We start from the raw sequence: 1153433 nt of genomic DNA on the forward strand, positions 1-1153433 counted from the left end.
AGCAAGAATACAGATATTGTGTGGGAAAAACATTTTTTTAAAGTACTGTTATTCAGCTTCCTTAGAAATTGCATTACCAGTACTTTAAAAAATGTTTTTCCCACAGAATTTATTTCTGAGTCACTTTTTAACATGAATAATGTATATGCATTAACACTATCAGCTATAAATTCAGTAATTGTTGAGGGCATCAGCAGTGATGAATATATATTATATACTTTTGTCATACTTAATGACAACTCAAAATCTACCAATCGATCATGAAGATGAATAGTTTATACCAACAGAAGAAACTTAGAATTTTAAATGGGTTAGAGTACTGTATACCCAATTTATTGACACAATAGAAACTAAAGCTGTAATTTTCAACGATATTTTTCCTTCTTTTCTCTTTCATCTATTAAAATTAAAATATTGTACTTTTGGATAAAAGATTCAATCCAACTAATTACGGGGGGGGGGGGGCAACTACTAAAGGAGGTTATCAGAAAATATAAGGACAAAAATAAAAGTAGTCATACCATGGTTATCAGAATGATAGGATGGCAATTCAAAAGAAGGGAAATATGTGCCAAATTTTGGGTAACAAACACAGAAGATGAAACGATGATCAAGAAGATAGGAGAAGAGGTATGTTATTATGAATGATAAGGCATTAGAATTATTTTATTCAAGATAAATTCAAAACCTAAATAATCTACATTCTGTAGCTTTAAATAGACATAGATGACTTTTTAATTATGTAAGTAAGAGTGAATGAAATCCGAGTAATAATGGGAAAGTTGAATGATTTATAAAGTGAAGAGAAAAATGTAAAGAAAATTATAATAAACAATAAAAATTTGGCATGTACTTGAAGGCAGAAAGTATTGGATGCTACTATGTAGATAAAATAATGGTCGAGTAAATATATTCTAAAATCAAGTAATTTACTGTTAACATATATCAAAGAGAACACACAGTTAATTTAATTACAATGAAATGCAAAATTTAAGAGTGTAATAGAAACAGAGGTGGTAGGCTAACAGATAAAAACTTGATTCAGAAGGAAAGTTTAAACAAACCACTGGAACATAACTGGATATTTCAAAAAAAAGAAAATGTAGGTACTATTGGAAATTAGAGATGAATCTAAAAAAGGAAATGATTATGGCAGGAAAGCAGACTTCAGACAAAAGAAGGCAAATTACAAGAAACTCTGAATAATGAACGATATATTACTCTATTGAATGGAATGTAGAATGTACAAAGTTCAAACACGGCGGTAGTAAGAAAATGCATCAACTGTTAACAAATAAAATAAGATATGTAAAGAAATAAAAGGAAATCAGTTGAAACAGAAATATTGTGATTTAATAAATAAAAGAAAGACATGATACAACAAACAATCTTCACAGGGAACAAATAGATAAGCTCATTATTGCCTTTAATTCATAGATAACAAAATGTCTTTCTACTGAAAAATAACAATACAGTACAATTTTCAAAAACAAAATAACTTACTCTGCCAAGACACTTTCAACAGAGATTTAGAAAGCATGGTCAATCAAAATGCATAGCAGGCTTGATGAAGTTAAGTAAAGTACAAGATTCCTTAGCTGCTGCTATGCTGTTAGGTTGTCTGAGATTTCTACAATACTAGATACAAAGGAGAAACTGAGAAAGGGTATTGTGGTTAAGAATAAAAGTAGATGTGTGAATACTGGCAGGTGTTGGATGTGAAAAAAATATATCTGAACAAGATTGAGTAGCACTCAGTGAAACACAGCAAAATGTAAAAAATGACACAGTACATGTTCAACGTGCTGAGGGATCATGAGTGTGGCATTCAAGTTCAGCAGTAAATATACTGTCTGATGAAGCAACTGAATATGCTGACTTTCTAATCAATCAAAAGGAACATTCAAAATTCTTGCATAGTTTAAACTCACCAGTATAAATGATTACATCTGGGTTTACTTGGAAAAAAGGATCTCTGTTTTGCAAATGCATGTTGAACTTGAACACTCAATGGACTGGTTAAGCACAAATGTCTCACGAAACTATCATAAAGCTGTTGCTGTACATAATATACAGGAATTGGGGTTGTATTATAAAATGGCAGGGAAAAGGCTCTCCAATCACTTATGTCTGTCCACTTTCCCTCTCTCAAAACAAAAGCTCAACACATTTTGTTAAAATGCTTACTATTGGGCTAGATTGAAGTGCACCAGCAGCAAGTTGAAGAAAGCTGACTCGGACAGGACCCAACATCCTAAGATTACTTACTGTCTTCTTTATCATTAATGAAATAATCCACTAAAGATTGTTATAACACCTTAAAGAGTTCTGCGTGCGCATGAGTTTATGAGTCATCCTTTCTTTTTGAGGTTAAAAGCAACAAATATTGTCAATAGATTTAAAATAAGTAAGGATCTGTATTCAAAAGATTTACCACATAAGTTAACTTAATTCCATTTGAATTGTAATTTGCTGCAAGCTCCTGGTCTCATGGGAATAAATCTTTTATAGCAGCTGTAAAGGATATAAAACAAGTAATTAATGGGTAGTAAAGATAAAGTGAGAAACAGATTCAATTAATTTGACCTTAGCTTCCAGATTGAGTTAAGGTCAGATATTTGCTAATGTAACTCATCCTTATGTTTCAATCTGAGACAAAATTTTAACTTTAAGAGTTCCTAAGAAGTAGAATATGCTATAAAAGAAATGTACTTTAAATGTGAAAATTCACTAATGAAAGAATGAAAAAAGCAAAATCTCAACAGAGTATTAGCTAGCAACATTCTACCTTATCAAAAGACTGACACTCTAAGAGTAGTCAATATTAAAGTTAATAAAGGAGAAACTATCTTTTCTATCTGGTTGTAAGGAGTACAAAAAGTTTCTGTGAACTCAGAACCTTTTTGCACTCCTTACAACCATTTGATGCATCATCATCTTTTCTTGTGGCTGAGCTTGGAAATAAATCAATCTTTTGTGTTGCAGACATATGAGGCTATTCAATCAAGGGGGCAGAAGTTATAATGTAAAATCTGACTGAACAAGTTCCATCACTAGAAAAAATATAGATAATAGCAATACCTGGCAGACAAAATGTCAAAAAAAAAGTAATGAATAGCAGAAATCAGTAATATATCTGTGAATAAAAGGCAAATTTAAATTAAATATAAATGATTCTTAGATACAAATCTGCAACAAGTCTGAGTAGAGGCTGTGAAGGAATCAATGTTTACTTCAAGATGTATGTAAGTGAAACAAATTCATATTCATATTGTTATCATTAATTTCTTCTCTTTTATTACACATGTATCTTCCTCCAAATTAGGAAATTTCTGAATTATGTCCTCAGTCTAAGAAAGTAATAAAATCTATAGAAACAGTAGTTTACTGCTTAGAGTAATAATTAATTACACGACCATAGCAGTGTTGGTATTTACAAACAGTAAGGAACAACTTTAAATAATAAAAAGGATTACACACATAAAAACTAACAGAATACATATTAAACTTAATATTTATTATATAAGCAAATATTTCACGTGTACAGTCTTGCATTAAGAATATTATAATGAGAGTTTTTCAATAACATTTGTCAATACAGATGTATTTCGCTCTGAAAAAAGAAATAATATATTAATAACTTGGGGAAAAATTAATGTAGCAGACAATAAAAGCATATATTTTTTAAAAAAGGTTATTCAATATTTTTCCATAAACAATGTTTTAAAAAAAAATAAAAACAGTGCTTGAAAGATCAATAAATTAATTACTAACTTTTATAATTTTTACATTTTAACAATACCAATCCTTTAGCAAAAGTTGCAGTGAAGCACATAGAGCACAATAATACGATTTTTCACAAAACATTCCTTATAAAAATGCAACTAACTACCTTCAATTCATGTGTGTAGTAATCAACATAATCAATCATTAAGATTGAAAATGCAGTTTGTTAACAAGCAACTGCAAGTTTAATAGAGCTTAAATTATATTTTTCTTAAAGGATTTTAAAATAAAACATCATTCGCTGTGTTTACTATCACAAATGAGTCCAATCTAATAAGTACAACACAGATTTGAAAATAAAAAAGTAAAATAAATTCTCTATGAAGTATTTAACTCTTAGTTAATTGCTACGACGACAATTAAAGGAAAAACTGGTACTCTTTGATAAAGGATATGTAGTCTCACTGATTTTCATCTTTGGATAAGTATTCTGGAAACTGTCAGCCATTACTATGGCTGCATCTAAGAGGCCATGCTGATACTGTAGTAGCCTGCAGAAGTAAAGGTCTTTTATTAATTGATACTCAGTGCAGTGGTGACTTGGCCTGTGTATCTAGACACTTTTCTATTTAAGCGAAACACAAAATAATTAACTAGTAAGTGAGATATCAATCAGATAAAACCAAGCATCAAGTTCTAAAATTTAAATTTTATTTATTGACTACTTGGTCAATTGAAGGCACAAAAAAAGATAAAAAAGAAATATTCTCAAAAAATTAGATCAAGAGAACAGCAAAAGAAAAGGCTACAATCTAAAACTGTCACTAAGCGAAAAAATTTAGATAAATCTTCATAAAGGAAGAAGATATCAAAGAAAATTGAAATTCTAATACATATAATGGTGGAGGATAAGACTGACTTTTAATTTTTATACTGTTGAGTACCAGGTGAATGTTTTTTGCCTTCTTTAATTCTAACAATACATTGAAACAGAAAATTAATTTTTAATATAGAATTAAGCTATTGTATCTACTGATTTTCTAAAAAAATCACAAAGGAATTTGATTATATATAAAACACTAATGATTTGATTACACGAATCTATCTTACTGAAGGAAAGTCTTTAATTGTGAAAGAAAATTAAGATAAACAAGTAATTTTTCTTTAACGTACATTAAGAAATTTATAGATTTATGTTTTATAATTTTTCTTGGCTACGTGCGAGAAGATTTTTCTACATAAACTTATTGCAGGTTAATCTTTGCCATATTTTTATCAAATCTTAAAGATTCTCTTAAATTTCAAACTGATATTACTGCCCTCCATAGGAATCAGAATACAACCCTTAGGAACATTTTAAATTCAAAAAAATCCTTTCATATAAGTATTATTAAGAAAAAATAGATGAATCAAAATATATTGATAATACCAGCTCATCTCTTATTGAAATACATCATAATCCCCTACTAAAGGGAATTTGTATATGTGTCTGCTTGTCTGTGTATGTATCCATATTCCTTAGCTTAGCATCGGAATGTACCAATCACTAGTGGAAAATCCTGATTCATTAGTACATGTTTCGTGGTGGTCTTGCTAATTATAAATCAATATATCACATATATATCGATATATATATATATGTACAAAATATATATTAATAATATATTTCTTTATTTATGTGATTGTTTTCTTAATATAATAATGAACTATAACCAAAAAGTAGGGACTGGAATGTACTGATCACTAATGGAAAATCCCATTCGTTAGTATCAATTTCTAGAGTTAAACTACTAATTTAACTTTCGTAATATAAATTTTCACCATTAAAAAAAAAAAAAAAATTACACTAGAGGTAATCAATTTTGGACACCTAATAATCCCATTCTGAGATGCTGCCCGCTGGGAGTAGCTGTGGAGGGTGTGCCTACAGCATGCCCCTGCAGCTAGTATTAACTAAAAATGTCCAATAAATATTGGTTTAAGTGATTTCATCCTTTAGAAGGTACAGTTCAATAATCCTTAGTTTTAAATTACTTCCAATCAAGATCACCAGTACGATGGAGGTGGGCTAAGCAACATGATAGGAAATTAGGCAAGGAAATATATCAAGAAATTTCCTTTCCATTGTCACAATCTTGAAAATTAAATAACTTTTTATTTGCAATCTTTGGCAAAGAATATAATTTTAAGTGAGAATTACTTTAAGAACAACTTAACAATAAAAATTTGTAATCTTTGCAATTTTGGGAATTCTTTTTGATACTGACATAATAAAAACCAGACTATTCTTACGATAAGTAATGGTTAAGCACAAATAAAGAGTAACTTAAAAATATATTGTCTTACCTTGTCTTGCTTTCAATTTCCTCAACTTTTTAGCATTCACTTTCTGTAATCTCTTTAGTTTTAGGTTTTCTGGTTTAAATGACAAATTTTCTTCTTGTTCATTTTTTTTTCCTGAATCACTTTCTTTGTTTTTTCTTCGCTTTTTCGCTTTCTGTGTTAATGTAGCAGTTGTATCTACAGTAACATTACTCTGAAATTTGTATCACATAAATGCATAAGCAAGGAGTATAATACTAGCTATCTTCAACATTCTACAAACAATATTGTTGATAGTTAAAATAATAAAAACTTATAAAAAATTAAACGATAATTTTTCATATAGGTAGGATCCCTTTAACCCATCAATTCCTAAAAGCCAAGAGCTATAAATATTTGCTATGATGTTCTATTTCTATGATTGTTTTCTAAATTAAAATTGTTGATGTCTAGATATCATATAATAAGGATGTGATTATTTTTTATTTATTTATATTTCTTCACTATTTATCATTAAAGAACATTAGATTAAAATCAACAATAATAATTTAATACATAAAACATTTTCAGGCAGAAAAAATAGGATAAACATGAATTAATTATTTTCTTAATTTTAATTTTCCCTCTGGTTTATATTTTACTTCAGGAATGTGTAATTAGTATCTTCTGGCATACATGAGTACCATATTTTATAAGACAATGACAGTGCTATTATTATCTTTTTAACAAAAACTTAGTGATGATTATGCCAACAACTTTTTGAAAAACCTAACCACACCCAAACCAAAACTGCTGGTCACCAACCAAAACTACTGGTCAGTGTTAATTAGTTTGTAACTAACAGCTTCAGCAAGGACAGTGAGACAATATTTTACGATATATTTGTAGAAAATATGTAAAGATACAATACCATATAAAATCCAAACAAAAAGAACAAATTTCTTATGATCAAAATTACAAATATTAATGCTTAATAATTTCTACATCTGATTACAACTACATTCAATTCTTTGTATAATCAGCAATCCTTGGTTACATTAACTAATCCAAATACTGAATGAAATGTAAAAATATTATTGGTTAAAAATAATTCATAAATAAATTAAATGGCTGACTTGTTGATAACAATAAGTAAAACATGATAAATAAAATTAAAAAAAAAAATCCTTTAAAGTGTTTTAATTGATAAAAATTTCAAGATTTGGGCACAAAAATAATTTAAAATATATATAAAAAAGTTATACTGCATTTAGTAAAACACTACAAACATAAAATAATATATATGCAGAAATATTCTGAACAACTACAGTAGATTAGACATTAGTTCACAGTTCTCATTAAATTAAAAAATAAAGACTGTAATATTATCAGCTCATGTAAAAATTCCCATTTTCTAGTAAACTATCCCCTTGTAATTAGTATATAAATAGCTGTCCAATTCAATAGGTTCCATACTGCTTGTTTCTTGTCTGCATTATCACCTACTTATAAAATCCTTTTTCAGGGAAAAAAAGTTTCATTGCCTCTTTTACTCTTTCTCCCTCTCTCACTCATTCTCTCTCTCTCTCTCTCTCTAAGATCACAGTTGATATCAAAAAACAATGGATTTTTGTACAAATTTCAAATTTTGGTGTAATTTGTGGCCTACTTGGAACAACTATATTTGCACAGCAGCATTATGTACCAGTTGGCTAAATGTTTAATTAAAATATACAAAATTTTGAACTATACTGAATGCAACAAAATAATATACTTCTCTTACAACAGTCTATTTCTTCCATAATAATCCTGCAAAGCAAGCGCACTTCTACAAATGCTGCATCCTATGTGATGGCAGAATGTTGTCAAAATCATTCCTGCTGTATAAGTAACTCAACAACACTTGACTGTATTACATAATTACAAGGTCCAAAAAAAGTAATGAATGAAATAAACCTTAATTCTCAAGAATGTTTACGGTTTCTTTATTTTTAATTACGCAAGCCTACAAAAATTTGGGTTGTGGAATGTTTATTAACGTTTAATAATTGATTTCTATGTATTTTTTAGTGATAAATCCAAAAATTACCTTTTCCATCACATCAGGATTTTTCGCAAATCCACTTTCACAATTTGTAAAAATTGCGAAAATGTGATACTAAATAGACATAACACTTTTTTTTCTCTTTTTATTAAAAATAAATCAAAATAATACATTCACTTTTTTGGCTTATACTATGCGTTCTTGTAGCTAAAAAGTTGAATAGTCTGAAGAGGAGGATGGGAAGGTTGGGTTGAAGATGATGCGACGGTGAGAGTGCTTGGCTGGCAGATTGTGACAAGATTTAACAAGATGTAACATGTTTATTGGCAGCTACCCATGCTACTCATGCACTGTGCAAATTTTATCAGTACTATTTCAATCATCAGCGTGCACAAATCGATATTTTGTCATCCTCTGCGTTTTTGTTGGTGGAAAATATATTTTCAGGCCATAAAGAAAACTTTTTGTTTTCAAAATGACTTCAAGAGGCTGCAAATATTCTGCAGAATTCTTTTTGTTATATTTGTGGTGAATTAATGGTGGAAAGGCAAATAAATATATAATAAGTTTCGTTCAACAAGTGTACCTCATATATTTCAGAAAGAAAATAGGAAACCAAGACAAAACTTGGGCACCCATTGCTATGCATGAGTTGAAGGACTTAGACGGTGGTCAAAGGCTGAACAAGAAGCATTCAGATTTGGAGTTCCAATGGTGTGGCGAGAGCCACGAAATCGGTATGATTTCGGTACATTGTTACGGTATGATTTCGGTACATTGTTACAAATCGGTATGATTGTTACATTTGTTCGACTGATGTTCACGATTGAAATTATGAAAGTACTTTCGACCGAGAAAGTACTGATTGGAGACTGCCCATAGATTTCTCCAAAAGAAGCCTCAAAGTTGTCCTTCTTCACAATGGGAACATATATTCGTCAATACCATTCGGACATTCTGCCCATTTAAAACAGGGTTATGATAATTTAGAATTCATTCTTGATAAAATTAAATACGACAATCATAAATGAATTACGTGCAGTGATCTCAAAATAATATCGATGCTTCTAGAACAGCAAGGAGGATATATAAAGTTTTCTTGTTTTTTTGTGTGATGGGGAAGCAGACAGAGAAAATCATTGGATAAGGAAAGATTGGTTAAAAGGAGGTTCATTAGAACTTGGAACCAAAAATGTGCACCACAAAGCTCTCATACAATTGAATAAAGTTCTCCTTCCACTTCTGCATATCAAGTTATGCTTGATAAAGCAATTTTTCAAACCCTTACCAAAAGAAAGTAAATGTTTTAAACAAATCTGTGGCAAATTTCCAGTGTTATAAACTTCCAAACTAAAGCAGGGTGTGTTTACTGGTTCTGACATTAGAAAACTTCTCAAAGATGGTAATTTTGCAAAACAAATGGAAGTTCCAAAAAAAGAAGCCTGGGGAGCCTTTAAAGATGTAGTATCAAGTTTCTGGGCAAAAGTTGGATCCGAAACTTCAAATCAATTGTTAAGAACATGCTGCAGAAGTACAACAATTTGGGCTGTTCCATGAGCTTGAAGGTTCACTTCCTAAATTCACATTTGGACTATTTTCTTGAAAATCTTGGTGCCATTAGCAAAGAGGTGAGTAAGAGATTTCAGCAGGATATGAAAGAAATAGAAAGGACATATCAAGGAAAATGGACTACTGACCCCGCAGGGGAAGACATCCTCCATATGGCAGTTTTGGTCACCACATCACCTCCTTCATACCTAGCCTTTATGGGCTTTACTGGAGATCATCTTCAAAACCTCGGCAAAAGGCATCTCTAAGCCTTGTTCTTGCCTCAGTCAGGATGCCACGTGTGATATTCTCATCGGTGTACTACTATCATTAAGAACTTTCAAGAAAAGAAAACCAAACACATTTAAACTAAGTCTCAAACAAGACTGAATAACAACAATAAGGAACTGAAATCCAATACCTACCCGAATGTAATGAGTTGAGTTCAAAATGCAATAACAAAAAATACATGAATAAACATAAAAAAAAACACAAAAAAACAGAAACTGAAAGTGGGAAAACTCAAGCGGTACACTAAATCTCCTCAGCAATATTTTCTTTTGCAAGGTAATTTATGAAGTTCTCCACTATCAACCATTCAGCCTAGTTTCTACCAATTAACATGGAGATCTACAATGACAGCAGACTACTGCTGGATGCTAACCCAAGATGAACTCTATAACAGAGAAGGAAAAACATGAAGTAAAGTAGTAGTATAAGCTGTCCAAAGAAACTTTGAAAAAAATTATAAGTATTTTAATGGATAAAATTTTAAGTATTTTACATACTTCCATCATTAAGGTGGTGAAGAGGAGGCATCATTAAGGGTGGTGTTTCCAAAGGCATGACGTACCTCATAAAATTAATTAATTTAAAAATACACTGTAACAGAAATTAGGCTTATTTTGGGTCAATTTTCATCAGAAATTATGGGGTCAATGACCTCCCTGCCCTCCTCTTCCCAGCTCACAACTGGTTAGCTATAAGAATGCATGGTATAAGCCAAAAGAGTGAATATATTATATTAATTTATTATTTAAAAAAATACATTTTATATCTATTTTATTGTATCATATTTTCACAATTTTTAAACTTTTTACAAATTTTGAAATTTGTGATTTCCAAAAAAAATCTTGATGTGATGGAAAAAATGAAGGTTATTTTTGGATCCGGTGCTAAAAAATACATAAGAATCAATTATCAATACTAAAATACACAACCATCGCAGACTTATTATCAAATTAGTTATTTGTTTCTAAAATATATGAATTGTCTATAATCAACTGATTACATTAACCAAAAACTGTTCATTAGCAAGTAAAAAAAAATGTTCTACAAAAAAAAAAAGGAGTAGTTATAACTAGGCAAAGCTAACTGGGCATTAGCTTTTAGTTGCCAAATTTAACAACAAAAAATGCCATAAAAAGATTTTGTGATTTCAAATTATTTTTGCACAAATATACTGAAACTTCTTTTACTTGGACACAAATAATAAATTGATCACAAAATTTTTCAGTAGCTTTATTAGAAATTGAGTGTGGTAAGTTAGATTAACCCATATAATGCTATGCTTTGTTGATTTGACAATCAAGAAACTTAAATAGGTTTACGTAAATGGATCTTATTATCCATTTTGCTGTTTATTATTTAAAATTTTTGTTAGTTTTAGTTTTATTGCAGAAACTCTTGCTGACAATTATTTATTTTTAATAATGTAGGATAGCTAAATAAAACAAAAATTTTGCAATTTATATTACACAACTAAAATAAACCATTAAAAATTCTTACATTTGGATTATCCTCATCCATTGGCAATTCAATTTTATCTTCAGATTGTACATTCTGCAAACTATCAAGCACTTCTATTTCCATAGTTTCATACTGAGCCTTATCTAAGTCAAATTCTGCTGCCTCCTGTTCAACAATTGCACTGCTTATGTGTATGTTTTCTTTTTCTTCAGGTGGCTCAGTATAATATCGGATTTTACCCCTACAAACAAACATTTAAAAAATTCAAAATAATATAATCCGTACACATTATATACACATATTTACTACATAAATCCTAGTAAATGCCACACATCAATCTTCAAGGACAAAATTTTATTATTATTAAGATAAAGTCAATAAATGAACTATTATTACTGTTATTAATGCATTAATTAATGTAAACTAACAACTGATACTATTAACAATAAAGTATTTCATTTTTGGGTAAATCATTGTTTTCTAAGCGTCAGTTTATAAAATTTTAATGAAATAATTAACAAAAAAATCTGATGTGGACACTACATGGACTTCCTTGTATGCCTATTAAATTACACATACACTTTTTTGTTTCAAAACAAAAAGTACATAAAATTTTATTTCATTAATAATTTTTGATATTTTTTCATATTTCTTTTTTATTGTTATTATTAAATTATTTATTGTAAAAAAAATTTACAATCAGAAGTTAATAATTATTAATAAAAAAATATATTTAAATTAAAAAAAAAAAAGTTAAAATTAAAAAATATATGAACTTTCATTCAAACTGATGTGCTTCCTCTTGTAAGATCCAGATATTTCATTAATTAACATTTTATTTGGCTATAACTCTGGAACCAATGAAAATAAGTACTACTTAAAGTTCTAAATGAGGACTTATTGCTACTGTTAAGAAAAAGTCAGAAATCCAAATTTTTTGGACAACAGTCCAAAATCCAAAACAACAGTTACAACACTCCTAATCCAAAATTTCAACATTCTACAGCTAATTGTTTTTGAGTTATACGAGATAGAAACGTACATACAGATGGTGTGGTCAAAATGGATATTTCTGCTGAAATCTGAAAACCGAAATTTTTCGCTATCACATTACTTTCTTTACTTCGTACTTCGTACTTGGTGCCAGACTGAAGAAAGTCTGACTTAAAAATAAATTATTCATTGCTATATAAATATATTTATACTCACAATATTTAAAATTATAATCAATTAATCTTTACGTGATTAATAAGTTTATAATTAAAAATTATTAAGAAAACAGTATTTACTTTTTAGAATTTAACCAAATAAATCCTTTGGTAATCATACTGTCAACTGTTTACGAGTTATTATGTAAACCAAATATATCATTTATCTAATAACTTGCAAATGCATGATTATGTAGACTCTGAAAAGACCGATGATTAATGTATTTGCAGAATAATTTTTTATCCAGGCATTTGCTGAATTCTGAATTCACAACATAATGATGGCACTGGCACGTAACTAATTACTCTGACTCATAACTGATACTGAATTAATCTCTTTTATATCCTAAAAAGCACACTTCCTGTATTTTTTTTTTTCAAGCAACTACAGGCTAACCACATGATGAGAGATGAAAATTTGAAACATGAAAAATGCTATGCCTGACTGGAATTCAAACCAGGACCTACAGGATGATAAACAGTCACTATTCCACAACCACAAATGTTGAAATGTATTATATTTCAAAAAAAAGAAGAAAAAAACAACTGTGAGTTAACTGTTGTGGCTATGTACTGAAATTTACATGTTATCTTAACGTATTGTGTACAAAAACACACGAGAGTTAAAGAAATAAAGAACAGTCATTGACAAAAATAGTTTTAACAAAGGAATAAAAATAAACTTACTCTACAAGTTTAATAAGTTCAGTTACTTAATGATTACCAGGATATTGAAATCTGACAATAATTAAGTATTTTAAATAATCTATTCTTTCAGGAGTTTCTTTTATTCATTTTAATTATTATTTATACACATTAATCATTTCATGCACAGATATCTGATTGAAAAGTTTATAGTCATAAAAAGAGGTTTTCCAGATGTGATATAGTTATTAAATATTACCTTAAATAAAATTATTGTATTAAAATATAATTCAACAAAACTGAAATTTTATAAAGAGTAAGTTTTCTAATTTATACTTAAAATTATAACAGTAAACAAACATCCAACTCAATTTGCTTACTACATTCTCAATTCAAATAGAAAATGAAAAATTACACTTTACTTATTATCTTTTACAATTGGCTCTTTTAGTAATAAACAATAAGAAATTAATACTAAAAGGATGCTCACAGCAAAACCCTAACATATACTGCCTGTAATTGGATTAAAAATCTAAGCTTACGAAGAAGCTTGACTCAAACAGTGCAAAATACTGTCATCTATTTAATTGTTTCAATTCAATACTTTATGCTAAATTTCTTTTTTATCAAACTTCAGGTTATATCCATAATCTTTTCACTTCTATCACATCACTATCTATAAAAAAAGGATGGTGTATGGGATTGTTTGTTTGATGTTTGTGCTCACATTTTTATTTTGGCTGCCACTGGCACAGAGGGGACCATGTGGTGCACTATGCAGCAGGGTAGCTGTGTGCAGTGCACAAATGATTCATTCATTTAAACAATTTATACTTCTTCATATGAACGATTTATCTAAATGTAGATTTGTGTTTTGGGGATAAAAAAAGGAAAACATTGGGATTAGAGTTGTGTTAAAAAATCACAACACAAGAAACAGCTAAAAAAAGTTTAGGATTTTGAAGCTTTTTTGTAAAATTTTTTGTTGTTAGTATGCTAAATTCATAAACGTTATTTGGTTACAGTTGACAAAAAATTTTACAAAACCACGTGTAATCAAACATAAACCATGTAATATTTTTGTGCCAGACCTTTTTTCTAGTTATTTAATATTTAAAATTAATTTTAAACAACCTATGATGATTTGTAATATTTATTTAAGATGTAATCAGCTATGACTTTTTTTAAATACAGATATAAGATTAAAAATTAATTTCTTGATTCAATTTTACTAATTCATAAAATGTCTATTATGTTTACTCATAACAGAACTTAAAAAGTTACTTTTGACATACACAAATCCATACTGATGAGGGGCAAAACAATCAAAATCTTGATGGTTTCAATATAAAAAAAAAATATTAATTTTTCAGATGATTGAACTGAATAATTTCTATCATGATAGAGCATTTCTATTACATATAATAGGCATATTTTGGTCAATCTAACAACTGTTTTATGATTTACTATACTAATAATATTCTGAAAATAAAAATTGACTATTTAATGAATTAATTTTCAGAAAAATTACTACCAAAGAAACTACACTTAAAGTAAGCTAAAATATTACTGCAGCAAATTGATTAGTTAAAATTTAAGTTTTAATAATACATTATTGCCTATAAATGATAATATATTAAAATAATACATTATTTTATTGAAGTTTATTAAAATTAATGAAAAGAGTTAGGCAACTTTATTTGTTCCACATTTATTCTTGGAATCTTCTTCAATCATACTGATAGCTCATTTGTTATTCAAAATAGCAGAATATTTATGGTACTGTTTCGACAAGTAATATTATTTACACAGCAATCAATAAATAAAGAATATAATAAATAATTATTAAATTATAAATGGATGATCCTCCTCTATGAATCATGAGACCTTGCCGTTGGTGAGGGGGCTTGAGTGCTCAGGGATACAGAGTAGCTGGACCGAAGGTGCAACCATATCGGAGAGGTATCTGTTGAGAGCCAGACTAAGGAATGATTCCTGAAAGAGGGCAGCAGCTCTTTCAGTAGTTGTTAGGGGCGTAAGTCACAATGACTTAAACAGCCATATCAACATCACTCAGTCCTCTGAGTACTGCGCAGCTGAAAGCAATGGAAAACTACAGCTGTTTTTTTTTCCAAGAAAATGTGGCTCTGCATTTTCAAAAGCAATAATGGAGGCGCCTTCCTTGGTAAAATAGTCCCCCGTTCGGATCTCCTGGTGGGGACTACTAAGGAAGGGGTCACCAGAAAAGTAAAAAATAACATTCTACGAGTCGGAGCGTGGAATGTTAGAAGCTTAAAAAAGGTTGGTAGGCTAGAGAATTTAAAAAGGGAAATGGATAGGGTAAACGTGGATATAGTAGGAATTAGTGAGGTTCGGTGGGAAGAGGAAGGCGACTTTTGGTCGGGTGACTTTAGAGTAATTAACTCAGCGTCAAATAATGGGCAGGCAGGAGTAGGTTTCGTGATGAACAAGAAAATAGGGAGGAGAGTGGAGTATTTCAAGACGCATAGCGATAGAGTCATTGTAATAAGGATAAATTCAAAACCTAAACCGACAACGATTGTTAACGTCTATATGCCTACAAGGGCCCATGATGATGATGATGTAGAATGTGTATACGAAGAGATTGATGAAGCAATTAAACACGTAAAAGGAGATGAAAATTTAATAATAGTTGGAGATTGGAATGCAAGCATTGGAAAAGGCAAGGAAGGAAATATAGTGGGTGAATACGGGCTGGGCAAAAGGAATGAAAGAGGGGACCGACTTATAGAGTTTTGCACGAAGTATAATTTAGTAATTGCCAACACCCAATTTAAAAATCATAATAGAAGAATATACACTTGGAAAAAGCCAGGCGATACTGCAAGGTATCAGATAGATTATATCATGGTTAAGCAAAGATTTAGAAATCAACTCGTGGACTGCAAAACGTACCCTGGAGCAGACATTGATAGCGACCATAATTTGGTGATAATGAAATGTAGATTGGGGTTTAAAAACCTGAAGAAAAGGTGTCAGATGAATCGGTGGAATTTAGAGAAGCTTGAGGAAGAGGAGGTAAAGAAGATTTTTGAGGAGGACATCGCAAGAGGTCTGAGTAAAAAAGATAAGATAGAAAATGTAGAAGAAGAATGGGAGAATGTTAAAAAGGAAATTCTTAAATCAGCAGAAGCAAACTTAGGCGGAATAAAGAGAACTGGTAGAAAACCTTGGGTTTCAGACGATATATTGCAGCTGATGGATGAACGTAGAAAATATAAGAATGCTAGTGATGAAGAAAGTAAAAGGAACTATCGGCAATTAAGAAATGCTATAAACAGGAAGTGCAAACTGGCGAAAGAAGAGTGGATTAAAGAAAAGTGTTCAGAAGTGGAAAGAGAAATGAACATTGGTAAAATAGACGGAGCATACAGGAAAGTTAAGGAAAATTTTGGGGAACATAAATTAAAATCTAATAATGTGTTAAACAAAGATGGTACACCTATATATAATACGAAAGGTAAAGTCGATAGATGGGTGGAATATATTGAAGAGTTATACGGAGGAAATGAATTAGAAAATGGTTTTATAGAGGAAGAAGAGGAAGTTGAGGAGGATGAAATGGGAGAAACAATACTGAGATCTGAATTTAAGAGAGCATTAAAAGATTTAAATGGCAGAAAGGCTCCTGGAATAGACGGAATACCTGTAGAATTACTGTGCAGTGCAGGGGAGGAGGCGATTGATAGATTATACAAACTGGTGTGTAATATTTATGAAAAAGGGGAATTTCCGTCAGACTTCAAAAAAAGTGTTATAGTAATGATACCAAAGAAATCAGGGGCAGATAAATGTGAAGAATACAGAACAATTAGTTTAACTAGTCATGCATCAAAAATCTTAACTAGAATTCTATACAGAAGAATTGAGAGGAGAGTGGAGGAAGTGTTAGGAGAAGACCAATTTGGTTTCAGGAAAAGTATAGGGACAAGGGAAGCAATTTTAGGCCTCAGATTAATAGTAGAAGGAAGATTAAAGAAAAACAAAGCAACATACATGGCGTTTATAGACCTAGAAAAGGCATTCGATAACGTAGACTGGAATAAAATGTTCAGCATTTTAAAAAAATTAGGGTTCAAATACAGAGATAGAAGAACAATTGCTAACATGTACAGGAACCAAACAGCAACAGTAGCAATTGAAGAACATAAGAAAGAAGCCATAATAAGAAAGGGAGTCCGACAAGGATGTTCTCTATCTCCGTTACTTTTTAATCTTTACATGGAACTAGCAGTTAATGATGTTAAAGAACAATTTAGATTCGGAGTAACAGTACAAGGTGAAAAGATAAAGATGCTACGATTTGCTGATGATATAGTAATTCTAGCCGAGAATAAAAAGGATTTAGAAGAAACAATGAACGGCATAGATGAAGTCCTACGCAAGAACTATCGCATGAAAATAAACAAGAACAAAACAAAAGTAATGAAATGTAGTAGAAATAACAAAGATGGACCACTGAATGTGAAAATAGGAGGAGAAAAGATTATGGAGGTAGAAGAATTTTGTTATTTGGGAAGTAGAATTACTAAAGATGGACGAAGCAGGAGCGATATAAAATGCCGAATAGCACAAGCTAAACGAGCCTTCAGTAAGAAATATAAGTTGTTTACATCAAAAATTAATTTAAATGTCAGGAAAAGATTTTTGAAAGTGTATGTTTGGAGTGTCGCTTTATATGGAAGTGAAACTTGGACAATCGGAGTATCTGAGAAGAAAAGGTTAGAAGCTTTTGAAATGTGGTGCTATAGGAGAATGTTAAAAATCAGATGGGTGGATAAAGTGACAAATGAGGAGGTATTGCGGCAAATAGATGAAGAAAGAAGCATTTGGAAAAATATAGTTAAAAGAAGAGACAGACTTATAGGCCACATACTAAGGCATCCTGGAATAGTCGCTTTAATTTTGGAAGGACAGGTAGAAGGGAAAAATTGTGTAGGCAGGCCACGTTTGGAATATGTAAAACAAATTGTTAGGGATGTAGGATGTAGAGGGTATACTGAAATGAAACGACTAGCACTAGATAGGGAATCTTGGAGAGCTGCATCAAACCAGTCAAATGACTGAAGACAAAAAAAAAAAAAATGGATGATAGTTTTATATGTTACTTAGGATACTAAAAGGAGGTATTCAGGAGAAAAAGCTAGATTCCAGTAAAAATTTACTAGATCACATTTTCATACTGCTGCTGTGTTTGTATAACATGCACAGTTTACTAAGGCTCTATTGCAGCAATTTTGGCTTAAAATGACCAATTCAATTCAAAGTTCGACCAGCTCCAAGAAACAACTGAAGAGGAACTATTGGTTAAGTTAATCATTGACCAATTACAGTTATATGGTGTAAATATTATGAATAGGCAGATTATGGCAAAATGGCGCCTTAAATTTAAAATGGAAAAGAGATGATATTCATAATGAAAGGAATAAAAAGGTCACCTGTTATCTCTAATTAAAAAATTCAAGAAAAATCATTTAAAGACTTAATACTGTGAAGCTTATCCAGAAGCGACAAGGACTGTTGAATTGTACTTAATGTAACTTTTATGGAAAGATTAAACTACAAGAAACTACAAAACTAGATGTTAAAAACAAAGAGAAATAATGATAAGAAGAATTAATTTGGCCCTTTTTATTAAGTTGCACAGTACTTTAAAAACTGATGACATAGTAACTGATAAAGAGTGTTGTATTTTTTCACAATAATGTTCATCCATTTTCTGCTGCTGTGCAATAGTAAAATACAAATATTCAGATTATAAAAATTTTCATCAATTATGAGAAATCAATAAATAGCATAGAAGAATATACATACTGGTTCCAATCCTCAATCATAGAACGAGCAGAACTTTCTATATCCAGCAGTCCACCTCTTTTAAAACGGCCTTGACGCTTAGCCTTTATTGCAAAGAAATCTGTTGGAGAATCATATTCCCCAATATCATACAATTCCATCATCTGAATTAAACATCAAAACAACAGAATAATGTTTTGCTTTTTTTTTTTCATGAACACAAAAGAATCTGATAATCATAAATTTAACAATCTAAAAATAAAATGAAATAAAATATCTTCAAATCTTTTTAACTTACAATAGAGGTGGATACAACTTTATAGTTATAATGTAAAAAATAAGGCATTACTCTTTTAACAAGAGATCACAAGAGCAATATTAATTATTAATATAATTTTTCTTCACATTTGCCACATACAGAATGTACCATGAACTTCTCCGGGACTTTCATAACTATTCTACTCATCAAAATAATGGAAAAAGTTCATATAAACAAATGTCCTAAAATGCTTCGTTTTCAAGTTACAGCTAGTGAAAAATTTCATTCAGATTTCAGCTACTCTGGTAAAATAAGGTGAGACTGAAATTTATTGATTTCTTATGGTTTTTGACCTGAAAAAAAAAAATAAAAAGGTCCTAACGTCATATCTGCAGTAAGTTTTAAGAAATCTGGGGTGAAAACCAATAAACTGGGGTAATAAATTCTGTTTTTATGTTTGACGTACAATAACTTTGTTAAATGGGTAATAAACACATAAAACTTGTAGAGTTCAATTCTGAAGAAAACTGTGCAAGATAAGTTGGATAAAACACAGGAAGGTTAGAAAAATTTGAATTTTATTTAGAAACAACATACAAGACCAAAGTGCATTACATGTACCAGTTTAAAATAGATGTTAAAAATGTGCCGCCTGCCATTTTCAATACATTTCTTGAAACACTTGTTGCTCTTTTTAGTTCTTCAGGGCCGTCCTTAAGTTACTCAGCTATCCTTAATGCTTATAATTAATTCCTCATGAGAATGCATTTTTGTTTAATATAGCAGCAGATCTTCTTGAAGAAAGTGTAAGTAGACCTCAAAATTTAAGTGGCCTGGTAATATCAACAGTCCGACAGCTGACTGTGAAGAAGGCTTCACAGTCAGTCAGTAAAAACTTGTAGAGTTATCAATTTGTATTCCATAACATAAATTGATAACTCTACAAGTATGTTACACCAGTTGCAGTTGCAGAACTCCAAGCGAAGAACTATCTCCTGGGTCTAGATGTTGAACAAGTGATTTATGATGAGAATAAAACTTTTTTTGTTTATTGTCCTCCAAAGTATTATATGCAAAACTTTGATTCGCTTAGAACTGCATCAATAATAATTTCATCAACAACAGCATTGTATTGGGCAGATTTTTTGTAGCTGGTATAAATACTAGATAGTGAACCTGTTTCCTGAAGATTACAAAAAAGTAGTGAAAATTGGTGTGGGATCTAGAATCCTGTGATTCAGAAAACATTTTTCATATTCTATGGCAGCAGCTGTAGCATTACCATTATACACACCCAAAATTGACCATATCAGCATATTCCTCTGTTGTGAATAAGTATGGTATTAGTTCAATGGCATACCAATCACTTTCGAACTAAAATTCACAGAAAACCTTCGCTAATGACAGTACAGTTCACAGAACCTGATAAACTTTTAATGTACCTTACACAATGATTTAAACATTAAAACAGTATTATGCAGCTCTTATTTCCTTGCCAACTTTGAAATAATAATTTTTCAAGTAATTTATTAGTCGCTAAAAAAAAAATATATATCTAAGTAATCTTTATTTTACAATAATTGTGTGTGTAATTTCCCTACAACAATTTTTAACAGTAAATTTTTCACATCATCAAAAAATAATTTGATTTTTATTTACACTAAATAAGTTCTTTTCTGACAACAGTAGTAATGTACTGTTTCTAAATAAAATTCAGATTCTTTAACTTTTCTTTGTTTTATTCATCTTATCTTAAACCACTCAGTTTACAATTAAATTCTCTACAAGCTTAGTTTAAGAATTTTGTATGTTTATTACCTATTTAACAAAATTATTTTTACATCAAACTAAAGAAAAAAGGTTTTTTACCTTAATTTATTGGTTTTCACCTTGGATTTCTTAAAAACTACTGCAGATAGGGTTCTGAGACCTACTTTATTCAAATTTTCAGGTCAAAAACCATAAGTTATCATTAATTCTGCCCCTTAATCAACATCCTAAAAATTTCATTATGACCTCATTTCACCAGGCTAACTGAAATCAGAGTGAAGTCTTTCACTGGCTTATTTTGCAAACAAAGCATTTTAGGACATATGTTTATTTGAACTTTTTCTATTATTTTCACAAGTAGAATAGGTTATGAAATTCCTAGGAGAACTATGTGATACATCCTGTATACAAAATAACATACCACACTCCCATTTCTGTGTTGTTTCTTTCACTCCTAGGGTCTTTTGGAAATTTCTCAGTCCGATATGGAGCAAGTATGACCAAATGACTATGATATTTTTTCTTTTTTATATTTTATTTTTTATTTTCACACACAACTTACAAACAATAACTCAATTACATATTTTGTTTTTATAACAATATAGTAATAAAGAGTAAATTCAATAAAAAACAATTTTTGCAATATAAAATGTGTAACTTGTATGAAATTTTAGATATCTGCTGTAGATAAATTCGTGTCGAAGATTCAATATGTTCTATAAAAACAATATCATACAATATGTGTCTCAATAAATTCTGAGATACATCATCAGCAATTTAAAATAATAATAATAACCTATAAATAATAGAAATGTGAGTAAAAGTAATATAATTATAATCACTATTAAATTTATAAAAAAAATATGAATACTACAAAGATATTAAGTTTGTACTATAATAAACAAAAATTAATTTAAGACATTAATTTGTACTATATTTTATAAACGTAAAACATACAGTAAAATAAATAATTAATAATTAAACAACAGATTTAAATAAATAAATATCAAAAATAAATGACTATGGTAGAATAAACAAAAACAAACATAATAATAAATACAAGTCTGTATCAATTGGAGGTCTTACTTTTCTGGCACCCAGTAGCGTGTGTTCTGCATGGCAGGTTATAAGAGTGGGGCAGAGGAGGCAAGTACAGGCAGGTTGTAGGGAGGACCTACTTTTAAATTTTACATACACTACACTAGCATTTTATTTTAAAACGTTTAACTGAAATTGACATAAAAAAAAGAATTAGATTACACTTTAATTACTTTATACTTTTTCCTTTTTGTTTTCGACAATAAAAAAGAGGGTGCTGATATAAATTTTGTCGTACACATTCTCTTGGGATGTCAAAAAACTACTATGACTGAAGAAATCATCACAAAAATTCATAATGCTGTATTAAATGATTGCCAAATGAAGGTGTGTGAGCTTCCTGACATTGCAAACATCTTGATAGGCCATGTACACTACATTTTATATAATGTCTTGTGTAGGAAAGAATTCTGCTCTATGTTTGCTGTATTTGTTAACAATCAACCAAAAATGCATTTGACTAAACATTTCTCAAGGATGTTAAGACTTATTTAACCACATCCATAGAATTTCTTTGAGATTTACAACAGTAAATGAAACATGGATTGATCATTATGCGGAACATGCCAAACAAAGCATAAAAGAAGAAAAGTCATGGCTATGGTTTTTTATAATTTTTGTGGTGTGGTACTCATTGAATACCAAGAAAAAGATAGGACCATCACTGAGGAATATTACATTTCATTACTGGAACAATTGTAAAGTGTTATTCAAGCTAAATTTCCACATCTGACCAAAGAGAAAATGGCTTTTACCACGATAATGCACTTATATGTGTAAATGCATCTTGAGTTGTTGCACCTTCAAAGAGCTTTCACATGAGCCTGATTTACTGGATTTGACTTCCAATAATTACTTATTTTTTAAAAACCTGAAGAAATAACTCTCTGGATGAAGATTCACTTTAAGTGATGAGATCAAAGCTGAGACAACTGCTTATTTTGCAGAGTTGAAAAAATCACATTATTCTGATAGAATTAAAACAGTGGGTAGTTGTTAGTCTAAATGTATGAAACTGTTTTCTTTGACAAGCCGAAAACCTTCTGAACAACCTTTGTAAAAGAACTCACAAAAACACCAACAATTTCTTTCTTATGTTCAAAATTTTTAAATATTATTTCATGATTAAAAATTTAGGATACTGAATGAAAAGCTGAATTACAGAAAACTGTCAGATGGGAGAAAAATGTTAACTAATGTACACGAGCAAAAACTTAATAGCACTGTTAAAATGAATGAAATTAATATTTTACACACATTTTTAGTAGAGGAAAGACCTGAATATATTTAAACATCGAGACAAAGTTGCAATTTTAACAATCACGGCATGCCAAAAATTCTAAGAAGCAAAAAGATTTTGTCACTAATTATAGCAACTGTTTACTGAGATTCAAGAGTTCTTGCTTAATTATTCTACATCAAGGAATAAGTGTTGACACGTGTTGTAAAAATGTATGAAGAAACTTAAAGAAAATATATGAAATAGTCTATTAACAAAAGAATGCGAATTTTTGACTTTTCAAGAAAGGTGGTGTGGCACAAAGCTCTAAAATAAAAACTGATAAACAGTACGAGTGGTTAAAATCACATATTAAAAAATGTATTAAATTGATGGTGACTAAATGGAAAAATAATATATAAAAATGCTGATTTTATTTGGTTCCTCGTAACATTTTTATCTTAAATTTATTTTTATTTAAAATGGATAAACATATTAAGGGTGTAAATTTCACAATTTTTTTTTTTCAAAATATATGTCTCACTACAACATTCTCACAGAAGAGGGCTGTAAGGAGTTTAATAGATAAATTTCATGTCATGGCAGTGCATGACATTTTCATTCCGTAAGCTAATTAAATTCAATATATATATTAAAAAGTGCAATTGAGGAATTGAAGAAAAATAATAAAAAACTGCTAAAAATAAAAAAATTATTACCTACCTGCTGTTTTGTAGCTCTCATTAATATTGTTGTAGCAGCAGATATTGGATCATTAAGTTGTTCTACCTTTGTAGCATTCTTTAAAACATCATTTGTATCACCACCACTAGCTAAAACCACACCTGGACTATCCAATAATTTGATTTTTTTATCTAATTGTACTTCCTGCATACATCTGAAACATATTTAAATAAGTGGAATACAATTGAATTCAGTGAACATAGATTAAACAGTTTATAAACAAATCTGATAAAAAAAAAAAAAAATAAAAGCTATGTATCATAGTAATTAATACATTAGATTTAGTAACTTGTCACACTAAATGTATGGCATGCTAAAAGTTGTAAAAAGATATGTACAAGAAGTGAATAAGATCATATTCGATACTTTATATAACACTTCTAAAAAACTTAGGAGCAAACATTGAGATAAACTCTTTTACCTTTTATAAGTTAAAAAAGGGTCAATCTATTTGAAGTGTCCCAAAAAAACATAAGCTGGTTACTTGACAAATTCAAAAAAAAAAGAAACTTACCAATTTGTTTCCTACATGTTTCAGGACCTAAAAACTATTTTTTTTTAATTTTTTATTTAAGCACTTTATCTGTGGCAGCCATTTTTGTTACGGTATGCACACCTATTTTTATGATTGTAAGGGTTTACGAAAAAAATCATAACTAAAAAACTATTGGTCCTGGAAGGATAATACAAAAAGCAATTTATTCATATTTTTTCAAGGTAAAAGATTGGCATATTTATATATAGTTTACTTACCGATCTCTCTTCTTTCTATGAGAAAATTAGGCAATAAAGTTGAACATGAAAAACAGTGAAATTTCACTATTGGTAATTTTTTTCAAAAGGCAGGGATGGCATACACAGTTTAAATTATTTTTTTTTTATGTAGGCACATGTTAGTAGTTGTACCATAAATAATATTAATGGTAATATACTTACCCCTAAATTTTTATAAATGTTTGAAAACTAATTTAAAAAAAAAAAAATTCATATTTTTGGCTTTAATAACTCTGATAGGGCTGGCGATACCTCAAATTTGCACAACTTGTACTGTTTTTGTAGATGTTTATGGAAAATAAAAACATTTCTTGTGCATTGTACTAATAAAAGAGTTATAACCTCTCAAAAATCATGAAAACCTGTTAAAAGTGATACCACTTTGATTCACTAAATAAGTGCTCCAAGGGGGTTTCTTGCCTTCTTTGCACTTTACATTTTTTATATTTAACCCGTATGTTATTAAATTGACCTTTTCAATATTTTAAAAATTATTAATGATAGGTTGTAATTTAATGTTAACTTAACCAATACCTCATAAAATTTTGATTCAAAAATCCTTGTAAAACTTATCCAAACTGAGATTTTAATAGGTAGCCTACTTGTTTTTTCAAGAATTTACTTTTATTTTTAAATTAATTTATTTTTGTCAACACTATTGAAGAAAAAAAAAATTGTAGCAAAATTTTAATTATTCTTCAATGAAATGGCCTGTTTTTGCAGCAATGAAAGTTTATTATTCAGTGTCATTAACAAACAGCTGTGATATCTCTTCTGATAATTATCTTGAAATTGTGTAAGAACGACAGGTCACTGTAGTTAGTACAAAATATGTCAACTTTCTCAGGACTTTGCGGATCGGTACCCACACTTTATCTTCTTGAGACTTTTGAAATGATTTATGTGCGCCAGCTGGGTAGAAACAAAAAGAACCTGCACATCATTTTCAAAGCTAATATCTACCACTTCTCCTATCCACCACTAATCATCATGCACACAAGCAATAGTCTCTTTCCTTAAGTGAAAGTGGTACAATACTTGACACAGAATGGTCTTCATAGTTCTTGGAGTTTGAAGTAAAGTAATATCTTACAATGCCTTCAGACACTTCTGTGTCGTAATACATAATTTTCCATGAAATAGAACACAAAGAGTGAACTGTGACTTGGCTGTTGACCGAATGGAAGCTTTACGTCTTATCTGGATCAAGAAATTAAAAGTTTTCTGTAAAGTCTGCCAATACCTAACATTCTACTAAATCTAATTCTGATTTTTTTCTTCTTGAAAAACCGAGCTTCAGATTGTGACAAAAAATAGTGAGTTTCAGCTTTTCCAATATTTCCACTAATGATCTGAAAACTCTTTGGTCCGAAGAACAGTAATCATCTCTGCCTTATCAAACTGTTTGTACATTATTCTATCTGGTAACACATCATACTCTTCTGAAAAGTTGAGCGTCAAACACTACCTGCTTACCTACACTTACCTGGTGCACACAATTATCATACAGCTGTAGTTCATTGTAACAATTAAATATGTCTACTAAGTCCTTATAATTAACATTATGTCTAGGACCATCAATCATGAGTTTGATGTTCTGGTGGTGGGGGCAGACAAAAAGTATATGAATCCTGGAAGCACCAGTCAAGATACCCCATTTTGGATGGAGTTCCCAGAACTTTGATCTTCCAATTTTTTTCTCAGGGCTTTCACTTTTACAGGAAACATACAATTCATTTAAGTTTATCAGAACAAGGCGCTTTTGCTTATGTACTTTGACACCATCAACAAACGTGATAACACAACCCTTTTTACTAGGACATAGCCTCCTATTATTATCATCTTCATAAAATAACATAACTTTTTTAATTATATCATTACTAATTCCTGTTTTATGTCTTCTAGCTAACTCTGATAGAATGCCTTGCTCATTAACTAATTCTCTAGTAAGTCTAACCGAACGGCCAAACACATCGAAGACTGACATTATTTTAGATCTGGTCCACAATTGGGGAAGTAAACTGATAATTTAAACCTTATCTTCTTTAGAAGCAAGAAAAAATATTTATTTTAGTTTTAAAATAAGATCATCATATTCATGTGAAGAAGATTGAGCTGAATTTTCATTTTCAGAAACTTTTGAGTCAAAACACAGTTCGAGATTGTTTTTTAATTTTTCAGATACCTTATTTATTTTTAATTTTAATGCTGATGACCGGCTTTGATCTGTGCTTAATTTTTTCAATTTTGATGAAAGTGATAAACCCAAAATGCTACAAGCAGCATCCAATCGTTCAAGACTGTAATGTTGGGCAATGTATTGGCTCTTGGTCTTTGCATTTATATAGTTTTTTGTTTGCTGAGAAAAAATACTTTTGAAACAGTTAATACACAGAGACTTTCCAGGAATTAAATTTAAATTTGGAAAAATGGATTCTTTACGAGCTTGCTCTAATTCTATTTGTCTTTAAGTTTTTTCTTAACTGTTTTTTTTATGAGTTCTCAAAGGTCCACAACAGAACTGTCCATACAGGTGACTGAATTTTGACAAAAATTTTTTTTCATGATATTTACAAAATCTAATGACATTTGAATTAAGACATAAAAAAATAAGTTTTGGTTTTCAACACTAAATTCACAAACTTTAATGAGTTCTCTTGGCACTAGATTATACACTGTTTTACGATACTCTCCATTCACATAAATTCCTATGGAACATTGTTCTTCCATTGTTTTATGTGAAATTACTTGAAGATAATGTAAAAATTTAACTGATTTTAAAATTTGCAAATATAATATTAAGTAAAACTTATTTATTTAATAAACACTTCCAAACACATGATGAAATTTGAGACACTGTAAAGATGTGAACAGGCCACTGACTGATGTCAGACTGACCAGTCTGTAACTGCAAAGCTAAATGATAATGCAATACACATAAATAAGCATGTGGCAACATGAATTTTCCTGTTGACTGGAAATGAGTTCAAGCACCTGTTATAACATGAAAACTCAGTTGAATGGTTCAAACAAATCTACTTGAGCTACAATAATTGATATAAAAATATTAAAGTGCCAAGAAGATAAGAACCCCCTTGGAGCATTTTTTTAGTGAGTCAAAATGGTATCCCTTTAGCAGATTTTACATGATTTTTAAGAGGTTATAATTTTTTATTAGTATAATACACAAGAAACGTTTTTATTGGCCATAAACATCTACAAAAACTGTACGCTATGCAAATTGATTTTTATCACCAGCCCTATTAGAGTTATTTGAAGCCAAAATTTGAATTTTAAAAAAATTAGTTTTCAAACATTCATAAAAATTTAGGAGTAACTATATTATTATTTATGATAAAACTACTAACATATACCTACATATAAAAATAATAATTTAAACTGTGTTATGCCATCCCTGCCTCTTGAAAAAAATTACCAATAGTGAAATTTCACTGTTTTTCATGTTCAACTTTTTTTGGTTAATTTTCTCACAGGAAGAAGAGAGATAGGTAAATAAAACTACTGAACCAATAAACACTGACCCTTGAGAAAATATGAATAAATTGCTTTTTGCATCATCCTTCCAGGACCAACAGTTTTTTAGTTATGATTTTTTCTGTAAACCCTTACAATCACAAAAATAGGTGTGAGCACTGAAAAAAAAACTGGCTGCCACAGGTAAACTGCTTAAATAAAAAATTTAGAAAAAAATAGTTTTAAAGTCCTGAAATAAGTAGGAAACAAGTGGATAAGTTACAACTTTTTTTGAATTTGTCAAGCAACCACTCTTGGGTCACTTCAAATGGATTGACCCAAAGAATAAAAAAGTGGAAAATAAAAAATATTAACTGCAACCTCAAACATTCAAGAATTATAACATTAGTCCGATGTATGCAAATATAATCAGAAATAAAGGCATACAGGAGTGAATTTTGTTATAAAAATTTGACATTGTTTTTTTGATTTCAGTGAAATAATGATAGCTGATAAAATCTAAGATATTCATCAAATAAAATTTAGATTTTTTGTAATGTAACAGAACATAGGTTTTATTAAAATAAAAGAATAAAAAAAACAATTAGTTTTTTACTGAACTATATCCATTAAGTTAATAATATTGAAATTAACATTACATAAATTCTTTGTCTCCTTTACTATACCTCTGACAAAATTCAATTCATTAACAATCATTTGGTAGATATCTGTTATGGTTACAGCTCTTTCAATTCGAAGTCATTTCAGACGATGCTAGGACTTATCTTATTTTGACTTCTATTGTTTTTACAAAACATTGTTTACAAAACTCAAAATTATACTTTTACCACAAGTTCAAAACAACAGAATATCATTTTATGTAAATTTTAGATGTTTGTGTTAAGAAAAACATATATAAGTTATCAATCAAAATTTTTAGAGAAACGACATCTTGCAAACTTTTTGATTTAAATGAAGGAAGTTAAAAAAATGGGTTTCTAATTTTTTATCTATATTATATTTATTTATTAAATTGAGAGATAATAAATAAACCTTGTTTACGTTTGTTCCTTACGATTTATTTTACTCTAACCTTAAAAAAATTCAAAATCAATCCCAACTTAATTCTTATACCATAAATAAACAATCCAGGCATACATTATATATATATATATATATATATATATATATATATATATATATTTAATTTTGAAGTTTGCTTTTTCTTAATTAAGAGGGTTTTAAAGTAAACTGATAACTTAGTCACTGAGGAAATTAAAAGAATCATAAATGGTTATATGTGTCATAAATAAGTGTTTACGATGAAAAAATAAATTTTTTCTAAGATGATGTTCAACCATCACCAACATTCATTTTATGGATGACTCAAGCATAAGAGTATTTGTCTTTATATTTGTTTACGATTTGTAATACATTTGATTTTTGTTTATTGTATTCATATGCTTGTCTTAAATTTTGCAAGTGTCTTAAAAGGGTCTATTAGCTGTTTTTAAGTGGAATATTTCAAAATTAAAAAAAAAACTGTTTGAATTATTTCACTTTTAACTTGAACTATTTAATGATGTTTTATGTACATGTTTAACTAAATTTGCATTTGCCTGTGCCATAACTAATGAACCAATTTGAGAGGTGTTATATTTTCAGTAAATTAGAATATAAAAAAAATAATCAACCTTTGCAAAAAAAACACAAATTAACTAAACTCAAAGTTCATTTTCAGTTCAATAAGTCCAAAAAAAAAAAAAAAATTTAATGCTTTCCTTCACTATAGAAATAGTTTCACATGGTCTAATAATTTAAGTAAATTCACAATCGCACAATAAACTGACAATTGGTATTAATGTAAAAAATTACTTAAGTTAATTTTTTTCCATCCATACTTTTATTTTTTACCTGGTAACTCCTGGAGTCCCACCAACTTGACATGCTCTACTCCTTTTTAAACTGTTTATGATACTACTTTTTCCAACATTTGGCAATCCTGAAAAATTAAAACATTTAAACTGATTACATTAAATCCATTTACACTAGCTTATTTATCTAGAAGTAATTCCTACATAGTAGTTGTTCTTTTAATGTCATACAAATGATGACTTTTCCCACAGCCCAAATTTTCAATAAAAATATTTACGTAAGGAAAAATACTGTACGTAAGATTTCAATGATGATTTACAAAACATATTGAAACATAAAATTATTTCTATTTTTACTAAAAACAGTTACTAGAACTATAACAATTTTTTTGTCGTAAAATTTCTACATTTTTTTACATTTTCTGGTGTAAACAGCATTAATATAGCTTTAAAACAGTCATTTTATGGAATAATTTGTCATTTATAAATTACTGATAGCTCTTTTTTTGGAATTTTAAGAAAAGTGTCAAACAAGCCAAACATAAACAATTTGTCCCAACTGTTCTTAATTTTTTTTTTGTGTAAATTCATTAAGTTTAAAAAATTAAACAATGAACATTAAAAGGCTTTGATAATTTATAATATAAATACTCAAATAATTAATTATTTTTGTGGGAAATATTTTTTAGGGTATTTAAAATCATAAAAGTAGATATAATAAACAAAAAAAAGTCAAATGTTTATCATACTAACATATAAAAAAAAATCTTTATCTGTCCTACTAACAAATTCTTGCAGGGTCTGTAGCAGTCAAAGAGGAAGCTGCTGGTGTTCCGTCATGGACTGAACCATCTTGTACGGAGTCCAGGTCTGGGAAGCAGGTTTAAAAGTCGCAAGAGATAGCGGGATTCTGGAAAGGTTATGTAGGAGGGCTTAAAGGTCATTTCCTCCTACAAAACTGTCTCATACGAAGCGGCTATGATCTTGGCGGGAATCTTCCCCTTGGATCTACTGGCCATGAAGCAGTGTGAGAGGAAGAAGGGTGTTACCCACAGTGTGGCTAGGGAGAACCTTCTTAGGTGATGACAGAGGTGGAACACTTCCAACAAAGGGGCCTGGACCAGGAGGCTGCTGCCCAACATGAAGGGTTGGATGTGCAGAAATTGGGGTGAGCTTGATTACTTTCTTTCCCATTTCTTCAGCGGTGGGTGTTTCAATTTTTCCCTCTACATGAGGGGGAGGGCAGACACCCATGAGTGTGGGTGCTGCTCGGTGGAGGTGGACACTGCCAAGCACACTATCTTCGATTACCCATGGTGGGAGAGGGAAACAGAGAGAGAGTGACAGAGGGGGAGTGAGAGACAGAAAAAGAGAGAGAGAGAGATGTTGTCTGGGTTGTAGGTTATAATCGTCTCCCTGGACGACATAGCTGAAATCATGGGTGGTCATGGCCAGGTTTATAATGTCCTCCATGTCCAGGAAGAGGGAGGATGAGAACCAGTGAAATTCATAGCGTAATTCGTGTAGTAGTTAGTTTCATCATGTAATTTTCATTGGGTTGTCTATAGTATTGTTTTTCTTGGGTTTATTTATTTTTGCATGAACGTGTCTACATTAAAAAAAAAAAAAAAATATTGTAGTGTTATGTCGTGTGTATTTTTGTAGTGTAAGTATAATTTTTTAACTTGTAGTGTGGTTTGTGTATTTGTAATTTCTTGTAGTGTAATTTGCATGTTGGGGAATTATTTCGCGGATTTGACGCTGTAATTCACACTGTCATTGTGTTATTCATTAGCATGTTACCATCATGTTGCGTCAGGTCATTTATTGTGTTGCGTTTTTGGATTTATTTGCATTTTAATTGTGATTGTATCAACATTTGTATCCATAGCGAAATTCACACCTGTGTAGTCATAGGGCTAATTAACAAAAAAAATTTGTGCTGTAGTTGTAGCATTATATACACACATATATATATATATATATATATATATATAATATGGTTATTGTAGTGTTATAGTAATTTAGTGTTGTAATTTTAAGTCGTTGTGGTGTGTTGTTGGTTCAAACTCTCGTTGAAGCTAGAGTAAACCGGTCTGGAGTCTGCGTACCCTGATGTTACACCTGGTGGTTCCAGGGTATACAGGATTACTCCGAACGGTGGTGGTTTTAGTCGGTAGTCTGCTGATGGTGGTCAGATACGATCATAAGTAGGAGTCAGACACTCCGTGCGTAAATCAGCTTCAACCTCAAAAAAAATATTCTTGCAGATTCATTCATACACAATGCCACCAAGTCTCCCATTTGAAAATTTTTAAAACAGATTTTATTGTATGTAGTATATTCATAATTAATGGTGAATCTTGAAAATGAATTTTCAACTACTAAAGCGACAACTTGTAAGTAAAAAATACATAACATAGATATAATGTTCATTTTCTTTTTACTTTATCTAATCAAAAAAACTTTCTAAAGAAAATAAAAAGTAAGGATTAAGTTTATTTATTTCCTTCTTATTAAGAAATTAAGAATTAAGAATTTACCTGAGTATCAAGCAAGTTTTTCAGCTGACTGAGCAACATGCATCATATTTCTTTTAAACTGAGCATTTATACTTTAGAACACACATTTAAATATATAATAATTCAGTGCCACAAATCTTCAATAAATCTCTTTTTTGAACTGAGCTTTTGTGTGTTTAACACTCAAAAGTAAGTATAACATATAGGAATTTTTTTTCTATATTTCAATCAGTAATTATTCTAAAATCACATAAAATGCAATAAAGCATTTTAAGTACAAAATTATAATTCCTTTTTGCAGATATCATCTTTAAATTGAAAAAAAAGTACAGTTGCTAGTGATAAGTTTGAAACTGAAACATATTTCACACTGAAGAAGTTGTGGAAGAACAGAATTTAAAAATGAATACTCACAAGAATTATGTTTACATATTACTGTATTAACTCACTGATTATTTCATCTCTTCATAACAAACTTTACAACACTAATTTCCTAGTCAATTTAATTATAGAAAAGCAGTGTACAAAAAAAAACATGATCTGCATAAGTGCTTCATTGGGAGGAGTATAGGATGCTCTACTAAATACACACAAATTATTTCTCCTTCACGAAGTACAATGGATCAAATAACATTTTATTGCAATACCAATTAATTGAGCCAGATTATAAAGAATCTTACCAGGGCAGTATATTACTTTTACTTTTCTACATTACAAATGATTACTTTCTGCTGTTGGCTTTTACATAAAATACTTTTTTGCTTTAATTTTTTATTTCTACCAAATTTCTTTCTTCACACGATATCAACAGAAGATAGTGGGGCAATGTGGCTTGGAGGACCTCCGAGAAAAAATGAAGTTTAAAAAACTAAATATTGTTAAAATAAGGAATTAAAATAGAGAAAAAAAACTGTAAATTGAGCTATAATGAATATTGAGCAAACATACCAAACATTTATTTCAATTTTTGTTTTATATTTAATTCAGAACCTGCTTAAATAAAAACACAAGGTTCAAATTACATTGCTTTAATTAAACAGTAATGTTCATACAGAATTATTAAAAGTATTTGAACATCCATTTTTAAAAACTAGACATTTTTATCAGAATAAAAGTGGTATTAGTTTATTATGAATAATGCACTGTTAGATCCTGCAAAGGGAATTCTTCGCGAAATGTCTTAATAAGAAATCAAAATAAATTATTAATTAATAAAATTAATAATAAATTTCTATATGAATCAAAAATTCAAATAAAAAAAGTTTTACCTCAGCTGAATCACGGAAAAATACGAGTAATTCATAATAGCAATCAACACGTACAGATTTGAAACAACAATTCTTTAGAAGAGCAATAAAAAATATTTTATTAGGTAAAATAATTTACTAATTAGGTGAGCATTGCAGAACAGTGTAAATAAACTGGAAAAAATTAAAAAAAAATTGAATTTGAAACCACCTTCACATTCATTAAGAAAAAAAAAAAAAAAATGGTGATTTGCATATATTCTAAAATAGAATATATATATGCATACATTCTATTTAATGCATAGTAAGAAATAAAATTAAAAAAAAAAATAATTTTGTGTATAAAAGACTAAATAAAATTAACAATTTACAATTATTAAATATATTTATTTCATGCAAAATCTTCAAATTTTTTATGAACTTTGCAAAAAGTACATTAGATTTTAGTTACATTATGAAAACTGATCAGAAAATAATCGAACTTTATTTTTTTTAATCTTTATTAATAATTTTACAGATTACACAGATAAACATAATTTTTGTTTCCTAACATGCGGTACATGATTTTAATCTGTTTTTTGATGCTAAAAACAAATATGAACTCAGAATTTTTCTATCACCCATCATTTTTGAAAAATTTGTAAATTTTAACTAAAGGATTTTTTCTTTTATAATGTATATATAGCATTTTAAGGTCCTATATTGTATTTTGTTAGCTCATTTTTTACTGTTAAACTTTGTTAATATAATTTGTAAGCTGTAAATAAACAATACTAGACAAAGAATTAAATCATATCATAGTCACTTATTATTGACATATGTACATAATGGTTTGGCGTGAACCAAAGGATCATGTAACAGATTGTTAATTTTGTTTAACAAGTGTGGAATTTCTAAAAAGTCTAAACATACTGTAAAATATCCTTCATCACAATCTGCAATCAGGCCTGTACCTCACAGTGAAATTATTCCAGTTCCTGAGCCACCTGTGAATGTATGTTTCAAAAGCAGCGATGAAGAATCAGGCATTACTGAAGAAGTCAACGATGTTTTTAATTTTGAATTATCTTCCAATAAACCACATCTTATATCAAGGTCGAATTAAATGACTTGGTTAGAGATTTAAATTTATCAAAAATCAAGCTGAACTGTTAGGATCAAGATTGCAAGGTTGGAATTTACTTCAAAACAATACAAAAATTTCAGGCTTTCGAAACCAACAAAAAGAAATTTCTCAATACTTTATTGATGAAAATAATTTGGTTTATTGTACAAATATTGATGAGCTTATGTTGTACTTAGGACAAGTTCATAAACCTGAGGACTGGCACCTTATCATAGATCATCCAAATACAGTTTAAAAATGGTTCTACTACACAACGGTAACAAATATCCTTCGATACCAATTGCTTATGATATTAATTTGAAAGAGAGATCAGATGTGATGAAAGACATTCTTAAAAATATAAATTATAAAAATCATAGCTGGAACATATGTGGTGATTTGAACGTTATAGCTTTTTTGTTAAGCATGCAGTTAGGCTATACTAAATACATGTATTTTCTTTGCGAATGGGACAACTAAGCTAGGGATAAACATAATGTTATCAAATACTGGAAGAAACAAGACAAATTAACTCCAAATGGGAATAATATTATTCATGAGCCCCCTTAGTTGAACCCAAAAAACTTTTTTACACCCCCCTCCATATGGACTAATGAACTAATTTTACGACTAGGACTAATGAAAAATTTTGTAAAAGCAATGAAGATGGATAGTCCTGGATTTTTGTACATCAAGCAGAAATTTCCAAATGAAAGTGAAGGAAAAAATTAAAGAAGGAATATTTGTTGATCCTCAAGTAAGAAAGTTGGTCAAACATCATGTATTTAACTCAATGTTAAATAATATAGAAAGTGCAGCTTCGGCTTCATTTAAAGATGTTTGCAAAAATTTTTCTTGGCAAAAAAAATCCAACAATTACCACGAATTATTAATCAACTTCTTAGTTTATACACAGCTGTAATATATCTTATAGTACATTTCGTTTACTCACATCTGGATTTTTTCCCCGAAAACCATGGTAACATAAGTGACAAACAAGGTCAATGTTTCCACTAAGACATTTCAGTAATGGAAAGTCGCTATGAAGGGAAATGAATACTATAATGCTAGCCGATTACTGTTGCAAATTAATTCGGGATGTGCCTGAGGCTATTTATAAAATAAAAGCATCAACAAAATCATTCTAACACAAGTATGGCCATGCAAAATTATAATTTTTACAGATTTTAACCACATTTTCCCTTAATTTTTTTTTGAAGGGTAGAAACATTAAACATTTTATTTTTTTGGGTATCAGTGTTATTGGTCCTTGTCCCCTTCAAAATACTCCTCTCCCCTATTCACATACTTTTTTGCAGCGACGTTTCCACTTCACAAAGCAGTCCTGGATAGCTTCATTTGAAATGATCTTTAAGGTCCGTAACAGATTTGTTTTAAGGTCATCAATAGTCTCAAAATTGCATTCTTTCATTACCGATTTTAATTTTGGAAAAAATAAAAAATCACAAAGAGCCAAATCTGGCAAGTAGGGCTATTTCCCTACTGGCAAGTAGGGAAATAGCAAATTGAGATGCTAACTTCTGCAAATTCTCTGATAGACAATCGACAATTTTCTGAAATCCAGGTTGTTGATTTTCTGAACATGGTTGAGGGTCGTCTTCAATTAATGGATGACCATTTTTAAATTGTGAAAACCATTTGCAACATTGTGTACAACCTAAAGCATCATCTCTGTAAGCTTGTTTCAAAAGCTGAAACATTTCTGTGAAAGCTTTTCCCAGTTTGTAAAATTTTACATTGTTTTGTTGCTCCTGAAAATCACACATTACAAAAATCACTACTTACACTTAAGCATGTTGCACTCAAATAATAACATGAAAATTAAATGAGATATCAACAATTCAAGAACAGGTGGCTACAGAGGAGGTTATACAGAACACAATGCTGTAAACTGTACATCACTAAATATCTCCGTTGGCATGTAAATTAAAAATGTTTGGTTTAGAAACAGACTTTGTAAGTCTTGTTTCATCTGTTTGCAATAAGATTTCAGTTACTTTACAATTAGTCATTATTACTTAGAGTATCACGACATATAATCTAGATATGTATTAGGTGCCTTAACATAATCTTTGATCGCTTCCCGGCCTCTGGCCCAGTGCTGTAAAACTTGTAATTACTGCTACCAGTAGCGATAGATTGCTTCAACAAATACAGCGTACCTATGTTCACATCGTCGGGGCAATGATACTGGCTGTCAGTCAACCTGCGTTGCTGTGGGGTTTAGGCAACACAACCGTGTAGTGTGTTGCAGAAATGCCACTGTCAGCTAAATAAGGATGTTTCCTTTGTTTGAATCGTGTCCCCATTTTCATAGGTTTGTGAGGCCTATAAATTTTTCTGATCCTCTGGCAGGTTTGGGAATAGATTTCGCTCCAACCTCGTCAGTGGTATATATTAGGAGCTTTAAAGCTTTGACTTTTTCGAGTGGGGTTGTGTGAGAACAGGCGGCCTTACTTGGAATAACTAAGCCGAACGCTCACCTGTCTTGTGGTAGGTGTTAGGTTTCATTCAAATTGAGCTGCATTGCTTGGCAGTGCAGTTGTTGTATTATTTTAATTAGCTGTGATGGAGCAATCCGGGCGAGATTGCCTTGAGGTCTTAGTTGGTTTAGCCAAAGACTTGGTTACCGGTGACCCCCTTCCTGCCTAGAAGGTCACTAGGCAAGTCTCTGCCGAAGCCACAGTCCTCTGTTAAGGAGAACATGGAGGTCTCCATGAGAGTGGAGGCTCTACCCTCTTGTGCACTGGCGGACTGCAAGAAAAATCCGGCCAAAACCTATGCATCAAGCTGTGTGGGAAAGACTAAAGTTGGAACTGTACAGGGAGAACAAGACAGTGGAGGGCGACCCAAGGCTGAGAGGCAGCTCCTTGCAAGTTGAGAATGGTGGAATACAGTGGCGCGGTAGTCAGCTCTGTCCTAGAGGACTTCAAGGCGAAGTCACACTTGAAGGGGTCTACCTCGGGATCCAAAGGGATAGGGCAGATTGAAGGTATGCAGTCTGCATGGGCCAAAATATCCTCTAAAACAGAGTCAAGGATTTCAGTGAAATTTAGACAGCCAGTCGACTCGTACCTTTCTGAATGTTCCTTGATGGTTGCTGAAAAACAAAAACCTCCAGGGCGCAAACCGAGCCCTTGATTCAGTCGTTTCTCGACTGGGCAAGGTGGGCAAGGTCGGGCAAGGTGGATCAGGTGGTGGAAGGAGTTAAGGACTTCAAACCGGAAACAGGGAGGGTCTTTCGTGAGATCCACACTTAAAACGGGTAAAGGAGAAGGTAAAAAAGCCTGTCTTTTTTGCTGTGGTAACAGCCGCACTGGAGCCTAAGCAGGTTAGTCCCCTGCCACTAGTCCAAGCACCGACTATCAAAATTAAGCAGGTCATCATCAAGGTGGTCCCTGTGATGCCTGGTCTGGGGGCTTCATCTTCAATGACAGAGCTGACCCTGAAGAAGGTCCTGGACCCATGGAAGGAAAGGTTCAAGATTTCCCAGGTCACAAAAAAGGGACCATTAAGTCATCTTGGAGGTTGTTAACGAGCAGCAGGCGAAGCGGCTGCTGGAGGCCGATGTTCTTAGGAAAAACGGGCTGAAGGCTCAGTAGTTGGCCGACCAGAGGCCACAAGTGTTGGTCTATGATTTGGCAAGGGCCACGAGGGTAGAGGAGCCCGAAATCCTCAGGGCTATACAGTCAAAATTCTGTGTTGGATATGGCTGTCGAGGACTTCCTCAAGGGGACAAGAGTGGTCCAGCAGTTGGGGTGGAAAGAGGCCTGAAAGAGCCAAGAGCCACTAGATAATTGAGACCTTGCCAAAGGTCTGGCAGGGCTTGGTGGCCGGTGGTCTTTTTGGATAGACCTCTTGCAGGGTTGTCAACCATACAAAAGTACCCCGGTGCTTCAAATGTCAAGGCTTTGGGCACACCTTTCTCTACTGTAGAGCAGAGTCAGAGATGTGTCGTTGCTGGGCACAGGGCAGTTAACTGCTGTAATACCACCGCACCTGCAAAGTGCGCTCCCTGTGCCTTGTTGAAAGGCTTTGATGCCGGATACCAGGTTGGAGGCAAACAATGCAGACTGCATGACACAGCCTGGCGAAGATTGTAAACAATACGGCATATGGCGATACCTGAATAGGGGAAGCTTTCAAGGACAGTCGTCACGTTGTTGAACACTTGTGCCTGGGGCACTTAAACCTGCGTCATTCCCAAGCAGCCACCAATGAAGCCATGAGAATTATTGAGGTCCTCTTGGTCCAGTAGCCATACACGGTCAGGGATATGGTGGTCGGCTTCATCGGGGTTGTTGTTATTCAACATGGTATGGTACCATGCTTATTCCACTCACACTTTTAAGTTAGTTCTAGGAGCTAGTTAGGACATTGGTCGCTAAACTGTTTTGTGGCTCAGTAACCGTTTATGGCACAGACATTCAATCTTATGCTTTAGAGCGACCAAATGGGGTGGCAGCAAGAGAAATGCCAAGCAAACCAATAAACTTTGACTGGACGCAAGACAAATTAACTCCCAATAAATGGCCCAATCATGTCCAAGAATTATTAACTTCCCATACAAGGTCTATTAAAGAAATGAAGAATGAAATGCATTCTTTACTGAGCTGCATCTATTGTTTTAAATCAGCAACTGAAATGCAACTGATAATCAACCATACAAGTGATGGATTCACTCTGTTCCATTACAGGGGTTGATTATGTGATGAATATAATGATGGTAATTCAAAGATGAAAGTTGAAAGTAATGATTCTCAGAGACAAGAAGTCTGATTAGGACTACTTGCACATCATATGCTTACGGCACATACAGTCATAAGAAAGACAGATAATATAAAAAAAACTAACACATTTTTAGATTAAATTTTTAACATATCTCTTTTTGTGGGGAATAGCAGCATTATTATATGCACTATTCCTAATCAGTTCAGAAAATTTAATCTAAAAAAAAATAACTTCAGAAATTTTAATAAATTAATAAATTTTTATTAAATTTTACACACACTACACATGATTTCATTGCAAATGAAAATGTATACTTACCAACAACTCCTACAGTAATAGATGTTTTAATTCCTTTATTTCGACAATAGTTAGCCAACAGTGACATTAGAAGCTCAGCCCCAACACACTGTGAAACTTGAAGAGCCTCTTTAGGCGCATGACGTTTCAATTTTTGCCGACCCAATCGGTTTGACTGAGACTGGGTACTTGCTTTAAATGCTACTGTGGGAAAACTCCGCCGTAAATATTTTAACCATCGATCTAGAATTTCTCTTGGAACTAAATCTGTCAAAAAAATACAATATAGAAGAAATTACATTCTTTTATTAAACTCTATATCAAGAAACAAATATTTATAATTTTCACAAGCCTCAATCAACAAATTTTATCAAGTACTCAAAAGGTAAAGAATGATTAAGGCAGTAATTAAAACAAAAAATATAACTAAAATAAAACATACTAAAACAACATAGGTTACACTTGAAATTTTTTATTATGTAAGAATAAACAAGCAAATTTCTTTCAAAACACATACTCTGATCATAACATAATTAATACTAAAATTAAAATATCATAAAACTAAAGTAAAATTAACATTTAATATTTACTTTACTGCTAAATAACTAATGGGCAAGTTAAAGATTGATGTGTAATCTTCAACTACAGTGGATTTCAAGGAAAAGCATAATGCCCATCATGAATAGAGGATCTATCAAGCATAGTTTAGCAACAGGTATTATATTATTATTATATCATTACCTGCCCAAAGGCAGGACCCCTGTACATTGCCCATCTCCATTCTCTTATATTTCCAGCTAAATTCTACAGTTCCCCTCTTCAGATAGTTCCCTAATTTCAAATTAGTTCACTAATTTCCGTCCCCTCTTTTTGACACCTTTTGCTACTTTCTTTAACCAGCCTTTCTTTTCCCATGATTAATTCCAATTTTTTTAGTTTCCTGTATTGTGGAATTTTCTGATTAAGTTCCTATTTCTGTTCATTACACTCATTCCTTTTTCCTTTTCACTTTGTGTACATTTAATTTTCTTCATTCTTTTTCTTGCCTATATATCAACTGCCTACATTTTTTTTTCCTTTTTCAAGTATCCATGTCTCTTTTCCAAACAGAAGTATACTTTAAATGTAGCATTTGACAAAATGTTAATCAATCATTATAATTTATCTTTTATACTATTGATAATCTCAAACCATTTGTATTTATCAAGAGATTTAAAAAGAAAAAAACATTTTCCCTAATTTTAATTCTATTTACATAATTAAAAAATAATAATTTATAAAGCTATTTATACCCTTTCAGACAATCACATGTTCATGTTTAATTGAAGAAATAAAACACATAATTAACTGACAAATAAACACACACACATGCACATGTTCACACACACACATACACAAACTGATTTAATTGATAGATAGATCAATTGTCACTCATTTGAAGAAAACAAGAAGCTTGACTTCTAGAGTTTATCTCAAAGAGAGAACAGAGTTAAATTTGTATAGTTTTGATTTTTTAAAAGGCTTTTTTCTTTTGTTAATTTTTACCAGAGTTTTAGTGCATCATTATATGAAAATTTAAAAAAAATAAGTTTTTTTTTTAATCCAATTAAATATTCAAAACAAAGCTGCTCACTTTCATGGTAAATGGCTAAGTTAGTAAATATAGGAGCAATAACAATTCCCAACAAGTATGAGAATACACACTCAGTATCCCCAAAAAGTAAATCTAATACCAGAAATAGTTAGTCACTACATTATTACTGGAGTTTTGTTTTAAATGGAAATTTAAAATAAATTTTTATTGTAACAATAAATGCAGGCTCAGTAAATTCTGTCTGCTACTACCCGACTCCCTTTTTAAATTGCGTCCTCGTTACTTCTAATAATAAGAATGGCTCAACACCCCCACCCCTATATGCTTCTTGTTGTATTTATAACTTTTTAAGGATTTTTCTGCATTTAATTTTTGTTAGTAAGAGCTGTCACTGTGAGTAGGAAATTGTGTATAGTGTGTAGCAAGTGATTGATAATGGACGTTATGAAAAGTGAGAAGAGTAAATCAATCTATATAGTCAGTGGTTACAAATTCAGATTCCTCAAACATGATAATGGAATTAAGCGATGGGCATAACTACAAAGGCTTTTAAGTATTACTTAAAAAGTGATTTGAAAACTAAAATTACAGAAAGTTTTCAAGAACACACTCATGCATGTTTGGAAGAAAATACATACATAACAGACAAAAAAATAGCAAATTCTGTGAAAATAAATGCAGCTTGAGATATTTTATGTCATCAAAATCTGACAAACAGAACTGACAAATAATGGAGACATAAGATGATTATCACCTGGAGATGAGTTAATCAAGCAAGTAATTAGGCATCCAGAAAATCAATTCATCAAAGTCTTCTAAAAATTCATTATGTAACTCATTGCGTTTTGCAAGAAATGGAAATTGTCACCAAACTGGGGAAGATTTCCTCATGATGAACAATCCAGAAAAAGGATTTGAAGTTTAAAAATTCTGTGTCAAACACCAAAACTCTATGTTGATGGTACATTTAAAAGTTGTCCAAAATTTTTCAAACAGATATTCACAATGGATTTATAAATGGTATGAATGCACCATTAGTTTATTTTTGTGTTACTGGACAAAGACTCTTGCACTTACACCAAACTATTCAGGTTAACTGCTATGAAGTGCAAATATTGCATAATTTCTCTCTTGACTTCGAATCATACTAGCTATAAACAACACTTTATGGTGCTGCAAAAGTTGCTATTCAATGAAAACCAAGGGTTGTCATTTTCATCTAGGGCAAAACTGGTAGAAAAAATTCAAACTCCTGGATTGTCTTCTGAATATAAATTAAACATGGAAATCAGCTGTTTTTTAAAATTATTTTTTGGCCTAAGTCCTGATGACATAGATGCCTGTTTCAAAGACTGGCATTAGAACCTGAGGGAAAAGAAAAGATAAGAATAATCACAAATTACGCATTTGACAATTACACTTCTGATGATGATTTGTTTCCTCCAAGAATATGGATGGATATCAGCATTTCAACAAAGTGTATGATGAAAAACTGTGAATCTATAAGTGATCTTGCAATCTAAAGTGTAAATGTGCACTTCCACACTTCTCATTCCAACATATACAATGTTGTTGATGTTTTAAAAAATTTCCAAGCTGATACATACATCAAATTAAGAAATAATGAAGAATGTAAGGAAATATAAATGGATAGGAAATATAAATGGAAAAGGAAATGTATCTCCATGAACAAATTAATAAATTCACAAGAAAAACCTCAAATACAATATGTAGAAGCTGCCTGCATGAAATTTTTACCGATAAGATAAAGTAACATAGAAGATTGACTAAATTATTATAGCTAGACAAGCAACAGCAAAAAAATAAATAAATAAAACATTAAAAATTGCACAGAAAATTGACAAAACTATTTTAAATGATTAGATAAACAGCATAAAAAAAATAAACATAGAAAATTGACCAAACTATTTACAAGCAACTAGACAGAACATATACTGTAGTTCCTTTCAAAGAATATCTGATTATTACTAATAGGTGTGAAATATGTTTTTTTCTTTTCAATCGGTTATTAAAACCACAAATGATTAGAGGAAATTTGGTAAATCATTGAGTGGAACGTATATTTATTATGGAGGAGTTAGAGAGCCAATTAAATTTAGTTTTTGAATTATATCAGAGATGAAAGAAGTAAATTGTCTCACATCATCAACTTATTAATATAAATTATTAGATTTTATAATACTGTCAAAGTGATCATAATTTTGAATACATCATTGTTTTATTTTTAAACACAATTTTTATTTTTGTATTCAGTGCAAAAATAATAGTTAATCGCCTTTGTTGGTCAACGAGTGAGCTCATCTTCAAATTCAACTAATAATATTTTTTATTAAAACACACTATAGTTATGATGTTCTTAGTAGCTGTCATTTATATAGTTAGGAGTGGGAAAAACCTACTGCTCGAACTATCAGTCACCTTCATAGCTCTGCAGAAAGTGAATGAGTATGAATTGTATTGAAGTGATTTCTGCACTAATGGGTCAACCATCTATGTCATTACAATTAGGAATTTACTTCTTCATATTTATGTTACATTTTATTTGAGTATTTTTATACTTTTCTGTATAGTGTTGGTGGTGTAAACTCAAGTTAAAGCTATTATAATAACTTTCTCTTATTTTCAAGTAAATAATTTATGCATAAATTTTTTTGTAATAATTTTGTATTCCTGTGTAAATAATTTGTTAACTTTGTTTAATGTAAATATTGTTAGGTGTAAGTATTTTTGTGTAAATAAGACATTGCAGTAATGAGACATCATATGGGTATCGACCATCAAATGCGGCAAAATCAAATTATACTACAATAGCTTGATGAAGATATAATGGAAGAGTAACTCCTAGCAGACTTGAATGACAACGCAGAAATGATAAATAGTAATCACAACAGGAATAGTGAAGTTTCTGGTGATGGCGCTGACGACAACCAAGGCCTTCAGTATGTTGGCAAGGACAATATTACTTTGTGGAATGTGCATGCGCCATGTCATGGAATACATAGGAGGCAAAGAAACATAGTACTTTATTCTCCTGGAGTAAGAGGTAAAGCAAGAAATGTCAGTACAATTTAGGAAGCTTGGAGCTATATTTTCCTGATCATGTTGTTGAGGAAATTACTCATCACACTAACACTCAAATTCAGGAAAATATAAATAATTATGCTCGTGAAAGTGATGTACTCAACATTAACGCTAATGAGATAAATAATGGCTGTTATTGGATTACTCTATTTGGCTGGGGTAATGACAAAATCTTACCAAAATGTTCAGAATCTATGGGATACCGAAGGTACTACACCGGCATATCTCTTCGATTGGTTATGCCTTATAAGCGAATTTATTTGCTTGTGAGAGCACTCTTGATTTGATAATGCAGTCATGAGGTTAGCTAGAAAAGCAGTCTATAGACTCGCTCCAATCAAATGTTTTTGAAGGATTCAGTTCAATGTTGTAAGGAATTTTACAATGTTAGAGAGGATATGTAACTTTGAATGAAATGCTTGAGAGGTTTTGTGGCTGATAAGTTTTGGGCAGTATAATCAAAGGAAGCACATCAAATATGCATTGAAGGTATTCACCATGGTTAACTATAGTATACCATGGTATACTATATGTCACTATGGAACTTTACACTGGTATCCAGCCTAAAGGATACCATTTAAGCTGAATTATCATTTCAGCTAAATAATTTCTTCTAGTAGCATAGTGCAATAAATGATAAAATCAAACAGATACTCATGAAGAAATGTAACCATGGATAACTGGTTCTCATCAGAAAGTCCAGATTGATCAACTTGTTAGAGATTAAAACTTGACAGTTGTCGTCAATCAGAAAAAATAAAAGAGAAATTCCGCTTCTATTAGTCAACTCAAGACCAAAATCCATATATAGTAATGTATTTACATTTTGAAGAGAAGTCTCATAAGTTCTATAAAAGGACAGAAATGTAATTCTTATCTCAAGTATACACAACACGGATGAAATTGATGAAGATATTGGATTTGTATAAACGATACTATTAAACTTTTATAATCTTACGAAAGTGGTGTTCATGTCGTCAACCAGATGAAATCAAAATATTCCATGGATAAGATTTCATACACATGGCCATTGCGACTACTTTTCATCATTTCTGATGTTGGAGCAATCAGTGCTTGCTCCAACCTTATTTAGCAACACTTAGAAAAAATGGTTCGAAGAAAGTATTTGAAAAGTCTAGCTTTTGAGCTTTGTAGAAATCACCTAATAGTTAAAGTACAAAAAAATGGTCTGCAAAACAATTTATAGCTGAAGATTAAAAAACATTTAGGAATTCAGGAAATACTTGCAGTAGAACCTGCTCCTAACAAATAAAGAATTAAATGCACATATTGTCCTAGGAATAAAAACTGTAAAACAACAGTAAGATGCTTATTATGCATAGTTCCCATCTGCTGTGAACATACAATGACAACGTGCAAAACTGTAACCAACGAGATGCTGAGAATAATGAATGCTAGAAATAAACTTGACTTTTTAAAATTTACTTTCATATAAATAGTAAGTTTAAAATAATATAATCTGTTTAAAATTTATAATATTATGAAAAATCTGTAATTTCAGTTTTTCAATGTATTAAAATTTATTTTACTATTCATTTATATTAAATAAAATGTTTTTAACTTGAGTAATAAAAATAACGAGAAACAAGAAAGTATAACAAATAATAAAACAAGTCCAACAAAAATTAATAACATAAACATGAGCCGAAATGACATACTGAAAGTCAGTTCACTCACTTTCAGCAACCTACATCATCGTATGTCGCGGGTCAACAAACGATGGGCTAATTAAATGCATAAGTGAAAATAATGAAAAAATTACTTTCACATTAACAGGTTACATTATCAGAAAACTGTTTTTTTATCAGTGTTTTGATAAATAATCAAATATAGTTGCATCACATAACTATCATGTTATTCAAAAAAATTAAAGTTGAATTCAAGATTTTTCATAAAATTTTCAGTAAATAGTTTTCTACAGATGTGTTTTCTGCAACAGTTTAACTTCTAGTGACTATCAATTTTAACATAAAATAATAACCAAATCTTTTTAACATTCTGTAGGGGTAATTAATTCTACATACATTTTATTCATTAAAATTTTTAACTGAAATACTCATAAAAAGCCTAATTATATCTCAGTAGAACATGTTACCTAACTGCTTATACTAACCACTACTGAATATTAAACTCCATTAACCAAAGTAAACACTGGTAAAATGGGCACTCAGATACAAACTTAAGGATTATAAGAAATGTTAAATGCTACTATGTTGCAAAGGCAGCATCTCCCTAACAAGGGAGATGAATATTAAAAAAAAAAAAAACAGACCCCTGCTAGAGCCAAATATCAGTAAACTAATAAATCTGAAGAAAAATTTTATTTTATAACTGTTGCTGTACACTTTACATTCTGAATAGAAGTGCACACTCTACATGACCCTTATACAACTTCATTTAATAATCTATAAAATATAAAATTATAAATTATTTTTCTCTGTGTATTATATATCATTTGTTTTTATAAAAATGGAAAAAATATCTCTTTCTAAGAAAAATAATTCAACTGTTGATAGAAATGTTCATACACTACTGTAAATAGAATTACCAGAATGTTACTTTTAACAAAAACCAAAAGGTTTTATATTTAGTTAATAATGACTTTCTTTATTTTCTTTAGGTCATTGATCAACAAACTAGCACCATTAATGACAACTTATTGGCCAATATAAAAGTATCTTTATTACGATTTATCCTTAATTAGTGTAAAATCATTAAACAATAACAGTAAATCATAAAAATAATGCTACCCAAAAATGCACTTAAAAATTGAAAATGATTTTACATAAAATAAAAAAAAACAACATAATAAAACTGTTCAATAACTGACACTACAAAAAGTATAAATACTAGACAAATTGTGTAACTTCTCTTTCTGAGGTCCTAAAAGGTACAAAAAGGAATGAGAAATAGCTTCATAAAAAATGAACAAAAATACACTTTTGCACTATCCATACATTCTTATTATAGTAGTTTTATTTTACACTATATATGTACATTATGATGTAAAATTTCTTCTACATAAACTCACTTTCTTTCATTTTGGATTAGGCAGGATCAGCAAAACTGACTTCACCAAACTGCAAATTCAACGTTTAGATTTACTTGCTGCTAATTGTCAAGAAACAAAATGCCTCACATTAATTCACACTGAGAATGCATTAGATGTACAAGTCTTTCTTCACTCAGCAATGTTCTAACAGGGTCTGAACCACAACCACAATACTCTAATTCAGGATGAAGAGATCAAGTAATAAGAAAAGTGATTGAGAGTGAGGAAAATGACCTAACCAACACAGAAACTGAAGCAAGTGATAAACAAATGCCAATTTGTACATTGGCTTATAAACTAAGTTTATTTGCTCAAGTACAATGAAATTATTTACATAATTATTGACAGCATCTTGCCCATAAAGCTAATTTATTATAAAAAATCTAATTTAAAAAAAAAATTATATTATCAAGAAATTAACATTTGGTGCGTACTAATAGATCTGGTTTAAGTATCTTTTAATATCGTTTAGCAGTAAAATATTTAAAATACTAAGTTATATGACACTTTTGATAATTGAATATGTTTAAGTTAATTTTATTTAAATAAAACTATTAAAAGAGAACAATAAAACTTACCTGCTTTATTAACTACGATAATAAGTCGCTTTTTGCCTGATTCTCTAATAGACTGTTCAACTTGATCACACCTTGTACCTTGAGGGTCTCTAGCATCAACTACCTGTAATATTACATCAGCTGCTTCCACAACCTATGATAAGTAAAAAACCAGCTTTAAAAAGAAGTAAATTATTACTCTATTTTTTAAATAAGTAAATATTTTTTTTATTTTTAAGCAGCCAATTTTTTCATTAACTTTATGATTACATTATTAGAATAACAGCAAGTCAAATTAATGTCTTCCAATAAAGCAAAACCTGGAAAAAGCTATTAATATGCTTTCAAATAGAAATATGTACATTAATTCTTAAGATTGATTAAATGAACATCAAATTTATTACAGAACTTCATAGAAGTAATTACTGAACAGAGTAAACTAATAAATCTGAAGAAAAAATTAATTTTATAACTATTACTGTACAATCTACATTCTGAATAGAAGTGCACACTACATGATCCTTATACAACTTCATTTAACAATCTATAAAATTATAAATTATTTTTCTCTATGTAATATATAACATTTGTTTTTATAACAGTGGAAAAATACCTCTCTTTTAAAAAAAAATAATATAACTGTTGATAGAAATGTTCATACACTATTGTTAATAGAAATAACAGAATGTTACTTTTAACAAAAACCAAAAGATTCTTTAGTTAATATTGACTTCCTTTATTTTCTTGCAAAGTATTAAAGAAAATAAAGAAGCATGATTTTATTTATTTAATAAATATATTAAATTTTGAATAACAGTAACATAAAAACCCAGTGAAATGTAATTAAAAAAAAAAAATGTACAACTGCGTAGGAAATTCTTTTTATTTCCATTAATTTTTTTCACTAAAAAGAATACGTTACACAGAATTTTTAAATACTTTCTGAGCAACATCAGCTTACATTTAACAAAACATTTTAAACTCTTTTCTCAGTATCTATTACGATGTTGCCATTGTTTGAAATATTAAAAAGAAATATAAGTTAGTTTTTAATCATTTTTTGATGATAAAATACAAGGAAAAACTTTTAAGAAAACATTTGGTAAATAAACCACTTATATCTTCTATTTTGGTGGTTTAATTATTCTTCTTAATATTGAATATTTCAGCAGAGAAAAAATTTAATATACTACATATAGAAATCATCAGCATCAGGAAAACTGTTCTAGGCAGGTCCCTTACATCTTATCTGTCACCATTTTAATCAATTTCCAGCAACAAAAGTAATTCAATAATTATACCATTTTTCCTGTCAAATTCTTCCTTCTTTTGTGTTTATACTAACTGAAATATCTATTTTGACCATCCCTGAATCCATTATGACTAGTTTCAGTGTGATGACTGTATATATGTATATATCTCACACAACTCAAAAATAGCCATAGGCTGTTGAAATTTTAGATTTAGTACTGTTGTAACATCTAGTTGTGCACCTCCCTTTTTGACTGCAATTGACTAAACCAAAAGTGTCCTAAAAGCCCAAAATCCAAAAAAAAATTTGATTTTGAACTGTAATATGCAATAAGCCATTGAGAGATTTTTAACGATTTATCATACGTGGTACTTATTTTCATTGGCTCCAGATTTATAGCCAAATGAAATTTTAATTAATTAAATATTTGGACCTTAGAGTGGGAAGGTACATCGGTTCGACCGGACTTCATCTCCTTTTTTTTTTAATTTAAATATATTGATTAATAATTATTAACCTGATTCTAAAAAAAAAATTATGATAATAATTCAATAATAACAATAATATTTAGCTTCTATGTTGTTGAAGTTGACGTATTAAATTTTTAAAATTATTAATATAAGTCATAATTTAATGATAACTTAACCAGTACCAGAAACCTAATACAATTTTGATTTAAAAATACTTATAAAATTACCCAAACTAAAATTTTAATGAGTAGCCTACATTTTTTTTTCAAGAATTTACTTTTATTTTTATACTGGTTAATTTTGGCAAAACTATGAAAGAAAAAAAAAATTGTAGCAAAATTTTAATTATTCTTCAATGAAATAGCCCGTTTTTGTAGCAATGAAAGTTTATTATTTAGTGTGGCTAATCAACAACAGCTGTAACATCTCTTCTAATAATTCTCTTGAAATAGTGTGAGAATGACCTGTTCATTGTAGTTGTTCAAGTGATGTCAACTTTCTCAGAACTTTGCAGACCAGTACCCACACTTTGTCTTGTTGAAAATTTTGAAATGATGTCTGTGGTCCAGTTGGGTGGAAAAAATGAATCTGTATATCATTCATTTTTCAGCCTAATATCTACCACTTCTCCTATCCACCACTGATTGTCATGCACGCAAGCAATTTTCCTTACGTGAAAGCGGTACAATACTTGACTCAGGAAAGTCTTTTTAGTCCTCTTGGAGTCTAAATAAAGTAAAATCATATAATGCCTTCTGACACAGGAACATACTTGTGGTAGCTTCTAGTAACAACTTTTTCACAGCAGTCAAAATGATTTTTTATAGTTAGTGAAATCTTAGCTACCTCATCTGATTTAATAAAAAAATACTTGATATTTTTCAGCTTGTGATTACAAAATGAATACACTTGATCAACGTTTAGTATCTGACGGGTTTAATGGTCTTTGCCACCTCTCGTTTTGTTTTTCCTCCCACACCATCACAGGCATTTTTCCCCAAGAATGATTCAAAGAAATGCCATTCGGCTTCAAGGTCAACGTCTTTTTTTGTGACTGCACAAACTAGCAATTTTTTTTTATTTTTATACTGACTTGAAGCACCATCAGTAAAATGGATGAGTTTTTTTAATATTCTCATGAACTTCCTTGATATGATCTGTTAAAAGTTTTTGAAAGCAATAAAATGTTGCTGTATTGTACTTCAAGTGATCATTTAAAATACAGACACTTTTGTGTTGTAATACATCATTTTCCTTAAAATAGAACACAAAAAGGTGAACTGCTTTGTATCTTATCTTGAACAAGAAATGAACAATTTTCTGCAAAGTCTCCCAACACCAAACATTCTTCTAAACCTAATTTTAATTTTTTTCTTCTTGAAAAACCAAGCTTGAGAGCTTGACACAAAATAGTGAGTTCCAGCTTTTCCAATGTTTCCACTAATGATCTGAAAACTCGTCTTTGGTCTGAAGAACAGTAATCATCTCCGCCTTATCAAACTGTTTGTACATTATTCTATCTGGTAACACATCATACTCTTCAGAAAGGTTGAGCATCAAACACTACCTGCTTACCTACACTTACCTGGTGCACACAATTATCATACAGCTGTAGTTCCTTGTCACAATTAAATATGTCTACTAAATCCTTATAATTAACATTATGTCTAGGACCATCAATCATGAGTTTGATGTTCTGGTGGTGGGGGCAGACACAAAGAATATGAATCCTGGACGCACCAGTCAAGATACCCCATTTTGGATGGAGTTCCCAGAACTTTGATCTTCCAATTTTTTTCTCAGGGTTTTCACTTTTACAGGAAACATACAATGCATTTAAGTTTATCAGAACAAGCCGCTTTTGCTTATGCACTTTGACATCATCAACACACGTGCTAACACAACCCTTTTTACTAGGACATAGCCTTCTATTATTTTTAATTATATCGTTACTATTTTTAATTATATCGTTACTTCAAAAATTAATTTAAATGTCAGGAAAAGATTTTTGAAAGTGTATGTTTGGAGTGTCGCTTTATATGGAAGTGAAACTTGGACAATCGGAGTATCTGAGAAGAAAAGGTTAGAGGCTTTTGAAATGTGGTGCTATAGGAGAATGTTAAAAATCAGATGGGTGGATAAAGTGACAAATGAGGAGGTATTGCGGCAAATAGATGAAGAAAGAAGCATTTGGAAAAATATAGTTAAAAGAAGAGACAGACTTATAGGCCACATACTAAGGCATCCTGGAATAGTCGCTTTAATTTTGGAAGGACAGGTAGAAGGGAAAAATTGTGTAGGCAGGCCACGTTTGGAATATGTAAAACAAATTGTTAGTGATGTAGGATGTAGAGGGTATACGGAAATGAAACGACTAGCACTAGATAGGGCTCTTGGAGAGCTGCATCAAACCAGTCAAATGACTGAAGACAAAAAAAAAAAATATCGTTACTAATTCCTGTTTTATGTCTTCTACCTAACTCCGATTGAATGCCTTGCTCATTAACTAATTCTCTAATAAGTGTAACCGAACGGCCCAACACATTGAACACTGACATTATTTTAGATCTGGTCCACAATTGGGGAAGTAAACTGATAATTTAAACCTTATCTTCTTTAGAAGCAAGAAAAAATATTTATTTTAGTTTTAAAATAAGATCATCATATTCATGTGAAGAAGATTGAGCTGGATTTTCATTTTCAGAAACTTTTGAGTCAAAACACAGTTCGAGATTGTTTTTTAATATTTCAGATACCTTATTTATTTTAAATTTTAATGCTGATGACTGGGCTTTGATCTGTGCTTAATTTTTTCAATTTTGATGAAAGTGATAAACCCAAAATGCTACAAGCAGCATCCAATCGTTCAAGACTGTAATGTTGGGCAATGTATTGGCTCTTGGTCTTTGCATTTATATAGTTTTTTGTTTGCTGAGAAAAAATACTTTTGAAACAGTTAACACAAAGAGACTTTCCAGGAATTAAATTTAAATTTGGAAAAATGGATTCTTTAAGAGCTTGCTCTACTGCTATTTGTCTTTAAGTTTTTCTTAACTGTTTTTTTCTTATGAGTTCTCAAAGGGCCACAACAGAACTGTCCATACAGGTGACTGAATTTTGACAAAAATTTTTTTTCATGATATTTACAAAATCTAATGACATTTGAATTAAGACATAAAAAAATAAGTTTTGGTTTTCAACACTAAATTCACAAACTTTAATGAGTTCTCTTGGCACTACACTATACACCACTGTTTTATGATACTTTCCATTCACATAAATTTCTATGGAACATTGTTCTTCCATTGTTTTATGTGAAATTACTTGAAGATAATGTAAAAATTTAACTGATTTTAAAATTTGCAAATATAATATTAAGTAAAACTTATTTATTTAATAAACACTTCCAAACACAGGATGCAATTTGAGACACTCTGTTAAGATGTGAACAGGCCACTGACTAATGTCAGACTGACCAGTCTGTAACTGCAAAGCTAAATGATAATGCAACACACATAAATAAGCATGTGGCAACATGAATTTTCCTGTTGACTGGAAATGAGTACAAGCACCTGTTATAACATGAAAACTCAGTTGAATGGTTCAATAATTGATATAAAAATATTAAAATGTCAAGAAGATAAGAAACCTCCTTGGAGCACTTATTTAGTGAGTCAAAATGGTATTTCTTTTAACAGGATTTTCATGATTTTTAAGGAGTTATAACTTTTTTATTAGTACAATACACAAGAAACGTTTTTATTGGCCATAAACATCTACAAAACACTGCAAGTTGTGCAAATTTGAGATTTTATCACCAGTCCCATCAGAGTTATTTGAAACCAAAATTTGAATTTTTTTTAAAAATAGTTTTTAAAAATTCATAAAAATTTAGGGGTGAGTATATCCCCATAAATATTATTTATTGTTAAACTACTAACATATACCTACAAATAAAAAAATAATTGAAATTGTGTATGCCATCTCTGCCTCCTGAAAAAAATTACCAATAGTGATATTTCACTGTTTTTCATGTTCAACTTTATTGGTTATTTTCTCATAGAAAGAAGAAAGATAGGTAAATAAACCACAAGACCAATCTTTTATCTTGAGGAAACATGATTAAATTTCTTTTTGTTTCAAACTTCCAGGACCAATAGTTTTTTAGTAATGATTTTTCCATAAAACCTTACAGTCACAAAAATAGGTGTGCACACTGTAATAAAAATGGCCACCACAGGTAAACTGCTTAAATAATTTTATTTTAAATAGTTGTTAAGGTTGTGAGACATGTAGGAAACAAGTAGGAAAGTTTAAATATTTTTGAATTGGTCAAGCAACCACTCTTAGGTGACTTCAAATGGATTGACCCAAAAGTTTATTTATTACCTTTTTAAACTCTTTGTAAAAAGCCTTTGTAGAACTATTTTTTTTATTTTCAAATTTTTTTAATTCTTCATTGTCAGATCCTTTATCAAAATTTTTATGTAAATTCTCCTTCATCTTTGCATCTTCCATTAAACCCTCTAATGTACTTTTTCTCTCTGCAGCCTTCCTAGCTTCTTTCTCTGCTTTCAACAAGTCTTTCTTCTTTTTTCTTTCAAGTTCCTGCCTTTCCTTTGCCTCAGCTACTTCTTTAAGAATTTCTTCTTTAAAAGGACAAATATTTGGTACTACAATCATTTTGTTCTTCTTACCTGAAACAAACATAAATATCTTTAATGTATTATGTTATTCAATTTTAAAATCAATATAAAGAAAGCACATTACCAGTTTTTCAATACTACCTTTTCTCTTGATTTATTTTTATATAGGACTCACATTATAAAATACAGCAAATGTTATTTTTATGGGATTTGATAAGAGGCACTAAATAATTGAAAAACAGAATCTTCACATAAAAAAGTCACTAGCATTTTAACTGTTTTAATTAAAAATTATCAACTATTTATTCTGATATAATTTTTTTCTGCAATGATTTGATTAACAGACAAAGATGAAGACATGAATAAAACAAAACTACACACACACACACACACACACACACACACACACACACACACACACACACACACACACACACACACACACACACACACACACATACACACACACACACATACACACACACACACACACACACATACACACACACACACACACACACACACACACACACACACACACACACACACACAATTATCACTCAATCATTAAACCCAAATATGACGGTAACCTAGTATGTAAAATCTTCTTAACCTGTTTCCTAGTGTTACACATCATATGCTTTAGTACATTTTTGTGGCATTTTTAGACATCATTAACAATATTATTCTAATCTTGAATGCTAAAAGCGAGACCTGCTAATATTTATCAGTCAACAAAGTTGTATCTGTCAACATTCTTATAAAAAAATATTATTTAAAGTGAATATTCAGTGGTATTCATGAAATATGATGAATCATAAACTATAGTCATCAATATAATGTATGTTGTTAACATGTATTATCACAACAATTGAAACCACCACTTAAAATACTACTTTAAAGTTTTCTATGTGTTTGTTTACTTTCCAGTCTAGGAACTGCTATCATAATTCAAGCATTAAACATTTTTGATTACTGAAGATAACCTAACAATGTGCAGCACACCAATCCACTCAAAAACCTCTTTACCAATTTAACCCATATGTCTTCTCAAGGTGAAACAGAGGAGCAAAAAACCATTAGTATTGAAAAGGCAGAAAATTAAGTTTTTGTCATAAAATAAATCATTGGTACAACTGTAGTTAAGCACCAACTGTAGTAAGGAATACTTCAGATCTTCAGGAGGAGATTTCTCCTCCTACTATTATTAATAGTGAATAAGTAATAAATAATGGTGTAATACAATATAAACAAATCTAAAGATACAAATAACATAACAGTGTAAATAATAATTAAAGTGATGTAACATAATACTATCTCTTCTTTTTCTGTTTAGCCTCTGGAACCACTGTAATGTATTACTTCAAAGGATGAATATGGATGAGACGAATGAAAGTAAATGAAGTGTAGGCTTAGGAATTATCAAGTAGATATACAAAAAGAGCTATGCTAAATAAATTGGGAAACAACAAAGCATCACGAATAAGTATATCTAAATTAAAAAAAGAAGATGTCCATTTAGATCTTAAACAATCAAAATCGGCAAAATAATAAGAAACAATAATAAAAGAGAAGAAAAATAATATTATTAATGAAGAAACAATTGTAACTGTAATAATTACTTAATACAAAAACAATATTTAGGAAATACTACGGTAAATTTTTTACTTTGTACAAAAATTGATCAGAAAAAAGATGATAAGAAGCGTTGTTTTAGACAGTTTCAATTGAAATCATTACGTTGGCTTAAAAACCATTGAAACCTGTAAATTATACTAATTTCTCTCTCTCTTTCTTTTTCTGTTTAGCCTCTGAAACCATGTAAAGATATTACTTAAGAGGATGAATGAGGATGATATCTATGAATGTAAGTGAAGTATTGTCTTGTATAGTCTCAGTTCGACCATTTCTGAGATGTGTGGTTAATTGAAACCCAACCACCAAAGAACACCGGTATCCACGATCTAGTATTCAAATATAAAGGTAACTGCCTTTACTAGGATTTGAACTATCGACTTCAAAATCAGCTGATTTGCAAAGATGAATTCACCAATAGACCACTAGGTGGGTTAAATTAGACTACTCACTAACATCAAATTCACATCCCTTATATAACATTGGTTAAGATGTAATTTATCTAAAGAAACATAGAATCAGCATAAATTAATCAAAATTATATCCCTTCCCATGAACAAAATTTAAAGGAGATGATAATTATTTAATGTTCTTGTTAGAAAATTTTATAAAAACATTTTTAATAAGTTTAAAATTCTAAAAGACTATTAATTACTGGTTTATTTCACTATTCAACAACGAAGTTACTGAACATTGCTGATAAAAAATTCTACCAACTGTTTTATTCCTCTTTATAAATAGTATTTTCAGAAAATCTTATTTAATCTAATTCTGTGATTTTTTTTAGGCAACGTAATCCTACAAAATTCAAGATCTTCTGGTAGTTATGTTGTATTCTGTACTTATAATCACCGAAATGCTCTACTTTTGCTTTCTTTTAATTTTCTTTACACATTTTAAATTGCAATTAATGTCTTTACAAATTATATCTTTAGCATTTCCAGAGACAGAGACCAACTTTCTAAATGCAGACGTAAAAAGTTATAGTTTCAAGTTTTAAAATTTTTTTACCTTGTTATATGTAAGGCAGTATACAATTTTTGTCTATGATTATTTGAATCTTTTTCTGTATTACTAAAGGCTCTATAATGGACTTTTCCCTAAGAAATTTCAAGACATAATGGCCATTAATAGATTGGTTTATGGAGATAAAATTCCAATTTAGTATATTACAACAAAATAAAAGAAACAAAAAATAAAGAAGAAATAAAAAAAAATAAAGAAGCATACAGGGCACATTACAAACACAATCCTATAAAAATCAAACATTGTCTAAAAAAAAGTTACAGAATTACCTAACTAGAATTTTTTTTTTAAATCCATAAAAAACAGAGATTAAATATTGGAAGCTTACTTTATCAACAATGATATGAAGCTTTTAAGTACTTTAAAAAACTGTTTCTTAAACTTCAGTAAATACAATTAGCATTTAACATACAACAATGTTAATATTCAGAAATTAGTACTAACAAAAAGCACCAGTCAGTTACGGACTCTATGAGTGTATCAACAAACTTGGATTGGTTTGTAAAAGTTGATGCTCTTTCCAATAAACACCCTGATCAACATTGCAAACGGAAAATTTTATTTAGTCAATGAACAAATAGACTCAAACAGTGTTTCCACATTTTGAATCATTCTGGAAATTTTCTTTCTTAAGGGAGTTAAGAACTCTCTCCATATTTACCTGGATGTCTTCAACTGAGTCAAATCAGTTCCCTTTCAGGAAAAATCTCAATTTAGGTAGAAGTTGGCAGAACTAAATATGGAGGGGGGGTTGTGGAATTACAGGAAATTGAAATTTGGCCAAAAATTTTGTGATCAAGAATGCATGATGAGCTGGTGTATTATCATGGTGAAGGACCCAAATCTAGTTTCACCAAAGTGCAGGCCTTTTCTTCCACAAACTTTCATGCAAACACTGAATGACACTTTTATTGTCTTCCTGGATGACTTTCTGGCCCCTAGGGTTAAATTCATGATGCACAATACTCGTATTATTGAAGAAAACCACCAACATTAACATTGTCCTCACATTCTACTGACTTAGTCATGCTTTTTTTTTACTGTGGTGAATTTAGACCCTTCCACTGCAATGATTATGCCATTGTTTTTGGGTCATATCCATAAGCCCACGACTAGTCTCCTGTAGATACCCTATTTAACAAATCTGGCTCAGTCTCAGTTCAATTAATCAGTTCCTGGGACACTTCATGTTGATGTTATTTCTGCTGGTCTGACAACAATTTCAGAATGAATTTTGCAGACACAAGTCACATGTTCAAATTTTCAGTAAAAGAAAATTGACAAACATGTAGAAACTTAAATTCAGTTCTTTAGTCATCTCCCTAATTGTAAGATTATAGTTAGAGCGCACTAAATCGCCAACTTTCCCCATGTTTTCGTTGGTTTTTGAAGTGAAAGACTGGCTGGACCGGGAGTCATCTTCGACTCATTTGTAGTTATCTTTGAAATCTGTTGAACCAAATGAAAACATTTGACTGGCTCAAAAATTTATTCCCAAAAGCTGTTTTTAAGAGTTCACAAGTCTGAAGCTAATTTCCCGATCTTTAAAGAAAATTTGGTATTAACTCGTTTTGTTATTTAATTCATTTTGCAAAATCAATAATCCAGCAAGAACTGAAAAACAGATCTTCATTAACCAGGATGCCATTCTCTACTGAACAGAGATAACATCATGATCTTTTTGGGGCATTTCAAGGGCAAAATAGGATACTGCTTTCACACTTGCAAGCAAACCTACCCTCTCCTATTGAACAGTGGCAGCACCTGCCTTAAAACTTTTCAATCATACTTTATAAACCAAATTTATACCTATGATTAATGACTTGCTGGTTGATCAACTGAATGCAGCAACTATATATCTAGATATGCTTGTGAGAGGTCAATAGTGAGTCTCTATACACAATCTACAAAAAACTAATATTTGGATGAATGTATTAACAGTTTTTCCAAAAGATTTTTATAAAAAGTATGGCTTTCTTTTTCGTATTGTTTGAATTTGATAACATTTCACAGCTTTTTCTGGAGTTTTTTAAATTCCCGGTTTTTAATGGAAAAATAAACTTTTAAAACCCCAACAAAAATAAAAATTCAGCAGACCTTACAACAGAGATCAATACCTAATCAATGTAAGTATACTACACTGGCTTAATAAGAACTTAATAATAATAATAATAATAATAATCTACCAACAATGTATCTGATCTCCAATTTGAACCCAAAAACCTTAGACAAACATAACTAGTCCATTTGGCATTAAATATTTTCTATTACTATCCAAATAAAGAATTAGAATCTTTATATTTATAAAGCACAAAAGGCACCCTGAGTTATATTATTATTTTGTTATATGAGTATATAATTCAAATTTACATTCACAGTGAATTTCAGACTAAAAGAAAAAATGAACAGCAAAAAAGACCATTCTTTCACAAATATAAAGCCTACCTTTCTTGTTCTTTTTGGCTTCTCTTCTCAGTTTTCGATTATGTTCTCTAACTTTTTTTTCAACCTTATATCTCTGTCTAGCTGGAATTCGTTTACTCTTTTTTTCTGTAATCAATAAAAAAGCTATCAACATGACTTATAAAATTTCAAATTGCAAATTTACACAACACTAATTCACACACTACTCCACTATAATAAAACCACATCAAAATACACACTTAATTCATAACAGTTACACAATACTCAATTCTTTTTGAGCATTACTTCTGGTTAAATTAGTATAAACCAAAATTAAGCAAACTTTCTTATTGTTATAAATCTTCAAAGGACAAAAATAGTTAATTGGATGTCCACTTCAATGTACTGTGGCAGCCTTGGCAAAAATATTAACAATGAACAAAACACTCAAAAAACCTAGTCCTGATAACAAATTAGCATCTGAACAAGTCTTTATAAGTCACAAACTGATAGTTAATTGATTAGAGTATAAAAAACGTGATGCAGACTTTGTCCTTTCAAGGGTAATCGCAGTCCATAAACATAAATTATTTATACTTATCGGCATGTAAAGTTTCTTGGCACTAAAATTAAAAAAAATCATGCTAAACTTTTAACTGTTTCAGTATAAAGTCTACTCAATATTTTTCATTGCTTTAACGTAATAAGCAGCCTCCAGGAGAGAAAATATCATTTCAGTTACATAGTTCATCAATTGATACAAAAAATAAAAATCAATAAACCGCCAGGCATGTTGGTAAAAAGAAATTAATTATTAGTATATTTTAAATGAGTAAAACAATTAAAGTTATAAAAAATACCAAACTTCTAAACTGTCAATCCAGATTTTCCAAATTGCAACACTACCCAGACAATATTAGGAATCAAAACTTGTTCGATAACAAGTTATTACTAATTTAAAGGTATTTATTATTAAATATATTACTAATTCATAATTTAAAATGCAATGTAAATACAAAATAAACCATTACTGATAAATTCTTAATATCATTTTAAAAATGAATAAAACAATTGAATGAACGTTGCCGCGTTAACCAAAGCTTAAAATATAATTCAAACATAACCTATAACGGACCATTGCATACTTTAAGATGACAGTAACGATACGTACATTAAAACGAAACGTGTAACCCAATGCGTAAAATTTAACTTTACTTACTCAGACAGAGTTTAGCCATGTTGCAAAAATTAACAGGAAAAAATAGATAATAACAAAAACGAATAACCTATATAGTAAATCACCATACAACGTCCCACGTGTTTGAAATAATCAGAAGACTAAATACTGCTACCAACATTTGAGGTTAAAAAAAATTACTACAAAACCTAAAATGACATTTTCATATTCACATTAAATAGATTTACTTTCATAAATATATGGAATAATTTATTAAAACATTACGTTATGTTAGGAATGATGTAATTTAATGTCTAATATGGATAACTGTTGTAATTAAACTCATGATAATAAATTAAATCATTCATGTTAAGCTATTTTTTGGGTTACATTTATTTTTTAAATCACTTTTCTTTATCAATTAAATAATGAATCAAAAAATTAGTATAAAAACTTTTATCTCACAAAAGTTTCATTGTTATTCTGCTTCAGGCTATTTCTTTGGTATAGCTCACATTTATTTCAAATGTAAATTTGTCACTTAGCTCAAAATTTCTTCATTTTGAAAACAAAACTTCACAGAACGGCACATAGATGTCTAAACCTATGATGTGCATATAATTTATGGTCAACTTAAAGTGTTGATTACGTTAGGATAAAATACTAACAGATTTATAAGAGGCCCCACATTTGAAACATTGTGATTATTGTAATATTCTAAATCGAGTAGCCTACCAAATTAAGTAATAAATACTGCTCCTTTCATTAGCTAATCAAGCAAATTGAATATGAGCACTTAAGAAAGAAAAAAGTAGCTTTAGGTTGTCTTCTTTTTTTTCCTATGTTCAACAGAAAAGGTGCTGATGAGACAGATTTAAAAAAAAAACATGAATCCCCAAATTGTTGCGCTCTTGATGGTGTTTTATAAACATTAATAGTTTCATAAACTACTAGTTTTATAAACTAATTAATAAATTTTTGATCAAAATATATATGAGTTTTGTATAAAGCCATAAGAGATTCATTCCCACATCTTAGTTAGAAAGATCACTTATAGTTCTTGTAGACAATTTTTATAGGCTTTATTTTTAGTTGATTAGTGTATGATCAGAAAAATATTTTAGTCAAGTGATTAACAAATTTACCAAAATGTTATTATTATTTTAGACCAGATACCATCTAATCACTCCAAATAACATACATGACACACTCTCAATTACTGTGGATTTTGTATGAAGTCATGGTAAACCAAAATTTGTATAGTGAATGAAATGCAGAATATCCAAAGCTATACAGCCATATCAATTATCTGTAAAGAGTGAAAATATTGTGATTTTTCTTGCATTTTGATAATAGATTTATTCATAAAAACATGCCAATCTCTGTGGCAGAAGGGTAGCATTTCAGACGTTCATTTGGAGGTCCCAGTTTTGAATCTCGGTCAGGTATGATATTTTTCATACACTAAAAATTTCCATTCATGCTAAATGATCATAGCAGCCAGTCTCCATGGCACAAGTTATAGGATCTTGGCCTTTCATCCAGAGGAATCCCAGTCAAGCATGGCATTTTCACATGCTACTTGTCATTCTTCTCAATACCTTGACAATACCTAACGGTGGTCCTGGAGGTTAAAAAAAATGTCCATAGTAGTCAATGCCTGTAATCTCACAAAAAAAAAATTGGTTTTTGAGACAAAATGTGTAACCACAAACTTGGTGCATGTTTTATTCAATCACACTTTTTGATTTTTTGGTATAAAGATACTTTCTTTTATATTACAGTGAAACAGAAATAAGGATAGATTTCAAACAAAGATATAATGAATATTTGAAAACCCCCCATACCAACTTTGAATTAACAGCTTCCAACATCTCATAGAAATAAATCACAAAAATATCATTACTGAAACAACCTTGATATTCCATACATACACAAAAAAGCCTAACACATTTGAATATTATAAAACATAATATGAATACATAAAAAACAAAACAATATAGTAATTGAACATGAACAATTCAAATCCAGTAGATATTGATCACTTACTAAATACATGTTTGTCTAATTAAAAAAAAATAAAAGAAAAATTGTTTTTCTTTTATTTTTCAGAAAATCTTTCAGAAGAAAATCAGATTCTTTTCTTCTTTCATAACACGTATTTCATTAACTTTTTATAGGACATGATTATATAATTGAGCAAAGATCAAATGCAAATTGGGGTAGAATTATGGTTTATTTTTTACAGATAGTACGGGTTTAATTTTAACATCCTTCTTTCTAATGACATTTATACAAGATAAACTGATTAGAGTAACTAAAAAAAGTTTGTTTCATTTTTACCGACCAATTTTTTTTTGTCTTCAGTCATTTGACTGGTTTGATGCAGCTCTCCAAGATTCCCTATCTAGTGCTAGTTGTTTCATTTCAGTATACCCTCTACATCCTACATCCCTAACAATTTGTTTTACATATTCCAAACGTGGCCTGCCTACACAATTTTTTCCTTCTACCTGTCCTTCCAATATTCAAGCGACTATTCCAGGATGCCTTAGTATGTGGCCTATAAGTCTGTCTCTTCTTTTAACTATATTTTTCCAAATGATTCTTTCTTCATCTATTTGTTGCAATACCTGTTCATTTGTCACTTTATCCACCCATCTGATTTTTAACATTCTCCTATAGCACCACATTTCAAAAGCTTCTAATCTTTTCTTCTCAGATACTCCGATTATCCAAGTTTCACTTCCATATAAAGCGACACTCCAAACATATACTTTCAAAAATATTTTCCTGACATTTAAATTAATTTTTGATGTAAACAAATTATATTTCTTACTGAAGCCTCGTTTCGCTGGTGCTATTTGGCATTTTATAACGCTCCTGCTTCGTCCATCTTTAGTAATTCTACTTCCCAAATAACAAAATTCTTCTACCTCCATAATCTTTTCTCCTCCTATTTTCACATTCAGTGGTCCATCTTTGTTATTTCTACTACATTTCATTACTTTTGTTTTCTTCTTGTTTATTTTCATGCGATAGTTCTTGCGTAGGACTTCATCTATGCCGTTCATTATTTCTTCTAAATCCTTTTTATTCTCGGCTAGAATTACTATATCATCAGCAAATCGTAGCATCTTTATCTTTTCACCTTGTACTGTTACTCCGAATCTAAATTGTTGTTTAACATCATTAACTGCTAGATCCATGTAAAGATTAAAAAGTAACGAAGATAGGGAACATCCTTGTCGGACTCCCTTTCTTATTACGGCTTCTTTCTTATGTTTTTCAATTGTTACTGTTGCTGTTTGGTTCCTGTACATGTTAGCAATTGTTCTTCTATCTCTGTATTTGTACCCTAATTTTTTTTAAATGCTGAAGATTTTATTCCAGTCTACGTTATCGAATGCCTTTTCTAGGTCTATAAACGCCAAGTATGTTGGTTTGTTTTTCTTTAATCTTCCTTCTACTATTAATCTGAGGCCTAAAATGGCTTCCCTTGGCCCTATACTTTTCCTGAAACTAAATTTATCTTCTCCTAACACTTCTTCCACTCTCCTCTCAATTCTTCTGTATAGAATTCTAGTTAAGATTTTTTATGCATGACTAGTTAAACTAATTGTTCTGTATTCTTCACATTTATCTGCCCCTGCTTTCTTTGGTATCATGACTATAACACTTTTTTTGAAGTCTGACGGAAATTCCCCTTTTTCATAAATATTACACACCAGTTTGTATAATCTATCAATCGCTTCCTCACCTGCACTGCGCAGTAATTCTACAGGTTTTCCGTCTATTCCAGGAGCCTTTCTGCCATTTAAATATTTTAATGCTCTTTTAAATTCAGATCTCAGTATTGTTTCTCCCATTTCATCCTCCTCAACTTCCTCTTCTTCCTCTATAACACCATTTTCTAATTCATTTCCTCCGTATAACTCTTCAATATATTCCACCCATCTATGGACTTTACCTTTCGTATTATATATTGGTGTAACATCTTTGTTTAACACATTATTAGATTTTAATTTATGTACTCCAAAATTTTCCTTAACTTTCCTGTATGCTCCTTCTATTTTACCAATGTTCATTTCTCTTTCCACTTCTGAACACTTTTCTTTAATCCACTCTTCTTTCGCCTGTTTGCACTTCCTGTTTATAGCATTTCTTAATTGCCGATAGTTCCTTTTACTTTCTTCATCACTAGCATTCTTATATTTTCTACGTTCATCCATCAGCTGCAATATATCATCTGAAACCCAAGGTTTTCTACCAGTTCTTTTTGTTCCGCCTAAGTTCGCTTCTGCTGATTTAAGAATTTCCTTTTAACATTCTCCCATTCTTCTTCTACATTTTCTACCTTACCTTTTTTACTCAGACCTCTTGCGATGTCCTCCTCAAAAATCTACTTTACCTCCTCTTCCTCAAGCTTCTCTAAATTCCACCGATTCATCTGACACCTTTTCTTTAGGTTTTTAAACCCCAATCTACATTTCATTATCATATACATTTCATTCATATGGTCGCTATCAATGTCTGCTCCAGGGTAAGTTTTGCAGTCAACGAGTTGGTTTCTAAATCTTTGCTTAACCATGATATAATCTATCTGATACCTTGCAGTATCGCCTGGCTTTTTCCAAGTGTATATTCTTCTATTATGATTTTTAAATTGGGTGTTGGCAATTACTAAATTATACTTTGTGCAAAACTCTATAAGTCGGTCCCCTCTTTCATTCCTTTTGCCCAGCCCGTATTCACCGACTATGTTTCCTTCCTTGCCTTTTCCAATGCTTGCATCCAATCTCCAACTATTATTAAATTTTCATCTCCTTTTATGTGTTTAATTGCTTCATCAATATCTTCATATACACACTCTACCTCATCATCATCATGGGCGCTTGTAGGCATATAGACGTTAACAATCGTTGTCGGTTTAGGTTTTGATTTTATCCTTATTACAATGACTCTATCACTATGCGTTTTGAAATACTCTACTCTCTTCCCTATCTTCTTGTTCATTATGAATCCTACTCCTGCCTGCCCATTATTTGAAGCTGAGTTAATTAATCTAAAATCATTGACCAAAAGTCGCCTTCCTCTTCCCACCGAACCTCACTAATTTCTACTACATCTACATTTATCCTATCCATTTTCCTTTATAAATTTTCTAGCCTACCAACCTTTTTTAAACTTCTAACATTCCACGCTCCGACTTGTAGAATGTTATTTTTTAATTTTCTGGTGACCCCTTCCTTAGTAGTCCCCACCTGGAGATCCAACCGGGGGGACTAGTTTACCTCCGGAATATTTTACCAAGGAAGGCGCCTCCATCATTGTTATATGAAAATGCAGAGACCCACATTTTCTTGGAAAAAAACCAGCTGTAGTTTTCCATTGCTTTCAGCTGCGCAGTACTCAGAGAACTGAGTGATGTTGATATGGCCGTTTAAGTCATTCTGACTCACGCCCCTAACAACTACCGAAAGAGCTGCTGCCCTCTTTTAGGAATCATTCCTTAGTCTGGCTCTCAACAGATATCTCTCCGATATGGTTGCACCTTCGTTCCAGCTACTCTGTATCCCTGAGCACTCAAGCCCACTCACCAACGGCAAGGTCTCATAATTCATAGAGGAGGAAAAAAGAAAAATACCAGCTATATATTAGTTGATGCCAGTTTGAAGACAGCAGCACAAGTCAGTGAGTCACAAGAATTGCTGACAATATTCTAAAGTTATTAAACTTTATTTAAACTATCTGGTTTGGTATATTGATTCAAATAATTCAGAGCAATTTTTCTGTGTAGGTACATAGTTACCTGCGGTGGACATTGTCCTTTATGGTTCTGTCTATCACTCTCCTATAATATGATTTATTCAATCATTTAATTCTATTAAACAATTTGTTTAATTTTTAACTTAATGGTCTGTTAACATCTTGAAGATACCACTGTGTCTCACTGATACTCACATTATTAAAAAATCCAACATAATTAACTGTTTTTTTATAACATTTTCAGTGATATTAAATATAATTAACTAAAATATATCATAATTTTACAAGATTTAATTTGACTTAATTTGTGTTATGTTTAAAATTACTTTAAATTTAGCCCACCATCCTGGGAAATTTACTAAATTCAAATAAATGTAAAAGAAATTTTAACTCTTTACATTCAAGTAAGTGTGTGGGGTTAATTTTTCTATTATTCTACAAACATTTTATCTAGGAAAATTTTATTAATGCAGCTTTCCTAGATGTGTTATTCACACTTGCTCTTTTAACAACATAAAATTGATGATAGCAAAACTCAAAATAGAGCAACGACTTGTATGAGGAGTATAGTAAGAATTGACAGTTAAAAATTACCAGGTTAGCAGTGTGGTTCCAGAGGCTAAAAAGAAAAAGAAAGGGTTAGCAGTGTTAAGGATAGAAGGCAACCATTTGTAGAGATATATGTGCATCATATTTTGAGTCACATTTGTCATAAATTATCTTAAAAAACTTGCCAGAATTATACAAAATATTATTTTTTAAATAAAATGTTATTTTCAACAGTTAAAAAGCGTTAAAGTGTTAAAAGAAACTACGTTATATATAAGCACCCTATACCAAAGTTTGAGTCTGTTGTGACTTAGCCTATGCACTGCTTTGACTTTTCAGTGATGTCTGGATGTTTGCAGATTATACGTGTAGAAGAAGATGGCAGGGAGAAAGAGTGTGTAAGATTCCTACAATTAAATTGCTGTTATAAGTAGTTACTTTGTTTCATGAACAACAGTTTGGATGTTCTGAAACTGGAAAAGTGAAAACATATGATTCAAGGTAATTATACAGGAAGTCCCATAAGTGCTGATGATGATGTTGAATTTAGCACCAAATAAGTCATAAAAAAATTATCATTAAATATCAGTCATATTTGTTTCATATAAAAAAATGATAATCTTTAAAAATAAAGCTCTAGTTTTAAATACTTTATAAAATTTTTTTATGGGGAAATAACTACCAGTACAGGAACCATAAGCTGAAATTTTGTTGTAATCGTAAATTAAAGTGAAACCTACTCACAGCTGCAGAATGATGGCAATGCTTTTAAAATGGCTTGTAAGCATGCTTATAAAAAGTCCTTGAAATTTAATGACTGTTTAATTACTTATCAGTGTTTAGATTATGGGAGTTCCCAAGTTCCTTCACAGAGCCATATAAAATTAAATCTTATCTAAAACAGTTAAATTTGTCAACCTTGGTAACATCCGCAGAAGTTCATGATCAGGCATTTTATCATTAAGAATCAGTTTTACAGTGTTACAAACTTTGCTGAAGCCCCGCCTTATTTGAAAACAGCAGAATTCATGCCGGAAAAACAGAGGTGGAAAAACAGGTGAAAAATCACTCACCTAGAATATTGGAAAAGACACCGCTTATTGTATTAAGCAATAGGACGGTGTTTCCTGACGACCGGGCATTTGCCATCAGGTTCAGGAAATATGAATGGCGGCCTGTCAGTTTTTAGCTAATTGTAAAAAGAAACCAAATCCAGTTACGGCTGGTTCTTTGATGTGTTGGAGCAGTAATGTTAAATGTTTAAAGGACACCAATCGTATACACATATATAGAAAGATGTATAAATATATTTAAGAAATCACCTGAAAAATTAATGTAATATAAGGAATAAATAAATATATAAAATGTTTTAAATAAAATAGTGGTTATTATTTTAAACCTGAGAGTTTTATGCTAAATAGCCTGTTTAGTTGCCTCCTTTAATTAAGAAAGACAACTGACATGTTCATTACTACCTTTTTTTTATACAATAATAATTGGAATATAAAATTTGGGATTTGCTTCAAACTGAAGAGGATGCTGTTTATTTCCCCTAAGACCAACAAATTCTTGTATCATAAAATATCTAATGACACTACATTATACTGACTGTGTTTTGTGTCATAATAAAACCGTATATGCATGTCAAAAGTCAGTTACAAAATACATGAGTACCATACATTATTATTTGTTTTATTTACAATTGAATACATAAGTTGTTTTCTTTTTAATGGTGTAATCATGAACTCAAGCTAGCAACACATACTGTAACAGGTAGTAACAACTACATGCTAGAAATATGTATTGAAGCTGCTCAAGGTCCTACTGTTAATGGGCAGGGAAATTATAATAGAAGAAAGTGATGAAACTCCAGTTGTAAATACCATTCTGAAAAAGCTACTCCTAACAGTTGTGTTTCAAGGTGTTAGTCATGAGACAAAACAGTGCCAAAATATTTCATAGATCTAGATCTGGGTGTTTTGGATCCTGCTACACTATTTTGCAGAATTCATGTAGTGGTGGCTAATAAAAGACATAAGCCTGTTTGATAATATTCCAAAATATTGATCACCTACTATTAATATGCAACTAAATTTGGCAAGTAAAACTATACATTTGTTAGTTTGTAAGTAGAAAAAAGAGTGTGGTTACCACTCTGTTTATAACCCAAATTTTTTGTTTTATGAAGAAAAAAGGAAAGTTTTTTGTTTATCTCCAAAAAAAATATATATTTCTGCTGCTGTTTGAATACACAGTAAAAAAAAAGACATGACAGTAAAAAAAAAATCATGAATTAACTTTTTCGGCTATGCTGGTCAACTACGCAATTCATCTTCTTGCTTGAAAGAAGATAAAATAAAAAATTTTCTTTTTCATTTTGGGGATGCAAATACTCAAGCGGAAGCATTGGGATAAAATTAGATTTTAAGAAAATAATCCATAAGTGATAAAAAATTTAAAAAAAGAAACTTTTAAGTGTTAAGAAAATACAAAGGTACAACCACAATTCTAAGTAACCAAGTTGTAATTTTCTACGAAGAAGGTGAACATTTTTGGCTAATTTTTTTTTTCAAGAAATTAGACTAAAGAGTAAGGGCTATTAAAAAATTAAGAATTTCATATTTTAAATGCAATAGGTAAATTGCGAGATGGATTTAAATTTAAAATTAATTTTAAAAATTTATGGAGGAGAATGAATATCAAGTGAAATTTTTGGCAATTTATGATCTTGATAAAAAAACTTCTAAGAAAAACCTTTTGCTAGAGTTCCTAGTAAAGATTTGAAATTTTATTTTGGCCAAAACACCCTCACCCTTTTTCCAATTTTTGCAAAGTTGTACTACATTCCTTCCCCCCAAAGTTAGTACCTGACTACAAGATTAAAGAAAATTGTTCGGCAGGGTCCAGAGTTATAAAACCAAATACAAATAAGATTTTTTAAAAATAAAAAAGAAATCACCAATAAAAACACATTGTTTATCAAAAAAAAGAAAATTTATTTCCCTTAGTATCATTATGGTAAGTTGATATATTTATGCTGGAGGAGTTATTTACCTGTTTTTTTAATTTTTGTATTTTTTAAGGTGTTTATATTTTTAATTATATTGTAATATATATATTGTTTTATTTTTGTTCATTATTTTAAGGTTTTCTATCTTTTTTAGCACCTTTTTAGGCGCTTTTGTTGGTTGTTCATATGTACATATACACAAACGTCCGACTGACAAATTTTTTGGGCTTGGGAGCATGGAATAAAACCTTTTCTCAGATTATTTATAATTTATTTATTTTTTTATATCCTTGAGGCACGAAACTTAAAAAATAACAATTTATTTTTACACCAATTATATTCTGTAATTTCCTGCTATAGCTGGGAAAGTAAAAATTAAAAATATAAATAAATTTTATTAAAAAGTGAAAGTCAGCTGCTTTAGCCTTAACATTTTTTTTGTGAAGTCTTTGGTGAAATTATCTGATTTAAAAATAAATTGTATTTCATGTATACATAAAGGTTTTTTTTTGTTTCTTTTTTTGAACCTCCGGGACCACCGTTAGGTATTGCTTCAGAGGATGAGATAAATGACAATTTTGTAGAGTGTGAAAATGCCATGGCTGACCAGGATTCGAGCCTTGGATCTCCGTATGAAAGGCAAAGACACTACCACTTGCTCCACAGATGCCAACATACGCATACAGTTAATTAATCTTACCTGTACTATTAATCTTATCTATGCATTCATCATAGCATTAAATAAAAAATCTTATTTTATTTTTTGGAAGAGGTGAAAATAAGAAAATATTATTTTAAAAATGATATAGTTTAAACAGTTAGTTACATGTCTATTAATAAAATTATAAAAAAAATAAATCATTTGTGACAATGTTATTATTCAAATTCATCTCATCAGATAAAAAATATTAACATTTTATCCTAATGATTAAATATGAAGTTAATTCTTTAATATCAGATTAGATTTTTAATTTTTTTATGATCATTTTTTTTACAATAAAAAATTCTAATCTCTTCATTTGGTTTCTTGTCATAATAGATTTTAATTTCATTTTCTATCCATTGATGGATAAAATGATCCAATGGCAGATAGAATTTCCATGAGTATGGAAAGCATTAAATAACTCGTAAACTTAAACATAGAAAAATTAAATTTAGCAAATTTTGTATAAATACCTTTTTGATCACCTTTTTTCAGTAAAAGAAACCACGCACCCTGGGAAACCCCGTGGGGTGCAATTAAAATTGTTTAATGCAGTAAGTCATTGCCAAGTGAAGCTTAAGAACCAATTATTGCATATATTTCACCCACTTCCTAATATTAAAGATATCAGTCTGTCAGTAAATGATGATTTCCCTTCTGAAAACATTTATTTTATTTATTACATTTTGGCATGTGTTTGGGGCATATTTCACAGACACTGGAAAAATGAAAAACACTCCCCTCCCCCGCAATCTTAATGCATCAAGCATTTCATCAATAACTACGTTTTCAGATATGCTGTAATATTTTTTACAATTGTTATCAAACTTATAAGATATTTAGCAGTAGTAATTTATATGATTTTTTCACTGATTTCTAGGAATAATATAAAACCTAAAGCTTAAATTACCTATTTTTTATTATAAGGTGAAGTTAACTAAAGCTATTTCCATCATTTATCCAGACTTCTAAAAGATTGGTATGCAAAATATTCAAAATCTCATCAAGAAAAAGAAACTCTAAACATGACTTCAGTTCAGCATAGTTAATCTCAGCTGCATCTCTTAATAATTTTGTTCATATTTACGTACCTTTTGTTACTAAAATACAGCTGAGAATTGCACATGGAGTGTACATTGTGGATTAAACATTGGTTCAAAGATTATCTGCTTTAAGGTTATTGTATACAATATTATTGTTATAACATGATTGTATAACAGAAATTTTCAGCTGCTGTTCTAACCCTAGTGTGAGTTGATGTTATTGTTTGTGGTTTCTTTTAATATGGCAAGTATATATTTAGGATATCTAAATTCTAAAACTTAAATGTAAATTGAATATTCTATACCAAGTTGTCTTTTGTGGGTGTGGAATTCAATCATGTCCACCAACTATTCGGTAAATTTATGATTTGTACCATAAATGAGTAGGTAAATTTTAATTTAATTATAAATAAAATATTTCTTGGAAGCCCAAATTCCTAACAAAAATAGCATTTCTTATAAATTCCAATCATAATCTCCCCTTATAATTATCTTGATCTGGATGTGGTCCATCTTTCTGTTTGATTGTCCCTTTACTCTACCCAACCTTTTCCTTGTAGTTGTTTCCTTCTTCGTTGGGCCAAGTATGTCAATTCTCCAATTCCATATGTGGTGTTCCAAGCAAACTATCAAAATATCTCTTATCTGGGGGTTGCACAAAAAACTATTAAGTATAGCATGACTCCTACTTCTAATGAAGTCTAATTAACTGCATAGTTTAACAGTGTACTATAAAAATAGGTAACAAAAAATAATAAACAGATTTTTTTATCGTACTACAGGAAGATGTGAAATCTCAGTGAAAAATTTACACATTTCCATAGTAGCAATACTTTGTTGTCTTAATATTCTTTGAGTAACTTTTTAATAAATAAATATTACTGCAAGGGAGAAAAAAACACAAATAATTATGAAAGGTGCAGTTACGTTTTTAACAATTGCGACAATAATTATCAGAGTGACAGTAAGGGTGTGCAGGTACATAAACTAATAATAAATAATTTGTAATTTTAGAATTGTATGTTAATGAATATTTCATGTTATTTAGAATTTATTTATAAAAATTTTAATACGATGACAAATCTCTGTGAAAGAGATAATAAAATCATTCCATTAGAATGACTGTTAAAATTATGTTATGAAATAATTTGTTTAATGATTAGTAAATTGTCTTGTATTGCAGAGGGCTATTAAAGCTTACCTGAAACGGTTTGGTTTTTCAGTAAAATGATGTGTAAATGACTGTAAAGTTTTGGAGATGTTTTCCATATTGAAAAACAGTTAATTTTTTAATTAGTTTCTTTTTACCTGTAACTTAGATTACTGCTTAAGATTATAGATATTAAATCAAATATTCAATTGCTTAACTAATTTCTACTGTTGTAAACTACCAGATCCACCACCACCACTACCATATCAACCACCATGTGTGCCAGAATGTCACACAGGTGGGTGAAAATTTGCATTTCACCCACCAAATGCTGCTTCATGGTAAGCAAACATTAAAATGTTATATTATTATCAGAAAAAGTAATATAATAAACAATTATAGAATTTTAATAAATGCAGTTGTAAGTTTGTTTTTCAGAGAATCTGTTCACAACAGATGCTTCTCGCATAATCAGTTGAGTAAAATGTAAAATTATTTTTTATTAAGTAAATATATTTATTTTATAATATAACAGGGTTAATTATATTATTTATTATAAAATTCTGTACCGTTCAGAGTTAAACGGCTGCACTTAGATTTTGTACATCAAATATTTGAATTGTGTCTTTGTTCATTTCTCAAAACAATGAGTGATTATTTTTAATAATTACACATACTATTCATTTATCAATCAGAATTTCAGCAGTATTTTTCATCAGTTTTTGTGGTGACTGCCACAGTAGCTTAATAAGTAGTTTTCTGAGTGCTATACTGAGGTGTCAGGACTGATTACTGACAAAGGTCTGACTTTTAATGGTAAGATAGAACTACCTTTCCAGATCACTCTAGCAGCCAAAAAAAAAAAAATTAAAAAATTATTGTATGTCCTTTGCACTACATCTGGATTACATTTTCTACAAACACTAGAATTCTTATTTAATGTTCAATTTTTCATATTTAATTACATCATTCATTTCTTCTTATATCCTGTCCACCTCTTCATCTTCTGCTACAGTTATTGGCCTGGAACATTGTCCTGTATTCTTATTAATTATTACTTTTCTGTATCCTGTTTAGCCTCTTGAAATTGCCATTCAGGTATTACTTCAGAGAATGAATGAGGATGATATGTGAGCGTAAATGAAGTGCAGTCTTGTATAGTCTCTGTTCGACCATTCCTGAGATATGTGGGTAATTGAAACCCAACTACAAAAGAACATCGGTATCCACTATCTAGTATTCAAATCCATAAACAAGTAGCTGCCTTTAAGAGGATTGCAATACTGGAACTATTGACTTCCAAATCAGCTGATTTGGGAAAACCTGTTCATCACTAGACCAACCCCAGTGGGTCAAAATTTATATATTATTACTGCATTTTTTAAATCTATGTTAATTATTGCATAACACTGTAATAATATAAATGATCTTGATTATTTCTCATATTTATTAGTAATTCCTAATGTATCTCTATATTTAATTTATCCATTTTTTTGTAGGTTGCTGCTTTTTCAATCAAAGAAGAGAAAAAAATCAATCAGAAATCAAAGAAGAGTTGTCCCGCTTTACAGAAAAGACTCAGAAAGAAATTATTAGAAAAGGCAGGAACAAATACATTTGCCTTGGGTATTTTAGAAGGCCAAAGATTTACTGGAAATTCACTGATGCTACAATTATTTGTTAAATGAAGCCTATGAATTGTTATCAAAGTGGACTGGGGCTATACTTTTTATCTGTGACTAGATTATTATTTTTTGCCATTCTATATCATCAAATCATTCATGATTAATTCAATATTTTTTAAATATAATTCTTGAAGATTAAGAATAAATACTTGCACATATGCATTCCAAATCTTGCTAAATCATTTATAATATTGCTTACCAGTAATGATTTAATTTGCTTAAACCTCAAAAAAATATTATACCATAACTAAATACTTAATTATATTATTATGTGGATACTTAAATAAATAGATAACCATGCTAAAATAATTATTTTGTTAGAAATTAAGTTAAATGGTTAACTCTCATGGGTCTGGATATGTTGATAAACTGTATCCCTTTATTTGCAGATCATAATCATACACACATTTTGCTATTTTATGTACAGTTTTCATGTTTATTCAACACTTAATATTTTACTTGAAAACTAATATATTGACTCCAAAACTAGATTTAACTGACCAATATCAAAGTTAAACAATGAAACTGTTAAACATCAACAATCAAAGTTAAGCAAAAATGGCATTTAAAAAAACATCATGTAGTATGTTTAACAAAGTAAAGGCTTGGTAAACTAATACTTAAATTACTGAATAGAAGAGAAATTTTGAATAAAATATATTGTTTTTAAAGTAAGGCATTATCAGAAATAGAAAATCTACTAGATCTGTTTTATAAATTCACCACTGGTGAACATATGAGTATATGCAGTTAAAGTATGTTTGATTATTACAATGCAACTACTCTGAGAACTGTTTGTGAGGCTGTTATAGGCATTTTATCTAATCTATGAGGTGACGGCGAAAGCTCATCACCCTCATATCAAACGAGGTAAGGGTGATTGGTAAGGGAATTTTGTAAGGGTGTAGGGGGATATCTTGGTCAGGCTAAGACATCCTTTTATTGTAAATTTTTTCTCCCTTTAAATTTAATTATAATGTTGTTTTATAAAATTCATATTTCTTGATAATGTAAGTACAGTAGTTGGAACAAGAAACATTACAAAATTCTAATCTGATAAAAATGAAATTTAAATTGATTATTTTTAATTCTGCTCTGTATTAGATATTAAAAAAAATCAGTTTACTGTAATTTTCTTAAATTATTATTGAAGGGCTGGTAAAGCTTTACCTGCAGGAACAACAATAGATGATGTTTGGAAAGCAAAATATCTATATGATTCTCCATTTCATACAGATACAGGAGAGAAAAATGGTACTAATTAGACGAATGTCAGCTCAGGTCCCCATGAATACACTTATCAATGCTGAATGATGACCTTTTACAAGTAAGTATTAATTTTAATTAAATTTTCAATATTTCCATTTTTCAGACAACTTTTCAGCTGACAAGTTGATTGTTTAAAAATAGATTTTTAAAATGTATTAGAAATTAAAATGTATGTAAATATTCATGTTGTAAAACTTATCAGCATCTATTTTCTTTTTTAATCATTATTTTTTCTTTTTTAATCATTCTTTTTTGATCATTATCATTGTCATCATTTCCAACAAGAAATATTATTGATCAGTTGTAGTTCTTTATTCTTCCTCTCCTTATCAGTGATGCTCAGAAGCATTACACTTACAGTACATCTGTAAGATCTAGCCTTCTACCATTCTGACTATTTCGGTAAATACCTATATAATAGGTACCTCGGAGGCCAAAACCTATATAATATTTTAATCTGTATAATATTACCTATATAATATTTTAATATGGTTAGAAAATATACTAATTAAGTCTCCAATATATGCTAAGCTGTACTTAATGAATTTTGTAATTCCTTTTAAATTTCTGAACAAAATTTTTGCAGCTTGAATTTCATTAGTCCAGCATCTCCTTGAACTCATAATTGTTGGCCATACTCATAGTCTTGTGACTGTAAACTGTTGTCTACTTTCTCTTCTCAGCATTATTTTTCTATTTTCTGAAGATATTCAATTTTCATATCCTGTTTTTTTGTATTTCTTTTAGTTTCTGATCTTAGTTTCAAGGCCTTGATTTTCCAGCTTGCTAGTAGATTGCAAAATTCTTTGTCCATAACATGAATACTGCATAGAGCTATATTGTACAAAGTGTCTCATATAAAATGCAACCTATTAGTTATTTTTCAATGAAATTTGAGTTGACAACCTTACTCCCCCACATTTTACTGGAATGGACTCATCCAACTTCTTATTATCACACCAATGCAGTCACACCAGATTAATAACAAAGCAATCAGAACACTAAGTGCATTTTTGATGTCCACAAGATGAACATCCTTTGATGTTCACTGCAGTTACATCAGTGACAGCAGTGTAAGAGTTTTTTTTGCCACAAAAACTGGTTGATCAATTCCTAATATGTTAATATTGAGGTTAGTGACTAAATCCAAAGAGGCAGGTCCTGCTAATGTCAAGAAACATATAAGAACAAGGAAATTTTAAATGCGAGAGTTGTTGAAACAAAAGGCCAATTAATTGCTTTGCCAATACAATCAATTAGACAACAGTCAGCTGAAATTGAAGTTCCCCTCATTTCAGAAAAGTGACCGAAACAAAAGCTCATGTGCAGGCTGGATCACTAAATCCCTGAAGTGGGCTGTATCCACCTGGGTTGTGGTACCTAACTGTTATTTACCTTTAATATAATTGTCATTAAATGGTGTTATGTTAGTATTATTGTTATAAAGATATTTTATTATTGGGGTTAATCCTAGTAAAAGTTTGTTGCTTTTATAAGGATGTGAATACTAGACAGTGAGTACTTTGGTGCTTTGAGTTCAATTAAGCCCACATGTCACAGGAACGATCAGCCTGAGTGTGTTCAAGACTACACCTCATTTACAAATCATCCTCACCTCATTGGGTCATGGGGAGTTTCTTTTTGTTCATTAGTTGAACCTAAATTGCAACAAACATATTAGGAAAATAAAATATATATATATATATATATAAATAAAAAATATAAATATATATATATAGATGTTCCCCCAAATAAAAATAAAGAAAAAAATTAAATTGTCAACATACATCCGAAAATGCTTAGTTAATACCAGCTATCTGCCACTTTGTGGTTTCAACAGAAAGATTTATTTCTCAGAAATGGTTAATTGTATCGAACTTAAATTTTGTATAATGCTAGGTACCTAGAGTATATTTATATATATATTTATTTGTTTTTTACCTGAAATGCTCATTGGTGAATAATATTTGCATTTACACACATAACAAAAATGTAATTCATACTGATTGGGACTTCGGCTCATTACTGATTACAAGTTCCAGATCGCCTAAATGCAGCATATCCAAGCCGATGGATTGGTCAAGGAGGTCCAGTAGCATGGCCTACAAGGTCTCCTGATCTCAATCTTCTTGATTTTTCTTATGGTGCCTTTTAAAAATATTTGTATACGATACCTCCGTGGATACCAGAGAATTGTGCACAAGAATTATAAATGGGATTGAGTCTATTAACTGTCTATTCAGTGTCTATTCACTGAACAAAAACAGTTTAATGCAAATTATTTTGCAATTTTAATATTATTTATTATAATATTTTCATTATTTCAATAATATTTTAAATATATTAAATTACAGTTTATTATGTAACACTAATAAAATCATTTCTGTTGAGATCATGTTGAGCTATTTAATTTTATTCAGGAGTAAGTGAAAACTGATTTTTTAATTTAGAGCTACACACTTCAACAAATTTTGCCATAACTTTGTTATTTACAAACGAATTTCAATAAATAAGATGTCATTTTCTTTGTCATAAAACTCTTAACATTTTCTGTTATAACATAAACATTTAAATAGACCAACGGTTATATCTCTACTTATTGAACGATGAATCGTACACGTTTGTATAATCAGGAACATCGTGCATCGATCTGTCGTTATGTTCGGCATTCCTACTTCCCCATCTTACCTGGTACATTTTTGGAAGCGATTACAGATCGGTTATCTTGGTCACTGTTCGACGAAAGTGGTGTCGCGATCTACCAACTTTACAAGTTTGCACATCTGATTCTCGATAGTGCAAGTGAATATATACTTCCAACACTTTGGTGAAACGAAGAATGCAGGAGGGCATTGAGGGATTGTCGCAGAGCATTGCGTAATTTCAATCGTAGGCCTACGACAGAAATTTTCTGCGCCTACCGGAATGCAAGGGCTGTATGCTATCGAGTTTCGGTGTGCATAACATTTCTCAGACAATTCCATCATCGGTTGTTTGGAGAAAGATTAGAGCCATGTGTGGATCGGTACAGTCACCACAGCCGAATGTACTAGAAGTAGCGGAATCCTCGTTATAGCGTCAGGTCGTTTAGACAGTTTCACTTACATCATCGCACTGTCCTGAGTTTGTGAGATATAAGTTGCAGGTAGAAAATATACCGTTAGTGACTGGAGACCCGTAAAATGAATTAGACATTCCCTTTTCTTATAATGAGCTATCAGTATTGTTTCTTACCGTGTATAGTGCCGTCGTTTAGTGTGGTATCTGGAGAGAAACTCCCTGATTATCCGCGAACAATGTTGTTTCCGCCAAGATAGATCGTCTATCAGTCATGTGGTTGCCCGTGAATCTGTAGTTCAAAACGCCTTCCTATTTCACCAACGCCTCGTTGCTTCCTTGTACGAAGTAAAAGACGTATTGTGATCGCGAAAAATTTCGGTTTTCAGATTTCAATGAAATTTCCATTTTGACCATACTTGAATCCATTTTGACTAGTTTCGGCTGACTTTGTACTTATCTCGCATAACTCAAAAACTATTAGCCGTAGGATGTTGAAATTTTTGATTTAGGATTGTTGTAACATCTAGTTGTGCACCTCTCCTTTTGATTGCAATCGACTGAACCGAAGGTGTCCAAAAAAAGCCCAAATTACAAAAGATTTGGATTTATTTCCTTTTTTTAATTTAAAAATGTATTGATTTATTAACAATTATTAACTTCTGATTGTAAAAACGTTTTTCCAATAAATAATTCAATAATAATAATAAAAAAATATCAGAATTTATTCATGAAATAAAATTTTATGTACTTTTCATTTAAAAAAAAGAAATGTGTATATGTAATTTAATAGGCGTACAAGGAAGTCATGTAATATCCACATCAGATTTTTTGATATTCAAATGGCGTATGACGGCTTGGAGGAGAAGAATCCTAAATACACTGCATGAATCGGATATACAAGGAAATCAGAGGTTTCCTCGGTAGTTGGTCCTTTCGAATTCGAGTTGGAACGACGATATCCGAAAATTTCACACTGGAAAACAGAGTACCACAGAAAGTATCAAGTACCACAGAAAAGTCTGCCGAGAGATTTTCATCGGTGGCATCCTGACAGAGGCCAAACTGATGACTGTGTTGTGTTATCAAATTTAGCGGGTCTAAAAGACGGTAAAGCCTATCAAGGCTAGGAATGGGGCGGATAGTGTGGCTACCGGATCGACACAAGGCGGGGTCACAGGAGGTCTTCCTCTACAGGGGTCAGGATGTTCAAATACAATGTAAAAAATTAATTGTTGGAATCAGTTTTTGTATTTTCAATTAAGAAATAAATTATTTCAAACAAGTTTAGATAAAACTAATATTTAATAACTTTTAAATATGTGCAATAAATTGTTTTATTGTGTTGTTTTGTATGATTTTTTTTAACTTTGATTGTTTATTTTTTTAAATGTTCCTTTCTTCTGTTTTGTAATATTGAACATTTTGTTTCGTTTAATATCTAGCTAAAATCTTTCACACTTTAATATGTCTTATTTTAAATAAACTTCCAAAATTTACGTTTGTGATCTTTATTTATTGTGAACTTTATTCACAATATTTTACTCAGAATCAAATCTGTACAAGTTTGGTTTAAATCTTTTATTACTTAAGTAAATTTAATTTACGCCAAACATAAAACAGTGTGTTTTACAATCCTAATCTTTTGTCTTTTACCCCCAGATTTCTTGAAAAATACTATAAATCCGGACTTATTTTTTTCAGTTTTCCGGTGAGACTTCATAAAAACTGCTTCATTTTGAGGATTTCGTATTACAGTCTGAGTTAATTTTACTGAAGGTGCAAAAATCAGGGCGAAATCGTTCGTCAGCCGACACTCATTAACGAAGCGTTTTCGAACCTATGTTTAGATGAACTTCTTTGTTTTCACCAGTAGAACATGTCCTGCAATTGTGTTACATTCTTCATGAATCACTCTGTGTATGTACAACACACTCACACGTAAATTAAACAGAAATTATTAATTTACACAGAAATCAAAATAATTCTATACAATAATAGTTTTAAAAAATCAGTAGTGAGCATATGAAAAGCAGTCTCTTCTGAATTTTGCTATGCCTCCACCACGTAAATTGAACGTTTTTAAAGTGATTTTAATATTTCATTAACTCTACTCTTTCCATTAACCCGTTCAACTTTGTAATTGGGAATATTTTTAAATTACTCAAGTGAAATTAATTACTAACGTTAAATATCATTTTGAGATATAATATTTTATATAAAAGGGCCCAGAGAAATAATTACCAAAACGACCTGACATTTTATAAGAGTAAATGTAAAAATCTGCATTATAACATACGAGTACATTTTACAGAATTGCTTATCGAAGTTGTAGAAAGGGAATTTGTATATGACAAATAATACAAAATATGAGTTTTCCTATTGTTTTCTGGTCATGTAAATTACCTATTTTTCAGTGATGAAATGAGTTAATGAAACAATATAAAGCAAAACAGATTTTAATCTAGTATATATTACATTTGATCAGACTACTAATGGAAAGGTTATGTCAGACCAAATTCAGATTTCTCTTTCGTTAACCAGATTATAGAAAAGGTATTTTCTTAAACATTGTTATTTTTTATAAAATTTGGAATTATGATTTTTCCATAAACATCTACGTTTTCACTGAGTATATCTCCCGGCCATGATCCCAATGAAATTTAGGATACAAAAGTATCCTGAAGAAGTCGTTGTAGTGTTTTATTCATTTTTATAATCTTCACTTTAGAAATCGACCGTCATTCTCATTTTTTTTATGAGTTCTTTTTGCTGTTTTACCGAATTATTTTAACTTTTCAATTAAAAATAAAATCTTCTCTACGCTGCAATATATGTTACGATATGTTACAATTATACGATAATGATACAATATGCTACGATTACTGATTGGCGTATCTAAAAAATTCTTATTTAATTACCTGATAGCTTTAGTTAGTGTACATTTAGCTAGTGCCTTTCCACATGACTTAGTTAAATAGATGACCTCAGTAGCAGTGTTAAACAGATGACCTCACTTTGGAAGGAGTGCTTATACACTACGATCTATTAATTCATGAAAATTTTGTCCTTTAACATGGATTTGCCATTGACTTGGTTCTGGTCGAGACAGTCAAGTCGTAGTGAGAGGTGATAGACATTGATAACGAAGTGACAAATAAGATCTTCTCGCGCGTGCTGGCTATCGAGCTGCAGATTTCGCCCGAGAAGACCCAAGCGTTCCGGTCTCGGGAAGGCTGAAGCTCATCCGGATCTCGTTTAGAGTCGGAAATATGGTCGTTGTTGGAAGGCATACCAAGGACAGAATACCCTCCTGCGATAAAGTACCTTGCAAAAATACCATGTTCCTGAAACACTTGACCTAGGTGTCTCAGAAGGATGAAAAATGACAGCCGCCATCCGGAGGACAATGAATAAACATCGGGGGATCCCTCATATCAAAGCGGATGGTGCTTTGCAAGTGGTGTTCTGAAAAATCTAGTATAGAACATCAGCCTGGTCCGTCTCGCCGGAAAAGAGTAGGGACCTGACAATTCCAAACCGGCTGTAAAGGGTCGTCTCCCTTCTGACGCGCTGTTATAGGACCATCTCGGGTGATAAGCTGGCGTAGGGGCAGAAATTCTAGCCTCATGAGGAAAACAAAATGTGTGATCTGTAAACGGTCAATCAGACTGACAGCAACCAGATTTATGTAAACTAGTATTAGTACAGCTAATTGAATAGTGGAGCGAATACCGTAGATCGAGGACGTCTTAACTAGAAAAAAATCAGTAACCGGCCCAGCAATCCATCCCTTCCCTAAACTGAGATTTCTAATCTTTGAAGAATAATAATAAAGTAAAACTACCTCTTATTTGGTACATTTGGTTTTACATTTTTTTATCTGGTTATTTTTTTTAAATACAGACCTAGTTCACCGGGTTATTGGTTTATCAAGGTAAGTTTTTTACCAGATATAGTTATTTATCGAAAGAACGAAAAGATTTCCCAGATTCATGATTTTGTTTTATCTTAATTCATCTCTTTATTTACATTTCAAGAACAGGATTATTTTCTAACAAGATTCATACCCGTGTACATCATCTAAACTGTTTTATTGACTGAAATAAATAAAAATATAATTAATTTTTTCGTATTTTATTTTTTATGTTTTTCGGGTCATTTAAAAAAAAAGATAGTTAACAGAAAATAATCAGATAATCAACTAAAGGATCTATATTTAAAAGAAAAGAAAATTTCATTTGTTACTCTATTTTTGTCATGTTTAATCTTTTGAATTCTTTATAAAGTAAAACATCCCATTTGACACGCCGGAGATAGATTTCACCGGTGCTAAATAGAGGATAAAAAAGATTTCCACCTTAAAGTTAAGAAAAACTTCAAATTTACTCATTACAACAATGGTTGCATGTGATAAAAGTTTTACATGACTAGCATACAACAAGCCCCATGTTCTTACAATTCCAGCAAAAGTTTTTTCATCCCTTGCCGTAAGGGTTGATCATATCAAAAATTGTTTCGGACAAAAGTTTTAGGTAATTTTTAGAGGACTAATGACCATTTTAAACTGATTTCATTCTGCGCCTATTAAGGGAGATATGATTTTTTGTCTTTGAAACCCCATTTTTTCCACTCCCTGGGCCAGTGGTTGGTGTATCAAAAAACTTTACTTAAATAAGTTTTAGGTCCTTATCCAAAGAATAGTAGGAACTTTAAATGAATTCGATATTTTACTTAATAAGAATGTTATAGCGATATTTTAATGTTTCAAAAAAGCCCCTCCATTTACACCCCCATGGTCCGATTTTGCCCATTAACGTACTCGACCGTGGTTTTCGTTCGTTATATTTTGTATATAAATTTGAAAGTGATTAACGCAAAATTAAGGCAGTTATCGAGTCCACAAGAAAGTGAAATATATATATATATATATAAACTTTTGAACTGACGATGGTTTTGGGGGTCTGGGGGATATGAAACGCGGAGATATGTCGAAATTTTCCGAAAGTCGAATCATGGTACCCATTACAACAGGTACCTTTCTTATGAAATCTACCTAAAAGTAAAACTACTGGGTTTATTATTATTATCATTATTACCATAATTATTATTATTATTATTTATTTATTTATAAAACTTTTAACCGCAAAATTATATCAAGGAAATAGTGGTCATTAACGTATAGTAACTTAATGTATGTATATACACGTGTAAGTTATATATATATATATATATATATATATATATATATATATATATAAATGTTTACACTATATAATATTTGAATAAACTGATAAGTAGTAGTAGTAGTACTACTACATAAGTTACAATTCAAAATTTCTGTTTTACAATTCGTCAAGAACACAGGGACCGTATTTTAAGGTGTGTTTAATTACTTATTCTTATGTTTTTAATTCTTTTTTCCTTTAATAATAAATTAGTATACATTTTAGATTTTTTTTTGTCAGTTTGTAGTATTTCTGTTTACGTATTTTGTTTTTGTATTATTATGAAGTATACCTTTACTGCATGATCTGTTTTATTGCAACAAGTTGTTATTTATTTCGCTTATTTTGTTTAGTTAAATCATTTAAAACTACTTCTGATTTTCACAGTCTATGTCTGTAAAGGTAAAATAAAAAAAAAAGACATTTCCTAATTTTTTTCCTGGAGAAGTTAAAAAAGCCGCTTGTCAAACTGCAACCAAACATAAGTAGTACTGTTGAACATAAGTTGTACCAGTAACTACTCGTACTTCATGAAAACTGTTTCATTATTCTTCTGGTTAAGTATATTTCTAACTTTGCAGGAGAAATTACTTTGTCTTTTTCCAATTCTACTTATAGACTAACATGCAAATAAATAAATAAATGTAAATTCTAAAAAAAATATGCGGTGTGTTTATACAAAACGAAATTAAGGTAGAAAATACTTTAATATTTTTGTGCAACAAATGTAAAAAAGTGAATTCACTGGGTTCACATTTCTGTCCAGAAATACTAGTTCTTCATATAAGTCATTCTAGTTATGCATCTCGCATAATAAGATTACAATAAAAGTCGATTTCACCTTTAACTGTTAAACTAAAAAACTTATGCCTAATGGTCTTCTGTAAACGTTTTAAACGTATTTTAAAACTTGAATTTTGTATCGTATTTCATGAGAAAAGAAAATCAAAACATAGGAACTTTCTTTACGTCATAATTTCAGTTTGTATATTACATATTACCGTTATACAATATTGAGCATAGTATTATAAGTTGTTCTACACGCCTACAGCATAATTTTTATGTTTTGCTGTCGTGTATGAGGTTTCCTTTTCATTTTTCAGTTAATAGCCCATCGCTCAAATTTGTTTTGAAGATCAATCCAAAAAAAAAAAAAGAAATCTTTTCATCTCGTATTCGTAATCCCCTTAAACTTAAAACAATGGTTTATTGTAGGTTGGAGACTAGGAATATCCACAAATACTGTTCAATTAAATTCTATTAAATGTATAAAAGAAATAAAGCAATTAATAATATAAGTAAAATTGGAGTTGTCATAACTGGTTTTTTTTATTCATACAAGTCATTCTAAATATAATTAATTAATGTTAAACTACATCCCCACGATGCTTAACTTCAGAAGAAATCAGCTCTTGACTTGCATGATCATGATCAGTTGCAACTAAAGATCCGCTTTGAGTTGGGATGACTTGTGGGTTCTTTTAAGTCATAAAAAATTCACAAATAACAAAGGCTTCAATTTCTTCAGAGAGCAAACCAGACAAGCAATTCGCGTTCTATTCCGATAGGACTAGCCTCGGCGTCTTTGTTAAACGAGCTGGTTTTCATCATAATCGCTAGAGTAAGTGTCGTGTCTTGTGCCTGTCCATTTCATAACTTCTGTTCTTATAACAGCCTTTAATAAAAAAAAAATATTTATTTATTCTTGTTAGAAATGTAGAGGTACAAGCGGTAAAGGTAGTCAAATACAAATATCTATACTAAAGTGACAATAACTGTGGTATATAGTGTAAAATTTTAGTTTTAAATAATTTCTACTTATCAAATTTAATGCTAATTCCCGAATTTCATTTTTTTGTAACAAACATGAAGTACCTGAATTAAAAATGTAAATTACGTTATAAACTTCATACTGTAACACCAACCACCACCGCCTTTGCGATTCTTCAAAAAGTACCACTCGTTCTTACATTAGGATATAGTATATTGGTTTGCTTGGCATTTCTCCCGCCACCATCCCATTCGGTCGCCCTAAAGCATAAGATCGAATGTCTGCGCCACAAACGGCTACTGAGCTTCAAAACAGTTTAGCGACCAGTGTCCTAAATAGCTCCTAGAGCTTACCTAACAGCGTGAGCGGACTAAGCGGTGCCATAAACCACCGGCTTACGTGTCCCAACCGCTCACTTGTCATATATTTACTAAAATGGGTAGGCGCATCCCGTCAACTATTAAAAATATATATGACATCCTAAATTAAATTTTATTTTGTCTAGACAGCAATTCGCTGCCACGCCTATTTCAATAAGAATATCCATGTTAGTTGTAAAAAACGAATTGAACAATCAAACTGAAACTATTTTGAAGAAATTAAACAAGAAAAATTTTAATTAAAGATTTAAACAACACTGTGTTGTTTAAGGCGAAAAAATTCTTATTTTAGAAGGAACTATTTCTACGTAAAAAAAGGGACTTATTAGATTTCTGATGCCATTTTTAATAAATTACCGACCAATTTAAAAGATCTTCATATCAATTTTGAAATAAAATTACATTTTTTTCTTTATATTAATATCAATCCATTAATGAATTTTTATATTGTTAAAAAAAAAAATAATTTTTTGCATTTATCTTAATCTGAACTAATATATACTCCTGTTATACTACGAGTATAGAATCACTGTTACAGCACACCAGACATCACAGATTGCTGATGAGAGAGGAAATAGATACAATGCACTTTCTTGTTTCTTAATTACAACTTTTATTTTGTAAACTGTAATTTTTGTAACTAATTACAACTTTTGGAACTGAGGTGGAAACGATAAACCTTGTTTTACCGAAAACGAATGTAAGATTTAATATTTACTAATTTATTGTTAAAAGAGTTACAATGTTTTCAGTAGTTGGAGAACTGACTTAAATGCAAACATAAAGTAAAACTTGAAAGAGAGGAGTATCTAATCCCTAGCTATTGAAAACCTAAAAATTGTGACATCAGAAGTCAAGTAAAATCAAGGTTTCGGTCTAATGCAACAGTTGTTGGTGACTAAATATTTCCTACAAGGAATCTCTTTCGACCCTTATCTAAGAACAGCAGCTGCCATTTTATTAGAAATTGTTACACATGTCGTTCCACCTAATAAAAAATAATTTACTCTAAACTTTTATATAAATTGGAAAGAAATGATAAAATAGTTTAAATAAAGTTAATTTTTTATTTTTTTATTTTTCCCTACGTGAAAGTAATGACTGGAGTAAATAAAATTAATAATTAAATTTTCCCTTGTAAAACTAATTACTTTTGGCAAGAGTAGTTGCTTTTTTCCTAGTTTTATTTGTCCTTTTGTATGTTTTTGAAAACGGAATAAAAATTAGTTATTGTTATTATTATTATTAATAATATTATTATTATTACTCCTACTTTAAAATATTTAACAGTTGAAATTTTACTTTACTCTTACATTACCTCATATGCCTGCCATCGTAAAATGGGTTCTTTTGAATCTGATGTTTTACATCTTATATGTTAAAATTAATTGTTTAATTGTTTTACATTGGTTCCAGTTACATTGATAACTGGATTTGTGAACTAGTAAATACAGGAAATACTAATTCCCATAATGGTTTCTTCTATTTTAAATTTTTTTGTGTATAATATATATAAAACATTTAAATTTCATTAGGAAGTTGTTTCAGAGAATGTATTATTATCCTGGAAAAATCATGACTTTAATATATTTTTTCGCTGTCAATACATAACTCATTTGTGAGTTTTTAAGTTAGTACTTTTGCAAATTTTTCAATGTCAGAATTTTCAAATTAGTAATTAATACTGTAAAAGAAGATGTTGAGTAGTAAAATATAATTTTCTATGCGATTTTAAGTAAACGAAAACATTAAACTATCTTTTCAAAATTTTGTATTCCTCTGTAACAGGGTCGGTGTGAAACCCAAAAACATATTTTATATACGACTGTGTTAGAAATAGTTTCATAGGTTATTTTTTTGTAATTTATAATTATTAAAATATATTATAATTTTCTATTTCGACCTTATTTCAGACACGATATGAAATGGCCCAGATATTCTTACGACTATTTTATCATTTCCTGTTTCCTATTTTTATCGTATCTGAAGGAACATTATTTTTCTATAAAAACCACTGTAACAATGTCGTACATTTAAGTTTTTTATTTAAAGTATAAGTCTATTTACTTAAAATATAAAATAATTCATTTTTTATCACATATTTATTTTTGTTGCATTTTTTTGTATCTGCTTCAGTGAAGATTTATATTGTTTTTATACGGAACATTTTAATTTTTTTATCTTACAAACACTAGCCTAACTAGTAGTGAAACCACAAAACGCAAAATTAATTTTGTTGATGTAGTAATCTGAATGTGGCTTTTTACTTTATTGAAAGTAAGTTATCGCTCTCAGCTTAGCGATTTAATTAAGCGAAGAAAGTAGTCTATTTTTTTAATTTTCCTTCTTCGAATCTTAGAGAATTACTTACTGAATCGGAAAAAGGGTTATTTTAATTGTTTGACTCACATGGTTTTTCTTACTTAACAATAAAGCGAGCCTTAGTTATGGTTTTATTAAATTAATGGATTAAAATTTGTTTAATTCAATTAATTTGTTTAGGTTATAGGAAAGATTTCACATATAGATTAATCACCGAATCAAAGATCCTTTTCTTAGTGTATCGAGAACTGCGTGTAGTCAAACGTATAAAAAACACTATCGTCTGAAAAAGATTTTTGTTGTACTATTTCGTTGTAAAAGTATGTCGTAATCGTTCCACGAACTATTATTTCCAACGGAAAGTTTTGCATTTTTATGGGTTAGAATTTGGATTTAAGATACTTAAATTTATATGGAAAAATTGCATTCTCTGTAAGAATCAGTTATCGTAAAGAACAGCGTGCCTTAAGAATGACTCCAAATTTTTTTTTGTGTTAGGTTAGCAAAAATTTCTAGAGAAGAAAGTAAAATAAAATTAAATTAAATTGTTTTCTGTTTAATATTTTTTTATAATAAATTCAATAATTAATAAAAGCGTTGATAAGAGAGAAAGAAATATTTTATTCGGGTTTTGGTTATTAATAACTGCTTGATATGCAAACAGAAATTTACTTTTGATCTAACCTGTTTCACGTACTAGAATAATTCAAATAAGCTACTGACTTACTCGCAACCTTTTCTTTTTCCTGTTTAGCCTCCAGTAACTACCGTTTAGATAATACTTCAGAGGATGAATGAGGATGATATGTATGAGTGTGAATGAGGTGCAGTCTTGTACATTCTCAGTTCGACCATACCTGAGATGTGTGGTTAATTGAAACCTAACCACCAAAGAACACCGGTATCCACGATCTAGTATTCAAGTCCGTGTAAAAATATCTGGCTTCACTAGGACTTGAACGCTGGAACTCTCAGCTTCCAAATCAGCTGATTTGGGAAGACGCGTTCACCACTAGACCAACCCGGTGGGTTAACTCTCGTAACCTGCACATCAATTATGCATTTCATTTTTATGAAAACAGTAATCGATAATAAATTGGAAGTTTGCACCTTGAAATAGTTAAATGACTAGGTGTTCAGTTAATAGGCTGAACTACAGCTTTCAACTGCCAACAAGTAGATATAAAGACATAATAGTTACACTAATCATGCTTTAATTTTTTTTTGGTGAAAATCCGATTATTTATAATTTTAATTCCTATTATTAAAATGTTTAAATTTCGAAAATTCTACTAAAAAAAAAATTGAATAGATGTTATATTTAACTTTTTAACTGATTTTTCAAAGTCAGTTCTATTACTTTTTTAAAGTTTAGTTTATTTCATCCTCTTTTGGTTTTACACTCATTAAAAATATTGATAAGTATGCAAGGACTCTGAATTAAATTAATTTTTTGTTTAAAAATTCTTTGATTTACCTTATCTAAATGTACTTTCTCTCATACATTCATTGTGATAACCTTTTCAATATTCTGGTTAGTATACTGAAATAAACAAATAATCATGTATATAAATACAAACTTAAGTTGAACTGAAATGATACAGAATTTTGATAAAGTTTTCTATTTCTCATGATTTCTCTGTTTGGATAGTTCCATTATTATTTTAAAATAGCTTAACTGTTGTAAATAAGACTCACTGGTTGATTTTGCTTTGAACTTGATTCAATCTTAGGGTTCAAAAAGCATAGAAGGGCAGTATTACTTCGTAGTCAGAGACAATTTTTCCATTTTTCTTATAAGTTCAATTTAGTAAAAAATTTATTCTATATCAGACTGCAAAAAACCTTGACTGAAATAATTCCTGTCATCTCCTTATTTCTTTCAATCATAATTATCATGTTCATTACATGTGTTGATAGCATCTCTTCTTGATGCTACTGTCTTGAAGTTTGTAAAGAAGAAACTCCTTTTTGTTTCTTTTTATCTTTAACTTGGAAATAGAATCACAGGTGAAGCTGTTGGTTTAAAGTGATGGGTTCTATTAACTGGTCGTTAGGGCTGAACTACTACATGAAATTACTGAATGACATCATAATAACAATGGTTTAATCATTTATATGTGTGTGTGTGTGTGTGTGTGTGTGTGTGTGTGTGTATTTTAATTTTTACCTACCAGGTTATTATTTGTAGAATTATAACTCTTTCTCAAGATATTAATGTTCGAACACTTGTAGAATGTTCTAACTCTTCATCTCAATTCTTTGAACTGGTAATGTAAAAAAATTATACAATTCTTAAACTAATATTTAGTTTTCTTGAAGCAGTTTTCTTAAAAACCAATCCCTGTCAGAAATCAGATTCTTTTCTTCTTTCATAACACATATTTCATTAACTTTCTGTAGGACATGATTATATAATTGAGCAAAGATCAAATGCAAATTGGGGTACAATTATGGTTTATTTTTCACAGATAGTACGGTTTAATTTTAACATCCTTCTTCCTAATTACATTTGTACAAGATAAACTGATTAGAGTAACTAAAAAAAGTTTGTTTCATTTTTACCGACCAAATGGAAACCAATCAACTTTGATGATAATACTTTTTAACATGTCCTCTGTCAATGTTGTTTCAACAAAATGTCCACAAGGCTGAAAATAAGATTTTTATATTTCCATTTTTATTATAGAAGTAACACTACTGGTTAAGGTAAGCTCTTGATTTAGTTTTATTTTTTTCATGATATTTTAGTCTATATTGTGCTTGTAGATTGTAAAATAAGTTGAATTATTGAAAATAAATTATTAAATTCTTGAAAAGATTTTTTTTTTTTTTTTTGTCTTCAGTCATTTGACTGGTTTGATGCAGCTCTCCAAGATTCCCTATCTAGTGCTAGTCGTTTCATTTCAGTATACCCTCTACATCCTACATCCCCAACAATTTGTTTTACATACTCCAAACGTGGCCTGCCTACACAATTTTTCCCTTCTACCTGTCCTTCCAATATTGAAGCGACTATTCCAGGATGCCTTAGTATGTGGCCTACAAGTCTGTCTCTTCTTTTAACTATATTTTTCCAAATGCTTCTTTCTTCATCTATTTGCCGCAATACCTCTTCATTTGTCACTTTATCCACCCATCTGATTTTTAACATTCTCCTATAGCACCACATTTCAAAAGCTTCTAATCTTTTCTTCTCAGATACTCCGATTGTCCAAGTTTCACTTCCATATAAAGCGACACTCCAAACATACACTTTCAAAAATCTTTTCCTGACATTTAAATTAATTTTTGATGTAAACAAATTATATTTCTTACTGAAGGCTCGTTTAGCTTGTGCTATTCAGCATTTTATATCGCTCCTGCTTCGTCCATCTTTAGTAATTTTATTTCCCAAATAACAAAATTCTTCTACCTCCATAATCTTTTCTCCTACTATTTTCACATTCAGTGGTCCATCTTTGTTATTTCTACTACATTTCATTACTTTTGTTTTGTTCTTGTTTATTTTCATGCGATAGTTCTTGCGTAGGACTTCATCTATGCCGTTCATTGTTTCTTCTAAATCCTTTTTACTCTCGGCTAGAATTACTATATCATCAGCAAATCGTAGCATCTTTATCTTTTCACCTTGTACTGTTACTCCGAATCTAAATTGTTCTTTAACATCATTAACTGCTAGTTCCATGTAAAGATTAAAAAGTAACGGAGATAGGGAACATCCTTGTCGGACTCCCTTTCTTATTAGGGCTTCTTTCTTATGTTCTTCAATTGTTATTGTTGCTGTTTGGTTCCTGTACATGTTAGCAATTGTTCTTCTATCTCTGTATTTGAACCCTAATTTTTTTGAAATGCTGAACATTTTATACCAGTCTACGTTATCGAAAGCCTTTTCTAGGTCTATAAACGCCAAGTATGTTGGTTTGTTTTTCTTTAATCTTCTTCTACTATTAATCTGAGGCCTAAAATTGCTTCTCTTGTCCCTATACTTTTCCTGAAACCAAATTGGTCTTCTCCTAACACTTCTTCCACTCTCCTCTCAATTCTTCTGTATAAAATTCTAGTTAAGATTTTTGATGCATGACTAGTTAAACTAATTGTTCTGTATTCTTCACATTTATCTGCCCCTGCTTTCTTTGGTATCATAACTATAACACTTTTTTTGAAGTCTGACGGAAATTCCCCATTTTCATAAATATTACACACCAGTTTGTATAATCTATCAATCGCTTCCTCACCTGCACTGCGCAGTAATTCTACAGGTATTCCGTCTATTCCAGGAGCCTTTCTGCCATTTAAATCTTTTAATGCTCTCTTAAATTCAGATCTCAGTATTGTTTCTCCCATTTCATCCTCCTCAACTTCCTCTTCTTCCTCTATAACACCATTTTCTAATTCATTTCCTCCATATAACTCTTCAATATATTCCACCCATCTATCGACTTTACCTTTCGTATTATATATTGGTGTACCATCTTTGTTTAACACATTATTAGATTTTAATTTATGTACCCCAAAATTTTCCTTAACTTTCCTGTATGCTCCGTCTATTTTACCAATGTTCATTTCTCTTTCCACTTCTGAACACTTTTCTTTAATCCACTCTTCTTTCACCAGTTTGCACTTCCTGTTTATAGCATTTCTTAATTTCCGATAGTTCCTTTTACTTTCTTCATCACTAGCATTCTTATATTTTCTACGTTCATCCATCAGCTGCAATATATCGTCTGAAACCCAAGGTTTTCTACCGGTTCTCTTTATTCCGCCTAAGTTTGCTTCTGCTGATTTAAGAATTTCCTTTTTAACATTCTCCCATTCTTCTTCTACATTTTCTACCTTATCTTTGTTACTCAGACCTCTTGCGATGTCCTCCTCAAAAATCTTCTTTATCTCCTCTTCCTCAAGCTTCTCTAAATTCCACCGATTCATCTGACACCTTTTCTTCAGGTTTTTAAACCCCAATCTACATTTCATTATCACCAAATTATGGTCGCTATCAATGTCTGCTCCAGGGTAAGTTTTGCAGTCAACGAGTTGATTTCTAAATCTTTGCTTAACCATGATATAATCTATCTGATACCTTCCAGTATCGCCTGGCTTTTTCCAAGTGTATATTCTTCTATTATGATTTTTAAATTGGGTGTTGGCAATTACTAAATTATACTTCGTGCAAAATTCTATAAGTCGGTCCCCTCTTTCATTCCTTTTGCCCAGCCCGTATTCACCCACTATATTTCCTTCCTTGCCTTTTCCAATGCTTGCATTCCAATCTCCAACTATTATTAAATTTTCATCTCCTTTTACGTGTTTAATTGCTTCATCAATCTCTTCGTATACACACTCTACCTCATCATCATCATGGGTGCTTGTAGGCATATAGACGTTAACAATCGTTGTCGGTTTAGGTTTTGATTTTATCCTTATTACAATGATTCTATCGCTATGCGTTTTGAAATACTCCACTCTCCTCCCTATCGTCTTGTTCATCACGAAACCTACTCCTGCCTGCCCATTATTTGACGCTGAGTTAATTACTCTAAAATCACCTGACCAAAAGTCGCCTTCCTCTTCCCACCGAACCTCACTAATTCCTACTATATCCACATTTGTCCTACCCATTTCCCTTTTTAAATTTTCTAGCCTACCAACCTTTTTCAAGCTTCTAACATTCCACGCTCCGACTCGTAGAATGTTATTTTTTAATTTTCTGGTGACCCCTTCCTTAGTAGTCCCCACCCGGAGATCCAAACGGGGGACTATTTTACCTCCGGAATATTTTACCAAGGAAGGCGCCTCCATTATTGCTATGTGAAAATGCAGAGAGCCACATTTTCTTGGAAAAAAAGCAGCTGTAGTTTTCCATTGCTTTCAGCTGCGCAGTACTCAGAGGACTGAGTGATGTTGATAAGGCCGTTTAAGTCGTCCTGACTTACGCCCCTAACAACTACTGAAAGGCTGCTGCCCTCTATCAGGAATCATTCCTTAGTCTGGCTCTCAACAGATACCTCTCCGATATGGTTGCACCTTCGGTCCAGCTACTCTGTATCCCTGAGCACTCAAGCCCCCTCACCAACGGCAAGGTCTCATGATTCATAGAGGAGGCTTGACAAGATACATTTGTTTTATTTTTTCCTTGAAATAAGCTGCAAACATCAGAATATTTAAAAATATATTCATACAGATTGCAAAGTAACTATGTCTATATTCCTTTTATCATCTATATGAAATAAATAAATCTAGATTGTACAAATAATTATGTGTAAATTCTGATTAGAATATCAGAAACTTCTTGAACATGTTCAAAAATTATTTATTATTTATTATTTATTCTTAAGTAACTGTTACTCATTAAAGGATTTAACAGTTATTCAAAAAGGATGTGATGCAAGAAAGTGTAAACAGATAACACCTGAAGGTGAAGAATGAAGAAAACAATATGTAACGATGAAATATATTGCCTTTAAATGACCATTGCAGAATGCATAGAAATAAAGATGTGCACCAAACAAATGAGTGTATGTCTTATAGTTTCATGAACATCCTCCTTGTAACTTTATTTCTATTTTGAAGGTTGTTTAAATAATACATTTTTAACCTTCAATCACAATGATAATGTCTGTTTCTTTACTACAAGTTAGGCTTGTTTCTTTGCTTGTATAACACTTTTGAAATTAAAATGCTTATATTTTTTAAACCAATGAGCCAGATTTTCAAAATTCAAGTATCGAAGTAATTCTTGTAACTTATCTTCAATTTGATTACCTTATTCAAAATTGTTACTTTTTATAAAATTTTATATTTGTCTAATGTGTAGCTAAAATGCATAATTGCCATTTGTGAAGTATTCTAATTTCTTCTTTTTTTTGTAGTAGAAAAAAATTACAATTTATTTAATAATTTTATTTTCATGGTATAAAATACATTTCAATAAGAGAATTAGAGGACGCTATGAGTAACAATTTTCTTTCTGATTGCTGAGAACACCACTAGAAATAAAACATTTTGACTATTTTTTATAAAACTTTAAACACTATTCCATTCAAAAAACCCTTCAATTTTTAGTTTTAATCAGTTTTGGTGGATATGTGGCTCTCAAGATCACTTTTGACATCAAATAACCTTAAAAACCCTTGGATCATCATGTGAACTAATGATAATAATTCATTATTTTAAGGAAAAAGGTATTTCTTAATAGACAAATTTTCAGTACTGACGTATAGTTTTCTTTTTTCTATTAATATGATGTGCAGTCATATACGATCATAACAATAATACCCAATTACTGAAATCACACATATACTGTATGTGCATTTTTAAACTTTCACATAACTTCAAACTTTGTAATTTTCTAAATTCAGTATTTCTCAAATATTATTATACTTGCAGGGTTAAGAAAAAGCTTCATTATTAACATTGTACATTTTATGAAAAATTATTCAACATTATAAGGCTATCATTTTATTTTTTTCAGTATCCTTTTAAATTATTTTGAACTGGTGAATGATAATGTTGATTTTTATTTAAATTTTTTCATTCATACTACCTGTTTTTAGCCTAAATATAAAATACTTTCCAAAATTGTAACTGGTACAATGTAGCCTACCATAAGGTCATTTTGATGTAGACAGACTTCATGAATTTTTTTTATTTCCTATTCACTTTTCTGAACCCAGTTGACCTTACTACTTGTTAAAAAATTGATATAGTTGTAAGTAAATAATTTTGGAGATGGTAATTCTAATATTTTTATCCCTTCATTACTAATAAAAAAGCCTCAGATAATTTTTTTTTTTTTATAATAGTTCAAGAGTAAAATAGATGAATATAAAAGATATATTAAATATCTGATCTGTTTTTCAACATATAACTCAAACAGAATAACAGAGTTAAAATATCTCTGTTTAATAGAGTTAAGTGTTACCTATCACTTAAAATTACATAATAAAGTAAATTTCCTAAAAACTGATAACAAACAATTTCAACATTTTCAGATGGGGAAATTCACTTATTTGATGCTATTAGGAATTATTGATTTAATGACTGCATGTTATGGTGATGTTCGAAAATACCAGCTAGCTAATATAGGTAACTACTTAGAAATAAAAATCTTGTGTTGTATAAGGCAAGCTGCACATTTTTAAATATCAGATGTCTTTTTATTAAAAATATAATAAACATGAAAAAAGTATTGTATTAATTTTTATTGGAGTGTTGAAACTAATTTTTACTCACAAATATCCATAGGAATACACAAAATGATAAAAAAATGTCCAATACTTTTTATTGAACATAATGAAAATGAAGAACTTCATTAAAAAATTAACTGTCCCATTATACATTCAAATACTTATTATCAATTTAATATTTATACTTATTGCCAGTCAACTGTACTGTCCAATTTAAGGATTTGTTGTCTGTAACATGTAGAATTTATATAGAAATAAATATGTGTTTCCTACTTAAATATAAAATATGAATGTAATTCTTCATTGCTATTGTATGGAGTAAAGATAAATTGCTACCAACACTTAATTATTCTTAAATTAAATCCAGATTATTAAAAAAACATTTTGCTGGTTTTAAGTAATAGACATCCAGAGTACATAGACCAATGTTAACATGCGAGTGCATTCTAAATACAAGCAGCATATCGAACAGTGTAAGTGCCTGGAATACCGACCTGGTATGGTATGTTGTTGGTATAGGTTGTGGTATACCAGCTGCCATGGTATGGTGGTCTGGACTTCCTGGTGGAAGTCTGATTAAAAAAATATTTCTTATTGTTTTTTTAAACATTCACTACTAAAATTAATGTGAAGACACATTCTTTGTCAAAACATGGCCTTATGGCTGACAGGCCAACCCGCAAATCATCTTCAAGATGTTTACCAGTCTGTTCCTCTGTTTAGGTTTCACTATTTTCATTGTAAAAAATGCTCTCAAAACCTTTATGGCTCTCTTTGTAATTGTGGGATACTGACATTGCACATAAATCCAAAAGGACTCTACTGAAGTTTCTATAAATTCTGTTTTCATGGTAGAATCACATGACAAGCCTAACAATTTGTTAGAAGCATTTTGTATGTTGATCTCACCAGTTGTGCCAAAAGGAGAAATTACCAATTCTAAGTCTGAAACAGACAAAGTATGAAAGTAATGTGTTTCTGAAGTTTGTAACGCATTTAAATATTCCTTAATTAACTTCTTCAGGCATTTCTTTATTATTTGGGTACTTCAGGCATTTTGTTTGTGGCTGAAACAATATTCTTTGTTTTGTGTTGCATTTTGACAAGATGTTCTAGTATGGCATACCAAAAATTACCTTTCAAAAGTCTTACAAACAAATAAGCAGCTGGTCATACAATGATTTCCACCTAGAAAGCCTGTGTGCTTTTGAACGCAGCAATAAATTAGTATGCTTGGTTCCCATAGAATTGCATAGATTTTCTAATTGGTCTTGTTTTAAAATAACTGACCATTTCAATAGTCATTCTTACTACTCGTTCTAAAGATTAAATTCTATAAAGTCAATTCTAGTCAATTCTATAAAGTCAAAAATTCTAATAATTAACACCTCTCTATGCAAAAAAAAACAATGAATTGTCATTATAGTTGGGTTCACTTCCCTGTCAAAACGTATAAAATCTTTGATTTTCCCTATCTGGTGCCTTGTCAGTCCAAGAGAGTTGCAATTTTCTCAGGAAATATTAGGGCCAAGAAAATTATTAACACTGGAGCCGTTACACTAATCTTTTTTTGGAGCCGTTACTCATAATATCTTTTTCTGAAGTAATGGTTTCAAGTTTGCAAAATAAAAATTGTTCATTAATATCTAAATTATATTCAACTCTATTAAAGCTTACTATTTGTCATTTACCACTTGCATCAGTCTGTTCACAATAATTTCAATGTTGTGAGACATTTCTTTTATTCTGCACCTGGAAGTATTATTGGATAATGGAATTTTGGATATTTCTTTTTCTACAGCATCAAACATATTTTCACAATTTGTTTAGGTAATATTAGTTTTTAGGTAGTAATTAGTAGTTTTAGGTAATATTAGTAAGTAATATTAGTTTTTAGTAATATTTAGTTTAGGTAATATTAGGTAGTTTTCCTGGTAATATTAGTTCCTTGCCTATATTATGCGGGTTTTTTGTTGGACTATTTACTCAGATACTGCATAAGAAGCATGCAACACTTTGTCAGAAACGGAAATGCATTTCAATAACGAACTAAACATTTTATTTTGTAACTTCAGAAGTTCAAAATATTCTATTTGTTTTGAAGCTACATGAGAATGATTAGTTTCTATATTAATGTATTTTGAGTTTACTTGTCACCATCGAATGATTTGACAAAACACTTCTGCATTTAAGACACTTGGGTATCTGTTTATGCTCACATTCACGCCATGTAAAACCATACTGCAAGTGAATCATTTATTTCCTTGTTATGTGGATTGATATTCATGTGAAACATCGTGGGTTTCTGAAATAAATAATTCATTTTCTCATCCCTGTATTTATGAAGCACAGCTTGTTTTTGAGAATCCTGAAGGGAATCATAATTTCCGCTCACATTACTTGAACACTGCCATGATTGCTGACACAGGTCTCAGAACTTGAAGCTTTTCTTTTTAGAATGAGAGATAATTTCAAAATAAAAATAATACAAAAATACTTTTGTAAAATAGTTTCACCATTACCTACTTATGATATATTTAAATTGAAACTGGCAACACTAACTCACAACATGGCAACACTGAACATTCGGTTTCTTACAAGGTGGGAAGAGTAAGCTAAGCACTGTTACAGGTGTTCACCATAACTCAAAATTATCTACAGGTAGAAAAATTAAACTCAGCATTGTTACAGGTGTTGATAGGTACAGTCTATCTCAAAAAAATTTAAAAATATAAAAGGTTTCATGGTAAGTATAAATTATGTTGAATAGAGACTTTCAGAATGGCATAAAATTTATTTTTTAATTCTAAAATTTTACATCATACACAATGGGACTGAGTGACACACTGGTTGAGAACCAATGACTAAGCTGTAATATTTAAAAATTTCATTTTATTTATAATAAATTAAGAGTAAGAACTAAATATTTGTGCACCCCTTTTTAACTTTACCCCCTGATGATGATAAATTAATAAGTTTTCTTACTTATTTTAGATCTCCTTGGGATTTATTATGCTCAATTTCAGTATTTTTAATTGTATAGGAAATGGGAGAATTATAGTTATGAATGAGTCAGCAACAGCTTTTCCATTTCTGTACATATATGCACTATGTATCTTTTTTAAGATAAAATAATTGAGCAAATGTAATATATAATATATGAAATATATTATAATGAAATACAAATTACATTTCATAATTTATATTTGCCGTCTTTACAAATGAGATACAAAAAAAAATATATAACAATTCTACTGATTTTATACTAGTTTAAGAAATTCTATTCAGTATTTCTATAGAATATATTGTTCATTATACACATGTGTGATATTATATTCTATAATATATACTTTTTTCTATATTTTAGGGAAACTGTGTACGTTTCGTCCAAAAAGAAATGAGACAAAGTGTGAAGGAGAGGTAGCAGTTAAAATATGGTATTTTAACAACACAGATTGTATTCCTTTTATGAATGGTTGTACAGATGGTATTACAGGAGTAAATCTAGCATTTATAACACTTGATGATTGCCTTAGAGAGTGTAAACAGGAGCAAATTAAAAACCAGGATAAAAATGAACAAGTTCCTGAAAAGCAAGAGGCTAGTGATCTGACAACTACTGATTCTGAAGCCGATACAATTTTAAATACTCATAACTTAGATGATCCCAAAAGAGAGCAATCACAAAGTTTGTCTGGGACTATCAACGTAAATGCTATGAAGTATAGTTTATTGGTTATTTATTTTGTACATTTGGTTATTTGATAACTTTAAGTTTTCATAAAATTTATTATTTTTATTAATAATTGTGTACTAATTACCAGTGCAGTTGAAATATTTATGTCGAAAAAGTGCTAATGATCTAGAATGTTTTATCAAAGAATTTTCTAACAATAAATTGTAATTATTATATTCCTTTGGTTAAAAAAATCACAGAAATGATATTTACCTATATTCCTGACTTGAATTTCAACAATTTGGTTTTAACATTTACAAATTTCACAATAAGGATTTGATGGGAAACCTGTTTCATCATTACTATATGGCATTCCATTATGGTGAATACATACTGTTAAAAATACTTAAGAGTACAAATAATAATTCTTAACTTTTATTTATTTATTCTGTACTAGTTTTATGAAATTTAAAAGACTCCTTGTGCTCAGTGGTCAATTGGGGTCAATATTGTATGTTATGATTAAGAATTGTGTTGCACATTGAATCAAATTAGGGAAAATATTGACCCCATCGTCATATCTGTTACAAATAAAAAAAGTAATTCAAATATTAAATGTAGGAGATGAAATTCCATTTACTTATATTAAAAGTTCCTTTTTGTTTTCTTTTTTCCAATTTATTGAAAGGGTGAAGTGATAGAATGATTGAAGGTACAAAATGGGGTTTTAAGATATTTATTTACTTATATTATTACCAAAAGATTGTGTAGCATAAAAAAAGACTAAATTACTCACTTTCGAATTAATGAAGTTTGTTTTCAAAGGACCTTTCAAGGCTCATTAACAGTACTTCTCAACCAATAGGACTGGTATCAGCAATACCCATTCAAAGAGGTTAAAAAATCTGTTAGTATTTAATCAAACGATAAAACTGACTAATGTTATATTATATTTGATAAGTTTAGTTGCAATTGTTCAATAGTAATGAAATCTAGATTTATATGTGTAGTGTTTAAAATTTTGTTTTCCTGAAAACATTTAATATATATTATCCGATTCTATGCAGTAATTTGCAAAAATTAATTCTTTATAACTGTGGGTAAATGTGTATTCAATCTGTATGATGCATAATTATAAGGTGAAATCACAATAGTTTAATATGTGTACTCCTGCATTACTATGTTTGCCTTTTTATCTACTTTATTGGTTTATTATAAACCTTGTGTATTTTGTTTGTAGTTTTGAAATTGATACAATAACTTTCTTTTCTGAAAGTTTATTTGAGTTTTGGTTAATGGATGTTAATATTTCATATTTTCTTTCTCTAGGTCTGCTTATTTGTTCAATATTTTAAGAATTATATTGTTGTTGATGAGGTTAGGTGTATAGCTACTGAGATTGTGATTAAAGTAACCTTACTTCTATAAATAACATATTTTTTAAATATGTTATTTATAGAAATTTAGACTTATATAACATCTTATTAATCATATTATTATGATTTTGAAATATATTTTAAGATTTACAGGCAAAATTAGTCATAAGTAATGTGATAGCTGTATCCATTATATCAGTGTCATGGGATAGCATTCCATATGCAGAGATAAATTTATGATGGGTTGTTAGAGAAAAGTAAAAGTCTAAGAATTAGTAGTTCAGCAAAAAATATTTTTACTTTTATAAGATATTTTTAAGTATCCACAATAAGATTTAGTTAAAAATGAGTGATCTGGTACGTGTTGTGTACAAATTTCTACATTTGAAACTTCTTTGTCAATGCAGAACCTTTGTTTGGGTATGTTCAGTAAATTTCTCCAAGACAATTTTCATGTATCTGGAAGCTCTTCAAGACTAAATGCCATATATATGCTGCATCTGGGTAAATACACTCACAAGTTGATTCAAAATATCTGAAAAATGTTCTTTTGTGAAATGTAACATACAACAGTGAAATGTAGATAGAAGACTTTCTTAAAACAAACCGTTATTCCAATCTCCAAAGTCATGATCACAATGCAGTAGAATGACAAGAACACAAGACAATCTAAATTTGTGTTCAGCAAAGACTCTTTTACAGTTTCTTAACAGAAGATAGAATAAAAAATAATAAACAAATTTTGAAGAACAATATGAATTCAGGAAGAAAAGGAATACAAGAAAGTTAGTTGTTGTGAGGAATGTAAAGAAATAAGTAAGTTTTTAATAGATATAGAAAAAAATTTTGCAGCGTCAAATGGGATTACTGAAATATTAAATAGGTAAAAAGTGGAATAGAAAGATAGAAGATTAATTAAATAATTATTTAAGGATCAGAAAGCAGTTATAAAATAAAGAATAAATAAATTAAGTGATTTGAACTAGGAACAAAAGTAAGATAATCCTATATAACCCAACCTTGTTTAATATGTCTAAAATATGATCACAAACACATTAGAAGAAATTACATTACAGCATCAGCATTAGCACTAAAGAAAAAAAAAATTGTGTAAAGTACAGAAATGATTATTTTTAGGAAATAAAGCACAGAACACTAAGCAAATAACTAAAAAATGAAAACATTCAATGATAAAGTATGTTATGAAAATAAATATTGAGAACAGAATTATAGGAGACTGTTAATGAAAATGTTCTAGGGATTTGTCTGCCACTGTAAACCCTACTACCTAGTAGAGAACTCCAGTAGGCACTTCAGGAAAATCTGCTAGCAGGATTTGCCTGCTTGTTAAGAAAGGTATGGCCTAAGGATAAGCCTCAATCCTACAAGTATTCATCTTTTTTTTTTATTTGAATAGAATTATTTTATTCTGAAAACAGAATGGATAAAGAAAAAGAAAATTTTGTATAGATTAATAATTAAGTATGAAGAGTATATATCAAGCCTTAATTGCTTGATATATTTTTTATCAAATATGACTAATGACTAAAGTAGTCAATAACAAAAAAAAAAATAATTTTTTTTTTTTTTTTACGGAGGTAGGTGGAAATGCATTTACGCATGGAGTGTCAGGCTCCCACTAATGGTATTATCCAATCACCATCAGCAGACTACTGACTAAAACCCCCTCCTTTCTACCAGGACTGGACCCGAAACCGTTTAACACATTACTTTCGGCCGAGTCCTGCTATACCAGCCTGAGAAGGCTGCTATCTAATTTTCAGGACTATCCAGGGCACCGTTCTTGGTCCTGAGAATGCTGCTGGCGAATTGGGCCACATTCTCCCAGCTGGTCGGGTTACGGAGCATCATCGCAATCACGTTGTGGGGGCTCAGTGCTCCGAGGTCTGCCTCTAGTGTCCCTCGATCTGCCGCCTACGAGCACATTTGAAAAAGATGTGCCCAGCGTCGTCCCGTACACCGGGGCAATAGAGGTAGTCGGGGGACAGCGCTTTCCCTATGACATGGAGGTAAGTGCGGAAAATGACCCGTTAAAAACTGGGTCATATAGTACTCCACCTCTCCATGACGCCGCTCCATCAATGGTCTGACCAGAAGGGTAAGCCTTGCCGTCCATCGTCCTCTGGTCTCGCGGTCCCAGGTCTCTTGCCATGCGAGAAACGTGCGAGTCCGTTCCTCGTTGGTGAGATGGTCTCCCGGTCTCCGCCCGCCCTTCACCTCCTGTAGGCCGCCGGTGCTCTCTTGCCAAAAGAGCAATGGGTATGACGCCGGTGACTGCAGGCTCGCTCACAAACCGTCCGATACGTGGAAGCGATTCTTAAGCTGCGGTGCATTGCACTTGCAAAAGCTGGTTCCGGTTCGACTGTTACTGCCCGGGCTCACACTTCCGCCGAAATTCGCCATTTCGGCGGATCGAAGGCCAGCAGACTGCTCTCACCCGACCAGACGGGTGAGAGCAGTTATGGCTCTCGCAGTTTGTCGGCGGCTCTCCGAAGCTGTTCAGCAAAGCTGACATCATTTCCGGACAGTCATCATACCGAGGTACTTCGCGGACGGCTTGATCTTGTAAACCTCGACCCCAATTCGCAGGGAGAGAAAGGTGTCGATACGCTTCTTCGTTAGAACCACGATTTCAATTTTGCTGAGGGCTAGAGAAACCTCTGGTCTCTTTGAGTGCGTCCAGAGTGCTGAGCGTTTAGTCTATTTTCATTGATTTTCTGGCTGTCAGGTTGAGTGTGTACCCTTCAGCAGTATTGGGCTTTCTTAGACTTAGGCTGTTAGCACGGTTAGCACAATTGGTAGGCTTGTCATATCCAATTTTAGCGGAAGTATAAAGGTGTCGATTTCTGCGACGGGTATTCGCATCATCGTGGCTGAAAGGTGGCAATGACTCCTGGTCATAAGACCCTGTAACAAACAATGTAATACTCCCTAGTCCCTCTTGTGTTCTTTTCAGAATGAGGGCCGTAATCCGTGGTAGCCTGTGACCGATACAGTAGCGGCCAAGAGGTACAAAGAGTGACAGGGAAATATAGCAGGTCCCCAGTGTCCGTGGCTCGATGCGACAGTAGTCACATTCATGGGCTTGCCCAGAGTTCTTTGGTAGGAGGAAGACAGTGAGTATGTCAAGACCCCAAGGTAGTAAGGCTAGGATATATCTGGCCATGTAGAGGACCAGCTGTTAGTTAGGTCTGGGTGGAAGAGGAGAACGGAAATTTCTCCGTTCCCCTCATGTTCAGAGAGTGAAGGCTCGGAGATGGATCAGAAACTTCCCACCCGGGAAATTAGAGGTGACCCGTTGGTCGAAGAGCTCAAGGCCTTACAGGGCAGATGTTGGCTGCGGTGCAGCAGAATATAGATAATTTTCTAGATTTTGTCGAAAGTCCCCGCAGCCTTAGCGCAGGGGCGAGGAATAGGATATTGCCACGTCTACGGCATGTTAGGGGTGTTCTAACTCCTTTGGCAGATGGCTTTGAAAAGTTGGCCTCCGAGGTCAAAGTAGTTCAAGTTTCGACGCCTGCTCCGAGTAAAGCAAAAGCGTTACGCTGGCGTTGTCAAGGGCAAGCGTAAAGCTAGTCAAGCCTCGAAGCAGCCCGAGGTGTTGTTTGTGAATAAGCTTGAGGGGTCTACTAAAACTAGTAGGCGACTTAAGAAGGATTTTCTGGTCGCTCTTCGCAGTGACCGAAAAAAACTCAGGATTAGGGAAATTAAAGAGACCAGCAAGAGTTTCGTAGTGGTTTCAAATGACAAAGAGACATTTCAAGACATCTCGGAGTCTCCTGAAGTAAAGACGCTCGAGGTTAAGGTCAACCCGAAGCGAAAGCGAAGGCCCCGGGTCATTGTCTACGACATTGACCGACAGCTATCCGATGAGAAGGTTCTGTCACTCGTCAGAGAACAGAATACCGAACTGGATGAGACCGATTTCAGGAAACAGTGTAGGCTATTCTTCAAGAGTGGTAAGCGTAATTCTCAGTGGTATCACGGCGTGTTTGAACTTGCTGCTGGTCTCTTTAAAACGTTTGTGTCTGATGGTTATATGTCAGACGGTTGTATGTCGATTTAACGTCCTGTAGGGTTAAGGAGTACGTGGATATACAAAGGTGCCAAAGTGCTGTCGTTTTGTCCACAGAACCAAAATCTGTAATTATGCGTCGGTCTGCGCGCTTTGTGGCGAGGAAGGTCACAAGCTCGACGACTGCGTGCAGAAAGCCGAGGCTCCATCTTGCGTTAACTGTAAAAGGTTGCACAAAAGAGTGCAAACATTCGGTCAACAGTAAGGACTGTGACTGTTACTTACGTGCGGTAGAATTGTATTTCAATTCCTTGGATAGTATCCTTCTTTAGGTAGTATCCTTCTTTGAAGCTTAATGTTTTGTACGCAGAGTTAGGTGAATTGGTGTTGTGAGTCTCGGGGTTGTTTTTCACAACGCCCATCACAATCTGGGTGATCTACCAGGTCCCAGCGGGGTCTTGTTTTTCTGTGTCATTAAGATCCATTAGCTCCTCGATGTGGAGGGCTATAAGTTTTTAGTTGTGTGATGCCAAATCGCTTCTTTGGCAATAGTTTAGGTGGTGAGTGTGGGGTTTCTTGTGGGCAGTGACTCTGATTGCAGGGTCGCCTTTGCTTCGAACTTGAACGGATCTGTCTTTTATTTTCGTTAGTCCCAGTCTTTAAGTGCCGTAGTCGGCTGATTGTGGAACCTGGTAGAGATTTTAACTTCTCCACGGTTTCTACCGCTGTTTTCTTCTATACATCTTTTGATTACCTTACTTCTCCTTTAAACTGTGCTGCTGTCTGTGGGTACTGTGTCCTGGTTAGAATCTCGGGTATCTAGGGTTCTGCCCAAGCAGTTGAAATGGCCAGAGGTAGACGTGCTTGGCACTGTGCCTTGATTAGATTAGTTTAAGTTTCAATGGAGGTTGTGCCTGGGAGAGTCATTTTACTGACTTAGCATGACGATTGGTCGAATTGGAGTGCACACTTATTACTGGGGCTAATATGTTTAAATGTTGCTTGCGATAAACTTACTAAATGTGCATAATTAAAAGTACCACAATTATTGTTGTCCTATTAGATGGGGGTAAGTGTTTTCAGGTTCAACAGAAATTCAGTCTCGCCTTCTCCAACACAAGATTTTAATTTCATTTCACATAATGTATGTATGAACATTTCCCCCCACTTTTTTGTTTTTTTCTAGGCAATGAAATATCGAGAAATACAAAATAACCTACCCCATCTTTTGACTGATTACCATTCTTTCATTCTGGCAGTATAGCTCTAGAGCAATGATGACAGGGAAGTAAAAATATTTAGCAAATGGGTATTCGGAGTATATAAATAATTCTGGAAATAAAGAGTAGTTAATGGTATGGCTTACAGAGGATTTATATCAGTTAATGGTTAAAGTTTTTATTTTTTATATGTGAAATAGAAACTTTATGGTGGGATGTTCTCAAGAAATACCTACCAATGGTGTGTAGCAAATAATATGAATCTTGTTAAAGAATGAAGAATAAAAATTTCTTTAAGTGATCACACTAGAGAAATCATGCTAAAGAAATTTCTAGTTATAATAAAACACAAATGAGAAGTATCTCTTTTGTGTATTAAATTGATAAATTTAGTATGTTAAGGTTCAAACAAACCAATTTTAATTTTTATATGATAAGAGTTCATAAGCTGGTCTCGTGGTTAAATTGTCGCAAAATCACCTGTTTAACAGCTGCTTTTTGAAGACTAAAGTTTTGAGCTTCAAATCCTAGCAGAAATTAGTTGTTTTATCAGTTAACTTAGGTGGTTGAAGTTCAATTAACCACACATCTCAGGAATGCTCAATTTCAATCTGTACAAAACTACACTTTATTTTGCATCACATATAACATCCTCATCTTATTGGGTCATGGAGAGGTTGCTTATTACTGTTCACTAGTTGAACAGATTGCAATGTACACATTAGAAAATAAAAAAAAAAAACAAAAAAAGAAATATACATATATGTTATAAGAATAAACTGGGCTTTTCTCAATTGTAGTATTTAAAGGAATAGTTCATATTTTTTAAAGCAATGATGGTAACTTATGGCTTCTCTTAAATTTTGACGAAATTGCAAAGGAAACCCTACCAATTCAATAAATTATTGAATTAAATTTTTTATGAAGAAAAGAAGCATGGAAGAAATAATGGATATTTACCATATTCTCACTTTATGTACAATTAGAATACTACACGCTAGGTTAAGGTCTAATAATAAATTTTATTTTTGGCAAAAAATCTAATTTTTGAGACCAAAGAATACATTTTAAAACTTTCAGAGTTGCAGCTCAAATTTCATAATTTTTCTGGATTTCTATTAGCCTCTTAAACTATTAATTTTGTGTATTTTAATCAAACCCATTTTTTAAAATATAATTAACAAATATTTTGTAGGGCCAAGCAAAAAAAGTTAATCTTGTTTCACAGTAATATAAACCTTAAACAAGTCAAAAAAACTTAACAGTCATGTAATTAAAATATTAAATTGAAAATCTGTAAAAGTTTTGGAAAAGGGTACTGATTTTTTTTTATTCAGGGCTCTAAATGAAATGTTATCTCTTTGATGTAAAGATAAAACCTTTTCCTTCTAAATACCATATCATTTTCACTAAACCAAACTATTTTTAAAATAGCCATGTAATTCAATAGCTTTAGAATATTGCCTCCTAAACTTGACACAATGAACAAAGATTTTTATTTGAAAATACTTTATTTTATTTCTATCCTTTCCACTAAAACAATTGGTTTTAAAAACATTTAAAAATAATACGACTATTTTTAATAGTTAATAAAAATAAAACTATTGATAGTTAAAAAAATAATCATAATAAAACATTAGTAGAGATGTAAAATGTACTTATTGGCAAAGCCAAGTAGCAAACTGCAATTTGGTGAATTAAATTTTATGATTCTGGTGACACATGTGCAATATTTTTTTAAAGTTAATGGTATTATTCTATTATGTTTTAATGAAATACTCATTTTTATTAAAAATAATAACAATTATAGTCACTGATATACTCTACTGTAGGAATACTAGAGTCCTGAAGTACTACAAACTAGTCTACAACTCTAATGTAGGAATGCATGAAGAAAATCTATGAAAATATACTAAAAATCACAGAAAAGCAAGAGCATTATAAATAATGATGTTAATTTATAATTAATAATATAATAAAACATCAGAAAATGTAATGGAATTCTGCAACAGATGATCTTCAACAGTAGTTGGTCATTACAAGAGTGCTCCTAATAAGATATAAGGTGCAGTATAATGTTTTATAAATACAAAATATGATTACCATTAAAGTAAAATTCATTTCATATTTTTCAGCCAAAACAGTATTTTATCATATTATATAGTAACAGTAATAACAAAGAAAGAAAAATAGAGAGACAAACTCAGCAGAGAGTTGCATACGAAATGCCAACCGTACAAAAAATATTTGAAGAATATCAAGGTCTAAAAACATCTATATTTAGATTTACAATTAAATAATCAAATGTGGGTAAGAAATTTTTTATTTTAAACCCTTTGTAAAATCTCTTTGTAGAAATGTTTTATTTATTTTCAAATGTTTTTAATTTCTCATTGTCAAATTTTTTATCATTTTTTAACGTAAATATTCTTTCATCTTTGAATCTTCAATTAATCCCTTTGATGTACCTCTTTTTTTCCATGACCTTCGTAGCTTTATTCTCCACTTTTAATAGATTTCTTTCAAGTTCTTTTTTTTCAAGGTGTTTGTTTAGGAATTTTTCCTTTAAAGGGACAAATATTTGTTACTATCTGTAAAATTATTTTGTTCTTACTGAAATGAACAAGTAATTTTTACGTTCTAACTTATTTATTATTTTTTTCATTTGTTTTCACTCTATCATTAAGTAGAGATACATGGGAGAAAAAAAAAATTGGTACATTTTCTTAAAAAAATTTATTGGCAAATTATATCAGAATGCATACAATTCAAATACAAATAATAATTTTTTTTTTTTAACAGTGCTTCCACATCCCCTACTATCTTTCTGTAGAAAGTAGGCACTCAGTGGAGTATAGGAGAACTAAAAATGTATTAGAACAGTAATTTAATTAAATAAGTAAACTGGCCTGACTGTTAATCAGTGATTTAATTTATCTATGAGAGAAAATTCTTTTTTTAGGTAGCGATTTCTTTGTTTTTATCAATTACTTTCCTGATTATCACAAATATGCTTACACTATGACCAAAAATGCAAGTCTAGAGGTTCTGCACTATATCGGTGCAGAACAATGTTCTTTATATCCTTTTGATGTAGCATGTAATTTTTTAATTTTACTTTTCACAGTGATACTCATACTTGAGTGTCACAGTGATGGTATTATTTTATTGTTCTTGAATTTTAACTGATTACCTATTAATAATTTTTGTATCAATTTATTGCTTGTAGTAATTATACTTGATGTGTTAGGATATGGGATATACTACCGTCTTTAAATTTTTGATATGAGGAAGAATCTCAATATTTTTTTAAAGTAGCTGTAATCAAAATAATAGAGAGGAAGTGGAAATAACAAGAAAGCAGAAGTCTAAAATAAAAACAATTTTTAATGCACATTTTCAAACAATGGAAGTTTAAATCTAATTTTACTTCAGATGATATGAACATAAATGAATTGAGTGGAATAATCCTGATATATTTTTTATCAACAAAGAATCTTCATTGTTAACTGATGCCAACACTATAGAGATAAAACAAAAGCAAGGAATATCTTTAAACAGAGAATACACAAATTGAGGATCACCCACTAAAAACACAGATTTTAAACACTTAGTATGAGAGCAAAAAATTTAAAAGTATGTTGATGAAAAAGCAAAGGAGTAGAAAGATGTTCTTCTTCTAAATTAAGATCCTGAGACTTATATGATATTACAGTGAATAATCTCGTAGAAAGTTTCACTGATGTGGGCTTACGTGAAAAAAAGTTAGGCAAATAATATGACTTAAAACCAATGTCAAAAGCAGCACAATAGTAATAGTAACCATTGTTTTTTTTTTGGGGGGGGAGGTGGAAATGCATTTATGCAAGGTGCCGGGCTACCACTGATGGTATTATTCAATCACCATCAGCAGGCTATCGAATAAAATATTGAAAAAATCATCCCCCTTTCTAACTGGACTCGACCTGGAACCGTTAAACTCAAGATTATTACTTCAAGACGAGTCCTCCAGTACTAGCCTGGGAAGACCGCCCAGATCATGTTACCGTTCTTGGTTCTGAGAATGGTAATACCGAATCGGGCTATACTCTCCCAGCTGCTCAGGTTACGGAGCATCATCGCAACCACATTGTGGGGGCTCAGTGCTCCGAGATCCGCCTCTAGTGTCTCTCGATCTGCCGTCCAACAAGCGCATTTTAAAAGGTGTGCACGACATCGTTTCGTACATCGGGTTAAAAGAGGCAATCGGGGGACGACGCTTTCCCGATGACATGGAGGTAAGCGAGGAAGTACCCGTAACTGGTTAAAACTGGGTCAAATATTACTCCACCTCTCCATGCCACCGCTATGTTCATGGTCTGACCAAAGGGATAAGCCTCGGTCCACCGTTCTCTGGTTTCGTGGTCCCAGGTCTTTTGCCATGCCAGAAAGTGCGAGTCCGTTCCTCCTTGGTGATAGTCTCCCAGTCTTCGCCTGCCCGTCCCCTCCTGTAGGCCGCCTGGCAGTCTTTTGTCAAAAGAACAATGTGTATGACGCCGGCCACCACCACTAAGGCAGGCTCGGAACTATCCGAAACGTGGAAGCGACTCGCAAGGCTGCGGTGCGTTGCACCTCAGCGAGCCGCTTCCGGTTTCTTCCGAAACTTAATGCCTCGGCCCAAACTTCCCCACCGTATAACAGGACGGACTGCACCGTAGACATCAGCAGTCGCTATCTGCTAGCCCTTGGTCCGTCGACATTCGCCATGAGCTGGCTGAGAGCGGTTATGGCTCTCGCAGCTTTGTCAGCGGCTCTCCGAAGCTGCTGAGCAGCTTCGGAGTCTCCGGTCAATCATCATACCGAGGTTCTTTTCTTTGCGGCCAGCTTGGTCTCGTCTCCGACCCGCAGGGAGAGAATTGTGTCGATACGGTTCTTCGTTAGAATTATGATCTCCGTTTTGCTGAGAGCTAGAGACAACTCATGAATCTAGCCAGGCACTGACTCTGTGCATAGCTCGGCTGAGCCTCAGTTGGGTGGGCTCCACATCTCGGTCTGCCACAAGTGGCACAGCGTCGTCAGCGTACCCAACCAAGGCCAATTTTTCAGGCATCTCCTTTCTCAGCAAGCCGTCATATACGGCGTTCCAAAGATCTGGGCCGAGTTCGACCCCTGCGCCGTCCGTGATGCCGTCCCCACTTTAGCCGACACGATTGAGAGAATTACAAAATCATAAATGAAGTCTCTCACTCAAAAAGAAATTGCAAAGACGTCGATAAAAATACAGCCTCCTGATTATATCTCAATTAGGAACAAAGGTGCTCATAAACAGAAGAAAATAACTACCAAGCCAGTGAAATATTGGCGATGGTTCGAAGAAAGTGACTTCTATGGAGGATCCCAAGACTCCTGCAATCGAGGTAGCCTCTAAATCACAGAGGTCACCAATAACACCACAGGGTGGCCTGTTTCCCCACTGCTTGAGGCGTTGATTGATGCGGCTCCTGTGCCGGGGGTCTCTCAGGTTTCCGCCTCAACCCACCGGGTTGGTCTAGTGGTGAACGCGTCTTCCCAAATAAGCTGATTTGGAAGTCGAGAGTTCCAGCGTTCAAGTCCTAGTAAAGCCAGTTATTTTTACACGGATTTGAATACTAGATCGTTGATACCGGTGTTCTTTGGTGGTTGGGTTTTTCAATTAACCACACATCTCAGGAATGGTTGAACTGAGAATGTACAAGACTACACTTCATTTACACTCATACATATCATCCTCATTCATCCTCTGAAGAATTATCTAAACGGTAGTTACCGGAGGCTAAACAGGAAAAAAGAAAAAAAAAAAGGTTCCCGCCTCACAATCGGCGCCTAAACCAAGTGCCGATCCATGTCAGTCGCCATCCGCGGCTTCAATGGTCACCGATTCGGGGCCATCCCTTCTTAATTTCTAATTAAGAAGAACAATACATTTTGGCGAGATCAACGGTCAAATATAAGAGTTACAAGTTCAGCAGCCGCATTAACATCGACTAGGGCTTCCACCAAAGCTGTTGATCTAAACACAATTCTACAAGGATGAAGCGTCCGCTTCAGGTCACTATCTGCAACAAATACCTGCCGAATTTCGATCGGTAGGAGGATGACATTATACGTTTAATTGCTCAGCTTCCCCCACCCATACTACTGGTGGGAAACTTTAATGCACACAATCATCTTTGGGGATCGAATCGAGTAGATCCTCGTGGAAGAGAATTGGAAAAGTTCCTGCTTAATTCTGATTTCGTTACCTTAAAAGTAGGTTCAGTTTTTTTCAGTGCCAGAGATGGATCGATGTCCTGTATAGTTCTAGCACTTATAAGTGGATCGATAGCACCGGGTACACTTTCCATGTTTTAGAGGATCTACATGGAAGCGATCATTTTCTGGTGCAAATTGTAACTGACATTACAAGAAAAATATATCCCACCTCTAAAAGATGGCTGTTTGATATGGAAAATTGGACAAGCTTCACAGCTACGACGATACTCCCTGAAACAACTGGAGTTATCGAAGCCGATGTCGACGCTGTGACTAACGCCAGCAACTCGCCATCCGCGGGTTGTGATGGACGGTCGTTCAATTAGGTATGTCACTCTTCAAAAGTATCTGGGTGTTATCCTTGAAGAGAAGCCTCTCATCAAGGAGCACCTGCAGTATGTGGCGAAGAAGGCAGTTGATGCTTTCTTCGGCGTCCGTAGAGTGGTCCATCCCGATTGGGGGTTGAATTTCCGTACCATGCGGATTCTTTACAAAGGTGTTTGTGAGGCCATTATGTTGTACGCTGCGCCCGTCTGGGTTCATCGTTTGCGGTACCAATGTTATAGGGACATTCTATTACGAGCCCAGCGTTTATTTTATTAGCGGTTGTCGGCGGTTACAGGACTGTCTCGCGAGAGGCAGTAACTGTGATCGCGGGCATCAAACCTGTGGATATTTCGGCTACGGAACGTAGCCAGCGGTATGTTGCAAAGAAGGGAGGCCTTCTCACTTCTGGGCGTATGCGTGAGATTGAAGACCAAGTTTTTGACTCTTGGCAAGATAGGTGGAACACTTCTTTAACAGGTCGTTATACGCATGGTATATTCCCCAATGTTAGAGAGTTGCGAGCGGTTAGCTGGGTATCCCCCAATCGGCACACGACACAGTTCCTCTCTGGACATGGTGCCTTTAGGTATAAATTGGCTAGGTTCAGGTTGGTTGATTCCGGCTTCTGTCCGGACTGTAGGGTAGATGACACCGTGGACCATGTTCTTCACATATGTCCCCGGTACGAAGCTGAGCGTACCAGAGTTACTAGGGAACTCGAGAGAGTAAACTCTGTTTTGGATCTACGAGTCAACTGGAGGACTCGTAGAGAGTGGACTATAGTTGTTGGCTTCCTTCGCTTCCTCGCCCTGAGCAGGACTGCCGAAGGGATTTAGTAGGTGATAGGGACCTGGGTGGCTAGGGACCGCCTGGGCAGTTGACTGGCCGAAGGTAGGCGCTTAAGGCAGCGTGCCTCGGTTAGAATAATTGGTGTTATTTTGTTGGAGTAAAGCTGTCGGCGGAGTTGCGGCCGCTGCCAACGGGCATGGTTATCCTTGTCCCGGGGGGTGCGGTCACGCTTCGACGGGTGCATTTTGTGAGCTAACGACACAATCGGCGGGGCGTTTCTGGGTGCCGCTTCGGCGGTATGCAGCGGCGTTTCGGCGGCGGTAACGAAAGATGGTAAATGTCACGCGGGACTCCGCGATGGAGCTGTGTGGGAGTAGGCGTTAATTCTCCTCTCCCGGGCAGACCGGAGCGGAGTCAGTATTAAACTCATTTCTAGTAATAAGCGGGGTTCTTAAGGGAACAAGATCTAAATTTCGCTGTGTTTGTTATAGTGGTAGTTTGCTCGGATCTGAGACATTCGATAATTGGCTCAATAAAGTTAGTGTTAGGCGTGGGGTCTTCATTCCGCGGTTAGGCTTCTAGCTTAGTTCCTGAGGGCGACGTGGTAGCTGCAGGTGTCCGTTGTCTTCTTTTTGAAGGCATAAACACAAAAACTATCTCGGGGTGAACTTTACCGATGCAGATGTCCCTCGGGGCATCTGCATCGGTGGCATCTCTGCGGGGCCTGAACTGAAAGCTGTGGTGCGCAATCAGTTTGAGGGCGAGAAGATGTCCTCCGTTAAAGCCACTACTGTCTAGGAACGGAGGGGGTGGTGTAGCGACCGGACACGCTACGAGGTGGGATCTTCTCCCCTCGGGGGGGAATCGAGATGTGACTAACGCCATACTTGATTCGGCGTCAAGATGTGTTCCCAAAACATCTGGGAAACTCAATAAGCGATCCGAAAGCTTTTTATCGGTACACTAAACGTGAGCACACTGTTGATACCAGGAAAACTGAAACAAGTAACGAACACGCTTGACAGATTCAGCATCAAAATAATAGCATTACAAGAGACACGGTTTACAGATGAAAACCCCTTTGACGCAGAAAAATACAAGATTTATATGGGAAAACCCGCAGTACAGATAAACAAAAGACCCAAACAATTTGGCACAGGATTTGCGGTTCACAAATCTGTCACAGATTCAGTCATTGACTTTATCTCACCATCGGAAAGAATCTCAACGCTATCAATAAAATCAGGAAACAAGGCGTACTCACTGATTAATGTGCACGCACTAACAAACGACTGTAACTGAAAAAACCTGCAGTTTATAGAAGACTTCTGCGAACTTCTGGAAGAAACCACCAAAAAATTCCTAAACATCACGTCAAGGTTCTACTAGGTGATTTTAACGGGAAATTAGGGGAGAAAAAGAAATACAGAAAAATCACAGGACCATATACTGTTCACAACAGGAACAATAAAAATAGTGAAATCTCTCATAAATCTTTGTGATTTCATTTTTAAAATTATGTCAACGCAATTCCTGAAACCCATACATAGAGGTGGAAATCCGGGCGTTGTAACACACTCGGGAATTCCAGATTGACAACATTGCCATCTTCAAGAAAAACATCAAAGAAGTGCTGAATGTAAAAACAAGGACAGGATTCTTAGTTTCCGACCACCACCTACTCCAAATAAAGGTAAATTTCAGTCCCATAGAAAACGGATAAGAATAACCCGACTTTCCGTACTGACCCCGACTACCTAAATCTCAACAAGGTGAAAGTCACTGAAGAACTTCACAGGGTGGAGACAACGAATTGATCTGAACTCGCAGAGAAACTGAAAGAAACCATAAAATTAGACTAACCTCTGAGAAAGAGATAACAAAAGTGGTAGGATTAGAGCATCAAATAATTTCAAGAGTCATAAAACAACAGGAAAGTGGCAAGAATTTATAGAAATAATGAAAAAGTTCTCCAAAATTATTCCACGAGAAAAACGCAATTACGACAGTAATCGGCTGAAATAAACAGAACAGGAACAACGTCAGGAATTTCAAAAATTTTTTTTTGTTACCAAGAACATCAGGAATTTCTAAAAAAACGTTGAGAGAAAATCTTGCCGGCTACCAACCTCCTAGCCTACGCTTCCAACGACTCAACGGGTCCCTGGAAACTAACACAAAAAAAAAAAAACTGTGAAATTCTAGCCAAATATTTCAATACACTCCTCAACTGCAAAGCGGTCTCTGAAAAGCTTAAATCTACACCAAATCCTAACTCACTTCTATCCACACACGAAGAAATTGTGAACATAATCAAAATACTGAAAAACAACAAGGCTCCTGGTGAAGACGGAATTATCGCGGAATTCTTTAAATTGGACCACAAAAACATCCTCGTTTGTAGGAAAGTGCAGTTGGAAAAAATTGCATATTCATATCAGATTTACAAACTTCCAGACAGTTTTGAAGTACAGCAATCTTAATCTGTCTTTTTATAACCTTTAATGATTCCAGATATTAAACTATCTTTTTTATTTACATTTAGTATTGTTTACGTGTTCCTGTTTATTTCCTGGTGTAATGGACCTGTAATTAAATCAAAAATAGATGAAAAAATATATTTTAATAAACAAAAAATATTTAACAAAATTTCTGACGTGGACACCACATGACTTCCTTGTACGCCTATTAAATTACATATATACATTTTTTGCTGCATTTCATTTAAATTTATTTCATTTGAAAGTGAGATACGTTCCTCCAATTCTTTAATAAAGTAAATAGTAACGCAATTGCTGAAATATTAGTTTTTATTAACATCAAATATTTATGCAATTATTAATCCAACAATCTTACATGAAATATTAAAATAAAGTCCCTTTATTAGTCGAATTAATAGATCAGTATTATTTGTATCTTCGTGAGTTGCAGATTAACAAAAGTTTCAGATTTCTGGTGTGTCGTATAAATAAAAGTTAATAATAATTAAACTAATCCGTTTAGTGAATTCCTGTATACTGGTCCAAATATTAATTTCGACGGTGTATTAATATTAAATATTAAATATATTATAAATATTAAATATATATAATATTAAATATTAATTACGGTGTAAAATATTCAGTAGAGAATGTTAAATCCAGAGAAAGAATACAAAAAATTAAGAGAAGATGATAAATATAAAGAGGGAGAAAAAGTTAATATCAAGGAAAGAATAATAAGATTAAGAGAGGAATGGAATGGAATGCAAAGTTGGCGGGAGTTTATAGATTCTCCCTACGGATCGCAGAACCTGGACAGAGTCTCTTGCTGCTGGATGATTCTATCGGGCGTGTTTTTAAAGGTTTATTTTAGGTGACGGGTCTAATTTTTCAATTTTTGTCTTATTTAATATTTTGTGTTTTTAAGGACGGATTTAATTGCATTCCAATCCGTTGTTAAACCAGCGTTATCAAACCCATTTTATGGGCCGACCGCGGAAGGCTAGGCTTATGAAACCTATCCTCCCGACGTAATTCCCCTTCAGACCGTCCACTGAAGTCCTTTCGGTGCTAACGCTTCATAAGCTAGCAGGAATACGCCACAACGGGGCATTAACTGTATGGAGGGAGCAATGCGCCCCCTTCTCCGGAGGAGTCGCAATTGCTGATTTAAGTTAATCTAAATGTAAGTTTTAAAGGGAGAGGTTGAGTAGAAGCTCTTCATCCACTTCTGTGATGGCTGCCTTTCGGGACGCATCTCTGCTGGGCTCTTTTCAGGACTCCTGTCCGTGTTGTTGGGTCGAGTAGAGGGTCTCCCTTCTTCTTCATCTTCTTCCTCTTCTTCTTCCGATGATTAAGAGAGGTTGATGAATAAAAAGAGAAAGAAAATTTGAAAACTAGAGAACGTGTACACAAATTAAGAACAGAAGAATTATGTCAAACCAAAGAGCGATTAAATGATTGACAACAAAAAAAAAATAAAGAAAATGATGATCAATTCCGAGTTACGGAGAATATTGTCCGACAGTATCTGAGGAGTAATGAACTAAAAGTTAAGAATTTTTAGAAATTTATTAAAGATCGGGTATATGTGCCTCAGTGTATATGTTGTTCTTGTGAGGGTCTATTTTTCAGACAGTCTAGTGACTGAACTAGTTAACTTTAATGTAGATAAAATTAAACAGATATTTCAGACTAATTAAATAAAATTAAACTTATAAATTCAAAAATAATACGATTCGAAATTGTAATTTTTAATTGATACTGAATAATCAGATGTTTCAACAAATTCATTACACATACACATATGTAGTAATGTCTATTAAATTGCATACACACATTTTTAAAAGTCCATAAAATTTTATTTCACTAATAACTTCTGATTTTTTTTTCATATTTATTTTATTATTATTGAATAATTATTATTCATTGTAAAAGTTGTTTTTTTTTTTTTTTTTTACAATTATGGGTTAATAATTATTAATAAATCAATACATTTAAATTTTAAAAAAAATTAAAAAACGGAGATGAAATCTGATTTGAACCGATGTGACTTCTTCCCATGTAAGATGCAAATACTTCATTAATTAAAATGTTGTTTGGCTATAACTCTGGGACCAATGAAAATAAGAACCATTTATGATATACCTTTGAAAAACTCTCAATGAGATCTTATTTCTGCAATTAAGGAAAAGTCCAAAATCAAAATTTTTCGGGATTTGGGCTTTCTTGGACACTTTTTGTTCAGTCGATTGTAATCAAAAGGGGAGGTGCACAACTAGATGTTACAACAGTCCTAAATCCAAAATTCCAACTTCCTACGGCTAATCGTTTGTGAGATATGCGAGATACGTACATACGCACAGACGTCACGCCAAAACTAGTCAAAATGGTTTCAGGGATGGTCAAAATGGATATTTCTGTTGAAATCTGAAAACCGAAATTTTTCGCGGTCACAATGTTTCCTTTACTTCGTATAAGGAAGTAAAAACATGGAGCCTTAAGGAAAAAGGCTTGATAAAAACCTCAAAAAGTGAAACCACAAACGGTCATAGACCTCTTTATATGTATTTATAAATATATATAAATTAATATTTATTTGTAGTTTAGTTTATTACTAAATATATATATATATAATACTAAATTTTTTAAAGAAAAAAATATATATATATGCATCATGACCATAATATAAAAAGAAAAAAAAGAAAAGCACTAAGGATATATTCGTATCACACAGTTACACAACGAATCACAAAAAAAGGAACCAAATGAAGAAATATCAGAAAGAGAAATAGGACAAAATTAAAAGTAAATAGTTAAAATGAGAAAAAAATTAATAAAAAATTGATTATTATCAAAAGTAAACGGCGAAACTATTCCAAGTATTTTGACGAAGCGTAATATCCCAATTTATTTGATTCATCCAAATATCGAAGAACCTTACAAATCCAACACGTACAACCGATTTAAGCACCAAATGTCCTCACTATTGTCCAGAGGTTAATTTGACGAGCCAGCTCACATTACTGCTCAGTCTCATGTTGTATTTGATATTTAATTGTATCTCATCTCGAACACTCGCACTCCGAAATAACCAAGTATCTCAGTGTTTTTTGTAAACTACGGCGCCTCCGTTGTAGATTTCAATAACTTATTCTGAACGATGTTAATTTTACTGTTACTTGTACATCCCAACAGCTCGATTCCGTAAGTCCAAACAGATTTTTGGATTGTTGCATACAATTATTTATTCGATGATTATAATTGAGATCCCCGCCGAACATCCAGTACATCTCCCTCAACTTTATGTTAAGCTGTTTCCATTTCTCTCTGACGTGAGTCCTCCACGTGGGACGGCGATCCAGGTATCGCACGCTGTTAGGATGCGGGATGAAAACGCCATTCAGTTAAACTCTAGGGCAGTCACCCTTCCTCATCGCAAAATAACGTATGTAGACTTTGCCGGATTCGTCTTCATTTCTCATTTATAAATCCATTCACTAATTAGATCCAATACAGTCTGCAGTTTATTAGAAGCTGAGATAAGTTCCGTATATACAGCCAGGAATGGCATGTCATCAGGAAACGATGCTTGGTATCAACATGGTATCAAAGAATATCGACAGGTACTGGATTGTATCCCACTTGGGAGAAACGTCCATCCTCGTAGCTTTGCATAATCAAATAATACGTCTGAGGATAGATCTATAAATTACAGACATGAATTTTTGTTTATATAATCCATAAAATTTTCATTTGTAGTAATGGTATGATCTCTGTTCAGATAAACGTAAGCTGTCATCATTTAAGTTTTAGAATAAACAATTAATTTATTAAGCGAATTTATTATTATCACATGTGATATATCGTTTTTCTGTCATTAGGGAAGAATAATAATATTAGGTAGTCAAAAGCGGAAAGCTGTTTTGGAAGCCAGCGTGACTCACTTTTCGTAAAAGCACATGGTCATGAATTATTATGTTTACTGTTCCTAACGAAAGATTACACATCATCATTTCAAGGCAGATTATGCGATGGTTAGTGACAAGTTGTTCATCACTGTGAATACCCAGGGATGACTGTGACAGATGTACGGAAATGTTTGAATTATTTCCATCATTCATACATTTTACTGTGACTGAGTGTCTCATCACCGTTTGAGTAAAGTCGTTTGTAAATTTCAGCTGATTTCAAACTTCTTCAGTAAAAGCTTATCGCTGAAGAATTCTGTTATGTGAAAATTTGAGTGACGCCTACCAGTAACAGGACCAGTTGGCAATTCATACTGCATCCGCTATCTCCACCTTATTACTTAGTTAGACAACTAATTATTACTGACAGACATTTTCTGTATATTATCTTGTTTTATAAAGCACTGATAAAAAGCATTTATTTACCGGTAATAAAATATTTACATGACTTTACAAACAATAATTTTCCAAATGAGAAAAAAGATAAATATCATTCTATAAGATGAAATAAGTATGAATTCTTACAATTGTGTTTTATTTTTTATTTTATTATTACAACCTCAGACATGCAAACATACTAATGAAGAGTATGAGACAGATGAAATAATTTATGGTCAAATATTGTTGGAAATTGAAAAAATGGCTAAAAGTCAACATGCTAACTACTAGCCCAATTGACCAACCAGTTTTAAAATAAATAAAATACTATTGAGTGGTGTTAGTAGCCACTTACTAACACCAGTTTGAATTAATGATGTGCTGTTGATTAGTGTTAACATTAATGGATCCACAGTAAGGCAGTTCTTGGTCTACAGTAAGATGGTACAATATCTGGGTCCTGTGATCTTTTGTATGTTTCTGCTTCTTTTTTTAATAGACATCACTGAAATATACAAACCAAATTACCAAACCATAAAATTTCATGAAGTGCTAATGAATATAATACTTAAAATAATAGTAGTAAAAATTTAATAAAGATGTCTACAAAAGAATGAAATAAATTATTTTTAAGAAAAATCTTTTCTTTTATTCTGAATAGTGCTTTTTCCTTTACTGATTTTAAATTTTTGTTATTTTATGTATATAGGTTATTATTATATTGTGATTGGATCACAAGACTCAAAAAAAAATTAAATCATCTCTCTTTCTCTCTTTGATTTCTTAACACATTTCATTTTTTAAACACTAGTAAAGTAACTTGGTCAAGATCATTTCACAGCAAGTGTTTTGTGCTGTAGTTTTAGTAACTCCTGTGACTGTAAAAAGCAAGGAGCCATATTGCTAGCAGAAATACAGTGAATATTCTAACAGCAGATGCAATAAAAATTATTCATAAAACAGAAAATTTTCCAAAAATTTGAACTGTTTCTTCCAAAATTTGTATTTGTTAAATTTTGTATCTGTAAATTTTATTCGTTTCAACTGTGAGTACCAGTATTGATAGTTAACCAATAATTTATATTTCTTAATGTTTTTTATATTCTTTATATTTATCTTATGTTTATTATTTATCAACTATTATGTTCTTTGTAATAAAATATTTCAGTACTGTGATAGTGAGTTGTTTAGTTTTCAATAATTCTTTACTTGTGTTTTGGCAGTTATATGTAAAATAACAAGATTGTAGCGAATGTTGCTGTTTGTGATCTGCTTTAATGATCTACATTGGGATTTTTAACTTCATATTATTGTGGTCTGCTTTTGTATCAATACACAACAATCTTCATGTTTCATTATTTTAATTAAAAAGACAAAGCCATAAATTGCAGTTTCCACTAGAAAGTATGAAATAAATATGGTAATAATAATCTTGCTTATTACCTCTTTTTGAAAATACTGATTCATTATTGCTATGAGAATGTAATATACTACATAAAATTAAAAAATATGTACAATAATAATTAATTCATAGATATGACATGCACTCATACTTCCATAATTAAGTTCTTATTCAGTTGATCAATTAACTATATTTAAAAATTTTAAATGAATCAGAAAGAATGATGAATTTCCAGTCTTTCTTTACTTTTAGAACTTTTATTTGGAAGATTTTCTTTGCACCGATTTTCAACATTCTGTTGTTGCACCAAATTTCAAAAGCCTCTATACTTTGTTTTTGCATATTTCTTATTGCCGTGATGGACTACCATAAAATTCTCTTTTCTCTTCATACACGTAAGATTAAGAATTTATTTTGATTTCTTAATCTATGATTAATACCCGATGTCTTTTTAGCATAAAAGCTCTCCTGACTTGTCTGCTTTCAATACTTTTTTACTTTATCCATCCTTTTTAATTTTCTTATTTAAATAGAAACAATTTCTGATTTCTGGTGTATCATATTCTGTCTTATAATTTACACAGAGGAAATTTTTCATCCTTCTCATTTCATGCCTTCAATTCTTATCCTTCTTATTTCATAATTTTTATTTTACTGTTACTTTTAAGTAAAATCTCTTCCTGAGTTTTGAATTCATACCATTCACAATATTTCTCGGTTAACTAGAATAACAGTAACATCAACAAATCTTTAGATTTTTATTTTCAGCACCAGGTTTGTTACTCCAATCTCAAAATTTCTTTAATTTTTTACTACTTTACCTGTGTACAAAAAAAAATCAGCTAAGGGAATAGGCTACATCGTTATCTCATTTCATTTCTGTACTGCAGATTGTGTTTCCCATTTTCTACATTATTATATGTGTGTTAAGTGAAAATATTTATATTTTAAGGTTTTCCATTTCTAAAATATTTTTGTAGAATCATAATGTTCTCAAAAAATTAAAAAAATAAAAAATTCCACTTTTTATGGCTTAATATCTATGATTGCATTAAATATCTATGATAGCATTGGTATGAAATAAGTCGAAAATTTTGACTCATGATATGATTTTATGATAATGTTATACACAAGAACTTTTAATGTGGAGACTGTCTACAAACTAAGATATGGATAACATGTCAATATCACTGTACTATGCAATGCAATATTAAAAACGAATAAAATACATTTGATTGTGTGATATTTTAAAATCTTCTGATTGGCTAATTTAAACTGTAATTTATACTACCCTCTAAAATGATCATGTTTTTGAATAGAGATTCAAGACTATTTTCATCATTCTTCCCTTTCATCAAAAAGATTACTATGTGATGATTTCATAGAGGAATAAGTGATGTATAATTTTTTATGTTGAGTTCTTTATTAGTAATAATTTTTTTAATGAATTTTTATCAGAATAAGAATTATTTCAACAAGAACTTTACCTCAACATGTATATGTTTTCAATAGTTCAATTTATTCATAAAGTAAAGAAATTTTGATCGTCTTCATTTAATTCACTTTTAGTTCAATTCTATATCTTAAAATAATGTTCAGTGAATATCCTTTATTAGTTAATTTAGATGATACTGCATTTTTTAATATTTTATAAAATAAATTATGATATTTAATTGAAAGAACTAAAATATTAAGCTAATATATACCTAACTTTGCTTTTTTTATATTATAATATAAACCTTGTACACAAAACCAAATTCTTTCACAGCTAGAAATAAATGTGATACTAAAGATTCTTGAACTGATGTGAGAAAAGGGAAGCTCAATTTTTCTGAATTAGTAAATGAAAAAGTGAAAAATTACATTTATACATATATATAAAATCTAATAATTTATCTAACAGCATTTTTTTTTTGTATAGTTCCAGATTTTCTTAAACAGAATAAAATATGTTTTCAGTTTTCTTGTAAGGATGAGTTTCTTTTCATTTAATTAATCAATTACTCAGAACAGTGAATCTCAACGATTTTAGCTCCATGACTTCCAAAAAGTAAAAAAAAAGATTATGTAATGAATATTTTGCAACCCCCAATTCAAACCCAATGAAACCTATTTAAAACAATTTAGCTGCGTTTATAGTGATGGATATGAACTTGTATGTATGAAGTGTACAAACATGAGCAATCTACAGGTTCTAATTTAATGTGTATATGCTCCTTGTAATTTGGTCTGCTTGCATAATATTTGCTGTGAGAGCTTCATGTTTAAACATGCATATGATACATTTCAACACAATGTGCTCTCAGAATTATAAAAGAGGCGTAAAGGTTTGCAGAAAGTCAGTTTGGTTTCAAATGCCAAGCTTGGGTCTGGTGTCTTTAGATAAGTTTTAAAAGCATAATTTCATTGAAAATAATAATAACTGACATTTTGGTTTTTTAACTGACATTTTGGTTTTTTAGTGTAAAGTCAAACAGTGTAACTTTTTTTCAGTTAAATTCTTATACAAAATGAATAAATATGTGATAAAATGAAGTGAGCCATCTGTGTCCAGTGAATTAACTGGTAAAAAAAAAAGGTTTTACAATGACAATTATTTGAATTATGGCTTTACATCATTGGATGGAAAGCCACAGTGCGTTGTTTGTTTTCAAGTCTTTTTTGATTAAAGCATGAAGCCATTAAAATTAATTCAGCATCTGGAAACTAAATATCTGGTTCGAAACGGAATAGAATGCAAGAATGGTGGGAGTTTCAATATTTCTCTCTACAGATTGCAGAGCTTGGGCTCCCTTGCTGCTGTATCTTTCTATTATTGGGCGGATTTCATAGGTTATTTAGTGGTGGTTATAAATTTTAAGTTTTATTTGTGGACGAATTTGGTAATTTGCATTCCTATCCATATGGACCATTATGAAATTTATTTACTGGTTCTGACCGTGAGAGACTAAGCTTTTAAGCCTAGTAATCCTGGCATGATTCCCCTTCAGTCCATCAGCTGAAGTCCTTTCGGTACCATCACCTATGTGCTAGCAGGAGTGCGCCTACCGGAGCCCTAGTTATTTGGAGGGAAAAATGCGCCCTGTTCTCCGGAGGGAGTCGCATATGCTGACTAAATGAAACTGTGGTCTTTTTGTGGGACGGTGTGGGGTGTTGTCTAGCTTTTTATAGTTGTAACAAAATTTAATTGCGAAAACGGTCACTTTCGCGGCCGGAATTTTCACGCGGTTTCCATTTATAGGTTAGTGATATAGAGGCTCCTAAGCCTGGTTTGTCATTTTTCGACTCTCATACCTCCTCTTCACGGTGGTTTGTTTAATATGGCATGAGGCCCATCTAGTTCATAAAAGCAAACCCTTGGAACTTTTCCAAATAAAATTTACTTTGAGAAATCAACAAGCTTCTAATTGTAAATCAAGCCACATAGATAAAAGTACACTTCAAGCATCTTATCTCATATCATTAAAAGTAGTTGATGTCCAAACTTTCATACAATTGTAAACAACCTCATATTCCTAGTTGCAATTGATATGATCAGTGTTTTAATAGGCGTAGAAGAAGCAAAAGAATTGGCAAAGATTCCGCTTTATGATGACACAGTATCGACGTGAATCGATGACATGGCTGTCGATGTTCACGATCAGATAATTCAGCAAGTGAATTTCTTAATATTCAATTTGATGAATCAACAGATATGGCAAAAAGCTACTAAAAACTATAACATAGATTAGGCAAAATTTATTGCAACATGTAGTGATGGTGCAAAGGTGAAAACAGGGAAAAACAGTGGATTTATGAAAAAAATAAAAAATTGTCTTATACCAAGGGAGGAATGAACTCACTGTTTCCTTCACGGATATCCTCTTGCCACAAAATTTATGTCGGAAAATCTCAAATTTTTATTAATTTTATTTAAAGTTTGTATTACAAACTAATTACTGCGCAGTGCAGGTGAGGAAGCGATTGATAGATTATACAAACTGGTGTGTAATATTTATGAAAATGGGGAATTTCCATCAGACTTCAAAAAAAGTGTTATAGTTATGATACCAAAGAAAGCAGGGGCAGATAAATGTGAAGAATACAGAACAATTAGTTTAACTAGTCATGCATCAAAAATCTTAACTAGAATTTTATACAGAAGAATTGAGAGGAGAGTGGAAGAAGTGTTAGGAGAAGACCAATTTGGTTTCAGGAAAAGTATAGGGACAAGGGAAGCAATTTTAGGCCTCAGATTAATAGTAGAAGGAAGATTAAAGAAAAACAAACCAACATACTTGGCGTTTATAGACCTAGAAAAGGCTTTCGATAACGTAGACTGGAATAAAATTTTCAGCATTTTAAAAAAATTAGGGTTCAAATACAGAGATAGAAGAACAATTGCTAACATGTACAGGAACCAAACAGCAACAGTAGCAATTGAAGAACATAAGAAAGAAGCCCTAATAAGAAAGGGAGTCCGACAAGGATGTTCCCTATCGCCGTTACTTTTTAATCTTTACATGGAACTAGCAGTTAATGAGGTTAAAGAACAATTTAGATTCGGAGTAACAGTACAAGGTGAAAAGATAAAGATGCTACGATTTGCTGATGATATAGTAATTCTAGCCGAGAGTAAAAAGGATTTAGAAGAAACAATGAACGGTATAGATGAAGTCCTACGCAAAAACTATCGCATGAAAATAAACAAGAACAAAACAAAAGTAATGAAATGTAGTAGAAATAACAAAGATGGACCACTGAATGTGAAAATAGGAGGAGAAAAGATTATGGAGGTAGAAGAATTTTGTTATTTGGGAAGTAGAATTACTAAAGATGGACGAAGCAGGAGCGATATAAAATGCCGAATAGCACAAGCTAAACGAGCCTTCAGTAAGAAATATAAGTTGTTTACATCAAAAATTAATTTAAATGTCAGGAAAAGATTTTTGAAAGTGTATGTTTGGAGTGTCGCTTTATATGGAAGTGAAACTTGGACAATCGGAGTATCTGAGAAGAAAAGGTTAGAAGCTTTTGAAATGTGGTGCTATAGGAGAATGTTAAAAATCAGATGGGTGGATAAACTGACAAATGAGGAGGTATTGCGGCAAATAGATGAAGAAAGAAGCATTTGGAAAAATATAGTTAAAAGAAGAGATAGACTTATAGGCCACATACTAAGGCATCATGGAATAGTCGCTTTAATTTTGGAAGGACAGGTAGAAGGGAAAAATTGTGTAGGCAGGCCACTTTTGGAGTATGTAAAACAAATTGTTAGGGATGTAGGGTGTAGAGGGTATACTGAAATGAAACGACTAGCACTAGATAGGGAATCTTGGAGAGCTGCATCAAACCAGTCAAATGACTGAAGACAAAAAAAAAAAAAAAAATATACATTTAAGTACTATTTACACTAGCTGAAGTGCCTATTCTTCAAATGGACAAACAGTAGATTTTAAGCTCCTTTTTTGTAATTTTTTTCTTTTTGATTTAATATTTTTTTCAAACTTACATGGTGACGATTAATACGTAACGTACGCTAGAAGGTGGTTTGAAATATTTAATGTAAATTTAGTAGCGCATGAAAAATGCCGTGCCTGACCGGGTTTGAACTCAAGACCTTCCAGGTTAAAGGCTTAGTCATTCACTCCAAGGAGGTAGGAAATTTTTTGTTTCTCTTTAGAATCAAATTAAACATTTTTTACCGTAGTTTCCTTAATTTAATCAAACTTAAATTCAATTTGTTAATGAAATATATAAATGTCTCAGATAAGATTTTGCCCCTCACTTGCTTTTATTTAATATTTTGAGTTATTTTGGTGGAAAAAGTCGTCTTGTAGGGTTTTCCACCATCTTTTGAAGCGAGTGAGTGCCAAAAGGAATGCTTTTTTACAAGATTTCTAAAATAAATTCCCTACAAAATTTCATGTTATTGAATTTTCCAGTCACAATGTTCTTATACAATCTCTATTTCATTGAACCGCTTGGGAGTTGTTTATCAAAATAATATTTTCTTACTTTTCCCTAAATAATACTCCCCTTGGTAATTTCAGTCTGCTTGCCTAATTCCACTATTCTAGCCATTTAAGAAACAAGAGAATTAAGGATGAGCGAGTTGGTGAAAGCTTTTATATTTAAATGTATATATATATATATATATATATATATATATATATCTGTGTGTGTGTGTGTGTGTGTGTGTGTGTGTGTGTGTGTGTGTGTGTGTGTGTGTGTGTGTGTGTGTGCATGCGGACGCCAAAATTGGTGTTATTGACTGAGGTCCTGTTATATTTTGGCCTTTTTACTTCCTTGTACGAAATAAAGTAAGCATTGTGATTGCGAAAAATTTCGGTTTTCATATTTCAACGAAAATATCCATTTTGACCATCCCTGAATCGATTTTGACTAGTTTCCATGTGACGTCTGTATGTATGTACGTATGTACGTATCTCGCATAACTCAAAAACGATTAGCCGTAGGATGTTTAAATTTTGGATTTAGGACTTTTGTAACATCTAGTTGTGCATCTCCCCTTTTGATTGCAATCGACTTAACCAAAAGTGTCCATAAAAGCACAAAATCCCAAAAATTTGGATTTTGGACTTCTTGTTAACTGCAGTAATAAGCCCTCATTGAGAGCTTTTCAACTAGATATCATATGTTGTATTTTATTTCATTGGTTCCACAGTTACAGCCAAATAAAATTTTAATTAATGAAATATTTGATCTTACAAGGGGAAGGCACATCGGTTAGAATTCGACATCACTTCATTTTTTATTTATATATATTGATTTATTACTAATTAACCTGTGAGTGGAAAAATATGTTTACAATAAATAATAATTTAATAGTAACAATAAACAAAAAAAAAATAAAACTAGGAAGTTATTAATAAAATAAAATTTTATGTACTTTTCGTTTAAAAAAAATTTGTACATGTAACTTAATAGGCGTACAACGAAGTCATGTGATGCCCACATCAGATTTTTTAACTTTCTCTGTATGTGCGACAGTGACGCCGTTACGGACGGACACACGAGTGTACTAGCTCTTGTGAAATTCTACGGTAAGGTTCCTTGTATCGTGGATACCGGTGTTCTTTGGTGGTTGTGTTTTCAATTAACCACACATCTCAGGAATGGTCGAACTGAGAATGTACAAGATTACACTCAACATATCATCCTCATTCATCCTCTGAAGAATTATCTAAACGGTAGTTACTGGAGGCTAAACAGGAAAAAGAAAGAAGATGGAACAGTGAATATGCAACTCGTTTTCATACTTTTGTTTAAAGGTCGGAGACCTTATCTTAATTTAACGCTTGCGATTTATCAAAAAATTAAGAGTTCTATTTAAATTATTATTTTTTCTTTGGTTTGAATCAAGTGTATGAAATATTGTGTTGCTAGATACTCAACATGATAGTGATTCTTGTATGCTACTACAAAAATTTCATCTTATTATTAGTTTACTATAATTGAATCGTATACCTTATTGAGTTTAGTATAAGTTAGTTAGAAAGTTTAAAACAGTTCAAACTGAGATACCTTTTTTCGTTAAAAAGGCTGTAATTTACTCCCAAAATAAATCTATATAATGATGAGATATTTTATTTCATATGTAGCAAACCCGTTTTCATGGAGGAAAAATTAATCGCTAAAATAATAAAGTTATGAACTTACTGCATTCATAATTTTTCAAAAATTTAAATTTCCCAGGTTAGTAATAATCTTATTTGGAACTGAAATTTGAAGTGGGACACATGAAGCCAAAGCAATAATTTCTACAACATTCTGCTCGTGGCAGAAAAATTAACTTGAACGGAAAAACTATCCTCGGCAAGACAAACAAAGAACAGAGAACGATTGTTTAGGGACGAGAATTTCTTATAACGTTAACGACTTAACATTATGTTTAACTGCCAACCCATTGCGGGAATCAAATGAATACTATGTGATATTATAAAATTCTGCAGCAAAGGTTATTTTAATTTTCATGTTTTGATATTAATACTTTTACATTTGTATTTATATCAAAAGAAATAACTTGAGTTTTAAATCTATTGTTGAAGCAGTGGAATATGTTAAAATAAAATTTATATCATCAAAAATAATAGTTGAAGTAATAAAAAGGCAAATTTTTATTTGAGAAAAAAAATAGTAAAATGTTTATATATCTTCCCATTAACTACCCCTATCACTCTCTCTCTCTCTCTCTCTATATATATATATATATATATGTAAAGTTTATGTTTTTTAATTTAAAAAATAAAATCTTTAATCTTTTTCCTTGTTAAATCTTTACAGTTTCTTTGAACTTTCCTGTTGTTTTTCTTCTTAGCTGTGTGTGAACTGCAGATCTTTATCTATCACTTGTACATTATCTTAGAACCTCTTCCTGTGAATTTTTACTAAGCATATTTTTGAAGAAGTCTAAACAACAGCCTCTTTAAATGCCACTAATACTTATTGAATATTTACTCTGAAATATTAATTCTAATTGTCTCTTAATAATACATTTTAAAAGAAATGGAAATTTTCTAAAAAATCAAGAAACATAATATTTTCTTGAACATAAATAAGTCTATAAAATATGATTTTTAAGAGATTGTAATAGTTGTTGGTAAACAAAATATTTACTTTTGCATAATATAATTATACTATACATATGAAAGTGTAGGTAAAATACAATTAAAATTTTTTGAAACGATATTATAATTATACCAATAAACTAATAATAAGATGACATTATTATAGTAGCATACAAGAATCCCTATCATGCTGAGCATCTAGCAACACAATATTTCATGCACTTGATTCAAATCAAAGCAGATTGAGTAAATAAAGTTATTAAAAAAAGAGCACAATAGATGAATTTAATTAAGTGAAAAGAATAAAACTGTAAGGTAGAATTATTCATCAGCTATGAATAACTCAAGAAATGAGAAAAATCATCATAAACATCATTTTATATAAAGAAAAATTATTACTGGTGCAAAAATGAGAATGGAAACATTCATGGTCTGATGTAGTAGCACTGTGATCTTCACAAATATATTTCAACTAGATTTCCCAGGAGCCCATGGCAGTTTATTAGAGGGCAGAAGTTTTATTCTATTTTGTTGTTTGAGATAAAAATTCACAATTTTATAAAACAAAAGTATACCTTAACTTATTAATAATCAAAGAAGTCAAAAGCAAAAATCACAGAATGGCCTGCCATTGAATGATGTACTTTACTGCCACAACTGCCAAAATGATAATGCATCTGTTGTTGGAGCTCAAGATAAAAAATTGATATTTGTATCATGATAGTACATTACAGTAGTATTATGTATAATAACTTAAGATACAGATCACATTTGACTATAAGGTGAAATATTATAAAGATTATAGTAATCACGCCTAATAGTTGAATTTATTCTGTGATTTTTTTCAGTGTTTTTTTAATCCAAACACTATACCTTGAAGAATCTACTAAATAATGCAAATAAGCAATTTTATTTAACTTAGCAGTTAACTTCCAGTATATTTTATTAGATTGTATGTACACTCTTAAAAATTATATTTGTCCCCAGTATGTTCTAAGTTCGTGTTTCTCAACCTGGGAAGGTCACCACCATCACATATCATGGTGATATGAAAGCAGAGTCGTTAAATTAGCCTACAACTTTACATGAGCAATAATGAAATTATTTTATGAGAAAAAAAAATTATTATAAACATTTTATTTACATTTATAATTACAGATGTAAACAAAATAGATTAATGAAATGGTTGCATTTGTTTTAGATTTAAAAGTTTCTACATATGAAGATCTATGTTAGAAACTCACATAAGCAAATTACCCCAAGTGATAAAAGATGATTCCTATGTTTAGTTTTTAGTGCAACCATAGATGAAAAATCCTTTTCACAGGGATAAGATGGGCAAAAAGGATTAATATTTTCAATGCTTCTGTGACTAAATTTCCATTTTCATTTCGACAACCAAGCCAAATCGTATCTAAATCTTCAGATATGAATTGTAGGTATAACATTTTATTAGCAGACATTTCGTTGATGAGCTGGTCATGAAAACCAAACTGGTAACTTAACAGATACAACAACATTTTCACTAAAGGGATTCAGTATCCATCTCTTCGAGAAATCGTTTTTATCTTCTGGGAAATACTCCACCAACTGAATTTTTAGCTCATGAAAGTGCATCTTTATGCTACCCAAACTGTGGTGAATAATATTGTCTTCTTCATCCAAATTTTCCTCATAATCGGAAGTGAGTAGAAACATGAAAATTTTTACTTTGAAGGTGAATTATCCAGGTTTCAAGCTTCTTAATGAAAGGATGAACTTTGCCTGTCATTAATAAAATGTTTTATCACATCCTTGTAAATTCACATTCAAGTTGTTTAAATGCAAAAATATATCAGCTAAGTAATCCAACAACAACATATACTCATTATTCTCCAAAAACTTAAGGAATGGTGCTTGTTTTTCTTGGGGAAATATAATTAATTCATCTCCCAATTACAATAACTGGATTAACACGTTCCCCTGCAATGACTTTTGTATGGAAAAGAAGAGTTTTTTCTTTTTGCCCATTTTATTGCATAATTTAGCAGACAGCTTATTTTGTAATACTTTTTTTTTTTTTTTTTTTTGTCTTCAGTCATTTGACTGGTTTGATGCAGCTCTCCAAGATTCCCTATCTAGTGCTAGTCGTTTCATTTCAGTATACCCTCTACATCCTACATCCCCAACAATTTGTTTTACATACTCCAAACGTGGCCTGCCTACACAATTTTTCCCTTCTACCTGTCCTTCCAATATTAAAGCGACTATTCCAGGATGCCTTAGTATGTGGCCTACAAGTCTGTCTCTTCTTTTAGCTATATTTTTCCAAATGCTACTTTCTTCACCTATTTGCCGCAGTACCTCTTCATTTGTCTATAGGTATACTAAATAGATATATACCTACGTATCTGTGAATAGTAAAAATGATTATATATAAAAATATTGCACGGTATTAAAAATAAATTACTTGAATAGAAATTATTCATCAATTTATGTTATAAATCTCTAGTTTGTGATAAAATCTTAAACATACAAAAAAAAATTAGTAAAAAATAGTTGCAGTGAGCAAAAAACAAGCTATTTGAATTTATTCGCACTCACTGTTTAAATATAGGTGCTAGACATAAGATAATTTCACTTATTTTATTGTACTTTTATATATTTTTTTATTATTATCATATTGCGGAAGTTCTTTTAGTATACAGATGAGATTTACAAGAAAATTTATGAGTATTTTCCGTTTGAGAAAGGTTTGTATTACATTTGTATTTCAAGTATTTATAGGTCTAACAGCTAAACATTGAATCCCCTTTTTATCAGTATTGTTGGTCATTCAAATGTTAAATTCACATAAAGGACGATAATAAAGAAGGTAAATCATCGTTATAATAACGTTGAACAAGCGTTACAATAAAAGTCCCAAACGTTACGCTGTTAAAAGTATAATAAAAATTAATGTTGCGCTTGCTAATCAATGACTGAGTGATGTAATCGAAACAAAAATAAATTAAAAAAATTATAATTCTGTTCAAGTCAACCTAGCAAACAGCTTTTTACTAAGTTAACTTCTTTTTTGCAAACTTCATTTTAAAAATACAGTAAATTACTATAGATAAAAATTATTTTTATTTGGCTTGTCATTTAGTGTTAATTTTGTTTTTCACATTTGCTTATTTTCAATATCTATAAAGAGTTTTTAATCATATATTATCGTACAGAATTTGAGTTTCCAATCGACGCTAGTGTGATAACCGATTACTCTTAGGACTGACAGGTGATCACTATTGTGATTAATTATTTTATTCGTGACGTAAATGCTTTAATATTATTACGGATTGAAATCTAATCTTAAGTTCTTTTTTAATTTTCGATGCCAAAAATTTATTTATTAGTAATTTAATTTAGTCTTTCGTATTTAATTATTATTTTTTTATTTTTACGGAGTCAAAATTTTAACTCTCAGTGTTATGCGGGTATCTTATATGGAATGTTTACTCTACTTTTGTCATTTTACGGTAAAAGTAAAGTTTTATCCTTTAAAAGCAATCACCTTTTTCTTTATTTCAGAACCTTTCTTCCTTTTTCCTGTTTAGCTTCCGGTAACTACCGTTTAGATAATTCTTCAGAGGATGAATGAGGATGATATGTATGAGTGTAAATGAAGTGTAGTCTTGTACATTCTCAGTTCGACCATTCCTGAGATGTGTGGTTAATTGAAACTCAACCACCAAAGAACACCGGTATCCACGATCTAGTATTCAAATCTAGTATTATTTCAGAACCTAAATGATGCTTCAAGCTATCGGATTTTGGAACTCACCGTTGATGAAATGTTATCGAGAGAAATTTTTTTCTTGTTAAACATTTCTTTATAGCTTTTACCCGACCTTACAAACGTTGCTTTTTAAATATGTTCGGTTATCTTCCTGCAATCATTTCATTTTTTTTTTATTTTCACTATAAATCTTTATAATTTTCCTTCGTTTCATAGATGAGTGTGAGGTAATTTTTTAAATTAATGTAATAATTAAATTATTTCCGCTTTGGTGTACAATAAATTATGCTTTTGTTCTATCGAGATTGGTCTGATCTAATAAGAAACGTCATTCCATTTTTTTCGGGGATGAATTGTCTCGTATTGTTGAAATCTTACTGGAAGGGACAACATTCGAAGCGACATCATTTTTATTATAGGAACATATTCCAGCATTTCGTTCTTTTAAAATTTGCTTATTCTTAAAGCTGTAGGCCAATTACCAGTCATATTACTTCTTTATTACTGGATAATACTTCTTTGATTTATGAGGAAGAAATGAAAGACATTTTTTAACGATTTACTACTGCTTTTCGTTCGTAATATGATATTTAAAAAAAAGTAAGTTGGCGGTGTTTCTTAAAATTTAATTATCTCAACAAAATAAAATAGTTTTAAAAAAATCAACTTTTCATGGAAACCAATTTTTTTAAAAAGGGTTCTTGTATCTATTTTTTTACATAAACTTATGACAACTATAATACAAATACATTTGTTGGTTAAAATTATGCAAAGCATTTAAAAAATTTTTACATCTTGACGCTGTATACAATTATACATTTGAATTTGAATTAATATCTTTTGGGAAATCCCTGATGATGGAGTAACGGCTCCGAAAGTACTCGGATGTATACTTTTAAAATTGTTAAGTGGAAATTTATTTTACACAATAATGTAAAAGCTTTTCATCCTTCTGTTAAATCAAGAGAACCGTGCAGAAAAATTCCTAAAAATTTCAGGCCTCTAGCTTTTTACAATCAATATTTTTAAATTTCTGGTGTACTCTAATTGCTTAATTGACATTTTCACATGAAATGTTCAACGTTGAATTATGTACGGCGATAAAACTACATAAACCGCGATTAAAAGCGTAAAAAATAAATCCTTTGTTTGCTGAAGAAGGACATACTATTGAGAATGTCTGGGCATGTGTTAAAAATTACACTGCCAAAAAAAAAAGTAGTAACAATCAACTTAGAAGACACTCAAGAACTGGCGAAAGAAAAATTTAAATAAATAAGTGTAACTTCTGGAAGGGAGTTTGCAAAACTATGGAATATTTTGAGTAAAATTATTTAAACTTGAACCGATATTAGACGAAATTTCCGAACGTTTTATTGCAAAATTACACGAAACTGATCTTAGTTTCGACAGTTCCATGTACGCTAGTGATGACGAAGAGGAGGACATATTGAGGAGAGTTGAAGAAATAGTATAACTTAGAAAGAAATTAAATATGTTGTGTGTTACGTAATGTGTTAATTTAGGGAGTCTAGTAAAAATTATTTATAGAACCAATCTGGAAATGGTGTAAATCATAATGTGAATAATTCTGGAATTACGGTTCGTTAGTTGTTTAATAAGTTAATTTTTTACATTACTATTAGCATCATGACCGTGTATTTTGTAATGAATTTTTTTTATTATTATTTCGCTGACGTTTTAGATTCTATTGACACATTTATGAGAAAATGTATAGCGTATGTTTTGTTTAGTGTGTTTGATTTGCGTATAGTGTCTATAGATTCTTAGAAATAGAAATAATCGTGAATTAATGTCCCCATCTACGATCATATAGCTAAATATAGAACTAAAACTATGCGTAGTTAAAGATCAAAAACAAGCTTTGTTTTGCTGAAGTCCATTTGTGATTAGCTAGGGACATAAAAAACTTACGTGAAGGTGAAATTTTGGAGCCGAGTGTTCTTAACTATGATTGAAGATGAAGTTTTGCCCGATGAAGTTTCCCATCGGTAGACCGAAACTTCTCTCTGTTAATGTATCGAGACAACTGAGTTCGCGCAGCTCATACGCCACCACTCGCCAAACAAACTGTAACAAACGGTAAATCAAGAGAACCGGTGGCGGAAAAATCTTTTAAGAAAAAGTACCGTACTTCTTGGTTTACGATTTAAGAGATAAAATTAATTTAATCATTATTCTCCAGTATTGTGAGTATGTAGTGAACATGGGAGGCTGTCGTCAGAGGTGATTAATTCTTTAATCACACTTCGTTTTGATTTTTCTATGAGCCGTTTTTATAGGATAAATCATCCCTAGATCCCAGCAATCTGCCAATAGGATAATTTCATTAACGTAACGTCCAATTTCTTTTTTCTTCTGTTGTTGAAATATAGAGCATGTAAAAAATCCGTGATGAAGCAAGTAGGTATTAATAATGTAGATATTTCTGCGGCTGACTGCCGGCTCATATAATATAACATTAACGAGATTAATAATTATTAATTTTTTAACGTTCTGGGAAAATGTTCATTTGGATACTAATTTGTTACAAAACACCGATAGATCCTCAGTTAATAAATTAAATAAATCTTTAATTTTAGTTTCAGGGTGAATAGCTGCATCATTAGTATTATTATCCAGTCATCTTTTTGTAGAGCGTATCTATTTTTATCTTAGATTTTTCTGTAATGAGTTTAGCTGAAGTAAATAACCTCTTTCCGATTATTAGATTTATTTTATATACGAAGCAACACGCATATCCTTGCCGTCAGAAAAAATCTTCTTTTGTTATTATAATCATGAGTTAACATAAACGATTCAGGCGCAACAGGACGTTCAATAAAGGAAATATCCCCATTAGAAGATGAATCAGCCACCATTATCTCTAAGTCTGAACTCTCTGATTTTGATGAGCAGTTTCCCGTTAATCGATTTTAAGTGCAGTATGTTCTACTCTTCCTCAACCGACAGTATTATAACTTCATGTTTCAACATATCAACTTACACCTGCGTTTATCATAACTAGAACATTCTGCGTAAATAAATAAAGAGCTTGTTGTAGTACTTGAACTGACCTAAGGCTTAAGATACAGATAGGACTCAGAAGCTATGTCCCCACTAACATCCAGCTGATAAGGTTTGTTTCTCCAATAACTCCATCAATACCCTGGCTGAATACCCTGATAACATTTTCAGGCTACTGTCGACTCTGATTTCTAACTGCTCCTTTATTTTCTTACTTTTTTCAGTAACAATTTTTACATATATAACTTTTATTAGAGATTAAACATTATAGGTAAAATCTAAGGAATCTGGTAGAGAACCTGAGGCACGATTGCCAAGAACAGAGATGATTCAGCAGTTAACATAGCATCCAATGAGAAAAGAACCAACAAGATTACATTTACTTTTAATAATAATAATTATAGCATTAAAATCACTGATAAAGTGGGAATGGTTTATAGTCTTACCAAAGGTTTGAATTTTTAATCAGTTAGTCTACAAACAAGACTCTCTAATGCAGCCAGTTTTTCACATAATTATTATTAGTTGGTTTAAGTAGCATTTTGGTATTAGGATATAAGTTCATATTGTGCTATATAATATCATTTTATTAATATAATATTTTTATTAATTTTAAATTATATTAGTACAGAAAATTTTTTTAATATATTAAAATTTTATTAAATATAAATAATTTAGTGATGTAATTTGACATGAAATATCCAATTCGAGGTATACATTATTATCCTTGCAGCAAGCAGTCTCTGCTTACCAAGTTAGGTAGGTAGGCTTGTCAAAACACGACTCAACAGTGAAAATACAAATGATAAATTTTGTCTTGTCAATATGGCTAAATACATTTTACTACTCACTAACCAGTGATAAGGAATGATAGTATTCAATGCTGATTCTTCAATTTAAATCCAACCACCACTGGTGTAGCTGCACTTTGACAATTTTTCATATTGAATTCACTTATTAACTTGTTAATTATCTTGCTTTGTACAGCAGTTAAGGTGTCATTTGTTCTACTGCATTGCATACCTAAGAAACAGTTAGCCTCTTCCATATCCTTGACTCTAAATTTATAATACAAAATTGATCTTAAGTCTTTAATCTTTCTTGCATCACCAGTAATAATTGCGTTGTCAACAAACAATAAGAGATATCTTTGGAATAGTGTAAACAGTGATTATGCTGTGACCTTTGGAAACCGTTTCATTAAATTTGTAATTCCAACACTTTAGTGAACTTTTAAGTTCATATGAAGTACGATTTAACTTCAGTGTTTCTCAAAAAAAATCTCCTTTTGGTTTTTTTATGTAAACATCAGAATTAAGAGTACCATTTAAAAAATCAATTGGAAGATTTATTTGTCTCATTGTCCAACAATTTCTCACAGCTTGAGAGAATAAATTCTTAAAGCTGATCTTAAAGTTGACATCCTATAAACTAGAGCATAAAAAACTTATCAAATTCATTTTCTTTTAATTGAAAACCTCTTGCTACAAGTTTTGCCTTCTTATTAACATCTTCTTTAATCTTCAATATCCATTTAGCAACCTTACCATTGGACAATTTTGCAGGTGGCAACGTATCAAGCTTTTCGTGAGTACCTAGTTAACTTTAATAGTGAATTTCCAATCAGATATTTTAGCAGCATTGTTATATGTTTGTGACAACAGACAGTATGTCATGTGCAATTCATATTCATGCAGAAGAACTGGCATATTCGTTTACCTTGAAGAATAGCTTTCTTTGTACCCTAGACTACATGGTGTTTCTATCACTACAATTACTACTACTAGATGCTTTGAAGCTTACTTCAGAATCTGATCTTGAATTTAAAGAAGACTTTAATTTTAATTTTTCTCTGAATCTAATAATCTTGTTTTTACAAAATCAGTTTTAATGCCAGGTTGTATCCCTAAAGCTGTTGTAATTGTATTGCATTATTTTGATAATGAAAGCAATAGATGACATATATTATCTAGTTCATTGATCTTGGAAACCAACTCTTCCAACTCATGAGTAATGTTATTAAACTTCAGAAAATGGTCTTCTCAGAAATCTCTATGACTGACTACTCTTTAAATTCATAATTTTTTCCACAAAGTCAGTTTACTGAATGTACTTTAATGGACAAATATTGATTGTAAAGCCATCACCATTTCTTTTGCCATTTTAGCCTCCTTAATTATATCCAAAGGGTTGCAAGTTACGTCTTGTAATATCTTGTAAACTTTTTAAATTTTTAACATTAGAATGCCTTCACTTTCAAATCTTTAATGAGAAAGATTTTTTTTCTTACTTACACCCGTTTTTATGTCTTCATCCAACTCGCATGCAATTTTTATTTTTCTAATAGCAATCGGATTCTACACTTACAATGGTTAAAATTAGTTCTCGACAAAAAAGTACGCTAATATTCTCATCCTGACATTCTTCCGTATGAAACAAATGATCCAACATATCAAGCGAATTGGTTATTAGCGTGGCCTAATTTTTAACCGGAAACATCGTCTTCGTATAACTATTTCAGCTTTGTCTGGGTAAATAACCTGTTCCAAGTTGACAAAGATTAATGAATATCAGCAGCAATAATCATGCATTATCTTTTTTTATTATTAACTAATTGAAAAAATATATATTTTCTTACGACTATGACTGCATTAACCAACAACTTAAAATACCTTGAACTATATATCGAAAGGTACTAATTCAATAAATATACATCTGGTATCATAAATATACATATGGTATAGATAAACTAACACCATCTCGGACTGCTGACCACCAGGAGGTTTAAATTTCTATCACTAATAGAAGAGTTAGACCAACGATTACGATTTCAAAGATTTATTCGGTTATAATTTAGCCAATTTTTCCGTTGGCTTAAAACGTTCGCGAAATAATTAAATTACTTAACATCTTATAAACCTTATACAAAAGTTATTTTGTTTACAAATCTGTAAAATAACGTATGCGCCAAAATATATAGTACTGTTTTTCGGGCAGTTCTCATGCACATATCCGTTCATCGGCGTATTGTTGCATCAACATTATGTGTTGTTAGTAGTGCAAAGAACGCTATGCTGTAAGGTTGGAGTTGGAAATGTGTCTCACGACGGAGGAAATAGTTTCCATTTTGGAGTATTATTTTCACTCGTACGGAAGTAGCAATCAAGGCAGGTCGAGTTTGAAGTTAGTAGCGGAACAATATCGCGAACAATTTAACAAGGTGGCACCGAGCAACACAGTTATGCTATCTATTGTTATGAAATTTCGTCGTACTGGTAGTGTATTGTGTCAACGGAATGGAAGGTCTGGTAGCCCAGTAACTGTGTCCACAAACGAGAATTATGGACGTGTCCTTGATTAGGTTTTGGTGTCACCTAAATTAATTTTTCGACGAACGTCCTTCATCAGTAATACGCCGCTTCGGCGATTGTCTATAGACATAGGTGGATTTCCGTAACGAATTCAGATTGGACAACGATTGAAGAACGAAGATATGGATGCCACGGTTGTTTATTGTGGAAGATTTTTGGCCATGGTGTACGAGGATACAGATTTCTTGTTCAATGTGTGGTTCTTTGACGAAAGTCACATTCACTTAGATGGTTTCATCAATCGCCAAACAACTCGCTTCCTTGATTTCGAGAGGCCAGACGTTACCGTCGAGAAACCGTTACATAGTAAGCATGTGACGACGACATGTGTGCTTGGTCGGTATTTCATTGAGAGTTATAATGATATACCTCTTACTGTTACTCAGGAAGGTTATAGGAACATGGTGGTCGGGTCGTTTATTCAGGATTTAAGAAGGTATTGTCGTAGCAGGAACCTTTGGATGGATAGATAGTGGTTTCAGGAGGACGAGGTGACCAGCCACATTGCTCGACAGTATTTAGCAATTTTTCTACAGGAAACCTTTCCAGAACGAATCATTTCCGGTGGAACTGAGTTCAACTACCTATCACATTCTCCTGATCTTATACCACCTGACGCCTACATATGGGAAATGTTAAAAGAGAAAGTGTTCAGCTGAGCAGATCCACCCAGAACTGTGCCTGCATTACGTGAGAAGATTGTTTCGGTTTTCAGTAATCTACAGCAACCTGTGTTCCAGAATATGTTGAAAATCTCCGTGACCGTTATGAATAGTGTTTACAGCACGGTGGCGCACATTTTGAACATTTGTACCACAGAAATAAAAATAATACAGAATAACGGTTCCAGTATGTATATTTTGGTGCATACATTTATTAGTTTAATACAGATTAATACAGCACCACGTTCAGTTACAAAATTATAAGATTGTAATAAATAAAAAAAAAAAAAATCATTAAATGAAAAACAAAATCAAAAAATAATTCGTGGTTCTACAAATAGGCTATTACATTAGATTACTTCAAATGTAAAATTAAGTAGAGAGTACAAAAATATAATTTAATTACAGAAATTAATAAATCAGAAATATTATACATAGTTGTTATTTTTTAATAGATGAGATATAATTTTAATACAGTTCAGACTCCTGATACATGAAAATAAATCAGAAAATTAAAATATGTACGGCTTTTTCTTAGCCAAGCCTAATGAAAGTCATTCAAGGCTATTCAGAATCACTGTCAATACGAATATTAATCAATATAAAAGAAAATCGAAGTGGCGAAGCGGTACATTCAGACCCCTCATCCGGTGGTCCTGGGTTCTCGAATCCCCCGGTCAGGCATAGCATTTTTCACATATGCTACGAAATTTCCATTTTCATATTTCCAAGTACAAACTTTGAGCTTCTGTAGTGAATTAATACATCAAGTAAAAAAAATATACATAAATTAGAAAAAAGTATATATAAATTAATGATAATTCTACAAATATTATTACTGAAATACGCAATTAATTAACCACCATTTACTTAGTGCAAATCCTTACGCGGACTCATCCTTTAAACAAGACTGCAGAAAGCTCAGTTTTAAAAAAATAATGTTAAAAAGTAAAATTTCTCAGTTAACAAAAAGGAATTAAATCATTTTTTTTTTTTTAATTTTATTAATTTTATTTCTGTTTTAATTAGTCTCAAATCTTTTATAGCGTAACCAGTGGTTTAATAACAATAGAAATCAAGCCACAATAAGATCCTGTTTCATATTAGTAACATACTAATTGTATGTATCATGTTGCTGAGTAATACTTATATGGTGAAAGTACGTAGTATACTATAATTATACGTAAAAATAATTTTGTTGTCTGGTTTAATACCAATGAATAACGTAGTTATTTAAGAATGGATTCATTCAAAATTTGTCCGATATGCCAAGTTTAAATAGAATTATCAAGTACAAGAAAGGACATAAATATATCGCATTAATGTGCATATCATACCCTAATAATAAACACTATGTTATGTATCGAACAGTAGAACATTATAATATCAATTTATATTATTATTAGAAATTAGGCTATGAATTATGTGGATGTAGGTAATTATATCGATAATAACATGCATTAAAACCAATGTCATTTTATGTTTCATAATATTCCGATGGAAGTTTTAAAAATTGTTGTTTAATTTTAAAGTTTAGAGATATTATAATATTTGTTTTTAGGCGTATTGTCGTGAATATGTAAAATTATATTTGCTAAAAATGACAAATTTTTAATTCAAAAATATTTTATGATATTAAAGTATATGACAGAAATAATAAGAAATTAAAATCTAAAGCGAATCCAAATGAAAAATTCTTTACACCTTTCTTTTCAGACAAAAGTTTCCTGTCTGCTTAATTTTATTTTTTATTAAAATGAATTATTCTTTTATGTTTTACGTTCTTGTAACTTATCATTTTTATCTCCCTTCTCTTTATAAATGTAAATTAATTCTCCATATTTCTCAAAGGAAATATTTAATAAAAATTCTTTTAATAAAAACTATAGCTATCACAAAACTATAACTATAACTGTAACAACTTACCGGATAACAAACGTAACATACTGGAGTAAACTGAATAATTGTAGCTATGTTATTCAACTCTTATTTTAGTTATAAAATTTTCCATTCTGTACTCTATAATTAAGAAAAATTTTTAACTGTTCTGTTTAAATTGACCCTGAAATCAGAACCAGTAATCAAAAAATAAATATATAAAAGTCTTTGAATGTTTTGCAACGTCTCTTACCTCCTTCATCCAACATTGCGGTTACGTATTTCTTATCTTCGTCTTCCTTCACCGTTTCTATTCTCTAAACTTAAAAACTAATTATCCAAGTCTAGATGACATACCACAAGCTCGACCAGTCTTGTCTTTATACCCCAGATTCTATCACAAAATTTCCTTTTCTTACTTTTCATCTTAAATCCTCTGCTTTTGATACTTCATCAGTCTAACTAATTCTCAACATTTCCTCTCACATTACACTTCAAAAGTTCTGTTGTTTCATTTTTTCCCTTCCCTATTTTCTGTGTTTCTCTGCTAAAAACTTCACTCAAAAATATTTTTTTAATTCCTTATTATTTGTAATTTATTTTATAAGCATACAATTGTTAAATAAAATAATTTATTTTCTGGATAAAACTTTCCTACATACATAACTTAGCTTTTCATTTATGTTTTACTTCATTTATTAACACTTAAATAATAACAAAAAAAAATTTTTTTTAATGTTTCTCTAAGTGTGATACCATTTCTTGAATTGCTTTTCTGCGTACATTAAAGATCTGTAAATACAATTTTTCTATCACCCCTACTTTTAAATAAATTACGCTTCAAAAAAAATTAAGGGAAATTATAGTTAAAATCTGTAAAATTTCTAATTTTGCATGGCCATACCTGTGTTAGAATGATTGATGCTTTTCTTGTATAAATAGCGTCAGGAACATCTCGAATTAATGTCCAGCAGTAATAGGCTAGCATTTTAGTACCCCATTTCCCTTTATAGCGGCTTTAGATTACCGAAATGTCTTGTAGGAAAAGTTCACCTTGTTCATCACTTACATCTCCAGGAAAAAATGAAGATGCGAATGGAAGAAATGTATTCAAAGATATATTACATCCCATATTTCTGTATGAAGTAAGAATTTGATTAACAATATCTTGGTAATTGTCGGATGTTTGTTTGCCAAAAAAATCTTTGCAAACGTCTTCAAATGAAGCCCAAGATACACTATCTACATTATTTAACATTGAGTTAAATACATCATCATTGACCAAATCTCTTATTTGAGTACCGACAAATATTCCATCTTTCATTTTTCCTTCACTTACATTCGGAAATTTCTGCTTGATATACAAAAATCCGGGATTATCCTTCTTCATTGCTTTTACAGAATTTTTCATTAGTTCTAGCTTAATATGGAGAGGGGGTAAAATTATTTGTTTGGGTTCAACTAAGGGTTCATGAATAATATTTCTCCCATTTGGAGTTAAGTTGTCTCGTTTCTTCCACTCTTTGGTAACATAATTTTTATCCCTAGATCGGTTGTCCCATTCGCAAAGAAAATACATGTATTTAGTATAGCCTAACTGCATGCTTAAAAAAATAGCTATAACTTTAAAATCACTACATATATTTCACCTGTGATTTTTATAATTTGTATTTTTAAGATCATCTTTCATCACATCGTATCTCTCTTTCAAATTAATATCAAAAGCGATTGATATCGAAGGATATTTGTTACCGTTGTGTAGTAGGACCACTTTTACACTTTACTTGGACGAATCTATGAAAAGGCGCCAGTCCTCTGGTTTATGAACTAATCCTAATTGCAACATAAGTTCATCAATATTTGTGCAATAAACCAAATTATTTTTATCAGTAAAATACTGAGCAAGTTCTTTTTGTCAGCTTTGAAAGCCCGAAATTTTTGTAATTTTTTAAAATGAATTCCAACCTTGCAGTCTTGATCCTAACAATTCAGCTTGATTTTTTGGTAAATTTAAATCCGTAACCAATTCATACTTTAGGCTTATTGGAAGATAATTCAAAATCAAATTCGTTACCCTTGTCTTCTTCGGCACTGCCTGATTTTTCATCGCTGCTTTCGAAACATACATTCACAGGCGGCTCAGGAACTGGAATAATTTCACTGTCAGGTACAGGCCTTATTGCACATTGCAATGAAGGATATTTTACAGTATGATAAGATTTTTTAGAAATTCCAGACACACTTGTTAAAAAAAGTAACAATTAGTTTCATGATCCTTTGGTTCACGCCAAACCTAGGTAAACCAAATGACAAAGCCTTCCGTGTACCTTTCAGCCATCCTGTTAAATACACAAAACAATTAGTGCATACAATATGAGGAGCCCATGTCTTATCGTCATCACCAATTTTACATGAAACTACAAATTATATGTTTTTTTTTTTAATTAAAGCTGTAACGTTTTTTCTATTTCATTTTACGTTAAACTCACCACATTCATAAGAAAATGCATCCACATCATTTACACAATTTCGAAGCATTATGACACTGAACTGTTAACAAACTTAAGACAACAAAAAAAAAAAAAACAGCTGTGTTTTCAGCTACATGTTTTGACATGCCCAGACCACGATTAATCTTGTCCATGAAGGCTCACCTTCAGCATTAAATATGATGTCATAATACGTGACTATGATATAATTTAATTCTTTGTCTAGTATTGTTTATTTATAGCTTACAAATTATGTTAGCAAAGTTAAAAAATAGAAAATGAGCTAACAAAATACAATATAGGAGCTTAAAATGCTAACTACGTTGAAAAAATCTCCTTGAATTAAAATTTATATTTTTTTCAAAAATGGTGGGTGATAGAAAGGTTCTGAGTTCATAATCGTTTTCAGAATCAGAACACAGATTAAAATCATGTATCGCATGATAGGAAACAAATATTATGTTTGTCAATGTGATCTTTTGCAATTTTTAGTATATTGTATTCTGTCTTAATACGTATGTATTCATTAACTCCTTTCTGTTAAATTTCATTACCTTTACTTTGTTCTTATCTAAGTTTAAAATCGATATTGTCTCCCTCTCGACCGTAACTTCATCGTAAAGTTTTTCTTCCATTTTTTTAAATTATTTTTTTCATATTCAAATTAAAAAATAAACGTGAGAGGTTACACTCTGAACTCAGTACTTTACGCATAGCTACTTACTTTTCTTTTTTTATTAAAGCTAATAGATTATTTACAAATTCTAAGTAAATTTTCTCCTGTAAATTTTAATCTGATATTTAATAAAATCTTAAAAATTCTATTCCTACATTACTATTAAACTTAAAATATGTAGACTTCAATGTTATAGTACTTCTTTATTTTGTAATTTACAAATTTATTAATTTTTTTTAATTTCATGACCGTTTATTGGCTTTCCAAATTTTTATTTTTTCATCCTGCTTTTTTTATTTACTGATTCCAAACAAATTCTTCTTGGTTGAAAGATAGGATCAGTGATTTTAATAAATCCTTCATTTATTTACTGGCATGTGGCAACTCAACTGCAAAAGCAGTAATTGCAGTATCAAGAGTAAGTAACTCTTGGTGGTTAGTAAAAGAAGTTTTCTAATACCTGTCAGTACTTTACTTTAATAATAGTTAGGATCTATCACTACCTACCAATTAACGGTTCATTAACAATATGAAGCTGATAAGTTAATTAATCTTTTACCAACATAAATTAAAATGTTCCAATTTTTGAAGACATTTCTAACACAATATATTGTAGAACTGCATAAATAAAATTACAGTTACAAATTTCATTTTTTCATTTTGAATTGATCGAAATCCTAGCCAGCTTATGATCGTCGAAATAGCAATGATCTATTTTTAGTTTGACCAATCATCTCCATTTTTATGATGTCAAATGTATTGCCACGAGTCAGGTTGGAAATTCGGATTGTGAAATTGTACTTATTTCACCTTCACATTTAACTACTTATTTAACTTGTTTTTTTTTTTACTTCCCGCTGTTAACTTCCACCTTCATTTTACGTTCATTATCTATTTCTCTTGCATATTACGTAGCACAGTTTTGAGCTAGAGTGTTTTATTTTTAATGCTACCTTTTCATACGTTATTTCTCTTTGGTAAATTATTTATTCAATTTAATATACTTAATACATTGAAGTGTTTATTAATGATGTTCTGAGCTCAGAAATCCAAGCCAAGCAACTTGAACTCATCATCTTCCTGGTTTTTCATGGTATTAAACTTCAAAAGCCTCTGAAATCACTAGAGGTGAATTCATATTATGGTTGCAAATGACTATTTTCAAGTCTTTACTAAATGTTTTTCCTCTGTTGAATATATTTTACAAATAAATTTTCACTATCTAAAGAACAAGTTTAGTACGTGAAATCTTCTTAATTTATCGGATGGTTTCCGGTTTTCTTAACAGTTCTCTCAAACAATTTATTCACTCAAACTCGTCTAAGATACCGTATTTCTAAGTTTCATACAGTAAAAAAGACACTATATAATGCAATATTTAAATTCCAGATCTGAAAATCAAATTAAATACATTAATTATGCTTAATTTTTGTATGTTCAAATTAGTTTTGTTGATTTCAAATAAATTTCGGGCTAAATAATAATAATAATAAGAATAAAAGTTTTGCTTACAAAGGGCTTAATTGACACTCTTATGTTTTTGCATTTACCCAAATTTTTTTATTGTTATTTCGGTTAAATTTATAAAAGGGTATTGTGTTACACCACAAAATTAAAATAGAAAGGGCATCCAAATTTAAATACAAACATAAAACCAATTATGAACAGAAAACTATTGATATGTTCTTCATAGCAATAGTTTAGTTATAGCATACTAGAGAACACTAATCAGTAAAAAATAGTAATAATTGTACAAATAACAGAATCTGAAGAGATATTCGAAGGAAGTAATAGACTCTTAAGTTGGTACATCGCAAAGAACAAAAGATTTCTTTTGTATGTCTTATTAACATTCGACTCAAAGAAGTTTTTTGTTACCTGTTTCCTTATCGATAAGAATTCTTATCCTTCTGACTCCTCTAAATTTTTTTCTAAAATTAAAAGAACTAAATCTTCCCCCAAAAAATTAGTCACGCACAGAAATTTAGAGACATAATCGTTGGTCCTATATTAACGGCCGTTTTTGATCTTAATTATATGCCCCCCTGCGGAGATAAAGTATCAATAAAATATTTGCCGACTAATAACGAGGACTCAAATTAAAACTTAGGCTTGATTAGATAAAAATTACGTTTTTTTTTGTATTTTTAAACTGTAATAGAATTATTAATTAATTACATTATTATTTAGTAATGAAATCCCGAACAACATTATAAAGTACCTTGCTAAAAAACCTATATAAAAAATATAGGAAGCATAAAAAGTATGTAAAGAAACGAAAACTATTACATGAATAAACACATGAAATATATTTATCTATAAAATAAACACGATGAATATCACCTGTTAGAAGGAGTTTAGCTCTAAGAGACCAACGCTTATTATTACAATATCGAAACTCTTTTCATGAACACTTCCGATAAAAGTGACACATCGCCAAAGACCAATGAGTGATCAGAAAAAAAAATCTGATGTGGCACCGCATGCCATCCTTGTAAGCATATTAAATTACATATACACATTTTTAAAATTACGTAAAATGTTATTTCACTTATAATATCTGATTTTTTTCATTTTTTTATTGTTACTTTATTTATTGTAAAGTTTTTTTTTACAATCAGAGGTTAATAATTATTAATAAATCAATATATATATTAATAAAAAATAAGTTACAAAAAAAATATAAAAGGAAGAAAATGTTGCAAAGAAAGAAAGAATAAAAGGATTAAGAGAAGTTCATAAATATAAAGAGGAAGAAAACATTAAGACCAAGGGAAAAATAAAAAGATTAAGAGAGAATGATGAATATAAAGAGAGAGAAAATTTGAAAACCAGAGAACGTGTACACAAATTAAGATCAGAAGAATTATGTAAAATCAAAGAGCGTTTAAATGATTAGCAACAAAAAATAAATTAAAGAAATGATGATCAACTCCGACTTATGGAGAATATTTTCAGTCAATATCAGAGGAGTAATTAACTAGAAGATAACAATTTTTTGCAGTTTATAAAATATCGGAGATGTATGCCTCAGTGGACATGTTGTTCTTGTGAGGGTCTGTTTTTCAGTCACTCTATAGTTAATCGTAATGTAGATAAAATTAAACAAAAATAAAACCAGAAAATCCAAAAATAATACGATTCTAAATTATAATTTTCAATTAATATTAAATAATCTGATGTTTCACCAAATCTGTTACACATAACCAAATGTAATAATGCCTATTATATTACATATTCACGTTTTTAAAAGTACATTAAATTTTTATTTTACCAATAACTTCTGATTTTTTATATAAATAAATTTTTTGTATTGCTATTATTGAATAATTATTTATTGTAACTTTTATTTACACTCATCGGTTAATATTAATTAAATTATTAATAAATCAATATATTTAAACTAAAAAACAACTTACAAAAAGAAAAGGATATGGAGTCTGATTCGAACCTATTTTCCTTTCCTTTAAGATCAAAATATTTCATTAATTAAAATTTTATTTGGCTATAATTCTGAAACCAATGAAAATAAGTACCCCTTATGATACACCGTTTAAAAGCTCTCAATGAGGGCTTATTACTGCAGTTAAGCAAAGTCCAAAATCCAAACCTTTTAGATTCTGGGCTTTTTTGGATACTTTTGGTTCAGTCAATTGCAATCAAAAGGGGAGATGCACAACTAAATGTTACAACAGACCTAAATTCAAAATTTCGACTTACTTCGGGTAATCATTTTTGAGTTATACGAGATTCATACGTACATACATACATACATGCATACATGCATACATACAGACGTCACGCCGAGACTAGTCAAAATTGATTCAGAGATTGTCAAAATGGTTATTTCCGTTGAAATCTGATATCGAAATTTTTTGTAATCACAATAATTCCTTTACTTCGTACAAAGAAGTCGTACAAGGATGTCACAGTAAATAATTTTCAAAATGAAAATTATTTTCAGACAAAAATTAGGAAAACATAAACCCAGTAAAATTAAAGGCAAATAAACAATAAGTCTAGATCCACATGTACGTTATTTTAAATAGTATCGAAATGTATTTCCTGCTGTTTTATATCTAGTCTAGAAAAGTATTTATATGAATTTCAGATAAAAAAATTGCTGTCGTTAAAAATAAATTCCAGATTGAGATTACTGATAATATAAAGTAGTGCAAAAATAGGCGTACTGTGTCACTAGTACCTCCTGTCACAACTAGGACCGCTAGTGTCGCAGACGCCATCTTGGAATTTACTTTTTTCCGTGTGAGAGATTCCCTTATCCCTCGTTCTGTTTGATCGGGAAATTTGAAATCGTACAGGGTCGCCAACCTAATTATTTTTTTGCAATGAATATTAATTATTTATATAATATTACAAAGGTTGGTAGCACTGACGTACAGCTGTTGCAGCCATCTATGATGTGTGACATCACATGTGAGCGGGAGAATTAAATAAATAAATAATATTTAAAGCGAAAAAAGTAACTAGCCTGGCTAGATTTCGAACCGGTTGACTGCGGAACGCGGCTAACTGACGCTTTAAACCGATCGGCTACAGCGACTCCTGACATATTGAGTAAAATTTGTTCTACATAAGTCGCGCACACAAGCATAATTACTTTTAGTACCTAACGCCTTCTTGTAACTTCATAACCACACCCTCCATTTAATTTTCTCTTTATATTATAGAAAGACCATTCTGCAATCTTTCAATTCAATAATGTTAACAACTGCTATATTAAATAAATTAAAACAATGTCATACATTATTGTATGGGGGTTTAAAGTGTTTTTGTTTTGTGTATTTATTTGTGTGTAATTTTGCATTGTATGTTTTAATGTGTTGTAGTCCTGTAAAGGACTATTTTCTTTTTTTATGGACTAGTCTATTCAAACACCACATCGTAGGTTCTTCCAATATTACCCTTGTATACGAAGTGTAATTGTATTTCCACTACTGCCTTCATCTCGACTTCAGTCATCAGTCAAGCAAACTTCTTTGATAAAAAGACGTTACTTGTCGCAACGTCATATTGGAGGGTACACACTACATCCTTCACATATTTGTGTCCAATAGGTCCATCGTCATCAGCATGTTTGGTTAAAGTTCCACTGACACTAATGAGCTCTTTTACATATTTATAAAGCTCCTCCTGCGGGATGCCTTTCAGCCTCTTCTCCATCTAGATAAACTAGTAACTTTTTCAGAGCGACAACTCTCTTCTCTTCTTCCTCTTCACCACTGTCACTGCAGCCTCAGTTGACTCACTTGCCGTCCAGCTCAATGTTGCATGTTGAGCTGCATGTTGCATACTCCGGCTTCTTTTAACCATTTTCCCCGGTAACAGAGGTTACACGCAATTGCTTGCTCAGTAGCTTACACCCAGCTACATAATAGCTTACCTACATAAGAAACTAATAGTTTCTTTAATAGTAGTCTGATATCAAGAAGATAACCAACTGTTTATCATTATCACTAAAATTATAATTAATTAAAATTAGTTACTTCTAAAAATGTTAAATTCAATCAACGTAGATAACAGTAAAAAATACTTAAACTTAAAGAAATAAAATTCTTATAGTTCACTGCATTACAAACACACAGAGACCAATGACAAGCAATTTTAAACCTTCCTGCTAACCGACAATAAAGCTATAAAAATACACTATAAACAAAGGTCGTCCGTTATCCAAACATGTTAAATATAAAAAACACATGCAAATAATCAACCAAAGTTACCAATGTACAGTCCAATAAAGAAAAACCGCAACCAGGGAGGTTGCTGGAGACGTTATGGTGATTGCTGAGCCAAATTTGGCTGTAAGTTTGGAGGCTGGATGGAACAGGGATACTAGAGATAATGCGGCGGTAATCCTGGTGTGGCCGGGACTGGCTATTATCCATCACGGCCATCGTGATGGCTTTGTGTGGTTTTTCTATGGGAGTGTGATGGTGTTTAATTGATATGTCTTTCCTAACAGCAGCATGGATCGCTACCGCAAGTATTTTTGGATGACTTGGCGGTGGTTGTGACGGTACACACAGGTGCAGTAGTTGTGCTTGTGGACTTTATTGCTAATGTTGTGGTATGTGGTGTACGACGAACTCCTTCGGCAGGAGTGGCCGCAGGAATTACGATTAGTGGCAAACGCCGATGATTTGGCGGTAGTAGTGTCGCCGAAAGAGCTGAAGAATGTGGTGGGAATAGCTACGAGGACCATTGAGAAGATCAAATCATGGCTTCAGACGTATAGGCTGCAACTTTCAGCTAAGAAAACTGAAATTGTAGCAATGACGGAAGGATGTGAATACATCCTTCCGTTGCTGTACATGTCGATGGAGAAATGATCACCTTGAATGAAGCAGGAAAATACTTAAGAGTGTAACTCCATAGGTTAAGGGGTTTCTTTCTTCACGTGGAGCAAGTGGCCATGAAGGCGGAAAGGATATCGTCGGCATGCTGAGGCTTATGGCCAATGCCTGGGGTCCTAGGATTTTCAAGAGCATAATGCTGGCGTCTACCGTGGTATCGAAGATATTGTACACGGCATCAGTATGTTGGGAGTCCTATGGAGTGGTGAGAAATGCCCGGAGATTGAATGGCATATACAGGAGGATGGCAATAAAAGTGGCTCAGCTCTACCGGACGGTATCATTGGATGCCTCACCGGTGGTGGTTGGTATGCCGCTGTTGGACCTGCTGGCCAAAGAGAGAAGAGATTGAGCCGCAGACGGTAGAGGGGAGGCGAGGGACCTCATGCTGGCTGACTAGCAGAAGAGGTGGTGGTGTGCAGAGGAGGACTGACCCTACACCTTAATCCCCGAGTTGGCTCACTGGGTAAATAGGCTGCATGGAGAGGTGGACTTCTGGACGGCTCAGTGGTTGTCGGGTCATGAGTCGTTCGGAGTCTACCTCTGTAGGATTGGAAAGAGGCGCACAAAACTGAGCCAATATTGTGATGACGTAGATGCGGAGGAGCACACCTTCTTTGTGTGTCCCAGATGGAGGCAGGAGATATCACGTGGGGATTTGAACTCGCCAGTGGCATGCGGTTGATGCTTTTTTCCGGTGAGGTATGGACTGTGTGTGCACGGTGGTTTAAAAGAGTGCTATAGCAGAAACTAATAGAGAAGGACTACGCGGCGGATAACGGAGATGTCGATTGAAGAGAGCGATGGGCGCCAGCCTTCGGGGGCGGTGGCGGAGGTGCCTAGGTGTTGTCGTCGCCGGTGGCTTCCGTGGGACGCGTTCCTACTGTCTGAGACCGGCATAGCTATAGTGTAAATTCAGAGCTGTAAATATTATTAATTGTAAATATCGATTGAATATGTCATGTAAATCCTCTATAGGATTGGAAACAGAAGCATAGAGCTCGCCAGTACTACGTTGACGTGGATATGAAGTGCGCCTTCTTTGTGTGCTCAAAGGTAGGTAGGAGATACCGTGTAGTGATTGAACTCGCCGGGGGGAGTCAGGCGGTTGATGTTCTCTCCCGGTGAGGAATGGCCTGCGTGTGCCTGATATTTTATAAGGGTGCTACGGCAGAAACTATTAGAGAAGGACCGTGAGGAGGATAAGGAGAGGTTGGTTGAGGACGGCGATGGGTGCCAGCCTTCAGTGGTGGGTGTGCCTCGGTGTTGTCATCACCAATGGCTCCCGCGGAACGCGTTCTTGTCGGGGGTGGGTTGTGTGGCGTCCGGAAGCGTCAGAAGGTGAGATCTTCCCCTACGGAGTTGGCATGTCTGAGGCCGGAATAGCTACAGTGTACATATTCTGAGTTGCATGTATTATTAATTATTATTAATTCTGATTGTTAATTGCAAATATTGAGTGTAATTTGTGTCTGAATATGTTATGTAAATATTGATGTAAATTAGAAGTCTGCCTGTGACGCGGGTGGTGCTGTCATGCCATTACGTCAAGTCCAGTACCACCCTGCGTGAGAGAGTGGGTTTTTAGTGGATCCCACAACGGGGCGGTGAATATACCGCATATTAGGTACACCGCATATGTGCAGGCAGCTGAGCGTTTGGTTGAGGCAAATTTTCCCACTTCCTACGGAAAACAAGTTCCAAGTAAATGGTACATCGGCATAATCTTATATTATTTCCTATTTCAAGATCACTAACTCTTTTGGTTGCATTATTAGACGGTGAAATTATTTCGCTTAATCCATTAATTAAACGTTGTGCCATTATGATGGTTTTTTTGTTATAGTAGCAGAGAAACAGCGAGACCATGTGGACACCACGAGATCTAACAAGCGAATCATTTAAAACTTATACAGAATAATGGTTGGTGTATCCCCTCCTACAATGCCCACACATCCAGTCTACCTCAAATATTTTTGAACAGGATACTTCCCCATCCACTCATACATAAACGGTTATTGTAAAAGCCTTTACGACACCGCGACCAATAGAAACGTAGTATTAACGGTAGTCATCATTTATTTGTGCGCGCGCAAAATTACCATACCAAAACCGTTAGGCCACGTGTCTAATAAAAACGACTTTTTGTACCTGGTCACGTACACAACAACAGATGACTAATCGTTCATATTGTATGTTATACCTCCCAAACACCTGTAAATCCATTTGTAATAGATTAAAACGTTTCATTTAACAATAATTACTAATTACATCATTGATTTTCAATTAAAAACATTATTTAATCTGTTAAAATGAAGATAAGAATATTTTTATTATTTGTAAAATATTTTTATATTATATTTTATTCCTTATGGTTGCGTTTCTACACCACCCTAGAGGTAGCAATGTCCAATGCATTTACATTAAAAACACTCTCCTCACCATTCGCAATGTAATATAACAATGGACAGATCCAATATCAGACTATATTGCTGCCTTGGAACCGTTTCATCCAGCGATGCTAATAAGTATTATTTTAAATAAAACAATAGTCGTACATTATACTGTATGAGGGTTTAAAGTGTTTTTGTTTTGCATATCTATGGGTTTGTGTTGTATGTGTTGTAATCCTGAAAAGGACTGTTTGTTATTGTTATAGAAAATTAATGGAATACCTGTTCGATGAAATTGAACATACTTCTCGTTGTAAATAGTTCTTGTATATTATGAAATAGATTGATGGTAACGGACATCCCTTTTTATATTGATCATTTTCACTATAATTTATTTCAGAATCCCCTTCCCTATCATATGTAACAAACAATGGTTCCTTATTTTGTTGTTTATTATCGCGGAAATATATGTTTCATCATAAGTTCTTAATCCATCAGTTGCAATACGTCTGTGCACATCCTGTTACCAGTTAAGGACGAACTTGAACATGTTTGAACACGTAATTCTAAGAAACGCCTACACACATATTTTACAAATTTACTTTTAGTCTTCAGTGATACTATCATCTTTCATACTGTAATAAGTTAGTATCATTGGATGATGTCGTACAACTTTTATTTGGTTTTCAGTACATCTGTTTACATATCTTCTTGGTTAATGTAGCTGAAAGCAATATGATTCAATGTCCGAAAAATCAGAGTCGTATAAGATTACGCAAATGCAAAAGTTATCGTATTGTGTAAATACCTATCGCATATCTAACAATATGTAGCCTAAACCGATATGAAGATCGCCCAAGTCTTGTACGATAGTTTTTTGAGAAAACAATCTTCATCGTTGAAAACGTTAATAAATCATACGGCGTCAATCACCACACTCACAGCTCACAGTCGAGTGATTGACAAAAGTTTCGGTGTAGACATTTTTTTCATCTTCTAAAATACCCCCACTCCTCTCGGTAATTTTAAAAAATAGCCGGTAGAGTTCTTTGTAATCGATAACTCTACAAGCAAACAGAGAACTATCCCGTAGTAATTCAAATTTATTTTCGCACTACAGTTCCCGAAGGGGTGCACTGTTTATTGCAGGGGCTACTGACTGATTCCTATTACTCGGAACCGTACAAAAGGTTAACCGGGGTTATTAGTGTTACCCCCACCACCCCCAATACAATGTCTACACTTTCCGTCAACAGTATCGATCTTTAAACTATCAAGATATTCTTGCAACCCATTGTGAATGTCATGATAGGTAACGTTATAATTGAAACTTACTTTAGCCTTATTGAAACGTTCTACATCAGTATTTGTACTTACAAGCGTGCGGAAACGTTGCGTTCACAATTTTCATCAGTTGTCGTAGTGTTCTTACACAACGATGTGGGAAAATCTAACTGACCACGCCGATGAGGCTATGTCAACATCCATCGTTAAACTGTGACTACATTCAATCATCAGACCCTTTTTATTGGTTGCGTTTCCACATCACTCCGGAGGTAGCAACCCCAGTGCGTTGAGATTTCTTTTTGCATGAGTGAAATCTCTCCCCAAGAGGCCTACTATAAAACTCTCGAATCTTTTTTTTTGTATTTTTTTTTAAATTTTTGGTATTTTTATAATTTTTTTATATTTTTCTTGCAAATTTATATCTGATCCAATGCAAGCATAAATGGTATTTCAGGTGTTAAGCCAAGATGGAAGACTATAATTATAATTGTGACGTCTAACCAAAGATGAGGATTCATCAACAAACTGAGCTCTACAGCGGTAGTTTTCGTGGTACGATAGACTCGAGTAAAAGTGGAATGTTTTCTTTGATGACGTTCTCAAAAAGTGGTAAATTGTGCAAGTTAATCGGTTCGTTGCACCAACAACATCTTATGCACAACTCATTGAAAAAAATAGTAATAATCGTTTTTGGCCAATTATTCTTTGTTTTCTGCATTTGTGTTTTTAAACGATCGCAAACGATCCACCTCTGACCAGATCCAACGACTTTTTACATAACTTTAACCATTCCATGTGGAAAAAACCAGTTTGTAACGCACACTTTTCACTTGTATAATTTCACTTGTTAATTTACGATGTAATTCGAACTCGGCTTCCGAGCGTCTTCTGCTATCACCGAACATCGTTACTAAATCGTTGTAGGAAAATCTAAATCATCGGTACTAAATCGTTGTAGCTTTCTCCAGTGTCTGGTGTATGTTGCAGTGAATTGTAACACAAAGTTTTCATAACATTGTCACTGAATACACCGTAATTCCAATCTATTTTGTGAAAGTTTCTCTCTAACCAAGCGGCCATCCGCCTCTGTTTCGACTTCAACTCACACCTTGGGTTCAGCGAGCGAAAATGAAGAATCATATATCATCCATCGCCGTCACAGCGAATTTTTAACTATAAATCATTGCAATTGCCGAAGAAGCCATGATACTCTATAACTTCTTCCATGACTGCTGCTCAACAGTGAATGAGTCTAACGCATCGTCCACTTTTTTATAGCAGTGGTGGGGGTTCTCTCCACCACTGCTAGATGATGGAAATGGTGTTCGTGTAGACATTTCTCAAATCAGGTAACCTTTTTCACTATTCTTGTCAGCGTAGTGTATGTCACAATAATATCTAAGATAATGAGAGCGTAGGCAGCCGTACTTGCTGGTATATTGTTTTTAGTTTCAAAATCGAAACGTACGTCAACAGTTTCCATTTTAAGCAATTCGTTCTGCTTGAAACAATCGATAACAATTAATGTTATTTTTGAATTCTGTTAAACTTTTAGCTGAACATTATTTTCTGACTTGTAATAACCGGAGCGAAAGATAGCAAACATTTCATACATCACATTTACATCACCCTGTGAATTATCATATGGGTAGTATTGCGAATTCAAATACAGTCGTACGTTTACCAACTCACACATATCGAAATTAGCCAAAGTCTTTGTGGCTTATCTTTTCTACTGGTCTGTAAACTGAATATCACATATCTTGGTTTTTTCGTTTGCGAACACCCCTTTTCCACCCAAGAATGTGTGTGTGTGTTTGTGGAAGAGCCGAATGTATATGACGTTGATTTTCCCGTGGTTGGTTTCTTTTATGCTATTATCTTCTATAAAGTTCTTCTGAGTCACTAAATTCATGATTTCCTTTATTTAACGAGTGAAAACTTGTCAATGAAAAAAGGAATATTATTCCCAATGTCGGCAATCTGTAGAAAACCTACAACTCTGTGTAGGCGGATTACTAATTCTCATTAAGCAATAATTTTTATTTATTTATATATTACAAAAAATTAAAATTTCTTTCAGAAATTGTTTCAAATATAATCGTAATATCTAGCAGAATTTTTCTTTTCAAAAATTCGCATTATTAAACAGTGTACTTACTAATTTTCATTATTTAAACAACAAAGTAAAGAAATTAATATATAAAACACAAAGAATTGAATGTTTTAAACAATATTGTTTTTGTAAGAGAAATCAGTGAAATTTTGAATAAATTATCTTTTCAAACACAACATAAAATTTATTTCGTTGTAATAGATGGAGTCATAAAAATAGCATTATTACTCATTATTATTTTTGTAATCTTCATAATTATTCATTTCAAATTTTTTTTTTATTTTGTTTAAACCTTATTGATAAATTAACCACAAACAAGTAACCTAACGGTACCGCATTTCATTGATATCGTTTCCTGTTGATTCTTTATCGCTATTAACGAGTTTTATTTATCAAAAATACTAATATATTTTAGCATAACGAGAATTTTGTTTTAAGATATACTGTCACTTATTTACGCACTCCAGTTATTTTGATTTGAATTTTATTTTGCCATTATCTTATTGATATGAAGTCAAAAATATCGAGTCGAAAGAAGACTAGAAAAAATTAAATTCCTTGATATATTATATCTAGATTTGGGTTGTTTTTATACTTATATTATTTTGTACTGATTAAATTATTTCCTGATTAGTCGATTATGTATCCTCTATTGGGAATCATTTTTCTTAAAAAAATGTATTTTGGTTTTTAGGTAAACATTTGTTATAGGAGTCAGGATCAGTACAATAAAAGAGTAATTAACTTGATTAATTAAGTAGCGTGGTGATGAATTAAGTAGCTATTGGGACGTATCCTTTCATATAATATTTTTAGGTAATGTATTTCCATTCTTGGTTATAACTCGTCAAAGGCAATGATACCGAACCAAAAAAATAGCGTAATACAACGTCTCTAATTCATAGAACATTTAAAATCAACAGTAAAGAGAACCGTTCTTTTTTTTTAAACTACAATAAACTTCTGATTAACCGGGGAAATTGCAGGGTCAAGGTACACAGATGATACACAATTACAAATATTCAGAGAATATATAAAAACTAAAACACCTCGTAGTTCCAGTTACATAGAAAAAATTAAACATTTCTAATAACGTACGTACAATGTAACATATAATTTTGTTACTCAAAAAATGATAAATACATAACACCATTTATTGAGTACATGGAAATGATTAAAAAAGAAAAAGAAAATAGAAATTAAAAAATAAAATCACAATAATTGCTAATCAATTTGATTTAATAAATTAATTTGAGGAGACTAATATGAATACTATATACGCGTTAAAACAAAGTAATTAAAAATTATTAGCGTGTGTTTTTTTTATTTGCAACTGATCTTTCCGTTTAATAGATTGTTTGATGCTATCGAAATAACACTATTTAATATTTTAATGTAATAAACTTTCTTCTTCAGTTTTCCAATAATCAGAGAAAATTCAACATTACCCAGCGTCAACTACGCAATATACTTGACGTTTTGCCTTCTTCACTTCGGCTGATTTGTCTTCCCCATAAGTATTTTTAATAATTTCTTTTCTCAAAAGTAAAGCCTAATCGGATTTACCATCGTCATTTTAAATCGGTATTTCGAAATATTTAATAACAATTTATCATCGACCAAAATCCATTTGCTTTTGCATCGAATAAATTGTACAAACCTTGTCTGAATAGAGTCATTCATATGGAAGAGATCGTCGTTGTTAATGACCAGAGAATATTTATAACCAGTGGAATTAGTTTTGCTTTTTGATTTCCAAGTGATTTGATAAATTGTCTAAAGATACCTTAATCTTTATAAAACCATCTATTTCGTTTTTTTTTGTTAGTAAAAATCTATGGGATAAAATAGTTTTGTAGGAGAAATACACCGTCATTGATGAATATACTAAATGATCTACACAACTTGAATTTATGTTTCCATTGTTGTACTTACAATACTTTGTGAGAGGGCGAATTGTTTAAACATATAGATTGGCTAAAATATAATATTAATTAATATGATGATTTTATGTTATCATCGTAATAATAAAATACACTCCATATCGATTTATTTTTTAACAGATTAATTTTATTTAAATTTTCGATATGTTTAATTACACAACTTATACATTAACATATTTTTTTATTAAAACATGAGTAAACATTATCTATCTATTTATAAAATGAATTTTTAGTAGTTTAAAATAATTATATATGATTTTTTAATTGTTTTAGGTATAAGACCAAACTACTTAACGTTCTCCAGGTCAACAGAATAACAAATAGTTAATGAAATATAAAATAACCAAATTTACTTTGTCTATTAGCTTTATTCTAAAAACCCAATAGATTATTTTGCAATAATAGCTTATCTGTTACAAAAATTAATATTTTTTTTAAATTTTACTGAAGTTTAAAGGTGAATATTAGTCTAGTTGACATAACGTATAAATAGTTTGGGACTTATACGAGTAGTCTTTTTGGGGAATAAATTTCGCCATTACTTGGTTTAAATGTATCTGTAAAAATGTGAATCTTTCAAATTATTCTTGCATATATTATCTTTTTATAATTTTAATTTTAATTATTTGCTGATAGAACGACATAGTTGAAACTTATTTTTAAATTTGAAATCAGAATCCCTTTTTTAGGCCTTGGCTGAAAAAGTACTTTATTTCATACTTTTGTCAAGTAAGAATGTCAGAAATAAAAGGAAACTTACTTTATAAGGTGTTGGTGAAGGGAGAAAGTATTAAATTATATGATTAAATTCTACTAAACAAGAAAACATAGATTTTTTTCAATATCCTGTTATTTTAAGTTCAAAGATACATTTTTGTCTTAAAATAGAAAAGATTGATCGTTGCCTAAATAGATTATACAGTTATATAATTATTTTGCCGGTGCCAATTAGTCCATACAACAAATAAATCTGAACGAATCCGAAACGAGTTCATTAGTTAGCGTGGATCCTTTTTAAATCCATACAAGCTAACATACTTGGTAGTTAGGGAGTAAGATGACAGTATCTAAAAAAAGGAGGTTTATTTTCGTGAGATTATTAGTTGGGTCAGAAGTCCCGTAAAAAAATTGATATCTAATTAAGTATGCATTAAAACTGTGAACAACAATCAAACTAAGAAAATTCTTTCACTATAATAATTGGCGAGTGTTTGTCTATGTGGAAAAAAAGAGGTCGTCATCCAAGGCTGTCACTGTTTGTAGCGATCTATTGAAATTAACTAAGCAGGAAATTGTTCATGAGCTATCGTTGCAAGGGGCATGATACCGAAGACTTACAATGAGAAAAACGGTGAAATACTCCTCTTTCCTCTTATTTGTTAACTTTTAATAGACCGTTGCCTGTAAAAGTGTACGCCGATTGAAAGTGATTAGGAAGTCCCTCATGATTTTTACTTCCGTTTACGAAGTAAAGGAAGTATTGTGATCGCAAAAAATTTCGGTTTTCAGATTTCAACAGAAATATCCATTATGACTATCCCTGAATCTATTTTGACTGTCGACGTGACGTCTGTACGTACGTACGTTATGTATCTCGCATAATTAAAAAACGATTAGCTGTAGAATGTTGAAATTTTGGATTTAGGGCTGTTGTAATATCTAGTTGTGCAACTCCCTTTTTGATTGCGATTGACTGAACCAAAAGTGTCCAAAAAAGACGAAAATGCAAACAAATTTGGATTTTGTACTTTTTCTCAACTGCAGTAATAAGCTCTCATCGAAAGCTTTTCTACGGTATGTCATAAGTGGTACTTATTTTCATTGTTTCCAGAGTTATAGCCAAAGAAAATTGTACTTAACGAAATATTTGGAACATACAAGGGAAAGGCACATCGGTTCGAATCTCCTGTTTTTTTTTAACTTTTTTCTTTTTTAATTTAACTTTATTGATTTATTAATAATTAATTATTAACCTCTGACTGTTAACAATTTTTGCAGTAAATAATAATTCAATAAAAAAAAAATATGAAAAAATATCAGAAGTTATTAAGTAAATAAAAATTTATGTATTTTTCATGTTAAATGCATGTGTATATGTAATTTAATTGGCATACAAGGAAATCGTGTGGTGTTCGCATGAGATTTTTGCGCTGTGGCTTTTTGGATAAGTATTTGCTGTTATACTAATGAGGGTATATAGCTAATGACCTCAGCAGTCAATGAAATCAAATTCACACCCAAAAAATTGTAATTAAAATTTAAACCTTTAAAATCTAAAAAAAAAAATAAAGTACCATAATCAATGATCACAATATATTTCTTTAATTTTTACCATAAGAGAAGCCACAGAGGATGAATCCGACTTCCTATAAAAATTGATTTAAATTTTAATAACTTAAAAAATAATATTATTGTATATTTTATAATTTTAATTAGATTATTTTAAAATTCTTTAATAATCTACTTTTTTTGGAACAAAGAGGATGTACTTATCGACTATACTGTTTATTATGTGGTTTGTTGTACATATTAAATTGTGCAATGTGTGCTTTTATCTCCATTTTATGAAACTGTGTGATTTTTTTCCCAAAGACAAAGAAATAAAGTTGACAGAAAGACAGAACTACAAAGAAATACAAAGTGTATTTGTTTTATGTTTAGTAACTATGCAAATGGCATTAAATAGTATGTTAGGCATTTAAATCATCTGATGATTGTCTTTCAGAATTTAAACTGAATTTGCCAGTAAAAGAGGTTAAAATAAAGGTATCTGAATATTTTTGATTCTGCCGAAGGTATAAGTGCTCCAAATGAAACTATGAAACTACCAGGCGTTAAGAAAGAATACCTGGGTGTTATAGCTCTTGGTTAATTTGTTATGTCTGTTTGATGAGGTGATGAGGTGTACAGTGATTTAAGACTAATATCAAAGAACAAAATGGGTAGTTTAGGTTGCACGCATGGCTGTAGATTAATTCTCTGTCTTTCTTATTGACAACACCACTAGCAAAGATGGTAACTTCTAAATAGAAGTTTTTCTGTTTTGCAGTTTGCTATATATAAACCTGAATAATAATAATAATAATAATAATAATAAACACTATGTATAGCATATCAGTTTGAAAGTACCGGATGTCTGTGTAAAATTAGACGTACGAGACGACAGTGGGTATTTGAAGAAAACTTTGAACATGTAAGTGCATCATTCATTCGTAGGTTTTTGCCATTAGGCAAAATATTATGAATATGAAACACTATGAATATGCCATTAGGTAAAAATCACTGACAGGACTTGCCTGTCACTGCTGCTTCTCTCCAACTTGTTTTATTCTTTGAAAATATCTTTGTTTCAGCATGTTTCCCTTTTCCATAATCTCATCCATCATTTGAAATTTCTTCCTTCCTCTTACTTTCCTTCCATTCACCAAGCCTACTATCAAATCCAGGAACAAACACCTTATTCTTATATAATGTCCTAGCCAGTTCTTTTTCCTATATTCAATCACAATTAGCATTTTTTTGTTTTCTCCAAATCTCCTTAATACTTCTTCATTTATTACGTGGACTTGGAATATGACATTTATCATTCTACACCACATCCACATCTCAAAACCCTCAATTTCTTTGCTGTCTGCCTTTCTCATTGTTTACATTTCAGCTCCTTAGAGCATCACACACCAAATAAAATATTCCACTAATCTCTTCCTTAATGCTAAGTTTAATTTTCCACACAGCAGCCTTCCCTTTTTATTAAATGCCTGTTTACTTCTTGATATTCTTGTTTTAATTTCTACTTTGCAACTCAATTCATCGGCTATAAAGTTCCCTAAGCAGTGAAATTTCTTTACCTGCTCTAAGACTTCATTTCCTATTTTAACCTCAATCCTCTCCTCTTTTCCACCTAATACAATACATTTTGTGTTCTTTTTGTTGATTCTCATATGCTGACTTTTGCAACCTTCATTTAAGTCATCAAACACTTCATTTAGTTTACTTGGGCTCTCTTCCAGTACTGTCATGTTAGCAGCAAAACGTATTCATTCTATTCATTTTCTCCCGATTTTTATTCCTCATTCTGATAGCATTTAATTATTAAGCATTGAATATATTAAACAGTGTTGGTGACATGCAGCGCATCCCTATCTCACTCCCCTTCCGATCCCTATTCTTCCTGTCATCTAATCTCCTACGCTCACTTTTATTATCTGGTTATAGTACAGTTCTTTTATTAGGTGCCTCTCTTTCCAGTCAACTCCTTCTTTTTTAAAATTATCAGTAAATTTATCCCATCTAACTATGTGAATGCCTTTTCTAGGTCGACAAATGCAACATACATTCTTCACCTCCTTTCCATTTATCTATTACTTATTATTATTAGCAGCCCTGTACAGCCCTTGTTACAAAACTCTTCTAAATCTATACTGTTCTTCCTCAATACTACAATCTGAATTTATTGAATATCCTTTATTTAGAACCCTTAATAGTACCTTAGTTGCATGTGATATTTCTTTTCTTTTCTGTTTAGCATCCAGAACCACTGTAAGGTGTTACTTCAGAGGATGAAATGTAAGAATGTAAATGATGTGTAGTCTTGTACAGTCTCAGGTCGACCGTTCCTGAGATGTATGGTTAATTGAAACCAAGCATCAAAGAAGTCCAGTATCCATAATCTAGTATTCAAATCCATAAAGTAATTGCCTTTACTAGGATTTGAAGCTTAGAAATCTCAACTTCAAAATCAGCTGATTTGCAAAGTACATGTGATATAGGCTATTTGTTCTTCAAATTTCTTTTCTTTTCTATTGGTGTCATTATTGTATCATAGAAATCCTCTAGTCACTTTCCTTCTTCAAATATTCCATTCCATAGATCTAGTAATAAAAATTCTCCTGTCTTTCCTAGTGCTTTGAACAGTTCAACTAATATTTCAAAACAACCTCAGTTTTTCCTTTTCTCATCATTTTAACTGCCTCATTTCTTTAGTTTTTTAGTTTATTGTACCCTTTTCGATTTTCATGAACTTTGTACTTTTCTTCTACTCAGCTATCTATTTCTCTTGCTTTTCTCTTTACGCACATAAATCCACAATATATTCTTCCCATCACCTTTTCATTTCCTCCTTCTCATTAAGTATTTCCCCATCGTCTGACTCGTCTGATAGATTTTCTTATACTATTTCTCTTTAAAAACTGTTTCTGAAACTCAACTATACATTAGCTCATATCTCCCTTCTTTTTCAAAATTTTCTATTACTATACATTTTTTCATGAACCACTTTTCCTTAGCTTTCATAGTTTCCCTTCTTATTTCATTATTCAGATTTCTATATTTCATTCTACCTTCTTTTGTTTGTATATTTTTCACTTTCTCTTTTTATTCATATTGTCTATTATTTCATTTGTAACCCCCTCTTTTCATATATTGTTCCTATTTTTAAACTCTATTGTCCCTTTTTCTGTTTAAACTGTTCTTAATTTTCATCTTTTATCATCTGCATTACTTGGTTTATCTCTCATTCCTAGACCATATTTTCCCACTGCCTTGTTTTCCCTTCACTCTCCAACCACATCCTTCCAATCACCTAGTATTAATGCCCCCATCAGTTCTTTCCCAATTAACTCTTCTACCCTTTCTTAACACTGTTCTACTTCCTCATCTGCTTGCTGTTTGCTCTAGAATTATAATTATACATACTTGAATTATTACAATATCTTTATCTTCTTCCTTTATCCTAATCATCATCACCCTTCCATCAATATACTTAACCTTTAATACTTTTCTTTCAGGTTCTTATTTGTAAGTATACCTATCCCATTACTATCACACTTTTCTGCCTTTGAAAAGTAAAACTGGAAATCCACTTGATATCTCTCCATTTCATTTCACTTATACTGAGTATAAGTTATTTTTGACCATTTCATTCATTGGATTCTCAAGTATTCTGTTTTGTAGTAGTTGTTAAGACATTTCATGTTCCAATTCTTAATAGTTTTTTCTTTTTCTTATTTTCCTCAATAAATTTTCTTTGTCTGTTCTTCCTTAACTGCCCTTTTTTTTCCTGTTTAGCCTCCGGTAACTACCGTTTAGATAATTCTTCAGAGGATGAATGAGGATGATATGTATGAGTGTAAATGAAGTGTAGTCTTGTACATTCTCAGTTCGACCATTACTGAGATGTGTGGTTAATTGAAATCCAACCACCAAAGAACACCGGTATCCATGATCTAATATTCAAATCCGTGTAAAAATAACTGGCTTTACTAGGACTTGAACGCTGTAACTCTCAACTTTCCAAATCAGCTGATTTGGGAAGACGCGTTAACCACTAGACCAACCCGATGGGTTTTCCTTAACTCCCCTTACATGCATGAAACCTTACTGTATCCTGCTCTCCAAGATCCGATTGAGGAGGGCTCTACTTCTGGATATTTTTACAATGAGAACCATGCCATGCAATGAACTACTAAGGACTCACCATGGAACTTTAATGTAGTGGTTTCCTGTTGCCTTCTGCATCTTAATGCCATTGACCATATGGTTTTTCTGCCTTTGGGAGTAATTTCTCACTGCCAGGACAATAAAGTGCCCTGCCTTCTATATCATCCACCATCCTCAGAGGCTGTTGGCATTTGGTGGAAGGGTTATCATTTATACTGGTGATGCCTTGGTTGCCATATCCTCTTCTATGAAAACAGTGTGTCACCTAGCCCACCCATGCTACCACAAATAAAGGTGAAGTTGACATTTGCTGTTTCAGATGCATCTCTTAAAGTCTAATAGATTTTTTAGGACTATGTAGTAGCTAGGACTGGCAAACATTGCTAGTTTGCGATGATTAACAATGTTGGTGATGACAGTATGAAAAGTTTTAAGAAAATAGTTATATATGTGCCCATACCTTTATTGCTGTTAAAGCATTTGAAGCCTATTGATTACTTTGTTTGCTGAATTTACAATAGAAATAAATATTGCAGTTTGAAGATGCCGACTTTCTTGATAATATTGTGATTAGTGATGAGTCAAGATGTCCTATTTGTGGAAAGTGTAACTCACATAGTGAACATATCTGGGAGCCAGAAAAAACCCGTGAACCCTCAATGAGAAAGATACTCTCCAAAATTATTTATTTTCTATGGGATATCCAAACAGCAAGTATATGGTTCTTCTTTTTTGCTAAAGCAAGGGTAACAGGAGTTGCTTATTTGGATATGCTGTGTGACAAGTTTCTTTCCTGTACTGCAAGATGGACCAGAGAATTTTACTTAGCAACAAGATGGTTGAATGATGTTTTTCCAATTGTTGGGTCGAACTGCATGGACCTGATTACCGAGCTTGTTTGTAGATGACTCCATGGTCACTCGATTCATCCCATATGATATTTTCCTTTGGAATTTTATAAAGTATCTTGTGTTAGAGCCTTCATTACCAATCTTATCTACCTGATTTGAGGTACAGGTTTGAAGTAACTGTTGCTTCCATTACTCCAGACATGGTAGTCTGTAAGTTTGATCTGAGTATGAAATTAACTCTCATATCTTAGGTTGCTCATATTGAACACTTTAAAAAAAAAATTGAGAGTTTCTGCTTCATTTTATTTGTAATTGGTTATGGTAAGTCAAAGTTAAGAGATTTTATATGACTTAGATAAAACCCCAGTATTTTTTTTTGAATCCCTATGTTTTCTATGATTCAGAATTAAAATAGAGAATTCCAACAGTTGATCTGCAGGTATTTAAGGAATAAATTAAAATGTTCTTTGTCTTTTATATATTTTAATTATCTCGTATTTAATTATTTTTATTTTTAATCATTATTAACAATCATTCACTAATTTTAATCAAAATTAATATACTTATGAGATACATAGACTAATGATGTAAGAAAAGGTAATGTCAGTGTAGTTTTTTTAATAATGTGAATTTAAACTAAGTAAATAATTATTGTACCCCTGTACCATGAAAATTTATATTTTTTAACAGCTATAGAGTGTTTGTATAGCAGAATTTCACTGAAGAATTAAAAATGTAGTGATAACAAATAAGGATATTTAAGGTATTATTGCAAGGATAGAATATTTAGAGTAATGAGTATTGGAGTGTATTTTGGTTAAATAAATATTTGTTTAATGATCCATCTGACAGATCCTCTTGGTAGATAATGTTAAATATTTTCTTTATTAAAATAAACAAGACCATTAGGTGAAGATTCAGTTGAAATAACTATACTAATGGTATACAAAATAGTAAGCATTTTTTATTATCCATCGCTTTCATTCCTTCAGCCACACTCAGAAAAAAATACTTAACACATAGGTGCAGAAGTTTGTACTCTGACATCTCGATTAACTGGTTTGTGGTTCCTCGCATGGTTTGGCACTCTTTCTTCTCTTCTAACTCATCAAAAAAAGCACTTTAACTCATTGTAAAAGCACTTCTTAGATCTAGGTGTGCATTCAAACTGAATTTTTCATTTACTATATGAGAAAACTCATCACATATTTGTAATAAATGTGTTCAATTAAATAATCTTACTTTTATAAATAAATATGTAAATTTATAATAACAAATTAAGTTCTTAATTTTTTATTTTTATTTTTTATGTATCCTGCCTACTTTCCGCGTTTGATATACAAGAGTGTGCATTAGCTTCTTTGTAACAGATCTTTTGATTCCTTCTTTTTGTATTTTGAAGACTGTTAATTTTAAATAATTAACTATTTATTTAACCGATTTTTTAACTCCAAATTTAAACAATCAGGATTTTTATTCATATTTCATTCACAAAAATATACTCTTTTTTAGAATTTTTCTGATGAATTAGAATGTATAAAATTATGTAATAATAGCTGTCGATAAACCTTTGAGTAATATTTCTTTAATTAATCATGTGTTTAAATACAAATACTAGTATTTAGGTTATTTTACATAATTAATTTCTTTTATAGGTTATCCAAAAATAATTTTTGAATTTCTAATTACAATTGTGTTATCTATATATTTCAGCAACAAATAAAAGTTATTTTTTTAAGCTTTGCAAATAATTTTTTTGTGGTTTTTGTGGCAACTGTATGTTAAGAGCTGTCGAATTTCTAACAAAGCTCACAGACTCATTTATAATATAGGCTAGGTCAATGAAAATATAGAAAGGACTTATTTGCAGTCATAATTGAATTATTTATCATTTAGATTTTGTTTTGTAGTTTCCATATTTCTCTTATTAATCAACCAAAGAAATAATAATGCGGTTGAATTTTGGTCAGTTTTTAGAGCATAATGTAAACGATACTAATTATTCAATTATTTTATTCGTTGCATGCATTAAATTCAATATGATTTGCAAGTCATTTAGGCTTATGAAATTATTTGGAAATACGTTGTCATTTCCATTATATATATAGTATTCAATTTCCATTTGAAACATTTAAAATATTTGTGGTACAGTTAAACACACATAAATATTGTTGAAAACATATTGTTATATTCTTCCCATCTTTGTTTTTAGGTTATTATTAGTAGGAAATGTCTTTAATGGAGTTATGTTCAGTTTTTGTCTTTCTTGTATGAGCTTTATTACATGAAGTTGTTTTTATTTTGAAATTTTTCACTCCAAATAAAAGTAATTTTTGTTTATTAATTATTGATACTGTAAAATGTACTTCTTACACATGGTAAGAAGGGACTTCTTTTCGAATGGTAAAACAGCACTGTTAAATTTTTTTAGTTACATTTTGATAATGATTGCAAAAGTATTCTGTTCATTTAGCTAGACAATGTATTACTTGGTTTTACTATATAAATAGCCTTTCAATAACAGAGAATAAATAACGCACTTTTTCCTTTCATTTATATCTCAATCGGCCACTTTAAATTCTTGGTCTCCTTTTCGTTTTAATAACGATAATATAATTAAACTTCAACCTTTATAAAACTAGCCCTCTTAAAATGATAATTTTTTCATGCTTCTTAAGGACAAATGAGAACTAAATGCTTGTTATAATTGCAATATCTTTAACTGAACTAAAATATCAATAAAGTACAGTGAGCAAAATCAAGTTAATAATATACAATAGCTTGTATATTTTAATGTAAACGTTATTAAGAGTTGAAATATGAATATAGCTGAAAATAATCCAACCAAACTAAACTCAGTTATAAAAAGAATAATTAAAGATTCTCTGAAAAGTAATTATTTTATTTTCGACATTAGTAAACTTTATGTAATTTTCAATTTAACCCGGCTACTTTGACTAATATCAAAAGGTATATGTAAAAAGTAATATCCAAGCACTGTTTATGAATTCGTCTTTTAATTAACTTGTCTTTCTAGCGAATTTATTGTTCAATGAACGCGACATATCTTAACTTCAATATATTTTCGCAATGATTTTATTATTTTAACCGCTAAATATTATTAATTTCCCCCCCCCCCCTTTCTTTTATTTTTGATGTCATTTTAAGAAATTTCGTGATGGAGTATTCAAATTTAACTAATTATACCAGAGTGCATACTGTTATTTTTAAACTGTTATTTGGTTTTATTTTTTGGAAACCTTATAGTTACATTACGTCTGTTTATCTACGTGTTATTTAATTATTTTAAGAGGACGATTTACTAGAGATTTAAAATCTACCGAACAAACCGTGAATTTGGCACGTATAAAGAAAATTATTGTGTTTTAAAAATTTGTATTTTTCACAAATATAAATTTATTGCTACTAAGTAATTGAACAAATAACAATTAAACGTTATTATGAAATAAAAACTATTATTAATTTTTGCGCTGTAACTGCCCTATTGAGTGAATTCGCCCGATGAAGGTAATCAGTAAAATACTATTTACAGTGGTATTTTTCTGTATTTAGAGGATTTAAGACCAATTACCTTATAGATTTTGCCTTACGATTAAAACATATTAAAAAACTAACTTCTGTTTATTCAAAGTCTGACTCGAAGAAAATTATGAAAATCAGCATTTTTAAATTAAAATTCATCGACTGCGGTATTAAAGAAACATTTTCTTCATGATGTGAGCTATTTTATGACATTATTTAAAGAATAAATAACCGCACTGATTTCCATAAACTAAAAATAAAATCATTAGTAAATTTTTTGATGGTTATAAGAAAATTCAAAGTAAAAAGAGATGAAGAAGGAAAAGTCAAAGGAAAATCGAATCGACTGCAGTAAGGGATTTTCCATGGACCGTTTCCAGGGAGCTATTTCAGTGCTAAATGTATATTTAGCTCTATATAATTTAAAATCCATACTCGATGAATTATCACCCGATTCCTTTATTACATAATCTTTCAGTCATTACATTTTTTTTAATAGGTCTATTGCATACACGAGTACCTTTGATTTGTTTGTAACACCATATTTTCGTTGAATTGGGCCTACATTGTAACCGACTTACCGCTTTCACAGCAGGTCGTATTAAAAAATTATGAAGTACTTAGCGAAAAGTATACGTGTATTGATTGAAGGGTATGTGTTAGAAACGCTGAGGCTGGACTCTGATAGCGGCGGCTGCTGGATGTAAGAGGGGAGAGCCACCTGTGGGCGTCGCACGCAGACGCTAGGCATCGGGATGCCTGATGCCAGTCGAGCGCGTGTTCGTATAATCAGCACAACGTCATTCTGCGTTTTCAGCTCTTACCAGCATCACTCTTTACATGTGAGTCTCGGTTTAAACTCATATGTGTCGTAAATTTACGTTGTTATATTATACCTGTATGAATGTTCGTATCAAATTATCATTACATATTTGATGTTTTTGAAACTGTTCATTTAAAATTCTGTGTTTTCATATTTTATAAACCATCTAAAATAATCTACATTGCATGTTTTTCCTATAGTTAAAAATATATTTTAAACCTCTTCTTGGTGATTCCGCACTACAATAATATAATTTATCATTTATAATTATATTTATAATCTATTTTAAGTCGGCAAGAAGGGGGTAAATCAGTTTGCGATTTATTTTTTAAAATGTTTAAAGTTATGAAATAATTAGGAAAGCGTGTATTAAAAGGCTTGTGAAAAGATGTATCGACTAATTACCATTTTCTTGAGAATGCTTTGTACATAATTGTAATTTCATGAAAGTTTAATTTACCTGCCTTCGCTTTTATTGCATCAAGTAAACAGTTTCTTTTGTTATATGAAGTTAAGAGAGAATTTAATGTATACAATAAACTAATTTTTATTTTCATGTAAAATGATACTAATAGTTCTTTAAATAAGAATACTTAATAAATAAAAACAAAATTAGTAATTTGCAATTAATAAGTTCTTTACTTTCAGATAATTACTGAATAATTTAACAAATAATTTCTTCACCTAAGTATGACTTCAGGACGCAACCGTAGATTTAATGAAATTTTTCCTACTTAATTATCCTTGAAATCATATTCCTCAAAGGAAAAAAAGTTCTAAATTCTTCATCAAAAACAAAATTTGAAAAATATTGTAAATATTCATAATTTCACTATTGAGAGTAATTCTTAAATATAAATTAATTTCACATTTATTAAATTAATTTCCTTGGAATCGTAGGTACGACTTTCGTTTATCAATATTATCTCATAAGATTTCGGGTAGCTTATTCTTTGGTTCCAACTGAAGTGTAGTACCTAGATTTCATACATTTATCTTTACAAAAAAAAAAAATGTTTCACAAAAGTAATTAAGTTATTGTAAAAGAAAACTTAGTAAAAATATTTTAATAAATATTTTCCGTGTAAGAAAATATTTTAAAGCAACTTATAAATTAATGTATATTATTCGTCAAAATAGATTGAGGTTTATAATCGCACATGCAAAAATTATTATTCAGTATAAAAAAAGAGGACTATGTCTTTTTTTAACCCAAAATAATTATACCAAATATAATTAGAAGTAAAACGTAATTACAATGAAATGAAATTGTTATTTTTATTTAATTGTATAATTCCAAGTTTAAAACGAAATATCAACTTTCCAGTAGACTTTTCGTATGTAATTACAGTGAACGCAGGCGAAAAGTTGAATTTTGTAACTTTTACCTGGTATTCAAAACAAATTATGAAATTATTTCATTCAAAGTCCTAATATAATTATCCACTATCAAATTGTTGTAACAATGTTTTTTATTTTCAATAAAATGAGCATAAAATATATAGTCTACATAAATTGCATACTACATCCATTGAATACAAATGAGTACTTGTATGTGCGTGTTTTATGTTATGTGTAGTGTACACACAATCTAAAACAGACGTTATGCAACCCGGTAATGTACGTACAGATAGTTTAAGTTCTTTTTTTTATATTTTTCCTCTAGAGATCCCTTACAACCTGTGATATATATTTCCTGTATATATATATATATCTCATTAGGGTCCTGTTTTACATCATTTACCTCTATTACTTCAATATAGTGTATATGGAAGCCTCTCAACAGTTGAGATGAGTGATATAGGCTTATGGGACGGGAATTCGCTCAAAAAAAAATATTAATAGTGCGTCGTAAGTTATATTACACCAGAAAGATCATTCGATTATTTAAAAAAAAATTATTTCTTTTCGATGAAATATTAGTTCTACTTTTTACTTGTCAAAAAGAATAACATCCGTGAAAAAATTCGCTTTTGTTTAATCAATGATGCAGGGTATATTTTCTAGTATATTTTCGTTATTATAGTTTTTTCGTGGTATCTGAGATTAATTGAATGAATAATTTCAAATAACGGATTTCATCGTAATCATTTCATATATTTTCTAATAATTAGTTTTCTAACAGTTGAAAACACAATCATTTACAACATAATAAACTATTTACTAATTTACAACATGTTCATACTATTTAGATAATTTATTTGAGTGTTTTCGTTAGAATTTTATTTATTTTAATTTGAGTATTAACAGTTCATTATTTATAAAGAGGTTACTTAAAGAATACCACAATATTACCTACCGCTGCTGAATAAAACATCAATTAAATTATCAGACAAGAATGTTAAATAAGATTATATTGTGCTCTTTTATTTAGCCATGAACCTGTTCAAATTTAATAGCGTTTTATTCCATTTATTTAAATAAAAATGCGACATTAAAAGTTTACTACCATAGGATTGTACTATTACAGTGGTTTTATGGGAATGTGTGAAAAATCCAGCCACAAGACTACACTAGAATAAATAAAAGTACATAAAAAGTCTAGTTCATTATTTTATTCAGATTTCAAAATAAATTATTGTTTCCGCATGAAACTATTTCCAATAGGTAATTTTTATTTTATTAATTAATAATAAAACGTTTCTTGGTTCACAGGATACTCTGAAATAAACTAGTGGTATAGATATTCTTTAAATTTCCTCTACGTTTTGATTGGTAAATGTTCAAATTCTGATATTCAGTTAAACCGTAAATATGCCTATTTAAATTTTAATATTTAAGTGGTAATAGTTTAAGTTAATTCACATGAAGTATAAAACAACTCTGTGTGAAAAAAATTAGGAGTAAGACAAATCAAAATATTTGTCAGTTTTTTAAAAATACTTGAAAATGACTTTTTAAGATGATTGAAAAATATTTTTTATCGAAAATAATTTTATAAAATAAATTGTCGAAATATGATCTGCATTTGGTCAATTATGTTTAATAATAAGTGTTTTGTCAATATGTTAAACTGCACCCCGTATTTTAACAAAAGATATTCCTTAATATGATGAATTACAATTAATTTTTATGCCGAATTAAATTTGTGCATTTATTTGAAAATTATACTTATTTGATTTTCATCAACTGTACTATAATACGCATTAAAAAAATGTAAGCCGTGTTATAATAGCAGATTTTGAATTTTTACCTGAATATGAAGCACAACTTCATTATAAATTAAATTTAAAACAAAAAAAAAGTTGTTCCAGGATTTTCACGGTAACTGTTGTTTAATGAATTTAAAATATATATATATTTGAAAATTTGTATGCAGGTAAAGTATGTGTGATTGGGACGTCGTAACTTCAAAGGACTTCACAGACTGTTTATCTTAAGTAAGGATCAAACTTTGCGTCTCGTCCTACGAATGACATCAAGTACGCATTGATTTGTAAATTTAATTTAACCTTTCAAAACTCTATTCAATATTCTTGAAACTTCGATACATCCATTTCCATTGCAGTCAATCCTGTCATTATAAATTACACGATTTCCTTTTTACTTTCTTTTTTCTTAACTTCCAAACATTAAAGCTAATAAAACTTCTATTTATGTTGACTCAATTCAATAAAGATGGAAGGCAATTTTCTGCTTTCAACAATCGGTTATGTTTTTTTTAATTTTAGTATCCATTCATTGTAGAGATATTACCATTATATTTAACATATTTTGTTTAAACTTTTACAAAATTGATTACTTCTATTGAAAGATAGTTATTATTATTAGTGGAACTAGTAGCGGCGGATTTATGGTAAAAGTAGAGGAAGAAGAAAGTTATTTATTTTCTTTATTCCATAGCTGACGACAGATTCACAAATATTAAATGCACATGTATTCTTTTTATTGTGCATTATTTACAATCGGTTTCCTACAAACTTAGAAACCACAAGTGAATTGTTTCATTAAGTACAGACTATCACTGAATAGTCTGAAGACCATCCAATGATAGTTCTCGTCAAATACAACATTAATAAATGCGAGACTTCTCAAGAAAACACGATGTGAGTGTACTAAAACAAGGTAGATAACAGAATCAAAATAAATTACAAAATTAGATAAAAAAACAACGGATAAAAATAAATAAAAACAATAATTTATTAAATATGAAAATATGAATTCACAAACAATCAAAGAAGTAAACACGATAAAATCACAGAAATAAATATAATAATAAAATCAAAATTAACGGCCAGCGTCAAGAAGTTCAATAATCGATGGAACTAGCTGGTACGATTGAACAGGAATATAATTCTCCTCAATTTTCATTCAACACAACTTTAAATGACTGTAGAAGTCTTACCTTACCCATTTCCACAGGAATGCAACGTGACTGGCAGTAACAAGAGCCTTATCGTGTAGTCACTACAGATCAGTGTAGATACTAGTCTTATCAAGAAGAGTAGACACAACTGTTCCACCCCACGGATTATATACTTAACTTTCAAAGATCACCGAGGTATAGTATATCGGTCTTTAATCGTATAACGTCCCTACGATTGTCTACTAAATTTATTGTTAGATGATTTAAATATGTTTCTCGTCTAGGTGCAGTCCTTACTGGCTTTGTGAATCTCACGAACACATGGCATCTCAAGATACTCGTCAACTTCATTTTTCCTAATGAACTATGGCACTCCTTTGTTTTAAAATCGTTGGATGACCTCAAATAGTCACTATTACAAGTTGTTCTCGACACTAGCGCACCGTATTTTCCAGTATATTTGTTTCCGTATATCGATTTCAAGAAGACCTTACACGGCAATAATTTATTTTCCAGAGACAAATTAATTTCTTAACAAGTAACCTTAACATAAAATTAAAAAAAACGTTTTTTCTTTTTTAATAATTAAGCTTTTTTCCAATCATATAAAATAAAATAAAGTGAAACCGATGAAGAACAACTGCAGTGGTTTTAAAAGGCTGCAAAGAGATCCCTCCCGCTGGGCGAAAATTTTCTGTTCAGTACCAATACTTCAACGGGAATTAAAGGTTAATAAATCGTTTTTCAATTTTATTTTTCAAATGGCACGTAGATCATACGCACTGTAATTTTTAAGACATAGGTTATGAGATTAATACATAATTCATGGAAATTCAATACTGGTTAATGTTGTGAAATAAATACTTAAATCATATTTGCTAATTTTATTTTATTTGATGTGGTATTTCTATTTTACTTTTTAAAAAAAAAATTTGTGATTTTTTTGTAAAGAATTGTACAGTAATTCAATTGAAGTTAAACTTTAATTACTGATTTGCGTGAATTTGATTATTTTTTATGTTGTCTTTCAGTTTATATTTATTTTATTTTTGATTACAGATGTTAGGTATGTTAGATATTTCATTAATTTTAAACCTATTTATCTTGCATAATATGTTACATAACTACATTACAAACTGTTTTTTATAGATGTTTTTAAATACTCTAGCTTGATATAAGATTTGAAGAGTTTCAAACAGCTTTGGTTAATGTGTTTAATAAATTACGTTTGTTATTAAAAATATGCATTTAGAAATTACAAAAAATTCTTAAAATTATTATTTTAGAGTGTGGTAAATTTTAGTCACGAGGCTTGAACAACATGAAATTAGAAAGAAAGAAAAAAGGCTCTTGCCATGTGGTGTTTCAGATGGGTATTGAAAATTTGGGGAGGTGATTAAGATTCTAAAAAAATTGTTGATAAACCTGTAAAGGGATGAAGTAGGTTGATGGCAATATAAGAAACAACGGAAAATCAAATATTAACTAGACACCAAGGAAGAATGTGTGGATGATAAAATGTGTAAATCATAGATTAAAATGTATAAAACAGGTAACTTACTACTAGTTGATTTTTTATTACACATTTTTTGGGTAAATAGCTAGTCTAGCGTAGAAAAGATGAAATATTGCCCTCAAATCGGTAAAATAATTGCCCAAAGAGATTTAACAGTAGAAAAGTATTCCTATTTAGCTGATTAAAATACAGTGTTTTTGGTAATTACAATCAATATAATTGCAGTTTTTATTTTTTCCTGTTAAGTAAGAACAAACATAAACCGTCGAACAATTTTGCGATTGGCAGTTAATTTATTCGCTTTTACTGACTTATCTAACAGCATTTAAGCAAATATTTCTAATATAACATATCGTAATTACTCAGGTAATTCACGCCATCGCTTAATTCACTCATCTGAATTTTTAAACAATTTTTTTTAAATATTCAAAAAATAAAATATACTGTCAAATTATTATCATTTTATCATTCATTATCACGTTTTAGTTTCACTTTAAACCTATGTAAAATCAATTCCTGTCTTAAAGCACCTAGTTTTCTATAAAATATTTTGGTAAAGTATTGCGTGAATTACGCAAGTAGATAAGGTAAGTTGTATTTTGATTATAAATTAGATTACTTTTAAGGATATGTAATAAAGTATGCTTTCGATAGCTAATGATTGCATGCTGATGTTGACGACACGGTCAGATAGAAAATAAAGTTCTGAGGTGATGCTGCTATTATGAATTCCATTGTCGTCTTGGTTAGCGTATCAGCAATTGACGGGTTAGCCCATATTTTGAGACAGTCTTGTGCTTAATAAAAGAAGAAGGTTTCGGAAAACGCACCCTAACGATTGTATTTGAGACACTTTTTCTATAATGACAGGCTTGCTTTAATTAATTTAAAAAGCGTCTAAATCCTCTGTGTTGATATTTTATAAGGGTTTTGATGTAGGAAAAGGTTACAACATAACAGTTTTCTGTTAAACGTGAGTTAAAAAAACTTCTATTGTTCTTTCAAGTAGGCCTTCTAGCTTCCACTCAAGTTATTCTTTCTTTTAAAAGCGACCTTACAACATTTTCTCAATTCATATATTTTCTACAGTAATATATTAGGAAGTTTAAAAATACGTATACTAACGAACAATTTGTAATGTGTATGCTAAGAGTCGGTTATGTAGATATAACCTTTCTATTTCTGTATGCATATAAATAAATACTATTTTCTTTTAAAATTAAACAGATGTGTTTAAAATTATACAATACTTAAATGTTACTCACCGTTTGATGCACTTCAATTCGTCAAACATTTTCTGGCAGGAATCTTTTACAGTGGATATATTCTGATAAATTATTCTATATACAAATAATTCTGCAGCTTATAAACTTCTATGTTACACAGTTTATATAATTAAAAATATCTTGTCTTGTATATTAACAAATTTCCTATTTTGCATATTTTGTTAAACATTTATGGATAAAATTATAACTGCTTGAAATAACATCAACGTGAACCGATTCATAAATTCGTTTTTAAAAATCTTACTATTTTTTACGCACGTTTTTAAAAATAAAAACGTAAACATAATTCAAGCAAATAATTGTTTTATAAAATAACTCATTACAATTTGAGTATTGTAGTGATATAATTACCGACCTAGATATATGAACTAAGAACCAATTTACACGTACAATTTCAAGAAAGTATTAGGAGTAAAATATAGCTCCATGAAACCGGAAAAATGAAAATGGACAATCTACAAAGCAGATTTGATATTTTTTTAGAGGAAAAGAAAAGTAACCATTTTTTTCTGGATATAAACATACGAAGAACAAGGAATATACCTACTGAACATAAAAAAAATAAGTTGAGGATATTCTTTCAAAACCTGGCGATTGAAACATTATGCATGAGCATTCAAAAGTTTATGTAAATGTTGGATTAAATAATATGTAGTATGTGAAATTGGATACTAGCTGGAGAATATTTCGTTAAAGTTAATAAAATATTATTGCGCTTAGTGATTTTCATATTGCTCCTTTGAAAACTTTCGCAGAGATCTCTGCTTCTTCAAATTTATTTATTTAGTATTTTCTTTTTCCGGTAGACTAATTAAAAAGACCGTCTGGTAGACTAACTAAAACTTTAAAATTAAAGATCTTGATTAGCTCAATTATTGAATTAAAAGTATTTTCTGTGATCTTATTACAACCTATTGTAATATTATGTAAAATAATAATTATTTTAAATATTTAAACGTATTTTTAAATTTAAATTATGATTTTTTAATAAACTAAATTTATTATTTCCTACAGCCGGTCATTGTATTGAAGGTTTACTTGGATATTAACTGTATCTTCATTGCTATTTTTAGTATGGAGTAAATTTAAATATAAAGTATGGAATAAACAGGAATTAAATTTGTCATTGTTGATTCTTAAGACTGACATTTAGTAAACCGATTATTTTTTCCGTTATATGATCAGGTTGATAACATTTATTTTTATTGCATTTACACGATTTTAAATGTTTCTGAAAGAGTTTTGTAAAGTTTTTATTTGTTATTGCTACGTAGAATTTTATACCATTTTACTCGCCACTTATGTTTTCATAGACATTGTTTTATTATAAAAATTACAATTAAAATTATTTTTAACGCTTTATTTGATTTTCTTTCGTTAGTTGTAATATATTATAATTAATTTTATAGTTGGTTGAATAATAGTTTAAGAAAATTGGCTAATAATTGACTCAAATAAGCTGAAGTGTATTGGAGTATAATAATAAAACTTTTGAAAATTACAAGCAGTGACTTTATTTTGTTTTTTACATTAATATTAAATATTGTAACAACTGAACGTTATCTGTAGGAATTCAACACGTCAAAACCCGGAAAGTAACAAATAATTATTTTGTGGGAATTATATCGCAATTATTCAAGCTATAGATTTAAACATCCTGTCGACTTATTACAGCTTAAATGACTTACTCTTGGTTTTTTAAATATTATGATCACTTCAATGCGAAGCATTTTGGAATTAGAAAATATTATCAACTACAAATAAAATATTTTTTTATATTGATTGTACACATATGTAATAATCACTAAAAATAGACTCAGATAATCGCAAAATTAAAATTAATTAAACATCGTAAAAATATTTTGACATCTGATAAAATTATTACATAATCAAAAAATATTGTTAAACCCTAATTAAACAACAAATCATATTTATATGTTAATAATTACGATTTGAAAATAAATATATAGCATGTACAGCCTTTAAAAACCTAAAACAAATACAATTTTGCAAAAGAATTATACACCAAAGCACATCCAAAATCAGAAAAAAATACGAATAGCAGAATAATGGTATGTATAACATAAATTATAAAACATAGGTAAAACATCTAAGAAAAAAGAAACCAGTAATTCGAAAGTAGAAAAATAATATATTTATTCTCGTAAATAAATAAATTGGTAAGTTATAGATTTTATTTAGGGTTATTCAATAATTAAAGAAACAAATCCCATCAGCGAAAAAACCATGTAATAGAATTAACTGAAACTGTCTGACGTTCAAATTGGCACCCCTCATAAAGAAAATATCAGCTATATATTTTTAATTTTTTTGTTTATTTGAAAATATCGGCTCCTCTTGAAATGTGTACCGCAGAAAAAATAGATTATTATTTTAACAATATTTTTATTTATTTATTATATGATACGATTTTTCTTTTCTTAAGGTGTAAAACCGGTTGAAATTCACTAGCGCATCTTACAACAGTATGGTAAAATTAGGATTAACCGTGGACATTTTTAAAAGTGAATTGAATAGTTTAAATCAAGAAGAACAATATTCATCACAGCGGAAGACCGGTGGATGTTTCGACTGACTGAAAATCGAATTAATGATCTTTATTCACAAGAACAGACGAATACTAATTTGAGAAATTGGTGAAATTCGTAATGCGAGTACTGTCCTTTTCGCTTTCCATGACATACTCAATATCGCAAAATGTGTTCGAGGTGGGTTCCGGGAAAATTGAAATTAAATCAAAAAGACATCCGAATTCACATTTGTACGGAACTTAAACGACTGTTTTTAAGTGAAGGCAAAGCTTTTGTAAATCGTATAGTAACTTATAATGAATCTTTGTTCATCATTTTGAACCAGAATCCAAATGTTAGATCATGGAATGAAAATACCAAAGTTCGCACGCCAGGAAAATTTAGCGTTATCAGATAAACAGGTGTACGGTGTTTTTGGACTCAAAAGACACAATTATTGTAATTATTTGTAAAAAAAATACAGTCAACTATTGAGTGCTGAGTACTATTCGAGAAGGTGCTGAGAGAAGGAAGTGTGGTAATGAGTAAAAAAATAGGGTATGAATTTCTTTTGCATTATCGGTGTTTCATAACACAAGAAACCCAAAAAAACAAAGTGAAAGATAATGTTAGTATGTACGTATGTATGCGTGTAATCTTATTAAGCTTGTGTTGAAGCTTAATAACCTTTGACTGGATAAACTGGTTTTGATGAAAGGTTGTTCAGACTCGTGTATATGAAAAAATCTATTATTAGTCTTCAGGGGAAGTTGAAGGGCCGACTTTATAAACATTTTGCAAACATAGCCTATATTTGTATAATTTTTATGAAAAATGCCATTCCTGACCGGGATTAGAACCCGGGACCTCCGGATAAAAGGTCCAGACGGTAGCATTCCGCCACGGAAGTCGGCTTTGTAAAAAATTAGAGTGTTTTATTTCTTTCATTAAGATTAAATAAAATTGAAATAAAAATTGTCAACAACGAGACATTATAACGTTTAATATTATTGTGCTCTAGAATATAAATATTTTGTCTAAAAAATACTATATCAGCTATTGTTGTAGGAGGAAGGTGATGTGTAAGTGCTTGTGTTATTTTTTGAATTTTGTGAATTATAGCAGGGTACGTACTTCAAATAAGATTTTAAGTTAGAGATTGTATCATTTAATAAGTGAGAATTATTTTCTTTAATTTTTTTTTTATGAAGATAATTGTAAGGCCTACGCTAGACTATATAACCTAGCAATCGAAGCGTAGCTAAAGACCAGCTTCAGACTGTCCCAAATTGCAACCAATCAGGAAACAGCAACTGTGAAGCGGTAAATATTAACAGCTCGCAGGTAAACAGAAAGCGTGGACCACTAAAATGTTCCAAAACATATCCACGGAGATCATCGCAAAGGAAGTTGATAAGAAATGGGATTATAGAAAATATGAGTGCTTCCTGCGGGAGTGATAGTAATTCTGATATTACAGACTCCATTACTGTTAACCTGCCCTGGAAAAGGGTACCGGTTTTGCGTACGCTAATGGTAACTAACACAATTTCTGAAAGCGCATACCTCTTTTAAATCGATTTGACCATCTATCAATAGAGGAGGTCAACAATATTGTTCAATAAAAGGAAATTAAACCTCCTACAGTACTGTTATATGGTATTTCGGATATTATTAAGATATATGAGTTGGAATCGGCGGTGAACAAGACAGAATAAAATGTACCAATAATAAATAATAAACAACTTCCACGCTGTAGAACGGTATTGAAACCTAAAAGAACATAATTCGAGTGGGTCCAGAAAATGATTAGGATACTCTTTCTCAAGACGTGATGAGAGGACGTTTCGGAAAGTGTTAAAAATAATCTTCAAGATTCGATCTCACTTGCTGTTATTCAAGAGGAGATTGAAAGTCGGGACATAAATTTGGAGTATCGTAAACGTCGACCACTGAGTAACAAAAGAACCGTTAGCCTTATTTTTCGTGAACCTGAAACCTAAGAATAATAAATAGAATTGTTCGGAATAAAGTACGTGGCTAACTGTTGTGTTAGATTTGAAACCTCAAACAAACAAAGCTCCAGGATTAGTACAATGTATGAGGTGTCAGCAGTATGGTCATACTAGAAATAATTGCATGAGAAAAAAACCGCTTTGTGAAGTATGGAGGAGGACACAAAACCACTGACTTCCAGAAGACAGATAGAAGTACTCCGGGAATTTGTGCTTATGCTAAGAGGATCACTTTGCAAAGTATAAAGGTTGCAGCGGTTTGTAAAGAAATCCTATAAGCCTTTAAACCTACTATCGATTTTATCTCAAATTTATGAGAAACTGTTGTTGTGTATAATGTGGTTAGTGTTAGAAAGCGATGATATGATACCTGACCATCAATTCGGCTTTAAGGATGGTCATTTGACAGCGGGACAAACCCATAGACTAACTACGGTTATCGTCAGATGTCTAAATGAGAAAATATATTATTCGGCGGCCTTTTTGGACGTGCAACAAGCATTTAACAAAGTTTGGTTGACGGTCTTTTTTTCAAATTAACATCTTGCTTACTTGGTTACTTCTTAATCCTTCACGGCTGTCTGGATGGCCGCTTCTCACGAGTTAACTACAATCAAAAGATGTCTATGTTTTTCAACTAAGGTGTTCCGCAGGGCTCAGTTTTGGAATTCCGCAGGGCTCAGTTCTGGAACCGGTTCAATTACTGTTCTACACTGCTAACCTAACTAATAAAGACTGTGTTACAGCATCAAATCTAGGTGACACGACAATCTTAGCGGTTAACGACAGCCCGAATATAGCCTCGGAGAAATTACAATCTACACTGGATGCCATCAGCGTTTGGCTATGTAAATGGAAAATAAAGATAAATCCGTCCTAAGTCCTGCCACGTAACGTTCACGATGAGAAGAGAAGACTGTACTGAAGTTCATTTAAACGGTATCAGAATACTTCATGCCAATAAGGTAAGGCATCTGAAGTTTATACCTTGATCGCCACTTAACTTTGAGAGATAATATAAGAGAAAAAAGGAGACAGACTGCTTGACATTAAGTTTAAAGAAGAATGTAGTGGATACTGGGTACGGGATCTCAACTTGCTTTGTCCAGCACGGTTTGGCAACACAAGGATTTATTGAAGCCGTTATGGACTTACCGGATCGATGTCCAGGGCACAACCAGTAACAGTAATGTGGATATCATTCAACGGTTCCAGAATAAAGTACTATGGATCATAACACAAGCGGCATGGCTTGCATATGTAATCGTTACCACGATTGCATAAAAATTCCATACGTTCGAGAAGAAATTGAACATCTACTTTCGAGATATGTGTGGAGGAACATGTTAATCATCTTGCTTTGAATTTACTTAACATCATTGAGGATATAAGGAGAATGAAAAGGCTCCATGTCCTTGATCTGGTTGATGGACAGTTACGATGATGGGGCTTTTGGAGATACATTTCTTATAATTGTTTTTGCTTTATTTTCGGTTATCACTTTTATGAATGCTTGCGTTTATTTTTTATCTATGGTTATGTTAAAGTTAATATTTAATTTATTGTTCTACGTACCCTTTTTTACTTACCCGACTTGATTAATGATGTGAAGGTATGTATTAATTTTTCATTTAACTATATTTAACTGATTTTTATCTATGATTAACTTTTAATTTATGTTTCATTTTATATTATCACATTTGCGTGTCAGATTTTGATTAATATTTGTGTAGTCTGGTGTAGCGAAGAGTATTAACTCGTGTTTTGAAAGGTGGATCCTATGGTGAATAGCGTCTGTGTGGGATTTTATCAATTCATTATTATACGTGTTAAACTCTGCTACAGTTCTCAAACACTATGAAATATTATCAAGTTATTTCGTAGTTGCTTGTTTTCTTGTATTTATATTCATATACCTTACTTTAAGTGACAGTCTCACATACGACATACAGATTCAATATGGAAGCAGATTGTAAATAAATTAATTCAGAAAAAAAAAATTAATGTCAATTAATTTTTTACTATAACTAGGGAACCTGTAATTAAACTAATATTTCAATAAAAAACTAACCATTTTATGTCGGGTATATACTAAATATTATGTTTCATTAAAAAACCTTTTATGACCGGATTGCCATCTTTATTGCAATTAAGCTATTTGATAGGCGTATTTATAGAAATCCTAAACTATCATGTTGCAGTCACTTAATATATAAAATATCTACTAAGGCATGATTCATATTTCGGAAATAAAATATTAAAGTGATTGAAAATAAAAGAAAATTCATTTTCGTGTGCTCAAATAAATTTTTGTGGTAAATGATTCATTTCAGAAATTGATTAAAAATGTGAAGTGTAATTAAAATCGGTGAAAGAAAATACAGGCTAAAATCGTTGCGTTATCATCAAAATGGCAAATTATAAAATAAACACCGTTTTATTTATTGAGTTACGCGTTTGAATTATTTTATAAAAGCTTTATTTCTCAAGTGAGTAAGTAAAGGAATAGTCTTCACAACAGCCTTTATGAAAACAAACAGCAAATAAGAAGGATCTTAAAATATGGAGAAAGAGTGAAAATAAAATTACACAAATAAAACAAAAATTTGAAATGACATAATTCATAATATATAGCATTTTCTTAAAATTACTCAAATTACTGAATAAATATTATAAAGCTGATTCCTACGTCTAATTTATGACAGTCCCCTAGACAAACGAGAATCTATTTCCTAAAATAATTTACAGTAACGACAAAAGGCCAATAATTTCACTGCGTATGATTTTTTATAAACAAGCAAAGTCTGTGCAATAATACACCTATGCTTCCATAATGATGGATTATTATAAGATATATTGCATGGAAATTAATTAATTAATAAAGAAAATTTTAATGAGTCGGGGTACAAGAAATAACATCAAAGTGATACAAAAAAGGATTTTTTTTTTGTCTTAAGTCATTTGACCGGTTTGATGCAGCTCTCCAAGATTCCTTATCTAGTGCTAGTCGTTTCATTTCGGTAAACCCCCTACATCCCACATCCCTAACAATTTGTTTTACATATTCCAAACGTTGCCTGCCTACACAATTTTTTCCTTCTACCTCTCCATCCAATATTAAAGCGACTATTCTAGGATGCCTTAATATGTGGCCTATAAGTCTGACCCTTCTTTTAACTATACTTTTCCAAATGCTTCTTTCTTCATCTATTTGCTGCAATACCTCTTCATTTGTCACCTTTATCCAACCATCTGATTTTTAACATTCTCCTATAGCACCACATTTCAAAAGCTTCTAATCTTTTCTTCTCAGATACTCCGATCGTCCAAGTTTCACTTCCATATAAAGCGACACTCCAAACATATACTTTCAAAAATCTTTTCCTGACATTTAAATTAATTTTTGATGTAAAAAATTTATATTTCTGACTGAAGGCTCGTTTCGCCTGTGCTATTCGGCATTTTATATCGCTCCTGCTTCGTTCATCTTTAGTAATTCTACTTTCCAAATAACAAAATTCTTCTACCTCCATAATCTTTTCTCCTCCTATTTTCACATTCATTGGTCGATCTTCTTTATTTCTACTACAATTCATTACTTTCTTTTTGTTCTTGTTTATTTTCATGCGGTAGTTCTTGCGTAGGACTTCATCCATGCCATTCATTTTTCTTCTAAATCCTTTTTACTCTCAGCTAGAATTATTATATCATCAGCAAATCGTAGCATCATTATCTTTTCACCTTGTACTGTTACTCCGGTTCTAAATAGTTCTTTAACATCATTAATTGCTAGTTCTATGTAAAGATTAAAAGAAATGGGGATAGGGAATATACTTGTCAGATTCCCTTTCTTATTACGGCTTCTTTCTTATGTTCTTCCATTATAACTGTTGCTGTTTGGTTCCTGTAAATGTTAGCAATCGTTCTTCTATCTCTGTATTTGAAACCTAATTTTTTTTTAAATGTTGAACATTTTATTCCAGTCTACGTTATCGAATGCCTTTTCTAGGTCTATAAATGCCAAGTATGTTGGTTTGTTTTTCTTTAATCTTCCGTCTAATATTACTCTGAGGCCTAAAATTGCTTCCCTTGTCCCTATACTTTTCCCTGAAACCAAATTGGTCTTCTCCTAACACTTCTTCCACTCTCCTCTCAATTCTTCTATACAGAATTCTAGTTAAGATTTTTTATGCATGTCTAGTTAAGCTAATTGCTCTGTATTCTTCACATTAATCTGCTCCTGCTTTCTTTGGTATCATGACTATAACACTCATTTTGAAATCTGACGGAACTTCTCCTTTTTCATAAATATTACACACCAGTTTGTATAATCTATCAATCACTTTCTCACCTGCACTGCACAATAATTCTACAGGTGCTCCATCTATTCCAGGAGCCTTCCTGCCATTCAAATCTTTTAATGCTCTCTTGAATTCACATCTCAGTATTGTTTCTTCACTTTCATCCTCGTCTGCATCCTCTTCTACCTCTATAACAACACCATTTTCTAATTCATTTCCTCCGTATAACTCTTCAATATATTCCTCCTACCTATCGACTTTGCCTTTAGTATTATAAATCAGTGTACCATCTTTGTTTAACACATTATTAGATTTTAATTTATGTGCCCCAAAATTTTCCTTAACTTTCCTGTATGCTCCGTCTATTTTACCAGTGTTCATTTCCCTTTCCACTTCTGAACACTTTTCTTTATCCTTATTCTTCTTTCGCTAGTTTGCACTTCCTGCTTATAGTATTTCTTAATTTTCTATAGTTCCTTTTTTTTCTTCATCACTAGCATTTTACACTTTCTACGTTCATTCATCATCTGCAATAAATCGTCTGAAATCCAAGGTTTTCTATTAGTTCTCTTTGTTCCACCTAAGTTCGCTTCTGCTCATTTAAGAATTTCCTTTTTAATATTCTCCCATTCTTCTTCTACATTTTCTACCTTATCTTTTTTACTCAGACCTCTTGCCATATCCTCCTCAAAAATCTTCTTTACCTCCTCTTCATCAAGCTTCTCTAAATTCCACGGATTTATCTGACTCCTTTTCTTCAGGGTTTTAAACCCTAATCTACATTTCATTTTCATTAAATTATGGTTGTTATAAATATCTGCTCCAGGGTAAGTTTTGCAGTCAACAAGTTGATTTCTAAAGCTTTGCATAACCATGATATAATTTATCTGATACCTTGCAGTATCGCCTGGCTTTTTTCATGTGTATATTCTTCTATTATGATTCTTAAACTGGGTGTTGGCAACAATACAGTACAGTTGGCAACTGGGTGTTATAAGTTGGTCCCCTCTTTCATTCCTTTTGCCCAGCCCGTATTCACCCACTATATTTCCTTCCTTGCCTTTTCCAGTGCTTGCATTACAATCTCCAACTATTATTAAATTTTCATCTCCTTTTATGTGTTTAAATACTTCGTCAATTTCTTCGTATACACACTCTACCTCATCATCATCATGGGTGCTTATAGGCAGATAGAAGTTAAAAATCGTTGTCGGTTTAGGTTTCGATTTTATCCTTATTACAATGTTTCTATAGCTATGCATTTTGAAATGCTCTACTCTCTTCCCTATCTTCTTGTTCATTACGAAACCTACTTCTGCCTGCCTATTATTTGAAGCTGAGTTAATTATTCTAAAATCACCTGACCAAAAGTCGTTTTCCTCTTCCCACCGAACCTTACTAATTCCTACTACATCTACATTTATCCTATCCATTTCCCTCTTTAAATTTTCTAACCTACCAACCTTTTTTTAGACTTCTAAGATTCCACGTCCCGACTCGTAAATGTTATTTTTTACTATTCTGGTGACCCTTTCCTTAGTAGTCCCCACCCAGAGATCCGAACGGGGTACTAGTGTACCTTCGGAATATTTTACAATGGATAGTGCGTCTCCATCATTGCTACATGAAAATGCAGAGAGCTACATTTACATGGAAAAAAACAGCTGTAGTTTTCCATTGCTTTCAACTGTGCAGTACTCGGAGGACTGAGTGATGTTGATATGACTGTTTAAGTCGTCCTGACCTACGCCCTTAACAACTACTGAAAGAGCTGCTGTCCTCTTTCAGGAATCATTCCTTAGTCTGGCTCTCAACAGATACCTCTTCGATATGGTTGCACCTTCGGTCCAGCTACTTTGTATCACTGAGCACTCAAGCTCTCTCACCAACGGCAAGGTCTCATGATTCATTGAGGGATAAAAAAAAGAAAGAAGAAAAAAGAAATAAAGTTTATAATTGTCACAAAATTTTGATTTGGATTATATTATTTTCCAACGTTTTACCCACGAAGCGCTGGAGACAACCCTAGATTGGTCAGAAATATGTCCCTTTTTTTAAATTTTATGTGGTCACTACATGACTTCTTTGTACCCTTATTAAATAACATATACACATTTTTATTTTTAAATGAAAAGTACATAACATGTTTTTTCATTAATAACTGTTGATATTTCTTCATTTTTTCATTGTTATTATTGAATTATTATTTATTGTAAATTTTTTTTACAATCAGAAGTTAATAATTATTAATAAATCGATATACTCATATTTAAATTAACAAAAGTCGTAAACGAAGCCGGATTCAATCCGATGTGCCTTCCCTTTGTAAGATCCAAATATTCATTAATTAAAATTTTATTTGGCTATAACTCTGGAACTAATGAAAATAAGTAAAATAAGTTTTATCTAGTTGAAAAGCTCTCAATGATGGCTTATTAATCCAAATTTTTTGGATTTTGGGCTTTTATGGACACTTTTGGTCCAGTCGATTGCAATCAAAAGAGGAGGTGCGCAACTAGATGTTACAACAGTCCTAAATCAAAAATTTCATTATCTTACGTCTAATCGTTTTTGAGTTATGCGAGATACGTACAGACGTCACACCGAAACTAGTCAAAATTGATTCCGGGATGGTCAACCGTTGAAATATGAAAACTGAATTTTTCGCAATCACAACGCTTCCTTTATTTCGTACAAGGAAGTAAAAACGTTTGTTATGAACAACACATACATATTTGAAAAAATCATAATAATGAATTTTACTCACAAGGATTCTGTAAATATCTCTACAGTAAAATCTAGATTATAATTATCTGAAGCCCAAGTGTTTATTATCTTGATTTACGTATTTTCTTCCCGATAACCATGCAAATAAACTTAAAAGCTGTTTACGTATGTTAATGTCTGTAACTATTCCAGTTGTAAGCGACTTGACATGAGTGTCAAGACACTGAGTGATATGAGTGATACGAGTGCTACTCATCGTGTATCAATTGCTTTTCTTCGTGTATCAATACTTCCGAATCAGAGACAGTAAATTTGCAAATTTCACTTCATATCACAAGTAGAATTAAAACAAGAATATAATATCGCCTACTGTACTTACACGTACAACCTCCCTAATTTTAATTTACGCACGTATCATTATGTTTTTACTCCCAAAAACAAATTTTTTTTTACCCCCAAGAAAATTAGTGACTTATAGCGAACCTTTTTTAGTAACTGAATTTATATATATTTTTATTATCAAGAATGAATTACGTTTAGTTACATATACAATTATCAGAAAGTTTGTCAGTATCCTGATAAACAACCTACGCGTCTATTTGAAATAATTCAAATTGATTGAATTTAAATTGCTAGCTAATGCTTTTATCTTTTCGAATTATCTGTTAGCTTGAGAAATATCAATTATTAAAGTAATAAGTATAATCTTCTTAATATGATAAAATTTATTCTAAACCACAAGAGTGAATTAATTTTAAATTTATAAAATCTTAATACACCTTAATATTTATTTATTTATTTATTATTTGTTCAATCCGCCGATTTCTAAAAAATCGGCGGAATTTTTTAAAAATTAAAAAAAAACTTTTTTTACATGTTTGAAAATCTTTTTAAAAATATTTTTATTTATAGTCGCATCAACAGTTGAAGTTATAAGTGATTTATCAGAGTAATATGTAACTGTACCGTTAAGTGTGTAGTTTTGTACAAACTCAGGCCGACCATTCCTGATATATGTGGTTAATTGAAACGCAACAGGTAAAGAATATCGGTATCTAAGATTTGATATTCAAATCCGAATAAAAACAACTACCGCTATGAGGATTTGAACCTGACTTCAAAATCAGCTGATTTACGACGACCGAGTTTACCACTAGACCAATCCGGTGGGTTTTGAAAAAGCTGTTTCAAATTAAACTTAATGATTTAATAGACTTATCTACACTACCTTTTATACAGAATTTAAGCATACATGTATACTTATTCCGTTTAACAAAATAAGTTACCGTAATTTAAAGTATTTTTAGACTCTGACCATCCAAAAATCTTTCAAATTCCTAGGGATTTATTTATTATACCAGAATGGTCATACACTTAAATTAAATTTTTTTTAACTTGTTAGTAATTTTTTTTAGTTGTGGTAATTTTCATAGTTACCCCAAAACTCCTTACAATTTTTCTCATTAAAATATTTCTAGCATTTTAATCTCATGAGAATTCTTTATGCGTTTCTGACCATCAGTATATGCTACAGTTCTGATCATCAAGTTGTCAATTCTGCTGATTTCTTTTCTGCATTAGGAGGAATTCCTCAGTTCACGTGGTTCAATTATTTTATTATTCATAAAAACAAAAGTATCGCTCCACTTTTTGTAACAGTTATTTTACAGAATTTCCTCTCTTCTAACCGTTCTAAATTTTCCTACATGTTCAAGGATTACATGTTACAGGACTAGTACATGTTTTTTCTTATCGACCTAACTGTTGTTAAAAGAAAGTAATAATTTAATATGAAAATTGAAGAAAATTAAAATGTAACTTACGTATTATTGTGTAGCATAGGTCTAATTACATTAGCTTTATAAAAAAATTTCGACCTTCATTTCCCGGGAAGCAGCAACAATCCAGTTGTGAGACTTAACAGACTGATGTAATTAACCTTCCGTGTATTTGTAATATTTTTATATTTTACGATTAAATAAAGCACTTTCTGCAGTAATTTTGCGAAATCGTTTTGTTCTCTTTCTACTTATCGTAATTTTGTGCATGATGATAGTGCTTATTGAAAATATTACTGTACAACTTCTTTCAGTAACTTAGTAGTAACCGAACTGAAAAGATATGTATTATTCATCAGAAATTCGGCAATAGTAATACGAAGTTATGCAAAAAAACACTTTTAAAAAGAGACTAAAGTTCGGGGAAAATTAAACAACGTTCTAGTTGGAGAGATAAAGTGTTGCGTTTTTCTAATATGAAGTTGTATATCTTGAATACCCTCCAGAAGGTCAGAGAGAAAAATATTTTCTAAAAGTACTCCGTCGTCTTTGTAAAGTTCTTAATTTACAAAACATCATTGTTTGAACATTTTTCTCAGTGCTGGAAGCACTACATCTTTGATGATAAATTTGTTTTATTACGTTTCTATTTGATGATGGCGGTGTTATTTTAAACTTTTGTATTAAAGTACATAATTTCATTTGATTGCTACCTTAAGTTCTTTTTATAAAAGAAACAATCTTTATTGATTAATTTTAATTAAAATAATTTTAAATTAAATTTTTCTTTTCACTACTTCAACAAAGGCAAGAGTTATGCGTTAAACTTTTCCAAAAAAGTTTTAAATTATGTGAGGTTTATTAGGTTTATTACAACCCAATATTAATCAAAATATTGAGAAAAGAATATTTATATTACTTTAAATATAAGTAAAAGAAATAAATAAAAATAAAAATGAAAATTTATGTTAATTATATTATGCATCTTGCAATATAAGTAATTTCATACGAATTTTCACCGGTTTCTGACACTTGGCATAACAGTAATTAGAATTAAAACTAAAAATCATCATGTTTTAACAAAATATTAATTTCGATAAATCTTTAAATAACGTTTTAACGGATAGGAATTAAGTTAACATTTTATTAGATAAAGAAATATGCAACATTATCTTAGATTAGCTCTTTTTTTAATAAAATGGTTTAAAATGACCTAAAAAATAGACTGTTACTAAAATAGTACTGAATGCCTGATTTATTGCCTTCCTAAACAATAAAGATTCTTTCGTTTTACAAACAGTTTAAATATTCTCTTTTCCGTGCACATGAATCTGTTTTTAAACAGACTTCAACAAAACTATACGGCTTAAGCGACTTTTAATGACCGACTGTTATAACAAAACTGATTAAAATCTCTCAAAAATCCTTGGAAGAAAATGTAACTGAAATTTTTAAATTGTATTAAAATATAATTACATATTATTTATAATATTTCTTTTATATATATATATATATATATATAATGATAAATGATGGATGGAACGACAATTGCGGAACATAAGTTGCGGATCGATAAATGAAGCTGTAGCTAGAAAATCATTTCAATACGTTCATGGCGGCGAAATGCTAATATTTATTTTCTTAAAATATCTCAGTGAAGTACTTAATGTTCTTACAAACATGTGTATAGGAACGTGTCAAGAGTCCAGGAAGCAGAGCCCTGACCGGCTCGTTTCTATATATAATTATGTCAGAAATTATACAATACATTTTTGAGAATACAATAAATTATATTTCTTGTAATGTCAGATAAGTTGCGGTTAACGAACAAAATGCAAGGGACTCCATTCATACACTTTTATTCACTAACCCTAAAACGGTTTTCATCTTAGAGAATCCATTTTACATTTGCGTCATCACTGAACACATTACTTCTCCAGTTCTACAGAAAAATCCACCAATGCGACCATGAACTCATTGTTTGTATTCTTCAACCAGTTTTTCAGCTACTGCTGGGACAAGGTGTATTACAAATTTCCTATTTTTAGGCAAATGTAATTACCGATACCGGCTTGCCAGGCTGATATATCCGGCGTAATAACCCTTAGGGTTCGCCTAATGGTTAAACTTGTCATCGCAAAATCATATAATTTTCGAAGTCGACAATTCTAAGATTTGAGTCCTTGTAAAGGCACTTGCTTTTATACGAATTTGAAAGCTAGATGGTGGATACCGGTGTTCTTTGGTGGTTGGGTTTCAATTAACCACACGACTTAGGAGGGGACAAGCTGAGTCTTTTCCAGACTACATGTTTACCGGCAAATTTACACTTACAATGAACTCGTTACTTACTAAAATTATGATGCGCTATTTAATTTTATTTACGAATCAAATTGTAATCAATTTGTAATTAAGTAAACAACTTATTTGATTTGATTCAATATTTTCAAAACTGTAAAATCTACTTCGATAAATTATTGAAAGACAAAGTAAAATTATTTTTTATTACCAAGATAACAAATAACATTTTACCATTGCAATTTTATTGGTACTCTAGCTTACGAAAGAATTCATCGAAAGTTATGATTTCAAAAGAAGAAAATTTAACACTTTTATAAATAATCTAATAATCTTCTATTTCGCCATTATCAGGTGACAGAGATCGATTGAAATGCTCTATTGGCATAAAACAAGAGGATATATTGTAAAAGATTTCACCGAAAAAATACAAACCATTTAACGAAGGTTTCGTAAAAGTTTCGTTTTTGTTTTAAAATATATCAGAATCTTCAATCGTAAAATTGAATATTAATCATTAAATAATGAACAGGTGGAGATCATTTTAAATGTAGAACTGAAAGTGAGACAATAATTGCTAGTTAACTGAATTCCCTCCCGTTTTCTCCTAGGCAACTTTCTTACGACAAGCACAGGCAATACACACATAACCTGTGTTCTCTAGTTCAAGCCAATATTTTTCCTACCTACAAATGAGTATATAAAAAATGAGTAAAAAATGAGTAAAATGAGTATGTATAAAAAATGTAGAAGAATAGAGTGAATACATAAGTTTTAAGTAGATAAATATGTGGCTGAGTTTTGACTAATTTATTTTTAATGTAGCACAGTTCTGATAGAAATGATCCGAGCCGTAGATCACAGGAAGAATATTATTGTTCATAGAATTTTGATTCATTTACTATTGATAAAGACGACGAATCTTAAATATATTTGTAGTAAAACATTTAATTTTTATATTATTAAGTGATTCTTTAGGGATATATATTATTACTCTTTAATAATCTTAAATAATTTTTGTATATTTTAATTTATGTTTATAAGTGCTAGAATATATGAAATTTTTAATTATTTGGATAATCCGACAGCTTAAGAGACCTAGCTCCACTTAAATTAAGATATTGACGTTTCATTAACATTTAATTGTAATTTTTGAATTAAAATATTTAGGCTGTTTAGTTTGAACCTATATTTTTCTCAGTGAAATAAGTTAAACGGATCGATTATTTGTTTAATATTTTATATACAGTAATTCTGTTGAAATAGAATTAAATTTTGCTAATTTTATTTAATTACTACGCCATCTTTTCAGTTCATTGATCAAGTACGTACGCCCGGATAAAACATCTGAAAACTTAGTTTCTATTCAAACTTAATAACTTCATTTCTGCAGAATTTACTAAGAAAATTATATTTTCTAAACATAACAATATTGGTGTCTGCTTGAATAACTTTAAGATTGTTTATTTAAGCAGGATAACTGGTTTTGCTGTTGAAGCAGAAATATTCTTTGTATAAAGTAAGGCTTTTTATATCATCTCGTTAAAATTTACATAAAATTACAAAATAAAGAAAATGTTATGATCCAAGGAAATACGGGTATAGATTTACCTTAAAATTTCTATTACAGTTTAAACTGTAAATGAATAACGATTACGTGACTAAAAATTACAATAATTACATAAATTTATTTCTGCTAGTACGTAAAAGTACATCTATCTATTATTAAATTATGAATTTCAACTACTATGTGAAAGATGGGAAAGAATTATTAGCAAATTTGTGATTAAATAAAAAGAAGAGAGTGTTTATCCGATATTCGCTCACTGTTATAATACATTCCATATTCAAAGAATTATATCTTGCCGATGAGTTGTAGCTTAACTTACAACACATTTTGCTACGTTCTAGAGTTGTAATTCATTCATCAATATTCTTTCTTTTAATGTAGATAATTTTATTTTATAATATTATCCAGTCTATAATTTGACCGAAAAATGTGAAGAAACCCAAGAGTTGCTTGACTGTTCTTTTTTTAATGAAGCATCATTTATTGTTAATTTTCAACCTGAATCAACTTTATGCTCTTGGGAATTATAAACAAAAATTTTAAAAATATATTTTATTAATAATAGCATCATAACTACAATAATACCTTTTACATTGGTTCACATTCACTTTTCTTTGTATTATAATTAATTTTTATGCAGTTTTCGGTCTATTTATTTTTTAAGTATTTTCTATTTCACTCACGAAATTTTATTTTTACAAACTAATAAAACTAGTTTTTTCCATTGATTAAATAAATATATGTAGTAATAAAAATAAGCATTATTACATCTCATGTGAATTCATATTTGTACATAAAAACGTGAAAGAAAATAAATAAATGGCATCCCGGAGCAGTATCTTATAAGTAGCTATAGCACGATGAACTATGTTTTAAGTGATCATTACCGTTCTTTTTATCTCCGCAGGGTTTGTACATTAATTACTAATAGTTTTTCTACACTACATCTAGAGTGTTTTCTATTTTATATAACCGTTTCAGTATTCACTTTATCAATACGAACATACACTTCATTTTTATTTTTAAACATTGTTATTTCTCAATGATGCAGGGAAAAATATTAGTTTTTTCTTGAATAAGCCTTGAATAAACGTTTTTGAATAAAAACGTGTTTTTTTTTTAATAACGAAAACATAGTGTTAATAAAATGCCCAAATTGGAAGAGAACATGAGAAAAGATCAATTATTAGGCATTTAGTTGGTTTGAGAATAGCTTTTAAGCATAATTTTAGAATATTCCAAGATTTCAGGCCAGCATAAACTCGAGTAAGGTTAAAAATTGGTCATTAAGAATACTTTTCTTTAGATTTTCACCGTTACTTGAAGAAAAAATACAGTAAAAAAATTAATTTGTGTAGAAATGTTTTTGGGGACATAAAATAAGACTACGCTTGAACTATTTTTATCTTCTTAAGAAAAAAATATTACGCTTCAAACTCACTGTCTAAGATACAGCGCAAATAGTAAATGAAGGCACAAAAACGAGGGAAAGGAAGTTGCAAGAATGTACCATGACACATCAAAAAAGAAAGAATGCTCAAAAAGGATATATTTGTAAAGATCTTTAAATACAAGTGAAAAAAAACTTATTACTTTTCTATTTTTCTTTCTGAAAAAATAAGAAACACTTTTGTTAGTCCCAATTTGATGACATTTGTACTTTTAAACGTAATTCAGTTATTCAGTGTTACTGATCAAATTTGCGTCATATCTGTGTTAATATTGTATAAATTTAGTAGAAGTGTTCTGATAATGATTTTATTTTTACATGAAACAATTAATTTTGTCAGTAGTTTTGTTGTTTAGTAGCTGTACCTGTTTAATTGGGTGTCTTTAAACACTATGTTTATTGTTTGTTACGTTATTTATGTTTGAAAATAATTTTTAGTTGCCATCACGGATATTTTTATATTTTTTTTAATTCGCTCATAACTTCAAGGAGAATTCGATCATAGTAATGTTGATAAAAAATATTCCTAACATATTTCAGGTGACAGAATGAATCATTACATTTAGGTGATAATATCTGTACTTGTATTTTATTTCAGTTTTATTACTCTCCTTGAATCAGCATTAATTTTTTCCCATTTGCTAAAGAAAGAGAAGTTATTTTTGCAGAAGTTATGACGTAATTTTAACTAATTTAATGATATTCTAAAAATATTTTAAAGAAGCGTAATTCGTTAAATAAATTCTTGATTCGATAAATAAGAAATATATAATGTTTCTTAACCGCATGAATAGGATCAAATATAATCAAAAATTAAAAAAAATACTTTTTAAAATATTCTTCCAGATCGAATTTAGATGTTTCTAAAGTCAGAGAAAATTATTTTAAGTACTCTGAACATTTTATAACGGAAAAGATATACGTATGTTCGAATTCACAAAAGAAAAATTGGATTTACGCCTTTATTTAAACCTCTTATCAGTAAACTCTGAACCATTATATAACTGAAATCCTTACTAACCTCTTTGCAACAAAAGGCTTAGAATTTTGCTTCGCTAATTCTAAAGTCACAGCACTGAATAATCTCATGATTTTCAGTAACTGTTGCGAAAATTATCTCTTAGTTTACGATATTTGTTTTACGGTCTTCGTTCTTTGGTATTCGGATAATAGACTCGAATATTGTAGTATTTCAATCTCTGCAAAAATTTCTATTACCTCAGTTGCATTGTCTCAACTAATTGCCTGCTTAATCCGCGATAGGGCTTAGACGTTTAAATTAGTTAATTTAGAATTCCAGCTTTATTAACACTGTATTTTATTCTACGAAGTTCATTTTCCTTTTATTCTTTATCTATTTGATAGAAAACCGATTTACTTTATTTCTTATCAACATACTATTACCTTAATTTACTTTAATTAACGCGTCTTCTTTCTTTTACTTAAAACTGTTTTTTTAATCAATTCGTGATTTAATAGAACTCAGACATACTTACGATGATACGTGCAAAGGTAATATAATTTATGATTAATCGTTTCATTGTGCTACACCATTGTTTTTCTTAGGATTAATAACTGATTGATTCACATAAAATCAATTATATGTTTGATTATGTACTCCGTTCTTTCCTCTGTCTTTTTGCGTATGCACATGCGTAAGTATATATGAATAACAATATAACAAAATATACTATTTTTAAAATCTATAGAAACTAAAGAAGTATATAATGAACAATTTAAGTACACAGACGGCACTAATTTAATAGTTAGCTTCTTTTTATCAAAAAACCTGTTTTAATAATGAACATTTTAAATGTACTGTGTGCTCAAGGTGTTAATAATGATTAAACGCACGTATTAGAGCGATTAATTATTTCATTACATGATTTTTAGTTTCATAAATGATAAAAATTTGTATTAAAATCAGGATTCTGAGCTTTATATCTCTATAGTGACAAATTCTAAGGAAAAATTTTAATAAATGAACGCTAGAAAAGATAATCCTGAACCAAAATTACGACTAAATATTTCGTATTTTCTTCCTTTTGTTCCTTACGTTTACATTAATTTATTAAATTAATTTTCTTTCAAAAAAAACTGCTTATTGAACCAGTAAAAATAAAAAAAAACGTAACACAAATTTAATCCAATTCTTAGATTTATTGTTTTTAGATATCATACGGTATAGGTGAAAACAATTCAAATGATTATTTGGGGCAATTTAAACAAACATTTAATTCGTTAAATCATTTAAATTTGTAAACTTCTAAAATAATATTTTTAGTTTTAGAGATGATTATTAAAAACAATTTTCGGTGGAAGAAAAAAAATTATGTTCTAAATTGTATTTGACTCATAAGTGGACCTTAAAAGTAGATTAACAGAAAAATTGTATGGAAGGATGTTTTCATAAATAACATATAAGTAAAAATCAGATTTCAATTATTTTACTGCTGATACATCAAATAAATACTTACTAACTCTCAATGAGCGTATTTTGTAATCAGAATGAAATCAATATTTTAAAGACCTCGTTATAATATTTTACTTTTCAGAAGAAATTCTTTTCACGGAGAAATTTTTTTAGAAGTAAATTTTCTAAAATTTTGACTTAAAGGGCAAATCAAATATGTTACTTGATTTATAAATTTCAAGACTACAACAGATGTTCAATAAATTCCTGTTTTTCGTACAAAAGGTTTCAATAATAAATTGATTATTTTAATTTAAAATAAAAAAAAATGAGTAATAATAGGAAAGTTAAAAGCTTGATCAAAGAACACAGTGTATGCAGTAATACCACCAAATTTGGATCTAATAAAAATATTTTAAGAGATTACTATAAAAAAATATAAAACAACCTAATTAGTATAAATTAGAACTCTGGAATTTATAAAGAAATTATTAATGTATTTATATTTTGTCTGTAGTGTGAAACATTTAATGTGGCAAAATACAGATACTATTAAAGTAAAAAAGGAAAAGAGGGGTTTTGAAGTCAGATGGTGCCAGATGTGTTAATGATTTGCTGGGTTGATGTAACATTTTAAAATTGTTTAAGAAAGTTTTTTTTTCAAACCAGTAACGGAATATAAAGATTAAAACACAAGGTATACAATTCAGTATTTATTATGGAATATTATAAAAATGTAGTAATAGTAATATAAAACCGTACAATTATTACAGAACTTTTTACTGGAGAAGAGCAAATCCAGTCAAATGACAAAATTAATTAAATTAGAAACGTGGTTTCAACAAAAAAGCATCATATTGCAAACATTTTTCTACATTTTTATCTTTTTAATTTGAGAAAAGAATTAATGATTCTCATCGTAATTTTTATTTTATACTATTTCTCTCTTGTCAATCAAAGTCTACTTTTATTTTATATTCAGACTTTAATTCCCTTTGGTGTTTTACATGTTATTTTCATAATTACCTTTAATACCATACTTGTATTTTAATCTTAATTTATTGCTTTTTATTAAGAGATAATATTCTAGTTTATACTGTTCAGTATTTTATTTTACTCGATAGTGCAATGCGATATTTACATGGTAATTATATTACCTCTGATGTTATATAAAGTATAGGCTTATTATCTTTTCTCATGTATTCTTCATTGTTTATGAAAAACAAACTTTGCCTCAGACATAGCGATCGAGTAGTGTTATTGTTGACTATAATGCAACTCATAGTATAAGTTATATTTTGGGTAGTTACTTTAAATTTTGTTAAGCAAATACTACACTGCTAATAATCCAGTTGCACGCGTGCAAGAACTGACACGCACTCGCTCTTGCATAAAAATATAAACCATTTTCATTAAAACAGACGATCGATATGCAAGTATTAACCAGCCAAACTAGTTAGGAAGCCGGCCTCCGTGGCGCGAGTGGTAGCGTCTCGGCCTTTCACCCGGAGGTCCCGGGTTCGAATCCGCATGGCATTTTTCACACACGCTACAAATCATTCATCTCATCCTCTGTACAGTAATGCTTAACTGCGGCCCCGGAGGTTAAAAAAAAAAAAAAAAACTAGTTAGGAAAGTATTAAAAATAGGTATGCATTTTTGCCACATACTGTGTTTCATATTAGTGACCCGAAGCTAGCCGCTAAGAAATCAGGGAGAGTTACAGTACATATACGCGCCTGCACACACGCTCCCCATACCAAGCCAACTGAGCGCGCAACGTCCCCTCGCAGCGGCGTTGTACCCCACCATACGCTGGCGGGTTAGTAAGCAGCATCATGGACATGCTAAAATATCCACTTTCGGGCAACCATCAGGAGAAAACCAAGAAACGTAAGAACAAGGAAGAGGAAGAAGTCCCATGACCGGCGGATGCCAACATATCCGCAGTTGTAGTAGACCTGGCCGGTCCACCGAGGAAGTCGCAAGGCGTGGACGTCTGCTAGCGCTACGACGTTGCGGTGAATATGCAGCCGGACGAACGCTGCTCGGAAAGAACCGCTTTACATGGTGTAAGTCGCATTTCATTATGCTGACGGAAGACGACGACTTACGCTGACCCAATATTGCAAGTCTCTGGGGACTACCACTGTCACGCTGAAATGAAGAGCCCAACTGCCGCTGAGGTGAATCTTGGTCCTATTTCAATTGACGAGCCACAACTCCCCAACTTCAACCCGTCGAGACGAGCCGACATCACCAGACCAGCAACCGGTCTTAGCAGCCCTTTTTTTAGAGCTATCTCATCCAATATCCAAACGGCACTTTTTCGGGGCCACGACTACAGAACCCGAAACAATTTTTTTCATGGCTATCATAAGTTCAGAAATTGCCACGTGTCCTCGGTGCAATCCATGGATAATATGATTTAATTTTTGAAATCTATTAAAACTCTGTGTAGCTTATAACGAACTTCCAGCAACACCTAAATAGTGATATGTAATTCCGATATTCATCTTACATTTTCATCAGTACAAGGTATTAAACAAATATTACTTATTTAATCATCTTTTTCTTTATGGTGATAAATAAAGATAAAATAAAATATCTTTCCTCAAAATTTACCATACCTAGCTCACAGTGACAATGTTAGAATTCATATGCAATGATTTTGATTTTTCCCGATAATAGGAAGATGCCTACAGTATATTTTACTACTAACCTTAGAAAGTGAAAATAAATGCAAAAGAAGCCTATCGTCAAATTTTTCTCATAAGAAAATTAGTCTCATGCGAGAAGAATGACAAAGAGGGATAGGACTGGAGTCTTCTGAGAAAACAAATTTAATTTCAGTGACAATTTTTCATTAAATCGTTCTTTTTAAGAAAATCAGCGATAAAGAGTTTAGAAAATTACTAAAGAAAAGCCAATATGTTAAAACATTTCTAATAATACTAAAGGTAATCAAGCACTTTGGTTCATAACGCTTCTCTTAAAAAGTTGTGCAAAATATTTGTACTTTTATTTAGATTTTGAGTAAGATTATCAAGAATTTTTGAATTGACGGCTAATTTTATTGTAATATATATTGTGTGTATATATTATATATATATATATATATATATATAAGTGTAAATTAAGCATTGCGGCAAAAATAAAAAAAATAAAAAGGTACTTTCGATAATGTAGTCTAATTAATACCTATACATAATTTCAAAATAAGAATATTACTAAAAATGTTCTCCATATAGTCAAGTAGATAAGGAAGATGAGAAAATCAAGCTAAGTAGAGTTAATATTAAGTATCAAATTTGGATAATTTTATTGAAAAAAGAAACATTATTTGGTCACTAAATATTAGATAGAAATACGTCCTTTTGTATGTACAAAAAATGTAGACAAGATAAAAACGGAATGAATGTGCTCAGAAGATAGATGAGATCTATCTTCTGAGTCACGACTGACGAAAACGATATCAAAGGACTAAAAGTTTTGATAAAAGGTGAAAGGTACAAATTTATTAAGAAATTTTTTCTGGCCATTTGACGAGTAAAAAAATTATCGTAAAAGATTTAAGATCTGAGTAAAGAAATTTTTAAAGATTTACACAAACAGAGCAGTAGTTAGTTTTTATTTAGCCGCAATAGAAAAAATACTATCTTTTCTGCTAGACTTTATAGTGATTAGAAATAAGCCAACTAAGAAAATGAGAAAGGATATTATTAAAAATTTCTTGTTAGGAAAATTGCTTGTATTCGATAAGTAAATTTAATTACTCGTGCAAATTCAGACCATTGTGTAAGGATTATTTAGAACAGAAGCAATTACTGCCAGTAATAATTTAATACCTAATATAAAATTTGTAGGTAGAAAATTATATTTATTAAAAATTTAATTAAGCTAAAACTTCTAGTAGTAATATACAAGTTAACATTTGCCTGTTACAGTAGAAAATTAAATTGTTTAAAATGAGTTTTAGAAAAAATAAATCTCTGATACTAGTTTCAAATAAATTTATTTTGTTTATATTCTTTACTACAAGTAAAAAATGTTTTATTCTAGCGTCTTCCTTATAGAAGTAATAGTAGCATTTTTTTAGCGCTATATGGGCACTGACAAGTCATTTGCCCTCGCCTCATTCCTTAAAAAAAAATTAAATCGGGGTTCCAAAGTCTTCTTAACAAATTCATCTTACCCTCGCAAAATCACCATCTTCCTTCGTGATCACAAGGTACTTAATACCAAGATCTAAGTACCTTACTTAGTACTAGGACTAAGTACTAAGACTTAGTATTGTTTCCGGCGACATGACTTGTTCTAAAAACTGGTGTTTACGTGATCTACAAAGGTAGATTGATAAACTTGCATGATCAATTACTCCCTTCTCCAGCATGGCTGAATGCCAGGGTACAGTCCCATTCCAGAGCTGCCAACACTGGAAGTTCGGTCCGATACTCTTGTGAAAATCTCTACACAGACTCCAGATCCCTACTTTCCGAAGTTTTTAGGCCTCCCATTCACTAACATACATGGGCACCTTATTAAATGTTTGCCATCGCGGGGGGCAACGGAAGGGTCTTTGTTACAGTTGAAAATCACATAATTCCAATCACATCGATTTTGATTTTTAGATATCCGTCTTTCTGTGAACATTTAGGTTGTTAGTGCATGAATGGATCTTGCTTATAAAACATCTATTGGTCATAAGTCTAAATCGTTGTATGTAAAATTTTATACTCATCTTACATTACAAAGGTATATGATTACTTATATGAATATAAGTAAGCGATACGTAATAATAAGCGATATTTGGAAAAAAAAGTTTAATATATATAATTGTAATTTAATTTAAGATATAACTATATTCCTCATGTACTCAAATTGATTCTGTTCATTTCCAATGTAACCTATATTTAAAAAATGGTATGTGTAAAATTTTATAAATTTTTAAAAAGTTATTGTTTTTTTATACACTACTGATTAGTTTTAACTAACATATTTATTTCTTTTATTTTGCTTATTTTTACTTCCTTGTTCGAGAAAAAGGAAGCATTGTATTAGCGAAATATTTCAGTTTTCAGATTTCAACGGAAATATCCATTTTGACAATCCCTGAATCCATTTTGACTAGTTTTGGCGTGACGTATGTACGTACGTACGTGTATGTACGTACGTACGTGTATGTACGTATCTCGCATAACTGAAAAACGATTAGCCGTAGGATATTGAAATTTTGGATTTAGGACTGTTGTAACATTTAGTTTTGCACCTCCCTTTTTGATTGCAATCAACTGAACTAAAAGTGTTCAAAAAACCCAAAATCCAAAAACATTTGGATTTGGGACTTTTTCGTAACTGCAGTAATAAGCCCTCGTTGAGAACTTTTCAACGAGATATAATAAGTGATACTTATTTTCATTGGTTCCATAGTTATAGCTAAATAAAATTTTTATTTATGAAATATTTGGATTTTACAAGGCATATCTGTTCAAATCAGATTTCATTTCCTTCTTTTTTTTTAATTTTTTCTTTTTAATTTAAATATATTAATAATTATTAACCTCTTATTGTAAAAAAAATTATGATAAATAATAATCCAATAGTAACAAAAACCAAAAAAAAAGAAAAAATATCAGAAGTTATCAAGGAAATAAAGTTTTATATACTTTTCATTTTAAAAAAATGTGTGTATATAATTTAATAGACCTAGAAGGAAGTCGTGTGGTGTCCATACTCAGATTTTGTAAATATTATTTTGTAGTTTAGATTTTAGTACAAACTTTAGTTTAGTTTAAACTTTCTTACAATTTACCAGTCTTTTAACAAGATGTAAATTATTTCTATTTTCACTTTCTCTGAGTTTTTTAAGTATGATTTGAAAATTATTATGACCTTTAACACAATGTAATCACTGACTACTGAAAAGTTTTGTACAAGCCCTAATGTAATCTTTAACTTTATTTTTGATTTGTTTAGGTAAGATCAATTACATTTGCTTTTTTAATAAGAGGGTAATTTTTATAATTACGTAATAAAAATAGTTTTACATAATTTTCGTTAAAATTTTAAAATGTGTATTCTTGTAACAAAACGTCAATATATAAAATTAGTTTTTCCACTACAATGTAATTATATCTTGTAATATTACGTTAACAATATGTCAAAGTATGGACGAGCTAGTTTTATCAGCCTCCGTGAATCTGTGAATGACACCAAATGAAGATTTATTATTTTTACATATTTGTAATAAAAATAAATTTTCCATTTTTTGAAAATAGGATACGGACAATGAAATTTAATATTTTATTTTTTCATTTGTTGTATACATTATGAACCCGGAAGGAATAAGAATAAGAAAACGAATTAGAAAATTTCATTATTACAGCTTGCCTAAGCGTTAAAATACGTTCTATTATGTTTTGTGCGGTTAGTTTCAAAAGTTGCCAACCATTTCAAAAATAAATTAATGCATAACCATTTTCCATTAAATAAAATAAACTATAGTTTAATGAACCTGTTATCAACTTAAGCATTTTTTTATCTTAGATCTAAAGAAGTGATTTTTATAGTTTTATTTGATTCCCCTGCATTCTATTTTTTATATTCTTGAACAAATTTGATTAAATCTTTCACAACTACTAGGACAAGAAAAAAGAACGTATAAATTAATGTTATGGTCAACATACATGTTCCACGTTTTTTACTGTGTACATAGAAAAATTTTACTTTTTTCGGGTGATCAAGCACAAAAGTTTGCATTAGAAAATAATTTATCTACGACGAATAAATTCATGAATTCAAAAGTAACCCTAAAAATATGATTGTAAAAAGAGATCAGAAGCCAAATCCGCGGTAGAATGCGTCAATAGCTCTTTATTTTGCGATCTGATATCGGAAGCAACTCTTCTTGGGTCTGTTGTAACATACTGTAATCGACACATTTCGGACTGAAGACAAGAATGGCTGTAGGAAAATGGAGTTAATGCTATTGGAAATACACTGAACACTGAGCGTTTTATTGTAAATCATTTATTGTAATTTTATTGAGGACAATTAGAAAAATATTATACTTAACTTTTTAACGAATAAAAATCAAGTGACATATTCGAGATCCTACAGATTTAAAGTAAAATTATAACTCAGTTATATATTTACTGTACTAAATTGTCCTCTTCAGCTTTATTTAGCCATTTATATTTGTCGGTATTGTTTTCAGAATTATTGAAAAAATTATTTCAACAGCTACGGTCATGAGCCCGGTGGAAATTGATAGCGTATGAAAAGATGCCTTGCCTGAACCGGGATTTGACAACGGGACTTCCTCAGAATTTTGTGAGGTTTTTTTTTTGTTCTTTCATAACAAAAAAATAAAAATAAAAAAAGCAAATCTTAATTATTACAATTAATAAAGCATTAAATCATATATGAAAATTTTTATAGACATTTAATAAAATTCTTTTTTTCTTTATAAAAATCTCTTTTTTTTAGAAAAATTATTGTTATAGTTTGACAGTAAAAAGTGTTTACCATCACGGTTTTCTAAAAACGATCCCTCATATGCAAAGTGACAGCCATCATTCTCAAACTTTTCTGTTTCGGTACAGAAATTTAAGGCAGTCCTATTTTGTTATATTTTTTCCATAAATTATGATTGGTAATTAAGGAAGTATTACAATTGGTAATTAAGGAAGTATTACAATTGTTATGTTATAAATAATAATAATAATAATAATAATAATAATAATAATAATAATAATAATAATAATAATAATAATAATAATAATAATAATAATAATAATAATAATAATAATAATAATAATAATAATAATAATAATAATAATAATAATAATAATAATAATAATAATAATAATAATAATAATAATAATAATAATAATAATAATAATAATAATAATAATAATAATAATAATAATAATAATAATAATAATAATAATAATAATAATAATAATAATAATAATAATAATAATAATAATAATAATAATAATAATAATAATAATAATAATAATAATAATAATAATAATAATAATAATAATAATAATAATAATAATAATAATAATAATAATAATAATAATAATAATAATAATAATAATAATAATAATAATAATAATAATAATAATAATAATAATAATAATAATAATAATAATAATAATAATAATAATAATAATAATAATAATAATAATAATAATAATAATAATAATAATAATAATAATAATAATAATAATAATAATAATAATAATAATAATAATAATAATAATAATAATAATAATAATAATAATAATAATAATAATAATAATAATAATAATAATAATAATAATAATAATAATAATAATAATAATAATAATAATAATAATAATAATAATAATAATAATAATAATAATAATAATAATAATAATAATAATAATAATAATAATAATAATAATAATAATAATAATAATAATAATAATAATAATAATAATAATAATAATAATAATAATAATAATAATAATAATAATAATAATAATAATAATAATAATAATAATAATAATAATAATAATAATAATAATAATAATAATAATAATAATAATAATAATAATAATAATAATAATAATAATAATAATAATAATAATAATAATAATAATAATAATAATAATAATAATAATAATAATAATAATAATAATAATAATAATAATAATAATAATAATAATAATAATAATAATAATGCCCTGAGGTAGATAATCCCCACGTCCGGAACACAACATCTATGTTCCACGTCCAGGGCGGCAACAGCTGTACTTTTGTACATCACATATAGCTGGCTAACGGGGTTCCGAGTAAATTCCTCGGTTATGCATTGTTAAGTTCGACCTGGTTCCAACTTCAGGTCACTAAACGGACTGGATTTTTGGCTACCTGCAGGAAATGGAAGAACAAACGATTTTGGAAATGGATTCATACCATTCTTAGAGCTGGCGATGTGGCGGCCAGGGTCAATGTTATTGCAGGTGTAACGGAGACCCTTCCGTTGTCCACATGCCCCCTGCGATGGCAAGCATGTAGTTAAGGTGCCCATGTTCGGAGCATGGGAGCCCTGAAAGCTTCGGTGTGTAGGGGCCTGGAGTCAGTGCAGAGACTGCGCATCCGCTCTCTGCCAGGACATATGCCGGTTCCACCGGAGTACCGGATAGGACCTCCAAGGTTAGTAGCCCTGGAGTGGGGGTGTACCCCGGCGGCTAGCCTTGCTACAGAAGGGATCCATTGTTCATGAACATTGAACATTCAAACGTGGCAGAGGGTGCACGTAAACACCCTCGTTTAGAAACCGCCGATTCGCCACAAGCGAAGCGGAAAAAAAGTAAAGAGAGTGATAGAATAAGAAAAGATGCTGATAAAATCAGTAAAGATTTGAGAAAAGCTTTGTTTGGTAATAATGTTCCCAAACCAAGATTTTTGGTCATTACAAAAGAGAATGGTAACTTCCAAAAGGTAAGTCCATTCTTAATTGCTAGAGAGATTACAAATTGTGCTGGTGGTCCTGTCAAGGATATCCGTAAGACGTTTAACGGATTACATGTCGAAACTATAAACGACATGCAAAGTCAGAAAGTCCAGGCGTTGAAGAAGATCGGTGAATTTGCGGTTACTGTCCAACCGCATAGTACACTTAATTCATCTAGAGGAGTTGTTGTTTGCCGTGATCTTCTTAACTGTACTGAAGAAGAAATAGTGCAGGAAATGTCTAGTCAGGGAGTGACACATTGTCGCAGACTTTCTATGAGACGAAATGGTGAGATTCTTCCTTCGGCCTCTCATGTATTGACATTCAATAGGCCAAGTCTTCCTGAAAAGGTACGAGCTGGCATCCATCGGCTTGATGTACGGGCATTTATTCCGCAGCCGATGAGATGTTTTAGATGTCAACGTTTCGGACACACTGCCGCTAGATGTGAAGCGCAGGAAATTTGTATATGCGGATCGAAGATACATGAGGGTGATCCATGTAAAGACCCTCCAGTCTGCATAAATTGTAAAGGGCACCATAACTGTCGATCCAGGAACTGCCCAGTATACAAATCAGAAACAGCCATTCAGGAGGTTAAAACGCTTCAAAAAGTCAGCTACCCTGAAGCGAAGAAGATTGTAAACCTACGTACACCTAGACCATCGACTTCATACGCAGAAGCAGCTGCTGCTCCCCCCACACCTAAAATCAACGTGGAGCAGTTGCTTAATACGATGGCACCAAGTCTCGCGACAGTGATAGAAAGAATCATTGATTCCAAGATCGAGTCGACTCATCAGATACAACAAAGTAAACATGAGAAGGCTCAATCCCAGACTGACGTCGCCGACAGAAGACCCGTACCAGCTCAGTTTAAAAAACCGGCAAAATCCTCGATTATAACTCCAGCAATAGACGTAATGAAGAAAAATCTTGATTTACCCGACAAAGATCTAAAGATCATCCCGACGACGAGTCATATAGCTAAGGATACTGTGACAAGAGTACAGGAAAAATCTGCGTCAACCAAAATGGAGGTGCAAGTAACTATCCAAAAAGCACCGGACACAGACGATATTAAAACTGTACCTACAGATGCCCCAAAAGCTCAGAGAACAACTGTGGCGAGAGCATCTGTATCAGCCGGTCCAAGCACAGCCTTAGACATAGAATCGAGTTCATCAGCCGCCGAAAGTGCATCGGTTGCAAGTTTAGACTCAATTGCAACGATGCTCACAGCACCATTGAAGCTTTCATCACCTGATGTAAGCCGGCGAACGTCATTGGCGTCAGAAAGAGAAGACGATGCCATGTCCGAAGCCTCAGACACTCTGTCGTCGGAAGTTGAGGCCGTTCGCAGAATGGAAAAGCGGTGTAAAAAGGGTTGGCCGAAAGGAAAGCCTAGAAAGTGATATAATTGTTGAAATTATAAGGAAAAGCAAAATTTTGATCATTTTGTGAAATTTTGAACCTTTTTTTTTTTATTTTTTTTTGATGTGGGACGGGGCTAATGACCAAAGTAGTCGATGCCCCTAAAAACCTCAAAAAAAAAAAAAAAAAAAAAAAAAAAAAATAATAATAATAATAATAATAATAATAATAATAATAATAATAATAATAATAATAATAATAATAATAATAATAATAATAATAATAATAATAATAATAATAATAATAATAATAATAATAATAATAATAATAATAATAATAATAAATAATAAATAATAAATAATAAATAATAAATAATAAATAATAAATAATAAATAATAAATAATAATAATAATAATAATAATAATAATAATAATAATAATAATAATAATAATAATAATAATAATAATAATAATAATAATAATAATAATAATAATAATGCCCTGAGGTAGATAATCCCCACGTCCGGAACACAACATCTATGTTCCACGTCCAGGGCGGCAACAGCTGTACCTTTGTACATCGCATATAGCTGGCTAACGGGGTTCCGAGTAAATTCCTCGGTTATGCATTGTTGAGTTTGACCTGGTTCCAACTTCAGGTCACTAAACGGACTGGATTATTGGCTACCTGCAGGAAATGGAGTAACATATGATTTTGGAAATGGATTCATACCATTCTTAGAGCTGGCGATGTGGCGGCCAGGGTCAATGTTATTGCAGGTGTAACGGAGACCCTTCCGTTGTCCACATGCCCCCTGCGATGGCAAGCATGTAGTTAAGGTGCCCATGTTCGGAGCATGGGAGCCCTGAAAGCTTCGGTGTGTAGGGGCCTGGAGTCAGTGCAGAGACTGCGCATCCGCTCTCTGCCAGGACATATGCCGGTTCCACCGGAGTACCGGATAGGACCTCCAAGGTTAGTAGCCCTGGAGTGGGGGTGTACCCCGGCGGCTAGCCTTGCTACAGAAGGGATCCACTGTTCATGAACATTGAACATTTAAACGTGGCAGAGGGTGCACGTAAACACCCTCGTTTAGAAACCGCCGATTCGCCACAAGCGAAGCGGAAAAAAAGTAAGGAGAGTGATAAGATTAGAAAAGATGCTGATAAAATCAGTAAAGATTTGAGAAAAGCTTTGTTTGGTAATAATGTTCCCAAACCAAGATTTTTGATCATTACAAAAGAGAATGGTAACTTCCAAAAGGTAAGTCCATTCTTAATTGCTAGAGAGATTACGAATTGTGCTGGTGGTCCTGTCAAGGAAATCCGTAAGACGTTTAACGGATTACATGTCGAAACTATAAACGACATGCAAAGCCAGAAAGTCCAGGCGTTGAAGAAGATCGGTGAATTTGCGGTTACTGTCCAACCGCATAGTACACTTAATTCATCTAGAGGAGTTGTTGTTTGCCGTGATCTTCTTAACTGTACTGAAGAAGAAATAGTGCAGGAAATGTCTAGTCAGGGAGTGACACATTGTCGCAGACTTTCTATGAGACGAAATGGTGAGATTCTTCCTTCGGCCTCTCATGTTTTGACATTCAATAGGCCAAGTCTTCCTGAAAAGGTACGAGCTGGCATCCATCGGCTTGATGTACGGGCATTTATTCCGCAGCCGATGAGATGTTTTAGATGTCAACGTTTCGGACACACTGCAGCTAGATGTGAAGCGCAGGAAATTTGTATATGCGGAATGAAGATTCATGAGGGTGATCCATGTAAAGACCCTCCAGTCTGCATTAATTGTAAAGGGCACCATAACTGTCGATCCAGGAACTGCCCAGTATACAAATCAGAAACAGCCATTCAGGAGGTTAAAACGCTTCAAAAAGTCAGCTACCCTGAAGCGAAGAAGATTGTAAACTTACGTACACCTAGACCATCGACTTCATACGCAGAAGCAGCTGCTGCTCCCCCCACACCTAAAATCAACGTGGAGCAGTTGCTTAATACGATGGCACCAAGTCTCGCGACAGTGATAGAAAGAATCATTGATTCCAAGATCGAGTCGACTCATCAGATACAACAAAGTAAACATGAGAAGGCTCAATCCCGGACTGACGTCGCCGACAGAAGACCCGTACCAGCGCAGTTTAAAAAACCGGCAAAATCCTCGATTATAACTCCAGCAATAGACATAATGAAGAAAAATCTTGATTTATCCAACAAAGATCTAAAGATCACCCCGACGACGAGTCATATAGCTAAGGATACTGTGACAAGAGTACAGGAAAAATCTGCGTCAACCAAAATGGAGGTGCAAGTAACTATCGAAAAAGCACCAGACACAGACGATATTAAAACCGTACCTACAGAGGCCCCAAAAGCTCAGAGAACAACTGTGGCGAGAGCATCTGTATCAGCCGGCCCAAGCACAGCCTTAGATATCGAATCGAGTTCATCAGCCGCCGAAAGTGCATCGGTTGCAAGTTTAGACTCAATTGCAACGATGCTCACAGCACCATTGAAGCTTTCATCACCTGATGTAAGCCGGCGAACGTCATTGGCGTCAGAAAGAGAAGACGATGCCATGTCCGAAGCCTCAGACACTCTGTCGTCGGGAGTTGAGGCCGTTCGCAGAATGGAAAAGCGGTGTAAAAAAGGTTGGCCGAAAGGAAAGCCTAGAAAGTAGTATAATTGGATCAGAAATTATAAGGAAAAGCAAAATTTTGATCATTTTTTTGACACATGAAAATGTGAAATTTTGAACCTTTTTTTTGTTTTTTTTTTTTGAAGTGGGATGGGGCTAATGACCAAAGTAGTCGATGCCCCTAAAAACCTCAAAAAAAAAAAAAAAAAAAAAAAAAAAAAAAAAAAAAAATAATAATAATAATAATAATAATAATAATTTTTATTTTATGTACTTTTATTTTATTTTATTTTTTTTTGCTTTGTTTGTGCAACAGAACAGTTATACAAAACCTTTATATGTAGCACAATATCATATAAAGTCACAAAAGAACAGCCCCAAGTCAACAACCCACATACAAATTAAAAATATAACATTCAAAACACAATAATAATAATAATAAGAATAAAAATAATAATAACAATTATACAGTTAAATACCAAAAAAAAATAATAATTAGAACTTTAAAAACGGTAGCTATGGAATGATAATAAAAACACATAGATGAAAACATAAAAAAACAAAAACCCAATATTACTAATACATTACAAATAAAACAAGTTATAAGCAATAATCCTTAAAAAAACAACAATAATTTTAAAATCATGAAAGTGAGCATTACACCAAGGACAATAATCCATCGCCACGTAACCCTCTCAAATTTTTAATGAAGGTTGCCTCATCTTCCCAAAAGCTTAGCTTATCCTGGAACTCCACTGCAACACTGGTACACCGCTCAATCGGAGACACGGTGGAACCAACTGGCGTCACAAATTGCCTAAAAGACCTCACCGACCTGGCCTGGTTCCGCAAGGAACTAGGCCAAGTCGTTGAGGTTATTATTATTAATTATAATAATAATAATAATTATTATTATTATTTGCCCAGTCTTACTGAGCAACTATATGAATGACCGTACTTTCCAAGTACGAGTCAGTACGCCGTTGAGCGGTACCTTGTTTACCATTGCCATTAATAAATCAATATTAGCCATTCCAGTAGAAATCAGCAAAAGCGTCTATGTTGATGATCTGGCAATTATGTATGCCAGCAACAAGACTGCTATGGTGAGGTACAAATTGCAACGAGCGATCAATGCTCTAAATGAAGTTGCAAGGAATAACGGATTCCAATTCTCACCAGAAAAAACGTGCTGTGTACACTTTTGTAGGAAGAGAATTCCTCATCAAAGTCCTGCGTTGACAATTGATGATAATCCAATACAATATAAAGACAGCGTAAGATATTTAGGACTAGTATTGGATAAATCCCTTACATGGGGATTACATATACAGGACTTGAGTGATAGATGCAAAAGAGCCCTAAACATTATAAAATGTTTATCGAACTTAAATTGGGGCTCAGACAAAGAGACATTTTTGAGATGTATAAAGCATTGGTTCAATCTAAACTAGACTACGGATGTATCGTATATTCATCCGCTAGAAAGTCGCATTTAAAAAAGTTAGACGTAGTTCATAATAGCGGAATAAGATATGCAACCGGTGCTTTCCGCACAAGTCCGGCGGCTAGTCTGATGTCTGAAGCCGGAATAATGCCATTACATTATAGAAGAGAGATCCTTTTGTTAAGATATGCAGCAAATGTATGGGCTTTCCCTGCTCATATAAATAATAAATTGTTTACAAATCATCCTACGGCTGCAGTATATGAACATCGTGCTACCTATTCCAGACCAGCCGGAATTAGGTACCACGAATTAAGAAATAAATATGAAATTGCCATTCCAGATACATTGGCAATTTCTACTATAGAAATACCGCCATGGCGCTTGCCAGCGGTAAATACAAGTTTGGATCTCTCTGAAGGAGAAATAAAAAAGAAAACAGCAGTGATCATCCAGTAGGAATTTTTGGCAACCGTCAGTAGCTACGAAGAACATATTAGAATTTATACTGACGGTTCTAAAACCGAACATGGTGTTGGATGCTCAATATATGTAAATGAAGAAGCCCACTTTTGGAAACTGCCAGATGTGGCCAGTCTACACGGCAGAACTCACTGCAATTCAGCAAGCTCTTCGCTACACTGAAACTATTGCGAAGAGAGAGTGCTAATATGTTCCGATTCATTAAGTGCACTTGTCGCAATTCGGAACAAGAACATTAAGGATGTCCTAATTGCAAACATCCTATCCATTTTATACGTTCTAAAACAACGAGGACAGCGATGCGTATTTGTATGGACTCCGGGGCATGCTGGTATTACAGGTAATGAAATCGCAGACGAAGCTGCCAGAAAGGCGACAGTCTGCGATGATTTGGATGCATTTCCTGTAAGAGTGGCAGATGTTAAAAACCGTCTAACAAACATAGTAAGAAACAAGTGGAACGCTGAATGGAGGAGTTTAAATACAAAATTAAACTCAGTAAAAACTTCTCCTTATAAATGGAATAGCGACTTTAAGTTGACTCGCCGTGAACAAGTAGCTGTGACCAGACTTAGAATCGGTCACATGCGATTAACAAATTTATATTTGTTAACCGGCGAAGTGAGAGCAATGTGCGGTGTTTGTAATAAAACAGTGACAATCAAGCATCTAATAGAAAAGTGTACCATATATGAGGACCTCAGAAAGAGGTTCCGTCTTACAAATAATATTAGTGCTGATCTGGATAATGGAAATGAAGAAAATATAGTTGCATTTCTACACGCCAGTGGACTTCTTAGAAGTCTATAAAATGAAAGTTTAAAGCTGTGCTAAAAGATACTCTAAGCGGTAGTTTATATATATATATATATATATATATATATATATATAAGAAAGAAAGAAATGGTATTGATAAGTTTAATTTTAATTTTAATTTCATGGTCTTTTGAGAACCTTATCTCAAATTTTAATATCGGGGCCCTTTACACCCCGTAAGTGTTTGTGATTATCCTTGTCTTTTATGCCTTAAATGTTTTGTGTAGTTTGTGCTTTTAAATAAAATGTAAGGGCCCTTTACACCCTTACATATGACGATCCAGATGGTGATAGTAGTTTCTTTTAAAGATTGTGACGAGGGCTAATGACCTTAGCAGTCGATGCCCATAAAAATTCAGAAAAAAAATAAATAAAAAATAATAATGTTATGCTATAAAAATATTATAATTATAAATGGTAGTTAGATGATCGTTAAACACCCAGAAGAATGACGATGGATGACAATAAGAAATCAGAACATTATTAGTGAGTAAGCTGAATGGGATTTATAGAAATCAAAAGTTATTTCTTATCTATATCATCTAATATCTGTATACAAATAACCTCGCACAGCAAATAGGTAACCTGACAAGTCTACTCATCACGGTGAATGCCAAAATCCGTTCATGGTTAGATTCTTCAGTATTGCAGCCTGGAACATGAATGGCCTAGCTAGTCGATGTCAGGCACTAGAAAAATTTAGGAAGCGCTCGGTTTAATCTAGAAGCATTGGCATTAATCCCGAAAACGCACTTTACTGACCGAATTTATATCCGACTCCGAGGATACTCGGTTTACGCAATTAACCAATGAGACGGAAGGGCCCGTAGGGCACTGAAATACTCATTAAAAAGGTTTTCATCAACTACCGGAGTACAAAACCAACCATATAGATACAACCTCAACTGAGAAATCCAATCAAGAATCTCAACTGAAATTCTTGATTGTATTGGATCTTTAATATTTTTTGCAGTCTACTGTCCTCCCGTCATGTGATCAGGGATGACTTGTCTCTGATTTCCTTTGGACGCTGGGTACCCGTTTTATACTATGAGGTGATTGGAACGCGAAGATCCTCTCAGGCAGTTTCAGCTCATTTCTACACAAGCAAAAAATTTAAGGGATTGCATTACAGACAAGCGCCTAAATATCATCCTTGGAATGCTACCAAATTAAAAATTCCCAATTATTGTTGTTTATCAGATAAGAAAAAAAGAGTTTTCTAAATATGTTTTCGTATTTTTACGTTGTTTTCATTAGTTAGAGCAGAGCAGCTTAATTAAATGATAAAGATTTTGAGTCGTCATGTAAAAATTTGAAAAATCTTTTTGTTCTTTTAGTCAAAATACGACTTAAAATTTTTTAATCTAAATTTTAGAAATACAGATTTTATAGATAATTCTTACAGGATTTTATCACGCACTTAAAATTTCTTTGAAAAGAAAAACTTTTATTTAAATTGTTTAAAATAATTAATATAGTTGAATTAATATCTAGAATACTCTAACATCTCAGTATTTCCCATTTTTAGTGAAATATCTGAAGTTTAAAACGAATAAAGTAAATATATTTCAATTATAAACGGCTGACAAATTGATGAAAAATAAAATATTATTAATTTGATTCAAAATAAAAAGCTGGAAAAATTAAGTTTACGTAAGTATGTAATAAAAAAGAATAATCAGTAGAGTATTGAAATAGGGCGTACAATTTTCTTAAATCGTTATAAATATATTTTGCAGAAAATACCAGTTTTAATGTAACAATATTCCGATCATTCCTGTTTTATTTAACTTTTACAGAGTCAAACTTTTCATTAATTTTGTTTTTCATCTTATTATCCACAATCTTAATTATTACCATTATTCTAAATTAATTATGTGTCGTAAACGATGGACCTATTGAACAAATTACTTTTCTTATACTGCATAGCAAAAGTAATGAGAGGGTGAAGACGCTTTTCCATCCGTATGTATTATTTTAATAATCACTTATTATTAAACATGTGTCTTGTATGAGAAAAACAACTACCAAAAAGTATACCGAAAGTCAATCAACATCAGTAGCCATTTCCTGCTGGAATATAAGCCAAAATTAGAAAAAAAAACATAATTACCTGAGTCTTCGGCTTGCAATCCATTGTACCTCATTAAATTTGGTGAGTACAAGACAAAAAACTTTAATGATATGAAAAATCCGAGTTTCAAAATAGTCGGCCTTCATCGTAAAAATATTAATTGCAGCTGATTACCCCTACTTCATACGGGTAAAAGTGTAATTTGCTCGGTTCTTAGCGTTACTCGCCAAAAATCATTAGGAATAACCGTACTTCATTTCTCACATAATTTTTTTTAATGTTTTTATTCAATCATCATGGAGCAGGTGCAGCCAGTTAACCCGCTGGGTTGAGTGGTGAACGCGTCTTCATAAATTAGGAGATTTCAAAATCGAGAGTTCCAACGTTCCAATTCTAGTAAAAGAAGCAGTTACTTTTCTACGATTTAAATACTAGACCGAGGATTGTTCTTTGGTGGTCGGGTTTCAATTAAACACACATCTCAGAAACGGTCGACCTGAGTCTGTGCAAGACTACACAACACTTACACTCATACATATCATCCTCACTCATCATCTGAAGCAATACCCTGACGGCAATTCCCGGAGGCTAATCAGGAAAAAAATGTGCAGCCAGTCGCGTCGCACGTAAAGTAACAGTGTCAGTGGCTGTATTGGTTGAGCTGTCCCGCTGTACAATGTTACAGTCCTTAAAAAATGGAAATTCAAAAATACCCAAAAATTGTTTTTAGATATGTATTTGAAGAGTACTTATTTGCAAGCAAAATCGAGAGAATATCTCGTTATGTAGTCAAAAATCGGAAAAACTTGCAATCATTTCTCAAAATTTTTTAACTTTCTTTTCCCTTTTAAGGTGGAATTTCAAAAAAACTAGAAATTTGTTTTTACCTGAACGGTAACTCCCGGAGGCTAAACAGGAAAAGAAAGAAAGTACATCTTGCTTATAGTAGTTATATATCTGTATATAAATATACATATATACAGTAAATAAGCTAGACATAAATTACGAAAGGAATTCATTTCATGTAACATTGGGATAAATCATCAAATGGTTATATTCAATAGACTTATTAATTATTTTTATTATACATTTTCTAGGCTACTCTACGACGTATTGACCAGCTCAATTTGAGATCTGACGTTAATTTTTGTTTCAATCTTCCTTTCTTTTGAACTATCCATCCAAATATACAATTTATAATTGAGAAAAGCTTTAAATATCGGAGATAGAAATTTTTATTATTTTCAAAATCATTTCAATACAGTAATTAATATGAGATATCATCTTTACATTGACCCGCTATCGACGAAAATTAATGAATGTAAAGTTTATAGCTGTAGTTAATATTGTAACTTAGTCAGTGATACATTCCATGTTTTTTTTAGCATTACGGAAGACGAAAACTGCATGCAAAAAAGACATGAAAGCAGTGCGGACTCTGTCCTTGGCTAGTTAAAAAGTTATTAAATAGATCTTGTAGTATTATATTAAATAAACATCAGTAAGATTTTAATAATCTGATTAAAATTTACTAAGAGTTGCTGATTTCATATTGATCTTCAAATAAATATAAAAGTAATTACTGTACAGTAAAAGTAGTTTAATCAACTATTTCATGTTTAACGAGTGAAAATTAATTATTAGGAAAATATTTATTTTCATTGCGATGAGATTTTATATTCAAAACATCGATTACCAACTAATACTAAAACTAACATTGACCGAATGAATGGAAGGTGTCTCACTCGTATTACAATAGTTTACTTTCTTTTCGATTTTGTTTGTAATTTTAATTTTACTTCGTTTATCGTTTTGTATCTGGATATTATTTTAATCTGGTAATTGAAATCTACATCACCATATTTTTTTTTAACTTCGTCAGATTATAAAAGAAATGAATAAATTAAATTAATCTGTGTATATTTCTATGTTGATGTGTTAAAAATATAACATGTTTTTAGCGTTAGCAAAATAAAATGAAATTACAATGTTTCTAAAATATAAGCATAATAATTAAATGGTATTAATATCATCTTGATTAAAGAAGTACAAATTGGTAACGTTTAGTTTTCTTGATTGTGATATATACTATTATAATTTATAGTGCGATTATATTATCAGTTTTCTTTTGGTCAGTTTAAACACCAAATTATTCTCAAACTATTACTGAAAAATAATCGTTATGAAGTATTCCACAGTTCAACAATTAATTTATATGAATAATTCTTAAAATATTAGATTATTTACATGAATTTTCTGTAATTAGAATCTGGAACTCACTTCGTATCAATTCAGTTTATACAGTAGATCAAATTTGATAATATTTAAAACAAAAATTAATTGACAAACAATCAATAATTAATAATTATTAATAATCAATTGCTTAATGATATCATAAATTAATATTTAAAAATCAGTAATCAATTATAAATTATAATCAAATAAATAATTAATTATTGTTTAAATTAATTAATACTTACAGTATTCGCACAGTGGCGTAAGTATGTTTTTTTAATATTTCCTCATCTATGAAAATAGCTATTTTAATCCTTTCATTTTTTTTTCATCAAGAGTTATCTAAAAAATAAAAAAATTGCCTTAAACAAACTCATCGTAAATTGGTAGTTAAATACAACAAAAAAACAGTGCTGTAAGAAAGAATAATAATCACATACCCCTACATCTTATAACACTCTTATAGAGAAGGCAAAAGTATATCGTTATATTTTAAGAAGAACCTTATTTTTTTTTGTAAAACTGAAATTATAGTTTTCATAACCATTTTTGGATTTCAGCAATATGTATCTAATCACTACTACCAAGATTGGAAGAACACACAAATTTAGATTGTGATAAAGTGGACATATATTTTGTTCACACACACACACACACATATATATATATATATATATATATATATATAGAGAGAGAGAGAGGGTGAGGGAGTGAGGGATAAAAAACCGCTAGGTTATGTTAATGAAAGTATCTAAGAATCACTTAACTAAATTAGGATTTATTTTTGGTGCAGCTATATTGTGACCTACTCTTCTATACTCTGATAAAAGGCATCTGCGTCTATTGAAAACAATATTGATGTGCGCGAACCTTAGTTACGGCAGTAAGACAACACACGCCCGTCCAATAAACACTGAAAATTGTAAAGTCATTAGATAGATTAGATATTAAAAAAATCTTTCCTATCATAAAACGAACATTTCGAGATTTTTTTTCAACAAGATAATTTATGTTTTCTACCAATAACAGCTTAATAAAGGTGTATCTAAAAACGATTTAACTTTTAACGTTTCTACGCTAGAGACAAATGCTTGCTCAGTAGTTTAAAAGTAACTAAGAAAAATCGTTCGCTGACTTTCGAAGATAAGATTTTCTAAGGAAAGGTTATTATTAAGTTAACGAGTAATTATTTATTATTTAAGATAGTTCGGTATATAAAATTATTACTTGCAATAGCTGAAGTAAGACATCTGTTAAAAAATGACGGTTATTGTTATGGAAAAATAAAAATTTCTACATTTTTATGGTTAATAAAACCGATTTATGTTTGTTATATCATAGAAATTTATTGTCATATTCAAAATAAAAAGATATTACTTTTTTGTCAAAAAAAGTATTTGTTGAGAACGATCCAACAATTTGTATGTATAAAAACAGAAAAAAAATATTATGCATTTATAATTAGAAATATATTTTATTATAACCGCACTACAATGCATTTATAATATTTAACAATGTTAATAAAGCAATGAATCATTTCTATTAATTAACGCTGTAATATTTACAGCTTACTGCATCTCGTAATATAATTAAAATTTAAAATGCTTTTATTATTACAGGGTTGCCTTTTAATTTTTTGTTCAAAATATTTGTGTGAAATCTTTGTTCTATCTATTTTAATGGCTAAACGGTTGTCATTTTTATGTATAAATTAAAAGAATGAGTTTTTCGTTTAAGGACAAAACGTTTTTAAAATAGCTTTAGACAAAAGTAAAATTGAAAAAGATATTCTATTTCGTGCATGAAAAGAGAAAATTTTCTATCTCTCTGAAATAAATGTTTACAATAGCTTGTTTGATGTATAATATCCTAAAAATGATCTTGAGGAATACAAATCTACGAATAAATTCATTTCCAGTTGTAAGTAAATGAAACAAACGAATTATTAATTAAACTATACAAAATACACTAACATATAACAATTGTTATTTGTTAAAATCGCAAATTTTAGCAGAAATAAAGACATTAATATTTTAAACATTTAATTGACTTAAACAACAAAAACAACGCCCGAAAGCTGCTAGTTATGTCGAGTGGTGCGTAAAGAAAGAAATATCGTAATATAACATGATTACAAAAAATTTATTTACATCCCGAATTAATATTTTATCAGATTTTGGTAATTTACAAATTGAAGGAAGTTATAAAACACAGTTTCATATATGATAATCATATGTATGTGAAATATAAAAGAGAGTCGGTTATCTGCTGTATAAAACTAGAGTGAAAATTAATATTACAGTTTTTGAATTAGTATTGTATTACACTGGTTTATAATAAATGCTGTTATAATAAAATTTTTAATCTACGAAGGTCGTTAGGAAAGTTCTCCGCCTGACAAAGAAAACATACGATTTTTCAGAATTTTTTATTTATTATTCAAAGTCAGCTTACAGTTCGAAACATTTAGACAGACGACTTTCCAACTTTCTAATACTTTTAGTGAAATCGATTTGTTAAATTCTTCAAAATATGTGATTGTCTCAGTTTTGACCTCATTATTTGAAACAAATTTTCCTCCAGCAAACCATTTCTTGTAGTTTAAGAAGGGAAAGGTATCCTTGAAGCCAAATCTGGCGAACACGGCCACTAATATAAAACACTTCTACGAGTCATGGAGCAACAACCTGAGACATGTGATCAGGCTCAATATATTAGGTGAAATACCACTTTTTTGACCAAATGTAGACGTTTAGCCCATACCTCCTTTCAACCCGTCCAGTAGTGAACAGTAATCTTCCCTTAGAATTTAGAATTTATTTCCCTTAGAATTTATTTCCCATAGAATTTCACAAAACCGTAGCCATGAATTTTCCTGCAGATGGAAACATTTTCGCTTCCTTTGGAGCACTTTCATCCGCTTCCGCCCTGTGTTTGGTCTCTGACTTGCAGGTATGAACCCATATCTCAATTACTGATATCAAACTATGAGGAAACTCAACGGCATAGCGTTTAAATAAGTTTAAACGGTCTTGAAAAAAATAATCAGTGCGTTTGTTAACAAAGTCAACGCGTTTGTTAACTTTGCACTTTTCAAGTGGAAAATTATTTCATACCTAAAACATAATGTAAAATGTAGTGAACTCGGTCTGTCGTCATGTTAGCAAAATATCAACATTCTCGCAGACCTTCAGTCGGCGATCGTTTATTACGGTCGTTGACTTTTATGAAGATTTCATTGGTAGTACTGCTTTTTGGACGTCCCAAGCGTTAATCACCTTGAATGGATGTACGACCAAGTTCAAATTCATTAGCCCACTTTTTTTAAGATTGATCGACTTTTAGATAAGTCAAATATAAGGGAGAAGAATCCTTTAAAGCGGAATATAATTTTTATTGTATGTCCATCGGGGAGTATCCTTTTAAAACAAAGTACCTTGAAAGAGCTGCAACTTCAATTTTATTACTTTTTTAGAAAATATCAAATATATTTCTTTATTCTTTCCCCACTAACAAGTAACTAAATACACACATCTGAAAAGTTTCAGGACGCCATATAAAGGATCTCATCTTTCCAAACGACTCTGATAAAATGTTTTGAGAAAACTAAATAAAAGAAATGTTTTGTCTTTTAATTCGCTGGAATCAGTTTGAACGTACCAGTCAACTTCTGAATCAATACGGTTTCGTCAAATAGCTAATAATTACTGTACAATCAAGTAGATAACCGAAAGCGGTACGGATGATGAACTAAATTAAGACCATTTCCTTTCACTGAGATCGCATACACAAGAGGAGAAAGAACTTAGATAAAAAAAAAGGTATAGAACTTAATAAAAAATGTTTAAGGTAAAAAAATATATCCCAGGTATTAGGAGACCGTAAGCAGATAATCAAAATAATGAAAGATTAAATAAAAAGTTTAAAATTTAAAAGAAAAAGATTTAAGGATTATCTAAGAACAGTCATTAAAAATGTAAACATGAGTAAGTGTAAAAATGTAAATGAGGAGCTACGAAGCAAGAAAATGATGAAGAATGTCAGGCTTCAGTGGTAGTTAGAGTGAGATGAGAATGTGATATGTTACATTTAATTATTGAATTGTGAATAAAAAAGAACAGTCAGGTAGAGCGCCGATAGTAGAAAGCAATTTTAGTTATCAGATAATCTTGGAAGACAAGCAGAAGAAAATCAGAGCTACATGGCATTTGATGAAAACGATAAAACATTTGATAGTATAGACTGAAGTAAAATGTTTAATCTGAAGGAAATAGGGTTGAAAATAATAGAAAAAAGTGTTACTGCAATCCGTACAGGAATCGGATAGCTGAGATAAGTTTAAAAGAAGAAAAAGGCAAAGACAAAGAGAGTGTGATGAATTCTTATCTGGTATATCTCAATTTATGTATTTAATATACTTCGAAGGATTTAAAAAAAAAATAATAATAATAATTTGAGAACAAAGCAACAATTCAATCTGAAAAAAAAAAAATATTTTTGGTTGAAACTTGAAAGAGGATAAAGATAAACTTGATGGTTTTTTTTGGAGGTAAAATAGTTTAAAAACAAATAGAAATTAAACAAAACTTACTTAATTTTCTTCTTTTCTTGAAAGTGAAGTAATGATAAACCGAAGCAAAACACAAGAGTAGGAGAACTTGTCAAAAAATTACTGTAATAAAATAATATTTTGTTTACGAGGTCAAATTATAAATAATGAACCAGATAAAAACTACTTCAAGAGAAAGTTAAAAGAAACAAGAGTTTAGATAGAAAAAAGTCTTCTTGTGAATGTCAAGAAAGAGTATGAGAATTATAAATAACAGATCATAAAAGAACCAAAAACTCATATAACTAAATCGTTTAAAACTTCATGTTGAGATTGGTAATAAAGTAGATCAATAACGTACGAAAATGAAGCCGTTCTCAGACAAACTGATTAAAAACCTCTCACTAGAACTTGGTTGGTGGATAACATATCTCGGCTATTCAATTTTGCAAGAATGAATGATTGAATGATAAAATCTATAGGACACTATCATTAAAATATATATATTAAATGAAAATTTAAGATGCAGCAAATTAGCTAATGTCAAATAATTTGCAGTCGGTTTATTACTCGAAAATTCTTTTTAAGTTTAGCTTATTTTGTGTTTTTTTAGTTTTTTTTTTTAAAGTATAAATTGAAAAGTATGAAGAGAACGTTGCACGTAAAGGTTTGTATCAAGAAGTCATTATCGACTTCTCGTTTGTATCAAACGAGAAGTCGATAATCCGGCGCCTTGATAATAATACAAAACAGTATGCAGAGAAGTTAAGTAAAGACCAGCTTACCTGGAGTAATCGTAGGCTGTTTAGAAAGCGGAACTGGCAATTATTTTTAACCGTAAATTTTCCAGATAATTTTTCTGAATTTGCAGTGGAATATATCAGTATCAAAAAATCAGAATGATATCAGTTTATCTATCATTATTCTTCTCTACAATCCAGTTGTACAAGTTAGACCAAATAAAATGACAAAACATCCACATTTTGCCAATGTGAATTTTACAATAGGATTTTTTTTTTACGAAAAAAATATCAACAAAACCTGTTCATTTGGTAAGAAGTAAGGTATGGATACACACACACACACACACACACACACACACACACACACACACACTTATATATATATATATATTTATAGTCCTGTGTGTGTAAATTAAGAAATATTCTCTGATAAATTACACTCAATCACTAGGGTTTCGTTGCAGTGAATCACTTTCTATTGAAAGACTGAAAGGTATATATAGAGAATTTTGAATGTGTTAGATTGAGGTAATTTTAAATGAAAAATTTGTAATACTCGTAGATTAGAAAATAGAAATTATACCTAAATAATATAAGGTCAAGATGAGCCTGACTGTTTTTCTGAGTTAATTAATTTCTCCTCCTTTTTTTAACTGTTCAATGCCATTATTACCGTGATTGCAATCTTAGAACATATCGATAAAGAAACTAACTAATCTTCTAGATGTTATTATTTAGAGAAATTTCATGAATTATAAAACAGATCATGCGGTATTTATATATATATATATATATATATATATTATAATGATATATAACTGAAAATGCTATATTATATTAAAAATAATGCTATTCGTAGTTGTAACACTATGAGTATTTAAAAAACATAAATAGATACTACTTTCAAGTTTAAATTTTTAATTCAATAGTGACTAAACAAAGGAAATAGCACTGAGATACTTTGAATTATTATAAAATTACTCCAAGTTATACCCACGCCCAGCATTTCAATATTCAAAGTTATAAATACTCCCGCAATTCACTAAAACAATTAAACATTTGGCATCACATTAAAAGAATTCCATTTATAATAAATAACAATAATAATAAATAGAATTTAATAATCTTAATGTTTAAAATAAATTAAAATATTCCTCTACAAGATGAAATTGCCTTCATCTACAAATAAAATTATAATAAAACGTTCTATTTCCTTTAGCTCATTACCTAAAAGTTGATTTTACTAAAATTTATCTAGTTTTTTTTTTGTTTGAAAATTTTAGGATTTTTTTTCATTAACCTTCCCAAATTATGCTAAACATAAAAATTACATTTTTATTCACAAAAGGAATGTAGGCTTATTTGGAACGGCTACTACGTAGAAGTAATATTAAATTTATTTCTATTAGAATGTATATGATAGAAAAGGAAATAAATAGCCAGTCAAGGAAGTAAAATAATTAAAATGAATTCATTTAAACGAATTCAATATTCTTTCTAAAATTAAATATGTTTTATTAGTTATAAAACATTCTTACAACTAATTTGATACAACTATCTTTTCTTTGATCTTCACTATTTATTGTTGATTATTTAATTGTTGATGGAATAGTTAATTATTGATTAAATCTACAGTTAGATTTATTTAAAAATAACGTGGCAATTAATCTAAATAGATAAAAATGTATTTTTGATAAAAATTAATATATATATATATATATATTAATAATATGAATAACACACACACATATACACATATGTATAATATGTATATATGTATAACATATATATATGTATATATGCATATATAATATGTACATATGTATAATATGTATAATAACACACACACATATACAAGCAACAATAAACGTAGGTAACATGAATCTCAGCCTAACATAATAATAATAATAATCAAACATAACAAATGTAATTTGTCTATATTATTACATGATGTAAAAAATAAAACAATGTATTAAAAACAATTTATGATTAAAATATGAAAAAACAAGACAAATACAGTCATTAAAATTAAACACATTTCATCAAGAAACGCTGGGCAAAATCATCAATAATATCATAACTAAAAACTATACTATTCATATATAAATAAGGAAAAGATAATATACTTTTTTGATAAAATAATATGTTTATTAATCAGTATTTCTTAAAATATTATTATTTTAAAATTAACAACTTATTTTCTTAAAATAAACAACAGATAATATATTTATATAAATTTATTACTATTTCACTTATATTTAATATATTAATTAAAATCTGTGTCTGTAACAAATTAAATTATTTCTCCTTCATGTAATGTTAAGGCGAGATTGTTTTTCAGTACACTGTAATAGTCTATAAAACTGACTCCCAAATTAAGGTATTATTTTAACAGTTAAAAACTGTTCTAGCTCAATCTACCATATGGTTTTATAAAAATAGTCTCAAACTATTTTAAATTAAATTAACACAAAATCCTTATGTACACATAACGTGTGTTATGTGTCCTTATATACCCACAAATAATAATAATAATAATAATGCCCCTTCTTCTTCTTCTTCAGTCTTATTTTTCCTGTTTAGCCTCCGGTAACTACCGTTTAGATAATACTTCAGAGGATGAATGAGGATGATATGTATGAGTGTAGTCCTGTACATTCTCAGTTCGACTATTCCTGAGATGTGTGGTTAATTGAAACCCAACCACCAAAGAACACCGGTATCCACGATCTAGTATTCAAATCCGTGTAAAAATAACTGGCTTTACTAGGACTTGAACGCTGTAACTCTCGACTTCCAAATCAGCTGATTTGGGAAGATGCGTTAACCACTAGACCAACCCGGTTGGTTGGGGCTTCGGTACCTGCACTTATGTTGGCCAACGGGGAAATGGTCTTGCTCAGGAGCTACCTATGGAGTACGGGATTGGCGGTCCCGAGCTGTCCAAGCTGGTTGCGGTGGGGATGAGAGGCATGATCTTGATCTGTTTTTCGACGCCGAGTAGAATGCGGCGGGCGAGTGTTAATTGTTCTTTCTGGTTGTGGAGCCGGTTTGAGGGTGGGCTGTTGTGCGGTGGCTCTGCCGTCCAATGTGAGTCAGTCACTTCGGCCCTTGGCAGGGATTGTCCCATTGGTGAGGGTGCTGTCGAAGTTAGATTCAATTATTCATGTACCTGATTAGGTGCTGGTTCAGTTATTTAAATAAAATCCTTGAATTAATTATAAATAGCTGTTGTATATATTATAGTTTTTCTTTATGTTTCACAAATATATCAATGATGAATGATGAGTTTTAACAAGACAATGTGACTCCTCAAGCGATGGAACGAGTTTGACTGATTCTAATGCGGAGCCGGCTAATATAACATAGATGGAGCCGAGTAAACATCCCAACCCGGTAGGGGAAGACACCCGCTTAGGGACGTTCTGGTCGCCACACCAGCCTCCCCGTGTCTTGCCCTGTTGGACTTTAACGAGAGTCGTCTATCGCCCTCTGACTTTTTGCATCTCATAGTAATAAGCCTGGCCTCGTTGGGATGCCACCGATGTAAATGGCTTCGGTAGACATTTGCATCGGTGATTTTAAAACTCAGCTTATTGCCTTCGCTGTAGACCTCGTCCGGACATCTTAAATGTCCTACATCTTATCCCTCTGAAATAGCTAACCGAGCTCGCGGAAGCTCAAACCCCGCGCCTAGTTCTACTTATTATGAGCAATTTTGTGAATGTCTCGTAATTCGAGGCAGAAAGAACACAACATACCACCAAACATGTTGATTGCAACAACGAAAATTTAGTCCCAGTTCCCTAATTGAAATGAACTAAGTTCAAACCCCAGACTTAAGTTAAATTATGCATTTCGGTCTGGTCTACTATGGAGAGGTGGACAGACCTCCTACTCCCACTCAATTCCATCGCAGAGTCCCGCGTGACATTCACCTAATAAACCATCGTCGAGATGCCGCTACACCTCACGCCTGCATGGTGTCTCATGCCAATCGGCAGTGCAGTCGCTATCCCGCCGACAGTGTCACCTGCTCATTCTAATCTGCCCTCGTCAAAACGCCGCTACACCTCACGGCTGCATGGCATCCCATGCCTATCGGCAGTGCAGTCACCGTTCCGCCGACAACTTGTTATTTAATCACCTCAATTCTAGCTAACCGTTGCTCGCTGTCTAAGCGCCTACCTTCGGCAAGTCAAACTGTCCAGGCAGACCCCAGCCACCAAGGTTTCTACTCCACTAGATCCCTTCGCCCCTCCTGCGCAGGGGGAGGAATCGAAGGAAGCCAGCAACAATTGACCAATCTCTGCGAGTCCTCAAGTTGACCGAGTCCTCAGATCAAAAGAGTTAATTCTCACAAGTTCACTAACAACTCTGTTATGCTCAGCTTCGTTCCGGGGACAGACATACAAGATATCGTCCACCGTGTCATCTACCTACAGTCCAGACATAAGCCGGAGTCAACTGTCCCTAAAAGTACCATGTCCCGAAAGAAATTGAGTAATATGCCCATTGGAGAAAATCCAGCTAATCGCTCACAACTCCCTAGCATTTGGAAAAATACCATGCATGTATCGATCAGAAGAAGAATCGTTCCAGCTAGCTTGCCAAGAGTCAAAACCTTGGTCATCAATTTCTCGCATACCCCCTGAAGTTAGAAGGCCTCCCTTCTTGGAAATATACCGCTGGCTACGTTTGGTAGCCGAGATGTCAAGGGGATTTTATGCCGGTGATCACAGTAACTGCCTCTCGCGAGACAGTTCTGTAGCCACCAACAACAGCTAACAATAGAAGACGCTGGGCTCGTAAAAGAATATCCCTATAACATCAGAATTGTAAACGATGAGCCCAGACGGGTACAGCGAACAACATTATGGACTCACAGACCTTTGAAAAGAATACGCATGGTACGATAGTTCTACCCCCAATTGGGATGAACAACTCTACGGACTCCGAAGAAAGCACCGATAGCCTTCTTCGCTACAAACTGGAGGTGCTCCTTTAAGAGAACCCTCTCATCAAGGATAACACCCAGATACTTCTGATCGGTGCATAACTAATCGGAAGGCCATCTATCACAACTCGTGGATGACGGGTTGCAGCTAGATAACCCTTCAAGAACATCACAGTAGTTTTCTTCGCACTAAATACTATCTTATGCTGAAGACTCCACAACGTTAATACCTTACATGCCTGCGTCGCTCTGAGTTCTAACTCGGCACGCGAGTTACACTCGACCAGCAGCAGGCCATCGTCGGCGTAAGACACGATGCGACAGCCACTGGGCATCTGCAATAGCATGAGAGAATTGAACTTAACGACCCAGACGAGTGGACCTAAAATACTGCCCTGTGGAGAACCTTTAGGCGGGGTCTTTCTTACCACCAAACTGTCGTCACGAAGGATGACAGTCCTGTCGCTGAAGTAGCTTGAAAGAGTTCTAATCTCATTTAGCGTGCAACCACTCTTCTGCAGTTGAAACATGGAAAAGGTCCACCACATATTATTGAAAGCCCCTGATACGTCGAAAAAGACACCGAGTACACATACTTTCACACGCTGGCTGAAGCCAAATCCATGATCCTAAGAAGCGCGTCCTCTGTTGCCTTGCCAGGGGGTAACCATACAGGTCGTCCATCAGCACATGCTTAGAAGTTAACCTACTGTTAATGCAGGGGTACAAGACCTCGAAAACCTTACCTACTACCGGCTAGAGCGTCAGAGGTTGGTAAGAGGAACTTACAGTGTGATCCTTATCGCCACACCTTTGAAGAACAATTTCAACATACCACGTTTCCAATACGCTGGGAAGTGTCCATCAAACAGCAACCTATTGAAACCCTAGTCAGAAGACCAACAATCACAGGTAATGTGCGAACAAGGAACTCCACCGTGACATACAAATTACTTGACGGACCATGGCTACCATGGCTACAAATTACTTGACGGACTTCCGCCTCGGTAATTTCTGAAGAAATAATCTCAAAGCGAAAACATACAACTTTTCTTCGGACACATCGATGATACGAGGTCTCACCAACGTCAGTATCATCTGGAAGTAGATCGTCCATTAGATGAGTGAGGACACAATCTTTATCTATAACAACACCATCCTGGGACGAGAGAGCCGACAGATGAGTGTCTTTTTTCCGCTTATGACCAAGAACTCGATAAACAACAGCCCATCGGTCTTTATTCTGTGCTCTTTCACAAAAGAGCGCCAGGAATTACGTTTAGAAGACCTAATGTTATGAAAATACTCGGTCCTCTTCTGACGATATTCCGCAATCAAGACTGCACGCCGATCAGGATCACCCGTACGCATTGCAGCTCTCCTGAGCCGGACCACAGTCCGCTTCATTGCAATCAATTGCCGAGTTCACCATCCAGCTACTCTCTCTCTCGACCCGTACTTCTAGGGATACAGTGTTCAGCGGCTTCAATTGCCGGAGAAGAGAAATTCTCTGCCAGGTCATCTAATGGAACCTCGTCCAGACTGCGAGTAAAAACTCGCAGCTTGGCCGCAAGAATGTTAAAAAACTTGGGCCAGTCCACCCGCCCATGCCGGAAGCGCCCCTGTTGAAGAGGAACGTCAGCCCTAGTCATCGCACAGCCCACCTACCCAATCAAAAACTATTAATCGGTGATCGCTTTCGCAATCATCGACTACCGACCAATTCAGAATCCTACCGGGAATATCCTTACAAATGGTAACATAAATGTTGGTACCACGGAAGTCCTCTGCAAACTAACTGCACCAGCGAAGGGAGTCAACTCGTTGGCCATCGGAAACATCAAACTGATTCTGTGCGATGAAACCTATTATTCGCCGCCATCGTCCGTGATCACACTGTGCCAAAGAAGTGATTTGGCATTCGCACCAACTCCTATAAGAATAGGACGACCCCACCTACCAACATAACAATTCTATCCCATCTTTCAAATGCTGTTCAGTGGGATCCCTGCACGAAAGTATGAACTAACCACAAACAGGTCCAAATCATTTACGGCAAGCTTAACAACGTGATGCGTGTCAGAGGCCTGTTGTATGAAGAAACTATTTATCGAATTCGTGCACCGTACGGCGGATTTGCTATCACCAACGAAAAACTTATTCCAGCCTGTAAAACCTGGCAGATCCCCTTAACCACATACGGAGCCGAGTGAACAGTCAGCAGCTGTGTTTATCGTACGGAGCCGAGTGAATTGCCAGCAGCTGTCTCAACAGGTGCTATAGCCCTTACTGCTACGTGTGAGCCCTGTGATGTCGGTATCGTGGATCAGGCAATACCTGACTTCCCAGCTCGGGTTAAATTTGCGGAGGGGGTTGATTGGAGAAACCAAGGCATGATCAATGATCAGGGGCACGCCAAACTATTTCTCTGTCCACACCTTGCAGTATATTGACTGTAGAAACTCATGATTATAGATAATTCATCATCCATAACTTCCGTAGCAGAGGGTGCAAGAAAAAATCCTCATCTTGCAGAGGCCCTTTCTTTGCAGTTGAAGAGGAGGAAGTGTTGAGTACGCAGACAGTGAGAAGACGAATCGAATAAAGTATCAACCAAAAGGGAGCGCAGCGATATAAAAGTATTTTATTATCAAGAAGAAGGAACGAGGGTTTACAAAAGTAAGTCTTTTCGTGATAGCCCACGCCATCACGGAAGCTGCTGGAGGACCAGTAAAAGATGTAAGGAAAACTGCTGTGGGATTGTTCATAGAAACGATCAATGATATAAAGTCGTCATGTTTGTTAATCATACACATTGGTAAAACGCAAACTGTTACGGTAAAATAAAAAAATAAAACTGGTGTTCGTCTTATCATATTCGAAGGAGTTACAACTAATTAGCTGATGTTACAGAGAAGTAATTTCCTACGTCTTTTTACATTTTTTCCTTAACACTATTTTCAACTAAGTTATCGAAATTACACACTGAAAGTTTATGTATTTGTTCTTTAAATTTCATTCTTAAATAGAAATGTTCTTGAAGCGCTTACCCTTACATACATATTTTTTTATCAACCCACAAAAGTGATTCTTACCACACCAATTGTACAATCAGTTTATTCCCTTTCCGTTTTAAATTATTCTCTATCAAAAATACGTCACCATACTTTTTATCTTCGATAAGATAAGATATAGATAAAGATAAGATATAGATAAGATAAGATAGATGAGATTATCTTCGATAATCTCATCTCTTCTGTCGTCTTTTAATATATTCATTGCATATAATTGGAATTCTGGGCTTCAAGGAGTATACTGTAATAAACACTTCGTTAGTCCAGTTTGGCAAGTATTCTTTGGCAAACACCGTTTTATAATTACCTATCCTAACTTTATCACTGACAATAAATTTTTTCATACACGTACGTTTATTCCGTAATGAAAGAAGTATATTATACCTTACCGCACCTTCGTTCTTCTGTGTCCCTACAACCGAGTTGAACCCTACAGTTCTACAATATGAATTTTTGTACTCTCTGATCAGCTTATATAAAATATCAACCACCTGTAATTACCTCTCTCAGTAAACTTATTCTACATCTTATTCTTTAGAGTTATATTAAAGTGTTCGACTACAAAAGCTGTTTTATGAATGTAGTGGGACAATAGTTTCGTATTAACTCTGTTAGTTAGTTTGATTTTACCCTGAAATTAAATCACTCCCCTCCATCATCATCAATTGGCTGAAGCCAACTGACGACTTCTACGGCGGTTATAATTTTTAGAGAATTCGCGAATGGATGCCTGGTAAACTATTTATAATTTTCATTATATATTTATCTCTGAGAAATATTTGCGTACGGCAGTCATCTCTAGATCAGCCTGAAACAAAACATATCATTGAGCTCTACGTTTTGCGTTAGATATTTACGTCTAGTTTATTTATGAAGCTCAAGGGCAATTCCCATCCTTTTACACTCACCTAACATCGAATGAATGAAGAATTTATTCTTTCGTCTTATAAAGGATAAACATGATGAAAAGTAATCGCACAGCTTCCTTAAAAGATGTCAGCCATTACTTTTCTTCAGATCCATATTTTACACAACGTGTATAATGAATTTAGGATTAAAAAGTAGTACTAATATTAGTACAACGTATTCTTCTTACTACAACAATTCACTTCTGTATCATACAATTACAATATGTTTTTACAATTGCAACCCTTTTAGTGGTTGATTACTATTTATGCGCTCTAAGACCCCATTTACTTGCCTTCGAAGGCTCTTTCCAGATCAGTACATCGTACTTATCTTCTATCGAGCTTTCCATATCGTTTACATAACAATCTTAACACCATAACCACCAGAGAATTATCGTACGTAATTTCAATTAAATCATTATATGTTATCGCTCCATAACGATCTATCGATTTGGACAGTATCGGTCCGATTTCCCTTTTCGTTGACTCTGAAAGCCATATATTCTTGCACATTTCACTATCTTTTTTGTTTTAGTGTGCACAGGTTATAATTGAGTGGTTTTCGATACGGGTGAATGATCCGACGTCATCAATCGTGTTGAATCTCGCCTCTTGTACCGGTATTGCCCAGTAATGATCCCTCAGAAACAATTATAAATTAAAAACTGAACATTATTGTTGCAGTCCTCACTTCATTTATTTTATAAATGGGAAGCAAGTATGTATGGAAATAAATATTGATGAAAACGTACAATTCTTGTTATGAATTGACTGATAATAACTTATAAGCCATATTTTATTAAGTGCAGTGATTGTAAAATGCGTAAGTACTTTCACTCACCTGAATGATGACGTAGATAGGCCGTCAGAAGTAGAAGGTAATAGATAGATAGAAAGAGTAGTACGGTAACTCGTAGCGGTTCCGAAGACTCTGAACGAGGTATGAACGCTATGGAAATCCGGCCCGTATTTATATAAAACTGTTGGCCTCAAAATTGCGTCATCAACAAACAAGTAAACAATCATGATGCAATACCATTGACCTTGAGCCTCACACATGCGTGCTTACACACACACGCACGCGCATACACACAAACACATCATATACACATTTATGGAACATAAAATTTAAGACTCACGCATGCAGTCACAAGCATACCACGACATGCGAACCTCATATCCCTCCTTAAAAATAATAGATTATATCATCTTGAACACAGCGGACTTTGTTGCGCTGTGCCAACCATTACAGAGACTTAGCGTTTTGAATTTCTGGTGACCTAAACATCACCCGCTGACGTTGAAATCACCTTGATATGGACGTGATGTGAACTTAACATGTCCTGGGGATGACTTTTCATGTCTTTAAACTTGTCATCTGGGTGGATGGAGACATTAATTTTTTATTTTTAACTTTGTGACGTCATTGGGTCAAAGGTCAAGGTTGTGATAGTATGATAATTTCTTTATTACTAAGCTTAATATCTTAATTAAACTTGAAAAGTTACTATATACGCTTAAAGAAGATATCTCATTTGTATATCCCACTAAATGTAAGTAATATATATATATATATATAGAGAGAGAGAGAGAGAGAAAGAGAGAGAGAGAGAGAGAGAGAATGTAGCGCATAAATTTGGATCAATTAAATTTCAAAAAAAAATCCACACGATTAAAAATTATTTGGAAATTTAATATGAACGTAAGAATTAGATTTTACTTCAAATACTTTTTGTTTTAACTGTTATATCAGAATTCGGTGAAAATTAGTCTGACTTTCTTAAAATTCCATGAAAGAAAATAGATTAATAAACATGTTGCCGACATAAAAACTGTCTTAAACGTATCTATAAAAAAACCTTTTGGAGAGAAATTAATTTTCTTACACCCGGTGTGAATGAGATATAATATAATGGTTAGTTTAAATCTGAACATCTACTTATAGTTTGATAAGCTTCCAAATGTTGACAATGAAAATTCTGTTTTTTTAAAATAGTTGATAATGTGTGTTTCAACTCCGTAAATTTGGTTTTGAGGCGTTACAAAAATGGGAGAGAAAATCTAATAAATCTGATTTTTGTTAGAAGTTCATTTAATTTGGCCGTTATATGAATTTACAGTTCAATCTAAAATGTTATAACGAAAATAATTTTTTAACTAAATATATTTCTGCATAATGTTTTAATGAATTCGATAATTAAAAGAAAAAAACATTTCCTTTGCTTAAAGGTAATTAAACACACGCTTTATTCTTCAAATGATTAAAGAATTTTTTACGGTTCTTAAATAAAGGATTTGAGAATTTGCTGATGAAAGAACTTAATTGCAAACTTGGAATTCCTCGTTACCATAAATGCTGCCGTCCCAGCTGCTTTCAGCTGCTTTGCAGCTGCTTTCAGTAAACAAAAATTATTTACTAACGATTAATGCACGCCTCCTTATTCATTTCCATTTAAATAAAGAAAGAAGCCAGTTTAAATATATATGTATATTTCTTTCTCAATTAAAATGAAAAAATACCCTTTGACACGTAAGGGATAAATATACAAAAAATAAATTCACACAACAAATTATTTTGTAGCCAAACATAATTTTAGGGAGAGGGACCTTAGAAAAGCACCCTCTAACCAAACCTTCTGAAATAAAGGTAATAATCAAGTGATGTTACCTCCCAACAAGTAATCTTCAATGCACTCTTTACAGACATTTGGGGAAAACAAAACTTTACAATGACGACTTATTTTTGCTTAGAGTATTATTAAAATCAGGAAAAGTTATTGAATATCATATTCTGTCTTGTTTAACGCTAATATATCTTTTCTTATCAGAAACTGTTTGCAAGAAAATTAACTATCATTTATGATTTATCAGTGATACAGATATATAAATGAAATTTTTAAATAATTGTATATTATTACAGAATTATTTTAAATATAACTGTCGATATTTAGTTCATTATTCGAAAGTAAAATTTTATCCTGGCAGCGAATGTAAAGGTATAATCTTATTCGTATCTGTTTAATATGTGTCTCTCTGTTTATGAGTTTAATTTTTCAACCAATTAATGATATGGCCTGTGCCTTTTACACCTTTACGATTAAATAATATAAATTGGTGAAACTGTCATGAAAATTATGAGGAGAGTGATACGAATATATAAAGATAAAGAAAGTGAGGGCGCACCTTAGTTAACCGAGAGAAAATAAAGAGAAAACATTGTTGTTAAAATATTTTATACGATGAAAAGGAAATACAGTACTGTAAATACATAAACAGCGACTAAGCAGTAAATTAATGAAAGCCCAGCAGAGTAAATTAGTAATAATTACACTGCAGAACAAAAAAAGAATTTTTGTCTCAGAAAGAAAAATATGTGATTCTGATAACATTTTTTCTCTTGAATTGAAATATTTTACAGGAAAGTTTTCCGAGAGACAGGCATTCATAATTTCAAACACTTTAATAGTTTTTGCATTATTAACAACACGATATTCAAATATTTGACTCACCGAATAGTAAGAAATGACGATTTTTTGCTATATTTCGCCTGCGGAGCATCCCTCTTGACGGTCCAACATTAATCGGCCAGCATATAAGGATTCCATTTGCCTTGATACCTCTTTTCCAAAGCTGAAATCTCCTGATGAAAGTGTTCCCCGTGCTGCGCCAAGATTTTCTTGGAAGAAATCTAGATGGGAGTGCGATAAAGTGTACTTTCAAAGACATATTACAACCAACATTTTTATAAGATGTAAAATCGTTGACAATATCACGGTAATTTTTCACCTTTCGATTCCCCAAAAATCTCTGAGTAACTTTTTTGAATGCTTGCCAAGCTGCTTTCTCCAATGGATTCAATATTTCCTCAAACCTTTCATCATGCATTAGTGTTCGTATTTGTGGACGCACAAATATTCCTTCTTTAATTTTGTAGTCACTGATTTTAGAAAACTTCGGTTTTCAGTAGATTAAACCAGGAGTGATGTCCAGGACCTTGACGAAATTCTTCATTAATCCTAGTTTCATATGGAATGGAGGTAGATACACATTTTTAGGATAACACCATAGGTCATGTTTCACATATTTCTGTTCAGGAGTGAGTGAATCGCGTTTATGCCATTCTTTTCTAACGAAATGGTTTTTACTGTGCCAACTATCCCATTCACACAAAAAAACAAGAGTACTTTCTGTAACCAAGCTGCAGAACAAAAATAAGTGCAATTACCTTTAAATCACCACAAATAATTCATTCATACACTGTATATTGAAGCTTTTCCATTATAAATTTCAAGTTTTCATATATTTCTTTCATACTAGCAGAGTGAACCACAGGTACTGATGGAAATTTATTGCTATTATGCAGAAACACAGCTTTTAAATTAACTTTAGTGTAATTTAATGAACAAGCGCCATGCTATTGTGTTATGATTATTACAAAGTGTCTCTATAAGAGGAGAAATGTTATTACAAAACACTAAGCCAATTTCCTCAGAAAAATAGTGTTTAAATTCAGTATGACGATTACGATAATTACATATTTTTGATTTCTTTTGAAGAAGATTCCATTCTTTCAGCCGGGAAGTGAGCATTTCAGACTGTTTTTTTGGATAACTTTAAATCTCGTATGAGCGTTAAGATTTTCTTGAGTCAGTAAATGAGGCTCAGATGAACTGATTTGTTCATATGTTGTATCACCAGAATCTGTTTCGTTTTCTTCCTTACTTCCATCAAACTCTGAGCTCTCTTCATCTAATGTCACATGTTCTGGAGGCTTTGGTACGGGAAATTCTTTGCAGTATGGAACTGGTCTCATTGTAGATTGCAGGTTAGGGTACACCACTGTGTGTTTTGATTTTTACGTAATGTTTGTTAAGGAGAAATAACAGTCAGAAGTGTGGGTTTTTTAGACCCACTCAACCCATCAGTGGGTTATAGAAAAGTGTCAGAAAAGTGGGAATTTGGGTTCCCTCCAAATCATAGAGATAGCAAATGTCATGTGGTGTGTGCCATTTTTCCATCTAATGAGAAGCCTAGAACACGATAAACAACAGATATGTTGAGCCCAAGCCCTTGTTTCGTCCCTGACTCTACACCAAAAATAAAGTTCATAACACTTTTTTACTGATGGAGTAATGTTTCGCCTTTGGGACATGAGCGTCACTTCACCACATACATAACAAAAATTATTAGGATGATTTAAATAAACTCTAGGCATTTTGTAACTAACAACTAATTAAAAGAAATAGTTATAAATAAGTAATACACAATAATTCAGACACACAAAGCAGTCACAATGATGTGTTTAGTAGTTCATACTATCTCACAACTAGCATCGTTCTGTTGAACGTGTGCTACACTACATCACATTTGTACATGTCTGTACACGCTTAACCTGTAAAACAGTACCAACGCTACCCTTTGAGTTAGCTCATTTGGTTCCATCATATTTACATTGCTCTAGGAGCTTTTACTTGACAATGCATAAATGAAAGAAAAAACTTTTTAAAATATTTAAAAAGATTAAAATAACAAAAAACTGTGGATGATGGAAAAATTCCGAATACGTATTTGAAAACAGGTTAAAAAACCTGCATTAAGTACACTTTAAACCTGCATTAAGTACACTCATTTGTGAGGCAAAAATCATGTTGATACGTATTAATTAATATTAGTAGTTTTAATCCCTGTTATGTCAAGCATGGCATTTCTCATACGCTACAAAATTGCATTACCACATTCCCACTGACATGTCTCACTCAGGCTTATGTTTGGAATTAATTCATCAGACAAAAAAAATATATATAAATTATTTTAATTAACAAATTTTATGTTAACATCAATAGAATATACATATATATTTAATTTTATTTTATGATTATTATTAAATTTTCATTCAAATATAAATATATTACAAATATATTAGTATGTAGAAGAAATATATTGACTGAATTTTTGGAAGTAGAAATAATAAATTGAGTGAATTTAAGGATTATAACTAGACTACTCATGAATTTCAATGATTTTTTATCAAGGGGAATGTAACAATCAAAACCAGTCTTGTTTTAGAGAACTCCAGGTAATTTTTACATATAAAGCAAATACTAAAATCCAGCAGTAGGCTGAAGAGATGGGAGGAAACCATTATATTTTTCCTCTTTTCACCCTTCAAAGCTCTATAACAATGCAAGGTATGCTTTAAACTTTATTAAAAGAATATAATAAATATATTGCCTAAGACCTAATAAATATTTTATAATTATATTATTAAAAGTATATTACCTGAGACAAGAGATTACACAAATTTCAGAAGTAAATAATGTCGTTAAGCGGTAGTAAACTTGTGTAAGAAAATCCAATAATGGAATGAATATCGACTTTTTAATTTAATTTAATTTACCAGTTTTTCAACGTCGACGAACTAAACCTCAAAATTTGTGAAAGTATAATTAGATTTGACCTATTCTCATACAGAAAGCAAATTTAATGATTTTGCATTATTTCATCCATCGCATGTACGTAACAATTCCTTACGATCGGAAAACGTTTTGCATTACTAAACTTTTTGATGTTTGTATGAAAATTTGTCAGAAGTCGGGAACGAATCTCCTCTAGCAGTTAAAACGTAAGAACAAATGAATTCATACTCATAAAAACAGTTACTAATCCTTACTACTTTTGAGTATGAATTAATTTGTTCTTACGTACAATTACATAAATGTTGATCGCGTAGAAATTACCACAAAAGGAACAAAATGATAGAAGACTGATTAAAATTATATTGTTGATAAATTGATAAATTCCCGAAAAAAAAATTATTAGTATTTCAAACTTTAATTCAAAAAGAGATGTGCAATACTATTTTATAAAAAATTAGACCGTTTTTACAATAATTAAAATTCTAGGCCATCACATATCTAGGCCATCTGGCTTGGCTTTGCTAGGTTCTTTTCTTAGAGAAGTAAAATTAGAGTCTTATAAATTGAAATTCGGAAGTTCAACTGTTGTAATACACTTTTACTCCAAATTAAAAGTAAGAATCCATCTTTTTAAAAAATTCATCAGTTCAAATGTTTAATTACTTAAAACCTTATATTTAATAAATAAATAAAAAATTGTTAAATAACAGATATAAAAACTATAAGTTGTAGTAATGTAATTATAATGTAACTTTTTAATAGGGGTTTGACCGGAAAGTCAAAATTTAATAATTGTCAAACACTGAATCCTGTCCTTATTTTATGATTACCTTATAAAACGACAGTTACGGAAATTAATCTATAATTAGATCTAAACTCTCAAAAGAGTGAGAAAATAATTTTCTCAAAACGAAAATTCAAAATTTTTCAGGCGAAAAAGAATTTAGCCTGCTTAGTATTAAAATCATAACCAATTATTAATATACCTCCTAAAATTCTAATCAAAACACATCTATTTTTAGAAAAAGACCCTGACTTATTCATCACGTTTGAATGTTAACTTTCAGGTAAGGAATAATATGTTCATTGTGATCCAAATCAAAAAAAAATATTTACCATAATTTTGGACATACTACGAACTCTTCCTCGGATTTACAATTTTTATTGGTTACAATCTGTTAAATAAATTATAATTTACCCTTTTTTAAGTGATTTAGCTAATAAAAAAACGACAGTTATCCAACACCTTCACTGGAAGGTCAAAAAAATGGTACAAAATGAAAAAAATTAAGGTACAAATGAAATGTGATTCAGAAGTAAATAATATATTATTTAATTATTAATAATTAACAATTTTCTTAACTTAAATAATTATGGTGGCATCATGTTTAATTTTTTTTTAAAGGAAGAAAAATTTTAGATAGAAAGACACTTCTTAACTGCATCAGATTGAAAACAATTAAATTATCTTTAATTAACATATTGCAACATTAAAAATAATAATCTAAAAATTAATAAAAGTATTGTAAATTGATTTTGTCTAATTTCTTAAATTCTCAGATTTCAACAAATTAGTTCTTCTAACTTAATTTAAAATTTACTTTTTGCTCGTAGCTGACATAAAGTACATAAAAAAAGTGCATATAAATGTAAATAGATCCATATTAATGATTTTAGAACAATAATTATAAAATTATAATTTTTTTATTAAAAAATAAACATACATACGATACATCCTAGAAGATGTATGGTATAGTGTCCACAATGAAAAGCGTATGCTGCTTTGATTAGTTTGGCTTACCTATCTCAAAAAAAAAAAAACATAAATAAATAAATGCACAAAAAAGATATGCGGTCTGTAAATAAAGTAATGAGACTAGTTTTTTGGCAGCTCAATTGGCAACACTATAAAGTTATTAGTAGACATATGGTTATATGAACAGCTGATTTATATTAGTTGGTAATATTTTTAGTCTACTGTTGCCACGCGAGACATAAACAAACTTTTCGTGAAACGAGATTTTATTGTGCGTTACAAAAATGAGTGATACTAATTATAAGCAACGTTGTGCACCAAGTTTTTTTTTAAACTCTGTCAGAAAGCTACTAAAAGCTTTTTTGAAATTGAAAAGGGTGTGTGGAGATGACGCTCTGTCAAACCATTTTAAATGGTTTAAAGCATTTTCAGATGGCCGGGATTGAGTTGCGGACGATACACGCTCTGGAAGATCGTTAACGTCAAAATTGACGACAATGTTTTGGAAATCAGAGACTTGATACGGTACGACCGGGGATTAACTGTCAAAATAATTGCAGAAAAATTGAATTTGAACTATTCTACAGTCCATCAAATTTTGTCAAACAAATTGGACATGAAAAAAGTTTGTGTTAAATTGGTCCCAAAAAACCTCACTGTTGAACAGAAAAACAACAGGGTGGGAGTGTGCCGCGATCTTCTAGGGTGAATTAAAACTAATCCTGATTTTTCTAAAAAAATGTTATTATTGGTGATGAATCTTGGATTTCTGAGTACGACCCAGAAACAAAACGCCAGAGCAAGGAGTGGCACACTTCAAACTAACCACGTTCCAAAAAAGCAAAAATGAGCAAATCAAAACCATGCTAATTTATTTCTTCAATAGCAGTGGCATTGTCCATTAGGAGCTTTTGCATACAAGACAGACTGTAAATCAATATATTTACCAAGAAATTCTTGAACGACTGCGGAAGAGAGCTGCCCGCTTGAGACCTGCTATCAAAGACAACTAGATGCTGCATCATGACAATGCACCTTGTCAAACTGCACTTTCAGTTAATGAGTTTTTGGCAAACTAAAACATTCCTGTAGTTCCTCAACCACCTTAGTCACCTGACTTGAGTCCCTCCGACTTTCTCCTGTTATCTGCTTTAAAAAAATTCCTCAAAGAACACCATTTTGGAATAGTAGAAAACATTAAAAAAATTTAACCGAACATCTGAAGGATATTCCGGTTTTTGAGTTCCAACACTATTATGAAGAGTGGGAAAACCGTTTGAAGCGTTTCGAGGCTTCCCAATGGAACTATTTCAAAGGTGATAGTCCATGTATAATCTGAATGTAAATAAAAAAATTTTTCTGAATCAGTATCATTACTTTATTTACAGACATTGTATTTCGGAATTGACCATTATTTTTCCTGTAAAATATTACATTTTTCAATCTTTTATTTATTACTGGCTTTCAAGAGGGAAAATTCGAAGTAGCTTAATGTTGTAAACAATTATAAAATAGAAAAACTTAAAAAAAAAACACACGAAAATAAAGGTAGGGATAAAATATTTATAAATTTCTTATATATCTTTATTAATTATCCTAGAATCAATAAAAAGGCAGTCGGTTGATAAAGTATCGTTTCCACTAGAATTTATCGGCCCAGATGCTGAAGATTTACTTTCGTTCCTATTTAAAATTGGCTTTCGATTAAAGACGAATTCCTAATGATTTTTTAAGATTAAATAATACTTTATTAATCACCGGAGGATTTTAAACAATAACTGTTTTCTTTGTAGCAGAATTAATAAACTGATTATGACAAACGATAGTCCGAGTTATATTCAGCTAGATTTTATTTTCTTATACAAAAACACAGATCAATATCATATATATGTAAATATTTTACTTAATAATAAGAGAACAAGATAATCATCATATTTGCATCAGAAAGATGTGTTAATTTTATTATTATATGTGATTCAGAAGGAAATAATATATTATTTAACTATTTTTAGTTAAAAATTTTCTTAACTCAAATAATTATGGTAGCATCACTTTTTAAAAAAGAAGAAAAATATTAGACAGAAAAACATATTTCTTAAAAGAATCAAATTGAAAACAATTAAATTATCTTTAGTTAACATATTGCAACATTAAAAGTAATAATTTAAAAAAGGAATAAAAGTATTGTAGATTGATTTTATTTGTTTAATTTCTTAACTTCCAGATTTCAACAAATTAGGAGTCGAGTTGGAGTACTCGTGGGGTGTAGACCTGTTGTTGTTCCGCTCTGCGATTTTTGCTATTTAGTTCGGTTTTTTGGTGTTTTTTGTTCTGTTTGTTGGTTGTACATTGTTGGTTAGTGAAGTTTCAACGTGCCTGTGAATTTTCGTGAATTTTGGACATGGATTAATACCGCTTTTTTTATTTTTTCTTCGGGTTTGTATTTCCCATAAGAAATACATTGAAGTTGGTTCTACATAACCTATTACTTGGTGAATACTATTCCAAGTCGATCGACAAGTCGCTGCAGGAAGAATAAGTCATCATCTTTCTGGTTAATAAGAACTTTGAAAATTTTCCTGAGCTGGTGAGTACAGAATTTTTTTTAAGTCCTACAGCGTTACTGATTTGGGCAGGGAATTTCTTTTCCTTACAACTTCATATCCGTACCCCGAATCCCAAATCCCTCTTGGATCTACGCGAACCATACCCGCCACATATTTAACCCCCCCCAAATTAATTTTACCCCCTCCAGATACGACCTCGGATTTCTGACGTGATCAACAAAGAGCTACCACTGTGGTTGTAAGACAGGAAGGAACTAAGAAATTGACTCTACTGCGAGGGTTGCCCCATTGAGACCTGCCTTTGGCAGGACCCAGCATGCAACGGTGATACTGTCGTCTGCTGAGGCAGCCAAAGTAACTGCGGGCTCCCGTATCCTGGTGGGCTAACAGTCCTGCCGAGTTGATTTGAGGTGGCCTTCTACCCATTGCTACCGATGCTGGGAGGGTGGCCATATGCCTCCCAGTGCAAAGGTCCTGACGGGAGTAATAAATGCTATAATTGCGGTGGTCAGGGTCATCAAAAAGCGAATTGCTCTGCGCCCTCCAGACGTGTTGCTTGTGGTGTGGTTGGTCATTGGATTGAGAGTAGGGACTACCGGCACTCTCATAAATGAAAATAATACAGATCAACCCCAACAGGACCATAGCTCACGATCTCATTTGGAGATCAGCGTTAGACCAAGATGTTGATTTCCTTACGGTGTCAGAACGCAATGTGAGAAGAGTGGCTGCGCTACCATGGATAGTGGACATAGATTCGGATACGGCGATTCTCAATGTGTCGGGTAGATATGCGACGTCTCTTATTACTAGATGTAATGGTTTTGTGAGGGTAGAACGGCGGACTTTAGCCTAGTCTCAGGCTACATCTTCCCGAATTCTGGAAATGAGAGGTTTCAGTAATTTATTGATGACAGAGGCCTGCATACGCAGTTCTAAGAAACATGTGGTACTTACTGGAGATTATAACTCCGAATGCCGAGAGAAGGCGGCATGAGATCTACTCCAAGAGGCTACATACTTGCTGCTATGTTTAACGCGGCTGGCCTTCTGACGCATAATACTGGGTCCTCGCCCACCTTTGTTGGCAGGGGGCGAGGCTCGGTTGTGGATGTTACCGCATCTTCTGATGGGATTGCCCATTGGATCAAGGACTGGCGGATTTCTGAGAAAGAGCTGGCGAGTGTCCACTTGGCTATTATGTTCACGGTAGAGTGTGAAGGTCGGGAACTCCTGCCCGTAGTCAAAAGTAGCGGCCCTCAGAACTTCAGGCCAAACATATTGTGGACAAGCTGGCTGATCGGTTGGACACTGCTTGGACGATCACATCTGAAGGGCTTATGGAAGTACTGTGTGATAAGTACAGTCGAGATGGACGACCTGAGGGTCCGGCAAAGAGAAGAGTTCACTGGGGGACTGATGAGATTGCTACCAGGAGAGCAGCTACAATCGCTACTAGAAGGAAACTTCAGAGAGCAACGAGGAGAGCTTCTAATGATGTAGACGAGTTACTTGTTGCATACCGACAAGCAAGAAAGTCTCTTTGTGCGGCCATTAAGGAGGCCAAGGCGAAAGCCTGGGCGGAGCTGGTAGCAGATCTGGACGTTAATCCATGCGGGGATACGTATAAAATTGTTATGAACAAGTTTGGCACTCCCATACCCCCTCTATCTCGAGAGACAACCTTTCGGGTTGTCGAGGAGCTGTTCCCATAGCTGAAGGCCTATGGAATGAGATAGCCCTAGAGCATGAGCAAATATTCTCCGTATAGGAGCTGAGAATGGCGGCCAAACGAATTAGTGCAGATAAGAGTCCAGAGTTGGACGAGGTCCCTGTATCGCTGGTTAAATTAATGGTGACAAAACATCCTTGGGTCATACTGGACGCCTATAATACAGCTTTGGAGAGCTGTCGCTTTATATAAGCGCGGTTGGTCCTGGTGCCAAAGAAGAGAGACATGCTTGGGAGTGGTGTCTCATATCGTCCGATATCCTTGCTCAGCACCATGGGTAAGCTGTTGGAGAGACTTATCGCTGATAGGCTCGGGTACGAGGTGGAAGCGAAGAGTGGGCTTTCCCCTGATTAATATGGCTTTGTTAGGGGGAAGTCCACAATTGACGCGTTGAAACGTGTAACTGAATGGGCAAGAGATCGAAGTAGAGGCACTGGGCGTCGACGGAGGATCCCGTTAGGGGTCCTCCTAGTCGTCAGGAACGCCTTTGGTAGTCTCCAGTGGCAGACGATTATTGATGTGCTGAGAGAGAAGAATATAAGTGGGTATCTCCTTGGCATAATTAACAGTTACCTACATTGCAGAAGGCTTAAACCCCCACAGAAGATGGTGAGTTGGTTTTTGAAGTGTTTGGTGGGGTTCCGAAGGGGTCGGTTCTTGGCCCACTCCTGTAGGACCTCCGTTTTGATGGGCTTTTGTGACTTGAGTTTGATGGGGACGTTGAACTTGTTGCATATGCAGATGATTTGGTCCTTCTCGTGGCCGGACACACTGAAGCAGAAGTGGAGGAAGTAGCCAATAATGCCACCCGGCGAATAAGTTGTTGGCTTGAGATGAGAGGACTAAGGTTAGCACCTAATGAAATCTCCGTACTGGCATTGGTTGGGTGAAGCAGTTTGCGAGGAATGCAAATTAATGTTGCTGGGACAGTATTCCCACGTCGGGGTGCCTTAAGTACCTCGGCGTGTGGTTGGAGAGGAACCGAAACTATAACGTCCACCTTCAGCAGACCTTGGCACGTACTGAGACAGTTGTTGATAATCTCAGTAAGCTTATGCGTAACCGCAGAGCCGTTTTGCGTCTGCACTTGTGCGGATGGACGACGGTGATGAACCACGGGGACTCTGAACCCCTGGACCCTAAAGGCACTTCCTGGGCCCGCGCAATGCTTAAACTGCAGGACCGACCCCAGAGGAGGAGGAAAGGTGAGATATGAGTTTTAGTCGGTAGGGTGCGGGTACACATAGGCTCTTAATAACATATAGCCGAACCCGTGCGAGTCCGACACTCCCCCATTTATGGTGGGTGCGTAAATTGCATTTTTAAGACTCATCTATAACAAAAAAAAAAAGATTTCAAGAAATTCGTTTTTCTAACTTAATTTAATATTTACTTTTTGCTCATAGCATAAAGTACTTAAAAAAGTGGATAACAATGTAAGTAAAAACTATTTAATGATACAAGAACGATAAATATAAAACTATAATTTTTTAATTAAAAGTAAAAATAAATTAACACTGGTACAATGCAAATATACCAATTGGAACTGTTTCGATTGCAATGAGGATGAACACGTATATACTAAGTTTTTCTCTGCAAATTCTCTCTTAAAATTAAAAGATTTATGGCAAAAATAGTGCAATTTTAAATTTCACAATAGTTTTGTGTATATTGAAATATCGTAGTACTGAAATAAAATTTGTTGCCTATGACGCAGAAGTGTGGATTTGTTTAAAAATGTTCAAATTAAGTTTCTCCAAATGTAGTTTAAAAACCGTGAAATTTTTCATTAAATCATTATGTTATATTTTTCATTAAGCATTTAAGTTTTAAAAGTATTTACTATATAAAAAGTTTAAACTAATGTGTTTTACTCAGAAACGATTATTGTGATAATTTTTTCCATAGATATTTTTCAGAATGATACAACAGCAATAATAAAAATACTAGCAATTTTTTGCTAGTAAAGATCCTCTGGACATCCCACTAATAAGATTAGCCCTGTATCGACAAATGTTTCAAACCAAGTTTTACGCAGTATCAAAGGAGGAACCTGTGTAGTTTGAATAACTTTCAAATTCACTTCAAATCTCAACTTAATAATATTCTGATAATTGCCTACAGTAATCCCTTTATATTGTTACCGATATTCAGTACAGGTGAACTTGATGGAGGTTATTCATGTAAATAATAATGCTATAAAATATACGAAATGTGGTATGTTTCTGTTGAAATTCATATGTAGCGATGTTTCCTACAACTAATATTTATACCTAATTTTTAATATTATTGAGATGAAAAGGGCAGCCAAAAAGCTACGATATATTTTTGTCAGGTAATAAATCAGGGTTTCTTAAAATTCTAAAAATTTCTTGAAATTTGAATCTGCTTATTCCCATAAAATGCGCGATAAAATTAATCACCCAGGCTTAGCAAGAAGAAGATGAAAGTTTTATTTTTTATTATTAAGGATTTTCAAGAAACTGGGAAAACTGCATACAAAATAGGTAGGTTTAATTCATACTGCAGTAAGCCGTTTTGATACATGCTCTGTGGATTAAGATGAAGTGTGAGATTACTTTTATGTAGAAGTGTAGTTTTAAATAAGTTAAGTAAATGACCTGCATCTTTGTATGCAACAGTAACTATAAGTGAAATTTTGTATAAATCCTTTAAAATTAATTGGAGAGGAATTATTTTTTCTTGTAATGTAGGGTGTTTTACTGCATGAACACCCACTTATTGCTATGATTCCAGAATATTCTTGTATTTTTGTAAGCAAATTTAACTTTAAAAATCAGTATTTTATCAAATGTGAAAGTAAGCATTGATTTTATGCTCATACAATATATTTGATGGTATTGTATTTCCACTATTTAAGAAAAAAAAATAAAAATATTTCTGTAAACCTAATGTGTAATACAATTTTAACGCACTATTAGGTATGTTATAAAAAACACATAAAAATATATTTGTAGTAACATCTTTAACATAAAATATTCTTATTCTTAGAAGTTCCATTTTTGACATATTGAAAAGTGTAATGTAGAATATTAACTATAATAGTTAAAATTAGATGTTTTAATTAATACTTGGACAAAATGTAACTTAATTAACGACACTGTAACTGAAAGTTAATTAGACTCTAAACTAAGCAACAGTGGAAATAAAATACCCTGTTTGTTAGAATAAGATCTAAATGGCAGTTTTATTAAAAGGATATTATAAAGGAAACACTTGGATGTATGAAATGCGATGCTTTTAAATTGAAACAGCCAGACGATAAATCGTATCATTAACTCTAGCTCAATACGTGCTCAAAGATTACGATAAAAATTTCCCAATAAAATCTTAAGTGCCTTTTGATTAGCTTCAAAATAAAATTTTCATTATTAACCTAATTAAATTCCTTTAATCCTGACTTTAAAAGTTTTACGAAGGCTTTTATTATCTTTACATTATGTTAGATATTATACTTCTACAGATGAATACTCATATTCATAAAAAAATATATTCTGATCAAAGAAGACTTTCACTTACACTTTCTTATATCGCCTTTATAAAAAAACCTTTAATTGAAACATATGTAAAAGCTATCATACTTATAACCTAATTAAAAATAAAAAGTTAGTCTACCTTAATCAAATATTCTTTTCTTCTATTAAACTTCTTAAATGAAACACATCATTTCATAACAAAATTGTAAATAAATTGTTACTAACAATAATTTTCCATAAAAAATGTAAAAATATGTAAAACTTTTATAAAAACGGAATTGATAATGTAATAAAAAGTGCAGTAATAAATAATTGAACACTGTAAGAAAATAAAATATAAGCAAAAATCTTATGAATAGATATGAAAATGGGACATTACTGGACTAAATTGGGTAGGGAATGTAGGGTAAGTGTAAGGATTTGGATGATAGGAACGAGAACGACAAAAATTGCGGGTATTATATTTAGATTAAAGGAGAAGGATACCTACAGATCACATTAATGATAATGGCAAATATTATATACGAGTAATACATGCTTATCTCTCAGCAGAGCAAATTTTTCTGTTGCTGTTAATTTCAATAACAAAAGTAAACATTATAAAATAACTATTAGCAAATATAAAGAAAATACATGAATAAAATTTTCAATAAAAAAAATTACTTTAATGTTTTAATTATGTTTTAACATTTTAATACGTTTTACTAAGTACTTATTAAACCTCTCTTTTCTTGCTTTATATTAGTATTTCAAGAATTTTATTACGTAAAAAGTTATCATGAATTTTGGGGTATTAAGTAATTGGAAATAAATATTATGTTTAAAATAATTAATTTTTAAAGCTTATTTTAATCGTCGATAATTTTAAGAAGTTGTAATAATTAAATGTTCATTATAATTACATTCAACTGGATGAACATGAAAGAACAAAAATAAGCAGGAATACAACAAAACTGGTCGAGGAGAAACCATGGATAAATTATAAAGAGGAGGTTGGTATAAGACTATTCTCAAATAATTTTTTATCTTTACTTATCAAAACCAAATTCAGAAAACCTCGTTTTTAAATAATTAAATTGGTAAATAAATAAAAAAACTAACTAATTACTACCACGTATCTCAAACTGTCGGGCACATCCTCCTAGTTTGTTAACACTAGGTGCAGTACTGATACAATCGTTTTTAATTTATCAGAATTAAATAAAATCAAGGTTAATAATTATTAGTGACTCCTTTTTAAAATCAGCCACTGCAGAAAATTCAGTTTGGCAAAGGTAGGATATTGAAAATGGTAATAGTATTCGAAGAACTCTTGTTTTCAGTACAGAAAACTCATCATCCACCCCTGCCCAGAATTCAAAGAGTGATTTGTTACTAAATTGTCTTTTGTTTTTGCCACTTGCCGTGAAGTCTATGAAAATTTCTTCATCGGCAGTTGAGAACCCTTCGGGATTATTTTGAAATGGATCCCTAACCCGCTCGTAACTTGCTACTGAGTTATCGTTAGTAAGAAACAAATTTTTAAAATTCTTTGTCTGCATGGCTAAATTGTTTTCAGGTGTTAAAAAACAACTTTCACATGTTTTTGTTCAACCTTGTAAGTTTTAACTCATTCATCCTCATTTGCAAACACTTCTAGGTTTTTTGCTTTAAATTTCGGCTCCGTAATTCCAATTTTCTACAGAAAGCATTAACTTTATCAATCGTATCCAACATATGTGTATTTGCTCCTTGGAGCTGCAGATTCAAGATTAAGGATTTCTCGAATATGTCGACCAAGTAGATCAATTCCATCACAGATAAACCATCTCGAAACTACTCAGCTTCCAGTCGATTTTCCTCTTCTAGAAAAATGGCGATTTCATGTCTTAATTCAAATACATGTTGCAAAAATTTCCCACGTGATTACCATATTCCCTCGCAATAAAATACTTACGCTGAATCTACTGCATCTACTACTTTACAAAGTGCAGAAAAATTTCTTGATTTTAGGGGTTTCATTTTTATATAATTTACTACGTTGCAACCGTCGTTGACTCAATATTCAGACCAGGAATCATTTCTTTGAAAGCCAGAGATTTTCTGTGGATCATGAAATGTGTCTAAACACACTGTGGAGATTTTTGTTACACAAAGATTTTGCTTGTGTACTTTAGAATCTTCCAGACAATGAACGAACACCATGAGAGCATATTCCGACTCAATTTTTCTACTCTATGTTTGCCTCGTTTATAAAATCATTTAAGATAGCAATTAATCCAAGTGCTGCTGCTTTGAGTTCTATTGGTTTGCAGAAAAGTAGTTCTTCTACTGTCGACATGCCATCACAAAATCGAACATAATCAATGAAATGAACATTTTTATTGCTACCTGTGTCCTCATAAAGCTGAACTGAAAACAATTTGACATGCAACTTCTCGAAAAGCTGATGCTGTACATCTTCAGCTATATCAGCAATTTGACGGGTAACAGTATCATTTGATACTGGGGGAGTTCACCTTGGTGCTCTGAAGTCGTGTAGCCGATCTCCAAGTAGACGTCAGGACTAGGGGTGATCGTCGAACCGTCGTTCATGTCAAAGACTTAGAATATGACACATCAGAGAGTGAAATTAAGGAAGCAGTTGAGAAAGTCATAGGAACGGGAGAGAGCTTCCAAGTAACTTCTCTTAGAGAAGCATCGGGTAATACTAAGAACGCGACTGTGATAACAACATACAGGGGCGCAGTAAAACTGGTGGCTCAAAGACTAAGAGTAGGGTGGGTGAACTGCCGTACGTATATAAGAACTGAGAACGAGAGGTGCTATAGGTGCTGGGCAACCGGGCACGGCAGAAGGGACTGCAGTGCCCTGACAGGTCCCATTTGTGTTTTAACTGCGGGGGTCAGGGTGACTCGATCAGGGACTGCCGTGAGGCCACCAAATGTCTAGACTGCGATAGCCGGTCACATAGGACTGGAAGCACAGGGTGTAGAAAGTCGCATGATTAAAGTGCTTTTACTGAATAACAACAAGAGTTTACTGTCCGGTGACCTTGCAGAGGAAACTGCCACGAGAGGTGAATATGACTTTATTGTAGCCACGAAGCCCAATGCACGTTCGGCGGCCAGGCCGCAGTGGGTTCCGGACAGAAATGGTGTGGTAGCCATCAGACGAGTAGCCAACAACAGGGATTTCGGACTTTATATCAGAGAGGATGATATTGTTGCCGTCGAACTATGCGATTTGATTTTGGTGGGGACTTACATCAGCCCAAACTGTGCTTTGGATCAATTCCAAGATAGAATTTTTAGTTTACAGTGCATAGTCATGCAGTCTAGGAAACGCGTATTAATACTCGGTGATTTCAACTGCAGAGCAACGGCGGCTGGCGCCGTCTCATCCAATGTAAGAGGTAGAATATTGGAGGAATTCCTGGCTACTACAGGGGCGACGTGCATAAATGACGGAACACCTACGTACAATGCCAGAGGGCACTCATCAATAATAGACCTAGCAATCATCGATAACAGAATACATCCGGACACAGTAGTTTTTAAAGTATTGACGGAAGAGACGGCGAGTGATCACAAGGCGGTAACCGTAGATATCAATGATCAAGTCACAGGAAGCACTCAACAAAATGTCACACCAAGATGGTCGAACAACCAAATTCAAAGGATAGTAAGGAATGCAGCTCGTAGAATCGCAGAGTGCATGCAAATAGATCCTGTCAGTTTTCAAAACATTATCACCGATGAAATGTCCAGAATCCCATGAAATGCAACAAGGCATACTACTGTGTATTGGTGGAATGGTGATATAGCTAGCCAAAGAGATTATACCCACAGATGTAAGAGGAAAGCGCAGAGGCTTCGCACCCACTTCGGTATAAATGAAGAAAGTAGTAGAGCCATGGAAGAATATAGAACCGCCTGAAAACGCCTAAATTACCTTATTAAACTAGCTAAACGCAAGAAGTGGCAAGAACTGTGTAAAGACCTGGATAACGACTCTTGGGGTAAAGCATTCCAAATCATAGCAAAACGTCTTGGTCGGCAAGCTCCAATACTAAACAGTGATAAAGCTATACAGCAGCTAAGAACCTTATTCCCCAGGGAGGATACTGGAAACAGAGCGATACTTGAATTCGAAAGGGGTAGATTCGATCAACAAGAGGTGTTAAATACGATCAAGAAACTCAGCAATAAGAAAAGCCCAGGACCAGACGGTATACCAGCAGCAATTCTTAAGGGTCTGGCAGAAGCTGTTCCCTGGGAGATGGTGGACGTAGCCAGCTTTGGACTTCAAAACCGCATGTTTCCAAGCTACTGGAAGGCGGTAAGAACCGACTTCCTGCCCAAGCAAGCCGCGAATATAGATCAAGCTGTATACCGGCCCATAAATCTTATCAATAATATGGGGAAGTTGGTTGAACGACTTATAGCTTCCAGACTACAGAATGAGTTAGAGGAGAAGAACTGCCTACACCAAGAACAGTACGGCTTTAGGAAAGGGCGTTCCACGATACAGCCGATTAAGAGAGTTACGGAATGGGCAACAGCAGCCAAAAGCGGTACTTGGAGATCTAGAAGTCTGCCACTACTTGTGTTACTGGATGTAAAAAACGCATTTGGATCTGTACCATGGCCGGCGATTATTGATGCTCTAATAAACATGAACATCAGTGATTACATTGTAAATCAGATTAATCAGTACTTACATGATAGACATACTGAGGTCAAGACTGTTGAGGGCTCGGTAAATTTTCAGATGTTTGGCGGCGTTCCACAGGGGTCCGTTCTAGGACCCATACTCTGGAATGTTTTCTATGATGGAATATTCAAGCTTCCTTATCCGGAAGGAGTGAGGATTGTCGGCTATGCAGATGACGTTGCGGTACTGGTGGAGGATAGGGAAGTGGACCGTCTTGAAATTAAGGCAAATCAGGCCTTGCAACTATTAGACGAATGGTTAGATAACAACCAACTACAAGTAGCCCCAGCTAAGTCAAAATGCATTTTGCTCTCTGGCAGGAGAAGGGTCAGAGGAATAAATATAGAAATAAGGGGGGAAATCATTAGTGAAGTCAGTAACGTCAAATACTTGGGCGTATTCATAGATAAGAGTCTAAAGTACGGTTATCACATAGATATGATTTGTCAAAAGTTGGCCCCTACAATTAAGGCTCTAAGAGGTCTGTTTAATAACCACTGTGCACCGAAACTGGTGGTCAGAAGGTTGATCACAACGGCAATGATGTCATCTATCTTATACGCGGCACCAGTCTGGGGCACTGCAATGAATGCACAACGCAATAAACGCAAACTTAGAAGCGTGCACAGAGTAGCACTAATACGGGTTGTCTCAGGATATAGAACAATTTCTTACGATGCGTTATTTGTCTTAGCTGAAACGCCTCCCATTGAATTACAGATAAAAGGCCGAAGCATGAGGGCAGCAGGTGTGCCAAGAGCCGAGGTAGAAGACACAGTCGTTAGCAACTGGCAAACCGCATGATCATCCGCTCAAACAGGTGAGTGGACAAGGAGACTTATCCCCAATCTGAAAGAATGGTTGGGTAGGGAGAAAGGCGGAGTAAATTTCCACACCACTCAGTTGATGACAGGACATAGGTCGTTCGGGAAATACCTTAATAGAATCGGGAAAAGGCAGACGTCAAGGTGTCCGTACTGTCAGGAAGAAGACGACGCGGAACACACCGTATTCAACTGCTATAGATGGGAGGGTCTCAGACATGAAATAAGGCATAATAACCTGAGACCTGGCAACCTGGTTAGCTGGCTAATGCAATCCGATAACAACTGGGAATGGTTTTCCAATTTTGCGAGCACCGTCCTCAAATCTAAAGAGGAAGAGGAGAGGCATCACAGACGATAGGCGTGAAGATAGGGCAGGGAGGACAGTCCCACCCCGGAGAGCCCGTATGCTTAGGTATGCGGGTTCCGGTGATGGGGTGGGAACTCCTGGGGTTGCTTGAAAGGGATAAAGAAAAGACCGAGTCCCGGCCGGTGGTGTCGGTTCCTGGGGGCGCTTCGGTGCTTGCTGGGGCTGGCACCGCCGGTTTGAGGCAGGCATAAAAGAGTAAAGACCGAGACCCGGTTCTCTGCGCAAGGGGGAAGGGGGACGGCATAGCCGGACCTTCCCTTACGTGCGGAGGATTAGAGGCAGGCAGCAATAAGAAACGATCCGGAACCGGGGGTCTGATCTACCGTGCCGGACGTACAGCCGGTGGGTGGGGAGGCCCCCTTAGAGTCACAAGGACACATCCCTGGGCCGTGTATACTTGAATGGATGTCCGGCCCAGGGATGTAGTGAGAAAAAAAAAAGTATCATTTAATAGAGGTTTGGACTGTAATTAATTGCTTGGCAAAATTATCTCCAAACATAGTTTTTACAATCTCAATTGCAGCTGGCAAAATAATCTCTTTATTAAAGGTGTGAGGCATTTTACATCCAATTATTTTATGTGGAATTTTGTAAGAGGAAAGTAAAGCTTTTTCATTCACAGACAGTTTAAAATAAATGATATTTGCTCTTCATACGATTTTAATTTTAATTGAAGAATTCTCGGGGCTTGTTAACGTACTCACTATGAAGATTTTCCAAATGTCGTTTAAGTTCATTAGATTTCATGCTGCTTGCTGCCAAAATTTTTGAGCAATGACACACAGGGGCCTTTCTTCTTCATTTACTTCAGTACTGGTAAACCAAAATTTTAAGTATTCTTGAGAATATATTCTTGATTTTATTTTCGGATACATGCTCGTCTGTATGCTTGTTGATTCTTCACTATCGTCTTATTTTCGCTTGGGCTCACTTAAAAATTTATCCGTGATTCTGTATAAATCTACTGCTGGGAATATTTTAATACTGTGAACTGCAATTAACACGCAAACTACAACATATACATTCACTGTAGATTAGACAGCGGTAAAAGGATTGAATAGACTGTGACTGGTTGGAATTGATCATGGTGCAGCATTTATGCAGATGGTTGCACAGACGTTCCAGAATGTTTGAGACAAATCCGAACTTCTCGCGAAACCACGAGAATGTCCAATATAGTGGACTAAGACAGAAAGCAATAGAGAGCCATTGATTATGGTTTTGTCAATCCAACGGATCGGTGTTGCCAAATATCAATAAATTTACTTATTCTTGGTAGGTTGTAAGGTTTTCAATTAAGGTCATACTGTAGCTTTAGCGTCAAAATACATATTTATTGCATACATTGTTATTGTATGAGAGGAGGGCGCGATGAAAATTATGATTGAAAATTGGGACTCAAATATTGAAAGGTTGAGAAACGCTGATTTACTTGACAAAGAACCATTGTGAAATTCTACAGTGATTGATAGGAAAATATACTTCAGATTACACTGGGTAATTTAATAATAGGTTATTTACAATATTCTGTAAACCAACATTATAACACTAACAGATAACTATCTTGTTAATTATATAACATTTTTATGATCTATTGATCATTTAGTTTGATTTTTTCTTTTTCTTTTTTTTCATTCATTTAATTTCTCTTTGTAAGTCAGATTAGTACAAAAGTCAAAATCACCAATCACTAATGTCGTTAAACGATGAGGAAATAGTTTTTCTATATATAAATTTCCCTGTAGGTTTTCTTACACGATTATGCATCCCGTGGTATATGTGTCCTTAAGCAATATAGTGTAATTTTCATGTAAGCTACTGCTTTTGTAAGATATTTTACACGGTTTTAAAACGGTTATGTACAAAATGGCAAACTGACCTTCTAACAGTATACGTTGAATAATGTTTTCCTCGGTTGATAAATCTTCCATAAAAAATTTCATTAGCTTTATAGGAATAAGATAACAAGAAGTACTAGGCAAAACTTGATTTTATCTCTTAAAGTAACTTCGTGTTGCGCTCTCTAATTAAGTGGCTTCCGTTCAGGGGTAGTCATAAATATTTCAGTAAGCACTCATCAAATGATTTAAATGCTTTTAATTATCAGTTGTAATACGATTGTAACTCTTAGTTTATTTAAATACAATTTATACTTCCTTTTCAATTACTTCTAAAAATGCTTTTATATTTAACTGAAGAAATGTTTTAATTATAGACTAATTGCATCACGATTATTACATTTAGTCATATTTTGATTTTATTTAAAACCATAATTTTCTTATATTAGTAAACTGAACACTTCAACGTTGTATAAGCGTTATCCAGGAAGATTAGTAAAACTAATGACTATTGAATCGGTGAAAAATAATTTACTTTTTATGTTCACATAGATACGATCTATTTCATAAAAAGAAGATATTTTTTCAGTTATGTTCTTAAAATTACGTTTCTCTTCTAACTTGATCTCTAATGGACGTGTGGTGAGAAATTCTGTTTACTAAACAAATATTTGTAATTGATTAAATCACAAAACTAATTATATTTTGTTGATTATGGACGAAAACTTGTTGATTTATGGATGAAAATTATGAATTATGATAACCATTTTGAATAATTTTAGCAGTCTTTACATAACAGCCAACATTTCACCTATCTAAATTAACTCACTCTTCAGTTATAACTTCATATTTACTAGCCAAAGAAGAAAATTGTTCCCTTAAACCGTTGCAGATTTTATTTTCACCTTCAGAATTTTGCTAAGAGTTTTCAGGCAAAAATGAACTTTTTCCCTATATATATATATATATATATATATATATATATATATATATATATATATATAAAACGTGTAGTTAACTTGGATAGGAAGCCCTGAATACATTTTCAAAAACTTTTCCTTTAAAAATTGTATGTTTATAGGTTATCTATTTCCTTTTATCGGATAAAGCAATTATCCTTTCTTTTAAAAATAGATCACTCAAACAAGATGAAATAATTATTTATTAGATATATTAAAATAGTTACTTAATTTTGTTAGACTCACTGAAAAAGAAAAACAATAAAACCAGAAAAAGAGTTTGCAGATAAACGCTTGCAATATTTTTTTTTTAATAAATGTGAGGGCTTTGACTACTATGATCATTTTATTCGAATGGAAACTTCTAGCGTATGAAAAATAACATGCCTGACCGGGTTTAAAGGCGGAGACGCTATCACTCGCGCCACGGAAGCTGAAAAAAATTTTTAACGTTACTGTAGATAAATTTGTGTGTTTATAACTCATGATAAGTGTTTTTTTTTTTTTTTTTTACAGCTACGACCCTATCTTCTACACTATTTTCAATGAAATCTATGATTTTTAAATCGTAAATCTATGATTTATGATTTTATGATATGTAGTAGATTTTAAAATACAATCTGCAACGGTTTAACGGAACAATTTTCTTCTTTGGCTAGTAAATATGAAGTTAGAACTGAAAAGTGAGTTAATTTAAATAGGTGAAATATTGGCTATTATGTAAAAACTGTTAAAATTATTCAAAATGGTTATCATTATTCATAATTAATTTAATGTCAATATTCAACAAAATATAATTAGTTTTGAGATTTAATCAATTACAAATATTTGTTTAGTAAACATTAGTGATCAAGTTAGAATATGGTTAAATCTTTAATTTAAAAATCTATGATTAATATTTTTAATATAAATTTTACGATCTTACTTCTTTACTTAATTTTAAAGGTTTTCTGACTAAAGATTGGAATTTAATGAATTATAGATTACTCCAGCATATTGTAAAACGAAAAGTAAAAAGGAATGTAAATAGAATGATGTAATTATCATAATAACCTAAGAAAATGTCATTCTGACCTGCAGAATAAAGCTTGCAATTTTAACCGTAAAGCTATCTCTTCAAAAAAGGTTATTACGAACATTGCGAAGACGTAAATTATTATTATTATTATTATGAAAACTTAGAGAAAAATACGGTTTTGATAATCCATTTTGCTAGCCTGAGAATTGCTTTTGGGACTGTACGAAACAATTTTTTTCTTTAATTTTTTGTTTTAATTATTGCCATTTGTATTACTCATCAAAGTTTGAAAAGTTCTTTTGACGAGAAGGGTGAGAATGGATTGCTGCACCGGCGAGGAAATACACAAAATATTAACACAAGTACACGCTACACGTACTGAAGGCGAAATTGTTCGTTTTCCTTTATTATCGATCTTAAGGATATTTTATTTATATATTTATTTTTTATATCCTATTGTTTATATATTTTATTTCCTTAATTATATTTTTAATTTTTTTCATCTTATTTATTATTTTTAGGTTTTAGTATATAGATTTATATTTTTAACAAAATTAAAAGAAGAAAGGAAGTATTACATTTATTTTAATTGAGCTGTTCTATCCCATTTTTCCATCTACATAATTTTAATTATATAAATTTTTTTATATAAATTATCTAAATTGTTTCTTTTAAATGACTGAGATTCAGGTGCTATTATGATTCGTAATCATTGTTAGCTATTACATTCTTTCAGTTTCTGTGTCACTTTGCCTGTCTTAAGATAATTTCGCTCTGTTTTTAAAACGTGTTTGCAGCACTGCTTTAAATATTCAGCCTGCAGTTTAGAAAATCTATTCTGAGAAATTTTTTTTTTACTTTTGCCGAAATGATAAATTTTACTTCGCAACCTGATTTTTTGTCCGCTCTCCGCGAATCGGATTCCACAATGAAGCATAATACAATCAGCGGAGTGTTTTTTACTCTAATAAGCCGACTGAATCTTAACTATTAATGCCTGCCTCTAACTTCCAGAGTAGGGTTACCAGGCCCGACTATGTAGTTCCTATTCCCCCACCCTAGTAGCCGGGACTCGGTCTTTATGCCTTGCTTGCCTCAAACCAGAACACCCAAAGAGCATTCTCGCCGGGACTACGGTCTTTGATGCAAGAGGACGAAAGAGTCCCCGTGTCTCATCACTGCTACCCATCTGTGCATGCAAAAGCGAGTAGCAGTTCAGCATAGAGTTGTCCCAACCTGACTTTTTTATATTGACTTAAACAAAATCAATTGGATCTAATTTATGGCGGTAAGTAGCAATCTTAAAACGTTACGACATAAATCTTCCAATATTTTTTTCGAAATAGTACTCTTCATAGTACTAAGTACTAATTTTATAGTAGTATGAAGTAGTACTTCAACACGTCTTCTGATGTCAAAATAGTTCAACCTTGTTTTCTGCAATTCGAATTCGTTGTCTTGTGTAATTTAACGATATGGTTGAGAACTTTATCAATTACCAAAACTGAACGACCAAAAATTGAACGAGGTGGAAGGTACTGTCTACAGCCATTCTTTTTTTGTAATTGTTAGTTTGCTTCTGGCCTGATTTAATAATCAAAAGTATATTCAGAATTTTTTTGTATTAATGCACAAATAGTAGTTTTGATCTATTAAATCCGTTTATTACCCATTAATAGAGTAATTAGTCTAGCCGTAACATTTAATTGTTTAAAATGCGTTAGATCTTGATATAGGCGAATATAAGCGTGACTGAGAAAATAGTATTAAAAAAAAAAAGTTATGCATTCTGAAAAATACTACTTATAAACTTGTAAACAAAGAACGCAAAGTTAACAACGTTTCCAACAACGCGACTGACTTCTTGCTACCAACGACGTTCTGTCGCAGTACAACCCCTCCCCATTTCCATTAGCAATGCTAACACTACTTCTGACATCCCAGGTAGAAGTAGTGCGAATGTATTTATGAGTTTTAAACTTTGATGTGAACATTCTTAGTTGATACTTGGCACTTCTCAGTGGGAATGGGTACGGTGTCTACCTTATGTAGAAAAATAATTCTATAATTTGTTTATAAAAACTAATTATGTTTTAACTTTATTTTACACTAGGTCGTTTTTATTTTGATATTTTTCACTGTTAATGAAAAATTTATTCTCTCAAGAATTTTTTATAATTCAATAAGTTTATTTGAAATTCTCTAATGTTTATGTAATAAGTTACGCTTATATTTACTTTAATAATTTTATAATTATATAGTCATAATTACGTCAAACAAATAATTATTAACTTTCAGAAATTTTTTATAATTGTGCGTTTAATTTTTAATGAAGAATGTAATTTATTTATTTTCGAAATTCTCTTCTGAAAATTTTTATTAGTAACCCTTTTGAAGTGTCACAAACAATTATGGTTTTTATATTTTGAAAAAAGTAGCTCATACCAAACTTTAATTATTTAAAAAAGAAAATATTATATATCTTTTCACTCAAGCTAAATATTAAGAAGGTTGACGACTGTTCTTCAGTAATTAAAAGAGAAAAACATACACTCTCTCATTGTTCTTCTCGTGGGGTTATTCGGTTGGAACCTCAATTTCTATCTATAAATTTAAATAAGGGAATGTATTCCAAAACTATGTTTTAAGGGCCATCATAACTTTTTTTTCATGGAAAGTGAAATTTCTTTCAGTTGAAAAAACATTTTTTATAATTTTAAGATTCCTCTTTAAAAAAATTTCTACTTTTATTTTCATTTTATGTCAGTAAGATATTCAACAGGATTTTAGACTGAAAAATTGACCCACGGTAATTTTTCAAATGTTATTCATGCCCAAAAAGCTTTAGATCTGTAAAACAACTTCCTGGGGATGGACTTCCTTTCTAAACTAATTGTTATCCTAAATTTTTCTCCCAAAATTATCTAACAGGACTACGATGCCAAAATCACATTTAGGCATATTTGTTCTAAGAAGCCGATAACCATTCACAATTGCTTTTTTATTATAACGAAGATGAAAAACCTTTTTATGTTGAATGAAAATATACTATTCCTGACTGTGGTTCAGAGAACCTTCTGAATAGGATACAGTGAAATACGTTTAGCAAAATACAAGAATCAGTTTCTCTAAGGGCCACTTCTTAGATAGGATATTATTTAAAATAACAAAAGAAAATAAATTATTTGGCAATTTTATTGCTTTTTCAAGATTGATGAGTTTAATATTTTTTTCTATTAAACAAATTTAACATTGAAGATAATAGCACGGCAGTATACCTAATAAAATGTAAGTCCAATACTCGGCATTGTAGAATGAACTAAGAGCTATGGCTATCACTATCGACTAAACTTTTTTCCACAGGTTGATTTCCTTATTTTTATTTGTACATTCAATATCCTCTTGTAAGGCCCTGCTTAGATTTAATACCAATTAATTAATTTCATTACAAGCGCAATAGGATATCTTTTGACTAAAATTCTGTTAATTTTCCTATTTTATATTAATGAACACGATCAGTACCCCATGTACGTATCAATATAGTAAACTGAGATATGGTCGCTTAAAATGCATTGTAATGGCAAAAAAAAAACTCGTTTAAATCTTCCATCCATTCACATAATTAATAAGTGAATAATTTTACACAATATTTTTTTATTCCTAAAGTGTACGTTGCAGTCTGTTCAACTAGTGAACAACAAGCAACCTCCACATGGCCTAATGAGATGAGAATGATATTTGTGACATGTGTGTGAGGTGTAGTCTTCTATAGATCCAGGCCTGACCATTCCTGAAATGTAGTTAGTTGAACCCCAACCACCAAAGGTATTCATCGTCTAGTACTACCTTTCTCGTAGTATTACTGGTAAAAGTAATTAAACTTTTACTAGTATTTGAACCTCAGAACCTTTGACATTATGACATAAAAATTATTTATTTTATATTTATTAATATAAATACGAGTATACTTAATTTCGTATTAATCTCTTGTAGAGAAGTAAAATTTATTTTTAAAAATAGAACTACTACTACTTAATTTTTAATGGCGACCCTAACAACAGTAGTAAATTAATTCCTTTTTTCAAAACATCTCAATTACTTGCGTTTAATAAAATAATAAACAGATTTTAGGTGATAATTGTAACTAATTGCATTAACAGAATTAGTTACTTAATGATTCTCAGAATCATTAAGTAACTTATACTTAATGACAACTATATGTTGTTGTTACTTAATGATTCTGAGAATCATTAAGTAACTAATTCTGTTAATGCGTAGGCATTTCTGGTAAATTGGAGTCATAATTATCTTTGGTTATTATTTTTCTCGTTCGTAAGTGTGCGTGCTCCGATTGCTATGATTTGCCAGCAATTATTACGCTTGTATATTTAATTATTATTATTTTCCCCTCTATTTTTTTCTAGACTTGGTACAATTTCAATTATGCCTACGGAAGCGTAAACAGGTAGGCGTAAATTAGGGAAGTTAATTTCAAGGAAATATCAACATTTTTATAAAATGACACAATTTAGATAAACTTGTAAATGAATTTATTATTACGGTTTCCGAACTTATAAAAGAGGTGGGTTTACCTGCAGTAATAAAATTACTTAAAAAAAAAATTGTTAAATAGACTTAAACCAGTGTATATAATACTAAAACATGTTTATATCAGAACACAACCGTAGAATATAATTGGAGATTGAATAAATTTTTACGAAAAAAACAAGAAATACGGAGATATTTAATTGATTTTATATCTGAAATAAACCTGCATTAATTAAAATCACTTTTTTAAAACAACTTTGCAAAGTGCTACTGGTAGAGAAGGTTTAAAGCTGTAATTGATAAAGGTAAACGTCTTACTTTTTTACTTGGAGTCTGACAAATACGGGTTCATTTTTGAGTTTTTCTAATCTTCAAGATTTTTGCAAGTAATGCAAAGTTTTTTTCCTTAAAGGTGAACGACCAGATGAGTTATTACGTCCCGTAAGCCACAACCAACTAAGTACCGCACTACAGATAGACTGCTCTTAATTATGATTCTATGACAAGTACAAAGTATATTTACAGAAGTTTACAAACAACTAAAATCAATCTCCCAATACAGCAAGTAGCAATACTGAGTTGCAATGGAATTCCCATAAACAAGTAACAATTCGAACCGAGATGAATGTGAAAGTTGACAAATAAGAAAAATTATCCAGTTTATAATTGTCTAGCTAAACTAATTAAAGTTAATAGTAAATTCACTAGTCAAGCTAACATAACGAAATGGATTCAGTTATTTAAGGTGTGGATTTGTAAATTATTTTTACTGAACATTTCCGTTATTTTTGGAATTTAAGTCGTCTAATATTTACATGTTAGGCTGCTTCACATAGTAGGTAGGTAGTTTTTCACCTATTTACTTAAACAAAGTACGTAAGACACAATAATATTTTTGAAAGATAAGTGAATAATTTTACACAATACCTTTTATTCCTAAAGTGTACGTTGCAATCTGTTTAACTTGTGAACAATAACCAACGTTTCCATGGCTTAATGAGATGAGAATGATCTGTGTGACATGTAAGTGAGGTGTAATGTTATATAGATCAAGGTCTGACCATTCCTGAGATGTGGTTAATTGAACCCCAACCACCTAAAGTATCCACCGTCTAGTATTCTAATCAATATACTCGTAAAAGTAACTAAATTTTAGCTAGTATTTGAACCTCAGAACCTTTGACATTATGACATAAAATTATTTATTTTATATTAAATAAATAATTAAATTAATTTAATTTATATTAATTAATAATTTCACATTAATTGAATAATATTTTCGTAATGAATTTATTATTTTGTAAATGTGTTTATTTATGCTTTTAAAGTTTTCTCGAAAGGATATTTTAATTTATGTTGATTGTTAGTATTTAAAAAAATTAAGGATTATATATTCAGCTAAGAAACATGATGATAACTAGTAGTAAACTAATATAGTAAAGAAAACCTACAACAAATAAATAAGTAGTTGAATTTACACGAAATAAAAAATAATATTCGTATGAGAAGAGATATTTACGTTACCATTTAATTAAATCGTATTCTTTCTTTCGTTATGTAATCTCCTTTTTTTTAGAATGTTTTCTTTCTATAGGGAAATTTTAAAGTATGAAGTTAATAAAATTTTACTTCGATGGATTTTTTCAAGGAAATTGCAAATTAATCGGTTCTTCAGTCAGCAGAAATAAAAAGAAAATCCCAGTTTATTGTCCCTAATTTTAACGAAAGACATATTGACGATTGAAAGGGTTGTAAATTTAGTTCTAGAAAAACTGGGAAATGAGTGGAGATAAGACTGCAAAGAACCTTTTTGATAAAGACAAGTCCATCCCCTACTTAAAAAAAAATGACTTTTGGAACTTGGTTTAAATCTAAAGGTCATTTCATATTTCACGAAACGTTGTAATATTCGAATAGTTTGTGATAATAAAACGAATTAAGATTGCGCCTTTAGGATTAATAGATTTTGATATCCAGAGAACGTGCACTGAGTCAAAATTTTCTTCTAACTAATTGGAAATTAAAAAAGTGCTTGAGAATTTAAAAAATGTGTAGATTCATTCTCAGATAAGCTGGATTTTAGTAGACGATAAATTGGAGAAATAGTAAAAGTAAATTTACCTGTCGTTACAGCAATTACTACTGCTTAAATAAGTATAGGGTTATTGAGTGTGGAAAGAGATAATGGCGATCTGTGGATTTAATTTGTATTGCTATTTCTTCTCGATTTTTCTTATCAGGATGATCGACAATATAAAATAATGTAACCGTTAATCAAAAATTGTTTTATCCACTTTTAGCTTCATCTCAATATTTATTTGTATTTATTTTCATATTGCAAATCATGCATTTGTACTCGTCGAGGTTCTTAATTTTACTCGGTTTCAAAACAGAATAAAGTGTGGAAGATAAAGTCAAATTATTTGCAATTCTAGCCATAAATAACCGGTTAATCAGCGATGTATTGTCAACAATTATGCTTAGCTTTTCAGTTAAAAAGTTTGAAAGCTGTGCAGAAACATTGACGTTGGATGGTTGCTTTTACTCTTTGGTAAAGGTATGCAAGTTTTAAGGTCAAGAATTTTGTAAAATATATGTATATGTTCATTATATTGCTGGTTTAAAGTAATTTGTGTGGGAATTAATGCAATAATCTACGCCGGTGAAGATGAAAAATAATTTATATTTTTTAGATAATTTTATTTGAAAGATTAACATTTTCCTTGATAACATAAGGATTCTTATGAATATTTTAGTCTAGTTCATTTGGTTCTTTTTGTCGGTTTTACTTCGCAGAGTAGAAACGTACACAAAAGACATTAATATAGTACATATGAAACTGAAGTGATTCAAAGTTTCTTACACCAGTCGTTTCATGATGAACAACATATTTGTCATATAGCGGATGATGATACCAATTTGAATTTTGCTACTTTGTGACACTGCATACACGGGACCTTTTAGGTCATGAACAGCAACGACAATCTTCGGATGAAATAAGTCACTTAATAAATCAGTCATAAAAATGAAATAAGTTAGTTGGTAAATCTTCAATATTTTCTGCCGTTTCTGATTTCAAAATTAGAGAGTTTTTCTTGATGTGGGATGGGAAATCAACTAGTAAACGGACTCAGATTTTTATGTATAACTGCGAGATAATTAAGTAGGCTTCAGCCTTTGCAATACATGTGGAAATGTATTAAAATGATAAGGAAGCGTTGTTTGACGTTATATATTTCACAGATCATATCGTCAAGAACTAGTAGCTAAGACAGATTGAAGTATACGTCGTTATAAATTTCACTGTTGATATGGAACAGGAACTGGTTTCCGACAACACTTTTTGACAGATTGAATAGATTTGAATTGTTATATATCGGTAAATGGTGGAAGCTGGATTAGTATAAAATTAGATCGGCCCTAAGGTAATGTTTCATGGTGAGCACTGATTGATAAATCAATGTATTTATGCTTTCGTTTTATTAATACTGTTCTTCATTTCTAAGCAACTCTAAAGATATCTGTTATATTTGAATCAGATAAATTTATATGTTTTGGACAACAAATTTGATCAAAAAGTAAACAGGAACAAAATAATAATTTTAAATATAGACATATTTAAAATTTAAAAAAATATACCGGGAACGTACATATAGGCTTGCAGCACTAATCCTTCGAAACCAGATTAGAAATCGGCAGTAAAAAACATATTTTCACGTTTCACTATAGAACCATTGTAAAAATCATGTTGATTATACAAAATTAAAAAGAAAAATGAATTATTTTGGTAATATTAACTGACTTTTATGGATTATAAACAAAACACAGTTGAATATCAGACAGTCCGGAAGCAATGTTTTTATTAATGTTTTATGTACAAATCCATTATGATTAAAAGAAACAATCAACACTGAAATATAATGCAGAAACCAACAAGTACGTCAACGAGACGTGTTTTAATTAAGCAAGAAAATATTTTGCTTAATTTCTGGATTATTCCTGTAAAATTTACAGCACGTTTGACTTCACGTAAATAGTACGTAAGATAGAAGCAATTCATTTTAATATCTGCATAAATGCTTAACGGTTATATATTTGTGGTTTATGGCCTGATCGAATAAAGTACAGTACAGGTTGATGTAATTTTCTGAGGTTTAATTTACTTCTTTAAAACTTTTCTTAGAAAATTAATTGTACACTTGTAATGTACTAGTAAATTATTATTTATTAGTAAATCATTATTGTACTAGTATCATTGAATTATTATAAAAATGCAAGAAAATCTTTACGGCAAAAAATGTAGATGTTGTAATTCTTGTCACTAAAATAAATCAATAAATTATAAATAAGGGTAATAAATTTCAATATTAAAATCTCACAGTACAAAACATATTGCAGTATAATTTTAATGTAAGCAAATTTGATTATACTGGTATGCTGCTAAAAAATCAATTAATATTATAGAAATACTGTAAGCAAACTTATTTAATTACTGTAATAAACTATTAACTTTTTTTCATAAAGAGTATTATAACAAACAATATCTTAATTATTAATAATTACTTTAGTCAATATAAGAATTATATTACTAACAGAAATTCGCTAATTATGTTAATGATAATGCAACCGGAAGAGAAAATTTGTATTGTCTCAGCGTCACTTCTAAGCTCTCTCTCTCTTTTTCTTTTTAGCTTCCTGACCACCGTTAAGGCATTTCTTCAGTGGATGAATAAAGATGATATTTATGAATGTAAATGAAGTTTAGTCTTGTAGAGCCTCAGATCGACCATTCCCGAGATGTATGGTTAATTGAAACCCAACCACCAAACCTGTTCCAAGCTGTCACTTCTAATAGTTTCCACTTACCAACAATCTTTATATTCTGACGATCAATTTTTATATTTTTACTTTTATAAAATTCAATTTAATATAAGTAATAATATACGAAGTAAATAATTATAACGTATAACACATCATTGTTCCTGAGGATGGATTAATAATCCGAAAGATCTCGAACAATACTATTAAAGATTGTTGGCAAGAGGAAACTATTATATAAATAATTTATATATTAATACCAACGGGCCACGCTTAATAAAATTCTTCAAGAATGTTTCACTCTTATTGAACTCTGAACTTATCATTCATTAGCCAGGATACCTACTGTTCTACTGTTGAGAATTAAAAAAATTCAATCAAAGAAAGAAATATTCTTAAAGCCTTATCATAAATATCAGTCAAAATCGATCAATAATTTTTCACGCTTTGGGCTAGAAAGCGGCCCCTATTTTAGACAAAAGTTTTTAATTTTCTTTAACATTAAGCTGATGGCGGTGAACATTAGACCACTTTATTAATTCGTAAACACAATGTAAACTACTTGAGAGAAAAAACCGTTTATGATGAAAATAGACATGCTACTTTGTTCAACGATACCGTTTAATACAAATAGATGAAAAATTAGATAACACTTTGATAGCTATAAAGTGACAACTTTAATAAATTGCATTTTGCTATCCTTAATTAAGAAAAGAAACAAGTTTAGTTAATAATTTAACTATTTAAACGGCCCATGGGTCACACTTTCGTGAATTTCGGCTGACGATGGTGTACGGTTCTAAAACGAGGTTACAATTTTTATGTACGAATTATAAGCAAATTGTGTCTTTATTGATGAGTTTGAAGCTTACTAAAAGGCTGTATCTATAGCTTCATAATAGAATAAAAATGGAATATCCTCGGACAAATTTCTCATAATGTATGAGATTTTACTTCAAAAGTATCATCTTAAAAAAAAATTTATTGGGAAATAAAAAAAGAAGTCTTCTTTTAAAATATATTATATTAACCGATTTTTTAATCACATCAACATAAAACTTCCTAAAAATTATGCCTCATTAATTAAAATACTTTGCTAATCCATTCTATTAGTTCAACGTTTTTGGATTATTGGCCGTTTTTAAAAGTTTTTTATGTTTTAATAATTTGGAATAGTTATTTCTTAAATTTATTGAAACACAGTATCTGTTTCCACAAGTGGTCCAGTCATAAAAATGATTTAGGCCGATTTTGGTTACTATTGAAAATAATGGAAAGATTAATTTTCCACTAAGCCAACTTCCGTGTAAACAAATGCATACTCGTACAGTCACTTTGTGCTACAAACTGTCCATCAATCTACCTGCGTTATGAACATTTTCGTTTAGTTTAAGTGTAATATCATGTATTACGGTATGAAATTTTCTGCAGCTTTATAAAATATTCCCTCTCATATCATGAATGAATCAATTAAAAAAAAGGAAATTTGTAATATTTTTAGTTATTATTTTATTTTAATATTCCACCCTTTTTTATTAAGTATTGCTTTCGTGTAACTTTGTTTTTCTTTTAATTCCGTAATACTGATAAATTACTTCTAATAATATTAAATACTTCAATAAAGGTTCTATTCCGTTCGTCTTCCTGGGACCAACATCTATTTGGCCTATGAGAAGTACATAATATAGGGTGTGGAGTATAATCAGCTATGCTCAAGCGAAGAAAAGTTCAACGGCAGTTTATTTATCAAAACATTAAAATTGCCTAATTTTTACATAAAATATTAATCTTCTAGGAATAAGACGAAGTTTACATTTAGAGAAGTAGAAGTAGATATTTAATTTTACATCAAGCATGGAAATAACATCTTAATTCAGGGGAAAAATTTCCAGTCGTTTAACTGTATTAAAGTAAGAAAATTTTCATTTATTAAGTTTCAAGTGATTATTGCGTTTTTATTTCAAAATATTCTTGAAAGTACTGGTTAGCCAGTTCTACGAATCTCATTATTTATGTCTGTATTGATCCTTATAGTCAAGGAGACCTTCACACCTTCGCTTGCGGAAGTGTTTTTTTTTGTTTTTTCTTTTTGTAGAAGTGTTTAATTGTTAAACGATAACATTAACATAAATCAGCAAATCATTTACCATTACCTGAAACAAACTTTATCAATATTATAAAGCAATAAAATATAAAAAAGTAGATATATTTATATATTTTTTTTAAAAGTATATATATATATATTTTTTATACTATATATTTTTTTTAAAGTGAAGATGATATTTAAAATACTACAAGTAAAAACTATTCTTGATGAAGTTACATTTCTAATTTTTAAATTAATAATGAACTTATTAGCCCGGATACCTACTATTCTACTGTTGAGAATTAAAAAGAATTCAGTCAAAGAAAGAAATATTTTTAAAGCCTTAACATAAAAATCAGTCAAAATCTACAATAATTTTTCACGCTGGGCTAAAAAGCGGCGCCTATTTTAGACAAAAAGTTATTAATTTTCTTTAATGTTAAGCTGATGGTGGTAAACTTTAAGCCGCTTTTTTAATTTGTAAAAATTGCTATGTTTGCTTTTATATGATGAGAAAACATTTCTATGAAACTTTTGCAGACCATTAATGAAGCATCATTTTACTATCCCAGTGGTCAAAATTACGTCACTAACATTTCAGAACAGAAATTGGTTGTAAATCGTTCAATAGTACTTTATGATAACTTAAAGATAATGTTTTTAACATAATTGTTGTAATATAAATACAGTACAAATTTTGGAATATGCAGTCAGTTGGAACATGTCCTAGAAAGTTTCTGTAATGAAGACTGTCCTAATTTTAATATATTATTATTATCATTATAATCATCACCACAACTACCTGCACCATCACCACAACATCATCATCATCATCATCATGAATATTAATTATTATTGTTATTATTATTATTTTTTTATGCATTATTCAGTACATAATCTTGTGCTTGTGACTTGGAAATATGAAATGAAAATGTTATATCGTATAAACAGTGTCATGTCTGACTGGGATTCAATTCCGGGACCTTCGGAAGAAAGGCCGAGATGCTACTTCCCGCCACGGAAGTCGAACTTTAAAGGAAGTCTAATTATCTTAGATTTGAATGTAATTATTAGTAAGTGTATTTTGGTCGTTAAAGTTTCATTAATGACACAATCTCAAAAATGAATGGCCTGCAAGTGGATTAGATAGACTTTCAAAATTTAACAAAAAATAAATTTACGTCTCACCAATACTAAAACGCTTTTCTCTAGCAAGTAGAAAAGAAAATTTATCATCTAAACGATGATGGAATGTTTCACATCTCCAGGAGTTAATGGAAAATCTAAAAAAAAATTGGATGTTATATAATTTATACATTAATTCTGATTGAATTAAATTAATTAAAATTCGTCACAAGCTTCAAGCTTATAAGGCGAAATCATCAAGAAAAATATATGTGAAAGATATTATATATATATATCTCACTCTTAACGATTTCTTTATCACTTTCTTCTGAAATCCTTTTCTCATGTTGTATTTAGTCGCAGGTGTTGGCTTCAAGTTTCTTGTAAATGGTTTTTTGTACGGATATGTGCAGTTCCATTCTTCTCTAAAATAATTTAAAGTTGGAAATAAATAATACTTTCTCCTTCTAACAAATTTAAAGGAGAAAATATCAAGTACTATTAAGTACGTGATCAGCAGATCCCGTCTCTCCTACTTCTCAAGGCAGATGACCAGGCCCGCTCAAACTCTACAACTCGAGGGGAAGAAATATTTATCGCAAATTTTCAACCTCAGACTTTTTCGCTACCTCCATTAGTCCTGCCTGTTTTGAGAATTCTCTGAAAGGAAAGAGTATGCGGCGCTCCTTGGTTGCGCGCATCTCAATGATTGCATATTTACCACCTGGATGTCGCAAACGGGACCAACGTTATCAATCCGCTAGAGACCAATTTAGCGAGATGACCAAAAAGTGGGTGCACGCACATCTACACAGACGGCTGAGGGATGTGACTGTTGAATTGCACTTGCTGACAACGAAATAATATATAAGCTTAGTGCCTATTCCTCTGTGTTCTTTTGCTAGGCCTACGAAATTTACTCTGCCTTGAGAATTATCGAGACCCGTAGTGACGACAGCTTCCTGGTAATAACTTGCTCTATGAGTGTACTTGAAAGCTTGATCAGCAGACAATCATATGGTTTAATCGTTGATTTGACTATAAATAAATGATAGAAAAAAAATTAAGTTAAAATATGTAAATTTAAAAAAAATATAAATAAATAAACTTATAAATAATCTGCACGAAAAATTTGAAACGATACTTTCAAATCTTGAAATTTAGAAGTCAACGCCAGTAACTATGATGCCGGATTATCTAATGATGAAGTTTGAATAATTAAAAATATTTTATTAATCTTTATTAACCTTTTGATGATAGTTTTATTCTGAAATACATACTTGCCAAAAAATCATAATTTTAAAGCAATTACAATATAAATCTAACTGAAAGTTACATATGTGTATAGATAAATGTCAGGTTTCATTATTTTTCTTAAAATCTAAAATTGTCTGTCTTAATACAAAAATGCATAACTAAAATATATAATATAAATCCTTGAGATTAAACTAATGAGATTTTGTTTTAAGAATATGGCAAAAATCTGTATAATATTTATCTTGGTAATTAATATTTAAATTAAAAAACGATGCAAACTCGTAAGATCAGTCGAACCTACTTTTAGAGCTTTTAACGTTTTATTCATGTATTAAGCTCGTTAGAGTCGACTAACATGCTGAGAGCTGTTCTTACATTGTTTGTAAAGCTTCAAAACATTAATCTCTTTAAAACGAAATTACTAGTAGGGATGCATTCTTCCTAAGCCAAAGTAAATCTTAAAAAGGAATTATCATCTCTTAAATCAGTTAATCTACAGCATGTATAGTAAAGTTTTATACTTATTTCCGCAATTTATTATAATTGCAGGTAATACTTGTTTTTTCCCTGTTTCGTGTATATGTATTTTTGGTTAGAGCACATAATTTGAGTTAATTAGTTTAATTTAATTTAATTCAGTTTGTTATACAGAATGTCCCATATAAAACGCAACCCAGCAATCACTCATCCATGAAATTTCAAAAGTCAATCTTACTCCCCTACTCGTTACTGAAATGGAGTCGTCCAACATCTGAACATCGCGGCGACGCAGTAGAACACTACCGATAGTAACAACAATGCAATCATAACGTTCAGTGTATTGCTAGAGACAAGATGGTGTTTTCGCCAGATGAACGTGTTTTCATTGTTGAGTCGTACTTCAGTACGAAATCAGTGGTTGCAGTGCAAGATTTGTTTCGCCATAAGTACCCAGATAAACCAGCTCCTAACAAAACATCAGTATTGAGGGTAGTTGCAAAATTTACACAGACTGGTTCTGTTAATAACAAGGAACACAAAATATCTGTGTCAGTGTTGAATACAGATATAGTCACTGAAATCAAAGACCGATTACTCGCCTCGCCAAATAAATCGATCAGACGTTTGTCGCTGAAATTCATTTGTCTAAATCAACTGTTCATCGGGCGACCAAACAATTACAATTACGACATTATCGCATTCAAACGGTTCATCGACTTGTTGAGCCCGACAAAGAAAAACGGCTACAATATTGTCAACGGTTCCGTCAATTTCTGCGTGAGGGAATTAATGTTATGGATTCGTTATTTTTCACAGATGAAGCACGGTTTCATTTGGATGGCTACGTAAACAGCCAAAACAGTAGAATTTGGAGTGCTGAAAATCCCCACGTTTATCACGAAAAACAATTACACCTGCAGAAGTTGGGCGTGTGGTGCGCGATATCGCGGAAGAAAATAATCGGTCCTATTTTTTTGGAGTACACCATTAATGCAGAACGATATCAGGATATTTTATTTCAGTTCATTGCACTCTTGGAAGAGGAAGACAGACACTGCTGGCTACAACATGACGGTGCGACATCGCACTACGCAGGTTCAACTTCTGATTTCGTTCAGGAATTCTCTGGTAATCGTGTTATCGGTCGAGACTTGTGGCCACCAAGATCTCCAGATTTGACTGCGGCGGATTTTTTTCTATGGGGTTACCTCAAAGAAAAAGCCTACAGCAACAAACCACGAACACTTGCAAATTGAAAGTCAATATTGAACAAGCTGTATTAAATATCCAGCCACAAACTTTGAAAAAAGTTGCAAGAAACGCTGTAAAAAGAATTGAAGCTTGTGATCAAGAAGATGGCGGCAACTTCCAACATTTACTCTAAATGTAAGGTAATGGATGGTTAATAATAAAAATTACATTTACATTTACAAATGCCTTTTTATTATTTCAATACCTACCAATATAAGGTTGGTTTGCGTTTTATATGGGACACTCTGTATAATGTATTTTATTCTTTATATTTTCCTAATTGATGTTAATGATATTTTCATTTAGACATTGGACGAAAGAGGAATGCAACTGTTGGAGAAATAGAAATCTAAAGTATTACAAAATCGATAATTAGAATGGATTTCATTACCGTGAAATTGACAAAAAAGTTACTATGTTCATAAAAGTACATAAAAAACTACATGTGGTAGTTGCAAATGTTCTAATACTAACCGACGTTTATCTGCATAAATAAATAAATAGAGCCTTGTTTACACGAGAAATAATGAATCTTCAGTAGTTTCTGATGAAGATTAACCGAACTTTAACCGACTAACACTAAATTTGTAGTAATATTTTACAGAATTTTTGTGAAAATTGTTGGGAGGGCTATTATTAAGGAAAATTAATTCAAGAATCTTAGAAAGTATAATGATGATTGACCATGCAAACACACATTCTTTTGTCACATTCTGTAGATGCTATAGTTCAAATATTTTTGGGCATAATATCATGTCGGTGTATCTCTCACACTGCCAGTAAAATCTTTTTCTCGTCCCTCTAGAAGTAGAGTACTATGGTTGATAATCTCATGTTTGTATATAATAAATATTTATTCAAAAGTAACTAGAACGGCTGCCCTGATCTACATGAAACACTTATGTTAAATTTTTACACTTCATTAAGCTAGTTAATCTGAATAGGTGAAACTTAAAATCTAAGATTCTTAAGTTGTTAAGGCGTTCTGTGTACATCTTTTTTCCGTCAAAAATAATAGTAACTGAATATCAATAACTAGTATCTGCAATAATTTATACATAAAAGCTATTAAAAAACTGCTACAAATTTATAATCAATAATTCCTCAAAGATAATCCTAAAACTCTATGCATGTACAAAATTTTAACAGATTCATTATAATAAATTTAATATTATATATTTAAAACATTAAATACTATTATATTTTATAATATCTAATAAATATTTAAATTTTAATGTAATTTATGAACGAACTGATGATGGAGTATCTTCGAAAACGTGTTTTCATTGAATGAACCTATATGGAAATAATATTTCTATGTATATTACTGATTACAGATTCAATGATTTGAATCCTACTGTTAAATAAATATTTTGTTACTTTTTATTATTATTAATTTTATTACTTTTAATATTATTAAAGATATTAGTAAATAAAAATAATATTATTATTATATAGTTCATTAAATAAAAAGTATTCCTTGTAAAAAAAAAAAAAGCTGTTACATATTTAATAAAATATATTGTAAAATATTAAATGAAAAATATATTTTAAATCCTAAAATGGACTTTTCTTTCATAAAATTAGTTGGAAAATTATGGAATAGTTAGCTGGAATAATGCCAATAAATTAGTCATAATTTTGTGCAGAAAATATAATTTTTTTCTCCTACGCAAAAAATAAAATTTGTTTAAAAATGGAATCTCAAATGTCTGCAAGAAAGCAAACCACTTCTAACTTTTTAGTTTAAACTCACAAAAGTAAAACACACTATGCTGGGAGTTCTATAACTGTTTTACTATTTCAATGAATGCTTGAGTTCTAAAAATAAAATTTCTTTCATTATGAAGATTTATTTCAAGTTAGATTCTATTTATTTATTTTACTTATGTGAACAATTAACATTGCAAGTGATGTTAATAATACCTGAAAATATAAGATCTTCTTTTTGAATCACTTTCTCACTCACTCTCTCTCTGACACCCTTTCTCTTTCTCTCTATACCCAACGTTTTCATTGTATCTTACTTCATTATTAAAAAAAGAAAATGAGTTTATTAACTTGTATGAATGGAAAATACAGATGTGTTTGTACGAAGAAAAAGTCTTTTCATGACGAATGTTGTTTAATAGATTTATAAACCGGGAATGATAATAACATTTTATACATAAAAATTCGATTTTTTATATGAAACATTTTAAAACAAAAAATTAAGTTATATAAATAGTAACCTTCAATTTTACATCCACAGAAAAACACTGTTGCAACCTAACTAAAAGTAATTAACTTAGTTTTTTTTTGTAATTTAGGAATTTCTGAAAACTAAAGTTGTTACGTCTGTTAAATCTAAATTAAAATTAAGATTTTTTTTTTTTTAAATGTAACCTCGTAATTATTATTTTTAACTCAATTTACTTAAAATTCAATAGAATTTTAGAAAAAACAATGTACATTTAACAATCATTGTCTACGTATGTATATCTCTATATGCATCTAGTTTTTTAAAATACGTAAGCTGCGTATAAATCATACATAATATACTTAAATTTCTGTACTAATTGAATAACTAAACTGTTGTTATCACCTTTAACTGATGAAGTAAAAATTGTTTGATATTTGCTCAGAATCAGCTTAGTCAATTTAGCTTTGTAATAGTAGTCTGGATAACAGTCCGTTTTGCATATGTTTTTTAAAATAGAAAATCATTTACTTAAAAAGAATTTTAGATTATAAAAATAATATTATTGTAAATTTTTAACATTTATTAATTGGTAAAAAACACGTTTTTCGTTGTATCAATTTATTCTTCCAATTAACAGCTAAAGTTATTGCTTCTCGGCTCCTTTGCATTAATTCATTTTTTCTGTAACGTGGTACTTTTGATTAATAAATTTAGGGACTGAATTTTACTGTATATTTTTTGTTTAAATAATAAATTAGTTTATATTAAGTTCTACTATTTACTTTCATGTATTTCTACATTATTATACTTGTTGGTATGCGTATGTGTGTTTGCTTGAGTCCGCGCACATAAGTTTAATAAGAAGAAAAAGTTATATAAAAATTGGCTTAAGTTTTCGTCTCTCAGTCCTTACTTTTATTTAAATAGAAATTCTTATCACAAGAACTGAAGGAATGGTATGCTTTAATAACATTTACTACAATGTTTTAAATAATGTTCAGCAAGAAATGATTAACAGATACCGAACTGATAAATTTAAAAATTTCATATTGGCAGGGATGTTAGTTCTTAAAATGTGAAAAACTGTGAAAGAATCAATCATTTTTTCTTGAACAAAATGATACCTCTTTACTAAAAGGTAAACAAAAAGGTAAAAAAATACAAAATCTTTATCAAATCTTTAAATAAAAAATACTAAACCTTATTAAAAGGTAAAAAAAAAATTAAGTATAATTATTAGGTAACATGATGAGAATGAGTGAAAATTAATTCCAAAATAAAAACTGTGATAATTTTTGTTTTTCCAAAAAGAAAAATAAATAAGAAATATTCGGAAAATTTTGCAGCCAAATAATAATCGTAAACGCTAATAATTCTCATTATATATGATTTTTTTTCAAGCAAGTTTATGCCTTGTGGCTGACAGCACAAGATTCTGTGGCCGAAACAAATGTGAGCAAAAAATAATCGTTCTGATGCACATTATGGACGAATATAATAATTTGGCATTACTAAATATTTATAAAATGCCAATAACTAAAGTTCCAATGTAAATTTTGAAATTTTTTTCGCCAGGCAAATTTTGCATTAAAGTTAAATCTAATGTTTCACAAAGAGTCAATTTGAAAGAATAATAATACAATCGTAACAAGCTGTTTGTATAATCTGCCTGGATTAAGGAAAACAGAATTTATAAAAAGAAATTACCATTACCATCAGAAATATTTTGAGTCTATGCCTTTTGTGCTAGGATAAATTATACTCTGTTAATAATAAATAACAATATAATTGAAAGTAATGAACATTGATAACATAATAAAATTCGATGAAAGATCATTTGCCTATTTGAAGAACGATTCATACTCTATAATTGATTAATGCGTTTTGATTATATGAGCACAGATTATGACACGGGTAGGTTGTGTTCCAAGTAGAACTTGGAATTAAATCCAAAATACGTCACTGACTTTGACTACTTGTAATAGCTGAAGACACTATGGAAAAAATCATGTTGGATGAACTGAAACAGGAACTAAGTTTACAAAATTCTGTGTGTTTTGTCATTATTAGCTATCTTTGAAAATTAATCCTGTAAATAGACTTTTACTAAATTACATTAACATTAACTTTTTAAATACTATTTCAAAATTATATTTACTTTATTTTACGTTGATATCGAGAAATATGTTTTCATTTCCTTGTAAAAGATTCTATTTTTAAGTTGCCAAGCTATTAATATTTTGCCTTTAATATTTTGTTCGTTGCACAAAATGGTACGTTAGAATTTTATTCAGCGGTTCATAAACTCCTCACAATTTCATTGAATGGTATACAAATCACACTGTATCTAACTAAACATCTACACTGTACTGTAGTACAGTTAATATACTGCAAAATATTTTTCAGAAATTAAAGAGAATGAATCAGAACGAATAAGTAACGATATCAGAAATCAAAATAAAAGGGAATATCGTCTTTGGACTGATCGAAAAGATCATTCTTCTCAACCTTGTCAGACCAATGTTAACAAGAAAACTCTCCCTTCAGTCTGAGAATTTCACTTTTTAAAAAGCGGTGACCAAAGGAATACAGAGAGAAAAATTCATTTTTATAATTGAGAAGTCCGTATGATAAGCTAATAATACTGTAATAATCAATCCACCTCCGTCATGTCTAAACTATTCTGAAGTCATCTGATTATACTTCAAATCTCATTTCCTCTCCTCATTACTTTTTTCATTCTACCTTTTTGATCTCCTCCAACCTTCTCCATGCCTAGATTTCTTATTCTTTTAGCATACATCTTACAATCTTTCCGTATTCTGTGGTGTCTCCTTTTAGGAGTTTATACCATTTAATGCTATTGAATGCATTGTCTACATCTATAAAACTTACCCTGTTATTTTAACTTTCAGTACAATTTCACCAGTTCGTAAGTCCAATCTCATGCCTTGTTTCTCTTCCCGTCCTAAAACAGTATTTTTTTTATAGTCTTTTGTTTCCAAAAATTTCTCTGTCACAACCCACAGTTATAAAATCATTTAAAAATTTAAGCATTCTGCTTCAATTACACACTTAATCACTTTTACTTTCTGGCTGTTCATCTATCCTCACAACATTCTGTTCCTCATATCTTTCATTGTTAGGATAATTTCCAATTTTTGGAATCCTACTTCATATTCTTTCATTTTATAATGAGATCATTAGATTTTCTGTTTGACTGCCTTCACCTATCGACCTTTTTACCTATACAACTTTTTTTGTTGTTGTGTGGAGCAGTGTTGTTTCTACTGGAAATTTTTTTATGATTGTTCTCTTCCTTCATTTCAGTTATTGTTTTTACTTTTTTCATTCTATCCTTTTTTTAAATTTTATATAGATAAGCAATTTTCCTAGAAAAATTATTTTCATTTTGTTTTTGAGTTACACTTCTTAATTCATTATTCAAATTTCTGTTGACACTTTGCATTCACCCTTTATTTATTACATTTTATTCTGTCTTAATTTTGTAATAATTCCTGGAAGCCCACTGGTTCGTTATTATTCTTCTCTTAATAAAAGCAACTGTATATTCTGCTGTTAACTTAATAGCAGTTTTTATTTTCACCAAACTACATTAGTAGTTTCCTTTTCAAATTTCTTCTGATCAATCATTTAGCTTATTTCTATCCTACATCTCTTTTTCAATTATTATTTTTTTCTAAATTCCATTCATTTATTTTCTTGATTTTAATTCTTTAGTAGTATTACTTTTTTATAGTAATTTATATGTGATGATTTACGTGAGTAGAGTGTTCTTTTACTGTTTTTTAGATAAACGTTTATAACATACCATCTCCTAAATTGCATAAGCAGTTCTCCTATTTAATTCAGTGCATGTAGTACATACGTTTTCAGTAATTCTTCTATCTGTCATTCACCTAGCAGAGCATTCCAATCCTTTATTATTTTTTTACTGTCTTTGCCTTCCTTTCCACTACATTTTCTATTTGTTCATACTTTATTTCAATGGTATCATCCTCAAATAGACTAACTGATATGACACACATTATTATTGTTAAAATGGGTGTTTTATTTCTATCTTGACAACAATTTCTATCAATAATAAAATCATCCCTTATACAAAGATTTCTTTGTTTATAATGTCCTATATTATGTCTTTGTTTATATTCTCTTAACAGTACATTTTCAAATCATAACAAATCATAACCTCAGCATTCCTCTCATATTACATTTCACTTACTTCAGTTATATTCACTCTGCCTACTTTATTTCTCCTTTTAACCACTCTGTAGAAGTGCTAGGGCATTCCATGCAATTATTTTTATCTTCTTTTATAATTTTATGATTTCCTAGCAACTGACTGCCATAACATATATCACATTGTTTATCCCGGAAATCGGATTGGGGAGGCTTTTACATGTATGTGTTACATATAACTGAACAATTTGGGGTTATAAATAATTTATTTTTCTGCTTAATAGAAAGAAAATTAATTTCATTATTATTGTACATATCAAATCTGAGAGAAAGAAATATTTATTTATCAAATTTGTTACCATTATTACTTATATTTTCAAATTTTGTTGAAATTAACTTTGTTATGCTTTAAGAGGATGATTCAAGTGTGGCTTTCATTTTTATTTGCCTATTCATTAAGGTTTAGTATCATGTTATCTTAAACCCACCGGTTTGGTTTAGTAATGAAGCGTCTTCCCAAATCAGCTGAGTTGGAAGTCGAGAGTTCCAGCGTTCAAGTCCTAGTAAAGTCAGTTATTTTTACACGGATTTGAATAGTAGATCGTGGATATCGGTGTTCTTTGGTGGTTGGGTTTCAATTAATCACACATCTCAGGAATAGTCGAACTGAGACCGTACAAGACTAACTTCATTTACACTCATAGATATCAACCTCATTCATCCTCTGAAGTATTATTTGAACGGTAATTACCAGAGGCTAAACAGGAAAAGAAAGACGTATCATGTTATCAGTTTACTAAACATAAAAATCCAGTATTAAGAACTTCTGTTATAAGAAGTACGAGGAAGGTTTCATACAAAAAATTTATATTTTTAAAAAAAAATTAAAATTCTTGTTAACATGTTCAAGAAAACAAATCTTTTAGTTGCGGATAAAAAAAGTGAAAGTTACATGAGATAGAAACTAACGAAAAAGTAAAAGGATAAAGAAATTTTTGAACAGAGGCAGAATATTTTTCATACATGAAAAACTTGGAAACTGGAATTCAGATACCCGTACTCAAAAACAATAAAAGAATTATACTAGCGGACCCCACAGACGTTGTCCTGTTCAAACGTTGTAAATCCAAAACTTAAAAAATTGTTCAAATAAACTATAAATTTTCTTGAATAATCTGCACCGTGTTATCTCTGCGTTGTATCCGTATATCTCGACGTTCTGATGGGTCGCCAACGATAACAACTGCAATTTTGTTAACAGTTAGTACATTGTATCTGCCTGCATGCTGTCCATATGGTATTTTGTCTGCTTTAATGATAATCACGTAGTAGTCGTTTTGCAGTCTGTTAGAAACAGTGTTGAACAATTGGACCAACTGGTTATGATTTTGCAAAAACGTTTCCAAAGTTGCCACTATTTCTCGCTCCACCATCTGCTCGATGTGGTTGTATTGACAGCGTGAGTTAATTTGTCGCTCCTCATTGCCCGTGAAGTAAATTTGTAAAAAATTTGGAACCTTAATCAGGAATTGAGAACAAAGAACCAATTTGATGAGACACTTGGCCCTGAATCTTAAATTTTGATTCAAAATTACGACCATCCTCATTCTGAACGATTTTTGCTGCTCAATTTGTCATTTGGAAGCAAGAATTGAATTTACCAATTTTACGCCGAAACAATTTCGATTGAGATGTGGCTCCAGCCAATAGTGTTTCCAATGGTTCTGGCGGCGAATTCAATGGTGCAAGTGAAACTTTCCCTGATGCGCAGCAAAGACCGGCCGATTCACCTTTGTATTTAAATGCACGACAGTGTTGACATTCTTTGTCCATATTGCTGATTACAATTAGTGGATGTGACGAATAATCTATTTCCGGCTCATGTTCGAACGCAGGGCGGTGAAGTGAAGCACGTGTCAATGCGCGACGTTCTTGCACGCGCTGTCGACCATGTGCTCTGTGTGCGTCGGTAACTCGTTGACGTGCCTCTCTATGTCTCAATGAATTAGCTCGAAGACGTTCATTGTGATGCTTTCGACTTTCATTTGCACGTGTGTTTGCAGCCTGCTCTCTTAAATTTACATTACTGTCAATTGATCTCTTGCCGCTCTATTTAACCGACGGTTATTTGTGCATGTCGTGTACGTCGACCAATATTTCCTGCTCATCCACGAAGACGTGGCATTGTTCTGTCATAAATACACAACACATAAATATAAGTAACTTATTTAAGTTAAAATTAGCAGGAATGTAGCAGGAATAATACTATTATCAATTTGCGATTATTTTATTATTGTAATGGGTTTATTGATTAATTATGTGTAGTATGATTATATTTATTTTCACTAAATATTGAGATGTCTGATGAAAATTGAATTAAAAAATCGAAACGTAAAATTAATAATTAGTGTAATTAATCAATTTTCATCCATATTACTGCTAATTTTCACTTAAGATCATTCTAAAAAGGTACCTCCTACATTTTTTTTTAATTTAATAATTTTGAAATTTCATAACTAGTGATAGCTTAATTAATCAACTAATACAAAAATTAAAGCACTATAAAAAACAAGCAACTTACTTAAAATTTTAGTAGAAATTTTTATCATTTTTCTTATTCTTTATTTTAACATGTATTTTACAAAAAAATTAGATAATTGTTATAATTTATAAACGTTACAATTTATTTTACAAACTTACATTTTTATTTTCAAAGAGCCGTTCAATACTTCATAAGTTACATAGAATCAAATGAGAAATGGCAATTTAAATTTGTAGGTTAAGTTGATTGTCATTGAATGCACGTGTATACATCATTAAAATTCATGAAAAATCATATAAAATACTCAATTCAATACTGCAAATTTGCACAATGCATATTTTTTAATTACACTTTAAAACGTTATTTCAATAAATAATAATATAATATAATATTATCAATAAGCGTGCAATTCTATTACATAAGAATTTTAGTGTAATAACAACACTAAGCTAAAACGCGATCGCAGCGCTGCCTACCGGATCCAATTGTGAACCTTAACCACCCCAAGATCAACAACAACTCATAAAAAAATTAATTAATTTAAAAAAAACATTTTCTATCGGATCAACTTGTGAATCTAAACCATTCTCGAACCAACTTAATCACACACACAAAATTTCTTCAAAATCAGACCAGCCATTTAGGAGTTCAATCACATAGACACGGACAAAAGAAATATATATATATATATATATATATATATATATATATATATCTTTATATATAATAAACTATATATATATATATATATATAATAAACATCTTTCAATCAGCAGTCAGTGAAGGCAATTTCAGTGGAAAATATTCTAATATGTATTTTGTATGCTTCTAATAGCAAAACAACCACCATCTTCATAATTTTACCAGTGGAAATATTTCTTTAAAAACATTTTACTTTTTACACTACCTTTTGATAATTTAATTATTTGAAAACATGAAATTGAGGTTAAAATCAAAAAATCAGTAATTTTCTATTGAGAATTAAAAAAAAAAAAAAAATAAGTAACATGAATAGTACTATAGTTCTTTAGAACTTTGTTTGTAAGAGACATTGCAATTCATTATTTTTTGTTTCTTCAGAATATTGTACTTCATTTTGTTGAGGTACGTCAAGAAAACAAACTCCCAAACTGTCAGTTGCGGTAGTAGGCAATCTGATCACATAGATGATATCTTAAAATTTTCATGAAGTACATCATTAAGTAAAAAGTTGTTATCGGCTGTCAATTATTATAAATCTTGTCAAGATGATTGACGATTTTAATAAAATCTTAGAGAAATAAAGATTCCTCAAAGTTCTATCTATCCTTAAAACATAACTCTTATTTCTCTCCTTAAAAATAATTCTAAATGCTGTCAGTACATTACAGAAACATCAACATTCTTATTGTGTACTCATAAAAAGTGTCTTTTTTTCAGAAGGAAAGCAATTCATAAAATTGTTAGCTTTGAAGTGTTAAAACTACTTGCAATGCGTTCCAGCTAATTTCTTTATTTATCTGTATTTTTATTTAGTTTTAAAGAATAGTCGTTAAAATACATTGTAGAGTTATATATATTTATAAGTTCTTTATGTGTACGATTAATTAATAAAATATTTCAACAGAAAAATGAAAACACTATTCATTACTTACAAAAAATAGCCTCCACGATTTTACGGTACGTTTGTATATATATGTATATTACTTCATCAACATCTAAAACCACATGTTTATATGCACACTAATACAATAAAAGTTAATGATGCTAATGTACTGGCATCATGAACAGATTCGGTACATACAAATTTATTTACTAACGTATTAAATGGGGTAATATTTCTTTTTACCTGAAAGATTCTTAGATTTATTTTTATATTAATATCCGTTACATAATTAGTATAACATATATGTTATACTAATGATTTTTTTTTTCCTTAAGAGAGAATCAATGTTCTACTTTGTTTAATACGTATATCGACAAAATCAATTTCAACATTAAGAAACTTTAATTTGCGGTAAAACTATTAATTTATTTATTGACAAAATAAATAAAAATTATATAACAATAAATCTCACCTGATTTGTTTTCTGTTCATTATAAAAAATAAACTTACAAAGAATAACTTTCAAGTGGGGATATGATGTATGAAATCGTCGTATAAAAAACATCTAGCCAGATGGGGATTCGACAGAAAACCTTCTCACAGAAGGGTACAGATGCTACCACTCACTATGAAGGTTAAAATATTTAATTTAATGAACATTTTGAACGATATTTATAAGAAAAATTTATTTTTTTACATTGTTCAATTCTGAATGTCATAGATAAAAGGATTATTGACAAAAAAATAATTTTTATGAACTTAGTATTCATCCAAGCGTTCTGCACCTACAATATATATATATATATTTTTTTTTTCTATCAGCTCAGTGACAAAATAATGAAGTACAATGGATTCCGAATACTGACCACAAAATATAGTTATAGTCATCCTTCGCAAAAATCAATATAATTCCCAAATAGTTTTCAATGAACGGTACATCCGAACCACGTAGGAGAAGACATCCGCCTTCTGACGTTTCCGGTCGCCACACCATCCCCCCCTTCCAAGCCCTGATGGGCTTTAACGGGAGTCTATGAATGGTACCCCAGCGCCGTATAATGTACCTTGTATATTAATTATAAAATTGTGAAGAGTTTAAATTTTGGTACATATGACAATGATAAAGAGAGCCGAATCTTTTGCTTATATTTCTGTGCAAATAACTATTTAAAATCGTTAAATGCACCAAAGTAGAGAGATGTTTTTTTTGAACATGTTGCAAGCGTTCTTAGGATCCTAAATTATGAGCTTATAAATATTCCATGTCGTTGAACTTTTCACTAATTTATTTTAAAAGTTTATATTAATAAATTTTCATTTTAAAATTTCAATATTTTTGTCGTCTAACGTAAATTAGACTCAAACTTTATCAACTTTGACCATAAATAAATAATTTCAGTGTATAGTAATACAATTTTTAAACCGTGTCTATTAAGCTCATCCTACCTTTACAGAACCGTTTTTTTTTCTATAAAAATCGGATATAAAACGACAGAGATATTTGGGATTGCGGGAAACATATTTTCTGCTTCTGAATGCCTAGGTAAAGAACCATCTTAAAATCTAGATACGTAACTTGGTTACTAGAGAATGACCGGAAACACAGTTAATTGAAATGAACTGTGCTCCGGCCATTCTTTTACAACATTGTTTAAGCGCAATCAGGAATTATTACCAAACAAATAAGCATATGAAAAATGGAATGTTTTGAATTATTAAAGAAACTAATGAAAACTGATAAAAAGTTTATTTCATCTGAAAACATCCATTTGTTTATATTTAATGTATCCAAAAACAGTTTTGAATGCATTACTAGTGGTGATTTATAAACTCCAATTCAATTTGTTACTTGATGCTGTTCCGTATTTGTAAAAGCAGCTGAATTGAACAAAAAGAAAGTATTATTTATTTTTTGTCTTTAAATAACGTCATACTTTGTGTAAAAGATAAAACCATTTCTCTTCCTTCAGTTAGTACTATTTTTTTTACTTTCTGGTATCATAGCTCTAGAATCATGCTTCATGAAAAAAGCATTAATGAGTGAAAAAAATCGGGTATGGGATTTTTTAATTTCTCCACGTTTCATGACACAGGAACTACAGAAAAACAAAAAAAGAGTTAGAGTAAAATTCTTAAGTACGTATATACGTGAGTTGGCGGGTTTGAAGCTTAATAAATATTGTCTGTATAAACCAATTTTGATGAAATTTGGCACAGAGACTCGTGTATATGGGCCAATTTGTTGGCAAAAGTTTGGGGGGTCAATATCTCCAGAGCGCGAGGTAGATAGTTTCTTTGGGATCAATTTTCTCAAAATTCTTTTACGTAACTCCACTTTATATTAAACTTAGTATATTAATGAAATAATAATAGTAACATATTTCCAGATTTTGCCACAAATTTTCCCCCTCCCCCAAAATTTAATATCTAATTACAGAACATTCATAATGTGTTTACAAGACTTGTAATATATATATATATATATATAAGTAAAGGTCATGAAACTACATTCACATTTATTAACTAAACAATCATAAGTAAATACAAGGAAATTAGAGAAGTAAGTGAATAAATAATAAAAAAAATAGAAATAAAATAAATGTACATTTTTACTAAACTAAACAAAGAAAGTATTTTTATCTGCGTTTTATAAAAGGTAATAAATAATAAATAAAAACAACTGTTGACTACAAAATCGTAAAATTTTGCTTTAGAAAGTGTGAGTTGATAGTGAACATCTTCCTCGTATAATATAAACTAATTTATCATTAAGCATTAGTCATTAAGTTCTAAATGTGCATCTGACATTAGATTTATTTATTCATTTTTTTTTTTTTGACTAAGATTTTACTTCAACAGTCATTTAACATAATTTCTTTTCATTAGATTTTACATCAAATTTGTAGCATTCGAAGCAGATGGCAATGGTGTCAGAAGTTTAACAACGTTCAGAGATTTTCTTTTTGATTAAAAAATGTTATTTAGTATCATATATACATATATCATTTCATAAAATTTATTTGTTGGAATAGATCAAAAAAATTTAAATCTTGAAGACTAAGAAAGAGTAAGAATGCAAATCACAAAAATCATAAAGATATTAAAAATCATTTATTTGGATATTACGAAATTAATTTTTTCTTTTAGGAATTATTTACTACAGAAGAATATCACACGGTAAAATTTAAAATGGGAGTTTATTAGGAACAGAGAACTAAACATACTATACTAAAATAGAAATAATTTAGTTTAAATAAAAGGTTAGAAGGGCTTTATATAACCAAGAGAATAAATAATGGGAAAACAACATTCGTAACAGCTTGTTTATTTTTTAAATATCGCCAACCTTTTTAACTTCTTTAAAAATTTAGAACCTGTAAAAGATAAAAAAAATTACAAAAAAGAAAATAATAAAATGATTCTTAGGCGACTGCCTAAGAAGCATTCTTATTATATTGCTGTTGATTGAATTAGAACGATATATTAAAATAAGCTACTAAATAATGGTGATTGCTCTATATATAAATATATATATAATAAGTATCGTTTATAGTGACATCGGATATAATGACATATCGAATATAGTGACCAAAACCTTGTCTCTTGGTATGTTGTTAATGCATAAATACAATATGCACATTGTTTATAATGACATCGGTTGTAGTGACATAGCGGTTATTATGACTTATTTTTCCTACTGCAATGCGACATTTTATCGTTTATAATGACGGACAGAAGTGACTCATCAGTAACGTTGTATATCTACACTGTAGCTGCAGAAATATTTCGCAGGTTCATTTTTTTCTTAAATATGTGCTACAGTTCTTTTTTTTAACTTCTTCGTGTACCAGATTATTGTAAACAAAGCAGTCACATTCAGTTGTTATTAATTTTTTGCTGTAAGCGTATCATATCGTGCGGGTACAGTATTTTATATTACTTATCCTGTGTAATTCATTCAACAGCGATTTAATTATGACTTCGCGAAAAACATTTACGATAGAGGAACAGGCACACATTATCAGGAGGTTAGAGAATGGAGAAACTAATAAAGACATCGCCCAAGAATTAAGCTTCCGTGCCTGCGAATGAAGAACCGTGAAAAAATTGGAAAAGTTTGAAACAAATTCTGTGAAATCAAAAAAATTACGGCCTGGTCAACATAATGATATAGACCAAGCACTGTTAAAATGATTTAATACCGAAGGACTAACAATATAGGGCCACTAGTAGGGATTAGCAGCCCTATATTGCAAACTAAGGCGAACGACTTTTCTGAAAAATTCGGTAGACAACGTGAAATAACTTCAGTTTGGATACAACGGTTCCATTATCGTCACGATATTGTATCGGAGAGAATAAATGGCGAGGCCGCAGCAGCTCCGACCGGTGTGTCAGAAAACTGATTAGAAACCATTTGGCAAAAATTAAAAGAAAGCTATTCGGACGAGGAAACTGTAATGCAGATGAATCCGGTGTTTTTTTTTAAACTGACTCCAGAAAGAACCCTTCTGTTTAATGATGAAACGTGCTCGGGTAGAAAATTTTCAAAAGAAAGACTAACAGTACTAACTGCTACAAATATGACTGGAAATGACCAAAAAAAAAAAAAAAAAAAATATCTGGTTGTAGAGAAAAGTGCTAAACCCCGATGATTTAAAAGTTTTCAATCGCTTCGTTATATACGAAAGTAACAAGAAAGTTTGGATGACAAGTGATATCTTTACGTCTCGGTTACGAAAATGAGACCGTGAATTAAATATTGAAAATGAAAAAATACTGTTGCTCATTGATAAGTTTCCGTCTCATCCACATGTCGAAACTTTTCTGTGTATAACGTTACTGTTCTTACCACTGAAAGCGGTCTTACAGCCTTTAAATCAATGTATGATCAAGTCGGTAAAAGTGTACTAAAAAAAAAAAAAAACACCTAATTTTACAAATGATTCAGGATTTAAATAAAAAATAGGAATGACAAATAACTATTCTGAACACAGGCTGGCGTAGTTACTCACGTTGCATGTGAAGAAGAATCTTTAGCGGAATGGAGCAATAACTCTGCAAAACCAGTCGTTGTCAAATGCATTGTTTGAAGATTATCAAGAGGTTGGCAAAGATTAAAAAATGTATGAAACTGTAACAGATGATGATGTGGTGGCTTCAGTACTAGTACAAATAGATGGAGACATAGGTAATGATAACAAAGGTAACTATAGCGACAACGATGAAGACATCAACCCGTCAAATCTTTCAGAAGTTTTAGCGCCAATGAAAACCGTTTGCCGGTTTCTTAGTTTTACAGAAGTTTCTAAAGAAAAACAAAGACCCTTCAAACACTGTATTATAATACAAAATGTTGGAAACAAAGGAAAATAACCGACTTTTTGGATAAAAAGTAATTTTTACAATTTTTTTATATCTTGTTTTACTCTAACGTATTTTTATTTATTATTGCATATTTTTGTTTTTTTTTCTTTTAATATTTTTTGCGGAAATTTATTATTTTTACTGTATTGCAATACCCGTGTAAATGGCATAATAAAGTAATACCACTAAGCTACCTAAACATCGATTATTGTGACTATCGATAATGAAATAAAATCGTCGGTCCCTTGGAAGTCACTATAGATGATATTTACTATATATATATATATATATATATATATATATATATGTATATATGTTCACCCTAACTATATAACGGATTTAAAATAGAGTATTATGGTAATATATTTTATTTTTGTAACGGAACAAAAGATGCGGTACATTATGTTTTAATTTACATTACACTTACAATAGAATTTTTTTATTTTTTATTTGTGAGAGATGACAGGATTAATTTTTTTTCACAAACGAGTGCCAAGGAGATAATCACTCTTAACAAAACACAATAAATGTACGGTGCAACAGAACGAAGATGTATTTTTTTTCAACCATTAGAGTTATAATGTATCAGTCATTGAGTGATAAAAATATATAAGCTGATGATATACACTACATAGTCAGTATTTCGTAGTTATAACGACTATCACGAATCAAACTTCGCACCAATGTTTAATAAAAAAAAAATAATTTATTATATTCAAATAATAGTAGTAGAAAGATAAAAATAATACTGCAATGCATTTTTGCTTACAGAATATGCTCAATAAAGGCACCATTTTTCTCTAGACATCCCTTAACATGTTTCAAATATGTTACAAAATTCAACCTGAAGCCCCTTCAGTGCTGGTATATTCAGTTAATTTAAAAATTCATTTATGTTATTTTTCAGTCGATCCTGCGATTGAAGATTGTTCTTGTAAGCACATTACTTCACAGCTCCTTATTAATAAATATTTGTAGGTATAAGATCTAGGGATCTCGGTACACAGGTGTGGTTTAAAAGAAGCCTCTTTTTCGATGAGTCAGAAACCCTATTTACGGGGGAAGTGTCGGGCTCGCTAACAGGTTCAGCAAAATGTTATTAAGAGTGAATATGTATGCCAGCGCTCTACCGATTTAACCCCATATCTCACCTATCCTCCCCGCCCAGGTCCGGTCCAGCAACTAACCAATTCTCAGCTCCCGGGAGGTGCCTTTGAGCTTACGGGCTCAGGAGTCCCTGTGCTTCATCGCCACTGCCCATCCATGCAAGCACGGACGAACGGCGGCTCCGCAGAAGGCTGCCCTTCCTCCCTTGCTCACAGGTTGCCCCAAGCTCTTCTTACTGGCTCTTGGCTAAGGTTATCAGTGCAAAGTACTAATAGCCCCTTTTCCTGCCCTCTGCATCCTTATACCGAAGAAAAACCGTGGCGAATTAGTTGAAAGCCCTCCAGTTGCTGGGTGAGTCTAGGATGTGTTGCACCAGGTCCTTCGGTCGAACATCACCAAAACCGGCTTGCGTATGCTGGACGCACAACCCTGGACAATGGAAGAGGGTGTGTTCCACTGTGTCTTGAGCTTGGCAGAACATGTACGTGGAGAAGGAAGTGCTTTTCTCTTTGCAAGGTAAAAGCGGATCAATTTCTCTGCTTACTAGCTCATCCGAGAGAACGGGCAGGCGTCTTCCAAATCTTTTCATAACTATCTGGTACGCCCACCCCCCAAGGATCGCTATCCAGCTCTTCACAGAATTCAAGCCATTTTAGCCGTTTGGATCTCTTAACCTCGTAGGTGAGCGTCCTTCTGCAGTCCACTTACTTTTGGGCTGCTGCCTCGTAGTCACCTCTGCCGTAACGCCTAAGTCTTTGATTTATCCTTCTAAGACGCTGAAGGTTCCTACCCATAAGCGCAATTTCAGCCGTCCACCAGACGCCGGTCTAAATTACTTTCATCTAGTTGAGAACAGAGCCATTTCCTGTTTTATGACAACCTGAAGTACCTTCGGATGAGATGGATCCCGTCTCTTATTCTCCGAGTGATGTTGATCACTTTGTGCACCTGTTGATGAGTCAGTCTTGGAGGCGACACTCGATCCGGCGTTCTGAAGGAGGGATCCCTAATGTTGAGGAGCATAGCGTGGTGATCGGTAGCCGTCTCGTCCGTTAAGACCCTCCAGACACATAAATCACTGTACCAGCTTTTTTCAAGGAAGGTAACGTCCAGAACCGTGGAGTGATCTCTAGCTTAAATGTAGGTGTGCTATTGATTATGCAATAAAGGTCACTCGATTCCATAAGGTCGGTAAGGGGCTCGTTACTTCTATTGGTTTAGGAGCTGCCAATGGACACGGCTTTGCAGTTAAAATCCCCCATCAAAATCACCTTTTTATCGAACCTGGCTATAACTTAATGAAGTAGATTTATTAAGTCTTCATAATCAAGAATATCGCAATTGGAGGTGATATATACATCAACAACTACTGCCTCTGCCAATTCCACTGCAATGAAACCACTTCCTCTTTCAGACTGAAGTAAACTCAAACTACCACTACCGTTTTGAATAGCGACATCACCATTCAAGTCCGAGAACCAACCGCTTCTAGTAAGCTCGTATCTGTTGGGCTCAGTAACGACCAAGACATTGGCGCCGTGACCTTTTGCCAACTCAAAAACATGGGAGAGCGAGCTCCGGTTGGTATTAATGAGCATTAATTTAATCATTGTCGGCGATCACGCACGCCAAGCCTCCGGTGCGATGCTCCTCACTGTCGCAATTTAAACACTTCGGTTCTTTTCATGTACTAATCTTCTGGCCCCTGCCACCGGAATTAAAATACAAACCTGCCCTATTGGGCCAGCGACAGTCGGCGATCTTGTGTCCGAAGACCTAGCACCTGATGCAACGGTCTTCATCGTCGCGGGTGGCTCCAATGGACCCACCCAATTCTATGCGCTCGTGAACCAATCTTCGTGCAACTTGGTAAGATGTAACTGTGACACTCTTAGTTTTGTCAAATGCTGGTCTCACAGATGTCAATTTAAATTCTTCAGAGTCACCCAATGTGTGAGCTATTGCATCATGCATCTCCTCCTCAGTGGGCTTAGAATCTGTGTCCTTTATATGAACAACGACCTCCTGCCTCCACAAAACCTGAGATCCACATGCAGATTTGCCGCCTTGTTTCGTAGTGTCGTGGCTAACTGCTCAGCCCTATGAGCCCCCTTAATTCGGAAATGCAGTTCATCGTTGCGAGTTTTTCTCAGGGAGAGGACGTCCCCAGTCTCACCCTGGTAACCGGCTCCTTCATGTTCCTTAACAATTCACCGTAGAACCTGCTCTCAGCCTTCACCGCGACAGTTCTGCTGTCATCCACATATGGGGTGGACGTCTTAGTCCCGGCCACACCAGGTTGTGCCTGCTTAGATTAGGACTCGGTCCGGTCTGTGACAAGACGACCGAGACCGGCTCGGCCCGGCTTCGGAACATAATAGATTAGAATCTTCTTAGTCGGGGCACCAATGCTTCCGACAGTAAGAACGAATTCAGGCAAATTCGACTTATAGGGAACCCGCCTCACAGCCCGCAGCCTTACGCAGGCAACGCAGACGGAGACACCAAGAAAGCACGACTTCAGCGGTATCCTCGCTGAGGATCTTTCTGACGAGGGGTTATTGGATTTAATTGGATTTAGTGCCGTGAAGATGGCCATCTGTAGTCATGGAAAGAATCAAGCAGTCGATGGACTTGCCACCTAAAGCCGGCGATTTAAAACGAGCCTATAAACATAAACTTCATTCAGCAAATTTAGTGAATTTTTTGAGTGACCATTGCTTCATTTTGTTGAAAGTATGCTTCAGCAAAGTCTTCTTCATTTATTTGACCGGTGAAAGGGTAAATAATTTCATTCCAATAAAGTTTTGAATTTGCTTTGTTCTGAAAAAAGTGAATTATTTTTGGCCAGCTTGATTTACCACATCAAAAGCCAATTTTTTGTCATAGCATAGTCGTTTCAAGATTTCATGAAGATTATTCAAAGATCACACGCAATTATCTAATCTCGTTTGCCTAAAAAAAACCTTAATTTTGGAATATCTTCTTTTGAATTCATAAAATCCTAAAAAATACTGGCAATAATCAAGGAATTTTAAAATACTGGTTATTTGGTAATTGACGCACTGCCGTTATTTTGTACGGGTGTATATTATGTTTAGCCGTTCTCTATACCTAATGATTCTTCAGATTTCAGCTTATTGTGGTAATTCTCTGATAAATATTTTTGGTCTTCAAACTGTGCAATCAGAAATATCATCCAATTTTTCCTCTGTCATTATTTGAGTCTTTAGAATTCAGATGCGTCTTTGAAAAATCAATTTCTTCGGAACATGCTGTTTGATCAAGATTCTCATAATAATACAATGTGGAACTTTGACGTCTGGATACCTTGCTCTCTATCTTTTTTCTCTATTTCCAATGCGATTTAATTCCTAATTTCTTAAGTTGAGATGCTTTATCAGTGTAAATAACGTCCATCACTGTTATATTTTTAATGGGATTGTCTCCTTTACGTTCTGAATTATATTTCGTTATAATTAGCTATTAATGATTTCAATTATTGTGGAAAATCATTTAGTTACTTATAAAACTATTGTGTTTCCCATTACCACTTGAAAAACATTTAACCTCCAGGATTTGTTTTCATTCATCAGTACTGGTATAGACAGTTGTCAAACATTTTAACAGTATTGTTTTCCTTTTCTATTGATGGAGAGAAAACTGCTCATGAAAACATTAAGGAAATTACCAGATTGTCATAAGATGGCCATTGTCATTTAAAATGAGGACTAGTAACACCAAATTCTAGAAGGCATCCTTTCTTCTTTAAAGTTTTCTTTAATCGTTATATTAATTAAATTTATAATTATTTTTGTTATTTAATCCAAAGAAAATTATTTTATCAAAGAGTGTATAAAATATAAGAACTTAAATACGTTTATTTAATATGGATTAAATACCATCTGCGATTCAAATTCATGGCCTTGAATTTTTTTTTTTCTTTTCTCAGCTGCCCTGGGCCGGACCGACTTGTTGGTATTACGCCACCCAGGGGAGTGTCTTTAAACTCAAATAGGCCTCCCCACCTACCGGCTATATACCGGCATGGCAGGTCGGCCTACTGGTTAGCTCTTTTTGAGAGTTCTTTGTTATTATTATTGCCCTTTTGGACACCACGCCATACCTAGTGTGTCGTGGCGCAGTGCCGGGTCTTTTCGGTATTCGTGTGCTGTTACTTTTCTGTTACTTATGGAGTCCTTGGTGACTCATCAGTGCCAACACACCGCAGCATGTTGGACCTCACCAGCAAGGCTGTCCACCCAGTCCTATTCTAGCCAACACCTTGTCTTCTCTCATCGGAGTATTTCTGTAGTACGACTTGTCTAACAAAACTAGCAATATTATTCCAGTTTAACTTGCTTCTTAGCATGTATTCAATTGTTATCTCTGGAGTTATACCTGTGAGTGCCTTACTATGTATAAGTGGGTCCCACCTATTGCACTCAAAAAAGGTGTGTTCAGCATCATCTATCTCATTGCAGTAGTTGCAAATTGGCTCTTCTCTCAATTGGCAAATTGGCCTTGAGTTGGAACCCAGTCATTCTAACTGAGAAATGTGCTTAAGGAAAAAATGTACGCTTTTGTCAATCTTTTTTCCTGAAAGCATTATAAATTAGCGGATATAGATATGCAACATATAATTTTTTGTAGAACTTTATAATTTTAGAAAAGTACAACAACTTCAGGATTTCCTCATTTTTTTTCTTTTGTGTAAGTAAAATTTCTGTTTGATGATAAAATATAAAAATGTTGGGAAAAATTTTGTGTAGCTATCACATTTTTCCGTATAATTATCCAAATAATTAAGTGTATACATGCCTTAATGTTAGTATTATTGCTACTTTTATTTTAACACATAATTACTTTAAAATGAATACTTAATTTTCAGACAAAACAATTGTAATTCATCAAAAAATTTTTTTTCTGTATTTTGTGAAAATACAGTTACCTTAGTACAAACGTTATTTTAATATACAATACAAACGATTTTCACTTCCCACAGGTATGAAATTATTTCATTATCAAAAAGGTCTACTTACGCTCTCTCAAGCCTTTTTGTGTTTTTCATAAAGATTATGCAAAATAATTAAATTTAATCTATGGTAAAGAGGTTGTAAACATAAAGAAAGGATAATATTATTTTATAAATCGTAATGAATAATTTGAATACAAATTAACTTCTTTAAATTCACAATTATTTTTTTTTAATTTTTAATAGAATTAAATACAGTTACAAGTTCCGGTATATGGAAGCAAGAGATCACACACCATCATAGTTTCTAAGCGACTGGAAAAATGTATTGTTTTAGAATAGCAGAAAATCTTATTTTTTTTAAGGGGTTGCGCCAGGGAAAACCTGCCGATAAACAAATGGCTTAGGTTTTTTTTAATATTTTATACTATTTTTGGTTCTCTTCCTTTCTTATTGATAATATTTTATTTAAAACATTTTTACGGTTATATTTTTTGTTTTTTTTTTCTTGTCAACAATTATTTGATGTTTAAGAGACCATCCCTTCTTCCTTTTTCTATTTTCTGACGACTTTCACCTCTGATGACAGTGTGTCTGAGACGTCGGAGATGGAATTTTCATTCTTCTCCAACACTGCGGAGGTTTTGCGGTCAGCATCAGATGATATTAACCAAGATGGAGCGGTTAGCATGGTTGTCTCAGAGTACAAACTTGATGCACTCCTCAATAACATTTTTGGAACGGCCGAAGTTCTCATCCTCCCCGTAAGAGCCACACTTTCTTTCACCTTAGGACTGGTGTTTTTGGCATTTTCAGATGTTTCTTTAACATCCATCCTTAGGTACAACGTCCACCAGTAGTAACATCTTCAAGGGTTTTACTGGTTATTTTTGCTGAGGAGGTTCCATCCTAGTATCTATGATTCTTCTCTCAATCATAGCTTGGCGCAAGGGGAGAAATCAACTGTTCCACGTTAAATTTGGATGAATAACGCCCAGCAGTCGCTTCTCATATGTCGTTGTTGGTCGAGATGTTCGGCAGCTGACAATTTTCGTTGCTTAAGATAAGTTAGTTTTGAAGGGTCTTAACCCCTAAATTAAAACGTGTACCCTTATATAACGCCTTATAACCGGCACATGTCCTAGCAGAGAGCGGATGCGTATTATCTGTACTAACTCCATGTCCCTACTCACCGACGTTTTCAGGGCTCCTACGCATTGACAAACATGGACACTTCAGCATATGCTTGGGAGCTTATGGGCCACGGAAAGGTTTCTGTTACACCTGCAATAACATCGACCCTGACCGCTACAACACCAACTTTAAACGTGATCTAAGTCCATATCCAAAATCATTTAATAATAAACAAGATCTGCAGGTGACCAAATCGTTCAGTCTTGTAGTTAACTGAAGTTAGAAACAGCGTGAGATCACTGTTATTAACAATGATCACGAGTCCGAAAAATACTTGAGCCCCGTTAGCCACCTATATTTATTTACTTATGTACAGTTACCGCCTGGACGTGTAACCTAGACGGTATATTCCGGACGAGGCGATTATCTTCTTCAGAGCCAAAAAGCTATTTTAACTACGTTAAGAAGTCGTCGTGGTATATTTCCACGTTAATCCATAAATATAAATTATCTTTTTTGAATTTTTATTTCGACTAACAATATTAATGTACTCTCTACTTGATAAAATGTTTAAAGTTTGATACTTACGATCGTTATAGATATTCATTTTTACTATTACTAAAAAAAAAAGTATATAAAATAAAGTAATAGTATTTTTGGTAATTGATAGACTGTTGACTAAATATTTAAAACAAAATTACAATAGAAATTTTTCCTATTATTTTATCTACAAGATGATTATAAGGCCATTCTTTTAAGGACGTTTCACATATATAACACACTACATTTACTTTAATTTCAATAAAACTTTTTTTCAAATAAATACTACTACAGTTAATTGAAGATATTCGTAAATGAAAAAAAATCTATCATTCATTTTACTACAAATAATTTTAACTTGTTTAAAATAATCAATATTGATCAACATTTTTTTATTTTTTATTAGCGTATTTAATTTTAGTCTTCTATTAATTATGTAAAAAATTTAATTATCGTCTGGCAGAAACTCTTTTAAGTTAATTTTTAATTAAATATTCCAGTATAAATTTTTTAATTACATTTTTCTCATCTTCTTATTTTTATTAATACAATTTTATAATTAAATTGTCCCTTGCAAACTGTACAGGTGATTCATTAACAACGTATCACAAACGTTATTGGTAAGAATAACTTATACTTAATAGTGAATTTGACTTGTTTGATAAATTATATTCTTAAATTTATTTTTACATATAATTTACCTGTCATTATTTTCCTTTTACCTTTAATCTTTAACGTTTTAATTTTTATTAATATACGAATTAATTTACTTAAAATTAATTTACTCGTAACAATCTAAAAAAACAATTTCGTACGTTCATTTTTCCGAGACTAAGGCTTGCTTAATGTAAACTGGACTTTTGCTTAATCCTACTCGATTTTCGCCCAACGTCTTATTCTTCAAAAACTCGATACCTTTTCGTTTTACGCTCTTGCATTTTATTTGAATTTTTTCACTTTAAAATTTCCTAATACAGCTTGTTTTATAATAATTAATGAATAAAACATTAGAGAAAATACACTAATATGCTGTTTTATACCGTCATTTAAAACATATTAACATATTAGTCGAGGTTAGCGAAGGAATTGACGTAGGTAAATGTACTAATGTAGATTAATAATTGGTTGGAAAATTTACCTAAGAGGGGTGTGTGCAAAAAAAGTGGGGGGCGTAAAACTAAAAAGTACTAAAACTCATAACCAGAGATTTATGAAATAATTAGGCATTTCTTAGTCATTTAACAAAATTATTGTATTTGAAACCTAAAACCCCAGTTTTTAGTCACCGATGTTTTCTGTTTTACGTTGATTATCGTAAAAACTACGAAAGATCCAGTTCTGGGACCTGTATTAGTTGATGTTTCAGGTCAATAAACATAGGAAACCAACAAGTTTACCCTTATATAACGCACTAAAATTTCAGTATGACTTCATTTCACCGAGGTAACTGAAGTCCGGACGGTAGTTTTCGCTAACCGTAATTCAATAGCAATGAGTTTTCGCACACATGTTTGTATGAAATCTTTTCTTTATTTCAAGCTCTAGAATCAGTTCCCAGATTATTTCTCTTTTGTCCTGAATTATCATGTACGTGTTAGTTATTTCTATTGATTATATTTTCAAAAAAAAAATATATATATATATACATATCATTTCTAAAATATGCTTTGAAAAATGTGTAAGGTTTTTCTAGATTATTAGTTCTAAACGAAATTTTATTAAAGAATTGAAGGAGAAAGTAAATCTGATTAGATTTTGTATCGAAAGATGTCAGCCACAAATCTGTGTATAAAGGAACGTGTAAATTTTTTGTTTAATGAACGTTACGTAATTCAGTCTATATAATATACAGTTATTATTTATATTTTATACGAGGCGTAATTTTAAAAAGAAATATAAGTGAACAATTAAAATTAAACAAATAGTATGCAATAGTAAACATAAAGCATTAAAGCATTAATATTAAAACATAAATAGTAAACATACAAACATAAAAATATATAAATAATAAACATCAGTAGTAAACATAAAGCATTAAATTTGCACGCTTATAAATGTATAATAAATATCGTACTCAATTATCATTAAATTTGTTGCATTGCTTTTCGGCATTATTGCGAATTATTTTCGTAAGTTATTTAATAAATACCCAAGTTTTATACATATGTAAATAATGAAAACAAAAATTATGATAATTAAGAAAAAATTACATTTAATTTATTAAACGCATTATTTGAGCAGCATATAGTTCATTTTAAGTTTTAAATGCGTTGTGTATATAATAAGATAAGATGTATATAATATTGTATCATCTGTTATACTCTTGTATCCAATAAAACCAATATTCCAACTATTTCTCGGTTTCTGATTTATTTATGTAGACTAAATTTTGTGTTATCTTTACCAGTAAAGTAAATAAAAGTTACAAAACTCGAAGAAAATTTTCCACCTTTCAAACGCCAATGATCCACTTAACACTAAATTTTTCAGTTTTCGCCACTTTCAAATCATCTATTCTTCGATTATTTGAATTTATTGTTGCTCATACTTCGATCCTATGAACATTACACCGATATTAAGAAATTCAAATTATTTTTTCTCTCAAACCTTACTGACACCAGCAACATTATTTTCTGTTTAACCAATCCTACACTAAAAATATTGAAAAAAAACGAAAAACCTGGGCTTGGCACTAATTTTGTTTGAAGTATTTTTTATTATTACTAATATAACTATTAATTTTCTTACTTGAGGTAGTTTGGCTAAAATTTGTATAAGGTATTTATTTGTTTGTTTTATTATTATGAAGTTATAATGCTTGACAAGAGAGTTAAGGCTTAATTACAGTTGGCAGCTGCTCTCATCCAGTCTCAGTGTTCATTCAATGAACTAAAGAAAAGTCCGAGAATTCACTGAATCAAATTCACCGAAAAGTAACGAGCTTTAAATACTAACTAACATCTTAAAATTCAGCTTTTTGAATAAGAATTTGTATTACCTTTTAACTCTTGTTTTACACTTATTTCCAAATGTAGTTTCAATCTTAACAGTCAATACTGCTTGCTACCAGTTTTATCTCATACCCACCTTTAAGTAAAGAATAGTAAAAGTCAGAGAATATTACCAATTTTACCCCGGAATAGCTTCTTTCCTGGCCTTAATATTTTTTTTTTTTTTTTTTAGCTATTTGATTGATTTTCAACAGCACAAAAATGTCTCTGGTTTTTTCATATTTCAATCCTTTTTTTTCTAAAAATCTTCTAAAAGAAAGAACATTTTTTTATAGATCTTAAAATATTATTATTTAAAATGCTGTTTAGGGCACCAACATTTTAAAATGAACAAAATCGCTATACTTATAGATAGTTATGTGTTTTATTTGAGGAACCAACCTGATTTCATTTAACACGATTTTCCTGTAATTCTTTCAGAGATTTCCTAGTTAATAGTTTCTAGTCCAAAATGTCAAAATTAAATGTTTACCTTGTTTAGGAGGGTAATGAATTTTTTAAGTCGGAAAGCATTTCTCCGCCTTAAATTCTGCATACTAATCTTTGATTTAATTTTTCAGTTCTACTTAACTTAAACCACAGTAAAATTATACCAACTTCTCTTGTTCGTTTATTCTGGTTAAATTTATTTTCTGAGATCTCAAAAGTAACAACGTTTGTTATTATTATACAAACAAAAACTAACTGGGCATCTGTAAAAATGTTATTACTACGAAATCGGCCCTGTCTTTCTTCACTGGAACTTTGGCGAACAAAGTAAAAGAAAAAGTATGGTTATTACAGATCACTGTAACAACGATTGTTACGATAATATAATCTTAACTTGGTTCACAAATATTTAATTTTAATGGTTGATGGAAACGAAGATAGAAGTGAAATATTTCTGACACCATGCATTAATTTCAATTATATATGTTTTATAGATCAAATATTTTGTAAAGCATCACTGGATGCTTTATCTCAGTACTGACTGAGATATTATTCTATTTTATCATCATATAGTTTTTAAAAATTTTAAGATTTAAAATACAACTTTCTTTTTATAAATTAATTTAAAATTAACGGGTTTAAAAACCGATACTCTTTTGTTAAAATTCGTGTTCAAATATATATATATATATGTATACTAATTTTAACTAACGCTTTACTATGGTATGTAAATAAATAAATTAATTAATAAAAATGCTTAAATTAATATTTTATACAACATTCCGCGCATATTTTATAGATAAAACGTTTTTAATAATTTACTTCATTAGTGACTTCCAAGAGCTGCTAAAAATTTTTTACAAATTTATTAAAAAACGGTTGGTTATCGTTTTAGGTAGGTTCGATTAATAGTTTCAACATCGTTTAAATCATTTTGTTTGCTAACAGTCAAGGGTAAAAATGATTTCACTATTATACTCTGGAGATTTTAACTGACTTATTTTAATATTATAGCCTATAGACTAGAAAATTAATTAAGGTTTTGTTGTTTCTTATGACTAGGGATTTTAATTTTCTTAAAACTGACTTGTTATTGGACTTCTTAACGACCTTTATACTTGCAGTAATATAGATAACCGTGTAGTCTAAAAACGGAGATTATTTGTGACATATTAAATTAATTGTAAAAATTTTCGCTGTCTTGATGATTCTATACCCAGAGGCTGTTTAAAGCTTGATTAAAGAAATGATATTACGGAACTATGTGATATACCTAGGTAAACTTTTTACCTTATCGGTGATGTGATGATAAAGAAATATAAACGCTAGACTTATATTTATCTAATTTTGCTGTTACTAATCTGTAATAGTTATCTATTTTAAGCTTGCTACTTGTCAATTGCATAGCTTGTTTCACGGCCAATTTCATAACACAAAATAGCTTCAGCTTTTATGAAAAAGTATACTTTTATTTAAAATATAGTAGAATATTACTTCTCAGGTACAACAATGAAAATGTTAATGTAGACTAGAATTAATTGTGGTCTTTTTCTGCAACTACAGATTTTTTTCGTTAAAGAAATTTAAAGAAATGGGTATTTAAATCATGAAAAGCACAGCAGTTTTAAGGTTTATTGTAACTAAAAATAATTTTTATGATATACAGAATAACAAGCAGGCATGCTCTTACGCAAACACATTAACAAACTATCAAAACGAGTAATCAATTTATTTTTATTCTAAAATGTATAAATTTATCTTTCTGCTAATATAGATTATAAACAGATTGTATTTAAGCTTTTTTGCAGGTGAAAGTTATTATTATTTCTGAACAGACTTCTAGAAAACAATGCTGTTGTTACCTTTAACTGCATCATTGTCAAATACACGTATACACTTCAATGTTTCTCTAAATTGAAATAAATTTAGTTTTTATAAAAAAAACTATAAATCGATTTTCGATATTTACCAAGTAAAAGATATAATACTGGTGTGTAATATTAGAGTATAGATTGAATGAAAAATGTTCTTAGCGTTTATAATGTTAACTTGTTTCTAAATTCTTATTGAATAAGCCTATGCGTTTTTTTTTTAAACATAAAGCTTATATTTTAGAGCTTCATGTAAACTCATCTAATCCCCAACCTCACGTTTCAATCTTACTTACAGAAGCCTCTTCTTTGCTCCTCTATTAGTCCAGACCTACGCTTACGTTCCGTGAAACGGATGGCTCATGGCGGTACATATGATTCATCTTGTTATGTGTTTCTCTCGACGTAGCTTTACCTCACGCGATGAGTGGCCTGGAGCTAAGTGGTTGTAACATTGTAGGATCATCGTCTTATAAAACCTATGACGGTCCCAGACAGACAAGCAATGTTAAAAAAGTATGTTGTAAAATTACACTGGTCTTTCTTGGCTCTTATAATTTTCATGTCATTGGCCAAATACTCATATTAACTTTAATAATTATAGTAAGGATCCGGAGAACCGTTTCTGCTCCATACTTAGCCACTAGATTTCAAATAACAAATAAAAAACCATGAAATTTCCGATTAGCATGGAATGCTACTAGAAATGATTTTTATTAATGGCTAGTATACCTGGCTCTCACCTAGAAGGCTCGGGTTCGATTCCCGGCACCGGAACCATTATTTCTAATAGCATACTAATACTAATAAGAAATCTCTTTAGTTTTCATTTGATATTTGAATTAAGTATCTAGTGGCTAAGTATGGAGAGAAGCGGTTTCATACATTATAATTCTAAGTGCAAAATATTACAGTTGCCGATCTGGAGATTCACGCCACAAAAAGTATTGTAAATTATGGTCATAAGGTTTAACTAGTATTTGACGATACATTTTCGCTATGTCCGATGTAATGACATAGTTATGAATTCTAAATGTAAGTATTATTGAGAATAAATCCCGCTAGACAACATGCCCAATTAATAGTGTATCATTAACAAATAAACCATTTGAGTTGTTTACTGAGGCATCGAAGACAACTCGCATTTTATTAGTTAGACTTGTGGGCTTAAATATTGGGTGGTGAGGTAAGTAATACACATCTGATTCATTAGTTAATAAATCGTCACATGCGAGATGATGTGTCCATTGACCCGAATTACCATGGTGTCTAGAAAATGTAAACAATGATGACTTATTACACATTTAGTGTATTATTGCATCTAATATATAATATCTGTGTATTGTAGGTGTATATGTGAGTTTATGTTGTATGTGTTGTCTGTATATTGTTTAAATTTAGTAAAAAGGCAACCGATAAGTAAATACCCTAACTTAGTTTCTTGAATAATAAAATATCTCGAATAAATTTACGAGGTAAAAAAGATTTAACTAAAATTGGGCTCCGATTAAAATACCAATATTATTTGATATATTAAATTTGGGATCTGCAAAAAATAGATTTTGTGGTAGATTAAGATGAGAAGTTTCAAATATATTAATGGAACGTTATTTGTTATGTCTGACAAAACAGCACAACGCGCCTTGAATAAAATGTTTTTGTATCGTGAATGCAATGTAAGTACTACACTATAATCAGACTTGGTTAATGCATTATTTATGCCTGAGATAAGCAGATCTTCTTTACCGAGTTGAAGTTCTAATTTGCGTGCAAACTTATATGTGCAAAAGTTTAATTTACTGCCCCAGTCTAAGAAGTTTAATTGTGAACAATAGTCATTATTACCAAATTTATCATTAATTAATTTAGAATCATTAATTTTATCAATATGAACGTGTATGTTGTGTCTTTGTTGACATAAATCACATAAGTTATTTGACTAACATTGATTGGTACTATGACCTTTGTGAAAACATATCAGACAACAATTATTATCTTCTAAAAAGTCTCTTCCTTCATCATCGGATAAATTAAAAAATTCTTTACATTTTTGTAATTCATGATTGAGATTACAAAATAAACAATGTTTAAAGTTAGATCTAGATTAATAACTAACAATATGTTGTTAACGTTTGAGGTAGGATGTTTGCGATGAAATTTGAATGCATTGTTGTAATGTTGTCCTTTAACATTTCCAATATTGAATTGTGAGTATGTAGTACTTAACGTAAGAATAAAATAAGACCCGGATGTGTCGTCTGGTCTCAAGAAATTCTAGAAACTCTTGAATGTTTGGACAGCCCTTATTTGAGAAACTTTCCTTCCATAATCTGGAAGTATTATAATCGAGCCTTGTTGTTAGAAATTGAATTACAATGAATTCGAATATGTCAACTGGAAGTTGTATTGCTTCAAGTGAGTTGACAAATGAAGAAATTTCATTAGTGAATTTAGATAGAAGATCTAATGATTCTCTTTTAAGTAATGACGTATGATATAATCTTAAGTATTCTAGCATAAAAGCGGTGTATACTTTTAAGATTAGAATTTTTGCATAATCTTCGTTCTAGATATAAGAAGCTATTTTTAGCTTTAATGAATCACCTAGCCAGAGTTTATGTGATTTACGCGGTAATGAGACGATAAATCTGCCTTGATTGTTGCTAGTGGTATTAAGTAGGAAGTGTGTTTCACATGTAGAAGTTGGTTCTCCCTAGAGATTAATACTAAGGCTCTAATAGACAAATTACGCGAAGGGAAACGCCATTTATTTTTCTGTTGGAGATTATGATGATAGTCCTTAGGCCATTGTCTCTAGGTGGATTGGACGAATTTTTGTAGTAAATTCCAACGATCTAGGCAGTTAATTTAAATTTATTTGTAATCGGGTTCAGGTAAAGACATAAGTCGACAACCGATAAGAAAATGTCTAGGCCATAGTGGTTCTGGGTCCCTATGATCTGTAAAAACAGTAAAAATGGAACGAGAATTAAGACAGGCTTCAACCTGTGTTAAAACCGTATACAAGTCTTCAAAGTTCAAAATTGTTTGTACTGCTACACGACGAAGATGATATTTTACGCTTTTAATTGCGCTCTTGCATAAGCCACCAAAATAAGGCGAAAATGGTGGAATAAATGACCATCATATGTTTTGTTTGGATGAAAAGACTTGAATGTTTTATTTTAGATTTTCTGAAGTTAAAAATTTAAATAAATAATACAAAATATTTTTGGCAGAACGGATGTTGCAACCATTATCTGAAAATATTTGGGAAGGAATACCTCTTCGTGAAATTAATTTTTTGAGTGTTGCGATAAACGATTGTGTACTCAAAACGGAGACTAATTCTAAATGAATTGCCTTGGTACTGAGACGTAAAAAGTACGATATAAAATTTACTTAAGGCTTTGGATTACTGCCCGCCATAATGAATTGTAAGTGGACCTTCATAGTCTATTGCACAGACAGAGAATGGACGAGAAGATACTAAGCTGAAAGGTGGTAACTGAATTAAGTTGCATTTGAGTTTTTGCTTAAAAACGAAAACAATTCAAATATTTATTAATGATTGATGAAATGCTTATTTTAGCATTTAAGATCCAGTATTTCTAGCGCAATGAATGATGCGTCAATTGTATACCAGAATGTAAAAGACCTAAATGCTCAGCACTAATAATTCACTTTAACAGGGTTCATCTTTGTGTAATGCTTTTTCTTTTCGTCATTTTCCAATGAAGGCATAGGGCCGGTTTCGTAATAATTTCAATTTCACTCGAGATATACTCTTAGTTTTTGCTTATAGTATAACAACAACAAACGTTTACTTCTTTTTAAAGAAAATGTGTAGGTTACTGCTAAGGGAAAACTCCATTGACGTAAATGTTGTGCATTGCTAGTATTATACGTTGTTTTAGTATTTGACTATACATTTTTTTTGGTATATATTGCATCATTTAGTAATACATCACTGAAAGTTTGATGAATTAAACGTTTTCTCTAAAATTAACTTATTTTTATCTTTGGAATACATGCCAAAAGTATTTTTCCGCTTGTCTGCTTTTGATTACGTAGTATAATCCTCCTGCTTTCCTCCTACTTTGCGTGTGAAGGACTTCATATTAAATTTATTCAAACCACCATTTTAATTAGGATGTAAACCACCATATTAAATTTATTCAAACCACCATTTTAATTAGGATGTAAAAGAAGATCTTATATTAAGATGGGGAAATATTTGTTAAAACGTTTTTCTACGAAGACATTATTGATTAATGCATTAGTTTCTTTTGTAAAGTTATTGTTATCGTTATAAATTGTAACATAAATCAATACCATTCTGATTAATAATATCGATTTATTTTTTGATTTATTTAAAATTAAACTTCAGTTGAAATATTAATACAATTTTAAAATAAACTTTTAAAATTAAAATAATTTTAGATGATACATTTGATTAATAATACATTTAATACAGATAATAATAAATTTGTTAAATGTCAAGAAAATGTAACAAATTTGATCTTTAAGTTATATAATGTAGTAACTGCTTAATCAAATCACTGGAAATTTATGTTTAATTTGTTTGTCTCAACTGACTGTGAGTGAGAACTGTAGAAAATACTTACAATAAACATAAATCTATTTATCCGTCTTCACCATTAGATCAAGTTTAATAAATTCATTTTCAAAGTCTTCCTTTTTAGTTTTAGTTTCGGTGACAGTTAAGTACAAATAAATACTTTTCTATTTGTATATTTACAATTTTTTTTCATAACGACTGAACGCACTTTGAAGAAATAAGATATATTTTACACTCTGAAGAACTTATCAGTCACTCAACTGACGACGACATGAACGAAGATTTTTACTATGATCTTCCAAACCGAGTAGAGCGACGTTAACGTCTTCCAGGAAGGTGATAGTTACAAAACTTTATGAACGTATTCTAAAGTAATATATTTGTTGTTTTATTCCAATATGATTGATTTTAAAATCTTGTTCATTACAATCTGCAGTTCTAATGAGACAGTAATTGTAATGATATCAGACTAACGAAAGAGATTTCATACACATTGAATGGTTTTCCAAAATTTTCAAATTACAGAAAGCCCATCAGAAAGAATCATATATTTCTAAAACCTTAGATCTAATAATGAAAAATTAAAATGTTTTGTAGGGAAAAGATAGGAAGAACAAATATTTAGAAAGTATGAACTGGGAATATGGAATAAAAGGAAAGAAAGACTTATTGAGGTTCAGTATGAAAAATACTTGAAGTAAAAATCATAAAAGAAGATGTACACTTATAAATCTCGAGAAAATGAAACACGTATCAAATTTATTACATAATTTTGAAATAATGATTCACGAATGTGACAAAAATGACATTTGGATTGCTAACGGCCACTAATAACAGCAATCACATACTTCTAAATGTGAACTAAATTAAATCTGAAAAAAAATTGACAGAAGGAAGTTGGAGTAGGCCTCAAAAGGAAAAGAAGATTAAAGAAGAAAGGGATTAACGTAATTTAAAATTAAATGTAAAACTTAACGTAATGTAAAATTGTAAGATTAATGTAAAATGTATTCTTTAATATTTTTTTTTATTAAAACATATTTTGGTAAAGTAAGTTAACATTACCTTTTATTTAAGATGGTGAAAATCTGTTAGCAGTCGTGAAGAGTAGGCTTAAAACTTTTCTTTCCATATATATATATATTCTTTTTTTTTCTGATGGTAGACGCAATTTGAAAGCAATCTATACAGTTATATTCAAAATTTTCAACGAACAATGACAAGTGAATTAAACAAATGAAACTTCCTAATAAAAACACAGCAATTAAATTTTGTTTTTCATACGTAACTGCTAACCTTCTGTAACTGCTTTTTTATTTGTAACTGCTACCCTTTTACAATTCTGCAGGTCAGAATGACATTTTTTCAGGTTATTACAATAATTACACCATTCTACTTACACCCTCTTACTTTTGTTTTACAATAAGCGGAGTAATTTATAATTCATTAAATAATGCAATCGTTGGTACAGAAAACCTTAAAAAATTTAGAAGTTATTTCATTAAACTTTGTAGTAAGATATATTAACAGCATGAAATCATAGTTTTTTGTATAAAAATAGCTCAGAAAATACACTCGTAACGAGTTATAAACACACATATTTATGGGAAAATTTATCTACAGTAACGTTCAAAATTATACGACTAACTTTGCTGGCGTCCCACAAACTTGTTCATAGTGTTGTCATTTAACACCTAGAACTTAGTAACTTAGGTTAGTGACTAATGGAGTATAGCTATTCATTAATTATATAAAATTCCTAATAAAGAGATGTTATTGATAATAAGTTATTGTAACTTATTATTTGTTTATAAATTTTTTTCAAGGAAAATATAAGTTAAGATATAAAAATATAACTAAATATCAGTTCACCTCATTGCAATTAATTAATAAAATTGTTTTAATTTTATTGAATTATCATTTAAGTTTTCTTTCAATGATTGAGTAGGGTTAAAAATCAGAAAAGTAGTTTTGTGTTTAAATGTTTTTTCATAAGCGTAGTTTTGGATCGATAAATAAATTTGAAATTTTAACTTTAAAATAATTATTTAAAACAAATATTTATGACCCAGTTTCTAATTACCTATTTTTTTCTCTCTCTACCCCCTGGGTCGGATCCGCACTAAAGCAACAAAGACGGAATGGCAGGTCGGCCCGCCGGTTCTGGATCTTTTTCCACACTTGTGGCTCTAACCGTTAGCAAAGGGAGGCTCAGCTATGCTGTTTCCAGAACTCTCTGCCTCAGGCCGGGAGTTACTTGTTTACTTCCTTGTTTACTTTTCTTGTTTACTTCCTTTCCTTCATCTGATGCCTTCAACATCTACTGTGTATCAAACTCAGCGTATTCCTCCTCTTTTTTCTTGAGGACATGGATGACAATACTCTCCACCTTTCTCCAATTTCTGAAGTCACACACCACAAAGTAGACCACGCTTCCCGGAGTCAATAGTTGCAACTGTGCATCCCGTCTGAGTTCAGTACACCGTGGACAATCAAAAAACGTATGTTCTGGGGAATCCCAACAACCGCAATATACACAATTAGCAAACTCCCTCTTTCGAAACGGTGAAGGTACTCCCACACTCTCTATGTCCTGAGAGAAATTTGGTGTTGTAATAATTTGTCTCACCATGTTTTCTTTTCGATCATGCGTCCAAATGGGAGATCAGGGTGCGAGTCGACGCCCCCTTCGTCGAGGTAGCCCAGGCACTCTGCCACTCCTGGTGTATTAAATGTTTGGCCGCGCTACTCTCCATCATTTCATAAACCCTCTTCCGATAGCGTGCTTGTAGGTACATCGGTGGTATACCTGCTATTACACCGACAGCCTCCGTCGAAACAGTTCGATATTCGGACGCCACCCTCAAACCGCCCTCCGTTGGAACGCAGCTAACTTCTTGACATTCCGTTTCTTATCCAAAGCCGGAAACCAAGCCGGTACAGCATACAACAATATGATAACATTATTTAAATCAATTCGTGCTGCATAAAAAAATTAATTAAACATTACATAATTATTTGTCGATGATTAGGTAGAATTTTCTTTTATATGTGTGTATCACATGCTTATAACTTTTGTATATTTTTATATATTAAGTCTAACTAAAACTATTCTCTTCCAATAACATTTCGATAATGAGAAATGAATTTAGATATCGGTAAAAAACGTCAAACCTGTTTCCAATACGAACGTTATGGTTGGTAATATAGAAATACTTCTTTTCAGGCGCTACTTAATCCAAAAAATTAAGTTAGCCATTATTTTACGAATCCATGCTCACGATTATTTATAAACTTAGTCTCTTTACAGACTATAAAAAAATAAATAGTTATAACAATATATCTTTGAACAATAATAGTATATAAAGATCTATATTATTAATTAGATGAATCTACTGTATCACTGACTGTAAACTATTTTTGATATGTATTTTCACTCAAAGTAATTCAACATTTTTCATTTATGTAAAAACATTCTCTTAGTTTTTACTTAATCGCAAAATCTTAGATATTATTTCAGTCTCTTTCTTGAAAACTACTCCAAACTGAATTTCTAGATGAGAAGTTCATTGAATCTGAAGTCTTAAAAAATTCCATCGGCTTTCGGCCGATGGAGGACATTGTCTAAGGCTTTAATTTATCGAACTAATTCGATTGCAACAGTTACTCTCTCAAGGAAAATATATTTTATTTGGTAGATTATTAATATATTTGCAATAATGTAGTGGATTTTATTTATTATATTTAATTAAGGTCTTCTTCTTTAAAAATTTCTACGAACACTAGAAAGTTCTAGATGCGTCACGTAAGATTGCGGTTATAAATATAATTAAAATTTAAAATAATCTTTGATGGTGCGGAATATAACTTTGCTTGTAAAACATTAAGTAGCAGCTACTAAACAGTTGCGAATGAGTGATTTTTTTTCCTTATTGTTAAGTCTTACCTATTTTACGTAAATCTATGGTCTGTTTTTTTTAGAAGTAGTAAAACCTTCTTCCAAATTATTGCCTTTTCAAATTGCAACAACTTTTTTTTATAATCTTTATCATTTCAAAACTTGGCTTTTAACGTGCCAGATTCTAGCGGTAGCATGCGTGATCTTGTTCAAATGTGGTCAGAAATTCTAGGGTCGATTTTTAATACACCAATACCAGTAAAACTATGAAGAAATAGGAAATACAATAATAAATGAACATTTGACATCATCAGAAGCTAATCTTTTGCAATAAATGATGGTAAAGAGTACTACTTAAATTAAACTGAAATAAATTATTAAGCAGTAATTTGATGAAATGATCATGTAGCCTTACTAAATTCTTATAACATAAAAATTATTAAACGTACTATAAAGTTAAACTAAACGTACTAAAGTTAAATTATTAAATGTAGCATCTCTTATACTTGTTTGTTGCATGTGATACGTCACATAAGATAAAATATTACCATTGGCGAAAAACAAAATGTAAAAGTAACATATTTATTTAACGTACTGATATTTGATTCACAGCTATGTTTCCTAACTTTCAGTATAACTACCCATCTGTTATATACTCGTTTACAAATAAGGTCCCACTCTCATGTTGCCTCAATTTGTAGCAGTGTCTTCTTATTTACAACTGACATACCTTGGAGAAGAATAGACAAAAATTTATGCAAGTATTGAGCAATGGACCCAGGCCAATATTTTTTTTTTTGATGCCGTTCTCCATTTATTGTATTAATTTTTATTTTACTTATTTTACACTTCATTTACATTCATATGTATCATCCTCACTCATCCTCAGAAGTAATACCTTACGGTAGTTCCAGAGGCAAAACAGAAAAAAGAGAGGCATACATTGTCACACCTATTTTCGAGCAAAATTTAGTATTCGTTCAATTCCGTGACTGAAAGAATATTTTCTAAAAGACTGAAAGTTTAGGCGTGCCAGAATTATTAAAACTTTTTCTGGTGTCTACATAGGTTAAGATATCAAAACCTAACTACTCTGAAAAGGGAGTCGAGTGGAAGCTTGTGTTGGGGTCGGACGTATTGTTGTGCGCTCTGTCTTATACTGTTTTGTTTTTTTTTTTTGGGTTTAACGGTTTTATATCTGATTTTTGGAATTGGGAATCGACGGTGGAAAATTTTCGGATGTGTTTTAATATAATTTGGTGATTTTTGGTTGCGGACTGACCTTTTTATTGAATTTTTTTATCTGAGTAGCCTTATTGCTATTGACAATAAGGTTCATAGTTGACTGCTGGTCGCAGTGGTTAGTGTGAGTTAGTAGTGGTGTACCTTGTGTTGTTTTCAATTCGGGTGTAGCTTATCTGTAGTGGATAGCATAGACAATTGTAACTGGCATCGACTGATAATATTGTTTATTATTATTCAAGTGATAAACTTTTGATATTGGAATTAATTTCGGTTGTTGTTATCTCTTGATAAGATAGACTGCTGCAGCTTACTTTATCAAGCTATCATTTATATATATATTTTTTTTTTTGTTTTTTTTTTTTTGTTATCAACGGATGTGGAATTGTCCCCTAAGTACAATTTCGAGACATGCGACGTCGTAGCTCCCTCCCATCTGAGGAAACAGCCTCACAAGGGGCTGGACCCTCGAAGGGAGCAACTGGAAGGAGAGAGAGTGGCACAGTGGACACTGAAGGTATGGATACTACGGTGAGCACCCAGGAAAAGAATTAAATGGAGGGAAACCGAGGGCAGAGTAGCCAAAAGACGTAGAGCGGGTTCTTCGGAGGAGGAAGAAACCCCTCCTACTCTTGAGGAAATTACCTACAAATTAGGTAATGCAATCACACAACTGAGAAACATGACTGGCGAGGGGAGTCAAACTGCAATCAAAGCCCATGAAAGGGAACTTAAAGAAATATATGAAGACTTACAAAGACTGTGTGAAGAGAAAGCGGAGACATGTAATCAGACCACTCAGACTGAAGGTCATTATAACAGCGAGATGTCGGATATTTTGGATGTTGATCTATCAGACGAGCAATTGATAGAGAGACTGCCCTCCAGATGGTCAAAGTGAGTGATGAACAGGATCACTTAGGTTAACGCAGCGAAACCTGGAGAGGGTAGTTGTCACTTTGTAGACTTGAATGGCATAAGACCAAACAGCATATATGCAGGAGCAACGCCTGGTGCTATGTTTCTTCAGGAATCAACGATACTCGAAGACTATCGTTACTCGACGATCTGACCATCGATACTCGAAGGTCACAACTAACGGTACAAGATACACAGTCATCTATGACTCCAGTTGCGAAGATAAGGAAATGGCGTCACACGTACTTAAGGCACTAAGAAGAGTAGTGGGTAACTCTGAGTCTTCAGTTTTCGTGATACCAAATGGCCCTTTAGACATTTTGATTAGGAAAATAGTAATATATATTTTAAGGAAGGGGAAGACCTTACCAAGGATGGTCCTCCCCAATCCAAGTGACAATGCGAGACCAAGATCCAGATCGGCGTCTGTAAGTCGAGGAACCCCACCGGTCGCCGAGAGTAAAACCATTGTTGTACAAGCACAAGGGAAAACATACGCTGATCTATTAAAAACTATGAAAGAGAAAGTTAAAGTAGAGGAGGCTGGAGAAATTCTTTCTATAAGAAAGGGTAGAGATGAACAGCTAGAAGTTAGGATAAGTGGAGTACAGAAGGCAGGGGAGATTTATGCAATGCTGAAGGATAGAGCAGGGGATCTTCAGGTCGATATACGTAACGAGGGAGACCGTAGAACAGTTGTACACATTAAGGACATGCTTGGAGATACTACGGAAGGTGAGCTAAAAGAGGCAATTGAGAAGGTCCTAGGAACGGGTGAGAGATTTCAAATAACATCTATGAGAGACGCAAACGGTAGTACCAAAAATGCTACAGTAATTACTACTCAACGCAGCGCAACAAAGTTAATAACAGCAAGACTGAGAGTAGGCTGGGTTGCTGTAGGGCATATATCCGCATCGAAAACGAAAAATGTTACCGGTGCTGGAGCATGGGGCACGGTAGAAGAGAATGCAGGGGCCCTGACCGCACCAACTTATGTTTCAACTGTGGTAATACGGGGCATTTCATCAAAGACTGTAGGCAAGCAATGAAGTGTCTCGATTGCAGAAGTACAGAACACAGAACCGGGAGTGTGAGCTGCAATAAACATAATGATTAAAATATTATTAAGTAATAATAATAGAAGCCTACTATCAGGAGACCTGACGCTGGAAATAGCCACAAGATACAATGTCGACTTTCTGGTGTCTACGGAGCCTAATGTGTATTCGGCTGCCAGAGGTCAATGGATACCCGACAGGAATGGGGCTGTGGCCATCAGAAGAATACTCGATAGAGTGGATTATAACTTGTACAGCAGAGAAGACGGAATAATAGCTATTGAATTAAGTGACACGATTACTGTGGGTACATACATCAGCCCCAATTGCACTATAGAGTTTTATCAATACCAGATATTTAACCTACAGCAGATCATGACCAGATCGCGGAAAAGAGTGGTAGTGCTTGGAGATTTTAATTGTAAAACTACTGTAGCGGGTGCCAATTCTACAAATGCTAGAGGTAGAATTCTCGAGGACTTGTTGGAGGTTACGGGTGCGTGCTGTATAAATGATGGGGCTCCTACATACAGCGCAAGAGGTCACCAATCAACAAAAATCAACCCTGAAAATCTGATTAGGGAAACAATTGTTTGTGAAGGTGGCAGATTCACACAACAAGAGATAATGGAGGCCATTAAAAAGTTCAAAAACCGGAAAAGTTCAGGGCCGGATGGCATACCTGCGGCCATCATCGAGACTATAGCAGGAATGATACGCTGGGAAATTGTGGATCTGGCTAGTTATGGTCTACAAAACTGTAATTTTATACGGACCGTTTTTATACCCAAGGCGGGGGTAAATAATGGATATAGGCCGATTGCTCTTATTAATAATATGGGAAAGGTGGTTGAGAGGCTGATAGAAGGCAGGCTTAGGGCAGAGCTTGAGGAAAAGGGCTGTCTGCATCCACAACAATATGGATTCAGAAAAGGCCGATCTACCATAAATGCTTTAGAGAAAGTTAAAAATTGGGCTTTAAATAGCAGGAGCGGTACCTGGAGGACCAGGAAAATCCCCCTAGTGATAATGCTGGACATTAGGAACGCGTTCGGATCAGTACCCTGGTCATCTATAATTGATGCATTGCATGAGATGCGAATAAGCGAATATCTAATAAATCAAGTTAATCACTATCTACATCAAAGGTTTCTTGAGATAAAAACTTTGGAAGGTAAGGCAGTTTTCCAGATGTTTGGTAGCGTTCCTCAAGGTTCTGTGCTGGGCCCAACCTTGTGGAACATTTTTTATGACGCAGTCTTCAGACTGAATTATCCTGAAGGAGTTACTGCAATTGGCTATGCTGATGACATAGCAATACTCGTTGAGGATAGGGATGTAGATAACTTAGAACGCAAAGCCAGTCTGGCATTAGGAATTATAGATGAATGGTTACAAAGAAGCCAACTACAGATAGCCCGAGGGAAGTCCAGTTGTATTGCCCTTTCCGGCAGAAGACCTATTAGAGGTATAAATTTGAATATCAGAGGAGAGCCAATTATGCAAGTCAATGAGGCAAAATATCTGGGAGTCATACTCGATAAAAATTTGAGATTTAGCAGACACATCGATATGATATGTAGTAGGGTCACTCCAATGGTCAAAGCTCTGAGAGGACTCTTCCAGAACCATGGAACACCAAAAATAGAAACTAGGAAATTAATAACTGCTGCAACAACATCAATGATATTATACGCGGCCCCGGTTTGGGGACATACAATTAGTATTAAACGGAATAAAGGAAAATTGAGAAGCGCGCATAGACTTGCACTGTTGAGGGTGGCCGCTAGTTACAGAACGGTGTCCTATGACGCGCTTTGCGTAATAACAGAGGTTCTACCAATAGACCTGCAGATTAAAAGCAGGATGCTTAGATATGAGGGACTACCACAAGACGAGATAGCGGCTCAATTGGAGCAAGAATGGCAGTTGGAATGGTCACGCTCAAGAGTCGGGGATTGGACTAGAAGACTAATCCCTAATATAGGTAGGTGGTATGGAAGTAGACGCGGAAACGTTGACTTCTATATGACACAGTTATTATCGGGGCATGGAGCTTTCGGGCAGTACCTAGCCAGAATTGGAAAAAGGGACACACCACAATGTGTTTATTGTGAGGAAACAGATAATGCGGAGCACACTATATTTGTATGTCCTAGATGGGCTGAAAACAGGAGGGTAATTATAACAAATCGATTAAAACCGGATAATCTAATTAATTGGATGGTACAAAATCAAGAGAACTGGGACTGGTTCAGAAGGTTTGCCGGAGAGATCCTGAGAACTAAGGAAGAAGAGGGTGGTAGACTGTGATTAAGTTAAGTAGGGAAGGGTGGACAGTCTCTCCGTGGAGGGCCCGTATGCCCTGGTATGCGGGTTCCTACGAAGGGGGAGAACTCCAGGGGAGATGGGAATAAAAGAAAATACCGAGTCCCGGCCGGCGGTGTGTCTCCCTGCGGGCGTCTAGGCGCTTTGTAGGGTGGGTACCGTCGGTTAGAGGCATAGGCGTAAAGACCGAGACCCGGTTCCCTGCGGAGGGGCTGGGGGAAGGCATCGCCGGACCTTGGCCCTAACGCGGGGAATTAGAGGCAGGCAAAAAATAAAAATAAAACAAAAGATCCAAGACCGGGGGGGGCCAACCTGCCGTGCCGGATGTAAAGCCGGCGGGTGGGGGACGCCCCCTTTGAGTAGAAGGACACTCTCCCCGACTGAGTATACTTAAATGGATATCCGGTCGGGGAGAGTAGGGGGAAAAAAAAACTACTCTGAAAAATATTTAACAAATTTGATGAAATTATTAGTTCAAATTTACCAACTATAGTTTGTAAAATGAAACATATAGTCTGCTTTTAAACCCACTTGCTTCATCATTTTGAAGTTAAAAATATTAGAATCAAGGTTTGCTTTAAAAAACTTATTCATTTATTGATTAATTTGTAGTACAATACAGATAATAAAATGACTGGACCACTTACCAGCTATTAAGTAAAAGATTACTTCCAGAAGGCTTTAACAAAAGATTATGCAGTTCAGCCAACCTGCAGTGATAAGACTTTGCACACACGCGCGCTTGCGCGCGCGTTTCTGTGTGTGTGTGTGTGTGTGTGTGTGTGCATATGTGCATGTATATATATATATATGGTACAAATTATACAGTGTCTTTCTTAATTGAACAGTTTAATTATTACTAGTTTCAAGATTTTTTTTTTCTTGAAATTTTTAATTTTTTATAATAGTGTATCTATGGTAAGGAAGCAGCTGAAAGAGTCTATAAGTTCATTGACTACACTTTACACAGTCTTTATATCGACTCAAAAACATTAGATGGAGACTATACGAAAATTTAATAAAACGCTTTTTCAAGTTTCTTGATAAATAAATTTCTAATTTTATAAACGATTGTTTTTTTTTTAATTTCAGTTATAAAACTGTTTACGACTTTCAAAATGTATTTCAAAAGTTAAAGCAAATTGAGATAAAAATTTATTTTAATACAAATTATCGCCAAAATTATTAACAGGACGATGAGAATTTGATGACGGTACCTATAAGAAAATAATTTTAACTACGTGCTTTCAATACCAGAAATTATTTCGCTTAACTTTTACAGTTCAGAAATCGTTCACTCTAAAAAAGAGCAAAAGATCATATTTATAGCAAATATAGATTTCCTTGTAAATATATTTTTCATGCTTTTATCTGCAAATGTAAATTATATTCTTGCAGTTTTAACGAGGTCTCATTAAAATAATGTAAAACAGAACAGACTATGTTTTTTCTGTTAGTTATATACTCGTATATATAACTTAACTCAGTCACCTTATCTCGTTAACCAAACTGTGATTTATCATTATTTCACTCCATACTTCACTTAACTCATCGTATCTGAATATTATTGCGTACTCACGTACCGACAAATATCTCCCTGTCTCTATTTTCATACTAATGCTAGACTAACAAACAGTGAATCTATCTTAAACTGCTTTAATTTCTCCGAAGACAACAATTCAATCCCTGCATTTCGTTAAGTAATTTTTAACCAGTACTCTACACTTAAATTCTATTGGAATCTTATTCCTCATAACTTAGTCCAGAGGTACTTTTGTTATAAATAACGCTTATAAACTTTATAACAGTTATAATTAAAAATACTTATTAACGATATATAAGTTTTTAATACTCTAATCCCTTCACAGTATATTTAATTCATAAACACATATTCATAATTACAGAAACGCTCCGTAAGCTTCCATCTACAGCATATTTTAGAATTATAGTTTTCATACTACTTATCAATAAGTAAAACTAAACTATTGTTAAATTAGGGATGCATTAAATTATTATTAATTTCCGTAATAAACTATTTACTTCTTTGTACGAAGTAAAGGAAGTATTGTGTTCGCGAAAATTTCAGTTTTCAGATTTCAACGGAAATATCCAGTTTCAGGGATGGTAATCCCTGAATCCATTTTGACTAGTTTCGACGTGACGTCTGTACATACGTATATATCGCGCATAACTCAAAAAAGATTAGCTGTAGGATGTTGAAATTTTGGATTTAGGACTACTGTAACATCTAGTTGTGCAGCTCCCCTTTTGACTGCAATCGACTGAACCAAAAGTGTCCAAAAAAGCCCGAAATTCGAGGAATTTGGATTTAGGACTTTTTGTTAACTGCAGTAATAAGTCCTCAATGAGAGCTTTTCACATAAGTGCTAATTATTTTCATTGGATCCAGAATTATAGATAAATAACAATTTAATTAATGAGGTACTTGGATCTTACAAGAAGAAGGCACATAGGTTGAAATTATACTTCATCATTTTTTAACTTTTTTTTTAATTTAAATATATTGATTTATTAATAATTTTTAATCTCTTATTGAAAAAGAATTATACAATATATATTTATTTAATAACAACAATAAAAGAAAAATATCAGAAGTTATTAATGAAATAAAATTTTATGTACTTTTCATTTAAAACAAATGTGTATATCTAATTTAATAGGCGTACAAGGATATCATGTAGTGTCCACATCAGATTTTTTAATATGTGTTTATTGCACGGAAATATTAAATTAATCATTTTTTAAAAGCTTGTATACATTGACATAAACCATATTAAATTGAATCACATCCTCAGTCACATAACGAATCCTTCACAGAACGTCTCAAAAATTACACGTTAGTATTATAAAAACTTTTATGCCAAGCACATACGATTAGCAAATATAAATGAACTCAACAACACAAGAAAAATAATGCACAGACTAACAGCGGAAGTTATTATACACACATCTTAATGTGTATACGTGTTAATGTGTTGTACTGAGTTCGTACAGCGTCTTAATACTGTACGAACTCTACAGAAAGTACATTAGGTTCAACTTTCTCTATTATCCCCGTTATTTAGTCGGTCACTGCTAAGTGATTTGTGTGGTTGTTAAGCCGAACTGTGATTGTTCGTACACTGAACTGAAACTTTGTATTTCCTTCCACACGGACGTAATCCTAAATAATTCTGAATCTTATTCTTTCTTACAAACTAAGGTGTCTCTGTTATATACCTCGCTAGCTTATTCTGAAACCGCTACAAGACGACTACATTGCTTCTTCACTTGGTGTCCCATAGTTAAATCTCATAGGTTCAAATAAGAATTAGAATTGTATAGCTTGGTTAGGTTAGTATAGCTATAGTTAGGGTAGCTTCTGCTAATAAGGTAGCAGCTTATTAGGCAAGGGCAAACAAGAGATTCTGTTTATTTCCTTGAACTTTATCTCTAGTTGCCAGTTCTCCTCTCTTAAATGAACGTTCCAAGTTAGTTGACGATCGAGGTATAAACGAAGGTATGTTACACTCACGGTTTGTGGAATTACAACGCCATCAAGGTGAACCCACTGGCAGTTTCCTGTCTTGATTGTGAATGTCACATGGTTCGATTTTGCTTGGTTAGTGCATATTCTTCATATATTCAACCATCTGCTGATTAAACTCAACTAAGATTGTATACTAATTGATGCTGTAGTTTGGCTGACATTAACTGCCAGAATGCTTACGTCATTCTCAAAGGAAGCGACCTCGACCCTGATCTGTAGTTAGAAGATCTGTAGTAAAGATGGAGTATAACACGGAATTCAAGGCAACAGATCCTTGACGAACTCCCAACTTAATTTCGAAAAACATATAAAACTCCTGGTTATATTTCATCTTAGGGAAACATCCTTCCAGGTAGCAGCGTAAAATAAGAGTGTGATTGAGAGTGCCTCATCTTTAATTTCTAAAAAAAGGACAAGTTGCCACTCCTTGAAGGATGCCAATGAAAGCGCAAACACGATTCTCTCATCATGATTCTGGTTATTACGTTTACAAGAGCCCTGGCTTTGGTTTAATCACAAACAAAATGTTCTTTATGCTACCTTCCAAAGCCATCATGTACATAACACGCTCTTTTGACAACGTTTTCCGATCAACATACATTCCAGCGGAATTGAAACCTTTGTAAACAGTCATGGTAGGAAAACTCAGGCAAACCGGTTCACGATGTAACTTCATTCTGGCCAATAAGCCTGATATCTATTCTATTGAAGGTGTTTTAAAAGTTGTTCCTTCGGAGGATGTGGCCTGTTTTAAAGCGTGACCGTTTAATTCCTGAAAATTACTTCGGTTTCCGTTGTGGATATTCCACTATCGAGGAAACACGCAGACTTGTAAACGTCATTAAAAGAAAAATTGGAAATTTCGTTAAAAGGGTACGTTACTCACATGATGGCTTTGGAAGGTAGCACAAAGAATATTTTGTTTGTGATTAAACCAAAGCCAGGGCTCTTTATCCCTTCTTGATCACATGAATAACTTCAGCTGCATAGACAGGCTTCATAGGAAAACCCATCGTGAATGTGCAATCGAAGAAATCAACGATTTCTTCTCAGGATTTCGTATTTCAAGTAGTTGAAAGATAACGTTTAAGTAAGTGGTACATATATCAGCTTTTCCTTGTCAGGCTTAGCCTAGCACCCATCTGACGTTATAAGTGGAGGATGTGAGGGTGGAGGCCGTCGGAAGCTCCTCATGGTCCTCTATAAAGAGGACCATGAGGAGAGTTTACTCAGACATAGGGACATAAGGACTATGTCAAGAGACATAGGGACAATTACTCTTTATAATGTAAAGACGATAAGCTTTCGAGGTAACAATCAAATGCCTCTTTCTTATAGCTTTGCAATAACTGTTTCAACATAAGGGCGGTCCTTTTTAGAGACATCCTAACTTCGGCTCTCCTGTAACATTGCCACCTTCTGTTGAGCCTCATTTTCGTAGTAATATGGTCTACCACCTTCTTCAGGTGGCTTGTATTCATTTGGTCCTCAGGGTCCGCTATAGATCGTCAAGCAAGTTCATGTAGGATTGAGGTCAAGCATTGAGTCGCGTCATCAATGTCATTAGAGAATCTCAACAAAATAGGCTCTACCAACTCGGCTACGACAGGAAATGAAGTTTGTCCTGTTGTTTTAGTATACTGGTGACACAACTTTCATAATTACAAACATACAGATAGTGAGCAGAACGGTTGAATGGCCATACGTCGCATCGAAGTTTAACAACTCAGGGTCTTATTTGGATCAGTCAGTCGGAAGGTAAGCTGCATTCCAGAGATCACATTCAGATGCATGCTAATAATGCAGTCCTTCAGAGCCCTACCTCTAGTTGAGATTAGTCATGATCCCCAGATAGGATAATTCTTAGCAATTTAATCATCACTCACAATAAAACATGAAACAAGAGTTGAAAAGAAATAAGAGAAAGAGACAGCTATCGTCAAATGTCGAGGATAACAGTATACTCCAGCACTCTTAGTGGTCATGCAAATCCTGGATTTCTACTGAGTTCGCCTGAATGTGATTCAGGCGAACTCAGCGTTTTTATATATATATATATATATATATATATATATATATATACATACTTTACATACTATCCTAATCATACACAGAAAAAGCCTCCCAATGCGCTAAAAGTTCCGTTAAATTTCCTATAATAACTACGAGGATAATAAGGTTTCATTTGAATGCCTCGGAGACAATAATAAGAATGATTTAAAAACTTAACTAAATTATATAACCGATTGTCTGGCTGGATCTATGTTTAGATACTAAAAATGTATTTAAAATAACCAATACGAACGAATTTTTTCGAAGTAAATTTCAAGAGCTACGTGGTTCCAAAGTCAGTCCGGTAAGCTGAGTTCAAAGGAAATTCGGGAGATTAAAAAACATGGTGACGCCTTGTGGCAGGCCAGATGGTATGAGACAGTGGGTGGATGTTATACGCATGATATCTTCCCAAATGTTTTTGGTTTGCCGGATGACGCTTGGGTACACCCAACAAAGTACGTGACACAATTTTTTTCTGACTGCAGAAACTCGACCTGGTAGACTCCGGAATATGTCCGCAATGTGGAGAACTAGATGACGCTTACCATGTGTTATATCAATGCGCGAAATACGAGCTGATGCGCACAGAGACTATTTATCGGCTCGATATCATTGGGTCGCCGTTACATCTCTGTGCTGTTGGAGGAACCGAGCCGAATGGGCGATTGTGGAAAATGTTATAACTTATCTTATAAAGGAAAGAATTTCTGAGGGGTATAGGGTTCTGCTTGGGTTTTCTCGCTTTAAGTTTTGTTGTTGTGTTATATTATTTATGTTTTGTTGTTGTGTTTGTTTTGTGTTTAGTGTTAGTGTTGTTGTGTTTTAGTGTTTTTGTTTTATGTTTCGTGTTGTATGCTGAACTCACTTTTGCTTATTTTGGGTAGGTAGTTCAGTTCCTTCGTTACTGTGTAGTCCATTCGGTTTTATTTAAGACTTGGCATGACGTGTTTTGTTTATGAGTAAATGATAGTAACCGATGGGAATGTCAGTTGTGATATTCGCATCGGTGATATCCTGGCTGAGGCTAGACTGAAAGATACCAATGCAGAAGTATTGAAAACGACCTCCGGTAAAGCTCATAAGGGCTAGGTACAGAGTGGGAACCAACACATGGACGTTGTCTTCGACTCGGGGTTAGGATGAGTCTCAAAGTTACCTTTCAAAACCGACAGAAATATTACGCAAAATCGCTGATAATAGATTTTTAGAAACTCGCTTAGTTCTATAATCTCTCATATAAGGATGTCATTGGTCGCACAAGGTAGCGTCAAAACCACTTGGCGACACATAGCTACGCTCTCTCTTTAGAAGCAATATACATGGTTTCGAAAAAAATTGATTTCGTATAAGTGTTTAGCCAATTTTATCTGCCCAGCAGAAACGTAGTTGAATTGCTTACTAAGCTGGAATTACTCTGATAAATAAATAAATATAATATCATATTTATATATATATATATATATAAATGTATAAACAATTTCTAATTTAGAAATAAAAATAATTTACCCCTAAAAATCAGTTTTCAATAGAAGACAGTAGAAAACTCAATACAAATCAGTAAATGAATTCTGCTCATGAATCCATTACGTGGACACTACGATAGATAAATATTTGTTTTCATGAGCAGAAAGTTGCACAACAGCAGTAAGAATAATTACCTATTATTCGAATTACAAAGCCGATAGATAACAATTTCAACACTTGTAACATCCAACTTAAGCGAAATTTCATATGTATATATACAAGGAAATTTATATATGTATATATATATATATATATATAAGGGACGTTGAAACAACACCACGTATTATAATACTATACATTTGGTCATCACAAAATACTTCCCTGTTAACTAAACTTATTCACTTAGACGGAACGGTTAACGTTTTTTTTTAATTTCTATAGCACAGTAGTTTCTTAAGAACTAACAACTTTTGATCTTAACAGAGAATCAAAGACTTATTCGATACATATATTTTTAAATTACATGTAAGTTTAATTACTGTTTTATGAATTACTTCGTTTGTCCTTCCCGTCTAGCAAGTGGGGACCCCCGCTTTGTTCGTTATCTTCATGGTTGTGAGAAAAATACTGATAAATAACAATTAAACCTTGAAAACCTCTCTCTATTTCAAAGTTTCCTTCGTTTTTGACATAGAAGCTGTGATAAGCTCCGCTATAGAAAAATATATCTCTTTTGGTTCTTCTTTCTATTACCTTATATCCTTGGAACAGGTCGATGTAGAGAGGTAAAAATCGGAACAAAACGCAGAGTCTATTATTTTTACGACGAAAAATAAAATCCAAACGGTTTTACGTTGTCGTCCAAGAGAAAAAAATTACAACTTCAACGCCATGGAAGCTAGATTCTCGATCAGTGAGTTAAAACCTTCCCTGGAATAACACAAATGTATCTTGAAAATTTGAAATCGGTCAGACTTACTTGATACTGACAAAGAGAACCACCAAGAACGCTCGTATTAACGAGGCTAATCAATAATTACCTAAAGTTTTCGTTCTACAATTTATTTAGATTTAACATGCACATCAGTATATCATTTTTCTACATAGTCATCTCCCTTGTCAATACACTTGATTAAGAAAAATCAACTAAAATCACTGATAATTGCGATCCACAAGCTTGCGAATCCCTTCCAAGAAGAAAAAATTCTTCTTGGAAGAAAAACTTCTTCTAGTGGCTTCGCGTAAGTCGCGAAGCCACTTTTGCACCGCTTGCTGCACGTCTTAGTTTGTGGAAAATCAACGACCTCGCAAAGCATCCTTGAACAGCCCACACAGATGAAAGTTGATGTGAACTAGATCTGGGCTGTAGGGAGAGTGTTCCAGTACATCATAATTGAATTTGTTAATAGTTTGAAAGGTGGTTTGAATGTTTGAGCTTGGTTGTGCTGTAAGTTGTCTTGGTACCCATAGCGCACAAACTTAACGGAAGCCGAGCTGATCGTGGATGATTTCTTAAACGAACTATGACTGATGCTTAAAGAAGCCACTTCCTCATTGATGCTAACACGCCTATTCGCCAGGACCACCTCTCGATCTTGCTGAATCTTTTTGTCTGTGGTGTAGGTTGATGGACGTCCTGCTGCACTCGACGGACCACTTTTGAACTTCTCGATCCACGAAAAGACACTTTTACGTGATAAAGCAGTGTCCTTGTATTGTAGTAAAAATTCACGATGAATTCCATCACTTTCATTCCCTTTGATCTCAGAAAGCAGATCACTGCTCGTTATTCTTCCTTAATGCAAACTGCTAGCGGAGCGGACTTATTTACACTATAAGAGTTGGAAGGGAAATGAATGGATCGGGATCAAATTTCGTACACGTCACCGCAGTTGTACCAGTTCAAAGCAGGCATGCGCAGAAGACAGTATGACAAACTTGGTGTATTATGGCAGAAATGTAGATAATTTTTGACTCGCTCATGTGTGTTAGATTACATCTATTCGTTACTGATATAAAAAGCGTAAAGATATTTCATTAATTAGATAAAAAATTTACAATAAAATAAACAATCAAACATCATCTTTTCTAATACAATCTACGCCTAAAACTTATTTTATAAAGAGCGCAGTAGGAGGAGAATAAAAAATGTTACTTTTTTAAATTAGGAGTGGAGCATACCAATGATGACGTGTTTAGACGTGATGAAGTATTTAGAGAAGTCTGAAGACTTAACAATTTTTCCTTTTCCAACGTAATTCTTAAAAAGTCTTTCTTATTAAAAGTTTTTTCTAAAGTTACCAACTTTTTTCTAGTTTCTCTACAGCTAGACGAATCCACTTCAATGAACACTTAACGGCAGAATGCTCCTCTTGACATCTTCCTACTAGAATATGTGTTATGGTAGCTTGCTGAGAGTAGAAAATCAAAACCATCAAACCAAAACCTCCAGCCGAAAAAAATCTTTCTTCTTTCATTCATTTTTCAAACCTCGTATTTTTGTAATGATATATACTCGTTTATATATATATATATATATATATATATATATATATGTGTGTATGTATGTATGTATGTATGTGTGTGTGTGTGCACGTACATACAAAATGTGTACATATGTGTAAGTTTACTACATTTTTTAAATTTAAGTTTTACTATTATTATTTTGCAGGATATACCATTTCTGAGAGAAAAAAGAAGAATTGTACAATCGTCAACATCTTGTCAACAATTTTATGTTGATATTAAATAAAATTATGGTAAGTTATTTTCGCAACATAACTTTTACATAATCCATGCAGTTATTTAAATAATAGCTATTTATTATTTGAATCTGGATGACGCTTCACCGATTTTATTTTTAGATTGATAAACTTTTAAGCATTTTTGATGGATTGTAAGATTTGTTTTCTGTTGATAATTGTTATAACAGTATTTTCTGAGCAAAAATTAAAACTTTAATTTTGACAGAACTATCGTCTTAGTTAAAAAAGGAAGAATATTAATTATTTTAAGACAGTGAAGGAAATTTGTAAACTAGATTATTCTTTTGTATTATTTTTTTTGTTTTCAATACTCATTGAATAGTATTGCATTTACTAATTCCTTTCAGAAATAAAACATTTATTAAATCCAGTATGCTAAATCTGTTTCAAACGTTCAATGTTTATTTTTCTCTCTCAGGAATACTCTGTTCCAGGAATATTTCAGTAATGGTCAATTTCTCAAAATACGACTGTGCTACATAATTCAATTTCTAAGAATATTAACCCCTGCCTTTTGTCTTAAATTCATATTAAAAATTGTTTAAATATTTCAAAGTTAATCAAAACATTTGATTTTAACAGTACCCTAACATATTGCATAAAAGACTGTATCTGTGCCTTGCTGTCTTTCACACGTTAAAATTTTTAATATACAAAGCAGTTATGTTCAATAAAAACATTCCGATGAATTTGTTTTTATTAATATATCTTTGTATTTATTCTTTATCATAGTAATTTAATAATTTTATAGCTTTTTCCATTCTATAATGTAAATTTATTAATTACGTCATTTTATTTAATACTACTTTAATACATAAATCAACATTACTTTCTTCTCCATTGAATTACTAATTTTCTTTCTACAGAATTTAATCAGTAATATTAGTATAGATAATTTCTATTTTAAAATTAGTTTACTTACTTTTTTTTTAATGAACTAAGTTCATGCATTGGGTAATTTTGTACACATCATATTTGTTATCTACCGAAAGAATAAGTTTAAAGATACTAACTGCGTTAATCTCTATCGCTTAATTCAAAATCACTTCCAGAATATTTTTGTAAATTACTTCATTGATTTTACTTTATACAAATTAACACTTATAGAGATGGAAGATATCTTTAACTCTTATCTTTGTTATTTTCCTTAATTAAATGTAACTGATTGTTTTGCAGGTTGTAAATATCACTTTTATTTTTCCTCTGCAATGTGTAGTGTTCTCTTGAATATGTTTTCAATTTATCAACCGATTACCAAATGTTTTTTTTCAAGTTATATAAGTAAATTTTCTTAAAATATCCTTCAGCAGTTAAGATTGAAATTCTTTAATTCGTATTCCTGAAACCAACCTACATTTAAAACCATGGCGATTTTAAGTTATTACACCTTCCTTCTTTCATATCTGTTGAGTACAATAACCTAACTGATACAGGTAACCTGTCGAGAAACAAAAGTCGTTTCAGTAAATAGATAACCAATCCTCGAGAACTCGCATTCCACCTCATGGTGGTCGTTTATGTGTTCTTTTTTACTGAGCCTAATGTTCTGTTTTACATCATCTTGCCAAGCCCTAGTTAATTAAGTCTAAATGATGTGTTTCCTGCAGGGCACAACCCGTTTCATCACTGAGATTGGCTAAATAAGAAGGATTATTTTTTTCTACGAAAGCCAATATGTCTTGTACCTTTTGCGTTTAATATGCATCAAAGCCATAAATAATAATGAATAAAACCCAATTAAATTAATGTAAATTTGTTAATATAATCTTCATTTGAGTAAAAAATTGAGCATAAAATATGTACTTACTGACGTTTTAAAAGTCATATTATTATGAATAATAATAAATAAAGACATTATTTAATAAATTGGACTATTTAATAAATAAATAAAGACATTTATTTTACTCTATTTATTAAAAATTATTTACCATAAATAGGACCGCCAGAAGCAAATGGAGGCATACTATACACTAAATGGAAGCTTGGCTGACATGGTAAGCTATTATCTACCTGTCAAAAGATACGAAATTTCAAAGGGAAATCCTATTTCGCCGTTGCAGTTAGTGCAGTACAGCGATGGAAATGTAGTACTTTTAATAGTCTAATTTTTACAGATATGTAAACATTGTAACCTTTAATTATTTGTTGAATGTATATATAATTTTAAAATTTTATCAAGTCATTTAATTACATACATTTCAATTTTCCATGCTAGGTTACGATATGCTTTTAGGATGTAAAGTATGCTATTTTTATTCATTTATTTTTAATAAAATTAATTAATAAAGCAATAATAAACACAGAAGAATGAAGGAAAAAAAAAAAATTTCAAGTTAATCTAGGCTGCTTCAAATAAATAATACTAACCATGAACTATAGTAAGGGCATGAAATCTGAAGCTTGTAGTCAAGCAGATAATATGCTGTATATCAACGATTTTACAAATATTTCTCGAATCGATGTTTACAAAACGGAAAACTAAATTTGTTCATGATTCAATCTGTATCTCAATCATTTTAAAATTTATGTTAAAAGTAAATCTTATTTTACAAATGAATTGTTATCCCAAATCAATGTTAAGTATAATTTAATATTTTTTTTTTTTTAATAATAATTACAATTAAAATAAAATTTTCATGAATTTTTTCGCTTTTAATTATTGTTTTAAATGTTGTAAGTATTTCTTAATGTAAATTATAATTTATGGCCCAGCCAATTAAAATTACAAATGATGCATATATTGAAAATATTGATAAATGTAAAGTCAACACCTCCTTTTAAATGAAACAATTTTGTAAATATGAGTTACTATATAAAATTAATCAATGTAACTGGCTAAAAGTAAAAACATATATGAATAGCAAGCACCATATACAAAATAAAAAAAAAAGTATTATAAGTATTCTATTTGTAAAAATACATTATAGCTGAAGCTTTGCATCATAATAATATTTAATCATTTTTATTCATCTGTTGAGTGCGTTTACCAAGTGCCGAGTTTTGCTTTTCTTGTTTTTTAGTAGTGTGGATATATATATATATAATAGGTTAAATTTTTATTTGATCTGTAAATGCAAGCAGAATGAATGAACTTAAATCCACTGTGATTCCTCCAAAATTAAGTCGGCAATCTCGGAAGTCAATAATGTGTAAGAATTCATGAAAGAAGAAGCGAGTAAATTTGGAGAGTCGAGAAATAACAAGCATATTATTCCAATCCAATAAGTGTGAAGAAAGAACAGCAGTTGCGTGTAAAATATTACGATCGTAAGTTCCAAGAGTAAGGAAAAAGAAAAAGGGGTTATTAACAAAAATTGCAAGAAAAAATATCAGAGGTTTGTATTTCTTTCAGTAAACAAAGATAATATAAAATCCGCGACAAACCGGTAACAGGCCTAGATGAATTCGACATGCGTTTGGGAGAAGGATCGTAAACGAATATCATCTCAAAGAAAAACTTTTGCCCACAATTCCAAGATTGCTGGTACGTCTGAAAGATTCAATACGATTTCTCAGGAAGTAAAAGAAGCTTGAGAAAAGTACTACATTAATTGGGTTTTAAATGGGAAAAGCTGAAAACAATAGGAACTAGTTATTGAACATCATGACATTAGGTTTACGTGAAAGCGAATTCAGAACCGAAAACAGGTGGTATACCTTGATGAAACGTATATTTTATCAAGTTATACCTCAACGAAATCATCGAGGATTGCTTCAGGGGAAGAACTTCTAACTCCAATTTTTAAAGGCACTAGATTTATTATTATTCATGCTGGGGGTTGAAAAGGGATTTATTCTAGACACATTGTTACCTGGAAAGCAAGTACAGCTGGCGACTACCACGATTCTATGGATACAAATAATTATTTAAAATGGGCTGAAAAAAATAAAGAAATAAATAATATTCCATAATAATTTTGGACAACGCATCTTACCACAAAACATTTCAAGAAAAATTTCCCCTATCCAATACAAAATAACAAGAAATGCAGGACTGCTTACGTATCTATTGCATTCCATTCTTATTTAGTACGCTGAAACCTCAACTATACGAGGTAATTAAAAGTAAGAAAAACAAATGCAGTGTTTATCTTTGATGAGTTCAGCTCAACGTAGTAGGTGTGCTTACGTTAACTCTGTCTTGTTGGTGTGCAATTATTGAGTACTTATTAATAGTTTTGTTATAGGGTTTTTAGCAGTTGTTTATTTTTGTTTTGGTTTATGTTTTTCTGTGATTTTAGTTTGATTTAATAGTTTAATTTTAGATTCTTGGTTTATGTGTGGACTAAAGGTAACCTAGGTTAGTGGGTTAGTGGGTTGTTTTTTTATAAATCACTCACCCACTGGGTTGGGACGTTTTGTCTTTTGGTTTTTGTTTATGTGTTTTATTTTGGTAGTTTGCTAATTCGTGGTCGTTCGCGTTAGTTTAATTTAATTTCGCATTAATTTTTATAGATTTTGTTTAAATCAGTGTACCATCTTTGATTAACATATTATTAGATTTTAATTTGAGTACCACAAAATTCTCCTAAACTTTCCGTATGCTCCGTATATGTAATACGGAGCACACAATACGGACCGTATATGTAATTACGTATACGGAGCATACGTAATACGTATGCTCCGTATATTTTACCAATAATCATTTCTCTTACCACTTCTTTAACACTTCTCTTAACACTACTACTTTAATCCACTCTTCGTTCGCTAATCTGCACTTCCTGTTTATAGTGTTTATTAGTTGTCGATAGTTCCTTTTACCTTCTTCATCACTAGCAATCTTTTATTTCCAATGTTCATCTATCAGCTGTAATATCCTCTGATATCCAAGATATTTTACCATTGCTTTTTGTTCTGCCTGGGTTCACTTCTGCTGATTTAAGAATTTGCTTTTCAACATACTTCCATTCTTCTATATTTTCTACCTTATTTTTAAACTCGGCCTCTTGCGTTTTCCTCCTTAAATATCTGCTTTACCTCCTCTTCATCAAGCTTCTCTAAATTCCACTCATCTGATACTTTTTCTTACGTATTTTAAACCAATCTACATTTATTATCACTGAATTAAGGTAACTACCAATGATTGCTCCAGGATAAGATTTGCAGTCGACGAGTTGACTTCTAAATCTTTGTTTAACCATGATATATACTATCTGATACCTTGCAGTATCATCTGGATTTTTCTATGTGTATATTCTTCTATTATGATTTTTAAACTGGGTGTTGGCAATTACTAAATTATACTTCATGCAAAACTCTATAAGTCGGTCTCCTCTTTCATTCCTTTTGCCCGTATTCACCTACTATATTTCCTTCCTTGCCTTTTCCAATGCTTGCATTCCAGTCTCCACTATTATTAAATTTTCAACCCCTTTTATGTGTTTAACTGTTTTTGTTAATTTCATCGTATATACGTTCTACCTCATCACTCTCATGGGCCTTTTAGGTACATAAACGTTAACATTCGTTGTCGGCTTATGTTTTGAATTTATCCTTATTACAATTATTCTATCGCTATACATTTTTAAATACTCTATACTCTCTTCTCTACATTCTTGTTCGTTACGAAACTATTTACTAGCTGTTTATTTTAAGCTAAGTTAATTATTCTAAAATTACGTGACCAAAAGTAATTTTCCTCTTCCCATCGAACTTTGCTAATTCCCACTACATGTACATTTATCCTATCCATTTCCCTCTTTAAATTTTCTAGCCTACCAACCTTTTTTAAACTTCTAACATTCCACGCTTCGACTCGTAGAATGTTATTTTTTAATTTTCTGGTGACCCCTTTCTTAGTAGTCCCCACACGGAGATCCGAACGGGGGTCTAATTTACCTCTGGAATATTTTACCAAGGAAGGTCCATCCATCTTTATTGTATGGAAATGCCGAGAACTACATTTTCTTGGAATAAAGAACAGCTGTAATTAATTATCCATTTCTTTCAGGTCGCAGTACTGAATACAGGACCTACGTCCTTAACAACGTTTGAAAAAGTTACTGCCCTCATTCAGGAATCATTCCTTCGTCTGGCTTTCAATAGATATCTGTCTTATATAGTTGCATCTTCGGTCCAGTTACACTGTATCACTAATCACTCAAGTCTCCTCACTCATCGGCAAGGTATCATGGATTCATAGAGGGAGCAATAAACATAACATTCATAAATAGCAATAAGAGAAGGATATTCAAATCTTCAAATATATTTGTAAAATATCAGGATAATTTTTTTCTTTGTAATAAAAGACAGAAAACAAAAATGCATGAAAGAGTCGTTCTCAATACTTCACACTATTAGCAGTGTGTCATTTTTTATATGATTTTCTTTTCATTCCTAAAAGTTAATCCTAAATATGAATAAATTCCTCAGGTGAAAGTATGTTCTGCTTTCCTGGTTTAATTAATAAATAAAAACTCTTCTAATAGAATTATAAGAAAGACTTATTTCAGCGGGCTAGGAAAGATTCAGATTAAATTTATGAGACTTATCCTATTCTTAAGCTAAACAGAAAGAAAAGCTGTTTGATATCTTACTGGTTTTTACTGTATGGTAAATCAATCAGTTCTACTCTAATGTTTAGTTGACAAGCTGGCTTATAAATCAAATCGTGCTAAATTCAATTCTCAGTAAGGATTTATAATTTTTTTATTTAATATTTCGTCTGCCTCGCTGAAATATGTGTTTTGTATGTTTGAGATAGAAGCAGTTAAATAAAACTTAACGTATTCTTTCTTTAATCAAATGCTCAAAAATATTATTGAATTTTTCAGATAGGCATTTGTGAAATATTTTCGAAAGGTTATTTGTATTTGTGTTGGTGCAGGAGAAATAAAGATTATGGTTTTAAAATTATCGTTACATTTAATTAAAATACTTGCTTTTTTCAAGATATACAAGTTATACTTTCAAAAAGGAAAATAATGGTAAGCAGGAAAACAGCATACAGTGTACTTTGTAAATATTAGGTAAGTTGCGTTTGTAGACGACATATTTTTTCTTTTATTTTTAAATAAAATAAGATCCATCAGGCTGCACAATTTGGGATGTATGAATACTTGTGTTACACAGCATTAACTGATTCTCTTCTTCACTCATCTGTCTGTTTAACTTCAAAATACACAAGAGAGAGTTTGAAAACGTATTTTTAGTTTATTATTTTTCAGTTCACTAAGTAAAACATATTTCACACATGGGCAATAATGCGCGAATACATCTCCAAAGAGGTCGGTCTAGTGTACTTTATATAAGCCTATATATATATATATATATTTATTTGTGTCTCTGTGTGTGTGCGCGCGCGTGTGCGCGTGTTTTCCTCAATTATACCTATATAGGGTTGTATCTATTTTAATTTAAAGTACTTTTAAAATATAACATTGAAAATATTTTCATAAATTTATTAAGTAATGTGGGATACAGTGGCCTGTTTATAAAGCTTATTATAAATTTTTTGTGAATATAAAAAAAATATGTATTATAATGAGTAAGCCAATAAGAGGTTGGTAATATCAATTTTAAGCAGTATATAAAGATTTTGTTATATCTTTTCTACAGAAGTGGCAAATAATTTAACAAATAGTTTATTTCTGAGAAGCAGAAATGTTTGAAGGCTTCTGAGAGATCCCTGGGGTTCGCTGTAAGTATTTTTCTCACTAAATTATTAAAAACCACCCATCACCAACTCCGAAGGTGATTGTCTTCCTGAACTCATCAGGCTTATTTAAAATCTAGAATTTCCTTTATTGTTGACTTAAATCCCTACACAAATTTCATTTCGTTTTAATAATTATATTAATTTTTTTTTTTCATTTATAAATAAAAATAATAGTATTAAAAATAAATATTATGGTAAAAACTTATTTCAGGTATTTTTTCTTAGCAATTTAAGAGAAGATCAGGCTGAACTTTTGGCGAGGATTCTATCCTCTTCAAAAGAAAGAATTCAATATCGATTCTTTTCCATAATATTTTTTTTATTTTTGAGAAGAAAGCATAGCTTCTCAGTATTACAAATCATCAAAAATTAAATTTCCTGTACAGTATTTTTGTAGGATATTCTAATTGTATATTTACTAATTTTCATAAAACCCAACAAAAAGCTGTAAGTTTTAACTCTAATTATTTTTATCAATTTATTTTATCGGGAAACAGTAATCATAAATAGTTATTCTCAACAAATGAATTATAATAATTCATTTTTTCTTCTAAATTCTTTTAAATAATTGATGACAATTGTAAATATTACACAATTTACAACCCACTTTTATTCTTAAACCTGCCAGAATGTCGATTATAACTCGCTTACATTAAAAAGTAAAAAATAAAATTAGCTTACCTCAGGAAGAAAATATGACTTTAATAGGAAATTTATGAAACAGAAATTCATAAATGTTATTTTTAAGTTAATATTTATAAATTAAAATTTTGGTTAATAAACTTTGCTTCATCTAATTTTCATTTTTAGACAACTAATCAAAATTTTTAATAGAACTTTTCATAAGAGAAAGCATTTCAACCTTATAGAAAATGTAAAAAAAAGTTGGTAAGAAATTGACACTAAAATCGCCTACGTTAGGCTTGGAACTGGAACATATGATTTATTCAAATAGTCCTGAAATTTTTTATTATGAATAAACTTTATTTTTTCAAAATAAACTGTAATATTGGGAAATGGTATTTTCTGTGGAAATCTGAGTTAAGCAGCAGATGCATGGTTTTCAAAAATAATGAGTTACAGTCACAGTAGTATGTTTTTACTTAGAGAAAAAAATGTTTACAGAATTAGACTGTACGTTAAACTTTACATGTGTTTTTGTAATTTCTGGAACCCGTATTTCTGTAATTGATATTTCTATTTCTGTCCGTCAATTTATAATATTTCTGATGATGATATTCCTGACATCTGACAGAATGGTAGATAGATTAGTAAGTATGATTATTTTAAAAGAAGTGTGAACTACAACCATAGTGCAAACGCACAGATATCATTAAAAAGGTTTATGTGTGTTTTAGTATGGTATGAGACGTTAATAACTTAAATAGAATGTTTTTCTTCTGAAAAAGATTTTTCTGGAGTCAGAAAAATTAGCTTAATCTGGAAAAATTGAGCATATCAAACATTGTTTAATTATTCAGAATTTTCAGATTAAACAATTCACATTAAAAATCCACTTCCATTTTCTATATCTTAAACCGTAAAAACTTTTATCATAAAATTTAATAATTATAGATTTTATTAATATTAAAAGATGAAGGAAAAATTATTTTTAAGAAAAGGTAATTACAAAAGTTTTGAGTTTTTAAAAATATTTCTGCTTTGATTTATTAACAAGAATATTCGCTGACAAATATTATAACGTTCTACAACTTTTCATCAAAAATTAAAAATATGTTTTGATAAACAGGTATTGAATCATTAATTTTTTCCCTTCCGCTATTTTTATATCAGACTGCATGATTATGCTCTTAAAAAAATTTAAATAAAAAATAAAAACATAAGTGTAATAATTATGAGTACGATGTAAATATTTTTTTCCATAAGTATTGGTTTCCTATTAATGTCAATGCGATGTACGAGTAGCAGGCTATTTACATATAAGTATATTAAAATTGTTAATACACGCATTTGAAAATATCAGAATAATTTACTAAATGTAACTCAAATATTACATAGACATAAATAGAGAGAATAATAATTACTACTTAATAATAATATACAATACGAATATTTTTTCTCCCTCTACAAACATTTTGAAAAAAATAAACTTTATTTCTCCACCATCACTTCTATGTTAACATTATAATTACGTTTCATTACAGAAACATCTTTTCAAACAATGGGCTGACTATAAACTCGTGTGATTAAAAGAAACAATTATAATCTCCAACAAATTTACAAACATACTTTAGCGTTAGAAATAATATTTTCTGATTTTCCTTGAGCAGACTATTTTTTTTTTTGATTACTGATTTCCAGTTGTTAGCTAAGAAATAGTTATATCAGGCTGTATGATTATTTTCTCTGACAAATAAATAATAACATATGTTTATTTAGATGTGTTGAATAGAAAAAAAATTGTACAGTAGTAAAAATTAGTGTTATTTTAATTAGGATGTATGATAATTGAGATTATTAAAAATATTTTGTGTCAGTACCAGTATTGTAAAATAATTTTCCTATTAAGTGACCTACCGATACATTTTTTCAGAGGATCATTTTTAATGCAGTTATAATTTTCATTAAATTAGTTTCCAATGAAAAATATTATTTTATAAAACCATCAGTAATAGACTGAATAAACTTTGTTTGCACTGTTTAGATGAAGCCTGAATTAAAAAAGTTGTAGTACTCCGTACTTTGACTATTCACCCTAAAGGTTGTGGTAATTGATAACATGTTAAGAAAAATAAAATATAAATTTTTGCTCTCTCCAACTTGAGAATGAATTTTCAGAATAGTACTCTGATGATCTACCATAAAACATTTATCATCAGGTACACTAGAATAATTTTAAAACAAAAATAGTAATGAAATTACGCAAAGTGAAAAAATGTATTACTATAGATATAAGGCTAAATACAAACAGTCAATATTTTAATTTCTCGAACATGGTACCGCAGTGTTAAATAAATAATATTAAAATTAATGAAATCCACCTAACACTGATATGAACTCAATATCTTTCGGCTTACTTGAAACCCTTCATCAGGAGATAAAATTATCACATTAAAGACTAAAATTTAAAAGATCACAGTTAAAATGTAAACCAGTCATGACTATTATTTTTAATGCATATTGTAAGTCATGACTGTTTTACATTTTAAGTGTGATATTTAAAATTTTTGTCTTTAATGCAATAATTTTGTCTCCTGATGAAGGCTTTCAAGCAAGCCGAAAGATATTGAGTTCATATCAGTGTTAGGTGGATTTCATTAATTGTTAATATCATTAACTCAACATTTTTTTATGACAATGAGGAAAAAACAATGCTATTATATAAAAGAATACCAAACGGAAGCTTGATAAATTTTGAAATGCTTAATGTCAAAAGTTGTATACCCTTCTTTGGTAACTCTATAAACGCTGAAACTCTCTACGACTTATTCTAAACATTCCGTCCATGCCTCAAGTAGCGGGAAGGGCCACCAAATACAATAGTGTCCCGTGAAAGAGCAATTTGCTCGACCTGTAGCGGAAAGCGTTCCTCTAAATATATAGTCTAATTTATAATGTGATACTGACAAAAATTTCCCCTAATTATCCTAATACTGCCATACACAATATTTACCCTGCGGATCTCTTTTATATGCACACGGGGCAAAATAATTCTCTGATAATAATCAAGAATAATAATCTGTAGTCCATAAGGTTATTACGTAAGCTAACAACCCGTTCAATGATTATATCATACAAAATTCGAACATTATAACGACGCCAAATTAAGTATCACATAAAACCATTAAAAGATATTGATTCAAAATATCGTAGATTACATAATTTTCCTCCTCTATGAATCATGAGACCTTGCCGTTGGTGAGGGGGCTTGAGTGCTCAGGGATACAGAGTAGCTGGACCGAAGGTGCAACCATATCGGAGAGGTATCTGTTGAGAGCCAGAGTAAGGAATGATTCCTGAAAGAGGGCAGCAGCTCTTTCAGTAGTTGTTAGGGGCGTGAGTTACAATGACTTAAACGGCCGTATCAACATCACTCAGTCCTCTGAGTACTGCGCAGCTGAAAGCAATGGAAAAATACAGCTGCTTTTTTTCCAAGAAAATGTGGCTCTCTGCATTTTCACATAGCAATAATGGAGGCGCCTTCCTTGGTAAAATATTCCGGAGCTAAAATAGTCCCCCGTTCGGATCTCCGGGTGGGGACTACTAAGGAAGGGGTCACCAGAAAATTAAAAAATAACATTCTACGAGTCGGAGTGTGGAATGTTAGAAGCTTAAAAAAGGTTGGTAGGCTAGAAAATTTAAAAAGGGAAATGGATAGGGTGAATGTGGATATAGTAGGAATTAGTGAGGTTCGGTGGGAAGAGGAAGGCGACTTTTGGTCAGGTGATTTTAGAGTAATTAACTCAGCGTCAAATAATGGGCAGGCAGGAGTAGGTTTCGTGATGAACAAGAAGATAGGGAGGAGAGTGGAGTATTTCAAAACGCATAGCGATAGAATCATTGTAATAAGGATAAAATCAAAACCTAAACCGACAACGATTGTTAACGTTTATATGCCTACAAGCGCCCATGATGATGATGAGGTAGAGTGTGTATACGAAGAGATTGATGAAGCAATTAAACACGTAAAAGGAGATGAAAATTTAATAATAGTTGGAGATTGGAATGCAAGCATTGGAAAAGGCAAGGAAGGAAATATAGTGGGTGAATACGGGCTGGGCAAAAGGAATGAAAGAGGGGACCGACTTATAGAGTTTTGCACGAAGTATAATTTAGTAATTGCCAACACCCAATTTAAAAATCATAATAGAAGAATATACACTTGGAAAAAGCCAGGCGATACTGGAAGGTATCAGATAGATTATATCATGGTTAAGCAAAGATTTAGAAATCAACTCGTTGACTGCAAAACTTACCCTGGAGCAGACATTGATAGCGACCATAATTTGGTGATAATGAAATGTAGATTGGGGTTTAAAAACCTGAAGAAAAGTTGTCAGATGAATCGGTGGAATTTAGAGAAGCTTGAGGAAGAGGAGGTAAAGAAGATTTTTGAGGAGGACATCGCAAGAGGTCTGAGTAAAAAAGATATGGTAGAAAATGTAGAAGAAGAATGGGAGAATGTTAAAAAGGAAATTCTTAAATCAGCAGAAGCAAACTTAGGCGGAATAAAGAGAACTGGTAGAAAACCTTGGGTTTCAGACGATATATTGCAGCTGATGGATGAACGTAGAAAATATAAGAATGATAATGATGAAGAAAGTAAAAGGAACTATCGGCAATTAAGGAATGCTATAAATAGGAAGTGCAAACTGGCGAAAGAAGAGTGGATTAAAGAAAAGTGTTCAGAAGTGGAAAGAGAAATGAACATTGGCAAAATAGACGGAGCATACAGGAAAGTTAAGGAAAATTTTGGGGTACATAAATTAAAATCTAATAATGTGTTAAACAAAGATGGTACACCAATATATAATACGAAAGGTAAAGTCGATAGATGGGTGGAATATATTGAAGAGTTATACGGAGGAAATGAATTAGAAAATGGTGTTATAGAGGAAGAAGAGGAAGTTGAGGAGGATGAAATGGGAGAAACAATACTGAGATCTGAATTTAAGAGAGCATTAAAAGATTTAAATGGCAGAAAGGCTCCTGGAATAGACGGAATACCTGTAGAATTACTGCGCAGTGCAGGTGAGGAAGCGATTGATAGATTATACAAACTGGTGTGTAATATTTATGAAAAAGGGGAATTTCCGTCAGACTTCAAAAAAAGTGTTATAATTATGATACCAAAGAAAGCAGGGGCAGATAAATGTGAAGAATATAGAACAATTAGCTTAACTAGTCATGCATCAAAAATCTTAACTAGAATTTTATACAGAAGAATTGAGAGGAGAGTGGTGGAAGAAGTGTTAGAAGAAGACCAATTTGGTTTCAGGAAAAGTATAGGGACAAGGGAAGCAATTTTAGGCCTCAGATTAATAGTAGAAGGAAGATTAAAGAAAAACAAACCAACATACTTGGCGTTTATAGACCTAGAAAAGGCCTTCGATAACGTAGATTGGAATAAAATGTTCAGCATTTTAAAAAAAATTAGGGTTCAAATACAGAGATAGAAGAACAATTGCTAACATGTACAGGAACCAAACAGCAACAATAACAATTGAAGAACATAAGAAAGAAGCCCTAATAAGAAAGGGAGTCCGACAAGGATGTTCCCTATCTCCGTTACTTTTTAATCTTTACATGGAACTAGCAGTTAATGATGTTAAAGAACAATTTAGATTCGGAGTAACAGTACAAGGTGAAAAGATAAAGATGCTACGATTTGCTGATGATATAGTAATTCTAGCCGAGAGTAAAAAGGATTTAGAAGAAACAATGAACGGCATAGATGAAGTCCTACGCAAGAACTATCGCATGAAAATAAACAAGAACAAAACAAAAGTAATGAAATGTAGTAGAAATAACAAAGATGGACCACTGAATGTGAAAATAGGAGGAGAAAAGATTATGGAGGTAGAAGAATTTTGTTATTTGGGAAGTAAAATTACTAAAGATGGACGAAGCAGGAGTGATATAAAATGCCGAATAGCACAAGCTAAACGAGCCTTCAGTAAGAAATATAATTTGTTTACATCAAAAATTAATTTAAATGTCAGGAAAAGATTTTTGAAAGTGTATGTTTGGAGTGTCGCTTTATATGGAAGTGAAACTTGGACAATGGGAGTATCTGAGAAGAAAAGATTAGAAGCTTTTGAAATGTGGTGCTATAGGAGAATGTTAAAAATCAGATGGGTGGATAAAGTGACAAATGAAGAGGTATTGCGGCAAATAGATGAAGAAAGAAGCATTTGGAAAAATATAGTTAAAAGAAGAGACAGACTTATAGGCCACATACTAAGGCATCCTGGAATAGTCGCTTTAATATTGGAAGGACAGGTAGAAGGGAAAAATTGTGTAGGCAGGCCACGTTTGGAGTATGTAAAACAAATTGTTGGGGATGTAGGATGTAGAGGGTATACTGAAATGAAACGACTAGCACTAGATAGGGAATCTTGGAGAGCTGCATCAAACCAGTCAAATGACTGAAGACAAAAAAAAAAAAAACATAATTTTAGTATAATTGAAGTAATGGCTTATGAGTTAAATTAATATGTATTCATCTTTGATCGGAAATTAAATTTAATCCTATATTATTCTGCTCGGGGATGTCTAAAAACGTGATGCGACTACATTAATCGATTCCACCAGTAAAGTCTAATGAAACTTAACTAAAAATATCTCTGGAAAAGGTAAATCTCTTAATGAACATTATCTGAAGTGTAAACACTGAAAAAAAAGAAATACACACCATTTCCATCTAAAAAGTGCTCTGAACGTGAAACTCAAGATAATGAATAACCTAGTTCTTCATTTAAGCTACTGCAGCGCTTATAAATAAAAATTTTAATTTTCAGAAAATAATAACATTGGAAATCATCTTAAATAAAAGTCATTGCAAGGAAAATTAAAAAGGGGCTTACAAAAAATATTTTTAACAGATTAGTTCTATTTATACTGTTATCTAGCGATTAGAATACGATCTTTCTTCCGAAAAGTAGACAAAAATAAAAATATTTCCTTAGTGTGCTAAAACAGTTGAAAAATGAAAAAAAAAACAGTTCTATTTCTCTAAACAGTTCAGTAAGTTCATTTTCGGTTTTTTTTTCTATAATATTAACAAAATAATTTTTTTTAAACACGATTAATTACCAAATGCATCTGTTATGATGACTTTCGTTTTATATCCAAATACCTATCAGGATTCAGAGCAGAGTACTGTAGAAAAAATTCATAGTTATAAAAAATATACACAGAATTCGAAAAAAAAAAACATTCTTCTATAGCCTATCTTGAAATAATTAAGCGGTTGATAAAATTGTGTGACTAAAGTATACTTTAAAAATTAGAATATTTGCCATCGGTATTTTCCGATCGTTATTTTACCGTCAAAAAATGAGCTTTCATATTAGAATTTATAAATGCTGGAATCGTGTGAGAATTGTAGAACAGATTTTATAGACGGTCAGTTGTATTTCTGTTCGCAGAATATACCTTACTTTCCGAAAAGCTCTCACTTTGTAGCTTACATCGGTTACACAAAAGTAGATAAAAATCCCACATTGCAGTACAGCCTCTACAGCAACATCTCCACTTCCACGAGACTATCAGAAGAAAAGAAACCTATCAACAAAAGAGTTCATTTGTCAAAAGCACTTAAAAAAGGACAGTTGCTCTTCAGTGTTTATGAACAGAACAAGGTGTCCACAGTCTTATAGATTATCTAACTATATATATTTAGATTGGTAGATTACCCATAGAAGAGACATACATGAACTAAATGAAAATAAAAATATAAAAATTATCATTGTATAAAAGATCAATTTCGTACAAAAAATATCCTTAAAATTAATCTGACTATACGCCTCGACTCTCATTGCCTCGAGAGAAGGCGATTGCCACCTCGCCATATAACTCTAAATCAAATAAGAAACAACATTTATACATTCAGGTAATTTTGGTAACAAAATTCTAAGTATCACCACAAACCTGCGCAGGTATCCGAACCCAAAGATATAACGCGCCCGCTAATTCACGCAACATTTCATCACCGTACACCAAAAAAAAAACTTTTGATACTTCTAATAAATAAGTCATAATTCTAAAAAAAAAATACATATAACTACAACGTAAGTACTTTTTGTAGGAATTATTAAGAATAAGTAATAACTGTAGATAAATATTTCCTACCGGTTTTTTGTTAGTATTTATTTATTTTTACTGAATATATACTAAATTGAATCAAATATACTGATTGTTATGAAGTGTTTTTGAATTTCCGGATTTCTAACAAATATACAAAACTGCCAAATTAAATCTTTTCAAAACCTTTAAAACAATAAGGAGATGATGATGATAATAATAATAATAATAATAATAATAATAATAATAATAATAATAATAATAATAATAATAATTTTTTTTTTTTTTTTTTTTTTTTTTTTTTTTTTTTTTTTTTTTTTGAGGAGGGAGGTGGAAATGCATTTACGCACGGAGTGTCGGGCTCCCGCTGTTGGTATTATCCAATCACCATCAGCGGACTACCGACTAAAACCACCCTCCTTTCTACCAGGGCTCGACCCGGAACCGTTTATCACATTACTTCCGGTCGAGTCCTCCTATACTAGCCTGTTTGGTGCTACCTAATTTTCAGGACTGTCCAGGTCAACCTTTTTGGCCCTGAGTATGTTGCCGACGAATCGGGCTACTCTTTCCCAGCTGCCCAGGTCACGGAGCATCATCGCAACCACGTTGTGGGGACTCAGTGCTCCGTGATCCGCCTCTAATGTCCCTCGATCTGCCACCCACCGAGCACATTTGAAAAAGGTGTGCTCGGCGTCGTCCCGTACACCGGGACAATACAGGCAGTCGGGGGACGGCGCTTTCCCTATGACATGGAGGTAAGCACGGAAGTACCCGTGACCCGTTAAAAATTGGGTCATGTAGTACTCCACTTCTCCATGCCGTCGCTCCGTCCACGGTCTGACCAGAGGAATAAGCCTTGCGGTCCATCGTCCTCTGGTCTCGTGGTCCCAGGTCTCTTGCCATGCGAGGAATGTGCGAGTGCGTTCCTCGTTGGCAATGGTCACCCGGTCTCCGCCTGCCCGCCGCCTCCCGTAGATCGCCTGGCGCTCCCTTGCTAAAATAGCAATCGGTATGACGCCGGCGACCACAAGTACTGCAGGCTCGGAGACCGTCCGATACGCGGAAGCGACTCGCAAGGCAGCGGTGCGTTGCACCTGCGCGAGCCGCTTCCGGTTTCTCGCCACTCATAATGCCTGGGCCCACACTTCCGACCCGTATAGCAGAATGGAATGTACCGTGGACATCAGCAATCGCCGTCTGCTGGCCTTCGGTCCGCCGACATTCGCCATAAGCCGGCTGAGAGCAGTTACGGCTCTCGCAGCTTTGTCGGCGGCTGTACGAAGCTGCTCAGCAAAGCTGAGTTTCCGGTCAATCATCATACCGAGGTACTTTGCGGCCGGCTTGGTCTCGACAACCTCTACCCCGACCCGCAGGGAAAGAAGGGTGTCGATACGTTTCTTCGTGAGAACTACGATCTCCGTTTTGCTGAGAGCTAGAGACAATCCATGATCGTCCAGCCAGGCACCGACTCTGTGCATGGCCCGACTGAGCCTGAGTTGGGCGCGCTCCACGTCGCGGTCCGCGACAAGTAGCACAACGTCGTCAGCGTACCCAACCAAGGCAGACTCTTCAGGCATCTCCAGCCTCAGCAAGCCATCGTAGACGGCGTTCCAAAGGTCGGGGCCGAGAATCGACCCCTGCGCCGCCCCTGACGTGATCGTAGTCCTACGCCAGCCTGCTGCGGTCTCGTAAATGAGACCGCGGTTCCTCAGGTATGCGTCTACCATTCTCAGAAGGTATTGAGGCACATGGAACGGTTAATAATAATAATAATAATAATAATAATAATAATAATAATAATAATAATAATAATAATAATAATAATAATAATAATAATAATAATAATAATAATAATAATAATAATAATAATAATAATAATAATAATAATAATAATAATAATAATAATAATAATAATAATAATAATAATAATAATAATAATAATAATAATAATAATAATAATAATAATAATAATAATAATAATAATAATAATAATAATAATAATAATAATAATAATAATAATAATAATAATAATAATAATAATAATAATAATAATAATAATAATAATAATAATAATAATAATAATAATAATAATAATAATAATAATAATAATAATAATAATAATAATAATAATAATAATAATAATAATAATAATAATAATAATAATAATAATAATAATAATAATAATAATAATAATAATAATAATAATAATAATAATAATAATAATAATAATAATAATAATAATAATAATAATAATAATAATAATAATAATAATAATAATAATAATAATAATAATAATAATAATAATAATAATAATAATAATAATAATAATAATAATAATAATAATAATAATAATAATAATAATAATAATAATAATAATAATAATAATAATAATAATAATAATAATAATAATAATAATAATAATAATAATAATAATAATAATAATAATAATAATAATAATAATAATAATAATAATAATAATAATAATAATAATAATAATAATAATAATAATAATAATAATAATAATAATAATAATAATAATAATAATAATAATAATAATAATAATAATAATAATAATAATAATAATAATAATAATAATAATAATAATAATAATAATAATAATAATAATAATAATAATAATAATAATAATAATAATAATAATAATAATAATAATAATAATAATAATAATAATAATAATAACCCAGGGGGGGTCCTGTCCCCCTACTGGGCGCGTCCTCAAGGTGGCGGATAGAGGAAGGCCTTGTAGATATACAGGGTAGGTGGTGTTCTTCAAAGGCCCACCCGCGGACCATAACAGGTACTTTAAATCCAACGCGTCTGTTCCAGATTGGGCGGCGTTTGGTCGGCGTCTGTTTCCCATGTTAGGGACGGCCGTTTCTAGAGGTGTCGGAGCCTTGCCCGCAGGAGCTTATCCTGTTACCCATTTGTTTTGAAAATTAATGGAGTACAACGATGTGAATAAATGCCGGGGCGGTAGGGTGTTGCGGGCTGACACCCTTCGGAGCCGTCGTGATGTTCAGTCTGGGGTGAGGAGTGCTGGAGCGAGTGGCGGCGCCTCACCTAATGGTACCACAAGGCCTGGAACGTCTTCTGTGGCTTCTGTTGTGGCTGAAGTTCAGTCACCCAGTGCTGTAGAACCCCGGGGTAGGAAGCGGTTTAAATGGACAGATGAACATAATGCCTTCCTTTACCGTACCTACCTAACTATAACAAAAATGGAATCGGATATGAAACCGTATAGTGTTCCGCTGCACCAAGCGATGGTTGAGAAGTTCCCTGAGCTACGATGTAAGTCTGTCCAAAACATCCTGGATCAGCGCAGATCCCTCTTTAAGTCTAATAGGGTTCCTGCGGATGTGGTGGCGTTAATCCGAGCTGATGTTTCTAGGGAGTTGGGGTTGTTGTCTAGCCCATCTTCAGATGAAAGTACTGTAGAAGAAACGATAAGAACCGACAATCCCTTCTCCGATCAATTTGCTGAGAACGAGATGCTGTATGGTGGTATGGATCCGTCGGCCAGACAGCGTATACCAAGGCTGAGGGTTAATGGCGGAACGAGGAACATAGTGAGCCTTATTAATGAGATTCTTGAAGAAAAAGTAAGATTAGTACCCTCCATAACTGAGCTCCATGAGTTAGTGTACATCGGTGCGATTACGGCAGTCAAAGCGAATGGCCAGCGAATCGTCGCTTCTGCAATGCGTAAGAGTCCCCAGCGTCCACCTTGGGAGGAGAGACTGTGTAGGAAAGTCGATAAGCTGAGAAAAGAGATTGGTCGTTTGTCCAGTTTCTTAACATCTGCTAACCCCAGTGGAAGGATCCGATCGGCGGCGGAGTCGATAATCCGAACATATGAGAACCCGGAAAACACCACCGGCCATGAAGTTCTGGATTTGTTAAAGCAACGATTGATGGTACTGTCATGTCGGCTGCGGCGGTATCGGCAGAGTAACATGCGCCGGGAACAAGCTCACTTGTTCCGTACCAATCAAAAGGAGCTATATAAGCGGTTGCAGGTTTCACCTCAGCAACAACCTCAGGCGAACGCGTCCCCTACTAGTGAGGAGGTCTTGGGTTATTGGGGCCCGCTTTGGTCGTGTTCCTCACAGCATAACAGTGGGGAAAGGTGGATTCGTGAGGAGCGAAAACGAGTTGATAGAGTCCAGACAATGGTAGATAATTTAATCACTCTAGAAGATGTACAGGAGGCAATTAGGAAAACCCATAATTGGAGGGCGCCTGGGATTGATGGAGTGCATAACTTTTGGTACAAGCGCTTTTCTTCTGTTCACAGGCGTCTTGCAGAATTTTACTCTGCCATCTTGCGAGATGCAAGTCTAATGCCGACCTTTTTCACCCAGGGGATGACCTATCTGATCCCGAAATCTTCTACTGCGAAGGCAGATCCGTCCAAGTACAGACCTATTTCCTGTCTCCCCACAATATATAAGCTTTTTACTTCTGTTCTCACTGCCAAAATCAATAAGCATCTTGAGAGGCATCAGATCTTAGCTGAGGAGCAAAAAGGGTGTCGTCAGGGTAGTAGGGGCTGCAAAGAGCAGCTAGTGATTGATAGCGTTATCTCTGTAACGGCAAAGAAGAGTCGGGGCAGCTTATATACTGGTTATATTGACTACAGAAAGGCCTTTGACTCGGTTCCGCACTCCTGGTTGATAGAGGTCTTACGTCTCTACAAAGTCGATCCCGTTATCGTTGAGTGCCTAAGTGTCGTTATGGGTAAGTGGTGCACAAATCTTTTGTTGACTATTCCAGATAAGAACCCCGTTAAGGTCGGAGTAACACAGATCAACCGAGGCATTTTTCAGGGCGATTCCTTGAGCGCTCTATGGTTTTGCCTAGCGTTGAATCCTCTGTCTGCCATCTTACAGAAGTCCAAGAAGGGTTTTACTCTTGGGCAGTACAGTTTTAGCCACCTCATGTATATGGATGATATTAAGCTTTTTTCTGACACTGAAAAAGGGATCCGGCAACTTGTCAAATTAGTCGAGAGGTTCAGTGTCGACATACGCATGAGTTTTGGTCTTGACAAGTGTAGGGTCAATGCTATGAAGAGAGGAAAATGGTCGCAGATTGAGGCGTGTGAAGTGCCGCAGATGGATGCTCCTGCACTCATGAATGCAATGCAGCGTGGTGAGACATATAAGTACCTTGGTTTCCTGCAGGATATTGGAATTAGCCATAGTCGAGCGAAAGAGGACCTTACATCTGGCTTCAAGAGTAGAGTAAGAGCCGTCATGAGTTCCCAGTTGAGTGGTTCTAATAAGGTAAAGGCCATTAACATATTTGCCGTTCCGTTGATTTCCTATAGCTTTGGCGTGATAAATTGGACGCGGACAGACCTTGAAGGGCTTAATAGAATGATTCGTGTATCGTTCACGCGACACCGCTCCCATCACCCGCTCAGCTCTGTCGAGCGGTTTCACCTGTCCAGGAATAGAGGAGGAAGAGGCGTTGTGGATTTGCGGGAGGTTCATGCAAAACAACTGCTGAATCTCCGGAAATACTTCCTAGAGAAGAGCCAATCCAGCTTGCTCCACGGGGTTATAGTAAAAAGTGACAGTAATCTAACCCCATTGCGCCTCGGGGATGACAAATTTCAGCCCCTTGAGGATACCTTCTCCGAGATCAGTGTGATGGATAGGTGGCGTTCGAGGGAGTTGCATGGGAGGTACTATGCGGCGCTTATGGATGAAGCGGTTGATCGAGATGCGTCTGTGGCCTGGCTGAAGTATGCCGAGTTGTTTGCTGAGACGGAGGGCCTTGTATTTGCTATACAGGACAGGGTCATCAGCACACTCAGCTACAGAAAGCATGTCGTCAAGGATCCTGCTGTAACCATTGACCTGTGCCGTCTCTGTGGATCGACCAACGAGTCCATCGAACATGTGGTTAGCGGGTGTCAGTTTTTAGCTCCAAGGGAATATACAGTCCGACATAACAACGTGGCGAAGATACTTCATCAGAGACTGGCTTTGGACCTGGGTCTTCTCTCCGTTTCAGTCCCGTATTTTAAGTATGCTCCTCAGTCTGTATTAGAGGACGATCAGTATAAACTGTACTACGATCGTACTGTTCTGACGGACAGGACAGTGGAGCATAATAGGCCAGACATCGTTCTGACCAAGAAGCAGGAAAAAATCACCTTCCTGATTGATGTCACAATCCCATTGTCCACCAACATAGTGAAGAAGTACACGGAAAAACTAGTGAAGTATAGGGATCTTGCAGAACAAGTCAGGGAGATTTGGGACCAGGAGAGCGTAACAGTGGTCCCGGTGGTTTTGGGCGCGATGGGAGAGATTCCACGTTCTCTGCATGGTTCATTAAGATCCGTTGGAGCACCAGCAAATCTGTTCCGACCAATGCAGAAGGCTGTGTTGCTGGATACATGCCGCTTGGTCCGTCGGTACATCACAAGCTCGAGCGATAAGATAACGCCTGTTCTTGAGGGGCCACCTGATCGTCATCAGATGGAACTGCAGACGGGGGACAATGGCCGTTAACATCGGCTGTTCATAAGTTGTTATGTCTGGTATTTTATCTTTCATTCTTAAATTTTACCCATAGTTTTTTTTTTTTTTTTCAATAGTTCATGCTACCATATACAATGCACGTCAGAACAATAGTTAAGCTCCTGCGCCTTGCCTATGGGCCGGCCAGGATGCTTTTTACTGGGCTTGCCCAAGAGAATAATAATAATAATAATAATAATAATAATAATAATAATAATAATAATAATAATAATAATAATAATAATAATAATAATAATAATAATAATAATAATAATAATAATGTTTTATTAATATATCGTATATGATAATTCCTTATCTCAAATGCCACACCCTGTCTATCGTTATTGTGTTTATTTTTAATTACTACAGACATTTTCTGATCCATCTTATCAAAATAAACCACCCTTCTTAATATTAAAAGTAACAATTCCTGACTGATAGCTGTTAATCGGAAAATCCTTTTGTTAAAACATAGTCCAAATTGAATGAAGAAAATTAGAAAACAACATTCATCCGACAATAGTAAGAGAATATTAAAAACAAATTGTTATTATTAACATTGTACAATTCAACTTTCCTTTTGATATTTTTAAGAAAAATTTCTACCAGTGAAACTGGATATTTTTATTCATATTATATTTTTATAAATTTGCTTTAACTTTATAAAAGATTTCATCTGGAACTAAATAGGCAAAATAATTTTACTTAAGTACTACTCTTTTCAACTCTCCCTTTTTACATAATCATTTACAATTTTTAGATTATAGGACAATTATTATCACAGTTTTTTAATACATGTATACTTCTTAATAAAATATGTTTCCACATTTTCTAAAATGAAGTTTTAAGCCTGTGATTTAACTAACACGATAATCATAAATTTAATTAGTTTCTCCGTGTTTGCCAATGAATTAACTATTTACTTTCTACATGTTTACTCACAAAGTTAAAGTGTGTTTACGTTGCACTTCAACCTTCCTTCGTTAAATTTACTTTGAAGATAATAGTATTTCATGTAACTAACTGCTGTTATAATCTACGTTTATAAAACTTAAGCGATTTTAAATAAATAAAAGTCCTTTCTCATTGGCACATCAGAATAATTGAAAATTTAATATTTTGACTTATTTTACTATTTAACTAGAATGATTTTTTTATGATTTAAAATAGTATTACCTATAATTCTTGTTTTATGTAAATAGTAGAATGGTTTCCTCGAAACAGGTCTTATTGTAACATGTTTTCACATTTTTCTATTTCCCTTTCATTCATCATAATTATAATTAATTTTGTAACTATAATACAGTTACTTATTTTTCCATCATTCTCTGTCATTTTATAAATAAACTGAACAACTTTATACATGAAATATTTACCCGTAAAAAATGTGTAAGGTAAAGAGAATGCTTGCTTACCTTACAGTATTTTCATAGATGTAAAATCATTACAATTACATAAAAAGCTGCTGGCCAAAGAAATACTTTGGATAAATATTAGAAATGTGAGTTAAGAAACTGTACAAAATTGTGATTGCTAGAAATTTTTCAGATTATTTTACATTAAAACGAATTCGCGTAAACCACTTCTGTGTAAAAGTTTTAAATTCTGTAAACTAAGGTTTATATAATAACAAAGAGTTAAATACGAATTATGCTGTCTACGTTTTACAAAATGTAATAAATATTTTTATTTGTTAATGGAGCATCGGTTATAAATCGATAATTAATTTTCATTACTAGTTTCATGAAAATCGCAATATTAAGTTTCTTCTAATCGATCACAATTTTTAAGAATATTTTATCTCTCCACCTAAGTAAAATTAACATTACAATTTTATAAATTTTATTCACATTAATTTGTACATAAAAATTTGAATCTTTATATTTTTTCCTCCCTTCATCACTAACATTCTCATTTGTTTTTTACTTTTCTATAATATTTCATAACAGTCTAAAAATTATTTGTTATTTCCAGCTTTTTTAGCCAATGTATTTGTTAGCAATGTATAAGAGTTGGACTAAACTAATGAAAAGATGTTTCTTCTTTTTTTTTTTTAAAGAGGTGGAGGAATCTCATTTACGGGCGTCTAAGCAGTGTCGGGCTCCCTAACAGGTTCGTCCAATTATAACCAAGGGCTATGTATACCTGTGCACTACCGCCTAAAACTCCGGCACCAAGCCCTGATGTCACCAATAAGGCTGTAAGACCACCTACCATTCGTGGCTCGATCCCACCGCTCCTGCCATGTTTGTGCGATCTCTTCTTCTAATTCTTCTGCAGAACGTTTCCTTTCCTCTAATGGGAGTATTCCCTAGTTCTTCTAAGCCGCATTATCATCAAGTCTACAGGCGGAAATCCACCAATCACCTTAACCGCATCCCTGGACACCGTCCTATAAGCGGCCGCTACTCTGATGCAACACCTCCTATGGATGGATTCCAATTTACCCCTGTACTTGGGAAATCTAACAACGTTCTCCCTCAACTCGGCGCCATATAGCAAGGCTGAATAGAACACACCATTAAGCATATGCCTCCTATGTTGGGAGAGCCGTCTTGTATTCGGGAGTAGGCTAGCAATAAGCCTCCTCATTTTCTCCGCCTTCTCACAAGCCCGGAGTACGTGAGTAGTAAATCTTAGTCTGGAGTGAACCCAGATTCCCAAGTATTTTATAGCCACCTGAGACACAATTTCTATGCTATCAAGGATCAGACGTAAAGTTGGCCTCCTCCTGGCGGCAGAGATCAACACCATCTCCGTCTTTTCAGGAACCAACTCCAGTTCTACCCCAGCCATCCACTCACTAATTCTTGTGTACGACTCAGTTATTTTGCCTGCAACCTCATACCTTGTTTCCGCCTCTACTAGCAACGCTATATCATCTGCGTAGCCTGTTCATGGGAGAACAACCCGAAACACTCTATTATTAGCCATGTTCCAGAGGGTTGGTCCAAGGACCGACCCTGTGGCACCCCTCTATCGAATTTCTTCTCAACATACCCATCACTCACCATACAGGTCATTTGACGCCCAATGAGGTAATTTCGCTTCATCAGTCGCAGGTAAGAAGTGTCCCTTCTTTCCTGCGAAGGTAAGAAGGTCCCATTGCTCCCATTATTGCTGAGTGGCGAATGTAAGTAAACGGGTTTCGTACGTCCAGTGTAACTAGGACGCAGATCCTACCATCACCTCTTCTAAAGGCTCTTTGCGCCAAGTCGCAGACAGCAGCCACAGCGTCGAGGGTGGACTTACCCCGGTGAAATCCATACTGATTCGTAGAGAGCTTTTGTAGTCTATGTATCTACTAGAAATCTATAAGAGTTGATGGACTACATAACTAATGAAAAGATATTTTTTGTAATTAAAAAAAAAAAAAATGTTGCAATGAGAGAGAAAATCATCCAGTGCAATCCAAAAAGATATTCATCATTATAATATCTTTAAATATATATATAAAAAATATAAAAACTCAGTATGAAAATTTTTTTTGCGCTTACGGCTGTCGAGAAAGTTTTTTTTAATATAATACATATGTAAATAATTACCTTAATTGACTTTATGGATGCCAAGAAATCTTTTAAACTTGTATATTTGTTATTATTCAAAAATATTTCATTAAAATCAATAAACAAGTTTCAAGAAATATTTGTATCACAATTCGTTGATTTACAATGGGTTCTAAGAAAGAATAAGTAAGTAGCATTACAACAAGCACTTGTTGAGGGGTTTCCAATGAATCTCCTCAATAAAACATACATACGGATGTTCAAGTAATACGCATTGTTCAAATGTAATTTAAGTGTAAGAGAATATATAAATACATAAGACAAAGTAGCTCATTTATGTAAGGCACTTCAACACATTCAACCAAAAATGGACAAAGGAATAAAAACCATATAATAAAATTATTTGTTTATGAAAGTAATTTAGACCCTCCATCAGACATAGAAAAGATGCTCATCACTGAAGATATGTCGTCCCAGCCCAAGAGTCACGCAGACTCCCTCAGATCCTGCACGTGAAGGTGTTTGAGTCCCCGGACATCTTCGCTGTTGTCTGGGAGTTTCATCGCAAGATAGTTCACATGATTACCTAGCCTAGTAATGCAACCTACGGCGTTTATGTAATGATTCTCGCTGACTTATTCTGGAACCATTGTATAACATCAGTGTTGCTATTTCTCGTCGTACCTCATAACTGTATACCATACGTCCAAATATATTTTTGATGACCTTGTATATTAACAATTTTTTAGGCAGCGACAGATATAAAATCCTGGTTAGTAACCAATAAAAATTCTTAAACCTGATATTTAGCTGTTTAATCTTCTTTCACATGATTTTTCCTTGTCAAGCGATAATCAAGGGGTAGCCCCAGGTACCGTACAATTGTTCAGAAAGCGGGATGAAAACGCGTCTAGGTTGACCATTGGACATTCAACCCTCTTTAACGCTAACGTGACATGACTCGATTTATTGTGATTTACTTTTATGCTAAACTTGCTAGCGATTCGCCGACCAGGACTAACGGCGACTGAATCCCGAAGCCAGACGAGGGTCTTCATCAACAGCAGGATCGCTGTCATCATTAAATGAGGCGATGCTTATATAGTCGGGAGCCGGAAGGTCTGCAATGAAAATTGAGCTCAGCCTGGTCCCAAAATAGATCGCTGAGGAACCTCTGACCTAATGTCAAAGAATCCAGTTAACTCGTAGTTGCATTTGACCTAGGAAAACCGCCCGTCGTGGTAGTTCCACAAGACTAAATAGAAAGGATGAGGAGGCTATTTTTAGCTAATATGGCACTGCAGGCAAGCACACGTTGCCAAATGCTTGTTGAATATCCAAGAAGGCCACTAAGCAGAACATCTTTTCTTCCAGGCACTTGATGCCTTATACGTCTGTTCAACGGTGGATTTTCCATTTCTGAAATAAAATTGATGATTTGGATTAGTATTTTCTTGCTCTAACAGTCTCCTAAGAAACAGTTTCTCGAACTACTTTGACAGAATTCGTAAATAGAAAGACATGTCGTGGGCAGATTTAGCTGGTTGAAGAATCCTATCAGTAGGTGAGACAACTTCAGTTCTGATGGGAAGTACGGTATTCGAAGGATGCTATTTAAAAGATATGTAATATATTGATGGTCAAGACCATCAATATATAAGCACCCTATGCTTCTCTATCATGTCCAGCAGAACTGAGTGGATAAATTCTTGATCATCATCCAAAAAGCCCTTTCATTCTTCCTGGTGAATGTACTCGTATGTCCAATTAGTTTTTGATTATGAAACATATCTATAATTTTCTTGCTTACTCCAATGTCCTTTGTGATAACACGAAATTCCTTCGCACCGACCAGCCGCACGTTATATTCATCTTTTCCTATTACTGTTTCAAATAGTTCATATAGTCGTATTACGTCAGTGATCCCATATAGGACGATTGACGGGGGATCTAATAGTGATCCTCTGTTCAACATTAACGCTGGTATTCTCTATCAGAAGGTTATCAAATCTATTCGACAAAGATAATTCATCAGACGCATTGTTCAGATTATGTGCAACCTAGGTTTACGAGGTACAGGCACAGATTTCTATGGAAAGGAGCTCGGTTGAGATTCCATAATTTCAACTTCACTATTACTTTCTGATACCTAGTGTAAATTAGCAACAATGTTGTCTCTAATCAACTTCCTGCGAGAATTTCTGGGTCTCTGCTTGAGGAAACAAGAGGACACAAGAAACCCACATTTCCGAGAGGTCTGTAAACAACTTCTGCATGACGATGACCAAGAATCATCATTCAGATCATCTGACAAATGATGTGATCCACTTTTATGTTCGACTATGGCCTACAAGTTAATCCGACCAAAAGGTTAAATAGAAAGATTTAATGATATATAAATAAAAATATCTCAAGCAATATTTTTCTTATTCAAATTCTACTACGCCAACGATAATATAGCACACAACCACTGTACAAAAAGTACAGTACTGAAAATAAACACACTGCTATACGTAAAAATTACAGTTGTATATTGGTAAAATATAAATTAAAAGATTTAACATCAACTTCTTTACAGAAATTATTTGAAGCCAATTAATAAATATAAAGTAAATAAATAATTTTAAAAGTTGAATTTTATTAAGAAGGAAACTGATTTAAAAAAATTAAGTTTACGAAGAACTGTTAGAATGTAATGGATATACATCTTTTGGACCCAATTTTTTCCAAGTTTTAAATAATGTTTTCCGTTTAAATCAAGTTACCCTTGAAATAAAAGTACATTAATAAAAGTCCCTTGAAATAAAAGTCCATTAATTATGTCCAGAAAAAAGTTTATTGTTTAATTTACAAGGAATAAAAATTTGGAAATCATTTTGCAGCAGTCACTACTGGAAACCTAGTTTAATATGCTATTTTATTTTTTACTCGTAGGACTCGCTTTTGAAGTGTATCCTATTTCTGCTTCTTCATGCTGTTTTTTTTAATTAAGTATATTACATACACTTAAATAAAGATAAAATTGAAGATGCCTACAGAACAACTGAGTTCAATGATTTTAAAAGAGAAACCGATTATAATATACTGAAATTAATCAAATAAAAAAATTTGCTAAAAGCCACTTTACTTTGCAGTAACAGACAAAACCAATAAAACCTGAATTAAATTATACATTGCCTTTAACATAGAAATAAGTTAAATATTAAATTAAAATATTTCACGTAAGAATCGTGTGTAGGATTTCCTCCATCTTCTGGATACTCTAAAACTTACTTTTCAGCAGTAATAGAGAAAATACATCACTAAATAAAAAGTGGCAGGTCTAATACCTTAGATCATGATACGATATTAATAGTCTGGTGAAATTTTTTCTACCATATAAATTAAAAAAATATTATTTCAGTAATTTATTTAAGATACATAATATCTCTATGATGCTATACGTTCTTGTTATCTGTGTTTTTTTGTGTATTTGACACGAACCATTAGTAGCTCTACTTATATGACGAAGGAAGAAAGGGTATGATAGTCGACCGTAGTGGAGAAATGAACTGACATAGACATTAATCTAGCAAGAGTAAAACATGTCATTAGGAAGAATATACTTATTTATCACGTTTAAAGTTCTGCTACGAAATGGCTCCTGATATGCACAAATTAAATAAGCAATTGAGCTTTGCCACTAACCAACCTTTACCAATTATTTATTCATGTACTCATGTGCAGACTTTTTGAAATAAACTGCAGACATAGGTACAGGGCACATTTATCAAATGGATACCATATTTTACAAATATGTCGGATAAAAATTCAACATTTCATTAACTTTTTTTAGATGTATAACTGGTTTAAATTAAAAAAATTAAAATTCAAACTTTTACATTCTGTTTAAATGAATTACTACGTGTACAAATTTAACGTGAACGAAATTTATGAAGCATGAAATAAATTTTTATGATTTTATATGATAAACAAATAATGTTAAAATTTAAGTTATTATAACATATTTATTTAAGTATTACGCTGTAATGCACAAAATAATAGAATCAGTTCATGCAGTTATCAAAACAGAATTAAATACCATAATATTTTAAGAACATCTTTTATTAATAGTAGCAGAAACCAGTCTAATAGAAAAAAAGACTGAAAGTTCTATGATTTTTATTGCACTAAACATTATAGTTTTTATAAATTTTGCTAAGGAATTCCAGATAATACGAAGAAGAAATTCTCCATGTATAACAAACTAAATTTTTTGAAAAAATTAGTAGGCTACTTAAAAAAATTATTTAAGAGATAAGATAAAAGTTTTCCTTTATAAATATAAAATTGCAAGCAACAACTAGTCTTATTTAGTCCAGTCTGATTGAAAATAAAATATTATTAATTAACGATTTCCATTGAGTTAGAGTATTATTTAAATTTTTAATAAAAAAATTATTTTAAATTTTACTGAATTTCATTTAAAACAAGAAGGATTTAATTAATTTTGTAGCTGAGCTTTACTACGTGTTTATTGGCAGCACACCCAGACTTATCTGGGTAGGGAGTCGTTATTATTTACTAAATGTGATTAAACTTGTAATTAGAAAGAAAAACGATAAAAAATGTAAGTACTAAAAAATAAGATTTTAGAAAGTTAATATAAAAATATTCAAAATACCCTTTTTTTAATTAAAGATTTTTCATATGCTAAGAAAAATACACTTTCCCAAATATCTAAAAAATTGTTGTTAACTTTAATAATATTTGAAAAAATATGTATATAAAATTAATAAAGATAAAAATAGATAAATATATTTACATGTATAAATTGATAAAAAGATTTACCTAATGTACTTTAATTTGATATGAAATAATAATTGATAACAGTTTTTTTACGGTTACCTCTATCCGTCTTGTCATTCCTAAATGCAGGTGGCAGGTCAAAACCGTGCAACAGAACAGATAGAGATAATTTTTTTGATGTAATTAAGAGAAATTTATTCTTTGAGACCAGCAAGTCACCGCTAGATTCAGAAGGTGATCGATACATCTGGGTTTTATCAGATAGAACCGTTCAGCTTAGTGGATTCGGGATGCAAGCCAAAAGGAAAAAATTGTACATTCTGTTGTTACGTACAAATTTCCAACGGCACATTGCATCCGCATTCAACCGACTGCGTAAGGTAAATCTTCAAAAATTTTAAAGCCTTTCTATCTGTTATATTTATAGTTTAAAAACGTTACAAAATTAGCACTGTAAGATGAAAGTTCGTTATGTAATATGAACGAGTATTACGGACGTTTAAAAATATTAAAATAAAAGTATGAATAATTTAAAAGAATAGCTTATTTAATTACCTTTTTAAAAGGACTATTAATTTCATAAACCGCGAGAAGTCATTAAATTCACTCGGAAAAAGAACACAATATTAATTTCTTTATTAGAAATTAATATCAGAAGATCTAGCACCTTTTCCTATAAACGAGCAAAATTTCACATTTCAAGCTGAAATAAATTAGATGTGTGCGTATTAGAATAATATATTTTACTTCCTAAAACACAATAAGGAATTATTTCTTCACTGTCAAAAGCAGATTTTGGTTTTACAACATTTACTAATTGTGTTGTACTCACTGATGTAATTGAAAATCTTGAAGGCGCACAGCTGGAGTCCCCAGTGGAGATATGGCAATATAATTAAAGGCTAATTAGTGTATACGAAAGAAAAACTGCTCAGATTGTTTTTGTATGAGAGGAAATATTGAGGGTAAAGGAATTTTTATTCTTTTATCCTTAAAAGAAGTGTGCAAAAGGAATCAGTGTAATAGATCGATGTACATCATATAATTATCGGCTTTCTTCCTACAAAGGTTCCACTAATATCCTATTATTTTTTTTTTTTACAGGTTTAAGTTAAACCTTTACAACTCAATATAAAGAATATTTAAATTGTTTTTTTTTTTATTTTTCTATGGCCCTTTGGTCTATGTTCAAAATTTGTTAAGTCCTTTAGAAAAATCCAGACTAATTATTTAGTAGCCTTAGAAAAATCTTCCTAAAATAAAATACACTGAGAAATTTTACAAGAATTCCTCGAGGAAAAAATCATATAGAAACTTAATTAAAAAACTAAAAACATAATGTTTATTTACTTTGTATTAATGTATTAAAATAATATTGAAACATTCAACAATGTGACTTAATAAATAATCTTTTAATAATTTTCGCCTTCGGTATTCTAATCTGTATAACAAAGTATTTTTACAACTAATAACAGTTAATGACGCAATAAATTAATTAATTATATTTCCTTTATCTTGAATTGAATAAACTCTTTTAATCAACTGAAGTTTATGAGCATTATTACCATATTTTTCATTAAACACAATTACATTTAAAATTGAAATAATACAACAAAAACTGAGACATGAACTAAATCAAAAATTCAAATAATGATAATAATAACTTACCAAACATAAGATGATTGTGCAAAACCAGTGTTACAACCTATTATTTAGATATTTATATAATTGATAAATCATGAGTGGTTTAAAAACGTTCTTTTCCTTTCATACGGTCTAAGATCATTATTTCCATTCAAAGGTGAATGACGAATTTTGCAGGATGGTCAGTTTTTCAATGAGCTTATTTTGAAAGTTAGCTCTTTTGGTAAAACGTTTTTATAGTAAAAATACGATAACAAAACGTTAGTTATATAACTTCTTTATATGAACAGTAATTGTCAGCACTAATAACGATAGCTGGAACTAGCACTTACAATTTTTCTTAAAGAACTTTCTACCCGTTGAATCTAAATCATATGATGATACTGCGTATTCAATGAATAGGATAATCTAGTCAAATGGGGAGGCATCATATTTAAATATACATACAAAATTAGAACACGTAAGTTAACATAACACACAAGATTAAGTTATTATTTTGAACTGCGAGTCATATTTTAGTACCTTAAATCGTAAATGCTGCGTACGTGAATAATACAAGCTAGCTTGGATCGTATAATAAAATTTATTGCGTGACCGGACACCATCCTTCCCGAGACAAAGCTTCTGACCGATTACTTAAATATGGGAAAGATTCAAAACAACTATGGTGGGTGTTTAAGTTTTCTTTCTTTAATCGTATATCAGATGATGTTTAACGTTAAAGCAAAAGACAAGTATCCTAATGAACAAGATTATATTATGTTCAGTAATTAGAAAATATAGCATTAAAAAACAATTTCAATTCGTCTGTAACACGATGTTTGAAAACCTTTTTTTTCAAAGAAAATTAACTTTTCTAACAATCTCAAAAAAACCTCCTTTTGCAAATAGTTAACCGAAATTCATTTTACATTGTCAGTATCAGTTCAAAAGTTAACCTAATACTTATTTGTCAAGCAGAAGGATCCTTTTTTTGTCATTCTGTAATTTAAAATCTTTATTCTAATTTTCTCTATCTCTTTTTGATACGTAATAAAAGGCAGCATTAATTATTAATAACTGATACTATTTTGTTTTACACTAAAAAATATTTTAATAAGTTGATTTCAACGCTAAACCGTTCAGCGTGAGAGACGTGTAATAAGTAGGAATTGGCACAGAATGAAGTGCTTCAACTCAATAAAATAACATAAGAAGAAAAAAAGTATTTGTAGTAAAGTTATATTTAATTTTCAAGTTCAAGAAAAAAAATACATGTCCATACAAATTATCAGGTAAAGTAATACAACACAAAAAAAGATTTAGATTACCTAATTTTTAGGTTTTTATTTTACAACTGTTTACTGTTAAAAAATAATTTCAATACTGAAACGGGGAAATAATATTTCTTTAGAGAATTCAGTTTTGGGGCTCAAATCCATGACCATAGAAATAATTATTAACGCTACCTGACGTTTTATGAGGGTAATGATAAAATTCCATACTTAACGCTTGTTAATTATTTTTGATTTTATAAAACAGTTTTAATGTATTTACTGAACTCAGAAATTGTGCTTACAGAAAAGGATAGAATCCACAGTTTCCAAGGTTTTCTAAACATGTAAAGTACGAATTTCTTAATATTAAAAACATTACAAAATATACTGTGAAACTGGATTTAAATTAAGATGAAAGACGGTTTTCATCTGCAGTTGTAAAATCTTAATCAGCTGGCTTCTTTTGTAGCTACATCGTAGTAATCTGTTGCCAAACCAAACGAATCTTTCTTTTTTTACACAATCGTAAAAAACCTTTTGAAGGGCTGTAATCGTTAAACCTCCAATATATCAGTGTCACCTTGTTTTACCAATGCGTCAAAAAATATTTAAAAGGTAAAAGTTGAAAGTCAAGAAAAGCCATCACTACAACCTATCCATCATAATTTTCCTTTATCAGTATCTGGTTGTTAAGACGTGTTCCTTTTACTTCAAAATTTAACCTTCTTTTACATTTAGTCGGTACTTATAAAGTAGATTTAAATGGATTATTTAGACAACCTGGGTTCTGTTAACCTTTTTTCTTAATTAAATATAAGTAATATCATCAAATAATTAAGTTGATTGCTACTTTCACAGAAATATCTTTAGTTTATTTTTACAAAACACAACAATTTTCATTTAAAAATAAAAAATTGGAGTAATATATTTGTTTTTACAAGATAATATTCTATTAATGTTTTAAAGACAAACTTCTTATTTATGATATTAGTTATAAAAATTTACTACGAAATCCATCAGCGTATAAAAGGTTTTACATACAGACACTGCTATAAAAAGGTAATTACGAATATTTTTCTTGGTAATCTTATGGAACCCATTTAAGGAGATAAAAATATTGCTCATCAAAGAGAAATATTATTTCTCAAAATAAAAGTAGTAAAAGGGTAAAGAAACAAGAGTTTGTTAAAAAAGTTAAAGAATCGGGAAGAAAACATTCCAATATTAGATGACCGACAACATTAGCAACTCAGATGTGAGCTGAGCACAGTATACATACGCGCTGATACAAGTATGACTAGGGCTGCGCAAATGACCGCACAGTTCTTCCACCATAGAGGCGCTGCGGCCCCACCACTCACAGGCTCCCATAAAAGACCGTCCAATTCATCGTCGACCACCGCCTGGAGAAGACCGAGAAGAAGAAGAAGAGGCTGGAAGAAGACAGAAGTTCCCTGGCCGCCTTAACGTGGGACCTCTCGGCGCATGTCAACATCCCCGCCGGAGCAGCAGGCCTGGCCGCCACGCCAAGCAAATCTATTCAGAGCCAACGAAAAAACGGCCCTTTTCAGGTCCACCATGAGGTTAGTAAATGCCACGTGCCGTCGAAGCCATTTGGCAACAGTATATATATATATATATGAATTTTATTAATTCATTTTATCTCGTGTTAAGCTGTAATTTTAATTTCTATTAATTTTCTTTCATTTTGACCTTAATCTTTACATTTTTTCATCACCTGCCGAATAGCTTTTAATTGAATTCTGCTGTTAAAAAAAAATGTAATGAATGTGATTAAATGATAATGGACTAAATTTTAAACACGGTTTCGCCTGAGTGGGATTCCCTCGACGGACGCGCTTTCTGATTGTCCAAGTAAATAAGGAAACAATGATAGTAGTGGTATTTCACCGTCGAACGGGAAGGATTAACCCAACGCCGCCTTCCACTTATGCTACCTCTCATGTCTCCTTACAGTGTCAGACTAGAGTCAAGCTCAATAGGGTCTTCTTTCCCCACTAATTTTACGAAGCCCGTTTTTTTGCAGTGGTTTCGCTATATAGTAGATAGGGACAGCGAGAAGCTCCTTAATCCGTTCATTGCCGTTATTAATTAGATGACGAGACGTTTGGCTGTTTAGCTGTTAATGTCAGCCAGAAACGTACAGAATTGGGGGTTTTGATGTTAAGTAAATTCGCTTTTGCGAGAGTGGGTCGATGTTATGACTTCCAATCATCCAATTCTACCCAATCCAGCGTCCAGAATTAGAGTCCCTATGGCATCATCACTCAGAAGGCACCTGTCACCCAAGAGCACCAACCATGACCCACATTCAGAGCTATCCTTCACTAGAGTAACCATTACCCCACGGGTCCAACTCCAATTGATAGGGCGCACCAGCAAGGTACTAGAGCGGGGCCTCTCTATCTCCGTGGTTCCAAAATTTCTGTTACGGCGTAGCAGAAATGGAAACCCCTTTCCTCCTAGTAGCAGAAATCCTGGTACCCCTTTCCTCCTTTTGTCATCCGTCTGCTATCCATCTAACCATTGTTGTAGTCACCACTGTTGTAGTCATCGACAATTCATATGAGCACGGGCACTGCAAATGGAACCCCTCACTTCATTCAAGACTATATCTTCCATTTCCGCCAACCCGCCTATGGCAGGATTTTGATATTTCTCTCAATTTTTGCTGTCGATCGACCTCTAATCCAATTATTCTGACAAAACCAATACATCATGCACCCTCATGTTATTCTTTACAGCTGCGGCAATTTTCTCATGTTTTCCCCTTTTTCCCTTGCTACCTCTTTGAGAGATCTGTTCAAAGCTGACCGTGGGATCAAGGAGTGCCCTCCCGGTGTTTTAATTACCAGGTCAGGCCTCAATGCTTCAGTCCCGTTGCAAACTGTTGTTTTGTGGTCATTACGTTACCACGAGCAGTAGCCTTGACTTCAATAATGTCTAAAACTCTGTTATACATCGCTATTCTCTTACCACGTTCTGAAAGGGACTCCCTCAAAACGTGTCCAAGTGACTTATACTTTTCATCGCACTTCCGGGACGTTCTCTCTATATCAGGATCTACTTGATGGAGGTAACAACAGTTAGTCGGGAACACATTACTCAATATCCGCATCAAGTCGATCTCTTTACCAGGACGCAACGTCGGTTTTCGCAGTCAGCAGTAACCGATACGATTACCATTAAAGCAACCGATGCACTTACCATGAAATGGTTGCTTTGTTCCACTTTGCAATGGCAGATAGACTCGTCGGCCACTCTTAAATCCATTCTTCTAGCGTTGTCTATACGTGCTGCTATCTAGTCTTCAGCATGCAATCTCAACGACATGATCATCAGTGTTATCCATCGTAAATTATGACTTTATACTGGCTGGTAGTATTAGTTCTATCATTTTGGCACATCAAATCCTCCACCTCCCCTTTTAAAATAAAATAATCCGTTCGATGTTCATGCTGGGAAATGAAAATATTCCTTAAAAAGCATGTAATGGAGCCATAAACTATCCTTAATCTCTTCAATGATGGCAAATCAGCAACAAACAGATAGCAATAGCCTGGCACCATGTAAAAACATAAAAATCCAACTTTTGCAGTGGCATAAGAGCCTGTCTGCCAATCTGCTCGCAGGCGAGAAGAATGGAATCCTCTACGCCATACATAAAATAAACGCCCTTTGCCAGGCTAAAGTAGGTACCTGACCTTCTCACTAAACCCATAACACCTAACAGAGATACCATTAGTCGTCACCTGGAGCTCGGTATCAATCCATGTCTTGCCTTTACGCTGGACACCAAATATTCCGAACTTCTTCCGAGATATACCAAGGCCCACCAATCGTGACAGGATGAAACTATCGCCTTCAGACTCAATCGCCTTCTATAAAGAATCATTACTGTTGAACAGCTACACTAGGTCATCCGCGAAAGCCCGCAGAGTGAACGCCATCTACACCATCTATCTGAAAGCCAACTCTTGCAGCCAACAAATCAGCCGGTCCACCTTCATATTAAATAGGAGGCGAAAGCAAATCTCCTTTCTTTAGTGCTCTCTTTAGCGACAACTCCACACCACCACAGTTCTTCAATCTATTCAAAATATTTATACTCTAAAATGTATTGCCTTTATCGGAAATACATCCTCCAGATATGTAGGCTGCAGACTCACTGCACCCTCACTACTAATCAAAGAGGGAACATTGCCATTTCTCATAATTATGTCTGTTAGTTTCGCCACAAAACCATTCATTCAGTGAGAATCCGGGCAGCTCCTCCTCATGCTACTTGTCAGCTAACTCCACAGCCAAAGGGTTAACATGTTTCAAGGTAATCCAAGAAACCCTTGGATCTTCCAACCATCCATCTTGCAGTGCATCTCTACCTGAATGGCACCGCTCTGCGTTCTACATGAAGGGAGAAGAGGAAACACTTTCTGCTTCCTGTAGTTTTGTATCAGAACTACCATATGCCGGCAACCTTCGGCACAGCTCACTCTCAGAGAGCCTGTGGGGTATAAATCCTTGCCGACGCAGCAAAGCCACCTTGTCTTGGACTTGCCCTGAGGACTTCAATGGTAGCCTATTCCAAAGCTTTTGAACATATCGTTCAGCAACACCTTCCTCAAGGAAGAAATGAACCACAGCTTGCAACTCCAACTCCAACTTCAAGTTGTGTTGGAATCCATACTGACCACAAGTCTCACTCTCCCTATAATACTCGTTCACGTGACCGTAACCCTGGAATTTGTAACATCGAGGGGCGTCTCCATAGTCCCTATTCGGAAGCAGCTCCAGTCAATGAAGATTCAGTTTTTCAGACTCAACCAATTTCGGACCTCAGCAGAGTATTTCCCCAACCAGTATTTTTATTTCCTTATTGTTTTAATCTCCTTTAAAATTCTAAATCCTTTCCTAAACGACTATGTTGAAGTTCTTTATTTTGATAATAAAATACAGTCCATAATCACTTCCTTGTTGAGACTATTTGGTTCGTCATATATCATTACTTTCGGCTTTAACGAACGAGGTAAACTGGGAGTGAGGCATTGTTTCTTCAGAGCTTCATTCACCAGGAACGTTTAAGCACCAATGATATCGGAAGCCTCGAGAGGATCTTCCATTTTGTCTTATCTCCTGCAGATTCCTCATATGAAAATTGTTCTCCCGCGGCTGAATCAACTGGCGAATCTTTGCTGATGTGGGCTCCGTTGTGAGGTTAACACCTAACCTAGTACACCACTAGTGTCATCTTTTTCCGGATGCACGAACGCGAGGCAACGTTTTTTCAGTAAAAAACGTTGCCTCGCTTAGGTGGCAACACTATCATTCATAACTTTGAAATATTAATCATTTAAACAACTTCCAGTTCTTCTCTCACTACCCCAGCATAGCTCCTTTTCACATATCTACAACTCCTCCAGCAGAAGGTGAAATCTCCGCCAACTCTTCTTTCTCAATGTTCTGGAGCTCCTCCCTACCTTGGATGCGGCAAAGAAGGTAAGCACGGCAAGCAGTAGTAAATATCCGTATCCATGGATCGCAACATAATTTCAAGATCACTGACGGCTCCTTCTTTTTCCTTCTTCTTGCCCATTCCACCAGCATATCTTGGGTTCACACGAGCCCCTAAAGCCTCTCCGAATAGAGGGTTCCGCTTTTTTAAAAATTAGATACGAGTTACGGTCATCTCCTAGCGGTGTTAGTCGGGTAACCCTAACAACCGGGCAAAGTACATTTTTACCAGTACGAAGTATGGGTAACCAGTTATAACTTTAACATGGAGGCTAACTGTTTAGAAATTCTCAATCATAAGTCATTCAATGTTCTGGGTCCCCTGTATTGATCAAACTGTTATTCTGAAGAAATTACAGTAGACTGATATTTTTATAAATAGAACAAGCTTTTATTTTTATTTATTACTATTATTATTCTGACAAGTATAAGTATAATGAACGTAGGGGAGTCCAGGGGGCTGTGTCCGCTAGGTAGTCGAAGCAAGGTCTTACCGACTAATTATCCCTTGACCGTGACGGGAAACGCAAGTAACGATATAGTTCGGGTGAAGCCATTTTGGGTCTGCTAGTATTTTATATTCTGATAAATGTAGTTAACAATTTATAGGCAGTGATTTTTATTTGAAAAGAAAACATGTTTTTTGACTGATTTACGATCCAAGTTTTGATTTTAATATTAAAGATATGGCTCGCTACTACAAACAACGTTCTTCCTACATTTGAAATATGTGAAATCTCCAAAGCGAATGGTTCGATTTTGATAAATTATGTACCACTAAAAGGAAGCTTGACTTCAACTACAAATTTCATCATCGTCCATCTAAACTATCTTTAACAGATCTTAGCTTAGTCAAGACTTAAAATAACACGATATAATAACACTTATTACACGAATAGTATAACTTAACAAAAATTACGCTGTTGTTAAATTCAGATTTTTCACTTATATATGTAGTTGGTTTAAGTAAGTTTGCACATAAAAGTTTCTTCAGTTTAATAAATTCCCGCTAAAAGAATTAGCCAGATGATCCCAGGGCGTCTTTAGGGTTAGAGGAATATTTGTATACACACTAAGCCATGGACAGTTTGATTTATAATGGCAAGATGTGTATTAAATTTGGTCGGTCAATACTTATTTTACTTGACAATTTATTTTATTTTGGCCGTTGAAACTGTATTCTTTCTAAAGTTCGAAATATGCTAATATTCCGTATTGAGAGAGAAGATAAAAAATTCCCTCTTTTAAGAAGTACGTACAGAATCAAAACATAAAACTTCTACTCACGTCATCAGTCAAGTCAACTTTACGTTCTTTCTTAAATTTTTTAGGAAACTTTAACTTCATAAAACCACTTAGAATGCTATCACTCTTCAAGATACTGACATCGAAGCAGTTCGACAAACTTCTTTAAATTTAAGTTGATTATCTTTTTAAAAAGTATAGTCATTTTATTTTTACCTAATATTAGCTCAAACTTTACAGGATCTTGTTTTATTGACCCAGTATTTTATTTTTTAAATATTTTAATTAACAGGGATTATTGTTTTTTTTTCAACTGTAACACGAAATTAAAGTATTTTTAAATTCTTACTTCTCTGAGGTAACATGCTTGGGAAAAAAGAATTAAAATATAGTTAACAGATATTGAACGCAACGACAGATTACTCCATCATTATTCAACAAATTACAAAATTTAGACTTAATTTAAACTTACTTTAAAAAAATGCCAAAAACATTACATATTGCTTTGCTCATTATCGTTAATCAGTTTTTCCTTTCGATTAGGCATAATTCAGAAATAATACCTTTCTCAACAAGGCAGGGGATTAAGAGTAAATAAGCTATAGTTATCTTCCAGTTAAATTTTCTTCTTTATTATTCTAAAAATATATTTTATATCTCCAACTCAGAGTCTTTACCGTTTTATTGCATAAACATGTGAAACATCCTACTTGCATAGAAAGTTAAACTGAAACACAAAGTGTTAAATTCAACCCGTATTAATGAATTTCCTATTATTACAATCATAATTTTGAACCGAACAAAGAGAACTAAGTGTGACCAGCGGTAGAAAAATAAAAAAATATTCTTGTAAGTTTATAAATACTTGTACAGTATGATCTAAAATGTAATTAACTGTATAAAATGTGTAGAATAAATGATGAAAAAGTGGCACATAGAATGCATGACCTGTAATAAATATACATGAGCCGAGTCTAAATAATAGTAGTATTAAAACTGACCATTTTTTATATTAAACGATAAAAATTTGTTTGTTAAAAACCAAGTAACAATTAAAAAGGAGGTACACATTACTTCATACGTTACTGAAGTATTATTCAAATAAATGTATCTCTCGTTCATATTACTAAATCAGTGATTATTCAGTTTAGATTGGGTTGACTAAAGCGGTCTTATGTCAGTTTATAGAGAATGGTTATGTTTTTTAAACAGATTGGAAAAAGCTCAAAGAGACTCTTTATAGAATTTTCATAAGTATGATATTTTAAATAAAATTTTTTTCACGTTGAGAGTTCTAACGTTCAAATCCTAACAGTTCTAGTAAAGACTTTTATACGGATTTGAATACTAGATCGTGGATACCTGTGTTCTTTGGTGGTTGGGATTCAATTAACCACACAATTAAGCACAGGTCGAGTGGTCGACCTGAGACTGTACAAGACTACACATCATTTTACTTGGTGAATTTTAAAATTCATCATTAATTTTATTTATACTATTTCGACTGTATCTATTGATGATTACTGTTTAGTAATTAAACTTGGCAAGTATTTTTGGTTTTTATTTAAAAGAAAAGAAGATATCGAGATGTTACTCTTCAAATTTACATGTAGTAAGTAATCTTTATTGTCACAATGTTATCATTAATAACTCTAATCAGAAATTTAATAAGTAGATTCTCGTATAAAAATACACATTCATATACTTTTATACAGATTGTACATTTTATTTACAAATTTGAATGTTTCTTACATATTTTTTTTATTATACATTCTTAATATTATACTTAAATAGTCAGTCAAACTGTTTTAATTTATTAATTACCAATTAATTTTTTTTGTAGCTTTTTTATATTGTAAACGATTTTCGGGTTTTTCAGTTCTTATTTTAAACCATTACAATAAACCTTAAGCGTAGCTTATTCTCTGTGCATGATGTATATTATTATCTTAAACAGCTGTTACATTTTTTTTATAACCTCCGGGACCACCGTTAGGTATAACTTCAGAGGATGAGATGAATGACAATTTTTTTAGCTTGTGCAAATGTCATGCATAACCGGGATTCGAACTCGTGACCTCCGGATGAAAGGACTAGATGCTACCACTCTCGCCACAGAGACCGGCTGGTACATAATTATTAGAAAACTTAAATTTATAAATGATGTCAAGGGAAACAACTTTTATTCTTTAAAAAATTATAGTTGAACATTTTATTTCTATTTGCTTCGTAAATTAAAAAAAATCTGGTAACAGGATTTTGATATTTCTTATTATTTATGTTTTTTTTACGAGAATTCTAATTTCTTTTAACCGTAAATTCTAACAAGAGTAAAAATAAATATTAGGGTTTAAAATAATATTCTCAACCGAAGGATTAAATTAAGTTCTCAGTTAGCCGGCCTCCGTGGGTCGAGTGGTAGCGTCTCGGCCTTTCATCCGGAGGTCCCGGGTTCGAATCCCGGTCAGGCATGGCATTTTCACACACGTTACAAATTATTCATCTCATTCTCTAAAGTAATAACTGACGGTGGTTCCGGAGGTTAAACAAGAAAAAAAAAGTTTATTTTTTAATTTATTTTATTCTCAGTTTACTTTTTTCACGTCTCTATTTTAGATGTATGAAAAAAGAGTGATAAACATTATACAGCCGACCCGACAAAATGTGGTATAAATGAATTTTCTGTATACGTTTCGGCATCTTTTCTTCTATATTTTATCTTAGTTCTGGCGGACTAATTTTTGTCTTTCAGCTATTTAGAGCAGTCTGTTGCTCGCTTTCCTCAAAACAGTAAATAAAAGCCAAATAAATTCTTACCTGAAATTTAGTTCGAAGTTCAATAATTCAACATCTTTCACAATTATTTACATTTGTACGTTTACATTCTATATAATGTAATAGATGTTATCAAATATCTCATTTAATAATGAGATACGATTGTCATTTATCCCAGTATTAAGTAAATTTTTATTTAATTATATAAATGTATTTTACGTTAAAAAATAAATAAATGTAACAAAAAGATTATTTTTTTGTAATAAAAAAGATATTAATTTAAATATTTGATATTATTAAAGATAGAATTTTGGACTTGAATGTTATGACGTTAATACATCATTCACAACAATATTCTTGGGTTTAAATTTTGTTATTTTTAGAGAGAAAAGATTATCTCAATTATTGAATTGACAGATCAGATATCAAGTCCATCATAAAAACTTATGAACCTGCTCTACCTCACTAATTACTAATGTTTAACACTTCTTATCTCTGTAATTACTCGACCGTTCGCATGATTTCACACATCAAAAAGAATAATATTCAAACGTAAATATTGGATGATCTCAAAAACTACTTTCAAAATTTTTAAAAATTCGGTTTGTATAAAGAAATCTGATGAAACAACCCTTATTGAATCATTATAAATTTGGTTTCTTGTTAGGTTCAGGTTCCTTAAAGGTACTAGCAATATTTTATTTCTAATTTCATAAATTTTATCTTCCTCAGAATGTGTGCGTAGCATGTACCAAATTTTGTTACCTAAATGTTCATTTTATCAGTATAGTTACTCATTTCATCGCATAAGGTCTACGAATCTCACACATATCTCATAAAGATAAATAAAATATTGCATGTGAAACCATATGAAATTAAAATATCTGATTATGAAGTTGAACTTAAATGATTTATCGGATTTATTACGCTATTTGAAATGAAATGAGTTGCAAGTTTTAGAAACATTTTTGTATAAGTTTTTAAATCTTCCGTTTATATTTCAGTCTCTTCAGGATTTTTTTTAAAACAACAATTAAAAAATATATATTATAAAAAATTCTTTTTTTTTTTTAAAACATCTACTGTAAGTTTAGCTTGCGTTGGCATCTATGGAAAAAAACTGAATAAAAATAATACAGTTTGTCACATCCTTAAAAAACTTTTTTTTTGAATAATTCACGTAAAACAATGCAATAATAAAGATAAAAACAGTGTTTAAAAAATACCAATGATTTGATAGCCTGTTGAGAGTAATTGATTTTATTTCTGATTTAGTAATTTTTTTTTTTGCCGCTAGGGAGTTTGTCTCTCTAGAGGCAATGCTGAATTGTTTTACATTCTCTCGTTTTATTTTTGGGAGAGTGATCGATAAGGACTTCGAGAAGTAAGATTATTTTATAAAAAATAGATTGTAACTAATCGTATTGATAACGATAAGAAAACTTGTATTTCGGGTTATTTACATAACTAATAGAAGATAAAAATTTGTTTAGTTAGATGAAGAAAAATTTGGAAGAAGTTAAAAAAATATTATAAATATGAGTTGGAAAAAGACCTTGCTTAAATTTAAATTTAGCATTTTTAAATTATTTGATCAAATATTCCTGTGAGGGCTGTCTGATGAATTTGACTACCTGTGGAATTCGCTCCTGGTCAAACATTCTTGTCTATTCTACTTCTCCGAGCTGTAGCTCATTTGGCTACACTATTTGATAGAAAAAAACGTGCCACATATCACTACCTGAAAAATGATAGCATCTCAATACAGGATTAATTATTAGAAAGCACTCAGTAAGACGTCAATCTTATCATTGTAAATACAGCACTAAAACCGGCCAAACACGGCGTAAAGTGTTGATTTCACTATGTTTATTCGGGAACTAAAAGTTAAAACATGGAGAAACGAGATATTCTATCGGATCTCATGTCAGATGATGTAATGTTTTACTACTATTATGTTAAGGCGCTTATTTATTTGTCTAATAATAAAAATCAATATATTATATGTGACTGTGTTTAGCTCAATGTTTAATGATAAAATTTTATATAGTGCAAGACTCACATCTAAATAAATGTTTGGTTATTTTCTAAGTTATTCGTAAAATGAGCTTTATGTCTCCCAAACACAGTTAGTTAACGATTCACAATATTTTACTTTATTCTTAAATAACTCCGTTTATACATGAGTTGAGAGGTACTACTTGTTAAAATTATTTAAATAATACATTATATATAATGAACAATATGTAATGATACATAATCTGGTGGTCGTAATATGGTAATATCTTTGTTTAGTGGTAGCTATCAGAAGCTGAAAGAATAAACAGTATGAATAATTTATTCTTATATCATATGTGTTTCTGTTCGGTAAAATGATTTCTGAAGTAAACTACACATATTATTATTTTTATTCATATTTTCAATAAAATTATTATTTATTCATAAAATTTTCAATATTCTAAACTTTTCAAATGTCTTTATACAAGAGCGTAGTTCTTTTACAGTAACCTACAGGTACAAGTATATTGTAATTTCTTTTCCGTACATTTATTCTTCAACAATAATTCAAGGAATACAGTTCCTTGAAACTGTTTTCCATTTCATTATGCTAACATTAAATGTATTTTACTATCTTTCTGATATAAGTTGATTTTACAGCTATTCGATTTAACTATTACTACACATTAAGATATAGATACTATTTACATCTGCCTTTATTTCCTTTTAAAATATAAATTTTGTTAATATATATATATTATTATAATTATTACTACTTCTTTTAATACAATGATCCCTGCTTATATTTTAATTTTTTTTATAGAAATTTAAAAAAGCTGTAAAAGCTACTTATTAACGATTATATTCTGTTTTAAAATAACGGCACGTTTATACGGCGAATTAATTTCGATACGTTTCATAAATGTCTGAAATTATAAAATATAGAAATAAAATGTCCTAAGTTGTAGGATGAAAAACCAACCAGTTACTTCATATTATTATTTGTGAGTACTTCTAAAAACAGCACTCACGAGTAATAAAGTTTTGGAAGATTCACCAGTAGCCGATGGCCTACTGATGGATCTGAACAGGAAAGATTTCTACGCACAGAATTATGCTGAAGAACCTGTTGCACTTAATCAGGGAAGACTTTCTTGATTATGTACAACCAGGTTTCGTAATGGTTCATCTGGATAACTCATTAAAAAATCCAGTTGGCTACTAACTAGTTACTAGAAGATTGATTAATCAAAACTGGGAATTAATACCTCTTCTTTACGGGGGTTTTAGGAGTCTGCGATGAAGTCAAAGATTATTGGCCAGCGATACTGACAGGGTGGAGTAATTACCTCTCATGGAATGGTGGTGAACTCTCAAAGACTAGCAACCGTTCGGATCTGGGCCATGTAAGATTACCCCAGTGTCGGATTTGGGGTTCTCTAGATCTACTGACACCGGGTAACGCTTTATTAAAGAGAACAGCTCAAGGAAGGACGTAAAATCTCTTCCTAAATGTACCTCTTGCTCAATATATCTGGTTAATCTTCCCAACCGTTTGTTTTCTGCTTCCTGCTTCAGTTTAAATGTGAATTCTAACAGTATAAGGTGAAAATTACATCTTCCTGTTCGAGAAGTAGTGTGATATTTGCGTAAGAAATATAACAGAGGTTTTTAAATGTTAATAATCACACCCAGTATAATTTTATACCAATTCATAGTATTCAATCTTAGTGGTTAAATTGAATAGTAGTGCTTCTCATACTGTTTCTGTTTTATACTAAAACTGATTGCCCAGTAATAAATTAACTACTCTTATCCCGATTCTCATTTGATATTCCATTTGTTTCTAAACAGTAGTTTCAAAACAATTAAGTTCAGAATAAACGATTCAGCTAAAATTAGGGATAAACAGAATCCATAAGGTTCTTAATGGCTTCTTAATATAGAGAATAAACTGTGTTTCTCTAATGCTGCGCTGTATTAAAGTATTTAAATGTGATAAAATTTTTAACGACTCATTTCACTTTTAAAACAAATAACTTCTTCCACTAATTACAAGTTAACTTGGGAAGCTCCAGCTCGTATCCTGCCGCTAGGTTCACAGGTACAACCTGATCGCCAGTAAGTAATCTCAAGAAAGTAGGCCTCAAGAAAATCCTTAACCTATTTAATATATTACCTCCCTCCAAAGCAAGCGTACAAATTACGCTATAGAAGTCATGGAACATGACTTTTATAATATCGATAATGGAAAGAGATAATTGAACTTCTCTAAGAAGAACCTACTGGATTACTTATCATGACGCCTTTTTTTTGTCGTTTTTAAGAGATTGACGATTTCTATCCACCTCAACAGAACGTTCTCTTTTATTAAAGAATTCTCTAACAATTATTCTCCTATACTGACATTCTACCATTTGAAATCGGAAATTAAAGCTCGATAATGTGATAAATTCTTAACAAAAACAAGTTAGTTATAAATGGAATTATAAATTTGAATGAAGTTTACAAAGCACTATCAAAATGAAGTTAAATTTCACAGCCCAGTTTCAGCCCGTCCTACTGCGATGGTCGTAAGAAAATCTTCCATGGTAAGTCCTTTTGATCTCTAAGTGGATTTCAAATCAGACATCTATTTTGTGACCTGCTATGCAAAATGTATGTACTTACCACAATCTAGGAGAGTGTACAGTTGTGAGGCAACAACAGTCGTGAATAACAGTCGTGATGAGTACGAAAGCTCCCGTACCCATCACGAAGGGTACGGGATGTCTCCAGTACCCTTCGTGATGGGTCTTCAGTTCGGACGGAGGAGACTGCCGGGAATACCTTTAGGGATACTGTGCGGAGTCATTCTAGGGATTGTAGGACCGTGATCTGAATGACATCCTGTCGCGGTCGCTCACGGATGAGAAGTTGCTTGACTTCATGGATGTGAACTGGCCAGCCAGTGTGATGGCGTTGGTAGATCGTGATACAGAATAGTCTTTGGCTTTGGTTGGTACATGTAGATTTGTTGACCTCTCTAAGACCAAGCCTGGAGGGGGTCATGGAGCGTGCTTTGAGGTTGCAGCAGGCGATATTTTAGAAGATAGTTTCCATGTCGCCATGACGATGAACAAACGTTTCACTATATTCTACGATACTGGGGCCGGGGAGACTGCGGCCTTGAAGACAATCTTGGGAGCATTGAAGGATATTGGGGAGACTGCCTCCCGCGCCTGTCTTTCTACTACCGGTTGACAAGATTGATCGATGTGTTGAATAGCTGGTTTTATATTCAGCACAAACCAACATGTTCAGGGGTCAGCACAAATCTACAGTTGGGAGGCACGGTATGAATCCCCTTCCAGTACGACGCTCCTCTCCAATAGTGACGGACAGCGGCAAAGTTGTTGTCCGTGCTAATAGGCAGTTGTATGCGGAGTTGAAGAAAGTTAGTCGATGGCGGTTCGGGAAGTCAGTGATATCCTGTCCTTGCGTCAGGGCGCAGGAGAAGAACTATGTATAAGAGTGAGGGGTGCCGAGAAGGCTGCAGCATTAAAAGCGGTTCTTCGTTGCAGTGCGACTGATTTGAAAGTGGATTTACAGACGAAGAATAGCCGATGTACATTGGTTCACATAAGAGAGGAGATAGCCATTGATTGACAACTTGTCCCTTTTCAGTATGGACGAACTGTTGCTAGCGAGGAAGAACTAAGACCACGGACGAGCCCGGGTCCTTATGACATTCCTATGAAATTTGTTCTTATATTGGTAGAGAAAGCCCCGGTGGATCTCCTGAACATCATGAACGAAATGTTGTCGGGTGATTACATTCCAAAGGCATGGAAAGAGTCCCGCCTGGTGTTGTTACACAAAACATGACAGCGAGCCTCCCCCACTTATCTACCGATCTGCCTGACAAATTCTTTATGCAAACTGTTGGAAAAAAATACTTGATGTTAGGCTGAAGCAAGAAATTGAGTATAATGGTGAATTCTTCAGAAAGCAGTGTGATTTACGTAAGGGAAGTTCCGCCCCTGATGCTGTAGAATGCGTGTGTCGGCTGATAGAGGCGACGGCTGCCGGCACTTGGCGCACGAGAAACATACTTGTAGTTGTGATGTTTGATGTAAAAACTTCTTTCAACTCGTTGCGCTGGGGTGCCGTGTTCGAGGCCCTACGGGACAAACAGGTGGACGGCGGTGTACCGCGAATGATACAAAGGTAGCTAGAAGAATGGACTCACAATTCAACGGACAATTCAACAACTGCAATTCAACGGACTCACAGCTCTCTTTTCCGGCCACGTGTGGGGTACCACAGGAGTCAGTACTTAGTCCGATGTTATGGAACCTGGTGTTTGATGGAGTGCTCCGGCTGAGGTATCCTAGAGGTGTTCTACCGGTTTTCTTTGATGACGGTCTGGCATTGGTAATATGGGCGATGGCTGTAGACGAAGTAGCAACAGCGGCCAATGAAGCTATCAACTTAGTGCAGCGCTCGTTAATGGATAGGAGCTAACCTTGCTAACCTTGTCTCCTGAGAAGACACAATTCATCTATCTGGCTGGCAGGCGTCCTCTTTCCCTGATCCAGATCACGGTAAGCGGATCATTAGTACCCCAGGTGGAGTCGGTGAAGTATTTAGGATATGGCTGGACCGACGACGTACGTTTTCCGTACACGTTCGAGAGATATGTGATCGTGCAGGGGCGATGGTGCGAACATTGAGTATGTTCCTCGGCAACGTGGCCAGCCCCCGGTCATGCAAAGGAAGTTGTACGGCCATTTGATCAATTCTGTACTACTATGTGAGGTCATTGTTTGGTCGAAAGCTCTGAGATGCGATCGAAATAGGCGGGTACTGGAGGGTGTGCTGAGGCGGATTGCCCTCCGCATCATTTCGGCAGACTCATCAGTTTCAACTGAAGCAGTGTTAGTCATTGCGGGCATCCCTCCATTTAAACAACTAAAAGGGATGAGGACTGGGATTATTGGAGGAATTGACAGGAGTGATATGCACAGGCGGTTGTTCCGAGAATGCCAAATCCGCTGGGTCTTGTCCACGGGACGATGGACACGTCGTCTGATCCGGCAGGTCGAGCCTTGTGTCAACCGCAGATTTGGTGAGGTCACTATTTGACCCAATTTTTATCTGGCCACAGCGTGTTTCGGGTATACGTAAATGCCAGGAGGAGAGCCGACGATCCCTTTTGCCTTTCTTGCGGAGAGCTCCATACACCGGAACATATTTGACTGCCGGACATGAGCTGCTGAACGTAGCTGCTGTGAGTTTGTGACTGGGCCGCTTACTGTTGACACAATCATATACTGTATTTTATCAGGGGCAGAGAGGTTTCGTACGATAACCGACTTTGTGACAAGGATACTGCAGCACAAAGATAAAGGAGGATGGGGTGGCGAGGGGTTGAGGGACAAGCCCCCTGCGGAGCTGCTGTTCATCTGCGTTTGCACGGATGGGCGGCAATGATAAGGCACTGGGACTTCTTCATCGCTTCGCAAAAACGACCGAAAACCGATGTGAGTCACCTACACAGGGTGCTCTTACTAGAGGCATTTGCGTCAAGACCGAGACCCTGTTTTTGGGGTGGGGTGCAGGAACGATATGGTTGGTCTGGATACCTCGCCATAGGGGTTAGAGGCAGGCAATGAAATGATCTAATCGGTGGATTACCTATCGGACTAGATTTATGGCCGGCGGACGGGGAAGACCGTTTGAGTAGACAACCCCCTGGGCTATGGTTTGCTTTGCTGTGGATTCGGTCGGGTGGGTAGGATGAAAAAAGAAAATACATCTCTTCTTATAGAAAAGTAAAACGTTGGTTCTTTCAGTACATTAAGCCTCAATCCATAATTGGCTTGTATTGTTTGTTATAGAAACGCTGGCCACAGATTTAACAGTTTTTTTAATTTAAATGTTATTTAATTATCTTTTTTATATTTTAATGCTAATTTTTCATATTAGTAATCATTTGAAATAATTTCGTTTAGAAAGCAAGTGACGTCAGTCATCTTCTCTTCTCAACTTACTGTTAGACCTTGTTTTGTCTTGCTACAAACTTCTTATTAGCAGCATCATAGCAATAAAATTCATAAATTATATTTTTTTCACATATGTTTTCATTTTTAAGTTTTATGTGAATCTTTTTTGTTCTGTTGAATTTTGCTTTTAATTGAAAATTTAATTTTAATTTACAATTTACTTTCTTACATTAATTTTAATATTTCCTCTTCTAGGTAATCTCTGATAATTTAAAAAAAAATTAGCCATGATTTACTTTATTTTCATAATCTAAATTGTGTTTCCAATTTCAGACGTTTCTTTATTAAGCAGCGAAACTTTAAATAAGTTCTCTTTATAATACCTACTTATTTAATTCACTTACAAAAACTATGTATAAACTTCAGGATATGTAATTAATTTTTTTTAGCGGCAAAATCTCTGCTCACTACACTAAATTTATAATTGTATCGTGGTTTCACACAAATAAAATAATATACTTAATAAGAAGAAATACTCTAATGGGATATATTATAATATTAAAATAACTTTTTCATTATTTTGCTTTAATTATAATCACCTAAATCCTTTCTTGCAAAATTAAAGCCGTTAGATCATATACACAAACACATTAATGTTTTTTTTATATAATAGTTTAAATTTAAAGCAAATATTAATTTAACAATTTACCAGTTATTACTAACCAAAGTAATCTTTTATTAACCCGTGCTACTGTCGTATTTTGAAAAGGTATTGTGATGGTGAAAAATTTCAGTTTTCAGATTTGAACAGAAATATCCATTTTGACCACCCCTGAATCCATTTTGACTAGTTTCGGCGTGACGTCTGTACGTATATATATCTTACATAACTCAAAACGATTAGCCGTAGAATATTGAAGTTTTGGATTTAGGACTGTTGTAACATCTAGTTGTACACTTCTCTTTTGAATGCAATCGACTTAACCAAAAGTGTTCCAAAAAGCCCAAATTCACAAAAATTTGTATTTTAGACTTTTAACGTTAATGTAAAAAAAAATTACAATAAATAATTCAATAATAACAAAAAAAAAGTGTGAACAAAAATCAAAAGTTATTAGTGAAGTAAAATTTTATGTACTTTTCATCTTAATTCAATTCTTTTTAAAGAGTTTAATAATTTTTTAAAATTCAATATATTTAAATTTAAAAAAATATATGTATATGAAGTCAGATACGAACCGTTGTTTCCAAGATTACGGATCCGACACGTTCTCACTTACACCACATAACTATTTCAGCGACGTGAAACAAAATTAATATATAAACTAATATAAAATGCTGATACGGACACCGCAAAAATTGTGATGCCCACCGCAATGTTATCGTGTAACTGTTCACTTTATTAAAGAACTGGAGGATCGTCTCTCACATTCAAATAAAAGTTTAAATGAAGTGCAACAAAATATGTGTAAATATAATTTAATAGGCGTACAAGGAAGTCATGTTGGGTCCACATCATATTTTTTCTTCCTAACATAGATAAAATTGATGCAGTCAAATCTTTTAGGGCGATCCAAAATCAAATTTTTTTTTATCACTGTCAAACTTTTTTTGTCTATTTTCTTCACACACTACAAATTAGCTTTGACTTTGAAGATTTTCCTTTTCTTTAATCATCCGGCTGATTTATTTAAGGACTAATGTTTATAAAATAACAAATTCTGTTGATATTACCGTTAGCTAAATGGTTTTAAAGATAAACGTTACAGAAAATTTTATAAACATTTGGAGAAATTTAAATTGACGAAAAGAAATTAAATTTAACAACTGTTCGATAAATTATAAACTTTAGACTTTGTACCATTTTTATAAACTGGTTTAGTTTATTTTACCTTGTAATTTAGCCTGTACTAAAATATAAATTATCAAATGAGAGAGACTCCTAAAAGCAATTTTACGGCTTTTAATTTCCGGTAGTGAGGTACCGTCTAAATTTATTAACTTCTTACATTTTTGAGTAGTTATAGAGTTCTACATGTGGCAATGAATGCATCAGTTTATCTTCTCATTTAAAAAAACTTGAAATAGAAATGTAGTTATCACAGGCATATTATCTATCAACAGACATGTACTACTATTGTTATTTGTACAATTTGTTGATGTTTTATTAAAAAAAAAATTACTAAATATTCTGTTATTTCAAAAATATAACTTCAACAGAATATTTTTTCGTTATCTTTTCTATTTGTGTCCTATTCTCTGTTTTTAAAACCAAATGCCCATTCTGTGTTTGTAATGGATTTAAACCACTTTAATCTTTTTTATCATTTTCTAACTAATTCCTCTCCAGTTTTAATTTTGCTATATTCAATTTCAATATTTAGGTTTTGATACATCTTTTTTCATAAACAGCTTTAATAATGAAATACAAATCATTAGATTTTGTCTTTAAACAGTTTGATTGTTAATTAGAGAGGTTGTTTAACATTTTCTACGATCTGTAAATTACATGATACGGTTCATATTATCATAAAGTACCACAAAAGTAAGCTCAGACTTTATAAAATATTACATTAATTGCATATACATGAATTACATTACATATTACATGTAAAATATAATATGGTTTATATGATGTTAGGAGGTAAATATTTTAAACTTTTAATTTTACGTGTGTTTTTACAAAACTCAACCTTTTCTATTTTTGATAATCATATGCCGTAATTCTCTCTCGTAATTATTTATAAATTAATAAATTGCATACTAATTTTATGATAATAACTTATGTTCTGAATTATTTAAGTAAATTAGTCATGCATATCCTTTTCCAAAACATACAGAGAACGTCGATGAAACGAGAAAATTTAAAATTCCTGTATTTAAATAAGTTTTTATTTTAAATTTAATATGTATACAGGTTTTCTGTTAAGAGAGAAATACATTGTATTTTTTAAAATAATTCTTGAGAGGTGGGAACCAACACGATCTAGGCACTCTTGAAGTCTTAATCGAAAATTTTTCATTACTCGACGTAATATGGCCTGTGTAATGCATGCAACTTCTTGAATGTTTAGTTTTAATTCTGCAAACAGTTGCGGTCGTTCGACATATCCTTGAAAAAAAAAACTCCAAAGGTTTTTCCGTCAAATCAAGAGATCTAGTCGGCCAAAAAATGTCTGCACTTTTTGGTATCATATTGTTCAGAAAGAGTTCTCTTAAAGCCGTAATAAATACATTAGCAGTCTAGCTCGTAACACTGTGTTGCTGGAACCATATAATTTGTGGAAATTGAAATAATTTTTGCCTCAAAAATCTTGTGACCATCTTATATAACACTCTGCATTAACAATTGTTACATTTTCTAGATTGACTTGAAAAAAGAATGTTCCAGTAATACTAGATGAAAAAAATTCAAACCACGTTGTGACCTTCGGAATATACACTTCCTCATAACTGAACTGGGTTTTCCGCTCTCCAATATCGACTATTCTGCTTATTTACGTTCAGGCTTATTTACGTTAATGAGTTTCATCTGATGTAAACGTATAGTGGATTAAGTTTCATACCAAAACGTTGCAACATTTCTTTACAAAGATTCGTCCGAACAATCAAATCAGCATCTTTTGCTTCCTAAACAATTTCGCTGGTTCATTGATATTCAATGCTAAAAAATGTTTAATCGCAGAACCTTTTTGACAGTATTGTTATGGCAAAAAAAAATATATATATATATATAAAATAAATAGAAAAAATTCTATTTCAATATTTTCTGGCGTTCTAATACTTTTTGCTGTTCCATTAAATTTTAAGAGTTTTTTTCAATTTTTTAACCCAAACGTTAACTGTACGAATAGACGATACCAGGTCATTCGCCAAGACGTTCCAGTAAGGGTGTCTTCCTTGAGATCTGCTTTCGGAGAAACAAAAAACGGAGATAATTCATATCCCGGCACGTGCAACCACGAAACTGGCTAAGAGATAGCGCATTAAATCAGATGGCACTCCTGTAAAATCGAATCCCGAACGGATGCGATAAAAGGTTACAGGTGTTGGTCGGGGGAGGGGGGGGGGTTCGGCTACAGGGTGGTTGACTGTAGCGAGCCAAATTGGGCTAATTTATGTTATAACTGTGGTGGAGCGGGCCATAAGATAGGCGTTTGTATAGAACTCCAGGCATGCTTAGATTGTGGAAGAAGCGGACATCGAATCGGAGGACGGAAATATTTGCCTTTTACCCACTTTGAGCAAATTATATGAAAGACTATTGGCGGAGAGAGTATCGGCCGAGTTGGAGGCGACAGGGGACATAGCACCACCTCAATTTGGTTTTAGAAGTAAATCAACAGTGGCTGCCCTTAAAAAGGTCACAGATTGTTTAGAAAAAGTAGATTGGGCACCAGGAGGAGCAGACGGAATCCTCTGATGGTCCTCCTGGATGTCTGCAATGTTTTTAATAGCTTACCGTGGAAGTGCATAATGGCAGAATTGAGGAGAAAGGTATCAGCCCTTATCTATGCACTGCCATTAGCAGTTACCTGCATGATAGAGAGCTGCTGACGGTCGTGGAAGGAGGTGAAATCAGATTTCACATGTATGGAGGTGTTCCTCAAAGATCGGCCCTGAGCACTCTCTTGTGGAATATTACTTTCGATGGAGTACTGAGGCTGCAGTTTTCCCGAGGGGGACTCGACCATTGCGATCTGGCCATGGTCATAGCGGGCCAAACTGAAGCCGAGGTGGAAGGAAAGGTGGAGAGAGTGATCAGGCAGGCGAGCAATTGGTTTGACCAGTTTGTTCTTTTTAATAGTCATGTGAAAGAAATTTGCATTAAAGCAGAGAAAATTATCAGCTCCTTGGGCAGTCTGATGGGGGCCCAGAGCCGCAAAACGGAAGTTACTAATGTCGGCGGCGGCTTCTGTAATTTTATACGCGAGCCAATCGTGGTACTCGGAATTAACCACAAAGAAAAATGTTAAAAATTTAACTCTCATTATAGCGGTGCATGATAATAAAGATAATAGCGTCTTATAGAACAGTATCTGCTGAAACAGCGGGAGTCCGGGCAGGAGTCCAGCTGCGGGCTCTTCAGACCAAAACGAAATGAAGGTATGGATAGGATGGATGTAGGAGAGTTGTTAGTGCAAAAATGGCATGAGATCTGGAATAACAACTCCACAGGAGCCTGGACAAGAGGCTCATTCCTGAGGTGAAACCATGGCTGGAGAAGACAGTTGGCAACGCGTAATATTATTTGTACTAACTTCTCTCCGACCACGGGGAGTTCGGTTCTTATCTGTACCGGTTTGGGAGGTGAGAACTCCCTAACTGTGCTTATTTTGGGTTTGAGGGTACTCCATACCACACATTTTTCGAATGCCCTCGATGGGATTATCTGAAGGGAAGATAAAATTGGGAAGGGATTACTGCCGAATCCCTAATTTCCTTCATGACGGGGAGTATTCATGAATGGAATGCCATGGAGAGACTAATGACAGATATTAAGAAAGAAAGGATTCAAATATTTAGAATGGAGTGCAGCCTGAAGAGGATATAGCACAGAAAACACAAAAAAAAAGACCTAGTCCCGACGGCGAGGTGGGATCTGAGAACGGCATAGACAAGTCCGGTTCTCCCGCCTCGCAGTTACAGGCAGGCAACGAAATTAGTTATGGCTGAGTCCCGGCTGCTGGGGCAGGGACCCTGGAAACGGCATAGCCGGGCCTGGGCTTACCCCTGTCCTGCCAGTTAAATGCAAGCAACTTGATTGTAAAAGATCCAGAACCGGTCTGCCGACCTGCCGTGCCGGACGTACTGCCGGTGGGTGGGAAGGCCCGTTGTTAGAGCCATAGGACACTCCTCTGGATTGACTTATTAACTCGAGTGATTGATTGGAGGACTGACCAAGGGGAGCAGAAGAGGAAAAAAGCCATGACCTAGAAAATTGAACCAATTGCAAAGTAACCTTCGTATAGTTTCTGCGTGTCACATTTTTTATAAACTGATTTGATGTAGATACGACGATGCCTGATACGACTGACCTTGGTTTCACGTTTATTTAATGGAGTTTAGTAACTGACAATTTACCATCAAACTCAGCATTTTCCCCTCATCATCAAATGAGTAACGAAGCTTTTAATTTTTCCCACTTCACTGCCGTTCCCTATATACTTATTTAATTATATATAAAGAGGTTAACTTTCTTCCAGTTTAAAAAGAAATTTCGTACTAAAATAAATTACGTGATGAATAAAAACAATATCATTAATTCAAGTATTTAGACGCACCTAATTTACTAAGTTAATTATTATAGTATCTGAATTGGTTTTATCTAATCCGTATTTTGATGTTACAATCAACGCATCAGCTACAAAATACATATTTGAACAAATAGTCTCTTATTTCTTTCAAAATGAAACGTTAAAATTTATATCAAATATAACACGATATTTCTGTAGTAACGGTTTCCAAGACGTTAGTTGTTTATAAGTTAACGATGAATGAGTTCCAATTTGGAAGTTAGGAACAATGAATTTATTTATTTCTTGGTTCAATTAGGTAAAAGAATATTTTATTGAAATATATTTAACAATTCTTCAAATGAAATTTGATGTAAAATCAAAACAAAAAATGAGGAAAAATTGATTACACATCTATACATTGTATTTTCTTCAGTGTTCTACACGGTATAAAATATTAGTTATTCAGAAAATGTTGTTTCCATCTCTATGGATTAGGTTACGTGACACATTTTTTGAAATAAATTTGGCGGATAAATTCTGGATTTCGAAAGCATTAGAAATAATATTATGTAATGATTTTTCAATGAATATTAGTTTTAACATAATTAGTGTATCTTCATGCCAACAATTTAAAAAAAAGTAAAAAAATATATTATTCCTACGTATATATATAAAGAGATAGTTAAAAACAAGTAGCTACTTACAGTGTTTATTCAATTTATATTTTCCTTCTGTTAGGAGTTTCATTCTTTTTACAGCCGAAGAGAGAAATTAAATTTTTTTTTTCCTTATTTTACTGGTTCGATATCTCTAATCCTTTTTATTTACAAAAAAATTATCGTATTCCATTATGATAAGTCTGTTTTTCTCTTTCTTTTGCAAGGCTGCTTTGAATATCTCTTTTACTTCGTTAATACATTGTGATCTTACTATGCGAATAACTTTTTTTTCTCTTGAATATTTTCGAAATGAATCATCTGCTATCTTAATTCAGCAATTAAGCTTTACCATTTAATTTTTTTATAGCTACTTCTAGTATTAGCCAGGACAACCTACCGGGTTGGTTTAGTGGTTAAACTCGTCATCGCAAATCAGCTGATTTCGAAATTGAGAGTTCTAAGGTTCAAATCCTAGTAAAGGCAGTTACTTTTATATGATTTAAATATTAGATCGTGGATATCAGTGTTTTTTGGTAGTTGGGTTTCTACTTACCACAGATCTCAGGAATGGTCTACCTGAGACTGTACAAGGCTACATTTCATTTATATTATTCATACATATCATCCTCACACATCCTCTGAAGTAATACCTTATTGTAGTTCTGGAGGCTGAACAGAAAAGAGAGTGTCAACTAGGATACAAATTGTCACTTGATCATAACATTTACGTCCCTGGATTGTTACCGAGATCTGATACTTATAAAAAAAATTGCAGTTTGAAAATTTCAAATAGAAAAGAACGTTCAATACTTCTTGATTTAATATGACCTGCTTTAGGAATTTCAAACCTATTTATAATATAATATATAAATATAATATATAAATATAAATCTATTTAATATATATAATATATAAATCTATTTAGAATATATAATATATAGAATATATATTATATATATTTTATTTAGAATATATATTTAGAATATATATTATATAGAATATATAAATCTATTTAATTAAAAGTATATTCACACAGTAATTTAAAAGTATTGTCTAATAGTAAAGCTGTATTTCTTAATATTAATAAAAATATTTTAATTTCCACAAATCACAGTCGCTGAATGATGTTCATACTTATCGCACATCATCAGTCAGTACACTTTTATCTCATAGCGAAATTTAAATATATAATTTATAATTTTACAAAGGTAGACCATTCTAAAATCTCAATTGGAAGTTAATTAATTTACTGAAATTTTACAGTCCTATTACTTATGGAAAGTATAAATTTTGTTACATTTATATTTATTTACGTATCTCAACCTGTTTCTGATAACTTTTTAAAATATCTGTAAATGTTTCACCAGAAATTTTGAGAGTAAGCCTCTTCAGTTTTTATTTATTTTATTTCTATGTTATATCCCGTTGGCAATTTGCTGAGCTAGAAATCTACACCAACCACAAATTTTATAAATTTTCTTAATGTTTGAAAAACGTTAAATCAATAAATAAATATTACTTTTAATGAATATTTTATTTTATTTTATTTTACCGTAAAGATGGTTGATAATTTCATAATTTTGAGTTGCGAGTAATAATATTAACCGATTTTTTTATTATTTCGTAAGACAAAGACACCCCTGCTTCAGTAACCTTGTATCAAATTATTTGATAACTATTTTTCAGAATGTAATTGAAGTTTTTTTTACAAATTTCCCGGTTTTTCTCTTCAATGTACTTCTTAATTTTGGTTTTAGATGCTGGTATTATGATGAAATAGCTGAATTAATTTTAAATTTTAAATAAAAATGTAATAAGCCTAACATAAATGTAGTAATTTTAACTTGTTTCAACAAACAAAAAAAAAATAATAATATTGAAACAGTAAAATCAAATAGCTCCCGGAGAATATGGCTGGGTTAATATTAAAATTTTCGTTATCATCATAGCATCCCTAGCGAGCTGCTTTCGATGGCATTTTAATTAGAATCAGATCTTTATAAAGTTTTACTCTCTCAAAAACATGCAATTCCTTCAGTTATCTGCTTATACTTTCTTCTAATATTTATATTTCTTTTTTAGTTTTTAGATTTCTACTTATCATTAAATCAGCTAACAAAAGATATTTTAGTATATACCACAGACTATTAATTATTTTATAGTCTTAACAAAAGCTACACTATAATATTTTTCTCATCTTCAACATTTCTAAGACTAATCAGTATTTTAAAATTATGCTCTGATACGATATATCTGTACCAATAAAGCAACTTTTCTTGACTGATTCATCAAAGCTCATATAAAAATACTAAAGATAAATTGATGAAAATTTGTACAGAAGTTTTTCTTAAATTTTTAAATTTCGAGATTAAAGGCTTAAAATGGAGTAACAATGAAATGTATTAGTCTTTTAATTTCTCGTTGTCAAATGAAGACATCTACTCTACTTTTGGAGTTGGTAATTTGCATCTAAAAACCAATTTCTAGATTATTTTTTAAATTCAACGTTAAAAGGAGTGAAGAAAGATAAAAAAAGTTGATCAGTGAATGAAAACTTTCCTTATTTTAGTCTATTTTAAACGAGATATTCAGTAGATTGGAGTTTGCAAATATACTTCAGATAAATATCTAAAAACGGTTTTCGGGGTTGCTTGAATTCCGAATTTTTAAGGGGGGTGTGAAGGTGTATGGTGTAGCGGCACAACAAACTGGCCGCAGCTGACTCCGGTTACTTAACTAAAATATATAAAATAATAGTATTTAAAAAAAAATGAAAAACGAAGTACGGTCATCTCCTAGTGGTATTTTTCGGGATACGCTATGAACCGGGCAAAATAGATTTTCACTCATACTTCGTACGGTAATCAGTTATAACTAAATTTTTAAGATGGAGGCCGGACTGTTTTGTAACCAAAATTTTTGGATCACATAAATTTTCGGGTCCCTGTACTGACCAAACTGTTCTGAAGAAATTACAATACACTGATAGTTTTTATAAATTGAAAAAAACTTAAATTTTTATTTATCATTATTATTCTTACAAAAATGAGTTATTGAACACAGCGGGGTCCAAGGGGCAGAGCCTTATGGCTAGACGGGAAGGACGAGCCAAGCGAGCCGTGACTGGCTAAGTAGACGCTGACCGCGCCGGGAAACTCAAGTAATGTGGGCAAAGCCGCGACAGGGATGCAAAAAATGCATCAAATTTATTTAATTAATTTAACGCACAAAATTTCGCATAGAATATATAAATGTTAATAGAAATTTCTTACCTCATACAATTACACCCGTTGTAGGAGTTGGTACGTGTCTTTTTTTATCTGTTTCTCATCTCATGTACTATACATAGCTATTGGCGACAGAAGAGGGAGAAATAATTATTTCACATGTGGTGGAGAATCGGGAGAAATTATCAAATATGACGAAAAATAATTGGGGTCACAACTATTTGAGTTGCGATCAATATTTCGTTCAAATATCTAAAGGTTCCACTGGTGTATTGTGTGAGCTGGTATATTATTTCCATTTGTATTCAAAGTTTACCACAATGATGAACTTTATACTACTTTCTGTAACGACTTTCACCCTATATTAGGGATGCAATCCTTTAATGATTTATCCACAGGTCATTTTGAGGCATACGAACCCTTTCTGTTAACTGACCACCATTTAACAGCGTAATCTGTTACCAAGGCAACATCTAGAAAAAAACCCAGAGATATATATAGATGCTACGTAAAAAAAAGAACTAGCACCACAAAAAATATCGCCAATAAAGTTTAGTACGAAGTCCTAATATAAAAATAACTCAAACCGCCCTTTTCAGTACTACATTATAAATCGGCCCTTATCCGGGCTATATAAAAATTCGTTGTTTATCGTAAACTAACCTACTATGTTTTTAATAAAATTGTTTATTTATCTTTTAATCAGAATTTTGTAAAACTACAAGCAATACTCTTCGTTAAATAATTTTTATTTATAAATAAATAAGTCTGCTACTAAAAAAAATATTGCGGGAGAAGCCGCATTATTATCCGGACGAAACCGCGATATTTCACTAGTATACATATATATGTATATTTAGTTATCCGGAAAAAATAAAAATAATTTGGTAACTGATTCTAGGGCTTGAAATAAGGAAAGAAATCATATAAACATGTATCATAAATCTCTTAGTTATCGAGGTGTGGCTGACAAAAACTTTTAGCCGTGTTTCAGTTCCTCCGGTGAAATAAGTTCATCCCAAAATTTTTAAGGCGTTATATAAGGAGTAAATTTATGATTTTTGTGTTTATTGACATGAGAAATTGAGTAAAATAGGTCCTAAAACTGTTGTATCTTCCGAAGTTTTCATGTATGACGTAAAAAGGAAACATTCGTTGATGAAAACTGGCATTTTATGTTTGAAGAGTAATAACATTGTTAAATGACTAATATATCCGTAAATTTTTTTTATCAAAACTAAATTTTAAAACCAAAACAGAGCAAAATTTAACAAAAACATTTTGAGTTCATAAAGATTAAAAACTGCTATTTTTTGTATAATAAATTTAGACATTTTTAAAAATTAACTTACTTTTAAAATAAAATACTCACTATGGTCTAGACTGTATCATTTTGCAATAAATTTTTGAAAATTCCAGCGTTGACATCGATGCACTTTTCAACTGGTCTCCTTACAGTTGCCAACTGAATATCTTTGCGCTCCTTGATGTCAGCAACGTTGAGAATGTGAGCGATCAGTTCATTACATGTGTCTACTTTTTTGTTGTATACCTCGCATTTAATCCATCCTCATCAAGAGTAGTCTAAAGGAATAAGGTCCGGTGATTTAGTTTATCAGTTTGCCAGCCCTCTACGTCCAGTCCATTTATTAGTAAATTTTTCATCTCAGGATTGTCTTACTTCATTCGTAAATTGTGTTGGTGCGTCATAAAGTTGATAGTATATTTCAATAAGTTTTGCCAATGAGAGATTTTCAGGCGTTGTAAGTATTCATTTTTTAAATATTCTAGATAATTTCTCCCTGTGGCACGTTGTTCTAACATGAAAACATCAAATTTACAATAGATTGTAAATCAACCACACCAAACGTTCACCGAAAATCGTCGCTGAAGATTTAATTCAACTGCAACACGTGGATTTTCTTCAGACTAGCGATGTGAATTCCGTGTGTTGTTTATGCCATTACGGGAAAAAGTAACTTCATTCGAAAATAGTTTGAATGGAATTTAGCAGTAACTTATGTTAACTCATTGACAAAACTCTAATCGTCTGGAATGATCACCAAATAGGAGGGGATGAACCTTCTGAACAAGATAAGGGCGTAGTCCTTGAGCATGTAATGTCCTCCATACTGTACTTTGTGTAATGTTGAGTCGTGTAAAAATTCTTCGCCTGCTCGTTGTAAGACGAAGCTGTATCACCTAAAACATATTTTCCCTTTCATCTCCATCTACCGGTTTATGTTTAGATGAGACAAGAGCGCTGAGAAATATACCATTTTAATGAATATTATAACAATCTTTAAAAATACTTTACAGTTTGGAACTATTTGTCCAGGGTGTACGTACGTTGGTGTTCTTCAACCGAAGCTGGGGTACTTCCATCTCAAAAGCCATACACAAATATAATATCAGCATACATATGTACATATTCTGCCTGAGTGAAGAGACACGGTATTTTTCAAAACAAAGGATTCAAAACGGATTTCACTTCTTTAAATTCAGATTCAAATGAAAAAATGTAGGTAGAGTATTGAATACAAAAACAGAAAAAAATTTACATAAATTGGTTCTCAAAAGTAATTAAACAAAATCAAAATTATGTCAAAAACAACTAAACCGCCTACCGTGTTATTATTAACACGTAACCACAAAATTACGTCAACAATCATCAGTATTCAAATTACTTTCAAAGAATACAGTTCGTACTGCCAACCTAATTTTTTAAACGCCAAAATTTATTGTTGTAAACAATAACAACAGCTAATTTTAATTTTTACAAATTCATAATATATATTTTTTTTATTATGTCCTGGTTTGTTTTTAATGTAAAAAACGATTTTTATTTGTTTTTCCCATTTTTTTACATTATTTTTCTCAGAATTAAATTCTCTACAACCTTTAGTAAAAAGATTTACAAATTTATTGGTATTCAACAAAGTTATTTTACGTCAAACCTAAAAAAAACGTGTTTATCATCTCCGAACTTTTCTGTTCTGGGTTGGATAACATAAAAGGTACAGGAGTTACAGTTCTAGACCCTGTTTTATTCGATTTTTCAAGTCAATAAACATAAAAAGCGAACAGGTTCCCTCCTTATATAGCGTCTTAAAAATTTCAGTATGACCTCATTTCAGCCAGGAAACTGAAATCTGGGTGAAATTTCCCGCTACCTGTAACTCTAACAAAGCGTTTTAACATACGTTTGTATGAATTTTTTTCCTCATTGTAAGCCTAGAGTTAGTTCCCAAATTATATCCCTTTCCTGTTGAATCACACTGCATATATATATTGTTATCACATATATCAGCTATACATCAGCTATATAGATCAGATATATATATCAGCTATATATATCAGCTTAACATCGCCGCACGCAACGCGCTAGAAGCTCAGATGTCAGCAGGTATATAGTATACGTACGCGCTTGAACACGCAGATCACGCAAATTCCCACCGTAGCGACGCTGCAGCCCCACCACTCGCAGGCTAAAAAATGGAGCATATACCAGAATGAATTTTCAATTTGTCATAGATCACCGCCTGGAGAAGACCAAGAAGACGAAGATGGTAGAAGACAGAAGTTTCCTGGCCGGCTCGAATCGTGACCTCCCCACCAGAGCAACATGTCGGACCGTCCCGCCGAGACAGTCGCTGGCCGTGAACGCTAGCTTCCCGCTCCCGCTCGCCGGGCTTTACTGGGCCGGCGACTCAGCAGCAGTAGCCGGCCCAGCGTAGGATCCGTCTTGGAGTACAGCCTCGGCCGCGCCAGCGGAAGACGACCAACGCCAACTAACAATCCTAAATTAAATTGGTCTGAACAAATCACAGGTCAATTCACAACAAGGGATTTAAAATTAAATCAGACCTTATCTTTTTCATAAAACTGTTTTAATATGTACATTTTAGTGATGAAATAAATAAACTGAAAAACAATCAAAATTATTTCTACTCAAAGTAAAATCATTTCACTTAACCCATTTCTGGATGACTTAGGACAATTACGAGTGGGTGGTATATTATAACACTCTTTATTATATTATCAAGATAAACAAACTATTATCCTACACTCAAAGGTAAATATCACTAAATTAATTTTTACTGTTGAGAATTTACTTCTTTTACATTCTGGTATACAATTGACGCATCATTCATTACGTCAGAAATACTGGATTTTAAATGCTAAAACAAGCCTTTCATCAATCATTAATAAATATTTGAATTGTTTTGGTTTTAAGCAAAACCTCAAATGCAACAACTAGGTTAGTTACCACCTTTCAGAGTAGTACATTCTCATCCATTCTCTGTCTGTGAAATAGACTATGGAAGTCCACTTACAATTCGTCATGGCGGGCGGCGTTCTAATCCTTAAGTAAATCTTATTCGCACTTTTTATATGCCTCAGTACCAAGGAAATTCATTTAGAATTAGTCTCTGATTTGACTACACAGTCATTCATAGCCACACTCAAGAGATTTATTTCACGAAGAGGTATTCCTACTCAAATCTTTTCCGATAATGATTCCAACTTCCGTTTTGCAAATATTTTGTGTGACTTATTTAAATTCTTAAATTAGGAAAATTTACAATCAAACATTCAGCTCTTTTTATCCAAACAAAACATATCATGGTCATTTATTCCACCTTCTTCGCCCCATTTTGGTAGCTTATGGGAGAGCGCAATTAAAAGCGTAAAATATCATCTACGTCGTGTAGTAAGACAAATAATCTTGAAGTTGAATATTTGTATACAGTATTAACACAGCTTGAAGCCTATCCCAATTTTCGTCTCTCTTTTACTGTACTGACTTTTACTCTACAGATTATAGGTACCAGAACCATTATCGCCTGGACATTTTCTTATCGGGAGTCCACTTATGTCTTTACGTGAACCCGATTACAAATAAATTGAAATTAATAGCCAGGGTTGCTGGCATTTACTCCAGAAATTCGTCGAATCCATCTGGAAACGATGGTCTAAGCGGTAATGGCTTTCTCTTCGCGTAATCTGTCTGTTGGAGACTATTCCAGGATGCGGTGTCCCAGGCCTTAGCGGTTGGCGGCAGAGGCAAGATAAAAAAAAAAGGAAAAGATCCGGTACCAGTGAACCGACCTGCCATGCCGGTAGGTGGGGAGAATCATTATAGTCGCAAGGACATCCCTGGGCTGAGTAATACTTGATTATTGAGTCGGCCCAGGGGAACAGAACAACCACAAAAAAACGATCCTGACCAGTTAGTTGGAGTCGTCGATTTAAAGACTACTAATGTTCAGCTCTGAAGGCGTGTGTATAAGTTGTGTTTACTGCCAGTAGCTGACAATTAAGCGAATAATGTTTATTTAAAAAAAAATTTTTCCATGTTACTGATTGTGAATATTTCTAAAATAATAATTTTATTGATTGATATTATACTTTATTATTGTAATTCATTTAGTTTATTTTATTTTATTATATTAATATGCTTTCAATTGTGATTTATATTATGGTCATAAATGCTATATATTTATATTATAATGTTATATTCTGTACTTACATCAAAGTTATTACTCATATGCTCTTAAACATCTTACACTCTAATTTATAGACTAATTATTATACTACATTTACATCTACGTATATACTATGCGCAGGCACATACGCAGACAACACATACAACATAAATACACACACCCACCAAGCCTTCTCGACAATCGATCTTTAAAGTGACTGTTGGCAGATATCTCTGAAGGAATCAGCGAAATGGTTTCCAGCCTTCATCTCCTGTCGTGCTCTTTGAAGAAATGCCAAATTGGCCGAGACGACGTTCATTTTTGGGCAATGAAATCACACTCACTAGCAGTATTTTGCAGCAGCAGCAGCTACGTGCCATCATCGAACACATGCCACACAAAAGAAAAGAGTTACACTAATTTCTCCACACTTGTAACTGGACAGCATGGCATAGCACTAAGGCAGGACCGCGACCAGTAGGAGAGTACATCCCACACGGCAACCGCTCGGCTGTCATGCAACACTACCACAATGCTCCAGAAACTGCTCATTCCGGAGCAAAAGAAACCCGGTGATCGATCCGTTAATACAAGGATTGATAGGGCCTTACAAAGGACGTTTGGCAGTACGTCCGGGAGTGCCGCACATGCACCCGCTAAAAACGAAAGCCTCACCTTCCACCAGACAATCAGTGACCTCGGAGGCTAGCTAGCAGCTTATTGGAAGCATGTGACGGTTGACTTAATGGATCTATATCCAGAAACAGAACAAAGCAACAGGATCCTAATGGTGGAGACTGATATTTTCTCCCCACTGGGTAGAGGCTAGGCCAGTTCCTCGAGCTGACCCGGACACCAGCTGTTCAGCTGTTTGGAGAAAGAAGTTTATGCCGCTGGGGCTATCTAGCAGCCGTCACGACAGATTGCGCTCACAAGCCCGAATGGAAGAAATTATGCCGCAAACGACGCATTAGCCACTGGACTACACTCGTATACCATCCAAGGGTGAATCCCATGGAGCGTCGTAATGAGGAGGTAAATAAGACGCTGAGAATATTTTTCGAGCAGGATGTCCAACATCTAACCTGGGGTAAGAGTGTGCTACGAGTGCTGTTCGTATTAAAAAATAGGGCTAACAACGCGACTGGCACGCCACGAAGCGTACTGCTCATTGGAATAGTTAAAGAGACCCCGGGACTGGTAGCACCCAACAGCAGAGAAGCCGCCTCAACCCACTGAGAAAAGAGAAAATAAGGCAGCATCACACCAGGAGGTCTACTGTCAAAAGAAGTTCGTAGACAACATGGAAGAGCAACCAAATTTGAGGTGGACGACCAAGTGTTCGTAATGCAGCACACCGGCCCTGCTCGTGATAGTCAATATGCAGGGTTCGAGGCATCATGTGAAGTTCCGTACATTGTCCTTCAACGAACAGGGCAAGTTTATGAAATCGATAGGATAGGCCAAAAGTACACGCCTTTAGGTCCAAACCTGACACCAAGCGCTGACAACTTCACTACAGCGAGATCCATCAGATCTGGATCCATATGCGCTCACCTAAACAGTTTGTGAGGGGGATGTGGTTACCACAAATATGCCTAGCATAATATCGGCGGAAGCAACGCGCGGCAGGAGTACAGTATACGTACACGCTTGCACAATTGTCACTCCCACCACGTAGCTGATCGCCCAGATCTTCCACCATAGCGGCGCTGCAGCTCCATTACTCACAGGCTCCAATAAAACAGCATAGTGAATTTTCAATTCGATCACCGCCTGGAGAAAGCCAAAAAGAAGGAGAAGAAGAAGATAGAAGAAGTTCCCTGGCCGGCTCAACGTGGGACCTCCCAGCGGAAGCCGACATCCCCGTCGGAGCAGCAGGCCGGGCCGGCCCATTGAGGCAGCCGCTGGGTGCTGGCTCTAAAGTTAGCTTTACGCTCCAGCTCGCCTGGCTTAATTTACCTTGCCGGCGAAATCAGCAGCAGAAGCAGGCCCAGCGTGGGATCGTTCTTGGGGAACTTATTCAGAAAGTTTACTGATGACTCTATTTTATTTTATTTATGATCATTGACAAGTACATTGAGAAAAAAATACATGATGTTTTGGATTATATAACTTTATTTAACAAAATATTGTTTTGTTTTTACATATATATATGTGTGTGTGTAAAAATATAGAATACGTATATATATATATATATATATATATATGTACGTATGTACTCACTTAACTTCTAACAAAATGTATACTAAATAAAGAGATTGTTTACCATGTTATAAATGGTGGAATCTAAATAAACAATAAAAATCTAAATAATGGGTAAATTACATCTAAGTAATATGTGTGTTAAAAGGTTTTTAGTTGGCTGTCAGACCAAAACAAAACTAAAGAAAAGTAAAGAAAGAATTGTTTACAGAGATATAATACACGTTCTAAATATGGAACATTCATTTATTTTTAGATTTACGTACAATGGTCCGATCTATACGCTAACTAGTAACAGTAGTACTTTGCGAAATTATTATGTTACTGGCTTTCTTAAGTAATTACAAAATAACACTGAACATATTTTGGGCATGACAAAAGAAATTAAGATGATGTTCGTTTTTTTTTTTTTATAAAAGCTAACAAAGTTTACTTTAGTTAAAAACGAACGATTTAATATTTACATCAACGATGCTGCTAATATTATTCGATTAGAGAACTTTTCTGGCACTCTTCCGTTATGTGTCAAGAAACAACAATGAAATTTTTTAATAGTTTATATTAAATCATGACACGTATGTTCTGCAAGTAATTGAAGATTTTGTGAATTAAATTTAGATTTAAAAAAAATCTTAATTTAATTTTTTTTTTTTTTAAATTAAACAATTATTTTAATTAATATTTTTTTAATTAAAAAAAATAAAAATAGTTTGTTTTTATTAACCTAAAAAAAAAAAATGACTGCAGTTAATTATTTGTAATAACCATTGTTTGTTAAAGTATCTGAAATAATGTGTTATTTCAGATACTTTAACAAACAATTGGCGGAGAACTTTTTCTAATTATTGTATTTTTTTATACAGACTTACCTTTTATTCAGGGCACCAGTAAGCGTCAATATCAACGTCTGTGAATGTATAATTCTTGCAATTGCAATGCTCTCCAGTAGTTTAAAAGGAATTATCTTTGTTCAATAAAATTACATCATTTTGATACCATGATAAAGGTATATTTTACCTCGTATTACGCAATAAAATAATTAAAATAAAATTATTTTAAAATGAACATTTAAAAATTATTAACGTTTAGAAAATTGGAAATATTATTTAAGATTAAATACAGTAAAATAAACCGATTTTCCCTCAGAATAGTTTACGGATATTCACCCATTGCACATTCAATAGTTTTAGGTATCAGACTTAAAATGAGAATAATTATATTTTCTTAAATTGTAATACTCTTTGCTGGGACATTATTGTAGTTCGTTTAGGAACAATCAATTGTAGGAAGTTTAGGAAAAATCAAGAAAAATTGATTAGAATAAATTCTACTATTTTAGAAAGAAAGAGTGTTGAAAATTTTTATTGAACTTTAGTGAACTCGGTAAAACTTAGCTTAATTAACTTCAACATGTCAATAAGATACTTTAATGTACGTATTATCATCGAGTTTCTGTACTTATAGTTATCCTTCTTCAGTTTATAGAAGTATAAAGATAAAGCTTCGTTTGTATTATTTATTTCATGGTTTTTATTTATCTAATTACATAATAAGTTGGTCTTTCCAGAACTATACCTTTAAGCTGTAAATTAGCAAATCCTTAACTCACTAATTATTAAAGAAATGAAAAGTAAAAAATAACAGTTACGTAAAAGTAAAAGATAAATTATTTTTAATGTTTTTTAAATTACTTCTTTATTTCAATATAAAATTAGGATTGTCTTATCAACTTAAGAACTACAGAGACGATTTGAAAAATAGCTTCATTGTATAAAACCTTTCTTAAGTCTGAATAACTCGCTTTAGCCTACACGGCCATAGTGGCTCCCCGACCATCGCTGCTAAATTTGTTCCGTATAAGTCGTGAAGTTACATTAATTCAGTTAATACCGACCGCCACCGCTATGTTTATTTATGGGTGTGTAAATAAAATATAGTCGTACCACGATTCCGCTGTCATCATGGTCGTCGCAACAGGAGACGTCATCTCGAGGTCCTCATCGTGGCTCGAAGACTGGGAGGTGATTCTTGCATATGTATGTGCGTGCGTCAAAGGTGCTGCGTGATATTCACGATAAGAGTTATGGCGCGCCACTTAAGAACAGTTGATGAACGCGTTCTAACCTTGAATCATCCCGTTAATTTTCTCGCGCCCAATCCGATCCGCCTACTCATCTGGACTTGACGTAAAATGATTATCGCATCTGGTGGCAGGACCGAATAACCTTGACCAATTTCCTCGTGGAGTGGAGTTAAAAAAGTAAAAGATGCCATGTACTTTAGACCCCACTGCAATAGCGGGCATACTAAGTTCCATGGTCTTCCAATTCCAATAACATTTTATTATTTGTAAAAAGGTTTCAAGTTATGGAAATTTGTATCTCATTTATCAAAGTGTGTTGTACGTTCAAGAGCAAGTAAAAACCTAAAACTCAATATTGGGTGATAACCCAGTGTAGCCTCTGTTTGAAAAAATTTTTCATATCTTGACAAATAGAGATCATTTGATTAAATTTCCATCAGCATTATAAAAATTTAGAATTATTCAAGTAATAAGATCTTTAACTTTGAACTGCAAACGTTATTATAAACTTATATATTTTTTTTATTCTAATAGATGCTGCATTTTTTCTTTGTTAACGTTCATGCAAACAGTTGATGGAGGAAAGTTAAGGAAAGTTTCCTTTTTTACTCATTAACCTATGGTAGTATAAATACGAAAAACTGTTATCTTATTGTTTAATGAATCGGCAGCAAAATTTGCTAATAATTTTACAGGCTAAAACGATCTATCAGTATTTAAGAAATACGCTAAAAGCCTCTGCATTGCTTAAATATAAGTACCTATAATATATAAGTAATTTTAAAATTAAAGGTTCATAGCACACCGGGATAAATCAACATAACTAAAGTTGCAAAAAATTTATGCTTAATATTTATAAAAATAAAATTAAAACTGATTTTTAATAAAGTACAGTAATTTATTTATTAAAGAATGAATATGATAACAAAGAGATTTTAGTACACACTACTTGGCATGATATTTTAATTTATACATGATAGTTAATAAAAACTTAAAGAAGGTAATAAATTACACTTAATTTATTTATACGTTATTAATTTTTAGTTGATATTGAAAAAGTTCATACACATCACTTGGTTTTGCCAAAAAACAATGATTATAATTGTTTACCTTGATCCAGATATATTCTTCACGAATGGTTTAATTGTGTTTTCAATCTTATCACAGATTTCATGAATAGTTAGGCAAAACCAAATCATTCATCGTTACTAGTATCCAAGTTTATTAAATTTCAGATAAAAATAATGTTATATCCATGATGAAGTCTGAGGTTTTATTATTATTGATAAAAAATGTCATAAAGTTAATTTTTAGTTGATATTGAAATAGTTCATACACATCTTTAATGCAAGGTAATCATTTAAAATTGCCTTAGTACGAGTATTTCTATTATCATAGTTGTGTTTACAAAATTACGTTGGTTGATACATTTAAATGCAGAAAAGTAGCAAAATTTTAAGGTGAGGTAATTAATACACGTTAAACAAAATTCTAGATGTGCATTTTGAGATAACTTTTAAATAAAAGATAACTTCTTCAGGGTAGGTGGTTTACCCAATATCCGTTACAGACGATCGTTTTGAAATTATTTCAGCTGTTGTAAAAACGAGAGATCCGGGCGTTTTATCCTCTCGATTTATCTAAAAATGTAATATATAGAAACAGATCATTTTTAATTAATTCCCCGACGTATGACCTGTCAAAACAATTTTGGGAAAAAGACACATTTAAATGTTAAATCCACTTGCAAACAGTATATCTAAATTACCCCCATCCATTGATAGCAGGAAAATAAGTCAAAAAAAGAAGAAAGAAACAAATTACATTAATTATTATTTAGTTTTTGCACTTAAAAATTATATTAATTATTCTAGTTGTAGTTAAAATTGATTATAATAAACCCTAATGTAAAGAACATCCCACAAGAAGACTAAAATTTATATTATTGTTAATGAAACTTTAAGAGGTAGGAATTCATCAACTGATCAGTATAAAATCGTTTCAGTTATAAAAATGCGATGAAGAACGATTACAATGGAGTACCTAAATTTGAATAAAACCGAATAAGTCACCGAGGAAAAATAAATACTTTCCCTTTTTATTAGGTAAATGTAATAATCGTATATGACCAATTTTTCAAAATTTTATTGTAAATATGAAACTAATTTACAATCTCCATTAAGAATGCATAAGCATAGTCACATTTTTACATATTTAATAATTGTTCTTGTAATCTACTAACTTTGATTATAGAACTTGTAAACAATAATTCTGTAGTCAATCGTACCTCTAAAAGATTGAAAGTATTAATATAATCTAGCGTGAAGAACTCAAAACGACTACGTTTATTTCTTATGCAATATTATTACTGGTTTGGAAAAAATATTTGTTTCATGTTTTAGCTGCTGAAAAGGATATATTATGCAAATGATCAGTAATTCTCACCGATCTGTGCTTTGTAGATTATGAAGCCCTTTAGAACCCTTTATGAAACTCTCTAGTAAAATTTACTTACTAAAGCTTGTAAAGCTATTGGCTTATATCACGTAAAGACATTTGAAAGACGTTTGACGTAACTCTTTATAGACTATATATAAATACATAACTGATAATTTTTCGATTTCTTTTATGTTAGAAATCCATTATATATAAAGTTACAGCTGTCAGTTACTTTATATTTAGCTGATTCCAAGTTAAACTGAAAATAAGTTAATAGATCACATTTCCGAATGATTTGACACAAAAAAAGGAAAAATTATTGTACCTTTGAAAAACTGACTAGCTGTTCAGTACTTTATTTCAAGAAAAATATCAAGCATTTTACATTCCATAAAATTCTTATTTATTTGACAAGTATGTAGAGAAAAAAATCATAAATGTTATCAGTCTTACAATACAATGGACTGATCATACGTAAGTCACAGTTACTTTTATATCTATATAATGGTACTAATTTTTTAATTTGAAAATTTATGTAAAAAGAAATTGATTGTTGAGAGTTTTTTCGGATGTAAAAATAAAGGTATAAAAGATATAATTTATTTCATAATTAGCAAATCTTAATTATTATGCTCACCCAGAAATACTCGTATTAACAATCTAAAATCAAAATTTTTCTAATATGATTATTATGCTCTTTTTTTTAAGGAAGGCTTTAAAAGACACTGACCCGGTTTATATATATATATTTAGTATTAGTTTATTTACGTAATTAAATTTTATGGAGTGAGTTTAAAGGAATTAAAGTAAATTAACTTTAACGTTACAAGTTCAATAATTGTGTTAAAAACACTTAAACTCTATCTTAATTAGTTCTTGTTTATATTACCAGTAAATAAAATGCTAATTGCTAATTTGTATTATAGAGCTGTGTAATAGTTAAACTAAAATTTATGCAAAAAAACTTTTTTTAAATAAATTCTTTTATTTTATAAGTGTAATTATTTTTGTTAATTAAGGAAATTCTGTACTAATTGCGTAAACAGGGATTATATATTATTCATCGTATATTTATATATATATATATATATATATATATATATATATATATATAGATTTATTATAAGATGTGTAGTAGTGCATCTAATAGTATAAGAGTTGATTCATTCTCTTATAGTAAAGAAAATTTTGTATTAACATCAGAGTAAAAGAATGTTTTGCGCAAAATGTCCTCATAATGATTAATGTGATGTTATGGTGCTATCTTGGTAAGAAAAAGCAAGGAGTATACTTATTTTCATGACCTATATAATTTATTAATAATGCTAGAAAATTAATTGTTTACGAAATTTACAGTAATAAATTTAATCATTAAAATCCTGAATTACATTCTGTAACATTAATATATTGTGTAACATCGATACTGAGTGGGCAGAATATGAGTTATTAATGTTTGCTTATATATATATATATATATATATATATATATATATATATACTAGCCGGTGAGAAAGAGCGAAGCAACCCCTTCTGGTCTAGCCCGGGGGCTTTATACCCTAACAACTCCCACGATGTTTATTATTCTCATGTTTGTGAGAATAATGATGATAATTAAAAATTTATTGAATCCTGTTCAATTTATAAAATATATCGGTGTATAAAAATTTCTTCAGAGCAACAATTTGGTTAGTACAGGACCCGAAAAACTGAGTGATATGAAGAATGCGGGATTCAAAATCGTCGGCCTCCATTTTAAAAATAGTAGTAGCTGATTACCAGACCTTCGTAACCATGCAAAATTATTTTTACCCGATTCTTAGCGTTGCCCCACAAACATCACTAGGAAGTAACCGTACATCGTTTCTCAATTTCTAATTTTTTATTTTTGTTTTATTTTTTAGTTTTTAGTCAAATAACCGGTAGCAGGTGAAGCCAGTCGCGTCGCGCACAGAGTAGCAGTGGCAGTGCCTGTGTTGGTTGAGCCACATACCGTACACTGTCGTACCTCTTAAAAAATCGAATTTCAAAGATATCCAAAAGTGGTTTTTAAGAAATATTTTAGTTTTTAAGAAATATTTTGGTTTTTAAGAAATATTTCCAAATCATATGATTATCTCGTTTATGATAGTCGAAGATGGGAAAAATCTACCAATCATTTTTCAAAACCTTTTTGTTTTTTCAACATTTTCAAGATCAATTTCGATAAATCAAGAAATTACTTTTTAGATATTCACATGAAGAATACACACACCAAAAATCAAGTTGATATCTTCATATTTTACAGAGATTTAAAAAATAATAAAGTTGAAGGTTACCCCAATTTAACTCTTTAAACTCGGAATTTCAAAAAAATATTATTTTAGTGTACTTATACCATAAGAAGAACGTATCTACAAATTTTAATCAATTATTCTTCAGTAGTTTTTGCTGAGCGTTGATTATAAAATCAGTCTGGAGACCTTGTTATAGAGGTAGAGATACATTACTAATGTTTTATAGTACAGATTATTATTATAGACCGGGTTGGTTTAGTGGTGGACTCGTCATCGCAAATTAGCGGATTGCGAAGTCGAGAGATCTAAGGTTAAAACCCTAGTAAAGGCAGTTGCTTTTATATGGATTTCAATACTAGATTTTAGATACTTTCATTTAGGTTAGGTTTCATTTAACCACACATCTCAAGAATCGTTGACCTGAGACTGTACAAGATAACACTTCATTTACATTCATACATGTCATCCTCATTTATTCTTTGACGTAATGCCTTACAGTGGTTCCGTAGGCTAAACAGAAAAAGAAAATATGGTAGAGGTATATTGTATATTGGATGTATAGAGGTTGTAGCGAATCACGTCTAATCATTTACATCTTCTTAGATGTACTTTGTCTAATTTCAAAATATTAACGAGGCTCTTAAGACAATTTATTTGATGTTTGAAACTGTAACTATTCTAAATTTTTATTTCAAACATGTAAGAGGCTAAACACCTAAAAAATGAATCTCCCTTTACGAATGCTAAAGGACTTACAAACGTTTATTTCTTCTTTTCGTTAATAAATTTAACCAAATTTATTTCTTTTCGCGTTGTAACAAAATTATTTATTTATTGTTTCCAATTTGAAGCACATTGTAGTTTTATTTTTAATTTTTTTTAAATATAAATTTCCTATATTGAAAAATTACGATGAACTTTAAAAGTCGCTATTGTAATGGTAATACTATAGCGACTGTTAAAGTTATATAATATGGTAATACTAACATTTAACTTAAATATTTTTATTTTATTCTCAATTACAGTAATATTTAGTTGCTGCCTTTATAACCGAAAAGTACTTTTTATTCTAAACGATAGACAGTTACCTAGGCTGTTTCGGTGCACAAATATATACAGCGCAACCCCACTATAACGCAGTTATCAGGGGAATTACGTGATACCCGCGTTATAGGCTAACCGGGATATTTCGAGAAGTAATTTTTAAATCACAAAGGAGATCAATTAAAAAAATAGGCAAAAATCAAGCAATAATGATTTAATAGAAAAAGCCAATACAGTATAATGTATACTTACTTACAAACTAGTTAAGTGCTGAAGGTATGATATTATTTCTTTAAATGTACATTATTTTTTAAAATAAGAAATTATTGTTTTTTGTTTCGCGCTTGTATGTCTCTTCTAAATAATATATGATTTTACAATTTTTAAATTCAATAAATGACGATCATCACTATCACTTTGTTGCTCCACTCATGTTATTACACTATTTATATTTTCCAGAACGTGCTTTGTTAAGGGTGTAGATCTCTCCGTAACAGCGACCTCTCAACACCTTCCCCTTCTTTCTCCGTCAAATTATCGTTAGGTTGTAGAACGGAGTTTACAATTTCTTCGTCGGTCATGTAATGGGCAATGGGTATTAGAATGTCTTCTTGAACCCACTCACTGATATCACTAACAGACAATTCTTGCCCGGTTGAATTTGACAATTCCACTGCGTGTTCGTCAGTAAAAATATGAACATTTCTTGCTTCAATGTCTAATATATTACTGTGTGACAATACCGACCAACAATTTTTAATTATAATGGAATTTACGTTATTCCATGCTGTTCCAGCGCTGTATACAACACTTTTTAATGACACACAGTTTTAATAAATTCTGTTATTTGTGATTTTCAGTTAATGATAGAAGTCAATAGATCTCATAGATAATAAGCTTTAAATGTCTGAATAACTTCTCCATCTAATGGTTGGATCAAAGATGTGGTGTTCTTGGATAAAAACAATCAGTAGGCGGATGAGCAGGGCAATTGTCAAGAAAAAATAAAGCTTTTCTTCCAATTTTCAAACTCGTAAATAATTTTCTACACGAGGCACAAATTCGTCGTTAAATCACGTTAAGAAAAAATACCTTTTCTTTGTTCATTTTCTACCAGACTTATTTGGTGCCCGCTTCGCATCTAATGTTTTTGTTGGCAGTAGTACATAACACAAAGCAGTTTCATCACATTTATACAACTGCTCGTCACGGAAGTTATTCTCTTCTATAAATGATTGTAATATTGTTTGTGAAAAATGTTCGGCTGCCGTCACATCTTTTGAACGATATTCTCCTTCGATATTTACTTGGGCTATGCCATGACGGATTTTCCATCGCGATAACCAATCGCTAGAAAAACTGAATTCTTCTCCATTGCTAATTTGTTCATGAAAATTTTGTTCCTGAGCTCGAAGTATTGGTCCTGATAGCGGCAATCCTTCACTCCGTTTTAGCGAAAACCAAATTTTGCAAAGAATGGTGGTTCCGTCTTTCGGCTATTCTAATACACTCATCTACAAAATTAAGATCACCGAGTCTATCCTGTTTGCGATCAAGTCCGACTGTTTCATATACCAAATCAATAAAAGAACGCAATTTATTTTCTTCTTTCACCCAACCATGTATAGTACCTTCAGGTACACCGAATTCCCGGGATAAACTGGCTTTCGAACGACCTGGCTTTACATTTTCAATAATTTCTAACTTTTTCTTTATAGAATACGTTTTTAGTTTAGACGACATGGTAGGTAAATACGAACGAAAAAACCATTACTAGATCTAATAAATTATCCAACGTAATAAAACTTAACGATACTGATAGACACAGTAAAAGGAGCTCGGAATAAATCGCATTATACAATAACATTCAGATACCGTTACTTTGCCTTGTACAGGCAGCACATGGATTAAGTCATCGGGTTGGTCCAGTGGTGAACGTGTCTTCAAAAATCAGCTGATTTGGAAGTCGAGAGTTCCAACGTTCAGGTCCTAGTAAATTCAGTTATGTTTATACGGATTTGAATATTAGATCGTGGATACCGATGTTCTTTGGTGATTGGGTTTCAATTAACCACACATCTAAGGAATAGTCGAACTAAGAGTTCGAGACACAAATGAAGACTACACTTCATTTACCCTCATGCATATCATTCTCATTCATCCTCTAAAGTATTATCTGAAAGGTAATTACTGGAGGCTAGACAGGAAAAAGTAAGGAAGCCAGCACATTGATGGTCTTATCGCTATTACAGGAAAAGTGTCAAATGCAGTATATCATAAGAATTTCTCCTATTACTTATTAGAATCATAATTTAGTTTTATTTAATTATCATTTTGGGAATTGTAAGGCTTTAAAATTGGTGTGACTTATTGACAGATATTATATTAGAAGCATACTGCTGACAATTTCAAAGCATTTATGATGGATTTTTCACTGATATCAAATACAGTGGTACGGTGACTATTTCTTCATCCTATTTTATTTTTTCAGATATTCAAATATTTTTTGGGGGACAGGTTATAATCCGCGTTACATCCTATCCGCTGTTTATCGAGTGGCGTTAAAGCGGGGCTGTACTGTATTAAGTTACGATTTACCTAAATTGGTTGAGCATTATTTTCATTTGTTAACAGGAATTTGTCAGTTCACTCAAAAATTAAATTAAATTAATAACAGGGAATTAATAAATAAATTCCCTCTTATTACTGGATCTGATGCCATAATTTAAAAAAAAATCGATATCATTGACATACTTTCTGAAATAATCACAATCTCTAAATAAATCTCATACAACAAACTTGTGTATTACAAAGTTCTTTTACATAAATAGTAGCATTTTCACCATCATGGAATTTGGGAAAAAACACACAAAAATCACAAAAACAGTGTAAAACTGTGATTTACTACATATTTTTTTGTGTCCATTGTGTAAGCATTTTAAAAAAAATAATATAATACAGAAATTTATCTACGTTGTTGTACAATTATTGTGTTTTGGTTAACATTTATTTTCAAAATACAATCTATTATACTAAGATACCTTGTTTCTTAAAAAAATTACTAATAAAAAATTAGTTTGATAATTATTAATATGCTTATTTAACCACGTAAAGAACACTATCACACTTATTCTTAAGTCTATTTATATATTTACGTAATATAATCATCAGTAATTTACTATTCCGTCTAAATTTATGACAAAATCTTCTGCTGAAAAACTTTAAAATAGGTTTCTAAAGTGGAAGGAATTCAGTCAAACAATTTGTCTAAAGAAAAGAATATTTAGCCATCTCTTAACTGATTTTATTTTATAGGTATCAGAGCTAGTAGGAAACAAATCTGTAATGAGATAAGTGAATAACCCGCGTGAAAACGTTTGTAATATTACATAATGGTGCCTTGTACTTGCTGATACATTGTTACAGTGATTTTTTCAATCACTAAAAAGTGATCAGAAGAAATAATTTTACAGTTGGAAGAAAAATTGACAAAATGATGTTCCTGATGCTAAAAAAATAGGCATGTAACTAAGTGTAAAAACAGAATACAAGGTTTAAATGTAAACTAATCTAAACAAGACAGATTTGAAATACGGTATCTGAAAAAATGTATAGATTCAGTTACTTACGGGTAACTGGAAAACCTGAAATTTAACAGTGTATTTGGTGATACTGAGAAGAAAGGTTCTTCAAGAAAGAAATGTTATTTGCAATCCTATATAGATTTAAATTAAAAGCTGTTTGAAGAATAATCGATGATAGAATAAGGGTTTAAGGCCATTGATAGGTACGATTCAGAATATAGAAACTGAATGACTGAAGATTGCCAAGAATGATTTACAGTCGGATGAATGAGAGAAAATGGTTGATTAGAACAAATAAGGAGTAGGAAAAATTTGTGTTAAGCCTGGAAGAGTGTTAATGTTTAGAGGGGAAGATTTATGTAGGCCGCTCATCTACAGAGGTGGCAAAAGATATAATAGCATGATGAGTTTACTAGCATATATTAATTTGTCAAGCTGATAAAGTAGAAGATAAAGTAGAATTTGGATTTAATATTTTCCTTCTGTTTAATCTTCTCGCAAGTCTGTTCCATTGGTAGATGTTTGTACTGATTACAAGACGGTAAATCATTCGCAATGTGTCGCAAAAATTTGGCGACACCTTCGTTGTACGTAGTGTTGGTTTGGTCTGCAATGGTAAATTGTCTGTGAATCGGTAAAGTTTCCACTGTCACTCGCCGAGACATTACTTATATTAATCAAAATATCATCTCTAATTAGTCTATGATCTATCGTTTATCTAGTGTCTCTGCTTGAACACATTAAAGTTCCTCGCTTTCTCCTAGACTGTGAATTATTGTTTCCATATGTCGTATTGCCATTGTTACTAGGAACAGCTAAGAGCAGATGCATAATAACTTTCAGATGATAAGTTATATAGGTCAGCTAAATAACTTGATAACGATTAAAGTCCTATCAAAATCTTAATAAATAAAAGATAAATAATATTATATTTAATACAATACCCGAATAATGTTTTTAAAACAGCACTATATCTTACTACATAAAATTCATAAATAAATTAGAACCACTTAGTAAGAATATCTTTTAACTCATAAAAACAGCTGTTCAAAAATATATGTATTCTTTTTTTAATTTTATTCAGTTGATTAATTTTTCCTCCGTAATATGCAATAGAATTCTTATGTAATTTAAAACAATTAACAAATCGTTATCAGCACCTTTATGTGGAGGTTGCTGACAATACAACCTGTGGAAAGGCTAGTACTATCGGTGGGAGCTTAATGGGAAGCTTTCACCGATAGTACTATACGATATCACAGATGTTTTGCAAGAATCATTTGAAATGTGTCAATTAATGTGATTACAGTATAAAATTCTTCAGCTCTAAGCAACTACGTGTTATCTCTAAGGATTTGTCGATATTTACAAAAAATAAATGATCTGGTCCGTTAATATTATCTAATTTGGCACATGTTTACCAGAAAGGACGAAAAGGGTAATAAAGTTGTGCTGAAGAATCTGCATTCTCCTGTTCCAGTAATCAAATATTAGAGAGAAAACAGAAACAAAAGGTTTTACCTACTACGAAGACTGCCGCTCCAATCTAGGCTACGAACAGATGGACTGTTGTTTTTCATTTTAGTTGATGTCAATTCTCCGTCATTAGGGAAAAGATCAAGTAGAGTTCACGACTCTTCTCGTAATGATCGTCAGCGGTCTTACGCTGAGGCTGTTCAACACGACGTTCGCGTTGCTGGGGACAAACTAGAAACAATTCATCGTTGCTTACTTTTAACAACGAATTTCTACCCAAAGAGGTGATAGATCTTATCGCTAATAAGAAAAGGTTCAAGAGAAGGTAGGAAAGCTACAGGAGAGCTGAAAATAGGACCTCTCTGCATAAGGCCACTCGCAGTCTGAAACACATGTTGAGAATTATTAACAATAAAACATTCAAAAACTACCTTGACGGTCTGTTCCCTTCACGTAAAGACGGTTATTCCTTATGGAGGGTAAGAAGATATTTCAACTGCCTCTACCGACATTTCGTCTTTTGAAGGTATCAAATGGATCATGAGCTCGGAGTGATGGAGGAAAAGCTAACAAATTTGCTACTTATCTGAGCAAAGTCTTTCAACTGCTTAATTTTACAGAACGCTGGTGAGGATAAAATCCTTGGTATCTTATACAGCCCGATTCCTTTGATTCTTCCTGTCAAGCCTTTTTCCTAGACAGAAGTTCTGCAAGTAATCAGGAAGGAAATAACTCAAAGAAGGCCCAAGGATTTGACCTAGTCAATAACGAGATGCTGCTCATGCTTCCAAACCCATCCAATATGTAACGCAACTGTTTAATGTATTCTACGGATGACTTACTTTCTGATGGAATCGAAGTTTTCGCAAATGGCTTGCTCTTAAATCCGGGCAAGCCGGTGCATGACGTTTCAGTTTACAGGCCAAAATACTGTTACCTGTATTGTGGAAAATATTTCAGAGATTATTTCTTTGGAAGTTGTGCCTGTTCTAAAGGAAGCTCATTCATTCCTGATCTTCAGTTTGACTTCCGTTGGGGATATCATTATTGAGCAGTTACGTTTTATTAAACTTGATGTTATCAGCAAATGCCTTGAGGAGAAGAAGTTCTGTTCGGCTGTCTTTCTAAACGTCCACCACACCTTTGACAAGGTATGGCTGCCTGGTCTACAATATAAATTAAAAAAGAGTCTCCGTCAACCTATTATCTACAAACGCCTGGGTTGGTAAAAATAAAAAAAAAATAAAACGGTAAAGTTTTAATATGAATAACAGCTTATTCTTCGATATAGTGTGTTACTTAAACATTGAATTGGTGCATTGCTTTAGTTTTCTTCAAAATAAAATTTCAACTTATTTTTTTGCAACCCATCAACAAGTAAGAAGTTGAAAATTTTATTTCCCTTCTCAAACGAAAGGTATAGTGACGATGATATATACATGCATTATTTCAGGTTCTCCAGAATGATTTGCAATCGATATTTCTCTTAAAAATAATAAAAATTTATATTCTGGTATATTTTTACAAGCATTAAAAATACCCCTACTAATTCCTATTTAAAAAAAAGGGAAAATAGTAGAAACTTAACAAATTATTAGTCCACACCCTACTCAAGTCAGAGAAAAAAAACACTAAATCGATATTAAATAATTTATTTGGAAATATTTAATTACCAGAATAAAGTATTAACATTACTAGGTTTCTTTGTAGTTGAACAGAAAGGATTTGATTTTCTGCAAAACGAGATATTGTTAAAGAAATTCGAAGTTATGGGAATCAGGGATATGCTACTTTACTGATTTCTGTAATTATTATTTAATATTTCGATCGCGATGTCGTGAAACATACGAGTGTTTCAGTGAATGGCGAACACCAATTCTGTGGTGTTCTCCACAAGGAATACTTTCTCGGCTATTTTTATAATTTTTATTGACGACTACTTTTATAATAATAATAATAGAAGAATTTAATATGTGTATTAACAGTCATAAAACCAAAATACTACTTTGTACGAAGAACAAGACGAATAGAATAAAAATAAAAATGAGAGATGAGACTATTTAGGAAGTAGAAGAGTTTAAATATTTAGAAAGTAAGATAACAGGTGGTGGAAGAAACAACAAAGAAATAGCAAGTAGAATACACCAGGCAAAGAACAACTTAAACAAAAAGAAAATTATTTTCTTAAAAAGCCAATAATATAAGACTTGAGTTGAGAAAATAATTACTAAGAACATTTGCGTGGAGTATTGCATATATCGGAGCGAGTCATGGACATATGGTAGAGAGGAAACAAAGAAACTTGTTTTGTTGAAGTATGGTGTTACAGAAGGATGATGACGATAAGTTAGATAGAAAAAGTGTCAAACTAGGAGGCATTTAAGAGAGTTAACGGAGAGAGAAGCTTTTAAAAACAATTAAAAAGAAGAAGAGCTGAGCTAATAGGACATATTCTTAAGCACCTGGGTCTGGTTAGAAATTTTAGGGGAAGGCCTCGGTTGGAGTTCATAAAATAGATAATGAGCGATATGAATTATGATTGTTACTGGAAACTAAAGAGAAAGGTTGATAAGCGAGAAGAGTGAAGAACTGTTACCAACCAGCCTAAGGACTGAAATTATAGAAAAGTTTGTGTTGGGTATACAAATACGTCGCTCTTATACTCTGTAGCAATAACAACAGACCCATAATATATTGGGCAAGTAGAAGCTGTAAAATATCATAAGAATATTGTTTTAATAAATTGTAAAATGTTCCTCTATTTTTTTATTTTTATTTTTTAATATTTATATAGACTATTGATTTATATACAAATTTACAACTAAGTCAATATTTTATTAAAGATACATAAACAGTATCAGTACACATAAACAAGCAGAAACGCTTTAACACACTATCACCTCTTGAATGGTATAAGTTTTTTCGATTGTTCCAACTTTCAACATTTACAAAAAATGTAAAGTAATAATTTTTTATATTTTAAAAATATTTATGTGAATATATATATATATATATATATATATATATATATATATATATATATATATATTTCTTTACAGGTTACGAGAATAAATTAAGTAATATAATCTAACACAAAAAGTATGAAATATATTAAAACATGTTCGAAAAGAAGAACTTTTTTTCTTCTCTAGCATTTTAATGAAAAAAGACGTAGGGGTAGGAAGATGAAATTTTGTACATCAAAGAATTGTGACTGGAAAATAATCAAAGCCCCTTCTCTACTTTTTACCATTATTATAAAGTTAATTTTTTAAAGGATATAAGCTATAAAGCAACCGGCTTTGTTAGAATATGACAAGTAGATATTTAGTTGCCGTGGATAAAAATTTGTTGCCATCAAAATATTAACATGACTTATCACTATGCAGAAGGGTGTAGATGTATGTGGTTATTCTCTGCTTGAAAACGGCTAGGCATCTCACAGGAATAATATATATCTAATAACCATCATTAGGATTCTTCAGCTAGAATATTTTCTTAATCCTGTAACCGCAGCAAAAAAATTCTGTACCCAATACCGCAATACAATGTAATTTTAGTCATACTCGTCAAAATCAAACTAATTCTTGAACATTTTTCTATGATTACCACGTGCTGCGCCACTTAGTTCCTCCCTTTCATGATGTATCTAATATATTAATGATAAATCAATATATATTTAAATATTAATACATATGATAACAATAAATAGACCCAAATTCAGTTGCTCGTATTTTTCTAAATAATACTTGGTACAGTCACTAGGTGCACTAAATAAAACCAGTTAAAAAATTTGTTGTTCCTGTTGCTAGCGTTCATGTGGTCTCAATTTATGGTTTATAGAACATTCTACAACACTGTGTTCTAAATAATTCATTTTGAAAGGTTTATATTACTAGATTTACTTTTACAATACTTGAAGTTTTTATTGAAGTGAAAACTTATTTTGGCGCGTAGTGCGGAGATTTTAGGATAGACTTTTGCATTGAAAAAAAAAGAGCTGAAATCGTCACGAGACACTAGATATATATATAATAAATGGGTTAGTTCTCACAAAATACAAAAGATGGCGTTGATGTGTGACCGCGTGCTTTAAAATAGTTTAATATAGGTTTTTTTTTTTTAAATTGTTGGTTTTAGCTAATTTAGAGGTGAAATAATTTTTAACAATTAAAAATTAGATTGAATTAATAAAATATTTATTTTTAGCAGTAATAATTTATTTTAATTAAATACTTAATAATTTTTAACTCTTCTCAAATAATCTCACATCAATTAACGCCATCTCTTGCATTTTAAGAGAACTATATTGTAGAATACAATATACAACACTGTATATTGTACTTCTAAAATTCTAAATACATGCAATACAGTAGATTAGTACATTCTAATGTACTACTCCACGCAACGCGGTAGATAAAGCATATAGTTTATACGCCATTCGGGATAATCAAAAGAATAAAAATTATTTTGTTACGTTTACAATTTCTAATAACTTATAGTTAATTTACTAAATTTTATTATATATTTTTATTTGGATAATTCAATTATGTAGGATAATGAAGGTAGTAGTCAGAATTCAATTAACAGTCAGAAAATAAATACAGATGAAGAAAGCGATGATGATACTTATTAAATTAATAAAAAAGATGAACGTTCAAAAGAATTACGAATATTACGTAATCAGCGATATAGGGAAAGTCAAAAGAGAAAATTTTCAGAAATAGATATGTCCGATGTAAAATCCAGGCAAAAAGAATTATCGGAATTGCGTTCCAAAAGATATAGAGATAACAAAAAAAACTCTTGATTAAAAACAAAATAATGACAGGAAAGAATCATTAAAAAAAATTCTCAACGATTTCGATATAAAATCAGAAATAAAAAATTACAAACAAATCATACTTCCAGATTGCTGGTCCATCAAACGTTGATGTTCCAGTTATTTCAGAAAATACAAAATCGCAAACAATTCATACATCACAAATAGCAGGTCCATCACATCTTAATGTTCCATTTATTTCAGAAAATACAAAAAAAATTTAAGCATTCACGCATTCCAGAATCTTCAATTCAGATAGTGATTCCGACTCGTTTACGCAATATATTAACAATTTTTTTACAAAAAATAATCAAAACACCACTTTTACTCATATCAGTGCACATCTTGAGTTCCATAAGCAATTTCCTCAAAACGACTTTGGTCATGTTTATGATATTTGTGGTATATTATGGTTCAAAAATGATTTTAAAATATTCAAAAATGAAGTTACATCAAATAATAATATTCAATTTATAAGAACGCTGCTCACTAATGATAAGATACCACAAATTAAGATAAGCTCAACTTGTCTATCTGCAACTAATAAAAAACGAATACCACCTTTATCTGTTTACAATGGATTCAAATACCCTTCTATTCCAGAAAACATGCAAAAATTACCATTAATTTTGGTATCAGAAAGACTAATTTCACCAAGAATACCATTCATGCAGATTAGAAGATTAAGGAACGCTCAGGAACAATTTGACATCTACGGACAAGTTATTAATGTTCCTATAGAAGTTAATATATTGGTTAATCAATTACCGAGAAATGTTGACAATGACCATTCTATTACTGTTCATATAAAAAGAAAAAAAATTATAAGTCAAGTTACGTGTATGGATTGGTTAACAAAAGGGAAATTAAAGAACGATTAAAATATTTAATAACAACTCCTCTTTATGAAGTCTACAGCATTAGTGTTAATGACAAATTTTTTGAAGAAAATTATCCAGCAGTTAATGAATATGAAATTATTGAAGATATTCCAATTGAAGAAAGTTTAATGTCACAACAACAGACATTAATGTGGAATGATGAGATGTATTTACGAGTAGCTCCTGGAAAAAATAACCTTCCAATTAGTATTTGTTTGACGAACATACAGAGGAGAAATTATCATTTCCAAAAATATACTATGGACAATTCCGCAATTTTAGAGATGGCGTTAATGTTACGCCATTTATGATGACAACTAGTGAATTAAGACGCTCAGATAGAAGGGGAGTTAGCGCTCATCACCTTTTATAAATGGCTATGAAAATAATAAGAATCAGAGTACGTTATTCACTGACAATTGCATTTAAGCACGTTAACATTACAAAACATTACAAAAGAATAGATTGAAAATTAAAATTACATTCAAGGATGGATTGAAAGTAATATAGCTTTTTTGCATTCTATTCCAAATTCAACTTGGTATTGGTCTGAAAGGAAAAAATTCCTTTTTGCTGTGATCAGACAACTATGAAAGCCCATAGTGTTTTTCACAATAAGTGCTAATGAAATAGGATGGCCAAATTTACTTCAACTTTTGTATAAACTAAAAAATAAATATCTCTTGAAGCTGTTGCAAATTTATTATATGGTAAAAAGTACATTAATTAATGAGGATGCAATGACATGTGCAATTTATTTTAATAAATTAGTTAATGTAATTCTAAAAATATTGCAATCAAAACGGTCGAGCCCTTTCAAAAAATACAGAGTAATTTACTATTTTAAAAGAATTGAATTCCAACATAGAGGAAGTCCACATGCTCACATTTTAGCATGGCTTGCTAACGCTCTTAAAAATGCAATTAATGAAGACTACAACAAGGCTTATAGAACTTTTAGATTGTCTTATAGATTCAGAATCAGAATCATCTGGTTATATTAAGTTGCAAACCCATAAACATACTTTCACGTGTTATAAAAAAATTACATCCAAACAAAAACAAAAATGTACATTTGATGCTCCTTTTATGCCGTCTAAAAATACAGTGATTTTATTACCGATGAAGAATACTGAGGATGGATTTGCACATTATAAGAAAAAATATACTATATTTCGAAACAATTTAGAAAATTTAGATTGTATTGAGATTAAAAAATTAAATGATTTTTATGAAAAAAAAAATGGTATACAAACAGATTAAGAATATGTTAATATCATCAGAGCTGGTATTATTCGACCAAGAGTATTTGTTAAACGTCAAACAAGTGAAAAATTGCACAACCCATTCAATCCCTTTTTATTAAATGTAGATAAATCAAACACCGATTTTCAATTTATCACAGAACAATATTCGTGTGCAGGTTATGTTGTTGAATATGTCAATAAAACTAATAGAGGCGTTAGTAATGTGCAAAGAAAAATAAATTGAAACTACGAATGAACATCCAGAGTTTGACATAGTCGAAGTAACAAAAAACATAAGTATTAATATTTTAAATCACACAGAAATTACAAGTCAAAAAACATCATGGTACTTACTAAGAGAGCCAATGTCAAAAACATCAACAGTTACAGTTTTTATTTCTACGGTATGGCCCGTTGAAAGACAGAGAATCAAAACGACTATGAAAGAATTGAGTAATATGGAAGACGATCGTACAGATATATGGAGAGGAATATAACAATCGTATTTTAAGTGCTGCAGAAAATAAAATCGTTTCAGTTACTAAAGATGTATATATTGGATGTCAAAACACAGAACAACAAAATTTTGTTAGATAAAATTAAATAAAAAGACTGCTATCAACACTGGAGGATTACCATATGAAATAATAATTTTTTATTGATAAATACTACATATTAACTATCAATGTAGATGTTTCAGACGGCTTGGCTAATGGAACGGTTGGTAAATTATGTCAAGTGTACAGAAATGAAAACGGTGATATAACAATAATTTGGATGTTATTTCCAAAAAAAAAAGTGGAAGAAAAATCAGAAATAAATGGAAATGTTATATGAAAAAAACATAACATAAATCCGAATGCGATACTAATTTTTACGACATCTACAAAACCACTAAATAACAATAAAACACTAAATGTAAGAAGAAAGCATTTTCCAATTGTTTCTGCATGTGCAGTTACAGTATATAAATCACAAGGAGGCACTTTCGATGAAATTGTTTATGAATATGACGAAAGCCATTCTTTAAAATTAGTATATGTGGCTTTGTCAACAATTACTTCCATTGAGTGGTTATATATTGTAACGAAAGATAATAACCCAATATTTTATCATGGAAGAAGAAATTCAACATCAGTAAAATTATTTCAAGACGATTTCAAAAGGCTGTTATTGAATCCGCTAATAACAACCAGTAAACTATTGAGTGAATTGATTACGCAAAGAACACGTTTATCTATATTGTCAATTAACTGTCAAAGTTTACGAGCACACGCAAAAGATCATAATGACGCTATTGTACAACAACCACATGTACTAATATTATCAGAAACTCGTATGAACCACGAACAACCTATAGATATTCCTAATTTTAATTGCATTTTCAAGTTCTAAAGACCACAAGTTTCAGCTGCCGGAGTGGCTATTTATCATAATGCACAAGAAACTGCACATATAATGAGTTCTCATATGGACATTCATCTAAGACAAACATCAAACTTTGGCTTCAATATATATGAAATTGGAGAAATATGCACAGCACATTGCAAAATTCCAGTGAACAAATAATTTTGATAATAGCCGTATTTCACCAAGAAATACTGTTACAACAATTTACACAATTTACAATAACAAATTACACAATTTTTACATACAAATTTGCTACTGACAACTTTACATAAAAATATATACTGAAGAAGGATCAAAATTACTAAACGAAAATTTTCATGAAATACTTATAATTTTGAGTTGAGATTCAACAAAAATTTTACTGAAGAATCATCAAAGCCACTCGGTAGACTGTTTAAAAGAAAAATTAAACTTAATAATGTCTAATGATAAAAATTTAAGTACAACACGGTATGGAACAACAATAGATGCAGTGTTTACAAGATATTTAGATAGATTTCATTCAAGAATACTTATTTCATATTTTAATTTTCATAAACCAATTGTTTCATTTTTAGTAGAATCAGATAATACAAATAATCTAAATGTCACAGAAATTTCTCCAGATAATGATAATATAAATATTACAGAAATAGAATAGAAATTAATAATGTAAAAGAATATATTGTAAAATAATAATATAATGTAATAACATATTGTAAAAAAATAATATAATTCATTATTAAAATTAAAATGTTTTCTAAGACTATTTAATAAGGAAAATAAAATTAAATTTTATTGTCAAATTATTTAATTAACCATTAGCTCGTATTATAAATACATTGAAATCAGTAATAGAATAAAATATCATTATTAACCAACGATCAGTAGTGATTGTTTGAAGTTTTCATTTCTGTTCACTTCTGTCGGCGAGTTCTGCAACTGCCACATTTTTTTAATATTATATTTAACTAAATTATACTCAAATTTGTCAAGTTTAAGAATTAGTGAACGATTTCGGGTTCTTTAATAAAATTTTAAATATCATATGTAGTCAGTCAGTCTATGCTTTACAAAGCGGAATATTTTTTCATGAAAGTCGAATGTAAGTAATGGAGGTAATTTCGATCTCGTGAAAACATGTTTTGTGTTTCTGAAGGCGTAGTCATAGAATACTTTTAAAAATAACAATATTATTTTATTGACTATTTTTCCATTTATTCTACAATTATATAAATCCATCTGTCAAAGCTTATTAAAGTTCGGCAAAGAATTTGAAATACACCCTCATATGCTTATATAGTCAATTTTTTTTATTAGACTACAATCAGGAGAGCTGTTAATCCATACATATTGGCCTCATTTTTTACCACGTTGACATTCCCCCCAATCGTATAAAATTTTGGGAATTATTCCTGCTATGATGAATATGAGAATGATTTTAATGGAATGTATCTCAACACTGGGTTGCAGGATGTTGCATTTTTCCCTCAGAAAATGATAATAATAAGTATCGTCTTAAGGTCCTTCGTTTTCATAACGTAATAGTTCGCCTCGCCTCCAAAAAATCTTGTCTGCGCAAAAAAAATTGTTCAGCACACAATTAGGTAAGGATCTTAACAATTGACTACTCCTGTAATCAACCCGTGAATCCACTGTTCATAGAAGACGTTAACAATCACTCATTAATTAATTTAAATAATCTAGAAGGCAGCAATTGATTTAAATTAATCCTCTATCGTACTATAAGCTGATGCTTTCATCCAATAATGCAAATAATAACAAGATGAAAACAATCATCCCTCAATCTGGGCAAAGTCTTGAACTCTATTAATTACTTAGTATAGTATTTACGAGTATATAGTATTTTTTTATTTATGCAGTATTATGCAAATAGTATTTTTGTGAAATATAATTTTGCTATTGTAAATATTATTTTCCAAAATAATATCTATCCCGAGAAGAAATTATGTTTGTAGTCATAAGAAGAAGATTAATTTCTAAGAAACGTCGATTATTTCATAAAAAAACAGTTTTTTTTGGACATAAAAGTAGTTTAGAAAAAGAACTGACAATAAAATTCAAATAGTTGTTTAGTCGATTTATTTTTTTGTCATTGTTAGTATAAATTAAATTGCAGCTAATTCAACGGTGTAACTAAACCTTTTGCTTTTAACCTGCCTCCGTATTTATATTATTACATAAAAATATGCTCATCAGAAGAATAATTAAATTCATTTGATAAATTATAAAAAAATTAATGAAGATTTATAATAAAATATTATAATAACTTTTTTTTCTGTTTCAGGTCAATTATTTATAGGGTTCCTATACCATCTGTAATTCATATCGAGATTATTTTTCAAAAAACTTTCAAAATGTTCAGTATCAGGGAGATGGAAATATCTTCAACCAGTTTTATTGCCTGAAGTGTAATAAGTGCCACCAAAACAGAAAGACGATCGGGTTAGTTTTTTTTTTAACAGAATTGTTGGTAAACAATTTTAAAATAAGAGAATATATATTAATTAAATAAATAATAATTAAAGGATATATAATAATTTACCACAAATCCAGTGTTTTAATGTTTTGTGGATAAGTTAACTTGTGATAATTTATTCTTTTATTTAAAAAAAAAATTTTTCACCGTTTCGTTATTTAATTGAAGCAGTGTAAAAAATGGTTTTCTGCTATATAATGTTTCTAAAGAATGACTATCAATATACTTAGTTTATATGATTTAGAAAACCATATCGAATTGTGGTATTTCAGCAACATTTCATATTTTGGTTTTTAAAGTATTTTCATTAAAACTACAAGTTTTAATTACGTAAGGAGATAATGTCTAGTACATTTATAAATTTACGTTAGATTCTACGACTTTGTTTGAAAGAAACTTTGTAATCTTTATATTGTGTGATAGTGATACTTTTTTGGAATGTTAATGTAGATGTGAAATAAAATGTAACAATTTCATTTATTGAAAATTGAGATTTAATAATATTATTCTTTATAAGCGAATATCTCATACTTACTGTGATAAAACATTATTATTATATTTTGAACCTTGATATGTTCAAAGTCCTTTTTTATGATTGATTAAATCACTAAATTAAACATTTTTTTATTTATTTTAAAGGAACTATGACCTAAAGAACTGTAAAACCATTACGAATATAACAAGAAATTTTTTATTACATTATTTACGTTTGATATGATTACATATTAATTCTTAAATATAAAAAGACACTTATCTTTAAAAAAGTTAATTTAAATTTAAAAGTTAATTTAAAAGTTAAAAAACTAAATTTTCGGTTATAAATCTTGGAATTTTTTTTTTGATTGGCGTAAAAGATGTAATTTGACTTTTTGGTACGAACGATAGACTATAAGTAGCAAATAAAAATAGTAATGACTTCAAAAATAAATTGTTTTAATATATACGAGAGAATGATTAAGTGTATATTTGTATGTAGATTTTATGAGAACTTTATCTGTAATGTTCCTGCTAGCATCTATGTATAATTTAAATAACATGTGTAAACTGTGGAATAATGTATAATAATGTGTAACTAGCGATTATACAGTTTTAAATAAAATCTTAAATGAATAAAATTAATTACTTATTAGTCGTTTTACCGAACGTTAAGTGGTTGTGTTGTGTGAAATGGCTATGAATAAAATATGACGCGATGAGTATCAATAATAATACAAGTACGGTAACAGTGGGACCAGCGCTGGACCAAAACGGAACTAATACTACCCTGGCGTTCATGGAAAGCGAAGATTCCGTAATGATGAATGAAACGTTACAAGATATAATTCAAGATCCCGCCGTCCAAGGAATATTCTGTGTTCTGTACACCACGATTTGTTTATTGGGACTATTCGGTAATGTACTTGTCTGTTATGTTGTCGGTCGAAATCGTGCTATGCATACCGTAACGAACTGTTTCATCACAAACCTAGCTCTATCGGACATCCTTTTATGCGTCCTGGCAGTACCCTTCACACCATTATACACTTTTGCAAGTAAGTCACTTTACTATCCTTGTTACCGACTTTCTAGTTTAAGAGTCTTTAATATTTATTGCATGTAAGAAATATGTCTTAAAATTCTATTAGCATGCTACTGTTTTTTGCAAACCAAAAGATCAATCGATTAATTTTTTTCAGAGTTTTTTTTGTGTCTGTTTATGTACCATATGTTTACTATTATAACATTTATCCTAGTTTTTTCTTTTACTTCTTATAATTAAACATTTCCTCAGCGATAAAATTACAAAACCTAATGCTTGAAATTACAGTATTTTATACTCGTTAGTGATCAATAGTTTATTTTAGTTCAAAAAATAAATATGTTACATTTTTTCATTTTGAAATTAGGTTAGTTTTCTAAGACTGTAGTTCTTCAGTCTGTATGTTTAATTAAAATTTGGCTTCCACTTTGTCTGGTTTCAAATCTTTGACTTCAATAAAATAAATATATCAAACTCTATCAATAATACGAACATAGCGATTTTTTTAAAAATTGAACATATCTTTTACCAAATATTGACCTGGGTCTTTGTTGGATAAAGAAATTTATCCAACAAATTCTTGATTATCTGACGTATCGTAGTTTTAGTGGTTTATCGAACTTTTTTTTATTATGTTCTTTGTTAATGTAACAAAAGTTTGTATACTATATAATTCATATTTCATTCGTTTTTCCACAGTAAACTTATCACGCAATAAATCACACTAGAATGCTTCTGCAAAAAGTGAGGAAAGAATATACACCTGTATGAAATTTAAAAAACAAAATGCATGAGATTAGATAATAAAAACTTCTTAAATTTGCTTCAGGACTGCTTGGTTTTTAAAGTAGTAATATTTTCTTTAAATTTTTAACGTTTGAAATTATTTGGAAAATGCACAATCAGTTAGCAAATTCTACAAAAAAAAAAACTCACTTTTACCAAGTGATGTATGGGACTACCCTTCACGTTGGAGAAGGATAAAATCTCTAAAATATTCGTTTCAATTACTTTTTTATCTGGTTAAATTTGTTTGTTAAAATTCATCCTGATTACCCTTTTTTTTTTTAACCTCCGGATCCACCGTTAGGCATTCATCAGAGGATGAAGATGAATGATTTGTAGCGTGTGTGAAAATGCCATGCCTGACCGGGATTCGAACCCGGGACCTCCGGATGAAAGGCCGAGACGCTACCATCATCCTGATTACCTAAATAATTTTTACTCACTATATAAGAAGTGGCTGGCTTTAATTATTGCACTTATTACCTTTTATAAGTACATCATTGTGCGTGGGTAAAAAATAAAATATGCTTTTCATCAAGACTGTAAATATTTCCATTGTTATAATGGACAGTTAAGAGTTTTTTAATAAATAATTTATAGTCTAGTAAATTTATATGCACAATTAAATTAGTTCGTTCTGTAAGGCATTTATCACAAATTATGAGACAATTTAGGGGAAATCCGATGAAAATAGAAAACAAATTATAATAAACAAAGGCAAAGAAGTGAAATGCATCTTGGTATAATTTTGAATGAAATAAAAAAAAGTAAGAATAATTAGAGATTTAACTTTATATATATATGGTGTATAGTATTTGCTGCCCCTACAGACAATTATATACTATCCGACCTAGTAAAATTAAAAAGTGTTACGGTTTTATTGAAAGTCCTATGGTTAAACATTCCGAAGTATTCTAAAAATGTTTATTTTAAACATAATAGTTAATAAAGTTTCCTCATTGAAAAGTTTTCTTTATAAGAAGTTTTTCTTGAAGCATAAAAATTTTAATTAAATTTTTTACTACCTGTGAAAATTGTAGGGTAATAAACTGCTTATATCACGAGACTATTTAGCCAGATATTATAAACCAAATGCCAAAATAAAATTCATTATTTTTAATATTTAATTTTCAGGAATCGTACAGCTATCATGATGTAGTGATGCAGCATTCGTTCGTTATGGAAATCGTACAAAGTTGATTGAGTCATAGAGTTTTGATAATTTTGTTAAGAATAATTAGACGAAAAATTATTTTGCAAAGTAAGAAATTACTTTTTTAAGTTTTATTCCTCGTCAGATAGAATATCTGGTGACTGTACATACTCATATTACCTCTAGAATAGATTTCATCACGTAATAAAAATTTGTTAAAAAGAGTCATTTAAATGAAGGGTTTCTGAATGTTAAGCGATCAATTGTACTTTAAATTTTCTGGTTCAACTGAAATCCGCGTTTAGAACATTACAAACTAATTTTTTTTATTTTATTTTTGTTTTATCTAGTAGTTATAACTATAAGAGAAGCATATCCCGTTCGTTATTGTTGTTTGAACTTCTACTTGTAAAAAAACTACATGCGTGGTATTAGCACACTTTGTATGTGTCTATCTGATTTTAATAACAAATATCATCATTTCCTGGTACTTTGTGACGATGTTGTCCAAGTAATATAATTTTCACGTTGTTAGCATATGAATTTATCCTTTCTTAGTGTTTAACTTATCCCATTACTACCCTTTTTGTATTGGTTTAGTACATACAAATTTATTTACGTATCATTTTATTTTAAAATATTTAATGTTTGCCTGTTATTTTACTCCTCGTATCGGCTTCTTTTATAAAGTAATTAATAAAAAAAAAGATTTCTACTAGTAATAGTACACATAATTTATACAGAATAATTATGAAAAAAAAACAACAAAAAATCGTTAAACAACTTTTTCTTTCTTTTCTGATAAATATTTTTTCAGGATATAGTTAATTAGTCTGCGATGTAAAATCTAATATTACATCCACATTTTATGTTGTATTCGGGTGCCTGTTAGTCTCAAGAATGGGAGGTCATTAAAATCACAATCTCATATAGCCTACACAGGCACCCGACTACAACATAAAATGTAGAAGTAATGCAGATTTCCTACCACAGCCTAACTTACGGTATCCTGAATAAATGCTTGTAAGGATAGAAAGCAAAACTTGTTTAACGATTTTTTGTTCGGTTTTCACAATTATTCTGTACAAATTACCTGTACAATTAATCGGGATTTTTAATAATTATTTTATTTAACGCTTTTTTCTTATTTTCATAACTTTACCATTCCGTACTGGTACCAGATAGTATCATCATAAGTTTATTATGATTGATATACGGTAATCGGATGATTATAACTTCATTTATTATATGATACTGATAAAAGTTTATTTTTTTAGAAAAAAAAAACTTTGTGTTATTTAAATAGAGAATTGAATGTAAATGAACGATAATGAATGTGCGTGAAACCTATACGTATCACTTCATTAAAACTAATATTTAAATTAAATTCAATATTCTACGAGAGGTAGGGAAAACGCGCAGGTTTTAACTTCTTGTATAATGATAATAGGTAGAGAGAGATATCGCCCACGGGTTCTGACCTGTCATACTCCATCACTAACAGCAATCCAATGCGTTTATTGGCAACATACAGCGAGCAGGCGGGCGCTATAGCCTGATGATGCGTCCTACTTCCTTTCGATGAGCATATATTTCGCTTATATCTCGAGGAAGATTTATTTTTTGAAAAAATTACAAGAGCCAAAAATGGTTTTTTAATAGTTTTGTGGAAAAACATTATTAAAATTTGAAAATAACGTAATTTTTAAAGTTGTCCTCCAGTGTAGCGTCCGCATTTCAATAAAACAATTTAACATAGCTTATGTTAATTCTAGACCGAATAGCTGTTACTACGCAAAAGTTGATTTTAAACGATTGGATCAGTGAAGCTACTGAAGGGGACAAACAAATATACTTTACAGCTAAATATAATATCACTCCCAGCTATAGGATGTAATCGGGTAAAAATAAAAATAAGATGAATAATGTAGAACACTTTATCTGGTAAATGATGTAATTGTGAATTAATTAATAATAATTACAATGATTTATTTTTACAAGTAGTATTTTGAGCAGTTAAATTATATATATATATATTGGATTAATTAAAACTACAGAGTATTGTTAATTTTCAGTAATATCTTAAAAACAATTTTTCAGCTGCCTTTTATAATCTTATCGAAATAATTATTTACCTAAGTTTGAAATTTATAGTTATATTATTACTGGGAATTGTAACGGGTGTTTCAAAAAGGACGCAACCCCTTTGTTTGACTGCGTGCGACTGCATTCGATTAAGTTGCGATAAACCATACCATCTACAGATTTGTCAAAAAATAAAGGCCCTATTACACAGCGCCTGGAGATCGCACACCAAACACCAAATTTATGTGCGTGTAATGGTTGTTTATGAAACGCGTGAGGATTTTCAGCCCTCCATATTGGGACAGTTTTGGCTGTTAATGTAGCCATCCAAGCAAAACCATGTCTCGTCGCTGTAAATAAACACGATTCAAAATTTCAATAACATTGTCATCAACAAGAGAACGAAACCAACTACAATACCGTAAACGTTTTCCGTGGTCTACTTCTTTCTGTTTTTGAACGACACTGATGCGATAAGCATATGATTGTAATTTTTTAGTAGCCCTGAAAGCTGTAGACAGTGAAAACCCACCTGTGAAGATAACTTTCTGAGCGATTTTCTAGCTGAGCGAGTCAAACGTTCTTTCACATCCTCCAGAACTTCTACTGTTAACAGTGATTGTCGACTGTGCTTCTCCGATCATGCACATTACCAGTCTCATGAAATTTATTAATCGAACGCGATATTTGACTTATTAGGAACTGAAGAATTGTGAATTTTTATCCGAAACTTGTCTTTTACTCGTTCGTAAGATCTGTACGTGCAATAAATCTCAATAATAAAAACATGTTCGTCCTTAGAAAACGACAGTGTTAACACAATGGAGATGAACTTATAATGGCATAGCACTAGTGCATAAGAAGGGTATTTAAACTGTTAAACCTGCTAACCTTGAGTACAGAGTTGCCAACTGGTATGTAGGGAGAAATAGAATTTACCTATGCATGACTTCTACCTTCTTAATCTTAGGGTTGCGTCCTTTTTGAAATATCCTTTATTTAAGTAATTTATATTCCAAAAAATATAGCCATAACTTAATTCCTATTATAAGCAAATGGCAAATTTGCAAAATTTATAGTTACTGTATTTAAAGAAATAATGTTCTGATAAAAGTTTCAATGTTTTGTAGTATGTACATTATATTTTTGTTCAAAAATAATTGTATACGAGTATAAAAGAGATTCATTATTTATAAAATGAAAAGAAACTTTGAAAAAGTTAGGCTATTGAAAATTTTGTTCCGTTATATATTTTTCAAATAATTATAAAAGTATTTTGTCATTAAAGTCAGTTGAGGATAGTAAAGTCAAAGTGAAAGAGGAATTTATTGCGAATAAATAAAAATAGAGTCGTTAATTTATTGTATTTTGAAAAAATTAATATCGCCTTATATTTAAAGAAAGGGTACTAACATGAGGGCTGTTCTTTTGCGTTATTAAGATAATGTTTTTAGTCTTATAAGATGAGTACACCAGTCGGTGCTCAATTGTCAGGTGCGAGTGGTAATTACAAAAATTTATTTCGAATTAATGATATTATAAGTTGTATTTTCACTAATCCACTTATTACTTGTAGGTAATAAGTTTAAAAACTGTAATGTAGAGAATTATGAAAAGATGACAGACGATTGAAAGAAGATAGTTCTGTTTTTATGCAAAAATAGTTACTAAAATATGAGTTTAAAAGCCTTAAAATGAAATCATAGATGTGTTTAGATGATTAAAACAAGTTGTTCGGTTGTTAGTAATGCAACCCTAACTCGTGTATTGATTTTTATTACTGGTAATGAAACTACTATTCAACTGAACTGTTTTCATCATTCCAGAAAGGATAAAATCAAAAAATCACCTTTATTCGCAAGGAGACCACAACCTTTATTCGCAAGCACGTAACTGGATGTAAAAGTAGGAATTAGATGGGAAAATACTCAATTAACTTTTAATGAATTCTGGAAGTAATCTCATATAAATCTTTGTTAGTATTTTTAATTACAGCTCTTTTCCTGTTTTCTGGAAAAAAATTACACTGCATCACTAGGTATATTTATCGGTAAAGAGACAAAAGGAGTAAAAGTATGAATTTGTATGTTACGGAATTAATAATCATTCTATGATAAATAATAAGATCAATGTTGTTTGTATGTAATGAAGTTGATAACTACTGCTCCAATTAGGCATATTTTATGTGGTATTCACAGTCGATGAAGTTAAAATAATTAAATGTATCAATTTAATTGATCCTTTCTGTATTATACAGATTGCATTATAACATACAGATATACGTAATTCATTCAAAACTCATCTATTTATAAACTTAGAAAGTACGTTGAAATCAAAGGAATGAATAAAGTAGTGTAATGACTATCAACAAAAACGTGTTTATGTTGCAATGTGTTTATGTAGTCAAAATTAGTTACCTAAACTAATAATTATTACGCTGCAATGCAAAACCGATTAAAAAATTGATTTTAATAAGTTTGCTTCAGACCCGGATGAAGAAGATCATATGAAGCTACCTAAAATAATTTTACATTTTTTTATAAAAAAATTAGATAAAAAGTGATTGGACAGGTTCACTAGAAAAAGGAGAAAAGTACTTTTGTTCTTAATTATAATTGGCTAAGAAAACCCTAGTAACATTTACTATTAGAATGATAGATAAATTTACAAAGGTCTATAAAAATAGCCGTCAACTTGAAGAAAGGTATCAGTCTAAGTTACAATAAATTAAAGATTCGAATAATAGAAATTCAAGACCTCTGGAATTAAAAAACGAATTGATAAAAAGATTCCACTTAAATTGAAGGTTAAAAGAGAGAAAACTAACACTATTGGATAGATTGAGGTAACCAAACAATAATATGGTATCTAAGAAAGAGTTACTAACCGAAACGGAAGAAACTACTTAAAAAATAATATTCTATCAATAAAAATGAACATCCCACAAGAATACAAGTAATTAGAATTAAAAGACATTAGCTTCAACTCACTCTTAACATCCCCTAAAAATAGTAACACTTTAATACACCCATAACAACTGAAACATTGATAGTAGCTATTAACAGCATGCTGTCCCGAACTAACCACCTCGACCCTCGGTTGAGAATTCATGAGCCAACCCATTCAAATCATGGACCGCCCAATCTACCCATGTAAGCCATGCACTAACGCCACTGTTAACTGCCCGCCGTTGAGTATTATATGAGTATATATATGTCAAGAAGGTCTTTCCTTTAGGCAGAACAAATCTAGACGTATCCACCATCAGTCATTACCTTGATATCCATGTTGTTATGGAGTTTGAATTTTCATCATTTTTCAATTTGCTAATGTATAATTCATGGGTTATTGTGTATGATATATATATATATATATATATATATATATATATATATATATATTTATATATTTACATAAATCTTTTCTTAATGCATTAGAAAAATTCATAATTAAAGAAAAACTGACTATACTTCGCCAAAATTCCGGATATGAGTTTTTATGTCTTATTTGGGATGTCGTATTGAATATGTCATAAGTTGGTCTATATTTATGAAAATATATTATTTCATGAAATGTCACTCTTAATTAAACTCACAAAACATATCCAAATTTTAATCAAAATAAAGAGAGTAAACAGTGTGGCAATAATCTCATCATCCCTCCCTTGATCTTCCTGCGAGCCAGATTCAGATAATATAACATTATCGTTTCACAAAGCATTGTATTCCACAGTTATATCTTCCATTATCTGACATAAAATAATTCAGTGAACTTAAATTACCAGGAAATACTTTTAAAAGGTATTTAAAAGGGACATGGTTAGTATATTCCATCATTCACATTAAAGCAGGTCGATAAAGGATATCGTAATAATGATAATAATCTTTAAGAATATTGTTACTATCTCAAAAGACTTTTTTTAATTTTGTATTTATTGATAAACCTCAAAATCGATTTTTGCTGTAATCATTGATTAAAATTCTCAGTATAAATAATCCAAAGTAATTCAAAGTATCTGTAACGAAAAAAAATTTCATGTTTAAAGTGAATACGATACTAAAATTAGACAATTAATTGCCCAATATTTTGGTAGATCTGGTGCTTGCCAAACAGCATAGGGTTAAGTTAAAAACCAGATTTTCCTAATTTTTTTACTGTGATAGTAAGTTAAATAACATTACTTTTACTTTTTGACCAAACCGTAGTTAAAAGATGTACTAAGAGATTTTAATTGTAGTGGAAGATATAAATACAAACCAGTAAATTAAAAAAAAAAGCAGTAAAAATAAAAGTAGATGCTTAGCATTCAAATAATTTATTGGCACCTATTTTCTTCTTGCTACATTTTCATTACTTCGGTATTAAAAATGAACGACTTAAGAAAGTCGTAATTTTCTCTTTATATAATGTATTTTAGAATAATTATTAGTTGTTTGTGATTTTTTTGTTAAACACATTAATATACTAAACAAAAATATTTCTATGCATTTACAGTTAAAGAGATTTATCTAGGAAAGTTGATCCTATGATAAAGAAAACGGAACGAAACTAACTGTGACATATCTTGAGAGGAAACTGTCTGCTGAAACTAGAAGTAGAAGGAAAACTATTGGGGGAAGAAACATGAAGAAAGAAGAACATTTTGTAAACTTCCTGGAGAAGAGACAGGAAGAAAATATAAGAAAGAAAAAGAGTAAGCTCAACGCTAAATAACGTGACAGCTGTTAATTGGAAGATATGTCTGGATAAATCCCCTTTTATTATGATGAATTAACTTATGAAACAGTTACATTAATCATAGTTAATTATTATTATTAAACATTTTTCTTGCTTACATGCAAGATGTAAATTTATTATAATAAAAATACTAATGAATATATTTGCACGGTTACTTGAATTGTAAAATTTTTATTTAATTCACAATTATTAAATCTGCTTTTTTTAAATTAAAAATAATTATTTAAGTATTTCTATATTTTTTACTTGTAAAATAACTGATTTATTTATTTGATTTAAATCATATCAACTATTTTTTATATAAAAAAAAATTGAAGAAGAGTAATTTCAAAAGTTAATACTATTTTAAAGTTAACCTTACTTTTTAAGATATAAAATAACTACATATAATATTACGTGAATTAAGCTTTCATTTAGTACAATTAAACTGTAATTAACTTTTGTTGTTAGTCTTAGACAGCAATCTATCAGACAACAAGATTTATTATTATTATTAATAATATAATTTTAACAAGACATCAATCTAAGTTAAATATATTATATTTAAGTATATTTAAAAGCTGTATAACTTTTTTTATAAATTTTTGGATAGGGAATTCCATATTTCATTTTACACAATTTACCTGGCTGACTGAGCCTGAGCATTTAGGAGTTATACTAATTTTCAACTGTTTCATTTTTATTCAAAATTTGCACATAATATAGTGTTGAGATACCATAACTTTTGAAAGCCGAAAGCTTCTGATTTATAAAGAAAATGGATTTTTGAAAAATAATAGTCGACTGGGAACACCTCCGTAGTGTTATCCGTGCTTTGTATAACATTCAATGCCAAAGTGATGAAATAATCAAATCACTGGATTTTTCAGACCGAGTTGCTATTTCTTATATAACTGTTACAGTAATTTATAAGACCCATCCAGTCAATAGTTGATATTTTCTAAACATCCTCTACGATCAGGATGTTTAGAAAATAGTTCTATCCATCGAGGTCTAGTGACTAGTCTTTATCCTACCTCTACTCTTTCTTGCTCATTACCGCTACAAAAAAGAGAATCTTGAGTTATAACTGACTTAAAAACTACATAGTGTTAAGAAATAAAGTAAATGTAACGAATCTATACAATGTAAAAACCTATATTTTGTGAATAGGAGTAGCGAGGAAATAAAAAAATTAATCCACATCGGCCAAAGGGTTGATTGCAAAGAATTGTAATATTTCCGTTTTTGTTTGTAATGATGTTTTAGTATAATTTTCATCTTACAGAGATTAATAAATTAGTATCAGTTAATTCAAATGTAAGGCTTAAGATTTGTGAAAGCTATTTTAGAACGAAACTAATTTTAAATACAATTTAAAATTTGATTTTTGCATGCAATGAAATACTCGGAACTAAATGCTAAATATTATTTATAATTATTTTATATTTTCAGCTCACTAGGCTAAGATTTTCTAAATTATTTTTCTCGGAGATTAAGAATTGCTTACAGCAGTGTGGATATTACAGAATAATGATTTGTTCCGATGACTCTCAGAAAAAGCAAGTTATGACCGTTACGTGTTAGTAAATAATTATCAGTAAATTTTTATAATAACCTGCCATAATTTTTGAACTTGATTTTTTATGTGTAGATCAGTATTACTGTATTTACGTTTTTAATAATTATAATTAAGTACATTAGGTTACGTAAAAAGCATGAAAATTTAGCTGGCAGATTAAAAATATATATGCTAATGACAAGTTAATTCAGCTGTATTGCATTCTCAGTTTTTATACTGTAGTTTGGTCCAGATTTGTTTTAAATCACTGATTCTTGAAGTACATCCGATGAGATAAAGTTGACAGAAATATTTAAGAAATTATGGTGCAATAGGCTCGTATTTTAAATCTGAAAATATTAGCAATCAACCCTCTTAAAAAATATCTGAAGTACTTACCCTTGTATTATGGAACTTAATATACACTAATCTCCGTAATGGTTGGAGGTGATCCATTGTCACACCTCAAAATGAGTAGCCATTCTGAAGAATTACAAGAATGCGGACACACTTAATAATGAAACGGGATATATTGTAGCTCATCACGACGTCAAAACTACCGAAATGTTGTTGGTAATATTCAGCTCTACAGGTGACGCTGTAATAAAATTGTTCATTACAGGAACTAGCTCTGCAGCAAATATTATTATCTCAGAGAAAGAAAGACTGTCTGGCTTCTCTTGTGTCAAGGTTCCTTTATTTGGTTTATCCTCACTAAAATGACTGAGAAAAAGAGTGCAAAACAACAAATTATTGTAATCGTTTCTGTTGTAATATAATGCTTTGCGTACTCTGCTTCGACTTAGTAGAGGATTCTTATCCTTCCAGTATTAATTAACAACGAAAGTGAAATAACACAATTTAATAAAGTTTTACTGAAGTAAAAAAATAAAGCGGTAAAATTAAACAAATCATGTAAATCTGGTAAGTAATCCATTAATTAAAAAGTATAAAGAAACATCTGTAGTTGGAAATGATAATTAGTTTAATTAAGCATTTTTATTTAATATTTTTATGGAAATCATTATTAATCGTTCTTTTTTATGTTTTTCATTACTTTGTAAATGAGGGATCACCAAATTATATTAATCGAAAAATCTAATGTGGATACACATGACTTCCTTGTACGCCTATTAAATTACATTTACACATTCTTTTAAGATGAAAAGTACATAAAATTTTATTTCATTAAAAACATCTGATAATTTTTCATATTCTTTTATTTTTGTTATTATTGAATTATTATTCATCGTAATTTTTTTTTTTACAATGAGAGGTTAATAATTATTAATCAATCGAAAAATTTAAATTAAAAAAAAGTTAAAAGAAGAAAAAGAAGATGAAGTCTGATTCGAACCGATGCGCCTTCCCTAAGATCCAAATATTTCATTAATAAAAATTTTATTTGGCTATAACTCTGGAACCAATGAAAATAAGTACCACTTATGATATATCGTTGAAAAGCGCTCAATGAGAGCTTATTACTGTAGTTAAGAAAAAGTACAAAATCCAAGTTTTTGGGTATTTTGGGCATTTTTGGCCACTTTTGGTTCAGTCGATTGCAATCAAAAGGGAAGGTGCATAATTAGATGTTACAACAGTCCTACATCCAAAATTTCAACATTCTACGGCTAATCGTTTTTGTGTGTTGCGAGATACATACATATGTACGTACAGACGTCACGCCGAAAATAGTCAAAATGGATTCAGGGATGGACAAAATGGATATTTGCGTTGAAATCTGGAAACCGAAATTTTTCACGATTACAATACTTCCTTTATTTCGTACAAGAAAGTAAAAAGTAAAATTGATAAAATATAGTTGTCCATTTTAAGAATTTATGTTAGTAGATTTGTCTTTATTATGACACAAAAATTCTAAATGAGAGTAAAAATTAAAATATTTTGTTTCGATTAGTTAGATTTAGAAGTGGGTTTTGAAAAGGAAATATAAGTATTTTGTGAATGTAAATTTTTAAATATTAGTTGATTGATTACCTATCCACATCAATTTTTTATCAAGTAAAAATATTAATATTGCGTATTTTTTATGTACTTTCAGGAAAATCAACATTCCACTTCTTTATTCAGCGTTAACTTTTATGTATACAATAATTACAAATGGTGAATAAAATTAAAACGCCCACGCATTTACTAATATCCACATAATATATGACTTGAAATTAGTTATTTAGCCAGAGTTTCCTTATAGTTATTTGATTAAATTAAACATAAAAAGCTAAGTAATATATATTTATTTATTTTTTTGAGTTAACGAGATAAAGATTTTTAGAGAAATTTTACACACATATATAAGAAAACAACTATACATTTAAAATATTAACTTTAAGTATTCAAATCGTGTTATTCTATAAAATATACAGTTCAATAATTCTAATCCAACAACTAGAATTTTTTAAAAGACATCCTAAAGACTAAAGATGTCCTAAGTACGATTATATTTCCATTCTTATAATAAGATCCTTAGAACAAATAACTTTATAAAATATCAGAGTATGAAATTTGAATTTATTCGTAATAAAAATTTCAGTCGTCACTCAAAATAATCTCCGACAACAAATTTCGGTCTTTCTGTATTTTAGGTAGATTTCTTAAGAAAGTTACCACCTATTGTGTTGGTACCATGATTCGATTACCGAAAAATTTCGACATATCTTCGCATTTCACATCCCCCAGACCCCAAAACCACCGTTACCGCAAAAGTTTATATATACAAATGTTAAGTTCGTTTGTGTACGCTTCAAACACTCAAAATGTTCTGCACCGACTGAGCTCAAATTTTACCACGATATATAACCCGCATCAAAGATTGTTTTTATCTATTTTTCGCATCAGTCACATACCCGTGACCGCGAGAAAACAGTTTTTTTTTAACGGGCAGCTGTGTACCAGTGACCGCGCCATCTGCCGGAAGCGAGGGCAACACTTGCCGTACTAGCTAACGACAACCGCAGTCACATGAGAAACAATACCTGTTCCCAATTACATTGTTTATTAACAATAAAAAAAAACGTATCCACTTGCATCTGAATCAGATTATTATACAATCTGAATTAAATATTCACTTTAATCGAGGTACTTTTGTGTGATCGTATCGTGGTTGAGCTGCACCTTTCACCAAGCTCTAAATTTATGAGAAAACTACCAACAGTGGGATATATGTATTAATGACGCGTGCAACACTGCACATCCAAACCAAATTCGCGCATTATTCGCTATTATATTGACCGCTTGCTTTCTTTCATCTCCCACAGTTATGGGAAAGATATCGATCGCATATGGCTGAGGATGTTTTGCATAGAGTACGCCTAGAAAATACCAATATGACCATCGAATTTACAGAAGGCATTTACAATGAAGCATTGATAAATATTGAAGACAAGTGCTTAGCTATTGCAAATAAAGTTCTTAGTCAATTGGGAATGCCAGCACCCACCCGAGCTCCGACTGCTTCATTTGATGTGGATTTACGCCGTGAACAGAGTTACAACATTGGTGATCTTCAGTCATATGTCCAATCAAACATTCCCAAATTAACGCGTGAACAGACAGGCATTTATATCGCATAATGCAAATGATAAATGACGGAGTTGGGGGACCTTCCTCTTGGATGCGCCAGGAGGAACTGGAAAAACATTCCTCGTTAGATTGATTCTAGCAACGGTTGGATAAAAAAATGACAATTATCCTGTTGCGGAATATTAATCAGCCAAAACTCTGCAACGGTACGCGACTTGCAGTTAAAGAAATTGATGAATAACGTAGTGGAAGCCACGATTTTAACGGGGCCTTTCAAAGATGAAGATGTCCTCATTCCTCGAATACCCATATTCCCGACCGATACACCATTTTAATTTAAAAGATTGCAATTCCCAATTCGATTGGCATTTGCAATAACAACCAATAAAGCTCAAGGTCAATCTGATTGTGTGGTTTAGATTTAGATGCGGATTGCTTCTCACATGGGCAACTGTATGTTGCGTGTTCCCGAGTCGGCAAACCAGATAGCCTTTATATCTACCCAGACAGTGGAAAAACAAAAAAATATTGTATATCCACAAGTATTGCTAAATTAAACTTCTATGAAACGTATGCTTTGTTTTGTTTCTCATTTCTCATCCATGCAACCACTATATGCCACAGCGAAGCGTGGCGGGTAGAGCTAGTAAATATATAAAATGTTTTAAATAAAATATTGATTATTATTTTAAACCTGAGGGTTTTATACTAAATAGCCTGTTTAGTAGCCTCCTTTAATTAAAAACGACAACTGACATGTTCATTACTACCTTTTTTTTATACAATAATTGGAATATAAAATTTGGGATTTGCTTCAAACTGAAGATGATGCTGTTTATTTCCCCCTAAGACCAACAAATTCTTGTATCGTAACATATCTAATGACGCTACACATTATACTGACTGTGTTTTGTGTCATAATAAAACCATATATGCATGTCAAAAGTCAGTTACAAAATACATGAGTACCATACATTATTATTTGTTTTATTTACAACTCAATACATAAGTTGTTTTCTTTTTAATGGTGTAATCATGAACTCAAGGTAGCATCACATACTGTAACAGATAGTAAGAACTACATACTAGAAATATGTATTGAAGCTGCTCAAGGTCCTACTGTTAATGGGCAGGGAAATTATAATAGAAGAAAGTGATGAAACTCCAGTTGTAAATACCATTCTGAACAAGCTACTCCTAACAGTTGTGTTTCAAAATCTTAGTCATGAGACAAAACAATGCCAAAATATTTCATAGATCCAGATATGGGTGTAAACACCCAGATCTGGGTGTTGAATTATTTATTGGAAAAACGTTTTTAATCACAAATTAATAATTGTTAGTAAATCAATACATTTTTAAATTTAAAAAAAATTAAAAAAAGGAAATAAATCCAAATGTTTTGTATTTTGGGCTTTTTTTTTGGACACTTTTGGTTCAGTCGATTGCAATCAAAAGGAGAGGTGCACAACTAGATGTTAGAACATTTCTAAATCCAAAATTTCAACATCCTACGGCTAATAGTTTTTGAGTTATGCGAGATAAGTACAAAGTCCCGCCGAAACTAGTCAAAATGGATTCAGCGATGGTCAAAATGAAAATTTCCATTGATATCTGAAAACCGAAATTTTTCGTGATCACAATACGTCTTTTACATCGTACAAGGAAGTAAAAATACAGCAACGAGGCGTTGGTAAAATAAGAAGGCGTTTTGAACGACAGATTCAATGCCAACCACATGACTGATAGACGATCTATCTTGGCGGAAACAGCATTGTTCGGGGATAATCAGGGAGTTACTCTCCAGATACCACACTAAACGACGGCACTATACACGGTAAGAAACTATACTGATAACTCATTATACGAAAAGGGAATGTCTAATTCATTTTACGGGTTTCCAATCACGAACGGGATATTTTCTACCTGTAACTTATATCTCACAAACTCAGGATAGTGCGATGATGTAAGTGAAACTGTCTAAACGACCTTACACGATAACGAGGATTCCACTACTTTCTAGTACATTCGGCTGCAGTGACTGTACCGATCTACACATGATCCGAATCTTTCTCCAAACAACCGATGATGGAATTGTCTGAGAAATGTTATGCACACCGAAACTCGATAGCATACAGCCCTTGCGTTCCGGTAGGCGCAGAAAATTTCTGTCGTAGGCCTACGATTAAAATTACGCAATGCTCTGCGACAATCCCTCAATGCCCTCCTGCATTCTTCGTTTCACCAAGGTGTTGGAGGTATATATTCACTTGCACTATCGAGAATCAGATGTGCAAACTTGGAAAGTTGGTAGATCGCGACACCACTTTCGTCGAACAGTGACCAAGATAACCGATCTGTAATCGCTTCCAAAAATGTTTTTGGAAACGCACCAGGTAAGATGGGGAAGGACGAATGCCGAACACAACGACAGATCGATGCACGATGTTCCTGATGATACAAACGTGTACGATTCATCGTTCAATAAGTAGACATATAACCGCTGGTCTATTTAAATGTTTATGTTATAACAGAAAATGTTAATAGTTTTATGACAAAGAAAATGACATCTTATTTATTGAAATTCGTTTGTAAATAACAAAGTTATGGCAAAAATTGTTGAGGTGTGGAGCTCTAGATTAAAAAATCAGTTTTCATTTATTCCTGAATAAAATTAAATAGCTTAACATGATCTCAAGAGAAATGATTTTATTAGTGTTACATAATAAACTGTAATTTAATATATTTAAAATATTATTGAAATAATGAAAATATTATAATAAATAATATTAAAATTGCAAAATAATTTGCATTAAACTTTTTTTGTTCAGTGAATAGAACCTGCTTATTAAACAAACTGTTCTTTTTTCAATTAAAATTTATTTAACAATAAATTATCATATAAGATAATAAAACATTAATAAAAGAAACTAAATAGCTGTTCAAATGGCCACCCTCAATCAAAATACATGCAATCAGGTGTTTTTTCATTGACTGCCATACTGTTCCAAATATGTCTGAAGAAACCTCTCAATCCCATTTATAATTCTTGTGCACAATTCTCTGGTATCCACGGAGGTATCGTATACAAATATTTTTAAAAGGCACCATAAGAAAAATCAAGAAGATTGAGATCAGGAGACCTTGTAGGCCATGCTACTGGACCTCCTTGACCAATCCATCGGCTTGGATACGCTGCATTTAGGCGATCTAGAACTTGTAATCAGTAATGAGCCGAAGTCCCATTCAGTATGAATAACATTTTTGTTAGTGTGAAAAGGCAAATATTTTTCACCAATGAGCATTTCAGGTAAAAAACAAATAAATATATATATAAATATACTCCAGGTACCTAGCATTATACAAAATTTAAGCTCAACCATTTCTGAGAAATAAATCTTTATGTTGAAAGCACAAAGTGGCAGATAGCTGGTATTAACTAAGCATTTCCGGATGTATGTTGACAATTAAATTTTTTTCTTTATTTTTATTTGGGGGAACATCTATATATATATATATTTATATTTTTTATTTATATATATGTATATATTATTTTCCTAATATGTTTGTTGCAATTTAGGTTCAACTAATGAACAAAAAGAAACTCCCCATGACCCAATGAGGTGAGGATGATTTGTAAATGAGGTGTAGTCTTGAACAGACTCAGGCTGATCGTTCCTGAGACATGTGGGCTTAATTGAACTCAAAGCACCAAAGTACTCACTGTCTAGTATTCACATCCTTATAAAAGCAACAAACTTTTACTAGGATTTGAATCTCAGAACATTCGACTTTGAAAATCATACATACATATGTATGTATGTCTAAACACAGATATTTTTTTCTTTTCTTTTTGAGAAGTCAATGATTAACACTTGCTATGAAGCTTGTATATGAAAATTTTATAGAATATAAAAAAAAATACCAAGCCTGAATTTGAACAGGGGATTTTCAAGATGAAAGGCAAATATGCTACAAAAATTTAGTTAAAACAACACCTCCTTTAAGTATTTGAAAATTTTCATTATCAATGGCAATGTTAAATGGGGATAAAGTAATCTGACAATGAAAAAGACCAAATACCAAAATAAAGTTAAGATTTATATTGTTTGGTGAGGAAGGATATATAATCCCAAAATAAAGTTAACTTGAATGATAAAATTTTGTGAGCACTGAACAGCCTATTAAATAAGGTTAATGGGATTACAGGAAAATGAAAGTTGTGGTAACAGCATTGTGGGTAATGGCATTGTCATACCTCAATATATTTGTGTAGTTGTTACAGTGATGTAACATGTGTGTGTTGTTTGTGAACCTTTGCTTTACTTATCTGCAAATGTCCTACCTCTCAGGTATTCGTCTAATTCAACATTTTTGTACATGATAATTCTTTCATACATTATGAAAACTTCTGTTTTCTTTCATTTCTTTTAATTTTTTTAACAATGTAATATTATTAACTACGATAATAAAATATCTTTATAACAATAATACTAACATAACAGCATATAATGACAATTATATTAAACGTAAGAGTTAGGTACCACAACCCAGGTGGAGACAGCCCACTTCAGGGATTTAGTGATCCAGCTTGCACATGAGCTTTTGTTTCTGTCACTTTTCTGAACTGAGGGGAACTTCAATTTCAGCTGACTGTTGTCTAATTGATTCTATCGGCAAAGCAATTAATTGGCCTTTTGTTTCAACAACTATCATATTTAAAATGTCCTTGTTCTTATGTGTTTCTTGACATTAGCAGGACCTGCCTCTTTGGATTTAGTCACTAACCTCAATATTAACATCTTATTAGGAATTGATCAACCAGTTTTTGTGGGAAAAAAACTCTTGCACTGCTGTCACTGATGTAACTGCAATGAACATCAAAGGATGTTTCTCTTGTGCATTTTTGGACATCAAAAATGCACTTAGTGTTCTGATTGCTTTGTTATTAATCTGGTGTGACTGCATTGGTGTGATAATCAGAAGTTGGATGAGTCCATTCCAGTAAAATGTGGGGGAGTAAGGTCGTCAACTCAAATTTCATTGAAAAATATTTAATAGGTTGCATTTTATATGAGACACTTTGCACAATATAGCTCTATGCAGTATTCATGTTATGGACAAAGAACTTTGCAATCTACTAGCAAGCTGCAAAATCAAGGCCTTGAAACTAAGATCAGAAACTAAAAGAAATACAAAAAACAGGATATGAAAATTTAATATCTTCAGAAAATAGAAAAATAATGCTGAGAAGAGAAAGTAGACAACACTTTATAGTTACAAGACTATGAGTATGGCCAACAATTATGAATTCGAGATGCTGGACTAATGAAATTCAAGCTGCAAAAATTTTGTTCAGAAATTTAAAAGGAATTACAAAATTCATTAAGTACAACTTAGCATGTATTGGAGACTTAATTATTATATTTTCTAACCAGATTAAAATATTACATAGGTAATATTATACAGATTAAAATATTATATAGGTTTTGGCCTCCGAGCTATCTATTATATAGGTATTTACCAAACTCAGAATGGTAGATGGCTAGATCTTACAGATGTACTGTAAGTGTAATGCTTCTGAGCATCACTGATAAGGAGAGGAAGAATAAAAACTACAACTGATCAATAATATTTCTTGTTGGAAATGATGACAATGATAATGATCAAATAAATTATATTATCTAATCTTTGTTAAAAAAGAAAATAGATGGTGATAAGATTTACAACATAAATTTTTGCATACATTTTAATTTCTAATACGTTTTAAAAATCTTTAAATTTTTTAAACAATTAACATGCTAGCTGAAAAGTTGTCTGAAAAATGGAAATATTGAAAATGTAACTAAAATTAATACTTACTTGTAAAAGGTCATCATGCCAGCATTGATAAATGTATTCATGGGGACCTGAGCTGACATTCGTCTAATTAGTGCCACTTTCTCTCCTGTATCTGTATGAAACGCAGAATCGTATAGATATTTTGCTTTCCAAATATCATCTATTGTTGTTCCTGCAGGTAAAGCTTTACCAGCCCTTCAATAATAATTTAAGAAAATTACAGTAAACTGATTTTTTTTTTAATATCTAATACAAAGCAGAATTAAAAATAATCAATTTAACTTTCATTTTTATCAGATTTAGAATTTTGTAATGTTTCTTGTTCCAACTACTGTACTTACTTTATCAAGAAATATGATTTTTATAAAACAACTTTATAATTAAATTTAAAGGGAGAAAAAAGTTACAATAAGAGGATGTCTTAGCCTGAACAAGATATCTCCCTATCACCCTTACAAAATTCCCTTACCAATCACCCTTACCTCGTTTGATATGAGGGTGATGAGCTTTCGCCGTCACCTCATAGATTAGATAAAATGCCTATAACAGCCTCATAAACAGTTCTCAGAGTAGTTGCATTGTAATAATCAAACATACTTTAACTGCATGTACTCATATGTTCACCAGTGGTGAATTTATAAAACAGATCTAGTAGATTTTCTATTTCTGATAATGCCTTATTTTAAAAACAATATATTTTATTCAAAATTTCTCTTCTATTCAGTAATTTAAACTAATAGTTTACCAAGCCTTTACTTTGTTAAACATACTACATGATGTTTTTTTAAATGCCATTTTTGCTTAACTTTGATTGTTGATGTTTAACAGTTTCATTGTTTAACTTTGATATTGGTCAGTTAAATCTAGTTTTGGAGTCAATATATTAGTTTTCAAGTAAAATATTAAGTGTTGAATAAACATGAAAACTGTACATAAAATAGCAAAATATGTGTATGAATATGATCTGCAAATAAAGGGATACAGTTTATCAACATATCCAGACCCATGAGAGTTAACCATTTAACTTAATTTCTAACAAAGTAATTATTTTAGCATGGTTATCTATTTATTTAAGTATCCACATAATAATATAATTAAGTATTTATTTATGGTATAATATTTTTTTGAGGTTTAAGCAAATTAAATCATTACTGGTAAGCAGTATTATAAATGATTTAGCAAGATTTGGAATGCATATGTGCAAGTATTTATTCTTAATCTTCAAGAATTATATTTAAAAAATATTGAATTAATCATGAATATTATTTGATGATATAGAATGGCAAAAAATAATAATCTAGTCACAGATAAAATGTATAGCCCCAGTCCACTTTGATAACAATTCATAGGCTTCGTTTAACAAATAATTGTAGCATCAGTGAATTTCCAGTAAATCTTTGGGCTTCTAAAATACCCAAGGCAAATGTATTTGTTCCTGCCTTTTCAATAATTTCTTTCTGAGTCTTTTCGTTTATTACAATAAACAATGTAATTGGGAACAGGTATTGTTTCACATGTGACTGCGGTTGTCGTTAGCTAGTATGGCGAGTGTTGCCCTCGCTTCCGGTAGATGGCGCGGTCACTGGTACACAGCTGACCGTTAAAAAACCTGCTTTCTCGCGGTCGCGGGTATGTGACTGATGCAAAAAATAGATACAAACAATCTTTGTGCGGATTATATATTTTACTAAAATTTGAGCTCAATCGGTGCAGAACATTTTGAGTTTTTGAAGCGTACACAAACGAACTTAACATTTTTATATATAAAGATTTGTGGGCTGCGAAAAATAGTCCTTAATTCATGCGAAAAAACACATCATTTTAAATGCTTACAAAAGCAGAGTAATGCTTACAAATTACAGAATAATCAAACGGCGTTGATTTCAGATGTTAATAAACTGCTAACGTAAGTAGAAGTTGTGCTGCTTCAGTGTACAACGTGATTCGCGAGTATGAATCTACTAATGAATTACGGTCTCCAAAGAAAACAAAACCCCGCAGGTCAATTGAGAAAAAGGTGAGATTTTGATAAAAACGCGATTCTTAAAAAAATTACACGAATTTGAATTAGTTAGAAATAGTTTAGCGGTGTATTATGTCCTTTGGAAGAGAATTCGGTTATTGTCTTCGACAACGCTTATTATCATTAAACGAAAAGAATTCCAGCCGTGTTATAGAAAAACAATGATATCAAAATGTGGCTTAGTTCAAAAGGAATAATTTTTGAAGAGGTTTAAGTTAATGTTCAATCATTGCAAAGGGTTTCGCGTATTAAAAGTAATTATAGTCCGTATAAAATTGGTTTGACACAACGCCATATTTGTAAGTCGTGTTTTTATTCGGCTCCTAACGAATATGTTTGCCGGCCTCCGTGGCGCGAGTGGTAACGTCTCGGACTTTAATACGGTGGTTCCGAGTTGGAATCCCGGTAAGGCATGGCATTTTCATACGCTATAAATCATTCATATCATCATCTGAAGCAATGCACAACGGTGGTTTCGGAGATTAGAAAAACCAAAAAAAACGAATACTTAGTTGTGTGGTTTCAGTGTTACTATTTGTGAATTTTGTTCTTTGCTTTTACATAGCAAAGAACGGTAAATGACCAAAAAACGATTGTTAGGTCATATATATGTAAAAAAATAACCTAACAAAGGATTTTTTGGTCATTATGTAAGGATATTATTTTCTGTGTATTTGGTTATTTCAACTTTTTTTGTTTGCATAGTCTTAAGTCTATCTGGACTATAAGAGTTGGGTGTTTTAATTTATTTACTGTAAGCCATCCTTCTTGGTGGCTTTTCTTTTTGTTTTGGTGTTTTTTTTTTTTTAATAAAATACAGATGTTTTAGCTGTTAAATATAATTCAAAGAAATTTGGTCGTTGTGTTTGACAGCGGCCATCTTGCATTGATCTGATTGGTTTTCCTTTGTTTACATTTCCAAATTAAAAATGTACAAATTAAAAATAGATAGATTTATTAAAAATAGATGAAAACAATCTTTGATGCGGGTTATACATCGTGCTAAAATTTGAGCTCAATCGGTGCAGAACATTTTGAGTTTTTGAAGCCGTAAACAAACGAACTTAACATTTTTATATATATAGATTTACATATATATATATATATATATATATATATTTCACTTTCTTGTGGACACGATAACTGTCATTTTGCGCCAATGACTTTATTGTTCCTTAAAACTAACCTGTTCTCTAACTAAATTGTTCCTTAAAAATAACTCGTGATAAAATCTCGGTCGAGTTCGTTAACGGCTTATATCGGTCCATGGGGGTTGAAATGGGGAGGACTTTTTCGAAAAACAAAATATCGTTATAACTTTGTTATTAAATAAAATATTGAATTTGTTTAAATTTCCTCCTATTTTTTTTTTTTTTTGGATAAGGGACTAAAACTTATGCAGTAATGTTTTTTGATATCACTAACCATTGGCCCAGGGGATGAAAAAAATGGAGTTTTGAAGACAAACAAACTCATATCCCTTAATAGGCTTAGTATCGAATCGGTTTAAAGTGTTCGTTAGTCCGCTAAACATTACCTGAAACTTTTGTCTGAAACAATTTTTGATATGACCAACCCTTACTACAAGAAATGACCCAAGTTGTGCTGATATTGTAAGATGGGACTTGTCGTATATTAAACGTGTGAAACTCTTTTTCACGTGCAACCATTGTCGTATTGATTAAATACGAAGTTTTTCTTAATTTTAAGGGGAAATTCTTTTTTCCCCTACTTAGCACCGGTGAAATTTGTCTCCACCTTCCGGCGTGCCAAAAGGGATGTTTTATCTTTTATTATTGATGGAAAGTTCCTTCACTTAACTGAATTTGTTTTAAATATTATGCCATTAAGGTTAACGGACGACGTGAGTCTATCATCAACTTCAGCATAATTCTTTTCAGAAACATTCAACTTTTTGCAAACAAAGAGGATTGGATTTTTTTTACTATTAACCTTAGGCTCCAGACAATAATTTTCCAGAAATTTCCGTTTGTTATGACATCAGCCAGTAGCAAAGCCGCATGATACTTGGTATAAATTTGATTCATTCTCCTGTAGAATTCCTGGTGATGCTGTATTATAAATACAGTCAATTATAACTGTAAGATTTCTGTTTTTATTGTAAAATATTCGTTAGAATAATATCAGTTTGTAGGTATGCACTGGATAAGTCGATTATAGTGAATAAACACTTCCTTTCAAATTGGATAAATGATCATATATATTTGCTATAGTTTATAAATTTCTGAAAGCATAACATGGCTTTATATTTGTGGAGTTTTGAAATTATTAACAGTTAATATAAATATTATAACGGTATTAGTAGCAGCGAATAAACCGAAAAATATGTCAAAATTAAATATTTTAATAGAAGTACGGACACCAGTGTCAAGTGCTGTAGGCAGTCGATTCTCATACCCCTCAGTAGTGAAACTATTCTGCCACAAACGTACGCACGCGACGCACGGGTGCATTCACAAACACACACAAAAATATACATACACAGATAAAACACAACGAACCGTAAGTTTTATAGAAACGCTGAAAAAAAACAGTGATTTATTATATTACTTATTGACATTTTATGATAATATACACCAAAACGTCTTCCATTTACGCGTTATAAAAATTTAATGTGGACACTACAAGACCTCCTTGTACGCCCATTAATTTACATATACACATTTTTTTACAATCAGTGGTTAATAATTTCACTGATAAATATAATTTTTGTTTCCTAACATGCGATACATGGTTTTAATCTTTTATGATGCCAATATCAAATATTAACTCAGAATTTTTCTACCGCCCTCCATTTTTGAAAATCTTTTAAATTTTAATTAAAGGATTTTTTTCATTTTTCAACATATAGCATTTTAGGCTTCTACGTTGTATTTTGTTAACTCATTTTTTATTGTTTAACTTTGTTAACATAACTTATAAGCTATAAATAAACAATACTATACAAAGAATTAAATGATATCATATTATGACATCATATCTAATACTGAAGAGTGAGCTTTTATGGACAAGATTATTTATATTTGTGCAAGTCAAAACATGTAGCTGAAAACACAGATGAGTTGTTTCTATTAAGCACTGAATTTAGGAATTAATTAGTGTTCTTCAGTCTTATTGCTGTCTTAAATTTGTTAACAGTGCAGTATCATAATGCCTCGAAATTGTGTAAATGACGTGGATCCCTTTTGCTATGTTTGTGTTGAGTTTACCGTAAAATGAAATAGAAAAAACATTACAACTTTATTTAATTAATAAAGCATATCATTTGTACTTTTACTGTAAAATTGGTGATCAGGATAAGACGTGGGCTTCTCATATAGTATGTACTAATTGTTCTGTATATTTAAGAAAATGGCTGAAAAGTACACGGAAGCCTTTGCCATTTCGTGTACCTATGGTTTGGCGTGACCAACAGATCATGAAACCGATTGTTACTTTAGTTTAACAAGTGTGTCTGGGATTTAAAAAAAAATCTAAACATACTCTAAAATATCCTTCATTGCAATTTGCAATCAGACCTGTACCTCACATAGCTTCGGCTTCATTTAAAGACGTTAGCAAACATTTTCTGAGCAAACAAAACATCTGACAATAACCACGATATTGTTCATGAAGTTCTTACTTCATACAGAGCTATACAGAAATATTAATTTTCTTCTTCTGAGAATTCTTCTAGAGAATTTCTCTTCTGCGGTAGTAGAAGCGGTTGAACACTCTATCCCCAGAAGTACGGGTTGAGAGAGAGTAGCTGGATGGTGGACTCGAGAACTGCCTGCGATGAAGGACTGTGAGCCGGCTCAGGAAGGCCACACAGCGTGCGGATGATCCTGATCGGCGTGCACTCTTGATAGCGGATTATTATCGGTAGAGGTCCGAGTATATTCATAATTTTCGGTCATCTAAACGTGATTCCTGGCGCTCTTTTGTACAAGAGCAGGGGAATAAGGACCCATGGGGTGTTGTCTATCCATTTCTTGGTCATAAGCGAAAAAAAACATTCTTCTGTCGGCTCTCTCAAACCAGGATGGTATTGTTATAGATAAAGATCGTGTCCTCACTCATCTGATGGACGATCTACTTCCAGATGTATCGAGGTTGGTGAGACCTCGTATCATCGACGTGTCCGAAAGAAAGTTTTAGGTTTTCGCTCTGAGATTATGTTTTCAGAAATTACTGAGGCAGAAGTCTGTCAAGCAATTTGTAGAAATAAAGCCCCCGGATATGATGGTATCGCGGTGGAGTTCCTTGTTCGCACGTTGCCTGTCATTGTTGGTCCTTTGAATAGGGTTTTCAATCGGTTGCTTTTGCTGGGAACTTCCCAGCGTGCTGGAAAGGTGGTGTGTTGAAACTAGTCTTCAAAGGTGGCGACAAGGATCACGCTGTAATTTCCTCTTACCGTCCTCTGACGCTCTAGCCTGTAGTAGGTAAGGTTTTCGAGTAGGTCTTGTACCTCCGAATTAACAGTAGGTTAACTTCTAACCATATGCTGATTGACAACCAGTACGGCTTCCGCCCCGTTAAGGAAACAATGGACGCGCTTCTTAGGGTAATGGATTTGGCTTCAGCCAGCGAGTGCAAGTATGTACTCGGTATCTTTTTGGACATGTCCGGAGCGTTCAACAACTTGTGGTGGCCTTCTCTCTTGTTTCAATTGCAGTAGCGTGGTTGCACGCTAAATGAGATTAGAACTCTCTCAAGCTACTTCAGTGACAGAACTGTGGTTCTTCGTGACAGCAGTTCGGAGCTAGGAAAAAGCCTGTCTAAAGGTTGTCCACAGGGCAGTGTGCTAGATCCACTTTTTTGGGTCGTTGAGTTTGTCGCTTTCATGTGATTGAAGATACCCGGTGGCTGTCGCATCGTGGCTTATGCCGACGATGGGCTGCGTCTGGTCGAGAGCAATTTGCGTGCCAAGATAGAGCTCAGAGCGACACAAGCATGTAAGGTATTAAGGCTATGGAATCTTCAGAATAACATGGTTTTCAGTGTAGAGAAAACCACTATGATGTTCTTGAAGGGCCGCCTTTAAGAATGATGAAGTATCTAGGTGTCATCCTAGATGAAAGGCTTTTCTTCAAGAAGCACCTCCAGTTTGTAGCGAAGAAGGCCATCGTCCTTTCTTCGGCGTCCATAAATTCATCCATCCCGATTGAGGGTTTAATTACCGTAGCATGCCTATTCTTTAAAAGGTGTCTGTGAGGCCATAATGTTGCACGCTGCGCTCGTCTGGGCTCATCGTTTACAATTCCAATGCTATAGGGACATTCTTCTGCGAGCCCAGCGTTTTCTATTTTTAGCTGTTATCGGTGGCTACAGTCACTGTGATCGCCGGCATAAAACACCTAGATATTTTGGCTACTTAGTGTAGCCAGCGGTATATTTCTAAAAAGGATGGCCTTCTAACATCAGGGCGTGTGCAAGAGATTGAAGACCAAGGTGTTGGCAAACTAGCTGGAACCTTTCTTCTACTGGTCGATATACGCATGGTATTTTTTCAAATGTTAGGGAGTTGCTTGCGATTAGCTGGGTTTCCCCCAATCGGCATATTACTCAATTTTTTTCGGGACATGTTGCATTTAGGGATAATTTGGCTAGGTTTATGTTAATTTACTCTGGCTTGTGTTCCGAGTGTAGGGTCGATGGTACAGTGGACCATGTCCTGTATGTCTGTCCACGGTACGAAACTGAGCGTACCAGAGTTATTAGGGAAGTTGAGAGAGTAAACTTTTTCTTTGATCTGTGAGTCAACCGGTGGACTCGTAGAGACTGGACTATTGTGGCTGGCTTACTTCGTTTTCTCGGCTAACGTAGAGCGGCCGAAGGGATTTAATAGAGTAAGATCCTGGGAAGCTAGGGTCCACCTGGACAATCTGATTGACCGAAGGTAGGCGCTTTGGCAGCGAGCCACGGTTAGTTAAAAATAGATGACAATGGTTGTTGAAGCTATCGGCGGAACGGCGCCTGCACTGCCGAACATGGCGGCATGGGACACCATGCAGCCGGACGTGTAGCGGCATCTCTACGATAGTTTATAAGGTGATTATCACGCTGGATTCTGCAATGGAGCCGAGTGGGAGCAGGAGGTCTGTCCGCCTCTTCCTAGTGTACCAGACCGGAGTCCATAATTTAACCTAAGTCTGGAGTTTGATTAAATTTGAGTTCACTAAGGAAACCAGGACTAAATTTTCGTTGTTGCGATCAACATGTTTGGTTGTATGTTGTTTTCAATTTGCCTCAAATTACGAGTCATTCACGAAATTTGCTCATAAGTAGAAATATGCGCGGGTTTCACGCTTTCGCAAGCTCGGTTAGCTAGTTCAGAGGAATACGATATAGAACATTGAAAATGTCCTGACGAGGTTTACAGCGAAGGCAATAAGCTGAGTTGTTAAATCACCGATGCAAATGTCTACCGAAGCATTTACATCGGTGGCATCCCAGCGAGGCCAGGTTTATTACTATGAGATGTTAAAAGTCAGAGGACGATAGACGTCTCCCGTTAAAGCCCAAGATGGCAAGGAACGTGGCGGGAGGGGGCGATGTGGCGACCGGAACGTCACTAGGCGGGTGTCTTCCCCTACGGTGTTGAGATGTATAATATTGCATAACATATCTATTTCAGTATCTAATAAAGAAATAAATTATTTATATAATAATATTTCAACTCAGCGTTAAATATGTAACTAAAAAGTATAAGATGTGAATTGTTCATTGATTGGAATAAACAATAGTTGTACCGTATATATACTGTCTTTAATCGAGTAGTATTATAAACCCTGCTCGTTAGGTAGCAAGTTATACAGGTATGTTCTTCATTAGATCTGTGCCAATTCGGCATGGACAAGCTGTACAACTTATGATATATCGTTGAAAAGCAGTAAATGTGGGCTTATTACTGCAGTTAAGAAAAAGTTCAAAATCCAATTTTTTTGAATTTTGGGCTTTTTTGGACACTTTTGATTCAGTCGATTGCAATCGAAAGGGAAGGTGTACAACTAGATGTTACAAGAGTCCTAAATCCAAATTTCCTCATCCTACGGATAATAGTTTTTGAGTTATGCAAGGTACATACATACATACGTACAGACGCCTCGCCAAAACTAGTCAAAATGGGTTCAGGGATCGCCACAATGGATATTCACGTTGAAATCTGAAAACCGAACTTTTCGCGATCACAATACTTCTTTTACTTCGTACAATGAAGTAAAAAACGATTATACGTTTATTTTATTAAAATGCACCTATCTTGTTCAAGTTATGAAGTTAATGAAAATATTATACATGAGTTTCCGGTAAAACTTGCCGATATTCAAATTGATTTTGTAGAATCGTTTATAATTAGGATTTTTGAAATTATAATAGTTATATTATTACTACCTCAAATATCCTAATATTATTTTAACAAAGAGAAGGTTAGAGCTGAAAAACTGCGGTATGCACATCGGGAATAAAATCCAATTTCAACTCATCTAGAATCCAGCAAATTATTAGTTGGATTTATTGATAACCTAGAATGTTGATTAATAAATATAATCTAATCAAAATGTTATTCACATTGATGGTTCCTTTTTGTTTTGTTTCACAGTCAATATAATTTGATCATAAATTATTTAACATCATGAGATTGATCCAATTAAATGCTCGTATAAACACAAATACAAGTGAAAATATATTATTTATTATATAAAAGAATCTTTTTTTTTAGGATTTTAAGGTAGTACTATTATTTTTAAACTGTACATTATCTACCGGTGAAATATTTTTGTTTATCAGAATAATTTAGTATACATAACATCCTAGTTTCAATGTGAAGTTTGAATTCAGGTTCCAAAAACCTATTATTTATTTATTAATATTTTATTGTTAACCGACTGTGTGAATTGATAAAATTCATCTTATTTACGAAGAGAACTTAGAGTAAGAAGAAAAAGTGATTACTTGGAGAATTTACTTCAGGTAATCACTTTTCATTCTCCGTAATATCACAACCATTATTTGTTATTTGTTACAGTATCCCGTGACCTGTGTTCTAAATTTTCGGATGTTTAATTATTTTATTTTCTGAAACAGCTTCCCAATATTGATAATGTGTCAAGCAAGAGAGAAGTGGTGTAAAGTAAGAAAGTATCAAGGGATTTTTATATTCTTTGGAGCAATAAAGTAAACCCTTTTAAAGGAACAAACGTGACAAGAAAATCCATATCCTCTTACTAAGTATTTATATTAACCCAAATGTCTATTTGCGTCCTGCACCGTAGCAACCCTAAAATTCAGGAAAAATAACCAGTTGTATCGTTAAAAATTACTCATGAATTCCTTCAAAAAAATACTGAAATATTCTCTTTACTTATACTGTAGGTAGTACTTAACGGTAAAATTATGTTAGTATTATAATTTTCTTTTCTTTATTGCATTTTGTCATTTGCAGGCTTATACATATTTAATAAAAACAACGAATGAGTGAATATAACAGTTTATTACTAAAGTATTTGAAAGGATTACATAATAACAAAAAAATAAAATTACGCTTGTAATTTGATTTTTGTTTTTTAATGCAAAGTTTAATCTTCATTTTATAATAATTATAAATTACAATGTAAAAGAGAACGACTCTAATAACTCTAAGTTTATTCAGTGTTTTAGTTGGTTTACCACCTAAGGCAAACTGAAATTTTTTTTTTGACAGTTATCCCATGACATGAAATCAACGTAGTCTATTTCTTTTTTTTGTTATAGAAATGATAAACTTTGTAATTTATAAGATTTCGGGATCATTTCATCTATCGTAATTTTTGTTAATGTATAAATCATAAATGTTTATGTATTATTATGCAATAACAATCATATTTCATGTAATGATAAAATAATGAGTATGAAGAACTAGAACATTATAACAATTAATCCCAATGAACATTAAACTACATATTTAGAAAGAGAGAGAGAGAAAGAGAGGAAAATTAATTTTTTATACACACTCTTTTAAATAATGTTGCTATCAATATTTACAGTGGTCTAAATTTTTGTTTCTTCTGCGTGCATATTTAAATTTTATTTTAACCTTAACTGATAATAAATTTTGATTTTCAGTTTAGTATTCAGCTGATGTGGTTATTAAAATTACTATTCAGTTCAGATATTTTAATTTAATTTATTTTTGTTTCTATATTGAAATAAACGTGTTTTAGTACGTAAATCAAAAATTATTTTTATATGCATCACTAGAGATGTAAAAAAAGATAAGAGTATTGCTGCATACGATTGAATAAGATTGAAGGATGGCATTAAACATTTTTATGTAATGTATAATTAATATTAAAAACCTTTATTCTTATAACTTTTGTGTATTATTTTTTTCTTCTTATGAAAAGGGGAAAATTACTTTTAACCAAATCGATATATTAATATCTGGATTCATTAATTAACGTACCTAAAAGTTCATTTATTAAATGTGTGGGTATTTGTTATATTTTTTATTGAATTATTTACAAAAATTTTGATTAAACTTCTTAGTTTCTTAGAAGCCTGACGGCCATTCTATCTGACAGTTGAATGACCGGCATCTTTTCTGCATTTAATACCTGCTTAAAAATTTTTCACCTGTAATTCAGAATTCCGATTTTTTTTGCTAACAACTGAAATTTAAGCTTATCCGTGTTTTTTGTTCTGGGTTACTTTACTGATGAAGCACACAAGTATATTCCTTAGGCGTAAGTATTATCGTTCGATTTTTGGTTGTTACGGAATTGAGTTATATTTAATCAGTAATGTAACAAACGGATATAAGTTTTTGTAATTATTTTTCCTTTTACATTTTGTAAAGATATGTAAATTTTTAAGACAAGGAAATATGAAATTTCATATTTAAAAAAATGTATTTCTATTAAAAGCAAATTATCGCTACAATTTTGAATTTTATACTTGTATGCTGATTTCGTTTCATTAATACATATATATTGTAAACAAATACTATGCTTCCTAGCAGCAAGCGGCCGGTAGTGGTCGGGGGAATTTGCAAACAACCAACGCGCCTGTATACGCGTTACTCTTACCAAGCCAGCTGAAGCTCACCACAGCAGCTCACACCCTACCACGCGCACGTTTTATAAGCTTTATACGCACCAATATGACAACGTGCGAGCATTAATTCGCAGACCACCAGCAGCTAGAGAAGACGAAGGAAAAGAAAAACAACAACAAGGAAGACGACCCCTGGCCGGCCAACGTGGGCTCTCTCAGTGGATTCCAGCATCCCCACCGGAGCAGCAGGCTAGGCCGACCCAGTATGAAGCCCGCTAGAACCAGAAGGCGTAACGATGAAGATAGAGCCGGATGAGCACAGCTCAGGAAGAACCGCCTCGGCGACGCTGGCGGAAGACGACTGACGCCAAGCCGACACTGTGGGGGTTTGGGGGCCACCACTGCAGACACTGTAGTGGGAACCCAACTGCTGCTTCGGTCCGATCCCAATGGACAAGCCGCAACTCCCCGATTAGCAACCGCTGAATCAATCCGACTTCGCCGGAGACCATCTCTGGACTCAATAACCCTTTTCAGGGCTACCTCATCAGACACAAGAAACACTTAAAAGTTTAACGTTATTGCCCTTTTTAACAATTATCATTAACTTTACCAGTTACTATGCAAGTATATTGCTTACAAAGTGAGCACCATTGAAAAGTTTTAAATTTTGAGGCATTAGCAAATAATAACAGCAAGGGACCGAGGATAATTTGTGGTGACATCTTGACCACTAGGAATTGGGAGAAGGACCATTAAATTATCTTTTGGAAACTAAATTTCAGAAGCTTATTTACTGCTGGAAAAGTATATGACAACAGTAGTCAGTAGCTGAAAATCAATAATGAGTGAAGTTGTCCATTAGTAAGAAGTACGAAATTAAATAAAATGCTTTTATTTTTAATACAGCAATTTAACATGGATTTTTTAAATATGTTGTTTGAAATAGTTTTTAAAAACTGGTTGTTGGTGTGTCGGTTGAAAACCTTCCTAAATCTATGCTGAATATTTATCAATATGTTATATTTTCAAGAAATTGTGTACATATTTTTAAATACTTCAAAATAAAGAAACACTCCTATAACTTCTAGATCGAAATTATTCGGAGAATTTTTCTTGTAGAAGGAATAAAAACGTTTATCAAACTTTCAATTGTGTTCATTTAATCTATATATATATATTATATACTCAAATCTACCAATAGCGTAGCACTGCCGGGTCTGCTAGTATTCTAATAAACTAACAAAATTATGTGTGTGGTTTATTAAAAAATGGTCACCAAATCTTTGTTAGTCATATTCTTGTTCATAAACCGTACTCCCCAAGATATAGAATTGCCAGTTTTAGAAATATCCACAATTAATAGAGAAATATCATCATGATACTGTCACAATGTATTTCCAACAAACGTTTTTCTATACATTATAGAATGAACTTCTGCTTACAACTTTTTTAGGCCTTCTGTCTTAACACCAAGGCTTTTAGAAATACCGCAAGTACATTTCTTGTTAAAGAATCTGATTGAACTCTTGAATTGCAATGGATTAGAATACGGCTAATGGTTCCTGATGTACCAATTAATTTCTTTCGTAATGCTAGAAATTATTCAAAAACGAATACGGCAACCAATGAATTTGCTGTACCGGACCAATAAATGGCCACCACAATCTTCCTGTCTTATATTGTCAGAATATTTTCTTTGAAACTGAATAAAGTCTTAATTTATTCTATACTTTTGGGCTTGGAGAAGACAGAAGAAATTAAAACATTGAAGATGTAGCAATTTTTAATAGTACTCCTGACACTATAAAATGTACTCAAGAATTACAGAAAAAGATTAGCAAACAACATTTGTCATGATGAAGGCTCAAAATGGAGACCAAATCGATCAACTACTTTGACTTTATATTGAAAATTTTGGTCTTACATATTTATATCGCTAAGAAATTATTTTCAGACAGAATTTATTAGTGTAATACTTAATTTTCAATATGTTTTTTTTTTTACTTATTTGATTTTATTTTACATTCAGTAATTAAATTAGTTTCAACAGTATTTAGTAAAATAAAGAAAGATTTTCTGTTTAATTTTTTTTTTTGGCTCATTTTGGTCTCTTTTGTTTTGAATTGCTATCAAGTATCTAAAAATTTAATATTTATTCTTTACGGAGGTTATATCCAGGAATTTTCGCAGATTATTTTATTTATATAAGGTTATTATATGCATACCTAAAAATTTATTTTTTCGATTCAATCTTTTAGGATTTTGGAACCTGTTTCACTGTATCGTTCAGGTCAAAATACAAAATTCTATTAGCTAATTCTAAGGACTTACAACCTTACCTACAACGATTGTTAACGTCTATATGCCTACAAGCGCCCATGCCGGTGATGAGTAGCTGTGTGTTTATTAGAGTGTGTATACGAAGAAATTGATAAAGCAATTAAATATATAAAAGAAGATAAAAATTTAGTAATAGTTGGAGATTAGAATGCAAGTATTGGAAAAGCCAAGGAAGGAAATATAGTGGGTGAATACGGGCTGGGCAATAGGAATGAAAGTGTGGACCGATTTATAGAGTTTTGCACGAAGTATAATTTAGTAATTACCAACATTCAGTTTAAATCATAATAGAAGAATATATTCATGGAAAAAGCCAGGAGATACTGCAAGGTATCAGATAGATTATGTCATAGTTAAGCAAAGATTTAGAAATCAACACAATGACTGCAAAACTTACCCTGGAGCGGACAGTGATAGCGATCCATAATTTAGTGATAATGTAATGTAGATTGGGGTTTAAAAGCCTAAAGAAAAGGTGTTAGATGAATTGGTGGAATTTAGAGAAGCTTCAGGAAGTGGAGGTAAAGAAGATTTTGAGGAGGACATCACAAGAGGTCTGAGTAAAAAAGATAAGGAAGAAAATGTACAAGAAGAATAGGAGAATGTTTAAAAGGAAATTCTTAAATCAGCAGAAGCGAACTTAGGCGGAATAAAGACAACTGGTAGAAAACCTTGGATTTCAGACGATATATTGCAGCTGATGGATGAACGTAGAAAATATAAGAATGTAGTGATGAAGAAAGTAAAAGGAACCATCGACAAATAAGAAATGCTATAAACAGGAAGTGCAAACTAGCGAAAGAAGAGTGGATTAAAGAAAACTGTTCAGAAGTGGAAAGAGAAATGAACTGCTAACGGAAATATTTCTGAATTTAATTACAGAATTTAAATACTACGTTGAATTTTTTAATCATACTCGTATAAAAATATCCCAAAGCTTAATTCATTTAATTAACAAAACAAGTTAGTTAATTTTCCAAGGTTTTAATATAAACAACCTAAATATTTATAACTTATATAATTCGATGTATTTTAAAAATAGTTTTTTGTAACACATAAGAACAGAAATAAGCTCTACAAACGTAAATCAGAAAATTGTACTTTAATCATCACAGTAGAGCGATAGTTACGTGTTTGTTAATTACTGGAGCTTCATTTTTCCTAATAACTTAATAGTACTAAAATTTTTATGCGATGCATTTTAGGTCAAAAATGATTAAATTTCGGTACTTTTCAGTGTTATTGGGTTTATTAATAAAAAGTGGAATTCCTTTTTGTATTAAATTTCATATTAGATGCATTCCATTACCTGCAACAGGAAAGTACAGTGAACAATGAGCGGTCCAGTCTCTAATGAGTATTGTTGACTATAGGTTGAAGATGAAAAATATGAAACAAAAGAAGGCTCACTCTGCTGGGTAAGTTGGATTAAGTAGCTGTATTAAAAAAGAATTTATGGTAAATTGATTTCAGTGATGGGTAATTTATCTGCTAACTCTTCATTTCTACTCTATTATAGGATCACATTATGTAACACAGATCTGAAAAATATTTACGGTATCCAGTATTACCACCGACAGTAATGGCTTCAGTAGACACGCAATAAATTCAATCATCATAAACCAACCATTTCTTTTTAAAATACGTACTAGGAGCACGCAATTTATCTTGAAGCCTTAAACGGTAATTATAATTCCACATTACAAAGTTGTCACTGTTATTTGCATTTAATCATGAAAATAATATGAACGTAATTATTTGCTAGGATCTGGAAATACTACAAAAGTACTCCTGCTTTAAATAAATCTTTTTGGAAAAGTATAAAGAATATCTGTATATATATGTGTGTGTGTGTGTGCGCGCGCGCGCGCTCGCCCACGCGCGGGTTTGAATTACCTGCGACATTTTATTACGAGTATACTCATAAAGGGTACGTGGTCTTATAAAAAATAGAGAAGCGTTTACACGGTATTTTTTCATACTCACAAATGATTATGTTTATATCAGTCACAAAACTGAATTTAAATTGTATATGAATATTTCAATTTTTATAAAAGCGTGTATATAACATTATACGTACAGCTTAAACCTTATTCTACTCTCATATGTTAAAGAATTCCTATATTATATGTTCTAAGACACTAATATAGTTTCTCTACATTTTTCTCTCGACTTAATTTTAAAGAAAATGAATGGAATATGATACATTCTAAAGCTCTTCTCGTAGTGGAAGGTTATTGAAAGATGGTTAAACTGATGTTGCAGTTTTCTTCTATGTAATTCTTAAAATTATTATTAATTTAAAACCAATTATATAATATTGTAATTGTGTACCATTGATATAATCTATTACTAAGCAATATAAATCTCATTCATTGCTATCAAAAATAAAAATAAGCTGTTAATTTAGGACTCTAGATTAAAAAAAAAAAAAAATTACAAGAAGCATTATTTATACAAATTATTAAAAAGATATTACAAAAACAACTAATGAAACAATTTATGATAAAATTACTCATATTTCATCTTAATGATTTAAAATAAATCATACTGTTAAAATAAGCTCCTCTTATTTTAGACACTATAGTATTATTATTATTATTATTAATATTTGATTTTTTTGTAAAGAAGGTGTAATGATGTGTAAATTCTGAAGCGTTGTGCTGATTTCAATGAAATATCAAGATTTTTTTTGAGATCATCTTTTTTATCCACCACCCCTGGAGATGAACCCGTAACTAAGCATATACACAGCTCCAAAGGGTCCTTCGCCTCAAACTACCTCGTCGAGAAATAATGTTCGCCCCAGGTAGCCGGGGCTTGGTCTTTTAAATATACGCCATGCCTCTAATGAGGGGACCATAAGAGAATCCCCCTACCGGGACTCCGGTCTTGACGCCACGCCTCTAATGAAAAACTTTAAAGAGATCCTCCACTGGGTCTACGGTCTTATTTTATCCCCCATCATTTTGAAGTCACAAGAGAGTTCCAAGGGAGTCCCCGTTCAATCATCGGCAGTGGGACACCTAAGTGACCCACCCTATCTGGACGGGGCTGTCCCAACCCCGTATATACCACGACTTGATACAGTATAATTAAACGATTTTTATAACCGTTTTAACTTTTAATCTTGTAGTTCAAAACGTTTTCATATTTAAAACATAAAAGTAAATCTCACATGACATTTTTTAAATGTAGAATATCATCGGGTTTGAATGTAAATTATAAATATTTAATTAAAATGTGAATTAATAGAAATATTAAAGCCAACTACAGTTATCCACATTAATAATCAGCCAAATTAACGTTTTTTATTTTTTATTTTAATTTTAATTAATAATTTATTAAAACTAGCAGATTAATCGATCCAACACGAAGGATTTTTTTTTACTTTTTTAACGAGGTATTGTGATGGTATTGTGAAAATTTTTTACAAAAAAAGTCTGTCAATAAAAATAGGATATACTTGTGTAAATTCTGGAGAGTTGTGCTGATTTCAATGAAATACCAAGACTTTCTTTTTTGAGTTCATCATTTTTTATCCCATCCCCTGAAGCCGGGTGGGATATTTCGTTTTAATTTTGAAAGGAAAGACTACGGAAAATTGTCTTTTAACAATTAAATTAGTGATTTAGTGTTCGGTTCTTATTTTACATATACTTAAGTTACTCGATAAAAGATAATATTCAAACTTCCGGTGAAGCAGGATAATTAATTTTTGTTACTAGAGATGAAATATTAATTCTCTAAAAACCATCGGTACTTTACAATATTTACCGACTGTAACTGAAAACTTCTGCGTTATTTTTTTTTTTAAACCGTGTTATTTCTGTAAATGAATTATACAGTTTGTTCACCACATTCTATTTTCAAATTTATTTCTGCTTCGTTGTGTGTAAAATAAGATGACACAAATAAAGTTCAATTGAGTTTAACAATATCGCCCCATCATAGTCTAGTACTTTGTTAGGAATAAATTAAAATCAAAATCTGGATGTAGATATGAGAACAATAAGTAATATACATTTTGCGTAGATAAGTTCATGAATGTGCAGTCACACGAGAACCTGTTATGCAAATTCAAAATTCACTATATCGAACCATAACCAAGTCTATTTAAATATTTCATGAATCAATGGACAGGGAATTCACAAATTGTTAATTAAAAATTCATAGAATTCTATTTCTAAGTTTCATTAATTTTACGAAGTAATGTTAATGAATGATTTTATTTCACAATAAATTAAAACGACCAAAAGGTTTTTAGAGAACTAATCGCTTATATAATTGCTTACCTCAGTCAAAAAGCAGGAGTAAAAGAGAAATAATTATGAAATTTATTATGTTTGTCTTTGGGTATTAGTCAGAAAGGTAAACATTTCTAAACTCATTATAATAACGTATTTCATTCATTCATATTATAAACTTTTTATTATTTCTGGTCACTACTTTAAGTATTATTTATTTATTATTTATATCGTAATAGTACATAGATGTAGATACATTTCTTTTTTCCTACTGATCATTCATCAAAAATATAATGTAAGGATAAAGCATATGGCCCTAACATCGATATGTTAATTTCACACTAATAACTAATTTTTGTTAAAATTAAATCTTCGACATATTTAAACAAATATACATTTATAGGTTATTTTTTACACTTTGTCTTGTCTGAAAGTAATGTTACTCGTATTGCGTAAATTTGATTCTCACAATATATATTATTTTATATAAAATTTCGAATATATGATAATGTTATCCAGTAACTGTACCAGGGTGGTAATTGATTGCTATCCAGTGTTTTATGTCTGGAATTTGCAGTTATGACATCTAATGAAATCAATGTTTATTGTTTTATACGACTTAATAAATATACTCGTAGTATTAAAGACTAACTTGAATTAAAATAACTTCTATAGTTTTCATATTTTATTTTATTTAAATATTAAAATATAGCAGGAAATATTTTCAAATCATTTTTAAATTTGCATCAACCGTAGATACTCGTTTAATGTCTAATATATGTACATTGCTGAAAAAATTGATAAGTCATCTGAAATTGTGACGATAAAAAATTTTTTTCTATATTGTCGGCTTAACGTATTCTTATTTTGATCATTTTACTCTTTCTATGTACGGCTCAATAAATCTCTTTTACGACCTTATTGCCTATTCTGAATTCGCCGCTTCACATTTTTAATAAGATCTATAAGATTCCGGACATTCTTTGCCGGTGTTCTTCCTGTTATATATTGCCCTATATTTTAACCCATGAATCTCGTTATTTATATGATAAACTATCAAAGTATCCTTCGTTCTATTGTGCTAAAGTAAATATTATAGAAAACTGCTAAGTATTTTCTATTACAGAGATTAAACGAACATATAACAGAGATTATCAAACCAGGATAAAGTTTATTTCGACTTCCACGTAATATTGTTCTTCTAGTTATTGCCTCTTACAGCGAATAACTTAAAAAATATTCTATTCTTCATATTCGTTTTATTGTCTAATATTAAAAATGCTTACATCATCAAAATAAGAATTGATTCCTTGAAAATTTAAAAAAAAATATGAGTAACATGTTACAATTGAAATTAAATTATCATGATAATGATATTGATAACCTCATCTGTCTGTGTGTTTTTCCGCACGCAGGCGCGTTTTTTTAATCAACTGATAACAACAAAACTATTTTGTAATAGTGATAGAAACCTTTTTCTTAATGTGAAAAAGGTTGATAATTTAAATACGTGTATTTAAAATTTGAAACTGTTTCACATTACTATTGAAGACAAGTTCAAAAATGTTGGACTTGCATAAAATCAATGTCAATTACAACTAAAAGATGTATTATATCTAAATTTATAATGTTCATTTCTTGTAAAATGTTATGAACGAATAAATGCAAAAACAAATAAATTTCAACTGGCTTTTATACGATGCCAGGTAGTAATAACTTTCTGGCAAATTTATCTTAAAGTAAAGAAAAATAGATTTCAGTTGTATACCAAAATAAATAAAAAAACTTTTATTTAACATGTGTAGAAAACAGTATCGGGCATTAAGAATAGATTCAATCAAAATAACAACATAGCTGTTCCACTCAAGAAACGTGCAGTGTAGAAGAAATTATTGAAAGAAGATTAAATCGATTTTAAAGGTACTGAAGAAAAAGAGAATACAGATTTCTAAGCTGAGAACATTGAACTTCACAAAATTATTCAAGGAGAACACAATAATAAAAAATTTGGTTACTGAACTTAGTTTGGGTAAAATGCAGTTAAAGTTACTGCTTTCAACGTTAAAAGGCAGAAACCACCTAAAAGGTGGCACTAAAATATATAAGACAGCAAGAATTTCAGCACCCGTTTTCTTTATGACAAAATGAAGAAACTACAATGATTTAAATTTTTATCTAATTTACTGGGATAGCATAACAATTTTACTGAGTGGAAAGAGTTCATAAATTCCTCAGAAAAAATAAGTTTGAAAGCCATTCTCTTCACGAAGGAAACCATCAGTTATTCCTTTTGCTTATTCGCACCATAAAGGAGACGCAAGAGAATATGACATTTTTACCGATGATTACAAGCATGAAAGGTATTCTTGGTATATACGTTGAAAACTAAAGATGATGGCCATTTTATTAGGACTGTTGCTCAATTATACTAAACACTGGTGTTTTTTATCCGAGTGAGATATTAGAGACAGGAATAAACCACTCAATTCCAAAGGCTGACCGAAGAGAGAAGCACTCATAACTGGGAAAATATTATTTCTTAAGCTCTTACGAATTCGAAGAATAAATATCTACCAACATTACACTTAAAATTTGGTTTGATGAAACATTTTTTGAAAGTAGTGAATCATAATGGCCAAGTGTTCGAAATGGATCTTTTCCAGGACCAATTAGGCAAAAATCGAAGAAGAAATATTTGTTGGACTACAGATATGTGATCTAATGAAGGATTCAGATTTCGAGAGGAGTTCAAATCAATTTAAGAAACCAACTCGAGAATATTTCAAATTTTTTTAATCGATCCTGGGTAAAAAGAAGACTGAGAAATATGTAGAACTGATGAATGAACTTTTTGAAAACTACAAAAACTGGATGAAATATGACTTTGAAAATGCAAATGTTGCATTCACGGTTGATTTTTTTCCACCTAACTTTGGCGATGTACGTGGTCAGCATTGTAAACACTTTCACCAGCATATATCATAGATGGAGATGAGCTACTAGGGAAAATGGATGCTATTTGATTATTGCTGGAAACTGAAAAGGGACATTCCAGAGGCTGAATACAGGGTAAAATGACAGAAAAACAGTTGTCAAGTAAGATAATATCATTGTATAAACTATATAATTCCCTATTATTTAGGGTTTCTTTAAATCCGTGTTGATAAAAAACCTTGCCATTCATTCAGTTTTGATTTGAAATCAGTGACAAAGATTCTATATCTTAATGCTTGTAACAATTTTTTTTTTTGTGGAACAGTGCAATTAATTCAAACATTCAAACATTCCAGGGCTATGTTAAATATTAAACATATTAGAGAAAAATGAGCAATTATCTAGTAAAATATACACTTTTAGAAATGTATCTGTTCTTTTACTTTTGATGTGATAAATTATAATTTATTGTTAAATTAATGAACTTACTTCACAGAATATAACTGTACTATGAACATAATCCAAATAAAATATTTTACGTGCTAAACTACGTAACTATGTAGTAGTTAATTATTAAGTAAAATATTCCATTTAATTTTGTACATTTATTGTTGCATATTACAAGTTTACAGGAACTTTATACTGAAATAAATGATTGGGCAGAACTGCGAACATTACCGAGGTTTTCTTGATACCGATTAACTGTTAATTAGAAGTTATATTTTTCAAATCGGATAAATTTTAACCTACGGTAAATTTCCAATAATCTAGAACCGCATAATTTTGTCAGAGGATAGTTCATGAAATTAAAGATTTATAACCTTTATATCAAAAGATGATTTTTAATATATTTTGTTTGGGAAAGAATAAAACATTATATCTATAAACGATTGATATTATGTGTCATGCAAGAAATTGATGACATTTCAAGCTATTGACGCAAAAAGTTCAAAAAGATTCATTAAAGTTACTAAGATATGGATAGGATAGCTAAGTGGGTATGGTTTTTTTATCACTGAATTTTGTGATGTAGTTGTTTTTTTTTTGGTGTATTTATTAAATCTTTAGTCCGTCATTAATTTAAAAAAAAGTGTTTCATTTTTATCAGTCGTGTTTGACATACTATAAATAAAAATCTGATGTGGGCACCACAAACCGGCTTACTTTCATCAAGTTTACTGTAAATATGGTCACTTACGAGAGCAAAGGCTTCAATACAGCCAACCCTTTTAAGAAAGCCACACTGCGGCGAAGATATTATCGTATTTTTAGTAAAAAAAAAAACATTTTCAATCTATTAAAAAATATGTTTTAGAAAATCGTAAAATTTGGAGACGAATGACATTGGTCTGTAATTAGATACATTATTTTTTTCATCACTTTATAACGCATTTTTTATTTTATAAAAAAATGGCGCATGTACATTATCCACCCCTCCTGATTTGTTTTAAGAGAATCGATTATCTCACCACTTCATGCATACTAGCAAGATACAAGAATAACGTGTTAGTATTATAATAACAGTTTTTGATAAACTCTTCAATGTTGTCATTTCTGAAATTACTAGCTAAATTCTCACTTACTTTACTAAAATATTTATTGAAATGAAAGCTAAATTAATCTCACCACTAATATCTTCCGTGTAAGATATTAGTACAAAATTTTAAATATTTATAAATACCTATTTCATTCTACATTATTTGCTCATCAACGAATGAATTGATTCACACTTTTCCAACAAGCTGAGTACAAATAAAATTAAGCTCAAACTAATTTCCCATTAAATGAATTTTTTTATTTTCCGTGATCTCAACGTCTACAAAACAATTCTGTATATGTTTTTAAATCATTGTGTAACCTCTTTTAAAATACTTTCATCAAATTTCTAGTCTTTTGGAAAATTGCTTTAGCTAAAATGGGTGTTTGTAATAAAGAATTTAATTTTCATATCCTTTAAGAATACTTGAAATAATCTATTTTTACAATAGTAAACTGTTTTACAAAAGAAGTGAAAGAATGTGTTAATCAAAAAATTAGATTTATATACGAGTATGTATGTGTGTGCGCGCGCGCGCGTCTACAGATATGAAGAAATATGGGAAGTTGTTATTTTTAATACTTTTGTTTGGGTTTCAACAACCGTGCGCAGGAGGAATGAATCATATATATCCGGCGGCTTGACTACAAACATCACTAGTCTAGGGCAACAATTATCAAACGTTGGAAACAGTAAATAAATACTTCATAACACTGAATATTTCACAAATTTCCCAATAGAACTATTAAGAAAGCGTTTATTTTAGGCACATATTAATACCGACAAAAAAAAAACAGGTATTTAATAAAAAGATTATTTTTCTTACAGCAAATGTTATATTCACTATGGTTTACTGGCTACTATTCCCTGTGATAAATTAATGACGACGATTTAACTAGTTTTCTTATGTTAACTAAAATAATTATGACAAATTAATTTTAGTATAATTGTTTATTTTACTTCTGGTATTTTTTGTGTAAAATTATTTTTCTAACATGAATTTTATCTCACAAGTACCAATAAATACTTAATGCAGTTTTTTATCCTGTTTTCAAATATGTATTTGGAATTTCACTATCACCCACAGTTTTTTTTTACTTTTATTTTTTTTTTATATTTTAAAATGTGTTTTCGTCAATTTTTCCATTCAAGTATTAGGAGCATTGTAAATATAATGGACACAAATGAGCTAACTCATAGGATATTATTGCTACTGTTGTGCAGGTTCAGACGTGTATAGACATGTACAAACGTGATCACATGCCATTTGTTATCCCTATGGTTTGGAGGGAACCCAAAGATCACTCTTGTGACTGTTATTTATGTTTAACAAAAATTAAAGGGATTGCGTCAAAATCAAAACATAATGTGGTGTAACCTAACTTGCAATCTGCAATGTGACCAGTCCCACACTGCGAAGAATTGCCCATACTAAAGATACCAAAACGTATGACATTAGATGAAGAGAGCTCAGAGTCTGATTTAAGTAAGGAAAAAAAGAAACAGATTTTGGTGATACAACATTTGTACAAAGCAGTTCATCTGAGCCTCATTTACTGACTCAATAAAATCTTAACGATCTCAAACGAGATTTAAAGTTACCAAAAAAATAGTCTGAAATGCTTGCTTCCCGGCTAAAAGGATGGAATCTTCTTCAAACGAATACCAAGATATGTACTTATCGTATAAACACTCGTTTCTGAAGAAAATAGCTTAGTATTTGGTAATGACATTTCTTCTCTTATGGAATAACTTTGTAAAGAACATAACATTATGGCGCTGGTTCATTGATTCTTCTAAAGTTAGCTTAAAAGCTGTGCTTCTGCATAATGGCAATAAATTCCCTTTAATACCTGTGTCTCACTCTGCTAGTATGAAAGAAAGTATGAAAACTTTAAATTTATATTGAAAAAGGTTCAATATACAGTGTATGAATGAATTATTTGTGGTGATTGCGCTTATTTTTGTTCTGCAGCTTGGTTACAGAAAGTACTGTTGTTTTTTGTGTGAATGGGATAGTTGGGACAAAAAAACACATTTCGTTAGAAAAGAATGAACTAAACGCGAATCACCCATTCCTGAACGAAAAATGTGAAACACGACCCATTGTGTAATCCTAAAAATGTGTATCTACCTTCATTACATATCAAACTAGGATTAATGAAAAATTTCGTCAAGGACAATACTCCTGGTTTCATGTTCTTAAAATAGAAGTTTCCTAAAACTAGTGATGCAAAAATTAAAGAAGGAATATTTGTTGATCTACAAATACGATCACTAATACACGATGAAAAGTTGGAGGACTATTGAATCCACTGGAGAAAGCAGCTTGGCAAGCATTCAAAAATGTTACTTAGAGTTTTTTGGGAAATCGAAAGGCGGAAAATCACCGTGATATTGTCAACGATCATATAACATTTTATAAAAATTTGGGTTGTAATATGTCCTTAAAAGTACATTTCCTGCGCTTGCCCCTAGATTTCTTCCCGAAAAATCTTGGCGCAGTGAGCGATGAGCACGGGAAGCACTTTAATCAGAAGATTTCAGTTATGGAAAAAATATATTAAGGCAAATGGAATCCTATTATTTTGGCCGATTATTGTTGGACCGTCAAGAGGGATGCTCCACAGGCGAAATATAAGGCGAAATCGTCACTTAAAATCGTCACTTCTTACTTTCTAGGTGACACAAATGTTTGAATATTGTGTAGTTAAAATTGCAGACACTATTAAAATGTTTGCAATTATAAATTCCTATCTCTCGGAGACCTTGCGTGATGGGGAAGACCGATATCATATTTGAATTCAGGAGAAAAAATGATATTACAATCATATATTTTTCTTCCTGAGACAAAAAGAAATTCTTTTTTGTTCACCAGTGTTATTTTTTTTTTTTACCAAAATAAAATATACTTTTTTTTATTTTAAAACAGAACACATAAAAGTAGTAAAAACCACAAAAAGTAATTTAGCGTTTTTTTTTGTTTTTTTTTTTATATTTGGTTTAATTTTGTATACCTATAATTTATAATCATATAATGTGGTTTTTATTAAAAAATAATCATCAAAATACGTCCAGCATATTTTAAAAGCTTGTTGACATTCTTTTAAACCTTCTAATTATAATTAAAAGTAGATGACAGGAATATATTGTTTATATGAAATTAAAATTTGCGGAAAATAGTATTTGATAAAACATAATTCAATAGTTAAAACAAAGAGCAATAAATTATTTTAAATTAATAAACTATTTCACTTATCTATTTAACAAAAAACTCCTCTCGCAAGAGCAATTAAATTATCATTAAAATTTAAACAAAATATTAAACTTTAAATAATATTGTAAGGTAAATTAATATCGGAATATGCAAAATTATTATTTTTACATTTTCTATTAATATATAGAATGTTTCTAAAATGGTGGTGGGCGGCTATACTTTTTCAGGTTCTACTTGTAAAACTAAACAAAAATTATCGTTAGGAAAACTGGCAATTTCTCCTTCGTTCTCCCACAATCCGCCATTTTGTTATTTTCATATAAAAATGTATATCTCAAGTTCGGATAGAGGAATCACATTAATATTTGATAAGCGTCTTTGTAATAAAGTTTTAAAATTAGCCAAAAATCAGAATTTAAATACTTTCAAATATTACAAAATGGCGGCCTTGTTTATTTTCCAATAGGTTATGTTTCTATAAATCTAAATGTATCAAAATTTATATTGCTGATATATTAAGCCTTTTATTTTGAACAAAATTACATTTTATTTTTTTTAAATCGGTTAACAAATAGCCGAGTTATGGCAGAAATTTGAAATTGTAATTTTGTGTCTGTTTTCATGTCCTCCACTTTACGTTTAATTCGATTAAGTAGTAATTGTTTTTATTTATTGTTATTTCTAGTGTTGAAAATTAGTATCAAATTAAGTAATAATTTTCTCACAATAATAAACCTAGTAATTAAAAAAATAAAACAACTACCTGTGATAATCTTACGCTAATTGTTATAGAACATTAGGTACACTTTTTTTCAATAAACGGTTAACAATTGTTAACTATTATAAGTTAATTAGTAAAGATGTAAGATATGTTCATAATGTCCACTGTTAGAAATTACACACGTCTCTTGTCTCTTTCTGAGAGTTTGTATTAATCGTTCAAAAATTCCTGGAGTATTCCTAATTTCTTGAAATCCACTTAGGATCCTTTGTTGAAGATACTCAATGTTGAGTACTGGAGTACTGAAATGTGCTGGAGCTCCATCGTGGTGAAACCACACACTCTCTCATAATTGTAGAGTTAGGTCTTCCAAAAAATGTGGAAGATCTTCAGTCAAATGAGCAAGATAATTTTCTTCATTTAAATGATTTTGTAGAATGACAGGACCCAAAATATAATCATTAAAAATGCCTGCCCATATGTTCAGGGAAAATCTTTGTTGATGGCTGCATTGGAAGGTACCATGAGGATGCTCGTCGTTCCAGATACGTTGGTTGTGATAATTTTGAACACCATTCATGTTGAAAGATGCTTCGTTTTATATTATTAGTATGATCGATCAGCAGTAATAGTTGGTGTGTAAAATTACTCAAAAATAAAAAAATTAATATCAAATTTTTATTATTATGCAATATTAAATTTTATTGTATTTTATTTTATTTTTTTGAGAAAATTATTACTTAATTTGATACTAATTTACAATAATAGAATTAACAATAAATAAAGACAATTAATATCTAATAAAATTGAACGTAAAGTGGAGGATATGAAAGCAGACACAAAATGACAAGTTCAATTTCCTGCCATAACTCGGCTATTTATTAACCGTTTTTAAAAAATGAAATGTAGTTTTGTGCAAAATAAAAGGATTAATATTTTAAAAAACATTCATTTTGATAATAATTATATTTAAGGAGATATAACGAACTTAAAAATAAACAAGGCCGCCATTTTATAATTTTCGAAGGTATTTAAATCCTGATTTTTGTTAATTTTAAAACTTTATTAAAAAAACGCTTAACGAATATTAATATGATTCCTCTATTCGAACTTGGGATATAAATCTTTATATAAAAATAAAAAAGATGGGGAACAACAGGAAAATGAAAGAAATTGCCATTTTCTAAGGATATTTTTTGTTTAGTTTTACAAGTATATCCTTAAAAGTTTAGCCAGTACACCAATTTACAAACATTCTGTATCTCTCTCACTCTCTCCCTCTCTCTCTCTCTCTCTATATATATATATATATATATATATTACATATATACATATATACATGTATATATATATAACACACACACACGCACATAAATATATCTGCTCTTAAAAACTGGATATATTACTAAAAATAAGTTAACTGGATTGAATAAAAGAAAGCAAAATTATTTTCTGAAATAAATTAAAATAGAATATAAAAATGTCTTAAGTGTGCATACAAAATAGTTTTTAGTATTTTTATAACGAAAAGTGTCGGTATTTTATTCCCAAGCGTCAAACTACACTGGTACTCTAGTATACTGAAAATTTTAAATGAATTTCTGCTTTAGTTAATTTCACCCTTTCATTTTAAATTATAAAACTATAATTAATTTATTAATATAAATATTTTTTACTGTCAAAAAACTTGTTATGCTATGATCACTGGAGTTCGAGATAAAATATCTTTATTCGTTTATTGTCACCGAAACTATCGAAACAACCTAAAATTTGATGACAGGGAAGACAAAAGTCTATACAATAATGTGTGCTTAGTACGATATTCATGCAATTGTTTTGTTAAAATTATACTGAGAAGAAATAACTGGAAAAGGGGAAAATACGTGTTTTCTAGCGATTTTCTGCAGATTTACACGATATACTTCTTTTTTCTTAAAAAATCTATACTAAAACAGTGTAAGAACTAAAAAAATTTAATTTGGTTTATGAAGAACGTTTCTTACCGGTTATTCTCAAAGTTATAACTAAGCTTAAACTCAGGAACCTTCCTTGATAACACTGTCTAACAATGAAAATTTTTCACAAAAATAGCTTATTCTTATGTATTTTCATCTACTGAATTAGCTTTTGCTTTGGTGATACGACGTTTCATTTTTTACCCGATCTACATTTTTAGTTTGGGGATAATTTTGTTTTTCGAGTTGTTACATCTATTAAATGACAAAACATTTTTTTCTCCAGCTGTTTGTGAAGTAATAATGCAATAAACATTATTACTGTTGCTGTGACTGTGAGTTTCATATTGTCTATTTTGTAATTAGCGAAGAATTTCTGGTTTTCGAGTGCTTTTGAAGTGAAAAATTTGTTAATTCAAAATACCAAGAAAATGTGGAAATTTAGTAAATAATTTTTCATACATTTGTGGTGAAATAACATTTTCGTCGCAGAAACAAAATTGGACGCCTATTGTGAAGCTTTCCTATTAGCATTGTTTTGGTATGAAGGTAAGGGACTAGGATAAGTCATGGGTTCCACATATATGTTGCAACGCTTGTTCAGTTATATTCCGAGTATATACGAAAAATAAAAAAACGATCTATGGTTTTTGCTGTGCCTATGGTTTGGCGGGAGCCTAGAAACCATACAGTTAACTGATATTTTTGCTTGACTCCACCAATAAAGGCAGGATTGTCAATGAAGAAAAGAGGAACTGTTTAATACCTAATCTTCCATCTGCTATTCGACCTATTCCACATTCATATACTTACCAGTTCCTACTCCACCCCAAAATTATGAGCTTGAAGTAGAAAATGAAGACAGTGTGGATGGAGAAGAACAAGCCTTCCACATCCATCCCATGACTCTATTTTGACGAAAAGATGATAAACCGCACAGACTGAGTCAAGTGGAATTGAGTGATCTCATTCGAAACCTCAATTAGTCGAAGGAGAAAGCAGAACTTCTAGGGTCAAGAATACAGCAATGGAATCTTCTGCAACGTGATGTCAGGGTCTTACAGTACAGACATCGTCGTAGGAATCTGGTTTCTTTTTTTTGCGAAGAAGAACTATCTTGTTGTTTGCTAAGACGTTAATGACTTGATGAAATGTTTGAATTTTAATCATAATCCAACTGTTTGGAGGCTATTCATAGACTACTCCAAGCTTAATATGAAAGCTGTACTTCACAATGGCAACCGCCTTCTTTCTATTTCTGTTGGTCATGCAGTTTCCATGAAAGAGACTTATGCAAACATGGCAATCTTCCTAGACTCAATCAAATATGCTGAACACAAGTGAAAAATTGCGATCTAAATGTCATCGCTATACTCTTAGGAATGCAACTGGGGTAAACTAAATACTGCTGCGTTTTATGTATGTGGGACAGTAGGGATAGGAAGTCACATTATCTTCAAGCAGACTGGCCTGCAAGAAACCATAAATCTAGCGAGAAAAATGTCGTTGCCAAGCCTCTCATAGACTTAAAATTGTTCTTCTTCCACCCCTTTTTATAGAGCTGGGTTTCGTGATACATTTTGTCAAAAGTATAAACGGAGAAGGACAGGCCTTTAAGTACTTAAGGCACAAATTTCCTACAATAAGTGATGCAAAAGTTATGTAACGTAATTTTTTTGGGCCACAAATTCGACAACTTGTAAAGGATAATGCGTTTGACCAAATTTTGGAGCGGAAAGAACAGGAAGCTTGGAAAGCGTTAAAGCGAGTCATTCATGAATTTTTAGGCAACAAAATAAATGCAAACTACCGTCAGTTGGTGACAGTACTTCTGCAAATATACCATCATCTCGGATGCAACATGCCCCTTAAAATCCATTTTCTCCAATCGAACCTGGAATATTTCCCTCCTAATTGTGGAGTTGTTAGTGATGAACACGGAGAAAGATTACATAAGGATATTTCTGTAATGGAACAAAGATATCATGACCGTTGGAATGAACTAATGTTTGCGGATTACTGCTGGTCTGTGTGTAGAGATGCTCTGGAACTCACAAGAGGAAAGCCAAAAGACAACGATCTGATCAAGTCACCACACGATTCTCTTCAGATTCAACCAAGTGCCAGGTATTCTTCCATAAATTAAGAAATTTTAGAATGTAGTTGTCATTAAAAAAATGTCAAATGACTTTCTATGTTGTTGGTATATGTAAATACAATGTATAGTTTTTTCTTAATCCGTTAAAATAAAATACTTCCACCTATTGTATGTCACAGAGACTAGACAAAAATTCTTATTTGTCATATTCGATTTTCTCAACCAAAATTAGTAAGTTTTGACTCATGAAGTGAAGAAAACATTAAAAAAAAAATGTTTGTTGGGAAAGAATTAGATTGTACAAAGTAATTTAAATGTCTAATACTGTAACAAAGAAACATTTTAACTGTATAAAATGTGTCTAAGTTATTATACAAAATTTTTGAAGGTTTTTGTAATATTTAAGATGTTCAAAAATCATTCTTTTTCGTTTAATTTTTTATTCAATTCTTAGAATCTTGGTTGCTAATATATCATTATCAGAAGTAATTATCGAAAAAAAGGTCTTTCTTGTAATACTTATGACCAAATTTTGCAAGGAAATTATTGTATTCTTATTTTGAAATGAGAAAATCTTTCTCAGATTTAAGATGGTGAACAGTAATTTAAAAATATCTATATAACCGTATAATTGTAGCTGGTAAATGATCAATTGTGTCTATTTCCTAATTATACTCAGTTTTCAAACACAAATTAATACCACAGTATTAAGTAAAATGTTATTTTGTGTTACACAACTAATGCTTTCGGGTTTGAAAATCTTCAGAAAATTTAATGTTAGTTTTCCTCAAATTTTACATCGTAAAACACACAGAAAATGTAGATAACAAATAATTTAAATAATTCCAAAATAATATTTATTATTTTAATGTAGCAGTTAATTATACATGATACATGAATTTTCTGATGCAAATGAAAAACTTCATTGCACATGTATTTATGTGTGTGTGTGTGTGTGTGTTGATAATATCAGGGAATCAGTATTTCTTTATCTCTTTTTATTTTCTTAATAAGAAGAATGTTTGTTAATATTATGGGAGAAAAATTCAACGTATTTCTTCCACTTTAAAACCCGGGAAATAAAAATGTAATGATTTCAATATAACAGGGTAATTAAATACAGAAAATAGGCAATTACACTGAAGAGAAGGTAGTAGTAATAAAATATATTACAATTATTTATTTATACAGAACAACTGGCTTATCCCGCTTACAGTTACTGATGGATGACAATGAATTTTGGAGCAAGCAAAAGATGCCATGCCTGACCGGGATTCGAACACGGGATCTCCGGATTAAAGGCCAAGACATTACCACTCCACCATGGAGATCGACAAATATAAAAATAAAAATAAACTTTTTAATTTCTTTTTATTGTCGTGAAAAATAATATTATGTACGTAATATTACTGCACTATACAAAAATGTCTTTTCACTATTTTAGATTGATAAAGAGTAAAACATGCGCGTCTGACTATCCTACGAGTATGAAGCAAAGCTGGTAATATTTTTTCCATTTCTTGTAATTCTAGAAACTGTTTCTGGACGTATTGAATCATTCGCATAAAAATACTGACATCATTTTGAGAGCGTACAGGTTGTCAGATTAAGTAGTAAGACTAAAATAGTATAAGAGCATTTTTTAACACAATATAGGATTATTCCTTTTATCCAAGAATGTAACATGACGTAATATAAACGTCTACTTCAGAATGTAAAAGTTTTAATATAAAAAAATGTCACAGTATTCCAAATTGATAAATATTATGTTTAAAATTTTTACTGAAATAATATGTGTATATTTATACTCAGCATATTTATTGATATATTAAACTTTTATTTAGAATTTTAAGTAATTTATCGATTAAGGCATATTATGATTAGTAGTAAATTAATTTATAAATCCTGAATCACTGAATAGTATGATTGTTACCTTTTTTAGTAGATTCAAAGATAACTTCGGGAAATTTACGTATAACAAAACGTTAGACGTTAAGGAGATTAATCAAACTTAGCTGGATCTTTAACAAAGAAATTTTTGAACTCTAACCTAACTGCAAAAATAGAATTTATGTCGTGGGGTTTTGGTTAAGAAGGTAAAAACGATAAATTATGAACAGTTTATTCCTGTGACTGAATATTGTAGCTCTTTGTGTATTGTTGGAGAAATTGTTGGAGTGTTGAAATTGTCTATATGCCTCAGAGAGTTGGTTTGCATTGACTTTGTATGATTAATATCATAAATCCCCATATATCTTAGCTTATCCGTGACAGAATTCGATAACTTTTGTTATCTACAACTTAGTAACATTTATCATGTACTTGTTTTTACTTTCCACTACTCTTCTAGTATTAAAAAAAAAAAAAAAAAAAAAAAAAAAAAAACAGAAAAATTTGAGCAAAAAGGGCAGAAATTAATATCTTATCGTCCAAACTTTTATTTTCAATTCAAATTACAAATTTATTAATCATTACAAATTAAGTTAATTCTTACTCATAGAAAATAGACATTAGATTACATTTTGGTAAAAAAAATCGCAATAATTTAAATGTCCATAAAAAAAAAATTTAACTTAAATTTTATAAATTAAGGCGAATTTAAATTCACCTTAATTCAATTTAATGAATTTTCTTTCCAAATTGTATGATAAAACAAATGAGCTTTTAGCTATCTAATTATCTTAAGAATTTTCAACATATTAATTCTCTCAGGATACTGTTTCTGGATAATTCTATTAACATAAAAATTACGTTTCTTTTATTGTTATTTAACGCACGGAAATCTGAAGGGATTTGTGGCTGGTTTACATGAGGAATTAGCATGAGTAATCTTTTTGAGAAAAACTTGTGATTTTATTTTAATGTTTCGTGCAGTTTCACTGTATACAGTGTTTGAAAGTATTCTATTTAGGATAATTCTCGTTGTAAATAAAAGTTAAAACATTACAAAGAATAAAATTGTTGAAAAAGTAACAATTTCCAATATAATTCGTTGAACTAAATAAATAGATTATATTGAATGACAAAGTAAATCTATTCAAAAAAGTTCAGAGAAAAGGAAATATAAAATTAGAAATTATTCAAAGTGGTCATATAAGATTAAAACTTATTAGCGCACCATTTATTTGATGGTTAAGAACATCCAACTAAAAGTTACGCAACATTTTACAGTAACTGTATAATTTTATCTAACAAGTAACATGAAAATAAAGATGCTATTTTTTTTTTCAAAATGTGATAAATTTCTGACAATAAATTATTTCATATGTAGTAAAAGAACATTTAGCTTTTCACTTATCACTTCTACCAACACCTAAAAATGAAAGACGCTGTGAAAAGACTGAAAAGTAAGCGGCTTGAGTTAGCATCTTAAAACTCCTTTTAAAAAATGATAAAAAATAAGAAAAAGTACTGAAACCTATATTTTCATTTATATTAAATTTTTCATGAAAGTGGGTGATACCAGTAATGATTGTTTTATGTTAATAAAGTCCCTTAAATTTTTTTTTTTAATCCGGTAATCCTGGAAAAGGTTTCTAGAAAATCAAAAATGATACAGTTGTATGCATTATTGTAATAACAAATTGACTTTTTCTTAGAGTGACATATGTATTTAAAATAAACCTAGAAATTAAATTTCTTAATATATCCTAATTTTTTAGGAGAACGAAAAATAATATGCATAAGTTTGGTAGATTATATGGTGGTAATTCTAGCTGATGGAACACACATGTTTCAAAAATTGTTAACACCCCTGAAGAAAGCAATGGAATGAATATAGGAAAACTAAGATAACAAAAGTTACCGATAAAGAGGATTTATTGAAGAATAGAAAGAAATAGAGGATTGAAGAATAGAGGATTTATTAAGAATAGAAAAAGTAAAACATTACAGGAATTTGAATAGTTTGGTGACAGAACACAGGAAGAGTACAATGGAAATAAAAGGAAGGATAGGGACGGCAAAGGAAGCCTTCAGTAAGAAAAGGAAATTACTGTATAATAAAAGTCTGGACTTAAAGTTAATGAAGAGTTTAGCCAAATGCTATGTAAGGAGTGTCTTGCGTGGAAGTGAGTGTTACGTATGAAAGTGAGGCACGGACTATGAGAAACACTGAGAGGGACTGATTGTGGCTTTTGAAATGTGGGTATGAAGAAGGCTGGAAAAGATAATATGGACGGATAAATTGAGGAATGAAGTAACGAATAGTATGAAAGAAGAATGAGAACTTAGGCGCGAAGTATAATAAAAAAAATGAGCTAGTTAGGACATGTGGTTAGAAGTGGAATCTTGACAACTGCATTGTAAGGGAAGGTAGTAGGAGAAAGAAAGAGAGGATGAAATGAATTGATGAGGTAAAGATTGGAAACTACAAGGCGACGAAAGAGAACGCTTTGGAAAAAATGGGTATAGTCAGTGGCGTACGGGGCCGCCGCCAGGCAGAATATAATGAAGATGATGATAATGAGATAATTTCACCATTGAATATAATTTGATAGAAAACGTTCTTTAAATAATATGTAGCTCTTAAAATGATTTTGGTTAGCGACATTTAAGCAAAATTTAATGTGTTTACTTTACGAAATTTCTTCAGAATGTAACCGAAGTTTTTTTTTAGTTTTTATTATTAATTTCACAGATTATTGGTCCTTGCCCTCTTAAAAGTACTCTCCTTTCCTAATCACACACTTTTACCAAGGAAGCAGTCCTGGGTAACTCATTTGAAATGGCCTTTAAGGTCTGTGATGAATTTGCTTTAAATCATCAATAGTTTCAAAACGGTGTCCTTTCCATCACTGATTCTAATTTTGGAAATAAGAAAAACTTACAAGGAGCCAGGTTTGGCGAGTAGGGAGGCTGACGGTGGACAGTCATCTGATTTTTGGCACAAAACTGAAGAATTGACAAAGCTGAGTGTGCGAGCGCATCGTCGTGGCAAAGGAAACATGAGTTTTTTCGCCATAACTCCGGTCTCTTTTTGCGGATTTTTTCACGTAACCATTGTAAAACACCTTGATAGTGCGCACGGTATACCTTTTCACCTCGAGGCAAGAATTCAATATGCACAATTCCATTAAAATCTAAAAAAAACAGAGAGCATCATTTTGACATCTGATCAAAACCGACGAGCTTTCTTGGGGAATGAATATCTTTTGCCGATTCATTGTGATGATTGAACTTTTGTCTCGATATCGTGGATGTAAACCCAGCTTTCGTCTCCCGTTTTCCCGCGGTTGATTTTCTGAACGAGGGTATCATCAGTTGATGTCGAAGGCCTACCTGGTCGACTGTCATCTTCGATAGACTAACGACCAATTTTAAATCATGAAAACTATTCGTAAAATTTCGTACGACCCAGACTATCATCTCCGATTTTCTTAAATTTGATATAATTATACATGTATATAATTGATATTGATACAATTATACATTTGGTATATTTATACATTGTTAGGAACATCGGTCACAAGGAAAATGGAAAGAATATTTTATAAGAATTCATAAAAGAAGTATGTTTTCAAAAACGGTGAGATAAATTAGTAGATGGAAGAACACCTTTATTAAGTTGGATTATTCTGAAAATGTATTATTTGTAAGGAATGTTTTTAATTTATTTTTCCCGAGAATTTTTATCTAAATTTTATATTGGTTCAAAAGTTAAAAAGTTTCTGCAGATGTTTTCCTCAGTTTCACACGAAGTTTTACGTTTATCGTTGCTCCCGAAAATAGCACATTACAGAAATAGCTACGAACACTTAGGAACATGTTGCACTCAAATAAAAATAACACGAAAACTAAACAAGATATCCACAAGCTTAAACATGTCATTAGAGAGGAGGTTATGCGGAACACAATGCTGCCAACCGCACATCACTAAATACCTCCCTTATCGCGTAATTAAAAATGTTAGTTATTTTCTGAACTCACCTCGTAAAACATTTCGAATTTCTCTTTTTACTCATAACCTATAAGTTTTTATTTTTGTATTTTTACGCACTTATACATTAATTCTGTGTTTCATTAATATTACAATCCAATTACCATTTTATGGAGTAAATTATCTATTCTACGTATGATGAAAGGAAACTGACGGAAACAGGAATTAAATACGAACCTTTTTAAACTTTACCGTAACACATATTAATAACTAATTAAAAAAATTAAGTAGTATATTCTATTCCAATATATAAGAAGTAAAAAAAATATTAAAGGCTTTTATAATATGAAGATAATGTTGTAAAAGCAAAAATTAATTTTCTGATTTACTCAATACTAGTAAAAAATTGGTAACATGGCTAAAATAGTACTGCAAATATAGTTTTTTGTATTACTTTAAATTAAAAAGAATAAAATTTTCTGGAAAAGCGCTACTTATTACGTTGTAAGTTTTCATTTTACTAGACTTATAAAAAATATTTTTGAACTTAAAACTAATAATAACTACTATTTTTTTTACAAATACTTCAGTTATTTAAATAGAGGGCAGAATTTAAGCAAAAATTTCCATAGTTCATCACCTACTCACAGCATATATGTGTCATTCGAATGAGAAAAGATTATTAAGGAAAAACTTTATCTCTAAATTTATTATACTTTTTATCTAGTCCTCAAAAACTTGTTAAGGATACTTTTTTAACAAGCATCATTAAAAAGTTTGTTCTAACTTCTATATGTCTTGAAAATTCAAGTTAATTTACAAGACAAGAATTATGATGTAGAGTACTATTTAGCCGAGAATGGTTTAAAAAAGATTCAAAACTAAAATAAAATCTTAATGCTATTTGGATTTAATAAACACAACAATAAGAAAGGATAACTGTAATTAATTTAGATATAATGGAAATTAAATAGGGACAATTTAAACGATTTTCTTAAATTTGATATAATTATACATGTATATAATTGATATTAATATAATTATACATTTGATATATTTATAAATTGTTAGGAACATCGGTCACAAGGAAAATAAAAAGAATATTTTACAAGAATCCATAAAAAAATAATGTTTTTAAAAACGGTGAGATAAATTAGTTGATGGAAGAACACGTTTATTAAGTTGGATTTTTTTGAAAACGTATTATTTGCAAGGAAATTTTGTTTTTGATTTCTTTGAAGAAAATTTTATCTAAACGTTAAAAGAAAGAATGTATAATTGTGTGTAATACTACTTACATTTTAATTCAGATTTCTCTATACAATTTTTCTGACCAATTTTGAAATATAATAAAAGTAAAGTATACATCATTATCTTACCCTGATTTCTCTTTACCAATTTTTGTCGGTGTTGCAGAAATCGGAATAGTTCATTTCTTGAAAGACCGCATCATAGTTTAATCCGTTTGTATTTTATAAATAGAAAATTGTTGTTTTTACAGTAATTTTCGGTTGACACTCACTTCCTTCCCTGACCACCTGCATCATGAACATCTGTACGTCCTGCTTTAAAGTTCATACACCATTGTCACTCATTCAAGTTTCACTGTACACATTACTTATTTGCTGATGAATTTCAGCTGCATTACACCCCTCAGCCTAAAGAAAACGAATTGCCGCACGCACTTGACACTTGGCGGGAGATGCTATTGTTGTAGACATATTTACGTGCTAGCTGCGCCTTCAGAACTAAACGAAGTGATGCGGCGTGATTGAAGGCCATATCAGAGACGCTGCGCAACACATATGCGCAAAGGTTCATCCGATTTTTGCGCGGGTTTTTATTTCGCGACCGATCGGACCTTGAAAAAAAAATAATCCTCGTATCATGGCTTCTAATCTATTTACTCCACTTGATTGCACTGATTTATGTTATATTGCACTTGCCCTAGCAGATTTTATGTTTTTTCTAAACAGTTTGTAAAGTCGACAGTTGATTTTCTATCGTATATTAGTTACAGTATTACAAATAATTAATTGCTATTACATCTAATTATGTAATTTACTGAACCTCTTGAGGATTTTTTCTCATTTGCTTTTTTTATTTTTAGAAAAACAAATAATATAGTTCCTTTTCGTTTTGTTTTAATATCTGTCAACCCTTAATTTCGACCACATATCATTTGCAATAAATACATTTTCCTGTTTAACTATGTGATAATGTAAGACTTAAAGATATTTTTTAAACGGTTTTATTAAAAGATTACACACATTTATTTGGACGAAATTTGTTAATATTTTTTTCATACATAATATAATTTTCAGAGCTACGTGAAAAAGGTTGTTCACATTAAAAAACTCTAATTTTATCCGAATCCCACAAAAAATAATCTAAAAAAGAGATAAAATAGGCTTATTAATCCATGTTTTGAATTCTAATGAGCTTTTGAAAAAATTGAAAAAAAATAAACATTGATTAGTCACAAAAGGTTAAAAGAAAAATGGTAGATTCATATAGCAGATTGCTTTACAACTTTCAGAACCACTTCTCATCTCCAAATCTATGTGACAGCCATTATTTGAAACCATCGAGAAAATGAAATTCCTTCCTAAAAAATGCTAAAAAAATTGTGTACGTTGTGTATATCTGTAATTAATGTTTTGAAACTAAATTCATTTTGATCTTTTATAATTATTATAATTTCCAGAACAATGGTCAAAATCGATTTTACATCCTAATTAGTATATACGGTGAGCAAAATAAAGGATTTCAAACTGAAATCCATATATAGATTCTAATTTCCCTTTTCTGACTCTTCCCAAGAGTTACAACCATATTTTAATAAAAATGAGGAAATTATACCACTGCCTTGATTATTGTACATGGATTATTATTATTATCATTATTATTTTAAGACATAATCTTAAGTTTTAGTCAATATTCTTATGAAAAGAAAAAATCAAAGACAGAATAACTTTAAAACCACTTCTATTTTAATAGTGATTCATAAGTAATTATGTCTAAGTCTAAAGCCACCTAATAACATTGTGTTTTAGTAGAGACTACTAAAAATAAACTTTATTATAAAACTAACACATATGGTCTATTGTACGGTTTTTAATTTAGAAGAATAGTTCATTTAGAGAAAATTACGATTTAAAAGTTTTTTCATTCCAAAATTATTTTGATATCTTTTTTGCCAAATCAATGTTTCATAATTTAAAATTTTGGTTGAACATTCTTAATAGTGTTTTATATTGGTAAACACGCATTTAACACCCTTAACAATAAAGATCAAGTTACTGTAACTGTATTATATTCTAAATTATTGTTACTTATAATGCGTTGTTAACTAAATTTCATTCTCTTGGCCACCAAAAAATGAATGGCGGCTTGCATTCAGAACGTGGAAATAACTAGCATTAAAATTTAAACAGGAATCACACCCAGGTGTCTCAACTCGAAAATGAAGGTGCTTACCGTTGGGTTAAACTGATGACTTATGTATTTCCGTCTTTATAAAATGTAAATTATAAATTTAAATGCCGTCCATTATTTAGTCAATTCATTACGCTGAAATTTATTTGTTTATTTACAATTCCGTGGAATATTAAATTATTTTTATTAATATCGAAAAAAATTCAAATGAATTTTAGTAATGAATATATTTGTAACTTACAATATAAATAGATTGAAATAAAGTGCAAGAGTAATATAATAATGAAGAATCTCTTTTATTTTTATAAATCTTCTTAACTAAACATGAACAGACCTACTTAACGGCTCTGGGACTCAAATCACATACTTGTGCACTTTAACCCTTGCAAAAAAGTCGCAGTAATTGGATTCACCGTTTCATATTTTCATTTCTGACGTAACTAGAAGCGTGAGAAGAGTGTCAACTGCTTATACTACTTGATCAAGGAGCACATATTTTTTAAATATTCGCTATAAACGAGCAATATTGTCATAACGACGTTTTGAAGTTAATAAAATTTCTTTCAATTCAGACCGGTGAACCACCTCTTCAAAATGCAGTTTTTAAATAAATCTACATTGTTACACTTGTTTAAAAAAAAACCTTTGATAGATAGGGTAATACAATTTATTTAATTGAAACCAGATATAAAATAACTAAATAACTGATAAATGCAATGTAAATTAAACCATAATAAATAGTATACTACGCTGACATTAAACTAATGGTAATTTAATTAAAACCTACTTCACTTCTATGTTTGTTTAAAAGGAATTACAGGTAATTGTAATTTTAGCTTACGAAATGCACATTTTATTACGAATGGATATTATATTAACAAATATAACGCCCATAAAGCAAACAAACCATTATTTTATACAAGACATAATAAAAATTCTTTATTCTGTGAAATATATCTTCATTGTTAAATACAAATAAAATCATAGATTTTTTTATTAAATTCATCCGAGTTTTTCTTTTAAAACCTGTAATATTGAAATATTTAAAAAAATGTTATTAAATACAAAAGGGTGTTTTGTTTATTTTTATTTATAGTTCAGTTTTAATGATTGCAAGATAAGTAAATTAACGTTTTTAACTGATTTTAGTAATTTTTGTGAAAACAATTTGATCATAAATTCGGAATTCTTTAAAATTTCTGTAGTTTAACATTTTATACAAATTGATTCGACCATCATTTTTACCAAATCTGTTAACTGCTGGTCTTAATATATCTGAAAAATGTAAGGAAATCATGTTGTAAAATTTTTTATTAAATGAATTCCTTTTGGCAGATAGTCAAGGTGAATTAAGTGCTTTAGATAGTCAAGCGAAGTGTTTTTTTCCAGTAATTTTACTGGTCTGCAATGAGAAGTAATTCGTCCGCGATTACTTAATATCCTCCCCACTTTAAGAGGTGTCACTCTTGACATCGATGACAGTATTGTCTACAACGTTGTCTATTATAAGCTTGCGTTGCGAAAATTTTCTTGGAGCCCCACTCGAACATATAAAAAAATCCTCTTTTTCTCATTGTTTCAACACTCGTACTCAAATGTAAAACGTATCGTTGTTTTAACTTGAATCAGATGACAGCTGTTCCGTAACAGCTCCCAAAGGAAGCAATTATAGATTAGCTAGGTTAACATAACTAGCCAACTAAAATTGTTTAATTTTATTCAAAAATATAATCTTAACGGTAAAATAATAAAAGATTAATTATACGATACTACCTTCTGATTTTCTAATTACGGAATCTCATTCACTGCAACATATAACCCAATAAAATACTATACGAATAAATCAAAAGAGCCTAAAAATAACAAATGAATTCAAATATATCAGCGGACTATCCCATTACTACGCAAACCGAAAGAGTCACATGTTCCCACTATGAATAAACTGCCTTTTTTGAGTCAGTTTGAGCACCTTCCAATGGAGGAGAATAGCAGACAAATCGACCATACGAATATTGCCCAAATGACGTCGATGATGCGATCCAGCGACTGACCTTCATAATGCAGGCAGCAGCCTGGCGTTCGGCTTCTGAGGGAAAGCATGGTGATCGGGAAGCTACATATTACACAAAAAACGCAGAAAGATTACCCAAGAAAGACGTACGCGGTCGGGGATAGGGTGATCGGGTTCCGGGGGGGTGGATGTTATTCATTCTCGTGGGCCGCTCTCCGTGATCGTGGTTGGCGCAGATTCGTTGGGTGTCTTTTGGATGCCACATTGATCTGATGAACAATTCACCGTTCATGCAAATCACGTGGGGTACGCTCGATATCGTACTGGTGTCAAGATACTTCCAGCTTGGATGGAGAATCGATGACTTGCTGGTGAAGTTGGACAGGATTCTGGACGGTCGCCCGAGCATCAGAGTGCTGGTTAGTCTGGACGCTAATGCCAAGTCTCCCGCCTGGGGTTCACCGCTCACTGACCCCAAAGGCGCTGGTCTCGAACAGTTCGTTTAAGCCACGAACCACTACTTGATTAACGACGCAGAACAACCGCCAATTTTCTTTTCCGAACTGGGAGAAAGTTACATCGACATCACGTTGGTGACGGGCCTTGCTACTAAGTACAAGTAGTTGGACTGTCTGGCCTGAACCCAGTGTGAGTGATCACAGCCTTACAACCTATGAGATCGTTTACGGAGGCGGTATAAGAGCTCCAGATTTGGATCGCTAAACCTAGGGGCATGGATCAGGACAGGCTGCGGAGCGAGTGCGCAGCTGCCTTGCAGGGGTTGCAGTAGTGCATGGAATACAGGAGGGAGGTGGAATTGATGGCTAAACAATTCGGCCGGGCCGTCAAGAGTGGCTGTGATAGGTTCCTACGGTGGCCTCGAGGCAGTAGACGGACCCTTAGGTAGTGGACAGTCCTCTGATCGCAGAGTGACTGGAGCCGTCATGACCGCTGCTTCCGGGGAGCCATCTGTTAAACGCCGTGTACAAGAACGGCGAAAGCACTGCTCCTTGGGGGACTCCAGCGGCTACGATTCTGGTTGAGGTGATTGTTTCCCCCTTCGCGTACAACAAATTGTCGTCTAGTAAATAAGACCGTATCAATCTGGCATAGCGACAGGGAATCGTCGTATGTGCGAGTTTATACAGCAAATTGTTATGCCAAAATTTGTCAAAGGCTTTAGCCACATCTAGAAAAACGGTTATAGTTACCGCTTTTCTATTTAGCCTCCGACAAGACTGTCGATTATTTTAACCAGTTTGAGGGTCCTCGAGTGGCCCTCTCTGAACCAAATTGCTCAGGCCGTACTCCTTTTCCCAAATTTCACCTAAGTCTCTCCAGGAAAATCCTTTCGAATAGCTTTGACAACACTGGTAATAAGACGTTGAGTTAGGTAAGGTTGTTGAGAAACGGAGCCTTCACGTTCTCCTTCTACAGCACCCGTATGTGGTTAAGGGTGATCTACCAGGTTTTTCAGGCTGGAATAAGTTTTACGTTGTTGATAGTAAATCCGCCGTACTGTGCAGGAAGTCCATAGATAGTGTCTTCATACGGCAGGACTCTGACACGCATCACGTCGTTGTTAAGCTTGCCATGAATGGTTTGGATCTGGTCGTTATTAGTTAGTACTTTCAGTACAGAGATCCCACTGAACAGCATTTGGAAAGATGGAATAGAATTGTTAGGCTGATAGCGGGTTGTCCTATTCTTATAGGAGTTGATAAGAACGCCAAATCGCTGCTTTGGCACAGCGGGATCACGGACGACGGCGGTGAATTTATGGAAGGTTTCGTCGCGCATCATTAGTTTGATGTTTTCAGTGTAGCCGGCGAGTTGACTACTTTCGTCGGTGCAGTTGGCTTGCTGAGGGCCTTCCATGGTACCAACATTGATATTACCATTGGTAAGGATATCCCTGGTAGGAATTTGAAATGGTCGGCAGTCGATGATTGGGAAAGCGATCATCGAGTAATAGTTTTTTGATTGGGTAGGTGGGCTGCGCGATGGCTTTAGGGCGAATGTTCCTGTTCAGCAAAGGCGCTTTCTGCACAGGTGGGTGGGTTGGCCGAAGTTTCCTAACATTCTTGCGGTCAGGCTTTGAGTTTTTACTCGACGTCTGGACGAGGTTCCATTAGACCACCTGGCAGAGAATTTCTCTTCTGCGCTAGTAGTAGCCGCGAACACTATCCCCAGAAGTACGCGTCGAGAGAGTGTAGCTGGATGGTGGACTCGGTATGCAGTCTTGATAGTGGATTATCGTCGGAAGAAGAACGAGTATTTTCACAAGATTAGGTCTAAACGTGATTCCTGGCGCTCTTTTGTTCAAGAGCAGGGGAATAAGGACCCATGGGGTGTTGTCTATCGAGTTCTTGGTCACAAGCGGGAAAAATGCATTCTTCTGTTGGCTCTCTCAACCCCCAGGATGGTTTTGTTATTGATAAAGATTGTGTCATCACTCTTCTGATGGATGATCTACTTCCAGATCATACAAAGGTTGGTGAGACCTCGTATCACCGACGTGTCCTAAGTAGTAGTAGGGTTTCGCTGTAAGATTATCTCTTCAGAAATTAATGAGGCGGAACTGCGTCAAGTAATTTGTAGCCTAGCTAGGAATAAAGTAACCGGTCACGGTGGAGCTCCTTGTTCGCACATTGCCTGTGATTTTTGGTCCTTAGAATAGGGTTTTCAATACGTTGCTTTTTGTTAGGCAGCACTTCCCAGCGTGCTAGAAACGTGGTGTGTTAGAATTGCTCTTCTAAATTGGTGACAATCCGGGGCGTTCAACAACTGGTGGTAGCCTTCCGCCTTGTTCCAATTGCAGCAGCGTGGTTGCACGCTAAATGAGATTAGAATTCTCTCGAGGTACTTCAGCGACAGAACTGTCGTGCTTCGTGACGGTAGTTCGGAGGTAGGAAAGTCCCTCTTTAATGGTTGTCCACAGGGCAGTGTATTAAGTCCACTCGTTTGGGTCGTTCAGTTCGACTCTCTTATGAAATTGCGGCTGCCCACTGGCTGTCGTATAGTGGCTTATGTCGACAATGGGCTGCTGCTGGTCGAGGCAATTTGCGTGCTGAGATAGAGCTCAAAGCGACACAAGAACAATTATGTTCTTGAAGGGCCGCCTAGCTGCAAGCCGTCTCCCACGGATTGTGATAGACGGCCTTCAAATTGGGTATGTTACCGTTCTGAAGTATCTGGGTGTCTTCCTTGATGAGAGGCTTCTCTTCAAGGAGCACCTCCTATTTGTAGCAAAGAAGGCCATCGATGCTTTCTTCGGCGTCCGTAAAGTCATGCATCCCGATTGGGGGTTGAATTACCTATCCAAGCGTATTCTTTACAAAGGTGTCTGTGAGGCCGTAATGTTGTACGCTACGCCCGTCTGGGCTCATCGTTTATAATTCTAGTGCTATAGGGACCTCGTTTGCGAGCCCAGCGTCTTCTATTGTTAGCTGTTGTCGGTGGCTGCAGGATAGTCTCGCGAGAGGCAGTTATAGTAATTGCCGCCATAAAACACCTAGATATTTTGGCTACGGAGCGTAGACAACGGTATATTTATAAGAAGGGGGTCCTTCTAACGTCAGGGGTTATGCGAGAAATTGATGAGCAGAGTTTTGACTCTTGGCAAGCTAGGTGAAACGATTCTTCTACTGGTTGATACATGCATGGTATCTCTTCCCCAATGTTAGGGAGTTGCGTACAATTACTTTGGTTTCCGCCATTCAGCACATTACTCTATTTCTTTCGGGACATGGTGCTTTTAGGGATAGTTTGGCTAGGTTTAGCAATCTAAACCTCCAGCTTGTTGACTCCGGCTTGTGTCCGGACTGTAGGGTCGATGACACGGTGGACCATGCCCTGTATGTCTGTCCACAGTACGAAGCTGAGTGTACTAGAGTTATTAGGGAACTTGATAGAGTAAACTCCTTCTTTGATCTGCGAGTCAACTGGAGGACTCGTAGACACTGGACAATTGTCGCTGGCTTCCTTCTATTCCTCGCCCAACGTAGAGCGGCCGAAGAGATTTAGTAGAGTAGGAACCCGGTCGTCTACGGTCCGCCTTGACATTCTGATTGACCGAAGGTAGGGGCTTTGGCTGCCAGCCATAGTTAGTTAGAAATAGGTGACTATGATTGTTGAATAAATATTCTGAATTTTGAAAACCGAAGTTTTAAGTTGAAATAGTAGAAAAAGTGTAGCAGAATTTTTAGTTAATTTTCTGGCTTATGGTCTCCTTTTCGTGATCCAAATTTTGTATAAAAGCGGTCGGTATATAACGTATTTAATCAAATTTTAATGATAACCTCATAACTTAGACATCAGCAAAATGTACGACCAACATGGGAATTCTTACACGTGACAAACTGGATTAAATTTCTATAGTTTTTGCTAACTAAACTATTTTAATATTATTCTAAAATTAGAGTTGGTAAGTAAAAATATTTATTTAAATAATAAATTACACAGGTCAACAAAAAAAATGGAAACGAGATAAAAGTTGAATTAGAATGTATTTTTTATGCTGAATCTTAAAAAGAAATCAGTTTTTCTTTATCCCCCCTCAGATTTTTAGTAATGGCCCTTTAAAATATTGAGAAACTTCTTAAATAGTAGAATTCAGTAATAATAATCGTAATAACTACAATTAAAATCCTAATCTTTATTTTGAAGATATTTACGTTTATCTTAATTTCTTTTTTCTTATTTTCCTTTTGTGTTCAGTAAAGTCTTCTCTTTTTATCTTCCAGCAGTAGTCAGTCATCATAGATTCATTCCATTTGCCTCGATAACCTTGTTTCATCTGCAATATATCACGGTGGAACCTTCCTTCTTGTTTTTCGCAATGACAACAAAGTTTAGAGGGAAAAAGTTCAAATGAGAATGTAAAAAAAGAATTTTCAATGACATTATGCAGCCTAAATTTTTGTAATTCACTAAAATTTAATTTATTAACTGATCCTGATTTTCAGATTTTTTGTTTCCAAGAGAACCAGTAACGACATCTTTGAATGATGTCCATGCTACTAGTTCTTAAGGATTCAGTTTGCTATCAAATATATTTTCACGAATTAATTTTCTTATTTGTGGCCCAATGAATTCTCCCTTTTCTAATTTGGCTTCACTTAACTGTAAAATAACCTCGGCTAAATAATTAAAATCATCTGCAGCTTTATGTATTGCTTTTACGAAATTCTTCAACAGGCCTAGTTTTATGTGTAGGTGGTAAAATAATATGATCTGCTTCGACAAGGGGAATATTGACAACTTTTCCTTTCGTGAGGTAAAGTGATTTCTTTTTGGCTAGTCTTTAACTGCGTAGTGTTTATCTGTAGTCCGACTACCCCACAAACACAAGAAACACATTTATTTGTAAAACCACTTTTGAGACCGAGAAAAAGCCCAATCACTTTCAGGTCAGCAATGCATCACAACATAAATCAGATGTGAGTAAGCAAACATACTGCAGAATTACTAGTTTATTTGTATTGTTTGTTCCATCAATGATGGAACAAATAAATTTAAGGGGTTGTAACTTAAGAACGTTATTTGATGGGTTGTTTCAGAATACATATTCAGATTTAGCATATAAAATAATATGTAGAACACCTACTCACTTTTCAGTTCTAAGTTTTATGTTGACCAGTGTTATTAACTTCCAATAAACTATCTTTTTTTACGTAGACTTTTGGCATTTAAGTTTTGTTGTACGAATTAGTTGAAATAACATCTAATAACTATCTTTAATTAAAAGAATTCATACAGTGATAATGTTACAGATTAATTACTGCTGGAACTGAATTTGAAAAGCATTATTTTTCGTTTTGCTGGTACGTACAATATAGTTGTATCTGCGAAAGAAATAACACAATTAATCAACCTTAAGTAAATTTATTTAAAAATTGAAGATAATTAGAAAACTTTTAAAATATTTTTCACACTTAAAAATCAGTAAAATTTGATAATAAATTTTATTGCTTTACTAAAAAATGAATATGCTAAAATCGTTACTATTTCACCTATTTCTAATTGGATTTTTAAGTAGAATATTTTTTTTAACATCATCGTTACAAAAATCCAATTTATGTTAAACGCCGTTAAGACAAATAAATATTGTGAATATAAGATAATGAAAGGTGAGTATATATATATACAAAACACCTGTCCTCCACTTCTCATCTATTAAATAATGATAATTATGATTTGAATTGGTTTAACAATCATCCTAAAACACGTACAATTATTTTGTAATAAGCTCATAAATTCTTATTTAAAACAAAATAAAATTACTTTAAAATAAAATTTACAACATGCAAAATACTATAATTATAAAAGTCTAACCAACCATTTATTAATTACGGTTTAGTAAAAATATCACACAAAGTACGATCATTGAAAATGTTTTTTAAGTTGTTTGTCTAACGGAGAGAGATCATCTGATTTAGTTGATATTGTCTTGTTACCTTCCTGCTTAAATTATCTTTTTCTACTTTCCCGGTAGAGTAGGTAAGAGGTTTTTTATCCATAATGCTTAAGTAAATCTTTCTTTTCAAAGATCAATCTAAAATGTTTCTTTAATTTCGATTAGAAAATAGACAATTATTAAATAAGAAAGCCGTGAAGATCAAATTTCACAGGAAATTAACACCGTAGTTGTCAAATTTTAGAATAAGTTATATTTATGTTTTAAATAAATAAAGTTCCAAAATAAGTTTTTTATTAATAACACTCGTTAATTACTAGGCAAACCGTTGCCGGAGACCAAGTTGACGGAATACCAAAGCGAGGGATAGGGCAGGAAACAGAAGACTAATCTACAAATCATAGTTTGTCAGTATTGTGTATTGTAATGTGAGGCGCAGAGTGGATGTTGAGGAACTAGCTGTAATTATTAGGAAGTATTTAGAAAATAAAAACAAAAAAGAAAATTCTAATAAAAATAGCTTAAATATTACAGAAAACAAATCTATATCGGTAAGAAATATTACACCATTACCCTACATTATGCGTCCGTGTGGTGGAACAAACTTGAATACACAGAAAATAATTGTTAATATCGGCTTTCAAGAGCTCGCCAATGTATTAAAGTACATTCTGTTTATTAGCAGATAAATGGCAAATATTTCACAGACCTATGAATGTAAATACTGATTTAGCAATTAACATTACAAAAAATTGCTTTGTGTTGCGCAGTTACGTTCTAGAAAGAGACAGTTATAAATTTATAGGTACTGTATCAATTCTTTGTTTTGAAAATAATGGAAGTAATGAAATAACAAGAACAAGCCGCCGAGTATTAAGTTACAGAGTTACATTTGCAAATTATTTTGTGAATGAAGGCCAGTTGGAGTGGCAGCTAAACAAAATATAATTAAAAGCGTTAAAACAATGCTCCTGTTGAACAAATATAAAATATCTAGCTATAATTATTGAGAAACATATAACATGTATTTAAATATATTAGGAATATGTAATACAATAATCAGTACGTTAATAAATAAATAAATAAATAATATTCACGATAGAGTTTTAATGTAGTAATATAAAATATTTTATTTCCTAACTAATAACGTTTTCCTTTTCTGAAAGGTTTTTGTCTACAAATAAAATCATAATTTCTTCCCATTGATTCTTTTTAATTGTCCGATTCGAGTACTCAGGGCATGACAAGTCCCAAATGGCTCTCCGAGATTCAATATCTGAAATAAATTCCTCTGAACTTTTTATTTCTTTTGACTCACTTTCTTAAACATTGTCTGTATAAACCTTATTTTACGTATTGAAACTAAATATTCTGAAACAACAGAATTCACTGTAACGATAAACTCGTAGATTGATCTCGGTCTTTGCAATAGTTGCTAGCCAACTGCGTACGTACTAATTTGAATAGAGACACCTTATAGTTGCCGCGACCAAGTATACAAAACTTATATTACGTGCAAGCGTTGCTCATTCATAATATCTTTTGCGTCTTATAGCTGCTTTAACTTGGTCTCCGGCAACTGGTTGTCTAGTGCGTATGATCCCGAAGAGTTCTTCGCAACTGATTCCCAATTTATGGTATTTGGTAATATATTGCGATGTGGTGGGAGAAACTTAGTAAAATATTTAAATTTAATTTAATTTAATTTGTTTAATGTTTTTGAGGACAAAAAAAAAATATTTATTTTAGAAAGATTGCATACTTTGTTATATAAAATGTGGTAAAGTATGTAAAATTACATATATTAAGATTAACTTAAAAAATAATTAATAATACATTACATATATTAAAAAAAAATTATAATAAAAAATTAAATAAAAACTTTGGTAAATGGAGATAATTTGACATTTGTATGACATTGTAACATTAGGTGTCAATATTATTTTAACGTATATTGGATGCTGAATTCGTACTACAGTACTTACATTTAATAAAAAAAATTCTCTTTATATCCGATTCAAGCACTAACTAACTTAACAGAAATTGATTGTATGTTATTAAAAAACACAAATTTATGTATAATATATATACCTAATTAATGTATACATAATTATGCATTATTTAATTCATTACGTGCATTATGTATTATAATTATTTCATTATGTTTTATGAAATATCATAGTACATTTCGACCAAAAATAAAATCTAAATAGCTATTTTATCAGTTCACGTTAGATTATCATCGATTACATTATAGGATAACAAGGAAGAATTTATTTCAAATCAGCATAAACATTTCATCTCCAATCAACAGAGAAAGGTAAAAACAAATTTGTTTGTGTGTGCAAGCGCCCGTGCGCGCGTGTGAGCATTCTAGTTAAAAATTCTTTTCGTTGTTTGTAAATTGTGGTTTCAAAATTTTAAAGTAAGATGTTTTTGAAAGTTCAATGTAGTAAGCAAGAAAAAGTAAGCCTAGTCTTTTCTTACGTTTGATAAAAATTAATTTATTAATTAAAAAAGTTTAATGAAAAATTATTAAATATAATAATTAAATACATAAGCCTGTACACAAATCATCAATAAATAAAATAAGTAAAGTTCAATTATTTACATTATTTTAATTTCACTATAATTTTAAAGCATAATGTATAATTAATATGATTAGAATATCTCTGAGGTGACTAATGTCAACCAACAGTTCTCGAATCGGAATTAGCTGTTAATTAATGATAACAGAACATATATTTTATCTGGACTTGCACTATATCTCCTTCTAAAGTTGTTTAAGACTTTGTATAATGTTTGTTGGTACTTCTGATGAATTTAGATCTATAATTTAATGGGATTATGATTTAATCTATCCTTTAAATATGCAATAGGTGTAAAATGAATAAATAGTCATTGTCATAAGGAGTATGTAAATTTAAATGCAATGCTACAATTGTTAAGGAAAGGTTGCATTAACCATTTTTCTTAAAAACTTTGAAAGTTTACTTTAGATGTAATTGAGAATATGTATTAAATTAAAAAATAGTATAAATAAAATTACACTAAAATCATTTATATTTTTTAAGTTTGTTTTTTTTTTGTAAACAAGATTTATAGATATAAGTGAAAAAAAATAATTATTCTTATATAAACATATTTTCCCTGATTCTTCAGTGTGTTAGTATTTGTGCCCATTAAATAGTTATATGATGTAGTAAACGTCTGGCAGTTGAAAAAATTTCTTACAAATTTCTTGTTGATTTCATAATATCAAAATGAAAACAAAATTCTCTCACGCACTTATTCATTCAGTAAAAGAAAGTTATTGTGGTTATACAATAAGCTACGATATACTCATTCAATATTTTTAAAGAACCATAAAACATCTATTTCTTTGATGTGAGAAATAGTTTAAATAAAGGTAATGTTTTTCGTAAAAAAATCATATACAACCAAATCTCTTGTTTTTTTTTTTCATTCTGCTTTAAATTAATGTGATGTAATGTATTCTAGTTATTTTATGAAAAGAAGATGTTGCATGGAATATGAGAAACATTTGCCAGCAGAAAAATTATAAAATTTAAAAAGAGAGATGAAAATAAAGGGATGGATATATTTGAATTAAGTAAAATAAAAATGGAAGGAAAAGGTGGAGGTGGAGTTAACGATGATGATATTACAATGTATTTTTCAGGGAATAAAGAATATATAAATGATGTAAGAATCATTCTAAAAAAGAAAAAAAAGAAATGGAAAAATATGTACAAATAATGACCTTTTTCTCAAAGGATTTCTTACCTGATGTATTTACTTTAAGTTCAATTGTACATACCACCTAGTCAATAGAAAGATGATAAAATAGAAGTAAAACTGATTATGAACAGATAGAAAAATTTACGTAACAGGAAGGAAAAGAATAGTTTGGAATGATATTGTAATGAATTGCTGGGAATGGGATGAAACAGTAGTGGGAAAGTATGGACTGCGCACAAGAAATAGAAGAGAACAATTAGGTTAGAAAGAGTTATTCAGATTTGTAATGATGTACAATATTCAAAACAAAGCGTATTGTTGAAACGTATAAAAGAAAAAGTACACATGAAAATCACAAGGGAATGAAAAGTGATATAAAATCGATTAGAAAATTAAAAATTAACGATAAATTATTGAAGAGAAGAAATGCAGATAGCAATTCTGCAAATTAATTGGCTAAAGTTAAAAATATCTAGAAACAGAAGCAGATAAAAATTAACTTCACTAAATGAAGAGGAATAAAGAAACAAAACACAAGGTCCAAAATCAGAGTAATTGCACGATAAAATTAGCAGTAGTACAAAAAATAAAAGATATAATGAATAAAATAGGTATGTAAAGGTGAACCTCCGTAAAAGATATTTAATTTATTAATGTAGAAGTATAATAAAATATGATAGCAAGTGTGTAACACAATCTACAATAGTGAGATGTGAGCTGAAGACTTTCATAAATGAACCGTGATTCCAACTTCCAGAAACCACGGGGAATAGTGCCTAGGTTTCAGGACAATTAGTTCTGCATTCCATAGAGATTCTCTTCTTAATACTGAAAAGAGAACTGAATAAAAATGGAGAAAATTTTTACAGAAGAAGTGTACGGATTCAGGAAGGAAGGAGACAAAGGATGCTATTGTAATAAAAACTAACTGTTGAGGCATATATAATAAAGGGTAAAGGAATAAGTGTATTTTTTATTGATAAGCAATATTAGTCTACCGAGTCAAATAAGATAAATTAATAGAAATATTGTCCAAAGATTAAATTAGAAAGATAGAGAAGTGTAATTAAATAATTGTATCTGAATCAGAAAACGGCTGTGAAAATAGATCTCAAACTATGCGGTTTAAATTAGGAAGAGATGTAAGCCAGGGTTCTTCCTATTAGTTTCCTTTTCTGTTAAGCCTCTAGAACCGCGGTAAGTTATTACTTCAGAAGATGAATGAGTATGATATGTATGAATGTAAATGAAGTGTAGTTTTGTACACTTTCAGGTCAACCATTTTTGAGATGTGTGGTTAATTTTGAAATCCAACTACCAAAGAACACCAGTATCCATGTCCTAAATATTTAAATCTCTATCTCTACCTTTACTAGGATTTTAACCTATCACCAACCTATTCTATAGGATTCAGCCTACTACTAACCTTGTTTACTATGTGTGTTGATATGATAAAAATTTTCAAAAATATTAATAAATCATTATTACAGGAACAAGAATAAATTATTTTGCACATGATGTGGATGTTTTAGGAAGTAAAGTATATCTTATTCAACAAACAATTTCAAAATTAGTAGATCCAATGACAAAATATGTAATAAATATGAATTTTAGGGTAACTCATGTAACAGAAATAAGAAATGATAAAAAACCAATGAACGTCTCACAAAAGAAGGAAGAATTGAACAAGTACAACAGTACGAATAATTAAGTATCATTTTAAAAAGATTGCATAAATGAAAATGAAATAAAACATAAATGCCTATGGCAACATTTAAGGGAAAATCTGAATCTTTTATTTTCGAGCAGTTCTTAAATTATTAAGATATATTCTCATGCATCAACCTCTAAGAAAAATAATTAATAAAACAAACAATAAATAATCGCTTGGACAAACATACCAAAAGTAAGAGAGAGAGAGAGAGAGAGAGAGAGAGAGAGAGAGAGAGAGAGAGAGAGAGAGAGAGAGAGAGAGAGAGAGAGAGAGAGAGTGAATGAGTGAGAGAGGGTGATTGGATATTGCTAAATCATTTTTTTTTTAAATTATTTAAATTAGTTTAAATTTCCTTAAAACTCATTAATCTTGTGAAGTACTTACTACTTTTTGCTTTTTCCTAGTAAAGTTTCTATCGTAAATCAAACAATATTATAAAGTTACTTAAGAACTTATTAATCTGAGTTTGTTAAAAAAAAAAAAGATAAATTTGGTTTAGTTATGATTACGATAGAACTAACAAGCAGAAACCAATGAAAGTTAAAATTAATGTTTCTGACTTTAGTGGATTTCCTCTGAATGTAGTAGATTTTCATTTTCATGTTTGAAACAACATCGTCTATTCTTTTTCATATTCTGATTAAAATTTGGGAACACGTGACTGATTTAGAAATCGGACACTCGTTTAACGACAGATTTTTGGGGTAAGTAGTTTGTACTTACAAGCTCCAAATGAAGTAAAAAAAAAATTATTCTCGGAGAAATATAGTTAAAAATTAGCCGTTCATCCAGATAGCAAGTTGCAAATGTTAGCATAGAAAAGTGTATACTACTTGAGGAATAGCCTATCGGACAACACATACGTGAACCAACCGAATATTCTACACTGGTTAAACGGCAACATTTGTTTTAGCACACATCATTTTTATCAGAAAATTTATCCCTTTATTATAAATAATGTTGAATCAAGGTATATTTTGGGATGTGTTTTGTAATGTATGAAAGGAAAATTTTAGGAATTTTTAATTTCATTTGATTTTTTTTTAACGGAATCGTCAATAGGTACAAAAATAATTATTGTTATGGTTTTTGCGACGTTAAAATGTTCTGCAGATTCTTTCAGAATAAACTTTCAAAAAAAAATAATGTAAAATTATTGCAATACAAATCACTTATCATATGACTGATTTTAATCGCTTTAAGTCTCCAAAATGTTTTACGTCTGTGAAGTTCATAAGAAAACTTAAGCAAATTTTTTCCTATTTTTTGGATATTTTTAGATTAGTTTGTATCATTTTTCCTTTCAAGAGTGTTGGACTAAAAAGTTTTATTTCGTATTCCCATTACGAATTGCAAATGATTTTGATTGATAGCACAAGAGTAAGTGTCGGATTCGTCAGCAACCTAAGCAACTTATCCAAGCTCTCATGACTACTCCCGAATTTTGTTATTTTATTATATATAATCCGTAAACAAAGGTTTGGCAACGCAGGATTCTTGTATGGGTAAGAATATTCAAATACATACTCAATTTTGGAATAGCGTTCTTTCGTATAGTAAAATATTCATTTACAATAACGCTAACCATTAAACCACTTCACTACTTATTCCTTTAGAATAATGATTCTTTTTTAGTTTTGTCAACTTTTAAAGATCTCTTTTGCGGAACAATATCTCAAACTAAGTATATATCATTGCCTGGATCTAACTCAACCAATAAAGTCTCCTTGATATATTTGATTGATAAGTAATTTAATAATAAATTTAAAAAAATTCCAATTTTGCAGCAGTATAATTGCTCCCACGTTCCACCTTTCAACGGGTATATTACTAATTTTATTCCAGTTTAAATTTAGTATTTTTCGCTCTAAAAAAATCCCGTTCTGTATCCTTCATAAAAACTTCAGGCTTACTGATAAATTTGATCATTATAACATAAATACATTTTTCATTAATTTTAAAATTTCGTTTATAATAATAAACTCTGCAATAAAGCAAAAACACTCTCCAAGAAAAAAAAAACAGTATCATATATTAATATACTTTTCAAGAGGAAATTCTGAAACATTTATTTGGCATTTCTCACAACGTACTATATTAGAGGCAGAACGAGTACCATGGCTTTCAGCGTTTAAAATAGTCACGTCTCACCCCACTGTAATACTTAGAAAAACTGTTATGTTGAAACCAACGTAATTTTACTCCTAACACCGCGTGCGGAATTTTTTATTCATAGACTTTGTGTTATGATTAGAATACAAACTACCATCTACCATATTGCTCTCAGTTTTGAAAAAACCTCTGGCATCCTGGTATTTAAATAGAAAACAATAGTACTAAAAAAGTAATATATATTGATAAAAACAACTTAATAGAATCAATAAATTATGCGAAACTTTGTTTAACGTCTAAAAGCAAAAACAAAAAATTTATGAACGACTTTCATTGATAAATCAACAAGATAGTGGTTAATAGAAAAATAAATTCATTGCTACTGTATGAAGATAAACCAATTATACGATTGTATGTATATTTTAAATATATTCTATTCAGTGAAAATTACTGGATTATAATAATAGCAGATGTGAACATCACATGACTTCCTTAAACGCCTATTAAATTACATATACTCATTATTTGCTGCACTTAATTTAAACATATTTCATTTGAAAGTGAGATACGATTCTCCAAATCTTTAATAACGTGGACAGTTACCATATTGCTGAAATATTAGGATAGAGTAAAAGTCCCTTTATTACTTTTATTACTAGATCAGTAACCTCAGTTCCTTAACTTATTGAGTTGTTGATTAACAAAAATTTTAGATTTCTGGTGTGTCGTTTAATTAAAAGTTAATAACAATTAAACTGTTCCGTTTCCTCCTGTATATTGATTACAAATGTTAATTTCGACCTTACGTTATAAAATATTGAGTTTTTAATACTGGATTATTTGTTGAATAATCAAAAAAGAAAAAGAAAAAATCATACACGAAAAAGAAAGATAACTTGAAGAAATATATAACAAAAAGAAAACATGATGATGAAGAATATGAAGAGGAAGAAAATGTTAAAACCAAAGAATTAATAAAAAGGAAGAAAATGTTGCAAACAAAGAAACAATAAAAAAAGAGAATATACAATAAAGAAGAAGAAAACGTTAAGACCAAGGAAAGAATAAAAAGATTAACAGAGGATGGTGAATATAAAGAGAGAAATTTTTGAAAACTAGAGAACGTTTACACAAATTAAGATTAGAAGAATTATATGAAAGCAAAGAGCGATTAAATGATTTGCAACAAAAAACACATCAACAAAATGATCAACTCTGACTTAGGGAGAACATTGTCCGACAATATCAGAGGAGTAATGAACCAAAAGATAAGAATCATTTTCAATTTATTAATGATCGGGCATCTATAATTCAGTATATATGTTGTTCTTGGGAGGGTCTCTTTTTCAGTCACTCTGTAGTTACTTTAATGTAGATAAAATTAAACAGAAATTCCAGAATAATTAAATAAACCACAAAATCCAAAAATAATACGATTCTAAATTATAATTTTCATTTGATATTAAATAATCAGATGGTTCACCAAATCTATTACGTATAAACATATGTACATTTTTAAAACTACATAAAATTTTATTTCAGGAATAATGACTGATTTTTTTCTCATTTTATTTATTGTTATTATTGAATTATTATTTATATTATTTTATTATTATTATTTTATATATATATATATATATTTACATTCACGGATTAGTAATTATTAACAAATCAATAAATTTAAATTTAAGAAGAAAGTTAAAAAAGATAAATTAAAAAAAATATTTGATTCAAACCGATGTGTTCGAAACATATATCATTCATTATACATTGTCACCGGGAGGCTTCGACGGCACGTGGGGCCTTATACACTTATGGTAGTCATGAAAAGAGCTGTTGTTGTCGTCCAATTGCTTCGACGGGTTGGAGCAATTTAAAGCCTTATAGTAGCCCTGAGAAGGGTTGTTAATGTCACCGAATGGCTTCGACTGCACATTGTAATTTAAAACCTTGTGGTGGCCCTGAAAAGGGCAGTTTTTTACGTTAGCTCTGAGAAGAGCTGTTGTGCCCGGAAGCTGGTCTCCGGCAAAGTCAAACGTGATGTAGTCGAGGAGTTGCGACTCATCCATTGAAATCAGACCGGGCTGCCCCTCAACGGCAGTTGGGTCCCCACTACAGTATGGCAGTGGTGGCCCCTACACCCTTGCAATGTAACCCACCGAGTTGGTCTAGTGGTGAACGCGTCTTCCCAAATCAGATGATTTGGAAGTCCAGAGTTCCAGCGTTCAAGTCCTAGTAAAGCCAGTTATTATTACTCGGATTTGAATACTAGATCGTGGATACCGGTGCTCTTTGACGGTTGGGTTTCAATTAACCACACATCTCAGGAATGGTCCAGTTGAGACTGTACAAGACTACATTTCATTTGCGCTCATACATATCATACTCATTCATCTCCTGAAATATTTTTTGAAAGGTAATTACCGGAGGCTAAACAGGAAAAAGAAATACCCCTTCAATATCGGGTCGCTGTCGGTCGTCTTTCGCCGGCACGGCCGAGGCGTTCTTCTAGAGCTATCCCACGCTAGCCCGGCTCCTGCTGCTGAGTCCGCCGGCCTGGACGATTGAAGCCTGGCGAGCTGGACCGGTAAGGTAGCGTCCGCGTTTGGCGGTTCCCTTGGCGGGACGGCCAGACCTGCGCTTTCGGCGGGGATGTTGACTGGAATTAAAAGTAAAGGTGCAAAACTTGATGTTACAACAGTCCTAAATCCAAAATTTCAACAACCTAAAGTTTATCGTTTTTGAGTTATGAGAGATACGTACGTACGACCTCACACTGAAACTAGTCAAAATGGGTTCAGGGATGGTCAGAATGGATATTTCGGTTCAAGTCTGAAAACCGACATTTTTCGCGATCACAATACTTCCTTTACTTTGTGCAAAGAAGTAAAAACTATAAAAAGAGAACCTTAAGAAAGAAATCTTAACTTATCTAAATAAATAGAGGTCCTTTTTGTATTCCACATAGTTATATTTTACCGCTTCTACTGAGAACGTTAACTATATCACACCTAATATTGTCCATGTGTTAAGACTCAGGTCGCATTTGCACCTTTTTTTATTGAAAGAAGGAACTTTAAATTTTTTAAAAGGGGGAACTTAAAATTTTATTAATAGAGGACTTAAAAACTTTAAAATAAAAATTTTAACTTTTTTCTTTCTCTTTATTAATTCTCACTTTTTTGTTAGTCTTATTAATTGAACTGGTCCAATGTCCTATTTTTAGTCAGTCTTCTTCCATCCTTCAAAGATTCAACATGTTTTTTGTTATGAATGTAAAATTAATTTATATAATAATGATGTATATATATATATATTAATTACAAGTTTAAAGTACAATAAAAATAATTTAAATTGAAAATGAAAAAAGATTTTATTTATTTGATTGAGCTAGCGAATAATAAATATTTTGAATAATTAAACCTACCGAGGTATTGAACTAAGGCGGCATATTATAAGACAGTTTTGATCCTGCGGCCGCAGATATAATCTGCAACGTTGAAGAATCATCATTTTTGGTCTTCCAAAGCCGAGTATAAAATCTGAAATTTTGAAAAATCATTATTTTAATCTTTCAGAATTGCGGATAAAATCTAAAATTTTCAAAAATCTTAATGATCAACAAATTATTACAATAAAAGTGCTCGCAGCACTTTGATCTACAACATCATTTATGTAATATCTTTTTTAATTTATTATTAAATTTAATTTACATTGACTCATCATTTATGTAATAATATGTGATTCATTTCATATTTATCATTCATTAATCAAAAATGCCAACCTTACAAAGGACTATTCCGCTTTCATTAAGGGATATTTATAATTTGCCCTCATATCATTACTCAATTCGAATGATTTTTTAATTAAAAAAATCGAATGTATGCTACCTAACCCACCATCCACTATTCAAGCTTTGACGGTTCAGCTAAAAACACTAATTGCCTATCCCTTAATGATACTTGTTTAGTTGGTCCTATAGTCCAACAAGACCTATTTTCGATATTGCTTAGATTAGATTCAGAATTTATAACTACTTCATTACGTCTGACATAACTAAAGTATATCTTCTGGTATTAGTTAAAACTAGTGATTCCAATTACAACATATTTTTTGGCGTGATTCTTCAAGTCAAGGAATAAAACAATTCGCACTACGAATCGTAACGTATGGGACCGCTTTTGCATTATATTTAGCTTCCAATTTCTCCAAACTGACTCTAAGTGAGAGGAAAGCTGTTCATTGCTGACAAAAAGTGATATTGAATCCGAATTATTTTTCTGTTTACTAGATTTAGTTAGGATTTGACCAGAGACTATGAATTTGTATATTTTCTAATTTTTTATTTTTTAACTTCAGTTTATCAAAAAGATTATCATAAGTGGCTGTGACTTCAAGGTCCTTATCAGTCGCATCTTCGTGTAATTCGATTTCAGATTGAATATCAAAAAATAGTTTTTCGTATTCTAACAGTTTATCAAACTTAGTGGTAAATAGATCGTAATTGCCTGAATTAAGATCAAAGTTTTCAATGAATATTTTTAATTTGGCTATAATATTCTTCATAATGCCTCGTTTTTTAATTAAATCCTCGAATTCCATTTTTATTGCAATCATAGACAAAATAATATTAAATTTGAATGAAACAAAGTTATTATAAAATAAGCTTAAAAGATAAATGTCATATACAACAATAACATTGTTAAAGTATAACTTATGCATGAAGTAGAATGAACTGGCTTGGTTGTAAATATGATACAATATTGCTAATATTTGCTGTTTACAGGTCAGCGAACAGTACAAAAATTGCCTGAGATATGTGCGCGCGTGTTTTGTACAGAGCGATAAAGTAAAATTGTCCAAACTGGAATCGAGGGTTGGTTTCTTATACCTAGCTACTAGCTTCATAGATACAATTTTAACTGTAATACAAAACTATGACATTTTTAACTATTGAAATATTCACGAACTTGAATGTTTTACTAATTTTACATTTTAATTCGACTTTGAACATACACCATAATTTTGTGATATACATTTTATAAATACCGTGTCGTTGACTTGGTTTGATCTTATCGAAACACATGGATGAATGCTGTAGAGCAGCTAAGTCGGTGTCGTTAATTCAGAGACTTGACGATGAAATGTTGGTTAAAAGATGCAGTAGTCGATCCGGTAGGTACGGTGACTTGACCATCTGGTTCTTGAATGTGAAGACGAATGACCATAAAGAGATGTAGTAGATCCGCCGACTTAACTATCCGGTCTTATCCAGCTATCCGCTTGATTTATCCGGCCAATTAACGAACCGGCTCGGACACCATGAAACGTGTGGTATGTTTTAGAGCGAGATTGGACTGTATGTTCATAGGTGATGAATGAAGACAACGCCTTGTTGCTTGGTGAATAATGGTTTAATGAATTGTCATTTTGACAGTTAATGAAATTAATTATAACATGTAAAAAAAAACAAAATTAAATACAACATGAAAGCTAACGTTCATCCGAACAAAGAATGGAGTCCATCCGGACTAAGAGTATGACGTGACCGCCTTGGATCAGATTCGAGCGCCGAATGCTAGTTCGAGCGGAACTTTCCGGTGAGCGCTAGCACCCACTAGATCGCAGCACCGGACGGCTCGACCTGGAACGGAACACCTAGGTTATCCGGACAACGGTAAACCGTAGGAAAAAGTTAAATTTAAGATTAAACGCAACGATACAAGAAAAAAAAATTAAAACACAACAAAATTAATAAAGGAACACAAAAACAAAAACGAGAACGAAATAAATAACAAAACTATCAGAAAACTTAACGCAAGTATAGAGCTGAGGTTAGGCGCGTGTAGTCACTTCTGTAATAAATATTTAGAATAATTAAACCTAACTGAGGTACTGAACTAAGGCCGCATATTACTCGACACCATGATTACTGGATAATTACCACAATCTTACAGATTATTTACAGGGTAAAATTTTTTATTTTTATACAGTAAGAGTTTTAAATTTACTTTATCTTTAAAAGGTTTTATGCTGATAAGTTCATATTTAAATGATGATATTTGTAAGATACTTAAATCTTTATTTACGTATTTGAATGATAGCGAGAGCTGAAAATCTTAAAACCCGTGTGTGCATATTCAAAACTGTCTTGTGATAAGGAATTGTAACAAATATCAACTTGAGTGGGATTTTCGATGTGTGGGATTTGTGTCATAATCGATGTGTTAACATTATTCTGTAAAAGTTAGTATTTCTGGTAATATTTAGTTAAACTACGCAGGATACTGAAGATTCAGTTGAAAATTTCATAAATATATTAATGCTTTTAGTTTATTTTTTCCATACTTATCTGTCTGCATTTCTTCAGTTTCTATTATATTTTAGAATAATTCACTTGGTTTTTTGGGGATAATTTTATTTATTTATTATTATTATTTATTTCTACTTTTTGTTATTAAATGTAAGATCGTTTTTGCAATGTACGTATGTTTTATCAATCACAATTATAATATAATATTTATACTATTACATTTTTGCAAAATGAGAAAGAATAAGTTCGATTGAAATAAGTATGGCAAAATTACGGTAAACATGTAAAATTAATAGGTATCCAAATACTGAGAAATTATAAAAACGATGTAAAATAATATGTAAACGATGGAATGAAACTAAAACGCAACTCAAAAATACGTTTTATTTTCTTTTTCCAGAAAGTTTACAGGAATTTAATTTTGGTGACGGTTAATATGTTTCTGAAACCTTTTCTCTAATCACTAAAATTTTATATGTAGCCCTATATGGATTTAATTCTTTTAATATTATGTGATTTTTAACGAATTATTTATAGTACAAAGGTATAAAATTTTGTTTTAGAAAATTTGTGTTAGAAATCTTACTGTTTTTTTTTTCTAGAATATCGGTTTGTGGATTCTTCCCAGTCACTACATTCACTTTATTAATGTCGCTGTTTGGTGTCTGTAGGGGACAGTCCCGTCCAGGAGGGGTGGGAGGCTCCGGCGTTCCGCCAGGGGACTCCTTCGGAGAGGGAATGTAAGACTGTAGTTCTGGTGGGGGATCCCTTTGGAAGTTCCTCATTAGAGGTAGGGCATAAAGATCCGGAGTCCTGGTAAAGGGTCCCAATCGGGGTCCCCTCCAGAGGCGTGGCACGCAAATAAAGACCGTGTTCCGGTTACCTGGGTGGGACTTTGCTTCTACCGAGGTAACTTGAGGCGATGGCACCCTCCAGGGCTGAGTTTATGCTTGGTTGCGGATCTGGCTCCGGGGAGCGTAAGGGGGTTCTGGGGGCGTAGTAAGAACAAACTTTTAGAGAGTCAAATCAAAATGTGCTAGCATTTTTTAAATAAAATCTTTTTATATACAATAACAGTTTAAGAAGTAGATTGAGATATTACAAATTGTCTACCGATGGATTATAACTATCGTATGTTATCGATGCGGATCAGTTATTTTCTTAAATGGAAAAAGTTCCATTAGTGAGATGTATTGATAATAAAATCATGCTGTAGTGATATTTAATCATAATTTAAGTGATTTGTCCGAAAAAGATGTGGTAATTACTGAGTACAGTTAAAAGATACTTGTGCGTGATCTATCGCAACAGGTGGATTTTCAATTACAGTTAGAATAGCTGTATCATTAGTAAAAGTTTCTATAGATATTGGAGGAGATTTTACCACTACAGAAGTGTGTACTAATAGTCAAAATAGATTACCTTGTTGAATAACAGATATAATATTGTATATCAAATATCACATGTTCTTCTGTTTTAACTATTTAACAACTAAACAAACAATTTGAATAACGAAAATTATTATTTATATTTACTTAGTTTATATTTTAAATCATCATGTCAAACAATGAAATACTTAACTCACAACAAGAAATGCAGCAAAAGAATACATTTCCTTCAAAAATATCTATTAATTTTGTCAATCGGAACCGTTTTTTGAATTACTATAATGTTCTGGAAAATCAATTCCGTAAATAAACGTTTCACATCTTGACCATCTTTTTGCGGCATCAAAGGATTTAGACCACAAATATATCTGAAATTAATACATCTATTATTGCATATGTATTTATCATCCCATGTAAGTAATTAAAAATGCTAAAATAAATATGCTAAAATTAAATAAAATGCTAAAAGGCTAAAATGGCTCGAGATACAATAAAGAATCCTCATTCAAAAAAAGAATTGTTTTTTTGTAAGATCTGATGTAATAGGGATCCCAAATTTGACTATTTTCTGATAGCCTTTCAGTAGGTTTAATCAGATAATCAGACTTGTTTCATAAACCAGTAACTATTCAGTGTAATTAATTAACGAAACAATTATTACTTACTCTCTAAAACTGTTATGAATCAGCAATGAAATAAATTATTCACTATAATAATTTTTTAAATTTAATCATTTCTTACCTTAATTCAGAAAATCTCTGAAGTTCAATTTTGTAACTTTTGAAAATAGAGCACGATACTTTTTGTAAGATTTTAAATAGTGTGGTCTTAAAGTGCAAACATTCTTCTTGCAGTTTTAACTGCTTCTATAAACATTCCTGAAAGTATGACAAGTCAGTGCACCGGTTGAATAGCAGCGGTAGTTTTCCTCTATGCAACCATGAAAAATAAAGATGTACATGAATGAATAATTTAAATTTAAATGGTAATAATTAATAATTATAAATTAAATGGTAGGTGTTAATCAAAAATGTTTGCCCGTAGAAATAAACTCCAGAAAATATGATCAGCAGATTAGCAGAAGTTAAGAATAGTCTGAAATAACTGTCATCCTCTAAATTTTATTAATATTGATCCATATTAATTTTGACCGAAATCTTCGGGCAAATAGTTAACCTTTCTGATGATGTATTACAAAATTGTTATTTTTCTTCTTTGCGGCAATTATGAATTGTACCCAATAAATCCTAACAGGTGTAGTAAGTAGCGATCTGATTGGAGATTCAAGACGTATGTTAAGGTACTACACGGTTTACAAGAAACGGACTCTATGAAAATGGAAAAGATTTAAACATATATTATTTAAGAGATAGTCAGTATGCATTTTATCCCAAATTTCATTCCATTATAAATTTAAATTATTGCTTCGTGCGTGTTAAAATAATTTTATTAAAACATTTAGTTCAGAATAAAAGTTGTTCCTACTTCTACTGAAGATCTAAATAGAATATTAAAAAAAAAAAAAAAAGTTAAATTAGTTAAGTAATTAGCTGGCTATTGAATGAAGGTAAGCTGTATGTTACAAAAACTGAAATCATTGTCATCATAAACATAGATTTAGGTATATGTATATATTCTCTTTGGTGTTATTGTAAAAAATGGAGAGTAAGAAAATTTCAGATATAATAAAATAAGGTTATTCTATTCAAATATATTTCTTGTATTTAATTTTCTATGCATTATATTCAAATAAATGTTAGCAAATACTTCAATTTACTATCATTATGTGTACATGAAATGTAACACAAACAATTTTGTTTTCGTTTTTGATATGGTCTATTATTATTGAGTACGGGTAAGAATTATTACCGTTTTCTTTTTGTTTCTAATTTATTTATCTCATTTATCATCTCATTTCACGTATTCTGCATGCGAATATCTTATTTACAGAAAACGATGAAAACAGAAGTATTAATTTACAAAAATAAACTTTCGGAGAAGAAAACTAAACATATTAAATATAGGATTTTATATTTAGTAGGTTTTAGATTAAGTAGTAGTCGAATCTGAACATGGCCCAGAAAAATTATATTTATTTTCCTAATATGTACATTGTCATCTGTTCAACGGGTAAGCAAAACGCAACCTCCCCCCCCCCCACCAAACCGTTTCAGTGGAAATGAGTCTTTTATAGACTCAGGCTGACCAATCCTGAGACGTGTGGTTAATTGAACTTCAACTAGCAAAGTATACCGGTGTCCACTATCTAGTATTGAAATTCGTATAAAATCAAATAACTTTTACTAGGATTTGAAGTTCGACTTCGAAATCAGCTGTTATACAACTGACTATACATGTGGAAATTTTTTTAATAATATTCAATCTTCATCTGTGTTAAGCGGTTTGTTTGTTTTATTATACCGGTTAATATTTGTTTTTAAAGTACTTAATAATTTTACATTAACTCTGAGTACAGTATTACTTTTCAAAAATTCATTTCCAGTAACAGATAAAAAGATGAATGGAATCCGTATTGCTTAGCTTACAGCACATTTTCTTTTTTTTTAATTAATTATTTACAAAATTACTAAATTTTTAATCCCAATGTAATTTTAGTAGTTCAAAGCGTTAAATAATAGTCATGGATAAGCACTACAATGTAATCGTATAAAAATAAAAAGGTTGATGTTGATGAACGAATTAATCAGCAAGAAAGAAAAAAGAAATGAATGAGATATTGTGGGTAATGATATCACATTTATGCAGAAGGTAGTAAATCCACAACCAGGTAAAGCACTAAACAGCAAAGAGCACAAAAAGGTGAAAACCAGTAGCATTTTCCTTAATGAAGCTTGGTTTTGCTATCACTCTCATGAAAACAATATAATTTTTTTTTTTTTAGCAATATGTCACTTTTAACGCTTCAACTTTTATTTGCAATTAAGTAAATTACTTTACTCTCATTCACGTGAATGTAAAAACAGAAGATTTAAAGATTAAATATTTTTTTATATTATCAGATTTTTTTGTCAAGTTTTAAATATGACATTTACCTTTTATTAATAATTTACAATTAATTAAATACAGAAAAACTGATTCTTTGATCGGAGGAATATGATGTACGAAATGTGTAACGTAAAACTTTATAAATTTAGTTTTAACAATGTTTTGTATGTTTTAGCGTTTTTTATTTGTTGTTTTACGGTTATACTGAGCTTGGATAAAACCTGGATTAGCTACTGAATTGTTACTAAATGAACCGATTCATCACTAATACAAGAAGCAGCTAAATACAAGTTGTCGGAAATATTCTTAAAATAAAAAGTAAAATTCTGGGGGATTTTTTTTAAACAAAAATTTAAATTCCAATTAAAATTATCTTTACTGACCGACAAATAATTATTAGAAGCAATTGTATTAAGAACTCGGACTAAACGACTTATAAAATCTTTTATCTTTTCATCCTTACATCAGTTTCTACATGGAGCCTATGTAACGCTATTTACTGACCAATTATTTTCTGGTTAAGTATTTAGTCGGAACCTCCCCTTTCTCATTTGTGGTCGTACACCCTAATTATAGCATACTAAGATGTTAACCCCTTCCTATGTTTACATGTTCTACATTTACATATATAGAAATTACAACTAAAGAAAGATGGAACTACTCTTTCCATAATTTTATACTAATTTTGTCATTTAGGATGATTTCATTTTAGTAAAATATTTGCATAAAAATTCATATAATTAACGTTTACAACTGTTATTACTATAATACTCCAATTTAAAGTTCTTAATGTTTCACATGTAGAAAGATTATTTTTAATGTAACATATGTTTCACGATTCGTTGCCTACAACCATTTGGTTATATTATTTAACGGAAGAGATATCATTTTTAATTAATTAACGAAATATCTTCAAATTTCTTCAAAACTCAAGTCGAAATAAGTTAAATTATAGGTTACTAGAAAATTAGAAGAACCGATATCGTATCTATTTTTGGAATTTATATTTTTAGTTACCTGACTCTTTAAGTACTTTTCTGCTTTATCCAAACAACAGATAAATCTGTAAACTTCATTTTTAACCGGAATGGTCTTTTATAGAAGTTAATGTGATGAAAAAATACTTAGAATTCAATTTAAGTTAACGAATAACTATTTTCAATTAGTTTTTTGTAAACATAACTAAGGGTATGAATTTTTTTCACTCGTGCATTTTTTTTTAGAAATGCAAACTATTGATGTATAAAAACAACTGTGAGTAACTCCGTCATGATATATTCGTTTTAGATTTTTATTTATTGGTTATGGAACAATATTTCACGTGTTACATGTTTATTAAAATTTTTTTTTTTATCAAACAGTCGATATCAGGAAATTAAATTATGGAAATTGGTATTGAAAGTATAATGCAAAGCGTGTAAAACACACACATTTTATGCAACATCCGCAAGTTTGAAGCGTTGTACTTATATCGAAGTGTAAATATTTATAACAAACTTTGTGAGCTGACAGGTTATGTGAAATATAAATTGGCGTCGCTTCTGGCTTACAGCCAAATTCCATCATAACCGTAAATTGGTTCAAAGATGCCTTATGGTCATTTTAAAATACCATAACATAATTACGTAGATCTATTCTGTTTTAAATCATATATTTTATTTATGAAACATTCTTTGAATGATCTTAATTTTAATAAATTTTTAACAAGTTGATAAGGAAAAAAAACCACCGGATAGAAAATATTTTTTTTTTTTTTTTAATGCTACATTAATTAAAAATTAAACTTTCACTAAAAAATGAATGTAGAATATTTTCAAATTAATATACGAATAATTTTCTCCAAATGAGTAGTTCAGAAGCTCACTGAATGCAGCTATATAAATAATTGGTTTACAATAATTTTATAAGGAATGGAAAAATTTGGTTTTTTGTTTAATCGCTCCAAAATTTATCTTCTTGTACCTATATATGACTTTTTTTCTTAGATCTATGTAATTTAAAAAAAAAGAAAAAACAACTATAGCGATAGTACTAAAGTATCTGTAATAACTTTTCTGTAGAAAACAATATTTTTATGAGTCTGAGGTTTAAAGGATAAAGCTGCTTTATTATTTTTCTTGTACTAAAATATATTAAAAAAAATAATGATCGTTTATTTCTTTTAACCAATATCTACTTGAGGAAATTAATATCTCTTAGCTAATTATGCCGCTGAATTTCATAGAGGAGTTTCAATAAACATAATTTTTAAAAAGGCATTCATTTTTAAAGTCAAATCCTATTTTTTGCATAAAAAAACAAGAAATATTTACCTTTGTTCTAGTTTATATAGATTTTCTTTATAGTTGTACCGAAATTGTGAAGTAATTAAATAATTTTCTCTTTATATATGAAAATTATTTATGATAAATATTAATAGAAAATACTAATAGTGAAATCTGAATGTAATTTGAATATTAGTATTGAAATCCTTTTTTTACAAAACAGTATGAATAGAGCAAGTGTTCACTTCAATTAAGGAAAATGAGTAACTCGCCACAAAAATCTACGCTTCTAAAAAAATTAAGAAAGCAAAAGCAATTAACTTGTTATGAGTTGACTACAGTTGTACCAAATTCTACAACTCCATCACAGTAGTAAAAGAAGCATATTACCTAGTTTTATAACTAGCTATCTTTTTCTTTGAAAATTCTAACCTCGTAACGAAACATTTTTTTCAGTAAGGAACGCATTACCTTTGATAATTCATTATCGATCTTTTTTTTCATGAACGAACGAATCATGTCTCTAACTTCGCTTTTGTCATAAAAAGGACTTGACAAATCATTTAGTTGAAATGCCTTTTTTGTAAAATTTCAGTGGCTTTAGTTTCCAAAAGCCATGTTTCTATCCTTCCTATAATTTACTAAATCTAGTTGATTTAGAACCCTTTTTTCAGTTATTATTATTTTTATTGATGACAAAAATTACTTTTAATGTTTTAATATTCAATATCATTTCTTTCTATTAGAATAAATATACGTTTAATTGGAACATCGTTACAAAATAGATTTATACGCTGATACAAATACATTACAATTAAGAAGAATAGTTCATTTTAAAATTAAGAAATCAAAATTAATCTTGATGATTAACTTTCAAATCACTTCTAAATTTTGCTTCCAGATATTTTTGGAGTCCATTAGAAAGCTCTTTCATTATTAGGTTTTTTCACTGTTTATCAATAATGTTTTTGTTAGTGGCAGTCACATCATTAAGTGAATGGGAAACCATAAGCGGAAGACAGACGAATTACTACGGTTTCCCAACCGGTTTAAGATGACTGTTATTAACAGCAATACAAATAATTTTTGGAATGGCAGTAGTAAAATAATGGTATTTGAACTGAATTTTAGCCGTAGGTGAGTGAGCATCTAGAATATTAATTTTCAGAAGAATTTGTATATCTCTGAGTTACTGTGTTTGTAAACGGTTTTTTTTATTTCTTTTACTTCACGATATAGAATAGTATTTATGTATTGCAAGGGTAACATTTTTTTTTGAGAACTTTGGCAAATGTTTTATGAATGTTGATTGATGCATTTCACTGTAAATGTTTTCTATCATAAGGATTATGTTTTTTATTTAGTCCTGTATTTTAGGTAAAAAAAAAAATACTGTACTGGATGAGTATTCATTATCCTATTGTATATTTTATTGTACTGATTCTTCACTTCAGTTTTATCTGATATTAGCATTAATTTGTTAAATTACAAATAAAAATTACAATAACTAACAAAAATAATATGTTGACGTTTTATTTCTGAAAAAAAAAAACTTTAATTGAAATAAAAAAAAAATAAATGATTTAAGACATTCAAGTTTCATTTAAAACAAAACATGGTAAAATGGGAAAAAATATGAAATGATTTAAAATGAAACCCAAAATCTTTCGATAAAGGAAAACAAAATAATTACTCAAAATAAATATACACAAAATATACATGCAAATATATTGTGATGCATATAAATATATACAGATAAAAAGATATGCAATAATTTAGTTTTGTCTCTATTTTTATTTACAATTGGTCGCGCTTATAAGGGACCAAAGTAAATCTAATAAAAATATTTCCATGAACAGAGGTCTCCAGCGAGATACAAGACCCCTCAACATATACAAGTCAAACAGTTCACCTGTATGAAAAAAATATGCATAAACATAAAAATAAAAAAAAGGATAAAAATTAGGTCCAATAAAATGAATAAATGAGCAAGAAAACCAAATTATATCACTATCACAAGGAATGGAAAACAAAACAGTACTACAGTGTTCATGTGAAACAGTAAATAGTGAAACTAGACTCTCCATGAACTAATAGACATGACGCTCACCATCAGAAATTCAACCCAAGAATTATGTAGATTCTCTGAGGTCCAGCATCCTCAGAGAATCTACATAATTCTTTACCTTACATCCTCTCTGTTGTTGAAAACGTTTATAGCTAGGTAGTTCTAATGATTGTTTAATTTCCTTGTTTCTAGCAAACTAAGACACCTCAAATATGGTTCTTGCCAACTTACTCTGGAAAGGTTGTATAATTTCGTCGTTGCTGCTGTCCCGTTGTACCCCTTAGTTAGAAATCACATGTCCAAATCGGTTTTAGAATAACTCTGTATATTACCAGTTTGTTGGACAACGATAACTGCGAACTCTTACCTAGCAACCAGTATAACTCAAACTTGCTGCCAAGCTATTCTATTTTTTCCTTTATGTTGATCTTACATGCAAGGCGATGATCAAGGTGCGCAGCCAGGGTAATGCACGCGGTCGGCGTGTGAATGAAAACGCCGTCTAGGTGGACTCGTGTATGAAACTAGTTCTCGTACAAAGTCCTCAGTCTTTCCTCATCGCAAATGTTACGTGACTCGATTTGGTTTGATTCACTTTCATCTCACATTTAGTTAGACACGTGCCGATTAGGTCTAAAGCTAATTGAAGTTTAGCCGATAGTTAAGTTGGGTCTTCATCTTCAGCCAGGATCACCATATCATCAACAAAGGAGGCGATAGTGACGTGATCTAGAGCTGGAAGGTACAGTGAAAATTAAATACAATAAAGATTTGTACAGTTTATATAATTAGATAATTGAGTACAATTGGGCCCCAAAAATCAGAGTATGACAAACCCTCATATAGTAATTTGATTATAATTAAATTACGTTTAAAGAAGAAGGAACATATTCAACAGAACAAATGTAATATTAAAAACTTAACGAAAAAATTAAACCGAGAACTTTATGTTACCTTTGTTGACAAAATTAATACTGAGAAAAACTTAAACTTAAACTAAAAAAAATAAACTTTTGTTTATTGTTTTTAAATAACGTTGTATACATTCAGAATTGAATAAAATATATTTCATGAATATGACATTATAAGAATCCCGTTTCGTATTTAAAGAAGATACAAGAGCATAATTTTTTTAGGAGTTGTTTATTGAAGCGACCTACTTGTGAACCGAAGTTCATCACACATACTTGATGTGTGTGTGAATGTGTATTGTCAGCTGAGGAAGCTTAGAGAATTCTAAGTGAAACGTAGTGTATTTAGTTTATAAGTTTACGTAGTTAATTAGTTAATAAAGACAATTGTTTTAATAAAATGTCTTGTTATTGTATTTAATTATATCCAATCAAGAGGAAAATAAACTTAAATAAATTACATTTAAGTTAATAACCATATATATATATATTTAATATTTATTTATAAGTTAAGTTCGTTACTCAACGAGTTCTGTTTTTTTTTTAAAACCATGAACTTTATTTAAACAATTTTAACATTGTTACAATTAGCATACATGTAATCGTAAATAATTAACTAGTAACATCATTATTGCATACATGCTAAATGAAGAATTGAATAGGACGATGCAATGTCGAACGAGCCTAGCGTTATAGAATCTTACTGTTTGAAAGTTACTGCAGGACTGAATAATTATTCTGTACACTTGGTACAAGATGCAAACCGGATAACCTGCATTGCATTCCATCACACGGTGGATTTCTTAGTATTAAATGATATGAAACACACGTTGCCTAAGGAATGCAATTCGTCAGGATTTCACTGTAATATAACTTATATATATATAAATATATCTGATAAATGAATACAACAGTGCAACAACAGTTGGGGTTTTAAAAGAGAAAAGTTTAATTAGATTACTGTTCTCTGGGTAAACTAGATAGATTAGTTAAGTGTGACGGCCACGTCGATAATGAAGATTAAACGACCGGATGGGATTAAAATCAATTTGTATTTGAAGAAACTCGGTCGGAGTGTGGGTAATATCGGTTTGAGGATTGGTGCGACAACAGGCGCCACTGTTATCAATCGGCTGTATTTCAGAGTACTTTTCAGTAATATTAGGTCACTACATCAAAGAAATATAAAACAAAAATAAAACCTTTTTTTCCTTCTTTTTTTTACCTCTAATATTTTTATTGAGTACAGCATACAATATTGTTATAAATATGATCCGAATAATACATAATCTATTTAAATTTATAAATTTTAATATATAAAAAATACATAGTCCTATTTTGTTTCCAATGATTACCCATAACGGTACTATTCTTTGTATTATGTGCCTCATAAAAAAATTGAAGTTATATTGCAGATTACTCAAACTGCTTCCTATTTGTTTGCGTAATACTTAATTCATCAAATTTGTTCCTTCAGATTATTTTAACATGGCATATTTACGGTTGTCTTCCGTTTACGATGTACTTATGGTTTATTAATATTGAATAAAAATGTGTCATGACAAACCAAAAATAAATTTTATATACTGTGGAATTAATTTTTATTCACTCTTCATTGATTAATATTTGTTTGATTTTGTGGAGCTGAAATAGCACATTTTGGGGTGCTGCTTCTTACAACACTAAACAGTATTACGTGTTAAAAATATTAAAATTAATTTTTTAATAATGGGCAGAAATAAGTTTCTCTCTCAATGATGCTAGATGAGATCTAATTTTTGAGTTATTTGATTGTACTTCTACTGCTGTAATGCGTGTTAATAAATGTGTCTGGAGAATTTTGAATGTAATTTTCAGAATTAGTAGTACAATGAATTCCAACCGTCACTTGCAAATTTTAACAGTCATGAATAATGTAATTATTTGTAACCGTAATTAATGAAATTTAACAGTTTTGGAATTTTGTCCCAGATTTTCTCTTCCGGTAATAAATAAAAAGTATTAAGCCCAACTGGTCACTGGTGAATCTCTAGTGGATCACTGGTCACATTATACCTTTAAAAGAAATGCCATAAAACAATCTACGCTTTTTTTTTCACTTCATTTAGATATTTTCTAACTGATATATTCGATAACGTACATGTTATATTCGATACATGATAGACCATTAATAGTCATCAAATATAAAAATGTATTTTTGTTATATTAAGAGCAAGCCATTGTCATTTAAGCAAAAATATATAATTTAATAATATAGATTTTATAGGTTAATATTATTTTGATTATAATATAATCAATTAATTATAAATTCTCTTTGAATCGTTTTATTTCATCTGTTATAAATGAAACCTAAATTAACGGTAACACTACTGCGTTTTAATCCATCTCTACTTCTTTTTATCTGATCCGATTCCAACTACAACAGTAACATATCTCTAATATGGTGACTGACGTAATAATTGAGTATTTAGTCTTTTTTAATTCGTTTCGCAAGAAGAGAGGACTTTATTATGTCAACGAGTATTTTTCCTTTTTCTAATTTATGCTCAACTCATAATTTTTAAATTTCAATATTTAAATTATATTTTTTATAAGATCTTCTGGTTGTCCTACTTCATTTCTGACAGATACCTTCAAAAGTATCTGTAGAAATTAATTTTTGTAATTTAAAAAAAAATGGCATTATTAGATATATAAAAGTTTCCTTTTCGTCCCTGCAATTGATTATGCTGGATAGATAATAAGTAATGTTGTCTATCTTAACAAAGATACTATTAATGTCATTCTGATAAAAGTAGTTTCATATGGCTATTGATCTCTTTGGGTAGTATTGCTTTAATCTTTACTTTTTTAAGAAACAAAGGAAAAAGAAACTCCTCTTTGGGTGTTAGGTGACAATTTTTTTCAACTTGCAGGATTTTTTGTTTCTGTGAAATGTGCTTGATAAAAATAAAATTTAAAAAAAATGTTAAATAGCGTTTAAGTATTAACATTAAAAAACAATTAATAAATATTATTTATTAATAATTTTTAAAAAATCATCTATAATCTTCATCTAAAACGCAATGAAAATTAAAAACAAATCTTTTACATTTTACTTAAAAAATTAGAATTTTTAAATCAGATCATCGGGTTAGTTAGCTGTTGACATTTTTTTTAGGCGAATTTATTAAGTAGATATTTTAAGAAAAACCGGAATAACATTGTGAGTGTTCAGGAACTAGGATAACAAGTAAGTTTTTAGGAAGTTGATTTTTAAGTGTAAAAAAAAGAATTATGAACATTTTATATTTATAGTTCTGTATAATTAGATACAGTTTATCGCTTAGTCGTAAAAAAAATTTTATGAAAAACGTATACGTTAAAAAAAAAGGAATATTTTATTAACAGTGTATCCGTAAAATCGAGTGACTAACAAAATAGATTTTCCGAGTTTTATAAAATCGCCCCGTATGCATGAAAAAAAAAACTCTTTTACATAAAATTTAGTATTCAAATATCATCAAACAATGATTTTTTAATTTCTAAATTTTATGTAAAGAGTTTTTTTTTCATGCATACGGGGAGATTTTATGTTTGATGATATTTGAAAACTGAACGAATTGTATTTTATAAAATTCGCATCGCTAGTAACTTTAATAAAAACTGAACGTTATATACCTGTTTGAGACACTAATTTGCAAATGTAACGTATATGAAAATTTTCAGTTTATCCTATACTTATTTACATTAATTGTTTATGTCCTCTAGTCAAAATTTACTGTTATAAGTAGTTTGTGACAAATATTTTATACATTTTCTGTTAAATTTTAAATTTCCCCGTTTGTGTTAAATGTGAATGAAAATAATTTTGAAGCTACTATTTATTAGAGGCCGCACACAATAAAAATACTTAGATCGTTTAAAATAAATTTAGTAAATAGGTAATAAACAACTGATGTATGGATAATACATTCTCGCTTACGTATGATTGTAATATAAATTCTATTTTTTTTAATTAAATAAAATAATAAAATGTTACATTTTTGTAATTTCGTTTTCGTTTAAATTTAATGAAGTATTTCATAGATGATTTCTATTAAATATATTAATTTTTTTCCAATCGCTTTTTTACTTGCATTTCTTTGACTCACAATGTTATTTTTTCATGTTTATCCTGAAATCCTGCATCCTTAATTTAACTTACTTCTGACATTGCCTATTGATTAAATTTTGCACGGTTACTAAGGTCCGGTGACAATACAATATTCCACTGTTACTTTTGCAAACATTCGCCAACGAAGATAAATTAAGGGTTGCGGGTGTAAAAATGTCAAAATCTGCAAAACGGCTATGAGGGGTTTTTGGGGTCACAGATGACAAATCCGATAGCCGTTTGACATAAAAAATGATAAAACCTTGGTACTGAAGTTTTTATGGTTTCAAATTTGACAACATTTCGTCATCACAATAATTTTATTAAAGTATGATTAAAAATTATAAAGCATATTTTTAAATATTTTTTTAAATTTTTGTAATATTATATATGTTGTTTAAGTTAAATACCCATCATACTATGTAAATTTTTTGATAATTAATTTTACTTATATTACAGATATAAAAAATGTGCGTATTTTCACATAACCGAATGTAAAAATCTGATTCTTTCAAGTAATTCATCACTGACAGGTACAGAAGTAAAATACTTTCTTTATTTTAATTTAATATTTTCAGATAGTTATGGAAAAATAGAAATTAATCACATAGCACTAATTATTGATAAAAGTATTAACATTTTAAATGAATTATTAAAACTGAAAACAATAATTTTGAATTGATATGTAATAAATCTTTCATAAATTCGTTTAATTTTTTCAAAATACTCTTCTTTCCTGTTATCGCCTTTGCACCATAACTACATACTGCAACACATTTTGTTCAATCTATTTTATACTTTTAGTAGCTTCAAAAAGACATTATCCTGTTGCATGACAATTTGCAAAACAACATTATTTCTTGGATTGATCTGTTCCTATCGCATTCATATCTCAGAAAACATAATGAATTAGAAATGTTTGCCACATCTGCTAATTCATCAAATTGAATACTAAAAAATTCACTTGAACTCGCTTGCTTAATTAAGTAATCGCGCAAACGTAGGCAGCCATGTCATCGATTCGCCTTGCTACTGTGTCGTTAGAAAGCGGATTTTTTTTCCAGTTTTGTTTCGTTTCTTCTACGTCTATTAAAACACTGACAATATAAAATGCAGTAGACAATATGATTATTTCTGGGATTGTACGGGGTTTGGACATCTTAGCTACTCTTATTGCTAGGAAATAAGCTGCATTAAGTGTAGTTTTATCAGTATGGCTTTATTTAGAAATAGAAGCTTGTTGAATTCTCAAAGTATCTAATTTTCTTTTGAAAAATTCCAAGGGGGTGCTTTTATGATCAGGATGTTTAGTTTAAGTGTCGTATTAATTTTGATGGTTTCATGCTTTAATCGGAGAGGACTTGAAAGAAAACAACCCACTGTGGCTTTCCATCCAATGAGGTAAAACCATAATTTAAATAACTGTCATTGTACAATCTTAGCTTTTTACCAATCGGTTCATTGGTTGTAGATGGCTCGCTTCATTTATTCACAGATTTATCCATTTTGCCTAAGAATCTTATATATATATATATATATATATATATATATATATATATATATATATATATATATATATATATATATATATATATATATATATATATATATATAAATAAAAAAACAGTTACACCTTTAGACCGCACAAAAGATCCTAACCCTAAATTATTATTATTTTCAGCGAAACTACGCTTTTAAAAACTTAATAAATGCAACAGTTGTACGCTTCGCATTCAAAACTAAACTTATGTTCTCGAATCCCTTACGTCTCTTTTATACAGCTGAGAGCATGACTGGTTTAAACATATCATACGCGTGTTTGTACAGAACGCTCTCACAACGAATATTATGAAAGCAGACAAAATTACAAGGAGCACGTACACATCAGCTTGGAACCTGAAAATTTCTCATGTTTATTCACTTCATTCATGAAGATTCATACTCGTCGCTATCAACGTAGCTAAATAGTTTTACTAGGTTTCATTGGGTTGGCGAGATCGCTACATATTCATTATATATTTTTTTAACTTTGTAGGGGTGGTAAGGTTGAGAATCACTGACTATGAGATTAACTACATATACTAATCCTTAACTTCATTGGGAAATATTCTGATTATAAAATTCAGAAAAAGTACTTTTTAATGATTTACAATAACAAATATATCAATATATATTTGTTATTAATATATACTTTATATATTTTTATTTAATTAATTATTTAATTAATAATATATATTTTTATAAAGAAAAAAATTATTTCTTTATACTTCTTAATGATTATTTTTTTAATAAAATCACAACTGTTATATATAAACATAAGAAATCTTTTTTAATTTCAAAATATGTTTCGTTAACTTCCATAAATATATAATTTCTAACCAGAGTTTAAATTATTTTAAAAACCTGTATTATCTGTCATGATAAATTTAAATCTTCTCTCAAAAATGATAGATTTCGTTTAAGCTTTAGATTATACACTTAATGTGATTTATGTAAAAATTCTTCACTATTATTATGAAAAATTGGATTTACAAATAATTAGTCTTTAATGCGGTTAAGACAATATAAATTTACAATAAAAACGAGCACTGTATGTGATCTGTATGCGGTCTTTATCTTCAAATAAATTACAGTAATTATTTAACATTAGTTATGTAGCTGGAATCATGATCCAAAACAACGGAAGACAAAGTAATGAAATAAATATAATTTTGTTGAATGCAGTATTCTTACTAATGCAAGGATTTACTATTATACGTAAGTCAATGTATTTGTATTTACAGCATTTAATGTAGGTATTGGGCTTATGGGAAAAGGTAAAGTTAACACAAAACAATGTTTAAGTTTCAAAGATGTACGTAACTTCTTGTTACTGTAGCGCAGTTCTTGTAAATTTAATTACATATTGTTAAATTAGAGAGATTATTTGCATTTTAGGTGTTTTACATGGGTGAAATTAAATTACTCCTATTATTTGGACTTGTATTTTCATAGATCTATTCAAAATGAAATTTTCGTTCTTAAAATTAAAATGAAATTAACCAAATATCTGTTAGGGTATAACGTGACAATTATTTATGGCAATTAATTCTTTAGTCACAAATTAGTTCAAAACCTTTAGTTCAGTCAGATAACTAAAAGCCTATAATTTAGTAAAAAAATACAACAGTGCATTCATAAGTCCTGGTTAAGTCCTGGTATGATTCATTATTTAATGCTATTTTAAAATAGCCGAGTAAAACCCTGGATATCATATTAAATTTTCTTGAATTTGAAAAATATTGTATAAAATAATTTATGCTTTATAATTTATGCTGTAGGGGATTTATAATAATTAACAAATAAAGCTGGTATGCTCTGTCTATGTACAGTCCATTATTGTCTAAGTCTACTATTGTCTCTTTGCAGAGCAGTTTCATGGACCAATTTAGAAGCTCTTGCGGTCGAAATAATAATTCTGATTGTTGTGGTAAGAATGGCCGTTTTCATTCAGTCGAAATTAAAACTAAAAATTCGATTATTTCATGAATTGAAACGCAATTATATTATTTTCATGAGTCTTACACCTTATATCACACCTTTTTATTGCAGAGAAATAAAATAATTTATTATAGATTATTTAGTAATTCCAAACAGTTAAAAAATATATCATAATTAATCAAACGTACAAAATGACAGTCAATTTTTTTGTTTTGTTTGTAGATTAAAATAATAATGTAGTCTGTATATTCAATATACACTAAATTTTACAACTACAGTTTTTGTAGAGAAAACGCAAGATAATTCACCGGAAATACTTTACAATAAAACAAACCTAAACATTGAACATCAAAAAGTGTTTGTACTCCAGAGTGGTATAGATATTTTTAATAATACAATCTTAGAGAGTTGTAACTCTTCAGTCGGTCAAAAATCATCACATTTATTGAAAATTAACTGTTTTATTAACCTACTATTTTACAGTTTTATTAACCGTGTGAATTAACTGTTATAATACAAAATTATTTATTTCTGTAAATCCATTAACGTTAGAGAAGAGTATATAAAAAGCACTCGCACTTTCTGAACTTAAATAAAAACAGAAACACAATTAAATTTCTCGTATCCATATCCATAGTGTCTGAAAATAAAAATATTTTGAAAGTTTTGTCTTCCATGTCAGTTGTCAATGAAGATACAATTATTTAAGACGAATCGAATAAAATTTAACTTATAAATTTTTTAGGTCTTATTAATAACTGGATATAAGTTTCCTCTAACAAGAAAGCTAGAAGGAATAGAACCAAAGGAAATGCCAAAAAATACGATAAATATGTAAATTAAGCTATAAAATATAATTGGAGTAAAGTTTGAGGACAGCTAAAAGCAATGCTCCTTTGAACTCCGGATATTTAAAAAAAAGAAGATATTTTTGCAATATTCATCCATCAATATTTCACGGTATATTAGACTTTCAAAAATGTAAAGACATTTATAAGATAACATTTTATTGAATAAAGGAAGAGAATTACTTAAAAATTTATATTTATAACCATATATAACTAAAAATATTCTTTTTCTTTGTCTTTCATCAGCTGAAGACCTCTAGTCGTCTAAATATACTAGAAAAACAATTGCATGTCAATGTCATTGTGTCAAAATTATTTTGTAATAAACATAAAAATTCAACGTTTTCTAAAAGTAAAGATAAAATGAACATGCTGATAAAATGATTAAAAAAAAAAAAGAAAAAAAAAAAGAAAACTTAAAATATCGGTAACTTAATCAGCAATGAGATGGATTAACGAAGCATTTATCACTTGGATAAGAAAGAAATAGAAAGGAAAATAAAGTCAATAAAATGATGAATTACTATTACTGAAATAAAAAAGAAATCTGAAAATATTTACTGCAAATGCTATTTGAATAGTCAGGAAATGCAAAATATATGGAAGTTCCAGATCCCTGAATATCTCCACTAACCGATTTAATCTCATTGTCAGAGAGATATTCAATCTTGTTTTAAGAGCTAGAAGATTTATTTTAGATTATTATTCAGAATAGTATTTCAGTATGATTTATGCAGAGTAGGATAGAATAGACTAATTTTGTTCCTCAAATCCTCGCGTGACTCCGTAAGACATCAAAATAAATTAAATTACAAGTACTTTATTACTTCTTGAATTATTTTGTTTTAATTCAATTATTTATGCAAAAACACTGATAAGATAAAAACAATTAATTCTAAAGCTTAATTTATTATTATGTAATAGAAAAAGTTTTATTTTTTACCGGATTCGCATTTATATAAAGTCTTTAGACTCATTTTTAAAGTAACACTAGTTTCAATGTTCATTTTTAAACTTTTTGTTCAAATTAACTGAAATTAAATAGAATCTGCTTATTTGTAAAGACTCTCAGAAATATAAGTAATCTTGATTATCAAAATTAGTAATCACTCATCAAAATTATCTTCAAAAATAATGCAGATGCAGAGTCGATCTTCTTTAATCGACTGTATAAAAATAATCGCATAATTCAGTAGGGTAATTATCAGAACTGAAACGTTAAAATTCTGATAAATAATAAATTCTGAGTTTAATTCTAGTAAGGAATACACTTGTATGTCTATTCATATACAAAAGATTTTCAGAGTATAAGCAAGAAAGGAAATGAAATTCCTGTTTTAAAATATTATTTTTCGATAAAAGAGGATTTATCAATCATACATATAAGGGTAAATTTAACAATCACAGTAATAAAAAGCTTCACCTCATTAAAAGTAAGATTTGAAATTATTCCGAGAAGAGGTTTTACCTAACGCCATTGGACTACCTCTACAAGGTCGTATGAAGACATTCGTATGTTATTATTTTAAATTTTAATTATTTTAAGCTCTTAGATAAATTACTAGAATTTCTGGTAGCTTAGTTTAAAAATGTATGCCATGATTTAAAAAAAAAATTATTTATTTATAAAAACATAAATTTCCTAAATCTTTTTGATTTTATAAAGTGTTCAAGATAGTCTCTGATAAACTCATTACAAAGTTTTATTTGTTTACTGCCATTTTAAAAAGTAAATTTAAACCTAAATCAAGAATGTTTTGTTTTTAAAATTTAGGGCTTTACAAAAATTATTTTGGAAATTACTTAGAAATTATAGTTCTGGGATCCATAATTTTCAAAATATTCAGGTCTAAAATATAAATCCTGTTTCCCAAACATTTTAATATAGTCTAATTTTATTAAGAAAAGAAATCAGGGCGAAATTTTAAATCCAAAATGTATAAGCGTAAAGCGTATCTCTGTTTGGTGGAACGTTTTCCTTTGTTTACATTAATTATACATATCCTGCAAATTATGTTCGTTTCTTCATGAAACAATACGTGTAAATAATTAAATAAGAGTCCCATCACTACCTTGTTGCCTTTGTCATCATTAAACATTTTTTAATCCACAAATTCAGAAACATTAGAAATACTTTTCCAAATAAATACAGTTCGTAATTTCTCCTTTTTTACTTCATATATATCTCTTCTGTACATTTCTACCTTCAAGCAATCTATGTTTAGATCAACCAAGAAATTATATATTACGTGAAAACCTAGTACCGTCGAAAATGTAAGATCACGATTATATGTTGTTGACGTAGACAAAATCATCTAAATGAATTCAACAACCCAGATTAAGAATGTAGTGCACATAAACAAAACGTCCTAAACATAAACCAATTTGATGTATAAATAAATACTTATGAATTATATAACTTACCACACTCCTTTTTACAATATTTATAAATTTATAATAGTACTCAAATTGTCTTAATGATGAGGGTTATTAAGAAATATTATATCACATTATATTGGTAAAAAGTATTATTAGACCTGTGTTACATATTATTTGTTTATGATCTATTACGTATGATTCTAAAAGCTAAAGATGAAAACGACCACCCCTTTTGCTATTCCATGATTAATTTTAAATGTATACTTTAAGTTATGCAAGATCGTTAATCTGAAACACGGAATTTTATAAAATTATTATAAAAAATTTTATATCGGTAAAAAAAAAAGTTACAGCAGAATTTTTATATCGGAATTTTATATAAATAAATACACTACATCTGTTTATAGCAGATACTACTATGACATCTGATTTATTTCTTGCATTCAAGAAGAAACACTTTCGATATAAATGTACAAGATTGAGGATTGAGTACACGAAATTTTTTCCCTGATTATAATCAGGATAAAAATTTCGTTAATCACGATTTTTTGATTATCCATTTTTTTATTAAAATTTATCTATTTATAAATATAATTACTTTGCAGACTAGAAAATTAGTTATAAAAACAGGTAAGAGAAAGGACAGTATATTCAATACAGTAAAAGGGAGTGAGTATATTTTCTTGTACGTTTGGAAAGTTAGCGATCAAAAGGAGTTGTATGCATTATCCATAAAAATTTTAAGGAATCTGTTGAAAAATGTATATATTGGATAACGAAAAAAACTCGACTGAAAATAGTTGAATAGGTTATTCTGCAAGAATATATGCCAGAGAGTACCTCTTCAGAGGAAGAATCTGGTGAATTTTACAATTTCTCTCTGAAATTACTAGGGACCCATTTTTTTCATGATCTCTATAATTTACAAACGTAAAATATGTCAGAAAATTATCAATGAGTGAAGAAATAAGGGAAATAATAATTTAAAAAAAGAAAAGAATAAACGAAGCAGAAGAAATTAGATTATAATGTATTATGTAAAAACTGAAATACAAAATTTGAAGAGTGGAGGAAAATTACAATAAAGTCACAATAGAACTAACTGATAAAATTACTGAACATTGTGTTTGCAGTTAAAAAAACATAGGAAGATTACCGCTCCAACTATGGAAGAGAGGAACAAAAAAGAATCAAAGAAATTGGAAGAGAAGAGTTTTACTCAATTACCGGGCTGCCGCTATTTTTTTGCACAACTTTGTATTTGCAAAGTTCTGTTTTGAAATTATATGTTAATTAAAAATGAAAGCAATGAAGTGGACCTTCTAGAATTTATAGAAGAAATTGATAATTTGATACCGGATCTAAAGAAAGGAAAATTATCGGTTCAGTTTGAAATGTGCTATGAAATGACTAACAGGTATATCTGAAATTGTTGTACTAATTCCCGCTACTTTTTTAGTAAAATACTAAAATGGGTGTTATGTTCGTATCGGCGACTTTGAAAGATATGTTTTTACTTCACGAAAGTATTCATTTTGGACATATACAGAATCACCATGCTGCCGTTATTTGTTTTTTACACAAATTTTTATTTTCACAATTTTGTTATGAAATTCCATCTTCGTTCAACGTATGAAAGTAATGAAGTTGAACTTCTAGTAACTATCAATCAGTGATAATTACCTTGACTCCCTTTTTGGATAATCTATTTCTCAAAGCACATCAGACTCCGCATAAGCGAGTATATAAGGAAATCAACCAGTACATCTAGCTGGTTTTTCAAAATGTTTGCAACTTTGAAGAAAAATATGGTAATTAAATTATTGAAAAAATAATAAATGTCAAATTTCAATAGACATTTCGTTTGTGGATCACACGAAAGCATTTGAGAGTGGTAAACATAAGTTTCAATTGAACAGTCTTCAGTGTCAATGTGTTTGCGAGAGGATACAAAATTAGGAGTTTTTGATAAGAAAATAGTCAAGATTAATAGGCAAGATTAAGGCTGAATTCTGCAGAGCAGCGTTTCTCAACCTTTCAGTATTTGCCACTCAATTTTCAATTAAAATTTCATCTCGCTCCTTCCTCTCATACAATAACAATGTATGCAATAAAAATGTATTTTGACGCTAAAGCTTCACTATGACCTTAATTTTTTTTTTCTCTACTCCCCTGGGCCGGACCGACTTGATGGTATTACGCCACCCAGGGGAGTGTCCGTTACTCTAATTAGCCCTCCCCACCTACCGGCAATATACCGGCATGGCAGGTCGGACTAACCGGTAGCTCTAATGAGGTTTGTTTCATTTTTGTCCTTTATGGCACCACACCATACCTCAATGCCGTGGTGTTGCCCATGGATCTTTTGTTATTTTTTATTCCTACCAAACACACCCAAGGAGTCCTCAGCAGATCATTGAAACCACACACCTCAGCATGCTGGCTCTCACTGCTGAGGCTGTCCACCCCACCTAACAAACTAGTACCCCATATTTCTTTCACCTATGCTCTTTTGCTTTAAAACTGTTCTTATGTAATCAGCAACCTTTTTCCATTTTACCTCACTATCAAGCATATAATCAACTGTTTCCTTCCGCGTTTTCCCTCTAATACCTGCATACTGCCTTAACTCCTGCCATTTGTGGCACCTCAAAATGGTATGCTCAACATCATCTTGTTCTACACAGTATATACACATAGACTGATCTCTTTTGGCAATTTTATGAAGATATGCATTGAAACAACCATGTCCTGTTAAAAATTGTGTAACATAATAATCCATTTCACCGTGACGCCTACTTGTCCATATTAATATATGGACAAGAATACAACGTTACAAACGTTACAAATTACCAAGAATAAGTAAATTTATTGATATTTGGCAACACCGATCTTCTGCATTCACTAAACCATAATGGCTCTCTATTGCTCTGTTTTTTACTTCCACCATATCGGAAACTCTCGCTTTGTCATGATTTTCCGGTTTGTCATTCACACGATTTGTCATGAAAATTCTGGAACGTCTGCAAAAACGTGTACAAATGCTGCATGTCGTTCAATTCCAACCAGTCTCAGTCGATTCGATCCTCCTATCACTGTCGAATCTATGGTGAATGTGTATGTTGTAATTTACGGGTTAATTGCAATTCACGGTATTAAATAGTATAAAGAGGTATAAAGAGGAAAACCAATCGGAAACTGAGAAGTTTTGAGATCGATTATTTTTTATGGAATTGAGCTCCTAGATTGACATATTCGAGAAATTAAATAGCTTGAATCTTCAACTCCAAGGATTTGTTGAATCTTCGTAACAAATACACATATGTTTTAATGTTTTTTGTAGAAAACTGCACCAGAAATTTAAAGCAACAAACCTTGTAATGTTTGAAGATAAGGATTGATGTATTAAAACTTACAAGGTTGAAGAACAATACATGAAAATTGTTTTTGTAACCACTAAAAATCATTTGGTCATGCTGACATAGAATTTAAAAAAATATTTTCTTGCTGATGACAAATTGGTAGCAAGTTACGAGTGGGTTAGGGATCCATTTCAAAATACTACCGACGTGCTCTCATTCGCCGAAGAAGAGATCTTCGTAGACTTCACGCCAAATGGCGAAATAAAAAGACAATTTAGTAATAAATCACTTTTAAAATTTTGGGCAGGGGTGGAAGAGATTTCTACACTGAAAACAAGAATATTTCGTACACTATTACCATTTTCAACATCCTACCATTGGGAAACCGGATTTTCTGCAGTGGCTGGTTTGAAGACAAAATAGAGATCTTAGCTAAATATAGAAAAAAGGAACTCAGAGTGAATATTTGTAATATTAAACCTTTCTTCAAAAAACTTTGCTGTGCAAGACAAGCCCAAGGGAGTCAATAATAATAATTATTAAACTTGTTTTTAATTTAGTATTGATACGTTAATTATTAAATACTCGTATATTGTGCAGTACATATACAATCCTATTCATAAGTGTATTACATCAGTGTAAATGCGTATTTTATTATTTATTAAGTCAGAATGTATTTTGTTTTGCTTTCCTTTCAAATTAATAATTTTTTTTTAAATAATATTTTCTTTTCGATTTTTTTCGACTATGTGACTTATGTGACCAGCCTTCTGAAAGCTGATAAAATTTGACAAGAAATTGATGCTTTCACCATTTGGGCTAGAAGAAGACGAAAACATAAAGTTAGCGGGATTACACAGAAGTTTGCGGTGTCGGTTGATTGCATTACGTTGAGTGGGAGAGAAAGTCTTGGTTCTAGTTAGAAGAGACTTACGCGTTAAGGTGGCCTAAATTTTCTTTAAGAAAATAAATAAATAAAATATATTATTTTATTTTTTTAAATTTATTAGATTCTTATCATAGGGTATTTATTTGACTTTTCATTGTTATTTTAACGATATTAGGACCATTTTTAAATTTACTAAAAAGAAAATGTATCCTATCTCAACTGTGTCAGTTTGAAGGAAATAAAACGTATTGTTACTAATAGAATTATAAATACATATAATACATTTATATTTGTAATTTTAATATTGTGTATGTGTAAGTTGGCAAATAATTCCTCAACATACGATCTCGTGACCTTCCAGATGAATAGCTTAGACACTACGAGACCACTTAAGTACTTAAAAATATTTTTTTACAAATACTGTAAAGCAATTAAGTGTTTCTTTATTTTACTATTTTTTGCAGTAACTAACTTTGTACGCTAACAATGGTATTATGAATTTTCTCCAAAGGAAAATCTGACGTATAAAAACGTTAATTAAACATAATCATACGTAATCATGCATAATAATGATAAAAATAAAAATCATATTTACGTAATGTTGACAAAATTTCTTACTAAAACTTATTTACCTAATAAAACGTGCTTAATTATTTTTGTTTTCGTTACAAATAACTTTCGATAAATCTTTTTTTTTAATTTTTATTAAGTAAAAAACATAATTGAACATAGCTTCATCTTTACCAACTCCAAGTTTCTATTTAAATTGTTTGCAATATCTCTTTTTTCTCCTAAGTTCTCCGCTACGAATTTTAATTAAACTTATTTTTTAATTATTTTTTAAATTTTGATTTCTTTATGGGTTAATTATATTCCCCCTATAACTTTAAGGTATGAAATAAAGTGAAAAAAAAATTGAATTAGTTTACTTACTATAAATCAAAAATTCCTTTCGGCACACCGGAAAGCGGAGGTAGATTTCACCGATGATAAGTAAGGGATGTAAAAGATTTCTACCTTAAAGTAAAGAAAAACTTCAAATTTACTTAATACGACAATAATTGGACGTGAAAAAAGCTTCAAATATTTATTAGCATACGACAAGCTCCATCTTCTTACAATTCCAGCAACATTTTGGTCATCCCTTGCCGTAAGAGTTGGTCATATCAAAAATTGTTTCAGATAAACGTTTTAGGTAATGTTTAGAGAACTAATAGCCACTTTAAACCGATTCAATGCTATGCATATTAAGGGAGGTATGATATTTTTTTACTTCGGACCCAAATTTTTTCCACCCCCTGAGCCAATGATTGGTGATATCAAAACGTTTTACTTAGATAGGTTTTAGGCCCCTATCCAAAATATAGAACTTTTAAACGAATTCGATATTTTAATTAATAGGAAACTTATTGCGCTATTTTGTTTTTTCAAAAAAGCTCCCCATTTCCACCCTCATGGTAGGATTTGGCCCATTAACGAATTCGACCGAGATTTTGGATCGTTATATTTTATATAACAATTTGATAGTGATTGGCACAAAATTACGGCAGTTATAGTGTTCACAAGATATATATATATTTATATATATATATATAAATGTATACATAAACTTTTGAACTGACGGTCGTTTTGGAATCTGAGGGATGAGAAACGTGAAGATATGTCGAAATTTTCCGAAGTCGAATTATGGTATCCATTACAATTGGTAGCTTTCTTATGAAATCTACCTAAAAAATAGCGTAACGTTTCCTAAGTTTATTTATTTTAATTTCTTTTTATTGTATTATTTACAAAAATATTAAAATATATGTTAAGGAATTTACAGGCTTTGATTTCGTTATTTGCTAAAGCTAGTTGAAGGAATAAAATAAAATTGTGACGGCAAAATCATGATAACGGCTACGGAAACTATCTTTCTTTGGCTCAGAATATTAAGAAGCTATATTATATTTTACAAGTACACTAGCTTGTAAAATATAAAACAATGATTGATCTTATCTTATTTTCCGGAAGATACTGGAACAGCTTGTATGAATTTTTTTCTAAACTCGAGTGTAATGTTAGATTTTAAAATTTTATTTGTGACTGTTTGCGTAGTTACTATTAACTATATAAAGATAAGTAACTTCATAAATTCAGTACAGTTACAGATGAAACTTAAAATGTTATAAAACTATTTAATTTGCCCTATTTAAAACGGAATTTTTTTCAAATTAATTGCATATATACAAATATGTAAATTATATATATATTTTACATACTTCATCGCATAATATTACACATTAAATTACAAATATAATAAGATAAACATTATATTATTTACATTTCTTAATGAAACTCGATAGATAATGTTTTTATGATACTGTTTACATTATAATTACTCAATAAAACGTTTTAATGCAGATTTGTATCTTTGCAGTACAATAAAAAACACTAAACCTGACCAGGATTCGAAATCGGGACCTTCCGGATAATATCTCATTAGGACGTTACGAGGACCTCCTCTACCGTGAGGGTACAGGTCGGAATACCTTAGTCAAATGGTGTTCCTAAATCAAATAACAGTAATAATGAACATAAACTTTATAGTTAATCTTTTTTTACGAGTGAGTAATTTCGAAAGGAAGATGATTATTTTATGTTTGATTATCAAAGGTAGTTAAACCATTAAGCAAAATCGTTACACCATCTAATTAATCACGAACCCATTAAATCAACTATTATCCAATCGATAAATTGATGGCTTTTACAATTATTTTACTTAAGCAATTTTAGGTTTATTTACTATAAATCATTTTATATGATTTATATAATAAATCAATTTATTATATTATTTTCAAAAAATATTAAAGTATATGGTAACGAATTTACAAAACTTTTATTTCATTATTCGCTAAAGCTAGTTGAATATTTTATTCTTCAGATGGATTTTCGAATAAAAAAATGATAATTTCTTATAATATCCGATTTTAATTATAATCTATATTCATTATACATTCTCTCGATTTAATTATACAAAAATCTTATGTGGTCACCATATGACTTCCTTGTACGCCTATTAAATTACATGTACACATTTTTAAAAGTATATAAAATTTTATTTCACAAAAAACTTCTGTTTTTTTTAAATGTTTTTTTAAAATTATTTTTATTGAGTTATTATTTATTGTATTTTTGTTTTACAGTTAGAGGTAAATAATTATTAATAAATCAATATATTTAAATTAAAAAAAAATATATATTAAAAAGAAGGAAATGAAATCGGATTTGAACCGATATGTCTTCCCCTTGTGAGATCCAAATATATCATTAATTAATATTTTATTTGACTATAACTGTGGAACCAAAGAAAATAAGTAGCCTTTATGATATATCGTTGAAAAGCTATCAATGAGCGCTTATTGCTGCAGTTAGGAAAGAGTACAAAATCTAAAGTTTTTGAATTTTGGGATTTTTTGGATACTTTTGATCCAGTTGATTGCAATCAAAAGGGGAGATGCACAACTAGATGTTACAACAGTCGTAAATCAAAGCTTTTAACATTCTACGGCTAATCGTTTTTTAGTTATGCGAGATATAAACATACGTACGTACGTACAGACGTCACGCCAAAACTAGTCAAAATGGATTTAGGAATGGTCAAAATAGATATTTCCGTGGTAATCTGAAAACCGAAATTTTTTGCGATTATAATACTTTCTTGTACTTAGTACAAGGAAGTAAAAACTTAATACATTACTACTTTTCAGTCATTTTTAGGATTTCTTTTACATTTTAATGTAAATTTATAATTCACTTTCTATATACAACGATTTCAGAACAAAGTAGCGAGGGTAATTGTCAAAACTCCGTGGTTCACGCGGAATGATGAGATTCAGGATTATCTGGAGCTCCCATCGGTTCGTGAGATTGCACAACAGTGCAATGTCAAATATCTGCAGAGGCTTGAGAATCATGTAAACCACTTTGCAATTAATCTACTCGATAACAGCAGAGACATCCGACGGTTGAAACGAGCCCATGTACTCGAGCCCATTCCAAACTGTCTGCGTAACAGTTTGGAATCTAACACCGTCATGTTTAGTGGTGTCGTATCTAATTTCTTGTTACTTCTCTTTTTTTTCTTTTTTCTTTCTTATTAATGTTTGTTTTGTGGACTATATGGTGCTGAAATAATTGGTTTGTGATTTATGACTGGGCTTGAAATTTCATATTTGAATACAACTGTTTATTGACTTTTACAACTGCTTTTTTATTTTTGGGGTTCCTTAAGGACCTTCTTATCACATGCTTTTGTCAGGAAACTTACTTATGGCTCCGCAGGAGAGCCGATTGTAATTATAATTGTTATTGAGAAAAAAAACAAACTTTCTATTGTATTATAGAAATTATTGGGATTAGTCTTACAAAACAAATTATAAAAAGGTTAACGAAAACCAATACAATATCATTATTTTGTAGAATTCAAGATTAAATTATAATTAAATCATGTCTTCTTTTGTGTTCATGCAAACTGCGGGGTTATATTAAGTTTTTTATGTTATGTTTCTATGATATTTACGCAAATTTAAATTGATCATATACCGAATAATTAATTTGTGTTAATTAATTAGTTTCCAACTTATTTGCAATAATATTAAAACTATAAATTTATAAAAAATTCTCAAATGTAAGCAATATTCTAAAATCTGGTGTAAATAATAGGGTTATTTTTTATCATTTAAAAACTTTTTTTTTGTACACTCGAACATCCTTTAACTTAAAAAATGTGTTATAAAATATGGGAGTTCATATTTTTATATTTAATAATTTTTTTTTAATGCAAAATAGATAAATATTTTTTAATATAAATTAAATTTAGTTAGAGATGTAAAAATTAAAAACCTGTTCGTAAATATTTTATTATTTATTTGTAAACCTTTCAATATTTGTGATAGCTAATGAATCTAAAAAAAAGTGATTCGTAAATGAGAAAGTAATTCTCACTATGCCTTTCTTAAAAAATATTATTTGCTATGAAAGAGAAAAGCTTTAAATCTATGTTCAACCTTAGAGCGAAATTAAGAATAATATTTCGGAAAAACTGAGAACAACCAATTTTAATTAACTGTGCAAATGTTCCTAGATACCAAAACATAAAAATAAATTTCAAAACTTAAACTACAAGTGCAGGTTTTGTTAACTTAACAAAGTAATTCGTCTTTCGTAGTTACAAATGAATACATAATCGTAAAGAAGAGAAAGAAAATGAGTAATTTGTAATCAATATAAAGAGAAAAATGCAACAGAGAAGATTAGCAGCTTTGTTCACTTAGAAAGTTCTACAGAATGTTTTTTTATCAACATTCTGTTTCCGTGAGCTCGTTATAATCGGAGTTACACATTCCATTTCGTTGTTTCTCTACTATCAACCATATGTTAGTCGTTTGTTTCCTGTTTATAGTTTATTTTCTTCATTAATTATAATAAAAAACATATGTATAATTTTAATTTCTTAAGCTCCATTTTTTCAGTAATTTTATATTTGCAAATGAATGGTTTTTTTTTATTATTATTTTATATTTTATCTTTCGTCTGTTTACACACTTTGGTAATATATATCTTATGTAGATTAAGATATGTAAGAATTATTATCAATAATAATATTACCATTGTTATTAATCTCTTTTATTAAGAAGAGGGTAGAATAAAAGTTTATGAAATCTGTGGTATTCCTTTGTGCCAAAAGAGTGTGTAATAAAATAATTAGTAATACTTTTTTATTAAGAAATACTTTAAATACTATATATTTCATCATTTTATTTATTCATTATAAAATAAATAATTGCTTAGATTAGACACGAAACTTTTAAATTAAAAGCCCTTTCAGAAGGAAACATCTTAGTATAGTTTTCCAAGTTTTCAGTGAAATAACGCCATTATTTTTTCTTTAGCTCAGAAGATTATAATTTGTCAGTTAAACATTTTCAAATTGTACCTGTTACTTTTCAGAATACGTTTTTCGAAAGTAATATAAAAGGTAACTTTGTGACCGGGGAGGGGGTTATAAATTGTTAAATCTATACATCTATACTATTATATAAAAATCTGATATGGACACCACATGACTTCCTTGTACGCCTATTAAATTGCATATACAGATTTTTTTTTAAATGGAAAGTTCACAAAATTTTATTTCATTAATAAATTCTGATATTTTGTCTTTTTTTGTTATAATTGAATTGTTATTTATTGTAAAACGTTTTTTTTAAATCAGAGGTTAATAATCATTAATAAATCAATATATTTAAAATAAAAAAAAAGGAGATGAAGTCGTATTCGAACAGATGTGCCTTCCCCTTGTAAGATTCAAATATCACATTAATTACAGTTTTATTTGTCTATAATTGTAGAACTAATGAAAATAAGTACCGCTTATGATACATTGGTGAAAAGCTCTCAGTGAGGACTTATTACTGCAGTTAAGAAAAAGTCCAAAATCCAATTTTTTTTTCTTGGACACTTTTGGTCAGTCGATTGCAATCAAAAGGGAAAGTGCACAAGTAGATATTACAACAGTAGTAAATCCAAATTTTCAGCATCCACAGCTAATCATTATTGAGTTATGCGAGATACATACGTCTGTACTTCCGTACAGACATCACACCGAAACTCGTCAAAATGGATTCAGGGAGAGCAAAATGGATATTTCAGTTGAAATCCGAAAATCAAAATTTTTCGCGATCACAATACTTCCTTTACTTCGTGCAAGGAAGTAAAGATGATGAAAATATTTTCCTCAAATATTAAAAAACTACATTCACAAATGAACATAAAAAACTCCTCTGTTTTTTTGGTTCGGATAAACAAAAAATACTACTTGATCAATCGCAACCAAATTTTTATCCATGTTTCTTGGGATAACTGATAAGCTTTTTAGATATATTCCATCTAAAAAAAAAAAATATATATATATATATAGTATATATAAAATATCGATGAAGTAGAGAAGATTTGCCGGTAGAAGCACAAATTTTAATGAATTGAATTAATTAACTGTGAACTGTGAGTCTCTATCACTGTAGAGCTGGGTTTGAACTGAATGATTCGAATCAATCAAACTAATAATATTATAACAGTAACAGAAGTAAATTTACGTTAAATAAAATAATATTAAATAAATTAAAAAAAAATTTGTGTAAGATTAATGGGCTTCTCGCGAAACTGCGTGTGAGGATAGTGTGGAGAGGTATGCCATTAACTGGTAACAAACGGGGTGCCCCTGGGGCGCTGTTTTGGGAAGTGCAATAGGATGTTCTTATAATATCTCTGCACAAACCTGTCCGATTTTCAAAATTGAAACGGAGTATTTGTTAGTAGATTGCACATTAACTTTTGCGAGCATTACGTACACTCTCGATCTAACAGATCACATTTATTTGGAAATGAATATATATATATAAAACGTTTGTTTGACCGATTATTTTCATATTTGCAATATGCATTCGTGCGAAGCGAGCTCTGCGGCCATAAGGTAGGCCCCTTTGTCTTCATAGGCTCCGAGAAGCCCCTGATTTGGTCCGAGATTCGCCTGGGCTGACCTGAGCCCCAAGGGTACAGGTTCTTGATAGACGGGCCGGCTTGTAATAAATAAATAATTTAATTTAAATGTACATTACTATTATTATTTATCATTGTTTTTGGTTCTATGTATTAAAAAGATAATTTTATGAAAAGGGTTTGTGCTTAATGAAACTGAAATCATTTAATTTGTGGTAAATAAAAATTTATTTTAAAACATTCAAAATAATATTTCTTACCTGGAATAAAATAATTTTGCTCTACCTGCTAGCCTTTGTGAGAAGAAAGCGGTAATTTACCTATTTTTTGTTTTATACAATTAGTTATCGATGCCAATCCATGAATATGGTTCATGCTAATTGATTAGAATGTTAAAGAAAATGGTATAGGGATATACAAAAAAATATCCTTTTATATTTTAAAATGAATTCAAGTTTATTACAGTGTAACATTTTATTGATTTTGGCGGTGTTGTGTATTTTTTATTCGGTTTCATAGTCGATCCAGTTTCATCGATTGAAAGAGTAGAATAATGGGCAGCAAAATTAAAAAAAATGTGAGTTTTATTTTACGAATATATAAAGCAATCAGATGTGATTGGTTTATAGTATTTGAATGCTGATGAAAGTGAGATGCTAAAATTCACACCGTGTGACGGTGTGAATAAATTTTACACCAATTTTTTTTTCTTATTATATAAATATATAAGTAAATTGAAATATTGATCAATTCAATTAATTTTTATTTACCTTCTCTAGTTAATATTATTTTGAGCTACATTGAACCCATCCTATAGACATTTACACCCATATCGCAAAACTCACGAACTGCCACAATTGATGAAGCGTTCTCTGCACAGAGACTAAATACGTGTCCTTTCAATGCCTTTTAAATTAAACTGCCTTCATTTCATCAACGCAATCGTCCAATCCGTGCAATTATTTATAACAAGTAAACTTGGATTCCATTTTTGTTTAATTTCTCCAAATCTGAGTTTAGCAATAAAATAGTATTATTGCAATAATAGATTACTGGCAATCTACATCGGTACCTAATTTTTTAATATTCTTAAACTTTTACAGTTTTTTATATTTTAAAAGACATTTCTCAAAACAGTTATAGAAGCGATATGTTTAATATCTTACATCATCAACCTTCACAAACATAATAATTTTATTGACGTAATAAATGGATTCTACAGTTATTACCTTACCTCAAAAATCTTTAAAATGTTACGTAACTTTATAATTTACTTTGAAGGGGATTCTACGCACATACAATGTACATGACCTTATTATTGAACCATATTAAACAATAAGTTCTTTATACATAATTTTACTATTTTTTAAATCTTAATTCTTTATAAATAAATTATTATATTAAAAATCATTTACATTTTCCTTTCAACCAAATGAGCGGATATTTATGAAGATTTCAAAGAAAAAAATTTATATATTTTACATTCATTATTAGTAGCCTAAAATTATTTAATTTATAAATAAATTATTTTAGTTTTTAGTTACTAACACTCATATATTACAGCCAAATTTGTTTTCATTAAACTGCTAAAATCAACTAAAATAATTTTGGGGTTAAATGTATATACCACAGCCTTCTCAAGAAACCTTAGCTTTCTGTAACGCCAAAGTCAATTCTTCTTCCTCGAAGTTAGTTTTGAATTCTCTCTTTGAATTTGGCGGAATTCCCTTTTCAAATAGAACTTACGATTTTTGTTCAACGTTACATTTATGTGCCTATAGATGGAGGGGGAACAACTCTTTTTTTAAGATAGGATAATTTTCTTTCTCTTTTCTCTATTTGATGAGGTAATAAAGTATTATATCAAGATGCTAACAAGAGCGAAAAAGATTTTAAAATTATCGGTTGCAAACAAATAATATTGACCGTAATTAAGAATTAAGTTAAAATATAGAAGTAACTTCAAATTGACATATTCTACGTTATTTCAATTTTTTTGTTTTATTGTCATCTCCAATTCATTTTATTTCACGGAACACAAGATACTGCTTCAAAAGTATATTTTAATCAAATTTAATTATAATGAACAATTTATGAAAAAATATCAAGGCATACAAATTCAAAACAGACGTTATAGCCTAGTTATTAGGATATTAAAAAATTGTCAAAATTTATTTCGGTGCGACAGGAAAAAAGATCAAATTATAGACTAATAAACTGTTGCAGTAATGCAGAAGAGTAAATTAAATATTTTTTCAGAGAAAAAGAAAGAAGAACACAGACTGTTAAAAGGGCTTAACAAGTACAAAGAAATATTTTGATGCTGTTTTAAATGTCAAATTGCGTTCACTCTATTTCACTGGATACATATTAAGATTTTGATGATGAATATAACAATGTTTTGATTTCATTACGTTATTCTGTGGAAATTGTTCATTATTGATTTTGTTTTCGTTTTTTACGTGTTGTTTATCTTAACCGTTTTACTAATACTGATCATCAACTGTATTTTAGCCAATCATTGCTGCCTCTACAGTTAATAATTTTTAAATTACTTTAAACTGTCTTTATGTTAATTTTTATAGAATTTACTAAAATTATTATCATATCAAATAATTTTATAATTACTTCCGTAAAATAATAATCTACCTTTAACTGAAAAAAGAAAAATATTCTGAGTTCACCCGTATGTTATTTTTTTTTACATAGGTGTTACACATAAAATAATGGACATATTTTTAAGATTAAATTTCCTCTCGTGGTCTCTGTAGTGAATTAAAATTGTATTATTTATATTACAGTGTACTCAGTTTTGTAATTCAATGAATTGAATTAAAATGAATTGAATTTACATGTAATTCCTTTGCTACTTAAATTTTAGAGAGGACTCAAAGGCTTACATCTATCATATTTAAAACTTAGTCACAATAATTTTACAAGAGCATAAAAAAATATTTTATAAAATACAATACAAAATTTTAATTCGAAAAAATCTACTTATTAAAGATGATTTCTTAGTCCCTCAAGTTACTGGCGGGATTAAGAAATATACACACATTAAATAAATTTAATTTAATAAACTAATAATTTCACAAAGTTATACTAAATAATATTATGTTATATTATAAAATATTATTTAACAATAATCTCAACCTTCTATATCTGCTAACGATATTCAGTCAGCTCAATCAGTTTTCTTTAGTCGTCTGATAGACTTGGTCAACAAAATGCTTAAATGCGCTTAAAACATGAAACTAAAAAATAAACAGCAAACTGAATAATATTTATCTCAATTTTTTGTATAGGTTACTAAATGTTGAGCTGCGGTAACTAACTACTACCAGGCTTCAATTTTGAAATAAAAGTATAAAAACGTATCCTTCATTTTATAATACTTTGTATTTTTACTTTAGTAAGTAAAAATAGCATCATTTAGTATTTTAATATAGAAAAGTTTTGTACTAAGTACAAATATATGTTTTTTTTAATTTACAAAGTTACCCAGAAGAAAGGTTACTAGGAAGTTTTAGGAACCGTTAGCTATTACGAAAAGTTTTGTTTAATATGATGCAAGAGTATTAAATGTTACATTATACTGTTAAGTCGCTAATGAATTTAATTATTGATGCGACTAAAGTAAAATTATTTTTAAAAAAGAAAAAAAATATTAGTAAATTAATAAAAAAGTTACTTAAGAAAATGTGAGTCGAACGTAAAGAAAACATGACTTACTGTATGCAGTAAATTACAAGCAGTTGCAGTCAAATTACAATTTAGCATTCGTAAAAATACAATACATATGTTTCAATTTTGCTTTAAAATTTTTAAGTGATTTTTAAACATTGTTTAGCAAAAAAAATTACTGCTTACATATTCGGGTCTAGACTTAACTCAAATTAAACACTGAAAGAAAATTATGCAGCAGAAGAGACAAACTAAAGGAGGAAAGAAAGAAAGGAATACACCGAGTCCAACGGTAAACCTGAAAAAGGAGAAAAGATGTAGTTTCCCTCTGTCTTCTTCACTGAGCCAATGCACGTCAACATTCCAAGTAAATTGAAGTGCGATATTCAAATATGTGATATTCGAATCTGCCGCTAACAATAGAATCTGGCTGTATGTGAATAAACTTCTTTATCTCTAAATAAATTTTCTGTATTAAAAAAATTCCTGACTAACAACATCTCTTGTACCTCAGATGCTTTCAAGCTGTAGGAAAAGTCACAAGAAAACAATTTAACAGTAAAAATTAATAAGTTAATTATGTGAAGTCAGTAATTACCTCTTCCACTAGTGAAATAATGCATGATAGATACTGTCTTTACAAAGTGGTGAGAACATTATAACGCTCAAGGCGTTGTTATTTTTTAATAAAAGATAGACTATTAATTTGAATTCAGAATACTTGTGAACCAATTGTTATGGAAAGGGTTTGCGGCAAATAAGTTAACAAAATATTTACTTTAAATAACAAAAACGTATATTTTGAAATATTCAGTGAAATACTATATTTAACTCGCACAAGAAATACATTAATGTAAATATTATTTTTCTTTTCGTATATTAAGGCGGTTTTTTTTAAGGGTTCTTTACTTAAAGACAAGAAAGAATTCCTCTGCAATGGATGAGTCATTTTCTACAGCGTTCTTTTTCATATGAAACCGTTTTCATTCAGGTGAAGATCACCTGATCTGGTTCAATTTAGACGAAAATGAAAGACTACTGAGAAAAACTATTACCATTAATACATACAGCTGTTTAATGTACAAGAGCAAGGTGGCATAGAGTAGTCGCTTGTCAGCGATGGAGGCGCAGTAAGATTTGTTTTTTTGTTTTTTTTCATTATTTAACGTTGTTGCGGAGAAATACCATTTACGCACGCCCCACAAGTGAGGGAGTGTCGGACTCACACGGGTTTGGCTAGATGTTGATATTAAGAACCTATGTGTGCCTGCACCCTACCGACTAAAACTCCTATTTAACCGTTTCTCCCCATTTGAAGTCGGAACTGCAGTTAAACAATAAGCAACTCCGAGTGTGCCTTTGAGCTAGGGTGTCAAGAGTCGCAGTGCCTTTTCACCATTGCCCATCCATGCCTGCGTGAACGAACGACGGCTGTCTATAGCTCCCATTCTCTACGCTCAGTTCTTCACCTGTATTCAGGACTTCATTCTTTTTAACTCTCTTTTATCTTCTTTCTCTTCTCTCTTTTCTCTGCTACTCGCCTATTTTCTTATTAACACGTCTTAGGACGTGTTGCAAAGCCGTCCTTTCGGCTTTGCAACACGCTTCGAGTACATGTTGACTGAAGCAACAAGATTTGTCTTTGTTAATTCCCAATTATTTGACGCAGTTCTTAAACTGTAGAAGTTGATCGCCTAGCTTTAGATTATTTCTTCCACCACTCTCCTTCCAGTAAGAGTTGTATACTCGCATTTGTGTGGAGTTAATGTAAGGCCTTGCTCCTGCATCCAAGTACCCAAGTGTTAAGCATGTCTAGCGCCTCATTTCCTCAGGTTTCCAGGTCAGTCACCGTCCTCCCATTAACCAGTACAGCAAAGTCATCAACAAAAGCAATCGTCTCAGTACCGACTGGCAGGGATGACGAAGCACACTATAGTATGCCAGTAGCCATAGTAATGGGCCTAGTACTGATTCCTGTGGCACACATGTTGAAAGCTGAAATCGGATCCCCCTGCTTGTGTATTAGCCATCACCCAACGGAAGCTGAGATATTTCCAGACCTGGCCACTAAGGTAGTTGCTGATTCTTTTGTCGCCCACGCATGATTGTCGTTCACGGCACACTACCGGACGCATTGCGTACGTCGAGCATAATGAACATCGGCATGCGCCTTGTCCTTCATTTTTCCTGTCTCGTGGCGACCGCCCAATTGACCACCGTCATTACTGTCTGTATTGCTGACCTTCCTGGCCAAAATCCGTATTGGTTGTGATGGACGCCAACGCCCGCTTCCAACCACTCAACTATGCGGAACTTCAGCATCCTTTCGACTGATTTCCCGACATTGTTAATCAGACATAACGGGCGATAATTGACAACTTGACCTTCTGGAGCTAGCTTGGGGAGGAAGATCAGACGCGATTCCTTCCAACAACCAGGAAAGCATTTGTTCTGAAGGACGTAGTTCAGTACATCTGTCATTTCCCATGGCAGTTTCAACGTTAAACTTTTCAAAACCACCACTGGGATGCCAACTAGGCCGGGGCTCTCTTGTTTTTCAATTTGGCTATAACCTTAGACATATCTTCTTGTGAGTAGCATTTTACTTCGCAATCAATAACATCAGTAACACCGTTAATAGCACGAGGTAAAAATGTTTGGTAATCTGTTCTCTCACTTGCTCCTCGATGAGGATGGGCAATCGTCTGCCGAAACGCTTCATCGCTATTAAATAAGCCCGCCCCCACGGGTGTGCATCTGTCTCCGCAGAGCTCACGCCGTTTTTCAGTCTTAGTCTGTTTAATGTCATAATTGAGAGAACGCCTACAATTCACATAAATGAGCGCTGCTTCTTCATAGGCCTTTCCCCCGCCTATCTTAATACGCTATTTACGACTTCTTACTCGTTACAGTTCCTGTCTCTTCGTCGTGATGCTGTCATACCACACATACCACACCAGTATGCATATTTAGATACTTTATCTCAGCTAGGTATTTAAGATATCTCCTGCAATATCAGTTCTTGCGGAACATCAGGCGTGAGTGGGTCTGCAGTCACTGATTTGTCCGCCACTTTCGCGACCACTATAGCCATCTGTGCTTGCCTCAATCTAGTGGGCCTCAAGATATTGGCCCTATGAAACAATTCATCGTCTATCTCCAAAAGCGTAGCTAACTGGTCGTTTGTGGTCTCCTTACTTAAGGCTCTCCAGTGACATCTATTTTGATTCCAGCTCCCATCAAGTATTGTCAGATCCAGCACAGATGCATGGCCTCTTAGCTCGTAAGTGGGCGTGCTGTCATTGATACAAAAAATTCCTGTCATTTGAATTAGGTCTGCTAGCACCTTGTCTCTTCGATTGGTGTGCATGCTGCCTGCAACAACTTACTTGCAATTCATATCCCCCATCAGGATGACTTTTTTGGCGACCTTATTATGAACTTGTGTAACTTAGTCATATGTTCTTCAAACTCGAGTAAGTCTCAATATGGGCTGATGTAAATACTAATGAGTACTGCATTCCACAACTCGAGGGCAATCAGTTCTGGGCCATTTACAAAACGCTGACATCTCAACCTGCCACTGACGTTCTGCACAGCAACGCCACCCTTCACATCGGGACACCAGTCGATCCTGGCTGCCGTTTGTCTATTTAGCTCTGCAGTAGTTAAAAGATCTACACAGAGACGTCTAGCCCCCTCTCTCACCAAATCGTGAGAGAGTAAACTGCGATTTGCGTTGGATAATATTATACTAAGCATTGCGAGCAGGGCTGCACGTCACGCCTCCGGTACGGTGATCTCTACTCCCAGAGTCTAGACATAATTTCGGCTCTCGACACTTTCTTATCTGCTGTCCTTTACCGCCACAATTGTAACAAAGTTCAGTTCTGTCGGGCCCCCGACAATCAGGGTTTCTGTGGCCTACACTCCAGCAACGATAACACCCGTTACTCTCTTCTCGTATGTAGGCGCGACAACGGACCCACCCTATATTTATTCCATTCTTAATCAAGATATCGGCAGCCCTGTATGTCGTTACAATCGTGATATTCTGCGTGTCGCCAAATGCCTTCCCCACCGTAGTGATGAGAAATTTACACCGAATAGTGACCTTCACTTGTGTCCACAGTGACCTCTGACCTCTTGTTCACTTGTGTCCACATCGATGTCTTTGATTTGGACCACAGCCTTCCTATCTCCGCGTGTCCTCAGATCTACTTGCAGGTCGGCTGCCTTGTTACGTAGAACAGCTGTAAATTGTTTCGCATTCTCCGCTCTTTAATACGCACTTGCAATTCCTCATTCCTGCCTCATTCCTACAGCACTTCACCCGCTTCATCCAGTGTGAAGGCGGACTTCATTGTCTTGAGTAGGTTTGGGTAGGACCTAGACCTACCATGTGCTCGCACCACAACCACCCGGCTTTCCTCTACTGGTGCTGTGGACCGCCTAGCATAGGCAGACCTCGACTCGATCTTCCTCGTGTCTCGAAAGAGATGACCACAGAAACAGGTTCCTCACAATTCCTGTACAAGTACATCAATAACTTCCTGACGAGTACTCCAAATGTTCCGCGGCAGGCAAAACGAAAACCCGATTCTTAGACTTTCTAATACACGCCTGAGTGATTTTAATATCTTATTCAAAGACTTCCTATCACCGTCGGTCACGTTGTAATAGATTTTATATTTGCACTGCTATGAAGAATCAGAGTCCTCTTCTATCAACGACGGAGCGTCGTAAACTATATCGCCCGGTTTATATCTGGCCGAACCTCCTTTATATCTGACCATCTCGAGAAAGGTCTGCAAAGAGGCAGGTATCACCATCAATCTTCAACTGGTCCTCAAACCGGGTTACTCTATTTAAATATTCAATAGGCCATCGTCGCGGAAGAATCTCCAGAAACGCCTCATAAGCCAACTTACCTGCAAGTACTCCATTAATATTTTGATCTTTCGCTGGTTTCGTGTGCGTGGCCTGTGTTATCAGCCTCAGGGGAGTAGAATTTGCTGTGAGGTGCTACAAATCTTTCTATATTTCATCGACCTCCCGCTCATGTTAGGAGATATTCTAAGCCAACTCCGGTTCGGTATTTTGTTTTAGGGCCAGCAGCGTAATACCAAGTCTGTTCGTCAACTCCGTTAAGTTATCCTGCGGAGCTCCTTCCTCAACTGACAACGACACTTGCAATACCTTCTTCTTACCCTTCACATCTGCGACACGCCGTTATGTTAATCCAGTCGGGGGAAGCCTGGAATCGCCTGGGAACTTAACTCGTTCTATTTCTCTATTGTTATCTTCCTCGTTCTTATTAGTACTCAAAGTATACTCTACGCCAAATCCCGAGTTATTTGACACCCCACAAGGGGGTCTGTAGGGACTTAGGGGGGGGGGGGGGGGGTAGGAAAAAGTTATGATAAAAAAAAATGGGGGGATGGGACAGGTAAAATTTATCAATCCAATATAACGTATTAACCCACTGGTAGGGAAGAAGATAAGGGCAACCCCTACGAAGAAGCTTTCTTCTTCTACGAAGAAGAAAGCACCCCCTACTTAAAAAAAATAATAAATAAAAAAATAAATAAAAATTGGATAGTAAGTCACTTAAGCTATTTACACTTGTTTACAACTTCGTCCTGTGACGTAGAAGTTTTGTTATCCGTGTCTATTTGACATAGGTTTTTTGTTACTCCTTATTTTCTATGTTATACACAGTCTCTCTTGGGCGAATATCACTGTAACTAATAAACACCCAGAACAGTATAATCCGTGAACCAAAACTCTTGAAACTTTCCGTACTGTCCAGCATCCTCTTGCCTACAAAATCTCAATGCGTGTACAGTAAAAAAAAAAAACCAAAATACTAATTAAAACAGTAATTATCGCAGAGCTAAAATAGCACAACCACCCCACCCGGATTGAGTATTCATCTCGACTCAAGTAAGATTTGGTTATACTACTGTTATTTAAACTTTCACTGTTGTGATTGTTAATACATAAAATTAGCTGACTATGTCTTTCTGATATATACAACTTTTTCCTAATTCAATCGAAATTTTTCTACCTAATAACTCACAAATTTAACAAAACTTCGTGCTCAAATTTCGACAACTAATGCATGAACCTGGCGATCAAGAGTCGTCTTGTCCTAGAATTACTATATCCTTAAGTTTAACTTCGTGATGTTCCATTCAGAATTTTTGATGTACGTAAAAAGACCTTCATTTTTCCAAATACAATAAACCAGTGACTCTTATTTATAATTTTTAAACAATAATTTTTTACAACGGCTCATCACTTCCCCATGCAGTATTACTTTACTTCTTTCAAATTCATAATTGTTTTTAAAAGTTTGATGACCTAATAATACCATAAATGCGTTTAAAATTTAATAATCTTTCATTATTAGATTTTAAACCTATTTATTTTTAACCATAATAGTGTATTGGATCGAAGCAAATCTTGCTTCGCCTTCGCTGACAAGCGACTAATCTATACCACTATGCACTTACTGGATTCTACACATTCTTTAAAATTTTTATATTTTTACTAAGTCATGTCTTTAAGGTACTAAATGTAATCTGTAAAATTTACCTGTCTTAATACAAGTTTTTAAGTTATTGCCTCCATTCTTATAAAAATAAGTTGTTAAAAGCAAAATCACAAGTTTTAACGAATCCCTTTTCTATTTCCTTTTTTATTTATGTTTTCTAAAAAAATATATATATATTTAAAAAAGATCTATTAAATTTAGATTTTAAAATGTTTTTTTATATTTGAATTTTGTTGCAGGTAAATGTTAATACTATTGTCTTGGTCTGACAGATACTCCAAAACGTTTACGATAATTACCAATCTACTAATGATAATATTAGATTAACATATTGAAATCGTGGAAATTAACAAAATTAAAAATATATCTCCGGTCTATTTTCAAGAAAAGGAAATTTAAATTTTATTAAAAATTCAAAATTTAAATTAATTTTTTAACGAAGTAGCTTCCTGGAAACCCTCCCTTCTTTTTACAACAGAAAATAAAACATGGATTCACCATTACACGTTAGCGATCAAACAGTGGATGGTGTTACGACTCAGGTTTCATTTGTTCCTTTTTTATGGAACACTAAATTTTATTAACTGAGGGCTTCTAAACTTTAAAATAAAAATTTCCACTTTTTTCTTCCTCTTTCTAAAATCCTCACTTTTTTTTGCTTTATAAAATCTCTTCTTTTTTTTTCTTTTAGTAATTGAATTGGCCTAATGTCCTATTTTTAGTCAGTCTTCTTCCATCCTTCAAAAACTCAACATGTCTTTTGTTAAAAATGTATCATTAATTGATATAATAATGATATATATATATATATATATATAATTATGATTTACAAGTTCAAAGTATAATAAAAATAATCTATGTTGGAAATCAAATGAAGACATTTATTTACTTGATTGAATCAGGGAATAATAAATATTTAGAATAATTAAATCTAACCGAGGTGTTGAATCAAGGCCGTATATTATTGTACATTTTGGGTCCTCCGCCCGGTTATAATTTGCAACTTTGAAGAATCATAATTTTTAGTCTTCCAGAACAAAGGATAAAATCTGAAATTTTGAAGAATCATCATCTTGATTTTGTAGAATTGCGGATACTATGTAAACTTTTCAAGAATATTAATGTTCTACAAATTACTATAATAGAAGGGTTCACAGCAATTTGATGAACATCATTTACGTAATAACACTTTATTAGTTTCATATTTAATTTATTTTGTCAATAATTCACATTGTTAATTTTGTTATGGATAGGGAACAATTAAGTGGACAAAGAAAATTAGTAAAGGCCGCTATAACTAGGATTGGTACATTTACTCACAATTATGATCCTTCACAAGGTGATATGCTCATTATAAATTAAAATAAGTACAAAGGCATAAAGACCGAGTCCCGGCTCCTAGGGTGGGGGAACAGGAACGACATAGTCGGGCCTGGTAATCCTACTCTGGGAGTTAGAGGCAGGCATTAGTAGATAAGATCCAGGCGGCTTATAAAAGGACACTCCCCCGGATTGTGTTATGCTTAACTGTGGAATCCGATTCTGGGGAGAGGGGGAAGAATTAAAATAAGGATCTTCTTGAATTGCAAAGCAAATATGACATCATTCAATCAGAAATTGAATTCCGACATTTTGATGATGTTTTAACTTCGGATAGTGTACAAGTCGAAGAAGACTTGTGTATTACAAAGTAAAAATTGCAACCTTTAATAAATAATAGTTACAAATCACCTATTTAAACAAACACAACTACAACAATTAATATACAAATAGGTAATATTTTAGAGTGACAGAACTATTTTAATACATTAATTGATTTAATACATAATATAGATGATTTATCTAATTGTCAAAAATTACACTATTTTCATTACTCTTTGAAGAATGAAGCCTTAGCTATCATTAAAAATCTACCAATAACAAATGAAAGTTATGATATTGCTCTAGTATTACGATTTGATAACAAATACATAATCGCATTTCATAATCCTGAGCGCATTATAAGGTCAGATTAGATAAAAAGAGAACCGGTAGTTACTTTATCCATATTTATTAATAAAATTTCCTCGTATGTGAATTCGCTTGAATCAATGCAACGTCCTGAGTTTATTACCCTCCAATTTCTAACATCAAAATTGGACTACAATATCTCAAGATTATGGAAGGAAGAGTTGTCAAATCAAAGGTTTCCCACCTTTAAAGATTTTTAACGAATTTCTTAATTTCATATGACAAATTATAAAAGTATTAATGAGTTCACTTCAAACACGCAAGTGAAAACAGGAAACGAAATAAAAGGACAGCGTCAGAACATTTCAACCAAAGCTTTTAACAAACGCTTTACCATGAATCATTACAAGCAATTTAAGGTCCTAAAGGACAAAACACATTACTTTAAAATGAAAATATTAAAAAATTACAAATGTAACTAATGAGTTCTAACTTTTTACTGGATGCTAACCACTTTATGCATTTATTTGTGTTCTTTAGAACGTTAATCTCTTCCCTTTATTTATTTTTCTCAGTTCTAATTCTTCAATAGAACTATTGTGAAAGTGGTAATAAAATCGTTGAATTTTAATTCTCTGTTAAGTGCTGAATCTGGTTCCGGATTTTATATTGTTCTGACATCTTCTTTTGCACTCAATCGGTATAAATGTTGTATTATTTTTATCGAAAAATATATGAAGTGAGACCAGAGGTTTTAATTTTATTTATTTAGATTTATTGAAAATTGTTGAAGAAAGGGTAATTATTAAATATAAATAATAACCTGTAAATATTATATCCAATGAATTTCTAACTTGGTTCTCACGACAATGTAAATAAGTGGCTCTCCTAATATTTTTGTGCACCAAACCACAAAATTTATTCTAATGTAGAAATTATTCATGAACCTCCGTTGAATCACTTCTAAATTCTTCTTTAAATCAGCATTTCTTTATAAATATGTAAATTCTTTTTCCTTTACATAAAACAATTTTTTTTTTTAAAAACTGAACTCGTGTGACGTTTTTAATGTTGCTAAAAAGTAATAATAGATTGTAATAGGTAATTTTAATTTAATTGATACGAATTAGAAAATGATATACATAAACTGAAGATGCTCTATTATTTAAAACTGGCCATTACATTTATGTAAAAGTTTCAACAGGATATATAATTCTTTAAAAAATATTTTAAGACAATTTACACAGGCAATCTACGGTTTGAAAATCATGAAGATATTATTTAACTCACTTGATTAATCAGTTGGTTTGTATCACAGTGAAGTGCTAATTCAGTTTTGCTCTAACTTTACACAATTTGAAAAAGTGAATTAAACATATTTTAAGCTCTAATTTATTTTAACAAGTCGTATTAAGAAAGTTAAATATTTTCTGATGAAGTTAAATTGAATATAGTTTCATCAACATTTGAATCATCAAAATAAATTATAGAAGAAAACGTATATTGAGAATAAGAGAGAAGGGAGAGTGAAGATTGAGTTCATTGATAACGATCTGATGTTAGGTTATACGATCACCATTAAATTTTGGTCCAAGTGAATCAGTAAAAAGAATCGTACCTGAACAAGTGAGCAGATTCTTCTGATTGCTTATAAATAGTTGTTGAATGGTAACACGAAATAGTAATTATTGAAGAAAAGCAATAAATCAATTTAGAGTTAAAACATGTAATAAAGTTATAATGTAATAAAAAATTGTATGAAGCCATGTATTTTATTCACTCGAAAATTTCGTATTGTTTGACTTTATTTTTCGTTTAGAATTTTGCCTGCATTAAATCCCTGTAGAAGCTTACTGTGATTGATTGTCTACTAAGGAAGTAGAAAGGATGTTTGCGGCTTTGAGTTAGTTTTTCTATATTTTTCTTGTATGTTGTATGAATTTCTCACTCCTGTTTTCTGATCACATTGAGTAAAAATAATATATATATATATATATATATATATATATATATATATATATATATATTTTACTTGATAAGGAAATAATTATAAAAAATTAGACATTCTATTATCTAATATTGAATTAATTTCGTGAAAATCGAATAATTTAATGTAATATAAAACAATGCAAAACATAATTTATAATTTTTTGTTTTCTCTTTTTCTTAAACAAGATGTTTTATTGAAATTGTCTGGAATCATATTTTTCAGTAGTAGTACACAAATATGATTTCTTTCTGATAATATATATTAGGTGATACAAGAATACCCTTATTTTATGTATTTGTGTTACATTTTTTAATTGTACTAAAACAAAAATTGTACATAAGCAAACATAAAATTACCTTCATTCTTGAACTCTCCAACTATAACTACTAACATTACACCAATTAAAGTTACTGACCAAGCACATTATTTAGAACTCATATTCAGTGGACGATTCACTTTGTAACTTCAGACAACTACTACATAAACTGACTCTATTAGACCCACGCAAATTATATGGTTTGGCAAACTGAAATTCTTCATAATTTCTCCTACATCTAATTCCTAATGGACAAATAACTAATCTGATGTGGATGATTTTATGGCAGCTCCGAATTTTTTTCTTTTTGAGTTATGCGGGAATCGACCTGTTAGGTCATTAGACGATTGTTTTAAAAGCAAAAACAAAAAAGGAATAAATCACCTGTAGGATCATCAGCTGTAATAGGGATCATCTGCTATAAAGTTCTGTGTAAGGGCAGTCTTATGGCGGCCCTTACATTCTTATAAAACACAAAACTAAACTCAAACATATAATATTATATAAAACACACGGTAAAGACTGTCATTTACAAGGACTCTGTCACTTACATAAAAACAAATAAATTGAAACGTAAACGTAAAACACACATTCAAAGAAATAACAAAAAACTTCACAAAATGATGTAACTTTGAGACACCTATTTGACGTGTAAAGGCTTTCGCAAGGAAATTCTCAGTTTAACATAACACATACTGACTTTTGGCGAAGACTTCCTACAAACTCGAGAGAAATCCGTTGGTTGGAAGGTAAAACACTATTTTTCTTTCTTTGCTGTTTTCTAAATCAGCAACAATATTGTTTCTTAACCTGTACCTGTTTTTGAGGTTTTCATATATTGAAACTCTTCTGATAGATGCTAAAAGTAAGTGATTTATCACGCACACTGCACGTTTGAATTTTTTCGTAGGTTAACAATATGAATTTGTTGTACGTGTGTGTTGTATTCTCACAGATTGTTGCCATTCCGACAGCTTCGTCTACACTATCATTTCCTGAGATACCAGCATGCTCTTCAGTAAATAGAAATATACATCAAAGTTCCATTTGGTTTAATACATTTAAAATGGATAGGATGTTTGCGATAAATACAACCTCAATCTTCCTGTTCCGAATCGCAGTAAATGTAGTTAAAGAGTTGGAACGTATAAGCACTTTCTATTCGCAGAAATGTTCTGAGTATCGAACATCTTGCAGAATAGCTGGGATCTCTGCCGTGTAAATACTGGCCATATCTGGCAGCTTCGACGAATACCCTTTACCAATTATGTGTGTATATTTATATAAACATAAAGCATCCAATACCACGTTCCATTTCAGAACCATCAGTATAAATTTTCATATATCATTCATAGTTACAAACGATTGACGAAAATTACTGTTGGATGATTCTGGCTTTCTCTTTTATTTTCTTACAAGAGAGATCTATTCTTGTGATAATAGATGATAAAAGCCATGGTGTTATTTCTCTCCCTGAAAGTACTATTGTATCCAACAAAGCTGGATACAAGTATTTAACTCAAGATACCTTATTCCAACTGATCTGGATAGGTAGAGCGGTGTTCGTGTAAAACCGTCAAAAGATTATTATCAAAGGTTTTACGGTTTATATGGGAAGGGAAGACATATATTAGCTGCTATTAATGGTAATATTTTTCATCTATGATGTAATGGCTTATGCGTGCTTCAGACATTATACTAGTCACCGGACATGTACGAAAGGCTCCTCTATCGTATCTGATTCAGTCGTTATATACAACGTCTAAGTTTCGTAATGCAACTTTCTAGCAAGTGAATACGCAATACACTCGTAGCAGAGCTTCGATTTAACCTATGCTTTATATAAATATTGTAACGTTTCTTTTTGGGCCTCAATTGATAAGCATTTTATAACGTTTAAAGCTTTCTTGCATCTAACATTAAAATCCTGCATATGTCGTCCCCAAGTAAGAGATTTATCTAATAATAGACCTAAAAAGCATCTTTGTATTGAATTGTTCATCAATCATTAAAACAAGATTATGATAAAGCATTTTCTTCCTGAAGATATGTATCCAGGACGATTTTTCTGGTGAAAATTTGAATCTGTTATTCTTTACAACTTAACTGAAAGCATTTATATTTAATTTTTACTTTACCATAGTTGTATTGTTACTCGCATATACGATTGCCTAACCGACGATGTAAATACTTATGCTTATTTCTCCTGGAGTTAATGTAAGTTTATTAATGGTGATCGTGAACAAGATACCACTCAACGGCGGGACTTGTGGTATGACATTTTATAAATATTTTTCTGACGAGCATTCATCATAAACCCTTACTTGATGAGTACGGTCGTTAATTTATTTGCCAAGTAATATCGGCAAGTTGCCGCCAAAGTCCCATTCATGTAGTTGAAGCATTATTTTATGACGCTAAGTCAGATCAAAAGCTTTCAGCACATCAAAGAAGACACAGGATTTCATAGTGATGAAACTGTTGTATTTAAAATATTGTTAATTGATCATTTGGTCAGTAGTTGAATGATATTGTCGAAATCTTCTTTGATGTGCGGATAAAAGAAATTTTCTTTCTAAAATCTAACGAGTCCATTATTTTTCCATTTTTTCGAAGATTATCTAACCAGCATACGTCAGGGAATTACAACAGTAAGTATTGGGATTGGTCAGAATTTTATCTCTTTTAGAATTGGAGTAATGTCTGCTTTCCTCTCTTGCCGCGGGTACAATCCGTCCCGCCATAACTAATTATACAATTCTAGTAATCTGAGTTTTTCGTTGGGGCTTAACTGTCTAATCATAATGTAATGTATTTTGTCTTGACCACGAGCTCTATTGTTGGTTTTCTCCAGCGTTTTCACTAGTTCGTCTATTTTGTGTGTGTATGTGGGAGGATTGAGCGAGTATGCGTGCGCGCGTGCGCGCGCGTCGATATATATATATATGTATGAAAACGACAGAGCATATTAATCTTGTAATATGTTGTAATTTTTCATACGATAATTTAATCTCGTTTGAACATATCTTTAACAATTGTTTCTATTTTATCATTATCTTTATAGTGTACTTGTAGGAAACCTGCATTAAAATTGCTAATCTAATTAATTGACATGTAATCCGTCAAAGAGAAAGAACCAATCAAATCTAATTCATTCAAATCAAAACAAAGTTAAATTTAAACAGTATTACCTAAATAGTTTTATAAAATATCTGATGAACGTTCGTATTTGTACTGCCCGGAAATTTTCAATGCTTCCTGATTTTACAAGGATGAAAGCTTGTAAAGGTTTTTTGAATCTATGACCACGGATACCACCAGAAAATTGAAATTGCGACATGGATATACGAACAAAAATACCTTATGAATTCTAAATACTGTTTTAAGATATTAAAAATTTGTACAAATAAAATCTTTTTTAATGGACACCAAATGATTGATAAACCTATTTCAGATATTTTGAACTTAGAACGTAGAAAGTTTTATAAATGATTATTCTTAATTTTGTATTTATTTATTTGGATGGCGTTTCAAAATTAAGTATTTAATTAGTTAGATTTTTCGCTTAATGCTCTAAATAACCTATTAATAAAAGCGTGTTAATTAAGACGGAAATTAATTTCTATTTCATTTTTAAACAGTTTCACACTTATAATTTACATAAAATATAATCAATAAGTGTTATTTATTTTAAGATAGAAGTTACTGTAGAAAATGAATTAATGAATAGTACAATAAACAGTATAGATTCTATATGATTTCTTTAATTTGTAAAGAATACTAAACATTTAAAATCCCTAATTATAAATATACTTGTAACTTTACTCAACCGGTTGCATCAAAGAATGATAAGAAAGAATTGTTTGTATATGAAAGAACAAACACACACATATGTATATTCGTATATTCATAACTAAATAAAAAACCTATATTATGACTAACGTTCTACTTTTTATTCTTTCTGGAATCACCATAAATTCTATTCAATTATTTAACAAATTGTGGTAAAATAAACACGACTACTATATTAAATTAATATTAACTTACGTTGGATTATACGTACTCGGGAATTTTCTTAAAGTTATTCTTGGATTTATAAATCAAAGTTTTACCTCTAAAAGATGTAGCAAATAATCAATTTTGCAAAGTAATTAACCTGAGTAAATATTAAATTATTTTAAAACATTTTTCATAGAAAGAACTTCATAAATAAGACTTCTTAAATAGATTGGTCTGTGATAAAATGATATTACAAAAATGTTTAGAGATTTTACAAACTTGCTTTATATTATTTAGTCATACATTAATCAAATTATTATCATAAATTGCATGACTTTAATTAGTAGGTTAATTTAGATTTAAAACCCCGCTTAGCTGTTTTGCAGATTTTTCAATTTTTTACACTCGCAGCCTTAATTTATCCCCGTACAGGGATGTTTGCAAAACTAGTGGTGGAATATTGTATTTTCACCCGATCTTAGTAACTGTGAAAAATTTCATCAATCGGCAATGTCAAGAAGTATGTTAAATTAAGTATGCATGAGAAAAACATGAAAAAAATGAAAAAAATATTGTGAGTTAAAATAAAAAAGTAAAAAGATTTTAATTCCTTCAAATTATGAAAATTCATCAACTTTTTTCTAATTGCATTTTACTGTGTCATCAGATAATTGGTCGACAATAATTAAATGAAAATACATTCTGTATGCTGTAAGAGGTTTAATTATATTATATGAGTAAATCTTTAAAAATTGCTATAAACAAAAAGATTTTCATAGAAATTTTTATTTATTTATTTATTTTTTTGTCTTCTGTCATTTTACTAGTTTGATGCAGCTCTCCAAGAATCCCTATCTAGTGCTAGTTGTTTCATTTCGGTATACCCCCTACATCCTACATCCCTAACAATTGGTTCTACATATTCCAAACGTGGCCTGCCTACACAATGTTTTCCTTCTACCTCTCCCTCCAATATTAAAGCAAGTATTCCAGGATGCCTTAATATGTAGCCTACAAGTCTGTCTCTTTAGCTATATTTATCTAAATGCTTCTTTCTTCATCTATTTGACGCAACACCTCTTCATTTGTCATCTTTATCCACCCATCTGATATTTAACATTCTCCTATAGCATCATATTTCAAAAGCTTCTAATCTTATCTTCTCAGATACTCCAATCGTCCAAGTTTCACACATTTTATTTATTTCATATAAAGCGACACTCCAAACATATACTTTCAAAAATCTTTTCCTGATATTTAAATCAATTTTTGATGTAAAAAATTTATATTTCTGACTGTAGGCTCGTTTCCCTTGTGCTATTCGGCATTTTATATCGCTCCTTCTTCGTCCATCTTTAGTAATTCTACTTCCCAAATAACAAAATTCTTCTACCTCCATAACCTTTTCTCCTCCTATTTTCACATTCAGCGATCCATTTTTGTTATTTCTACTACATTTCATTACTTTATTTTTGTTCTTGTTTATTTTCATGCAATAGTTCTTGCGTAGGACTTCATCCATGCCATTCATTGTTTCTTCTAAATCTTTTAAACACTCAGGTAGAATTACTATATCATCAGCAAATCGTAGCATCTTTATCTTTTCACCTTGTACTGTTTTGCTGAGAGGAGAGTGGAAGAAGTGTTAGGAGAAGACCAATTTGGTTTCAGGAAATGTATAGGGACAAGGGAAGCAATTTTAGGCCTGAGATTAATATTAGAAGGAAGATTAAAGAAAAACAAATCAACGTACTTGGCATTCATAGGCCTAGTTCCATTTTCGTAAATTGAACACTTGCAGTATCGCCTGGCTTTTTCCAAGTGTATATTCTTCTATTATGATTTTTAAACTGGGTGTTGGCTATTACTACATTATACTTTGTGCAAAACTTAATGAGTCGGCCCTCTCTTTTATTTCTTTTGCACAGCCCGTATTCACCCACTATATTTCCTTCCTTGCCTTTTCCAATGCTTGCATTCCATCTCCAACTGTTATTAAATTTTCATCTCCTTTTATGTGTTTAACTGCTTCATCAATTTCATCGTATACACACTACTTCATCATCATCATCATGGGCGCTTGCAGGCGTATAGACATAACAATCGTTGTCGGTTTAGGTTTTGATTTTATCCATATTACAATGATTCTATCGCTATGCATTTTGAAATACTCTACTCTCTTCCCTACCTTCTTGTTCATTATGAAACCTACTCCTGCCTGCCCATTATTTGAAGCTGAGTTAATTGTTCTAAAATCACCTGACCAAAAGTCGTTTTCCTCTTCCCACCGAACCTCACTAATTCCTACCACATCTACATTTATCCTATTCATTTTCTTCTTTAAATTTTCTAACCTACCAACCTTTTTAAAATTTCTAACATTCCACACTCCGACTCGTAGAATGTAATTTTTTAATTTTCTGGTGATTCCTTCCTTAGTAGTCTCCACCCGGAGATCCGAACGGGGTACCTCCGTAATATTTAACCAAATATCCGGAATATTTAAACCTCCGGAGGGTTTACCTCCTGAATATTTAACCAAGAAAGGCTCCTCCATCATTGCTATATGAAAATGCAGACAGCTATATTTTCTTGGAAAAAAAATCAGCTGTAGTTTTGCATTGCTTTCAGCTGCGCAGTACTCAGAGGACTGAGTGATGTTGATATGGCCGTTTAAGTCGTCTTGACTTACTCACCATAACAACTACTGAAAGAGCTGCTGCCCTCTTTCAGGAATCATTCCTTAGTCTTGCTTTCAACAGATACCTCTCCAATAAGGTTGCCCCTTCGGTTCAGCTACTCTGTATCACTGAGCACTTAAGCCCCCTCACAAACGGCTAGGTCTCATGATTCATAGAGGGAGTTTTAATTTATATAAATTATCATTCATATAAGTTAGAATACAGTATTTAGGACATGTAAGAATTGTTACTGAAATGTATTCTTTGAAATGCAGTAATTCTAGGAAATATGATGTTGAAGCCTTTGATCTTTAAGTAATTTTTCTTTAATCCTGCACTCATTTCGTTGGAATGAATATCCGACCTAGTTTAATTCATTTTATAGAATTGCGCTCTGTTAGTATGTAATCATAACACTGTTTATTAAATTCGTATAAAAGATAAAAAAGTAAAAGACTTAGAAAAGCTAAGTCTTTAGAAAAGACTTAGCTGGCGCAATCTTGTAACATCCAAATATATCATTAATTATAAATTAAATAAAGTCTAAAATCCAAATTTTTTGGACTTTCGGCTTTTTTGGACCCTTTTGGTCTAGGCGATTGCAATCGAAAGGGGAGGTGCACAACTAGATGTTACAACAGTCTTAAACCCAAAATTTCAACATCCTAAGGCTAATCGTTTTTGAGTTATGCGAGATACATACGTACGTTACTCCGATACCAGTTGAAATGGATTTAGGAATGACGTTACGGGAGCAAAAACACTTACATCCTTTCCATACAGCACGTGTATAAGAAATATTACCACTTGATTTTGATAAACAGAAGAAATTCTGTCGATATTTAATAAGAAAATGTGATTATCATCCCGATTTCTTAAATAATATTCTAATCACTGAAGAATTCTCTTTCACTAGAAATAGCATTGTAAATTGTCGAAATGGGCAGAAGAAAATCACAATGATACGTTTTTTCTGTTTAGCTTCGGGAACCACCCTAAGGTATTACTTCAGAGGATGAATGAGTTTGATATGTATGAATAAAAATGAAGTGTAATCTTGTACAGTCTCAGGTCGACCATTCCTGAGATATGTGGTTAATTGAAACCCAACTACCAAAGAACACCAGTATCCACGATTTAGTATTCCGTATAAAAGTAAAAGTAAAAGTTCAAATCCTACTAAACGCAGTTGCCTTTAGTAGGATTTGAACCTTAGGACTCTCGACTTCGAAATCAGCTAATTTGCGATGAAGAGTTCACCATTAGACCAACCCGGTAGGTTTCCCCATGATACTGCTACAAGTGATTTCCAACGCGCTTTTTTGTTTAATGTTGGTGTGTCTTGTTGGTGATAATATCATAGGCCCTTTTTTCTTACCGCCGAGAATCAATGGAAAGAGGTACTTGCCTTTTTTGCAAACAAATCTGATGAAATCTCTTGAAAGATATTCCACTTGCAGATAGATTGCCGATGTGGTTTGTCAATGATCACTACTGCTCACCTGTGATCACCTGCTCACTACTGTCATGATGCGATGAATCATTTAAATAACCCATTTAATAAGCAATGGATTGGTCGAAACGGCGAGTAAATGGTCCTCGATTTTCCGATTTCACACCAGCGAACTTTTACCTTTAGATTGGGTGAAATCGTTAGTCTATTCCGCTGGTATTGGCCCAAAAGAAGAATTGGGACTTCGTATAATAGAAGCTGGAGCTACTATTAGTATTAATAATGATGCTAGACATACCCTACTAGCATGGATTTGCCGAGATGAACTATATATTGAAAAGAATGGCGGCCACATTGAACAACTGCTTTGAGGAAATCTTTGCAGCTTTATCAAGTAACCATATTGATATTTAAAAAAAAACACAAAAAAAAACTATGTATTATTTTTTATTCTTTGTTTTTGTGTTATTGATAAGCTTTCTATTTTTTCCCCATTTATATTATGTTATTCAATCAGTGATTCAAACAGTTTTCTATTTAAAATCGTATCAGTTCTCCAATCCAGTTTGTATGTTTTGTTTTTGATTAAAGATGAATTTCTCAAGTTTGTGTTTAAATTAATAGAGATTATTTATATTCATTTTTATTAGAATTAAATTTTCTACAAAGTTATTTAGAAATTTTTATTTGTTTATTGGTAAATTAACAAAGTTATTTTATTCTTCATCTAAAACATGTATTTTCCGACAAAACGATTTCGTGTTTTACCCTAGGCCAGGATTTTCTTAAAACATAAGTAAAAGCGAAATCTCGGACCAATTTTATTTAATTTCGTAGATCAAAAGCCATAAGGAAGCACTAAATTTATTCCTTGATTAAATGACTGAAACTCACTAACAAACCGTTTTCCGATCTACATTTATATGAACTTCTTTTCTTATTTTTGGCTATAGAATCATTTCCCGAGAGATTGTCTTGCAGTCTGAAGTCATTCTGTGTAATCGATCCATGAATTAAATTAAGATATTAATCGACACTGGAAGAACTAAAACGTTTATAAAAAAATTTTTATTTTTAATTATTTTAAAGAGTGCCTGGACCCTTTTAAAGTAACCACGGCACATTGTACGTCAAAAGAAGTATTTAATACTTTAATTTCATTATTAGGAAATAATGAGAATAAATATTATTTATTTTATTTTAATAAAAATTTTGATTTACTATCAGAACTAGATAATTTGAAGGAAATTAAAATGAATTTAGATTTTGTAAATAATAAGTTAAATTGTAAAAATATAGTAATGTCGAGATATTATTTTAATACAAGTCAAGAGATGCAGTCAGAAATACATGCAAAAGATAACGAGTTACTTAGTGTCAACCCACACGACACAAAATATTAACTTTCTTGTAGGAAACATAAAAGGGGGGAAGGCGTATTGCCTTATAAAAATATAAATGAAGTTAAAATACAACAATGTATAATTAAGGTCAAGGTTAACATCAAGCCTAATTGTACAATAATAAATTCTACGTTAGTTGACAAGAAGTTAATATGTAATTAATATTTTTGTAGAACTATTAAGTAATTATAACTTTTTACCAATAATTAATAATAAGAATCATAAAACAATAATAATAATAATTATAAAATGAAAAATATTAATAAGAAAGAGTGTAGTAATTTTAATATTATTGTTGGCGGAACCAAAAAATTTGATTTTTCAAAGATCAGAACTGATAATGTGTATTTGTAAGAAAGAGAAGCAATACTAAATTTATTAAAAAATTATACATATATAATTCAGGTTGAAGAAAACGCTCTACTTTCATTAATTAAATAAAACATAAAATTCGATAACAAATTAGATACCAGTTTATGAACGAAATTATCAGTATCCCGAAAAATATAGAAATGAATTCGAAAACCAAATTCAAGTTAAATTAAATCAAACAATTATTCGACCTTCACATTTGCCCTGGAACTCACCAATTTGGATAGTACCAAGAAATTCTGAAAATAAAAAGGAAAATAAAAATTTGGATTTGTTAAAAACAAAAATTAGATTTTAAAGGATTAAATTCAAAAATGATAGATGATAAATTTTCGCTTCCAAATATAACTGACATATTAAACAAGGTAGGAAGAGCCCAATATTTTAGTACGTTGGATCTCGTCTTTGGATTACAAATAGAGATGGACCAAGCTGCATAGAAAAACAATGTTTTCCACCGGATCAGGACACTGTGAATTTTTAAGGATGCCGTTTAAATTGGAAAATTTCTCACCATCTTTCCAATAAATTATGAATATTTGACGACGCGGAATTGATAATTAAATTTTCCTTTTTTACCTTGAGATGTTATGATTTGATGTTATGTTATGATGAACTAGTTTAGAAGAACATATCTAAAGACTTTAAACAAGTTTTTGAAAGACTTAGATCCACTTCATAATTCAGCTAGATAACATTTTTACGAAAAGGGGTAGCTTATTTAGGACGTCTTGTGACCACAGATGGTGTTAAACACAATTCAGACAAAGTGAATATGATTAATATTTAACTGATACCAAGGACCGCTAAAGAAATTAAAGGATTTTTAGGTTTAATAGGCTATTATAGAAAATCTGTTAAAAATGTTATTTACATAACGAAACTGCTAACTAAATGTTTAAAAAAGAATGCAGAAATAAATATCGAAGATCCAAATTATACGAAATGCTTTGAGATTTATAAAAATGTTTTGTCAGATGAGCCGATACAGATGATCCAGATTTTACTGAAGAATTTAACCTTGCAACAGATGCCAGAACTTCACCATCGGAGCTGTTTTAAGACAATATAAAAACGGCACAGATCTACCCATCACATATTCAAATCGGACCATCAGTAATACCGATCGAATTATTCCACAATAGAAAAAGGATTGCTCGCGTAGTTTAGACAACGAATAGACAACGAATATCTTTACGGAAAAAAATTAAAAATATTCACGGTTCTTAAAACTTTACAATCGTTATTTTCTATTAAGGAACCATACTCTAAACTTTTAAGGTAGCCATTAAAATTATAAAAATTTTTCTAAGAAATAGTTCTAAAAAAAAAATAAAAAATTAAAATGCAGATGCTTTATCAAGGATACAATTAAACGAAAAAAACAAAAAAAAAATGTTGAAACAACACCAGGGGATACTAATAAAATAGATCAAATAATTAATGAAATTGTTAGTTTATATTTTCTAGAATTAGGTGACCAGTCAATAATTGTAAATGTGTATCACAGCGAGAATCTTGAAGAAATTTAACCGGTTGAAAACCAGCCGTAAGAAGAAGTTCAAGTTGAGGAAGATATTGGCTAGACATTGCATCCAAATAATAAAAGCAACAGAAGCAAAAATAGCCGTAACATGTGAACCAATTAATTAAGCAAAATCTTGAATAATATTAAAATTAGTAAAAAATCAGAACAAAATTATGATACAAGCATTATTTAATAATGCTAAAACTAGGTTAAGAGTGGAAATATTTGAAAATAAATTTGTCAGATACTATTAACTTTATAAAAGAATATTTGGTTTTTAATGTTAGTTCGTATTTTGAAAATGATTTTTAAGACAGATTTGCAGCAGTTGTAACTGAAAATTTGAAGAATTCCAATTACAATTAAGATGTACAAATAAAGTTTTAGATATCAATAGTGGACGGCCTTCATTTCGCGAGTGGTAGCATCTCGGCCTTTCATCCGGAGGACCCGGGTTCGAATTACGGTCAGACACGGCATTTTCACACGTGTTACAAATTATTCATCTTATCCTCTGAAGCAATACCTATCGGTGGTTTCGGAGGTTGAAAAAAGAAAGATAACAATAGTGAAGAAGAATTACAAGAAATAATAAATAATTATCATGTAGGTAAAAATAATCACAGGTTAATACAAGAATCCTGTCAACAAATTAAACGGAAATTTTTTTATTCCGAATTAAAATGTACATTTCCAAAATTATATAAATAAATGTAAAATTTGTTTAAAAACAGAATATTAAGAATTCCTTTGAATTTAGAAATGAATATTATTCCAACACCTTCTAAACCAGTTGGTACAGCTCATACGACATTATTTCTTCTGAAAAACAAAACATTTTTTCAATTGTAGGTAGTTTTTTTAGGTGTGTACAAGTATATTTAATTGCAGGATCACAAGCAACCGAAGTACCTGATAAATTAATAAATTTTTTCACTCATCATGGAATAACTGAAGCAATAGTTACCGAATTTAATAATAGTATATTTATTAAAGACTAAATGCAGTTTCACAAAATTAAAATTCATTTTACATGCGTACAACACCTACCGCCTAATCGAATATGCGAAAGATTTAATTCTACATTAATTGAACATATTAGAATTTTTAATTATCAACCAGAATTTAAAAACAAAAATATTGAGAATAAAATTAAATATGTAGTTATCGCGTACAACAATAGAATTAATTCCTTTAAAAAATTGATACCGTTTGAAAATCTTTGTAGACATATTAATCCAAATTCATTATTAGAAGTACGAGTAGATATGCAGCACCAGGTAATGAATGATTACGTTAACAATGATAAAGAAAAATTAAAAAAAAAATTATACCAACATTCAAAGGAAACTTATGAAAAAACAAAATTCAAAAGAAAATACATATAATAAGGAAAAAGTAATTTCTGTAAATAAACAAGGAAAAACAGCAGAAATAGAAGCAAGATATTGTAATAATAAAGGTTGTTTCTGTTTCTAAGGAATTCATTTTGAAGCAGCCGAACGAATTTAATCCAATCAACAGCTGGATAACTATTAATTTGGGAATACTCCCGAATTAGGTATAGTCAAATTAGAAGCTTCTTTATCATACACTTATACATTATTATAATTTAGGTAAAGTATTTAAGCATTTACAGAATTTTAATAACATTTATGAATATGTTTTAATAATAATTAATTGTATAATGTAAGTGAAAAATAAGATTTTGCAACTGATAATAATTGTAAGTTTAAAGATGTGAGTAATCATTTAAAAATGTTAATTAATGAAAAATTAGTAATAATTTGGATAAGCAATAAAAAAGTAATAATACAGAAATTGTTAATGGCATCGGTAAATTGTTAAATTCTTTACTGGTAAATTAGATGGAGAAAAGAACATTCTTTACTTTACATTTGATAGAGTTAAATTCTTTACTGATAATTACATAATGATAATGACAAATAATTTTAAATAAGTTTTTTTTTAGAAATTAATGGATACGAGAATGCAATATTTTTTGGTAATTTTGCCGTAAAAAAAAAGATTGAAAATTATACGGAAACAATAACGAAAACACTTCAAGGAAAATACATTTTATTAATTCTAGTAACAGAAGAATTGTATACAGAAATAACCCTCTACAGTGTGGAAGTAAAACTCGCGGACATCCAACATTTTTAGTCATTAATGAATTAAATTTTCTTAGTGGACAACAATCAGAATTTTGTGTAAAATTAAAAACAACAGAATTAAATAAAATTAATTTGAATAATTTGTAACGTGTTAGAAAACAGGATATATGGATTTGGTTATCGAATTTAATTTTGGTAATTCTTATTTTTTATTGTATTGTAAAATATTTAAACAAAGAACACCTGGTCCTGCTAATAAAAAAGTCCAGGGTGTTTTACTTGGAAAGAGTATTTAACATACGTAAGCACTATTACTGGAATGTATTCCTGTAGATGCATAATTTTAGATAATGGTATTATTTTTATGCTTTTGTTCTTTACGTAATTTTCTTTAGTCCTACACTCACTTCATTGAAATGAATATCTGACAAAGTTTAACTCTCTTTTCAGAACTCTGTTAGCATCTACATATAATACTGTTTATTAAATTTGTATTTGGAAGGTATCCAAAACAATATTATTGAAAGGATATAGATAAGTGTAAATTTTAAAAGTAAATAAAATAAATGTTTATTAAAAAGGAGCTTTGTTAATAAAAGACTTATATACACATATACTCGTGTATATATGTATGTATGTATGTATATATATATATATGTGTGTGTGTGTGTGTGTGTGAGTGTGTGTGTATGTGTTACGCATTTGTTTTAAATTTGCATATATTTATTTTTATATAATCTTAAAACTTAAATAAACAAGAATAATTTTGTTCTCAATTTAGAATTATGCCCGAATGAAATTCGTTACCTGAATGATCATTCTCCAACCATAATTATTCAAAATGACCGATACCTGAACACGTTAGAAAATAAAAGAAGTATTTTGCAAATAATTGGAAAATAATTTTAATAATAAGAACCAACGAAATAATTAAGATTATCGCACAACTACTTTCTACTCTTGTACCAAGTCTTGCAACTGTAAATGTAAGAATCATCGTTAGTAGAATGAATCCTTCTCTCTCAGAAGAACTAGTAAGACGTGCCAAGATACAGAAACAAGACGATGTTGTATGAAAGGATGTGGAAGAGAATTGAAAATGTCAAATATACTCCTTCGAGCTGTCATAAGGTGAAGGAATTTGTGGCAAGAATGCAGAAAAAGTCTGAGCCTGGGGGAATGTAAATTTAAATCAAGATGGAGAAGCTGTAGTAAAGAAAGCTATGGAGCCTCCAAAAATATACAGAACTATAAAAGAAAGGGCGAGCAACTCGTCTGCCCCAAACTTCTCAGTGCATCTGATCTAGAACTGGATGCAAATTCTCCGCTCCACTTTAACAGTGGTCACTAGGTACCGGGATTAGATTATCCTATCTGCCACCCTCGGTGGTAGTGGAAGTAGAAGATTTGATCTCCCAGATTCCTGATTCACTTTCCTCTGTAGGGGAGGCCGTAAGAAGGGCGAAAAAAAGAAGTAAAAAAGGATGGTCTAACGGTAAACGGTAAACCTAGGCGAAAAACAAATGAGATAATTTATAAATCAAGAGGATTGTTTTTTTTCTATATATTTTTTTAAGACGTTTTAAATAATTTCCTTTTATCAGAATGGAAATGATATGTACCCCTTATTTCTGTTAATTTTTTTGGAAGGAAGAAGGACAATGAACATTGCAGTCAATACCCGTAACCCCGAAGTAAAAAGAACCAAGGTTCATTGATGTAGATAATCCTCACTTCCTGAATACGATACCATATACATCCAACATCCAGGCCGTAACAACTGTATATAAGTACAGTGCATATAGCTGACAAATATAGCTAACGGGGCTCCGAGTATTTGCCTATGACTCTGGAACCAATGAAAATAAGTACCACTTATGATATATCGTTGAAAAGCTCTCAATGGGGGATTCTTACTGCAGTTACTTAGACATTAGTTCAGAGCATTTTTTTGGGGGCGGGGTGTGATTTAGCAAAAGTTATTTTGCAAATACAGTTTGTTATTTTTTCATTTTTAACAAATGTCTCTAAAGAAAATATGGCCTTAATTAGGCGAAATCTCGAGATACTGAGGGTGACCTTTCTCTATAGCCTCACCCCCTTGACCTTTTAAGTTGAAAATTTAATGGCATCGGTGCCCAATATATAGAAGTAATCTGATAAAGATTGGTCAAGATCGGTCCAGTAGTTCTGGAAATATAAGGTGATTAGAGGCAAACACTAAACACATACACGTACATACAATCATTAACATCCGTAAAATTTCCATCCGGTTTTTTGGGTTCTTTAGATGTCAAAACATCAAGATCCAGTAAAAACCGCATATGTCCAAACTGGACCGTATACAATACTTTCCTTCTAGAGCTATAGTGCTATTTGGACGGGAAAGTAAAACATTATTAATGTAAAAAATGCAACTAAAAAAAAAAAAAAATATTTGAGATTAGACATCTAATAGATGTAGTTTTTAAGGTTTTTATGTTTTTTCAATTTCAGTAACGCTAGCCTGCATAAACTTAGTTTTTTCTTAAAATGATGTATGTTACTGTATTAAAAAAATTTATCGAAATTAAGTTTACAACCGTAATTTTTAAAGAAAAATCCCAATGGAAAAGTAATTACCTGGAATATATTCTTAAATTGATATTGGATTTTACTTATGAATGTCAACTAATAAATTTTCAAAATAAAATGGTTAGATAATTTCAGTTTTTATAGGATGCCGAATCAAATATCAGGTAATTGTTTTTACAGATATCTTTTGTATCTGAGTATTCATCTTACTGACAGAAACAAATTTAACGCTTTGTTCCATTGCGTTTAATTAACTTAGATAAATGCTTAAACATTTTTTTATTTAAATGAATTACTGGCAAATAATCGTAACCATAACAAAATTCACAAGGTTTTTAAGAAGAGTGTGTAAGACTTTTCGCCAAATTAATTTGTATTCCAGCTTGCACGCCTTATCTTTCTGTCGTTCTGCATGCCTGTCTGTTGACCCTTCACTCTCTGTACGTACGTACGTACGAGTGTGTGCATGCGTGAGAGAGGTTGAGATTGAGAGAGAGAGAGAGTGATGTAGAGAGTGTGTGAGGGATCGGGTGGGAGGGTATGTGTGTGCGTGCAAGCGCGCGCGCGCGTGTATGTGAGCACAACTGTGAAATACTAAATTAATTTTTTTCATTCCAATTAAAGATTTTTATTTTTATTTCTAAATAATAATGTATGTTATACGCCAACCTAACTAAAAAGAATGAAAGATAAAAAACAACAGTGACTGACAAAAAGAAGAAAAACATATCTTTTTTATTTGTATTATATTTTTAGAAAAACTGTCTGCACAATAAAACCAATGAAGCGGATAAAAAGAAAATGTTACAATTGGCAATTATTTCTTTTCTAGAGCGTTCTAATAATAGACTACTTAGTTTTCAAACATTATTAATAACTGCTGCTCAAATGCACACCAATTATATTTCCATGTGTAGGCAACGCAGTAATATAATAACGAGCGCGGTTAAATAAAGAAAAGCATAATTTGGTTATCATCTCATATTTTTCCTAATTATTTGTTCGATTAATAATAATTTAGGTAAATTATTTGTAATATTACGATTCACATGATTACTTGTAATAATATATTCATAGATATTTCTTCACTTAAAGTAAATTAGTATTACTTTATGGTAGCCATTATTTGTTCAATGTGAAAGTTATTAAAAAAATATAATAAATTTTTCACTAATACTAATTTTACTTGGTTTGATATAAAACAGAAGATTTATATTTATTATAAATATAAAACTAATAATATATAAATCTAAGATTTATAATCTAACACATTAGTCTACAATGTAACATTTCTTCACAACCAACTTGTTGAGTGAAGGAAACAATGGTGCATTTCAAGAGAAAATTTATTTAAAATAAATAGTTTAGATTAATGAACTCTTATTTCCCTGTATAAGGAAAACTGATTTCAGATATAAAAAATACGTATTGGAAAATGCATCATGAATGGAGCCATTTGTCATCAATTTTTTCAAATTGTTTCTTTCATATCTAACTGATATCAAAGACAGTCCGTAATAATTTAAAGCAGCTAAATTAATACGTAAAAGTAAATATTTAACCTTACTTAGTTAATGAGAAAATAATTTTATTTTTTACCTTTTAGAAAATATCAAACAAATGTAAAATAATAATTGATAACCTGAAATTTTTAATGAATTATTCTTCTGGCTGTTATAACGGATAAATTAAGCTAGAGGTGGTAATAAATTCGTGCTTTGCCTGTCTTTCTGAAAAAGCTACGCGATGTTCTTAATGCCAATAAGGATGAAGGGACTTTGAAATTTACATTATCTAACCTCTATTAGTTGGAAAAAATAATTTCCTTAGAAATAGCATCATGAATAAAATTTAATATAATAAATAGAGCCAGACCAATTAAATTATATCAGAGATGAATACTGTGCAGCTGATTCTCAATAGATATTTATGCATCATGTCAGCAGTTGCAATTTTAAGTATTTGAGAACACCATTTGCTGGTGTAACACGTTAATTAAGGGAAACCATAAAAAGAAAGAGATCTTAGTGATCGTTTTTTATATCGGGATGGCTAAATTTTACAATATTTAACAGATGGTTGCAGATGATACGCTAAATGAATCTAAAAAAATGTTTTTATGTCTCATACCATAATCTCCAATGAAATTAAAAATAAAAATATTTGTATAAGGGCAATTATGTTTTTCTATTATTAACATACACATATTAATATCACTAATATACGTATACATTTAAAGGTTAAAATTGTAAGTTGTCAATAAATAATAAGCTCTTGGACCGGAATATTTTCATCAAAACCGTCATGGTCAGGTCTAACCATTACACAAACGGTTAAATTGGGACTCACGCAAACTTGCATAGAGCCAGACAAAATGAAATGAACCTTGGTCTCTAACAAGCTTTCTCTGGCAAGATATTCACCGTGTTCCGTGGTTGTGTACTAATCACATCTCATTCCCACAACACGAATACATTACCAATTTGAGAGGTGCAGCACATTCTAATTTACATGAAAGTACTATTGAAGTACACAGGTTAATACTGTTAACACTACAGAACTCTTTTACCAATTAATTTCCTATGAAACTTTGTCAACTCATGAAACATGAATATGTCAAATAAATACACAGGTTTTAAAATTTCTTTCTGTAATAAAATTTTCAATGAAATAAATTCAGTATATTTTAAAACGCACACAGCTTCAAAAACACAATCCTGAGAATTTCTCTGTTTTTTTTATTTATTGAAGAATAGTTTTCTTTTGCAAATAAATTTCATAAATCGTTGCACTCATTGCAGCTAATTTGCAATCGTCTTCAAACCTACATTAACGAATGCTAGTAATTTACACATCTTGAAAATTTATAAAATTGTTTCTATGAGTAAATAATTGTTTAATTATCATTTGAGTCACAAAAAACTCGGGTTCTGAGAAGCTGAGAGGGCCAATAAAAATTCTATTTCAAAATAATTCTTTTAAATTATAATTATTGGATAAGTTTGTTTAATTATTTAATCTTTTTTCATTGTTTTTTGGTATATACTCTCTCTCAGTTTGGTATTCAATTTAGTGTTAGGTTTATCCCCTTTATTATTTAATATCATTTATTAATAACGATTACTAAACCATATTCTATTGCTATTTTTGCAAAATATTACCTATTTTCAACATAATATATTACTAATATTGCAATATATTTCGGTTTTACATCAATAACTTAAAATTTATCGTAAAAAATTTGTTATGTATTACAAATCTATGTAACTATGTTTGCATGGGGTTTGTTTGCCTGAATTTCAAATTACTGTGGAACGAATAAGATATAATTGAAATAGTAATCCTTTCTATTCGGGAAGTTAATTTTCTTGCCGAGGATGTTTTTGAGGCGATACCAATCAGTGATTACACAGTAATCTCCCTTTAGTACTGTTTCGCTATCTCACAAGCTTTTAGTTGTTTGTCACTGTATAATATTGAGGAAGCAATTATAAAAAAAAAATAATTCATATGTCTTATTCGATATAGTTATATATGCGTTTATTTCTATGATTATTGTTAATTTCCTCCATTAAAAATTTATTTTCCAATTTTTAAGGTAAAAATCTCTTTGAAAGTGGAAAAATTATAAATAACCTGTTCTGTTTAATTTATTATACAAAATGCCAGTGTAATAAATATGTTTACGCAGTTAATTATAAAAGTGCAGAGTTTCATACTGCCAGATATTTTTACATGGATTTGAATACTAGATCGGTGGATACCGGTGTTCTTTGGTGGTTGGGTTTCAATTAACCACACATCTCAGGAATGGTCGAACTGAGAATGTACAAGACTACACTTCATTTACACTCATACATATCATCCTCATTCATCCTCTGAAGAATTATCTAAACGGTAGTTACCGGAGGCTAAACAGGAAAAAGAAAGAAAAGAAAGAGTTTCATACTATTTATAATTAATAAAATAAAAATAAAAAACTTAAAACCAATAAATTTCTTTCTGTTGGTGGTTTTTACATTAAAGAAATATTTTAGGAGGTAGTAGAAAAAAGTAATCATACTATATGGAATAATATAAAGTTCAAACCAGGAGTCAAAACCAAACTTTAAAACTCGATATCAATAATATCTATTCATAATTATTACCTCATATTTATTCAAAATCACTTAATAAATAAATCTCTTAATACAAAAAATTATATTACAATAATGTATTATCTCATAAGTTTTTTTTTTTACTTTTAAGGCCGCAAAGGACCACTTTAGTCAGAATAATTCAAGTCTTTTTTGCCGATCTTTTGGCCTTTAAGTTCTTAGCTTTTACTTTCTCCCAATATTTAGTCATTCTTAATGATCTTACTTTACAATCCTCTTCTGAATAAACCCTTTTTGTATAATTAAAAGTTCTTACTTTAAAGTTGGTATTCGGATCTTTAATAACAAATTTTAATTTTTCGGATTTATTAAGTAAATGTTCGTAAGTCAAATTTAATTCTTGCATGTCTTCTTTAATTTCTTTGATCCATAATGGCGGATTTTTTAAAGACCAAAATTGATCGATAATTCTCTTAGTAATCCTATCCTGCGGTAATCTTAACAAGTGTGCACAGAAAGAAAATAGCTTCTTTTTCATAGTATCAATTAAGGATTCCAAGTTTTCGTACAGAAATTTAGTAGGCAATAATCTGTACTGATTTTCATGTTATATTTTTTGTTTATGCAGGTTCTAAGAATCCTGCGTTCAACTTTAAGCAAAGGTTCAGTCCTATTTTTAAGATTTAATCTAAATAAAGTCTCGCTCGCGTAAGTAATTACTGGTTTAACCACAGTTTTGTAATGTATAATTTTAGTGTTAATCGAGAGCGATTTTTTGTTGTAAGTATTTTTGGTTACTTGTTGCACTTTAAATAATTTATTAAGTCTTTCGGTCCAATTTTGTTTTTTTGTTTCAATTACAAGTAATGATCTCCCCAAAATATTTAAATTTTTCTACAAGTTCTACTTTGTCTCCATTAATATTCACAGAATTAATAACTAAAGGATCTATAGCCAAAACTCATAAGTTTTTATTGTAAACGAAATAAATAAATTTAAATATTACTTTGTTTCTGTTTGTTTTTTACGAATTATTTTTATAGATGATGAATGCATTTTTTACATTATCATTAATGAGACATTACATAATTATTTATTTGGTTTTTTTATTGCTTCAGGGTGGAAGCCGATACAGTAAATTTATGTAATTTCAAGAGTATATTACAGTTGTGCTTACCGGTAAATCATTGATAAATTAACACTGTTAATCTGTTTTGTCGATTTCGTTTGCTTCATCCCCTCAACATATTCTGTTAGGCGCATATAAATGAGTAAAGTTTGTGAAACTAACTCTTTGGCAATTCCGCCAAGATCGACAGTCTGACGTCTACAACAGCTAAAAAGTTTGATTACACTTTTTTTTAAACCTTTGACTGGGAATCGCAACTATGTTGTACTTTTCGATAAATAATTTATAATAAATACAGGCCTATGTCAAATTTGTTGGGTGTAATTTCAATTGAAGTTTAACTAACTCAAAAACAACATAAAATGTCATAAAAATTATAATTGGTGGCCTACTTATTTTTACAATTTAGTTTAAATAGACCGCAATGTTTGCAAAAAAAAAATATAAATGATATCTGATTTTTAATTCTTCTTTTATTTTATCTTACGGAGTTATTACAAGAATAAATACCTGTTCTTGTAGTCATACTTTTAGCGGGTAAATAATACTTCCTGTATCAACTTCAATAAATTTGACTTCAAAAATTTTAGTAAACTTCTAAAATTTAAGCCACATTCTTCGGATTCTTATTTGAGGTCATTTACTAATAATATTAAACAACGGACGGTATGGAATCGTTGTTAGAAGTGAAATTTAATCTGAAAGCAATCAAGAATAAAAATAAACAATGAAATGAGACATACTGCAGGATAGTAAGGGATTAAGTACTAAAATAGGTGAACGCAGTATAAACGAAATTAGACTGTTTTATTATTTCAATAGTTAGAATACTTTTAATGAAATTGTAAAGGACATACCAAAACCAGGTTCACGCAATCCAGGAAAGTTATTATGTAGACTTATACTAAAAAGTGATTCAGGAATTTGAATAAAATAAATCAAAGTTTGAAATTAAATGTTTTTACACTAGATGTCGGTACGTTGAAATTTATAAATGTTATATAGATTTTATAGGACGTTCAATATCATCCTATCATGATTTAGTATGGTGTAAAATAACTTCCTATAGCGTCGTTTAGCATTAAATGAATTAAATAGGGTATAACAATTAATAATAAATACTACAATATTCTACAAAGAACATACAACATTTTCAAAATGGTCATCAGCAGAAGCTAATTTCGTTCTTTAGGCGAAACTACTTTCCAAGTTCAGTCAATAATATTGCTACAGTTTTTCACATATTAGATTAAAATGAACATTATAAGTAACGTTGCTTGAAAGAAATACCGCTAAGGACAAATGGCTGTTATAATGCATAAAAACACTAAAAAAATTGAATAAACTACCACAATACATACAGATAAGAGATTACCGTTAGATAAGCTGCAGGTAAATTTTTATTAAATGCTCTAAATTAAGCGGAAATTATTAAAAAATAATATTTTAAAGACTAATTTATTAACTTATTTTTAAAGTATACTAAACAAAATTTATTTCATTTTATTCTGTCATGAACAATATGTCAACATTTTTAGCTACAATGAAGATCATTTCATCTTAGAAGTAGGTAGTCGAACATTATCTACTTCAGTGTAACGGTTTGATTTTGAGCTTGTTAATGCTTTTGTTATGTCATTTAATACTCTTGTTATCTAGTTCAATATATTTTGTATTTCATGAGCTTGCTTGTATCTTTATTAAGTTTAACCATGGTCATCTTGTTACTAAGATAATTTTAACATAGAAAATTAGGTTGTTGGTTTTTATTAATACATTTTTGGTGACGGAATATTTTAACTTTTAGTATTATCAAATTTTACTGAATTTAAAAGATAGTCTTATTTGGTATTTTAATTATATTTCAACGCATTTCACTTTCTAGTGACAGATGAGCCTGTGAGATGGTCTTTTGAATTATATCTAGACAGACCATTTTTATCAACGATTATATTTTTTTTAAACAGCTCTGATGAGTTTCAGAATAATGAAATGCGGTTTGAATAGATCGCCTTTTTATTTTATAATGTATGAGGTTGTAGCAAAATTATCAAATATATATTAGGATATAGTTCAGTTTAATAAGAAATTAATACATGAAATTAAATAAATTTTATGCAGGTTAACGAACCAGGAGTAAAGAATAGCATATTAATCATTAACCCTCTTAGATGTGAAAAATGTTTTATTTATTTTTATAAACATTAAAGGGGTATTTAGAAGAAACTGTTAAGGAAAACAAAATAAAGAACAGAAGAAGGATAATGGTAAAAGAGTTACTTGCAACCTTTAAAAGTACTCAAGAGAAGTGCTTTATTAACGACAGATAATAGGTACTGATGAAAGACCTGAATATTTAGTAGTATATATATTGCTAGAACGCCATACAAATAATAAATTAAAGTATTCTTCACTCTCTCAGCAGTAAAAACTGGTTACTTAACTTCATATTAACTGGATTATTTGTATTGTATATATATATTGATTGTTCTGTTATATTTGGATAATTTGACAAAAGAAATTTTGGTGAAAATATTCTTCCTGAAGAAAAATAATAATCGTAAACTCTTCCTGGTGGAAAGTGTATTTAACTGATCGATATCGTATTAATACTCGTTTACTGTTTTAGAAATTACAGCATATACAATATTAGAATTCAGTGTTATTTAAATAAACTTTCTTCTACATAATTTTACCTTCCGTCAGCCCACAGTGTCATCATATGCTTTTCATACATAAGAAATTTTCATATCTCATTTTAGTATAACTTAATTTATATCCTTTTGACCCTATAATTTTATTCTCATTCTCCATAAAAATTAAATCAATACCGTTTATCTACCCAGAAATTAAATATTATCAGTCAAAATTATGTCAACCTTATTTTTATCTATTTCGGCAAATTAAAATTAAAATGATACTTATTTAATGGGCATAGGATTATGAGTTATGAATTTTTTTATGATATATCTTTAAATGTAGCTAAATATCGTGCTCTAAAATTGATTAGATGCTGTCAGCAATCTATTACCAGGATATACGTGATGGATAAAATTATATCAAGATGCTATTTTTTGAAAAGTGTGTATTTTAGTCTGTTAAATAAATCTTAACAAAATTTCGTTGTTGCATACAACATATATGGACAAAAATTTCACTGTGTTATTTGTTTTGATACTGAAGACATTTATCCGTCAGAGTGTGGAACTGAAAAATAAAAGTTGGAAAAATTTGCGATTATAAAATAAAATGAGTACCATGAAGATACGGATCACCAACATAACTAGTTTTATTATGAATTTTTATGTATACTGTGCTTATATTTTCTCAGTTGAATTAATAGAGAATAATTTTCTAATCATTCGATAGTGCATAATGCACAAATTTAGGAGAGAGCTTTAAAAATTAATGATCTTGTATAAAATAACCTTTAAATGTACGGAAATCCAGCAGTACAGGTTGTTTCCATACAGGAATTATAGAAAACTGGATTATCTTAACGTTTAGTATAGGTTTGAATAGGCTTTTTCTCATATTAGTGAAAGTAAAGTCAATTTAATTTACTCTAATTTAAACAAAACAAAACATTAATATATAATATTATATACAAAGTTTGAGTGTCATAATAATTTTTGATAGAAGTTATATGTACATTTTTTTAACGATTGAATTGTAAAGGTGGGTGATGTATATTTATAGTTAACTTTTTTCAGATTTTACTTGTTCTTATAAGCATTATTAAGACTGGAAATTTATTATATTTTATCATTTGTAAAGTAATTTAATTGCAAGTAAAAGAAAAATCGAAAATCAAAATTTGACATATACGCTATGTTTTCTATGCTATATTTTTCTAAAAATATATGATTATTTTTAGTTTTAGTCTTTGAAATAAAAAGCAGAGGAAACTCTAAAGAACTTTTTACAAAAACTAAAATGCGCACTCACACTGTTAAACCATTATGATAGTTATGAAATAATTAATGAAAAAAACATAAAAACACAAACAAGAACCATTTTTGAATATTATCATAATGGGCTTAAATCTTTTCTTCAGTAATAATTTATAGATTTAAATGTAGAATTCAATTCCTGATGTTTTAGACCAGTCAAATATTAGCGTTTTAATTAAAGCGTATTTGCGTCATAAAAAAATCTGAATACTACGAAAAGCTTTATCAAGGTTGCACGTGGTAATAATGGGACATTTTTATCGTCTGAAAAAATGGCATGGCTGACCGAGATTCTAACCCGGACCCTCCGGATAAGAGGTTGAGTCGCTACCACTCCGCTGCGGAAATCGGAGGTCCGTGGAACATTTACTGAATGATGACTGTTCTTGACGGATTGTCCGTATAAGATTGAGTTATGAAAATAAATTTTAATATGGATTGGTTTTTGGGGTATCAGTCATCAAAGAGACTGATCACGAAACTTCTTTAAGTCTCCCGAGATTCCCCAAAAAACTAAAAAAATCAGCGAAATTATTCACAAAATAAAATTTCCTTCCAATTTAGATTTTTTTTAAGATGATCACCCGTTAATTGTAATTCCGTTCCAGAATTTCTCAGCTAATCATTTTTCAAGGCCGATCCGTCCTTAACAACTGCTTTTTCCGAAATAAATTTTTTTTTTTGTTGTACCAGCAGTTTTTTATAACTCTTCGACATTCAAGAGTAAGAAAAAGTTGAATAGAAAATTTTTTTCAAACATTACTCATATTAATATATAAATAAGATGCCTCGTGATATGACTCAAATATTACTACTTCTTGCCTCTGATATTAGTTTTATCGAACCAGTTTTCCAGCTATTGGCGGGTATGGAAGTGTGTACACAGAAAAAAAGCAATTACAACTACCCGCTTATCAGGCCTGACATAGCTGCAATGAAAGTCTGGAACATACTCAGGGCGATCACTACTGAGACGTGTGGTTAATTGAAACTCAACCACCAAAAAACACCGATATCTACAGCCTAGTATTCAAATCCATTTATCCGATAGTGATTTTGAATGTTATTTCAAATAAAATGATAAATGCTTAAATCGATACATTAGTGAAACTGTAAAAAATTGGATAAATTTATTTATTTTTAAAATTAATATTAGAAGGGTCAATTAATACTTATATTTGTAATATGGTTTAAAACTAGATAACATTATAGGTATCTGAAATATACAGATCTATTGTTAAAAAATTCATTTTAAATGATTAATAGAGTAAGAAAAAACCAAGTAGGATATAACCGATAATTTTTTCCAAACCAAATAAAAAAGATAAAACTCATTATTCTGTTGATGTTAAAGCAAGATTTAACATTATCGATCACCAGTGGCATACAAAATGCTGTCTTAAATAAACAAAACAATTCGTTAATTGACAAAACTCTTAAAAAAATTCAAAATAAATAACAAAACTCTTAAATAAATTGAAGGTAAAATTAATTTTATATTCCAAAAAAAGAAATAAACTACAATTTTGTTTCTTATAACTTATTTATTTAATCTCTTTCCAATAGTTAAACTTCTGATTACTATTATTTTTAAAAAAATAATTTTACTTATGTATTATTAAACCATAGATTGAATAAATATGACCTAATGTAAGTTCTAATTTTCAAATAAAGTATATTAATCTTTTTCTTTTGTTAAAATGCAGATATATTCTGCATTTTCATAAAAATACTGCAGTTTGCTTAATTTTTATTTAATTCACGATAATAAAATTATTATTATTATTAATTTTGTTTAAATACTATGACAGCTACCAAATATTTTTTAAATGAAGGATTTTAAAAAACATCATTTATCATATTAGTGAAAATTTATATCACTGAATATTGTAGCTGAGTGGCATCATATTATTTTCTTTTGCTATTTGTGATTTCGTTTTATAATAACTGAAGCGACATAATTTATTTTGCAACATGTTATAACTAGCAATATACATAGATTCATTATATTTATTTACTACGTTTTTGTGAATTTTATTTTGTTTATTGCTTTGAATTCCGTTTAAGTTTACCAATGTAATTCATCAATAAATGGGAATTTTAACATTCCTCTCCAGCTCCCTCTCACTCTCTCTCTCTCTTTCTCTTTGGAGATATATATACACATACACACACACATTACACACATACACATACCAGTACACCTACACGTACACCTACATATACACATATGAGCATTATATATATTAATTATAGTCATATGGGGTGTAAACTCTTTGCGTCCGTAACAGAATGTTACAGGTGCCCCTTGGTTAACACTAAATGAGCAGCGATAAAGAACCGCCAGACTGTCTCTTTTCGTTCTTTTGATCTCCAACCGAAAACATTGCAATGAAGACAAGGCAAACCAAACTTTATAACAGGACTTTTTGATTATTGGGTCCAGAATAAGAGTATGCCAAATTAACATGGAAGGCTCAGCCAGAGTAAATGATAATACTGTAAGTTAGTAATTAAATTCAAATTTGACGTTTTCACAATCCAGGAAACAAATGCAGCTGACAATGGTCAAATTCAATGACGAGGCTATTTACCAGGGTGAAATCTCGCTGGAGAAGTAAATAATCCAAAATATGAAATTGCTACATATGTTAGAATAGGTACTGATAATGTTTCGATAATCCACTCATCTTCCTCACAAGATCTTTTTGTACCGGCTGTAAAGGTCGAAAAAAAGACAATCGTCAATATTTATAAACCTCCCTACGCACAGTGGCCTAACGGCGTAATCCCCGTGTTTAATCATCCTTCTATATATACAGGATATTTTAACACACACCACCAAATTCGGAGATATATTGACAACAGTATACAAGGCGTAAACTTAGTAGACTTGGCGCAGAGAAGCAACCTTAAACTACTCTTTGACGCTAAGTAGAAGCCCACATTTTATTCTGCAATATGAAGGAAGGGCTACAATCCTGACCTAACTTTTATAACCACGGACGCACAACTACACCAAGCTGTTAGAGAAGTACTTGACAACTTTCCAAATTCTCAACACAAACCGATAGTCACCACTTTAGGCACAACAATTCCCATCTCTTTCCTTATCTAGATAGAATTTTACCAAAGCCGACTGGGATAACAAGCAACTAGAAGATGACATCAGGTGGATCCCATCAAAAATAGACGACTACGAAATATTTGCTGCTCTAGTAGAAAGATCTGCCAAAATTATATCCCCCGAGGAGTAATAAAATTCTACATTTCCTGTTAGAATGAAGAGTGCCAAGCAATGTATAATGCTTACAAATGCACAAGTGACCGGGCAATAGGCAAGCAATTGCTACAAGCCCTAACCAACGCAAGAACAGTTAGAGGGGAAGAAAATCTGGAGAGCCTTAACTGCATGCATATCAGCAGGACAGCATGGAATTGGACAGCAGGAAAGATGGAAACTGGACAAAAAACACCCGTCGCTACTACTAACACCCCTAGGCTAGAGCTGTTGCCAAAATAATTAAGAACCTATGAAGATCATTATTGATAAGGCACACAAGAGAAAAGTGAGGTAAGCAATTGGTGAAATTCGTGAAATTCATCAACAGCTACTCCCCATTACGGACCATATCACAATGAAAGAATTTAATGCTGCAACCAATTTTAAAAAAAATGTAGAAAAACATCTGGATTAGACAAAATATATCCTGAGTTTATAAAACACACCGGTCCAAACGCGAAACGATGGATTTCAAATCTTTATAAAGCATAAAGAAAGGTAAAAGTAAAGTAATTGCTATTTCTAAGCCTGGTTCGGACATCGCTCAACCTGAAAGCTACAGACCAGTAGCACTTTTAAGCGTATGTTTCAAGATGTTAGATAGAAACTACTTGAGCACACCCATTACCAGTAATGTTATACCAATGAAGCAGGCTGGTTTTATGCCAGGAAGTAATTGATGCGATCAGGTCCTTTCGTTTACAACCTATATAGAGAAAGGATTTCAATAAAGGCTTAAAAAATATGCTGCATTTATTGATTTAAGTTCAGCCTATGACACAGTCTGGAAATAAGGACTTCTCTCAAGGTATATCAGCTTGTTCCTTGCAAATCGTTCCTTAGTTTACTGAATGAGGTGTTGAGTGATAGACTGTTCCAAGTACAGCTCAACGGAAAGCCAAGCATTTTCTACAGCCTACAAAATGGCCTACCACAAGGGTCCATACTGACCCGTCTATAGTTTAATATTTATAATTCAGATATATCACCAACTACATCTCGAAAATTCATGTATGCAGATGATATTGCACTTGGTACCCGAAGCTCGAACTTAGCCCAAACTGAGGTTGTATTGACAGAAGACTTTGTTACAGTCATTAAATATTTAAAAAAATGGTTACTCCAGCCGAATCCAAATAAAACTGAAGTCAAGGTGTTGTATCTTAATAACAAAGAAGCTCAACGAACTCTTGCCGTTAACTATGAAGGAGTCGCACTGATACATAACTCACACCCGAAACACCTCGGTGTCACGCTTGACAGAACACTTACCTTTAAACAACACCTTGACAAATGATCAGCTACAAATGATCAACTAGTGCCAGCCTGATTTAGAAGCTGGCCAATACTTCTTGCGGAGCTACCGCCGAAATTCTAAGAATCAGTGCACTAGCCATCGTATATTCAGCCGCAGAATATTCGGGTCCTGTTTGAATTAATAGCTGCCATATCAATCCGTCGACACATATCTGAAACAGGCTATGCGAATCACATCTCAATTCCCCCCCGAGGGGAGAAGATCCCAACCTCGTAGCGTGTCAGGTCGCTACACCACCCCCTCCGTTCGTTGCCAGTAATGGCTTTAACGGAGAACATCTTCTTGCCCTCAAACTGTAACACATTCCACAGTGTACAGCCCGGCCACGGGGAGATGTCACCGATGCAGATGCCCCGAGGGACATCTACATCGGTAATTCGTCACGAGAGATAGTATGAGTCCTGTATTCCGAAGAAGACAGCTGACACCTAACGCTACCACGTTGCCCTCAAGAACTAAGCAAAAGCCTAAAACCGCGGAGAAGAAGACCCCGCGCCTACCACAATCAGTCTAAATTATTCCATGCCGCAGATTCATCAAGTACGCCACGACAGCATATCTATCAGCAATTTTCGGTAATCGCAACGGATCGTATGAATTTAAGCGATTGGAGCACAGCCGCTAGATAAACAATAAACCAAGTCCCAGAGGTCCTAAAGTTTGGTCTGTCGGGAGCTGAGTATAACCTCTAATCTCCCACTTCAGCTCCGGTAAGGAGGGCCTCTCGGAATACACCCTGGTCGATCGCAACCAATTTAACCCAACACCCCCATATGCGAATCACAGCTGGAACCATTAGATCAACTCCGCTAGTGGCTGCCATTGCTGAGTAATATCGCACCCCCTCCCCACCAAACTAGACGACTGGCAGCCCTCAAATCACAGTTGGAAAAATATAGTGCTAACCCATCTCTACCTATTTATGCCGATATAGATTTTCTTAAACAGTACCAATCTGAATTCCAGACATCCACCTGAAGCAGCCGCCGATCGGGTGAAGACCTCAACACAAATGATCGATTACTGGACATCACTATGGCAAGGTCAAAATATCACTAACTCCAACCTTGTGACAGATCAAACTCTGAGGGTACCAGGATTTACTCTTCCCAAAAGACAGTGGTGCAACACCGACAGTATTCGCATAAATCATGGTATCTGCAATAAGAACCTGACCCAATGGGAAGCTGCGGAAAGCCCACGATATGGCTGATATGGAGTTGAAGAGCAAACGATTGCCCACCTGGTCCTGGTTTGTCCAAATACATCTTTTAGAGGCTCGCTACAAGACATCCATTATCTTAGCCCCAAAGCATTGGAATGGCTGACCCACTGTGACCTGTGTTTGTGATAAAAATGTGCAATAGGCATATTTTTCGTTAATAATATTGTTAAATAATTGTATCCATTGCGATGTTTGTAAGTTCATTCGAATATATATATATGATAGTCATATTACCGCCTGCTTGATTATGCACGGCCTAAAATTTTGCCTTTATAGTTCGATACTTATGTACGCATTAAATACATAAAATCCATGAAATTAATCTTCTGAGTTTCCATTGTCGAGTAAAACATATTTGAAAACAATTTATTCTACATCCACAGCTTACATTATATTTTGCCTTCTCTTTCCAGAGAAAATTTATTAATTTTCAACATTTTAAATCATAATCTTTTTCTTTTCAATCCACTTTTAATATACATCGATACTCTATCACTTAAAATTCAATTATATTTATTCAGTATTTGTTAATATTTATAATTAGAGCTTCTTTATTAAATTACCGAGAATTCATCCTATCTTAGAATTAATTTCAAAAAGAAAATGGGTAAACATGAAGCAGTTTCAGTGCAATAATCAGATCTTAGGATGTACGAAAGGCACCCCCGAGGTTGCGTATTGTTTAACTGCGGAACCGACCTCGGGTAGAGAGGAACGGCGAAATAGGAGTTTTAGTCGGTAGGGTGTGGGCACACATAGGCTCCTAATATCAACATCTAGCCGAACCCAAGCGAGGCTGACACTCTTCCACTTTGGGGGGGGGGGGTACGTAAATGATATTCCACTGCAACACCATTAACAAATAAAAAAAGGATGTACTAAATAAAAATTATACACAAATTTTTTACTTAAGAGCGTTTGATTGTAAAAATTAATTTAATTCCAAGCTCTTACTAAACACTGTTAAAAATGTGAATTAAAAATAATTATATTTATAAACATTTATATATATATATATATATATGCTGATACTGATACAGCTGATCTACAACGAATCAATTCAGATTACCTTATGTAGTCCATCGGAGGAAAAATATTTAGAAAAAGATTATATGAAAAATGTTTCTTTACTTTCTCATTTTCTATAAGAAAAGGCTCGTATGTTATGATCCTGCACGAGATTAATTAATTATATCTTACTATAAAAGGTATTATAAATTAATCTAACATGTAATATCAGTTTTGTTCAAAACCATTGTGCTGAAGCTACACTTTTGCTTCTTCATGTTTATCATGCTACCCGTATCGAATGAAAATAACGCTCTCTTTCTACCATAAACAAGTTTCATTCGTATATTATAATAAGTGATAGTATAATTAAATGGATTATTTTGATAAGATTTAGTTGCCGATTACTTAAGCTAATAAACAAACTGTGTTTGTGGCGAAATTGCGCATTAACTTGTAGATAACTTCAACAATCAATAAGTTGTACAACATGAATTTACTCCAATTAAAAGGGACGTATTACATAATTTTCTTTAACGGTAATTGAATAATTTAATCGTTTAATAAAAGAAAGACTTTTACGGCTTTTGAGTTTACGGTTAATATAAGTAATACATGATTTTTATGACCAATCGACACAAATTTAAACTTCCCTAATAGTGGTTAATTAAGTCAAAGAGCTTTGAATTATACTTGCATCCTCCTCAGTGATGTTTCAGTTTAAATCAAAGACGCTTATTCGCTGTAAAAAGGGATCGATTCATGACAGAGATAATTTTGTATAAAACATGTTTAGCAGGCTGTCACGGACATCATATATAATGTAAGTTTATCATGTATAACTTTAAGTGAAGGTTATTCAGTAATTATTTTCATAAATTAATTATAGTTTCAAATATTTTTTATAGATAAAATAAGAAATTATGAAGAGTGGTGATTTTAAATGCGGATAGTGGAATATAAAATCGTCTACATTAGCTTTATAGTGAAGTAACCAATAATAAGTGTGTGATTTTGTAATTTAAAATGATTAAATTTATTTTCACTTTTCATGATAAAAATTGACTTTGTTTAGACTTGAATATTGTTGATGTGTCACTGAGAATACGGGCTTTAAATTAACAAATTAACAACGTCGAAAAAAAACACAAATTTCTACACTGCTATTGAGAAATGGATTACGATAAATAAATCCTGCGAGAAGAAACTGGCATTAAAATGTCTTTAAATAATTTTAGAACACGGTAGCAGACTGTGTAGAGCCTTGTAGAATACACAAATCGATACACAAAGTTTGTGAATGAATTTCATTAAAAATATAAATATTAGTGATAAGTTGCCACAAACAAACTGCTAATCTACGTTTTTTGAATTTTTCTGTTTTTTTTTTTAAATTTTTTAATACTCCAAAATTGATTTCAGCTATACATATGTATGGGAATTTTTTTTGACCTGTAATAGTCTTTGTTTAATACTTTATCGTCTTTGTAGACGTCAAAAAATTTTATTTTACAGATTTAAATATTACTTTTCACAAATTGTATCCTTCTTTGTACGCCTGAACACCTTAACAGTCACCTAAACTAGTATTCTATTCTCTTTCGTTCATTATCTTTAGTAACATTTTTATAAGTAAATATGATGTAAATGTGTCTTTCAGGGCTTTTAACTCAAAAATAAGTAGTTAGATGACACTTGCTGCATAATAAAATAAAATTCAGTATCAATGAATTTTTAGTCCTCAAATAAGCTATAAAGGAGGATTTTGTTACATAATCATTCCTTTTCACGTACTATTTCAGAAATAGATATTGATAATTATTTATCAGTTATTCAGTATAGATTATCCGCAAGAGTTATTCAATGAATACCTGATGTAAATGATTTGATGATGAATTTTTTTTACTCCTTTAAAAACGATAATCCTGAATTTATTGAAATTTCACGAACATCCACTATTCTCAGTATATATATTTTTTTATTACTACTTACTTTTCAATAGCCAAAAACCTCTATAGCCTTTTCTAGAATATGTCAAAATTAATTATTTTTACAAAGTTAAGGTATGCATCTCATCAAAACTACGTACCTGGCCACTAATGAAAAATTAAACAAAATGCAAAACAAAATTATGATTTCTAACAGGAGGGATTGATTAAACAGTATTATAGAATTTTCAGCTACGGTAAATAATATTTCTTAAACTATATTTTTTTTTAAATCTAAATTTTTAGACGATGTTCATTAGGCTGGGAAGAAGACACCGATGCGTTAATGGTGAAAATTACATTTTGAAATAACAGAATTCATATTGTATAGTTTGATTGAAGGTAATATTGTATTTTTTGTTCTTTTCTTTTACTGTTAATAGTTTTTTCTGTAATAATAGCAAGTTTAATTCGTAAATATAAACATGTGGGTAGGTTTAAACATTTCAATTTAATAAGTATTAGTCTCCCTGGTTAATATTTAAAGATTCAAAATCAGTAATCTGATTCATTTGCACATATTGAAATTTTAACATAATTACTATACACACAAAATCAGAGGAGCTATCACACGCAATCATTAATTCTAATCGTATGCACGTGGTAATTTAAAAAGCTAAACACTTATTATAATAATATTTCTTACTTCTTCAATCTTTTTTTTTTTTGATTTAACCAAATGTGGCTATTTTAGTTTCGGTGTAGTTAAACAAATTTAAAATTACATTTTTCTTTTCTCAAAAATATCTCGTAACATAATATTTAAAAATTCAAAGTTATCCCGTTAATAAATAATCACATACTCACCTGTTAATTGTATTACGATTATAACCATAAATATAATATAATATTAATTCTGATCACTGGAATCTATAAAATACAATATATTATCTTACCTTACTTTGTTTATTGTAATTACAGTAATATAAATGCAAAATATATCAAATTACGAGTCCAAAACGATCATAAAGCTCACTGTTAGCACATGGCTGCCCTGGAGAACATACACTTATATTATTAATACTATAAGACAAGTTGAATATTATTTCATAATATTTACCTTATTTCTTGAGTAATAATTTTATTGCAGCTAGAAAATAAATTTTTTAAAGCTATAAATTTTAGTATTGTTTTACGTATTGAAGTTGAACAGAAGAATAATACTGAACTTATTAAGTCGAAGGTAGATAATTCGGGACCAGGCTACAGCCATTATATTTTAATACTGATCGCTCACCAAGACTGTATCTCAGCCATCATTTTGTCTTTTAGGCTGTATTTAACAAAAAATTCTTGCCCGCTGAATATCAATTAATATTTGAAGGCTTCCAGATTACCATAACAATCAATCCATCATTTCTAGGATAACTTTGCTGTGGTAAATTATATAAGCTGACGTATTTAGATGAAATATTGAACTTCTTCGTGAACGTAAATATTTTCCTGAATACAACTTTTTATCGGAATGTGGATTTTGAATAAAAGCCGTGTTTTAGTAAACCATTATTTTAACAAACGTGCACGTATGTGTGTGTCTAACCTAGTATTTTAAATAATATGAATGTTGATACTAGTATACTGACGGCAGATCTATACTCTTCACTTACTTTTAAATAATGAGATTTATGTCCATTTTTTAAAAATGTATAGTTAATGCAATTATAATTTCAATTTATTTTGTATTTTTATTTAATAAAGTGCAGTTGTAATTGAAGATTTGTTTTGACTGTTATAAAGACTTTCCTGTTTCAGAGCTTACTCGTTATATGTATGAACGGTCACTTGATGAGACATTAACTAGCCATCAGTGTAAGGATTACGATGTTATTGTAGGACTTTGATGTTATAGATAATAATATTAGAATTCACTAACGACCATGTGGATAGGAGATTAATACCAAAGTGCGTTATTCCACACGAGAATTCAATTATAACTGTCGCAGTTATGTGTCTATTTCAAAATCTAATTCCTTTAATTAGTTTAAGAAACAGGAAACACGCGAAAAACGATCTTCCGGTAATGTTGTTTAAATTATATTCAAATTTATATAAAATGATTTACAATTAGATTTTATGTTTAATTTTATATTGCTTTTGTTAATATTCGTTTGTGTTCTGAAATTCAAACTTTTGGTTTCATTTTTCACTGGAGTAAATATTTGTATAATTTTTATACTTCACTGAGTCTAACGTCTTCCTTTTAAGTATTCCAAGTCTATAGAAATGCAGCTGACATTCAGTTTTACAAGTTTTATCTTTATTCTGTTAACCACAGGGAATCCTTATATAATTAACATTTTGCTCATAAATGAAACTCTGAATGGTATCAGTTAATTTTCAAATTCTTTACTTTTTATAAAATATTAAATGCCCAGACAAATAGTGTGCAAGAATAAACTACTGCAATGCTTTACATGTACTCTTTTTTCCTTCCGTAGAAGAATATTTAAGTATGAATTAATTAATTTCAAAGGAAAACAATCCTGTAGCAACAATTGTTGCTTGCAATAAAAACAACTAGCCTAGACATTAGCATATAGATTGAAGGGCATGCACTATTAATAAACAACAGTAAAACGTTCTAAAAGGTTTAATAATAGTTTTTCAACGAAACAGATTAATTAAATTTTCCTGCATGTAATTGGTCATTCCACTTTTAACAGATAATCGCTCATTTTCGAATAATTGCTATTCTCGTGTTCTTTGTGATAGGTTTTATCAACTATAAAAATGAAAAATTTTTTAGCATACACGTAAAAAAAAAAGATAGTAATTTGTAAAAGAGTGTAGACAAGTTTACGACCACCAACACAAATACACATACACAACAACGATAACTGGTAGTTCTCTATTATTAACTTATTCTCACTTTGTTCAACAAAATTTCATATTATTCAACTGTCTAATTACTTTACTCCATTTTTTTTTCCATAGGGCTAAGCAAATATTTTCAAAAAAATGAAAATTGAAAATTTCCGTTATTTAACAAAATTATCTTATTTTGTTCATTATTCTTTGAAAACTAACTTTACTACAATCGAAGAAATTATGTAATATTAAAGAATTTATTTAATATCAATTCGGTGGGTAAACAAAAGTCACATTAAATATCGGTCATTGGACAAACGCTTCTACTAGAACACATGGTTGCGTTTTTTTTCGCTCCGTCCTTGACTTCTTCTTTCAAAGTTTCTTGGTTTACTTGTTCCGTTCATTTGTTTGTGTTAATTAGTTTAATTAGGTTAATTAGTTTTGTTGTGTCCTTTTGAAATTTTGAGTTGTTTTTTGATGTTTTAAAAATTATTTAGCTGAAATTTTGGTGGTAAGCTAGCGTTGCTAATGGTTGCTAGGGTCAGTTTATGTACGTAAAAAAGTTTGTTTACAAGCCGTTTGATATTTATTTTTTTCGTAATTTTCTTATTTAAAATGTGGTTTATTTTCTTATTTTGAATCACATTTAATTGGAAATGCCTGGTTCTGGAACTAAGCAGGAACCATTGCCGAATTCCCTTGATGACTGTACTTTACAACTGGGAAAAACGGTGAGAAAGCCTTCTCGCGATAGTTTACGAGACACGAGGCATGGAGTGGTTGTTACTGAATGCTCCTTGTCCGTTTCTTCTGGGGAGAGTAGAGGAGAGGAATTATATGAGCAGAATTTTTTTCCGCCCTTCGCCAGGGTAAGTTCTGCGTTGCAGGGGGACTGAATTATCCGTGTCTATGATAGAGTCTATGTCTGTTTCTACTGGCGGGAAGACAAGGGCTGGCAAGGGACTGCGCTCGAAGCAAGGAAAAATAGTGTATGGTTAATCACGTGTTGACGGTGCTAGACTACCTCGGGTAGATATTTTGTCTTCACGGCAAGGCAGCGGGGGTGAGCTGTGCATACGGATGAGAGGAGCTGAGAAGGCGGCGTTCCTGAAATCAGTTATCCGTGGCAACACACCAAGATTCCAGGTTGACCTACGGTCACGGGAGAGCTGGCGTACTGTAGTGAATATACACGATTTTAAGGATTCTGTGACTGAAGCTGCGGTGGTGGGCGTAGTGTGGCAGGTGGTCAGAGCGGACGCTGACTTTCGTGCGTCTTCCCTCCGCCATGCGTTTGGTAGGACGGAGAATGCCACTGTCATTACGACATATGGGATGGTGAAACGACTAATTGCTTTGGTTGAACTAGACCTGGGTACATTTCCAAGTCCGCATGCGAGACCCGGAGAAGCGGTGCTTCAATTGCTGGAGGGGTTGGGACACATGTCATCAGGCTGCAAGGGTCCCGACCTCACGAAGATGTGTTTCACTTGTGGCCAGAAAGGGGACCATTGGGCTCAATGTACCAGCTCACGAAGATGTGGCATTTGTGGTTCCGAGGGCCACAGGATGGATGATTGTACCGCCCGAACATGAAGTTCTTGCAAATCAACACTGGCAGGAGCACGACGTTCTCGTGACGTGTACTGGGAAGTGGCGCTTCGACGATCTGCAGATGTTATCATTCTTTCTGAGCCGCCCGCCTCAGTCTCCCCTAATGCAATGCGGTTACTGGACAGTATATCATCGGTAGCGATCGGGTTCTTAAAGACAGGAGTGCCAGTGGTGTCAGGTTATCTGGTAGAGGGTACGTTTGGGCAAATCTTTGTGTCCTGATGGTATTCACTTGCTATTTATCTCCAAATTCCGGTTTTGATGTTTATGTTGAATTCCTTGAGAGTTTATTTTTGGAAATTAGGCGTCATTGGAATGAAAGTCTGGTGGTTTTAATGCAAAATCGGCTCCATCTGTTGGGATGGACTTCCGAGATAGGGTAGCAGCCGCGCGGCTGATGTGCCTCAATACACAGATGGCAGCATTCTCAAGGAGACCTTATTTGTCCACCATTGACTTGACCTTAGTGTCGGTGAGCAGGTAGTTGCTATAAGGATTGGGACGTACTCAAAGAGGAGTCGCTTTCAGATCTCTTTTTGTCGAATTTGCCACGAGGACTTCCACGGGCATCTTTCGCCCGGAACGGAAAATCATCTCCAAGCGAGCCTGTATCCGGCTTGGTGAAACGATCCCGGCCCGGCTGACTAGTGGGTTGTCACCAGAGGAACTGGTGGCGGTGATTCGAGATGTCTGTGCCGCAGCAGGTGTTTTGATTTCTTGTAACCCTTCTCGCCATACTGGTGAATGGACGACATCGCTCGCCCCAGAGTGGCAGCATGGGCAGCTAGAAGATCCCTCCAACGGGCTATGAAACGAGGTACTACGGATGACCAACTAAATCCTAGTCGTATTTTTGCGACGAACAGTGGTACATACAAGGCGGCGATTAAAAAAGCCAAGAAGGAATGGCGGCAACTTTGTGCTGCCATTGATAAGGACCCATGGAGGAATGGCTTGACTGGTTATCGGCAAGTTTGGTAGACGGGTTCTGATTCTAATAGAGGAACAAGTCTTGGGGGCTGTTCGGAGTCTGTTTCCTAGGGAGGATGATCCCCTGAGAGAGGAGACTATTATTGATGAATCATCATTATTCATCATGGAAGAACTGCTACAGGCCGGGAAGTGGCTGAAACGTCATACGAGTTCAGGACTAGATGGTATCCCCATGGAAGCTATACGAATACTCGTGGAGAAGACGCCAGTGGAGCTGCTGGATGTTTTGAATGGTCTGGTGCTATCTGTTTGTATCCTTTAGGAGTGGATCAAATTCCATTTTGTATTCCTGCCGAAGCCGGACCGACTAGATGTTTATCGTCCGATTTGTGTGATTAACTCGATTTTTAAAATTCTAGAGAAGATGATTGATGCTTGTTTGAAAATGGACATTGAACTTCATGGAGGATTTTATGAGCATCAGATCGGCTCCCAATGCTGTGAGACATGTGTGTCGCCTGGTCAAAGGCGACAGTCGGGACCTTGGATACAAGGCCCATTCCGGTTGCTATTCTCCTTGATGTTCAGAATTCCTTTAATTATGTACATTGGGAAGCATTGTTTGCAGCCCTAAGGGCTAAGCGAATTAGCAGTGGCACGAGAAGGCTTGTACAACGATACTAAGAAGCAAGTAATCAGCTGGGTAATTAAGATAAATATACCTTAGAAACCGTAGGCAAATATTAAACAAAGACAATGAAAATAGTTAAATTAACAACAAATAACAAAAAAAAAAAACACAAGGAAAACGCTTAAATTAAATTCAATTAAAACAGGCGCAAACAATAAATTGGTAATTAGTAATTAGTATCAGGAGTAACCTGTGCGGAAGCTAACCAAAACGGTACTATCAACAAAAAAAAACACAAAAACTCTTCCCAAAAACCTAACAAAAACACGAAAAAATAGCACAAAACAACTAATAATTTAAACGAACAACAAATGGAAACGGAAGCACAAACGTATGACAAAAACGGAGCTCGAACAAAATGTCTGCTCTCTCTCAAATCTCGACACGTACTCCATGTCTTACGTTTGGTTTCCACAAAGTATACTTCTATAAATTGAACTCGATAATAAAACTATAAGATTAAAAAAAGAACGCTATAAAAAGGAAAATTTAAAGGGTCTGCATAAAAAAATAACCCTTCTTGATAATAAATTGTTAGGCTATAATAATAATAATTTTTATAATAATCATAATAATAACATTTTCGGTAACTAATTTAATTTTTATTTATGTCCTGCAATGACAAAACTGTTTTCTATTAATTCCACTGTAAAATTGACAAAGGATTACCGTAGAACATGTTTATTTAATCCATTGAAAAACTGCAACGTTTGTGTGTAGACCATTGTAGACGTCAGTTTTGAAGTCTGAAGAGAAGGCTTGGTTGTACTTAACAAATATATGAAATGGGGCTAGATAGAAAATATAAAACCTGAAGAAATTTTAAATAACGTTAAAATGGAAATTAGGAAAATAGCTAATACAATAAAACTAGCGATAAGAAAAAACTCTGTAATAATTGGAAGATCGGTTTTCTTTAAATGATAATATATTTGCAAATGTAGTTTTAAATTAAATTCCGGGAAAAACAAGGGTTGGATTGGAAGTTAATAAAACTACCAACGAAAATTGTGTCAATTAGTTTGAAGAATCACGTCTACTGTGAGTATTGAACGTAAAACAAAAATCTTCTTCAAAAGAGAACGTATTATATCGCACCTCTAACGAGTACGCAATGCAGCTACTAGCCCTTTAATTACCAGTTGCAGCTTGTTGTATGATGACACAAAAATTAAAATTTCACTTAGGTGGAGGAGAATTAGAAGTAAAGAAACTGCAGTTTGCCGATCTCCGTGGTTCTCATCTGAAGGGTCCAAGTTCAATACTTATCAGATATGACATTTTTCATACGCTAAAAAATTTTAATTTCATATCCACATGTACTAGCTTCAAACTTATATAGTGAATAAATCATCAAAAAATATATAAAAATGGCCCAACGGAACGGTTAACAAAGTGTTAACGATTATGAAACTAATTACAAATTATGCAAAGCTTATTTTTTCTTCATCTGTTTGAAACGATAATTAATTAACGATTCAACTTAACTTAAAAATACCTCAATTTTTTATTTTAGTGTTAAAGCATCTCTTATTATTTCGTGAGACTCACTAAGAACAATTTTTTATGGTACTTACGAAGGTTTCTCAAAACTGAAGTAATTGTTTACAATCGTCAGAACGGATATTCCGACGAACATTAAATTTTTTCCGATTGTGTAGCTTTAAAGATACTTGTGTTAGTCGGTTTTAAGTAGAATATACCTATTTCTTTTTTCAATTTTTCATTTCAAAGCTGGTTTTCATTGAGTATTTGCTTTAAACTACAGTAAAAGCAAACTTTTATTAACCTTGTTTTAAGCATTTACTAATTAAAATAAATATTCTTGACTAGTTTCTACTAATTAATGGATAAGTTTAGTAAAGACATTAGAAGTTGCAAAAAAATATAATTTTATTCATTTAAACTTGGGGCTCATTATTTACTTAAAATTCAATGAAAAATTAAATACTGTATTTATTCGCTCCACTAGTTACAAAATACAATTTCTTCTCAAGAATTTGTTATTAAAAATTTTCTTTTTCATTAAACTCCTCCTTAATATCATTAAAATTTTCTACCTTTATTGAAAGAATTGCTTTCTTTTATCTTGTTAGGAATACATATTAATCATATTTTATATGTTATTAGATATTTATTATTGATAAAATGAAAAATCTGATTGGACACCACATGAATTTCTTGTACGCCTATTAACTTACAAATACATATTTTTTGTTGCACTTCTTGTATCATTTGAAAGCGAGATACGATCCTCTAATTTTTTAATAAAGTGGATAGTTAAAAAAGTTGCTGAAATATCAGTTTTTATTAACGTCAATTATTTATACAATTATTAATTTAACAATCTTACATGAAATATTAGTATAGAGTAAAAGTTCCTTTATTACTCGCATTACTAGATCAGTATTATTCGTATCTTCGTGAGTTACTGAATAACAAATTATCAGATTTCTGGCGTGTCATTTAAATAAAATTTAATAGTAATTAAACTATTCTGTTTAATAAATTCCTGTATACTAGTTAGAAATGTTAATTTCGAACTTACGGTGTAAAATTTTCAATTTTAATTTTTGCATTATTGATAAATAATCAAAAATGAAAAATAAATAATCATACAGGAAAAACAAAAGTAAAATGAAGAAATATATCTCAAATAGACAAGAAGGAGAGTATAGAGATAAAGAAAATGTTAAAAGCAAGGGAAGAATAAAAAATTAAGAGAAGATGATAAATATAAAGGAGATGAAAATTTTAAAACCAAAGAAGGAATAAAAAGATTAAGAGAATGTGATAAATATAAAGAAGAAGAAAACGTTAAGACCAAGGAAAGAATAAAATGATTAAAAGATAGAATGATAAACATAGAGAGAGAAAATTTGAAAACTAGAATACGTGTACACAAATTAAGATCTGAAGAATTATATCAAAGCAAAGAGAAATTAAATGATTGGCCACAAGAAACAAATAAACGAAATGATGATCAACTTCGACTTAGGAAGAATATTGTCTGACAATATCAGAAAACTAATGAACTAAAAGATAAAATTTTATTGTAATTTATTAAAGATCGGGCATGTCTGCCTCAGTGGATTTGTTGTCCTTGTGAGGGTCTATCTTTCAGTCACTCTGTAGTTAACTTTAATCTAGATAAAAACAAAAATTACAGAATAAATAAATAAAAGTAAACAGAAATTAAACTATTAAATCCAAAATATTACGATTCTAAATTAGAATTTTCAATTAATATTAAATAATCAAATGTTTCACCAAATCCATTCATATACATATATGTAATAATGCCTATAAAATTACATATACACAATTTTAAAAGTATATAAAATTTTATTTCACTAATAACTTCTGATTTAATTTTTCTTTTTATTATTGAATTTATTTATTATAAAGGTTTTTTTACAATCACTGGTTAATAATTATTAATAAATAATTGATATCTGAAAAACCGAAACTTTTCGCGATCAAAATAGTTTCTTTACTTGGTACAAGGAACTAAAAAATGTATGAATAATATTAATATTAAAATTACCCCATTAAAATAAGTAAAATTAAACAGTTAACTACGCTTAAAACGTTGATCGTCGTAGATATTGGATTATTAAAAGTAAAAATAAAGAATAAGCAAAACTAGAAGTAAATAAATTAATTTAAAATTAAATTATAATTTAAATGAAAACAATAATTATAAACTTATACCGAAAATTTATTTCAATAATTGTATATAAATAAAAAAAATAACATTGAATATAAAATGAAACTATAAATAGAATGTAAATCATTTCCTTAAATCCACTCCAAGAACCACAAAACTTTCACATCTACTGACCAGTCATATCAATTTTTTAAGGTTGCAGTATAAGATGAAAGCTTATCACAAGTGAAAATTTTATCGTCAAAGATCTTGGTTTTGACGACTCTCCAACTTTAATCAAAATTTAGAAAAGATATTTTTTTGCAATCTCCGTTCTCAAAATTGAATAATAAATATTTGTTATAATTGTCAGTGAAGTATTTCTCAACTTTCCAGTTTCTCTTTTTTTAAACATTCTTTTTATTAATTCGTAATCATTCTGTTTTATGACATTTCTAAGTTATCTTGAGCCAAATCTGATTTCTTTGAGGTTGCATATTATAATAACCAAATGATCCTTTACTCTTAACTTCATTTTTTCGTATTGTATATCGTTATTTGCAATTATTATCTTTAGGATAATAATATTATACATATTCCCTCTTTCAACGAATTTACTTTTATTTTTAAATCTTGGTTGAGATGGATGCAAATTTTTTAGTCAAAGTAATGCTGAACTTATGTCGTTTTAAAATATTCCTTCGGTTACTCCAAGGAGAATACTGGGTTTTTTTCCGAAAAGTTTTGATTTTTTTCTAACGAATAGTTGTTTTTCATCCTTTAACAAGGATTTGTTTATTATTTTCTATGTCTTTTGTGTAAACGATTCAATTCATAAAATGGAACATAAGATGGTTTCTTTCAGATTTTTGCTTTGCAGGACAAGCCGACCGCTACATGGTTTGGAATATTATCTTATAGAAATTTATTTTAATAAAGATAAACCGGAGATGAGCCCAGTGAATTTTTTCCCACTAGTCCCCTGGCCGGATCCACAAGAAAGCATAGCACAGCCCAGGGGATTCTCTACTCAAACGGGCCTCCCCGTCTACTGGTCATAAGTCTAGTCCGACAGGACAGCCCGCCCGTTAGATCTTTGCATTGCCTGCCTCTAACCCCTACGACATACACAAGCCCGACAATATCGTTCCTAGACGCCACTCCAGAAGCCGGGACTCGGTCTAGACGCCAATGACTCTAGTGAGAGCACCCTGGGCAGGGCACTCACACCGGGTCTCGGTCTTTTTCGTGAAGGAATGAGGAAGTCCCATGCCTCATCACTGCCGCACATCCGCGCAAGAACAGACGAATGGCAGCTTTGCAGAGGGCTGTCTCTCAACTCCTCGCCGCACCATCCTTCCTGGCTTTTTGTTGGAGTATCCGTGTCACAAAGTCAGTTACCGCACGAAACCTCTCCACCCCTCATAAAATACAGTCTATGATTGTGTCAACTGTAAGGGGCCCAGTCACCCACTCACAGCAGCTGTGATTTGTGAGGGGTTAGAGATTTTAGAAATACATATTTTCTTTCTAAACATTTGCTGTCTTCAAATGTATAAATTCTTGTACCGTTATAAAACGATTTTTTTAGTATGTCTAATCCTGAAGGAAATACAAAATATTAACGTATTTTAATTGTACTGTCATAAGATTTTTTGACATCTCATAATAGCTACTATTTTTGAGGTGTTACTTCGAGGCAACTTAATTAGGTTTTATGATTAACAGTATATAGTTTTATTCATACAGATCTTGGTGCTCCTAAGTATTTTAATTTTTATAATCGGTTGATCCACTTTCCTCGTCATTCTACTAATTCTATAATTTGTTGCAGTGGTTTTCTTTGCAGCTCGACGTGGCACGGTGATAGTCTTCATAATTTCGTCCTGCTGGGCTTGATATTTTGGTTCCTTATGTTTAATAAATACTTTATAGCGTAGAACGCTTATTATTAAGAAATATGTAATGCAAGTTGAATGCCACTGTTTGAAGGAGACCTGAATTTAGTCAAAATTCACTCTCAAAGATTACGCAACTATTGTGAAAACTAATAGACATTCCATTCGAGGAAAAATATGAACGCTGCAATAAAAAATTCACTGGAAATGTTGTTTCTTTTACTCAACCTATCCTACAATCCCAAATCACTCACTATTCATACAACACTTCAAATGGTGTTTAGCTCTGTGTTGTATCTTTAGTCTGTTCGCTATAAGGACTGGTTTGTACGTACAGTAATACTACTCTCAAATTTAGGGCCTCGGACTGGTAAATTCTTACCTAAGATACTTCACATGCTTTAAAGCTGTGAGTGACATTAACAAATAAAATAATGCGACCAAGTTATGTTCCTTTTCTGTTTCTGTTATGAAAAAATATAACTACTTCAATTCAGGAGGAAAACTGTAGACAATAACTACTTTCTAATCTGTGAATAACTGTTTGGTAAGTTTGAGTAATTCATGACGTGGAATATTTGTTTAGTTACTTTCCAAGCTTATTGTTTCTCTATTATTACTATATTCAAACGGTAATTCAAAGTCCTGAATCAAATTTTAGTATAATTTGACGGTTTTAAAGTAAATCATTTTATCATAAACTCTTAAGCACTTTAAGTAAGTGAATAGTTAACTAGTAATTTTAATAATTATAAGTAAGACTGCAATCATAATAAGTTTGGTAGCTAAAAATTCATGAATGAAAATTAAATCTTCTGGTAAAATTTGTTAAATTTTTTGTCATCTACATCTAATGATTTTTATATAATTCGTTGATATTACGATAAGGGAGATATCATCTACATAGCCTATAGTTTTTATTTAATAAGTCACAGTGATATTGATGTGGGTGATATAAAGTGTACCATAAAACCGTATTATCATTGACATAACAATTGCAGGTACTATTTCCTAATTCTTGCACTGATATTCCAGAGAGATCTTGATTCAAATGTGAAATATTTCTACCCACAGATATAATTTTGCCTTAATATAATTACAGTTATTTTTACTTTGTTATTACTCTTATAGCTACCATCATGATTATTACAATATTAGGTAACGATCAACTGTAAATATTTGTTTCTACTTTGATTTTGCATTAATTATAAGTTTATTAATACTTAAGAGCTGCACATTGAAGTTATATTTTTAAAATTCTTAATTCTTTTTGCAGATACCTGGATGTTTGGCCGTGCTTTGTGTCACTTAGTAGCTTATGCGCAAGGCACCAGTGTATATATATCCACTTTAACATTAACTTCAATAGCGATCGACAGATTCGTTGTGATTATTCATCCTTTTAAACCTCGAATGAAACTCTCAACATGTCTGTCGATAATTTTGCTGATCTGGATATTCAGTATGTGTGCAACATTACCGTACGGAATTTATATGCATCATGGACCCATGAAGGGTCACGAAGACCGTGTATTTATCTGCGATGAAAATTGGCCTTCAGAATCTCTTAGACAGGTAAGAGGAAATACAGATTATTACTATTTTATTATATTAAGTGATATACTAAGTAAATCACACTTTATTATATAAGAATTGTGTTATTGTGTTAGTTGTGATCCTTGTGCAATTTGTAAATTTATTATAATTTCTGAAAACAAATAATAAAAATAAAATTAATATGTAGAATTTGTTTCAGTATGATAAGTGTTAGGTTTCAAAACTAAAAGCTTGTGAGATAAAGACACAGAACTTAGCTCTCAACCAAAACGGTTGGAATTTAGTCTAGAAAAACCTACTTAATCGCATCAGACGACAAGGAAATATTAAAGAACAATATTATAATTCTTTTTTAGAGCAAAGTCGAGAATGTTGTTATAAAATAGAAAAATGTATTTAGTAATTTATGACAATGTTACTGATGAGTAATAAATAAAATAAGCAGAAAAATACAATGTTGAAAATTTAACACAAATGTAGTACACAAAAATTCCTTACACAGTGAGTTTATATATCAATACTTCACATTTATAGATTCATTACAATAGTCGTGGTTAGTGCCTTTTCAACTGCTTAAAAATTTTGCAACACAAAATTTTAAATAAACTCTTAAATTTGAAAATAAATCACCTAAACGTAAATAAAACAAAAGGAATAACCAGAAGTAAATTTTGGTTGTAAATAATTCTATTAAAAACATGTATATGGGATGATCATTTGTGATTAAAATAATTACAGTTGAAAGGCTTTGCAACACCGAAGCAGACACATATTTTTATATAATGTTATTCGTAAAGAAAGTTTATAAATATATTTTCAAATGTTATTTTGAGAAGACTTAACACAATGACCGATTCGAGTAACGTACCTACGATTGCAATCGAAATCAAAACATCATAAGTAAAGGATACAGAATTATTTAGTGAACGAAAAAGCTATAAGTGAGCTTGGTGATACAATTTCAAACGAATCAAAATCTAGTAAAGAAGTTCTGTCGAAGGTAATATTGTAGGGTTACTCTATAATGACTATATAAATAACGAGTAAGTAATGAGTATACAGATAAGTTTGGCTGACATAACCTCTCAGGAGGGCTCACTAAAAATTAATTTAATAGTCTAGGTTAGGTAATACTAATTAGACGATTAAACTTGGCACACATTCAGCTCGTTAAGAAATATGTGATCATTGGAAACAGGAAGAAAGCAGATGAGACAGAACAGGAATTGAAAATAATTTAGCAAAATTTAATACTGATAATTATTATAACAGATAACAAAGTGAATTAAACAGAAGAAAATGAATAGCGGGCAACAATATTTGCAGTATAACGAACGGCCCGGTGACAATACTAAGAAGCTAATAACGCAGGTAGCGGTACTTGAAGAACATTGAATTTGGATAACTCCAAATCAATCACTGCTAGTATTATCTCTAGAAAAAATGGATTAATTTTCACTATTTCATGATTAGTTTTGTCTCTTTCAGCCTAAAACATCTATTTTAATATTTTGAATTGAAAAATGTGACTTACTAACAAAATTGAACAATTTTATGGATGACTCAGATCATCTAATTCTGTTGCCAAAGGGAATGTATGTTAGTACTCTCTATAAAATGAGGTCCAGAATTAAGAATTTTCAGGTGATATATTTAATCATTAGTTTTATCTCCACTTAATCCCATACATCTTTCTGGTTTCCATTCTCACCTCTCGATCATTCTTACTTAAAAGTCTTCCCTTCCTAGCAACTTTGTTATTATAACAATTGTAAAGTTTAGAATACTCGTATATTTTGTTATCTGTAATGTAATGGTATTTAATGCTGTTTGTATAACTCCACTCGTATCGTCAACATTTTGAACTTTTGGTGCAACTTTTACGTTTACAGAGGCTTGACTTTATTTTGAAAACCATTCAATGTATTGTAAAAAAACAAGATAAAACAGTATTCTCTTTATACTGAAATAAACGCACAAAAAAATTGAATTCCTACAAGATTAATAATTTTGCATTTATTTATTTTACATTAAACAGGCATTATTAAACGTTTATTTAACTCAGTGCATATTACCCACTATTTGATAATATTCATGTACGGGATTAGTTATACTATTTTATGATTATTAAACATTTTCTCTAGTTAGCAGAATGAAATGAATATTTATCACACACATCACATACTTCATTACAAAATGGGTTGTCAAGAAAGAAAGAAAATGTAAACAAAGAACGAGCCGCAAAAATACTAGACAAAAGCATTTAAAGAAAGAAATACCCTGATGAGAGGAGACGTTGAAATGTGATTGTTAAGAACATTTTTTCAATCTGTAACGAAGATTTTCTCTTGTGAACATTAAATATTTTTAAATTATAGAATTTTATTTTTTTCGTTATGTTCCTTATATATCTTTATTTAAGTTTTATATCTTTACTGCAATCATAAAAATAATATATAAAACATCATAAAATATAAATTTTATGATTGCTATAAAGATATAAACTAAATTTAAATTAATTCCTCGCTACGTTTTTCCGCTTATCAAAATAACAAAATCCTACAGGCAGGTTCTATTTATTAGGAAAGTTAAAAATATTATACTTATCTTTTTATACGAACGTCTGAAATGTTTATGAGAGTTTTTTTAATACCTATCTGGTATATTCTTTTATATCGTGAGATGCCAGAAATAATTTTAAATAAACGTGATTCTTCTTACTCCGCAAAAAAAACCGAAAAAACAAATTCAAAGATAAATATAAATTAAAATCATTAATCCTCATAAAAAATTCCTACATCTTAGCGATGAACAAGATCAGTTGCTGGACGGGTAAAAATTTATTAAAATATAAATGTAAATAAATGTCTAATAAATAGAGCAAATATTTTTATAACAGGGTAATACTAAAATTACATATTAATTTTAATTCCTAAAACATGGAATCTAAAATAGTTATGGTATTCTAATAGCCAATCTAATATGTCGGGAAGTGCCTTTACACTGTATAAATCCAGTTTAATCGGAATCGACTGCTGCCAATTCTCACCGCTGATATTGCTGTCTGCTGTTGGAAAAGGTAAAGAGGATAAGCCGTGTTGTGGAATCGTTAGGTGTGTTCATTCGTGGTGAACCTTGTGGAACGATGTTTAATGAACAAACGGTTTTTAACATACTGTAGTTGTCAACGTAAGAATATGTTCACTGTTGAAAAGCGTTTTTTAGATTGTATGGGGGTCCACAAACGTCCACACACTCATAAAACATTGCAGGACATCACGAATGACTTTTTTGTGAGTTTGGGAAGTTGTCACGGCCGTTACTGACACGGGAGAAGAAGTATTTTGCAACAGGAACTGTTTTTGATGCGCCACGCGGTAGGAGGCCGAGTACTTAAGGTGAGAGGTGTGCTGCTATGGATACATCGATTCAACGATCACCGATAAAATCAATGCACAAACGTTCTGTAGAGTTAGGAAATCCAAGATCGACAATACGAGATTATATGCTGAAGGATTTGAAAGTTAAATGTTTTCTTCTAGTCACAATTAATAAGTTGAATGGCAATGAACTTGATCGACGTGTTTTTGCGTGCCAGTTATTGCTTGAATGCTTTCCAAGAACAAACGATAAAAATAACATGTTCTCAAACGAATGTGCGATTTATCGAAGCTCTCGTAACCGAATTTTTTTTCTTGGCAAAAGCAATCCTCAGATTTTTTAGAAAATCGAACACCTTCCGCCTCATTTTATGATTTGGGCTGGGATGACAGCTGAAAATGTCCTATATCTTTGATAGCTTACATTCTATATGTATGAAATAATACAGTCGATAAAGTGTCATAAGACGTCATTTTTATTTTAAGACTTTTTAAAAGGTAAGCGCGTGTAAAATAAATAGTATATTATTTTTAAAAGAGGTATGCTTTATAGGGAAACATATAAAAAATAATTGTATGTATTACTTTGAATATACTACTTTAAATTCTTCCAACAAGTTTCAAGACTGAACTTCTTTCTAGATACTTAATTTTGTAAGTATAAATTCTTATGGATCCTTTCAAAATAGAATGCTGTGGAAAAATCTGTTTTTGTTAGGTGTTCATGAATATTTTATGAGTGTATATTTATATTTCGATATAAAACTTAAAGGTTTATAAAATAAATTTAAAAAATAATAATTTGAAAATAATTGCATACTAAGCGCTTAATATAAGTTAATAACAATTTCAGTATTAGTTATTGATAAGTGAATCAGTTTTACATCTCTACCAGCAAAAAAATAACAAAAACATCTTTAATTCACCAGACAGAAATTGCTTTAATTTCCTTCATTGTGATCATTCTTGTTTTATTTCAGTAGCCTTTAACATAAGTTACTACTGCTTGTTCACGTAAATTCGTAATCATTATTAATCTTAACATCGATTGACAGATAAAGTAGGATTTATTAAAATCTTTTCGTTTTCTATTACTACGAATTCTTGTGGGAGACAGTGCAACTCAGATGAAAAAAATAAAAAAGTAATAAAAATTAAACATAGAAATTGTTATCAAGTTAATTTTATAATTTATCACGTCAATTAATCATAATTAATAATCTTGAAAACTAGAATAATAGCTGTGAATGTTTTCATATTTCTTAATAATAATGTGTTGAATAAAAAAACAGGGACTTAAAACCAGAGAAAACTTAAAATGAAATCTCATTATTTATGAGCAAAATATTTTTAAAGATTTATTTGTTGAAAATTAGTGTAGTTTTTTTTTTTTTTTTTTTTTTTAACAACTTCATATGCAGAAGGTGTACTTATTAAAAATTCATTTGGGAGTTGAAGTGCCACAATTTTAAGTTATTATTGTTAGAAAACACATTCTTAGAGGGATCCGTTGGTTACACTTTGGTTTTGTTTAACAGTAAACCCTTTTCAAGTTAGATAAATTAAGCTCTCTTTTCATTGTCTTAAAAATTAGTTATAGTGTTTTGTATTATATAGATGATCTGAATTTGTTAAGTCGGAACAAGGTCTGCAAAAACAACTGCAAAAATTTAACATCTTTATTAGTGTAAAGAATATGAAGTTAGGTTTGGATAAATGTTAAATCAGCTAAAGTGGAGAAAGAATAAGAGATATTAGATAGCTTGGGATTATGAACTGTCTTCGGAAATAGAAAGGGAACATATGCAGTTCTGTTTTTGTAATAAAAAAATAACTATCTTAAAAAGTTACTGTCATGTTTTTTCCAATAAATTAAAGAGTAGTAATAAATAAATTCCAATAACTGTTTAAATACAACGCTGCCTGGTGAACAATTAAATACAGAATTGCTTTAGTGTTTTATTTTAGTCTTTATAAGCTGAATTATTGAAAGTAATTTGACTAAAACTCTTCTAATTTCTTTCATAAACGAGTTAGAAATGCTTTGAGAAAACTTTTACAGATACAGAGAAATAAAGCAAATTACACTTTTAAGTGCTCGTAGTAGTTAAGTGGTCGGAAAAGAGATTCTGTGGTCTTGGCCTCGTAGGTCGTGTTTTATTTTTTAGTACACACTTCGCTTTTGTTGATTGATGTAATTCCTTCATACATCCTAACCACGTCCTAAAGGTGGTATGGTAGATAGGATGCATGATCACAATTAAAGCTGATTAGTTTTATTCGATTACTTTATTAGTGAGAGAGATCATGTCAGTTAGTGACAAGATTCTTGTCCCTTGCCAGTGAGGTCTTGTCGCTTTATTGGGCTGTCGTAAAGTGCTATAAAAGTTGTAGTTAATTTGGCAGGAAAAAGATGGTTATCTTTCAGATGCTGACGTATTCCATTGAGAAGTTTAAAACTTGGAAAGCGATTCACGCTACGTAAGTTAATATGAACTAGGAGGAATATATAAGTTGTGAGGCTTGTAATATCTGAATTTGAACGGTTTATCTGTTTAGAATAATAATTTATAGAATAATTTCTTTTCAAAAATATTCAGGACTAGTTGATTCTAACATACGTCTTCTTGAAATTTATTATGTTAACATTAGCTTTTATTATACGCAATAATCCGATTCCAATGTTCTATCTAATTGATTTAAGATGAATATAAGAATATTAAAAATGTTTAATATGACAATCAGGTGAAGAGATTTAGCATAAAAATTTCAAATACTGACAAAACAGCATGTATAATAATTTTTCATGTTTGATTAAATTTGAAACAGACATTTACTAAAATTATTTGCCCTTGTGATTTGTGAACAATATTTACTATCCCGGATTGTACGATTAAACCAGATTACAATGAAAAATTCTCTACACTTATCTATTTTCTAACCAAAGGTTTTTTTTAAATATAAATAATAGTAATAGATAGATGAACCAATGAGTTGATTTAATTTTTAAAACTTTTCATTGAAAAAATTTGAAAAGATGTTTGAATAAATTATCTTGGAGGGCACATTTTCCATTAGCTTATACATTTTGGTTTCAAACATACGTTTTTGTTCATAACACGATAACAAATTTGGAAACTTTGTTCCATTACCTACAAGTTTTTTATTGAATTTGTGTTGTGCATGTAACTTCCATTACATAAATCTTAATATTCATATGGTATACTAAATCGATTTAAATTTATCAACAAATAACTTTTACAGAACGCTTTCTAAAAATGATTTTATGAACAAGTATTTCTACTTCCTTTATTCTACTTTCTTGGCACATCTTTACAAAATGAAGTGTGAAAAAGTGATTGGATACACTATTTTTCAAACAAGGATTATTTTAACTGAGGTAAAAAATTATTTTGAAGTAGAATTTGTTATTTAACCCAGTATAACAATTTTTCATTTAATGTGGTAATTTTGGCCAGAAAAAATAACATAAAGAAATTATAGTAAAAACTTTAGCGCAATTTAAAAAAAAAAATATTTGTTCAAATCTTGTTTTATCCAAAACATACAATTCTAACTTTGCGATAAAAAACTAACAAATCTTAAGAATTTACTAAATATTTATAATAATAAATAAATTTTAAATAATAAATAAATATTTTCTAATAAATAAATTCCAATAATATATAAAACTATTAAGTTTTATTATTATAATTTACTAATTAAATTTATACCAATAAAATGTAGTACACCAGTTTTATATTTTTTTTGTAATAACAGTAAAATATTTTTTGTTTGTTCAATAAATTAATTGATCTTATGAATTTCCCAATGGAAGACAGTCTCTTGGCATTAATACAAGACGTGCATCTTAAATAAAAAATATCTGTCATGTTAAAGATTGCAAAGTTAAAAATAAATAAATAAATTTTATTACATTTTTACATGCGTATTTTGAATGAATTGGTGAATTAATTTTTTCTTCCTTCAAACCTCTTTCAGAAACGGTTAAAATGAAGTCATGGTACAACTAAACATCAGACTATGGTAATAATATCTACAAATGTATTAAATAAAATTACTTCCTCACACTCTTCATAAAAATCAGCTGCATTTAAATCTGATTATTTTAAACTAATAGCTTTCCAAAAGTTGCTCAAACTGAAGTATAATTAAAATTATTTCGAAATTTATGTTGCGTAATCACACGTATAATTTTACAATGAACTATTTGATATATGATATAGTAACTTAAATTTTTAAAAGTAAAATTTATTTTCCTATCAAAAATTAAAATATTAAGTAATTAAGATATTAAATCCGAAATTATATCTTGGATATAGAAAATATAATCATCTACATAATGATTGTTTGTTTAAATATTTAAAATTATCTAAGTATTTTAACAGTTGATATAACAAAAACGTTGACTAAATAAAATTATTTATTACGTCTTAATAATGGATTGTATTTCTGGAAGTGGACAAGGGCCAGTGCAAGCACTTTCGTAGCACTGAACAGTCTAAGAAGCTGCCGCATTAGAGTTGTACGTTGTATATTTCTCCCAACAACTGTGTTAATGTATAAATCTGTGAACTAGACTTCCAATTTCAGAAATAGTTGACTGCATACGTTGGTACTTGAATAAGCAGTATGTAAATACACTTATAAATATGTAAACAGGATAAACTGTTTTTAATATTTAATCCAGTACTTGAAATGATAATAACATTTTCATTCAAATTCACATAATATAACTATATTTTTTATGGATAAAACTGTTATTTTCGTAAAATCTGTACTTTAAAAAATAAACAGTAACATAAATAAACAATGGTTATACTTGATCACTTTATTTTCTTTTGAAATCATATAATACTGGTGATAAAGGTAGCGAGTTTTATTACAGTGGCCATCAGATTTGGCTAGTAACAGACCAAAAAATTTCAAAAAGTGTTATTAATTGAACTCTAATTAACCCGACATCTATAATTAAGAAGAAAACGTTTAGTTATTAATTCTCCGAAAATAACATACATTTGTGTAAAATGATGAAATTGATTTTTAATCGGCAATATTTAGTAGATGTATCGAGTACCATTGGACAGAAATTATAAAACATATTATTTGCTTGTCAGTTTTCTTTCTAATCCATCCCGTGTCCTGTAAAAAATGGTTTGTTGAAAAATAATTCGTTATACATTTTTATATTTATGATAGATTTATATACTATAATATTATAGTTAGAAATGTGATTCATTTAAATGTTACAACTAATCGAGTCTATTTTTTATCTTAATTTTACAGAAGTTTGTTTACTACCATATAAATTTATTTTAATATGCCACAAAATGTTGAACGGATAACTGATTGTATGAATTATAAGTTAGTTTGAAAATCATCCCCGATCACTATTCTCAATAAACTGGTATACTGTCGTTCACAGAAAGCATAGAAATTATCTCATATCCTGGGTGAATACAGGGGCTTTTCTGTACTCGGAATACTTAATGAGTGGATTTGACGTTAAGTACCCTTTGCAGCACGTATAGTCAGAACGAAACTTTATGTCTCCAGTTGTCCTAATTTGATCCCTTGCTCACCTTAAGTTAACAGTTTACCTCTAATCCTTCCTACTCATAATACCACTAAGGTGTGCATAACTGAGAATTAAATAATAAATCAGCGAATCATTAATTGCGATTAAAAGGTAAATAATTATTACGTTGCATTTTCACTTAATCTAATAAGCTAACTTTCAAAAGAGATTAGTGAGACTAATAGTATTTTTACGGTTCGTCCTCGATGTACAAAATTTTTAAAAACCATTATACTGACCCAGTAGTTTGATAGAGATAAAAAAATAATAAATAATCGAACAACAAAAATTAAAAGATACTTACTCTTGTGTTTAGAAACAATTATAATTTTAACAAAAAAACTCTCATCTTCATTATAGTTCTTTAATCACTTTTATTATATTTAACATTTAAAAAAATCGAAATATTATGATTAAATTAAAATTAAATTTAAAGTCAATAAGAATAAAGATAAAATAAATTATGAAGTCAACACAGCGGTTATTAATGTTAGCCTTCAACTTCTTCAATAATTGAAAATTAGTATCTCTGACGACAAATCACAGAACATTATAAGAACTAAATACTGCAACACAAAAAATTCTTACTTTATTTTAAACTCATGTATAAACATACGGAATGTTTCTTATTAAATAATCAGCATTTTTTATTTTTATATAATTTGAATAAGGATAATTATTCTAAAAAAATCATCAGTTATTCGGAAAAAAGGAGCCCGATCAATTTATGTAAATTTTTACATTAGAAGTAGCTACCTGATTTTAATTTTAATTTATTTTATTTTCAAATAACTGAATGACCTACGATGATAGGAAGACTATTTTTTCAGATAACATTACTATTCGTATCTCCGAGCAGTAATTTCGTTAGTCAAAAAAATTTACTTAATTTGTATAAATCGTTCTCGAAATGTAACGAAGGAAAAAGAATTGCAATTAAAATATTTTTCATTTCATTTAAGCAAACAATTTAAATATCATTGCTTTATGAAAGAGAAATTATAAATTGTTAGATGAAAAAATTCATTGACTTAATTTACAATTTTATTTTATTTTTGACTTATATTTAAGCGAGAAATTTTTACATAATTTAAGGCATGGGAGTTCGAACATGAAGAATGATCGTCTTACATTAATTAATTATTCGCTTTTCGAAAGCCTAATATGATAATGTTATAGAGTACTTTGCAGATTACAGCGAATTCATAAGAAAAATTTGCAATTACTAAAGCAATGTCAACAGTAAAACTGAACCAATCGATCGTACTTTACCAAAATGTCTAATATTCATATCATTTACTAAACACATAAAGGTTACTAGATCGACTGTGGCATTGCGAACTAAACTGATTTACAGTCACTTTTACTTTTATCGACTCTAGAAAGGAACTGATGGTTAGATAAATAATTAGGGGAAGGAATGTTCATCCCGTCATTCTGATCTCCAACAGTAAAGATTGAGTGAACTGTCTTGGAAAAGTCAACAGATACAATATTAAAAGGATTAATATTATCCAAATTTATGTTTATATAATTTGAAAAAACTCGTGATTAATTTAGTAACTTCCAAGAACCTTCTTTAAAACTATATTGACAGTTCTAGAAAAGCCTTATCATTTCAAGGTAAAGTTTTCTACATACACCACTTTATCTAAAACAGGAAATATAGAAATCAGAGCATTACAAACTTTGATGTACCATCAGCAAAACAAGATATATAAATGGGAAAAACTACTATAATATTTAACGCATGTAGGAAAATAATAAATATTTACAATACGCCATAAAAAAGAACTCTATCACTTATTTAAGCTCAGAGATTCTTAATAAATCAAGGTCCACGTAACTTTTTATTTAATAATAAAATAAATTCCTCAAATTCTGTATTAATTACCGATAAAGTAGAACATCTTATTTTTGTGATATCAGACACGTTTATTTATAGTTGTCTTAATGAATTGAATCAGTTTATAAAACTATAAGAGAAATAATTAATCAAATTTTTCTCTAAATAATTAATCGATATATTCTGAATAAATCTATTTACATCAATTTCCAAACCCTCCTTTTATCGCAGCCGTTTATTTATCAGTTACAAAGTAATTTTAACAATATTTTATTTAACTAATACTCATTTCTTTGTTAATTTATTTTAAAATTTAATTTAGGAAAATGGTGTGTACTTTTCTAAAAAATTCATTTTTAGGAAATAAATTCCATTAAAAAAAAAAAATTATCCATTTTTTATAAGATTCGCCAAATTCAGTCATTTATTTCTTTTTACATCAATATTTATCGGTGGTGATTAGAAGCCAATTTTCTCCTCAAATATTTATATAATAGATTTATATATTAAGTAACTACAAACCTTTCTGGATTTTAACATAAACGGTCCTTATTAAATTTAATTTTTAATAACATTTAACAATTTCACCTTCATTAAATACCGGCACACTTTTTTATTATAAGCCTCGTACTCATTAACACAAACATTATCGGTATTATTGTTGTTAAAAATGCAATACTAACTAAAAAGTGATATTTTAATTGGTACAAATGGAATAAATGATAAGGAACTTTGAACTATTAGAAACTTTAAATATACTCCTAACGGTCAAAAATAGATTGTTATATTTCAATTTACAATTACTCTCTGGCGAACACTTTTATTCACTGCTCAAAATAATAAGTCTGCAAGTGTTTCCTGTATCTATTAACTTCAGCAGATTCTATTCTTGGCAATTTACAATATTCTATAATTACTATTTCATTAAGAATCATGTTTCCCGTCTCATAACTCCTATCAAAGAAAACACAAAACTTTACTAGGAAATCAGGATCAGGTACGTTTAGATCTCATAACTGATAAACCAAAAAGAATTTTCAAAATTGTGTAATATTTACATACGCTAAAGTTTTCCTAAAAGAAATTTAAATAAACATCAAAGACAAAAGAGTAATTTTGACATATATTACCACATTAACTCCTGTTGAATACTTCTCAATTTACTTATAATTTTACTTATTATGATAAATGCCTATAATATAGTGATATTGATATCCACGTCATTATCACCAACGGGTCTAAAGAAGAAAAATTCCTAATAACTAAATTTTTCCCAATTTTTACATATGTGCACAAGATCAATATGTACTTGAAATTATCCTTGAATACTCGTATGTTTGTTTACATTAGGAAGAGTTTAATTCACCTTCGGCATAGAATGTGCTTAAAGAATTTATATATTACTAATAACAAAACAAAGATGTCAAACTTAAATTAAACTTTTAAATGTGAAATTTACAACCAACCGTTCTTTTCTATTTCATATTCTTCTGTTTATTAAAAATTCGGATAATATTTTCATTTGAAACGCATAAAGAATATTTTCATAGTACATTATCTTCTATGCTTTTGTTACACAGTAAGTCATATTTTGTCCGGTATAATTATAGTTGTTATTATTTTGCTATAAACAAGGAAATGGCATCAGGGCGAGCCATGATAATTCAATTGTAGAAGATTGGTTTTCTCCGGTAAGTATTGAGAGTTCAGAAACCAGTTAATTAATTAATTAAACCAGATTAATTAATTATTTGTAATCTAATAAATAGTAGTCTATGTATTTCGTCCGTACGTAAACGTGTCACTAATGTGAAAAGTTTCAGACAAGATTAAAACCCGCAGAAACTGTCATTTTAGCGCTTCGCTGATGTAATTAGAGAATAAGTTTAATTTACTACCCGTTTTTACGGTAAATCGCTCTCAATAAATGGTTCCGAAATTTCCTTCCAAATGTAGTAAATGCTATAATTACGATTTTTAAATATTAAAAATTCCTTTAAATCTGGCCTAATTAAGATAAATTTTGTTCATTATTCTACAATTATTTTGTTATAATTTAAGCTAAAATTATCTAATCTGTCCTATCCACAACATTTTTAAAATTTTACTAATAAGACGGTTGCAGAACAATACCAACTGAAGTTCATTTTTTAAGAATTATATTAAATTATTCTCATTAGAGGGCGATGATGATGAAAAATCTACCACTTTTAATTTTAGGGTAAAAAATAAAGACTATCATGGAGATCTCTGAGCCTAGTAACATTATTGACCAGCAATTAAGATAGCGGTCTCAAAACTGCATTCTATCTAAAGCTGAAAGCATCCTGACAAAAATATATCTTTCTAACGCTAAGTAATTCTTAACTTTAACTTCCATTTTCTAATAAAGAGTTTCGGCAGTTCTGCAGTATATCGGTCTTCATTCACCGATCCTCTAATACGCAGATGATTTTGTAGTAAATAATTTTTATATATTTTACCATTCTATCTTACTAAATATTTATTTTAGCTTAAAACTTCTAAGCAAGGCTATTACCTACTATTCAAGGTGATATTTATGTTATTTTATAATTAACCTACCTAATATTTAGAAAGGTTTTTAATTATTTGTTAAAATAGACAAAAATAATTTTTTTAATTCACTAAAAAGATTTGCCATAACACCTGGGGTATTTATTATAAAAAAAATATAGATATAAAGGCTTACAGAGAATCCATTAAACAAATGAATACGTTGAAAGTCACGTATTATTGCAAATTAGACTTTTAAAGTTGGATTTAATAGGTATTAATTATAAATTATATAATGTTCTATTTTCAGAAAGGAATTCAATACAGGAGTTAGTAAGGAGTAGAAAGAGAACAAACCAATATAAATCAATCAGTATGATTATTTGGAAAAAAAAACAACAATCCAAATCAGAAAGCAAAGAATTATAAAGGCTCAAAGACCTGGTTAAGAAATACGAGAACTCTGAAATTTATATAGCGATCTAGGCGAACTATTGCACGCGAAACAAGAGATTATTTCTTCTTCTTCTTAATCGTTGTATGAACGCTCGCGTGCACGCACGCACGCACATCCCCCTCCAACACACACACACATAATCACTAAATTCATGCCTTACTTATAATGAGTTTATACTGAAATAAGCTACGTAGTAATCTTGTTCGGTAATCAACAGTACAAAAATAGTTAAATATTTAAAGATACAAATATGGCAAAAGTTTATTTTGTATTGGATTAGTATTAGAATACTGTTAAGGGCTCCTAATAAGTGTGACGTATTCAAGTTTCAAAGTTTCAAGATCAAATTATTAAATAAACAAAAACATACATTTACATCATGGAAATACAAAGCCGATTGGCATGTTCACTTTATATATGATATTCTATACACAATTATTTTCTGTTAAACCAGAATTGGTTAAGACGCTAATATCTCTAACCGAGTCGAAAATTTTAATTTCATCATCAAGAGTGTAAAAATAACGAAAGTAGGACATGTGTCTGATGAAATTCATACACACTTTTAAAGTTCAATACAAATTCATTTTTTTAGCACTGAGCCAAGCCTCATTCAAACCTATTTGGAGAGTAAACATTCTTTCTTATTGGATATTGGCATTGTACAGTTTGATATCAATAACATATATAAAGCAAGATAGCATTCATGTTACACAGACCGCATAATGAATGTTGTCAGTGATGTTCAGAGTGATGTTCAGCTGAACATCACCATTAAGTAATAGAAATAATACCTGGATCACCTTCCAGACCTTCTGCGACACCGGAATCATTACTTAACACTCAATATTGGCTATTTTCAGAAATAACGTAGGTAGATCGAATTAGTTTTAAAAGAAAACCAAATTCTAACATTTTATGTAATAGAAGATCTTTCTTTATCTATTTGACTATCTTTCTCATCGAAAGTTTTTCGAAAATTTGGGTAAATAGCATCCATACCCAAATTTTTTGTCTTGTTTTCAGAAACCATACAAGTGTGTCTCCCTTGGCCTCTCCATAGAGAGAGGATTAGTTATTGAACACTTTTTCTCCCTATATCCACGTCGACAAACTGAAATACGTCCCGTAACCTTATGAAATAGTTTGTGGCAAATATATTAAAAAACTTAGCTACAGAACTAAGTTTATAAATAGATCTATATTTTTAAATTAAATAATGTTATCAGATTTGTGTAAGGAGCTATTTCAGCTGATTTTCATCCAATAGAAAATATATACGTATTAAAAGATAAATTGAAAATAAAATGAATGGGATCTCCTAATACTTCAAAGCATCGTTTAATTATTTAGAAGGAATATAATCAGGTCCAGCTGGTTTTTAGTTCGGATACCAATTTTAATATCGTCTTTCGTTATTTGAGATATCTGTACAATTTTAGCACTTACCAGAATACTCGACTGACAAATATTGATATTGAAAGATACATAACGGTCATTACCCATCAAAGAAAAATATATTCGGCAAATTCTTGTTGAGTTGTCTTCCCTTGATAGATAACTCCAATAAGTCGGTATGATTAAGAATTACACCTTGAGTTTTTTGTAAGATTAGAACAATTCGAAACATTTTTAATATTTTCTTTATATCTTTTTGGCTAATATTTATTTACTACATAAATATCTTTTTAAATTCCTTACTTATCTCCTCAAACGAAATTAGGCTAATATAAAATGTTTTTCTTCAGAGAAAGTGTATTTTAAAGTCTAATTATTTAATATAAAAATTAAAAATATGTGCCTATTTAATCAAATAGGGCACATTGAATTAGCCTCATCGTTACATCAGGTACGCTACCATATAGCTCTCACAAATAATTTTGTAAACGTAATTAACTGTTTCATTAACATCATGAGTTTTTATAGTCTCTCCTTATCGGAGATCATTATATAAATGCAGAAAAACTTTCTCTTTTAGATAAAATAGTGTACTGAATAGCGAAAAGAAATAAACCGAGGTAGTGAAATATTTGAAACAATAAGTAGAAGGGTAATAAACGTTTTCGTTTAACAAAGGAAAACACTCATATCAAGTTTAACCAAAAGAGTAGCACTAGTGAAAGCTAGATCCAATGTCCTACTGTAAATATTTAATATATTATTAAGAGCGTCGAGACTAAACAAACAACGCCATAAAATTACTAAGACGGTTTGCTTTATTAGTACCACTAACAAAGTTATTGCTTACACCCGTTATTTCTCTCAAATTAAACCTGTGAAAACTAAACCATTATCAGAACTTAAGCGACTATTATTGATTTCAATCGTTACAAATAATTTCTTTTAATCAGTTAATGCAGAGCAAAGCGAAACATAAAGAAGGGTAATTAAATAGATAACTACAAGATTACTACTTAATTTTGTTATCGGTGTCTCATAATTCGTATTAATTCGGTGTCTCATAATTCGTTTGCGGTGGCGTTCGCCACCGCGAACGAATGTGTATTGTTCTGTATAAAGATTAATTTCTAAGTCAAAAAAATCTGTTATCAAAAAGAGATTATCTGTTATTAAAAAAAAATTATCGTTAAGCTGAATTTCAGTTATAATCGTTAATTCATAATTAATATTCGGTATAGACCAGAAATCGAATGTTTTTTGTTTCCAGATCCCTTCCTCTTACATTCTGATAATATCTTTAGGAATACATATATTCATAATTGCATTAAAAATACGTTTTTTTTTTAAATATATACTTTGTAAAAAAACTTCTGGTAAACAATGAGAAAAGGGAAAAAATATAACATAAGTAAAAGTACTGAAACTAAATAGAGGTGTTATCTAATAGAAAATATGAATATTAAGGCCGTAAATACGAAAGTAAATATAGGAAAAACTTAAGTAAATTCAATAAATCCATTTCTGATGGAATTACAAACATCTTATCATTTTTTACCTGTTCTCATCTTTATGGTACCTGAATTTTCCAACCGTAAATTTTTTAACCAAACTTCAGTTCGTTTTGTTTAAATTTTTCAAAAATACTCTTCAATCAGGAGCCATTGGTCGGTTGATATACAAAAAATTACCTATAGTCAGACCCATTTGTCTGTTGAAAGAGTACCCTTTATTTTCTTTTTCTTCTCAAGACACCTGACGAATACTGCAGTGATTTCAGAAGTTTGGCGATTATGCTGCTCCTTATTGCGATGATAAGCGTCAATCTTGTTCGTAATAATTTCCTAACTATACTGCATCAATGCAGCATATGGTATCTGCAGAATATGATAGATTTGTAAAATACTCGTCGATTTCTAAGATTAAGACTTTTCTAAAAATAGTTTTTTTTTCCTCGGTGGTAGTATTTATTTACTTTTTCTTAAAATTCAACTTCACTTTTTGAGGTAAGATGTTTTTTTACGATGACTATTTATGAAATATTAGCTTTATTAAATAATATATTGTTGTACCATCATTTTTACCCAATTTTTTAGGAAGCTTGAAAAGATCGATTTAAAAACTAATAAAGTACGAAGTCATAATCTATATTCGATGAAATAATTTTACTTTTACATCAACTGATGAAGGTATCTAAGTTTATTGTTTTGAGACCGGTGGTTTTTAAAAGAAATTCTAGTTTGTGGTAACAGAAAGTAAGATGATGAATCAAATTTATCAATATAAAATTAGTGAATGTGATTACAGTTTAAATGTAGGTTTATATAAACAACCTGACATGCGTAATTACTGTACTCGGAAACAATACAAAAACTAAAGTTTGCGAAGAACAACATTAGCTTTCACGCTAATATTTGATAAATATTTGCTAATAAGATAAATATTTGATATTAAATAATATACTTCGTAAGATGTGTTAAGAAACTTATTTAGTAACAATGAACACTTAATTATGCCTTTTTAAATGAAGAAATATTAAAATAATGAGAAAAATATTCGGTTTAATCTGAAAAATTATAATCTTCTGAAATTTAAAACAAACTATCAAAATAGTAGAACTTCAATTAACGTTACGAAAAATGTTGAGGAGAGGTGTATAACAAAGATTAAACTGTCTTTTCTATCCTGTTTTACCAGAAAGTAAAATGCATCAAACGCGGTCTTATTTCAATTAAATTTTATGTTTTTTTTTTTAAATTAAAATATTGAAGTCTACTCCCTGTCTTTAAGCTTACGAGAAATAACGTCGTTTTCAAATTCAATTTTGGCTGTAATGAATAAACTTTGTCTTATGAAATAACTTTACATGAATACTAAATTTCGTACATAAAAAAAAAATAATAATTAATTTTTTTCATTAAAGGTTTGCAAAACAAACAATCTTTCTTGCTCATATTCGGTTATAAGTACACTCCAGTTATGTATAAAACTAATTAATAACTTATTAACAGGGAATATTTTCTGGATACTTTTAACCCCTGACAAAGATTTGACGGTTGAAGCTCAGGTCATGTTTTTCAGGACGGACATGTGTTTCTAGTTAAATTTTCACGGTGTAGGAGTGGATTTACTGCAAAATACATGGTAAACAGGGTTTGAGGTGCCTCCAAAATTACAACAAAGAACTAACAATCAAATGGCGGTTGAATGTAAGGATTTCTTTTGACGGGTTTATTAGTATACATTAAAGAACGGCTACTTTCAATGATGAATGTGTGTTGACGTTAAATTTACATGTTGAAACATATATTGTAATATAAATTAATGATATTGTAATATAAAATATAAAAAACATACAACCAATATACTGAATGGTACTACAAACCCCAATGATATTTCATTATTTTCAAAGACAGCAATCAATATAGATACGGTTGATATTCTTCAAAATATCAATTATCTTTTAATATAAAACTAAATAATAATTTTAAATTGGTCGTATATAAAAATCAAAATGATAACAATATTATTGTTTTTGGTTTATTAGTGTTAAATCAAATTCCTTTACATGAATATTCTTGGAATGAAAGACTTCAAGTAAATCATAGATATCGTAAAAGTTTATGTCTTTCGTACGACAGTATTACAGTAAAACGTATATCATTTTTAGATGTGCAATTTCATCGTTTTTATTTAAATAGTAGCGTATCGTATAATTATATAAAAACAAAAGGTTTATATAATAGTACGTTTTTTTAAAAAAAATAATAAATACAAATAAGTAGATAAAGATAAATATAAGTATAGAAATATAATCTCTAAAAAAACACAGAAAAGTCGAAATAAAAGAAACTAGAAAACAAATTATGTTAGTTCAAAAGTAAAATATTAATATAGAAGTTAACAAATAAATTGTAATGAAAAAGCAAACAAATTTTGCAAAGACATTGTAACATACCGTATCAATGTACATACCATGTATCAATACCGGATATTTTATTGTTTACACATTCTAATTGATAATAATCAGACTGAACTTAAACATTTTAACATCGATCCACCGTTACCAATAATGTATTTGAATAAAAATAAATTTTATATATATATATATATATTTAATGATCTTACACAGTCAGATTTGAATGAAATTAGTCAATCTCATGATCTTTATATTCTAAGATACTATCTAGCTGGTGTAGCCAAACGGATTACGCGACTAACAGCCGCATCCCGTAAACTGGTTAGAAAGCGATCCAGTTGTTTTTTTTTTCATTCTTTAACGTATGTGAAATGCAGATAAGTAATAATTTATTATAAACATACATACCGGTAATAATTTAAGTTGTTTCGTCTTTATTATTACCTTTAACCTTATAAATAGCCGCGGTTCGGATGTGAGCCTCGGGTTTATTATTATAATATCAATTAATTCCTTTGTTTCTTTATTACGAAATCAATTTTTAAATCGTTCCCCACCATCTTTACGTAACTTTATCGCGTTAAAAAACTCGTATTTGTATTGATAATTAGCTTAAAATCGGTGAAAATACCATATGAATAGTTATCTTTTATTTATTCGTAACATACATCGATTAATATGCTACTGCGCATGCGTAGAAAAAGGGTAATTTACTTTAAGTACAGATCGAAGTAAAATGCTATTGTAATATCTATCTAAACCAATAAAAATTAAAAAAAAACTAATTTTCAATGATTGACAGCTGCAATGGGAAATTCCCTGATGTCATAGACAGTCTATAGTATGTTATAATAAAATACATTTATAACAAACTATGAATTGTGATGTAGAACCTTTTTGACGATAAATTTACTGTATTTTGCGGGTTTATATGAAATTATTTTAGTCTTACAAATCTGAAGGAACATATACAATAAAAGATTCATTAACTTCAAAAATGATGTTTACACCCCGTTTTCGCTGAAAGTAATGATGACGGATTGATGCAGAACCTCATCATAGTTTTCTTAAATTTACAAGATGAAAGAGTAGATTTATTGAAAAATTCATAGTGAAAAGTAGGTTTGAGATGAATTGACATATGCGAATATCACTCGCGCTGGAATCTCGAGAACGGTGGCCGCTAGACTCATGGGGCTGGGGGCTACCGTTTCGGTTGATCGCAAAGTACCTTTTCGCTTAAGCCTTTCAAAATCACGTTAAAAATGGCCTAGGACGCACCGTTTTCGAGATACGCTATTTTTATTATTTAATGAAAGATATGTTTGAGAAATTCAATTTCTTATGTATAAAAAAGTTTCTTATGTATAACTATAAAAAAATATAAAATCCACAACACCCGCTTCGCTGAAAATAATGATGACTGATTGATGAAATCAGTTTTTCTTTATCATCCTCAGAGTTTTAGTTATGATCATTTAAAGTATTGAGAAATTTCTTAAATAATAGAATAAAACAAAAATGGTAATTACAATTAAATTTCATACTTTAAGTTGCAGAAATTTACGTTTATCTTAATTTTTTCTATTTTTCTATGGTGTTCAGTGAAGTCTTCTCTTTTTATCACCCAGCAGTATTCTACTCATCATAGATTCATTCTATCTGCCTTGATAATGGAGTTCCATTTGCAAAATATCTAGGTGGAACCCTTCTCCTTGTTTCTTCGCTATGTCAGCCAGGTTTAAAGGGAAAAGGTCCAAATGAGAATGCAAAAAATGACATTCTGCAGACATTCTGCAGATCTTTGTAGTTCACTAAGAGTTTATTCATAAGCTGATCATGGTTTTCGCTTTTTTTGTTTCCAATAAAACCAGTAACGACATCTTTAAATGATTTCCAATCTGCTAGTTCTTTAGGATTCAGATTTCGACAAATACAAATCACGAATTAGATCGCTCAATTCTGCTTGTATGATAAGGGGAGGTTTAGTATTTGGTTCTTCTAGAATGCAATTAACATCTATTTAAGTTGAGGATTCATTGGTTAAGCCTTCTGAGGAATGAGAAATCTCTTTTCAAGAATTTGGAGCGTCGGATTCGATAAATAAACACCATGAAGTACTGGTCTCATAGCTGAACGAACGTTTGGATATGCATTACTGATTTCAGCGTTTGAATTGAAACCAGTAACATTTATTAAGCAAAAATAGCAGTCATCATAATGGTTGGTAGACTCTCACAAATCATAGTTACGCCAAGAGGCAAAGACTCTATTTTTCCTTTTAACTACTAGGTTAATTTAACGTAGCACTTGATGCATGCAACATATGTAGCCCAGGATTTATCTTGATCTCCCAAGGGAGTTAAAATAATGTTTGTCAACAGTTTTCAGCAGATTCGTTACTAGTTTTTGTTGACTTTGCGTATTGAATTTTCCGCAACCGTAACAAAAAAATATTTGGAGAATTTTTACAAACCCGCTTTTTATTCTTTGTAAAATTCAGAATGTTTTAATGAATGAAAATAAAGTGAAATATTGCAGAAATTCTTACTTTATTATAAAATTAATTAAGTTTTAATTTATAAATTCTTAATTACTTAAAATACTTCAGAAAATTGTTTCACCATAGATGACAATAAAACACACACACACACGACGCAAAAAAAAAAAATGTTCAATAAAATAATAGGCACGGACTACCCAATAGTGGTAATGGACCTTATTGCTATTAAGAGGAAACCTACTAGGAGGTGGCAATGTTAGAGAATACCTGCCGATAGAAATCTTTGAACAGGGCTGCTCATAAGTTGAAACAACTGCTGAAATCTATTAAGAATGAGACGTTTAAAAATTACCTTGTGAATCTTTCTTCTTTGGGTAGAGACAACTACTCTTTATGTAGAAACCCGAGGAACTTTCAACGGTCTCCAACCTTGTCTCCTCCTTTGAAGTTGTCGAATGCGTTACAGGCTAGGACAGACGGAGAAGGCAGTTCAATATGCTGTTAACGTGAGATCTTTCAGCCAGTCAACATACAGGAGAATGGTGAAGAGAAAATACTTAAATTTTTGAGCATTTCGATTCTTCTGAGTCTTTCTGTTAAGCCATTTTTATCAACAGAGGTTTGGCATATAATCAGAAAAGAACAGAATTCAAAGAAGGCTTTGCATTATTTACTAAAAAAAAGTTACTTACGCTTCCTTTCAACGCCATCCTGTACAAAACGCACCTACTTAATGTTATTTTATGCACAACGCGCTTCTTGACAGAGTGAAACGTTTCACAAATGGTTATGGTCCGAAACCGGTTAAACCGGTACATGATTTATTGTTATACGTGGTGCTACCCAAAAGTTCGGGGAATTTTACCATAAGAATAAAATAGCTTACCATAACTAATAATTTTCACTGTCTCCTTCAAAGTAATCCCCTTGGGCATTGATACAGTGATCCCAGCGTTTTTCCCATGATTCCATGCATCTCTGAAAGTCTGCAGGTGTAAGTGTTCGAAGCACGTTTTGCGATTCTTCCTGAATCTCTTCATTTGTGTTAAAACGACGGTTTTAATTGAAGTTTTATTTTCGGAGAGAGAAAAAAGTCGCACGGGGCAAGGTCAGGCGAATAGGGTGGGTGGGGAACCACTACCGTCTTTTTGGAAGCCAAGAAATTCCGAACGGCTAGTGATGTGTGCGTGGGCACGTTGTCAAGGTGCAAACCCAGCTGTTGTTATCCCACAGATCTGAACGTTTGCGCCTAATGCTTTCAAGTAACCACTTCTAACCTTCACAATAGAACATCCCATTGACAGTTTGACCAAGAGGAACAAATTCCTTTTGGATAATGCCTTTGATGTCGAAAAAACAATCATCATGGACTTCCCGTTGCTGCCAACTTGGCGTGCTTTTTTTGGCCGAGGTGAACTTGGCGACTTCCACTGCGACGACTGCTGCTTAGTTTCAGGGTCATATTCGTACACCCATGTCTCATCACCGGTTATGAAGTTGGAGATGAAGTTTGGGTCATCTCTTTCTGAATTTTTCAATTCACTACAGACAGCTACACGATTTTGTTTCTGGTCGCTGTTCAACAGTCTCGGTACGAATTTATCAGCAATGCGTCTCATGTTCAAATTGTCCGACAAGATGCGTAGCACAAACCCATATGACATTTGTTCGATTGCACAAACATCATGGATTGTTTGTCTGCAATCTGCAACAATAGCCTCTCGCACTTTCGCGATGTTTTCTGGTGTTGCGCTTGTTGATGGTCTTCCTGAATGCTCATCGTCATCGACTGTCGTTCGTACATCTTTGAATCGTTTGTACCACAAAAAACTTTTTATATTTACTCATAGCATTGTCACCAAATGTTTCTACAAGCATGCGATGGGTTTTTGAACCAATTTTTTTTTTTAGCATGAAGCAAAGATTCACAAAGAGTACTCTTAGCCACATCTAGCGGCAGCAGGTCATACCAGCAAATAATCGCGCGCAATTTAAATTCCCCGAACTTTTGGGTTGCACCTCGGACAGGACAATAAACCTGTTGCAAATTCCAAAATATTCGAGAGACTATTTCTTCGGAGGATCTTGCCTTCTAGAGCAATGTCGTGTTATTAATAATAATTATTTCGGTTTCCAATTCGGTCACTCCACCATTGAGCAGACAGATAGACTTGTTAAGGTCATCATCAAATACCTTCTGGAGAAGAAGTACGTGACCCCGAGGGGAAGACACCCACCATATAGCGAGTCCGACCACCACCCCACCCCCTCCGTTCTTAGCTCTTAGGGTCTTTACCGGAGGAAATCTTCAAATTCAAAATGCCACCGATGGGAATGTCATAAGCGACAATCATATCCGTGTAACGCGCCTAACTCGGATCCTACCATCAATGAACTTAAAAGATCCCAAACTTAAAAGATCATCCGATTGAGTTGATCTACAATCCTAACCAAGCGAGGTGAGCCCAACACGCAAAACTGGCACTAAGTAATAAGAAAACTAAACACCCAAAACAAACAGTAAATAAAAACCTGTTAACTGTGAACTAAACAAAACATAAATGAACACACAAATAAAAGTAAAGCAATAATAATGAATTAACAAACTAACTTGAATAAACCTATAGTGGACCTGAACAAACCTAAAACTAATCAAATAAAACGAACTTAACGAAACACGAGAGAAAATACACAAACTCTAAACACTAATCAAAACAAAAACCTGTTAAACACAAGTCATAAACCTAATAAACAATAAAAAACAGCAAATATGAGACTACAAAATAATACAAACTTAATAAAATGTACCAAATAAAAGATTAAAGAAAACACACAAACTCGAAAACCTAATCCAGAAACCAAAACTTATAAAACACTAGTCATAAAACTAACAAACAATATATATAAAACTCTTACCTAAACAAAACCCAATAAAACATCAAACAAAAAAATAAAATAAATAATTAAACCAATAATAAAACATTAAAACAAACAAACCTAAAGTTAACCAAAATAAAATAATCTTATCGAAAACGCTAACGAAGATCAATTCCTACTTCTCTGATCTGTTTAGATTGAACAGTAATAAAACACTAACTCATAAACATATAATAAAATACCAAAGTGAACATTAATTTAAAAAAATAGACAGGAAAGCAAATATCAAATCAAAACAAAATAAACAAACCCAACAAGAATAAACCAAAGATATCAAAACTCAAAATCTAAAACATAAATTAATATAACATAATTCAGTATTCAAGAATTAATATAAATTAATAACGCAAATCATTATACATGAAATAAAAGAAAACAAACCTAACAAAACCAATCACAAATCTAGAAATAACATAATAACTAAAACAGAAATTAACGGAAGAAAAAAATAAAATGAAATCTACAAGTACATCAATCATGTAATTATCCTAAATATCGATCCAGCCATTCAAAAGATCTTGCGCACGTTTGTACGCGGGTCATTCCTCCGGGCGGCAATCATGATTAGCCGGCTTCCGGACACGTAAACAATTTGCACAGGTTGGAAAACCCCAGTCTTTCCTAACCTTGCAGTCTTGGCAAGTGTCAAAGTTTCCCTCTTTGTCACAGAAAAAACAGAGCTCTTTTTACTTCCTTGTACGAAAGAAAGAACACATTGTGATCGCGAAAACTTTTAGTTTTCAGATTTCAACGGAAATATCCATTTTGACCACCCCTGAAACCATTTTGACTAGTTTTGGTGTGACGCCTGTACGTACGTATCTCGCATAACTCAAAAACGATTAGCCGTAGGATGTTGAAATTTTTTTCAAGATTGTTATAACATCTAGTTGTGCACCCTCCCTTTTGATTGACGTCGAAGGCGCTTGTAATTAAAAAAAGTCGGCTTCTTTGGACATTCCTCACGCATGTGCCCTTCAGCACCACAATGAGTGCAATCTGCAGGATGTTCACAGAATTTAGCTCTGTGACCAAACCTGTAGCGCTGGACATCTAAATACTCCTTGAATTTTCCCGAAGAGAAGTCTATGAACAACATGCCCTCCGCAGTGAAGCTATCGAAATTTTAGGAGTAATCTCAAAAATCCTATGGTAGCGCTCTGCCTCCCGCTTACCCGATTTAAATAATAATTGACACTCAGACTTGAATATAGCCTCATTCTGATTATTTTACTCCCTAATGAGAGCCATTCCTCAGACAGTCGTTGATCATGTCATAGACAATCACTTTAGGACGCCTCTTGCCATTAGGATCGACTTTCATGTCAGACTTTCTGTCTTTTATGGAGTAAGAGATGACCCGCACAGTTTTGTTGTCGTCAGCAATGATGACTAAACCCTTTTTCGTATCTCTAATATCTTTCGTAACTAATATTCCGTATCTCTCAGGTTCTGCTTCTTTTGTCGAAGAACGGCCTGAAACTTGTCCTTTATCTCCTTAGTTTGTTTATTATTTGCTCCCTCCTTCAGGTTGGGGCGAACACAACCTCTAGCTGCTTACGGAACAGACTACTCTCCTGTCTGGCTGTCTTCTTTTTTTGTATAACGGAAGCCTTTGTCAAACGATTGCCTGGCCTGCTGTACAAATTAAAAAAAACCTGCTGCAATCATATTTCTTGGTTTTGAAAAACTAACTGGACGAACGTTGTTTACAGGTCACATATAATCAAGAGTTTTCTGTGTCTTTGTCGCTAAGTCGAGTGTTCCTAATGGCTAGGTTTTGAGACTTGATTTATATTCTATCTTCATAAATTCCGACTAAGGACTACATCACTGTTCCTTAATTTGCCGATGACACGCTATCCTGGCTGTCGACGTTTTGACCCAACTCTAGCTTCAACTGAACTACAATTTGAATTGGACCAAATCAATGCAAGGCTTTCTAGATGGAAGATAAGGGGAATCATGCGAAATCGTATCATTCGATATAAGCAGTGAAGAAGATAGACTAGCCACCGGTCCAAATCGATGGAGTTGTCATACCGCATGCTCAAAGTGTACAGTATTTTCTCTTCATCTGAATCGTCGTTTGACATTGAAGCTCCATGTAAGGTCAAATAGAAAACGCTGAATATTAACTTTAAGGAAAAATACTGGTTGCAGGGCAGGAGGTATCAGCTATCATTTTTTAATAAGCAATTCTTGTACACAGCAATTCTGAAACTTCTTTGGACTTATGGAATCTATCTACGGGTTACAGTATACGGGTTACGTAATAACAGCAACGTTGAAGGTGGAAAGCGATTCCAAAACAAATTATTGGGATGCTTAACAGAGGTGCCAGGGTTCATGAAAAACAGTGAGATTTTCGAACATCTGGGTTTCCGGGACGTCCGAGAAGGGATACAACCATTTCGGCACAATAAAAGTAACTGCAGTTAAAAACCAGATAACTATTTCACTAAAAACTTTCTAGATGACAGTGTAGTGGGTAGAGGGTTGAAACTGTTTCCCGTATTGGACCTTGGTGATTTTATGCTCTTTGAAGTGGAACTGCTCCTCTGAATGTTTTGTATCATCTCGCAGTTTTACTTTGTTTTATTTTTGTTTTTAATTTTTTCTTTTAATGTTATTTTTATTTTTTCTCTCGGTCTTTCATCGTTTTTCTTTATGAGTTTTGTTTTCTATTGTGCTACCAAAGGTACTGTTCTTTGCACTTACTCTATGAATGTACTTACGTATTCTTTTTAGGAATATTATTATGTAATTTTTAAGGAACTTCGATGGAAACCTCTTAACATGTGATTGTATAAGACCACCAGATTGTATTTAGTTATTTTGTTTCTGTAAAGAGATTACCGATTGTGAATATATTTTGAGACAAAAACATGTGTAGAAATAAAAGAAAAAAATAAAGGCTTTAAATTAAAATTGATAATTATATTTATTCTTTAAAAAAGGTGAAGGAATGCCTAAATGGTATATATTGTACTATTGTTCAAAAGTAAAAAAATATGTAAATAAATAATAATAAGTTTGGACTATTGGGATTCTAAATCCACAAAAAATTATTATTATTATAATAATAAGTTAAGATGTTTTAAAAGATGCATTATTGAAAAAGTATATACGGTAATAGACTGGGAATTAACGCAATTTAGTACGTAAATAAATTTAATAACCAGAAAGTCTGAACTCTGACATGGCCGGAGTTTTCTAAACATCAAATATAAAATCTTTAGATGGATAACGATCAATTCTTGGTTAAAGATAACAAATATAATGCAGTGATTGGATTAATTGATGATATTATGCAAAGATACATATGCAAGAAGTTAGTTTTGTAAGATAGGCTACAGGGTGGATTAAATAACTTTCTCTGTTAAAAGTTCTAGTTTCTTGCAACATAAATCACTGCTTGAGCGTTATATATCGTAATTAAAACAATTCCGAATTAAATCAAGAGTTATTCAATTAAATAATCAGAAATAGCTATTACATTAAAATATATTGTATTTTAGAAAACGATGTTACTAAAGAAAAACAAAATAGTAACTGTTACTATTACTGTTACTGTTACTTTATAAAAACGAAGTACCAAAACCACCAGCTAATGCCGGGTAGTAAAAAGTAACAGTTGTCACTGCTGGCATCATGAAAGCGATATGAAGTGAGTTTTAAGATCTTTAAAAAGTTTTGTTTGGTTTGTTATTTGAAAAAATAACAAATTAATTTACTTAAAAGTTTTTTTTACAGATTGAAGCCGAAAGTATTAATATTGCTTCGTAGATTATATTGAACATATAATAAATAATAGCTGATGAAAGTAAATTAATGACTTCTTAATTAAAGCAATCACTTTTTTTGCGATTAATTCAAGATACTTCCTCAGTATCATGAGCTTTCCTAGTTCAAACTGATTCACTATAATCAAAATGATGAATCCTTGTATTTCAACCGTCTACATTTAATCATTTGCATTGATCGTCTAATAAAACCTAGCATATCTTAATTTTATACCGTAGATAATTACGGAAATCTCTTTTACCATTCATTGAACTGCAAGATAGCCATCTGCATACGTACAACAACAAAGTTTTTCCTGTTTCGGATATAATTTTTAATTATGATCCATCTTTCTCTACTTCAGTTTCTCGACAAAAATTGAGGATTCATTTCAAATGTCCCACTAATAGTGATAATAAAGAGATATAATTAATTTTCCTTCTTAATCTATTCATACGCAGTTTAAAAAACGTAAATTGTTTCTTCAATTTTTAACCCGAAAGACCAGCAAAAAATTATTTTATTACCTTATAATATATATATAACTTACACACACGCTAGCGCGCGCTCACACGCACACGCACGCACGCATACATTAATCTATATATTATTTACAAACAGAAAATGTTAAAACTTTGAAGTTTGATTTTTCAAAATGAAACCAGTTAGCATAGAACAGTCAGTTTATTTAAAAATATCTGCTGATCAAATAAATTGTTATTTATTTTTTTAGGTTCAATACAAAAAAGAAAATTAGTTACAGACATGAGCATAAGTGAAATACTCATAACATAACAACAAAATTGGTCGATAGTGAAAGATAAACCGGTATTAATTTTTATCTCGTGGCCATAAATATTACGCATTTATACCAGTTATTATAAGATCATAATAACAAATCAGAGAGCTTCTATGGTATTATTTGATTATTAATCGTATTTTCATAAACAACTGAGTTATTTAGATAAATTGTTTCATAAGCAGTTTAATATTTTACGATGTGATATGAGATAATTAACTTTAATTGATGTAATGGAGAAGATTTAGGATGTTGAATTAAGCGATGAAAACAAAAATTAATATTGATTTATATCGCTCCGAGGAGAAAGTCATTTAATTATAGTGTCAAATTTCCAAACATAGTTCAAAAGCTGACGTAATTAAAAAGTAACTAATTTATCCGTTTAGTGGTGCTAACATTATTATAAAAAACAACATATTCTAAACAACATTTCTGGTCGCTTAATATCCATATGTTTATTAATCTAAAAATGATCAAAACTAACTTCATGATTCCAGATTTATTCAAGAATTAAATGTGAAAATAGTATTTTCTAATTTAATGATATATAAGTAAGAAATGTGGTTAAGAACCTTTAACCAAGCTTTTTATAACACACATACACACACACACACACACACACACACACACACACACACACACACACACACACATATATAAACATTTGATATTTTACCCAACAATCGTATTCCGGATTTCAATAACTTAGAGTATTATGTAATCGGATATTATTAGCTTCAATGTTCTGTATGAAACTTATTAGTTTTAATTTGTTGTGAGTTGTAAATGTTAGTTTTGATCTGAAGCCAATTGCGAGAAGCATTAATTTAATTTTCATCTGTAATGGCATTCGTGTGAAGTATTGTTAGCAACATAAAGCACAATATTGTAAGACTTATTATTCAATATAAATTGCATCGGTTCTTGTTCAGAAATCATGACCCAGAAACTTAAATAATAAACAACTTTACCGATATAGAAATAACGGAAGCCATCATTTCATAATAAACTTACTGCTGTGTTATTTATTATTGTTTTCCGTTTTAAACGTTTGCTTTCCGTGTTCACGAATAATTAATACCCGTTAAAATTTTATTATTAATAATGTAGTAATAATTATCGTCAAAATTACTGTCTGTCGTAATTACTCTTTCAAAAAGAAAATTTTATTTTATTTTAAATTTTGTATTAAATTCTCTTTTTCAAAATTTAATAACCGTCGAATTCGAATACGGAAAAAATCGCTGAAATAGGAAAAATTCTACATGATGTGTAAAGTCTGCAGAGAACTGTCTTTTACAGTTCACTCAGACTTTAGTACTTTGAAATCACGAAGGAAAATTGTAATTTCGGGAGGGAAAGTCCTTTTTTTATCGCTTGTGAGATAAGAAAATAGGAAAAGATAATTACTGTTACTAAAAGACTTGCGCTGAAAGCCCGATAAAGGAAACACGAATTACCTTCAACGGTCTTTACGTAAAGACTACAACATACAGTCTCAGAGGATTCTTGGGTTAAACAAAGTAGGTGAGTTTGCTGTACGCGAAGATTCTCACAGCAATCTCACAAGCGATGACAAACTTCTAGAACACTAAGTAATTTAGAGGATGGAAAAGAAGAGAAAAAAAAGGGCTGGCCAAAAGGCATACACAGAAATTATCCTTCTTTTATAAACAAGTCGTTTTGCAATGGAACATGAATGGATGTTTATCAAACATCCTTGAACTTCAACGCTTGTTACATGATGTGAGCCCTATTCTTACATAACTGTAAGAAATAAATTTTTGACAAGATGTAGATTTTGCAAAAAAATATAATATTTTCACTGAGATAAAACGCCAAATAAAAGAGTTAGAGGTGAAGTAGTAATACATTCCATCCAAAATAGATGGTTACTTGGTAAGGCAAATTGGACGAAATTCAGTGCTCATACGGAAGTGCACGAAAAGACTGAAGTCATCGAAAATGATGATGAAATTATAACCGCTGTTATATTTCACTCAGCATTAAGATATATTCCCATAAAATTCGGAAAATTAAAGAAACCAACCGTTCCGTGGTGGAATGGTGTAATAAGTGAAGCGATAAAAATAAAGAAAAATTCGTACAACGCTTTCAAGAAACATGCAACATAAGAAAACCTTCAAAGGGCTTATGAAAAAAGACTTACAACAAATAAAAACAATGATACTGACAACAATACCTACCGTTATCAGTAATACAAAGACAACAAGCATAACGAGCGATAAACGCTCTTAAGGACGTTACAAAGAATAGCGGGTTAAAAGTTTTACCAGAGAGATCGTGCTGTGTACAATTCTGTAGGAAGAGAACACTATCACGTAGTTCTATTTTGACCATCGATGATGATCCTATTCAATACAAACATAATGCACGCTTTTTGAGCTTATTGTTAGGAGATCCCTTACAAATAATTCTTCGTCTGTCACCTATTTTCAAGATTTATTGTGTATTTTCTTTTAACGCGTGATTTATATTCACGTTTTAGTTTTTGTTTTGTTTTACGTAGTTGTAAGTACACACCCTTACATCTGATCCTATTGGTGATTCTATTCTCTTTTTTAAAAAAAATTGAGGAGGGCTAATGACCTTTTGCCATCTAAAAGCACAAGATTAGATCTCTCCCATCGAATAACAAAAGAAAAACCAGCCACGATCATTCAACAGGAATTTCAATATTCATCAGTTCATATGAGAGATGTATGAAAATGTCTACTGATGGTTCTAAAACTGCACATAGAGTTGGATGCTCTGTATATATATATATATATATATATATATATATATATATATATATACACGAGTAAATAGAGAAGCTGATTCATGGAAACGTCAAATATGGGAACTTTTTACACGGCAGAGCTCATTGCTATACTGTAAGCTGTTCGTTGGACAGAAAATTTCTGCGAAGAAAGTGTATATATTTTCCGATTTGTTAAGCGCAATAACTGCTATTAGCGCGTTACCTGCGGTAATGAAACAAGCGCATTAAGTGTGGAACAAGAACATTGAGGATGTCCGCAAACATCCTGTCCATTTTGTATATATTAAACCAAATGGGACAGCGAAGAGTGTTTGTGTGGACTTCAGGACATGCAAGTATCTCAGGAAATGAATGTGTAGCCGAAGCTGCTAGAATGGCGACAATTCGTCAGAATAGGGATATTATCCCTCTCTAGAATAAATCGTTAAAAATTGTCTAATAACGACTTTCAGAACCATGAGGTTTAATGAATGGAGAAGACTGAGCATTAAACTAAATGCAATTAAAATTATTCAATTTAAATGGAAGAGAGAATTTAAAATGAAACTGACTCGGAATCTGCCATAAGTGAACAAAAAATTCATATTTATATGTGGAAAAAAATACCAATGTGATGTGCGACAAACCATTAAATGTTTAGCATCTACTGGAAGGGTGTACAGTATATGAAAACAACAGAAAGAGGTACAGACAATGAAACAATATTGATACTGATTTAGAAAATGACACAGAAGGGAAATAGTTGCTTATCTAAAGGCCAACGGATTACCAACTCATTCGTAATAAACCTTCGACAATAGTCAGAATGAGTTATATTTAATTGAGTGTTACCTGTGTGAAGGCTCTTTACATCTTAACACAGTGGTCTTATAATTACACGTATTTTCAAAACATTTTGTTTATTTTCTTTTAACGTGTGTTTTATGATTACGTTTTAGTTTTTTTTTTGTTTTATGTAAAGGTAAGAGCCTTACACACCCTTACATCTGACGATCCTATTGGTGATTTTATACTCTTTTAAAAATTTGGGAAAGGCAATGACCTTACACGTTGATTGCTCAAATACTAAAGTCAGTGGGTAGGTATCATTCGGTGTATTGATGGACCGAAAATATTGCTCAACTTGGGAGGAACCTACAGCGGTTGCGACGAATAAAGCAGCGGTTGAGAGTGGCAGCGGTGGAGAGTATGAAGAGTCTGCCAGGAATTATGTCATTGCGAGACGCGTTCTGAACTACGTGATTAAAAAGTCAAAAGAGATGAAATGGCGGGAGTTATGTGGTTAAACTCAACGCGGATCCAAGGGAGCGGGTCTATCGGATTGCAATAAAATGGTTAAGTAGGTGATTGCCCGTCCTAAGGGAAGAGTTTGCTTCTAGACAGATATCTAAACTCTTCAATTGGGAGGAGAGTGGCTTAACCGAAATCGTAGAATGTGATCGTAAGAGATTCACGTAGGAGGAAGTAGTCAAAGCGATTCATCTGCTGCGTGATCGCAAGAACCCTGGATCTGATCCTATCTTCAAAGGTCTAGCAAGTGCGCTAGGAGCTGACCAACACTGCTAATTTCCATCTTGAGACTAAAAGCTTTCCCAAGGGTTGGAAGGATTCAGGGTTGGTCTTTCTTCCGAAATCTGGTGCAAACGTGTCTAATGTGAATTATAGACCACTATGTTTAATTAACAACATGGGGAAGGCCGTGGAAAGGATACTACCGTCTCGTATGATTGAGGAGCTTAAGATGCTGGCATTCATACAAGTAAGTACGGCTTCTGGAAAGTCCACGGTACAGGCTATTCAGGAAGGAGTTAACTGGACTGTTACGGAAAGAAGGGGCATCTGGAGGACCAGGAAAGTACCCACGATTATTATGTTGGATCTACACAATGCGTTCGAGTCTGTTACCTGGGATTCAATGATGACAGCACTTGCGACGAAGGGAGTTAGTCCCTATCTAAGAAGACAAATAGCAGAGTATTTGACTGAGAGGTGGATTGAGGCTTACACATTGGGAGGTAGATTAAGATTTCAAGTCTTTGGCGGGATGCCTCAGCGGTAGTTGTGAGCCCCTATTATGGTTATTAGTGTACGATTCTCCCTGCTCAGTAATTAGAGACGTGGCGTTAAAGAGTATAGACCGAGACACCCGGTCTTCAGGGAGGGGCCCGAGAACGATATTGTCGGGTACAGTACACCTCTACACGGAGATTAGAGACAGGCGATAAAAAATATCTACCGCAGGGGGTGGCGAGGCTAAACTGTCGGTAGGTGGGGAGGCCCTCTTAGAGTTGAAGGACGCTCTCCTGGGCTGAGTTTTACTTAATTGTATGTCCGGCCTAGGGGAGTAAGGGATAATGAAAAAAACCTCAAAGGATCGAATCCCGGCTACTGGACTGGGGCGGCTGGGAATGGCATAGCCGGGCCTGAAGCTGCTCCTTCCCAGCAGTTAGAGGCAATGGCACCTCCCAGGGCTGTATTTAAGCTTAAATGCGGTTCCAGCCCTAGGAGGCAACGGGAAAAATCCTGAAACTAGTTCATTGAATAAATAAGGAAATCATATAAATATAAAAAAAAAAAAACAAATACTAATAAAATTAGACTTGCTGCTATGTGGGATAATAAATCATCAATGGTATTATCATCAGTCATTTTTAGTTTTACTACCTTATTTAAATTTTCAAAATTCTTTTTGGTTACTTCCACAGAATTCAGAATAGAAAAATTAATTTAAAAAAATATTACAATTTATTTTTTTTTTCATTTTAGACATCAGTTATTCGAATACCACCAGTTGCCGAACTTAAAATCGTATATGATTTAGTTCATTATCTTCTTCCTCTACATTAATTACTGAAGTATAACACAACCTTTCTTATACGAAAATTACGTAAAAATGACTTTTGGTGTACACCTAAGTGCAAAGGTATTTTGTCACTTATACCCTAATTATTATTCATAATCGGCTAAAAAAAGTCCCTATATATTTTTTTGTCTGATATATTAACTGAATATCTGAAATATTAAAAAGCGCACTTCCCTTCACTGTATAATATTTTATAAATCTCACGTCAACACAAGGAAATAATAAAGAAAGTTAAATATGTGTCACTTTTATTGCTAAAATGTATACATTTATAAAATTAATAATCTATAAAAAAAAAAAATCTAAGATATCATTTATAAAGCTTCTTTCCTTTTTTAAAAGAAATTCTTCAAACGATGTAAAATATTCATCATCGTATACAAGAAAAACTGGTAAACATCTTTAAGGTAAAAAGCAAACAGGCTTTATAAACGTTATAAAAATATATTTTATTAAATCTCATACAGAAAAAAAGAAATTATTTTTTTGAATCGGTTCGGTTACTTCACATCAAATAAGTTTACTTTGGTTAAGAGTATCTTATTTTAAATGAATGACCAGCACCTTTAAAATACCCTTTCAACTCAGGAATATAAAAATATCCAAAAATACTGTCATTTGATTACTAAGACTGCTTTTAATCATTCAAAAAAGCCATTTGTAATTTTTTTTTTAGGAGAATGATGATCAAAATGAACTACCTAAATAACTGAACAAAAAAAAAACTTGCGTTGTGTCTCTAAGTAGTAGTAAATAATTGTATAAAATAAGTAAAAATATTAATATTTGCTAAAATAGAAATATTTTCTTTCTCAGTAAATAAAACGTGACTGTAATGAATATGGTTACTTGAAATACTGAGAGAATATTTTTGCTTTCCATTAATATGAAAATTCTTTTAATCAATCGTTATTCTTTAAAATGTTCTCTTTTACAAAAAATATGAAATATTTGTTTTACAAAAGTTAAAATATTTAACATATGAACCATCGGTTTATAATATAAATAAATATCCTAAACAAAGGAGGCTAAATAAAACTACTCGCTGTCAAATAATAATCTTAATTTTCTAACAAAAATAATATACTTAATATTTCAATGAGAAATACAAATTTATGTAAAATCACAAGAGAGCAGATTTCACTTGAATAAAGAACCTTTATGGTAGAAGGTATTAAGGAAATATATGCTGATTACGTTCGTGAATACAAAATATGTTTCAGTAGGAACCGTCAAAGATAATATTGCCTATGTATTTCATTATACCCGCAGAGATAGTTTAGCCGTTGACAGGCTTCATGATATTTGACTTAGTGCTATTAAGAACAGAACACTCGCCCGTATATTACTAAGAGGATTTTAAAGGATTGGCTTCGAATTCTCTATTCAATAATTAGTATGTGAATTGATCCGTTCTCTAGAATAGACTTCCACACTGACGCGGTTAACAATTCAAGTAATACTGATTATTTCATTTAGAAGTTACGTAAAAACGCATAAAATTATTTTAAAGAATTGGTCCAAGCGAACTAGAAAACTGACCAATACTCTAAAAATTAGTAAAGTTCCATGAATATATTTTCCTGGGAAATAAGATTATAATCAAAAGTAACTAGTTGATACAGAAAATGCCTGACAAGATAAGAATTTTAAAAATATAGGCAAACAAGATACTTTTTACAAATCAAAGAGTATCAAATAGAAAAATTGAGGTATCAATAAAATACAGTAGAAAGTATTAATAAATACAGTTGAAGAAATGCAGCTATAAAATAGGATAATATAAAAAGAAACTGAAAAATCACTGACGGCAAAGAAAGATTTAGAATTTAATACAAAACAAACAATAATAAAATAATATTAAACAATTATTTTGTGAAATTTCTCTCAATTTGTAGTTATAAAAAAATCTGATGTGGACACTTAATGATTTCCTTGTACAACTATTAATTGCATATATATATTTTTTTTAAAATGGAAAGAACATAAAATTTTATTTAATTAATAACTTATTGAAATTTAATTTATTGTAAATATTTTTCTTTACAATCAGAGATTAATAATTATTAATAAATCAAACATGAACTTTATTAATACAATTAACATTATTACAATTTGTATAAATTAACTGTAAATAATTAACATTTAACATCATTTTGCGTATATGTTAATGATGAATTAAATAGGACGATGAAATCATCGAAAGAGTACTGGAATAAAACTTTACTGGGCGACAGTACGTATATTCAGAACTAAACAATTATTCTGTGTACTTTGTACAGAATGCAGCTTCATTGCATTCCGTCATACGGTAAATTTCTAAATTTATTTTCTTTTTTTTGTTTAACCTCCGGGACCACCGTTAGGTATTGCTTCAGATGAGATGAATGATTTTTGCGTGGGTAAAAATTCCATGTTTTACTGGGATTCGAATCCGGGACCTCCAGATGAAAGGCCAAGACGCTTCCACTCGCGCCCGGGAGGCCAGCAAATTTCTTAATATTAAGCAACATCAAGCACGCGTGGCTTATGAATGCAATGCGTTAGGATTTTACTGTAACATAACCCCCCCCCATCAGAAATAAAACACCGCGGGGTTGATTATCAGGCACAGGTGTGCTTTCCTATGAATATTTCAATATACAATACAATAATAACAAGTGCAATTAATATACAATATAATATTATTACCCAAATCGATATATCCCATGTGACCACATTATATTTCCTGACCATTGACAAATTAAGTTTGTTTTTTTTAAATTCAAACGTCTTATCATATAAATGATTATTAATCATTCATTAGTGGGCTATCCTTATACAATATCTGATTACTTATTTGAATTAATTAAACATATCCCTTGTACTACTTTAGTTACACTTCCAAAAATAATACGATTCTAAATTGTAATTTTCAATTAATATTAAATAATCAGATGTTTCGCCAATTGTATTACATTTACACATATTTAATAATGCCTATTAAATTACATGTACACATTTTTAAAAGTACATAAGATTTTATTTCACTAATAATTTGTGATTTTTTTCATATTTCCTTTTTTATTGTTATTATTGAATAATTATTATTTATGGTATGTTTTTTTTTACAATAAAGGTTAATAATAATTAATAAATCAATATATTTGAATTAAGTAAATGTTAAAAAAAAGGAATGAAGTCGGATTTGAATCGATGTGCCTTCCCTTGTAAGATCCAAATATATCATTAATTAAATTTTTTTTTAACTACAACTCTGGAACCAATGAAAATAAAAACACTTATGATACATCGTTGAAAGCACTCAATGAGAGGTTATTATTGCTTTTAAAAAAAATCCAAATTTGTTTAGATTTTGGGCTTTTTTAGACACTTTTGGTTTATTCAATTGCAATAAAAAGGAGAGGTTGAGAGTTAGACGTTAAAACAGTCCTAAATCTAAAATTTCAACTTCCTACGGCTAATCGATTCTGAGTTATGCGAGATACGTACGTACGTACCGACATAGCGCTGAAACTGGCCAAAATGGATTCAGGGATGTTTAAAATGGATATTTCCGTTGAAATCTGGTAACCGAAATTTTTCGCGATCACAGTACTTCCTTTACTTAGCATAAGGAAGTAAAAATAATGAAAATATTTTCCCCAAATGTTAAAAAAAAATGAATGAAATCTAACCAGTTAAATAACAGCTGTGTGCTGATGTAACAAGTAAATGAATGGGAGGGAATTTAAGTGGAAATTAATTATCCAATGAAATTTTTTCAAGTTCCAGTTTCGCTAAGATAATAAAATAGCCTTTACTTCGGTGAATCACAAAATTATCGTAAGATATTTCATAATATTTTTAATAAGTCAGTGAACTAAACGTCGGCTATTGGTTTAAAATAAGTAATATGAAAGTCAAACCCGTAATATCATTTCTGATGTTATTCCAGGTAAGAAGAGTTTACTTTTGTAAATCTTGTTAAAAGAACGATATAATAATTTCATAACTAATTTTATTATTTAAGATATTATTTTCGCCAGATACTGTGTTATGTTGCTAATTCTATAAGAACTATTCGTAATTTAAGTAGGCTAAGTAGTAAAACGTAATGTGTTCTTATGAAAAACAGTAATTTTTCATTATATTTTAATTTAATTTAAAGTATGCAAACTTATTAGTTCAGCAATTAGTCATCCCACCAAAATTAATTGTTCTAAATCGAAAATAATTTGCTTTTTTACAGCATTGCAGTAACGGTGGTATTGGTTTTTGTGTAACTTATAAGCTGTTAGTTAGACTGTTTAAATAGACTTTTTTTTTAAACCATTGACTCCCAAAGTGGTCCAGGTGGACCCCCAGGGGTCCACAGGAGACTCGACTGGGGTCTACGTTGGCGTGACAAAAAAATGGGGGTTCACAATTCGTAAGCGGGGGTCCACGAAAATTCATCTGGTTTCGATAGTGAAGAACTAAAATGTTGGCTTGACTTTGCGTATCAATCTAGACAGATAATGTTTTGAGAAGCTCAGCGACTGTTACTTGTAAAAACTTTCATATTCCATATTCAGTACAACGAACGTGTCGAGACTTGCAAAGCGCTGCCGCTGCCCCCGCCGCCGTCCGCAACGCTTGATAGCGTTTCCCTCGTCATATCTTGTAGAAAAAAGTTTTAGTGTCGTTACAAACCTTTTATAAAAAAAAGGGAGCAGATTCAATATCATAGAACGGGAAGAGTTGTGCTTATTCCTAACAAAACTGAAGCCAAATATTGATAATTTGCTGTCAATCCATCAAGTACATCCCTCCTATTAAAATTGTAACTATTTTGTGATTGTCATTGTAGAAGTTAAATTACGTTATTAATGTTTAATTTTAATTATATTACGACAATTTTATTATATTACATTGCAATATGATAACAATAATAATTAATAGTGTAATGATTACACATTTGAATATGTAACACAAAAAACACAAAAAAATATACTATTTTCTTTTGCTTTTTACCACTCTGAATGGGAAGTTTTCTAAATAAAATAAGTGAGAATTAATTGCTTTCTTATGCTTTGAGTAGATGTCAAAAATGTAAAGTTGGATGGAAGCATTCTTTTGATTGGCCAACTTTACTTTTTTGACATCCACTCAAAGCACAGTCAATCAAAAATTAGCCAATCAATTCTCACTTTTTTTTCGGAAGCTGTTAGTTCTTGGAACTCAGCCGTAACGCAAATTTTCTTAGTTAGATCTAATCTTCACATTTTCTGTCGACTAGAAATATGGTAGAAATGTAGCTGCAGGGGGTCCACCGGAAGCAGCAAAATTTTTAAAGTGATCTATGAGAAAAATAAGTTTGGGAACCTCTGTTTTAAACTATGTAAGTTTAACACCGAACTGAGAATTAATTAATTAAAAATTTTGTTTTTTTTTTATTGTTTTATATACTTTCCATTTTTTCACAAATTAATTTTTATTAATATTTTTTTTAATACTAAAATTCAACTAAAGTAATTTTAATACTACTTATTACAACAATTAGAGAGAATTGATTATTAAAATCAATTCTGATTTTCTCATTTTCTATTCTATTGAAAAAGTTTTCACAATTGGTAACGAATTCATTCATAAGGAACGAATTTTAAGTATTTTTCTATTGGCCAGAATTTGGGATGAACGTAGGCTATAAACAGGACAACCAAGTTATGCAGTGTGTAGGTAGCGTAGTTACTGAACCAAAACCACACTCAATTTCCTGTATGTGAACGGAAATTGCATTCCATTCAATTTGGGATTCACAGTGTTTTTTCTTTCTTTTTTTGTTATATAGTGACTGTAATCATGTAAAACTGGACATTAATTATTACTTCTAGTATATAAGCTCAATATTTACAAAATAATATTCTAATTTTAGTTCACTGACTGATTAATGCCAGAAAATATGAATTTGTTCAGCTTACAGTGATTAAAACAAATGTTATGACGTAACGATATAATACGTAAAATATATTACGCAGCAGGATTACAATGTAATAATGCTACTCTAAAATATTCTTTCCTACGAGTATAAAATTAATTTTACAAATTTATTTTGATTTTGGTAAGTAATACAATTTTATATCACTGTAAAAGTAAATAGTGTTAAAATTCCTACTCAACTGTTACAAATTATTGTACATTAAATGTAAATCAGATTCAAACACATTTTTTCTATTCCACCAAAGCTAAAGAAACCAATAACGCTATTTTTTTCATGTTAAATAAACAAAATATATTAATTTATCAGAATACTAGCAACCATTTACTGCCACCAACTTTCATCTTACCATTCAATAATACAAGTTACACACAGTCAGAGAAGTTAATTAAACGTAGTACGGATAGATATGATTTAAGAAAAACAATAAACAATATGAAAATGTATTATAAGTAATGATTTTAATTCTGTAAAAAGTTTCATTCATCTAATATTTTACGTAGTTTTCTTTTTCGAAATCATCGTAGACCAAATAAGTAATAGAAGGTGATAACGGTATTCGTGGTACTAAATATAACTTTAATGATATTAAAAAACATGAATTAATTCTTTCACCCGGATAAATAATTTTCTGCTTGTTTTATTCTACATTCGTACAAGTTTAGTTCAACGCGGCGAAAACTTACTTTATTGTTAATCGTAGACTCATCAAACTGGCAGATCAGAATTAATTAATTACTTTTCCCATCAAAAGCAGAATGTTGAACTGTATTAAAAATTTTGAAATTACTATAAGTATTAGCGTTTGTTCATAACAGTGAAAATATTTAAAGATTTTAGATAGTCAATTAATGTAGGTACTCGTTTTTATTTTTAATACTACACCACAAAAATGATACGTAGCACCTTTGAAAGTTTTATAAAAATAAATGTAACATAAAATAGTTTTTAAATGACGTAAACTTAATAAAATATAATTTTAAACAAAGCTAAACCCACAGAAAAATAAATACATCCACTTTCGGTTTACACAATTATAACTGAAAAGTATTATTAAATGAGATTATTTTACAGTTTATTTAATAGTTTATATATACAAACACAATAATAATTTTAATCAAGAAAGAAATATTATTAAAATAAATTTATAAAAAAAACCACTACACATCTGCCAGTGAAAAATATTGTACTATTTAACAAAGCCTCACATTTACAAAGGAAATAAAAACAGCAAAAAAAAAAAATGAAGTCCGGTAGATATACTCATATTTACAAGTTACACGGTTCGTTTACTGACTCTTAGGAATGAGTTAGTAAAACTGATTTTTAACAAAACACATACGTTAAACAAAGTTTTTCTTTTTCCTAGAAGTACTTTTTTTTATACGCAAATATTAGAGTGCGCTTAGTTAGCAAGTTTTAAAATACGTATTACCTCTGAGGATTCATTAACATATGTGTTTTTTACAAATCATTCTGTAGTGAATTTTAAAAAAAATTCATTTAGCTTCGAACGGTCAGGTCATTGATTTTAAAATGTAAATCATTCTATGGAAAAAATATGTCGCTTTGTTCAGAAGATGCAAATTTAAAGAGTTTTTCTATATGCATGTATTTTTAGGTGGTATTCACAGACACAAATATGAAACATTTAAATCAATATTGATTAGCGTTTTAGCCTGTACATAGAAAACCAAAAATCTTAATTTCTAATACATCGGGTGGGCAATATATTTACTCAATTCCTCCTCAATTCATCCTGTGTATACCATTATGAATATTGATTTTACTACTAGAGTTTATATATATTCGTACTATTATCACTATAGTTGTGAAATAATAAGTAAAATAATTGGAGATAATCATGTATAATAATTATATTCTGAAACTATCACTTGGAAAAATGTTCAGTATTTTTTTCTTGAAGGAAGTCAATAAAAGAATAAAAATAAGAAAAAAATAAAATAAATATTTTTTTTTTTTTTAAGAAAAAACAGGAAAATAATACTTCTTGAAATTGCTAGAATCGACTAATGGTACATAAGAAAAAAAATAACTACACGTTCAACTACTGGTTTTTCAGGCTCATAAGTTTATAGATTCCGACAAAGATAAACTTCTATTTAGGTTTAATCTTCTACAAATTATCAAATTGTTCCCCTTGTAATTTTTATGTAAAAATATGATTTGACAAAAGATGGCTAGTAATATAATCTTATTTACCAAAGGAATTTATTAATTATTAGATAAAAGACAAACTTTTAAAGAAAAATCTTTTAATTAGGCTGCTAAAAAACAATTATCCGATAGATCCAGAACTGTTAATTCAAAAATATGAATTACATCGTATTTAAATTATAAAACGAATAAAAAATGATACAAAGAAACATATTATACTTATCGTATATTTGCTTGTGATATTTTTAAGGGTGATAACTTGTATTACTCAAATTTTTACCATTATTTCGGTAAAAATTTGGGATATTCTTATACATTACTTCCTAATCACTTTTTTATTAACTTCTTTCAATTTCAATCCTGTGCAAAAATTCATCTACAATACAATGAAAGAAAAATATAATTTTAACATTTTACCCGAAGTCGACTTTATACCGATGTAAATAAATGATAATTGTTTTAAAAATAATCAGCAACTGAAAAGTAACAAATATTTTTTTTTTTTTTTGGTTGACCTGGATCAGTTTGGGTAATTGTAGATCAAATATTTTCCAATTATGTTTTTCAATCAATAGCAACCGATCAGAAATGGTTACTATTTCAGAGTTGTTTACATAAAAAAAACTTAAAATTACTCCGTTTGTTTTGATAAGCTGACTTGCGTATTCAAATTAAAATTAAAATTTAGTAGAATGGGGACGATTTATTAATTACAAGAATATTATTTTTACAGAATAATTTATTTTAACGGTACAAACAATTTTAGCGTCATTTCCATTAATGGGTTATCTGTTAATGTAGAAGTGCCTACAGTGAATTGGTTACAATTTTTCTCTAGATGAGTCATTAAGATTATTAAATTTTAATAATTCGCATTCTTCTATTACATTTTTATTTTCACTTTGAAAACTTTTGTCTCCTTTTTTGTTGTATATTTTTCCAGAACAGTTGGATAGTCTAAAAAATAAAGGTTTATTAATTTAAGTTTAATATCTATATTGGAAATCGTAAAATTGTTAAAACTTATTCTAAGATAAAATACAAGAAGTTATATTTTTGTGTATGTCTGAGTGTAATATACGTATTTTCCTTTATTAATTATTAAGCACACTGATAAAATTATTTTACAACAGTAATAGCCATAAATAAAAGTAATTAACTGTAGTCTTAAATTAATTTTTATATGTATTATATAAAACATGTTGAATTTCAAGGAAATTTTCACTATTTTGGCCAAAACACTTGTGCATTTATAATGGATGCTATGGGTTTATTACTACATATTATTCAATATTAGAGTTTAAAGTGTAAAAAATTGGTTTTACAACTTTTTCAGTTGAGAAACTGAAAATCGGATACTCAAGAGTAAAAGTAACAAATTTGTCCATTTTGTAGCATGAGAGACTCTCTCATGCTTATGCATGAGAGGGTTTAACAACGTTTTAATCAATCACAACATTAGGCTTCATTACTGGTCGTCCTCTCTGATAAACTTGTGATACTGAATCATCCTATATTGCAGTTATCATTAAAATATCTACTTTATCCTTCCACTCGAGAGCAACTATATTATTATCACTTTGAAGATTATTATCACAAATTTAGGATTTTTCTGGCGGTTTGAATGAAGCGTTCTACGCTTCACAACTAGTGGATCTAGAACGTCGTTCTAGATCCACTAGATGTGTACCTCTATCTACTATCTTTTCGGTAAGTGATAAACTTGAGTACCATTTATCAACATAAGGACATCGGCTTGAATCTAGATATGGTTATACTAATTCCATCGACATTTTTGCTGAAACCGATTCTTGTTCCTGTTTCTTTGCCAGCATACACCTTGTACTGACATGTGTAAAGATTCTTGTAACATAATTTAAAGAATTTTATATCCTGTCGATGCCTGTTTTTCTTAATAAACTGACGAAAAATTAGGCGGCCTCAATAACTTTATACTATACATACGACACGGTAAGGTGTGGTTCCCATTCCATTAATTCAACGTAAATAAAAAATAATAAGAAAATCATTTATAACACAAATTCAAAATATAAAATCATTTCTCATTGTATTAAGGGGTGAATAATAATAAAACTATTAATTACATAATAATGATAGAATTATTGCATTTATATTAAGGATTAGATTTCGAGTTGACTGACTCGTTTGAGATCAAGAAAATCGAAAACCACGGTTAGGGAAATGTTTTCTGAACTCAGCTCCTTCAGTTCAATATATATTTTAATGCACCAGAGCATTCAATCCGTCTCTTGAACAATTTTAAAACATTACTATATGAGAGACAGATCAGTCTGTCAAAAGTAAATTATACCGACATGATGAGAGATGTATAACTCTCACATGGGAGTGAAACTGTTAACTCAATTATAAATTTCCTATTCAATAGAATTTACTTTTGGTGATGAATTTATCGACGATTTAGTACAATATTCAAATATTTTTTGGATGCTGTATGCCTTAGACTGATCTAAAATTTTTACAAAACCAGATGAATGTGTTTTTAAAATTAAGAGGAGAGCAATTAAAATACTATAAAAATTAAAATACTTGGTAATTACTAGTCCACATAATTTTTTATTATATAGAAATTGTAACAAAACTATAGAAAACCGTAAAAACGACTTAGATATACTATATACGTTGGTTTATTATATAGTTAAGTGCATGAAGATTCATGCTAAAAATGTGACTACTACAAGATGAAATCAACTGAAATCAATATGATTATACGAAAAATTGTTTAATTTTAAAAATAGCGAGCATCTATGTAAGAGTGTGTTTGTGTGTGTGTGTGTGTGTGTGTGTGTGTGTGTGTGTGTGTGTGTGTGTGTGTGTGGAGTTGGGAGTTGTTGGGTGGGTGAGTGTGTTGGTGATTGCTTTTTTTTTACTATAATTGGCAGATATATTTTTTTTTAGAATTAAAGAATACCATATAGTTTATTACTTGCTTTTAGTTTATTAAAAAAATAATAATTTTTTTATTTGACCAGTAAAGGTTAATATATAGAAAAATTATTTTCCAGATTTTGCATTTGATTAAAAGGATGTTAAATTTCTTTTCGTAATTTTTCGAATAAAATAAATGTAATAGTCCCTGAATTTGGATTAAACCATAGTCTGTTGTAAGCACAAAATATGACATTTTCTAAAATTAACGAAAATTATACTTTTTTAAGTTTAACTTTTAAAGAAAGTAACTGAAACTAGCAGTGAGCTCTATCGCACTAAAGTAATGTAGTATTAAAACTAGGCTTTGTTGAATATAACCAGCGGTTAAGCAGATAAAAGAGGGAAATTTCACGCACGATAATTGATATCTAATACGAATAAATTTTTCCCTTACCTTAGTACTATGTCTTTTACATCCCATTAGAAAATAAATGTGTTTTGAACGATTTGACTAAGTAATAAATGTTTACAATATTTTCCACCATCCTTGTTTTTAACTTCATTAACTTCATTATTTTTTTAATTTAATAATTTGTTTGAGAAAGTATTCAACCGATTTAAATTTTATCTTACCGCCACGATTTTAATATTACTTCACGTTATTTGAAATTGTAATCCAATATCGGACAAATTTTACATTCAAACTTTTCTATATATATAAAACATAAACTTAATTATTAATTGCGACTGAGTAAAAAAAGAGACAATTATAGCATTTTTATTTTAGTAGGTTTTTGGAAATAATTCCCTAACCCAAAACTTCATTCGTAGGAAAATCAAAATCTTCTTTTTAATATTATCATATTTATTTTAAATTATCAAAAGCTCATTTCTATCCTTTTCTTTAACTGCTGCATGGAATAGATCAGCAATATATATTTACCTTTCCCAGTTTTTACTCCTTCTTTACGCTTAAATTAATATTTTAGTTTTTTTGTTTATGTTGTTGCTATTAGATATGCAAAAGTGGAACCTTATTTTAAACTGTACTTACAACGACTTCCTTTTCTTTTACCTCACTCAGTTCAGTCACTGTTGTTATGGAAACGCCTAGTGACTCGTTTACCAACGATGGTTTTCAGTAGCAGTTTAACAACTGACTGATTACTCGGGACTATAAATTGAAATACTGAACTGTGGTGATCAAACTCAGTTCTTTTAGCCAATCCCTTCCAACCTATAACAATTTATATTTTTTGAGTTTAAATAAAACAATATTTAATTTTAATAACAAATTTACATCTGCTTTACAGTATTTTAACGAGAAAAATGAGATGATAAAATGGAAGGTGTAAACTTGTAATGTTTAAAATTAGTATTTTAAAAGACAATGAATCAGTGACATAGCAATACATTCTCGTTAACACTGTAGAATGCTGTCCGGGAAAATTGAGCGATAAATTATAGTTAGGTACAGTATTATTCATGAAAAATTACTTTAGTGACCGAAGTACTCAAATCACATATACCGAAAGATGAATAGAAAAATAGTTTAGAAGGAAAGCAAATCTTTTACCTTTTACAAGACAAGATTTATTTACCTCATGTTTGCATATGTTAGTCAAAAATTTTCCTAGAATTTTTAAAAATTTGTAACATTGATTTATTTTTTAGACTTCAATGATTTCAATGGATTTATACTATTGTCAATCCATTTTTATTGTGTGTTTATCTGTTAATTTCAATTTCATCTAACATTCTAACTTATATTTTTATATTTTCCGATCTTGATATCTCATTTTATCAACCGCATTAAATAGTTTTTATCTCCTCCACACCCCTAAATGTGAAATTAATTAAATATGATGTCTAAATATACTATCTTGCTACTAGTTCGTCTCTTTATAAGATTCTACCACAGATTTTTCTTCTTTTCTATTCGTATCAAGAGATCTTCATTTCGTATTTTATCTATCTACCTAATTCTCAACACCAATTTCTGAGGCTTTGATTCTTTTCCTTTTTGCTTTTGTCATTGTCCATGTTTCACTAACGTAGAAGTTAAAAGCACAAAAAATATTTAACAATATTTTTCTAATTCGTCGATTCATGAATAAAGTACTTTAAACTTATTTTATCTTGAAAGCTGTCTTAGACTGTATCAGTCTCCCTTCAATATTTACCTTCCTTAGTTCATTTTTGTAATTTGATTTCCTAACTTTAAAAAATTCTGTGACTTCTGGTAGATTATATTTACTTATTTTAATCATTAATTTCACATTCTATCAGATTTCATTACCGTAATTTTACTACTACATAATTTAAAATTAAAATTCACTTCTAACAACCCATTGGACCCATTCATAAATTTTGAGCTCTGTAAAAAAAAAACTTATAACGATGGAGGAGATTTAGGACTGTTGTAACATCTACTTGTGCCCCTCCACTTTTGTTTGAATCTACTTGACTAAAATGTTAAAAAAAGCCCAAAATCCAAACAATTTGGTTATTGGATTTTCTTTTAACTTTCATCAAGCCCTCATTGAGAGGTTTTCAGCGATATTTCGTAAGTGGTATTTATTTTTATTGGTTTCAGAGTTATACCCAAATAAAATTTTAATTAATGAAACATTTTGATTTTTCAAGGGGAAGGCACATCGGATCGAATTCGACTTCATTTCCTTCTTCTTTTTAAACTTTTTTTTAATTTAAATATATTGATTTGTTAATATTAATTTATTAACCTGTGATTTAAAAAAATACAATAAATATTAATTCAATAATAGTAATAAAAAAAAAAATCAAAAGTTATTAATGAAATAAAATTTTATGGACTTTTACAAATGTGTATACATAATTTAATAGGTGTGCAAGGACGTCATGTAGTGTCCACATAAGATTTTTTAAATTACGTATGCAGAAAATAAATTTTGTTACAAAAACTAAAATTGTAAGATTAATTTAAAAAAATCTAATTATACCCTCAAAAATGGACTAAAATAAATTTTCATGATACCATATTGATAAGCAAATTCTTTAAGGAAATTCCATCATATATTAGTTATCTCAATACTGCGATATAGCAATTGTGATGTAGCATTTCTGTGTTGAACTAGGAATTTTTAATGCCAAAAATTCTGAAATTTGAAAGATCAATTAATGAATTCAAAGGATTTTAAATATGAATTATTTCAATTTTTTGCATTATTAATTATCACCCACGAATAATTTTTGGATTATTATTAAAAAAAAAAGACACTAATTTTTTTTTGTCTTCAGTCATTTGACTAGTTTGATGCAGCTCTCCAAGACAAATTTCTTCAACACTAATTTATTTCAGTTTAAAGCACGTCATTTTATCAGCGTCCATAAAAATAAAATAACTAAAGAAAACTTATTAAGTTTGAATTATAGCGTTTTACTAAAATAATTTATTAAAAGAAAAGATTACTTAGACGGGTCTAAAATAATTTTCATACTTGTGGATACTTCAAATTCATAACTGGGGATTTTGCAAACTAACCAAGAGAAGTTAGGAAGTATATGAAATGATTTTTAATTTAAAATTTGTCAGAAATTCTTATTTTTTATTCCGATTTTGCAAGCCACATTATTCATATGGCAGTGTTTGAAGGTAAATGAAGGTAGGGATTTATATTAAAAGTTAAAGGGCTATTTTCATAGGTTATGTTTGTTGAGCTGTTAAATCAGAAAGTCACTTTTTATTTACAAAAAAAATTAATTTAAATTAATTAAACTTAGTTATTAAAATAAAGGTGAGTGAAGGTAAGATAAATAAAAAACTTTGTATCAAAATTGGCATTAATTTATTTTTCTAATACTATCCTTTGAGTCCGTTTTCAAGAAAGAATAAATTAAATTTTTTGAGCTTCATTACTAAAAGGTAAGTTTAAACTGTTATTAAATAAAAGCTTTCTGCAGAACTATTACATTGTTAATGAGTTTAAATTTTGATCAATGCATTAAAGATTAAAATGCTGCTAAGGAATAAGAGACAATAAAAAATATTTCTACTATAAAATAAAATAGATATTTAGTTCGTAAAATTAAAAAAGAAAATGCCTTTAAGTGTCAGCGTTGGTTGATGGGTGGGAAATTGTAATTATGTGTAGGAGAGAATTAGTGATTTTTCACGTTCTTATAAATCCGTTATAGCATTTAAAAAGATCCTTAAATATAATTGATTTACCCAAGAAGTTAATGCGTTGATGATAACCCTGAAGAAAAGGCTTCGGCGTAACTCATGATTAATCCGGTTTATAGATGTTCTTAATTTTCATCATAAGTTAGAATGCTTGGTGAAAGAACTGTAGTCAAAAGATTTTATTTCGTGTAATTTAGAGAATTCAGATTAATCACGATGAAATAAAACACTTAGAATAAAGATAAAAATTCTTTTGCTTCTCATTAATTTATAAATAGAAAAATTAAGCTACGAATAAGAATAAACTGATAATAATTACATAAAAAAGATTCTGTGCGTTATGTTCCTTTAGACATAATATACCCACAAAAATGTATGAAATCTTCTCTGTAAGATCAGATAAATATGAGAATTAATAACTTTTTGTTTATCAAATTGACTTACAAAAAGTTAACTATTTAGTATGAAATACTTCACATGGACTTTTGTAATTGAAAACATTTAAGATGTAATATTATATTTAAATATGGAGGAAGCGAAAGACACAGCAGAAGAGAAAGAGGGAGTGAGAGTGACGAGTGGGAGTAAAACAATGAACATAATTATGATATGTAGTATTTAATCTCATTATCTTGAAGGTTAATTCTTTCAATGAATAATCGTCGAATTTTTTCCTGCAACAAAATTTATTAACTCTCAATTTTAGCGAATCATCAACAATTCTTGAATTTTCATGTACTTACAAATATTTAGTAAAATGAATAAGCAGTTTCACTACTCTAATAAAAATTAGAGTATTCTTGAAAATAATTTTTGAGGAGGTGTAAATATATTTTTATCAAAATTAAATAATGTAGCTAGTGTGTCACTTTTGTTGCCCTTTGGATTCTCTGAGTTCTGAGTTCAAAGTGAATCCGAAAGTTTCATTTAGTGTCTTAGAACTTGTCCATAACACATTATTTTGTGTTGTAGACAAGGATATTAAAACTATCACATTGATGTTGGTGAACTGCATACACTTTGAGATTTAAAACGAAGTTTTATTTTTTTAATGAACGGTATGAAGATCTGTTGAATAACGGAATACATAAATATTTCTTGTTTTTTAAAAAAAAAAAAAATTCAATTCTTACCATAACTTATAAAATATGGAGAAGTTTAGAAGTAAAAGGAAAATTTCGGTTTGGTGTATCAGGAGGGTAGAAGTGGAAGAAGGAGTAACCTGCATGACCTGTTAAGTAAACCGAGTTTTGCACCCGCTTGGTACCCCTGTTTAATAGGAATGTTGTTATTTGCCGGTAATCCATTAATTACCATGAACGTATTACGCCTGCCTCGCTTAAAATGATTTTCCATTCTTCATCCGAGTGTATAAAGGCCAAACTACATACAAATTACACTGTGAAGTTTCGTGTAGTTTACACTTATGAATTAAGAAATTTTCTGATGTAAATCTTCTGATTTGAATGCGTTTAATTTACAAATTTTAAAGAAACCAAGTGAATGTATATGAATATATCGAGGAGTCGTTTTAAGGTACTTTTATTACGTTGCTAAGGTAATTTTATTAGTTTTATGTTTTGGTAGTAAGAATTAAAATTATAAATGATAGTGTCTTTTTTTTAATTTCTGCTTCAATAGTTTAGTGCATACACGTTTGATGATTCCTGGACTCGTCAGTGTATTGAAGCCAAGCAATGGGCTTTTTAAATATTTTTATATAAATGTATAAACAAATTCATATCTTTTCCAGAAGTATTTTAAGGGTTAACCACATATCAACGATTCTAAGAAGTAATTTAAGGATTATATATTGTCTTTCTATAATTGGGGGTTTTAGCTGGAAAATAGAATTTTATTAGAATTAATTTTCCACCATATTCCTTAATGTGTGTTTATAATAAGTTACAAATAACTACAGTCCTTGTTTCCTACATTATGATATGGCTTTAAATTTACCTTAGATACCTACCTTAAATAAAGGAGTTAAATCTTAAATAAAGGACTTACATTATTAGTTTTTTAGGTAGATTATCTATCTTTGTATTTTTTTATTTAATGGTCTATAAAGTTATAACAGATTGCAATCAACATTATATTTATTAATTGAACTATTAGTATCAAAATAATGTATTTTTCGAGCAATAGAAATTAAGAAAGCCTTTTTCTCATAAAACAGAAAAACAGCTTATTTATACTGGAGAAATTTCTCTATAAGTGGAGAGAACTTACTGCAGTACTGAAAGAAGAATACTTAATTTAAACTGCGTGACGATTAGATGGATTACGGAATTGTATTTTTTGTGGTTCTGGTAATAAATATTACAAAATTATTCTATTTTATCTATTATCAAGATAACCATCAAGAAAAGAGTGCTTTAAATACAGAAAATGATAACGTGAACAGTTCTAGCAGACACAGTATTGCATTAACAGAAAATATAAACTTGATTAAAGTCTGAATAACCATGTGGTTATATATTTCCTTACAATAATGCAAAAATCTATCGAATTAGTTCTCTTGATGAAACTCTCATCACTCTTTGCATGATATACAAATTTTCATATCGACGTTCTTAGGAATACAAGATTTTCTTGCGCGTCATCCTTTTGTTGTTTGGCGAATAAGGATGGATTAAAAGTTTTTTCGCAATTCTAAGCTGTAAAACAAACAAACAAACAAGCAATACTAATAATATAAGATAGTCGTAAGCAGTATTAGTGACAAAGCTTTGTAAATAGGGACGCGGACACTTTCTTTACAGTTATATTACAGTTTAAATGTAATCGTAAAGTAGTTCGAACGACACTCAACACATTTTATTACATTGTATAAAAGGAAAGAAAACCGCTTTAGTAGAACTAAATTTTATGTACGTAAAATCACAATACCAAGAGTACATTCAGTAGAATCGTACATCGATTCAAATAGATTATCTGTTATCTGTAGTTAAATGAATACCTGTAAGACGCTCATAAAAGTTTCTCCTCCCTCATTTACCACCAGTTACGATAAATAAAGACAGGGGATTAAATTTTTTTTTTTTTTCAAATCTCAATTCTATAAAATAGTTTTACGAAAATATAAAGTACGGCTAATTATATACAAAAAAAATTATTCAACTGTGTTAAATAAGCCATAAAACATGGGACATACCATACTTCATCAGCTGGTTCAGAATAATTTTACTTTTAAAACCTATTAACTTTCATATGTAATTTATGCCTGAGTATTAAGTATTCATGTACGATTCAATGCAAAAATGGTTGTTTTATTACATTTTGCACTCGATACTCATAAAATATATTCCTATTGTAAACAGTTCAAAAAATGTAATAAACCTTCAATTATTTTTTTTATTAATTCGGCACAAGTCGTTTTAAGCGAATCTGATAATCATTATTTTAATTTAATTCATCAGTGGATGTGGAACATTTTTTCTGCCACGATTCGTTCTGTTCTTATTATTCATACCGTTCGAGTAGTAACATCTTTTCAAAGCTACATAAACCCATTTCACAGGTATATAATCCGTAGATCTTATTACGGGAGAAGAAAAGAAAAATTGCGCATTTGCTGCTACTTTTTTCTTCTTGTTTTATCTTTCTAGTAGTTTTACAGTTTTTACCATTTGCATTATGTTTAATAACTTGTTTCAAATGAGTCGTCTCACTAATAAAATAGAGTAACTAAGATAAAAAAATAAAAAGTATTTTATTCCCTCTTTGTATTGTTTATTGGCTCACAATCACTGTGTCTTCGAGATTCATTTTATCTTAGTGCATCCTCTAAAATGATTACTGACTTGATACCCAACTACTATTGCGACTACTAATGAACTATTTTTTGACAGCCTTTAAGCTCTGTGACATATTTTTTTGGTATTGTGGCATAATCTTTAAAGATGAAATATTATTTGAAAACTCTTGATGTTATTCAACATGAAAATTGATGAATGGGTGGAGAATTCTTTGTCATTCAAGGGAAATTTCATGCGTGTACACTCCCCTCTTTGAAGAGCTATACGTCATGTGGCAGGCGCTATCCGATTATGACAATTCTAATACTAAGAGATTAGCTATGACGAAAAAATCTACTTATCCTTTAGTTAAATATATTAGTTCATTTTTCCTATGATTTCATATTAAGTGATCTAATTTGTTATCGCATGGATCACTGGACATACAGGCATATGCTTATAGGATATTGATGCAAAGACTACAAGTGCCAATAACCCTAATGTTGATGATAATGAGGTTCAACCAAATCACTTGAAACGTGACGTTAACGATGTGGTAATATACTGGCAAAAAGTAAAGGACCTTCAACATGAAAACGTTGAAAAATAAATACCAAAGTTCTTTCAACATATAGAAACCGATCTTAACTGAAGAAAATATGTGGCTCAAACTCTCTTCCGAATAGGATATACAAATATAATTTTATCGTATTTACTAAAGCACAAAAATTCTAGATGCAAAAGATGAAAACCATATTTTTACAGTTAAATACATCTTAGAAGAATAAGAAAATTATCTAATAAGAAAACTTCGAAATTAATGTCAATTGTACTGTACTGCAATATCTTACTTTTTATTCAATCCCATCTAGTAAAATCGTTAACAATATGCAGATTTGTTAATACTTTGTTCGTGAAGCTATGTATATCTATGTGTATTACTGCGTTTTTGTGTGTATGGGTGTATGGTTGTGTGTTAATGTGTGTGTGTGTGTGTGTGTGTGTGTGTGTGTGTGTGTGTGTGTGCGTGTGCGGGCGCGTTTTGGTTAAGGAGGGTACGAGTAAACAAATTATGTTTATTATAATAAGTAAAATATTTTAATTATAAAAATGACGAATCGCCTTGATAACCGATTTCGTTATATGATGGAAAGTAATAATAATAATAATAATAATAATAATAATAATGCCCTGAGGTAGATAATCCCCACGTCCGGAACACAACATCTATGTACCACGTCCAGGGCGGCAACAGCTGTACCTTTGTACATCACATATAGCTGACTAACGGGGTTCCGAGTAAATTCCTCGGTTATGCCTTGTTAAGTTTGACCTGGTTCCAACTTCAGGTCACTAAACGGACTGGATTTTTGGCTACCTGCACGAAGTGGAATAACGGACGATTTTGGAAATGGATTCATACCACTCTTAGAGCTGGCGATGTGGCGGCCAGGGTCAATGTTATTGCAGGTGTAACGGAGACCCTTCCGTTGTCCACATGCCCCCTGCGATGGCAAGCATGTAGCAATGGTGCCCATGTATGTCGGTGCATGGGAGCTCTGAAAGCTTCGGTGAGTAGGAGCCTGGAGTCAGTGCAGAGACTGCGCATCCGCTCTCTGCCAGGACATATGCCGGTTCCACCGGAGTACCGGATCGGACCTCCAAGGTTAGTAGCCCTGGAGTGGGGGTGTACCCCGGCGGCTAGCCTTGCTACAGAAGGGATTCACTGTTCATGAACATTGAACATTCAAACGTGGCAGAGGGTGCACGTAAACACCCTCGTTTAGAAACCTCCGATTCGCCGCAAGCGAAGAGGAAAAAAAGTAAAGAATCTGATAGGATAATGAAAGATGCTGATAGGATCAGTAAAGAATTAAAGAAAAGTCTTTTTGACTATAGCGCACCAAAGCCAAGATTTTTAATTATTACAAGGGAGAATGGAAACTTTCAAAAAGTTAGTCCATTCCTTATCGCAAGAGAAGTTACAAATTGTGCTGGTGGTCCTGTCAAGGATATTCGTAAAACTTTTAATGGATTGCATGTCGAAACCATCAACGACATGCAAAGCCAGAAAGTTTTGGCGTTGAAGAAGATCGGTGAATTTGCGGTTTCTGTCCAACCGCATAGCACACTGAACTCATCCAGAGGAGTTGTTGTTTGTCGCGATCTTCTTAATTGTACAGAAGAAGAAATTGTACAAGAAATGTCGAGTCAGGGAGTAACTCAATGTCGCAGACTTACTATGAGAAGAAATGGTGAGATTCTTCCTTCGGCCTCGCATGTTTTGACATTTAATAGGCCGAATCTTCCTGAAAAGGTACGAGCTGGCATCCATCGGCTTGATGTACGAACATTCATCCCGCAGCCGATGAGATGTTTTAAGTGTCAACGATTCGGACACACAGCAGCAAGATGTGAAGCGCAGGAAATATGTATATGTGGAGAGAAAACACATGAGGGTTACCCATGTAAAGACCCTCCAACCTGCGTTAACTGTAAAGGGCATCACAATTGTCGTTCAAGAAACTGCCCTACATATAAATTAGAAACAGCAATTCAGGAAGTTAAAACGCTTCAGAAGGTAAGCTATCCTGAAGCAAAGAAGATTGTTAATAAGCGTACACCACGACCATCGACTTCTTATGCAGAAGCAGCGGCTGCCCCTTCCACATCTAAAATTAATGTGGAGCAGTTGCTTAACACGATGGCACCGAGTCTTGCGACGATGATTGAAAGAATCATTGATTCAAAGATTGAGTCGACTCATCAGAGAAAACAAAGTAAAGATGAGAAGGCTCATCCCCGGACTGACGCCGTTGACATGAGAGATACACCAGCGCCGTTTAAAAAACCAGCTAAATCTGCGATTGTAAAATCACCAACTTGTGTAAGAATTAAAAATCTTGATTTATCTGACAAATAGAAACAGATCGCTCCGTCGTGTAGTCACAAATCCAAAGAAATTGTGACAAGAAAACCTGAATCTGCGGAAACAGAGGTGCAAGTTATTATAGAAAAAGCACCAGGCGCAGATGAAATAAAACCTGTACCAATAGAGCCTCCCAAAGCGCAAAGACCAGCTTCGGTGAGAGCATCTATTTCAGCCGGACCCAGTACTGCAGTAGACATAGAGTCCGGCTCATCCTCCGCGGAGACATCATCGCACATTAATTTAGATTCTTTAGCAAAGATGCTAACAGTGCCGGTGAAAGTTTCATCAACTGACGTCAGCCGAAGAACGTCACTGGCATCCGAAATAGAGGAAGACGATGCCATGTCTGAGGCCTCAGATACGCTGTCATCAGAGGTTGAGGCCGTCCGAAGAATGGAGAAACGTAAAAAAGGTTGGCCGAAAGGAAAGCCTAGAAAGTAATTTTATTGGATCACAAGTTATTAGAAAAGTAAAATATTGATCATTTTGACACATGAAATATAAATATTGACACATGAAAATGTGAAATTTTGAACCTTTTTTTTATTTTTTTTTTGAAGTGGGATGGGGCTAATAAACAAAGTAGTCGATGCCCCTAAAAACCTCAAAAAAAAAAAATAATAATAATAATGTCCCGAAACAAATCCAATCACAAACAGTGCAGTTACAATTACGCACACGCTCCGGCCGGACAACGACTGGGTACTTCGTTACATTGACTTATATCGGCCAACAGGGCAATGGTTTTGCTTAAGAACTCCCCTGTGGAGTAGGGAATTGGTGATCCTGAATAATCGGAGCTGGTCGCGGTTGTACCTGTCGCTTTGGCTGTTTGTAGCGTCTGCGGGGGGCATGCCAATGACCTGTTTTTGCCGATGTTGGGCGGAGTGTGAATGCGGAGTACTTATTCCTTCCCAGTAGTAGAAACGGGTTGATGGTGAGATTATATCAGCTTGCTCGGCCGAAGTCTTGCGCTGTTCGGTATGAGTCGGTCACTTAAGCGCTTTACAGGGATTGTTCCACGGGTGAAGGTATCGAAGCCTTTACTGCTACATGAAAGCCGTGAAATGTCAGTATAGCGGGTCAGACAGTATCTGACTTCCCGGCCCCAGTTAAATCTGTGGGAAGTAGCTGGCTGGGTGGAAACCAGACAGGATCAATGATCCGGGGCATGTCTAACCTCTCCCCCACGCACCTTGTGACATTTTTATGCACCTTGACTGACAACATTTTTATGGAACAATCTACTTCCGTAATTTCTATAGTAGAAATCCACATAAAAAATATCGTTTTGGAGAGCCTTTGCTTTCAAATACAAAGCAAAGGAAGTGCTTTAACTCTAACGATAATGAAAAATCTGATCGAACTAAGTTAAGATCGAAGCAAAATATAGCAATTCCAAAATATTTTGTTATAAAGAAGTGAAAGGGACTTTATGAAGATATTTCGTGATATCATGATATTTTCCTCTAGTGATATCATGAGGAACCAAAAAAGCTGCAGGTTGTCCAGTGAAAGAGGTTAGAAAGACTGCTATAGGTTTGTTCATCGAAACCGGTAATGATTTATTGTTTGTAGTAGGTCGTCAAATCCAAAAGAAGGACGTTATTTCTCAGCTACCACCAGTTTTAGCGAATACGATCGAACGAATTATTTACGAGAAAATCAAAATTCAACTGACCAAGAAAAGTAGTTCAAAACCGCCATAGGAAGTTTCTGATGTCATTGAAAATATCGTTTTTCTCATCTCAGGAACGAACCACTGGCGTAAAAAGAGGTAAAAGACAATAAAGAAAAATATAGAAGTGTCAACCTAACTTGATGTAGCTGAAGATTCAGATAGAGTAAGTCCCCATACGTACAAATCGGAAAGATGTTGATGTAATAACAGGAAAAGAGAATACGATAAAAGTAGTTGCGGAACCTCCGAAGAAACAAAGGCCTCCAAAAGAGAGAATGAGCATTTTTGCCTCCCGAATGTTTCATTGGGATAATAATTATTCGAGTAATAATTTTTTGTTGTTTTTATTTCCTCCATTAAGCGTAATAAAATTATTAATAATAAATAAAATAATAATTGTAAATTAATAAAAATTATCACCTTTCATTATGGTGCTCAAGCGTACTGCCGGGTTAATTGTTTGCAATAACTCAATTGTTTGTCAATGGATTTTTATAAGTGAGATGTCATTTTATTTACAATAAAATGCATAATAATTATTTTGTTAGAGTAAAAATGTTATCAAACAAATAATTACAAATTTATTGCAGATTAAAAAATTAAGATGGCCGACGTTTTGAAATTTTTGAAGGTGACGTTTTCAAAATTTTTCATTTTGTAGAACAAGTCTTAGATTTGCCATATTTAATTAAAGTAGGTTTATCCGTTACTGAGAAAACGTTTTATTGTTGACAATCACAAAATTGCGTTCAGAAGGAACACAAAGAAAAAAATAGGGCTTATGTCAACATAACCTTTTTTGGTTATTTTGGTGTTCTGAATCAGTGTCTGAAGTTCGCTAATACGTCTCGGAAAACTGTGAATGTCAATAGAAACTTATTATCATTAATAAGAAAAATATGTTACCAAATTGAATATGATTTATTAAAAAAACTGATTATAACTGGTTTAAGTTAAACTCATAATATCGTTTGTTTGTTTGTTTGGTTTATCTTTCATATCACTTCAGATAAATATTTTCACCCATTTCTATAACACATTATTTGTTAAATGGACTCTGAATGAATACGTTTGCTTATGTTTGTCATTATAAAACATTCTCACAAAAATTAATTGATCTCTTAACGTCTTGGTTACCTTCTTTCTTAAAATAATCCACCTAGAAAATTAAAATTCCACTGGAGTAGAAACATTAATCAGAGATGAAAAAAAAGCATCATTTCCCTAGAGTTCCAGTACCAAATATTGTTCATAGACCGTAATGTTGTGGTTGTTTATAACATATGTTGTTTTCACATATTTTAATAAAATTCTGCTTTTTAAAATTTCTGCTTTTTAATTCTGATATTATAAATCTAAATAAATCACATCACGGGACATCAGGTTCACACAAGCTTAAATTTATACCAACATCAAATTTACATTTCATAGCTGAAGATAAAAGAATCATTGTAATTTTTTTCATTATAAAAAAATTTCAATTGGAAATCCATATGTTCATGGTCTGAAGATTTTAAATCTGAAAAAAACAGGTGATACTGGATACTTTGAAAAGTTCTAGTGTGATTAAAGTATATTTTATTTAGTTATTTCATTTTTTTCGATCATTATTAAAACAATAAAGTCTAAAATGAATTCGTATATTACATAAAATTTTAACATACCTCTGATATACTCCGAGGTCGAACCAAAATTTTCCAATTTCATAACTAAATCAGAATCCGTATATTCTTTATATTTATAATAAAAGATTTTATAACAATAAGCAGTGCCAGGCTATTCTTTATTGTATAGTAGTAGCTCTGAAAGTTAACATGTCCTTCATTTACGGCACACAAAGCGTTGAAACTCATGTATTGTATGATACAATTCCCATTTATCTTGGATGGCAGATTTCAGAGGGTAGAGAAAGAACATGACTTGTAAAATGGGCTTTTAGTGGCTATTTTGAACCAGATGTTATTGTTAATGTACGAGTTGAATATCATATGATATATAATACGTATGACTCTGCGCGATAATGGGCGTTTACACTTATTCTCCGGCGTATATTTTATAAACAATATAACAAATGTACTTGTCTGACTGTGTCAGGTATTCATTATATGTTTAATTAAAAAATAAATAAATAAATTATTTTAAATTTCAAAAGTAAAAATATATAAAAAACCTTCAAATTATTGATTTTATATAAAATAATACTTTTAGCCCGTTTTTAACAATATTACCTTATAAAGATTATACGCAATATTTTTACTTTCAGGTTAACAAAAGCCTGATTCTGTAAAACAAATTTCAAGTATCGCCCTATATTGATAGATGACAACCAAAACAAACATAAGAAATGCCTACGAAATAAAAATTATGAACTTATCCATTCCTTTTTAATTATTTTAATGTTTGACAAAGAAGATATAGAAAGTTGAGTTTTGAGATATAATACTATGAGTTATAATGTAACTACAGCTTTGCAAACAGTCCTATCATTTTTTTCATGTCTAAAATTATTACCTCATTTATGAAATTTGTTGAAAAATATGATACCAAATAGAATATAATTCACAAGAAGAACCGATTACAACTGACTTTAAGTTAATAGTAAAACATATATACATATATATTTGAGTAATTATGGAGTAATCAATAAAAAAGTTCAAAATAAATTTTTTATCCACCTTCATTTAGCCCCCCCCCCCACCCCAGAGCCGGATCCGTATCTAGCCATAACTCAGCTAGAAGGGGTGCCTTTTCCTAAAACTACCTTGGCAGAACACAAGGTCCCGCCCAGGTAGCCGGCCTCGGTCTTGCAGTATATGCCACACCTCTAATGAGAGGACCCCGAAGGGGTTCCCTCACCGGGTCTCAGGTCATACGCCATGCCTCTAACGGGGTACCCTCAAGGGAATCCCATATATATATATATTTTTTTTTTCTTTCTTTAATCATTCTCTGAAACTGTAAATTCTATGACCGGTTTGTCGAACATGGCACATGATCCACGCACATGTAGTATAGACAAAGATTTTGAAAATTAAAACAATATTAATTTTTGTACTTCGTTGGCTGCGAATCGAAACTGCTGGACCCCAAAGATATTCGTCTAACGTGAACAAACGCTAGACATGTATAATCATCAAAATTCATTCTTCCTTTTTACTGGTATTGTACACCAATTAAAACACATGCGCTTCATGATAATAATGGCCCTTTATAACTCTTTCCGCGGAATTTCACTTTAAACTTCACCTTGATGATTCTTTGTGTTACTCGTCATCATACAATAGTATGTATGATCACATTGTATCATATTCACTACGACATAAAAATCATATTCTATTACACGCGACGAAAAATCTGCGCATGTAAGGAACAATTCGATTATTGTTGAGTTCTGCAATAATGTTATTTTTAATAGAAACTTCTTTTTTCTTACATGTACGAGTATTTCTCTGGTTTTACTTAATATTTTCAAATAAGTAAAAGTAAAAGGAGGTGTTGAGTAAAAAATGGTTTTCTCAAACCGATGTAATTCCTTTGTAAATCCTTCAGTTAGATAAGTGTTACAAGGGTACTAAATTAAGTATAAAAATTTTATTCAGCACATAAATCACCGATGATAAATGAAGATTCGTAGGTTTTTTAAAAAGGAAATAAATACTAAACGTCTACATTTATTTTATACAGTAATAAAATAAATAAATAGACAGTGTACATTTCACAACATTAAAATCAGTTTCTTTTTTATTTTTTGAATAATTAAGTTTAATCTGAAGAGATGAACAAGTTTTTTTTTATAATGCTTATTAGAAAATGAACATAAACAGAATGGAAAAAAGATGCTGTAATTAAAAGAAGTAACTTTTATGTCGGCATATTATCACGTATAGTAATATTACCATCGGTACGGAATTAGGAAATACGTGTATTAAAAGGAAACTGTGGTTTCCTGTTTAGATACAAACAAAGGTTTCAAGTAGGAATGTGAGGAATAAGAAATTTTAACTAAGAGAGTGAAGTACTTTTACAGTTTTGAGTATGAGTACCGAGTTATATGGAAAGTTAAAGAAGATTTCCATTAACAATAATGAAAATCTTTTTAATTTTTGTACCTTTTAATTTTATTACATTTTAGTTAATAGAATACACTTTACCAATATTTGTAGCACAAAATTTATTCATTTGAAGAATGAAATTTGACTAACTATATGAGTAAGTCGTGTAATGACACGGAATTAACCGAGATATTTAATAAGGGTCTATAGGTATTAGGAGGTTAGAAAGTTTTATATAAAATCCTAAAACGTTGAATTTAGAACATTCATCAAGCAGGTAGACTCCAGCTAATAAAAATGTGACGTAAAGAATTATTTTTTATGCTTAAGTTTCTACTGAACTACTACGAGGAAATAAGCGTTTAAATCTGTACACCACCTTGAAGTAGATTGTATTATAGTCTAAATTTTAACTGATCATAAATAGTGCCACTGGATCCCAATCACGTGTGTTGCAATTTACAGATTATTTTTTGCCAGAATTCCAGAAATTCAATTCGGCTACCTATTTTCAGTTCATTACATTCTAATAATAAAATAAACATATTATTTTAAGAATAAAAATATTACCGTTATTGATGGATACCTAGTACTAATTAATATTCAAAACGTAACCGAATCTTAACTATCAAAATGAACGAAATAAAATATTCTAAAGAGATTTTGTATTTTTAAATTCAATTGATCTATAAAAAACTTCATCAAACTTGAATTTTATGAAAATTATAGAAAAGATGACAAATATATTACCACTTGTATATAAATAAATATTAGTTTCACGAAAAATATCATATTTATATCGTAAAGAAAAGATTTCAGTATAACATAATAAGATTAATTAAGAGTAAATGTCGTTTTAAAAATCCTTTTAGTGCATCTTTAAAAATATAATATAAATATATTGAATAAGCAGTCAAAAATGTTTTAAAAAATAATATTTTTACTTGTTTACTTTTCAATGTAGGCTTTAGCTGTTTAATTTATACGTTACTTGCTACAACCATGATAAAAATTTTGTTAACTAAATATATATTTGTTAGTTTTATACTAAAATTAAATTTTATCATAGTCCTCAACAAATATTTTTCATTAGATATTTCTATTATTCGAGACAGTGAAAATCAGGGGTGTACAGAACAGCTCAGTGAATTTAGAAACTACTTTTGCACAAATTCTTTATTGTTGGCTATTGAGAAATGGAAGTAATGCCGTACCTTCCACCATTCACTCACAACAATTTTTGACAGTTTTCAGACAGGACACCGGTATGAGATAAAAAATAGATTAATGTTTATTTCAAAGTCATACATTGCACTTACTAACATACGTTTATAACTACATAAACGTAATCTACTACTTCCAAGCAACTGCTTGGAAGTAATTATTTTCATATTGATCTCGATCCAAAATCATCTCCACAGTTAGAAAACATATTTCGTAGCTAAAATGCAAATTTTGATTGATGCGCTTCCGGTCAGTGAAGGCTGCAGTAATTTTTATTTCCTGTTTAAACCCATAGGCTCTAGAGGGCAAATACAGCCCTAGAAAACTGATGATTTTAAGTTTGTATATTTAAATCTAGTAAACCAGCTGTTTAATACTTCTTAAACGTTTTCGAAGATTGACAAAATAAAGTACAACATTTATTTTCACAGAAATATACAAAAAAATAAATAAAAATATTAACCAGTGTTGAATTTAATTGCAATTGTTAATTAAAAAAGGAAAAAGACACACCGTCTAGGGTCATCAAGAAAAGAACAATAATATGTATAAATTATTACGATTAAACTATTATAATAAATGCTTCCTCCAATACAATTCAACTCTAACCAACTCCACAATGATTTAAGGTTCCATACGGATGTTGAATTTGTTTCATAATCAACTCTTTCTTTTAAACAAACAAAATCTTTAAAATATCCAACAAATATAATTTCTGGTGACTATGGAAGGGTGAAGAACTTTTATAAATATATGCCAATCACCTAAACTAAGGAAACTATGTCAAGGGTATAATGCAAAATTTATTATGTAATACTATATGTATTACATAATAAATCATCATCCACTGAAGACTTTTTTAGTCTTTAATGACATAAATGAGTAAAAGAGTTACTATTTGTGATTTGTTGAAAATTTTTGTCTGAGGGCACAAAGAAAAAAGAATTCCATTGTCTACCCTCGACATTTAATATTCAGCTTTTCTGTGTTTGTGAGTAAGGCAAAATAAAGAATTTTTTTCTATTCAAAATTAAAAAACTATGTCAAAATGAAAAATTCACGTAAATAAAATTGGGTATTACTAAAACACTATTTGTCTCTATGTGTGAATGTGTGTATAAATATATATGAAAGACAAGACAATTTTTTTCACCCACACTATATGTGAGAAAGATAAAATATATTCATGTGCAAATTACAATGTTCTGAACTCAACACATTAATTCTGATCTCATTTTAATACATTTTTATGTACTCCACCCTTCAAAAATAATAAAAAGTTTAGAATTCTTTTTTTAATTTAAGTTTAAAATTATAGTTTAAATTAAAAATTAAAATTATATCAAATTTTTTATAGATATTTTATGATAATTCATGATCAACAATTTGAAAAGTATTGTTTTCGGATGGAATAAACCAGATTATATGAAACTTTCTTTTTATTTTTAGAATTTCTTGTTTAAAATAAATGGTTAATGTACGATAATAAAGGGTAAGACAATAAAGAATGACATGTAGGTTGTATACTACTTGAGTTGTGTCTGTCATTCAGATAGATAAAAAAGTAAATAATAAAAAATCAGTCTAGTCCGTGTGAACGTTTATATGCTGTGATGTTTTAGTTTTACATTATCTCCTACGACAGATTAGTTTCCCTGAGAATTAAAAAAAAGAGGAGAACCTCTCCTTTGGTTTCCAACAAACATTTCTACCAAAAAAAGACAGGCTAGGCATAACATTGTACTCACATCAATTTGCGATAATTGGTTAAAATTATGTTCTTTACTTCATTAACTTAGCTGAATCTTAAATTAAAGGTTATACGATTAATGTATGTTAATTGAGTGGCGGTATATTTGATTATTCTTTAAGGATATTATTTTCTAATAGCATAAAAGTTAATCGTAGTCGTTTCAACAAAGAATCGTTTCATTGTTAAGAAGTGTTATACTTACAATGATCGTACGTAAAAATGAAAATTTTTTATCCTTGACACAAAAGTTAAGTGATGAAAGAAATGGTCAAATGAAAGTTATGTTAATAAATATGTTTACTGAGACAACTCTTCCTGCTGAGAGTGTCATTAATACGACAATTTTACGACTGACCCAGAAGTTATAACTTCAGAAATATCCTCAATTGATAAATTTTTATAATGAAACTATATATTGTCAATTAATCAATCTTCATGATTAAACTTTTATTATTATTATTATTTTTTTTTACTAATAAAAAAGCAGGAGTCTATATAAGGTAAAATGTTCTACCTTGTAACTATTTTGTCGCTACAAGGTAAAAATGTAACATATAAGTTGATGTTATTTATTTTCATATTAAATGAATTACCCAGTCTTTACACCAAGAACTGCTAACCCGTAATACTGTTAATTACATTTTATTTAATAGAACAATTTTTCTCCTCTCAGTTTTTTTATAAGTTTTTTTTTTAGGCGAGAGTCTTTGGTTTACTTAAAACCGGTTATCTTCATTTTAAAAACGATAATTTATTGTTATTTTTTAGGGCTGAATTTTAAGTATAGTAAAGTGTAGTACGTAAGTTATCATAAATGAAATTCTAGAAACTTGAACTTTGTCAGAGTGAAGACACTTCTTACAGTTTTCTTAATCAATAAGCGGTTCTAAACTCTTAGGTCCACTAATTAATTGAACTGCCCTTGGTTTGCAACGAGAAGAACTAGGGAGAGAAAAACATGCCTTGACTAAAATCTCTAAGCAGTAATTTTATGTTGACGTTGAAGGTCTCCAAATATATAAAAGTAATATTGGATAATCATACCTGGATGATTTTTCGAATATTGGATAAGTAAATATAAGTTATATTTAGCATATGTAATCTTTACATAATGATAATATTACAATGAATTTCAGGAATAGCAGATATTCTAAGAATTGTTTATTATACTTGAAGTCTTTGTTCTGTATGCAATTTTGTTTAGTCTTGTACTCATTTTGTTAGGATACACACTTAACGCAGTTTTGTACTCGCTTTATTGAAAGAAATATCAAATATAAAATAGAAGGAATATGTAAAATTTATGGCTATAATAACGAAGAGTTTGTTTTTTTAAACCAAATATTAATCGTTAAGAAATAATTTAACTGGCGGAATTTTCTTTGGCAAGACATTTTCAAGAAGGATTAAGGAAAATAATTATTTGTCGGTATCCACCGTTTATGAAGACAACAATCACAATGAGAATAAGAGTACATTATCTAGGGAGTGAAGTGAGTACTATTCAAAACAGTAATCTTTTTTATGTGTACTAAATTTTCTATAAAGTAATTTTATTTAAAAGCGAGAAATATCTTAAATAAACGAAAAACAAATTAATAGAATACTCTACGTTCATCAAAATATAACAATACTTTTACTGTAAGTAGAATAATGATATTTAATAATATAAAATTTAATATTTGTTACAATAATTTTTATTTTATGTAATTTTTTGCAAAGGAAATTTTATTTGGAAAAAATGACGACACCGATATTAAAAAAAAAGTATCTGAACATGATTCCTGAATTTTCGGTTGATCCGACTTTATTGAACAGATTTATTTACTTTATATGACAAAGTTGTAGCAAAATTTTACGTTAATAGTAATCCAAAAGATTTTTCAAAATTAATATTTTTTTTTAACTTTGTATCTAAAATAAAATCGCCTGCTTTTAGTTCAAATATTTACAAATTGGCCGCTGTTAGGCGGTTGTTATTAAATGATTGTTTAGATAAACGTGATTGTTTTACATTACTCATAGAAATGGTAGAGGTAAAACAAGAAGTGAACGAAACAACTTTTAATTTTTATGAAAGAATTCAACATTATTAAATTTAACAATAACTTTTTTACAGACAGAGATCCTGTAATTACTAATGTTTTATATGAATATGTTTGAAAATTAGCTTTGAGTGTTTTATTGAGAGTTTTGCAGAAATTATTCGGCTCACTTACTTATATGTACTAAAAATCCTAGTTCACTAGAAGAAGCTTTAAGTATATTAACGGATGATTTTCAATTTAAAATAAGTAAATTTAATTATAATAACAATAATAATTAATTTGTAAAGAAGGGTGTTCCTAAAAACAGCTAAAATAATTTCAGATTGATTCGATATCGAATCAATTCAAACAAAAATTACCCTCCAGTAAATTTAATAGCCCAGTGATTACCTTATAGAGTTTCAATTTCCTTTGTAAGACTTCAAATTAAATAAGTACAGTCAAATTTTTGTCAGCGACCATAATTTTAATCCCAACCCTGCTCAGAAAATTCAGTTTAAAAGGGCTCAAAAAACACCTATGAGTGTTTTTTGTAAATTATAAATTTACAAGCGATGAATTTACATCAAACAGGGGAGGAATATTCTGATCTTTCCCAAGAAACCGAAAATTCTAATTTAGTAACTTAGAAAACAAAATTTGTATATAAAATAATGAAATAGTTGATGAGTTAGAAACCGATTATTTTTTAGGGTAAATGAATTAGGAACCGTTTTTAAATTATGAATTTACATTCTAAAATTATCGAACTGTCATATTTGACACATCTATGAACTAGACTTAGAATATTAATTTAAACTGAAAATACAAGATCTTTTGTAAAAGAATTTATTGATTTTGAATATTTTAAAGAATGTTGAAGTAAAAACCTTTTCGAAGTACTGCTTCACATAGTACGTCGAAAGAAAAATTTAGTACTTTAATTTCATTATTACGAGGTAAGACATATAAATATTACTTGTTTGATTTTCATAAAGATTTTTATTTGCTCTTAGGAAAAGATAATTTGAAAGAAATGGAGATTAGCTAAGTTTACTTAATAATAAACTAATGTGTAGAATTATAGAAACGACTTCATAATTATTTTAACACAAGTCAGAAAAAGTTAATCAGAGATATAATAATAATAATAATTATTATTATTATATATTAATAATATATAATAATATATAATATATATATATATAAAATATATTATATATATAATTAGCAGAGTAGTAATTTTAATATTATGAGTCGCGGAACGAAAACATTGGATTTATCGCCGTTCAGAACTGATCACATGAATTTTGAACAAAAGAGGCAATATTATATTTGTAAAAAGAATTATGCAGATGTATTTCGTGCTGAAGGAAACGATTTAACGTTTACTAATCAAATAAAACATAAAATTTGGACAACATACGCGAAATTATTGCTATCCCGAAAAATAAAAGAATGAAGTAGGAAACCAAATCCAAGTTATTTAATATCAAAATTTTCTCAACACTCACATTTACTCTGAAATTCCTGAGTTTGGATAGTCCAAAAAAACCTGACGCCTCAGGAAAACAAAAAATTTTGATTAATTATTGATTTTAAGGGATTAAATTCAAAATCGATACATGAAAATTTTCCACTGCCAAATGTAACAGACATTTTATACAAGCTATGAAGAACCCAGTAATTTAGTACATTGGGTCTCGCCTCTTGATTTTATCAGGTAGAGATAGACCCGAGTAGCGTAAAGAAAATGGTGTTCTCCACTGAAACAAGGTATTAAAAATTATTAAGCATGCCATTCCGATTTAAAAATAGCCCACCAACCTTCCATCGAATAAGGAATAATGTATTATGTGGAATTCAAAATTAAATTTCCTTGTTTATCTTGACGATAGTATTATTTATTAAACTAGTTTAAAAGAACATATATTAAAACTTAACAAGTCTTTGTTAGACTTAGATTTGCTAATTTCAAAATTCAGTTAGTCAACAACATTTTTATGAAAGGAGGTTACCTATTTAAGACATCTTTTGAACGTAGATGGTGTTAATCTCAATCTGGCAAAGTCAAAGTAATAAAACGTTATTCGATAATAATAACCGTTAAGGACATCTAATAGCAGACCTGCAGGACCGCTATAGAAATCCTTTAATCTTTCCAAAGGATACTACAGAAAATTCATAAAAACATTTGCTAATATAACAAAATCGCTTACTACATGCTAAAAAAAATCGAAAAAATAAATATTGAGACCAAAATTATATAAAATATTCTGAAATATATTAAAGTATTTTGTCAAATAAGCCGATACTACAATACCCAGATTTTACAAAAGAATCATCCTGACAACAGATGCCAGTAATTTGCTGTTGGGGCTGTATTGATACAATATAAAAACTGCGCAGATCTACCCATCGCATATGCAAGTTGGACCTTAGTCTAGAAAAGTATCATTAAACAATAAAGAAGGAATTACTTGCTGTAGTTTGGGCAACGAAATATTTTTGTCCATATCTTTAAGGAAAAAAATTAAAAATATTCACTGATCATAAACCTTCCCAATAGCTATTTTTTATTAAGGAACCAAACCCCAAACTCTTAAGGTAGCGATTAAAATTAGAAGGATCTGAATACAAAATAGTCTACACAAAAAGGAAATAAAAATAAAAATTTGGAGGGTTTATCAAGAATAAAGTTAATAAAAGTTATCAAGAATAAACGTTATAAAAAAGCGAAAATATAAATAGAAATTTTGCTACCAATCCCGGAGTCACAAACGAAATAGACAAAATTATTAACGAAACTGCTGTTAGTTTATACTTCCCAGGATTGGATGCCCAATCAGTGAATGTGAACATACATGACAGAGAAAATCAAGAAGCAATTCAACCGGTTGACAACCAGCCGGAAGAAGAGGGTTAAGGTGAGGAATATAATGGCCAGACTGTATTATGTATTCAAACAATGAAGGTAACACAGTGGCGAAAAACCAAAACTTGATGAACCAGTTAATTTTTTGAAAAAAAAATACATAATATTAAAAATAGTAAAAAATAACCCGCATAAAGTAAAAATACAAAAATTGTTTGATAATAGTAAAACCGGATTAACAATAGAAATATCTCAAAATAAATTCGTTAGTGATACTATTACTTTTATAAAAAGTTATTTACAGTAGTTTCTAATGTAAATATAGCTTTGGATTTTTAAAATAATTTTTGGGAAATATTTGTAGCAGTAGTAACCGAATATTTTAAGAGTTACCAATTACATTTAATAAAATGTACAGAGTTTTAGATATAAGCAATGAAGAAGAATTACATGAAATAATAAATAAACACTAATTGTGTAATGGTAAAACTGATCATAGAGTAATGCAAGAAACTTACCAACAAATAAAGAAAAAAATATTTTACTCCGATTATGAAACTAGATATAAAAGATTATATTAATAAATGAAAAACTTCATAAAAACCATATTAGAAAGAATTCCATTAAATTTAAAACACTACTCTTAAATTAAACGCACTAAAAGTTAAAAAATAATTTTAGAATGGTATCTCAAAATGGATTTCACAACAAGCTTTGATGGTGGTAGTAAGATTATGTGAAAATCAGCTACAAATTAAAAATGTTATGTTTTTGCCAATTTTTTTCTCATGCGTGATGAATGACCTAAAGAGTAGGATGCAAAATCGCATAAGAAAAAATTGGCAAAAGCATCAAATTTGTAATTTAAAGCTATGTGACTTTCACATAATCTTACATACCACCATCAAAGCTTGTTGTGAAATCCATTCTGAGATACCATTCTAAAATTATTTTTTACCTTTAGTGCGTTTAATTTAAGAGTAGTGATTTAAATTTGTTTTTACATATTTTGTATTTATTTATGTGATTGGTTTTCTTCATAAAATAATGAACTATAATCGAAAAGTAGGGACCGAATTGTACCAATCACTACGGAAAATCCCGATTCGGTAGCATCAATTTATAGAGTTAAATTTCTAATTAAACATTATTTATAATCAATTTTCATCATTCAAAAGAAAAATTATATACTAGAGGTAATCAATTTTGGACACCTAATAATCCTATTCCTAGACGCCGCTCGCCAGGCCAACCCGCCTGGAGTGCCTATCTGTGTAGGAGTGCCATAGGCACGCCTTGCAGCTAGTAATATAAATAAATTTAATAAAACAGCATAATCGATGAAAATTTTAAGGAATTACTTATTACGTTATTATAAGATAATTTGTATAAATTGATTTATGTTACGAGTAAAAGAGAGTCAGAATATATGACAAGAATACTTAAAAGGCAACTTTTTGTTACAAATACATTAAGGAAAATTAAGAATTATAGGCTTAGATAACAAATGCAGCGATAAGATATACTCTAAATATTTATGCTTATTTGAATTAGTAATGCATCATGAAATAAACTGTGAAAAATTGTTATTCAGCCAAGTAATACAGATAACTGTAAATATATTTCTTTAGAAGTTACTAAAAATCTAATTAAATGAATACCAGAGTTTCAGTATTTTTTGGCAATTCTGCAGAAAAAAGAAAAAATAATGATTGAAAATTATAAGGAAATTATATCTAAAACACTTCATGAAATATATCTTATAAATTTTAATAACAGTAGAACTATCTATAGAAGCAACCCGATACATTATTCAAACGAAAGTAGCGGGCAACCAAAATTTTTTGATATTATCGAATTAAATTTAAGTTTCAACACAGAGAATTTTCTATAAAATTAAAGACATTTGATTTAGATAAAATTGATTTACATAATTTGTTTCCTGTTAGAAAACAAAAATTACTAATGAAATATTACTAATATTTACTAATGAAATATCTATATGGATTTTATTTTTATACTTAATTTTAATACTTTTTATTATTAATGCAATGAAATGTAAAAGATTTAAACAAAGACGACCTTGGCCTGCTAATCTACAACCCTCAGATGTGTTATTTGGGGATGGAGGAGTTACAGTATAGTATTTAGCAATATATACGAGGTGTGTGAGAAAAGTAATGCGACTGACTTTTTACTTATCAAATTTTTTATTTTTTTCGAACAACAATATTATCCCCTTCAAAGTAGTTCCCTTGGGCAGCTATACACTGGTGGAGTCGTTGTTCCCACTCCAGCGCTAGAAGGCTTCAACTGGTAGGCTTTTAACTGGTTGGTCACAGTCTTTTGAATGTTATCTAGACTTCAAAAATGATGTCCTTTTAAGACATGTTTCAATTTCGGGAAAAGGAAAAAGTCTCACGGACTCAAATCAGGTGAATAAGGGGGTTGAGGAACCGTAGGAATGCGTTTTGAGGTAAAAAATTCCATGATGGAAATGGCCGTGTGACACTTGTACTCTTGATAAGCAATGTTCCCCGTAACCTGCTTCAACTTTTCAAAGGTCACAATCGCGGATTCCCCAAGTTTAACACAAAACTTGATTACACAACGTTGCTCTAAATTAATTCCGATGTTCCATTTTCGTAACACACAACAAAAACCAACTTCAATGATGGAGCTGTCAAAAATAATGTGTTGGATGAACGGAATTGAAACTCGTACTGAGCATGTGGATGGGATGAACAAACCGGTCTAGCACAGACCGGTAGACACAGCGTTACCAGATCGCTCGCAGTGTTACCAATCTCATTACTTTTCTCACACATATTGTATATAATATATATATATATATATATATATATATATATAATTAATAATAGTTTTTTTTTTTTGCAAATATAAATGTTAAATAAATAACATACATGTATAAGTTTTTCATTACACAGTATAGGTTATAATTTATTTCACATTACACGATTTATTTATTTTCAGTATTTTAGAACTTTTGCTTTTGCTTAATTTAAATGGTTTACGCGCAGTTTTTCTTGTAACTTAATGAATTATTCAGTTTATTATTTATAATTTATTTTTAACTTATGTAAACATAATTTTCACAATTATCGTTTTTTTAAAAATAAATTCAGCTGAAGAAGAACAGAAAATTAAAATAAACGAACACTTTTAACGGTTCGTGCTCCGTACCACATTGTTTTACAAAAATTAATAAAAAAAACTGTAATAATTGATAAAGAAAACCAACAATATAGGTAAAATTTATATTCAGTTATTTTATTTTTTCTTCATTCGTATTTATTTTTTTAAATTGTTATTTATTTTGTTCATTTCTCAACCCCTTCAAATCTTGAGTACGTCGCCTATAGCAATAGGCTGGAAGAATATTGAAATGAGCGTTTCAATTTCAATTTTTTTTATTAGTATAAATATTCAACCTCTATAGTAAGAATAATATTACAATAGAATATATCAATAATTATTTTTAATCACTACAAGTACCCCGATGAATAAATTAAATAACGAATACGGTTGTTTGTGTAAGTTCTTAGCCTTATTTTTCAAACGTTTTTTTGGAAAAATCACCAAAACAATTATAAAAAATGCAAACCTGAACTCATATTAAACACAACGAAACATAAAAGATTCTTAATTGTATAACCTTTTTTTATTTATAAAATAAGATGGTTTTTTAAAATATATTAAAGCTGCATGTAGTTATAAATGACGTTGTGAATGATAAACAACCGTTATTATTTACATTTTGGTTTAGAAATAATATTTTTACTGCAAATGAAATAAAATTTAGAGAGAGAATGAGAGAGTATGTGTGAGAGAGAGAAAGATAGTACAAGAGCAGAGTATTTCAAGAATCATTGATGAAAATGATAATAAAGGTCTGAAGGACGTTTCCATATTACTGCCGTCGCATCGGACTAGTACTTGGCTCATTGACCGAGTGAGTAGCTGTCATCATTTTCCCTTGAACTCTTAATGGAAGAAGACTTGCCACTGGGAAATATAACTTCAGCTAAAATAATTTCCCGTACAATCGTATAGTTGGCTACAGTTGACGGTAGTAGATTTGCTGCTTCTAAAAGTTAATTTCTCATCAAAAATACATTACGGAAATAGAGATCTGTGTCATTAAATAAATAAACATTAGTACATTCTATCCATGAAAGAAAACTATATGACATCCAATGTTTTAATGTCAACCTTGTTTTATTAATTTTAGGTATTTTCATGATGTTTTTAATAATGAAAAATATTATGGTTTTTAGAGTTACATGAATTAAATCAACGAAGACTTTGGGATCTATTTATTTTAAAATTCATTAACATATACTATAATTGAAATTGAGTAGTAATTTTATATCAGTTTTTAGCAGTTAAAATTTACAGTATAACAATTCTTAAATTCTTCCCTTTTTTAACCATAACACATTTGCTGAAGTGATTGGATAAAAAATATTGGCTTCTCAAATAAATTCTTCTAAGGGATGCAATATATATTCGTATAGTCAAAGTCGAAATTAGCTTTCACTGAAACGCAATTTATATTAGGGATATTGTCAATTTAAATGCAAATTTGAAACATAACTAAACATTATTTAGACTATACAAAAGCAGACTTTTACCCTATTAACAAAAACAATTTTTGTCATATATATTTTAATATGTAATGTTAATATTACGTCTAATCAAGTAACAAAAGATTTTTTTATATTCAATTATACCCATAATTCCATGTAAGACCGATCTTATGTTTCATATTTAGTTGAGATTCAACAACCCTTATACAAGTAATTATTTTGTTAGAATTAAACAGCCTTAACTTAAATATTTATATAATTTTGTTATTTACCTCTATTTTTAAAATTCCTGTTGTATTTTTACGACCAATTTAATTAAATCCATTCATTAAATTTTAAATCTATATTTGTATTGAGTTTAAAAACTGTTGAAGGTAATTTCTTGGATAATAAAAAACCTAGTAAGAATCTGAAGCTGAGAGACAAATCGCGTTATTTGTTACATATTATATTTTTAAATTTGGATTTGGGAACTGTGGTTACACATTTAAACATTCTACGTTTGATTTAAATAAATCTCAAAATACTTACTATTTAATCATAAGACATAATATTAAATTTTTTTTAATATTTTTTATTTTATAAAATTAAACAAAATGAATAATACTTGCTTTTAATGAAGAAATAAGTGATATTAAGAAAATACTAATATTACCCCTGATAAGTTGATACGTTGCTATAAAGTTTTTGTGGATCGTCTTTAGCATGCCAACACGTCGTATAAACGAAAAACAATGAACATTTATCTTAGAAATATGTATCATGAATGTCCTGCTCGATAAGCCTTGAATGATAAATTGTACAATAAGCCTCTTTATAACTTAAGCAGATACCAAACTAACTGCCTAACGCTGGAGCAAACATCGACTTTTAAACAATACCTAACTTGAATCAGCTGTCTCCTTGATCTTCCAAGAGCCACCTGCTGATAGCTACAAGTTACCGTGGTCCTAGAAAGATTGTTAACTTCTGTTGGGATATCATTATTATATCTCCAGATCAAAGCCCTCCCGAGGGCCTATGAATCAGCTTTCCTTGTAATCCATGATGCTACCACAAAAGTACTGTTCCTAAAGGATCTCGTTTGGAACTAGTAGGTTTTGGACGTCACCAAACCTGCTGCTGCCTATTCTCCCAGCTCTGGTCCACCCATCCCGTAACCTACAGAGAGCGAACAATGAGAAGGAGCTGGTCCTATCTCGATCATCCATTTTGAGTCGTGGATCCTTCCCTGCGGCAAAAGGAAAGCGAGAGGTCATCGGTGTAGTTCTTGTCTAATGGCGTCATAAATCACAGAAAACTACAACCCAAGCATGAAATAATATTTTGATTGCTGCTTAACCGTTATAGCCATCGCTGCCCTTATGAGTGTAAACCTACGTCACTAACATTATTTACAAATTATTTATTAAAACTTCAGGAAGGTTTTTTTAAAAAAAGATTGACACGGTTTAACTCTTTGGGTAGACTGGAAATAAACAAACCTCAACTTCACTTACATTCAAGTTGTATTTTGAGAATGAGATAAATTTGACTGTTTTAAGAAAAACGTTATAGGGAGTGAAAATATAACTGCCATTTGTGCATTCAAAAAATTTTTTTTAAAGTAACAACATTTATTTTTGCCTTAAATTACTATTATCAAACCTTTTGAAATTTGGCGTAACCTTTCTCTTCACCAAGCTAATATTCTACTAGAAAAAAACATATAAAATTAACAAATCCTTGCTATTTCTTGTTCTCAGTTAATTTGAACAGGTATGGAAATAAATCGGTACTCACTACGTGTTGCTGGGAACTCATCGTACTCTAGTCATTCAAACATGAAAATCTGACCGGAAAATGCCAGTTAAACGGAGAAATTTAATACTCGCTTAAACTGGACCACAAGGCATTTCACATATTGTATTTTAACGGAAATAAATTCAAAATTCTAAAATTTAAATGATAGAGTTTAGTCATAAAAGATTCACTGCTATCCACTAAGATAATTTTAATGGTTATAGTAAATGAAACGGTAATGGTTATCATTCATTTTACTGTTAATATTCAACATTCACACTCAAAAGCAAGATTTGACTAGCATATTAACTAAAATAGGGGACAATGCTAGACAAACTGGTTCATTTACTTATGGATATCATAAAGCCACCACATACAAACTGTAGTCTTGTTCCCTAATGTTTATCACCTCTCCAACGAATACCAGTCCATCGAAGCAAGTATTGCATATTGCCACTATAGTTTTTGTAGGGGATTTTGTTTATTAAGAGTCTGTAGTTAGTTATTTAGAAACTGTTAGTTTTGCAGATCATTTTTAATAATGTTTTACTTAATTTGCTTTCTGTTTAATTATAGTAAATACATGACCGTTTTTAGCTAATATTTAGATAATAAAATGGTGAAAGTAATGCAGATGTAAAATTTATTGTATTAATCAAATAATAATAATAATTTATTATTTTTTATAAAAAAAAGTATATTTTCTGTGCTGCAGCACACTTAAATGCATATTTATTTACATAGAAAAATGAAACACCATTTGATTCATCAAAATCGCTAACACATTTAACAACAAACATACATTATCAGGAGTAGAACTCTACATCTCTATAATTAAACAGAGAAAGGTAGACCAGTAGAAGAACTATGCAGATACTCGGATTCAAGTAAGATGTAATTAAAATACTACTTTTAAAAATAAAATAAAAACTGCTTTAAATAAAAAAACATACTTTTTTTTAAATATTTTATTAGTTTTATGTTGATAAGTTTTTTTTAACTGAAAAACGATTGTATATAAGTGAATTACATATTACGTAAAAAATGTAATAACTACCGAAATAAAATTACTTTTACTTTACAAGTTCATTATAAAAAATAATTATTGAAACACATTATAACAACGCATGAATTACATATAAATGCATGAATTACAAGTATTATAATTATTATTATTAGTAAGATTCACCATAGTTTAATTAGTAAACATTAATTTATTGTAAACATTTCTGAATATTGTTTCAATTACTATGCCTAAATATATAAGAATAAACACCATAACGGATCTGTTATGGTTAAAAATGGGGAAGAATTTAATGAATTGCTATACTGCAAATTTTAATTGCTAAAATACTGAATAAATTTATGCCTTTGTTTTCTGTACAAAGCTATCGTTATTATTGTATGAATACTGGATTGTACAATAAAATCCAGTGCATTTAAATATTGAAAAAAAAATCACTAAGAAATAATTTGTAATCTTCAAAATAAAAATTATTCCGTAATAAAACATACTGTTATTGTTTTTGTTTAGTAATTCGCTAAATTGAATACTACTGCTATTACAAAGAATACAAAATTGAAATATAATAAAGTTTTTTTTTTTATTTGAACGTGTGAACGCTTTACCTATTTTTAATATATTGAGTTTTGGTAGTCCTTAGAGAAATGCGATCATTTAGAATAAATGTGCATCGACACTCTCAGCAATTCAGCTTATTTTTTAAACGGATAATACTTTGGTGGTTACAGCAGTACTATTTGATAGTTTAACTCTCAACCAAAACCTTAATTTTTTTAATTTTCAAATAATTTCTCGTGATCTTTCGTAACAAGTTATTGGTAATTTTTTTCGTAAACAAAAAGTTCATCTTCAGCAGAGAGAACTCCAAAAACCTTGTACTGCTATCTAAAATAAATAGAATGTTTATGAAATGCGATCATTTAGAATAAATGTGCATCGACACTCTCAGCAATTCAGCTTATTTTTTAAACGGATAATACTTTGGTGGTTACAGCAGTACTATTTGATAGTTTAACTCTCAACCAAAACCTTAATTTTTTTAATTTTCAAATAATTTCTCGTGATCTTTCGTAACAAGTTATTGGTAATTTTTTTCGTAAACAAAAAGTTCATCTTCAGCAGAGAGAACTCCAAAAACCTTGTACTGCTATCTAAAATAAATAGAATGTTTATGATCTATATTGCAGTATAGCTGTTATTTGAACGAGTGACATTGATTGACGTCATTCTCCAAATGAAAGTTCTTTAAAAGAACTAAAAAAAGGATAAGCCATCAGAAATAAGCTGCTATCGTAAATGTATAATGAAGATTAAAATTTTGAAAAAAAGTGTCAAAATAATAAAATTGAATTATTTTTGAAGCCAAAACTTACGCGCAAATTTCTAAAATATATAAATTAACAATAACTTGAGGAAACTTATATTTGTAGTATGTCTCGTGATTTAGGTAAACAAGAAATTCAATTTTTTGTTTGCCTGTAAAGTTATTTTTATTTATAATTAGTCCCAGTTAACTGGAATAATAAATAAATTTGATTGCAATAAACAATTGAAAAGAGTGATCCCCATTGAAACTTCTGAAGAATTATAAATTTATACTCATGTTTTCATATGTACACATATCTTACACAAAAGAACAATCAAGTATATAATAAAGGTAAATAATTAAGTACATTGATGAGTTCAAAGAACATTGATCACGTCCATAACATAAAAAGAAACACCAAGAGATATATTTCACAGTTACACAAAAAGCCAACCAAACAAAGAAATATTAGAAAGAAAAATAAAGTTTAAAAAATAAATAGTTAAAATGAATAAATAAATATAAATATTTTGTAAACTAAAGGGACGAAATAAAACGAGATATTCTGATGAAACATAATGTCCCAGTGGAGTGGATTCACCCAATTCTCAAAGAATCTTGCAAATCCAATATGTGTAGCCGATTTATAAACCAAACGTCCTTGCTATTATCCAACAGGGAGCCAACTCGCATGACTATTCATTCTCATTTTGTATTTAGTACTGAATCGTTGTATCTCCTCTCGAAGACTTGGCATTCCCAGATAACCATGTATCTAAGTATTTATTGTAAACCACGGCACCTCTGTTACAGTTCTCAATAATATATTCTGATATCGCTGAACAGTGTCAATGTTACTCTCACTTGTAGCACTCTACAGCTGGATCTATAAGTACAAATAAGTTTAGCATTGTTGTATACTTCAACTATTTTTTCGATAATGATAATTGCGACTCCTGCCTAGCAACCAGTATATCTTTCTGAACTTAATGTGAGGCTGTTTCCATTTCTCCTTGAAGTGAATCCTCCACATTGGACGGTGATCTAGGTACAGAACGAGGTATCGCACGCTGTTAGAATGCAGGATGAAAACGCTATTCAATTGAAGAATACTCTCCTCATTACAAAAGTAACGTGTGTAGATTTTTCCAGATTTACCTTCATCTTCTACTTAGTTATCCATTCGCTAATTAGATCCAATACATCTACAATTTATTATAAGCTGCGATAGGTTTGCATCCACAACCAGGAATACCGTGTCATCCGCAAACATCTGCAACAGTGACATTATCAGGAGTCAGAAGGTCTGCTGTGAAGATCGAAATAAGACAGGTCCTAGAACCGACCCTGAGGATCACCGATCTCGGTATTAAATAATACCGACAATTTCTGATTTTAACTCACTTGTGAGAAATGTCCGTCCAGGTAACTTTGATTGATCTAGTGATACGGCTGAGAAAGAGGCTACTTTTCAACCTGTACATAGACCAGGAAGCCAAACCTTATCAAAGGCCTGCTGGAGGTGTATAGAAGCCAAACGAGCAATATATCTTCTCTTCTAAGCACTTGCTGTTAACGTTCACAATCCCGTTTATTTGTTTCATCGTCGGATGACCACCCTTGAAGCCAAAATGATGATGAGGAATAACACGACCCTTCTCCAGAATCGGTCATAGCGTCCGAAGAAGTAGTCTTTCACATTAAAAAAAATTGGCAATAGGCTGACTGGCCTGAATGAGGCTACATCGTGGTCCGGTCTACCCAGTTTTTGGACCAATATCATTTGTAACACCTTCCATTCCGTACTAGTCCGCAGAATGCCATTAAAGATATGTGTTATTTATTGGACGGGCTTGAACGGAATCATGAATAGCATTTTGTTAATTTTCAAATAATACCCAGGAACTTTCTTTGAACACCGTCCTCTCCTGATCACTTGTAGTACCTCTGTGACGAAATAGTTTTATTGTAAGACTCATACCCGTAGGAGTATTCAGGAATTCATGTATTACTTCTTCACTAACTCTCCGTATATCAGATGGCTGTAAGACCTTGCCAAGTTGCCTAGCGAATATTATAGCTCTTACATTGTCTCTCCAAGCCTATAACCAATCTAACGTATATACCCATCTAACGTATACCATATACGTATATGTCCAAGCCTAAGTATATATATTATTAATTACAGAGTATTTCTTATTTAAAATCTAATAAATTCTATGATTTCAGCGTATCTATAATTTCTTAATAACAGATATTTGTGCCAATAAAGAAAATATTATTTCAAAACAAATACTTATAATGAATTTAAAAATTTAATTTCTTGCTTTAAGGAGCTCTATTTTGGATTTACGTAAACAGAAAAAACTTCAATTCCTAGTTAAAAATTAAAAACAAAAAACGTAATAACAGAAATATGTTTTTGAAATATCTGTTTTTTTCTTGTTTAAAAAATTATAGATTTTCTTATAAGATTCTTTTCTAATAGCGTCTTTGACTGAAAAATTTCGTCTTTCAGTAAATAAATGTTCAGAAATAAATTATTTATACCTATAGCAATGAAGTCTTTTATCTATATATGTAAACTTATTGGTCGGAAAAATGATAAATCCACTTTATGAAGACTAACAAGAACAGACATTTCGGTTGGTAGAGGATTTTCACCTCTACCTCTCACTATTGCAGCTAACTGGCTACAGTTTAAAGATTCTTTATACTTATCAGAGGTAACTTTTTTTTTAAATTTCTCTTACAAAATCAGTAGTACCTTTTCCTGGCTGAAGTTTAAAAAGTTTTAAAGAACAAAAGTTTTAATAAACCGTAAATCGTGCAGAAGATTTAAGTGACTTTTTCTCATTAGTCTACGTTAATATGTAATAATCTATACGTATACATTTTTGTAAACCTACCGGATATTCTTTTATGTAGAGCTTTAAAATAAAGGCTACTTCACAAATATTTTGTCTGTATATGTATACTTTTTAATGCTTATGGAAAATCAAATTCTTTACACATAACGTAAACGATAAAAAGCAACGTAGAAGTTAATAAACTGAAGTAAAAAAAATAATAATAATATGACTTTAGAAAATGTTTTGTAATAGGTATTTATATTGAATTAAAATAATGAGCTAAATATTTTTGTCTTTTTCTTGTTTGAAGTCTACTTTCTTCGTTTGAAGAGTTATCAAAGAAATAATATTGCTTCTCAATTTGTTTACGAAATTTATACTCCTATAAAAATTGGAGTGCTCATAACGGGAACATGATCGAAATTGAATTGAATTATGAGTAAAAGTATTATTTTAAAACATTTTACTTTAAGTATGTTGCTAAGAGACTAGCAAGTAATATTCTTGTATTTCTGTTGTACTATTTCATGCCTCCCTGATGTGAAATTTTTTGAAGCATAAAAATAAACCAACGAAAGTTTAATAAGCTGAAGAAGCAATGGGGTCGTGCTTTTTTTAAATTTAAGTCCAACAAAAATAACTACAAAATTAAGTGATATTACTTATTAAACCATTTGAAATAATTATAATCTATGGATTAAAACTGTGAAAATTATTTTTTAAATTACCAACAAACAATTTTGCCCTTAAATGTTTTCTAAATTTTCAAGTTAATTTTTTTTTTTTTTTAAGAAGACGGTGCAGATTGTGGAACTTCATTGGAAAGCTCTTTGAATGATATGTAATTTCGTGCAAATTAAATAAAAATTGGTTCTCTGGTATTGAAGTTATCACTAAAAATGTGTTTTTTTTAAGATACGTTGGGATAGAGTGTTGTTAGTGGTCCAAAGCATTAGATCTGAAATCGTCGGTTCTAGTTAAAAATATACATTTTTAATTTCTCCAGTATTGAACAACTTACCAGTAAACATAGTATTATAATATCAGTTAAACATACGAAAAAAAAAATAATAAGGTACCCACTTCTTTGCTGGCAACATGTTGAAAAATTGATTACCTTGTTATAACAGGAATATAATCTTCTGCGAATTATTGAGATCGTAGTTTTTATGGCAAATTTTTGGCGTTGTTTTCTTTCATATTGTATGTAATTAGTGGCAAAAGTATTTATTATATTTATTTTACCATCAGTTTTATTTAAATTGTTGAATTTTTACTTAAAATTGGCATTTGGTTTGTTATTGTTATACCATTTGGTCTTTCATTTCTTTGTCTTAATTTGTCTCGTTAAAATGACTTTCAATCGGGAAGAAAGGACTGAACTAATTTTTACATACGGAGAACAAAATAAATGTGCTAGAAGAACTGCCCAAGCGTTTAATGAAGTGCATTCAAATAAAAATATTTCACACTCTTAATATGTAAAACTTTTAAAACAATTCCAAGAAACGGGATCTGTCATGTATAACAAACGTGCAAAGCAAACGGTTATAGACGAACTAACTTTGGTTGAAATCGTGGGAAATGCAGTCGCAAATCCTCAGAGCTCAATTCTTAAAATATCCTGTGAAACTGAGGGTTCCTTATTGTTCTGTTTTCACTGCATCAAGAATTGTTTTTCTGTCAGAAAAACAAATATTTCTTCGTTAACATTGGATTGGCATCTATCAATTGAATCATTTCTTCACAGAATTCAATCCTTCTGTCAGTATCATCCTCATTCAGTTCTTGATGCAGTTGAATTTTCAACAAAAATTTCCTCAAAAATTAACTACTAATATTTTGTTAAAGAAAACTTTAAATATACAAATAAAATAAGATCAGAGGACATTACCATCGGTAGTTCAACAGAAGAAAAAGAAATCATAAGAATTCATAAATAAGAGAAACGGCGGAACACTGACAAAAGTAATGAAAATGAAACTAATTATAAAAGTGAAAGAATAAAAACAAAAAAATTTAACGAACTGAAATAATGGTATCATGATAACACTTAGATAATTCAGTTTAACCTCAAATCATATAATCTCATCATGGTCTAAGTCGCGAAATCTTTTTAGCCTTCTAACGTATATTGTCTTGAAAGATCATAGCCAAATAGTTCACGTGATTGTTTATCCACAGTTTGTATTTTGTAAAAAGCACTGTATTTTTTCTCAAATATACATTCGGGATACCCACATATCCGTGTTTCTCACTATTTCTTACGAAGTAAGATGTTTCTTATTAATTTGTTTTGGAATCTCTGAATAATCTCAAAGTTAATACTTTGCTTGTTTTACTCCAAAGCTGGATCTCATAGGTCAGAATTGGTTTCAGAATCATCATGTATACCAACTGCTTCTTAGATAATGAAAGCTGTGATCTCTTGCCCAGCAACCACATATTTTCTTAAAACAAAGTTTGTAAGTTGTTTTCTTACAATTTGAAAACAAAGTTACCTTATACTTGAGCATGCAGTATGAAAACGTCATCGAAGTTGAACTCTGGGCAGTGTCCTCTCCTCACTGCGATCATCACAGCCATCCGTTGTTTTGTCCAATTCAGATTGTAGTTTAGTTGAAGCTAGATTTGGTGATACATAGCCAGGATAGCCGTATCATCGACAAATAAAGCAACAGTGACATAGTACGTAGTCGGAAGGTCCGCTATCAAGATGGAAAATAAAACAGGTCCCAAAACCTAGCCCTAAAGAACAACCGACTTAGTGTAAAAGAACACAGACAACTCCTCATTATAGTTCATCCGTAAAAAACTTCGTTCAGTTAACTATATAGAACTAAATAATACGTTTGAGTTAGTCTCTTTCTTAACTTTATAGCAGTTGAACAGTATTTCTCCTCCTCAAGGCACATGTTAATTACCTTAAAGAAACTATACATTTTCTTAATAGCGAAGGACCACCTCCATTCAGCTGAACTGATGGTCAGGAAAAATAAGATCATTCTCAAGAATAAGCCACTGCCTCTGAAAAAAACGTTTTTAGGACATTTTAGACAAAAGAGGTAATATACATAATGACCTATAAAAAGTTACCTCATGTTCGGTTGTACCTGCTTTCGGAATCTTTACCGTTTGAGCCATTTTCCACTCGGTCAGGATGCCATTAAATAGGTATCTAATGTACGGAGTGGCTTTTAAAGGAAGCATAAGTAGGATTTTTTGTTAGTAACAAAAAATTTTTTGTTAGTAAATTTTTTGTTTGTAAGATTTTTTTTTGTTAGTAACTAAGTCAAAGCCTGCGGATGAGGAAGTTGCATGCGCTGTTTCAACGGTGCCTAGTCGGAACGAAGCTGGTGGTAGAGGTAGAGGGAAGGAATTTTGCCTGGGTCGAGGTGGCTGGAGTGTTCCTCTGCAGTTGCTACGGATTTCCCAAGATTCTGCTGGAGCAATTTGCTGATGTGGTGGACGATTTATCAGCGGATATGAGGAAGCGTAGAGGCCCAATAGTTGTATGCGGAGATTTTAATGCAAATCTCAAGAATTGGGCTGTGAATCATCTGACGCAAGATGGCGTGATGCAGAAGTGATGGTCTCTTTATGGATGGTTTGTATAAACGAAATTTGGAACATAAACATTCCATAAGAGTGGTAGTTAGTTTACCTCAAATTAACCTTTGTGAAAGAGCCCTCGGCGAGAGAGGTCCAATGGCAAGTCATGGAGGAGGAGATTCTCAGCGATTATAGGTGTATAGAGATGGTAGTTGGGCGTCGATGGAACCGTGAAATTGGTATTGTAGAGCCATGGAGGTTGAAGTAGTCTCAGATACCAGAACTGCGAAGTATCTTTTTGAAGAAGGTGGCAGAACAAGGCACTGAGGATATAGACCCCGAGGTAGTATATGAGATAATAGTAGAAATCTGCAGGGAGGCATTGGGAGATCGGCGTTCCAAAAAGGGATAGAGGATAAAGGGGTACTGGTGGTCCCCGAAAATGGAGACAATTAGGAGTGGTTGTATTAAATACCGATGACAGGTCACGAGATGAAGGAGAAGGCGATACCCAGCAATCTACGAGAGTGATAAAGTAATATGGAAACAGGTCCAAAAACAACTCAAACAGGTGATCATCAAAGCTGAACAAGAATAATATGAAGAAATCTGTAATCGGTTCTAAGATGATCCCTTCCAATCCCTTCGTATCCCATTGTGATGGTCAGATTTACAAAAGTGACACCGAGGTTACCGACCGCACAATTGGTCGAGGTCGTACAAGAACTCTTTCCTAAGGATCCGAGTTGGAAAAGGAGAGAAATTGTGGCCGAAGAGATACCTCGGTTCACAATTGAAGAATTAGGATTTGCAGCTGGCAAGCTCAAACCTTGCAAAGGGCCGGGACCAGATGGTATTCGGCAGAAATTATAAAGGTTCTTATTGAGCCGTCACTACTGGCATTCGTAGAGGTGTTTGATAAAACTATCCGCCAAGAGATGATATCCAGGAACTGGAAGTTGGCCAGATTGATCTTGGTACCTATGGAGAAGAAGGGAAATAGATCCATAACACTAATCAATACGTTATGAAAACTTTTTGAAGCCCTGCTGGCTCGTGGTTTGGAGAACGAACTAAGAAAGCATGGCGGCCTCTCAGACAACCAATTTGGAGTTAACCATAGGAGCGATTAATAAACTAATGGAATCGGTGAATGTGGCGGCGGCAGGTGACAGACACAGGAGGAGAATACCACTCATAATTCTGTCGATACAGAGAATGCGTTTAATAATGATCGGATGCAATTTGAGACCCTTGATGGAGAGGGAGGTGGTTCCCTATCTTCTGAGGATAATCCAAGAGTAACTGACAGGTAGAGAAATTGTGGCTGTTTCAAGAGACGATGAGGAGGTAGTCGTGCCCGTGGAGCGGGGAGTGACCCATGGGTCAATAGTGGACCCCCTGCTCTGAAATGTGGCTTTTAATGGCCTGTCGAGCCTAAATTGTCGACCTGGAGTGGAGATAACGGCGTTTGCGGATGACTTGGCAACAGTTGTTAAGGCAAGTACGGTAGAGCAGGTGAGGCAATTATCCAACAAAATTTTAGAAAGGGTGGCGGGATGAACGGCTGAAAAGAGCTTAACAATTTTAGTCAATAAAACAGAGGTAGTCCTGACGACGGGGCGGAGAAGGGCGCATACCTTCACGTTGGGACTAGAGGTAGCTGAGATGACTTCATTTTCGAGAGCCAGGTACCTTGGTGTCTAGCTCAACAAGACGGGGGCGTTCACGGCACACGTGAAAGAGATGTAAAAAGTGTGAAAGAAGGCTGGAAGGGAAACCTTGGTGGTAATCAGATTTATGAGGAATGTCGGGGGCCCTAGACCTGCAAGATAAACCTTAAAGCGGCCACAGTGACCTCCGTCATGATGTACGCGGCATCGGTATGGTATGGAGCCTATAAGATTAAGCGCAAAAGGCAAAGGGTGCACAGTATCTTTCGGAGACTGGCACTGAGAGGAGTCCAGGCGTACATGTCCGTGTCCCTCGAGGCGGTTCTTGTAATCGAGTGTAATCGGTGAGACGATGCGGAGACAGGAAATTGGACACATTGTCTAATACCATCCATAAGAACTGGATTAAAGTGGACATGGGGAATAGATTTCTGGACCGTCCAGTGGCTTTCGAGCCACGGGTTATTTGGGTCTATCTTCTTGCCAGAAGAAGACATGCATAGACGATGTGTAAATATTGCAAGGCTATGGACGATACTGAGCATAAATTTCTGTGGTGTCCAACATCGAAGGTAGAAAGGCCATTCGATGAGGACGTGTCACCTGAGGAGGTGATGACAACGATGTTGGGATCGAAGGATGGTTGGAGTAGATGTTGGAGTTGGTCTAAAAAAGTACTTTTGAAGAAGTTTGAGGAGGAAGAAGTCTGAATACTGGGTAGTACATTGCTTCGAAGGGGAGGCAGAAGACCAGCCTTCGTGGATGGGAGGCGGGGATCCAACAGCATCGCCGTCGCTGGGTGTTCTGGGAGACGCTGGATGTCCTTACGGAAGGACAGCATGGAAAGTGCCCGAAGACAGGCGCGGTGGCAACGTATACCTGGGGGTAGTACCGTTGCTGCGTCGTGAGAGGTGAAGGGTTTTTAGTGGGTCCCTGCTGCGGTAGCAGCAGGGACCCACCCAGCAGTACGGGATGCTGGGTGTCTGATTGCAGATTTTCCCTCCTCCTACGTAAAACAAAAAAACATCAAACCCTGGAGCTTTCTGGAATCACGTTCCTTCCTCATTACTTGCAGAATCTCTGTTGACCATTATGGATTAACAGGGAGACTCAGAGAAATCGGACTGATAAAAAATTCAATATTTTTCTTCTTGAAGCTCCTCTTAGGTCGTGTCGTTCAAAGATCTTACTCAGAAAAGCCTCAAATTGGCAAACCATCTCTCCGTCTCTCCAAGCCCATGTATCATTCGATGTCTTCAAAGGAGGAAATGAAGAGAAAGCCCTTAAAGATCCTTGGTGACTCTCCACAGAGAGGAGGCGTCTCTACGCAAACAGGAAAGATTCTCAAAGTAATTTTTAAATGTCTCATTTTTAATATATTTCAGTAGTTGTTGTTTCAATCTATGAGTAGACCTGTTCAATGATGTTTTATCCATTGGTTTCTTCTATGCCATCTTCTCCTGCAATCTTCTCTTAACCCTTCTTTTAGTAGTAATAAGATCCATCATCTTCTTTGGGTAGTCCGTTCCTTCCCATCCCACAAGTCCAATTTCAGGCGTCGAGCGGCAAGCAGTTTCTTGGAAGTCTGAAGTCAAATATTACGTCAAATTATCAGTATCAGCGGAAAATTCCAATGGAACAACCATATTGACCTCTACCCAGCTCCTATATGAGTCACAATCGGTCCTGTTTTTATGGAGGACAGGTGATTTCCCTTTTCTTGTCGCCATTGTACTAACAGTAAGCAGGACAGGTGGATGGTCAGCCGTCGAATCTTATATATTTCCAAGTTCAATGAACAACGATGAAATACCTGAAGTTATGTAAAAGTCTAACAGGTTTGGTATCTTTATTGGATCCAACGGCCAGTAAGTTGGCTACAACAGAAATATTACATTGAGGTGCATGTTAACGATCCAATTCTTTAAAGTCTGATCTTTAGTATTTATCAGCGGTGAGCCCCGGAGAAGATATTTCGCTTTCCAGTCATCCGCTGCTCTTAAACGGGATCCTACCGTCGAATAAAAATGAATTCTTAGCGTCAGAAAATTAATTCACGATCCGTGATCACGTGGCGAGGAGGATAGTAGATTGCCGACAGTCTGAGAGGTCCAAGCCAGCCAGTCCAGGATCTCAACCGTGGTCTCTTGAATGTGATTTGACCTGTACTCTGCTAATTTATGATGCTTTATCACATTTATGATTCATGTTAAATGAATGTAATTTATTGATAATTGATTGACTAACCATCGTTGAGCAAAACATTACCTCTTGCCAGTAAACAAAGACTATTTTTTTTCTGCTTCTTCACCCAATGGAATTACTTTTTTCAAATTCTTTCTTATCCATACTTATTCTTTATTCTATTTCTTTTCATACTAATTTTTTTATTTGATAGCTAAGCCTTCCAACCAATCAAACAATAATGATAAGAGTTCGTCTGAACTGCAGTCTGTTAAACACTTTCATTTTTATCTATTTTCTAAATGAACGTTTGTTACATAATAATTATTATTTTGCAATTACTAGTTAGACCATAACGAGAATGTAACAAGTACAGGATGTAACTACAAAAGGCTGTTGTGCAAAACTGTTCGATAAGGTAGGTTGCTACATTCTGAAAACCTTTACTCCTGGGTCGTAGTATGTGCATATAAATTTGCATACATGTATACAAACTAACCTCCTTTAATGAAATTATTGCACTGTTTTGATTGACAGCAGCTAACTAAATTACGGTAGCTATATTTTGACAACCAATGTATGTTTATAACAGTAGTAATACTTGTACGTAGAATAACGTTTAACTACATCAAAGAGTACTTTTTTAACAAATTAAATTTATTCTTTTTTATTTTTTAACTAACTTTTTAGTAAATATCGATGATTAATATGCAGAAGCATACAATCACTTTTCAAGCAATTTACTAGCGTAAAAGAATTTGTCTAATTAAATAATAAAAAATAACTTTCATAATTATCTCAATAATAGTTATCTTACATTTATTTTCGAAGTTTGTTTTTTTTCTCTTAATATTTTTTCTATAAAAGTGGACATAAATCTTGGAATTTCTGATAAATTTCATACCAAGTATAGTGAAGTGACTTGAAAATGTTTTCTCACTGTCCCAATTTATTAGCTAATTATGGTTTCAAATTTCTTTTTTATCTGATCAAAATCCTCCAATATTATATATATATATATATATATATATATATATATATATATATATATATATACTTATTAAATAGCAGGTAGAATTCAAATTATTATTTAGAATTGAATTTTAACAAAAATCTGAAACTCAAAAATCAAATTAAAATTATTTAATTCTTCCAGAAGTATTCTCGTCTAAATTTAAAAATACTAGAGAAAACACGAAACAGCGTCAGATTTTCAGTAGAATATAACCAGGAAAAACTTTTGAATTATTTGACCGAAATCTATTTAAACGTTTGCAGTGCTAAAAGAATGAGTGTCATGAATCAAAAATAAAATGATTCTGGTGCACATATATATAAATATATATATATTTAATGTTAAGACTGGTACATCTTAAAACCACAAATTTTGTTCTGGCCACACCTAACGAACTTACGGTTGGTAACATCGTATTTTACTACCCTGTCTTCTGTAGGATTTATTACATACAAACAAATACAAACTTCTTTTGCAGACTAATTAATTCTGAAAAAAGGTTTTGCCAAAATGAAAAAATAATAGTTACTCTAAGCCTACTCGCAATGCAATGTATAAATTGTAATAGCAAATCTTAAGTACCTGAAAAATAATTTAATAGATTACGTTATATATCGTAATAATTGTAAAACAAATGTTCTCATTTAAATTACGAAATTGAATTTTATTATTTCAAACTTTCAAACATAATTTCTTGTTACTTATGGATTGGATGATGACCGAAAAATCATCAAATCTGATTAAAGATAGTAAAATAAATACTTCTTTTTGGGTTTGTTTGGTACTTTAGAATATTTACGATTTTTCTCTGCAATAAAAATAAGATAAGAAGTAGATAAAAATGTAGCTTCAATTTTTTATTTTATTTTTAAAGAAACTTTATTTGCGAAATCAAATCTTCCTCACAAGCAGAAAAATGATTAGGAAAATAGAGTAGATCACTAAACTTTGAGCCGATAATTTAAACATTAAGATTATTATTTTCAATTAAAAAAACTTTTGATAAAATTTGTTCAGGTCCAGTGCTAATTCTCAAAATCTTAATTCTTATTAGCATATTTTCAGATTTTCTACAAAGTGGCTTTGTTCTTACCTATAAGAATAAAGGCACTTTGTGCAGTTATTTTAAAATTACAAACAGAAGCTACTTTGAAATAAAAAAAATAAGTTTGCAAGTAATAAATCCTGGAGAAGGCAAGGAGTTAGGTTTTACGAGTTATATTAACTCTCGATTAAGGTATTTCATTTAGAAGCATAATAAAGGAAAAAGTGCTTATAGAGGTGGAAGTAAAAAGTAAATTTTATTTTATTTATTTTTATACACTAGAAATAAATTTAAACATTTATTAACTTCTACGTGTCATAATATTAATGAAAAATATAGAGTAACTTATGAAGTTTTTCTCTCGAAAACTGTTTTGAATTTCACCGTGAGTAGAGTATATTTTCAATGTTTGAAAGAGCTTTTTATAGTTATAACAGAGCATGATCCGCATGTTAATTTTTTATCAACAGTGAAATATTATCTAATAATTACTGAATGAGCTAACTGATTGCACTTTCAGTGCCTGAAATTTTGAAAAGTTTTATTTTTTCGTTAGTGAAGTTCAATGTAATTGTTTTAAAACACGAACGGTCTGAAAAAAATGAACAAATGATGATAAGTAGCTTTAAGAAACATCATAAAATAAAACCTGGCCTACAATTTTAATTAAGTAGCTTCTCAATTGATATAAATGCTGGTAAAAAGAAATGATGGAATGTTCAGCATGGTGTTACTTCTGGTCGTTAAAAAATTACCTACGTAGTACTGAATAGCAGTATTTGCGAAGTGGATTTCTATTCTTCCACCTAATACGTTTACTATAAAATAACCTCGCTATACTATATATATATATATATATAATTAAGTCCAACAATAGTATTTTTAGTAATTTATTTTACTTGCGCAGAAACATAGAATATTATTATTCTTCTAAAATAATAACATACCATTTACTCATGAATAAAAAAATATTTCTTTGCTTCTATAAGTCTAGTTATTTAACAAAACAGTCTAATGCTATGATACTAATATAGAGTAATAAGAATAAAATGGAATTTTAATAGTGCTACCAAGAAAAAGTAATTTGTGTAAATATGTCGTTTGTACATATTACATGAAGTATTCCTGGAATATAAAAGGTTAATGTATTTAAAAATCTAGAAAAATTAAATAAGTATGAAACAGAGCTCTTTAAAATTTAAAGGGTGACTAATGGTAGTTGACTCTGGTCTTCCAAATAACAAAAATTAATAAGGAAAATGTATATGCTACAGAATAATAATAACAGTAATGCCAAAAATATATTTCAGCATTGAAAAGAGAATTACATAATTTTTTCTGAAAAAATATAAAAAAATGACCTCGATTCTCAACGTTGTAAATAAAAAAATAAATTTAATAAAAAGAGATTCTTAAGATAGGGTGGTATATAAAATAACTTTTTATAAAAGAGGCAAAAAATCTTTAGGTATTTAGGGAAATACGAAGCAAGAAGCAGATACTGCACATAAACAAATAAGATAAATCTTGCGTAAATGACAGATTAAGTGTTGAAAAAATATACAAGATAAGAACAAAATGAGTTTATAAAAATAAAGTACAATTTTTTTTTATTTTATGTTAAAAATTTATTTAAATTCAACAGGAACTGCAGAAATAAATTAAATTTACAGGAATAATTTATTATAAGTTTAGTAATACTTCAGGAATAAATTTATAAAATCATTTCTCTTTGATACAGTTCTTTTACAAAACGCTTAAATTTTGGAAAATTATTTTTAAAAATGCAAATCATCAAATAATAAAAAAAAATCAAATCAAATCAAATCAATCAATCAAATCATTAATAAAAATCTGTACTTCGAATTGTTTATAAATAAGATAATTTTAATAATCGTAAAAGTGAATGTTTGTTGATCTGTTTTTATCATTCAAAACGTGCAGGATTCCTAAGTACCGGTTAAGAATCCAAAGCTGACATTGGCAGATCGCTTCATAGTGTGTATATTGAAATATAATTTTTGTCGGTAATAAAGACTCGTATGATTAAGTAAAAAAAAAAAATAATAAATATAAACCTTTTATATTAAAAAATATTAGCTTCCTCTTAAGTCATATCGCAAAGAAACTAAATAATTCGCTGTGTATTGTGTTGGATTATTTAAGACGCTGCTTTGTATCTTTTAGTATGGAGTTACACTCATTTCACATTTTAATTGAAATACCTCCATGTAATTAAAACTTAATGTGTCAAATGATCAAATTAATAAAATTGTTAGATACTTTTGATGGAAAAAATATCTAAAACATTAAAAATCTAGTCTGGAGTAAAAACGCTGCTAATTATTAATATTAGTATTCTTGGTTTTCATTAGTACTGACTTGGAATATCTCGGATCTGAAAGGTCATCATCATCATTTATTACAAACAAAATGACAGAATTTATTAAAAACCATTTGTCTTTTGAAAGAGCTGGTACAATTAACAAATAAACATTTAAAAAGTTTAAATAAACATTTTCATTTTAAATTTTAAATAAAGTTTTTTTCTGTTTTAAATAAAAATTTACAAAGTTATGGCTTGATTAAAGACAATCGGTTAACAAATTCATATAATTTCTTAAGTATTAGATACAACGTAGAAAGAAATTTCCTTACACAAAATTTTTAATTTCATAATGCTATTAATTAAATAAGATGCAGGAAAGAATGAAAAATCTGTTAAATTTGTACATTAATAACAATTTATTTGGTGGAAGAAATGTTTATTTTTTCTTACAATAATTACCACATGCAATTTAAAAAAAAAATAATGATTCTATACGTACACAGTAACAAATATTAAGTGAACAAAGGTAATTGTAATGAGAAACATAGGAAACGATAAATTTGATATATTTTACTTTAACTAGAAGGGTCGTTAAAAAGTCATTAAAAATAACTTACGATATGCAAAATCGTTACAAATAATACTAAGTCGAAGAATATAAGAAAAAGAAAATATGTAAATAAATAATAAAAAAATTATAATTTTTAAAGCCTATGCATTAATTTTGTTATTTTGTTGAAAACGCAGAACAAAAGATAAGATACATTAACTAGACGGTCTACAAAGTAATTTACTGAAAAATAATCAAGGAAGCAGAGGTTTTATACATGTTTTATGCAACAACTAATGAAACCGTTTTGCAGTACTGTATTTTTATTTTGTAGTATATGCTTTTGAACTTTATTCTGAATTTATAGTTACAAAATTCTGATCACAAAAGGAAAATATTTCATGATATGTATTTATGAAGGTATAAGGACAAGATATAATTTTATAGTAAATAATTCTTGAAAAAATCATTTTTTATAATTGTAAAACATTTTTTTATTAAAATGAAACCTTCATTATCATTTACAATAAACCAAATTTTACTTAATTTAAGGAAATATATTCTTAGTATTTTTCTATCTAATAATAAAGATATCTGGTTTCTTTTTAAGATTTATTTGCCAAAGTTAGTTTTGAAAAAAGAGTCAGATAACGGCAATTACTTTAGTGATATTAAACTGAGAATGTAATATTTCTTAAGAAAAGTTTATGTCTTAAAAGTCAGAAAGTTTCAGTCAAATGATTCATAGAAAAAATTTTATATTAATCGTATCCTAAGTAATTCTATCTATATGATTTCATTTTAACTTTTAATTTTGTTAATTTTACTATAGTCATTCAACTGAAATTGTTACAAAGGTTACTCTTCTGTTTCAAGATCTATTTGTAAAGTAATACGTAAAGAAACTTGAAGTTTAATTTTAATATTATTGATTACATTCTAATATTTTATTAGAATGAATAATAAATATGATTAATATAATATAATATATATATATATATATATATATATATATATATGAGCACCCTTGTCATATTGCTATTAACATTTATAAGTGAAAGGCCTAAGCACTTTCGAAAAAATGTTAGAATTCCTTATCTTCCAGCTCTTCTTTCAGGTAACGAAGCAAAATACAGATGTCGAAGTATCCATATTCTGTAGATTAACAGCTGCTTTCTAGAAACTGTCTTTAAATTGTCATTACATGTAAGTAAAAAAGAAGCATCAGTAAATTTAGCATTTCCAAAGATGTTATTTCTACTTTTAAGTAAAACTGTTTAGTCGGGTTAAGCCTTAAATGAAAAGAAAATCACTTGTTTTCCGTCAAGTTTGGTTGTAAAAATTTTCATAAAGCATTTCCTATTTATTTTATTATCCATATAAATCCCTTTAAAAATTCATTTTACATACCTAAACTGATATCTACACTTAAACTACAGCCAATGTTACGATGACAAATGAATTTTGTAGTGAAACATTAATGTCCAGCCTAAATGGAATTTGAATACAAAAACCTTCAGAATAAAAGATAGAAGGATAGCAAGGCTGTTTCTAGTTTTTAATATTTTATAAATTCGATCTTCTAAAAATTACAAAAATAACCAAAGTTCTTTGTATCTGTTACAAATAATTTTTATAAGATTTTTACAAAAAAATAATTGGCCCATTTTTCTCATAAGTAACTCAGGTCTTAGTTGCGATTTTGATACAGCTTCCTTGATATGAAGTAAAAATTCTATTTTTGAGTTGTTACCTTATATTTTGAGTTTAACGGGATAACCACTGGTTCCCGTTATAACCCGATAAACCTGACTAGACTCCAATAAGCATCTGACTACAACCCACAGAAGGGCGTAATGGAAAACTAAATTAAGGATACGGAAAGTAGAAAGAAGTAGAGGAGTACTGTATTCAAAAATGGAAAAATGAAACAAGTCAAAACCCTATACAATATAGATGCCTTCAAGGCACTTACAGACATTGATTATCATTTTCGGTTAAAATATATTCAGAAAATAGGAAGAATTTGCTCAGTGTTAGTCCAGTACAAAACCAAACAACGATTTTCCGTCGGTAGATTCCAACTGCAATGTAATAATTATTCATTTAGATGAACTATATTTTTCAAATACTAACGATCAATGTAATATGTTATACAGATTTATATAGTCGAGTAATCAATTAATATTTCATGGTACGTTGCTTGGAAAGTATCGCGCTAAAATCAATTGTGAGGCTAATGTAATCTGTACAAGTAGTAATGGTGCCGGTGATAAAATCCGGGAAAGACGAATAAGATTTGCGAGCGGTGATGAACATTTTGTTACGAGAAAATCATTTAAAGCTCTTCAACCGTTAATAAAAGACCGTATTATCTTCTTCGATCTTATCTTTACGATGAATGAAAGCTATAATTTTCTTTCATCTAGCATTAAAATTCTTAAAAACATAAAAACACCTTTTAAACAATTTTATATAAATTTGAATACCGCTGTAATTATTTCACTAGACATATTTTGTACCACTTGCTTTTTAAATCTGTGTAACTTAGACTAGGTAAATTACTAATATGTGGATTGTCATCTGATTGAGTCTACGAGAGTTGGTTGGTTACGGTTGCATGCTATATTTGATTTCGTTTTTTTTTAGTTATTTCGTTTTGTTGTTTTTTTTATTCGTTAGTTGTTCTGTTTACTCGTTATTCTTTCTTTTCCGTGTTTTGTGTTTGTTTTCATCAATTTCACGTTTTTGAGTTTCTTTATCCGTTTTTAACATAACCTACCGTTGCTAAGTTGTGTAAACTTTGTTTACATTTTTACTTAGACCATTTTTCTGCCCAATTTTTGTGCCGCGTTTCTTGTCTGTGTGACTTTTATTTTTAATTTGAATTGGATTTCAACTAGATTTAATTAAATTTACTTAAATATGTCACGGTCAGGTGACCCACAGGACTTTTCATCGCATTCACGAGAGGAATCTGCCATTCAGTAGGAAGGAACTACAAGGAAGTGTTCTTGTGATTCTTATGGAGCACCAGATGGAGAGTGATCGTTGAAACGTGTGGTACGCAAGCCTCCTTGAGAGAAAGTAGGAAAGACGAAAGTGATCGAGAATAACCACCCTTGTCATCAGAACGCAGGAGAGGAACTGAAGCGCAAAACATTTGCTCTCTCGCACTGCTGGGAAGTCATACATCAACATCAGCGAAGGCGAACACCAACGCAGGCGGAGGCCGGCAGATAGAACGGGAAAGAACGGTGAGTGGTCAATTACGATCGAGTAGGCCAGTACATTACGTAGCCACTCCGCGTCAGTCTACTCCTCGGAGGACGCTGTTTCAGGAACGACCCCTACTCCTAGTGAAATTGAAAGCAAGAATGATTTTGTAGAAGAAGTAATAAACAGAGTAATAAACGCCATACATTACGTCTCCACGGTTAACAGGTCTCAAACGGAAGCAACGGGTGATCGGAGGAGGTTCCGTGGAGTCTGACAGGGTGTTCGGAGCTCATTTAATCGGGACAACTGATCGAAGCCACACGACACCACTAGGCAAGCAGTGTCCAGCATTAGAGGGCCCTGCAATCTTAAAACTATTGCTCTCTTAGAACTATTTACTAGAGTGGAGAGTTTGGATGGATACTGGAAACATCCCCGACTACAAAACGGAAGATCAAAGACACTCTTGAACTGGTAGTATATTTGACAAAGAAATTGGAGAAGATGTCCTGGATGGATCTGCTGACAACACCCCCAACGTGGAAGGGGGAAACCCTCTCCATGATGGAAGCTACTACTCAAACCTCGCAGAGGAATCATGATTTGAAGAATATCCTGTCCCAGACTGTTACACTCGATGAGTTAATTGAGGAAGTGAACAGAAGCTGGTCGAGCAATGTGATGCACGAGTGGAACACATCACGTAAGGCTTGACTGTAGAAGCAGATATATTCCGATTCGTTGTTCTAGCTTCAGTTAAGTCCGGTGGGGGTCGGGGGATGCATTGTGGTGTAGCTGCTGGAGACGTCATGGAAGATAGTTCCATGTTTCTTGGGCGAGGTATGACTAAACTGCCCTCACGGCGCTTTACTGTTTTCTTTGACTCCGAAGCCGGGGAAGTCGTATCTCTAGAGATGATCTACTCGGCGTTCTATCCTAGCGGAAGTGGAGAGTGGCACTGTGATTGTTCGGGCCTCTGGGCAATCGTACGCCAATTTAGTAAAAAGAGTTAAACAATCAGTAGCAGACCAAGAAGTTGGAGTCATCCAACGTAAGACAAGGTAAAGGCGGAGAGTTGTGCATTAGAGTGAGAGGTGGTGAGTAGGCGGTAATTCGAGATAATGCATCTGATTTGAAGGTAGATCTAAAATAGAAGGACAACACGAATATCGTGAATGCGCACGATGGTGCACATTCACGATATTGAGAATGGTGTGACCGAAGCTGAGATTGCAACAGCAGTGAGGCAAGCGATTGGGGCGGAAGTAGACTTCCGGATATCCTCTCTCCGTCCGGCGTTCGGGAAAACACTGAACGCGACGGTCATTACGTTGTATGGTGCGGCCTAACAACTGGTAGCACGACGAGTAAGAAGAATCAGGTGGGGGCATTGTAGAGCCCGGGTACAGGACCAGGGGGAGAGGTGTTTTAAATGCTGGGGACTAGGACATATGTCTTTGGCCTGCAAAAACCACACCGCACCAATTTGTATTTTAACTGCGGCCAGGAAGGACATAAAAGGACCCAGTGTATCTGCCCAAGAACTTGTGCGATTGTGGTTCCGGGGATCACACGACATGTACAACCCGATAATGAGATTCTTGCAATTGAACACAGGCAGAAGTAGGCGCTCGTTCGATGTTTGTTTGGAAGTGGACCTCCAACGTACCACTAAAGTTCCGTGCCTCCAGCCTCGGTTATTGGAGGCTCTATGTAGCTGTTGGGCACCTTATCAAGTGCAGAGATTGGTTTTGTTAAGACTGGGGTACCGGTAGTGGCGAGTGGTTTAGGAAGAGGCTTTGTGTGGGCGAACATGATGGTTCTAACAGTTTTTTCATGTTACTTCTCCTCAAATATTGGTACTGAAGAATTTCTGTCGTTTCTGGATGGTTTTTTTCATGGAACTCCACCGCCATCAAGCTGAAACTCTATTAGTTTCCGGAGATTTTAATGTGAAAGAAACTGATTTTGCTGGGTCCGTCACTGACCTCAGGGGCCAACATCTCAGGGAGAGAACGGCGGATTTTGGACTGGTGTGCCTGAACGAGTACTTTCCAACGTTTTTGAGAGGGTCTTCTTCTTCCACAATAGACCTGACCTTTGTAACGAGTGACAGGGTACGTAACTTTGCATCCTGGGAAGTTTTGGACGAAGAATCGATATCTAATCATCTATTCATCGAATTCGCAACTCAGTTCTCCATGGAAGTATTAAGGACAGACAGGAAGATCATCTCCAGGCGGAGATGCATTCGGTTTGGGAAATTATCCATTATCCAAGCTCGACTTACTAATATCCTATCACCAGTGGAATTGGTGGCGTTTATTCAGAGGGAATTCATGGCATTAGACATATTTATAGACTGCAACATCTCTCGTCATGCCAACTGGCGGAGCTATAGGATCGCCCATCTCAGACGAGAACATGGACAGCTAGACGATCCTTCCAGTGGACTATGAGAAGGGGTTCTCAGGACGCTCAGCTTCTAGCTCGACGTAATTTCATGGTGAAAAGAGCTGCGTACAAGGCAGCAATGAAAGAGGCCACGAAAAATTGCTGGAGAGACCTTTTTGTCGACCAGGATACTTGTGACAAGGGATTTCGAATTGTGACAGGAAAACATGGGAAGAGAGCTCCGATTCTTACAGAACAACAAATTACGGAGGTTGTGCGGGAATTATTCCCGAGTGACGATGAATCTCCGAGAGAAGAGATAGCAATTGATACCTATTCTCTATTCAGCATGGAGGAATTGCTGTTTGCCAGTAAACAATTTGAAGCCACGAACGAGCCCGGGAGCAGAGGGCATTTCCTTGCACGGAGGCTGTGCACATTTTAGCGAAGAATGACCTAGAAGAACTTCTCAACATTATGAATGACATGTTGCTTTCCGATCATATCCCGCGGGATGGAAAGTACCCCGCTTCATTTTACTGCGGATGCCAGGTCATCAACTCGCCAGTGGTTACCGGCCGATTTGCTTGACTAACTCGTTGTGCAAATTACTAGAAAAACTGATTGACACAAGACTGAAGAATGACATCGACCTCCACGGTGAATTCTCCGAACATCAATACGGCTTCCCTAAGGAGAGATCAGACCCCAATGCGGTAGATTGTATATATTGTCTAATTGCAGAGGCGGCGGCCAGTACCTGGCGTACTGGTCGTATCCCAGTTATTGTTTTACTTGATATCAGTCATGCTTTCAACACAGTACTATGAGGAGCCGTGCTTGAGGCCCTGCGAGAGAATTGGGGATCGACAATGGAATACGGAGACTTATTCAATGGTATTTCGAGGATAGACATCTGACGTACAACTACACGAATACCCAACTCTGATTCCCAGTTACGTATGGGGTGCCATAGGGATCGGCAATTAGTCCAACATTGTGGAACCTAGTATTCGATGTTTTACTCCGATTACAGTATCCACCGAGAATCATGCCAGTAGCGTTTGCAGATGATCTTGTACTCGTAGTTTCGGCGAAAGACGGAAACAAGATAGTCGCAAACTCCTACGAGGTTATTGGACGAGTACAGTATTGGCTACAGAATAAACGACTTTCAAAACATCATTTATATGTATGGCTGGCAGTCACCCTACCACCGTTGCAGATCAAGGTTGGAGACACGTTGATTTCCGAAGTACGATCTGTGAAGCATTTAAAAATCTGGTTGGACCGTCGGCGTACGTTTGCTGTGTACGTCAAGGAAACATCGGAGAAAGGAGAAACGATGGTCAAGGTCCTACGTAGACTCCTGGGTAATATGACCGGACCGCGAGCTTCGAAGCGAAAAGTGTACAGCTACGTTATTAACTCAATGTTGTTATACGGAGTCACAGTTTCGTCGACAGCTTTAGAATGTGAGCGGAATCGTGTAGTACTGTAGGATATGCAGAGGCGGATAGCCCTCCCCGTCATTCCCGCATGCTCTTCTGTCTTGATTGAAGCAGCACTTCTCATTGCAGGTGTTCCTCTATTTCAGCAGTTAGCCAGGGAGAGAATTGGAATAATCCAGTGTGCTGACAAAACGAGGATGAATAGACGCCTCCTCCGAGGTTCTGGGATCAAGCTTCCGCTGGCCGGTGGACTCACCGTCTGATCCGGCAGATCGAGCTGTGGATCAACCGCAACTTGGGTGAGGTATCCTACTAGTTTACCCAATTTCTGACTGGTCATGCCGTGTTCCGGTTATACTTACATGCCAGGAGCAGAGCAGACAACCCCTTCTGTTTATACTATGGGGAGTTGAACACATCGGAACATGTCGTGTTCGACTGCCGGACGTGGGTCACCGATCGCCACGGCTGAGTAATAGTCACTGGGCCCCTTGCAGTCGAGAACATTGTCGAGCGTGTGTTGTCTAGAACGGAGGGGTTTCAGACAATAACCAGTTTTATCACAAGTATTCTTCAACGGAAAAGTCGAGATGACGGAGCGATGATGGGTAGAGGGACAGCCACCTGTGGATCTGCCGTTTGTCGGTGCTTGCTTTGATGGGCGGTAGTGATGAGACACTGGGACTCCCTCGTCCCTTCGGGGAGAAAACCGACTACCTGTGTGGGTCTCCTTCACAGATCCCCACATTAGAGGTTAAGGTTTCAGGTCCGAGAGTCAGCATCAGAAGATCCACTGGAAGACCAAAGAACGCAACCGGTTGTTGAGGGGGGTATGAAGGACAGCTCCCTGCAGAGCCGTCGTCCGTCCGCGCTTGCACAGGTGGGCGGCGATGATGATGCACGGAGACGCCGGATTCCCCTTGCCCAAAGGCACCTCCTGGGGCCGTATAGTGCTTGATCGCGGATCAAACCCCGTGATGGGGAGTTGATGAGGTGGTTAGGTTTTAGTCGGTAGGGTGCAAGCATAATACGCACCTTTAATAACAACTGGCGGAACTTATTCCGAGTTCGACACTTTGTCACTTTGTCCGTAAGTGGGTTTCCCCCCTCATCAGGAAACAAAATTACGAGTACCTAACTATATCTTGATATTGCTATATGTTTTTCACTTTCATCAGAGAATTCGGAGAAATTTAGAGAAATCAATTTTCTCTTCTAAGTATGATAAAAAATTATATCAAGAAATCGGCTTCCAGCATCTGGTCTGAATCTCTAAATTAGTATATTATTTTTTGTCACCAAGAATCATATTATTAAAGGTTTTCACTCTACATGGACTGATTTGAGTCAATGTTTCAACATTTTTCCAAAGTTTTCAACACAACACTATTTCAACAGTTTTTCAACAGTAAGCCTGGATTTACTCATAATTATAGTGGCTTCAATAAATTCTACGAGTAGAAACGGAAAAATATTAAATAAATTTATTTTTAACAGAAACAAAATTTTACAATGAAATTATTTTCAAAACCTTTTAGAAACGACGATAGTGTTTGCTTTTTGTTAAGGTAATAGGCAAAAATATTCGATCCTCCTCGGATCGAATATTTAAACATTACATTGTAATAAGACCGATTATGAATAATTAGTGTGAATAGATCTACAGAATTTATTTTAAGTTAATTAAGCTATTTTTAATCGTACCTTTTACTGATTTAAATTCTTGGTTGTAATATATAAAGACGATGGACTTACTAGAAGGTCGAATTGTTAATGTTCTTGAGGCGTTTCTTAGTTTCTCATTTAATTTAAGTTATTAGGATAATGCCTCTTTTAAAGTTGAAATTTTAAGATCGTTATTTAATGTGTCATTTATTTGTAGAGGAACGGAGAAAGCTTTTAAATATTTTGAATGAAAATCTTGAAGTGTTTTAAGTGTAGATATGATAACACTGAAATGTCAATCCTGATACTTAACCGATGAAAGTCTTTGAGAGTATAATTTAATAATACAATAAAGTTTTTATTATTTTTCAGCACAACCCAGAAAGATCAGAGATATATTTCCTACAAGTAAATTTTTTTACAGTTCGAGAAAATAGTCAAATCTTTATATGGCGGATTCAGTTGACTTTTAAGATAATTGCTTACTAAGTTATTAACATCATAAAGTGAAAATTACTAAGTCCAAAACTAAAAACCAGATCTTTCTTCATCCTAAATAATTGCTTAAATGGATTGCTTAATTCATTGGATTGAATTGATTGATTAATGTTTATCATCGATAGAGAAAAAAGAAACTAAGCAAATTTCTCTTTAGAAGAGAAGCTACAGTTTTTTTTTTGTTGATAACTTTTATTATAAGTAAGATTTATTAATTAAGAATCTTCCGATCCTCTGTAGTAAATTACGAAGGATGTTTTTCTGCCGGCATCAGATGATACCGGCCTAGATGGTGCGGAGCATCAGCCTCAAGACTCGATGCAGTCCTCGCTAAAGTGGATGGTGGGGCTGAAATTCTCCCCCTCCCCTTTAAAGGTCTCCTGACCTTCGGAGGAACGTTGTTTTATTTCTTGAAACATTCCCTGAATGAGCATTTTCTCTGTTTGAACTTTAACATGAACTGCTTTAGGTATGATATTTTTGTATGTTTTAACCTAATTTTCGCTTTTTTTCGACTGGTTTAAGGCTCATTCCTAGATTGTACAGAACTCCTTTCTTTGAAAACATCTACTTTCTTCAGCGTCAAATTTGGGTTATATTCTTTGGATGATCTACTCTTCAATTTTTCATTGATGATGCTTTCGTCCAAACTAGCTAGAGTTGGTGCCAGTTCAGAGGAAGCAACAGGAGCTGCAGCAACCTATGCATAAGACGCAATCTGTGTCGTTCTACAAAGCACAATATTCCTAGCTTCACAGTATCTGACTTTATAGTCTTAACCTCTTGAACATCTATTTCTTGCATATAGGTAGGCAAGGGGGTTGGGCATGCCACGGATCATTGATTTTATCTGGGCTCCTCCAATCAGTCACCTTCCACAGATTTAACCGGGGCCGGGGAGTCAGATACTTCTCGACCCACTACACCGACGTCCCAGGGCTCTCATGTCTGAAATTAAGATCTGCAATACCTCTACCCATGAGGAAATCCCTACCAAGGGCGAGAGTGACTGACTTACTTTGAACGGCGCAAGACTTTGCAGAACAAGCTCACATCAGTTCACTCTCAACCAGGTTTTCACCACCGGGAGGAGGATTGAGCATTCCTCTCCTGTACTCCGTCCTATGTCGGAAAAAGCAGGTCATGGTTATGCCTCCCAACCCTACTGTAAGCAGCGAAACTGAGAAGCACAACCGCAACCAGCTCAGACAACTGGGACCGTCAATGTCATATTCCACAGGGAAGAATCTCCTGAGCAATATCATTACCCCGTTGGCCGACGAAAGTGGAAGTACTTAAGTACGAGGTCGATACTTATCCCAACGAGTGCGTAGATGTACCTCGATGGACGTGGGGTTGGATTTTGTCCTTGGCTTTAAAAGGTATTACTTTCATAATTCTTATTTTTTTTAGTATTTTCGCATACGTACAAAATATTATTTAGTGCCAAATTAAGAAGAACGCACTCTATATAAGTAAAATGGTACAAATTATAGTGATATATAATTTAGAAGTTTCATTTTAATTCTGTTGATTATGAATCAACAGTACCACAAATAAGTTGTTTTATTGCACACCAATACTAGTGGCGGGGAGAGTTGATTCGTGAATTTATCAGCAGGCAGCTATGTAAAACATTTGTAGAACTCTCATTTTCAGTTGGATGTTGGTGAGTAAACACCACTTAGTGCTATTCATAATAGCACTTAGCACTTGGTTTCCGACGTAAGGTGTCCTGTAGAAAAAGTACAGAGTAGTTTTAGGCTTACGAAATTTTCAAGACAAGGGCTGCAAGAGTAAAAACAAAGTGTATTATTCAAAAGCTGAGCAGTAGATACAAAAATTTAATAAAAAATCTTAATGGTGAATTTTTTTAGTCATATATACTACGTAGCAACTCTACCTTACTTTTTAAGTTAATTTTTTTCCGTCGGTGTGTCTTTTCGTCAGTTATATAAATTATTAATAATAAAGAGGTAAATTATTAATAATATCCAAGTGCTGTAAATGGATTAATTTCGAATGAATTAATGAACTCTATAACCTTCCCTTGTAAACCCACAAAGCGACGACAAGAAATTAACTGTTTTAGACATATGTAATCAGATTTTAGTTATTCCGTCTCTATATGCAAATAAGTAATTTGAATTCATTTATAATGAATATCGATTAAAATTTAGCTACTGTGGTATGTAAATCAAAATACTTATCGTTCCTCTTGTTTTAATACCACAGATATAAACTATCTAACTTAATTTTGCGTGTTGGTCTTCATTGCCTTTAAAATTATATTAATCAGATTATTTGATGATTAGAAAATAAATAATTGACAATTTAATCAGTCATTTCATAAATATTTGACTTCCAGAAACGAAATTATTTCTTTTATGTTTAGTGTTATTTAGGTATATCTATGTCTTTCGCCCAGGCCTGGCTATTAATTATACAAGGCTCATCATAGCTAATGTTTTTACCAACCGATGAAATTGCAAAAAACGGAAAGAAAAAATTAAAACTGATTGAAACATAAATTCGAAGGAATATAAGTTCTTTGAAATTGATACACTTATATAATGTAATAAGTTAAGGATATTTCATGAATTCTACGGTTACGTTTTTTTTATGTGTAAAATCATACAAAAACTCAGTATCGGCATAAAATAATGTACAGACTATTATTGGCGCATTATTTTTGGTAGTAGATATACATGAAGTCAGTTGAGAGAACGTAGTTAATAGGAAATATATTAGCATGTATTTGTTTTTTAATTAAAAATTATTAAAACAAAATTTATATAATAGAATGTACTTAATTCATTTGGAAAACTTACCAGCGCAAAATGTCTGTTTTGAGCTTTTATTCAAGTGCAAAAATATGTGTTTTTGTTTATTTAAATTTGAAATAATTTCTTTTTCTTTATAATTCATACACGCCTTTAAATGGTAAGCATAATTTTCAGTTAGCGAGGTCACTTATATTTTTGTTATAAATTTATACCATAAATCCATTAAGCAAGATACAAAAAAGTCGGTCTGCAAATTAAAAAAATCTGTAATTAATTTTTTTTTTTTAAATTAATAGAAAAACATCTTATAGAAAAACATGGAAAAAGAAGTAATATAAATGAATTTCTTATGCATGCTTTCCACTGTATTAATCTTCGTTCTTCAATTCATAATTAACTAAATTACCGGAGTCAAGCTTTTTTAAAATATTTAAGGGAAAAGAAGAAAAATTGTTTGTTGCTATCATAAATGATGTTGCGAAAATTTTACTCTAAATTTTATAAGTTAAATATTTCATTTTTCAGAATAAAATTAAACTTATACAATGTCGATAACTATAGTTATTGATAGGTTTTAATTTATCGTTATTTTTATTATTATTATTAACTCATGGTTTAAAAATAAGTTTAATATTATTGTTCGATGACATCATGGTTTAATGTATTATTAGGTTAAAGGACTATTAATTTATAGTTTTATTACTAAAACTTATTCATCTGCAACTACTTATTTTTATAGAAATTAAAATGTTCTTCATCTTGGAACTTTTTTTAGAACTTCCTTCAAAATAACTGAACCTCAATCGGGGCAATGAAATGAAAACATCTGTACATAGAGTTTTAAACACATATTTTTTTTTAAGTTAATTCATTAAGAACAATACTAAACTAAATTGTAAATACAAAAAATAACGTACCTATGAAAAAAAGGTAGACAATACGTTGTATCGTAGAAATACATGTTTTAACATTCGGTTTGTTTTCAATTACTGTAGATTTGTGGAATCTAACATAATTACTTAAATAGATTCCTTAGTATAGTTTTTTAATCGTTTTCGTAAGCATTTCTGTGTAATTGTTAGTTACATATTGTTGCACACATTAGCAGAAATATTTTCGATTTAGCATCGCATGAAATATTGTTCGTGTATGAATCATGAGACCTTGCTGATGGTGAGAAGGGATGAATGCTCAGTGATACAGAGTAGCTGAATCGAAGGTACAACCATATCCGGGAGGTATCTGTTGAGAGCTAAACTAGGAAGTAGGTCAGGAGGACTTAAATGGCCATATCAATATCACTATATCTACTGCGGAGCTGAGAGCAATGGAAAACTATCTGTTTTGGCGCCTTCCATGGTAAACTATTTCGAAGACAAACTAGTCCTCCGTTTGGATTTCCGAGTGAGGACTACTAAGGAAGAGGTCCCCAGAAAATTAAAAAATATCATTCCATCAGGTCAGAGCGTGAAATGTTAGAAGTCTAAAAAAAGGTTGGTAGGTTAGAAAATTTAAAGAGTGTAATGAATGGATAGGTTAAATGTACTAGGAATTAGCGAGGTTTGGTGGGAAGAGGAAAACGACTTTTGCTCGGGTGTTTTTAGAATAATTAACTAAGCTTCAAATAAAGGTAAGGCAGGAGTAGGTTTCATAATGAACTAGAAGATAGAGAAAAGAGTATATTATTTAAAAATGCATAGCGATAGTATCATTATAATAAGGATAAAAACAAAACCTAAAACCACAACAATTGTTAACTTCTGTATGCCTACAAGTGTCCATGTTGATGAAGAGATAGAGGGTGAATTCGAAAAAATTGAAGAAGCAATTAAACACATAAAGGGGATGAAAATTTTATAATAATTGGAGATTGGAATGCAAGCATTAGAAAAGGCAAGGAAAGAAATATTGTAAGTGAATACGGCTGGGCAAAAGTAATGAAAGAGGAAGCCGAATTATTGAGTTTAGCTGGAAGTAGAATTAATAATTGCCAACACCCACTTTAAAAATCATAATAGAAGAATATACACATGGAAAAAACCAGGTGATGTTGCAAGGTTTCAGATAGATTATGTCATGGTTAAACAAAGATTTAGAAATCAACTCCTCGACTGCAAAGCTTATCCTGGAGCAGACCTTGATAGTGACCACAATTTAGTGATAATGAATTGTAGATTGGAATTTATAAACCTGAAGAAAAGATGTCAAATGAATCGGTGGAATTTATAGAAGCTTCAGGAAGAGGCGGTAAAGAAGATTTTTGAGAAGGAAGAGGTCGCAAGAGGTCTGAGTAAAAAAAGTAAGGTAGAAAATATAGAAGAAGAATGGGAGAATGATAAAAAGGAAATTCGTAAACCAGCAGAAGGGATCTTAGGCGGAATAAAGAGAACTGGTAGAAAACCTTAGATTTCAAAGGATATATTGCAGCTGATGGAGGAAGATAAAAAACCTAAGAATGCTAGTGATGAAGAAAGTAAAAGGAACTATCTACAATTAAAAAATATTATAAACAGGAATTGCAAACTAGCGAAAGAAGAGTGGATTAAAGAAAAGTGTTTAGAAGTGGAAAGGAGCAATGAAGATTGGTAAAATAGACGGAGCATACATGAATGTTAAGGAAAATTTTGGGGTACATAAATTAAAATCTATTAATGTGTTAAGCAAAGTACACCGACTTATAATTCGAAAGGTAAAGTCGATAGATGGCTGCAATATATTGAAGATTTATACGGAGAAAATGAATTAGAAGATGGTGTTTTAGAGGAAGTCGAAGAGGATGAAACGGGAGAAACAATACTTAGATCTGAATTTCAGAGAGTATTAAAAGATTTGAATGGCAGAAAGGCTCCTGGAATAAACGGAATACCTGCAGAATTACTGCGGAGTACAGGTGAGGAAGCGATTGATAGATTATTTCACCAGTTTGATTATACAAACTGGTGTGTAATATTTACGAAAAAGAGGAACTTCCGTCAGACTTCAAAAAGAGTGTTATAGTCATGATACCAAAGAAAGAAGGAGCAGATAAATGTGAAAAATACAGAACAATTAGCTTACTTAGCTATGCATAAAAAATCATAACTAGAATTACGTACTGAAGAATTAAAAGAAGTTGGAAGAAGTGTTAGCAGAAGACCACTTGGTCTCAGGAAATACATAGGGACAAGGGAAGCAATTTCAGCACTTCGATTAAAAGTAGAAAGAAGATTAAAGAGAAACAAACGAACAATCTTGGAATTTATAGACTTAGAAAAGGCTTCGATAACGTAGACTGTAATAAAATATTCAGCATTTTATAAAACTTAGGGTTCAAGTATAGAGATAGAAGAATAATTGCTAACTTTTACAACAACCAAACTGCAACAATAATAATCGAAAAACTTAGAAAGAAGCCGTAATAAAAAAGGAGCCCGACAAGGATGTTCCGTATACTTACTTACTTTTTAATCGTTACCTATGACTAGGAGTTAATGATGTTAATAAACAATTTACATCTGAAGTAACAGTTCGAGGTGAAAATATAAAGTTGATACGATTTGCTGATCATATAGTAAATCTTGCCGAGAGTAAAAAAGATTTAGAAGAAATAATGCTTGGAATGAATCAAGTGCTACGCAAATGCTACCGCATGAAAATAATCAAGAACAAAATTAAAGTAATGAAATGTAGTAGTAATAATATAGATGGGCCACTGAATATAAAAATAGGAAGAGAAAAAGATTACGGAGGTAGAATAATTTTGCTATTTGGGAAGTAGAATTACTAAAGATGGACAAAGCCGGGACGATATAAAATGCCAAATACCACAGCCGAAACGAGCTTTCAATGAGAATTATAATATGCTTACATCAATAATTAATTTAAACGTCAGGAAAACATTTTTGAAAGTATTTGTTTTGAGTGTAGCTTTATATGAAAGTGAAGCTTGGACGATCAGAGTACCTGAGAAGAACAGATTTGAAGGTTTTGAAATTGGTGCTATAGGAGAATGCTCAAAACGAGATGGGTGGATAATGTGAGAAAAAAGAGGTGTTATAGCAAATTGATGAAGAAAGAACAATACGGAAAAACATAATTAAAAGAAGAGACCGACTTATAGGCCACATATTAAGGCATCCTGGAATAGCCGCTTTAATATTGGGATGGGAAAAATTGTGCCGATAGACAACGTTTGAAATTTGTAAAACAAATTGTTAGGGATGCCGGCTGTAGGGACTATACCAAAATAAAACGACTGGCACTAGATTGAGAATCTTGGAGAGCTGCATCAAACCAGTCAAATGACTGAAGACAAAAAAAAATTCAATTTTGTTTTAAATGATCCGTATTACATGGGCCAATTTTTTGTACTAATTTTTTCTTCAGCTCTAACTGTCAAATTTTAAATTATTTTTAAGAAAGCAGTTTCTATTTGTACTTCCTTATACGAACAAGAAAGTATTTTAATCACGAAAAATTTCGGTTTTCAGATTTCAACAAAAATATTCATTTTGACCATCCCTGAACCCATTTTGACTAATTTCGGCGTGACCTTTGTACCTATTTATCTCGCATAACTCAAAAACGATTAGCCGTAAAATGTTGAAATTTTGGATTTAGGACTCTTGTAACATCTAGCTAAGCACTTCTTGTGATTGCAATCGATTGGACCAACGATTTGGATTTTGGACTTTTTCTTAACTGCAGTAATAAGCCCTCATTGAGAGCTTTTCAACGATATATATAAGTGTTACTTATTTTCATTCGTTCCAGAGTTATAGCCAAATAAAAATTAATTAATTAAATATTTTTATCTTACACGAGGAGGGCACATCGGTTTGAATCCGTCTTCAATTCCTTTTCCTTTTTTTAGTTTAAATACACTGATTCATTACCCTAATTATAAAAAAAAGAAAAAACATACGGAGAAATCAGAAGTTATTAGTGAAATAGAATTTTATTTACTTTTAAAAATGTGTAGATGTAATTTAATAGTCGTACAAGGAAGTCATGTAGTGTGCACATCAAATTTTTACATTTACTATCCAAATTATAATAGACATTTACCAAACTAAATAGATTGTTTCACTGTTAGATAACTCAACATGTCCAAGATATTTGCTATTAGGTCAGCAGTATGATACTAGTTTTACTAACTGCTTAACCGTAACATATGTTTATAAGTAATTTACTTTCGTTTTTCGATAATACTTAAATTTTCTATGTTATTATAAGGGGTTAAAATCGATAAAATAGAGTTGTAAATGTCTTCAATGAAATAGTAATATCTATAAATGAATGCATTAAACAGAATTTTACTGATAGATTTTTACAATTTTTAATGCGTAGTTTAATCCCTTTATCCTCTTATTTTAAATAATCCTTTTGTTTTTTTGTAAAAAATGTGTACTGTATTGCTAAACGTTTTATTTTCATCATAATAATTACCTTATACTAATCAAATTGCTGATTATAGAAATGAAAGGTTCAATCACTGTACACGTAAACCAACCACTCTTTTAATTGCTATAAAAGATGTAAATAAGACAAGTAAAATACTGATGTTAATTGTCTGTCTAAGTATTAAATAAAAAACTTTTTCAAAACCCATTATTTTTTATTAGTTTTTTCAAAATTATTACTTACCGTAAATACATAATTCTACTTTTCGCGTAATAATGACTTCCTACTGAAATCTTTTTGTCTGAAAGAAAGTTTATGATTCTTCTTTTAATAAAATATTTTTTTATAATTTTATAAATTACGTTGTTTATTTTGTGATGACAAAATGGTGACATCTTTCTGTATTCTTCATCTTTTAGGAGTTTAGAAAAAACACCTCTTTCTGGTTACATAACTACATAACTTCCAGTTTACATGCTTTTTACAGTTCTTACGTAGATAGATTTTATGAAAGTAATATTGATCACTCTTTTAAGGATTTAATTGCTAAGAAAAATATTTGTAATTAAGATTTTAATATTTTATCGTACTAACTTGTAAGCGACTTTCTTTTGTGGAAGGGAATGAAAGTAATGATTCTTCGGCTTACATATGTCTATATAGAATTTTTCATTAAAATATATACAAATTAATTAAATTAACAACCTTTATTATTATAAATACATTACTAAAACTTTTCTGACTTAAGTATACCAAAATAAGGGTTTTAGCTATGTGATATCAAATAAATCTTGCAAGAAACTCATATACCAATTATTTCAATAAATCCTAGATCTAACCGTTTCTATAGTACAGTCCATCGCAGACATTACTGTAATAGTTTTGATTTATGTAACATCGCGTAAACCACTGCATTAAATGAGCCCAATCTGTAATTTATGGATCATAATTGTTATCAATTTTGTTAAAAATTTTATTCGTATAAAAATAATAATGTAAAAATTACGTTTAACAATTGTATCTACCATTTCTAACTAAATTTTAACATTTACCTAACTAAATAAACAACCTTATCAGACTGTACCTAAGTGAATAGTTATTTAACCAAAATGTAAATAAAATATTATAAAGTATTCAAACGTGTTTTATACTTTACAGAGTTAATTGTTTAGTAATAAGTACAAAAAAAGAACAGGCAGAATTGTATTATTGTACATTTTGAAGAAAATATGTAACAAAAATATCTTTCTAATACAAAAATGGAAAAAGCATCTCTAAGAAAGAGGAAGTAAAATAATAATGTTTTTATCTTCATTCTCTTCTTCTTTATTTATATTTCAATTGTATAGTTTTAATTGGCGTAGTAATACTACTTTTATATAAAAAAATCATAACTATATGTTCTTTTTTACGAATATAAGGATTGTATTTTATGTTTGTAGAAAAAAATGAAAAATAAATTTTAACGTATATAAAGTAATAAATATATATCTTTGACCCAAATTCTGTTTATTTTATATGGAATAATATAACACAATTATTATTTTCTGCCGATAAATAACATTTTCTAATAATTTTAAGAGGAATCATTAAAATCACCTTCAGCACTACTGCATCAGTAACTGAATTAATCATTCAAAAAATATATTCTAAAGCAATATCTCCAACGTCAAAAAAACATCTTTCTCCCAATATTTATAAACTGGGTATTAAATAATTTAATTATTTTATTAAACAATGTATGTATTTTATTATTAATTACCATTCAATTTTATTATACCTTACAACTTGAGTGATAAAAATAGCCTTTTGATGCTTGCTGTTACAAAGTGATGTTAAATTAAATATCAGTAATTGCGCCATTAACAGATGAATTATTATTAATTTTAGCTATCGTAATATATAAATTTATTACATAAAGAAATAATACTCAAGTTTGTCTTACACATCTTTTTATCTAATTTTGCTGAAAGTAATCATCCTTTCAGTTTTAAAAATTACCTTTTACGTAATTGTGTTTCTTAAGGATACGTTTTGTTTTTTTTTATGGCAGGTTCTTTAAATATATGTGGAAATTATAAATGTGACGGACGTATTTTCTTCAGTATTTATAACATAGAATAATAAACTATTTTATTATAGATTTAATTGCAAAAATGTTTTATTGTACACACTTTAATTTGTAAATTTACATATTCCTTAAGAATTACTGAAAATATGATATACTTAAATTTTACCACTGGTACTAAGGTATAGCCTACAAACTCGTAAATTAATTATTAAAAGTTTTACCCTCTAATAGCTATACAACAATATATTATTTAGTATTATTAATTTATTAACTTTTTTAAATTAAAATTCATTTAGATTAGAGTAATATTCATTCTAATTTATGAAACTAGAAATAAAACTACTAAATTATCCTCAAACGAATATAAATGAAAATTACTAGAACTAAGAAAGTATAATAAAACCGAGAGAAGTGAATGAATCATCAGGTAAATATCTGGTAATTTATTTTTATATTGTGACCAAAATTTTTTTTTTATTAAAGAAATGTTGTTAGTTTTGTTGTTATATCAAAAGAAATGCGAAACGATAATAAATTGATACCGTAGCATATGCTGTAGCTTATAATATGTAAATCGTGAAATAAACCGTTCAATATTTCTTCTGTCGTTCAGATTTTATATGTTTTAAATCAGAAAAAATCAAATCAAACTGCTTCACTATTATTCAAAATGTAATAATCCGTATAACTTTTAACGTTCGTCGCTGGAGAATTTTGATGCAAATATATTGTAACCCTCCCCAGAGATCAGTGACTTCAACTACAGTAGAATTTAATAAAAAAAAAAAAGTCAAAATCATTTTATGCATTTTATTTTACATTAAACAAAGATAAAAAGTAAAAGTATGTTATTTTCTTAAAAATAGCATAATATATTATTTTATTTTTCTAACGTGTAATGACTGAGTTAATAAAAACAATCTTATTGCATCAAAATTCAAATACATCAGTTTTTGTGCATTTAAAAAAATATGCAGATAGATAAGAAGATTCTTAAATAGATGGAGGTTGGACATTCAACCAGTGTTTCCAATTAAAAAACATAAGAGAATACAGTACAAATATAAATTTTAAGAAATTCCGAAGGCAATTGAAATTTTGGTTTTGAATAGATTGGAAAAGATTGAATATATACGCCATTGAAAATTAAGAAATATTGTAAATAAAATAATAGACGTTATTAGGCTTCTGATAACTAAAACTGTCTTTGATAATATAATGAAAGGAAATATTAAAACAATGCTGGAACGGTTACCGGAAGGTCAAAAAATAGCGATCAGAAAAGAGTAAAACGGTTGACAAAATAGAAGAAAATGAAAGGTGTGCGAGAACTCATAAGTTTAACTGGGAATAAATGGGAATGAAGACCGTCACAGTGCAAGAGACCTGTCTGTTTCAAGGCAGATAATTACCACTAAATATAGATCCTATTTCTTCCAAGTAAACTTTTTAAGCTGTAGTTAATAGAGAAATAAATATTAGGCTCTTACGAACTGTGTACATATAGAATAAGTTTTAGGGTGTCGGGGATTTATGTAATTTCATTCCCTCTATAAGCTTAGCAAATATTTAATAACAATTTATCTAATTATTTAGTTAATAAATTTAAAAATATAATATTAATAGTATAATATGTCGCAAGTTTGAAATAAAAAAAAGACAAGCCGTCTACGAAAAACGTCATATGATTTCAAAAGTGAAAAGAAGATAAAAACAAAGATAATAATGTCTAAAGATGAGCCAACTATTATTAATTATTATGTTACACAGCAAATCAGTTAACACATTTATCGAAAGAAGGGGTAAATTATTTTTATTTTGAAAGAAGATAAAGAAAACCACTTATTTTTATGGCGAGATTCTCAAGTTGGATGGCTTTAACGTAATCTTTATGTGAATAATTTCAAATTATTAAATTTTAAATTACTTATTAATTTTTTTAATTAAAGTCTAAACTTTTTAACGTTTACTTTACCACATTTTCTACCTATATTTACTTTTACCATGTATGATTTTGTATTTTTTTTTAATTTATTTATATTCGCTTTCCAAACATTTATATAATACTTATCTTTATGAGTATCTAGCAAAGTTATTTTCTGTCAATTACTTGCATCAAACTATCATAAATCAAACATCAATAGCGTGATTTAGACAAGTAATTTCATGTAGTATATGAAAATTGATGCAATAGTTGAAATGTTAGAGAGAGAGAAATAAACAAACAAACATTGACAAATAACGTCCTCCTCTAAAGATCTCTAATCATATTTTTATTGACGGAACCTTTTGCTTACAAACTACAAATCAAAAGAAAAATTAACCCCCTTTTTTAGTTTACATCTTATTAGTCTACCATAATTTTTTCCATCATAATTTTTTTAATTTTATTTATGAAAGAAACGAATTCCAAAACATGCCAAAAATTGTACAAATACCTATCATGCAAACGTTAAAAAATATATCGGGTAGAAAATATCTCAAAATGTCTACGTTTTAAATTAAGGATGTGTAAGTCCTTTACAATTCATCATACGTTATTTCTTATTATAGTACGTAGTTTGTTACCGCAAAAAGAATATACAATTTCGTAGTCTTACACTTCTTTATTCAGTAATCTTGGAATTCACGTATAATTTGTAATATCCTATTAGAATGTGCATATTTAATTGAATCATTACAAAAATATTACTATATTACTACCATGTACGTTAATAACATTTTTGAAAACTTATCAGTTGAATTGAAAATTATAATTTTCTCGAAAAAAATGTATGAGCATATATTAGTTTCTCTATTACATTATTAGATTGCAATTGTAAATATATAAAATATCAGGTAGCCAAACAAATTTTAAGTTGAAATTTAAGCAACATTTCATTTCTTACCGCGTCAGGATGATAAGTGAAGCTTAAAACAGTTCACAAACTAATTCCAAGTGAGTACAAAATTGTTTCTAGTCTGCCGACCAACAGAAAACTATGAGATCATGTAAATGTTTCCAACAGACTAAGTTTTCATCTCAAGGATAGTTCATTTTATTTTGTGGTACTTTATTTTCATTATTTATAACCTAAACATGGTGGTTTCCAAAGGTAAAATACTTGACTTTAAATGAGTGTCTATAACAAGAATTAGGCGCAAGATAGATTTCTATTTAGGCTTGTATTTAAGCAGTATTTCAGTTTGGAAACTCGAATTAAAATTTAAAGGTAAGAATAAAAAAATTAAAAACCCTATTAAAAATTATGAATAAAATTTTTGTCAGCAATTATTGAATCATGGAATGTTTAAATAAGTTATTCGTTTTTATATGATTGGATCTCATTTCATTCGTTTCCTAAGTGCTGGTTAAAAATCAGTCAGCTCATGACCTATTTCAGTTTTCATGTCTCCAGTCATACTGATATTATATAGCTTCACAAGAATTTTTTCTGATGATGGATTTTTTTTTAGAAGAATAAATAGACTTTTTTTTACATGACTACTTCTTCAACTAAGTTCACAGCATCACCTGTCATACAAAAGTGGGATTGCAAAGTAGAAAGTATTTAGGGCATCGAAAATCTCAAGCGCAATCAGGATTCAAGCCTGGAAATTTCCAGGAGAAAGGTAGAGAGAGGATTTTCTTTTTCCTATGGAAGTCGCTGGAAGTCTTTTTTTGTCGCTTGACAAAAATTCTACTTTTAAATAGATGTTTGTGTTTTTTTTATATATTATCAAAATTTAAACCAGTTACCTTCGAAACATTTTACTTTAAACTTCTGTTGCTTTTACATTATTGAATTTTCAAAAATTTTGAAATGATGCGAATAACTTAAATATTCTGAATATTTTTTAAGAAATATTAGTTTTTTAGTGTAAAGGGAAAAATATATCGTTTTCAGCTTCAAATACTGTAAAAGTATAAGACTAGAATTAATCCCTATGAAATAAAATTGTTACAGATTAGATGGGAATTACTCATTTCAATCTAATTAAGTAGTTAAATCGAATGTACCTAAATGCCAAAACTCTGCAACGGCACGCGACTTGCAGTTAAGAAATTGATGAATAATGTAGTGGAAGCAACGATTTTAACGGGGCCTTTCAAAGGTGAAGATGTCTTCATTACTCAAATACCCATAATCCCGACCGATACACAATTTTAATTTAAAAGATTGCAATTCCGAATTCGATTGGCATTTGCAATAACAATCAATAAAGCTCAAGGTCAATCTTTAGAATTGTGTGGTTTAGATTTAGATGCGGATTGCTTCTCACATGGGCAACTGTATGTTGCGTGTTCCCGAGTCGGCAAACCAGATAGCCTTTATATCTACGCAGACAGTGGAAAAACAAAAAAAATATTGTATATCCACAAGTATTGCAAAATTAAACTTCTATGAAACGTATGCTTTGTTTTGTTTCTCATTTCTCATCCATGCAACCACAATGTGCCACAGCGAAGCGCGGCGCATTATAAAATACTGTATTGTAATTAATACTATAAATTAAGTAGAAATAGTTTTCTACGTAATTTCTCAAAAACGTTTATTGTAGCTTAGAGGAAATTTTATCATGATTGTAGTACAACTCAAAAAATGTATAAAAATTATTATTATTATTGTTATATTTTTCGTTAAATTAAGAAATTATTAAATAATAGTGGTTTTACAAAAATTGAAATAAGGTTTATAATGAAGGAGATGGTATCAAAATGAGTGAAAGGAAGACTGAATGTCCATCTTAGCCAGCAGTATTACTTTGAATTTGTTGTATTTGACTACTTTCAAAAATAAAAAAGCGATGGATACAGAAGTAGCTTTTATAAGAAACTCGATATCCTAAAATAACAATGAAGGTTTTCAAACAATTTACCTCTATAGCTCGATTGTTATCTTTGTAGTATCTCAAAAATAAAAAACTGTATTATCATTAACATATTTAATAATAAAACATAAAACTTGTAAAAGATGTATCTGAGTATTATTTATTCGTTTTTTTTTTGAAACGGTTATAAGATCCTGATTTTTGTTTTCAAAAAATGTAATTACATCAAAATGTATATTTCTATGATTAATTTTTCCTTTGATCTTTTCATAAGGAGAAAATAGATTACACAATTAGACATTAAAATGAACTGTGTATATGTTATTTATATTATTCACTAGTAAAGAAATATTGAAGTAAAACTTTAAAATATTGATTCACATTCTTACCTCATCTAATTGAATATAGATTGATATTACGTTTTGAAGAATGATAATTCTGACACACAATTCTAAAGGTCCCCCTTTCATAAATATATTCTATGAAGTATTGATGCTGTAGAAGTGGAAAATGGGTAAAAACCATTTTCCTGAAGGGAAACTTTTCGAACGATAAATTTTCATGAACATCCAATGTTTTTGTGCAAAGAACCGGTGTCTATCTGAAGGGTATATATGGAATAAATTCACGAACATTGGGTAAAATATTGGAATAGATCGTACTGAAAGCAAAAATATGGTAGGGGAAAAAAATTACTGGTTGGTACATAGGAAAATATACTAGAATTATTCTTCGCATAACATTTCCGTTTTTTTTTTTTTGTTTTGTAGTAATAAGTTTCGAACGATGGTTAGGTAGCAAATAAGTTTAAAAAATGTGTATTTAAAAATTCTATTTAATTCGTTCTAAGATAAAAAAAAAGTTTCAACAATTTGTTTTTTTTTTCAATAAAATTGAAACTATTACGCACAGCTTACCGTAAAGGAACAAAAAAAAATTTAGATTAAAATTATAATCAATAAAGGCGTAACAATAAATTAAGTAATACACTGCCAGATTTTACACATAAATAAAATGTATGATCTCGAAACCAATTTACACAATTTAAGGTTTTGAATTTATATTTAGAGAGAAAAGGAAATTACTGTTACTATAGATTGTTTAAGTTTCTTTGTTCATCGGTTACACTCAAGTCACTTTAAATTATTACAAAAAATCAAAGAAAATACTTTCAAAGGCATTACATACTTCATAAATGTATATGCTAATCTTACGGTAGTTTCCAGAAATATATGTATTATTTAATCAATATGATTAATGGAAATGGTAATTTTATTATATTTCCTGTACATTTTTTAATGTCAAAATAATTAATTCATCCATCTACAGTTTTCTGTTTTATAAATTCTAAAAATGCTCTTTCTCTACAGATTTTACTTTCTGTAGGTTCTCACATTATCAGATTTTTTAATATGTAGCCCATCCATCAAGCTTGTTCATCTCCACAAATATCTGCCACAAACAGGAGGTTAATTCTATTCCCTTCCTTCCTCTTTTTTGTCTTAAGCCCTTTTCATTTCGTACTTTATCAAATCATCTAATTTTCAGGATTCTCCGCTAAAACTTACCTGCTGCTGCTTTCTTTGAATGTTATTAATTTCCTTTTGCAAACTGTAATTACGTTTATGAACTCAAAATTTTACTTATTGATCTGTGCAGTCTATTCAATTCATATTTTTATTTTTTTTTTTAATGAAAAGCGAATTCTTCCCGCTTTTCAGATCGACTAATTTATAAATTTAATAATTATTTTTTTAATTTTATTAAATTTTTCGTTTTCTAAGGAAATTATTGAAAAACTTAATTGTTAAAAATCCATTAGGAAACGGATTCGTACGTAACATTGTTAAATCTACATTATAGGCATCAGATGTTACTAGTTTAGTTAGGGGAAGATGTGATTACCGTAGCTGCTAAGAATTTCCAAGTTTTGAAGCTAATGACGTCACGGAACATTATCCGTGCATGATGTTTACTTTACTCCTCCATCCACAATACTTATCTATTATTTACTTCGTTACTGAAGGAGCCTGCGAGTTGCAGTGTGACCGACAAAAAGGAATTCCATTTTCATCAATCTATACATTTCATGTGCTTTTAAACATTAAAATTCAAAATCCATTTCTGAAGCATACTTTCTTTTTATGACACAAATGAATAAACTGAATTTTACTTAAAATATATTTCTTCTTATAGAAATAAATCCAATTACTTTAAAAAAAAAGAAACCGTTTACTAAAATAAGATTCTCAATCAACTTTTACTAAAATAAACATTGATTCACAAGAATTTATCTTGCACTTAGATTTATTTTCCATCCGTTTATTTGTAACTTATTAAAATCAAATTGAAATGTTTCTATTAAAATTTCAGATTTGAAATGTAAATTAATTTAGTGTTATTACAATTTCTACTTTAAAACAAGTATTTGTATCTTTCTTTACTTTTAATTTTAATAATTAAAAGAACAAAGTATTTTAAAAATAAAAACTTGTAAATGAAGATTTGTTTCGAGAGCGAAAAAACTAAATAATAATAGTGATGGATAATAATAATGATGGATATAAAATGTCACGTCAAGTGGTAAATGTATTTAATTGGAGCCTATATTTTTCTGTTTTCAAAATTTATATCCTATACGAGAAAGCAAAACAACTTTAATGTTCGAAATAACTTTTTTTCATGAACCTGTAATTTGAAAAATTTTTTACCATTAGTTGAAACGTGACTAAATAACTAACTAGTATTAACTACTAAGACGTAACGTTATAGTAATAACTTTTATTATTAATCTTCAGTTTTAGATTATTATTTCCGGATGTACAGAAGATAGTATCAGGAATTTAATTTATTATAATATCTTTTGTATGGAATTACAATGCTGATTTTAAGCTAGAATCAAACTACAATATAAAAAGGACGGTATTAGTTGCGCACATGACCATAGATTAACCACCAATCTTTCCACTTGACAGAGCCACTAGCAAAGACAGCGACGTCTGACTAGAAAGCCTTCTGTAATATGCAGTTTGCTAAACGTGAATCAGTTGTTACAGTTCAACGTGGGTTACACAAAAAGTTTATCTGCAATCCTCCAGCTGATAATAATATCGTGGTGGTATAATCAGATTTTGGCCGAGGGTGTCTGAGGAAAATGTTTAATTTATCCGGTAGTCTTTTCTTACTAATTGAGTTGTTGGATTGGTAGCTTTCGGATGTTTCTGTTTGTGCTCTGTGGTTTATTAGGCTTTGGGATTGGTTTAACGGTTTTTTTTCTTGATTTGTAGGATCGGTAATTGTGGCAAGTGTTTTGGTTTGATTTTCATATTTTTATGAGTTGTGGATATTGGATTGTCTTTTTATTCGTTTTTTTAACCTCGTTAACATTAGAAAACAAGGTCTATTTTCGTGTGCTACACTTTAGTAACACAATACGGGTAATGGTAATCTGTTTTGTTTACTAGTTATTATGTACAGTGGATAGTGTTATCTTATCTTTGGTGGACTGGTTTGATTAGTGCAGGTGTGTGTAATAATGACTTTAGTTCTTACATATTACCTATCTTTAATTTTATAAAGTTAATTTTATTTTATTTATTTTACTTAAATTTTATTTTTAATTCAATATTTACTTTATTTTACCAGTGTAATAATAGCTTGTTGATTAATGGGGTTACCTCACTGTCAGTTCCCTCTCTAGATTCCTTACTTATTTTTATTTTCTTTCTTTCTTTTATTTTTCTCCCTTTACCCATTTTCTCCCCTTCCCCCTTTTTCCAAATAGGGAACTGTGGGGTATCAAATTTCGTGTTTTGGTGCCCTGAACACTAGAGTAATTTAGTTTTGAGTTATAAACAATATGGAAGATGGTGTGGCATATAAACCGCGCTGGAATCTACCGTGGTCGCCGGTAAGGCCAAATCGGTCGAGTGAGCCTGCCACAAGTCAAGTTAAAGAGGAGGGTGGACCCTTTATTGTGATGAAGCCGGGGGCCAGCAGAGTGTTGGTGAAGTCACCGAAACAAACTCATTTGTTGGATAGATTCCCTAAACGGAAGAAGGAGGAGATTGATGAAGAGGAGGTGATACTTTTGAATTATAATGAGAGGTGGTTAAGATGCATTATTTAATTTCTTGGTTAAATAATGTTGTCAAAGACAGCATTATTAGTATTAGTACAAAAAAAGAAATGAAATATGGGCAAGCGCCGTTGAGTTCTGTCAAAATAGCAGTGGCTTGTGGCAGTTAAGGCTAGTGCTTCAATTCTAATGGAAGTGGCTACTCAAACTATTCAGCCTGAAAATAGACAGTTGTTGGAACAACTAGAAGAAGGGATCTTAGAGGAGAACCTCCCTGACCTTGTTATGAAGAGATGGCCAGCTGAGGTTTTCTCTCGTTATGATGACAAGGAAGAGTCGATGTTTGCGATAAACTTAGAGAATATAGTGGTAGTGCTGGATGTGGCCAAGGATGTGAAGACGGGCTAAGATAGGAAGCTTGGTGAGACGCCTGTTTCATTTGGGAGACTGCTGAGACAGAATAAGCTGCAGCGTGGGTAGTTGCTAGTCGATAAAGAACATACGGAGGTCTTATTGGGGGACCTGGAAGAGGAGAAGTGGGGGGCTTGTTATACTATTGTCGTGGATTCTACTACAGGAGATAAGACTGCGATAGAAGATATTTATCGAGCATTAAAGAGGATACAGGATCTTACAGCCGTACACGGATTAACAGCAAATAGGGTAGGCTGGTCCGTTAAGAAGTTAATTGATTATCTTAATAGGAGGAAGGCTAACAGAAGTTCCGTATATCTTCAAGAGGAGGGCGGGCTGGTTTGAGCGGCGAGCAGCGGTGAGGGGTAAGGGACGATTGTCCTTAAATCCGTAGGGACCTCATATGCGGATTTACTTAAGAAAGTAAAGCTGGAGGTGCATAAAGAAGACCTGGAAGATGTGTTATCTATCAAGAATGGACAGTGGGAGGCGGTACATATAAGGGTAAGAGGGCCGAATAATAAGTTGGAGACTGTTTAACAAAAGGTAAAAGCGAAGCTTGAGGGCGTCAGCGTCATAGGGGGAACAAGGGGCCAACCTGCCTATATTCATATTAAAGATTTAGAGGAACATGTCATCGAGCTTATGATTTTAGCTGCAGTGCGGGAGATGGCAGAAGGCGACGAGATCGAGGCGAAGAAGATTTCAATTAGGCTATCGTATGGTGGTACGAGGAACGCCACCGTGACATTACTGCAAGTGGTGACAGTGCGTTTGGTTAAGGCGGAAAGGATTAGAGTTGGCTGGATACTCTGTCATCTCCATGAGGCAGGATGTCGGACTCAAGTGTTTTAGGTGGCTTGAGGTGGACCATATTGCGGCCAGAAGTAATGGGCGTGAGAGATCAGGTTCATGTTTTAACTGCGGCGGGGATGGTCATTGAGCCCCGGAATGTAGAGAAAGGCCAAATGTTTAGAGTGCGGCGTGTTGGGCCACAGGACCGGAAGTGGAGTTTGCACCAAGAATGGTTAAACTCCTCCAGATTAATGTGAACAGGAATCCCGCCGCCCATGATACCACCTTTAGACTGGCGAGGAGAATTGAAGCGGATATACTCGTTGTATCAGAATCAAGTTTATCGAAAACGACCACTGATGGGTGGTTAGTGGATGATTCTCGGGGAGCTGCCATTTATCGGCTTAATGCTCGTATGCTTACGTTGCATCATGGGTTGGGCCGTGGATATGTATGGGCAGAGTTTGTAGATTTTATCCTTTACAGCGTATATATTTCTCCGAATAGTGGAGTCGAAAAGTATGAAACTGTCCTGAAAGAGTTGAGCAGGGAAAGGTATCGGCATAATAAGGGAGTTATCATAGCAGGGGATTTTAACGCTAAGAATATGGCATGGGACGGGAATATTACCAACGGAAGAGGCACTGATGCTCAGTGACCACGAAGCGATCTGTTTTGGAGTGGATGTGCCGGGGTCGCTGGGCATCGTGACATCCCACATGAAGATTGTTGATGAAGGTGGGCTGAGTAGGATTGAGGAAGTGATAAGAGAATGGTTAAACAATCTTGAAAGGATATCGCCACAGTTTTTCACGAGTGAGCTAGGTAAGGTTTGTGAGGAAAAAATACGGAATAAGAATGTTACGGATAGAAGAGTACACTGGTGGACAGGTGAGGTGGATGAGAGTAGGAAAGCGAGACGATTACTACAGCGAGCCAATAGGAAGGGTGTATTAGAGGGTGTATCACAGGAATGCTGCTTTGTGACTAGTAAATGATTGCTTGAGTGAAATTAAGCTTTGTTTGGCTGTTAATAAAACTAAATTAATCATAATAGCAAGGCGGATACATCTGAGTCCGATAATACTTGAGGTGGGAGGACTGGAAATTACTCCGATGACAAGAGCGATATATTTAAGCGTCGGGTAGACAATAAAAGATCTTTTACGCCTCACGTGGTGGTGGGGTTCTACGCTTTCATCTCGTGAAGGCGTAGAGGACGGTGGTAGCGGTCACTAGACTGATGGGGATGACTGGTGGATCTAGTTCCTCAAAGCGCCGGCTGCTGGTAGCAGTGGCGAGATCGGTTGTGCATTATGCGGTGCCAAGTTGGAGGAGAGCTCTGAAAAAGAAGACAGTGAGACAGAGACTCATCAGCCTGCAGCGGCCGTTGGCCTTCGGTGTATCCCGGGCTTACTGGACAGTGTCGAGTTGACGGAGACGGCGTTAATGATAGTTGTCTTTCCTCCATTTGACCTTATCGCTGAGGAGATTATCGGCAGGTCTGAGGGCCTCCCAAGGAACCAGGTGCGACAAAGGCTGATGGTGGATTAGCAAACGAGAGGGGATGGGGCCCAGGTTGGGAGGTGGTCCTGGAAATTGAAGCCGTGACTGGCAAGGAAACATGGTGAATTGCCGTATGAACTGACACAATTCTTATCAGGTTACGGCTGTTACAAAGAGTACCTCTATGAAAGTAAATGGAGGAGGTTGGAAAAATGCTTTTACTGTGATGACAGTAACACAGCACAGCATACATTCTTTTTATTGTAATAGACAGATTGTGGACAGAAGAGAGATTCTGGCGGTGATTAGTGAAATTACGCTAGAAAATATAATGGTAACGATGCTCCATGATCTGAGGAACTAGGCTTTGATCGCCGGAATGGTTCAGCGTGTAATGAAGACAAAAGCTGTTGAGGAGCGTAAGTTTGTGGAGGAGGCAGAAGGAATTTAAATTAGTGATTTGTGGGAATCAAGGATGCCTTTGGAAAACGGAGGGGGGGTTGTTAAAGACCAAGACCCAGCCGTCTAGAAGATGCCGCTGGGAAAACAAATAACCGGAGCTTTTGTCCTCTTGCATACTCTACACAAGTTATTTCATCCACAGAGAGATGCACTTTAACTGCTGTAAACAAATATGATAAAATAGACTTTTTCCAACCGAGGAAGAATCTTGTTTTTAAACTGAGTAGGTTTTACTCCGGTATGATATAGATATTAAAATCAAAAAAAGCTATAATACTGGATTACTACAGAACTTCATAGACCCTCTTCTGCTTGACCATAGTTAAGTTATATCAATTAAAACAATAAATCCAAGGTGGTCGCACTTCTCAAGCCGGGCAAAGCTCTTGAAGAACCGAGCAGTTATAGACCTATATCGCTTCTCAGTCACATGTACAAGCATTACGAGAGAATGATTCTGGAACGCATTCAACCAGTTATTGAACAAATACTTATTCCTCAACAAGCTGGGTTTAGGCCGGGCAAAAACTGTACAGGTCAAGTTTTAAAGCTCACAGAGCACATTGAACAGGGCTTTCAGGAGAAACTCATCACAGGAGTTGCATACGTCGATTTATCGGCGGCTTACGATACAGTAAACCACAGACTGCTTCTACAAAAAATAATTATATCAACAGGGGATCACCAACTAGCTAAAATAGTAGAATCATTACTAGGAACAGGCGTTTTTATGTTAGCTTCGAAGGAAAGAAAAGTCGCTGGAGAAACCAGAGAAAAGGACTGCCTCAGGACGGTGTGCTATCACCCTTACTTTTCAACTTTGTATACCAACGATCAACCTATCTTCCCCGAGGCCGAGCATTTCCTGTATGCGGACGACCTTGCCTTGGCTGTTCAAGATGGAACTTTTCCAGAAGTTGAGAACTTCTGGAAGTTCTCGTAAGTCTCGTCTTTCCAGAAGAAACTTACCGCAGCCCTAAATGGTTTAACTGAGTATTATAAAACAAACTCCTTAAAACCAAATCCAGTGAAAACAATTGTATGCGCGTACCATCTGAAAACCAGGGAAGCAAAACGACGATTGAATGTTACATGGAACGATCAGCAGCTGGAACACTCAGAAGCGCCAAAGTACCTTGGAGTTATATTAGACAAATCACTTACGTATAGAGCTCACTGTCAATACACAATGTTGAAAGTAAATACGAGGAACAATCTCTTGAGGAAACTCCGAAGCAGTAAATGGGGTACTAAGCCAACCGTCCTGTCGACGACAGCTAGATCTAGTGCTATTCAACAGGCGAATATGCATGTCCTTTGTGGAACAGATCAACACACACCAAAAAGGTTGGTATAGCGCTGAACGAGACCTGTCGTTTAATAACGGGATATATGAAACCCACTCCTATTGAAAAGTTGCACCTAGCGACGGGCATGGAGGAACCTGGAATACGTCGAGCTGCAGCCGAGTACATTGAACGGTTCACACAATCTTTTGATACACGACATACAATGTACCAGATGGAGCGACTACCCCCTCCGAGACTGAAATAGAGAAAGGGATTTTTGAACTCTACATCTATCGAGTCCACTCCATGGTTCCCAAAAAGGGCTCCAACACCTCTAGGACATGACCTGGACTGGCAAACGTGGGTGACTTTAAACCGGCTTCGAACTGGGGTTGCACCAACCAGAGTTAACCGCGCTAGATGGCGTTAAATAGAGACTAACGACCTGAACTGCGAGTGCGGTGAGATTCAGGACTCTGAACATCTCCCAAAATGCACCCTTGCCCAACCAAATGCACACTAGAAGATCTGTGGCAAGGAAATGCTTCTGGTGTTTCGGTGGCACAATACTGGTCACAAAGGTTTTAATGTCTCATCGCTCGGATACGAAAAAGTAAAAAGTAAAGTAAGTAAAACAATTTTCTGTTAATAAATAAATAAATAGATATTTTAATAATTAAAATCAGTTAATATTGTATGACAATGTGATGTAAATTTCTTTTTTGTTTTAAATGTTATTTAAGTATATTAAAAAGTTACAAGAATTTTTACACGATCATTTTTACCAATTACTTCTTCAAATGGAGATATGATTTAAAGTTGACAAAAACAATATATAGCATTTTCAATTTTAAGAAATTGCAGAAGTTACGGACATAATTGTTGAAAACAACTAAATATTTTTGCATAAAAATTATCGTTTTTCTTTAAGTGATTTAAGTTTGATTACTTTTTCTTTAAGGATGTATTCATTCCGATGTTGCTGTCATGACAGACATTTGAGTTTTGTCTACTGCTGTAAGGAAGACCTCGATAAATGTAGGTCAACTTAATATGTCTAAAAATCGTTTGGATCATTTTTAAGAGGAACTTATTTCGCTATTTTTAATTTAAGGAGTATTTATTTTTTATGGATTACATTGTTTAAGGCTTATTTAAATTCCATTTGACTCACAAAGATTAAGTGGCTTTGCCTTTCTAAATCGATCATTTTATTTAATCTTTTTTTTTTACTTATATCTATTATTTAAAAAGATCTTCAGTATCTTATTCTAAATTAATTTTATTTCCTCGTTTATTTTTGTACTTTTATTTAATTTACGTCCTAAACTTTCTAGTTCATTAATCAGTTGTACAACTTTTCAATTGGATTTTCTTTGCAGAGTTGTAACTTTTAATTGGAATCACGTAATTAACTGTGTGCACTTGCATTTATCTTTTTTAATGATAGATTTAAAGATTTCCTACTACTGCAAATACTGGTATGTAGGTTTTAATTATCCAAAGAAGCAATTTTGGATACTACTAATAAATTACTACTTTTCTACTAAATGTTCGAATATGATATGTTCATAAAAATCTCTCGGTTATTTAAAAACTATTAACATAATCAAAAATTTGTATGTCGTACTTTGTAACGGCTAATAATTTTGGTTTATTAACTTCATTTATTAGTTTACTTTATTATTTATTAACTCCACATATGAAGCCTTTTATCAAAAGGATAGCTTATGTTAATTAGCCATTAATAAATACATTACAAACAAATGCCGGTAAGAGCCCTCAGAGGACATTATTCCTTTCTTTTCACTAAAAGAGAGAAATATCTAATACAAAAACTTTCTCCAATTACAAATCATTACGGTCAAATGAAAATTCACCAAACCCGATATTCATACATAAAAATAAAATTTATATATGTCATATAATTATTTTGATATTGAAGTGTTTTTGACGTGTATATTGATGTTCCTAATAATTAAAAAAGGAAATTAACTCACGCACTTATTAGGTAGCCTCTATTAAGTATCAGGCAAGCGGTTATATCATTTACTTGGCCCACAGACTTCTTTATAGCCGAGGCTCAGTAAAAACTGCAATTACAACAGATAATAACAGAAAACCGTTCTACGAATGCGTTAAATAATAAATCCTCTTTTCCCCTCCCAAATACCTCTTTGTGGTAACAGGAACGTCGAATCTTTCCTACTATACTATTTTCTTCCTCATTAAATTTGCTGGGAATCTCGGATTCATTACTACAATCATTTTGAAAATCGTTTTGGATACTTTGTACTTACTTGAAATATTTTTTAAATGTTTAGAAAGCAACAAATCTGAAATAATATTTGAATCGAATTTTTAGAACTAGATAAGAAAACATGACGTTTTGGTGGTTATCCGTTTTGTTAGAAATTTGTGAGTAGTTTAGAAAATATAAAGTTTTACTTTATTTATTGGATCATGATTATAATAGCCCGGGATAAGCTCCATTTCAGGTCCTCAAACGATAAAGATTTGTTTTTTTTTAAATATTTATTTATTATTTCTTAATTAATTATTACTTTAATATTTATTTTCTTACGCATACTTCTTTTCTCGGTTTCATTAATGGCGATTGTTTAACAGTTTATATAGCAATCTCGTTACAGGTTTTTTGTAAAAAGGTTTTTTGTTTCGACTATTTTATATAAGTTATGGTTGGATTTGTATTATGTGCAGTAGTTATATTCAAATAAAATTTAAAAATAACTTTATTCTTACAAAATTTAAAACGTTATTTCATGAAATCAATTCAAAATGAGAATAGTACATTCTTTTTATGAATAATGATGTTTGGATGAAAAGTCTTCCCTTAGCTTTTTTATAAACTGATAGTCAAATGATGCTCTTACAAATAAAGATATAACCGAAATCGTGACAGATTTAGAATTAAAGGTTAACTACAAAAGGCCCGAGAAAAAATTTAAAAATTTCCGGTCTTCATATAATTTACCTTTGAAATTTTACAGTGTGAAACTGAGTAAAATAATTTAACAATTCATCCTTATTAAACCACTACTCATACGTCAGTTATAAAGTGAGAAGCTTTTCCTTTTAATTAAAATTAAAAGCAAATAATGGAACTTGGGTAAAAGTTAATGTAGAAGAGGATGATAGTTAATCTAAAAAAGTAAGTTTATTCAATGGATAGCTATATCGGATCTACTAATTTTTTTTTCTTTTGTCTACATCGTTAGACGGTGTAAAATTAATATTGATCCTGTCAGAATTTGATAAATTGAAATTCCTTTGAAGTTGGTAAACGAAAATTCGTAAAATAATATGATTAATAAGATACTTAACACTCAGATAATGTTTACTGATATTAAGTTCTTTAAAGGTTTTACATTACTTATTTTTCGAAGAAAATCTGAACATTATCTTCTCATCATAATGTGTTTAAAAATGTTTAAGCTACCTCTAACTATACTGCCTGAACGATGGACCATTGTCGTACAAGTCATAGCCACGCGATCAATACAACACCCAGTTTTGAACTACATTAGTGTTCTCATCTTTACAATCATTTTTTATATTTTCATAAACTACTGTAGAGGATTTTTTATGCTTTCATCAGTATGTTGATAAAAATTGTTTTAAAATCTTAGTTAGTAAAATTCTTTAAAAATTAATTTTGTTAACGATATCAGTCACAGTTTTAAATCATTTCCGGACGTTTAATATTTTTATTATACTTCTACAAACCAGATCCGTATACAAGGCGCAACAAATAATAATAATAATAATCGCTGAAAAAATATATGAAAATTTCATGAGTTACACACTTACGACAATAGAGATACCACCTCCTCAGCGGTTTTATCGTTGTGAATCACTTTATGTAGGATAACAAAACCATAAAACACGCTTCTAGTAAAAGAGAGGTTGCCGTGGATACCGTACTTTGGAAGCTTCACTGAGCTTACATTTTCAATATTTTCATTTAAACATACAGTTATCCTTGCGTTGGTATAACCTACTTGACAATAATGTTAAAAACTTACTAATAAAAGATGCTTTCTGCACCTAATCCACTCAGTAATAAATTTAGATACATGCTTCGTAAAACATGTGCACGAGAAATATGCACAAGCGAGTGTACCACAAACATAAGCTCCCACAGACAAACACACACACACACACACACATTCCAGTGGAAATGCAAAATGTTAAATTTGAAGATCTGCAAATCTAATTCATTTGCAAACAGAAGTTCTTAAAATTAAATCCTTTTATTAATATGAAACATAAGTTATAAATTAATCCTTAATAAAAAGAAAAATATAAATTATCTTTTTACTAATCTCATTTATACTCTGTCAAAAATATAAATTTTAACGTTATATCTGATATTTTCTACACACATTTTGAAAACCGTCCAATATTAGTATTACACTCCATATATTTCACTTGAAGGATTTCGCTGAAAAAAAGAAGCTGAGGAAGAAATTGTCAGAATAGTTTGCCAAAAAAAAAAAAAACTGGAGAAGCATTACTACCTCATTTGCAGTCAGATCTTACTTATACACCGAAGTGTTTATTAACATCAATTCGATTAGTATTATTTTAACAAAAGTTCACTTTTTTTTCATTTGTTAATGGTGTTGCGGAGAAATATCACTTACGTATCCCCCCCTCTAAGTGGGGGAGTATCGGACTCGCACGGGTTCGGCTAGATGTTGATATTAAGAGCCTATGTGTGCCCGCACCCTACCGACTAAAACTCCTTTTTCACCGTACTTCCCCACCCGAGGTTGAATCCACAGTTAAGCAATACGCGACCCCGGGGGTACCTTTGTGCTCGGGGGTCAAGAGTGTCCGTGCCTCATCACCATTGCCCATCCACGCAAGCGCCGACGAACGACGGCTCCGCAGAGGGCTGTCTATACTCCTTTCGCTCTCCGCTCAGTTCTTCACCTATATTCAGGGCTTCATTCTCTTTAACTCTCCTTTATTTTCTTTCTCGTCTCTCTTTTCTCTCCTACTTCTCTATTTTCTTATTACTTCAGTTTATGACTTTATTAGAACACGTTCACTTTGCTAGAACATGTTGTATGAACAACTAACGTTCACCGAAATTTATTTAAGGTATAGATACAAATTAGAGAACAAAATACAGTACACTTCTTACAACGTAGTCATATATTTATAAATTATATTATCAAATTTAACAATAACTAATTTTTCAAAAGAAAAATTATCTAAGATAAAATATGATAAATACTAAAAGTAGTTTTATATATATATATATATAGCTGCTAATTTAAAAAATAATGCATTAAATTGATGATATAAAAAAATACAGCATAAAACAAAATACAATTCACAAAACTACGCAGTTTATCCTATTACGTGGATTACTATGACGTCCCACAATTGTAACTATATGTTTTTTTAAGCTACTCAATAAATTTATTACGTGTTCATTTTATTTGCTTTCACTGAAAATTCTAATAAACGTAGTTATGAAATCTCCTCAGACTAAATTTCTTTAATTTTAATTGTATTTTCTGGTTATAAGGAAGAACTATTTTTTAAGCCATGTACAAACTTACAACAAAATAATTCAGTAAACGTATATTACTGTTTCTACGTAAATTCAATTTCCCTGCGAATATAATTCTCTAAGTTATGTTGTTGAAATTTTTCTCTGGCTTTAAACCGCTAACAGCCTTGCCCAATGGCGCTTTGTCGAACACTTTTCAAACAAATTTGCTCAACATATGTTGACAGCTACAACATTCTGCTACGTCCATTCGAATAAAGTTACGCATTATTATGTTTTAAAAGTCTGTTCCAAAGTTTTCCATTCCAAGTCGGTTTTTCAGCGAACGACCAAAGAGCGTTTTAGGACCTATGTTGTGCAATCCGGTTTAAAACTTCACTTTAGTACATCAGTTATTATATTATTTTGTTTAATTACCATAATTAATTATTCAGCATTAGAAAACGTAAATAATAAATGAACAGTAGCTTTACCTACAATCAACGAAACAGCGTTCACACTACTGATAGTATAGTGGAGGGGATAATACACGCGATAGGACATTTCATTTAATATAGTCAGTCACCAATATAGTCAGTACCCTGCAGTCAACTGAACTTTATAAACGTTTTACGTTATACGTGTTATTAATTTTCACTTGGTAGCTACGTTAGTAGTAGAGATAAAATGTATAAAATACTTTAGAATTTAACCAACGCCATTGTTGAATAAAAGTATTGTTAAATTTAAAAAAAAAATTATCTTCGTTCCCTTCTTGGGACCCAAAATTGAGAATGAAATTTCAAAAATTAAAGTGCTAAAAAGGTTTTGCGATTAAGAGTTTGAATGTGAAAATATTTTTCTAATCTTCAAAAAAGTTTACATCTCATTGAATTCTAAATGGGCTTAAAATTTACAACGTAGCTTTCATAAATTGTGAATTTAAAAACCTATATTACTGCATAACTAGGCAATGTTCATTGATTTTTTTTTTTTTTTTTTTGGGCGGTATAATCTCAAGAAGCTCATGACCTGGTATGAGAAGCCTATTTACTTTTCACAGGTCAATCCTTTCCAAGTATCGCTGGCTATATAAAATTAGGAAACTTTTCACGGATTCCAATAATTCTGGCACCCTTCACGGTAATATGATTAATAGTATGTAGATAAAGAATAGATAAATTGTAACAAAATCATTACTCATGCATCCAACAAATGTAGAAATCTTATCTAAGGGATTAGAAGGGATCAGGCCCCTTTCATCCTCACAGACGTCCTCTTCTTCCTCTTCTTCCTCCACAACTTCGTTTTTTAATTCATTTCCTCCGTATAACTCTTCAATATATTCCACCCACCTATCGACCTTTCCTTTCGTATCATAAATTGTTGTACCATCTTAGTTTAACACATTATTAGATTTTAGTTTACGTACCACAAAATTCTCCTTAACTTTCTGTATGCTCCGTCTATTTTACCAATGTTCATTTCTCTTTCCACTTCTGAACACTTTTCTTTAATCCACTCTTCTTTTGCTAGTTTGCCCTTCCTGTTTATAGTATTTCTTAATTGTCGATAGTTCCTTTTACTTTCTTCATCACAAGCATTAAGATGGTTTTTACGTTCATAGATCAGCTGCAATATATCGCCTGAAATCCAAGGTTTTCTACCAGTTTTCTTTCTTCCTCCTAATTTTGCTTCAGCTGATTTAAGAAATTCCTTATTAACATTTGGCCATTCTTCTTCGACATTTTCTACCTTATCTTTTTTACTCAGTCCTCTTGCAATGTCCTTCTCAAAAATCTTCATTACCTCCTCTTTATCAAGCTTCTATAAATTCCACTGATTCATCTGACACCTTTTCTTCAGATTTTAAACCCCAATCTACATTTCATTATCAGTAAATAATGGTTGCTATTAATGTCTGGTCCAGGTTAAGCTTTGCAGTCAACAGGTTGTTTCTAAGTCTTTGCTTAACCATGATATAATCTATCTGATAACTTGCAGTATTACCTGACTTTTCCATTTGTATATTCTTCTATTATGCTTTTTAAAACTCCATAAGTCGGTCCCCACTTTGATTCCTTTTGCCGCCCGTATTCACCCACTATATTTCCTTCCTTGCCTTTTCCAATGCTGGCATTCCATCTCCCACTATTATTAAATTTTTATCCCCCTTTATGTGTTTAATTGCTTCATCAATTTCTTCGTATACACATTCTACCTCATCATGATAATGGGCGCTTGTAGGCATATAGACGTTAACAATCATCTTTATCCTTAATAACCTTATTACAATGGTTCTATCGCTATGCATTTTGAAATACTCTACATTCTTCACCATCATCTTGTTCATTACAAAACCTACTCCTGCCATCCCATTATTCGAAGCTGAGTTAATTATTCTAAAATCACCTGATCAAAGGTTGTTTTCTCTTCCCACCGAACCTTGCTAATTCCTACTACACCTATATTTAATCTTCCCATTTCCCTCTTTAAATTTTCTAACCTACTAACTTTTTTAAGACTTTTAAAATTCCACGCTCCAACTCGTAGAATGTTATTTTTTAATTTTCTGGGGATTCCTTTCATAGTAATCCCCACCCGAAATCCAAACGGGGGACTGGTTTACCTCCGGAATATTTTACCAAAGAAGGTGCCTCCATCTTTGTTATATGAAAATGTAGAGAGTTACATTTTCTTGGAAAAAAGCAGCTGTAGTTTTCCGTGCTTTCAGCTGGCAGTACGCAAACGATTTAGTGATGTTGATATGGCAATTTAAGTCCTCTTGACCTACGTCCTTAATAACTACTGAAAGAGCGGCTTACCTCTTTCAGGAATCGTTCCTTAGTCTGGCTCTAAACAGATATCTCTCTGATATCGTTGTACCTTCAGTCCAGCTACTCTGTATCACTCAGTACTCAAGTCCCCTTACCATCGGCAAGGTCTCATGATTCATAGAGGGTGTAATAAAATTAATTCCCGGAGATTGATAATCCCCATATCCAGAACACACCACCTACGTTCCACGTCCAGGGCGGCAACAGATAGCCATATGTACATTACATACAGCTGGTTAACGGGGCTCCGAATATTTTCCTCGAATTTGTGATGTTTTATTCGACCTATCTTCCACCTTTTGGTCACTGTGTTGGATTGGATTATTTCGGTCACATGCAAATCATGAACATTGAAAATGATTTGGAGATGGACTTATACCACATTTAGAGCTGGCAACGTAGCGGCCATGGTCGATGTTATAGCAGATATAACGAGGAGATCTTTCCGTTCTCCACATGCCTCCTCCGATGGCAAGCATGTAGCGAAGGTGCCCATGTATGTTGGTGCATGGGAGCTCTGAAAGCTTCGGTGAGTAAGGGCCTGGAGTCAGTGCAGAGATTGCGCATCCGCTCTCTACTAGGACATATGCCGGTTTACCGGATCGGACCTCCAAGATTAGTCGCCCTGGATTGGGGGTTTACCCCGGTGGCTAGCCTTGCTACAGAAGGGGTCAAACGTAATGCAACAACTTGAACAATTCAACGTGGCAAATTGTGCACGTAATCACCCGCGTTTAGAAACAGCCGATTTACCAGAAGCTAACCAGAAATGCAGCAAAGAGTCTGACAGAATCAGAAAATACAGTGAAAGAATCAGAAAGGATTTGAGGAAAGCTTTGTTTGGCAAAATAATGCGCCTAAACTTAGATACTTGGAATCACGAGGGAGAATGAAAACCTCTAGAAAGTCAGTCCGTTCTTAATCGCTCGAAAAATCACAAATTGTGCTGGTTGTTCTATTAAAGATATTCGGAAAACTTTTAATGTCTTGTACATCGAAATCGTAAACAATAGACAAAGAGTAAAGTTTCAAGCTTTAAAGAAGATCGGTGAGTTCCCTGTGTCTGTTCAACCACACAGTATACTTACCTCATTCGTCGTTGTTTGACATGACCTTTTAATTGCACGGAAAAAGAAATAGTAGAGGAAATGTCGATCCAATGCCGCAGACTGACCATGAGAAGAAATGGTGAAGTTCTTCCTTTAGTGTCGCATGTGCTGACCTTCAATCTCAATCTACCTGAGAAAGTACGTGCTGGCATACATCGTCTGGACGTACGCGCTTTCATCCCGCATCCTATGTGATGTATTAACTGCCAACCTTTTGGAAACACTGCCGTCAGGTGCGGAAGACATGAAATCTGCATATGTGGAATGGAAATGCATGAAGGCATTTCGTGTAAGAATCCTCCAGTTTGTATTAACTGCAAAGAGTACCACAATCAAGAAACTGCCCGACTTATGCAGAAGCAGCTGCTGCCGCTTCCTCATCTAAAGTTAACGTGAAGCAGTTGCTTACTACGCTTGCACCAAGTCCTGCTACTATGATTGAGAAAATCATTGACACTAAGTTTGAATCCAGTGTGTAAACGGAACCATTAAAACCCGTGAAGGCTAATCCCCAAATGGACATCGTTGACACAAGGATTAAATCTTCTCGACGAAAAGTAGCAGAAAAACCCGCGATATTAAACTACCAATCGATGTTATGCATAAGGATAATGAGACACCTAGAAATGCCAACAACATCACTCCTTCGACTAGTCATAAGGCAAAGGAGAGCGAGCAAGAGTACAGAAAAGTCGGAAAGTAGTGCAATGGAATTGTAAGTAACAATTGAGAAAGAACCGGATATAGATTCCGTAGAACTCGCACCCTGGAACCTCTTAAAGCTCAGAGGACACCTAAGGAGAGAGCGAGTATTTCAGCCGCCCCAGGTAAACCATTGGAGATTGAATCAAGTTCTTCAGCCGCGGAGAATACATCACTAGGAATCGCACCAAGTTTAGATTCGATAACGATTATGTTAACCGCCCCGTCTAAGCTGTCATCACCTGATGTCAGCCGTAGAACGTCATTTGTATCTGAAAGGAAGGAAGACGTCGTGTTCGAGGCCTCAGACATTTGCCATTACAAGTTGAGGCCGTAAGGAGAATGGAAAAAAGATGCAAGAAAGGGTGGTCGAAAGTATAGTCAATGAGATAAATAAATAAATACGACATGTTTAAGAATCAAGATTAAGAGATTGTGTTACAGTATTTGAGTTTAAATTAGTAATGAATGAATGAACAATCTTCGTTGGAAGTGTGAAATAACTTAGGTGTTATTTTCTTCTTTTTTTTTATAAAGTGGAAAGGGCTAATGACCAAACCAGTGGATGCCACTAAAACCTAAAAAAAAAAAGTATAATAATAATGTATTAATAATTATAACTAACTGTTTCACTCACTTTGGTAAATTTTGAAGATTTATTATTAATTTTATTATTTATTATTATTATTAATTAAAATTTTAATTTTTTAAACTTATTCTGTAATACTTTTCTTAGCCCGGCCAGTTTACAATAAATAGTCCGGTCGAATAGTTTCAATAAAAATTAAGTCATACTTAAGTTCTATGATACAGAAACAAAAAAAATACAATTTAACAGAGCTCTAATTAAGTACAGTGATAATTTCTGATTACAGTTAAATAAGAATAAACAAGGTACTGGAAATCGTTATTTATTTTGAATTTTAATCTTTGACACTTGATTTGCCGTTAGCCAATTAACTATTTTGATTTATTTTACCATTTCTCTTTATTCTTTAATAATCTATTATTCTCAAAATATTTACTTTAGACTGTTTTTAATCAAATTACCATAAAAGTCAAAGAAGTTTCAATTTATTAATAGCTACTGACAAACTGTGGTTGAAAATCTCAACTTTTATTTTTTTTATCAGTAAATCAAATTAAATTGTTTGACGCAGTACAGCGAACCGTAACTGAAAGATACTTTCGTTTATTTTTGTAACAGTCTTTATATTCACGCATATTTTTATTCTAAATTTCTTTTCTCTCCACTTATTTATTGGAATTAAACATTTTATCAATTAAAATAAGCAGTACGAATGACTTTGAGGCGACTAGTGATTAATTAATTAAATTAATATATCAGAAAATGTAATAATCGTAGTTCAAGTTAAGTTTAATTACCGGAAGGGGCGGGAAGGTTACTACGTAAATCGATTTATATTGTCTGCTAATTGCCACATTAATTCTAATTAGGCCTACAATTGAGAGAAACTAAAACCACAGATAAGTTAGAAAATATATTGCATAGAAATTAAAAGATGTGTCAGCTTTAAATAACAAAAAATAATTGATAGTTAAATAAATTATAAACGTTATATAAAACTTCTCAGCTAATTAAATTATCTTCAAAAAATTTAAATTTTCAACGACCTAAAATCTGGTATTATCAGTCATATAAATCATTCATCATCTAAAAATCAATTTTTAATAATGCTTGTTGCAGGTAATGGACTTGTATGCTAATAACAATTTACTATTTGAGTCTATATGTCCCGCTATAATTTTTCTGTTCTTAATTTTTATTTTGAGACCGAATAGCCTTGCCATTAAATCTCAATTTTTATTCGACTGACTCACAAATTCCCAAATATTTAACGAATATCATTATAAATGATTTCATTATTCTCAATAAGTAAGCTTTCCTCTTGTCCGCGATTACAGTTTGTAAAATATTGAAGAAATATTTTACAATATTTTTGTTATTTTATAATGAAAATAGTAGTATAATTTAATTTCTAAAATTCTTACTTGATGATTGTGGTAATGTTTAATAGCTTATTCGATTTAATCATCAAAAAGGTTAAGTTTAATAAACTAAATTTTTCTACTTCCAATGGTGACAGTAATGTATTTTCTAGATGATTAATTCACCGTATAAAGAGAAGACTTATACGAAGTAATTTGATATATAATATTTTTTATCTGGTCTGAAAAAGGCCAAGCCGCACAGGTATTAACATATGATTGATCTGTGATTAAAATATTATTTATTTAATGTGTAGCTGTTCATGATCCTATATAACATTGCAGTCTGCCAGTTTATTAAAAATTAATTTTAATGTATTATATTTCAGATTCAGGGTTAATATTATACAAATGATTGTAAAACAAATTTGCTTGGAAACATATAAGTGAACAAAAAGTTGGATATAAAAAAGTGGAATTGTTAAATCGGTTAGGATATCTGGTAAAAATATTATCATAAAAAACAAATCATTTCTAACTTAAGAAATTGCGTATTTGGGTCCTCGGAGAAAAACTCACGTACATGGTATAATAATTTCTGAAATAGACCCAAAGTAGAAACATTGTGGATTGTATGCATACAATTTTGAAGGACTGGTGATGGAGATGCGACACTTAAATTTAAGAAATTTAGAAAAGTTATCCTTCTCCCTTTTGAAATTTATTCTTTTTAAATATTTCGATAAAACATATTACAGTCAATATTCTGTTGAGTTATTACGAAAGCAAAATAGTCTTCTTTTGATTACTTTTTTGGATCCGTAAATGAACTAAAATTTTTAATACTGAGAGTAAATAAAATGCAGATGATAAATTCCCAAAGTATGGAAAAAATACTACTTGCTGAAGAAGAAAAAGAACGGATAGCCAATAAAAAATCAGAGGGAAATATCGAAACGGAGATAAGACAAAAGAATCAAGGAGCAGAAAAATGCGACCTGCGAGCTGAAAAACTTAATCGAATACTGAGGGATCCAACACAGTCCGACGTGAGAAGAATTCAGACAGGATATTCACCTAATGTGGTTCCTTTATCAATAAATTCTGAGAATGTAGACTATGTTTTATTCGAAGGAGCCTTTATATCAAAGAAGCGTGGAACCTGATGCCTTATCAAAGAGAAGGCTGGAGTTACACTGAATGTCATTAATAAACGTGTTTGAAGACATGGGTTGAATTTCTTCATGCAATTGATACTGGTAATAAACTAAAATAAACATGCAGAAAACGTAATTGGTACAACAGAGAAACTCTATACTACTTGACAAAAGAAGACGATGTAGTTAATGTTAACAATATCTATTGGACAGAAATAATAAATGTAATTTTAAATGAGGGAAATGAAGTTCGTAGACTATCAATGGAAAGTTCACTTCATTGAATATTTGAATGTAGAACTGTGTGCAGAAAGCCAGTAACAAAGTCAGTACTAACCATGTTAACAATTGTTTCATATCAAAAATAATTGATGCATTATTGATATCGCCAAAGTTCCACTGACAAATAATTATAAAATTAATGAAGTTTATATTTATGTAACGAAAATACAAACTATTTAAAATGAGTAAACCGTATTTACTTAAAGTAAAATAATGTACAGTAGTTAGCACTCCTTCACAGAGATTTAAATTTTCTAAATTCCTTGACAGTATGTTATAGGGAAAAAAATATTTACGGGATAGAAACAGCAAATTAGTTGAAAATAAAATTAACAAAAATCTCAAATAAGGAAATAAGAAAGAGGAGTAGGTAATTTGTAACATATGATGTCTTGGATTTACCTTGAATTCATATAAGTGATAATTTACAAATTTCTTATATAACCAAAAACTTTGTAAAGAAATCAGTTTACAACAGGTCATCAAACAAATGAAGTGAAATTGTGTGCAGGGCTTATTAAACAATTAATCTTGAAAAATAAAAAAGACACTATTTCATTTTTTGCAGAATGCGGGTTTAATTAATTAGGTTTTATTAAAAGCTAGCAAAACATGGTATATGAAATATGAGCCAACAGTAAAATAGCCCAAAACTGAATACTTTTGTCTATATTATATATATATATAATTACAATGTTAATATGAGAAAATTCAACAACCAAAAATTCAGCCTATATTCTACCACGTATTTAAATCATCATTTATTGTAAGGAAAATATTAATGATTTAAATCGAGAAATTTTGCTTTGAATTAAATAAAAATAACAGAATGACTACAGAATAAAAAATTCTGAGAAACACATTTACCTGTGTTTGTTTTTTTGAATCATGAAACATAAATTAATGACGTATATTTTAATTCTCAGAAGAGGATTATTATGAAAAATATTTTACCAAGTTATATCTCTTAAAATATAAAATTTTTTCGTTAAAAACCCAATGATAAATAGGAAAATATAACTTTTTGACATCAGTGAGAGCAACGTTAGTCAGTCAGCAATTTTTGGTATGAGAAACATACTGAAGACGATGACTTCTTTTTCCATTGAGTAAGATAAGAAATGAGATAGTTAAGAAAAGAGAACCCACTCGCCTGTGAATGAAGTTCGTTCAAGTGTCACCTCGAATAGACGAATTGAAAAAGAAATGGCACCTTTTCTTTAACATCTAAACAATCTAAAAATAAAATTCATTATTATATTGTATGCGTCTATTACGCATAAAATGTTAAAAATACAACGTAGTAAATAGTGTAAATATTTAAAATTAAAGTGAAAATTTCGTTTTGTGGAAAAATTTTAGTTTTTTCTATGGAATATATAAGTAATTAATTTTTAACAGAAACTAGGTCTCAGAAATAAAACTAAATATATTAACGTTTGTTGCAAGACTAAATTAAATTTATATTGTACTACACTATTTAAAGACAACAGTATAAGTCTCATTGTATTTCATGTAAGGTTTCTTCTATTTGTATATTGATTGATATCAGTATGAACTATAAGATTTGGTATCGTATAAAATATGGACGTTTTTTCTTTTGAAGTATGTTTTTTTTAAACACGCATATAATTTAAAAATGCATATTATTATCTTAGTTAATAAAAAAATAAATCGATAAGAGTACGGTTAATAAATAAGCATGTGTCTTAAAAAGTCGAATAATCATAATTTTAAAAAATCTACTTCAGCGGATTTATTACTATTGTTTTTTATTTATCATGACACTGAATTCATAGAAAAATACGCTTCTAATTACTAACATAAAGATATTATAAAATATGCATATATTAATTCAAGCCGCACTAACACATGTCAAGAACCCCTTCGTTTTATATTACCACCCTTTGTATTTTTTTCATCTTTGAAGTTCATCATATCCAAGAATGCAATGAGCAGGCTAGATATGAGGGCGCTAGAAAGAGTTGCCTACAATAAAAGCCTGCAAATTAATTAAACCTTTGCTGGTATTCACCATGAAACGCACCTTAATAGTTCTTGTTTGATGGTTTTTTATTATTTTAAAATGATTTAAGTCACTTTTTATAACTAGTCTTATCAGTAGAAGTTAATTAAATGATGAACAGAATTTGCAGTCTGGTCAGATACCAACTACAAAAGTCGTATCTGGCAGTAGGCAGGGTCAAGAACTAGCAGACGTTAAAAATTTCATTCTCATTATCATTAAAATTAATTCAGAACAAAAAAATAACGGGAAACTGCATAAACATTTGAATATTTTAAATGAATAGGAAAGAAACTGCACAAAAATATCTCTACCAAGGCTACAATTTCTCCTATATGTGTTTATGTTTTTGTACAACTAATATTTAGCTACTGTACTTATGATTTGAGATCATCACTCAAGATTATTATTCAGCGCTAAAATTACTTATATTTTTCGTTTCACTTAGTTTTAAGTTTATTGGATGTATCAGAATATTATTTTACCTGTAAAATAATATTCTGATAATTATTTTACAAAGATTTTCTACAGGCTTTGGTTAATCAGAACTTACTTTAAGACTAATTACTAAATAACAGCATTTTATAGCGTACCAATCATAAAGTGTTTCCCGTAGCCTAAATAAAATTTAAGCACAGTATGTTTACAGTAATAAAAAAATACTACAATAAATATTCAAGTATGTAACTTTGATACATCGATCATCACTCACGTTATTTACTATCAGCGAACTTGAGATTTTATCAAAAATAATTAGAATGATATTAAAAGTAATTTTACTATAAATTATACAATATTAATAAATCAAATTTCTCTCGTACTTCTAATCTTATACGTAAACTACTCTACATAAAAATCTGGTTATGTGTCATCAAAAAATCCTCGCTACCTCAATACTTTTTATATACTTAAATGCAGTTTAGCTGTCTTAGAATGACTAAAACATTCCACCTTTCAAGTCCTAGTAAAGTCAGTTATTTTTACACGGATTTGAATACTAGATCGTGGATACCGGTGTTCTTTGGTGGTTGGGTTTCAATTAACCACACATCTCAGGAATGGTTGAACTGAGAGTGTACAAGACTACACTTCATTTACACTCATACATATCATCCTCATTCATCCTTTGAAGCATTATCTGAATAGTAATTACGGGAGGCTAAACAGGAAAAAAGAAAAATAATGATTAAAACAAAAGGATTAAATATAATTCTCAAGACTAGCTTGGGATATCAGAAAAAGACAATTCTTATGTGTAAGTTATGCTTTGTAAATGCAAAAAATATATATATCACTATAGTATTTACACAACGAATAATATAAAATGATATATGGTATTAGTAACAAATGATAAAATTTTTAATTTAAAAAACCCATAAAGCCCTTTTGAAGAAAAATATCTACTGCAGCGCCCCCAGGCGGCTTATAACAATAAAACTAATCTAAGAACCTGCTCTGAAGTGATACCTAAGTAATGAACAAAAAACGCATCGAAATCGGTCCAGTAGTTTTTGAAGAAAATGGTAACAGACATACACACAAACATACACATAAAGCCTCTTACCCCAAACGCATATACCGTTTCCGTTCCGTCGTAAGTAAATATACTATAGCTACAGATTATTTATAATTGGACGAGCTAAAAGGGAGAAATGTTAATTGAATACATTCAGTTCTCGTAAATACACACTTACAGAATATCCCAACACATTATATGAAGTGAGGGAACAAGATAGAATATTCCACATTTTTATAAAAATACCCATTCACGATATGTTTATTTATTGTTATTAAGTAATAAATATAAAAAGTAAAATTAATTTTTTGGGAGTTTTTTAATAAAATTAAATACCAATAGTTATTTAACATACTTCATCGCATTAATAATACTAGATTAGGCTTATTGATATTATAAATCCGACATTTTTTTTTTTTTTTTCACTGTTATATAAAACATATTTTATTTCAAATAATTTCTCAAAAAAATAAACTATTCATTATTCTAAAATTCTCAAAATTTTATTTAGGGTTTTATAAAATTTGCTTATCTAAAAGAAATAAATAAATATAAAATGAGATTTCTAAGAATGTTGGTTGGTCTACAGGTATTATGCTTGTTAAGGAAAGATAAATCAAAAAATAGAATGTGAAATTGTATAAATGCTTGAATTTAATTAAATTTTAATAACCAATAATAAACGTATCGTCTCTTCAATGTTAAGTCATTTACGAGTAATATGAACAAAGTAATCTAATAGCATGATTTCGTAGAGTGATATTGACAGATACTCTCATTAATACAAAATGTGTAATGATCGTAACAAAATATGTTATAGTATTAAGGAATTCTAATTTCGTAAAGTATAATAATTGATGTATTTACCAAGCATATAGTTTCCTAACAATTAAAAATTTCATAATAATACTATCTATTTAAGAGTTAATGAGGTAAAATAGAACTAGTTATCTATGTTTAAGGGATTATTCTTCACAGTTAAAATAAATAAACTGTTTATGTTCGTATTTATTTTATTATTTGATAATTTAAGAAATATCGTATATTCCATTTCCGATGTAAAAAATACGAAAGATTTTTTACTACGTTCATTCACAAAACTGAAAAGTTCTAATACAATTAAAATAATAATAATAATGATAATAATATTTAAAGAAAGCATAGTAATTGCAACAAGCAGTTAGAAAATATTCGCTAAAAATAGGATGAAGTAAATAATCATCTCATGGGAGTAAAAGCAGTCTTCCATGTACAGGAGTAAAAACGTTTTTATTCGAAGAGTGAAACTATTTTCCTTTGTAGAACAAAGTACTATTGTAGATTTTCTTCTCGCCGAATTTTTTGAGTAGGTGTTTGAAAGTAGCGTATAATCCATAAAGAAAGTACAATATGTTTACAATTAGAAGATTTTTATCTATGTACTTTTGAACTAAGTATTAATGTGCATCTAATCACAAAACGGAAATGACTTTAGAATAAATTTGTAATTGATTTTTTTTTTGTTTTTAATATAAAATACTTCGGATAAGCTGAAGTAAAAATAGTGTAACTGTAGTAAACAAAGCAATCTTCTTTAATTACCACACTGCTTGCAGCTTATTGGCAATATCGATCCGACGTCTAGAACAGCTGGCAGTCTGACGTCACTGTGACGTACAAATGTGTTTGCATCTACGCAACAATAATTTATAATAATATTCTCCATCCTATGTATTTAGTAGTATTTGTAATTCTGAAGAATAATCTATATTCGTATTACATACAATATTAATTCGGTAAATTCGACTAAAATTGGAGAAATAAAATACGGAACAGAAAACCTATATAGTTAAACCCAAAGTCATTACATAAGAGATAATATAGAAACAAGAACTAAAATGAAGTAATATATTTAATTAAAAACAAGTTTTTTTAATGAAAAAAAAATCTTTTAAGGCGTGTTTGTTCATGTTTAAATCATTTAGTCGTGCAATATTCTCTTCATTAATGCCTTACATAAAATTACTGTTCTAACTGGACTGTTATTTTTATTTTTTTATTTTTTTTGTGGCTGTGTTCCTTTTAACTTATAATTTATTTAGTAAAAATGCTTAACAATTATATATTAAAAAACCATTAGTCGTGTCAAAACTTTCTTCTTATCTTCGAAGTTTTCTGAACAACCATTCCTAGTTTTAGTTCTTCTAATTAACTTTTTTGTACCCTTAAATTTATAAAATTTATTATTTTATTTTTAAATATTTTTTTAATTAATTTTCATCTACATATTTATCAAATCTTATTATTTTTTTCACACATCCCATTTTTTATATTTTCTTACAGTTTTTAAATGTATACTCAAAAAAAGTATAAACGAATTATTTTCAAATTTTAAACTTGAATGGATGTAAATACATCAATAACCTCTTATAATCTAAAAAAAAAAAATATTTTTAGTTCATTGAATAAGTTGCATTAAAACTCAAAACATTGCTGTTGTTTTTAAGAAATTGAATTTTCTTGGAATTTATTTTATAATTCTAGTACCTTATCTTTTATCGAGCTCCCGTTTGGGAGTCGAATGAATCTCCGCTAAAAATATGAGTGAAAAAAGCACAAGAGAACGAGAAACGGGTGTTACTTACAGTACGGTATCGCTTCTTATGAATAGTCACAACTTTTCGTTTACTAAAAAAAATACACTAACATGATAGCCGGTAATACGACTGTGTTATGCATTTTTGTTTATATAAAAACTATTTCATGATTAATTATTCATTAATTGAGACGTTTTACATGTTTTTAATTTTTCTCATTACGCGAAATGAATCCTTCATTTTTATTCTTCTTCGACGTGCCAACTTACGTTGGATTTATAAAAATAGAAAAAAGCTGACAACACAGTTGTAGGACTTTCCCGTCACGCAGCTTTCTTCTTATGCACTGCTTACACACATAACGTAAAAATATTTAAAATATCTATAATTTTATTTAAATATAATATATTTTGTATATTTAAATAAATTATTCTAATTAAAGTGCGCGCGCATACCATATCTCATTCGCGCCGGTGTGACAGAACTAACGGCCACTTCACATGCTTTTTTACACTTTAAATATTATTCATGTATTTAATTCTACCACTCACCTGTGACTTTTGAACACAGCAGCCGACTACAGAAGCTGTATGTCAATGCTTTACTAGTGCTCCTTGTGGTTTGAGGGGGTACTAATGACGCACTATACCCACTTAGCCACTAGTTTATTTAGAGCACTTTTTGATGGGGGTACGATTTTGCAAAAATCTTTTTTTAAATAAATATTACTATTACTTTATTGCTAACAAATGGGCCAAAGAAAAATAAGATTAATTAGGTGAAATCTCGAGATACTGAGGTTGGCCTTGGTCTACAGACTCTCCCCATTGACCTTGTAAGTTGAAAATTTAATGCCATCAATGCCTCATATATAGAAGTAATATGACCAAGTTTCGTCAAAATCGGTCGAGTAGTTCTGGAGATATAAGGTGATTTACGGTGCGACACCGAACACACGCAAAAGTACATCCAAAAACATTTCCATCCGATTTTTTGGGTTCCTTAGGTGACAAAACGTCAAGATCCGGCGAAAACCGCATATGCCCAAATTGGACTGATTACAATACTTTCCGTTCTAAGTCTATAGCCCTGCTATAGCGCTAGGTGGGAAAGTGAAATAAATTACGTCTTTAATCAGTTGTCGCTGGCTACAACCACATTTTTTCATTTTTTTCATCAAGAAAAATTGAAATCTCTATTTTTCCTTGTATATTCCGTCAGAAGATGCAAGCTATTAGGGTTCAGAGAATATTTGGATGTATCAAAACTTACTATGAAAAAACTTTTTAATAGATTATACATGTAAATATAATAAAATATGAATTAAAAAAAATATTTAAAAATTAAATTACATATATTAATATTAAATTATAATTTATGAATTATTATTAATTTTTAACAAAATTAACAATAAAGTGAGTATATAATTTGTGTATTATTATGATGAAGAGTAAACACAGTAAAATTACAGCTGGTTGACTTACCTGGTTGAATTACCTGGTTGACTTATGATAAGGTAATTAAAATAAAAAATCAGTTAAATGGAAATAATAAAAAGTAATTATCATTATAGATATATGAAATAAGTGTTTTTGCCAGGAAGTCGTCAATTACAATCTAAAGTTAAAATGGTATTTGTTTTTTCTTTGTAATTGCTCACCTTAAACACTATGATGAAAGTGATAAAAGACATTATAACCGAAATAACTGATATCACAACCACGAAAAAAAATTTCATTTTAAAGATGTTATTCAATCTCCTTATGACAAAAAATTATGAAATAAAAAAAAAACATACAAACACCCGAAAAACACTTACAGTGTAAAGGTATCCCTCAAAAAGCAACTGTTTGCCCCAAATCATAAAAAAATTTATATTTTTAATGTTATAAAGGTACGCTCACCATATGACTTTCAAAACATAACAACTAGTTTAGAAAAATCACGAAAAAAACAAGCGAGTTACTAAACTGTTGAGCAACATCTTTTTATGGTAGTATTATATTGCTATTATTTTGTAATTAAAATAGTTCCGTGGCGAATGTACTTTTGTAATTTTAATAATATTAATTTTGTTCGGATTCGGGACTAATATTGTCTTTTGAGCGATATTTTCACATTGAAAGTGTTTTTGGGAGGTTTTTATTATTCACCATTTTTTAGATTTTATAATGATTTTGTGATAAGGAGATTGACTAACACTTTTAAAACAAAATTGTGTTTTTTTGTGGTTTCATATTATCTCACGAAATTCAATTAGTGTAATATGTGATAAGAATTATATCGGTTAAGATTTTTAGTGAACGGCTTCCGCTTTCCCTATGTCAAGTCATCTCTAAGCAACATGTAATCTTAAATGCAGAGTAGAATTGAGTACAAAAGAACACTAGATAGCTGTCTTCCTTTTTTCAGGCTTATTTTTAGAATAAAACTTTCAATTTAATCTATCATTTAATAAAAAAGTGCATAATAAAATTCCTTAAACACGATATACAAAAGCAACAACGACCAGCTTAATACTGATGTATTATTATTCGTTTATCCATCATAAAAATGTAATTTCACTAAATTGATTTATTTAATTCTTTCATAATTTATTAGAGTTGAAGCTAAATTTAAATATTTGTTTTCTATTTCTCAAATTTTACAAAATAATTTAATTCAAATTTGTTTGATATAAATTTTTATTTTATTTCTGCTCTTGTACTTCCTCTCATACACAAACAAAGACTGATACATATTTTTTAAACAAAAAAGTTAATGAATAATTTGGTTCATATCACAAAGCAACTCTTTCTAAACTGGTGTGTAATTTGACTAACTTGTAATAATTGGAGACCCTGAAAGTTTTGAAAAATAAAGCAAAGAAAAGAGTATTGTATTAACTGAATTCGGGAAATATTGTCTGATTAAATGTAGAATTTTCTTAAAAATAATAATAATAATAAGAGAGAAAAAATACATAAAATTATGATGAAGTAATGCATTTAATTAGAAATAAAAGTTGTTTTTAATGAAAAATTTCATTAAAAAAGAGAGAGAGAGAGAGAGAGTGATGTGGAGTAGAAATGAAAGAGAATATGTTAAAATAATCGTTATACTTGAAAAAAGTAATATAATAATGGCTGACGATTTTAATACTAGTTCTAATTAAAACTTAGGGAAATGTGTAGAATGAGTAGTTGAGAATTAAATTCCAGTTTTATTAATTCTAGTAACATAACTTACAAATGCGAACTGCTAAAAAGTGAGCAGTGGATTAACTATTTCTCCAATGCAATTTTCTTTGTTTCAAGTTTAAATCAAAATACTACATTTTGTCGATACTTTACAAATTAATACCTATCCTCTCTAGGTGTCATTATGACATAATTATATGTTGCAGAATAACAGACAAGGAAGTATGTCAGTGAAACATTAACAACCAGCATTAATCACCTCATTAAAATATCTACATACTTTTTTCAATGTTTTATTATCAATATGTCATCAAGAAAGCACCTGTAGGCACTGGCTTGTCAAGTCAGTTTACTCCATAATACAAGTCAGAGAATAATCAGATTTGTGTTGAAAATGCATAAAATCAATGCCACTTTTCAGCCACTGTTCTAATAAATATTGCTCCACCAAATGAGCAAATAATCAATATTGCCTAATGAAAGAGAGAAAGTCTTTTATAAAGAGAAATAAGTGAACAAAACATAAAATAAAATACTAGAACAGGAAGGAAGAAGAAAATGAGAGTCTCTTTAGAAAATTGAATAATGAATTAAGAAGAGTAAATAAAAAGCCAAGAGAATTGACTTGCAACGAATACTTATATATAGAGGATTTAAAAATAAAAGGACCACTGTGAACTAGGATAGTATGAGCTAATTTTCTAAATAAAGTAAAATCATTAAGTTGATTCAAAAAATGTCATTAAATGTAATTTTATAAATCATAAAATGTTATTACAAGGATGAAAATAACTTATAAGGTGTAAGGCATACATGAAATAAATAATCCAAAAATATAAAACAAAGGCATCTTTTCATATAAAGGACAGGTTAAAATAAAAAAGAGGATGAAGTCAGTACAGTAATTCTAAAAAAAAATGTTATTTAAGCAATAATAACTAAAAAGAATCAAAAATTTAAAGGAATAGGTGAATGGCCAGTAGAAGTGATTAAATATTATAATGAAAAAATTACAAGAAATGGTGAATTTGTGTAAAATAAACTATATTAGTGGAACATGATTAGAAGACTTTCTTTTAAAAATACCACGATTCAAGTCTATAGAAAGGATGGAGCAATAAATTGTCAACATTACAGGAAAATGTTTCTGATTTGTCATTAAACAAAGGTTGTTTTGAAGAGTACACTTTGTAAAGAAATTGGATAAATTATTACAGAAGTCCTATATGGGTTCAGGAATGAGAGATAAGACAAATGATTGATGGAGAGGAGCATTGGACTAATAAAATTTATTGTGAGATATATATATAGAGAGAGATAAATGTAAGTTTCATAGAAATTAAAAGAAGAATTTGATCATGTCACATGGGGTAACCAGAAAACTGTAATGTAATAGAAGAATTCTAAACCTGTTTGGTTAGTCCTAGAAAGAGGAGTGAGTAAATGGTGGTGCATGTCATCGACCTTGTCTAATGATGAAATAAAATATAAAAACTAACTCTAGGAGTAAATGAAAGAATCATACCAGTTGGAAGAAAAATAAATTGAATAAGAATCGCAGATGACAATGTTTTCCATAATCTAAAAACAATTTGATATGGAATAAAAATTAATGTTTGAGATGGGAATGAAACTGAAAGTGAAAACTATGGTAATTAGGATAGAATACAGTTCAATGAATCTGTGCAAAAAAGAATTCAATAAGTAAAATAGTTCAAACACTATGTTCACTGAAAACTGTACAATTGCAAATGAAATAAAATCAAAAAAGTAGTGGTAATGATGATTTAACATAAACAATGTTTGTGCAGTAAGATGAAGTTGGAGTTGAAGAAGCAACTTCTGAATTATTAATTTGGTGTGTACTTCAATACAAATGCAAAACATGAATATTAAGAGGAAGAAAAAGTAATTCTGGAAAAATTTTAAATGTGAGCAAGTAGGAGATTAGAGAAGATTAAATGAGCAAAACCAAAAATGAAGAAAGTTTACAAGAAAGAAACTTAAACACAAATATTTAAAACATGAAACCTAACAGTTGAAAATGTATTTCAAGAGGAGACGAATTAATTAAAATAAAATGATCAGTAGAAGGTGCAAAAAGAGATAAAAAAAAAAAAAATAAGAAAAGAAATAAAGGAAAATAGTAATAGATGTGGTGCAAAGAACCTGGTCAGTACAGATAGCCTTATTATACTGCAATATTCTTAGCTAATTAATGAATAAAAACCCCTTCCCAATTGAATATTTTCAGATGCTTCAGATGCATTGTAGCATAAAAGATGTCAATAAATTTGTGTAGCTACATGATATAAACAAAACAAATTAACTTATTGATAATCTTGCCTTAACAACCATACATCATTAGAGACAGGAACCAGTGATCTTACTGTGTCCCAAATGATGTAACGTTTGAAGGATAACATGATAATCTAACTCAAGAGTAACCTGTTCCAACAGAGATTTAACATATTTCAACAGAAAAATGTCTTGCAGCAGATGTATTTAAATGTGTTTCATTAACTTCTCAAATATGTAAATGAAATGTTATTTTATATGAGAATATAAGGAGTGTACAACAATTTCCATGCATACAAGTAATATGAATAGAAAAATTAATGATTAAATCAGTACTGAATAATCAATTAATGAAGTAATTCATGATCACAGTTAATACGAGTAAACAACCAGCACTCAATTTAAGTTCATTATGTACACATTTGCCAGTCAACTTCAAGTCATTTTCCTCTTACTCTCTGAATGTTGGATCTAGCACCAACAAAGTAACTTCTTTGATGTTTTTATCTGGACAGCATAGGATATATATTGTTATTGTCAATAGATCGTTTACTTCTTAAGATAATACACCAATTATGATTATGATACACCATTTTAATCGCCTTAGGCGATTTTCTTGTGAACTATACACAACACAAAAAATTACCTAAATAAAAATTACTCAGATTGGAGGGGGATACTTCATGTTGACCTTGGATTTGAACCTGACATTCTTTCAACATTGCACTTGTCCAAATGTCCAAATGGAATGACTAATTTTTGATCTCACCAATGAAAAGAGCAAAAAAATTTACATTGGAATACAAAGTCAAACATATGACCTTCGAACGTTTTGAAGCTCATACATCTAATCATCAGAGACAGTGGATGTTATATGGAGATAGCTTATATACGTTTTTGAAGGTCATACCAAATTTCTGGAATATTTCTATTCCAGGCCATTTATATCGCAAACTATGAGAAAGAGCATACAAATGATTTACAGAAGTTATGTGGACTGGATTGTAATATCCGACGGTTACCTTAAGATCCCCTTTGGAGGTTGTTCCATGGTCATTGAAGATTTTCAAATAGAATTACCTTTTTGATTGCAACAATAGAAACAGCGAAAAATATCACGTCAACATACTTAAATTTAATCATGACGTTCTATGGTTATGTTTAATTTTTTTTCACCTTCTTGAAGTTCATATTTAGGAATTAATCGCATACGGTATCCGATTAACACAATATGCTGATTCAAGGCAATACCAGATAGCGATCCTCTTCTCACAACTTAGTAACCAGAGATTGTAAATATCTGCGAAAAGAATCCAGCACCAGTATAACACGGTCTTTGATTGTTAGCCGTTCGATCTTCAAAAGATTTCCAAGGTCATATGCGTGACCACATATTCCAATGTAAAATTTTCTTCTCTTTTCATTAGTAGGTCATTCCATTTGAAAAAATCGTGTTAACCTTTAAATAAAGTCAAGGTCAAATCCAAGGTCATCATGAGGTGTCCGCCTCCAACCTTTGTTTATGTTATTTTTTTCTATTGTACATAGTTTACGATAAAATAGTCAGGGCGATTAAAACGGAACACCTATATATGTTTTATTTTTATTTAGTTTATAGCCACATATTACCAACAACAGGAATTTTGATTTATCCGCTTGCAACCCTAATTGCAATTACTTTCATCGAGATCAACCTAATTTAATTTCTGAAGATATTCATTAGATATGCATTTAGTTGCATTATTTTACAAAATAATTTTTTAAGTAGTATAATTTATAATAGATATTTAAAGGAAAGATACTAAAATTAGTAGGAAACCTAAATGTTATTCTTTTGTATTAAAATAGTCGAAACACCTTTGTCAAAGTAGCATTTGTATACTGTATACTTTTATGCAAAGAATTGGTGTTATATACCAATATTGATAATAGTAAGTGAAGGAATCTTGCTGTGATGCAGACGTTATTAAAAAAAACTTGATAATGTACTGAAAGAAAAGTTCAGGTAGATGAAAGAATGGAAGGGTATGCAGTAGGTAAAGAGATAACCTTTCGAGATATCAAGTTACCGATACTACCAGTAATAAGCAGTGTAATTTTCAAGTGATAATCAGGATATTTGTTGTAGCGGACAACTTGAAAACAGTCACTAATTTAAAAAAAAAAAATTTATTATGTAAACGTTGCTGTAAAAATCTTTTATAACAGTTAAGAAAAAAGTCATGAATCAAGAGTTCAAAGATATTTACATTTCGGCACCAAAAATATGTAAAGAATTAATCATTATACTGTTGGTACAACTGAAGTTCTTTCTTATAATTGTATGTATTCTTCTATTTAAATTGGCAGCCATGCTTATTTTAAAGTATTTCTTGTGTAGATACATGAAATTAGTTTATCACTTCTGCAACAAATTTTGGTTTAAGGACAAACATAAAATTAATTTAGGCGTATTTTTATTGCAATTCGTGTACGAACAATCGAATAAAAGAAGTGTTTGATTGCTTTTGTATAAACATTGGAGTTTGAGTAAATGTACATTCTGTGATCGCAGTGCGTTGAAGGACGGCTCGTTAAGAGGTAATAGTTGAAGTGATGGACGATATTATTAAACCCGCTACTGCAGTCTCTTGGAAAATTGTTGAGTAACTTCTCTTCTCAGGATAGAATTTTTAAACAATCTGTTTTAAAAACAACCTGAAATTATCATTTTACCATCAAAAATTAAAAAATCCCGATAAAACTAAGCGTATAAATTAGTATGAATAGTTTTAATTTTTTAATAAAAGTATGGTTGCGATGCTAAAAAAAATGTTTATTTATAAAATGATGAGAGGATATATAAATAGAGATAATACGCGAATTTGGGGAAATTTAAGTCTTGAAACGTCTTTAAATAATGAACAAATTTAGATTTTTTTGGCCTTTTCTAAAAAAAAAAATGTTTAAATACTTAATTATCAGAAAAAAACTATTTCATCGACATTAGTTATAAAAACACTATAAACAACATTTTTTATCAAAACATTAAAATTAAATTGTTTGCTCTGACATTGGACATTTTTAATATTAGGACATGAAACATTATATGTAAATTCATGGTTTCATTCCTTTATATCTGTTTTATTTAATTTCTTGAAGGATTATGGCCTTTCAAGTCTGTATTTCACTTTGCAGATTTTTTTCGCTGGAGGATTTTTATGAAACTCTAAACTATGACACTGGAATAAAATGTTTTTTTTTTCCCCAGAGCAAGTAGAACTGCTATTTGTATTTTACCCTTGAATTCAAAAATGTTAACAGAATTTTTCGATCGCCCTTAGTTTTCAATTTATTCCCTGTTCAGTGTTAAGTACGTTATAGAAAATCATACAATTATGTTATGGCATTCGCATTTATAACACAAAAATATTGTATTGATTAAGCATTTAAAAATGATTAGTTTGTTACAAAAGAAGGTCTACAATGGCATAGAACAATAAAATTAGTCATACCTGCTGGATGATGCAATTCTAAATTGAGCCAGAAGATGGCTTTCTTACAGGTTTAGTTATCATTGTTTCTCAAAGTGATATCACAAGCAACTTTTTTTTTATTATAATGTATGAGTTACTGGTTAAACTCATAGCCAGTCTGTGTTCAGTGCAACTCTGTTCATATCTGACATTTTTCGTGTGTATGTGCTGATATAAAATAGTTCAGTGTAAATGTTTCTCAGTTACGACGTATGCTAAATTTACATTTCATCTTTTGAATTCAAGAAGTGTAGTGATAATTTTGTAGTATTTTATATTGTGTGATTTTGCAAAAGGCCTAGAAATTGTATGAACACTCCGGTCAGCTTTTGCTACATTTGTGGGGAGGAAAATTTAAATTTCAGAAAAGTAGTTTTACTCCTCTCATCAAAAAATGGTACGAGCTTATTTTGGCTGCAAATTTGGTGAACAAGACAAACATTGGGCCCCTCAAATTTGTTGTGCGACTTGTGTCCGACTCACAACAGCAAACAAATTTGCTGTTCCAATGATTTGACATGAACCAAAAGATCATGCCATCGATCGGTACTTTTTTCTGAGTATTATTGCAAGCATTAGTTCAAAATCAAAGCATACTATTTCATATCCCAATTTACCAGCTTCCATGAGGCCTGTGATTCACAGTGAAGAACTGTCTGTATCTAAACCACCAGAAAATATACTTAGTGATGATCAACAACACAAAGATTTGCCGAAGAATAATGATGATATAAGGTTTGATCCAAACTATGAAGCTTATTATTCGTTTAATGAACCACATTTACTAGCACAAGGGACCCTTGTGCTAGTAAAATAACCTTCTAAGAGATCTGAATTTATCGAAAAAGGAGGCAGAATTTTTAGATTCACGATTAAAATGTTGGAATCTCCTCAACCACGAAAATAGTATATTTTTTTTAGAAATAGGAATAATGACGTCCTGAATTTTATTTGTATTTGAAAGTGGACTTGTTTTCTGTAATAATTTTTGTGTGTAATGGTGTGTAATGGGGTCATTTGGTCATGAAAACAAAACAGACGAGTGCCGTTTATTTATTGATCCGTCTAAATCTAATCTAAAAGCCGTGATTCTGCACATTGGGAATGAGTTTCCATCAGTGCCGCTAATTTACGCTAAGTATCTGAAAGAAACTTACGTGAACGTGAAACTTTTGCTAGATAAAATAATTTATGAAGAATTTCAGTGGAATATCTGTGATAACTTGAATGTAATTGTTCTGTTGCTAGGTCTTCGACTTGGTTTCACAAAATACTGCTTTTTTCCTTTCGAGTGGGGCAGCAGAGACCAAAAATACCATTACGTACACAAAGAGTGGCCAAACCAAACAGCATTAACTCCAGTAAAGAATAATGTTGATAATCCACCACTCGTTGATTCAAAAAAAGTTTATTTAACTTCACTCCATATAAAGCTGCTCCTTATGAAAAACTTCGTGAAAGTAATAGATCGAAGTGGGCTTAGACTGGCTTACTTAAAATTGAGTTTCCAATGATCAGTGAAGCTAAACTCAGAAAACGAAACTTTGTGGGATCTGAAATTATAAAACTTCTATTTAATGACGAAAGTTTTGATAGTACGTTAAGTGAGGTGGAGAAAGCTGCATAGAAGTCTTTTAAGAGCATTTGGCATTTGTCTTTTAAGAACTTCTTTGGAAACCATAAATCCGAAAATTACAATGAAATAGTGAATGATCTTAAAATCTTAAAAAATCATGGGATGCAACATGTCACTGAAGATTCTCTTCTTGGATTCGCCCTTCGATTTCTTTCCACAAAATCTAGGAGCAGTCATCGATAAAAATGGTTAACCGTTCCATCAGAATATTTCAAATATGGAAAAGCGGTACCAGGGCAAATGGGGGTTCGAGCATGCTATCTGACATTGTTGAACTCTAAAGAGGGATGTTCATGACGCAAATTATCGCAGAAAATCAAACATTACTACTCTTTAGGTAAGATTATATTATATTAAGAATGCATTTTAAATACGTACTGTTGTAAAATTAAAACAGTTCCCTCCAAAAGTCCTTGGATAGTTGTATCCTATCCTGAAACCCTATTTGAATTCAGCGCAAAAATTGCTATTAAATTCACTCGTTTTCACTTTTGGGACAAGAGATAAATAAAAGTTTGAAGGCGAGTGTAATTATTCTTACGAGATTGAGTAGCTCAAGATCAACTTTAAAAATAAAATATTACCGAAGTTATATTTTCAAAATGTTGTTTAAAGAGCGAACGATTGAATAATGGTAAGAGATCGGTATTTTCAACAATTATTATTAAATTCTGATGTAATATTTAAAAAGAAAATATTTTTTTTAGTAAAATCAGATCAATAAAATACATGCTTTATTTTTAATTTTTCTTTGTTGATTTATTTAGAATTCTTGTTTTGTTGACTTTTGGACAGCCGGCATATTTTACAAAACCGCAAAAGCACATAACTACCAATAGCCACAACATTTTTCTCGTATATGAAAATTATATATATATATATATATATATATATATATATATGTTAATAAAAATAGAGAATTATATAATATATATATATATATATATATATATATATATATATTTGTTTTTTACAAAAAGTTGATGGTGGATTTTTTTGGTATCAAAATGTTTAATAATTCATCGTGGCCTTTATTAAGAAGTAGGTTATATACCCCTAATAATATTTTTATTTACTTATGGAAATTTTTCCCAAAAACTAAAGCAATAATGATAGTATTAGACAGTTGTTCTTACATTCAATCTTCTGGAGAAAAAGAACGGTAGCATTTTTCAAAATCTCAGTACATCACCTCCGATGAGTTTAATACTTAAAAATTAGCTTCCTTATAATAGAATATTGTTCTTAAAAATTAAAGAGCGGTGGTATTTAATTTCAGACACCTATTTGTTCTCTGCAAAAATTTATTTTATAACAAATCCTATTTAATAAAAAAAATAAGGAAGTATAAAGAAAGCGACCGATTTTCTTTCATTCAAATTCGATGTTATATCTTCCTGGAACCAGCAAAGATTATAGTGCGCTCTATATGCTGCTCGATCATTTTTTTTCTCATTTCATCACTCAATTTGAATTTTTTAGTTAAACATTTTCCTTTTATAATTTTTCATGAAATAATTTATCACAAATTTCAATTTAAAAATTATATATTTTTTTATTACAAAAAACGTATATATCTGATTTTTTAAAAAATAATGGCTATATTTAATTATTTTGTTTTTCTAATAAGCTTATCAAAATGATAATTTGTATTTAAATATATTTAAAAACTTTTAGCGATGATGCATATTAGGTTTGCTTGGCATTTCTCTCGCCACCACCCCATTCGGTCGCCCTAAAGCATAGGACCTAATGTCTGTGCCACAAACGGCTATTGAGCCTCAACACAGTTTAGCGACCATGTGTCCTAAATAGCTCCTAGAGCTTACCTAACAGCGTAAGCAGACTAATCGCGGTGCCACACACCACCGCCTTACGTGTCCCAACCGCTCACTTGTCATATATTTACTAAAATGGGTAGCTGCATCCCGTCAATAACTAAAAATATATATGACATCCATAAATTAAAATTTACTTCGTTTAGACAGCAATTCGCTGCCACGCCGAGGTCGCTGAATCCAGGAAGCACCATATTAAAGCGCATGGAGCCTTAATTGGTTGGTGGTCAGCCATATAGCTCTAGATTAGCAGTGGGTTAGGAGTCCTTTCCTTCAGTAAACTATTGATATTGGTTGAACATAGCAACCGCATCAAGGAACTTCCACACGGTCCGACACTGACTCGCCGCTTGTGAGTGGCCAATTTTCCCCTTGACCTCTCAGTTCCAGGGTGGCCCGGTCTCTGGCCCCCGCAAGAGGAGGGCAGTCAAACATCAGGTGTTCATTTCACTAGACCTCCCCGCAGACGCACAGCTCTTCAGCTGCCAGACGGAACAGAAACAGATATTGGTCCAAATTACCATGGTTGGTGAGCACCTGGGCACCCTTTGCCCTTAAAAACAAACTCCAGGTATATCATCTTCCCAGATCCCGTATAAACTTGTACAGGGATCTCCCTTGGTCGTGGTGTCCCTTTCCAGCTGCCATTGCGATGCTCTGCAGCCCCTACCGCAGGCGGGAGATGGGCAACTGAACGAAATTTAGATCCGTAGCATTCCGTTCTGCTCCGGTACTGGTCCGGCCCAAAACTGCATCCCAAATACGTCAGCCTCCCGGCCTCTTTTCAATCTCCACATGGCCGTCGCAACTTTCACCACTAAATCAATTGGGAGAGCCTTTCCCAATACGGTAGTAACATCGTAGGAGGTTGTTTTAAAAACACCAGCGCATACAATTAAGGATCTGCGCTGTGCACTCCTTTAGTTTTGAAGAAGTCTACTCTATAAGAAGAAGAACTCTATTTGTGTGAAACCTATACGCTCAAACGGGCACCACGTAAGAGGTCACGCATTCGAAGACATCTCGGTACACCATCTACATTTGTTGGCCCGACAACCCATATTCTTTCTGAGCAATCCTCCTAAGTTTGTGCATCCCTGAGACGGCGTCCGCCACTACTTGCCTAATATGGTTGCTAAAGAGTAACTTTTCATCAAACAAAACACCTAGGTACTTATGAACTCGAACTCGGCTGATTACACAGCCTTTATATTTAATATGGGAGTTACGACTGTACGATAATTGTCTGCACCCTTGAGAAGCATAATCTTCATCTTGGGTACAGAAATCTTTAAATTTTAAATGTACATCCAGCCTTCTGCGGTTGACAAGACCGCTTCCGAATGATCCAGCTATGGTCGTGAATTACCATTAACTAAAAGGAGAAAGCTCATCGGCGAAAGCCTGGGACGTGACCCCTTCTAGGAATGTAAATTCCAAATGGGAGAATATATCCGGGTCAAGTTGTTCAATTTCCAGTGCCTTTTTCAGTGCCAATCGAGAAACCACTAGGTCTATATCTACGGGATCTACAGTCCGTACACCAGGGAAGGGCATAGCCCCCGCCCTAACGCCGATCTCTGCTTCACCCTCCGGAGCATCTAGAAACAGAGAATCCAGGAACGCCTGGGAAGTCACTGCAAATGTTAAAGTTTGGCCACGACCACCAATCCCGGAGCAAACACTGAACAGCACATGTAATAGCTTTGGCCAGTAACATGATTTTGCGAGTAGCCAGGTGCTGCGCTGCACCTCGCGCATGGAGTATTGCCATAACTTGAGTCTGGCTTCCTTGATAGCATGATCATACTCATTACGTGCGCCCGGTAGATCTACAGACGCTCAGCGCGCACGTCATCAACTATAATCCCACCACCCTTAGGTAGTGACTGGCCACTATCTAAGGGTCCGTCCATTGGCCGAGGCCGCCGTAGGACCCTAACGCAGCCAGTCTTGATGGCCCGGCCGAATTGTTCAGCCATCAATTCCACCTCCTGTCTGTGCTGCATGCGCCATTCCAGTCCCAGCAAGGCAGCTGCGCATTGGCGCCGCAGTCTTTGCTGATCCAGGCCGCTTGGGTTATGGCGACCCGATTCTGCGATGATGCGTTTTATGAGAACCGATAAGCTATTAGATTTGGATTAGATTTAGCTATTAGATTAAGACATAGTTACACTTTTGTATATTATACTAGAAAATTTAAAAAAAAAAAATTTATATCAATATACATACACAAAATTCAAGAAATGAAAAGATAATCGCAGTCAGAATATAATCACTACTCAGTACAGCAGATAAAGTTGGCACATGAACGTGAAACAAGTGATCATGTAGTTTATTTTTATTTTATTTAAAAAGTTAATTTATATACACGGTGAAACAATTCCAGAATATAAATAATTATCAGTTCATAACCGAATCAAATTTAATGAAATTAAATTTCAGATAAACAGAAACCTGATAATTACAAATATATTAATCTATTGAGCTACAACGTAATTACTTGTAATTATGTATACTTGTAATTTTTATATGCTCACAAAACTCATAATATGGAATATATAAAACGTCAAACCATTTTCAGTGAAAAACTTTTTTGTGGCTCCTTTTCATTGACAAGTTATTAAGAATCTCCTATAGTACATCCCATACTTCAGAATAATTTAATTTGCAAACTGGTCAATACAGCTATTTCTGTATAATCTTAAAACTGGTTAAAAATTAATGACTACTTTTATTTATATAAAATTAATTATTTTATAAAAATAATTTTAAAATTAGTATCGTATTACCCATAACCATGATACGAGTATATTAAACAAGTTTTTGATCATCTTCTACTAGCCTCTGTGGCGCGAGTGGTAGCGTCTCGGCCTTTCATCTGGAGGTCCCGGGTTCGAATCCCGGTCAGGCACGGCATTTTCACCCACGCTACAAACCATTCATCTCATTCTCTGAAGCGATACCTAACCTAACGCTGATCCCGGAGGTTAAACAAAAAAAAATTAAAATGATCATCTTTTAGGATATTAACTTTTTAAATATCTTTATCTTGGACAATAGAAAATGAAAATCTTTCGTTTTATTATATTCCTCTTTGTGTTTTTATTGTCATTTTGTTACTCTTTGGTGAGTAAAACCTCTAATGTTAGCTATGAAATTCCCTTTAGTTTATTTAATTTTATTAAAAATATGTAAATAGCTTATGTACTCATAAAATGCAATATGTTACAACTTGTAATTCTGTAACCAGAGTTTAATTTACCTTTTCAACAACATATCCACTACTCATAGCTTTCGTTTATCTTCTGATTGCATAATTATCTAATTCGTTATGCTCGCTGATAAAATACGGTCTGACAGAATAAAACAGAAATTATTAATATTACCGGACGATCACTGAATATAATGATTGATTGTACTCAGCCTAGAATTCCCCAGATGCTGATCTATGTGAGCAGGAGACACATTATTTTAAGCAACGCATATCAATTGTTACCTTAGCTTGTCTATAGACCGAACACTTTCAAAACACTTTGTATTTCAATTTATTATGATAAATTAATAATTAACCACATATAAATTATGTAAGAAATGAATCAGTATTTAAAGTCTTTATTGGATCAAATTTTGTATAAAATTACTCTGAAATGTAATACTGATTACTGAAATGTAATGTTACTTATTATGTAGTCTTCTTATTTTATGATATTCACAAATTGTTATATTACTCTTCAACAAGCAATCCTTTTGTCTAACTTTCATCAACCACCTTCACAGCATTGTGTTACTCAAAGGCGAAAACCGAATCGAAATAAAACTTGTAGAGAACTGAGAACTTACAAACTATGATATAAATTAACTTATACAGGGTTAAAATCACAAAAATTGTTAAGCCTCTCGACATTAAATTAGTTAATGCGATGAAGTTTTTGTAAAAAAAAGAGCTTTCATTCGCGTATCATCCTTTCAGCCCGCCGTTGCTGCGAATGAAATTTTGATAATGTTCATATAAGTTATGTCTTTTGTTTAAGTTGGAATTATTTTCTAAAAGAAATTAAAATTTTATCGCAAAATTTTTGTTCACCATTTCGAACGAGAATCAAGCATCTTTCTATTTACTATGAATTCATATCACTCAATTACTAATTATTTGAATTAGTAAATTCAAATAATATTTATATTAATATTAATTATTGTAAAAATGTAATTATTCATGTATTCCATATTTCTAGTCAGATAATTCTAGTCATATTTCTAGTTAGATAAAACACCAAATAATAAAATATAAAAATATATCACCTCTGTTACTCTAGTGTGTGTATATATATATATATATATATATATATATATATATATATATATATACTTCTTATAATATACAGAACAAGTCTAAATGATGGACTCAATTTAGTAACGCTATATTTCCTAAACTATACACATTGTATCTGACTGTTTTACGCATTATTTGAGAGAGTAAGTCCGTAAGTTTCAAATAACATTGCTAGAGTGCATATAGTTGTGTAAACAACTGCTAGAGTGCTTGCGCCGCCATTAGCTGTCAGTTATGAGTAAGATGGCTTAGTCACAACATTGCAACACAAGGTTTTCTATGTTCTTGAGTATAGCAAATCACAGTCGGAAACTGTAGTGCAGTATCCGTTTTGTCTCCGATTTAACATTTACCTACCACAAGGATGAGCATACGGGGTGCGACAATAAAGTAATGAGACTGATTTTTCTTTGCAAGATGTGGCAACCCTGCAGCTTGCGTAGGCACACCATCTTTGACCTTGGTCTATAAGCTACTTCTAGTCCAAGCGGCACATTGATGCAACTGCTCAGTCGTGAGTTGTGCTGTAATAAGTGCACACGTGTTTTTATCTCTCGTCACGGAAATGAAACCGCAGAATATTGCGCAACGGTATGCCATTTCTTTTTGCGTTAAATTGGGTGAAAACGTGACGACAACTTATGATAAGCTTCAGAAGGCTTTTGGAGAGGAGGTTATGTCAAGAGCTCAGATTTTTCGGTGGCATAAAATTTTTAGTGAAGGCAGAACGAATGTTGAAGATGAAGACCGCAGTGGACGATCATCAACCTCACGGACAGATGTCAACATTACCAAGGTGCGTGAAATCGTACGATCTGATCGAAGATTATCCGCGAAAATGATTGCAGAAGAACTCAACATCAATCGAGAAACGGTTCGTCTAATACTAACTGAAGATCTTGGTATGAGAAAGATTTGTGCAAAAATGGTCCCCAAAAATCTCACACAACAGCGAGAAACACGGAAAAATGTGGCAGCCGATCTGTTTGAGCAAACGGAAATCAATCTAGATTTGTTGAGCCGTGTTATCACTTGAGATGAAGGTTGGTTTTTTTCAATACGATCCAGAGACAAAAAACGCCAAAGTTCGCAATGGTGCTCAAAGGGATCACCCAGATCAAAAAAAGCTCGCATGTCAAAGTCAAAAGTGAAATGCTTGCTTGTGTGCTTCTTCGATTCCAAGGGAGTTGTTCATAAAGAGTGGGTGCCTCCTGGACAAACAGTTAACCAATATTTCTACAAAGAAATTTTAGAAAAACTTCGTAAACGAGTTCTTCGTGTCTGTGCCAACATTGCTGATAATTGGATTCTGCATCACGATAATGCGCTATACCATACTACTCTGTCAGTACAGCAATTTTTAACCTCAAAACAAATTTCAGTACTACCACAGCTACCTTATTCACCAGATATCGCTGCGTGCGACTTTTTTCTATTTCCAAGAGTCAAAATGGCGGTTAAGGGACACCATTTTCAAACAACACATGATGTCCATAAAGCTGTGACGAGGGTCTTGGAGGATATTACAGAAGATGAGTTCCAGAAATGTTACCATCAATGGCAGAAGCGCTGGAATAAGTGTGTGCAATCAGAGGGGAACTACTTTGAAGGAGACAACACTAAACATGACTAAAACGGTAAGCAACATTTTTTTTCACATCAGTCTCATTACTTTATTGTCGCGCCTCGTATGTCGATGGTTTCACCAGTTTGATCAAATAGGGTATCTCTGTAAAGACAAGAGTACGGGCCGACCGCGTGTGGCAGAGGAAAACGGGAGACGAATTAAAGAAATTTTTATACGAAGCCCAATAAAGTCAACCCTTGCAGAGAACAGAGAACTTGGAATACCTCAACAAACTATCTGGCGTGTTCTGAGGCGTCGTTTAGTTCAAGTAGTATCGCCTACAACATTTACAGGCTTTTCCTGGAGGTACCAAACCAAAGTGTGTTAAATTTTGTGGCAAACGCTTGATAACATGGAAGTTGACACTCTTCCGCTTTTAAGTTTTAGCGAAGAAGTGACGTACCATTTCAGCGATAAAAATTAATAGGTACAATACTCGCATATGGGGGCTACAAAATCCCCATGATACACTGCAACAAAAGTATATACCCCAAGGTTAATGCGTTTTTCACTCTATCGCAACCAAAGGTTTATGGATATTCTTTTTTGCAGAAGACACGGTTACTGTAATAACGTACCAGGACGTGCTTTTCCGGAAACCTGGCTTTTCCCTTAACTAAATGAAGATTCACAAGACTTCATTTTTCAACAGGACGGAACTCCACTCTATTGGCACCTAGATGTTTGACGCTGTCTGAATGAATCTTTACCTCAACGATGGATAGAATGCAGGAATGAAGACCAGGCTCTTCAGTTTTGGTTTCCAAGATCACCTGATCTCACGGTATGTGACTTTCTCTTGTGGGGATTTGTAAAAGATGCAGTTTTCCGTAACACCTCTACCAACAAATCTGACCTGCATAACTGTATCATAGATACGATGAACTCAGTAACACAACATATGCTTCCTCGGGTGTGGGACGAGTTCAGCTACCACTTACATACGTACTGTGCAGCCGGAGAGGGCTACACTGAACATTTATGAATTGTCTGTAAACTTTATTATGAGTTTTATTATTAGATGTAATTTAATTCGCATTTGTCATTAGTTCTTAATTTTTAATACAAATACACAAAATTGAGTGTATCTTATTGATTTATTCTGTATAAAAATATATACTTAGTATATACTTATTAACTCTTTAATAAAATTATTTAAAAAATTTACAATTATTTTTATTATAAAGTATGAAAAAAAATTTTTTTTTGTGCAATTTTTATTGAAAAATGGTTTTTATTTAGCAGTATATTATATGTAATGGATTATTTGTTAGTTAGATATTACGCTGAAGTTCTTTTGTTCTGTATTCATATGAAGCAACTCTTAAATGATTTTGCAAAGTTAATTTGTCTTTTATATTATAAATACAATTTTACGTATCAGGTATTGATTAAAAAAAGGGTGTGATAGTATTGGTTTGTTTAAAAGATCAAAGGAGAAATATTAAAATAAAAACATAAAAACAATAGCTTTATATTTAACTTATAAGGTTAATTAGAAACTGTTACAAAAAAATTGTATTTAAAACTCGTATATTTTTTCATGTCTAAAATTAATTCTGATTCCAACGTTCCCTCATAAAATTCATACATATATATATATATATATACACACACACACGAGTATATTCATACATAAATAATATATATATAAATCCACTACAAATCAATATATATATATATATATAAAGATTCGTTTTTAGGATTCAGATCCTGAGTATATTTTAAACAAAATTAAAACATCTCTTGTTTGAAATGAAATTTACGTCAAGTTATTTTGAAATTTACGAGTCCCATTTTCTGGCTTCCAATTAAAATTTCTAAAATGTTCAGGAAGCTGTTAGAAAGAACATGCTACTTTTGTGAAAGTTTATTATTATATATATTTTAATTTTAAATATAAAATATATATTGATATATATATTTTAAATAAAATAGAATTTATTTTTAAGAGAAATTAATTGAAGTAAATTAGTTGTAAAATAAATATTGTATAATTATATAACGACACTAGTAACATTTCAGTAATGCATGGCATAATTAAATATTCACATAGGCTACACGAGGTAGTATAATCAGGAGAAACGTTTTTTTTTAAGCTGCGGTTTACAATTCTCTTTCTAAGTAGCGCATTAGAATTAGAAAAGATAATATAGGTTTAACATATTACAAAAAAAGAAAGAAAAGGCAGGAGTTAAATCCCCAAGAAAAGATGCCAAACAGAAATATTAATGAAGTCTACTTAACACCAGCATAGAAAAATTCACTGAAAGAAGAATAAAGCTTGCTGCAATTAAAAACTTATCTCGATAAACACGTTCAAATGGAATGCCGAAATTGTGATTCGACTTACATTGAATATATTGAAATATTTTATTATGTAATTCATATGGAGTAAAATCTAGCTATGAAAGAGAAAACTAGATAGAAAATAAATAGAAGTTTTCGATATATTTTTTTACACGATTTCATCAATCAAATCAAACAGACGCGATAATATTTGAAGAGAGAGGGAATTTAACAATTAAATCTCAAAGTACCAAAAATCTTGGTGTTTAATAAAATATTTTTTTTTATTTCATAAAATAGTTGAATTGAAATAAACTTTCATGTAACAGAACATTAGTCTGTTCTTTACCTGGACAGTTCTAGATTTGATTTCCAGTAAGGTGAGCACTTTTCAAGCACTACAAAACCTAACAACCGAAAAAAGAAAGATTAGTTACGAATGGATGTCAGAATGATTGAACAACTATAATGTGTTAAAAAGTAAAATAAAATACATTATTTTTAACATATAATTTTTATTTAAAATGTTTAAAAAATAATTATATTTTTATTTACTAATATTATTATTTGCTTACAGACTTGATTTGTTTTTTATGTTCTCGTAAATTTTAAAAGACAAAAATTATTATCTTGTGTAAATATAAGTTTTTCCAGTTTAAACCTTAACATTAAACGTTAACACTTAAGTCTATTTAACATTTTTAATGTATTTACATGACTATATCACCGATAATATTTGTAAAATAAAACCGCTATGTGAAATGCGCGGGAGGCCCCTGAATCGCAGGTTACAAAATTCAGTTAGTTGTGCGTTGTGCCACTTGAACCACCTCGCTAATGACGAAGGGTGTAATTAACACCGCTAACTACAAAGGGTAGTATAAAGAATTTCTAGATAGAAAGTAGAAACACAGAATGAATTATACATCGAAAATTACTCTTTCTAGAGGCACTCGAGGTACGCAGGACAGGTCCTTTGACCTAGGTTTTTTTTCGTGTAGCATGCGCAGTGATGGAAGTACCGTAATCTCCGGCCATCATACCAAACGGAAGGAGCAAAGACGCTGGTATCGCTCCTCAAAGCCATGCAGGCCCTAAAGGACCAAAGCAAAAGCCCCCACGATTATGTAGGAGTTAAACACATTAAAACAAAAACTGCACCTATACCCACGCTAGGAACCGGATCACTAAAAGTCATGCGCGGTTCCCGGACAGGTATGAACCCTTAGAGAGGATGCATCGGATAATGTGTTCCTCCAGCTCCGTCCACTTCAGTGCCACCAAAAGGTAACGGTTCCACGGAAGGGTGTCGCGCACAGGGGACCTGGTGTCCCGGGAGCATCATTACCGCCATCCACCCGCGCTTGTACAGACAGACGACGGTTCCGCTATCAGGCTGACTTCTCCCCCGGGTTAATCAACCTCACAACGCCATTCCTCGATTCCCAGATCTTTATGAGGTATTCAAGGCATCTGTTTGGTAGCCGGCCAATGCTGTACTAAAAACCAAATCACGTGACGAACGCTTCTCGGCTCTTACATCGTAATATTTCGTGGAAAAAATTTTTACTGGATTTAAATGCCTCGTCCGACTTAAGCATTATTTTGATAATAATACGGGTGTCTAAGAGCCCAGTAATTCTATAAAAGTTCTGTCTTTGTTCTTCTCATTTGGAACAGTGGAATATAACATGAGCTGGCGAATCCAGCAGATGGCAGTAAGGACACCTGTCGTCTTCTTCATGTCTCCTCCGATACAGGCATGTTTTGACAGAGCCATGTCCCGTAAGGAACTGAGAGACCCAAAAGCTCAGCTCCCAAGTCTTCCTCCCAAACCACGGCTTGATGTCCCTTATTAATTCGTAAGTCTAGCTTCCCTTGTCAGAGGTGTCCCAACTACGTTGCCATTCAGCCAGCATTCTACTGTATGCGATACCCCTACCGCAACCTTCGTAAATCGCTGTTCTCATTTCTGCCAGAATGTTGCGGGAGGTATCCTAGCGATGACTTGTAGTGCATCGGTCGAGACTGATCGCCGTCTTATGCTGTACATGTTCCAGCGAATCATTTTTTTTTGGCTGACTGGAATGCTCTTCCCCACGCCGGTACGGCGTACAACAAACAGGAATTTGTCACGTGACCATATTACTCTTTTTCAGGAAGCAAAGAAATTCTTTCTTTTTTTTGGTTTTGGAGAAGGGCTAACGACCAAAATGTTTTTTTTGAGAACTTAACACCTTACCCTTAACACTCAAAAAAAAAAAAGATTAATAATAATAATAATAATAATGATAATTTTAAGAATGACAATAGTAAGGGAAATCTTCTACAATCGTATATTGTCCGGCAAACATCGAAGTAATAAAAAAAAAAGCCAAACAAATAAGAAAAGATTATAATGTGAGTGTCCTTCGACGGATCATGTAATAGAAACAAAAGCCTAAAACAATATGTTCTCCAATATTACGAACTTATAGTTTAGCAAATTGCTTTATAGCCATGTTATTAAAGTAACTTGAAGTGTTGGGAGCTGGAATATATTTGTTTTCACATTGAAAATTTAATTAATGGAACGGTATGCTAATGAGTTGTTATTAAATTACCACTAACTCTCTAAGAACGCCATACTAATACTCATACACACAGGCGCGGACACACACACACACACACACACACACACACACACATAATAAATAAATACACATACAACAGTTGGATTATTAATATTTGTCTTGGTCTTGGTAATGTATGCGTTTTTTTACAAATATCCTTAGTTCATTACAATCCGTGATATTTTGAAAATAAAAAATTACTGAATCTGAAAAAATTTATTGTAAAAAATTAAATTAAAACTTAAAGTTAAATAAGCAAGCCAAATAAAGCTTTACAGTATTACCAGTGCGTTGTTATTAAAATTTCTACGGTTTGAATTATTATAATTTTTTTAATTAACTTCAAAATTGTTTAACAGCCTAACTTGTTTCTAAGATATATGTGCTTTTAAAAAAAGAGGGCGAAAGGATAATCTTTGTACTTTTCATAATGATATTTATATTTAAATCACACTTTTCATTCGGTAGGTGATTAATACATAAAAATTAGTTATAATCTAATAATATTTGCATTTCAAATCTAACATCATCCAAACAAAAGGGGATGATGTACCGCCACCGGAAATCGGCATTATATAAATTATTATTACGAAAAGGTAAATTAATCTTAAAATCAAGTTTTTTAATTTTTAAGTCTATGATTCTTGCTTAATGATGTATTATTTTTACCGAGTGAAATGTTAAAACTTATCAGGATAGTTTAATTTAAAAATCTGTTGTTTAAATACGTTTGTATAAAAACATTAATCGCGAGGATAAATGTTTTAATGTAAAGTTTATTCGTTAATTTATTTTTTTCATAGATGGTAAAATATTTATTTTTTGACGAGATAAAATATTTATTTTTTTACGCACTGCAATTATCTTATCTTTTTTTTTACTTTGTAATTCTGCTTTGTTACTGGGTCAAGTACCTGGTCGTACAGTCTTTCAATCAGTTTAATGCTTCCGGTTATTTCTTTTAGTTCTGTACTATTGACATTAAATGTATATTTATATATATATATATATATATATATAAATATACCCTACACATACGTAATATCCATACATCTCCAATATCTGCTTTTTGTTTTTAATCTTTATTCCCTCACAGGTTTAAACGTACCTGCAAAAGGTAACGTATGTTACCTTTTGCTGAATTAGCCAAATACTTATAGAGGTTCAACGATTTACTACTTCATTTAGAAAATAACTGCTTCTTTAAAAATAAGGAATTCGTATTTTCTGGAAGGGAAAGAAACCTTTTAAAAAAGGAAAAATTTGTTCTCTTTTTTTAAAGATATAATTTCATCCTTATAATTAATTAAACCTTGAAAAAATCTGACAAAAAGCTTGTTTTTCAAATATAATTCAAAACCTCTTCAGTTTGAACATATAATTTACTCGCTTGATTGTAAACAGTATTCAAAACACTCTTTTCGAATTGCTACTTCTTATTTTACCGTTATTGATTTTTAGTACTACTAAGTTTGCATAAAAGCATGTTGATGTTCGTTCAGCCAGTTTACTTTAAGATATCCTGGTACTCGTATTTCTCTTGTAAATTCACTTGGAAAGAATCGAATATTCAGTTTGGCATATAATTTTCTTTATCAATATTTTTATCAAATTTCCTAAGCACTATCTGTTTTATTTATTTGTTTTTAATTTCTATGTTAATTAACCTCTTAAAAATGGACTCAAGATAATCAATTTCTTTTCTCTTTTTTGATTTTGCTCAAGAATCATTATCGTAAACTAATTACCAATTTTTATTAGTCGTTCTTCAATTTATTTAATGTTTAATTTCCTTTTCTGCGTCTTATAAATTCATATTGAAATGCCATCGGTATAAAGTATGTTCCTTTTTTCCTTCTCCGAAATCTGAGCACCTTCAGGTACTATGTACTTTGTATTCGAGATGTGTTTAAACATTTCTTACATTATCACAGATAACTCACCGTACGAAGGTGCAGATTATACATATTTTTCCATTTTACAAAAAATTCCTAAAGCAAAACGTTCTTTTAATTTTTTTGATCCAACTGTTAGGTTATCATGAATTATTGTAATTTTTTCTTTTTCAAAGAATGATATTTCATTTTATTCATGAAGTTTTCATTACTTTTGTCGAATTTGATTTCATCGAATATTTTCATCTAACTATGTTTATATAAAACGAGTTTTTTTTCTGTGTTCTAAGAAGTTGATCATTTTCTGTTAATCTATAAACGTACTAATTATAACCCCGTTTCTTATGTTGTGTTTCTACTCTTTTACGATTTCATATTACTTATTATACTACAATTTTCTGACAAAAAATCATACTTTCACGTTTAATTATGTAACTCTTAAGGACCACTTTTCTTACTTTTGTAATGCCTTATTTCACTTAACTATCACTATTCTTTTTCGTTTTGGTTGATCTAACCTACCTTTTGTAAAATATTTAATTTTACACTATAATTTGAAGAATTTCATGATTTTTATTTAACTTTAACCTACCATTTAAATAATTACTAATTGTTACTATAGAGCGGGTATAATATACTTTGCATTAAAAAAATCCCTTAAGTAGATATTAATAAAGACACATTAACCACTCTATATTATGTAGAGTTTTCTTAAAATAATTTTGCTTTTTTCAACCCTTTAGAAGTAGTTTATTTAAATAAGAAAGAAAAAAAACTGTTTTTTTTATTTCTTCCTTATTGTATTGATTGATTCTTAGTGAGAAAAAAACAAATAGGTATCATTGTTCTGATGTTTCAATATTACAGAATAGTACTACAGAATACTTCTACTGCAATTTTTCACCGACAGTTTAAGTGAATATTTTACAAATTATTGTTTTTAAAACACCAAATAGTTTAAAGATTGTGAGTTTTAATAATTAAAATTTGTTCTGTTTTCTTGTTCCTCCAACTCACCAGTGTGATTCTATTAGTTTAAAAAATTTATGGATTTAAGAATTCTGATAACAAATACCTCCAAAGCAGATGTCCTAATCAGAAAATGAGTGATGTATTTTCTCCTGTCTTAGCATTCCTGTTGTTCCTTTCTTGGAAAATTATTGTATACTGCAAAAAATCTCCAATTATTTTTATTTTCTATCACAAGTAGCCTCCTCTATGAATCATGAGACCTTGCCGTTGGTGAGGGGGCTTGAGTGCTCAGGGATACAGAGTAGCTGGACCGAAGGTGCAACCATATCGGAGAGGTATCTGTTGAGAGCCAGACTAAGGAATGATTCCTGAAAGAGGGCAGCAGCTCTTTCAGTAGTTGTTAGGGGCGGGAGTCACAATGACTTAAACGGCCGTATCAACATCACTCAGTCCTCTGAGTACTGCGCAGATGAAAGCAATGGAAAACTACAGCTGCTTTTTTTCCAAGAAAATGTGGCTCTCTGCATTTTCACATAGCAATAATGGAGGCGCCTTCCTTGGTAAAATATTCCGGAGGTAAAATAGTCCCCCGTTCGGATCTCCGGGTGGGGACTACTAAGGAAGGGGTTGCCAGAAAATTAAAAAATAACATTCTACGAGTCGGAGCGTGGAATGTTAGAAGCTTAAAAAAGGTTGGTAGGCTAGAAAATTTAAAAAGGGAAATGGATAGGGTGAATGTGGATATAGTAGGAATTAGTGAGGTTCGGTGGGAAGAGGAAGGCGACTTTTGGTCAGGTGATTTTAGAGTAATTAACTCAGCGTCAAATAAATGGGCAGGCAGGAGTAGGTTTCGTGATGAACAAGAAGATAGGGAGGAGAGTGGAGTATTTCAAAACGCATAGCGATAGAATCATTGTAATAAGGATAAAATCAAAACCTAAACCGACAACGATTGTTAACGTTTATATGCCTACAAGCGCCCATGATGATGATGAGGTAGAGTGTGTATACGAAGAGATTGATGAAGCAATTAAACACGTAAAAGGAGATGAAAATTTAACAATAGTTGGAGATTGGAATGCAAGCATTGGAAAAGGCAAGGAAGGAAATATAGTGGGTGAATACGGGCTGGGCAGAAGGAATGAAAGAGGGGACCGACTTATAGAGTTTTGCACGAAGTATAATTTAGTAATTGCCAACACCCAATTTAAAAATCATAATAGAAGAATATACACTTGGAAAAAGCCAGGCGATACAGCAAGGTATCAGATAGATTATATCATGGTTAAGCAAAGATTTAGAAATCAACTCGTTGACTGCAAAACTTACCCTGGAGCAGACATTGATAGCGACCATAATTTGGTGATAATGAAATGTAGATTGGGGATTAAAAACCTGAAGAAAAGTTGTCAGATGAATCGGTGGAATTTAGAGAAGCTTGATGAAGAGAAGGTAAAGAAGATTATCGAGGAGGACATCGCAAGAGGTCTGAGTAAAAAAGATAAGGTAGAAAATGTAGAAGAAGAATGGGAGAATGTTAAAAAGGAAATTCTTAAATCAGCAGAAGCAAACTTAGGCGGAATAACGAGAACTGGTAGAAAACCTTGGGTTTCAGACGATATATTGCAGCTGATCTATGAACGTAAAAACCATCTTAATGCTTCTGATGAAGAAAGTAAAAGGAACTATCGGCAATTAAGAAATGCTATAAATAGGAAGTGCAAACTGGCGAAAGAAGAGTGGATTAAAGAAAAGTGTTCAGAAGTGGAAAGAGAAATGAACATTGGTAAAATAGACGGAGCATACAGGAAAGTTAAGGAAAATTTTGGGGTACATAAATTAAAATCTAATAATGTGTTAAACAAAGATGGTACACCAATATATAATACGAAAGGTAAAGTCGATAGATGGGTGGAATATATTGAAGAGTTATACGGAGGAAATGAATTAGAAAATGGTTTTATAGAGGAAGAAGAGGAAGTTGAGGAGGATGAAATGGGAGAAAAAATACTGAGATCTCAATTTAAGAGAGCATTAAAAGATTTAAATGGCAGAAAGGCTCCTGGAATAGACGGAATACCTGTAGAATTACTGCGCAGTGCAGGTGAGGAAGCGATTGATAGATTATACAAACGGGTGTGTAATATTTATGAAAAAGGGGAATTTCCGTCAGACTTCAAAAAAAGTGTTATAGTTATGATACCAAAGAAAGCAGGGGCAGATAAATGTGAAGAACATAGAAAACTTAGTTTAACTAGTCATGCATCAAAAATCTTAACTAGAATTTTATACAGAAGAATTGAGAGGAGAGTGGAAGAAGTGTTAGGAGAAGACCAATTTGGTTTCAGGAAAAGTATAGGGACAAGGGAAGCAATTTTAGGCCTCAGATTAATAGTAGAAGGAAGATTAAAGAAAAACAAACCAACATACTTGGCGATTATAGACCTAGAAAAGGCTGTCGATAACGTAGATTGGAATAAAATGTTCAGCATTTTAAAAAAATTAGGGTTCAAATACAGAGATAGAAGAAAAATTGCTAACATGTACAGGAACCAAACAGGAACAATAACAATTGAAGAACATAAGAAAGAAGCCCTAATAAGAAAGGGAGTCCGACAAGGATGTTCCCTATCTCCGTTACTTTTTAATCTTTACATGGAACTAGCAGTTAATGATGTTAAAGAACAATTTAGATTCGGAGTAACAGTACAAGGTGAAAAGATAAAGATGCTACGATTTGCTGATGATATAGTAATTCTAGCCGAGAGTAAAAAGGAATAGAAGAAACAATGAACGGCATAGATGAAGTCCTACGCAAGAACTATCGCATGAAAATAAACAAGAACAAAACAAAAGTAATGAAATGTAGTAGAAATAACAAAGATGGACCACTGAATGTGAAAATAGGAGGAGAAAAGATTATGGAGGTAGAAGAATTTTGTTATTTGGGAAGTAAAATTACTAAAGATGGACGAAGCAGGAGCGATATAAAATGCCGAATAGCACAAGCTAAACGAGCCTTCAGTAAGAAATATAATTTGTTTACATCAAAAATTAATTTAAATCACAGGAAAAGATTTTTGAAAGTGTATGTTTGGAGTGTCGCTTTATATGGAAGTGAAACTTGGACAATCGGAGTATCTGAGAAGAAAAGATTAGAAGCTTTTGAAATGTGGTGCTATAGGAGAATGTTAAAAATCAGATGGGTGGATAAAGTGACAAATGAAGAGGTATTGCGGCAAATAGATGAAGAAAGAAGCATTTGGAAAAATATAGTTAAAAGAAGAGACAGACTTATAGGCCACATACTAAGGCATCCTGGAATAGTCGCTTTAATATTGGAAGGACAGGTAGAAGGGAAAAATTGTGTAGGCAGGCCACGTTTGGAGTATGCAAAACAAATTGTTGGGGATGTAGGATGTAGAGGGTATACTGAAATGAAACGACTAGCACTAGATAGGGAATCTTGGAGAGCTGCATCAAACCAGTAAAATGACTGAAGACAAAAAAAAGAAAAAAATCACAAGTAGTCAAGATTTATACCCAGCACGAGAAAATAATATTTTTATTTTAGAAATCATTATTTTGATATTATATACATATATAACATGATATTGATATTATATATCATTATTATTATATATATATATATAATAATATATATATATATAATAATAATAATAATAAATTAGTTACAATAAATAAAAAAATACTGTTTTCAATTTCTAAATTTTTATTTAGACCTAATTTTTCAATTAAGTTTTCTAACGGAATTCAGAATTATATAAAAGTTACATTTTGGAAGAAAAATAAAAAGGAAGATGAATTATTGTTCTATACCAATGTAACTTTTGTTTGGTTATTTCATGAAGGGTCAGCAACTTTTTTGTTCTGCTCATTTTTATTCGAATAGTGTAGTTGTACGTCCCTAAGGGATAAAAAAGAATGCCTCTCTCAAGTCAATAAATTTTATAACACTGGTTTTTCGCACTTTTTAGATTTAATATTAGTAATAAAAATGATTTTAAAAGTGACTCTGTAAAGAATTTGCAGATTGTGAAAACGCAGCAAAAAGGATTTCATGACAAATTCTACGTTGTCTTTTTTATGATATTATCTAATAACAGAAATATAATCAGTTTAAATTGTCTTTGAAATAATATAATACGAGTTAAAAATAATGTAATAATCTTTTAAATTAATATATTAATACTTGATAATTTTCGGTATCATTTTTGAAATATTCAAGAAATAAATAAATCTAGTATTTTATACTTTTGAAGTGTTAATACTTCAAATGCAGTCATGGGGGGGGGGGGCACTGAATAGTAATTGTTTTTTGTTAAAGGGCTCTTAATACTAATTATTCTATATTAAAGAGCATCACGTTGTCAATACAATCCTTCAAAGCCAGCCTTTGATTCGTTATAAGCTGAGATCCCCAATATTTCAATCGAGGTTGCTTGAATATGGTCGTGCTAAAACCTGGATGCAGGAGATGCCTTAAAGTATTCTTATCCAGAACCGCAATACTTCCATGTGTTCTACCATCCGGTTTTTGTGTAGACCTTGTAGACCTTCTAACACAGAAATAGTTGCGATCAGTAAAGTGCATTTCAGAAATAAGTATGATGTCTAAAAATTCCGTAAATATCATTGCCTCCAATTCCTCATTTCGACTTATTACATCATTGACATTCCAGGACATAATTCTTAAAGTCTTCGCCGTTAAATTTCTTGCTAATAACTTTCGTCAGCAGGCTTATCAGACCACCAATTTGTCGTAACAAGAATTCAATTTTAGTTGCTAGATTATCTATTTCATCTTTGTCACCAGAATCACTGAAGTCGTTGTTTTCTGTAACCACGGCATAAGATCGGATAAGATGAAAAGAGCGACAATTCGAATCTTCTTGCTGCCTCCGATTCAAACAAGGAAAGTTACTTTTACTGACGTAAAATATTCCCTCTTGCGTTCCTATAGGTAGAGAATTTTTCATTACATAAGTGGCGCTTTCCCTTTCCTCCCATTCCAAGATCTCTTTGTACACCCAACATCCCTGATCATTTGCAGGATGGTAAGAAAGACAGAGTACACATCTTGCCGGAGTAGTGTTACCCTTCTTGAAACAGTCTGCGGTTCTACATCCACCTGCGCACTTTACGCATCTGTATGGCCGCATGTAATAGTTCTAGTGTGCACATATTGCTGATATCGTGTTATAGGTGCTGTTCCAGAAGACCTTCGTCGTGGTTTCGAAGCAGCCACTAGAATTCGCAGTACATTTTAGATCAAAGATCTCCCTGCTATTACCCTTTGGTTAAAGTTTGACTAAGAAGATTGGTAGAGGCTCATTCGTCACTAGCTGTCGGGCGTTAACAATACCCCGGACTCTCTGTCCTCTGTCCATGGCTCTCAATGCCCTCTCCTATTATATCTATTAGGAGTGAATAATATAGGTGCTTGAGTACCACTCGGATTGTCCTTCCTTGTGAAGGTGAACGCTATTAGGCCTTGTCCTCGGACTAAGTCAATAATCTTCTTATAGACATCTACATCTTTATAAACTATCCAAAGCTGTTTACTAGTTATTATTCACACACTGTTGTCAGATTTGTTTACAACCTTGGCCAGATAGTCAAGTCAAAGTGTTTTTCCATCACTTTTTCTACTCTACTATGGGAAGGAATTCGTTCCCGAGTCCATGTTATCCTTTCCAATTCAAGAGGTGTTACTCATGTCATCGATGACGTCATTAATATTATCTACAATGGCATTAGCTATGGTCATGCCAACTCCGGTGGGTTGTCATGACCATAGCTAATGGATTATAAATCAGAATATATATTTCTAAATTACAAATATATTGGAATATCTGTTTGGCAAAACTGAAAAAAAATTTTTACATTTGTCAAACTATTAAAAAAAGAATGATGATAATAATAGTAATAAAAGGAGAAATAATGATGAAGTTTTTATACAGTTAATAATTAAAAATAACCCGATATAGTCATAAATACGAATATAGTTGTACGAAATTATAAAATTTAGTGTAAAATTATAAACAATTATAATTGTTCTTACCATAGAAAAATTATTAGATGTAGCCTACATAAAAAGGCTCCATGCTATTGACAATAGCTAACAAGATTATATATATTAACCTTTTAAAAGTTATTTATAATTAATTTAATTCAATGCCACATTCTTCTTTGAATAAGTTAAGTTCTAAAGAATAATCCAGTAATAAAGACAGTACAAAGTAATTAAGAAATATATAGCTGTGCTAATTTTAAAAATTTATAGCTGGATATATAAGAAAAACAAGAACAATTGCATTCCAGTCATTATTAATAACGACTTTCAACAATTCAGTTGGAGTTAATAGCAGACTTATAAATGATAAACTCCCTTGGGTACCATAGAAACAATTTAGTAGAATTTTTCGCCTTTTAAAAGAGTCTAAAACTTTTGATGATTGGATTAGAGAAATCTATTTTCTACTAAAAAACTTCCTGCGATATAAATTCCTACTCTTTTCCAGTTTTTTTAATTTCTGTTTTTTATTTTCTCTGATTAATATAATCTTCATATGAGCTAATATTTGTAAAATAAAAATAACTTTCACATAGTAAATGAATCTGTATACAGATTTTACAAATATATTTTATTCTTGATAGCTAGAAATTATTTCCATAACGAGTTATTTTATTTAATATAAATTAAAGAGGTTTTTATATCAGTTGTCAAATGGTTCGAAAAATTTAAGCACATTATTGTGTTATAGAACATCAATCATTTGGTATAGGGATAACTTTATTCCTTTTACAAAAGGAAAAATTTATAAAATCTTAAAAGCATATCGCTTTATAGAAAAAATAACTCTTTAAATTATAATTATATATGAAAAATGTATAAACTAGTGCCATCCTGTTTCATTAAGAACTCTTAAATTAGTTTCTTATAGTCTAATGATAATAGTTTTCAAAATTTGAAGTTAATTTCATTTAAATAACCGCTTTTTAATAGAAGTCACTGTACTTAGTTGAAGCATTACACAATCAGAGGATTGCCTTCTGGAAACACAAGCTTGTGATTTTGCGTGAAAACACTGAACAGAGTTTGGGTTCCGCAGTTAGCTCAGGGAGGTATAGTACTAATAACAAATTTTCTTATCGTCTCCCGACTCAATTTTAGGCTCGTTGGAGGAAACTGTAGCTCTTAACATTCAGAGCAGTCAGGTAGGCTGTATGTCAAAATCATGTATATTGCTTTTCCCAAGTGATCTCCTCTTTCAACTTGACTCGTTAGTGACAGCCCTCACCTTGCTCCGTCAAAGCTTTCAATTAAAGTTATTTGTTCTCAAAGGGAATCAGGTTTTTTTAATTAATTTATCATTGACAGTTCACGAATGAGGTCGAGGGGTTTAGTTGGTAAGGGTCCGATGAATACTCTAGGAATATTGCGGTGGCTGAGATCAGAGGTTGACCACTGATCGGATTGAGAATCGGATTCAGAAGCACCAAGGAATGCAGGAAACATCCTTCGTTTCTCGGGTTATTGAACGAGGATACTAATAGTACTAGGTAGCAAATAACTTCTATAGTTTGGACAGAGGTTTTCTGGGCGTGAAATATTAAAGGTTTTAACTCTGACCGTTATCACAACTAATTGGTGATACCAATTAACTTGCGACAACTCGGTAACTGATGTGTTCTTAAAGGTAGTTTCTTCTAACTCATTGGAAGATTCTTCTTCAATTATTTTTTTTATTTTTTTATAACACTTCATATCAACAGTTTTATATCTTACAGTTTTAAATTTTTACCTAGATTGTTAAAGAAAATCATTATCTTTTCTTATGATGACAATATCTTTCGTTATGACACTGTTTTGTTTTGATTAATTAGATGACTCAAATAACTGTTATATTTTTTAACTTTTAGTAATTCTACTTTCCAAATAACAAAATTCTTCTACCTCCATAAACTTTTCTCTTCCTATTTTTACATTCAGTGGTTCATCTTCGTTATTTCTACTAAATATCATTAGTTTCATTTTGTTCTTGTTTATTTTCATTCGGTAGTTCTTGCGTAGGATTTTCCATTCGGTTCATTGTTTCATAAAAATTAAATAAATATAAAATGAATGTAGTCGATTGAGCTGACTCTCAGATGCACTGTCACTCCTTGTTGTTAATTTTATTATATTAACTATTTTTTTATCACCTATTAAGTATGGAAAAGCAGTATGAAATCAACGAATTGAATATCATTCATTGTTAACCGAAATCTAGTATTTAATATTCCTGTTTGTCAAATTAATCACTTTCTTTTACTTTAAATACTCTTTTTCAAATTCAGATGTACATTTATCCAAGAGATTTGATTTGTTATAATGTTACTTCCGAATTTTAAATTTATTTGGTTTAAAAGACAATCAAAAATATCACTCATTTTCTAGATATTCTTTTCAAATTATCCTATTTTCTATTCATAGAGAAAGTAATAAACAAGAATTCAGATTGTGGTATTTAATCTCTAAACCATTTTCAGAACTAAAGAATAAAGAAAATTATGAGGAGTTGTAAAATTAATTAAGCTATAGAAATGATTAAAAATGTCAAAATATCTTCTTTAACTTTAGCACTGTTCACTAACCCCGTTTTTTTATGCTTCACGATATTTTAACTTGAAAAATCCATTACGTAAAAATTACAAAAAGCAATCTACAGAAAAAGTAAAATTTCAGAAAACAATCTATAATATAACGTATAAAACGATTTCTGATATTGCGAAGAATAGGAATAAAAATAATCCTTTAAAGATTTTAATTATCAGAAATATACGCAACGCAAATCTATTGACATTAAAACGTTACGATTCAACAATAAAAATTGAAAGCAGTCTTTTGAACGCTAAGCCGGACGGAAGTAAAGTAACACCCAGGGGAAAAATTCACTAAAATGTGCACTTATTTGTGTAATCTCTAATTCCTGTTGTTTTTCCGCTCCAACAATTACTGTTTTACTACTGCTTCTGTAATTAGCTGAGTCGTGATTTCAGACAGGAAATCTTTACGGTTATCGAAACCATTAGATTGATCATAACTGCGGTACAATAAAATCCGGTTACACAAATTGCTTATATTATTTTCCAAGGACAATTATAAATCACATTTAATCCATTGTAAATTTTGATATTTTTATCTGTTTGTGTGGGTTTTTTTTCTAAAGTGTACGTATATTTTTGTGCTAAAGTATGCATATATTTGCGTTATCTTTGTATTTCATTAAAAGCAGGCCAACTCGTTACGCTTAAAAAAAACTAAGTCGTAAAAAATATTTCCTTGTGTCGCTGACTCGAATAAAAGTTATTTCTTCAGTTAAACAGAAGTTCCAACAAAAATATTAAGTTTCGTCTATTATCAATTAAGAGCAAGATGTAACAGCCGATAGATATTCAGAAAAAAAGGGATGGTACACAGAAGCTCTAAAATTGGCTCTAATCTCCTCATAGACATATTTTGTATATTTACAAAGAAGCAAAAAAAAAATTAAGATTAAAATTTACGCGAATTTGAAGAGTTCTAGCTAAACAAACACTCTTAACAATTGAAATATATTACAGAAAACTCCAGTTATAATCGGTTACAAATTATAAATTTATATTACGTGTTTTATTTCAAGGCAACATAAATGTCATCAGTACATTAATAGATATCGTTAACCTCTCTGGAATAATAATAGCGTCTTTGCCATTCATCATAAAAGATCTGGGTTTGAATTCCAGTAAGGCTCTAGAGTTTTCATTCGTTCCAAATATTCATATCATACTCGTACTCAAATGCCTTGAATTTATGTGATGAATTAATCTAACAAACAATAGTAATAGATAAATAAATAAATAGAAACGTAGTTTACTAAATTAACACTTCAAGTTTTTATGGTTATTTTTGTTATGATTTTCCCTACAATAATTTAAAAAGTAGTCTAATTTAACCTTTATTTCTATTTTTATTAACCAAAATGAGAGAAACACTTCCCAATGAATAACAGTCAAAATAGGACTGTATTAAAATTTCGCATCGAAAAAAACAAAAGTAGAAGGCTAATTAAAGTAAACCGATTTAAAGAAAGAAAAGTGTACTTAATACCAATGATCTTTTACATTTTTTTGAAAGATTTTAATACTTCAATGTGAAATTTAGCTAGTACACAGTAGTTGACTGAAAAAGTTTTTACGGTGACTGAAAATAAAAATAACATAAATTATTACTGAACTCAAATTGATATTTTTATAATTTTCTATTACATAAGTCTTAAATACCTACACATATGTGAAATCTAATATTAATAAATCCCATTCCAGTTTTTGATAATTTAAAGTAATCAATTACATCTTTTAAATTGCTTATAATATTCGGGGAATATATTATAATTTTAAAATCTGCTTTTTTTCTTCTTAAAAAATAAGCAAAACAAAATTTTGTAATCTTTTTAATAAAATGTAGATGTGTAAAATATTTACATAAAATCAACTTATAATAGCTTATAATTTGATACTTAGATTATTAAGGCGATATTTTCTTTTTTTCAGAATTTTTAATGTGTATTCTGTTAGTAAGTGTTAAATACTGTAAAAAATATGATTAAAATAAATATGACTTTGTGTTGATTAATGATAATATAACTGTGTAGAAAGAAAAAAGTAAAAATTTTTCTTAAGATTTGATATTACTGGTTTAAAAACTTAATCGCCTTTACAGAAATCTGTTAGTCCAATTATATTTTGAGGATTAGGCCACCAAGAATTTGACTTACGAATAGACTTACGCCCGCTTCTGTTCTACCTACTACACCTATAAACAAAAATAAAGGTTTCTAGTAAAAGACTTCCCACCAATATTTCAAAAGGAAATGATTACTGTCAATTTTTTTCTACCTCGATATAAAATACACACTTGAATAAATACGAAAATGAATTTACTTTAATCATTTTTAAATGTTACTAAAAATAACAAAACATTATTGCCGTCACTGAAGGTTTTATCCATTTCCAAATGTATAATCACTAGTAATTATTTTTGGCATAAGAACTAATTTATATTAAGAAAATGCAAAAAGGTCTCATCCTTTTCGCAAACCAGTAACAATGAAGTTTAAAAAAATGATTTTTACACTAAACGAAATAATATATAATTTTTTTTTTAAATTCAGTTAATTCTGCTGTTCCTTATGATATTAAACGTATTGTCATATTGCCTGTTCTATTGTACGAAGTTTATCAGGGTATTTTTCGTACAGAGAAATTGAATCAGTGGTAACAAAAGATTGACATGATGCCCTTCTACCAAGGGATGCTATTGAAAAGACACGACATAAACGCAGTTCATTCATCCAGAGTGACTCTTTGAAAATATATTTTCTGTAATAACTGAAGAGTCCTTCACTGTCGGAATAATAATTCTGTCGTTGGTTGGCATTTCATTTTTAGTTTCTTTAATGAAACTTTTATTGATTTACTCCGGTGAGTTTAAATTTGTTTTATTCGAACATACAAACATTCAGTTAATGTAACGTGAAGGAAAACAGACTCTAATAGGAAATTATGTTTTCTTTGTCGACTTTTTGTTCTAACATCTAGGAAATATTTCATGGAATAACATACAGGTGCGAAAATGTATAATTTTGGTTGTTCTTAATTTATTGTAGTTAAAATTATTATTATTATATTTCTTCCTTATACGTTTTGTTGAAAAACATTTTTTTTTTTTTACCCGATTGCGAAGAAGTTAGATTAGTGTATAATTTCTGTTTTATATATTTGAGGAAACATGATCGAATTTCATGAATGACCTGCAAGTGACAAAAGGTACTTTACCGAACGAAGTTCTGGTATCTTAAAAAATAAGATTTTAGTTTCAGAATATGTCCATTTCGCTACGGAAATTTCTAGACTTCCGGTCTACTACCAGAATTTGTAGGATCAGCTCCAAATTATTTTGTAGGATTCGCTCCAAATTATTTTGTAATAAATACTATATTTGCTGTTTGTAAATTTGTGGTAAAGTTTTCTCAAGATTAACTGTTATTTACCGGTAAATCCATAGTCTTTTTGTAAATTTTAGCATCGCATTCTTGAATATGTTACTGGGTAATTGATTACATTGATACTTATAATTAAAAATTGAACGCGTGAGAGTATCGAAACCGACACCACAGGAGAAAAGATGACTGTGAATTCAAATAACATTCAATATATATTATTTTGAATCTTTAATAAAAAAATACAAATTTTAATAGGTAGCAGTATTGCAATAAAAATGTTATTTTTTTATTATTATAATTAGAAAAATTTGTAAAAAATAATTAACCTAAAAATCTGTTATTGTTAATCTGACACATTTAGTCTTAATTGTTTTCATAAAAATGTTTTAAAATAGCTCATATTGTTGCTGTTATCAAAACTGATAACAAAATATTATATGTAGTTTTTTTTTTTTTTTATTATAAAAACATCATTAAGTAAAATGAGAGATATTGCGTTTACTTCTCAAGACCAGATACAATTCGACAAAAAACTTTTCAGAGTCCAAATTATATATAATAGCATAATATAAATATACTCTTCGCTTGACTAGTTTGTTATGTAAGAAAAAACTTGAAGCAAATGATTACTAGCTTTTAGAATATTAGGAATTGGTTGAATTTGATCGTAAAGGTATTAAAATATTAGCGTCTTTGTAATTTGTCAGTAAAATATGACATTGAAAAAATAATGGATTTAAACCATTAAAGAAAGGAAATTTATACATTTTCTCCCTGGAATTTTCTTTATAGCGTAATAGCAAATTTTCATTCGAAGCGAGTACAGAAATAAAATACTAGCTTTGAAGTTACGCGACAGCATGGAAACCGACTCACGCGTCGCTGATCAGGACTCTCCACTCGGACATTATTTACCATCTTTATTCACTATTACCGTCCCCCTAAAGGCAATAAAACTTCATAAATATACCTGGTGTTTTTATGAAAAATGAAATATTTCTATGAATGGACAATGAACATTATTGATGATTTAGAAAAAACGGTCGATTAGGTGTAAGTTACAAGTCTATTCATGATAATATAATACATATATGATGGATTAAATGGGCAAAATAATTAATTCCTTCAATTTGATGAAAACTGATTAACGAAGAAATTATTATTAGCTATTTACACAATTCATTATTTCAAAAGAATAAACAACTGTACATTTTTTTCTAACCCGGGACTTCAAGGTTATTAATGGCTTTGGCAATAATAATCTTAAGTTTAATGCTTTTGACATTAATAATAAGGCATATAAGTAAGAAATTAAAATGAAAAAACTAGAAGCATGATTGAGAGAGGAACTATTATTTTTTTTTAATTTACTGAAACGTAAATTTAAGGGCAGTTTTGGCCTAAACGATTCAAGGAGATTTATTAAATGGCAGCTCTCCTTGATTGTTTAAAAATTTAGAATACTTCCTGAATATTAGATAATGGAATTGCATTCATAAGAAATAAAACTAATGAAATAGTTAATTCCATGAGAGAAATTAATGAAACAGAAAATCAGTTTATTGAAAAAACACTAACTTAAAAAATTGACTATTTATAGAACGATAAAAATGAAAAATTTTCCTTCAAACGAAAATGATCAACAGAAAGAAAAACTAAAGTTTAGGAATTCGCTGAAGAGCAAATGGAAGTGACCTTAGAGAAATTAATAAGAAAATTGTATGGTAATGAGTGCAATTTCAATTTGATGACCGTTGTAAGAGAAAGAAGTGATTGACTTCTTGATATATAAAAACTTTTCGGCTTATTAAGAAGAAGGAAGATCTATTTAATTACTATCTGCAATAAATAGAGAGGCTGTCTCTAAAGTAAAGACCGTAAAAGACCGTGTAAAAAAATGTATTCTTAAACCATCATAAATATATTTATTTCTTTTAAACTACATACCTATTTCTCTACATAATCGTCACATGAATTAAGACATTTATCGTAGCGATACACCAGATTCAATATACCCTCGTCGTATTCTTCTGACGCTAGTCCATTTAGCCACTGATTAAGCATTTTTAAGTTTATCGTCACCGCGAATCGCTTACCGCTCAAAATTTCTGTTAATTTCCTTAACAAATGGTAATTAGTAGAAGGTAAGTCCGGACTATATGGTGAGTGATCGTAAATGTCCCATCCAAATGTTCTCAGTAAATCAGATGTCGGACTCGCATGTGGCCGTGCATTATCGTGCAGCAGGACGACGCCGTCGGTCAGCCGCCCACGTCGCCGATTTTGAATGTCGCGCTGTAACTTACGTAGAGTTTTGCAGTCAGTAGGCTTCTGCATTTATAGTCGTTCCGCGTGGCATGAAATCAATCAGCAGTATGCCAAACCGATCCCAAAAGACTACGGCCATCAGTTTGCGTCCAAATGGCTGTAGCTTGACCTTGTCGGTCTTGTTGGTGATTTAGGATGACGCTATTCACTTGACTGCCGTTTTCTCTCTGGCGTGTAATAGGAAATCCATGTTTCATTGCCGATAACAATTGAATTAAGGAATTCATCGCCTTTTTCTGTGTAGTGCATCAAAAATTCCAAAACAGATCCTATTCGGATTTTTCGTGACGTTTCGTTAAGACGTGCGGCACACAATGTGCACAAACCTTTCTGAAGCCTAAATGGTCATGAACAATGCGACCAGTAACAGCTCTTGAAACATCAGGAAAAAGAAGAACAGGTCAAAAATCGTTAAGCGACGATCTTTTTTGATTTCATCATCGACGCGTTTCAACAAGTCCTCCGTAATTTTCGAGGGACACCCCAAAAGTTCTTCTGTTATTTCTAAACCTTTCACAACATTTTCGGACGTTTTTTTCATTCATTACATTATCATCGAACACAGCAACCAACTGCCTATGAATTTCAGCCGCCTAACGTTTTGATGGTTTAAAAATCGTACCACTCAACATATTTAACAGTCGGCGGAAACATTTATTTTCCTACTCATTCTATAACGTAACTCTTACATAATCAAAGATACTACTCGTGACAACTTACAGACAACAATGCAGTTTGTACGTTACAAGCGTGGCTATGAACGAAACAGGTTCGCCAACCTTAAGGAGAGAAATTTCCCAGCGTATAAAAAAGCAAGAATTTGCTTATAGGAAAAAATGGTAGATAGGAGTAAGAATTGTTACAGATCTTCCTTCTTGTTCGTTTTCTCTGAATTCTTCAGGTAAAACTGTTCTTTTAATTTTCAGGAAGATTACATCTAAGGAAAGAATTTATTTAGGACTGAGACGACAGCGGACACAAGATATTTTAATGTAGAGCGGATACTATTCATTATACAAATCCTTGATAGCACCAACTATAATAAGAGTAACACATGCAGGCAGAAAAACAATGCTTTAACCAGCAAAACTACAAACTAAAGCAGAAATATTTTGATAGTTTTCGTCTCAGTAGTATCTATCTGGCCTCAGATGTACTATATATGATAGTATCATGTTAGGTAGTACTAATAATATATTTATATGTACTATCTGTACTATGTACTATCTAAGAAAAGTGATTTGAATACATTACATGGCTGGATGACTATGTATAACGGGAAAATTTATTTGATGAATACTGTACTTTGTCTCAAAGAAAATGGTAACAAAGAAAAACTGGGATCTCAAAAGTGGTTTATGAAAGTCGACTGAAAGAGTATTTGGTTGATCACCAAAAAAGCAAGTTATTTTAAACGTTATTGTAAAGTTATTTTAAACGTTATTGTAATTATTTTCTTTATTGATAATTCATACCTATAAGAATAGGAGCAATAAGAATTTTTCCTTTCAGTTGGCACCGAAACTATTCTTTTTGTGGGAAAAAGGTTTTACAATCAATTTACTTTCCTTAATTATTGTTAGATTGTAGGATTAATTTTGAGGTATTTGTATCTGGAATGAATATTTTTATCATAAATAGGATCACCACATGAATATAACAATATTCTACGTAATTAATATTAAAAATCGGATGATGGAGTGAAATTTAAACTGAAAGTTGAGTACATCACAATTTTTTACACTCACAATCATAAATTTTTTTTGTGTGTCAAGAGTTGGAGCTTTATATTAAAAATTTTTATTGTAATAAAAAAAAGTTTTTATATAAAGATAGTTACTTATCTTCTCGCCAAGAAATTTCTAAAAAAACCAAATTTGTATACTTTTTCTGGCGAAACCGAAAATTTTATGGTATTTTTATGCACCTTACAGTCAAATAAATATTCTTATTAAATTCCTTAAACTAAGTCATTACAAAAACTTGTGTGAAGCCAATCATTCTCCTGCCTCTGTACAAGCAATTATCTAAAAAAAAAAAAAAATTTCTTGATAATACTGACATGTAACTCATCGGTATCTTTAATAATGCGTCATTTTAATTAAAATAAATATTATAGTAGACCTAATGGGAAATATAAGTAAGGGATAAGACGTTCGTTAAAAGTTATAATCGACGTAAGGGTTAAACTAATGTTTACCAGGATAGTGAAAAGCTTTAATCAGTTTTTTTTCCTAGGTTATTACTTCTTACTTTCAAGAGCAGTCATGCAATTCTCTTTATCTATTCAATTGTTTCTAAATTTGAACAACCAGGTAAACCTGCACCGTCTCATTTGAAAGTATGTGTCTGCCAATTAATAAATACTTACAATTGTATAATATTTGCAAAATTTCCGTTAAAAAAGCACACGCGCGCGCGCGCGCGCACGTGTGTGTGTGAGCGCACGCTAAACCAGATACACAATACCAAAATTCCAAGCTGAGTGAATGAGCCTGACTGGTCAGTGTTTAGCTTATGGTAAACCTGAATCCTTATAACTGATTAGTTATAATTCTAAACGAATAAAGTTATTCTACTTGCAGTATCAAGTTATCATATTAAGAATATGCTAAAAAATTACAATATTAAAGTAATCTAGAAATTTTAGGACAGTTGTCTTTTATTGAAGTAAACTTATACCTGAGAAAACACAACTGTAATATCCTGCTACTATGATTTTTCAAATGAAAACCATTTCAGTAATATCAAAATCTGATGTATTACAATAAAGGTTTTGAATTAATAACGACTGAATCATGATTTTTAAGAGTTGTGCCTATTGTCATGTTTACCGCGTGTTTTACATTTCACATACGTTCTCTAAATTTCTCACGTATTAAAATAATTTGTAATATAACAACTTTAATTTACCAAAATATTAAGATAAATAAATTAAATTTTCTAACTCTCATTATCTAACTTCTTTTACGTCAGTTATGTGCTCACTTAATTCTAATTAAACCATAAATTAGGAATATAAATATTTTACTGATATAATGGGTGATTTTATAGAGATGACCTACATAGTTTTTGGGAGAGAAAAATAATGGTGTATGGCTGATTAGCAAACCGACTTCTAGGCTAAGAAATACGTGTGATTTTATTTGTTCATTAATAATAGACGTTCTTACATAAATTATCCCATTTCTCACTTTATTGGCGAAAATAATTAATATTAGATTGCTTTGTTATTTTTTTTGCAGGTGTATGGGTTACTAACTGCTATAATGCAATTTGTCCTTCCTTTCTTCATCATCGCCTTTTGTTACGTCAGGGTATCACTGAAGCTCAATGATAGAGCGCGGTCCAAGCCGGGCTCCAAGAATACGAGAAAAGAAGAAGCAGATCGAGAGAGAAAAAGACGCACCAACAGGTATATCAAGCAAGTATCATTTTTGTCTGTCCTCTTTTGCACTGCACCACTCCTTAAATGGTAATATTTATAGTATATAACGTTAATTTACCTTGTACTTATATTTAGGACAGAGAACTGTCAATTTTTTTGTAATATTATTATTTCCTATGCAATGACATTTGATGAATAATATTTTTTTAAATATGAACGAAAATGTTCAATAAAAGTTCTTCCTTTATGTGCAAATTAACTAAATTTTAAAACCGATATTAACTAAATTCAGTTGGGCTGAAATTTTTCGACTTCAATCTAATAACACGTTACTTCATATAGTCCTCATTTATCCATCTTATTCTAATCGCATCATCCGTGTATATGTATATATATTTATGTGTGTAATTTTTATTGCTTTTTATCGCAAGTTTAAATTTAACATCGGCTTCAGGTTATAAAGAAAAGAAGGGAAACAGAATATTCCTCCTATCTTCCTTTATTACATTTTTTGCAATCTGGTTTTTTGCAAAGAGTAAAAATTTCGATAAGTATAATGATAAAATCCAGGGGATAAGAGTCTATTTTTGCCGAATGATTTTCTACTGTATCTGTTTTATTCATATTTAAAAGAATTCAGGTTTTTATTTAAGTTTCATAGTTAGTCTAATATATTGTAATTTATATCTTTACACTTCTGTATGGACAGCTCATTTAAACAGACCTTTTTTTTTTTTTTTTTTGCTTATAAACTGAAATTCACTGAGAATAAGATAGGAATTGTTTTAATACTAGTAAAACTATATCGTAAGGAAGTACGATAGCTGAATGTTAAGCAGAAATTACAAAGTAGTCTGTGATCTAAACACTATATTTAAACAATTTTGTTCTGCTCGTAATCGATAATTCTAACTATTATGAGCAATAATTTTGTTAATGATATTAATTAAAAATATTTATACTACATATATGTTGCATGAGGTAAGATAATTCAAAAAATACACTGTATGAACTCACTGTTTTAGGTTCTCCTTAAATAAATAAAAAAGTTATTTCTATGAAAAATGAGCTTTTCCATTTCCTGATAGATTAACACATGTTCCGCTTAATTGCTATACAGTAATCGCTAACATAATGTGATTAAAATTTTATACGTACAGCTGAGGTAAACACATAATTCTGCGGCTTTTTTTTTTAAAGTAGTAGTAGTGGATTGGGAATCCAGAAGTGATCTGATTGCAGCGCAAGTCAGAAACGTTTTCCTGTTTTTGACTTGGGCTAGTAGTCGTTAGAGATATCAGAATCTCTGATCACATTTCACATTACAATCAACTCCTGTTAAACCACGTTTGTACGAATATTGTCAATGTACGAACTAAGGCTTTGTTTTATACCGTTGGAAAATATATTCAACTCAAAGCAAGGTAAAAATACGCACCATCGTCGATCTTATAAATCAAAAGGTTAGACTACGTAAACATTTAACCCATCGTGAAAAGATATTTTTTACAACATATTATTCAATTTCAGCTACTGTTCAGTTTTTGGCCAAGGTCGCAGACAAAACGTTGTTCGAGAAACCACAGTTTTGCCGATTTCGCAATAACGGACTAGGGTTTGCCAATAAATCAGTGAATGGTGTTATAAACAACATAACCCAAGGTTGTTTATTATTACAATTCTGACCTGTGTACGAATTCCGATGTCAGCTATTTTGTCGGTCAGTTCTCTATGTGCGTTGTGTGTGTTAGCTTTGGTGCTGTGTACATTGTTCTTTTGTTGCCAATAAATCGTCGCGTCAAGCTCTTTACATAAGTTATCTAAAGACTTTATTTAATTTTTACTTTCTGCTCATGGCTGTTTCTGTATTGTAGGAAAAGCTAGAATTGGATTATTTTTTAAGTGAAATGTTATGCTCGGTAAGGCTGGTCGTGCTATGTGTTTTCTTACTGTAAGTTAATTATGTGTTTGAATTCCTGTTTTTTTTTTATTTTGTGAATGTAATGTTTATTCAATTATTCTCAATTAAGTCTTCTGTTCTTGTAACACAAATGTTATTTACCATATTGTTAGCCTTTATTACAGTTAATGCATAAACTCTTCTTGCGTTTCTGGTATAATTATAAATTAAACAAATTTTAAATAATGTTGATGAGGTGTTTGATTTTTTTCCCCTCTTTCGTAATCACTACCCAATCCAGACCATCAGATCCTCTCAGAACAGCTACCAAATACAAAAATTATTATTTTAGTTTCTAAAAGGAATGATTGAAGCCATACATTTCAAATAAATTAAGTAAAAGAAGGCAAAATTTTAGTAATATAACCCCTGTTTCTAAATGATTAACATGAAAGAAACTCAAAATTTTAAACCTCCAACAAAGTTAGTTAAAGATTAATCTTCATCTTTAGATATATTTTTCAATAAAAAAAAAGAGTAAAATCTAGTTTATTAAATTTCTTATCAGGTTTAAGATTTTGTATTAAAGAAATTAGTATAGTACTCTTTTAACTTTAACTAAGAGAAATATTCAATAAAACTTTAACTTTTCTTGCAAGGCTAAAATGAATACCATAATTAACTTTTCTTTTAAAATACTATGAACTTTTCTAAATGTTTTCTTAGATTTTATTTTATTTCAAACCTCATATTAATGTAACATAACGAAATAAATTATATTTTCTATACATGATTACTACCACTTACATTAGAGTTCTAAAAATTAAAATAAATTTTTCTGCATTTTGTTTTGATGAGATTATGAAAAATTACATTCCTAATAATGTTTTAAAAACGTTGGATTTATTATTCAATTTCAATCCAATTAAATTTTTCAATAATAAAGCTATTAAACCGTAAGCAAATTAATTTAGAACGATTGTTTTTCAATTAAGAAATTACTAATAAATTAACCAGAAAATGGCTACAGAGAGGGAAGATGATAGCTGCATTTTTAATGTTCGGGCTACAAAATTAGGCAAAGTAATGAACTAACATATTTCTTCATTAAACTGAAATCTACAAAGTAAACCAAAGTTCTTCAGCATTTGAATCTATTTTCTATGATACTGTATTATTTTGAAAGGTATTGCATAATTTCATAATGTTTTAATAATTTTAAATGTGCTTTTATTTACGGAATTATTTTCATTTACATTTTCTGTTTTCTTTTTTAAGATAACCTTATACCGCTATGTTATAAAAAAGATATCGGTTATTATGTGCATTAAAGAAATAAGACCTATTGTTCAGTCTTTAAGGTGGGCAGGAGTGTAAAATAAAATGCAAGACGATGCCATGTTATTCCAGAACAAAGAACATCAAGAACCCAAAACTTTTGTTCGTGACCTCAATATACTTTTATCACACCCAACGCTCATTACATTAATCCACTATATTTTTTTCTTCTTCCTTACTTATAATTAGTAAATTACAAGGAAATACGCAAATATTATTTATTTTTAGTTGTTTTGTAGGAAAAAAAGGCAAATTAATACTAGTAATACTGATTATCACTTGATAACTTTTAATTCATTATAAAGTTATCGCAAATGGATTTTTCTTAACCTTCAAATTCATTGCTTTTTGTCCCAAGGATCTCGTTTTTTTATGTAAAAATGTTTGTACTTGACAGATATATATAGTAAATACATGTGAATAGTTGATCTAAAGAAAAGAATTTTCTCGCACTAATAATATACTTAAAAGAAGAGCACAAAAATTCCGCATTACAAAAGGTGCACCAAAAGTGCATCACAGAAGTCGATTGAAAAGTGAAAAAACATTTTAAACTATATAAAATAAATCCAGTAAGTTTAAATAATAATTACAACTATTTTTCATAGTTTTAAATATTTAGATCGTAATTGAACTTTCTTTTTAATGGTTAAAATTATGTTTAACCACGAAAATTACTGTATTTATTTTTTTATAGTGGATTTAAATAGTGAAAATGAAGAATCTACTTAGTTTTTTAATTATATTATTTTACTTTTAATGTTATTGATTGAAGGAGACACTTCAACTGCCCCGCCAAATTTCAACTTCGTTTCATTGGAAATGTTTCTAAATATACACATCCCTTCACAAAAGCTTTTTATGAATTCTCTTCAAATTCTAATATATTTCAGTTTATTACTTATATTATTTTGTAGAACACACTTCAATTTTAATCTTTTTGCATGAAATTACGTGAGTAATGAGAGAAGTATTAAAATTTTGTAAATGATCAATTCTTTGCATTTGAAAAACTAATTCATTTTAAAACGTAGATAAAATGTAGAGAATAAATGTTTAAAAAATTTTCAAATATTTCTTTTCACTTTTCGGATTGATTTTATTTAATAAAATTTAGGTTGATTTGATCAAATTATTTACGAGGTAATATTTCTGAGTATGATATTTTGTTTTTATGAGGAATTAAAGAAAAAAATTCCCTTATTTAAAACTACAATTCAGTACAATGAAGTAGTTGCGTGATAAACGTTATTCTTACCCATATATATTCCAGGGTAAGATATTACCAGTCTAAACTTTTAAACTTTTCTTCTTATACAAATATTTTTTACCCACGATCATCGTGAGTAATTCTCCAGTGATATTTATAATATACTTGAACGTTCATTAATTTTTATTGCTGTTTGACGCTTAATAATACTCATCCGTTTATAATAACAGGCTGTGTTTATTATTTTTGACGCTCGGACGCTCTTTGTTAATGTAGATGATACATATCTTTAAGAAGTTATTCTATTTTTCTTACTTTCTTTTTGTCTTTTTACATAATGGATTCTTATTTTGATATTTATGTATTTAAATTCAATATTGCCTTCTTTCGTAATGAATACTACTTCGTATGATTTTGCCATGTATCACCAGGAAGTACGAGATGGTTTTTGAAATAAAGAAAATTAGTAAAATTTCCATAAACAGATACAAAATGGTTTTACATAAATTAGGAGAACCAAAATATAGTCTCATGATTTAGTAGGTAATAAAATTATACAGAAATTAACTTCCAAATAATTGAATAATATTGGAAATGAATTTACAACAACTAACTTAGCTTAACTTACACTGACATTCCAGAGAAATCAAAGCAGAAGCTATCGTTGTTTGAATAGTTGAACTAGTAAAATTCCTAAGATTACAATCAATAATCATAAAGAACGAATCGGAATTCAGAACTAGAAAGCAGCTAAATACCAAAGACAAACATCACTTATTAAAAAATATATTCTGGATGGTGTTGTGTGTAGGTTTCCGAAATAGTATAGAATGAAAGTAGTATAAAAAGTCTCCCCTGAAGTTTACCACAACTGGTTTTTCGATCATCCATTGAAAAAAATATCGAAATAGATTCACGAAACTCAAATAATGAATTATTTAAAAAGAATATTGGTGTCTTGTTGATTTTGAAGTTAAGAAATCTGACTAATTTTTACATGATTTACTAATTTTAGATGAGTGATTGTATTGGCCTCTTATATAAAGTAGCTGTATATGAAAGTAGCTGTAGATATTATACTACAAATACAACTCTGAACGCAACCATGCAGCGTTTTCCTGTATTAAGATACAAGGAAGCAGAAGAACACACGTCTACTTTAAACCAATTTTTTTACTACTTTATTACTTAAAGTGGCTTGATGTAGTTCTCGATTTTCTTCTATTGTCCACCAATGTTTCAGGCTCATTGTATTTCCTACACCTTCAGATATCTGTTTATCTATAATAATATATTCTTCCTTTATTGTTTGCATTTGCACAGTTTATTTCTTGCTTCTAGAAACAGATTCACTGAAATCGGCTCAATACTATTGCGTGTAGGTTACCACTCCGGTGTTTTTATCAAGGTTCTACCTAAAATATCTCAGTTTTCCTGGAGCTTATCACAAAACCTTTTCAAATTTACTCTAACAATCCGCCATCTGTTCTATGAATTTCTGGGTATCTTATCGTCAATATTTTTCTGTTATAAAACCACCCTTCATGTAAATACTTTTTAGAATTTTCTTCCACGTTCTGAACTTTTGTTCCAAATTAGCTGATCTCTTCTCTGCATAAAAACTCTTCTGGTTTGTTCAAGTTTGCTTTTGATTTCGTCTTTGTTTTGTCCGTTTAATTTTTGTAGCCTACTTAAATAATAAAAACTTACAATTTTTTGTAACTATTATTTTGGTCCCTTAAATTACTTTTTGACTGTTCCATATTATCAATTTTAAACTTCATAATTAAATGTAGAACTAACATTCTTATTTCCATAAAGGATATTTTAATTTTTCATGCCGATTTTTGTTAAAAATATAAACTTTTGAAATTGTAAAAGAAAGTAACTTTAAAAATTGTAATAAAATATTTTCAGATATTGATAATTTTTAAATTGTAGATGTAAACTTTATTGCATTTCCTACTCACTTTAAATATAAAACAAATTACATAAGTAAAGCCGTAACAGAATGATTGGTGTAATCACAGAAATAATTTAACTTTATTCTAAATCAGACGTTTCACTAATTTTGTTGAATAGCGAGTCACTTAGTTACCGGTACAATGTTTAGTAAATTAGGGTATCATTTTTACTATTTTAAAACAACGCAAATTTTTAACATTAACTTTGAAAAAAACTAAAACTAATACTTTATTTCATGTAGAATACTTACAAAACTAAGATATACACTAGATTCATACATATAATTGGGATTTAACAATTTAGATAATACACTCTTTTTCACATTACCTGCTTCTGATTCTGAACAAGTACTTCTGGTTCTGAAATCAATTAATTTCTTCCCTATAGTTTTAATATTTTTCAAGTTAAAATAGTTGTGCCAAAGGCCGAAAATTCCATTCATTTAATATCAACTGCAAAACTATATGTAGTTGAAAAAAAGTATTTTTCTGAGTCCCGTTGTTTGTGAAGTAACAGTATACCCATACATGAAGCTGTATCCCAAAATATCAGTTAATTTGCCTGTGTAAGACAGGTTGTTTTATTTTTTACTTTGGTTTTGAAGGTGTAAATAAATGATTGATTATATATCTTAACGGAGAAAAACCGGTAAATGAAATTTATTGTAAAATTAAGGAAATTTTCGTTAATTTCAATAAATATTTTCCGTGGGAGTGATCAAAGAGCCGTTTTAAGCTTAATTTAATTTCAAACTTTAATTAGTTTTACGAAGAATTATAGTTTTGTCAAGCTTTCATTACCAAAGTTAAATTTATAACTGCAGTTTCAACCCGGTATGAGATTTAAAGGTAGCAGATCATAAAAGTAAATGCCTGATTGTGTACCTTGAGTAAATTTTTTATATCTAGTATGAAGCCTATATTTAGTTATCGAATTATTACCATGACTATCAACAGTAAGCCATTATTTGCTACATTAGTTTGTGACATTACACAGTTAAATACCAATTTGTCAAAGTTTTTACTAGGAAGTACTTTACAAAACTGTTACAGCATCATCATATTTGATAGTGAAAGGTACCGAATGTGCGATAGCTGCAGTAAACTACACATCTATAGGCTTACTAGCTTCTTCCCTTCTAAATGCTGAAGAGAGAAAGGATTTTATACATTTATACGTTCAGCATAAAATAATTTTCAAAACAGTATGAAAATTGTATGATTCCTTCATGTTACAAACAGAAAAATTACGAATATTTGACCAGTCATTTTTCAATACGTCTGTCGAAGTGCGACCTCGGGAAATTTCATGTTGCATTGTCGCGAAATTTATTAAGGTTATCTTTTTTTGTAAAATAAACTTTTAACATTACATGTTTTTGTACATACAATTTTCAGTTTTAAGTATGCATTACTTTATATTTAAAGTGTTTTAGTCACTGAAATCAAATCATTAATTGTGCTGAGCAATAAGGTACTTATTGAAATACAACTTTCACCGAACGATACAATTTTGTATCATTTTGGATTTTACTGCCACCGTCATGCAATACGGTGTATGACCGATTTCGTAGGCACCAATTTTACTGCATTACAATCGGGTGTGCTATATGGATTCATAGACCGATATGATTAATTACAAATTAATTACAAGACAGCTAATTGTTGCATAGTTGCCTATTATGTAAGTAGATCAGTTAGTCGACTCTAAAAGAAATATCTCTTATAAATTAAATATATCTATATATATATATTTTTGGTACAGCGAATTTTTTTATTTTGTAAGCATTAATTATAAAATATTACACAATTAATCTTACGATATTCAAAATCACCAGATAAAATCACAATGGGATCTACAATTACCTTCGACTTAGTAAGTTGTGACAACAAAACGAAATATATTTAATATTCTAACTTGTAATATTCATTGAAGTAAGGTAGAACTGATAGGTGTTTTCATCATATAAATTACATTCTTTAATAAATATTTTATTTCTATAAACCTTAACGGTGTGTGGAATGTATAAAACATTTTACATGAGTAAATCTAAGGCATAATTAATCTAGGCAGTGGTGAACCTTAAAAAATAATTTCAATTTATTTTATTTATTTATATTTTTTATAGCAAGTCATCTTAAATAATGAATGCCATATTGATATAATTCAAAAAATGCGTAGTTCTTAATTTTCATACAAAAATGCAACATTCATCGAAAGTGTATTATTGTTCTTTCATTACTGTAATAATAATTACAGTATTTTATTGTAGCTTAAATTACTTAACTTTTACAGTAATAATAACCTTTCAGTTTGGTTATCCAGTCGTCTCCAACATACTCGTGAATTTAACTCATAAGTGAGTGATTAGTTTACTTTTAGCGTTTTTATACTTATGTATGCATTTAAGTTTTAAAAAAATAATAAAGAAAGCGATACGAAGTCAAATTGGTTTTTACTGTATAAAACGTTTGACCCTAATAAAAAAAACATGATATGCTAATGTAAATGTTTCATCATTATATTTAAAGTACTGTTTTCAGAATTTATTCCAACGAGATCAAAGATTGAAAATAGTCCTAAACCAACCTAAACTATAAATTCAAAGCAGAATTTTGCTCACATAAAAAGACTTTGTGGGAATATGCTTTTATGCTTCGAGTAAAATCTTAGTACACAGGAAGATTATTGGCAAAATGTGATCACAATTGAACGGCTCCTTATTTCTTCTTTTATATAAGAAATCGTATTAAGAATAGAAAAAATTTTCTAGGAAGCTATTAACATCCATCACAAACCGATAAAAATTAAACAGTAATTTCTTACTATTAATTTCATCTACACTTTCAAATTTATTAAAACGGGTACTGCTCAAGAAGTTCGAATAATTAATAAGAAAGGTAATTATTAAGAAATTTGACTAAGTGAGAGGGAGGATTAAATATAAATCAAACATTAATAAACAAAAGTTAAATAAAAATCAATTCTTTTTTTATTAAAATAAGTAGAAAGTAGTGTCTAGTTTAAGAAATAAAATTTATGTTTTTTTTGTTTTTTTTTTAGAAATAACACTGACGGATGTTATTGTTAAGTTATTTACTCTGAAATCTTGTGTAAATCTACAGAAAGCGTTCGATTTTATTAAATTATATTCTAACAAATTTATTTTCAAACAGAAAGGAAATATCCCAACTTCGAAGAATATATCTTTCATATATAAGTTATAATGCTGTATTTTATTTAACAAGTAAATCCTTATCAAACCATATATCTTTTACGGTACTCCTTTAGAAATATTTCGCTTAAAAGTAGTCAAATGATATTGTATACTTTTTTTTAATTTAATACCAACATGAAAATATACTCTAAAATACTTACCTGTAATTCTAAGTTTAATAAGATTTTCCGTTTTAAATAAAATTAACTAAGAAAGAAAACAGAACTTACAAGAAATTCTTTTTTGACTAAACTTATCTTATTCACACTTTCTTAACCTACTTACCAAGTAAAGTAAAGTAAAGTTTATGTTTTACTTTTAATTTAATCGGAAGTTACCGAGTTATAAATAATTTATAAAGTTACTTGTAACTTCTATTTTTAAGCCGCTCCCCCTTTCAGATATTATAATTGATAGCCAATCCTTAACCCAGCAGTTTTCTTTCCAAATTTTTACTTTAAGCAACTAGTACAGTCACAATTAGCTCCGAACCACTGCTATTTTCATAGCGCTTTCCCAACGTTAACACAGTTAACGGAAAAAGCTGTTTGGGAAGATTTACTTGTGTATTGTTAGTAAGATATTGCTAGTCATTTTATTGTTATCTCCCTTGAGCCAGGTCCCTTGCACCTTACATTCCATTCCCAGCGAAATGTTTAAGATATTGATAGCTCCTATTTCTTTTTATGTCGACTATAATTTTTATTCGTTTCCAGTCTCTCTTTTTCACACTTTTTATTGATCACTGTGCCACTGTTTCTACAGGTCTTTTTCCTCTGATAATATGTCACTGCCAGTTTTCCTACTTTTTTACCTTTTCTTCTACTGAATTGTTTCGATAACTTTTTATTTTTGCTAACTCTTAATTCGTCATTATTCAGTTAATGGCTTGTTATACTAATATGAAAAAATGGTAACATTTCGATACAATTAATGTATGAAAACAAAGATTGTGTAAATGTTCTTTTTTTGTCCTTATTTCTCATTTTCATAGCTAATACACATATGTCTGGAAACTGATTATAATTTTTATATTATAAGTAATGATTATAACTTTGATTATAATTTTGCTTACTTACATTTTTAACGCCCTAAACTGGCTGGTTAAAGCAAAATATAATCTGTTTATAACTGTTTGGTGCTGTACCCTATAAAATTTTAATAGCTGAAATAATTTTTAATCTTATTATTTTATTTTTGTTTTACGTTGTGTAATGAAATATTCAAAATCACCTCTGGAGAACTCCTACTACTCCTAGTCGCGTTACGAATAAAACTTTAAAATTATAAAGAATCGTTTGTATAAAACTTTATAAAGTATTTTCAAACTGATTAAAATATATTCTGAATTGAATAAAAATAAGTTAATTTTTTAAAGGAATAACTTTGTTTTACTTTGGTATTGTTTATTACGGATGATTAAATTTTTATTCAAAGTTAATGCGTAAAAAATTAACAGACACGTAATTTAAAAACTTTTCAGCATGAGAAAAACACTTTTTCTTCTTTTCAACAGAAACTTTTTGAAAGAAATAAGCATGTAGTTTAAAAATAATGGAAATCAGTACGATGGGAAGAAATTATTTTATTTTCACTTTCTCAAAAGATTGTTGTTATATAGCGCACTAATCAAAACTTAAAAGTATTTTCACATCAAAATAATTTAACGTAAAATATACTTTCCGCGTAAACATTAAAGGTTTACTCATGTATTACTTAAATTTAAACCATCTAAATAAAAATATAATCCAATCGCTTTTTTCTGAATAAATAGAAAATGCTTTATTAATGCTTAATTGACGAAGAAAAACGTCAATTATAATTTTATCTGAAACTAAAAGTTGAATATGTGGGTTAAGATTATGTCGTTAAAAAACTTATTAGTAATTTTTCGAAGGAATAAAAAATTAATTTTCTTAAAAATTTTTAATGTAATTTTGAGTATGTAACGTGAAAGAAAATATTTTTAACCGATTACAATTTTCTATTACAAATAATGGATATGTTAATGTTAATATGAAAATAATTTTCATCAACCATAATAAATTCGGAATTATTATTAACTTCTGAGTATTTTTCTTCACGGAAATCTGGTTTTATTAATCTACTAGAAAATTTTCACTTAACCTTGAAAGTAAAATTCTGAAGATTGACACATTTTAAAAGCAAAATTACTCTTATCAGAAATGAAAATAAAATACCTTTACGAAGGATAAAAAATTAGAAGAAATCACTAAAATGTCTTATGATAAGCTTATCTAACAAATAGAAGACCGAGAGGCCTACATCTACCAACAATCCTATAAAGAAAGCTTACGTGATAAGAAATAACACAGATAAATAAATCAAACATAACATTTCACATAATTGAACAGCAGAAGATTGCAATTTAGCTAACTGTCATCTATGCGATGAAAATCCTATTCACTGAATAAAATTAACGTTTTATAAGTTATCGGCCAACGGATTATTTAGATCACTCGTGAATTCACTTATATTCTGTAATGTTTTTTATACCTCAGTTTATTTTGCTGCAATCTGAATTTCAGCTTAGTTTTTCCTACAGAATACAAAAATATCGTAAGTTATTAACAAAAATGTATATTATATATTTCGGTAAAAAAATTATTGCAGAAAATTAAAAACATTTTTACAAATTCAGTTAAGTATGTAATTCTAAAAAAAAAAATTATAGCAAAAAATTCAACAGAAAGTACACGAAAATAAATAGTAATATTTCCAATAAAACCAGATGAATGAAATCCATATCTCTCTTTTTACCAGTCTTTATTTTTGCTCGAATAATAGAATTGAGCTTTTCTCGACTTTGGGTCAGACGATAATCGCGCTGTATCCGGTATCCAATTATCCGAAATGATTTTTTAATTTTTGGGGAGAAGAGTCATACGACGTACATTAAGGATGAGTCATGTGATCAAATTGATATCGTTTTTTTTTACTTAGCAACCTAATAAAAATATCTAAATTTCAGCCTGTTCTTTCAGCTGGATAAAATGTTCATTTTGGGTATTAAATGAAGTCTGCTGCAACCTTCGAATCTTCCTTGGTTTTTATCAGATTACACTGATCAACAACAATTTTGTTAAATGAGAGTGAATAGCTGATTCTTATAGTATTTTTCATGCTATTCTCATGTATGGAATCAGAATCATTCTATCAGGCTTAGTTTTTTTGTAATTACCATTCTTATTTTCAGGTAGCATCACGCATAAACTCCATAAGCATAGCATTTTGTGAACGTATTTTATTATGTTATTTATCAAATAAATAGCTTTTTTTATTTATTACAATCCCATAATTGTTGACATATTGATTTTTTAAACATTAGTAATTTTTTTTATTATTTACACACTAATTAAAATGAACTAGAATGTAACTCATTATTCCTATTGTCATCTTACTATAAACATATCACCAACCCATTAGTTATTTTTGTCGCTTTATCTACTTATTAACTGTCTTACAGATTAGAGAAATATTTTTAATTCTTATTCAACTGCGAGTTCTCGTGTATCTAACATTCATTTTTGTAGCTGGATTTCGTATTTGTGATATATGTTGTTCAGTAAAGTGAGAGCAGTTCCAATGGTTTGAGGAGAACTGAAGGATCATACCACAGACTGTTATTTTTGCGTAATAAATATATCTGGGATAACAGCTAAAACTAGACGTACAATTAAATAAACTGCTATAGCCTCTGCCATGCGGCCAGTCACATAGCCAAGAGCTTCCAATTCCAGTACCACCAGAAACATGAAGCTTAGATGAAGATGAAAATGTCGAATCTTGTGCTGACTTATCAGGTAATGAAGAAAGAAATCCAAACTTTTTAGAAATTAGATGAACTGAACCTCATTTATTTAATCAGTCAGAATTAAATGATCTGGTTCGTGATCTAAATTTATGAAAAAAATCAAACGTCAGTACTGGTATCAAGACTGAAAAGATGGCATCTTCTTCAATAAAAAAAAAAAACCACTAAAATACGTACTTTCCGTGATAGACAGTCAGAATTTGAACATTCTTTCTCTCAGTACGGAAAATTAATCTACTGTAATAATGTGGACTCTTTACTGGAAGCTTTGACACATATACACCATCAATGGTGACTTTTTATTGATTCGTCAAAGCTTACTTTGAAAGCTGTTCTACTTCACATTGATAATAAATACCCAGCAATACCATTAGCATATGCAGTTTACATAAAGGAGTCTTATGAGAATATGAAACTTATATTGAGCAGAATTCAATTTGAGAAATATTTATGGCATATTTTTGGAGATTTGAAAGTAATAGCGCTTTTGCTTGGACTGAAAGTTGAATACACTATGTTCTGTTGCTTTTTTGCGCGGGTGAGACATCAGGGATAGGAAAAACCATTACATAAAAAAGCAGTGGCCAAAGAGAGAGGTATTGACTGTAGGAGAAAAGAATGTTATTAGTCAGACATTAGTAAAATCAGAAAAAGTTTATCTTCCGCCACTACACATTAAGCTAAATTTATTCAAAAATTTTGTTAAAGCAATGAATCGTAATGGTGCAGGGTTTCAATTTCTAAAAAACAAATTCCCTAATATAAGCTAAAATAAAGGAAGCTAGGTTTGCTGGATCGCAAACAAAAAACTAATAAGTGATCTGGCATTTGTAGCATGTTTCAATGACTTGGAGGTTGCTGCATGGAAATTACTTCAAAATGTGGTAAACGACTGCCTTGGAAACCGTAAGGCCAGTAACTGCAGAGTACTTTTGAGGGAACTCCTTTAAAACTACAAAGAACTTGGGTGTAACATGTCACTCAAATTCCATTTGTTACATTCACATTTGGATCTTGACGCTATCAATGATGAACATGGAGAACGGATTTACCAGGAGATATCTACAATGGAAAAATGATATCGGGGAAAATTGAACCTAGAAATGTTAGCTGGCTGCTGATGCTGATCTAAAGAGAAATCTACTTACAAAAAGTTACAGCAGAAAATCCAAATGAAATAGATTTTGAGTACAAAATGCATGTAATGTATTACGTTCACCATACATTTTTTGTTTCAAAAGAAATTTCACTTACAATAAACTGAACTGACAGAAAAAATTATTAATATATATGAAATCTGCATAAAAAATACTACAGGAATCAACCATTCACTCTCATTTAACAAACGAAAAGTTAAATGTTGTTGACCAGAGTTATATTGGCATCAGATAACAAGGGGTTTGTTATTAAAAATAAATTATATCATAAATTTCTGATAAAAATACTTAAAATGTTTTACTAGATTAAATCTCTATAACACTTATATTTATTATAATTTTATAAACGATAGCACATAATATCTTGTGTTGGTGATAACCTTCATTTATGTGTAAAATATTACAATTATAAAAAATATTAAATTAAGGAAAAAATGGAGGAATTTCCTGGTAGGACAAATTCATAATAATTAACCTTAAATTTGTATATTGTAAGGAAGTATGTAGATTGTCTGCATTTTATGGAGTTATCAGTTAATTCATGACTAGGTTATTTTATGAAAAATTATAACAAACTATAAAATTACTGAAATAATATTAATTGATGTAAACATGGACTATCTGTAAAATATTGTTTGCATCAATATTGATGGCAAGTAAAAGGTAAAAGTTACATTAAATTCATGCATGAATAAACAAACAGAAAAAAATAAAGAAATAGAAAAAGTAGAAAAAAAAACAAACAGAAGGAATAAAGTTGATTTCTCATTAAAAATAGTTGTACAAGACATTTATTTAATTTTGCTTTTTTAATTACCCCATTCTACAACAATTCCTCATCTATTTTTTTTTTTTTTTTTTTTTTTTTTTAGCATTCTAAAAAGAATAATAAGTTACGTAAGATTGATTATAAGAATTGTATAACATAAAAAAAATTTTCAATCCTGAGAAATGTAAAAAATCTATAAAATAAAGTTATGATATATGTTTTACATATACATTAAATATATTTTAAATGAGTATGTATATAAAAGTTAAGTTACATGATATAATCAAACACGACAAAATCACAGCATATAAGCATGTCAGCAAATATACAGTAAACAACACTTTCAATATCCAGGCGACTGAACGCCACTAAAACTTGTGGGGTTAAATGTATAAGGTGGTTGTATGCTCGTGTTACCTTAGCTTTCGTCATAGTTTAATGATTTTAATTTGCAGTATTTTATGTCAATAATTGAAAAAAGATTGTATTAACGAAAAATATACCTTTAATTTGATATGATATGGAAATAGAAATTTTTCAACCAATCCACATTTCAAAGCATAAACCTTGGAAAAAATTAATGAAATAATATTAGAAAGTGAAAAGGCTTTAAAAAAATTATTTTAATGCGGATTTTGTGAACCTTTTCTTTTAGGTTTTATTTAAGAGCTACGTATTATTTATTTGAATGTATAGAAAGCATCATCTAGAACATTTTTTTATTATCCATATAACAGATTTCTTTTTAAAACAATTCACAGTAAAATTACGGATAAAAACAAAAATAACTTAATTAAAAATATATTTTAATCTTCATTAAGTAAATGAATATCAATATCATTACGATAATCATGATGTGGTTATTATTTCGATACTTACTGGTAACCATTGGCATTGGTAATTTATTTGTAACAATTTTTTTTTATGAGCTCATAAAATAAAGAAATTTTTCGTTACAGAAAAAGGCTGTGTAAGCCTCTATAAAATTTATTTGTTATTAAAATCCAAACTATGTTTAGTATTGTATATATTATACTATAAAATATATACGAGTATATATGTATATACAAAAGTATTATTACCAGTTTTGATAACGTAGAATACGGACTATAAAAAAGCACGCAGTAATTGAAGGTTTAAAGTTTAAATATTTTCAAACAATATTTTTTATAAACAAAAATATTTAAAAGCAATTATTTAAATTTACCAAAAATTTTCAAGCTTCAACTAATGATTACGTAAACTAAGTTAAAATTATAACAAGGAAGATCGTAGGATGTAAATCATCTTAAAAGATTTATATTAAATTATAGTAAAGTTTGTAAATAGAAAGGATGAAAAGAAATTATAATCAACAAACTACTCGTAAATTAGCTGAACTCAATCTTACGATGAAAAATAGTGCAAAATAAAGTACTGAGTATTATATTCCAAGTAAAAATAAGGAATATAGATAAAACAACGGAATAACGGAAATAAATACTAGGTTCTATAAATAAAATTTTTAAAACAGTAATATTATTAAAAATAGATAAATTATAATTAATTTCTAAGTAATTCAATAATTATTACCCAAATTAATATCACTTATGGAAGTGCAAAAAAAAAAAAGAAAATAAATACTAGATGTGAATTCTTTCATTATCGCAATTGTATTTTTAGTAATATTGTGATAAAACTTGGACTTTCTTATTTCAATCACATCATTATGAGAGCAGACCAGCAAGATAAATGACTGAATACGTCCAAAGAAAAGAGATAAATAAATAGGCTCCATTTTCTAAACTTCAAGTTTCGATAAAAGATTAATTTCTACTACTACTACTACTACTACTAACTACTACTACTACTACCACCACTACTACCACCACCACTACTACTACTACTACTACTACTACTACTACTACTACTACTCTACAGAGAAATATTTCAATTTTTAGCGAGCCTTTTTTATACAAGAAAAATGATCGATTTTTTTTCTCTCTCAAAAAAGTAATATTCAAAATGTACTGACATTAAATTTTTTGTTGGAATCTGTTTTTACAAGAAGGATGTTACGAATTCCTAACTTGTGCATCTCATTCTAGTTTAAGTTGATCTTAGGGTATAAGAGGTGCTAACAATTCGAACTAATTAGGTAGTCTCTATCGAAAAAAATTATAAGATACTTATATCAAATAAATACCAACATATAATAAATTTTATATCGATAGGGTTCGGAACATTATCGGTTAGTTTCTTGTAAGATATTGATACACTAACAAAGCGGAAACAAAAAATTCATTTTTTTAAACATATTTTGTAGCGAGGGTTCCACTGGTTACTACAAGAGAAGAGTTTCGTTGATTAGCAGGTTTATTTTTTTCGTGGATCCCAAGATTCTGATACACTGTACTTAAATATCTTGAATGTAATTAATATTTACTACTCAAATGAATTAAGTTTATATTATTTAATAATTAATTTTTTTTTTGTAATACCAGGTCTCTCAAAAAATTATTTTAATTTTACTCATTGTTGCGTTTCAAATTAATATATAACTTTGGTTTATTTAAAATTAGAGTAATCGATTTTGAAAGGGTTTGTAATACATGAAATTAAAATAACTTTAGCTACAATACGTAAAAATACGCATTTAAAAATAAAATAAGCAGTCATCATTCAATAACTTAAATATTATTTATAAAATAGTAATAACATAAAGATAAATTGTATTCAAGAAATTTTAACTTCTTAGTAATTTATGAATCTTTTGCCTGGTTGTTAAAGACTCACTCGTTTATTACTAGCTCATTCTATAATTTTCCTAACTCAACACATACAATTATAATAGCACTATTATTCTGAACTCATATTCTAACGATTTAAACTCCTATCAAATTCATACTTTAAGACACAGATTGGTAGGTAACTCCCCATTCCTTTTTTTTCTAACCTCCTGTACCACCGTTCGGTACTGCTTGAGAGGATGAGGCGAATGAGAAGTAGCAAGTGAAAACGCCATGCCTGACCTGGATTCGAACCCGGAATCTCCGGATGAATTACGTACCTGAGGCCATCTAAAATCACATTTTACTTATTATCCTGTAATTAACTTTACTCTTTTTATCTTAATTAATAGTCTTAATCTCACCAAAATGCAATCGTGAAACATTATGTATTTTATTTGTGGTTTTTAACGAATAAGTTTTTATTGCGTTGTAATTTTAATTGCATCACATCTATATATTTTCCATCGCATTTCTATAATCTTTTCTTAATAGCTTCATAAAGAACTACATAATCCGTTTCATAAGAACGTAATTTATTTGTAAGGGCATAATAACGCTAAGGTAAGGGAAGAAAGGTCTGTCGACTTTATTTTTTGTTTATAATTTATTTTAAAACTATATAATTCAGTTATTTCTACAGTTATTATCTACCGGAATAAATGCTTATGAAATTTTGCTTCTTCAAGGACACATCTTCACACTTACAGTACCGGTGTAAAAATTATTACCTCTTATAGAACTTCAGAAAAATACAGTTTGCTTATATCTGAGCTAAGCAACAAACTTTTTTCTGTCTAACTTCAACCGTTTTAAAATTTAAATTGTTTAATAATTACAATTAGTTGTTTTAATATAATTTCTTTACATTTATCTCTCATTCTAAGGTTAGAAGTCACATTTATTTAGTCTGAAAAATAATTTGAAGTAGATTTTAAAAACCTTTTCGTCTTCAAATTCTTGTATTCAGTGAACGGTGTTTTTATACGTTTATACTTTCTACTTGTTTTATATGATAATTGGATGAATATAGTTCATTTTAAATTAAATAATTTTATTCTTCAGCGCCAAACGTTGGTACGTTTCAGTATAAATATAGACAAAGTCTGTTTTTACAAAGGAAACGACTCGATATCCTAGTGATATAACACTTTATGTTAGGGACTAATACAAAATGTGCACTCAAAAGATGTTGAATATCTGTATTCAGAAGGATCCAATTATTTTTTTTATTCTAGTGTAAACCTAATTCTGAATTTTTGTTTCAAAACATTTTACAGGGGATCTACTGGTACTCAGAAAATATTTTCAACGAATACGACTTTTTTAAATAAAGAATGAATTCTAAACTTCCCCTTAAAAATCTTTCCGATGCTTTTTATGCATGACTAATATGAACTAGACAAGTCTATATTGCCTAATATCTTCTTATCACTTATATCTGTACATTTTAGTGGATGATTTTCCGATTTAAATGACGAATCCCAAAATTCTAAATTAATTTTATAAAGTTTAGTATTTTTTTATAAAAAAGTGAGGAAACTGAATATCAACTCTCTTTTTGAATATACAAAATGCAGCCCAAAATCCTTCTTTACTGACACGTAAAAATGTTTGTAATTCTGACATTTACACAAAACTACTTTTCAAATTTTATCACTAATCTTTGATGCTTTTTATATTTTACAATGTTATTGAAACTAATATTGGATTCATATTTGTACAAGATTGATGTCACGACTGCACGATAAAAAGGGAGAGAATATTTCGAAAAACTTGGAAGCAAAAAAATTTTATTGTGGCCAAAATGTTACCCATACTTAGCAAATAATTTTTACGTTCTGTTGATCTTGATTTGTTTCACGGTTTTGCTGCCTAGAATCATGAAAATAACTCAAAACATTTTTTAAACTGTAGCGAAATTTGTTTGTAAATGAAAGTTTACTCTACCCTTCAAATTTAGTAACTAATGTGGACGCAATTACCCAGATTAATCTGTTTTTTTTTTCAGCAATCTTCAACGCTAGTATTATTACATGATAGCGGCAGTAGCTGCATTGCTATGACAAAACAACTAATCAGAAAGAAGCATTTGAACCGGGCGATTGCTTATGCTTAATAATATTCCCACAACGTTATATATTAAAGTAAGTGTAGTATTAAGCCAATGAATAAAGAAAAATGAAAAAAAATAAAATGGGTAAAGACAAGAATGAAAAACTTTATTTATATTTAATTAATAATTTTAAAATATTACAACAAGAAAGTTATTTGAATAAAACACAAAAATGTATTTCAAAAATAAAACTTCAACTGATTTCCATTCAATTTGATTACACAAATACATGAAATGCAAGTCATATTCTACTTTATTTTGCAACTCTTGAGCAATTTAAGCTGATAACGTAAAGCTATCAAATTATTCTGATATACATTTCGTACTCTTGAAACTCGGTTATGATGGATGTCGAAAATTCAATAATTTTACATAAAGCTAAGTATGAATTTATGACATAAAAACAAACAAATCGGTTTGTGATAAAGCGTTACGTTAGCGTCGGTAACTGCTGGAAAATTGAGAAGTTGTTTACATTTTTAGCACGGTCTGAAACTTACTTTCAAATGACCCTGGTTACATGTTCAACTATTTCAAAATAAAAATATTTATTTTGGTTCTTTCTTTGTATACACTGCATTATGCTTTTTATTGCGCATCTTTCTTTACTTGTACATTTTTTTTTTTTTTTTAGTTTTATGGACATCGACTGCTATGGTCATTAGCCCCTTCACATTAAAAGAAAAATTACTTTTCCCCCCTTGTTAAAAACTATGAGCGTCGTAGTCGGTAAACTAGTCTTATCATAAAAAATCATCCAGAAATAGACTTGTCAAGGTACATTACACAACCTTAAAAGAAACACAATATGGCAAGAGTAAAGGATCCTTGCCACTTAAAGTCAATAAAAACTTACACATCGAAAACATTTAAACTATTTCCAATGAAATGTCAAATATTAAAATGCTGCAACAATATCACAAAAGTAAAATTACTTTAATCTCATTCTTCTTGCTATCGCCTAGGCTTCCCCTTAGGCCATCCTTTTTTAGTTCTCTTTTACATCTTCCTAAAGGCCTCTATGTCAAATTCTAAGATATCTGACACCTCGGAGATGGAATCTACAGATAATCGCCGAAAATCGCTGAGGATCTCTTGCTGCCGGCATCAGACGACACCGGCTCCGGTGACGCGGTAAGAAGTACATCATAGTCGAGATAGATTCACTCACCACTAAAACATGTGGAGCGGCAGAAGTCCTCGTCACCGCACTTAAAAACCTCTGTGCTTTAGGAGGCTCCATCTGTTTTTTTCTACGTCTTCTTTTTCTAATAATTTTTTTACTTCTGTTTTCTCTGTTCCCTGTTTACGGATTTTTACAATCCCTACCTTAGTTACTGGGTTCTTCTCCATTATCCGTTCACGCTCCTTCGCCTTAGAACTTGTCGAAGGCTCGTTCCTTGATGGAGGTGAACTCTTTCGTATAATAGCGTCAGTTTTCGTTTTTGACGACTTAGAACTGCTTTCTCTACTTTGTCGATTCCTGATCTTCTGCTTTATAATTTGTTCCTCTAAATTGACTGAGGCTGGCGCCAGTTCATTATCACTTCTTTGGTTTAAATGTGGGCAAGAGCGGCAGCAAACTGTACATAGGACATGACTTTTGCCGATTTGCTGAGGACGATTTTCATGGCCTCAAAGTAATTGATTTTTTGAATAGTCTTTAGCACCTGTATTGTCAATTCTTCCTTGAATTTTTGGACAATTTCTCGATCTCGCTGAATGATGTCAATTATAGTTCACACAAACTGGTGGATCCCTTCAGGGATCATCCGGATTAATGTGTCTCCGCAAGCACAGACTTGTTTCCTCGTGCATCGCGCTACTACATGACCGAACCACTGACATACAAAACACCGAGTGAAGTACGGATGAAAGGTCAAACATCAAACCTATGAAAGCCACTTAGGTATACTAAACGTCAGAACATGCGATGCGAAGGTGAAACCTTTCCGTTGCACCGCGTGTTCCATCATCGACCTGCAAGACCTCCTTGTGCATGAATCTCTTCAACGGTTTCTTCAGTGCAATTTAGCAAATCTCTGCATACTACAACACTTGTGGACATTTCATGTGGAACAACTTTCAATATCAAATAAACCAATCTTCGTGGTTTTCAAAAGCTGTGAGACATGTAGGTCGTTTACAATCTCTATAAATAGTCCCATAACCGTCTTCCTATTTTCTTTAACGGGTCCTCCAACAGCTTCCGTGATCCAACCAGTAATCACGAAAGGACTGTTTTTCGAAAATTTCCTTTCTTCTTAATGACCAAATACTTGGCAACTGGTCCACTACTCCCAGGTCGAAACATGGTTTGATCCTTCTTTTCCAAAACTATAAACTCTTCTTCATCGCTAAATTTGACACTCTTCCTCCTCATTTCTCTGAAGACATAGGCTCTCCAGTACAAGGGTTAAAACGTAGACCCTCTGCCACGGGAGTTGTGGAAGTTAAAGTTTTCATAAATGCTTTATTCCACCTGTCGCAAGGTGCGGCAAGAGACGGTTGGGGGTTCCCTGGATCATTGATCACGCCTGGGTTCCCCTAGTCAGCCGTCTCAAAATGATTTTACCAGGGCCGGGGGGTCGGTACTGCCTGACCCACGATACCGATATCTCAGGGCTTGTACGTAGCGTTAAGGGTACCCTTACACATAGGACAATCCCTACCAAGTGCCGAAATAACTGACTCACACTGGAAAGCGCAAGACTTAGGCAGAGCAAGCTCACAGCATCCAACATTAATCCAGTTCCACAAAAGGGAAAACGGATGGGCACTCGTTGTCCACACTCCACCCAGCGTCGGCAAAACAGATAATGGTCATGCCTTCCGTTCCCGCTGCAAGCAGTCAAATCAAGAAGCACAACCATAACCAGCTCAAAACTGCCAATCCCGTACTCCTACAAGGGAACTCCTGAACAAAACCGTTGTCTTATTATTAATATTATTATTAATATTAACTGGAGTCACCATCCTCCTACCGCCCATTGTGAATGCTTGAAACACCGGGAAGGTATTGGAGAAGCTGTTTAATGATTGGTTACGGCGATGTATCAGGCAGGTGGCTTATCACTCAATCAGTACGGTTTTCGGCATGGTCAATCGATCCTAGATGTAGTCCAAATGGTTATTGAGGCAGTGCGGTGAGCAGAGGACCACAATAATTTTTCGCACCATGTGGTCTTTCTCGTTACGTTGGATGTGAAACGTGTTCAAATCTGCACGTTGGAGCGATATGATTAGAGACCAAAAGCATACGTTCCATGTGGCTCGATACCTCCTCAGAATGGTGATCGCATCCTGAGGAAGCGCGATCTCATCGACGAGACCGCAGGAGGCCGGAATAGGACTGCGATCATATCAGGGGCGGCCCAGGAATCTATTCTTGGCCCTGACCTTTGTAAAGTCGTCTACTACGTCTTGCTGAGACTGATTCCTGAAGAATTAGTCTTAGTTGTGTACGCTAACGACGTTTTGCTACTTGTTGCAGACCCCGACGTGGAGCGCGTCCAACTGAGGCTCAGCTGAAATGTGTACAGGGTCAGTGCCTGACTGGACGACCATGGGGCTCTAGTTCCCATCCCAACTACAGTAGGAAAAGACAGTTCTGTAGCCTCCGACAACAGCTAACAATAGAAGACGCTGGACTCTCAATGAAATGTCCCTATAACATTGGAATTGTAAACGATGAGCCCAGACGGGCACAGAGTACAAATAATTAAACATGATTACAATCTTCAAAAATTAATGTACTTCGAGGGTTGACACTAAGATCTGTATAGTCCCAAATAAAATTGAGTATTCAGTTTTTCCAATAGATTGTGAAGATCAATATTATTAATCAGTATCTTCATACAATGATGGTAAGTCAATAACGCTAGGTTTTTGATTAATTCTGAATTTCAATTGGCAGGAAATGTGGGATTCAAGATTTCTTTGGAAAATAAAATGAAGAATGTAAGCTACACACTCCTCATTACCAGAAACAAAAAGAGAAGGCAATATATGTTAGGTTAAAATCACCAAATATTAAGATATTACAGTGTCATTTGAGTAAGAATAGTAAATAATTTCATATTGCTTTCTTGTGGAGCGATAAAAATGCAGCATAATATAAAACTCCTATATCTGTTATCATTATAAATATTCTTAAGATATTTAAACTTGTATCCAAGCAGATAATTTCTTTTAATGAGTGTACTGACATTGATGATCTAAGAAAAATTCTTAATGCGATTAAGATGTCCTAACTCAATGTTAAATACACTCTTATTTTCTTTTACGCAACATCTCTTTTTATTCTTACGAAAACGAAGTTGAATTTCTCATTACAATGTACCATGCTTGTTAGTAATATTGAAATTTTTAGTTTCCAATACAGGCATATATACTACCTACTAATATTAAAAATTCAAAATATCTTTGAATTTTTATTTACCTGAACTTATATTTTTTTTAAATTGCAATTATTGTAATTAACTACTTCATTAACATCCTGAATTCATATATTACTGCTATTCTGGTGATAATTAACCAATATGTACTGTCTTCTTCAGTGTTAGAAATTTTACGTATCTTCAAATCTAAAATTTTTACCAGATCCCTGTACATCATAATAAATATCGTTTTTCGATAAAGGTCAAAAACGGTAGCAGATAATGTCCCTGTACAGACGTTATGAATGCATTCTCAGCATCTGGTAAAATGAAGAGAAATTTCCTAATACAAAGAAGAGAGTATTGTTTAAGAAAAGACCAAACTCTCCTTAATAAACGCTAAAACCCCATAATCAAAACACCCAAAAATAACTTCTTAAATTTTATGATTCATGACTTATTATGTGACCTCTTTACACTTGTCAATAAATAATAGACTTTACTTCTTGACGTGTAAATTCCGTTACTGAGAATAATACCTCATAATTTTTGAGGAAAATAAAATTATAAATATTAAACAGAACAGCTGACGTAGTAACTGTATAAAATTTGCTACATATCATCTCCGTTACGACAATTGCACTTAAACGCTAACGACAGCACCAATTATATACCTTGTAGAATATTATTGCGAGTAGATATTATTGTGTGACTGAAGATAGAGGAAAACAAATTGTAGATGTCATGGGAGCTGAACTAGAAATCAGTCTGCCTCCTGTAGTACTTTACATGTTAAATTGATATCCAGGAAATGAATATCATACCATCAACTAATAAAGATATATTAAAAAAGTTTTCAATAACAGAAAAATAAGGTGCTAGATTTCTGCGAATCCTTTTTTGATAAAACACAGTCATGATAGATTTCTTAATTAAGATTTTTTTGAACAATCGGTAAAAAAATAGCCTGTTTAAAATATGAATGAGTTTACGAAGTAAAATTTTTTTTTTAATTTTCACTTGACGCTACATGTTTCGGTTATGGATAATATTATGAGCGATAACATATTATCACTGAGTTATAGTCAGCTGTCCATTATTCACAACCGTTTTAATTCTGATATTGAAAACTACGGTAAAAATTATTTTGCTCTAAATATAAAACTTAAGCCAAAAACCATATATGCCAAAATCTATCTTCTAAAGAACCGATCTGAGTAAAAAAAAATTCGTTTACCTCAGAATTATAGATTTGACTCTTAAACCGATGTGTAAAATTAAATTTCTTTATACCGGCAGTTATTTTTTACTCATTAAAATTAAATTTTTATAATGAAGAAGTATTTCCTTTTTAAGCTTTTTTTTTAACTTCCGGGACCACTGTGAGGTATTGCTTCAAAGGATGAGATGATTTGTGTAGCGTGTGAAAATGCCATGCCATCCTGTATAACTGGGTAAAATATAAATGAAAACCGATGCAAAGATTTAACAAAATTCATCTTCACATCAATAGACTTGTTGTTTTGTGACTTAGTGATATGAAAGGTTATCAGGGAGTTTTATTGTTCAAGAGGCTGGTTTGATTTTGTTTTAAATACTAAACAAATCCCGTAATAGGTTTGGTTATTTAGGATTATATAAATTGAACGTTCATTGTAAGTCATAGGTTTATACACATAGCTTTGTTTGTAAATTCGAAGCCATTTATCTTTTCGTATCAAATATAGAATGGTTAAATCGGAATTGTAGTTAACAATTTTTTTGGATGTTTTTATTAAAGCTATCACATGAAAAAATATAACGCACATTATTTTTATTTATTTATTTTTTTAGATAAGCTTATGGCATTAAAAATATTTATTTATTGATTTTTTTCTTTATCTATTGCAGGATGCTGATTGCAATGGTCACTATATTCGGAGTTTCCTGGCTTCCGTTAACAGTGATCAATTTAATAAATGATGTTTACATTCCAACTGGTAACTGGCGCTACTATACATTGTGTTTTTTCATGGTGCATTCTTTAGCCATGTCTTCCACATGTTACAACCCTTTCCTCTACGCCTGGCTCAACGATAATTTCCGAAAGGAATTTAAACAGGTAATGTTGCCATTATTACGGTATTTAAGTATACTTTATTCATAGTTTTTACACAAGATAACGAGTTACACATTGTTTCGTAAGTAATATTTTCTCATAAAAAATCAATAAAAATTGAATTCAAACACCTATATATATTTTCTGAGAAATTTGTTGGGAAACCCTCCAGATTACAAGAAAATCTATAATAACATAAAAATTTGAACTGTCTGTCTATCACTTTAAAGGAAAAATTGAAAGTCGAAAATATACAGTTAAAAAGAAAAAAAATATATATATATAAAAACAGGACGGATAGAATATATCTCATCTCCACTTTTAAAATGGGTTAAAATCAATACGAAAAAAAAATTAAATCTGTTACAGTCGAAGACAGTCCCGTAACAATTTGAATGTAGATTACCTGAGAAACGAAAAAACGAAACATCAAAACAACAGTAGTAATTCAGTCGACTAAATGTTACGTAAAATCCACTTTAGAATAAAATATATTCAGATCACGCAATGTTGCTTTGTTTCAGTAGTAAGAATTTTATAATGGGAAAATTTGCAAGAAAACCGAACTGACAATTAAAAAGTATGACCGTTTTGATTCTTCTTTAAATTTTAATTCTAAGAGTCGGCTCTTAAATAAAAATTTGTAAGTTGTTTTTAATTTGAGATAACTAGAGTTGAAATTCGAAGAAAATTTGAAAATATTATTTTTTTAATTTTCATGACTGGATTTCTAAGTATGTTTCATTTTGTTTAAAAAAATATATTTTACACTGTTCATAAACAATGGGCCATATCGAATATTTTCATCATTTGGTTTCTAATATTAATTTAAGTGTCCTTTTCAGCCTCATACTTTTTCAGCTTAACACCATTGCACAGAAATTCATGAAAGCCATTCTTGTACTTAACGTAGATATTTTTACTTTAAATTTTCTAGCAAAATCTGAAACTTGTTTTATAAACGATAATGATAATCTTTCACCCAGTAATTTAAATTCTTAAAACATTCTTTAACCTCAGTCTCAAAAAAGCACATCTTTATCATTACCGCTAAGTATTGAACCTTACTTTCATTTCCAAATATCATACCGTTTTTTAATAATAATGTTGACCTTGCTTGGAAAATGGCCGATAACTAAAAGAGTTTTATTTAAAATCGTCTAAATTGAGCTGGTCTCTAGGGAAACAAAATACCAGGTTATATTATTTATTTAATGAAAAATACTCGTATATGTAGAACATATTACATTACTGTTTAAAATTATAGGACCTTTTCCTTTTTTTAGAAAAGAAACTTTACTTTTGAAGTTATATTTTGTAAGTTACTGGAAATTTATTGGGAGAATGAAATAAGACTATTCACAAATATCTTATGAAGGAAGATATTAAGCTTTAAATTAGCGGAAAACACAGGTTGCTGCTTCCTGTAGTTTAGTTTGTTCCTGAAGTTCTAATATTTTGAGTATAGTAGTTTATTAGACTGTTATGGATCGGAAACTCCTACTCTGAATAAGATTACATAATATTGGAGTTACAAATCATAATAATTGTGAAAGGAAAATAATCAATAAACATAAATACATTATTTGGTAAGTACCTGCTTTCTAGTTTTTTTTGTAATTTAATTTAATTTTTTTACAAATAAGAAAGAATTATTTAACTTTTATCTATCTAGCTTAACTTAAAAATTATCTTAATTCTGATGTAAGACATGTCATTAATAAACAATGTAATATTTAAAACATAATACGTAATCTATCATAATAAGTTTTAAAATATGAAGATTCAGATTATATGAGAATTTGTTTAAGAAAAGATTCCATCCCGAAAGAAAACATTGACTTTCTATACCGGTTCAAGGGTACAATACGTTAAAAGAAAATCACTGAATCACTTAAAAATTTAGTAGAATTACGAAAAAATAAATTTTCATCAAATGTGTTAGGTAACTCTTTTAAAAAATAAAAGGTGTAGTTATAATAATATATTGTAGCTCTTTCACGAATGTTGGTCGGATACTTTAGAAAATTTTATGAACACCTTAATGTTCTTTTTATGATTCGTGATCCAATTTCATAATATTATGCTTATTTCTTATCACATTCCCTGAACCAAACTTATAGTCCTGTTAGAATACACATGCTGAATAAAAAAAATATTGATATTCAACCAACCAGCTGTGTAAATAATTATATTTTATTTTTATGTGACGATACTGTTGAATCATTTTAGGCAGACGATACAACAACTTATTTATTATGTAGTACTTTTACTTCCTTGTACGAAGTAAAGGAAGTATTGCGATCGCGAAAAATTTCGGTTTTCAGATTTCAATGGAAATATCCATTCTGATCATCCGTGAATCCATTTCGACTAGTTTCGGCGTGACGTCTGTACTTATACGTACGTATGTACCTCCATTAACTCAACAGCGATTAGCACAAGAAAGTTGAAATTTTGGATTTAGGACTGTTGTGACATCTAGTTGTGTACCTCGCATTTTGATTGCAATCGACTGCACCAAAAGTGTCCAAAAATGCCCAAAATCCAAATAATTTTGATTTTGGACTTTTCCTTAACTGCAGTAATAAGCCCTCATTGAGAGATTTTCATCGAAATATCATCATAAGTAGTACTTATTTTATTGGTTCCAGAGTTATAAACAAATAAATTTTTAATTAATGAAATATTTAGATCTTACAAGGGGAAGGTACATCGGTTCAATCTGACTTAATCTCTTTTTTTTAAACCTTTTTTTTTTTTAACTTAAATATATTGATTTATTAATAATTATTAAAATTTGAATGTAAGCAATATTTTACAATAAATAATAATTCAATAATAATAAAATAAAATATCAGAAATTATTAATTAAATAAAATGTTATATAATTTTAATTTTAAAAAATCTGTATATATGTAATTTAATAGGCGTACACGGAAGTCATGTGGTGTCCATATCAGTTTTTTTTAAATAATTTCCACAGTAGGTTGTACATTTTTTTTTTTTTACAATTATACAGATTATAAACAAACGCAGAACTTTATAAAATTATAATTTATTTCCCTTGCTTTAAAAAAACCTACTTTGTTTTTCGAGCAGTAATATAATTACGAACCTTTTCTAAATTTAACGTTCTACAGCTTAGTACGGTCTATTCTTCATACTTTCTTTGAGATTTAGTATTTAGTCGTTGCCGTACGGTGTTTCATGTTATCATAGTTCAATTCTAGATTGCTAAAAACTGGCTGAACACTTTTATTTTCATTTATTAAAGAATTTTGCTTTAAAATGTTAAATTTTTTTGTGATGTTTTATATACACAAACTATTTTGGTACAACTTTTGAAGACTAAGGCTTGGGATAAAAAAACGAATAAGACAACTGTAGTGTAAAAGACCTGCCGCCAGCCAGAACACCAGATTGTGATGATGGTGGTTAAGAAAAAAGTACAACATATTTCTTATTTTGCATAAAATGTGTTTGCACCTTTCATTTAATGTAAAATTTTAATAAACAGATAACATATTTATTTAATCTACTTACAATAATAAAGCAGGAAAATACCACAACAGTTATTCTTATTTAACTATGACAAGAAACAAATAACGTTTGCTTTGCATTTTTTTTTTTTTTTTTTTGAGAATACGATATTTTCAAGATTTAGTTTTGTCTGACAAGGTCTCTTTTATTCTCTAAGGAGCAATTCTGTCCTCTCAGAAAGGAAATTTGTTGAACATATCATTGCCTACCTTTTGTAAACGGGATAAATCGACAAGGGAATGAAAATGATGAACAGTATATTATTTAACTTATCTTCTACACAACGCAAAGTGTGAATATTTTCTTCTTACAAAAGACACATGATTTTATTTTTCTGCTTAAATAAAAGTATTAGGAAGGTCATATTTCCTTCGCATTTTTTAATTCCATTATCGGAATTTACAATCGTGTAGAACAAATTCAAAACTATTATATTACTGAAAATAAACAAAGAAATACATAAATATTATTTGTGACTTAAGCTTTATTGTCAAATATTTTATGTTATTAAAAAATACCCTTGGTTTTCGAAGATTATGTTTTATAAGCAAAGTTAGATATTAAAAATATAAATTTAGTTATTTTATGAATTTTTAAATTTCAGTGACAACATTTTTCTAGTAATAGGGATTTCTGAAGTTACTGTATTAATGACAGATGAATTAGGTAGCAAGTAAAAATGCCAAGCCTAACCTGGATTTCAACTCAGAATCACCAGCTGAAACAAAAATACTTTACCGGTTACCCAAGAGTTTATCGGATGGGTGACGTTATCATATTCTTATATTAAATTTATTTAATAATAAGATTACTATAAGATATAATAACTTATATTAATAATAAATTTTCCTCTCTTTTAAACGTTACAATAGATCTTTCTTATCCAATTTGCAATTCAAAAATCTTCTTCAACATCATGAAATTCGATATTAATATTTCTGCTGTAGTATTTTAAAGACATTTAAGTTATAGAATTTCAATATCCTTCAAAGGATTAGTGTCTGCCGATTTAATAATATAATATTCTGTGCATATGCTGTTTGTTAAAAACATTCTGGAATTCCTCTTCCAGATCATCATAAAACTTAGGCATTACCTCACCTAACACTAAAACCTGACCCATACTTGTCTTAATTGTTTAATAGAACTTTTAATATCAATAGACTCAAGCGACGTAGGTCCAGATCTCGTAGGTATACAAGGATTTTCCTTTTATCAATATAAACATCATAAAATTCTTTGTTGCTTTTTCACTCTTCGTTTTCTACGTGAAGTTTACACAGTAATGAAGCAAATAGCATACTTCTGTCATATAATCCAAATCTAGCATAATTCCAGTTCACTGGTATCTTTTTTACAGTTACTACAGATTATGATATAATTGAATCAAAATTGAACAAAAATTTAAACCTAAATATATAAACGGCTGAATATAACTTGCTAAAAATTATATAATGATGTAGACATATATACAATTTAATTGCACATAATAAATTTAATTAAAAGTAAGGTTGTCGACTCTCAGGACTTTGATGCGTCTGAGACTCTCTTTCTGTGTGTTTTGAGCTGTGGTCGGATGTGCACCTTCCACAGTTCTGAGTGAATTCGATTTGTGTGCTTTAGCAACGGTAACATTGTTTCAATTTAGAACCGTCAATCATTACTTATGCACGCAGTGCAAGGCGAAAATTTTTGCGGGTACCTGCCTCAGCATAGCAATAAGGTGGCAACGACTCCTGGTCGTAAGTCCCCGTAACGAGTAAAGGGTACCGCCCTTACTCCTACTCGCGTTCTCTTAAGAACTAGGGCAGTAATCCGTAGTTTCTTGCCGTACGTACTGTACTTATTGCACACTTAATCGATCCAGCAGCGGCGAAGAGGTACATAGAGTGACAGGAGAATATTTAAGGTTTCCAGCTGCACGTGCTCGCTGTAGGCAGTTGTCACATTCGTGGGCTTGCCCAACATAGATAGGAGGAATATAGCGAGAATCTCGTTAGTTTTTTCTTTAGATCAGGGAATCTTCGGCTATGGAAGGTTTCCAGGAGGTGCGTAAGTTCAAGCTGCAGAGGAAGCCGGAGCCGTCAAGCTCCTCTAAGGACGAGATCAGCAAGATGGACACCGGTGCACCCACCCGGGTTAAGGCGACCCCGGCAGCCGAGGCGTTTAAAAATGCGAAGGGCAGACCTGGCAGTTCTGCCCCACTGGCTAAAGTAGTCCAGGAGGTTCTAGACTACTTGTTCGAGTTCTTGTCGCTTCCCGACGGCGTCAGCGTGGGGACGAGGAAGACAATTCTTCCCCGTCTAGTGAAAATAAAGGAAGCGGTGTCTGCGTTAGCAGAAGGTTTCGAAACTTTGGCCTCCAAGCCCAATGAGGGCAAAGTCGTGCCCAAGGTGGTCCAGGCCCCAGCGCAACTCAGGCGCTACGCTGACGTGCTGAAGACCAAGCGTGAAGCCAGCAAGGCGGCGAAAAAGCAAGAGATCATTTTTGTAAACAACGCAGATAGCACGAGCAAGGACGTCAAGCGCGACTTCCAGGTTGCCCTTCGTGACAACCGGAAGGAGCTCAAGATCAGGGACATCAAGAAGATCAGCAAAGGGCTGGTAGTTGTTTTTGAAAACAAGGAGACTGTCCGAGTCATCACGGAGTCTCCTGCTGTCAAGAAGCTTGAGTTCAAGGTTTATCCCAAGCGGTTAAGAAGGCCACGTGTCATAGTTTATGACATCAAACGGAGCTTCTCCGACGAAGAAGTTTGGCCGCTTATCCGAGAGCAAAACACCGACTTTGACGAGGCCTCGTTCAAGGATCAGTGTAGGCTAGTTTTGAAGACTGGCAAGCGTGATGCCCCATGGTATCACTGATTTTCGAGTTAGGCTGGTCTCCAACAGAAGTTCGTGTCGGAGGGACGAATCTTCGTTGATTTTGCATACTGTCGCGTCAAGGAATACCTCGATGTACAGTGGTGCTTTAAGTGTTGTAGGTTCGGCCATAGGGGCAAATTCTGAAATTATGCGTCGGTCTGCGCGCATTGTGGCGAGGAGGACCACAAGCGTGATGACTGTCCGCAAAAGAAACAGGCAACTGTATGTTCACTGCGTGAACTGTAAAAGGTTGCGCAAAAGTCATTAGCACTCGGTGAATAGTAAGGAGTGTGGTTGCTACTTGAGAGCTGTTGAGATGTATTTCAACCCTTTTGATGATTAGATTCGATCAACTTAATACCAAGGGAGCCTATGCAGTCCAAGTTGAGTTAGGTGAGGTTGTTCAGTCGAGTGAGGATACTCCGTCTGTTAAGACGTGCCTATTTGAGCTCCGCGTTTTATTGTGTTTTGGATTGGTTTTTTGGCGTTTTTATTAATTTCGACTTTTGGGAATCTAAGTGCTTTGGATAACGGACATACTTGTAAATTTTTAAGAGATTTGGATGCGGATTTACCTTGTTATTAAGAGTTTTTTATGTTTTTGGTTTAAGTGACTATAAGGCATCTTTTTTGGCTTATTTTGGGGACACTAAGTTATTTTTTAGTGATACAGTATGTTATTTTGTGAATGAAGACATAAGAGAAGATATTTACATATATTTATCGTGAGTACTTTCTCTGTTACGAAGCTAATAACCAAATTTGAGGTTATATTATAGACAATTTTATTGAAATTTTTCTAAGTTAAACGAACTGGACAATACATGCATATTTCTAACTGGTAAACAACCACTTAGAAAATTTCCATTTAAGTTTACTAATTCGTATGAATTTAGTCCACCACTAAATGTGGTGACACAGGCTACTCAAACCGAGATGTTTTTAATGGAACAGGCAGATATTTTAGACACTGAACTTAACGATGAAGAACTAATCGAGAGACTCCCACAAAGATGGTCCTCACGTGCTATGAGGAAATTTAAGGCTGTTTCCCTCATAGATTGTCATGGGGATACTTGCCAGTTCGTGTATATTCCAAAATCTAGAAGAGCCACGAATGAACAAATCAAACCTGGTACGATAGCTCATGATGTCACTACCATTATCACAGACCAAGAAGAAAATGAAATACAAAAGAACAAATATACCATATTCTACGACTCGACTCTAGATGAAAAACAGACGGCCAGAAGCTTATTAAAGGCGATAAGGTGAGTGCTGGATAAGACAAAAGATGCTACATATGTTTTGCCTAACGATCCCCATGGTAGTATTATTAAAAAGATTCTAATATACATGAACAGGAATAACGCCTCAATGGTCTCCCTAGTTGTCCCTGGGAGGCTCGATACAACCCGGACAAGATCCAGATCGACCTCCAGACGACGTGCCACTCCTCCTGTTGAGGGTAGCAAAATAGCCGTAGTGAAGGCACAAGGAAAATCCTTCGCTGATTTACTTAAAACTGTTAAAAACAAAGTAACTAAGGATGAGGCCGGGGAAGTATTGTCCCTTAGGAAAGGCAGAAATGATGAGCTGGAAGTCAGAATCAAGGGTGAAGATAATGCTGCACAGTTCACTATCACCCTTCGAGACAGAGACGCCGAGTTACAAGTGGATTTGAGGACAAGAGGGGATCGGCGTGCAGTCGTTCATATAAAAGACCTGGATGCCGACACTACGGAAAGAGAAATTAACGATGCTATTGCTGCGGCAGCTGGCTCCTCTGAATCCTTCCGAGTTACATCTATCAGACATGCTTACGGTGACACCCGCAATGCCACTGTAATTACTAACTATACAACTGCCACTAAACTGATCGCCAGCAGAATAAAAATAGGCTGGGTACACTGTCGTGCTTATATCCGCACAGAAAATGACAATTGCCAGAGATGCTGGACATCTGGACATAGGAGTATAGATTGCAAAGGTCCCGACAGGTCTGCCCTCTGTTTTAATTGCTGGAAGAAAGGGCACGTAATTAGGGACTCCAGAGAAGGCATGAAGTGCTTAGACTGTGGCAGCGAAACACACCGCACCGGAGGCATGAAGTGCGGCTCCAGAGGCGATGCCTAAGTTACTGATGGCAAACACCAACAGGAGTCGTCTCTCCTTTGACTTAGTGGGAGCGACGGCCATGGAAATCGATGTCGATCTATTGGTTATAACTGAGCCTAATAGAATTGAAGCTGCTCGCCACGTTTGGACCACCGACACTGCCGGAGATGTAGCAGTTAGGAGCTACAGTAATAGGATCGGATGGCAGTTGCATCATACAGGAGAGGGGATTTTAGCGATTATTTTGCCGAATTTTGTTCTTGTGGCTGGATACGTGAGTCCTAATATTGGAATTGCTGAGTATGAACTTTACATTGACGAAATACAACGGGTCATCTTACAGTCACCGAAAAGAGCCGTGGTTATGGGCGATTTTAACTGCAAGGCCACGATTGCTGGTAGCAGTTATACTAACAGAAGAGGGCAAATCTTTACAGAAATGATGTTGGCGACTGATATGATCTGTCTAAATGACGACTTTTATACATTTGAAGCCAGAGGTCATAGATCTGTATTAGACCTGACATTGGTTGACAATAGTTGGGATCCTTCGCTCTATCAATGGAGAGTTTTGAGGTCAGAAACTGGTAGTGATCACTTTGCCACGTTATTTTCTTTTGACGGTATGCGACCGGTGATCGGGAGAACATCAAAGCCGCTGAGATTGTCTAAAAGACAGGTAGAAGTAGTGGTTGACAAAGTTGCTCGCAAGCTTATGGATGGCAGAGAGGTTACGCCTTTTGTTCTGCAGGAATTAATAGTCACGGAGAAGGCGAGGATTCCCCAAAATATCAGGGGGTATCAACCTGCTTACTGGTGGACTGCGGAGATTGCGGACCAAAGACGGATTCTGCAGTACTGGCGAAGGAGAAAATTTAGACTCCGTAGAAGAGGCGGTGCTGTGTACAAGCATGCTGTAAATATGTTTGCTGATGCCAGGCGGTTACTAAGTTACCTAATAAAATCTAGCAAGAGAGCACGTTGGAAGGAGTTATGCTTGGAGCTGGACTCGGACCGGTGGGGACGTCCTTTTCAGATCGTCATGGGAAAACTGGGTAGACGTTTGACTGTCCTTACAGCTGAATCTGCTGGTATACAATTAAGAACACTTTTTCCGGTGGCTGAATCGGGTCTATCGGAGCTGGTTGAATGCGATGCAGGTCGATTCACACAACATGAAGTCACCTTGGCGGTATCTAGACTCAGGAACAAAAAGAGTCCGGATCCAGACTGTATTCCTGCTGCGATCCTCAAGGGACTTATGATGAAAGCCCCTTGGGAAATGACAGATGTGGCAAGTTATTGCTTGCAGAACAGGACCTTCCCTAATTGTTGGAGGGAGTCGCGCACTGTGTTCTTGCCCAAGAAGACTGCTAATGCAGAAGTGGTTGGTTACCGCCCGTTGAGCCTCATAAACAATATCGGGAAAGTGGCTGAGAGATTGATCGCAGAAAGGTTACTGCTTGAGTTAGAGACAGGCGGGGGTATTCATAACAACCAGTATGGGTTCAGGCGTGGCAATTCGACGCTTCAGGTGATTGAAAAGATAACTAGCTGGGCTATAACAGTCAAGGCTGGAACATGGCGCACCAGGAAGATTCCTTTACTGGTTATGCTCGACATTAGAAATGCTTTTGGGACCGTCCAGTGGGACTCCATCATGGCGGCTTTAGTCAGAAGGCGAATAAGCCCTTACATTAGGAGACAGATCTCCGAATACCTGTCTGAAAGATGGACTACGGTTAGCACGCTTGATGGTGACATACGATACCAAGTTCATGGTGGTGTCCCCCAGGAGTCAGTACTGGGACCATTACTTTGGTTACTGGTCATTGATGATGTATTACGACTACAGCTACCTGAAGAGACGGAAATAGTGGCCTATGCTGATGATTTAGTCTGTGAGATCAGAAGATGTCCTCGAACAAAGGAGCAATGACACTCTAGAGATCGTAAATAACTGGCTAACTGACAAAGGATTAACACTTTCAGTAGGTAAAAGTCAATATATTATGTTGGCGGGAAGGAGACGGCTGCGAGATCTTGAACTTAAGATAGGGGAACATAGGCTTGAACGTGTCAATCAGGCTAAATATCTGGGAGTGATAATTGATAAAACCTTAAGCTTTAGTGCTCATATAGTATATATATATGCGAGAGAGTCGAAGGATTACTACAAGCCCTCACAAGGCTATTAGCTGGCCGAGATGCCCCAAGATCATCTAAACGTAGGGTTTTAGTCTTCGCATGCACCTCGGCTTTATTGTATGCTGCACTTGTTTGGTATAGAGCCATATTCACGCAAAGGAATGCTAAACGATTGAGGAGTCTACATAGACAGGCTCTAGTTGGGGTGATGTTCGGATACCGCACAATATCTTATGAGACGGCGTGCGTTCTGGCGCCCACAAAACCCATAGAACTCCAGGTCTTGGAACGCTGGCTTCGCTTTCAGGGCATGGAACGGGGTGATGCTTCTGAAGTGGTTATACAGGCATGGCAGCGTAGATGGAGTCAACATGAGGGGGCTATGTGGACAAAAAGGTTGATTTCAGACATTAGCCAATGGGTCAAACGAAAGCATGGCGAGGTCAGCTACTATGTCTCTCAGATGTTCTCTGGACATGGAAATTTCGAGCAATATTTATTCCGCTTTGGTAAAAGAAGCTCTCCACGTTGTCGGTACTGTGAACGCAATGACACAGCTGAGCATACAATATTTGAATGCGATAAATGGACAACACTTAGGTTTCGCACGGGAATACAGAATCTCACACCCGAGGAACTAATTAGCTTCATATTGAGTTCTAGACAAAATTGGAATAATTTTGAAAAATTCTCCTTTTTAGTTTTAAAAGAGAAAAATGATACTGAAAGACGTATGGGATACTAATAAAGACTGAAGTAATTGTAGAACTAGGATATTCATGAGTATTGTCTCTTTATGAAACCTACGACCGCGAGTAAGCGTTACGAGATCGGACTGGGAATGTAAAGACCGAGACCCGGCTTCGTAGTTGGTGGCTGGGAACGACATAGTCGGGCCTGGCCTACCTTCTGCGGGGTTAGAGGCAGGCAACACCAAAAGACCGAGACCCGGTTCCCGGGGCTGGGGCTGGGGACGGCATAGTCGGGCGGACTCGGTTCCTGCCCTGGGGATTTGAGGCAGGCAATGTAAATAAAACAAAAAGAAAAGATCCGACCGGGGGGGCTGACCTACCGTGCCGGACATACAGTCGGTGGGTGGGGAGGCCTCCTTTTAGTAAAAGGACACTTCCTCGGGCTGCGTATACTTAATTGGATAACCGGCCCGAGGGAGTAGGGAAAAAAAAAAGGTGAGGTTGTTGAGAAACGGAGCTTCGATGTTCTTCTTCTGCAACACCTGTATATAGTTAAGGGTGATCTGCCAGGTTTTTCAGGCTGGAGAGAGTTTTTAATTGGTGATTTTTCTTGGTTTTTGATTGGCGGACAGAATTTTTCTTCTGCGGTAGTTGAAGCCGCTGAGCAGTCCATTCCCCGAAGCACGGGTCGGGAGAGAGTAGCTCGATGGTGGATTCGGTTATTGACCACGATGAAGCAGAATGTGGGCCGACTCAGGAGAGCCGCACAACGTGCAGGTGATCCTGATCGGCGTGCAGTCTTGATTGCGGAATTTCGTCGGAAGAGGACCGAGTATTTTCATAAGGTTAGGTCTTCTAAACGTGATTCCTGGCACTATTTTGTGCAAGAGCAAGGGAATAAAGACCCGTGGGGTGTTGTTTATTGAGTTCTTGGAGAACTGTCTCACGAGAGGCAGTCACTGTGATTGCCGGCATAAAACCCCTTGACATCTCGCAAGAAGGGAGGCTTTCTAACTTAAGGACGTATGCGAGAAATTGAAGACCAAAGTTTTTACTCTTGGCAAAGTAGGTGGAACGATTCCTCTACTGGTCGATACACGCATGATATTTTTACAAATGTTAGGAAGTTGCAAGCAATTAGTTTGGTTTTCCCCAATCGGCATATAACTCAATTCGTTTCGGAACATGGTACATTTAGGGATAGTTTGACTAGGTTTGGTTTGGTTGATTCCGGCTTGTGGCTGGACTGTAGGATCGATGATACTGTGGACCATGTCCTGTATGTCTGTCCCCCGTACGAAGCTAAACGCACCAGAGTTGTTACAGAACTTGAGAGAATAAACTCCTTCTTTGATCTGCGAGCCAACTGGAGGAATCGCAGAGATTGTACAATTGTGGATGGCTTCCTTCGTTTCCTCGTCCTGCGCAGTACGGCCGAGGGGATTTACTAGAGTAGGAAGCAGGAAGGCTAGGGACCGCCTGAACAGTTAATTGGCTGAAGGTAGGCAGACGCATTGGCGGCGAGCCACGTTTGGTTAGATTTGGGGTGATTATTAGATTGTATAAGCTGTCGGCGGAACGGCGACTGCACTGCTGAGGACATGGATCCCATGCAACCGTGAGATGTAGCGGCATCTCGACGATGGTTTAAGAATTCAATATCACGCGGGACTCTGTGATCAAGCGGGAGTAGTAGGTCTGTCCGACTCTCCCATGAAGACCAGACCAGAGTCCATAATTTAACCTAAGTCTGGGGTAGGAACCAAAATTGAGTTCAGTAAGGGAACTAGGACAAAATTTCTTTCTTGCGAGCAACATTTTTGGTGGTATGTTGTGTTTAAATTTGCCTTTCATTTCGCCTTTCATTTGCCAATTTCGAGACATTCACAGAAATTGGCTCAATAAAAGTAGAACTAGGCGCGCGTTTCGTGCTTTCAAAGACTCGGTTAGCTAGTTCAGAGGGATACGATGTAGGATATTCAAGATGTCCGGACGAGGTCTATAGCGAAGACAAAGGCTGATTTAATAAATCGCCGATGTAAATGTCTACCGAGGCATACGTCTATCAGCTAGGAAAACTGAACTGCAATTAAGCCAAAAGGAGTAAACCAAATAATAATAATTTTGTTATTATTTATACACTTTACAACTGCTGGTTTATCCTCAATTACAGCTTCCCTCATTTTTATTTTGTGATGAGACTCAATTCGGTTACTTATGAAATGGTGATCATTTTAGGGAGTGGGGTACTCAAGCAACACTTGGATACAGGGAAAAGTATTAAATTATTTAGATCTGCTATGGACTACTATTGAAAAGAAAACAGACTCGTTTACTCAAGTAGTACTATTAACGAATAAATTAGATTTCCATTCTCATTATTTTACCTATGTAATTTTCCAGAAATTCCCATTCTCAATTTTCAAAAATTGACACGAAACTCTATTAGGACACTTGACATAAATCGAACAAAATTCTCAGGATTATTCTGAATCAGTTTTTATTATCTTTCAGTGCTGTTCCAAAAAAACTTAATAAATTTTTTTTTTAAACAAATCAAAAACCCTCAGAAAATTAGAACGATAAAATCCTAGGTTATTTCCCATTCTAGGTATTTAAAACAAATAATTCTTTTAATCATCTATTAATAGTCTACAAATAAGAGCGCGTATATTTTTCGAACGTCTTTATAAAATTTATGATTACTATTATTTGTTGAAGACTTACCTTAGCTTCGTCTCATTATTTTCACTTACTCCCGTTTTCTATTTTCATTTTAATTATTAAAATACTTTTAATTAAATAATTGCTGATGTAAAAATTAAAAACAACATTAATGTATAGGAATTATGAAAAACAAAATATACATATATTTATTTTAGTATATTTAAAGAAGTAAAAAATAACATGAAAGGAATTAGAAAAAAAAACAGAAAGAATACTTTTAAAAAAAAATTAAATGATTGTTGGTTCTCTTGGATTGACTGATCATTTGTTTGTCATTATATACTCGTATTTGAAGATGTATTCAATTACCTCGATTAAACATGTAATAATCATATTATTTTCTACTTATTTTTAGGTCATCCCCATACATAAACTTTTCAACGTCATTGCTGACATCACCAGTGACTTTCATCAATGTTAATATGTTCTAACACATAACAATAATTGTATATTTTCAAATATATTTCTGGGTAAATGAGAAAAGAGGATGGTGTTGCTATTCAACCTCTGTGTTTCAGCCTGTTAATATTAGATATCTTTTGCAAAGAAGTAACCAGAAAACTATGTACATATATAACCAGTATATAATGGATCCCATGCAACCATACAATGGGATGAAGATGGTATCAGGAAGTTAGACTTAAAAAAATATTTTATACATACATTTTATCTATTTTCACACTTACCTTGCCTTGGAAGACTCCTTATCATTACAACCTATTGAAAAATTTGGTGATTAATAGGAAGAAAAGTTTACTTAATAATAAGATAAAACGACTGAACAGTAAAATTACTATAATTTACATGTAAATAAAAGTTTACTTTTAGCTTCTACATAAACAAAGGAGGAAAGAAGATACTTGCAAATAATTTCATCTCTGATATATGCTTATATTGTAAAAATTTCTCTCATGAGAAATTATGATGAATAAAAGAGCTCCTTAACTGTGTGATTTGTCCAGGTGCTACTTACTTCATTTCTGGAACATGGCTCCCACCCACAGCTGATTAGGCATTATTTATAGATAAAAATATTATAATATTATAAAAAATATTAATATAGATAAAAATAACTTTAGGCATGGCATGGCATATTTTATTAATATTTTTTTTTAATAAAAAATATTAATATAGATAAAAATAACTTTGGTTTCTTATGGTCCTGAAATTGAAACTGAAATTACTACCTCTTTTCCTTTTGTACACTTTTGCAACAATTTGCAATCTCATCAATGAATGATTTAGAAAATAGAGGGAGAAAGAAATTCTAATACTGTAATAAACATTTCCGCTCTTGGTAATTGGTTTTAATAGTAAATTTGTAACAGGTAATGGTTTCTCCTTATTTCATTTGAATGTTCAGCCTCTGAGGAAAAAGAACCATCATTTGGGAGCATAAGTAATGTAAATACTTTTACAAATATTTTATTTTTCGCTGGCCACTGTCCAATAAATCTAAATTTTGTTATATTCAGGCATTCAAACAGGTTGATATTTCTGGCAAGAAGACTTTCATTTATGAGCTTGTGCTATTCTATGTTGATGATTACGTGCGGTATTAAAACATTAACTTTCAGACCCTTACTGGTGATAGACACTGAGGTAGGTACTATTGACCTTCACCAATTAAATATTATTCTTATATCTGTCTATAGCCCTCAGAAGTATAAATATATTAAAATACTTTTAGATATTCTGAAAATGAATTTATTACAATTGATAAATATCAGGCGTCCAGAAAAATCGTAAGTGGAGACACTGAAAGGGATATCAGGATTGATTTTTTGCATATTAGGGCCTTCTTACCCTATTAGAATGTGCAATATTGGCTTGCTTTGTATTAATTACAATCTGACATGTTTGAATTCCTTTGTGGCTAATTATCTCACTGACATTATAAGACGGGAGTTTACTATTGACTTAATTATCTTCCATAATTGATGTAATTATCTGTTTTTATCTGTACATGTAGTTTTAAAGGGTTAAATACATTCAAATAGTCAAATCTGTCATTCAAATAGTCAATCTGTTGACACTGTCACTCCCAATTTTATAAAATGTCTCTTACGTATATATAAATAATTTTCTGGAATAGCCAGATTTTGTGATGTGCTTTGTTCTTTAAAATGAGATATATTAACTATGTTCGGTGTAGTGGATGATGGTTTCTCTCTATTCAATAACGTATTTTTCTGTTTACTGTATCAGTTTATTTCTTAATTTTTTTTTTTTTAATTTTGACTCAAGTGAAGAGAGAAGCTTAATTGATATACTTCTGTAATTTCACCTTTGAAAAACAATTATGAGATATTTTGTATCGTATAAAATCTGGGCGACATTACTTAACTGAATGATTCTTTTCATTTGAGGAAAAATATAAAACTGGATTTTCAAAAGCTAGTTTTATCAGAAATTTTATCATAAATTCTTGAATAAATGTCAGGCTGGATGTAGAATAATTAAAAAGGAAAACTAAATAATTTCTATGAAACCTCATTGTGCTCTTTACACTGTCTCTTTAAATTATTTATTTTGTAAATTTTATCAATAAACTATTGCTTAATTTTGCAAAATTTTTTAGAAATATATTGACTTACAGCTTTCTGTAGCAACGAGTTGAGCTGAATTGTCATATTTTGAATGCAACTAAATAAACATTTGGAACAATGTATAACAATGGTGTTCACCAACTCAGTTTTACTTCCCTTGTACATGTATATTTTTACCACTTTTACATGTATAGATAAATACACTTATAAATATATTCGGAGATTATATATTGAAATGAGTAGGTTTGCTTCAAACAGTCAAAGCCAGACTAGCAGTTCAGAAGTTATTTGAAAAATTTCATTTATCTCAAGAACCACTGAACCAATCACAATCTTCAAACAGTTATGTGTTAGGATGTTATAGCTAATAAGTTTTATCTAACATTATTTTTAGTTTCATCCAGCAGTTATTTATATAAAACTAGCCGGTTGGGGCTCTGTCCTCTGAACGGTTGCATTCTTTGTTACCCTCATGGTTATAAGAATAATACTGACAAATAATAATTGAAGTATTGAGGCTTTATAGAAACCTGAAAAAGAAACTAAATTTCAAAAGACAGGATTGTATTAACTATGGTAACTAAAGTACGGAGATCTTTGAATAGGAAAACGCTATAACCTATTTCTGTTGTCATGGTAACAGAAATATAATAATGAAGTAACAGGATTAATTTTTTTTCTCTTTAACAAATATCTTTAATTCACAACTTCACCCTCAAGGGGACTACAGCCTAAATCTATGGCTTAGAACCTTCCCTAGAATAACATGAATGTATCCTGCCAATTCAAAAGAGATCGATAAGTTGGTTCTTGCGTGAAATTGTAGCAAGCAAACAGACAAACTTTGAGAATTATATAAAATAATAAGCTAATTTTAATAACATTTTTTCTCTTTTTACAACTTCAAAAATGTTTAATAAATTTCAATATACTAAATGTATATTAAATATAACATCAACAGTACACGTAAATATTTTTATATTTGAACATCAAAAGTTTTAGTTTCAAAAGTTTTTGTGATTGGTTCAGCTTCTCCTTCATATGATTATCTATGACTAATTAAATTATATTTTTAAATAGAATGAAGTAACTATGTGATGGAATAAGGTTAATGATACAGGCAGTAGTGTCCCTGGTCAATGGCAGCAAGAAACTAAGATCAGTCTAAGAAGAAGGTGGGATTATATCGACAATCATTCACTGATAAACAACTCAAATTTTTAAAAAATAAATGATTAAATGTTACAGAAATTAATAATACCATTCTTCTAAAATTTACCAAAACTTTCAATATACAAGAATTATTAAAATGCATAAAATAATAGTGAAACCACATATTTAATTACATGATTGATATATGTGAATTAATAAAAACAAATGTAAAACATAAGAAGCAAATAGCAAAATTTTTGTCTTTAATTATAAGCACATGCTAATTTTTGTTATTAACTTAATTTCCAAGGACATAACATACAGTTTGTATAACTCTATATGACCTCCTCATATTCATTTGTCTCATTGTCATTAGGGTTTTTCATCCTTCTATCCGTATCTTTTACTCTACTGTTTTTAGTTAAATTTAAATTAATACAAATAGAATTTTTTTATTTTTATATAGTAGACCTCAGCTTTCTAAGAATGTTTAAATTAGTAGGATTTTCTTTTTTCCTTCTTTATCACTAGTTGAAGAATGGAAAAAACAAATTCAGAGTTTTAATTTAAATTAATCCTGATGAGTAGTAATGTAGTATCAACAAATAAACAAGACTTAAGTTATATGTATACAGTTCTACAACCTACTTACTTTGAAATAATGCCATATAGAGAACTTTTCATGGAATTTTGTTCATTTAATTGTATAACTAGAGTTTATGAACTAAGTGGTTTACCACTCCCAAAAATAAAAGTGGGGTACTTTACTTAAAAACAATAAGTAAATAAATAACAAGATTTTAAAGAGAACTTAGATATGACAATAAGCTAATAGAAAGGTCATGAAACATATAAAATTCTAGAATATTTTTGATTTAATAAACCTTTCCAGAAGAATTGGAAACTGTAAGTTTTATAATTACATCTCATGGTTCAAAGCTTAGCCAGGTAATTATTGTTAATAATTACCAAAGTAACGATTTGATATTGAAGGTAATTTTCATGCTTGAATTAATAGCTGCATACGTTTTATCAGTAATTACTTGTAATCTAGTTCACTCCAAGTGCAGCATGAATTAATTGAATACAAGTGGTTTCGGAATTAATACTGAAAATACGTGGTGATATGATGTGCAGTATAAACTTAAGTGACTTATTAATTTGCATTCTGAATTTTTTTTTTACGTGCTAATAAACATCACAATATTTTATAAATAAAGTAATTTAATTAATTAAGCAGTTTTTTGTATTTTAAATTTTATTTTAAAATTAACATTAAGAAAACAGTTATGCTTTACTTATCTAGAGTTGAGTTTACTTCATTAAGTGGTTAAATATTTCTATGGTTTTACTAAGTATTAAGAAAAATTATTATAAATTAAAGTAGTCATCTTTCTTTTAGTATTGTTTTGGGAATGATTGCAGGAAACCTGGTAAAAAGCAGGAATACACATAAATTGTATATTCTACGCAGCAAGATGTAGCACAGATATCCACAAAAAATCTTCCCATTCCATGCTAAGAAAAATAAAGAATGAAACAATAACCATCTTGTTATTCACTTAGTTAAAAATAATCACTCTTGCACATCCAAAAAGCTAATTTTACTGATGTAGAAGAATGTAGAAGAAATTCTCTGTTATAGATGATAACTTCACCTTCTTTACCATATCCTTTTTTTTATTTTTTTGATATTATACTTCCTTATATTAGTCATAAACTTAACTGAGATTCAGCACTTTGAACATGAAAATTTGAGATTTTGAACAGTTTGGTAGAATAACTGGAACAAAAAATTAACACAGCAAAAATTACTGATTTGGTTAGTCATACACATGAAGATAGTGTTACTCTATAAATAAAAAATTAACAGAGAGGTATATAAAAAAAATTTAGCTCTTACACTTAGCGTAATTTATATAATGATTAATTAAAAGCAAAAGAATTCACAGAGAAATGTCAAGAGGAAATGATACATTGCAATTAGAAAAAATATTCCCTGTTTGCAAAATTATACTTTTTTAGATATTTACTCGAACACAGTTCATAAAGATTTATGATATTTATGAATGTAAACATTATCATAATTGATGGTTATCATCTTAATTACAAAGAAAAACATTGCGTTTGATGTGTTTCACTGATGTCACCAATGGTATTAAAATTAACATCAATATAATTTTAAAATCCTCAAATGGTTGTATATTGTGTATCCTAAAATCAGCTATTGTTTATTCATTTTTAATTGTAAGAAGTTAAGAATTGACAAAATGTACTATGAATATAAACTTATCTCTTAAATCTTAACTGTATAAAAAATAATTGGCTAGTAGATGTTAGTGTTAGCCAACAATTCCCTGTACCGATTGAGATGAATGAAGTCCGTCAGTAACTCATACCTATGATTAGTGTATCCACTACCTGCTGCCAATGATTTACAATTGAAGTCTCCTCCCAGCAATATTTTCTTTGTAGTCGATCAAGTTATCACCTCATGGAAATTATCTATGAAGGCCTGATACTCGGCCAGCGCACAGTTTGGGGAGGGAGACATAGGCTGCAATCAGCACCCCATCTACCAACTCCAACGACACAATGCCATCCCTACTTTCCAGGAATTTCCAAGTGACCCGCCCATTGATGTTTCGGATAGCTACATCACCTCTTGTGTTGGGACACCAGCCGTTTCCTGTGACAACATACCTATTGGGTTCAGTCGCCACGACATCAGCCCCACATCTGCCCGCTATCTCACCAGCCAAGTAGTGAGGTAGCAAGCTTCTATTGGAATTCATTAACAGGATTTTAATCATGTTTGTTGTATTTGCACTGCAAGCCTCCAGTGCGATGATTCAATAGCCCGCAATCCAGGTATTTCATGTTTTCCTTACAAGCTGCTATTTTGTGGCCACTTTCCTCACAGTTAAAACATAGGTCTGCCCTGTTTGGACCCCGACATTCTGATCTGCGGTGCCCTGGATGTCAATAGCAATAGCATATATCTGCCTCCTCACGAATGAATGGGCCTGGCAGTGGAACCATCCTATTTGGATCCTCTCCTCGATTATCTCGCGGACTGCTCGAAGCAACGTGATTACTGTGGCATTCTTGGTCTCCCCGTATGCCGGTCTTATTGAGGAGATCTTGAATTCTTCATCATTACGTAGGGCCTGTGCTATCGCGTATATTATCTCTTGTTCTGTGGCGTCTGATTACACTCTTTAATACTGTAATATGTACCAATGCACGTATCCCACTTCGTATTTTTAAATCAATCTGTAATTCAGCAGCCTTGTTACGTAATGTTGCTTTAAGATTCTCCGCATTCTGCACACCCTAAAATCGAATGTGCAATTCATAATTATTGCCCTTCTTGAGCGATATAAATTCTTACGCCTCCTCTCAGGAAATTGTGGACTTCATAGTCTTGATTAAGTCAGCGAAAGTCCTCCTTCACAACTACAATCTTACTCTCAGTCACAGGGGGAGTGGCTCTCTTTACACTTGGCACTCTTGACCCCTGTTTGTCAGGTGCACCATCTTGTTGCGGCCCAACCACCTTCACCGGTTCCTTTTGTCCTCTGCGCAAGTATATTAACATCTTTCTAATGTAAAAACCGACTCGACCACCAGGCAAAATAAAAACCAAAGACTTGGAGCTACACATGACTCTCCTACTGAAATTCTTGAGAAGCAAAAGAAAACTTTGTTCCCCTTCAGCTGAATTACAATATATTCGATACCTGCACTTCTGTATATCCACTTTGTCCATTTCCGGTATAGTTGACATGTCATGTTCAATGTAACCTGGCTTGATCATCTGTCACCAGTTTCTGGTGCCAATCATTTATCTGCTTGACCCAATTGATAATCTTAGCCAACCATCTCTGAGGGATGAGATTCACAAGCTCATTGTCAGATACTTCCTTCTGTAGAATGTCGTTGACATTGACCGTTTTTGGCTTCTCTGTCTGTGTAACCTGCGTTATTGTCGTTATCAGTGGTGATGTTTCCGATAGGGCCTTAAGCCCATTAAATATCTTTGACAAGGTCTTCTCGTGCTGCCCTATAAACCTGGGCAAGCCAGACCCAAGATTCTGTTTTAACGCCAGCATAGCCAGCCCAAGCTGGTGGGTAATGTCCTGCAAACTGTCTAAGGCTAGGTTCTCCTCCTCCCAGGACACCGGCCTAACTCAATTTTTGTCCTTGAAGTCGGACCGCTTCTCCGTTTTCAGAGATTGCGCAATCCAGAATAGAGGTTCTTTCTCCGACAGATTGCTAAAACGGGAGTGAGCGTCTTCTCTGCATTATGCGATTTTCTGCTTACGGGCCAAATCCCACTTCAACGAGACCTCACTCGATGGGTTTCGATGTGGGGTCGCGGGTTTTTTTTTGAGGGAGAGGTAAAACGTATTCCCCGAAAATCGAATAAAATTTTCGGCTGAGGCAAAGGGTTAAGGAAGATGTTTCGCAAAAATCAAATAAATTTTGGGGCGGTCAAAATTTTGACGGGGCCAAAAGATGCGGGTGGGCAAAATTAGCCCAGAATCGGAAGGATTTTGAAATCGGGGGAAGAGTTCAGAAGATATGGATGTTTAAAGATTCCCCTGTATAGGTGTAGCACTTAGAATAATTCGCAGTATTCACCGAGAACAAGGAAAATTTTATAAGTCCTTGTTTACCAGTTGTGCTGCAAAGTAATCTACATGAAATCACCTGTCCAAAGACTTAGAAAAATTATTTTTCTGTAAGTTATGTAAACCTCTACTTAATGCTTCCTTATGGGAATAAAACTGTTCTATGAAAAAACGGTATTAATCCATGACAAAAACTCACTCATAAAATTTTACAGATACATCCAGAACTCACTAACCAACAATACCTATACCCACAAATCAATAAAAAGCACCAATAACCGTACAAAAATAACTTTAATCGCAGAGCGAAAATACACACGTCAACTTGATGCGGAATCTCCAACTCGACTCCTGTAGATAGTTCTTTATTCTTTCTTATTCCTGTTTAGCCTCTGAGAATTACCATTCAGGTATTACTTCAGAGGATGAATGAGGATGATATGTATGAGTGTAAATGAAGTGTAGTCTTGTACAGTCTCAGTTCAACCATTCCTGAGATGTGTAGTTAATTGAAACCCAACCACCAAAGAACACTGGTATCACAATCTAGTATTCAAATCCATATAAAAGTAACTGCCTTTACTAGGACTTGCATGCTTGAAAACTTGAACTTTTCGATTTCCAAATCAGCTGATGTAGGAACATGCGTTCACCACTAGACCAACCCGGTGAGTTCCTGTAGGTAAACCTGCCAGTACAAATCTACACAAAATACCAAAGAAAAAGTAAAACTATGGAAACCCCTACATCTTTCCATAAATGTAAAAATAAGTATTTATCTGAAACACAAAAATGACCACCAAGAAGGAAAAGATTCAGGATAAGAGAAAGAGTTATAATAACAGAGGTAACTTGAGATGAAATCAATAAATCTACTCAAAATAATATTGTAAAGTCTCTTCAGATAATATATATTAATTACACACCAGTTTTTATGAAACTTGCAGTATCATTTTCAGAATATGAAAAAAGATGGTATTTTTGAAACTGATTTCAAATATGTAAGTGGTTTCTTTCTATCAAGAAGCATTTTTTGTTGCAATAAAAAAGCATTGTGACTATAGTATAACAATATTGTACATGCAATTTCTGCATCCGAAACTTTGCTTTTTTGATTTCCTAGATTACTGTAAGCACATCAGTCTTGAGACTCCAACAGTAGTCAACCAGCATTTTTGGGTTCCATTTCTCCTGTTAGTATGTTTTCTTGGTAATACCATTCTCCATATTTGTCAATCACAGCTCTAAGATTGCTAAGAAAAAATTCAGCTGAGAATCTAAGAACTGGATCTTTAGAAATATTACATCCTAGTTCTTTATAGTTGTTGGAAAGCTTAGTTATAAGTTATTTGCAGTTATCAGCCTTATCCAAGAAGTTTACAAACTTTGTAAAAACTTTCTAATCAGCAACCAAACAGTCATTCAAACTGTCTTCATATTCAATCTCATTCATTAGTTTTCTTATTTGCAGATCAACAAATATACCTTCCTTCATTTTAGCATCACTTCTATTAGGCAACTTGTTTTTTAGAAAGTGAAATTCAGTCCTATCATGAGCCAATACTTTAACAAAGTTTTCCATTAAACCTAGCTTAATGTGTAGTGTCAGAAGGTAAACTTATCATATTTTACCAGTGCTCGACTCACAGTGTTCTTCTTTCCTAGTCATTGTTTCTTTTTAGGACTTTATTTTTAAAATAATGATTCTTCCTAACTGTAATGTCCCTCTCACACAAGATATAACAAAATTTAAATATACCCAAGTTGTAGAAAATACAAATTTTTGGCAACAGTGTTGTCACTTTTAGGTCTCCACAAATTTTTACCATTCTGCATCATAAATGCCAGATTCATATTATCACATTTCTATGTGTAAACTACATATGCTAAAGGGACTGGTGGAATATTATTTCCAACATGAAGAAGGAGTGCTTTAAAATTATGCTTTAAAGAATCTATAAAAAGACACTATAAAAAGACAGGATTGTTCACATGTCCCAAAGCATCTAGTAAAGCATCATTAGAGTAAATTAAGTCTTTGTATTCAAAGAATCAACTCACAGTGTCTGTTGCAGAAAGCACTTATTTTTAATATCATATTGTAAAAATTTCATCTTTTCAGTCATGATGTAAGAATTTCTGCTTTATTCTTGGACAAATTTAGACCATGAACAAGTTCATTTATTTCTGACTGATTAAATGTGGGATCAGTACTCATATTTTCTAAAAATTCTGAGTCTCTCCTTTGTTCATCATCTGATAAACCTGCACAAGCTCCAAAATAAACAGTTTTATATATCTTCATCTAATTTCCATTTGTTTGGTAGTTGTGGACTGTTTTTCACTGATCTTATAGCAGAGAGAATATCGGGATCTTAACTGTTTGTCTAATCTAAGAAGTTATATCTGATATCTTCATACAAAAATAACAGTCTCTGATGGGATCCTTTGGTTCTCTCCAAATCATGAGAACTGCAAACGTCATACGACGTTTGCAAATTGATTACAAGGAAAAATCACTAATTGGTGGAAAATTAGTTGCGTCACTAAATATAACACGCAAAAACGAGTTCACATTTTACTTATAGATGAGATTTTTCTTAGCCAGCATGATACATTGTTTATTTTACATCCAGTCACCAAATCAAAATTAATATACGATGTGCAATGTCTGACTAATACTATGTCACTAATGGGTGACATAATTATATTTACGAAAAAAATATGACATAAATCATGTATATCATTTGTAATTGTTTTAATTAATTCTTAAATAATAATACTTATTTTTTGTGGCTATTTATTACATAAATTATCGTTTATTTAGCAACTTTACTGCTGCAATATAAAAATAATATATTTTTCTTGCGTTGTTTATGCACATGTACTTGCAAAAAATAGGAAGGTAATTATAATAAATCTGTGGCCCATAGGGAAATTCTGACCTCATATTCTTAATCAGCGCCCAAAAATACACAAGATTCAGCAAATATTGGCGATGTAACAAAATCATTGTTGACCATTGTAATCAGATTCAATTAAATCTGCTTAACATCTTACGAAGATTAAAAACTTTATGAAAGGTATTTTCATAGCGAAATCAAAGCACAACGGAAACTGAAGCCTTTCGCGCCTACACATCATTTAATTTGTGCTCAGTTTTGCCATTGTAGTCAATCCTTTTCCATTCATCTTGTACTACGAAAAAATTGTTTAAAATTTAAAAAAAAATTATTTTTATATGTTTATAATAATACAGTGAACACTATTAAAAAAGTTCAGCCATGATTGCAAATGATTTCTTCGGATGCGGTCACTTTGTAGAACATAATCGTATTAACTGAGATAACTGTTACCAGTAATTGCTTTGTAATATTTAAACTGTTAAGGTATGTATACAAATGAGAATTAAGTAAATTATTTATTTCTTTACATAAACATTTTAATTACAAAGTATATTTACTGCATTGGGTTAAAAAAAAAGAAATGTAAAGTACAAAAGTTTATAAATTTTATTTTTTTTTAATGTAATGAACTAAATAATATTTCAACGATGTAAATTTTAATGAAATTTGAAAACCATGTAGATTTACTTCTTCTATATAAATATCCACGACAAGCCGTGTTATGGGTTTCAATGTTATAAAAAGAATAGAGGAAAACTTGATTTCATTTTGAAATAGTCATAATGAGAGATGTTTTTAAAAATCTTTCATACTGGAACCACATATTGCGTCCATTGAATAAAGTGGATTTTATGCTTTCATAAATAATACAATCAAATCACTTATATAAAGATTTTGTTTCGCAATCGTGCTTATGTTATCAAATGCTAATAATGAGCAAAAAGAACTACTCGTTAAGTGATTACTTGTTTTAATAAACGCCGGGTGGAAAAATAGAAAAAAGATCAGATATTGTAGCAGTTGGAGAACGTGAATATTTAGATATTTTAACATGCTTCAATACATATTTAATGGTCTTAGTCGGATAATGAATAAGTCTTCTTACAGAAAATAATTACATAATATCAGTACTGGTATTAATTGCATTTTATAGTCGTTTTCTAGAGGAGATTATCTTAGAGAGTAGTCTTTTTGAAGGAAGTCACTATATTTCATTACACATATAACTATTATTTACTTTTAGCCCCAGTATTTCCAACTGTTAGAGCTACAGTAAATTATTTAAAATTATTCTGCTCAGGTAGCTCAGGGACACTATTGTTGCCACGTAATTGCCTAATTATTTTGGTCTGTTATTTAATTGAATATTGATTAACTGGACGCTTGTGTGTTAATTTCAAATTTAACTCAACTGTACAGTTTATTCATTGATTAAAGTCATTTGGATCTGAAATTGTATTACCATGTTAATTGTCGAAAGTTATTCATGTTATTATTTTTCTTTATTTTTTACAATGTATAAGAGAGAAAAATATCGTAAACATTTATATATATATGTATGTATAATATTAATGATAACGTATTAGAAATATCTCAAGTAAACATTCAGACAAACAGAAATATAATCTACATCCAATACTTACGTTTCATTCATTGTTTCCTGTATGTTTAAAAGCGATTAAAAATGTGTTTCTAAGCTGATGGATCGATTGGTTATGTTTGCCGTATGTTTTACTGTACAAATCGGTTTAAAAAACAGATAACCTACCCTTCATTACATCCGAAATTCATTAGTATTATTGATAAAGGGCCATACTCTCGTTTAATTTATGTTATAAATTGAAAGAAAACTATTCAATTGATTTTTGTAACTCAAAGATTTGACGCAAAAACCTCCCAACATTGATTAGAAATACATTGGTAAATAATAACAATAAATTCCTCTTATTTATTTACGTCAGAATTTCATTTTAAAAGTATGCCATTTGAAATAAAATTATGTTTAATTTAAATAGGAATAAGTTTTTAATGGTGATTATGCAATGCAAAATACGTTTGTTTGATAGTAGTTAAATCCTGTACTTTATGATGGGACGAGGAATGCCGCGACTGTATTGCCGTAACTGGGCATCTCGAGGTGGGGACCATCGTTGGAACGATAACATCGTTCCAACACTGAGACTTCGACACTGAGACGGGGTTTGTGTCGGGAATACTGCAACTGAAATATCGGGAAGCGAGGGGATGAGGGACAGCTCCGTACGGAGCTGCCGTTCGCCCGTGCTTGCACGGGTGGACGACGGCAATGAAGGTCGAGGAGTCTCAAGCCCCTAAGCTAAAAGACTGAGTCCCGGCGGGGCGGTCCCTTCGGGGGTGTTCCCGTTAGAAACGAAGCACAAAGGACCGAGTCCCGGTTGCTGGGTGATGGAAGCCGGGAACGGCATAACCGGGCCTGGCATTTTCCTCGTCCGGCGGCTAGAGGTAAAGGCACTTCCCGGAAACGTTTTCATGCTTAATTAGGGGTCTGGTTCCGGGAGGCCGGGAAAAAATACGGTACTTTTAAACAAAAATGGTGCAGACTGTGATAATGTAGAAGCTGAAATCAATCAACACTAACCATTATCTCATGAATCATTTCTTTTCAGGTAGAATACAAAAATCCATTTTAAATTAATCTTCCAAATATTCAGTCGACCTTATTATCTTCTTATTCATACATGTTAACGTCATACTAGCTAACATTATAAGAAAAATTGTATGATAAAATAAATAAACACTTCAATAATTAGCGTAAAACAGCATTTTATATTTATTTTTTAACCGACTTTAAAAAGGGAGATTACCAATTTGACATTTCTTTTTTTAATGTATGTTACGTAATATCTCCGATGTTAGTAAACCGAAGTTAAGAAGAAATAGTTATTGTTTGTGGCGATTACCTAACCGAAGTCGAAAAAAAATAAATCCAAGAAGTATAAAGGAAATAAAAGCAATTTTCTCGCTACTTAAACAGGTTAGTTGGTTTGTGTGGTTAGAATGGAAAAGAAATAAAGTGGCGATTGGGGAAATGAAGAAAAAGGAGATAAAACGGGAAAACGGCAAATAAAAATTTTCCCAACAAATTGTTTTATAGAGTTATAAAAATTAATGAAAAATAAAACCTGAAAAGTGTTAACCGTATAAATATCAAAATTATTACAATTTTTTTTTCGAATTATTTTTTCGCACACTCTACGTGCTGTGTTCTGTTTACAATTTACGACCTACAGCTTGGACACACTGTAGTGAGAAAGCTGTAATAAGAACAATCTTATTCTTAATGTAGAGCACTTCAATAAAATTCGTAGAATTATGCTGAAAATGAATACTTTTAGCAGTAATACGTAATTCAAAACAAATTTACAAAATTTATATCGGGACTTTATTTACCTAAGTAGTTTTTGTTTTACATAAACATAAGCTTCTGACAGAATTAGTGATGATACTTAAGATTTAAGTACCCAATTGAAATCTTCAATCTGTCAAAAAAGTTTTTGCCTATAATTTGCATTTAAAACATCCACTACCAGTTGAAGTAATTTATGACTACTTAAATTTCCTTTAATCACAGATGTTCCAATGCAGCAAAAGAAAATCAGAATCAAAACTCTTCAATTGATTTGATATTGAAGCGAAGTAATTTGTAGAAAAATAAATAGGACTGTAGCAACTTTTCAATTAAATCCTTTTCCTAATAAATAAGATGTGCTTTTTGCTTAGAAAAATATTATTTTTTTAATTGATTTTCCTACAAATTATGTTGCCATATCTCTGGCAACCTACATTATTTCTTTAAAATTAAATACTGTACACCTGTGAAGTAGTACACCTTCCGTCTCAGCTTATGAACTACTGAATAGTAGATCATTCTGTGGCTTGTATTCTGAGTCAAAATCAGTGGTATTTTTTATTAAAATAATCTGTCCATCTCATCTCATAGTGCAAAAAGTTGTAAATATGTGACTTTAATATTTAATTTGCGCATTTTCTGAAATTAATTTGTCTCTTCTGATGAAAATATTGGGGAAAGAATTGCTAAGAATCTGCATCATTCGCATATAAGATTTTCTTAAAACGTGAAAAAGCTTAACCGGTTAGGATACTGAAAGGAAAAGTTATGCACAGAAAATAAAATGCTGTTAGATAAGATTGTGTTAAACAATTAGCTATATCAACTAGCATTTAGTTAATGTTTAGTTAACCTTTACCATCAAACAAACTGTCAGGTAACTAACTATTAAATATCAGAAGAAATGGAGGATTTATGAATATTTATAGTATAGTTATTAAACAAGAAATTAACATTTTTTTCCAGTTGGGAACTTTCGGATTGGTGAAATGTAAACAGAAAATCATTTTTTTTAAATATGTCGGAACAGGTGATTGATGAGATATATATTAGGAATTGAAATATTAAATTAATATCCAATCCTAATTGTTATAGAAGTAGAAAAATTAACACATGAACCAAAAAGCAAAAATGGATCAGACCAATGCACCTGTTTGTGTTTGCTGTGACTACCAGTGAATATATATATATGAGGATAAAAAATGTCATTATTTATTCATATAAAGCAGACAACAGCAGATTTCTATCTAGTTTTATTTTGAAATTAAAAAAGTTACTATAAAATAGACAAGGACAAGAGAATAAAAACATAACATTAAACTGTATTTAATAATAGATGTCTAAACAACATATTTATTGAAACTCATTGTTGTAGAATAGGTAATGAAATAAAAAATGAAAACTTTTATTTATACGACTAGTCTCATAGATCAAATTGGTATACTTTATAAAACCATTATAATTAGCAATGGAAAATAGCTGTGGATGTATATTATATAATGAGATAAAAATATGGCAAGATCAGACAATGTCTTGTAATTACTCATATGTAGTAAAATAGTGGTAAATATGTATGTACTTAATTTAAAAAAAAATTATCGTATAAAGAAGATTTTCCTGTAAAAATTTTTATAAGGAATTTAGCACTGTCATGATATTTTAAAATTACTTTTACTAGAACTTTTGGTAGGAATGCATTTTATAAGTTTTGCTCCAAAGCTAAAACTAGTTGAGGAGTTGATTTGATATTTAAGAAATGAAGAAGAAAAACCTAAAGACACTTTTCAAGAAAACATAGAAGAATTTAAGTACACAAAACTAGAATTCAAGAAAGAAACTGCAAGGAAATCTGAAAAATATATGTATAAGTGAATCTAGTTTAAGTACACAACTAAAATCAAGAAAGAAACTCTGCGAGGAGATTTCTTCCGGAATAACAATTTTTTTGTCTTCAGTCATTTGACTGGCTTGATGCAGCTCTCCAAGCTTCACTATCTAGTGCTAGTCATTTCATTTTGGTATACCACTACATCCTACATCCCTGACAATTTGTTTCCCAAATGTTGCCTGCCTGCACAATTTTTCCTTCTACCTGTCCCTCCAATATTAAAGCGACTATTCCAGGATGCCTTAATATGTGGCCTGTAAGTTAGTCTCCTCTTTTGATTATATTTTTCAAAATGCTTCTTTCTTCATTGATTTGCCGCAACACCTCTTCATTTGTCATTTTATCCACCCATCTGATTTTTAACATTCTCCTATATCACCACATTTCAAAAACTTCTAATCTTTTCTTCTCAAGTACTCCTATCATCCAAGTTTCACTTCCACATAAAGCTACATTCCAAACATATACTTTCAAAAATCTTTACCTGATGTTTAAATTAATTTTTGGAGTAAACAAATTATATTTCTGACTGAAGGCTTGTTTCGCCTGTGCTGTTCTGCATTTTATGTTGCTCCTGCTTCGTCCATCTTTAGTAATTCTACTTCCCAAATAACAAAATTCCTCTACCACCATAATCATTTCTCCTCCTGTTTTTACATTCAGTGGTCCATATTCGTTATTTCTACTACATTTCATTACTTTCGTTTTGTTCTTGTTTATTTTTATGCAGTAGTTCTTGTGTAGGACATCATCCATGATGTTCATTGTTCTTCCTAAATCTTTTTTACTCTCAGCTATATCATCAGCAAATCGTAACATCTTTATCTTTTCACCTTGTTCTGTTACTCCTAAACTGTTACTTATCTAAATTGTTCTTTAACATCATTAACTGCTAGTTCTATGTAAAGAGTAAAAAGTAACGAGGTTAGGGAACATCATTGTCAGACTCCCTTTCTTATTACGGCTTCTTTTTTATGTTCTTCAATTATTACTGTTGCTATCTGGTTCCTGTAAATGATAGCAATCATTCTTCTATCTCTCTATTTGAATCCTAATTTTTTTAAAATGGTGAACATTTTATTTCAGTCTACGTTATCAAATGCCTTTTCTAGGTATATAAATGCCAAGTATGTTGGTTTGTTTTTCTTTAATCTTCCTTCTACTATTATACTGAACACTAAAATTGATTCACTTGTCCCTATACTTTTCCTGAAACCAAATTGGTCTTCTAACACTTCTTCCGCTCTCCTCTCATTCTTCTGTACAGAATTCAAGTTAAGATTTTTGATGCATGGCTATTTACGCTAATTTTTCTGTATTCTTCACATTTTGTCTGCTCCTGCTTTCTTTGGTATTTTGACTACAACACTCTTTTTGAAGTCTGATGGAAGTTCCTCTTTTTCATTAATATTACACACCAGTTTGTATAATCTATCAATTACTTCGTCACCTGCATTGAGCAGTAATACTAAAGGTATTCCGTCTATTCCAGGAGCCTTTCTGCCATTCAGATCTTTTAATGCTCTCTTAAATTCAGATCTCAGTATTGTTTCTCCCTTTTCATCCTCTTCTTCTTCTAAAACACCATTCTCTAATTCATTCTTCCATATAACTCTTCAATATATTCCACCCACCTGTCGACTTTGCCTTTCGTACTATAAATTGGTGTACCATCTTTGTTTAACACATTATTAGATTTTAATTTATGTACCCCACGATTTTTCCTTAACTTTCCTGTATGCTCCGTCTATTTTACCAATGTTCATTTCTCTTTCCACTTCCGAACACTTTTCTTTAATCCACTTTTCTTTTGCTAGTTTGTACTTCCTCTTTATACTATTTCTTAATTGTCGATAGTTTCTTTTACTTTCTTCATCAACAGCATTCTTATGTTTTCTACGTTCATACATCAGCGGCAATATATCGTCTGAAATCCAAGGTTTTCTGCCAGTTCTCTTTGTTCCGCCTAAGTTTGCTTCTGCTAATTTAAGAATTTCCTTTGTAACATTCTCCCATTCTTCTTCTATATTTTCTACCTTATCTTTTTTACTCAGACCTCTTGCAATGTCCTCCACAAAAATCTTCTTTACCTCCTCTTCCTCAAGCTTCTCTAAATTCCATCAATTCATCTGCCACTAATCCATCTGATACCTTGCAGTATCACCTGACTTTTTCCATGTATATATTCTTCTATTATGATTTTTAAAGTAGGTGTTGGCAATTACTAAATTATACTTCGTATTTTTTAATTTTCTGGTGACCCCCTTCCTTAGTAGTCCCCACCTGGAGATACAAATGGGGGACTAGTTTACCTCCAGAATATTTTACCAAGGAAGGCGCCTCCATCTTTGTTATATGAAAATGCAGAGAGCTATATTTTCTTGACAAAAAAGCAGCTCTAGTTTTCCATTGCTTTCAACTGTGCAGTACTCAGAAGATTGAGTGATGTTGATATGGCCGTTTGTCTTCCTGACCTAAGCCCTTAACAACTACTGAAAGAGCGGCTGCCCTCTTTCAGGAATAATTCTTTAGTCTGGCTGTTATACAGATACCACTCTGATATGGTTGTATCTTTGGTCAAGCTATTCGATCCAGCCTCTTCATCATTGGTAAAGTCTCATAATTTGTACAGAAATACTATAAAGATCTTTAGTGTAGTGGTTTTTACCAGCCTACTGCATCCTGTGGCATTGAAATTTTGGTTTCATCTGTCTTTAGGATGGTTTTCCATTACAAGGGCAAGAGGGTGACCAGCCTTTTGTTGCTCCTTCACCCACCATAAAGGCTGTTGGCATTTGTAAAGAGGAATCTTCTTACCTCGAGAGATGCTTGGTCCCCGTTTTTGTTAGCCACTTACACATACTACTATAAGTAGTATTATTATACTACTATACTGCTACTAGTATGTAGTACTACTTGCATTAGTACTATAAGCAAGCATTGTAGAAATTATTTTTGTAGGAAATTTATGTATTGTATGTACATATTACTTACTATAAGTGGTATGTGTCATCTTTCCCCCCTCCCAAGCACGAGGAGGTGAAGTCCAGAATTTCCCTTCCTCAAAATCAGGACCACCAGGCATTTCCTGATTTCTTCAGTACTTTAGAGAGGGGAATATAAACAAAAATAAGAAGAAAGGTTTAAAAATATCAAGAAATAACCCAACTAAAGACAAATGATATGGTAATTATAAATTTCTAACAAAACAATTATATAAAAAGTTACTTATAAATTAAACAAAATTTATACTAATTAAAGTAAAAGAAAAAAGACAGAAATGGTCGAATCATAACATTAGTGGTGGGGTGTAGGGCCCCAGTTCAAAACTATGCTCTTACTTTTGGATATTTATTACATAAAAATCTAAAATTTATGAGAAGGCAATCTGAAAAGTAAGTACAAAAGAGAAACTAATGAAATTGAATGTATGATGTTAATTTCTCTGTAGTTAATTTATAGAAAAACGAATTACCATTAAAATATAATTTTTAAAATCATTTACTTTTTTATGTATTCTTTACTTAGTAATACATATAAAGTTAATTATTGATGCTTCAGCATAACAAATTTTACATAACAGTTTTAAAAACTTCTTATTTTCTAAAAGTAATATTCTTTTGTTGACAACTATTATGCTGAAGGTAATTTGTAATTCTATTGCATTGTCCCTTGATCACTTCTTGCAGCATGTTCATATGAATTTGATTATACTTCTAGCTCGATTCAAGTGTGTGGAGTGCTGGTTCACAGTTATCCAATTGGGAAGTTTTGGTTAAGTGAAATATGAACAGAAAAAGTTTAAAAAAAATGCTTTTCTAAAAACAGGTGATGAGATTATTATTAGGAATTTAAATATTAATTAGTATCCAGTCCTAAATGTATTAATATTTCATCTTAATTATATTAGGATTGAGATATGTATGACCTGTGTGGAGTGCTGGTTCACTAAATTTTTGAATATTCAAGTACATCCTGAAAAAGGAAACTACTAAAAGTTCAGGTATTCTGGCTGCTGCATGACATTCTCATTTAAAAAAAATTCTGCAAACTGCTTTGGAAACTCATGTGGTGTGGATCATAGTTGAAAGACTATTCTTTGACAAGCAAATTCAGTTCTCAAAAGATAGCTAACATGCCCTGTAGTTGCAATGACAGTTCTTACTCATCATCATTAAAATCATTCTCAACTTCAAAAAACTTCCAGGAATTGAAAGGAAGAGATCATATATTACACAATAAACTTCAGAACTGTGGCTGTGTTCCTCTTTTTTTTTGAAGAAAATTAACAGAAGCTTAGTTTGTTAACTCAAAATGATAAATGAAAATTAGATTCTCACTGATTAATAAATTTTTTACGTGGTTCTTTTCTTTAGTTAATCAATTTTAAAAGTGTGCAGCAAAAAGAACTATTTTCCTCAGAATATGTTCTGTAGAAAAAGGTATATACTTCTGACCTTAGTCTAACTTGAATTTTGTACAATTTAAGTGTAGATTTTTAGATAAAACCTTCTAAATTCTGGCTTCATACAGAGTGGAATGTATAGAGCAGCATGGACTCTGTTCAGTGGTTCCTCTTACTAACTTCATGTTCTCAGATGTCATCATATAGTTATCTGGCCTGAAGCAGCTACATTTTATCATGTAAATCTCTATTCTCCTTTATTCCAAAATACATTTTTAGAAACCCAGTATATATTACTGGTAGAGAGTTCCCTTTTCATTTTAAGCTTCTATAAATTTTACTCTTTTCTATTTCTTTGTTTTCCATGAAAATGCAAACAATGCTTTAAACAATCCTTCTCTTCTCATTGTATGTCCCATACAGCTCACTCCTATTCTGAATTTTTTCTGATTAAGCTTGTACTGTCAATCATTCTCCTTATTACTTCTTCATTCTTCACTTTAGCCGCACATTTAATCACATATCACATGTATAATCTCCTCCATTTCCACATTTCTCATGCCTGCAGCTTTTCATTTTCTATCGTAGGTAAATAAGAATAGTAGAAAATAAATGAAAAGAATCATGCATTCAATAAAAAGAAACTTTAATATAATTATAAAACCATGTAAAATCACACACAGCCATGATCTGTTAATGAAAAGTTAAAGTTGAATGACATGTAATAAAGAAAGAAGAGGTTTGTGATTTGCCATCTTTATACTCAGTAATGGACTTATAATCATTACTAACAGATGGGTTAAAGAATAATTTGCATTTGAAATCAGTAATTTGTAGTGATAAAACAAAAAATACCTGATAAAAATTTCATTACCTGTGAATGATGTTACATTATTCAATTCATTTGAAATTTAATGAGTTCCAAGTGGATGTTTGAATACTTTATGTTGGGTAAATGTATTTAACCCTCTGAACAATCAATCTATTGACAATATTATCAAAGTTCAAGTTAGATTGCTTGTTAGTTACCTGACCTGCCTGATTTGCAGTAATCCAGAAACACAGGCAGTTCCTCTGTCATACCCTCTCAATGACTGCAATTGAAATCTATATGTTCAACAAAATCTATAAAAATTGCAAATATCATGCCTGTCAGGTCTCTAAAATTAAAGTCTAAACTTGACTTCTATTTTTGAAATAACCAATTTAAGAAATGATTTCCTTTCACCGAATTGCCTCAAACTTTATCATGAATTCAAAAATATTACTGGAAAGCTTCTTGACATACCAAGAAATACCAGGCTTTAAACTTTGACTCTACCAATCAAGTTAAAGTATACTATTATTACTTATCATTATGATTTAGATGTTAACAATATGCATCAACAGTTGCAGGTTGTCAAGGTAAACGTTAAGATCATTGGGAAAAGTGTCAGGAGTGAGATAAAAATTCATTACTAAGAGGTTCTCTACATCATTTCATTCAGTTTCATCCTATTCCCATTTTAAACAAAATAAGATTTATCAAATATTCTTTCAGAATAATAAGACAGTCAAAGCTGTACATGCCAAAAATTCATTAGCTTTAATGTATAGCCTTAGTAATTTTTTACCATTCTTTTAAAAAATCTTCATTGATCAGTTCATTAGAAATCATATGAATGGTCCTCATCTGTAGACATATCAGATCTTAAGAGAATATCTTTTTAAATAAGCCTGCTACTTGTTCCACAGGCTTCAAAACAAACACTGTACTAATGCGTATGTAATCTAATTTTTTGTTTTCCTGACCTTTCAAATTCTCTTTCATCTATAGAAATATGTAATGATCTGTACCAGTTTGGGTACTTACTATTTCATTATTTACAATATAGAGTAATCCTTAATCAAAGCATCCACTTCTGTAGAGTCTATGCCTACCAGAAAACTACTAGAAAGTATTCTTCTTTTCATTGACCGTCTTTCTGGCTGCTATACGAATTTCCTTGATTCTACTGTGATCCAATGCATTGAAGATCTTACAGGTAACTTTCCTAATCATGTTTTTTTTTGGACTCCACAACAGGGTTCTTGGTAGTAAAAAGTTGAACACATGGAACCATGGGAGCCTTCTTTGTTCTCTTCCAGCATTTCTTCAACTATTGCCCATTAATGAATTACTATTGTTCCCACGAACAAGACTTTCATCAGATGGAGATGCTTCATAAATAGTGTTGTATACAATAACTGAAATACATTAGCTGTAAGAGAGTGCAGCTTGGCATTCTCAACTTTCAAATGTTCATAATGCTCCAGTATATCTCAAAAATTGTGAATTAAAATTTCTACCTATGTTGACAGTTTTTCAATAATATTATCTAATGTAACAGTATTAGTATTTTCTAATTCATTTACATGAATTTTTAAATTTAACACAAAATTTTGCATCATTTTTTCTCCTAGCATAAGATAAATTCATCATTAACTAAATTACATATATACCATTAATTGGTTTTAAGCTATAGTTTTTAGTTTTGTTAGACAATATTGAATTTCTACATTATTAATATTTTATTCATAATAGCTAATGGATTAAATTTCATTCATTATCTAATACTGCCGCTTATCATTTTTCTTTGCATAAAATATTTTTTACCTGTTAGTTCAATATTTTCTTTTTTTTTGTTAATGCATAGGTTCTTCCATGTTTTGATTCAACCCGTGGTGCAGGTGGCCCAGGTACTGGAAGATTAGGGAACTGGCGATCAGAGAGAACATGTAATGGTCAAGAAACATGCCAAGAGACCTTACTGCCAACATCTGTAGTATTACCTGGAAAACCTGGTGATTCTCCTCCTCCTGTACCCGAATTTGTAAGTATTAAACTACCAATTTTTTTTTGTTTATAAATCTTAAGAACTGTAAATCTTATGTTTGTAATCTTATGTCTTATAAAACTTGTTAGAAACATATTTCAGAAATATATTTTAAATAGATTCTTGTTAAGCTTATAAACATAATTTGAGTAATCATATATTCCTTCTATATTACTTGAAATAATATATAAGCAATAAAAATACATTTATAAGTTTCTTTTTTGTATTTTAATATATCTCAAATCATATTTATAGTCAGTTTGTTATGTAAAAATCTAAAGTAAATTTCATCAAAATCACAGGTGTAAAGAAGTTCCCTGAAATAGTTTCCCTTGAGTAGGGTAATAATTGATGACCATGATTGCCGAGTCATTGGCAAACGATGCAATAGTGGTATCGTCTCTTAACAGGAATGTCCACAGAGAAGACAGAGTAGAGGATAGCCCCCCCCCCCCAACACTGTGCCCTGGGGAACATCCGAGTTAATATCAAAGAAATATCCTTATTTTTAATCTGGAAAAAGTGATCTTCCAAGTTATGACCAAATTTCCAGATAGAATGGTTGAGGTAGACACGTTTTTAATTTGTATACAAAACCAGGTAGCCAGACCTTATCAAACAAGGACTTCTCATGCGCTGACTTTCCTGGCTTACAGATCATTACCATTTGGGATAACTTTCATTCTGACTAGTGGCATGTTGTTCGAATGATACCATTAAACAGCTGAGTCATATAAATTACAGACTTAGATGAGATCATAGCGAGCATTTTGTTGGTTATAAAGTCAAAGTCAGATGTTTTATATGAGTTTCACTCCTTTTCAATCACTTTTAGCACCTGACTAAGGTAAATAAGAAGTGCTTAATCGGAAGACTCATCGCATCTGGGCTCCCTAAGAAGTTCATAATATCTCCTTCAGTGGCGCCTTGGATGTTAAGTGGTTGAAAAACCGGCCACATGTCGGTCTTTGAAATAACGGTCATTGAAATTTCCTCATGGTCTTTCACAAAGTATAGCAGTCCCTTTTTGAAAGTGAAAGATTAATGAGATAATTTCACTCCTCCTTGAAACACTTTAGCAGCGAACAGCTCTGTTTAAAGACGCCATTCCTCTGATCTCCTGTAGGACTGCTATCTCCTCTTCAGACCTCTCTTCTTTGAAATGAAGTCCATTACTTCTTGTGGATAGTCCGTTTCATCTTGCCACTCATACTTATCTTCAGGCGTTGAGCGCCGGGTTATCTCCTGCAATTCCGAGGGCAGGTCGCATAGTCTATATCAACCGAACATTTCAACTCAGTGGGTACGACCAGTTCATCCTCGACCTAGTTGCTTGCAAACTCATTGGTACCCCTCGTCGTTCTCGGATTACGCAGCACCGGAATCTTTTGCCATGATGGAAATCCTGATTGGGAATTTGAGTCATCAAAGATCCGCTATCCGAGTCATTCAGATTGCTACAAACATGGTGTCGAATGAAACACGTTTATGTCGGAATAACTTCCTAGGAGCTCTATCCGAATTTGTAAAGATCCAAGTTTTCTACCAGATGAGTTAGTTCCATCAGTAGTAAATTAATTGGTATTAAATCGATCAGGTGACAGTTATATCCATATTTACGTTTTGATATGTTATAGGTGTAACCACAAGCTAAGTAAAAACTAAAAACATAAAAACTAATCAAATTTAATATTAATAATATAATACCACTCCAAACCAATTATAATCTTCCAGAAATAAACTGTATTGTTTATAAATACTCATAAGAGAAAAATGTAACTAAATATTAATCAGATATTCAGTTTACTGATATAATGTAAAAGATATAGTGCACACAGATATTCAGGGTAATCTGTATATCTGTAAAATGTATACATATTACTTTTTTTGACGTTTAATAGAAATATGTGTACAGTACAAATACATCTAAAGCAATAAAAAGTTAATGCTATTTCAATAAAGGTGATCAAATGTTTAACAACCTGTTTTTACATAAATTATTTTACATTTAAATAAATATTAACTATTAGGTTATTTGAATGTGTAATTTTTTTATTTTATTGCTTTCTGTTATTAATCATTAAAAGAATAATTCTAATAATAATCCGTTTCTTGGAAAGTACTTACAGTTTATTTTTCATTCAGCATGAACAATTACAAGTTTAACGTTTTCTACGGAAATAAATAGTAATTACGAGGTTATACTGACGTAATATAAAATCGATTCCACTCCTATACTACGCTGAAAATGCTTATGTATGTATAGCACTAATTGCTTATTACGTACAACGAATTAAACAAAATAATTCACAAACTTTCGAGGGTATTGTGATGCAAAGGAAGTAAAAAATTTGTTTCTAGACGTTACTAATTTTAACTATTACAGTTTGCCGAAACCTTACAATGTTACCGCAGATTAGAATACATTAAATATCATCTGTGATTATTTTCACTCTACAAACGTTTGAACACTATAATAAAAGGAAACAGCGTGTTTAATTTATTATTTAGTAATAAAATAACTATTTATTATGTTTTAAAGTAACAATGATATAGAATTGGTAACATGAAATATTAATATTACATTTTGTATATATTTCAACATTAAATACAACTGTAAAATAAAAGTTATTCAGACTTTAATCACAAGAATAACATTTACGGAACCAATAAAAATAAAATAGAGACAATTTTTCTTATTCACTTAAAAAAATCTATACGTATAATAAAATTACAATTAGTGTCGTTTCTGGGCGCGCATCTTGCAGACTACTTACTGGACACGTTTTAATAAAACTTTACGGATTTATACCTTACAGGCTTGGTCATTATCTCCAATCGAAATTATCACGCATTCTTAAGGGAGGTTACAATATTCATTACAGGAAAAAAAAATGTTTACTTCGATATTTTGTGTTCAATCTATGTACTATAACCAATCTAATCTAATCTATGTTCAATCTAATCATAACCAAATTTGTAAAATATTTAATATTCTAAATATTTTATTATTATTTAAATTAGATTAAATTAGCACATTTAGCTAGATTTTATGGATTTTTATTGTTTATTTTGGCAGTCGATAATGGATTAAAAACAGTTAAAAAGAAATATGGTTAGGATTGGTCATATCAAAACTTGTTTCAAACAATCAAGAAAAATAAGGAACTTTTCTTACTATTCAAAGTCTGTTAACAGAGTGAGAGTATCTCAGTCCTCTGAAACAACTAAAGTGAGAACGAGGAAAACGTTGGAGAAAAGATAGCTTTTCAGGCATTAATTGTTATTTACCAGTACTATTCTCACATCCATGAAGATATCGAGCAGTGGGGTCAAACGGGTGGAGTCCCTGTTTTTTGATAAAAAACCTTCCAAATTTGCAACATTAAACGAATTTTCTGAATATCTTTATTCTAAGTGCCAAATTACTTGGCTCTGCTTCAAATTCGAGAAGCAAAGAACATGAATTTAACTCTGGTTTTACATACGGTATAAAAGTCACCAGAATTGTCTTACATTTTTAATTAAATTTATAAATTATGGAACTAATCTGCAATGAAAAAGTAATTAATTACTTATTAATATTTAAAAAACTTGTGCGAAACTAATATATTAAAATTACTTTTATTTTTAACGTTCTTTTAATTAATCCTAAATTAACTTTTAAAGAAAGTTTAAATAAATTCGAGGCAATTAAACAACATACCACCAAAAATAATGTTCGCAACAACAAATTATGTCCTAGTTCCCTTAGTGAACTCAAACTTTCAGTTCACACCCCAGACTTAGGTTAATTTACGGAGTCCAGTCTGATTTACAAGGGAGAGGCGGACAAACATTCTACTCCTTCTCAGCTCCATCGCAAAGCCCCGCATGACATTTCCTCTCTTTCAACCAACGTCAAGATGCCGCTACACCTCACGGCTGCATGGGATCCATGCAGCCGTCGCCATCCCGCTGACAGTGACATTCAAAAACTGCCCTCGCCAAAACGGCGCTACACCTTACGCTTGCATGGTAACCATACCGTTGGCAGTGCAGTCGCCGTTCCGCCGATCGCCACCATTCAAAATATTCACCACAATTTCTATCTGACCGTGGTTCGATGCCATTACGCCTATCTCCGGCCAATCAATTGCCCAGGCTATCCCTAGCCACCCGAGATACTAGTCTACTATACCCCCCTTCAGCCGTCCTGCTCAGGGAGAATCGGAGGAAGCAACCAATAGTCCATTCTCTGCGACTGAGTCTTCCATTTGACACGCAGATAAATGAAGGAATTCACTCTTTCAAGTTCCCTAACAACTCTGGTACGTTCAACCTTATACTGGGAACAAACATAAAGGACATGGCTATAGCATCATTGGCCCTACAGTCTGGACACAAGCCGGAGTCAACCAAACCATACCAAGCCAAACTATTCCTAAAGGCACCATGTCCTGAAAGGAATTGAGTTGTTTACCGATTGGGAGAAAACCAACTAATTGCTCGTAACCCTCTAACATTTAGAAAAATAGCATGCGTGTATCGAGCAGTAGAAGAATCGTTCCAACCAAGCTTGCCAAAAGTCAAAACCTTGGTCTCGCATACGCCCAGAAGTAAAAAGGCCTTCCTTCTTGGAAATGTACCGCTTGCTACGTTTCGTAGCAATATTGTGAATGGGTTTAATGCCGGCAGTCACAGAGACTGCCTATCTCAAGACAGTTCTGAAGCCATCGACAATAGCTAACAATAGAAGACGCTGGGCTCGCAAAAGAATATCCCTATAACATTAGAATTGCAAACGATTAGCCCTGACGGGCACAGCGTTCAACATTAAGACCTCGCAGACATTTTTGTAAAGAATACGCATGGTACGATAATTCAACTCCCACTTGGGATTGATGACTACAGACAGCAAAGAAAGCATCAGTAGCATTCTTTGCAACAAATTGAAGGTGCTCCTTGAATTGAAGCTTCTCATCAAGGATGACACCCAGACACCTTACATGCCTGCCTCGCTCTGAGCTCTATATCTCGGCACGCGAGTTGCCCTCGAACAGCAGCAACCCATTGTCAGCATAAGCCACGATGCAGCAGCCACTGGGCATCCGCAATCGAATAAGGGAGTCGAACTCAACTATCCATACGAGTGGATCTAGAACACTCCCTGTGGACAACCTTTTGACAGGGTCTTTCCTACTTCCTAGCCACCGTCATGAACGAAGACGGTTCTGTCGCTGAAATAGCTCGAGAGTGTTCTAATTTCATTTAGCATGCACCCATGCTGCTGAAGTTGAAAGAAGGCAGAGGGCCACCACAAGTTATTGAAGGCGCCGGATATATCCAAAAGGACGCCAAGTGCATATTTGCACTAGCTGGAAGAAGCAAGATCCATTACCTTAAGAATTGCGTCCTCTGTGCCCTTGCCCGGGCGATAATCATACTAGTCGTCCATCAGCATATGACTAGAAGTCAACCTATAATTAGTGTGAAAACCTTCTCGAACACCTTGCCTACTACAGGCAAGAGCGTCAGAGGACGGCAAGAAGAGCTTACAGTGAGATCCTTGTCACCACCTTTAAAGCGCAATTTCAACACACCACGTTTCCAACTCGCTGTGAAATATCCAGCGAAAAGCATCGTATTATAAACCCTAGTCAAAGGGCCATTATGATACCAACATATCCGGGAGCTTTATTCCTAGCCAGGCTACAAATCACTTGACGGACTTCCACCTCAGTAATCTCAGAAGACAAATTCTCGGAGCAGAAACCTACAACTTACCTTCTAACACATCGATGATACGAGGTTTCACCAACCTCGGTATCATCTGGAAGCAGATCTTCGTCAGAAAAGTGAGAATCCTCCATTAGAGTTGAAGATAGGAAGACCTCCTGAGACCAGCTTCTAAGAACTAACCGCTCAATGTCTGTCTCCGCAATTCCGCAATCAATCGCTCGCGGAAGCTCGTCAACCGACAACCAAATTGCAACCCGTTGTAGACCCCCAGCCGGAGTCAGTGATGATAATGTACGTTTCTGTAGCGTCATCCGCTGTGCTCAACCGAGAAAATGACCTCTCCTGAGGCCCCACAAATATTTAATCCAAAACATCTGCGAACTCCTCCAACATACGAACACGACTGTTCATACGCTCGGAGCACTCTTTGATTTTAGTTTTAGTCGTCGTATGTAGTCGGACCGGTGATTTCAAGTCCCTAACTTTATGCAGCAAAATAGTCATGTTATGTACAAAACATTTCTTCCGTGATTGTAGGCTCTTTTCCATGCGACCTGTACGCTTCCCTACTTTTGCATCTCTTTTCCGATTCATGAGACGTCTATAAGAGATGCAGACCTCTCTAGATCAGAGACTGTCTCCAGCAAGTATAAGGAACTTGCTTTTGACTCTTTTCCCTCATCTGCTGGTGAGGAACCACGCAGTCTTTGCTTCCCAGAAGGTTTCAAAGGACGTTCCAGCCTCCATGACGTCGTCCGACCAGAGCGGAAGAGCCGGAAAGTCCTCCTCGACATCCCTGCTCTTCGATGCAATCAGACCATCAGCCCTCTACTGCCTCCGAGTCATCTTCTCATCTGTCTTTCTCCTTTGCGCTTCGTCAACAACCGACCCGTGCACCGAAGTTCTTCAATCACCGCTTCTGCCAAGCTATCACTGCCACTACTGTCCGATTTGACGTCTTCCACCTGAACCCTAGAATACTCCGTAGGGAATCGTTTCGCTACCACAGGAGAGAAACCCCCTTCGTCTGGTGGAGGCACTCCCTCTGATTGATGTGGGTCAGCCATAAGAATAATAAATATATTGAAACAAAATTGGTTAATCCAAAATAAATTAAGTGAACGAAAAATAAATTAAAGAAAAATTAATTTAAATGAATCGAAAGTAATAAATCAAAAGTGAACTTCAACTTAGGAACTCCTTAAACTCGAATTGTTCAAAAAGTTGCCGATAAACGTCCACACATTGTTCAGAAGAAACGTTGCTGTAACTCTGTGCACGTTCAATTTTTCAGTCAAAATGCCAGGGTATGATCCAGTCAAGATTCTAACCTCTTCTACAAATTCTCTGACAGTCGATCGGTGGTTTGCACACACCATATCGTTGATTTTCTGAACGCGGGTGTCATCAGTTAAAATCAAAGGCCTTCCTGATCGAGGATCATCTTCAGTAGACTGACGATCACTTTTAAATCCGGAAAATCACGTTAACATTGCGTACGACCTGAAGCATCATCTACGTAAGATTGTTTCAAAAGTTGAAATGTTTCTGCGAAAGTTTTTCCCAGTTTCTCGCAAAATTTTACGTTGTATCGTTGTTTCCGAAAATCGCACATTAAAAAATCCCTACTAATTCTTAAACATGTTGCAATCAACTATAACAGGGTAATTAAACAAAATATCAACAATCCAAAAACAAGTGATTACACAGCAAGTTATACGAAACGCATTGCTGCCAACCGCACGTCACTTAATATCTCCGTTGACGCGTAATTAAAAATGTTCGATTGTTTTCTGAACAGACTCTGTATTGAGATCTACGGTATAGCATATTTCATTAACTGTTGTCATAGAGACTTGGGACATCCTTCATTTAATTGAAGTTTGAATCTAGAGGGGGAAAGATGTAATTTTTATTACTGTAAACCATATATTTTTTAATGTTGACTAAGGGAATTGGATACTAGTAATTAAATCTTTTTTTTTATTCAAATGTTACGTATTATTTCTATTCATCGCTGTTCCGTTTAATAAAAACCAAGCAGAAAATGAAACATCACGTAATAAAAATTTCTAAAAACGTCATGACAACACTACACTAATAGCAGGATAACTTCTGAATTACCAAAACTTTGGTAAATCCAGAATTTTGAGTTAAAATCTGAATTTCAGACGATGCTCCATATTTAAGTGGTTATATGATTTTTGAGGAATCTAATCTTAACCTTGCTTTATATCGGTACAGTATATTATACTCAGAAATATTCCATCACTAAATTTTTATTTCTAAAGCAGTTTAGAATCATATCAATAGAGCATGTCTCAAAAAAAAATCCTGTAAATAAAATACTCCGGTCAGGTGGTTATTTTTTTAAATGTAAATATAAAACCGTTTAACAGTAATGAAAAACTGAATAAAATATATTTTATACTAATCTTAAATTATTTTCCTAAGTTGTTTAATAAAACTTTCAATAAAATATAAAATAATGACAGATAAACATACTTTCGTTCTAATTTAGAGGAAGAAATCCGGATGATAATGAAATTATTGAATGAAGTACCAAAAAATCATTTCACAAAAGAACTGAAATACTTCAGGTAAATTTAACACAAATTAACTTGAGATTTAAAGTTATATTTGATACATTAAAAAAAAAACCATGATAATTGTATTAACAATTTATTTAACGAAGAAAATCATAAACACTTTCATAATTAATATTCTTTACTGGAGGATAATGTAATCGTTCAGTGTTACTGAACGATTACATAATGACATAATGATTCATGTCATTACAATCCACTAGTAATCTAATGTATAATAAATAAAATATAACGCTAAATTAATAATGTTTAATGGCGTTGGTAATCTAATGTATAATGGTTTACACAATATAAATTATATCCCAAAAAACAAAATACTGTAAATTAGAGGCCGTAGGCTGGTCATTAAAGTTACTGTATAACGAATAATTAACGAAGAAAGGATATTATACTTCATTCTACTGGTTTCACCCAACAGGTATAAGGAGTTTTTCTTTTGAAAATAAGAATACATGAAAATATTGGAAGGAAATAATAGTATTAATATAGTATTAATAGTTAGTTAGTATTAATCACTGTCTGATTAATATATTTTCGAGTACAGAAAATTACGCGACTATACAGTGAGCTATAGAAAAACGAGACCATATAATAGCGAATAGCTTTTACACTTGAATCATGAATAAAAAAAAATGAAATTTTACCGCTAAACAGGAGATAAAAAAAATAATTTGAATATTTCGATTAATAAAAAAATATATTTACTGTCATTAGCAGCATATAGCTTTTGTTGCAGAATTTAATAGTTGAGTGAAATCTTTGGTGCATATTAAAGTAAGAGTAAATATTCTATCGAACAGATCAATTGCCTATTGTGTGTGTGTGTGAGTATATATACATCACTCACCATAATATATATTTATGAATAATGTATAATTGGAAAGTTCCGTTACATCGGTTAAATCTATGTATGTGAAATTACATTTTTATCGGTTCCTTTACTTCGTAGTAAACTATTCAGCCGAAACTATTCAGCCTTGTATATACCTAAAGTTGCAGATTTTTCTAGATAGTTAATTAAAAATTATTATATTCTAAAATGTAATAATCCAAAATTTTAAATTAAATTAAAAGATTAAAATAAAAATTCAAAGTTACAATTTGAATGCATGGTTGTCAGCAATAATTAATTTAAAAATAGTGAATTACGAGAAGAAGTGGAAACGGAAACACGGTGAAAGATGCAGAATTTCTTAGCAAAAATGTTATTTGTTTTCAAAATCCAAACCTTATTAACGTATTAATAATTAATAATTATTATTAATAATAACTAATTAATAATAATTTTTTCGGATTAAATCCAAAATAAATTTCATTTGTTAAAAATTAAGAAGAGAATTTGAAACAGACGAAAGTGTAATCCTTCAGTACTTCATCGAATCTATACTAGAATAGAGAAAAAATTCATATTAAAATGTAATTAACTTTTGAAATCTAAGTAACATATAATATAAAAAGGTTTTATTTAGTTTTCCTAATACCTAATTTTTGACCTAAAATACATTTAGTATTCCTACTTTCAACGACGTTATCCACAGTGAATGAAAAAAATGAGAATATTGATTTTGATTAATAATCCATAATTATTCAGTAATGTATTAATTACTATGTAAATGTAATTTTTTTAAATAAAGATATATTCTAAATATAAAGCAATAAGAATTTTATTTATATATCCAGGGCTTTTTGCCACAATTTTTTTAATATGTAATAAAACATGATTTACCCGCTTATGAATGTTGATTATTATCAGATGTTTAACTGTATATGATTGAAGGTATGTCGTTAAAGTGCACGAATAATTCAGAGTTAGTTAGTATTGAAATTTCACGACGAACTCAGTAAGTTTATATTTTAGACCCCACAATTACGTGTTCAGCAATAATCTATATTTTGTTCCGTTTGTGGTATGTACATACTCTAGTTTACTGGGATCTTTTTACTGTTTGATTTATCACAGACACATTTTAACAATTTTATTTTTTTTCAGCACATCAATTTTGTTAAAATTTTATTTCTTTTACTAATTATTGTCAAACAATAATAAAATTATTTACAGATTTTTGTTGTAAAATAATTAATCGATAAAAGTGAAACTGTTTTCACAAGTATAACGTAATTGTATTTTTGTTTAAAACCAAATAAAAGTTCCTCATTGATAGGATGATTACCTTAATTGAAATGAAAAAAGTGGGAAGAGACAAACTAATGTACAATAGAAATTAAAGCGTTTTTCCACTTCACTAATAAAGTGAAAAATTGAGGTTGGGAAACCGTGCGTATAAAGAACTATGCAATTACATCGAGTTCAGGAAAAAAAAATTAGAATCCTGTTGTTAACAAACAGTTGTGATTCAATATAGGCTGGTGGATATCTCTTTATCTGATTTAAATAAATACTTTTTTAAACAAGATTTTTTTTTGATAGACATAATTAAATAATTGCTTTTTTTCTGTCAACAATTTTAGTCATCCGACAATTTTATACGCTAATGCAGCGATATAACTCCATACAATACACTTTTCACTGCTTTATTCTACAGCTAGTCTTTGTAACGTACATCATGAAGATAATTTTTTATTGTTGATAATCCTCCTAATAAAATACATTTGAAACTTTGGTCCTATTCTGCTGAATTTAGAACTCGTTAATTTTTATTGATAAGCAAATACTTTCAGGTTTACTTGCAAATTTAATTTCTGGTAACGTAGAATTTTTAATAATTAAGATTAACAATAGAAAGGAAGGTTTTACAAAACTCATGATATTTAAATCTGATATTTATTTTATTTTGGATGATTTGAAAGAGGCTAAAATCTGTTTCTTAAAAGCTATTCTCATCTAAAGTTTGCGACAGCAATTCGGAAATTGCATTTAAACAAAGATGTAAAATCGATTTTTATAAAATGAGAAATATTTTGTATATAAATAATAAATTTTTAGAGCTGACGTATCACTCATTTATGATTTAAAAATTAATATTTATGCCGGTTAATATTAAATTATGGAAAATCCTCATATTTTTTAATTGTTAGAAAATGTATGTAAATCGTTTGAGTTAGAAATTTATATTTATAAAAAACACAAAGACAGATTAAAAAGAGAAAAACAAATAATGAAGCAAAGTAGGACATAAGTTCATTGTTTACTTTCACGACTTACATCAGTTTCCAAAGTTTGAGAATTTATCACGAATATATCCGAAAATATAATTTACCCGAATATATCCCTAATATTTTAGATAAATATTTCTGAGTGACATTTAAAGAATCCGTGATTCCTTATTCATAGTTTAATTCCATTAATTACCTTAATAAAATATTATTATGGTTGCACATAAATGTAATGTTGATTTAAAATGAGTAAAGAATCGAAAGGAATTATTGAATACATAGAAACTGTTGGCTAAAATAATAAATTCAAACTACTCATATTAAAGTAGCTTGAATTTGAATGTTCAGTAAATTTATATCCTTGAAATGACGTAGTTTACTAGTAATTACCAGTAATGTAGTTACTTCGCAGATCGTCTGTTGACTTAAGGTGATTGTTTTCCTTTTAATCATAAATTATTTTTATTTTAACACGAATAATTTTCTTTTTTTAATACTTTTATTTATATTCGCATCAACAATTTCAGTCATTAGAGACTTAAGTGTAACTACATGATCGTAAGTAATAAACAATAAACACAAAGTAAGCAAAACCGCTAAATTACGTTCTTCATCCCACTATGAGAGAGAAACCGCAGCAGTCTTTTTTATGCATTCCTTCCGGTTTAGTAGACTTCACATCTGAATTCAGATTTAATTTCATTGGTTGATAAGTAGGAACTCGCACCTGTCGTTATTCAATAAACGTTTGATTTACAAGGTGATTCTATGACTGATGGACATGTGGCATACAACTATGGGTCACGACGTTCAAAATGACCGTTGATGTTACACAACGTTTTGAAAATAAGTTGGCAAGATCCATTGCAAAGGCACCGCGGTTATCTCGGAATGAAGAAATTCACGACTATCTTGGATTGCTTTAGATTTGTGACGAGATCAAACGATTCGGTTCAAATTACAGACAGCGATTAGACAATCATGTGAACTTTCTAGCAGTTAATCGCCGAGACAATAGATTTCTGGCGACTGAAACACCAAAACGTGCTTGTCTTTGGATACCTGAGTGACATTTTAACTGGTTCGGTATCAAGCGTGATAAACGTCTTTACTATGCCTTGGTGTGAAGCCTATGTCTTTCCGTAAACACGGAAAGACATTTTATTTATATAGATTTTTTACGTACATATTTATATAAATATTTATTTATATATGTAGGCTTTATTGAGGGTGTTCGCTGGAAGCCCCTCTTCACGCGCTTTTTATAGTACAATTTACTACTCCTGGTTTCTTAAATTGAACCGATGCTAAATACACAATTTATGGAACAAAAAAATTTTGTTTTGTTTATTTAATTTAGATTTATTAAAGATTACGATACACATATTATGATAATGTTTTTTAAGACACGTTTGTTTTCACTAACGTATTCTTCTACGTACATCATAAACATTTGATGTTAAATCAGTTGACCGTTATGCTTGTTGTAAATTAGAAAAACTAAAACCCTCTAAAAGTAAAAGAATTGAGGTTATTTAGGAAATCTTTCTGCCACCCATCACATCTTCACACATTATTTTATTTTGGTCGTGATATTACTTCTTACAATATAATCAGTGTTATCCGTTCCTGCAGTCATGTTATCTCTGTTATTCGATAAATATTAGTTCTACTCGTGAATTATCTTTTATCTTAATTATTTTACATTGTTGCATGCAAATTAAGTCTATAATTTAATGGTGCATTTATTTCATTCTTTAGATAAGAAATGCAGTATCAACACAGCATAGCTAATGGTTTAATTCGATACTAATTGGTAATATAATAATCAGCAGTGCATTTTGATGCACAACAACTCGAACAAATCAATCAGTTCAACTGACATTCAGTGTAAGGGAAAGTAGTTATGTGTTACAAATGTTAATTTGGTAAGAGACGATACGTAATTAATATTCATTATTTTATTTTAGATGACCTTTGATTACATTGACTCCAGCTTTTTCTTTCAATAAATTTGAAGACCTTTGAATTTCATTGTTCAATAATTCATTACTAAAATAATAAAATAAAATTTTGCAGAAAGACTCTTTCTGTCAACAAACTAAAGAAACATCCTCTTTTAAATATGTTTTTTACCCGATTCAAATTTATGTTTGAGTGAAACAACTTAACTTTCCCAATCGTACCCAAAGTTTGGGCAAATAGGATTTAAAACCAGCAAAAATTATCATAAGTATAGTGTAACGTAAAGTATTAAACACATAAACTGAACATTAGCATTTAAAAAAATAAAGAATATGTCTACTTCGCGTTTTTTTTTGTTTTTTTTGTTATGCAGACCAAAAAAAGAAATTTTTTCTGTGAGTTTCAGTTGCCTGAAAGTAAGTATAATCATTTTACCATATTCATATGTTAAATTTAATTTACATAAACACTTAAAATATTCCTAGATTAAAAAAAAAATGGTAGGCTGTTGTTACGCTTATTTTTCTTTGTTTCGTTGAATGTGCTCACGAGTTCATTACATTGACTGTCCTTTCTGCAGCTGTTAATAAATTAGTTCTAATACAACAATTTTTCTTTTTAAAGTAGCACTGTTTCTCGGATGTCATTGTGACAGTTGTTATCCAGTACACATTTTCATACTCATCTGAAAAAGGATAAATAGACGTTTTAAAATGTAGATGTCATTTTAAAAATTGACTGTTCCATATTGAATTAACTGTTACTTAAAACATGTCTGATAACTAATTTGATCTTAAGCCTTTAAAACCGTGTAAGGAAAATTTATAAAATACTTTTTTATGGTATAGTTTTATGTTTACGCAGTCATTTCATATAAGCACTGTAGGTTTGGTTAACAGTCTAAAGAGGAACCTTTAATTACCTTTAATTACAGTTATTGAAGAAGTAATGAAATGAATTGCGTTTGTTAACAAAAATAAATAAATTGTTTGGGAGTAGTCAACATAATCTTCAACATTATACCCTAATTTAAAAAGTAAGTTTTTACTCCTAAAATATCAGCGAAGTTGTAACCTGTCTAGAAAGACATTTAAATGTTCGTACTGTTGCCTTTGTTTCGAATCTCATTAACGAGTATTGGATTACTTGTAAGGATTTTTGCATATGTTAATATGTAGAAGTTTAATTGTAAGATTTTGTAAAGTTTAATTGTTTTGTTCTACAGTTTTCCGACTACTGACCATTATTCAAATATTTTTTTATTTTATTCAACAAAAAAAAAAACACGGAAATAGAGTATCTTCAACGATCGTCACTAAGATCTAGCACATGTACCCTTTTCAATCTTCTAATGTTATTACCGTTGTCTAGCAGATTCAACGCAAGGGAACTTACACGTCTGTTTATTCTAACCATGTATTTAGAACTAAAATTGATAATCTCAACCCGAACATACGGGATCCCCAGGTATTCATGTATTTCAAAATTGCTGACAAACCAAGGTTTTTGGGTCACTTTCCTATCTTGTTCTATGACCTTTGGTTCACTGTAGTACTGCTGTCACTAGTTGTCCCTCAGAACTAAATCCCATACGTTGTTATCGGTTTCAGGAAGGTTTTATGTAAAAGGATCTTGTGAGAGAAAGAGAGACAATTTTGAACCACTACCCATTAGCCAAAACGTACGCTTGAATTTCTGGTGAATCTGTTCTTCTTCTCCAGTATATAGCTTCCCCAAGGTATTCCCTAAGGTATCTGACAACTAGTGTCACATACTTGGGCTTATACCTAGATCGACGAACGAACGTTTACACTAGTAAAGGTAATATGGCAAATTTCAACGGATTGGCTTTAAACTTCCACTTGTGCAATCATGTACTGATTCCAACGAAGTCTGAAGCTTCTTAGGTAACAATCCGGTCATCGTCAACTGCTAAGATTGCCGTATCATCCGTGTAAGATGCAATTGCAACAAATCCTGTACAAAAAAGGTCAGGAATATACATTAGGAATAAAATCGATCCCAATAGCGAGCCTTGAGGCCCTGCCGAACCGTTTTAAAAGAAGTTACATAGATCTTTACTTTATCTAACCTGCGAGAAGCGACCAGAGCAGGCCTGGTGACTGAACCTTATCGAAGGCTTATTGTACTTCTAAAAACGCCACAGAGCAGTTCCTGTTTCTCTCGAGACACCAAATAATATTATATTTACATCCTGATGGGTTTGCTCTATATTTGAGCGATCACTTCTAAAACAAATGAATGGTCAGTTGTTACAAACTCACATTGCAAAATAAGCTACAGACTTCAAATAAAAAGCTCTCAGTGATCTTAGATGAAATCGGCAGAAGGCTAATCGGCCTGTAAAAAGAAACTTCCAGTAAAGGCTTTAGCATCATCGTCACCTGAAAAACGTTTCATTCTAGAGGGAAAAATATCGTTCGAACAATCCCATTAAACAATTTTATTATGTATAATATCGCCAAAAACGGCAGCATAAACATCATACGCGTTACAGAGTTGCACCAAGAAGAGTCTTTCTTATATTCTCTATACCTTGAGTTCACTAGATACCGCTTCCAAAGAAAATGAGACTTATGGCCAGACTCAGAGGAATAGAGCTAATCAAAAAGTCAAAAATCTCTTCCTCATCTGCTCCTCGCTCACCTTGACCGGAACACCATGCCAAGATGTCTAGCAAACAGCGTGGCCTTCTCGACATCGCCACAAGCCCATACGTCAAGAGTCTGTAAAGGAGGAAATGAGAGGGGTGGCTGCCCGAATTTTTGTTCACTATTTTTTTAACGCTATTACTCGTTTTTTATTACTGTTTAAGACTATTTTCATTCATTCGTTTATCAAACTGATTATTTTTTATTTCATAAAAGAGGTCGCCTACGAATTGAATGTCTTGGACAGATATGGCCCTCAGTTAGGAAAGGTTTTAGAACCCAGTAATGATAGTGGTTTTAACATAATGAGTATTTATTGCATCTTAGTTGTTACTATAAGTATGTTTGTTAACATGAACGTTTCTATAATTATAATCTTTTATGTTGTTTGTTTTCGTGGGCGTCATCATTGGTTGGCATTCTTTCATGTAATTTTTTTAACGTGTTTTTTACTTACGTTTTCGTCAAGAGAAACAGATTGCAAATTTTTGATCTACAAAAAAAAATTTAATCAGGAATATTTATTTTAAAAATAATAGTAAATCTTTATTATCTTGAGTTGAAAATTTTATTTTTACTGCGATACACTAATTATTATAAGAATGCCTTATCCAACAAAACGTTTCCAAACAAAACTATTTTTAATCACTTCTCTTAAATAACGACGTTAGCCCAAAAAATTGATTTAGTAATTATTTAATTAAATATAATTTTATTCTATTCAAAACAGTGCTGAGATAATGATAGTAGAAATTAACTCGACTTAAAAAGCAATTTGGAAATATGAAGTAATTAGAGTAATATAAGTTCAACTCTATCAGCGCAATTTGCAATTATACAAGTTGAAATCGTGATTGTGATTAACGTGTCTGAAATTAGGATCTATTAGCCTTACGAAACAGCATGGAAATTAGACAGAGCTACTTTACAATTCGAAAATTACGTTGATATACCACCAAAATACGGTTGTAAAATCATCCAATTACCCTTTAAACCAGAAATATTCCTTACGAATCAGTACATACAAAAAACCATTCGTAAAAATTAAACGATAATAACGTCAGAGATAATTGTATAGTTTTCGATCTAAAATGATATGTTATTTTTTGTTCTAAAAAAGGGTATAATATCTGGAATTTTAATTAACATTGAATTTACATATTTTGCGCTAAAAAATTAATAAAACAAATTTCGAAAGTAAACCTCATACTTTATTGAAAATTAACGTAAAGTTAATTTTATTACTATTTCTTTCTTTACCGTCTATTTAAAAAGAACCAGATGATTATATCATCTTCTTAAACAACTAACTTATAGCAACTTTTATTTTAAACACTAAAAATAATTATTTAAATAAAAGAGATATCTACATCTACAATTACTACACAAAAGAAATATCTGAAATTATTATTTAACGTCACTTCCCTAATAATATTTTCGATATTTAATTTTTTTTGCTAACAATAGCAGATATACGTCTTTTTACCAAAATGTTAATTTCATTTTTAACACCTCCTTTTCTTCTAAGTTCACAACAAGTTTAATTCTATTTGTGTTTTGTAAAACAGAAAAACACAGGCTTCCTTGTTCTTAATCAATCACATTATTGTCGAATGCATTCTTAATTATACACTTGGATTTGTTCTCACAGATAGTTCAGAATTTACAAAAATACTTTATACAGTTACTTTATACAAGAAGGAATCCATGACAAATATGCGTTTTACTTAAGTGTTATTTTATTTTCTCTTCGGCACAAATCCCTATTAAAAGTTTCTTTGAATTTAATACAAATTTCCTTTGTTTCGTAAATCTGAAAGTCATAACTTATTTACTTTATTTAAATAAAATATTTTCAAGACTCTATATTGCCTCTCTAGAATTCGCTAGTGAGAAATAACAATGCTAGCATGCTGGTTACGAGATTAAACTACAGCATTACAATGGGTTTGCTCAACGGTAAGTTTTTCTGCAATGTCATATTTGTCATGAATTTCAAAGGTCAGGGTATATAAACTGGAAATTGAGAAAAGTGAAATAAGGTAAAATGTCAACGATCAATTCAAAATACCTTTAGATAACCATTGTGATAAATTTCTGAATATTGCAATTTGACGGCATCAATTGCTGTGTATATGAATTTAGAAATTGATACCACTGAATATTTTTGAAGTAATCATTTATATGAGTCTTCATTCAGTCTTTAGTGGGTGTCATACACTATCAATTCGTTCTACACCTGAAAGAAAATATGAACTAATTATAATTTAAATATTTTTTTAATGACGCGGACTTATTTGTTGAAATCATAGCCAAAAGTCATCTAATAGCGGAGAAGTGACTTACAGAACGGTGGCTTTTAATTGGAAATAAAATATCAATGATTTTTCACAAATTCAATGAAACAATTGTGAGGGAGTGCCAAATGGAGTGCTAAGAAAGAACAACAGAAGTTACGAGAGCAAATAAAATTAGTACTAGTTTAAAAAATACTCCTGTCAGGCAAGAGCATCTGATTACCAGAAAATAACGGATTTACGGTCAACTTTTAACAAATTTCCTAAAAACCGAAATATTTTTAGATCTGTTTATATGAAATTAAATTAAAAAGATTTTCTTTTAAAGAAGAAATATTACTCTGGTAATGAGATTTTAAATTAGTTTACGCTCTTTATTTTTTTATTTTTCACTTTAATTGTTGCTGGAGAATGTTTATTTTAGAGACAAAATATAACTTTCCATCGTTTCTCATAATTAAAAAAAATATTGTTAGGAAATATATTTTTTATTATAAGGTGTGTACCTACTTTAGAACATAAGGGCTGTTAAATAGGTGAAAATTTCAATGTCTCATTTTACGTAAAAAATATATATATGACATATTTTTTAAAAGTCTATAAAATATCGTGTAAAAATATTTGCATGCAAATAAACTTTTATTATTTTTATAATCATTAGATTGAACTTATGTTTATTTTTATTACTACGTATTACTTAAAGAAAGTTTCTGGGACGAAAAATTATGGATAAAGAATACCCGCCTGGTATTTATGATATTTCAGTTGTCCATAACGTTTTGAATCCATCATATAAAAACATTACTGTAAGTTGTGTTTACGGATATATAAAAAGGAGAGATGCTCATACGTTGAACTTTAAAACAATTTTTTTTAGTGGTGAGTAAAAAACCTATGTTTGTACTGGTGAGTTATTAAATTAATACTAATATGCTTTTATGCTATAACAGAGGTAAGCTTACTTTAAAATATAAAATGTTTTAGAGAAATTATGAATTTATATTATTATACGAATACACAGGAATTTGTTTTTCCTGGATAATTACAGGAACTTCTGAACCTTTTATAAAGTCTCTTACAGATTCTGAGCTTAAGGTTTTTGAGTGATATGAGTGATATTTTTTGAGTGATATGTAAGCAGTTACACCGCTATTTGGACCCTTCAAACACATCTACAATCTTTGATTTCGTTCATCATAAAAACTTTTAAGAAAAATATTAAATATTAGAATACAAGCAACATCCGATTTCAACTGAGTGGCACTACTACCATTAAGTAGTCATATGTGTGAAAATAAAATTTTCACAAAAATAAATTCATTTACAGAAAAAATAATTATGACGAATTTATATTATGTACATTAAGGATTATTTCAAAAACACTTTTATGCGGGTGTTATCCCATAAATGTTTCATGCTAAAAGTTAGAATACATTTCAATCATAATTCACGTTAGCATTTCAGGTATTAAAATTAGTACGTATATTGTTAATAATGAACAAAATATTTACTGATAAAAATAGTAATACCTTTTAATATATTTTTCATCAAAAAGAATTTTGATTTTTAGTGAAGATTGGAAATTCTTTTTTGGCTTTCTGTTAACATTTACAATCGGTACCTTATAGGGGTCATAAGTATATTTGAGTTATGATAATCATATGAAGAGAGGTCGCCAACGAAACCCCTCATTAAATCATGCAAAGGTTCAATACCGCATATATACAATAAGCACTTATACAGTCCAAGTAAATTTCAATACTTAACAAAACACCAGAAATAGATTTGAGGAGGAAAAAATGTAAAAATAAAACAATGTCATCAATACCAATATATGAAAACAATACTGCAGATAAAATAAATATTCGTCGATAAATAGACATAGTTATAATTCGTAGACTATCAGAATGACGTACACTACACAGTAACGTAATTATCCTGTGTTCCCCCTCTTAGGTTCCTTCTCCAGGTCACTGCTTTGGTTACATCTCCCAGGTGCAGCACGTAGAAACGTTTCAGTTACCTGATATCATCGCTGTTGTTCAGTAGATTTACTGCCAGATAATTTATATGTTTGTTTAACCTCTGTTTGTACTGAGAGCCAATTTTTTGGATATCTTCGTAAACAAAAGGTAATCCTAGATAGTCGTGAATTTACCCGTAACAAATCACGGCGTCTCTGTTACGTTTATCACAAATATATATTTTGCGAACTTTGAATTATCTCAATATTTCTGTTATCAATCGTACACCATACTGGATCCCATATGTCCAGAAAGCTTTAAAACTAACTCTATAGATCAACAGTTTATTAGATAATGATAACTGTGAGTTTCTACCCAGCAACCGGTTTAGTTTCCTATATTCGTTATTAAGCTGTTTCCTGTTTTCTACCACGTGATCCTTCCACGTCAGGCGACGACCCAAGCCAAGGCCAGATACCGTTCCCGATCCATGTAAGGGATGCACACGCCATTCAAGTGGACCCGTGGACAATCAACTCTTCTCATTATAAATGTTCTATGGCTCGATTTTTTCTGATTCACCTTCATTTTCTATTTTATCAGCCACGCGCAGATCACGTCTAACTCTGATTGTAGTTTAGCTGAGGCTTAATTTGAATTTTCATCATCGGTTAGGATTGCCATTTCATCTGCATTCAACGCGATCTTTATCTCCATTGTGCTTATGGTGAGTATAACAGGTGAATTGTCCAATGTCGAGTCATGGATGTCCCTAAGGAAGCGTAGATTGATGACACACACGAGGTCACACAAAAAATCAAGTAAATCCGGCACCTTTCTTGGGTCTGATAGCCAGTACGTGGGTTGCAACGAAGAGATTACATTGAGATGCAATTCAACAACACAACTCTTTGATGTTCTCCCACGAATAGTTGTAAGTCTCGAACTCCAATGAACATATTTCACGTTCCAGTCACGAACCACTAAGAAACGGGAGCACAGCGTCTCAAGCAACTCTTGAACAATTCTTTCATGATAACATTCCGGGTGGGGAGAGTAGATCGTTGAAAATCTTATAGGTCCAAACCAGTCCAGAAGTTTAATTGAAGTTGCTTGAATCTGTTCTGTATTGAATTTCGGGTTTTGGTGATATCTTAGTGAAATTTTAACTAAAATCGCAGTTCCTCCTTGTGCCTTGTCATGTAGATTGTTCGTCGTACACACAGAATAACCTCTAGGCTGAAAGTAGATACGAAAATTTTTGGAATTTTTTGTTCTGTTCCAAAACAATTTTTAGAAATTGTACTAATCATTGCAGGTTGAAGGTTACCAACGGCAAACCCATCTCTGGTAAAATACCATTTATTAGTTGCCTTGGTAAGAGTTGAAGAACTCAAAGAACTCAGTAGAAGTATTTATTATGAATTATGAATTACTCATAAAAATAAAATTAAACATATCCCATTCCTCAAAGAACAGAATCTACTATAAGGATTATTTGTGTTTGATCAGTTTCAACAAGTGATATGGTGTCCATTTGATAAAAGAATATACTGAAAATTCTACCAATATCACCAACTACTATCTACTACTATTAATATTTGCCAAGAAATTTAATCAGTTTGAAGGTCTCACATTTTTACTACATAGAAATAAAATAGTCCATTAAAAAAACTAGCAGAAATAAAACCATATTTAGAGATTTATCTGACATATTTATAACAAACGTTTAGTCATAAACTAAAAATGCTTTTATGAAAAATCTGACCAACTTTGCTTTTATTTTTAGATAGTTTAATATAATGAGGTCTACTTTTTTTAAAGTATTTTATTTTATTTTTTTTTTCTTTTATAAATTAAAATTACATGAAAAGTAATTTATTATTTCTAATGAAAATTAATTTCTATTTTTCCAAGCCTACAATGAATTTTATTTAATTTTGTTTGTTTCCAGTTACGGAAAATTTTAAGAAAGATTAATAAAAAACAAGAGAACGTTTATCGTTAAATTTCAATTGCATTTTAATTAAATTAAGTGTTAAGTTTTTTCCATTTATATGACTATTAGCATACACTTTTATGTCCTGTTTTTACATTCCATTCTGGATAGTTGCCAGTTCAATGAGCCAAACAACGTACATACGTATGTCTTTGTTAAAATATATAGTATTCAACGTTTTTTTTTTTTGTTTTTATTATTAGCCTGTCAGTTTTGTAGTGATTTAGTGACGATAATAGCGTCAGAGTTAATTTCTTTAACATTTTTATTACAAGAAAATGTAATATATTATTGTGCAATCAATTTATTTTCTTCATGAAAAGATTTATCACGAAAGCTTTTCTATCAAGATTAGTAAGTGGAAATAATTTATCTTAATAAAAAACGTTGTTACAAATTTTAAGTAATAAATTGAACATTAAAATACTACATTTTCCTTCTTTAAAATAATCTTTCTGCTTAGTATTGACTTTTCGATGAGTCACTGAAAACTAAAACAGGTCCCTGACAGTCCATAATTAGATCTCAATCGGTTGCATCTCACAAAAACCAAGTATTCAGTAAATTTACAGTTTTCCATAACCATAGCACAAATCCATTGGGTGCAAACCAAACCATTGACGGCCAGGAAGGAGATAGTCTGGATAAAAAAAGGACATATGGTAAAAATAGAGAGAATATTTACCCATACTGTAACCTCAGAACTATCAAACTTCTAGAGAATGAAGAAATTTTACTTAGGATTAACATTGCAGTACATTGCTCATTAACAATTTCCATTTAATCAGCTCAATTTTTGGCTGCAAAAAATTGTTTTTATATAAAAATAATAATATTATTATTTTTTTTAATTTCAATTATTCGTATCTTTTTATTAATTATCATACAATTTCATGTCCTGTTTTTTCATTCTACTTTGTACTGTTACCAGTACAGTGAGTCAAACGATATATCCATCTTTCTAAGGTAGTAACTGTTTAAATGTGTAATATGATGTGTTGACCATGTTTCAGTGCAGTAGTTAATTATGCTTTGACTCTTATGATATTAGTACTGAAGAAGGCATTTTTTCTTAAAACTACAATTTAAAGTTTACTCCAGTAAGCGATATTTCAAAACGCCTTTTTAACGTTCAAAGAAAATTTTAACTTTACAAACATGACTCATGTTTATCTAAAACGTTTTGATAACACACTACATAAAGCAACGTTTTAAATGTGACGTACATTTACCTCTTATTAATCGTATCAAAATTTATACATTATAAAACAATAAAACAGATCCAGTCTTCCATTAATTTAACTTATCTTAAATTCTGTATGAAAGTCTGTATACTATTTTAAATTAAATTTCTTTACTAAACTTTATGGTCACTAATATCCAAATCTTATAGCAAACTATTAATATATATGTCTATAAAATTTCAAAGACTTCTTGATCAATTCTTTTATATGAAACCATTGTATGGAAAGGAAACTTTCTTTACAGTAAATCATTAAATTAAAAGTTATAATAATGATTGATTTTACATAACATAGTGAATAATTTTCTTCTTCAGTTTATAAGAATGAAAATATTACTTTTTTAATTTAAAAAATAAAAATTCCTGAATAATATATTTGAGATACGGCTGATAAATGGAAAACAGTTGATAAAAATACCAGTTCCCCCAAATTAATGAAAGAAAGTACATAACTAAGCAGGTAGTGAGGAATACTAAGAGTTATATTACATTTTATAAACGGTTTAATTTTAGTAGGATTAAAGAATATAAAAAGACTGCTTTTCTTTAGTTTCCTTTAGTCTTTGAAAACATTTTTTTGTAATGGAATGAAATTGCCTAAATTAATAAAAAAATTATTGGCAAATGAGTAAGTTTTCTCTGATTATAAATGGAGTTAAAAAGCTTGAAATTCAGTTCAAAGATAATTATTGTGCAGCCAGTAGAGTTTTCACCAATTACGCAACTGTATGAAATAAATTCCCTACGCCTTTATTATTATTATGTTTTTTTTTTTGTGTATTTTTACGGGCATCGACTACTAAGGTCATTAGCCCTCGTCACATTCTTAAAGGAAATTAGTATCACCATGAGGATGGTCATATGTAAGGGTGTAAAGGGCCCTTACATTTTATTTAAAAACACAAACTACACAGAAACATTAAAACACCACTAAAAACAAAAACAAAACAACACTTATGGGGTGTAAAAGGCCCCAAAATTAAAATTTGAGATAAAATTCTCAAAGAATATAAAAGTAAAACTCTCTACAATATAAAAGTAAAATTCTCAAAGAAGATAAAGTATTATTATTATTATTATTATTGTTAAACATTTACAACTGTTTAATTTTAAAAAATAGTTTATTTCGGTATTTATCAGAATTGCTTGTAAACATATTTTGCATAAATAATAAACGATTCGGTGTAAACGTTTTATCTAAAACAAAACAAAATGGAAAATTAAAAATATTTAACTAGTAAGTTTAATAAAATTAACTAAACTACAACAGGTGACAGATTAATACTAACAACTTTAAAATTATATAATTTTATTTTATAACTAATTCGTGTTAATTCCTTCCTTTTTTTTCTCTAAATTTTTACAGAACGGAAATTTGGTAATAGATATTTTGTTCAAGTGAGAAGATTTTAGAAATTTTTGGTGGATTTTATTGTGTAGATAAAACTTTGTGAAACAGTCACGTTTTCTCTCCTTAGATTTTAAAATATTATTAATGAAAGAAAACATTCTCCAATAAATTTTGGATATACAAAAAATTAATGTATTCCATACAATAAATTCTGTACAAAATTTATTGGAGATTGTAATGAGCCTGCGTTTATTTTAAACTGCTTTGTAAAGAGCGTAATAAAACTAAAAACTAATTTTTATTAATTAAGAGTCTCATATCTAAAAATAAAATCAGGGGGACAAGCGGTATATCTTACCAGCACACCTATATTCAAACAAAATACATAAATTTACCTCACTATTGACGTCATTTGAAACTCGTACACATTTATCAGTTACCGTAGTTAACAGTTAACAACAGGCTTTATGTACCTTATAAACCTTGAACTGTAAAGGTTCTATAAATAACCTTCACTAATAAGGTTCTGTAAATAATCTTCACAATATAATGTAAGTATTTATTAATTACCGGTCATAATTATTTAATACCATTAATTCTTCAGTAACGCTACCATTTTTTCAAATAATATTTTCATGAAATTATTAAAACAGTTCAGTAACTACAGTAATTCTCATGCAAGATTTTCTTTCTTTATTATCGTGTCAATAATTTCTCGTTGGTTATTTAAACCTATGAAAAAATTAATGAGAAAAGGGATTAACAAAAAATCTGTTTAAATCATTTTCATATCAAAGATTGTAAAATATTAAATGATTACGAGATTTCAACAATAAAATGACTTAATGTAAAATCCAACTAAAGTATCTCTTTTTTAATATTAGCTAATATTTTCAATCAAATGGTGGTGTAAGAATATCAGCTGCATCAGAAATAATATCAAAAGGATAAAAAATCAAAATATTAGGTTGTTAAAAATACTGCTAGTTTTGCTTAAACCAAAAATTAATTCTGAACGAACGGGCCCCGATGAAGCTGCCAAGAGAGCTGCAATAAATGGAATCCGAGTACGATCGACATGTCAGAGACTTCATGAGATCAGCCCGTGTAAAATTTCGGGCTCAGTGGAATAGGTTCTGGCTGCTGAGTCCTCTCACAGCATTATATAACATCCGGGAAAATGTGCTCGAGAAACCTTTTTCCCCGAGCAACAGAAGAGACCAAGTCATCTTAACTCGGCTAAGGATTTGATACACTAGGCTTACTCACACTGATCTATTTGGCTCTCCTCAGAAGATCTGTGAGACTTGCAAGGTCAAATGGTTCGTGCACCATCTGCTCTTTTATTCCCCAATCTTTGAAATCATTCGACAAAATTTAGACTTGAGTTCAGATATGAAATTTCTATTAAATCAGAAAGAAGGTATAAAACGTCTGTTGCGTTCCTCTCCTACAGTGTGATGAAGAATACGATTTAGTGGTTTTTTTATTATAGTTTGTATTTGTTGTTGTTACTTGTCTATGTTTATTGTTCCTGTTTCTTTATTGCTTATTTTTGTTGTTTTATGTAACATTACATGATAGTGTTACTATAGTCGCTAATGTCTGCAATTGTTGATGTGACTGTATATAAAAGCATTACTAAAAACAAAATAATTGTAATAAATATAGCACGAACAGTACAGTATGCATTTGTATAACTGAAGAGAAATTTAAATTGAATATAAATAGTAGAAAAAAAGGTAATGAAATGCATCAGAAAAAAATATTTATGATATTTTTCATAAATATAATATTGTAAATTGAGATAAAAGATTTATTTACATAATAATATTTTAAAATATAATTGGTACAAAAAAAATATTAAGTGGAGTCAGTTTTGGAGAAAGAATAGCCTTTAGGAAAAAATTTTTTTTTTTTTCGTCTGTAGTCTTCCCGTCTCCCGGAGTCGGATCCACATATACGCATAAACTCAGCTCCGATGGGTGCCTTCGCCTCAAACTATCTGCAGAGGACTAGGCACCACCCAGATAGCCAAGACTCGATCTTGTGTTACATACCATGGCTCTAGCGAAGAAACTCCAAGGGATTCCTCCGCCGGGACTCCGAACTTGACGCCCCGCCTCTAATGGAGAAACCCCGGAGGGATCCCCCACCGCGACTACAGTCTTGCATTCCTTCCTACTGGCTTTTGCAAGGGAGTTCCCACCCGATCATTAGTGGTGGGAAGCTGAAGTCTCCCACCCCTCCCGGATAGAGCTGTGCCCTACAGACACCGCAACTTCGTTGTGTAAAATCCAACAGATTCAAGACGTGGGCGAAGTCGCCTTACATCCACGGCCACCAGGCGCATGTCCATGTAATTTGCATGTGAGAGACCGAGGCTCCTACATACAGTCCTTTCGCAAGTGGCCAGGCTCGCCACAGGTAAAGCAGTGGCAGCTGCGATTTGACCCAAGACACAATTTGGCCTTGTGGCCTGGCTTCCAGCAAGTGGTCACTTGCGTCGTCCAAATGCCGGCCGCATGGATAGTATAACTATTTAAACCGACTCCCCTTTAACCTGACGAAGTTCATTTAGTCCTTCGTAGTGAGTAAGTCCACGTCCTTAACAACAACGTGGATCCTCCGGCCGCCTCTTCCGGTCAGAGCCGTAGTGGCATCCTCTAACTATTCGGCGATGTCCTTGTTCAGTTGATCAGCCGCACCACTATCAACTCGCACAAGTACATATAGGTCCTCTCCCTGCTCCTTTCGTGAGGAGAAAACCCCGACCTCACCCGGCGACACTGCTCCGTGACGGATCAAAAGAGGTCAGCGTAGGTCTTACCTTCTGCCCTAACCATCACAGTTGTCGGCGGGCCCACATGTCGTCTCTTGCTCTTTAACGACGATAACGGTGGTACTCGTGAAAAACACACACAATGTTTCTTCTCCACCCGCCTGCTCATGTACTTCACGGAACGCCGTATAATCTGCCCAATCCGATCCAAGAACCCGCAAAAGCCGCCTAGTCGATTCTGTCTATCATGCATCACTTGTGGTATGGACCTGCAAATGACCAAGACCACCTCACAGTCCCCTACTGCCAAAACCAACCACTAAAGCACACTTAGTCCAGCTTACATCAATTTTACAGCCATTGTCCCCCTCCGGATAGATCACATGCAATAAACAACTTTACTTTATGCAGAAAAATAGTCATGTTACGTGCAAAAAGTTTCTTCAGTGACTGAACGCTCTTTTCTATTCAACCTGTACGCTTCACACCTTTTATCACTTCTTTTCCTAGCCATGAGACGTCCATAAGAGATGCAAACCTTTCTAGATCAGTCTCCGGCAAGTATAAGAAACTCCAGGAACTGGCATTTTGACGTTTTTCCCTCACCTGCTAGTGGAGAACCAGGGAGCCTTCGCTTCCCCAAAGGTTTCAAAGAACGTTTTCCCCATCCATAACGTCGTCCGACAAGACCGGAAGAGCCAGAAAGTCCTCCTCGACATCTCTGCTTGTCGACGTAATCAGACCGGCAGCCTTCTACTGCCTCCGAGTAATCTTCTCACCCGTCTTCCTCCCTTTACGCTTCGTCAGCAATCGATTCACAAACCGCAGTTCTTCAATCACTCCTTCCGCCAAGCTATTACTGCCACTATTATCCGACAGGACGTCATCCACCTGAACCCTAAAAGACTCCTTCCTAGTGGATCATCGCCCCAACACAATAGAGAAACCCTCTTCTGGTGAAGGCACTCCTTTTGACTGGTGTGGGTCAGCCATAAGAGTAATAACAACATTGAAACAAAATTAATTAATCCAAATGTAAGAAATTAAGCGAAAAAAATAAAATTAAATAAATCGAAAATAATAAATCAAAAGTTAACTTCATCTTAGGAGTTCCTAAGATGAAGTTTACTAGAACTAGAACTAGAATGTAGATAGTTTGTAACAGCTGCGTAACTAGTAAACAGGCCTTAGTCTAGGCCCAAAATCGAAAAATAAATATAAAATATTTATTTTACAGAAAATAAAACAACGAATCAAATAAACAAACAGAAGAAAAAAACAAAAAACTCAAAACGAAAAGAAACAACTAAATAGTAGTAAAAACCACGGTAAAACAGCGGAAGTACGAAGCAGAGAGAAACACAACCGTATCGGTCTAGAGCTCAACCTAACCTCAGAAAAAATAATTAACGTATGTAAAACAGAGAACCGACGACATTCAGGAATTAAAAATAAAACGTGTAAAGATTTATTTATATTTTTTTATGGAATATGGTTACGTTTTTTATGGAATACGTTGTATGGTTGCAAAATCTGGAAAATAGCATTAAAATCAAAGAAAAAGGCATCTGGTACTATAGAGGAACGTTTAAATAATATTAAATTGTGTGTAATTTTTCCATTTGTATAGTATAGGTTCGAAATAATCCTACTGTCAAATACTTAGGGTGCCTTCCACGAATTTCATTAAAATATTAATCTACAATGAAAAAAATTAATACATTTAAATAAATAAAACAAAATACCATAATTTAACATTTTTACGTATAATAATGATCATCTCCTTTCTATTAAAATTGAAATTCAATTAATTGTTTTTTACATGGTTAAAAGAACATAAGCTTTTACAATTTTTTCCATCGGATTATGTTACTAAAACAGTTTGGTTGGTAATAAAAGGTAATGAAAACTATTATGAAGGTGAAACAAAACCTCAAAAAACATCCACATGTTGGAAAGGCAGAGAGTGCTGGTGGGATATACTCATATGTGGTGTATAGTTGTGTATAATTGGGAGATTTTTAAACAGGCAGTCGAATTGGCAAAGCTACTTACTATATGTTGAACAGTTTTGTGTTCACAAATCTGCTTGTGACCCACAATGTTAATATTACATTTTTTGTTTGTGTAATAAAATCTTTCAGACTTCTTCTGTCACATTAAGCTTCTTACAACAATTACAACTGCTGAAAGTATAAAGTAGTAGTGAATGAATAAATGCAATAGATAAATACCGTATCGTTTGGTATTCCTTTAAAATGAAATAGCCGTCGTCTGCATATGTATGTATGTACGCACTCCTACGAGTAAGTGTGGATTTTTTTAAGTCAGGTTATTTGTACACAGAAATATCTTCTCTACATAAGACATCTGTTTTGAAAATGGATCTAGAGATTCAACGTAATCCAGGTAATACGATTGGAAAATTATTTATTACCTATCGATTTAAAATAAGCTTTGAATAATGCTACTGAATTATAGTAACGAGCTTGCATCGAATGACTTTATTCATACTGTAAGCCAGAATGACATTTACGGAAATATGGTTTAGGTGTCAGAAGGAATAAAATAAAAAGTACAAGATGGTGTGATTTTAAGTTATTCGACAGCTTTTAATAGGAACTTACACTGAAGGTGTAGAAAAAAATCCAGAATACTTTTCCAAAAACAGTAAAGTAAGCATAACTAAAGAAAGGAGAGCCAAAAGCGGTGAGTTTCAAAGAAATAACAAAACATTAGGAAACCAACGTCAAAAATTGAAGCATTTCTAATGCATACAGTTATATAGACATTTCTAATTCTTAATTACCGTGAAAACACAATATCTTTGGAAATTTAAGTTTTCTAACTGAATTTAGTAAACTAAGAACTTCTTTAAAATCGACGGATCACTACAGAAAATATCGTGCTTTAGATTATGACAATACTATTTATTGTTAAACTGCTAAGAAGGTTTCCTAGAATGTGAGAGGTCTGGTTTTGATGTAAGATCTGAGGTCATAAGTCTGACTCTATGAACATATGAAGATATTGAGGTGAACGTGTAGACTTTGAGTATTAAAAGTCACAAGGTAAACTATTAGCTGATGTCCTTGGCGATTGATCTGTTCTTTTTTTAAATATGAATTTAATTAGTATATGTAAAAATATTTGGTACACAAGCTAGCGGAAAATTATCTTGTACAAGGGGTTAATAATGGACGTCATTATTATTAACCCCTTGATGAACAAGGGGGTTCATATAATAATAATTTTAGATGCAAAATTATTATGAATATTTAGGGTCAATTTAAAATAAAAATTATTCCACTTCTGTGCTAAGAATATGTGAATGACTTAAATCAATTTATTTTTATTATTGAATTTAAATGTACTGATAGATGGTTTCAAATATTCCTTATATAATAACTTGATTGGCAGATCTGGAATATATTTTATCACAAATTTTTTTCTACATTTGTTGATTTGATTAACATCTCATATATACGGGGGATTCCAGTTAGAAATATTTCTTTGGAACATAAATTATTAATAGTTTTCTCTATAATCTAAAAGGCTACATAATAATAAATTTTACAAATGTAAAATTTAGTCATAAATTTAGGCCAGCACGCCTGAGAGAAATTCTGTTCTCAGACGTGACCTCTTAACTCAATCGTTTAGATGTTAAAATTAACGACAATTGAAATAATGTTATAAAAGAATATTATTTTGTTATTACTGTACAGAAATGTTACGGTTTAGCTAATAAACTGCGTAGTCAAAAATTAATAACAATAAGCGGGATTATATTTTAACGAAATTCCGTAAAACGTTGTTTGCTTCAACATTTTTAAATAGGATATTTATAAATACATTTATAAATATATATATATATATATATATATATATATATATATATATATATATATACACACACACAGAGAGAGAGAGAGAGAGAGAGAGAGTTTAGCAGAATCCTTCTGGGATTCTGGTAAACTTCATAACCGTATTTCTCTCATTAAAATAATGAAAAAAGTTCTTATTAACACGGATCCGAAAACACTTACTTCGTTAGCCGCAATTTCTCCTCGATCTCTGTTACTCCGCTGAAATGAAGCCCTACTGAAATTCTAGGAGGATAAAGTAATGGGAAAATTTTGTTGTTTAGTATTGTTTTTGACCAAAAAATTTTTTATCACCAATATTTTTTATGATATAATGTGTAATAAAAAAAGAGACCGAGTTGAAAAAAGAAAATTTTTTTTAACTCTGGGGTAAAATAATTGTGTTAAATTGTCAATAAAATAAAGTATTAGTTAAAGTGGTAGAGAATTTAATTTTGAGAAAATTGATGTACATTATCTACCAGTAACATCAATTTAGTTGTAAATCGAAAATAATTTCCAGACCCGTTTTTCATTAAATATTTGCTATGGGATATTAGGTAATATTCTTATTGGAGCCTACATTTTCAACGGTAGACTCACAAGTAATGGTAACCTGAAGTTTCTTCAAAATGCGCTTTAAAATACTTAATTAAATCATTAATAATATTTAATTAAATAATTAACAATTTTAATGCTTTTACTTTTAAAATACTTTTAGAGGATATTCAACTTAGTACAAAAACTTATATGTATTTCCAACACGATGGCGCACCAGCTCATTTTCGTAGTCCTGATTTTCATTACCTGAATGAACCATTTCCTAACCGCTGGATTGGTCGAGGTGGATCTCAACTATGAGTAGCTAGATCAACTTAAATGAATCACTTGGATTTCTTTTTGTGAGGATATATGAAAGCGTTAGTGTATACATAAAAATCAGAAATGAAATGAACTTTTACAAAAAACCACGTAGACCTTCAAAAATAACCCAAGAATGATAGAAAGTGGTCACCTGTAATTTGCCGTACTGAAATGTGTCTTTAAGTTGATAGCAGACATTTTGAACAGTAGTAACGTAAAAATAAATTTGCTCTTTTATTTGGTGTTGGAAGTTTAGTTTGTTTTTATAATTTTATCCAATAATAGAAGGCTGTTCGTTTTAGTCTGAAATTGTAATTCAGTATTTTCCACACTGATACGTATTGTTCTGCATTAAAGAATACATTATTTTCTTGCATTATTATTCTGTTTTATTGACTTTACTTTAATCGATTTGCTCAGAATTAAATTTTTTACTAATTTAACCAATACGTTTTATTGGTTAATATGTATGTATGTTTTATTTCAATTCTAAGCTCAGTGAAGATATATATATATTTTTTTTTTACACTACTTCAAGATCTACTTTAAGAATAAATTTCACGAGAAAAACATTATTTTAAAATTTCCAACTTTTGAACTTTCAATCAGTTGTTTTATCACTTTTAGCAAAATACTGTGCAAAAAAGGTAAAAACATGTATGTTATATTGGGTAAGTAAAACTAAGAATAATTCTGTTAATAAAATTTATTTTTTATTTGATACATATGTTTATGGATAAAATAGATTAAACATTTTCTTCAACATAAATTAATTTCTTTTACTGATAAACGTTAATAATTGTTGACGTATTTACGTGAAAAATTAAAATTCATTTTGAAGATATTATTTGATGATTATTCTTTTCAGAAAATATTTTTAGTGTTTTTTTCATAAAATGGGATTCGACAGAGTTTTTTTTTTTATCTTCAGTTTCATTTAATATTCATTATTTTCTAATTGTAAATGAGAGATTCACAGAGAAAATTGAGATAAAAAGACGTAGTTCAAATATAGCTTTATTAGAAATTTCAATAAGCTAAATTTTTACGTTATTCCCTAAAATCAGTAAAATTATTTTGATGTAGAAGAATAAATAAATTTGATTCGTAGAATACGTGTTTTCAATAAAAAAAAATTAAAATAATTTAAATGAAAAATAAACTGGAAAAATAATTCTGCTGTAGCATTTTTGTGTGCTCCTGCGTGGGCATGCATCTGTGTTGTTAAATTTTTGTCCAGTCGTATAATTCAGCGAATAATATAAAAATATGTAATATATGTATGTGTGTGTGTGTGTGTGTTTTTCTTATCTGAAAAAATGAGTTCCAATAATTTTTTTATTTAAATTCCTACGATTCATTTTATTTATGGTATTTATTTTACCTACATTTTTCTGCTATATTTGTATAACGCAGTAGCGATAAAGAACAAGTGTATATTATTGTTTTGTTTGTAAATATGTAAACTGACAACAGTGATTAATTAAAGGTCGGACTTAAGAAAAAAACTTACTACAATTTAAAAAACAAATCAGTTTGAATTATTTTTATTTTTATATAAACCTTTGCAAAGGAAAATTGCAACATAATCTAATGTTTGTTCTTTTTCAAATTACTTGCAACAGAAGCAACTAAGCATAATAAATGTTTGTTGTAATTTATTTTTCAAAAACAATTTATCTTAATCCTTTTTGGTATGTGTACTTCCAATTTTGGAAATTTCTACAAGACATCTATACAAAATAAGTAGCTAATTGTTACAGTATTAAAATAGTGAAAAATAATATTTCTATTCCCATGAATTTTTTTTTTTCAGTTAGGCCATAATTTCAGCAATTTGTTAGTTTTTAGTATTAACGACTGCAGTGTTCGACTGAAATGACTTCAAAGAAATTTAATTTTTAAAACAGAAATTAAAACGTCTGTATTTTATAAATTTGGGCAGAAGAAAAAATCCGTTTAAATTAAATGCAACGTTGAAGAGATGGAAAAGTTATACTCAAAGATTGCTAGTCGCTGTTAATATGATAACTCTCCACAAATACTTAGTTTAATGATACTGTTCATCATCCACATCTTCTATAGTAGTAATCAGTTTTTTCCAATAAATTTTGCATCATTTCATTTTAACCGTTTTTTTTTTTTTTTATTATTACTATTATTATTATGTAAATTTTCTTACTCAATTTAATAAAACAAGTATATTAGCTTCGTTTAATATTTAAAACAAATTTTATTGAAGGAAAGAGATATTACTTTGAAAATGAATGATAACTGGAAAAACGCTTCTCTAAAAACACCAAAGTTGAATATCACGAAAGACAAAATTAATTATAAGGAAGTAAGCCGGATCGGATATTTAGAATATTTTTATGTGATTTTCAAGAATATTAGTTTAATTTACGTTAGAATTTAGTGATAAAAAGGCTTTTTCCTAAGTTTTTTACCAAAGGTTTGATAAAAAATTTAAATAGAAAATAAAATTGCACGTTAAGATAAGTATGATTGAGAATAACAAAAAATCTGAATTTTTACATTTACTATGTAGGAATTGATTAAGCTGAGACTGTAAAGATGTAAAGATAATTCTTTGAATTCAGAGATATAAACATACTTTTTTTTTTCTTCACAGGAACTTGCCTTCAATTCTTCTTCAAACAATATGTATTATTATAGCCGATGCCAAATTCTGAAAATGTATTATAATAGAAAAATATATATTTTTTTAAATTTATTACTTATACTTTCCTATTTAAATAAACATCAAATGCAGACTATAAACTCATCATCTAGTGCTGCTGTTGGCACTAATTTTTATCATATTTAATTTTTCTTTATTTCTCAGTTTTATAAATTCTTTATTCAACTGATTTAGTCTGCTTACTCATAAATTGATTTTTTTTAAATTGTACTGAATAACAATCATCGCGGAAGAAAAATCGACTGATACTATTTGTTATGTAATATGGGAGGTGAAAAATGTAGGAATTTACTGATGTAACTCAAAGAACTTCGGCATCACCATTATGATCACGTGTGACGCAACCCTCACGTACTGAACTGTGTTGAATAAAAGCATTCTGTAAACTGCAAACCATTACCCCCATCACTACTTAACCCCTAGTAACACAACTTTCCTACCCTGGCCTACCTGCTCCCTGTCTCTTTAGCTTTCTTTAAGACACCATTTTTCTTCCTTATTCATAATTTAACTCGCTTATTTTTTCCATTTCCTTCCTTACAATAAATACGTTTAAGTTATCGTGCATTTTAACCAATATTTATCGATTTTAATTTCTCTGAAGACAGCGGATTATAAAAAAATCCTGATAAAATATTGTAATTGTATTTTAGATGTAGAGTTTTAAATAGGATTAAAACTAACACCAAAAAAAGATAATATAACAATATTATTATAATTTTTCCAATAAATAAATAAATAAAAATTCATAATTTTTTATTGTTAACATTATCAACATTAAATCACTGTGTTAAAACTGGAATACGAGGTCGATACTGCTGTTACCAATGTAATATGTGTTAAAATGGAAAAGTGTTAAATAAAAAATAGTTTTAGGGAGAACCCTTTTCCCAATGTGGTTCAGATTAGCTCTGACCTGGATGTCCACATTGCTGTAGGAAAATAAGCTGTTATAAGATAAAATCAAATCGTCAGGTTACAGTTACAAATTGAGGTTTGCGAATGATTTATAATTGTATGCTGAAGTCCAACTCAACTGCATTCCTTGATCGGGATTGTTATGATTTTTAATAAAGATGCTACCATATCCTTTCTTACTCAAATGGGTATCAAAAACACACTCAGAGGGAAAGTAGCTGTGACAGATCAGCCTTTCCGAGATATGCAGGAATAAGAAACAACGGCTCAAATTCCAACAAATGTTCGAAATTATCTCAGAATATGAAGCTTTCGGTTGAAGGAAATATTTATTGAAAAATACGGTAAGAGAGTCTAAGTAGTCAGGGAAAATATTGCAACAGCTATTGATAACTGGGTTGTTCTGATGTTGGCTTAATCATTTGGAGTATTAAAGCAGTCAGATGCTTGTTTTAAAGTCTTAGGAAGAATAAAGAGAATAGTAATAATTATTAAATCCAGATGCCTGTACATTAAACCCCCACCGGGTTGGTCTAGTGGTGAACGCGTCTTCCAAAATCAATTGATTTGGAGGTCGAGAGTTCCAGCCTTCAAATCCTAGTAAAGGCACTTTTATACAGATTTGAGTACTACTGGTGGATACCGGTGTTCTTTAGTGGTTGGGTTTCAATTAACCACACATCTCAGGAATGGTCGAACTGAGACTGTACAAGACTACACTTTATTTACACACATACATATCCTCATTCATCCTCTGAAGTAATACCTGAACAGTAATTCCCGGAGGTTAAACAAGAAAAGAAAGAAAAATGATGCCTGCACACTAACTTGTCAACATGCAGGGTCTATTCCACTCGTAGAGTCATACTGAAAATTTATATACTCTGTAGGAAAAAAATAAAAAAGAATTTGAAGTCAGCTTTATAAATCTAAAGAGAGAATTATATAACAAATCGTTAAGGTAAAAATCGGAGATGAAATTTTGTTGAATTTAGCGATAAAGATCTACACTATAGTAAAGTAAATAATTAATAAAATTTAACGTTTGGAAAGAAAGATATATTTAAATGCAATGTAGAGAATTAATACCAAATTTTAGAATAAAGTGTTGCGGTCACGTTTAAAAATAGAAAATAAGTATTACGATGGCGGTTAGGGCTATGGATATGCAATTTAAAAGGATGGTCCAGTTTTGAATGACAACAATAGTGACAAAGAATCTGACTCTTCTGAGAGTGAAATAGAGAAATCAGTTTAAATGGATAGGATTGGGCCATTATAATAAATTGTTTGTACATTTAACTTTTAAATTGCTTTTGTATACTTATTGAAAATAACCGAGTATTATGTGTAAGCTAAATAATTTGTATGAAATAGATAGTTTTTTTATTATAGCTTTATAAATAAATAAAAATGAAATACTCAATACAAAATAAAATATAGTAAAAAAATTAAACCGAATTAAAGCTTTAAAAAAAGATAACAAAAGGTAAATAAGCATATGTTGAAACAGTCTTCTGGAAAGACACACGCACCCATACACCCATGTAAGGGCAGGTGTGCGTTTCGCCCACTCGGTTCTGCAACAGTATATTTCCATCATCCGCGTCTAAAATTCCACTTCCAACCTGCGTAAGAACTGAGCTAACAAAACCTAGACTTACTGTACTTACTAAGCCAGAATGCAGTTGATGATCTCAGGAAATTAACCTGGATAGACGATGGAATATACGAGTATTAACGCTACCTCTCTGTTCTACCAGACAAAACTTATGTTAGGAGATGAACCAACTTTGCAAAACCTATTCTCCAACAACTGACCATTAAAATTTACCTACTCGGTAAGTCTGCACCGTCTCACTATAAGTATCACCATAAGTACGACAAGGACTTCCCTCACTCGTACGCTACCAGCGTACGAGTAAGAGAACTCCTTGTTGTACCGGAACCGACCAGTAATTTATTAAACATAAAACAATTGCTTAAAAACTGGATATCCTGTTATTGAAAGGAGATTTAAGGTTATAATAAGTGATACTGAAATTCCTTTCATCCAGAAGATCACTAAAATAAAAGTTGAAAAACGTAAAAAGATATGAAGAATGTGCAACACAGATAAATTAACTTAGCTTTTATACATGCGAGACGGTAATGTGTACACAGAGTAATGACGAGGGCTTATTTTTAAATACTTCAGTTTAACTTATTAGGATAATTGAATACTGAACAAAAGTCAGTTAAATTAAAAACGTGTAAAATTTTTAGAAAGTTTTGTAATGAAAAGTGGTTCAATTGGATTGAGTTATTACCAGTCCATTTTCTACTAAAATGTTTGTAGAGCTAACTCATAATTTTTATGAACACTACAAAATTTTAATCAGTTTTACTGATTAAATTAAAACAAAAAATCTGATGTGGATATCACATGACTTCCGTGTACGCCTATTAAATTACACATACACATTTTTTGCTGCACTTCATTTAAACTTATTTCATTTGAAAGTGAGATACGATCCTCCAGTTCTTTAATAAAATGGACAGTTACACAACTGCTGAAATATTAATTTTTATTAACATCAAATATTTATACAATTATTAATTCTACAATCTTACATGAAATATTAGGATATAGTAAAAGTCCCTTTATTACTCGTATTACTAGATAAGTATTATTCGTATCTTCGTGAGTTGCTGATACGCACTGCAGCCTCTTCCGCTGGCAGGAGATGAGCAACTGAATGAAATTTAAATTCGCTGCATTGTGATTACCGTTCCGCTGCGGTACTGCCTCGGCTCGAATATCCCAAATTTATATTTAGTTCATACCATCATTAAAATAAATAATCTTGAATCAGCTTAGCCGAAGAGTGATTTAAAATCGGTTTCTCTCATCGATACAGGTACTTTCCCAGTAAAATTTTATGAAGAGTACTTATAAGTTTACTTTTTTATCAGCAGATATAAGTTTCAAGTTTATTGATTTATATTAGGTATTTTTACAAGTTGAAACTTTACTCTTCATTTCACAGTGTATGTTTTACATTTAATTTCTATTGAGAACGTCCCAAACCGAACTGAATTGTAAGTTGGAGATTAATCGATTCAGTGCAAAACTAATAAATATTAAATGAAAAAAATATTTTTTCGAGTAACACGATGGCTTTTAAAGTGTAGAACAGGTTATATATCTGAAGTACACATTAAGAAGTTTGCCAATTTTGCAGATAAGTTTTCAACTTTTTAACATGAACTGTGTTTGTAAATCGAGTAGCATACGGTACATCAACCTAATTACAAGTAGACTATAGATCAGTCAAAATAATTTACAGCTATTAAAATAGAAAAATGTTAAATTTTCAAAATTAATTTTATATCTTCCCTGAGAGATTTCTTTGCACAAAATTAAATTATATATTTAACTAATCCTTTGAAATTTTCTACGAAACAGAATAATAATAATATAATATAATATTAAAAAATGTTAAATATATATAATGTATGTATAATGTACATACATTATTTATGTATTACACTAATTACATGGGAGTTAAACAATATCATTTATAAAAGTTCTCTTATAAAAAATTAAAATTTTATCAAAGGGAACAAAGTACTTTTTTATCATGATATTAATCGTGATAAAAAAGCTGATAAAGCTAAAAAAAAATTTGTTAAACTAAATCCCTTTAATTAAAAATAAGTAGTTTACATACACTTGTGCTGTTTAGGAGAGATTTATTTAGAATTCATTTCTGTGAAAAATATTTGTAAAATTTAGGGAATATTAATTCTCATTTCACTGATAGCCTAAAAAGATTTGTGAGATTATTAAAAGTTAATAAAATAAAGTTTTTTCTCCAATGATTTCTATATTTTCTCTTTGTGATTTTACCCTATTCGTGTATGTTTATTTAATTTTCTCTTCTATGTAACCATTTTAATAGGCTTTACAAGCCTAATATCTACTACTACGTTTTACTTTTATTTACTAAAATTGTTATTGTTTTCAATGTAACTCACGTTTCTGTTTATCAGAAACAGTTATTTATCCTTCTATTTTTATGGAATTTTTATTCCGAATTTATAAGTCAAGAAAATAATTTAATAAACTTTTCTTTACCATGAATTCAAAAAGGTTTCGTTTCAGAGCAGTCATTACTCTTAAACACGTTTACTGCAAACAAATAATGAAACAGTATTCTTCACTCATAAGAGAATAGAGAATCTTAATCTCTACGTTGCTGTTTATAGTAATATTTCTCAGTGATTTAATGAGCTGTGATGCACGGCTTCTCTAATTTTAACTAACGCAGCTTTCAAGTTAAATTTTAATACCGTAACTGCATTTGAAACAAAATTATAGTATTTATATATAACTCGCTTTGACAATTATTGACGTTCTGCTCCTTTTTATAAATTGTATTGTTTAATACTCCTGTATTGATAACAATAACGATATGTGATACAGTAAGTTAATCTTATACAACCACAAGACTGTGTGCTGTTCCCCAAATATTTCCGCATTGAGTAAAAGCCGAAAGCCGAATAATTGTACTTACTTTACAAATTTTCAGCTGTAAAACTTATTAAGAAAAGATGATATTATTATTAGTACCCTATGATTTTACTATTAGTATTGTAAAAAGACAGGTATTCTGGACTTGAGTAACAGATTCCTGCCGATTAAGAAGAAAGAAGAAGAAAATACAATAATGGAAGGAATCCAGAATGTGTCTGAACGAATCCTTTTTCTAAGGCTAACAGGTCCGTTTAACAATCGTTCTTTGTAATACTGCCAACACACTCCTACAACAGATGTTATTCCGTGAGAAGAATTACCGGATCAGAATAGGATTTCGTGGGAAAATGTAAGACTCGGACAATAATTCTCACGCTTCAACTTGGGTCCGGTTCTGCAGGTCAGAACAGAACCCAAGAATTGGGATCAGAATTGGGGTCTGCAGGTCAGAATTGTTAAGGATAGAAGTATAGATACTCCAGGAAAGATGAGTTAAGAAGTTAAGAACAGTATTTAAGAAGCGAGTATAAGCAAGACGCGATTGACGCAAGACGCCAGGTGAGATACGTCAACTACGGAGAGGTGGCCGCATCGCTTGATTCCTTGTATAGAGCCGTGAGCCGGAAGGGATTTTGGTGAGCTGGGGTTCTGGTTCACCCAATTCCTTGCCGGATACAGGGCCTTCCGCTTCTATCTGCATCAAAGGAGAAGAGCGGAGGATTCTCTGTGCTCACATTGCCAAGAACTTGACACTCCTGAACGTGTCATTTTCAGTGATCGAGATAGAAGGAGGAACGTCGCCGCTTCGTTAAACTCACGAAGTAGATTATGGTAAATGACACAATAGACACCATTTTAAAAAGCCAGTACCATTCTGAAACAGTTGCAGGATTCGTGGCAGGGGTCTTGCAAACCAAAGTCCGGGAAGAGAAGAATTGATGGATGCCTCCAGGTGGATCTTCTAGAGAGTACCACAATACAAAATCCCCAGACTGAGGCGAAAGAACATGACCAGTGGGTCGGAGGGTGAAAGACAATTCTCTGCAGATCTGACGTTCGTCCGCGCTTGCGTGGATGAGCGACGTTGATGAAATACAAAGACTCTGGATCCCGCTGTGTCACAGGCACCTTCCGGGGACGTGCAATGCTCAATTGTGAACCCGACTCTGGAGGGAAGGATCGGTGAGATATGAGGTTTGGTCGGTAGAACGTAGGCAGACATACGCTCTCTTAATAACATCTAGCGGAACGTGTTAGCGAGTCCGATACTCCAGCCCTAAATGGGGTTCCTCAGCCTCATCGGAAACAAAAAAAAAAAAAAATAGTGAAAGGGGGTTTCAATACTAGATCGTGGATACCGATGTTCTTGTTGATTGGATTTCAATTAACCACACATTTCAGGAATGATAGACCTGAGTTTGTACAAGACTACATTTCATTTACATTCATACATGTCATCCTCACCAATCTTCTGAAGTAATACCTTACGGTGGTTCCGGAGGCTAAACAGAAAAAGAGTGAGAGAGTAGTAGTGAAAGGGATAAGTATTCAAGTTATATGACAGAATAGATGAAGCTTTGCATTCCATAACCCACGTGTGTTGCCTATCGCTAGATTCCAGGAAAACGCACAGTTTGAAAGAATGCAATGCAGCTGCAGTCTTTGTCTCTTTATGTTAATTGTAATAATAAGTATTTAGTTCTAATTAGACTCTCATAATGTAAAGTCCATGTACGGCACTCATTCGATGAACACATCGTCTTATTATTCTATAGTTATGAACTCATAACTTGCATTATATTATTACAGTGAATATGTAAAATAATTATATTATGTAATCAGTGTTTGCGAGTATATCAAAGAAAATTGTATAATGTTAAGTGTTAATTAAAAATAAAGATTATTTTTAAAAACACTCCTTCGTTGTGTAAACACATAACTTTCGTAAACTATAGGGAAGTTTTATTTGTGAACAGGAAAGGTTTTTGCAGTAAAGAATTTTAATGTAATCTTATCTTCGTAGTAATACAATACCAATTGTTAAAGGTATAAATATCAGCGGTCATGATAATGTATTTTGTAAGTGGGACTGAATTCTAGTTTTTACGATTTAATTACTTGTAAATTAATCCTGACCTTATTTAAGTTCTAGTTTGTCTGTAATCATTGTTTAATATTAATATATTGATATTTATTATTATTGTTGTTGATTTGCCGTATTTATATTTTATCTTCTCAAACTAATAAATTGTAATTATATAAACATTTTCAATTGTTAATCTCTCAATATATTGATCAAGCAGTGAACACGCGAGAGTATAATTTCTTTTTTTTCTTTTTTTTTTAAGAGAAAAAACTAAATGAAGAAAATGAGAAAACGTATGCGTGAACTGTTCATTTTCAGTCAGTTGAGGATAAAGAGAATGTTATACGTTGTTAAAAATTAGTAAAATATAGTTTCCAAATTTTTCTGAAAAAAAATTTATTTTACCATAGTTTTACTTTTCAGTAAAATTACAGACATCTAGGAATTTAATTTTGAGAAACTGCATTCATCCAGTGTAAATTTCATTATACTTTTCAGTTTTAATGCTCATAATATTGCAATTTGAAGCATCCTTTAAGCAGTATTTTTTCAGTTTTTGGCTTTTAATTTTGAAAGCAATCATGTTAACATACCGGTATCAAACAATTTCCTAATCCATCTTTATTTACATCTTTATTTATGTGCTTTAAACATCATGTACGATTATTATGTTGTCATCTATTTCACCAAACAAATAGAACTGTAAAACCAGTTTCCAAATTCATCGTAATTATTCGGTTCATTTACATTTTTTTTTTTTTACATTTTCTCCTGTATTTCATTATTTACTTTATGCTTTCTACAGCCAGTTTAAAAACAATTTGCAGTAATTCATTTTTAAAACAAATTTGCATTTTTAAAATTACGTATTTGAATTTTTTTTTAAATAGAGACCACATCATTATCAAACATTTTCCAAGCTTTTATTGTTTAATTTAACTTTATTTAGAAATTTTAATATTGCTATAGTAAAGTAGAATTTTCAATGTTTCGTTTAATTTAAAGGTAAAATTTGTAAGTTATACTGTGCCCTAGGAAAATATGGCTGATTAGTATATTGCATAAAAGTAAAATAATTAATAAAATATTATTATTAGTAATTTTCGAATAATAAAGTAAAATTAGTTGCCTAGTATGTTTTTATAAATTACATCAATGTTTAAAAAACTTTGTTTTATAGGATAACGTCGGGAATAATTTTTTTTTTTTAATTATACAAATTTTTAATTAATAGAAACTTTTTAAATTTATTTAGAAATTTTGTGTCTTTGAACTAACGAATATTTATTGTACTTTTACACTTTACTTCATTAAACTCTAAATTATGATAACCTAAATTGCTAGCTGATTTAAAAGACATTCTTAGAAAATTTCCTACGTTCTACAAGAGATGAAACAGACTTTACTTATGAAACAGAGTTTACTAATTCTTAGGATAAACGAGAAAAGGGTAAAATATTTAAATATTATAAATAGAAGTTTATTTATTTTTGTAACACGTTATACAAAATAACTACTGATTTTTTAAATTTCCAAAGTTAGAAAAACTTTTGTATAACCAAATAGGAAAGAAATAAATTCTTCTTTCCATAAATTAGGCACTCAATAAAACTGTAGAAAACAGAATTAAATTATAATAAATGTCCGTTAACTAATGTCGGTTAAATGTTTAATGTTCCTTAAATTTTAAATCTTACCGTTAACTTTGAAATAAAAATGGGAATGAGAATAAATACTACTTTCCTTAAGTATAGTTTGTTGATAACAAAGAATTGTATCATTTTGTATTAGTTAATAAATTGAATAATTCAAGTACTGCGTCTTTCACACAACCTAAAGGTAATACTTCTTTAAAACAAATGACCGTACGTAGTATTTCTTGTAGGGTTTTATGATTTTATTCCGCGAAGAAAGTTTTGGATTTATTAAATTGCAATTTTGCAGTTAAAAAGTGAAGCCTTTCTCTAAATTAAATCTTAGAATGGTCTTATTATTGATCTAATTGGTATTGTAATTTTATTTAGGACAAACTTTATGTAATATTGTCACGCTGAGTTTAAATGATATTTATGATTTTGTATATTTTTTTTCAATATTTCAATATAAAATCGCAATTATAAATAATAAAAGTTGAAAATTTAGAATTAATACCAAATGTTATTTTGACTTCCTTCGTTATAATTTCGTAAGTAGTTTAAGAATTACCAATTTAACAACGTTATTGTACGTCAAACGTAAAAAAAAACGTATTTTTGACGCTATATTTGGCGTTTTACATGGGATATCTTAGAAACTAAGAGAGATACAGTTCTGGAACCTAATTTTTTTCAATTCCCTAGCTCAAAAGCCATAAGAATCAATTGAAGTTGCCCCTTAATTGACCTTCCCAGAATTTCAGAAAGCCTTAATTTACCCGGAGGAACTGAAACTCGGGCGAAATCTTTCATCCTGTATAACTCGCTAACGAAACGTTTTCGGACCTATGTTTATATGAACTTTTTCCTTATGTTTAGCCTCTAGAATGAGTTATCAAAGTATTTCCCTATCCTCCAGAATCCTGTATTTTATTTTCGTTTGAATACTTTTCAGACTTTTAGGCCTGCATTCGATACTACTATTTTTGCTTGAAATTTCTCTTTGCTTTTACCAGTTTTCTTTGATTTTACAATCATCAATTGCAATTTTATTACATAAGTAACAAATTTCCACAGCTTCTTATGACAACAATCCCTCTCTTATTATTTAATTTTTCTTCAAGCACCTTTTTGTCACCATTTATTTAACTTTGTTTTTTTTTTTTTTTTAATTTCCTTCAGAAATAAATCCAAAATTTCTTCTACTTTTTTCGTTTCTGCCAAAAGTACATTATGATCATTGAATCGTAAAGTTTTTACCGTTTCTGCTTGCAAAAATAATCAAATTTTTATTCCAATTCTTGTGTCCCTTATTCCACAAACAAGAGCTGAATAGTAGCAGTGGCAGACATATTTTTTCTTCACTAGTGTTAAAATCATTTATTTTAACATCTTCTCATGTCTCCGCTCATGTACCCCAACTTATTATCAGCGTCTATTACAAAATATCTTTCTTTTTCTTTGTAACCCTTCAACGTTCATTAAAACTTAAATAACCCTGTTCTATCTACATTATCAAGTTATTCTTCTTAAACTCTCCTTGTAAGTTTATCTAAAGTTTAGAAGTGATTCCTTGTTTATAATCTTTCTAAATCAATCTGGTCATCATCCCTTCCAACACACCTTCCAACACACCTTCCAACACACTCCCTTCCTTGGTCACCTTCCAACACACTCTATTCGCTTGTATAACATCCTAATTAATATTTTCATTGGAGGAAATGGTAGGCTGATAATGGAGTACTTATGTCTCTTTATCTAATGGGCTCTTAGTATTGCAAAAATTACATTTTGTAAAATGAACGGGTTCTTCTCCTATCTCAAACAAGTTAATTTATTTGAATAGTTTATTCAATTCTGATATTCCATTTAATAAAACAATAATTCTGATGGTGGATTCTATAAAACTCTGATTCCAAAATGGAGTTTCCTCTGCTATCATTAATTTCTTTTGCTTCTTTCAAGATATTTGATAATTTTTCTTCGTTGAAAGATTCCTTTATGTATTCTTACTACCTATTTTCTGTTTACTCTCCCTAACAATGGCTGCTCACTCACACTCCTCATAGTAATATGTTTTGGTTTCATTTTCCCAAAGCTTTTTTTTATATTTTTTTGGAAAAAATCAACTACTCCATTTACTATATTTTATATATAATACTCAGTACGTGATTCTGAAGGATTGGATTTTCTTTTATTTTCTGATATATTTCAACTATCCAACTATTTTTTTCTTCTCCTGGTACGGTTCCATTATTTCAATTATAGAATGCCATTTTCTTTCTAAAAGTTTGGATAAATAATTTTGTTACTGAACTGCTTATAATTACAATTTTTTGTCCTGTTTCCTTTATCACTACTATTCCTACTCCTCCATTTCTATTTTTAATTTTGTGTTATCCTATAACTAGCTGACCAAATATTTTTTTATCGTACTTTACTAATTCCTACTATCTAGTGTTAAACTAGCAAAAATAAAACTTATCGCTTTTATTTAAGCTTCACACATTCAAAACTTCGCTTCAAAGAATGCTTTAATTTTTATTCTTCCTGATCACCATTTATTGTGTACTTTGTGCCAGATTATTTTTTTTTGGGAATATTTATTTTCCTCAAGATGGATATAATTCATCATATGGATTTTTAAACAAAAAGGAAGATGAGAAACGAGAAAAACATTTCCTTTTAAAACACAGTTACCGTTTACCATTTTTTCAACTGCACACACCTTAAACAGTATATAAATTTACTTCAACATTTTTTTTCAGATTGTAATATTCAACCAACTTGTCACTCAGTATCTACTAATTTAACTGCTGCCCTCTTTTAGGAACAGTTTTTTGCTGGCGTCTACAAAATCCGGCATTAATTTTCCTACGATAAAGTGTCCTAATTTTCAAAGGCATATAAATTCCTGTGTTAGGGATAAATCTACTTATTTAGAAATGTTCGATATTGGTTTGTGTTTCCTATCGGTTTTGTAAACCTTAGCGGTTTAGGGCAACTCAGATGAACTATGCGCTGTGTATCTGTTGTGAACCCATCGTAGTTCAGATACAGCCCCTCCATGATTGAATGCTTGTTTGGATTACTCCTTACGTGTAACTAATCGTTATTCTCTCAATAACAGAACAAGAAAATACGTAAATAATTTTCCATAACAAGCTTTCTTTTTAGTCTCTTCGGTACATTTCTCATCCTGATTAAATTCCTCTGTTATATGTGGATGTTATAGAGCAACTCTTGAAAATTACTAACTTATTAATCAGTTTCTTAATCTTTTAAATTTTTCATCCTTATTTGTCATAGAAATTATTTTTATCCGTAATTTCTTTACATTGCTAATGATTAATATGACATTTTTACACTCCTTAGAGAACAAAGTTTTAATATTGCTGATACTTTTAAATGATCTAGGAATGCTTCATTATTATTATCAAGTATATTTTGTGAAAATATGTGTATTAATTATTTATTGTCATAAGCCGCATTTACTCTTCAAACTTAATGACGTCTTTTATTTTTAAAAAAAACCATTATCGGACTATAGGGATACATAATTTTATCATTATTTATTGAAGTAATTTCGCCAACAAAAACTCACTTAAAATAAAAATAAAATAATATTTTTCTTCTTTATTTGAATAAGCGAATCGACTATGAATGATTATTTGTATCAGCCTTTCGACCGACTACCTGTTTCCCCATCACCAGATTCTACTACTGTGACATCGATCTTCATTTTTTCGTTTAAAACTAAATAAAGTATAACCAGTAGGTTATCCGCCAAATAGAATTTGGCTTTTTGTTGTTTATAAAATTTAACTAATTGTATTTTTATTAAGTTAATTTAAATAACCCATACAAAATCGACTTTATTATTACCAGTTCTTTATAAACTTACACTAATCCGATTCGATTATCTTATCGATAACATGAAAAAGTATAATTTTATATTATACTACACACAAACTAATCTTTCACTTTCTTTTACCGAATTGTTGAAGAAAAGTACGGTATTACTTTCCGTTGAAAGGTGGTAGTGTGGTGGGGGGCGAAAATAAATCTTCTTTACTCTTCTGAGGTGTGAAGAGAATTCACCATTCAGTTAAATATTATGGTTTCCTTACAAACACACATATATATATATATATATATATATATATATTTATTATTTACAGGATAATGTATAAAATTTTGTGGCTTGAAAATCTCCAAAATCACTGGATCAATTTCATTGAAATTTATATAAGCTGTAGTAGTGTATCTGAAGTTATGAAAATTTCATGAAGATTGATTGAGTCGTTGCTGAGTTACGCTAATTTAATGACGAAAAGATTTGATCAGGGCAAGGTAAAATCGTGGTTCGTTATGATGCTGCAAGTTGGAACGTTGACGTTTCTTTATCTGCGTTATCTATTGTTAGCAATATTGTTCTGCACATTCAGATAGCGTTACCTTCTTTGAGGGTCGCGATGACTGCTTATGTGTTTTTTATCTAAGATAAAAACTTTTTTTATGTTGAAAATTTTTTTTTTATGTTGACTGTCTAGCGATATATTTTTCATACACGCTTAAGCAGTGAGTCACAGTGGGTGGTGAGTTGTAATTTGATGCTTGTATGTAGGATCTACTCATTAATCGAACGTATTGTAGTGCGTTGTACTCTGAAAATCAGTGCTGACTACGAAAGAGTGAGAATCAGAATTATTAGCTTATTACAGATTTTCTGTTAGATTATATTAAAGTTATTTTTTTATTATTATTTATATTTGAGAATAATTTTATTTTATTTTAATTTGCTTACTGATTATTTACTTATTTTTTTATTTTTTATGTATTTCTTAACTCGATTTCTTTATAAAATTTTAGATTAGAATGAATCGATACATTTTTTCAAAAGGAAATAAAATAACGAAAATTCGGTTTTCTTACGCAGAACTGCGCAAGAAGTTTTTTTTAAATTTCATCATTTTTTGATAATGAGGTTAACTTAAATTTTCAATTCCGAAGTGTAAATTTTCTTCTGTTATCTATGGTGCCGAATAAAATTTACCTGTATAGCTTTCCAAAAAATGTTCCAGCTGGTCGCTTTCAAGAATATTTCTACTACATTTTCTGTGGTTTGAGACTACACCAATTTCATTTTTTTTAATGTAATATTATTTATTATTATATCGACTAACTTCAGTAGTTAACATATGTAATCTTTTTTTAATCAGTTCATCCTCGATTTGACTGCATGAACAATTTTATTGGCTCTCTTTAAAAGATATAATTATCCAAAAATTTATGTCTGTGAGTTAATATCTATAACGACTTATATACATTGTTTGTATTATTTTTTTTTAGTTTAATAAAATATCCAAGTATGGAATTTCTTTTCCATAAATCTGAAAAAGGTACGTTTAAAGCAATGTATTATATTAAAAGTTAATCAATAAAAATAATGTTTTTCCCAGAATTAATGTAAAATATTAGATTTCTTTAAATGCAGCGGATGTTACGAAATGAAAAATATCATAAATACTTACTAAATCCGCTAAATCTACTGAAAGAAATATTACCGTTAAATACCATACTTCCTCACCCAACTTAAATGTTTCACACAACCATTATTAAATTTTAATGTTAAACCTTATATAAGGAAAATAGATGAACAAAGAAAGAATTAATGTTTTTCGTTATCGACAATGTTTAAATAACGCAAAATACAGTTTGTTGCTCTTCAGTTAATTGCTGGCTTTCGTATTTTCTTATGTTTCGCTAAAGTAAATAAGTATGTAATAATGTTGATTCACTGCCGTAAATGTACTTTTTTAATTTCTTTCTAATTTCAAATTTTTATACTTATATATATATATATATATATATAAATATCTTTTTGGTAAACACGATGTCTTTCCTGAGAGTACAAATATGCACTCTCCTTTTCTTCATATCATTACTTATTTTTCTAAATTTTACTGCCTAAATAACGAAATTCTTCCACTTGTACTATTCAAGTTCCATATCTTAATATTACATATACGTTATCTTCTTTATTAATCACTTTTCATTTATTTTAAAATGAAATTTTACACCATGAAATGAATACATAACATTTAGTATGTTTGATATTAATAGTTTTTTTCTCTTTTCCTAGAGGGAGGAAAAAGCTCTACCAGCCGGCGTCAGGCCCGCACTGACGGTGGCTGGCAGTGCGGGGCTCTCACCCACTAAAAAACCTTCCCCCCTATCATACAGGGTCCGGATCTAAGCCATATGGTATGTACAGTCCCTGCACCCAAGCACTCTACTATCAGAATCCGCATGACCGGAAGGCGTCCCCAGGGGTGATCGAACTCCCTTGATCACCCATTATCGAACTCCACGTCTCTATAGATCCGCATCTGTTCAGCCTGTCGTCGCCTCTCTTCATTGGCCTTCCCTCCTATCATTGATGTAATCGTAGTCAAGATACATCCCCATTTGTTGCTGTTGCTGAGCATCTCCTTGATTATATTGCTGGCCACCTCCACACCCTGATCCTCGAGCACTACTTGCGCCATCTAGGGCAAAAAAACACCACATGCTCTGCTGTATCCAGTCCGCCGCAATCGTGACAGCGACTTGTATGGCATCTGCCCATCCTGTACAGATAGTCCCGAAAACATCCATGTCCAGACAGGAACAGGGTAAATTGATAGCCTGTGTTACCGTGCTTTCGATCCATCCAGTTCCTGATGTCGCTTATGAACCCATAGGTCCACCTTCCTTTATCCGAATCTCGCCATCTGTCACGCCAAGCCATGTAGAGACCGTCAATTGCTTCCTTTCTGTCACGTCCATTCACTATTGAAGCTCTCATTTGCGCTTGTAAGTCTATAGGTGGTACTCCAGCTATAACCGATGCCGCCTCAGCGCTGATTGTACGATTCCCTGTAATGATACGTATGTTTAGCCTACGCTCTTGCATAGCCAAACGCCTCACGTTCCTGGCTCTCGACAACGCTCCCAGCCATACAGGAACTCCATATAACACCACCGAAGAGTGCACACTGGCCAACAGTTTCCTCTTACCCGTCTGAGGACCGCCCTTATTCTTAATCATTTTGCTGAGCGCCTTCACCACATTTTCGCCCTTTCTCGCAGCCTCCTCAACATGTATAGTAAAGGATTGGTTCTTGCCAGCCACACGCCTAAATACTTCGCGGCTGGACTTGGGTGGACCATTGTGTGTCCCACTCTAAAATGCAACGGATGTAGTCTGTGTCTTCCAGCCATAACAACCACTTTCACTTTGGCTTCAGCGAGCCGTAGATCATGAGCTATTAGCCACCTATTAACCATGTCAGCCGCTTCTTCACCGGCCGCCATCAGTTCCTCTTCTGTTTTGTGCACAATCACAAGTGCCAATTCATCGGCAAACGCCACCGCGGTGACGCCCGCCGGGTAGAGCTGCCTTAGCACATTATCGAAAGCAATGCTCCACACGACCGGACCCAACACCGAGACCTGAGGGACACCCCTATCCACCGGAAAGTTCGTTTCACCACCTTCCGACCTGCCCACCACGAATCTGTCCTTAAAATATTTGTGCAACACCCTTCGCAGGTATGCCGGGTTTCGTCTGGTTTCCAGTTCACGAAATATAACTTCCCATGGCAGTTCATTAAACGCATTGCGTACATCTAACATCATGACCGCTCCTATATCTCTCGTCCTCCGTGTTCTCCGGGTAGCTAACCGAATAATATTCATCACTTGCCCGATCGCATCAATCGCCGAGCGTCCGGGCTGAAAACCAAATTAATCCTCATGAAATTCCCCGCTATCTCTACACCGTCGTTTAGTCTTCGAAGAACAAGTCTTTCAAAAAACTTCGCGAAGCAATTCAATAAACAAAGTGGTCAAAACGATATCTGTGCTCCTGTAGGACCAGCATTCTTCCTTAGCATCAGTAACCTTGCACCTCTCCACCGTTCAGATATCCATTCCATCTCCAATATCATATTCATTGCACGCAACACCACACCAGGCACCGTCTCGGCCACAATTTTTACTACCTCCGGGGGGATTCTATCCGGCCCAGTACTCTTGCCGCCTTTAATCAACTTAGCCTCCTCACTCAGGTCCTGCTATTGATTCCACCACAATCTCCTCCCTTTGAAAGTCCATTCCTTTCGGAAACAGTTCATCAACGCCTTTCCTCAACTCATCTTCGGTGAGGAGTGGCAGTTGTCATCCAAAGTTTTTTGTGACGATACGATAGGCGTCATCCCACGGATCAAGGATCAACTTCCACAGCATCACACAATTGCTGCCATTTGCGTTTTTTGGACGCAGCAATTGCTCCACGAAAGTTCCGTCTAGCAAGTCTTAACCTTCCGAGCTCCCCTTCGATGTTCTCACCGCGCCTCTGCGTTCTCTTGAGGCAGCGCCTACTCATCACACATCTTCTCAATTCGGCGAGTTTGGGAGTCCACTAATATACTCCTGCACGCCCTGCAGTTACTTCCTTAACTACACCCGTTTCCACCTCCACCCTGAATACTGTGTTTGTCAGATCATTCAAATCCGTGCCTTCGCTACAGCCAAGTTCTAAATCAATAGTTGCTCTGAACTGCGTGACACTGCCTGGATGAAATCTAACGCTTCTGGTGCCTGCCTGGATAATGTCGCTAATTTCAAAGGTGATTAGTTTGTGGTCACTGGGGGTCTCATCCCCCAATGATATTAATAGTTGGTTTCAGATAAAATATGCAGGTCACCGTATCAAAATATATTTCTTGTTGATTTTTTATCCTTTCACACAATTATCTTTTAAATAGTTTACTAGATTTGCTCGAGAAGTAAGTCTATACATCAAAAGGTAGGGGAATAGATTGTATCTCGCTTCTATTTGTGTTAGAGGTTGATTACTATCATAATCAAAAATACTTGAATTTTGTGCCGATTATAAATAAATCTTAATAGAAAGAGATAAAACATGACAAACTTGATAGGAAGTGAGAAACATTTCTACTCTTAGTAGGAAGTTTTCTCTAAATCTAAAAATATCAATAGGTAAATTGTTATCTTCGGCTTACCTTTTAAGATTAAGACTGAGATTGAAAATCTTCTTTCTGCCCGTGCACTTTAAACTAAAATCGGTCCCTATTCGGTTCACCTTTCACGATAATAAATGTATTAGCTTTTCACCAACGAAAAAAGTGATCCTGGTCTATTAGGTAAAACATATTCTCCTTTAATACTTTCAATTAATGAGAGGAAATTTACAGGATGGCAGTTTCTGTATTTATCTGCTCCTTCTTTGTTTGTAATGTACATACTATACAAATAATATCTCATTATTTGTAAATATAAAACTTAATTTTCTGAATGGTTGTAGGATAAGATGTCTTTTATAAAATTTTAGAGCGTTAATTGGATTTTACTCTATGGAAATAAGCTGATAAATAATTATATTATTTCGATAATTATTGAAACGTTCTCTTTATGTATTATACAGTATAAAATTTATTTCTAAGATGTGACATTGATATTTACTTATTCTTGCTAGGGGAAATTAATTAGTTAAAAAAATTGGAACAAAAGTGAAGCAATATAGTACTTAATTAAATTATAAGTAGGTGTAGATAAAATAGATGGTAACATGTATGTAAAATACGCGATCGTTTAATATGTAAATGCGATTAGTTAATTCTTTGACAATCTCTTTAGTATGACAGCATATATAGCTAAATTTAGCTGGTAAATAAGGTAATTCCTTTTTCCGACGTAGGTTGCAATCGATAGACTTTCAACAGAGTTACTTGATACTAATTAAAATATGGTTTGAATTTGCACTGCTTTTCTAAATGGTAACGATTATAACTTATGGTAACGTAAGCTTTAAACGTAATTAATTTAGACTATATTTAATAACATCTAGTACTAGGCGCAGGCAAATATAATGTAACAGAGCATCAAATATACAAGCACCTTACATTGTCATGAGCTACTAGATCCATGTATAGAGTAAAATAACTTAATAGATTTTCATAATTTACCCGAATGAAACATATTTTTTTAAAAGCTTTTATTTAACTCGCTTTAGAAATAATCAAACATATAGCAACTGCTATATATTTTAATCTATCGTATGAAGATCAATGAAATTTGGTACACGTACATAATTTCGATGACAATACAGCACTACGGTGTCGGAATTTGATATGACCCACCCCCACGCCGCCACGTGCTACCCCTACGCTAAATTAATGCATTTAGTTGAAAATTTTCATTTCTCATGAACTATCGTATGAAAATGATTGAAATTTGGTACGTATGTAATTTCGATGTGTAAAAATAAATATTTTTACTTTTTTTTTAGTCTTAAAAAAATACAAAAATATATTTGATTACATATAAAAAATTATTTTTAAAAAAAGCTTTTATTTAACTAATAAATAAATATAGATTTATTTATAATCGGCATAAAATTCAAGTATTTTATATAAACATTAATAAAAAAAAGGAAACAAATAAGAAAAACCGTCAAAAAAGTAAAAAATAAGAATTAAATCAAATTGAGAATTTAAAAAAAAAAAATATTATATATTAAATATAAAAATGCAATGAAAAGTAAAAAAATAAATTATATAAATATCTAATAAATAAAAAAATAATAAAGAAATGTAATAATTATTAAATGTTAAAATTAAACGCATTTATTTAACTAAATATTTTCATTACTTTTAATTTTTGCTAAAAGCGTTTAATTTTAAAATTATACGCTTTTATATAACTAAATATTTTCATTACTTTTAATTTTAAAATTTAATGCTTATTACATTTATTATTTTTTTATTATTGATTATTTATTAGATATTTATATAATTAATTTTTTACTTTTCAGTGCATTTTTATATTTGTAAATATATTATACTTTTTTGTTTAAAATTCTCGATTTAATTTAATTTTAATTTTTTACTTTTCTGAGGGTTTTTCTAATTTGTTTCTTTTTTTTATTAATTTTAATATTAATGTTAGTTAAATGAAAGCTTTTTTAAAAAATAGTTTTCTATTTGATAATTAACTCAGGATTTAAGGTGGAAGCATGTACATTTCAGAATGAGTGGACATTTTGTAGCGTATGAAAAATGCCATTTCTGACCAGGATTCAAACTCAGGACCTCCGGATGAAAGGCCGAGACGCTACCACTCTGCCACGGAGATTGGAAGAAAATTAAACTGGAATATTTTATTTTATTCCAATTAATACAAAAGAAAATTCTACGTTATTTTTCGATGCTGAAAACTTATATATTTTAGAATTAAGTCTAAACAAACCAAAACCTTTTTAGGTGATAAGTTCTACAGATAATTCTAAAACTAGCTGATTGTCCGATCGAAAATAGTACATTATTTCTTTTCAAAAAAATATAGTACACAAAAATGTAAAAAAAAATGTTTCCCCATATAAACAAAATTACGATTTTTTTCCACGTAGAAAACCATTTCTTTACACCTAACTAAATATTTTAAGTTGCTTTCACAGAATTGTATAATGTAAAAAGTTTAGTTACCAACGACAAAGTGTTTTGTCGCCTTCTTAAACATCTGAACATTATTATCTATAGAAGGTTTAAAATACAAAATACAGATTTTAGAAAGTCAAAACGGTATAAATTATATTATTATAAATACCTCTGAAAAACTTTATAAATAATGATAGACATTGTAACGGTAAACAAAAAGGCTACTAATTAAAAAATCTGAGCTGGGCACCACATGACTTCCTTGTACGCCTATTAAATGACATATACACATTTTTGCTGCACTTCATTTCAACTTATTTCATTTGAAAGTGAGATACGATCCTCCAATTCTTTAATAAAAGTGGACAGTTACACAATCGCTAAATTATTAGTTTTTATTCACTTCAGATAACCAAATGAAAACAAAAACGAAACAGAAGTTTACTAAATTTTATAGCGATATTTATTATCAAGTGCCTGAAACAAATGCATAAATAAAAATAATACGATTCTAAATTATAATTTTCAATTAATATTAAATAATCATTTGTTTCACCAAATCTATGTTGACACCACATCACTTACTTGTACACCTATTAAATTACATTACACATTTTTAAAAGTACATAAAATTTTATTTCACTGTTATGTTTTTTTTCTTTTTTCGTTTTATGTTATTATTGAATAATTATTTATTGTCATTTTTTTTACAATCACGGGTTGATAATTATTAATAAATCAATATATTTAAATTAAAGAAAAGTTAAAAAATAAATTTAAAAAAGTTATAAAAAAGGATATGAAGTCTAAATCGAACCGATGTGCCTTTCCTTGTAAGATCCAAATATTTCATTAATTAAAATTTTATTTGACTATAACTCTGGAACTAAGAGCACGTTTTATTAAGAAAAATAAATTTACATTCATTGTAACTACGTTTATTTTTAATTATTATGCGCATTGTCTTAGTTGGCTTATCGAAGTAAACACGATTTAAAAATCTGTTTTAAATAAATTAATTCAGTAAATTTTACGGAACGGGTGTTCTGCACTTCTATTTATTTTATAAATGCCATCTTTTGAAAAAATCGACCTTAACACTCAATCCTCAGTTCTTTCTTAATTTTTCTGGTGATTAAATGTTAAAAGTTGTAACAAAAAGAATTGTATACATTTCGGAATTGTTTTTGAAAAATTAAATTTAAATCGCATTACTTTTGTGCTTTTTATTTGAAAGTAAAATTTTAATTTAACATTATATTCACCTGTTTGTATGCCTTTAATTTATAATCAGGTACGGCAAAATAAAATATCGATTGCACTAATACAAAAAAAAAAATCGTAAAACTTTGTAAAAGTTAAAATTTCTTATCTGTAAAAATAAAGAAATGACTTGTGGGGTCTTACATTCCCGAAGCCGAATTTTTATACCGAAAATTAATTTAAATTATTATTAAACTCAAGAAGAATTATTATTAAATTAAACGGTTATTGAGCTATCATCTTTTATTTTATTGCCGGCTTCTATGTTGAAGCGGTAAAGTCTCTGCCTTTTATCAAGATTCTATGTACTTTTTTCTCATCAAGTTGTGTAAAAAGAAAGAATAATAGCTTGAATTATGATCTATTACTTTGTTATTTTGATATTTAAAAATAGCATAAGAAATAAACGAGCTAAAATATAAAAGCCTTTAGGTTACTAAAATATTAACTCAGTGACGTATTCATGTCTGTTATGAATTTAACTGTTAAACATTTTGATAGGAGAAGTTTTGTAAAATTTTGAATTAAACTTTCACGAAAACAACAGCCTTAAGGCAGTTGCTACATTAATACATATTGATAATATACGTACTATATAATTAACACAAAAAAAAAAAATAGTATAAAAAGATTAATTCGTTAAATTGAAATTAACGTCAGGAGTAGAAAAATATATTCTCTAGTCAAAATAATTACTAAATTTTAATATTTTTTAAAGGAAATTAATTATTCCATATATCTTTTTTTTAGTCATTGAAAAAATGCCTTCATTTCACAGTTTAATTATTGTACAAAATTTTGTTAAATATTTATTAAAATATTCTTAAAAATTATGAGCAACTTTACAAAGCTCATATGGCTAACTTCAGCTAACTTTTTAATACATCAATAAACTACCTAGATTCAATAAAAACCATGGATGTAATGTAAACAAAAATATCGTGAAATGAGAATCGGGGCTAAAGTTTTTTCTTGTATGAAAATCAGATTTTACAGTTCAGATAGTTAGAGCAATGTCTGACGATGAAAAGAACTGCTAACTAGTAGTATCTGCTCCAAAAATCAACAAAAAAAAAACTTATTGAAGTTGAAATTTATTACAAAAGACAAAAGAAACAAATATTTGTGAAAATATAAACATAATAAAATAGGCGTATAATACATTTTCAGACGTTTAGGAACAGCAAAATAACAAACACACTATTAAAAAATTATAATTCCCTTATTTAATTCTTTCCACTACTTCATGTGAAAGATAAAAAGCAACCGACCGTATGCAGTAATTTTTATGATGCATTATATCAGTAGTCACTTGATTGGTCCTTCATTACAGGATACTTAAAATTCAGCACACTGTTGGTTGAGAGCCAGTAACACAACTAAGATTAAGCAATTGTATCCAAAAAAGAATTAATAAATTCAAAGGTCAGGGTAAGTAACCGTTTGTTAACTTGTCTATCAAATACTATTATATAATTAGTACATTTTATAGAAGCAGGTAAACTATTAAAAAAATCTTAGGTTCTAAAAATAAACATGCTTTCTTGATGAATTACTTTTTCAGGGTTAAGTATAAAGTAAATATACATATCTAATAAGATTTCTTCCTCGGTTATCAACAGTCCCTCCTAAAGTACCATCTTAAGAATGATACAAATAGATCCTCTTAAATTAATCATAAATAACTGTAAAAGACAAAATTTTATATTACAAAAAAGTAGAATAAGATTTTGTCTTATTACTTCTGCTGTAATTCTAGTGGCTTGGTGTGAGTTCGATGAGTATCAAACCAGCAAGATAGGCCGTGATCTAACTTAGCCAAAGACAAAATACTCATTTCTATGTATATAGGTAAATATAGATAACTTGATAGGCTTTGTTTAAATTGTAAAAGTACGTGTCGATTTTCAGATATGTTCATGTATGCTGAATAAAGTCTATTCATAGAAATTTATCATAAACAGATAGTTACAAATATCTAATTTAACTACTTATTAAAGTTAAATCACAGCCTCAAGAAAATTCCACACTCTCGATTTTGTTATATCAAGGTGATATCAAACGGAAAAGAGTTTGAAAAAGAAAAAATTAAGTTGTTTTAATTATGCTGAGTGCTTTCTACTGCAATTTAATTGTTGAGATCGGGTGTATTGATTTATTGAGTTGCTTATTAACACCAGCTTCATAAGAAATGGACGTATCATCAGCAAAAATAGTTAAAATAATAGAAATACAAATTATTTAAGAAGATTAGAAAATAAAAGTAGTCCCAGGAGCTCTTACAAGATTAAATATTCATCCACATTTCAGCCTAATATTTTCCTAATGGTGGCTCCGAAGTGTGTGCCTCGCGCCCTGGGAACTGTGAAATATTGCACAATTTCATAATTTTGTTTCTATTTTCAATACATTGTTATAGGGCTCCTTAGGTAGCGGAGCTGATGCAAACCAATTATTTTTTTTTGCGGAAGACTCTGTAAATGTTTATTATTTTGCGATAATAGTCTAGCAATTATTTTAATAATTTCTCGAATTTTCTGGTAGTTGGTGTTTTTATACAAATAAATATCGATTTTTCACGGTTTTAGTGTTAAATTAGTTTTCGGAGATTATGTCAACTGAAGTTTCTGAAGTATTTTCTCTCTTATGTATTTCTAAAAATGGATCGGATTTTACTAAAGTAAACGTTATAAGAGTGAAAAATACAGGGCACATCGTCAACTAGCAGCAAGAATAAGAAGAAACGTTAATAGAAAATACGATGACAGCTAGTTGTACTTAGGTTTTACGTCGACAGAAGTCATTTGAAATATAGGCCAATGTGCTTGGTGTATGAAAGTTAAGGAATCAGAATGCATTCTGCCAAGTTGAAATGCCATTTAGAGATCATCATTCCAGCGTAGTTACTAAATCTCATGACTAATATAGCAGAAAGTTAAAAGAGCTAATTAAGAAAAGGGTAATCTTTATAAGCAGGTACAACGTACCATACAAGAATCACAAACACACAAGTTAGCATATAAAATCACAAAATGTAAGAAGTCTCATACAATCGCAGAACCCATTCTACCGGCTACTGTTAATATGATGAACATTGTGATTGGTTAGTCTTCTGGGAACATGCTTCCAAAAGTGCCTTAGCCCAGTAACACTATCAACTGCAGAATACATTTTCTAGACGTTTCTATACCATTTAAAATTGTAAAATTAAAATAGTGATATCCCAAAAAAAGTTTGCTTGTTTCTTCTTTTAATTCTTAAGGATGTGTTGTAACAAATGGCTCTTAAATTTTAGTTTTAGAAGTGGTTTTGCTATATTAAAATATTTAGGAGAAATATTATAAAATGGATAAAAAATTTAATTTAATTTTCAACAATCATTAATTATATTTTAGTTACCGTAATTAATATTTTGTATAAAATTTACATAAAGAACGTTCTAGATCGGAATATGAAGGAAATTTTTTACTGATTGTCCCTTAAACTTTACAGAGAGCATAGTTCAAAGTACATTATTAATAGAGGATTAATTTTAATTATTCTAGCTATGTACATAGGTAATAGTTGAATAACTGTTACAAATTTAAGTAAAGGTTTCTGAGAAAAAATAAACCACAGAAATACACTCACTTTTTACAAATTGGTTTGCTCACAGTGTGAGCAGACAGATAACAGTTTTAAACTTAATAACGGAAAACTGTTTTAAACTTCAAAAATTACTTTTTGACTGTTAGCATTTACAATTGCATTGCCGGTTAGCAATTCAAGTATTTCACCTCCATGAGGACCCTATATATGTCCTATGGTAAAAAGAACCTGCTCAGATAAGAAGTAAATAGTTCAGCCTTTTGGGAGCCTAGTCCACGTCCCATTAAAAGCTTTTAAGGAAGACGATGTAGGTGAAACCTTACGGAGAATAATAAACAGCTCCGGAAGGATGAAACCATCTGGAGATGCTTGGCGGCTTTCCATAAAGAGTTCTTTTCACTATTCAGAAAGGAAAATTCCTCAAGAATGTTTTGTCTTGAATGTTTCATTTCTAATGGGCTTCATCAGTAATTTTAATCTATCAACCGGTTTGGTATAGCGGTTAAACTTGTCATCGCAAATCAGCTGATTTTGAAGTCGAGAGTTCTAAGGTTCAAATCCTTGTGAAGGCAGTTACTTTTATACGGATTTGAATACTAGATTTTGGATACCGGTATTCTTTGGTAGTTGAGTTGCAATTAACCACACATCTCAGGAACGGTCGACCTGAGACCGTACAAGACTAGACTTCATTTACATTCATCCATATCATTCTCATTCATCCTCTGAAGTAATACCTTTCTGTTGTTCCGGAGGCTAAACAGACAAAGAAAGTCCTTTTAATCTGCGTGCCGCTCTGTTGAAAGAAGTCATATCTTTAGGCCTCTTGTTCATTCGACAGGCAATACATATAGTTTATGTAAATTTATTGATAATTTTAAATTGAAAAAAAGTTTTTCTCTAAGTAATATTTAAAAATTATGTACAGCTTAAAATGGAAGTTATATGCTAGATATACATTTCTTAGAAATGCATACCACTGCAGGTGCTTTAATTTAGTTGCCTGTTACGAGTATTTTCCAATTATTTAAAAACAAAAATTATATGCTTCGTATACATTTATTAGAAATACAAACCATTACAGGTGTTTAATTTAGTTGCTTGTTTTTTTCAAAGGAAAGTGTTTTTACCCACATTTCACAATGTATTTTTCGTTTTACTCAGAATAATGGATTGAAACGCTATGAAACTGACGCTAATTTTACTATAAATATACGATCTTTGGCAGCAACTGAATTTATGCCCACTCCTATTGTGATGGTCATTTTTAAACAATTGTGTGAAAATAGTGTTTTTCTTCCAGAATCGCAAGAAATTTTGATAATTTTGAGAATACATGGATTGTACGCCCTACCAAACGACATCTTCATCGACGACCGAAGTAGTCCCATGAAATGTAGAACGTACGAAAACATTTTCTTGAAGAATTACCAAGACATGTTGAAGGGTGGCAATTCTGTTTAGTTAAGTTAATTCTGTTGAAGGGTGGCATAGAAGATTTGAGGAACAAGGCGCTGCTAAACATCTGAACATTTGGAAATTTATCGATTGCATTAAAAAAGAACAAATTATTAACGAAATGCTCAATGAGCAATATTTAAATCGAAGTGCCAACAAAAAAGAAATGTCGCGATAGTGATGAACAAATCAAAAGGCTTGTTAGTACATAAGGTAAACGGGGTAATATTGTTGATTATAAAAGAGGTTCAGGGCATAATATTCCTTATTAATAATGTACATACCGTGTTTTAAATATTAAAATTTCTTAGTAATTAATTATCCCAATGTGACTGGTTCTGAAGATTGCATAAATATTCATTTTAAATTGTTGCAGCCTAGTATCACATATCTTAAGTTATAATTAGTTTAGTTTAAAATTAACATTTGTGTATATTGTTTTCATAATGGATTTCTACTATTTGTATAGTTTATATAAATATTAAACTACATAATCTACTTATTACATTGCATATTTCCATACATGTATTTTTTTCTTCCCTTACTATTCCATAATAGTTCATGGAATTCTAAAAATATGCTAATAATACCTTAAGGCAGAAACTTAATTAAAAATACTTTTATGGTTTGACCAAACACATATCATTGCTTGTAGACGGTAAATATGCTAGCAATCATTTGTAGGTTGTAAATTGTTTATGCGATAAACTGACGAGATGGAAAAGGTGCTAGCGATTAAGGCTGGTGGTGGTGAATTGACAGCAAACAATTTTCCGGATATTATGAGCCCCAATCGGTCCTGTTATTGTAAAGAACCGAAAACGTTTTCTTCTTTATCACCGTCATACTGATAGTGAGAATGTCAATTGAGTGGTCAGATGTCGAGTAACAGTTGTCCTGAACCGAAGTGTAGAATGATGACACACCCGTGGTGAGATAAATGTTCGGTACCTTTCTTGAATCTTATGGCCAATAAGTGGGTTGTGTAACCCAGAGTTTACACTGAGTTGCAGGTCTACAACGCTTTTTAATGTTATCTTATGAGTAGTTATAAGTCTCAAACCGCAATGCGTATACTTGACGTTCCAGTCCTTAACGCTTCGAAACGGGAGTCCAGATTCTCATATATGCTTAACGTTCTACAAGAATTAAAGTAAAATTATCACAGGTAGTTTTTTTATTCTTTTAATTATTAGGTCTATTATGGTGAGAAAATTTTTACTTAATTTATACTAATTTACTATACTAGAATTAACAACAAATAAAAACAATTTTTAATCGAACTGAACGTAAAGTAGAGGACATGAAAACAGACACTAAATTACATCAATTTTCTGCCATAACTCGGCTATGTTAACCGATTTAAAAAAGAATAAATGTCATTTTGTTCAAAATAAAAGCTTAATATTTTAGCAATAACATACATTTTAATAAAATTAATATTTATGGAGATATAACAGATTGAAAAATAAACGTAGCCGCCATTTTGTAATTTGCAAAGATATTTTGCTAATCTCAAAACTATATTACCAAGAGGCTTACCAAATATCAATGTGATTCCTCTATCCGATTTTTAGATATAAAGTTTTATATAAAAATAACAAAATGGCGGACACTTGGAGAAGGAAGGAGAAATTGTCATTTTTCTTAAGGGTATTTTTGTTTATTTTAAAGTAGAATCCGAAAAAGTACAGCCAGTCCACCATTTTAGAAACACTTTGTATATACGCTGTATACAGTTTAATTATGAATTTCATTTAGGTAACTAAATCATCGTAAAAAAGGGTTTTTACTTCCGTAAAAAAAGCATAGTTTTCGGGCATATAGAGAATTTAATAGTAGTAACTTTAAAAATTCGTTATCGACAATTACTAATAAACACATTATAAGTTAAACTATTTTTAATCTACTATTAATATAGCTTCGTAGTAGTTAAAAACGGAGACAGAATCAAACTGCATGAGTACTGCCAGCGCGAGGAATTTATTTTATCTGATAATTACTGATAGGCAAAAAAAAAAATTTTCTATAAGTGTAAAACCATTTCTTGAATTGATTTTTTATGTACATTATAGATATGTAAATAAAATTTTTCTATTAACCTTAGTTTTAGATAAATTACGCTTCAAAAAAAATTAATGTAAAATAGAATTAAAATGTGTAAAATTTATAATTTTTCACGGCCATACATGTGACAGATGTGATATATGTTAGTATTCCATTTCCCTTTATAGCGGCTTTCCATCAACGAAATTTCTTGGTGGAAACGTTCACCGTGTTCGTCACTTATGTCTCCGAGATTGTAAGAGAAGAAATCCAGATATGAGCGGAGGAGATGTATTTTCAAAGACATATTACATCCCATAGCTCTGTATGAAGTAAGAAGTTGATTAATAAAATCATGGAAATTGTAGGATTTTTGTTTGCCGAGAAAAGTTTTGCAAACGTCTTTAAATGAAGCCCAAGCTGCACTTTCTACATTATTTAACAATGGTCGTTTCTTCCACTCTTTGGTAACAAATAATGTTAGAGATAATGTTTATCCCTAGCTCGGCTGTAACATTCGCAAATAAAACACATGTTCTTAGTATAGCCTAACTGCATACCTAACAAAATAGCTATAACTTTCAAATCACCAGATATGTTACAGCTATGTTTTTTATAATTTATTTTTTCAAGAACTTCTTTCATCACATCGTATGTCTCTTTCAAATTAGCACCATAAGCGATTGGTATCGAAGGATATTTGTTACTGTTGTGTAGTAGAACCACTTTTAAACTAAACTTGGATGAATCTATAAAAAGGCGCCAGTCCTCAGGTATATGAACTTGTCCAACATAGCTCACAAGTGCAACATAAGCTCATAAATATTTTTGCAATAAACCAAATTATTTTCATCAATAAAGTACTGAGAAAGTTCTTTTTTTGGCTTCGAAAGCCCGAAATTTTTGTATTTTTTGAAGTAAATTCGAATCTTGCAGTCTTGATCCTCACAGTTCAGCCTAATTTTTTGATAAATTTAAATCTCTACCCAAGTCATTTAATTCATCTAATGATGTAAGATGTGGCTTACTGGAAGATAATTAAAAATCAAAATCATTGTTGTTTTCTTCAGTACTGCCTGATTCTTCATCGCTGCTTTCGAAACATACATTCACAGGTGGCTCAAGAATTGTAATAATTTCACTGTGAGGTACAAACCTGATTGCAATGAAGGATATTTTACAGGATATTTAGATTTTTTTTTTAGAAATTCCAAACACACTTGTTAAACCAAAGCAACAATCGGTTGCTTTGGCAAAGCTTCCAAATGTACCTTTTAGTCATCCTCTTAAATATACAGACCAATTAGTGCTTACTGTATGAGGAGCTCACGTCTTATCCTGATCACCAATTCTACACTGAAAGTACCAATGATATATGCTTTTTTAATTAAATGTGTAACGTTTTTTTCTATTTGATTTTACAGTAAACTCACGACATAAATAACAAAAAGCATCCACATCATTTACACAATTTCGAGGCATTATGACACTGCACTGTTAACAAACTTAAGACTGAACAAAATTAATTCATTCCTAAATCCAGTCCTTAATACAAGCAACACAGCTGCGTTTTCAGCTACATGTTTTGACCTGCACAGACATGATTAATCTTGTCCATGAAGACTCACTCTTCAGTATTAGTAATGACATCATAATGTGTGACTGATATTATTTTATTTTCTTTGTTTAGAATTTTTTATTCATATCTTACAAATTATGTTAACAAAATTATGCAATAAGAAATGAGCTAACAAAATACAACACAAGTGTTTAAAAAGCTAACTATACGTTGAAAAATGAAAAAAAAATCTTTAATTAAACTTTTCAAAAATGGTGGGTGATAGAAATATTCTGAGTTCAAATTCGTTTACAGCATCAAAAAAAAAGATTAAAATCATGTATCGCATATTAGGAAACCAAAATTATGTTTATCATTGTAATTAGTTAAACTGTAGTATCCGTTTAATTGTTAACGGTTGTAAATAATATAATTTATATTGTAATTTATTAGAAACATTATTATTTTAGCTGGTAGTTGCCTGATTTACCATTTTAATTAGAATAAAAGTACTGAAAAACTGTGAATTGTTTTTGGTAATCGTATCAGTTACGAAGAACTATTCGTTGTAAATTTTCATCAGTTTCTTCATCAGGCAAATCTGATCCACGTTTTCAGAAACCATAAGAATATTATTCATTTTTTTCTTTTAATTTTTACATGATTATTTATCGGTTTTTGATTTAAAGATGTAATGGAGAACTGCCCTCTAAAAACTTTTAACACCGTAGCTATAACCTAAATAATTACCAAAACAAACTGAAAATTGTCGAGAATTCTTGTGTTCAAAACAGATTATACAGAATATCTCTATAACCTCAATAAAAGAATTAAAAAGCGTGGAAATTGCGTACATAGAGAAATTGAGTAAAAACAGTTGTTACTTCCAGTTTTTTTCATTATAAGTTCAAGATGCGTTTCTTGGTGTTGAAATAATTTCTTCATCAAATACCGTAAAAAGACTAGGATTTGATTTGGTATATAATATTTTTTTCTAAAATAAGTTACAAAATTAACCGCAAAAATATATATTGTGTTTATTCTTAATTACTTTAATTAATGCAAATAATTTAATATATATTTCATTAGCTAGAAATTTAAATGAACTTAAATAAAAATTTATTTAATACCAATCTAATGCTGAATCGAAATTTTTGTTTATTGATGGTGGCATCTGTACTCTTTGTCACAGCAGTAAATTTTGTATCAGTCAGCTTCGGTCATTGTCCCCTTTTACTTTGACTGAAGTGTAGCAAATAATTTTGCAAAAGTAATTAACTGACAAACACAACTTTCTAGTAAGTTCTCATTAGTTATCTTTGTTTCTCTGTTCAGAAAACTGATTGTTTTTTTGAAGTACCAGTTACACTTCTGTTAAAACTTTTTTTCTCTTCTAAACAGTATTTTTTTATTTACTGCTGACTTTATTTCTGCACTTTCATAATTACAAAGAGTCTAATAAAGGTTTATTATTTGATTTTTTTTTTTTGCAGAGTAAAGGGAAAGTTTATTTGTTTTAAATTGCATTTTCCTTACTCATTTTTGTATTAGTTTAGCCTAAAAAGCGTATTTCTTTCTGCAGATAAATTTTTGAGAATGTTAACCTGTGTGTATATCTATAGGTTTAGCTTGGGCCATCCCATCTAATTACCAGGATTCAAAATCTCAGTCAAATCCAAATCAGTCTAAAACACTCAACTCAGTAATAAACATCAACTCTACATTTAATGTAATGATGACTAAAACCTGACACAAAAATCTAGTTTTTCATAAATAAAATATTCCTAACCAGAATGATTTAAAAAGATTCAATTATTTTTATAAAACGCAGACAGTTTTTTAAATAATTTTTTTTTTAGTTGTAATTACCAGTTTTCCCTATTTTGTATAAGCTGCATTTTCCCTATATGCTGTATATCATGAAAAAATTAGTAGAATTTCGTCATTAAGTTGCATAATCTTCTTTAGTGTTTAAAGTTTAAAATAGTTTTAGTAACAAAACTTTAGTGTAGTAAAGTAACACAAATTCTGTTTCTATATTATTCAATAATTTTTAAAGTTTTGAGAAATTATTTTTCTTTTAATCAAAAGCAAAATGCAACAAAATATTGACATCTATTTTATGTCAGAAGACTGTAATTATACAGAACATTACCATATAACACGAAGTCAAAAATTAACGTGTGTAGTGCGTACATATTAGCCGTGCAACAGGTTTCTTCCCTTTCCATTTAGCAGAGGGACTTTAAATAATTTTTTTCCTAATATGTACGTTGCAATACATTCAACTAGAGAAAAAAAATCAATCCCCCCCCGTAGCTGAATGAGATGATTTGCATGACGTATAAATGAGGTGAGTCTTCTTCAGACTCAGGGCGACCATTCCAGAGATGTGTGGTTGAATGAATACCAGCCACCATAGTGCATCAGTATCCACTGTCTAGTATTCAAATCAGAATAAATGCAAGTAAAATTTAGTAGGATTTGAACCCCAGAACTTTCGACTTGGTAAATAGCTATTAAAACAGGTGATGACGAGTTAACCACTACACCAGAACTGTGGGCTTTATAAGTATTAAAATAATTATATAAATAATATATAAATGTTATCATTGTGATATGTAATATTACTAAAATTATAATAATTAGTTATAATGTATAATAAATGTTACATAAATAATTATATAAAGCTGGAAAATGTAATACACAGTTTATGTATATTTGTTCCACCAAAAACAAATATTTTTATTTTTTTTTATTATATTATTTTATATATTTTTTTTCTGGTACTAGCGATTCATTTAATCAGAAATTTGGGCACTAGTGTAATAAAAGAGGATGAAATACAACAAACCTTTTGTTTTACAATAAACATATGAAAACTGAATAATCCAAAAAGTAGTCGGAACTATTTCTAAAGGAAAAACTTTTATTAAAGGTTAAAATTTTACGCAATTATAAAATTCATTCTTTTTAAATATGTTACGTTTAGAGGATGGAAATACACATGTGAAAAGAGGAACCAGTTTTAAGAATTCTCCGAAAGAATATTAACTTAATAATCACGCTCGCTGAAAGTATCTAATTTTCTGAACTATAACATATCTCTGAATAAACGTTTAGTACAAAAGTGGAAAATTTTTATTGGTGTAATTTCAACAGAAAATCTGGCTATGTGATTACTCTATTTTTCGACATTAATACAGTTCTAAAATTAAAAAAAAAAAAAAAACAGCCATGTTTTAGAGATATATAAGAATTCATGTCCTGAATTCAAGCCAGATCGTACAGTTGAAGTTTACTAATGATGTTTATCTCTCATTTATCCAGATCACGTCCTTAAAACAAACAAATGAAGTTAACGAATAAAAGTTTAATGAAATAAACCATATTTATTTCGTGTAAAATTTTTAAATGTTTATTGTAATATTCTATATTCCTGGATTAATAATCACAAAAGTTACACTTTAAGAATATTAAAAATGTTTTATAATGGTTTTTTTTTTATATAATTTTTTTTTATTCTCTGGAACTCTTTGAAAATTACAATATTAGTTTTGTTGAGAAATTAATGACAATTATTGCTTTACTCTCAATCTGAATCTACGTCCATAAATTACGATTCTATCTGAAGGTTTAGGTGTCATTTTATTTTTAATTTATTTGTAATTTTATTATTTTAGCTCAGAAATAGTAGAATTAAACCTAACACACAACACACACACACACACACACACAAACACACACACTCACACACCTCACATACAAATATGCAAATTAAATTTATATTTACTATTGTTATACCGTGGCTAAAATACCGGACTTCAATCGTTAGGAAAGTGTTGGGTAAGGGAAACACAGAACACGTTAACTTTTATTTAAATTTTCAAATTTTTTGTTTAATTAATGAGTGACTCGGTAAAATTTGTTTTTAAACCTTCTCCCTCTCTCAGATTAAACTTTTCTTAATGGTATATTTAAGTTATCCAAACTGAAATAAAAATATAAATGTCAAGGTGAAAAGTACATTGATGAAAATATTGAGGTGAAATATTTATTCACCTATAATAAAAAATATTTGTTTCCCTACACTTTTAAAAGTAAATCATTTAAATTTAAAATTATAAGAAATTGGTAAGACATTCAATTATAATTATTTATATAATACTGAAAATTGTACTATCTCCATTTAAATACTGATTACACATAACAGATTTTGTACACATACGTACACAATAATGCGAATTAATCGACAATACGTTTAGTCTTTGGTGAGATTACTGACTATTTATAATTTTAACGATTCCCGAACATGGAAAATAAATTTCAGAATTATATTCCTGGTGTTTCGATTTTAAAATCTTAACTATCTATCTGCTATAACCATATCCGTAATTAATATAGGAAACCTAATCTGATACACAATTCATTCGTGAAACCGGTGTAGTTTTATTCATGAACATTAGTAGCTTATATCACTGTTGCAAGGTTAATGATACTTCTTATCAGATTTGAAAGCCTAATGAAATGCCGACTGCATTCATCTTTATAAGTGAATCTTCATCATATACCCGCGAAGCAAGCTTAAAAATATTAGATATACAGAAATTAACTTAAAATTGTTCCTCTTGCAATACGGATGATTTAAACGCGCACCTCCATAAGTAAAATTATGTCAGATAGTGTGCAGCAATAAGTTAATCCACTTTTTGTTTATAGTGACAAATTTCGTATTATACAACCTTGCACGAGTACAGTCAGAACAATTTAGTACATAATCTTAACCTCTAATTTTAAATATCTATGAAAATATTCAATCTGATTTTTTTCAAAATTTTTGGCTAATAAAAATAACAAAGAATGTAAGTGTTTAAGAAAATATCGTAATCTGTTGATAATTTTTTTTGGAAATAAAAAAATTTTAAAAATAATTTTATGTTTTTTATGAAATTGTTATGTTTACCTTTTTTTAACAAAAATGCTATAACCATTTTTGTATTATCAAAAATTTTAATTGAAAAAATAATTATCATTTTTAATTTTGTGAAATAGTTATCTTTGGTGAAATATAATATTTTTTAACGAATGCTGTTTTTTTTTGTTTTTTTTTAATATAAACTCTTCTGCTACTTAATATAAATATAGAATCATTACTGTTAACATAATCACTATTTTTGTTTTATGGGTCTTTCAAAGATTCCCCCTACTGCTGCATTGTTTTTTAGCTTATGTTTTGATATGAAACTGCACTTCCCTAAGTTTAAAGTGAATTTTCTAGTAGTCTGTCAGTGGTAACGTAATGATAACTACGATACTTAGATTGGAATTGGTATGTGCCTTCCTTTTCTGTGAGTTACCTAAGTCTAATAGTATTTATATTAAAAAATGAAAAAATTGCAAAGAAAAATTCTGAATTATGCGCGATTAGAGAATTCGTTTATTCAGTTTACCGAAAATCGAATTTGAAACTTTGACCTCCTTTTTCATATAGATTTTCGGTCAGCCACCTTTTTCATAAATAAATGAATCTATTTTAAAACCAGATATTTGATAAACGTATTGATTTTAAACTGAATTTGCAACGATTTGATTTTCCTGGTTGTATTAGAAAATAAATATTCCCAACTATCCTTTTTAAACACGCAAAAAGATTTTAAAATCTAACGGAAAGCAATCATGGGAAGTGTTTATCATGCTATAACAAGCGGAAAAAAATTTCCAGTCATCACGTAGTAAGCGAATTTTTTTTTTTCAACAATACATGATTGATCAGAAAGTTAGAAAGAACAACCGATCGATTAAAATTGTTGTGAACGATCTCGCTTGAAGACCGTTAACACGTTGTGATAGATTTTAGAGCGAGGTTGAACTGTATTTTCATAGGTGATGAATTGAAACAACGCCTTGTTACTTATTGAATTGTTATTTATTAACTTGTCGTCTTGACATTTTGATAACGTATAATTGACTATTTAACACATAAATTTGAATATATAATTAAACTAAAGAATATATAATTTACACTAATAAACTAAGCGTTCATCCGAACATATCCATCCGGACGGAATGTAGACACGACCGTTCTCGGTCAGATTCGAGCTCGGAATGAAAGTCACTACCTCATAATGACCACCCGTGCGGCATTATGACGTAGGACGTAGCGTCATCAGATCGCCTGACCAAGCTTGCCGTGGGGCCTCTAGCCCCCGCTAGGTAGCAGCACCCGACGGCACAAGTGGAACGAAACGGAACAGACAAGGCCATGTTTATTAAAAGGTAGCACCGATTCCTTTTCTTCAGTTTCCTATTTACATTTTGGACTGAAAATCTCTTCATTTCAAAAAGTTTATCGGTCTGTAAAATTTAATGAGATTCATATGTTGCTGATCAGAACCTCCGTCGGCAAAAAATGAAGAAAAAATATATATAATTTCATATTCTACGTCTAAAAATTGAAATTGTATCATAAAAAGTTAGAGATTAAAATAAATAAAGATAGAGATTAAACTTTAATTTCTTATATCGGACTTAAACTAGAATTATAAGCCATTATTAATCACATTACGTCAATTTGAATTAAATGTAGATGTAGCGGTTTTCAGCTGTTGATTAATTATCGCAAAGTAATTTATAGTACAACTTCAAACTATTAACAATGTTGATCTTGTGATGAATAAATTTTACCACGGTTAGTTAATTATAATTTTCTACATTCACATATTCTTTTTAGATTTTAGAAGAAATAGAACTTTTTATTTCATTTTTGCTAATGTCATTTTCGTTAGCTCTTTTGAAATTAGATTTTCTATATAAATTATCAAATCAGTTTTAATAATTTATGAAACTTTACGAAACAAACAACATAATAAAGAAAGTGACAAAAGGCATTTCTGGTGTTGTATAAACTGTTAGTCGAATTCTGAGATACAGATGTGGAATATCTTATTTAAATTGAAGTCAACTTTACACATAAAATTGAAAATATCAATAATGGTTTGCCTTATATTACATGTATTATTGCCCTATACTACAACTGGAATACGAAGTCGTTTAAGATCTTAAGTATCTCGACAGAAAAAAAAAAACTGTATATGGATGTATAATTAACTATGAAAGTTTTACTCCGAACAAATTGGAAAATAATATAAAAACAGTTCTTCCCAAATATCAAATTCAAAAGTAAATATAATAAGAGTAACATAATAACAAACTAAGATGTTTGTTATTATACGAAGGTGCATATACGAAGCTCCGAGCATATACGAAGGTGAATTTTGCTCTGCATCGATCGTTCGATTGTTCGATTTTCGATCGTTCGATTACTTCATTTACTAATTGAGATCCTTATCAAACGTAAATTTGAATTTAATTTACTGTTTTATAGTATCCGGGTTAAGAAAAATTTCAGAAACAAGATATACTGTGAAACTATTTCCAAGTTTACATCATTTTAAACTTCCATAGCTGTAGTCAAAGTTAGAAAAATAAAAGTGATACTAAATTTGTTGTTTCAATCGATGCTGTTTGAAGAGATAGGCTCTGCCCTACTAATTTATACCTTCACAGAGATTTCTTACTGTATAATTAATTTTTTTATATCCTTATGAAACTAATAATAATTTTTTTCACAATGTTTTGAATTTCCGCTAGGATTATCATGATTGAGTTGATTGTTATTTTCTGCCTTTACTAGCAATGTCCCTCTAGCATTAGTAATTGACGCTAAATATCTGGGTGCTAAAAGTAGTTTTGTGCATGGAAGTACTCTGAAACGCGTCAACTACCAATGTTAGAGTGACAGTGCTAGGAAAGGGAGAAAATAACAATCGAATTAATAATATTGGATTTAAACAATAAATACTATAACTCTCTGTTTTTCTGTTAGCCTCCAGAACAACCCTAAGTTATTACTACAGAGGATGAATGAGGATGATATGTATGAATGTAAATGAAGTGTAGTCTTATAGAGTCTCAGGACGACCATTCCTGAAATGAGTGGTTAATAGGAACCCAGCCACCAAAGAACGCTGGTATTAGGTAAAATACTATAAATAACTTTACAGCTACACAACTAATGGCACTTCTTCCATTAGAATAACTCTTGCTTGCAGATTTACAATATATAATGATTCTAAAATTTATATTTAATTTTAATCAAGAATATACGAGTATAATTAAAATAATAAATCTATTTTTTTTTTAAACTAAATTTGGAATTTTAACATAATTGTTACTTAGATTTCTTTAATTAGCTTTTACTTAAGCAAACATTCTCAAATATTAAAAAAAAAATTATTCACGCCTTAAATTTTAAATAATTTTTTTTTTTTTTTTACACTAGTTATTATAGCCAACGTTTATTTTGCTGTATCACATCAATTAATTTTTATTCCTTTTCTCTGATGAGTTGGATCATTTTCGGAATGCTTTAACAAAAAATTGCATGAATGGATGAAGTGAATAATTTAAAAAAATTAATAGTATAAAATTTTACAATAATTTTGTGACTAATATTAACTTTTACAAATAATAAACACCTCAAAATTCTTTCTATAAATACAAAGATCTATGAATTGTGTTTCATGAATAAAATTTTTAAATTTTGAATTTATAAAAATATTTGCTCTTATTCAGTAATTTTAAGAAAATACCTTTCAGTTGCTAAAATTATGTTTTCCGTCTAAAGATAAAAGTTTTAAAATTATTAAAATTTTAAGTAAATTTTATTTTCAAGTTCTCAACTAAAAATAAAGATGATGTTGGTGACGCAATATAGCAGCTTCTGAATTCTACTCTCTTTGATTATAACAATAATTAAACTACACGATATTTAAGATATTATCTTCTAAGACCGATACGCTGAAATTATTTAGAAAGGTACTAGCGAGTACCTTTCTAAAGTGTATATAAAACTGGATAGTAGGTCACTAGCTACTACCCAGTTTTACGTACACTGCTTCTCTATAAGTGCTCAATTACTTGTTCACTTCCATAAAAGATACCTTTAGGCTCTAGGTACTTATCATCCTTCTCAATCCAGCAGTGGGATTTACAACGGTTGTACTTAAGAAACTATTAGTTCCACTAGTGTGCTTTATTTAATGCATATTAATGTATGCCTAAAAGAGAATATTGAAGCCTTTCGTTATAAATAATTATGGGGTGGTGGTTCTCTTTGAAATTAAAAAAAAGAATTGCTACTGCTGAGTTTATTTAGTACGTCTATTTTTTTTTAAATTCATTTATTTTCAATTTTTTATTTTATTCTGTTCATTTATCTTTTTTTTTACATTTTTTTGTAAATTAAACCTATTTTAGATTTTATGATGTGTGTGATTCCAAATGTAATAGACACTTTTCTCATTGTAAAATATTTAAAAAACACAACAAATACATATATAACATTGTCGCGTATTTGCGGCTCGATCAGGTTATTGAGAGATTGATAATTTAGATTGTTTATATAATTACAGTTTATTAGTTTAAAAACATAAAACAATGACAATGGTAATAATAATAAGCTATAACAATAAAACATGTCAATAATAAACAAATAATCAAACACTAAACAATCATAATATTATAGATCAAATAGTCATAAATATCAGTAATAATAATAATAATAATTATTATTATTATTATTATTATCAGTAATAATATCAGTAATAATAATAAATATTAACAGTAATAATAATAATATCAGTAATAATAATAATCCACCGTCAAGGGTGGATTGAGGGTGCGAGGCTATGGGTGTACGCCGTGCATGCCTATGGCCTGATATAAGAAGGATTCAACTGCCACGGCACCCTGGCACGACTGATATACTGCTCAGCGGCGGTTCTGGTCGCCCCGAGGGTACTTAAACAAACTATAAATGAGACTTCGTAGAAGAAAGAAAGATATGGTATTGATTAGTTTAATTTTAATTTTAAGTTCATGGTCTTTTGAGAACCTATCTCAAATTTTAATATTGGGGCCCTTTGCACCCCCGTAAGTGTTTGTGATTGTTCCTTGTCTTTCATGTTTTAATGTTTATTGTGAAGTTTGTGTTTTTAAATAAAATGTAAGGGCCCTTTACACCCTTACATATGACGATCCTGATGGAGATAATAATTTCTTTTAAAGAATGTGACGAGGGCTAATGACGTTAGCAGTCGATGCCCGTAAAAATTCAGTTAAAAAAAAATAAATAAATAATAAACACCACAGGCGGTGATCAGTGCCCCGTGTCGGGGAGCGGCCAGGTTGCCGCCTCTCAATCGGCGCCTGAAACCGGCGCCGATCCATGTCCGTCGTCGTCGGTGGCTTCGGTGGTCTCCGATTCGGAGACCGGAAGCTACACCGGCGACGACGTTCTCCGCGAACATGCTGCCGTTCGCAATATGGAGAAGAAGCGAAAAAAAGGATGGCCGAAAGAAAAACCCAGACAATAATTTAATTAAAAATTAGTGAGTCGATAGTACAGTGGAACATCAATGGATGTTTTTCAAACATCCATGAGCTCCAACGCTTGGTAGATGATGTAGACGATTTGTATATGTCTGCAAGAAACGCATTTCCGCCGAAATGACAATTTTAAATTGAAAGAATTCGATATATTTCGGCGAGACCAACCGCCAAATGTAAGAGTTAGAGGTGGAGTAGTTATATTAACATCGACTAGAGCTACCACCGAAGCGGTTGTTCTAAACACAAACCTACAAGCGGTCGCCGTTAGAATGAAGCGTCCGCTTCAGATCACTGTTTGCACCCCCACCGATCCGAGCTTCCCCCACCTGTTTTACTGGTGGGTGACTTTAACGCTCATAATTCTCTTTGGGGATCGGATCGAGTAGATCCCCGTGGAAGAGAACTGGAAGGGAACCTGATGAATTCAGAACTTATTATTTTAAACGACGGATCAGAAACCTTTATCAATGCCAGAGATGGATCGACGTCCTGTATAGATCTTGCACTTATCGATAGCATATAGCATATATATAGCGATAGCATATAGCGGATCGATAGCACCAAGGTACAGCTTCCATGTCATAGACGATCTGCATGGAAGCGATCATTTCCCGGTGCAAATTGTAACTGATGTTACAAGAACAATATATCCCATCCCTAAAAGATGGTTATTTGAAAAGGCAGACTGGACGAGCTTCACAGCTAGAACGATACTCCCAGAAACAACTGGAGTTATCGGAGACGATGTCGACGCCATAACAAATACAATAATTGAGTCGGCATCGAGATATATTCCCAAAACATCTGGGAAACTTACGAAGAAACCCATTCCATGGCGGAACGATGAAATAACTGAAGCTATAAAAAGAAAGAAAAGGGCGTATAACGCCTTTAAGAAGCGTCCTAGTATAGGATATCTTGTTGCCTTTAAGAAATACAGGGCGTATGCAAAACGTCTTATGATATATTCGATAAAACTATCCTGGCAGGAATACGTGTCATCCAACGACAAAACTACTACTGCATCTGATGTTTGGAGGAAAGTGAAGGCGATTTGTGGGCGTAATGATTTTGCTCCCATAACTAGCCTTCAAGATGAAGATGAAATAAAAGACACTCCATATGAAATTGCAGAGCTGTTATCCAATCACTTCGAAAAGGCCAGCAAAACGGCCAACTACGAGGAAGGTTTTCGAACCAAAAAAGAAGAACTCGAAGGTCTACTAAATTTTAGAACTGAGTATAATTACTCATATAATGTACCATTTGAAATGGAAGAATTCGCGAAAGCGTTGGAAAAATCAGGTAACACAGCTGCTGGTCCGGATGAACTCCACTATAATATGATCAGGCAGCTGAATACCACTGCAAAGCGTAGATTATTAGAACTTTATAATAAAATATGGCGAGATGGAACGTACCCGCAGCAGAGGAAAAAAGCTCATGTTGTTCCAGTACCAAAGAAAAATAAAAATTTAACAGACCCCAATAGCTATCGTCCTATTTCTTTGACGTGTGCTATGGGGAAACTATTGGAAAAAATGATTAATAATCGACTCGTCTGGGTTTTGGAAAAAGAAAACCTGATATCACCGTATCAAGCAGGTTTTCGGCAATACCATTCTACCACTGATCAAATGATCAGCTTAGAGGACATTATATATAACAGCTTTATTACAAGGAAACATTGTGTCGGAGTCTTCTTTGATCTTCAGAAGGCTTTCGATATGACCTGGCGTCATGGTATAATGGTCCAGATACATGAATGGGGAATTCGTGGCAATCTGCCCATACTGCTCAGCAACTATATGAATGACCGTACCTTCCAAGTACGCGTCAACAATGAATATTCATGTGAAAGAATCTTGGAAAATGGCATACCGCAGGGTTCGCCGTTGAGCGGTACCTTGTTTACCATTGCCATTAATAAATTGATATTAGCCAATCCAGTAGAAATCAGCAAAAGCCTCTATGTTGATGATCTGGCAATCATGTATGCCAGCAACAAGACTGCTATGGTGAGGTACAAATTCCAACGAGCGATCAATGCTCTAAATGAAGTTGCAAGGAATAATGGATTCCAATTCTCACCAGAAAAAACGTGCTGTGTACACTTTTGTAGGAAGAGAATTCCTCATCAAAGCCCTGCGTTGACAATTGATGATAATCCAATACAATATAAAGACAGCGTAAGGTATTTAGGACTAGTATTGGATAAATCCCTTACATGGGGATTACATATACAGGACTTGAGTGATAGATGCAAAAGAGCCCTAAACATTATAAAATGTTTATCGAACTTAAATTGGGGCTCAGAAAAAGAGACATTATTGAGATTGTATAAAGCATTGGTTCAATCTAAACTAGATTACGGATGTATCGTATATTCATCCGCTAGAAAGTAGCACTTAAGAAAGTTAGACGTAGTTCATAACAGCGGAATAAGATACGCAATAGGCGCTTTCCGCACAAGTCCGGCGGCTAGTCTGATGTCCGAAGCCGGAATAATGCCAGTACATTATAGAAGAGAGATCCTTTTGTTAACATATGCAGCAAATGTATGGGCTTTCCCTGCTCATATAAATAATAAATTGTTTACGAATCATCCTATGGCTGCAGTATATGAACATCGTGCTACCTATTCCAGACCAGCCGGAATTAGGTATCACGAATTAAGAAGAAAATATGAAATTGCTTTACCAGAGACACTAGCGATTTCTACTAGAGAAATACCGCCGTGGCTTTTGCCAGCGGTTAATACAAGTTTGGATCTCTCTCAAGGAGAAATAAAAAAGAAACCAGCAGTGATCATCCAGCAGGAATTTTTGGCAACCGTCAGTAGTTACGAAGAATATATTAGAATTTATACTGACGTTTCTAAAACCGAACATGGTGTTGGATGCTCGATATATGTAAATGAAGAAGCCCACTTTTGGAGACTGCCAGATGTGGCCAGTGTCTACACGGCAGAACTCACTGCAATTCAGCAAGCTCTTCGCTACACTGAACACTGCTGCGAAGAGAGAGTGCTAATATGTTCCGATTCATTAAGTGCACTTGTCGCAATTCAGAACAAGAACATTAAGGATGTCCTAATTGCAAACATCCTGTCCATTTTATACATACTAAAACAACGAGGACAGCGTTGCGTATTTGTATGGACTCCGGGGCATGCTGGTATTACAGGTAATGAAATCGCAGACGAAGCTGCCAGAAAGGCAACAGTCTGCGATGATTTGGATGCATTTCCTGTAAGAGTGACAGATGTTAAAAACCGTCTAACAAACACAGTAAGAAGCAAGTGGAACGCTGAACGGAGGAGTTTAAATACAAAATTAAACTCAGTTAAAACTTCTCCTTATAAATGGAAAAGCGACTTTAAGTTGACTCGCCGTGAACAACTAGCGGTCACCAGACTTAGAATCGGTCACACGCGATTATCAAATTTATATTTGTTAACCGGCGAAGTGAGACCAATGTGCGGTGTTTGTAATAAAACACTGACAATCAAGCATCTAATAGAAGAGTGTACCATATATGAGGACCTCAGAAAGAGGTTCCGTCTTAGAAATAATATTTGTGCTGATCTGGATAATGGAAATGAAGAAAATATAGTTGCATTTTCACACGCCAGTGGACTTCTTAAAAGTCTATAATATGAAAGTTTAAAGCTGTGACAAAAGAAACTCTAAGCGGTAGTTTATATATATAATTATATAAAGAAAAAATGGTATTGATAAGTTTAATTTTAATTTCAAATGCATGCATATATATATATAAGGGAGTCTCGAAACGCGGTACGTATAGTGACGGGAGGTAGCCCTCTTGCCTAGGCCATTTTGGCTCACTTGCATTCAAGACCAGTGAGTCGGGGTGTGTCCGATGATGGCATGGGGGATCCTATGATGATATAATAATAATAAATATTATTTTTATTATTATATAAAAAATTAAAATAAATTATAATACACTCTTTTAAAAGTGAATGAGTATTATTAAAAATTATAATAATAATAAATTAATATTATTATTTTGATGTTTCTCACCGTAGTAGTTATTCAGATCATGTGATGGGAATGAACCAAGTCACATCTTCTTCTATTGTAGGAACTTCCTCACTATAGTTGTTATTAGAATTATGGCTTTATGTATAACGTGTGTTAAACGTGAATTTGTATTGGGAGATCCGTTTTCTTCAGGTATCGTGTCATTGTTTTTGCTGTTACGCTTGTGACTGATATTATGATCGGACTATTGTTATTAGGTTCTGTTTCCATATTTCTTTCAGCTCTACTTCAGGGGGAGAGTATTTTTTTTTTTATTTTCTCTCTTTCTTTTAATACTAAATTATTGCTGTTTGGTATTACAGTATCTATTATGTACGTATTTTATTCTGATTTCTTGATTAATATGATGTCTGGTCTATTGCATGTCATTATTTTGTCTGTTAAGTACTGATCTGTTGCATTATTATTATTATTATTATTATTATTATTATTATTATTATTATTATTATTATTATTATTATTATTATTATTATTATTATTATTATTATTATTATTATTATTATTATTATTATTATTATTATTATTATTATTATTATTATTATTATTATTATTATTATTATTATTATTATTATTATTATTATTATTATTATTATTATTATTATTATTATTATTATTATTATTATTATTATTATTATTATTATTATTATTATTATTATTATTATTATTATTATTATTATTATTATTATTATTATTATTATTATTATTATTATTATTATTATTATTATTATTATTATTATTATTATTATTATTATTATTATTATTATTATTATTATTATTATTATTATTATTATTATTATTATTATTATTATTATTATTATTATTATTATTATTATTATTATTATTATTATTATTATTATTATTATTATTATTATTATTATTATTATTATTATTATTATTATTATTATTATTATTATTATTATTATTATTATTATTATTATTATTATTATTATTATTATTATTATTATTATTATTATTATTATTATTATTATTATTATTATTATTATTATTATTATTATTATTATTATTATTATTATTATTATTATTATTATTATTATTATTATTATTATTATTATTATTATTATTATTATTATTATTATTATTATTATTATTATTATTATTATTATTATTATTATTATTATTATTATTATTATTATTATTATTATTATTATTATTATTATTTATAATAAATATCCGCAACAGTTTACAGATAGGATTCCAATCAATATTCAGACCACTTCAATACAACCAAGTAATTTATTCGCCATTTTTGGGAGATTCACTGAGTCGAATGAAAAAATAAATCCCTTAGGGAGACATTTATCTGTGCGTCTAGTCGTTATGAAGTAAAACCCAATATCATAATTCATTGATCGTCTCTTAATAAATTCAAAATGTATTTAATGATTATTAAGTGGTAATTTTATAAAAGAAGACTTCATTTTTAAAGATAAAAGCAAAGAGCGTCCTAGAAATGATGTAACTGTGAGATGAGTCGAAGTTTCCTATCCTGAGTGATTACCAAAGAAAGAATTTTGTTTGAAATTTCTTATTTTGTGCTTCAGCTTTTTTTGAGAACCAGGTTTTCAGATGCCTTAGAAATTTCAAATGGTGAATAACGTCAAACCAAATGACAAAGTTTCTAGGCAGGAACTTAATTATCAATCTCAAGAAATGTATAATCCTATGAATATATACTCGATTTTTCCTCATAAAGTATATTTCATGAGAATCGTAAGTTACTTCACACTACTTTCATGTAAGGCAGACTGATAATCTAAATGAGTCTCTAATACATAAAATAAACTATACAAAACTCAGCGCTTCGAAGTTATATTTTTGATCATTTTTTTCAAAACCAGTATGATTGATAATTTATGAATTAGTTAGTTGACATCGGCAGCTGCTTAAACTCTAATTAGTCCTCCAACTAGCTTTCACTTCAAACAGTTAATTTTTCTGATTGAGAATTTAACGTCGTAAAATCGGTCATTCTTCTCAAGATGCAGTGAAAATAACAGTACTCACTCTTCCATTCATTAAACATCTACAGGACAAAAAAAAAGCACATACAATTAATTGTATTAGAGTTGGTCGGGAGCTAGTGAAGGAAAAAGGTTGTGATTTTGACAATGATTAGGGAAATAGTCAAGTGCTATTTGTTGAGCATCCATGGAATGCTAGTAAATTTTAAAAAACCTTATTTTGCTAAGTTTTCGACTGATATATCTTTTCAGCTCTGCTCAGTAATAAACTGAAGTTACAAAATAACTATTTAATTATTTTAAATTTGTCGATTTCGTTATAGGTAACTCTAGAAAATATACGAATAAAGTGGATTAAAAATTTGTTAAGAATAAGAATTTAAAGTACGTACTTTATCAACTTACTTGATTATTATCTTTTTTTTTCAAAAATTTCATTAATATGCAGTAGTAAGATTTTTGCTCTATTTAAAGGATCCCACCTGGCTGAAAGCTAATAAATCGAACGACTCGGTCGAAGTCGTGCTGGTTGCGTACACTGCCGGCGAGGAAATGGTTCGCATCAACCAAGAACAAGAAAATGTGGTCGGAGTACGTAGAAATGCCGGTCAAGGAGTCTAGCAGGGGTGAGTGCAAAAATAAAACTTCATTATTATAAAAGATTTAAAAACTGTTTAACTACTTTTTCGTTCTCTTCTGCTATAATTTTTGGATTTACGTTATAATAAACTTGTAATACAGTAATTAAAATCGATATGAAATAATTACAGTTGTAGTTTTAGAATTGCTCTTTTCTTCCACTCCTAGAACCATAAATAACCGTAGCAGTTATTAAATCAATTGGCGTTTGTAGGTCGTGCTTCTTCCTCACCTCGCGACCCTATCAATCCTGCATATTTCTCTTCCCGTTCTGCTTACGTTACAGCTACATGTAGTTTTGTATTATGAGATGTTACCGCTTTACCTTTTTTTTCTTCAAAAGTCTAATCACTCCTCTAAAATGAATGTTCTTTAAATCTTTTTTGAACAGAACATTTAATATTCCACAATTTTTAATCATATAATAAATCAATAAATCGTAGATATCGGCATTTCTAAGATATCAGATATAATTTTTATCTTAGTAAACATCTAAAATAAAATTTGCATTAGTTAGACCTGTTTTAAGTGGAGTGACGTAAAATGTAATTGTTATTTTTCAGGCTATTCAGTTTGACGAGTAAGATATGTGTTGTCAAAAACACAATAGGAAAAGTAAAGTGATTGACAGTGATATTTTAAATAACTTTATCGTTTTAAAAAATGTTCCGTTTTATAAGATTATTTATTGTTTGTTATAGCATTATAATATTAGCACATGTATTTTTTTTTATTTGCATTAGGTTTTAATTTCAAATTTACTTATACCCATTGGTGTCCGTGTTCTCATTTTGTGTTACAGTTTTAAGAAATCTAACAAATAATGCAAAATTTTAAAATCTAAATCGTTATAAAAAAAATTTTCTATTTCTTATTCTATTTACGTAATTCCTGAAGGAACAAGATATATCGGCATTCTGCTGTTCGTGAATTTGTGGTGGAGATGGTAATAAAAAGAGTAAAAAATAAAATAAAAACAGTATATGTAATACTTAAAAAATATACCTTAAAAAATGTGTAATAACAGTTTTCTTAAAAAGATTACGAGACCAAAATTTGTTATGTATTATTATAAACTTAATATAAAAATGATAGTGATGAAACATTTAAAAAAATAAATAAAGTAATTATCAATTTTGAACTGCGTCACAGAGAAAAGGTAATCTCATTTTTTTTTTTTGAATTTGCCTTTTATGGAGTTGTTTTCGAAATAATATACCGTTGTTTTAATCCTTTTACAGAAGACTTGTTTGTACTTTTGCATACAATGAAATTGATTTTTATTTTTTAAAAGTGAATTCTAAGCGTATTTACTGATTATATAGTATAATTATTCAACTTATTAAGTTTTTTCTTACTTTTGTTATTACTATAAAGATATTTTCCATTTTAATTATGTAGCTTATTTCTTGTGATTTATAAAGCTTTTCAGAAAAGCTATTTACCGTCTACCAACTTTTAATAATTGATGGTAATTAACTTCGAGGAGGTACTTCATTTTATTTTTTTTTTTGCCATTTCTTTAAAATAAACGTGACCAACGCATCACTTTTATAATCCAAAATACAAAACGAAATATTTATATACACGAAATTTTTTATTTTAGACTATTTGATTAATTTATATATTTTATTCCAGATTATTAATTCGCATCACAGTAGTATTAAATTTGTTACATACAATTAATTTAGTATTATTTAAAAAATAATTTTATGGCATTAGGGATGATTGTAGGCTTTACACCGTTATCAACTACAGTTATGAATCATGCAATCGCAAAATAGTTACTTATTTATAAAAGTCATTACTTTTCACCTCACGTTTATAGCATTCGGGAAAATTGTTAGCTTTACTATTATTCACCAACACCAGAATTTGAACTTTCTTTAACGTTGGTCAACAAAATAGAGTTGCATTACAAAATAATATACGTTTTATATGGTGTATGCATTTGTAACAAATTAAATTAGGGAAAAAATAAATTCTCTCATTGTTTCAAATATTAAAATGTGTGTGTTTTCAAACTTTCAACAAATAAAATGATATATTTTAATTTAAATTAATCTTAATATTTTTGTTTAATAACTTTTTTATGATATGCAAGTATATTAATCAACCACAAAAGCTCAGTTTTATTTACTTATTTATTTTTTTTATTTTTATATAACAGTTAACAACTCGTAAAAATAATTTAAATGATTTTAAAAAGTTGAAGGATCAAACGCATAGCACTGTTATTCAATATGGAGTAATAAAAAAAGAATAGCAATGAAATCTGATCATCAGTTAAAATTATTAGAGGGGTCCTGGTAAGAGTAGTAAGTCGAGGTTATGTATGAAGAAAAAGCGTTACTGAAAATGTTTTTTGTTGTTTTACGTGTAGAGTAAATGGCCTAGGTTTTTCTTAGTCAATGAATTACCTTAGGTTGAAAAGGAAGTACGATTAATGTTATGTGATGATTATTTCTGAAAGTTGACTTTAGTAAATATTAAAATATTCTTTTCATTATTTTAAAATCAGTAGTCGTAGAAAACAGTTATTTTAAACGTAAACTCAAAGTGTATGGTTGGCTAAAAACATATTGTTGTCATGTATTCTGTTTTTTTGTTCATCTTATCCTCAATACTCTTCCATGGAATTTACCTTCCACACTAAGAAATAGAAGTCGCTATTTCGGTGGGAAAGTACATGGAATTGCTTCAAGCGTTTAGCACCCTTATTTTTTCTGAAATATATTACCGATCTTTCTAGAACTAGGACAGGAGAAAATATCCTGAGATCGAGATAAATGAAGCTGTTTGTCCCATCAAAGAAGAAGGCGTATCAACCAGAGTGACTGCCAGGCAAAACGATATTCCTGAAATGAAGTTAAGGGAAAGATTAGGTTATGTTAGGAAATGAAGGACAAATGAAATTAGTCAAGAGTACCACGATACTGATGTATTCGCACCAAAATTTATCAGATAAATCTATTTCAACCTAACTAAAATGAAATAAATTTAATGAATTAAAGTTTAATTAATCCAAATAACGAGCAAGAATTGATTTGTTTAACGTTTTTAAGAATGCATTTTCTTCTTCAAGAGAATCGTTAAGGTTCTCTCAGAGATTAATTTTAAGTGGATAGCGAAAGAAGAAATAAGAAAATATTTCTACCCAAGGGAAAAAATACAGATTGTAAAACATTTCACACTTATTCCGGCTAATACAGTAAAAATTTATGAAATTTGTTCACAATTAAATAACGTCCTCTGTAGTTTTAGCAGTGAAATGGATAAAGGTTTGCATCATATTGTTTCAGAAGGAGACAAAATATTACTTATTTTTTTATCAGTACTTATCCTGAAGGCACTTATTTTCCAGATTATTAAATATTTAAATGAGAGAAATGGACTACTAAGACGCATCATACCCAGTCCGATCATTGCAATGAATCATAAATCGACGATTAACAGTCGATTTCGATACATTTAGGCAGAAATATTTACTGATGACATACAAATTTTGTTTCTTCCAAAACAAGCCAGAAAGAGGTAAATAATCAGAGAATAAATAATCTTCACATTATCAAAAAAATTATTACCTCCACAAAAAGTTCCTTTGGGAATTATGTCATAAAAGATTTTTCTAAGAAAAGATCGCTTTAACTTTGAATTCGTCCGTATGTAATATTTCGTTTTTTTGTTTTATACAAAGCAGGAGGAACCTGTCGCAATACTGTTTTCAAGACAGTATGTACATCAGGTAAGATAAAACACCATAAGCGACACGACCTCCAAAGCTTTCAAAATTTCATCTATTTTGAAAGGTACATTAAACGAAAAATTCCTTTTTGGTTCAAAATTTTTATGGCGTATTTTTTTGGCGTTTTTTTAAAAATACGCCATATCCGTTCTACTAGCTTTTTCGAATTGACTGACAAGTAATTCAGCAATTTAGTTTGGAGAATAGACTAGTTCATCATCAGATTGAAAGCAGGTTATGGAAGTAAAGTTTGTACGCCAACAGATGGCCTTTACTTTCTCCAAAACGTCTGTTACAGACGTATTTCTGTTAATAAATGACTCGTATTGTTGCCAGGATGGATTTTTTTTTAATTTGTCTTAAGTATTTTGGCATATGGCCTATATTTTTTAAAGGTAATTACATTTTTCCATGTTGGGCGTTTCTTGGAAGCGTTGTATGCTTTGTTTTTCTTTTAATGTCTTCTTTTATTTCATCACTACATCACAGAACGGGTAGCGTCTTTTCCCGATGTTCTCCAAATATATTTTGATGCCGAGTAAAGTACTGCATTGGTTATAGCGTCAATATCATATTTTATAACTCCAGTTGTTTCAAGGAGTTTCGTATCAGTACTGAAGCTCATCTAATCTGCCTTATCAAACTTTTTTTTGGGATGGGATATATTTTCACTCAAAGAATCAGTTGAAATTACATGGAAAAATGATCATTTCCTAGTTCCCTTCTATAACCTTCAAAGTGTAATTCGGTGCTATCAGTGCATTTTTAATGTCTATCTAATAATTGTTATATCTGTATGAAACGTCGATCCTTCTCTGGCATTAAAATACGTTACTGAGCCATTATTTAATTTAGCAAAGTCTGAATTTAAAAGGAGTTTTTCCAACTCTTCCCCAGGGGTCAATTTTTTCTGACCACTAAATTGGATTCTGTGCATTAAAATCACCCATTAACAGTATGGGTGGGGGAATGTAGTTCAATGCTTTATGTAAATCCTACTTCCAATTAAAATTCGGCAAGTACATGCTGCAGATAGTAATCTGCAGCAGACCCTTCATTCTGATTGCAACCGCCAACTGATTATATTTTTTGTAACCGCTTTGCTGGTAACTCTGGTTGACCTTAATATTGCTACTCCACCTCAACTCATATTTGGAGGTTAATTCCACTGATAATTATTATATATTTTTAAGTTGAATTGTACATTTCTATGGAAATTTGTTTCTTGCAGATGTATATTCGAACAAGTAGTTGGAAATTGAACCCAATATCCCACAACGTATGTGGAATATTGGGTACATATCGTTATATTATATTGTGGAATATAATAAAATGTAACCTTTTTTTTTTATTTAATCTGTTTTCTCCAACTTGGAATTGAATGCATCATAACTATGGATTATTGTACTCCGTGTTTATTTAATCATCTGTATAAAGACTAGAATCACAAAATTATGAGAATTTTGGAGTCAGTAATACAAAAAAACATTTCACTGGAATTTTTTAACTTTATTTGTTATGGGTTTAGCCATATGTTTGGATTCATATTCCGGGCATTTCAAAGGAAAGATCTAAATTCTGATAATTTAGGCGCACTAGAAATCATGAGGTTGTACTGATTACCGTGTACAAACTACTTGCGTTGACTCTGATAATTGATTTTTTGTCTGCAGGGTCGTCAAATGTAGGGTGTTTATCATTGTGCATGACGAATTTTGTCGTTTGCAGGAAAAATTTACTACTGATTAAAACATTGGAGAAGACTGTTTGCACAAGGTTAACGTAACTTCGAAGACTACTTTGAATTAACTTTGAGTTCTACGGAACTAAGACTGGTTGTGAGAGAAGTTAAACCGATATGTCACAACTATACAGCAGGAACTACAGTAGGAAAACTTCAGCTTCACTGATTGTGCCAGAAGTCTAAACATTTCAAAGAAGAGACACCAAAATAGAACCTTGCAAAACTAGCTAACAGGGGTAGGTAAACCAAGAAATCCGCCCTTCCAGGAAAGACAGATGAGTGCAATATTAAACAGTAGAAAGGAAAAGGAATTTAATAAGTAGTTTGTTGGCCCAAATATGGAATACATGACAATTGTCAAGAAATATGCCAGCAACATAGAACTTTCTTCAAAAAAGGCAGAAAGAAAATCAGCTGCAGTGTTAAATTGATGAGTAATTAAGTGCTTTTACCGAAAACCGAAATGATGATCAGAAGAGACACAAGAATGTTGAACAATAGGCACAGTACGCAAGGTTATTCTTTTACAAATTTTACTTAACCTTTTAAAGGATATTACAAAAAAAAGTCAAATCTGACAATAAGAATTAAGTTCAATTTTGGAATGGTTTTCATATTTCTGAACGATTTTAGTTAAGAAAACTTTCATTAAATAAATTTTTTTAGTAATAATTGCTATGATTTTACATATTTATTTATTTGTAACTATTATAAACATTTAATTTACTTAGAGATACCGCAACAATAATGCCTGATTTTTCTACAAACTTTTACTACAACGAAGTTTCTTTTTCATTTATACTTTATATAAATGTCTGTAATGCTAACTGAAGGGAAAAATTAGTGTTTTAATTAAAACTTGCTACGATCTTTGTAACATCACCTCTTAAAACACATTACAACCCCGGAACGGAAAAAGTTAGAAAAACAAAATTTAATTAATATGAAGCAAATTGTTTTTTCTTATAGTGTGACGGAAATTAATGTTGCTTGAGTATTTTAGCTAAAAATGAATATGACACATGCGCACTATATAATAAACATTTGTTTTATATTTATCGAAGTATAAAAGTATAATGTTTAAACTTTGCGCCTGCTAACCGTTTACAATTCAAACTTACTTCTGAATTTGTTAGAATAGTAAAGTTTAAAATAAAACGGGAATATGCTAAATATCATTGTGGGTATGACCATTATCATTAAAATATTACAACTTTATTATACAGTTACTTAATTTAAACTTTAGTTAATCTCTTAATCACTTTAATTTAAGATATTAATGATTTTAATAATTATTTTTTTGTTATATATATTTAATTCACATCGTAAACTCTTAAACATGGAAAACGTGGTAGGTAAATTTTGAAACTCTTTGGGAGGTTTAACTTTATATAAATTTTTATAAAACAGCATTTCATCAAAAATTTGATCAAAAGGTAAAAATACGAAACGTAAAGTACCAAAATAACAGAATTCCTTTTTACCATTGCATTCTTAGAATTTTATTTGTAGTATATAGACTTCATCACATGAGATATTGCAAAAGCTTAATGCTGAAAAATAGCCAATATTAATACTAATTCTTAAGTTCTTAATTTTTCATTTTTTACTTTCATAAAGAAGCCAACTTTTCACTTCAGCTATTTATGATTTTCTTCTTTTTTGCCTTTAAATCAGCAATAACAACATGTATTTCATTCTACTAAAAATAAGTATTTATGAAAATGTCTAAACCTTGCCTTTCCTTTTCTTTGCAGGCGTAAAATTTCTATCGTTTCTGAGTCACAATCTCTTTCTGAAAGGACGAATTTAATATCCTTGTTTAAATTAAAAATGAATGTTGATCATAAAGCTTTAAAATATAATCGATGAAAATTTGTTTATATGATTTAAGTATATGAATTTTTATTCAAATTTATTTTATTAATAAATACAGAAATGTGTTAAATAATAATTATAGAATAAAGAAAAGATGAAATATTTATATACAAGTATTATAGTTTAGAAAATAAATAACATCCAACAACTGCTAATTTAAACTGCAAACAGAAACATTTAATTAGTTTCAGTTTTTAATTAAAAAATTCCCTTCCTTTAGGAATGGCGGTACGGTTGGTTAAATAAAATTTAATCGAAATATGTTATTTTTTATTTTAAATCATATTTCAGGTTAATTTTGTGTTATATAAAAGTACTTATTTAGTTAGAATTGATCGATTAAAACCTACCTCAAAATGTTGGTTTGAGTTAAACTGTAACCAGTATATAATGCGATGATTTAGTATCCAGTCATACTTTTCTTATAAAAACATAATTTTTGATATTACAGTTTACATTTAAACCAATAACATCATAGAGATACTTTTATAATTATTTGTTTTTAATTACTATTTAAATCCTATGATTATAAGACTTTACTATTTCACCTTTAGATTTTATTATATGGAAATGCTATATAAGTAAAAGTATTGCGTATCGAAAATCGATATTTTGATTTCAATTTTTTGTTTTTGCTACAGATCAGATATAGATATAATGTGGTAAACTACTCATAAAATATGATTATGATCGCCTAGGTGACACAGTTGATTGCGTGCTTACCGGCTACACTTCCGGATTCGATTACTTGATGGAGTCAGAAAAATACTTTTTTAAACTATTAAATTCACCTTTATTTCTAAAAGAAACTTAAAAAAATTGTAGGTTTCCATAAATGAATGTATACATTTTACATACAAAAGATTTGCTTTAAAAAGGTAACGTACTTGAACAGTAGTCACACTATTTTATCATGTATAATATGGTTACGAATTTTTTAAACTTTAATTCATCAGTTACATTTCTATTTTATGCATTACATACAAAAATATTCAAGTAGTATATAAATTTCTTTTATGAATATAAATGGAGAAAAGTTCAATGAACACTCATTGTTGGAAAAAGATAAACAAAAATTTTAGTTTGGTTTATTTATTTTCTACATTAAAGATAATTAGAGCTTGTTATACTAATCTTGAATGGAAATCTTATTTGCGCGTACATCAACTTATATTTCATGTAAAAAAAACCATCTGCCATCGCAACAGCCTGTTTAAATAAGGAATTAACTAACAATCTTTTTTTTCAAACTTTTATCAAAATTTATTGGTAAATCTGTTTCGAATAATCTTTTGCAACTTTAATCATATTTACTTTACTCTTTTTTATAATTTTTTAAATAATGTGTAGTCATAAACGATCTACTTTTTTCGTATCTTTTATTAGGTTTTTTTTTTAATATTTATCCGCTAACATGGGCCAACATTACTTCGATTACATAAGGAATGTTGAAACTGTTTCCTGTGAGTTCTTTTCTAAGTTATATCAATACTTTTAAGTTGATATGTAGCACTGCTCGTCAAATATTTTCCAAATACAAACGTGTTAAGTCCTTTTCAACAAATTCATTTTCTTCTTTTTCCTTTTTTGAAGCCTTCCTTTATTTCTTTTAATGTTGATTTTTTATTGTTGTCCAAGTTAAATAAATATTTTCAATTAGTACTTTACTTCTTTGATTGTAGACATTCTTTCTCCAAACACTTTTCAACAGTTAATAAAATATTGAAATACAAACTGTTTACATCAATACTACTTTCATTATTTTTCTGATAAATTTAGGAAAACTTAGTTAAACGTTGTTCCCTATTGATTTTTCCTTTCGATAAGTGTACCTTTCATTCAGATTGAAAAATTTATTTTATGCTAAGAACATTTTGAATTAACAACACTTGATTCTGGTTCTTGTTCGATTTTTCATGTATAATAGTCATCTTTATAACCAACATAACGAATCAAAAAAGCAAGAAAAATGTTCTGCTTATTTGATTTTTTTATAATGATTTTTAGGTAAAATCTTTAAAAAAGACTTACTATTCTCATATTCTTCATTATCTAATAAGGTATAATTTTATTATCAATATATTACCAGTCTTGTAATCTGAATTGATTTATGCTGTTTAAATTTACTTTCCTTAAATATTCTACTACCAGCAAACATTTCCTATTAAGTAAAAGCAATATAGATAATTTACTGTTACTAGACAAAATTTGCTACTTTGTAATAGCTTTTTCAATCATTCTTACGGTTGTGAAGCCTTTATAAGCACATGCATTTCAAGAAACATTAGTCACAGTTGATTTCTATGAAAGTAATGATTTTCATTATAAACCCAATTAACATGTAGAGCTTAATAACTTCTGAATTTCAGTGGATTTGACTTACCGATATGTGAGTATGTTTAGCTTGTAAAAAAGGCATCTGGAAATTAATTCCATTAAGCTTGACACAGAGTGATGTTTCAGGGAAATTACTAAGTCAGTTTTAGGGATGGCTTGTTAGTATTGACTGTTTTGTTTAAAACTTTTGGGTTATGACTCCTGAAATAACTCATGCTCGGACACGCATACTCAGAGATTCTCAGAGAAGATTATCCACTTTTTATTAACTTTAGTCCTTCTTTAGTCATTTTACTTCTGTCCTTCTTTGACGTAGTAGGTAATTGTTGCGTACAAATTAAAAAATTCTGCAATTTTCCGATTCACAGACATTTTATCGTCTCCTCTTAAAAAATGTATCCAGCGTTCTATAGTAGAGTTATTGAGAGCAATAATTTTTAGAAACCTTTAAAGAAGATAAATCATACATTACCTTGATTGCCTTTACTTTAGAAAGTAAATAGTAGATAAATTATTTTCATTCCATTGTCTATTTTATTGTGATTTATCCGTTTTGTTACTTAAGGTATTATTTTTTTAAATTAATAACAAGTTGTTTACATATTAATCTGAATCCATGTTTTATTCTGAAACTTAGCCATAAGTCAGTGAGTTATTATTTATATACTATACTTCTAGCTCCACCTAGCACCGGAAAAAGGTTACTTAAAAAAAAATTGACGGCTTACTAAAAAATAAATACCAGTCCTCTTTATATAATTTATAATAAAATCTTTTGGGTTTTTTTTTTTTTTATCTGTGTATGAACACTATTTGTTCAGCTACAGCGACACGTTTTTCCGATTCTGAATTTCTCGCGTTTTATACACGTATCAGTCTGAGGTCACCCAAATAAAAAAGTAAAACTTTTCTTTAAAGTATTTGAAATAAAATGCATATTTTACTCCACATGTAGGATATTACTTTCCCGTCTAGATAGCGCTATAGCAGACCTATAGCTCTAGATGGGAAAGTATAGTAATTGATCCAGTTTGTACGTATGGTGTTTTCACCGGAACTTGACGTTTTGACACCTAAGGTACCCAAAAAACGGGAAGGAAATTTTTCAGATGTTAATGTTTGTATGCACGTGTGTTAGCCTCTAAATCACCTTATGTCTCCAGAACTACTCGACCGATTTTGACCAAACTTGGTCAGAATACTTCTATATATATATGTGTGTGTGTGTGTGTGTACGGCATTGATGCCATTAAATTTTCAACTTAAAAGGTCAAAAAGGTGAGGCTGTAGAGTAGATTAACCCTCAGTATCTCGATATTTCGCCTAATAAGGGTCATAATTTTCTTAGGCACATTTGTTAATTAAAATATAACGATATCTGCGAAAAATATTTTTTGCAAAATCACACCCCTACCCCAAAAAAAAATGTGCTCTAAGCTAGTAGCTGAATGAGCATACTGCGTCAACAATACCCCCTATCACCACAAGAGCACTAGTATCCCAGTCCGCCAATTTGGAATTTCCCTTTTTACCTCGTCCTCTTGGACCGGGATATTTTTAATTCCACAGGTTGCTAACCAAATTATTTTTTACATTTTAAATATTAATTAATTATATTATTTTATTTAGTGATTATTTCAAAGGCAGGTAGCACTGACGTACAGCTGTTGAAGTCGTCTGCTATGTTGTGACGTCTCAAGTGAGCGGTAAAATTAAATAAATTAATAATATTTAAAGTGTAAAAAGTAACTCGGTCTGGCTGGATCTCGAACTCGATCTCCTGGTTCATTCAGTACCTGGTGCGTTAAGCCTCGCGGTTACACCACTCTGTCAATCAGTCTGTCATAGAACAAGCGAAATTTGTTCTATGTAAGTTCAAAAATTACATTAGTCAAGATAGTACCAACCGTTGCCGCTAGTACCGCCACACCCGCGTGAATTATACGAATAATATGGTATGCGCGCGCGCTTAAGTTACAGTTCATTGTATTAAATAAACGAAAAAACATTATATTCAAAAAAGGATAAATATTTTTAATTAAGCTGTATGTATAAGCCGTGCATCAGAAACAACCCTAAGTTTTAGGAATTTCCCGGAACGCTTCTTTAGCCGCGTATCGGGAAAGTCCTACAACAGCAGTAAGGTTTTTATTTAAGGTAAATAGCGTGTATTGTTTTAATATCTAATCTGCTATCTAGTTAATGGATTTGTTTTCCTCCGTAGTGTGTTCTTCTCCTTGGATAAGGTAATACATGATCTTGATCTGCCTAACAAATGTTTCCTATGATAACATTCCCCTTCGGATTTTAGCCTCTCATATATTTCGTGTACGGTCTTGAATTAAAAACTCTCGCATTCGGCAAATTCACCTCAGTCATTCCAAAGAGCGAAATATAAACTTTTTTCCAAAACTTTTTTCTTGTGTCCTCTTTTAGGACAGAACACTTAACGCTATGTGGTCTTATTATGGGGTTATCTGGTCGTTTATTACTAGTTTTCTTGTAATGTTTTTCATTGAAAAATTGCAGTAGATAAATCTTGCTCATCTTTCCGTTTGAAAGAGTTAAATTTTGATAAAATATTAATTTTATCTTAATTAAAATTTCAGAAATAATCCCAGTGTGTGTTTTATTTGGTTTCTTAACAAAACGATCAGAATAACTTTACTGTGTTAAAGTGATAGTGTAATTTCAATATTATTTCAACATTGTACATCACATTCAGTAATAACTTTTTACTCAACTAAAGTAAAACAGATGAATTTCTATATACGAAAGCATGTGAATATATCCGTATAAATAAATAAAATAGTATACGACTGCATAACGTGGAATATTATTTTACAGCAAGTTATATAGCTTAATAGACTGGAATCAATAAAACGTCTGAATGAACAGTGAAAGCGAGGTTCTAAACAGCTCTCTCAGATATCTGTCCTGATTTGCAACTATATTTCTATCACATGCTCGGCACAATTCTCCTAGAAATGACAAATTATTGACATTCATAACGAGCAGCTGTGGCTTTGTATAGTCGAGTGGTATTCCTAACATTTCTCTCTGTTCTTTGATTGTTTCATAGGTTCGCAAATTTTAATAATGGATTTTAAGATTACTGTTTTCAAATTTATATTTTCCTTGTTATTAAATGGTATATTCTTTTAAATTTTATATCTCGATCTTTTAACTTTAAATTAAAATTACATTAGTAGTATTTTTGTGATTTAATTTATTGGGAAAATAATGAAGCCCAGTCTTTGTGAAATTAAGATTAGCATTTATTTAAAAAAAAAAAAAAAAAGTTAAAAATTCTCTGATGAAATAATGTATTATTACGACTAACGTAAGAGAAGAAAGACATCTTAAAACACTAAGACAAATTTGTTTTTTTTTGTTTTAGACAAATTTATCCAATACATACACTATGGAACCTCAGCACCATATTTACCTGTACCTGAAATAGCTAATAATTCTTAATTCTATAAGTTTAACATCAGATTAAATCAATAGTATACATCTCAAGAACAAAAGCAAACGAATAATTCACGAATTTACCAATGGTTCAAGGAAGTTGCCAATGGTATTTAGGCACAGGAATACTGTTTACTGCATAATAGTATTAAGGGATTTCTTTCAAGCCAGGAAAAATGTAATGTTGGTCAAATCGAAGCTATACCTGGTAATATAAAAAATTTTAGTGTTAGGAGATTTTAGGAAAGTAGGTGGTATATTAAGTGACTCCAGTCTGGCATGTAGAATCATCATCTAAAGACCATTCGAAAATCCTAAAATTTGATCGTAACTTAATATTAAACCTAACTGGAATAAAGAGAATATATCCTATTGATAATACTTCATTTCAGTAAAACAAACTACCGAGTAATTAGGAAAAAGTAACAAAAATTTTTAAGTCGAGACACTGAAACCTAATGAAGTCAGTTAAGTAATTCTGTATAAAATACTTAAAAATAAATGTCTTATTTACTGATGGGAAAAAAAATATTTTTATTTTTTTATTTTTTATTCTCCTACATCAATAGAAATATGCTGATGAGGCGTAATGGGGAGCATAACATCTTAAAAGAAAACTCCAGGAATCATTGAATTTTTATTATTCGTGAGTGGTTTGCCAAAAATCTCGTAATACTGAAACATTTCAGGCCAAAGTAAAGTGTTAAAAACTAAATGTAGTTACTTAAGACCGTATTAATATGCTTACAAAAAACATATAAATATCAAGTAAACAAATTAGTGTTGTCAGAGAGCGGTCCGTTTTACTTTATGAAATGATATTCAATTCTTTGTTGAAGAATACTAGAATCCAAAAGTATAATTATTATAATATCGAGAAAACTACGAATGAGCCGTTACTATTTAGATATTCCAGCTTATTTTCTTCTCTTGATATGATTAGTTATAGGCGGGTTTATCGTTTGTTCCTTGAAAACTTCTGGAAATTAAAAATGTATCCAGACCAAAGTTATGCTTTATATTATTATTACTATTATTTTTTTTTTCTGAATTTTTATGGGCATCGACTGCTAAGGTCATTAGCCCTCGTCACAATCTTTAAAAGAAATTACTATCACCATCTGGATCGTCGTATGTAAGGGTGTAACATTTTATTTAAAAGCACAAACTACATAAAACATTTAGAACATAAAAGACAAGAACAATCACAAACACTTACGGGGGTGTAAAGGTCCCCGATATTAAAATTTGAGATAAGGTTCTCAAAAGACCATGAAATTAAAATTAAAATTAAATTTATCAATACCATTTCTTTCCTTCTTTCTATATATATATATAAACTACCGCTTAGAGTATCTTTTACAACAGCTTTAAACTTTCATTTTATAGACTTTTAAGAAGTCCACTGGCGTGTAGAAATGCAACAATATTTTTTTCATTTCCATTATCCAGATCAGCACTAATATTATTTGTAAGACGGGACCTCTTTCTGAGTCCTCATATGTGGTACACTCTTCTATTAGATGCTTGATTGTCAGTGTTTTATTACAAACACCACACATTGGTCTCACTTCGCCGGTTAACAAATATAAATTTTTTAATCGCGTGTGACCGATTCTAAGTCTGGTCACAGCTACTTGTTCACGGCGAGTCAACTTAAAGTCGCTTTTCCAATTATAAGGAGAAGTTATTACTGAGTTTAATTTTGTATTTAAACTCCTCCATTCAGGGTTCCACTTGCTTCTTACTATGTTTGTTAGACGGTTTTTAAGATCTGCCACTCTTACAGGAAATGCATCCAAATCATCGCAGACTTTTGCCTTTCTGGCAGCTTCGTCTGCGATTTCATTACCTGTAATACCAGCATGCCCCGGAGTCCATACAAATACGCATCGCTGTCCTCGTTGTTTTAGTATGTATAAAATGGACGGGATGTTTGCAATTAGGACATCCTTAATGTTCTTGTTCCGAATTGCGACAAGTGCACTTAATGAATCGGAACATATTAGCACTCTCTCTTCGCAGCAGTGTTCAGTGTAGCGAAGAGCTTGCTGAATTGCAGTGAGTTCTGCCGTGTAGATACTGGCCACATCTGGCAGTCTCCAAAAGTGGGCTTCTTCATTTACATATATCGAGCATCCAACACCATGTTCGGTTTTAGAACCGTCAGTATAAATTCTAATATATTCTTTGTAACTACTGAGGGTTGCCAAAAATTCCTGCTGGATGATCACTGCTGGTTTCTTTTTTATTTCTCCTTGAGAGGGATCCAAACTTGTATTTACCGCTGGAAAGAGCCATGGCGGTATTTCTCTAGTAGAAATTGCTAGTGTCTCTGGTATAGCAATTTCATATTTTCTTCTTAATTCGTGGTACCTAATTCCGGCTGGTCTGGAATAGGTAGCACGATGTTCATATACTGCAGCTATAGGATAATTCGTAAACAATTTATAATTTATATGAGCAGGGAAAGCCCATACATTTGCTGCATATCTTAACAAAAGGATCTCTCTTCTATAATGTAGTGGCATTATTCCGGCTTCAGACATCAGACTAGCCGCCGGACTTGTGCGAAAAGCGCCTGTTGCATATCTTATTCCGCTATTATGAACTACCTCTAACTTTTTTAAATACGACTTTCTAGCGGATGAATAAACGCTACATCCGTAGTCTAGTTTAGATTGAACCAATGCTTTATACAATCTCAATAATTTCTCTTTGTCTGAGCCCCAATTTAAGTTCGATAAACATTTCATAATGTTTAGGGCTCTTTTGCATCTATCACTCAAGTCCTGTATATGTAATCCCCATGTAAGGGATTTATACAATACTAGTCCTAAATACCTTACGCTGTCTTTATATTGTATTGGATTATCATCAATTGTCAACGCAGGATTTTGATGAGGAATTCTCTTCCTACAAAACTGCACACAGCACGTTTTTTCTGGTGAGAATTAGAATCCGTTATTCCTTGCAACTTCATTTAGAGCATTGATCGCTCGTTGCAATTTGTACCTCACCATAGCAGTCTTGTTGCTGGCATACACAATTGCCAGATCATCAACATAGACGCTTTTGCTGATTTCTGCTGGAATGGCTAATATCAATTTATTAATGGCAATGGTAAACAAGGTACCGCTCAACGGCGAACCTTGTGGTATGCCATTTTCCAAATTTCTTACAGATGAATATTCGCTACTGACTCGTACTTGGAAAGTACGGTCAATCATGTAGTTGCTCAGTAAGACTGGCAGGTTGCCACGAATTCTTCCATTTCAAATGGTACATTATATGAGTAATTATACTCAGTTCTGAAGTTTAGTAGACCGTCAAGTTGTTCTTTTTTAGTACGAAAATCTTCTTCGTGGTTGGCCGTTCTGCTGGCCTTTTCGAAGTGATTGGATAACAGCTCTGCAATTTCATATGGAGTGTCTTTTATTTCATCTTCATCTTGAAGGCTAGTTATGGGAGCAAAATCATTACGCCCACAAATCGCCTTCACTTTCCTCCAAACATCTGATGCAGTAGTAGTTTTGTCAATGGATGACACGTATTGCTGCAAGGATCGTTTTTTCCAGTCTATCATAAGACGTTTTGCATATGCCCGTGTATTTCTTAAAGGCAACAAGATTTTCTATACTAGGACGCTTCTTAAAGGCGTTATACCTTTATCCCCTTTTCTTTCTTTTTACAGCTTCACTTATTTCATCGTACCACCATGGAACGGGTTTCTTCGTAAGTCTCCGAGATGTTTTGGGAATATATCTCGATTCCGGCTCAATTATTGCATTTGTTATGGGGTCGACATCGTCTCCGATAACTCCAATTGTTTGTGGGAGTATCGTTCTAGCTGTGAAGCTCGTCCAGTCTGCCTTTTCAAATAACTATCTTTTAGGGATGGGATATATTGTTCTTTTAACATCAGTTACAATTTGCACCGGGAAATGATCGCTTCCATGCAGATCGTCTATGACATGGAAGCTGTACCTCGGTGCTATCGATCCGCTTATAAGTGCAAGATCTATACAGGACGTCGATCCATCTCTGGCATTGAAAAAGGTTCCTGATCCGTCGTTTAAAATAATAAGTTCTGAATTCATCAGGAACCCTTCCAGTTCTCTTCCATGGTGATCTACCCGATCCGATCCCCAAAGAGAATTATGAGCGTTAAAGTCACCCACCAGTAAAACAGGTGGGGGAAGCTCGGAAATTAGTCTTGATATGTCATCCTTATTCCAATCAAAATTCGGCAAGTATATGCTGCAAACAGTGATCTGAAGTGGACGCTTCATTCTAACGGCGACCGCTTGTAGGTTTGTGTTTAGAACAACCGCTTCGGTGGTAGCTCTAGTCGATGTTAATGTATCTACTCCACCTCTAACTCTTACATTTGGCGGTTGATCTCGCCGAAATAAATCGAATCCTTTTAATTTAAAATTTTCATTTCGGCAGAAATGCGTTTCTTGCAGACATATACAAATCGGGTCTACATCATGTACCAAGCGTTGGAGCTCATGGATGTTTGAAAAACATCCATTGATGTTCCGTTGTACAATCGACTCACTAATTTTTAATTAAATTATTGTCTGGGTTTGCCTTTCGGCCATCCTTTTTTTCTCTTCTTCTCCATTATGCGAACGGCATCAAGTTCGCGGAGAACGTCGTCGCCGGCGTAGTTTCCGGCCTCCGAATCGAAGACCACCGAAGCCGCTGACGACGACGGGCATGGATCGGCGCCGGTTTCAGACGCCGATTGAGAGGCGGCAACCTGGCCGCTCCCCGACACGGGGGTCGCGCCAGTCACCGCCTGTGGAAGGGGGGACACTCGTCCCCCCTGTGAAATTTTTGTGGCCTCTGAGGCTTAGAGGCCACTTCAGTTTCAGGAGGCTTGGGAGCCTCCATTTTAGACACTTTATCTGTCACTTTCTTATCTTCAACTAAAATCTCACTAAGACGGACTTGGATTTCAGGTTTAGTGTCCGTTTTCTTCTGTAGTGGAGCGTTTTTTTGTTTTGGAGATGAGGCTGTACAATTATTCTTGGCTTAACAGGTTCTTTAGTGCTGAGAGGCTTCATTTTGTTTTAAATTATCCTCGCAATTAAGCCAGCCAATGTAGGTGCAATTTTGTTGATGATTGCACTCTCATCAACAGCAACTGGAGCAGGAGCAGGAACAGCAGCCGCAGCCTGAGCATAGGTTGTTGTTGCTCTTGGTCTGCGGGCATTTACGATCTTTTTTGCTTCAAAGTAGCTGACTTTTTGCAGGGTTTTTACTTCCTGCACAGCTACTTCGTCTTTGTAAACACGACAGTTCCTGGACCTACAGGAATGCTGTCCTCTGCAGTTTATACAGGTAGGAGGCTCCTTACACGGCTCTCCTTCATGAACTTCATCACCGCACACGCATATTTGCGGCCTCTCACACCTAACAGCGGTGTGTCCAAAGCGTTGGCATTTAAAGCATCGCATTGGTTGCGGGACAAATGCCCGCACATCTAACCGATGTATGCCCGCTCTTATGTTCTCCGGCAAAGTAGGCCGGTTAAATGTAAGAACTTGGGATGCTGAAGGTAGGACTTCGCCATTCCTTCTCATGTTCAACCTCCGACATTCTAATACTCCTTGCGGCGCTAATTCTTCTACAATTTCCTGCCCCGTACAGTTAAGAAGATCCCACATCCCAACAGACAGCGTGGCGTGGGGATCAACACGTACAGCTAGTTCTCCAATTTTTTTAAGACCTAGGATCTTCTGTGACTGTACATCATTTACAGTTCTACATGAAGTCCTGTGAAAGTTTTCCTAATTTCCTTAACAGGGCCTCCAGCACATTTTGTTATTTCTCGAGCGATGAGGAATGGACTCACCTTCGAGAAATTACCGTCTTCTTTTGTAACAACTAAGTATTTTGGCTTTGGAACGTTGCTTTTGAAGAAAGCTTTTTTGCAAGCTTTTCCTAGCCTCAACTTTAATTTTACGAGATTCCGCGCTCTTTCTCCGTTTTGCCTCAGGCGAAACGGCTGGTTCTAGACGAGGGTGTTTCCGTGAACCCTCTGCCACGTTCGGTTGTTCAGTTTGCATGAACAGTTGATCCCTGCTGTAGTAAGGCTAGCCGCTGCGGTACACCCCCACTCCAGGGCTACCAACCCTGGAGGTCCGTTCCGGTACTCCGGTGGAACCGGCATATGTCCTGGCAGAGAGCGGATGCGCAGTCTCTGCATTGACTCCAGGCCCTTACACACCGAAGCTTTCAGGGCTCCCATGCTCCGAACATGGGCACCTTAACTACATGCTTGCCATCGCGGGGGGCATGTGGACGACGAAAGGTCTCCGTTACACCTGCAAATAACTTTGACCGTGGCCGCCACATCGCCAGCTCTAAAGGCGGTATTAATCCATTTCCATAATCGTTAAGAATTTCATATCTGCAGGTGGCCGCAAAATCCAGTCCTGTAATTCGGCCTATAGATGAAAATCGGCCGAAAAAAGCATATCCGAGAAACAACACTCGGAACCCCGTTAGCCAGCTACATGTAATGTACTTAAGTACAGCTGTTGCTGCCCTGGACGTGGAACGTAGATGTTGTGTTCCGGACGTGGGGATTATCTACCTCAGGGCATTAATTATTATTATTATTATTATTATTATTATTATTATTATTACTATTCTTTTACGGCCAACATGGGACCACTTAAGTCAATTTTAGATAGATGTTTTCTGAGAAAAGCGTGTTATCTTACTCTTTCGAGCTGCCCAGTATTTCTTCATCCGTTCAGATCTTGATTTCTTTTCTTCATCTGTAAACACCCTCTTCGTTGTATTTTGTCGTTTGTCTGTCTTTTGTTTAAATCTAATGTTTTTGTCTTTTAGCTTTGTAATTTTTCCAGTTTTATTCTGTAGGTCAGTCAGGGAAATTCCCAATTCTTTCATAACTTCTCTCATTTCTTTGATCCATGCCTTCCGACTAAAACCAAACTTAAACATTATAAAACTGTAGTTCAGCCAGAAGTCACCTATGGAAGCGAGACCCTTTTCAAAATCACTAGAAAATCCGAATTGATAAAATTCTGAAAATAGAGAGGAGAATTGTCCGAACGTGTATCAATAAAAAACACCAAAAAGAAGGCCAATGATGGATTGTGCCAAATAAGGTTGTGTATCGAGAAATAGAGCCTGTTACTGATACTATGCTTTATATATATAGTTTCTCTCTCACCTCTCACTCACTCTATCTCTCTCTCTCTGTATATATACACAGAATATCAATAACTGAGTACAGAAAAATCTATATGCTTTAAATTTTAAAATAAAAATGAGTTTTAACATCAATCATTTAAAAATAGTCAATTTGTGTAATAAAGCTGTACATCTAAATTAAAATTAACAGATTTGCAATATTAAAATTGAATAAATAAAAATACCAATGATTTTTATTTTTCCTGATTTTGCAATGGTTTAAACGCTAAGGTTCGTTCTTAATATTCGACTGTTTTCGATGATACCACTTTTGGTTCAGGGAGACAAAGGCGAAACCACTACTTTAATTTATTTTATGTCACATTCAAGTGATTAGTGATATTTAGTAATACACCTATCTGATTAAGAGTAAAAAACATTATATAGAATATACAGTAGTAAGCAATAGCCTTATTAAATTCATCTAAAGGGGAAAAATTATCTTATCTAAATATTTATTCTCATTAATTGCTATCTCTAAGTATTACTTTAGTTTTCTTAAAATATTATCGAAAATACAAAAATTAAATTATTTCCATGAAAATTTCGTGTTATAAAATATCAATATAAAATATCGCCGTATAAATATAAAATATTTAATTGTTCTGAATCAGATATTAGGTTGGTTATAAAATGATAAATAACGGAATATCTTGGATAGCTTCATTTTTAATTGTCTATTGTTAAAAATGTTCTAAAATTAACTAACAAATCGCTATTCAGTTTTGTACGTTTATTTCTACTGGTGGTTATTGAAAAAAAAGTGGTTTCCAGTATTCTTTTCCATATAATTAATTACTCTAGATCAATTTTCTTGTACTCTGTATGTTGTTTCAGCAACAGAGCTACTGACTGCCTTAGAAAAATAGGAAACCATGTATTTATCAGTAAAAAATATTTACACCTACACAATCCTTGTACCATCCATAAAACAAATTTAACTTTTTCTGCAGTAATTTATTATGTAAATGATCGTATTTCGGACACAGAAAGTTGGTTTCACTTGTATGGATTAAATATTTCATTTATATATATTTTATTTATTTATCTTTTGAATAAATGATGTTATTTGTATTATTACATTTGCAACCCCGATAAAATAATATGTACGAGTACATCCATATAGTCATACATACCAAAATGCAAGTATATGATAGTACACACGCAAACATTAAAATACTTTCCGCTAATATAAACATTCAAAAATATACCTGAATTGTTACAATAACTGTATCCATTTATTTGTTAGATATAAGAGTTATGAATTTCATCTTGTTCTTGAACAGTAGTTTAGTTTCCAATGAGCTATGGATATTTTTTTTACGTGATTAACTTAATTCACTACTTTTCGTGATTTGTGAATAGACATAAACAGAAATCATAAATGTTGCAAACTGCTTCTGTTTCGAAAAAAAGACTACAATCAAAAGAGAGTATTCAGAAAAATTTATTGGAAAGATTCGGTTCAATTTTTTTTTTAATGAATGTATTTTGTGTAACTACTAATTGCATCAGATCCAAGAGTTTAGTAAATCAGGAGTAATAATACATATGAAAATTAGTGTATACACATACACCTGCAAATAAAATCTTTATTTTTTTCGGTAGAACATTAATCCTGATTTATAATAAATAATAACAAAATTTTCTTGTAATGAACAAAGGTTATTTTACAAAAATAACTGAACGAATAGTGGTAATATATATATATATATACTTCGTTAATATATAAGATATATATATATACACATCGTTAATATAACTTCGGTTCTTTGGCAGTGCTGTATGACCATGAAGTTGTTCTATTGCCGATACTGGTACTGATAAGCTGTTATCATAAAAAGAGAGAAATATATTGTTGCATGCAGCGTAACACTCAAAAATCTGCCAGCATTAAAGGATAATTATCACGAAACAAAACACTTTATATATATAAAAAAAAAAATATTAGTGATGTTCACACATGTACGTTTCGACTGTTGGCAGAAGCTAATTATTTTGTAAAAGAAATTTTTTTTACATATATAAAAGTATTTTTAGGATAGGGAATGTTTTTATGAAGAACATTTGACCCAAAAGTGTCTATTGACAAAGTTGTATTCAAGTTCAAGAACATCTATGGCCCTCCACAGCAGTTTCCGTAAAATTTAACAGGTAATTATTAGTATATGAACTTAAATAGACGGTTGACTATTGTTTTGTAGCACTATTTATTCAGCACATCATATTTCCGATTAGCATTTCTTCCACAAAAGAGTAAAGAATCTAAGGTAGTTGTCTTCTACAGAAAGAAATTATTTTTATCATATAATCTAATAAATAAATGGGAAAGTTTGTGGCGGGTTCTGTCTGTCCGTTTTCAACAGCATCTCGGAAAAACAAACCGATCAGTTGCTTTCATGTTTTCAGAATATATTCGTGTTATCTCATGATAGGTTTTAAGCCATACATTGAGACCATAATCTCCTTGGGGTTGATGTAAAGTTTATTCGTCAAAAGTCTGTGTACTTTAGTTACTATAGTTACTAATATTCTGTCGTTTGTAATTTAGTTTCTTTTTCAGGTATGTCTTTGTGAAGTCTATATACTTTAATTCATATTTATTAGTACTATTCTAAGAACCATGAGGATAACGAACACCGTGAGGTACCCAGGGGCGGAATTCCCTGGCTCGACGGTAGAGCGAGCGAAGCGAGCCCTGACCGTCTTAACAATTTAATCTTCACAAGTTAAAGTAATATTGTCGAATGGAATATCATCAATATGGCAAAACACATACATTTTCATGCGACAAATATTTTGTGAAAAAACATAGAGACAATTAGACAAATTACAGTGTCTAAAAATGACAGTAAAACTAACACGTGAATGAAAGAACAGAAAGCTGGTTTTAGAAAAGATTTCAACTAAACTACTTAAGTAAATGATTAAAAACGTGCCGTTAACGTGGTACATTTTTAGAGTCGAGTTTTACGTTATTAGCGTCACTCTATGAGGATTGATCTGCCTGAGTTTGTATAAAACTCACCTCATGTACTTGACGTCCTCTAATTACCATAAAGTGGATAAAATACCTGTTCGGTGGATATCTCCATTTCTTAAAGTAAAATTAAAATCAATAATTAAAGAATATCGACAGTCTTGCTACACTTCCGCTTTGGCTTTTTTTGAGTTAAAAATAAATACTATATTATTCTTAAATATAACTTACATATATATTTTTTAGTACATCACTATTTTGAAATTGTGTAAAAATAAATGATAGTTTTCTTTTAGATGCTTTAAAGCAAAATCAAAATTTCTTATTTTTAATTTTAATTAAGATACGAGAATTTAATTTAAAATTAATTCACCATATTATTTTTTCTTAAATTGTTATTTTCTATAATTTATATGCAAGCCAGTATTTAAGAGCATAAATACCTAATTCCAAAAAGTTTACTTCCCTCAGGATAAGAGTTTAAAATGCTGACATTTTTCTATTTCGTAAATTCTAAACATTCATATTCAGTGTTCTAAGGAACATTTGTCCAAATTTTTATTATTTGTATCTTATGTTAATTATTTATCTTTATAGTTAGGTGATACAATAAAAAATTACAAAATTACAAATTTTCAATTGCAAAATTTCAAATTCAAAGGGAGCAATTTTGCTGAATGGCGTTCATAAGTATAAAACTATTGGGCAAGCATTATAAATAATAGTTAAAAGTGCTTAATGAATTTTTTGGATTCTTTGATCCACTGATAGTTTATCAGAGAAAAATTACCAATTTATAATTTAAAATATATAAGCAAAAATAAAGTTTATAAATAAGACACATGCGCGCGCGCATACACGCAGAGCTGATTAGTCCAAAAATCGTGCTGCTATTTTCATTACTCTTATGTTAATGTAATTAATGTATTTAAAAAAGTTGATACCCGTTTTCTACTGATGAATTTTTGTAAAAGCTATACGAAATTTGGTCCAAACTATCAAATAAAACCTCACTATGATAAAAATTAAAACACATATTTAAAAAACTTTATAATAAAAGATGACATGGGTGTAAATGGCCCTTCCCATTTAACATCACACAGATCCGATCTTAATCCCTATCGCCTAGATTTTCCCTTAGGCCATCCTTTTTTGTTCCTCTTCTGCATATTTCTGAAGGCCACGATGTCAAATTCTGAGATGTCTGAAACATCTGAGATCGATTTTTCAGTTCCTCCAGTGGAAATTGCAAAGGATATCCTGCTGCCGGCATCAGATGACACCATTTCCTGTGGTGCGGTGAATAGTACATCATAGTCCAAACTGGATACACTCACCAATAAAACATTTGGTACATTCAAAGTCCTCGCTCTCTCTGCTAAAGGCCTCCGTGATTTTGAAGCCTCAATTTTAGTTTTTTGTAAATCTTATTTTTCTAGGATTTCCATCTCTATCTTGTCACATCCCTGAACGGGGATTTTGGTGATTTCTACCTTTTGTTCAGCCTTCTTCTCTTGCCTCATTCACTGTCCTTGGTCTTCAAAGTTTCATTCCTCAAAGAAGACGAAATCTTTTGCTTAACGGCTCGTGTTTTCTCGTTTTAAGCTATCGTTTTCTCGTTTTAAGCTATCCTCTCTGGTTGGACGATTCCTAAATTCATTGTCAACAATACGTTCAACCATACTTGCTAACACTGGAGCCAGTTCCGCAATTACATCCTTTACATTGAAAGAAGTTGCAGGAGATGACACAGCTTGTGTACACGACATTATCTTCGGCGATCTAGTCTTAAGAACTTTCTTCGCTTCCACGTTGCTCACCTTTTGAGTAGACTTAATTTCTTGGATTGCTACGTCTTCTTTATTTATTGGACAATTTCTAGATCTAGCTGAATGATTCCCCTGACAATTAATGCACACTGGTGAATTACTGTATGAGTGATCAGGATAAAGCGGTTCACTACAAACACAGAACTGTTTCCTAGTACAACGTGCCGCTGTATGTCCATACCACTGACATCCAAAGAATCGCAATGATGTCGGGACGAAGGGACGGACGTCCAGTCTGTGAAAGCCAGCCTTTATCTTTTCCGGGCACTTTGGCTTGCTGAATACGTGCAACGCGGAGGGTTGTACTTCTCCACTGCGCCGAGTGTTCAGACAAGCTCTAAATTCCTGTTCAAATATTTCCTCGACGATCTCCTCTTCGGTGCAGTTCAGCAAGTCCTCGCATACAAATACCCCTTCGACGTATTTAGTGTTCCGTGTGGTAATACTTTAACGTGTAATAGTCCAAATTTCTTCGCCATTAACAATCGTGAGGATTGTAGGTCGTTAACCTAACCGTTTCAACAAACAGTCCTATTGCATTCTTCCTTACATCCTTTATCGGTCCACCTGCAGCTTTCGTGATGCTATCACGAAAGGACTTGTCTTGGTAAAATCTCATTCTCTTCTCTTAATTACCAAATATTTCGGTGTTTGATCCATCAACCAAAAACTTGATTTGATCCATCTTCTCGATTACCAAAACTTTTTTTTGCCGCTAAACTCGACGCTCTTCCTCCTATTCGCCTGCAAAGGCAGACACTCTTCAATACCAGGGGTTTTTCGTAAACCCTCTGCCACGGATGTTGTAGATGGTGAAAAATCTTAGCCTTAATTTTTGGCAGTCGAAATGTCACAAGATGCGGTTGGGGAGACTGTTGGGCATGCCCTGGATCATAGATCCTGCCTGAGTTCCCCCAGTCAACCGCATCTCACAAATTTAAACCGCGCTGGGGAGTCAGGTACTGCCTGACCCACGATAGCGACATCCAAGGGTTCGCACGTAACCGTAAGGGCTCCGATACCCTTACCCATGGGACAATCCCTGCCAAGGGCCGAAGCTACTGACTCATACCGGATAACGCAAGACTTTGGGAGAACAAACTCACAGCACCCACCCTCAATCCGGCTCCACAACCGAGGATGGGCACTCCCAGTCCGCACTCCGCCCAGCGATGGCAAACAGATCACAGTCATGCCTCCCACGCCAGCTGTAAACAGCGAAACCGAGAAGCGCAACCGCAACTAGTTCGGACAGCTCGGGACCGCCAATCTAGTACTCGACTAGATATAATTATCGGGTTACATAAATCGGATTAATCGGGATTATATTATCGGAATATTATTATTATTATTATTATTATTATTATTATTATTATTATTATTATTATTATTATTATTATTATTATTATTATTATTATTATTATTATTATTATTATTATTATTATTATTATTATTATTATTATTATTATTATTATTATTATTATTATTATTATTATTATTATTATTATTATTATTATTATTATTATTATTATTATTATTATTATTATTATTATTATTATTATTATTATTATTATTATTATTATTATTATTATTATTATTATTATTATTATTATTATTATTATTATTATTATTATTATTATTATTATTATTATTATTATTATTATTATTATTATTATTATTATTATTATTATTATTATTATTATTATTATTATTATTATTATTATTATTATTATTATTATTATTATTATTATTATTATTATTATTATTATTATTATTATTATTATTATTATTATTATTATTATTATTATTATTATTATTATTATTATTATTATTATTATTATTATTATTATTATTATTATTATTATTATTATTATTATTATTATTATTATTATTATTATTATTATTATTATTATTATTATTATTATTATTATTATTATTATTATTATTATTATTATTATTATTATTATTATTATTATTATTATTATTATTATTATTATTATTATTATTATTATTATTATTATTATTATTATTATTATTATTATTATTATTATTATTATTATTATTATTATTATTATTATTATTATTATTATTATTATTATTATTATTATTATTATTATTATTATTATTATTATTATTATTATTATTATTATTATTATTATTATTATTATTATTATTATTATTATTATTATTATTATTATTATTATTATTATTATTATTATTATTATTATTATTATTATTATTATTATTATTATTATTATTATTATTATTATTATTATTATTATTATTATTATTATTATTATTATTATTATTATTATTATTATTATTATTATTATTATTATTATTATTATTATTATTATTATTATTATTATTATTATTATTATTATTATTATTATTATTATTATTATTATTATTATTATTATTATTATTATTATTATTATTATTATTATTATTATTATTATTATTATTATTATTATTATTATTATTATTATTATTATTATTATTATTTTTTTTTTTTTTTTTTTTTTTTTTTTTTTTTGAGGTTTTTAGGGGCATCGACTACTTTGGTCATTAGCCCCATCCCACTTCAAAAAAAAAACAAAAAAAAAGGTTCAAAATTTCACATTTTATTGTTCAAAAAAAAATGATCAAAATTTTGCTTTTTCTTATAATTTCTGATTCAATTATATCACTTTCTAGGCTTTCCTTTCGGCCAACCCTTTTTACACCGCTTTTCCATTCTGCGAACGGCCTCAACTTCCGACGACAGAGTGTCTGAGGCTTCGGACATGGCATCGTCTTCTCTTTCTGACGCCAACGACGTTCGCCGGCTTACATCAGGTGATGAAAGCTTGAATGGTGCTGTGAGCATCGTTGCAATTGAGTCTAAACTTGCAACCGATGCACTTTCGGCGGCTGATGAACTCGATTCGATGTCTAAGGCTGTGCTTGGTCCGGCTGATACAGATGCTCTCGCCACAGTTGTTCTCTGAGCTTTTGGGGCCTCTGTAGGTACAGTTTTAATATCGTCTGTGTCTGGTGCTTTTTCGATAGTTACTTGCACCTCCATTTTGGTTGACGCAGATTTTTCCTGTACTCTTGTCACAGTATCCTTAGCTATATGACTCGTCGTCGGGGTGATCTTTAGATCTTTGTTGGATAGATCAAGATTTTTCTTCATTACGTCTATTGCTGGAGTTATAATCGAGGATTTTGCCGGTTTTTTAAACTGCGCTGGTGCGGGTCTTCTGTCGGCGACGTCAGTCCGGGATTGAGCCTTCTCATGTTTACTTTGTTGTATCTGTTGAGTAGACTCGATCTTGGAATCAATGATTCTTTCTATTATTGTCGCGAGACTTGGTGCCATCGTATTAAGCAACTGCTCCACGTTGATTTTAGGTGTGGGGGGAGCAGCAGCTGCTTCTGCGTATGAAGTCGATGGTCTAGGTGTACGTAGGTTAACAATCTTCTTCGCTTCAGGGTAGCTGACTTTTTGAAGCGTTTTAACCTCCTGAATGGCTGTTTCTGATTTGTATACTGGGCAGTTCCTGGATCGACAGTTATGATGCCCTTTACAATTAATGCAGACTGGAGGGTCTTTACATGGATCACCCTCATGTATCTTCAATCCGCATATACAAATTTCCTGCGCTTCACATCTAGCTGCAGTGTGTCCGAAACGTTGACATCTGAAACATCTCATCGGCTGCGGAATAAATGCCCGTACATCAAGCCGATGGATGCCAGCTCGTACCTTTTCAGGAAGACTTGGCCTATTGAATGTCAATACATGAGAGGCCGAAGGAAGAATCTCACCATTTCGTCTCATAGAAAGTCTGCGACAATGTGTCACTCCCTGACTAGACATTTCCTGCACTATTTCTTCTTCAGTACAGTTAAGAAGATCACGGCAAACAACAACTCCTCTAGATGAATTGAGTGTACTATGCGGTTGGACAGTAACCGCAAATTCACCGATCTTCTTCAACGCCTGGACTTTCTGACTTTGCATGTCGTTTATAGTTTCGACATGTAATCCGTTAAACGTCTTACGGATATCCTTGACAGGACCACCAGCACAATTTGTAATCTCTCTAGCAATTAAGAATGGACTTACCTTTTGGAAGTTACCATTCTCTTTTGTAATGACCAAAAATCTTGGTTTGGGAACATTATTACCAAACAAAGCTTTTCTCAAATCTTTACTGATTTTATCAGCATCTTTTCTAATCTTATCACTCTCCTTGCTTTTTTTCCGCTTCGCTTGTGGCGAATCGGCGGTTTCTAAACGAGGGTGTTTACGTGCACCCTCTGCCACGTGAGTTTGTTCAGGAAAATTCATGAACATTGATCCCTTCTGTAGCAAGGCTAGCCGCCGGGGTACACCCCCACTCCAGGGCTACTAACCTTGGAGGTCCTATCCGGTACTCCGGTGGAACCGGCATATGTCCTGGCAGAGAGCGGATGCGCAGTCTCTGCACTGACTCCAGGCTCCTACTCACCGAAGCTTTCAGAGCTCCCATGCACCGACATACATGGGCACCATTGCTACATGCTTGCCATCGCAGGGGGCATGTGGACAACGGAAGGGTCTCCGTTACACCTGCAATAACATTGACCCTGGCCGCCACATCGCCAGCTCTAAGAATGGTATGAATCCATATCCAAAATCATATGTTACTCCATTTCCTGCAGGTAGCCAAAAATCCAGTCCGTTTAGTGACCTGAAGTTGGAACCAGGTCAAACTTAACAATGCATAACCGAGGAATTTACTCGGAACCCCGTTAGCCAGCTATATGTGATGTACAAAGGTACAGCTGTTGCCGCCCTGGACGTGGAACATAGATGTTGTGTTCCGGACGTGGGGATTATCTACCTCAGGGCATTATTATTATTATTATTATTATTATTATTATTATTATTATTATTATTATTATTATTATTATTATTATTATTATTATTATTATTATTATTATTATTATTATTATTATTATTATTATTATTATTATTATTATTATTATTATTATTATTATTATTATTATTATTATTATTATTATTATTATTATTATTATTATTAATATTATTATCATTAAAAGTACGTTAAGAATTTCTCATTTTCATTAAGGCATTGGCTTTTTAAATTAGAATATCGGTATATTTAAAATATAGAATTATATTTTAAATATTTTAAGGTAAAGGGATGTTTAAATGAGTTTACGTAACTAATAAATATTTTTAATTTTCCAATTTCCGTAAAATTATGTTTTACTATTTTTTCTTCAAATAATAATGTTTAATTAAACATTAAATAACTTTACATAATATCATAAAATGGTATAATAAAATACCAATACTAGTGTATAATAAAAGTATGTTTAATAATATTAATAAATTTAATTTAATGATTTTAATTAAATAATTTAATAATAAATTTCGAAATTAATTTCTTACTGGTGACAAAACTTTATTTGCGGGAAAAAGTCTAACGATTTTTTTTAAAGTTAAATAATTATGTATTTAAATCCGATAAATTTCTTTCTATAATTTAGCAAGAAAATGTAGAAATTAAGAGAAGATCCTTTGATCTTCTCTTAATTTCTACATTTTCTATCTTTTACTAGTACTAATGACATTCTGGTAATTTAATTGCAACAAAGCTTCAACCAATTTTTCATTCTGTAATCAAATAAAGAGAAGAATGTGAAAATGTTACTGATATAGCAGCGACGACGTACAGAGCATTAATAATCTGTAAAATACAACCCTGATGAGGAATATCCGCTTACTATTCTCAAGAGGTAAACTACATAAATATTCACATTAAACTGGGTGAGAATAAAAACCAATCGATTTTTTAACATTGTTCTATCATTTAGCGCACACCTACCGCGATAAATATTTCAGCATGAAATAATTCAAGCACACCTGATTTGTTTTTAATTCCTTAATACAAAAGTCGATTTTTTTTTAACTAGTAAAAAGGTCACTTACATATAGAAATGTTGATGAATCAAATAAAATCTTATCCAATAATGATAGAAATTAACCTGATAATCTGATAACATAATGTAATCAATTATTTATAATTTTGAGAATAATACAATATATTTACACTTCTTGATCAATACTAGATAAAGGCAAGAAAACCAAAATAATAGCAATAAAAATTTCATAAATGAGAGAATATTCTTTCCATTTTTTATATACAGCATATAAGTATATATACAGGTGATGTTAAAGCACTGAATTTGCTTCATATTTAAACTAAGAGATATTAGGAGGAAGAAACAAGTGCGGACGAACAAAGTTACAAAATTATTAGTTTGTCTGAAATTTTTGTCCGCCGTCTTGGATCCATCGTATTGAATTAAATCTTTTTTTTTTAAATAGGAAGGTGAACCTAGCCATTTAAGTTTTTTAGCAGATTGCAAGTTCTTAGTTATTATTTATCGTTATTAACTCAGTTATTATTAGTGTTTAGGCCCTTAATTAACTGTTTAATTTAGTTATTGGATGTTATTTTGAAGGCTGTACAAAATAAAAAGGTTATTACGCAGCGTTTTACCCGTTTTGTTACTACTGCTATTTTCCCGTTTTTGTAATTTTGATTACTTATAACTAAAAAATTAAAGCATTAATCGAGAAACGGTTTTCGTCATCGTTTTCCTTGTGAATATTTGCATTAAAATCGTACATGACATTCCCACCTTTCTAATAAAAAAATAAAACTATGATTCAATAGACAAAAATGGCAGACAAAAATATCAAACACCATAAAGTAGTAATTTTGTTTCTATGTAGATACGCACTTGTTTCTACCTCCTAGTATGCCTCAGTTTTGAAATATGAAGCCGGTTTTGTATTTTAATATCATTCTGTAAATTATTCCTAATATAACAACCACTTACTAAACTAAATTGAATTTTTTGAATGATTAATATTATAAGCAATATATTTACTACTGAGAACATTAATTCGTACATTAATAACACCTGTATGTAAAATTCTTCAGCCTGGTGATATTAAATTATATTTAACGTAGATTTTCCCAAATCTCTTCGTATGATGCAGCATAACATATGCATACCCTAACAAAATTCTGAGAAAATCTACTTTTAATTTAGTTAATGAGACTACGGTTTCGTCCTTTTCCCGTATTTTTTTGTCCTATTTTCGTGGAAATATGTTTTAAAACATCTGATTATGGTTTTAAGCCAGCCTCGCGAATTAAATAAAAATAATATATACACAATTTTCACTTTTTTATTATTTTACTTATCCTACATATTTCGGACGTTAATTATAATTCTAGTGGTGAACTCGCCTCATAAATCAACTGATTTCGAAGTCGAGAGTTCTAAGGTTCAAATCCTAGTAAAGGCAGTTACTTTTGTACAGATTTGAATATTAGATTGTGAGTACCGATGTTCTTTGGAGGTTGGGTTTCAATTACCACGCATCTCAGGAATAGTCGACCTGAGACTGTACAAGACTACACATCATTTACACTCATACATATCATTCTCATTCATCTTATGAATTAATAACTTATGGTGGTTCCGGAGACTAAACAGAAAAAGTATAATTATAATTAATCGTATAAAAAGTTAAGTGTATCTAATTTTAACGCTGAAATGTTTGGCACTGATCAGTTTGCTGAAATTTTATTACACAATATTTTACCTAATCCGGTTAGTCTAAATTCAGACTTTGTGTTTCTCATGTATATCGTGATATTTAAAATAAAAACGTTCACTGATGGGCATAGTGTACTACAAATTTCCCCAACTGTTTTGTTATTATTAATTTCTTTTAATTTCAGCTGTCTGCGTCCGGTGTATACTAGTCTAAATTCAAGTACTGCCTGATCCTTCTGCATTTTCAAAGAATCTTCAGTAAAATTAAAAGCACGTCTTGGATTCCTTTAATATCCTTCAATTTCTTTAAGTGCTCATGCGATACTATTTTTATAAAAATTTATTGAAAGTCATAATTGCTTTATAATTATTTTTTTACATTCTTTAATCAACTTATTACCTAATATTATAACTAATGCACTTGCCAAATAATCTGATTTTGAATAAATTTATAAATAATGTTTTTTCCGGTGTTTTCCTTTCGTTATTATTTGTTTACATGTTTTGTTAATTTCGCTGGACCTTTTCTTTTCCTACTAAGTACTCAGTGAAAATAACCTTAGTACAGCCGTTTTACTTTACAGTGTATATTTTATCTATATTTCGAAAACATTAACAGTATTTTCTTAATTATGATATCAACACCTTCTCAATTTAGTATGCTTACTTGTTCCAAAATATTATTGCTTTAAATACTATACAGATTAACGTTAATACTGATTTTACAAAAATATTTATTATAATGTATACGTGTAATTTATAGAATGGCGTGTGTGTAGAAACAGAAACGCTAGTTTAATAAGAAAGGCCGAAAACAATACTAAAGTGCTAAACTGCTAAGGGGAATTTTTATACAATGTGCTGCTGTTGGATGACAATTCCTTATTGAGCTATCTCCTCTGAAACTAACTTTAGATTTAAGTGTAAGAGGTATGTATAAGCGTGCTGTAGCATAGAATTAAAAATATTGCAAACAATATACTGTAGAATTTTAAAAAACGGTTATTTATAATACAGTCAAAACGTAGGAAATTAAATTAAACAGAGAAATCCAGGAAATGGAAGTTTTATAACAGAAAACGGTGAGAAAATTATGCTTGTAACAACCTATCTAAGATTTAAAATAAATTTTGAGATTGAAAATTCATATATAGAAAATAATAATGTTTAAACTGTTATTATTCTGTTTGTTGAAAATAATTTATGCATGAAAATCGGTTTTTTAAGAAACAAATGACTTAATTTGGTTGGATAAATGCACTGTAAAATAAAATAAGATCCCTAAAACAATAGAAAAGATGACTGCGATTTATTGGGACGAAGCATAGACAAAGTTCAAGAAAATTAAAAAAATAGAAATCTCTGTAAAATATGCAGGAGAATAATGCTGAAAAAAGATTTCAAATGAAGGAGCTTAAGAAAAAAACAAGTAATATTAAGAATCCGAGGATTATTTTAACAGATAAGGGAAAGAACTGTAAGCGTAGGCAGGTATTAGAAAAAATCAGATAACTGAGATTGCACGTTGTAAGGAATATGGACAGTTGATTTACTGATTAAACCAGAATAAAAAAATTGCAAGCAATAACGTTTTGACAAAAAATAAGATTTGTATAACGAATAATTTATTACATATCGTCTTTTTTATTAATATCGTCTTTTATTGTAATATATACATCAGCGAAATAGAATTATGCAGTTTTTTTATAAATACTTAATAGGTTAATGATATTAAAAATTGAGGGATCTAGAAAATGTTACTGTAAACAAAGAAGTATTTTAGTTGGTAGAATTTATAAAATGAATGTTTAAATTACTTGGAAGCAAATATTTTATAAAAAAAAAAAAAAAAACATACAAATTTACATAAGTAGTTGGTGAGAAATATCTTACTTATGAGAGATCAATCAAATCATATTTTTATAAAGATGCAAACCACGTATTTATTTACGTTAGCAAAATTTTATTGCTAATATAGTAGAGCCGATTCAATAATATTGGCATTTATGATAATGCCATTAGTTTGCATGTATTGTTTTATTTTTTATGAAATAGTTTTGTACATTAAATATTTATTTCAAGTAGTGCAAATAACTCTTTTCTGAAAAAGAAAAAATTATCTCGTGTACCATGTTATTTTTCGATAGGTATAGATACATAAAAAAATTGGTTCGAAACACAGATCGAATGAAGGTGAAGAATGTAGTATGTGGAGAGAATTAATAGCGTAGGATGAGAAGAGTTTTCCTAAACTTGCTATGCGTTAGCACATGCGCTACCAAAGGAACACATGTGAAAATAAGTAAATGCTATTATTATAAAAAAGAATCGAGTTGTAAACAGAAGAAGATGAATAAATTTTCCTCGAAAAAATTAGATGGGTTAGATGAACGTAGCAGAAAAAGTTAAGTAACAGGGAGCAAATGGAACTGTCATATAAAGAGAAGGCTAGCCAGGAAATTGTAAGATGGACTCGAAAGAGAAGGGGAAAACGGCATATCATTTCCCTCACCACTGAAAATGTTTGTTTTAGGTTCAGAACAAACAAATCAGAATTTTGAGAAAGATTTAAAACGAAAAAGATTTAAGCATTCTTATTTATTAAAAGATTACTTTTTTCTTAAGTAGTTGGTGAGTGGTTTACAATGAAGAGATCAGGAATAATAAAAAAAATATAAGTAAAGATTCATCCTTTCTTTTCTTACTTTCATCCTTTATCTTATCATCTCGTAAAAAACGAATAACGAGAAACGGTAGTCTTAATGTAGCTAGTCATATACATCAATCACATTTTATATCACAATATGATTTCGTGATGCACAATATTTTCTGTATTTATAAAAAAAAAACACAATTTAAACTTTGAGTTGAGACTAAAAAAAAATAAATAAAACCTTTAACTTATAAGAAAAATGACCAAATTATCTAGACACAATTTCAATATGATGATCGCATGATTATGATGATAACCTTCAGATTTAACTCGGGTTGCAAAGTAGGCTTTCCAATACAGCCTGTATTTCTATAATACATAGACTTACGCACTTAATATTTAATGCAATTACCGAATATGAGAATGAAACTGCTGTTTTAATATACAACATTATTATTCTAACACCTACCGTTCGATGTAATATGTGATTGGACAGTAAGAAAAAAGAATTCGTAATTCTGTTATAATCTTTCTGTTTCTATTTCAAAAGAAACCATATTTTACTGTGTATGTATTTTTGAAAGGTTTTTTTAAGTGTATATTCGTTTTACGTGGATAACATTTTCCTTCCTACTACAATTTTTGCTTGATGATTATTGGTTAAAAATCGAACTTCAAAAAATCTTTTAATTTCGTGGCATCAGTATTAAATTTTTACGTGTTTTAAGTTTAAAAAAGGACTACATAAATTCTCATTAACAATTATTTACGTATACAATAAACTATTTGAATTTATATTTACACAGCAATGCAATAATAGCCACGAAAATTATATGAGTTACATAGTAATGAATACCAGAATGTTTTTTATATGACCGTTATTGTTTGTAACTTTAAACCTAATTATTTCTTTATTAATTGTTTGTTTCTCATTCTTTAATCGCAAGTTATGAAACTGTAATAATACTTTTTTAGTCATTATATTTACTTACAAATACTGAAACATAAATTAACAACGGTAATTCACCATTCCAGCTGTTTCTAAAATGGTGTTTTCCTACTAGCATAATTATTCTGCATTAGGAAGTTGTTTCATAGCAAACTAAGATAATATGAGTTTACAAGAAGCAAGGTAGTACAATCACAATAGTAAATGAAATAGGTAAATCAAATTTAACCACCAGCGCCAAAAAATCAATAATTAATAAAACTAGGTAGTAATATTGAACACAATTGTAATACACCTCAATATTTATTCAACACAACCTGTAAATTATAAAAGAATTCTTACTATCTTACATTTTATATCTGTACATGAATGCAATGTGACCGGCAGTTATATAGTCTGAAACGATAGATGAGGGTAGGTGCTAGTCTATTAACAAGAGTAGACACCAATTTTCCATTCCACTGATATACACTTAAACTTCAAAAATCACCAAGGTCTAGTACATAGTCTTAAATCGTCTAACATGCTATTGTTTAGTAATTCACTGCAATATTATTTACACGTGTGTTTAGGTATGTAGTCCGAACCAACCTTCTGAATCTCCTCAAGAGCACGTGGCATTTCAAGATACTCATGAACCTTATTTATCTTAATGAACCATAGTGTTCCTGATATGATTCTAAATACTTTGTTTTGAAATCGTTGGTTCATCTCAACGTTGCTGTTACAGATTGTTTTCCACACTTTTATACAGTGTTTCCATATTGGTTTCAGGAAGACCTTATACTACAATAATTTATTTGCCAGAGACAAGTGAAATTTCTTACCTAATAACCAGTACATTTGTATAATTTTAGCATTTGTTTGTCCTCTTCTGTGTAACATGATCCTTTCAGGTCAGGCGACGATCTAGATGTACGAGTACAACTAGATTCCTACCGTGTCCGTGTTTGGGATAAGATTATTACAAAGGTGAACTTGAGGACAATTATTTTTCTTCTTGGTAAATTTCACATAACTCGTATTAGAACGATTGATTTTCATCTTCCATCTATGTAGCCAATCGTTAATAAGGTCTGATGTAGTCTGAAGTTTACCCGAGGTAAGACCCGCATCGCCATTGACTTCCAATATCGATGTATCGTCTGCAAAGGTTCGTGAAATTGTCTATACTGGGAAAGATCTGTAATATATAAAATATGTAATATAGGTCTGTAATGGATAATAAATGGTCAAATGTTGGTCTGAATCCTGTGAAACTCTGACTGATTATCTATATAATTAGACGATACTTGTGTTTACCTTGCGAAAATTGTCCATCTATGTAGCTACCTACCATGAGATACACTAGTTGATGTCGGCTTGATTAAAGAGAACTGGAAGCCAAACTTTTCAAATGCTTGGTGGACGATTAAAAAAGACACCGAACAGTATTTCTTCCTTCCCAGGTACCCGCTCATTACACCACAGTTCTGTGGCTTTGCTCGATGGATGAATGGTCACCTCAAAATCACAACTGGTGGTCCAGGATAACGTTATCATTTATTAAGATCAGCTGTAATCTTATAAGAAAGAACTTAGAAAGGATAGGAAGCAAACTCAGAGGCCTGTAAGAAGACACATTATTTGCAGATTATTCGGCTTTAAGACATTAATAGTCTGATAATTTCCATTCTAAGGGGTAGCACATAATCCAAAGGATTGAAATGAATTGTTGAGTTATGTAAAGCAATGCCGTAGAAGGTAATATAAACAGTTAACCTGTGATTAAATCAAATTCAGACTTCTGTGAGTTCTGCAATCTGTCAAATTCCTTTGATACTTCCACAATTGAAATAGATTCATTGGGAGGCATAATGGACGTGGAATATCCAGGAATTCAAAAATTTCTTCTCAATTGACACTCCTCACATAATGTGGCTTGAATATACGCATTCAACAGTTCTGCAAACAGTTTCATCTTTTGGCTGTCACTGTGTCGCTGCAAGCACATTCTTGAGCGGATTTTACACATGGGGATGGCAATGGTATTATTTTGAACCTTCTTGTGGCTATCCACAAAGAATATTCACTTCTATTCAGAGAGGATAAATTTTCGATATAGCCTCGAAACATTTAATTTTTGACCAACCTTAACAACCTCTTAAGCTTGCAGGCAGCCCTATTAAGAATAGATCTATTTGTAGGACTGCTATAGCACCCCCACCTCCTCTGAAATCCTCAATTCTCCTCTGAAATGGAGAATTCTCCTTTTATTTACAATAAATCCCATCACTTCCCTGGGGTAATTTCTTTCCTCATTCCCTTCATTTGTATCCACATGCGTTGAGTGTCATGCTGCCTCCTACGTGGTAGGTGTCAAACGAAGGATTGCGTTATCAATCTCATCTGCACATTTCAATGGTGCACTTAATGGTACCCCAACAGAGCTGGATGGGTTTCCTCAATCCAGTTCTGGTAAGAATACCAATCAGTTCTACTGTTGTGGGAGAGCGCAGAGTTCTCATGTATGACCATGGTGCTAAGAGTCAATTACCACAGCAGAATTGTTAGATGTAGAGTAACGATGATTTCTAATGTCAGAGTAGAAAGAGCTAACTCCCAAGCTAATAAAAAAAATCAAAGAGAACAGGAGCATTGTCATGTTCGTAGGCCAGTAAATTTGTTCTAAGTAAAATATAGCACTGATGCATAATCTTTTAATACACTCATTTATTACTATAAAACGGGTAGTTATAAGACTAGCACCCCAGAGAATTCTTTGCATTCCAGATACTCCCTGAAATAAAGCGACCACTCAGTTAGCTGAAGTACTTAAAGTATACCACAGATTGCTGTGAATCTTAGCAGTCCAGGCCAGTCTGTTAATTCAACTAATATTGCTTGAGTATGGTTAGTCCTAAATGGTGGGAGTCGTATGTGTTTTATCCAGTTTTTATTAGTAGCACAAACCCCCATAAGCCCTACCGTTTTGGTAATTAGTTAAGTACACAGAATATCCTCGAATACTTAAATATTTGTTACCGGTGTATTGTGTCAGGGAGATAAGAACTAAGAACAACACTCAGCAGTTCAGTTAGAACAAATGCCTTCTATTCTTCTCTTCTGTTCAGAATGTCATTTTTGTTCAAGTCATGAGCCTCAGACTTCATGAAATTTGCATATTTTGGTGTTCACCTTTTTTAGCAGACCTATGAGGTTCCCAATCTGGTTACATTAAAAACTCAATATTCATTGTGAACTTATCAAGCTTATCCAAAGTAGATGATTTGTAAAATTGACACAAACCACCGCTTACAGCAAATGATTGCGAGTGATTTGTAATCGGGGATTAATACTTGAGTAGTTATCTGCTTGATCACTTACATACCCAATTGATCTATGTTTCAGTTGGGAGAAGTGCAATTATTCAACTCAAGGGACTGCCTTGTGTATCTTGAGAGATCCCAGAAGATGTAAGTTTTGGGGTCCTCCCCAAAACTCCTCGCATTTTTTTTGTAAGATTTCCGTATAAACTCTACAACCCTTGTAGTTAGCCGAGTGGTCTAAGTGTTACAAAGCACATGTTGGTGGTGTGTCTCTGTCCTTCTTACAATCCGCGATTCTATGCCCTCCCCCGCGCATTTCTAAAAGCGGTAAGGTTTCATATTTTTACTGTTTCCATACTGCTGACACTGCATGCGTTGGACAATCCCAGCTGCTTTTCTAGGTTCCTCAAACCTGACACTACAGTTAGCAGCTATATACCTCAGAATCAATATTCCTTTATAATTGTCTGCTGGTTCCAGGTTAATTAAGAAAGTCTCTATCAGTTGTCCAGAAGTTCAATGAAGGGCTTTTATAATGCTCCATACTCTGTGGTCTTAACTCATTTCCTTCCTTGATAACATCCAGAAGAACCGAGATGTGTAATTTTCGTAACACTACATAAACGGTTTTATATCCTTCTTAGTGAATGTATGTCCTACAAGGTTCTATTCTCTAACCAACTGTAAAATTCATTTGTTAATGTTTTTCGGGATTATCCTAAGTTGCTTGTGTTAATTATATGGACCTGGACACGACTGTTTCTAATAATTCATACAGCTTCTTAGTACCCTTGATACCAAACAAATGTATAGGAGATTTTATATTTCGCCTGTGGTCAGTTCGTTCAGTGGCTGCTTCCAGGGAAGATGTTTCAACTGATTATTTAACACGTTACTAACAGTCTGTACAGTTCATAACATCTTCTATACATGCAATTTTTGCACATTTTACCATAGTATACTGTTTGATTGTGTGCTCCCATTGTCGGATTGTCCCATTCCCATAAGCCAGTGAATGACCGTCAACTTTCTGACGGTCTTATTGAACCTTAAATAACCTGCAACGCGCAATTTTTATGGGGCTATCAATTTGAAGTATTCATTGGATCTAGTCTTCTGTTGTTGTTTTGTGAATATTAAAAGGTGTGTCGTCATGGTTGTTACGAACAGTATGCAGCTGTTCCATATCAATTTTTCATATAGGTTATCTTGGTAGGCCCTATCACTGATCAAATATAATTCACTGCAAATTCTGTGATAAATTAAGGAAGAGTTATAAGAAAGAAAACAATGTGAAAATTTTAATCCCTTACTACTATTTCACACACTATTTATAATATTTCACAAAGATCATTAGAACTAGTAAATAAACCATTGTGATCCCCTAACATAACAGCTGATTTTCTGTAAAATGTAAAAGATAAATTTATAAAAGAAGATGTTAATCACAATTTATTTTATAAATACTGCAGTCTGATAACATAACAAAAACAATGGAATATTATTATTATTACTCCTTTCCTTTTTTTTTACAGCTCATTTATGAGCCTTTCATCATACATTTTTACATGTAAAAATACTAAATACGGATTTCGTTATACGAATTCTGCATTAAGTTGCAAAAAAATAAAGGTGATTATTTTTGTTACCTATGTTACTTTCCATTTTCTAATATTGAAAACTGTTGTTTGTAGTTAATTTTTCCTATAAATAATGAAGGTTTGTTAATTTCTAAGATTTTTCAGAAATGAAACCTTTTTTTATATTTTTTTTTCAATCTAGAAACTGATAGGATCGAAATTAAATAATTAAGCTTATAAAGTATGAACAGATAGTAGCTTATAAATTAAGCAACAGAACTTTTCTAATGGATGATACTAAGAAAACGGTTTTATGGCAGTGGAAAGTACTTCACTGCTGAAATATTTGTTAATTAAATTTGTTAAGAGGGACAAGAATAGCTTATAAGACTTCTTGTAAAATGCTGCTGTTCTGATCAAATTTTTTACGAGGTTTCTCTTGATCCGAGCAGGTATGTAACTGAGTTACAATTACACACTTAATTATACAATTACACACTTACTAATTTGTCACGATTTAAATAGAATGTGTAACTGTATTCTGATACATGCTTTTTTAACTGATTGTATCATAATTTATTTTTTTGATGCGATGTTTCCTAAGATGTGTATGAGCATTGAATTTCATAGAGCTTTGAATTTATTAAGTTGTACATGTTATACATATTGAGTTTCCTTGATTTGAAATCACAATAACACAGCTTTTTAATCTCTGCAGTTAGAAGTAAAATGACATTTACACCGATTTTAGCTCTGAAGCAACTCATTCTTGTTATGTACATTTTTCTGATTATCCCTGATTCAACGGAGTAATGTCGATAATGACCTAACGAAATGATATCGGATAATAATACGTAGTGATTATTTTAAACCTAGATCAAGTTTGTTGTTAAGTTTTAGCGTAAAAAGATATGAAAAAAGATTAATGCTTTATTATTCAAAGTCATGAAAATATAAACTAAAACTACATTATCTTTTATATAATCATAAATCAGCTTAGGAACGCTGGCTAGGCTTTAAACAAATTGTACCGAATTGTCACTGTGCACAATTGTCAGAATACGCTACCGAATTCCACCTTTATTTTACGATAACTCTGTATGTTTTAACATTAATTTATTTACCATTTAAACGAATATAACAATTAATTTAACTCAAAAGAAATACATTGAAACAGGAATTACAGAAATTTAGTTTCACAGCAAAACGTCACATTCTTAACAGCCTACTCTGATTATGCACATTTTTTTAAAAAATAATTTTAATTTACACTACATAAAATGTAAATTTTATCACTTATAATGCAGATTTTACTGTAAACAAAAGACTTTCTTTTTTATTATGTAAATTATTATATTTGAGAAAAAAACAATGCTATATTGCATGACTGGTATGTATAGCGACTGGTTCACTCACGACAAGTATAATAACTTTTATGGATAGCGCAATATTTTTTTTTTTTCAGATGAGTTGTAAAAAGACCTCATATTTGTTATATTCTCCCAAAATAATATTGTACGATTCAGTGTACATGAAGTGTGATAAATGTTTCTGTTCTGAGAACAGGAAGAAGAATGAGATACGATACTACTACTTATAACTGGAAACAAAGGAATTCTATTTTCTTTAATGGAAACCTTCATCACATGCGGGGATTGTCAGCACCATCAGTCTAGGAAAAAAAATGTCCAAATTTAATTTCTCCTCTTCCCGCTGTAATTCTAAATTTGTTAATTTTTGGAAAATATAATCTATTCATTAACATAAATAATTATGTCCCATAATTGTTACCAAAATCTAGATAAGTTAATCTTTGTAAGATGCAACCGTGCAATAAACTTATATTTATGTTAAACGTCGTAATTCTATCCGATATAGATAAGATTCTGTAAGATACCAGTCACCTCAGAAAATGGAAGAACTATTTTCTTATATAAAAGCATTTCATTCCAGGATTATCTGAACAGGAAAGTGAGGAGTGAACTGGTTTCTTCTATCTTCTTCACTAAATCGAATATATTTTTTCATATCTGCATCCTAAGCCCATCAAAATGTATGTGATTTTCAGTCCTACTAGTATCTCTTTCATTACATTTACTACAGACAGCCAGGTTATAATTACTTTTAGAGGAAGAAACTCTGATAATGCCACTTATAGCGCCGATGCTTTACATGCGTCGAAATAAGAAAGACTGGAATAGATAAACTGATCACCAACACCCGTTTCTAAGGGAAACCATTATTTACACTTGCTCAACTAAGTACGAAACAATAAACATACTACTTTGACTATAAAATCCTTTTATATAAAAATAATTTTTATAATTTCAATATAGAAATTAAAATAAACAGTTCTACCTTTCTATTGATTCAACGAAATGCCACAAAAATAACGTCCCTTAAAATTTTAATATGTTTGTACAAAATGAAAACAGTAAATTAGAACTGGGTACACTGTAGAGTCATCATTAATGTACAACATTCGGGTATGTAGAAGATCCTCATTTGATCTTACACAAAGTAATGTTAGCATTAGACAAGTGAATTTTTCTTATTACTTTTTAAATGTAAATTTTGTGTTTTTTCTACTTTTTGAGTTAAAATTGAGTTACTTTTAAGTTTTATTTACCTTCAATTTAGTCCTTCAATGGGTAAATAATTGAAAAGTAAGTACATTACTAAATTCAGTTGTACATTACTAAAAGCTAAACGATTTTGGATATTCTGGTGAGGAATCTCCTTAAAGAAATCTGAACGTGTCTCAAGCGGTTCTTTAATGGTGAAAAAAAAAACCCTCTCAAAAAAATTGTCAATTGGTCACGCACCGCTTCTGTGAGAGTAAAGAACTTTCCTCTAATGAGAGAATATACAGTGAATGGAAGCCCACTGCATGGAGAAGGGACTTCAAATACTTTTTTGGGTGGTGTATTGTGGACTTTCTGAAGGTTACTGTCCTTCTATTACAACTCTCCCTTTTCTCTAATACATTACCTTTTTCTCTCCAGCGGTATTCAATGGGTTTAAGCTGAATCCCCATTGGATCTATGCTAAAGACCCAAGGAACTATCAACGTTCTTCGTTCTAAAAATTTATATCGGTCAAGGAAAGCTACTCTTCCTGCAAACCAATCTGGGAATTTTTTTTCCTAACTTTTGGCTGATACAAAGAATAACCTGCTTATCGGATAATGACAAATATTCTAACCATTACTTACTGCTTCAAATTATAGCACTTTAGAACCTATATCTACAAAAATTTGGTTTTTAAATCGATTTAGAAAGAAAAAGAAAATAACTGGAAAGTTAAATATTTTCTTGTATTGTTAGGTACAAAAGATAACTTACGATCATAAATGCAAGGCATTTCGGACTATCATGTATTCGATAGTAGGGTTTTTTACATCGATTTATCTTACCCACTTCAACTGATTTACTCTAAAAAGATTTTTACTGAAGATCTCCTTACAGAGATTTGAAGAAAATAATAAAAAACCGAATGATTTACTTTAAAAAATTTTGAACAGATTTCATTATACACAGATGAAGGAAAATAATAATAATCCTATCACATTACCCATCCCTGAAGCTTTCAAAGAAAGACGGAACGGGATTGAGACGACGAGGGGATGGTTTATTTGTCTCTTTTACCATATTCCTTTCACTGATCCATTAAAAGCTAGTACTTTCAGAAGTATTTAGAGTAATTTTTTTCTCTCTTTACTTTTATAAATGAAGATTTTTTGATACACATCTAAGTGCTATTACTCATTTGGTCAAATGCATAATATTTTCTATATTCTTTCATTTGATGCTAAATTTTGCTAATCACTTACAAAAGTAGGAGAAAATTAGTTCAAGTTTAAATAAAGGATTTCTATTTAACAATAGCACGTGCTATAAGTAAAAGATTTTTACATTTAAACTTTTAGCTAGTAAATTTTATGACCATATTATAACAAAAAATAAATAAATTGGGAGAAAAAATACAACGCTTTTTTTCAATGTTGGTACATTTTTTTTTATTCATCAATAATAAGATATAAATAATGTAGTCTTGTGACCAAAAAAACTAAGTAATTTTAAAGGTAGCAAACCCGAGATTGTTGGAGGAGAAATATCTCTCTGAACATTCCATCATCCTAATGACTTCAAATTAGATCACATATTTACGTGGCTGTGGGCCATCCTTTAAGAGACTGAGTAACTGATAAATCTACTTACCTCGCATGAAATAATTTATGTCCTTTTATCACCGCAGAAAAAACGCGAAGATTTCAAAATAGTAAAATTATACGTTTCAGTCTGAGGACACAATGTTACTTATTAGAAGAATATTAATTTTTTCATGTTGCATTCTGTAAGAGGCGGGTTATCTTGGGCAGACTAGATTGAGTTCTAAGACTTTATTGTCATTGCCTATGAAGCCCAATCTACTGATGTATGAAAAAAATAGTTCTTTTAGGTATGTAGTTAATGTTTTAAATATCAATTTCTAGTGTTATAAATAATTTCCAATTCCGCTAGGACACTTAGAACTAGTAAAATATTTGTACAAATTATGTACTTCATGTGAATACTATATACGTATACAAATTATTGTAATTAATATCTCATAATTTACAATTATACTTCTTGTATCAACATCCCCATCCATACCTAGTTCCACGTTTCAAAGTCTAGTCGTTCCCATAAGTCATTACTTATTCAAAAATTATTTAAAAAATTAAAAAACGTTCCTTTTCTTAAACTTATCTGAAAATATCTTTAACGTAATTTTTTCGTTTTAATTTTTATAACTTAATTTCATAAAATTCTGACTTTAAAACATATTTTTGTCTGTAAAAAACATTTAGCTATATCAATTTCTTTTGCCTCAAATGTTATTCACAGCCTGTTTCACTTTTACAGAAACTATTAGTAAATTAGATCACAAGAATCCCATGAAGAGAAATTTCCATTCATACAAGAGTCATATGCAGTACATGTAGGAAAATTACTTACTCATAAGTCCAAATAACAATATTACGAGTAACACAATAAATATAACAATATCAAAAAAACAGCACTAAAAATAACACAAGAAAACAGAAATAAAAAATGAAACGAAGAAATCAACTGGTCTACCCCACCAAAAAAAATATCGAGATAATGCACAACCCTCAAGAGATGAAATTCCACCCCAATATCTCATATAGTCTCTCAAGTCCAACATATGGAGTCGTTTCAGCCGCCTAATATCCTCGCCGTTATCTATAAAGTTCACAGCCAGATAGTTCACTTGGTTGTTTAGCCTTGGTTTGTATTTCGAACCGAATCGTTGGAGTTTTTGGTAAACATGTCGTGATCCCAGTTAGTCATGGATTTTGCTGTTCTTCATGATAACTTTGACACACAACGCCGTATTGGTAGGTTGTATATGATTCGAGGCTCCGTATATCAAAAGGGAAGTGGTCCAATGCAAATGTTGCCAACGCTTTGGACATACCAAAAATCAATGCAATCGCTCTCGCTGTTGTGTAAAATGTGGTGCAGATCATGCGACTATAAATTGTTCTAAGACATCAAAGGTCCCAGCTTCCTGCATTACCAAGGGTGGACCAACACCCAGTGAATTACAAAGGGTGTAAAATTTATCAACAATACAAGACTAAGGTCTATCCTTCCAAACCCACCCTATCTCACAGAGGTACAACTACTACTAATTCCAATGGCAATAATACTAATGCTACTGTCAATAACAGTCCGCGTACCAAAGGAGAAGATGTGAGGGTAACTGGCTCGAGTGACAATGATTCTCATGTTTGTAACAGTAATAATATTAATGATAACAATAATACTGACTTTGTTAATAGGTTGAAAAGCGTCCTACCCACGCTGAAAAAGTTACAATGTGTGGACCCTCTGATAATAATGATAATGAGTATAAAAATAGGTTGAATATTTCCGGTCCTACGTAACCTGAATTAGTTAAGGTGAGTGGTTCCTATGGTCAGCAAACTACTGATAACCAGAATTTTCATGGGCTCATGAATATGGTAGACCATATGTTTCAAAGACTTGAGCGAATGATGGAAATTATGATGGACAGGATGTTTGGACATTTCCTGAGTCATCTACAGAAAAAATGAACAACTTTCAATCTAGAATGCTAACGGGTTGTCTGATGAGAAACTAGATTTGGATCTTTTGTTTCGTTATTAAGTCACAAACCATTGGGTCTGTGGCTACTTAATGTTGGTTCAATTAGACCTTCTTTACTTATTGTTCAATTATTTTACTGAATAGATTGTAAAGTTGCTGTGACGTTATAATAACAAATAAAAAATAATTATTTCATATATCACTTACTACAACAATATTATTTTTAAACAACGATACATCGTTCACAAAATTATCTTCGAAATACAACATATATTTGATATTAGGTATTGCAAAAGTATCAAGTACTCTGACAAAATTAATTATATTATTAAGAAATTATTTTCAGATATTTCTACATTGATTCTTGTCTTAGTATTTTTCAAATAAATCTTGTATTTTAACTTCCTTTTTATACACTATTTCATAATTATATCTGTTGGTTTTGAGTGCCGGTTTTATATCATTTTCTAAATTAAAATCGCTAAATAATCCGTTATCTGGCGATTACGTTTCAATAAATCTGTATATTAGAGAAGTGGTTCAATACATAACATTTTACATAATTCATAACATTTAAATGATTTAAACATGTTGTATTTAATTTGTTTATTTAATCTTCACCTAGACTTTTTCAATGTCACTTATCGTTACAGCATCATTTCTCTTTATTTAAAATTAATTGTTGGTACAAAAATTCTTTTGAAAATATACAAACGTTTCTTGTTTAATAATACATAAAAAATACTTTTAAATAATCCTCATAATAGCACTTATTCATAGTTATACATTTATTTCAAATAATTATGTTGGATGCATAACTTATATATATTTTTATTTTAATTCTAGCATTAATATTATTTTCTAACGTATTATATTTATTATATACTGTAAATAGTTTTTCTTACTGTAATATAGCCTTGTTAATATTATTATCTAATGTCCGTGACTTAATCTCTGTCTTACAGCTGTGAAATAATCTCCTTCTTACATATTTTTATTCATCCTTCTATCATTGTAAAGATAATATTCATAATAAACAAAAATTATCTCGCTTCATAATATAATTCAACTGGATTTTTACTTTATTTTGTTGAATAAAATATACTTTTATCCATTTATACCATTTATCTCATTTTAATAATACTTAATTCCTTTAAATATTTATAAAAATTCAATAATCGCTAATTATTCCTCTTAATATGTATACAACATTTAAATAAAATTAATTATTATCATTAATTCAAATTAATATATTTTTCTTCATAATGTATATTTTTTTTTTTTTTTGTCTTCAGTCATTTGACTGGTTTGATGCAGCTCTCCAAGATTCCCTATCTAGTGCTAGTCGTTTCATTTCAGTATACCCTCTAATGTATATTTATCAATGCAATAAAAAGTACTTAAAAATTCATTAATCACTAATAATTCTTCTTTGTATCTATTTTATATTCTAATTTTCTTTAATTCGTTAGCCTAATTATTTTATTCCCTTACAAGTCAAATATCCGAAATTTATTTATTTTAATTATTTCTTCATTTTTCTCACTTAATTTTTTCACAGTTTAATATTATTTTTATTAGTACATTAGTTAGTATTCGTTTGACTAATATCCTAGCTAATTTTTTTTTTTTTTATTTTTATTATCCTCACGAATTTTCAATAATTTATTACTGGAGTTCATCTTTTTATTATTATTATTAATATATTTATTATTATTATCAGCAGGAATTTTAATGTTACTTTATGTTGTTTATAAAATTCTGAATGTAATTATTTACTGCTTCAGTACTATGCGTTAACCTTAATATTCTTAAAATACAGTCATCGATTTCAAATATATCTGTATTAAAATTATTTGTGCTTAGGCTTGTGTCCCCTAAAAAGTTATCAGTCAAAAATTCCTCATCATAATTATCTAAACTACTTTCACCGAACACGGGTTCATAATCCTCGACTAATTCGTCATCAATTACTTCTACTGCAGTCCATGCATTTTTATTACTATATCAATTTTGTTAACTAGAATCATCTATCTGTTCTGAAATATTTTCACGAGATTCTACTTCTTTTTCGTATAAATCACCACCTATAGTTTCCAATATTTCGACGGTTTCGTATTCATCTGACTCGTCAAATTCATCATCATTATCATTTATTACAACAAATTCATTTCGAAAATTAAAGTAATCTAGTTCATTATTAAAATTTATTTCGTATGGTAAATGAAAATTACTAATTTCAAATTCGTCTGATTCTTCATTATCACTATCGGAGTTAATTTTAGTTATTTTTTAAAAAAATATTTTATCTTAACGATTTTTTGTTTTTGATTTTATTTCTTGTTACTTGATTTAATTTTAATTGTTTATTATTACTGTTTCCTAAATTAAGTCTACCTATTTGTTTGAAATATTATCGTAACGTTCTTTTAAATTTACATTTCCTTTCCTGTTACTCGCCAGCTGATACAGTTTTGGGTGATTATTTAGAGGTTTTATCAAATGTTGGAAGTAATTAGGGTATTGAGTAGAATATTCCGGGGTTTGGTATTTAAAGTTATTTGGATTTTGGATCAGAGCTGTTTTTATTTTTACATTTTGTGTATTATTATTTATAAAATTAAATTTATTTGTTTTAATTTGCAAGTCGTTGGTAGCCGTACTCAACGTCTCTTCTGGAGAAATATCTAGTAAAATTCGTTTTATATCGTTCCATTCACGAACATCACTGTCTGTTATTGGCTCTACGTCTGAACTTTTAATTACTGCCAAAATATTGTAAATTAGAATTTAATTTTGATAATGATCAGGGCCATCCCTGACACAAAATCTATCAACTAGTTCACCACACGAGTTGATAAATTGGTTTAGCGACAATCGATCTCTTGAAAATTTAGGTACTCTGTTTAAATTTCTTTTTCTAAACACTGGTGTTTGGTATTTAAAATCATTGGGATTTTCGGCTGAAGTGAATACTTTAAGACTTCTAAATATTGATGTTTGGTGTTCAAAATGATTGGTCTTTTTGGCCGAAGCGATTTCTTTAACACTACTATTTTACTATTATCATTTACAAGATTATATTTATTTCGGAAGTGATTGGTAGACATATTCAGTGTGTTTACTGAATAATAATTTAATAAAATTTGTTTTAAGTTATTCCATTCAATAAAACCACCAGTCATTAATTTTAAATCTGGTACTTTAATTTTTTCTAGAATTCTAAAAATTAGATAGTCATTTAGAAAATCATCAGGGTTTTCCTTAACATAAAATTTAGCGAATTTAGCGATTTTTTTCATCATATAAAGTGTAAAATTGATTTAATTTTAACGGATCTCCTGTAAAATCAGGAACCGTGTCTAAATCCTGCTTTTATAACATTGATGTTGCCATTTTAAATCTTATTATTAATATTTTTTATATTACACATATAATTATATATCTTATAAAAAAAAAATTACATAAATATTTCTTACACACTATTTAAATGTTTTTCTTACTTACAGTACTACTTTTATTGTTATACACATGTGATCGGTGAGTTGCCTTCGTTGATTCGGTTGCCGATATAGAGTTGACTTCGTAGTTTGTTGCCGTCGTCGATTGGTCTTGCCTTCGATGAGCGGGTTATCGATTAGGATTATATTCACTAATTCTGTCAACTGAAACAGCTTGTAAAGATGTCCTCTCTTCTACGTCGCTGTAGTTTGAAGATTGAATCGATTTGGTAGCTCCCCTAACTAAGTCGATTGCTGACTTCGATGTGGACTCCGACGAATAATATTCTCTTATTCTCGTCGTCCGTTGCACCTCGTTGACGGTACGATGATCCAAGAAATTATATTTATTAACTTTTCGAGATGACTTTTATTTGGTACACATTGTTAATGATTTGAAAACCAAAATACAATTACATGCGCAAACCGTGCTCGAGTTGTCCTATCGACTGCCCCAGTTAAGTACGATACTCAACAAGTTACGTTTTTAAAAAACGAACTTTATTTATGGAATTAATGTTATTACAATTGGTATCAATTAATATACATGTAATCGTAAATAATTAACTGTTAATATCATAATGTGTACATAATCATGATCAATTGAATAGGACGATGTAAAAAAAAATAGTAAAAAAGTAAACTGTTGTCTTCTTAGGAAATTCCAATCGAAAGCGTAAAGTTAAAACCTATAAATGAAACCAACAACTCATGCCCAAATTGGACTTGCAAATTTTTTTTTTTTTTTTGTCTTCAGTCATTTGACTGGTTTGATGCAGCTCTCCAAGATTCCCTATCTAGTGCTAGTCGTTTCATTTCAGTATACCCTCTACATCCTACATCCCCAACAATTTGTTTTACATACTCCAAACGTGGCCTGCCTACACAATTTTTTCCTTCTACCTGTCCTTCCAATATTAAAGCGACTATTCCAGGATGCCTTAGTATGTGGCCTATAAGTCTGTCTCTTCTTTTAACTATATTTTTCCAAATGCTTCTTTCTTCATCTATTTGCCGCAATACCTCTTTATTTGTCACTTTATCCACCCATCTGATTTTTAACATTCTCCTATAGCACCACATTTCAAAAGCTTCTAATCTTTTCTTCTCAGATACTCCGATTGTCCAAGTTTCACTTCCATATAAAGCGACACTCCAAACATACACTTTCAAAAATCTTTTCCTGACATTTAAATTAATTTTTGATGTAAACAAATTATATTTCTTACTGAAGGCTCGTTTAGCTTGTGCTATTCGGCATTTTATATCGCTCCTGCTTCGTCCATCTTTAGCAATTTTACTTCCCAAATAACAAAATTCTTCTACCTCCATAATCTTTTCTCCTCCTATTTTCACATTCAGCGGTCCATCTTTGTTATTTCTACTACATTTCATTACTTTTGTTTTGTTCTTGTTTATTTTCATGCGATAGTTCTTGCGTAGGACTTCATCTATGCCGTTCATTGTTTCTTCTAAATCCTTTTTACTCTCGGCTAGAATTACTATATCATCAGCAAATCGTAGCATCTTTATCTTTTCACCTTGTACTGTTACTCCGAATCTAAATTGTTCTTTAACATCATTAACTGCTAGTTCCATGTAAAGATTAAAAAGTAACGGAGATAGGGAACATCCTTGTCGGACTCCCTTTCTTATTAGGGCTTCTTTCTTATGTTCTTCAATTGTTATTGTTGCTGTTTGGTTCCTGTACATGTTAGCAATTGTTCTTCTATCTCTGTATTTGAACCCTAATTTTTTTAAAATGCTGAACATTTTATTCCAGTCTACGTTATCGAAAGCCTTTTCTAGGTCTATAAACGCCAAGTATGTTGGTTTGTTTTTCTTTAATCTTCCTTCTACTATTAATCTGACGCCTAAAATTGCTTCCCTTGTCCCTATACTTTTCCTGAAACCAAATTGGTCTTCTCCTAACACTTCTTCCACTCTCCTCTCAATTCTTCTGTATAAAATTCTAGTTAAGATTTTTGATGCATGACTAGTTAAACTAATTGTTCTGTATTCTTCACATTTATCTGCCCCTGCTTTCTTTGGTATCATAACTATAACACTTTTTTTGAAGTCTGATGGAAATTCCCCATTTTCATAAATATTACACACCAGTTTGTATAATCTATCAATCGCTTCCTCACCTGCACTGCGCAGTAATTCTACAGGTATTCCGTCTATTCCAGGAGCCTTTCTGCCATTTAAATCTTTTAATGCTCTCTTAAATTCAGATCTCAGTATTGTTTCTCCCATTTCATCCTCCTCAACTTCCTCTTCTTCCTCTATAACACCATTTTCTAATTCATTTCCTCCGTATAACTCTTCAATATATTCCACCCATCTATCGACTTTACCTTTCGTATTATATATTGGTGTACCATCTTTGTTTAACACATTATTAGATTTTAATTTATGTACCCCAAAATTTTCCTTAACTTTCCTGTATGCTCCGTCTATTTTACCAATGTTCATTTCTCTTTCCACTTCTGAACACTTTTCTTTAATCCATTCTTCTTTCACCAGTTTGCACTTCCTGTTTATAGCATTTCTTAATTTCCGATAGTTCCTTTTACTTTCTTCATCACTAGCATTCTTATATTTTCTACGTTCATCCATCAGCTGCAATATATCGTCTGAAACCCAAGGTTTTCTACCGGTTCTCTTTATTCCGCCTAAGTTTGCTTCTGCTGATTTAAGAATTTCCTTTTTAACATTCTCCCATTTTTCTTCTACATTTTCTACCTTATCTTTTTTACTCAGACCTCTTGCGATGTCCTCCTCAAAAATCTTCTTTACCTCCTCTTCCTCAAGCTTCTCTAAATTCCACCGATTCATCTGACTCCTTTTCTTCAGGTTTTTAAACCCCAATCTACATTTCATTATCACCAAATTATGGTCGCTATCAATGTCTGCTCCAGGGTAAGTTTTGCAGTCAACGAGTTGATTTCTAAATCTTTGCTTAACCATGATATAATCTATCTGATACCTTCCAGTATCGCCTGGCTTTTTCCAAGTGTATATTCTTCTATTATGATTTTTAAATTGGGTGTTGGCAATTACTAAATTATACTTCGTGCAAAATTCTATAAGTCGGTCCCCTCTTTCATTCCTTTTGCCCAGCCCGTATTCACCCACTATATTTCCTTCCTTGCCTTTTCCAATGCTTGCATTCCAATCTCCAACTATTATTAAATTTTCATCTCCTTTTACGTGTTCAATTGCTTCATCAATCTCTTCGTATACACACTCTACCTCATCATCATCATGGGCGCTTGTAGGCATATAGATGTTAACAATCGTTGTCGGTTTAGGTTTTGATTTTATCCTTATTACAATGATTCTATCGCTATGCGTTTTGAAATACTCCACTCTCCTCCCTATCTTCTTGTTCATTACGAAACCTACTTCTGCCTGTCTATTATTTGACGCTGAGTTAATTACTCTAAAATCACCTGACCAAAAGTCGCCTTCCTCCTCCCACCGAACCTCACTAATTCCTACTATATCCACATTTGTCCTACCCATTTCCCTTTTTAAATTTTCTAGCCTACCAACCTTTTTCAAGCTTCTAACATTCCACGCTCCGACTCGTAGAATGTTATTTTTTAATTTTCTGGTGACCCCTTCCTTAGTAGTCCCCACCCGGAGATCCGAACGGGGGACTATTTTACCTCCGGAATATTTTACCAAGGAAGGCGCCTCCATTATTGCTATGTGAAAATGCACAGAGCCACATTTTCTTGGAAAAAAAGCAGCTGTAGTTTTCCATTGCTTTCAGCTGCGCAGTACTCAGAGGACTGAGTGATGATACGGCCGTTTAAGTCGTCCTGACTCACGCCCCTAACAACTACTGAAAGAGCTGCTGCCCTCTTTCAGGAATCATTCCTTAGTCTGGCTCTGAACAGATACCTCTCCGATATGGTTGCACCTTCGGTCCAGCTACTCCGTATCCCTGAGCACTCAAGCCCCCTCACCAACGGCAAGGTCTCATGATTCATAGAGGAGGACTTGCAAATTAAAGTTTCAATTTTTAAATTTGTAAACAATTTTTTTTTTTTATGTATCGATTGCAATTCCTAAAAAAAAACATTAAAAGTTGTTTAAATATATATATTATAAATAAATTAATTATATCCACCATATACAGTTCCAATAAAAAGGTAATCACCTAACTGTAGGTTTTCGAATTTTTAATCCATCATCATAATTCTTAATTCATCATACCATTTGTAGTAAAATTTACAAATTGCATACAATTAAAATGTAGTTAAAAATATTTAAATGAGTATTGTTATTATGTATTGTAATGGCAATAGATTATTTTTTTAAATTATTTCAGTATTGCTCAGTAAAAAAAGTAGATGGTTAACACTTAACAAGATCTAATATATCTAGTTTGTTTAAGATAATTAATCTTATAGTAAAAGGCAGGCAAAAAAATCATCTTTTTTTATGTTTTTAACAAGATATTTATAATGATAAGATTTCTAAAAATGTTTATCTTTGTGATAATTTTATTAATTAATTGATTTGTCAACGACGTATATATAAAAATAAAAATGGTTAGTTGAATGTCCTACGTTACCTCTTTAATTTTTTTTTACATATTAAACGCTCTACAAACTCTATTCTAACAGATATTTTAAAGTGCACTGGTGTACTCTGAAATAATACTTACGCCCGTTAAACGACAACGTTAATTAAATCTATTCATAATATATTAATTCAAATACATCGAAAGATAGATCTGTTATGAATTTGGATTGGAACAATGAAACTTAAAGGACTGGTCCTTAGGCATTCAGTACTCTATTCTCTAAATGTTCATATTGAAACAGAGTTGAGACGGAATGGAATTGGCTGATAGCTTCCTCAGTCTCCAAATTTAATTTTAATTGAATTAGTTACTCCACATCACTGACCGCTATCATCATTACCGTATAATCGATCGAATTTAAATATATTTGATTTTACTGGAAAGATTAGAAAGGTATTGTTATAATCTTATAAATGAAATAATAAGAAGAAGTAACCTTCATTGTAAAACTATTTGGTCTTAATTAGTGAAGGTCAAGTTAATAGGACGAAATTTTATTTCCCATTTGAAATCACTGTAAGAGACGAAGTAGACTCAAGTGTCCTTCAATACATTCTGTACAGCTTTTTTCAGCTAGTAATTACTTGAATGAAATTAACATTGTTGAGTATCAATTATTGTAGTATATATACACACATTAGAATGATTTAAAATCTTATTTTACATAGTTTTTTTTTTACTAGGCAATTCAATCAGAGACACGTATAATGAAAAAATTCAAAAAAGATTGGATATAAAGATTGGATAGTATGACCTTGTTATCCGATAATGTAGTGTTTTTCTACCTTATAATATTTTTTTAGATTTTTTTTTGCTTATCACAATATATTTTATGTAGTAAAATTTATTGTTAAAAAAAATCATAAAATTCTCATATTAAGTTATTATAATACTGCTAATATTTAGCATCTTTTCAAAATTTTTGATGAATGTGTTTCCAAAACAAAGAATTAACTTTATATTGCAATCACAGCTAAGAGTTGTTCTCATCAGACCTGCACCCAATTTATAAATAAAAAATTATTTACCTTAATAATATAAAATTTTCTGTTTTTATTTTTTTTAAAATAAAGTGAACATTTAGAGGGTAGCAGAAAACTGGTCTAGGGGATTTATAAATAAAGGAATTAGTATTATAGAGAAACAGATAAAGATAATCTGATGATAAGTATATAAAACTTTTCTGTTGCTATTTTTCCGTATTACTGCAGCGTATACGCAACATTAATTAACTGATTCTATTATTTATGTAGTACCTTTCTTTTCAATCGCACTGAAGTTATCACGCATTGTATTCCACTCGGTTACATAATACAAAAGAAAATTTACTTTACACAACCTTTAAATATTGTAACGGTTAGAGAAGCTTCTAGTAACGGAAAGTGCCAGAATAAGAAAGAGAGAGAAAATAAGAAAATAAGGAAAGTAAATCGACAAACAGATTTAAAAGATAATATTTAAAAGAAAACAAGAACAACAAAGAAGATGCAATTGAAAGAATTTCTAAAATAGTGCAGCAGGTTCAGACAATATATGTATGCATAAACGAACAAATGAGCGGGTCGGTTGTTGTTACTACACGTCAAGCCGTAGGCACAGAGGATAAGTACTGCTATTGATCAAAGACTACACTTCCACCTTCATCTTTTAATTGTTAATCACGTAACAGATACAATATGCAACTCCCACCGCGAAGGAAATGCACTGGACCCTCACAAAACTAGCGCCTCTTCAGGGGCATTTCTGCTAGAGCGAATTGCCAAAAGACGGACTGAAAGGGAATTGCACCTGAAGAAGGATGCAAATATCTTGCTAATCTCTCAAGAATAACCCGAGTAAGTATACTTTTATAAACACGATCTACAAAGGATCGGAATGCAATCCCCAACTCTATCCATTTTAAAATCAAATTAAATATAAGTAAATCTATAACCATTAAAAAATGAATTACCCGCCGGATAAATAGAAACACCTTTCATTCTTTTCTGTTTAGCGCCCGGAACCAAAACGTATCAATGAGGAAGAAACGTATCAATGTAAATGAAGTGTGGTCTTGTACACTCCCAGATAAACCATTCCTGAGATGGGCGGTTAATTAAAACCCAGCCACCAAGAAAACCAGTGTCCACGATCTAGTACTCACTAGCAGCAATAGACTGATGTCCATATTCTGCAATAAATAGAAAGAAAAACATCCCCGACTTCCTCGAATTCCGTTCCCAAAGTTCCGTTCTCGTATTATCCCAAAGTATGCTGTGAGTTCTATAACATTCGAAGTAAGTGTGCGGTACCAATCTGGCGTACTAGTGATAAATGCGACACTAGAATACTCCGTATTGGGACTGTGTTCTCTACTGTTAGTTTCGAGAATTATTCGGTAAGTTAGTTGCGAACAGTCCCATAGTTATCATTATTAACTGATAAAAGAGTGAGCTAATTTTCTTTTGTAAGTAGGACAAGTAAATAATTCTTGTAAAACGGTAATTATTAACTGTAATTATTAACTGATAAAAGAGTGAGCTAATTTTCTTTTGTAAGTAGGACAAGTAAATAATTCTTGTAAAACGGTAATTATTGATTTTGTAACTCTCACCTCAATGTTAAAAATCATTAGTTAATTTTGCATTAATATAAATTAGCTATTGTGAAGTTCATACTAAAATCAGAATTGCATTTGTGGCTTGTAATTTATTTATTTTGGACGTAGTAAGTTATTCTAGAATAAATAAATTCTATTTGTAAGAAATTTTAATGTGCTTTCTAAATAATTTTTTTCAAACCGATATCATCTTTAAAGATTACCTAGTAAATTACACTTCAATTTCTTTTACATTGATCTGAACTAATTCTACCAAATCGGGTTAATAGGGTGGAAAACGTTAAGGCCGCACACCCTTCTTAAATTCCCTTTATTATGTAATCTTTTTTTTTTAGTTCTTATCTGTGTGAATTAATATGAAAACCTTGGATGTATACAAAGGGATTTACACATATGTTGATATAGCTAGTCTTATAAAACTTGTTTACGACTACTAAAGAAAAGTTATTTTTAGCATTTGAGTGTTATGATACGACCTATTGCCTAAAATAAAATAGAGCAGTAAGTACGTAGGCTATCTTCTGTTTATATATTCAAAAGCTATAAACTATTTAAGACTATTTGGCTATAAAATAAAGTAACTTCTATAGATTTTTTTTCAATATCCTTGACATCTTAGAATAATTAGATTAAAATGAGCATAGTCAGTGAATCCGGGTTCATTTTCAGCAGTTAATCGTTTATAAATATGCACCCAAGTTCCACTGTTATTTTTTTTCAATGTACAACGTCTGAGTATTTCCTGTTACACGGGTCTACACGACTGCTTAAGACGGTAGCTATCATCAATTCTACCTGTACCACTAAGAAACTTGTATCAAACTTGCAGCCTTATATTCCTTCTGTCTTTCAGTAAATATTCACTGAGCGTGTTTTTTTTTCAGAAAATTCTATCGTTAAGTTTTAATGACGTCCCTCTTAAGAATTAATGAACGGTACATTTCATGTTTTGTGATGTGTGTGAGATGATGTCGAAGGAAGTCCTCCGCACCACTAACACACCACCTCCAACAAAAAAGTATATGCGCAAAAGAAAAAAAGGAATTTTTTCTATTAATGAATGGCCATAATGGAAATCTCATCCATATTTTTCACATTAATCTGCTTCCTCTTCGGATATTTTTTGTCTTTACGTTGAATGAGAGTAAGCAATATTAAATTTCGGTTTTTTTTTTGGCAAAAAATGTAAGTTTCCTTAGTGATTTTAGTCGATTTTACTGCACTATATTACATATTTTCTACAACAATTTAAAACTGTGACCTGCAAGTGCTTTTTTAAGAATACAGGATTTTCTTTTTTAAGGTTTTTGTTATTTTTTAACTCCAACAATAACAGAGGAAATAGTTAAAATTTATTTCAATTACTTTAATATTTTTATAAAACTCGTGAAGAAGTAGAGATTTATAAGAAATTATTTAAAGGAGCTAACAAAAACATAATTAGCAAAGATAATAAGGCGTATTGCAAACAACTTTTATTTAGATGTCTAAGATTTAATCTTTTCTTACTGAGTGTAGAGTATTTTTATTAAGAAAAATTAATTTACAACGAACAGAGTAAAAGAACCTACATTAGTGATCCCTTACAGTGGATTGAATTTTAAGGTATCGATTAAAAACGTTCGCCGCTATTAATCTGCATAAATTTCGATTAAATCGTACAAATGAGACTAATTTATGCAGACGCTACAGGTGCATTTTTACTGTAAATTTCTAGGATCTATAAGAAACAACTCGAGTTTGTCTCTTTAGTAGTATATTTTAAGAAAACTGATAAATCATGTGTTTTTTCTGCCAGTTATTTCATCAAATAATTTTTAAATTACCTAAGATAATATTTAAATAATAAAATATCTTTTAAAGTAAAACTGAATATTAATTTGGATAGTATTGGAAAAATTATTAAAACAGTTTTTTCAAAATTATTCGCAAAAATTAAAATAAACACACCAAGATTCAAACCCAGACAAAAAACGTTTCGCATTCTATAACAAAAATTTATTAAAATTACACTCATTTTTGTTGTGTAGTAATAATAATGTTAAGCTACTAGGGAACTTTAACTACGTTGTTTAGCACCACATTACTGAGTATAAAGGAGATAGGAAGAAAAATAATATAATTTAAAATAATAATAGCATACAAAATAATAACCTGCGACTCCTTTTGTATGAATAAATTATAATTGTTGTAAAATAGCTATTACAATTGCTATAGAATAAAAAGGGATACACAATTATGAATAAATATTTATTTATACTTTGTGAACCAAAATGCAAAACAAAGTAAATAGTTTTACTATTACGAGTGTGCAGGTCAGAAGAGATGGGGGTAACTTCGTGTTTTTGCTCGAACTTAATTGAGGTCATTACAAGTTTGTAGGTAAAATAAATCAATTTTTACCGACTCTTTTAACCCGTTCTATAAGAATTACCATATTCCTATCGTCCACCATACCTAATTAGCTAATGAATGTTTTAAAATATTCTAGTAAATATTTCATGCTAATTCTACAGTATTACCCCCACAAAAATAACAATTTAAAACTCTTTCATGCAGATGATTTTGAAAATAACAAAATAAAAACGTTAAAATCAGATATTTAATAGAAGCCTATCTTCTAATTCATTTTTTGTTTGTTCACTTACTGGTAAAAAAAGAAAAAATAATACATAATATACACCTATTAATAATTTATATAAATGTTTTATATTAAAAATTAAAATCAATGTTTGATTAGTTAATCTGATACATTAAGTTTAACATGAAATCTGGTTTTTACTTAATAAAAACAATAAATTTTAACAAAATGAATTTATATAATTTACCTAGATCTTTTCTTTAGAAGAAACCTACAAGAAATTTTAAAGAAGGATAAATCAAAGAATTAAGGATTATTGCTCATAATAAAGGTGTATTTTTTATTAATAACTTTGCCTACAAATCCGTTTTGAATGTCTGTATTTAATTAAAGATAAGTATTCATTATTTAAGCAAACATGTTGATAGTTATACATTTCTAAACCTTTACTATATTTACATATCATTTTCAAACATTTTCATTGAGTAATTTCCTATCTCATATTTGCGTCATAAAGCATATTGTTATGCGTATAATAATTATATTAAAATTTATAATATTAGGTAGTATGTTACAGGCTAACCTTAGTTGCACAAGATAATTTTTACTTAACATTTTGAAGAAGCAGATACACGTATAGAAGCTTACTCAATTTTAAGAGTGAGCTTTCTTAAAAGTGAATGATGGATTCATAGAGAATCAAATGTAAATCTCTTTAAGAATGTACGGAAAACCCCGTTTTTTATGTAATAGCTGGAGAGTTTTAAGTAGCAGAACAATAAATCTGTTTGTTATATGATCGGTTTAATTGAAAAATTGGTTAAAAATTTTACGATGAATAATAATAATAGTTTTTATGAATACAACTCCAAAGTCAAGTTTTATGCAGTCTCACAGTTATTACTGGTATTATTTTAAAATAAATATACTTAAAAAACGTTTATTTAAAAATATATTGTTTGTATTCCTGTTACGGAAATACAACCACGAGATTTGGTATTTTATAAAAATATTTGTTTAAAAAATAATTTTAAGTGCACAACGACTCACGTAATACGAAATTTCAAATGATGATAGTAATTATATAGTAGTAGTTCTTAACTACAAAAGTGAGAAAGCATCAGCAGAAAGTTTACCAAAATTTGTAGATATAACTGAAAGTATAAATAATAGTAGTAGAATCAATAGCAGTATCTGTAGAATCGAATTACCTGTTTAAATGGATGCTACTGGAAGATTCCTCAGCATTCTCTTGGAATTCATATAATACCCATTTAGTTATGAAAATTTATCTGTACTGTGCATATCCAGAAAATGTAGATGCAACAATTTTCAGTATTTAACAGAAATACGAGAACTTTGAATCACATATCATTATCAGTCAGGCAATATTCATTAAGTTGGATTATTTCTTTAACTTTCTTTTATATAGCCTCATAGTAGAGGAAAACTTTCGTTTTTTATTTATGCTACCCTTAATTGCAAATAATAATCAATTAATTTTCTCAAATCTTCATAACTTTATGATTTTAAGCAATCGTTCTATGTATCACAAAACGTACTCCTAAAAGTTCTACTTTATTCTAAAAGCAATCCCCGACAAATCATCAATTAAAATAAGTAAAATCATATTTGGGTCGCATCAAATAGCTTTAAATTTTTTGATGGATGAATAAAAAAAAGTTGCGTAAACGATCCTCAGGTTATCTGTGCATTATGTTTATATATATATGTATAAATATAATGAAAAGTACCAATTAAAGAAAATATATACGTACCGAACAAATAAAATTCATTTTAGTCATATTGCTCTTCCCCATTTGATCCATGCAATACCCTTATTAAAATCCTTAAATATACATTAAATTTATAATTCAAAACATAACAGTGTTACATAATTATTCAAAAAATGTCATAATTAATTGAATTTCTATAAACAAAACAACATTTATAAATTATATTATTTGTCGACAATGGTACTCGTAATATAATCTATTGAAGGTGGATATGACCCTTCAAACCTAACTTTTATTCTTTATCCATCATAATTGACGTTTAAATGCTAGTTAGGAAAATCACTAAAGTCGGTAAATATGTTCTTCACAACTGTCGTTATCTTCTCCAACATTTATTTTAATCATTTGACTAAATTATGTGAAGCAGTAAATTTTAATCTAAGGGAACACGACATTTTATAGGAATATCTTTCCAGAGAATAAGGTCTCTAGATATATTTTACTACGAAATTAAAATAAACATTTTTACATCTTTATATACATTTTACAAGTTACATTTATAACTAATGAAAGCATCAAATTTTAAAAAAAGGTCTGACGAAGTAAATTGAATTGAAATATATGATTACCTGTGGTTATATTTAGTTATTTTATTTATAAGACAACTAAGTTTCAACAGGAAACCCCTCAAGGCCGTAATAATTGTAGTTAGTTATTAAATGAATCACTGTTATTAATGTAGAACGTTAACCTGCGGGGATGCAGTAACGTCACTCACTATCTCTATCATAAGGTTCAAACTAGCACTAAATATTATATAGTTAACATTAATTTTATTAATGTTCAGATTCTAAAATAATGAGAATAACAAACTTTCTGTAAAATTAAAAATCACCGCACGACTGCTTGGTTTTCAATGAAATATGCAGTGCCTACTTATACAGCCCTTTGAATTCTATTTTAAATTATATTTAAAGAATTTTTGAGAAACAAAAGAATATGAACAAGCCAGAAAATATTAAGAAATAGGTAGTCTTAAATTCAGTAATACCTAATGTAAAATCTCTAACAGCTATATGGAAAATAGCCTAATACGTAATAAATTAAAACATTTTGATTAAAAATGAAGACCGGAGAAATATAGTTGCTCTACATTTAAATCGTGATTAGTTCGATGATGGTATCAACAAAAGCCCTATCGGCGAAAAATTTCTAATACTTCGAGAAGTAATCTCAAGAGAAGATTTCGGGACAGTAACAGATACCGTTATTAATATACTCGAAAATAGAGTTATGTAAGCAGTTTTTTTTTTTTCATTATCCCTTACTCCCCTGGGCCGGACATACAATCAAGTAAAGCTCAGCCCAGGGGAGCGTCCTTCAACTCTAAGGGGGCCTCCCCACCTACCGGCAGAACATCCGGCACGGCAGTTCAGCCCCTCCGGTGGACCTTTTTTATCGCCTGCCTCTAATCTCCGAGAAGAGGTGTACCGGACCCGACTATGTCGTTCCCGGGCCTCTCCCCGGAGACCGGGTCTCGGTCTATACTTTTTAATGCCTCACGCCTCTAACCACTGAGCAAGGCGAACTGGGCTTGACCAAGCCCGGTTCGCCTTCAGCCCCCCAACCCAGCAGCCGGGTCTGGGTCTTTCATTTTTCCCCACCACACCCTAAGGACCCCGGAGTCCCCGGTCGATCATCGTAACCAACACACCTCGGCATGCCGGCCTACACGACCGGGATGTAAACAGTTATGCTCGCCATAAATAACTGGATTTATCCCATCTTAAAAAACTGACGGATGTGGCAGATCCATAAATAAAGAATAAAACTCCGAATTCCCTCCGTCTAAAAAATATTTACATTTTTTTGTTATATACACTTTCTAATTCGGCTGGTGAAAATAATGTTAAGATTCTATTAATTAAAAAGATAATAACTTCTGATGGAAATTGTAGATTTACCAGGAAAGTAAGCAATAACCGCAAAACCTCTTGATCAAATACTTTAAAAATCTAGATAGAACTGCAAAAAATGTAATTTTAATGACTGATTAATAGGAAACTTTTATAGGCAAGGGAAAGTCTACCGAGTCAGTTGGATTTTTCCCAGTTCTTATGTGATTTTATTAATGAAATATGTCTGTAGCTTATACTTCAACTGAAAGTAGATTATCAAATAAAACGAGTAACTATCAAAACCGAGCAACGATAAAACCTATTTGCGGGGAAATATTACCGAAAAAAAACGCATAATAAATATTAATCTTTAACTTCCTACGGCTAAGTGACTTTGTTGTTTTCCATCCCTCCTATTATTTTAAACATGTAGGAGTGTACACCGAAAATGTTTCATGCTACTAGGATTTCTTAACAACAAAACATTATTTTTACTAAAAATTAAATAAATTAAACATGTTCGTGTGTTATTTTTGATCAATTTAATTTGTATAAATTTTTTTTATAATTTTTATTTTAAAATATAAACTTTATTTTTCTAACTGAAAAAAGACTTATGTTAGTTACAGTAAAAATATTAATATTATTATTTTTAATTTATTCCGGATGAACAGTAATTGTATAAGATCTACTCGTACATAACAATATAGATCTGCTATAATATTTGATTTTAATAATAATAATGATAAAATAAAAGTTCTATCGAGAAGGCAAATGAAATCAAAAGTAACGGAGTTTGTAAATGAAATAACTGAAAAGAGAAAAAAAACTTTTATATCAGCAATATCATTAAGAAATAAAAAATAAATATCATGAAAAAATTATCAGATGTGTTTAAAACAATGAAAATTTGTATTGTCAGTATAGACATTAAATTTAACGAAACTAAAATAAAAATAATAAAAAATTAATTATACCTTCAATAGTTACAAGAATAAAATTGAAGATTTCTTAATTCAAAACATTAGTAAATGAAAGAGATCATACTTTTAAAAAATAGTCATAGCATTTATTAAGCCAAAATAAAAAATCTGATGCGGACACTATATGACTTCCTTGTACAACTATTAAATTACATATATACATTTTTTTTTTTTTTTTTGAAAAGTACATAAAATTTTGTTTCATTAATATCTTCTGACATTTTTCGTTTTTTTGTTTTTGTATTATTCATCGTATTTTTTTACAATCAGTGATTAAGAATTATTAATAAATCAATATACTTCAATTAAAAAAAAAAGTTAGAAAAAAAGGAGCTGAAGTCGGATTCGAATTCGGATTGGAGCCTTCTTCCTGTGAAATCCAAATATTTTATTAATTAAAATTTTATTTGGCTATAACTCTGGAACCAATGAAGTTAAGTACCACTTATGATATGTCATTAAAAATATCTCAATGAGGGCTTATTACTGCAGTTAAGAAAAGGTCCACATCCAAATTTATTCGGATTTTGGGCTTTTTTGGGCACTTTTGGGTTCAATCGATTGCAATTAAAATGGGAGGAGGTGCACAACTAGATGTTACAACAGTCCTAAATCCAATATTTCAACATTCTACGGCTAATCAGTTTTGAGTTGTGCGGGATAGATACGTACAGTCGTCACGTCTAACTAGTTAGAATGGATTCAGGAATGATCAAAATGGATTTTCCGTTGAATTCTGAAAACCAAATTTTTTCCATCAAAATACTTCCTTTTACTTCGTACAAGGAAGTAATAAAAAAAGTCATTTTTCTTCTAACATATTATTAAAATTTCAATACAAGTCTCTCGTTATAATATTATGTTATTGTATGAATATTCCAAAAGACTTCAGATGTCCCATGCAGCTTTCTGAATACGGAGACCGTAGGCAGCCGAGACCCTTTTTCGTGACGTGTGAGTGTTGTTTTGTACAGACTCAGACCGAACATGCCTATAACGTGTGGTTAATTGAAACCCGACTACCAAAGAACAACCGCATCCACGATCTAGTATTCAAATCTACTGCCTTTATTAGGATTTAAACCTGAGATATCTCGACTTCAAAATTATATTATATTGTAATAATAACTCAATATATAATTAACAGTATTACACCAACACTAAAAACAAATATAATTTTCATGTATGTACGACTATGTGCGTATATATATATATTTAAAATGAATTTCTTAATAATTTTTCTTAATTTACAAATTAACGGAATTATATCATAATTCATTAACTAAAATTAATTTTCTGTATCATCATCACCATCACCATCATCAGTGATTTCTTCTCTCATGTCTGAGAAACGGTGGCCCGATACATATCCCGCTGACAATTCCCTCCGTAGCTCATGGTCCTCTGCCATTCGAATCAACGTACTTGATATTTCTCCAGTCGCCTCTTCAAATTGGTCCAGCTATCTTTCCGCGGTTTTCCCAGTGTTCTGCTGCCCTCGATTCTCAATTGTATGACTAACTTCTCAAAATGTTTGCCCGTTCTACGGACTATATGGCCAAAAGAGTGGAGGAAGTGCTGGAAGCAAATTGCGGACAATCTCCTCTGTATACCCAGCTAGTTTGTAATTGAGTTGTTCTCCTCTTTTCCGTCCATGCGACACGGAGCATTCTTCTGTAGGTCCACATTTCGAATGCATCAGTTCTCCTCCGATCTTTCACTTTGATGGTCCAGGTCTCAACGCCGTACATGATTACTGAGAAGACAATTACATCTGAAGACTAGTTCCTCGTGATTGCCTTAGCCTTCTAAATAGCTATCAACTTCGTAGCCTCCTTCGCCAAGATAATTCTTCTTCGTATTTTGGCCAAAAAACTCCCATCTTTATCTACTGTGGTACCCTTATTTACAAAACTCGAAATCACACAGCGCATCACTGACTGGAAGATCGTTCGATTTGTCTACGATTACAACCTTTGTTCCGATATTTAGTTTCAGCCCTAGTACCTCATTTTCCTGCTGAACTCGGTCAAGAATCTCCTTCATTTCAACTTCAGAGCTTACGGACATAGTCGTACCGTCAGCAAAGCTTAAGTTGGTCACATGCTGGCCTCCTATTTGTACACCACCATGCCAGTTTTTAAGGCTCTTCCGCATGGTATATTCACCATAAATATTGAATAAAATCGGAAACAAAATACATAGCTGTTATTCCTCTTGACGGATATAAGGGCTCGTTATTTATTTTCAGTCTAACCACCGCGCTGTTCTTTTCATTTAGGTTCCGAATGAGGGTAACAAGATGGTCAGGAATGCCTATCTCCTTCAATACTCGCCACAGATTTTTCCAACTGGTCGAGTTGAAGGACTTAGCTTTCTTTATCAGCTGTTTAATATTTAGAATTTTCTCACACGTACTCTTTTCTTTGACGAATCCGGCTTGGTCTGCAGACGTTAATGTTTATATAAAACAATATTTAACTCGCATTGCAATCAGAAACATAGATCTATAATTACTACCTCTGTATTATTATATTATAATAAACCTACTTCTGTATTATAGTACAATTTCTGTAGTAATAAATTTCATCAGGCCATTTGCCGATTAACCATATGTATTTACAGTTATGGGCATAGTCGTAACACCCAATCCATCCGTTGTTTTGATCATTTCGCTTTGACGCTATCTGCGCCTGGTGACTTGTCTCGATTCCTTTATTGCTTTCCGCACCTCCTCTTTGAGAATTTATGGTTCTCTCTCGGACAATAAGTAAAAATATAGATTTTAAAGTAACGATTTGATATCTGGTTTAATAGTAATTCTGAAAAAAAGGTTTTGTTATTTCTTTAACCTCATCAAATATGTATTATTTTACTTTATACAAGAACTTTTCAATTTTTTTAATATTCCTGAAAAGATTTTCTTTTAAATATTTCCTCCACTATAGAATAATTTTCTTAATTTTTATTAAACTAACTTGAAATATTCTAATTTCTGTTTTGTTCAGTTTCTTAAGTAATATTATTTAAGTAATCCCTTTATTCATATGAATTTATCTTTTCTTATACATTACACTCAGTTGCATCACCCGTAATTCTTTATCTATAATAATTTTTAAAGTAAGCTATTACTCTTTTTCTGCCCTTTTAGCAGTACTATTATGCATTTTTAATGATTAATAAAAATACTTTTCTATAAATACAGTATGCTACTAGCTCTTTATTTAATATTTAATAGGATTAAGAAGAATCAACAGTATAACTAAGGCTAGGCTTTAGTGACTTTAATTTGATAACATTAGAATTTAGTAACTTTAGAATTCAAATAAAATTTTTTCACTGCAGAATAGCACTTCAATCAAATTTATAACACGTAGAAACAAATATCTAGCGTATTTTCTACATTTTTCTTAGAAGCGTCTACACTTACCTCTTGGGAATGGCATATAAATCTCTGCCATTCTGGCTAGTGAAATGAAGCATTTCCCAGGAACAGAAGGAAGAACTGAATATATCCTAAGATAAAATAACAAAATACACCGAATAGAAAGAATTGGAAGGATAAAATGAGAGAATATTATAATAAAATATGCGATTGAGAATCTGTTCTTTTTATCATTAGTCATTTTATAAAAATATACAGTGAGAAACATTTATTTACAACCTTGTGTTGCAATAACAATTCATAACTCCAGTAGCATAAGAATATATGTAATATGAATATTATCATAGAATAATGTCCATAATATGTATATTGTTATGAATGCATTATCTCTAATATTTTGAGATGTATAGTTTTGTTTCCAGCCGAACTGTAACAAGAAGTAAATGTTATAGCGGAAAATTTACAATCTACTAACATCAGCTTGTAGAGAAAGACTTATCATAATTTTTTCGAAAACATTTACAAAAACTTAATGAAAGGCAACTTTGTTTACGGAAAAAATTACTTTTAAAAAGTTAGTAATTATTTGTAACTTCCCACTTTAAGCGAATCAAGTTGACAAGTTGATACGATGAATTTTTTAAACTCATAAAAAAATGAAAAATTATTTGACAATGCTCAGGTTCATTTGGCAACGTTCATTAAGTTTTATACAACTGTTAGAATTTTTATCACGAATTTGGCATCCTTGGGTAGATAAAATTGTTATTAGAAGTTCCAGTCTTGTGAAAAAGCTTCAAACAATAATTGTTAGGTGTAGATTAATGCTTGTGGATAGAAGTATTGGAAACAAACTGCGAGAAAATAAGGGACATGGTCACATTTTTATTTCCTTTTTGCGTAATTTCTTTTATATAACTGAGAAATAAAACTTTCTTCTAATCAAGTTTGTTCAAGATCATATGGTACTAAATCATACAGCAGATAGGAATCTCCGTTCACAGTAGGATGATATGTTCAAACCCTATTATTTCTTAAACGTGATAAAATTATACCATTATAATTGAAACGTACTAATGAGATAATAAATATTTATCATAATTGTCATTATTACTAATATTATTGTATACAGAAAAGATAACACTCGATGCCATCGCAAATTGATGCAATAAAAATATTGATTCAATTTCAAAAATTTGATAAAATATTTATTTAAATGGAATATAGAATAATCGTGTTCCTTCTTCGCTGTCTGCGTTTGTTTGATTAAATTCTTATTTATTGTTACTAATTAAAGTAATAGTTACAATTTTCGTAATTATCGAAGTGAATATATCATTTACCAGTCTTCAGGATTTATTTTTGATTGAACTCGAAATATACCACTGTCAATCATCTAGTTCAAAGCTAAGTAAACCTTCTATTAGTAATTTAATATATGCTTGTTGTTTGAGTAAGGAATTTTGACGTATTGAATTTATATGTACAGCTCGAGAAGACTAAGAATAATAAATAATGTGTTATGTTGTACTATCATACAAGGAAAACGTCAGAAATGCAAAGTCGTCTTAAAGCAACCGTATACAATAAGTTTGAAAGGATAAAAAATATTTATAAGGCCAAAGAGCTTTGGTAACATGACGATTTTAAAAAGGACTGAAAAGTTTCTTCAACAATCTTGCAATAGTCGAAATAATGATAAAGCTTTATCGGCAGCAGGCTTAAAAATGTTTATCATACCAACAACTAACACACTTAATAACTATTAGCAACTTTTTTTGGAAAGAAATATGCCTTCAAATTCAAACTTAACAAAACTGATAGAATATAAATGTATATTTTAGAGGTACATACTACATGCTCAACTCCTATCAGATTGGAAGAAAAAATTGTAAAAATCTATGAAAATTTGTTTACTACAAAATTCAGATGAAAAATCAATATGAATCTTAACAATGAATTTCTTTTAAATTATTTTTTTACAGTCGCATCAACGATAACAGTCATTAGTAGTGACTTAAATAAGACTATGTGTTCATAAATAATTAAACAATAAATACCAAATATTGAATTTATGTGGAAGAATAAAATATTTAATATTAAAAATACCTTGGTAAAACCTTTTACTGATCTTAAGAATAATTTATTTTATTGTTGTGGTAAACTGAAGCTATATGTATCAGGGAATGACGTCATGTGCTATGAGTGTTTCCAACCTATTAATTCGATTACCACACACCTATATTTATTGAGAATAACTTGTTATACTGTCGATAAAGGGAAGATTCTCTTGTGGTTTTTATATTTTGTTAAAATGTGTAAAAGAAATGGATCAAAATGATAATAACTTTTAATTAAAACACGTTCCCAATTTAAGTTTTTATTTTTTAAATATCTATTCTGCATTTTTATCGTTGCATAACAGTTTAGAACTGCAGAAATATTTGATAGCAATCATTCATATTAAGTGTTGGATCTTTAATACAATAAATCTTCTGAATTGTGCTTTCATAGTTTACTGCGTAATTAATACTTAAATTATTAACTAATTAGTTATCAATTATTTTTATATTATATTCAATTAAGTATGATTCTTTTTTTCAATTAATGTAAAATAAAAATGTATTTTTATTAATTATCATTTCTCTCTAAAAAGTGTCAACGGTTAAAAAATTGGGCCACCAACTTCGTTTACTTATCTTACCGTAGTAATTTACATAATTAAAAAAAGAGTTTTTTTTCGGCGCGAGTGTGTACTAACTAAAATGGAAAGACTCCCATGCAGTTTACCAGTGATCTGACATTTCTAGCTGATCTTTTCTTAGTATTCATACAATAGTTAATCCTACAACATAATCTCTCTGTAAACAAATCTTAATATTTAGTTTAAATTTGTATAATAAATATGTATGTATATCTTTGGCTTAATAAAACTGATCAAGACATACTGGCATAATTTTTGGTAACAGTAGTTTTAATTGTTGACTTTTGACATACAGCTACATAACAGCTGCTCATAAAATCTTTTCGTAAATTGTGCAGAATATTAGAGATTTTTTAATTTGCCCTTAATTAATTATATACAAGCAGCTGATCTATTTTTCTTGCTTTTCAATTTTTTATTAAAAAATATGGACTTTGTAATTTTTCCTCGTTGTTCTGCCACTGGCTTTAGGAAGTGGTCAGTCAATTATTCCAGTTTTTTTTTAATGACTTATTTTCTATTACCAGAAAAATGTAAAATTAAAAGTTAGTTCATAATTATGTTCTATAAACTAAGTTTTCTGGTATACTTCCATTAAAAACACTTAACACTACGTACTACAGAAACAATGATAATGCGGTAAAAGTTCATTTTAGCAATAGTTACAACCAAAATGACAAAAATCTTGAAACAAGGTATCTTTAACCTAATAATTACAAAAAACATAGTAATTTTTTCATACTGTCATGTAAGAAAACAATAAAAAGTAATACAAGAACATAAAAAAGGTTAACAGTTGAGGTAATTGAAAAAAATAGTTTCCCTAGTCATTTTCTTATTTATTTTCTGACAAAAACTCTGTTTCAGGATTAACACTTTTTTCTTTTTTGATGTTGGTATGGATTCATAATAATGGTGGTATTTTTCCGGTATTATTATGTTTTTTATATATAGTTTTAGTAATTTTTTTCTCTTTGGTTCAGGAAGAGAGATTTTTTACAATACTGTTTTTGAATTTTTATTGGTAAAGGAAATGGCCTCTCTTCTGTATTCATGTTAAATTTTCTGTATTCACTACAGTTATCATAACTAAAAATAATTTTTTATTTCCTTTTTCGTAGGGAAGTCTTTCGATTTTGAACCATTATACTCTGATTTCTGGTGTCTAGTTTTGTGTTATCAATTCGCTGTTTACCCTCATGTTTCAGATCTTTGAAGTCATTTTAGTGCAGTTCTTGGGTAATGTATGGGTTTTTTGTTTGGTTATTCTTTTAGTTTAAACATGTTCAACCAGTGTTGCATAACATAATCAAGGACATACTTCTCACAACTTTTTATGGCACTGTGCATAGAATCGAATTATAAATATGTGCCATTTTTTTTTTTTTTAATTATGTTCAGTAACAGTAAAATTAATTTTTTTTTATATAAAAATGAATTGCAGTAAAGTGGTTTCTATTCTCACTCCTTCCCCTAATATGAAAATATTGAAATTTCTGTAATTTTATCAGGTAAAGACAACAAACAGTTTAGTTAAGCAGTGCCCATCTCACAGCATCCTCTCTGTCACTCAATAATGTCCAGACAAAGCAGTACGCTTTACTAAGCGGAGCAGCTACATAAACAGTTTAACTGTATGCAGTGAGTTTTCTGCAGTAACACAATTCTGACACTTCTAAACTGGGAATTCGTAAGACACTTTGCGGGTCCAAAGTTGGACTCAAAAAATGTTCCTCTTTTGCACTTCTTTCCTTGTCACTAGATTTGTTTAAGTATGATGCGTACTTAATTTGTTAGTGCTCCTGGTATTATTTTTCTAAAGATACGTTTTCTTGCTTTGTTATATTATGTGCAGAAGACATCGGACCATATAGTTTTAAAAAATGAAAAATTGTTGTCGGTACAAAATACATGCCGATAAAACTTACCTTGAACATTGTTTTGTATACACTCATTTTGCAAAATTTTGTACATTTTTGAAACGGACAACTTTTATCGAGGTATTTTCTTTTAGTCGATTTTCGGCAGTAGTGGCTTCCCTAAACAGGGAATTTTTCTTTAAGCTCTCTAATTCAGTTCATTACTTCAGGAGGAGATTTTCTTCCTCTCTTATATCTCTCAGTAAACAAGCAAAACTGTTAGACTTTTGTGAAGTAATATTACTGCACCACGACTTACAGATGTCTTTAAAAAAAATTTCTACATATCCTTACTTCTTCTCGTTTTCAAAAAAATATTTTTTTGTTCTAATTTTATCACGACATGTTGCTGTTCCTTTTCGTTTACACTCCACAGAACCAAACTTTACAAGCTATAATAGCACATATTTCTGTCTTTCTTACGGTAAATTGTGATAAGTACGACAAATTGATCGAAAGTCATCACTATAATTTTTCGTACATTTGTAAATACATTTACTACAATCCGTTGACTTAAGCACTTTTGCAGCTTCAAGGCGTTTTGTTTTAAACAAGTACTCTTGCCCTGATTGACGTAATGATTTGTTTCTATTAATTTTCCATGTAGATAGATCAGGTTTATTCCACCTTCCTCTTCTTTTTTTAGGATATAACTTATAGGATTTTCATTATTTTAACTAGTTAACACCTCTCTTGCTTGCGATAAATAATTGTGTTCTGATTCACAGTCAGATGACTGTGGTTCATAATTTGGATTTGCATCCTTATCATCTCCAGAATTCATTGAAAAATGATCTATAGGCCTACTTACCTGCTTTCGAAGAAATACCAACATATCATTATCTGCATAGACATTCAAATTTTCATGACATATTGCATCTTCAACCTTAATTTCTACGTTTAACTACAGCCTGTGAGTACACAGGCTAATTAACGTACGGTAGGCAAAATACTGAATTATATTAGAGAGAGCGAAAATCAGTTTATGAAAAAAGAATATAAAATAATCTTACCTAATTCTAATTTTCCATTTCATTGATTTTGTTCGTATTTTCCTGTTTTTTTTTTTTTTCTGAAAGGCACAAAATATAGGCACTGCTACTTAACCGTACGCGTTCCATTTTGAAAAGTGATATTTGAGGTTATGCAGCTCAACTTACTATTAACCCCCATACGGCCGTAATTGAGAAGTAATATTGGCTTAGCTGGACATGGACAGTTTTACCGGTTTAAAGAGTCTCTCTAAGAAACAACGTTGCATATAAAATTGACCAAACTTTAGGAACAGTTTTACTGCTAAAATTATGAGTTTTTTGCAATGAGAGAATTTTCCACATGCCAGTTTGTTAAAAAACAAGCAGCAGCGTTTAAAAAAATCTGCAAAAAAAAGACATAATTAATAGTGGTAAATTTTTTTCAAAGTTCATACGAGTGAATTGTGGTTGATATGGACTTCGACATTTTTACCAGTAAAAGTTATTGTGTTTGAGAACTGTCTAGTGCACTCAACACATTTTGTAAGAAAAAAATGAATTTGATCAGTTTTACAACCAAGCCAACTTATAAATAAAATCGTTCAATAAAACATAAACTAAAATTAAAATATGTCATATACGACATATATATATATATATTTAATATTTAAACAAAATAAAAAAACATTAATTCAGTATAATTATAAACAGCAATAATGACTTCATTTAACAAACATTACCGTTAATATTATTTAATAATACCCAATGTCTGTTTTATTGCGAGTTTAATACTGTTTTTATTACGAATATAAAAGTTATATAATTATTTTCGTTTAGCAATTTGACAAAAGTGATAACCGTTAAAAATTAAAAAATGAATTTCATATTAATGGAATAGTTTCAATCGGTGAAATGCAGTTCAGAGAAAAGAATATCATCGAGCCGCTCAGTCAGGACAAACGCCTCTAATTCTTCTTTTCTGATCAAAATGCCATTTATGTTCCACGTTGCACCAGGCGATGGCGAGACTCCTCGCAATCATCATCATCATCAGCAAATTTTGGTGATCACCTTCGTTAGCAGACTTATGAAGTTCTCAGTTTTCTGCATTAAAAATTTGATGTTAGTTGTCAATTTATCAATCTTATCCAAATTCTAGGAGGCTTAGTAACCGGGATAAAGTGTGCCTTCTGCTTTCAATCTAAAATCTTCTTATGGATTTTACAACCCTTGTAATTCGTAGCGTGATCTAAGTAGCAAAACCCACACGTTGCTGGAACGCTCCTGTCACCTTTCTGGCATTTGGTAGTACTATGCCCGCCCGCACGTTTTAGGCAACGGTACGACCTCATACAATTATTTTTGTTGTGCCCATATTTCTCGAACTCAGTTAGCTAGTTCAGAGGGCAACGATGTAGGACATTCAAGATGTCCGGACGAGGACTGCAGCGAAGGCTATAGTTGAATTTATAAATCACTGATGTAAATGTCTACCGAAGCATTTGTATCAGCGGCATCCCAACGAGTCCTGGCTTATTACTATGAGATGTAAAAAAATGTTAGAGGGTGAAAGACGAAACCCGTTAAAGCTCATCAGAGCTATTAACGGGAGGGGAGTGGTGTGGTAACCTGAAGCGTCACAAGGTCTTCCCCTACGGAGTTGAGATGTGCCCATTTTGTTCACTGCATAGAACACACCATTCCAGGTGTCCTATTGCTTCAGGGAATGAGATAAAATGGCAATTTTTAGCGTGCAAAAATGCGCTCCCCGAATAGGATTCGAACCCGAGACCTCCCGATTAAAGAATGAATATTCTCTTATTATTATCCACTGGCTCTAAATTAATAAAGAAAGTCAATGTCGGCTTTTTAATTGTCTGGTGATAGGCATTTAAAGTGCTCCGTATGCTAATAAATACGATATGCTAATTAATACAATACTATTCTGTATACTTGACCAACCACCCAAACGGCACGGCACTGGGGGAAACAACGTTAATAATTATAAATCAAGCACATTCAACTCCCGTCGATTAGGACTAACCATATTCAAGCGTCTTCAATTGAGTTTACAAATTGTCTTGGACCACTGAAATTCTCTGCGATTTACTATCCCCCTCGCTGCGTGGTCGTAGATGAGATGTTCTCTGAATATTTTTGTTCCTTGGGTCGCCGCTTACTTCTGGGAGTGATTGGAGTGATTGGAGCCTCACTTCCCGTGAGGCTCTAGACTAATAATTACCGATGGTAGATTAGTAAAGGAGTGTTTTATAATGTTACGTCTCAACAATTTCTTTGGCTTGGAACAGACCTACTGACCACGGATGTAACCAAAGCTCCTGATCTCTTGGAGTTTTTTGTTAGATCGGGAGTTGCCCCTCTATAAATTGAAATAAGAATAGCCTTGACTCTAATTTCGGTCATTCTGTAGTGGTACTGACACTATGCACAATCGTCATACTTAACGGGAAGTCCCCTATCGGCCACAAAAGTAGGATTGACTGGGATTCTTATTGGTCCTGGATTGAGGAGAGACTACCAGTGGGTGTTCATTTGAAATGTGCAGATAAAATCGAAAACGCAATTCTTCGATCGACATTCACCATGCGGGAGACAGGATGTGGCTCAACGCCACTGGTGGAGGCAAAGAAAGAAGAAATTGTTACCCCAGGAAGGTGATAGAACAGATTGCGGGAAAAAGGAACAAATCGGAGGAGGTGGCAGTATTACAGACGCTAACACGTCTGTCCATAAACTTAAAAGCTGGTGGTAGGCTGAGAGGAATTTCAAAAATCCGCCGGTGCAATTCCCACCTTAAGTCACCTAACGGATAGGATTGCATTGAATGCCAGAAGGCGGAACTACCTATCTCAAGTAGATGCACCTATGGAATGTTTCCAAGCCACACGATTTGTAGGTCTACAACGACTGCAGGCCTACACAAACGACTGCAGGTCAAAATACAGATACAGAGATTCAAACTCAACGTAACTTTGTTCACATCAAAGGAGACCAAAGTCTGATTGAGACTAATTCAAACACACCGTGACACTGTGGGGCATCACGCTGCCTGTCTTAAAGTTGAGCCTGCACAGATCTTTGAACGTAGTCTCGTCCAAGTCAGTGGTCTGCTCTTGGATGGGAGACAGAACCTCGTCATCGGAAAGGCTCCGTTCTATCTCATCTACAATGACACGGCACCGTAAACGCTTAGGGTCTACCTTAACCTTAAGCTTCTGGACTCCAGAAAACTTCTTGATAACCCGGACCGTCTCCTTATTTTCAGCAACAACTACCAGCCCTTTGCTGGTCTCCTTAATATGCCTTATCTTTAGCTGATTCCGGTCTCCACGAAGGGCAGCCCGGAAATCTCGCTTCATGTCTTAGCTAGTGGTCTTCCAGCCCGCTACTCAGTATACGAAAAGGAACTCTGGCTTTTTAGCCGCCTTGCTGGCCTCGCGCCTTGCTGGCCTCGCGCTTGGTCTTAAGCACGTCAGAGTAGCGCCTGAGCTGCGCTGGGGCTTGGACCGCCTTTGAAACAAATTTCACCTCCTTGGGCTTGGAGGCCAAACTTCGAAACCATCACAAACCGCCGTAAAAGCTTCTCTGATCTTGGGTAGACTGGGAAGAGTTGTCTTCCTCGTCCCCACACTAACGCCACCGGGAAGCGACAAGTAGTTTAACAAGTAGTCCAGGTCCTCCTAGACTACTTTGGCCAGCGGAGCAGAACTCCCAGATCTACCCGGTGTCGCCTTGATCCGTGTGGGTGCTCCCGTGTCCATCTCGCTGAGCTCATCCTCAGAAGAACTCGTTGTCACAAGCTCTGGCCTCCGCTTCCGCCTGGACTTGCAGACCTCCTGGAACTCGGTCATGGCCGAAGATTCCCTACCCTAATACTCTACAAGACCTAACGAGATTCTCGCCGTCTTCCTCCTACTGAAACACTGATCAAGCCCAGAAGTGTGACGACTGCTCTCAGTGAGCAAGGGTAGCTGGGGACATTCTGTTTTCCCCTGTCACCCTTTGTACCTCTTGGCTGCTACTGGATCGATTGGGTACAATACGTAAACGTACGGCACGAAACCACAGATTACGGCCCCCGCTCTTAAAAGAACACAAGCAGGATTAGGAAGATCCCTTGCTTGTTACAGGGTCTTACGACCAGGAGTCGTTGCCACCTTTCAGCCGCGATGAGGCGGGTACTCGTCGTACATATGTAACCCTTTTGCCTTCTTAGAAGTAAGAAATGACAAGCCTAAAATTGACAAGCGCTAACTGTATCCACACTCTGATAATCAGGGAAGCCTTGATATTGCTGGAAGGTACAAATACGACCAGCAGCCAAAAAAAATTACTGATAATAGACACAAACACAGGAACTCTGGACGCACTTCAGGAGACCAGAGTTACTATTGATTGCAACAACGACAATTTTGTCCTACAATTCAATTTTGTCAAAGTTCTCTTGATTTACTTAAAAACAAATTCTCAAATTTATTAAGCCTCTCATGAAAAGATACCCTACCTCTGTCTGCACTGGTCCGGTTTCGCGATCGAGGTCAATGCCTTCACCCTCTCGTACCGCAGCTCCATCACAGAGTTCTCCACGCATCCATCTCATCCAAACAGCGCATATCTAACCTAACCGGAGTTCTATGCCAAAACGCCTATCTTGATGAAGTAAGCACCCAATCGGGCCCCTAGGCATTTGAGTTGCTGTTCTATCTGTACGAGCATAGATATAACAGCATCAGACCCGCTTAGCTATTCTCCACGGCTAAGAATCTAAGGAAGCCAGCAACTATGTCCCATTCCTTTCGGTTTTCCGGTTAACTTGCAAATCAAATCCACAACTGATCCTCCAAAGGCTGATTGTAAAGCCAAAAATAAGAAAAAATTTCATATAAATTTAAGTCAGAAAACGGTTCGTTAGCAAGTTTCTTATTTCACGAGTTAGCTCGTGAAACATTTAGCCCTGCTTTCTGCCCCCTTTGAAATTAAATTTTACTAAAGTTTTTGGAGTACAACCCGAGGGGTAAATTTTGTGCTGTCTTATGGTTTTTGATCTAATAAATTGAATATAATTGGTTCCAGACCTCTATCTCAGTTTTTAAGAAAAACTGAGTAAAAGGTTTTGGTCAGAAAATATACTCTTTTAGGTTTGGAATAAAATAACTTGCTAATTCATCAATAAACAAGTATAAATTTCGAGCTAACTTTGTAGAAAATTTAATCACAGAAAAAATTAAGTAAATGATGTCTAGTAAAATTAAACACAAATATGAGAAGTTCAACTTTAATTAAAAGCAAAACACACAAACTAAATCGGAAAAGTAATGCGATTTTAATCAGAACAATTCGCATATATTTATATGCGAATTTTTTTTTTCATTTGAAAAAAAAAAAGATTTAAAAGACATCCTTTTAAAACATATTAAAAATTTTTATTTTTTCATAGATTGGCATTAACAGCTCATCAACAGTTACGTTTAATGTCTAGAATTTGAATATTTATTTGAGCGGCGTTTCTGCTGTTATTGTTTGGTCATTCATTCACAATGAGTAATACTACAAATTTGTTTTCATTTGGAGAGTTGATGGATATGTTGTTAATTTATGGTAAAGTAAGAAAAAATGGATTGGCTGCTGTGCGTGAATACAAGAAAAATTATCCAGATCAAAGAGTATTGGATCGTAAAATATTTTAGATTTTGAAGAGGCGAGTTCGAAATACAGGTATGCTTAAACCACAACGATTCGATGCTAGTCGTGAACGGTTTGTGAGAAATACCAACGCTGAAGAGGCACTGTTGAATGCCGTACAATTATCTTCCACTTCAAACACCAGGCGGTTGTCACAACGCTTTCATGTTTTGGAGTCGTGTGTGGCAAACGTTACAGAAGCAACAGTTATATCCATTACATACAACAAGAGTACAATAGATATTACCGTCAAATTTTGATGAACGGATGAAATGCTGTCGGTGTTGAATTAGAAAATGTGAATATCATACCGATTTCCTGAGTAATGTTGTAATTACTGAAGAATCCTCTTATAACAAATGGCATTGAAAAATTATCGAAAAATGAACACTTGTGCAGAGGAAAATCCCCGTGAGGCTGTTACAAGTAATTTCCAGCTCACGTTTTTGTTTAATGTGTGGTGAAGTCTTGTTTATAGGCTCTTTTTTCTTACCGTTAAGCAACAATAGCAAACGGTAACTGCATTTTTTTCAAACAAATCTGATGGAACTCTTGTTAAGATATTCCACTTGCCGATAGAGAACAGATGTCGTTTTTCAATGATGGCGTACCTCCTCGCTACTGCCGTGATGTAATGAGTCTTTAAATAATACATTTAAGTAAGCAATGGATCTGTCGAAACGGACCAGTAAAATTATCACCTTGACCTCCCGATCTTACGCCAGCGGACTTTTTTCTTTGGGGTTGGATGAAGTATTTAGTCTACTCCGCTCGTATTGGCACGCAAAAAGAAATGAGACGTAGTATAATAGAAACTGGTGCTATTATTAGGAGTAATAATGATGCTATTAGACGTGCCCAGCTAGCAATTTTTGTGTAATTTCCAGCTTTTTTCTATTTTTAACAGTAAATTTCGTTTTTACAAATTTCGCAAATCACCAAAAACCACTCTGGATTTTGTTTATATTAAACTTTCGCTTTTCTGAAAAATGAAGTAATGTATTTTTTTAAATAAGATTCAAATTTTTCCAAATTTTCTTTGTTTTATTCGATTTTTCTTACACAATTTTCTTCAGAATTAAATTATCCGCAGTTTTATTTTTTTAATTTTACGAGTTTATTACACATTTAACCAAGTTGATGTACGTCAAACATAAAAATCAGGGTTTATTATCCCAATTTATTGGTTTTCAACCCAGATTTCTCAAAGCCTACTGCAGATACGATTTCGGACCTGTATTATTCGATATTTCGGATAAAATATCATAAGAAATCACTAACTTTGCCCATTAAGTATTGTCCTAAAAATTTTAATACGACCTCATTTAACCGAGGTAGCTGAAATCCTAGCAAAAACTTTCACTAACTGTAACTCGCAAACGAAGCGTTTTAGTACATATTTTGTATAGTTTAATGAACTTTTTCCATTATTTTCACAAGTAGAATAGGTTATGCAAGAGAACTTCGTGATATACCAGTAAAATGAGTACTAATTTTAATATTATTATTATTATTCTCTTGGGCAAGCCCAGTAAAAAGCATCCTGGCCGGCCCAAAGGCAAGGCGCAGGAGCTATAACTATTGTTCTGACATGCATTGTATATGTAACATGAACTATTGAATACTATGGGTGAAATATATGAATGAAAGACAAAATACCAGACATAAAAATTTATGTACTGCCAGATGTTAACGGTCATTGTCCCCCGTCTGCAGCTCCATCTGATGACGATCAGGTGGCCCTTCAAGAACAGACGTTATCTTATCGCTCGAGCTTGTGATGTACCGACGGACCAAGCGGCATGTATCCAGCAACACAGCCTTCTGCATTGGTCGGAACAGATTTGCTGGTGCTCCAACGGATCTTAATGAACTATGCAGAGAACGCGGAATCTCTCCCATCGCGCCCAAAACCACCGGGACCACCGTTACGCTCTCCTGGTCTCAAATCTCCCTGACTTGTTCTGCAAGATCCCTATACTTCACTAGTTTTTCCGTGTACTTCTTCACTATGTTGGTGGACAATGGGATTGTGACATCAATCAGGAAGGTGATCTTTTCCTGCTTCTTGGTCAGAACGATGTCTGGCCTATTATGCTCCACTGTCCTGTCCGTCAGAACAGTACGATCGTATTACAGTTTATACTGATCGTCCTCTAATACAGGCTGAGGAGCATACTTAAAATGCGGGACTGAAACGGCAAGGAGACCCAGGTCCAAAGCAAGTCTCTGATGAAGTATCTTCGCCACGTTGTTATGTCGTCTGTACATTCCCTTGGAGCTAAAAACTGACACCCGCTAACGACATGTTCGATGGACTCGTTGGTCGATCTACAAAGACGGTACAGGTCAATGGTTACAGCAGGATCCTTGACGACATGCTTTCTGTAGCTGAGTGTGCTGACGACCCTATCCTGTATAGCAAATACAAGGCACTCCGTCTCAGCAAACAACTCGGCATACTCCAGCCAGGCCACAGACGCATCTCGATCAACCGTTTCATCCATAAGCGCCGCATAGTACCTCCCATGCAACTCCCTCGAACGCCACCTATGCATCACACTGATCTCGGAGAAGGTATCCTCAAGGGGCTGAAGTTTCTCATCATTGAGGCGCAGTGAGGTTAGACTACTGCCACTTTTTACTATAACCCCGTGGAGCAAGCTGGATTGGCTCTTCTCTAGGAAGTATTTCCGGAGATTCAGCAGTTGTTTTGCATGAACTTCCCGCAAATCCACAACGGCTCTTCCTCCTCTATTCCTGGACAGGTGAAACCGCTCGACGGAGCTGAGCGGGTGATGGGGGCGGTGTCGCGTGAACGAGACACGCATCATTCTATTAAGCCCTTGAAGGTCTGTCCGCGTCCAATTTATCACGCCAAAGCTATAGGAAATCAACGGAACGGCAAATATGTTAATGGCCTTTACCTTATTAGAACCACTCAACTGGGAACTCATGACGGCTCTTACTCTACTCTTGAAACCAGATGTAAGGGCCTCTTTCGCTTGACTATGACTAATTCCAATATCCTGCAGGAAACCAAGGTACTTATATGTCTCACCCCGCTGCATTGCATTCATGAGTGCAGGAGCATCCATCTGCGGCACTTCACACGCCTGAATCTACGACCATTTTCCTCTCTTCTTAGCATTGACCCTACACTTGTCAAGACCAAAACTCATGCATATGTCGACACTGAACCTCTCGACTAATTTGCCAAGTTGCCGGATCCCTTTTTCAGTGTCAGAAATAAGCTTACTATCATCCATATACATCAGATGGCTAAAACTGTACTGCCCAAGAGCAAAACCCTTCTTGGACTTCTGTAAGATGGAAGACAGACATGGTTCAACGCTAATCAAAACCATAGAGCGCTCAAGGAATCGCCCTGAAAAATGCCTCGTTTGATCTGTGTTACTCCGACCTTAACGGGGTTCTTATCTGGAATAATCAACAAAAGATTTGTGCAGCACTTACCCATAACGACACTTAGGCACTCAACGACAACGGGATCGACTTTGTAGAGACGTAAGACTTCTATCAACCCAGGAGTGCGGAACCGAGTCAAAGGCCTTCCTGTAGACTATATAACCAGTATATAGGCTGCCCCGACTCTTCTTTGCCGTTAAAGAGATAACGCTATCAATCACTAGCTGCTCTTTGCAGCCACTACTACCCTGACGACACCCTTTCTGCTCTCCTTATTATTCGCTTCCTTATTATTTGCTTTTCTGCTTTCCTTATTATTATTATTATTTTTTTTTATTTTTTATATGAATTTTTACGGGCATCGACTGCTAAGGTCATTAGCCCTCGTCACATTCTTTAAAAGAAATTACTATCACCATCTGGATCGTCATATGTAAAGGGCCCTTACATTTTATTTAAAAACACAAACTACATAAAACATTAAGACCCAAAAGACAAGGACAATTACAACACTTACGGGTGTAAAGGGCCCCGATATTAAAATTTGAGATATGGTTCTCAAAAGACCATGAAATTAAAAATACAAGATATCAATTCCATTTCCGTTTTTCTACGTGTCTCGTTTATAGTTTGTTTAAGCACCCTCGGGGCGACCAGAACCGCCGTTGAGCAGTATATCAGTCGCGCCAGGGTGCCGTGGCAGTTGACTCCTTCTTATAAACAGGCTACAGGCATGCACCGCGCACACCCATAGCCTCGCGACCTCAATCCACCCTTGAGGGTCCCCCATGCCAATATCGGACACAACCCGACTCACTGTTCTTGAATGCAGGTGAGCCAAAATGGCCTAGGCAAGAGGGCTACCTCCCCTCACTATACGTGCCACGCTTCGAGACTCCCTTATATATATATAAAACTACCGCTTAGTGATTCTTTTATCACAGCTTTAAACTTTCATTTTATAGACTTTTAAGAAGTCCTCTGGCGTGTAAAAATGCAACTACATTTTCTTCATTTCCATTATCCAGATCAGCACTAATATTATTTCTAAGATGGAACCTGTTTCTGTGGTCTTCATATATGGTACACTCTTCTATTAGATGCTTGATTGTCAGTGTTTTATTACAAACACCGCCCATTGTTCTGACTTCGCCGGTTAACAAATATAAATTTGTTAATCGCGTGTGACCGATTCTAGGTCTGGTCAACGCTACTTGGTCACGGTGAGTCAATTAAAGTCGCTTTTCCATTTGTAAGCAGAAGTTTTTACTGAGTTTAATTTTGTATTTAAACTCCTCCATTCAGCATTCCAGTTGTTGTTTACTATGTTTGTTAGACGGTTTTTAACATCTGCCACTCTTACAGGAAATGCATCCAAATCATCGCAGACTGTTGCCTTTCTGGCAGCTTCGTCAGCGATTTCATTACCTGTAATACCAGCATGCCCCGGAGTCCATACAAATATGCATCGCTGTCCTCGTTGATTTAGAACGTATAAAATGGACAGGATGTTTGCAATTAGGACATCCTTAATGTTATTCCTCCGAATTGCGACAAGTGCACTTAAAGAATCGGAATATATTAGCACTCTGTCTTCGCAATAGTGTTCAGTGTGTATTATTATTACTATTGTCTGTTCGAGTATTGTCAAACTTAGCTGTTTCCACACGTTACAAAATTAAGTTCTTATCTACCATTTAAAAAAAGTTAGCGTTGCTGTAATTGTGAAAAAAACAATAGTTATCAAAGGGGGTTTATAGGGGTAGTTATTACATGATTCTCTTGTTTCATACATCGTTACTAAGGACTCACAACCAAATTGTACGCCGACCGTTTTTAAATAAATATTATATCATTTACGAAATAAGACATTAATCGACAGCAAATGTTTTTCTTCAACATTAATCTTTGAAAAATACCTGGTGTCTCTTTTTTTATCTGCTGTCCTTTGGTAATTTTCAATTTTTTGGTGACATCTGAAAAATAAGTGTTTGTATATTGCGATTGATGAATATAATTTCTTTAGTTAAGAACTGCTCAGTTAAAAACCGAAGTTTTTTATTCCATGTTTAATATTCTGGATCTCTATAAGCCTTTCGTCTTGCCGACAAGTTCTGTAATAAATAAAATGTAGCCTATTAATTTATGTTGGTCTGTAAAATAAAAAGTAAAATCTAATATAACTATGAAAATATATTGTTCAGTTATAACATATTATACAGAGCTTTTACTCTGTAATGTATTCTTTGTATGAATGTAGTCACGTAAAACATAGCAAACAATTTATCATAATTACTAATTTAACTCTTTCTTTAATGAGACAGATTTACTATTAGTGTATTCCTTACGCGTAAGAAAGAAGGATAATAAAATACGTACAATTTATTTTACTCTTTTCGTACCCATAGTTACAATCATAAGCCCAATTACAGCTACCGTACTCGTAACTCATATTTTTAATAACAAGAAATGAGTTTTATAGCGTAGAGAAAAATGTCAATGTCTAAATAATTTAAATTAGATTTAGCTAAGCAGGTAAACAATTTTAAATGTATTTTGAGTTTTCAAATAGTTCTTTATTCGAAATACTATAAACAATATTTTTGGAATAAATCAAAAGGTAGGTTAATACTTTTAATAGCGTACAATTTACTGCAATATTAATGCAGTAAATAGTTGCTTTATAAAAGTAATTTATAAAGCATTTGATTTATTACAAAGAAACTTTAATAGTGCATTATTTAATGCATTATTAATTCAAATAAAACTCATTATTAAGAAGTAATCATAATTTGCAATTATTCTTTTCTGGTAAATAAATTTCTGGTAATACTTTTTATTAAAACTAAGTTTATATATTTTTATAAAAAAAAAGTTGTATACATTTATTTTATTCAAATATTTTTTTCAGTTAAACATATAAATATAATTATATTATTCATATAAAATACAAATGTTATGAGTTTTGATTGATGAATATTCTGTATGATTTTTTTTGGAATAATTATAAAAAATTAACTTTTTATTATTTAGAAGCATGTAGTAAATTGATCGCTAATGTTAAAAATAACTGAATAAATAAAAGGATTATATATCAAAAAGGTTATAAAAAAAATAGTGATATAACTGGATGTATTCTACAAAAACATCACAAAACCTGAAGATGTTTTTTATTTCTAGGTCTATTAATGTAATTAGGTTCATGAAGCATTTTCATTATTCTAATACAAAATTTGATCTCAAATATATCTTTGTTAGCCTTCGTTTAAACAATTTATGAAAGTTATTTATTGAATGAATTGAAGTCTAGATTCAAAAATATTAATTTTGTCAAGTCATAAAGAGAACTAGGCTGAAAGAAGTAAATTTATTTTGTTGACTTAGTTCTTTATCTGTCTTTCTTCCGCAGAATTTGAAAAATATTAAGCTGAAGTTTCCTAAAAAGTATAATTCTTCCGACGAGACATCGCAAGCATTTTATTGTTCTTAATAAGGCGAGTAAAGAAATTGTAATAAATTACATAATTATTTGTGGTCGTGAACCTCTTTTAATATTAAAAGACAAACATAATATTTTATGTTAAATAAACATAGAAAGGAGAATATTTTTATGTATACTGGATTGTTTCTCGATGGAAACGAGAATTATATTTTCCGTTATATTATCTCTTTTCCTCTATCTTACTTTTTACTGCGGGGAGAAGCACGAAAAGCAACTGAGATGCAAGATAGATTAATCAGAGATACGTCCTCTGAGAATAATACCCATAATACAACCATTTACCGTTACTGAAGAAATTAAAGGTATCATTTGCAGGACTGAACATGCGTTTTAGTGAAATTGGGGTTCTACTGCACGACAGCTTATTGCAAGGGCTTCAGCAATCATTTTTTTTTAATGAAATAAATATGACACGGATTGTATGAATTCTTGAAAAATTTACGTGCCATTTTTAGAGTGACTTTTATTTCATCTTGATCGGCTCTATGTAATAAATTTTTAAAAACTAAAATGACTTTTCTATAACTCTGAACTATTCAGTCACGTGTTTTACTATTCATAATTCAAAATAAATTTCCTTTCGCTTCTCCTTAGCGATGGTCTCCTGGTCTTTGCTTGCCCGTCGTCTCATGTAGGCCACCTGTCGCTTCCTTGCCAAAGGAGCAACGGATGTGACACCGGCCACCACCAGTACGGCAGGCTTGGAAACCATCCGAAAAGTGGAATCGACTTGAAAGGCCGCGGTGCGTTGCATCTGCGCGAGCAGATTCATTCTAAAGAAATATTTTCCGATTTCTTTCGAATCTTAATACTTGGGCTCACACTTCCGCTCCATACAACAGGACGGAATGCACCGTGGATATCAGTAGTTGCTGATATCCACGCAGTTGCAGTGCTGCGGTTGCTCACATGTCTCACGGTCTCACATGCAGTTGCCCAAGTGCTTTCCACTTGCTTCAGAGTCTCCTGTAGGAACAATCTGGATATATTTACTTCATACAGAAAAGCTATATATACTATATTAAAGTTCATTCTTTAGATTTTTTGTTCAGAAATTATTCCACAAAAAATGTTAAAATGTTACACACACACACACACACACACACACACACACACACACACACACACACGCATATATATATATATATAAATATTTATGTATAATAATAATAATGCCCCCAAAAAAGATCAAACCCTCGTTCGTGCCTTAGATCTATGCACACGTCCGTGGTGGATAACGACATGGTACTTCGATATTTTCACTTATGATACTTATTGTCATCGAAAAACCAACTTTAAGTACAAATTGAAGATTCTGAGCAATACCATTTCCCATAATGGGAAATGATATTTCTCAGGAGCACTCCTGTGGAGTACGGATTTGGAGGTTTCAAGTTGTCCGAGGGGTTGAAGTTGTACTTCTTGGTTTCACTATTTGCAGCTGAGGTGGAAGTCATGACTGTGACTTATTTTGCCATTGTTTGGTGGAGAGAGGACTGGTAGTGCTCATTCCTCCTCTCAGTGGTAGAAACTGGGCTGAGAGTGTGGGATGATATTAGCTTGCTCTGCCGAAGTCTGGGGCCGCTCAGTGCGAGTCAGTCACTTGACAAGAACTGTTCCATGGATAAAGATATAGGATGGGGTTGATTGGAGTAATCCAAGCAGAATCAACGATCCAGGGCATGCCCAACCACCTTTACATCGAACCTTGCAATATATTGACTAGCGGAACTTTTTCATGGAAACTTTAATTTCTATTATTTCTGTGGCGCAGGGTTCTCATAAAAACATCGTTCTTAGAGAATCTTTGTCTTTGTCAAGCGTTGAGTCTACTTTGGTAGTGAAGACGGATTAAACTAAGTTTCGAACGAAGAGTATTGGAATGATTCCAAAATATTTGGTGATTAAAAGAAAAGAAGGAAATTTCTCCCAATTGTAGTTCTTTTGTGATAGCTTGAGACATCACAGCAGCTGCTGGAGGACCTCTAAAAGAGACGAGGAATACCTCCTCCTGGACTGTTCGTTAAAAATGCCAACGACCTACAATCGTCACGGTTAATTAAAGCCAGGAAGATTGGTCTTTGATATAGAAATTACACTCCATGGTACGTTAAAAACCTAGAGGGAGTAGTTGTGTGCACAAACTTATTGAATTGCATGGAAGAGGAAATTGTAGAAGAACTTTATGAACAAGGAGTTTTTGCATTTTGACGTTAAAATATACGAAATAATTCTGTCCTCTACGTTGCATTTCCTGACGTTTGATGAACACAAGTGTTCCGAATAAATAAATGCTGGTGTTTGTAGACTGGATGTTTATCCCTTTATCCTGATTCCAGTGCGGTGCTTTGGATGTTAAAAATTCGAACATACAGCGGCGCGATGAACAAGAAAACAAATCTTTATTTGAGGTGTCCCGAACTCAGTGATCCATCCAGGGATCCATGGGTTTGTGTCAACTGCCACGGACATTACACTACGAAATTGCTAAATTGTGCGATTTATAAAGAAGTAGCAACACGGGAGACAAAGACCATTCTATTTATAAAGGTCGGCTACTTCAAAGCAAAAGAGTAACATCTGAACTAGCACCAGATATAGGTTATATGGTCAAAAGCATCATTAATGAGAAACTGAAAAGTAGACCAATTAAAGAAGCCACTCAGAAACCAATACCGAACATAGGAAATGTTATTAAAACAAAAATCATTTCTTTACCAAGGAAAGAGACTTTGACCAGTCCTTAAGCGAGGAAAAATGAAGAAAAAACCCAGAGGAAGACTAAATAAAACGTATCTGAAATTAAGATACTGATTGAGAAAATTTCCATACAGGGATTGTAGAGAGAAGACGTAATGATAATTCAGAAAGAAACTGTTGATAGAGAAATAATAAATAACACGGAAGCCTCTAAGTGAGTGGGAGAACGCGTTAATATTTTAACGGTGAGAGCATCAAGATTAGTCTGACGCAATGCTCAGCGCAAAATCTGGGCGGTATCATCTGAGGTCGGTAGCAAGACATCTTCCGTGACTTGCTGTAGGATAAGAAGATCCCATCTCCGAAGTCTCAGACACTCTGTAAACCAAGATGGAGGGCGTAAGAAGGATGGAGGAAAGAAAGGAAAAAGGATGGCCTAAGGGTAAACCTAGACGATAGATATAATGGATTTAGGTCGTTTTATGAGTATGTACGAATTTTCATTAAGGATGAGTTTTTAAGAATTGTGAATATATTATACCCACTTTGATAAGTATGACATTTCTTTAAAAAAAAATTGGATGTATATTTTTAACTGGCAAGGACACTTAAGATTTGTTACTACATATATGCTTAATGTAATATCGGCGGACGAACACGGTAGCAACTCAGACGGATGTGGCTCTCAGTTTACGTACGCGCTGGTACGAGCATCATTCCCGCCGCGCAGATGACCGCGCAGTTATTCCACCATAGCGGCGCTGCCGGCCCACCACACTCAGGCTTTAATAAAAGATCGTGCACGAGAGTGAATCTTCAATTCATCGTAGACCACCACCTGAAGAAGACCAAGAAGAAGAAGAAGAAGATGGAAGAAGACAGAAAAAGTTCCCTGGCCACCTTGGCCGCTTCAATGGACGAGCCGCAACTTCCCGACCAGCCGGAGACCAGCTTCCGAACCCAGCAGCTCTTCTCAAAGCTAACGCAAAACGGCTCTTTTCAGGGCCACTCCAAGGTTATGAATTACGAGCCGTCGAAGCCATCCGGCGACAAAATATATCCGTTTGAGACCTAGTCTTCGACTAGGTCGCTAATTATTTTACCAGGGAGGGAAAAGTTTTTTCATGTTTGCGAAAAAGGCTATTGATCATAACAGATGTCAAAAATCTCGTAAAAAGCTCTTTATTATTAATTATGTTCAATAAAAATAACTACATTATTATTATCATAAGCAACATTTTCTGTAGAAACTCGTAATATTCATATACGGATTATGGATTTTGTGTTCACTGAATAATACACTTCTTTTCCCAAGAAACCTAGTTCTATTATCGAAGAATAATCAGAAATTACTGAACGTTACATTAGTTATTTTTCGATTAGAAAATCTACAGGAATGTAAAGCATATTTGGAATAAATACTATTTTGATAACTCTCTGCCTAGAAAACTTTAACTTCTGGGCTAACCTTTGTGTATTAGCTACTAAAACGAAAACTTACTAAAATGAAAGACTATTCTTGATAATTGTACTTCCATGCTAACTTTAAACTGAAATCCGGTACGTACAGCACGTGTGGCAGAAATGCTATATACTGCACAGTAAACACGTGCATGCACAAAAGTGATTGTGCACAGGAGAAACCAAAAACACACAATGATAAAGAGCTAAATAAATATGAAAACGTTAAACTGAAATTGACGAATAGTAAATATTGTAATCCATACTACGTGCTTTCATAGCTGTGGGACTTGGGATTCAACTGTAGACTTCATTTATGTAACCAAATGTAGAAAAACATATCTGAAAAGTTATTAAAGGGAAGAGATTTGAGCAGCTCATTTAAAATACAGTTACCAAGTTTTTTTCATTAACTGCTAAGTTTATCCCCAAGAATATCTTAGAGCAAATTAAAGTGTTTAATCTTGTAAGCAGTAATAATATAATTATATATATTTATTTATGGTAATAATTTATAATTATAAATTAAGCAGTTTTTAATATCTCATCGTTTTTTATATTCTCTACCTTATAAACATGGTGTAGCGCCGTAAAGATGTTTAATGAATTATGTATAGCAAAACACGTGAATGAATGGTTCAGAATTATAGTAAGTCACCGTAGTTTTAAAATATTTTTTATTAACTGTCATTAGTGAATCTGGATAAAAATGTTTATTTAAAATAAAATTTCAATGTCATCAAACCTTTTGTTAATTTTCCAGCAGCTAGTCATCCATCAAAATAAAAGAAAATTTACTTGTCTTTTATCGGTTGACTGCACGGTATTTTGACATGGCTAATGAACCATTTACTTTGTCAAAGTTTCTATTACTTTTATAATGAGCTCATTTTAGATGAGTTTCATACACACAAAAACGTGTATACAAACTATATTAGTTGTAGAGAATCTTTATCGATGTGACTGGAGCTTATTAAATGACATAATAATAACGGAAAAAATCTTGAATGTGTTTTGTTTTGCTCTAGTTACCTTTTTTATTGATCCTTCTCATCTTATCGCTAAAAAATATAAAAATAGTAAAAAATAGATCTAATTAATGTCTAATTGTCTAATGTCTAATTAATGTCTAAAATCTAATTAATACAGTGATGTTTGTTTATAAATTATTTGTTAGGAATTTTTGAAAATTAAAAATATCTTGTAATCAAGAAATTAATTAAAAATGTAACTGTTGTAATTTACTTGTTTAATAAAAAATTCCGGTATTGCTACCGGAGAGGTATTTCTAAACTGAAAAAATTGGTAAAGTAGCATCTTTTATAAATAAATCCAAAAGAGTAAAATTTTGTTTGCCTGATGCTATTCTCTATTGAATGATTATTGACTAGTTTGATGCTATTCTACGTTTCTTCCGTTCTATTCTAACCTTTTAAACTTATAATTACTATATTTTACATCCTCAGTTACCTTTTTCATAAATTTCAGTCTTTGTCTTCCCTGTAATTTTTACATTCTGTTCAAATCTGTAATCACTAAATAACTATGGCGGAATATCTTGATACATACCTCCACAAACCATGTTCCTCCTAAGATTTTGCTATAAATTCTCTTCCCTTAATCTTAAGATCTTTTCATTTTGTATTATTCTGAAAATCGAGATACCTTAAAGTCAGTGGGTAATGTTCAATTAAATGATTTAGTTATAATACAAAAAAATCTCCCAAACAATCGTTTTAAGACGTAAATCGTAATGCATGATGAATTTTTGAATAAGGGTTATGTATGTGTATGTAGATTTCTGTGCATATAATTTTCCGTTTCTGATGAAAAATAGTGTGACATATTTTTTAAAAATGTTTTCTATTCTATGATTTCAAGTCTTTCTTACGGCTATAAAGTATGTAAAGAATCAAAATTTTATCGGCAACAGTAAAAATTACGTTTCCTTAGACTAATGGTATTTATCAGTAAACTAACCTCTGAGTTGGACAGAGTAAATGCTTAAATAGTAGGAAAAAATATCACCTACATATTTCTCTGAATATCATATGAATGCATATGATATGTAGAATATAATGCGTCTGCAAGGTAGGCTTGGCAGGCATATATGATAAAGTGATAAAGTACGTTTGACTCAGTGAAGATGGCACAGGAAATAATATCTTGCCTGGCACGCGCGCACACACACACTAAATGAATATATATAAATTGGGTTAAATATCATACCAATTGCTATGCACTCTTACATTCTATTAGGAATGTTCAGTTCGATGACAATTTATCAAAATATACATTTCATATTGTTAACATTATATTGAGTAAGAATGTGAATTCCTTGTTAATTTACTACATAAATATCTAAAAAAAAAAAAACAAACTCCTTAAGATTCTGCAATAAATATTTTTATTTTCATTATACGAGAAAAGAAATGTAGGCAATATCTGTAAAAATGATGCGATGTAATTCGCTAACATTGGAGAGTCACTGTAGTTTATTTGTTTTCCATTTCGTTGCTCGTTATTTCTGTTTGCCTGTAACAAACAATGCACACAGTTCATTGCGTAGATGAACACTTAGTGAGTATACAGTCACCTTCAATGAACTCATCTCTTTCTATTATCTGACAAAAATTGGTATCAAAATATGATACAAAGATAAACAAAGAATGAATCCATAATATATCAATTTTTATTCAGTATATAAAATATATTTCACAAGAGTTTTGCCTTTTCATTTCAAAAAAAAAAAATAGTTTCCTATTTGTATTATTATGAAAACACCTATTACAATTTCATTTTATAAAAATTACTATTCTTTTTCATAATATGTTCTTTTTATAAATTAGTATTAATTTTTCTGTTCATTAGCATAACTTTTAACACTACCAAACACCATAATGATAAAGTTGCGGAACTCCGATTGGTAACTTCATGAATAAGTTTTAGTGGTCATAAAAAATTTAAAAATCATAAGTCAATAAACTGAATTTTTTTTATTTAGAGTACTAAGAGAAACTAATTTTATTAATATATAGAAAACGGCAAGTACAGTTAAAAAAATGTTCAGTCTTCCTGCAAGCCGGCATACTATAGTGCATATCATAAATATGGTATTTTTTTATTTTTTTCATATAGTAGGCATCGACTACTGTGATCATTAGTCCTTGTCACAAGCTAAAACTTTTCCACTTTCATTAAAATATGCGACTCAATAAAAAATTATCTTGTCAAGCAGATCATTTGGAAAATAGATCTTTTTTTTTCAATCTTTGTTAACCACAAGAGGGCAGCCGGTATAGCCGTGAATCATTAACCTACCTCGACCAAACCCGAATGACGTGGCAGCAGACTACCCCACTGTAGCTCGACGGTCTTCCCGGCCACCATCGGGATCCCGCTTGAATCACAGGAACACACTGACTATCATTCGGACAGCCGAAATGCCCTCCTCAGGGGAGTTACCCTACCCGTTCCTACCCTAGCCGGGTCCCGGCAAGCGTTACTCATACCCTTCGGGTCCGCATCGCCCCCTCTCATAACATCAGGCTCCACCATGTCATCATCGGAAGCGCTCCGACCCACCTGCTCTTCCATACAAGCAAGCCAAGACGTCCTAGGCAAGGAGGCTACCTGCCAGGCTCTGATCGTCGCCCCCGACGATCAGGGACGATTCGACCCCGAACTACCATATCTGTTGTAGTCTCATTTTCATAGCACAGCCCTCCCACACACCTATGATATCATCTCCGTACTGCACAGCACAGGAAAATCAAAATACAAAAAGAAATATATACACAGAAAATACAATAAATAGTAAAAAGACCCATGAGAGAAATACAAAATACACATTACAAAACACAAGGCACATTACAAATACACATATCAATTCAAGTCACAAAACACACAATATAAATACAGAATTCACAACAAAACATAAAACACATAGTGAAAAAAAACAACAAATCATGTTCAGAAGTCAAAAGCCGAAGTCCACAGAGAACCTCATCGTCAGTCACCTCAGTCTGCGCCCAAGAGCGGCGCCTCCCTTCCTTTCGTTTCCAAAATCTGTTATAAAAATAAATATGTTATAAAACAGTAAAACCACAGAATACAAGATGACAAGGGTGTATTATATACCACTTTAGATCCTACAATCAGTCCTGAAAAGATCTCATCAAAACTATCAAAAGCAGGTGTAAAGGACCCGCAATTAGTAAGAATGCATCCTTAAAGAAAGTCTCACTAGCTAAAAATAAGCACAAAAACACGGATTAAATAGAAAAATTATAAATAGTCATCCTAACTTGAAACGTATCATCTGTTAGTCATAGTCGCTCTAACAGAACACATTTCTTAAAAAAAATTGATTATTTTTTTTTCTTTCTTTTATCAGTAAATCGATCACCAAATTCCCGGTAAATTTTAGTAGCCTCATTCTGAGGTCTCTTTATAACGAACACTCTTCTATTTACTTGTATGTTTCATTATGAGGTAGGAGGCACAGCTTCCTCAAATTGATCTCTGTTTTCCTGTTAACAGGTAAAATGAATTGAGTCTAGTATGACTAACTCAAAATACTGTAATGGTAACTTGTTCTTGACGCGTCAAAGCATTTTTTGTTTTAGTGAAAAATGGAATACTCTTAAAGTAATTAATCTTCATTGTAAGCGTACACCATTTCCTTTTCCATCCCTTTCTTATGGCTTGCGTGACATAGTTTTTATAGTTATCTAAAGTAATGCAGACTTCATCGCTTTTTGCCGCTTGTTTGGCTGCTGTGTCACTGGCTTCGTTTTCTGGAATATTAACGTGGCCTAGGTGTCCACATTAGGATGAATTGTTTACCGTTGTCTTCGAAATTCTTAATTGTTGTTAAGACACCTTCAACAAGTGCATCATATGTGATGCACTAAGTAAGTCCTTAATATAATGATTGCGCTTAAGAAATCAGAACAGATAACCATTATCTCTTCGCTATAATGTAAAACAAAGTGAAGAGCTTACTGAATAGCGTGTAACATCTCTGCGAAGACATAGGCTATTTTAGATAGTCTCCTAAATTGGGATTTGTCATGTGAGGCTATAGAACTTCCGATTTCGATCTCGTCTTTCGACCTATCGGTGAATATATGTGGCTGTAGTTTTTATATTTTGATATCAATCGTTGAAAAGCATTTTGATTATAAACGTCCGGTATTCCCTGTTCTATTTTCTTTGCTTAGTCGATTCGTCCCTCCAAGTTGGCATTAGCCACGACGGGGCTTCTCTTAAGAAAACTGACAGAACTTCTAGTAAATCAATACCATGGTTCTAATAAATTTCTAATCTTACCCCAGCAAGTCTGGAAAAAGAATTCTTTTCCAATAATGTTCAGACAAACCATGTTTATAAAAGGAAACTCCGTTTCGTTTTATAAACATGGTTTTATCTTGTAAAAGCCAAAACCTGAGCTGCGTTTACAATCTGTATACAAACCTGTGCTTAGTAATACCGGTATTTCTTAAGGAACTCTCTCAGTCCATTCTCAGTCTAGGTGTATATGAAGGAATTTTCTTTAGTTTGTGTTTCTTCATGGACCATTACAGTTAAATTATAAATCCAAATCGGCCTACAATAAAATGCTTCACTGATATTAAGTTCAGGAAACGGCTGATTTTGCTGCAAGTCAAAACACACTTTTATAGTTCTATCATTATTCTTCTTTAATATTTCATAAAACCTTTTTGATTGGAGTCTATGTATTCTATATTTTGATACAAGGATTTGGTTTTTTTGATTAATGTTTTCTGCAGCTATTTCAGCTTTAATTTTTTCACAAAATAAATACGTATCAGTTCTGGGATTTCTAAAAACAAGAATAAATTTAGTACTAAAACTTTTATGATATTTACTTATTGTAAGACTATATAGGCAAATTTTTAATTCTAGCACGTTCTCCATAACTTTCATAACGTTTAACTGTGGGGTCAAATAACTACGAATTCTCTTAGACCGACTATAATGGCTTTGTCTGCATTTCAGAGACCGTAAGTGGTCAACAATGGATGCTGTTGTTTCTTTATGTTTATAGTTAAGCCTTGCTTCACCGCGGAGCTCCGACCTAGCAATCCCTTTTTCTACAAAATATCTAGATACTGCATTTAATATTTTTCTTCAGACTTGAGCAATAGTTTAAAAAGTATTCGCACAAACTTTTACAAGTTGGCCAATTAATTTTCTAACGAAATAATCTGTCCGGGTTTTTACTAGTGAAACTGCCTGCCGAGGCCGTTTTGAAATGGGATGCATATATTTTACAAGGAAATTGTCCTGTTCGACTTTGATTTGGATTTTATATAACGTTAAGAAGAATGCTGTAAATAAAAAAAATTACGTGTTATTTTAACTGTTTAACTGCATATGAAATTAGGTAAGAATCCTTGTTAAAACTAGCGGCATGTCATACAAAACATTAACACATTTAGCATAATAATTGAAGTTAATTTATAGCCATATAGTTATAGTCATTATATAGTTAATTCATAAGAGTAAGTAAACTACTTACAATTGATATCAACCTCTGATGAATCATTTTTAGCATTACTCATTACAGTTTTCCCAACATGACCACAAGAAACAAAAGTCGTTCTTTTACCTTCGATATTATGTCTTGCGTATTTCTCTTGTGTTTTTGTCTATTCCTCAATATTACCTTTTCTCCTACGACCGTTAACACTTTCTTCGATAGTTTTATTTAATTCGAAATTCATAATTGGCAGTTAAAATAGATAAGCAAGTTGAAAATTGTTGTACATTAATATCGTACTTCACCTTCTATGAGCAAACATGACCTATTATGTAACATGTGATTAGTTCAGCTGCTTGTTCAAATGACGTAGGTCGGTTTGGAATGAAGTGACCTGACTTAGAGCCGTTGACAAATATCATGTTTTTGCTATTAGAAATATATGATGAACAGTGCCGTATGCAAAAAAATCATTCTTCCTTTTTATAAAAGTATACATTCTGAGAGTGAAAATTAATAAAACTCACTTTGTTGAAAAACCGACTTAGGCCGGTTTGGAATACTGCTCTTCAGTTAATAGATAAAAATAATTAATTAAGAAATCAGCGTACCGTGTTCGACGATTGCACACAGGTTGCCAATAAAAATAGTGTGTCACTGTAGAACATTATGACGCAATTTTTTTATAACGTTTCCGGTTATTTCAGACAAAAATAAACATATTTAATTGATAATATTGATTAATATAAAGAATTGTCTGAATACATTCACTGGTATGAGTAGTCAGTTTTCAGCTTAAACTACATCACTGAAAATGTTAAGTGTTAACTGAGATAGTACAATAATAATAATAAAATTAATAATTATGGAAAAAATTATTAACTTAAAAATACTAGTTATGCCATGATTTATTTTTTTTATTTATTTTTTTCCTGAATTTTTACGGGCATCGACTGCTAGGGTCAATAGCCCTCATCATATTCTTTAAAAGAAATTAGTATCACTATCAGGATCGTCATATGTAAGGGTGTAAAGAGCCCTTACATTTTATTTAAAAGCACAACCAACATAAAAAACATTAATACACAACAACAAGACAAAGCAACACTTACGGGGTGTAAAGGGCCCCGATATTAGAATTTGAGATAAGGTTCTCAAAAGACCATGAAGTTAAAAAATTCAACTTATCAATACCAATTCTTTCCTGTCTCGTTTATTGTTTGTTTAAGCACCCTCGGGGCGACAAGAACCGCCGTGAAGCAGTATATTAGTCGCGCCAGGATGCCGTGGCAGTTGACTCCTTATAAACAGGCTTCAGGCATTTATTGCGCTTACCCATTGCCTCGCGCCCCCAGTTTACCCTTGAGGGTCCCCCATGCCATCATTGGACACACCCCGACTCACTGCTCTTGAATGCAGATGAGCCAGGATGGCCTAGGCAAGAGGGCTACCTCCCCTCACTACACGTGCCACGCTTCGAGACTCCCATATACATAAAGTATTCCACTTAGAGATTCTTTAAAACAGCTTTAAAAAATTTTTCAACTTTTACAGACTTCTAAGAAGTCCACTGGCGTGTAAAAATGCAACTATCTTTTCTTCATTTCCATTATCCAGATCAGCAGTAATGTCACTTCTTAGACGGAACCCCTTTCTCAGGTCCTCATATATTGTACACTCTTCTATTAGATGCTTAATTGTAAGCGTTTTATTGCAAACACCGTACATTGGTCTCTCTTCGCCGGTTAACAAATATGAATTTGTCAATCGCGTGTGACCGATTCTAAGTCTGGTCACAGCTACTTGTTCACGGCGAGTCAACTTAAAGTCGCTTTTCCATTTATATGGAAAAGTTTTCACTGAGTTTAATTTTGTATTTAAACTCCTCCAATCAGTATTCCATTTGTTTCTTACTATGTTCGTTAGACAGTTTTTAACATCTTCCACTCTTACAGGAAATGCATCCAAATCATCGCAGACTGTTGTCTTTCTGGCAGCTTCATCTGCGCTTTCATTAACTGTAATACCAGCATGCCCTGGAGTCCATACAATTACGCATCGCTGTCCTCGTTGGTTTAGAACATACAAAATGGACAGGATGTTTGAAATTAGGACATCCTCAATGTTTTTGTTTCGTATTGCAACAAGTCCACTTAGAGAATCGGAACATATTAGCACTCTCTCTTCACAATAGTATTCTGCGTAGCGAAGAGCTGAATGGCAGTAAGTTCTGCCGTATAAACACTGGCCATGTCTGGCAGTTTCCATGAATGGGCTTCTCCATTTACATATATGGAGCATCCAACACCATGTTGCGATGATTTATTAAATACATTTAAATGAAAATAAAAACTTTAAATATTAGCACCATGTCCATCGTATATGATCGACGGATATACTAATATACTAATACATAATATATTGATATTATGGTGCTAATTATTCAAATAATTTTCGAATATTTTTGGTTTTGATATATATTCTCGTAAGCTAACACGAATCGATTCGATTATCCATACTACTTTTCTTTCATAAGTATGAAGTAATAATTACCTGAAACTGAGATACAGTTATTATTTTACTTTATACTAACTAGTAACTATGAATGTGTTAGTAACACCTTCTAGTCTCAACACCTGCGGTAAAGAAGTTTTATAGTGGCTAAATGATGGTATCATTAATATCAATACCTATTCAATTTCAAACTTCACTACATGACGTGTGAGGATATGTTTTCACTCACATTAATTATAACAAGAAGACACTAATATTAAGTTGGCATTTTATTGTACTCGTGTTATAAACAAAATTTTAATGCAGTTCATAATAATCGTCAGTTTTCGTACTGTATTGAGTCATAGAGTCTTTGTGATTCGGATATTTATATAAAAAAATGCTTAAACTTGTGTGCTATGGTTTTTCAATAAATTTTATAAGTAATACTTCTTTCTAAGCAATGGTTTTTAGACTTTATTTTTAATTTGTCAAAAATTATTTTTTGACAAATTAATCTAAAATATTACTAAATCTTAAATATATTTTATTTTCTGCATGGAATTGTGATTCAGCTTTCCTTTAAATTCTCTGTATTACGTCTTCTGAGTATAAGCTCATGGTTAATATAGAGAAGAGTTTTTATTAGAATAGGATATATATATATATATATATATATATATATATATACACGTGTATTGTAACTGCTATAAATAATGAAATTAAAAGTGAAATCATTGTTAATGAAATTAAAATGTATATTATCATTCTTTGATGATTTGATTATAATAAATTATAACAGTTTAACTCAAGTAACATAACGCTATTCATGCGATGTGCTGAAAATAATCAGATCTATAAAAGTTCCGTTTCAACCAACTTAACTACTAGCCTAGTGTAGGATTTTCTAGACAATAGATTTATTATTCCCGTATCTTGCGTGTTCTTGGTTTATGATACAGACGGCTACATGAAAAAAAGTACTTGAATTATTAAATGTATCAATTTTAATTTCTACATTACAAAGCAATTTAATCTGTATAATCATCTGTAAGTTGTTCATCTATTTATAGTAGTTTATAGGTAAAATAGAAAGTGTTATATTTTTTACAGCAAGTGCATTCAGTGATGCTTTATGAAAGCTCATAGGTTCACAGGTTGACACCTACGCCAGTCATAATTTTATTGATTTAAATACACACAACATTCTTTTTAGAGCATTATTAGATTACTGTAAAATAATCAAAATTAATGTTATTTCTCTATTTATTTGATTAAAATTAATATTAACATGTTTAACAAAATTTATATTTTAACTTGGTAATAACATGAAATATTTTCTAAACATTTTTAGAGTTTGCATTAAATAGAATTCATTAAAATTTTATTAAATAAACACAATATAATTTATTTATTAATCTAATATTGAGAAAAATGTGTTGCAGATGCTAGTATTTCACAGTCTGAAAATTTTATTTTAAAATTCTTTTTCTTACTTTGCTGTTTCTTAAACTTATTTATTGTTTGCCCTATAAAAGCTTTTATTTGCTTCATTCTCTATCCACTTAATCTAAAAGAAACACTTCCCGCTTTGAAAATTAATTTACAAATTTTTTCTTTCCTACAAAGCCAATTTCATCAAAAGATATCTAATAAATTTTAGTCTGACCGAGAAGTTATTTCCGTTTTTATCCCTTTATGAAACAAGAATAAAATGCAGCATTTTTCTCATGAGAAAGTTTTTGTTTTATTTCGCTTCTCATTATCCTCAGTTGAACAGTTACATTTCAGTGAAAAATTTTAGAAATAAAAATCATTAGTTACATAGATCGGGAAAGCATAGACGTAATAAGACAGCGCGTTCTAATAAACACATAAGTCGGAATTCGTTTTAACGTATTCAGATTTGTAAAAATAGGAATACGTTTTGTGCAGGAGTTATTTACAAATCAGGTAACTTACTTTGGAGTGAAAAAATGAAACATCTGATATGAAATAAATTAGTCTACTGGCTACTTGCGACATGAAAATATTCGGTCACATGAAATTAGGGATTTTAATATCGTGGAAATCTACTAGGCTTTCCTTTAATGTATAATTTGTGTGGTTTATCAATAAAAAAAAGCTTTTGTACTTTATTTTCTGTTTAACTAATAAATTTTATCAACGTTGCCTCTTCCGTTTTCGTTTTACACTTCTCTGAATTGATAAATTTTCTGAAGATAGTATTTTTGGTGATAAGTTGATCAATTTTTTGATTGAGAAAGGATATTATAGTTTGGAAAATGGCAAACATGGTAAATTTCTTCTGTATAAAAGTTCTTCTGTTGGCATTTTAAAGTTATCTTGCAGGATATTAATTTTTATACTATATGGTGCCTTGACAGAGATTTTTAAAGATGTCTTCAGATTATATTTAGCAGGGATTTTCCATAGTATAAGGAAGTAAGACTTCGATAGTCAAAATTAGTCTAGTTAGTTCACCATAACGTTTTGATGAAGAGAGAATGATACTTAATTTTATTAAATGATATAGTCTTAGAAAACTTTATTCAAAAAGTGTACATGTATGAAATAACAAGAGGTTTCAAAGTGAGTAGTCGGTTGAGTATGAATTCTAAATAACGTACGTTTTAAGCAGCTTACTATCAACAAACCTAATACTTCGGTTATATGAAAATTTTTGCATATAACAAAATGGAATCTATTTTGTAAATGTTATTTTCATTTCCATTTAAAAGCGAATGATATAAATTTTAGTTTTTGCTAAAAAACAAACGTAGTTCGGCTTACTGGTGGAACAATATAGTTATCATCTTTATTACTTCAATATTCTGAATTTATTTTATTCTATAATATTTTTTTGTCATATCTACTTTAACCTAAAATTTCTTTTTCGTTTCTAAAGAAAATATAATTTGACTAAATCCACTGAGAAATAAATTAAAGCGAAAAAAATTTATAAATTAAAAAATTAATTTTTTAAGGAAAAGAAGTTCGTTCTCTGAGACTTGTAGCACATTAAAAAGGTTAAATTTAACAATTAAATAAATAAAAATGTTGAAATCGCTTTGCCATTTAATATTGTAAAAAATTTGTCAATTTCAGATTATTATTGTTGTTATCAATTTATAAAAAAAATCATTACCCAACAGAATATAAAATAACAGTAATAAAAATGTTTAATAGATATTAAAAAATAAACTTATTTTGTCATTTATTTGAATAATTATTTTATAAAAAATCTATATCAGACTATAATTTACAATATTTAAAAATTAAATGCGCGATAAATACTTTTTTTATATAACTTATAAGAAAGTAGAAACTTAAAACTTTAAGTACGGACTACGGTTCAGAAGTTATAAGAATTTTAAAATAAAGACGAAAGTTTATTTGACCTAAGTGATTTTATGAAGAACATAACATTAATAATTACATAAATATTACATTACATAAACATTAACATTAATAATTAGTATCTTTGGTTGAAAGTTAAGGTATTAAAGAATAAAATCAAAATAAAAGTAAAAATAAAAAAATCATATTAAAGAACGTAAAGTTAGCCAATACTAGGCCTTTCAACATCAGATGATTTGGAAGTCGAGAGTTCCAGCGTTCAAATCCTAGTTAAAGACAGCTATTTTTACACGGATTTGAATACTAGATCGTGGATACCGGTGTTCTTTGGTGGTTGGGTTTCAATTAACCACACATCTCAGGAATGGTCGAACTGAGGATGTACAAGACTACACTTCATTTACACTCATACATATCATCCTTATTCATCCTCTGAAGTATTATCTGAACGGTAGTTACCGGAGGCTAAACAGGAAAGAAAGAAAGAAGAACCTTTCAACATGGAATAAAACGACGGATTAAAAATTATTAAGACAAAACTAGTAGTGATTAAATCTTAACATACATTTTACACTAGTACACATTTATGTACTAGCGTAGGATATACAATGATTTCTAATTTTCCACCTTTTTTATTGTAATAATATATGCGTATTATACAATAATGATCTTTGAACGTTTCATTTTTATACGTTTACAGTGACAATTCATTATGTGGATTTTTGACCTTACGTTTGGTTTTCCTCAAGACTTAGTCTAGAACCGATTTCATACTCAATCTGCGTAGCGTATCTTTCATCATCTGACGATGTTACTGTTGCCTCGTTTGCTGATGACATCTTAGCTTCATATAAATTAGTCTGAATTGAATCAAATCAAACGGATGGTTAGCTAAGTGGAAAATTAAAGTTAAACTTGCGAAGTCTAGTCATATAACATTTACAGTGAGAAAGGAGAATTGCCCATTAGTCCACCTTGATGACATTTTTATCTCCACACTGATCACAAAAAATATCTAGGTTTACATCTTGATCGTCGTTTGACGTGGAAACATAATGAAATAAAATGAACCGGGTGATTAAGTTGAAACGAATATATTGTTTATTAGGAAAAGGGTCTCAGTTATCGTTATCGAACGAGCTGTTATTGTATAAATTAATTATGAGACCAGTATGGATCCTAGGTATCCAGCTCTGGGGGATGACCATAAATGCAACGTTTGTATTATCCACTAGTTTCAAAATAAAATACTTAAGAGCATAGCAGAATCACCGTGGTTTGTTTGGAAGACCAAGGTTTATTAATATCTGAAATTGCCTTAACGTTCACGAAAACGTTCAACGCTTTAATTTAAGATATAAAATACGACTGAGCAGCAATTAAAACCAATTTGTTGTGAACTTACTTGATAATAGGGAAGATAATACGTGCTTGAAACGTCTCCACGTCTTGGATCTAGGAAACAACGTGTAATGCCTATTGAAATAATTTCTTTCCATAACTATTAATGTATATTCTTTCATTACGATATTTTCAGATTTGTTTGTGTTCTGTTGTGTTCTTTTATAAACTAATGTTTTTACTATTTTTTTCATTATATATTTTTTCATGCATGTAACATATATCTTTAGATACGTAGTTATTTTTGAGATGTTTCACTGGAAACTATCTCAATCAAAGCCATTTATTGTTATCTAATTTACTTATAATTTTTCTGTTCTGCACAAGAAACTGATCACAAAAAAAATGGGCACCCTAAAAAAAATCCTTTCAACACTTTCTATGTACACAAATCAATTTTAAAGGAAATATTTAATAGGTAGGATTTAATTGTCATACTTAGAGAAATCCTATAAATGGAAAACTGTTATATTGATTCCTTTAAAATGAGTACATCGATTGGTAGACTTCAAGTTTATTAACTTGTACGAGAAGCTATGAATCTCTTTGGGCTCATTCTTCAGCATCAAGCTTTAGCTACTGATGTCATTATTGTCATAGTACTGCATTTATACTATGAGAAAATATATTGCTACTTAACGTAAAGAAAATAGAGGATTCTATTAAAATAATTTTACATATATAATAGACAAAATACATAAATTTATATTACTAAAACAATAAAGATAAGAATAATGCAATTAAGACGCTTTAATTGCAGTCTTATTCATTAATTGCATGTAATTTATTAAATTATTTTCTTCTGTAATATCATTATTCACTTGAGATTCCTAGAACGAATAAATATGAAATTATTCAAATAAATTAAATCAAAACTTCTTTGTCATAGCATTTTCCTGAAAAAACACAAATCGGTTTACATGGCAATACGAGTAATTAAGCTACCCAATAAAAATAAATAAAATTTATGGTGTAGTTCTTCATAAAAATCCTGCTAGATGGCTATACAAAGAATATAAGAAATAAATTTATAAAGTGCTCGTGCTTCCAGAATACAAGAATACAATACAACTGCGTCCTTAAGTGCTTTACCTCTTAAATTTTATATAAAAAAGTCTTGCTCTTATAAAATGAGAAGAGTAAGAAAATATAACAATACAAGGCGAACGTACTACAACCTTTACTGGTGTTGTTCACTAACATCTTCAAATCTGCCCCCATTTTTCTTTACCCTGGCGCACTACTTCACGTATTTCGTATCGTACAATTATTATTTTTATATTTTCCATGTAGCACATAGATCATAAATATTATAAAAATAATATTTATTGACTCCCTCATTAGATGTATTGGCGTAGTTTAAAAAAAACCGAACACATTGTGAGGTTTTAGGAAGTTAAATTATAGATTTTATTTTAATACAGTACTTATCTACGCGGAAATTAATGTTTTTAGATGTTAACTCTTTAAAACGGTGAAGGTAATTTTATTATAATAATCTTTCCGAACGATATTATATTTATTACGTTAAAAACCACGTCTTAAAAGTTAGATAATCTATTCTTTTTCTTTCTGTAGCATTACAGCTTATAATTTTTTTTTTAAATCGTAATGAATATTAGCTAATGGTCTTGTTCATAATCAGACTAATAGATTCTGAGACAAAGAATTAAATATACAATTAAAGATTACTGTAGCCGGTATATATTTTAAAAAATATTTAGATTGTATCTAATAATACAAATCCGGATTATATAGCTTGACATGTAATCAGCTACTTCTGAGCAATAAGTCATGCGGTTGTTTTTATATTATCAGTAATAAAAATATAATAGTAATATTACAAATAAAAAAATAATATTAATAAAATATAGTAATGTGTAATAAAAATTAAATTGTGTATTATAGGCATATTAGTTATTGATATTTGCAATATGTTCAGGTTTGTAACACTTTATTTTATCAACTTAACCCAGTATATTTTAATGACATAAAATTACGAAAGTTATTGCAATATAAATGTGCATTATAGACATGTACACTTCAATGTATCATTAAGTATACTAAACCCATTATGTAGCTCGTTAATGATTTTATGAGGTATAAAGTTTTTAGAAAATCTACACAATATATTCGTACATAAGGATAATTATACTTCAAAAATAAATAAGTTATTAAAGATCTTAATAATTCTATAAAAAATAAATCCTAATTATTAATAAACGTACTTGCTGACAAACTACAAACATATTTTCCTCATTTAAAACACAACAAAATTATTTATAAAAGCTTGATTAGCTTGTTAACTGGAAATTGTTTCATACTCAATTAAACATTATAGTTTTAAGACTGTAAAGGAAAGAGGATATCTTGTACCCCTCTCCTGGGAAGGGAGGTTTTCTTTATCAAATTATATTTTATTAAAATTTTAGTTGTTTTTATTTTCTTATATGAGATAAATAACATGAAATTCATGAAGTAGCGCTGAAGATAGCTAGAGAAGCTTAAATCTAACTTCTTTCTAAAATCAAAATTTAATTATAAATTATCTAAATGACAGAATACAAAGTATGATAGAATACAAATTTAAAAATAATATCAACGAATTTTGCCGGTAAAAATCGGATTTCCTGAGGTAGGGCTTTTATTTATTTTCTTGAGCATTAAACTTTTATCCAATAACAACGGATAAAAATGTCGTCTAAACCATTTTTTTGTTCATTTTTAGTTATTCTGAAGCATTAAACTCTAGTTTGCACCCTAAAATATGAGAAATACTTTAAAGTGGTTTATTAAGAATTAATTGTTTAAATATTTATATCTTTGCAGATAAGAAGTCGTTGGCTGTTTTTGAATGATAAAACCTCAATCTAGTAATCAGATATTATTCCACTTCCACCATTAATCTGAATACTATAAATCCGAGTACAATTTTCTATTCATACTCAAATACCACGTGTTTCTTTTAATAGAGAAAAATTAAATTAATTATTTATTTTTGCAGAAATTTCTTTTAATAGGTGACTGATAATAATTATTGTTTTAGTAACGTGTTAGTAGCAGTTGATCAACCCTGATACTACAGATTTTTATAAATACTTATTAACATCAAAGGTCAAGAAATAAAACTATTCATTTTCATTTCATTTTAAGAATTTTAAATTCACCACTCCAAAAAAAATTCTGAAATTGTTTTACTGACTGAATCTACTTTCAATTTATTGTCAAACTTTGAAATGGAGTGTTAATAACAAACATTCAATTGATTTGTTTTGTTCATCTAAGCCAAAAAAAAAGTATTTTAAGAAGCGTATGAACGTTTCCTTAATTCAAGGAACAAAATTAAATACATCGTAAAATTAACAAAAAAAAGATTACATCTGCGAAATAAATTTTTGTCCGTGTAATTAAAGGTAACGCAACATTTACAAACAAAAAATTATAAAAAGTACTGAAAATAAGGGCAAGGGGTAAGATTAAGCCTATGTATTCAATGATATTTGTTAAATAATAATTTTTGTATTCTAAAGTTACGAAGTTAAATGAAAGTTGAATGATGTTAAGTACAACCTGGATTGTTTACTATTTTTTTAAGTTACTTAGGAAGAGTTAAGGTTTCTGAGAAGACTTTAAGATTGTGAAATTAAATTTAGATTTCACCGTTTTTTTCTTGACCAAAAATTGCTTTTAATAGGTTTATGATAATTGCTAATCAAATTAAATATAATCAGGTAAAAATATTTATTTAACAAAAAAAGTTCATGTAACATAATTGTACTGATTATTTATAAAGTTTATTCACTCTTCCTCCTTTCTATTTTTTATCACCAGATCCTGAAATAGAAGTTTAGTTTCCTTTTTGTTTCAACTAAAGATTCATCGATTAGCAATATTGAAAAATTGATATAAATATTTATTTGTATAAATTTATAAAATTTATTTAAATAGTTCTACTTTAATTAATTTTCTATTAGTACACGTTTTTTTTTAATAAGTTATAATTTAATTTAGTATATAAGAAGGTGATCGGCCTCTCATTTATTTACTAATTGTAATATTCAAAACCAAACAAATATTTCTGGGAGCTTTTACCTATCTATTCATAAAGCTGTTACTGTAAAAATATTTATTTTTATTTATTTTCATGAAGAAACAAAGATAATTTAAACTTATTAAATATTTAATAGGTACACCCTTCAGAAAAAATCTTCTTCTTTGAAGAAAATTGTATATATTTTACAATGCAGAATGCAGCTTTAATTAGAGAATGGGCATACTTGTTATGGCTACCATAATGAAAATCAGATAATTACAGAGTTTTATTTTATCTTTTATCCACTTTTTAGTTACGTTAGTCTTATCCGATGAATTTGAAGCTTAATAATTTGTTTTATAATTAAAGCAATAATGGAGGTGATGTAATTTGTTTCCCCGATAACGTTTTTGCTAATGTATGCAATTCCATTTAATTACTGAAATTTTGCTTTCGTAACAGAATAAAAACTGAAGAATATTATATTTATTTTACTACTTTTTAACATCATTCTACTTAACGCATAAAAGGAACAACTGATAACGACTAAATAAAAGAGTTTTTTTCTCATTTTCCTTCTGTAATTAGGAATTTCTTTTAATGTAACAGTTTAACTACAACCGATCTTTTTCTGTAAAATTTCATACAGAAAGGTTAATAGAAATTAAAATAACTGGTATATTTCTTTTAATAATTTAAATTAAAAAAAAAAGAAAATTAATTATTATTTTACCTATGTAAACTATTCTTTTTTAATTACATCCTAAGGAGAAAATTAATGCAATATAATCCACAAAATGATTATAGTTTTTCATGATCACACATAATTTCTTATTCGGCTTATCAACGAACAATTTTTTTTTCTTAAATTAACTATTCCTAGCTGAAGTATCTACTACTTAAAAATTGATAAATGAAAAAATAGTCTGACAAAAATATTTTTTTCTTTTTCCTGTTTAGCCTTCGGTAATTACCTTTCAGATAATGCTTCAGAGGATGAATGAGGATGATATGTATGAGTGTAAATGAAGTGTAGTCTTGTACAGTCTCAGTATGACCGTTCCTTAGATGTGTGGTTAACAACCCAACCACCAAACAACACTGGTATACACGATCTAGTATTCAAATCCGTGTAAAATAACTGACTTTACTAGGACTTGAACGCTGGAACTCTCAACTTCTAAATCAATTGATTTGGGAAGACCACTAGTCCAACCCGGTGGGTCCAAAATATCTAAAATGGGTTATGGATACGCAAAAGATCATTAACAGTCAATTAATGTACTTGAGTTTTTGCTCACATAAAAGCATAGTCATAGGACAAATTTTAGTCAAAAGAGTACTATTTTATTTTGAATTTTTTTTAAGACAAATTTCAATAACGACATAAGTTGAAGTTAACTGACAATAATTTTGGTAAAAAATAAGATCAACGAGGATTTTTACCATTATCGTGAAGCCAGTTATTAATAATCAAATTCATCAATAAAGGTATTACTGTTATAACTTGGCTAAATGATTATCGATTCAATGTACTAAAATTGTGAATAAATATTTCAGAAAAGATAATTTACCTATTCGTGGACCCATTCGTGATATATATCATTGGGAAGGATCTGTTATAAAAAGTTTTAGGTAAATCTAAACCTTAAAATTTCTATCCGGCTGTAATAAATTAAATTCTCGTTACCAATTTTCTTATAGAAAATTATTTCGATAAGAAATTATCGAATTATTTCAGAATGGAAATTATTTGTAAAAGCAAATTAATTTATAAACAAGAATTTACAAACACTATTTCTAAAAATACACTTCACAAAAATGAATTGTTTTAAAAATAGTTTACAGTTTGTATTTTAACATCACAGATTAAAAAAAAAATTGTGAAAAGTATTAAAGTTACAAAATTAAACTGAAAAATAAATCTAATTAATTAAATAACGAAATCCAAAGAATTCATTACGATTTTGGTACGCAGTATACTTGGTAAAACACTCGCTGCTACATAAGCTTTGGCTTCTGCTACTGGTGTTACTCTTTTGAATACTCGTAATAACATTACACAAATTAATGACTAAATATTATTATTATTGTTCATCATTTAGTTTTTATCAAAATCATAAAATTATAATTATTTTTAATAATGCGTAAGCTAAATCCAATAAACTGAGCCTTATTACTAAACGCTATAAAAATAATTTCAAAAAAATTAATCCGAGTAAGAAAAATATATAGAATAAGAGTATGCAAACTAGAAATGAGTAAGTATTTTAAAAAATATATATATTTTTTTTTATAAAACATTTTAAGATGAAAAGGAAATCAAACTATCAAAATATTTTTAACAAAAATTCGAGTTGTCGTATACCGGTATACAAACTTATTTAGATCATGATTCCTTAATTTTATTTGTTGTCAATTACTTAACAATCTTTTATAACTTAATTGGAATAATTTAATTTATTGTAAATGTGACATTAGTTCTATTAGTAATAATCATCGTATTTTAATAGTTATGGATTTTCTAATAATTTCAAGTGAAATATAATTCAATCATGAGTAACTATAAATACGCAAGTATTCTAAAAACTATAAGAATTTTAAGTACGAAATAGGTTACTTCTGTAGATCAGCCATAAGTAATGCTAACAACTGTCGACTATTAAAATAGTCAAAAAATTGTTATGAAACATACGTTCTTGTACGAACGTATTTTTAAAAATGTGGACAATAATAATAATAATAATGTAAATAAACATTTGAATTCCTTACTAAAAATAACAGAAATTATAACGGAAAAAAAATCGACAGAAAAGCAAGAAACTGTCTTCGACCCATGTTTAAATGACTTTTAAATTCAGAAAAGATGGTCTAAAATATCAAAATAAAAATTTGGACGATGGTCATTCTATAATCTCCTTATATTAACTTAAGATTAATTTCTATACTTAGAGTATTTATGTATAAATAAAAGTATTTTCGTGTAAATCCACATTTGTTGTGGTATTTTGGAGATATAGGGTTAATTATAAGTTTAACTGGGAGATTGCGGTAATAAATAATAACGAATGTATTCACATAAAACAGAATATACATCCATATTTGTTTTTATACGAGTGCGTTTCATCCGTTTTAATAATTCTGTTTCATCCTATTTAGCAAACTTTGTAAAGGTTTAAAACTTAAATTTATTTCTACATTCTTCTACCACATGCAAAGTTATTCAAGCCAAATAAGCACTCAATGAAGTCTATCTTTTAAATTTTATTTAAGTTACAATTAGGTGTGACTAAACAGATTATAATCTATTCATCGCCTCATCATATCCATTATTATTCACAGCCTTCTATGTGCTTTTACTGAGAGTAAATTTAAAATATAGAATTTTGATATTCCATTAATCAATACGAAATATAAGTTGCGTGATGATAAACTTGACAATTTTATTATTTTATATTTTCCTAGTTAGAAACGTGTGATAAAGTTTTGTAGCGAGTTCTATGTAGACATAAAGCATGCATTTTATCATTTTGGGAAGGTAGAACGAAGTAACTTCTAAAAAGAAGATTTTTTTTTTTTGAAACAGATGTATGAAAAGATTCAATATTTGTGTGTATAAATCATTATGCACGTTTCTCCGTTTCAGAGTTAGATGAAAGAAATAGATGCCAAAACTCATATGCACACCACCTAGCGTGCAATTGCGAGTTCACTTGTAAAGAGTTGAACTTGGTCGTTTTTTACATGTTTTGGCTCTAGGGATTCATAATATCGAGAGATGCAAAGCCGGATATATAATTTTTAAGTCATAACCATAGTTTTTCTTTATTTTATACGCTAATTACGGTAAAAATAACTTAATTTCTAAATAAAAAATAACATCCTTTAGACCAGCATTTCTCAACCTGGGGGTCGCGATTATATGAAGAATTTAGTTTAATTTCGATTCGATTGTGCCGTAGAAAGCGGAATTTTTAAAATCTTTTTACTGCTTCCTCTCCAATTAAAGCACTGACCACATCAACTGCAGCAGGCAATAGCTGCACATTTTAGCTCCTCTTAGTGCTACGTGAAAAGACTCTTCAAGAGTACTTTTATTAATTGATTCACAACTTTATCAGGCTTGATTTACAAATAGAAGTTTATTGTACAAATTTATTAATTTTGTACAAACATTTTGCAAAAAAAAAATAACAGTTACACCGTCTGACCTCACACTAAAAAAAACCGATACCTCAATTATCATTATTTTCAATGAAACTACTCTTTTAAAAACATAAATAAAGGCACAACATGCACGCTTCGCTTTCAAAACTAAACTTACCTTCTGCAATCCCTTACGCTTCTTTTACATTACTGGGAGCACGACGTGTTCAAACGTATCATATGCATGTACGAACATGACGCTCCCATATATAATATTATGCAAGCAGACCAAATTACAAGGAGCACGTAAACATCAAGATGAACCTGCAAATTTCTCATGTTTTTACACTTCATACGTGCATTTTCATAAACATCGCAACAACGCAGCTAAATAGTTTGTTTAACTAGGTTTCATTGAGTTGAGATTGGGAGAAGCAAAATATTCATTATATATTTTTCTTTTCATTTTAGGGTTCGTGGAGCAAAAACGTTTGAAAATCACTGCTTTAAACAAAAATGAAATATAATAAATAAAAGGAACTTAGAGAGTGTTACTTTAAGAATAAAAGTATGAATTTAATATTTACAATTTTTTCCTAAAATAATATCATGCGTTTGGTTACGAGTACTTATGTGTGTGTGTGTTGTGGGGGGGAGGAGTCTGTATGTGTGTGTGTGTTTTAGTAAATACAGATAAAAAATACCCCATGATATTTCTAAGGTTGTTGTTAAGTGCTACCTGTAGTGCATGAGTTCGTGACTGTGGTTTAGCTATGAACATTTACTAAAGCAATATTGATCACTAGTCCTTGATTTCGGCTTCACCCACGCGCGTAAAAGAGGGTATTCATCATCTTCAACATTTTCTAATGAAACTAATTGAAATTAATTAAAGCCAATGCATTGTAACCTCCATTTAAGCAAATTTCATAAAGTAGGTTCCGACCGACTTAACGCTGTTATCATGAGATTTAATAGTTGGTGACAGCAAGGTAAGTTTCAAGAGAGTTACAAGCCGACGGTTCTTTTAAAAAATAGAATTCTAATGTAATTAAATATTAGAATGTTTTAATCAAACGGAAAAGTGTTTTTAACTAAAAAAAGAATGATTTAAAAAAATATTTTTACAAAAACCTTTTGTCTGTAGAACAAAAAATTCACGACCGGTTTCTCCTAACGAAACTATAACTAAATAATATGCTAAAAATATTACTCAATATTACAAAAATATTGCGTGAGAGAGAACCATCCAATGATGACTCCCCACGAAAACAAACAGTAAATTATTTCAATAATATAAACGTCCATGTTTAGATATTTATACATATTTATATTAAAAGGTAAGAATCCAATAAACCCTCATTATGTCCAAAGCACTATCATTGTATAACTTGTCCAATGTATGGATCACTTGTGTCTAACACCTTCAGTTCGCAACGTGTTTTATCAAATAAAGACAAACACAGGTAGATAAACGAATGAAAACAGCATTAAACAATAATAAACAAACATCAATACCCTTAAAACAACAAAAATAAGCGTAAAACAATAGTAAAGAAATTTTTTTTAAATAACAAGAGTTATTACCGAAAAAAAAACATGAAAATAAAGTATCTTCAACAATCTTCACTAAGGGTCAGCACGTGAACCCATTGAAACGGACAATTTCATACCAAACATACAGAATCCCCAGTTGTTCATGAATTTCAGAATTCCTGACGAAATTCCTGGCAGTTGGGTTACTTTCCTCAATATCCTGTTCTGTGAACTTTGATCGTGGATCTCCTTTTTCTTCGCATACGATGGTGCCTCCACTATGTTCCTCAGCACTTTTTTATGGAATCATTGGATGATAACGATATTGCTATTGCTTGCTGATCCCAAATCAGTTATTTAACAGCTGAATTTCAGAGTTTCAAAGGTTAGTTCCTTTTATAGGATTTAAATACTAGAAACTGAATACCGGTGTTATTTGATTGTTGGGGTTTAATTAATACAACTTTGGACCCCAAAGTTGTATTCCGTAGGCTGATAATGGCCTTAAAAACGCCCTATAAAGCAACAGTTTGTTACTGACAACAACACGGATCTCCTTCCTAGTAACCGGTTGAACCGCCTAAGCTTGATATTTAATTGCTTTATTTTTTTCTCACACGTGATTTCAACGTTAGGCAGCGGTCTAAATGAAGTATTGAACGTTGTCCGAATGAGGAATATGAACTCCAATTAAGCAGACGCGTGGGCAGAGTCTCCTCCTCTTCATAAAAGAAATACGACTCGATTTTGCAACATTAACATGTACCTTCCATTTAGCTAGTCGTTCACTGAGAAGCTCTAACTCCTATTGAAGTTTCTCCGATGCTACCTTACGGTTAACGTCAACCGCCGTAATCGCTTTGTCATCAGCAAGGAACGCAAGAGTGTTATTTTCCGTGCTAGAAAGATCAGCAGTAAAGATTGAATACAAAACCGGGCCCAAAACTGAACCCTGCAGAACCGCCAACTTCGTATAAAAAAAGCCTGATAACTCTTGCCCATATTTAAACTGTGAGAAATATCCATCAAGGTAATTGCATAATAACAAATAATATGGTTGAGACAGGCTCATTTTAAAATTGCACAGCAGACCAGGTACCCATACCGTAAGCCTGTTGGATATCCAAATAAAACCGCCGAGCAGTATTCCTTCCTTTCTAAACAACCGCTGATGACATCAAAAATTCAATGAATTTGTTCAGTGCTCGAGTGCCCACTCCAGAAACCCAATTGGTGGCAAGGAATAACGATCACTTCTACTAAAATAGGTTTAATTTCCGAGGAAGAGCCTCTCCAAAGACCTTAAATAGAGTCGGTAAAAGGCAGATAAGTTTACATGAAGATAGATCTTGCCCGGTTTTGGGACCATCATTATTTGTGATACCTTCCATTTGGATAAGAAACGCTTCATCCAAAGGATGCCATTGAAGAGGCATGTTATTATGTATTCGATATCCTTAAATAGTAACATAAACAGCATCATTTGAGTTATTAAGTCAAACCCAGGAGCCTTATTTAAGCCTCCTACTTTCGCGATTCTGTAAAATTGTCATCTCCAAAATTTTCTTTCAGTGACAATAAGATTCATTTCTCTTGAATAATCTGTCTGTCCATTCCGACCTCTATGCTTCCCATCGGAAATCGAGCGCCAAGCTGCCTCCTGCGTAATCAAGGTCAGTCACCGCATCGCTTCATCGATGTTATTTGAATATTTCAAAGGAGCTGCTTTAGGCAGTTTTCCACCCATCTACGATTGTACTCTTAGTCCATGTAGTTATTATACAGTACTGGAGATCCCATCTTCGTTATAGCGTGTTAACGATCTATACAATAGGCGAATAATCGGATAAGGAATCATAATTATTTGCAACATTAATGTAAAAAAGAAAAATTCTAGAGACAAAATAAAAATCTAATATGTCAAGCCCCTTTGTTACACCCACAGGATAGTATCAAATTACATTAAGCCGTAGATTGTCAATATTATCCTTCAAAGTCCTCCTTCGAGTCTTTATGAGTCGAGATCCTCAGAGAACATGCTTTGGCGTTCCAGTACCTCCCACAATAAAACGGGGATCCAGAGTGCCGAAGAATCCCGAAAACAAGTCATCTGTGATCGTATGACGAGGAGCACAATAAACTGCAGATATTCAGTCAAATACTTCAATCGCGGTCGTTTGAATGTTGTCTGTTCTAAAAGTTGGAAGAATTCCAGGTTTAAGGCAGGTAATGACTTAACATATTCTTAACCAGAACCACAGTATCTCCATATGCTCTACCATCCGGGTGATTAGTGGTATTTACCATTGTGTTCTATTACGGAAAATTTACGGTCAATAAAGTTCCTTTTGAAATAAATATGATGTTTAAAACTTCTGTAAATATCATAGTCTCCAATTCCTCCCTTCGACTCACTAGGCGATTGACATTGCAGTTATAATTCTTAAAAACCACGTCATTAACAAATCTTGGTAAAAAATTTCTAATAAATTTCAGATAAAGAAATACTTCTGAGGTGGTATAAATCATTGGTTCAATCGAAACTCGACTACCGATGTATTGTATATTCATACGCTAGAAAATCGCATTTACGAAAGTTAGACATAATACATAACAGCAGAATAAGATAAGCCATAGGCGCTTTCCGTTCAACTCCGCCTACTAGTCTAACGTCAAAAGCCGAAGTAATGCCACTACATTATAGAAGAGAGATGCTATTGCAAAAATATGCGGCAAATATATAAAAATATGGCCTTTCCTACCCATATATATAATAAAATATTTAACGATCATTCTTTGGCTGCATTATACGAACGTCGTGCTACCTATTCCAGACCAACCGGAATACGGTATCACGAGCTGATAGGAAAATATGAAATTGCACTTCCGGAGACGTTAGCAATTTCTGCAAGAGAAATACCGCCATGACTCTCACCAGCGGTTAATGCAAGATTGGATCTCTTCTGTGGTAAAACAAAACAGAAACCGGCAGTAATCAACCAACAGGAATTTTTATCAACCGTCAGTAGTTACGAAGAATACATTAAAATTTTTACTGACGGTTCTAAAACCGAACATGGTGCTGGAAGGTCTATATGTGTAAATGAAGAAGCCCCATTATTGGAAACTGCCAGATATGACAAGTGTTTATACGGCAGAACGTATTGCCATACAGCAAGCTCTTTGCTACTCTGAACATTTCTGCGAAGAGAGAATGCTTGCTTATATGTTCCAATTTGTTAAGTGCACTTACTGCAATTCGGAACAAGAATATTAAGGACCTCCTTATCGCAAACATCCTATTTAATTTTTATATTTTAGATGGACAAAAATAGCGAGTGGATTTGTATGAACTCCAAGGCATGCTAGTATTGCAGGAAACGAAAGGGCAGACGAAACTGCCAGAAAGGCAACAGTTTGTGATAACCTCGATAGAATTCCTGTACGAGTGGCAGGTTAAAAATTGTCTAATACAATAAGAAGCAGATGGAGTAATGATTGGAAAAGATTAAATATCAAAATAAACACAGTTAAAACTTCTCCATAAAATTGGAAGAGCGACGTGAAACTACCTCGCCGAGAACAAGTGGTGGTGACCAGACTCAGAATCGGTCACACGCGAATAACAAATCCATATTTGTTAACCGGCTAAGAAAGACCAATGTGTGGTGTTTGTAATAAAGCACTCACAGGCGAGTATCTAATTGCAAAATATACACATATGGGAACCTCAGAAAGAAGTTCGCGCTAATAAATAATATTGCTGCGGATTTGGAAAATGGAAAGAAAATAAAATAGTCTTATATCTACACGCCAGTGGACTACTAACAAATCTATAAGTAAATTCAAGCTGTGCTAAGGACTCTCTAAATGACGTAATTTAATTCTATGAATGAAAACAAAGAATAAAAAAGGGTGTTGATGCGTGGCACGTATATGGCCGGGAGGTAGCTCACTAGCCTAGGACGCCCGGGCTCGCCTCCACGCAAGAGTGGGGGAGTCCGGGCGTATCCGATGTTGACATGGCCGACCCTCGTGGGTGGACGCAGGGCGCGGGGCAAAGGGTTTGCATAAGATATGCCTGGTGCCAGGTTGGTCAGAACCGGGAAGAGCAGCGCCTCCCCGCGAACAAGGGATTCTTTAGCCGTCCTCAACAGCTGGTCGAATTGCTCCTATGACGCAAAAGGAACTCCGATGGGTTAAGTCCTACGGGACAATTTATAGGGAAGCAATCCACTTCTACGGCATCCTGAGGCGACTGACGAGCTGCTTAACGGCGGTTCTGGTTGCCTCGGGGGTGCTTATAAAAGAAGGGAAGGAAAATAATTCTATGGGTATGGACTCTTTCTTTTTACTAATATTGGTATTGTAAAGGCATTCGTTTTTTTATTCTTGTTTCATATTTCATTTTAATATAAGGGCTCTTTACACCCTTACATATGACGAACCTGGTGGTGATTTAAAAATTAAAAAAAAAACTGTGACGAGGGCTAATGACCGTAAATGGTCGATGCCTATATATCCTAAGAAAGAAAAAATAATAATGGTTGCCCAGTCACTAAGGGGGAGTTTCAAAGTGTAATTCGGAAGGTTTTGGATCTGAATCCAATTAGACTTGGCACTTTTTTATCTCTATTCTATTTTCATATCTCCCTCATCAGTTAAAAGATAAAATAAACGTCTATAACTGACCGTGTGTGTGTGTGTGTGTACACAAAAAGGAATAAATCAATAAATAATTTCATGTAGTCTTCCACACGAGCACTAGCACACACACACACACACACCCTCCTACACTTATACATGCACTACTATGCGTATACACTAAAAGTAATGTGTAACTCATTATAAAGTGATTAAAAGCTATCTTATAAACAGAGTATTCAGTTTGGTTTAGTTCATAAAATATAAATCAGTGATTTAGCAATTCAGAAGGTTAAATAACTTTACGGAAAATATTAAATTACATATTGCATTTATTTTTATTTATTTCTATAAATCGTATTTATTTATTTTTTATTATTTAATAAAGGCTAACAGAGAGACTGATTATTATGATAACAGAAACAGTTGTTGCAGAAAAATTCATAAATATCTGTAAACTTAGCTACCCATAATTTTTATAATTTATAAAATACATCGGACTGATGATACTGATACTAAAGTTGAAAAAAGTCTGATAACCTTAAGAAACATTTTCTCAGAAAATGTTATTACATTTAGTGTCATTTACTATACAACTAGTATCTTTACTCTTAAAAGTAATTATGTTTTACACATAGTACGATGATTACTGTAAAATAACAATATAATAAATGTAAACGATTCGTAATATTATATGTATTACAACAATGTACGAATAATACAGAGTACACATAATATGTTTTAGGATACCTGAAAACAAAACTTTGTACCTCCTCAGTTAAGAGTAGACTTAATTGAACAGTATATAGGAGGAAGGCTTAACACGTATCACTGGATACAATTACAACAAAAGCTACTTGCTTAAGGTGCTTGATTAAACCGTAACTGTCTTACTTTCAAAACGTGTCACGAAGTAAACTAAAATTTACCAACTCAAGATTTTAATAATCTTTACTCATTAAAAATAAGATGTCTAAGACTACAATACACATTTCATTAATGTGTATTGTAATTTACAATATGTCTAAACGTATTAAATCCTTACTAATATAATCTTTGATTTTCAAACAAACACTTCGCACAGAAAATTAAAAAGTTAATGAATCGGAGAATGGATAGGGATTACTTAAATATTGTAAACGAGGAACATACTTCAGTTGCATATAATTTTAATTGGCTTGATATTGTTAAAAAATATTCATCACTGTAGTTCTATTCAAAAGTTGTGACTTTCGAACTAAATAGTACACATCTTAAATGTCTGTTTTTATCAAAATATTGCATGAATTAATTTTACTGAACATAGAATAAAAATTACTTCAATATGGATTGAAAATAAAAAAAATTATAGTTTTAAGACAAATATATATATATTAATTTTTTTTTTAATTCGAAATATACGCATTAGAAGTTGAGAAAGGGTAATTATTTAACAGTAAATTATAACTAGGAAGAAAAATGTTTAAATTGCTAAATTGCTATATGAAAATATATAATAAAACTTTTATTGTTTTATGAGATTTTATTGTATTGTATCAATATATGAACTAACGGAATTAGTTTTATGATGAAAACTAATTAACAAACATTCGCTGTAACTTATTTCTCGAATAATTTTTCAATGAGCAACTGTATCTTTTAAATATTAACAACATATTCTTAAACGATTCGCACTTCTTGCAACTATTTGTACACTGACAGCGAAATATAGCGCACACACGTTTTATTTATTAAGTTTTTATTTATTATTAAAGTTGTCAGTCATATCAGTTCGATACAACTCTCCTTTAATTTCTGTTGATTGTAGATTTAGACTTTTATTGTAGATTGTAGATTTCAATGATCGTAGATTTATTTTTTTATGAAAGCTGTCGTTGTTAATAAGCCAGTGTTATTTTAAAATAACTTATTTTTATTTTAAAATGAAATTAAGCTCGTAATTAGGTTTTGCATCATTCTTCTAATTTTATTTCTAATTTCTTCCATTTTTATTTCTATTTTTTTTTTTTTAGATTAAAAAAATAATCTTATGGTAATGTCAGTAACATGAAAGTTAAAAATAAAACTAGAAAGCAACGACAAAAAACATGAAGCAACGGCAAAAAAAATGAATTTTTATTATCAGGTTTAATATGAGCATATATATTAAGATTAAAAAGTAATGTACAGCGTAAATAATTCAATAAAATTGGTTATAAAATATTGTTTTATAAAAATTTAGAATGTCGGAAAAGTTTTTAATACAAAAAAAAGATAGCAACTTCAACTGATGAATATTCTATAAATGAAGTTAATTAGCATCGAGTAAATATCATTTTTTTCCTAATGTGTACGTTGCAATCTGTTCAACTAATGAACAATAAGCAACCCCACCCTCGGCCCAATGAAATTACGATGATATGTAAATGAGGTGTAGTCTTGTGCAGACTTAGGCCGACCATTTCTGAGACATGTGGTTAATTGAACCCCAACCACCAAATTAAACCGTTATTCACTGTCTAGTATTCAAATCTGTATAAAAGCACGTTTACTAGGATTTGAACCTCAGAACCTGCGACTTCAAAAAATCAGCTGTTAAACAATTGATTTGTGACGACGAGTTAAACCACTGGAACATCCTAATCCCCGTAGGTGAAGACGCTGACTTGTGATGATCCCAGTCATCCCCCCCCGACCATAGCCCTAATGGGCTTTACCAGAGGTCGTACTTTAGACCTTCTAAAATTGATAACACAACACAGTCATCAGTTTGGCCTCTATCAGGATTGCACCGATACAAATGCCTCAGCAGACATTTCTATCAGTGTATTTACACAACCTACTACGCTTCTTATGGCCTCTTCCAACCACCACCACTTACGATAACTTACAACCCTGAACTTGCAAATTAATCGGTTCGTGGAAGAGTTACCTGCGCCTTCCTCTAACAACGAAGGTTTCACCCAAAAACTCTTCCTATATCTAACTTCAATTAATTATGCAATTATAATTGCACTCAGATCATCACTTCATTGAGTCTTTAAACACGAAAAATATTATCCTCATTCCAACAAAAACATTTGTTGACCGCAACAACAAAAAGTTTTCTTTTGATTCACTTATGAAGCAACCAACAGTTTCACAAATTTAATAAATCTAATGAAAATATACCCTATCTCTTTCCGCTTTAACCTGTTTCGAGAGCGAGGTCAATACCTACACCCTCCAACATCGCAGCACCAGGGGCTTGATGCTAAAACGCATATCTTGGGGAAATAAGCATCCAGGTGGATGCTTATTTCCAAATCGTTTTCCAAATACTACTTTTTTTTCTCCACAACAAACCTTTTTTTTATCTGAAGAAAGTTTCGGGGTAATGGGGCGAAAAAATTAGGTGTGGCTAATCTTTTATTAATAACTGTACATTATTATATTATATTTAAATGGATTAAAACCACAAAAATATTTTTATTAGATAAACATTTGTTAAAAGCAATTCGCTACTTAGAGAATAATTCTGATAGTTACATAAATTAATAGCTGTAAATCTATTGAACAAAATGAAAAAAAAAATAAAGAAACTCGGTTTTTTTCTTTTTTTTTAAAGAAATGACGTAGTTTGTTTTATTATTTTTCCTGTTTTTTTAGTTTTCTATTATTATTTTTTTCTAAAATCAAATTAGAGATTCCTTTTGAACCGCTTAGGCCATTTTCTTTACAAAAAGAATTAACGCACAAAACTTACACGGGAGTAAAGTAATGATTTTAGTACAGAAACGTTTAAACATTCTTTTCTTTATACCATTAGATTTTATATATATTTTTTTCTTCTCCAGTGTTGAAGGAAAATAGTAATTTGTTACTCTCCTGATTCAGCAATTAGACTTCTCAGGACTTAATTTTTGATTTCCAATATCTAAGTTTTTGTATAAAATTCTTATATAAAATTTCTCCTTGGTAGCCTATAGTTTTCCAATTTATTAAATTCAAGTTTACTATGTTAAAGAATACTATATTTTTATCAATAAATGCTGTGAATTTTGTAAGTAAAATTAAGCTTCAAGTTGAAATGAAAATGAACAACTCAGCATGAACGCAAAATTATTTTTGAATTAATAGTGAAATAATGAAAATGATGATTATCATTTGATGATTATCACCCGAAGCTACCTGCATCAGCCTGTATTTTATTGAAATCATTATTTATCAATTATACAAGTTTTATTTATTTTAAGTTTATTTTAATTATAAGTTTATAAAAACCATTTATTAATTTTTAACATCAAATACAATCGATTAGTAAGACGTGTAGTTTGTTTATTTGCATTAGATTTAGGATTGTTTTAAGTGTATTTTATATTTCATTTCAACTTATTAATATTTACCTTGTATAATTATAAAAAATACAACTTAAAGGATTGTATTAAAATAGCACTTTGAAAAAATTCTCCAAATGTAATAGCTAAAATACAGTGGTGTTTATTACTAAAATATGAGTTTTTAACACTTTTTTTCTGAAAGCTCGTAAAATGTATTGTAGACGTTTTCATATCTGCTTTCATTCAAGTACGCAGAAAATTGCATCGTTGTACTTGCTCACAAGGGACTACATTTGAAAGCTCTACTACCAGGATCTGGTTTCTACATACTCTCCCAACTGAATTTTTATACGATTCACTGTGATAGCATGATGTTTTTTTCTTATATTGAAATGTTATTTCTTTTACTTTTTGAGGATTTCGTTCAATTTTTGTCAATGTTTAACTGATACTGCATTAGAATTTGAATCCTTTTTTGGCAATAATACACTTATACTACAGTTTAGCATAATTCTGAATAAGGACTGTCAAAAAGAAATCATATTTTTTAATATTTATTAATCTAAAGTATGTTAATAAAAGATTTTTATCCTAGATACTTATGTAAATATTTTATATTGTATTCCTTTCTTTACTCCTTGTAAACTTACCAGTGTAGATAAATAAATACATTTACATGAAACTAAATCCATTATTAGATCTCTTAATATTCTATATTACATTCTTCTAAATGTGCATTTAATATTACATCATTTATCGAGTAAAAACAGTTTTTATTCGTTACAGTTTTTTTTTTAAATTAGTGCACCAGTTATTTAATGTTATTGTTAATTTATGCTAGAAAAAGACGTGAATGGCGAGAAAGGAAGTTCTACTGTAAAGGAACTGCATAACCAGACGAACAACGCTACCCATTGGATAACTTAGAGAGCTTCTCGAGTCAATGGGACTTTACAGGTCACAACTGCTCGAGAAATCCGAACATTTTTATTTAGGTTGTAACGTCATATGACTGATCTATGGCATTACTTTGTACAACTTAAATTCGGAGTATAATAAATTCTACTTCTTTCTAAAAATGAACAAGCTACCGGGGACCAAGCTCGGTCTCCTAACGGAAAATTTTAGTTTATCCCCGGAATTGTATATTTCCGCATGTGAAAATATTCAATTCAGTTTCTTTTTAATCAGGCCCAACACTGAACAGTGAAAGTTTATCGATTATCCGTTTAAATTGTTTATGATAGCATGACAAATGAACTAAAATGTGTACCTTAAAATTAGAATAATTCCGATTGTAGTCATAAACTCACAGCCAGATATGTGCCTTAGTTTAACCACATAAAATTATTTAAGCCAAGGAATAAAATTTAAAAAAAATATTTTGTATTTAGTTTTATTACATTAACAATTAAAAATCATTCTTTAATTAAAAACATGATCGTTTAAATACTCAAAATAATTTTGAAATCTCTAATATAAATAAAGTGTGCTTCTTAGTAAACTTCAATTCAGCCTGTTAAATTAAATGAAGTTCACTAGTATTGTCTACTTGTATTTAAGTGTATGAGTCTTGGCAACCAATCAAATAATTTCCTATTACTTTATACATCCCTGTAATTTCTAGGTGGGTATACTAATTTATTTGCACATTTCTCCTCAGCTCTCCTTTGTCTCCTGAAGACGTAGAACGGGAGTCTTAGTGAAGTTCTAAGTAATAGAACTGTTTAGTGCAGTAACTATTTACAGTTTTATAACATGAACTACCTGTAATGAACCATATACACCTTCGATTAACTTCTACTTTCATTTTTTAATAACGAAGCAGTCCAAGATTGCAGTGCTGTCGGATCACTATTAACTTCATTCGTTCTTCCGTAGAATGGAGCATTACCACAGTTTTAAAAGAGGGGGTAACTTTAGTTGAATTCAACAACGTCGGAGAGTCACGATGTTTATGTTAAAAATCAATGCAAAATAATTCTTCAAATTATACTAAAAATAACACTGAAACTCTACAAAATCTGCAAAAGAGGTACACAAAGCTGACAAATAATTTTAATAATTCGGTCATAATTAACTGATCCTCGATAACTCGTTATTCTTAAAAGTAATCTTTTGAAAGATATATTTCTATTTAAATACTAGCAGACCCGGCAATGCTTCGCTATTGCTAGAATTGAGTATATATATATATATATATATCGATTAAATGAACACAATTGAAAGTTTGATAAAACATTAATAAAATGAATATTACCAAACTTCGCAAAATTTAGCCTTTCCCTTTTCCCTTTTACCCTTTCTCCCTTTTCCGCTTTCCCCTTCCCCTTTCCCTTCCCACACTTTCCCTTTCACCCAATCTATTCCCCCTTTCTCCTTTCCTTTTTTCCTTTACCCTTTCCATTTCCTTTTCCTGTTTTGTCTTCTGATCTTTTACCTTTTTAGATTTTCCATTTTCTGATTTTTCCCTCTTTTCCTTCTCCGATTTTTCTTTTTATCCCTTTTTCCTCGCACGTAAATGGTCCAGTAGTTTTTTAGTCTATAGCGGACACACATATCGAAAACATTGAAATGGAACCGTAAAATATTTAGTATAGCGTGTATTGCTTTTACGTCCAACAGATAGCGCTGTTTTAAAAACAAAAAGGGTGTGTTTACCTGTCACAGGTGTGACATCTTAGGTATAAAAAACACGCGCGTATTCGAATGCAAGGTTGTTTCAAAATTCCAAAATAATCAGTGAAAAACTTTCAGAGATTTAAGATTTTTAACAAACGATCATTTACATTTTTATTTATATAGATGATATTAATTTATCTGCTTTCATTTTTTCTTGGTTAAATTAAGGCGTTAGTTATTTTGTTTATTATTCCGTAACAACAATCATCTGTTGTTATGTAATCCTGAAAATAAAAAAATTATTATTATTATTTTAATCAATTAATTAACATAAACCAAATCATACAAAAACAAATTACTTGTCATTAAAAATTGAACTACTCTACGTAAAAAAATATGTACTTTTTAATGTAATGGAAAATAGTAAATAATCGATATTAATCGATATAAAAACCAATCAGCTGTAAAGAAAAATATAAAGAGAGATACTAGTGCTGAATTACAACAGTTCAGTTTTCATGGAATATCAGAATTCATAGACCAAAAACAATAGAGTATTGCACCATCAAAATATCTTTAGTAAATAACATTATGGGTTCATATGTATATTTAAATAATAAAACGTTTAAAAATAATAATCTATGAAATAAACACAGCCAGAGATAATAAATACTGTGTTGCTATTTTTGGATCTGTTTAAAGCATTACATAATAAGATATTCTTAAAATGATATTGGTGAAAAATTACTAGACTAGAATTATTTGAGTAGTATTTCAACAACAGAAAAATACCAAAAAACTGAATAGCAAATGGTGTAACTTAATTAAAATACGTTACGGGGACTGTTATAGGCTGTATAAATATGTATATTTGTACGTTTAACTGTTAACTACAAGGCCAAAATAATTCATATATACGATTCTAGATGGATAATCGATAGTATTTTCAGTATCGATTTATTTGCGCCGAGAATAGTTGCGTTTTAAGATTTGCTAGGATATTGAATGAATGAATTACAGTAGTAAAATTTATAGTTATTACTACATAGTATTATCTGTGTTTATTAAGTGTAGTTAGATTTGATAATTGTGAAATAGATATTTGTACGAGATTATTGCTGAACTTGTTCCATACTTGGAAAAGAAAAGAAACACTACTTTTTTGTAAGGTATATTTATTTATACATCATTTATTCTACCTTTTTAACATTTCAGTTGGGCTAACCGAGGTCATAGAGGAACGCAACATGAATCAGTTACCACCACTAGTCATGATCGACGAAGGGGCATCTGATTGTGGAGGTTATGAAATAACATCAAGAAAATGTTGACCATTAACGTTGTTGAATAGAAATCCGAGGAGGGTAGCTCGTAGAAAACTAATTAGAGATGACATACTGAACAATTCAATAACGAAAGTGTAATTGTGGAATCCAAACCTCTTTTAGACAGTGCAGAACCATGCCTATGTCGAAAAAATAAACTGAAATTCATAATCCTAGCAATGGTGAATTACCCTTATCAAATAGATTTAGTGGTTCCATTAGATAATACGAATATTACCACCAAACGGAACCCGTCAAGCCCCCATCTTTGTACTGTTGCAGGATAAATGATGTGCTAAGGTTATACTTACTGTAAGAATCGGTCGTGTGTCACGCCTCAAGTTTTCCAATGAAGTACTAATTTACAAAGTTATTCTACGACCAATATGTAGTTATTCTATGACCAATATGGACTTATGGCGAGAAGTTGTGGGGAACAAGTAACAGTAACATAGATATCATACAACGCTTCCAAAACAAAATAACGAGAGCAATTGCAGAAGAGCATGGTTCGCACGGAATTATAGAACTCATGAATATCTGGAGCTTCCGATGATTCGTGAGGTTATGAGATAGGGCAGTGTTAAATATCAACAACGATTTGGAAATCACACGATTTGGCCAATTAGCAATCAATCTGCTTGATATCAGCAGGGACAACGAAGGTTGAAAATTCTCCACGTGCTTGACTTAGGGGCTACTAAATGACAGCCTGATAAATAACAATGTCAAATCTAATGATATTATTCTTGTTTACTTTATTTCTTTATTTTTCCTTGGTTTGACTAATTTTTTATTTTTTTATTTAATATTTTGTTTTTATGGGCTGTGAAATGTTGGCAGAAATATTTTTTGTCTAATGGACTTAAGATTACTATATAACTAATACGAGTATTATGAATTATTTATTACAGGAATTCCTTAATAATCCCTTATCACGTGCTTCTTATCAAGCGATTTATTTAATGTTTCCGCTTAAGGAGCCAATTGTAAATATACTGGTTGTAGAACAAAAAATAAATAAACTGTTATTACTATTGTTATTTATTGTTTATAAACATTTTAGAAAAAAATCTTACGTTTTTTTGACGGATAGTATATTTGATCACGTAAGTTTTTTTATTTATATGTTTAATTATACAACTACCAAAAAGGAGTGTAACGTATTTAGGGTGTATATACGTATGTATATACCACCGTAACAGCTCAACTGCCGAACCGATTTACATGTATCGCCACGCGTTGGAATCCTTACGTTACCGGGAATATCATGGATAATGGATTAAATCATTTTTTTTTTTGTTTTGGGGTGAAAAAATGCTTGAGCGTTATCATCGACCGGAATTTTTATTAATAAAAGGGTAAAATAAATCTTGGTGAGAATATACTGAAACATTTGCCGGAAAACAGTAGGTGGTGTTGATTGTTTATCGTATGTTGTAAGGTCAAATGTAAAATTTACAAGGTTTATTCTCCACGGAGGATATGAGCACGGACTTGATGGAAAGAACGACGGAACATTTATATGCTGCAGCAGACGTCGGGTACGGACACCTACAGATTAAATAAATGAGGTATGAACTCTGATTCTCTATCACTGTGCGAGCTGAATTTGAACTGAACGATCCGAATCAATCGAATGAATAATATTACAGAAATAATAGAATTAAATTTACGTTAAATAAAATAAGGAAATATTAAATTTAAATAGATTCTGTTTAATAAAGATCTTTGTTTAATAATAATGAATTTCCCATGGAGGACTATATGTGAGGACAGAATGGTAAGGAGTTGCAAATACCTCGTACGAGACTAGACCAATCACCATCAATTAGTAACAAAAGGGGTGCCCCTGGGGCGCTGTTTTGGGAAGTGGAATGGGTTCTTCTTATAATATTTCTGCAAACAATCGTCCCATTTTTAAAATTCAAACGGGGTATTTGCTAGTACAATACAAAATCATGATAGAACCAAACCAGAACAGAAACAGCAGTGTTTTTGTTTTTTTTTTTTGACAGTCGTGTTTTTAAATGTTAAATATTTACTCTTGTTAAGTATATTGATTGCTTTAACGTCCTCTTGAATGTCATGCGGGAAGGAACAATAAACAAACAATAGAGATCTTTGTAAAAGGACCCAATGTTTGGTTCAGGGACAAAATTAACGATGCTAATTAGAAAATTCAAATTAAAGTTCTCAGAAATTATTATGAGTATTATTATTATTATTTTATTTTTTATAATTAACTAGCTCTACCCGCCACACTTCGCTGTGGCACATTGTGGTTGCATGGATGAGAAATGAGAAATAAAACAAAGCATACGTTTCATAGAAGTTTAATTTTGCAATACTTGTGGATATACAATATTTTTTTGTTTTTCCACTGTCTGCGTAGATATAAAGGCTATCTGGTTTGCCGACTCGGGAACACGCAACATACAGTCGCCCATGTGAGAACCAATTCGCATCTAAATCTAAACCACACAATTCTAAAGATTGACCTTGAGCTTTATTGATTGTGATTGCAAATGCCAATTGAATTGGGAATTGCAATCTTTAAATTAAAATGGTGTAACGGTCGGGATCATGGGTATTCGAGGAATGAGGACATCTTCACCTTTGAAAGGCCCCGTTAAAATCGTTGCTTCCACTACGTTATTCATCAATTTCTTAACTGCAAGTCGCGTGCCGTTGCAGAGTTTTGGCTGATTAATATTCCGTAACAGGATAATTGTCATTTTTTGATCGAACCGTTGCTAGAATCAATCTAACGAGGAATGTTTCCCAGTTCCTTCTGGCGCATCCAAGAAGAAGGTCCCCCCAACTCCGTCATTTATCATTTGCATTATGCGATCATAAATACATTTCTGTTCACGCGTTAATTTGGGAATGTTTGATTGGACATATGACTGAAGATCACCAATGTTGTAACTCTGTTCACGGCGTAAATCCACATCAAATGAAGCAATCGCAGCTCAGGTGGGTGCTGGGATTCCCAATTGACTAACAACTTTATTTGCAGTAGCTAAGCACTTGTCTTCAATATTTCTTAATGCTTCGTTGTAAATGCCTTCGGTAAATTCCATGGTCATATTGGTATTTTCTAGGCGTACTCTATGCAAAATATCCTAAGCCATATGCAATCGATATCTTTCCCGTAATTCTGTGGGAGATGAAGGGAAGCAAGCGGTTAATATAATTGTAAATAATGCGCGAATTTGGTTTGGATGTGCAGTGTTGCACGCGTCATTAATACAAATATCCCACTTTTGCATTTGGTCGTTTTCTAATAAATTCAGAGCTTGGTGAAAGGCGCAGCTCAATCACGACACGATCACACAAAAGTACCTCGATTAAAGTGAATATTTAATTCAGATTGTATAGTAATCTGAATCAGATTCAAATGGATACGTTTTTTTTTTTTGTTAATAAACAATGTAATTGGGAACAGGTATTGTTTCACATGTGACTGCAGTTGTCCTTAGCTAATATGGCGAGTGTTCCCCTCGCTTGCGGCAGATGGCGCGGTCACTGGTACATAACTGACCGTTAAAAAAACTGTTTTCTCGCTGTCGCGGGTATGTGACTGATGCGAAAAATATATAAAAACAATCTTTGATGTAGGTTATATATCGTGCTAAAATTTGAGCTCAATCGGTGCAGAACATTTTGAGTTTTTGAAGCGTACACAAACGAACTTAACATTTTTATATATAAAATTTGTGGGCTGCGAAAAAAAGCCCCTAAGTTGTGCGAAAAAACACATCATTTTAAATGCTTACAAAAGCAGAGTAATGCTTACAAATTACAGAATAATCAAACGGCGTTGATTTCAGATGTTAATAAACTGCTAACCTAAGTAGAAGTTGTGCTGCTTCAGTGTACAATGTGATTCTCAAGTATGAATCTACTAATGAATTACGGTCTCCAAAGAAAACAAAACCCCGCAAACAAAACAAAACCCCGGTCAATTGAGAAAAAGGTGAGATTTTGATAAAAACGCGATTCGTAAAAAAATTACACGAATTTGAATTATTTAGAAATAGTTTAGCGGTGTATTATGTCCTTTGGAAGAGAATTCGTTTATTGTCTTCGACAACGCTTCTATCATTAAACGAAAAGAATTCCAGCCGTGTTATAGAAAAACAATGATCAAAATGTGGCTTAGTTCAAAAGGAATAATATTTGACGAAGTTTAAGTTAATGTTCAATCATTGCAAAGGGTTTCTCGTATTAAAAGTAATTATAGTCCGTATAAAATTGGTTTGACACACAACGCTATATTGGTAAGTCGTGTTTTTATTCGGCTCTTAACGAATATGTTTGCCGGCCTCCGTGGCGCGAGTGGTAACGTCTCGGACTTTAATCCGGTGGTTCCGAGTTGGAATCCCGGTCAGGCATGGCATTTTCATACGCTATAAATCATTCATATCATCATCTGAAGCAATGCATAACGGTGGTTTCGTAGGTTAGAAAAAAACAAAAAAAACGAATACTTAGTTGTGTGGTTTCAGTGTTACTATTTGTGAATTTTTTTCTTTGCTTTTAAATAGCAAAGAACGCTAAATGACCAAAAAACGATTATTTGGTCATATATATGTAAAAAAATAACCTAACAAAGGATTTTTGGTCATTATATAGGGATATTATTCTCTGTGTATTTGGTTATTTCGACTTTTTTTTGTTTGCATAGTCTTAAGTCTATTTGGGCTATAAGAAAGTTGGGTGTTTTAATTTATTTACTGTAAGTCATCCTTCTTGGTGGCTTTTTTTTTGTTTTGGTGTTTTTTTTTTTTTTTTTTTTTTAATAAAATACAGATGATTTAGCTGTTAAATATAATTCAAAGAAATTTGTTACTTAATCAGTTGTGATTTTGTTTACATTGGCAACGGCCATTCGGGCTCTTTGTGATTGGTCGTTGTGTTTGACAGCGACCATCTTGCATTGATCTGATTGGTTTTCCTTTGTTTACATTTCCATCTGATTTATTAGCCTCTTATTTATTAAAAAACTGTGCAAATTAAAAATAGATAGATAGATTTATTAAAAATAGATAAAAACAATATTTGATGCGGGTTATATACCGTGCTAATTTTTTTTTATCGTGTTTTTTAAAAATAAAATACAGATGTTTTAGCTGTTAAATATAATTCAATGAAATTTGGTCGTAGTGTTTGACAGCGGCCATCTTGCATTGATCTGATTGGTTTTCCTTTGTTTGCATTTCCAAATTAAAGATGTACAAATTAAAAATAGATAGATAGATTTATTAAAAATAGATGAAATCAATCTTTGATGCGGGTTATATCGTGCTAAAATTTGAGCTCAATCGGTGCAGAACATTTTGAGTTTTTGAAGCGTACACAAACGAACTTAACATTTTTATATATATATATATATATATATATATATATATAGATTACCTGCTTATTATGTTATTCATGTGATGTTTTATTTGGAATTCAGTCTGTTATTTCGTCGTAATGTATTTTTGTAAAAATTATTTAATATGCAGTACTTTTGAATACACATTCTCAGGTAATTAGAAAGATTTTGATTGACGATTTCTTCTACCATTGTTTCTAAATCGTTCATTCTATCTTAGTTTTCTTAACAATGGTTTTATTTTGAAACTCGTTGCAGATGTGATTCTTGTAGATACTGTTTCAGGAAGTGTTCCTTACCCAGATGGTAATAAACGTATGAACTCATCTTAATTACTGACAACAAAAATGATTTGGTCACAGTTAAAAATCACTGTCGAATCAATTCTTAAGTATGATTTAAATTTTCCTTTCAATACATTTAATATGTTCGTTTAGAAATTCAATTAACTGTATTTTTAAGCATATTTAAATCGGATGGAAGACAAAATATCTGGGCTGTAGGATCAAATAAAACGACTAAAATGATCCCTGTATGTGTATTAGGAAATCGATTTCATAGTTAGTAATTAAATAACCTATCAAGAAATCTGAGCAATTAGTCATGCGTGTCAGTGTGTTTAAATTGTGAATAAAACCAAGTGAATTCATCAAACAATTAAAATCAATTTTCTTGGACATATTCGACAAGTAATAAATATTCTTCATTTTTAATCGCGCTTTTGATTTTTTCGTTTCTAGAAGGAAGTAATATTTTTCAGGAATATTTCTATAATTTGACTAGTTTATGATCATGCAAAAAAAAAAATTCCGTCTCAGGTTAGGTTAGAACATTACCTCAAGCATTAGCGCTCAAAATAAAGATTCAAAATTTCACAATACATGAATACATGGCCTGTTAGTAGCTCAACGTAGGTTTTGGCAACTACATACATAGGTTCATAAGGCGGAAACCGGTTCTGCTAAAATGGAAAAATCTGTCTGAAAAATACAATGCTATTAAGACTTTGCACGTGGATATTGTAAGTATTGAAATAGTGTACAGTAACACAAAATATTCCGTTATTTCCTTCACTGAATAAGTGTGAACCTGCAGCTCATCAATCCTATTTACTATTTCTAATATTAATATCCACGACTCAGAAGTTATTTGTTAAAGTTCTGTCATTGAACGCAACAGGTTATTAGTCCTAAACTTCTTACCAGACATCATCCTTCCCAAATCATTAGTCACTGCCGCATAACCGCCTTGTCTTTATACAAAACTTTAATTTATTGCTAAAGTTTAATTTATCGTGATTGATTCGTTTTTGTAAATATGAAAAGATGTTAAAGGTAATAGATAATTCACTAATCCGCATAAATGAGATTACTGAAGTGAGGCCTTAGATTCAAAGAAATATTTGCAGTTACAGTGGCACATCTCCTCCCCGACTCATCTAAATAATCCTCATCGATTGTAATCATATTATGACAGGCACCAGAGGGCTTTTATCCCAAAAAATCAACTCTATTTGGCCCTGCATCTCTATATAAATTCCTGCGTCTCTATATGACTATATTACCTGATGCAAAGTAATGAATAATCGCTGTGATTGAAGACTTGCTGTTCCTCTAGTTTACTGGTTAAAATTCACCACATACGTATACAGGTGTGGCAGAAGTAGTGTTAGTGCTTTTTACCTAACTGACTGACATAGAATCCGTGACATATCTAATAAAGTACATCTGTTTTGATAAGGCACATATTCAAAGATTAAGATACCTTACCACGGATTTACGGGTTTGTGACTTTTGTGTTTTTCATTTACTAAGGTTTGGCTGCATAGGTCATATCTATAAGAAACAGTAAATGCTAACGTTCTTGTAAAATTAAAAGTGGTTATTGCTTGATTTATATGTTCAGAAATATTGTCATCCGGTTTGAACATAGCACGATTGCAGTCATTCATGCTTCTATTAGTCCTTTCCGATTAATTTTTTAACCCCAAAATTATTTTTCATTTTATTCTCAATTTTTTCCATATTAGTTCCTAAGTATATTTCACATTGACTTCAAATTTCTTATAAGCCTCATTACTGATGTTATATTACGTCCATGATTGCCTAAAATTACCAAACGTTTTTCTTTCTTCTAAAAGATCTGGAATAGGTTCATTTCTTCTTTGATTATAAAATTATGCTTTTATTCTAAGCCGTGAACTATGTCATTTGTGACTATGTTTTATTTTCTTCTAATTCTTTTTGCATCGGTCACAGTCGCAATATTTTCCATCGACCTAAGAGGGTGAATCTTAGTTACAGCTCTTATTTTTTAATACCAGACTGTTCCAACCAATACTTTTCACGTCGTTGCATCTTTATTTTGATATTTACGGGTTAAATAAAATCATACTCCTTTATTTTCTTAACTAAATTTCTTCTGAGATGAAAATGTATTTACAGAAGATTGGGCAGAAATATTTATACGGGTTTTTGCTGTAGAGTATTCAACTCATATTATGGACATTTCTTTTCTTTCTCAATTTCAGCTTCTGATTACCCGACTTCCCAAAGTCGGCATCTAGAAATACGTCGAAGGATCTTATTTTGCATTTAATCTCATTCATGGAAGCTGCTATTACAGATTCAAATTTAATTATCACAGAACAAGTCATCACTTCGTTGCCACATTTCTGTTTATTAAAATGAACAGTTTCAGAAATCTACGATCCCTAGAAATTATTGATGAAACTGGTTGTATAACAGTCATATTATCAGGAACATCCTTTGAGTAGCAGCTAGTGAATGAGAACCATGAAATCCCGTACTAGCATTTAGAAAAGAAAGAGTATCTTGTAAGGGGTACTGCTTAGCGTTGGTGATAGGTAACTAAATCCGATTTTTTAAAAATTTATTTCCAAATTGTAACTACAATTCTGAAATAAACGCCATGAACAATTTTTCATGGCGTTATGGCTGTCTAAAACAGTTTTATAGTTGTAATAGATTTTGAAGAAAAGTTATACACGTTATCTATACATCATTTAAGGTACAACACCAAAAGTGTCACCTTTCTTCTCTGTAGTATTCTGTTATAGAATTCATATTTTTTTATAAATTGAATACACAATTTATTCTTCCAAATTAATAAACTTTAATTATTTATAAAGAATAGGCTAAAATGTAATAATAATATTCATAAAAATCAATTAAATCTTACTGATACTTTTACTTTATTATTTAAATTTACTTTTAATTTAATTATCTTTTCCTTTTTCTTCAATCGGAGAAAAGAGAAAATTATTTACTTTTAACTATTTAATTTTTTCTCATGCTCGAGCTGTATTTAATTCTTTACATTTTATTATCTCTTTAATAAAATTTTTATTCTAATTCAGTTAAAAATAGTTACATTGCTATTGAATAAATGTCATAAGCGAGAATTTAAATTAATTAATTATTTTTATTTGGGACTACTTATAATTATAAATTGAAGGCAGCATTTTGGAACATTATTTTTAAGTATATGTGCCAGTGCAGTATTGTGCAGCTTCACTGTAGTGTTTCAAATATTTAAGTTTGGTTTAAAAATTCAAAATCATCAAAATGTTATTTTATCAAACAATCATGATAAAGTGTGTTTAAACATTATTATTAAATTTATCATTCTATCATTCAAATTAAATTATAACATTTTTTATAATTAAATTCTAATTTAATTTTTATCGTATTTTTACATCAAAATTGTATTAAAATAGATTTCTATTTTATACATTCTGTTAAGTATAGAGAAAATGAACGCATTTATTTAAATATATAAGCTGTTTCTTTCAGCGGCTAAATTATTTTACTTTCTTGTAAGAAAGTTCATTAGTAAGGATTAATGTGCCGTAAAACTTTAAAACCGAAATAATGTATTTCACACCTTCTGTACAAAGTGATGTAAAGATTTACGAAATTCAATAAAAATCAATTGTTTTTTTTTTTTTTAATTAACTGTTTACTTTGTATTTTTAGAGCAACGGTTAAAAATATCACACACGCAATTTTATTTTAATTTTAAAACACACTTCTTATTGTTACTAGTTTGACATTGCCTGTAAACAGTGTTATACGAGGTTCAGTTTGAAACAAGTACCGGTATTATAAAACAAACGCATTAATTATTTTATATTACAATTTTTTTTTTAACAATAGGTTCTCTAAAAGTGTTCTTTATTACAGTTATTTTTTCTTAAACATCATTTCATATCATATTACTAACAGCGGAATATTTAGCTTTAAAAATAAATGAATATATGAAATAATAATAAAATTGCTTAAAAAATAACACATTAAAATTTAAATTTCGGCTTTGAGTGATCGGCGTCATATTAAAATACCTATTGTCACTGAATGCAAGAAATATATATCTTGATCAAAATAGGAAAACGAAACAAATTTAGAGTAACGCGGTAAGGAGTTTAACTAGGATGAGCTAAAGCTTTTTGGAACGGAGGATTATGTATTCTTTTCTTGTTCTAAGTTCACCGATAAAGGCTCGAATTTTCAGGGAAGCATTTTCTGTATATCAGAATAAAATCAGAAAACATATCAATAAGCATTAAAATTCAAATATTATGCGATGAAAATTTCAATTTTTTTAAATTTCAAATCTTATACGTAAACAATATAAGTTTACGTTAAATATTATTTTAATTAATTTATTTTAAAAAATCTTTAAATACGATCACATAGGGAAATTACTCAAAATTTAAAAAATGTCTCATTAAAATTGTTCTACTTGGTAAAGAGTAAGGCTAAAACAACGTAATACTGATTGGCCAGTCGGTATAGTTGTTTCTAATTATGTATTCTTGGCTCCGATTCCAGGCAACGGTCTAGCATTATTTTTTTATTTATCATTTCATTGACAACGACTTTCATGTTAAAATATATTCCGATATTTTTCGAATGTCATAATAAAAATTAAAAAAAAAAAATTAAATACGTAATTGAGAATTTAATTGAATTGAGAACTTTCTTTAATTCGGTTAAAAATATGTTTGTTATTAATTTAATTATAATAGTAAAAATCTGACCATAAAATATATCGAAAATTACATCCCAATTTAAATCGAACCCAAGGTAGCAGAGCGTAAAATTGCTCCCGGAGGGTAAGATATAAGTTTCTCAAAAACTGATTTTCTTGAAGGATAAAATCATATAGCCTTAGGGTCTCGACAGTCTTCAGTAAAAAATTTGTTCTGTGTTGTCAAGGCAGTGGAATTGAGATTTAATGTAGGTGGGGAAATGTTGAGTATATATAAGCGAATTATAAGAGAAAGTTTTATAGAAATTCTGCAACGATTTAGTTTATTTATAAAATTAACTTTTTATATCAAATCATCCTTGTACGAGTGTGTGTGTGCGCACAACAGTGCACGAGCTTGTACTTGTGTGTACCCCGCGCCATCAAAGACCATTTATATATTGACATTGTAACCGTATAATACAGGTTTCAGCTAAGGGTAGATAAAAAAAAACTATTGCAACCTTTATATTTCAATAATTATATATTTTTTTATTACAGAATTATTAACTATTATTTATCCTCAAAATTATGCCTGATCAAAAATGAAAAATTATTTATTAATTTTTTATTTATTTTATAAATGAATATATATATTTATTTTATAAATGAATATATATTTATTTTTCTAATTTGTATGTGTTTTAAGATCTTTCAATTTAACAGTGTACACCAATCGAAATGTTTATACTATTTATCTTTATTTCAAAATAAAATAGAAAAGCTACATTATGGTATTTTCTAGGATATTTGCGTCACAGAAATACGATTTAATTTGATATTATTCTATTTAAGTACTAAGTTATTAATAGCTCTAATGAATTAATCGGTTTGCATTACATGGCGAAACAATTTCTATTTCTGGAAAAGGGGTTTTGAGAGAATAAAACTAAAACTTTATCCTTTTTTACAATAAATAATAATCTTTAGCATCGTTAAAAACAGTGATGTCTTCTTTTCAAATATATGTTTTAATGTAACGTAATAATAGAAGAAATTCTACTTTTAAATGATAATTTGGCTTCGTTTTTACTTCCTTGTACTAAGTAAAGGAAGTATTGTGATCGCGAAAAATTCTGTATCCAAACAAATTTTGATTTGGACTTTTTCTTAACTACAGTAATAAGCCCTCATTGAAAGCTTTCTAACGACATATAAGTGGTACTTATTTTCATTGGTTCCAGAGTTATAGCCAAATAAAATTCTAATTAATGAAATATTTGGATCTTACAAGGGTAAGGCACATAGGTTCAAATCAGACTTTTTTTTTATTTAATTATATTGATTTATTAAATAATTATTAACCTGCCATTGTAAAATTTACGATAAATAATAATTCAGTAATAACAATAAAAATTAAAAAAATATCAGAAGTCATTAATGAAATAAAATTTTATGTAATTTCATTTTAAAAAAATTTAAAAAAAATTTTTTTTATTTTTTCTCCGGGCGTGTTATAGCAAATTTTTAATGAGGTTATTTGTGAGTATAGTTTGTTGTGATGAATAAACTGAAATATTACATTTGATTATTGTATTACTACAACTGTGTAGTAAGTTCAGTGAATTGAGAAGACTGTTTTTGTAACTCGAAGAACCGTATTGAAAGAAATCGGTCCAGGATAATTCACGAAATCACATTTATTACCAAGCACTACAGATTGTTGTGTCAGTAACTATTAATTTAATTAACTTTGAATTAATAATTATTGTTATAGTTGTTTTGGATTATAATTATATATATATATATATATATATATATATATATATATATATATATATATTGTGTGTGTGTGTGTGTGTGTTATCTAAAATAAATTATTTACGCAACAAATAACTATTAAAAATTAAAATAACAATTTTAAATTGCCAGTTCAGGTCGTTTAGCATCGGTCTTAGACAATCCAATTACTCTCTCCTTTGCATTACGCCATTCGCTTCTTTATTTACCTGACGATTCATATCTTTTAGTCTTATTCACCCACTACCTACTTATACAGCCTCATTTCATTGTCTATCATTTTTTTAAAAACCAGAAAATCTGTGTTTAGGAAGATTTGATACTCTGAATAAATATTTATAATAATTATTAAAAATAAATATAATATAAAAAATTAAAAATAACGACTGCCAAAAACAACATTGCTCTTTAATATAAAACAAGTATAAAACAGAATTTAGCGCATTCTTTGATAAATAAAATAACATTTTATAAAAAGTGTCTAAAAATCCTCTAAATCTTCCCAAATGTGATATTTCCAAACTCAATCCCCTTCCCATAATTACAAGTGCCCTTGTAATTGAATTAAACATTTCCCATCTCGTTTTTACCGGTATTCCATTTTTAATTCTAAATCTATTCTGAATTGAGTTTATACCAAATTAAACTACCAATATAACAAACATTATTTTACCTGTTTCCAAAATACAAAAGTGTCTTAAGCCTAATTATCTATAATTATTTTCTATTACAAATACTATATATTGCTAATCTACCTTCCTTTTGAACAAATTTATTGTTATCCTCAACTTTTCACAATTATTCTTCAAATTCATAACCAATTTTTTTTAGAATGTCTTAGGCGTAGATGCTAACATTTATATTAATTCTTATATTTATACTACGAATTTAAACCCCTCTTCACCATAATCCATTGCATCATTTATAATCAAGGATGACGGACTAGGAGATGTCAAAAAACCTTGATTTAGCTCTCAAACAGTGGTAAAGTTCGTATATACTCCTAGCACACGAAATTACAGGCCTTCTGTTCTTGTACTATTTTTGCAATTAATTTACAAATTTAAAATGAATACCCATCTCATAAAGTATGTAAAACAGATCATTAAGGTCAGTTTTGTCGAATACCGAAAGTCGATAAGCAAACAATACAATTTTTCAATTGAATAATATCTGTAAGTACTTATTAGGCTCGCCTTCAAAAACTCCACTGGAATTCCATCCGTTGCAGGAGCATTGCTGTTTTTAGCTTTGAGGAGAATTGATATTAGCCCAGACCCCTTACACCCTTACCCAGCCTATCATCTGTCGTATAGGGAATTTTGTAGTATATTAGCACTGCCACATCCACCAACCCAGTAACCCAAAAAAAAGAGAAATCCAGCCTCTGATTCAACATAATATTTAAAGCTATTTTATTAAAAAACCAACCATTTTGCAAAACTTCAGAAATTTTTAGCTTAAAAAATGATGCTTAAAAAATCATGCTGTGAGTTGCTAAAATACACAGTTTTCCAATTTTATACAAGATTGTGCATTTTGCGTTAGCTTCTTAATAATGTTTTCTTGTTTGATCAATGTTAAATTTCCTAAAAAACTTAAGAATTGCGTACCTTTTCTATCTTCTTTTACGGTACTTCCAGTCGTATTATGTTTGTTTAACTATCTTACATCATGTCCGATACTCCTAATGGGTATGTTTCTTCCCTCTTTCTCCTGATTAAATATAAAAAAGTTTCGACCCCTGATTTATCTCTACCGGTATTACCGTATTCACATATTTTTCCTATAAATTCTGCCTGCACCTAATTTCATCCACTGTCTGCCGCACTGATTTCAAATTAAGGAAATCCTCTTCAGCCTCATCCAACCTCACTAAAACAATACCTAATAATACTGGTTTGAAAACCACTATTTTAAGATATTATTTTAAAATCTTTAATTAAATCAATTTACTTACTAAAACACAAAAAGCTCAATCGCTGAAGCTTTCATTCTTCGCAGAAATATAAAACCCTATCATTATCATTCTTAGTTTTACCATTTAACAACCGTATTAAGTCTATACTTCACTATAATACCATTCCACAATAGCACACCTTGACATGGTGTAAAGTTTTATAATGAATTTATTCTTTAGAAAACTGTTGCTTCAGCTTTCATATTTTTCATGAGTGTAATGTAAAAATAAACAAATTCAATCGACAAAATGTATAGGAAAGACATGACGTAACCCCCCAAAGCTCATAAGAAAGGAAGAGTCACATATCTGTAAAATCGTTATTCTGCTATTCTGCTTTCAGTTTTTTTAATGAAAACGAAAGCTGCATATAATAAGTAAGACAAACTATACACGCTTCAATAAAATATTTGTCGAAGATATAACAGCGTGTAATCTACTTCTGTCTACCATTTCCATTTCCTATCGTTTGCGGGAACTTACGTAGTTCAATTTTTGTTATTGTTTTGGATCCTAAATACTTTTCAGAAGAATATTCTATATAGATTTTTATTAACAAAAGGTTGCATGTTTTAGATACAGTATTTTCATGTTACTGGTTAAACATAATAGACTTCAGCAAAATGCTCTATGATAGGTGGTGAAAATTTACTACTTACTGCAGAAATGTTAATATTTTTTTAGATTTATAAATAAAATAAATTTTCCTTCTTTAGTAACGGAGCACATATTTTTAACCTTGATTTAAAATTATAACTAATTTTAAATGGTAGTAATATAGAAACTGAAGTAATGATTACGTATAAATATCTGTTCATATTTCCTTATATATCTTTCAAATATCCCTAAGCAATGTGTTTAACTTGTGTGTGTGTGTGTGTGTGTGTGTGTGTGTGTGTGCGTGCGTGTGTGTGTGTGTGTGTGTGTGTGTGTGTGTGTGTGTGTGTGCGGGGGGTGAATTATGTATGTACGCGTATTTACATACTCGTATGTACTTGTATTAATAACACAAAGACAAAGACTGATGTAAATATACGTGTATATACAATCATGCATACAGTACATATATACAGTCTTCGAATGTAGAGTTTAACAACCGTAACAAATTGTCCACAATGGCTGAACAAGGACTGCTGAAGTAAATCATAACTCCGAGGCAGAATGTAATTAAAGGCGATAATGTTGTTAGGGGATTGTGTTACTCCGCCTATAATGGCCTTTTCAAACCGGCGCCACTATGTTGTAATGTAATCTATGATCTGAAACATCAAAGCAAACCCGAAATTTATGAGACTGTTTTTTTAATGAATACACGGTAACTAATCATTAGTTTAATATAGACAATGAATACTGACACAATTGATTTTTTCTACTTCCTTTTAATGTCATAAGAAACTTTTATGATAAAAATAAAAAATTAACTATATTTTAATTTTTTGTACTCTTAAAATTAATTTATATTTAAGTTAATTTTTATTTAACACTGTTAGTTTTAATTATCTGTTAATTCCTTTTATTGCAGACTTAATTATTAGGATGCGACAATATTTAATTTTATTTGACTGATAAAAACCTTTAGTGACTAATTTGGTAGAAAAATAATTTATTGTAATTCCGGAGGTAAAGAGTAGTTCTCAATTTCACACTAACGATTCCTCAAAAACTATTAAAAAATTTAACAATTTTTTTTAACTTCATATTAATAAAATTTCTATACAGCTTAGTCAAATTTCAAACATATCTGCAAATTTTTAGCATGTGCTTGTATTCTATAATCTTTACTTTTTCACTGCTTTAATTTATAATTTATTTAAATATTTAACCTGAGCGAGTAAATCATGGAAAAAGAACGGTTCGTCTAAACAAGAGGCAGGAAAAATGTTAGAAAATTTTGTTCAAATATCACTAGAAATTTAATTTAATTTTGTTTTTAAGTATTAATTATTCTGATTAAGTGCATACTTAATTATTACTTTTACAGAAATACATATTATTGAGAAATATACTATAAATATTTATCTTCACAGATGAAACGTTATCTTGCCTGTTAGGATACCGCCTTAAAATAAAGATTTCATTATTTTTTGTTAAAATGTTAAATGAATATTAATTGACTTGTTTTCGGTTTTTCATTTCATGAAAAAAGATTTTCAACTATTACGTCAGGACTGTGAAAATTAAGACACTAAGAGGAATACTATGATACTAAGAGGATTGTGAAAACAATATAGTTCATTCGTCTAGATTTCTGGAATAATTAATTTTATTTCCATTGTAGGCACGTTGGGCTTTCATGATTTAAGGTACTGTGGAGATGAAGGACGGATCACTTCGACATTACTCGCGCTCAAAATTTGAAATTTAAAAAGTAAACCATTGGAATATCAGAATATTTCAGTTTTTATTAATTGATTTAGATTTTATTTAATTGTCATAGCAATTCAATTTTTATTAAATTTCATACCTAGATTTGATATGGGGTGGCAAAGTCAGAACTTGCCGAATACAGCACACACACGTGCTGTTCATCAAATCATTTAATGAAATGACTTGAGGGGTTATTCCTAAGGTTTACAAGAGGTGACTGAAATATTTTAAAAAGGAACTAAACTTTTATTTCAGATTATTTTAATGTCTTCATAAAATAAAAATATGGTAACCATAATAATTTCTCCCTTATAACTGTCTACTATAACATAAATAATATTAATACGTCGACTATTTTAATATGCCCATTGTACAATATATTTCTTAATCAATTAAAAACAATATCACAAAGTTTTAAATGTTTTCCTTTAAATTATAGTTACCCGCAAAAGAAGTTATATATGCCTTCAAATAATGGATATCCGTAAATACTATCACTGAAGATGAAAGTTTATTAAGTTTATCAAAGATATAAAACAAGTCATGTAAACTATACTATAAAAACATTAGTTAATTAGTTAATATTTGCTTTTACAGAGCGAAATAATTTTCATATTATTCAATCAAAATATGTTGATTAATTATGAAACATTTTTAATTTTGTTAGTTAAGTCAAAACATAATTTCAAATTCGATTTCAGATAGAGAAAATAGATCAATCCTCTTAATCAACCAATATTTTTAAATAATTAAATTTATTAACTAGACATACTTTGGAGAAAAGAAAGCTTCCATTTAAAACGCATAGTTGTAGTAACAGATTTAACGTAGTGTAGTTTTTCTTTTTACGTTCACTAATTTTATTTATTCCAGCGGTATGGTGTGAACGTTTCATTATTCTCAATGGAAAGTCATCAGAAATTAAAAACATTCTATAAGATGTAAGATAATCAGAGGTAAAAAAAGTAAGTACTAATTAGTCAATTATGAATCGACTAGTTTTGTACAACATTACATATTCATGGCAGTTAATTTTCTACTATTTATATTGGTATTTCTAATTTATTAATAAAAATAGTAATTTATTTCTTCTTCATTTTATTTAAACAATTATTAGTACTGGATAAGTAACTTACAGAAGAAGAAAGTTACTCCTTAAAACTTAGTGATATTTTTTTTAAGCATATATATATATATATATATATATATATATATATGTGTGTGTGTGTTTCTTTTTTTTCAATAAATAAATAAATATATATATTAAACGGATGCTAGAGCTGTGAGTGTATACTGTCTTTGTATACTGCATTTGCCTATGTAATATTTGCCCTTTTTATAGTTGAAAATAGGGGTCCAACATAATAAGAAAATGACATGAATTAGGAATATTAAACATCCTATCACACTTATATGCTTTTACAGGCTTAAGTGAAATTGGAAATGAGGAAATTTTATTAAAAAAAAATCAGATGGTGATTGTCAATAGCGAAATTACATAACTCATTACATACAAATTCAATGGCCTACTCAAATGAACCGATTGAATGGCAATATGATCAACTATTTATCTAAATCGCTTAACGGATGAGAATTAATGCAATCGTGCAAAGGTAACAAATATCAAATATTCTTGATATCTTCAATTCAAATAACCACTTGTGGTACATTTATTTGATTAGTAGCAGAATGAATATTTATTGCTCTGTGTGTTTAGTCAAACTTTTACATTTACTTTTATACGGCAAGATGATACGATTTTAAAATATCTCTTATTTTGTGAATTTACGAATTTTTCCGTCAAATATGCTCTTTGCTTTAAAATTGGTTAATGCCCAAGCCGCAGCTTTTTTATCAATACTAGTGTCAGAAGACTACTCTTTCCCGAGCTCTTTCTGCAAATATTTCTACCCGCTTCAAGCCTATTATTCGAATCTTAGTACTTAAAATATGCGATATCGTGCTCCTTTTGTGCAACGTTCAGCGGATTTAATACCCTTTACTGGTAGGATTTAGTCACCTCTTTTCAAGCAGTCTTGAAGTCTGGTTCCTGTTTCACAATACTGTTACCCTGGTATATGTATTTCTACCAGCACTAATTGACAGCTTTGTTTACGTAGAGATTTTTGCGAGAACAGTTAATACACCGTTTTCTCTCTTAGAATTGTTACCTTCGGTAAACGCTTGCCATTTATGCAATGCGCTTGCCCCTTGTTTACTTCATTCGTATCATGATTATCGACAACATTTATCAGTTTATAATTATGAAAATGGTATCAGTATTGTTGAGAATTTTTGTCCTGATCAAGTTGAAGCACTTTTCTGTCGTAAATTTTTCGGTATCGCTCTCTCTTCGTTCATCAATACGCTTCTTACAATCATTCAAATTAACAGCCTCTTCATGTCTTCTACACAGCCTAAATTACAAATGTGACACTCATTAAGAGCATATTATCCTTCAGGGTTTTATCAAACAGATCCATCTGTATCGGAGCATATATTGAGCCCCTTTGTTCAGAATTATCATGAAAAATAATACTAAGATAAATCCATATCTCCTTTTATAACTTTTAGTTCTCGTAGTAGTTTGATTTCGAATTTATTTCATTATGATGATCGGCATCTTTGAATTTATCTTCAAAACAGATTTTTCACAAAGTTAGTTGGATCATCAAAGAACCTGTAATCAGTTCTTCTTGTCTCTTCAAAAACCAAAGGCGTCCTTATCCCTCTGCCAGGTTTTTTTCTGTGCTGAAAAAAGCTTCTTAATAATTTTCATAAATTTCGGACCAAATTCAAATTTATATGAATCTCTTATACATATGAATCTCTTTGTACTCATGAAGGACTTCGTCAGTAAAGGTAAACAACTTCATTCTTTCTTAAAATGCAACTGGTATAAGCTGAACACCCCTTCGAATCTTGTGTCTTAAATAAATTCCATCGTCTTGTTCGAAATGAACAGTCTCCAGTTTTCAAATTTTCATCTTCAAAGTGAATTCGGTATACATACATTCTTCGGGAGGAATAACCTCTTCATTATTATTAAAATGTAATAATTTATACCTTCATTGTTAGAAAACACTTCTTCAAAAAAATATTTTTTTTGTTCATAAAGCGATTTGGAAAACCTTTACTCATTACTGAAGCGCAAACCGTTAAGGTCAAATGACAGATTAAAGATTTTATTCGTCTTACGACAGTTGGAAAGACCAAGTATTTTTTTATAATTTTTTTTTATTTTATTCTCAATACAGTTTAATATTAAGTGTTATTTTTTTTTTTTTAAATTACGAACAGAAAGCTCCTTTTTTTTCCTTAAACTTTAAAAGTTGGTACATTTTATAAACGTTTCCGCTTATAATCCTTTTTTTTATCAACCTACGAATCGTGACTCGCATCATACTCATTTATCGTACAAGCATTTGGTTCCCTTTCCGTTTTAAAATTTTCTTTATAAAAAATACGTACTTTATAATACCTTACTTTGGTTTATTTAATTCTTTAGTATAAAACGACATTTTTATGACCTCACCTCTACCGTCTTTTAATATTTATGTAACAAATATTGCAGGCTTCACGGCATGAACCGTAAACACCGTAAAACCGTAAATACGGCATAAACCGTAGGTCCAGTTTGGCAAATACCCTTTGGCAAACACCGTTTTATATTTACTTTTTCTCATCGACTTAAAATTTTTTCGTACTCCTACGTCTATTCTGTAAAAATAGTTACTGTTTTTATTTCATCTTTTCATTTTTTTCAAAATTGGCTAAGAGCTTTGATGCTTCGGTCATTGTACTTTTTTTAGTGGTTTCGCGAAGCCAAATTTGGTAAAACAATTTATTTTTGTCATTAAACTTTTATATCCTTTATTATTATTTGCATATGGTTTCATCTTCACAAGATCTGCCTGATACAAATCATCATCGGTTTTGAGCTCCACATTTCGTGTGGGATCTGGCTTTCTTGTGAAGCTTTCAATGAAGAAGTTATTTATTCGTCTTTAAAAGATGAACTTGAGAAAAAATAAATGCATAGCTTCCTTTAAACAGCTTTTGACCGTTACCCTTCTTCAGTTCTTCTTTTACACAAATTTATAATTTATAGTAAATCTATATAATGAAATGATAAAGATATTATACTTTTATAACCTTTTTTTTTCTTTATTTAAATTAAATTACATTAATTTTCTGTAATAGACAAAACATAGCATACAATACAATACAACACAATAAATATAACATTTAATTTAAGATAATTATAATTTAAATTTAGTCATGTTCATGTTCACTGAGTCCATCTCTAGTGGTTGTTGTCCTCATTTGCGGGTTAGTTTTTCTATCATCTTCACTGTTTTTATTTTTCCTAACTATTCTGTGAGATCCATAAGGTAGTGCCTGTTTTTTTTTTTACGAAAATACGATGCATTTTAGTAATATAAATACAACTCTAAAATTTGGTAGGTGTATAGATTCAACATAAACTACTGAAACATGTGTGATGATTTAAGGGATTCTTTCCATATTTTTGTTAATATGCTAAAACGGGCCTAAAACAGGTATTTTCCCTACATTTCCTGAACCCGAAGAGGTAGAACTTGACGATTGAGAACTCAAACCTTGACTTATAAAATGTACTCAAACTTTGACATGGTTTGAGCACATTCTGTAAAAAAATACATTTCATTTTATCCACCTTTAAGAATATAAAACAAGTAACAAAGGGATGAAGTATTCCATATTTACTGTATATATTTCAGAACTACCAATCCTAGGCAGAAACTTATCAGTCTAATTTTGTTTAGTTAGAAAACTACCAAGAAATGGAATTTTTCTTTTCGCTCCAAACAGGAGAAAAAGAAAGGATAAAATATTTTTCATTAACAGGATGAGATAAAATACCGATATATTTCTAGCATTGTCAAGAAAAGGTTTTGAAAAGAATATGTAGCTATTAAAACGAAAGCAATTTTGAAGACTTGAAAAACAAAATTAAATCAAATGAAATAATTTTTCTGTAAACAATAATTATTATTTTGTATGATTTTCGTGAATCTATTAAAAGGATTTGTTATTCATTTAAAACTTAAACAAGTATCTACATAACATTGAAATTATTTTGTGACTGGCAACTTGATCGCATTAAATTAACATGAATATGTTAAATATGTTTATTGTTTTATACGTATTATTTATTTTATAAAACTGACAATAAAATATTTTCAGTTCTTTATTTGTTGTTGTATCAAATAATGTAAAGCATTGTAATGTTTATGTTCTGTTAATTTTATTATTCATTAAGCTAACTGAGAAGCTAAAATAGAGTTTGATAAAAGATAATGAAACATTGTAACACCACTACGGAAAATAATCCATAGAACACTATTCCGAAGTTAGAAAAAAGGTTACAATAAGATTTTCTTTACTACCTTTCTGAAGGTTAAATTTTGGAAGAAATCTTTTGAAGCTAAAACACTTTGTGGAAGTCATGACAACTTTTAGCGCTTTAGAGACTCAGTTAAGACAGAGCAGGATTTGGTAAGATAGTAGAATAAGACAAGTTCTGTCTGCTCCTGATCAAATTACGATGAACTCTTCTGCAATGGGCAATAAAACTGGCGATAGTGGCAAGATTTTATTTTTGATGTATTGTTTAAAGATAATCCTTTGAATAATTTGTTATATAAAACATTTTAGTACTCATATAAAACATTTTAGTACTTTTAGTGTCCGCTGAAATCGTCGTTACGCTACTGAGTGATGATACCGTGGTTATTTTTTATTTCCTACTAATCTGAAACTCTGTAAAAAAGGAAAAAAATCAAAGTAATTTAACCTAACTTTCTCTGGACTGCAAACTCAATAATTGTGACATGTTCAAAGTTAGCCTACATAGAAGGGAGAGTTAAAGTTCTCAAGATGACAACAAGCCTGAAGAACATTAGAAGCCTTGATTGAATGTTAAGAATAATTCTGCTGCTTTGTAAATACTTTAAATAGTCAGTTGAAACCGGATTTAATAAACCTACTACTGAGATCTGGATTTTAAGAATCAACTCCTTCTTTTGGCCAGAAAAAAATAAAAAATTTTCTAAAGATTAATTTATACATTATTCTAAATTATAGATTTAATTTATAAAAATTTTCAAACTGCTTCTAAACATTCGTAATAAATATCTGAAAGAATTAACCTCTTTTATTCTTTTCAAAGTAGTTCATAGAAGGTATACAGGTAAGTAGACCTGCATAAGCAATTAATATGGTAAGTTATAATGTAAATGAAGTTTTTACTTTACTCGCTCGCTATTAAACGACTCCTAATATAGGTGGGTCCTTTGATTTTGCTGGAAAACCCCAAACCTCCAAATTTTGTAGATTCAGGTTGCAATACAGAGTCCATCATCACTACATGACTGAACAAATTAGAGAGAGGTTAACGTGTTCACATGTTGTTCAAAGTTGTTATAAGTCATTACATCTTATATTCTCCTTATGTTATGTTATTATTTCTTAAAATTCAATAGAACACAACGACTTCTTTAAAATATTTTTTCTATGATGTACTCATAATAGTGTTTTAAATCTAATTTGAATAGACATTTGTTAATTGCTACTTGTTTTTATTCACATATTTATGAATTTCAACCTCTGATTAATTTTTGTAAATTTACTCAAAATATAATAAAAAACCGTAACAACAATCATATGTATTTGTGTGTGTATATATATATATATATATATATATATATATATATCTGTGTGTGTGTGTGTGTGTATGTGTATGTGTGTGTGTGTGTGTGTGTGTGTGTGTGTGTGTGTGTGTGTGTGTGTGTGTGTGTGTGTGTGTGTGTGTGTGTGTGTGTGTGTGTGTGTGTGTGTGTGTGTGTGTGTGTGTGTGTGTGTGTGTGTGAAAAATCATGTCAATTTTCACTCGAATAGATCATCAAATATAGACCATAAATTTCATGTTCATACACGTTCTATCCTTGCATAAATTCTACTCGCATATATATTTTTTTAGTAAATAATCATTCCCCCAGTTTGTAAAGTAATTTATCAGTGTTTAATGATTTGCGTAAGTTCTCATAACCTCATTGCAATATTTTAGTTATGTTTATTTTATGTAGTTCATTGTTTTCTATGTGAAGGGAAATGGAGAGATAAAGTCATATCAGCTTGCGACTCGTTTTAGTAAGTCATTAAATGGGGTAGAATAATCTAGTCAATGTTACTGTTAAACAGAATAGTTCGCTATCTTAACTCCTTTCCTGCTTGACTGCCTGTGTCGTCAATTTCAGTTCCTTGTCAACTCCTACGAGATATTGCAACATATTACCGACGTTTATTACATTATATGTTCACGGTTGTATAATTATTAGCGCGAGTGTGTACATAATACTTAAGTGTATGAAGTAGGTAATGAATAAATAAAAAAGTGTTTAATACACATTGTATGAGTGGTAATTAAACTCCGAAATACATTAACATAAAGTAAATTAAATCATAATTCACATGAAGTAATACGTATATTAACTTTTTTTTAAAAGAGCTCTTTTTTCGTTTAATTTTTTTTTATTTACTACATTAAATTTAATATTTACAAGTGAAATGCTCTGAAAGAAGACCTGTTTAAGACATATATAATTCCTAACTATATAGTTCTTTATAAATAGAGCTATTGTTTTAGTTATTATCGGCTTTAAAACAGCGATAATGTGATAACTTGTGTAATAAAAATACAGAGTTAATAGGCAATTAAATATTCATAATTAGAAAATTAATTAAATAGATAAAATATGACCACATTATATTCGTATATAGATGTACTCGCATATATATATATGTATAAGCTTTTACTGAAATTTGGTGTAGTAGATCTTATACAAAGATGATACTTTTCATTGATTTTTTTTTAAAAATCTAATGATGACCGTGGAAATTTACAAAAAGTGATACTTATCTGATGATTCACTATTTACAGTCATTAAAAATTTATGATTTTTTTTTACTTAATATAAGAAAAGTCTTATAAGTCTTATAAAAGTCTTATAAAAAATTCTTATAAAGACTTAAAAAATCTTATAAGACTTATAAAAATAAGTCTTATAAAAAATTCTTATAAGTAGTATAAGAATTTTTTTATTGGACACTGACATAATGATTATGTCTAATACAACCTAGACATAAGTGAGATACATATAAAACTTTTTTTCGTTAAATATTTTACGTAAATTTTCATAGAATTTATTTATTTTTTATTTATTTTATTTTTTTTTATTTTAATAAATTATTAATTATTTTTATTTATTTCCACGCATATGTTTCAAGTTTGTTTGGTGAACTGAAAAAACTGAAAAAAAACATATCAATTATTTTTACTTTTTAACTTAATGAATTTTTACTTCTACGCTCAACCTAATATTAGTTTTCATTCTTAATCGCAGCGATAGGGATAAATATTATTTTTATTCAAACACCCCAAAATAAAGTCACGTGAATATTTGTATCTGAATTATATGATAGCGTAGAAACGAGATGTTTTAGCTTTATGTTGAATTATTATTATCTTTTTAATAAATGGAGAAAAAGATAAATTTTAACCTCAATACAAATGTCGGGAAATATCAGTAGTATCGATAACAATCTTTTTTGATTAAAAGGAAATAAAGTTGAATGAAGTTTCATTTTTTTTTTTTTTTTAATTTATACATTAATCTTTTTGGGTAAAGATATTCTAATCTCCCAAGAAATTACTGAAGACAAGGATACCTCCAGGTGGTAACTCGAGCATTCCTTCAAACACTACTTGAGTCGGATTTGTCTGTCTTTATTGGCGATTCCTTTGTAAATATGATCATCTCTCGGTCACTGTTCACCCCTTTTTCTATCCTTTACTTACGTTTCTTCTGGTTAGTAGGAAAACTTTTGCCTGTTGACCTCTGGCTATTCTATTTCAAATTCAGTATCAGTACAAGATTTCAAATTCGGAGCTGAGATGTTTAGTAGTACCAGGCCTCTTAATAAGAGTTACTAAAAAGAATGTAAAATTTATCTAATATTAAATTATTATTATTATTATTATAAATATAAATAATAAATGCAATTGAATATCTCCTAACTTTGACATACTATGATGAATCACAAATAAAATCAAAGAGTAACTCTTACATTTTCGCTTCAAGTGTTTAATGTGAGCACCTTTTCTCAAATAGCATATATCCAACCGACAGGATGGTTCGTCCCATACGTTAACCACCGGGTCTGTAGTAATGGAAACAAATGTTGTTCGTTCAATTCTATGCCTCGAATCGGGTTGAGAAGTAGGTAGTTGAGATAAATACACAAGATTCTATGTAACACCCCAATGTAATCACATGAAGTGAGATCGGGAGACCTCGGAAGCCACCGCAAACAAGCTCTATCATCGGGTTCATAACGATTGATCCAACCGTTTGGAAAACGTCGTTCACCCAATCTCGTACAGTTAGCAGACGCACCAACTTTATGGCAAATAAAATTCTCTGGTCCAACTTGCAGTTGAGAAAATTGATATGTACTTAGCATCCTAAGTAAGTAACTCCTGTTACGCTTGTTTCAACACAAAAGAACGGTCCGTAAACTTACTGTAGGGATATTGCCTCGAAAACGTTTAACCTTTCGCATTGTAAGAATTCATGGGTATTTTCTGACGCCCTAATACGGACATTATTTATGCCCCTTTTTCACTGTGATAGAATGTTTATTCATCACTAATCATAATATGATAAAGTAAGTCTTCATTTTTATACTGCAAAATTTCGATTGCAAAACCAGCACACACAGCTCAGACGGTAGGCTCCAAAGCCTATAGTAGCTGTATACACTATACATACATATGTAAGCGTTTAATTAAAACATTCTACACCGTCACCACTGGTATTGGTAGTTCGCAGCTGGCTTGCCTAACAGATATTTTAAGACTAAGCAGGGAAGACTTCTTGACACTTATAAATTTTCTTCAGAAAAATTCTCGTACGCTTCACTTTTCAACAGACATTCGGGCTTTTAAAACTTATTTTACCATCGACGAATGTTATTGTCTTTGGAGGATCACAATTAAATCATTTATAAGACGCATTTCAACGTTTAACTGTAACTAAAAATTCATATTTAGAAAAACTGCAAAACGTATAAGATTTCAGTTCAGAAGTCGCCATTTTGCTAGTGCAGCTGTCAAGAGAAAAAATAGGAAATCAATCAACGTTCTTGCGCACTACTAAATCTGTTCTTTCTTCTCGTTGATTTTAGCCTTAAATCAGCAATTTACATCTTATCCAAAAGATAATAAAACAAATAAATCATGATTGTACATCAGTTATAATGGTTTGTGTCTCTGCTTATAACATAAAATATATGCATTTTCAATTTTCCTTGCCTGATTTTAGTAAAATGGGAAAAAATCTATTTTTAATCTGTTTATTTGTAACTATATCAAACAGAAATTTACTTCAATTGTACCTAAAATTGGATAAATCAAACTGAAGAGCAAATCAGGTATGATTTACCATAAGTCAATCCTTTCACCACAAAAGAACAATAAAACTGGAAGTTAATAACTGAAACAACGTATCAGTGATTATACGTTTTAAGAAAATAAAAAAAAACTAAACGGTTTACATCAATTTTAAATCATTGACAATGAAATTGGATTAAAATTTCTAAAACATCAATTTTGTTTAACTTTAAAGACAACTCAGTAAAATTCTGGTAGCTAAGTACTATTTTGTTTGATTTAATGAGAGATCTTTATGAGAGGGAAAATCATAAACTCTAGTCAGCTTCAGCAAGAGGCTGTTAGTAAATTAAATACTTCCTTCAGTATCAAGTTTTTATTCTTTTAATAGATGCATACTTAAGAAGTTACTTGTAATGATGAACTCATTTTTTTAAACGGTCACATGGATTAGGCTTTGAAGATTGTAATTTATTAATCGTACACTCAGAGGTACAATTTTCTGTTATACAAATTATAGTATTTACATTTTACATAATGTTTATAGTATCTATTTGGAAATCAAATCTTCTATTAAAAATATAAAATATTAACACTTATCACGTTTTCATTTTTATATAACTGTTTTTGGGTAATAAATTTCAAGCTTCCCAAATTATAGCTAACTTTCGTAGTCCATACTTTTTCCACACAGTATATAGTACATGTGACCTAATTACATGTTTCCTACTATTTTAAGTTTAAGAAACTTAAAGTTATTCACCTCAAAAACTATCTTAAATGTTTTTAAGAAAAAAATTACTTTAATAGAAATCCAACTCCGATTTACACCAATTAACTTTTCACAGAAATTAAACTAAAATCACCTATATAGATTTGTACACATTTCACCACAAGCACTAATTGTAATTCGTATAATCTTTAATTTAATTTTTAATAATCACAATATTCACGGCCAATTGTAGACATCTCCTTGTGGATTGCAGTATTCTACCAACAAGAAAAACAATACTTGAATATTAAGAAACTATCTGAAGAACCAGATCACAGTAGTAGTAGTAGTTGATGCGATGCGTATTAGTTAAATGTTAATTTTTTAATTAAATTACTTAATTATTTTACGTTTGATGTATGCCAAATAGTTTGCTTTCATTTGAAATATTTACTTATTTCAATTTTATTCTTAGATCCAATTAGACACATTTCAACAAATGAAACAACGAAGTTTTCCTTGTTTGTTTCAAAGATTGTTCAACTTTTTCCTGTTTATTATTCATTAAAGAGGAAAAAACTTCGAACAAGTAACTTTATGAAATATTTGCTGACAGTAAATTACTAGATCATATTAAAATGTAAATAAATTGTCTGAATTTAAAATTAAAATGTATTTTAATTAAAATTGCTGTTGAATGGCTAACTTAGAATAAAAAACATCTTTATAAAAAGGCGTAAAACTTAATTCAGATATTTGCTTCGGGTTCTGTTTCAGTTTTTTAAACTATTTGTAACCCAGAAAAAAAAGTAATTTATAATTACGTTCTGTAGTCTCATTTGAAACCACATATTATTAATTTTAGTGACAGAAAAAGCCTTTAGTTAGCGCTTGAACAATACGTTTTCAGTAAAAAAAAAACTCCCACTTTACTGACCCATATAAACAAATAAAATCATGATGAAATACCTACTCATGATTTTTAAAACAAGATATATAAACAATTTTATAGATAATTTTAAAGATCCCCAAAAATTAAGTTTGATATTTATCCCACTCAGTATTCGCTGACAATCCTTAAGACACTGACCTACATGGGAGAGTTATAATGGTTTTGTCTTTCATCTAAAATGTTGTCGATTTGTATCCCGATTAAACTAGGTAAAAATTACAAAATAAAAACTCATCAACATAAAATAACTCGATAAACCAAATAGGGTTGCTGTGAATCAGGGTCAGCTTATATTGTTGGAAAGTAAATGAATGTGACTGGAAAGATTATTGAAATTGCACGTGACATAATTAAAACAATAAGAGAGATAACTGTAAGATTCGCATTACTGGCTTCAATCATATTGTAATTGTGGGACACCTTAGAATGGTGTCATTATAAGAGGAGATAATGTACTTAAAAGATAAGTTAAATAAAAGAAATAAGAACAACTTATTTGACAAATATGAAGGTAAACTGTTATTTTTTCACAATTTGTATTTGTGTGTGTGTGTTTCTTTATGAAATATAGAATTCAAACTTTAATTAATAAAATAATATTTATAGTTGAAGGAATATCAATATTACAAACTGTCTAGTAAGTAGATTGCCAAACTTTTGGAAACTATTCAATACTTTCAAATAAAACAAATAAGTTAATAACGACGAAATGTCCTGTCTGAAACAAGTAGGGCAGTTAGTCATATGCCCTTTGACTGTTGAACTTAGGTAAAGAATTTCCATGGACTGTGAAGCAGTTAGAAATATTTCAGATGTTTTTAAACTTATAAGGAAATCTTAGAGCAACTTGTAGAACCGTGGCACAGAAATGAATGGAAATCAAGTTAGAGCACATATTTAATAAAAGATTGTTTATTTCTTTTGGTAATCTTGCTTCGCTTTTCTGGCTGTGCACCATAATGATGTTTTTTTTGTTTTTTTTTTTTTATAAAAATGCATATTTATAGAATGTATTTAAATATTCTGACAAAATTGGTATACTTACCTGCCGTGGAGGTTGCCGTGATCATACATGTTCGAACAGATATGCACAGAAAAGATTAATTTGGAGAGGTATCGTTGTTAGAGTACAAAAGGGGGAGCGGGATATTTAGATATTTTAGAATTACCCTTAATAACAAAGTAATTATGATTTTTAAAATTTTGGCTTATTATCATAATTGTTAACCATTTAATTATGAGCAAAATGAATAATGAAAAATGTCTTTCAAGTATTTTGTATTTTTTCATTCCTCTGGTACAACATATCATTGTGTTAAAAATAGATTATTTAAAACCAACTTTTTTTTTTAAGGAAGTTATGCTCACTAAACTACGCTACATCTTTATAAATTTCTCCCATTTTCTATCTAATTATTAATTTTATTTATTAATTAATTTAACACAGAAATTCCAAACTGAAACTGATTTTTATTTAATTAAAATTTTCAATACTTTGTTTACTGTTAATAACGTAACAAAATGTTTAGTTTCAAGTAATTATTTTCTTCTCTAAAAACAAACAGCTATACAAGAGCATGCAACAATTACTTTTTTAATTAAAAAATAGCAATGGACTTCTGTTCTTATTTACAATAATATGTGCTCAAACATGATTTCCATTCATTTCTACGCAACGGTTCAACATTTTGTTCTAAGATTTTCCCACTCGTTTAAAAACATCTGAAATTTTCTAATTGTTTCACAGTCCATGCAAATTCCTTGCCTAAGTTCAACTATTTCATCTGGACTTCCATACACTAAAACCTTTAAATATTCCCCACAAAGAAATTAAACGGTTGATTTCCGGGGATGATTTCAGACAAATGATTAAAGGTAATCGCCATACAGAGGATCATGCCAGGGATCATTTCTCATTAGTGGTTCAGCACTAGCTATGCGCTTACCCTGAAATAATTCAGCATGATATTTTCTGACCATTAAAATGAAATTTAGAAGTGCAGTATCTTCCATGAACCAAACGTTCTCTTCAACGTTAAGGAATAAGATAAAAAATGGGTTTTCTGTTAAACCAGTACTAAGAAAATTAATGTACGCTCCTTTCTTAGGGTATCCTTTCTTAAGGTATCCTTAATGAAAAAATACAGGTAATATGAGTGTGTCTTTCGTTATTCCTATCTAAATTTTTACTTAAAATTGTCGGTGTTTAGCAGTAGTTTTCTCATTGCGATTTTCATCAGCTCATATATGAGTATTGTTGACCTTTAACAACATGCATTTACAGCAATTAAAAGGTTTCAATAAAAATCAGTATTAGTTGTCTTGATCGTACTTTTTACATCAACTGACAGAATTGTAACAATTTTAGCAAAATTTCGTTGGTGTATGTTTACGCCGTAAATAATGCATCGTAAATATTTTATGTTAAAAGATAGAATATATTCAATGCCGATTTATGTCTATGTCAGTGTCTGTTATGAGTTAAGCAAATTATTAAATGATAGAAATATTACAATATAGTTTACAAGTGACTTTGTTGCGTCAATTTTTTTCAAGCTGTAACACCTGAAATGAATTTACGAAGTGGAATATGTACACAAAATATTAATTTTTACAAGTTAAAAATATCATTAATTTTTCAAAATCTTATTTTAAGGAAGTTTCAAATCATATCAGCTTTTATAATTTAAAGGTGAAGCACGGAACAGGAAGGGACCTAGCCGCTTTGACACCAATCAGTCTTATTTGTAATCAAAAATAAAAGATTTCTAGAATAAAAGATTAAATTCTTTATTTTCATTAAATGAAGGCATGAAATAGTCAACAATTAGCAAATAGTTAACAATAAATTTCTAAAAAGGAAAATTTAACATAAAATTCTACACCTTTCTAAGAAAGTTATTCTATTTTTTTTTTTGATCCAGAGATTAATGGTACAAACAACTGTGCATAACTTCTGCATAATTTTTAGATAACCTGTCTGTTTGATCATGTAATTGCTAACCATTTTCAAGAATTAAAAACTCTGCTTTGTTATTCGACATTAATGTTATCGAATGTGTATAGTAAGATATATTTCGAAAATCTGATGTAGCTTTTACAAACCTGGCTAGGAGTGAGGAGATTGTTCACGTACAGAACATATATAATATAGCGGATAAGAATATTTTAATCTAGTTTGATATCAATACGACAGTTATTTTATATGACGTAATTTTCACATCTTCGATATTTAACCCATTATTAAACCATCATGAATAAATAAAACATACAATTATGTATCAAAATCCTCCCGAAAAGTTCAATTTTTTTCACGCTTTTAGATTTTATTCTTAATATGATGAATATTAAATTAATACGGATCGTCGTTTAAAGAATTAAAATGAATAACTAAAACAAAAAAATAAAAATTTTTTTTCTGAAGGTAAACATTTTCTTCGGGTGTATGTATGATATGCTCCTTTTAATGTAAGTTCGGTTTACGCTCTTATACCTCCTCGTACATGTAAAAAATGAACAAATGTTCGAAATGCAAAAATGTTCGACAAATAATGGAATATGTTTTTCAATATCTCTCAGTAATTTTAAATTACTAGCCAAACCTTTTGTAATTAAATTACTTACAAAATCGGTGAAAAAAAAAAACAGTCAGCTGAAAATAAAAAAACCATTATCACAAAACTAAAATTTGGCTGTTTGGCTTGATAACCGAAAAACGTTGTTGAACTAAACTATAAAATTTCAACCATTGAACGGGAAGGTTTCATTATACAAAAAGAAATTACGTAGAAGAAGATTATTAAGATTAAAGTAGAAGATAAGAGCTGTCTTTATTTTACTACGCACATTTAATACTTGATATAATCAATACATACACGCATATCTTAGTTTTCGAGTGAACAGTCTTTTAAGTTGTGACATTGTGTCACGCTGAATTAAATAATACAAAATGCGATAATCTAATTAATAATGTTAAGTTACATATAATTATCCTTTCAATCTGGAATTTAATCGGGATCAACAGGTAGCAGACTATCTAATTTGTAATGTTTCTTTACTTTTTAGTATGGGTTTAATATTTCTGTGTTATGTAGGTTAAATATCAATAAGGAAGATTTTAAACATTAATAAGTAGGCAAATCAATTGACAGATTAGTCGGTTATAGTAATAGTATACTTACTTAAATCGAATAAAAATGGATTACAGCTAAAAATAGTAAAACGGTTTGATTTATTCAGTGATAGACCAAAAACTTGAAATTACTCTTCATGGCGATTAAACACAGATAGATCTTCGAATCTATCTTAAGATTACAAGTAGTAGGTTTTAAGTGTGTTATCCAGCATACTATTTTTAAAATTAGAAAACTGGAAAAAATGTTGAACTTAACAATTTCAACTTTTAAATTTAACAAAGTTAAGAGAAAATGTAGTCGAAATAGTATGACTTGAATACTTATTTTATAGTTCTTATATGTTATAATTGTAATATATAAAAATATATTTATATTTTTTTTTCCGTCGAAAACAACCAATAATACGGTTATTTTTCCTTACTGATATTGTATAAGATTACATAAAAATCTTTCTGATATCTTGTATGCACACTGAATCGCACTCATTATCGTGTTATCACTTTTTTTCTATTCATGAGGTTTAATCACTTTCTTTACAAGCAATACAATTCTCAATCTACTATCTGTAACGTAACATTTATCAAATTTCTATTTCACTTTAAAAAAAAAAAACATTTTTTTTTTTAAATTTGAGAATATTCTTTTGAAATTTCATTCCATGCTTTTACAGCCCATTCAAAATTGGAACACTAAATATTTGGTTTTAGGCAAAAATGTACATTGATCGTATTTTCTCTCATTTAGAACACCGAATGTTACTATTCTATGCTGATACCATGAAAATTACGAAAGATTGGGTTCGGGACCTGTATTTTTTTTTTCAGTTCAAGAAACATAAGAAACCACCAAGTTTATTCCTAATATAACCCCTTAAAAAATTTTAGTATTACCTCCTTTCACCGGGGAAACTCAAATTAGGGTGAAAGTTTTCACTAGCCGTAACTCGATAGCAAATCTTTTTCTAATATGTGATTTTATGAACGTTTTTGCTATAAAATATATATGTATATATATGTTTATAAATATATATATGTATAAATACAGAGGGAAATAATTTGGAACAGATTCTTAATAAGCAAAAACGTTCATAAAATCACACATTAAAAAAAGATTTGCTGATGAGTTACGGCTAGTGAAAACTTTCACCCTGATTTGAGTATATATATATATTTATATATATAAATATATATATTTATATATATAAATTGATTAAGGAAAAATATGATAAAAGTATTCCGCCTAAAACCAAAGGTGCAGTGTTCCTAAGCATTTGGAAAATTTACTTAAAGCCAGTTGAGACATTATATTTTTGAGGATATAGATTATAAATTGTATAACAAAATAAAAGGCAGTAAGAAGTAGAGATGAACTGGAATAGATTTTTATGGAAATGAGAATAATAAAAAGAATGATTTTTATTTTGAAATTAAGTGGAAACTCTAGTAATGCAAACAGGGTTGAAAGTAGGAGGAGAGAAATATGAACTGTATTTTTAAAACACGGCTTCCCTCGACCTTATAACTTATTATAAAACGACCTTATTCCAAAAAATAAAAAACTGGTTTAATTAACTGAGTTTTAATCAATTTATTTCAGACTATTATCAATTATGTTAAATGTATTAAGACACATAGGTTTGATTTAAATTTAAAAAAAGAAAACCAAACAGTACTTTATTAGAATTACCATTTAAAGTAAATAACATTACTGTTTTATTTTCGGCACTCAACATTTATTTACCGTCAGTTATGGGCAATAAAATTTCTCTCTTGTTTAGGTTTATCTCTAGTTACTTGGTGTTCAGCCAAAATGTCTGGTAGTGGCAATAAATTATTGACTACTTTATTTAAAATATTTTGTCAGATAGAAAAATCAGGAATTTTTACAAATACCCTGAATTATTCATGTAATTTTTGGAACGAACATTTTTGTATAAATTAAATGGATCGTAATTTGCGAAGCCTAAAAAAAGTAAAATAATAAATTTTTAGGTGTACACAGTCTATTAGTTTTTTTTACTAATAGGAATTATTTAACGATGATGAATAATTAATTAAGAATAGCTTGGGAATTAGCATAAATTAAATTAATAACTTATATTTGTTATTAATCAAATGTTTATGACAGTTGAATTACTGTACTGCAACCGGTACCAGGTCTAATGTAAATAGTTTCTGTATTCTTCTATCAAATCATGTAGCTGGCTAAGTATTATCATATTCAAACTTTGGATACGGCTTGTAGCCATAACTGACGCTGCTCTTATGAATTTAAATTTTGGAAAGAACAAGCCGACTAAAACGTTCATTAAAACCTTTAGTACTAGAAAAATGGAATGTTTGTGTAGATATTAGGTTAAATATATTTCGTGACCTATATATTACGACGATATTTGACAGTAACGTTTTTGTACTGTCAAATTTGACGATATCTGGTTTAAGTACGATTTTTGTAAGTAACTGCAGGTTATTTGTAATGATTCCTTTTATTTTAGGTATAATTTTAATATTTGCTTTTGTATCATATTTACCCTTTAAAGATTTAGGGTAAGGCTACAATATGGTTTATTGCAGCCTGGATAAAAAGTGTACAAAAACCAAAGTTTAACAGTAATCAATTTCACACTTAACTCGCAAATAAACTGAACTTCACGATTAAATTTTACTTAAAAAAATATTTCATCAAAATTTTATTCAGTAAAATATTTGGAAAAAATTTTCAATATTCATTCCTTCTGTATAATTAATATTCTAGGTTACAATACATCGTACGAGCGCACTAATTTTTCTTGTTGAAATATTGTTGAAATAATTGTTGGATACATGATTCAGTTTATCTGTAAAAAAACTGAACAAACTTTGTTTTCAAAAATAAATATATTCTAGCAGTAGCATCAGTAAAATAATTTTGTTCTTATTTTCCGGCTTTATGACAACAAAATTAAGATTTTTTCCTATTCATAGAATGTTCTAATTAATACTTGTACTTTGTTCATGTGTTAATGAAGGAAAAAATATTTCAGCATGTTATGTCTTCACGAGCTTGGAATTATTCGTAATATAAAAAATTGTGAAAATACATTATTATGAAAATAATGGACATTAACGTCATCTATAATTGTTTTAGTGTTATTTTAAAAATTACTGATCTTTTCTTTAACAAACTAAAATTCTAATTTAAAGTAATAGTTTGGAAGAATTAAAATAAAATTTTCATGTAATTATCAGAGTTATTATCGCCTCTACTAACCAATATCTTTGTGGTTTTTCGATTTGGATAGAAGAAGAACTAATCAGATAACTAATGAAGCTTCTATTACAATGTATACATATATACTATTTTATAGTACAGGTAAACTTCTGGAAGAAATTAATTCCTCTTTAACCGACAACTATTATAAAAAAACAGTAAAAAACCAGTAATAGCGTTCATATTTTGTTAATAACAAAGAAAATTAACTACGCTAAAGAAACTGTACTTGGAAATGAGGTTTGGAGTGTTTTCGTAAATAGAAGCGTATGATAGAATACTCATCAATTATTTCTCCTGTGTATGTAAGAAGCGACTATAAGGAGAGTAACATAAACTTTAAAGTTTTTACAAATATGTTTCTCTTCCAGAAGCGTAATGATTAAGTTGTCTAGATAAGTTGGTGGATTTTCCCCAACGTATGTAGTGTTAGTTACATGAATATCGATATGGCTAATGGCTAATAACTATTATTACATCTAAAAAAAAAAATAAAATAATAATCTATCATGAAGACAATTACATAGGAATTAGAAAAAACAGACTAAACGTAAAGGAAAATATAATATAAAATATACGAAAATAATTTTATACTGACCGTATTATAATACCACCATTGGGTTGGAGGCTCTCACCCACCTCGGTAGAGAATTTAAAGATTAGAATTTAGATTTAGAATTTAAAGTGATAAAAATGAATACAATTATTATTGTATATGATTTAACAATTTAATTTATTTTAAATTTTATTTTGGACGTATAATTTGATATTTTGGGAGATTTTTGCTGTAACGTCTAAAGTAGTCTATCGTCAATACTACGATCCACTGAATTTGAACCAGTTCCATAAATTCACACAGTTAGAAAGGTTGATACAATCATCTGTAGATAAACATTGAACATAATGGCACAAACTAGACAATATTAAATTCCAAGCAATCATAGAAGGCAGTGTTTATTCTGCGAAATCAAGGCATGTATGTAGATATCGGGACAAATAAGTGTTGCTATGTTTTCTTTGGCTTTGATCTGAATGTCAAAATAATTGGTGTATTTTCGATCAGTTAATGACATAAACTAACTCTGGAAAAACAACTTTCTATGTTTGGGATGTAATCTGTGGTAAAGCACATATTAGCATAATAATAACAAAATTTAAAAAAAAAACATAAATTACAACAATATTCCATTTTATTTCCGCAGTCAACTTTTAAATATTATTGTTACTGAACTACATGTGTTGCAAAGTAAGCTAATTTTTTTTTTATCTCATGCAGAAAAAAGTAAGATAGATTTCCATTTGATTTACAAGCAAACCACTTGAATTACATTATTGAGGTCAGATGAGGTAGTTTATTTACGACAGTTAATGTGCTTTTTATCGTATAAAGCAAATTAGAAATTCAAGAGTAAAAATAATTGCAGTTCTAGACCTTTATCAGCACTTTAATTAAAATAGCGGTCATCCATCTGAAACGTCATCTTTTGATGGATGATATCACAGTTCTGAAAGCTTTTTTACGATGAATGCAGATGATACATAATAAAAAGTATTAAATTGATCTTAATTGTAATTTACAAGCGGTTTATGGTGATCATTTCAGAAAGTTACACAGCAGTAAAATAAATAAAACTGAAATATACTTCTGAGTTTGATTTTTCAGATGTAATTTTTATACATCTTAGAAATTATTTTATAATCACTGTAATTTTGTGTTTATAGAAATGTCTAAAAAATTAAATATTAACAGGAATAAATAATTCGTTATTACTTACTGAACGATAAACATTATCTATTAATGAATCTAATTAAATCATCATAATTAATTTTTAGAAGGTAGTTATGTTGCAGCAGCAGACATTAGTTGTTCTTTCTGACACCTATTCCAAAATTGGCAACTTACACCATATGTATTGTATGTCCTTTATCAAAATCATCTCTTTTTTTTTTGTTTAACCTCCGGGTCCGCAGTTAAGAAATTTTTTCCGTAGAGAATGAAATGATGTTTTGTAGCGTGTGTGAAAAATGTCATGCCTGACCGGGATTCGAACCCAGGACCTCTGGGTGAAAGGCCGAGACGTTATCACTCGCGCCAAAGAGGCCGGCTTATCAAAATCATGTACTTGCATTCAGAAAATAACTTAATCTCTGTGAATTTGTACTCATAGATCTTCACCTAGGGAATATTCTCTTCATTTTATTATTATTATTATTACACAGTAAGTTAGAAGTTAACTTAGCAAGTTTAACAGTCATACGCTACAGACGATGTTTGATAAATTATGTCAACAAGACATTCTCTGAACTCAAAATAATTGACTTATGTACGTTTTAGTATTTTCGTGATTTATATATATATATATCAATTGGATGATTTAACAGTTGAGAAGAATGGTTTGATTCGACTTTATGATAATCGGGATGCAATTGTTCTGGTGTTACAGTAATGCAAAAGTATTAAATATTTTATTCTAATTACTGTAACTTCTGATTTACATATTCAGAAATTATGTAAATTATTAGACTATGTCTATCTTCAAGTTCAAAATATAATTTCAGAAATTAATATTTCAAATACAATTTTAACAATACAATCTTGGTATCACGGAGCCATATTCCTACTTCTCTTATTGCATGATCTGAAAAATAATGGTTTCTAAAAAACGTAATGTTAGACATTACAAAAAATCTATTATATAAAATTGCTGAAAGCATAGAAAACCTTATAATTGAGTAACTGCATTTTTCGTTTGTCAATAACTTTGATATCGTGTGCAAAGAAAAAGTAATTTAAATTAATTGAAATGTCAATGATGAAAAATCTCTTATTCTTTGTATTAAACAAATGGTTACTTTAAATCTGAGTTATATCATTAAGAACTGCAATTCAACAATCATGTTTTTAAATAAATATAAATAATTTGTCTAAATTGTTTCAAAATATTACCAATAATTTATATATCTGTTGACAATTCTTCTTGAAATAAAAGAAACCTGGATGTAAACAGATTAGATTTCACGGAAAGCCAAAATTCTCTGTAAATCACCAATCAGTCACGGTTTAATTAACAATAAAGAGTAGCAATTTTCATTTTCTCAAGATTATTGCATTTTATGATGATACCTTATACTAAAGTGTGTTAATTAAAATAACATATACTGATCCAGGTTCCTGATACCTGATCAGACAGCAGATGCCTGATTTTTGTTCCGCAGGTTTCTTCTCCCCTTTTCCTTTTCGATAAATAATATTTATCGAAAGCTATTTAGATATTTACTTATTAAGTTGAGTAAAACCAGTAAAAGGTTAAGGAAATACTACGTGTTATTATGCTAATAGTTTTTTTCTTCTTTTTTTTCTTTTGTTGTTTGTTTCCTTACACCTCTGGGCTAGATTCACCGTGAAGCATATCACAGCCCAGAGGATTTTCCACTCTAATAGATCGTTTCAGTGCCTGCCTCTAACCCCTAGGTCAATACCTAAGGGTTTGACCAGACATTTAGGACAAAGATTGCTTGCAGTACTGAGCAGTCTCTGTAATACCTTTACCAGTCGTTCGGCTTTTGCTGCAGTTACTTTGGCGTGAACTGAGAATGTTCTTCATTCGTCCAGCCACATTCCTAGATATTTGCCGGAGCCAACAACGTTCGTGTCTGCCTTTGAGTCTGATACGGGGGCCAGCGGCCTTCTTCCGGCCATGGTGATGAACTTCATCTTTTTATGAGATAGGCGCAAACCTTTCCCCTGCTTTTAGCCCTTGACCCTCCGAATTGGCATATTGGCCATAGTCGCCACATCCTCCCCCTCGACCGACCCATACTACGAGGGAGAGATCGTCCTCGAGGGCAATCGGGACAACACCCTCGGAGTAATTCAGTCGGAAAACACCGTCATACACTATGTTTCACAACGTAGGCTCCAGTACCGAAACCTGTGGCTCCCCACACGTGACTTGAAAACGGTGAACCAGTTGAATAATAAATTAGATACCTGTCTTGAAAGATTCGCTGGACCATTCTCCGCAGGTTGTTGTCAATCCCTCGATCTTTGAGAGACCCAAAAATGGCATCCCAGCGCAACGAGGTGAAGGCATTTTGCACGTTCAAGAGAACGACGACAGGAACCTTCCTCGTGTGCCAGGTACCGATTGCTGTCACTTTAACCATGCGAATCAATTTACCAACCGCCTCAGGGGCTGACCTTCCACGTCTAAAGCCTTATTATTTAACTGACAGCCCACCTTTGTCCTCGATGTTTTGACGAAGGAAGTCTGGCGTCTAGAATCTTCTCTTACAACTTGCATAGGCCGTTGGTCAGGCAAATGGGTCAGTAGGCGGTCGGTGAAGCGTCCAGTCCCGACTTCTTCAACAAGACCAGCCAGGACGCCTTCCATTCTAGAGGAATGTAGTCATTCTCTACCATGTCGTTCAGCATCCGCAAGATCTCAATCGGGGCCTTTCCACTAGAATTTTAACTATTTACATAGGGATCTCATCCGGTCTTGGACAAGCATGGAATCTAAATCTTTGTCCAGCCGAAAGCAGTTCTGGAAGTTCAAACCAGCGACCTCCTCTACAACTATTTCCTCGCATGGTGGATCGGTACACTGCGGAAAGAGGGCCATGATGGAGTACCTCACTTGGTCTCTGGTGAGGGCGGCAATCTTCTCCCAGTTTTGCCTGTCACTAAGCGGTAGCCTTTGCCCAGAGGTCCTGATCCTCTGCATCGCAATGTTAATAGTTTAATAATCAAAAACTTCACTAAGAAAATATTAAGTAAACGAATATTTCTTTAATTTTAAATTATAACCATTAGTTTAGCTACTATTGTCTTGGCTTATTTATAAAATTATTGAAAACTCTCAAGGAGTTTAATTTTAGATTCCACCTCGTAAAATATAGTTCACAAATGTACACAAACAGAACAAAATTGTAGTTAGCAATCTAGAAATAATATGTAGTTATTACATTATTAGGTCTCATTAATAGATAACCTGCAAATTATAAGATAAACATAAGCTAGCCACTTTCAATGATGAAAAAATTCTAAGAAAATAACAAGATTCTTAATATAGTTGAAAATAAAACTTTAAAATAAACTTTTAGTTAAAATAAACCTTTTTTGCGTCTTACGTGGAAATATATGAAAGTAGTTTTTACCAACTGTGATTATTGAAGTTTTAGCCATAAGGTAGTGGATAGAAAAGTTAGCCTCGCTTTTAGCGATTAAAATTAAATTTTAATTTTTAATAGCTGTTACCCAGATTGTATAAGTTAAACTTTTTTAGCCTTCTTGGATAAAAGAAACAGTAGTAAAATGTGTAACGAAAATATCTTGATATGATACATGATTATAGGAACGAATCTGCTGTTAATACTTACATGAAAAATGATTTCCAAAAATAGGGAAAAATTATTATTAATTATTAGGACGAGAGACTTTCAATATAAGTAATTTTATTGACAATACTGTGATACATTTCTTAACTAAAATTTTTTCATTTCAGAATTCTTGGTTTTGTGTTCGGAATAACACAAAATACTGAAGATCAAATGTAAGGTTTATAGATCATGTTAGAATCAAAAAGTAAGCATTTTTTAACTAAAATTTCGTTACTGATTAGAAATCACCAATGAAGTTAAATAAAGAATAAAGACTAGGAAAGAAAAATATGTATCATAACGGAAAACAGAATAAAATCTCTATAAAATTTTATCCGAGTGTTCCATGAAAACCTTTAATTTAAATAAATCTCAAGGTATTACACCTAAAAGGCATCAGTAAAGGTTACACAAACAGATATTTTCCGATCAACTAAATTAAATATATTTTATTTTAGGTAGTTGATTTTCTTAAATCTTGATGCGAAACAAAGCATCAATTTTATACAATTGAATTAATAATTTAAAACTGCCAGAAGTAATAACTTTAGAATGTAAAATTAGAACGATTATTGCTCTGTTAACAACTTCGTATATTGTAGGTTACATAAAATGACGAAAGTGAATATTAAGGAAAATTTAATATAAACTTTTGATGATATTAATAACGTAAATGATTTTATAATTAATATTTTTTTTTTAAACAATTATTGGGTTATGAGTTTTCTTTATTGTTTAAATTAACTTTACAGTGGCTGACATGTAACATAAAGAATAACGCAAATGTAAACAAGGTTTATAATTAAGGCAAAATAAACTATTCATAAAAAAAGAAAATCTGTAATCAAAGACATGCTGAAAATTCAAAACATCTTCTTATGAAAAAAAGTCTACATTAGTTTATAATATTCTAAAAACCCATCCCTCAAGCAAAATCTTTTTGGGTTAATTATTTACTTTCAAACACCGACCCTCGTAAAAATTTCATTCCAGTCAATTAGTTTTAAAACAATTTTATATAGTTGAATTAATGTCTGTCTTAGCAGCGTTTTATGATGAAGAATTAGTCAATTAAATACAGCAGATAGCTATGAACTCCCTTTGACAATCCATGTACTTCACAAATCGATCCTTTACCAGTAACTTTATTAAAACAAAAAAAAAGATACTGAAAGCTTTAGTTATATAATTATTAAACATTATTTTGGAACATTAGTGTTTCAAATGTAACTATGAAAAATCTTGGTCTCAATCCGTAAAATACGAACTTATTTTTTTGGTATTGTCAGCAGTAAAACCATCAGCTTACTTTTTTCACAGGTGATTTCCATGTTTCATTTTGACAATTGTTTTTGTTTTCATATCCATTGAAGCTTTTCTTTAATTTTTGTTTCCAGTGTGTGAAAATGGTTTAACACTTGAAGTTAGATTTTTTTTTGGTTGAAAAAGTGTTTTGTTGTGGTGAGTTCATAGAATACGTAAGGAAATCTTCATGAAAGGTTTTCACATTTTCCACATCCCAGCATTGTGCAAAGCTTGATCAATAGATTCCGAGAAACTGGATCTGTCAAAGATGCGCCCAAATAGGGATGACCACCTATCCTGATAGAGGAAAAGTTGTACAATATTTCTGATCACATTATTCAATGTCCAAAGGCCTGTAGGCATGTATGCCTACAGGCATACATGCCTGTACGCAAATGATGGCCATATTAATCATCTTCTGTAAATAAAGATTCATTCCAATAAATATTATTTCTGTTTCTATCATTGTTATTTGAATACAATAAATTAAATGTTTTTAAATATTGGAATACAGTTTAATTTGGGACACCAGTTGCATTCATAATTAAAACATCCAACATGGTATTAGTAGAATTTAATAAAACATTAAACTTTTATATTAGTTAAAATAACTTGCTGCATTAAGCACTTATTAAAATGATTTTGAATTTTTTTTACAAAAGTAAATTACAATATTACCAGTGTCCACCGCTGCAAACTCCTACATTAAAAGAGAATGATTTACTTTAATATGATCGAATTTAAGATCAAAAAAAATTGAATAAAAAATAATGTAAAAAAAAATTAAAAAATTAATGGACCGGCTATTTCAGTTTATTATCTTTAAACGGATTTTATTTGTCATGTTGTTTAGTAAATTTTTGTTACTTGTGGCTCCATTATAAAGCAGAATTATTTATGAGGTTTACAGAAGTACAGGATATTGCGGAAAGTTTAACGAGAAGGAAGGAAGCTTTCCAGAAAAGACTCGTTTGTCTTGGTAGAGCAGGAAACACGGGATTTTTTTGTGGGCACATCGGTTAGGCTACGTTGAGAGGATCAGACTGCAGATGTTTCATATATCGTTTCGTGATCCTGTAAACTGTATTTGAGAATAAGATTACTTTATCAAGGGAAACATTCTAAAAAAATCCAATATATTTTATTCAGTTACTTTATTGTTACGACTTATATGTAATATAAAATGTTTAATTTATTTCAGATTATTCTTTATTAATTTAAAAAATACTGTAATAGAAAATATTGATATGAAAAGAAAAATGCAATTAAAATAAAAATAGAGAATGTAATCGTTTAAAAAGACATTATTTGTTAGTGCTTTGGCTAAAGATTATAGTTTTTAAGGAAATTTAAAAAGCCATCCGTTTCTTAACCGATTATATTTCTTCTGGTACGTATGTGACTGATTTTAGCTGATTTTCCATAGTCGAAGTATATTAATCCTTTTAATTACTTTTAATAGTCAAAAGTATTTCATATATTGCATGCTTCTGAGAGGTGAAGAAATGGCCAATCTGCTTCTTAATTCTGATTTATTATCTCTTTCTAGGGCAACCTAGCATTTGCACTTCAACAGATGATTGCATTGAAAAGAGCAATTAATGTAAAAATGCAAAGACAAATTATGAAATCGGAAAGTTACTTAGGTTTATTCAGTAATTACAATAACGGTGTTCTTTGGTGGTTGGGTTTCAATTAACAACACATCTAAGGAATGGATGACTTGAGACTGTATAAGACTACACGACATTTACACTCATACATATCGTCCTCTCATTCTCTGAAGTAATACCTTAAGTGGTTCCGGAGGCTAAACAGAAAAACAGAGTAAATACAATAGCAGTCACTTTTATACGATAAGCAGAAGTATTTGTATTTGTCGTAATTATGTTTAGAATAAAACTCCACGTGCTCCTACAAATTAATAACTTCATAAATTACGTAAGTAACTCGGTAAAATTACTATCAAATTTCGTACTACACAAGAATATTTTTATATTCCTGTAGTATTTACTTTTACGGCAAGGAGTTCTTCTGATTTCAATCATAATGTAAATTACCAATATGCAATAAAATATTTAAAATGATTTATTTGCTTCACTTTGAATACGAGAAAGGACATAATATACAGATTTCTTAGATCGACTAACAAATAATATACCGATTTTTTAGACGATATTTAAACTTCTACCGATTATAAAATAGTCTGCTTTCAATTTCTTTACTGTTTTACTTCTTCCAATTTTTTTAATTTTGATTGTTATGCCAGTGACTGTTTAAAAATTTGCTACTGTAAATTTCTGTGGTTTTGTTATAAAATATGCAACTAACTTTATTACTGTTTTTAAATATTTCCTGTACAATAATAATAGGGTGAAATATAAAAATATATAAATCTATTTTTTCGCTATTTAATTCATCCAGCTTTCTAATTATTTTTTGGATTGCAAGCGTCATGCTTTTTTCATCTATTGCTGGAAGCATTTACCTCTACACTAGACGCTTTATTAGATACTAAAACATATGGAAGACAATCACTCCAAGAGTACCAAATAGCCTTTCTCTAGAGTAACAAGCGTCCTGTACCTTGCTTACTATTGAAAATTAAGGATTACCGCTACTAAAGTAATCTTAATTATTAGAATGAAAATTCAACTAAAATTCACATGATGTTTCTTACAAGTGACATATTCTCTCTGTTTACCAGAGTCGGTCCGTGTAATAAATATAATTAGTCTCCAGTAAAACAACTCCGATTACTGCCTCTAGTCCCTCAGATCATTCACACGCATCATAGCTGAGTGAATAATTATGGATGTCCCAGTTATTATTTTACATTTAATGATGTTCTGTTTAATGAGAAAGTTTTATTTATGATATTTTTTCCTCCTTTTCTTCTTCGGAGTCGGATCTGTAACTAAACATAAACTCGGCTCCGAGGGGTACCATAGCCTCTATCTCGTCGGGAAAAAGGTTCCCGCCAGATAACCGGGACTCGGTCTTTTAGGCGCCATGCCCCTAATGAGGGAACCCCGAAAGGATCCCCCACCGGGACTAGGTCTTACTTTTACCCCAACGGTACTGCAAGGAGTCCTCCCGATCATTGTAAGCAAGAGACCGAGGCCTTCCTCCCCCTCAACGGACGGGGCTGTCCCTCAAAGACATTCCTACGAAGAAGCAGTTCCAGATGCCGATGAAGCCATCTTACATGACCCCCAGGCGCATGATCATGTAACTTCAGAATAAGCACCTAGGGTCCTGCTGCTGGTCCTTGCGTAAGTAGCCAGCCTTTCAACAGCCGCCATTCAACAATCCAGGCGGAGCAAACTCCTATTATCTATGATATTGCTTTATTTAAAGATAACGTAAAAATTATTTTAAAATAAGAATAATAGATAATTCCAATAATAGAAGAACAAGCAGAACTGGAAATCAATTGATTTCTTCAATCACTTAGAACATTAAATGGCTGAAAACTTCAGAATTAATATTTAAAAAAATTGTATACAACAGTGCATTTTTGTTGGTATACCATAACCAAATTCTTTCTATATTGTTACTTTCTTGAAGGTATCAAATTTCAATTTAATATAATTTAACATAAATTCTATTATTTTTAAAATCAATAACTGTATTTTTTTAAATAAATGTTTGCTTTATTATTATTAATATCAATCCGAAAAGTAGTTAATTTATTTTTTCAAATTTTCTTTCACATAAGAATTTTCAGATAAAAATTTAATTTAAAAAAAAGACATTTATTTATTAATAACAGTTATGGATTTCTAAAAAAAAATTGTTAAACAAATAAAATCCTGATAATCACAGGATTCATGCCTTGGTGTCTCAGTTTTATTTAAAATACATATTAATTAATCAAAAATTAAAGATTTACATATTACGGTGATGATTCTATTTGAATTATTTTCATTTAGAAAATTTTTTAATATTGTTTAAGATTGTATTTTTTTGCAATTATATACTTTATTTTCTCCTAAAGCGCTTCTAAGCAATTAAAACTATAACTAAGGGTATTTCAGAGACAGTTTAATTCTAAATGTTTCTGTGCCCAATTTAGCACTAGCCAGCAAAGTTCTATTACCTTAGGTAAAGATGATTGTAATTGTAAAGAATTTTCTAATATTAATAACATAAAATGGAATGTACTGATAAAAATATTTTTCCACAAAGAATCTTTATTTAGCAAACACAAAAAACGAAATAAAAGCCAAAAAAATAAATTACTTAATTTAAGACCGTGAATAATTTCCTTAAAAAATAATCAGTATTAGTACTTTCAAGTTTCGGTCCATTTTGACTCATTCAAAAATATAAAATTAATATTAAAACTAACATTCAATATTTAAAATTCCCGGTCACGCATGAAAATTATATAGAATTCTTTAGACATTAACTGAAAATAATTACTTCATTTATTACATTGCATTTTAGAGTTATTTTTTTATAGAGGACTTAGTAGTGCATTTAAGTGGACGATTATTTCAACTAGAAAGACTCGAAATAAAAAAAAAAATTAAATTAAATAACTTAACTTTTAATTTACTTAAAACTTATGATTTAATAAATTAAATGTATTTTTTTCCAATAGAAACGTAAATATAGTAATTTTTATTTAATTTTCTTACAAATGATATTTTTATTTTTGGGGTAAGCCCAATAGGAAATAAAATACTTTAAAATGTACTGTAAATGTATGTTTCTATTTTTAATATTTTAAGAATTACATCTTAACAAATTACAATCTTTCTAAAAATTACAAATGAAATTTTAACGGACATTCCTACATTTCTTTTAAAGTAAAATGTTCAGGTATAACATGAATAATATAAAAGGAACTTATTCACGTAAAAAAACAAATTGAACGTAGAAGTAATATTCTTTGTTCGTCATTACTCACTAATTCGTTACCGTTCTTCATTCTTTCAGTTCTGTTTTAATCTTTAACAATACACATTTGTTGTTTACGAGATAATAACCTACATCTTCAATTATTGCTTTACATGCATTCTAATCACTGACTTTTGCAATAATCTCTAACCGATATACTTTTTCTTATCCTTTATTAAAAAGTAAGTAGAGGCAACACAAATAATCCATTCTTCACATAGAGAATAAATCTATTTGCTGCTTTACATTATCTGACCCAGTTTTTATTACAGCTGTGATTATGAAAAGCAACTGTGGTACAAGAAGCATTGCTCGGATTTGCTTTTTCTGAATTTCACTATACACCAGTCCGTGCTATCAACAAAATTAGGATATCACATTGTAGAGCTGAACACCTCTTGCGTTTAGGTGGGAATGATGTACCAAAAGTATGAAAATATTTTTAATTACCGAAGAAAGTAGCAGGAAACCAATTTACTCCTCACTTTTCTTAGTAAGCCTAGCAATCTGTGTGTTCTTTTCTTGAGTATGACTGCCAGTTTCAGGAACGACTTGTACCTCACTTCATGACGCCAACAACCTTTTTAGTTACGGCACTTAACATTTTATTTACGCTTTCACTTAGATCTTATTGTTAAATTAACTGATATTAGGGACTTAGCACATAAGTATGACGACCATCAGTTAATTCACTATTTTTTACAAAACAAAATAAATAAAAAAACAAATAAAAATAATTTGTAAAAAATTAAAGTGGGTAGCAAAACAAAAACTCGAACGTTACTACAATAGTTAATGAATTAAAATTTGTTTTTCGTCGAAAACTTATTTGTATCAACCATACTAAAACAAAAACAAACAAAAAAAAGATTAGATTTATGTAGACAATGTAATTTCATTTATTCACTTAATTGCACTATGGTTTTCGCTTTAAACTGTAATGTAATTAAGTGTACTGCACTATTAGTAAATAGTGTAAATTAATTTAAGGGTTACAATCCAATCATCTGAACAAATTTAAACCAAATCAGTTTTATTCACACACTCCCTTGCTTACACAAAATTGATGTAATGAAGAGTAACGAACTGATAGTATTATACAAAAATTTCACTCATCATACAATTAATTAACTAAAATTAAAATTAGTTCATCGACAGTTAATTGAAAAATTGAATCGTACATTCCAACATTTCTTAAAGTTAATAAAACTAAGTTATACGACAAAAATACATTTTTTTTTCAAAGTTAGCAAGAATCAGACAGAAAATTACAAATTAGTGCGTTCAATAAAAAAAAAAAAACAGTATTTTAGTCCATTTATAATTATTTTAGATATATTTTTAGTAAAGTAAGTGTAGTGAAGGATAAGATATTAAAATAATCTTAATATGTTCCTTAAATATTTTTCTTAAATTACGTCTATAAATATACAAATCGGACCAAGAAATAATACTTATATGGTAGAAGATGTCAAAGTTTTCAGTGTGACTGTTGAAATGCATGGATTGTGTTCTGATGGGAGGGGGGGACAATTATTCCAAGTCAATTTGCAATGACTTATTACTTTTTGCTTTCTCTTTATGTCGTTTATAGTTCAATTATTTTTCAGCTAAGAAGATAATAAACTATAACAAAAGAGGATGCTTGAAATGTGTTGTATTTTGATTTAATCGTTTTTATTATCTGGATAAAGACAAAAAAACAAGAAATGAGAAAAAAAACCCATTTTTAAAATAATATATTTTTCGTGTCACAACAATGAATGTCAAAAGTTTAAATAATAGTGATAATACAGATAAGAAGAAGATTTTTTTATCAAAAATTATGAAAGGATTCTAATAATCATTATTAAAAAGCAAAATGAATATGATGCCTCCTCAATTATTACTGTAAAAGTTAACTCGGTTATAAATAGAAAACTATCTCTCAATATGCCTACTTCGTCAGCATCAAACGAAAACAAAACGCATAAAGACACTCATGACCTCTTTGAATTATTCACGTGTATAGGAGTTTATAGAGATGGAAGACTGCAATATCACAGCAAACAAGGGAAGGAAAATACCGATTTAGGCGCCTAACGTCCTCCCTGTTATCCAGAAAGTTAACCGCGAGTCAATTCACATGTTTGTTCAGTCTCATTTTACATCTTGTACTGAATTGCTGCATCTCCTCTCAAATTGTTGACAATCCCAGATAATCGTGTATTTCATTTTTTTCGCAAACCACGACGTTTCTTTTATATTTCTCAATCTTCTGAAATCGCTGTACGACTTCGATGTTACTCTCGCTTGTCGTACCCACAGTTGGATTCCGTAGCTCCAAATCGGTTTCAGACCCGCTGAGTACAGTACTTGCTTATTAGATAATAATAATTACGACCCCATGCCTAGCAACCAGTATGTCTCCCTGAACTTATGTTTATACTGCGTATTTTTTTCTCTGAAATGAAAAAAAAAATTATTTAAATTTAATTTATAAATCATACTCGGCACTTTGTTCTTAAAATTTCTTAAGATTGCTCATTCTTCCTTCCGTCTACTATTAATACAAGAGAATCAGTTATTTAAAAAACAATTTAAAACGGAGCAGATAATTACATTCACTAGTAAAGGGAAGTAATACGGTCTCATTAAGTCCACCTGAAGTGTAATAAAACTGATCCGCAGTGTCGGTTTTAATTAAACCTTACTTGGATAAATCTTTAAATTTCCTTTTGGAGCGGATATTCAGTATTTTATAAATGTAGTTTCTAAAATTGATATTTGACTTCAAAGTGCGTAATAAAAATTTAATAACTAAATTTATATATAGGAACAATTTTCCATTTGATCGATTGATAAAATAAAATTTTGGTGTACTTTATCTTGGATAGTTAAAATTTACGTGTGAACTTAATTACTTGCATTTTGATGGAATCATCTGCTAGTAGAGAAAACAAAGCAAGCAGAGAACAGCTTATCTCAACAACTGATTTATAGTAGTTTAATAGAATAACAATAGTAAAATAACATGTAATTTCCACAAATATAAAATTCAAAGTCTACATTATTTGAATTTTTAAGTTTTCATTATTTTTTCTCAGTTTCAAGCAGTAGACGATATTTCCGAGGTGAGATTATTTATAAAATATATGATTTTTTTTTAATTACAGATCAATCACGGATAAAGAACGGAAACGATAGTTCAAATACATGTTCAATATTGATCATTTGAGTTTTTACAAAATCATCTGCTAACTCTAAAATCTTTCCTGAAAACCGAATTATAATAAAAAATCGTCATGAACAATTATAAATAAAGAACGGAAAAGTAACCGTTTTTAAAAAAATTAATATTTGAATTTCGTTTGCTAATTGAATTTACCTGAAAAGTCAGTGTCAATAGATCGTAATAGGTTATTTGCCTTTGACAACGAGGCTCCTACAAAAAATAAACCTAGAAAGATAACATATTTATATAACAGTGTCAATTAGTTATTTATTTTAAAATCATATAAATTTAATTTAAGAATTTTTATATTATTATAACTATCAATTTTCGTAAAAATGTGCATTAGTTTGCTACTAATTATGGCTATTTTATTAAAATAGTATTATTTTCAGCTTACAGAAGAACACAACTGAGCCTGAACTGTTGTAGTTTTGTAATTATAGTTATTAACAAAATATTATAAATAATAATTTCTATGATATCCTCCATTTTATCCCTTATATCCATCCCAACCTCAAAAGATAATCTATATAATCACAGATACGGAATGAACAATGCCAGGTGTCGAAGCAAGTGTAGCAAGGCAGTAAAATGGAGTATTTTTAAAAAGGGTACTATACTTAACGTTCGGAAAAGGGAAAGGGGATATAAAGTAAATCATAAAACCCTACTGCAACGTTTCTCAACATTTCAGTATTTGCGATCCACTTTTCAATCATAATTTTCATCGCCTCCCCCCATTGCAGACAATACAAATGTATACAACAATAATGTATTTTGAGTATTTTGACGCTTAATTACAAACCTTACAAGTTACTAAGAATAAGTAAATTTATTGATATTTGGTAACCGATCCGCTGCATTGACAAACCCAGAATCGATGCTTCTCAATTGCTCTCTGTCTTACGTCCACCATATCGGACATTCTCGCGGCTTCACGAGAAGTTCCGATTTGTCTCGAACATTCTGGAACGTCTGCGCGGCCGTCTGCGAAAACATGTATAAATGCTGCACCTCGGTCAATTCCAGCCAATCTCAGTCGAGTCGATCCTTCTATCGCTATCGAATCTATCATGAATATGTATGTTGTAATCTGCGTGTTAATTGCAATTCACGGTATTAAATATTCACGGCAGTAGATTTATACAGAATCTTGGATATATTTTTAAGCGAGCATTAGACGACAGTGAAGCATCAACAAGTGCGCAGACGAACGTGGTTCCGAAAATAAAATCAGCTCGTTAAAACATATAAAACTATTGTGATCCAAAGAAATAATCCTCTAAATTCCTCCTGGTCTTAGTAACCATCATGACCAGCAAATAATTATGTAGGATCAATATGCACATTCAGAATACTGTAAGTATACATGATACCAAAGTATTTCTAGTGAAAGTCACAACTAGTATCTTTTAAATGTTTAATTTTACTTTTTTTCTACAAGCCACTGTAACCTCAGTGAAAACCATTCTAAAGAATAACATATTCATAATATTTGACTGTGAAATAAATCTTTATACCATCATTAAACAAACACTAGAACACTAGATCCAATATTCTCAGTTATTCTGTTCATAAAAAGAATAAAGGATAATGGTCTCAGTGGCACACCAAATGTAGCATTATTTTTCATTGGAAACCTTGACCAACTACTTTACCAAAAACGTTTTCCCCAAAAAGATACGACCTTATCCGCTAAAGCAGCTTCCTTGAGAGATTTTCCTAGTAGGATTCTGTGTGGCAAGGAATCAAAGGCTTTGCGAAAATCGAAATAAATGATATCAACTCCCCCTCCACTCCTAATTTCAGGGACGGCAAGTACAATTTAGGTTTAAATTTTATGTCGTAAACAGTTTTTCAACAAATCCATGATGCCGAAAATCAATACACCCCCCTGAGACTTGTATAGAGATACCTACGGAAAACCTACTGAAAACGTTTTATTTTGTTCTGACAGATTTGTAATTGCTGACATTAAGTTGATTAAAAATATTCTCCAAACACTTTATTCATTTCCTTAGCATTAGTAAACACCCTTTACTGGTATGAATAGGACGCACACATTCTAATCTTTTAAAAAATAATTAACGTATTAAAGAAGTTATATACCTTATGTTTCACCTTCAGTAACCTCCGACCTCCTATAAATATCCATTTGAAGCAGAATCTTCACTTGCTCCTCTGCAACACAAAATCCACACACTTGTCTTAATAATTAGAACTTTTGAAATATCCTTGGAAGCGCTTTTTCTTATACAGTTTACAATTTCCGCAGAAAATGATGATTGATAATTTCCAATTTGAGCTAGTTTTTTTAAAAATTAATATTTGCAAAAAGTGTGGCACGTTATCACTCGAAGTAGCATTGCATACCGATGACTATTCAGATTCATAATGTTAGGCACAAGTCATGAAAATCACTTTTATAAATTCATAAACTTCTTTTTTTGCGTGTGTTACAACTTCAAAACTGCTTTGTTCTAAATTGTCCTTATTTAATGTAACTAACAAGTTTTGTTAAGCAGAAATTAAGTTTTGCAATTTTGTCAATTTTTATAAAGAATTATATTTATTACACTAAAAAATTACATCTTAATCAACCTATATTTTAATCTCTAAATTCAGATAAATACTTTTTATTATTCTTACTTATTATAACGGCTTTTATTTTCAGAATACGAATTTATCTTTTAGTTTTAAAAAGTTTCTCATCGACAAGTTACAGATCATTCTATAGAGGCAAGTGACTGGGCTTCACTCAAGAAGCGATAACTGGCCTGAAGGAAGATGAAAATTCTCGTTTTAGGGATTTCTTATTTATTTTCAATTTTCCGCCAAGCTTATAAAAAAATATCACTAAACATTAAAACACGTTTGCAATGAAAACTCGTATTTTGGAATTACGTCTTATAAAAGAAATATAAGTATATGTTATTGTATGAATTTTAGTAGTTTTATAATAAATAAATAAGTTTATCGCACTCAGTTTTTTAAATAAAATTTTATCGCATTCGTTATATATATAACGAATATATATATATATATATATATATATATATATAAATTATAAGACAATAAATAGTTGACACGTTGCATCGCTTAAGCTGCGTGCATCCAGCTTTCGGTTAATTCTAGGAAACTACTATGTGCTGTAATGCAATGCAGCTGCAACCTTTGCTTCAATTGTAACATATTTTAGTCAGTTCTTTAGTAGACTCCATAATGCAAAGTTCTACTTTCATTATGTAATATAAAACTTGTACTTTCTACATAAAGTGATATAGCATGTATTACAAATATTACAAATTTATACAATTAAATATTAATACAGTTAAATGTACATTTAATTAACTTGTATAAATTAATTATATTTCAAATAAATGTTTTTTTTAAAAACATAAATCGTTGTGCGTAAACATAACATATATATATATATATATATATATATATATATATATATATTTGTATGTAGTGTTTGGTTATTGGGTTTTTTGTTTGTTTAATTGATTTTATATAAACAAATTAATAATCAGAATCTTCTGTTTTGACCGGTACAGTGATATATACTCGTAATATAAATTTTGCGAGAATGGGAAATATGTTACTAAATATTTTTGCTTTCAGTTTTCTTTTCTCTATAGGTAAAAGTTTTACAAGATAATTTTGAAAATAACCTTATTTTAATTTTAAAATTAAAAAAAGTTTTCTCCAATAATTTTATTACTGAAGGTAGAAATTTACTGAATTTTTATAAACTAAAATAAAGCAAACTAACTTAAATTAAAATGCAACTTTAATAAAAAGGAGAGTTTTAAAAACTAGTTTGTGAAAGTTATGTTTTTAACGATTGTATATGTGTAATTTAACTTGATAATTTATGGAATATTATTATAACTTCAACTATTAAAATATAAAAACAAAAATAAAATTTAACAAAAGAAAGAAAAATTAGAATCAGTTTCTTATTAATTATATTATTTTTTCACAAGCAACCCACAAATGAAAGAGAGGATATAGAGCATAGAGAAACATTACGTTGATAGCATGACAACACAGTGATTAATCAGAGTAGCTAATTGGCAACTAATGACCACACAAAGAAAAAATTAATAAATCGTTTCGTTTGATCAGTACATATTAATATATTACTTTTTTCTTTTTTTGTTGACGATTTGCGGAGAAATACCATTTACCTCCTCCCCCCCACACCGACGCCACGAAGGTGGGGGAGTGTCGGATCGCACAGGTTCGGCTAGATGTTATTATAGAGCCTATGTGTGCTCGCACTCTACCGACTAAAACTCCGGTTTCACCGTTCCTCTCCCCTCGGGGCAGGTTTTGCAATGAAGTATATCACAACCCCGGGGCAAGGCAACCGGGGGCAACCCCGGAGGACAAGACAGAGGGGCTTAGGAGTTCCTCAAAGCTCTGTACCTTACCGGTACACCGTACAGTAAAATTAAATTTACTACGTATGAATACAATCTCCTTTTACAGACCCGCGGTCTATTCGTAGTTCTCAGCAATCTATTCTGGCTTTGAACGACTTTTTCGGCTTTTACCCGAACTTCGTGGACATAAAATATGAAGGACCTTATATGGTCCAACCACAACCCGAGGTATTTTACAGCCTTAACTGCCTGGGTTGGCCTTCATCGGTCACAATTGGTATAGGTCCTATAATTCTCCTACCCGACATAGAAATAGCCACTGTTTTTTTCCCATGTGATAATCGAAGGCCTCTCGCTTTCATCCATCTACTTACCATTTAGACATGGTAAGTCTTCATTTGCTTGTGTGAGGGCTTCATTTGCCGTCCTCGCAACATCTTCTTATTTTTTTGCTGCAACCACCAAATCGAGGTCGTCGGCAAACGCTACTGCGTTCACCCCTTCTAGGTACTCTAGGCGTAAGATCCCGTCAACATTACTATTCCATAGTACAGAGCCCAAGACTGAACCCTGGGGTACCCCACTAGAAACTTTAAACTTGAGCTCATTGTTGCCCGTACGGAACACCAAGATTCTTTCCTGCAGATATCTTTGAGTCAGTCTTCTCAGGTATGCAGGCACATTGATTTCTTTCAACACCTTTAATATAGCCTCCCAACTGAGATAATTGAATGCGTTGTGGACATCTACCAATATGACCACTGAGATTTGGCGCGTACGCCAGTACCTTTCGTCACATTATCGACAATTTTCATCACCTGTTTTACCGCCTCGGTGGCTGATCTCCTCGACTGGAAACCAAATTGCCATTGACTAAGGCCACCTCTCTCTTCATTGTACTTCCTCAGCCTCGCCTCTAACATTTGCTCTTAATAACTTGCAGAAATTGTTAACTAAACAGATCGGTCTATATGGTACTGCGCCCTCCAGCGCCCCAGGTATTTGTATTAAGACCAATCGCGATGTCTTCCAAGAAGCAGGAATAAAATCACCCTTTAACATGTTATTCATTACGTCTAGAATAGTAACTGGAGCTTCCTCTACCAGGATGCCTCATACTTAATTTAATCGTTCTCCAGCCAAAAAGCAAATTTACACAAAAATAGAACTGAAGTGTGACAAAGAGCCTTGTTATACATCGAAAAATTCATGCCATTCATACGTTAACGATTTCTTTCGTGAGGTGAACATCAAGCAAGAATCATCCTTATTTGATGATAGGAGAAAAATATTTTTTGATTGTTTTTGCTATTCTAAATTAAAATGAAATTTTTAAGGTACGAGGAAAAAATATACAAGACGTAGGTCTTGTACATTTCACTTAAATGAAAATTTAAACGTGCTTTTAATAGTTTATTATTGTAAGCACCGAAATACAACTTCATCCTCACAGAAGACGGATAATAATTCAAGATCTCCATCTGCGTTTCATTTTACAGACATAGAATCAGCTACGTTTATCAAACATCTAAAGGGCTTATATCCTTTGTTTTGGTTACCTTCATTTACATATCCTAATCGAGGTAAAGCATTTACGTAATCACAAGCCAAGACTCTCTTCACTTTCAAGGGATACTAGTTGAACTTCACTTTTAAAGGAAATGGAAAATCTGGTGAAGAAAATAACGTAATACTTAAAATTAAAAAAGAACACATGATTCAATTTTTATTTAATACATCTGTTAAATAAATAGATTCTGTTGTTATGTTGTTGAATTTTGTTCTTTAGAGCCTTGAAACTCTAAAACAGGTATCCCTTTACTGTTTTTTTTTTCTAAAAAGGTTAAATATTTTACAATCAATCTGAATTTTAAATAGTGAATACATTTGTAGACATTGTTTTGTTTTGAGGAAGAAAATTGAAAAATTAAGTAACATTCACTAAATGAATTATTTAATATTCAACTGCATGTAAAATAGGATTACAGAGCACGTAGGTTTTATAATATCATTTATCCCTTCACTGTTTACAACGAAAAATGAAGAAATGCATTTTATTTAATTGAGCATAATCAATTTGCTGCTGATAATTTCAGTCATCATAATTTGCATTCAGTAACAATGAATCTAATTTAATTTTACTTTACGATTCTAATTCCATTAAATTTCCCTTATATATTTTTTTTTTATTTTGCTTGATGATATCGCCACATAAGCTTGAAGCTTGTGCGTTGGACATGAAAATGTGGCATATGAAAAATGCCGTGCTTGACCAGGATTTTCATTAAAATATTTCAAGTTCTTCTTATTATTTATCTACGTTTATTTGCTTTTGAAATGTAGTGAGAGAACAGCGTAACTTTTACGAGAAATAAAACGTAGTATTGGCTTAGTATGAAAATTTTAATAATTACACAACTCCTCTACCTGTTTCTGCTTCATTTGTCTGTGTGGGTACTATAGAAGATAATATGGCTTGTCTAAATTGTGTATATGACAGTTGTCATTATCAGTAGGTTTTTATTAACGTCATTTCCAAAAACCGTTAGCTCTTTGAATAACTTACCAAGCAACCGATACTACTTGATGTTTTATCAACGCGTTACAATAGGAATCTAAACTGAATGGAACATTTCCCTGTATACTGTTAATTTTAATTTTAATGATAGGCAAGATCGTCCGATGAGTAACGAGAAGAGATTTTTAGTTTATTCTCTGGCAGCTTAAATTTTTTTTCAATATGTTCATTCATGTGAGAATCGATCAATTTGTTGTAAAGGAAACGAACTTTCACGGTCAGTGGAATTGAAGAATCAAACATGAAAACTCGTTGATAAGTCTATCCTTTTAGAATAAAGATCGAATATGTACTTATAAAACAGGAATATAGTGGTAAATAATGAATTAATGCAAAATCGAGAGATATTTTGTAAATAAAAAGGTAAATTTGCGAAGGGATCCATCTACGTAGACCCTATCAAAAACTTACTTAACATCTACAAAATTCCGACAGCGCAATATTTTTTCAAGAAAATTTCCTATTCAATGAAGATTGTGCGTGGTTGAAAATTGTATGAAGTAGATACTTTTTTGAATAATTTAGTTGAATAAGAGACGAAGAACGCATTATGGACAGTAAGAATAAAAAACGTTAAGCGGTTTGTCAGGTTATAAATAATTTTTATTAAAGAGAATTTCAATCGGATGTTGAAGTTAGCTGTTTGAAATAAGGAATTAAGTGTGTAGGTTAATAGAATTTACTTTCTCTACGCTTTGTGAAGGACTTGGCTGGAGTAAGAATAGGTACATAGAACTTTTCCGAGGAAGAAATAAAATTAGGTTCCGCACATTAATAGCTGTTAAGTTATTTGAAGATAAAGCTTTGTCAATGAAATCATGATTTACACTGAAAAGAGTTTGAAGAAATAAAACTATCAGGTTGTGAACAGAATACTCTAAAAAAATAATGGACAAACTGAACAGATTTTTTCATATTTTAGATTACTCCCGATCCATTTAGTTGCCAAAGAAGACGGGAAAGAAAGATGTAATACTTAATAAAACGTTTCTTTATTTACCTGAAGTTGTCAGTTCTTAAAAAGATTTCATTATTAATGATGGCATTCTGGCTATCTTTGACATTGATGACATTTTTGTTTAGGATGTATTATGAAATTTTAGAGTATCGTCACCTATAAGATGTTTGTAAGAACATCGACCGGACGGTTTCCAATTTTTACATTTTCATCTCTTTCAGTAAGATAAAGATCAAGAATAAGAATAATATTTCCTTTTTACTTACGAATAAAATAATAATATTCACTTTTTTTAACGAAACTTAATAAGACAAGGATAATATCCCGGATCCGACTTCAATAAAAGGACAAAGATTTTGTAACAGGCAAACCAGTCCCCTCATTAATTTTAGTGATGAAATCCTCAAATTCAGCCTCAGCACCAACAAATAAATTAAAAGGAAGCGTTAACATTTTTTCGTGAGTTTTATCTGCAAAGAGACGCCAGTCAATTCGGCTTTTGCACAAAAATCATTTTAAGGAACAAGCACAGTAAGAAAGAGTAACAAAGAGTAACCATTAATGAAGATAGAATATTATGATAATTCATCAACCAAAGTGTTAATTTTACGGTGTACTAACAAAATTCCAAAACATAAACTTATGATTTATTATGAAAGGCATGTAAACAGTTTTATCAAGTAACAGCATAAATGAATGCTAAAACTCAAATAGTTCATTTAGCACTGACTGCCATTGTATTGGGCAGGAGGAGAAGGAAAGTTAATTACAATTTGTACTGAATGAAAATTAGTCAGGTATTGAGAGAAATTGACATTTCTACCTTTAGAACTGGTGAACAGTAAACGAAAATGAAATGAATGGAAATAAGTACCGTAGATATGAATAATTTAACAACTAAGGGAAGTTAATTATTTATTTATTAATTATTCTGAAAGAATATATTAGCATCAATTCACATACAACATGCAAACATCAAAGTAATTTACGTATTTCACTATAATATACTCTATATAACACACACAGATTACTTAACAAATATCAGAGAAGATAAAATTTTTTTCAGTTTAATATAAGATGAAAAGTTTATTAAAAAATAATGTAAGAAAGAGCTACAAATACAAGAACAAAACTTTGATAAAGTATTTTTAGTAATATCAAAATTTAAACTGGAATATTCGAATGAGAAACTTAAAATAAGAAATTATTCTGTGTAGAAACACATTTATGTTAATGATATTAGGTTTACGTCTGTATACTTAAAGCAAAATTTGCCGTTATTATGAACTTTAAAATTATTTTGTAGTACGTGCGATCCACAATAAGGCGTCAAGCATGTATTTAGTAAAAGTTACTTACATAAGAAAATTTTCTAACTTAATCAGAACTTTCAAATTCGAGGACAAAAGAAAAACTAAAATTCCATAATGTATAATTTTCCTTGCAGTCAATGCAAACAAAATATTATTTTTGATTTATTATTCATTTAAATTTACGTTATCAAATTTTATGTGATATGAAACTTCCACATCTTTTTTGTTATATTGTAAGAATGTGAGCATAATAAATTCATCTTTTAATCCTAAATTTATCATTAATTCCCAAATGTTTTACTCATCTTTTTAATCTAAAAACTTTGTCAATAAAAATTATTTTTTATTACTAATTATTTATTTGATTTCTTCAAGTAGTCTAGATGAACCTTAATTTTTTTTTCATTATTTTTTACTCCCCTGGATCGGACATACAATCAAGTAAAGCTCAGCCCAGGAGAGCGTCCTTCAACTCTAAGAGGGCCCCCCACCTACCGGCAGTACGTCCGGCATGGCAGATCAGCCTCCCCGGTGAATCTTTTTTACCGTCTGCCTCTAGTCTCCGTGAAGAGGTGTACCGGACCCGACTATGTTGTTCCCGGGCCCCTCCACTGAGACCGGGTCTCGGTCTATACTTTTTGCAGTCTCGTGCCTGTAAACACTGAGCAGGGAGAACCGGGCTTGACCAAGTCACCCCCGGCTCCCCAACCCAGCAGCCGGGTCTGGGTCTTTTACTTTGCCCCCTCTCAGCCTAAAAACCCTAGAGTTCCCGGTCGATCATCATAACCGACACACCTCGGCATGCCGGCCCTCACGACTGGGGCTATCCGCCCTTCCTAACTTTAAAATCCTCGCCGGCACCCCTCCTCGACTTTTTTGCGTAGCACTTTAGTAGCAAACGAATTAAAAGCCCTCCAATTTTCTTCTGATGTCAAAATAAAACGTATTAAAGTCTCTGGCAGGAGCCCATCCAGGCCAACCGGCCTACGTAAAACGCGCCATTCCTCACACTCGAAGATTGTATGTTCCGCAGTATCCACCCTAATACAATACATGCAGCAGGGGGAACTATGTCTGCCGAACCTATGCAAATAATACTTGAAAGTTGCGTGACCAGTTAACATTTGTTTCATGAAGAAATTCATTTTGTCATGACCCCTATTTAGTCAAAGATCTAGGTCTGTAATTAACCGCCTGATCCAATTAGAACCTCCACCTGTCGTTCATTTCATTTTCCTGGAGTTTCTCGTAACCACTATCGCATCCCGTTTCCTCATACCTTCATATCGCTTCATTCGTTCTTTCACTTGCAGCTCAACTGGCGAGGCTGAAGCTAGCAAACAGGCAGCTTCATATGAATCGATCCTATATCCACATATCACGGCCAACACGTACGGCGATGTAAAGTTTGAAGACGAGTTAAATTTTTTCTAACATATACAGCGGCACCCCAAACCGATGCAGCATACAGAACAGAAGAAATAACTGTAGACACTATTAACAACTTAGTTTGTTCAAAGTGAACAGCAACCAGAAATTTCTAATTACACTCAGGAAAAAACTCAATATTTTATCACTGTATTTCACTCTTCATGTTGAAATATGTTTTAAAATGTTAATAAGCCATTAATCATTGATTCATAACATTCATTGCTCCGTAAACGAATCGCAAAGTTAATTCAAATTACTTTTTTCGATGTATGACAAGTACCGAATAAATAAAAAAGTTTAGGTTTTTTAAATCATTCTGTGAAATTAATTATCCACCAACCAAGTGCACAGAACTTTTATCAAATGATTACTGAAGGATCAAGAAGATGCAGTTACTAATACACAGCTAACAAACACATTATGAGTATAAAATTTAAAAAAAAGGGAAGTACGTGCTATGTCGCGGTTGCTTCGTATCGGAGGCTAATAAAGTACCTTCCGACATCGTGAAGTATGTTGTACTGAAATTTCATAATATAGTATACCAGAATAATTCATTGAAAAAAATATTTCTTACTTTAGAGAACTATGTTCAGTTTCATGTCCTCCTTATTAATGGTAAATAAACTAACTCTATCTTCTTACTTACGTAAAGCATATAAATTTTTTATCCTAGTTGAGTTATAGTTAGAGTATATATTTTTTAATAGTATTGTTAGTCTAAATCAATTAGTAATGGATGTAACTTAAAATGTGAAACTAAATATAAATATATTAACTATAATATTCTTTAAATATTAATATTGTACATGTCACCATTATAAACTTAACAATGTGAGATAATTTACTAATGATATAATAATATTTAAATAAGTGAAAATGTATCTAAATGTCTTATAAATAAAATACATATTGATCACACTAACAAGGACTTTATTTAAAGATATTAATGGTCCAGTGGCATAAGTTCTGAATAATGAAAGGTGGGAAACCTTTGATGCTGTCTTTGTTGATGCTTTAAATATCGATTGAAAATTACATCCTGGCAGCTGAAAAGTTTTATTTATTAAGGTCGGTAATATAATGAAACCGGTTGACTGTTACATAGTAATAAACCTACGTGTGAAAGGAGATATATTTTTATCAGCACTTTCAAATAGCGAATTAAATATTATTTCAGATAGAGTTATAAATTACGGATGGAAATATCCTAATATCATCCACAAAAAATGATTAGAATTAAAACACAATGTCTACTTTACATTCCGTATTCTGAATTTTTAAAATTTCAGATTTCCAACTAAAACCTAATAATAAATAAACGAATAAAAGATCAAAAACTCTGAGGCTCAAACTCGATACCTGCTATTAATTAACAGTAGTTTAAACGAAATGAGCAACAGAAGCTGAAATTAATGGCACCTTTCTATATCTGAGATTAATTGTAATCGAAGATTTATAGCTACATAGAAAAACGGCACTTGTTTTTATACGGGTGTAAGGACTCTCCGTAATACTGTAAAAATTATATATGTGGTATAGTACAGTTTGTAGAATAATTGTTAAGTTACGTTTTTTGAAACATCGGTCAATCTATATCTTTCTTTAAAATAATTGTGTAAATTCAAGCGCTGATCAGTTTAAAAGCAACTTTTTCCGCTCTAATGAACTTTTTATGACGATATGTATTAATTTACTACAAAAAAACTTAAAATATATATATATATAGAAGTGGTTGTATTATTAGCATGCGTGAGCGAACATAATCTCTTTAAGAGTCATGTTCAAGACTAACTTATTTGTATTGTTTGTTCCACAAATGATGGAACAAATAAGTTTAAAGGTTTTTTCTCCCATCGGCCGAACCCACAATTAGTTAACTCAGCCCAGGGGAGTGTCCAATACTCTAATGGGCCTCCCCGTCTACCGGTTTTACATCCGGTATGACAGGGCAGCCCACCGGTCGGATCTTCTACTCTCAAGGCGCTGATGCAGGGTGCCAAGTCCAGCTACGCTAAACCTAATCCCTACCCCAGAAGCCGGGTCTCGGTCTTAATTATACCTTGGCGCATATTTAAAGGGTTGTAACTTATGAATGTTACGTCATAGATTTTTTCGGAATACATATTCAGATTCAGCATATAAAATACTATATACTCGTAGAATACCTACTGCCTTTTCAGTTCCAAATTTTATGTTGGCCACTGTTATGGATATTATTTTCAACATTACATGAATTACTAAATAATTTGTTGGGTATATTATCATATTAATTCTTACTGTTTTTGTACAACATATTAAAGTTAAATTGTTCTGTTCCACATTTTCTCCTCTATGTCATTCCTGCTTCCCAAAATTTTATTTTCAGTATTTAGTTGTTGGCTAAAAGGGGTGGTGTGGAAACCTAAAAAAATTATTATTATTAATATTATTATTATAATTATTAATATTATTATTATTATATATTATTATTATTTTTTTTTTTTTTTTTTTGTTTGAGGTTTTTAGGGGCATCGACTACTTTGGTCATTAGCCCCATCCCACTTCAAAAAATAAAAAATAAAAAAGGGTTCAATATTTCACATTTTCATGGGTCAAAAAATGATCAAAATTTTACATTTTCTTATAAATTCTGATCCAACAAATTACTTTCTAGGCTTTCCTTTCGGCCATCCTTTCTTGCACCGTTTTTCCATTCTGCGAACGGCCTCAACTTCCGATGACAGTGTGTCTGAGACATCGGACATGGCATCGTCTTCTCTTTCTGATGCCAATGACGTTCGCCGGCTTACATCAGGTGATGAAAGCTTCATTGGTGCTGTAACATCGTTGCAATTGAATCTAGACTAGCAAGCGATGCAGTTTCCGCGTCTGATGAGCTGAATTCTATCTCTACAGCAGTGCTGGGTCCAGCTGAAATAGATGCTCTCGCTGAAGCTGTTCTTTGAGCTTTTGGAGGCCCCATTGTTACAGTTTGTATATCGTTTACGTCTGGTGCTTTCTCAATAACGACTTGCACCTCCATTTCGGTAGACTCGAAATTACTAATAATTAGAACTGGTTAGGTGACAGGCCACCTGTCTAGGAGAACTAATTTTGTCTGACTTCTTACTCTTTTTCCTCTTCGCTTGTGGCCAATCGGAGGTTTCTAAACGAGGGTGTTTACGTGCACCCTCTGCCACGTTTGTTTGTTCAATATTCATGAACGTTTATCCCTTCTGTAGCAAGGCTAGCCGCCGGGGTACACCACCACTCCAGGGCTACTAACCTTGGAGGTCCGATCCGGTACTCCGGTGGAACCGGCATATGTCCTGGCAGAGAACGGATGCGCAGTCTCTGCACTGACTCCAGGCTCCTACTCACCGAAGCTTTCAGAGCTCCCATGCACCGACATACATGGGCACCATTGCTACATGCTTGCCATCGCAGGGGGCATGTGGACAACGGAAGGGTCTTCGTTACACCTGCAATAACATTGACCCTGGCCGCCACATCACCAGCTCTAAAAGTGGTATTAGTCCATTTCCAAAATCGTTTATAATTCCGTTTCCTGCAGGTAGCCGAAAAATCCAGTACGTTTAGTGACCTGAAGTTGGAGACAAGTCAAACGTAAAAAAATTATTATTATTATTGTATAATGCATGTCTGAAGGCTGGGTCTTTTAGCGCCAGGCGGAAGACTGCGCGTCTTGTGTTAATTCCCAAGGGAAAAGAAAACCCAGAGTCGCCGTCCTCCTACCGCCCATTGTGTATGCTTGACACAGCTGGGAAGGTATTCGAGAAGCTGTTAAAGAAAAGACTGGTTACAGCGATGAATCAGACAGGTGGCCTGTCACCTAACCAGTACAGTTTCCGGCAGGGTCGTTCGACCCTAGACGCAATTCAGGAGGTTGTTGAGGCAGTGCGGCGATCAGAGGACCACAATCATTTTTCGCGACGTGTGGTCCTTCTCGTTACGTTGGACGTAAAAAACGCGTTCAACTCCGCACGGTGGAGCGATATGATTCGGGCCCTGGAGCATTCGTTCCATGTGCCTCAATACCTTCTCAGAATGGTAGACGCATACCTGAGGAACCGCGGTCTCATTTACGAGACCGCAGCAGGCTGGCGTAGGACTACGATCACGTCAGGAGCGGCGCAGGGGTCGATTCTCGGCCCCGACCTTTGGAACGCCGTCTACGATGGCTTGCTGAGGCTGGAGATGCCTGAAGAATCTGCCTTGGTTGGGTACGCTGACGACGTTGCGCTACCTGTCGCAGACCGCGACGTGGAGCGTGCCCAACTGAGGCTCAGTGGGGCCATGCACAGAGTCGGTGCCTGGCTGGACGATCATGGATTGTCTCTAGCCCTCATAAAACGGAGATCGTAGTTCTCACGAAGAAACGTATCGACACCCTTCTCTCCCTGAGGGTCGGGGTAGAGGTTGTCGAGACCAAGCCGGCCGCAAAGTACCTCGGTATGATGATTGACCGGAAACTTAGCTTTGTTGAGCAGCTTCGTACAGCCAACACAAAGCTGCTAGAGCCGTAACTGTTATCAGCCGGCTTATGGCGAATGTCGGCGGACCGAAGGCCAGCAGACGGCGATTGCTGATGTCCACGGTGCATTCCATCCTGTTATACGGGTCGGAAGTGTGGGCCCAGGCATTAAGAGTTGCGAGAAACCGGAAGCGGCTCGCGCAGGTGCAACGCACCGCAGCCTTGCGAGTCGCTTCCGCGTATCAGACGGTCTCCGAGCCTGCAGTACTTGTGGTCGCCGGCGTCATACTCATGGCTACTTTAGCAAGGGAACACCAGGCGATCTACAGGAGGCGACGGGCAGGCGAAGACCGAGTGACCATTGCCAACGACCATTGGAACGCACTCGCACGTTCCTCGCATGGCAAGAGACCTGGGACCACGAGACCAGAGGACGATGGACCGCAAGGCTTATTCCTCTGGTCAGACCGTGGACGGAGCGACGGCATGGAGAAGTTGAGTACTACATGACCCAATTTTTAATGGGTCATGGGTACTTCCGCGCTTACCTCCATGTCATAGGGAAACCGCCGTCCCCTGACTGCCTGTATTTTCCCGGTGTACGGGACGACACTGAGCACACCTTTTTCAAATGTGCTCGGTGGGAGGCAGATCAAGGGACACTAGAGGCGGATCACGGAGTACTGAGTCCCCACAACGTGGTTGCGATGATGCTCCGTGACCTGAGCAGCTGGGAAAGTGTAGCCCGATTCGTCGGCAACATACTCAGGGCCAAAAAGGTTGACCTGGATAGTCCTGAAAATTAGGTAGCACCTAACAGGCTAGTATAGTAACACATTACTTCGACCGGAAGTAATGTGTTAAACGGTTCCGGGTCAAGCCCTGGTAGAAACGGGGGTGGTTTTAGTCGGTAGTCTGCTGATAGTGATTGGATAATACCATCAGCGGGAGCCCGACACTCCGTGCGTAAATGCATTTCCATCTCCTTCCTCAAAAAAAAAAAAAAAAAAAAAAATTATTATTATTATTATTAGAGCACTTCGATTTTGATTTTTATCCCTTGAACCTTTAAATCTGTGATAGAAAAAATATATCCGTAGATGTTGATTAGTTAAGTTAATGTGAAAGTTTAATATCCTACTAAAGGTAACATGTAATTAGCTAATCAATTTTAACAATCCAAAAATATATCGTCATTAATATTTATTTGCTGTTTTTAACACCTGTATTTAGCTTTTATTGTAAAAATATATACAAAAATTTCAGGAAAGGCTTTTTAAAACAAATCTTTTTTTTATTAGTACAAAAAGACAGTTTTAAACTTATAAAAAGTAATCTAAAATAATTAAAAAATTAGCACTCATTTAAAAGCGAATAGGATTACCCTACGTGGCTGTACTTTTAAAAGTTAATGAAGGAATTTTCTTTTAAATAGATTCATTTTCAACAAAGGTTAGGTAAAATTAAATAAATAAGCTACTTTCTTAAAGAGAAAGTTAGTGGTTTGAAAGAACGTACAATTATTTAAACTTATTCATTGTAAATAATAAGTATAAAAAAATCCAGTAATTGAGTTTATCAGCTTAACTGATGTTCAATTTTATTCCATTTATTTTTTAGGTAGCATAGTCGCCAGAGTTCTGAATTTAATTCCAAGCAAAATAAAAACTTCATAAAATGTGAAAAGGATTAAAATTAATTCAGTTAAGTGGTAAACATGCAGCGAAAAGAATATAATTAATAAAAACATTTATACACTTAATAATTATTGCTTAATTTTTCTCTGGGTTTAATGTTTTACAGAGATCTTGTTTCGTCAGGACGATGAATTAATATATGTAAATTCAGGTTAAAGCATACTTAAAAATGTTAAATAAATAAATAAAATTATACTTACTATCACCGTCACTGTTATAAAATTCAAATTCATTTAATTCTGTTCGTTAAATTCTGTCACTATTACAATCTGTGTAAGGAAATTTTACTAGTGATGCCATTATTGGAATATATTCACATATATTTTTATATTTATTTTTAAATATTATTAAAATATATTCTTTATGTATGTTTAAATATATTTTAAAATATGAATCCATACTACCAAAAACGGTGCTTTGATCAAATTTAATAAGTTAGTTTTTATGCTGTTAAAAGAAGTTGCTACTGTTTTATCTGAAGTTGTTCAAGATAGAGTTTGTTATACAAGTATTTAAAATAAGCTAGACTATTACATAACTAGCAAAGACATAGAATATCTATCTAGTGACTATGGTAAGGTAAAGACAGAAACAAGTTACGGCAGAAAATTTCCAAATTTAAATTGGCATTACTAAATCTCGATAAAGACTTTTATATTATTGTAGACTAGCTGGTTTTCACTCCTGTAAAATACTACTTTCCTGAGATAAAAGGAAATTTTGATAAAGAAAAAACCAGATCAGAATAATTTAAATAAAAAATTTTATTTATCATAAAATTATCCGTTACCTTAAAACCAAGATAAATTTTATATTCTTATACAAAATAATACTATATATTTTTTATATCCGGATGAAGTTATCTTTATGTTAATAATTCCATTTTGTGATAAAAAGGTTTATTTTAGTTTTAAGTAAAACAGATATTTAGAAACCAATGAAATTTCGTATATATGAACCTGATGTGACGCAAAGGATAAAAAAACTAATAAATATAAATTTTACTTTAAGTTTTAAGGAGTCGTTTATTTGCAATTATTTGATTAATAATCGAAAATTTGGGCTGATATCAAAATGTCATATTACAATAAAATTATCAGTAGTAAATTATTCCTGTGCCTACACTGCGGTTGAAATCTAAGAAAATTATAAAATTATTTCAATGAAGAATATGATCAAATTTAGTAATTTGGATACTGGTGACGAGACTGAAAACGTAGGCTTTGAAAAATTCGTATTGCTTGAACGGTGCTAATAAGAAGTGATACATGTCTCTTACGACAGATCTACACATCATTTTGTGTAGATTATGTGTATTTTATAGTTCAAGTTTAGTGCTATTTCATTAGTCGAATAATGTAGAATGTGTTTTTTTTACGCAATTGAGTAACTTAGTAAGATTAGAGTAAAAAAATAATAATTTTCTAAATAATTGTACGTAATAACTTAACTTGTTTGAGCAAAAAATTTAACTTACAAATAAACTCACATGAAACATTGTTATTTCGAGAGCGAGACGTACAGAAGCTCAAATAGTTAGTATGATAAATGAAGAGTAGAGGGTTTCGAGCCACGTCATCATGATAGAATGAAATGACATTTCTTGTCCCAGCAGTAGCTGCAGCGAGCAGAAGTAAAAAATAAAATTAACTTGACAATTACTATTAATTCTGCACAATCTTACCTCTGTAAGATACCAAAATTTACCATTAGACTAGGAGTTAACTGATGAGTTGTGTAGACAAAATGTCTGTATATCTAATTTGAGTTTTCAGAAAAGATATATTTTTTTAAATTATAAGCTGATCTCAAAGTATTATATTTCAGACAACATTAATTACATGCCATTTTATTTTTTAAAGTATCTTATAACAGATTAAAAATTGCGACGATCTATTCGTCTGTCGTTTAACAAGTGCTGGACAAAAAATATATTGTATAGTTTAATATTGATCGTTTGCCTTGAATGACGTATACGAATTGATCTGATCTATTCTAATTTTTTTTTAACCATATCAAAATCTATTAAAATGCATATTTAACTTTGGCAAGACCCATTAGCAAAAAACAACAAAAATTATATCTCTGTGTAGTTATGAAATCAGCAACATTAGTTTATTAGCGAATACGTAACTATAATTTCCAACAAATGTTTTTAAACAAGGCTTTATAAAAGTTACATAATGATAGAAATACATTTTTATAATTAATGGTACGTATAAAATTCATTTATAAAAAATATATCGTTTTGTGGAACATAAATACTTGCTCTATTTGTAAAAAATTATTTATACCTAATGTTTGCTAGAATATTTGTTTTTCAGCAATTATTTAAAGTTTGAGCTTCATGATATTATTTTTGGAGTAGTAAAGTAATAAATATAAATGCCAGGAAAAATCAGTAGATTTTTTCCAGATATTTATTAAAAAAGCGTTTTAATATGTACTCTTAAAACGAAGCAATTCATTTATATTCAGTTAAGCTTTTCCTATCATTGAATAAAAATTCAAATTTAAAAAAAAAAAATTGTATTTGACTTTTCCTTTAATTAATAGTGTCAAAATATGCTAATATTTTTGACCTCATTATTGATAGTTCAGTAAATTAGTTCTACTAACGTACAATAGAAATATAAAAAATTAAAATTTCTTGGTTATTGTTTCAAAGAAATTCAATCAATTTTTATCTTTAGCTGATCCAATTCCCCATACTACCCGGAAATCTATCACTAGAAATTGGTTTCTTTTTTAATTTTTTTTTATTTGCTTTCCGATGCGTAAAGTTAACAAATCGATGTTTGCTAAATTTCAATTTATCGTTTCTTGATTCTGTCTCCTAATTAAGTTATTGGTTGTCGGTTCTAATTAATAAAACGTCCTAATTTAGAAAATAACTACAATTACAACAAATTTTAGTTATAGTTTCTGCTACCAACTAACTTAAGATATTGGTTGTCCTAATTGTCCTGCAGTTAGGATAAAAGTGAAGCGAATTGATGTATTTGTGTTCAAGTTTATTTCCCACCTGACCCCGTGAGCCGGATCCACAACAAAGCAAAGCACAGCCCAGGGAGTTGTCTACTCAAACGGGCCTCCCCGTCCACCGGTCATAAGTCTAGTCCGACTGGTCAGCCCGCCGGTTAGATCTTTTCATTGCCTGCCTTTAACCCTTAGGGCGGGGTATCCAAGCCCGACTATGTCGTTCCTAGACTCCACTGCAGAAGCTGGGACTCAGTCTTGACACCAATGCCTCTAGTGAGAGGACCCTGTGCAGGGCACTCACACCAGGTCTCGGCCTTTTTCGTGAATAGGTGAGAGAGTCCTAGTGCCTCATCAATGCCGTTCATCTGTGCAAGCACAAACGAATGGCAGCTCCTCAGGGGGCTGTCCCTCAACCCCTCGCCACCCAACCATCTCTAGCTTTGTGCCGGAGTACCTGTGTCACAAAGTCAGTTTCCGCGCGAAACCTCTCTGCCCCTGATAACACACAATCTGTGCTTGTGTAAACTGTAAGGGGCTGAGTCACCAACTCACAGGAGCGACGTTCAGAAACCTACGTCCGGTAGTCGAACACGATATGTTCTGGTGTATCGAGCTCTCCGCAAGAAAGGCAAAAGCGGTCGTCAGCTCTCCTTCTAGCATGTAAGTACACTCAAAATACGCCGTGGCCAGATAAAAATTGGGTCAACCAGTAGGTGACTTCACCAAAGCTGCGGTTGACCCAAGGTTCAACATGCCGGATCAGACGGTGTGTCCATCGCCCAGTGGAGGACAGATCCCAGCGGACATGCCATTCTCGGAACAACCACCTGTGCATATCACTTCTGTCAGCTCCTCCAACAATCCCAATTCTCATCCCGGCTAGTTGTTTAAATGGAGGGATGCCCGCAATGACTATCACTGGCTCAGTCGAAACTGAAGAGTATGCTGAAACGATGCGGAGAGCAATCCGCCTCTGCACGCCCTCCAGTACCCGCCGATTTTGATTGCATCTTAGAGCTTTCGACCAAACAATGACCCCATACAGCAGAGCAAAATTGATCACATGGTCGTAAAACTTCCTTTTGAATGACCGGGGGCCGGTCAGGTTGGCTAGGAGTCTACTCATTACCCGCACCATCGCTTCTGCACGATCAGATGTCTCTCACACATATACGGAAAACGTACACAGTCGCTCCAGCCATACCCCCAAATACTTCACCGACTCCACCTGTAGTACTAAGACTCCGCCTTCCGTGATCCGGATCGGAGGAAGAGGACGCCTGCTGGCCAGACAGATGAATGCTGTTTTCTCAGGAGACAAGATTAGCCTCCTATCCATCAGCCAGTGCTGCACCAGATTGATAGCTTCATTGGCCGCTGTCGCTACGTCGTCTACAACCCTCGCCCATACTACCAATGCCAGATCGACAGCAAAGGCCACCGGTACAACGCCTCGACGATACCTCAGCCGAAGCTCCCCATCAAACACCAGGATCCATAACGTCGGACTAAGTATTGACACCTGAGGTACCCCACACGTGATTGGAAAAGAGAGCTGTGAGTCCGTTGAATTGTAAGACGTCTTTCTTCCACGTACCTTTGTACCATTCGTCGTACAGCGCCGTCCACCTACTTGTTCCTTAGGGCCTCGAACACGGCACCAACCCCAACAGTACAACGAGTTGAAAGCATTCTTTACATCAACCATCACAACCACGGTATGTTTCTCGTGCGCCAGGTGCCGCGAGGCGGCGGCAACACACATTTTACCGCATCGGGGGCGAACCTCTCCTTAAGAAAAATATACTGGTTCCTGAAGAATCCAGTATTATGCTCAATTTCTCGCGTCAGCCTAACATCAAGCAGCTTTTCCAACAGTTTGCATAAAGAATTCGTCAGACAGATCAGATGATAAGTGGGGGAGGCACACTGCCCTGTCTTGTGTAACAACACCAGACGGGACTCTTTCCATGCCCTCAGAATGTAATCACCCGACAACATTTCGTTCATCACGTTCAGGAGTTCAACCAGAGCCTTCTCTACCAATATGGGAACTATTTCCGGAGGAATGCCATTAGGACCCGGGCTCGTCCGTGTTCTTAGCCTCTTTCCCGCTAACAACAGTTATTCAATGCTGAAGAAGAACAAGTTATCTAAGGTTATCTCCTCTCTCAGTGGTTCCTCACCTGTAAGGAATAACACTTGTAAAGGACCTATTACTTGCTGTTCCGTAAGGACCGAAACCCCCCTCCCAAATTTCCCGTTCACTATCCGGAAACCTTTTCCCCACGGGTCCTGATCCATCATGTCGCAGAGATCCTTCCAACACCTGTTTTTGGCCTCCTTAATTGCCGCCTCGTATGATGCCCTTGTCTTCGCAGAACGTTGACAAGCCAAGGTCTGAACATCTTGAGAACCACGTTGCAGTCCGTTGAAACGACCTCCTGGCCACCCATGGCTCCCTCCTAAGGCGAGCAATCTCATCATTCCACCAATAAGCTTGTCGAGACGGATTACAACGAATGAACACGCCTGATGCTGTACACTCCTCCTGCACGATCGTTACCAAGTCCTCCGGTGACAACGTACCGGCAAGACGAGCTTGGATATTGTCGCCAAAACGACTACATCCACGTTTAGAGACTAGTTTCCTGTCTGCTGTCAAGATTCCTGTGGAGTAGCGAGTCTAGAACTCGATAATTAGGTGGTCGGACATCGATTCCTCCTCTAAGACACTCCAGCTCATATAATCGTTCACTCTTTCCCCAGAAACAAATGTCAGGTCTATCGCCGAGGACGATGATCTTTAGCAAACGTCTTAGTTTGCTCATTAATGCATATAAGGCCCACGGCCACAGATCGATCCCGAAGATGAAGCTCGCGGAGATCATTGACAGTGTCTGCGAATACAACGGACTTCGCAATGAATTCCCCTGCGACCACCAAATTTTCATCTCGATGTCGGCAAACCTCTAGGAACAGATAATCTAAGAACGATATAAACCTCTCTGTGCCGGATTTCGGGGAGCAGTAGCATGGAAAAACTGTCAACACTCCGAGGTTTGCCCAAACAAAGCCATTTCCAGAGCCACTGGGTACTACTGGCACTCCAGGTCTCAAAAGGCCGATTGCCGCCGTCAATGTACTGTTCAATAACCATGTCAAACTCTGAGTGATTGAGACAGGCGGCTCGAAGAGGAGCACTACCTCGGCAGAGCGGTTGAGGACCACTTCCCAGCAGACATCAAGTGAACGTCTGCTTATGTTCGTATTTAACTGGAGAAACTTCATTTAGGTCAGAACATCAATCCTGTAGCCCCCGAACCACAAATCGCGCACTTCCTTGGGCTGGTGCAATGGGTTCGCTGGTGTCCTTTCTGACCGGAATTAAAACACACTTCAGTGTGGTTCGGTCCTTTGGAGGTTGAGAACGTGTGCCCCAAACCCCAGCACCGAAAACATCTTTCTTCTGGATCACGCATCCGGTCCCTGCAGTGCACCCAGCCAATTCTCACATGTGTCACAATAAGTTTCTTGACCGCTTCATAAGACATAATAACGGTCGCATTTTGTGTCTTTCAAAACACTGGGCGTAGTGAGGATATCCGAAAATCTACAACTGCCCCTACCGTCTGTTTCACTGTTTCCGCAACCTCGTTCCCACTCACATTATACTCAATGTCGTGGAAGTGAACCACCGTACGTCGACTATCCTTCTTTTTTAAACCCACCTTCAAATCAGATGCACTGCCACGAAGAACCATGCTACAACCTTCTCGGCACTCACTCTTATGCATAGTTCTCCTCCAGCGTCCTGAGCAAAAACAGGATATCACCAACTTCCCGATCCGCTATCGATTGTTTGACTTTCTTTACCAGCTCCGCATACGACTGTCCGATAGCACGGACAACAACTGTGCCACTCTCCGTCACTCTCACAGTTACAAACGGTATTGTCAAATCTGTACTAGACGCGGGGTCCACGCTTCCGGAGTTTCGGCCAGTTAGTTTGGGAGAATCATGTTAGGTTGGATGTGAAGTTGTCCGTTTGAGGCCTACTTGAAGGCAAAAGTTGATATGTATTTTACTGATGCAAATGTCTGCCGAGGCATTTACATCGGTAGCATCCCAACCTAGACCTGGCAGATGACAGTGAGATGTAATCAGTTAGATGGTCTTAAGACGACCTCCCATAAAGCCCCTCAGGGCTTAGAACGGATGTGAGATAGGTAACTTATATAATAGGTATCTCCAATATATATTGAAAAAACTATATAACAAGCAAGCTTATTCACAACATAGTATCCTTTATTGTACGCATATACACGAACAGCTTTCTTAATAAGCGCTCAATTTTATCGTTATTTTGTTACAGATTGTTTACCTCTGGTTTGTTAAATACAGCTCTCAAACAATATTCACATTCACAGACACACGCGTGCCCAAAAATAGAATTTCTAATATATCTTAAAATTCAACAATAAAATACATCTTCATTATATTGAATATAATCTACTAATATGAAATCATAATCTTATCGAGTACACCGGTCTCAAATACCTATCAGTTTACATTATTATTACAATTAGCCGATAAACGTAGCTAGTTTGTGAGCTTTAATAAATTTGTATTATAAAAGCTTTAGTATCCGGTCTACGAAAAATCAGACCGGTAATCGCTTCGATAACAATACCTTAAAGAAGTATTGTTAGAAAGTGGTATTATTAGAAAGAAAATATATACAATAAATAAATATTAACAATTTATTTGTAAATAAATATTTACAATAAAATTTAAGTCAAGTAATTTTTATCATTCACGCTAAAAGAATATCTCTTCGTCATAATTATTAAAAAGAAAAAATATTTTCTACTTATTACTTTCCCGGCTATGTAATTATAATGTACAGCTATACAAAATACAATATGAGGAAAAGTATACTTCAATTTAGCGCTTCGGGCTTTTTGCGAAATTTACGTTCCATCTAACCAAAAATAAAATTTAAATAAGAATATAATGAAATAATAAGCCTTTTTTCTTTATTCGTCATTTATTGTTTTTCTTGATATCATCAGAGTGTATTATCTGGGAAGACACGGTTACCATGAGGCCTTATATTAGAATTCTACCCAAAGAATAAAACAATATTTTACACAATTTTTTCCTTGATACTTAAATGTACCATTTAATTTCCTCCGACTGTACCATTTAAGTTTGCGTAACTCTTAGCAGGTTTTTTCAAATTTCATAGTCATCATCTTCATCCTGAGAATGAGATCTGATAAGAAAGAAATGTTTCGTTAGAAAGAAGGGCAAGAAACTTGTCCGAAAACTCTAATTTTGATAAAAATTGTTACAATTCTTGTGTGATTTGATCAATTTTGTTTAAAGGCATTTTAAACAAAATGCATTAAATAATGCATTTGTTTAAAATAAATACTTAAAAAAAATATATATTAAAAAAAAAGATTCATTCCGTAAACATTTTATTGATTCATTCATTCAACAGAATCAAGATTCATACGCCGAATTACATTGGTCAATTTGTTTGTTATTAAAATGAAACAGTGGAATAGATAAAGACTGTTGCTATGAATCCATTCCGAATTCAGTTAAATGAAAAATCAATATATTGACCAACAGACCGTCTGGTAGATATACTGGTAATTAATTGTTTTGTTGAAAAAGTATAGTTAAAACGGTTTAATTATCTTTTCTCGTTATGGAGGAAATCAACCAGTGCAGAAAAAATAAAGTCAAAACAGCCTGTTGTTTGTATTGTAATAAAATTTTCTACAATTATCCAATGTATGCATACGTTGCATTGAAAGAATGGTAATAAATTAATTTCTTCCAAATACAGTACGCTCTTTTTTTCTGAAACACAATACTTTGTACCAGAACATAACTTATTAAAAGATTAGCTAAATAGCGATTTCGTCACTTTTACTAAAAAACAAATTAATATCAGTGTAATTTAAGTTTTTTCTTAATCTGGAACTAATTTAAATAAGTTTTAATGGGACAAAATCGTATAAAATTTGAAATAAACACATTTAGTATTTACGAAATATTTTAAGGAAAGGTTTATTTAGAACTGTATCGACAATCCTGTAATTCTCGGAATCTGTTATTCCCTATTTTAAAAAGAAACAGCAACATAGCGTGAATTAACTTTGGATTTGAAACGTTCAAATCCCAACGCAGTTGGGAGTTTTAAATGAATTAAAGCTCTTCCAATCATTACTGTTTACATTACCGCTCATCCTCACCCGCTTCTACATGTAATTCTGAGCTCAACGTCGCGGTAGATCCCTTAATTGTATTACGAGACGTCTTTTTATCAAAGGAAGTAATTTCTTTCCTCTCCCACGAAAAACTACTAAAATAAATTATATAAAATAATGCAAAGATTTCACGCGCAACGTTAATATAAAAGAAGAATAACTTATTTTCAGTGTACCGTCAACTAGAAACCTGAATTATACAATATATCGAAGTAAAACTTGTAATGGTGAGGTTAATAATATTTCCCTTGAATAAATATTCCGTATTCTTACGTAAAACTAATCCTAACAGACACTATTAGATGCGATTAAAATTAAAATATAAATTATATTTCTTTCTTTCTTCTCCTAATGTGTATGTTTTAATCTGTTCAACTAGTGAACAATAAGCAACAACCCAACAAACAATTGAGATGAGGATGACATGTAAATGAGGTATAGTCTTGCACAGGCTAAAGCCCACCATTCCTGAAACGTGTGGTTAATTGAATCTCAATCACTAAAGTACAGCGATACACATTGTCTAGTATTCAAATCAGTATTAAAGCAACTAACCTTTACTAGGATTTCAACTTCAAAACCTTCGACTTCGAAAATGAACTGTTAAACAACTGACCAAATAAAATAGATGACCAATTAAAATTTTATGTAATACTTCAACTTGCTAATTAAAACAGGAATGATATGAATAGTGAGTTTATTTTTATTTTTCCACATTTTTTCATCTTCGTTTATTTATTCTTTAAAACAAAAAAATTAAATAAAAAAGGAAATTATCTAATTTGAAATTATTTCCAATCATTCTGACAGAAAGAATTTCAAATTCAAAATTGATCTAATAGAACTTAGATGCTAGCTAAATTTTAAGTTTCGGTCTTCTTTTAATACAAAGATAATAATGTTAATAGCAATGAATTTTTCTACTAACGAGAAATTTTTTTTGAAGCACAGAGGATATTTGCCTTTTAAAATGTAACTTATACTTATACTTTGAAAGTAAAAGTTTTCCTTAAATAAAGTTAAACTTCTTCAACGTAAAGATTTGTTATTTTCATTCTATAAAATGAAGTTATTAAAAGAAACAATGATTTTTTTCAATTACGAATAGAGTTCGTATTAGACATATTATTATTTTTTTTTTTTTTTAAATAAAGGGCAGAAATTAAAACAGATTTTTTGTGAATTTAATGTTTAATTTATCATTCACTAAAGTATTTTTAAATTATTTACTCCTCTAGGGTAAACGCGTCGGAAGCATTTATCAGATCAAATAATTTTTGATAATTAAAAAATCTTGATATATTATATAAAAATTACCATTATTCTTCAACGGTAGGCCAGATATACTAATTAATTTGAAAACAAACTGGAAAGGAGATTATTTCTTCCAAGTGATAATCAATTATTTTAAAAATTTACCGACACAGTTTACATTCTTTAAGAAATCGGAAACTTTAGGGAAAATTGTTTTACATGTTTATTTTAAAGTTTCTCACCGCTGCGATAAAAAATTTAATTTTCTTTAACAGCTATCAGAACTTTAGAGAAAGTTGTAGCATTTTTCTCCCTGATTTCTGCTCCAAAGTTAAAGTAACAGGATACAAAACACGGAACAATTTAAGTGGCTCTTAGATTTAGATATAAAATATATCATTTACAAATACAGACCTATACATATATATAAATATATGTATATATATATATATATATATATATATATATATATATATATATATATATATATATATATATATACTAACACAACCGATTTTCGATTCGAGTATTCAACATTTTTATATTTTTAACTACTGTATTTAAAACACAGACAATAAATGCAACGTTTTGCTTATCTTTTAAAAATTTTAGTACTTGCTAAACTACTTCTACATCATCGACAGATTTTTTATTCAAGGATCGTTCTACATTTGCATATTTCTGCTTTTACCCGTTCTCTATAATCCTTCTTTAACTTGAACGAATGTGGACAGATATATAAGCTATATAAAAGGTTAGTGCGGGTAACCTTGGTGGCTATACTTTTACTTTAAAATATTTTCTGTATTTTATTTAATAACTTTTGTTAATTAATTGATGGTAAATACGTGTAAATAATATTTGTTAAACAAACACTGTACCTTCCAATCGTACACTTTACCTTACTGCAGCACTCTTATTTCACAGTACCCATAAAATTTATGTTTGATGAATATAGGCTTCCATATCTCTCTCTTCACCATCCTTATTTTACTACTTCCTTTAGTAGTATTATTTAAAACTTTATTGCCTGAATGATATTGCTTCTGTAAAATAAACCCGTATAAGTGTATTTTAAACAAATGGGTGGGAAAGTCTTTTAAATGGTTCGGTAATTATTTAAAATGGCAATGGAAGAATAATAAGGATCTTTCAAGTAATGCGTTGAGTCACACGAAATTAGTTGTTTGATAAAGATGGATATTGTCACTTTTAAAGAATAAGTGATTAATATTTGTAGTAAAGATTGCACATTAATAAAGGTAAACAGATGGAATAGTTAGAATTTTATCTTTCTAACTATTGGTATTCATGAAACATAAGCTCCATGCAATGATCTGACAGCCCATTTTTGTTGCTTGAAAATTCTTTCTGACTTCAGTTCCAAGAGATGATAATTTACTGCAAACGGTAATGTATATGTATTTACTACATGCCAATGTACGTAGGCAAAATAAATATTAAATAGTTTTATTATCTTCTTCCAAAGCAAAACGATAGGATTTAAGTTTTGCAAACAAAATTACTTTGATCGTTTCAAGAGAATTGATAATCTCATAAAACACGCAGAAATTTGGCTACATAACCAAATATTATTGTTATCATTAATGATAATTTCATCCACCTGATTACGTCTACTTGAGAAGTGCAATGCAACGGTTTTATTTATATTTAAAATTAGATAGGTACAAGCTGTTGATTAGATCATTCTTTAAACTGTTAATGCAGAATTCTCAGTACTTTGAAGTAGTTATCTTCGGATATGGATGCAGTTTATATTTATAGATTTGCGAATGTAGATGCATTTGAAATTGTTTGCAAAGAAAGTAACTATAATTAGTTCAAAATTTTGAGGCAAATCACTAATAACAATAAAAAAGCGCGATCAAGAGCTCTTCCAAGTGGCAGTCGGAGGGCCACATCTTGAAAAGAAGCCCATAAAATACTGTATTTTTTTTATCAATAAGAAATTTGAAATTAAAAGAGTTCTTTTTATTTACTAAACTCGCAAAAGAATTAGGATGGCATTTTTTAATTATTTAGTTGCTTAATATACTTCCTAAAAACTAGGAAATGGCTGTGATAGTAGGTAATTGTTCTAAAACCATGCTAAAAATTGTTCAATACGTTATTTTTTTTTAGAAACGTTTGAAATCTGTCATAATTTTTCCACTACGTACCTAATAAAATATATAAAAAATTGGCCTATAACTTTGAAAATTAAATGCTTAACCTCTGATAAGGAAGGGAATAATACCGTAAATCTTAAGGCACCTGAAATATTTCATAATTAATTTTATAAGTGATCTACAAGTTCTTTTAAAATATCAGCAGAAATTTGATCAGTACGTATTATAATTATTAATATTAAGCAGGAATTTTCTCTCTATACAATATTTAGCAACCTGAATATCAACAGAAAATAAGGAAGATGATTCAATGTTATTGTCAATTGAGATACTGGAAATGAATTTATTAAGCTCTTTAGCTATATTAATAAGAAATGACTTAACAGAAGTTGAGTTCTTTTGTACTTTTGGTGAAGTTATATGTCCTGTTTTATTCCCAGATCCGCTTTTACTTTTAATAACTCCCTACATAGTTTAGAATTATTGTTTTAATTAGAATGTAAATTATCACATCTTTAAGTATTATGAGTAATTCTGAGAAAAGTTCCTTTTTTCAAAGAGTCATAATTTTCCAAATAATTTTGAAGTTATCAGACAAATTATATTAACATTCCAAGGAATTCCTTATCTTAGAGTAGATTTTTAGATACCTTTAGTGATCTTTGTAAAGGCAGATAAGCTTAATTATTTTTCATATTTATTTAAAACTCGCTTTTAAATTTATTATATGCTTTATAAATGACATTGTTTCTCTCAATTGTTGGTAATAGCCACGCAGGTCAAAAAAATTAGGCCTATACAACTTAGTGGTGAGTAGAAGTTTTGAGACATTTTACAGCTCCCTGGGCTAAAAAAAGGTTGAGAAACACTGCTTTAAAGTGTTATATTACTTTTATAAAAATATTTTTTTGTGTTTATATTTGATATGTATGTGATACTTCCATACAAATGTATGTGCTGTAAATATAAATATCTGAATATGTGCATAAATGTATCCACGTATACTCGTAAGTATGTATGCATTTACATACAAATTTTGGTTTGAGAATACTGCACTACAAGCAAATATTGTATTATTAAATTCTATAAAAGATTCCAGAAGTTAAATATGTTATCTAAAACATAAAGATAATAGTTGGAAAAATATTTCTAGCTTCAGCATTATTGTTAAAATTATAACGTAATTTTGCTATAGATAGAATTGTTTTGAATACAATTTATTATTTTTAATTTTATTAATTGTGGATAAATTAATAAGAAAGTCACAGAAATTAACTCATTAGATCTACTTTAAAACTTTAATCTCTATGTTGCAAATTGATTATTAATAATTATTGTTTCTAGATTTAACAACTACAACCTGGCAGATCACCTAAGGTCATATCATCTCTGAATTGTCTAATTATATTTCTAATTTAATTTGATACATATTACACTGCATTTATTTTTCAAATAAAATCTTATCATTATTTTTACTACTACCATTACTATTATTTTCATTATTTGTATGAGAAATATTAACTTTAGTGGAGTTGAAGTTTTTTTGAGAAGGAAGAATCAGAATTTGATATTTTAATGAAAAGGCAATTATTTTACCTATTGGCTGATAGATATCTACAAATGGAATAAATACATATATATATATAAAATACAAACAGAAGGAGAGAGAAAATTAATACAACGAAAGCCGACTACAAAATTAAATAAATTATTTATTACGTATGAATATTCTAACTACAAATCCAACCATGTAAAAGTCTATATTGTAGTAAAATTATTATTGAAGTGCATTAAGCCTTACACTAATGCACTGGTATTAAAATATGGAAAATTTATTCATGAATTTGTCACAAAATATTTATATTTATATCGTTTTACGATTTTTTTTTTTCAATAAGTCTTTTAATCGTTTAATTCACTTAAATAACATTGTTTACGTTGGTAGACGAAATATATATATATACTATATACCATATAAACGAATAAATATCAAGGATTTCAAAATTTTTAAACTATATATTTTACCATAAATATTTATTATTACCAATTATAACATTGGTTTAAAAAAATTGCTTCATAAAGAAATAATTCTTGCAGTTGGTTGAGATGATTAATTCGACCTCTTTATTAATGATATGAAATTTTTGTATTATTATGTTTTGTTTTTTTTTTTGTTCAGAGAATAGTTTTTTATTCACTATCTCAAATAAATTTGGGTGTAAAAATTACAGGGTAAAATTTCAACCTTATCCCGAATAGAACAGAAATGTAAATAATCCTGCTGAAATTTGGAAAGAACACAAAGTAATTCAAATGCAAGTTTAAACGTAAAAATCATTTATGAGAACACAATTTTAATATTTAATTCATCTTTTAGACAGATACAACTTTCAATACTTTTCTTCATTTTGTGTTAAAATTAAAGAATCTCAATTTCCAGTTTTATAATAAAATTTTGTCAATTTTGAATTGTACCTACATATTAAGGGAAAAGAAAAGACATTTCCAGTACCAGACGCTATTTTTTTAGTTATTATATTTTTGTACTCATTAGTCGTTAATATGTGTGTTAAATAACAGTGGTTGGTACTGAATCTACGAGTAAAATGTTTTTACTTTTTGCAGAAAAAGCCTTGTGTTTTATAAAATACAATTCCTTTGGAAACTTTATTATTCACATTCTTCTTTTTTTAATAACTTTACTTCTATCGATAAAGATTTACTTCATAGAATAAGGTGTTAATTATTTAATTTTAAATATAATTTAAAAAATGAGATACTTTTTGTGATAGCGTAAGTAAGTAATTCTTCTTAATACATAGCGTTAAATTTGTTAACCTTATACTTCTTAAATTTTTATTTCTCTAATTTTTTTAAATTTTTTACTGGGCGAAAAAAATGGTCGACCAGCCAAATAAATGTGTTAAAAACTGTTTTAACGAATTAACTGTTACGTGTCGTGGAACAATCAATCGATTATTAATAAAAATTTGCTTCCAAGAAAATAAGTTCCGATCTCGATTCTGATAAGTGAATACAAAAACAATTTTTCTTATAAAAAATTATATTTGTCACAATTTATTTCCTTGCCAAAATCATCAAAACGCTAAAATTAGATATAAATTAAGTATCAATATTGTTATAATTGTTGTTGCTAATGTTGTAGAACGTAATAATCTTGTCACTGCATGAAAAATGGAAAGTTAGATTCAACGTTAAAAAGAGATCAAGGACAAAATTTTAATAAGGACTGATATAAGAGAGGAAAAGTGATTACTGCTTCGGTAGATATCAACTAATCTCTCCGGATACACTTTAAAATGCGCAAAATTTATCAGCATATAAATACATGAACAAACCTTAAGCACAGAGATTTTGATGATCCAATTACCTCCAAATGTGATAAATAAGATCTTAGTTTTTGTCGTAGTAGCTCCTGAAATAAGTATTGTCGCGTTCAATTTTTTGAAGTTAAACATAGAAGAGTTTTATGTTACAACTAAGACATTTGAAACGGTGACACCTGCATCTAATGATAACTATGTAAAACGATTCAAAAATGTTTTGTAAACACAAAATTAATAAATGTGTTGGTGAATATATTTGATGAGTAATAAAAATTTCAACAATTTGTGCATTTAGTTTCATGCATTATTAATCTCATTATCTTTGTTAAAAATTCAAGTCCTTTCTAAATTAATTTAAAAATTTAGAAAACTTTTTCCATTCACCACAGTTTCTTCTGTTAACCACTGTGATTTTACTTCATGTTCGAAAAAGTCAATAAAAACTGTGGGAAAGTAATCTTTTTTGACTACGTTTTAACCTAATTTGGAATTAAATTCTTACGAAACGCCCAAAAAATTCTGAAATTATGTTTTTATTACCCTGAAGTCTTTAGATCAATGATTTTCCGTTATCGACTTTCTACACGGAGTGGTTATTTCTGTTAGGGATAATAATTTTTAGTTTAATTTAACAAGTATCGTTACGTGTGGTAAGAAAAGTAAAAATATATGTATATGTTTAACAAATACGCTGAATATATATGTGATAAATAATCATTTACGTCGTCGATGTAGTTATATTCGTAGTTTTTTTTAATTTCCACTTATTTTTCCCACTAACAATGGTTACATTTAGTTTCTACACATATTACATTATTTCTATTTATGAAAAGTAAGATACTGATAAACTGTTAAGTTAACAAACAACTGTCTATGATCAAAATAGTTATTATTTGATAAAAAACAGCTGATAACTAGATCAATACACTCGATCCAGTAACGCAAACCCAGGCAAAAATAGTTGTTGCCAGTTAATAGTACGTATATTTTAAAATACTGTTACCCTTTCACAAAGACTTTAATTCGAAGTATGTTAAAAAGTTACCATCAAAGTTTATTTCTATTAAATGTTTTAAAGTAAAATTTTAGTGATATAAATGAAATTGCTCAGATAACAGAAAATAAATGGGGAAATAAAATAAAGAAAAATGCTTTATTTTCCTTCAATTTCTTTTTCATCGCTATTTTGCCACAATTTTAAACAGAATCATAGACATAACTTGAGTAGTTATAAATACGTACAGCTTTACTTTATTAATATAAAGTGAAAATGGGAAGCGTGTTGCACGTAACGCCTTGATGGAGGTGCAGTAAAACCATCGTATTGCTGGTATTATCTGGCTGGACGACTTAACGGTGTGTCTGCGTATCCTCATGTAATCCTTCTGTAAAATACGTTTTTATCTAAAATTGATGAAAGATGACTTTTTTTAGAATAGTGAATCTTTGATGGTAATTACTTTTTAGTTTGTTATAATTTCTATAACTGAAATGAAACGACTAGCACTAGATAGGGAATCTTGGAGAGCTGCATCAAACCAGTCAAATGACTGAAGACAAAAAAAAAATAATTTCTATATAGTGACTGCTTTTACATAAACTACTAAGATTTTAAATTACATTAACATTTTAAATTACATTAAGCTTTTACATTAACTACTAAGATTCTAAAAAAGATTAAGTAGCTTTAGGTATTTTTTTGACAACTATTTGATGATGAATCGATTTGACAGTTTTATTTTATCGACTTTTATAATATAAGGAATACACTAGTAAATGCTTTGTGGATTCGGGAATATATGTGAACCAGTCCTAATAAAAAATATTGCCTCATATGTATTATTCTTTTTTGATAGTTAAAAACTGTCAGATAACTATAGTTCACCGGAATCCGAATTGATAAAATTACTTAAGAATGAGCTAACTGATATTAATTTTTTTTTTTAATTTCAAGCGACATGTAAACTTTTTACTTCTTTTAAATACTCGTACGTTATTTTTAATTATTTTTGAACATTTTTTAAACTATCCTGTTTTAATTAGTTAGATGTTAATTTGAGTTACGTTAATACAGATGAAAATAAACTGTAATATAATCCTGAACATTTTTAAATGAGCAACATTGTCTATATTATTTTATAACATCAGTTTCAATGTTTGTTTTAATATTTCTTTGTTTTGTAATAATTTTTTAATCTTGTTAAAATAATTCAAATTGTTTTAGAAACAACAAACAAGTCTGAAGTCTAATTATCAATATAAAATTCGAAAAAAGGTACTTGTGAGAATTTTTGGTGGATTTCTCAATACATTAAATATCATAATAAATTCTAGTGGTACAATCACACAATTAAGTATCCCAGCTGCAAAATTCATATTTTAGGAAGATTATTAA

At 31.5% G+C, this 1153433-nt stretch overlaps 3 protein-coding genes and 1 long non-coding RNA gene across 6 annotated transcripts; 3 read left to right on the forward strand and 1 right to left on the reverse strand.

The window, feature by feature from the left end:
• Positions 1–3496: 3496 nt before the first annotated feature.
• Positions 3497–61304, reverse strand: Ns1 (Nucleostemin 1). 2 transcript variants are annotated; one of them, XM_075376452.1, is made up of 11 exons: positions 61169–61304; positions 59992–60096; positions 54629–54936; positions 48539–48671; positions 40213–40458; positions 30309–30396; positions 24126–24300; positions 19078–19220; positions 11408–11609; positions 6073–6262; positions 3497–3613 (listed from the first exon to the last, which is right to left on the reverse strand). In XM_075376452.1, exons 1-11 carry the CDS (start codon positions 61185–61187, stop codon positions 3564–3566), a joined length of 1659 nt encoding a protein of 552 aa, XP_075232567.1. In that variant the 5' UTR covers positions 61188–61304; the 3' UTR covers positions 3497–3563. The 2 variants fall into 2 exon arrangements, with proteins under 2 accessions (XP_075232567.1, XP_075232575.1); XM_075376460.1 differs by lacking the exon at positions 61169–61304 and adding an exon at positions 60981–60999.
• A 23360-nt stretch (positions 61305–84664) lies between these two features.
• LOC142318300 (uncharacterized) lies at positions 84665–101121 on the forward strand. Its single transcript, XM_075354873.1, has 3 exons — positions 84665–84743; positions 97054–97147; positions 100616–101121. Exons 2-3 carry the CDS (start codon positions 97054–97056, stop codon positions 101011–101013), a joined length of 492 nt encoding a protein of 163 aa, XP_075210988.1. The 5' UTR covers positions 84665–84743; the 3' UTR covers positions 101014–101121.
• A 72220-nt stretch (positions 101122–173341) lies between these two features.
• Positions 173342–423616, forward strand: LOC142318301 (uncharacterized). Of its 2 annotated transcripts, none has more exons than XR_012754870.1 (3): positions 173342–173390; positions 330314–330401; positions 423481–423616. It is a non-coding gene; the product is annotated as an uncharacterized LOC142318301 (long non-coding RNA). The 2 variants fall into 2 exon arrangements; XR_012754869.1 differs by lacking the exon at positions 423481–423616 and adding an exon at positions 395775–396016 and having other exon boundaries at positions 173357–173390.
• A 940-nt stretch (positions 423617–424556) lies between these two features.
• On the forward strand, positions 424557–939790 carry sNPF-R (short neuropeptide F receptor). Its single transcript, XM_075354365.1, has 6 exons — positions 424557–425204; positions 601377–601675; positions 792186–792364; positions 818873–819083; positions 856770–856946; positions 939644–939790. Exons 1-6 carry the CDS (start codon positions 424865–424867, stop codon positions 939788–939790), a joined length of 1353 nt encoding a protein of 450 aa, XP_075210480.1. The 5' UTR covers positions 424557–424864.
• The last annotated feature ends 213643 nt before the right edge of the window (positions 939791–1153433 follow it).

This window comes from Lycorma delicatula, chromosome 1 (genome assembly GCF_047948215.1).
Source record: "Lycorma delicatula isolate Av1 chromosome 1, ASM4794821v1, whole genome shotgun sequence".
Taxonomy (NCBI): Eukaryota; Metazoa; Arthropoda; class Insecta; order Hemiptera; family Fulgoridae; genus Lycorma; species Lycorma delicatula.

Bases quoted from the DNA above. Each gene is read 5' to 3' on its own strand.
- sNPF-R (XM_075354365.1), top strand. From the start codon at position 424,865: ATGAGTATCAATAATAATACAAGTACGGTAACAGTGGGACCAGCGCTG. The intron at 819,084-856,769 runs GTAATGTTGCCA...GTTAATGCATAG, and splicing joins TCCGAAAGGAATTTAAACAG to GTTCTTCCATGTTTTGATTC. The intron at 856,947-939,643 runs GTAAGTATTAAA...CTCTATTTAAAG, and splicing joins CTCCTCCTGTACCCGAATTT to GATCCCACCTGGCTGAAAGC.
- Ns1 (XM_075376452.1), bottom strand. The intron at 54,937-59,991 runs GTAGGCTTTATA...TGTTTGTTTCAG, and splicing joins AGCCAAAAAGAACAAGAAAG to GTAAGAAGAACAAAATGATT. The intron at 30,397-40,212 runs GTAAGTATACAT...TTAATTTTTCAG, and splicing joins TATTACTGTAGGAGTTGTTG to GATTGCCAAATGTTGGAAAA.
- LOC142318300 (XM_075354873.1), top strand. From the start codon at position 97,054: ATGGGGAAATTCACTTATTTGATGCTATTAGGAATTATTGATTTAATG. The intron at 97,148-100,615 runs GTAACTACTTAG...TCTATATTTTAG, and splicing joins ATACCAGCTAGCTAATATAG to GGAAACTGTGTACGTTTCGT.